This window comes from Balaenoptera borealis (genome assembly GCF_965194805.1).
Source record: "Balaenoptera borealis genome assembly, chromosome: 18".
Taxonomy (NCBI): domain Eukaryota; kingdom Metazoa; phylum Chordata; class Mammalia; order Artiodactyla; family Balaenopteridae; genus Balaenoptera; species Balaenoptera borealis.
In genome coordinates this window covers 49,442,104-50,369,711 of record NC_138877.1, presented here as the reverse complement: position 1 = coordinate 50,369,711, position 927,608 = coordinate 49,442,104, and the positions used below count along the sequence as shown (strand labels likewise).

Here is a 927,608-nt window from a genome sequence, read left to right as displayed (position 1 = left end):
AATCTTTGCACAGATTCCAGCTCAGTTTATCTGTGGGGCTGGTTTTTAAATGTTACCAAGCAGCCAGAAAAATTTTATCATCTACTTGCTGATACCCAACTTTCCTTTTAAAAAAGACATATCGTATGATACATAAAAAAGAACACAAAGCCTTTTACTCCAAAGTGAATTAAGAGCTTATCCTTAGACTAATCAATCAGTCCAGTAAAAGAATATATGATTAACATGCTATCTTGTTTTAAATAGGGGAGAGAAAATGTAGGTTTAAGGAGCAGGATGCTATTTGGACAATAAAGGGTAAATATGAGGAAGATGCTGGAAACAAACTTTGGCCAACTGATTTGCTGTGAGGGGGAAAAGCGTGTGTGGGGTTTGGGAACGTTGCTGTTTCTGTAACATACCAACAATTTCTTTAAAAAAAAAAAGTCGTCTTAAAGGAAATAAATACACTCCTAGAGAATTCGTTAAGTGTCACCAGAGCAGATTATAAAACTGGATGAGACTTCCTAAGACTTTTTATTTTTCTGATTTCTAATAAGGAGCCAGTATTGATTGAGGGTTCCAAATATTTACAGTTTAAGAGTTATTTTCACCTTTTGCCTATTTTCCTGTACCTACAAATGATGACACACTGTGGGTATACTTACCTAATATGGAGCCAGAATTAATAAGTTATTAATAAGATTATTCTAAAGCCCTAATATAACTTAGACTTCAACTAATGGTTTCTCGTAGAGGAAATTTTATACATTTACAACTTAACGAGAAAAACAGAAATCACATTTAAGTTAGTTATATAGAAGTTCAAAGGACTGCAAAATTTAATTGGCAAATTCCTGCCTGGCTTGTGTTTCGGTTTTCCAGCTACCATTTTAAAAGCTTTTTCCTGAATCATCTCTGCTTCAAAGCCCTACTTCAATTTGTAAGTATAGTTGATAGGTTTGATAAATTCTTAATAAGTACCTACTTATACGAATGCTACACACTGTTTGTTATAGTATCCTGAGTCTATATGTCAAATTCTCAGTATAATTTCTTCACTTACCAGTATTCTTAGGAGCAGTGGAAAATCATGAATGCTTTTTAATGTAACTAGTAGATTCTTGCTTTAATATTCAAGTTCCATGTACGATGTCCTCATTTGTCGTTGCCGTGGAACCAAGTTCTGTGATTGACAGTTAATACAAACTTGGCATAGGAGTTTCTGCTTGTTACCCCAATGCAGTTCTGGAAATCCAAAACACTGTTTTTTCAGAGCAATTTTCCTGAGAATCCGTAGAGGTTGGCATTGCCCAATTTTAGCCACTAGATGGTGCTAGTGCAAAGATCCAAGTTTTCTTGTGACATATTTTGAAGACAACTAGCAGGTTAAAGAGGCTACAGTAATCCGGAATGATTGATTGGCGCTATTAACGTGAGTAGACAAGGCTAAACTGTAGGCAGTGAAAGCCAGTTCTCCCTGTGCTCGAGGGTGAGACGTCCTCCGTGCAGCAGGCGTCATCATAATGGTGCAGTTCTTCTTAAGCTATCTGTGCTGAAGGGCGGGGTTTTTATTTTTAGACTGCGTTTTAGTGCCTATAGTTTTGAAGAAGACAATAATAAATTCCTAGACAAATGAAATAAAAGTAAAGTACAAGCCCCCGTTTTTTGTTGTTTTTTTTTTTAATTAGATTCAACAGAAACAAAATTAGTCCAACAAGTTGCTTTAAGAGTACCTCCTCACAGACCAGAACATATGGTGTTTGTTAGTAACTTATGGTCCAGGCACTGGTCTAAGGACCACACTTTGAGCAGCGCTGAAAAACTTGCTTGATGGTGCATCCCATTCAGTCAGCAGAGCCTGGTTCAAAATGAGGCTCCATTTACCACTAGGTGGGTGGCTATGGAAAGGTCACGAAACCTTTCTAAGTCTCAGTTTACTCATTTGAATCACGTAAAGAGTACCTACGCTTAGGCTTTTTATGAGAACTCAATGTACTAACCTCTTAGGGAGCACTCAAATGTGGGCAGAAACTGAATAGAATTGGTACATTTACATATTAAATACAGACTGTTTTCTCTGATCTCTGCCTCATCATTTTCCTGACTGGTATTTTTTCCATGAATAGAAACAAGGTGTTCAGTTATCAGACACTTAAAGGACCTTGAAACCTTGTTTGATGGCCCTAATGGAAGCACGGCTACTTGGAGATCCTTGACAAAAACCTGCCCTCTCTCTGGGAAGTGTACCTTCTTCCACTGCAGGCAGCTTTAGTGGGCGGCGGAGGGACTGTGTGAAGCAGTGAAGGAGTTAGAGGGTGCCTGTTCACCCAGATGTACCTGCAGTCAGATACTTCCATGTTCCATATGTGTGAAGAACCGCAGAAGCACTATGCTGCCAGCTCAAAGTCTAGGTGATTACTACAAAAGCAGGAAAGGTTGGCATGTAAACCACATTAGGCAAGATCAATGATGGCAGTTTGTTCTTTGATTAATCGTTATAGTTACCACTTATTGTGACCTTACTAGGCCAAACTATACATGGCTTCAATCTTTACAACAATCATGACAGATGAATCATTTTCGAGATAAGGAAACTAAGGTTTGGAAATGATAAGTTGCTTAAATCACAAAATGCCAGTTACTGGCTAGTTCTAAAATGCTAGCCAGAAACTTGTGCTCTTTATCACTGATTTTACCACATCTGGAAGCACGACCAGTCCAGCTGTGGTGTCCAAATTACTCTTTAAGGTTAAGTGAATAGAACAAAATCAAACTACTAGGACTGGCTCTAGAAGTTACAAAGGCTGGAAAGTCAGTCAAAACTATCAGAAAGTACCTAAATGAGAAAGTGTAACTACCATATCTGCAAAAACCTCCCACCATGACAATGTCACTGACAGTATTTATTTTTAAAGTTTTGGCACACCATATCCACAATTTCACATTCTGAGGAGTCCAAAGATACTGTGTATCTGATGATATAATTCTCCATATTAACAAAGCCTTGGAGATTGAAATCAAGATCACCTAATGGGTTCACTTTGGCCAACACAATCAGAGTTTTCAGCTTCTTTCCAAAAAAATTCCTGAGATATTATTATGCAGCAATTCTGCCCATGTGTATTTTACCTTTCTGTCCCAAGGAAGAAAGGTCTAAGAAATCCACACATGTAAAACCACCCCCTGAAAAACTGATGTGCTGGTAGAAAAAAAAAGCAGTAGAATTAAGGTTTTATAAACCAGAGAGTGTTCTGTTTCTGTTAGGTAAAGGGATTTCTTCATATGTTATTTTAATAAAAGGGAATTTCATAGGTAAAAACCAATATTCAAAATTATAAAACAAATAGAACTGTCTGTGTATAATCACGGCATCAAAAATTTGCAAGAGACTCAAAAGAAACTCTTTAGTTGACAAATGTGGTTTGAAAGGGTAATAAAATCTTTTTATGGCTAAAGCAAGAGTCTTGTTTCCTGCTGGCCCAAAAACAGATGTTTCATTTCCCAAGTAAGTAGGTTCTCCACTGTAAAGAAATATTCTTGTATAGTTGGTTTCTATCTTCTTGAAGTCTGCTCCAAGTTCAGCCAACTTCTTATATGTCCTTAACACAAATTTAGAACAGTCGTAGGATTCAAACCATGTCTCTGCCCCTTTTTCTGAGCTGGCTTGGACCGTCCATGTCTCATAATAAATCCCAGTTTCATTGTCCTGTTTTACCCACTTTGCCATTTTGTTAAATATGTCTCCTAGTTAAAAACAAACAAAAAAAAACAAAAAACACTATGTGAACATCAAAGCTAATCATGTTAGTTTTAAGTAAAATGCTCTAACCAGATCAAGGCCATGACTACATGATTAAACAACAGTTTTTGAATTTCCAAACCTGCATCTCACAAAAGGTATCCAAGCTCAGCCAATTTCTGTTCCATTTTTCAAGGCACAAGGTATTTCTGAACTAAACATTAGATATAATAGGTGTATAAAGAGAAGTCTTACATACAGATTCTATAATCATTTAGGCTACAGTCAAAAGCTAAATTATACATGTGCCGAAGCCCTCTTTCTCTACTCCACTCAACAAATCTTGGATTCAGAGGCAAAAGAGAAAAAAGCAGCAAGGGAAAAATTGTGAAAGAGGAAAAAGTGAATGAAGCAGAGACAGTGTAAGAAGAACTGAGGAGGGTGAAGCACGAAGCTTTTCTGTGCAAAGCAAGGCATGAATGGCTGCCTGAGGAACAGCTACTTGAGAAGGAAGCACCGTGCCCCATTCACCCCGAATATCTGGTATCTCCCTTTGCTCCCTGTACTTGTGGCTACTGCTTACAACCTTTCTACCCACTACACAAATTCTTCCAGTGAATCAACTAAACTGGAAATGTTTTTGACCAAGTTCATGGATTACACAGACTCCAGGATGGCTAACACTCTCTCCTACCACCTTGTACCAGACCAGAGGACTCTCTCCAAATGTTAACAATACTGTACTCTGCATGGTTACAACCACATCTGGGCCTAGAACAGCATGGCCCCAACATTTCACTTTGTCACTGTGTGTGAATCTTTCTTAGGTTACTCCAACTTGAGTCCATAAAATCAGTACTTCAAGCCCTACAGAATGAACAGAGCGGCTGCTTTTATCAATTTTATGGTATTAAAATGGTGAAATAATATAAATCCTGTTTCCTTAGAGTTGGGGATACTGTTCTTAGTGTTCTTCAACTTTGAAAAGCCACTGCTTGTAATGAAGAGATAAAAATGCTTCAAAACCCTATTCTGTAATGTGAAAAAAGGTCAACAAACAGGATTAATCACAAGGCAGATGGATAACTTAAAGGACTTAAGTACCAGCATATTGCAAACTCTTCTACAGAAAATAGTGATCACTTGTTCATATGATCATACTTTGATGTCAGAAGGAAGATTTTGCAGATAATGAGGTAGGTGGGAATGGAGAAAGGAGAGATGTGAACTGGCCTGGAATGAAAGAAGGATAGCTATTTATCATACTGAGCATTGCTAAAAGAGAAATGGACTTTTATATTGTTGGATGGCTTGGGGCACATCAATTAGAAAATAGGAAGAAAAATAGAAAACAGCATGATATATAATTAAAAGATTCCCAGATTACATTTAAAAGACACCAATTCTGCAAATCAAAACCACAATGAGATATTACCTCACACCTGTCAGAATGGCCATCATCAAAAAGACACCAAATAACAAGTGTTGGTGAGGGTGTGGAGAAAAGGGAACCCTCGTGCACTATTGATGGGAATGTAAATTGGTGCAGCCACTATGGAAAACAGTATGGAGGTTCCTCAAAAAATTAAACATAGAACTACCATATGATCCAGCAGTTCCACTCCTGGGCATTTATCCAAAGGAAGAGAAAACACTAACTTGAAAAGATATAAGCACCCCTAAGTTTACTGCAGCATTATTTACAATAGCCAAGACATGGAAATAACCCAAGTTTCCATCAAGGGATGAATGAATAAGGAAAATGTGGCATGTATATACAATGGAATATTATTCAGTCATAAAAAAGAATGAAATCTTGCCATTTGTGACAACATGGATGGACCTAGAGGATATTATGTTTAGTAGGTCAGACAGAGAAAGGCAAATTACCATATGATTTCATATGGTATGTAGAATCTAAAAAATAAAACAAATGAAAAAACAAAACAGACCCACAGATACAGAGAACAAACTGGTGGTCACCTCTAAAATAGAGATTTACCTCTATTATTTTATTTAGAAAGTCCAATTTAATTGTACAGCTTTATATCATTTATTTTTATGATGAAAATAGAAAAGATAATCTGTAAATAAGGTGAAGTTTTGCATGAGTAATAGTTTGGGTCTAAGGTTAGTGATTCCAGAAGTGTATTTTATAAGTTGACCTCTGAAGAGCAGACCATTACTGAGAGGCCTCAATGAAAGTAATTTCTGTCATTTTTGGATATAGATGCAATCATCAAATCCTGCCATATTTTTGAAACTTACCTGATATGGTTGCTACTAGAACTAACGTCCCATTTTCCTTCCAGTGAATATCATCAATTCCTTCAAAAAAGCAGGCAGCTCCTTGATTACACCAGAAAGGGGCATTCATTTCAGGTCGGAGATGGGGAAATGTGCAGTTTCCAAGCTGGAAAAGTTCATACCATTCCATTGTGTAGTTCTTTTCAGTTAAAGTACTCCTGAATCCAATGGCATCGTGCATAATTTTCTGTGTAAAGATCATACATGTATCAAAGCATTTGTGAAGTAACCACTGGTTCAGGAGCCAGATGGGAGAAAGTGCGATACCACAACTGCATATAGAGTAGACCAGTTATTCCCCTTCCCTGTTGCTATTCTCACGTCGAGAAGCCTCCATGCCCCAGACTCAGGAAGGAAGTCTGTGTACCTCTCAGGTGATGAGAGGCTCAAATGGTGAGCTAACCTAGGAAAAGTGTGAAAAATAGGAACTGGACGTGAAGAAGTGATTCCCACCTGCCTTGCCCCTTGCTCTGGGCCTCCTCCTTTCTTTCTTTCCAGGATCTGGGTACAGGAATTGCATTTGGATTCATAATATTAAAATGGATTAAAGCAATTGCATTGATTATTGTCAGGATCATAAAACCTGATTTTGTTTTTGGACTACTTATTTAAAATTCGCTAAGAGGAACACCAATAAACATAATCTAAAACTAGTGACTGAATAGAGATTATTCCCTCAAATCCACTTAATCAAATCACTTAATTAACCAGCTATAAGATCAAGATGCAGCCTTACCAAGTGTCCCAGGAGGTCTCCGTATTTAAATTCCCACACTGGGGCTTGTAATCGAAAGACTTCAATGACATCATCATCCTTCATCACTGGGATAGGGGAGCCAGTGGGACAGAAAGTGTATTTAGCTTGACAGTAAGGATCTGGTTCCGGACGGAAGGAAAAGCGTCTAACAAAGAAAAAAAAATCATCAACTTAGATTCTTACAGAAATTTGGTTCTTGCACATCGTAGAATCCAGATTTTAATTTCACTGTCAATCACATTTTTAGAAAAAACACCCAAAGCTCAGCCCACAGTGTATAAATATACATTTTATATGTTATCCTGTGAACAAACTCCAATGATGTCTTTAATAGCAAATGATACATTAAAAGCACTGATAATTGCATGCTCCCTGGTTCCCTGCTCCCATTGTGAGAATTCCGAAGACAGGGACCACATGTGAAAATGTTTATAGCTCCACATCTTATTTAGTAGACAGATATTTACTGAATAAAGGAATAACTTTCAAATGATATTTAACTTCCCAAACAATCCATATGTTAAGATTATTCAAAGATAATCATAATTAAATAGAACATATTTTCTATTTTCTTAAGGATTAGCCAACATCCCCTTCAACCAATATTATTGAGGATCTACGACTATACTAGAAAGGAGGGAAACAAAACGTAAAATGCTGTTCCTCCCCTCAAGGAGCTCTGGATGGGGGCTGGTGAGACATTAAACAAGTGATGAAACGCAGCATGGTGAGTGCTTACGAAGAAATACACAAAGTCCTGAGGGTGCAAAAGAGGGAGAAATCATTTTTACCTGCTGCGGGATGGCTGGGGGTAAGGAGGCAAAGGAAGAGATGAAGGCCTGGCCTAGGTTTTTAAAATACTTTAGGAAGTCAGTACAGAAAAGGAAACAAAACACTAAATACTCTAAGACAAGCATGACACGCTGGAAGAGTCTCAAGTAGGTAAGGAAGACTGGAGTTCAGGCTTCAAGGCAGCAGCGGTGAGAGGAGAGGGAGGCAGGGACTGTCACTTCGCCCTAATTCAGGTGCACCTCGGAGACAGCGTGGGTCACTTCCAGACCACCACAATACGTCGGATGACGCTGTAAAGGGAAGGGAGTCACCCGAGCTTTTTAGTTTCCCAGTGCATCTAAAAGTTATGTTTACATCACACCATGGTCTATACAGTATGCAATAGTATTATGTCTTAAAAAAAGCAACATATTGTATGTACCTCAATTAAAAAATACTTTACTGCTAAAAAATGCTAACTACCATCTGACCACACAAGGTTGCCACAAATCTTCAGTTGGTAAAAAATGCGGTATCTGAGAAGTGCAATAAAACGAGAGGTATGTCTGGACAATGTGAAGGGCACCCTCTAGAGTGCCACAGCTGGGGAGGCTGAGCCCGGGAGGGAGATCAATTAAAGGACACCTTCCACTGGAGAGAAAGATGAAAGAGAGAAAGCAGCTGCCTCTATCTATCCTCTAAGAATCCTAGATTCCCTCAGGTTCTAGCCCAATCTATTGTTTTACAATCCTAACACATCAACAAAAATGTCAATTCTAATTTAAAGAGTTAAAATCTTGATTTAGGGAGTTCCCTGGTGGTCTAGTGGTTAGGATTCGGTGCTTGCACTGCCTTGGCCTGGGTTCAATCCCTGGTCAGGGAACTAAGATCCTGCAAGACCAGCGGTGCAGCCAAAAAAAAAAAAAAAAAAATCTTTATTTAGACAAAAATATTGACAACCCTCCTAAAAGCTTACGAGTCTTGGATATACTTAACTGTTTTATAGGTGCTTACCTGGTTTAAGCAAATGGGTAACTACATATAGGTTTCACTTACCCACAGCAAAATCTATTTTAGGTCAAAGGTAATTTCAAAAGTATGATTTAAGTGTGAACTTAATAAAGTTAAAATTTTGTGATGGGGAGTAGATGAAGGCATGTACTTAACACTTCAAACTTGTAAAGAAACGTAAGAAGTCACAGTCAATACCTTGTCCTTAAAGCAAGTAGTTTTGAATTTCCAATCTCTTCCTTGTCCTATTGAATATTAAATTTTTACTTCTTTTGAACATTTTATTAACACCTTCAAGAAAACCAGCTTCAAACTCAAATTTCTCTTTTCATGTATATAAAGCAAAACAAGGAAGTACTGCGAGCCATTTAGTGAGCAGAATACACCAATACTGTATTCAGGTTTGAAAATAGCTGGCTAGCATTTACTAGATTTAATCTCCCCAACAAACCTGAAGTAACTAGTGTTCCTACTTTTTGACTCAGGACATGTGGACACTGAGATACTGAGCAACTTTCCCGAGATCACACAGCTAGTGATGGTGGAGCCTGACTTGATCCGCAGTGGTCGGAGCCCAGAACTCACTCGCGACCCCTAGGTTATCCTGTCTGCCAACTCACCATTTTGTCATCCAAAATAGTTGTGCATTTTCAAAAGCTGCTGGCCCTTCCATTGCCTGATGTTAACACCATGTTTTCTTTCTTTCTCTCTGCTTAGCCATCTCTGATAATTAGGCCATGTAAATACTCTTCTAGTTCAAAGGCTCAAATATGCTTCGCATATCTGCAGTCTCCGCGTCCTCAGCTTATGACCAGCGTCCTACCTCCAGGCTGAAGACAGTTTAGACAAACGAGGTCGCCAACCGAGGGGGCGAGGGGATTCCCGGGTCGCCGGACTTCTAGTGCTAAAAACGGGAAGTCCCAGGCAAACCCAGGCAAGCTGGGTAAACTGGACACTGGACGTGCAAATGTTATGCACTCAAGATAACTAATGACAGGGCATGACACGGTAATAAATGCGATATTGAAGGTCTCCCCAAACTATTCAAAGTGTCAGCGACTTGTATCCGACAGTCACGCGACGAAATAACATTACTCCTTTTTCATCCACGATTCGGGGCAGCCCTGAGTCTAGGTCACCTCGTAACTGGCTCAAGGGTCCCGGGAGGAGGTGACCCCAGGGCGGCGCGCAGCAAACAGCCGCGACTCTGCAGCTCTCTACTTCATTCAACGCCGCGCCCTCAGGGTCGCCGAGCGCCGCCCCCGCACAACTGCGCGACCGGGACACAATCTCCCCCCGCCCCCCCCGCCTTTGCCCAGCGAACTTCTGCCGCGCCCGCGCACTCACCTGTAGGGCACCGGCCACTGGCGCCGGGAGGGGCCGGTCGCCGCCGCCGCTGCCGCCGCCGCCGCCGCCGCCAGCCAGAGCAGCGCGGAGGCCCAGCACCAAGGCGCGCAGACCGGAGCCGCATCCGCGCCCGCGCCCCGCCGACCCCAGGCCCCGGGACTAACTCTCCCCGCCTGCGCCATGAGGCAGTTCCCGCTGCTTGCAGCGCCTCCCGCGCCCCGCCACGGCGGAGGGCAGGAGAGCCGAGCATGCGCAGAGCCACGCCCTCAAGCGAACCCGGGTGACCATCCGCCGGCGGCTCCGCCCCCTGCCCGCCGCGCCCGGCCCGGCGACTCGGTGACCCCTTCGGCTCCCGACGCCGCCTGGAGCACCAAGGGGCGAGGCGCAGGGTCTCCGCGCGGCTCCGTCTCCTCTCCTGCCCGGTGCCCCGAGCGCGGGCGGCCTCTGGACTTGGCCGACCCGGAAGGCGCTTTGGTCCAGCTCCCCCGCGCAGCCCAGACGGGCCGTGGGCCTTCTTTTTCTCTCTTAATGCCGAGTTCTTGTGGCCTCACGTCTCAGTTTAAAGGTCACCTCTTCTTTGGAGCTTCTGCTGACCTCCCCCCAACTACAGTCACCACAAGCAAACAGAAAGTGCAGCTTTGGTCTCTTTTGGATTCTCTAGCACCGAACTCTTACCTCATCCCTCAGGGCCCAGCCTAGGAGACAACAGACATTTGAGTGAAGGAGAATATATGGGGGAGGTGAGTGCAGTGAGGAAGACAATGATGGGGGAGTGCTGGTCCTCACCTGACTAAGCCTGTGATGACAGTGGCCACACTAACAAGTAGCTCACATCCACCCACCTCCCCCGCCCGCCCGCCCGCCCCCCCCCACCATGTTCATCCTTGTTGGATCTACCGCTTCAGTTGCGAAGGAGATTCTGAATTACTCTGTCTTTTTTGACCTTCAACCACCTCAAGAAAACAATGGGATCAGCTGCCCTGCTTCTGATGAGGCACTCATGGCCTGCCCTGCTCTCATAGACAGAGGTTGACGTATGTCTATAAATAGTGCATTAGGGACTTCCCTGGTGACGCAGTGGTTAAGAATCCGCCTGCCAATGCAGGGAACGCGGGTTCGAGCCCTGGTCCGGGAAGATCCCACATGCCGCGGAGCAACTAAGCCCGTGCGTCACAGCTACTGAGCCTGCGTTCTAGGGCCCGTGAGCCACAACTACTGAGCCCACATGCCACAAGTACTGAAGCCCGCGTGCCTAGAGCTGGTGCTCCGCAACAAGAGAAGCCACCACAATGAGAAGCCCCTCTCGCTGCAACTAGAGAAAGCCTGCGCGCAGCAACGAAGACCCAAGGCGGCCAAAAATAAGTAAATAAATAGTGCATTAAAGACACTTATAATCATTTATAGTCACTTATGGTCACTTACAGTCACTCGTTTCACAAGAGGGCGGCCTGCAGGACTCAGACCAGGGCTTTCCAACGCTTTCACGTCACCCACAACATGAGTGAACCAGCATAGTATTTGTAAGTATGTTGGAATGAGCAGGGTGACTGCAATGGCTGGAGGGGACTGTTGTGAGCCGGTGGGCGGGGGGTCGGGGGTGAGGACACGGTGAGGGGTGGGAGCGTCATGGGCGTCCCCACGCCTGCCAGGCCTTCTGAGGGTCTGAGGGTCGATGAGAATTGTTCCCCTCTACGCACACACGCCTTTGCCCACTTGCTGCAGCAGGTTGGGGATTCTGGGGGAGGTTCAGGCAGGGCTTCATTTTAACCCTCACTTACCCAATCATTTAGATGGCTCCAACCCTAGTCCTCCTCCGTATACCACCACCCAGTTCAAAATCACCAAACCTAAGCTGGCTTCTCCAAAGACCCGCCCAAGATGAGAGGGAACCTCATCCTAGCGGTGACAGCGGACAGGTACTGCTTGATCTGAAGGGCACCTGCAGGATTCTGAGTGGGCCCGCACTTGAGCATGGCTTAAAGCTAAAAGAGGCAGCTCTCGGAAGAAACATTATAGATTTTACAAATAAGGAGACCAGACACTAGAGGGCCACAGTGGAACTTTCTATCCTGCTCAGGATTTCCCAGAGCTACAAAACCAAGCTTCAGAGCCACCTTGGTTAGTGGTGGGGATCTCCCCTCTTAGGTGTGCAGTCTCTCCACTCTGTGTGCAAGGAGCTCTAATGGTTAACAAAGCGTTTCCTCATATTAGCCCTGACTCAGTCTCTCGGTAGCTCCCATCTGCTCTGCTCTGGTTCTGCCTTCTGTTCTTCTTGGCTATGACCCTAGCACCCCAGGCTAAGGATGCTTCCAGACTATTGTTGCCTGATCCTTCATCATACTTGCTACTTCTCTCTAGTCCGACGTTTTTAAACTTTGAGGACCCAACAAATAGACTGAATTTTAATCCAGTTGGTTTATTTTGCAGGCTTTTCCAATTAGCCTAAGACCACAATAGTGGAACAATACTGTAGTCTAGTAAAATCAGGTTTATTAACCATTGCATCGTGAGAGGTTGCGCACAGAGGAACTGCGTGGCATCTCCCCAAGCAAAGGAAAAGATAGAGTTATAGGATTCTGAGGTAGGGTGGAGTTTAAGTGAAATTTAAGTGAGCAGTATTTTGGTCGGCTCAAAGCAAGGCTGTGTGTCAACACACAGAGTCAATGTGCAGCTTAGATGACAAAGTGGACCTGGGGTCCTATTTCCTGAGATACTACGAAGTTTAAATAGAGATGGAATTTTTGTGTCTAGAAACCCCTTATTGGGAGCTCTGCACCTGGGTTGTAAAGGTTGTAAATTGAAGCTGCTTCTCTGTGTCAAGGGGCTGAGAATCTCCAGGTAAAGGCGGGATATTTCATTCTTACTGATGTAATTTCCAACAGCAAAAACTCTCTAAGTCTTTAACTTTAGAGAACAAATTTTCTCAGTGAGTCAGAAAGCAGGAAGTGGTTATGACACTTTACAGCTCTGTTTGGGGTATGTTAATTTTGCAACTGATTTTATCAGCCTTTTATTCCAGGCTCCTGGATGGCAGGGCAGATTTTTACAGTCCAAGCTAATTTTACTTTCTCACTTATGATGAAATAAAAATTCATATTTTAAGGCAAGACAAGAAAAATTTTAATGTAAATATTTTCTCTCTCCATCTGGGCTTCCTCGCTCCCCTCTAGTGTGCACTGTGCATCTGCATTATGTGTTAACGAAACCTCTCCAGTGGCAGAAATACCTGCTCAACCATAAAGATCAATTTTTCTCCTTCTGGCACCAGCCATGTTGTAACTCCTTAGACGATATCATTCCTTTCTCAATCCTGTAAGAGGTCACGGTGACTCACCACTGGCCTTGTATGGGCAGACATCTTTAATGAACTTTATGTACAAGGCCAATATATCATTTCCCTTAAAGATAGGGATTGGTGCAGAACAGACTGGTCAGAGGACCTGGGGAGATTCTGGGCCGCACCTAATGGAAGTTCTTTGCTTAAATACTTACATAAGACCTATTAATGTTACTGGCTATGTTAGTAAATATTCTGCCTCTTTTACAAGATTATTGTTTCTTGCATTACCAAATGTGTGACGAGCCTCAGATAAAATTAATGATGATTATGCGACTTGAAATGATTGGCCAAATGTACAGTTCCGGAAGATCAATGATTGTAATAGTGTAACTGTAGATATGGGAAGAAGCAACAAGAGGGGACCATGTCCTGGACCATAACAGACTAATAAAACAGGTGGTACAGAAGCTTTTGCCTATGGTTAACAGGGCCTAGTTTAGTAACAACACACTGAGTGGCCTACCAAGGAAATCCTTGCCTAACCTGAGGATGAGCATTCCTAGCACCTTGGGACAAACTGGTCACGAAATGCCTCCCAGACCTTGGCTGAAATTAAGACTGTAAGGGAAGGGATTGGAAAACAAAGAATGTTGCCCACCATCCAGTTCTACAAGAATCATTTCATTAGCCACTGCAGTCCCTGACCTACAATACACCCTAAAAGGAATTAAGGGTGAAGATCAGGGTAAGGCACTCTGTGCTCTGGGAGAACTGACAGAACTGGCCTTCAGAGAGTTAGATATTTTCAGAAGAAAAAATTTTATGAACCTGGATTCTTACATCTTCCCATACTTAGAAAAACACTAAAACCATTAACTAAGATATCTGTTCCTCGTGACTAGCAACAAACTTCTACCAAGCTGTGTGCTTGATTGCACATACCGGCTTCGCCAGAATCACATATATACTGACCTCCCCTCTTAACTCTTTGGAACAGTTCTCAGAGCTCTCTGAGAGACTGTCTCCTGGGTTATAATCCTCAGTTTGACTTGAATGAGATTTTCCATTTCTTTCTTAGACTGTTGATTAGTTTTTTCATTGACACTTATAATGCAGTGTCAATATTGTAAATCCAGTGTTAATATTATTTTAGTTACTAAAAAACATTAGTCTGAGAAGGGGTTTAACCAGGCTGCCAAAGAGATCCATGGAACATGAAGAAAGGTTAAGAGCCCTTGCCCTGGACACACCAATTTCCTGTACTAATTTTAATGCAAGAGGTTAATAGTATCTTTTTTCTTTATATTTATTTTTGGCTGTGTTGGGTCTTTGCTTCTGTGCGAGGGCTTTCTCCAGTTGCGGCAAATGGGGGCCACTCTTCATCGCGGTGCGGGGGCCTCTCACCATCGCCGCCTCTCGTTGCGGAGCACAGGCTCCAGACGCGCAGGCTCAGTAGTTGTGGCTCACGGGCCCAGTTGCTCCGTGGCACGTGGGATCCTTCCAGACCAGGGCTTGAACCCGTGTCCCCTGCATTAGCAGGCAGATTCTCAACCACTGCGCCACCAGGGAAGCCCCAATAGTATCTTGATGTTAATCAAATCATTAACAGCCCCCCTCCCCCCAAAGCTATGAAACTTGGGTACACGTACCTCTTTTACAGGTGCTTAACTGGCTTAAACAAATACAATCAACTATATATCAATATATAGGCCCTATTTTCAGATTTTTGTTGGCAGTTTCACTTACGTACAGCATAACTTATTTTAGGTCAAAGATAATTTAACAGTATAAGTTAGTGTGAATTTAATAAAGTTACAAATTATATCCACTTGAAGGAATTAGTGTCACATACTTAATATGTGATACTTTAAAACAAACGACTGTGGAGCTATAGTTAACCCTCTACCCTAATCTTAAATCAAGTAATTTTGGATTTATACTCTTTTACTTGTTACATTAAATCTTTTAAACAATTCTTTACAATCTTCTAGTTATTTATTGCCTATATTTTTACTTCTGTTGTGAACAGTTTGTTAATATTGTCAAGAAAGCCAGCTTCAGAACAAAAACGTCTCTTTGCTTTCATGTATATCAAGCAAAAGGAAGCAGTGCCTACCATTCAGTGAGCAGAAATACGTGATTATTAAGGTTTTGACACACTTGACATTTACTATATTTAATCCTCCCAACAGCCCTGTGAAAAAGGTGCTACTTCCCTCTTTCAGATTGCGGAAGTGTTGACACAGAGATATTAGTAACTTTCCCAACATCACTCAAGGTAGATCCCCAGCAGGCAGACACGGAACTTGCTCCAGCCACCCGGTTATCCTGCTTCTCGAGTTGACTAATACTCTCCTCCTCCCCCTTCTCCTGTTCCTCCTTATCCTCAGTGATGTGGCCGGAGACCTATGCGTTTTCATAGGCAGCTGATCTTTCCCCTGCCTGATGTTGGTACCATGTACACTTCTTCTTTCTAAATTTAGGCATCACTGACAGTCTTAGGCTATGAAAATGTCCTTCTGGGTCAAGAGTTAGAATCAGCCTCATGGGTTTGCCATCTTCCATCCATGACTTATGACTAGCATCTATCTCCAGGCTAAGAAAGGTAAGTTTCTTCTTGAAAGTAGATGTAGTCCTTTATTTATAACACCGCACATAACAAGGGCTTAGTAAGTTTTTGTTGGAGGAAGATAGCGTAAATAATTTAAAGATCTAACAGGGGAAGTAGAGATGTAATTGATGGAGATTGTAGATTTCACCCTTTAATAATACGAGACTAAATTTCTTTCACATATCTGGTCAATATACGAGGTCATACAAAAGAAACTCGGGGAGCATCCTAGCTAAACAAGGTAAACACATTCTTTGCTGTTTCTTTCCTGTGATCGTAGAAGTTAACTAGCTTACATATATGGATATTGGACTTTCTAAAAACTTGCTACATTTGTGAAACGCAAAATATCACGAGGAGCACTGCATCCTAGCCAAGACTGCCTCCTTTCACTGCTCTTAGTTACAGCCCACACTGTATCTGGTCATCAACCTTTCCATTTTAAGTGACCTAAGAAATTATTTGTCCTTCAGCTCTGATGCAGATGAAAGGGTGCAGTGGCACTTCTCATTCAGTTTTTTCTGTCAAAAACACCACTTCAGCTTCTGCCTTTGGAGCTGAGCAGTTAAAAAATCTATTGAACACGATGAAAAAAAATTGTTTTAATTGAAATATAGTTTATTTACAATATTGTATTAGTTTCAGGTGTAGAGCAAAGTGATTCAGTTATACATATATATATATATATATATATATATATATATACAGATTATTTTCCACTATAGGTTATTACAAGATGTTGCATATAGTTCCCTGTGCTATGCAGTAAAACCTTGTTGCTTATCTATTTTAGGTATAGTAGTTTGTGTCTGTTAAGCCCATACTCCTAATTTATCCCTCTCCCCCCTTTTCCACTTTGGTCACCGTAAGTTTGTTTTCTATGTCTGTGAGTCTATTTCTGTTTTGTATATAGATTCATTTGTATTATTGAAATATTTTTAATTAAGCAACTAGTGTATATAAATACTGATGTTCTCTTTTGGAATAAATTTCATGGAAGTTACTTTAGTCCAGCTAAAGGTAGAATTCCGTATTTTTTTCCCTCTTCAATTTAAAGATAATTTTGAAATGAAACATTCTGGTTAATAAAATCTGGGTTACGGCTGCCTGGCACACCTTTTCTTCCTTCCCAACACAAAGGACAATAGCTGCAGCTTCCCCTAGTCCGGATGCGCAGTTTCATCAGGCGCGCTCTCTCTCCCGCCGGACTGGTGACCCCTGGCCAACACCCTCTCCATCAGGCTGTGCGCGAGGCCAATCCGCCGCCAGGCGGCGATCGAGTGCAGCCCGCTGCCGTCGCATAGCGCAGCAAGGATCAGATGTCCCACCTTTGTCCTGGCGGATGTGGCGTTTATATGGCAGCCCATCAAACTTTGGCGGGGCTGGTGCACCTGAGGCACCAGGGCAAGGTCAGGACAGCCCAAGGGCGGGAGGAGGGCGCGCTTTCCCTCTGCGGAGTTGCGGGGCAGACGCATCCGAAGACTTTTTCCTTTCGTGCGGTTTACTTCTTTCTAATTTTGAACTGTATTCCACTCTCCCCCTTTGTCCCTTCCACTCGGTCGCCAGCTACTGAACTGCGCTTTAGACAAAGAAAAGCGGGCCCCCTGGGAATGTTAACCATCCTAGTGTGAAGGCAGGGCTTCAGCCTAAGAGGCCCTTCTTTCATCTGCAGCAGCCTGACAGGCACCTCCACGTGGTTGCCCATGGCCAACAGCGTGTTTCTGGTTTGGTTTGGGTTTTCTTGTAGTAAAATATACATAACAAATTTTATCATCTTAAGCATTTTTAAGTGTGCAATTCAGTGCCATTAAGTACATCCACAATGCTGTGCCACCATACCACTATCCATTTCCAGAACTTTTTCATCATGGCAAACTGAAACTCTGTACCCGTTTTTCATATTGTGATTTTTTTATAAATATATATATGGTCATCCTCCGGTTTCTGGCTCAAAGCACCAAAAACCCAAGGAATTTCCTAAGTGAAGTGAACTTTAAAGATGTCTTTTGTTATGTTTATAAGGTGACTTTTGGATGCACCTAAGGGGGCTGGTTGCCAGGGGGAACGAACCAGATGATTAGAGGATTGGAACTTCCAGTCCCACGTCCCCTGATGTCCACGTTAGAGGAGAAGGGGTGGAAGTTGACTCAATTGTCAATGGCCAATGATTTAATCAATCATGCCTATAAATGATGCCTCCTTAAATACCCAAAAAGACAGGGTTGGGAGAGATTCTGGACTGGTGAACACGTGGCGATTTGGGAAGATTGGAAGGTTCAGAGAGGGCTTGGAAAGTCTGCACCCTTCCCCATACCTTGCCCTACGCTTCTGTCTGGCTGTTCCTGAGTTATATCTTTTTATAATAAACTGGTCATCTAGGAAGTAAAATGTTTCTCCGAGTTCTGTGAGCTGCTCTAGCACATTAATCAAATCCAAGGAAGGGGGGGTCATTGGAGTCTCTGATCTATAGCTGGTTGGTCAGAAGCACAGGTGACAACCTGGACTTGAGACTAGTGTCAGAAGTGGGGGCAGTGTTGTAGGGTGAGTCCTTACCCTGTGGGATCTGACGCTATCTCCAGGTAGATAGTGTCAGAATTGAGTTGAATTGTAGGACACCCAGCAGGTGTTATGAGAATTGCTTGTCGGTTCAGGTGGAGAAAACCTGGACAGGCTGGAGTTGGGTGCAGAATCTTAACATTGAACAGTAATTCCCCATTACCCCCTCTCCCAGCCTCTGCTAACCTCTACTCTACTTTCTGTCTCCATGGATTTGACTACTCTAGGTACCTCATGTAAATGGAATCATACAATATTTGTCCTTTTGTGGCTGGCTTATTTCACTTAGCATAATGTCTTCAAGGCTCATCGAGGTTGTAGTGTGTATCAGAATTTCATTCCTTCTTAATGCTGAATAATATTCCACTGTATGCATATATCACATTAATTGATCCATTCACCTGTCCAAGACATTTGGGTTGTTTTTATCTTTTGGCTATAGTGAATAATGCTGCTATGAACATTGGTGTACAAGTATCTGCTGAGTACCTTCTTTTAATTCTTTTGGGTACATACCTATATGTGGAATCATTGGATCATACGGTAATCCTATGTTTAACTTTTTGAGGAACCACCATACTGATTTCCACAGTGGCTACACCATTCTTTTAAATAATAGTTTAAGATATGCTACCCATTCATTTTTTTGACTGCAAGACTTGAAGTTTGAAGTCAGAGAACATGTTTATTCATGAGGAACTCACTGAGTTTCCCCAGGAGGAAAAATGACTTGCTTAAAGTCATTAGTAGGTAGTGACAAAGCTCCTCCTTTTAAAAGACAGGTCTCTTGCTTCTAAAACTTAGGAAAAGAAACCATTTAAACCTAGCACCTATTTACCTTGAAGGGTATTAAAATTTGTGTGGCTGTTATTCATTCATTGGTTCAACAGGGTGTTATTGCCCCTTCCTAGAGGGTGGAGGGCAACGTCCTACCAGCTCTGGGTTGTTGTTGTTTAATGGACCCAGGTGTCTGCCCTTGAGGTGAAGTTCCTCAGAAGTAGAGGGACTTGTTTACTCCTTTTTTATTGAAGTATAGTTGATTTACAGTGTTGTGTTAATTATTGCTGTACAACAAACTGATTCTGTTATACATATATATACATTCTTTTTAAAAAAATATTATGGTTTATCATAGGATATTTCATACAGTTCTCTGTGCTATACAGTAGGACCTTGTTATTTATCCATTCTATATATAAAAGGTCACATCTGCTAACCCCAAACTCCCACTCCATCCCTCCCCCAACCCCCTCCCCCTTGGCAACCACCAGTCTGTTCTCTATGTCCATGATTCTGTTTCTGCTTCATAGATAGGTTCATTTGTGTCATTTTAGATTCCACATATAAGTGATATCATATGGAATTTGTCTTTTTCTTTCTGACTTCACTTAGTATGATAATCTCTAGTTGCACCCATGTTGCCACAAATGGCATTATTTTCTTCTTTTTTATAGCCGAGTAGTATTCCATTGCATGTGTGTACCACATCTTCTTTATCCATTCAACCATTGATGGACATTTAGGTTATTTCCATGTTTTGGCTATCGTGAATAGTGCTGCTATAAACATAGGGGTGCATATACCTTTTTGAATTATAATTTTGTGCAGATATATGGCCAGGAGTGGGTTGCTGGATCATATGGTAATTCTATTTTTAGTTTTCTGAGGAAGCTTCATACTGTTTTCCACAGTAGCTGTACCAACTTACATTCTCACCACCAGTGTAGGAGGATTCCTTTTCTCTGCACCCTCTCTAGCATGTTGTTTGTAGGCTTTTTTTTTTAACATCTTTATTGGAGTATAATTGCTTTACAGTGGTGTGTTAGTTTCTGCTATATAACAAAGTGAATCAGCTATATGTGTACATATATCCCCATACCCCTCCCTCTTGCGTCTCCCTCCCACCCTCCCTATCCCACCCCTCTAGGTGGACACAAAGCACAGAGCTGATCTCCCTGTGCTATGTGGCTGCTTCCCACTACTATCTATTTTATATTTGGTAGTGTATATATGTCCATGCCATTCTCTCACTTCATCCCAGCTTCCCCTTCCCCGTGTCCTCAAGTCCATTCTCTACGTCTGCATCTTTATTCCTGTCCTGCCCCTAGGTTCTTCGGAACCATTTTTTTTTTTTTTTTTTTAGATTCCATATATATGTGTTAGCATACGGTATTTGTTTTTCTCTTTCTGACTTACTTCACTCTGTATGACAGTCTCTAGGTCCATCCACCTCAATACAAATAACTCAACTTCGTTTCTTTTTATGGCTGAGTAATATTCCATTGTATATATGTGCCACATCTTCTTTATCCATTCATCTGTTCATGGACACTTAGGTTGCTTCCATGTCCTGGCTATTGTAAATAGAGCTGCAATGAACATTGTGGTACATGACTCTTTTTGAATTATGGTTTTCTCAGGGACTATGCCCAGTAGTGGGATTGGGGGGTCATGTGGCAGTTCTATTTGTAGTTTTTTAAGGAACCTCCATACTGCTCTCCATAGTGGCTGTGTCAATTTACATTCCCACCAACAGTGCAAGAGGGTTCCCTTTTCTCCACACCATCTCCAGCATTTATTGTTTGTAGATTTTTAGAGGATGGCCATTCTGACTGGTGTGAGGTGATACCTCATTGTAGTTTTGATTTTCATTTATCTAATAATTAGTGATGTTGAGCATCCTTTCATGTGTTTGTTGGCAATCTGTATATCTTCTTTGGAGAAATGTCTATTTAGATCTTCTGCCCATTTTTGGATTGGGTTGTTTGTTTTTTTGATATTGAGCTGCATGCGCTGCTTATATATTTTGGAGATTAATCCTTTGTCAGTTGCTTTGTTTGCAAATATTTTCTCCCATCCTGAGGGTTGTCTTTTTGTCTTGTTTATGGTTTCCTTTGCTGTGCAAAAGCTTCTAAGTTTCATTAGGTCCCATTTGTTTCTTTTTGTTTTTATTCCCATTTCTCTAGGAGGTGGGTCAAAAAGGATCTTGCTGTGATTTATGTCATAGAGTGTTCTGCCTATATTTTCCTCTAAGAGTTTTATGGTGTCTGGCCTTACATTTAGGTCTTTAATCCATTTTGAGTTTATTTTTGTGTATGGTGTTAGGAAGTGTTCTAATTTCATTCTTTTACATGTAGCTGTCCAGTTTTCCCAGCACCACTTATTGAAGAGGCTGTCTTTTCTCCACTGTATATGCTTGCCTCCTTTATCAAAAATAAGGTGACCATATGTGTGTGGGTTTATCTCTGGGCTTTCTGTCCTGTTCCATTGATGTATATTTCTGTTTTTGTCCAGTACCATACTGTCTTGATTACTGTAGCTTTGTAGTAGAGTCTGAAGTCAGGGAGCCTGATTCCTCCAGCTCCATTTTTCTGTCTCACAGTTGCTTTGGCTATGTGGGTTCTTTTGTGTTTCCATACAAATTGTGAAATTTTTTGTTCTAGTTCTGTTAAAAATGCCATTGGTAGTTTGACAGGGATTGCACTGAATCTGTAGATTGCTTTGGGTAGTATAGTCATTTTCACAATGTTGATTCTTCCAATCCAAGAACATGGTATATCTCTCCATCTGTTTGTATCCTGTTTAATTTCTTTCATCAGTGTCTTATAGTTTTCTGCATACAAGTCTTTTGTCTCCCTAGGTAGGTTTATTCCTAGGTATTTTATTCTTTTTGTTGCCATGGTAAATGAGAGTGTTTCCTTAATTTCTCTTTCAGATTTTTCATCATTAGTGTATAGGAATGCAAGAGATTTGTGTGCATTAACTTTGTAACCTGCTACTTTACCAAATTCGTTGATTAGCTCTAGTAGTTTCCTGGTAGCATCTTCGGAATTCTCTATGTATAGTATCATGTCATCTGCAAACAGTGACAGTTTTACTTCTTCTTTTCCGATTTGGATTCCTTTTATTTCTTTTTCTTCTCTGATTGCTGTGGCTAAAACTTCCAAAACTATGTTGAATAATAGTGGTGAGAGTGGGCAACCTTTTCTTCTTCCTGATCTTAGAGGAAATGGTTTCAGTTTTTTACCATTGAGAATGATGTTGGCTGTGGGTTTGTCATATATGGCCTTTATTATGTTGAGGTAAGTTCCCTCTATGCCTACTTTCTGAAGAGTTTTTATCATAAATGGATGTTGAATTTTGTTGAAAGCTTTTTCTGCATCTATTGAGATGATCATATGGTTTTTCTCCTTCAGTTTCTTAATATGGTTTATCACATTAATTGATTTGCATATATTGAAGAATCCTTGCATTCCTGGGATAAACCCCACTTGATCATGTTGTATGATCCTTTTAATGTGCTGTTGGATTCTGTTTGCTAATATTTTGTTGAGGATTTTTGCATCTTTGTTCATCAGTGACATTTGTCTGTTGTTTTCTTTTTTGTGACGTCTTTGTCTGGTTTTGGTATCAGGGTGATGGTGACCTTGTAGAATGAGTTTGGGAGTGTTCCTCCCTCTACTATATTCTGGAAGAGTTTGAAAAGGATAGGTGTTAGCTCTTTTCTAAATGTTTGGTAGAATTCACCTGTGAATCCATCTGGTGCTAGGCCTTTGTTGGAAGATTTTTAATCACAGTTTCACTTTCAGTGCTTGTGATTGGTCTGTTTATATTTTCGATTTCTTCCTGGTTCAGTCTTGGAAGGTTGTGCTTTTCGAAGAATGTGTCCATATCTTCCAGATTGTCCATTTTATTGGCATATAGTTGCTTGTAGTAATCTCTCATGATCCTTTGTATTTCTGCAGTGTCAGTTGTTACTTCTACTTTTTCATATCTAATTCTATTGATTTGAGTCTTCTCCCTTTTTTTCCTGTTGAGTCTGGCTAGTGGTTTCCCAATTCTCTTTATCTTCTCAAAGAACCAGCTTTTAGTTTTATTGATTTTAGCTATCATTTCCTTCATTTCTTTTTCATTTATTTCTGATCTGATCTTTATGATTTCTTTCTTTCTGCTAACTTTGGGTTTTTTTTGTTTTTCTTTCTCTAATTGCTTTAGGTGTTAGGTTAGGTTGTTTATTTGAGATGTTTCTTGTTTCTTGAGGTAGGATTGTATTGCTATATACTTCCCTCTTAGAACTGCTTTTGCTGTATCCCATAGGTTTTGGGTCGCCCTGTTTTCATTATTCGTTTCTAGGTATTTTATGATTTCCTCCTTGATTTCTTCAGGGATCTCTTGGTTATTTAGTAGTGTATTGTTTAGCCTCCATGTGTTTGTATTTTTTACAGATTTTTTTCCTGTAATTGATATCTAGTCTCATAGTGTTGTGGTCAGAAAAGATACTTGATACAATTTCAATTTTCTTAAATTTACCAAGGCTTGATTTGTGACCCAAGATATGATCTATCCTGGAGAATGTTCCATGAGCACTTGAGAAGAAAGTGTATTCTGTTGTTTTTGGATGGTGTGTCCTATAAATATCAGTTAAGTCCATCTGTTTAATGTATCATTTAAAGCTTGTGTTTCCTTATTTATTTTCATTTTGGATGATCTTTCCATTGGTGAAAGTGGGGTGTTAAAGTCCCCTACTATGATTGTGTTACTGTTGATTTCCCCTTTTATGGCTGTTAGCATTTGCCTTAAGTATTGAGGTGCTCCTATGTTGGGTGTGTAAATATTTGCAATTGTTATATCTTCTTCTTGGATTGATCCCTTGGTCATTATGCAGTGTCCTTCTTTGTCTCTTGTAATAGTCTTTATTTTAAAGTCTATTTTGTCTGATATGAAAATTGCTACTCCAGCTTTCTTTTGATTTCCATTTGCATGGAATATCGTTTTCCATCCCCTCACTTTCAGTCTTTACGTGTCCCTAGGTCTGAAGTGGGTCTCTTGTAGACAGCATATATATGGGTCTTCTTTTTGTATCCATTCAGCCAGTCTATGCCTTTTGGTTGGAGCATTTAATCCATTTACATATAAGGTAGTTATCAATATGTTCCTATTACCATTTTCTTAATTTCTTAGTTTTGCGTTTGTTATTGTAGGTCTTTTCTTTCTCTTGTGTTTCCTGCTTAGAGAAGTTCCTTTAGTATTTCTTGTAAAGCTTGTTTGGTGGTGCTGAATTCTCTTAGCTTTTGCTTGTCTGTAAAGGTTTTAAGTTGTCCATCGAATATGAATGACATTCTTGCTGGTTAGAGTAATCTTGGTTGTAGGTTTTTCTTTCTCATCACTTTAAATATGTCCTGCCACTCCCTTCTGGCTTGCAGAGTTTCTGCTGAAAGATCAGCTGTTAACCTTATGGGGATTCCCTTGTATGTTATTTGTTGCTTTTCCCTTGCTGCTTTTAATATTTTTTCTTTGTATTTAATTTTTGATAGTTTGATTAATATGTGTCTTGGCGTGTTTTTCCTTAGATTTATCCTGTATGGGACTCTCTGTGCTTCCTGGACTTGATTGACTATTTGCTTTCCCATATTAGGGAAGTTTTGAACTATAATATCTTCAAATACTTTCTCAGTCCCTTTCTTTTTCTCTTCTTCTTCTGGGACCCCTATAATTCGAATGTTGGTACATTTAATGTTGTCCCAGGGGTCTCTGAGACTGTCCTCAATTCTTTTCATTCTTTTTTCTTTATTCTGCTCTGCAGTAGTTATTTCCACTATTTTATCTTCCAGGTCACTTATCTGTTCTTATGCCTCAGTTATTCTGGTATTGATTCCTTCTAGAGAATTTTTAATTTCATTTGGTGTGTTGTTCATCATTGTTTGTTTGCTCTTTATTTCTTCTAGGTCCTTGTTAAACATTTCTTGTATTTTCTCCATTCTATTTCCAAGATTTTGGATCATCTTTACTATCATTACTCTGAATTCTTTTTCAGGTAGACCCACTGTTTCCTCTTCATTTATTTGGTCTTGTGGGTTTTTACCTTGCTCCTTCGTCTGCTCTGTATTTCTCTGTCTTCTCATTTTGTTAAACTTACTGTGTTTGGGGTCTCCTTTCTGCAGGTTGCAGGTTCATAGTTCCCGTTGTTTTTGGTGTCTGCCCCCCGTGGGTAAGGTTGGTTCAGTGGGTTGTGTAGGCTTCCTGGTGGAGGGGACTGGTGCCTGTGTTCTGCTGGATGGGGCTGGATCTTGTCTTTTTGGTGGGCAGTACTGTGTCTGGTGCTGTGTTTTAGGGTGCCTGTGAATGTATTATTATTTTAGGCAGCCTCTCTCCTAATGGGTGGGTTGTGTTCCTGTCTTGCTAGTTGTTTGGCATAGGGTGTCCAGCGCTGTAGCTTGCTGGTTGTTGAGTGGAGCTGGGTCTTAGTGTTGAGATGGAGATCTCTGGGAGAACTTTCGCCATTTGATATTATGTGGAGCCGGGAGGTCTCTGGTGGATCAATGTCCTGAACTCGGCTCTCCCACTTCAGAGGCTCAGGCCTGACACCCGGCCAGAGTAGCAAGGCTGTGTCAGCCACATGGCTCAGAAGAAAAGGGAGGAAAAAGAAAGAAAGAAAGAAAGAAAGAAAGAAAGAAAGAAAGAAAGAAAGAAAGAAAGAAAGAAAAAGAGAAAGAAAGAAAGAAAGAAAGAAAAGAAAGGAAGGAAGGAAGGAAGGAAGGAAGGAAGGAAGGAAGGAAGAGAGAAAGAAAGAAAGAATAAAATAAGTAAGATAAAGTTATTAAGTTAAAAAATAAAATAAATATTATTAACAATAAGAAAGTAATAAAAAATAAAAGAAAGAGACAGCAACCAAACTAAAACGAATCCACCAATGATAAAAAGTGCTAAGAACTATACTAAAAACAAACAAACAAAAAAAACACAGACAGACAGAACCCTAGGACAAATAGTAAAAGCAAAGCTATACAGACAAAATTACACAAGGAAGCATACACATACATACTCACAAAAGGAGAAAAAGAAAAAAATATATATGTATAAAAAAAAAGGAAGAGAGCAACCAAATCAATAAACAAATTTACCAATGATAATAAGCTCTAAATACTAAACTAAGATAAACATAAAACCAGAAAAAAATTAGATGCAGAAAGCAAACCTCAAGTCTACAGTTGCTCCCAAAGTCCACCTCCTCAATTTGGGATGATTTGTTGTCTATTCAGGTATTCCACAGATGCAGGTACATCAGTTTGATTGTGGAGATTTAATCCGCTGCTCCTGAGGCTGCTGGGAGAGATTTCCCTTTCTCTTCTTTGTTCGCACAGCTCCTGGGGTTCAGCTTCGGATTTGACCCTGCATCTGCCTGTAGGTTGCCTGAGCGCGTCTCATTTTCACGCAGACAGGACGGGGTTAAAGTAGCAGCTGATTCAGGGGCTCTGGCTCACTCCGGCCGGGGGGAGGGAGGGGTAAGAATGCGGGGCGAGCCTGTAGCTGCAGAGGCCGGCGTGATGTTGCACCAGCCTGAGGTGCGCCGTGTGTTCTCCTGGGGAAGTTGTCCCTGGATCATGGGACCCTGGCAGTGGCGGGTTGCACAGACTCCTGGGAGGGGCAGTGTGGATAGTGACCTGTGCTTGCACACAGGCTTCTTGGTGGCTGCAGTAGCAGCCTTAGCATCTCATGCCCGTCTCTGGTGTCCGCGCTGATAGCCATGGCTCACGTCCGTCTCTGGAGCTCGTTTAGGTGGTGCTCTGAATCCCCTCCCCTTGCACACCCCAAAACAATGGTCTCTTGCCTCTTAGGGGGCTCCAGACTTTTTCCCGGACTCCCTTCCGGCTAGCTGTGGTGCACTCGCCCCCTTCAGGCTTTGTTCACGCCACCAACCCCAGTCCTCTCCCTGGGATCTGACCTCTGAAGCCCGAGCCTCAGCTCCCAGCCCCAGCCCGCCCCGGCGGGTGAGCATAGAAGCCTCTCGGGCTGGTGAGTGCTGGTCAGCACCGATCCTCTGTGTGGCAATCTCTCCGCTTTGCCCTCTGCACCCCTGTTGCTGCGCTCTCCTCCATGGCTCCAAAGCTTTCCCCCCACCACCCCCCATCTCCACCAGTGAAGGGGCTTCCTAGTGTGTGGAAGCTTTTCCTCCTTCATAGCTCCCTCCCACTGGTGCAAGTCCCGTCCCTATTCTTTTGTCTCTGTTTTTCCTTTTTTCTTTTGCCCTACCCAGGTACATGGGGAGTTTCTTGCCTTTTGCGAAGTGTGAGGTCTTCTGCCAGCGTTCAGTAGGGGTTCTGTAGGAGCTGTTCCACATGTAGATGTATTTTTGATGTATTTGTGGGGAGGAAGGTGGTCTCCACGTCTTACTCCTCCACCATCTTGAAGCTTTCTCTGTAGACTTTTTAATGATGGCCATTCTGACTGGTGTGAGGTGGTACCTCACTGTAGTTTTGATTTGCATTTCTCTAATAATTAGTGATGTCGAACACCTTTCCATGTGCCATTTGGCCATCTGTATGTCTGCTTTGGAGAAATGTCTACTTAGGTCTTCTTCCCATTTTTGGATTGGGTTGTTTGGTTTTGGGGACTTGTTTACTCTTGATTACGATGCAACACTTTGTTAAAGGGTCCAAGGGACACCCTAGTGGTGGAAGTATGTTTGACCTTCACCTCTACCTTGGGCTGGTGTATCCAATTAATTCCATGAAGCAACTGCAGGCCAATCTGTTTCCAGAATTATTGGTTTAAAAACCAGTTCATGTTTGTTTGCATCTGTCTTTCTTTCCCTTCAGAATGTTCTAAGTCTTTTCACGAATAATAGGACATGTATGTGTTTAGAATCTCTCTCACATATATCAAAGATAGGAGATATTACTCAATTTTGTAAAAGCAAAACTATGGAGCAGAGAGCATGTTTAGAATATTAACATATATTTTAATCAAATAGAAAGTTTAGTAACAGAAGGCTGAGACTCATGACCTTATGCTTTCTAGCCCTAATGATGCCTTCTCAGAGTCAGGGGACATTTGACTCAGACCAGCCCGGTCCACCTCCAGAGGAACTGGACCTCAAGCTTAAGAGTAGAGAAGAAGGCAGTGAAGAAGTTATGACTCAAAGGCTGTCCCCCAGTATACAGGTGCCTGCCCTGAGCCTCCAAATTCTCATGTCTCCCCACATCAGTGCCCCTGCAGGATTTAAGGGTTGGGGGCAAGGGAACTGCAGTGATTCCCTCCCCATATAAGCGTTTCTGATGGCAGGCGGGGGTGGGTGTTAATCCAGAATTTGGTGGGGTTAGATGCATAGAAGTGGGGCAAGTGAGAGCTTCCAAATCTGCTTTGGGCTCTTGGTATTAAAAGCCCTGGGGTTTTAACTCAGAGCCCTGAGGTTGTGAGTTTGTATCTCATTTGCTTTAGATCGTGGATTGCCAACCTGGCAAATGATGGAATCACCTGGGGAGGTTTTAAGACATACCATTGCCCAGGCTAGTGCTTTACTCCCAAAGATTCCCACGTAAATGGTCTATTTGGGCCTCAAACACCCCAGGGGATTCTAATATGCAGCCAGGGTTTAGAATCACTGCTTTGGAAAGATTTCAAGGGCTGATTTAATCAATTCTCCCATGTTTTGGAGCCCTATATGTTCCTGTCTGTGGAATTGGATCCTTTCATCCATCTGTTTAAAAAGCATATATATATGCTTTAAATACACACACACACACTCACACACAATACAGGCAACCAACCTCTTTCTGTTCCGCTTCCTTTCTGGAAGCTAATTTATAGCTCTATTTTTTTTTCCTCTAGAAATCCCCTCAATTTCTCCCTTGCAGTTGACCTGTAATATTTGCAGTTGGTGTTGGCCATGAAGACACACAGAATTACTTAGTAGTTTTCTGACTTTCCCCTCTGGTTTAGGATCTGAGATTGATTTGCTTGATTGTTTTCATAGAGGTAATGACATCATTTGTTTTTATTTCTATTTTTGAAGGTGAAGATATTTGCTCCTAATGTTGAGCAGATGCACATTATTAATCACTTGAAAGAGAGCCCAACAGAAGAGAAGAGAAATATGCTGGAGGAAAGTGCCAGGAGGGCCTATGGGGATGCACAAGACTTGGCAGACCTGAACTTTAGCAGGCTTGCTGCAGTCAGGATACCTGGTGAGTGAGCTGAAAACTGTGAGGCCAACTGTTCATTTTTATTAATGCTCCCTGACTTCCAAACCGTCTTCCTGAAAGAGTGGTGCAGGCTCAGCTACCATTTTGAACCTCTGTTCCAGGCTCTGGGTCTGCAGCACATGAGAAACACTTGGAGAGTCTTTAAAACCTCCCAATGCCCAGGTAACACCTGAGACCAGTTACATAGGACTCTGAGGGTAGAAACAGACATTAGTGGTTTTTGATGTTCCCCAGGTGATTCTACTGTGCAGCCGAGTTTGAGAACCAGTGCTCTACCTAGAGTGGCCAGTGGTTCTCAGGCGTGGCTGTACCTGAACTCACCTGGTGGGCTTCAAAACCATCAAGGCCTGTGGCCTTAGGGCCTGGATTTTGGAATTAAGACTCCCAGATGATTTTTATATGCAAGCAAGTTTGGGAGCCACCAATCTAGACCTAATGAGTATACGAATCACCTGGAGATCTTGGTACACTGCGATTCTGATTCAGCTCCTAGGTGACAGGTGACACGTGGAGTGCGGCCCACATTTGGGCTCTGGGAATCACAGTGGAGGACTGTTTCTGGACCTTTTCTGTGCAGGAATCATTTATAAATAGGTGACTCCATCTTTTAAAATAAAAGATTGATTTACAACTATAACTGTCTTAGATATTTTTGATTTCTTTTCATTGAGTCCCCCTCATAAGGAGCTATATGTTATATATTTCTTTTTCAAACTCAACTGCTAAAATCAGTTTTAAGATTATTTTAAACGTTCACAGTATTCTTGATATTTTGGGAGGCAATTTGGAGATGTCCCACAGTGAGAGCTGGGAGTCACTATTTTAGATTAAGAGTGTGTTGCTCCTAACCCTAATATGTGGATACTTATCTATCTAAATTGGTTATTTACTGCTCCTTTGCATATACAGTATACCAGATATCTATTGCTGTGGAAAAAACAGCACCAAAATTTAGTGGCTTAAACAGTAATTTATCATCTTTCCTGTTTCTGTAGGTTGACTGGGCTTAGCTGGGTTTGCTTAAGATCTCTCACGCAGTTGCAGTCGGGTAGTAGCTGGGGCTGCAAAACACCACAATGGTGTCTTCACTCCCACGTCTGGTGCCTGAGCTGGGATTGGCTGGTGTGCGGCCACGTGGCAGTCTTGGACTTCCTTATAACCCATAGACCTCAGGTGCTTAAGTTGCTCACGTGAGAGCTGGCATCGCTCAGAACAAACATTCCAAGAGAACCAGGCTTTCCTCTTACTATCTAACCACAGGAGTTCCTCAGCATCATTTCTGCTACATTCTATTGATTAAAAGTGAGACCAGATTCAAGGAGGGGAGACTATAAAAGGGCTTGAACATTGGGAGGCATGGATACTGGGACGCCATCTTTGGAGACTTGCTACACATTATGTGTACACCAAGTTTATTATGTATAAACATATTTAAATATCTATTTACAAAACCCCAGGGGGGGGTGAGGGAAATTATTGTATTTGAGTTGCTGGTGTTTTAACAATTTACTCTTTTCTTCCATTGCAAATAGGTTTGCCCTACGACAACTTTATAAAGATTATTGCCTGGTGGGTCTGATGCTAAAATTAGTGTGTTCACATCTAAGACAGTATTACTTGTAAATCAATAAAAAAAATTATTGCTATTTAAAAAAAACTTTTATTCTAGCACATAAAATGAGGTTTTTGTTTTTAGGAGAAATGAAATTATCTCAAATGCTTTAAAAATATATATAGTTCTACTTTGTACCAAACTTGAAATATTTAGCAAAACTTAGCATCATGATGGGTATTCCAGCTTGCGATTCAGAATTTCATACTGTTGATGCAAAATGTTTATTATTTTTATTATTATTAGGTTAATATAAACCCTTTATGTCTGTCTATAAAGTCCACTTGCTACAAGGGCTACACTGAAACCGTAATGATTAGGTCTGTGTTCTAGCATTTTGCACCAACTTTTACAAAAACATCTCTGAGCCACTTTGACAAATATAGATTGCTATCCTGACTTTAAAACCAAGTTAATGAGGGGCCCCCGGGGCCCCCCCTGGTGGTCCAGCGGCTAAGACTCTGGGCTCCCAATGCAGGGGGCCCGGCTTCGATCCCTTGTCAGGGAACTAGATCCCGCATGCCACAACTAAGAGTTCGCATGCCGCAATGAAGATCCCTCATGCCGCAACTGAGACCCGGTGCAGCCAAATAAATACATAAATAAATATTTTTAAAAAACTAAGTTAATGAATTAATCAAAGTCATTACCAACTCCAGAAGACTTTAAAGAAATGCTCTTTTGCCGTTGATTCACATGTGTTATTGCTCTTATATGCCTTAATTCTTTGCTTAAAATTTAATTGATCATAGGTTCTGCCTCAAATAATCCCAGGCCCCCTGTCTTTGCAGGTGGTTTCGGGGTGGCCCAGAACTGCATTGTCAACAGTTCTGTAAAGGACATTTCAATCCTTCCACTGCGCTAAGAAGCCCATGAGCTGGTGCTGCCTTTCCCTGTGCTGGCAGCTGAAACCTTCCTGCTTGTGAAGTCACAGTGGGTCAGGATAATATTGTGGATGGAGAAGAAAAGGATGAAAAGCTTCCCGTCAGGTAAGCACTCTCCTGTTTCCCTTCTTCCAGATGAATATAAATGTGACTGCTTTTCTGATAGCTTAACAAAGTATCTTTCATGATGGGGCTGCAGTATTTGGTGATTGGCCTTAAGGTCGGGGCCGCCATGGCAAGGGGCTGTGGTTTAAAGTGATAAGACCAAGTGGCACTGAACCATCGAGAAGATGTATTCTTACGAAATACTCTGGCTTAGTCTGTAAGGAAACAGTTTCAGTGTAGCAATTCTCTTGTACGATATCATTCAGCTACATGGATCCAATTGTGCTTACTTGAATTCTTTCCTCTTGACCCTAGTCCATATAGCCTTCCTTTCTCTTACTAACTGGGTATTTCAATGAAGCCTCACGTTGGAACAGATTTCTTATGTACACAGTGCTTGTGAGCTTTTGTTCCAAATATTGTAGTGTTTGAGAGGCTGGTGTGAGCTGATAATTTTAACTCTCTTCACAGTCATGCTGTCAGGTGCCTAAGAAACATTTTCTCCCCCTCAGTTAGATCTCCTCTTCTGATAGCTTTGCTGATGCAAACCCAGCCACTGCCACCCAGAAGCCTAGATGCAAACACAGCTATGGGGATGTGAGGGAATCCTGCCAAGATACTACCAACGAGATGGCGCAGACATGCGCCTTCATGGCATGGCCCCTCGCGTGAAAATCGTGATGGAATGGGGAAAATGATGTGGGGAGTGCTTTATAATGTATTTGAAAAGTGATACTTCACAGTCTTTGGAAGAAATTGTTCAAGTAAAAATAGTTGAGCTCCAACCAATTGAATTACACATTTTACCACTTGGTGATAGGTACTTTCAATGGGATCATGACTCAATGATGAAATAACTGTCATTGAATTATCCAAATATCCATGGTTTCTAGACAAGCACCTTGTCATTTTTATTTTTCATTTGTTAAAGTCGGAAGCAATACTTTCATGCCATGTTTTAAACAGATGGGCATTGGGCCATTGCAAAGGCTTTTTACTGAACCTCCAGGTTGGCTTCTATATGGGCACCAGCCGTAGCTGGAGTGGGTTGACTTGTTTTTAGAATTAACTCCAACAAAAAGCAGGGAGAATTTTTTAAATGGGACAACGATATCTGAGTGTAGATATCTGCATTAGCAACTGAACTTGGCGACTAGACAAATTTTCATTATTTCTGTGAAGGTGTTTATTCTGTTCTGTATGATTCAGGTAAAGCCATGACACTTGAAGCATCATACATTCTTATAATGTGCTGTGCAGCTGTCAACTGCTGGGCAGGGTTTCATCAGGAGCCAGAGTAGTGGCTTCTGAAACACCTGCTTTGGATGCCTTTGGAATGATCACTTTCTGTGAACTATCACTAAGCTATTTTTTTAAATGTAGGGTAGGAGAAGAGAGGAATAATAGAGCAATTTCACTAGTGCATAATAAAAACTGCAGTGCTGCAGATAGATTTCAGTGGTGGGAAGAGACCACACACCATGGTGGGTGCCCGCACACACGTGTGCACCTCTCCTGGAAGGAAAACAGTGCATCTGGTCGTGATGTTTCCTCCTGCCTTCAGTTCCCTGTAGCTTTGCTCTTTGCAGGGAAGTCCTGCCAGAATTGACAAGGAAGATACACCCCTACAGTTTCACAAGTCCTTTGTTGTCACAGATTATATTCTTCCAGTAAGAACTGGGGCTATTCATTCACATGCATTGGGCTCCCCGGTCCCTGAACCCAACTCAGGCTCCAGAAACTCACATTCCCACCAGGGGAGGAATGAAGGAAGCACAGCTGGCCCAGAAGAGGTACAGAGCACTTTCTTTGTCCTGTTGCTTGTCTCTGTACTCACCCTAGGTTGTAAGCTCACGGTTGTAAGGGGTTTTTGCCTATTTTGTTCACTGCTCTAATCACCTGCACCAAGAACATATTAAGCCTTCAATACACATTTGTTGAATTGAATGGACACCCACCATTTACTTCACATCCCCAAAGAGGTTCCCCTACATAAACTATCACAGACCTTAAGGCAGTCCCAGTTTTTGTACGGGACTTACCTGTCTGAGATATTTTTTAGATAGGACTTCAAAGTAAAGTCGTTATAAAATATAACATATAAAAATTCCCTTTAAACTCACATTCTCATTTTAAATGCCTGGGTTAAAATGATTACAGCTCTTTGGTCTGTGGCAGCTCTAAGCCTACTGGAGATATCGGTTTTAGTTAATGCAATGATAAAACACACCGTTTATAGAGCTCAAGTGCTACAGGGCAGAGACAGTTCTTAAAGTGGAGGCAATGTCCAGTTTTCCTGTATCATTATTCTACCCTACAAAGCCACACGAACAGGAATGGAAGGCATTTCAGGATGGGACAAGATATGCAGAAAAGAGAGAACATAGCAGGCTGGAGGCTACTATCTTAATTAGGACCTCTTTGCAGGGTTGGTGCTTGGCTGGCATCTGGGAACTTGGCACTTGACCCACTCCCTAACTGATAAAAATGATCCGCTTTGCCTAGACGGTGCAAACAATGTGAATTATGCTGAACACCTGCTTTCCTTCTTGAAGTTTGGAATTATCATTGTTGCTGGGCAGAGGGTGCCTTCATGACCAGCTGCTTATAAAAACCTTGGGTGGTAAGTCTCTTCCCAGGGCAGAAACATTGAACACATTTTACTGAACTTTTCCTCTGCTGGAGAAAGGAGCTCATTCACCCGCCTCCTCACTGGAGGGAGAGAGCGTTGAAAGCCTATGCAGGGGTTTCACAGACTCTGCCTGTGTCTTATTCTCTTGTGGATCCTGTATCCTTTCACTATAGTAAATCTTAACCATGAGCACAGCTATATTCAGAGCCCCGTGAGTTCTTTTGGCATGCACCCGAATATGTGCATGGTCTTGGGGATCCCCCAAATATATACTAGAGCACCAGGGGTCCCCAGAGTGGGCAAAGGTGTGCCTGGGGACTGAGGCACTTTGGCTCAAGGTCATGGGTATGTGCTGAGGATGCAGAAATACAGAGAGGGAGCTGGAATAAACCTCTCTCTGTGAGCTAGAGCCTTTGTCTCAGTCTCATGGTGGATTTTCTCCCTGGCCGGCTGGCCTGATCCGTGTGGAGGACTCATTTGCCTACACACAGGGCCTATCACACTAACAGTGGGCTGAGCTGCATCCTTCATTGCTGTACCCAAGGAAAAGGAAAGGAAGAAACAAGCATTTGCCACAATGCCTAGACATCAGATCAGAGCTGCCTGAGTCCCATCTTGGGCTTTCTCAGGATAGAATAGCTCACAAGCTGTCCTTGCTCCCCAGCCTCATGGAAGGAAGAGACGCTAGCTCAGCTTTAACTCTCTCATTCCATCCAAAGTCTCCACCAGCACTGTGGCCCTAGCTTTTTTTTTTTTTTAATTAATTAATTAATTAATTAATTAATTAATTTTTGGCTGTGTTGGGTCTTCGTTTCTGTGTGAGGGCTTTCTCTAGTTGTGGCAAGTGGGGGCCACTCTTCATCGTGGTGCGCGGGCCTCTCACTATTGCGGCCTCTCTTGTTGCGGAGCACAGGCTCCAGACGCGCAGGCTCAGTAGTTGTGGCTCACGGGCCCAGTTGCTCCGCGGCATGTGGGATCTTCCCAGACCAGGGCTCGAACCCGTGTCCCCTGCATTGGCAGGCAGATTCTCAACCACTGCACCACCAGGGAAGCCCTGGCCCTAGCTTTTTGAAAGGAATCATCTAGAAAAGAATGTGGGGAGCCAATCTCTCTCCTCTATTATTTGTATGGGGTAAGATGGGGGTGGATGGTGTGCAGGGCTGTCAGTGAAGAGGACCCTTGAGCTCTCTCTACAGACCCATATCCCCCCGTATTTTCTCCTGCCTTCAGTTAACTCAGTGGGCATAATAGCCAATACCAAGGTCACCTTGAGTGCTGTTGTCCCCCTCAGGAGAGACTGTCTTCCCCAATACCTGCTGTTGGTCCGAAGCAAGCTTTGGGGGTGTTACAAGTTAGACTGAGTCATATTAAGATTTTTTTTTAAAGAGTTTAGTTGAGCACAAATCGATTTGAATCATGCAGTACCCAATCTAGCAGGTAGAAAGGGGATCTAAAGAGCTGTGCAAAATGAAAGACGTTGACAGGCAGAAGGGAGTGGAAACAAGGAAGTTACACTAGGCAAAACAAACAAACAAACAACAAATTGGTTATAGCAAGGTTCCTTTCCTTAGGGGATGGCAGGGGTCTGTCAGGCAGATTACCTAACTAGTGCTGATCAGAGATTCCTGATTTGCTGGTTCAAGATTCCATTTTTGGAAGAGCCAAAACTGTAATTCAGTTAGTCTCGATTTGGTGGATATGGGCTTAGCATAAACAACTCCATTTGGGGTTTGTTGTCTTGTGTTTTTTTTTTTGTTGTTGTTTATAAAGTTTTTTTTAAAATTTATTTATTTATTTATTTATTTTTGGCTGTGTTGGTTCTCCGTTTCTGTGCGAGGGCTTTCTCTAGTTGCGGCAAGCGGGGGCCACTCTTCATCGCGGTGCGCGGGCCTCTCACTATCGCGGCCTCTCTTGTTGCGGAGCACAGGCTCCAGACGCGCAGGCTCAGTAGTCGCGGCTCACGGGCCCAGTTGCTCCGCGGCATGTGGGATCTTCCCGGTACAGGGATCGAACCCGTGTCCCCTGCATTGGCAGGCAGATTCTCAAACACTGCGCCACGAGGGAAGCCCCTGTTGTCTTGTTTTTAACAGGGGTTATCTGAGGATATTATTAATGGCCCTCAGATCTTGACCCTAGAAACTTCTGAAATGTATCAAGATAGGATAATTAAATTTAATCTCAAGGTCACAGTAGAAACCACCTCTTCTGTCTCCTCTTTTATCAACCTTGTTCACATTTATAAGTGTTAACATAATGTGTCCTATAGAACAACATAATCCATGTAATACAGAGCCAGCAATAAAAAATTCTACCCATTTCTAAGTACTGCTTCTGCTACAGTCTATAGATTTTGATATGTGGTATTTTTGTTATTGGTTAGTTCTAAATGTTTTATAATTTTCTCTGTAATTTCTTTTGTGACCCAAGAGTTATTTAGAGGAATGTTTATTACTAAACACTTCAGGCTTTTCTAATTGTCTTTTTAATTTTGATTTTTAACTTGATTACATTGTGATTAGAGAAAATGATCTGCATGATCCAGTGCTTTGAAAAGTTGAGACTTGCTTTATGCCTAAGTATACGGTCCATTTTTGTAAATGTTCTGTGAGATTTTTTAAATATTGTGAATTCTCTAGTTTTTGAGTACAGAGTCCTCTATATGTCCATTAGATAAGACATGTTGATTGTGTTTAAATCTTATATAGTCTATTTATTTTTGGTTTCCAAATATAAATTACTAAGAGAGAAATGTTAAAATTCTTTCAGTATAGTGTTGGATTTATCTGTTTCTCCTTGCAGTTTAATAGTATTTAGATGCATGTAAGTTTAGAATTATTTTAGTTACCTAGTGATTTGAATTTATCATTATCTTTTTTCTAATAATGCTTTTTTGCTTGAATTCTTTTTTGTTTAATATTAACATTTATTTATTCTAGCTTTTTTTGGTTAATATTCCATCCACATTTCCCCCATATTTTTTACTTTCAACTTTTCTGCATCCTTATGTGTCTTGAATAAAGTATATAACTGGATTTTAAACATGCCTTCTACAGACTTCCCTGGCGGTCCAGTGGTTAAGACTCCAAGCTTCCAATGCAGCAGGTGCGGGTTTGATCCCTGGTCGGGAGACTAATATCCCACATGCTGCGTAGCACGACCAAAAAAAAAAAAAGCCTTCTAATAACACCAGAAGTAGGAACAAAAATTTTTTTAAAAAATAGTAAAATGGACTTGAACAAAATTTAAAACTTCTGTTCTTTAAAAGAGACCATTAAAATCACAGTAAGACAAGCCACAGACTGGGAGAAAATATTTGCAGAAGAGATATCTGTTCAAGAACTTATGGCCAGAATATAAAATGAACTCATACAACTTAATAAGAAGACAAGCTAATTATAATAATAGGCAAAAATAGGCAAGAGTTAGTCATTAGGGAAATGCAAATTAAAACCACAATGAGGTACCATTATACACACACTTGACTGGCTAAAATTATAAAGACTGATAATTCCAAAGGTTGGTGAGGATAAGGAGAAACTGGAACCATTGTACATTGCTGGTGGAAATGTAACATGATAGAGCTACTTTATAGGAAACAGGTTTTACTAAAGTTAAACATGTACTTACCAAATGACTCAGCATTCCCATTCCTAGGAATCAACCCGAGAGAAATGGAAAGATACGTCCACAGAAAGACATGTTTGTGTATGTTCATAGAAGCATTATTCATAATGGCCCCAAACTGGAAACAATCCAGCCGCTCTTTAACTAATTAATGGGTAAACAAATGTGGTATATCCATACAATAGAATGCTACTTGGCAATGAAAGGGAATAAAGTACTGATACATATGTGGAAAAATCTTAAAACTATTATGCTAAGTGAAAGAGCCAGACACATAAGACTATATATTGTATGATTCCATTTATATGAAATGTTGTAAAAGACAAAACTATAGAGATAGAAAGCAGATCATTGGCTGATGAGGGCTGGAGATTGGGAGTGAGAATTGATTGCAAACAGGCCTGAGGAATGTTTGGAAGTGATAGAAGTATTCTAAAACTGGATTTCACTGATATTTGCACAACTCTATACATTTACTAAAACTCATAAAATGTAAAATGGATGAATTGATGATATGTACAGTAGCTGTTAATAAAACAAACATTTTAAAATGTGTTCATAGTCTTTGTATTTTTTAACTGGAGCATTTAGTCCATTTACTCTCTTCATAATTATATATATATTTGGATTTTTCCTATCATTTTATTTATTTATTTATTATTTTTTGGCTGCGTTGGGTCTTTGTTGCTGCACTCGGGCTCCCTCTAGTTGCGGTGAGTGAGAGCCACTCTTCATTGCGGTGTGCAGGCTTCTCACTGTGGTGGCTTCTCTTGTTGTGGAGCACGGGCTCTAGGCGTGCGGGCTTCGGTAGTTGTGACACGCAGGCTCAGTAGTTGTGGCTCACAGGCTCTAGAGCACAGGCTCAGCAGCCGCGGCACACGGGCTTAATTGCTCCGCGGCATGTGGGATCTTCCTGGACCAGGGATCGAACCCATGTCCCCTGCATTGGCAGGCGGATTCTTAACCACTGAGCCACCAGGGAAGTCCCTCCTATCATTTTATATTGTGCTTTCTGTCTGTTCTGCCTTTTCTATATTTCTTTTCCCCCTCCTTTCTTACCTTTCTTTGGATTATTTTTCTCCTAATTCCATATTTCTCTCTCTATTAACCTGAAGTGATACATTCCACTGCTGTTTTATAATAGTCACCCTAGAAATGTCAACATACATACTTACAAATCAAAGTCTAGAGTTAACAGTGTTGCCCTTTTCTTGAACAACATGAGGAATTTAGAATACATTAACTATAATAACTCCCTGCCTATATATATATATATATATATATATATATATATATATAATGTATATAATGCTAATGTTGCAGTTTTTAACCCCACAAGGCATTTTTATTACTTTATACAGTTTAATATTTATCTGACTACCCACATATATACTATGTTTTGGCTGTCATTCTTTATTACATCTCAGACTCTACATCCATGATATTTGTCTCAAAAATATTTTTGTAATGAAAGGTGATATATTGTAGTGGTTAAGAGCATGGCTTCTAGAGCCAAACTGCTTTATTTTTTAGACTGTTTTTTATTTATGCTTTAAAGATAGAGAAACTTAAGTAGAGGTTTATTCAGAACCATGGCCAGGGTCACATCTAGTCAGTGGCAGAGGCAGGATTTGAACCCATGAAGCCCTTATTTTAAACCCAATAGCATCCCATCCATTGGGAAGGGCTTCTGATAGCCCATAGTGTAAGAAGTCCATTGGTGGCACAACAGACCAGAGCCCTTCTTCACTGTCAGCAAGTTGTATGCAGAAGTTCAAATCCCTCTCAAGCCTTGAGGTTCATGAAGTTCATAAATAACTCCTCTGAAAAGATTAAGCAAATCACAGGTGACCTGAATTTCAGCCTTATGAATGCTTATAAAATAAATTTCTCTGTGTTTCTTGCGCCATTATCTTGCTACAGGTAACTGGAACTGTCTTGCAGAATTTACAGGACAAGACTTCTTCCATGTATATCCAGTTCTGTGTCTGGACTCTCTTCAGCATGCTGCATTTATTCCCAGGCAGACCAAGAACAGACCCTTGCTCTATAAAGCAAAGCATTGAATTTTCCCCAATATAAAGTCATTTAGATGTTGTTAAGCCTCAGGAGAGATTGCATGATGGGACTGTTAAATGCTAGAGAGATTTTGTAACTATCTCTAGTGGAGAGGGTTCTTTCAGAAGTGTGGTTAACACAGAGCAGTCTTCCAGGTCTTCTAGGTTTTCTACTATCTCTATAAGCCTTTCTACAGTGTGGCAGGACAGCATCCCGCAGGCATTGGCTCTGAACTTTTCCTGTAGGTCTTTCTGGCTCAGAGGCTTCCTCCAGTGACCGTAGAAGGTATCAGAGCGCTCTGTGAAGATGGCTCCATCCTTGAGGGCAACACTTATCTCGCAGTAGAGTGTGTTGAAATTTGGTAGGTTGTCCCGAGGGTGCTCCAGCTCTACCTTACCAAGCAACTCTCTTACCCGTGGCCTGTTGACCTGGTGTTTGTGGAATGATGGGACAGTGATGGCACCATCCAGCAGCATGGCGCAGGCCACATACTGGAAGGAGTGGCGGGCCTCATGCTCCGAGTCTGGGAAGGGCCTGTTCACATACTGGGCATCTGGAATTCTAAGCACAATTCTCTCCGTGTGGTCAGTGGGAAGCAGGGCTCTGTCTCTTACAAGCTGTTTTCTCACAGATGCAGCTGCGTCTGCCACCCAGTGCGTGGCCAAATGGGCAGGGAAGAGCTTGAAGGCCACATCCTGCTGGTCCAGCAGCCAAGTGTGTGAATCTACGTCTGGAAGGATTTTGGGGGCATAGTTGGCATAGAAGGCCCCAAACCCTGACTCCATGTCCAAGACCTGTTTGTTTCCCTGGAGACCCAGCATTGCTAGAAAAGCAGCTTCTAGCCCATGCCTGGCAGCATTGCCGATGTGAAGAGGCTTGGTCTGAGTGGCGGCATTTGCCATGGGTGCCCCAGCATGAGAAACAGCAATAGCCAGGGCCTCTTGGCACTCTGTCGTGCTGAGCCCCAAAAACTTAGATGCCGCAGCAGCACTACCCAAAGTTCCCACCACTGAGGGGGGATGGAATCTGAAAAACAAAAAACACAAGAGTTGGAGACTTACAAACCTCAACCCCCAGGGGGCAGTATAGCACAGTGGTCAGGAGCTTAGCTAATGGAGCAGCCCTAATGCCTAGGTGCAAATCTCAGCTCTTCCTCTTATTAGCTTTGTGATTTTTGGAAAAGTTTTTCAACTTCTCTGTATCTGTTTTCTCTTATATAAAATGGTCACAATAATAGTATTTACTTCATAGGGTTTTGTGAGTTTTGAACGAATTTGCATGATTACAACAGTGCCTGACATAGTAAATTATTTATAAATGGTACTTTTGCAATTATTGCCAAAAAGGCAAAAGTTGTTGAGTGCTGAAAGCCTGTGTAAGTAACTGTAACAATTGAGAGCCTTGTAGAAACCATGAAAGTTCACTCAATATTCTGATTTATTCCTCCCCCAGCAGGCTGGACCAAGGGGCAAAATAAATATTAGATTGAACCATATGATACAGTCAGCGTTTGACCATTTTTGATCTATGGATTGAGCAGTCGGGTTTAGGATATTCTGAATGTTCTCATTAGTCTGAAGGACCCTAGCAAATACCAAAGTAGACTCTGCTTTGAGATGAGATGAGGGCTATTCAGAGTACCCACAGAGGCCAGAATGACATGATCATCCTGGGGTGAGAGGCTCCAATTTAGTGCATGGTCCTCATTGCTTGATCGGCTCTCTAAACCCAGAGGAGACTTTTCACTAACACTTCTGAGGTCAGACCTTTGTATATGGATATGCAGTTTGATATGTGACTGGTTGAGTTGACTTATCTGCCAGCACTAACGTCAACATCTTCAACTGAGCCAACCTCTATGTCAGAAACATCTACAGAGATAATGAGTAACAGATGAAGGGGAATGTGGCCGCCTCACGATGGGGCACAGTTTCTCCATACCTCTTTGGTATGTCCTTGGCTTCCTTGGAGAAATGCATTAATCGGCCTTGCACTTCAATACCAACGTTGAAAGCCAGCAGCAGGTCAAGGCCAGAACACTTTGGACTTGGAGGCAGGGCTTCCGATAAAGCCATGAGGACAGGAAGGACAGCTCCAGAAGGGTGGGTGGCAGGGTACCACGTGTCATCAAAATCCATTGAGTGAATCTATGTGAACAGACGCATAAACGACAACCAAAACCTAAATGTATTTCCCTGAATGCAATGACTTTTTGGACCAGTCAGGGTTTAGTTCAATAATAACCTTGTTTGACGTGAGACTTTTAGATCTGATTCTCTGAAAATTAAACCTACGAACTGGCTGCGATTCTTCATCACGTGACTTGGCACTAGACATGCTGTCCTCTGTCCACATCAGGTGCGACCCTGGGGAGCAGCTGGCGAACCGCAGGGAGCTTGGGCCTTACTCAGGTGCCACAGCCCTTGCAAGGATCTTTATCTACCTTATAAACAAAGCTGTAGAATTAGGTGGCTCCTCACTCCCTCCCTCCCTCCCTCTTCCACCTTTCAGACAAGTCACATGAAGAGTTTAATGTCATTTATTCCACATCAGGCCATATTTTTTGAACCCTTTTACTATATATAATTTCAAACTTATGGAGAAGTTGCAAGAACTCTTGAACCCAGTTTAACTATTAAGCTATATTTTAAAATCATTTGGTTTTTCCTTATATGAAATAGTAATAACCAGAAGTTCATTTAAAAATAGATTTTTGTCTACTAGTTGTGGCTGGTGCCTTTCCCACTGCTTACTTACTGGACTTACTTACTTCTGGATGCACCATTAGGTTTGACTTTCAATATTCTGAACTACTGTCCCATAAACCATAAAAATATCTCAGAAATCCCAACAGATTCATGTCCAAATTATATCTTTTAGACTGCCCGTGACACACAGAAAAAAGCATAAAAATTGTCAGATGAGAAGTGCTGATTTTTGGTTCAGAAAATGTAGATACCTTATGGCCATTGTTTCTTTCTCAATAAATATCTGTTGAATGAATGAATGAATGAATGAAAGGCTGGTTACTGGATAGAAGCTGATACTGCCCACAACAGAAAGAATTGACAAGAAATTGAGTCTGGATATTCAATTTAGAGTTGAGTTACCTTAGGGGCATTTTTATCTAAATACTTCCATCTTATTTCCTCTACTTCACAATTTGTTTGAAAAGCATCAATTCACTGTAAAAACGTGAAAACTGAAATTACTACAAGGAGAGAGGGCAGGCCACTTCACCTCTCTCAACTTCAGTGATCTCGTCAGTAAGATATGGAAACTGGGCAATTTCTGAGGTGTTTTCTGGCCCTGAAATTATTCTGATTGTTGAACAGTTACAAAGACATGGAAATCTCCTTACAGCCACACCGTTAACGAAAGCAGCATATGTTGGTGGGAGCCTGAAGTCTGGCTGGCCCCAAACAGTGCTGGATACATTGGAACTGTAGATCTGAAACAAAAGAATATCAATCAGTGATACAGAGTGTGAACCCAACGTGCCAAGTCACCATTTCAAGAGTTGTTCTTCATGTTTGGAGGCATTACTTTAATACTTCTTATTGAGCCCTTTGTGCTAGACTGAAGCCCTAGTCATTGGATTTCTTTCTTCCTTGTAGAAGAATATATAACTTTTTCTGTGGAAGGGAGAGGAGAAGCTGTTGCTCAGTCCCAGACTGAGATCCATAGGTGCGCCAAGGAATGAAGTCTGAATTTACTCTCATTCACTCCTTGAGGATAAATACTAGGGAAGGTGGACTAATCGTCTATAGACCAAGCATATTCTTTGGAGAGTGGATGCTACATCTCTCATGTAATCACCTACTCTGTGCTCAGGGTTCTGGCCCAGGCTTTTCGGCAGAGAACCTTGAAGTCTTTGCACGAACAAATGGCCCGGGGCCATGGCTGCTAAGACTCTCAGGTAAAAATGTGCTTTCAGTCAGACTAGTGATCAACTTTGAGATTTTGCTAGCCTTAAGATTAAGACTGGTCTAAGATAGTGACTTAGTAAAGGATGTGGGTGAATATTAAGACTCAGGTAATAAAGCATAGAAAAGCATAAAACTATATACAACAATGCTATATACACCAAGCACTGTCTCTAAAATGAAGAGTAGGGCAGTAGAACACAAACGCACGTCCCTGGGCGCGCTTCTGGGTACACCTCACAAACAGGCGCATGTGCGCACTTGGTTTTAGCTCCAAAGTAGACATTGAGCTTCTTACTTTACTGTATTCCCTGGCTTTGTGAAACACTTCTGTACTGGTTCCCAGGAACCCAACACCCAGGGTATCCAGAATCATCCTCTTGCTCCTCTGGATAACACGATCTGTCAGGTGTCCCACTTTCAAGCCGTGGATCAGTTTGGCCAAGCTTTCTGTGACAGACTTTAAAGGGAAGAGTGTTAGAACAGTGCTTCACTCACTTTGTATTCACACACTTCCTTTCTACACGAGAACTGGAGGTAGTTTTACGTAAAGAGTTTACTCCACTATAGGAAACGCAGTTGGTTAAATTAAGTTCAGTTCCTAAAACATGATGCGTACTGACCACATGTGTGAGGCAGAGGGATGTGGAAATGAGCGATAGCCAGTTTCTGTCCTCAGTCGAGTGGAGGACACAGAGTAGCAGGCAGATAATGTGTGCTTGGGTGTTGGGCTCTGGTGGAGGCAAGCAGAGGCTCAGAGGGGGGGCAGGGGAGGGACGTCTCGCCCACCACGTGGGCACGCCTGGGCGTGGGGTGCATTCAGACAGGTAGGAGCTGTCACTGGTAGACACGTGCCAGGTGTTGAGCCGAATGTTTTAAATACAGTGTCTACTTAATACCCACTGGTCTCTAGGTATGTATCGTGAGTCTGTCTTTGCAGGTGAGGAGACCAAGACCCAGAAAGGTGAAGTCCCCAAGTCACACAGCTATAACTTAGTTAGTCTGGACACAAACCCCTGTAGGTCTAACTCCAAAATCGATGCATCTAGCTCTTAAGCCCCCATTTCCTGAGGAACACATACATCAGAAACCTGGATTTCTTGCTGAGAGTGAACATTTCTGGTTCTCCATCCCACACCTCCAGAATTAGACCCTCCTCAGAACCAGAACATTTGGAAGCTTAGTACAGGGTTCTAGGTTTCCATTAAGCTCTCTAGGTGATTCCTAGGTGATTCCTAAGATAGCTCTAGTGCTGTCATGTCCAATGTGGTAGCTAGTCTCCACATCTGGTGATGGAGCGCTACATGTGACTAGTCCAAACCGAGACGTGTCATCAGAGGAGAATAAACGCTGGGTTTTGAAGACTTAGTAGGAAAACAAAGGAATAGAAAGCATTTCATTAATAATTTAAAAATATTAATTACATGCTGAAATTGATAATATTTGGGGTATATTGGTTAAATAAAATATATTATTAAAATTCATTTCATCAGTTTCTTCTTACTTTATTAAAATATGGCTACTGGAAACTTTAAAATTACACTCGAGAACCACTGCCTGCTCTTTCTGTTGTTGGAGACTTGCTGGAGGAGTAGATACCTGAGCTGGTTATGAAAACTTCTGGGAGTCAGCCAGGCGAAGGTGCTGAGAATGAAGATGGAGGTTAAAGGCAGAGGTAGCAGCGTGGGCTGGGGCTTGGAGGTGTTGGTGCGGGGCGGTGCCGTGAACTGGGCAAACTCCAGCTGCAGGGCTGCCCGCAAGGGGCAGAGATGACAGGGAGAATGGATTTGCAGGCCAGGGCTGAATGGCGAAAGTTATATTATTCTAAAGACTGTGACATCATCAGGGAGCCATAGTGCTGTCTTAAGAGAGGAAGAGGCGTGATCAGAACTGTGTTTTGCAAAGATCTCTGTAGGTACTCATGTAGAGAATGGATGGGGAGGGGTGGACAGGGCAGGTAAGAGACCGACGCAACAGGTTCTGGATGGGGAAACGGCAGTGCCATTTGCCGTGAGAGGGAACACAGGAAGAGGAGAAGACTTCTGGGCAACGATGCTGGGCTCATCGTGAACTTGTTGAATGTGAAGTGCGTGTGGTCATCCTAGTCGAGAAGACCTTATGTTTCTACCCACAAACCAGATAAAGAGCATGTCTGTTATGTAGTTGAAAACATCCTTTCATGTTTCACTATATGCCTAGCACTTAGTACCACTTAGTAAATGTTAGGTCGCTTCCCTTCCCTGCTCTGATTATTGCATCATTATACAACTTCTTTGTCTCTGTGAACATCAGATAACTCATTTTAAAATGTGAGCTATAGGATGGGGGTGGGGGCTTATTGGATAGAGGATCTGGGGTGTCTGGGGCTCTCTGACACTAAGCTCAGTGCAAGAGCAGAGGTGCAAAGATAGAACCAGTTCCCAGCTGAAAGTCCTTCAACCTGGCCACCGACTTGTCGACTTGTCCTATATTTTCAGTCCCTAGGCTGTCAAGCCTGGGAAACCTTGCCATTTGCGAAACAGTGGGTTGCTTTTTATGTCTCTGAAGCTTTGCTAGAACAATGAGAGGAAGCAGGAGAGGAGGTGGCTGGAACAGAGAAAGGGGTCTGGGATGCAAGTTTCAGGTTAGGGTGGAGAATAACAATACCTTGGATTTTCATGTGGCTAGAAATCTGGGTAAACATTTTAGGGACAGAGAAGGGAAGGAGGGAAAAGAACTGGCTTGATGATTTGCCAACTAAAACTTAGAGATTCAAGCACTGGTTGGATCCTTTCTTATAAGCAAAACTACCTCTTTTTGACCTCTCTTCCCATCCTCACAATTCCCACAGTGGAGGCAATTAATGATGGATTGTTCATCTCTTCAGGGTTAGATCTGACCCGGGAGTGCCTGCTGGGGCAACGTGTATGCCTGGGGAGCGTGTATTTGCAGGGCGCCACCATGGAGCGTGGGAGGTGATTGGGGCCTCCATCCACACAATCCCACGGTGCTAGTGACTTCTGAAAGTAGGGCCCCAATGGACCCCCTGACAAGTCCTGAACACCACCCCGTGTGCCAAAGAACAAACAGCCTCCTTCTGGCCCCTGAGGAAGGGAACACTAGGAAATAAACATGCAGCTGTTCAGCTGTATTTAGCCTTGTGCCCATCTATTTCTAAAATATCTTGTTGGTCTTCTTGATTTTCTCCTGGTATTTACATCTGTTCTTAGTAAAATACTATGATTAATGTATAAATTAAGGTGAAATATGCAGTTATTTAATAAATATTTCAGGAGTTCCTGTTATGTGTCTGCCCTGTGCTAAGCACTCTAGAATACCAAACCAAGATGTTATGGTTCCCACCACAAAAGGCTTATCTTCTCCAGGGGACTAAGGACAGTAGACAGATAATTAGGAAAGCAATCTGGCAATGCCATAATGGATACATGCCAAACTAGAAGGTTAAAATTCTATGAACTGGGCTTCCCTGGTGGCGCAGTGGTGAAGAATCCGCCTGCCAATGCAGGGGACACGGGTTCGAGCCCTGGTCCGGGAAGATCCCACATGCTGCAGAGCAACTAAGCTCGTGCGCCACAACTGCTGAGCCTGCGCTCTAGAGCCCGCGAGCCACAACTACTGAGCCTGCGTGCCACAACTACTGAAGCCCGCGCGCCTAGAGCCCGTGCTCCGCAACAAGAGAAGCCACCACAATGAGAAGCCCGCGCACCACAATGAAGAGTAGCCCCCTCTCGCCGCAACTAGAGAAAGGCCATGTGCAGCAATGAAGACCCAACGCAGCCAAAAATAAATAAATAAATCTATAAAAAAAAAAAATTCTATGAACTTATAATGATTCATTTTCTTCCTAATTTTGTACCAGAGAATTATGTCTATTCTTGGTAAAACATTGATAAAAAACAAGATGCAGTTAATTAGACCACCCAGAGGCTATGAGAAATATTAAAATCACATTTTGAAAGTAGAAGCAGGTAGCTCTTAAGAGGAGAGGGCAACTGAGGAAATCGAGAAGAAAAGGAAAGCTAGAAAAACCCGTTTAAATAAGCCACATAAAAGGAAACAATACCTTGAGCATCATGTTGTTCTAAAGAGGAGGTCTGTCTCAGGAGTGAATTGGGGAGAAATTTGGTTGCTGTGTGACTGTCTTTATACTCCTCTCTTCTCTCAAACTCATTCTCTTTCACTTTGTTCTAACTGGAAAGTTTCCACCATTTCAACACCTCCCAGCTAAACTTACTTCAACTTCCTCTGCCATGAGTTGTTTAACTTACCAGTAAACTAAATAAATAAACCTAAGAAGTACAGGAGCGATGATCATATGATTCCTCACAGCTATCAGAAAAGTACATTGATGGCAAAACTAGGCTTGCATCTTGTGCCTAGATGCCATATGTCAAAATCAGAAAAATATTCACACTCTTTTATCTAGGTATTCTACTTCTAAAAATTTATCCTAAGGAAATAGACATGGACTTATGGGAAAAAAATAGCAAATGAAATAAAATAAAATTCATAGACTTACTTACAATATTAAAAATTGGAAAAAATCAAATGCCCCCCCAGTAGTGGCTTGGTTAAGTAAAATACGGCATGTACGGTATTTAAGGTACACTCTCATTTTCCCCTTCCATTTCACATCTGCTAGTCACCATTGTCAAGGGACAAAAGTACCAGAAGTTCCTGGTAGCTTGAGATTAAGAACTTAGAAGGGCATTTGGGCATTAATCACACTTCTTCTCAGGTGTTCCCTGATTTGTTCCTGAACTGCATTTTTCAGTATATGCAGATCTGTGGTTCCTGGGTCCTCCGCCTGGCTTCTGGGATCTATTGCCTGCCGCCCTGCTATTGCCCAAGTGGACTTCAACACAGCTTGTCCAAGACTTTTTGTTTATAATCAGTCACTGTGGGTTGGCTAGTCTGAACCCATCTCTGGTCCTCTAGGGAATTGTGATTGCCCTTGGGCTGTCTAGTCCTGGCCAATTGGTTTGTACTTACAGTGGGTACCAACAATCAGGTTATTTAAAATTTGAGCTTGTTGTTCCAGGTGTAGTGGCGGAATTCTTCTTTGAGGGGGATTGCATTTTAATTTTAGAGGAAGTATCCAGGAGCCCTGTGGCTCTACCCCCATCCTGTTACAGAAGGGGGAGTTTGAGACAAAGAGAAACTAAATGGCTCTGCATAAAAATGCAAAAGGCTGTCTTTCTTGTGGTCAGGCTGTACCTCTAGGAGAAGAGGTTAAGTGGTTTGCTTCTCTTGGTTGGAGCCTGTGAAGAAAGAGTCTGGGGCTCTGGAGACAGGGTCAAGGGCAGGGTCAGTGGGAATCCCCGTGGATTGTTGGGGGTGATACCCTGGTTATAAGTCAGAACTACACACAAGTGAGGGGTGAGGCTGGAGGTGGGGAGGTGGTCAGCGGGGAACCCCATGTGGAAGGACATAGGCAGACAAATTTAAGGAGCAGTGGAATCAAATATCTACTCTGAAGTTTTTCTTTACAATATAATAATTGTTTGTCATCCTCAGGAAAGTTTGTTACGTACTACAACCTAGTGTCAGCCATGCTTTGGGGAGTGAAGGCAGGGAGGTTGTTTGTGCATAAAGAAGGCTGGGGGTACCAGTCAGAGGGAGAAGTGACCGGCAGCAGACTTGGGGTGGAGGTACTTTTTGGTTATCCTAAGTAGTAGAAAAGTCAAAAGAAGGGGGTCTGATTGTACCTAGTTGAATGATACAAGAAAGAGGGACTTGAAAGGATGACACTGGGGGATGTTTGGATTCTCTTCTTAAGCCAGCTGTGGCCTGAGGCGGGCTTCCCAACCATGGTCCAGATTGGGGAAACCCAGAGCCAGGCTCAGTATTGGCACCCACAGTGGTTGTGGGCAACAGGGTACCATTTCAGACAATTTGTTTTATATCAGTGGACTCCAAACCCAGGTTCCAGTGGACGGGTGAATTTCTGTATCCAAAAGTAAAATGAATATTTGGGAATAGGGAGCAAGATGGGTATTTGGGGCCATTTGGATAGACTCCAGCAAGTAAGAACAATCGTACTATATGGTTTTGTGATTTATTGCTAGATAGTTTACATAAATTGGTGTTAAGAGTAATCTCATTGAGTTGAAAGGAAACAGACATCTAGTTTGAAAAGCACTCAAAAGAGAACTCTCTAAGAATTATCTCAGTTGGGAGTTCTGGAGTTTTCAGCTTACTTAGATATTTAGAGACTCCTAAGACCACTTTTACATGAAAGTGAAGATTGGGCTATGCTGGCTTCAACCGTCTCACCATGGAAAAACTTTATAAAGTGATGATGAGCTTTATCAAGTCTGATGAGCTTTGATGGAAGTGCTGTCATTTAGCGTCTCTGGGCTCTCACTTTTTGTCACTATTGAATTCGAAGACGCATTAGTTCAATGATTTGCTTGCTTAATTACTTTGTGCTTTTATGGAACTGTGACCAATTTAAAGACTAAAGCCCTCTGTAATTAGAATCACTTTCTAACTATCTAGCGGCTTAAATGATAAATTGTAGATTGACCGGCACCTCTCTAATCAAAAACAATTGATGGCTTCCAGTTGCCTCCTTGCTCCTAGCTCTAAGTAGAAGCCAGATTATTTTTAAAAGCAAATGTGATCTTCCATCACTGTCTGGAGGGGAAGCAGTGTAAAGAGCAGCCCCATGAAGGCCCACATGGGGCGGAACTGAAGCCTCCTGCTAATGGTGGGTTTGGGTGAGCATCTTTCCATAGCAAGCCCGGTCTTCAGAGACCCGGCTGGCAACTTAACTGCAACCTCCTGAGAGACCCAAAGCTATGCCTCCCAGCTAAGCTGCTCCAGGAATCCTGACCCTCAGAAACTGTTAAGATGATAAAGGTTTGTTCTTTTAAGGGGAAAAGTCTTGAGGGTAATTTGTTACACAGTAACAGACAATACAAACTCCAACCTGTTAATATGCCTTACACGGGCCCTTAGGATCGGACCTGAGTTCTCTCTTCATTCTCACATTGGGCCACCCAAGGGGCCAAGATCTTCATGCCTTAGGGACCTTTGTACCAGTGATTCCTTCTCACTTCTTGTGTCTTCTCCCCACATCATACTCCTTTCTTCTCCCCTCACCCCACAACTTTCTTCTCCTCATCTTCCATCTAAGTCAGTGGTTCTTAGCCAGAGATGAATTGTCCCCCAAGGGACATTTGGCAATGTCTGGAGACATTCACCAAGTTGTGGCATCTAGTGGGTAGGGCCCAGGGATGCTGCTAAACATCCTACAATGTAGAGAACAGCCCCCTACAACGACAAATTAATTGGTCCAAAATGTTAATGGTATCGAAGTTGAGAAACCCCTATCTAAGTGTAGAGGTTACATCGAGGAGGCCTCCAAAACATGCCAAGTTTAGGTCAACCCGCTCACCTGCATGTTCCTATAGGGCACAAAGTTTCCCTCTTTATATTCCTTATTAGATAGGGAAGTTCTGTTTAGGAAGGGAACTGATCTACCCCGTTGATCACTACATCCAGAGTCTCACACATAATAGGTGCTCAATAAATTTTTGTTGAATGAATTAATGGAAACCCAATGCTTTCTATAAGTCAATCATACTAACACATGAATGAAATTTAATCCCTCTTTATTCCCAGTGGAAATGTGTCAGGAAGGTGTTATTTTTAATGTCTGTGGTTTTATACTACTGTGGAGTGCCGGTCTGCCAGCAAGTAGAATACAATGAACAGATCTTTCTGTTTCTCTTGACAACAGCAGGTCCAGCTATTAGGGATAGCTTGTGAACGTGAGCTATCAGAGTAAATTAGGAATATTTGAAACAACAAATGAGAAATGTGAGAATGCAGACTATTTCTAAAAAGGAAAAACCATTTAATACAGTCAACTTTGCCCAGAATAGCTGATTTGGCATATTTGAAATTCGGTTTTCCTTTTTCTTCCTTGCCCTTCCTTTGTAGTCTGATGAGTCAATCTCCAGACTGTAATTACTAAGTTTCATTTTTGGGGAAGCTTATGTTTTATCAGAGAGCACAGTGGTAGCAATCAGGGTTCCTTCCCCTGATTAGTTCTGTGTTAATTCCTTTGGGATATTGAAACATACTTACCATAAGAACGTGTCGTAAAGGAGAAAACTTTGGGGTAAAGTGTATTTAATTTCCTTAAAACAGCACCACAGTAATAACAGCCATCAAAATCCCCATGGCTGGGCTTCTCTGGTGGCGCAGTGGTTGAGAATCTGCCTGCTAATGCAGGGCACACGGGTTCGAGCCCTGGTCTGGGAAGATCCCACATGCCGCGGAGCAACTAGGCCCGTAAGCCACAATTACTGAGCCTGCGCGTCTGGAGCCTGTGCTCCGCAACAAGAGAGGCCACGATAGTGAGAGGCCCGCGCACCGCGATGAAGAGTGGCCCCCGCTTGCCGCAACTAGAGAAAGCCTTCGCACAGAAACGAAGACCCAACACAGCCAAAAATAAATTAAAAAAAAAAAAATCTCCAAGGCTTACGCCGTTATCTATCTGCCATTGTTCTGGTTCCATGTTCCCCAGGCCCTAGACAATAAGATAAAACCAAATTTTAACGTGAAAACTTCAGTAAGGCATCAAGAGAGAATGTTTTAAAGCAATATTTAAGAGAATGTCTCACAGAGTCAATGGTTACCTTGTGTATATGTTCTTTATATGTTCTCTCTCTCTGTGTGTATGTGAACTTTTTACCAACTTATTAAATTTTGGATGGAATTTTGAAAGTGCTCAGGAAGGAATTAGGTTCCTATGAAGTGAGGACTTTAAAATAGCGAAGGAACGCGTGGCTGTAAAATCATCGCTTCAATATAATTGACTCAGCATAATTTTTTGTGAAAACGTTTTTCCGTTTGTGGAAGCTGAGGGCGGTTATAATTTATCCTCTAAAGCACTCTACCTCAAAGAAAAGTATTGTTTGTAGCTTTTCTCATAAGCGCAAAATAGCTTGTTAATATTTCTTAGTTAACTCGTAAATGCTGAATGATTACCCACAGGCTGTATTGCTCTGCATCAGCTGTTGGCAAAAAGAAGAATAAATAGGATGGATGCCTTATTTGAAGAAATCTGGTAGACATTTAAAAAATATTCCTTCAGAAATTGTGTATGCACATTTACCAGGCAGAATAGATTATAAGTACTTCCTCCTCTTTTGAAGCTGGAATTGTTGTGGACCTCAAAAGAAATGTGGTTAAGCATTTCAGCAGCAAAAGTCTAGTTATTTCCTTTTGATATTCCCATTTCACACCAGAGACTCTTTTTCAGATGATCAAGTCTTTCTTCAGCTCCAGGAAATTTTCTTCTGTTGTTTTCTTGATTCAGTTCCCTGTCTATTCTCCTTCTGAACATGTATTAGGTAGATATTGTTTCTCTTCCCTTTATCCTGCATATCTCCACTTGATTCTTATAATTTCCCTATTTTTACATTTCTGTTTAATGTTCTGATAGGATTGCATGACTTGGTCTTCCAATCACTAATTTAGTCTTCATTTGTGCCCTTCTGCTATTCAGCTCTTTTAATGAGTTTCTTATTTTGGCAATAATTTTTTTTTTTAATTTTATTTTATAAGAACTCTTATTGTTCTCTGATTAACATTTTACATAGTATCATTTTCTTATTTCATGGCTACTGTAAGTTAATCTCCTTGAGGAAATTACTTTAAAATTAAAAAAATAATCTTTTTTTTTCTGTTTCTTCTGGGATCATTCACAATACTTCTTCATCTGGTACCTCTCTTTCAGGCTGTTGGTTTTCAGTCCCACATGAGTCAGACAGCTCACCAGTGTTGGGACATGACTCTTGACTGCAGCATCACTCTGTCTATGGTAGATGCTCTTCCATCCCTGCAGTCCCCCGATCTAGAATGATGACTCCTGGGCTTGGAGACCATGGGGCCTCCCTGGCCAGATCTTAAGGTGGTTCTCAAACTTAGCTAAGGTGAGAGGTACTGGTCAGCATACAAAAATATGAGGGCTAACATGGTCAGCCATGCTTGCATATTACAGTTTTAACTCACAAAAAGAAAAAAAAAAATCTGCAGACCGCAGAACCTGCAGAGAGAACTTCACATTTACTCAATGCCATCTCACTTTGGTAGAAATTTTGGATCAAACCACCACCAGACACTGGTAGTCTCTAGATTTCTCTCCTTAGGTCAGTGTCTACTGCTTGGCCAGTCAGTCATGGCAGGGGTGCTGGGGTCTTGTGGGACCTGTGTGGTCACTTAGTCTTCAGAGGGGGACCATGGGTGTGCCGTACATTATTTGGCTTGTCTTCTCAGGTGTGATGATCTTCTTCCAATAATTGTCATTGTCTACTTTTCATATTCTTTTCTTATTTTACATGTGGCTTTGACTGCCCCCATTCAGTTCAGCATAGGCCATTAAGCAGGATATTTTGCTGATGTCTCAGTGATTTTTATCCCCTTGTCCTCCGTTTGCATATTTTCCTTATGGTTGATAAACTAGAGTTCTAAAACTTGCTTCATGAAATTAGGGCAGGGGGAGAGAGAGAGAGAGAGAGAGAAGGAACAAAGAGACATCAAGTGACAGCTGGGGCTGGGCCCCATGGAAACATCAGCTATTGGCTCACCTTGGTACGTGAGCACATTCACAGGACTGGTTATCAGTTTTGCAGGTCTTTTTTTATCAGTGCACCCATGACTGACTTGAGTCTTGGGAGCTCACTCACGCTAACCCAAATTATTTGAGAACAGAGAGTTAATCAGAATGCCAATTGGTTAATTTACATTGATCAGAATTCCATAGGGTCTTCCATTTAAGCCCTTTTCTGTATCAGGGTCCCCAAGAAGTTAAGTTAGCAATGTTCACTTGGTCAGTAGCAGAGGAGCGGGGGCTGAGAGCTGCCTGTCTAGGCTGTGGAAGAGCCGCTGTCCTTTCCCCATGAAATCTCTCACCTCCCTGGTGCCCAGACACATGCGTCCACCAGATTCTCTGCTAGATACACTTGGCCAGATTCTTACTTTTGCTTACTTTGCTAAATTACCTTTATGTTGTTAGCCTTTTAGTCTTTGCTCTGTGGAGACATGGTACTAACTTACAGCACAATGCAATCAGACATTCCTGGGTTTTTCATTTTATGCCCCAAACACATCAGCCTTGTCTGTTGGCATGCTGGGTGAGCTCTATACTCTCTACATTTACTACACAATAAAACACAGTCTCTGGGTAGCAACAGCATGGCAATTAATAGGTAAAACTCACTGTTGTCACATTGCAATAAGAGAAAAATTCCTGTCAGTTGAAATGTCTGTCATGATTCATTCAAAGTATACAGAATTAGCCATGCATTTCAACATCTTAGTATTTCCTCAAAATTTTAGAAAAACACTTAAAGTTAATGTGGAGTCTTCTGATTTTTCTGAGACTTGGTATTTTCCATATGACTACTTGGGTTCTGCCTTCTGGAATTTCTACTTAGCCCTGCTCCTTTCCTTCCTCCCTCTATAATTCACAGAGAACATTCTTCTTTTTCTGCAGCTTAACAAACATAACAGAATCTAGTTTGCAAAGATTTTTAAACTTTCTGACTGGTTTCATTCCTTGAACCAGTGTTATTCTTTTTTCTATCAACTAAAAAAAAAAATCTGTCTTGGTCTCAGGTGTGTGAAAAATGGGAAAAGCAATGGTCAAAATCAACAAGAATCTTCTGTATGTGGGAGAACACAGTGCTAAGGACTGTGGATGTGGAAGTGAGACAGGAGGGAAGGGGGCAGGGCACAACCATTACTGCTGAGGATAAAACAAAAACTGGTCAGAACCGATTTGGCCCAAGATGGCAGAAGATTTGACTTCCAGCAGACCTTGAGCCTCATTATATGCTCGTTGTAATACATTAGCATGTGCTAAACAACACACCCACAGGTGCCATGACAGTACCAAGGCTGACCATAAAAGGCCAAAAAGTGGGCAGTGGCCCAATTCCTGGAAATCACCACCCCTTCCCCAAAATAGCTGGAACAATCCACCTACTCGTTAGCCTATGAAATTACCCAGCCCATAAAAACTAACCACCCCATATTTTGGGGCTGCCTCTCTCCTTCTGAGATGGCCCAAACTCTGTCTATGTAGTATGTATCTACCTGAAGAAACTTGCTTTCACTTTACTATGGCTTGCCTTTGAATTCTTTCCTGCACAAAGCCAAGGACCCTCACTTGGTGGCCCCATCCCAAGGACTCACCCGAGATCTGGGACATGGCCATCCTCTCTCACCCCATTTTCCTGCAACAGAATAATAAGATGGTGGGAAGATGTAACTAAAATCAAAATCTTCTCTCAACCCTGAAATCCTCTCCACAGAGGTAACAGAGAAAGAAAACACTTTAATTATTGAATAAGCATTAAATCAGAATGTGATGCCCATCACAGGCAATCCCCAAAGAGACTGCAAAGACAGAAAAGAATCTCACCCCCTTCTATAGCCAAGCAGACACTATGCATTGCATACGTACACGTTCTCGAGATAAACAATAACTAGTCCTCAAGTCAGAGGACTTGATAGCACCTTTTGTCATACATACTTCATTCTGAATTTACCTGGTAATTGAGGTGACCGTTGGCTAATTGACTTTATCCAGAGGAAAAACACACTTCTCATCTCTTCATGAGAGGAAGTAGCTTTGCAATTTGGAGCAAGGCACCCACCAAAGTTAGGCTCCTGTACCTATCAGCAGTCTCTGCCCCATTCTGGGTGCTGTGTGAACGAATGCGTGAGGGAGTGCATACATCTGGACCCTAGGTGAGTATGGTGGTTCCAAGTCCCTACCTTGTTCTGTTTTTTGACCAGCTGAGAAATCGCATTTTAGTGCTGGGAGTGACATTCTACCTGTATATCCCACAGTGGACAGCGGGGCTTTCCTGAAAGGCTCTGGAATTACTCTGCATCCATGGACTTCTGGAATGTCAGGGACCAGTTTCAGCTCGGGAACTCACCTGGGGGAAGGATGAAAGCTGACAGTGGGACCAGTTGCCATCAGGGAGTAAAGAGGGAGAGTTTAGAGAGGCAAGCTGGCCACTCCAGCAGGTCCCTCTTGGGAAAATATCTCCATGAGGTTACCTGAGTGAGTGGGCTGGATCCAGCCCTGAGTGCTGTGCTCCTCTGGTGAGGGATCTCACCCCTCACAGGAGGCTGAGGCATGGACCAGAAGGCCAGTGTGTCATTTTACACTTTGGATGTTCCTTTACATTGCAAGGCTGGATGTATTCCCTGTGTAGGGTCCTTCCCTATGGCACTGTGGCTGGGACGTCAGATGAGTAATCGGATGTTGCTTGCTGAGTGTGAAACTGGAGTAAGCAGTGGCAGAAATTTGAGGGACATTTACCAAGACTTTGGGAAAGCTAGACACCCCTGTTCCACATGATGGATACTTCTCTTTGGTCTTCACCAAATGTAAGATCTTGCCTTTGCTTGCTTTTTTACTTTGTTCCTCTTTTGAAATTCCATATTGATCGTCTTCCTGTTGCTGCAACACACAGATGCATGACAGCACATTGTTTGGCCACCTTTTCAGTGTAGTTGTAATAAGAAGTTAAAACTGAGTTCTCGGAACTGGGAAATTGGCAGCTTACTTTGGAATATCATGTGTCCCTGAAGTATCCTCGTGTCCTGAGGTCCTGTCATAACTCTTAGAAATCTCTCCTTTCCTCCCTTCCTTAGCACAGGTCATTTGTGTAGAACTCAGTCATTATATGCGGATTTTGCTAGTGTAACTTCGAGTGGTAATCTGTAGAATCAGTCCCAGTCTGGGGGGCACCTTATGTTGCTCCAATGTGCTAATAATAAGGATTAGACCCACGAGTGTATGAGACTAATCATGTCAGAAAGTCTCAAAGTCTTAAGGTAAATAATTAGTGGAAAGTTGGGGTGGAAGAAAGAAAATGATTAGGAATGAGATGACTGAAAAAGTAACTCCAAATGCAAGGTTGCATAAGGACCAATAAGGATAGAGTAGGAGAGTGAGATAAAAAAATAAGAGCTAAGATACAGTGCCCCAGGGTACAGTTGTGCAGGTTGTGAACTGTTCAATGATGCCATACATAAGAGGGCTCCATTCACACCATAGGCATCGTAGTTTTGCGTATTTATTATGATAATTGCAGAAGAGAGGACATAATGTTTTTTAATTCTAATAAAATCAGTATATTATAACAATTTTTCTGACAGTGAAAGTGTGCTGGGAGATAGTTCCTCATGGGTCTCACATGTATCTTCACATTTTGCTAGCAGAGGCACGGACTGTTTATTCCAGATTGTCTTTTCAAGGATGTATGGAGCAAACAGCCATGGAAAGTAGAAACATTACCTCTCTGGAGTAAAGGGTAGGCAGGCTTATAAAAAGATTTATAAAAGATTTATAAAAGATTTAGGTTCCCTAAGTTCAGGGGTCTTCTCCTGTAACAAAACCCATGTATGTGCAGATGTCACCTGGTCCTCTGTGCATTGTTGTGAGAAAAGGAGCTTGGGGAATTGGTGCAAGAAAAAGCAGACACTCTGGCTACAGCTATTTCTGTGAGTAATAAAGTCCTTTGTCTCTGGCCCAGGAGTTTCATGGGTGGTCTTCTGCCACCATCCATGAAACTGGCTGGCTAACATGTTAGCTTGCATGTAGGTCTGACACCTCAGACCCTTCTCAATTATTAACACAGTGTCTTAAAGAAGGGAAACATTTTTCTGAATCGCAAAAGGCACTTATATAGACTAGCAGCAGCTGGGGAGGAGGTAAGCCCAGAGCATAACTAAGAAGGAGAGAAGGAGGAGAGAAATACACAGGGATTGTGTTTTTCTAGCCATTTTGTTTCTCATTTACCTATGTTTGGGCCCATCACAACTTCCAGGATCAATGCTGACAAGCGTAAAGGAGTGTAAGATGCTCAACCCTGGCTATTTAATAAACTCACTTAGGGAGATTTCAGAAATCTGATGCCCAGACCAATGAACCAGACTCTTGGGGGGAGCCCCACGCATCAGTAATTTTTAAGGCTCCCAAGTGATTCTGTTTGCAGCCAAGGTGTGAGCCAGTGGTCCAGCCTAAAGTTCTGGGGCTTACTGATGCTGTTACCCCCTCATGGGTGGTCAGCACTCACAAGTGTCCTGGCTTATACTCCAGGATTTCAGGCTTGTTCTGTTCCTGATATGCGCCTGACTTTGTGCAGAGCCCCACTGTTCCTCTGGTTCTACCCTGCTTTTGCTGGGTCTTTCCCCGGGACCCACAGATCCCTCCAGATGCTGTCTCTGTCTCCTTGCATTCCTGACTTTTGTCTGATTTCTTACAAGCTGTGTCAGGCTCCACTGGGGAACAAATGAAATCTTTGAAGACCCCAAGCATTGAAAAAAAAAAAATGTAGGGCCCTGCTGCTCTTTCCCCAACTTATGATAAAAATTAATATTGATGAAGCACTTACTGTATATCATGCACTATTCTAAAAGTTTTACATATGCTGTATTAAAGTAATGTTTAATTTCCACAAAACCTCATTATCCCCATTTTATAGATGAGGCAACTGAGGCAGTGAGAGACAAGTAACTTGCCCAAGACAACACAGCTGGTACATGGTACAGCCAGGACTTTGAGACAGGCAGTCTGGCTCCAGAGACTACAGTAAGCCACGCCAAACAGTAAAATGAGTTTAAAGGAGGCGAATAATGTGATTTTCCCATTGGGTCTACTTTGATGCTCTTTGTTTGGAAATGTCAAATTCTTTCAAAAATTTTTTTCTCATCCTTTTGGTGTCCCTGCTTAGCAGATACCTTAAGCACATGCTTATTCCTGCTGTCGGGTGATCCACCACTACTCGGTTAACCCATGTCAGGCTTCCCTGATGTTGAAAGCTTGCGTCAGTGCCCCCCACCAACCCCGGATATTTGCATGTAGAGAATGCACCCACTTGATGAGGCTTCAGCCAGTCCCTGGCAGGGCCTATCTCCCCAAAGCCCACTCGCCAACGTAGGCAGATCTGTTACAAACTCCTTTCCTGGAGCTAACTGAGCACTGGCTTGTCTCTCCTGGTTGTCTCAGCCCCTAGACAGCCTTGGTTCCCTTCCTCACGGGAAACAATGCAATACCTGGTCCCTTTAGGCAAGGAGATTATTTGTTTAGAGCAGTGGTTTTCAAACTTTCTGTGTGTCAGAGTCACCTGGAGGGCTTGCTCAAACCCAGATTACTTGTCAGAAATGCCAATTCTCTGGTCCCATCCTAGACTAGAAAAAGTCTGGGATGGGACCTGAGAATTGGCATTTCTTTTTTTTTTATATTTATTTTTGGCTGTGTTGGGTCTTCGTTTATGTGTGAAGGCTTTCTCTAGTTGCGGCAAGTGGGGGCCACTCTTCATCACGGTGCACGGGCCTCTCACTATCGCGGCCTCTCTCGTTGCGGAGCACAGGCTCCAGACGCGCAGGCTCAGTAGTTGTGGCTCACAGGCCTAGTTGCTCCGCGGCATGTGGGATCTTCCCAGACCAGGGCTCGAACCCGTGTCCCCTGCATTGGCAGGCAGATTCTCAACCACTGCGCCACCAGGGAAACCCGAGAATTGGCATTTCTGACAAGTTCCCAGGTGATGCCCATGCTGCTGGTCCCATGACCACACTCTGAGAACCACTGCCTCAGACCCAGGCTGCTGCACTGTGGTCCACAGATCGGCATCACCTGGGAGCTTACTAGAAACGTAGAATTGCAGGCCATAGCTCAGACCTCTAGACTCAGAATCTGTGTTTAACAAGTTTCTCAAAATGTGCTATGTATGCACATTACAGTTTGAGAGGCAGTGGTTTAGATCACCTGTCTTGATTCCTTCTGGGACTTTTAATGTCAAACAAAGATAAACCTTATTTGACAGCAATATCCAAAATAGGTACCACATTAAACTATATTCTGGCCACAAAAAAGACCAAATAAGATTATATGGGTGATCTGGGACAAATCTATCACAAGTTGTTCCAAGCTCCAAATGGCTCAGCGTCATGTCCTTCTACCAGACGGAGGATGATGTGTTCAAAGTGATAGCAATTTAACAGATTGTTAATGTGCACGTACTCAATGCAGCCTAATGCTGGGGGGTGGGGGAAAGAGATTTTTAGCTCCTTTTCTATCAGTAAAACAATGGCATAAAATATACACTCCATTTAAAGGTTATTTAGAGTTTGAATACTCTGAAAATCAGTCAGTCAGAAATGAAAATTGCTAATTTGGGGTCACTGAGGGTAAGAGGTGGGGAAAAGGGAAAGCTATTTTCACTGTTTCTTTTATATTTTGGAAAAAAAGATAGGCAGACAAGATAAACATCAAGTTCTTTTTTTTTTTTTAATAAATTTATTTAATTATTTTTGGCTGCGTTGGGTCTTCATTGCTGCACGCGGGCTTTCTCTAGCTGTGGCGAGCGGGGGCTACTCTTTGTTGCAGTGCACGGGCTTCTCAGTGCAGTGGCTTCTCTTGTTGCGGAGCACGGGCTCTAGGCTCGAGGGCTTCAGTAGTTGTGGCATGCAGGCTCAGTAGTTGTGGCTTGCGGGCTCTAGAGCTCAGGCTCAGTAGTTGTGGCACACGGGCTTAGTTGCTCCACGGCGCATGGGAGCTTCCCGGACCAGGGCTCAAACCCGTGTCCCCTGCATTGGCAGGCAGATCCTTAACCACTGTGCCACCAGGGAAGTCCAAGTTCTTTAAAAAGTGAAGAAAATAGTTACTGAGATTACTGTTATTTTCCCTGTCTCGATAAAGATTTTTGGATTTTGAAAGTCAAAGGATGAACAATCAGATAAGTCTCCAACGCAGTAAGAGAAAATAACTTGCATCTGTCAATAGATTCTGACAAGCTGGGTGAGAACAATCAAGCAATATCAGCAAAGCTACTACTTCAAACCAAAAAGTGTGGAAAATGGAAGCATTTAAAATGTTTCTGAAGTATAAAATCTAAGTGCTACAACAATCTGAAACTTAATAATCAAAATAGCTATCTTTCTTGGGTGCTTACTGTGTGCCAGGAATTAAGCTAAGTGCTTTATCTATATGTTCTACATGATCTCATTAATCCTTGCCAAAACCTTTGGGTTCTACAGTGATTTGTATTTTACAGATGAGGAAACCAAAGCTCAAGGAGGCTTAAGAATAAGTATGTATATATGCATGTTAATACATGTATACTGCAGTTACACTCTGCATAACCTACCTCCCGAAGAAATAATTATTAGCTTATTTTGCCTGAATGTTGCTGGTAGGAGGATAAAGAGGAATACCTTCACAGATTTACTTAATTTGCCTTTAATTAGGATGAAGAATGCTTCCTGTGACCAGCTGTCTTGGGTTTTTTTTCAGTGCTAAAACCAGAAAGTCTCAGGCAAATTGGGACAGTTGATCAGCCTATTGGGATTTCAGGGAAGTGAAGCATTGGAGCCAAGCCTATAAAAGCAGATTGCTTGAACTTTTCTCGAGTTTTAGTTAACAAGTGGTTCTTACGATAAAAGCGAACTAAAAGCACTGAAGTTCCTGAAGGTTTATGCTTAATGGGTTAAAGAATGCTGAACCTGCTGTCACTAGAACTGGCTTTTTTTGGTTTTGCTTTGTTATTTTCAGCAGTAGTGATGGATGGCCAGATGAGAATCATATTCTGAAGTCATAGATACTGTGATTTGCCCCACCTAAGGGAACACAGGGAAGAAATCAGCTTTGAAGGACCCTCACTCTGGATGTGTCTCCAAGACTTTGTGCTCTTGGACTTTTCTAGCTGGCAAGTGAAAAAGCCTACCTTGCTTGCTTTACACAAGCACTCCCACTCCCACCTGTGTTTTGTAATTTGGGGTTGTGAGCTTATCTTTAGTGAAGCTTAGTCTGTGAACTTCCACAGTGGCCTGAGTTGAGGGTGTGACTCCTCCCCACCCAGAGTGGGTTTGTATTTGCTTGTATTGGGAGTCCTGGGGTATCATGGTCTGAACATTTCTTATACTAATTTCTGGCCTGTTAGGTGAGGGTCATGAAGGTAGGATAAAAAGTTGAATCATAAATCCATGTAAGGGCAGGCCTATGACTTAATTCTTGGGAGGATACTCTCCCCACTGCCCCCAACTGAGAGCCCATATGGAGATGCACATGTATTCTCGTTGACTTCCTATACTGCTGAGTAATTTTTCTCGTGTACCTAGGGTGACCAGGTGAAATATAGAGCTCCCAGTTAAACCTGAATTTCAGGTAAACAACAAATAATTTTCTAGTATAAGTGTATCACAAATACTGCACAGGACATGCTTGTTTTAAATGTTTAGTTGTTGTTCATCTACAACACCAATTTAACTGGATGTCTTGTATTTTTTTGCTAAATCCTGCAGCCCTGGGTGTACCTTTTATGAGGCTGAGGTCCTTTGGGAAGTCTAGCTTTATACGGGGTCTCAGTGGTAACTCCCCAACATGAGGGGGGGTGGGTCTCCTGCTTCCATGAAGCCTTGGAAACCTCAGCCCTGGGTTGAGTCAACCCACTTGACTGCTGCACTCTTGGTTCTCTGGATTCCTGCTGCAGTTCTCAGTTTCATTTTTGGCCCTTTGGAGTTCTCTTATTTTCTTCCAAGCCCAGGCATGCCTTGAAGAGAATGTATGTTATGTTTTGTCCAGGATTTTCAGATGTTTTGAAATGAAAGGGTTTCAGGTTATCTGGTCTACCCTATCACAGAAGATGGAAATTAGGACATAGGTTCTGAAACAGTCAACTAAGTTCTCTGATATTATATTGGTGTTGGGAAAGTTAACATGCTGTTAAAAGTTAAAAGTCTCCAGGCTTTCTGAGCTATTAATAGGAGGGAGATGTTATGCATACTAAATTATATTTGACCAAAGTATAACCAAGTCAGTGGTATGGTGAGATACTTTGAAATCAGGTTATTCTAAAACAAACAATTTCAAATGTACCAAGGGTTAAAGATACATGGGAAGAAATAATTAAAAGAGCACCTAACTAATTTAAGAACATGTAATTTGTAAGTCCAGGTGACTCAGTTCCTAGGGTAGCGTTATAAGCAGATGGTATTACGGGTCACCAAGTATTCTGTTCCCTCCTCGCAGTGCCCCTCCCTGGGAGGGGTACACATCCCCTTCCGGGCCATGTGACTGGGGTTTGGCTAGGGAAGCAGAAGTGCTAGGAAGTGATTTGTGGTTTGTCATATCTCTTTTCTCTCTGCCATGGCAATCTTCTAGCAGATATGAGGTACACTGAGCTACATATAGCCAACCTCTATGATGGATATATAGCGTGAGCAAGAAAAAACCCTTTGTTCTTTTAAGCCACTGGGGTTTTCAGGCTGTTTGTTACTGCAGCACAACTTGGTCTATCTTGACTGACACAGATACCATCGGTCCTCAGGCAGGAAGCCAGGCACTGAAGATGCAACAGTGAGCAGATTAGGTGTGGTCTTTCCCCTCAGGGAACTTAGGTTCTAAGAGAAGTGACAAAAATTGATCAAACAAAATGTAAAAGTAAAAGTTTTGAAGGAAACCAATTCTTGGTAAAATTAAAATGCATTTCTTTAAAATGATACCCCACCTATTTCCAGAAAAGCCTGAAGCTCTTTGCAAATTCAAACACAATATACAACTTAGACAAGAGACACATTAATATAGCAGGGGAATCGATGTCATAGGGCCGTGAGATAAACCAATTACTGCAGTAGGGCACAATAATTATTTCTACTTTATGGAGCTAAGGCAAAAAGGGAGATAGTTGGGTAATACAGTTCTTATTGTTTGACAGCAGGATGCAGGCTAGATCTTTGAGGAACTGAACTTTTTCCTGCCCTGAATCAAGAAGCAATTTATCAACTGGGTCTTCATATGAGAGGCATTTCACAACTTAACAGGCAATACCTCTAAATTTGGCCTTGCAAAAGTCACAGGAACATTGTTTAAATGGATATTCCTGGTATAAACTGTCTATAAAAACTGAAAACAAAAATCTTAATTAAGGGAAGCCATTTCTGCAGGGAGCTTAGGTAATATAAGCCAGATTGATCGCTTTGTGCTGTCTAACCCATGGCAGGGGTGGGTGGGGGAGGGGACGGCAGTGCTGGAAGAGGGACAAGGAAGTGTGTGTCATTAGATGACCCTTGGAACTCTGATATGAGCGGCCTCACATGAGCCTATGGAAGGGGTTATTTTTGAAGTGGTGGGTGTTTGGGTTTTTTCAACCCAAACCTAACCTTAAATTATGTTCTGTGTTGTTGGCAAGAAGAATCCGTCCATCCATTCAATTTAGAGGCCAGAAGGAGGCAGAAATGCCAACGTGTTGCAGAAGTTCCAGAGCCTGATTTCTGTCTTCTGTCATCCGTCAGTCCCATGGGACTGTGGGAAGGATCGATATTTTCTTCAAAAAGGAATATTAAATTTCCTTAAATACGTCATTAGCTATTTAAGAGACCAGCATTTAGCACCATAAAACATATCCTGTAAAAGATTATTTGTGTCTGAACATTTTAAGGGCTTTTGATGATGGACTGCTTCAGCCAAATAAGGACCTGGAAAATAAGGAATGACAGGCCATTCCTGGCTCATTAAATGTAGGGGCAGTGGGCATTTGGTCTAGATCAGCGCTGGATTTGGGAAAAGGCCTGCCACATAGTCCTGTCACTTCCTTCTTGGAAAGCTGTCACCCTGTGTGGGCCAGGGTGACACCATAGACCCTACTAGCACAGTACTGTGTGATTTCAGCAGGACATTTGTCAGAGTTTCTCATGATTTCTGGGGCAGGCACACATCTCCATCTATAAACACAGGTGTTTAAGGAGCGTATCTTCTGTAAAATTTCTATAACTGAATATCTTTTCTCACGGAATCTTTATTCTGCTGAATGTCAGAAGTTAAATCTCAGTTGGTGCCAGGATCTCCCCCTCCCTCGTCTTCCTGTACCGTGTGGGGAGGTGGGGTGGTGCTGTCTCAAGGGATTGGGTAGGAGACGTCAGGTATCAGCTGTCAGGGCGGCGTTGTCATCATCTATCTAAACTGGCTTCAGTGGAGACAGCCCTGCTCCTTCTGGCCTCTGGTCTCTGGCCCACCTAAGCCTAGAGATGTGCTGCACAACGTCGTGCCTCTAGTTAACAAAACTGTAGCGTGCACTTAAAAATTGGTTGAGCGAAGATGTCATGTCAGATGTTCTTCACGCACACACACAAAAGGGTACAAGGAGACTTTTGGAGGTGCTGAATATTTCTATTACCTTGAGCGGGGTGATAGTTTCATGGGTGTATGCATATGTCCAAACTCATCAAATTACATACATAAAGTATGTGCAGGTTTTTGTGTGTCAACTGTACCTCAGTTGATATACGACTCTTTTTAAAAAGCTGTTTTAAAAAAGAACATAATATGTGGCAGGTAGTGGTCTAAATGCTTTTTATGTTAACTTATTGCACTATCACAATAGACCTTATGAGATGGGTACCCATCAGTGTGCCCATTTTTACAACTGAGGCAGCTGAGACACGGAGAGTGAAAAATAATTTACTCCCTCTCACCCAACTACTAAGTGCTGGAGCTGGGACCGGCACGGAGGCAGACTAAAGTCAGAACCTATGCCCTTAATCCCAGCGCTGTGCTCCCTCCTGAAACACCCTTCCTTTGGACCCCATCACACCAGGCTGTCCTGGTTCTCCTCCAGCCCCTCTAACCATGCTTCTCTGTGTCCCCCATGGCTCCTCTTCCTCAGCCAGCCCACCTCACCTGGTGCTGTCTGAGCTCCGCCTTGGCTTCCTTCTTCTCATGCTGAACCCTCTCGCCAGGGGCTCTTTGTAGGTCTCGTGGGCCCTGACTCCTTGATCTGTCTCCTTGGCTTGTTCTGCTACCCCAAGCTTCAGGCTCAGACATTCCGCTCTTAGCTACCTCCACCTGGATGTCCTTAGGCACCTAATGCATCATCTTTCCCCCTAAAGTGACTTCTCCTGTGTGCTCCAGATCTCACTGGGCCCATCCATGCTGGAGAACTAGGAGTCACCTGGGCTTTCCCCCTCATCCTCCAGTCTATTTAATCACCAAGTTTGGGGAATTTCATTTTCCCCTTGACTGTTGCTCTGGTTGGAGCCCTTATCGGTTCTTACTTTGACAGCTGAGAAGGCCTCCTAAGTGGTCTCTCTGCTTCCAGTATCGTCCTCTTCAATGTATCCTCCTTTAAACCCAAAGAGTGTTCTCTCTAAAATACAACTTGTTATTTGTTTGTGGAAATCCCTCAAAGGCTTCCCATCATTTACAGAAGTGTTTCTTAAAAATGTGGTTCTTGGGTAAGATGCATCAGAGCCACGTGAGAGTTTGTTAAAATGGAAGATTTCTGGCCCTTGCCCGGACCTGCTATGTCATCACCTCTGGGGCTGCAGCGTAGGGATGTGTACTTTCATGATGCTACCAGGGTGATTCCTAATTTGCCACCTGGATAAAATCTAAACACCCTAAAAGGACGTGAATGTTCTGACCTCTATTCCTCTCTCCAACCTTCTCTCTTACCAGTCTCTCGGAGTTTCCCCAAATACCCAGCAGTTTATGTGTTCTACCCAACTCCATGCACACACAACTCACTCACTGGGCTTTCCAGTGTCCCCTGTGCCCAGAATGCCTTTTCCTTCCTTCAAGCTGTTGATTGCTCCTCCACTGCGCGTCTCAGGTACCCTTTCCTCTTGTGAAGTCTCTTGACTTCCCCAAGCATGCCTCCGCAGGCTCAATAACCGTGCCCCCTCTGTGTTTCCCTAACACCCCCTCTCCCACCGCTGCACGACCTTGTCCATCCTCAGTGTACCGTCCTGTAAGTGTGCTCCTGTCCCCTGTCTAGTTTGCCAGCTTCTTGACAGGGGACCCTTCATCTCTCCATTTCCAGGGATAGATAACGATGTCTGATCCACGCTAGATGCTCAATCAATGTTTGTTGAAGAAATAAATGGATGAATATAGAGTGTTAGTGCAGCAAAACAGAGGGCATGGATAGAAGCGCTGAGGAACCACTGAAGTAGGGATTACAGATTCGGCTTGGAAGACCCAAGCAGCTGTCACAGGCGAGGTGATATTTCATTAAGGCCTTAGGGAAAAGGATGAGGAGACACTTGCTAGTAGAGGAAAAGGGAAAAGGGGATTGCTGGCAGAGGGGACTTTCAGGGCGAGGTGGGCACTTTGGCACGGCTGGGCCCAGGGTGACCCAAGGGAAGTGGCAGTGGGTGAGCCGGGAGGAAGCAGCAGGACCACGGATCTCAAGGCCCCCTGGGGAGAGCTCTGGGGCAGCCATGTGACGCTGACTGAGAAACCTGGGGAGGCGGTGCCCCCTATTGTGGCAAATTGCTTTCCCAGCCCCGTGCCTGGGCAGAAGCTAGTAAGTCACTCGTTCTCTGGTCAGCACAGCGGAAGTTTAAGTTAAAACCTCTCATAGACTCAGAAAAGCCATGTGCGTGAAGTATTGAACACATTCACCACGAGATGATAAGCATTATCTTACCTGTGACATTTTCTTGCATTCAGCATTTTAAAAAAGACCCTGTCTTTCATTATTCTATGGAACATATCTCATTTGCTTGCGTGATTTTCCCTTTCCCTTTCTTGATGTTTTCATTCTAAAGTTATGTAAGTATTGGAGGCTTATAATCACTGCTCCTACTTTTAGTAACCTTCTTTCACTGTTGAGATTTTTATTTCCATAAAATAGTGACACGCCAAGAATGATACCACAGTTATTGATAAGGTTAATTGGAGTCCAGTTATTTCAGTGTTTCTTGTTTTATCAGTAATAACCAGAGTTATTCCAACTCAAAGAACACCCAGAGCCACCATCTGGTATCTGCCAGTTTTTCCAACTGACCTATATCCTACCCAGCACCTCCCTCCCCGCTTTCCCACAGTTCATGACATCAAAACACCAGCTTTTCCCCTTTTTCCTGGAGACTCAGGAGGGCCAAAGCAACAGCCTTTGGCTTTTTTTTCTCTCTCTCCCTGACCAAGGGTTAAAGGAAGGGATCCATCCTTATTGTTCAGAGGCACCAACTCCCTCCCCTAAATCAGGCTGAGAAGGAACCAGCCAGCTTTTACCTCTTACTGTGCATCTGACACAGTTCTAAGCACCTCGTGGGGTGCTTGATAGGCTGCAATGCGTTGCAGGAAAGCATTGCTTTCAGTCAATTTGATCTTGCGATCTACCAGTGTTTGCATGGTGATATTTCTATGTAAGGCTACTTTTTCCTCCAAAATTTCAGAGGTAAGTCCTTAAAGCCTATTCTGGAGGGAAAAACAGGCAACCGTGAAGCCCAATTCACTGTCTGAGTTTTTCCGCAGAATCAGAGGTTCCTGAGGGCATCCCTTCTTTTTCTACTTCCATTCATTTGTTAAAATGAGTTGGTACTGAGTTAGACTTCTTTAGATTCCACATATAATTGAGATCATATGGTATTTCTCTGTCTGGCTTATTCACTTAGCACAATGTCCTCCAAATTCATCCATGTTGTCACAGATACCAGGATTTCCATCTTATTTTAATGACTGAATCATACCCCATTGTACATTATAAACTACTTATAGAAGCAGAGAGTAGAATGGTAGTTGCCAGGCGTGGGGGATTGTGTAGGAGAAATAGGGAGATGTTGGTCAAATGATACAAACTTGCAGTTCCAAGATGAATAATTTCTGGAGATCTAATGTACGTCAAGGTGACTGTCGTTAACAACATCATATTGTATACTTGAAATTTGCTAAGAGAGTAGATCTTAAGTGTTCTTACCGCACACACACACGCACACACACACAAATAACTATGCGAGGTGACAGATGTGTTATTAACGTGATTGTGGTAATCATTTCACAATGTATATTAATGTATATTAAATGCTTAACGGGCACTTAATCCAGTCTCTTCCAGGTCAACTCAGTCGTGTCAGTGATTTCTCATACAAACTGCCTTTAGCAGCTGAAGCTGCCGAGAGCCGCAGTGTGGTGAGAGCGGGATCTTGTCTGTGGCCGTCTTGTGCTGACATGTGTTGATGTGCAGACTCAGCTGCTCTTGGGAATGGCCACCCCTTCAGACTGCACCTGCTGAGGCGTCCCTAATCCGCCTGGCCTCTGTGGCATAGGCCACACTGCCGTCTGGGGCTAAATCCCCTTGTCACGCCTATGGGACCCTTTGGAGACCACCAGCTCTCAAGGTCCCATCTACCTCCCTTTCCTTCTGGGCTCACGAGGACTGTGGAGCTGCCCAAGCCCATCTCCCATTGTTTCCCACACTTGCATCTCTCCTCTCCCTCTCCGTGGTGGCTTAGAGGAACCACAGGTAGATGGCAGGGCAATGGCTCCTCTACTCTTAGATCCCCAAACTCACATGGAGCCCTCTGTCATCTTCCCTTACAGAGACTGAGGAGGTGGGAGTGGGTGCAGGAAACCTGCTTCCAATGACTAAATATTCTTTCCTTTTTTTTTTTTTAATATTTTTTCATAACTCTATGCAGGTAGTAGCAGAAAAAAAAAATGCTCCCTCATTATGTCTACCCCCAAATCTTTCTGTCTCGCACCATGCAGGTCAAAATTGCTCTAAAGTCAAGAATGTGATAAGTTTATTCTTGCATTCCTCCTGGTTCTCCATATAAGGGTGGGTCACGTGGTTAAATCCAATTCAGGAGAACCCACATCAGCTAGCAGTTTGAGAACATCCCACACTTTTGATAAGTGCTGTCATGGGAGCAGATGAGGTCCCTTGAGGGTGTGATGTAGAGCCTGGCCCCTCTAACTTTAGAGAGCAGCTGCATTGCACAGGGAGATCAGCTCGGTGCTTTGTGACCACCCGGAGGGGTGGGATAGGGAGGGTGGGAGGGAGGCTCAAGAGGGAGGAGATATGGGGATATATGTATATGTATAGCTGATTCACTTTGTTATACGGCAGAAACTAACGCAACATTGTAAAGCAATTATACTACAATAAAGGTGTTAAAAAAAAAAAAGAACCATCTGGAGGGCTTGTTAAAACATGGATTATGGACCCCGTCCCAGAATTTCAATAGGACTGCAAGAGGGGCCAGTATTTTGCATTCGGGATGGCAGGATTTAGCAAATAAAAATACAATATCCCAACTAAATTTGAATTTCAGGTAAATAACAAATTTTTAAAGGATAAGTATATCCCAACTATTGCATGGAACATACTTATCCTGAATTTTTTTATCATAAAATTTATTCATTGCTTATCTGAAATTCCAGTTTGACTGGGTGTCCTGTATTCTAATTGGCAACTAGATTTGCATTTCTAGCAAGGACCGTGGTTGCTGGTCTGGACACCGCAGTTTGGACGAGCGTGAGTGCAGAGCCCTGGGCAATACCAGCGTTTAACCAGCAGAAGAATCTGAGCAGGAATATAAGGGAGGCAGCAGAATTAAGAGTGTTTTCTCAGAACCCAAAGGAGGAAAAAGTTTCAAAGACACGGAGTGATCAACAGAGCCACATGTCACAGAGAGTTTGCGGGAAGCTGAGGACTGAAAAGAAGTTAGATTTGGCAATGAGGAGGCCTCTGGGGATCTTTGTCATTTTCAGCGCATTAATGGGGTCAGGAGCAGCGTACAGTGATGAAGAGAGTGGGAGTGGAAGAGCGGAGATGACAGTTTGCATATGATTGTTTGGTGGGGCTACATTGTGAAGCGAAATAGAGGGGGATACAGGGGCACTTGAGGGTATCTTTTATGAAAGGAGACAGGGAATATATTTATGGCCAGAGAAGAAGTCAGTAGAGAAGGAACGTCGGAGATTACAGAAGACAGAGAATAGCAAATGGGGCACAAGGGCAGGGGATCACCAGCTGGGGTAGCAAGAGAAAGATGGAACGAGGGAGAAAAACTGGGAGGGTAGTAGCTGGACGGGGTGCAGGCTCAGGATCCCAGCCCAGGGCAAACTGTTGGATGTCAGTTTTACAATTTGGCCCCTAAAGGAGAAAGAACATCTGCTTAGAAAAATCTCTGCTGACAATGAAGGTTACTATTGCAAAGTAGAAAACCTTGTGTGTGTGTGTGTGTGTGTGTGTGTGTGTAGGGGTGCTGAATAATACATTAAAAAATTCTGTGTGCTTAAAAAAACTTTTTTTTGCTGTAATTTATTCTTTGAGTCTCCTTTGCATTTGGTTTTATGAAGCCATATTCACAATTTTCCAAAATTGGTTTTTCCTCCTCAGGGCATTCTTTTTCTCGTGGAGTAAGCCATTTTAATCTGCATTTTGGGGCTTCAGATTCTCATCAGTTTGTACCTCGTGTATTTCGTTTCAGGGCTACACTTCGCTGGAGCCCACAAACATCCCCACCCAACCTCACTGGTTTGTCTCTGATGCTTTTTCTTCTTGCCTTTCCCACTAATTTCTGTGTTAAGTTAAAAAACATTGGGCTTATATATTCAATAACCTAAATCCCACCATTAAAGCATTGTTTTACTCTGTAGTATTAAAACGATCTCAAGTTCAGTTTGTTTAAAAGGTCAGAGTTTCTCAAATTGTAATCTTGGGATCATCTGTCCCAGAATCATTTACTGACTTAGGCTTTAGGTGGTGTCTGGAAGGGCAAATCTCTTACGAGCCACAGGAAAACCATTTTGAGAAATCCTGGAAGGAACGGGAGTTTTGAGGCAGAGTCACCAGGCTCTACCTCCTCTACTTTTGCCCAACTGGCCTGTTCTCTGCCGGGGTCAAGCTGACCGCAGGAAGGAATACTCCTTCTTGTTCTATTTCTTTCCTCCTCTCTAAAGTGGGTTAGGTGGATGTGGTGATTAGAGCTCTAGCAGGCTTTTGGGACCATGAGGGGAATTTGAGGATGGAAACTAGTGATAGGGTAGACCAGGAAAAATAGAGGACCTGGGTCCTTGATTGTGTAGACACACACTAAGGTGACCACCAGTGAGTCACACCCTCAGTGAAAGTGTAATGCCCTTTCATTGAGTTAGGATGAAACCCAGGACTTGCTTCTTCTAATCAGTTGAATATGGAAAGGGAGATGGGATATCGCTCCCATGTTTATATTACATTGTATGGCAAGGGTGAAGGAATTTTGCAGATGTAATTAAGGTCCCTCATCAGTTGTCTTTTAATTTGTCAAAAGGGAGATTATTCCAGGTAGGCCTGACCTAATCAGGTGAGCCCTTTAAAAGAAAGCCTATGCCTTCCCTGAATTCAAAGACCACAACCAGCAGAGAGTCTTTTCCTTTGCTGCTGGCCTTGAAGAAGTAATGCTCCAGGAATTTTACAGCTACAAGGCAATAAATTCTGCCAAAATCCTAAGGGATTTTCCCCTTGTTTTCAGAAGGGAATTCAGCCAAGCCAACACCTTGATTTCGGTCTTGTGAGACCAGCCCCAACTAAGACATAACCAGACTCCTGACCCATGGAAATTGCGAGATAATCAATGTGTGTTGTTTAAAGCTTTTAAGTGTGGGCTAATTTCTTATGCAGCGTAGAACACTAATACATTGATGTCCATGTTGTTACTGTAACAACCCAGGAATGCCTACCTCCAGGCTTCTTTTACATGAGCAAGAATTAAATTCCTTGCTTCTTTAAGCCATTGTGATTTTAGATTTTCATTAAGCATCTTAACCTAAATTTAACTGATTCATTGAGTAATGAAGAAGGACTTATGGAAGATCAGTCATTTGTGGTTGACCTTGAAAAATGAATACAGTTTTAGAAGGTGGAAACTGGGTGGCTGGACGAAGAAAATCATTTTCATGGGGCAGAATGAATAAAGTAGAGTAGTAGGTATTTTGAAGAAAAAAAGAATAATTCAGTTTCACTAGATTGAGTGAGATGAGGATCGAAAGGTAGATTAGAGCCAAGTCACAAATCCAAATGGGCTTGCGGATTATTTTTCAAGCACTGGAGAACATGGAGATTTTCTGACCAAGGTAGTAGCATGATCAGAGCTATGACTTATTTTCATTTAGTTATTTTTTATTTGTTTATTTATTTACTTATTACTTTTAAAATAGAAGTATGTTTATTTACAACATTGTGTTAGTTTCAGGTGTACAGCAAAGCGATTCAGTTATACAAATATGTACGTGTATTCTTTTTCAGATTCTTTTCCGTTATAGATTATTATAAGATAGTGAATATAGTTCCCTGCACTATACAGTAAATCCTTGTTGTTTATTTATTTTATATATAGTAGTGTGTATCTGTTAATCCCAAACTCCAAATTTTTCCACCCCCCCGCCCTTTCTCCTTTGGTAACTGTAAGTTTATTTTCTATGTCTGTGACTCTGTTTCTGTTTTGTAAATAAGTTCATTTGCATCGTTTTTTTTAGATTCTACATATAAGTGATATCATAGGATATTTATCTTTCTCTGTCTGACTTACTTCACTTAGTATGATAATCTCTAGGCCTATCCATGTTGCTTCAAATGGCAATATTTCATTCTCTTTTATGGCTGAGCAATATGCCATACAATGTAATATAAACATGGGAGCTGAGTAATATTCCACTCTGTGTATGTGTATGTATATATGTGTATGTACATATATAATATCTTCTTTACCCATTCAACTGTTTTTCAATTAATTAATTAATTTAAAATTTTTATTGGAGTATAGTTGATTTACAATGTTGTGTTAGTTTCAGGTGTATAGGAAAGTGATTCAGTTATACATATACATATATTCATCCTTTTTCAGATTCTTTACCCATATGGGTTATTACAGAATATTGAATAGAGTTCCCTATGCTATACAGTAGGTCCTTGTGTTGGTTATCTATTTTATATATAGCAGTGTATGTATGTTAATCCTAAGCTCCTAACTTATCCTTCCCGCCCATGTTTCCCCTTTGGTAACCAGAAGTTTGTTTTTGAAATCTGTGACTCTGTTTCTATTTTGTAAATAAGATCATTTGTATCATTTTTAAAAATTAGATTCCACATATGAATGATATCATATGATATTTGTCTTTCTTTGTCTGACTTACTTCACTCAGTATGATAATCTCTAGGTCCATCCATGTTGCTACAAATGGCATTATTTTGTTCTTTTTTATGGCTGAGTAGTATTCCATTGTATATATTTACCACATCTTTATCCATTCCTCTGTTGATGAACATTTATGTTGCTTCCATGTCCTGGCTATTGTAAATAGTGCTGCAATGAACATTGGGGTGCAAGTATCTTTTTGAATTAGAGTTTTAGTCCTTTCTGGATATATGCCCAGGAGTGAGATTGCTGGATCATATGGTAGCTCTATTTTTTGTTTTTAAAGGAACCTCCGTACTGTTCTCCATAGTTATGCCTTATTTTTACAATGCAGTATGAGTCAGCTCTCTTTTCTTTTTTGACATCTTTACTGGAGTATAATTGCTTTACATTGTTGTGTTAGTTTCTGCTGTATAACAGAGTGAATCAGCTATACATATACATATATTCCCATATCCCCTCCCTCCTGCGTCTCCCTCCCACCCTCCTTATCCCACCCCTCTAGGTGGTCACAAAGCACTGAGCTGATCTCCCTGTGGTACGTGGCTGCTTCCCACTAGCTATCCATTTTACATTTGGTAGTGTATATATGTCCATGCCACTCTCTCACTTCGTCCCAGCTTACCCTTCCCTCTCCCCGTGTCCTCAAGTCCATTCTCTATGTCTGTGTCTTTATTCCTGTCCTGCCCCTAGGTTCTCAGAACCTTATTTTTTTTTTTTAGATTCCATATATATGTGTTAGCATATGGTATTTGTTTTTCTCTTTCTGACTTACTTCACTCTGTATGACAGTCTCTAGATCCATCCACTTCTCAACAAATGACTCAATTTCGTTCCTTTTTATGGCTGAGTAATATTCCATTGTATATATGTACCACATCTTCTTTATCCATTCGTCTGTCGATGGGCATTTAGGTTGCTTCCACGACCTGGCTATTGTAAATAGTGCTGCAATGAACATTCAGGTGCATGTGTCTTTTTGAATTAACGGTTTTCTCTGCGTATATGCTCAGTAGTGGGATTGCTGGGTCATATGGTAATTCTATTTTTAGTTTTTTAAGGAACCTCCATATTGTTCTCCATAGTGGCTGTATCAATTTACATTCCCACCAACAGTGCAAGAGGATTCCCTTTTCTCCACACCCTCTCCAGCATTTGTTGTTTGTAGATTTTCTGATGATGCCCATTCTAACAGGAGTGAGGTGATACCTCATTGTAGTTTTGATTTGCATTTCTCTAATAATTAGTGATGTTGAGCATCTTTTCATGTGCTTCGTGGCCGTCTGTATGTCTTCTTTGGAGAAATGTCTATTTAGGTCTTCTGCCCATTTTTGGATTGGGGTGTTTGTTTCTTTAATATTGAGCTGAATGAGCTGTTTATATATTTTGGAGATTAATCCTTTGTCCGTTGATTCGTTTGCAAATATTTTCTCCCATTCTGAGGGTTGTCTTTTCGTCTTGTTTATGGTTTCCTTTGCTGTGCAAAAGCTTTGAAGTTTCATTAGGTCCCATTTGTTTATTTTTGTTTTTATTTCCATTACTCTAGGAGGTGGATCAAAAAAGATCTTGCTGTGATTTATGTCAAAGAGTGTTCTTCCTATGTTTTCCTCTAAGAGTTTTATAGTATCCAGTCTTATATTTAGGTCTCTAATCCATTTTGAGTTTATTTTTGTGTATGGTGTTAGGGAGTATTCTAATTTCATTCTTTTATATGTAGCTGTCCAGTTTTCCCAGCACCACTCATTGAAGAGACTGTCTTTTCTCCATTGTATATCTTTGCCTCCTTTGTCATAGATTAGTTGACCATAGGTGCGTGGGTTAATCTCTGGACTTTCTATCTTGTTCCATTGATCTATGTTTCTGTTTTTGTGCCAGTACCATATTGTCTTGATTACTGTAGCTTTGTAGTATAGTCTGAAGTCAGGGAGTCTGATTCCTCCAGCTCCATTTGTTTCCCTCAAGACTGCTTTGGCTATTTGGGGTCTTTTGTGACTCCATACAAATTTTAAGATCAATCTTCTTGGATTGATCCCTTGATCATTATGTAGTGTCCTTCCTTGTCTCTTGTAACATTCTTTATTTTAAAGTCTATTTTATCTGATATGAGTATAGCTACTCCAGCTTTCTTTTGATTTCCATTTGCATGGAATATCTTTTTCCATCCCCTCACTTTCAGTCTGTATGTGTCCCTAGGTCTAAAGTGGGTCTCTTGTAGACAGCATATAGATGGGTCTTGTTTTTGTATCCATTCAGCCAGTCTATGTCTTTTGGTTGGGGCATTTAATCCATTCACGTTTAAGGTAATTATCGATATGTATGTTCCTATGACCATTTTCTTAATTGTTTTGGGTTTGTTTTTGTAGGTCCTTTTCTTCTCTTGTGTTTCCCACTTAGAGAAGTTCCTTTAGCATCTGTTGTAGAGCTGGTTTGGTGGTGCTGAATTCTCGTAGCTTTTGCTTGTCTGTAAAGCTTTTGATTTCTCCATCAAATCTAAATGAGATCCTTGCCGGGTAGAGTCATCTTGGTTGTAGGTTCTTCCCTTTCATCACTTTAAGTATATCATGCCACTCCCTTCTGGCTTGTAGAGTTTCTGCTGAGAAATCATCTGTTAACCTTATGGGAGTTCCCTTGTATGTTATTTGTCATTTTTCCCTTGCTGCTTTCAATAATTTGTCTTTGTCTTTAATTTTTGCCACTTTGATTACTATGTGTCTCGGCGTGTTTCTCCTTGGGTTTATCCTGTTTAGGACTCTCTGCGCTTCCTGGACTTGGGTGGCTATTTCGTTTCCCATGTTAGGGAAGTTTTTGACTATAATCTCTTCAAATATTTTCTCTGGTCCTTTCTCTCTCTCTTCTCCTTCTGGGACCCCTATAATGCGAATGTTGTTGCGTTTAATGTTGTCCCAGAGGTCTCTTAGGCTGTCTTCATTTCTTTTCATTCTTTTTTCTTTATTCTGTTCCGCAGCAGTGAATTCCACCATTCTGTCTTCCAGGTCACTTATCCGTTCTTCTGCCTCAGTTATTCTGCTATTGATTCCTTCTAGTGTAGTTTTCATTTCAGTTATTGTATTGGTCATCTCTGTTTGTTTGTTCTTTAATTCTTCTAGGTCTTTGTTAATCATTTCTTGCATCTTCTCAATCTTTGCCTCCATTCTTATTCCAAGGTCCTGGATCATCTTCACTATCATTATTCTGAATTCTTTTTCTGGAAGGTTGCCTATCTCCACTTCATTTAGTTGTTTTTCTGGGGTTTTATCTTGTTCCTTCATCTGGTACATAGCCCTCTGCCTTTTCATCTTGTCTATCTTTCTGTAACTGTGGTTTTTGGTCCACAGGCTGCAGGATTGTAGTTTTTCTTGCTTCTGCTGTCTGCCCTCTGGTGGTTGAGGCTATCTAAGAGGCTTGATGGGAGGCTCTGGTGGTGGGTAGAGCTGACTGTTGCTGTGGCGGTCAGAGCTCAGTAAAACTTTAATCCACTTGACTGTTGATTGGTGGGGCTGGGTTCCCTCCCTGTTGGTTGTTTTGCCTGAGGAAACCCAACACTGGAGCCTACCTGGGCTCTTTGGTGGGGTTAATGGCAGACTCTGTGAGGGCTCACGCCAAGGAGCACTTCCCAGAACCTCCGCTGCCAGTGTCCTTGTCCCCACGGTGAAACAGAGCCACCCCCCACCACCAGCAGGTAGGTCTGGTTCAGTCTCCCCCAGGGTCACTGCTCCTTCCCCTGGGTCCCGATGCGCACACTACTTTGTGTGTGGCCTCCAAGAGTGGGGTCTCTGTTTCCCCCAGTCCTGTAGAAGTCCTGCAATCAATTCCCACTAGGCTTCAAAGTCTGATTCTCTAGGAATTCCTCCTCCCATTGCCGGACCCCCAGGTTGGGAAGCCTGACGTGGGGTCAGAAACTTCATTCCAGTTGGTGGACTTCTGTGGTATAAGTGTTCTCCAGTTTGTGAGTCACCCACCCAGCAGTTATGGGATTTGATTTTACTCTGATTGCGCCCCTCCTACCATCTCACTGTGGCCTCTCCTCTGTCCTTGGACGTGGGGTATCCTCCTTGGTGAAGTCCAGGGTCTTCCTGTCAATGATAGTCCAGCAGCCAGTTGTGATTCTGGTGTTCTCGCAAGAGGGAGTGAGAGCACGTCCTTCTACTCCGCCATCTTGGGTAATGCTCTCTGTACTCACACTTTTTTTCTTTTTTCTCTGCCCGGGGAGAAATTCCAGCAGCAGGTATGGGTGACACATCCTCTTCTTTAGCAGGTGGCAGCCCGACAACTCCTGCAGAAAGTCCAGCAGAGCCCCACTCACACGGGGCCACTCATAGAGCCGTGGGCCCTACTCCCTCCCACCAGCACAACCCTGAGACTGCTGGCGGGGCAGAGAATATGGCATCAGGCACAGCTGCAGAGCTCTAATTTTATTGATTTGAGTCCTCTCCCTCTTTTTCTTGATGAGTCTGGCTAATGGTTTATCCATTTTGTTTATCTTCTCGAAGAACCAGCTTTTAATTTTATTGATCCTTGCTATCATTTCCTTCATTTCTTTTTCATTTATTTCTGATCTGATCTTTGTGTTTTCTTTCCTCCTGCTAACTTTGGGGTTTTTTTTTTTTTCTTCTTTCTCTAATTGCTTTAGGTTTAAGGTTAGGTTGTTTATTTGAGATTCTGTTTATTTTGCTTCCATGTCCTGGCTATTGTAAATAGTGCTACAATGAACACTGGGGTGCATGTATCATTTTGAATTAGTGTTTTAGTTTTTTCTGGATAAATGCCCAGGAGTGGGATTGCTGGACCATATGGTAGCTCTATTTTTAGTTTTTAAAGGAACCTCAATACTCTTTTCCATAGTTATGCCTTATTTTTTTTTTAATAATTAATTATTTGTTTATTTATTTTAGGCTGGGTTCAGTCTTTGTTGCGGTGCGCGGGCTTCCTCATTGTGGTGGCTTCTCTTGTGCAGGAGCATGGGCTCTGGGCGCGCAGGCTCAGTAGTTGTGGCTCACGGGCTCCAGAGCACAGGCTCAGTAGTAGCAGCACATGGACTTAGTTGCTCCACGGCATGTGGGATCTTCCCAGACCAGGGCTCGAACCCGAGTCCCCTGCATTGGCAGGCAGATTCTTAACTGCTGCACCACCAGGGAAGTCCCTGCCTTATTTTTAAAATGCAGTATAAGTCAGTTCTCTTTAGGTTACAGAAACTTCTCTCAAAGTAAATTATGTCTCAAAGAGATTTATGGGAAGAGAAGCTGGGGGAGAGAAGCAGGAACAGGACAGAGGAGCCACGGACATCAGCAACCACAACAAGAGACTCCTGTCCTAAGGGGTCTTTCTCCTCTCCTTTCCTCTCTATTTGACTTCATTCTCTGCTGTGCTAAGTTTCTTATGACTGGAGCCTCACCTCTTACAGCTGCCCATTAAAAGGGAAGGAGTGGACTTCTCTGCCAGCTCTGGTTCAAGACATCACTTCTGGAAGCTGCACTTTGATTGGACAATCTTGGAATAACTCCCAAGGGCCGAGGGGTGGGATATGGTGATTGGCCTGCCCTGTGTGTGTGTGCACGCCTGTGTGATGTCTGCTACTAGAAAAAGGAGCTTGGGGAATAAAAACAAAATAGGTGGGACTTCCCTGGTGGCACAGTGGTTAAGAATCTGCCTGCCAGTGGAGGGGACACGGGTTCGAGCCCTGGTCCGGCAAGATCCTATGTGCTGCGGAGCAACGAAGCCCATGTGCCACAACTACTGAGCCTGTGTGCTGCAACTACTGAAGCCCGCGTGCTCCACAACAAGAGAAGCCACCGCAATGAGAAGCCCGCACACCGCAGCAAAGAGTAGCCCCCGCCCGCCGCAACTAGAGAAAGCCCGTGGGCAGCAAGGAAGGCCCAACACGGCCAAAAATAAAAATTAATTAATTAATTTAAAAAAGAAAAGATACAGAGTGAGCATCTTACAAAAAAAAATAGGTGTGATTTGAATTTCACAATTTTTTGTTTTTATGTCAGGGTCTCAAGGACAGATGACACATTCATATGATTACACTCCCACCAAGGGAATAAAATTTTAGTTGAATTTCCATTTAATTTAGGAATTGAAGTATGCACAAATGCTTATTCATAATTTTTCCAATTATTTCTCCTTACCACTATCGTCAACCAAACTATAAGCTATATAATTAAAACTAGTTTCCACTATATAAGTTGGAATAATATATCAATTATTAATTTATTGTGTGTCCAAAGTGTGTGAAATACTGTATTATGTTTACGATATCCATCACTGGAAGAAAAGAGAATTTCATAGTAGCTATTTACAGGTACCTCCAAGTTCTCGAAATAATCTCAGTAAAATACAACTTCTTGCTTAAGAAAGCAGCACTCTTTCGCTCAAATATGTTAGTAGACTTACATAAGTAATAATTAAATAAACTTTCAGATCATCTAAGAAATATACTATTTTAACCTGTACATTTTACTATACATGCTTCGGGTATCTGTGAAAAGTTTAGGGTCTTTTTCTAAATTCTTGGATATATTGATCATCTATACAGTTTATTTGAAAATATTCAAACACATTAAGTTGCCTCAAATCTGTAACTGACATACGTGACAAACACCATCTTGGGAATCAAAGATACCAGCATTTAAGATGCCTGAAATGTGTTTTTTAAAAATGTGGCTGAAGTACTTCCTGGAAGACTTGCAGTCAGCTCCCCGGTGGGTGCAGCTGATACTTTTTACCACTAGGTGCTACTCTTCCTCCATCACATATGAATCTAGTCTCAAAAGAATGTTGTGCATGCAAAAGCAACAAACTTCTCAATCTCCTGGCTACTGTTTAAACCCAAGATACAGCTTTACCTCGAATACTTACTTATCGTCATACCCACTTGAGCACTCAGCACCGTAGACAGTGAAGTTTATTTCTGCTTTCTGTAGTATCATCCCACACCAGGTGTCAGAAAACCAAAGACTCTCAATACCTCTAGTTGCTGTTAATTCTTCTTAATGGAAGGAAGCTAAAAAGATAGTTGACTTACCCATGATTTCTCTCTGAAAAGGTGATATATTGTAGTATCTAAACAATTTTACATGTGAGGTGATTAAAAATAGAAAATTCTGAGTTATGAATTATGTATTATTAATCAGCCAAAGGTATTATTATTGATATAATGTACATCCATGAAAGAGGGAAATGTATAGCATCTGTTTATAATGTCCTGCTAAATATTTTGAGGTAGAAGATAACTTTTTGTTTAACTTTCTTGGAAGCATTTCTCCCACCCTCTGCCTGTGAATGCACAGTAAACATTTTTGAAGATGAAGAGGACATAAACCACCCTCATATTTATGTCTACCTGGCCCTTTCGAGAAAAGAGTCATGCATTTTACCAAGGCATCTGATTTGAAATTCACCAATTCTCAATGTTGAAATTTTAAAATTTTCTCTCCCCAGTGGATAAAAAAATATGAGGCAGGAAATAATTAGAAGCTAAATACATTGTGATCTAAAAATTAGAACGAGCCAACCGGGCAAATTAGATATTTGGAACATATTTATTCACTTCTTCCCTCAGATTCACCCATCCGGTTTAGTTGTTCATTCACTGTCTCATTCATTCATTTATTCATTGAACAAACTTTTAGTGGGCGAGCTCATATATTTCAGGTACAAAAATGAAGTAAAGTGGCCTCTATTTTGTGGAGGCTTAAAGTTTAGGGTGAAGTGGGGCTGGTAAGGAGGAGAAGGGGAGTCAGATTTGTAAACAGAAAAGTGGCACAGTGACAGCCCATGAGATCAACTTTTATTTGGGCATAGCAACAAAATATGAATATAAGGGTCTTTTGGTGACTCTAACACGCCTTGAGACTAAGTGGATGAAAATGTTTCACTGACTGGATAGATGTGTTGCTGGCCCTGCTGGTGGCCTGCTGTCCCATCGCCTGTTAGTCCTCCAGGTAGATTGCTCCCACCTGCCCACCCCTGTTATGTCACTGCCCTGGATGAGGCCACATGACTAAGTTTTGGCCAAAGAGACTGATGTGAAAGTGTTGGACGGCACCTCTGGGACAGCTGAGTTGCCAGGTGTTGTCTGCCTTCCTCTCCGCCACCAGCACGTGCCAAGGTCAGGAGTGGTGAGATCTACTCCCATTGACTGTAATAGGATCAAGGGTAAGCCGGGAATAAAACCAGCACTGGTTTTTGTTTTACTCAGATCTGTTGCATCTAGCTTCCCCATTAAGAACCTATTTTGATCATAGGAATAAACACCTGCTTTTTTGTTCTAACTTTGGAAATAGGACATTAGTTTTCAGCCAGACAGAAATAAAGAGAAACAACATAATGATCAAATCTAGCAATTCAACCTCTTTCATACAAGCAAGAGCGCAAGTCACCAACAAAGGTTATTTTTGAAGGTCGAAAGAGAATTTAAGTGAAGGAAATATTGATGAATGCAGGAGAAGCTGGAAAGGCTCTGCTCTCATGGTGGGCTCGGAGCTGCGGGCTTCAGACATATGATGTGAAAAAAGGAGGCTAAAGAGACACGGAGAGACTGCAAAGGCGAGAGGTGGGGAACCATCTTCCCTTTATCCCCTCTTGGCTGGAAACCCCATTATATGCTCTGTTGGCTCCCTGAACTCCTCCTTTGAGGAGAAAAGAATATTGAAGAGTAATCCCATGTCTTTAAGTGCTATTTTCAGCAGGCCCTACGCGTGGCCTCATTTTCCTCCTTGCACAGGTTGGATTCATTCCATCATTTTAATCACTCCCTTGACTACACCTTCAACTCTCTCCCTGGGTAAATCCAACTCTTAGCTTCACCTGAGTAGCTGGAGGAAGAAAACATATGCCTTTTGATGTTCCTGCATTGTTATTGCCTTATCCTGCTGATAGAACAGAAAAAAAAAAGTTACTGCTTCTCGGATTGAATATCTGAAGGTTTGATCAGAATATTTAAATACCTAACACATATTAGTATATATTTAGCTTTCCTAAAGTGCTCTGACAAAGCATTCAGGGATAATCATTTGGTTGGTTAAAATTGCTGTATAACTCAGGAAAAATATTAAATAAAAAATACAGCTTATTTGAAACTTATCAAATAACTGGTATTCCAATGTTTTTAAAAGATGTTCAGTTTTAAGGAGGTTGAATATGCATATGTTATTCGATTTCTTTTTTTCTTAGTGAACTCTTTCTAGGTGGTATAAAGGAAAATTTTAAGTCCAAGTTATTTTCTTCACCAGTTGAGTTCATTCTTTCATTCAACCAATATTTGTTGAGTGCACGTTATGAATGTAATAAACATAGAGTTGTTTATTTATTGTAAAATTAGTTTGTTCTCTGTCTGAATTCTCTGCTGAGGATAGGAATTCTGCCTGCCTTAGACAGAGCTGTAGACCCAGAACTCAACACAGTGCTTTACGCGTGATAGGCACTCAACAGCTACTTCCACTGCCCAAAACAGCATCCCTGAATACTTAGGCAGCATAGGATGGGTCAGTGTAACTTCTAGTTAGATGGCTAGAAGAGTCAGAAGGGTGATGAAGATTGTTTCAGGAAAAGGGATCAGATAATCCAAATATGTATAAAATTCTTAACTGTGGAAAAACTATCCCACTGTCCTTGGGATATATATTAAGGACACCTGGTTTTATATTAAATTGGGTAAGGTTAAGTTAAAAATTCCAGATTATGACAATGTCACTCATTGAGACTATTCCTGAGATAAATGAAAGCTGTTTCTATTTTTAGTATCTCTGTGGATGAGATATTTATAAACAATTATGAATGCAGGGTGGTAGACCCTTTTGGGGCATGGACCAAGGGTAAATAATCAGAGGGCTGATGAACTTTTGACTGCTTCATTTTAAAAAATTAATAGAGTTTATCTCTTTTTTTTCTGTTGTTCCATAATTTATTTAGCCATTCTCCTATTGATGTACATTTATGAATTCCCCAACCCCTTGTGGTTTTGCTATTACAAACCAAGCTACAACAACTCTCATTGTATGTATATCTTTTGCACATGGGCCAGTATTTCTTCAAGCTGGGTTTCTGGAAGTGAAATTGCTGAGGTAAAGGGAATGCATTTTTTTAAATTGAAGTGTAGTCGATTTACAATGTTGTGTTAGTTTCTGGTGGACAGCAAAGTGATTCAGATACACACACACACACACACACACACATATATTCTTTTTCATATTCTTTTCCATTATGGTTTATTACAGGATATTGAATATAGTTCCCTGTGTTATACAACAGGACCTTGTTGTTTATCTGTTTTATATGTAGTAATCTGTATCTGCTAATCCCCCCCAGACATGGAATGCTTCATGAATTTGCATGTCATCTTTGTTCAGGGGCCATGCTAATCTTCTCTGTATTGTTCTAATTTTTAGTATATGTGCTGCCGAAGTGAGCCCTAGAATTTATTTCTTAGAAAATTTTAAGTGTAAAGAAAAACTGAATAGAAAGTATAGGTCCCTGAAAATGGGAGACAAGGTTAGAAAGAAACAGCACCTGTTGTGCTCTGAAATTGTAGAATCTTAGAAATAGAAAGGAAGTAGAGATCACTTAGTACAGCTTCTTAACTCAAATCATGAATCCCTTCTCTGTTGCCTGTCTTTGGTGGGTCTATAGCTTAGATCTACAGTAGGAATGGGAAACCAGCTCTTGTTGAAGTGGCCTTTCCCATCAATGGGTGGCACTAGTTGTTCAAAAGACTTTCCTTAAGCTAAACCTGAACTTTTCCTTTTAAGAACTTCTATCTGTAGGCTCTAGTTTTGCCCTTTCATTTTGTAAAGAATACAGCTGCCATGCTGCCTCTAATAGTACTCCCTTCTATGCTACTCTACTATATTCTAGACTAAAAATAAACACAAAAAACTCTTGACATCTTATATTTGTTATATGGTTTTTAGGTTCCTCACAACCTTGCTTACACTCTATGAAAATACACTCGTGCCTATTAAAGTAACTCTTTTTCTTTACTTATTGTTATTATCATTTGTGATAAGAACACTTAACATAAGACCTACCGTTGTAGCAAAATTTTAAGTATACAATACAGTGTTGTGAACTCTAGGCACTATGATGTGCTGTAGTTCTCTAGGACATATTCATCATTTCATCATTTTATCAACTGAAATATTGTGTCATTTGACTAATACCTCCCTGTTCCTCTCTTCTCCCAGGCCCTGGCAACCACATTCTGCTCTCTGCTTCTATAAGTTTGACTATTTTAGATTCCTTATATAAATGATATTACGTAGTATTTGTCCTTCTGTGTCTGGCTTATTTCACTTAGCCTAGTGTCCTCCAGACTCATCCATGTTGTCCCCCAAATGGCATGATTTCCTTCTTTTTTAAAGGCTGAATAATATTCCATTGTATGTATATATACCACCTTTTCTTAATCTATTTATCTGTTGATGAATAGATTTAGGCAATTTATTTAGGCAATAAAAGCAAAAATAGACAAATGGGACTACATCAAACTAAAAAACTACTGCAAAGCAAAGAAAAAAGTCAACAAAATGAAAAGGCAACCAACAGAAATGGAGAACATATTTGCAAATCATATATCTGATAAGAGGTTAATATCCAAAATATATGAGGAACTCCTTTACCTCAAGAGCAAAAAAACGAGTAACCCAACTAAAAAATGGGCAAAGGAATTGAATAGATATTTCTACAGAGAAGACATCCAGATGGACAAGAAATATATGAAAAGGTGCTCAACATCGCTAATCATTAGAGACATGCAAATCAAGAACACAATAAAGTAACCTTAAAGAGTACGATGTCTACAGTAAAACATACATAAATACCAGATGTAGTTTTACTGTCAGTTATTGTGTTTTTATTATTGCATGCTCAGCTTTTCTCTGCAACGTGAGAGATTTGACTTGAATAATTTCTAAGGTCCTTTCCAACTTTTAAAAGCTATTGTATTTGGGTGTGTGTGCATGCGTGTGTTACAGCCATGCCATCTTATTGGCTTCTTGAACTTGCAGCTGATGCAGAGTCCCAGATAATTTTTCACATGAAGTTCTGCTAAGCTATATCTTAATCAGCTGCATAACTTTACAGTTATCCTTATTATATCCTCTCTTGTTTGTTTCTCTTTGTTACTGAAGCCCATGTGAATGATTTGGAATGTCAGTTCCCTATTTGTTGGATTGGTTAGCCCACCAAGATCCGTGTCATCTATAAATATTTTTTAGCATGTTTCCCACATATGCACTTAATTTTTTATTTTGATTCATTTAATTTTGATTAACTTAATTGTTGATAAATTAAAAGTTCAGTAGAAAAGGGCTAAAACAAAATCTTATTTCTAGCTTTTCTCTTCAGTTTGACATTGTTCCATTCATCAACAATCTTTGAATAGACCTGTCTTATCAACAATGTGTCTTATCTAATTGAAACTATTATCCAGCTTACATTTCTCATTGTCCAAAAAGATATCATGAATGAGCTGTGAAATCCTTGCAAAAATATAATATACTGTGTCTACAGTATTACCACTGTTCATGAGATTAACAATGCCGTCCAAGAAGGGAAAGTATTTTGTTTGACCTGACTTACTCAGGGTGAGCTTGTATTGTCTCCAGAAGGCAATTCTCTCTCTCTCCGCACCCCCCCCCCTCTCAAAAGGTCAAAAACAGTTTATTTAATCATCCATTATGGAATTTTTATGGGGAGGAATGTTAAGTTTTCTAGTCTCTATTTTCTGGGAACCATCTTTTCTCTCTTCTTGGAAAGCAGAACATTTGATTGTCTCATTCATGAGTAGGAAAGGTCAACCCTTTGACATGCTGTTCATATAGATGGAAGACAGAAAGATCTGTAGGGGGTGGGAAAAGTGATTTTTGGAGGGAATTCGGGCATTGTCAGTTTAGTTACAAAATGCTTCCTTCCTCTGTGATCGCTTCATGCTTTTTGAATAGAGTCATAATAAATGATACATAATAGATTAATAAATAATAGAGAATATCTTCATCAATGATTGAGCATTTATGTACCTGATGCAATGTATCCAAAACACCTAGTTTATCTCTACTCATGGTACTATAAATACAGTAGAGGGTCTCCTCCACTCCCAAACTAATAAAGCTGAGAGTGGAACTACTATAGCTCCTCTGTTAAAAACAGCTTGGACTCCACAAGTCTGTCTGAAACTTAATCATAAATACAGGGGGACTAAGAAGACTAAACCACAGATGCTCTTACACTAAACATGAGTATAGTGTCAGTTTTTTATAGCTTATGAAGCTGTGGCTTCTTGCTGATGAATAGGCATCTTTCCTCAAAAGAAGCTCAGTTTCACTTCCAATAAAACACTGCTTGGAAATTATGATGGTTAATTTTATGTGTCAACTTAGCTAGACTATGGTGCCCAGCTGTTTGTCAAACACTAGTTTAGATGTTGCTGCAATGGTATTTTGAAGACACGATTAATACTTACAATTAGTTAGCTTTAAATAGATTATCCTTGACAATGCAGGTGGGCCTCATCCAGTCAACTGAAGGCCATAAGAACAAAAAACTGATGTTTCTCAGAGAAGAAGGAATCCCATGTCAATGTAGCATAGAAATCCTGAGTTTCCATCTTCCCTGCCTGCCCTACAGATTTTAGACTTAAGACTGTAACTTCAACTCTTGCCTGAATTTGCAGCCAACTGGTTTGCCCTACAGACATCAGACTTACCAGCCTCCACAATTATGTGAGACAATTCTTTAAAATCAATCAACCTCTCTCTCTGTATATCTATCATTTAATACATATAGATACAACTGTATATACAGACATCTATCCTATTGGTTCTGTTTCTTTAGAGAATACTGACTGACAAGGAAAGTAACTTCCCTCTGTGTGATCTTCATATGTGACATGTGGAACTCCTGATGGCTCCTGCCATTACTGGCCACTCACTTTGATATTTCATACTTTCTCATAAATCATGGACCATCCATGACTTCCAGGAAGATCAGGCACATAGCAGCCACTTCATAAATACTTGAAGAGATGTTGAATACACGTAAGGAGGAGCTAAACATCCCCTGCACTGTTGATTTTTTTTCCAGTAATATCTGCTACAGTGATGCAGTCTGCCTTTGTGTCTTCCTCTTGTGCCTCCTCACAGCCTGGGAGATATGGGGAAACACCACAGTTGCCCTTTGGGATGGCATTCTTGCTGGTCCACCCTCTTTAGTCTTGGATCTTCATCAGTTCCTGGAGGAAGTCACTCTCTTAGGATTCTGAGGACATCTGGAGTTTTTTAGGCCCCTCCATACAGCACCTCTGCCTATTTCTACCTAGACTTTCTCTCCCAGGTGTTGCCAATGGCAGGCTGAGTTTTTTTTTACCACTTTATTGAGATAATATATCACACAATTCTCCCACTTAAAGTACACAGTTCAATGGTTTTTATTTAGTATATTCACAGACTTGTGCAACCAACACCAGAACCAATTTTAGAACATTTTCATCAACACAAGAGAGAATCCCGCCCCCCCATAAGCAGTCATTCCTCATTCCTGTCACCCCAGTCCCTGGTCACCATTGCTCTGCTTTCTGTCTCCATGGATTTACCTCTTTGGGTCATTTCATAGAAATGGAATCATTCAATACGTGGCCTGTCGTGTCTGGCTTCTTTCAGCGAGACCATGCTTTCAAGGTTCAGCCATCAGGCTGAGTTTTTAGTTAGAGATAAAACTAAGCTATGTTAGTAACTGTCACTTGAGATGCAAAGACTAGGATGAGAAATAAGCTCTGAAATGGAGAGTCCCAAGCTATCTGGATTTTGATTACATCTTCCAACCAAAGAGCAAATTTGTGAGAAATGACTGACTCCTGGGAAGAATGAGGAACTGCAGATGAAATGCTATTGACCCTGGTCCATTATAGATAGTACTGAAGACAGTACTTGGATGACATCCAAGTAAAAGAAATAAAGCTAGGAGGAGAGCAAGGAAAGCACACTCAACAAGAAACTGTTTGGGTTATAGAAGTCAATGGAAACGGGAGTGGGAGGGTAGAGGAAGAAACTTATGTTTATGATGTGTCCGTTATGTGCTGGACAGTGTGAAATGAAATGCTTTATATCATCTAACTTCACAAAAGTCTGATGAAACAGGTGTTTTTGCTCCATTATAAGATAAAGATCTGAAGTTCAGAATATTTAAATAACTTCACCCAGTATCTTAGATTTTAAGTAACAAGGCCAGAAGAAGAACGTAGGTTCATCCGACTCCAATGTGTATGATTTTTCTCATCTATACTTTACTGTAGGAAAAGAAACCTATTTTCTAAAAACAAATCCTATTATGTAATATAAATTTAAAATTTAGCATAGTTTAAGGCCATTTCCCTACTGTGAAATATTATGCATATTTCTGGAAAGCAAACTGGGGAAAGGTGTTTTTCCCCCCCTTAATTATATCAAACAAATGATCTTACAATTACATAAGTAGTTGCCCATTACGTGAAAATGTTTACATACATAGTTACATACGTACACACAGTGAAATATGCAGACCTTCTGGAACCACATATTAAAATCTTTGAAGTTGAATCAGCCTTTCTTCTTTCTGAGTAACCTAAACTCAATGCCATTCAGCTGATTAGGGAATTCCAGGGATGAGATCTTTAAAACCCAGTGTCAAAAGGTGATAGTCTTTACTGATTATCTGATAATCATTACTTTAGTTTCACACTTATGAAAACTGGCTTTGTCCTAATTATTCTCAGGCATCTGGGTGTGTCCTGCAGTGTGGTGCCCTGTATTACAGCCTTATAAAAAGTGATCAACCCAAAATTTGGCATAGGTGTAAATTAATGAAATGATGTTCTTGTGTAAACTAGCCCTGAAGAAAGTTCCCAAACAGATATGCCAAAAGTGGTGGGTGATTCTGACATCTCTCAAATAAGCCTAGAGTCCCCAAGGTGATTATTTTGAGTGCCAGCCCTCATTGGGGGTATTAATGGAGCAGATTTGATAGGGCTGCTAAGGAGTTTGAAGAGCACTGAATGAGGAGTCAGGAAGCATCCATTTGCATCCCAGTACTGCATCCCAGCTACCTGAAAGGCACCACTTGCATTCTGGTGCTACCTGAGAGGCAATGTCAGTCACTAACCTTTCTGAGAGTCTTTCTTCATTTGTGACACTGTTGAATAACATCCTCCAAAACTGTGATCATCAAGTGAACCTGACAATATGAAAGCCCTCAAAACAGTGAAGCACTAGAATAGAATGTGATAACTCATTTATAATTAACCTCTACGTTTAATATCACAATTTGAAACCGAAACCCTCAGATTCACATGAAACATCAGTGATGTTAATAATTAGCCTCTGTCAGAAATTCCAGAATCACCCGTGTGCATGAGGGCCAGTTATTTTTGTGCTCAGTGTGACATCTAACGCCAAAGTAGAATATACTTGTTCAATTTTACAAGCTCCAGAAGACCAGTAGATACTACTTGCTTTTGAATACTAGAACCTAGGTCTCAACAGTTTCCATGGACTCACTTTATCCTAGTCCACAGTAAATGAGATCAGAATAAAACTGAGTAAACATACTACAAACCTGGTGCTTTGTAAACCATAATGGTATTTTAGAGAGCCAGAAGTAAAATCATATATTTATTGTGTGTAGGACTCGGGTGAAGAGTAGGACAACAATGTGTCCATTCTGTCTGTGGGCTCAATGTGTCCTTGGAGATTCTTACTTGAGGCAGGATTGTGCCATTGATAGAAGGAGAAATGAGAGCCAAGGATTTAACTCCTTCCTAATCCTAATTCTTTCACAGCAGCTACTTTGAGTTTCTGGTTACCAATCCTGTAGATCATAAGTCCATGGACGTTAGGACACCATTCTTGTGCCTAGCAGGGCTAAATGGCTGCATTATCTTGGTCATATTACCTAACCTCTCTTTGCCTTGGGCTCATCATCTGTAAAGTGGGGAAAATCATAGAACCTATTTCTTTCCTACATATAAAGCATTCATAGAAGTGTTTTTATATACATAGTTACATACACAATACACACACACAGTATTTAAAAGCACAAATTTTAAAGTTAGACCGCCTGGGTTCAAATCCCAGCTCCACCACTTATTTGCTCTCATGATCTTCTAAAAATCAGGTAATAACAGTACCAACCCCATGGAGTTATCGTGAGGATTAAATGTGCTAAAACTCGTATAGTTCTATTAACTGGGCTGGCACACAGTAAGTGCTATATCAACGCTTGCTATCATATTATTACCTGTTTCCTGGAAAAGCTTCAGATACTGTTTATAAGGATATGGAAATAAAAATTTAAAAATTTCCAACATTATTAATTTTTGTTTCTCTGTTTGGTTCTCTTAGGTATAAAAATCATATAATAGTGATGTTGGAATTTACTTTCTAGACCTAGTATTTCGGCAATGTCCCTCACATAACATTTTCACTCTCTTTTTTAAAGATTAGTTATTGGCATATCTTTTACCAGATCTTCATTAAGATCATTTTACCCCCTGGTTCATTTAAGCTTAATGTTATTTAATCTCTCTGTGTCTAATTCTTTTCTCTCCCTGAATGCAAAAAGTCAATGACTTTTAAAGCCTGCATACAGATAAGATTCACACATATTGGGAGGATGATGAATGAGCTAAACATTTGTTTGGGACAATTTCTGATTCTGTCTCTTCTCCCCTTTCCTCACAGCATTCATTTTAATGTTTCTGCCATTCATTTATTCATTCAGTATTTACTGAGTAGACTTGTCGAGCATGATAGACAGTAGAAAATACTGATTCTGACACTTGAATGGTGTTTTACAGCTTACAGACCGTTTTCACATATATTAGATTTATTCAGTCCTCAGAGGCACTCACTTCATTTCACCCCAGTTCTTCCTCCCCTTTTAACTTTATATTTCTCGTAATCTTCCTCATTCCTTTCTTAAATCTTTGGTGTTCAGAATATTTACTACGTGCATTGGAGGTAGGGTGGGAAGCTGATTGGAAGGCAATAGGTGGGGGAAGAGATACAAATCAGATGAGAATGTAGGTCCAGAGATGTTTCCAATACCCTACACTTTAGGATAAAAGGACAGCTGTCTGTTATGTAAGAAAGTACACAGTCACTTGAAAAGAAACAATGACCATCAACGTATCCATCACTAGAAGCTGGATTGAGATGAGACACAGAGCTCGTGGCTTCCCAAATCCTCCCTTATCCTCTGACAATTAAGCATATTTAACCTATTGAAGAAGCTAAAGAGTTATGGCCCCTCCCTTCCTCTATAAACACTCAGGCCTTTAAGTCCCAGCATTAAAGTTCCCTATTTTATTTCCTCTTGAATTTCATGACACCAACCAGTAGGCAGGAAATAGAACATACAAAATTAACCAGAAAATTATTCCTTCAGTCTCACATCCCGTTTCATTCATTATTATTCCTCTCATGCACAACTGAGACTTCTGTAAGGAAATCCTGATGGCTTCCTGCAGTAGACCAGCCTATAGAGGATGAATACGTTAAGTGATGGAGAATGAAGGTAGTGTCTAGTATGGCTCACATTTGAGCTTGTGCTGATCTCTTCAAGGGTACTCTGGAGATACAAGCAGATGATACAATAGACCAACTTCTACTGTGAGATGTACCAAAATCATTCTTAACCCAGACTCCTTTCACTTGCTTTGCCCTCTGCCTGGAATGTTCTTCCTCCAGAACTTCTCATGGCTTTCTTGCTTATTATTCGGCTCAAATGCCACTTTCGTGGAGAGGCTCCCAGCCAGTCTATATAAACTAGTATCCTTGTACTCAGTCCCTCTATCTCATTTCATAATTTTATTTTCTTCATGGCATTTATCTCTACCTGAAGTAGATTTACTCATCTGTATATTTATTATCTGTCTCCCTCACAAGACTGGAAGCTCCAAGAAAGCAGAGATTATTATTTTTTAACATGTTGCCTAGAACATAGTAGTAGACCTTTAATAAATATTGGTGGAATAAACAAGTGGGAAACAGATATTTATCCAATGTCTATTATATGTCAGTTCTGTTCTAGGCACTGGGGCTGTGGCGATGAATCAAGCAAACCCAAATCTATGATCTCTTGGACTTTATATTCTAATGCGGGGAAACAAACAGTAAACAAATAAAGCAGGGAAATGGATGCTGCTTAGGCGGGGTTGTGCTACATTAAATAGGGTGATCAAGGGAAGGTCTTGCTGCAGAGGTCTGAAGAAGGTGAGAAGGGAGACACCTGAACAAGATGAGGAAGATAAGAGGGGGAGGGGAAGTGAGTCTTTCAGCACAGGGAGCAGGAAGTGCAAAGGCCCTGAGCAAACAGTAGGGGGTGGGGGTACTGTGGTTAAAGCATGGAGCTCCTGGGAGAGTGGCAGGGGATGCGTCTGAGAGGTTCTGGTGGGACAGCTCCAATCTTGTAGAGTATTGTAAGCAATGAAAGTACTTTGGTTTTTACTTTTGGTGAGATGGGAAGCCAATGAGGGGCTTTGGACACAGTGACATGATCTGACTTAGGTTATAATGGGATCCCTCTTTTTGTTCTGGTGATAAAAGACTGTAGGAGGCAAAGGTGGAAGCAGTTAGGAGGCCAATGCAAGAGGTGATGGGTGGCTTGGTCCCGGGTGATGGCAGGGAGGTGGTGAAGCATGTTAATAGCCTGGAAGAATTCTGAAGGCAAAACTGACAGGATTTGCTGATATGATGAACAAAGTAATGATACAAAAATATGTACAGAATTGATATGAAAAAGGCTTTTCTTGGATTTACAAAAAAGAGACTGGTTTCTTTAGGGCTTTGACACTGATATTACAAATAGTAGCCCAGCCGCCTAGAAATTCAGCTTTGGAACTTGGAACTTTTGTGTCAGCTATTATTTATACCAAAGAACAAACAAAAAAAGAGTGGTCAAATATATTCAGTATCACAATCTGTACTTGCAGTTAAGTGAGCTGGTCTGGGGCTTGATCTTATTTCAGTACACTGACATGCATGAGATAACTGTTCAGCAGACATAAACATTTCAAAGTAAAAATGACACACATCCATGAGGAGACTGTAAAGCCCATCGGGTAGTTACACAAAAGGGGAAACATTATCATCAAGAACAAAGATCTCGCCTGATTTATACTGATTGACAGTCTGTACTTCAAACCGATCTGATAACTGCTCAGACTTCTGACCCTTGCCTACCGGGCTACACTGAAAGCTCTGTGGAGTCTATTCCGTCTTACATTATTCCTTTACCCGGCGCGGCCGAATGAATACCTGGTGCACAACCAATAACCATTGACTTGATGATTGCTAAACATTCTTCGCTACCCTCTCTTCCGTCCTCTTTCTGCAGTGCTCAGGAGACTATTTACCAAAGTCAGAGATTAGATAATCACTCACAGACGCGTCATGTCAGAATGTGTTGGGCGTTAGGGCACGTGGAAGGGGCCATCCGAAGCCCCACCCACCTGAGGAGTCAGGGAAGCTTTCCCGGGGGAGGAGACCTGGGTGCTGCATTGTGAAGGGCGAATACGTGTGCGAAGGGAGCAGGAGTTAGAGGACCGGAAGGGATCTAGAGCGGGCCTTCAAATGTACAAGGACCCTGAGACTAGAGGGCACCTGGGAAAGGGCTGAACAGAATGACCCAGGCCCGCGGGAGAGCGGGTGCGCCTGGACCTTTGGGAGGATAAAGACGCAGGGTTTGAAAGGTAGGTTTTCTAAATTATATTTGACCTTCAAACCCTCCGAGTTTCATTGCGCGATTCACCCGGGGCTGGTAGGGCCGCGGAAACGTAGCTTTCCCTTAGGCCTCACAGTACATGCCCCTTCAGCTTGGCCAAAAAGCGGCGGGGGTGGGGGGGTGGGGGGGAAGGTCGCGTCCGCCACTGGGAGGGGAACACGCCCCGAAGTCACTCATTGAACTCACCCAAGTTCCCCTTTTGCCATTTCCTCCAATTCTGAGGTCTCCCAACTAATGAGTTTGCCTTTTTACCCAGAAAATAAACTATGGGAGAGCGTCCTACAGCAGGATACCGAGGTTAGCTTTTTGTTTCTAGGGTTTTTTCGAGGCTACTCGTACGCGCAAACAAAATCTAGCTGCCTCCGGGCCGGGGCGGCCCCACCGCCTCTCCAGATTTTTTGGACTCTCTCTAGAACTTTCAGCAACGAGACGAGCCGCGTGTTTAAAGCGCCACAGTTACAGTGTTTAAAGCGGCTAGTCTCCGGGGGCAGCCAGGCCCTTCCACTCCCCAGGTGGGGGGAGCCGGAAAGTTCAAGTGCTCCTTCCACAGTCTCCGGCTGCAGTTAGGAGGAGGGGGCGCAGTGACTGCCCCTCCAAAGAAGGCTCGTCTTCCGAAGCGGCCAAGCCCAGGTTCTGTCCGCTTTGGAAGAGGAAGAAAGTTGGGCAGGAGCGGGAAGGGGCTAGAGCGCCGGGCGAGGAGGCCGTAGGGAAGTCGGGGCGTCCGGGCGGCGCGCGAGCCTGGGTGGAGCCAGCAGCCCGCCGCGGCATCAGCGTTTCAGATGCAAATCGATTCCCCGCCCCACCACCCCCTCCCGCCCTGGGAGCGAGGCTCCGCCGCTCCGCTGCCGCCCCCGCCTTCTGCTCGCCGCGGCGCCCGGGCGGGCGGCTCTACTTAAGCAGCGCGCGGGCCGCCACCCGGCACTCCCCTGGAGCGCGCGGGCGAGGCGGGAGGAGTGCAGCGGGGCTCGCGGGGGCGCACGGAGGCGCGCTCGCATTGTGCACTCGGCTCCGCGCGGCTCTCGGCGGCAGCGGTGGGCCGGGGCGCAGGGCTGAGCGAGCGTCCGAGAAAGGCGGCGGCGGCGGCTCCGGCGCGCGGCCCGGCTCTCGCTCACTGCCCTAGCCCGGCCACCTCTTGGCCATGGCTCTGGCGGACAGCACTCGTGGACTACCCAACGGGGGTGGTGGTGGCGGCGGCGGCAGCGGCTCCTCGTCGTCCTCGGCTGAGCCGCCGCTCTATCCCGACATCGTGGAGCTGAACGTGGGGGGCCAGGTGTATGTGACCAGGCGCTGCACGGTGGTGTCGGTTCCCGACTCGTTGCTCTGGCGCATGTTCACGCAGCAGCAGCCGCAGGAGCTGGCCCGGGACAGCAAAGGCCGCTTCTTTCTAGACCGAGACGGCTTCCTCTTCCGCTACATCTTGGATTACCTGCGGGACTTGCAGCTCGTGCTGCCTGACTACTTCCCCGAGCGCAGCCGGCTGCAGCGCGAAGCCGAGTACTTCGAGCTGCCGGAGCTCGTGCGCCGCCTCGGGGAGCCCCAGCAGCCCGGCCCCGGGCCGCCGCCGCCGCACTCGCGGCGCGGGGTGCAGAAGGAGGGCTCGCTGGGCGACGAGCTGCTGCCGCTCGGCTACGCGGAGCCTGAGCAGCAGGAGGGCGCCTCGGCTGGGGCGCCGTCGCCCACCCTGGAGGTGGCTAGCCGCAGCCCGTCGGGGGGCGCGGCGGGCCCGCTGCTCACGCCGTCCCAGTCGTTGGACGGCAGCCGACGCTCGGGCTACATCACCATCGGCTACCGCGGCTCCTACACCATCGGGCGGGACGCGCAGGCGGACGCCAAGTTCCGGCGAGTGGCGCGCATCACTGTGTGCGGCAAGACGTCGCTGGCCAAGGAGGTGTTCGGGGACACCCTGAACGAGAGCCGGGACCCCGACCGGCCTCCGGAGCGCTACACCTCGCGCTATTACCTCAAGTTCAACTTCCTGGAGCAGGCCTTCGACAAGCTGTCCGAGTCGGGCTTCCACATGGTGGCGTGCAGTTCCACGGGCACCTGCGCCTTCGCCAGCAGCACCGACCAGAACGAGGACAAGATCTGGACCAGCTACACCGAGTACGTCTTCTGCAGGGAGTGAACTCCCCACACCCTCTTGCGACTCCAGCGCGCGCATTCCCTCTCTTTCTTGCCCGGGAGAGGGCTATAGATTTCCCCTCCCACCCCACGTTCTCCCATTCCCCTGTTCCCCACCTGCAGTAGACCCACTGACCCCTCACTTTAGAACCTGCAGCCACAGGTCCTCTCGGCTTCTTCGTCTTCTCTGGACCCCACTAGAAGAGAGAGCCCAGACGTACCTCTCCACCCCATGCTTCCTCTGCCCCCGGCCTCAAATCACCCCTCCCCCGGATTGTCCTTCAGTCTGGATGTAGTGGGGCAGTGTGGCTACAAAGTCACCGAGTACCTGGGAATGACTGAATTGTTCCGAACCCAACTGGACCCTGTCCAGTGTATAGAAGATTCCTTGAAATCTTCTCAAGCCCTGATGACTCATTCGCGGTTTAAGAGATAGAATTGGTAGCAGTGTCTGCGAATAGTTTTGAAAGGTCATTTATTACGCAGTCTTTTGACCCTCTTTAAAGGTGAAGTTTTAGAAGGCTGAATGGAAGACTCCAGAGCTGGAATTAGGATCCCGCGGAGGCTGTTCAGGGACTATAAATGAATAAAGTTTTGAAAAGTTACAGGTAGAAGTAGGAGAAGAATCTGGTGATGGCATAATGAAGGAGCGTTTGGTTTCCGTGCAAATTTAAAGGTCTTCGCCTGTGGTTTAAACTTGTAGAAAGTTCCCCTCCTGCCTGAAGAGGCACCCTTTCTCCTGGGCTCACCGCCAGAAGCCCTTGGTTCGACTGCTTGGCATGGCAGCCGTTATTGACAAGAGGGGGAAAGAGAGAATGACGGCTCAGGTCGCCGAGCATTGCAGGAGGTCACCTGGCTGTGACTGTAAACGGAGCTGGGTAGTAATGCACGTCGTGGGTATTAAGAAAACCTGTATTATTGCAGTGACTGTCAGTAGGACCTTAGCTCTTAAGCCTTGGGTGGGGTGGGGAGGGAGGAAGGAGGGTAGGAGGGGTGGGAAGGGAGGAGAGGACATACTCATTTATTATTTGAAAGTTGGAAGTTTGTACCGTCCGTCTGAGTACATGCACATTAACAAAATAGCACACAAAAACATGCAAAGCATTTTGTAAAGGTGAATCACAGATCTACTCTTACCTGGCAGTTTATTGAACTAACTGTTTTGCTGATACTTATATAACCTAACCAAAGAGTTACCCAGTAGGGTTTTAGTTTTTGAACTTTATTTTCTTGTTGATTATAAGTCCTGATTTTAAAATCTATTTCCTTGAACAAAATATGTTGATTTGGGTTACTTAGACTTAAGTTCTCTTATTAAAAATCCTTACTGTCTGCAAGCCCAGCCAATTTTGACTTCTGGGCAAACCTGAAAAATGCCACTTCGATGCAGGTTGTTTGAAGTTAAGGTGGAATCTTTTGAATGACAGAGCTGCAGAGAATAGAAGCGCCAAGGGCTGCCATCTGTAGATAGCTGTAAAGTGGAATATTTTTAAATGAAGGCAAATAAGTGCTTAAAAGTGAGCTGAGCAATAAAATGGTGTTCCATGTAAATGCAACTGAAACAGAAGGAGACCTGGTTGCCTTATACCTTTACTCTAACATGGAATAAATCCCCACTGTATATCGTATCTACACTGTAAGTGAAGGGAGATGAATCGTCTTTCATGCTGTGAGGCTCCTTTGGATATTCTGTGATGACGGAGAAGCCTGTCCTTTTTCATTTGTTTCAGCATCATTCTCTTGAAGTAGGTTTTTAAAAGATTTTGTAAGAGTCGTTTTCAGTGTTTAAATTAGCGCTATTTTTTTTCTTCTTTTTAAAAATGAATCTTGTACTGTATCTTACTATATGTCCATAACAGATGTTAAGAATTGGAACAGTTTTATTCTTAGACTCATGTGATCCAATCTGTATATACCATATATAAACATTTTACATGAATCATTTAGTTTTTTAATTAATTTACTAATGCTATAAACGTTCCTGTATTTACCCCCAGTAACTTGCATCAGATGGTGTATATACTAAAGCAACATGTTTCAATGAGTTTCTTATATCCTTGTCTATGGGGAAATTGGGTTAGAAAAAAAATACATAGTTATAAAGCTGAGTTTGCTCCATACTTTTTGCTTGGATATTAGTTGTATACTAATATGTCAATTAACTGTCTGCATAAACCACAGTACCTGTATTTTTAATCCACCAATTCTTTTTTTTTTTTTATTGGGGAAGAGAAAGTTTTGAGGTCTTTTGTTGGAGGTGCCTTTTTAGAAAAGTAAAGTTAGCTTTACAATTACAAAGACCATAATTGTAAGGGAAGCAGAAACATTCAGGAAGTCACATTTGCTTATGTGTTGGGTGTGTTCTCGGACTAGGTAACACATCAGAACCTAGCCCTGTTTCAAGCCTGAAATGATTTAGGAATGTCACTCACTGGCCAAAGGTAAGTGTCACAGAGATTTCTGCACCCTATGTGGTATTCTGTTAGATTGTGCAACAAAAAGCACATAATTGAGAACATCTTGGGACAGATCAAAGCCACTGACGTATGGCAAGACTCCGAGATTCTGATTTGCCTTGTTAAATCTGCTCAACTCCAGGAGTCACGGGAAATTGCTCAAGTTTTGTCTCTGCCACCCAAGTCTTAAAAGTTTTATCTTGTAAAACTTTGAGTTGAACAGTTTCACAGCTTTGTTCGTCCACATCTCACTCCTCCACACATCCTTGCTGCCCTGCAGTACTCCCTAACCCCTGTCATTATCTGAAAGACTGGGAATTGAATGGTTAGAGATGGTAAACCAACCTTTTTTTCTATGATGACTGTCCCCTCTAAAGTTGGAAGTTGATAATACATGAAAAATTCTACCTTAGCCCAAAGTAAAGGCTGGGTAGGAATCTCATTTTTACATTGGGTGGATACTATAACTGAGATAAGATGACTTGGCCTCTGCACTTTTGGGTCCCGTATTCACCATGTGCTCTGAGCCACAGAAGGACCCTTAGTGGTCTACAAAGTGGGCTGGAGTGTTGGTTGTCATCTGTGAGCCTGGAAGAGATATTGAGCGTCCATTTGAGTAAGCTCTCCAAAGACATTCAGTAACCTGGGAGAGTGTCATAAATTATTCAGAAATTATAACTGCATTAATCTGACTCAGTGTAGCATGCATTTACATATGTCATGGCTCTAATTACCATTTGGTTCATAAATACAACTGAGTGACATTAGATTTTAATAACAAATTTAACTTTTTAAAAAAGAATGGTTGACAGTGGTGGTTAAAAAAACAGGTACCATGTTCAATGCTTTTGCACCAAGTGTTTGACATATTGTCTGTTTTTTAAAACATGTAGACTATGAACCATGTTCGTTTTAATTTTTCAAATTGTGTGTTGTGGAAAATATTCCTTGAATGTGTGGGACTTACATTTTTTCCCTTTCAGCACGATTTTTATTCTTGTGTTTTATTTGGTTTTTGTATTGATAGCAAAGTGATAATTTATAATACTAGACAAAATTGTCTTCTCTTTCAAACCAGATCCATATATATATGGAGCCTGTTGCTTTTCTGGGGAAATGCATAATCTGTGAATTCTCAGACAAAATAGGCAACTGGCATGCTCATAACATATTACAATTTTTACTGGAATTTTCCATGGAATGTTATTATTACATTAAAGCCATGTAAGTTGAGGCTTTGATAATTTTTTACTTTTTAAATTATGGTAAATTCTAATCTAATATTCAAAAACATTTTTGTACTCCACATGAAAAGTGATAAATGATAGTGCAGGCATTTAGAACAGTATTGACTGGAGGCATTGAATTCCTTAAGAATTTTTTTTTATAATCTAAATCATAAATACTCAGTTGACTTAAATTTCTAAAATTGTAAACTGAATATTTTTATTGTAAACCTACTAGAGTAAATCCTTTGGAATTTTTTTCTGTTTTTCCTTATTATAACTCATTTAAAAACTGAATTAGTTTTCTTAGATGACCTAAATCTATCTCTTGAGAAATAAATAAGTCTTGTGTTTCCAGTGGCTATAGTACCTAAAATAGGCTTTCCTAGAGCCAGAAACATGCTATGTTGAAGTTAACTTTTCTTTGTCACAATTTTGGATGATAAACATCTAAAAGTATTAATGTTTGAAGACTTCTATTCTCTACTGGGGCCCTTGAAACTAAGATGGAAGAAATTCAACCAGAATATTTACATTAGAGTATAAACTCGTGTGGTAGGAAGCTGAACTAGTTGACCAAGAATTCTTGTCACCTTATACATTTTGTGATTTTTTTCCCAGGTTTTTTTTTTTTTAATTCTAAATGTGTTTTGAGGTATGTGAACATTAATTGTAATGTAAACTATTATACAACTGTCTTTGTGACTTTATAGGCAGGTGAATTTTGCTATTAATATTGAATACAAATGACAATTCATTTATGACCACTCAAACAGCATTTGTGACATTTAATGACAAAGGTTAAAACATCCATTGTGGATATTAATTTTGAAGATGCAAATTATACATTATTTAAATTTTTCTGGGCATCTGAAAAACTCTTACCTGAGAAACAATGTAAGATTCCCACAGAGTTATCTGGGATTATGAAATTGTTGAAAATGTTATATGCTAAGTGATACATATCACTGAGCCATATTCTCAAAATTGAAGGAGAAAGGGAAAAAATCATTATACAATTATCAGGCTTTCTAATGAAACAGAAAGCCAAGAAAAAAAAAAATCCTTTTATATTTTAAAAGCCGAGGAAGTTTTTTCAGACGTGCCCAAACTTTAAGTGAGAATTTCTTCAGCCATCTAAATGCTCTAGAGACTTTGGTTCTCTGTGTTCACAACCAGTTGTATAACAGAAATACTCAATATTGTTTTCCTCCCTGTGTGTGAAGTAATGAATCATTGATTATGTGACTTGTGATGTATTCTTCTATTAAACACTAAAGAATAAAGCATTCACACTTTAATTATTCCTTTTGGCTCTTTGATATGGATTGGCTCAAATACTGGTCTAATTTCATTTAAGGGGTTCTCTGAACACTGGGAATGCTTCCTAAATTGTTGTAGGGCTAATGGCGTCAGAAGGACTCCTCACTGGGTAATTGGCCAGCTGGGCCAGGAATGAATGGGCCTTTTCCCCAGAGTTTACTGTCAAAAACCCCTGTTGTCAAGGTGGTTTGGTCCTCAATGTGGAGGAAAAGTCCTTCACAAACATTTTCTTTGACCACAGTCTTGGCAACAGATGTGAATTACTTTGAACATGGGGGATGTAGGTAGAGATGACCTCTTAAAGTTTGTGGGGAAAAGGAAGTAGACGCTGTGAGATGGGCCTTAATCAAAAGTATAATGCATGAAGATAAAATTCTAAAGAATGTGGGGAGAGGCTCTGCATTTCGGATATAGGGGCTCTTTCCTGAACCATCCTCAGTCACTGATGTCCCCCCTCTCGAAAGAAAGCATAGTGCCTCCCAGGATGAAAAATCACAGAAGTTGGAGCCCGTCACACCAGCCCCGGGCTGCTGGACTGTGGCCCAGGAAGCAGTGAGTCAGGTAGGCAGTGAGGCAGGCTTTGCCCTTCCTCTCTGCTTTTACCTTTACTTCCTCCAGATAGCTTTTGTTTTAGTTTTTGAAAAGTTTATGGTGAAAAATTTAAGCAATATAAGAGTGTGTATCGTAAAAAGTATATCTCCACCCTCCAGTAACCCCTAGTTTTTCCCAGGGATAATCACTAGTGCATCTTTACAGAGACATTACATATAAATGAATGAATATATGAATGAATGAATACATAAATAATTCCCCTCTTTTTTTGTATTCAGTAGAATTTATGCCTATTCCTTGCCTTGCTTTCTTCTCTTAACCACTTATCCTGGAGCTCTTGCAATGCATGCTTGTACACGTAACAATGATCTATCTACCTCATCTTATTTGATGGCTACATGATACTGTGCATGAAATGCCACTGTCTAGATGTGCTGTCATTTATTTTACCAGTCTTTTTTTGATGGGCATTTAAATTTCCAGGTTTTTTAAAAAAATTTCTGCTTCAAAGAGTGCTGTATTGAATATCTTTTTACATAAATGCAAATATATCTGAGTTTTTTGTATGAAGTGATGCCAAGAGAGAAAGCCCCTGGAGGTACTTTTTTCTTCTTTAAGGACTATGGAAATAATAGGATTCATTGGAAGCTCTCAAGGGATTGTGGATGATGGTGGTGTGAAATAACTCTAGAATCATTAGGTATACAAGTGTGAAGTTTTGCATAGCTTTCATATTAAGGAAAAGCCCCCCTCACACACACACACACTCAAAACACACACACTTTTTTTTTTTGATTTCTTTTTTTTTTTAACATCTTTATTGGAGTATAATTGCTTTACAATGGTGTGTTAGTTTCTGCTTTATAACAAAGTGAATCAGTTATATGTATACATATGTTCCCATATCTCTTCCCTCTTGCATCTCCCTTCCTCCCACCCTCCCTATCCCACCCCTCTAGGTGGTCACAAAGCACAGAGCTGATCTCCCTGTGCTATGCGGTTGCTTCCCACTAGCTATCTATTTTACGTTTGGTAGTGTATATATGTCCATGCCACTCTCTCACTTTGTCACATCTTACCCTTCCCCCTCCCCATATCCTCAAGTCCATTCTCTAGTAGGTCTATGTCTTTATTCCCGTCTTGCCACTAGGTTCTTCATGACCTTTTTTTTTTTTTTTCCTTAGATTCCATATACATGTGTTAGCATACGGTATTTGTTTTTTTCTTTCTGACTTACTTCCCTCTGTATGACTGACTCTAACTCCATCCACCTCACTACAAATAACTCCATTTCATTTCTTTTTATGGCTGAGCAATATTCCATTGTATATATGTGCCACATCTTCTTTATCCATTCATCCAATGATGGACACTTAGGTTGCTTCCATGTCCTGGCTATTGTAAATAGAGCTGCAATGAACATTTTGGTACATGACTCTTTTTGAAGTATGGTTTTCTCAGGGTATATGCCCAGTAGTGGGATTGCTGGGTCATATGGTAATTCTATTTTTAGTTTTTTAAGGAACCTCCATACTGTTTTCCATAGTGGCTGTATTGATTTACATTTCCACCAACAGAGCAAGAGGGTTCCCTTTCCTCCACACCCTCTCCAGCATTTGTTGTTTGTAGATTTTCTAATGATGCCCATTCTAACTGGTGTAAGGTGGTACCTCATTGTAGTTTTGATTTGCATTTCTCTAATAATTAATTAGTGATGTTGAGCAGCTTTTCATGTGCCTCTTGGCCATCTGTATGTCTTCTTTGGAGAAATGTCTATTTAGGTCTTCTGCCCATTTTTTAATTGGGTTGTTTGTTTTTTTAATATTGAGCTGCATGAACTGTTTATATATTTTGGAGATTAATCCTTGTCCATTGATTCGTTTGCAAATATTTTCTGCCATTCTGAGGGTTGTCTTTCTGTCTTGTTTATAGTTTCCGTTGCTGTGCAAAAGCTTTTAAGTTTCATTAGGTCCCATTTGTTTATTTTTGTTTTTATTTCCATTACTCTAGGAGGTGGATCAAAAAAGATCTTGCTGTGATTTATGTCAAAGGGTGTTCTTCCTATGATTTCCTCTAAGAGAGTTTTATAGTGTCTGGTCTTACATTTAGGTCTTTAATCCATTTTGAGTTTATTTTTGTGTATGGTGTTAGGGAGTGTTCTAATTTCATTCTTTTACATGTAGCTGTCCAGTTTTCCTAGCACCACTTATTGAAGAAACTGTCTTTTCTCCATTGTATAGCCTTGCCTCCTTTGTCATAGATTAGTTGACCATAGGTGTGTGGGTTTATCTCTGGGCTTTCTATCATGTTCCATTGATCTGTGTTTCTGTTTTTGTGCCAGTACCATATTGTCTTGATTACTGTAGCTTTGTAGTATAGTCTGAAGTCAGGGGGTCTGATTCCTCCAGCTCCGTTTTTTTCCCTCAAGATTGCTTTGGCTATTCTGGGTCTTTTGTGTCTCCATACAAATTTTAAGATACTTTGTTCTAGTTCTGTAAAAGAATGCCATTGGTAATTTGATAGGGATAGCATTGAATCGGTAGATTTTTTTGGGTAATATAGTCATTTTCACAATATTGATTCTTCCAATCAAAGAACATGGTATATGTCTCCATCTGTTTGTGTCATCTTTGATTTCTTTAATCAGTGTCTTATAATTTTCTGAATACAGGTCTTTTACCCCCTTAGGTAGGTTTATTCCTAGGTATTTTATTCTTTTTGTTGCAGTGGTGAATGGGAGTGTTTCCTTAATTTCTCTTTCAGATCTTTCGTTGTTAGGGTATAGGAATGCATTAGATTTCTGTGCATTAATTTTGTACCCTTCAACTTTACCAAATTCATTGATTAGCTCTAGTGGTTTTCTGGTGGCATCTTTAGGATTATGTATGTATAGTATCATGTCATCTGCAAACAGTGACAGTTTTACTTCTTTTCCAATTTGTATTCCTTTTTTTTCTTTTTCTTCTCTGATTGCCGTGGCTAGGACTTCCAAAACCATGTTGAATAATAATGGCAAGAGTGGACATCCTTGTCTTCTTCCTGATCTTAGAGGAAATGCTTTCAGCTTCTCACCATTGAAAATGATGTTTGCTGTGAGTTTGTCGTATGTGGCCTTTACTATGTTGAGGTAGGTTCCCTCTATGCGCATTCTCTGGAGAGTTTTTAACATAAATGGGTGTTGAATTTTGTCAGAAGCTTTTTCTGCATCTATTGAGATGATCATATGGTTTTTATTCTTCAATTTGTTACTATGGTGTATCACATTGATTAATTTTCATATATTGAAGAATCCTTGCATCCCTGGGATAAATCCCACGTGATTGTGGTGTATGATCCTTTTAATGTGTTGTTGAATTCTGTTTGCTAGTATTTTGTTGAGAATTTTTGCATCTATATTCATCAGTGATGTTGGTCTGTAATTTTCTTTTTTTGTAGTATCTTTGTCTGGTTTTGGTATCAGGGTGATGGTGGCCTCATAGAATGAGTTTGGGAGTTTCTTTCCTCTGAAATTTTTTGGAAGAGTTTGAGAAGGATGGGTGTTAGCTCTTTTCTAAATGTTTGATAGAATTCACCTGTGAATCCATCTGGTCCAGGACTTTTGTTTGTTGGAAGATTTTTAATCACAGTTTCAATTTCATTACTTGTGATTGGTCTGTTCATGTTTTCTATTTCTTCCTGGTTCAGTCTTGGAAGGTTATACCTTTCTAAGAATTTGTCCATTTCTTCCAGGTTGTCCATTTCACTGTCATAGAGTTGCTTGTAGTAGTCTCTTCGGATGCTTTGTATGTCTGCAGTGTCTGTTGTATTTCTTCTTTTTCATTTCTAATTTTATTGATTTGAGTCCTCTCCCTCTTTTTCTTGATGAGTCTGGCTAATGGTTTATCAATTTTGTTTATCTTCTCAAAGAACCAGCTATTAGTTTTATTGATCTTTGGTATTGTCTACTTTGTTTCTATTTCATTTATTTCTGCTCTGATCTTTATGATTTCTTTCCTTCTACTAACTTTGGGTTTTGTTTGTTCTTCCTTCTCTAGTTCCTTTAGGTGTAAGGTTAGGTTGTTTATTTGAGATGTTTGTTGTTTCTTGAGGTAGGATTGTATTACTCTAAACTTCCCTCTTAGAACTGCTTTTGCTGCATCCCATAGGTTTTGGATCATCGTGTTTTCATTGTCATTTGTCTCTAAGTATTTTTTTATTTCCTCTTTGATTTCTTCAGTGATCTCTTGGTTATTTAGTAATGTATTGTTTAGCCTCCATGTGTTTGTGTTTTTTATGTTTTTTTCCCTGTAATTGATTTCTAATCTCATAGCGTTGTGGTCAGAAAAGATGCTTGATATGATTTCAATTTTCTTAAATTTACTGAGGCTTGATTGGTGACCCAAGATGTGATCTATCCTGGAGAATGTTCTGTGCGCACTTGAGAAGAAAGTGTAATCTGCTGTTTTGGGATGGAATGTCCTATAAATATCAGTTAAATCTATCTGATCTATTGTGTCATTTAAAGCTTGTGTTTCTTTATTAACTTTCTGTTTGGATGATCTTTCCATTGGTGTAAGTGAGGTGTTAAAGTCCCCCACTATTATTGTGTTACTGTTGATTTCCTCTTTTACAGCTGTTAGCAGTTGCCTTATGTATTGAGGTGCTCCTATGTTGGGTGCATATATATTTATAATTGCTATATCTTCTTCTTGGATTGGTCCCTTGATCATTATGTAGTGTCCTTCCTTGTCTCTTGTAACATTCTTTATTTGAAAGTTTATTTTATCTGATATGAGTATTGCTATTCCAGCTTTCTTTTGATTTCCATTTGCATGGAATATCTTTTTCCATCCCCTCACCTTCAGTCTGTATGTGTCCCTAGGTCTGAAGTGGGTCTCTTGTAGACAGCATATATATGGATCTTGTTTTTGCATCCATTCAGTGAGCCTGTGTCTTTTGGTTGGAACATTTAATCCATTCATGTTTAAGGTAATTATCAATATGTGTGTTCCTGTTACCGTTTTCTTAATTGTTTTGGGTTTGTTTTTGTAGGTCCTTTTCTTCTCTTGTGTTTCCCACTTAGAGAAGTTCCTTTAGTATTTGTTGTAGAGCTGGTTTGGTGGTTCTGAATTCTCTTAGCTTTTGCTTGTCTGTAAAGCTTTTGATTTCTGCATCAAATGTGAATGAGAATCTTGCTGGGTAGAGTAATCTTGGTTGTAGGTTCTTCCCCTTCATCACTTTCAATATGTCATGCCACTCCCTTCTGGCTTGTAGAGTTTCTGCTGAGAAATCAGCTGTTAACCTTATGGGAGTTCCCTTGTATGTTATTTTTCATTTTTCCCTTGCTGCTTTCAGTATTTTTTCTTTGTCTTTAATTTTTGCTAGTTTGATTACTATGTGTCTCAGCCTGTTTCTACTTGTGTTGGTCCTGTATAGGACTCTCTGTGCTTCCTGGACTTGGGTGGCTATTTCCTTTCCCATGTTAGGGAAGTTTTTGACTATAATCTCTTCAAATATTTTCTCGGGTCCCTTCTCTCTCTCTTCTTCTTCTGGGACCTCTATAATGCGAATGTTTTTGCATTTAATGTTGTCCCAGAGGTCTCTTAGGCTGTCTTCATTTCTTTTCATTCTTTTTTCTTTATTCTGTTCCACAGCAGTGAATTCCACCATTCTGTCTTCCAGGTCACTTATCCGTTCTTCTGCCTCAGTTATTCTGCTATTGATTCCTTCTAGTGTATTTTTCATTTCAGTTATTGTATTGTTCATCTCTGTTTGTTCTTTAATTCTTCTAAGTCTTTGTTAAACATTTCTTGCATCTTCTCAATCTTTGCCTCCATTCTTTTTCCGAGGTTCTGGATAATCTTTACTATCATTATTCTGAATTCTTTCTCTGGAAGGTTGCCTATCTCCACTTCATCTAGTTGTTTTTCTGAGGTTTTATCTTGTTCCTTCATCTGGTACATAGGCCTCTGCCTTTTCATCTTGTCTGTCTTTCTGTGAATGTGGTTTTTGTTCCACAGGCTGCAGGATTGTGTTCTTCTTGCTTCTGCTGTCTGCCCTCTGGTAGATGAGGCTATATAAGAGGCTTGTGCAAGTTTCCTGATGGGAGGGACTTGTAGTGGGTATAGCTGGCTGTTGCTCTGGTGTGCTGAGCTCAGTAAAACTTTAATCCGCTTGTCTGCTGATGGGTGGGGCTGGGCTCCCTCCCTGTTGGTTGTTTGGCCTGAGGCGAGCCAACACTTGAGCCTACCTGGGCTCTTTGGTAGTCTGCTCTAATGGCAGACTCTGGGAGCGCTCACGCCAAGGTGTACTTCCCAGAACTTCTGCTGCCAGTGTCCTTGTCCTCACGGTGAGCCCCAGCTACCCCCCGCCTCTGCAGGAGACCCTCCAACACTAGCAGGTAGGTCTGGTTCAGTCTCCTATGGGGTCACTGCTCCTTCCCCTGGGTCCCGATGCACACACTATTTTGTGTGTGCCTTCCAGGAGTGGAGTCTCTGTTTCCCCCAGTCCTGTCGAAGTCCTGTAATCAAATCCTGCCAGCCTTCAAAGTCTGATTCTCTAGGAATTCCTCCTCGCCTTGCCGGACCCCCAGGTTGGGAAGCCTGACATGGGGCTCAGAACCTTCACTCCAGTGGGTGGACTTCTGTGGTATAAGTGTTCTCCAGTTTGTGAGTCACCCACCCAGCAGTTATGGGATTTGATTTTATTGTGATTGCGCCCCTCCTACCGTCTCATTGTGGCTTCTCCTTTGTCTTTGGATGTAGGGTATGTTTTTTGGTGAGCTCCAGTGTCTTCCTGTCGATGATTGTTCAGCAGTTAGTTGTGATTCTGGTGCTCTCACAGGAGGGAGTGAGCGCTCGTCCTTCTACTCTGCCATCTTGAACCAGTATCCCCCTTTTTTCTATTTCCGAAGGTCCTCCCCCCTTTGTTTTTATTCTAGTTTTTTTTTTTTCGTTAATTATGGCTGATGCTTGGTTTGTAAGAAGGTAGTACGGAAGAGGAACTACAACGTATCCCATATTTCTTAACGAGGCACCTCTTGGAGGAGTTGGAAAAGGATGGGAAGCTATAAAATAAATATGGGACACCTTCCTGGAACATCAGTTTGGCTAATTGAGGTGTGGATGTATGAGTTGGGGAATTAAGTCATTTCACTGGTAACTGATTTACAAAGATCAGTTCCATCTTACAGAAAGAATGATAAATTTACATGAATTTAAAAGACAGAAGTCCTAAACATTAAAGATATGCTGAACTTGTAGAATTCCAGGGAGGAGTTCACCTTCATTTGCTGTTAAGAACTTGGTGATGGGGATGGTGGTGATGGGGTTGAAAACTGCTGGTATCTGCTGGGCTTGTATTTGATGGATATTTTATGGGAAATATTGGTCTCTCAAGTTCTCCGCTTTTCTCTGCTCACAAAATGAGTTTCAAGGCCAATGCTCCTTTGGAGCCAGAAAACACCTCTCCTTCTACTCGCAGATAAGAGTGGCCTATAGGGGCTAAGTAAAAAAGAGGTATCAAGGGCCACTTTAAGCCATTAGCTCTTAACTTGGCTCCTGCAACATTTCTCCATGTACAACCACTCAGTCACTCATTCATTCAAAATCTCTTGAGTACCTACTATGTGCTGGACTGTGCCAGTCTGATATAGACACACGAATGAGTAAGCACTGAGAATTAGTAAGGGGGCTGAATGAATAATGACAAAATAAGTAGGAAGTGCAGTGCTGGGATAGTCTGAGTAATTATAGGAGTGAGAAAGGGGGATATCTAACTCCTGCCATGGGCTTGCTAGAGGAGGAGATGCCAGAACTGAGGCTTAAAGGTAAAGAAGAGGAAGTGGAGGTGCCTTCTAAGCACAGGCCAACTTAATGAGGAAAGACCTGGAGATAGTAAGAACCAGAAACTCATAGGAAAAAAAGCCCCCTGCCCCAAAAAAAAACCCACAGCCAAAAAAAACCTGAAAAAGCCAACCAACCAAACAAAAAACAGCTGAAGGGGCAATGAGAGCCTCATATACCATGTTGAAGGATTTGGACATTAGTTCTTAGGGATGAAGAATTTTAAGCAAAGTGTGAAATAATCAGAGGATTCCTTTTTGCAAAGACCCCTTGAGGCTCTGTGGGGGATGTGTTTGGTGGGCATAGCAAGTTAGAAGCTAGTTAGGCAGCTGTTTATGGGGTAAGGTTTATGTACATTAAGTCACATGCAGAGCACCTGGCTGCAGGGGTGGGATAAGGTTTTGTTCACCTTTCTTCTCCCTTCAAACCTCTCAGGTCATGCAATTTTACATGAGATTCGGTTGCAATAATATTGGGAACACCGTGTTTGAATGAGAAACTCTTTTCTTCTGCTCATCCCTAGATCTCATCATCAAGAGACATATTAAGGAGTGTTGAGAGAGACATAACAAATTATTTATTTAGTAGGTAGTTTATCAAGCACCTGCTGTAATGCATCAAGAATGCTGAAATACCAACTCATCTGTTCAACTTTCAACAATCATTAATTGAGCACCTAATATATTTGAGACACAGGCATATCCTTTCAGGTGTGTTTTCCTTACCTTCAATAACAGAGAGCAAAATGGTGAACAGTCCCGTTAAAGGGCCTTTACCTCTGGAACTACCAAAAATCACAGAAAACTTAGCCATGTTAGGCCTTACACACTTTGCATGTTTGCACTTCCCCCCTACAATTTAAAAAATATTGATACATTTAATAGCTACTAAGAATGATACCCTGTGCATGTTGCCCCCCCTTCCCACCCACCTGGTTTTTCAAAGTGGAAAAGATGAAGCACAGTAATGGCAGATTCTAAAATTTTGGGCTTCTCTTTTGTTATAGTAGCTGACAACAATTTCCCAAATTATTTACAAATTATTCCTCATTAATTCATTCTGTTACTTTCTGAGCGGGTGAGAAAGAATCCAAGGTAAGAACAAGCCCTCATTTCTGTACATAAAAGGAAAGGGCAGTAGAAATATCTTCTTGTTTAGCCTTTATCTTTCTTCTTTGGAAAGCATTGAATAAAAGTCACAGGTTAGAGTGAGAGGAATGTAAGGGAAATGAAACTAGGATTTTAGATTTCCTGGTGACTTGGGTTGCTTGCTTCTACTTTATGGCATGGTCTTAATATTCACTCACCTTTGACCTCTATCTGCCCATTCGTAGGAGGGGAAAAAAAACATTTATTTCTTTATTTTTGTTTCAGGGCTCCATACTGCCTAGCACATAATAGATCATCTGTAAAAAGTTGTTGAATAAATGAATGAATGCTTATGTTAATTTATGTATTAGGGAGAAAAAGAACTAACTTAAAATTGCCCTTAACTTTTTTGGTAACACTACCAAGAATCAATTATCCCTCTGTGTACCTATATATATGTGTTTTTTTGAGAAATTTCTAACTGTAGTTTTCATAAATAAATACATAAAAATGACTATCCTTCTCTTTGACTTGAAAGTCACAGAGATTATGATGAGACCTAAACTGATTTGAGCATTTGTTTCTGAATAGTTATTAGGTGGCAGCTGCTCCAAAGCCCAAAATACTTGACGACATTTCCATTTTATGATGGAAGTTAAGTTCACTGACAGCCATATTATGGGCTTTCCTCTAGGGCTGTTATTTGTCACACAGTTTTGAAAATCTTAACTGGAAAGTTTCAAGAGGTGCCTCTTAAGAGTTGTAGGAAAGAAATTTGACTTCCCTGAAATGCTAGAGTATACTGTTACAAATGTTCAGCTGGTGAGAGTTGTGGGTTTTTTAAATGACAGTTTCAAGGACTTTTAAAAAATAAATGACCTGTACAATGATGCTCTGACCTTACAATAGCAGATATGTTTTTTTTTTCTCTGCTCAGAACCATGTGTATTCAAAGTATAAATTCTCTCCATGAGTTTATGTCAGAAACACAGCTGTAAGGTCAAAGTTTGGTTTTTTTATTAATTAATTAATTTATTTTTGTCTGTGTTGGGTCTTCGTTTCTGTGCGAGGGCTTTCTCCAGTTGCGGCGAGTGGGGGCTGCTCTTCATCGCAATGCACGGGCCTTTCACTGTCGCAGCCTCTCTTGTTGCGGGGCATAGGCTCCAGATTCGCAGGCTCAGTAGTTGTGGCTCATGGGCCTAGTTGCTCCGCGGCATGTGGGATCCTCCCAGACCAGGGCTCGAACCCGTGTCCCCTGCATTGGCAGGCAGACTCTCAACCACTGCACCACCAGGGAAGCCCAGGTCAAAGTTTTATCCACGGGATCTGAGAGGGTTTCTTTTAAATGTGAGCAAGAAGCAACAACAGTGCTAAGAATGTTTATGTCCTCCCAAAATTCATATGTTGAAATCCCAACCCCTAATGTGATGGTGTTTGATGGTGGGGATTTTGGGAGGTGATTAGGTCATGAGGGTGGAGCCGTTATGAATGAGGTTAGTGTCCTTATAAAAGAGACCCCAGAGAAAAGAATTTGGAAAAGAATAGATACATGTATATGTATAACTGAATTGCTTTGCTGTACACCTGAAACTAACACAATATTGTTAATCAACTATACTCCAATATAAAATAAAAAGTTAAAAAAAAGAGACCCCAGAGAGACCCCTCATTTCTCCCACCATGTGAAGACACATGAGAAGGCAGGTGTCTAGAACCAGAAAGCAGCCCCTCATCAGACAACGAATCTGCCAGCTCCTTGATCTTGGACTTCTCAGCCTCCAGAACTGTGAGAAGCAAATGTTTGTTGTTTAAGCTAGCCAGTCTATGGTATTTTTGTTACAGCAGCCCAAACTGACTATGACAAAGTTTCACAACAGTGAAACTTCCTTATATTGTTGTTATATTTCTCCCCTGTAATGCATAGTCTTCTTCTCCCAGAGTCTTAAAAGAATTCTCAAAAAAGCTTCATGTTATTATCATCATATAGTTTCATTCTAGGTTTGAGTCAATTTGGGGATAAGTGAGGAAAATCACTACTTTTATTTTAGTTTCTGGATCTAACAGGTGAAAAGAACCTTTGGGACTTGTACAGGCTGTTGACAGGAAGATGGAGGATGGACAGGATTAGCCAGGCATTGAGTAGTGGGAATGTTTGAAGCATGATTATGAAAGACAAGAATTCTCTTTTTGTATAAGAAAGTTGAATTAACAAACCTATATAAATGCTGTCCTTCAAAACAACATTTTGAACTACTGTTTTGGTAGACTTTACACTTATTTCAATAAGAGCTACAGGAAATTAACTTAAAATGACATTTAGCAGATTATTAGTAGACAGAAGGGAGGGAGTATCTATTAAAAACTGTTGTCGGTATATACACTACCAAACATAAAATAGCTAGCTAGTGGGAAGCAGCCATATAGCACAGGGAGATCAGCTCGGTGCTTTGTGACCACCTAGAGGGGTGAGATAGGGAGGGTAGGAGGGAGGGAGATGCAAGAGGGAAGAGATATGGGGACATATGTATATGCATAACTGATTCACTTTGTTATAAAGCAGAAACTAACACACCATTGTAAAGCAGTTATACTCCAATAAAGATGTTAAAAAAAAAACAACTGTTGTCGGAGAAGATGAAAAAGTTCTGGAGATGGATGGTGGTTATGGCTGCACAACAATGAATGCATGTAATGCCACAGAATTGTACACTTAAAATGGTAAATTTTTTTAAAATTAATTAATTTATTTATTTATGGCTGTGTTGGGTCTTCGCCTCTGTGCGAGGGCTTTCTCTAGTTGTGGCAAGCGGGGGCCACTCTTCATCGCGGTGCGCGGGCCTCTCACCATTGCGGCCTCTCTTGTTGCGGAGCACAGGCTCCAGACTCACAGGCTCAGTAGTTGTGGCTCACGGACCCAGCTGCTCCGCGGCATGTAGGATCTTCCCAGACCAGGGCTCGAACCCGTGTGCCCTGCATTGACAGGCGGATTCTCAACCACTGCGCCACCAGGGAAGCCCAAAATGGTAAATTTTATGTATAGTTTATCACAATAAAAATAATATGGGTTTAATAAAGATAATATAAAATATAGAAAGCTATAAAGCAAATAAAAATTTTTATTTAACCCTACCAAAAAGGTTGACATTAAAATCACCTCCAACTGTGATGCAGAACTATGGAAAGTCACTTCTCTGGCTGTGTTATGCCAGTAATGTAATTCTCAAACATATTAGCAATTCTCCATTTGGATGATTTATGAGTCACACAATAAAACCAGTCTAATAACTTTTAGTAACCTTTTAATTTCTGAAAATTTGAGAATATGTGTTTGTGTCAGTATGTGCTTAAATTTGTATTTCATGGATTTTCTATTTTTGGTGCTTCATTCCTCTCCGTTAGCTCAAATAATTAAGACTTCTTACTCAAAGTGAATTGAAATGAAATTCCACCCAATCTGGAATTTCAAAGGGCTTTGCAAGAACAGTATAATTCCTGTTCCACAAGTCAAAGGGAGGAATGAAGGTAAGTGTGTTCAGAGTCAGGAACCAACTTAGCATTTCTAATGTTAAGAAAGGGTTTGGTCTATGTTCTGTCTATTAATCTTCTCATTGTTATATAAATTAATTTAGTGTTTACAGGGGCTTATAGCATAAGGCCAGTCTTTATGGAACAAAGGTATGTAATGGAGAAGTCACAGTTGTTCCTCTGCAACAGGAGGGTTAAGGATGAGTAACAGATGTGAGAATCTGTTTTAGCTGCTTTGGAGCTGACATCATTTGGGAAGCTGAATCAAAGCTGAAGGTTGTCAACTCAGGTGGAAGTAGATGCTTCAGAGTAATGGATTGTAAACTTGGGTGAAATTGAAACTGGGAAGGAAATACATACCAGATGGCAGAGGAACCAACTCTATTGAAGTCGTTTGGGGGATTAGACATACAGACAGAGCAGTGGTTCTCAATAGGATTTGGGATTGGGGGGGGCAGTTCTTCCCCCTCCCCAGGGATCATTTGGTAATGTCTTGAGACATTTTTGTTTTACAGGTTGGGGGAAGAGTGCTAGTAGTGGCATCTAGTGAGCAGAGAGCAGGTATGCTGGTAAACATTCTGTTAGTATACAGGGCAGCCTCCCACAACAAAGAATGATCTGGCCTTACATGTGATAGTTCTGAAGTTGAGAAGCCCTGTGATAGAAAGGAGAATGGCTAGGTGGACAAGGGACTGGCCAGGGTAAGACGTTTGGTCCAAATGTAGAGCAAGGTGTTGAATGTTGCTGAGTTCCAAGAAGAAAAGGTTATGTGGATTGTCAGATTTGAACTGGGCTTAAGTGAAGGAGGGAAATGGTGGGTGTGTAGTTAGACTCTTGCTAAGGTATTTTTGTAACCTTGGTGGGTGTTCCATTGGGAAAAGCCAGGAGAAGCCAGGACCTGGAAAAGAATTGATCGGAAAGTCATGCCAGGCTGTGTATCGAGTCTGGAGGAGAGCAACAGACAGCAAAAAGGAAGGTCAAGAGGCCCTAGAAAGATGAAAAGGAGTGGGTAAATATGGTGGGTCCGGGTAGGTGAGTGTGGAAGAAAGTCCAGGAAGAAGTGGAAGGTAAAAAGGAACAGAAGCTAGCAAGGTGGACCAATGGTTCTCAAACCTGTTTACACATTAGAGTCACCTAGAGAATTAAGAAAAATGCTGATGCCTGGGCCCCATCTCAGACCAGGGTGGGTTCTGGACTTCAGGTATGTTGACAGACATTTCCCAAATATTTCTAACGAGCAGCTAGGGCTGAGAACTGCTGTCCTAACAGGCCAGTAAAGTCAAGGAGGAGCAAACAGGGCGACTGACGAGAACAATACTCTGAAATAAGCTGCCATCTAAGATTAGGGGCTGCTTGTCCTGTGTTGCGGTGTTTTGCCACCTGTCCTTTGCAGGGGTCTGTGTGGGCTGTCGCTGAGGTACGTGGGCCAGGAGCTTCAGGCTGGGTTTTGCTTATAATTTGATATAAGGAGCGAGCAGGCAGCGGGGGCTCACTTCTTACTAGTGACTAATGACTGAGCTTTGGGTTTAAACTTGCAGAGTACTCTAATTACCTTGTGAAGGAAAGAAATCACTTAAAGTAAAAATAATATTATGTAAGTTACATGGGCAATTAAAAATTACTTCATATTCTACATATAAGAATGATGCTATAAAAAACAAAGATGCAGACTTTAAAAAAAAAAGAATGATGTTATAAGAGAAGAAATGAAAAGCCATCAAACTATGGATATCTTGGAGGAAGTTCATAATTTTCTCTACCAGTAGCTGATAAAGGCAGCCTGTTTTCTTACCTCGTTGCCCAAGGAAGGATGATGAACTGGCCAGAGGTTACCTCTAAGGGCCTCCTTTTCAGAAGGTTATCCCTTATCTGCCTTTTCCAGATCTGAGAAAACATTCATTTCTAGTAGAAATGGAATATGAGTGGAAGCATTCTCTGTCTGCAGATTCTGGGGACAGTTTCAAAGGGATTGAATAAGTGACTGGTGGTGAGAAATCTGTTCCGTTTTCATTTGTCTCCAGCAGGGCCTGGTGGCAATTTAATATTCTTTATTATTATTTTACATGCGACTTCCTTCCTAGCTTATGATTCCTGTCAGGACTGTGTATTATTACCCATTAGTCATTTTTCTTGGGTTGGCCTATGATGCTTCAAAGGAGGGCTGGTGTATTTCAGTCATTTTGCTTACAATTTGATTTGTGTTCTCTAAAATCCCAATTTAGTTTCATCAGTACATTTCAACATACAACAGCTGGGCCCCTGGATGGGATCATTTACATACATTAGCAGCTGAAAGCTAAGCACCAGTGACCCAGAAGCTGGCCTGATATTTTCCCAGAGCCTCACCTGACATTTTTTGCAATAAACTCTTCCTCCCTATTTGTAAACTATCGGTGTCAGTGTCAAAATCCTGTGAACAGTTTAAAAAAACTGTTGGTCTCCAGATAACTTTTAAGCTAAAACACTTTGATCAGAAACCTTAAAGGATAATCAGAGAACAGGTTTGGTCCTACTTTAGTATCAGGTAAGGATATTGCCTTCTCCCATTACAATGATCTCTGTTATTAGACAAATGTTAGAGGAATTGGTTTCTTAGTTGGTCAGTGGCTGCCTAAAGACAGATAATCCATTAATCCACAAACATCATTGTGACTGAGGCCTGAACATGACTCTGAACACCACTCCGAACACATCACACAGTCATGACATAAGGACATGGTGTGAGGCTTATGGACAACTCAGGGTTTTGTTTTTTTTTTTTTACCATTTTCTTCGTCTAAATTTTGTTTAAATTTTTGAACTGTGGTCTTGGTCTGTGTGATACACTGAAAAATACCATCACCACCCCGAAAAAAAGAGATATCTCCTTCCTAATTCCTGGAACCTGTAATTGTGAAAAAAGTGTCTTTGCAGATGTTGATAGAGTTAAGGATTTTGAGATCAGGATTTTTGGTTCTATGGGTGGTTCTTAAATGCCATCACAAGTGTGTTTATTAGAGAGGCACAGGGAGATTGGAACACAGACAGAAGAGGAAGAGGTCATGAGACTGTGGAGGCAGAGGTTGGAGTGATGGGGCCATAAGCCAAGGAATGCTGCAGCCACCAGAAGCTGGAAGAGGCAAGGAAAGGATTCTCCCCCAGAGCCTCTGGAGGGAGTATGGAGCTGCCAACACCGTAATTTCAGCTCAGTGAACCTGATTTTGGCCACCTGGCCTCTGGACTGTGAGAGAATAAATTTCTGTTGTTTTAAACCACCACGTTTGTGGTAATTTGTTACAGCAGTCATAGGAAACTAATATAGTCTATAAGAGTCTCTCCCATGGTTTTGGACAGGTAGCTTATTTTTTCTAGTATGTCAATGTCAGTGTATTTTTTCTAGAAATAGTTAATTTTCTTGATATTTTTCATTTGGTATCTTATTTAGGATCCATTCATTCTACTGAGTCCTTTCTGTTTGGGCAAGCAGAGACCAGTAGGGTAGATGAGCTGCAGGATTAGTTGATCTGCTAAAGAAATCCCCAAACATGGGGCAAAACATTTGTGAACAAGTAACCCAGAAGATTTGTTATTCCAGGAAAGAGAGAGAATAGTCTCTGCTATATATTGAATGTTATCATTTCAACATTTTACTTTCCTTTCCAGTTTCCATGAGATGGATAGACCCACTGTATTTTATCAGTATAAAGTAGTGTTCTACCTTAGAACTGGAATTATACTCTATGGAATGGATATTGGTATGAGTTACAGATTGTTATGATTCTGGACTGAAGTGGAGAAAATAGAACAAGGATGACCTTGTCCTGTTTAGTCAATAGCAGAGTACTGTCAGACTTTGCTTCCTCTGCTGTGATATGACCATGATGCACTGGGGCCGGCTTATGAATTATGGGACACTCTAATACAGGTGTCACTGAGGATAATGTGGGCCCTTAGGGGAGCCTATTTATACATAAGATGTGATGCCCAGTGAAATGTTTCAGAAAAGCTAATGGGTTTTTGGTTTTAGCCAAAGGTCCTGGAGCTATGAATGAAAAAAACTGCTGGAGATTTTAAAAATGTTCTTTGTAAAAGCACTACATGAATTCTCCTATTAAAAAACCAGGAGACATAATTCTTTTTATAATCATTGACCCCCTTGTGTGACAATAACCACTTCTTAAAGGGAACAGTCAAAACTTTATAATAGGGTTGGAAAAACTGAAATGGCTTTCTTTTGCAAAGAATTTTAGTCATGCCATGTGTGCCTATGTGTTTACCAAAAGATATCAATAAGCGAGCATTTCTTTGAAGACTTAATATTATGACAAAATTGTTAAGTAAATTCTCAGTTAAATGTAAATGATTCTATTTTCCCAAGTACCTTCCTGTTGGAAATGGGTGAACACTTTTTAAAAAAAATTAACATCTTTATTGGAGTATAACCGCTTTACAATGGTGTGTTAGTTTCTGCTGTATAAAAAAGTGAATCAGCTATACATATACATATATCCCTATATCTCCTCCCTCTTGCGTCTCTCTCCCACCCTCCCTATCCCACCCCTCTCGGTGTACACAGAGTACTGAGCTGATCTCCCTGTGCTATGCGGCTGCTTCCCACGAGCTATCTATTTTACAATTGGTAGTGTATATATGTCCATGCCACTCTCTCACTTTATCCCAGCTTACCATTCCCCCTTCCTGTGTCCTCAAGTCCATTCTCTACCTCTGTGTCTTTATCCTCTCCTGCCCCTAGGTGCTTCAGAACCACTTTTTTTTTTTTTTTTTTTTTTTTAGATTACATATGTATGTGTAAGCATACAGTACTTGTTTTTCTCTTTCTGACTTACTTCACCCTGTAAAACAGTCTCTAGGTCCAACCACCTCACTACAAAAAACTCAATTTTGTTTCTTTTTATGGCTGAGTAATATTCCATTGTCTATATGTGCCATATCTTCTTTATCCATTCATCTGTCGATGGACATTTAGGTTGCTTCCATGTCCTGGCTATTGTAAATAGAGCTGCAATGAACATTTTGGTACATGACTCTTTTTGAATTATGGCTTTCTCAGGGTATATGCCCAGTAGTGGGATTGATGGGTCATATGGTGGTTCATTTTTAGTTTTTAAGGAACCTCCATACTGTTCTCCATAGTGGCTGTATCAATTTACATTCCCACCAACAGTGCAAGAGTTTTCCCTTTTCTCCACACCCTCTCTAGCATTTATTGTTTGGAGATTTTTTGATGATGGTCATTCTGACCGGTGTGAGGTGATAATCTCATCGTAGTTTTGATTTGCATTTCTCTAATAATTAGTGATGTTGAGCATCCTTTCATGTGTTTGTTGGCAATCTGTATATCTTCTTTGGAGAATGGCGATTCAGGTCTCCTACCCATTTTTGGATTGGGTTGTTTGTTTTTTGATATTGAGCTGCATGAGCTGCTTGTATATTTGGAGATTAATCCTTTGTCAGCTGCTTCATTTGCAAATATTTTCTCCCATTCTGAGGGTTGTCTTATCGTCTTGTGTATGGTTTCCTTTGCTGTGCAAAAGCTTTTAAGTTTCATTGGTCCCATTTGTTTATTTTTGTGTTTATTTTCCTTTCTCTAGGAGGTGGGTCAAAAAGGATCTTGCTGTGATTTATGTCATGGAGTGTTCTGCCTATGTTTTCCTCTAAGAGTTTGATAGTGTCTGGCCTTACATTTAGGTTTTTAATACATTTTGAGTTTATTTTTGTGTATGGTGTTAAGGAGTGTTCTAATTTAATTCTTTTACATGTAGCTGTCCAGTTTTCCCAGCACCAATTATTGAAGAGGCTGTCTCTTTTTCTCTTGTATATTCTTGCCTCCTTTACCAAAGACAAGGTGACTATATGTGTGCGTTTATCTCTGGGCTTTCTGTCCTGTTCCATTGATCTATACTTCTGTTTTTGTGCCAGTACCATATTGTCTTGATTACTGTAGCTTTGTAGTAGAGTCTGAAGTCTGGGAGCCTGATTCCTCCAGCTCCGTTTTTCTTTCTCAAGGTTGCTTTGGCTACTCAGGGTCTTTTGTGTTTCAATACAAACTGTAAAATTTTTTGTTCTACTTCTGTGAAAAATGCCATTGGTAGTTTGATAGGGATTGCACTGAATCAGTAGGTTGCTTTGGGTAGTATAGTCATTTTCACAATGTTGATTCTTCCAATCCAAGAACATGGTATATCTCTCCATCTGTTTGTATCCTCTTTAATTTCTTTCATCAGTGTCTTATAGTTTTCTGCATACAGGTCTTTTGTCTCCATAGGTAGGTTTATTCCTAGGTATTTTTTTCTTTTTATTGCAATGGTAAATGGGAGTGTTTCCTTAATTTCTCTTTCAGGTTTTTCATCATTACTGTATAGGAATGCAAGAGCTTTTTGTGCATTAATTTTGTATCCTGCAACTTTACCAAATTCATTGATTAGCTCTAGCAGTTGTCTGGTAGCATCTTTAGGATTCTCTATGTATAGTATCATGTCGTCTGCAAATAGTGACAATTTTACTTCTTCTTTTCCAATTTGGATTCCTTTTATTTCTTTTTCTTCTCTGATTGCTGTGGCTAAAACTTCCAAAACTATGTTGAATAATAGTGGTGAGAGTGGGCAAACTTTTCTTGTTCCTGATCTTAGTGGAAATGGTTTCAGTTTTTCACCATTGAGAATGATGTTGGCTTTGGGTTTGTCATATATGGCGTTTATTATGTGGAGGTAAGTTCCCTCTATGCCTACTTTCTGGAGGGTTTTTATCATAAATGGGTGTGGAATTTTGGCGAAAGCTTTTTCTGCATCTATTGAGATTATAATAAGGTTTTTATTCTTCAGCTTCTTAATATAGTTTATCACATTGATTGATTTGCATATATTGAAGAATCCTTGCCTTCCTGGCATAAACACCACTTGATCATAGTGTATGATCCTTTTAGTGTGCTGTTGGATTCTGTTTGCTAGTATTTTGTTGACGATTTGTGCATCTATGTTCATCAGTGATATTGGCCTGTAGTTTTTCTTCTTTTGTGACATCTTTGTCTGGTTTTGGTATCAGGGTGATGGTGGCCTCGTAGAATGAGTTTGGGAGTGTTCCTCCCTCTGCTATATTTTGGAAGAGTGTGAGAAGGATAGGTGTTAGCTTTTCACTAAATGTTTGATAGAATTTGCCTGTGAAGCCATCTGGTCCTGGGCTTTTGTTTGTTGGAAGATTTTTAATCACAGTTTCAATTTCATTGCTTGTGAGTGGTCTGTTTATATTTTCTATTTCTTCCTGGTTCAGTTTTGGAAGGTTTTGCTTTTCTAAGAATTTGTCCATTTCTTCCAGGTTGTCCATCTTATTGGCGTATAGTTGCTTGTAGTAATCTCTCATGATCCTTTGTATTTCTGCAGTGTCAGTTGTTACCTCTCTATTGTCATTTCTAATTCTGTTGATCTGAATCTTCTCCCTTTTTTTCATGATGAGTCTGGCTAATCATTTATCAATTTTTGTCTGTCTTCTCAAACAACCATCTTTTAGTTTATTGATCTTTTTAATTTTTTCCTTCATGTCTTTTTCATTTATTTCTGATCTGATGTTTATGATTTCTTTCCTTCTGCTAACTTTGGGGTGTTTTTTTTTCTTCTTTCTCTAATTGCTTTAGGGGTAAGCTTAGGTTGTTTATTTGAGATGTTTCTTGTTTCTTAAGGTAGGATTGTATTGCTCTAAACTTCCCTCTTAGAACTGCTTTTGCTGCATCCCATAGGTTTTGGGTCGTCGTGTTTTCATTGTCATTTGTTTCTAGGTATTTTTTTAATTTCCTCTTTGATTTCTTCAGTGATCTCTTGGTTATTTAGTAGTGTATTGTTTAGCCTCCATGTGTTTGTATTTTTTACAGATTTTTACTGTAATTGATATCTAGTCTCATAGTGTTGTGGTCGAAAAAGATACTTGATATGATTTCAATTTTCTTAAATTTACTGAGGCTTGATTTGTGACCCAAGATATGATCTGTCCTGGAGAATATTCTATGAGCACTTGAGAAGAAAGTTTATTCTGTTGTTTTTGGATGGAATGCCCTATTAATATCAATTAAGTCCATCTTTTTTAATGTATCATTTAAAGCTTGTGTTTCCTTATTTATTTTCATTTTGGCTGATCTGTGTATTGCTGAAGGGGGGTTGTTAAAGCCCCCTACTATGATTGTGTTACTGTCGATTTCCCCTTTTATGGCTGTTAGCATTTGCCTTATGTATTGAGGTTCTCCTGTGTTGGGTACATAAATATTTACAATTGTTATATCTTCTTCTTGGATTGATCCCTTGATCATTATGTAGTGTCCTTCTTTGTCTCTTGTAATAGTTTTTATTTTAAAGTCTATTTTGTCTGATATGAGAATTCCTACATCTGCTTTCTTTTGATTTCCGTTTACATGGAATATCTTTTTCCATTCCCTCACTTTCAGTCTGTATGTGTCCCTAGGTCTGAAGCGGGTCTCTTGTAGACAGCATATATATGGGTCTTGTTTTTGTATCCATTCAACCAATGTGTGTCTTTTGGTTGGAGCATTTAATCCATTTATATTTAAGGTAATTATCGATATATATGTTCCTTTTACCATTTTCTTAATTGTTTTGGGTTTGTTTTTGTAGGTCTTTTCCTTCTCTTGTGTTTCCTGCCTAGAGAAGTTCCTTTAGCATTTGTTGTGAAGCTGGTTTGGTGGTGCTGAATACTCTAAACTTTGCTTGTCTGTAAAGATTTTAGTTTCTCTGTCAAATCTGAATGAGATCCTTGCTAGGCAGAGTAATATTGGTTGTAGGTTTTTCTCTTTCATCACTTTAAATATGTCCTGCCACTCCCTTCTGGCTTGCAGAGTTTCTGCTGAAAGATCAGCTGTTAACCTCATGGGGATTGCCTTTTATGTTATTTGTTGGTTTTCCCTTGCTGCTTTTAATATTTTTTCTTTGTATTTAATTCTTGATAGTTTGATTAATCTGTGTCTTGGCGTGTTTCTCCTTGGATTTGTCCTGTATGGGACTCTCTGCGCTTCCTGGACTTGATTGACTATTTCCTTTCCCATGTTAGGGACGTTTTCAACTATAGTCTCTTCAAATATTTTCTCAGTCCCTTGTTTTTTCTCTTGGTCTTCTGGGACCCCTATAATTCAAATGTTGGTTTATTGAATGTTGTCCCAGAGGTCTTTGTCCTCAATTCTTTTCATTCTTTTTTCTCTCTTCTGCTCTGCAGTAGTTATTTCCACTATTTTATCTTCCAGGTCACTTATCCATTCTTCTGCCTCAGTTATTCTGCTATTGATTACTTCTAGAGAATTCTTAATTTCATTTGGTGTGTTGTTCATCATTGTTTGTTTGCTCTTTATTTCTTCTAGGTCCTTGTTCAACATTTCTTGTATTTTCTCCATTCTATTTCCAAGATTTTGGATCATCTTTAGTATCATTACTCTGAATTCTTTTTTAGGTAGACTGCCTATTTCCTCTTCATATGTTTGGTCTGGTGAGTTTTTACCTTGCTCCTTCGTCTGCTCTGTATTTCTCTGTCTTCTCATTTTGCTTAACTTACTTTTTTGGGAGTCTCCTTTTTACAGACTGCAGATTCATAGTTTTCATTGTTTTTGGTGTCTGCCCCAGTGAGTAAGGTTAGCTCAGTGAGTTGTGTAGGCTTCCTGGTGGAGGGGACTGGTGCCTGTGTTCTGTTGGATGAATTTGGATCTTGTCTTTCTGGTGATCAGGACCACATCTGGTGGTGTGTTTTGGGGTGTCTGTGAACTTATTATGATTTTAGTCAGCCTCTCTGCTAATGGGTGGGGTTGTGTTCCTGTCTTGCTAATTGTTTGGCATAGGGTGTCCAGCACTGGAACTTGCTGGTCATTGAGTGGAGCTGGGTCTGAGCATTGAGATGGAGATCTCTTGGAGAGCTTTTGCCGTTTGATATTACGTGGGGCTGGGAGGTCTGTGGTGGACGAATGTCCTGAACTCAGCTCTCCCCCCTCAGAGGCTCAGGCCTGACACCGACCCAGAGCACCAAGACCCTGTCAGCCACACAGCTCAGAAGAAAAGGGGAAAAAAAGAGAAAGAAATAAAAATAAAATAAAGTTATTAAAATAAAATATAAAAAAATTATAAAAAATAAAATATTAAAATTAATTTAAAAAAGAAAGAAAGAAAGAAGAGAGCAACCAAACTAAAAAAAAAAAATCCACCAATGGTAACAAGCACTAAAAACTATGCTGAAAAATACAACAACAAAAATGGACAGGCAGAACCATAGGACAAGTGGTAAAAGCAAAGCTCTACAGACAAAATCACATAAAGAAGCATACACACACACACTCACAAAAAGAGAAAAAGGGGAAAAAAAATATATATATAAGAAGAAGAGAGAAGCCAAATCAATAAACAAATCTACCAAGGATAATAAGCTCTAAATACTAAACTAATATAAACATAAAACCAGAAACAAATTAGATGCAGAAAGCAAACCCCAAGTCTACAGTTGCTCCCAAAGTCCACCCCCTCAATTTTGGGATGATTTGCTGTGTATTCAGGTATTTCATAGATGCAGGGTACATGAAGTTGATTGTGGAGATTTAATCCGCTGCTCCTGAGGCTGCTGGGAGAGATTTCCTTTTCTCTTCTTTGTTCGCACATCTACTGGGGTTCACCTTTGGGTTTGGCTCTGCCTCTGCGTTTAGGTCACCTGAGGGCGTCTGTTCCCCGCCCGGACAGGATGGGGTTAAAGTAGCAGCTGATTCGGGGGCTCTGGCTCACTCAGGCCTTGGGGAGGGAGGGGTACGGAATGCGGGGCGAGCCTGTGGCGGCAGAGGCTGGCGTGACGTTGCAACAGCCTGAGGTGCGCCATGTGTTCTCCTGGGGAAGTTGTCCCTGGATCACGGGACCCTGGCATTGGCAGGCTGCACGGGCTCCCGGGAGGGGAGGTGTGGATAGTGATCTGTGCTCACACACAGGCTTCTTGGTGGTGGCAGCAGCAGCCTTAGTGTTTTATGCCCATCTGTGGTGTCTGCACTGATAGCCGTGGCTCACACCCGTCTCTGGAGCTCATTTAGGCGGTGCTCTGAATCCCCTCTCCTCGCGCAGCCGGAAACAATGGTCTCTTGCCTCTTAGGCAGTTCCAGACTTTTTCCCGGACTCCCTCTTGGCTAGCTGTGGTGCACTAGCCCCGTTCAGGTTGTGTTCACGCAGCCAACCCCAGTACTCTCCCTGGGATCCGAGCTCCGAAGCCCGAGCCTCAGCTCTCAGCCCCCACCCGCCAGGCGGGTGAGCAGACGAGCTTCTCAGACTGGTGAATGCTGGCCGCCACCCATCCTGCATGCGGGAATCTCTCCACTTTGCCCTCTGCACCCCTTTGCTGCACTCTCCTCCATGGCTCTGAAGCCTACCCACCCCTCCCCCCGCCTCCGCCAGTGAAGGGGCTTCCTAATGTATGGAAGGTTTTCCTCCTTCACAGCTCCCTCCCAGAAGGGCAAGTCCCGTCCCTATTCTTTTGTCTCTGTTTTTTCTTTTTTCTTTTGCCCTACCCAGGTACGTGGGGAGTTTCTTGCCTTTTGGGAGGTCTGAGGTCTTCTGCCAGCGTTCAGTAGGTGTTCTGTAAGCGTTGCTCCACATGTAGATGTATTTTTGATGTATTTGTGGGGAGGAAGGTGATCTCCACGTCTTACTCCTCTGCCATATTGAAGGTCCCCCCCGCCACCGAACTCTTCAAAGATAGATTTGAGTCAATGGTAGAGGAAATCTTTACTTAAAGATTAATTTTGTTTATGGACAAAACCTAGGAGTTTACACTTTTCATGTGCTCTCCCTCCCTTCCATAATTCAGTCCAGGGTATCTCAGTAGATACTGATTGATGTAAATAAGACATTGTTTTTCTTTTAAATGTTTTATCAAAGCTCTCATGAATTTTCACATTCAAAGCATTTGTGAGCCAGGTGGGCCTGAGATCAGATTGAGAGGGGAGAAGCTGTTCACTTTGGAATGGATCTAACAAAGACCAAGAATAAGTTAAATTTCACTCAGTTGGGAGGTGGGTTACACATGTATAATTTTTATTTGTAAAATAAACCTTTGGTAAGTTAAATGCTGAAGAATTATGACAGGCTTTGCTCTGAAGTGTCAATCTGAGAATTGACCAGAGAGATGGCAAATGAATTAAGAATTTTCCTTTCCAGTGAAATCTCTTTTATCACAGTTCCTTAGGAGATTTTACATTGTGCATATCGAAAAGAATGAGAATTAATTTAATTGTCCACTTTCTGTTGCTTATTCTTTATCTATTTTTTATCTGAAAGAAAACACTGAGTTTTTTTTGCACAACTAACAATTTTGTTAAGTGAAACTATGGTGAAAATAGATAGAATGTTTTTGTTATTCAAAATGTTCTAATCTATATAAGGAGTATGTTTTCTTTATCTGAGGCAATACACATTGACTTACCTATCTTAATATACTAAAAATATATGAAGGTGGGTAGTGAAATGGTATCATCTAAAGTTGAAATTTGCTAAGTGATGAGTTGATTGAGTTTGTAAGGAGATCAAAAAAATAGAAAAATAGTTTTTTGAATCTGGAGTAAAATGTCTTTTATGTTTGGAGAAGTTTGTGTGGAGGGAAGGGAAGGGGGATTCGGTTTGGGGAGGGTGAGAAATCAAAGGGTTTTAAAACTCAGACTTAAGTATTTCCTTGCAACCATCCAGTGGTCCTGCCTTTGCTACACACTGAGTCCCTCTACTCAAGTCTGATTTCACAGTTTTGAGTCCTCAACACTGGCACCTCCCAGCTCCCACACTTTATCAGAAGTCTTGCTGATCTAGGAATCAGGCTGCTGGAGCTGAGATTCTCGCCTGATTGTCAGCTAAAGAATGTGTGATAGAGTAGAAAACAGGATTTCCACACAGGAGACCTGGTTTTGAATCCTGTTTTTTAATCCTAACACTTATTAACTCTGTGACCTTGGTAAGTTATCTCTTTTGTGCTTCAGTTTTCTCACTATAAAATGGAAGTACTGCACAGTTTTGTTTCAAGTATTACATAAAATAATGTATATAAAAACATCTAAAAGTGATTTGTAAGTAGTAGGGACTCAGTCTTTTTCTTTCTTTCTTTCTCTTTATTTTTTTGTAAAGAGCACCTTGTTCAGCCAGTCATCGAAGCACCTCCTCTGGGTGGTGGTGTAGATTCCAATGGTTCCCTGGAGATATTTAACAAATATTTTATTATTTTGAAATGACAAATGAGCAGACGAATTAAGGACTTTGTATGTGCATACGCCTGCATATACCTATATATGTATATGTGTATATATGTGTGTGTGTGTGTGTATATATATATATATATATATATATATATATATATATAATATTTTTTTGAGGGGACGTCTTGTCTTTTCCTTCCTTCTTTTTTCCATATTTCTCAGACTGGACTAGTTCAAATGTGGACATTGGCATAGGGCTGCTAACAGGGGCCCTGGACAAAGTTTTGAATTTTGTTTTGGTAGCAACTTTTTGGTATCCCTTCATGTGTGAGCCGCACTTTTGCTTCTCACTATTTTCCAATTCTGTCTCTAGGGATGACCAGCATATCATGCTGCTTGTGGCAGTCAACGAAGCCAAAGATCTCAAAAACCCATTTCTGAAGACCTAGAACATGAATTAAGTTTGCATTTCCCAGGAGGAATTTCTCTTTGTAAAGAGGAGTGGGTTAACCCATTTGGGAGGATAAGCAGGGCTGGGAAAGGCCTTCTCTACTTGTTCTCTTCCTCCTAAGTGCAGTCTCTTCCAGGATTTGCCAGGGGAAGCAAGGATTTGCAGATGTAGATAACAGACATGATTTATTTGATTTGCATAAAATTTAAAAAATGAATTAGCTGCAAAATTTTCAAATTCAATAGATTTAGATTCAGGTTTCTCCTAGAAAGATCTGGCAACATCTGAACAGGGTAAGGATCGATGGATGACAAATAGCTGCCTTTGGAAGGGCAAGTGATCCCCAGATCAGACAGTTCTCCCCTGCCTTGTGTAATTGCCTAAATTAGCTTTTTGGCCCTTGTAGACATTTGGATTTATGACACCCAGTCTACACTTAGCATTGCTTACCCACCTCTACCTGTCTTGGCCACATCTTCCCTCTTCCTGTCCTGGCATCCACCCACCCATATATGTTTTTCTAGCAGAGCCCCTGAGCTCAGTAAAAACAAGAACTGGTTGTCAGAGAAAGAACAGTGTTTACCATGGCAAACCAATGATATTCAAAACCACAAACCATAATTCCAGAAATGATAGTTCTGTTTCTTGTTTCTTATGAGAAGTGAATAATCTTATTTTGGAAGTTAAAACTATAATTAGAACATTACTGTGGTAGTAGTATTATGGAATCATTTAAAAAGCAGTGAAGATGATAAAGAGATTGGAATTAAAAGGATGTAAAAAGATAAATCAGGCAAATTCTCACCAAAGAAATAGCTGTATTAATTTATTAAAAAATAGACTTTTAAGGCAAAAAAGCATCACTAGAGATAAAGATAACATGCTCAGTGCCTTTGAATGATGTAGCAGTATTAAAGTTGTATGCTCCAGATAATACAGCTTCAAATGTATAAAGCAAAATCAACAGAACTGTGAAGAGAAATAACTTTACAATCATAGTGGGAGATGTCACAGAAGTAGTTAACAACAGAACTAGGTAACTAAGTAACAGGACTAGTTAACAACAGAATCAATAAGGAGAGAGAAAAGTGTGAGCAACATATTAACAAATTTGATCTAATGGTCACATATATTACATCCAAGAAGTGAAGAATACGTTTCTTTTTAAGAACAGATGGACCATTTATAAAAATTGATGTATCCTATGCCATAATGGAAGTCTAAACAAATTTAAAATAGTAAAATCATACACAACATGTTTTCTGACCACAAATGCAATTAGGTTAAAAATCACTAAAAAAAAGATAAGTAGAAAAAAATCAATATATGTTAAAAGTAAGAAACAAGGTTCTAAATAACCCATGGGTCAAAGAATAAATCATAATAGAAATTAGAAAATATTTAGAATCACACCTAAAAAAAGATACTATGTATAAAAACTAATAGGGTGCAACCAAAGCTGTACACAGAGGAGAATTTTTAGCCCTAAATTTATATTTCAGAAAACTTTAAGCTAATGCATTTGAAAATATAAATGAATTTCTAGAAAAATATAACTTCCAAAAACTCACTCAAGAAGAAATAAAAAGCCATCCTACAAAGAGCATTTAAGGTCCAGATAACTTTACCAGAAGTTTTACAAAATCTTCAAGAAACAACTATACAATACTATACAAACTTAGATAATAGAAAAAGAGGAGTAATGTTTAGAATAAAAACTGCTTAGAATCAATATAAAAAAGACAGTCCCATAGAAAAAGAGGCAAAAAACTTGAACATCTTCACAAAAAGAACATTTTTTTTGTATTTTTTTTATTTTTTAAACAGCTTTATTGGGATATAATTGATATACAAAAAAAAACTGGACATATTTAATGTATACAATTTGCTGATTTTGGAGATATGCATACACCTGTGAAACCATCACCACAATTAAGGCAATAAAATATCCATTACCTCTAAAAGTTTCCTTCTGCTCCCCCCCCCCCTCCTTTTTTGTGGTAAGAACACTTAGCATGAGATCTATCCTCTTCACGAATTTTTAAGTGTACAATATTGAATTGTTAATGATAGATACTATGTTGTACAGTAGGTCTCATGAACAGATCCTCAACCTCAACTTCTCCTCTCCCCTCCCCTCCTCCTTTGCCCCCCTCTCTTGTCCAGGGACCCCAGTGGTCTTATTCATCAGCAAATTCCCAGATCATAGAAAATGGAACAGGATCTGGCTCATACTAGTCCTTCAATAATATTTATGTAAACTGCAAATAAATACATGTAGGTGAAATTATCCAAGCAGAGGAGAGAAATCTCGAAGAGAAAGTAAATGGAATAAGAAGAGAAGGAGGCCAAAGGTGAGACTTTCCAGAACATTAACCTGCAGGAGGTGGTAGAGTTCAGGAGAAGGCCTGTAGAGTAGGCAGAATGTAGAAGGGAGGCCAGGAAAGAAGTATATCAATAACAACTAGGATCTTTTGCCTGCAAGGGACTGAACATCTAGCTAAGAGTGGCTTAAACAATAGGGGCTTATTATCTCACATAATAGTCTGGAGGTAGGTAGTTCCAGGGTTGATTAATTCAGTATTTCTTCAATGTCCAAGCTTTACATTGGCTTCTGGTGATTCTCCTGGTTTTCCTCTCATGGTCACAAAAAAGGCTGTGACAGGGCCAATTGACAAAAACTGAGTTTAAAGACAAGAATTATACATCAGGAGGAACATATCCTCAGGTTCCATTGGCCAGGACCAACTCCTAAACCAATGACAGCAAAGGGGAATGAGATTCCCTTGATCGGTCTAGGCCAACACGGTTCATCTCTTGGGGCTAGGATAGGGGATTACTTCCTCTGAGCATACTGCTGCCCACACCTGAACACAGCTGGCAATGTGCTAGCAAAGAAGTAGGGGTGTGTTCTTGGAAACTGGGGTAATGTCTACTGAGGAGACAACCAGCAGGGTATTCTGTCACAGGATTCAAGGACAGAGATGTTCAAGGAAGGAGTCAGTTGGGTCATTTGTGACTGAGAGGTCATTCATATAAGACAAGGATTGAATGGGAATATTGGATTTCACAAAGAGAACATTGATGGTGGTGGTGAGAGCAATCGCTGTGGAGTTGGCAGAGGAAATTAGGCGGAAGAGACCCGGTTATGGTGCGTTAAAAAGTAAATGGGGGATGAGAGGATAGAGGTAGGGAGGGAAGGCAAATTGTCCAAGGGTCTTGGTTATGAGGTAGATGAGAGACAATGGAGCTGGCCTGGGTCTCTGTCCTGTTCCTGGAATCCTATTCATTATGCTTCCCAGCCAGGACTGTTTTGGCTGTGCCATTCCCCGCCTACGTATTTCAGGAGTTTTTGAATAATTCCCAGATCTGATAATGTTAGTTTATTATCCATTCCTCTGACCATTCTAGTTACTTTTCTTTGACCCTCCTTAGTGCCAACATTTCCTTCGTCGGATGTGGCAACAAGAACTATGTGTATGCTTTTGTTGAATTTAGAAATGACTCTTTTCTCATGGTAAAAATGGTATGTATTCATCATAAAAAAAAGAAAAATAAAAAGATGCTGAAGGAAAAGTATAAAAATATATAACCCTAATCCACAGAGATCATCAGAGATAACATATTGCTGTTTTTCTTTTAGCTCTCCCCATCCACATTTGTATTTATTTTGTGTAGTGAAATACTATCTTGCTTTATAACTTGTTTTTTTCCTTAATATTATGAGTTTCTCATCTCATGAAATGCTCTTGATGAATACAATTTTTTGACTGAAAAATATTCTATTGTATGAATAGTTCATTTAACATTCTGCAGTTAATGAACATTTACATTGTTTCCAAGTTTTGTTTGCTACATTGTGCCTGCCTATGACTTATTATCTTGGGGTAGGTTTGTAACAGTGGGATGAGCAGTTCAAAAAGTGTAAGATAATTTTAAGGTTTTTGTCAGGGCAGCAATTTGGTTAAATGTAGGTGCTCTGGGTCATGCTTGAGTTTTAACTCAGATTCTGCCATTTTCTAGGTATGTGACTTTGGGTAAGTAACTGACCCAAGTCTTAGTTTCCTAATCGTAAAATGCGGATCATAGTATCTACTTCCTGGGATTTATAATAGGTTAAATAAAATAATTTGCGGAGAGGTTTTAGCACAGTGTCTAACAATAAATATGAGCCTTTCTAGAAATGATGCATCAATATACAAGTCTAAACAGAACCAATTTTATTTTTAATCTGCTATCTATAAAGTTTAGCATATGAGTTTTTAAAAAATCTAAAATGATTTATGGCTGATGTGTTCAAAGACATTTATCTTAATAAATTTGGGGTCAGTAAATCTTCAGCCTTTATGTTTTTCCTTCAGGCCAAATATTTCAAGTTCAGAGGTAACATTGTGTTGGCTACAGAATGTTCTCTAGACACCTTCACTGGGTGTCTCTAGCTAGTGCATTCTGTACATATTCTCTTACATCTGATGAAAGCATTTGAATTGATGTGAGTGGTGCTTAGACTACTTATTCCTCAAAGGGCTCTCCCCACCTCTAACCTATTTTAGTTTCTATTACGTATTATGCCATCAAGACTAAACAAAGCTATAAATTGGCTTTGAATAAAAATAATGCTTAGATCTGTAAAAAAGCGCTGATACCAAATGTAACCTTTAGGCCTTCTGGAATCTCTCAGAACAGAGAGAAGACAATCTTAGAACCTTGCTGAATGCCAAAGGATTTTCAATTTTCAAGTGACCTTAGCTCTGATAGTATCTGACTTTTTCACTTTCTGCCCTTAGGCTCAGTTCCAGCTTGTGGAAGTTTTCTGGCCCATGGATTTGCTATAGTGTGGCAGTCATGTAACCTGGAGTTCTAACTATATAATAACGTTCTCGGGATTTGAGAATAATCTTTGGGAGGATAGAATCAAGTTAGTTTACCTGGCACTTTTATGTCCCAGAAATAGCTCCTACTGAATTTTTAGTTACCAAATGGAAACTTAAGTGTTATTTTTTTCATATATAAGCTTATTTCAGTCTATTTTTTCAGTGTATGTTTTTCTCCTTTAATGATAACACAAAATTCAAATAATTAGAATGATTTTTTTTTATTATGTGATTCCCCACCACCCGCCTCCCTGGAACTTTAATTTCTGTTTCTCTACAAAGGGTTTTGCAGTGGTCTGCTGGAGCTGGCTCGTATTGGCTCATCTGGAACAATTATTAAATTTTCACAAGTTGGTTGAGGTCATGTTGGTAGCTTGAAGTTGTCTATGGTGTGGGTGTTTACACCATAGAAATCAGCAGTGCTACAAATCAGGACATTCCCCTGTTCACATGCTCCCCTCCCCGCCCCCGCCAAACTGGTTGGTAAACATTTACCAGCAGACTACCGCTTTTCATACAGTTTTAAAGGAACTAGAAATTTTAACCTCTCAGACTAAAGTTCCATATCATATAGTTGAGGTAGAATAAAAAGCTTAGTTATCAGGTATTGCACCTTCTACCAGTGGATGTTTGTGAAATGCTATCATTTATTAAAAAGATAGTCATTTAAAATATGACAGATTGAATGTAGGAAGAAAGGAAACCACAAATAGAAGGCACACATTACAGTAAATGTAGAAAAATAGACAACAGAGTTAAGAAACTAGAAAGCCAAAGGAAAAAATTCTTGAAGAGTGAAGGACAGGAAAAAGACTGTACTAAGCAAAATTGACACTAAAATTGAATTTGAGAAGTACAGGGAGGTTAAAAAAGGCATCAGAATGAAATAGTTTTGAAACTGGTCAGCAATACCAACTTGGTGAAGTAATGTCTTCCACCCAAGGTGACATTTGCTGAAATGGAAAGTGGCACTAAAACCACCAGCCACTGAAAAACAACATGTTTTGCCTTTGGCATGTTGGAACACATTTAGAGAATAGCATTATGGGTAAGGAACCATATACTTATTGTCCAAACTAGGACTTCCGTGAGTGAAAGGGGGCTCTGTTAATAATTACTTGTGAACAACAACATAAACCAGAGCCATCGAGGCAAACCAGGATGTATGTACACACTAATTATAGGTTCTACCACTGGTAACCCAGTTTCCAACCCAACTGGTTAAAAGAACTTGACCGATAAATATTACAATGAAAAGGTTAACATAAATATTCCAAGAGGCTATAGTGATATTAATTGTTTTCCCATTATGAGAGGGTTAAAAAGTAAAAGGAGGTGATTCATAGTAATGTTGAATAAACAACAAAAAATATGTGAGGAACTGTGGAGCCCCATCTCCTTCTGGTTTCTCCTGACCTGGTGGAGGCAGTCCTAGGGTAACCATTCTTGTTGTACTTGTCAGTGTTGAACACTGTAGGCCCAGACACTCTCCAACTTCCAGTTACTCATTAAGTCCTCTTCTTTATGCTGTTTCCTGTAATATTTCTAGCCTTTTTTCTTTGTCCTGCTTGAATGATTAAGCTTCTCAGCGCTCCCGACAGCTGGGTAGGAACCATGTGCAAGAATGGCTGCCCTGGAGAGAAGGGTTCATGAAACTCTATTGAATTCCATGGTTTTCCTTCCTCAAACTTGCCAATGTTCATCATAGCTGTTTGTTTTGGTCAGCTTTCAGGAATCTTTCTCAGAGACTCGTATAGGATTTCTCTTGAAAATCCCCAATTTTCTGATTTTTGTGGCTTCCATAAAGGCTTTGCTGAATTACACACCCAACTTGTGCTCCAGTATCTGGGCATACATTTCTCATGATATAATGGGGCTGCATTTGGCACTGCAAAGGTGATTTCACGCTCTGGGGCTTTGGCCGTATTTCACAGTGTATTCACTTTACTTTCCAGGAAATGGGTCGAACTTTAAAAATTCAGTATCAGAGGCAAGGGTCTCAGACATTCTTTTTCTTGGAACTCTCTTCACAAGTATCTTCCTAGAAATCTTAAGGTCATTCTTCTGTAAGGAAATCTCTAGTAAGACTGTGTTCCCATTCCCTTCATCCTGAACATCAAGTGAGCGTGTCAAATGGCACTGTGTAACAGACCTTTCTGTGATGATGGAAATGTTCTAGATCTGGGCTGTCTGATATAATAGCCATTTTCTATATGTGGCTACTGAGTATTTGAAATGTTGCTAATATGACTGAAAACTAAATTTAAAATTTAAGTTCATTTAAATGTAAATAGCCACTTAGAGCGAGCTGCTACTGTATTGAGCAGTACAGCTCCATACCAACCCAGTGGCTGTAAGCTCTGTCTATTCAGTGATGCCCTTGTTGCAGTTCCGTTCAGCAATACTTCCCAAGCATGGAGTGATCTTTAAGGGCCCACACTGATCTGAGATCATTTCAAAGTCTCACTGCAATTTCCCACAATATGAAGGAGTTGAAATCAAGAGGGGGCAGCTAGTCTATGGTGTAGCTGAATATTGCACTGGAATTTGGACTATTCCTGGTCAACCCCCTTCTCCCTCAAAGATTATAAGTATTTCTGAAGGCTCCCCAATCTAATGTAAGAATAAAAGAATAGGTTCACGATAGTACGATGAATACTGTGAGTACTGTTCATACTATTCGTAACAACACTATGAATAATGTCATCACCTCTGACTCATTTTTGTAACCAATGCAACTTCCAAGTCTTCTTTGTCCTTGGTAGTGACTGATTACAGGTCAGAAGTGGTCTGCACTGCAGCTGTTGACGGTGCAAATGCTCCCTCCACAGGGCTGGGCAGAGAGATCGCCCACCCTAGCCATGATCCCATGGCTGGTCCCTTTTCTGCCGATGCCATTTTCCTCTTTTGTAGACGTGTCATCATGTACTCACAGCTCCTTCCTTAACATTTTTTTAAACAACTTTATTAAGATGTAATTTGCATGCTATGCAATTTGCCAATTTATATTGTAAAATTCAATGGATTTTGTTTATTCACAGAGTTGGGCAACCATTACCACAATCAATTTTAGAATACTTTCATCATCCACAAAAGAAACCTTGTACCCATAAGTAGTTAATTCCCGTTTCTCCTCATCATATCACTCCCAGTACTAGGAAACGGTAATCTATTTTCTGTCATGACAGTTCTAACTCTTTTGGAGGTTTCACATACATGGAATCATACAGTATATGGTCTTTTGTGAGTGACTTCTTTCACTTAGCATAAGTTTTAAGTGTTCATCAGCATTGTAGCCTGTGTCAGTACTTCATTCCTTATTATTGCTGGATAATATTCCATTGTGTAGATATGCCACATTGTAGTTTTTCATTCATCAGCTGATGGACATTTGGATTCTTTCGATTTTTTGGCTATTATGAATAATGTTGCTTTGAACATTCATGTACAGGTTTGATATGGAAAGTTGTTTTAATTCCCTTGGGTATATATCTAGGAGTGGATTATGGGCTCATATGGTGACACTATGTTTAACATTTTAAGGAATAGACAAACCGTTTTCCAAAGCAGTAGAGTCCTAATGAGAACGCCAAATCCTAACCACTAGACCACCAGGGAGCATCGAGTCCTAATGATTTAAAAGCCAAACTGTCTACAGAAGAGAAAGCCTATGTGACATATCTCTCAGGACAGCCATCCTACACCTAATACTTCAGCCCATCCAAATGCATCATAATGATTCAGTGTGTTACGTGTTTGCCGTTCCTGAAATTACACGTACTTCCCCGCCACCCAGTTTTACTGAGAACTAATTGAAATACATCACTGTATAAGTTTAAGGCATACGGCATCATGGTTTGATTTACATATATTGTAAAATGATTATCACAATAGGTTGAGTTGATATCCGTCTTCTCATATAGATACAATAAAAAGAAAAGAAAGGAAAAAATATTTTCCTAGCGATGAGGAGTCTCGGGATTTACTCCCTTAACAGTTTTCCTGTATATCATACAGCAGTGTTAACTACAGTCTTCGTATTGTACATTACATCTCTAGTACTTCCTTGTTTTGTAAGTGGAAGCTTGTACATTTCGACCACCGTCCTCCAATTTCCCCTCACCCGCCCTCTGCCTCTGGTAAACACAAGCGTCTGATCTCTTTTTCTGTGAATTTGACCTTTTGTCTTTTCGATCTCCCACATAAGTGAGATCATATGGCACGTGTCTTTCTCTGTCTGACTTCCCTCACTCAGCATAATGCCCTCCAGGTCCGTCCACGTTGTGGCAAATGGCAGGATTTCCTTGTTTTTGTAGCAGAATAATATTCCATTTATTACTTCTTTATCCATCCATCCATTGATGGACACTTTGTTTCCAGGCTTTGGCTATTGTGAATTATGTTGCTGTGAACATGGGGGTGCAGATATCTTTTCAAGTTAGTGTTTTCATTTTCTCTGGGTATGTTCCCAGAAGTGAAATTGCTGGATCATGTGGTAGTTCTATTTTTAATTCTTTAAGGGTCTTCCAAGGGGAATTTTTTTTATGGGAAGAAACGGTCTCAGGTGGCCATGCTAAGTATCACGTGACTCTGGTCCCCGGTTGCAGTTCATTGTTCCAGAGATGGGTACCTGCCCCAAATGCAGCTGATTCCCAGGCTATCCAGAGCCCTATACCATCAGCTGGCTCCAAAAGATGAACTATACCGACTCAGTTCTCTCTGTTAGGAATGTGATCTGTGAATCGTAATGACAGGTAAGAGGCCAGCCATGGGAGCTGAAAGTAAAAGACTGCTTAGAGAAAAAGCGATGGAGTAACATTGACACCATGAGGATCACGGCAAACCAAAGTCATGAGGAAGCAGAAGTGATGAGGAAGATGAAAAGACAGAAACTGTGGGTAAGCAGGTAAGAAGATACAAGGCAGGGAACAGATAAACAGATCAGCGTATGAAGAGCCAATCTCTAGCTACTGGAGAATGATAGACACGGGAAGGAGTAGCAGAGCCACAGTGATGGCAAAGCCATAGAATGAGAAGTACAAATTCTGGCTGCTGAGGCCCTCGGTAACTGGGCATCTAAATGGCCCTGGTCCCAGGAGCCTGATTCTGTCTTTCCTTTTCTGTGTGAGACAGGGCTGTTGGCTTCTCTTGGGTTACCTAGTATAGATCTGTATTAGGCAGGGTTTTCTGGAGAAACAGTGTACGTATACTGTTTCTCTAGAAAACATACTATATAAATATTTAATTATTATGTATGTATAATATATAGTAAACATGTATAATTTATATATTGTATGTATATTATATCTACATAGTATATATAATATACATATAATATGTAATTTATATATATTTATATATGTAAAATATATATATATATTTATGTATTATTATATTGCATACTATTCTATATCATATATGTGTGTATATATATATATAGAGAGAGAGAGAGTGAGGGAGGGAAGGAGGGAGAGAAAGAAAGAGAGAGAGAGACAAATAGATTTAATTTTAGGAATTGGGTCGCATGATTGTGGGAACTGGAAAATCTGAGATTCGAAATTCAGGTAAGAGTTGGTGCTGCGGTCTTGAGTCTGAATGCCTCAGGGCATCAAGTTGGAAACTCAGGCAGGGTTTCCATGTTGCAATTTGGGGGAGAATTTCTTCCTCTTTGAGGAACCTCAGTCTTCTAAGGTCTTCAGCTGATTGGATGAGTCACACCCACACTGTGGAGAGTCAACTGCTTTACTCAAAGTCTACTGATTTAATTGTTAATAACATGTAAAAAATACCTTCACTGCAACATGTAGCCTGGTGTTTGACCAAACAATTGGGTGCCATAGACTAACTAAGCTGACACATAAAATCAACCCTCACAAAATCCTTACTAAAAATCTTCTCTTGCTTGAGGCAACTTTAATCTCTGCACTGTTCTCAAGTTTTTTCAGCTAGTAAGGATTTGAAGAAGGATTTGAACCCAGAAATCTGACTCAAAACTTATATTTTTAACCACTAAGAGCTTACATCATTTTGTCTTATATCTATCATTTACTAACTCATTTCTTTATTCAGGAATATTTATTGGAGAACTCTTAAGTGGTTGGCATGGTATAGGCTTCTGGTGGTTGGCATGGTATAGGCTTCTGGGGAGACAGTAAATAATTGAAATCTATAATACTGTATTTATTAAATACAATAATGGACTATGATTAAATACAATGTCTTAGTTAATGCCTATATTAAATATATTTTAAATATAATTAAAATAAAACATAATATATTTAAAATATAAAATTAGATCTAATGTGATAATAGATGGGAGAGGAAGGCAAAATCAGAGGGGCAACCACTGTGGTTGGGAGGTGGGTTTAGGGGAAGTTTCTACTGGGCAAAATTGGATGTTGGATGTGAAAGACGAATCAGCATTAACTAGGTAGGAGGAGAGAGTGGAGAAGCACAGAGGCTGAGAGAAAAAAATCACATCATTGAAATGTTAGCTGGAGGTCTCCATTTAGGATTTAAGTGCTTTGAAATAATGATTTGCATGCCTTCCCTCTTCCTTTTTTCCTTCCTTTCTCTTTCTCTCTCTTTTTCCTTCCTTTTATTTTTTCCTTTCTTTCTCTCTCCCCTAATTTCATCCCCCAGGCACTTAATTGAGGTCTTATATATCCTACACTCTTTATTAAAATTACTGAATGAATAAATGAGTGAATATGTGACTAATAAGAAATATATACTTCATCTTGATAATCAGATTCTTCCACAAGTCTAGTTGCTGCCTTCAGAGACCAAAAAAACTGAGATCACAGGTCTGAGCTGATATGATAGTTTTTGTTCTTTCAAATAATATTCCTTTGATGATGATATTTTAAATTATTGTTGCCCCTCCCCCTTTCTGCATAGATACTCAAGGATTGGTTGTGGCTGTGAACTAGGTAGGCAGAGGAAGAGCCTAAAGACTGTGTTGAAACTTAGGCTCAAGCAATGGAATGTTGCAGTTGACTGGGGGGAATAGCTGCCACAAACGGCTCCTTCTGGAAGCCAGCAATTAGGAAATAGGAATCTCAGAGTTCAGTTTGAATAGAACCAATGGGCCATCTGGAGGGCCAAAAGGCAAGGCAGTGAATCGTGATGAATATTGCAAGAAACAGTGTGTGTGCATCATACGTGTGTGAGCATGCATGTAATGTGTTAGGAATGTCTCAGTTCATGAATGTTTTCTATTTAAAGGAGTGTTAATACAGAACAGAGACATGGGGAACTATTATCTTGGCTTAAATGGTTATTAAAATGTTTTTATCTTTTAATTATATATTTTAAAATGTAGAAGGAACTGAGTAATTGTATTTAATTCAATGCACAGCTTAAAGGCAATCTGCTTGTAAAAATATATAAGTTTTTTTCCCCTATCCCGATAGCCTAGCACATGTGACATTAAACAGATATGTATGCACTATCGGGTCTGTGCAGAATGATGAAAATAACCAGTCATAACTCCTAACTGTAACATTATAGTAAAGAATAGCCCACAGGTTCGTATGGGATTGAAAATTCTTTTCATATTGATATTCTTTAGGCTCTGGCTTGGCACTACTATTGGCTACTTATGAATAAGTTCTTTAGCTTTTCCAAGCCACAATATCTTCATCAGTAAAATAGGGGACCAGAGTAGTTGATCTTTCTAACTCATAAAATGTTGTGTTCATCAGAGAGGTTCATATTTTACAAAGCACTTTGAAAAGTGTAAGATTTCCTACAAAGATTAGAAGTAGAGCTAACTTTCATTCATTCATTTATTTAATATATTGAGCACATTACACTGCTGAAATATGTATAGTCATATATTGTATATGTATAACTATATTATATGCTCATTCTGTGCTAATTGTTGTGGCCACATTGATGAAAAAGACAGATTTTTTTTTTCTGTGTGGTCTGTGTGGTCTCTTGGAAGTGGGTGAAGACAATTGGAAGATTCTTGTGAGTTTCTATGTTACCACTTAATGCGTGTGTGATTTCCACTTAATAGGTGTGTGATTTCAGGTGTATAATGGACGATTATACAGGACTATATCATAGGATGGCTATGAGAATCAAATGTGGTAATTGTTGTAAAATGTATTAAGTGCTATACAATGTGACCCAACTATGAAATATCAAGTGGAGAGAGACAAGAAATTGGAAGAAGGTTGAACCATGGAAACTTCCCTAACCTGAGGACAGGGATAAGAGAAAACACAAAAGAGAGTAGAGTAGAAAATTGACAAAGAGGGAGGTAGAAAAGTGAGAGGAAGTAATACATGGGAAGTATTAATAAGCCAGCTGTACTAAAAAGATTTTTCAGATTTTACCTAGTTTAATATGTTAAATTCATATGTCTTATTCTAGCAATATTTCCTTCAAAATTTAGGTAAAAAGTACATTTTTACTTTTGAAAAAAGTTACAAAAAGAAAAACATCTCTCTGATTCTTGTATAGAAATTCTAAATTAGTTTCTTTCTAGCTTAAAGAAAGGTCAATTATACAAAATCAGTCTGTATTTGCCCTTTATCCTGAGCCTGTCTTTTCAGCTACTTTGCTCAAAAAGATCTTTGCTTTGGACTTGGAGAAAGGGCAAATGATGTTGCAGAAGAAAGATTCTATCCAGCTGACCATAAATTTCTAGCTGTGTGTGGAAGCACACATTCTGGCTAAGATCTGACACCAAAGCTTCATATTTCTAAAGAACAGTTCTTGCTGGACAGTATGACTATTTCATTGGTTTTGTTGAAGAAGACAGGCAAGATTAAATGCTTCATTGAAGTAAGAACAAAGGTAAGCCAGGGGATCTGGCAAAGGTTGAGCCGTATATTTTTAAAGTGAATATGATAGCAATTTTTATGAGTCTGCTAGTCACATTTTGGTTGAAAATCTAATCTTTTTCAAAGACTAAAAGGATAAATTAATACCCTCTCGACAACATACAAGATGTTTAAAGGCAAAACTATTTGATTATTTTTATTCTGACATGTTGAGAAACTGTCATTTTAATCGATACAATGAATTAGTATGGCACTGTATTTGAAGCTTTTATAAAGTAAAAAACTTGTTTGTGAGTGGTCTTGCTGATATTTATCATTATCTCTCTTCTTTGGTCTGCAGTATTTTGGCTTTATAGTCCTTCTCTTGATTTAAACTCTAATCGTTATCTACTTTGAGTCACTCATGAATCTCAAAATATTTTGCTGAATTAGACCCTTTGACATTTAGGGCAAATTTTAATGATCTGGCTTCTTGTGAAGTGACTAATTTTAAAGGAAAAAATGCCGAGTCATACTCACCCTTTCCATGCATGCATTATTTTGTGACAGATTTCTTCTGAGCATAAAGAATTTCTTCTTAGAGAAAGAACTTGGAAGAACACAGGCACCAGGGCCAAAGCATCTACAGGTGGATTGTCTCCAAGGGGAAGAGCTTACCTTAAATTTGAGCTGCAATCAAAAATAAAGGTAGATAAAACCTTCGTACATTGTCACCGTAGGAAGGAAAAGCACAAATGAATACGTGCTTCTTTGTATCTCTTTTATATGTTATCTTGCGAGAAAAAGATTTTCCTGGTCAAAGCATCTTTGCTAAATTTATCCCCAGAGGGACACTGCTGCTCAGTAGAATCTTTGCAAGATTTTACCCTGGTGTTCCAAAAAGAAAAAGTACTCAGTATGATATGTTTTATTATTTTCTTTTGAATAATTCCAGGAATAGGTCATAAAATACTTTGGTTAGCAAGTGTTCCAGACTGAGTCTTGGAGATTAAGTTGTCAAATTAAAACAGAGAGGTTACAGAATCCTTGTCTGGTTTAACTGTTACTGTGTCAAGTTGAAAAGTAGATTTATGTTCATTTATTTATTTCAGAGAATGAAACATGAAATAAATACAGTTTTGTTATGCTCAGCTTTCTCATTTTAAAGTGAGAAGATAATCTTTTATGGAAAAAATAAAAAAGCATTCAATTAATTCCCAAGGCATGAGGTAAAGAGGTATGATTTATTATTTTTTTCCTGGGGCACACACACATTAACTCTTTCTTTAGTCTATTTTGTTCTGCTAAAAATATAATATATACACCCACTTGGTCTGGGTTTTTGGCCACAGGTTTTTCCTCAGTTTTTGAATCTAATAGAAAAAATACCCATTCTCCCCTCAGATTTTCAATGTGAGAAACATACTGGCATACTCATATGCTACCCAGAAACTGATTGATAGTATCTTTGTCACTTTGGGATTTAGAAGAATAAAACAAAAAGTTTTTTTGTGTGTATGTGTGTTTCTTCCCTTTTTCCCTCATTATTTTGCCTAACTTACTACTTGTAATTTTAAAACAGAAACCAGTTTCAAACGTTAATATCAAAAGTTGACTTACCTGTTAAGGTTTATGAGCCCTCAACAATGAAATTATTAATCTTTAGAGCTTTTGTAGTTTCAATTAAAGGTCTCAGTCTCCATGTACAACATATGTAAGCGGGATGAATAAAAATTCATTCTCAAATGAAAAAGAGTAATAAACCCAACCCAAGTTTAAGGGAGGGAACTGCATAGAAAGACAAATATTAAAATAAATATGTTTAGTTAAAAATTAATTTCCTGTCAAGAATCCTGGTTCTACCAGAACTGTTTTTTTTTTTAAATTAATTTTTATTGGAGTATAGTTGCTTTACAGTGTTGTGTTAGTTTCTGCTATACAGCAAAGTGAATCAGTTATACATATACATATATCCCTTCTTTTTTAGATTTCCTTCCCATTTAGGTCACCACAGAGCACTGAGTAGAGTTCCCTGTGCTAAACAGTAGGTTCTCATTAGCTATCTATTTTATACATAGTAGTGTATATATGTAAATCCCGATCTCCCAATTCATCCTACCTCCTCTTCCCTGCCTTGGTATCTGTAAGTTTGCTCTCTACATCTGTGTCTCTATTTCTGCTTTGCAAATAAGTTCATCTGTACCATTTTTCTAGATTCCACATACAAGCGATACTATACAATATTTGTTTTTCTCTTTCTGACTTACTTCACTCCGTATGACAGTCTCTAGGTCTATCCACATCTTGGCAAATGGCACTATTTCATTCCTTTTTATGGCTGTGTAATATTCCATTGTATATATATACCACATCTTCTTTATCCATTCCTCCATTGATGGACATTTAGGTGGTTTCCATGTCCTGGCTATCGTAAATAGTGCTGCAATGAACACTGGGGTGCATGTATCTTTTTGAATTATGGTTTTCTCCAGGTATATGCCCAGGAGTGGGATTGCTGAGTCATATGGTAGTTCTATTTTTAGTTTTTTAAGGAACCTCTATACTGTTCTCCATAGTGGCTGTACCAATTTACATTCCCACCAACAGTGTAGGAGGGTTCCCTCTTCTCCACATCCTCTCCAGAATTCATTGTTTGTAGATTTTTTGATGATGGCCATTCTGACCAGTGTGAGGTGATACCTCATTGTACTTTTGATTTGCATTTCTCTAATAATTAGTGATGCTGAGCAGCTTTTCATGTGTTTCTTGGCCATCTGTATGTCTTTGGAGAAATGTCTATGTAGGTCTTCCATCCATTTTCCATTGGGTTGTTTGTTTTTTTTGATATTGAGCTGCATGAGCTGTTTGTACATTTTGGAGATTAATCCCTTGTCAGTTGCTTCATTTGCAAATATTTTCTCCCATTCTGAGGGTTGTTTTTTCGTTTTGTTTATGGTTTACTTTGCTGTGCAAAAGCTTTTAAGTTTAATTAGGTCCCATTTGTTTATTTTTGTTTTTGTTTTCATTACTCTATGAGGTGGGTCAGAAAAGATCTTGCTGTGATTTATGTCATAGAGTGTTCTGCCTATGTTTTCCTCTAAGAGTTTTATAGTGTCCGGCCTTACATTTAGGTCTTTAATCCATTTTGAGTTTACTTTTGTGTATGGTGTTAGGAAGAGTGCCACTCTCCATGGTAAATTAGTCAGTGGTGACAGTGGTCTGACCTTAGCAGAGGAAGTGGATAATGTCAGTTACTCTTCTCCCATATTCTCAGTTGGATGTTGCATAAGGTATAGAACTTGAGGATGTCTGGTGGTCTGAGATATCAATGAGCAAGATGAGCAGAATTTCACTTCGTAGAAGAAATAAGAAAACCCAAAAGTCAGTCATAGTTTGCTCAATCTTTTCTTTCCCCAACTTAATAGTTTTCTGAGTTTTTATGAACTTAGTGTAAGAGTAATAATCAGAAAAATACTTGGGGATTATTTGTTGAGAAGCCTTTACTTTAACCAAAACTGCAAAGGACTTTTTCCTTGGATCAAGCACTGGGGCCTCAAAGCAATGTCGTTTAATATGCCATTTTTAGTAGACTTTCATCTGAACACGTTGGAATTTTTAAGATGAAATTAGCCCTCCAATTTCATTATTATTTAATTATTTATCAAAGGAATCAGGACCAAGAGAACTTTACCTTTTGCTTTTACATGCCTGAGTTTTTACTTTTGGTTTGATATTAGAACTTCAGTGCTTCAAGTACATCTTCTTTGAACTGATGTACTGAAACGGAACGGCATTCCAAGGAAATTGATGGCTGGTACTAGGGGGGCTACAGGTGATTGGAATTTTCCCTTGGCAGTCACTTTTATATAACATTCTACAGTTTTGTTCTAGTTCCTATCCACTGTCCTAGCTAGAATCAGTCTCATTTCCTTTCTTCCACCATTTTCTTTTTGGTTATAGGTATCAAGAATTTTAATGATTTGTAAATAGTTTTCTAAACTAATGAAATAAATATGTGTCAAATGCATGTTTTTACATTTTGTGTTTTAATAATTAATCCCCCTGAGTTTATTTTCTTGCCATGCTAAATGCAATTCTAGAATGGATTCTATTTCATTAGTGTTGAAATATAGGTCTTTGAAATCTCATGCTGTGGTACCATATCACTTGACTGGTACTGTTACTGCCAAGGAACCATGTTTCATAACTTTTCTTAGTGAAGTTAAATTTGATTTGTGAAATTAACCAGAACATTTAAACCAAGAACTCTTATCTCCCCTTTCTCAATCTTAGAAATGGAAAAGTTAAAGACAATCCAGGTCTCTATTTTTTGTCCTGTGTCTAATTTATTGTCCTAAATGAGCCAATGCTCCCACCATTCTACAGAGGCTCCACTTTGGCACTTGACTTCAGTCTTTCCATGGATCCTCAGGCTGTCTTGTATCCTGATGACTTCAACACCCGCCCAAATGACACAGGCTTCTCAGGGCTTTGAGTTACTTATCTCCAATAGCTTCTACCATAGCCCCTCTTCATCATGTCCTTCTGTTTGCATACTCAGCACGTTTTCATCACCAGTGTCTTCAGCACTGAAATTTTATATCCAGACCTTGCTCTCTTGGCATAGCCTCTGGCAAGTTTCATTCATCTTTGTCCCATTAGGCTCTCCAGACTCTAGATACTTGTTTTTTCTGTTACCCACTTTCTATATTTGTTTTCCAAGCCATTTAGATTTTATGTTCCATCATTTCTCTCTCTCTTTGACAGTATCAACTCTTTTGCCCCATGTTCTTCTTTCACATCTGCTTAGCAAAATCCCAAGCCTGGCTGAATTCAAACCATCAGTCTTCCACACCTGAGTCATGCTGATTAAAAAATCTCCCCATGGGTAGATTGGTTTGATCAAACCCCAAAGGTTTGATGCCTTCAACTGGATTCTCGGTATATCTTGGCCTTGACTCCTTGCCATTCCCAGGAACATGCCATGTATCTTCAGCTATTTGAGATGTCTTTTATTCCTCAAAAAAAGAAGTTGTGACTTTCTTTATGCATGGGTTTGCGTATTTCTTCTTCAAGTTTTTCTTTAGTATCAGTAGTTCAAATTGTGGTGTTGAAAGATCCAGGGTAAATTTTGGCTCAGTCTCCAATGTGGTGGGAGATCCATGGGCAGTAATACTGATATTGAAAGTCTAACGGGAGGTATATGGTGGTACGTGGAGGTTTTTCTGATGTATGGCTGGATCCCAGGTAATAACTGAATAACAGGGATCTGCAAATGGGCTGGGAAAGTTCTCAGGGCCTCAGTTAAGTGTCCAGGCTTAGGGAAGAGCTTCAACCCCAGTAAGGGGGCAGGAAGGCTCAGTCAGAAACTGAGCAGGAAGGCCATGTACAGTGTGCTCAGCAGTTGGGTAGGATTAGCTCAGTTCTGGTTCCCAGGGCTCACCCAGGCACACGAGATACTAGTTATCTTACCACAGGCTTGGTTTAAGACCTTACCAACTGCCTCCTTTGTCAGGACTGGTTTTGAGATATGGATGGAGCTGAGAGTACAGGTGAGTGGGCTGGTGAAACCCTAGGGGTGACAGTGATGGAGTGTCATTAGAGATGAGGCAAGAGAGGTGAACTGGACTCAGCCTGTAGAAGGCTTAGCCTAAGGGCCTTACCTGGTGGAGAACCCTGGAGGAGAGTGACCCAATTGTGGAACCAAATAAAATGGAAACTGAACAAATAGGAGAGGGTCAGTTGTAATGTTTTTTTTCACAGTATTATTTCATTCATATAAAAGGGATGGGAGGGAAATTTTAAGCCAAGAATTAACTCTTGGTTTGCCCTTTGAGGATTGTACACTTTTAGGAGATTTTAGACCTGGTCATAGTTTTGGGGTCTGTGGCCGCCTGGCTCTCTCTTCTGCATGCTAATCTTCTGGTTGCAGTACATTCAAGGAAAATAAACTAATTTTAGTATTAGCCTAATCAAAGTACAGGAAGGCAGATATGCTTTAATAACATAATAGGGTATAATCCAAAGCTTAATAGTTGTTTCCTGCTGTAGACAACTATAATATGTTAATAGTTACCAAAAATATCAATTGAAGGATAGTTATTTGCTTTACAAAATTTGATCATAAGATTCCTGTAAAAAAACCGAATTTCCTCTAGAGAATTTAAAATCTGATTTGGTGTACTACTGTGATTCCATTTGCATGCACATTTATCCTGATTAATAATCAAGTGAGACTTAATAGGGATAAATACACATTTTTGAGTTTAGGCTTAAAAATGTCATTGTAAGGATGGATTTGAGTGCTCTGGCTTTTCAGCAGATCAAGAGGCTAGTTTTAAGTATAAGGCAATAGTGTGACACAGATGCCAAAAAACGGGAGCGCCATCTGAGCCTCAGCTAATAGAAATCAAGGTCCAGAATGAGAGTGGCAGATAGGCCGCCGCGTGAATCACATCCCGGTACTTCCCGCCCAACTTTCCTGGGGAACCGAACAAACTTGGTGTCTGTAGAGGCCAGTGTCCTAGACGGTGAGGGAGCTGGGGACCCATCAAAGTCTCAGAGGATGAACACATAGAGGATGCTTGGCTTGAGGAAGAGAAGGTGATGGTGGTTCCTTAAAAATTGTGATGGTTTGCCATGTGGAAGCAGGCTTGGATTTATTTGTTATAGGTTCAGATTTAGAATTCAAGGTGGGAATTACAGGGAGGTATTTTCCAGTTTCCCCTTCCTCAGGTCAGAGTGTGTCAAGGTTTGTTTTTGTTTTAAATTTTTATACAATTTTAAAAGGTTATACTCCATTTAAAAATATTGGCTATATTTCCCATGTTGTACAATATGTCCTTGTAGCCTATCTTGCACCCAACAGCTTTTATCTCCCACTCCCCGACTCCTATACTGCCCCTCCCCAGCTCCCTGCTGGTGACCACTAGTTTGTTCTCTATATCTGCAAGTCTGCTTCATTTTTGTTATATTCACTAGTTTGTTGTATTTTTTAGATTCCACATATAAGTGATATCATACAGTATTTGTCTTTCTCTGTCGGACTTATTTCACTGTGCATAATACCCTCCAAGTCCATCCATACTGCTGCAAAATGGCAAAATTTCCTTCTTTTTTATGGCTGGGTAGTAGTCCATTGTATATATATACCACATCTTCTTTGTCCATTCATCTGTTAATGGATACTTAGGTTGTTTCCATATCTTGGCAATTGTAAATAATGCTGCTATGAACACTGGGACGCATGTGCCTTTTCGAATTAGTGTTTTTGTTTTTTTCAGATATATACCCAGGAGCGGAATTGCTGGGTCATGTTTTTGGTTTTCGTTTTGGTTCTTAGAGGATTCTTGTGTGAGAGAAGAGGTTAGACTGGAGGCTTCCATAGCACTTCCACTGACTGATTAGTTTAAATTTATCCCATCAGGCATCAGGTAAGCTACACAGCTGTTATTATTTGTTATTTATACTTAAGTATCACTTATTATATGTTTGGGAACTGTTCTAAAACTGTAAAAATATCAATTCATTTCACTTATTTTAACAACCCTGCAATATAGCTATTACCTGCATTTTATAGGTGTGGAACCTGAGGCTCAGAGATATTAAGTTACTTGCACAAAGTAACACAGCAAGAGCCAGATCCACACCCAGGCTATCTGCCTCTTTATCTTAGGAATATGTGTCTTGAGGATTACATTATGCCTGAATTATGTATGTGGTGACTCCATTTTCAGTGTATGATTGAGCTACTGCCTGAAAATGACTTTTATCTTCATTATTATTATGATTTAAAGTTTTTCTGATTTGGGAAGAGTTTCTGATTCACTTTGCTGCACATATGTATGTTTTGCTAGAAAAACAAATAGAAATACTGTTTTGTGTTCCCTGTGGTATAAATCGTTTTCAAATATTAATTTGGATGATACTTTATCAGCTCAGGTCTCTCTTATTTGTAAATTATAGTAAATTTTAAAAAGGACATCTCTCACAATTGCTTCTCTTCACAACCCATGTGATTTCTTTACAATCACAGGATCTTATATTATACCTCCATGACTTGGAAGAACTGGTTTTTTTTTTTCCAAATGTTAACTCCCTGTCAGGGGTAATCTCAGTACTGGAGGGTATATGTTTTATTAAACACAGAATGGTCTTTGCTGTTCCTTTGGCTCACAACCTCCAAAGCCTCATCTGTTAGCAGACAGCTGTAACAGTCTTCCCAGTGTTTATGTTTAGTTCATGAAGCAGAAAATATGACAGGTTCTCTATCTTTCAAAACATCCCCCACCAAATGCTAGTTAATCCCCTGGCTTTCAAAGGCCAACAAAAGTTATGTCTGCTGGCAGCAAGAATATAGGCTTTTTTTTTTCATTCTTATGTGGATGTTATTTATTGACACTATTGTTTATCCACGATGGCTGTAATTTTTCATATAATATTAAACAGACAAACCTTTGTTTCCAAAATGTGAACTAAGTTGATGAAGAAGAAAATATCAATCACCAAGTCCAAGTTCCAGGTTTTTCTTTGTTATTGAAATGGTCGAATAATTTTAGAGCTGAAGAAGTACTATCTGAAATAAGTCCATAGGCAATTTAAAAATATTTTAATAATGTAATTATTTCAGTGAACAGTTTGTCTAAACAGCAATAATACAAAATGACAGTTGGAAACACTTTGCAAACTGTGTAGCTTTTACCAGTTTTATTGTGTATACAGCTGCAACTAGACTTCATTAGTGAGCCGGAAGGGGCTGAGGAGTGATTGGGCAGGTGGGCTTTCTGAGAACCACTGGGGACAAGAAAAATTGGCCACAATAATAACACTGATAAGGTGGAGAGAGACAAGTGATGGGAAGATGTCTGCCCCCTTTACCAGGTGACACTGAAGAGAAAACTTATGAACTTGGTGTCAAGGGGAATAAGTAGCACCAGTATACGGATGCTGGTCACCCAGAGTGTGGCTTCCTGGAGGGCAAGAAACGAAAAGCCTGCAGCATGAGCGGCTGGAAGTGGGATCAGCACCTGGGAGCAGGAAGATAGAATGGGGAAGACCTAGAAGGAAGGGCTCCCTGGATCTTCCCAGGATGCACCTTATGCAGGGCAAGTTGGAACACTGAACACAGAAGCACAAGCACCAGGGACCTAGTTTTACCCTAGGAAAAGAAATCAGGCATCCGTGAGAATGACTGCTGCAGACTGAGATTTCTCGGGTCGTCTCATGAGCAACGTGGAGTCTATAAATGGATCGGTCAGGAATGCTTTTGGCTGCATGCATTAGAAAACCTGAATACGAAGTCTTAATTGTAAAGGGGTTTATTTTTCATACATGATGAAAAATCTGAGGGTGGGTTGTTGTTGGCACTGGTTGAAGGGGGGTCAGCAAGGTTAGCATTGAGGTCTCTGATTCTTTGGGGGCTTCCTTCATAGGCTGGCGATCATTTCAGTAGGAAGAAGGGAAAATGCTTTTCCTGCTGCACTGTGTCATGTGCACATTGCAAGCTGAAAGAGGACCTAGGGAAGAGACTGGAAATGGGGTTGGGTCATTCAACCAACAATGTCTGCCACAACATATTTTCTGCTAACTAATCTTTGTAATATCATCTCTTGAGAAGAGTTTTTTTTTGTTTTCTGTTGTATTTCAAACATCCCAAGAAGTGCTGGAAAAGAAGAGGACGTGTGAATGTGAAAATACCCTGTGACATTCCATGAAACTATTTCTGAAAATTGAGATTAATGGATTGTGGTACCTTATAATGATGATGATGATGATGATGATGATAATATTAATAATAACTAGCACATATAACTTCTTATGTGCCAAGCTCTGATTTAAATGCTGTGTATAAATTACTGTTAAAAATCGTATCAACTACATTAGAGATAGGAACTAGCATTATTATTCCCATTTTACATACTGGATAACTGAGACCTCTGACTGATTAAATGACCTATCCAAAGCTAGTATAGTATACTGTACTATACTAGTATAGTATAAGTGGGGAAACCAAGAACTACACTCTGCAGTCTGGCCCCAGGGCCCATGCCCTTCATCCCTGGTCTACTTGGGTTTTTAATTTTTATTTTTTTTTAACTATCACACTTACCTCTTTAATATTATTCTAAATTTTATCATCATTGTTATTTTTTCCTCATGATTGCTTAATTCTGTAGTCCTGAAAAGGCTAAAACTGTAAATATGGACATTTGCCCATCACCAAAAAGTAAAATCACTGCTAGGAAAATAATACCTACACGGGTTAGATGGAAAGATGAGATGCTGAATCCAGATACAGTGAAATTGGCAAAAGATGGCTGAGTTAGTTTAGTTTCATCCATTTTGAGAAGTCTGGCCCAGATTAGGAGCCCTTAGAGGAAGCAGTGTGCAAGGTGCAGTTTGGAGACATGACGTATTTAAAAGGCAGGCAGTTGAATGATTCCAGCTCATATATACCATTGGGTATAATGTATCTTGTCACCTGCCTGAACCAAACAGAATTATTTCCTGCTGGTATTTTTCTTCTGTGTTAATGGTTTTGAACATCCAGAGTAAACAACTTATTTTTTATACTGAGGCAAAATTTCACAAAATGCCAACATTCAAATCAACCAGCGTCTTACCTCTCAAAATTGAGTAAACATCTGTGTGTGTATGGGTGCATATGTAACTGTAAAGCAAATAATTGAACTGTTTGGTTGCAAATGAAAGAACTCAGTATATCATTTAAATTAAAATACTAAGAATAAAGACATAATAATCACATACATTTGCCTGACATGGTGAGCTGTAATTGGAGAAAAATATAGTTTGCTGGAAAGAGAAGTTAGCTAGAAGTGAGAAGAAGCAGGCTCCCATTCTATGGCACTTCCAATGCTCTTTTCACGTCACTATCTTAATAAGACTGTGGTATTTGTCCTGCGGTACGGTTTAGTGCCTTCAGAAGGACAGATCCATGTTATAGGTCCATAGTTTTGTTGGCCATTTAAAATCAGAAAATAGAATCTTGGCTGGAAGGGGTTTATCTCAGAGGTCTTGTCCTCCAATATCCATCTGCAGAAGAGATGACCCATGAAATGTTTGAATTAGTATCTAAGTAGCCATGTTGATGAGGATTCTATGGCTTTTTTTTTTTTTTAATTAATTAATTAATTTATTTATTTATTTATTATTTATGGCTGTGTTGGGTCTTCGTTTTATGTGCGAGGGCTTTTCCCTAGCTGCGGCAAGTGGGGGCCACCCTTCATCGCGATGCGCGGGCCTCTCACCATCGCGGCCTCTCTTGTTGCGGAGCACAGGCTCCAGACGCGCAGGCTCAGTAGTTGTGGCTCACGGGCCCAGTTGCTCCGCGGCATGTGGGATCTTCCCAGACCAGGGCTCGAACCCGTGTCCCCTGCATTGTCAGGCAGACTCCCAACCACTGCGCCACCAGGGAAGCCCGGATTCTATGGCTTTAATGCAGTTGGTTCATCTAGAATCAAAGCTGTTCTTATTTTGCTTATTAGATCTTGGAAGCTGCATGAAGTCTTTTCAAGCCTAGACATCTTCCATTTGCCTTTTGGATAAAGTCCCAAGTCTTTTGCCTCCAAGCTTATCAACTAGCAAGTGGTCACTGCCTCTGTAGAGGAAACCTCATCACTTCCGGCCTCTTACTATGCAGAACTTTCTAGGCTCCTTCCACATACCATGTTATCCATGTCCTCTTCCCTCTCCTTACATACTTCTCCTTACCTGGAATATCAATCTTCATCTTTCAGTTGGCTAATTCCTTTGTCATCTCTAAGTCTCCACTCAAGTATCACCACCTCCAGAAAGTCCACAATCTTGATTGCTTCAGGTTGAGTTAGGCAGCCCTTCCTTGTGTTCCCATAATGCCCTGTGTACGTGTACTCTAGTACTGTATGTTCCACACTGTGTTAGAATGATCTGTTTATGCCTCTTCCCACTAGGGCTGTGAGCACATTGGCAGTAAGGACATGTCTTAGCCATCTTTGTATTTCTATGACCTGCTATAAGACACATTGTTAAATTCTCAATAATACTTATGGACTTTATGAAAGGATAGAGAAAAACACCCCTGAATATTCCTGCCACAGTGTATGGGGTCATTCTATCCAGGAGTGGAATGGAATGAGTTTTGAGACTGCCTGTATCCTGGTAGACACAATTTTGGTCAGAAGCCCTGTGTGCTTTTCTTTGCACATCATAGGCTGGGGTTGGCTGTCAATGTATTTTGGTCAATGGCAGCTGCTGGTAGCTAAGGGATTTTATTTGTTTAGTTGTCCTTAGCGACAAAAATGTAAGATGTTTCTACTTACAGTGTTAGTTGATACCTAATATTATGTTGTCTTATTTTCATTTTTGATATTTATTTTCTCCAGTTATTTAAAAATAGTTCAGATCTGTACAGTACATTATTGTGCAACTTCTGGGTTCAGCATATTGGAAGGTTTAATACCAGCAAAACTTAGAGGTTGTACATTTTTTACTAGTTTCTAGACTCAGATTTATAGGTTTTTCGTATTATATAGTTTGCCATCAGAGATCCAAGTCAAAGCCAAACGCCAAATACTTGTTGAATCTATTATGTGCAAAGTCCCATGACAGGTGCAAAAACATGTAAGTGATAGACTAGCAGGAGACACAAAACAGAAGTACTTGGAAAATTAAGGGCAGAATAAGGGTTAAATAACAAAACAAGCACAGCCACGATGCTGGATGAAAGTGTAGCTAGACAGGTTCTGTAAAATTAGAGGCAGGTAAGAACCCTTGGGCTATGGAGATCTGCGAAGGTTTTGGAGTTGAGAGACTCAACTGGGACTTTGAGAAATACGAGTGCTGCCTTTAGGCAAAAAGAAGGGGAGAGGGCTTTGCAGATGGTGGGGAGGAGGCCTGAGAGGCCTGGAAACTGGGGCAGTGTGGTTTGGTGGAAGCAGAGCATTCATGGGGGGCTAAGACCACAAAGGGAGAGCTCTGAAAGAAGCTGCTCTAACAACAAGGCTGATAAAAGTGGCTTACTGGAGGGTGTGTCTCAAACGTGAATGTAGCTGTGGGTTCTCCTGAGGCTCTAGTTAAAATGTAGATTTTGATTCAGTTGGTCTGGGGTGGGGGCTGTAGATTCTGCATTTCTACCATTCTGCTACTCCATGGACCTCACAGCAACAGATTGGAGGACTAAGTGAAAAGTTGTGAAGATTTAATTGGAAAAATGGTAAATGATATTCTCATTGTATATTATATAACCCGACGATTTCAGGCTTTTACATAGCACTTTGGAGGCGTGAAAGCGTTATGTCCAAAGGTGCATAATATTCAACCAGGGAGTCACAAAGACAAAGTTTACACCCAGCAGGTAACGCAGTTTCATGGAGCTGTCCTGAAAGAGAAAAAAATTGGGTTGGTTTTTATAAAATATCATTATAAAATATGTATTTTACTGAGTGTTAGACAAATGTAAAAATCTAGAGGAATTACTTGTTTAAATTAAATTGGAATAACTTTTTCAGTATTTGTCTCAACAGTCATAACTGAGCAAGAAATTGTGTTTTGCATTTGCAAATGGGCTCAGTACTCTGCTTGTCTTGGGTTTAGATCCTTGATTCAGAACCCTGACTCACCTTTGAAACACCTGCAGAGCTAAAAAAAATACTGCTCTATGCCAGACCAATGAAATCAGAATCTCTGGGGCTGGTGCCTGGGGGTTAGTCATTTTTAAAGGCTTCCAAGAGATTCAAATGTACATCCAGGATTGAGAGCTACTGGGTTATCTGACCAGATTGTCTAACACTGAATTAAGACGCTGGCACTGGGGGGTTTGACTAACAGACTGCGGGCCTGGCAGGGTTAAAATGAGAGTCAGTGCTGAGAGTCAGTGTGTGCTCCAAGAGGCGGAATCCCTGAGATCCCCCTCTGTAGGGTTCTAGGAGTTCACGGGGAATGCTGTGAACAGACAGGGTGGTGTCAGAGGTATGCTAGGGATGGGGAGCCCTGGTAGCTAGGGAAGCGAGCAAGGTAAGCAGAGGCATGGGTGATGGGTGTGGGAGCAGTTGCTAGGGACGAAGGCAAAAGCATCCTGCCGGTTGGTGCCTGCTATCTCCTGGGCATGGAAATGCTTTCACCGGGCGAGCTGCCACACAAAGTCTTCAAACTGCCATCCTGGGTAGGTGGTTCAAAGCACAAAGCCCTTTGATGTGGACGGGCAACGTGAAGATGCAGAACAAAGAGCTGCTTCCAAGGGAGTCTACGGAGTGTAAGAGAGTGCAAAACAGAGAGAAGGGGACCACCCGTACAAACCTCACATACTTTCTAAGCCTCCTTAGCAGTGCTGCGGTGAAATCCCCCGCTCAATGCCCGAGGCTGTGCCAGTACATGGTCATTCATAAAGCACAGATCCTGGTGACCAGATTCTTGACATGTGTTTGTATCAGATTTGAGCTGAAGGTGTAAGGCTTTTGCCCAAGCTGTTCCTTAGGTTTTAATGAGCTTCCTGTTGGAATATGCCAAGCTCAGTGATTTTGGTACTGAAATAAGTCTTTCAAAACAAGGTGAAACTCGATGGCTTGGCTTAATTCTTTGCTTTTTGGACGTAAAAATCTTATTTCATATAAGAAATAAGTTGTTCTTATTTTTCAAGGATTTATGGTGGCAAACTTTTAACAGTATTCACATCTACCAGCAGCCATACCGTGAAGTGAACTCGAGGACCCAGCCCGAGTTTCAGGCTGCGTCTGCATGGGCCACAGTGATGCTGACTCGGGCCCTATTGAAATTAGAGGGAGACAGTTGCTATGGAGCAGATTTGACCTCTTGGCTCCCCTCTGGGTTCCCGAGTAGAACAAACAAACAGGCAGAACGGTAAAGAAAAGCGCTTTCAGGCTGTGGAGGAGTTAGGCACACGTAAATTATTATCTGTTCTCAGTTTGAGACTGAAATAGGCACAGGGGAGACCATTCTTATCCTTGGAAAAAGGCTCTGGATTGTAAAGTGTGTTTTTCGCAGGAGATTCATCTGAGCGCTCCTCATATGAGACCCTAGCTCTGACATCTTGTAGGGCAGGAGGAAAAGATCCCAGATGATGGTTTGGTGGAAGGATTGTGGCCAGGAGCTGAGCAGCAGCTGTCCCCTCCTTTCCTTGCCTTGGACCTTGGATGTGTAGGAGGCCTCACGAGGGCTGGGCAGGATCTCAAGCACGGGCTTGCTGGGAGTGGGGTGCGGGAGTAGGGGGCTGGGAGGTGGGCTGGGAGTGGAACACTCAGACTTCAGTAGGGGAGGCCAGTTTTGATTAAAAAAACATTTTAAGGATGGGAAGAAAAATAGGTGAGGCTTTGTCAAACCATCAGCTTCTAACTTTGCAATTAAATTTAAGGCCAGCTATAAACTCAGTAGTTCCTTCGTTGTGAGATCTTGGCTAGATTTTGTTTTTTTTAGGAAAATCTCCCACAGTTGGGGAGAACGTAGCCATTTAAAACAGTTATTCAGCAAAATGTTTCGAAGTTAGGATTGATCGCTTTTTTTAGAGACTAGTGCTTCCACCAGCCAACCCAGACAAAGCCACCCGCAGGGGACATCTGTCGCCTCTACTCTCCCTCCTGTTTTTTATTCAGGCGTTCCCGATTCTTCTTATTACAATGTTACCTGGGAAAAGGTATGAATGACTGATAAGGGTTTAAAATGTTCTCTGTCCAGGAATCACTTTTAACAGGAATCCAAACCTTAGACCACAGGTTAATTCCAAATCTGACTAAGGGGGACTCTAGCTATGATGCCTTCCTGTCCCACGAACAGGAAACCTTCTCAAAGGGCAGCTGGGGGTAGTGAGACTAATTCATGCTGTGTGTTTAAATGCCAGAGTCTTTGCAGATTATTGGCCACCTTCCGTTCCCTTCTTGTGCTGGTGGTGATCTCCCTTTTTTCTTCCTTGCCATCTTCAGGCCTTTGGGAGATTGGGATCTCTCATGGATCAATTCTAGCAACTCCTCTCTACCTAAGTGAGGTCATGCAGCCCTGAGACCCCTTGAGGAAGGAGTCTCTGTGGGGCTTCCGAGAGTTTGTAAACCCCTGAGGCTGCCCGCAAATATGTTCCCTTATTTTTCGAAGAAGAGGATTGATTAGATTCCTTAGATTCTCAAAAGGCTAAGCAATACCCCCATACCTACTGCTCCCCCTGCCAGCATCCCAGATGCTCCAGGATGGCATTTCAGGCAGCAGGTAGCAGGTGGAAGAAACTAGCTGAGGTCTCTGGGGTCTTCTTGGTGCACAGCTCACATGGGTCAGTGGTCAGGTCCTACAGGTACCTACCAACACACAGTCCTCCATTAAGCATCCTTACAGGCTTATTCTCTGTATCGACTCAGCATTAACACAGTGAGCCTCTTAATTGAGCCTCACAGCAGGCCTGGGAGTCCCAAGGTTCAGGTCTGAATTATGTAGCACTCTTTCAGTTCCAAGTCAGTTTAAACAGAAGAGACGATTTATTGGCTCACAAAAATGGGGTATTTGGGGGGAGGAAGTAGATTTTAGGGATGATTCAGCTAATATCGTTAGGAATTGCTTTCCCTCTCAAAGATAAAGGTTGCTACCTAGACTGCCAACTTTCATTCTGCTAGTTTAGAAGCCACAATGTAAAGTCTTTAATCCCTCCCTCCCTCCCTCCCTTCTTTCCCTCCTTCTTTCCTTCCCTCCCTCCCTCCATCCCTTCCTCTTTTTTTTTTTTTCTGATCTGATAGCTCTAGCACAAGTCCTAGAGAACTCGCTCGTCAACATTGTGCTATCCCTGATTTCTTTGCTGGGGCAAGGGGAATGAGGTATTGTGACTGGTTAAGCTTGGGTGGCGTGCCCACTTCTGGAGTTGAAGGGAGTTGGTCCACTTTTCTTGAAATGCATGGGCTGAGAATGGGAAAAAGGTGGTTTCACAAAGGGGAACTAGTGCTGTTACCAAAAGGAAAGGGAAGGGATGCTGGGCAGGCGAAAGCGATGGCTGTCTACCATGATGTCCTTCTAATTCAGGCACCTTCACCGCCTGAGAGATGGATGGGAGCTTGGAACATCTTATAGTTGAGAAATCTATGATTCCCTGAACTTGCATGAAAAAAAAGAGTCTGACACATATATAAATGTGCCTAGTTTCAGAGAGAGGATCCATGGCTTGTACCAGCTTCTCAGATAAGAACCACTGAATTAAGAACCCTTCATTTTTTTCAGATGAGGAAGCGAGGGCTCAGAAACTCTAGATGTCGTGGCCTTGGAGACACTGTATCCAGCTTTATCCACACCCCCTTGGGTTTTCTAGCAGGACACAGGCCTCTGGATACTGTGTTAAAAACAGGCTTCTCTGGTCAAATACATTTGGGAAACGCTATGCGCAGTATCTACCTCTGGAGATTCACAATACCTTGAGGCATATTACAGGCTCTGAGAAAGCTTATTCTAAAGAAGTACATTTAACTGTATTTAACCCAGAAACCTATTTGGATACTTTTTCTTTTCACGAGCCACCAGTAACACACTTCGGGAAACTGTGTTGCAGCACCTTGCCTCTCCTTTAGGCTGGATGCTATGCTGTGGGTCCTGGTTGGCAATCTGGGACACCTACTTTCCAGTGCCGTGTGCTCCCTGTTAATCTGGTTCAGTTTCAGAGATTTCAGGACACAGTCACTTTCTAAGGTATGGAGGCTCCTCCCCACCGCGCTCTCCTGCATTCTATCACCCCTCTCCGGCCACAGGAGGGCCGAGAGGCAAAGGCCTCTGGCTCAACCCTGCAGGAAAAGGAGGACCACAGTTCAGTGCCAGGCCCTCAGTGGGCCCTGGTCAGTGCCGTGGGCCTGGGGCGTGGGCAGTGTCCTTAAGCTGTTCTGTACACTCTCGGATGGTAAGACAAGCTGGTCTGCTCTCTCTCCCTTTCAGCCCACCCTGCACTTCCTCCACCACCCACTTCTTTTACCCCTCCCCCCATTCACATCACCCCATGGGACCTTCCTGTTCAGAGTTTCTAGATCTTTTTCCCCTCCCATTACTTGTGTGTTTAATCAGTCGTAATAACAACAACAACAACAATAATAACAACCAGGAGCTTACTATATGTCAGGAACTGTTCTAAGCATTTTAGAGGTATTAATCATTAACTCTTCACAACGACATGATGTGCTAGGTGCTATTCTGTCTCCACTTTATAGAGGCAGATTCAGATTGCATTTTACATCCAGGGATTTGCACGGCTCTGAGGACATAGCAGAGAACAAAATGAACGTATGTCTATGGTTGGACTTATTCCCTTGGGACAGCTGACTAAGGTGACCACCAGGGAATACAACACCCAGTGCTCGTGAAAATCTTAATGGGCACCAAGGACACAGTGTAACCCTCCCGGGAAGTGTTCTGCTTTTATCCAATGTCTTGGGAAGATAAGATGTCTTTAACTTAAGAACGACCCTAATGATGGGAGTTTTAGACCTGAGGGGTGTGTTGGGGAGACGATTTTTCATGGGGAAGTCTTTATTTCCCCCTTGAAGCACACCTGCACGTGGCTGCCTAAGTGGAGCTGCCTCCTCCAGACCATCCAGCTTTTCCCTTTCTACTGGGACTTATAGAGCGGGAGAAGCAGGGGTGCCTATAGTGGGACACAGAGAGAGGCAGTGCTTACACGTCCATATTTGCTAAGACTTTAGGCCTATGACAAAACTTAGGGACCCCGCTCCGTTAGCTGGTTTTCCTTGGCTTGGGCCAGTTCAAGTGTACATTTATGTGTCTCTGTTCACACACATGTGCACAGTCTATGCTTTTTCCCTTATGGTCTTCTTGTTCCACAGGGGAGCACAGTGTCCTAATATGAACCCTACCCCTGCAATTCATGCAAAGGAGTTAGTGGCAAAATGCATTACCCTTCCCTAAAGTTTTTTTTTTTTTAAACATCTTTATTAGAGTATAATTGCTTTAAATGGTGTGTTAGTTTCTGCTTTATAACAAAGTGAATCAGTTATACATATACATATGTCCCCATATCTCTTCCCTCTTGCGTCTCCCTCCCTCCCACCCTCCCAACCCCACCCCTCTAGGTGGTCACAAAGCACCGAGCTGATCTGCCTGTGCTATGCGGCTGCTTCCCACTAGCTAGCTATTTTACATCTGGTACTGTATATATGTCCATGCCACTCTCTCACTTTGTCCCACTTACCCTTCCCCCTCCCCATATCCTCAAGTCCATTCTCTACTAGGTCTGCGTCTTTATTCCTGTCTTGCCCCTAGGTTCTTCATGAACATTTTTTTTTTTTTTTTAGATTCCATATATATGTGTTAGCATACAGTATTTGTTTTTTGTTTTTTTTTCTTCTTTAAAGCCTTATTCTTTTTTTTAAATTTTATTTATTTATTTATGGCTGTGTTGGGTCTTCGTCTCTGTGCAAGGGCCTTCTCCAGTTGCGGCAAGTGGGGGCCACTCTTCATCGCAGTGCGCGGGCCTCTCACCATCGCAGCCTCTCGTGCCGTGGAGCACAGGCTCCAGACGTGCAGGCTCAGCAATTTTGGCTCACGGGCCCAGCTGCTCCGCGGCACGTGGGATCCTCCCGGACCAGGGCTCGAACCCGTGTCCCCTGCATTGGCAGGCGGACTCCCAAGCACTGCACCACCAGGGAAGCCCCAGTATTTGTTTTTCTCTTTCTGACTAACTTCACTCTGTATGACAGACTCTAGGTCCATCCACCTCAATACAAATAACTCAATTTTGTTTCTTTTTATGGCTGAGTAATATTCCATTGTATATATGTGCCACATCTTCTTTATCCATTCATCTGTCGATGGACACTTAGGTTGCTTCCATGTCCTGGCTATTGTAAATAGAGCTGCAATGAACAGTTTGGTACATGACTCTTTTTGAATTATGGTTTTCTCAGGGACTATGCCCAGTAGTGGGATTGCTGGGTCGTATGGTAGTTCTATTTTTAGTTTTTTAAGGAACCTCCATACTGTTCTCCATAGTGGTTGTATCAATTTACATTCCCATTATTCAACATAGTTTTGGAAGTTTTAGCCACAGCAATCAGAGAAGAAAAAGAAATAAAAGGAATCCAAATCGGAAAAGAAGAAGTAAAGCTGTCACTGTTTGCAGATGACATGATACTATACATAGAGAATCCTAAAGATGCTACCAGAAAACTACTAGAGCTAATCAATGAATTGGGTAAAGTAGCAGGATACAAAATTAATGCACAGAAATCTCTTGCATTCCTATACACTAATGATGAAAAATCTGAAAGTGAAATTAAGAAAACACTCCCATTTACCATTGCAACAAAAAGAATAAAATACCTAGGAATAAACCTACCTAAGGAGACAAAAGACCTGTAGGCAGAAAATTATAAGACACTAATGAAAGAAATTAAAGATGATACAAATAGATGGAGAGATATACCATGTTCTTGGATTGGAAGAGTCAACGTTGTGAAAATGACTATACTACCCAAAGCAATCTACAGATTCAATGCAATCCCCATCAAACTACCACTGACATTTTTCACAGAACTAGAACAAAAAATTTCACAATTTGTATGGAAACACAAAAGACCCTGAATAGCCAAAGCAATTTTGAGAAAGAAAAACGGAGCTGGAGGAATCAGGCTCCCAGACTTAAGACTATACTACAAAGCTACAGTAATAAAGACAGTATAGTACTGGCACAAAAACAGAAATATAGATCAATGGAACAGGATAGAAAGCCCAGAGATTAAACCCACGCACATATGGTCACCTTATCTTTGATAAACGAGGCAAGAATATACAGTGGAGAAAAGACAGCCTTTTCAATAAGTGGTGCTGGGAAAACTGGACAGCTACATGTAAAAGAATGAAATTGGAACACTCCCTAACACCATACACAAAAATAAACTCAAAATGGATTAAAGACCTAAATGTAAGGCCAGACAGTATCAAACTCTTAGAGGAAAACATAGGCAGAACACTCTATGACATAAATCACAGCAAGATCCTTTTTGACCCACCTCCTAGAGAAATGGAAATAAAAACAAAAATAAACAAATGGGACCTAATGAAACTTAAAAGCTTTTGCACAGCAAAGGAAACCATAAACAAGACGAAAAGACAACCCTCAGAATGGGAAAAAATATTTGCAAATGAAGCAGCTGACAAAGGATTAATCCCTAAAGTTCTTACATTTCAGTTAACGACTTGGGCTTCGACATAGGACTGTGAAGGTCTTCCCTTTAGGTGAACTAAAATGTCCTTCTTACCTTCTGGGCCACTTTTTATAGATTGCACCTGCTTGGCAGAGTATAGAGATTTTAATACAGCTGATAGATAGTTATGGGTCTTTGGTTAAGGAATCAGATTAAGAAAGAGGAAAAGGGAATAGTATCTGGTGAGTTCAGGGCTGGTAATGAGAGGCAGGGCCTGGAGTGGGTAGAGGCCAGCAGAGGCTGGAGGGAGCAAGGCTGAGGGCAGCCATCAATGGCCAGTGCCCAGAATGAGGGAGGCGGAGAAGAGTTAGGAGCTTTCTAAGTTACGGACTTACCTATGCTTTACCTCGATGGGTGTATTTTGTAAGCCCATATTCCAGAATCTGTGATAAAGCACAAGTTGTGCTCTAAAGAGCTAATTGATAATTCACTATGGAGGAAGGGAACTAGGCTGCAACCTCTAGGCGAAAAACTGAAGAGGGGGGCATTCTGTCCCCCCCCCAAAAGGTATGTAGAAGTCCCAGCCCCCAGTACCTCAGAATGTGACCTTATTTAGAAATAGAGTCTTCAGAGAGTTAATCAGGCTAAAATGAGGTCATTAGTATGGGCCCTAATCCAACATGACAAATATCCTTATAAAAAGGGGAAATTTGGACACAGAGACAGACATGCACAGAGGAAAGACCACGTGAAGTGACACAGGGAAAATGTCACATGAAGATGGCGGCAGAGGTTGAAATTATGCTGCCACAAGCCCAGTCCGGGACTACCTGCAACTGGAAAGGGCAGGGAAGGATCCTTCCTCTACGGATTTCAGAGGAAGCATGGTCAAGCTTCACCTTGATTTTGGACTTCTTGCCTACAGAACTGTGAGACAATAAGCTTCTGTTGTTCTAAATTACTACATTTGTGGTATTTTTTTGTGGCTGCCCTAGGAAACTAACATCAGGGGAGAAGGTAATTACATTTGCTAAGACTTCCTATGTGCCAGGCACTGTGAAAAAGATATCATGGTCAGTGCTCATCTTTATCTTCATGGCAACCTTGGGAGGCAGGCATTGTTATGATACTGAGGTTAGATAATTGCTCAAGGGTATATAATTAGTACTCAGTAGACCCCAGGGTTTCAAACAGAAGCCAGGTCCTCTCACCACACTGCAGCTCTCAGTTCCCTGGGCAGTGGTAATGGAATTGATGGTTAACCTGGGAAGTTTTCAATTTGCGGCCACACTGGGAATTTGGTCTGAGACTTTACTTCTTAGTCATCACAAAGCTCACTAGTCTCTCCTATATTCATCTGAAATTGTCATCCTCTGCTCTGTTACACTAGTTGGAAAATTTTGATTTGAGGAACACAATGATGAACTATTATTATCATGGGTCTCTCTACTAGCTTTGTTATTCTTTGTGTTATTCGAAACTTCTAGAGTTCTTATTTCAGTTGTAGGAAAGCCTAACCTGGGATAGAAAGACCTAAGATCATCAACCTCATTAACTTCATCAAAAATAACCGGTCTACTGTATTGAGTCTGGTTCTTTTCTGGAAAAGGTACACAGCAAATTAAATAGGCATGACCCTCATTTGCATACACATTTCAATGAATTAATAACCTTTAAATTCCACAAACACTTTAAAGTAGACTAAAGAAAGCATACACACAATAAAGTAGTAAAATCTAAATTTAAAAATAGTAGAACCACGGTGTAAAACATTTTTGGGTAGATGTCAGGGTAGGAAGAAAACGTAAAATGCACATGTGCTAAGCCTCTCAGTTTGGAACTGATCAGGAGAGAGAAACACAGTCATTTGAACATGGCAAGTTTAATGTAAAGAATTATTGACTGTAACAGGGAATTGAAGCAACAAAGGGTTGCCTGGGAAGAAGTCAAGAGAACTCTGTAGAATATCGGAATAGCAGAGATGTGGAGCAGACACTATTCCAAGGGCTGAGATAGAGTGGGAGGAGGACTTCCCCCAGGGCTGAGACCCAGTCCCAGTTGGCACGGCTGTGGCTGACTGGATAGCAGAGCAGTCACTGTGATGCTGTGCTGTAGAATTATCTAGAAATTTGCCCCCAGGAACTTGCTGGCAATCTGCCCTCCAGGGTGTTGAAGTAAGTTGTTCACTGGGAGGCGAACACACAGGGAGGCGCCTGACCGGAGAAACTCTGACTCTGCTATAAGTCATCCCAAAGGCATGCTGGGGAAGCTGCTGGCTGCTGGGCGATATTGACCACTGTGCCTTGCAGGAGTCCCTGGGGCCTGGGGAAGCTGCTTCTGCTGCAGGTGCTGGGCGCTGGGGAAGCCACGTGTGCTGTCAGAGGACCCTAGAGAAGCTGTGCACCCTGCAGGAGCCTGGAGAGCAAGCACCAGACCAGGATGCAAAATCCTTTCATCCTGAATTATCTCTCCAGAGCCCACTGCTGATAAAGGTTAACAGGGCCAGCTGACAAAGGAAAAACATTTAAAGGGCCCATGCCCATTTTCACAGAGCAGACAAAAAGGAAGCATTTAGAGCTGAGAAGCAATAAGTTGTTAACTGGCCTACTGAGTCATAAATGGCTTCAATTCTAGTTGTATCTAAAATAGATAAATATGATTGGCCTGAAATTGGTCCTGAGTTTCCTGGTGGCCAAGGTAAAAGGAAAAACATGATCACTTTTCATTGTTTGTAAGACAAATGATTTTGAGGCAAAACATTTTGTAGAACAAAAGTTTAGAGACATTTTCTCATGTGGTACCTGCTTCTAGAAAATACCAGAAGAGGGAAGGCACAACATTCCCATAGTAAATGGATTTTCTGTAATTTTATAGTTTCCCCCAATGAAAGCTGAAAGCATAACATATCTATTGAGATCTTACTTTTTAATCTGACACTGATGTTTAGAAGCTTACCATCCTGTGTAGGAAACACTGAGGTAGGAAAAATAAAGTCAACTATATTTCTGATGAGAGAGGAGAGTCAAGCACCTAGCAAGAGATTACCAATAATACTCTCCTTGGATGAACAGAGCATAATAGAATGAAAAAGAAGAAGGCAAAAAAGGGTTTTTGACTTGGGCCACTAGAAAATGTTAACCTTCCCATTAACTCTTGTTATAAATATTTGAATTAGTATTTGATTTCTAGGATGTAGATACCCATCTATACCACACTCTTAGTATTTTCTTGAAAACTGAGGCTTTTGGAGTTTATTCTCAGGCATACCTCAGATAGAATGATTAGCATACCATTAATTTGAAGAGGTGAGGGCAAGGTTGGTTTCTTCATAGACGCTTTTGAACGTATGAGATGTTTCTACATGAATCTCTGTGCCACAAAGAGGCAGATGTTTCTCTCACCTGTTTTATCTGACTTGACTCTTTAGGGAGGGTGAGAGGAAGTTCAGCATGTGCTCTCTGAAGGCCCCTCAAATAAAATTAGAAACGGAGAAATATTGGTAAGGTTTCTTCTGTTGAACCATTCTCCATGTTAAAACAAAATGTTTTACGAAATTTTTCTTTAAAATACTTAGAATATACTCTTTCTGTAGACACCATGATTAAGTTTGCAATATGAAAGAGGGTATCTTGGTCACTAGCCAGTGGTTAAAAGCACTGCCTCTGTAGCTGGCTTGTCTGGGTTCAGTCCTGGGTCTGTCCCTTACCTGCTGTGTGACCCCGGTTGAGTTTTACACAGGCTCCCCATCTGTAAAATGGAAATAATGTCATTTACTTGATGGAGTTACCATAAGGATTTGTGAGCTCTCAGAATGTACCTAACACCTAATCAGCACTATTCCGATAAATATTGGGCCAATGTGTCCAGATTAATGAGAGCTACTGAGGTGTTATCTCTGTTTCTGCCAGCGTGCTTGCTGGGGAAGAATCCACTGCTGACTTCTTCCTCCCTGTGTTCTACTTAAGAAGATGCACAAGTGTCAGCATGCAGAGCAGGGCCATGCTAAGAAGCAAGGGTGTACATTGTCACTTTGATAAGTAAAAAGTCTGTGCAGTAAAGTCAATTTAAAGTCACATATCTTTATGGACTGCCTGCAATGAACGAAGCCTCGTGTGAAATGCTATGGGCCTTCCAAGAAATCTAACAAGAGCTTCTGCCATTAAGGGCTTTAGTGGCTGATTGGGGAAATAAGATGTATTTATGTATAAATAAATAAATAAGAAAAGACACAAAGAAGAGTTTGAGACAATGATAGAAGTAATGTCACATGGTACATGATCTACTGACAATGGAGTATGAGGTGATAGTTACCCCTGGAGTTTTTTTAAATTAATTTTTATTGGAGTACAGTTGATTTACAATGTTGTGTTAGTTTCTGCTGTACATCAAAGTGAATCAATTATACATATATCCACTCTTTTTTAGATTCTTTTCCCATATAGGTCATTACAGAGTACTGAGTAGAGTTCCCTGTGCTATACAGTAGGTTCTTATTATTTATCTAGTTTATATATAGCAGTGTGTATATGTCAATCCCAATCTCCCAATTTATCCCTCCCCTTCCTCCTTGGTAACCACAGATTTGTTTTCTACATACCACTGGAGTTTGAGGAGAAGTCCTTCCTATTAGAGAATTATGCAGGGTGATGGATGTGGAACCAGAGCTGTGTGTTGAGGGATATGCCGTTTGGGTAGGCTGAGCGGATGGTGGCTGGCTCTGTAGGGATATGAAACAAGGTGAAAGCACGTGCTGGGTCCCAGGATGGGCGGCAGGAGCTCACCAGTATGGCTGTGGGAGGGTAGAGAATTTTGGAAGGTAAGTGGAGATGCTGAAAAGGCAGACCGAGAGCCTGTTGTGGACGGCTTTGAATGGCGCTGTAAGGACTTTGCTCTTTTTCCTGAAGGTTGTGGGTACTTTTGGTACTAGTGAGGGTTTTTGAGTCTACACAATTGGCCTTTCTTAATCTCTTAGCAAGGATAGAATCTCATTTTCTAGGTAGCAAAGCTTTATGTGAGACACTGCTGTGGAGTAATAGAAGTAGGAGGGCATTTTGGTGGCCGCAGTGCCCCCAGGCGCATGTTCCATTGGTTTTGAGTGCTCAACAGTCATAAGTAGGACCTATGAATATTGTGCCCATGAGTGGAGAACTCCCCAGTGAAGAGACCTACCAGTTCCCCCGGCTCTTACCCAGCATTCCTCCAGTTAGGGCACCGGCCTGTGACATGGGTCCCACCAGTCAGACTTTGAACTGGAAGCCGGTGAAGCCAGGGATGGTGTGAGGTGCCTTTTGGCTAGTGTTGTGGGAAGAGCATCCAGTTTCTGGAGACGGTTGCCGCAGACGGGCGAGGGGAGCCTGGTGTGCCCACGCTGGCAGTGTTGGTCGTGGTCGCCTAGCTCTCTGTAACCACCGGGCTGATTGGACAGATGTGCAGGAAGGAAGATGGAAATGGAGAGAAGGACAGGGTATCTGCAGTCATTTAGTGCCTGAAGCAGAGTAGAAAGCGAGAAGGGTGTCATGATCAGGGGTCAGAAGCATGAGCAAAAGAAGAGGGGGGAAGCAGGTACCAAAGGCACACCCAGCCTTGCCTCCTGCCCCCTCCTCCGTTTATCCTGTTTGTTGTTCACACAGAGAACATGTACCCCCTGGGGCCAGCCCATTGTAGCACCCTCCTGACAAAGGCTCAGTTTGCTTCTCACCTGGGTTTTTCTTTCTCACTCCATCGTCCTGGCAAAAGTCTTTGAGGGAAAGAGATGCCATCAAGCTACTTTTACCATAACAAGTTAACTTTTATTTTTAAAAAGCAAAAGCTCAGTTAAAGGGGCCAAAGCACAGGGCCAGCGTCTGGGGTTTAAGAAGCTACAGACTCCTGGGCTTCGTGGCCTTTGGTGGGATCAGCTGGCTGGGAATGGCTGCTTGGAGAGGAAACTCCTGCGTGGAGTCTGAGAAGTTGCCCTGAGCAGACTTTGGGAGGAAAACAATTAGGCAGAGCCCTGGACCCAGCCCACCACCAGCCAAATGGCTGGGCTAGGAGAAGTCGGGAGCTGTACTGACTTCATTAGGGGTCTGGAGGCAGAGAGGGGGACTCGGGGCATGAGACCACATGGTCACGTGGAGTAGCCCTGGTTACCTTTTTCTCCCTGTCAGATATATCCTCTGAATAATATATTTTTGGGAATTCCCTGGCGGTCCAGTAGTTAGGACTTTGAGCTTCACTGCTGGGGACACAGGTTCGATCCCTGGTTGGGGAACTAAGATCCCACATGCCATGCGGCACATGGTGGTAAAATATGCATAAGATACACTTTACCATTTTAACCATTTTTAGCTGTGTGCTTTAGTGGCATGAAGTATATTCACATTATTGTGCAGTCATCACCACCATCCATTGCTAGAACTTTTTCTTCTCCCCAAAGTGAAACTCTGTACCCATTAAACCTTCTCTCTCCATTTCCGCCTCCTCCCAGTCCCTGGTGAATACCAATTGTTCTAATTTCTGTCTCTGTGAGTTTGACTACTCTGGTTACCTCATATAAGTGGAACTGTAGAGTGTTTGTATTTTGGTGACTGGCTTGTTTCACTTCGCATAATGCTCTCAAGGTTCATCCATGTTGTAGCATGTGTCAGAATTTCTTTACTTTTTGTTTTTTTTTAAATTTATAGAGAGAATGTTTTGCCTATCTCTTTTTAAAATTTAATTAATTTATTTATTTATGGCTGTGTTGGGTCTTCGTTTCTGTGCAAGGGCTTTCTCCAGTTCTGGCAAGTGGGGGCCACTCTTCATCGCAGTGCGCCAGCCTCTCACTATCGCGGCCTCTCCTGTTGTGGAGCACAGGCTCCAGATGCGCAGGCTTAGTAGTTGTGGCTCACGGGCTCTAGAGCGCAGGCTCAGTAATTGTGGCACACGGGCCCAGCTGCTCCGCAGCATGTGGGATCTTCCGGGACCAGGGCTCGAACCCGTGTGCCCTGCATTGGCAGGCGGATTCTTAACCACTGCGCCACCAGGGAAGCCCCAGAATTTCTTTACTTTTTAACACCAAATAATGTTCCAGTGTATGCATATACCACATTTTGTTTATCCCTTCTTCTGCTGTTGGGCATTTTGGTTGTTTCCACTTTTTGGCTAGTGTGAATAGTGTTGCTATGAACTTGGGAATGAAGAGGGCTGGTTGAGTCCCTGCTTTCAATTCTTTTGGGTATATACCCAGAAATGGAATTGCTAGATTTAATTAATTCTATATTTAATTTTTTGAGGAAACACAATAATGTTTCTAAATAATATTTGTAATGAACTTTCTTTTTTTTTTCTTTGGCTGTGCTGCACAGCTTGTGGGATCTCAGTTTCCCTACCAGGGATTGAACCCGGGCCCCAGCAGTGAAAGTACCAAGTCCTAACCACTGGACCACCAGGGAATTCCCTGTAATAAACTTTTTTTTATTAAGGGAAATTTTAAATACACAAAATAGAAAGAATAGCATAATGAATCCTCATGTGCACAACATTTGGTTTTGAAGATTATTTAGGATGATTGTTTGATGTGCAGGTTGGATCATTTTAGTGATTCAGCAAACATTTGTTGAGCAGTTGAGTATCCAATGATGAATCAGGCATGATTCCTATCAGCTGTGGTACCTCTGGGTGCTGGTGATGAAAATGTGCAGCTCCAATGCCCTGCTCTGGGAGCATGGCTAATTGCCAGCCCCAGTTGCTGCCCCGCCTGGATCTACTATCACGTTTGCACCGAGTACACACTTTTGGTGGGCTGCTACCAGCATGGTGCGGGCATTATTTCAGGACTCCTCCAACAGTGTATTTGACTTGAGGACTTTCCACCAACCTGGCTGGATCTTTTGTAGAACTGCTCTGTGATCTGAGGCTCTTTCCACCCAATTTTCCTTCCTTGCCCCTCTTCTTTCATGAGCGTCAGAACTGCATCTCTCTCTGAAGTCTCTTCTTAACTTCTCCAGCTCCCTCCCCTTACTCTTTCACAGGTGTTTCCCCAGTAAATCTCTTAAATGTCCAATCATGTCTGCTTCTTGGCAGACCTAAGCCAAGACACTTGGGTTTTGGAATTTAAATAATTTGGCCTTGAGCCTTTCACTGCACATATGCTGGGAAGCCCAACCTCATGACCAAGATTTCTGCAAATTCCTGAAGGTATATATTTTCATTTTGGCTCCAAGCTGTAAGCCTCTGAACTCCTACATTCACTTCTATCTCATTTCCATGGTTCCCCTCTTCCCTCTACTTTGTCTTAACTCCTGCCTGGAACTCGGCTTCGTTTCCTTGATTTGGTCCCAAACCACTTAACACAAACCCTTTGTGTGTGTATCAGGCTTTACCCAAGTGTTAGGTCTTTCTCACATCTCATAAATACAAACAATTTGAACTTAAAGATGACCCATTCCTGTTTTAAATGTCCTTCAGTTCCTGTCACCAGGAATCTCTCACTGGCCACCTTTTTCTGCAACTTCTCATGCAGAGAAACTAGATCTCTCTTTCTTTTTCTAGTTACAGTCAGAGTCTTTGGGACTCATCTTTCCTGCCAGAATTTACCTGTCAAGGTATTCTTCTTAAATGAAGACAATTTCCTATCTAAGTGTGCTTCTGATATCAGCTCTCAAAATATGTGTTTTTCATGAAAATTCTAGAAGATAATGTAGGAAAAAAGCTCCTCGACATGGCTCTTGGCAATGATTTTTTTTTTTGGATATGACACCTAAAGCACTACATCAAACTAAAAAGCTTCTGTACAGATATTTTTCCAAAGAAGATATATGACTAACAGGTACCTGAAAACATGCTCAACATCACTAGTCATCAGGGAAATGCAAATCAGATCCCAGTGAGATATCACCTCACAACTGTTAGAATGATCCCCCAAAAGACAAGAGATAACAAATGCTGACAAGGGTGTGGAGAAAAAGGAACCCTTGTGCACGGTTGGTGGAATTGTAAATTGGTACAGCCATTATGGAAAACAGTGTGGAAGATCCTCAAAAAATTAAAAATAGAACTACCATACAATCCAGCAATCCCACTTCTGGGAACATATCCAAAAGAGATGAAAACACTAACTCGAAAAGATATCTGCACCCCTGTGTTCATAGCAGCTTTATTTACAATAGCTAAGACATGGAAACAACCTAAATGTCTGTTGATTGATGAATAGATAAAGAAGTTGTTTTATATATTTATATATATATATATACACACACACACACATACATACACATATATATAATGGAATATTAACGGAATGTATATCTATATATATAGGAATATTAATGGAATAAGTGTATATATACACAAAAATATAAACATATATATATATATATAATGGAATATTATTCAGCCATAGAAAATGAGGAAATCCTACCATTTGTGACAACATACAAGGATGGACCTTGAAGGCATTATGCTAAGTGAAATAAGTCAGATAAAGGCAAATACCATGTGAGTTCATTTATATGTTGAATCTAAAATAAGAAACAAAAAAACCCAAATTCATAGAAAAAATGATCAGATATGTGTTTACCAGAGATGGGGGATAAGGGGAGGGGAACTTGGAGGAAGATAGTCAAAGTACTTCCAGTTATAAGATAAATAAGTACTAGGGATGTAACAAACAACATGATTAATATAATTAACGCTGCTGTATGTTATATATGAAAGTTTTTAGGAGAGTAAATCTTAAGATTTCTCATCACAAGGAAAAGGTCTTTTTAGTTTCGTTTCTATATGAGATGACAGATGTTCACTAAACCTATTGTGGTAATCATTTCACAGTATAAGTCAAACCTTTATTCTGTACATTTGAAACTCATACCGTCACGTATAAAAATTATATCTCAATAAGACTGAAAAAAATTTTTAAATGTGTTTTTCAGCTCCACTACACATGAGTATAGATAGATAAATAAAGTCAAAAGTGCAGTAGGTTCTGTAATAGAAGTGTCTACTGGGTAGAGTGAGCCACAAAGGAGGGGATGTTCCATTTGAACTGGAGGTGGGTGGCGTGGAATATACTAGAAGCAGGAAGCTCAGCTAGGATCCTACTCATTGCAGGTGACCTGGGGAGGGGTGGGTGTAGGAGCTGGAGAGGAGTAGAAGTGGAGGTTGTAAGGAAGGCACCGATCTGAAAAAGAAGATTCTTATCATTGGAAAAGCTGCTGCTCTGTAGCATTTATTATGTGCCAGGCACTGTGCCAAGCGCTTTCCATATAACTCAAGGAACCCACATAACAGGAGGTGTTACTAGCCCCTCTTTCCACAGGAGGAGAATGAGGCAGAGAGTGAGTGATTGAGCAACTGGTCAAGGCCATAGCGCTAGTAAGCGGTAGAGTCAGGATCTGGGCTTGGGCTGGCTGCAGACTGTGCGCTCTCCCCTGCGGCTCTGAGACCACGTGGCAGGTCTGCTCACTGTTTGCATGTGGGTGTGTGGGTGTCCGAGAGAAGGAAGGATCAGAGTTCATCATCTTAGAAACTGGCACGCTCATCTTTCCAACTGACCTCAAGTGCAGAGACAGTGGTATCATTACTAATGCTTACTCTAATATAAAAGACAACATTCAACATTTCTAGTAAGCCAAGGCCATTTATTTAAGCAAATGCAAAGAATGACATGAGTGTTATTTATCTGTTCCAATACCGTATGCAAGAAATGATGGGTATTTCTGAATTTAATTGTCATGCATCTTTCAGTGCCCCCCATCCCATACAGCTCATAACTCACACAATCTTTGCCCTTCTGAACTGTAATAAAATGCCTTCGCCATAGTATGTCATCTTTATCTGCAGTTAAAACGGAATAAGGAACTATGGGTTAAACAACACATTTTAATTCTTTTCCAGTTCTCATCTCCATGAACTGTAGAATAAAATAACAAAAATGACTAGAGATGGTTGAAATATGAATCTGTGGGTTAATTTCTGTGTCCTATTTCTAAAGTAAGCCAGAAAGTATTCATATTAAAGATTTCATTTCCAAAAAAATGTACATCTTCTTAAAAGGTTACAAACCATTGGCATATAATTGTTTATATGTCTAAAATTATTTTAAAAGTAAAAAAGACTTCCAGTTTATAAATTTCATGTGCTATTCCTTCAAAGCCTTATTTATTCTCCCTGAAAGCACTCAGCAAACCACAGATGCCATAAAAAACAAATGTCCTAAATGCAAGATGGAATCAGGGCAATGGCTCTTAGTCTGGGGTGTATGATATATTGACTCAAGGCATCACATAAGCTATTTGTATTCTTTATTTACAGTCACTTAATTGCTTTAGAAGCTAAAGGTAATTTTTGACTGATGTAGAATACCTGGGGGAACAGTTTTGGAGCATTTTAAAAGCTATTCACAGCCAGGGTCTGAGTGTCTTCTTTGGGAGGATGTCCCACCCTGGCTCAAGAGTGTCCCCACCGTTCTTATCCCTATTATTTCTGCTCTCATTTTATACTCAGACCACAGCTATGGCGTTAACCGTTTGTGAGTGAGGCTCCGTGCTATCACACTGACTCTGCTTCGTGGGCTCGATCATGGGATGCAGAGCCTTCTGGGAGAAGACCCCAACACGCAGCTGGCTCACCAGGGGGACCGGCTCTCTCCTCCGGCATCCCCCCCCCCCGTTGAGTCATGCTCAGCATGTTATCAGGCAAACCAGTAATCCATGCACCAACGTGAAGGTTCTGTTGATTTCTTTCTCCAGCCTGTCCATTTGGCTGTGAGCTTGATGACTCAGACACGGTTGGCTCCCTGTTACGGAAGCAGGTGACGCTTCCGCGTGCTGACAGGCACTCTTCCTGAAGCAGTTGCCTTCCACAGCCTCCGAGCCTCTTCTGTCCCCTCATTCAGTGCCCTGAGAGAGAGGAGACCCTAACCAGTATCTGGTACCACCAGAGAAAACCAGTTCACAGAGACTGTGCTTCCCGTGTCCACTGAGTCCCCTACTGCAACTTGTTGGGAAATCTCAAGAGATTAATTCTGGTAAAGCGCTCTGGATGCTTTTTACAGACCAGAGCCTCACAGGCCTTTATCCCGTCGTCATCATCATTATCATCACCACTATCTCCAGTTAGAGAGCAAACATTTATTAAAGACCTAATTCTAAGTGATTTTCTATTTGATACTGAATCAAAAATTAAACAGTCTAGATTCCTTCTGTCTAGGATTGTAACCTCAGGTAAACACATCAGTATGGCCACAAATATATAGGTATTAGAGAAAGATGAAACCAGCCTACTGGCAGCCAGCCTGGGGAGCACACTTACAAAGTGGACCCCTGATTGGCATATCAGAAGAGCTTTTAGGTATCTCAAAGAAAAGGAGGTAGTTCGCCTTTCTCCGGTTAACATTCAGTAGAATGGTGAGAGTAGAGTTCACCTTTGCTGAGTCTCAGTGGTCCAGGAGAGTGTGGGGTGGGTGGGTGTACTGGGGGTTCTATGTGCTCAGCTTTACGGAGAGTAGGATTGAAGTGATTGTGAGATTTGGCCAGCTGCACCTGAGATGGGTGGAAAGAGCCCAGCTTCCAGGTCCAGGCCTGGTTTTGAGTCACAGCCCTGTTACCTGTTAGCTGTATGATCCAGGGCAAATCATGCAACCAGAGATTCTCAGCCTCATTTTATTCATCTGTAAAACGGGAATAAGAACATGTACCCTGTCTGATGTATTTGAGGTCCCTGGCATGGACCACGAAGAGTGATTACTGTTTTCTCGGTACATAAGAAGGGACAAAACAAGTAATATCATCTGGAGGACCCGCATGAAAAATCCTGGAGGCTTGGATTTCAGTATGAATACACGTTTCCTAAAGATGGCATAACCCCCGGCTTAAAATCTAGCTTTTGTGCTGCATGTCGATCCACAATCTAAAGAAGAAGAGACTGTGCTTTTATTTTTAGACTCTCAAAGCCCCGTTTTACAATGAGTTAACGGGACGGTTTCTGCCACAGGCGGGGGGATTCACCTGCTTTCACACTGGCGTTTGAACAGCGCCCGTGGAGGCAGTAGGGCAGGGGCCTCTGCAGCTGTGGGTTAGCTGAAAGCCCTCCGTGCTCCATCTCTGCATTTCGTCTGCTAAGGCTGAACCACAGCTTCCCTTTTCTAGGTTTCCGCATGTTTCCGCTGTAGCTGCAGGCTGCCCAGCCTGCAAGAAGGAGGCCCTGGGAGGCAGAGGGCTCTTTCTCTGTGCCTGGCGACTGAGCTGAGTTCTGTTGTTGTTCCCCTGTATCCAGAGCTGGCACCGCTCGATAAGGACAGGTCCTTGGAGGAGCCAATCAGATACCTCGTGAAGACTGTGGGCAGAACAGATGAAAACTGCACGATTTCTGATTCAGAAAACCCTCGGATGGACGTTCTCAAGTTTTTCCGCTCCAGGACCCTCTTTACCTTCTTTCTCTTCTCATCCCTTGCACCAGGAGACTGTCACGAGGAGTTGATGGAGAGTCATCGGGAGCCTTGAATTCTAGTCCTGGCTCTGCCTTTGTGTAACTGTGGGTTCCCACTGCCCCACCAAGCTAGTTTTTGCATCAGTAAGTGATGAAGGTGGACAGAGATTCCTTTCTGTTGAAATTGAACCCTAAGGGCATTTAGAACCTCCTGCAAATCCCCCCTCCGCCGCCACGGTGGCCCACATTCCTGTTGCACAGAATTAGGGCTCTGCTTGAGTCTCTGCTCCCCTGACCCAGCCCAGAGCCTGGCTGTTTGCCACTCACCTTCTGTGTGGAGCAGAGATGGTGCTGAGAGGAGTCGGAGCCTGTTGCAAACCCCTGGTGGGGAGGATGGGGCAGCGGGAAGTTTGCGCTCATTTCTATTTGCCTGATGGAAATTGAACCGGGTTGCTGGGAGCCAGAAACCATCCCATAAGCACGATTTCCGGGGCAGGAGTCAGGGAGCTCTACTCCCTGAAAATTCCACTGCTCTGCTTCAGGATTTTTGCATGAAACCTTTCAACGCTTGAGTGCTTAGCTAAAGCTTGGCGCTGTTCCTCAGCCGCTGGCCTTCCTGTTGGACTGGCCAGGCTGCCAAAAGCGGCTCATTGTGTTTTGAGGCAGTGAGGTTTGGTTAAACCTGTGATCTCATTCTCACACTTTCCTCCTCACAGTCCGCACTTGAACCACAAATCTAGTGCCTGAGGTGGGGCTGAAGAGGCTGAAATGAAAGCTGGGTCAACACGTGGGTGATGCAAGAATGGATTAAGAGACATGTTATAAGAAACATCTCATTAATGTGGCAACTTCATTATCTGGATATTCCAGATGAAACCTCCAGAATGGCTTGCTCCCTTGAATATAGATACAACTAAAGACAGTGAGGAGATTTTGTGACACATGCCTGGTGCCCAGCGAAATACTTAATGGAGATAAACATGCAAAGTATGGCCTGTAAAAAACTTTTCTAAATGGTTTCTTAGAAACGGCTGCCATCCACAGCCCTTACCATGTGAAACGGCAGATGGAGTCGCATATTCCCCACGGGAGTGAGGACGTGTGTAGAGATTTCCTTTTTACTCCAGTGCATTTGTTACTGAGACAGAGGAAGGATCACGGAACTTGATGCCTTTGCTCATTACTGCTCAAGACTCAATTCAGCCCAAATTGCTTCTGTTAGAGAAGTGAACTTAGATGCTTCCTTTAATGAGGCAGGAAGGGAAAATTCCATTTTCTGCCTGGGCTCAAGGCAGCCTGCCCGAGGGCTGAGAGGTCCGGATGTGGTGCCCGCCACCGACTTAGATTCAAGCGGAACAGAATCAGCAGACCTGGAAGCTCAACCCTAACTTGGAAACAGATGCCATTAAAGCAGAACAGAATCCACTCTGAGCAAACTGCCACCACAGCTTGCATGGCCACCATCTGCAGTAGTAATGTCCCCACCATCATATCTCCCTGCTTCTTCTGGTACCCTTCCCATATGACTAGTGCCGCCTGGTTTGGGAGGCTGTGAGCTATAAATAATGGTGTTAGCATCCTCGCTCAAGTCTGGAGCAGAATTCTCTACTCTAGGATTGGTCCCAGCAAAGGGAGAAGTAGGTGGTTGTCTTCATTTGCCCTCCCCCTCGTTCTCTTTCCTCGCTCTAGTCAGGTCTGTCCTCCCAATCCCCACCCTCTCTCTCGTCATCTGTGGCTTGCTTGCCTTGCCGACTGCACCTAAGAGGCCAGCTTGGAGCAATGAGCTTCTGCGTCCCAATCCAGTGGAGTTTGCACTTTGAAAGAGAGCCCCGGGGAGAGAGCAGTGCTTATTCCTGAAGAATGGACTTTCGAACAGTGGCTTAGCAGGTGCCCCGCTTACTAGCTCCTGGGCCAATGAGATACTTCTATACAAGGCTATAGATGCCTGTCCTTCAGATCAGACCATCTAGGTCATTTGCTATGCAATCGGGGGTAGGGTTGGCACTGACACTAATTAATTTTAATCCTGTCTTCAGAGTAAAAGCACCCAAAAACGGGAACTCTTGGCATTCAGCTGACTGCCCTGGGGACAATTTCTTCAGACATTTCTATAGTTTAATTCAACCTCTGTTTTTAGCACAGGGTTCAGACGTTGTACTAACTATAGGGCATTGGGTGTCTTAGCTCAGCTTGCTATAACAAAATACCACAGACTGTGTGGCTTAAACAATAGACATTTATTTCTTATCATTCTGGAGGCTGGAAGTCCAAGATCAATGTGCTGGCTGATTTGGTTCCTGGTAAGGGCTCAATGCCTGTCTTGCAGACAGCTGCCTTCTTGTCGTGTTATGTCCTCACATGGCAGAGAGAGAAAGAGAGGGAGAGGGAGCAGGTCAGGGGGAGGGGGAGTCTCTCTTTGGTCTCTTCTTATAAGGGCACTAATCCTATCATGAGGATGGGCAGTGATCCCACCCTCATGACCTCATCTAAACCTAATCATCTCCCAAAAGCTCCACCTCCAAAGACCATCACATTGAGGGTTAGAGCTTTAACAAATGAGTTTTGGGGGACACATTCAATCCATAACACTGGGCAAATCACATAACAGCTCTGGACCTCAGTTTCTTTATCTGTGAAACACAGATAATGATAGGACCTACTCATAGGGTGGTTTTAGGGACTGGATGAGATGGTGTGTGCAAAACACCTGAAACTTGGTAAAGATGTAGTCACTGGTAGCTCTTTTCTTTCTTCCATCTTAGCAATGTTTTCCAGTAGTCTGGCATGTCACCTCAAGTACCTTAGAATCATAAAAATTTAGAGCAGAAAGGAACCCTGGAAATGATCTCATCTAGCTCTCTCACTTTTTAGATAAGGAACTGAGAATGAAAGTGTGAAAAACAGGCTTCCCAGAGCTTTAGTGGCTGCACAAGGTCAAGAACCCAGGTATTCTGAATCCCAGTCTATTGTTATTTCAACAACTTCCTTGTGCCTCAGGTACCGGTTGTTATTTTAGTTACAAAATCTGCCATTTCAGACTTCCTTTGGCAAGGAATTTGTGCTTATGAAGTAATTTTAATAAAAAGAATATTTGTCTCCTAGAAGAAAGTTGAATACCTGAGGATTTGCAGATGCGACCATCAAATGAGTAGCACTTGCATCAAAAACAGGCCAAATATATTCTTCTTTAAGGAAAGGTAACACTGGTTCTTCTAAGCAGAGGTGACAACTTGAATAAAAATATCACATTGTCCTTGAGATCGTCTATTGGCAATATTAACCTTAGAAATAAGACATTTCACATACAATCAACATGAGGCTCAAGAACCTTGTTTGACCTTATCAATATTATGAAGAATGAGAAAGAATATGACATCCAGGTTTAGGTGGGGGAGTAAAGGACAGGTGAGTGTGGGATGCAGGGAATCAAGAGAGGTCAACTTTGGCATTGACATTTCAGGCTGTCTCCTGGGAAGGCAAAAGGTACCCATCTTCCCCGACTTGATGCATGGACTCCTGGAGACAGGTGTGTTCCTGTTGTGCTGATGAATGGACCTGAAGTCATATAATCTGAATCCTCAGGCTAGCTCCAAGGCTAGGCTCACAAAGTGAACTTCTGCTTTCAGTCTGTGTTCCGTGTTGTATTCATAATTGCAGAGGCTGGGCTGGCTTGAGGAGACATGCATGAAGATCCTGAATGCTACATGGCTCAGTGTAAATGCACGTGCTTGCCTTTTTGTTTATCCCTCAATCTCCCATGAGCTTAAATCCTCAAGAGATGAATTCACTTGTGTGTGCTAACAGCGTGAAATATCAGAGCCTCCAAAGGGGAGGACTTGGAGAAAGCACCAAGGGAATGTAACTTTGTGGGGTCATTTGGCCCTAAGCCTGGCAGCTCTCCTGGTGACACATCTAACCTTCTTTCAAGCTTCGTTTGATGTAATCAGGGCAATTATTTATATGCATACAGTGTAATTGAACTACATTTCGTCCAGCTACGTCAAAGCTTAACTTCATCCTATTTTCCTCATTACAGCTCTTGCTCTACCTTCTCCTCCCAATTCCTGTTTTTCATTTCAGAGGCTGCTTATGGGTCTACTCATTGTTGAAACAATCTGAGAAAGTGCAATGGGGCTTATCACCTGCTAGTGTTACTTGTGTGTGATACAGTCTTGTCCTGGATGAAATGAAATGCTTTATTACCCTATTTTCTAAGGGATGAGTCATTTCTGGGTGTGTTTCCAAGAAACAGTCAATTGAATAACAAAAGTATTTGTCTTTATGTAATATGTAATATAAGAATATTTGTCTTAATATTTTACTTTATGGTCGTGCCTCATGCAGGGAGAGAATATGACACAGAATATCCTACCAGATGAGGGGAAAGAATCCAAACCATGAGAGTACTGATAACAAAGATAACAGAAGATGGCTTTTTTGATAATAACAACAATAATAGTATCCTTCTATATATGTATATCATTTCACATCTATTATGGTGTTTGACCTTCATGACAACTTTGTGAGGCCACTGGGAAGGCTACATTGTCTGCCTTATTTATGCAAGTGGGAACTGGAGAATGCTTAGTTTTGAATGAGTGTTCTGTTTGTGGTGGGCAGTGATGCCACATACCTAATACAGGAGGTTTTGAAAATTCAGGCTACTACTGATTTGGAGCCTAGATTCTCTCACAGACCCATCCGCTATATAACGATCACTGCCTCCTACCAATGCCCATAACCAGAATCACATCATCTACCTACCAGCGAGAAATTAGTTTATTAATTACTATTGTTGAGTGCCTATTATGTGCAGGTCCCCCTCCTGGATTCTAGAGAAAGATTTATAGACACGATGCTTGCTTTGGAGGTCACAGTTGGTGATAATATTAATACTAAGGAGAGCTTCCTTTCACTGAAGTAATCAACACTGTTCTAGATGTGGAGTTACAAAGATAAATTAGACATAATCCACATCTTCTAGGAACTCATGCTTGATGTTGAAGATAGAAGGATGAATAAGATATTGTTCCTATACTTAAAGGGTACAATCAAGTAAATGCTAATAGATATAAATAATAATACCTTCTAGTCATTGAGGATCTACTGTGTACCAGGCACTGTGCTAAATGCTTTGATTCTATCCCTTAAACATTATGCTTTACAACTCTATTCTAATATTTAATTGGGGCTAGTGATCCCAATTACAGAGAAGGGTTTGGGGTCAGAGAGGTAAAGTGAGCTGATATTGATCACCTGGGCAGAATGTTATGGAAAAGGGATCAAGCTCAGTCTGACTCTAAAGCTTACCCTGTTTCTTCTGTACAATAATATAGGAGCCTGTTGTTTAGTAAAGTTTTATCATCAGTAAGGAACAAGTTCTCTTATACCAGCTGTATTGTTTCAGAAGCTCTAGTGATAGGCAGTATAGGAAAGCACACAGGCCCCATGGTGGGCAACTCAGAAAGAAGGTGCATATTAATTAAGGTAGATTCATTGCTGTAACAAAGAAATCTGAGTAAAGAATGTAGAATGGCTCAAATACAATAGACGTTTACTTCTCACTTATGTAACACCCTAAAGTGTTTGGAGGCTCCTAGTGGTGATTCAGAGACCCAGGCTCCTTCTATCTTGTGGCTCTGCTGTCCTCCCCATGTGGCTTCCAAAGTGGTTGTATTTGTTGCATCAGACTAGTGGATAGAGAAAGAACACGGATTACTGTGCATGGGAGTTTCATGGGCCAGACCTGTGAGTGCCACTCAGCCCTCACAATCCACTAATTAGAATTCAATTTTGTGGCTATAACTAACTACGAGGGAGCTGGGAAGGGAGGTCCAGCTGTGTGCCCAGGAAAGAAGAGGGAAATGCCTACCGGTCTCTGCCACAGGATGGTCTTGCTGCACCTCAGTACCAAAAAGCATAACTAACTCGGCAGCACCAGTGTGTCCTATGAAAGAGAACATGCTCTTTTGGTTATAGCCTCAGCATAGTGGTCCAGAAGTTCTGGCTGGAGGATTTTGTGGAGAAAAGTAGGGAAGAGGTTTCTGAAGGAGAGAGAAGGAAAGGTGAGGACGGGAGAGATTCAGCACCACTCACATTTCTAGAGTCCTCCTCTCATCTACAAATTTACGCACTCTTATTGGCATTTAATTGGTGATGTTTCTGCATCTGACCCAGCGTCTCAGCGGGGCATGGGGAGTGTCTTCTTGAGTAGATTGCTGTGGACTGTACAGAGTGATGGAAGGCCACTGGGACCTGGGCTCTCATTTTACGACCTAACGTTCACTTGGCCTTTCAGGATCAGACACACAGGACTCGGCAGTCAGCAGGTTAGGGTGACAGAGGGATGAAGAAGTTGATCATTGGAGCAAAAACAGAACACATTATTTTTCCTTTTCCCCAGATCTCTTTCCCTCATTTCTCTTCACTGAACATGAATTCTTCTCTGAGAAAATAATTGTGCAGGTCTCATACCTCATGGATTCCCCCTCCATCATCCAAGTTATGGAAAATGTCATCTAGGGGCATACTGTACAGAAGCTCCATGGGGAGAAGAGTTACAGAGCCAGCCCCTGGGCACAACCAGGAAGGGGTGACATTATTTGGGTCCCTTTTGCTTCTCCTTTCATTATGTGTCCCAGAAAGGTGCCTTCCTCTCTCTCTTGACTGGAAAAGTATCTGATGGAAGAATCTCTATAAATTCTTAGCTGTTACGTGGGGGTGGGTATTGCATTGTGCCGAGCAGCTCTTCACACATCTTCAGAACAAATCCCCAGTGACAAGATGTCTTGCTCCTCAGTGACCTGCTGGGGGTTAGAGCCTGGACAGAGCCTTCTGGGTGCTCTCCAAAAGCTATAAGTGTCTTGAGATTCATATTCTTGAGATCAGTTTTTTTTTTTTTTCCAGTGACATTCAGTGATTTTATCCGAGCCCTGAGTCGGGTTTATTTTCCTATATACATGGAACAAATCACTGAATAAATGTGAAAAAGTTCTCTGCTACTCCAAATCATTTCCTTTATAGGTCTGAAATTCTCATCTTTAGACAATGTACTGAGTTAAGCACCTGGTAAATTATGATTATTCAGTGGAAGTGGTGCTAGAGTTGGAGCATTTGATCTACACTCAACAATGAATCCAGAGGTTCTTAACATTTTTGTGTTCTAGGCATTAACAGATTGACAGCACACTGCAAGAGACTGAGGGTCTCCCAACAGCACAACAGGCAAGCAACGATTACAGTGCAATTGCTATCGCAGTGTAGTGATGCTTCATGGTGTCCAGGAAAGCCTTCCCCTTTCTCACACTGCTCACTAGTTTGCTCCAGTGGTGTTCATTTTGGTGGACTTACTGCTTGCCCTTCTCTCATATACTTACAAGGCAAAATTCTTGTGTGTTCTAGTGAGCAGTCTTTATTTGGATCCAGATAGATTATGTTTCTCACCTCTTATTCACAGCAAATTGTCTTCTACTCTATAAAATTTAAATTAAAATATGACAGTACATCCATGTAAGGCCCACAGTGACTGAGAACCAGTTCAAGAAAGGGTTGAATATACAAAGAGGAACACGGAATAGCTAAGCAGTAGCACAAGGCTACTTTGTACTATAGAGGGTGTTGTGGGTTGATTGTGTCTCCCAAAAAGATATGTTGAAGTCTTAACCCGCAGTACCTGTGAATGTGACCTTATTTGGGAATAGAGCCTTTGCCAATGTAATCAAGTAAAGATGAGGTCATCCTGGATTATGGTGGGGCCTTAATTCAATGACTGGTGTCCTTATAAGAGGAAGCAGGTTTGTACACAGGGACACAGAGACACACAGGGAGAGTGCCATGTGGCTACAAGCCAAGGAATGCCAAGGAGTGGCAGCAAGCACCAGAAGACAGGAGAGGGGCATGGAACGGATTCTCCCTTGGAGCCTCCAGAAGGAACCAGCCCTGCCAACACCTTGATTTCAGACTTCTAGACTCCAGAGCTGTGAAAGAAAAATACTCTGTTGCTTTAAGCTACTTAGTTTGTTATGCTTTGTTATGACAGCCCTATAGGAAACTAACACTTAGGGTGATATTGAAATGTCTTCTCCTGTGCTACAGGTGTGCCTGGTATTCATGGAAACCCTGGAAATGTCTGCTGGTGGGAAAATGGTTTTGGTGTAATACTGCTCCCTCTTAGAGCTAAGACAACCAACCCTCTCTTTCTCTCTCTCCCTTCCCTCCTTCCTTCTCTATTTCTCCTAACATCTTAAAGGTCACTCATTGGTAAAAGCATCACAATGATACATGTAGTTTCTTTAAAAATGTGTGTTGACAGGGGCCTATGTTTTTCTCTTTCTTCTTCAAATGCTGAAATTTTTAGTGAGCCCTTTCTTGTCAATACTGCAGGACTTCAATCAAATAGCACTTGAAGTCTTTCAAAGGCCTACAAGATTGAAAAAGATCCCAGCCTGTTAGAATGGGGAATAATAGGTTTCACACACCCTCCTGATTCCTATAAATATCTCTCTTCCCTTGCTGGCTAGAACTCTGAAAGAGAAGGGGACCTGTGCTCAGAGGAGATGCGGGGGGCTTGGCAGTACAGGGCAGCAGGAAGGAGAGGAACTGGCATTTTGTGGATTATGTCGATTTACTGATTATCCCAGAACCGTCTGTTGAATCCAGGGTGCCTGTTAAAGTCACCCCAGCAGTCCCACTGTTGCCTTTGATATTTAGAATTGAGGAGGTTGAGGTAAACCCAGTCCAATTAAGCATGTGGTACTTTAATCAAATAAGGATTAAGGGCAAGCAAAGACAGTAATAGTACCTTTACTGATTTCTGGGAGATAATTAAATCAGACTTACAGCACAGGGAGAGAAAAGGTATTATAAGTTTATAAAAGAGAAGACCTTCTGCAACATTAAGTTAATGCTCTGCATCAACAAAGGGAAGAAATCCCCTCTTTGCTGGGTGATGTAGGGGAATCAGGATAGTAAGTAGCTATTAAAAGAGATAGCAAGGGTGAACAATGAAATGCCCTCAGCCATTTGAGTATAATAATCTACACATATATTGAATAGTTGGATGAAATGTTCTTTAAACTTGCTGCATAAAGTACAAAATTTTTCAACACAGGGAGGTGACTCATCTCTTCACTATTGGAATTCTCACTGAAAACCCCTGTTGACAATTTTAATTGATATTCCATTGGAGGTACTAATGAAATTTCAGAACATATCGCTAGGTGTATGTGTGTGTGTGTGATGCCTGAAAAAGACGTTTTCTCAGCTCTTGTCATTTGGATCCTCTTTACTTGTCGATCAACTGGATGCATCTATCCATATATACTAATTGCCCCAAATGTAAATAATATATTTGATGTGTGTTCCTACTCAGTGTTTATTTCATCAGTAACTGTAATGGTCAGAGTCCTTGGGTTGTAGGCAACAGAAACTGACTTTGGGCAATTTAAGAAGGGAATCTCCTGGAAATTGACCAGGAGCTCAGCAAATCAACTGGAAAGCTGAGAACAGGGTTTGGCAATAGTCATTACTTAAGATTGCTCTGAAGGGCTGAGAATGTTTCCAGACAGGGAACAGCCGTGTCAGGGGACCATAGCTGGAAAGAATGATTTCAAGAGTTTCCTCCATCCCAGCATCTCTCACATAAGATGTAAATCCTGGAAGACAGCAGCTGATTCCCTGGGCTTCTGACTCTTCTGAGAAAGTGTAAGCAGTGCTGTTTTATTTGACATTCCTAGTGGGAGGCAGGCACTGGATTTACTGTTCCACTAAAATAATACTACTGGAAAGATGTAATTCTCCAAAAGAAAATTTGTATTTTATAGAAAGGATAAGTGGATACCGAGCTGCCAAAAATATTAAACACACATGCACACAACTATCTACTGAAATAGTTTATACCTATGTATTTACATTTGATTTATTTTATATACATGCATTTGTGTATGTACACAGATATTTGCCACTTTTTAATGGTACCTTGCAATGGTAGTGCTTAATTAATACTTCACAATCAAAGTTTTACAGATTTAATGTAGATTTTTGAAGGCTATGAAACACTCCTTTGAGGATTCTCTTCTGGAAATGATTTTCCCTAATCTGAATTACTTCTTTAGGGTCTAGCAGAGAAGGAATGAGGGTAATGTATTGAATCAAAAGCACATCTGTTGATTTATGGGGTGCTTCAGTAGTGACTTGGAGATGAACAGATCGTTAATTTGATAACTGTTGAAAAGGTAGATGGAAACACATAGAGAGAGGTTGAAATTACTGGACCACTGGCCTTTTAACATATGCAGGAAAGGGATCAAAAGCGTGGAGGGGTATGGCTTATGATACAAAGCAGGTGGTTGGAAAGGAAGAGGAGAACGAATATGTAATCATCTAGTCTAGGTCATTTTTAAGACTTGTGAAGCTAAACTAAAAATTATCAGATTTTATACTTGACGAGTATATCTTTTGTCTTGATTTTGTTCCTATAAGAAAGAGTTAGTTGTTGTTTAGCTATATGGGTAAACATCTTCATCAAATTCAATATAGATACTAAAATTTTATGTAATTAAAAAAGTAGGGTTATCACATTAAATTTATAGACAAATACAGTTGAGTTCTCTTTTTTAAAAAAGTGTTTGCTATTAAATGATATTCTAGCATTTTGAAAACACTGACATCTGTGATCAAAAAATTGAGCCTAAGTTGTTATATTTTCAATCGAGTTTTTGTCGGTGTCTTGACCCATAAGCACTGATAAACGCTGTCTGCAAACTAAGTGTTTTCAGTAGAAGAGAGTAGCCATTAACTACTAGTAGAAGTTACTAATAGAGTTAAATGTTGTTTATTTGGGTGTACCAAAAGAAACGTGCTTTTCTCTATGTAATTTTCTTTTAAATCCAGTAAAGTTGTGGCTTTATTTTTTCACAATTCTGCCATGCTGGTGTTCAGTTGAGGTTAGTCTCTTTTGTTTTCCTTAGTTCTCCAATGGTGGGTATTACTTTATTCCCTCCAAGGCTGACTGTGTATTTAAGAATGACAGGGTGGTCTACACTGGAGACCAGCTTTTGCTTTACTGATATGGGGCTATATGAGCTTGTCAACCATATTAAGCCTAAAACAGGAAATGGAAGGTAATGTATTTCGTTTCCAAGGTGAAAAGTAAACAGATTCCACATCACTATAATTTCCTTAAGGAAAGAATCTTTAGCCATGGCTTTCACATATTTTGGGTAGTCTTAAAATCAGCAATGCATATATAGAAATGTGAGAAGCTCCAGCAAAATCTTAAGCAAGTGTTCTTAACATGGGATTAGTAGTTACCTGGGACCTGCAGGAGGTCTGATGGAGAAACTGTTGGACCAGAAGAAGAAGTAGATCATAAGAGAGAGCTTGTACTAGAGAAAGATAAGGTGGGGTGCTATACTTGGGGGAGGGGTGGGCTGGACTTCTTTCTTTCAGTTCCTTATATCATCCCACTCCCTCTGTGCTCCCTCCCACTCCTCCCAAATCCCTTAGAAATCTTCATCCATGGGGGTGGTTGCTATAGATGAACTTAAAGGCTTTTCTTCTATTATTCTTACAAAGTCTCCCTGGAGTAGGCTAATATTATCACCATTTTACAGATGAAGGAACATATGTCACTAGCCCACAGTTATAAAGAAAATGGCAAAGCAGAGATTAGAAAATTGTTCTGTGCTTAATTACCTAAAAATGATTCACGATATTCATGTGATTAATCCCAGAGTAAGTAGTGTGAAGGTTCAGAAATATCTGGAAAATGGCACAGCCCCCCCAAGGATTTTTTTTTCTAAAAAAGTTTCAGTGAGAAAATTCCCAGTGATCTCAGAAAATGAGAAAGAAAAAAATATGTCCTCCCCACACTGGTACATTAAAAAAAAATGTTTTCATACCTTAATCCAGAGAGGGTGGAACATTGGGTACTCCTGTCTTGAGACCCAGTATTTTGTAAGGTCCTAAATACTTGCTGGAAATATGTATCTAGAGTCAGGTTTCTGTAGCAAAGAACAGAAGGAGGCGTGGCCACTAGCAGGTGCTAAGATAACCTTGCAGTGTTCGTGCATTATCAGAGCATGTGATGGCTTCTCATCACTGAAGCCAAGATTAGGGTTGGCTGCTGGGCAGTGCCTGGGGATGTATCCTTCAGGACACATGTTTGCAACCTTCTTAGGATCCTTCTTCTCTTTTGACTTTTGCTTGTGTCACTTGTCAAAATCTAGGGCAAGTAAAAGCAGAAGTTAATTTTGTTATATTAGATCTCAGAGAAGAGAGGCTATAATAAACACTGAAGACTACTATGATGAATACTTAGCATGGTATCTTGATTCAATGATTGATTTATTTCCTATTTTAACTCCATCTGGCACTTATGTGAGCTTCATCAAGTCATATGTCTCCAAGCCTCAGTGATCTCATCTGTAAAATGGAACCCTTCTTCCTGGGTCTTGACAGGGTGTTTTGAAGGATAACTGAGTTAAGATAGGTAAAGGTACTATACACAGTAGAAGCTGGGTCTATACTGAATACTTCGGTCTGACCTACAATTATAACCCAGGTCTTTCAGACCAGGTCTGAATTCCGCCTTTTGGAGTTACATGTTAGAATTACCTATCTAAATAACAACGTAGAAATGTGCAGACAGAGCACCTAGTGTTTGGAACTCAGATCTGTGGTTTTCATAGTTGGTCATTACTTCAATCTCTCCCAGTTTGTGTGATTGCCACAGAATCACTGAAAAATGGTACCTCATGTTCTCTGTTTGTAAAAGCATCACTTACCCACCTAGGGCTTAATAAATTGAAAGTTTTACTGCTTAGAAAATAATCAGGTGTTGAGAAGCACAAATTGTACCATCATTTTCTGAAGGTTAATAGGCTTTTTCTCTTTCTGTTTTTTCCTCCACAACATTACCATCTAACATGAGGCCACTTCTCCAGATGAAGGAGAGGTTGAAGTGTCACACCAGCATGATCAATTAGATGATGGAGAAAAGAGGCATTTGCTACCTGACCTTAATCTCCTGGGCAAGAATGACTGAATGGGGAAGGCCAAATACAGAGAGACTCAAAGGTGGAGGAAATCAGCAGAGTATCATTTAAAGAGACACAAAGTAGTATGAATGTTGACTCATGACAAAATGGACATCCTCAGGGTAAATCCTTATTGGGATGTATACTGGTTCACTTATTTGTTTAATTCGGAGTGACTGCAAAATGAATATAAACACCTTTAACAAAAGCAGTGTGGTAGAAAAGGAAGCAGGTACATTTTTCAAAACGTCTAGATTTTGTATCACTTAAATTGCTTAACTGAAGTGACAAGGAGAAAGATGACACGAAATATATGGGAGCTGTAGGATGTTCTATGAAGAAGACAGAGGAGATATGACTAAGAAGGGAATATGATAGCTGACTTCCTCTATTTAAAGGCTTGTCATTGGAAGAAGGATTAGACATATTTTGGTGGGAATGGCAGAGTGGAGGGGTATAAGGACTTGGCTTTGACTTAGTGTAAGGAATGGCTTCCCGATATTTGGAACTTGACAATTATCGGAGCAGCCATGCTTAGCTTCCCATTTCTGGGTCGATGGATAACCATGGGTGTAGAGGGATTCTTGCATTAAACAAGATGACCTCAATCACCCCTTAATAGACCTATTCCGGAGCTTTAAATCACACTGGAGAGGTCTAAAATGATTCTGAAACTTCTTTAAGAGCAGAACTGAATGAACTTTGGAGCTGCCCAGGCTTTGATAGAATTAGTCCTTCTTGGCAGCGTGCATGTATGTTGTAGGCCTGGGAATGGTTGCTGGTCTGCTTCAGTTATGGACAGCTGGTGTTAGCCAAGGGTTGTACTGGATTAGTCGTCCCTAGTAACAATCATATGAGGTGTTCCTCCCTGGATTATTAGGTGATATCTTTTATGTTTACACTTTCAGTTTTATATTTATTTTTCTTTTCCATTCAAGCACAACTTAATGTAAAAGCATTGTGGTTGGGAATCTGCTTCCCAAAATAAACCACTTATTTTTTTCCAGAATCCATTTTGTTGTTTCTATTTGTGGAGTTCAATTGTGAGACATCAATTTATCGTAGCTGTGGAAAACTAGCAGAAGGTCCAGAGAAAAGCCATGGAAACGATGAAGAACTAGGAAGATGGAATTCAACCATGTATCCTGGAGAGGTAAGGTTGAGGATAACATTTACACTTGTTTGCATGCCTATTTTCCTAGCACAGATGCTCAGATACCTATGTGTTGATCAACTTATGTACAATTGTGGTCTTCTAGTTTATGAAGGCTACTGTAGAGGATGTTTTCTATCGAGACATGGGCATGATCAAGATGGTTCCATAGTAGGTACCCTAAAGTTAACAAATATTTATTGGATTAACTTGAATTCAATGTTAGTTTCAATATAAGCGTCACACTGATAGTGAAGGTCATTAAACTTTAAGATGTGTTCCCAAGGAACACCGTGGCATCTTCATTTGAGAACATCTTTTAAATTGGTTAGCTAATTATCTGTTTAGAATAAAAGCAGAGGAACAATTCTGAGCACTTCATAAGGGCTCATACAGTTCTTGATTTCACTTGTGTGCTTTGCTTGTGTGTAAGCAAAGGGCTAAATCTACAGCACTAACTCTATAACTCAGGGGTAAAATAACGCATACATAAGATGACTAGGTAGAAAGAATCTTCTCATCTGAAATCTTGATTCTTCTCTAATCACAAAGTATATGATAGTCCTAGTTCTGCACTATCAAATTTTCTAATTAAAAGTAATTATCACATATATGCCCAACATGTATTGCAAACCTATTGTCCCTAGGAAATATTGATTCTGGGGAAGAGGAGATAGAATAAAAATTTGACTTAAAAAAAAAAGGTAACTACATGGAAGACATATTGTTCCAGAACAAATAGTGCCAATAGGAATTAAGAGTTTCAAGCTATGATTATAATTATACTGTTGGAGAAACTCTCTGTGCTTTTCTGGCTGACGAGTACTGTAGTAGACATTTGGTGTTCACCTCTCCAGCATCCGTTATCCCCCAGGAAGTTTAGATGACATTGATCCTACTTATACCTCCAGGTATGTAATCAGATGGTGCTGATTGGCTTAGTCTAATCTGAGTATTTCAGTCTCCCTGTCCATAAGGGAAGAGCGTGTAGCACAATCAGACCAGTGAGAATGCAGATTCCAGAGGAGGGCTTCTTTTCCTCTGAATGGTGTGGTGAGGAGATGTAAAGGCTGACACTACTGCAGCCATTTTGCTACCAGGAGGGAGAGCCAAGATCCTGTCAAGATGAAGCTGACCAGCTCTTTGTTCTTTAGTTTCCTTATCTTTAAAATGGATATGATAATAGCACCTTTGTCTGGGTTTGTGGTGAAATTAAATTGTTCAACTTACATAAGATGCTTAGAATAGGAAGCACCAATAAATGATAGATTTTATTAGTAGATAGAGTGTATTTCCTCTACTTTAACAAAAGCATCATTTCCCCTCCCTGAGCCTAATGTAATAAGTTTTGGGGCCTGAGCTGTCTGGCTAATTGTATTTAATTCCTTAAATTATTTTTTTCCCCTCTTAGGTGAGCTCTAACCTTAAGTGATCTCTGCACAGAGCTGGTTTTGCCAGTAATAAATTGTCTGTGTCAGCATTTAAATAATGAAACCTTAAGGGCTGGTCCCTAAGTGCCATCTCTGGACTTCTAGTACCTGCAAAATACCTGATCCTCCTCTCCGACCCGAAGCTCTGTCCGGGTTTTGCAGAGAAGCAAGAGTTGTGATGCTGTTTCCTAGCAGTGCCCACAGGCAGGATGTGTTGTCAAATGGGAACTAACCTGGGGCATCTGTTGAGCTCAGTTAAGGGTCTGAGCTAATAAGGGCGGCATATGCCTGTGTCTGGGAGGCCAAGAACGGCACACGCAGAGGCTTCTGTGCTGTTCTTGCTGTCCTAGTAACATTTCTTCCTCTAATATCCATGTTTATTTGCTTATTATTTTAAAGATAACAAAATTTAGCAGAGATAGAGAATAATGGTCAGCATCAATTCTAGAAGCTATAAATAATGGACTTTTCCTTGAAAAGCAACTATTCCATTTTAGTAAGAAATCTGTCAAGTTTTTGGTTAAATTTGACAGAACAAAGACTTATGATATTTATAGATATTCTTGTGGTGTTTTGGGAGAGACAGATAGGAACCATGTAAAGATATGTACTTTTAAAAGGTCTAAAACAGGTTACCTGTAGGTAGAGGAGTGGGTGGGCAGAGGGTGAGACTTGAAGGAGAACTTCCAGTTTTTACTCTATGTATATCTGTATGGTTTGAATTTTATTTTACAGTGAATTTATGTATTGCTTGTATAATTTTCAGAGTTTAGCTTTAAAATGTCAATAATCCCATCCAAGTTAAGGGTTATATTTTCTATGACTAATTGTTCAGATCAGGTTATTGTAATCATTCCAGGTGTTTATACTTGAGTCACCTGATGATTCAGATGAATTCAGACTATTAAACTTAAATATTAACTCCTTATTTATGTTTGGAATATTACATAATTTAATGTTTCTCAAAGACTACCTTTCCTATCTCTTTTTTGAGCCCCTGCCCCAAATTTGGGCTGTATTTACATCTGCAATGAATATTTTGCCTGAGAGATTTGTTCTGAGATAAAACAGCACGTTGGATCTCCTGCTTATTTATGACTCTTGGCTTTCACCACTTCTGGTTGCGTGAGAATCATTTGCTTTGTGAACAGAACTTTGCAGTAACCTCACACTCATGGCGATTAGAGCATTCTGCTGCAGTTGGATCTAGCAGCTCATGGAAAGTAGAAATTTCGAGTGAGATGGGCCCACTCTTTCAGTTCATATATGGGGAGAGTTTGGCCCAGGACGCTCAGGGATTTCCAAGGCCCTGATTACTCTTGGGGACAGGATGGGGACCAGGAGCCAGTTCTTCTGGCTCCTTCTGCTTCCTGACACATGATGCACTGAGGAGTCACCCAGAAGTCAGCCTGCTTGCTTCATTTGCATCCCGGATGCCGGAAACAAAGTTGAACCATGTGGGCCTTGGGATATCCAGACGATAGGAAGTGCAGTTAGTGGAGTAGAATGTGGTATAAATAAACAATAACATGCAGCTTTAAACTGAGGACTATCTTACCTCCGTGTAGCAGTTTGAAAAGATTATTTTTTTTCTGCTTATAAAAATAATACATGCTCAATTTAGTAAATTTTTGAAAGCATAAAGAAGAAAATCAAAATTACTCTTAACCACTTTGCCAAGAAATGATCAAGATTAATATTTTGGAATCACACACACATGTATATGCATAATCAAATCAGATCATGTTGCATATATAATTTTGTATCTGGGTGTTTTCTTTTAATATTATATTATGAGCACTTTCCCATGTCATTGAATTTTCTGCAACAGTATGGTTTTTAAACAGCTAAATAATATTCTCAGGTTGTTCTTTTTGGTTTTTGTTGTTTTAAGTGATGAACCATCAGAAATAGATGATGTGGAATAAATCCTGGTATATTAAAAGAAAGGGGTGCTAAGGTTTGGTGCTACGATCTGTCAGCGTGGAAGGAACGGTGACAGCAGCAGCTGAAAGCTGTCAGTCCTTTGCAGGCAGCAACATGAGGGTGTTTAGCGGCAGGTGACACAAAGTCAATTCAAAGACACACATTTTTTTTTTTTTTCACACACACACACTGTATTTTATTTTTACAAGAGATAAATAGACTGACACCAAGCATTGTACATGGACGACCACAACAAAAGCAACAATGATTGCAGTGACACACATTTAAGACAATGTAATAGCTTCTTATTTTGTCCTCCCCCTCAGCATACATTTGTAACGCAAAGCACTACTTAGGCCAAAGACTGGTCAGTCTAGGCTCCCACAAGATAAAGCCCTCATCTTGGAAGTGACTCAGGTGCAAAACCGACTCTTCAGAATCAGGTGCCGATAGTCCGGCCCACTTTGTCCTCCTTAGACATTTGGCCTTTAGACCATGTCGCTGTTCATTACTCTTCCACCAGAAACAGGGCAGTTAAAGGCGGAAGGGATAAAATGTCAAACAGTCCACTTTGTTCCATGTTAATCAGTTTTGCTAAAAGGGTGTTGAAGGATGAGGTAAAGTATTTGAAGGCCTTGCCTTCATTTGCTTCATGTTTTCCCTGTTGCCATGGATAACTGGGAACTTGCAGAGTGGCAAGTACCAACATACCTGAAAGATGAAAGTCTAATCCAGCATCGAGGTTGGCTTATCACTTGGGGCTGTGGAGCCCTACGTGACTGGAGAGGGCTCCTCTTCTGAAAAGTCCTGGAAGAATGGGGCTGGGACAGAGATGAAACCCAGCCTCCCTCTGGTGCTCTGGATGCGGTAATGCCTTTCCTTCCCTCTTTCCCCATTTCCCCAGATTTCTAGTATATTTGATCATTAAAGAAGTTAATCATACCTCTGTTCTAATGAATTAAACATAATTCAGGTAGGGAGCACAGTACTTCAGGTGAAAAGAGAGTTTATGTAATGATTCCGGGAAATGTTCCTAAGACTGATACATACTCTCGACGTACGGAGAGCAGTAAAAATGCAGCGTCTTTTGCTTGCTTTGTGTTTTCATTGTGGGTTGGGTTGATGAAGAGTTGACCATTGTGGGTTGGGTTGATGAAGAGTTGCCAGCAGGCTATGGTTTCCTCCTGTGCAGAAATTCCACATCTGCAGCTCTTGGTGGGGGATGAGCTCAGAATGTGATTTCTTCCTTTCCCCAGCAATTTTCTGCCTGCCTGCATGAAATGCTAATGAACGTCTCACACATGTCAGAGCAATGAGATGTATCCCTATTTTACAAGTTTTGGCAGATTTGACTTTACAAAGTCTAAGTCTTTTAAAAAAAATTTTTTAAATTTTTGGTTGCATTGGGTCTTTGTTGCTGTGCGTGGATTTTCCCCAGTTGCGTGGAGCGGGGGCTACTGTTCATTGCAGTGCGTGGGCTTCTCATTGCGGTGGCTTCTCTTGTTGTGGAGCATGGACTGTAGGCGCGCGGGCTTCAGTAGTTGCGGCACGTGGGCTCAGTAGTTGTGGCATGCGGGCTTAGTTGCTCTGCGGCATGTGGGATCTTCCTGGACCAGGGATCGAACCCGTGTCCCCTGCATTGGCAGGCGGATTCTTAACCACTGTGCCACCAGGGAAGTCCCACAAAGTCTAAGTCTTAATGTGACGGTGACAAGACACTTCCAGCACGCCCTTCTCCCATCTCCTTCAACTTTGCACTCCGGATGTTCCTCTCCCCATGCTGAGCTGATGTGTTGTGTCTCTGATTTGCAGTAAGCTCTGTATCACCGTGTCATCTCTGCATCTCATCCTTTCCCACCATGCCTCTGTGTCCAAGTCGCTGGGAAAAGTCTAGCTCTGGCAAAGTTAATTAAGTCTTGAACTTCATTCTCAGACCAAGTCAGGTATTGATTATCAGTTGTTAGCGAGCAGCATCAAACCAGATTTTATTTATTTATTATTTTAACTAGTTGGGGGTGGGATGGGGCACAAATAGGGAGCTGAACAAGCTTATGGGCTGCAGGTTAAATGCTTAGATGATTTTATAATTATACCATCAAATAAGTTTACTTGTGGGAGACTGAAGGACTTGGCTGATTGATGGTGCCAGTGGAGAGCTTAGTTTGGGGCACGGTGATCTTTCTTTGTGGAACTGATTGCTCTGACAGTCTCGCCACATCTTCAGGAGGGCCACTCACAGATTCCACGAGTGACAGAAGTGTGCATGTGCCTGAGGCACAAAGGATGCGACCTTGCTAACTGCAGAGACAAATAGAGATGCTCCTCTGGGGGATGTCTTCTATCAGCATTGACTGAGGAGGAGCCCAAGCATGTGAAGTTGGGGTTCATCCTGTTTCCTGTTTGCAACCCAAGGCTGCCTGTGGCATTTGGGCACAATTTGTTTTTCAACTGTAGAAGAATGAGAGAGACCAGAGAAGACAGAGACGGATTTTGTAAATGCAGTAAAACTTAGAAAGATCCAGGGCAGAGAAAAAGATGGGCCTGGGGATACATTCCTCAGCGTGAATTCAGCTTGTCCAGAGTCCCCTGGTTCTGAGGTTTAATTCAGCCTCTGTGTTTCCTTATTTCTGTTCCATCTTCACCTTATGGTCTCCTTGTTCATCTTCTCAGTGAACTCAGAGATTCTAGTTTATGATAGTAAGGTTACTATCAAAAAGTCCATGGCTGCAAACTATACCAGCTAGACAGCCCTTTGATCGATAATATACCCAGAAAAAAGATGTGTTTCCTCTTTTGTTCCTCTTAGTTTCTGTCATACAGAAAAGAAATTGAAAGTTGCCACAATTGGTTAAATAACTTAGGAATAAATGTGCTCTGCTATAGACCTGATCTCAGAATAGCCTAGGGTAGTGAACTCAAAATAATTATAAGTATTAAGAAAGATGAGTTGGAAAGATCCTTACTTTTTCTGAAAGAGCTTCAATATTTAGAAAAAATTTAATAAATTAGCGTTTGTGGTTGGAATAGCAAAGGCCAAGAAAGTTTGATTGAACATTATGAAAGTGTGAAGAATATAGATTGGGTTGACATGCATGGGCCCAATCTAGGAACACCTGGCAGGAGGTGGAACTTGAAGCTTATGAATCTCACAGAAGAATAAGGATATAAAATATAAACAGATTCAAAAAAGGCTTAGATAAATAACAATCATGGTTATAAAGGAAGTGGTGAGTCCCTGGAGGGTGCATTTCCACCTTTGTTTTTAATATTCTAAATATTATTTTGAACTAATTAAAAAAACATTCTTTTTTTTAAAAAAGAATGTATATATATGTATAACTGAATCACTTTGCTGTACATCAGTAATTAACACAACATTGTAAATCAACTATACTTCAATTTAAAAAAAAAGAAAAACATTTCCAATTTTACATTCTATTATTAGAAAAAAAAACATGGAAAGTTAAAAAAAACAATCTGGGCAACATAAAAAGGAAGAAGAAAATAAGGATTAATTATAGTCTCACTTTACAGAATTTTTAACATTTTAATATATTTTCTTTCACTTTTCCACACTATTTAAAAATTATTTCACATAGTTGTGAGTTTGCAATTTTGTATTCTTCTTTTATATTTTTATTTAAGCTCAAAGTTTTCTCTCTGTCTCCAGGAAGTCTTTATTTTAAATGATTTTAAGATGCCATTAACTGTAGGACACATTATTTTACATACTACTAGGAAAGGAAAAAAAATGTTTCCAATTAAGCTATGACACAAAGCCTTAATGATCTCCTGAAACACATTTGTTGCTTACACCAGCCTTTTGATGCTTTGACATTTCTTTCATCTATCCTAAGCATTTGGCAATGCTTTTGCCTTGAGTTGCACTACTTAGCGTGTAGGAGATGCTTCTTTTGCATATTCCGCAGAAAACAAAATGTAGCACAGTTTCATCTACTTAGGTTCTATAAAACACACGATTTTTTGCTTTGGAACAAAATATGGAATAGTGATCATTTCTCCTAGATGAATATGTGCTTCACCAATATAAAATTTACCCACTGCAGCTCTGTTTACATGCCTATTTGTGTACACAATAACTTTTCATCTCAATACTGAATCACAGTGTTACTTTTGAAGACATTTTAAATGGAAGTGAAATCAACATGTGCAGTACCAACAATGTACATCAATCATTTGAGGTAATGACAAGATGAACATCTGTGACCAAGTTAATGCATGCCTGCCGATGACAGCTACTTTGTGGCTACTTTGTAGCTGATGGTGATAATAAGGGGCCAGCTACCATAAGACACATTCCAATTTCAGAGATGTTAAAATCTGGAAAAAAGTGAGTCTTAGTATCAATGAATGCATCTGAATTTAATCGACCATTTTGTTATTCTGGATATTTTATTTATAAAAATTTATTTATTTATAAAAGATAAACTTTTTTTCTCTTATAACACAGATGTTTCTTTGCATCTGTGATTATTTCCTTGGAATAGATTCTGAGAAGAGGAATTATGCAGTCAAAGGATAGACATATTTTAAAGGTTTTTGACATGTATTTCCAAATAGCTTCACAGAAAGGTAGTTGCATTTATATAGTCTTATGAACAACGCTATTTCAGCTTCCTAAACTTGACTTAATGGAGGAAAGCTGTGGTAGATAGCCTGCAGGATGGCACCAAAGATTCAGAGTGGTGGCATGTGGCTTTGAGACTTGGTCTTACAGGATTGTACCTCCCCCCTTGCTATTTTGGACCACATATTCTTCAGATGACTGTAACATCTTACCAAGAAAAGAGACTTTCTGGATTCCATGAAGAAGGAGGAAAGTCTACATTAAATCCAGGTCAGTATCATGTAATATTACATCTCTCTATCAACATGAATCATCTTACATATTAAACAGAAACATTTAAAATAATACACAGTTCTTTTGATGTGGAATGTTTCCATTTTCCTTGGGCTGGTATGTCTGATCTGTGTGGCTTTGGGTCTTTGCCTTGCAGATGCTTAATGCGGGTGGGATCCAAATGCATGACAAATGGAATATTTACTAGAAGTTAAGAGTTCAAGAGAAAACGGGAGGGTCAAATATCTGTGCATTATGGATGAAGATCATAGTAGCAATTGGATTGAATTCAATTCAAGAAACACTTATTGAGAGTTAACTCAGCCTGTGTCAGGTAGTATGAGTAGTGTGGTCAGTGAAACTGATGGTCTTCCTGCCCTGGTGGAGCTTACAACCAAGGGGTAGCATCACTCATCCCAACTTTCTTGAAATGTACCCTCATCTTCTATCATAAAATGTAAGTATTTGAGGTGTTCAAAGGATGCTGAAGCTGGGAGTGGACTGTAAAATGTTTTACTGGGAGAAAGAGTTTTTCTCTTTCTTATATTCTATGGTATGCTGGGCACAGTCGGTTGGAAACTCCTTGTCAGCTCCCATGATGTCGAGCTCAACACGTCGCTGATATGCTTTCCTAAGATTTTGAGAGTCAAACAGAATCTGTCTTCTTTAGGTTATCCCAGGACCCCAAAAGGTCCGTGTCTCCTCCCAAGAATAGAAACACTGTGTGTGTTTGTGTCTTGTTCTTCTCCGGTACTTTCTACTGCATGTCATCCTGGGCACCCTTAGAGGCTGTGTGATATAGTGGAAAGTTATGGGAATTTGGAATTATAAGAACTAGGTTGGAATCTGTTTCTTCCCCTTCTTAGCTGTGTGTGACCTTAGGAAAATTGTTTAATTTTTCTTGGTCATCATCTTTCTCATCATTTTCACAGCCACCTTATGATTTTAGATACTATTAAGCCCAGTTGACACTTGAAAAACCAGAAGTTCGTCAAGGTAAGGTAATTTTCTCAAGAACTAGGGTTCAAATACATGGGGCTTGACTTTAGTGTCCATACTTAAGGACTCATTTATGTCAATTATTAAGAGCTGAACACAGTATTTGGTTCATAGAGAATCCACAATAAAATGCAATAACTATGATTATGGTTGTTATGACTCAGAACCAGGATAATGGGAGTATTTACCAAGGTGGAAGCAAAATCTCAATGGCAGACCTGTGCTAGAGTTATTTTGGAGTAGAGAATCATTCTCATTCAGCCTCTGACCCCAACCACATGTAAGGCTAACCTTGATTAGAGTGGTAAATGTCATCTGTAATTGAAAGATCTAATTTTTATAATTCTACTTCTGCTGTAAAGAAAAATTACACTTTTGACATTTTAAATTAATGCTTTAGATAGCCCTGGATTGACATATGTGGTACGAGGGGCCTTAAACCAAGATCTAAAATATAGAGATGAATCCTTAATTAATGAGTTATGGGTCCTGATAAGAGGTTAAAGTTAAATAAAATATCTGAAACTAGTGCTGTTTTGAGGTGTTTTAAAATGTTCCTATTTTACATCCATTTTTAAAAACAGGGCAAAATGTATATAGATTTTCATATATGGCAACACATATAAAAGTTTTGGCTAATGATACACTGTTATCTCTTTGGCTCAGCATGGAGAAATGCAGTCTAATTTTCTTATCATTTCCTCCTTATCTTATTAGCATTTCAGAGGTTAATCCTCTGTTAACACATCTTCTTAGAGTGCTCTTGTTTTACACTCACAGGTTTTATTTATTTTTTTTCCACCGTAGAGAGCTATTGTCCTTATTTTTTGTTGCATTTAGGTAGGGGATTGATGTTGTTCAAGCGTCATGTTTAAGGATGTCTTTCCCGTTCTTTCCCATTCCATTCTTTTTTTCAAGTTTTCTGTTGCATCTGAAATAGTCTCTAAGTTTCTGGAGAGGATTAAAAAATCATTTTATAGCAAAATTTAGAGCAAAAACTATTGCAGTTATTTTTCCTTCTTTGAAACAGTATCAAATCTCATTTTTCTGCATAATGGTGACCCAGATTATCTGGTTTGGGTAGACAAACAGGGCAGTGACTTGACCATGAACATGTCCACCCTCACAAGTCCTTGGGGAGGGTGAAGAGCTTGTGATATGGCCACCAAAACATGTGTGCTGCTTGATTTTCCACAGAACTATGAAAGTTCAGTTCAAATAATATTCATTAATGGATCAATTTTTTTAAAATCTACACCAAGTAAAAATGAACTTATTCAGATGCTGCTGGCAACACCTGACTGTGGCTTTGAAGATCTGCACCAGCAAATCTAACCCAAAATATTCCTGTTTTTGAAGGAAGTGAAGAAGAAAACTCATTGCTTCACACTTACATAAACACTTATAAACATGCAAGAAAACCAGTTTTGTTTCTAGAGTGTATGTCAGTTCTTTTGAGATGAAAAAATTCAGACTTCAGGCCTGGGACCTAACTGGAATTATTTATTGTTAATGATTTAGTGTTTTATTTTTTCAGAGTTCATTACTCTTCAAGGTCCAATAACAATGATAAATGAAATTAACACAATATTGTAAATCAACTATATTTCAATTTAAAAAATAACAATAATAAAAAAGAACTTTTTCTTTAATTTTACTCCACTGCCAATGAGACTGTACTGTGGATATTTTCAAAAAGGAAGTAAGTAAATTTGAAAATTCAAGACATCCTCCTCATCTGGAAGGGTCCATTCCATCATGATCCTTTAAGTATTTTGTTCTAAATAAATTTAGACAAATGAACACATCTGAAATATTTTGTTTGGGAACTCATCAAGAAACTCCAAAGTTGTGAGTCTTAGTGTGTATTTACTGAAAATTTTAAGAGCCAAGAAAGGGAGAGTCAGTTTTAGGATCCTAAGAATATATAATTAAATCACCCTGCTTTGTTCCATAGAAGTGACTGAAGACTAATGGAATCCATTTTCATCTCTATTGTGATGCTGTTTGTGACAGAGACAATGTGCATGAAATAGAAGCTAACCTGCCTCATGAAAAAAATGTAATAAAGGTTTCTGTTTCTGCCACTGAATCACAATCCTTTCAAACTCTTCTCCTCAGTGCATTTATCCTTCCTAGAGAACTCTATCAGAACCCCCTATAATGTGTGTGTGTAGAAAGGCATAAAAGTCCAGTGGAGTTACTAATGATGGGGGAGATGGAAGATTAACTTCTTTCTTAAAAACTGAAAGAATCTCAGAACATGTCCTTTTATTCTACACAGGTATGAGGGTCTGGAAAATGTCTTCTTTAAATATACAGGTATTTTTATGGGGCTCTTAAATCTTTGTCTGATACCGTAGTTTCCTCCCATATGTTTATTGTCAACTAACAGCTGAGAACTGATGAGCTGGGTGGAAATGTTTTGTATAGCAGCAGTTCTTCCTTTCTGACAACTGTTTCTTTTGTTTAACTCAAACTTCTAAAAAAAAGAATACGATTTATTTGCATATTTTTTGTCGATAGAACATGACCAATAAGGGTAGTTTTTGCATGATGTGAAAGGGGGTTTTGTTAGATACAGTTTCTTTTATTGTGATTAGAATGGATGTGACACAAACATGTTGTGTTTTGGGAAGATCACTCTGGCCATAGTGAGGGAAATAAGGTGAGACTGGAACCAAGGAGACCAGATTGAAGGGTAGTAGGAGAGGTATGGAGAAGGGGGAACAGAATTCAAGGATTTTCTAGGAAGTAGAGTTACTGGAAGGGAAATTTATTGAGGGGGGAAAGAGGATTTATTATGACTCAAAATGTCTTCCTTGGGTGATGGTAGATAACATTGATCGAGATCGGGAATGCAGAGGAAAGATGCTGCTGTGACATTTTGCGATTGAGATGCCTTTGGTACCTGCATGTGGCTCAGGTAGGAGTTGAGCTCAAAAGAGAAATCTGTATTGGAGATTCAGAATTGGTTGTCTTCATCCATATGACAGTTGGGAGTGTGTGGTTTGAGAAGACAAGGGGAAGGAAAATGAGAAAACCAAAACATGAAAGGGTGGGTAGAGAAGACGAGGTTGTGAAGGAGTGTCATAGAAAGGAGGCAAGGATGCTTGAGTCTCCTCACCATCACATGAGGAGTGCTTGAATGAACAGCCATGTTTGGATCTGGGGAGAGCAGATCCTTCCAAGGGTGGACCGGTGTGCCTTTTAGTCTTTTAAAGAGGGACTAGATTTGGTCTGTGTTGCTCCTCCTGAGGGTACTGAAGAACTTTATGGAAGTAAATTCTGCTTTTGTTTATGGAAGCACTTTCAAAGCATGGAAACATACAACAGGGGATGTAACTACCCCAAAGCATCCTTAGCTGCCTCCCCATTAAAGAGAGCCTTACTGCCCATCAATGAAGAAGTAAGTCCTGATTGGAGGGGGCTGGTGGGGACACTAGATGACTTCCAAGATTCTCTGAAGTCTAGGAGTCGATACAAAGATTAAAAAAAGTCATACTTTTTTATGAAAGTGCTTTGCAAAATTTAAGCTTAGCTTCAAGGGGACAGTACAGTGCTATAGTGACAAACAAACACACACTCACACAGTGAAGAGAAATGGCACTTCCCCTTCATGTTGGCATTCCCCCAAATTGTGATACCTTAGTCCCCCTTATCCTATGGTGTAATATTCAGGCTTAGAAATTATATAAATTAACCATTTTGAGGAAAGATCAGACAGCTTTTCTTACCTTGTTATCTATTTGTATTTGAAAATAAGGAGGTACCTTTATAGAGGTTTGTAGTCTGATAGTCAAATGATTAATATTGTTTTTCCTGCAAAAATATGATCTTTCATAATATAGATTTGTCACTGTGCTAATTCCACATCAGAACCTGAACATGTCTTAGGTTCACTCTTATTGTGGCACCATAATGCTGTAACTGCTGTACCAAAGAAGACTCAGAAACATATATTGCTCATGGGGAATCCTTGAGAATACATTAAATGAAAATAGCCCATAATAACCAATAATTTGATCCTATTAAGCCAGGCAGATGTGGCAGGGTTAGGAAGGCTATTATTTATTTTACAGAAACACATTTCTGATGGAACATGTAGATTGAAGTTAGCATGTTGGGATTAGAACTAGGAGAGGACTTGAATGGAATTCTGGTTGTTCATATAATTTCTCCTGCTCAGTCACATAGACTTTATTATACCAAATTACAATTTGCATCATTCAAATGCAAATGAATGTTCAAAGCCCTGTGTGGGCTTCATGTAATTCTTTTTGGGCAAGAGCTGCTCAACGCTGTACTTATTTGAAAGAATTCAGTGATGCAACTGATTCCAAGAGAAAAAAAAGATGTGAATTTGGAAGTGTTCTTCTTATTGGAAGGGATGATATAATCATATCAAATTCGCATCTGGTTTTATTTTGCTGTCTCTCCTCTTGGTTTCCCTAAGTGTATATGACTTATGGGATACATTATATCTCTTTACCTGACTTCCCTTTGTTTTCCAGTCTGAATCTTCCCAGAATCATGATCCCGCTTAAGTATTGACGATAAAAGTAAGGAACAGAGAGGAAAGTTTTGAAAAGCGTAGCAAGCTAACAATGTTATCATGGAAATGTGGAAATGCATTCAATGGTAACACTTCATTTTTGGCCTTTATGAACCAATCTCGCAGTCAGCCAGACTGCTCATAATGCGGGACACTTCATAAGTCACCAAACCTGCCTTGCCAGTTTATTTTAACATCTCTTGTTCTCAAATGTAAGAAAATATTCACACAGCTTTTAATACTCTCTGTTCGTTGGTAAATCAGTTTGGGAAATGAATTTAGAGCTTATAAATAGAAGTAGTATATTAAAGGGTCTAAGAAACTCTGCAGTAAAGAATTTCTACTTAACTGTTTAACTCAGTAGTAGATCACAATATTTAAGAGCACAGACTTGAACACAGATAGACTTGTACTGAAATCCCAGGCTCACTATTAGCCATGAAACTTGGGCCAGTTACTTCCCTGTACAATGGGAGAAACGAGTCCCAACTCAGGCTGTTGTGGAAAGGAAAAATGTAATGTATATAAAACATTCCGCAGAGTGCAGGATGATAGTCCACACTCAGTTACTCGTTTGTGGTATAATGTTATTGTCTTATGTGGCTGTATGACTCTTTTCCAGGCAACATACAAGGAACTACTCTTCTAAGGAAAAGTGATGGGAAATGCTGATCTGACAGATTGTGATGTGTATCAATACTTTTAAAGAACTGAGAGGGTTAGTACCCTTTATATCATGAGAATTCTCTGTTAAGTTGGCAGATACCTCTGTCCCAGTGTTGTATCATAGACAAAACATATAGACTTTGGGGCAAATAATGCGAAATTGACTTTGAAATATAATACACAAAGGTTGTTGCAAACGAGGCCTCTTTTCTGTCTTGACTATCAAAAGCTAAATTCTAGGACCTAAAAGTCCAGAAAGAAGCCCCAAGAGGTGAGGAGAAAAAGAAGGGAAATTTGTTTCCTTGTGCAAAGAAGTTAATGGAAAATTTGAACACCCGTGGGAGCAGGAGTGGAACCAAGTCATCTTTTAGAACAGAGAAGAGGCTGTAACAAGGCTGATTATTAATTAGGTTCTAGTAGGTAATTGGTTTCTAAGCCCAAGTGAAATGTAGGGAAAGGTTTGTGTTCAACTTTAGTAACTTTCCTTTTTAGTTTTCTTCTTTCCCTCTGAGGTCTCTCCTGCCTTTGTCTTAATTCCTCCTCACCCAAGGCACTTTGTTCGATGAGATAAAACTATACAGAAACCTGCTGTTAGTTAGCTAAATTTATGAAAGTATCTGATCATTAATCCATGTGAAGGTACAAAGCGGAGTTTCTCAATCCCCTCACTCTTGACATTTGGACCGGCTAATTCTCTATTGTGGGGGGCTGTCCTCCACAATAGAGGACCTTTAACCAAACCTCTGGCCTCTACCCACCATATGCCAATAGCCCCCTTCACCTTAGTTGTGACACCAACAGTGTCTCCAGACGTTGCCAGATGATTCCTGGAAGGTAATATCCCTCTCTCCCCTCACTGAAAACCACTGAGTACAAAGGTTTTACAGCAGATAAATCTGTACCATTTTCTGAGTTAGATTCCCTTTTTATCGTGTGTAATTTCTTAATTTCCCAAGACAGAACTTGGAAAAGAAAATTCATTTATAAGCCACAGGTCAGGGAAGAGTGGGTTTTTGTTGTTGTTGTTGTTTTATAAATTTATTTATTTATTTATTTATTTTTGGCTGTGTTGGGTCTTCGTTTCTGTGCTAGGGCTTTCTCTAGTTGCGGCGAGCGGGGGCCACTCTTCATTGCGGTGCGTGGGCCTGTCACTATTGCGGCCTCTCCCGTTACGGAGCACAGGCTCCAGACGCGCAGGCTCAGTAGTTGTGGCTCACGGGCCCAGTTGCTCCGCGGCATGTGGGATCCTCCCAGACCAGGGCTCGAACTCGTGCCCCCTGCATTGGCAGGCGGATTCTCAACCACTGCACCACCAGGGAAACCCGGAAGAGTGGTTTTGTACAATCACATCGAAGAGGTGGATGCCTCATTTATTTAAACCGAATAGTCCAAATCTGTACAGCAAGTAAACTCTCCTCCTCAGCGGATGGCTTGGGATAGGTTTGAGGCTTCGTCCACATCTGTATTAAATTTGAAGCCTACTTCCCACCCTTCACTAGAAATATTTTTAATGGCTGAGCATTAAGCAAGGAAAAGGATCTCCGATAGTCTCTCTGACTTGGTCATAAATAAAGCAAGATAGCAAAATAGATTGACTGATAGTTTTTTGTCCTTTGGTGACTGAATTAGGTTTACTGTTCAACAAACCCTATGGCAGAACAGCACTTCCAACAAAGGCAAAAAGTAAATTCTAAACTGGGGGTATTTCTTTAAGTACACATTTGGCAACAAATGCAAAAGAATATGGGTCGAAGTCCAAAGACTGCTGTTTTTTTCCTTAATTTGCATTTGGCTTTTTGAGTCTGATCTTTCACGTGCCTGTTTCCCTTTCTCCCTCCTCAATTGCAATTCTTCTCTGTGAACGTTTTGTTTAGCAAAGAGGAACACATACTGTGCAATGAAAACATAGGCTGTAAATCATCTCAGCTATAAAATGTAGCAGTTTGGAGCCCAGTAATTGGGACTGTGTTTCTGAAAACAAGAAGGACAGCCAGCATCTGAGTGTGTCAGTTAATTGATCCACAGGGAGAGACTCTGGGAATGTCCAAAAGACTGTTTTTTTTTACACTTTTTATTGTTCTAATTTTTCCATGGGACCCACAGTTTTCCCTTGCTAATCATTTACCACAACTAACTTTATTTTGTGTGTCGAAATTCCATTGGTACTACAGAATTCAGAGCTCTGACACAGGGTGAGCCTTTCAAAATCCTGAATACTTGGCAGGCATAAATATGTGTGCTCTGTAGATTTGGTGCAAAGTGAGTGGGAACATTTCTTCATGGCCACAGTGTGGTTTGGGACACCAGCTACAGTGTTATCTGTGAAACCCAGGTTGGGAGCAAGGCAAAATCCTTGCTTTGGTCACAGAGCAAATAATTAACTAATTTATATTAGATATATTAAATGTGCTCAGAATTCTCATTGCTTCATGAAATCCATAGTTTAAGAATATGGATATATGCTATAAAAATGTGAAGATTTGGGGTAAAAATAGTCAACATATTGAGTGAGCTGATACGTGTGTCAATGATTTGTTCTCTGAAAGTCAGGTATCAAGGAGATAATCTACTTTCTGAAGTTAGAGAATATGCATTCCCTGCACTGAAGTAAGAAGAGGGTTTAGTCTTCTTTCCTTTTTTTGCCAAACCTGAGACAATGTATTTAATTATATATAATTGCACTTCTCTCTTTTAATCAGTAAATGTTAATCCTGAGACCCAGAAGGGTGGTTCCAGGAATGTTGGGAGCTTACATTCTAGAAACGAAAGGAGATTCTGGGGAAGGTCAAAGTTGAGGTGAGCTGAGCCAATGGCTGAATGTCAACTTCTTCTTTAGAGTGTGGTCTAATGTTGCTTTCCTCTCCTGGGTGTTAGGGTCTGGTATCTCTAGCACCCAGCATCACATGGTCACAGGGCACTCAGTAAATGAGAACTGAACTAGTCAATAGTAGTCATCCCTGTCATAGCATGCTTTCTTTTTTTTTTTTTTAATTTTATTTATTAATTTATTTATTTATGGCCGTGTTGGGTCTTCGTTTCTGTGTGAGGGCTTTCTCTAGTTGCGGCGAGCGGGGGCCACTCTTCATTGCGGTGCACGGGCCTCTCACTGTCGCGGCCTCTCTTGTTGTGGAGCACAGGCTCCAGACACGCAGGCTCAGTAGCTGTGGCTCACGGGCCTAGTTGCTCCGCGGCATGTGGGATCCTCCCAGACCAGGGCTCGAACCCGTGTCCCCTGCATTGGCAGGTGGATTCTCAACCACTGTGCCACCAGGGAAGCCCCATAGCATGCTTTCTTGACTGGCAGGCCAAGAGAGGACTCAGAAAGGTGGAGAGTGATGAGCAGGGTCAGCTTCATGGAGAATGGATCATAAAGAAGATTGATTCTTTGCATGAAAGTAAAAGAAACTCCATTTAAAGTAGCAAAACTGAAAGGGAAGAATTTGTTAAGTACTGAGGGGTCTCACTAACCCAAGAAAAGGAATTCAGTCAAGACTCAGGAACTAGCCAGAAACATGCACTCAACCACTACCAGAACTTTCTCTCCAGTCCTTGATTCTGCTCGTTTCTGTTCAACTGCTCCTTCTTTTCTCTATTGGAACATCAGCCCTCTCTGCCTCTCTTTTACCCATAGCAAAACACATGGCAGATATCAAGACATCAGCATCCAAACTTATTTTTTTCTGCCTCAAATCTTTGGGCACTGAGTCTAAAAATCCTGGGGAAGGACCTCCTTGGCCTGGTTTGGGTTAGAGAGTCATTCCTATTCCATTGACTAGGATCAGTGGTGGGATGTCATTCTGTCAACAGGGTGGCTCAGGCATTAGCCGGGGAACAAGAGGAGATGGACATTTCCTAGAAGGAATTGCCAAAATGATGGTACTGATAGTGTCCACTGGTTTCAGTGTAATCCAAATCATAAGTGGATGAAGAGGAAGAAAAAAAAGTAGCCACACAGAGGTCTACTATGAGTAAAGAGAAATGAGGAAATGTATCTGTCACTTCACAGGAATCCATTGCGGGCTACTGTGTGCTGGTAAAGTCAGAAATGGCTTATATGAGAAGGACAGCTTTGATTCTGGCCTGGGGCTGGCCTGGATCTGGGGCTGGATCTGGAGAGACAGAGGAGAGGGAAGAAGCTTTTCCAGACAAGAACTGCACAGAAACTAGGCTGGGGGCTCTAATGAGCTCCACATTTGGTGGCAGCGAGAGCCAGCCTGATTGTATTGACATATGCCTGTGGAGAATGTGCAAGATAAATCTGCATAATTAGGGTGGCACCGGATTGTAGAGGGCCTTGAAAGGTGGGCAGGGGATTTAGATTTGGCCAGCAAAAATGAACCAGTAAAGATTCCTGAAGGAAGAGTAATATGGAAACAGAGAAGTTTCAGAGGGTGAATGTGGTAGCAACGTATAGGACACAGTCAATCACCAAGACACTGAAGTCAAGCTTCCTAGGAACTGCTTTGGAGTTCAACATAAAATATAGATTCTCAGATCTTATTGCCGCTGTAGAATCAGAATCTCTGGGGTTAGGGCTGGGAACTATGTTTGGAAAATTCCCTAGGTAGCAAATGCTGAGGATACACCTAAATGATTCTTGATCTGCTATTTTTCAGCTTGGGCGGTGACAAACTAAAATTTTTAGGTAGGAAAACTATATCATCCTTTGAAACATACAGTTCATTCTTCATTAACTGGAGGAATGGGAGAGGAGAAGAAAGTAATAAGTAACACTGAATCTTAGCTAATTTAAGACTGAGGTCAACTCTTAACGACCTAGTTTCCCCCCACTTTTGTTTATTTAATTGACTATTTATTCTGTTATTTTAAATAATGTAATGATCTCCTTTGATCTACCATCCAAAACAAAAGCTGGGACCCTGGCTGTTACTAAATCTAACCTGTTCCATGCCTCCATCCCCACCTCATTGTATGGATGTTTACTGCCGGAGGTAACCACCATCCTGGATCCTATATTCATCATTTTCTTGCTTTTCTTTTTATATAGTTTGTTGTATGTATCACTGTTAATTATATGTGTCATTGTAGTGTTCCTACAAAGTATATGCAGTTTTGTTTTAATTGTTCTCACTTTATAAAAAGGGTAACATGTTGTAAGCAGTGTTTTGAAACTTACTTTTAAAATTTAATATTAAATTGCTAAGATTCTTCCATGTCATTGGGTGTCACTGTAGTTCAGGTGACTGAGCTTTTGGAGGAACAGTGAAAATGGGCACTAGGACCTGGGCTGAGCTTGCAAATTACTCCAACAAGCAGTTAAGAGACATTGGCTGTCTCTAGCAGCCTCCCCTTCCTAGGTCAGGAGGCGAGAAGCCATGTCCTGGTGTCTTTTCAGGAAAAGGGCAGGATGAGCCCATGGATTTCCTGTTCCTCAACCAGAGTAGCTCAGAGGGGGCAAGAGCTTCTTCCTTTGCATACCTTTGGCAGTTATGATCCACGCCTGCCATGATATTAAGAACATCCAGAGAAGCAAGAAGAACTACAGTCCTGCAGCCTGTGGAACAAAAACCACATTCACAGAAAGATAGAGAAGATGAAAAGGCAGAGGGCTATGTACCAGATGAAGGAACAAGAAAAAACCCCAGAAAAACAACTAAATGAAGTGGAGATAGGCAACCTTCCAGAGAAAGAATTCAGAATAATGATAGTGAAGATGATCCAGGACCTCGGAAAAAGAATGGAGGCAAAGATTGAGAAGATGCAAGAAATGTTTAACAAAGACCAAGAAGAATTAAAGAACAAACAAACAGAGATGAACAATACAATAACTGAAATGAAAACTACACTAGAAGGAATCAATAGCAGAATAACTGAGGCAGAAGAACGGATAAGTGACCTGGAAGACAGAATGGTGGAATTCACTGCCGTGGAACAGGATAAAGAAAAAAGAATGAAAAGAAATGAAGACTGCCTAAGAGACCTCTGGGACAACATTAAATGCAACAACATTCGCATTATAGGGGTCCCAGAAGGAGAAGAGAGAGAGAAAGGACTCGAGAAAATATTTGAAGAGATTATAGTTGAAAACTTCCCTAACATGGGAGACGAAATAGCCACCCAAGTCCAGGAAGTGCAGCGAGTCCCATATAGGATAAACCCAAGGAGAAACACGCCAAGACACATAGTAATCAAAGTGGCAAAAATTAAAGACAAAGACAAATTATTGAAAGCAGCAAGGGAAAAATGACAAATAACATACAAGGGAACTCCCATAAGGTTAACAGCTGATTTCACAGCAGAAACTCTGCAAGCCAGAAGGGAGTGGCATGATATACTTAAAGTGATGAAAGGGAAGAACCTACAACCAAGATGACTCTACCCGGCAAGGATCTCATTCAGATTTGATGGAGAAATCAAAAGCTTTACAGACAAGCAAAAGCTAAGAGAATTCAGCACCACCAAACCAGCTCTACAACAAATGCTGAAGGAACTTCTCTAAGTGGGAAACACAAGAGAAGAAAAGGACCTACAAAAACAAACCCAAAACAATTAAGAAAATGGTCATAGGAACATACATATCGATAATTACCTTAAACGTGAAGGGATTAAATGCTCCAACCAAAAGACACAGGCTCACTGAATGGATGCAAAAACAAGACCCATATATATGCTGTCTACAAGAGACCCACTTCACACCTAGAGACACATACAGACTGAAAGTGAGGGGATGGAAAAAGATATTCCATGCAAATGGAAATCAAAATAAAGCTGGAGTAACAATACTCATATCAGATAAAATACTTTAAAATAAAGAATGTTACAAGAGACAAGGAAGGACACTACATAATGATAAATCCAAGAAGAAGATATAACAATTATAAATATATATGCACCCAACATAGGAGCACCTCAGTACATAAGGCAAATGCTAACAGCTGTAAAAGAGGAAATCGACAGTAACACAGTAATAGTGGGGACTCTAACAGCACACTTACACCAACGGACAGATCATCCAGACAGAAAATTTATAAAACTCAAGCTTTAAATGACCCAATAAACCAGATAGATTTAATTGATATTTACAGGACATTCCATCCGAAAACAACAGATTACAGTTTCTTCTCAAGGGCACACAGAACATTCTCCAGGATAGAGCGCATATATGTGGAACCTAGAAAAATGGTGCATATGAACTGGTTTGCAGTGCAGAAATAGAGACACAGATGTAGAGAACAAACGAATGGACACCAAGGGGGGAAAGCAGCTGAGGGGTGGGGTGGTGGTGTGATGAATTGGGCGATTGGGATTGACATGTATACACTGATGTGTACAAAATTGATGACTAATGAGAACCTGCTGTATAAAAAAATAAAATAAAATTCAAAAATTCAAAAAAAAGAAAGAACATCCAATGTGCGAATTGTGCAAATTGGTAAATTCACCCTGATGCCAAGAGCCAACTGAACATTCAGGCTATTTTTCTCATATTATGTATAATATACATTTATTATATCTTACCTTTATGTAATATACTCTTTTATATACTGTATTATTATTTGGTACATTGTTATGGGCTAAATTGTGTCCCCTGCCCCAAATTCATATGCTAAAGTCCCAACCCCCAGTACCTCAGCATGCAACTGTATTTGGATGGGGTCTTAAAGAGGTAATTAAGTTAAGCTGAGGTTGAGGTTCTTGGTATGGGCCCTAATCCAATGTGACTAGCCTTATAAAAAGAGAACATTTGGACACAGACACATCCAGAAGGAAGACCATGTGAAGACACGTGAAAAGTCGGCTATGTGTAAGACAAGCAGAGAGGCCTCAAAAGAAACCTACCCTGCTGACACCTTGATCTTGGACTTCTAGGCTCCAGAATTGTGAGCAAATAAATTTCTGTCACTTAAGCCACCCAGTCTATGGTATTTTGTCATGGCAGCCCTAGCAAACTCATACACATATAAGTTTTATTCTGAGTAGTGCTAGCTTGACAATTAAAATAATAGTTTCTATGACTAGACCTCCTGGGTTCAAATTCTGGCCTTACTATTTCTGAGTTTATAAGACCTTGGATAGTTCTGATTCCACTGAGATGGAGTAGCCCCATTTCTCCCAGGTTCCCCCCTTTACAACTGAACATCTCTGGACGTGATACAACAAAAAAGCATAGGAAGTCTCTGAGAGGTGAAAGAAGAATGGGCTGCCTGGGACCTTGGGTCCTTGAGGAATGACACGGTGGTGAATTCCTGAGTTACCTTATTGTCATCTATATATTCTGTACAGGCACTGCAGAAGCCTCCAAACCAGAACCACCAACAGGCACAGACTAAAAAGCTCCAAGGAAAGCCTGTTCTTGCTGAGCAAAGGATCAGGAACATTTGAAAACACTCTAGCCAAGTGACAGACACCAGTGGAAAGATGCCCGCTCTATCTTCTACCCCCTGGCTGGGTGGAAGCAGGCATGCAGCCTTCTCCCTTAACCCCACAGGGGGGTGTCAGCAGAGCTGAGCAGGAAGCTAACCTTCTCTCCTGTGCACGGCGGAAGCAGGCTTCACTTCTTCCACCGGATGATGTTGGCAGGACCAAGTGGGATGCTGATCTTCCGTGCCCTGCCCAGTGGAGCCAATTCTGCTGGCGTAGTGTCAGCAGGACCCAGTGTTGACCTGAGTCTTCGTCTTCACCCAGCAGCAATGAACCTTAAGGAGGTGGTACAGGCCAGGACTAGTCAGCCCTCCACTTTCCCCTGGGCTCAACGGGACCCAGTGGGGAGCTGAGCCTCTACCCGATCCGATCCGGTAGCAACAAGACAGAATTAGGAGGTTTGAGGCAGGGCTTGCTGGCACTGTGCCCCACTCCCTCCCCTCCCCTGGTGGCAGCAGAGCCCAGCAAGGTGGGAGCCGGTGCCCCACTTTCACCAGGAAGACATCAATAGGGCAGAAGGGGGAGCTGACTAGGAACCCCATCTGCAGTGAGGCCGGGTGAGTCAGTGCCCTGCTCTTGCCAAGTTGGTGTTGGCAGGGCCCAGAGGAAACTTGAACATATACACTCTTGCAGTACACCTCACTAGGGGGACTGTCTGCTAAAAATAAGATAAAATAAGATCAAGAGTCTCCTAGTACTATATCCAAAATGCTCAGAGAACAATAGAGATCACTTATACCAAGAACCAGAAAGATCAGAACACGAATTTGAAAAGACAGTCAACAGATGCCAATACCAAGATGAATCGGATTTTGAAATGACCTGACAACAGTTTTAAAGCAGCCTTCTAAAAGTGCTTCCCAAGGAATTACAAATTCTCTTGAAACAAATGGAAAATTATGAAATTTCAGGAAATAAAATAGAAATTATTAAAAAGGAACCAAAAGGAAATTATAGAACCCCCCCCCCAAAAAAATACAATCACCAATGTAAAAACTCATTGGGTGGGCTCAATAGTAGAGTGGAAAAGACAGGATAAAATCTGTGAATTTGAGAACAGATCAATAGAACGTAATCGATATGAACAGCAGAGAACGTAGACAGAAAAAAAAGACTTTGGACAAGTTACTTAAACCGTCTGGATTTCACTTTCCTCATTTTTAAAATGGAAGTCATGTTTGTGGCTATGTCAAAGGCATGTTGTGACAATTAATTGAGATGTATATAAAAGGCTTATTTGTCAGAATGCCAGGCACATAGTAAGTTCTCAATAAAAGTCAACTATTATTATTATCACCCTGGGAAGATAGCCATGGGATTTCATCTCTTTGTACAGTTAATTCAATTTAATCTGTAATTCAAAATGATAAATGCTCTTCTTAAGGGCTGAGGGAGAGATCAGTGTGAGGGAGTGCTGGATAGGGAAGCTTTCTTGAATGAAAGTGTTTTTAATCAGGGCTTGGAAGGCGTCAAGGGCAGGGATGAACACCCTGCCTGGCACCTTCCTCACAGAGGAAGCCTAGAAATGAGAAAGACCTGATTAGCAGCGAATAAGGGCTACTGCTGGAGTTTTTTTGCCTTCTTAAGCTAATAAGGATAAAAAGAGCAGTGAATGGGGCAGTGAGGAAAGCAGGCCTCAGCCGCTAGGGGACCGTTTAGGAAATGACTCGGCACTGATGTGGTTCTGGTCTAAGGGATCTCATAAGAAGCAAGTTGCTATGCTAATTAACCCCTAAATATCTCTACTCTTTGTCTCCTTCTAAGCCATGGAAACACCTTACCGTTTGGGTTATTAGAAGTGATCTACTGTTAGCAACAGCTCTTTCGTATGCTTACATGTGCCCATGTGCACACACACGCACACTCATGTCACACTCACATATACACTCATACACACATACTTACATACGTACAAACACATACACCCATATACATCCACATTCACAGAGTTGCGTATATTCACAATTACACCTCCCACAGACACTCATGCATGGTGTCACCTACACTCATATACCCTGTCACACATTCATACACACAGGCCACACACTTACACAGCCATTCATATGCACAACCACACACATCACGCATAACCACATACGGGCACACTCAAGTCACGCAGACATAAGTAAACGTACCATACACATACCAGCAGTCACCCACCTGTATTCACACCTCCCGCAGAACATACACACATAAACACACATGCGCAAGCAACTTTTGAAACATCCCAACGTATTTATTTTCATAATATGATGTAATATTAATGCATAGACAATTTTCATAAAATAAGCTAAAAATAGACACTCGACTACTTAGTTAAGAATGAATCTCTACCAAGGTCATATAGTGAATCGCTTTTCTTTGTGTGATTTCTCAAGGTTTATTTTTGTAGGAAAGCCTCCAAGATTCTATAACTTCTCTTAATAGGCAACAGAAATGTAGTGTTACTGGGGTTTTTTATTTGCTTTGGGTCACCATAGTATTTAATAATAACATACATTCTGGCTATCAACCTTCTTACATAAATAAGTGCCGTTTTGTCTACCATATCCTTTCTACCTTCTTAGCATTTCCAATTTTATTCTATTTTCTGAAACAGCCATCTATTTTTCAATTGGTCTCGTAGGTTGTTTTTCTCAGAATCATCTTTTTGTAGTGGTTAAATTAATCTCCCAAGCATTTGGATTTTTTTAATCTTTGATTTTTGGAATCTCTGAGACTTTTTTCTTACAGTCAGTTACTTTCCTTTCATTCTCTTTCACCTTTTGTTATAGAAATATTTATAGAAATATCCTTTTTTATAGAAATATCCCTTTTCTGCTTTTGGTATTGCCTTTAATGTTACAGCACACTGCTTTCTTCACTCTAGCTGTGAATAGCCTGCATGAGCAGATAGAGGGCTAAAACCCATGATGAAGAAGCTGACATCATTTGCACAAGGCCCCAGATATACATTTGTCATGCTGTGTACCTAACGGTCGAATCTATCACCAAAGCAATAAAGGGAGCATATTTAGCAGATATATTGGTGCTGAGGATGGTTGCTTAAGAGAGTATAAATAAGCACAATATTTTTCAAATAGATAAATACCACCTGAGTTTCCAATCTTAGCAAAGACAACTGGGAGCCATAATGATAACCAGGAATTGCTTCTTTATTGGTTTCTTGGTTTTTAGTTAGGTAAAGAAGGGTCTGTCATTTAGATCAGGACCATTGGCTCTATAATGGTCAAATAGGGAATAATAATGCCAGTTAAACAAGTAATGTACCTCATCTCTGACCCAGGATAATATGATTCAGGATGAGAAAGTACTTAGGTAACTAGGTATATTTAACCTTCTTAAAAAAAAACCAAAAAACAAAAAAACTGGGTCTCTTAACAATTACACAATTTTAGACTAGCCCAGTAAGAAAATTAGGTAAATGTGCAGTGACCCAGAAGTCAAATTGTACTTTCCAGGAGGTTGGTGGGGAGGGCCAAGGTCTGTACTGGTTTTCTTCAGTGCTGTTTTCACTCCCCTACTCTACCTGCAAATGACATGATTTAGGATACTGTCAATTCTTAGGTGCCAGGCTGGCTGGCCTGTTCCATCAACAGAAAGTAGTCCAGGCCTATCATTCTTCAATTCCATTTTTATTCTTCCCCTTGGTGTTGGTGTCATTGGTGATTCTGGTAGACAGAGCAGTAACAGCCTTTTCTATGGCTCCTTGCAGTGTATAAGTTCTTCACATTAGTTCTCTAGCCTTGTGAGGTAGCGTGAATCACCTTTTCCACTTGATCAATGAGAAAATGGTCTCAGAATAAGTTGGATAACTTGTTCAGCAAACATGCTTTTCCCACTCATGGCAGAACTATTTACTGAATAGGCATGTTCACCCTGACATTTGCTAGTGCCCTTGTGGGAAGATGGAGCCTTTAAGAACCAGTGCATGACTCTGCGATCCCTTGCTCTGAGGGTCTTTGTTGCCACCATGATCTAGAAGCCACATCTTGAGATGTTGGAGCCCCAGGATGCAAGTGGACCGGATTCCTGATTCTCTGCTTGAAGGGAACTGCCCTGGAGAGCTTCCAGACTTGCCCGTGATTTTGCCCGAGTAAGAAATAAACCTTTGATGTATTTAGTTACTGAGATTTTATTTATTACTTATTATTGCAACATAGTCTATCCACTATAGTAAAATGATCCTTAATTCTATCTAAGTATGTATCGTTTAAAAATATGTTTTTGTATATATCAAATTTAATCTCCACAAGAATTCTGAAAATTAAATATATTTATTTCCGCTTGATCAGTATAATCACAATACTGATATGTTCTGATTAGTTTCTGCTCTTTTAGGACTAGAAACCTTTCACACATAGCATTTATCACAGATGGGAGTTTATATGTATTTATATAATTCTTTGATCAATAGCTATCTAGAATTCAAGCTCCACAAGGATACTATATTCTTAATCCTGAATTAGGTGGTTAATGCTTATTTGTTGAATTTAGTTAATATATGAGTGCCGGTATCAGCAGATGAGTGCATCTTATCCCTATGGACAAGCCACAGATATTCTATTTAGAACCAGGAGAGTTAGTTGTGTGATTTGACTAATCCATGGCACTTGGCAAAAGGAGCTCCATTAATTCGTCTTCATTGATGGAGATATATCTACGCTTGAGACACAGTGAGCCCTGCCCTTGGGCCAGAACATTCACTCTTCTGGCTGTTTTGATATGGGAAATACTGACTTCAGGCTCTTTATGTTTTTGTTAAAAATGATCTATATTGGTGATCAGCCTTCATGCTCAGTTTACGGATATAATTCATTCTGATGGCATTCTAAACTTTGCCACAATTACTCTGGAGGCAAAGCCAATTTCATTGCATTTTATGCTTTAAGACCATAGAGAAAATCCACGAAGGCTTTGGTTGTGATGATGTCCTTAATTGTGTGAACCTTAGACTCTCATCTTTTGACACTGTAGATATTAATTACAGACATTAGGTATTAGTACAGGTGCTGGCTTGGAGTTGTGTACATAAACACTGGGTGAATGGCACTCTTAATGGAACACTTCTATATTCAGTGCAACTGTTTTCACAGGACAATGACCCACTTTTTTTTTGGTGGGATAGATGCTTGAATTGTTTCTTCTCTTAGGATGGTGAATTTGTGCTGACCTGGCCACATTTTCATAAGTTGGTCTTCTTGGTAACCTACCGTCATTTCTGAGACAATTGACTAGGACTAGTATAGTCTGTGACATGGAATTGAGTGACAATAACTGACGAATGAATAGATTAATGGCTCTGACCTTATTAAAGTAATGTGCTAATCATCTGAACTGAAGAGCGCTGGCTTCAAAGAGAATTCTTGGAACCAAGCAAAGCTACAGGGATAAAATGCAAAACGAGTGTATGTTTTCCCAGCAACACAAATCCTACTCAACTGTATAAATCTGGCCACCATGGACTTAAAGGACACCCATAATTAGGTAACTTAATCCTTCAATCTAATGAAGAAAATACAACAGCGCTCTGCTTATTTGGACACAGCTCTTATCTGTGCCCGTGAACAGGCTATGTGGTAACCAGAAGTCAAAGCAATGGTTGCACTGTTTGCAGGCAGAGGTTACAGTCAAAGGCATGTGTGAGAGCCATTGACAGTGAGGAGAATATGGCTGCAGACCGACCCCACTGAGCTGTCATTCTAGATGAGGCCCTCAGCCAGGCATGTCTTACCCATGGGGCAGAATCACAGGGCTCCCAACTGTGAATAGCCCAATGTCTTTTATGCCAAATACAGGCCAGACATCTGGAAAGGAAAGCCTGTGGGTACAAAAGCTGATCTTTCAATCAGATTGGTAAAAGAGGGGAGTCACTGTTGGCTAGACATAGATGGTTTGCCTCGGAGGGCTGGAGCTCTTGTCCTCAGGCTCCCAGGAAGCAGAGTGCCTTATGATACCCTACTTAGGAAAACCCCTTCATCTCTGACCATGTAGGTGTTTAACCATTTATCTGATTTCTTTCATAACTTCCTGAGCAAATCCTTTCACTTGAAGTTGCAATGTTGAGAGTTCCTGCGGTGAATTATTATGGAAGTGTGTATTCAGATGTTTCTGAAGTTGTAGGAAGCAGAATGCATTCCCTGCCTATGTTTCAGAACTTAGTGCACAAAGTGAGGAAAGAGTTAAGTGTGAATAATTTAAAATTCAGGGATTGGGAAATAATAGATTCTGAATGAGGAAGATGAACAGTACACTGAAGAAGAGGGAGGAAACGTAGAAGTTTCCATCAAGGGAGGTGAAAATTGTCAGTGGATTGTGCAGAGATGGGATAACATTGCTTAGCAGTCTAATTCTGCCAAATCTCCACTGAGGGAGTTAGATAAGAAAGGGATGCTTTTTTTTTTTTTTTTTAATTGTACTGTTCTCTTTTCTTTTCCTTCTCTTAAATTTCTTTTAAAAGAAGCCTAAGAAGCAGCATGCAAAGCATTCAGAATAATTCAGATTTACTCTAAAATGCTGATAAATGTAAAACAGCTTTTTTTTTTTTGTATTTGAACAAAGTGCATTTTCTTGTACCCTGCAAGTTCTTGTTTTGTGGTAGTTTGTGTCATGTTTCTCACAGTATGCAGACTTTAACCAGCTCAGCCATTTCTGAAAATGAGGCCCACGACATTTCTTTCACAAATTTCCCATTAAAGAATCTTTCTTTGTTCAGGGTCATGGAAAGAACTGTTGGTTGCACAGAGGTCTTTCAAGGAAGAAAAACACTATATAAATAGCAAGTATTATTAAATCAACCCAAATTCTCCACTTCACGAGGCAGAAAGCAAGTTTTCTTGAAAATCCGTGGCAGAAAGTATTTCTAGATTGAGAGGAGTTTGGGAATGAAGAGATAGGAAGCCCATCTCCTCACTCCGTGCCAGGGCAGTGAGCCAGCATTTAATAATCGTGATAACAATAGCAAACACTTACACAGCACTTACCTTGTGCCAGGAACTTTTCTAAGCACTGCTATTCTGTATATAGCTCAAGGAATCCTCTCACACTCCACGAGGTAGGGATATTTTTGCACATGGGAAACTGAGGCACAGAGATGATCTGACTTGTCAGAGATCACACAACCAGTATGTGGCCTCCTGTGGTTTGGCCGGCTTTCCTTATAGATCAAGATGACTGCTCAGGGGGTATGATTTATGGCCTATCAGAAAGAGACCTTCTTAGTCAAAAATATGTCCATAATGCTCTCTGAGATTCTTACCTTAGTGTCTGAAGCCAGACCGATAAAAACTTCATTTGAGTTAAGTAGCAGACTTCATTCAAAGGAAAGCCTCAGTGAGACACGAGTCACATTTCCTTTCCTACAGAACTGAGGGAAATGTGTAGGAAGGGGAGGTTAATTTGTGTGTGTGGAGGCTGGCAGTGTGGACAGAGGGCAGTGAGGGTGGGTAGCCAAGGGGCAGAAACCTACCCTCCACCAGGGGAACCACATAGGAAAAGGTAGAAGGGGCCGGAAGAGGCCACACAGATGGATATTAAGAGTCAAAAAAAAAAAAAAAAGGTCATGAAGAACCTAGGGGTAAGACTGGAATAAAGACACAGACCTACTAGAGAATGGACTTGAGGACACGGGGAGGGGGAAGGGGAAGGGGAAGCTGGGACAAAGTGAGAGAGTGGCATGGACATATATACACTACCAAAGGTAATAGCTAGTGGGAAGCAGCCGCATAGCACAGGGAGATCAGCTCGGTGCTTTGTGACTACCTAGAGGGGTGGGATAGGGAGGATGGGAGGGAGGGACATGCAAGAGGGAGGAGATGTGGGAACATATGTATACGTATAACTGATTCACTTTGTTATAAAGCAGAAACTAACACACCATTGTAAAGCAATTATACTGCAATAAAGTTGTTAAAAAAAAAAGAGTTAGGCTGACTTGAGTTTGAAACCCTCGCTGCCACTTCCCAGGCTACTTAGTTCACCTCTCTAAGCTTCAATTTCCCCTTCTGTTACCTCTTGGTGTGGTTTTAAACATTCAATGAGATAATGAGGGTAACATTTCAGCAGAGACATTAGCACAAAATGGAGACGCAAAGTGAAGAACACAAATTCCAGAGCCAGGCTGCCCAGGTTCAAGTCCAGGGGGCCTCACTCATTGGCTGTGTGTCTTTGGACCCATTAGTAAAACTTTCTGTAATCTGAGGCTCATTATAGTATCTACCTCCTAGTGTTGTCTTGGGCTGGGGGTGTTGATTGAGTTAGTAAACTGTTTAGAATAGTCCTTGGTACGTAATATGTGCTATATAATTGCTGGCTATTTTCAGAGGAAGCACTCAAAACACTAGCAGTTGATATCAGTAAGTGTAAATTAGCCTCAGAATTTTTTTCCAGCATGTCCATGCCATGCCTTGCTACCTGTCAGCCTATAAACAGGCTCTTTTCATTGGCTTTGAACTTTCTTCTACCCACTGTGAACTCTTTGTTTTTTGGTTAAATTTTATCTCTTACCAAGTATAAGGTTGGTTCCAAAGTGTAATACAGTGGGTAATGAGGTGAGATTTCGTTCTTTTAGGCTTTGAGAAACAGTCATTGTAGGGGTGAAGGAGTCCATCTCTGTGTTTGGATCGACAACCAAAGGGTGACGTGAATTGGATGTGTCCTTGTTGTCCCGGTTATCAGGGAATAAACTTGTGGTTTGCTGTTCAGCTTCCTGAGCTGTGTGTACCAATGTGACACTTCAGAACTGGGACAGTTCCAGAGTTTTGTTCTAGTGACACAGAAATGCAAAGACTCTAGCAGGGTGGCCCAGTGCAGTACTGATGAGCCCATTTACAAATATGTATTTGTCATTATTTCCTGGGAACATTTTTAAATGGTCTTGATGCTTTGTTCTGGCCTCCATTTCAATGTGCTGTGAATGGCATTCCACCCAGGGATGTTGTGTACAAATATGAAATGCTGGCAATCACATTTTTGTAGTTAGTGATTGTTGACTCACCTATCCATCCATTCACTTAAAACCTGTTCATTGAGCATCTATTATGTGCCAGGAATTATTCTAGACACTGGGGATTCAGCAGTGAATAAAATAGACACAAACCTCTGCCTTCAGGGTGCTTGCATTCTAGTGAAGGGTGAGAGGTAATAAGGTAAGTAAAGCATGTGACATGTTAGGAGGTGATAATGTACTAAGGAGAAGAACAAAGCAGGGGAGGAAGTTGGTAGGGAGGTAGGGTGGCTAGGGAAGCCTCCCTGAGAGGGATGTTTGAATAAAGTTCTGAGGAGTCTGGGAATGGGATATGTGGGAAGGCGTTCCAGGCAGAGGGAACCGCAAATGTGAAGTCGACAAGAGTGTAGGGCAGGTCAAGGGGGCTGTTGTCATAGCTGGAGAGGAGTGAGTGATGGAGAGAGTAATGGGAAATAGAGTCAGAGGATAGGCACACTATCTAGGTCATGGTCAGGGATTTGGCTTTTCTCAGGGTGGCATGAGAAGCTATTGTATGGTCGCAGGCAAAAGAGTAACCCAACCTGAATTTCATTTCACCAGGATCACTCTGGTTGCTGGATTGAAAGTAGATAGAAGGAGTACGGAGAGAACACCAAGTAGAGGCAGCAGTTACGGTGCTATTAAAGCGATCCAGGGGAGAGAGGACATCAACTCGGATCAGGGTAGTCTCCTAGTAGTGAGAAGTGGTCGGATTCTGGAAAAGTCTTGGAATGTAAAATGGTACAGCCACTCGGGAAAATAGTTAGGCAGTTTCTAAAACAAAACAAAAAGAACAAACAAACATACAACCCTAAGCATACATTTACCATATAACCCAGCAATGGCAGTCCTGGGCAATTATCTCTGAGAAATAAATGCTTATGTTCACACAAAAACCGGTACAGGATTATTCATAGCAGCTTTATTTGCAATGGTAAAAAAACTGGAAACAACCAAAATATCCTTCAATAAGTGAGTGGTTAAACAACTGTGGAACATCCATACCACAAAATACTACTTAGCAATAAAAAAGGAACAAACTATTGATACACACAATAACTCCTAAGGACCTCAAGGGTATTACGCTGAGTGAAAAAAAGCCAGTCTCAAAGGATCACATACGATATGGCTCCATTTATATGACATTAAAGAAATGACAAAAATCAAAGAGATGGAAAACAGATTAGTGATTTGCAGGGGTTAAGGGTGAGGGGAAGTAGATAGTATAAAGGGGTAGCATGAGAAATTTCTCTTTCGTGATGGAATAGTTCTGTCTCTTGATTGCGGTGGTGGTTACAGGAATCTATATATATGATTAAATGACATGGAGCAATACATACACACGGATGTCAATTTCCTGGTTTTGATAATGTGCAATAGTTACGTAACATCGATGGAAAGTGGGTAAAAAAATACGTGGGATCTCTGTACTTTCTTTGCAACTTCCTGTGAATCTGTAAATATTTCAAAACAAAAAATTAAGCAATGTTATTAGCTAACGAGGGGGTAGGGCAGAAGTGTCAGGGGAGGCAAGGAGTGAGGAGGGCTCTGAGGGTCAGGCAGAGTTGTGGCTCTTTCTTGGGGTCGTCTGTGTTCTCTGGCATTCTTGACAGCATCTGTGGTTCCTTTTGAATTTCTGTAGTTGTGTAAGGCTTAGAGCTTTTTAATAATAATAGAAGATGCTGATGAAGGCAGAAAATGAGTGGAGTCAACAGGATTTGCTGACAGAGCTGATGTAGGGTAAAGAGAAAAAGGAGCTGAAGATGACTCCAAGAGTTTCTGCCAGAGCAACTGAAAGAACTGAGTTGCAGCTAGCATCAAATGAGCTAATTTGGGGGTATGTATCAAGAGTTCAGGTTTAGACATGATAAGCTGAGGATGCTAATTAGACATCTTTGGAAATGGCCAACATGAAAATGGTATTTCAAGCTATAAATCTAAATAAGATTATCAAGGGAGTGAGTATAGATAGAGAATTTGGGGTCTGAGCTTGGGATATGCCAACATTTAGAGATTTGAGAGATGAAGAGGAACCAGAAAAGAAGATCAGGATGGTGTGTCCAGCCAGGTAGGAGAAAAACCAGGAGAGTGAGGGGTCCTCAAAGTCAGAGAGGGAGGTGACAGAAAAATATAGTTATCACCTGCCTCGAATGCTGCTGAAGTATCAGTGAGATGAAGATAGAGTTTGGACCATAGCTTTAGCAATGTGGAGGGGGCTTGGGATCTTGATGGAGTTTTGAGGGTAAAAGTATGACTGGAGTAGATTCAAGTCACAACAGAGAGCATTAAGTTGAAAACACTTCTCATGACAGTTCCTGGGGAACATTGCTATAAAGGGAAGGAGAAGATGTGGAAGTAGCTAGGGGGAGAGAGGTTTTTTTTTTTTTTCTTTCTTTCTTTTTTTTTTTTTTTTTGTCAGGTGAGTGGGAGAGAGCATGTTGTTTTCTGATGGATGTACTCAGCGTAAGGAGAAAAAATTGATGCTGCGTGAGATTGGGGAGAACAGCTGAAGAAATGTCCTAGAAGAGGCAAGAAGGGTTAGGATCTAGTGCACAGGTGGAAGCGTTAACCTTTTCCAGGATAGAGGAGGAGAGTCCAAAGGCGCAGGTGTGGATGCGTGGGGTATGTGTGCCGAGGTGCGAGCTTGTGGGAGTTCCCTTTGGGTGGATTCTCTTTCCAGTGAAAGGGTAAACAAGGTCACAGCAGCTGAGGGTGAGAATGAGGAGGTGGGGATGGAGGTTTGAGGAGAAAGGGGGAAGTAGGAAATTGAGAAGGAGGAATGCACCAGGGGCACCTTGTAAGCTTCTTGGGTGGCACGAAGTAAGTGACCCTGAGTGTGGAGGTGTGGTTTTCCAGGGCACCTTCATTCAGCTATAACATGGGTATTGAATGCAGTGAGACCTCTCTACCATTAGTTTGGTGTGTCTGTCATTGCAAGAACTGTACTTCCTATTTAGTCAAGGATTCCACAATTTGTGCAACCCCTGTGACATCAAGTCCCTTTTAACCTCTTAAGTTGAGAGGTTAATTTTGAAATTGTAGGTTTTGGAAGAAAGAAAAAGAAGTGAGGGGACGTCTCATGAGAGGAGGTATGAAAATCAGAGTCAAAACAGAAAATAACACCACTGCTTATTTCATCAGTTAAGGAACTCGTGAAAGAGTTTTAAGTCACTGACATGCAAACAGGGGCAGCTGTACCTAATGGCATAGCTGGAGAGCTTTACTTGTGTTACATTCATGCTAACAAATACTTATTGAGAATCTAGTATTGGATCAGGCACTATGCTATGTCCCAGGGATGTGAAAGCAGATGGTCACTGCCCTCAAAGGGCTCTAGGTACCAGGGAAGCGAACGGTAAAAAGTGTGGTAAGTGCAAGGATGCAAAGATAGAAATACACATGTGGGAACCAGGAAGGGTGGCTCTCGAATCCCATCTGACAGTGGGTGGGAGTGATTCAGAAAGATGCTGAGCCAGGGAGGCCGGAATTGAGATTTACAGGAGGGAGGGATAACCAGGTGGCTGGATGGAAGGGCAAAGAAAGGCATTTCCTGCAGTGTGTGAGAGTAGAAGGGAAGGGAAGGGAAGCAGAGAAAGAAGGGCTCCAAGGGAGAGTCTGTAGGGCTAGTGGTCACAGGGCCTAGAGAGAAAGGAAGAGAACACAGAGGAAGTGTGGGTGAGTAAGGAAGAGAGGAGAGGGGCCGGAGAAGGGCTTTGACCCTGGGAACCTGCATTTTATTGCTTTAGCCATGTTCATGCTGTATCTTCTTGCAAGCCTGGCTGGGACCTGGGAGAGGAAGAGGAACTGACCAATAAGGAAGTAAGGACAGGACAGGAAGAAGGTCAGCTTACTGGTAGATGCAGCTGGGATGGTCCCCAACGAGTGAGGGTCCAGCCCTGAGCCTGCCTTTCCCTCCCTCTCAACCTGGGTCAGAGTTTGTACAACTTGTCAGTACAAGGGAGAGTCATGGAAGTCATGGAAGAGTGCTGGACTAGATGTCAGGAGACCTGGGTTCTAGTCTCTGTTGTGAATTTCTGGGCAACTCATTTACTCCAGGGCCCTACTTTTCTCATCTGTGAAACCAGGAGGTAGCCCTGAAGCACAGATGAGTCATTCCTAAAGAATGTAACCTTATACTAGACATTAAACCTTAGTGACTTCAAGGATAGCCCATTTCATTCCCCCCCCAGCTCAACTCCCCACGCAGGGCTTGCCCTCTTTCATGCTGGTGAACTATTCTAATTCAGGCCGCCGGTAATGCATTTGTGGCCCCTCTGCATTTGTCCTCTTAGTCTCCTGTCACTTAGTGTCACCGGTTGCCATAGAAGATGATTTAGTACTTTCACAGAGAGGATGACTGTCAAGCTTGTGGGTGGATGTTCTGAGAGGAGTGAGGAATGTGTGCAATAATGATGGGGAAGATGATGAAGAAGTTAGTGATGATGAAGATGGTGATGAAGATGGTGATTCTAATAGTTAATGTTTATTGATCACCTATCTATTTTTTACATATGTTATCACATTTAATACTCACAACAAACCTTTGATGTAAGCATTTCCATTATCTGCATTTAACAGGTGAGGAAATTGAGGTACAGAGAGGTAAGGTAACTTTCTCAAAGTCACACAGCATTTGAATCCATGTCGTCTGACCCTGGCTGACATTTCAGCATCACACTAGGCTGCCTCCCATGTACAGGAATGGCAGCTCTGTGCAGAGATCCAGAGCTCCGTTGCAGGGTGTGAGTAGAGGAGGGGAAAGGGAAAAAAGGTGAGGGCTGGGGAATACCTCATTCCTCCCCAGTCGAATGCTGCCAGGAGATACCCTTTCTGTCAGTTGACTCTCAAATGTTTTAAAGCGATAATATTGCGTAGCAAGATGAAGAATGTGGCTGCACAAACAACAGAAGGACTTTCCAGGGGTCCAGGCTCTCCAGCTCTGTTAAAATGGCAGAGGGGGAGGTTGGAACCAGCACCTCTTCCCTCACCTTCCTCCCCAGCTCTGGAGGGCACCTCCCTCTTAATTCAGCCTCTAGCCAGACTGGAAACTCACCATGACAAGATACCTTTTACCATGTGGGTCTGTTTACAGAAAGGAAACATGTTATTTGGAAGCAATTAAAAGATGATTCTGTAACCATTCATGCCATATAAGGTAACTGGCATTTGTGTCATACTCGATGTTTGCAAAGTGCTCTCACATTATAGTTAATATTCTTTGAGTACCTACTGTGTGCCAAGTACTGTGCTAGTTCCACAGTTAGTACAGTTTTACATGTGTTATTTCACTTGATCCTCACAACCCTTTCAGATTGGTTTCACTGTCGTCTCTATTTTACAAATGAGGTGACTGAGACACAGAAGTTGTGAGCTGTTTAAAGTCACATGACTAGTATACCAAGAATTTGACTCAGGCCCAAATGACCTACTAGAAAACAGGAATGCACATTTTCCTGTTCGTTATGAGGACATTTTCTCTGTATGCCAAATTCAACTTGTGGCACCAGGGCAACTGTAAATGTTCGGTTTTCCCAGAGACTAACTACAGCTTGAATGGAGAAGAACTTTTTCGTTCTTCAGAAATCAAAACCTCCTCTATTCAACACGAAATCTTTAATATTTTTCTGATCTTCTCTCTGGCAGGCTGTGAACCATTTCTGTAAATAATTATCCTTTCGTTGCAAAAGTCCTACCAAAGAGGTCAACGGGTGAAGGAAAGAAATGACACACTTCCAAAAATCTGCTTTCCTCTTTGAAGTTCTTTTCTGGCCACTTCTTTTTCCTGTTGTGTAATCAGGCAACTCTCTGTCCGATGAGGCAAGTCTGCTCCCTCTTGCTATGGATTTTTGGTGGTTGGTCTTTTTTGACATTTTGGGGCTGAAACCAGGCCAAGGGGCCCACTGAGTAGCTTTCGTCTCTGCCAGACGCTTACATACCACTGACACTCAATAAATGTTAACTACCAGTGATGACAACGAGGCAGATTAGATCAGCTGATCACACTGTTCAACTTCCCTCTCAGGGGAGGGAACAAACTGGCATGAAGCAGAAACTGTGGCCACTTCCTCCTTGAGTGCAAGGCTCTTTGGTCACTGGCAGCAGCCGTCCATTACTATTTGAATAATCTCTTGTACTAAGAATAGAGGAACTAATTTCATTTCTACAATGCTACTAGGATCTGCAGTAACTCATTTTAGGATGCTACAGTTGCTTGAAATTGTCTAGCCAGAAAATGAAGAAATATTTGGAAAATCTTCTCCCTGGTGGTGCTGCCGTGGTTCAGATTTTGTCTTTCACTCTGCTGAATGGCATTCCTCTCCCTTGGCCTCCAGAATGCTTTGCAAAGCCTCTGTGTATAGAAGTGATGCCAACTGTAGGGAAATGAGTGCTCCACACACTTTCGCCTTGTTTTGTTTTCGGTGATCTCTGCCTCCTGACTTACTTTGTGGCTTCAGGGACCAAATTCACATGGCCTCTGAGTCTGGGATGTATCTTCTTATATGTGTGTTTTCTCACTGCTATCATTTCTGTTACCAAAAACAGTAGGGAATTGGTCTATTTCTGAAATTAAGAGTAAGCTTAGAGATTAAATGAACACATTTCCTGACATGTATAAATGTTGACATACTAAAAATGCCCAGTTTTTAAGTAAAATGATACCAGTCTAGAGATCTCTGAGTAATTTAAGAATGTAATTTAAGAATAAATACTTAAGAGTGTTCTGTTTGGATGTTCAAGAGACACAGTCTAAAAGTATGTGACAGGTGGATTTTGTGACTATGTCAACTGCCCAGTTCAATTCTTTTGGTGGGGTGAGGGGGTTCTGTTATGATCTATGCAAGGGTGTAGGGAATGAGAACCCCACTCTCCATGTTCAGACAGCGTGTTGTGCTCTGGAGAGGAGAGACCTGCCCTTGGAGTCTGGGGTCGCTAAGAAGTCTCTGGGCCTTTGGCATCCTTCACCGATGTTTGGGATAAGACTATGGGGGGGTGTGTGTGTGTGTGTATGTGTGACTTTGTTCTTATGGAGGCTGGATCAGCTCCCAGGCTAAGTGGCCTGGAGAAGAGGGGGTAGTGCTTGGAGCTTCCTGGGAAGAGACCAGGCTTCTTGGAACCCATGGTGGTTAATTTTATGTGTCAACTTGGCTAGGCCATGGTTGTTTGGTCAAACGCGAATCTAGATGTTGCTGTGCAGGTACTTTTCAAATATGATTAGCATTTAAATCAGTAGACTTTGAATAAGGCAGATTGCCCTCCATAATGTGGGTGGGCCTCATCTAATCAGTTGAAGGCCTTCAGAGAAAAGACTGAGATCCCTGGAAGAGGAAGGAATTCAGCTTCCAGTCTGCCTTTGAACTCTAGACTATAACATCAACTCTGCTGGAATTTCCAGGCTGTTAGGCTGCCCTGCACAATTTAGACTTACCAGGCCCTACAATCACTTGCGCCAATCACTTAAAATAAATCTATGTGTATACATCCTATTGGTTCTGTGTCTCTAGAGAGCCCTGACTAGTTCAGAAGCCCATTGGATCCTGGGTTGAGACTTCAGCATGTGTTCTTGGGACTGCTGGAGGAAACTTCATCTGGAACTGTGGGCAGCCATGGGGATTCCAACTGTGGCTGCCCTTCCAAGCTGACCTCAAGTCCCCAGTCCACTCAGGCTGCCTTGTGGTTCAGACTTCAATCAATGCCAGCAGATTGTGGTAGCTCATGCGCCTTTGGCTTCCAAGTCTCATGGGTGACTGATGGGTTGTTTATATTTGCAGATTGGGATTTATTTAGCCTACTCTGAGTATATGGCAAGGTCTCAGCATTTTTGTTTCCTGGCTCTAAAGTATTAGTGGCCATCCTGACAAAGGTGGAGAGTCTGTTTGGTAGGGAAGATGTGGCAGGAAAAACAGAACATTTCAAGCTCTGAAGGTGTAGTGTACTTTTGGGGGGGACAGGAAGGGATGGGGGTATTGTTGAAGATGGAAAATGTGAATTGTATTAAGTCAACCAATTAGATTAGAGCAAAAAGGGGCCAATAAGGAGACAGGTGAGGACTGCAAGTCTCAAGAATTTGGAGGAAAGGGAGAGCTTCAAATGATGAGCCAGGAGGGTGATAGGCATAGAGGGCAAATGAAGGCTGGCTCCACTCCACGCCATTTTACCCACCATATGCACTAGAGGATGCCCCGGTAGGCCTGCAGAGCCACAATAGGTGATCGAAATTTATTTAAGTGAGGTCGAATCCTGTTCATTTTCCCCTCAGGGGCTGTTTCCTCTTTACTTTTTTACTGTTTTCACTTAGTTGACTTGCTCGCTTGTCTTTAGGTTTGGGCAGAAGTTTCACCTGAAAACAACCTCCATAAATGCAAATTTAGACAGATAGTTTGGAGGTGCTGGGGTATGTGTGTGTCGCCTGCTTTTAAAGCCTCATAGACCCAGGGCCTGGAAAGTGAACTGCCCATATACGTGGCAGATTTACCTGTGGCACCACCGGAAATTTATGTTTGGCTTCAACTCAGTTGGGTGCAATTACTACCTTACTCTAGATAAACATTGCAGTCTTATTTTAAAAATTAGTATGATTCTTGTTTGTCCCTCAGACATTTTTATGATATGTAAATGAGGGGTACTCCTGGTCACTCTCATATTTACACTTGGATTTTTTGTCTAGCTTTCTTCCTAAGAGCAAAGTTAAATGAATTATGCCAAAGCTATCATCAGTGGTATATAAAGGAAGGAGCGGTGAGGCATCTGGGAGGTTTTGTTGGGACCAGAAAAGATGCTGCTCAAGTCTATTTGAAAGGATGGTGTTAGGGCGCTGCACACATTGATTGGTGTGGGATATTTGCCCATGTGGGAGATACATGTGGGTGCTGAGTATAACTGGTGATGGAGACCACCATACCATGTGGTCTCCGTTGCTTCATGAGAAGAGCAGATGCAGATGCGACAAGCTCATTTGATCTGCAGACAACACGTCACCCAGTTATTTTGTCATTTTTGTCTGAGCTGTATGATGTGTATGAAATTTTCTGGGGTCTGAATTATAAGTGTGACTACATGCTAGTGATTCTTGTGCCAGTTCACAAGCTAGTATAATAAGCTACTGGGGATGTCCCACCTTTTACCCTGAAATCACAGGGCAACTTGGTCAATGGAAAGAGAGACCTGGAATCACCCTGAAGGGGAAGACACATTGGGGAGCCCTACTGTGAGGTGAGTGACGTTAACTAACCTTATGGTGGTGATCATTTTGCAGTATAAACGTATATCAAATCATTATGGTGTATACATTAAACTAATACAATGTTATATATCAGTTATATCTCAGTAAAACTTGGAGAAAAAGAGGAGTAAATGAGGAGGATAAGCAAGGAATTACTGAATGTCTACCCTGTACTGGGATGGGGTCAGGTCCTATGGGAGAATTAAATATGACTAAGGCAGAAATTTAAAAATGACTAAAATAGGTCAGAGAAATGGAGATGCCATAGATTGTGAGGCACGGTGTTATTTTAAGTGCCATCAAGGAAGAAAACCACTGCCAGTTTTAATTGTAATAAACTTTACGTTGTCAGATACCCCAGCAAGTCCAGAGATATTTAAATGTGAAAAAATATGTCTCTTAGAAATAATGCAATTAAGTACTTCAGAGTCTGGATTCTGGTATCAGATTTTTGCAGCGTTTTATTTAATCTCTCTAAACCTCAGCACCTCCATCTGAAAAATGAGCATATTAACAGGTCCAAACTCATAGTGCTGCAAAAGGATTAAATGAGATAATTCATGCATAGCTCATAGCCCAATGTCAGACATATAGTGAATGCTCATTAAATACTGGCTTTTAATGGCTTTAATTAATTAATTAATTAATTTTATTTTAATTTTTTTATTGAAGCATAGTTGATTTACAATATTGTATTAGTTTCAGGTGTATAGCAATGTGATTCAGTTATAAATATATTTTTTTCAGATTATTTTCTATTATAGGTTATTGTTATTTTTATTAATTTTTGTTGGAGTATAGTTGCTTTACAATGTTGTATTAGTTTATACTGTATAGCAAAATGAATCAGCTATACATATACATATATCCCCTCTTTTTTTGGATTTCCTTTCCATTTAGGTCGCCACAGTGCATTAAGTAGATTTTCTTGTGCTATACAGAATGTTCTCATTAGCTGTCTATTTTATACATAGTGTCAGTAATGTATATGTGTCAATCTCAGTCTCCCAATTCCTCTCACCCCCCGCTCCCCCCTTGCTATCCATACATTTGTTCTCTAAGTCTGTGTCTCTGTTTCTGCTTTGCAAATAAGATCATCTATACCATTCTTCTAGGCTCCACATATATGTGTTAATATACGATATTTGTTTTTCTCTTTCTGACTTACTTCACTCTGTATGACACTCTCTAGGTCCATCCACGTCTCTCCAAATTACCCAGTTGTGTTCCTTTTTAAGGCTGAGTGATATTCCATTGTATATATGTACCACATCTTCTTAAGCCAGTTGTCTGTTGATGGACACTTGGATTGTTTCCATGTCTTGGCTATTGTAAGTAGTGCTGCTGTGAACATTGGGGTGCATGTACCTTTTCGAATTACAATTTTCATCTTTTCCGGATATATACCCAGGAGTGGGATTGCTGGATCATTAAGATCTTGCCCTCAAAATAGCTTAGTGAGAGACATAGCTAATGTAAGAGAGCCAACAAAATGAGGAGATGAATGGGAAAATTCCCCAGCCTATGTGTTCCAAGTGGGAAACTGGTATTTGAGTGTGGGCTGCTTCTCCAACTGCAGAGAGAGGCATGATTTGTTTAAAAGAGGTCAGTTGGAAGACCCTTTTTAAAATAGTTCTAGGACAGCTAACATGTGTGATGGATATTATGCCTATTTAAATGGTCTGAAGAAAATCTCCCTAAGTAGCAGAGAGAAATATTAACCATTCAGACAATTCCATTACATTATGCCTCAGTTCCCCTCATCTGCCTCGAGTGGACCAATCTGGGAAGACTGCCTCCTGCATAGAAATTTAGTCACTGGAAAGATTTGAATGTGGCTGAGGGCATTAGAGGTTCCTCCTGATGGGAGACTTACAGAACATGTTCTTCTGGAAAGTTCTCACATTTTCACCAATGACTGGACAGATAAGTTCCTCAGTAAAATTGTCCTTTGGTGACAAATATCCCAAGCAGAGAGAGAAACTCCCATTTGTTTTCAAGGAAATGCTGACAATTGCAAAAGAATGAAATCCTCTCCCCAGAAAAAAGCTGATTATAATAAGTTTTATAGTTCTTAGAAAAAGAATCCTTTCCGAACACATTTTCTTTGCTATGCTTGATTTAGAACAGAGAGCCTCTCTTTCAAGTATGTTTATTCAGTGGTACCTATGACATTTATGGCGTCGAAGAGTATAACATATCAATTATGTCTTAAAGAAACTAGCCAACCTAAAGTTCACCAAGTTATCTCGGAGACTTTTTGGTTTCTTACAGTACCTCATATGTTGTATTAGGTAGTTAAAGTGTGAGACAAAAGAAGCTGAAAATCCCAGATTTTTAAATATATATCTCAAAATAGTATTTTATTGTATTCAGGGAAATTTTTTAAATGGATTAGTCTTGCTTAATAATGTCTTTTTATTTATTTATTTATTTATTTATTCATTTATTGGCTGCGTTGGGTCTTCGTTGCTGCACGTGGGCTTCCTCTAGTTGCAGCAAGTGGGGGCTACCCTTCGTTGCCGTGCGCGAGCTTCTCATTGTGGTGGCTTCTCTTGTTGCGGAGCACGGGCTCTAAGCGCGCGGGCTTCAGCAGTTGTGGCTCGTGGACCCAGTAGTTGTGGCTTGCTGGCTCTAGAGTGCAGGCTCAGTAGTTGTGGCACACGGGCTTAGTTGCTCCGCGTCATGTGGGATCTTCCCAGACCAGGGATCGAACCCACGTCCCCTGCATCGGCAGGCGGATTCTTAACCACTGTGCCACCAGGGAAGCCCTTGGTAATGTCTTTATTTCTAAGTTTTATATTACTTAAGGTCTGGCCTTGGGATATTGTTACTTAATAATATTCATATAAAATATTTTCATTTGTATCAATAGAAGCTGAATATTTCTTAGATTCCACCAGCTTGTGGAAGTCCCCTGGTTGAGGTGACTTTCACAGTAGTAGTCCTCTCATTTGGTGGGTCAATGACAACGTCTTCTGAGAGGCAGGCCCTGATTTGTTATGGCTACTGTGTTACTCAGGGAATCCTCCAGAAGACAGAGGAAGAGAGGGCAGAAGCTGGCTGTCTGGGCCCTTCTGGTCCTGTAGGTTGGCTGCTGCCTCTCTGCTTGGCATGCACAACTTGCCCTTGACCTCTAGTGACCTGGAGTGTTTATCCTCTGAGTTGCCATGGTCTGGAATTCTGCTGCTCCTGACCCAACCTGTTCATTTCACCCTCTGGTCAACAGGAAAGTGTCCTCTCCTTCTAGAGCCCAGCTCTCTCCTTCTTGGGCACATGGTTGTGTGGGAGATAATTAGACTGTCTCATAAACAGACTTGAAGAGATACATCTGTTTCAACTGTATTACAGGCTCTCCAGTGGCCAAGTGGCAATTCATACAGCAGAGTGGCTTAGGGTCTTACTGATACAGTTTTGCACATTAAAGAAAAGTTTGTGGTTTTTTTTTTTTTAACATATTTCTCTCTTTTTTAGGGCACAGCATTTTTGAGACCCAGAGGAAGAGTAAAAATGGAGCTCCACATGTAAAAGTCTAAATACTTGAGTATAAACCAAGTGAAAATACTGTTATATAAAATATATCTTATCCTCCTTTCTTGACAAATGTCCATTCATTAAAATGAAATTTCTATTTTTAAAATTTCAGTCTTTTTACTTTTCTGAACTCCATTTTGTATTTCTATCATGATTTTATCTTGTTTTCAACATTGATGATCTAAAGTATGAAAAAAAAAATGTAATTTTATTTATAGTGTACTAAATTTGAACACACTTTTTTAAAACATAAATTAAAATAAATGTAAACATTGAAAAATAAAATCTTTTCATATTTTCCAAAAGGTTCTTTTTTCTTCTGAAATATTAAAGATCTATTGAAATTAAGAGGTAAAATTCAAATGGGAATTAATGAATATCATAAATTTTAATCAATTTAAAAAACAAAGCTGGTATTTTAATTTTAATTTTCTGAATATAAATTAAATAATTTAAATATACCTATAAAAATAAAACTATTACTACTTCTAGTGTTCAATGTTCATCTAGTTGCCAATGTAAAAAAAAAAGATATTTTGCTTCATGCATGTTTTGTCTAGATCTTTATGCATAGTTTTAAAGATAAACTTATGTACGTATAATTTAAGAGTAGTGTGAACTATTTAATATTGAAGAACGTTTCTCATCTTGCATATGCAACTGCTGTAAGTGGTGTGCTGATTTGTGAATGCCTCTAGAACCCCAATTTGAAACGTGAAGAGAAGGAAGACAGTGGATGCTCAGTAGTAATGGGAAATGATACTTCATCATGCAAGAATCCATTATATGCATAATATTGGGGATGATTGTGACACATTATTTAATATGTTTTTCCCTTCCTTAAGTACTTTTTGCTACTCACATCATCCCTGTTCTCTGAAGCGTTGTCAGTCTCTGAAGTTGGGAGGGGCATAGCCTACAAACCTTCATGGCATTTGGACACAGTTGTCACTTCTTTCAAAGACAGGATGAGAGATGTGAAGAGTTTCCCTGAGGCTTGAACAAACTAGTGATGACGCAGATATGTAGGATTATGGACTGTGCTTAAATTCTGAGTCTTGGATCGCAAGAGACAAGGATGCCCAGGTGTTGTTTAGTGAATTCCTTTTGCTTGGGTTTAAGGGCTTGGGCACCATCAAGAGACTGAGTCTTAAAAGGTGTCAGTGCATCTCCTTGCTCTGGACCAGTCAGCACTTCAGCTTTGGATACTCAGGTCTTGTGCTACTTCTCGTCTACCATCCCAGATGCTCTCCTTATTTACAGTGCTTTTCTTTGGGCACTTGGCTGTCCTTTCCTGACATCTAGTTTTCCCTGGACTTTTCCAGAAGACATATTTCTAATGTACCTGAATATCGCTGTTGTAACAGTTTGAGTCCTTTCCATGTTTTGCATGTCCCTGAACATCCTGTGATGCTGAAAGACAGTTTTTTAGGGTCTTAAGGAAGATCCTAAGTACTTCCAGGAGTGTTGCCTAAATCCAGATGCTGGTCCAGCACAACCCCTGGTCTAGCCTACAAAAAAAGATCCTGTTACATTTAAATTATTGTCTTTCTAAATAGTCTTTTCTCAACACTGGTGGTCTAAAAAAAATGACAAAATGTTCCAGATAGTGTGCTTTGAAGTTAAGCATGATATTGTTGAAAGAGCTTATTCCTCTACTCCTTGGTTCTTCTGTTGATCTTATTTCCTCATAAGAAAGTATAAAAATAGAGACCATTTCTCCTTCTTGGGCAACACCTCTGGAGCTTCTAGTCTTTGGCTTTTCTGAGAAGGTCACTTTTTTCATTTTGACTATATCCATGCAGAGCAGAGCCCACACAGATAATTTATGGTAAAAATAGGGAATTTAAGAGCTCAGATTATCTTTTTTATTGAGGTGTAATTCACATGTAACATTATATTAGTTTTATAATGATTCGATATTTGTATACATTGCCACATGTATAGATCAGTCATTTTGACACCAGTACCATCTTTTCAGTTGTTCTTTTCTGTAGCCCTTCCTCCCTTTCACTTTCTCCACATTCCGTATTGAAATTTGCATGGTAGTTAAGGGCAGGCCTAGGCCTTGAATTCTAGCTCCATCACTCACTAGAATGTGACTTTGGGAAATTGCTCAACCTGTCGGTTTCCCTATTTATAAAGTGGGGATTATAATGCCAACCTCCTAGCATGGTGGGAAGGATTAAATGAGATAATGCAGGTAAAGTACTTGGCAGAGATCTGACATACGAAAGATACTAGTAAATGGTACCTATCGTTATTTGTCTTCCCTTTTATTTGTCTTCAGGTTGTTTCACTGCTTTACCTGAACATTGGTCCAATTGAAGGAGGAGAATTAAAGGGAAATTTCAAAGTTAAACAGAAGAACCCAGAGTTTTACAGTAACCTACTGGATATTACTTGAACACGGAAACATGGAGTGACTCCTCTGAGGTATACTGCTTTAAGAAAGGAGATACTTTCATGGATGTTACCAAAGCCAAACAAAATAAATGTTGTCTTTCTCTTCACGGGTGGGTTTTTAGCACTATTTCCATTTCCAATGGAGTTGAAGTTAAGTAATTAATAGAACATTATCTCTATATAAAATACTAACAGGGAAATCCCACCAAACCCCCACAACAGAAAAAGTCAAACCCAGCCCATATAGCCCTCATGCTTTCTTAGTTCTTCCCCGCACCCAACTATTACTAGGCTGACAGTAGGGTGGGCAGGTGATGTGAGGAACACGTGCTGCTAACATGTGGTTTCTGTAGGAAAGAGGTCATACTTTGGTTATGGAGAAGCACTACTTCAGGTCTTGTATTTAGTTTGCTACCAAAAAAGTTGTGCGTTAAAGGAAATAGAACTTGAGATAAATGGGGAAAAATACCCCATCTAGTCAGAGCATTTGATGCCGTAATGAGCAGAAAAATGACCCCTTCTTAGAGTTGAAATAATTGAAACTCTCTTTTAACATGTTAATTGGCTTTCTCTGCTTGCTTCCTCTTAGGCTTACTCAGTGTTTCTGAAAATTCTCAAAGCAACCCTCCCACATGTCTTTAATCTTGCTATTCCCAGGCTGGAGTCCCTTGTCTACCTCTCCATGAATCCTAAGAGTTCCAGGTCTTGCTGGCATTTCTGTTCCTCCTGAGACCTCTCTTCCTCTTGCTTGCCTTTTCATGGCTCTCTAACTTGTTTCAGTTAAATTTTAAACTGTGTAGGAGCAAGGACCAAGTCTTGTATTTTAAAAATGCCACGTCCCTTACGGTGCCTGGGTATAGTTTTAGACACACTATAGATGTAAATTGAATACATTTTGTCTGATGATTTGAAGACCTTCCTTTTACTTGACCAGATAATCAGACTAATTTGTCAAGACATTTATCCCTTTCAAAATATGATTAATAAGACTTAAGAAAAACTCTGTGTCTCTTATGTTTTAAAATTTCTCTGCTCATATAATTCTATGAGGTTAATGCAGGGCAGCCTTGGATAATGAACATTAGGTGTACTTTCATAAACAACAGGGGAGGCATACAGATGCAATTGAAACCCATCTGGAAGAGTAAAGGTGGTAGAAAGATCAAACTAGAAAATAAATTCATAAACATTGTAGACTTTGTTGTTACTCTGAAGAATCATCCCAAATGTAACAACAATGATAACAACCTCCAATTCCCATGACCTAAACAAGTAGAGCTTCTGGAAAATAATCACTTTTGATTCAACAAGAAAAACAACATGGAAATGGATGGCAGGGTAGTGGCCAAAGGAAAAAGGAAAACCCCAAACCCAGAAGGCCACGAGTGTGAGATGACCTTTTCGTTTACTCTCTCCTTTTTATCTGCTGCTGTTTGGGATTCAGGAAAGACAGCTTTTCATTTTGTCTCTGCTAGATCTGCTGTAGCTTTTCCTTCCATTTTTAAAAGTCTCTCAGCAGATGCTATCATCGAAACGAAACAAAACAAAATAGAACAAATCCACAGATAACTTCCCTTTTTGTTTTAAACCTGCCACGTTCTGACGTCAGGAAAGAACAATTCTTTCTTTTTACTTCTCTGCGTCCAATAGTAGCTTTGGGTGTGTGCTTATGTCTCTTAGAATTTTCTTATTTCAGGGTTTATACATTATGTTCTTTTCTGCAAATCCACATTAGATAATATAGATAAGGAGGGTTTCTGCTCATTACTGCATAAATCATTACAGTAGCTACACTAGAGGTTGTTGTTAGATGGATTATTGAAGATGGAACACTATTAGCGTCCTCTATTCTCTTGGCAGAAATGGTATTTGTAGAGGAAAGTAAGCTTGGTTTGTTCTGTTACTGATTTAATCCTTCCTTCTCTTCCTTCCTTCTGTCCTTGCCTTCCATTTCTCCTTCCCTATTCTTAGCCTGCTATGCAGTGATTCTAAACTTTAATGACCTACCAGTGTCTTTTTAATATTTACCCAATTCATATAGGAAGCAGGACAGTGCCTGGGTTTGCTGCTTTCTTTAATATCTACTTACTCAGCTGCATTTTAGCCTATGGACACACAATCAGAATTTTTTAAAAGTTTGGCTCCCATGTTTAGCTTGACTCAGTGTGATCCTCTTTAGTGTCACATAGATTTTCCACATATTTTAACATGCATTTCCCTCTAGTCCTTGTTGAATTCAATCTCACAAAGACTAGAGGGAGGGGAAGGACTCGGGGAAGGGGAAGGGGAAGCTGGGACGAAGTGATAGAGTGACATTGACATATATACCCTACCATACGTAAAATAGATTGCTAGTGGGAAGCAGCCGCATAGCACAGGGAGATCAGCTCGGTGCTTTGTGACCACCTTGAGGGGTGGGATAGGGAGAGTGGGAGGGAGACGCAAGAGGGAGGGGATATGGGGATATACATATGCATATAGCTGATTCACTTTGCTATACAGCAGGAATTAACACAACACCGTAAAGCAGTTATACTCCAATAAAGATGTTAAAAAAAAAAAATAGAGCAAAAAATTCTTAGTGCATCCAAAATTTCACGTTGGTTAAAATCAGAAAGCTTAAGAAGTCCAATAAAAGAGAGAATTTTTTTTTTTTTCACTTAACAAAATTTGATTGGCGACACAAGAACCTGGAGGTGGTTCTTAGAAACTAATAGTGACAATAGTAAAATACCTGTGAATGATATACTGGAGTGGACCAGTATAAGTCCCAGTTTCCAGGGGAGGAAGAAGGATGCTCATATTTGTGGAAGGGGAAAGGGAAATCATGCTTGTGGAGTGCCAGGCACTGGGCTAAGCATTTTGCATCTTCAATCTCATTTATTCATCACAACCCTGCAATTCAGTATTATTTTTACTATTTTGCAAAAGAGGAAACTATGGTTCTGTCACTTAGGGAAAAACATATATGGACCATAAGTAATTTTTTAACAATATCTTCCATTCATTGGGTATCTGGGGTTTAGATTCAAACGTAAGGTTTCTATAGCTTGACTTTCAAGGCCATGAGATTTCTTTTGAGAAATTGCCAGCTCCTCTCTTCTGTGAGAGTATATTGAAATCCTACACTTCCTACCACTGCCACTACTTGGATACTACTCATCTCAACTAAGATGGTAAGAAGAGCTGGAGACCTCCAAGCCGTGATGCCCTGCCATTCTGAAGCTTCGCCTGCAGCTCCTGATGGTAACACCTGTTGAAACTTGTTAAGCCTGTAGCCAGACAGTGGGACAACTTACCTATCCTTCTATTGACTCAGGTTAAGCAGCTCTCATACTTTGGATGGAGAGTCCCTGGAGAAGCAAAGTGGAACTGATGTCTCCCTCCTGGAAATGTCGTTACAGACTGAATTGTGTCTTCCCCTTCCCCCAGTTGATATGTTGAAGCTTCAGCTCCCAATATGACTGTATTTGGAGATAGGGCCTGTGAGAAGGTCATAAAGATGAAATGAATCATAAGGGTAGGGCCTTAATCCAGTAGGACTGGTGTCCTTATAAGAAGAGGAAGAGATATCAGATCTTTCTCCCTCTCTCTGTGCCTGTACACAGAGAAGAGGCCATGTGAGGATACAGCAAGAAGGTGTCCATCTACAAGCCGGAAAGAGAGGCTTCACTAGAAACCAACCCTCACAACACCATGATCTTGGACTTCTAGACTCCAGGACTGTGAGAAAATTAATTTCTGTTGTTTAAGCCACCCAGTCTGTGGTATTTTGTTACAGCAGTCTGAGCTGACTAATATAGGTGGCTTCTGCCAAAAACTGAACCCGAGATAAATGTTTGAGTTCCAGTAGTTTCTTTGGGATGTGGTCCCAGAAAGCACTGTGAGATGGTGGGGATGTGAGACAAAGAAAGGGGGTAAACCAATGAAAAGTGCGGTAATGAGTGTACTGGGGCTAGGAGGAATTGGGTCTCAGTCCTTCAGGGGGCGTTTCTGAAGGACTGTGGAACACATCTCAGAACCCTCCCACTGCAGAGTATTTATCCACTGACTCCTACCGCTCATTCATTCAGGGTCCCTCCTGGGGCAACTTCTAGCCTGCAAAGATTCTCCCACAGTCAGAGACTGCCAGCACAGGCAGAGAGATGCAGAAAGCCATTTAAGCATGAAGAGTCAATTACTTATCTCTTGAATGGGCAGAGGGTTACCTTAAAAAAAAATGTTAAACTTCCATCTTAAAAAGAAATCACTACACAATGTGTGTAATAGATACCCCACTCCATCTCTATGCCAGACTGTATCCTGGATCCTTTTCCAATCATGGGCTTATCCCATTCCTGCAGCTCATCCTCTCCTGAACTGCTCAGGTGTGGAGTAATATTTCAGGATGGAGGGAAAGTCACAAATGTCCTCAGGTCAGAACCACGCCATCAAAAATTCCCACATTGAAATAAAGAGTTTTGTTTCTGGTAGGATGGTCTAGACAAACAATTGACAAGTACTAGCCTGAGAAACTTAATTGAGCTGAAATTCCCCTGACAAGAAAGTCCCTGCCACTGCCTAGCAATGGTTTGAGAAATTCTCACCTTTATAATTTCCGCTTTATATTAAGGCACTATGTCCACCAAAAAGCTAACCAAATGCATATTTCAAGGGAAGGAGTGAGCAACACAAACATACATTGTTTCCCATTGGCACCCCTTATCAGAGCAAAAGGAAGGAGAAGTAGAATTGGTTGTATTTTGTTGGGAAAGAGAGAGATAAGTGCACAAGCACTCCTGGGCTCTTTGCTGGTGAGAGTGTAGCAGCAGGACTCTGGGCCAAACTCACTTCCTGCCCATCACTATTGCTGTTCTGCCTAGGATTCCATCCCAAGTGAAGTTTTCCTTTAGTGAATTTCCAGGGCAGTTCTTACTGGCAGCAGCATGATCAGCACTTCCTCACTAATTGTTTAATGTGTGTTAGTCTTGTTTCCCTCAAAGGCCACACATGGCTTGAGTGTATGCAGTGAAAATTTCCTCTCTTTTCACACCTCCCTCCCTTCTTTTTTCTCCTCCTCCTGTTTCCTTCTCTCTGTACCTGATCATATAAAGAATATTGACATTATCTCTAAAAGAAAAATCCTTGCTCACCATTAAAAAATCAAACAATGCTGAAAAGTACAAAACTGAAATTAAATATCTTCTTCAATTTCTCCACCCAGAAATAGCCTTTGGTTATTTTAGACACCTTTCTATGTATATTAGAAAGATAGATACACAGAGATATAAATACTTATAGAAAAACGGTGCTATTTTCCTACCTAAGGAGACAAAAGATCTGTACTTAGAAAACTATAAGATACCGATGAAAGAAATAAAAGATGACGCAAACAGATGGAGAGATATACCATGTTCTTGGATTGGAAGAATCAATATTGTGAAAATGACTATACTACCCAAAGCAATCTACGGATTCAATGCAATCCCTATCAAACTACCAATGGCATTTTTCACAGAACTAGAACAAAAAATTTTACAGTCTGTATGGAAACACAAAAGACCACAAATAGCCAAAGCAATCTTGAGAAAGAAAAATGGAGCTGGTGGAATCAGGCACTTGGACTTCAGACTATACTACAAATCTACAGTAATCAAGACAGTATGGTACTGGCACAAAAACCAAAATATAGATCAATGGAACAGGATAGAAAGCCCAGAGATAAACTCATGCACCTATGGTCACCTAATCTAAGACAAACGAAGCAAGAATATAAAATGTAGAAAAGACGGCCTCTTCAATATGTGGTGCTGGGAAAGCTGGACAGCTGCATGTAAAAGAATGAAATTGGAACACTCCGTAACACCACACACTAAAATAAACTCAAAATGGATTAAAGACCTAAATGTAAGGCCAGACACTATAAAACTCTTAGAAGAAAACATAGGCAGAATACTCCTTAACATAAATCACAGCAAGATCTTTTTTAACCCCCTCCTAGAGTAATGAAAATAAAAACAAAAATAAACAAATGGGACCTAATTAAACTTAAAAGCTTTGGCACAGCAAAGGAAACCATAAACAAGATGAAAAGACAATGCTCAGAATGGGAGAAAATATTTGCAAACAAAGCAGCTGACAAGGGATTAATCTCCAAAATATACAAGCAGCTCATGCAGCTCAATATCAAGAAAACAAAGAACCCAATCGAAAAACGGGCAGAAGATCTAAATAGACATTTATCCAAAGAAGACATACAGATGGCCAAGAGGCACTTGAAAAGGTGCTCAACATCACTAATTATTAGAGAAATGTAGATCAATACTACAATGAGATATCACCTCACACAGGACAGAATGGCCATCATCAAAAAATCTAGAAACAATAAATGCTGGAGAGGGTGTGGAGAAAAGAGAACCCTCTTACACTTTTAGTGGGAATGTGAATTGATACAGCCGCTATGGAGAACAGTATGTAGGTTCCTTAAAAAACTAAAAGTAACTTATGACCCAGCAATCCCACTACTGGGTGTATACCCAGAGAAAACCATAATTCAAAAAAACACATGCACCCCAATGTTCACTGCAGCACTATTTCTCTTTACAATAGCCAACATGGAGGCAACCTAAATGTCCATCAACAGAGGAATGGATAAAGAAGATGTGGTTCATATATGCAATGGAATATTACTCACCCATAAGAAGGAACAAAATTGTGCCATTTGCACAGACGTGTATGGACCTAGAAAGTGTCATACAGAGTGAAGTAAGTCAGAAAGAGAAAAATGAATACTATATATTAATGCATATATGTGGAATCTAGAAAAATGGTACAGATGAACCTATTTGCAAAGCAGAAATAGAGACACAGACATAGAGAATAATCGTATGGACACCAAGGTGGGGGAAAGGGGGGGTGGGACGAATTGGGAGATTGGGATTGACATATATACACTACTATGTATAAAATAGATAGCTAATGAGAGCCCTGCTCTATAGCACAGGGACCTCTACTCAGTATTCTGTGGTGACCTAAATGGGAAGGAAATCCAAAAAGGAGGGGATATATGTATATGTATAGCTGATTCACTTTGCTGTACACCTGAAACTAACACAACATTGTAAAGCAACTATACTCCAAGAAAAAAAAAAAAAAGGAAAATGGGGTTATTCTAGGTGTGCTACTTGAAAGTGATATGCATTTTTATTTTAATTTAATAAAAAAGAAGAAACTGAATTAAAATGAAGTATTGATGAAATTAAGATAAATTTTCACTGTAAGGCAAAGTGGCTGTCAAGGAATCCTGCTAAGAGGATAGAGAGAATGTAGTGATTTTTAAAACTACAGATTTAAATTTTAGACAGTATCTGTTGACTCCTTGCTCTGAAGATTACAAAATTAGCACACTTCCTCCCTCCAGCTTTCACCTCTATGGCAGTTTTTAAAATTATTCATATTATAATTTTATTTTCAAGATTTTGGGGATACATATTTTGTTTAAGCATAGTTCTATGTACACATTGATTCGATGTTTACCACCTGTCATTTCCAAAGTAATTTATTTTGGTTCACTTTTGTGTTGACTGAATTTTACCTTCTAGTAGTTTTTTAATTTTTTAAATTAAATTAAATTTTTTTTGGTTGTGCCATATGGCTTGCAGGATCTTAGTTCCCCAACCAGGGATCAAACCTGAAAGTGCCGAGTCCTAACCACTGGACTGCCAGGGAATTCCCAGTTTTTCATTCTTCTTTCCTTTTTTAGGTCTTAATGGGTTATGGAGTTTCCAAGTTCTTGCCCACTTGAAGATATTTCTCTTTTGCTTTTGTTTTAGCTCTTGAAGAAAAAATTGGCTGTATATAAAGTTCTTGGCTCAAACTTACTCTCAAGACTATAAATATTTCATCACTGTTTTCTAGAATTAAGAAATTTTGTGGAGAAATCTGGGGTCTACCTGATTAGTTACTTGCTTTTTATACCCAGATTTAAATAATGTTTGTTATTTTTTAATGGCAATCAGTAACTTTGCCAGGGTATATACTGCCAATGATCATACTGGTACTGTTTATACAGCTACATGTTGTAGTCTTATAATTTGTACATGGAAAGATCTAGTTCAAGAAAATTTATTTATTTTTCTAGGATATCTTTGTACATTTTCCTCTGTTCCATTTATTCTGTTCTGTCTTCAAGAAATATTATGAGTATGTTAATTTTTTTGGTCTGTCTTCCATATCTATCACTTTTTCTAGACATTTTAATTATATTATTTCTTTCCATCTCATTTTGTTTAATTTTCTCAAGCCTATTTATTATGTCCCTGAGGATATTTTCAGTTGTGCTTATTCCATTTTCTTGATTTCTTCTTGTGTAGCATCTATCTCTGTGATGTTTTTATTTTTCTCTTCCATTTATTTCCTGATTGCATATGATATTCTTCTATAATTGAACAAGCTCTTCTTTGAACTGATTTTTTCTTTGGGCTTATACTCTCCCTTCCCCTTCAGATAATTTTGCCTATCTTTTCTATGAGACCAAGGAGAGCTATTTGTCTCTTACCTTCCTCTTCTTTCTTTTCCCTATTCATTTTTCATTTTTGAATAGAACCAATTGTTTACTGACAAACTGATGCATTTGTGTGTCAGAACTGGGATTAGGGTGAGGCAAGCAAGGTGCCTGGGGTGCAAAATTTAAAAACAACAGACTTTCAGGGTTTCCCTGGTCTCCTTGCTTGCCTCACCTTACTCCTGGTCCTGGTGTGTGTGTGTGTGTGTGTGTGTGTGTGTGTGTGTGTGTGTGTCTAGAGAAGGGGTATTGGGGGTAACATTGAAGGGATAACAGTGGTGGAGTAAGTCATGGATACCCACTGCCCCCTTAAGGTCTCTTGTCTTAAAAACTTTCTCCCTCCCCAAAGTGAAATTCCCCTTTTGCCTAGGGACACAATTTCCCTGTGTTTTTCGGTATACAGAGGATAGTATAGCTAACAGCAAAGCCATTTGGATCACAGGCTCACAGTTCTCTGCCCATCACTGTTTCCTCTCTTCCCTCCACTCTGCTTCATGTCTGGCTATTTCCCTTGGATAAGAGGCTGGATCATCCCATTGAAAAGGCAAGATGACATGCTTTCACTTTGAGCTCCTTCTCCTTTCTCCAGTTTTGTGATATTGCACTATGACTGTTCAGGAACATTCCCTGCATCTCTCATCATCTGTCCTCATGACAAGAACACATGGTTTCATTTCAAAGATTATTGGCTATGACCTTCACTTCTAGTAGGGGATGTCTTTATCCCACCTGATGTCTGAGAAACTGTGCACCTAGGCAGTTACCTTAGTCCAGATTGCACAGTGCCTGTCAGGTTGGCCCTCAGGGTGTGTGGTTTGTGGTTGTGACACTGCCCATGTTTTGTGGAAGTGGGAGATTTTTCTCTGTATTTTTAGATATTTTTGGTTGTTTTTGTGGGATTTTTAGGGTGGCAAGCTGAGCAAAAATGCTTTTATGCTGTATTCAACAACAGATAGCATATTTCCAGGCCCATAGGAGATACATGGTAATTACTGATTAATTGTGGATGCGAAGATCTGGGGTAGAACTTTAAGAGAGTCAGAGTGTGAGAGGAGATGGGGAGGATTCAGAAGGGAGCACTTTTGCTGTTGAGGCTGTGACTTCCACAAGGTACCAACTTTTCCCTTTTTTACATCCTCCAAGGTGAAATTAGGGGCATTGATTTAGAAGGGAGGAAAATTTCTCTTAGCTTTTCATCTTTGTTACAAGGAAGCTGGGCTGTGGAGGGCCTTTTCCAAGTCTGGGGCTGAAGATCCCAACTATGGATAGAGCACAAGAGTGTTAATTACTCCTGCATTGTCATATCCAGACATAGATAGGCTGTTGCGATTCACGCAGTGAGTCAGTCACTTCACAGTTTGCCTACAGCAGACATGAGGTCTCCTTGGAGCCAGACTGGTGCTTGTCTGGGTCTTTCCCAGGCTCTTCCTTGGACCAGCTGGCCTCTTTACTTAATCTAAATAATTTTTTGATTTTAGCAAAATAGGCTAAAAATAATTTAGTTTATACATTTTAATCAGAAGAAAACAACACATTAATATAATTCCAAAAGATAATCATATTTAGGAAAAATGTCTTTTCTGAAAGTTGATTGTTTTATTTTTATTGGTCTCATGATAGAGTTAAAAACGATCTTTCAAGGTTGTTGGGCATTTTCAGGACTGATTGTAGCATCTCCTTTTCTGAGCCTTGTAAGAAAAGATTAAATAGGAATAAGTTTTGCCTGGTTTGAAATCATTACCATTTGGAAGAATGTGGATTTTTAGACAACTGCTTGAGATTCTTTCCAGATCTATGATTCAATGGTAAATCCTTCCCAAGTTTTCCAATGTAAAACTACTATTTATAGAAAAACCAGGAAAGAAGGAGTTATGGTAAATAATTTCTTGTAATATCTTTGGTGATCCTAGACCAAGTCCTTTAAAAATTTTTTTTAACAACTCATTTGACATACTGAGTGCAAAAATCTTTTATTTTTCTGTTAAAGACATTTGTCTCACTTGTAAAACATGATAAACGGTATTCATAAGCTCTCAGATAATTCTGTCATGTAAATAAATAACTTTTCTTTTAGGTTTGGGTATTCTTGAATAAGTTGCCTTTAAGTGTTCATCTAGACTTACAACATTTTGAGGGTCAGTACATTTACTGAGATTATCTGTTGCTTTATTTGATATTTTCCATTTCCTCTCTTTTTTTTTAATGCATTTAGTTTCAGTGTGTATTATATCTATTTAATTTATAGTTTTGAATAGCTGTAGTAACAACATCTTTGAGATTTACTATTTGTTTCCTTTTTCTTAAACTACTTCCATTGTTTTATCTGCTCTTAGCAACTTAAATATAAAATTTAAACATGCATTTTGTTCCATAAGGAATAATTTCTTGTGCTTGTGAGTGGTTCCTACCCCCATTCCTCCCCCCACTGCCCCCTGCCCTTTTTATTCTCATCCTTTACTTCTGTGTATACTTCTCCTCTGAATCAACACTTGATTATTTTGGAGTAGTCATATATAATTAATTGCTTGCTTTGCTGCTGATGGGATTGACCATATGGCTCCCAAATTTGATACTACAATGGACCAACACTTTTTTTTTTTTTAATTTTTATTTATTTCTATTTATTTATGGCTGTGTTGGGTCTTCGTTCCTCTGCGAGGGCTTTCTCTAGTTGCGGTGAGCGAGGGCCACTCTTCATCGCAGTGCGCGGGCCTCTCACCATCGCGGCCTCTCTTGTTGTGGAGCACAGGCTCCAGACACGCAGGCTCAGTAGTTGTGGCTCACGGGCCCAGTTGCTCCGCGGTATGTGGGAACTTCCCAGACCAGGGCTCGAACCCGTGTCCCCTGCATTGGCAGGCAGATTCTCAACCACTCTGCCACCAGGGAAGCCCAGGCCAACACTTTTGATATAATCCAGACAGTACTATGAAACTGAGAATATTAGGTCAAATAATGTTGGAAAAAATTTAAAGAATCAGTACTTGTAAAAAAAAATCAGTTTTTGCATGCTCTAATCATGTTGCTTTTATTTTCTTTTATCACCCTACTTCTTTCTCTTTCCTTTCCCACATGTTGCTTTGATCATGGTATTTTTTATGGTTTCTCTTTCCCATAATCCCTTCTCAACTAGGATGACTGCTTAGCCCAGCATAGGAGTTTCTCTCCTGTGAGCCTTCCCTCTCATCAAGCTCAACCTTCATTCTTCTCAAGAGATGGATTACAGAAGGAGCGGATTTAAAATTCACTGCCTGCTCATGAATAAAGATGGTAAAGAGAGCTGTTGTGGTAAAGTTATATTACAAAATATTTGTTTAAAAAACTCATCATTTTGCTCTCACGGGAATTTCTGTCTTAAATTTACTTTAGCAAATAATGACATCCATAAAAAGAGGTCTACCCAAGGGCCTTAATGAAAAGGGAGAACCAAAGCACAGCATTTTATGTCATGAAAATAACAGCTCTGAGAAGTTCACAGGAAAGACCACTGCTTTAGGCTGACTTTGGCTATTCGGTTTTCCAGCGCTTCCCCTCAAGTTCTGTGCGAGTTGGGAAAGCATGATTGCACGCAAGCTCACGCGTGCCTAAAGCACACGCGCTGATTAGAAGTTGGTTTACTGAGGTTTCGTGATTGTTTTTGTTCATCAAAGTGCTTATTTAAAATAAACGAGGTTAATGGCAGTCCACTCCCCTCTCATTCTGTCCTCCTTCCTAGTCTTTATTTCCAGTGTGATAAGAACTTGTTCTTCCCAAATAGTTCGGCTGCAATTGGGAATGTTTTTTCCTGAGTTGGTAGATTCTTACTGTGGCTCTGAGTAACAGACAACTGTCTGCTATAATGACCTGTACAGCCCTATGAAAATCACTGTTGTCCTGATTAAAACAAAAAAACAAGAAAAACAAACAAACCCTGCTGCTCTCTTTCTAGCTTCTTTTGAACTCTCTCTAGCCAACTACTTTGAAGGGCAGAATAGGGGACTATTTACAAGTTGGGTTTTGGAGTTAGATCCGAGCTTAAATTCTTTTTTTTTTTCTTATTGAAATATAGTTTATTCACAACATTGTGTTAGTTTCAGGTGTATAGCAAAGTCATTCGGTTATACATTATCTATCTATCTATATTCTTTTTAAAACTTCTTTTCCATTATAGTTTATTACAAAATATTGAATACAATATAGTTCCCTGTGTTACACAGTGAATTCTTGTTGTTTATTTTATATATGATAGTGTGCATCTGTTAATCTCATACTCCCAATTTATCCCTCCCCCCTTCCCCTTTGGTAACCATAATTTGTTTGCTATGTCTGTGAGTCTGTTTCAGTTTTGCAAATAAGTCCATTTGTACTATTTTTAGATTCCAGATATAAGTGATATCATATAATATTTGTCTTTCTCTGTCCGACTTACTTCACTTAGTATGATAATCTCTAGGTCCATCCATGTTGCTGCAAATGGCATTATTTCATTCTTTTCTATGGCTGAGTAGCTGAGTAGTATTCAATTTTATATATATATATAAATAATCTCACATCTTCTTTATCCATTCATCTGTCGATGGACATTTAAGTTTCTTCCATGTCTTGGCTATTGTAAATAGTGCTGCTGTGAACACTGGGGTGCATGTATCTTTTTGAATTAGAGTTTTCATTTTTTCTGGCTATATGCTCAAGAGTGGGATTGCTGGATCATATGGTAGTTCTATTTTTAGTTTTTTAAGGCACCTCCATACTGTTCTCCATAGTGGCTACACCAATTTACATTCCTACTAACAGTGTCGGAGGGTTCCCTTGGGGCTTAAATTCTGACTCCACCATTTACTACATGGCATCGAGCAAATTATTTAACCTTTCTGTCTGTTTTCTCATCTATCAAATAGATATTTGTAAAGACAAAATGAATTCATGCATGGAATAACTGCTAACACAGAATAAAACCTCAGTAAAATGCATCTCTTATTATTGCTGTCTTATAATACTGATGTGTGCTTGGAAGCCATTTTATTATTTTTAAAGTGTTTTTATACCATTTTTATTCCCACTAGATTCCTACCTTTGAAGGAGTCTTAAAGACCATTGCCATTATTTACATTTAGCAGTCACTGGGATTTTTTTGAGCATCTGTGATTAGAACACTGGACCGGGCTCTTTGGTTGTTACTAAAAAATAGTGGAAGTATTCATTCATGTTCTTAATGTGCTAAATATCTGGTCCAAACTAAATATCATAGCTGGGGAATTCACTAAGGGAGGAAGACTTCCTGGAGAGAGGAGGGCACATTTAGAATTCTGAGAAGCAACCAATTTTCTCTCCCTTGCACAGAATGGACCCTGGTCCAAAGACCTGCATTTTAGTTCCACTGACTAGGTGTCTTCTTACCACTTAACCTTTCGGGATGTTAGTCTGTTTGTTGATTAGGTTAGTTTTCCAGGAAAACTGCTTCTATCCTGCTGTTCTACTGCTTGAACGTCTCTCCCTTGCTCACTGAATTAAAGTCCAACTCTGTGCCTGGCATCCACATCCTGCACAGCCTGCTTTCCGGACCTAGTCTGCTGTGAAGCTGCTTCATGTACCCCACACTCTGTCGTGGGTGACACTGTTCCCTAGGGCTTCCCTTGCTCTCTTGTCTCGGCCTGGCCTGAATGCCCGTCTCCATCCCCGCCATGGTCTCCTACAGTGAACATACTGCTTCCCACCCAGCTGCCGAAGGCAGAGGTCTCGCTGTTCCTTTTTACATTCCCTCTGCATCCCTCATCAGTTGATCATTTGCCACCCCACCTTATTAATTTCCTCTGATTAAAATCTTTTCATGCATTCCCTCTGTAGTCCATGCACTAGGTTGGGCCTCCTTTATATTTTGCCTCGATTGTTGCCGTAACCTCCTAATGCTTTTTGCTTCACTTCCTCCTTTTAAATCTGTTCTCCATCCTGCTGGCCCGGTGATCTTTCTAAAGTTACAAATGTGTCACTCTCCTGCATACAAAGTTACAAATGTGTCACTCTCCTGCATACAATCCATCAATGCTTTTCCATTAGTCTATGGAAAACAATCAAAAGCTTTTCATAGGCCACTTTGTACTGTAGTTACATGTGCCTTTGCTTTGTCGTTCCTCTTGATTATAAGCTATTAGAGAGCAGGGACTATGTGTTACTCAGCTTTGTACTTCCCAAAGCAACTAGCAGAACATCTCACACTCTAGTAGGTGTTCACTATATGCCTATTATGTGAGTCTGTCAAATAGAACTGATGTTATTGACTTTATCTTTCTCAAATTAGATATGATGATTCCATGAAGTATTATATAGAAGACCATTGGTAAAATTAAATTGATCCATCCCCAGCAATATTAAAAAAAAAAAAAAGCCTGGGTGAGTCACATATTCATAAGTCCATCTGAAAACTTCATTCTTTGTATGGACTACTCAGTAAAACCTCATCTTTACATGATTGATGATGGAGCCCTGCTGAACTGTTGCAAATCTCAAAAACAATGGCCGAGCTCTATAGATAGAGTCCAAAGAAGGTCGAGCTGGGATGCAATCTATCTGTAGAGCTCTCAGCAGCAAATAGGGCAGCAGGACTTGATGAGGTCTAGGGCTCCCTACAGATGGCCAACAAGTATTTAATGGGCATCCCAGAGTGGCTTAATGTTCCATACCGTCACCCAAGGACCTTTATTCGGAGCCAAGATTACTTGGTAAATCAACAAAGCCGAGTGGCCCGTTGCCAGAGTTCAAATATTCTCTTTCTCTCTCATCAGTTCTTCTTTTCCTCTCCTAGCTGCCAGGCATGGAAAAGAGGATATGAGCTGGGACGGCTCTCGGCTCTCGTCCTGGTCCACTTTAAGCATTATTTCACCATAAAAAAACAACTCACCGCTGCCCCTCTTAAAGAGATGAAAACTTCTCTGCTTAGAATTCAGTGACTCATTCCACTCGAGCACAACCACATTCTTTCTAGGGCGGAAACCCTGAATTCAAGTGCAGCAGGCCAAGTTGGGGAAAGAACTTTAAGCTGTTTCTGGGAAAGAACTTGTCTTCTCACTGATGGTGAGAAACAATTTTTACTCTTTGCAAAGAGTTAGAAGCATAAGTATGCTAGTGAATAATAATCTTAGACCTAGACAAAGAACGTTTTGAGGGGTGTTTTGATTACAGTTAAATTTTTTTTTTTTTAAGTTAAACATCTAAGTTCCTGAATTCTTGTCATAAATGTAATTCTGGAGAAGCATCAAGCAGGGAAGAAGTACATACTGGAGTGAAAATAGGGATGGGTTATCAGATATTTGTAATAGCAAAGTGTCTTTTCTCTAAACTCTTCTGTAGCTAAAGCCACAATTTTCAGTGCTATATGTAATTGGGGCTAGCTGCCATATGTGCTTTCTCATTACATGCTGGGATCTAAGCTAGGCACTCACCCCACAAGATTTCATTTAATCGTCTCAGAGACCCTGTATGATGGACAAACGGTAACTGCCAAACTGGATCTACATTTGCCTGAGAGACCAATGAGTATTTATTTCAGCACCCCTGGTAGAATTATTTAGGGACTAAAATAAAGCTGTGACAAAGCAGGAAAGGTACAGCACTGAGAAATTCAGTGTTTAATAGAATCCCAGTAAGGGAAGGGATGTTCAAGGAACAGGACTGATGCTAAACTCCCTTGGGCAGGTAATCATCTCTTCGGGCCTTTATAAATCACAAAAGTGTGTTGTAAGTTTTCCTGGTCTGCATATTTCTATAGTCTGCTGAGTCCCTGAGGATTGCTTACCACCGTGCTCTCATCCAGGTTAAAGGGAAGCTAAAAAGAATGTAATTAGCCTCATTATCTAACCTAAAACCTTGTGCAGTGGACCTAGAGTCTCCTGAGCGCCTGCTATGCTTTAAGGTCCCAGGGGGCTGTGTTTCAGTAGCTAACCAAGGGGTTCTTTTGTGTATATCTTGCCAAAATCCCTTAAGAGCATCTTAACAGCTTGGCAATTTTCAGGACGAATCCTTTTCAAGTATAAAATAAACAGGTATTTAAAAATCTTTCCTTCTGTTTTGGACAGAATTCCAGCTGTCTGCTTCTTCCTTCTCTCCAGCAGAAACAAAACCAGTGACTTGTATCCATTTACAATCCACAAAGTTTAATCTTGGTGCTCTCTTACAGGATGTATTCCTTCTGCTGTGTTTCCTGTATTAGTGAGCTTTTCATCTTCTGCATAATCTCGGTGTCTCTCACTGCTTCCCCTACTCATTATAACTTGGTTCAAGCCTTTATTAGTTTTCCTATTGCTATTGCTTACTAATTTTTTTTTTTGTTCGTTCTTCCAGTCTTACCCTTTTCCTGCCAATCCACCGTGCTGCTATAGTTACCTTTACAAAGCACACCACAGGTTTTATCTGCCTTAAACCTGTTTAAAACTGGTGATAAGTCCCTACTGTTCCCGAATGCCTACAGGAGAAAGTACCAACTCCCCAGGGTTGGGGTTTGAGGCAGAGCTTAATTATTTACCTTTCTTCCTTTGATTCCAGATTTGGAATCAATTGTGTGTTAGACACACAAGCCAGATGGGCATGAAAATGCAGTATCTGGTTTACTGCTGATCACGCTGCATTGGGGCTTGGGCCAGAGGCAGGCTAAAATATGGCTTCCTGCAGTCCTTTCCTTGAACCTAGCCATAAAGTTCAGGAAGAGGTGCTGGAGAACTGTAGCCCATTTCCTTTTGGTGCAGGTTTCCGGCGGTCTGGGGACTGCCTCAAGGGTTGAGCAATCAATCACAAAGCCTGTTTACAGGGCTTGCAGAGTCTCTGAAATAACACTTCCTTAAAATCTCAGAGGGAGGCCAGCCTATACAATTTCTGGAAATCCAATAGGCTAGCAATTAAGATGCAATCATACCACATCATGGTCCTTGAATCCAACTTGGTTTCAGAGTTTCTGTCTCTTAGCAATGTCTTTACCTTTTTGCCTCTTGGTCCCTGTCCTTGGAACAGGCTGGGATAATGAGATGGGGTTCATCCTTGGGGATGTCCTTTTAAAATGGTGAAATTACAGTCTTTTTGAGGTTGGAAGCGTATAGCCTGAAGTGTCTGGTAAGCACTGGGGAAATTAGGTTTCCCCAATATTATCTCCTTTCAATATAGAAAAATAAGTTTTTGTGTCTTCATAAAGATTGCTCGAGAAAGAAATGATCTCTTTGGTGAGGCTATCTGGACCCTTCCTGTCTCCTGTCAGAAGGCGAGCTTGGCCTGAAACTTTAAGGACCACACTGAAGGTTGACTAAAACACAGTCAACCCATTTTAACTTTGTCATAGCTGTTTCCCCAGACACACAGAAATGAACTGGATTGAGTCCTCAGGATACAGATAGGAAAAATCTTCCCAGCTGCTTTGTTATCACTTACAAAGTACTGTTGCATTCCCAGGTAATGAAGAGTCACTTTCACTGCCCAGCATACCACTTGTTTTCAATCAAATTCACATTGTAATGCCTGTCAATTGCAACACCCGACTTCCAACTACTGATCTCTGCATTAGGCAGAATTCTTGTGGGTGCAAGTGAGAGAAACCCAACTCAAACTAGGTTATAGCCAGAAGTATGGAAACCCAAGAGGTGTCTCTGACCTCAGGCTTGGCTGCATCCAGGAGCTTAAACTACCTTATGATGCTTTTTTTCTCTCCCTATCTTGGGTCTTCCCTCTGGGAGTCTTTAGCTTCTGACAGTCTATTTTTATAACTGCTTCTAGTACCAGAGAAAGAAGACTCTTCTTTTCCCAGAGACCTTATCTCAGATGTGATGGAGAAGGTCTGATTAGCCCACTTGGAGCATGTGCCTCTCCCTTAACCATACAGCGCCCAGAGGGATGGGGTGCTCTGAGCAACCAGGTCTGGGTCCTACGTCATATGCCTTCCTCTGGAGCACACAGGGGTGGGGGAGATACCCCATCTTAACCACCCTGGAAGGAAGTCGGCATTTCCTGAAGGAAGAGAGCAGAACAGACAAGAAACCTATGCCCGCTTCCTGGAACTTATTACGTTATACCATAATTGTGCGTTTCTGTGTCTCATTTAGCCTCCACGTTAGGCTCAGAGATACAGCGTGGCGAAGAAGATTACAGTTTGACCCTCTCACAAAGTCAGAAGACGATGGTTCAGTCTGGATTTCACTTGTTTAAAAAGGGAAGAAAAGAGACTCTCCAAGCACTGCAGCCTTGTGGCTGTGTGCCCTGTGCTGTAAGCACCAGGCCCAGCTGGGTCAACACCCCGTTATGCACACTGAGGAAGGATCTTGGCGCAAACACTTGCCCTGCTGGGCCTGGCGCCTGCCCTGCCGAAGCCTGAGGCTCAGTGTAGCTGTCACCTGGGAGGTCTGCAGAGACATGGCCCTGGCCAAGCCACCTGCTCTGGCTTTTCAGTGCCCCCCATGCTGTCAAACTTTCCCAGGCCAGTAGGGTTTCTGTATACAGGATAGAGCAGTCTCCGTGACCCAGGAATGCACTCGGTTAAGGGTGCTGCACACCGACATGGCCTACACTCCAGGTTCTTTTTATAATGTCCCTCCTTAAATAAACTTCTTATGTTGAATTAATTTTAGTTTTACAGAAAAGTTGCAAAGACAGTACAGTTCCCATATGTTCTTCGCCTGGCTTCTCCTCTTGCTGACATCTTATAACCAAGATGAATTTTTCAGAACTAGGAAATTAATATTACTCTAAACTAAAATACAAACTTCATTCAGATTTCAGCAGTTTTCTCACTAATATGGTTTTTTTTTTTCTTCCAGGATATCACATTGCCTTTAACCAAGTTCTTTTGATTTACTCACAGAACTAATTCTCTTACGTCAAATGCTGGTGTGGTAGATTAATGGTCCTAATGGCCTCCGTTGATTACCCGTCCCTGTAACCGTGCTCCTTGTGATGTGAAATTTTAGCACCTCCTAGAAAGAAGTGCTCTACCTCCCCACGCTTGAATCTGGGCTGACCTTGTGACTTGCTTTGGCCAATACAATGCAGCAGATATAAAGATGTGCTCATTCTGAGCCTGGGCCCCAAGAGGCCTTGGGTACTACTGCTTCCTCTCTTGGACCCCAGCCTCCTTCATTAGAACAAGGCTGGGCTAGCCTGCTGAATCGAGGAACTACATGAATGAGACAGGAGATATCCCAGCTGTATACTGAGGCCACTGTAGACAGCCAGGCCCCAGCTGACTGCAGATCCATGAGGGAGTCCAGCCAAGATCAGCTAAGCCTGTCCCAGAGCACCAGGATTACCCAAATGGCCTGTAGACTAGTGAGAAAAATAAATGTTTATGATTGTGAGTCACTTAGAGTTTGTGGTTGTATTTATGTAACAGTGTTATAGCAAGAGATAACTGATACATCTGGGTCTTGATGGTGACCCAAGTTTCACTGTCACCGACAAGTTGAGTTAAATTTGTTGAATTTTTCAAATTGTTGGTCTTCTTGGGACTGCTCTTAGACCTTTGTAACCGGGTATAGTGAACACTTCTTTATAGGTTCCCCTTCTCTTGATCCAAGTGGATTTGAATAGAAATCTCATATGTGAAAAAATATTTCTCTTGTAACAGTGGGTAGTTCTGGGTGCTTGCCTAACCCCTGGTGTCTTTGGCTTGTGCATACTGACTGAAGTTGTGGGTCACCACAATATGTCCCCGGATTTCTTTCTATCTAATTCCAAGGACAGGAAATCTCCTCCTACTTGCTCTAGGTTTTTGCTGCTTTGGGTATTTCCCAAATATGCGATCTATGTTGGCAGGATTTTCTGCTGACTGTAGTGGGTACAAGTCTGGAATTTAAATTTGATGTCTTCAGCCACCTTAGATTAAACATTTCTTTTTTCCCTCTCCCAGGGTAGACAATGGTTATTTTTTAAAAAGTGCTCTCAGAATGGTGGGGTACTGCTTTGAGGCAAAACCAATTACAAAGGGACATTCTATTGTTTCATATAATGCTGGTTAAACAGCTTTACTTTTTCAGTCTTGAAGTTAAATTCTGGTTCTTCTGGAGAAGGCTCTGGTTTTCTCCTTTACAAGGGCTCAAGCTTTTCCTCTGCCTTTTCCACCCTCTTGGATCCCTCCTCCTTCCTACTGGGGTAGTGGCAGTTTTCCCAGGATTACAAAGATGCAGGCGGCAGTCCCAATCTTTTTGCTATTCTCCCTCCAGAAACTATCTTAACCCTGACTCCCATGCAGAAGTTTCAATATCTTGTGGATGGGAAAGCAAGAGAGCCGCATGTTTCTGCGCTCCGGTCAGCAGCCATTGCCTGGATGTGTCAGATGAGGAAGGGGATCTGGACGTCTAGCTCCCTATCCCAGGCTTTCAGACTCTCCTCCTGTTTGTGGTCCTCTGCCCAACTTTTGAGGCAACTGTGCCCCCAGTACCTGAGTCTTTCTGGGTTTTGTGGAATGAGGTGACTTGCTTCATTCACTTGCTCCTCCCTTTCCCCACTGTGCCCCCTAATTGGGGCACTTGTTCAGCTTTTGGTTCCTTGAACATTTTTCCATCTTCCAAAAATGTGTTGACACCGATTTTTTACTACTATATCCTCTTACATTCTCTTAGTCCTTGTGAATCTTCTTTTTGAATGCATTATTAACTTTTAGTAAGCTTCGAAAGTACAAAAATGCTTAACATTAGTTTTCATGCCTTTTATGCCTAAGCTATTTAATAATATATAAAAACAATTAAAACATTATTTACTATCACATCCATAAAGCTAATGATAAAAATGATGTACATCAATATGAAGAAATATTGAATAAATATAATAAATCTTATTAACAGTAAAATGAAAATAAATACACCCTCAGATGTAACACATAAAACTTGATGCTACAGGGGTGGGTTTATATCTTGATTTGATTCTTTCACTCTTATTTCAGTGGGGTTTTGCAAGAAATTTACCATCACGTTCCATCTGCCATGTTAGCCTGAAGTCTTCAGACTTTTTAGATTTTTATGAGCATATATAAATTTGTTCTGCTGTAGCTCAATAATTGTCTTCTTCAGGAATCTTGTCTTGCTTTTTAAAAAGGCACATAATAAATTATTTTAAAAGAAAAAGGAGTTGGAACTGTAGAGTTTAGAATTTTAAAGCAAAATTATTTTTTACCTCTAAGGATTTGAGTAACTCATAAGAATAGCAACAAAATGTAAACATCACTGGGCACATCTAGCATTTGATTATATACACTCTTTGTTCAAGAGAATGGATTTTCTTTTCTTATCACTATTAGCACTCTCAACACAGAGCTTATATTCATTCCTATCACCTTAATCACCCATTTTACCATTATTATGATAAACAAAAGAGTTTGTCTGAAACACAAAGGAAGTAGCTCTAGTGCTACAGCTTCTCTTCCATGACCTTGATGTTGGCCATGATAGGGACAATATAATGCAGTGTTTGTTCCAAAACATATTAAGGATATGACATTATAATGAAATCCTACCTAAGTTTTCACAGATGCAAATATTATTTTAAAAATATATAAACTGGATCATAACACATCCACTGTTCTGCAAATTGCTAATTTTTCTTCATAGATTGTGAGCGCCTTCCATGTCAGTACCTAAAGAAATAACTCCTTTTTCTTTCTAAAATAGCTTCTCAGATGGTTTCCAATTCAAAACAGTGTTGGAACAAATATGCTTTAACATACTTTTTTACTCATTTGCTTATATATTTCTGTAAGATATTTTTTCCCAGAAGTATAATTATGAGTCACATGGCAAGCACCTGTTGTATTTTGATAGATAAGACCAGATTGCCTTTCAAAAATGATCAATTTATACGTTCCAAGCAATTGTCAGAATGTTCATTTTTTCATCCCCTCTTCAAAATTACATTTATTTTCTCCTTTGTGTCTTTGTTTATCTGATAAGCGAGACAGTACTGTCTTAGTTCACACTCTTGAGCATCAGTGTGGAGGTGTTGTGCTTTACTCTAACTCCTGTCCCCAGACACAAGCAAATACTTTTCTCCCATTTCTGATAAATGGTAGAAGAGTGAAGTCAGCCCTAAGGTTTTCAACAAATCCAGATGTTTGTTCATCAAAGGGCAGTTGTCCTTGAGAACATGAATGACCTGAAAAGCTTATCTTGTTTACCTCCTGATTCTGTCACTTTGGTAGCATTTTAGAAGTATACCAGGTTAGGACTCAAATGCTCTCTCCCTGGTGCTCTCTGAGAAGAGTTTGTACTCTCGGTAATAATCGTCTCTAGCCAGAGGGAGAAACATTTTTTTTGACTTCCTTTCTTGGTGCTTTAGTCCAATCTTTGGGAGCTTCTTTCTGTATCAGTTCCTTGGGGTAGTCACTAGAGATATATTTTGATTCTTTCCTTTTAGGCTTTTGAAGTGTTTGTACCCTTGTCCCTCTTTCTCCCCCATGAGATGTGGCCATGGGATGCTTCCTCTTCACCTGAAGCCTTGTGAGAAGGTTTCTAAGGAAGAAAGAGTGGCCTGATGCCTGAGAAAGAGAAGCAAACTGACTAAAATTTCCTGTGTCTTCAGATTAGAGCAAGGAAGTCAATTGGGTGCCTATTATTAATCCCTTTAGGTTCTTTAGGTTTCACCTCTTACTCTAGTCATCTAGGCTTCAATCTATTTTGGGAAGTGAAAATTGACTATATCTTACCTAGAACCTCTTGTTTCCTGTGCTAGGGCTTCTCTGAGGCTGTGGCATGGGATGCTGTAGGACCCCACTTGGCACTAAGGCACTGACTCCTGGACTTATGGGGGAGTTAACACCCATGGGACAACCTTGATCAATAAGGGATGGGTGCTGCCAGAGAACTTTGTCTCCCTTTCTTCCCCTAGGTGGGTGGTCCTGAGACGGATTGCATAAGACTACTTAGAAGGTTCTGCAGGAATGATTTGTCCATAGCAGTGGCCAGTGCATCTGTGTTTGGTTGAAAAATGACACCCAAAGATGACCATGTTCTTACCCTGGAATCTGTAAATATGTTATCTTTTATGGCATAAGGGACTTTACAGACATTATTAAGTTAAGGATTTTGAGATGGGTAGATTATCCCGAGTCATCTGGATTGGCCAAAATGTAATCACAAGAGTCTTTATAAGAAGGAGGCAGTAGAATTAGAGATAGTAGAAGGTATGATGATGGAAGCAAGAGGTTGGAGTTTTGTGAAAAAGGAGTCATGAGCTAAGGAATACTGGCAGCATCTAGAATGTGAAAAAAAACCAAGGGAATGGATTCTACTTTCAGAGGCTCCAAAAGAAACCGGCACTGCCAACACCTTGATTTTAGCCTGTAAAATCCACTTCAGACTTCTGACTTCAGGACTATAAGATAATAAGTTTGTATTGTTTTTAAGACACAGAAGTAATAGGAAACTAATAGAGCATCCATGTTTCATTCCCTCATCCCTTACTCCTATTCCTTGGGATCATATTCTCATATGAAATTGCTTATACAGACACCTTTGGCTCAGAGTCTGCTTTTAGGGGAACCCAGGCTAAAACAGGAAGTAATTAAACTTCCACTGACAGTCTCTACAGTGTGTTTTTCTTGAGGATCAGATTTAGGACGCGTGTAGTTGGTTTGACTTAGATTCCATCTAAGATGGCCATTGGCAGGGAAAAGAGGTCTCAACTGAAAGATACTCAAGTATCCCCAAGGACCAGGGAAGGAGGGAGAAGCGGCAAATGGTCAGCCAGAGAACATGCCCATGTCCGGGAACTGAAGATGAGATCCCCAGTATTGGGGGAGGCGGTGTGTATGTGTGTTGGAGTGTATCATCAGGGTCTAACTAGGAAAACAGAAAGCACCTTCAAGTATTTACAGTGAAGGAAACTTACTACAGGGAACTATTTGCACAGGTAACAGAGGAGCTGAGAACCAGAAAGGGGATGGAGAGGTAACCCAGAGATTGGAAAGAGCAGGAAACCACTACATCCTCAGGTTGGAGAGCAGTGAGGGGTGTTGATATTGGACCCCATGGGCTGGGACCACCATAAAGAAGCTGGAATCAGAGTGGGGCTTTTCAGCAGGACTGACTCTCTGAGGAAGTGCAGCCATTTGCCGCTGGAGAGGCCACAGGAGGGAAAGTGAGATGGGGAGAAGTACCCTGGCTTCTCCCCCCAACCCACCTTCCAATCCCCATTTGACCTCCAGTTGGTCAAACCCAAAGAAGCCAACTCTGTTGAAATACAGGGCAGGTAGAGTAAGAATGGATCTGACAGCAAACAGACCTGGGGCCGGCATAGAGCATCCTTCCAAGCGTCTATGAAGAGACACCCACAAGAGAAAGAATCTATTTTAAATACCCGCCAATCTCTGTGGAGACCAATTCCAGATTGGTGCCAATTGGGCAAAACTTTTTCTTGCCTTATCTCTTCTCCCTTTCCACACTCCAAGCCCTGAGGGATCAGAAACTGTAGCTGGTAAATTCAGCAGGTTCCTGGAGATGCTGACAGAATAAAGAAGGAAGAATCTGCCTTCTCCTTTTCCACTGCTGGCTTCCCATCTATCATGGGCTTGAGCTAAGGGAAGTGGAAGCTTTAACTCTGAATGAAATTTAAGTTTTTGGTTGTTACATAAAGCACACGTTAATTACTAAAACAAGTCTGTTTTAGGCAGCACTGACATGGCTAGAGGGTGTCATCTGAGGAAAGTCAGATAACCTAAGGGGCCTGCCCTAGAGTTCGTCTAAAGTAGTAAGAATAAATTAACCTTTTCTCTCCATGCTGAACAATTATGCAAAGAAAATTGTGAGAGAACACAGTTTAGTTGAACGCTTCTCATCCCATCTGTGCGTGGGAAGCTTTGTGACTGGTCCCGTTGAACTTTTTCTCACTTGGTTAGAAGTTACAGGAAAGATTCCACACTACTCCCTTTATACTCACGAGTGGGTTAGGAGCCAACGATGGCGTAATTGTTTTTGTTTTTATTTTTGTTTTAATTACCTCCACTGTAGGAAGTCAAATGTGGGAATGGTTGGCATCCATTATTTTGGAGCTTCAGCCACAACTCAGACTGTAACATTCTATTTTAATATTCTTAAATGATTGTGATTTAATTGATTTAAAATCAATTCACAAATGATTACGTTTTTAGCATCAGCAGAAAAAAAGGAGTGTCTGAGGTGTGTTTAGTTATGAAGGTATAAAGAAAACTCTATCTCTGTATACTCAACTTTTGTGATTGTTGAAACTCGTATCCCTTACACATGAACACTTGTCTGAAATGATGAAGAATCCTGGTATACGGCACCTCTGCTCCACAAACTAATATAATCTTAGATGAGCATTGGAACAAGTCAGCTTGAAATCAGAGAGTTGTGAGCCTATGAGAAAAATGGTTTGCAGCAAGGAAGAAAATTTTCTGAAGTCCCAGCTGATTTTGGAACAGAGACTATCATAGGCCCGTGATTGAAAGTGTATCACAGAAAAGGATGGGCATGGAAAGACCCCAACTGCAGACATATAGGTGCTGAAACTATTGACTCTTCCTGAAGAGAGAACGCTGTACAATCTTAGGTGAAAAGTATGGAGACCGGGGATTATATTAAGAAGGTCTTTGCTTTGAAACGAGAGGATGCACCCCATAATTAGGCAAGGAAGAGATTTTAAAGCTAGGAATTGGGATACTAGAGCAGGCTTGGGAGATCTGAAGGAGGGGTGGGAGTGGGCATGAGACAGGGTCCAGAAAGTGGAGACAAAAACTACTCTCATTAGGTGACCACACCTCAGAGACTCCGTGACTCTGGGGAGGAAGAAGGAATGGCAGGAGATTGTGTTGGTGTTTCACCCGATACTTCTCCCTGCCTTTAAGCGAGAGCGGCTGCTCACCCTCATTGAGCAAGCTCTGCCCGAGCTTGTCGCTCTCAAGGGAAGCCGTGGCTATAACTGAGGTTGAGCAATCTGGGTTGGGTGGGGTGGGTGTGGTCAGTGATGCTGGGAGAAAGGAGAGTGTCTAGAGAAACAAGTAGTGATTCTCTACCGGAAAGATGTGAGCACTTCACTAGGATTTGGGTTCAACCTACATGCTCTTGGGTAGCTTACTGCTCCCAAGAAACAGATTCCAGTTTTTAACTCTGTCCCACCTTCTGGGAAGGGCAGGTTGTGTGGGGTGCACTCAGAGGCCAGCAACTGTCACTTGTAGGAATGCGAAGCTAGTAAAGCTAGTCAAGGGGAGAACTGAAGCAGGGTGACACACATGCACACAATTACCAGCGAAGAAAACAGATGAAGTGCCCTCAGCAGATTGGAGTAGGGTGGCCAGCAGTGGTGGGTGGCACAAGAGGAGTATGCATGGACCGTGACATGTGAGGAGGTCATTCAATGAGAGGAAACGATTTGGAGGGACCACACGAGGAAGAGCAGAGGAGCCTTGAGACTCTGCTGGCTCCTGCCATGTGACCACCGTTGGGGCATGGCGGTCCGTCAGTGCCCATGCATTCCCATCCATGTGGCCTGTGCCTGCACTTTATGCAGAGGAGCTACAGGAGCTGTCCTTCTAGTGGATATCTGGTGAGAACTGATGTGATGGGAGAAACTGATGCCCGTTCAGCTCCATCTGAAACCCTCAGTAAGGATCTCCCCCTTGTAGTGACCCAGAACACTTACAGGTTAGAATGTCACTCCCAAGCCCCTCTACAGAATACACACAAACCCAGAAATTTATGCCCTTGACAAACAGGGGGATGTGGGACATGGGAGAGAAAACCCTACTGCCTTTACTTGGTGTGACTGAAGAGAGACAACTTGAGATCTTTTCCCAGAGCTGGGACACGTGGAAACATGGCCATGTGTACCATCTCTGCTATGTGAGCCACAAAACCACATTTTCTGAAGCCATCTCCCCACCCTATAACTCACATTGCTGTTTTTTAAAAATCCCAGTTAATATTCCACTTCAATTTTGATTTCTAAAGAAGACCCAAACTATGGGTGTCACCCAGACTTTTATCATTTGCATGTCTCTTTGACATTACAGCACACACCATCTCTATAATCTCAATATCAGCAAATGTTATCTAGAAGTGTATAGATGGTGCTGAAACCATAGCTTTCCACTGCCATACCCCGGGGTTAGTAAGTAATCTCTAAAAGATCAGATACACTGTTTCTTGAGAGAGCATGTCCTAATTTGAGTGATTCAGAAGTACAGGCAGAAAAAGTCAAAGGTTATTTTGTAATTATCAGCAATTTATGAATGCTTAATACAATACAACATTGGACATAGATTTCTTTGCTGTTTTAAAAGCACTTTCAGGGGCTTCCCTGGTGGCGCAGTGGTTAAGAATCCAACCCAGGGCACATGGGTTTGAGCCCTGGTCCGGGAAGATACCACACGCCACGGAGCAACTGAGCCCGTGTGCCACAACTACTGAGCCTGCGCTCTAGAGCCTGTGAGCCACAACTACTGAAGCCTGCGCGCCTAGAGCCCATGCTCTGCAATAAGAGAAGCCGTGGCAATGAGAAGCCCGCGCACCGCAACAAAGAGTAACCCCCGCTCGCCGCAACTAGAGAAAGCCTGCATGCAGCAACGAGGACCAAAATATAAATAAATAAATAAATAAATAAATAAATAAATAAAAAGCACTTTCATACACAAGCCTAGAAATACATTCGGCCCAACTCTGAGAAATATACTACAGTGGGTAGCTCTGCAGTTGTTGAATTTAAGTCCTGTCTTGATCAGGGAAGAGGAAAGGCCTGTCTCCAGCATAATCTGACATAGAAAGCTAGGTAAGTGGAGGTCTCTTCTGAGTAATTCCACAGAGGACTCACTTTCTCTGTGTATATTTGAGAGTCTTGTGATTCACTAGGCTGGTAGTGAAAATATCAGGAAAATGCTGTGCTTGGAAAATTCTCTATATCTATACTTCTTTTTGTTGTTTAACTAGATAAAGCAATTAGGTTGCTATCAGAGGTAACCGGCTATCTAATTTCAATTTGTCAACAGTAATCTCTTTTATGGTATATAAACATACACCCAAGTATAAATCTGCCAAAAATATTTTAATTGATTTAAAAATTAGCTAATCATTTTTAATTAATATTTTAAAACTAAAAGTCCCCCAAGGGTGACTACAAACTTGCACATTAGATCTTAAAGAGGGTTTAAGAAAAAAAAATCTCAGTGAGGTCTCAAATCACAAGAGATAATTTTTTAACTCCAAAATTCATCTGGCCTTATAAGCATTTAAAAAAAATAATTGTCTTTTGGGGATTTTTGTATGAGACACTATTATTCTCATATTGCATTTTGCTTGTATTTTTAGACACAGTATGGCAGATTTAATGAAGTATGAAAGGAACTAAATGTTTTAAAGTTTTCATGGATAGTTTTTTGAGGGGGAAAGGAAGGGAACTTTTAGTTTTAAGATTGCGTTTAGATTTCCCCCAAATGCAGATCCAAGATAATAGGGAAAATTGAACATAACTGGAAACTCAGAAAGTGAGGCCCTGTTAACCACAGAGAGATCAACACCTCACTTCCTATGCTAGGACACATTGGTTGCAAGCAACAGATACCAATTCTTTCCGGCTTAAGTGTATAAGGACTTTATAGGAAGGATTCTGGAGAGCTTACACGTTCCAAGTAATTGCTGAATCCCCAAGCGTCTGGAAGGACAGGATTAGGAAAGTTGGGTGGTCAAAGCCTGCTGGAAGTGATGTGACACCTCTTTCTTCTTTCTCAGATAGGCATCCCTCATTGTTAGAAGAATTAAAAAAAAAGTCCAACCTACTTTCTGTTTATTTTACCCCCATAATTATAATAATAGTATGCTCTATAATTCATGCAGATTATCTGCAAATCTTAATAAGAGTAACTGGAAACCAGTGCAATCAACATTCTATATATACTTACCTCGACACTGGGAATTGCCATATATTTAAGTGTAATGACATAAACTGCTCCCATCTGATTATAGTAGCATAATGAGATGGTTTCTATATCTGATATGCATCTAATTAAAAGAATGTGTCAATGATAGGCATATAGGAAATGATTTAGATAATGAATGATAAACATTGACATTACAAACAACTTTATTTTTATATATTCCCATCTTTTCTCCATTCTATCCAGAGTTCTGTGGTTCTTGTCTTATGTAAAGAACAGTCTTGCACAATATTTGTATTTCTTTTTGGAAAAGTCTCCACAATTTCACTGACTTATAGGCAGAGGTGGGTTTACTTTGAAGCAAATGAAGCTTTAGTTTCAGTACCCCTCACTTATCTGGGCTCCTTCCAAGCCCCTGTATCTAACTTTGTGTTTTTGTGGAATTTTTTTCTTTAAAAGATAATTCCTCAAATTTTGTCACTTTAGGCCCCAGAAAACCTGGCTCTACCCTGCTTTTAGACTTTACGTATATAACCAACGCAATGTTAGCCTTCCCTCAACCACACCCTGATTCTGTTTTAGGCTGCATCAACCCAAATTTGGAACATAGTACACTCAATGGTTTTGTCAAGAAATCCAATAAACATCAAGAATTTTTGTTAGTGTATTTTTTTTTGGTAGTGTTTGCCGAAGATATGGGGCGGAGGAACACGGTGGGAGGATTGAGTAGGAGTGGGAGTCCCATATTATGTAACATAGAGTGCGGTAGGGCTTGAGAGATGTCTCTTGTCAAACATCAAAACTGGAGTAGATTCCATCTAGTTACCTATTCATTAAAAATGGTTCACACAGTTATATAATGGAGACAGTTCAATATCATTCTAATATATGCATGGAAATAACCACCTTACCAATAACTAGCAGTGTTAATTGTATCTGCAAAATCTCTTTTGCCATGTAAGATAGTAATAATCGCAAGTGTGATCTCTCATCACATTCATAGTACCAATTTTAATTTAATCACACTATGCATTAAACTACAGGCAACTATAGTTGCAAATGGCATGAGAGCATAGCAGCATCCCATTGAATAATTAGTCAATTCAATCAGAAAAATAATCAAGATTGAAATGTATATGAGTTGACTAGGAAGTTGTATCAAGATTATCAAAAACACCAAGAAACTTAATGACTAAGGTGAAAAAAAAATCATACTAGATACTTATGTTAACTGGACTTCTTTCTTGGCTTTGCCCCTACCAAGACTCCGCTGCTTTCTCTGCTCTTGCGTCTGCTTCTCTGTATCCTCTTTCTTCTTTTGAATTTCCCCAGAGGTCTTCAAGCTCCTTTGCCCTCTATTACACAGACAGATCCAGCTCTCTCACTACTCTTACCCCTGGCTTATTGCTCACCCATCACAGGACCTAGAACATACAGCCATGTTTAACAGGTTTCTGATCCTTAGCAAACACTTTAATGAAAATCTTTTACTTGCGTATGTCCTCTGGTGTCTCAAATCTCACTAAAATGTGCAATGCTTGCACCAAGAGGAATTTTGAGAACTGAAATATTCTTTACCTCCAACTTTTTACGTGTATGTTTTCACATTTGAACTATATAAAATTGAAGAACTAGGAATTGAATGATTTACTGCCAGATTGCTGTCTTGTCTCTTCATGGTGTAAGCTAGCAGTAGTAGTTCATACTAGAGGCTCAATAAACGAATGCTGAATGCTTATCAAATGAGAATGTCATTTTAATAAGAGGTGGCATTACTGGTATCTGCTTTTTAGTATGGCTTGATACAGAGCTGCAGGAAACACACACTGACTGTGCCTTTTCTCCAGGGAGTTTACAGAGTCTGTATAGATTGGAAGAACAAAGAAAGGAAAAGAAAACCAAACCAGATTAGTCTATTAATCTACAACTTAAGTGGTTAATAACAGGGGAATTTGAACTAGCTCTTACTATTGACACATGTCTGCCTTCATATCATTTTACAAGCAATGCTTTCTAGCTTTGGAATTTTCACAAAAAGATAGATTCCACAGAAAAATAATCTAACTTTTAGGGGGCTTTTTTATATTACACATGAGAAAATACAGAGACAGATTATGTAAGATGATAAATAGACTTATGACAAAGACAAAAGCTAAGACTGTTTTTTCATTTCAAATATTCTGAAACCTACTGAATACTATCATACAAGGAAAAGCAATTTTCAAAATAGCAACTGAAGAAACAAAATATTTTTAGGTTCCCAAAATGGCTTTCTATGTTGTAAGGCTCCTGGCTTGAAATAAATTGTAACTTATATTTCCCTTTTAACTAGTGCCATTTCTCTTCTCAAAGAGGATACATATTTTCTGGTTCCACCAACATGTCCCCTTAGTATCCTCTGTCACTGTTGTCTCATCCCTAGAGTTGACTGGGGCCAACTCTTGGTTCAGGTTAGTAGGAATGCACTAGTCAGGGATGAAACCTCTGACTGATGTGCCCTGGGATTCAATGAGTCATGTCTTAGATCGGGTTTTGTCACATAGCCACTTGACGAAGGTGCTATTATTACGCTGCCGGAAATGCTCACTGGGGCTATTGAAGGGATGGATAAAGGGACTAATTTAGTATTTTAGTTGCAATCTTACTATCAGCCATTTCCTTAAATAAGCTTCCAAGGCTAGTTATCTACTCTTAGTGCCCAGTATCATTATTCCAGAGAGACAACATTAACACCGGAATTTTCCATGATTAAGTCATGATTGGGGAACTTTTTTGATTCAGCAGATCTTATATGGCATGAGATTTAATAGAATACAATAGAGATTAAAAGAAAAAATAAACATTCTTCTTTCTTTAACAGGTTTCTATGACACTATTTATTGCAACTCCATCTCCCATTCCTCCTTAACAAGTTTAGTCATCATACTTTTTTCTTAGCATAGACAGGAACTGAAAATCAGAACCTAAAATATTTTTAGGGACAGATTGACAGGAACTGGACTTAGTATTAGGAGACATTATTAGTTTGGGACAATATGTTCCTTTAAAAACTACCCATAGCCTGGGACTTCTGTAGGGCTTCATTTTATAAATTCAAAGTAAGTAAAGCAAACATAAGAAAAAATTTTCTTATTTTTTATTTACCTTGTCTTTTTTTCTTGTTATTATAGTAGTTAAAAAAATGACAGCAGCCTCCATTTATCGCTTAACCTATTGATGTAACCATCATCAATCAATGATAGTGGTATCATTGATTTCCAATTTTCAGGAAAACCGTTCTGCTGGTGGAAGCCCAAATCTATTCATTTATTATTGTGTGTATTCAAGGGAGGAAGATGAGCCCATCGATCCAGCAGTGCACCAGCTGGTAAATACTTAATATTTATTCTCATCACTGAAATTATTTCAAGTTTGAATATTGACAGTCACTGGCATGCATGGTCTGGTGTGGCCTCTGGTACATAACATATCTCCAGCAGGCTACAGTTCACTTCATCTTTGTAGATTAACTTCGTTGCTGTGTAGTAGTTTCACAACATTATTCTCCGGATGGCTGTCCTGAAGTCCAGATTTGAATTTCAGTTAATCTTGATGTCTTTTGGTGGAAGGATTATGTAAAGGACACTTGATCTCTACTCTTCCTCATCATTTGAATATTATTCAGACTTTTAACATCCTCAAGTGTACTTGAGAATTATTGACCTTTATAATGACCATAACACCTGTGTCTTCTCGTGCTATTTCTTACCAGAGATACTTTGCTGCACCAAGAGAAAGATGCTGCTTTCAGGTTTTCACCACAGCAAGAACTATTTTGCTACAAGCCACTAAGGTTATTCACATTTTAGTGTTTAAATCTTGGCCTTTATTTTGAGATCCATGGAAGTCTGCCCAGCCTCAGTCTTTGAAGCCACTGTCAACTTCCCAGCCATCATATACCTTCTGGCTCCTTCAAAGGAGCACGAATACCTAGAAGTAGTGGAGACATTTCTCCTGAAAATGCATGTCCTGTTGGACTGGCTCTGGTCCGCTAGAGTTTTGACTTCAAGATCAAGGGCTTTTTGTTTCTTGTGTTGATTCTTGCCTTTTACTCTTGGATTTGACACTAAGCTTCTCTCTCTTGGGCCTTTGAACCTCATTTTTTCCCAGTGGTTCTCCATCAGCTAACCCCCTGACCATGAGTATTCACTGCCTCTACAGTTTCCATTGAAACCTAGGGAATCTGATCCTGATCTCAACCAAATACTTAATCATAAACCATGTTGAGTCAGATCAGCAGCCTGTTCAAGAAGAAAAAAATCATATATTGTTTGACTGTTTCTATGTTCTTTACCATAAAATAAGTATAAGACTCCCGCTTTCTGGTTAGGGGGTCCAGATGTTCTGTGTTATTATAGCAGTGTTTGTACTTCCATTTTAAAATTGTGAATTAATATTAACTACAGCTTATTCATTAAAAATTACACATTCCATTGGCTTCTCTATAAAATTATTTGTTTCATCTTTGGGGGAAGCTCATGAAAGTCTGCAAGAAGTAGGGTCTCTAAACAAACTTTTGGCTAGTTATATTTGTGAAATGGATAGAAGATTGGAAAACAGTGTAATAATCTACCTATTATGTGTTTAATTTATCAAGTGCATTTTTAAAGAAAAATGACTTTTCCCATGGTTCTAATAAGGGATTATTAAATACTCTAGAAGATAATATTTTGTTAAAAAAGGGGGGAGTGCCCTAGAGGCAGACTGCCTGAGTTTTAAACCTGGCTTTGTGTGATTTTGGACAAGTCACGTAATTTGGGGGGCATTGCTTTCCTCATCTCTAAATGATAACATTTAGAGTGTCAGGAGGATGATGAGATAAAATGAGATAATGTACGAACTCTTTAGCATGGGTCTTGTTCATAATAAGAACTAAATAAATGTTATTTTGATATGTTTGTTAGATCAGAGTGCTTTCATCTAAAAGTAACAGAAATGTGACTCAAACTGGCTTAAACACTAAGGAAATTTTCTTTCTCATATGATAGGAAGATCAGTGGTAGGACACTGGTTACTGCCCTGAAGCGGTGGTTGAGTCCATAGCTCAGTGATGTTACAGAGATTCATATTCTTTCCATCTGTGATCTGCAGTTTTTATGTTGGCTTCAAGCATAGATAGTAGCATGGCCATAGTAGTTTCCTTGAAAAAAATCCCGTAGAACAAGGGAAGGTATTCCATATAGCAGATCTCTTTAAGCAAGGGTACTTTTCTTAGAAGCTCTCTAGAAGACATCTTCATACTTTTTTCCTTTGTTCTCAGTTGAGTCATAAGCCTGTTACTGAACTAGTCACTAACAAAGGAAGTGAGATTCCCCTTAGACTAATTAAGTACTACTCCTGGATCTAAAGATGGGGTCAGCTTTCTTTGAGGGAAGAGGTACGTTTTCCAAGATTGTGTGAGCAACCTCAATGACATAAGAACTTCTTCAGAGATTGGTGTTAAAAGTATTAAAGAGTGGTTTGTACTCTTGGGAAATGTGTCATATTGACATCACTAAGGGAAAAGCAGCAAGAAATAGGTCTTCCTTACTAACCCTTAGGATGACTTTCAAAATCCCAATTTTTTTAGAATAAAGAAGTTCAATATGGAATTTTGACATTTGTCACATTTAAAATAGGATAATTAGTAAAATGTTGATTCTTCATTATCAATTGTTCAATTACATAATTCCAATTTAATTTGCCTGAGCATTTCACATTCTTTTGATCTGATCCTTAATAGACCTATGTAAGAAGGCAGAGCAAATATAAATGTCTTTATTTCACAGATGTAACCAGAGATAGAAAGGTAAAGTGATAGTACTAACATCATTCTCCTGACACTGGCCCCAGGCCTTTTCATTATATCATGTACTATGTGTCTATTATTTTCCTTGATGTCCTAATCTCCTTAACTAGAGAATATACTTTTTAAGGTAAGGGGCATAATGAAATAAAATTCATATTTTAAGGTAAGACAAGAAAAACTTAAACATAGAAATTTTTCTCTGCCCAATGGGCCTCCTCCCTCCCCACTAATGTGCATTGTGCATCTGTCTTATGCATTAACCAGACCTCCCCAATGGCAGAAATACCTGCTTAACTGTAAAGATCATTTTTTCTTCTTCTGGCACCAGCAATGTAACTCCTTAGAAGATAACATGCCTTTCTCATCCTGTAAGGTGTTACGATGACCCACCACTTGTGTTGTATGTGCAGACATCTTTGGTGAACTTTATATACAAAGCCAATATATCATTTCCCTTAAGGATAGCGATTGGTATGGAACATACTGGACTGCACCTAATGGAAGTTCTTAGCTTAAATATTTACAGCTGATGCTATTAATGTTACTAGCTATATTACTTGTATTCTGCCTATTTTACAAGATTATTGTTTCTTGCATTACCAAATTTGTGACTGATAAAAATAATGATGATTAGGTGACTTGAAATGATTACCAAATATACAGTTCTATAAGATCAATGATTGTAATAGTGTAACTCTAGATATGGGAAAAAGCAACAAGAGGGAACCATTTCTTGGACCAGCGCAGGCAAGTAAGACAGGCAGTCCAGAGGCTTTTGATTACTGTTAACAGGGCCTGGTCCAGTAATAGCACATTGAGTGGCCTACCAACGAAATCTTTGCCTGACCTGGGGATGTGTTACTAACACATTGGGACAAACTGGTCATGAGATGCCTCCCAAACCTTCATTGAAATTAATACTGAAAGGGAGGGGATTGTAAAATAAAGTGTTGCCCATCATTTGGTTCTCTAAGAATCAAGTCATTAGCCACTGCTGTCACTGACCTACAATATACCCTGAAAGGAATTCAGGGTGAAGATCAGGATAAGGCACTTTGTGCTTTGGGAAAACTCGCAGAACTGGCGCTCAGATAGTTAGATATTTTCAGGAGAAAATTTCATGAACCCAGCTTCTTGCATCTTCCCATACTTAGAAAAGCACTAAAACCATTAACTAAGATATCTGTCCTCGTGAATAGCAGTAACCTTCTACCAAGCTGTGTGCTTGATTACACATACTGCTTTGTCAAAATCACATATATACTGGCCTCCCCCCTCACCTCTTTGGAACAGTCTGTAGAACTTTCTGAAAGACTAACTCCCAGATTACAATCCTCAGGTTGGCTCAAATAAAATTCTCTGTTTCTTTCTTAGATTAACTATTAATTTTTTGTAGACAGATGTATCTCCTATGTATTTTAATGTCTAGGATTTTAGGATTCAGAAACTGTTTGTTGATTATAAATACTCCCCTGAACTAAGGCAAGATTAAAAATCTTGAGTTTGAGTCTTTCCTTGCCAGTGATATACCTCTGGACAAAGCGATTAATCTCTGCCTGGGTCTGTCTTAGAGGGCATTTATTTATATCTAAGTAAACCCACTCTCCTATGAAATAAAAAAGGCAGTTTGGTACTTAATTCCCTCTTATTGACTTTTTGTGGATACTTCATAGAATGTCTCACAAATTAGACTGCATTTTAAAAACATGAAGCCATTAACATATCTGCAAACCCAAATATTATAAAGTAAGTCAAAGATAGATGTAAACAAAGCCAAAATCCAATCAGACCGAAAGAAGCGATAAAGAAACAGAAAGCATTCAGCAGAAGCAAACAGAATTACCAACTTCCAAGCAGGGCTTTTTCAGGAGAGAGGAGAACATTCAATTGGAAATGGCTCAGTCACCTAATATATGCAGTTCAGGATAAGATAACAGCAGCAGGATCAACAAATCTACCTTAATTGAGTAGTTTAAGACATCTGAGACCAATCACTTTTGTCATAAATAAATTTATTTTTATTAAATTATGTTATTTTAATCTAAACTTTCTAAACGAATTACATTGTACAGTGTTATGTTTTCTTATGGCTTCCATTTGTGACTGGTGCTCTGGGGATTCCAGTGGAAACACCTGTGTGGGTCCTTTTCCATCCACAGGCTTAGTTGGGAGGATTCCTCCATAAAAGACCCAAAGTATTGAGCCAAAGGATAGAACCTAAACCCGGATGGATAAAGATGTGGCAGTGGACCAGCATTTACCTGTTTAGTCTCATTTGAAAAGTAGGCTAATTGTTGTTTTCTATTTGCACCTTGAACTGTTTCTCATTCCAAAATTGTTTTGGTTTTTTCAATGCTTTGATTACAACCAAAGTCAACAAGGTCATCTGCATGGACAGTTGCTGCAAAGGGTTTTTTTTGTTTGTTTGTTTAAAGCATTTGCCCCCAGAAGAGCTAGGGAGCTGAGCTTTGTAAATGTATTTATTTATTTATTTATTTATGGCTGTGTTGAGTTTTCGTTTCTGTGCGAGGGCTTTCTCTAGTTGCGGCGAGCGGGGGCTACTCTTCATCGCGGTGCGCGGGCCTCTCACTATCTCGGCCTCTCTTGTTGTGGAGCACAGGCTCCAGACGCGCAGGCTCAGTAGTTGTGGCTCACGGGCCTAGTTGCTCCGCGGTATGTGGGATCTTCCCAGACCAGGGCTCGAACCCGTGTCCCCTGGCAGGAAGATTCTCAACCACTGCGCCACCAGGGAAGCCCGCTGCAAAGGTTTTTGTAGGTAATAAATATCTTTATTCCATGATGTGTAGCCTGCACACATTCACAGGAAGAAAAATATTGACATAAAAATATATATTGGCATTCTATCAGAATATGACACTTAGAAGTAATATGTAATAAAAGTTTAAGAATAAAAATGTTTCTTTCCAACTATTATTTAAAATAGACCATTGTTTAAATATAGTATAACGTATATTTTTATGAATGCCGTTTGTAAACAAAAAACAAAGTTTATAATGTCTTTTGGTGAATGAAAGAGAGAAGTTTGGGGGTTAAAAAAAGTGTACTGTTTCAGTTGTAGCACTGGTGCCTCTATGTTTGATTGAAAAAAAAAAAGCATTTTTAAAACCAAAAGTAGGCTATTTCTATTGTGGTAAATGTTACATTATTCAACAGATGTGTATTGAATTCATGGATTATCTAGTTCCTTTATATTCTCTCCTTTTTTTAAACCTGCCTTCATTTTAGTCACTCCACCAGAGAAAATATAAATTAAAGATTAACAAAGAATGAACTAACAGTGATGGCTAAATTATATTGTTTGAAATACATTTTAGTCACCCATTCTGGCCTTGTCTCCTCATTTGTTAAGGCCACTTCCAACCCTGAGTGTCACTAAATTTTAATGATGTGCTGAATTTCTCGTGTAGCCTCTCAGCTGTTTTGGTCTAGTAAGGCATGGCAACCTATTTTAATTGACAGTGATTCTATCCCAATTAACTGTAAACAATTCTGAAAAATTAATTTTCAGCCAGTACATTTTCATAAAATATTTTTTTCACTCTAGGAGAAACTAAATTTGAAATCATACTTAAAGTAAGAGAAAAGGTATTTGAAAGTCTTGATGCAATTGCTAATTCCTTCTGGGAAACATATTAGCTGTAGTTTCAGCAACATTTTCTACTATTAATCTTATTGCTAAATTATTAAAGTATTTCTTAGGAAAATGGATTAATTCATGAAACCCGACAAGTTCTCTTGATTTTATATGGTAGGTAAATCTGTAAGCACTAGGTGGTCATTTAGTTACGCAAATCCTCGGTGAACACTGCCCTGAAATGTGAAAACTGGGAGATGTAGCTGGAGGAGACAGTGGATTCCTTTTACAGGAGGAAGGGTGTGAGGAATGCTGTTCGCTTGTGATGGTGTGAATGTGTCCAGGCTGCAATCAGAGGAATGGGCTAAATGACTTTAGAGGTTTCTTCTAGACCGAAGAGCATTTCCTGTAATTAACTGTAATTGCTGTTCAGTATCAGCAGTTTCAGTCTCCATATTTAGACCCCTATATGCCCCATCGATTATTTTCGTATGTAACCCAGATATGAAATAACGCCTCTTATGCTCCTGATGTCTAAATATTGTTTTCTAAAGCCTTGCTAAAATATATGGTTTTGAGAGTTTAGAGCTTGCCTCATCATTTCTGTTAATTTTCAGAACTTTCACTCATATAGTGAAAAGCCTCTATTTTTCTGCTTCTCTTTTATTCCACATCAACCACAGAGTTCAAAATTATTTTCCTGCTTTTTTTCAAAGTAATTTTCACTCCCTCCTTCTCCCCCATTGAACCTTCATACCTAAACTCAGAGATGATTTTCTCTAGGGTAACTAGTCACTTTGGCAAAATAGCAGTTTATTAGACATATGTCATATTTGATTACAATAGCTCTCCTTCCCCAAATATCAGCTGCAAAAGAATTTCTTCCTCTTTCCTTTTACAGCCTCTCTTCCTTTAAAATTATCTCCCAAACATTGCTCCATGGCATAGCAACCCATCTGGAACCGTTTGGAGGTAACCTGCCTCTGTTTATTCCAGAGTCTCTAGTTACATAGGCTATGGTCTGGGAAAGTGGGCCCCAAGTAAAATTCCAACACAGTTGGAATTTGTCCAGTTGATGTTGATAAGCCCTGCTATTTCTGCCACGTCTCTGTTAGGGATAAAGATGAAGCTTTAGCTAAAAGGTAGCATATTGAGAAAAGTTAGAAATATAGGTGTCCTAAAAATATTTCCATTGCAGTTTTTCCCCCTTCACTTATAATCAAATCCTCATTAAGCCTATGGGACCACCTGGTACTCCTACTCTGAATCATAAATTCAGTACAGATAATGCAACCAGCTGGGAATACTTAAGAAAACTCAAATGAATGCTTTTTAAAGTTTTTAATAAAAACAGGTTTTAATACTCAAATGAAGATCTGTGCAAGATTTGGGTTTAATTGGATGCTGGTCTAACTTGGAATAAACGATAGCTGAATATTCTCTTAGAGCTTAACAAATGCTATTGAATGTCTTCCGATTGTTTTTCTAGCCACAGCTGAGTGTAGTATTTTTTTCCTGAACATATTTGAGAGTTTGCAAAACTTTGCTTACAATAGGGACTTAAACAATTATAGGTTTGAATTCAGTACGTAGGACACTGAAGCAATTATGTATTTAAATCTACAGAGTGAAGCCCTGGTGTATGCTTCAGCCATACGGCAAATCTATAAATTTATCTTTCTTTTTATTAAGCTTGCATTTACCTGCATGATACACTCCCTTTTTTCCTTGGAAGGTATCTCTTTTTGTCTTTTTCTGAGATGTGTTTAATCTTCCTTTAATTTTTTTTTTCATTTAATCCAAGGATTAACTTTATTATCTCTTCTCTCTTTTTTCTTCCCTAGGAGCTGAAGCATTTTTGTGATGTTCTAAATCTTATAGCACTGAATTGGATATAAATAGAATTCCAAACAAGCCAATGCATAATCTATCACCCCTTTCTGGGGTTGCCAAATATCAAAGAAAGTTTATTCTTTGCTCTCGGGGTTTTTACATATACATATTATTTTCACTTAGGCATTTAAAACACTTTATTAGGTTTTAGTGTTTTCTTGGGCTCTTCTATTTTTATATAAACTGATATGTTGAGTAAGTAGAATATTTTTCTCTTCTTGTAGTTCTAGAATTGGATTATTCCGTAGAAATATGTCCCTTTCTGGGGAAAAACATTATAAGTGTGCTTGATTTGGAGTTGCAGGGCCAGCAGCGAATTATTCAACACTAGGCTTTCTTAATAATAGCACCCATCCCCTTATTTTGGAGAAGAGGAGCTGAAACTCATAGAAGAAAAGTGACTCATCTAAGTTACCGGCAGAGTTCAGTGCTCTTTTGGGCACAACCTGCTGCCTCTCATCCAGAAACCCTTCCACATTCATTGAGCTCCTACTGCATGCCAAGACTATATAGAAAACATTTCTTTAATTGAATTTTTTTCAACTTTACCGAGATATAATTGACACATAACATCATGTACATTTAAGGTGTACAGTGTGATGATTTGATACGTGTGTATATTGCAAAATGAATGGTACCACAATAAGGTTAGTTAACACATCCATCACCTCATATCATTAGAATATTTTTTTGGTGTGTGGTAAGAACATTTAAGATCTACTCTCTTAGCAACTTTCAAGTATGTAATACAGTAATGTTGACTGTAGTCAACATGCTGAATACTAGATCCCCAGAGTTTATTCATCTTATAAGTGGAAATTTGCACCCTTTGACCAACATATTCCTATTCCCCCCACCTCCCAGCCCCTGGCAACCACCATTCTACTCTGTTTCTATGAGTTTGGCTTTTTTATTTTTAGGAGTCCACATGTAAATGTAATCAGACAGTATTTGTCTTTATCTGACTTGTTTCACTTAGCATAATGTCCTCAAGGTCCAGCCATGTTGTTGCAAAAAGCAGGATTTCCTTCTTTTTTTATGGCTAAATAATATTATATATTATATTATATATATATTATATAATATATGTATACATATTTATATATATATATATATATATATATATATATATATATATATATATAAGCATTTTCTTTATCTATCTATCCGTTGATGGACACTTGGTTTGTTTCCATGTCTTGGTCATTGTGAACAGTACTGCAGTGAACATGGGGTTGCAGATGTCTTTTTGAGATCCTGATTTCATTTCCTTCAGATATACACCCAGAAATGGGATTGCTGGATCATATGGTAGTTCTATGTTTAGTTTTTAAAAGGAACCTCCATACTGTTTTCCATCATAGCTGTACCACCAACTGTACACTAGGGTTCCCTTTTTTCCACATCCTGGCCAACACTTGTTAGCTCTTGTCTTTTTGATGACTGTTGGAGGAGATCATCAAGAGGTTGTGACCACTGGCTGACCCATGAGCTGGACCAGGGCAATCTGAGGCTCTTCTCCCCTCCCCTGTCCTTGGAATGTATGTTCTGTGGGAGGGTGGGGAGATCTACTCCTCTTGTGGCTGCCTAAGACAAGCTTCATATATAAGTTCCCTTGTTTATTAAACCTGCCGTCTACCAATCTGGAGTGGGCTGCCTCTTACTTCTGTCTCTCCTTGCCCTCAGTGTATGGGGGCCAATTTTGTGAAACCACCAATAATGACTGAGAAGGGCTGGAGCCAGTTCACGGGCCACTCCAAAGTCCACAGCCAGGACGGAGTTGGGTGGGGCGTCTCCTGGGTCCCTTGGTGTATAGTGCTGGTGAAGATACAAAGCCAGATGGGGCTGTAGCCAAGTCCTCAGGGTTATGGAGCTGTTTCCATTTCTGCAGCTAAGACCAGAGTTGGCAAGTCAGCTACCAGAAAACAAGCCTGTCTTCTCAAAACAGCTCTCCTTGGTCTTGGACTGCACTTTCTTCTACCTGGATCCCAAAGCTCCCACAAAGGCACTTTTGTCCATGCAGGTATGCCAAATTATTGTTGTTGAGGGGGGATATGTATGAGGAACATATTCGACCATTTTGCTTAGGATGCTATTTTTATATGGTATATATTTCTCCTTAATCTTTATGGCTTCCCAAACTTCAGAGTATATATACTGAGAGAAATACATTAACAGTTATTTAAATAAATTTTGTTTAAGAAATTGGACCTAAGCAAACCAAACGAATGACAGAAATAATTCACCTAAAAGAAGGGCACTTGAATACAAAGTAATAGGATTTGTTATTTCATGAGTAATGATTCCAAATAAATGGTTTGACACACTTTTGGTATACATTTTCAGATAAGAAGCCGCAACATAATAATCACAGGAACATAGGCTCTGATATCAGAGAGACCCAGGTTCAAATCCTAACTCCATCATCTACTGGTTGTTACTCATGGCCAACATGACGTGGGGGAAACCAACATACAAATAGAAGTATGGAATCTGCATAGCATGTGCACTGATTGGGACAAGTCCAGGATGCTATGAAAATGTGGATAAGGGGCCCCAGCAAGGCTGGGGACGTTGAAGAGGTCATACCTGACCTTCTGCGACTGAGAGGCTAATATCAAGGTCTGCAGTGTAATTTGTGAGATGCAGGAAAGCTCTCTTGTTCAAAAATATTTCTCTCCATTATCAACTGTTACTCTCAATAGCATAATGCTGGAATGCCTAAAATTGCCTCTGTTGTAATAACTTCTTTGGGATAAATCTTTTCTCTAAAGAACCTCAATAAAATACAAATATGTCCAAAAAGTGGGGTGACATTCAGAACATATTCCCCTGCCCTTTCTTTTCTTCCTTGTTACCTGGAAGCAGGTCATGGCTTTGGGAATACGAACAAGGATAAAAGAGTTGCGGCGAAAAGGCTGGGAGAGAGTTGGTGAAAGGGTGGAGGCCCAGATGTCTGGAATGGCAGTCCTCTGGAGGAAGAAGGGAGTGTGTAGTGGGCACAAGTAGCTATAAGGATAAACTTTGCTGACCTGATTATTTTTCTGAGACCAGCCAATTCCTAAAAGTGGAGACAAATTTTCAGGACAGTGACATTATAAGATACTGACAATTGGAAATCTGAGACTATCACGGAAGCATTTTCCCTTATCTACAGCTTTAGCATGCACATTTTATGTGTTAAAAAAATGAGGGGAAAGTCAGCATGTTTACAAATGTGGAAAATGCAGAAAGTAGCTACTATGAGGAATTACCTTTCATATGAATAATATTTTATATATTTTTCAAAGCCTAAATCCAGGGTTGAATGAGAACTAGAATATGAGGCGAAAACTTTGAGAAAAAGTATCTAACCAACCCCAAAGCTGCAGTTTTCAACTTGTATGTCTTGTGACACTGCTGACTGGGTCCTAGGGAATTCTAGGATTACCATCAGAACTCCTAGTGCAGCAAAGGGCACCTTGGACCACTGTTTTTGGCTCAGCTCTGCTCTTAGGCCTGCATCTTAGCCCTTGGAAAACCGAATAGCTGAAGGTTTACTTCATTTCTGGCATCCTGTGATTTGCACTTTGAACAAAGTAGATTCTATCATGTCTTATCAACCATAACAAATTAGTGATATGAGCAAGGCATGTTTTTGGAGTCATTGTTAATATTTGACTTCACTCTCAAGTAGAGGTATGAATGTTTGATATATCTTGGAGCCAAATAATATCTTTATGTGCTTTACATGTTGAAATTCTATCAATGTCTGAAATCAAATGTACAGTAATAAAAGATGATTAGCCAAGTCATTAGTTTTATATAAAAACAGTGACGAAAACTTTTTAAAAATTGAGTAAGGAAACAGATTGGCAGTTACTAAAATATTACAAGTGCCTTAACTCGGAAACTTTAGGAAGGATAGTATATACTTTTAGATATATTGTTCTAGAAGTTTAAATAATGCAAGACAGAGTAAGAGGGAGTAGATAATATAATTTTAAACATTATAGAATCATTTGGGGTATTAACATGCATAAATGTCAACAAAATGACTTGTAAAAATTGCATTTAATTTTTACTTATTTATTTCCATTTAGGGCTTAAATCTTTCAAGAAAAAAATCCTTTCTTCACATTTGTGAGGAAAATTAAGAACAGAAGATCAGTTGTGCCACCCGAAGATTTTCAAAGCAGGAAAATCTTCAAAATAATGTACAACATCCATGAAAATCATCTCTGATCCAGATATAATGAAGGCTATAAAGAATGCGAACAAGCATTTATTAGATGTTATTAGGCTGAGTAGTTATGATAATAACTAATCATTCTTATGAAAATTGATTAGCTACAAGTTTATCGATGCTGCAAGTGATGTTGAAATATGCATTTGGCTATTCAGCTTTCTGAAGGCCAAGGGTGAAGCCGACTGGCAATTTCAGGGATGTCTGTGACTGAAATTAAACAACTTTGCATCTTCAAATTTGTAGGAGATAAGGGCTGCCCCAGATACCTCCATATCTCCAGAATTAATAATTAATGAGTCACAGGATACATATGTGTGCCTGCCATGCAGAGTGGCCTTGAACAATTCTGAAGCCATAGAACTGTCAGCGGATGTTTTATCCAGCTTAAGAATGTTAGTTAAGAGTTCAGGTCACTTATAGGAGGGAACATAGCCTGGCCTAGACACACAGAGGTGAAAACTCAACCCATTTTGGAGCAGGTGGTCTTCTTTTACATTGCTGCCAGAAAGGAATTCCCAGGTAAAAATCAAGATCTTAACTTACACAATGTGATTGACCATATTCCAAACAAAAATAAATATTTTCTCAGGTTTTTTCCCTTTGCTAGTTCTAGTGGCTAGAAATCAGGTTATCAAAATCTAACCAGGCAATATGTTGGAGATCCTTACTTCTATGATCTCATTGAATCATTTGTTTAAACTGCCAAAGGAAACTCTAAAGTTTGAGATTCCCTGCTGTTGTGGAATGCTCTAATTCCAGAAAGTTTGATGAATGAAACAGGAACAGAGCTAGGTGGTAGTAAATAGGGTATCCATAATATTTTCAATAATACTGCTGATAAAGAAGATAGATCTTTAGTTTAGAACCAAACTATAGATGAGTCTCTAGGATGAGGCTGATGTAATAATCCCAGCTCTGTGGCCGTAGACCTTCTATTGTGCCATCTTGTATGCATGTACATCAGGAGGTCCAGCACCGCTTGGCTCATTACCAAGGTAGATCAGCGGTTTTTGCGTGAGCCCTATTATTCCCTGAGTATAACCAACTCCTGGGTCTATGACCATGACTTCTGACAAATTTTGAAGATGTTGGAGACCATGAATTTTCAAAAGCACCCTTCTTTTTAAGTGTCTGACAAACTTTCAGGGCAGCAGTAGCTCTGGTTGCGAGCCTGGTTTGGAGCAGTGGCTGGGAAGTGCAGGAGGACAGATTTTGTTTTCAGGCCACAGTTAATGGAGTTGAGAATGAGTCAAAAGGCAGCATCCAAGGTGGAAATTGACTGATAGCAAGACTTTCCAGTGGTGTTTTCATCCAAAAGGAATAGTCAGGAGTGGAGGGAGTTGGAGCTGTCCAAGTATGAAGCCATAGGGAAAAGATAAGATGAAAGAAGTTTATTCGTTCAACAAATATTTATTGCATCCTTATGTACAATAAGATATACGAGGCACAGGTTTAGGCATACTAAACCTGTATACCTAGCACATATACATAGATGGCATATAAGGGTAGAGTAGGGGGTAGAGTAGAGCCTGAAGGAGTCTTTGTGCTGAAGAGTGTAGACCCAGATGCTCTGCATAGGCCTTCTGAAGCCCTGGGTAGAGCAGCTTGAGATCGAAAGGTCTGAGTGATGGGATACATTTAATCTCTTTAGCACGACTTACAGTACCTTTGTTGATCTACCTCTCACTTAACAATTTAGTCTTGACTATTTCTATGCCTGTTTTCAAAACGATCATTCTATCCGTAATGAACTATTTACTCTTTTATGACTCTGCATTCCTCTTTCTTACCTCTGAAACTGTGAACCTGCTCTTCTCTCTGTTTTGAATAATTCTGCTTCCTCCCCTTCCTCCATCTTGGATACTTATTTCCTGGCTAACTGCTACTCATTCATCCTTTCTGGGTCAGATGTCTCTTCCCTTGGGAGGTTGTTGCTGATTCCCAGGCCTAGGTAGTGAGTCTATCCCATGTACTTCCATAGAATCTTGTAGTTAACAACTGTCATTATACAAAACACATTGAATTATAATTTCTGGTTGACTTGCTGTGTTGTCCAAGAAATTGTAGCCATTGCTACAGGGATTCTGTAATGTTGCCATTATTTCTCCAGATACTAGCACAATGACTTAGACGTGGTAGGCACTCTGAAGTATTTGTAGAAAGTGTAAGTTTTTGACAATATCTAGGAGAAACAATCTTCAATGCACCAAATGGAGGGCAGAGAAAAGTATTGTTCTGAATCATTTTAAGTTAACCAGGTGAAGTCATTCATTCATTCACTCATTCATGCATTTATTTACTTATTTTTATAGCCAAACTGGGAAGGCATGAAGTTCATTTAGGCAGAACTTGAAGAATTGTTTCAGATGCATCTGGCACACCAGCAATTGCGTTTTCTGAATATGGCTGCATCAATATGTATCCCATCCCATATGCTCTTCAGAGAATATGACATTGACAATAATTTTTGCCCACTAAAACTAGATGTGTGTTCGCAAATGCCTTGACCAACAGAATGTGGCAGAAGTGATTCTGCGTGACTTTCAAGTCTATGATATAATTAGGCAGTATGATTCCACTTTGCTCTCTTTTTCTCTCTCTTTCAGCTTGCTCACTTTTAGAACAGAACCACCATGTTGTGTGAAGCCCAGGCCACATGGTAAGGCTGTGTGTATGCATCTCCATCCAATAGCCCTAGCTCAAGTCTCGGCTGACAGCTGGAATCTAATGCCAGACTTGTGAGTAAACAAGCCTTCAGATGATTCCAGGTGCCAGCCTTCAGTCTTCTAGCTGAGGCCCCAGACCTAATGGAGTGGACCCCAGTTCCCCCACGGTGCCCTGTATGAATTCTGGCACACAGAAATCATGAGCAATAATAAATGACTATTGTGGTTTTAAGCCACTACACTCTGGAGTGATTATTAGGCAGCAGCAGGTTTCAGTACAGGCAGCAGAGTAATTTTCCCCGTCTCCTGCTTGCTGGCTTTTCCCACTGTAGTCAGGACATCCTTCTTCATAAACAAAGTCAATACATGAAGTTTGTATACAAAAAGAGGAAATTGAAATAGAGTTCCAAGAGGAGGATAAAAGGTTAAAATGGTTATTTAAAAAGTGAAGTGATTGAAAATTAACAATTAAAATATTAATATAAATTAAAACTATAAAGATTAAGAATAAAAGTAAAAGAAAAGAAAAAAATTTAAAACTAAAGTAAAATTTAAAATCAAAGTTAAATTGTAAATCAAGTATACTCCAATAAAAATTTTCAAAAAATAAAATTAAAAAAATTAATAAAAAAATAAAATCAAAGTTAGGAGTAATATAAATAAAATGAATTAAAAATGTTAAAGTGAGAAATCCACTTTTTGTTTCAGTGTTCCTTATCCTATGTCTTGTTTCCTCCCTCCTTCCCTCCTTCTCCCCCTCTCTCCCTCTTTCCCTTCCTCCCTTCTTTCCTTCCTCCCTTCCTTTCACAAAGAACCAATTTTCAAGTCAAACCTGTCCTTATGAAAAAGAATTAAACATATGAAATGATAATCAATTTTACTCACAGCTGACATTCAAATTGAAATTCCAATTAAATATGCATGAATATGTATACATACACATATATAAATATTATATATGTATTATAAATATTATATATATATATACACATACACATTTTATACTAAGGTCCATCCTTTGTTCAGATATCCTTGTTTTTTACTGGATGTCCTTTTGTGTTCCAGGATCTCATCCAGGACACCACACTACATTTAGTTATCATGTCTCCTATTTTCCTCTTGGCTATGACAGTTCCTCATACTTTCCTTGTTTTTGATGTCCTTGAAAGTTCTGAGGAGTGCTGTTCAGGTATTTTGCAGAAAATCTCTCAATTGGGTCTGATCTTTTCCTCATGATCAGAGGAAGGAAGTAGAGGAAGACCACAGAAATAAATAATCATTCTCATCATATCATATCAAAGGTATATCCCATCAATATGATTTCTCCTTGCTGATATTAGTCGATCATCTGGGGGACATAGAGTTTGTCAGGTTTCTGCATGGTAAAGCTACTCTTTTTCCTATAGTTTCCACACTCTACTCTCTGGAAGGAAGTCACTATGTGTATCCTATATTTAAGGAGAGTTATATTCCACCTCCTTGAGAGAAGTGTATCTACATAAATGTGGAATTCTTATTTGGAATTCTTCTGCACAGATTTGTATTTTATCCCTCATTTATTTATTATTCAATTATTTATTTATACCAGTATGAATTCAGGTATTTATTTTATACTCTGGGTTATAATCCAATACTACTTCATTTATTTTGTTGCTCAAATTGTTGCATCTTTGGCTATTCCAAGCTCCTTCAGTTGGCTTCAGTGTCCCTTTTACATATACCCATCATTGTGTTTTTACCTTTTTTTTTGAACAAAACAAAAAACCCCACTTCCTTACTTTCTGGAACTACAAGATGCTCCAAGCTCATTTTGTGTATTTTGTGCTCCAGTTCTAGAATTGACCTTTTCTCCAAGGAATCCCAGTTTCTTTTATTGGAGAATGGGTATTAGAAACCACAACTTGGGTGTGAGGTGTGCTTGCTGCTACTGGGGTGTAGTTGCTTTTTGGACCTTTCAGTTGACAGAGCAAGGAAATATATGTGTGTACACTAATCTGTGCATATACATATATCTGTAAATATTTCCATAATATATCCATCCATATCTATATTAAGCTAAACATCAATTTTTATGGATGGATATATAATTCCAACTCTAATCCATTACCAGGTAGATAATTCTAGCCTCCCCCCACCCCCCCCTTGCTTGTCTGTAAGCTCCTACTCCAACAGTGAGAGATGGTTCCAACCATCCACCATCCACTTATTTGTTAACTTCCAGTATACTCGTACAGTGGTTTCAGAATTGTTAACCAGAACTCCCATGGGAAATAACTTGTCAACTAGAGTATAGTGCTTATATATAATTTCTTTTGCCTTTAGTCTTACAGTCTCCACTCATTTCCAAAGTTACTTAGATCGGCACCTTTTCTTCCATTCCCTTCAGTGAGGTTGTTTCACATATTTGTAATACAGTTAGATTCTTTTGTCACATACTATATTCCATCCTGGTATTCCCTGACCTTCTAAATTTTTAAAAATTTGCATAACGTTTACTCTTTGTGCTGAAAAGCATTATGGATTTTGACAAATGTATAATATCATTTAGCGACCATTACAATATCATAAAAAATAGATTCACCACCCTAAAACTCCTCCATGCTTCATGCATATAACACCCTCTGATATAATTGGAAAATATCTACAATACTTGTAACTGTTTTCTTTCGTTTTTTGTATTTCTCCCTCTTTAATTGACCATTTCATAAGATTCCAAGTTATCTTCTCTCTTAATGTATCAATTATATTTCCCTAAAAATGTTTAGTGGTTGTCCTAGAGTTTAAAATATACATTTTAAACCAATCTCAGTCTAGTTTTGAATAACTCTCTACCACATCACATATAGTGCAGGTAACTTATGGCATAATATTCTCAATTCCTCCCTTCCATCCCTCATGATATTGCTATGATTCATTTGACTTATCTATACGCTATAATCACCCGATACAGTGTTACTATATTGTTTAACAAACTGTTATTTTTTAAATAAGTTAATAATGAGAAAAAAATTTAAAATATTTTAACTCTATATCTGTCGAGATTCAATCAAAGAAACGGAACCAGTAGGAGATATATATTGAGATTTATTGCAAGGAATTGGCTTAGGCAATTTTGAGGGCTTGCTAGGCAAGTCCAAATTCCACAGAGCAGGCTGTCAGGAAGGGTAGGCTGGAACTCTGGGGCTTCTGAGGCTGAAGCCACTGTCCACACAAGCAATTTCTTTTTTCAGGAAAACTTAAGCTCTCCTCTTAAGAACTTTGAACTGATTGAGTCAGCCCATTCAGATTATCTAGGATAATTTCCCTTACTTAAAGTCAACTTATTAGGTACTTTCATCACATCTACAAGATACTATCACAGCAACACCTAGATTAGTGTTTGACTGAACAACTGAAGACTGTAGCTCAGCCAACTTGATGCATAAAACTGACCATCATGCCTTCATTTATTCCTTCTTTGATACTCTGCCTTCTTAATGTAGATCCACATTTCTGACCAACGTTCTTTTCCTTCTGTCAGTAGGTCTGATGGTGATGAGTTCCATGTTTTGTTTGTCTGAGAACTTCTTAGGAAGTCTTTACTTCTTTTCATTTTTTAAAGATAATTTTACTGTAAATAGAATTCTAGGTTAGTGATTTTTGTTCAATACTTTACATATTTCATTCTCATACTCGTTCTTGTTCTTCTAGAGCTAATGTGTTTTTTCTCCCTCTGGCTTCTTGCTTTCTTTCAAGATTCTTTCTTGGTCTTTGATGTTCTGCAGTATGAACATGATATGCTTGGGTTTAAGTTTTTTGTTTGTTTGTTTTTTAATCCTGCTTGGTATTCTTTGAGTTCCTGGATCTGTGATTTGGTGTCTATCATTAATTTTGAAAAGTTCTTGGTCATTATTACTTAAAATATTTCTTCTGCTTTATTCTTTCTCTCTTTCCTTCTGGTAGGCTAATTATGTGTACTTATGTCTTTTCATATTGTCTCACAGTTCTTGGATGTTCTTCTCTATTTTATTTTTAATTCTTGTTTTTCTTTAATTTCACTTTGGGAAATTTTTACTGCCCTATATTCAAGCTCACTGATTCTTTCCTTAGATGTCCAGTCTATGAATGAATCCATCAAAGGTATTCTTCATTTCTGCTAGTGTTTTGATTTGTAGTATTTCCTTTTGATTCTTTCTAATAGTTTCCCTCTGTCTGCTTACCTTACCCATCTATCCTGTCTTGTGGTCTACTTTTTATATTAGAGCTCTTTATGCATAAGTCATAGTTATCTTAAATTTTTTTTTGTTTAATCACGTCAACATCTGTGTCATATACTAATCTGCTTTTATTATTGCTTTGTCTGGCACAAAGTAGGTTTTGACTCTAAGTGGGAAGAGTGAGAAAATGAAAAGTAGAATAAGTAAGTATAACAGAAATCTCTTACTGAAGTACAAAGGTTTAAAAGCATACAGGTATGTGTTTAGTAAAAAAAAGATAAAAAATGGAAAGAATGGTAACACACTGTAATAGATTGAATAATCACTCCCAAAGATATCTAGATCCTAATCCCTGTTACCTGTGAATATTACTTTACATGATAAAAGAGACTTTTCAGATGGGATTAAATTAAGGATCTTGAGAGGGGAAGCTATCCTGGATTATCTGGGTGGCCCTTAAATGCAATTGCAAGTTTAGGCAATGTGACCACAGAAGCAAGATTTTTGCTTCTGGTTTTGAAGATGAAACATGGGACCAAGAGCCACAATACAAGGAATGCAGCTCTAGAAAATGGGAAAGGCAAGGGAATGGATTTTCCTCTAGAACACAGTCCTACTAACACTTTGGTTTCATCCTAGTGAAACCATTTTGGACTTCTGGTCTCCAGAATCGTGAGAATAAATATCATTTTAGGTCACCAAATTTGTGGTACTTTGTGACAGCAGTCATGGGAAACTATGACTGAAGTTTTTAAAAGAGACCTGAGTTGGCTCTGACTCCCTATAGAATTGAAGAGCCCCACCTGAATGGAAACCCTCTCTGGGGTGGAACCCCTGGTGAGTGGAGAGCCTGAGGCAGAATACTCTAGATATCTCTTCTCTGTCTTTCCTTTACTGTCTAGCAGCTTGAGCTCCTTGCCAGAGCATCTATTTCAAGTGGAATTTACCTGTCAACTAATTAGAGATTTTAGGCAAAAAGGAGTGATTCATGCCTTTTCTGTTATGCAACTTCAAATTCTCCAATGTCGAGCCTCCTGGCATAGCCACAGAACTAAATACTCAACAAAAATGTAAATAAAATGAAAGTTGCCTTAGATAAATTGGGCAAAAAAATGCTGAATATAAACAAAATTGAAAAGGATACATTTGAAAGGATGACAAAAGTATCAAAGAAGCTGAGAACATGCAAGCATGTATGAAATGCTGTCAGTTATTGAACCCTTTTTAGAAATAAGAAATTAAAACAGAAACATCTCCAAGTTGACTAAAGACATTTTTGAAATATTTAATTTGTTAAAATAGAAAACTAAAGGGATAGAAAAAAATCTCAGGAAGAGTTATACTGATATAACACAAATAAATTAAATTTTGATAAAAATGGATTTTAGGTAAATATGCCACTAGAGATTAATAAGGAAATGAGTCCACATAGTCCCATATATGGTATGAAGTAATTCTAATGTTTAAAAGACTGCAAATGTCTGTAGCACATATCATTCTAGTAAGTGTAACCCACCAAAGACCCTTATTTTACTCCAGTAACTGACCAAAAAGCCTTCATCAAGAATTCATTCTAGAGGATCACCTAAATTCCTTCTATTCTTTCAATCTCAGATCTGCCCCAGTCATACACAATATTGAGATCATCACACACCATCTTTTCAATTCAGTAAATATTCATTGAATATCTACTCTGTGTTAGACACTACTGAAGTTTCTGTCTCCAGGGAGCTCCATTAATTTGAAGTTTTATGGGCAGTAACTTTATTTGCTCTATCATTATCACTGCTAAGTAAATGGGTCAGATTGAAAGGATGAAGCTGTTTTCAAAGGATACGTCTGAATTAGGCTGCTGAAAAAATTTTGCCAATACAGTAGGTTTCTTGTCTATCCACATAATTCTTAGTGGTCAGCATTCTCATTCTCAAAAGTTTCCTCTCTTGTGCTGATTGAAAAAATTTAAGGATAACTTAAGCGTTATATGAACATAATGGGGCCATGTCCTCTGCTCTAAATTTTGGCTTTGATATGATAGACATCCCTTATATTTTGCATCCATGCTGTTCTGTCCACATCTACTCTTCCTATTTATTAATTTATTCACTTTTACTACATGAGTTGGTTTTTGCTAAAGTTCATGAAACTAGACCAAGATAAAGAGTTTGTGTTATATAAGAAATTTTCTAACAGGGGTGCTTTGGCCTCATATGTTCATTAATTGTAATGGCGTCTGATTTTATTTTATTTTCTTTGGCCTACGTAACTGAAGTTGCACAGCAAGAAAAGCTATAAATCACAGTGTCACAATTGCTGAAGTGACACTATATATGTTCAAATTTGTTGGCCCACTGCCCCTGCAGAACTTCAGTGCCAGGAGTCTGATTGTCTTTGTTCCTGTGGACATGGTAGGGACGTGGCCAAGCCTCCAGGCATTTAACAAGCTCAGGCAGGGGCTCATAGTCAGGTCAGTTTTGTTGCTAGTCCTTTCAGAACCTTGGCCTAGTTAATTGGTCTTTCAGTAACCAGGCCTCAGTGTTACTTCTCCACATTCTTTTTATATCCAGGCATTCTGCTTAGGATCCCAGTTCCTCCATGATCAAATTTTCTCTTGTTTCTTGCCAATCTTGTCAGGTCTGAACCCTTCTCTTGTCTCCAAATCCCAGGCATCAGGACGGGATTCCGGTTCTTTGGTGTCAGAACTCTCTGCCTAGTTTCCTCCATCTTTGTGTCCTACCTGGTACCAGAGCCCCCTGAAGTCTCCTCCTTGGAACTATGCTCTGTCTGCTGAGAATCTGCTCTTGGCTGTTCACAGTACTGACTCTTTGAAGCTTTGCTTTTTCCTTACAGAAAGTGATAAGGATCTTTCCTCATTATCTGCTGTCTCCACCCCATTGCCATGGCTGAAGCATGACATCAACTGCTATTTCTGTATTTATAAGTTAAAGACAGTGGCAACTTGAAAAAGGTATTTATTTATTGCTTTCTTTAAATTCAGCAAATTATTTTTATGAAATGCATGTTTATATCAAATACACCAAGTAGTAAAAAGCAGTGAACAGTCCACCTTTATTTTCATCTGATCTCACTCCTTGAAGAAACTGGAGTTAACAGTCTATCAGGAGTAGTCTTCAAGTATACCTGCCTGTTGGAATTATCGGAGGAGTTTGGAAAATATGCTGATACCTTCCAGCTGGCTCTGTGGGGTGAGGCGGGGGCAGTGGCTGTTTCCCAAGCCAGCATCAGCACCAGTATCCACTGCCTCCTCCCTCAACCCATCCGGCCCCGCCGTAAATGAATCAGAATCTCTGAGGATCAAGCCAAGGAAATCTGTTTACATAGAACCCTTGTAAGGCAGTGCTGGGCACCCTGGGTTTGTAACCTGTCTCTATCCCTTAATATTTTTGTAACATTAGGAAACATTATGCCTCTATTTTCCCAGCTATAAAATGGTGATATTAACTGTCCCTACCTCTGAGGGTAATTATGAAGATTAAAGGAGTTTATCTGAGGCCCTTAGATGAATGTCAGGCATGTTAGCTCTTATTTGTCCCTCTTAGCTCAGTTTCTTCCTGTTAATGGGACCTCTTGGAGAAGACTATCTCGAAGAAGACAGTCTCCATGGTAATTTTTGTGTATTGGGTTGTCTCAAATCACTCAGAGGTGTGTGTTGGAAAGAATTAAGGATGAGCCTAGATTAAGAATTTAGACTGAGGACATATAAGAATTTTAATTAAATAGACAACTAAAATTCATAGAATATTGTATTTCATTTCTTACCACAGACTGGGTCAAAGGGGTTAGAGAACTTTTGATCAGCTCAAAACATTTCCTGTGGACTCACTCCAATACTGTGAACCTGGGTTAAAAATGCATGCTACTTTGGCAGTGCACAACGCATAAAGGCAAGCTCCTCTAAAGAAGCTTGCCTCCACGGAGTATGTACAGGCTTGGGCTTTGATGAATACTGAAAGCAGAAATCAGTCCCTTGAAATGAATTTCTGAAGAAGAGCTTAAGGGTTCAGATCCACTGCTCATATCATTAAAAAAACTTGCTCTCTTAAGGAAACCCTGTTCACTTTAAATCATAGAAATTTCGAGCCAGAAGACCCTTTAGAGATCATTCCTTATTCACCTAAAAGAGAAGAACTTGTTGCTAACCAGGTCTTGAGTTTTAATAAGCAAGTTCTGAATAAGCCCCTGGCATTTTCTCAAATGCTCTTGGGCTCTCAGTTTTTCCCTTCCTCAACTGAGCCTTCTGAATGAAATTTTTAAAATATACTGCAAGTTTCTGTTAACTACACTTTGCCAGGTCACTCTGAACAAAGGGACACTTACTAAATGAGAAAATAAAGGAAAATAGTAGAATGTTATTTCTAAGTAATGGTACTGGATCAGCTTGGAAATATGGTTTTTTGTTTTGTTTTGTTTTTGTTTTTGTTTTGTTTTTTCAGCAATGCAGCCTCTGCTATTGTACGTAGGGCTCCACTCCACAGCAAGTCGTGGTCTGTGTTAAGTGATAATGAAAGGTCCATCCTGTCTAGATGATCCGCGTTCCCACCACTTTTTGGATCAGAAACAAACTGTTTACAGTGGAAGAAGTAAGGTACCAGTAAGATATGATTACTCTGCAGGCTCTCCAACAGAGTAGCAATTATGCTCCTAGCTTTTGTTTTTCTCTGTGGTTCAGAAATCTGGAATTTCATCTTTCTAAAAAGTGTTTAAAATTTCACATATGGTGTGAAATATTAGGGGGCGGGGGAAGAAAAGAGAGCAAGCATTTTTAAAATTTCTTATTTCACATGGGACACGGCAAGTTGTAGTTTTCATGTGTTCTCCCATGAAACCTAACTTCCACCACTGTCATGAGGTGGGGAAACCTCAAGACAGTGGCGGAAGTTAGGTTTCATGATGTGTTAAAATTGTAGGGTTAATACTTAGCAAAACTGTCTTGCTCAGCTGGTTCTGACTCCAAACGTGTTATGAGTCCCATGCTACTTGTGAAGATGCAGGATGAATGCAATATTGTTACAAGAGCATTGCCTGTTTAGGTATTTACTTTGCTCTCTCTTCTATGAGCTCCACTGAGAGTAGAAATACTGTCTTCTTCATCTCTACATCTATCACCAAGCAGTATCCCCTGGTACATAGAGGAATGTTCTATGTCTGCAATAATTGGAAAGATTGCAGTATTAACATATATAATAATTATAGGCCCTATCAGATTTTCAAAGACTGGATTTTCAAATCTCTTGATAGAAAATTAAGTAGGACTTAAATTCTACCCTACCTCAGAACTTAATAGTTGCTAAATAAAATTTAATTTTCTTCTACCCCTTTGTGCAGTCCTGGAGGTGGGACAAGGAAGGGTATCACGAGGAGGAGGTATGGTGAAGTAGGTGATATGCTCTGGATTCTTGAGTATAGTTGGAGGTTTGCTACAGTGGAAATGGTACAACTAGTGCCAAATGGAATCAAATATGCTAATGAAGATTGGTACCATCATTTAAACATCATTTATATGGTCTCTATGAAGAAATTCACTGAATCCTAAATAAGGATGATGATACACTTTTGAACCAACACTGGTCCCTATTTGGTCTGAACTGCATAGGATTCATAAAAGCATTTCAGGTTAAATATGCTGAAATTATCCAAATTTTCTGAGAAAATGCTGAATAATTTTGTCTTTCCACATTTATTATTTAATATTCATAAGGTAATATTTTCATGACACAAGTTTACACAAGAAATATTATCACAATGAATAATGACTAAAGGTTTCAGTGGAGATGCATATTATAAGATAATAGACAGGATGATGTTTGAAAACACTACATCTTTTTTTGGGGGGGGGGGCGTGCTACACCGTGTGGCATACAGGATCTTAGTTCCCCAACTAGGGATCGAGCCCGTGTGAGCCCTGCATTGGGAGTGTGGAGTCTTAATCACTGGACTGCCAGGGAAGTCCCGAAAACACTACATCTTGTGTGAGAAGTAGAGCTGGAGAACTTGCCCTTAGATAATAGCTGCTCTTAAACCCTGGCTTAGAAAACATGTAGAAATTCCTTGCCCAAAGACGTTTATAGTTTCAAAAAAGGCACGAGATAACCACACAAAAGTCTGGGACAAGTAGCGAAGAATCAGCTTCTCCCACAGAAAGAACCCAGGCTATGTGTTCCATGGCTCAGGCTGAGATAGGAAGTCTGTAGCCATGAGGGTCCACCTCAGAGTTTCAGCTGGGAAGATTCAGATCACAGAGAAGCTAGAAAATACGCTGAGGGAAGGTTCTCACTGACACGCCTTTGAAGGGGCAGGATTTCTTCAAAGTATCGTGAGGCTTAAAAAGCCTTTCAAGTGCCCGCTGGAAGGTTGGGACTGATCAAACCCAGATGCAACCAGAGCCCTTAACTTTTTCTCCCCACTTGGTTCTCTAGACAGAATTCTTGGTGCCTTAGGTGTGGGTTGAAGTGGCTAAATGTGGCATCTGGATGATAAGAAAACTATAGTTTTTCTTTTGGGTGATCAAGATGTGGGAAGAAGCTATTGAAGGCATTTAAAACAAAACAAAACAGAACTCCAACGAAAACTCCAAATCAGGAGAAAAAGAAGCAATCACCCTGCTGACCTTGGAGAACCCTTTGAAAACCCACTCAGACTTTGCTATTCCACTTAAAATCTTGTTTCTGCCCTGTCTTGATAGGCTTTGACTCTTTTTACTACCTCTTTCATTTCTAGTTTTTGGCCAGGTTTCATAATCTTGAGTTCATGATCTCTTATGCTGATGCCTTATTTGTGCTAATATCAGTTATTGTTTGTGGGTGGAAAGCAGGAAGTGCTTTGGGCTCCCTAAATCAGTGATTGATTCTAGTTCCAGACTCTAAAGTGAATTCCAGCCACCAGGGGAATGTTTAGAGATGAGAGTGAGGAATTATAGTTTTTAAGAACTGGAGAAGCTCCGTGGTGGGAACAGCCAGGGAGAAGGGGTCTTGAGACAGACAAAGAACTTGGAGAGCAGGTTAGGTATATGTATATATATCTCAAAGAGCCTCCTGGTGAGGTGGATGGAACTGGGCAGAAGGGATAGTACTAGGCTGGAATTTGAAAGCAAATCTAAACACCTTGGGATGTTCAGGAGGGAGGACCGATTTCAAGAATAGTTTGGTCTTCAATGGCCGAAGACAGCCATGACCAAAGAATCTTCTAAGCAGAGATTTCCTCTGCAAGTAATCACCCCTTTTGGATTCTAATTTCTCATCTATACACAATTCATGTATTTTATTCCATATATTCATTTTAAGAGCAGCTTAAAAGTTTCCATCACATCAGCATACATAGCACTGACCATCTTGTAACATGGTAAGTAGATTATGTCTCTCCTCTGCTGTTCTGTCTACTTCTAAGCAATGGGCTGTGTCTCACTTGTCTGTGATGTTCCAGTGCCTGCAACACACTGGGCACTGAAATATTTGTTGAAATATAGTGTTGCATTGGTGTGACTTGTTGTTGAGATTGAGCTATAACCACTGAAAGAAAAAGCAAGACCTTGGATAAAGATAGGGAAGAAGAGAATATGCTGTGATATCTCATATCCCTTCTCCAAAATACAACATGATTTCACTCACCTTTCTTTACAAACTTTGTGCCTTCACTTAGACCATAACTGAATAATCTTCTTTTATTTAAGGTATGATTGGAAATATAATCACTGAAGATTGAAATGTAGTAGGGAAAGCTTGACAAGTGCTATAAAGAAAGGTTCAGAAGTATTTTGTATAACAGTTTATCAGACGTGAATGCCAAGTGTTTAGAAATCTGTGGTGCCCTGCAGCTGACAAAAAAGTGTAGTCAGTAAATTAAAATCCCAGGGGAAAAAAAGGTCTACAGTAGATAGAGAAGCAAAAGGCAAGTCAGAATTAACGGGACTTCCAGGAGGAGTTGAATTTGGTTAAATGTGCTGATCTGATTCTAATTGGACAATCTCAAGATTTCCTTTATTGGTAAAAATACACATTTTCTAGTAGAATAGAAACATTATGCATCTCTCAGTAATTAATAATAGAGTTGATGGGATCATTGCAGAGATTTCTCTAGTTATTGTGACAAGAGCGTTGATTTTTCATTGGCACTGCTTAAGAATATAATACAGATACTTCCTTCTCTCAGAAACATACAATAGTATTTAAAAATCCCAACCTAATACTGAGGAAAGCATATTTATTTGCATTAAAAATAATTAATTTCAGAGTTTCTTTTAATAGACAATTTCCTTTGTGTATTTAAAGCAGCATTCCTATTGTACAAATTTTCAGAAAGATTTAAGTTCATGCTTGCGGAAATTCAAAAGTTGCTTGCTTCTTATTTAAAAGATTTACATTAGGGGCGTAGAATTATGGAGGAAAGATTACTCAGTAGCTGTGAGATCTTGAGCATCTCTTTTAACTGCTCTACTCTGATCTAATCTATAAAAGGAAAGAGCTGAGATAGGTATTTCTAAGATAGCTTCCAGTTATCTTTTCTGTAGGTCTATAATTCTGCTCTATACAAGACAAAGTTTCTTAAAAAAGTCTCTTTCATGTCACTGTGCAAATGAATTTCTGTGTGGTAAAAGATAACCTAGCCGAAGAGCAGAAGAGGCTTATCTGATTCTAACACCTTCTCCCCTCTGGTTCCTGTTCCTGTAGCAGTCATGATCTGTGGTGTGATGGGAAGAGAAGAAATCTGTAGAGCTATATCTGAATTCTTCCAGGTTCTTTTGTTCCAACAGAGCAGTTGCAAGTAGCAATCATCTTTTAATGCTTCTTTTCACTCCACTTCCCAACTCAAACATCTTCATTTCTCCTTAAAGAAAAACCACCAACCAACCTCAAGGAAAACTACCCCCCAACAAACCATGAGGATCAACATGTATAACAAAATATTTTTATAATCAACTAACTAAGCAAACAAAATGATGAAAAATATATGCACTACCGCAGCACCCTGTGTTTCCTTCATTTTTACGCTCATTACACCTTCATGGCTCTGTGAGGCTAAGGACTGTACTTGTCCTAAAAAATGAGTAAGAACATAAATGCCAGAAACTTAGAGGAAAACAGATGGCATTTACATGATGTTCTTGTTTCTCCTCCTTGATTGGAATTCCAAATTAATACTTTTTATGGACCATTTTTACTAGCTAGGCAATATCTTTACTTCTCTACGTTTTTCAGAAAAGGAAATCTACTTTTAGCACAATTTTAGTCCAGCAGGCAGTCTTCTATAATTCATGCAGCTTATCTAAAAACCGAATGTTACTGGATAAAAGGAGAGAATGAATGAATGGTAACATACAATCACTGTTTGGAGTGTCAGGAATGCCAGCCCTCCTTTTTGTTCATCTGCCAAAGCTACTTCTCTTTCTCCAGGATTCTGCTCCAAAGGCTTAGCCTCAGGAAGCTGGTTACTTCTTGGTATTTCAAAATGTGTTTTTGCATACTTCCCTCTAAGGAGTCAACGTTTTGTTACATTAAGGGATTATCTCACTTCTATTTTAATTTTTCATTTTCCATATCTGTCTCCTACATTTCTCTGAATTTGTAGGGGGATTTGGTATCACAAAAAAGTAGAATGAATAAATAAGAGACCATAAACACATGGAGAAAATGGCTATGGGAAGAAATTAGCAGAAATAATTTATTTCAAGAATGAGTAAGGAAAATGTGCTAAAATAAAAGAGATAGATAAGAGATAGAAAGAAGTCAAAAGGAAATCTAGGAGAGAAGAGTGAGAGAGAAGTTAAGGGAAGAGTTTATATCCGAATATGTGAGATCAACAGGGTCAAATGTCCATTTTGAATCAGTCAACAAGTATTCTAGAAAATACTGTTTTTTTCTAGAAAAGAGTACTTTAATAAAAATCTGTAATTACAAAATACGTGTTTATTGAAATTAGTGAAACAATGCAAAGGTGTACTTAAAGATTTGCTTTTCTTTCCTTTATTCCCAGTTGTCCCAAATTAATATGCTTGTTGGATGTTATGGTTCCATGATTTTCTCAGTGCTCATACAAATGCATGTACATTTATAGGATCTCATGTGCTCTTTCACACAAAAAAATTATCATACTATACTTCCTCACATGCAAATTAGCAATGCATCTTGGATATCCCTGTAGTGAATACTGATCTGTCTTTTCCTTTCTTTTATTTTCCTTTCTTTTTCTTTTCCGTTTTTTCTTTCCTTTCTTTCCTTTTCTTAATTTAAAATTTTGTTTTACTGTGGTAATAACACAACATGATATCTGCTCTTTTAACAGATGTTTAAGCGGGCAATACAACATTGTTATCTATAGGCACAACGTTGGACACCGGATCTCAGAACTTGCATTACTGTAACTTTATACCTGTGGATTAGCAACCCCCCATTTCCCTCTTCCTTTATTCTCCTTTTCAAGAGACATATCTACAGAATGGATATTTCACAATCTATTTCACTATTTCTGTATTGATGACGTACTTTGTTTCCAGGGTTTTTTCTTTTTCTTTTTTATCTTCACAAAAATAGTTGCAACAATCATCCTTGTATTTATTATCATGCACTGAGACTTTTCTTTCTGTAGGATAGAATTTCCAAAGGGAAATTGCTTGTCCAGAAGGTATGTATATTTTGGATGTTGATAGCAATTCCTGGACCTCTTTAACGTTAGCTTACCATAAGGAGCTTGAGCAACTCGTAGTCCCATCAATAAAATATGGGAGCACCCATTTCCCCATATCTTCATCAGCATCGAATGCCCCAAATCTTACTTTTGCTGATTAGGGTGAAAAATACCTCTTCTCTGGATACTAGTGAAGCTAAGCATCTTTTCATGTTTATTGCCAACTGTGTTTCATCGTCTGTGAATTGCTTGTTTGCAGCTTTTGTCTATTTTTCATTTTTTCAAATTAGAGGTATCTTTTTGCTTTTTAGAAGGACTGGCCCTTTGTCACATGAAGTGCAAATGTTTCCCTAGTTTATCCTTTTTATTTTGACTTTGTTTGTAGTGAATTGCCCATATAATATGTTTTAATTTTTTAAAGTCAAAATATGTCTTTCTTTTATTTATGATTTCAGGAAATTACATTTTGCATAGGAAATTTTTCCTCTACCTCAGGTTTATGAGAATATCTTTTCTAATTTTTAAAAACTTGAAAAATATTTTTGCACTAAACTTTTATCCATCTGGAATTCATTTTGGCATATGGTATGAGATAGATGATCTAGCTTGTTTTCTTCTAGACAGGTAGCCAATTATGCCAGGATCATGTATTAATAAACCAATTATTTCCCACTGAATTAAAATGTCACTTTTGTGGATTTACTTCTGCCCTCTGTTTTGTTGCACAAATATATTTGTCTATTTCTGTGTCAGTGTTAGAGATTATAGTGACTTTATAGTAAATTTAAATATCTGATAATGAACATATTTTCCTCATCATTTTTCTTTGTTTATAATTTTATTTTCTACCATAGACACTTCCTTTATTTATAAACTTTAAAACAATTTGATCCATCCCTCCACTAAAAACAACAAAAGGATCATCAAAATTAGGATTTTGATTGAAATTGCATTAAATTATTAAATTAATATTGGTTGAACAACATTTTTGGAAGAAGCGCCAACTTTTTATAAGAATTGTTTGGGTATTTGTGCACTCAGTAGACTATTTTTGCTTCCTCTCTTAAATGACTTTATAATGTTAATTCCGCCCACCACAACACACATCCTTTTTGTTTTTTAATTAGTTGGGACTTTTATTACTATTTTTTTGTTGTTATTTTTTATGACAGCTTTATTGAGATATAATTCAAATACCATACAATCTATCCATTTAAAATGTACACTTCAGTGGATTTTGGAGTTGTAACTTTTATTATGAAGGACATATGCATATAAACATTAAAAAACACCAGTTAGTGAATTATCACAATATCATTGTGGTATCACAAATGGTAACAATCTTTTAAATTTCTGTCACTCTGGTGGGTTTATAGTGATAGTGATTTATGATCTTAGCTTGCATTTCCTTGATTACTATTGAGTTGGACAGTGTTCATGATTTTATTGGCCATTTGGTCATCCTTTTTAGTGAAATTCCTATTCAAAATTATAGAGTTATCTCTTCAATGATGATTTGTAATAGCTCTTTAGTCTATGTATGAACCTTTTGTTGGTTATAATTGTTGCAAATATCTTCTCCACTTCTGTGACTTGCCTAATTACTTGTTTTGTTTTGGGATATTTCAATAGAGTTCTTCATTTCATTTTAACCTAATGTACCAAATTTTTTCTTTAACACTAGGACTTTTTATATTCAGTCAAACTACTTCAAGGTCCTAAAGATATATGAAAACATTTTCATCTAGGAAATTTGTCTGGCATTTCACATTTAGATCTTCAATCCACCTAAAATTGACTCTTCTATATGACATGAGGTAGGGACCTGGTTTCACTTTTTTCCAGTTGGATATCCAATTGACATAGAACGATCTATTGACAGACTCTCTTTCCTCTAGTGCTCTGCAGTGTTATCTTTATCATAAATGAAGTCATCAGATATATGTAAGTTTCTATCTAGACACTTTAATTGGCTGTATTGGTCTATTTTTCTATCCTTGAGGCAATACCACACTGTTTTAATTACTGAAGTTGTATATCTAGTCGAGTAAATACTCCCACCTTGTTCATCATCTTGGTTATTCTTGATTTTTTGCATTTTAATATGGAGTTTAGATTGCCAGCTTCTATCAAAAGCTGTAGAAATTTGAATCCATAGACAAATTTTGAAACAATTGACATCTTTATAACACTGAGTTTTCCAATTCATGAAAACAATTATAACCATCCATTTATTTAGGTCTTATTTAATTTCTCTTAATAATGTTTTAAAAGTTATTGATTCCTAAGTATTTGATATTTTGATGCTATTTTAAATGCTATTTTAAAAAAAACTTAGTTATTTATACTATATAGAAACAAAATTGATTTTTGTATATTGATGTTTGTATCCAGAACTTTTGGTAGCATCACATTAATCCTAATAATTCATCTGTTTGTTTACAAAATTTTCTGTGTATTACAATCATCTCATTTTGTGTGACTACTTTAGACAAGGGAGCCAGGGAAGACTTCTATGTAGAAGGAGCAGATAGAAGAAACCTTGCTTCTACGGTTTCAGTCTCTTCTCAAAACAGAAGCCAGAAAGCCTTTAAAAATATATCAGAGCATGCGATATACCTGATTTTATACCTTTTAAATTGATACTTAACATTTATTTTTCCCTCTCCATTTCTCTACTTTCGTTGGCTTACTAAAATTTTCCTTTTATCTACTTGTCAGTTTGGAAGTTCTATTATACTTTTAAGTTGTGACAAATGTATAAGCCTATATAACCACCACCAAAATAAAGATGTAAAACACTTCCATCACTCCCCCCCCACCACCAAAGTTTGCACGCTCCTTTGCAGCCAAGCTCCTAATTCCTCACCCAGGCAACCACTAACTTGTTTTCTGTGTTAGTTTTGCATATTCTAACATTTTATATAAATAGACTCCTTAAGTACTCTTTTGATTCTGGTTTATTTTGCTTAGCATAATGACTTAGAGATTTAGCTATGCTGTTGCATGTATTGTAATTCATTCCTTATTTATTACTGAGTGGTACCCCATTGTGTAGATATGCCATAGCTTATGCTTTCATCTTTTTTTTTTTAACATCTTTATTGGAGTATAATTGCTTTACAATGGTGTGTTAGGTCCTGCTTTATAACAAACTGAATTAGCTATACCTATACATATATCCCCATATCTCCTCCCTCTTGTGTCTCCCTCCCACCCACCTTATCCCACCCCTCTAGGTGGTCACAAAGAACCGAGCTGATTTCCCTGTGCTATGTGACTGCTTCCCACTAGCTATCTATTTTACAACTGGTAGTGTATATATGTCCATGCCATTCTCTCACTTCATCCCAGATTGCCCTTCCCTGTCCCCGTGTCCTCAAGTCCATTCCCTACGTCTCTATCTTTATTCATGTCCTGCCCCTAGGTTCTTCAGAACCTTTTTTTTTTTTTTTAGATTCCATATATATGTGTTACCATATGGTATTTGTTTTTCTCTTTCTGACTTAACTTCACTCTATATGAGAGCCTCTAGGTCCATCAACTGCACTACAAATAACTCAATTTCGTTTATTTTTACGGCTGAGTAATATTCCATTGTATATATGGGCCACATCTTCTTTATCCATTCATCTGTTGATGGACATTTAGGTTACTTCCATGTCCTGGCTATTGTAAATAGAGCTGCAATGAACATTGTGGTACATGACAATCTTGAATTGTGGTTTACTCAGGGTATATGCCCAGTAGTGGGATTACTGGGTCGTATAGTAGTTCTACTTTTAGTTTTTTAAGGAACCTCTATACTGTATTCCATAGTGACTGTATCAGTTTACATTCCCACCAACAGTGCAAGAGGTTTCCCTTTTCTCCATACCCTCTCCAGCATTTATTGTTTGTAGATTTTCTGGTGATGGCCATTCTGACCGGTGTGAGGTGATACCTCATTGTACTTTTGATTTGCATTTCTCTAATGATTAGTGATGTTGAGCATATGTTCATGTGTTTGTTAGCAATCTGTATATCTTCTTTGGAGAAATGTCTATTTAGGTCTTCTGCCCATTTGGGGATTGGATTGTTTTTTTTTTGATATTGAGCTGCATGAGCTGCTTGTAAATTTGGAGATTAATCCATTGTCAGTTGCTTCACTTGAAAATATTTTCTCCCATTCTGAGAGTTGTCTTTTCATCTTGTTTATGGTTTCCTTTGTTGTGCAAAAGCTTTTAAGTTTCATTAGGTCCCATTTGTTTATTTTTGTTTTTATTTCCATTTCTCTAGGAGGTGGGTCAGAAAGGATCTGCTGTGATTTATATCATAGAGTGTTCTGCCTACATTTTCCTCTAAGAGTTTTATGGTGTGTGGCCTTACATTTAGGTCCTTAATCCACTTTGAGTTTATTTTTGTGTATGGTGTTAGGGAGTGTTCTAATTTCATTCTTTTACACGTAGCTGTCCAGTTTTCCCAGCACCACTTATTGAAGAGGATGTCTTTTCTCCATTGTATATTCTTGCCTCCTTAATCAAAAATAAGGTAACCATATGTGTGTGGGTGTATCTCTGGGCTTTCTATCCTGTTCCATTGATCTATATTTCTGTTTTTGTGCCAGTACCATACTGTCTTGATTACTGTAGCTTTTTAGTATAGTCTGAAGTCCAGGAGCCTGATTCCTCTGGCTCCGTTTTTCTTTCTCAAGATTGCTTTGGCTATTCGGAGTCTTTTGTGTTTCCATACAAATTGTGATATTTTTTGTTCTAGTTCTGTGAAAAATGCCACTGGTAGTTTCATAGGGATTGCACTGAATCTGTAGATTGCTTTGGGTAGTATAGTCATGTTCACAATCTTGATTCTCCCAATCCAAGAACATGGTCTATCTCCCCATCTGTTTGTGTCATCTTTAACTTCTTTCATCAGTGTCTTATAGTTTTCTGCATACAGGTCTTTTGTCTCCTTAGGTAGGTTTATTCCTAGGTATTTTATTCTTTTTGTTGCCATGGTAAATGAGAGTGTTTCCTTAATTTCTCTTTCAGAATTTTCATCATTAGTGTATAGGAATGCAAGAGATTTCTGTGCATTAATTTTGTATCCTGCTACTACTACCAAATTCATTGATTAGCTCTAATAGTTTTCTGGTAGCATCTTTAGGATTCTCTATGTATAGTATCATGTCATCTGCAAACAGTGACAGCTTTACTTCTTGTTTTCTGATTTGGATTCCTTTTTTTTCTTTTTCTTCTCTGATTGCTGTGGCTAAAACTTCCAAAACTATGTTGAATAATTGTGGTGAGAGTGGGCAACCTTGTCTTGTTCCTGATCTTAGAGGGCAAGGTTTCAGTTTTTCACCACTGAGAATGATGTTGGCTGTGGGTTTGTCATATATGACCTTTATTATGTTGAGGTAAGTTCCCTCTATGCCTACTTTCTGGAGGGTTTTTATCATAAATGGGTGTTGAATTTTGTCAAAAGCTTTTTCTGCATCTATTGAGATGATCATATGGTTTTTATCCTTCAGCTGGTTGATATGGTGTATCACATTGATTGATTTGGGTATATTGAAGAATCCTTGCATTCCTGGGATAAACCCACTTGATCATGGTGTATGATCCTTTTAATGTGCTGTTAGATTCTGTTTGCTAGTATTTTCTTGAGGATTTTTGCATCTATGTTCATCAGTGATATTGGCCTGTAGTTTTCTTTCTTTGTGACATCTTTGGTTTTGGTATCAGGGTGATGGTGGCCTCGTAGTATGAGTTTGGGAGTGTTCCTCCCTCTGCTATATTTTGGAAGAGTTTGAGAAGGATAGGTGTTAGCTCTTCTCTAAATGTTTGATAGAATTCACCTGTGAAGCCATCTGGTCCTGGGCTTTTGTTTGTTGGAAGATTTTTATTCACAGTCTCAATTTCAGTGCTTGTGATTGGTCTGTTTATATTTTCTATTTCTTCCTCGTTCAGTCTCAGAAGGTTGTGCTTTTCTAAGAATTTGTCCATTTCTTCCAGGTTGTCCATTTTATGGGCATATAGTTGCTTGTAGTAATCTCTCATGATCTTTTGTATTTCTGCAGTGTCAGTTGTTACTTCTCCTTTTTCATTTCTAATTCTATTGATTTGAGTCTTCTCCCTTTTTTTCTTGATGAGTCTGGCTAATGGTTTATCAATTTTGTTTATGTTCTCAAAGAACCAGCTTTTAGTTTTATTGATCTTTGCTATCGTTTCATTCATTTCCTTTTCATTCATTTCTGATCTGATCTTTATGGTTTCTTTCCTTCTGCTAACTTTGGGGATTTTTTTGTTCTTCTTTCTCTAATTGCTTTAGGTGTAAGCTTAGGTTGTTTATTTGAGATGTTTCTTGTTTCTTGTGGTAGGATTATATTGTTATAAACTTCCCTCTTAGAACTGGTTTTGTTGCATCCCATAGGTTTTTGGTCGTTGTGTTTTCATTGTCAGTTGTTTCTAGGTATTTTTTGATTTCCTCTTTGATTTCTTCAGTGATCTCTTGGTTACTTAGTAGTGTATTGTTTAGCCTCCTTGTGTTTGTATTTTTTACAGATTTGTTCCTGTAATTGATATCTAGTTTCATAGAATTGTGGTCAGAAAAGACACTTGATATGACTTCAATTTTCTTAAATTTACCAAGGCTTGATTTGTGACCCAAGATATGTTCTATCCTGGAGAATGTTCCATGAGCACTTGAGAGGAAAGTGTATTCTGTTGTTTTGGGATGGAATGTCCTTTAAATATCAATTAAGTCCATCTTGTTTAAAGTATCATTTAAAGCTTGTGTTTCCTTATTTAATTTCACTTTGGATGATCTGTCCATCGGTGAAAGTGGGGTGTTAAAGTTCCCTACGATGATTGTGTTACTGTCGATTTCCCCGTTTATGGCTGTTACCATTTACCTTATGTATTGAGGTGCTCCTATGTTGGGTGCATAGATATTTACAATTGTTATATCTTCTTCTTGGATTGCTCCCTTGATCATTATGCAGTGTCCTTCTTGTCTCGTGTAATAGTTTTTATTTGAAAGTGTATTTTGACTGATATGAGAATTGCTACTCTGGCTTTCTTTTGCTTTTGATTTGCATGGAATATCTTTTTCCACCCCTTACTTTCAGTCTGTATGTGTCCCTAGGCCTGAAGTGGGTCTCTTGTAGACAGCATATATATGGGTCTTGTTTTTGTATCCATTCAGTAACCCTGTGTCTTTTGGTTGGAGCACTTAATCCATTAAAGGTAGTTATCGATATGTATGTTCCTATTACCATTTCCTTAATTGTTTCTGGTTTGTTATTGTAGGTCTTTTCCTTCTCATGTGTTTCCTGCCTAGAAAAGTTCCTTTAGCATTTGTTGTAGAGCTGTTTTGGTGGTGCTGAATTCTCTTAGCCCTTGCCTGTCCGTAAAGCTTTTGATTGCTCTGTCGAACCTGAATGAGATCCTTGCTGGATACAGTAATCTAGGTTGTAGGTTTTTCCCTTTCATCACTTTAAATATGTCCTGCCACTCCCTTCTGGCTTGCAGAGTTTCTACTGAAAGTTCAGCTATTAACCTTATGGGGATTCCCTTGTATGTTACTTGTTGTTTTTCCCTTGCTGCTTTTAAAGGGGCTTAATGGATACAAAAACAAGACCCATATATATGCAAGAAGAATCCTGTAGATATATAATCCTGTAGATATGCAATCCAAGAAGAAGATATAACAATTGTAAATATCTATGCACCCAACATAGGAGCACCTCAATACATAAGGTAAATGGTAACAGCCATAAACGGGGAAATCGACAGTAACACAATCATCGTAGGGAACTTTAACACCCCACTTTCACCGATGGACAGATCATCCAAAGTGAAATTAAATAAGGAAACACAAGCTTTAAATGATACTTTAAACAAGATGGACTTAATTGATATTTAAAGGACATTCCATCCCAAAACAACAGAATACACTTTCCTCTCAAGTGCTCATGGAACATTCTCCAGGATAGAACATATCTTGGGTCACAAATCAAGCCTTGGTAAATTTAAGAAAATTGAAGTCATATCAAGTGTCTTTTCTGACCACAATTCTATGAAACTAGATATCAATTACAGGAACAAATCTGTAAAAAATACAAACACAAGGAGGCTAAACAATACACTACTAAGTAACCAAGAGATCACTGAAGAAATCAAAGAGGAAATCAAAAAATACCTAGAAACAACTGACAATGAAAACACAACGACCAAAAACCTATGGGATGCAACAAAACCAGTTCTAAGAGGGAAGTTTATAACAATATAATCCTACCACAAGAAACAAGAAACATCTCAAATAAACAACCTAAGCTTACACCTAAAGCAATTAGAGAAAGAAGAACAAAAAAATCCCCAAAGTTAGCAGAAGGAAAGAAACCATAAAGATCAGATCAGAAATGAATGAAAAGGAAATGAATGAAACGATAGCAAAGATCAATAAAACTAAAAGCTGGTTCTTTGAGAACATAAACAAAATTGATAAACCATTAGCCAGACTCATCAAGAAAAAAAGGGAGAAGACTCAAATCAATAGAATTAGAAATGAAAAAGGAGAAGTAACAACTGACACTGCAGAAATACAAAAGATCATGAGAGATTACTACAAGCAACTATATGCCCATAAAATGGACAACCTGGAAGAAATGGACAAATTCTTAGAAAAGCACAACCTTCTGAGACTGAACGAGGAAGAAATAGAAAATATAAACAGACCAATCACAAGCACTGAAATTGAGACTGTGAATAAAAATCTTCCAACAAACAAAAGCCCAGGACCAGATGGCTTCACAGGTGAATTCTATCAAACATTTAGAGAAGAGCTAACACCTATCCTTCTCAAACTCTTCCAAAATATAGCAGAGGGAGGAACACTCCCAAACTCATACTACGAGGCCACCATCACCCTGATACCAAAACCAAAGATGTCACAAAGAAAGAAAACTACAGGCCAATATCACTGATGAACATAGATGCAAAAATCCTCAAGAAAATACTAGCAAACAGAATCTAACAGCACATTAAAAGGATCATACACCATGATCAAGTGGGTTTATCCCAGGAATGCAAGGATTCTTCAATATACCCAAATCAATCAATGTGATACACCATATCAACCAGCTGAAGGATAAAAACCATATGATCATCTCAATAGATGCAGAAAAAGCTTTTGACAAAATTCAACACCCATTTATGATAAAAACCCTCCAGAAAGTAGGCATAGAGGGAACTTACCTCAACATAATAAAGGTCATATATGACAAACCCACAGCCAACATCATTCTCAGTGGTGAAAAACTGAAACCTTGCCCTCTAAGATCAGGAACAAGACAAGGTTGCCCACTCTCACCACAATTATTCAACATAGTTTTGGAAGTTTTAGCCACAGCAATCAGAGAAGAAAAAGAAAAAAAAGGAATCCAAATCAGAAAACAAGAAGTAAAGCTGTCACTGTTTGCAGATGACATGATACTATACATAGAGAATCCTAAAGATGCTACCAGAAAACTATTAGAGCTAATCAATGAATTTGGTAGTAGTAGCAGGATACAAAATTAATGCACAGAAATCTCTTGCATTCCTATACACTAATGATGAAAATTCTGAAAGAGAAATTAAGGAAACACTCTCATTTACCATGGCAACAAAAAGAATAAAATACCTAGGAATAAACCTACCTAAGGAGACAAAAGACCTGTATGCAGAAAACTATAAGACACTGATGAAAGAAGTTAAAGATGACACAAACAGATGGGGAGATAGACCATGTTCTTGGATTGGGAGAATCAAGATTGTGAACATGACTATACTACCCAAAGCAATCTACAGATTCAGTGCAATCCCTATGAAACTACCAGTGGCATTTTTCACAGAACTAGAACAAAAAATATCACAATTTGTATGGAAACACAAAAGACTCCGAATAGCCAAAGCAATCTTGAGAAAGAAAAACGGAGCCAGAGGAATCAGGCTCCTGGACTTCAGACTATACTAAAAAGCTACAGTAATCAAGACAGTATGGTACTGGCACAAAAACAGAAATATAGATCAATGGAACAGGATAGAAAGCCCAGAGATACACCCACACACATATGGTTACCTTATTTTTGATTAAGGAGGCAAGAATATACAATGGAGAAAAGACATCCTCTTCAATAAGTGGTGCTGGGAAAACTGGACAGCTACGTGTAAAAGAATGAAATTAGAACACTCCCTAACACCATACACAAAAATAAACTCAAAGTGGATTAAGGACCTAAATGTAAGGCCACACACCATAAAACTCTTAGAGGAAAATGTAGGCAGAACACTCTATGATATAAATCACAGCAGATCCTTTCTGACCCACCTCCTAGAGAAATGGAAATAAAAACAAAAATAAACAAATGGGACCTAATGAAACTTAAAAGCTTTTGGACAGCAAGGGAAATCATAAACAAGACGAAAAGACAACCCTGAGAGTGGGAGAAAATATTTGCAAGTGAAGCAACTGACAAAGGAATTTTTAAAAATAATTTTATTTGTTTATTTAGTTATCTATCCATTTATTTATTTATTTTTGACTGCTTTGTGTCTTCGCTGTTGCGCACGGGCTCTCTCTAGTTGCAGTGAGCGGGGGTTACTCTTCATTGTGGTGCACGGGCTTCTCATTGTGGTGGCTTCTCTTGTTGTGGAGCCCGGGCTCTAGGTGCACGGGTTTCAGTAGTTGTGGCATGAGGGCTTCAGTAGTTGTGGCTTGAGGGCTTTAGAGCTCAGGCTTAGTAGGTGTGGCACACAGGCTTAGTTGCTCCGCAGCATGTGGGAACTTCCCGGACCAGGGCTCGAATCCATGTCCCCTGCATTGGCAGGCAGTTTCTTAACCACTGTGTCACCAGGGAAGCCCAACAAAGGATTAATCTCCAAAATTTACAGCAGCTCATGCAGCTCAATATCAAATAAAACAAGCAATCCAATCCAAAAATGGGCAGAACACCTAAATAGACATTTCTCCAAAGAAGATACACAGATTGCCAACAAGCACATGAAAAGTTGTTCAACATCACTAATCATTAGAGAAATGCAAATCAGAACTACAATGAGGTATCACCTCACACCAGTCAGAATGGCCATCATCAAAAAATCTATAACCAATAAATGCTGGAGAGGGTGTGGAGAAAAGCAAACACTCTTGCACTGTTGGTGGGAAAGGAAATTGATACAGCCACTATGGAGAACAGTATGGAGGTTCTTTGAAAAACTAAAAATAGAACTACCATACGACCAAGCAATCCCACTACTGGGGCTATACCCTGCGAAAACCATAATTCAAAAAGAGTCATGCACCCCAATATTCATTGCAGCTCTATTTACAATAGCCAGGACATGGAAGCAACCTAAGTGTCCATAGACAGATGAATGGATAAAGAAGATGTGGCCCATATATACAATGGAATATTACTCAGCAATAAAAAGAAATGAAATTGAGTTATTTGTAATGAGATGGATGGACCTAGAGTCTGTCATACTGAATGAAGTAAGTCAGAAAGAGAAAAACAAATACCATATGCTAACACATATATATGGAATCTAAAAAAAAAAAAAAAAAAAAAAAAGGGTTCTTAAGAACCTAGGGGCAGGACAAGAATAAAGACATAGAGAATGGACTTGAGGACATGGGGAGAGGGAAGGTTAAGCTGAGACAAAGTGAGAGAGTGGCATGGACATATATATACTACCAAATGTAAAACAGATAGCTAGTGGGAAGCAGTCACATAGCACAGGGAGATCATCTCGGTTCTTCGTGACCACCTAGAGGGGTGGGATAAGGAGGGTGGGAGGGAGACACAAGAGGGAGGAGATATGGGGATATATGTATATGTATAGCTGATTCACTTTGTTATAATGTAGAAACTAACACAGCATTGTAAAGCAATTATACTCCAGTAAAGATGTTAAAAAGAAGTCAAAAAAATAAAGCTCTGAAAAATTTGAAAAAAAAGTAATAAAATGAAAAATACAAGAAAGAAAGAAAGAAAGAATAGAACATCCAAACCAAAAAATAAATCTACCAATGATAACAAGTGCTAAAAACTATACTAGAAAAAAAAAAAGAAAAAATGGATAGATAGACTCCTAGGAAATGTAAAAGCAAAGCTATACAGACAAAATCACAGAAAGATGCATACACATACACACTCACAAAAAGAGAAAAAGGAAAATATCTATCTATCTATCTATCTATCTATCTATATATATATATATATATAAAGGAAGAGAGCAACCAAATCAACAAACAAATCTACCAGTGATAATAAACTCTAAATACTAAACTAAGATAAACATAAGACCAGAAACAAGTTAGATGCAGAAAGCAAACCCCAAGTCTACAGTTCATCTTAAAGTCCACCGCCTTAATTTTGGGATGATTCGTTGTCTGTTCAGGTATTCCACAGATGCAGGGTACGTCAAGTTGATTGTGGAGATTTAATCCGCTGCTCCTGAGGCTGCTGGGAGGGATTTCCCTTTCTCTTCTTTGTTGCACAGCTCCCAGGGTTCAGCTTTGGATTTGGACCCGCCTCTGCGTGTAGGTCGCCTGAGGGCGTCTGTTCTTCACTCAGACAGGACGGGGTTAAAGGAGCAGCTGCTTCGGGGGCTCTGGCTCACTCAGGCTGGGGGGAGGGAGGGGTACAGAGGAGGCGGGGCGAGCCTGCGGCGGCAGAGGCCAGCGTGACGTTGCAGCAGCCTGAGGCGCGCCGGGGGGAGGGAGGGGTACAGAGGAGGCAGGGCGAGCCTGCGGCGGCAGAGGCTGGCGTGACGTTGCAGCAGCCTGAGGCGCGCCGTGCGTTCTCCCGGGGAAGTTGTCCCCGGATCACGGGACCCTGAAAGTGGCGAGCTGCACAGGCTCCCGGGAGGGGCGGTGTGGAGAGTGACCTGTGCTTGCACACAGGCTTCTTGGTGGTGGCAGCAGCAGCCTTAGCATCTCATGCCCGTCTCTGGGGTCCACGCTGATAGCGGCGGCTCGAGTCCGTCTCTGGAGCTCCTTTAAGCGGCGCTCTTAGTCTCCTCCCCTCGCGCACCAGGAAACAGAGGGAAGAAAAAGTCTCTTGCCTCTTCGGCAGGTCCAGACTTTTTCCCAGGCTCCCTCCTGGCTAGCTGTGGCGCAGTAGCCCCCTTCAGGCTGTGTTCACGCCGTCAACCCCAGTCCTCTCCCTGGGATTCGGACCTCCGAAGCCCGAGCCTCAGCTCCCAGCCCACGCCCTCCCCGGCCGGTGAGCAGACAAGCCTCTCAGGCAGGTGAGTGCTGGTCGGCACCAATCCTCTGTGCGGGAATCTCTCCGCTTTGCCCTCTGCACACCTGTTGCTGTGCTCTCCTCCGTGGCTCTGAAGCTCCCGCCCTCCCACTGCCGTCTCTGCCCGCTAAGGGGCTTCCTAGTGTGTGGAATCCTTTCCTCCTTCACAGCTCCCTCCCACTGGTGCAGGTCCCGTCCCTATTCTTTTGTCTCTGTTTTTTCTTTTTTCTTTTGCCCTACCCAGGTATGTGGGGAGTTTCTTGCCTTTTGGGAGGTCTGAGGTCTTCTGCCAGCGTTCAGTAGGTGTTCTGTAGGAGTTGTTCCACATGTAGATGTATTTCTGATGTATTTGTGGGGAGGAAGGTGATCTCCGCCATCTTGACAGTCTCCATATCCTTTCATTTTTTGATAGAAATTTGGGTTGTTTTATTTTTTGGGCTATTATTAATAAAGCTTCTATGAATATTTATTCAAGGCTTTTGTAAAGACACATTTTCATTTCTTTTTGATAAATATGTGACAGTGCAATTGCTGGGTCAAAACTTTCTCTAATGAATTCTCCAATGGGATTGTACCATTTTACATTGCCATGAATAATGTATAATAGTTCCAGTTGCTCCACATTCATGTCAACAATTGGTACTATCTGTCTTCTTAATGTTAACAGTTGTGAGTGGCTTATAATAGTATCTCATTCTTGTTTCAATTAGCTTTTCCCTGATGACTAAAGATATTGAGCATCCTTCCATGCACTTATTAGCCATACATATGTTTTTTAGTGTGTGAAGTGTCTGTTTAAATCTTTTGCACACATTGCTTTTTAATTATCTTCTTCTTGAGTTGTATAAATTCTTATATCTTCTGGACATACGTCTTTTGCCAGCTATATGTATTGCAAAAAGTTTTCCAGTCTTGGCTTTCCCACTCTTTGATTTGGCTTTTCCACTTTCTTAGTGGTGTGTTTTGAGGAGCAAGATTTAAATTTTTAAAAACTTCTAATTAATCACTTACTTTAAAATGGTTCATTTTTGTGTATTCTCTTTATAAAATCTTTGTCTCTCTCAAGGTTTCAGAGGGTTTTGCTCATTTTTTTCTAGTAGTTTTTATAGTTTCAATGTTTATATTTAGGTTTATAATCCATCTGGAGTTGAGTTTTGTTTGCCATGTGAAGTAAGGGTCAAAGTTCATCTTTTTTTCCACACTGACATCCAGTTATTCATTACCATTTATTGAAAATACAAATTTTTCCTCCCCAAATTACCTTGGTGACTTTGTTAAAAAAAAAAAAAACCTCCCCCCAAAACCCCCACTCCCTGAGAAACCTCACACCAAACGGAGCAGACACATGTAGGTCTATATTTGGATTCTCTATTTTGTTCCATTTTTTATGTGTCTATCTTTATGCTACTATCACACTGTCTTGACAACTGTAGCTTTATATAATAAGTGTTAAAGTCAGGTGATTTACATCTTCTAACTTTGTTTTTCATATTCGAAATTGTTTCAGCTATTTTAGGTCCTTTCCATTTTCACATGATTATGCAAATCAATTTGTCAGTTCAAAAAAAGCCTCATGGCATTTTCTTTTCTTTTTTTTTTTTTTTTGAAATTGCATTGAATCTATAGATCAGTTTGGGGAGAATTGATATCTTAACCTTGTATCAATCATTCCATGGACATGGTATATTTCTCCACTTATTTAGGCCTTCATTTGTTTTTTCAGCATTGTTTTGTAGTTTTTAGTTTAGAGGTCTTGTACATGTGTTTTAAGCTTATCCTCAGTATTTTACTTTTAAATAATATTCTAAATGGCATTTAAATTAGGGTTAGGGTTAGGGTTCCAATTGTTTATTGGAATATAAATGTTGTTTTATAGAAATATGATTGATTTTTTACATACTTATTCTGTAGATTCCTTAGGATTTCCTGTGTACAAAATTATGTCATTTATAAACAAAGAAAGTTTTACTTCTTTCTTTCCAATTGGAATGCCTTTTCTTTTTCTTGACTTATAGCCAGACTGACTAGGACCTCAAATATTATATAGAAAAGGAGAGAGCCAACATCCTTGCCTTGTTCTCACTGTGTCACTTGTAATTCTTTTTTATTCTCTTTTAATTTATAGATATATTTTCTAATTTTCTATAATAAACATTATTTCTTATGTAAAAAATAATTAAAAACAGAAGGAAATGCTGATCTCTGAATATGGGAACTAATGTTTGTAGCTGATAGTGTTGATTTTCAATATTTTAATGAATCAGATACAATCTTAGAGTTCTCTTTCTTGAGATAAAGCATAGATATAACTTTAAAATCTCAGATATTCGTGTTTTGGTTTTGTAGGTTGTAACTATGAGATTAAAATGTATACATATGGCAATGCTGAAGTAGCCTGTTGGCCCTCTCAGGGATATATGTGGTTCACCACACAATCATTTCAGCCATGGATATTGCTATTGGTCATTAAGAGACTGAAACTTGTAGGATGGCTGGCTCTGCTGGTGGCATTTGGTGCCTCAATATAGATAGTCATAGGCTCAATATCTTTTATTGCAGCCATTTTCCCACTGGATTTTTAAATTTGAGAACTAGAATTCACAGCTAAAAAAAGTCTCTCAATATTTAAATTAAACACATAGAATTTTTATTGTGGTAAACACATTGGTTTTACAGCTGTATCCTTTAACAATACCATCCTGAAAGAGGGTGATTCTTGGCATGATTTTGCCTAGGAACCGTCTATGAATGTACAAGTGTTCTCGGTAATGACAGACAACCTCATTGCAAACTGCCTTGCACAAAGGCAGTTTAGGAATCCACTTTGGTTTGCACAAAGTGGATTACTAAAATTGGATTTCCATGCCTAAGTTCTTTCTGTTTGTACAACACCTGGTTCTCAAAATCACTTTTGATGCATGGGCTCTTGCCTAAGTTTTCTCAAATTAATTTGGTTGTACATTTATATTTACTTTTGCTTCTCCTTCTACTTCTTGGCATTAGTGGCCTTTCCAGATGCTCTAAGACCTAGGATGAAAGATGTAAGACACAATCTCATACAATGTTAAATTCCCCAGTAAGCCAACACAAGTTAGTGGGGGAAAAGGATTAACATATTAATATATTTTATTTATTTTATTAATTATTATGTTTAATAATTGCTGCCTGTCTTCCTTAGTCTAGTTATTAATTTTCACTAATTTCATCCTAATTTCATTAAGATCCTGAGTGTTTGCTTACAGAGCTGCCTTATACTTTACATGAAAATTTTTTAAATGAATCTGTTATTTCTGGGAATGATCTATCTACTCTAAATTGATTGCCAGCCCACTGTTTTGAGCACTATCTGTGGCGTCAGGAAGTCTGGGCTTTTGTCCTTTTTCTGCTTCTAACTAATTGTGTGTCCCTGTATAAGACACTTATTCTTCCTGATATTCACTTTCCTCAGTTTGTAGATGACAAGATTGGTCTAGACGGTCCCTGAGATCCTTTGTAGTTCCAATATCTTGGGATTATAAATTGATTAAATTTCTTCATTGGAAATTTCAGTCTCCAAATGGATTTCTGCAATAGAAGATTATATGCAGTTATTTGATTTCTATGTCAAATTTGTTCTGCATGGGCATATCACACAAATGATGTCAAATGGGTTATTTTAAAGAGTAAAATGTCAGTGCATTTATAATATCAGCTAGTATGATAGATGACAAATCATGCATGTGTCATGTCAGTAAAGGAGAAAGACATTCGTACAGTTATATTAAATCACTGCCATCGTATTTATTGTCTACCTAGAGTAAAACAAAAGCTAATTTGTCACATTACTGATTCCTAGATGGGAATGTTTTGCCATGTGCTTACTGAAACTGCAGAAGAGAAAATTATTTTTCTGGTTTCTGACAAGTCTTTCAATAGTCTTCTGTTGTTTCAAGAAATCATTCCCTTAGAGCCAATAAGTTTCACATCCACTAGAAAGCCTAGTCTTGTATTTTAGGACTCTTTTGGAGCAAGTTTTATACAGGCTGAGCCCCTGAGTTGTCACTGGTGCTGCTAGTTTAGCAAGTAGAATTGTCTATAATAGAGAAAAAAAACTGCTTATAGCCTCCCAGCTTCTCGCCTTTTATATCGGAAGCTTTCTAATTAAATGTTTCTACAGACCCCCGGGGAGTTTGGTTTGCTGGGTACAGGATGCCACAACCAAGGAGAGCTGAAACTTCACCTTCCTTGGTGAAGTTTGGCACCTATTTGGTGAATGATTGGCACCTATTTTCAACCAGTTCACATTACTCCTTGACTCCCTTTCTATATGACTCCCTTTCTATATTCTGTAGTATTAGAATTTGGAGCACATTAGCAGACAGGGATCACTGCGTTATTTATTATTGTCTGACAATAGCTATCATCTATTCAACTCTACTAAGTTCCAGTTACTGTACTATGTACTTCACCATATTCAACATCATTAAACTCTTGCAGCAATTAGAATATTGCCCTTTGAGGCACATGGATGCTAAAAATCAGCAAAGTTGAGTAGTTTGCCCAAGGCCACACAGTAAGAGGAGGAGCTGGAGGATGATCTCAGCTCTGTGACTACAAAGCTTTGTTCTTTCACTGGGTCTTAGGTATGGTGCACAACACAGCATTGTTCGCATGTTCACTCTGAATATCAAAGTCGTTCATAACTCTTATTGTATGAGGTTGGTTATAGATTAAGCAGTGAGACCACTGCTTCATCCATCACATTCCTTTTTCCCAGTTATCTGCATCTTTTTTCCCCACTGATATCATATTCTGTTGGAGCTATTTGCATTATGATCTTACTTCCTTCTATATGGCCCACCTCCTACAAATAAAGCCACAGCCATTCTTAATAATGGCACAGACATGCAGTATAAGGCCTTTAAATAAGCTTACTCTTATTCCCAGCTGTGACTTCTGTCATTAAAATTTTTAGCCTCTGATCCTTCCTCATAGTTACGTAATCATAAAATAAGAAAAAACTTTTGAAATTATGGGAAAGTAACCCTTCACTTAACAGAAGAGGAAATAAGTTCCCCAAAAGGTTGAATATTGCTCAATATATTTATGGAGCTTGGGGAAGTTTTTTAGTTGCTTAAATTGTTGAAAGAAAAAAAGAACACTCCCATTACTATGGTTAGGTCTACATAGTGATATATAATCCAATTAATTTTGTCCTTAAGTCTTTCAACTTCTTGGATATCCTGTAAACAATAGTGTATAAAATGGTTTTAAAATGATTTTTCCCCAAATCATCTTATCATGACCTATTTTCTGATTCCTAAAAATGTTCCTAATGCTTGACTACTTCATATTTTATTATATCGTTTGTACAATAAGGGCATCTTTGTTTAAGACAGAATCGTTTCACTTGACCAAGTTTAGTGGGGTTTACAGAGCTTCATTTAGGGAGTCTCAACACCAAACTTTAAAAAAAAATGCTGTCAGTAGATAAAAATACTAATTTAAAAAACCCAGTTATCCCATATGAAGAAAGAATTGGATGATGCAAGCATGTATTTTGTAAGGAATTAAGAATGAACTCCCAGGGTAGAAGACATACATAACATTTTATTGAAGACTCTTGGATTCTGTTCCTTGATTTGGTCAGGTTGGTCATTCTTGCCTTTTGAGCAGATGTTCTGCCATATACACACTTCTGTTGAACTAAAAGAAAGCTGTCTTGCATGCTCTCATGTAAATAATTCACTCAGTGTGTCATGCACCCACTCTGGAGAGAGCTAGCCATTTACTTACTTCCCACGCGAAACAACTTAGTTTCCATGGTTCACCATTATAAACCCACAGCATCCCTAAAGTCCTTCGTCTTGTCTGGTGCACTTGCCTAGTTAGACACTATGAGTCAGCTACTCCAATGAGGCTGTCATACAGGGCAATCCTACGATACATCTTTTGTATATTTTATTTTTCATTTTTCAAAACAATTTCCAACTCTCTTTCAAACTTTCCTCAGACTCTTACACACCCTCCTTCCTCACTCTTAGCTGATTACTTTGTCTCATATTTCACTATTGAAATCATATCATAATTTTTTAACATCTTGGCTCCACCAGTTTTCTCCCTCTGACTCTTGCATCTTCTGTGATTTTCCACTGTATAATTTCCATTGATAGCTAATGAAATTTCCCTTCTATCTTAAATATCCTTGCTTAAAAAAGAAGAAAAACTCATTTCTCTGTGGTTATAGCCCCATTTCTCTGCTCCCCTTTGGAACAAAATTTCTTCAAAATAGTTTATCTTTTTTCCCACGTGATATTTATATTCTCCCCTCAACCAACTCTAATTTGGCTTCTATCCCCTCAACTAAGCTGGGGTGGCTCCTGTCAAAATCATGAAATGACATCTGGGTTGCCAATACAATGCTTATTTATTTGTTTGTTTTAATTTTTATTGGAGTATAGTTGATTTACAATGTTGTGTTAGTTTCAGGTGTACAGCAAAGTGAATCAGCCATACGTATACATATATCTGCTCTTTTTTTAGATTCTTTTCCCATATAGGCCATTACAGAGTATTGAGTAGAGTTTACTTCTCTGTTTTTTATCTTTGTTGACCTCTCAACAGCATTCAGCATTAGAATGTTCCTGGGACCCTTCTCCTCTCTCTGTATTCTCCCTTGATAATTTCATCCAGTCCATTAAAAAAAAAAAAAAAGCAAAACAAAAAAATGTATAGGCCGATGACTCCCAGCCCTGTATCTTGAGTCCTGATATTTCCCCATAATTCTAGATTCATATATCCAGTGCCTACTGGAACTCTCCACATAGAAGTCTAACTGATACTTTAAACTTAACATGGCCAAACAGAATTTTTAATTCTAGGCACCCCAGAACTCCACTGATTTTTTTTTTTTTTTTTTTTTAGTCTTTCTCATGCTGATAAATGGTGTCACTATCCCTTCAGTTGCTCAAGTAAAGAAACTGGGAGTTATCCCTAAGTTTATATTTATCCCACCTGCTGCATCCACTTTCCTAGTAAGTTTTGTTGATTATATCTCAGATACATTGACCCCATTCATTTGTTTTAATTTCCACCTTTACCCTCCTAGTCCAATCTTCCATAATTGTCATTTGACCTACTATATAAGCGCCCTCTTGGTCTCTTTGTTTCTACTTTTACCTGGGCTGGTAAACTGTCTTCTTGTTCTCTGATCTCTTGTTCAGCTCTGTGCCTCAGAGAACTAAATTTCCCAGCCTCCCTTGTCCTCTGGTTTCTGAATAGATTGGGCCAATAGAAGGAATTGGTGGAAGACTGCTTTTTGTGATGTCTCTTACACATTTTTCTCTGTGGCTTCAGCTCCTGCCAGATAGTTTCACCTAACTCTACTGGAAAGCCTTTCCATGCTACTGTCAGTTGGATGACTGCAGCAGCCGGACCCTGCTCATACTACCTCTTTCCTTGGTTCCTTCAGTCCCTGAAGTAGCAGCGGCTATGGTGAATCTCACGTTGCTTCATCATACCCTGTTTGAATTCTTAGCTTTTCTATCAGCTGTGTACCCAGTTCCTAGTACTAAATGTCCTTTGTTTAAAAGACCCTAAGTGATTTTTAAAGCATTTCTTTATTTAACATTAATTAATATACTCCTACACAGTATAATCTCCACACTGCAGCCAGAGAAATAGTTTCAAAAATGTAACTTAGATCCTGTCACCTCTCCCTTCCCAAACTCATTTAAGTCTTTCCAAAAACTTCTTATCACAATGAGAATGAAATTTAAACTTCCTATACTGGCTGACAAAGTCTACCATGATCTGGTTCCAGTTTGTGACTCTTATCTCATTTATACCACTTTACCTTTCACTCATTATACTCCAGCCATGCTGGCCTTTGTTCTATTCTTTGCATAAGCCAAGTTGTTCTGGCTTCAGGAATTTTGCACAAAATCATCCCTTTACCTGGAATGCTCTTCCCTCTGATCCTCATGCTGTGCTCCTTCCCATCATTCAGATCTCAGTTTTAACATCAACTCTTCAGTCAAGACTTTTATGATTCCAATTGTAAAGTGTGATTCTTCTTTACTCTCTCAAATAAATCTATGTTAATTCTTTGTGTATCGTTTGTTAATATGTAATCATTTTTATTCCTCTGTCAATTTTCTGATTTATTCAAGCATTCATTTTGTCTCTATCTTCTAGGCAGAACAATGTTTGGTACATACAAATCATCAAAAAATATTTGAATAGATGTATGAATGAATGAAAATCAGACTTCTGGTTAGGCAAGGGTTACATGGATAAGCACTAGAATCCCTAAATTAAGTAGTTAAATAATCACTTAGTGTTTAGAAGGTTAAATTGAAAAATGTTGCTAAAGTGCTAAGTACTGTGTATAAAAGAAGACTGTAGCCTAATATAAAAGAAGGTAAAATACTAGAGTCAAGTTCACTACTCTATGTCTGCAGGCCAAGCCACAAATATACTCTCACACTCTTCATAACTGAGACGAAAGAGATTAAAAAGAGTGACTGTATGTTTCATCTGCCTGGGACTTCAACTTCTGGTAATGGCTGATAAGGTAATTCAGTATAACTCTAATATTGAAAATAGCTTTAAAACGTGGAAAAAATAAACTAAAAATACCTGCTAGAAAGCATTGGTGAGCTAGTAAGGCAGTAAAAAATTACAGAAGCAAGATCTGGAAAAAAAAAAATGAGGTCCAGAGAAGTAAGCCCAGCATTTGGGTCAGTTTTTCTCTAAGGATATCTGCTGATTCTGAAAGAGGTAGCAGAGAGGTTGAAAAATACAGCAGGGTTTTTGACAGCTACATGAGACCAAGGGTACAAAACTGGAATCACAGTAAGTATGAACAAGAAGTAGACTGAAAATCTATTTACATCCAGAATGTATACATAACTCCCACAAATCAATAAGCTAAAGACAGGCAATGAAATAGAAGCCAGAAGACTTGACCTAGCACTTCCCAAAGAGGAGGTACAAATGGCGAATAACATGGAAAGTGCTCAACTGCATTGGCAATAAGTCAAATGTAAAGTAAAACCACAATGAATACCATTAGACAACCATCAGACAGGATATAATAAAATGTTGGTGAGGATATGGAGCAACCAGAATGCCCATATAATTGGTGAGGCTGTAAATTAATACAACAAACCTTGGGACAAAGTTTGGCATTATCTTCCAAAGTTGCCACTCCAACAGAAATACATGTGCTTGTGTACCAAGAGACATATACAAGAATATTTATACCAATATATTTGTTACTTCTAATGTTTCTTCTGCTCCTTTCTTTCTTCTCTTTCTAGTATTCCAATTATGTATATATTATACTTTTTTATATTGCCCCACTCTTCCTGCATACTCTATTCTTTTTTTCTTTTCTTTCACTGGTCATATCCAGTGCAGTGATGAACACATTGAAACAATCCTTCATTTCTGTTACAGCGTTTGTGGCTTATAGCATTTCCTTGGATTCTTTTAGAGTTTCCACCCCTTTACTTACATTATCTATCTGTCCTTGCATGTTGCCTACTTTTTCTAACAGAAAAAGGATAGAGTCCTTAACATGTAGTTATTTTAAATTCCCTATCTGATAATTTTAACATCTATGTCATACCTAGGTCTCGATGGCTTTGTCTCTTCAGATTGTTTTTTATCTTTGCTTTTCATATGCCCTGTAATTTTTTGTAGAAAGCTGGACATGTTGTATCAGGTAATAGGAACTAAGGTAAATGGATCTTTCATGTGAAAATTTATGTTAGTCTGCCTAGGAGTTGGGCTGTGTTTAATGTTTGCTGTAGCTATAGGCGCTAGAGGCTTCAAATTCCTCCAATGTCCTTGTTTTTGTTTCCCTTCTTGACTTTGGGATTTTCTAATTAATCCTTCTCAAAAAGAGACTGTGTCTTGAAGCTTTTCCAACTGTAATCCACTGTTTTATACTAGAGCCCTGTTGGTGTGGTGATAAGATGTGGCAAAGGGGAAGAATTTTATAATCTTCTGATGAAATCTCAGATTATTAATGGGCTATAGAGTAAGTATGGTAGGCAGAACTTCTTGGATGGGTCTCCAGCATTCTACACCTCTTAATCCCTGGAACCAGTGAATGTGATGAGCTACATTTCCTTGATTGTGTTATGTTATATGGTATATCAGTTTGCTGGGACCACTGTAACACAGCACCACAAATTAGATGGCTTAAAACAACAAAAATGTATTGCCTCACAGTTATCTGAAGCAGATATCTGAAATCAAGGTATTGTCAGGACCACGCCCCCTCTGAGACTCTGGATAGAATACTTCCTTGCCTCTTCCTAGCTTCTGATGGGGGTGGATAATCCTTGGTGTTCACTTACGTTTGCCTCAGTCAGTCTCTGTCTTTGTCTTTACATGACATTTTCCCCATGTGTCTTCATATCATTTTCCTTCTGTGCCAGTCTCTATGTCCAAATTTCCCCTTTTTATAAAGACACCATTATATTGGATGAGGGTCCACCTTAATGACCTCATTTTTACTTGATTACCTCTTTAAAGACCCTATTCCCAAATAAAGTCACATTGTGGGGTCCTGGGGGTAGGACTTGAACATATCTTTTTGGGGGGATACAATTGAACCCATAACATAAGGCATAGCTGAACTTAGAAAAAGGAGATTATCTAGGTGGGCCTAATATAATCACATGAGCCTTTAAAAGCAGAGAAATTTCTCTGCCTGGTGGCAGAACAAGAATTGAGAGAGATCTGAAGCATGAGTAGGATTTGATGTGTCGTTCCTGGCTTGAAGATGGAGAGGGCCATGAATCAAGGAATGCGGGCACCCTCTGGGATCTGTGGGTGGACTTTGGTTGGTAGTCACCAAGGAAAGGAATCTTAGACATAGAGCTGCAAGGACATGAGAGTTCTGCCAGCAACCTGAATGGTTTTGAAAGTGGATTCTTCTCCTGAGCCTTCAGATAAGAGTCAGTCAACATGTTGATTTTGGCCCCATGAAAACTTAGCTGAGTCCACCTGGACTTCTGACCTACAGAACAACGAAATAGATTTTTTGTTGTTGTTGTTTTTTGTTTTTTTTTAACTTTAGTTTATTTATTTATTTTTGCCTGTGTTGGGTCTTCGTTTCTGTGCGAGGGCTTTCTCCAGTTGCGGCAAGCGGGAGCCACTCCTCATCGCGGTGCGCAGGCCCCTCACCGTCGCGGCCTTTCCCGTTGCAGAGCACAGGCTCAGCAATTGTGGCTCACGGGCCCAGTCACTCCGCGGCACGTGGGATCCTCCCAGACCAGGGCTCGAACCCGTGTCTCCTGCATTAGCAGGCAGATTCTCAACCACTGCGCCACCAGGGAAGCCCCTAGATGTTGTTTTAAGTCACTAAATTTATGGTAATTTTTATATAGCAGTAAAAAAAACTAACACAGTACAGAGTGCTATGAACTCATCTCTAGAGTTTATGCTAAGAGAGCCACACTGGGATCTAGAACAATTCTTAAATAACAGTTAATTTCCCCTTCCCTACAAGAGCTGCTGACAATCAGATTTGGGGGACAGACTATGTCTAGCAGGGGAAACAGATCCCGGAAGTTTCTGGGAGTTAAGGGACAATTCAAGAATTTGCTGTGCTGTTAAGGGGCAGCTGAAGCCACCATTGAGCCCTGCTAAAGGGGCTTCCTGGGAGTGCCAGAATAAATATATCGACAGCAACCATCCCTGTAAGCAATGGAGACGTTTTAATTGGAAACTTCTAGTCTTTTATATCAGCGTTCCTAAAAATACGAAATTGCCACAGATTAGTTAATCGTGGCCCCAGACAAGCAGGTTGGAATTAGGACAAAATTTAAGAGTCAGTGGGGGAACTCAAGGAACAAATAGGAACAAGAGAAGTCCTATCACACGAATGGGGCACACATGGTAGGGCTCAGACATAAGCTGGCAGCTTGAGAGCAAAGAGATCTTCAAAGGCTCACGTGGGACAAACTGGATAACATCCACAGGGCAGCCAGACTAGGGGTGGGACTAAAGCTCCTGTACATGGCAGGGCTTGCTGATTAACTGAGAGGCTGGGTTGAGCAAGCAGCATGGAAATCTTCAACCCTCATCCTTGGGCAGGAGCTTGGGCATGTGGGAGCTGACCTGATATGGTTAGAGACCCAGAAATCCTGATGAAATCTATACATGCAGAATCCTTGGATTGAAACTGATATTCATATTCTCAGCTTCTCAGGGTATTATTTGGGCTTGGAAAAGGAATACATACATGCCTATTTCCTTAGATCCTTTAATTTCTATATCACTATTTTCCCTGGACGATGTATTTTTTTTTTTTTGGACGATGTATTTTTATCCTTTACTTAATAAGAAGAATCCAGTGTAACTGTTTCAACAGAAAGTGAAAGTTATATGCTCTATTGTGAAATAGAATTTGGCTTTTTGTTTATATCCGGTTTAAAATTATGCACCAGTAACTTATGAAGTCAACATAATGTGAAGGAAACAACCTCTTAAGAACTGCTTGGTCTCAGCTTCTGTAATTCTTCTTTCCCCTCGGCTGGTGTAATTGGTCCCCTCAGCACAATGAGCCTGATCCCAGTACCTGGACATAGCCTGACCATGGTCAAATTAGGTTTAAGGGCTGACGATTCAGCCTCAAGTAACTTGTTTCTGCTCAGCTGGCCTTGCCCTTGGTCCCCAGAATCTGCTCCGAGACTCTGCACCACCTCATCTCAGTAGACCAGTTCTGGTTCTGAGTGACCCCAACCAGCTGCAATCATTCAAGCCTAGCCTCTCTGCAATGCTTGTGTGTGTCTTCCCCTGGCCAGCCTGCAGTGACTGATACCTACTCTGAACCTCCTTGGTACCTGATAACTTGTAGTTATTCAACGCTTAGCATAAACTGCCTTGTTAAGGTATTTATGTTTTTGTTTAACCTGAACTCATTGACATTTTAGAGCTATGAGTGCTCTAAGCAAGAATTCATTCTAATCTCCCCATTTGCAGAATATGAATCTGGCCAAGATTAAGTATTAGGCTAAAATCATATCGAGGAAGGGCCAAGGCTAGAATTATATGAAAGAACACTCCTTGTCTTCTGTTATTTTTGTTGTACAATCAAGGCATATTTTATTTTGTATTCTCAATGGGGTATCAGCCCCTCAGTGATCGAGGACCTATCTTTGTTTTCTCTACATTTATAGTAGATAAAACATATTGATGCCATTAATGAGAAAGCTTACTGATAGGTATCCTAGTCATCGTCCATGGCTATTTATAGGTCATAATGATTATGGCTGCCTTTATTTATATCATGAAGATTAACATCAGTTACATAGTTTTTTTCCTTTATGGACTTCCTGAAGATATTGTCCAAATTTCAGCATCTCTATAAGTCAAATAGGAACGAATCCTGTAGTAAAATTCAATATAGGTAATGAGTTTGACAGAGGAATAGCTTTAGCCAAAATACATTTCTTTAAAAGATAGGAGAAACACTTAAAATATTATATATTAGTCCATTTTATCAACTTCTCTTTCATTGAGAACACAGGCATACTTGAACTAGGAAGGTTAATATAAGTACTAGAGATTCGATGATGGGATGGAATTTTTTGTTATGATATATATTGACTATGAAGCTTTTTGACGCCACATTTATGGTTGAATATGATACACCATAACAATGCACACGTAAACTGTTTTCTTAATATCTCATTAATGTAAAACATACATTGCTATTTGCTGTAGTCTGGTAATAAGGCCTAATAAATTTAGTCAGAAATCTAGATTTAGTTGGCATACTTCAAATTGCTGGTGTTTCTTGATTCGAAAGATTATTTCCAGGGTATCATTGTTAAGATAAAAAAGTAACAAATTTGACATGTGTATTTATTTAAAGGAATTTGAGTTACTTGTGTATGAATTGAACACTTTTCTGGTAAGTTATTAGTGTCTCTTCTGCATCAAGGAACAGAATTTCACTCGGCAGTCCTCTTTTCCCTCTTACCTTTTTAAAATGATTGTTGTGTGACAGCTTACTGTAGGAAACATTAAGCAGTTGTTCAATATTCTTTGCTGAATTTGGCAACAGACATTCTAGTGTTAAAGTATTTATTTGTGAGATTTCTACTGACTCATCAGCTGGGTCATGGAATGAAAGACAATCAAAAATGGCAGTAAACACTAACCCAAAAGTAACGCTTAGATCAACCCTGGCAGTTGATGGAGAATAGGATATGGTTTATGAAGTGTCCTTCAAAGTTCTTGTTGTGTCTAATTGTGGAGTTAGGAGTCACAGGCTTGAAGAGCAAGGAGGAAACTCTACACATCCATGTCAACTATTCAGACAACTGGTGAGCAGCAGTCAGGATGACTACCCTCCCCCCGCCCCCTGCAACAAAATCACATCAGTTGGCAAGTTTGCCAGTGATCCTGGGCAGCAGGGTGTTTTCTATTGATGCTCGATCTAATCTAAACCAATGCTAGTTTTTAATTTTCTGGAATTGGCTTAATCAGCATTTTAAAGTCAATTTATCCATAGAATTAAACATCCTGCAGTGAGGCACAGCAGTCTCTTAGAAGGTAGATGACCCTTTCAGGTCTGTGGCCAGTACACATAGCAAGAATCAGGTTTGCATATCCCCAAACCAGGATATGCAGGCAGCAGCTGGGGTTACCCCTCACCAGGGCAACCATGGGGCAGCTTCTCCTTAAGACCACACAGGACTTGGTGTCACATGCAGCATAATTCTGGGGAAATAAAACCTGAAGCATAAACGTTTTTGGAAAATAGTCCATAACCATATATAATGAGCCACAGAAGAACAGGAATTTCTTTCTAAGGAGGGCACACGTTTCTAAGGTTTTATTTTTTTTAGTCCAGTAATTAGGTTGCCCATATGAGAAATCCATTGTAATTTACAAATTTAATAGTCATAAAATGATAGAAAATGTCAAGTTATGAATAAACTCTACTGTTCTAGATAACAAGAGAAACGTATAGATTGAAAGTGATGTGTCTAAAGGAAGTTGTATGCTTGAGATCTTTACTAGGGATCCTCCCAGACTCCTGGTTTTGCTCTCCCTTGGCAGAGTTGACTGCTGGGATTTTTCTTGGATGTAGTTTTCCTACCACTGGAAGTCCTCTTTCCCATGCTTAATACCTGTCCAGTCAGGTGAATGTTCACTTCTGCTCCTCACTGTTGATGAAAAATACCCTTTACAAGGGGAGCCCACTGTGGGACTAAGGTTCTTTGATAGAATGATTGGTGGAGCATCTTGCAGATAACTTGGCAAACCATAACTTACAGCATCTAATATACCTGCTGGCTCTATGCTGGTAATGATTTGGTCAGTTGGTAACTTGCTTGTGAAAATCCTGGTTGTTTTGTTTTCCAAATGTGACATTAATTTACTTGTAAGTTAAAAATCGTTTCCTGTTACCTTAGTTTCTCTTGCTTCCAAAAAACGAAAAGGGACAAAACAAAAAATTCCAACCAAACCCTACTCAAAAGCTTCTATTGAACAGGCCAAAATATTCTACGATGCTAATTAAAATAATTGGTAACAGGTGGCTAGTTAAGGTTCACCAGCTGTAATCATGAAGACAAAGAGAACTTTCATGGTCAAGGTCGGGGCCTTCAACATACTTTTGATGTGAATGGAAGCCTTTGTAAGGATAAGGAATAAGAATACAACGAAATACTGTATCAGCAGAATGCTGTCAAATGCTAGGAGAACGAAAACATAATAGTCATTTTTCAATTTACAAAAGCATTCCTTATAATAAATTCTTACTTTATTTCCCACGTTTTACTCATAGATGTAAGGATTTATATAATTAGAAGAACCATTTTCTTTACTAATCATGAGAGAAGATTGATGGCCAGAGTTAAGGCAAAATTATTTGGGGACGTATAATTTGTTCTTACTTAAAGGAATGATATGTGTTGTTTAGATTAGTTATTCTGTAATATTTCTTTGAAAAGAGTGATTAATTTATTAATAAATTTATTTTAAACCAACATTTACTTCTTGAAGCCATGTTAGGGACAATGAGGCTAAGCATTAAACTTGATAAATACTTAATTAACCAAGGTATACAATTGCAGAGTTGGCAGAAATAAAAATAGACCTTAAGTAAATCAGAAAGCAAAGTGTTGACTTCATGTTTTAAAGAAAGTCAGAGTAGGAGTGCCCATAAGGACTTTCGTGGAGTTTTCCAGTACTTGACTTTGGTTTCCATGTTACTAGTATTTATACTGTAACTCTCCATGAATTTCATATTCTTTTCTCCTACTCTTTGTATTGTTGTAGGGGGGAATCAAAAGGAAAAGTGCCTATACTCATCCTTCTGTTACTTAAGATGTTGCCCTATTTGCCCCTTCAATTTATTGCCATGCTTCTTCAAAGATTATTTTATTGTGCTATATATGTATTGCTCTCTGATTCCTTGGAATCTTATAATAATAAATTGTAGCAGCAAACATTCACATAAAGCTTGCATCAGGCAGTGGTCTCAGTGCTTTAAATATGTTAACTCATGTGATTTTCATGTCCACTCTCTGAAGTAGGTGCTGTCCTTATCTCCATTTAATAGATGTGGAAGCTGAGGCAGAGAGAGAATAAATAACCTGCCCAACATCACAGAGCAAGCAAAAGGTGCAGCTAGGATGCAAACCCGGGCAGTCCCACTCCAGAGTTACCCAGGCTGCCTCCCACTCAAGGTTTACATGATCTCTTAATTACCATATCAAATGACTTTTCTTTAGTTCTCCTGTTGCTTGGCATCTTGATAGTACTCGACACTGGTAATCTTCCTCTTTCAATCCTCCCTTGGATTCTGTGGCCATGAAGTCTTCCGGTTCTCCTAGTTATCTGCTTTCTTCCTTTTTTGTGGATTTTATTATAGTGTTTACTTTTTTTGTGTGCTCTATATTCATACACTTACCAAGGCAGTATTCTCATTCTTCTTGTTTATTTTCCCCCTCTACTACCCTTCCTCTGGAAATCTCTTCATCTATCACCACGTTGTTTTGATGATTCTCATGTATTATTTCCATGCCCAATCTCTGCCTGAAATATATGCTACATCTCTCTCTTCTGGAACGTTTCATAGGTACTCTAAAGACAACAGGTCCCAAAATTCATCTCCAATATCCCCTTCCCTCCCTTCACCCTGTGTCTGCATCTCAGTTCACTTAATGGCACCACTATCCTTCCATTCATCTAAATTAGGCACCATCAGAATTATCCTCAAAATCTCTCTTCCCCTGACATTTTGGGTAGAGTTAGTCATAAAGAATTTTAAACAGAAGGAACAATTTGAGGAAAGGATAGTGATATGAATGTTCTTGGCATGTTAGGGGAATGGTGAGTAGCATAGAGGGTCAAAGGAAGAAAGGATAAACCTGGGAAAGAAATGACTAAAAGAGGTTGATTGAGTATAGTTTGTTAACCTTCGAACAGAAGTGTTCTGTGAGGCCAAAGTGTATCACTGATTGACTGACTCTTCATCAATAGGCTTCTCTTCTTTAGGGTAACCTGGCCTTGGTGACGATACTGAGGTCAGATCTGATCCTCATCCCTGCAGATCCAGGACCTTGGCATTACCAGTATTTCTAGAGACCAAGAGACTCTCAGAAATGGACTGACAGCAACCAAAGCACCATCAGCCTGTCATGGCGACTAGAAGAAGAAATTAAGCCTGGGAAAGGGGACCATCCCTTTCCAGTGCTTATGTCCCCCACTCAGGGCACTACCCCAATCATCAAGCCCCTTGGGAAGACAAGCCAGTCATCAAAGCACCTTGTGAGCCTGGAGAGGGAGTAAGGATAGAAAGTAGCCTGGAAGCAGGGAGGGTGGTTTCTCCTCCATCCCTCTACTCTGAGAATTGATGAGTTACTAGTGAGTAGCACCACTATAGCACCTCTCCTGCCCTATTCCAAGCACAGCTGCCAAAGGTTACTTCTGCGAATTCTATTCCATTTCCTCACTCCGTTCATCTTCTTTCAAGCACACATTCTTAGGTAGGAAAGCTAGACGCAAGGAGATAATTCCTTAGGATATGGAAAGTGCTCTATCTTTTTTACTATAAGATCAAGTCTTTACTCAGGTTAAGGGGGTGGGATTTAGGCAAATAAATGATGTTTTAGTGAGTCAGAATAAGCAAGTATTTTATCGTGAACAGAGAATCTATAATCCTCCATTAGGGCAGTGACCTGGCCTTTGTGGGTGCCTCTAGCTGATGTCACACTTAACAGAAGGGCAGTCTTGGGGGGAGCTGTGTCTAAGGAGTCGAAGGAGGGGGAAAGAAGCTCAAAGGAAAGATCCTTGCTTACTAGCTTTGTGACATTCTGTTTAGACACTTAGATACTAGGGCGGATTTGGGAGTTTCCTGAGGTTTTCTAATTTAAGACATTTTATTTTGATAAAGCCAGAGTAAGAAAATGTGTTCTCTAAAAATGCTCAATAAATTATCAGTTCCTTTGTACTTCTTTTAGGAGCCTGGCTTGTTTGAAAATTGAATGAGTCTCCTCCCACCCTCACCAAACAAACATAGAAGGTAGAACATCGTAGTAGTCTGGTCACCTCTGAGTCGTTCTCATTCCCCTTGAGTGTTCTAGGGTCTCACATCATGAAGGTCCAAGATAGATCATACCTCTGCGATGGGAGATATTTTTTTTTTTTTTGGATGTGGACCATTTTTAAAGTCTTTATTGAATTTGTTACAATACTGCTTCTGTTTTATGTTTTGGTTTTCTGGCCATGAGGCATGTGAGATCTTAGCTCCCCAACCAGGGATGGAACCCACACCCCATGCATTGGAAGGCAAAGTCTTAACCACTGGACTGCCAGGGAAGTCCCTGTTGGGAGATATTTTGATAAAATTATTTCTTTGCTTTAGTCTTCTTCGTTTTGGTTTCCTCACTGTGGTTACTTTACACTTAGTCTGTTTTATAAATTAACAGCTGGCAATTTGTCAATGAAAAGAAACCATAAACTGCTAAAGAAAGTGGGGGGAGGAAATAGAACTAGTGAAACATAGAAATCTGAACATATGGTCACCATATTTCCTGCATGAAACATCAGTACACACGGTCTGACCAGTGTGTGTCTATCTAGGGACAATAACACCAAATATATTATACCATGAGTATTCCTGCAACTTGGCTTTTATGTTTTCTACAAGCCTTAGAATAAGGGACCTATATGGGCGCCTACCACTGCCAGCTGCAGAGGGCACAAGTGGATCCTTGGAGAGGGTCCATTTAAACCCTTCAGCTCTGTTCTCAAGGCGATATTGACAGAGATGGGAAATTCATTCCCCCATTCCCGTGAAAGCATCAGCAGGCTTCAAGTAGCAAAATCTCTCACCAAAGTTCCAATGTTTGATAACACTGGCTTTTCTAATGTAAAAACTCCAGGAAAGCATTCATAAGGTTACTAAGAGCACAAAACTGCATATCCTATTAACTTTACTATGCATTAAAAAGTTGACTAAAGTCAGGCTTGATTCTTAACTGCATCACTGTGCTCTTTCTATATGAAAGCGATTCATGCAGAGCTGTACACTTAAAAGGACATGTGTGCTTTTCTACAAGCAGATTTCCTCTTAACAATAGGTTCATAGCCCCTTTCATGCTTTTATGTATTTGTGTACCTTTTTGTGTTCCAGTGGTTGGAAACATTTTTGTAAAAGTAAAAAAAGATCTCTGTAAAGAGCAATCCGGTAAAAGCACTCTTTCTCTATTTTAATTTGCATGATGACTTCAACTTTTATCCTGTCCGTATTGGATAAGACTAGAGTGATACTGAATGATTAAGAATTGTGTATACATATAGCTTAGCCACATGCTTACATTTTTACTCTTTTTATTTGAAGACATTACAAGCTGTTAAAACACATAAAAACAGAGAATACTGTGGAGATGGGAAGCTTAGGCTCTGTGAATATGAAATAAAATATTCCTTGGTATGTCTTCTCTTAAACTATCATCTGAAGTTCATTCCTGGGGGGAATATTTTGGCTTTGATGTTTTAATAGGTCTGGAAGTCATTTTGCAAGTGCCAGCTTCCTCATTCTTTCTTCTTGATTCTATACCCTCCTCCAAAGTCATAACACTGATAGAAATTAAAAGACAATGTTGGTCCGTGGGGAGGGAAGAGACCTCTCCCCGCCTTTGATCCTGTCCTTCATTCTGCAATCCTCCTCAATAAGGGAGCTGGCATCCCATTTCTGCCACTTGAACTTACTCTAAGGCAAAGAGGAACATTAGTAATAAGACATAAGTTGTCCCAAGCTAAAGCCAGAAATTAAAATGGACATATTGGTCTTCAGGGTGCGAATTCATTTTACTTTTAACTCAGGAAAGCCCCTGAGAACTATTATAATAGGGAGAAAAGATTCAATTCCCACACCACAAGATGTTCCTGTTTTTAGCCAAGAAATTTCACATGCTCCCTGTTCCTTCTCCCTCTGCCCATGTTCCCAAATTTCTGCACCATAGAAATTCTTGCTGAGGTTTGGACCTCCAATGTCAAATACAACCCCAAGCTGCATTTACTGCCAGAAAATAAATTGGTAGGTTGTAGTGTTCCTACTTCATTTATTACCAAGTGGATAGACTTGGGAGCCTTGTTTTGTTAAGTATCAATGTCTGGGCTCGTCTCAGAGAAGCACTCTTTACTGCACTCTGACAGCTGTGCCCAAAGGTAAGCAATTGTCCCTTCCTAATGAAGAGCTTCCAAAATGCCTCACTTATGTGTCATCATATATAGTACCGTCTTCAGATGTTCTCCATAAAAATATTAGGACACAGAATCCCTTGGTCTTATTTCTATTTTACCACCCTTTGTGTTGCACCCTCACGAAGTTCTCAGTGTAAAAATGGGTCTTCTCATTGATTCAGAGGGTGGACTTATACATACAAAGAACTTTGAGAATCTTGGCTGTGATGGTTAATTTTATGTGTCAACTTGCCTTGGCTAAGGGATAAACCCAGCTAGGTGGTAAAACATTATTTCTGGAGTATCTATGCGGGCATTTTAGGAAGAGATTAACATTTGAATCAGTAGACTGAGTGAAGTAGATGGCCCTCCCCAGTGCACGGGGGCATCATTCAATTCGCTGAGTGTCTGAGTAGAACAGAAAGGCAGAGGAAGGGTGAATTTGCTCTCTGCTCTAGCTGGGACCTCCATCCTCTTCTGCCTTTAGGCATTGGTCTTCTGGTTCTCAGGTCTTCAGACTCAGACTAGGACTTACACCATTGGCTCCCCTGGTTCTCAGGCCTTCAAGTTTGAATTGGAACTATACCACTGGCTTTCCTGAATCTCCAACTTGCAGATGGCAGGCATGTCTTGGGACTTCTCAGCCTCTATAATTGCATGAGCCAAGGACTCATAATAAATCCTATAAATATATATATATCCATCCCATTAGTTCTGCATTTCAGGAGAACCCTAACTACTAATACATTTGCTAAATGTCACCATGCAAGTTCATCATGCAAGTTCAAATTAGTCATGTGACTAAAGACCTGAATCAGCCTGTGTAGGACAGTAGTTGTGCTCTGTGGTGACCTAAATGGGAAGGAAATCTAAAAAAAGAGTGGATATATGCATACATATAACTGATTCACTTTGCTGTACAGCAGAAACTAACACAACATTGTAAAGCAACTATACTCCAATAAAAATTTAAAAAATAAAAGGGCTCTGGAGTCAGGCTGCTCGAGTGTGAATCTTGGCTTTGCTGTTCACATTACCTGTGCATATTGGGGAAGTTATTTAGCAGCTCTTTGTTTCAAATTTCTCATCTGTAAACTGGGAGTATGACTAGTGCTTACCTAATAAGATTGTTTGTAAACATCTGTAGGGGAGCAAAGCTTGCAACCCCTAAATGCCTCCTTGGCATGCGGATTATTTGGAGTGGAAAAAATTCAAGGCCCAGGAAGAAACTTTGACCTTTCCCATAGCTGTCTAAAAGAATTTGTATAGAGGGCCTGTTCCTGGAATAGAGCTTTGCTGAGATAGCTGCAGAGTGTGGGCTAGGTGCAGTGGGGGAAACGCTAGAGACCAGAGTCCACTCTGTGTCCTGTTGTCTCTGCATGACCCAGCAAACATTTATTTACCAAATATAGTCTTTTCCATCTTCATGTGAATTGCCTTCCTCCCTTTTGAGGTTCCAAAACACTACCCCCAGCATCCTCTTTTGTCTTTAGTTGAAGATGGTATTTGAGGTGAGGGTTTTGGCCTTTTTGGCAAATTACTCAGGTTTCCTGGGTCTCTCCCATGTATACATGGTATTAAACCTTTGTTTGATTTTCTCCTGTTAATCTGTGTCATGTCAATTTAATTCTTAGACCAGCCCGAAGAACCTAGGAAAGTAAAGGAAAATTTCTCCCTCCCCGACACACCGTGTGAGATGTGCGTGCAAGGTTTTTAGAATAGTCCTTGTCATGTGTTACCAATTATTTAAAAATTTCCCATCTTCCCACTTGTTGCTGTTTCTCCTTCCCTATTTCCCCTCTTTGGCTACATATGCTGGCTCTTCATACTCCTGACTGTGTAGGTCCCATGTATATGTGATAGCAATGCCCTGTTCTCTGGACCCACCCTTCCTCTTACCCATAACTGAAAACCTTGTGCAGCAGGTTCTCCACTTAAGATATAATAAAATAAGTCATCGTAAGATGTTAATGACTGAAAATATCTATGCATGTTCTTTCTTCCCTGTCTTTGTATTTAAATAGGGCACAAGATCTTAATTTAAAGCATGAATTCCTAAAAGGTAGGCTTTAAGTTGGGATATATTTCCATTGGTGTTTAGCGCTAGAATATTGATTTCAAGCCATAGATAGAAGGCAGTGGTCAACTCTAGTTGTTTAAAATTCTAATTAACTTCCTTGTTCATTTGCAACTTGTCACTATCACATCCTCATCATTCTGGTTGTCGTCATTTGAATAAGAATAGTCATTTGAGCACTTTCCTTGGCATTTTACAAGATTATCTGATTCCTAAAAAATCTCTGCAAGGTAGGTATTACTCTTCCCTTTTGACATATAAGAGAACCAATAGTCAGAGAAATTGACTCGGCAAAGGCACACAAGTGGTGGATGTTTGCTGTTTGAGCTCAGATTGTGCTCCAAGTAAACCTGGCTCTGAAGGTAATGCTTTAATTCCTATAGAAATAGAATGAAATAAATAGGCACCTGCTTTATGTTCTTCCTGCTCCGGTGGACAGCCACAGGACAGCAGGCTCAGTGCCTGCCTCTTCCCACGATGACCCACAGTTCCCAGCACAGTGCCTTGTTCAGAAGGTCCCACTACATGTTTGTGGGAAGAATACATAGATGCATGAATACATTCATCAAATCTGAACATTTCTCAAGGAATGAGATGTGACTAATGACTGTTGGCTGGGTTTGTTAGTTTTCGTATAATGAATGGTTTAAGAAGTCTGAGGAAATTAAACTACCCCATTCACTGTTCACAGACCATCTTAGTAATGTTAGTAAATCAGAAAAACCAGGTATCTGAATCACATTCATTTGCACCTTATGCAAACAGAACTGCCTACGATCCCAAACAATATCTGACAATTATACGATTAATTTGACCAATAGGGAAACTAGTTCCTAGATCCATCTTAGAATTTAAATGAGCTCACTTAGGTAGTCTCCCTTGTCCAAATTAACTGATCTCTCAGATCCTCTACTGTCTTTGTGCTTTACCTGCCCAACCACAGATGGTGTATTTTACTGTTTTCAGTTATACTGTATTCTGAGTGCGGTCCTACTGGCAACAATTTCAGCACGGTGGGTGGAAATGTATTTCTCATTGCACAGTAAGGCTATTGCAAGTTGCATGGTGAAACCCTATAACTGCTTGCTGTGCTGAAAGTGTGTCTCATGGTGTCCTATACTTTAGTGCCTTATGAACCAAATTTCTGAGCAATATTGAAAATAACAGTAACCGGAAGCATAGATCCAGTGTCACCACAAATTCCTGCTCCAGAGACTAGCTTTCCATTTTTAAACAAAGAGGTGACATGTGGTGCATATCTAAGAGATTCCCTTTTGATGTTTTAGACTTTCTAATTTTTTAAAGAACTCAAAAACATTATATAATATTGATAACATTCAAATAGAGTTCATAGCTGGGACATTCTAAGAAGAGTGCTGTTGTGTCTCTCTTGAGTGATTTCTAACTTCAAAACAATAAATCATAGAACCATGGAGTAAAACTTAAGGGCAAAAACCAAAGATATTTTATACTATGGCACAATTTAAAAAAATAAAGCACATATGTGGGATTCAAATAAATTGCAAAAGCAAGACAGTAATCTAATGGGTTTTTTTTAATATATTTACAATTCAAAAATATTTTCATCACTCTGAATTAAAATTGCACAAGAAGCAACTGATAATGTGTGCAATTGCTTGGGGACATGCAGAAAAATGCAACTGAATTAAAAAACATTAATTACATTGTTCAGAATTTGTATGGTATTTTGTTTCTTAGGTCTGTTTTCTTTCAGGAACTTTGTTGTGTTCCCAGTGAAATGATTCTAAAGCTTTTTTTTAGTAAGTAAGCCTGGTGCATTCATATAACAGATTAAAATTACTCCAAGAAAGGCATTAAAGTCAAATAGATCTATAACCATCCAGTAAAGGTGGACGTACTAAAACTGTATTTTCTTTTGCTGAGTGATTGGGAGAAAAAATTGCCGTAACTTATTGTTTTACTCCAAATAGTAAAAAAAAAAAAAAAAAGCTTACTTTACTAGTCTCTGCTTTTGTGCACTGCTGACTGTGCTTATACATGAATTACTTTCCATATATTGATTTTCTGTTGAAATGAGAATCTGCAAGGTGCTCTAAAATGGATGGGCAGGGTCTTAACGTCTGTAAAGTGGTGTGCTGGTACTGATTCGGGGAAACTTCAGTTTTCAGGCTGCATGTGCCACTTGGAAGGAAGTGGGTTCCTACTGCACACGGGATGTTGGTGGTACCTGAGGCTTTTATGAGCACCCTGGACAGTGAACATTTCTAAGGTGAGGAAACACTACACAGGACTATGTGTCTGTCACCAATGTGATTGCTCAGCCGAGATGCTGAGTTTGGTCCATTTATAATCCAACACAGCCACAAGGTCACCACGATGCAGGGGACATGATGTTCATCAGCAAAATAAAACCTAGGACCTCTTGGGTCAAGCCCTGGAAGAGAATCTCCAAAGGAGAGGAGTCAGCATCAAGTGCCCTAACTGGTCTGTTTTATCTGAGCGTCCTCTCACTCTGATTCCTTGTACCATTAGGGATACACTCAATCCCTTAAAAGGACTTTGATTTTTCTCACAGAACAGCAGACAGACTAGAGCTTTCAAAAGGACTTTTTTAAATACTAAGGGCAAACAAAGTTATAAAATACAGAAATTATAAGCAGAAAATTACAGCCAACATATATATATATAGTTGGCCAAAAAGTTCGTTCGGGTTTTTGGTACCATCATATGGAAAACCCGAACTAATTTTTTGGCCAACCTAATAATATTAGGATTTTCCTGCTATGGCTAACCTTAGCTTCATTCCCAAAAGAGCACCTTTAGCCGAATTCTTCATTTTCTGGCTTCCCGATTACATTTCATGCCTTGCTTCCAGAAAAAAAATGCCTTTATTCACTTGGTCTCTTTGCTACAAAGTCACGAAAGGGTGTTTTAACTCTGATCCTTTCCTGAGCCCTTCCAATTTTTTGGTTTTTAACCTGAGTGACAAGCCGTCACCCTAAAAGAATGTCAGAGCAGGACACATTTCTAGGTGGAAATTGGCTCTATGTATAGGAAGTGGCTTGGTCTCTAGAACCTCAAAATATGATATTCCCTTAAACCAGCATCAGAGCCATATGTATCAATTAATTTGCTTTTGGTCAAGAGTGACAGAAACTTGACTTCATTGGCTTAAATGTTGAGGAAATATATAGCGTCATTTAACAGAAGCAGGGCAGGCCTCAGGTCTGGTTGAGCCGGCAGCTCAGGGTGTCATAAAGGATCCAGATTCTTTCCATTTCATCTGCTGTTCACAGTGTAGACTTCATGCTGAAGCTGAATCCCTGACAATCATAGAGGAACTGCTAGTAGCAAATGATGCTACCTGCTTTTTCAGCCATTTCAGCAGAAAAGAGAGAAGGAATTTCCTCCTGTAACTCTCTCTCTCTGGAAATTGGCCCCTGATGTCTCATTGACCTGATTTGAGTCACATGCCTCTTCCTGAACTGATGTCTGTTTCCGGGGAAATGCCATGATTTGTTGGCCTACGCCTGGCTTCTTGATGCTTGTGTGAGTGAAGAAATTTCCATTATTGGCAAAGACTGCTTAGTACAAACTCTGGAGTAGGGTCAATCCCCAACACTGCACTGCTGATGCACAATGAGGAGTGGTAGAATCAACACGGGACAGTCAATCATGCATGTATCTGTCCGTAAAAATTAATTATCAGCCAAAGGTGATCGAAAGTCCACTCCATTATGCTCTGTCTTTTTAAATGATAAAACTCTTGACTTCTTCATCAAGGGGCTCAGTAAATTGGAGGACAATAGGGATTCTATCTTTTCTCTCACTAGTTTTACGTACACATTTACTTGGAGAGGGGGCTCTTAAGCTGGATATGTTCAGTTTCAGCTAATATGTGTGCTTTCTGTTGCACCTTGACCACTTCACGAGATGTCACACTTCCCAGCCCCATACAGATCTGGGCTTATGAGTTTCTTGGGACAAGGGGATTTTACATAGAAGTGAGGTTGATAAAGACCAAGCAGAGACTTGGGGCTCTGATGGATGTTGCTCATGCTGGCTGGTCAATAGCTATTGATCAATTCTAGCGGCTGTCAAGGAGAGGTCCTCTCTGAACTCCAGTGGGGAGGAGAACTAGCTCTTTGGTACAAGCACCACTCACGTGAGTGGAGACTGGGTGGATTATGGGCTCTGTTTCTGCACCCATGGTGTGTCTGGTTGTTAGCAATGGCCTGGACTTCTGGCTGGGCCATCTCTGCATCCTGACTTGGCTTCAATCTTCAGTCTCTTCACAGTGGAATCTTTTGTCCCAAGCTCCACCAATTTCCACATGTTCTCTTTGTGCCTCCTCAGCAAAGCCCAATGAATCCCATTTCGACCTTGCTCGTCACGTGTTCCTTCAAATCTATTGTTTATTCCTTGAGTTGTTTCTTTCCATCCTTAAGAGCTTTGCACATTCAAAAGCAGGGAGAGACTCCTAAGTTCAACTCCCTGTTTATACAGGCATGTTGATTGAACTGTTTGTCCAACCCTCTGTCTCAGAATCTAACCATTTTCTGTGCCTTTAATTTCAACTTAGTCTCATGATTTATTCTTCTTTGAAAATTACATGCCCTCAGAATCCTGAGGACTGGAATATTTTTTATAAGGTGAAATAATAAATCAATGTGATACTGTGTCATTTATTTTACATTGCTGGCTTTGAGCCAGCTAGATAGTAGGTGCCATGACCCTTGGAGAATCTTTTTAACTTTCTGGAGGTAAACATCTTAAGTAAACTTGCTTGGAATTTTAGAGGAGTTTTAGAACTCAAAAACATCCTTTGCCTAATTTGCAAGGATTGCCTAACATGATCAGTTTATTTTTTATATCAGTATCCTTATTTTTAAGACATTATTGATGAACTTTTAATTAATATCACAATATTTATATATGTAATAATAATATTGACTAGTATTTAGAATGCTTTGAGAGATTACAGAGTGTTTTCTTATTTTTTTATCTCAGTTATTTTAACTTATGATGGAAGATGTAAATAATATTTCTATTCTACAGAAAGTTAAAGCAACAAGCTCAAGGTCATGTATGCAAAGTGGTGGAGTTGATGTTTGGACAAATACAATCTAACTCCAAAACCCGAACTCTTTCTATTGGAGCAAGCTACTTGTATTTACCACTGGGAAAGCCCCTCTACTAAAATCTAACTGCTCCCTTAGCCTCCGTGACCTCTTTCCCTTTTTGCCTTGGAAAGAATTGATGGACACTAAGAAAACATTTCGATGCATTTGAATAAAATGAAAAATGGTTTTATAATCTCAACGACAAGGAAGAAGGCTAAAAGGGATTTTGTTATTTTTGAAAGGACACCCACTGCTACATAATATATAGCTTGTTGACTCAGGGAGTGATCTAACTCATTTTTGTAAAGGACAGCACTATTTCCTTAAAATTATAGGCTAATTAGTTTCTTAGCTGTTCCATCTGAAAAGCAGCTCAATGCCAATTACCTAATTGGCATACTGCAGACTTCCTTCTCCTAGGCCTATATTTTATGAGAAGAGAAGGAAAGGTTTAAGCTGAGAAAGGGAAAAGTAGCCTTTGATACCTAAGAACTGGCCTGACACTATCAGCTGGGTGTTGGTGTTTCTAGGAGCTGCCCTTGAGAAACTCACAGCAAGGCCTTGTATTTGTCTATCTCACAAAGTACCAGCATCAGGCAAGGCCACTCTGTGACCATGAGATGAAGTGAGGCACAAAAGGAGACCACTCTGTAATCTTGTCTACACACAAACAGAACAGGGTTATGTGCAAAACACAAAATACCACACATTCCCCAATCTTGCATAATATGAGTAACTGCTGCTTCTTTCCTGATCACAGCTTTAGCCTCACTCTACACTCCCCTTCTTGTCTATAAAATATGGTTTTAGAATTTCTCCTGTTTCCTGAAAGCATTGCTTCACATCCTGAAACTTCTCCAAAGTCGCCTAACCCAAGCCTGATAACTGTAGTAAGTTCTTTTTAATATCCTCTTACTGAGACATCCCATGGCTCTCCATGGTGTGTGTCTCCCTTATTACAATGAGCAATAAGTCTAATGTTTAAATACAGAGGTGTTTCTCCTGGTAGATTTTGGCTGGAGGCCGTTGACAAAGTTCGGTTATTCAACAAGAGGAAAGATTTAAGCATAGTGTATTCCATTAACGTCTTTAGTTATACACTTTATTACCTTGGAGAAATCTTCTGGGAGTAGTAGAAGGTTAATTGTGGTTGTCGTTGATAGGAATAGTTTATGGATTATCAATATGATCTCCATAGACACCAGTCCCACCCAGGTGTTGACAGTTATTTAGAATTTGCACTTTATGCAAGGTCAGTAGTAAAGATTTTGGATAGTTCTTACACCAGTTTGCAGTGGGTAAACTAGAGCTATGCCTTGAATCTATTTTTAGTAGTCCAGCTACTATTACTAGCAGTGTAACTTTCGAAAAGGTGTTTAGCTATTTGTGAAATGGATGATGATAGTACCAAAATCACAGGGATGTTGTGAGGATTGAGTGAGATAATATGTCGTATATTAAGCACTCAATATATTTTAGCAATTATAATGATTTTCACTATTATCATGACTTAGGAGTGGTATGTTAGTCTGCTCAGGTTGACATAACAAAATACCATAGACCAGGTAGGTCAAACAACAGAAATTTATTTCTCAGTTCTGGAGACTGAAAGTCTAAGATTAACATGCCAACATAGTGAAATTCTGGTGAGAACACTCTTCCTGACTTCTTTCTTGCTGTGTCCTCACATTGGGGTTGGTAGGGCAGAGAGAGATAGAGAGAGAGAGACTGAGAGAGAGAGGGAGGGAGGGAGAATGCGAATGAGCACAAGCTCTCTGGTCTCCTTCTAAGGGCACTAATCCCATCATGGAGGTCCCACCCTCATGACCTCATCTAAACCTAATTATCTTCCAAAGACCCATCTCCAAATACCATCACAATGGGGGTTAGGGTTCCAGCATATGAATTCTGGGAACACCTAATTCAGTTTACAGCAAGTGGTCTTCTCTTTTAACTCATGAAAGAGCTAAAAAGTAACTATATTAAAACCCAAATAATAATTTTTGGTGGTCAATTCCCTCAATATTGGTTTATGGTTAATCATTTGATACAGTACGTTCTGTAGGATATATCAAAAATTTACATCGTTCAAGGTTACACTTTCTACGAGTCCCTTATGGAGATTTTTCATGACCTTTCCCATCTGTGCCTCCTCCAGCCTCTCTGGGCTGAGGCAGTGTGTCTTTCTATTAGGACTGAAGCAATTATCAGACTTCTCAGCTTCTGTAAAAGAATGGAAGTTCCACCCCCAGCTGGGCTGACTCAGAAGACAAGTGGCTCTGGATTTAACTGAAAAGATAAAATATTGCACTTTAGGTACTTACTGAGTATTATCTCAAACTCTCTGCCACTTACTGTTCGTTAAAAGCTCCGTTTAGAGAACTAATACTTACATGTTGTGACCCATTTATTCCACTATGCTTTCTAAAATCTATGCTAAATTTAAGTCAGAGCAGGATAGTTGAGTACCTGGATTGTATCATTTTGGCTCATGTAGGATTGCTTTTACAAATTGGGTTTTGTGATTGTGCTTGTCAGTCTGCATTAGATGTCTCAAACTAAGGTCTTCTGTTACTTACTGCTAAATCTGGTGAGTGGTAGAGTGTCTAGAAAAATAGTAAGTGTTCAGTGTTTGTTTAGTGAATGAATAAACAAATGAATAAATGATTACATAGGTATTTGGTATTCATTACACTACATTCATTAGGATGGGAGAAATTTCTCATAGGACTTAGTACTAAGACCAGAAGCATTTTATCAGTATTTAAAATCTTTTTATTTTTAAGTTAACATATGGTAAAATTAACTTTTTGGGGGGCATAGAGTCAGTAGAATGTACAGTCAGTAGGTGTGTAGTAGAATTTTAACATATGTCTACCTTCAGGTAACCATCACCACAACAGGATACAGAACAGTTTCATCACACCAAAAAACTCCCTTGTGCTTTCATTTTGTAGTCATACTTTCTCCCTCCCCCTAATCCCTAGCCACTGATCTGTTGTCAATCACTACAGTTTTGTCTTTTTGACAATATCATAAAAATAGGATCATACAATATGTAACCTTTTGAGAATGGCTTCTTTCATTTAACATAATGCCTTTGAGATCATCCAAGTTGTTGTATCATTAATTTATTTCTTTTTATCGCTGGGTAGTATTCCATCATATGAATGTAACATTATCTTCTCACCCATTGAAAGGTGTTTGGGTTGTTTCAGGTTTTATTTATTATACATAAAGCTGCTGTGATCATTCATGTACTGTTGTGGGTGGGGGTGTGTATAAGTTTTTGTAACTCAGGGGAAATAACTACAAGTGAGAATATGGGATCATACAGTAAGTCTATGTGTACCTTTGTAATAAACTGCCAACTGCTTTCCAGAGCAGGGGTGCTGTTTTACATTCCCACCAGTGATGTATGAGAGTTCCGGTTGCTCTGCATGCTTGCCAACCCTTAGTATTGTCAGTAATTGCTTTGGACATTCTAATAGATATGTTATAGTATCTCATCATAGTTTTAATTTGTGTTTCCCTAATGGCTAATGATATTGTATATCTTATCAGGCACTTAACTGCCTTCTGTATATACTCTTTTGTGAAGTGTTCAAATCTCTTGCTCATTTTTTAAAGACTGGGTTATTTTCTTACTGTTGAGTTTTGAGATTTCTTTGTGTATTTTGGATAAAAGGTCTTTGTTGAATATGTGATTTGCAAATATTTTCTCCCAGTCTATACTTTGTCTTTCTTTCTTTTAACAGTGTCTTTCACAGAGTAAACCTTCTTAATTCTGATTGGGTCCAATTTATTATTTTTTTTCTTTTATATCTACGAACTTTTGCCAATTTTTTGCCTTCACCATAGGAAATGTTTGTCATAAGTTTTCTCCTGTTTTTCTCTGAATGTTTTATAATTTTGCATCTATATTTAGGTCTGACATTCATTTCAGTTAATTTTTACATAAGGGGTAATGTTTTGGTTGAGGTCCTTCTTTTTTCTTTCTTTCTTTTGCTTATGGATGACCAATTGCTCTGTACCATTTGTTGAAAAGGCTATTCCTTTGTTAAATAGCTCTGAATATGAACTGGCCATATTTGCTATATTTGCATGAGTCTATTTCTGCACGGTCTATTCTGTTCTATTAATCTATATGTCTATCCTTTTTCCAATATTACACTGTTTTGATACCATAACTTTATAGTAAGACTTAAAATGGGGTGGTGAGATTACTTCAACTTTATTCTTAGTTTTGAAAATTGCCTTGACTATTTCAGTGCCTTTGCCTTCCATATAAATTTTAGAATTAGCTTGTCTGTATCTACCAAAAATCCTGCAAAGACTTTGATTAAGATTGAGTTAAACCTATAGATCATTTTGTGGGAGAAATGGCATCTTAATAATATGGTGTCTTCAAATCCACAAACGTGAGGTGACTCGATTTATAAAGATCTTCTTTCATCATTTTGTAATTTTCAGCATACAAATTCTGCATGTGTTTGTTTAGATTTATACCTAAATATTTTATCTTTTGGAGCTAATATAAATGGTATTTTAAAAAATTTCAGTTTCTGCTTGTTCATTAGTGATATAAATATAATTGATTTTGGTGTTTTGACTTTGTATCCTACATCCTTGCCAAACTCACTTATTTGTCTTAGGAGATTTATTGTAGATTACTTGGGATTTTCTAGGCAGACAATCATGCCATATATCAAAAGAGAGAGTTTTATTTCTTCCTTTCCAGTGTGTATGCATTTTTGTTCTTGTTCTTGCCTTATTGTTCTGACTAAGAATGCCAGTACAATTTTGAATAGAGGAGGTGAGATGGACTTCCTGTGTTGTTCCTTACCTTAGGAGGAAAGTATTCAGTCTTTCACTCTTCAGTGTGATGTTAGCTGTGGGTTGTAGATGTCTTTTATCAGGCTGAGGAAGTTCTCTTCTGTTCCTAGGTTGCTTAGAGTTTTTATCATGAATGGATACTGGATTTTGTCACATGTTTTCTCTGCATCAATTTATATGATCATGTGGCTTTTCTTCTTTAGAGTGTTAAAATATGGTGGATACATTGACTGATTTTCATATATTAAACCAGCTTTGCATTTGTTGTGATGGGTCATACTTTTTATATATTCCTGGATTTGACTTGCTGATACTTTGTTAAGGATTTTTGCATTTGTGGTTTATTCTGTGGTTATCTTTCTTGTTCAGTCTTTGTTTGGTTATGGTATGAGAGTGATGCTGGCTTCATAAAATGACTTGGAGGTGTTTCCTTTTCTTATGTTCTCTGGAAAAGATTGTGTAGAATTGATGTTATTTCTTTTTCAAATGTTTGGTAGAATTCACCAGTGCAACCATTTAAATCTGAAGATTCATTTTCTGGAATTCAATTCTTTTAAATTTGTTGAGGATTTTTTAATGGTCCAAGATATGTGTATCTTGGTGTATCTGTGGACATTTGAAAACAATGTGTATTCTGCTATTGCTGAGCGGAGTATTCTATAAATGTTGTTCCACTTTCTTCTGGCCTCCATGGTTTCTAGTGAGAAATACACAGGAATTAAAATCATTGTTCTTGTATAAACAATGCATTATTTTTCTCTGGATGTTTTCAAGATATTTTCTTTGTGTTTAGTTTTCGTCAGCTTGATCGTAATACGTCTGGACATGAATTTATTGTATTTGGGATTCACTGCACTTTCTGTATTCCATCAAATTTAGGAAGTTTTCATCCATTATTTTTTCAAATATTTTGTCAGCATTATGCTCTTTCCTTTTACTCTGGGCTTCTGATGACATAAATATTAGATCTTCTGATATTATCTCATAGGTCCCTGAAGCTCTGTTCATTAAAAAAAAACAAAATGTTCCTCTGTGTTTTTCAGATTGGATAATTTCTATTGATCTATTTTCAAGTTCATTGAATCTGTCCTCTGTCATTTCCATTTTGCTATTAAGCCCATATAGTATGCTTTTTTTTTTTACTTTGGTTATTATATTTTTTTCAGTCCTAAAATTTCTCCTTGGTTCTTCTTTCAATCTTCTGATTCTTTGCCAAAACTTTCTAGCTCTCCAGTTATTTCAACTGTGCTTGCAATTGCTTGTTGGTACATTTTTTATAGTAGCTGCTTTAAAGTCTTTGTCAGACAATTTCAACATGTGTGTCACCTTGGTAGTGACATCTATTTGTTTTCTTTTCCCATGTAAATTAAGATTTTCCTGTTTTTCAATATATTGAGTTAATTTGGATTGTATACTGGACATTTTGAATATTATGAAACTGTACATATTGTTTAAATCCAATGGAGGGTGTTGATATTTTTCTTTCAGCAGGCAATCAGTCCAGCTGGGCTCAGCCTGCACATTTCCACCAATCTTCTATTGGCTGTGGTTTCAATGTTCTTTCATCTTCAAAGCCCTTTTGGTACTATTTAGTTCTATTTCACATGTGTGTTACCCAGTGGCCATTTCCAGGACCCGGGTGGTGGTCTAACCTGGGTGGTATTCTATACCTTGATTCAGTTCTCAGAGTCTTCACTATGGTGTTTAGGATTCAGTCCACACATGTGCAGCTCACGGTGAGTCTCAGTGGTCATAAACTGCTTTATGGGATCAGTTTCCTGAGTTCTTCCCTCTCAGTGATCTCCCTGGTACATTCCAGTTCTTTGGATACTCTTTTCAATATTTTGGCCAGAAACTTAAGACTTTATTTACCTCACATTGCCATGTACTCCTATGATTGTGCCCATGTCTGTGGCCAAGAGGTGAAAGGACAGGGAGAGAGAAAAAGCATCAGGGGTTCACCCATTCTCTTGGGACTGGAGCTCCTCTGATCAGGGAAGAAGTGTCCCCTTCCACAGAGTTTTAGTTGCCTGCTGTTCCAGGTGCTGCTGCTATTGGTGTCGGTAGACCTCTTTCTCATTCCTTGAGCCTCAGTCGTGGGCTTCTTCTGGGGCTATCCCAGTCCTCATTAATGCCCTCGCCTCTGTTTCTTCTAAGTCCTGGCTGGAACAACTGGAGAAAAACAGCGCTGAACTCACCAACAGTTCGTCAATACTTTGGATTTTGGTCTGCTTTCCTAATATACCTGCTACATTCCAGAGCCTTTAAACAGCTCTTCCTTGCATTCTGTCCAGCTTTTATGGCTGCATTCAGTGTCAGAGACAGGGCGGTGAGCGCTTACTCCATATTACCTGGAACAAGAACCCTGTTGTGGTTCGCTTTTACATTCTGAACTTAACAACTCGTGTAACTTATAGTTTATCTCTCACTGCCTTTCAGAGATTTTAGAGCCAAGTTTTGGCTGACTTATGCCCATATTCCCAGCCCTAGTTACTCTGTGGTGTTTTGAACATTTAGCCACTATGTCATATCTCAGAAGTTTGAGAAAGTCCTAGGAAATCTAGGTAAACATCATCTCCTAAACCTTACTTTTTCCCCATGCTGTCCTCTTGAATCATGTGTGCATGTGTATGTGTTTTACACTCTGAAGAATCTTGTGATCTAGCTAAGGTGAAAGGAAGACACTTGTAAAACAAACGTGATTCATTCTTGTAAGATTATTCACAGTTTTCTGAATGTAATATGCTATTTAGTGCTTTCATGCTAATGCTTATAGTGTTCTTTCTAGAATGATTTTGCATCCTTCTATGACTGGAAAATTCCTAGTCATCCCGCAAAGGCCTTCGGACTGTGTTTTTATTTCTTTCAGCCTCTTTAATTGATCTGCTGTAGGCAAAGCTGGTTGCTTTTTTTATGCTTCAAGAATGCTTCATTCACATACCAATATTATGATACTGTGGTATGTTACATTATTGTTTCCAATTGTCTGCTCCTTCCCCTGTAAGAGTATAACACATCCCCACCCTTGCCATGATGCCAAGTAGATGGTGTTTTCCTGTTCCGTAGTCAGGATGGGCCATATGACTTTCTTTGGCTGATAGAATATGAGTGGACGTGTGTCCTTTCAAACAGCAACTTATACATGCTGTGCGGTTTAGTTCATCCTTTTGTTTTTGCTATCGGCCATGAGAACAGGGTATCTAGGTGGGGGTCACACTTTCAGCCAATGTCCAGAATGAGAAGACACGTGGAGTGGAGACAAGCAGAGCCCCAGATGACCTGCAGACCAATAAGTGAGAAATACATGATTGTTGTTGAGTAAGCCACTGTGATTTTCAGGTTTATTATTATTATTATTATTAAAAATCTAAGAGAATGTCTGATTCTCCAGCTAGACTGCTCAACAGGGTCAGAAGCTGCATGGGCAGAGCTTAAAATGTGAGAGGTACTTGTGGAAGGCTGTGGAGGCTAAAAGACCAAAGAAGACAATGGGACCAATGAGGATTTCACACATAGGAGTTCCTGGGGCCTCTGGCGCTTCCAGCCTTAACCTCCTGGGGCAAATTCAGACCAAATGAACAATGAATGGATTGGCCCAGTCTGAGTATATACTTTTTTTTTCTTTTTTTTAAGAGTTTATCTCTCTTTTTTTTTTTAATTAATTAATTTTATTTTTGGCTGTGTTGGGTCTTCGTTTCTGTGCGAGGGCTTTCTCTAGTTGTGGCAAGTGAGGACTACTCTTTATCATGGTGTGCGGGCCTCTCACCATCGTGGCCTCTCTCGTTGCGGAGCACAGGCTCCAGATGCGTAGGCTCAGTAGTTGTGGCTCACGGGCCTAGTTGCTCCGCGGCATGTGGGATCTTCCCAGACCAGGGCTCGAACCCGTGTCCCCTGCATGGGCAGGCAGATTCTCAACCACTGCGCCACCAGGGAAGCCCCTGAGTATATACTTTGGAATGGCACTGGTTTTCTGGTACTGATTGAGTCCAGGGGTAGCCAAGTATGGTTCACAAAAGCATATACAATATGATCCATACTTCAGTGGGATTCAATCTAGGAATGAGATGGCTTAAATTAACTGAGATACTGATAAACTGGATGACCTTGAACAAATCACTAATCTCTCTCCTCAGCCTCGTTTTTTTATCATCCATAAAAATGAAGGGGCGTAAGGGTGGATAAGAGTTAGTTTACCCATTTTCAAAGGTCCCTTTTTTTAGTGTTATTTTTTTCTCTGATCTTCTGTTGAAACATTTTTGCTTTAGTTCTTTGTATGCCTAGATAGTTTAGGTGTATCCACAGAAGGGGCCAAGTTAATGTATGGAAGGCTCCTGCATAGACATGCCATTTCAATTATTTGGGATTTTATTAGAGTAAAGAACTACAGGTTGCATCACTAAACAGAACCATCAGCAGATCAACTGAGTTTGGTGCCAGCCAGGCTGGGAGTGTGCAGGCTTTTCTGAGCATCTCAGCATCTTGGCTGTGAGCTGCCTTCTCAGCTTGCTCTCCAGCTTTGCTTGGTCCCTTTAAGCCGCTCTCAACTCCCAACCCTATGGCTTCTTTGCCCTGTCCCTGGCAAGGACAAATAGACCTATGTCCTTCTCGGCTGTCTGTTGCTGTTTCTACTCAGAAAGGAAAGGAAAGAGACTGTATTTGGGGCTTCTCATGTGCCCCTGATGAAAAGTGCAGTTGGTCTCTTGTGGTTCAGGGTCCTAGGAGTTGTACATAAAGACTCACAGAAAAATTGAGCTGGAAAAGAGATTACCCAATTCCTAATTTAGAGATGAGATATCAAAACCCAGAGATTTTGACTTACTTAACCCAGCAAAGCCAACTAGTGGGAAGTTTGGGGATAGAAATTGGATCTGTGAGCCTTCCCCTCAAAACTAAAGACTGAAGATTCAGGAATCTGAGGAAAAATAAACTACATAATAAAATGCAAAATGATCCCTAAATTATACCAGGTTAGAAGCAGAAAAGAGATCTGCTAGCTCAGCTCCAGTCTCCTTAGCTCTTATCCTCCTCTGCCCTTAAACATGTCATTTTGGTCTGACCGCTTGACAACAATCCATCTTTTCAAAGTCTTTTGCATCAGCTTTTAAGCAGCAACAACTAAAACACTGAAAAAAAAAAAGAAAAGAAAAGAAAAGATAGAGCAAAAGAAAGCACAGCGAAAGACCCAGTAGGCTGCTGGTGTTTTGAGGATCACAAGAAAATTGACAAATCACTCAGCCTGTAAGCCTTATCTACTGTAGTTATCAATTATGTATCATAATTCTTGCTTGTAAAGTCCTTTGAAATATTCAGACATAAGATTCTAAAGGGACAAAGTAATTAAAATGATTAGTTACAGCAGAAAAAAGTCTAAATCAATGTTCCATGTAGTGTCCATCATATTCCATTATGCTTAGTTCTTATCCCCCCTGTTGCAGGTACAGGAGATGAGCTAAGAGACACAGAAAGGGTGGGATTCATTTGTGGGGGACTTGGGAGGGCAAAAACTAGTCCTTGCTCAGCATATGTTGAGCAAGATATTGCCTGATTCATATTGCCTCATTCAGTATTTCTAAAAAGCCCCTCCAAAGAAAGAAAGGTAAGAAAACTGAGGGTCAGAAAGGATACATTTCTCCAGATCACACAATACCTAGACTTGAATGCAGACCTTTCTAACTCCAAAATCGATACTCTTGAGTTAGGTTGATTTCTTCCCTTGGTTTATGTGTGCATCTTAAAAGTAAGTGGGAGAGCTGGACAAGGGGTGGGTAGTGGGGTGAGAAGAGATATGTGAACAACATTGCCTGGCTCTCTGTACACATTTATTAATTCATTGTTTCATACATTGCTTGCTGACTATTCTCAAGATACTGTAAGATAGAGACGAAGCTGACACAGTCCCCATCTTCAAGGAATTTAGGATCTTGTAAGCGGAAGAATAATCACTAAAAGACTGCAGGAAAGTATTCTAAGTACTCAGATGGATGTGTAAGAGCAAAGGTAGTTTAAAATTTCTATACAGAAGGGGCAATTAGATCTTGTCAGTTGTCTCTGAATATCCATTCCCACCTCTTTCTATGTCCTGTCTTGTGCTGTGAAAGGCTAGAAAGCAAAAATCTAGTTTTCCCAGACTCTCTTACAGCTAGGGTTCTCAGTGTAAAATAGGTTCTGCCAAATAGCTGCATATGCATGAGTCTTGGAAAGCAGGAGCAAGGCAGAGGTCATCTTCCTGATGCTCCTGCTGATAAGCTGGGCTCAGAGTTGTGGATGTCAAATGTCAGGAGGCAGGTATAGCAGCTAAAACCAATTTCTCTATCACTTGCCTTGTGGGAGTCATAAGACAGTTGTGATGGTTGCAACAGTTGCGTTGATGACAGGGTCGTCTTGATTCTTATGGCGGACGGTTCTTGAATCCAATAATTCCGAGGTCACCCCTGGCTCCTTCTCCTCCTCCTTCCAACAATTTTATAAGCACTTAATCCTTTAATCAATCTTTCTTATTTATATATGTAGAGTAGGATCTATTTCCTGCCCAAATGCCTGATGGATATAAAGGGGCTTAGGGAGAGGAATTGTTTGGAAGGGGAAGGGAGTAAAGAACTTTTCTGGAGAAGTCATTTGCATGGCGACCACTTTGTGTCGCTTAATTGTGTGTTTATTTCGATTGGCTTAGGCAATAAATGGCTTTAATGGATAGGCTTGCTCCAAACAAATAACACCAACATTTTCTCTGTCTTTTTTTTCTTTCTTTCTGCTGTTATGTTCCTGTTTAAATCACCTGTGTATCCTAACCTCTCAATTGAATATAGGCAAGAATATCAGACAAAGCCAATTAAACTATCCCATTTATGTTTTGTTTTGTTCCTGTAGCTAATATTAGTTGGAATGATTCTCACCCATCCCAGGTCAAGAATCTGTGAGACATGGGACGAAGCACTAAATTAAACCTACTTTTAAACCAAAACTAATCTTTAAACTAAAAAGTATAATAGTGATGTGATACAGAAAAACACTGAATTTTTAAGATTATATTAGACTATGTTCGTTTTGAAACAGGATGTCTGTATTGAATGCTGAAACCCATTTCAGCATGACGATAGCATGTTTTTCTCTTTTACTGACTAAGATAAAGAAATAACTGGTGGTTTGCTAACTTCTATATGGATTTGCTGGTTTTTATTAATAATTACTTATGTGCTGTTTGCAACAAGTGTGGACCTAGAGGTTATTATGCTAAGTGAAATAAGTCAGACAGAGAAAGACAAATACTCTATGCTTTCATTTATATGTGAAATCCAAAAACAAATGAACAAACAAAACAAAACAGAAATAGACTCATAAATGCAGAGAACAAACTGGTGGTCCTCAGAGAGGAGGGGATTGGGGGAGTTGGGCAAAATAGGTGAAGGGGATTAAGAAGTACAAACTTCCAGTTATAAAATACATAAGTCATGAGAATGTAATGCTGTAATGCATAGGGAATATAGTCAATAATATTGTAATAACTTCATATGGTGACAGATGGTTACTAGACTTATTTGGTGATCAATTCATAATGTGTATAAACATTGAATATGTTGTATACCTGAAACTAGTAAATATAACCTTACATGTCAACTATACTTCAGTAAAACAATATAAAGGAAAAAATAATTATTTAGGTACCTTAAGATCTGTAAGTATAAAAAATATTTTGCTTCTATTTGCGATGCATCCTATAATCATTTCTATGAAATGTATTTGTTTAATCATATAAGCTAATAAGTGAATTGGTTACATCATTTTAGCCTACCAGACAAGAACTGTGCCTGGTGCACTTCTGGCTTTTAATAAATACCCATTTGTTAAAAAATGCCCTGCTTGAAAAAAAACAAAACAAAACTGAGAGAGTATAACAGTCATCCCAAACAATCCCTTGTACTGTCTCCCTAGTTTCTACAGTCTAGAGAGAATAATAAGGGTCCTGATAAGGTAGTAATAAGACTGGTCTATGAGATGTGGATTGAGAGGTAGCGTGGCTAGTCAGGGAAGACTCCGAAGAGCAGGCAGCTCTTGTGTTGAGTCTCGGAAGATGGAGGTCCTTTGCCTGGTAGATACGGGGAAGGGCGGGGTGTTCCAGGTAGAGGAGCTGAAAGTAAAAGAAGGCATTGGGAATCCACAGAACTGCAAATTGCTCAGCGTGACTAGAGTACAGGGGGTTGGCAGAGGGAAACCTAGAGAGACCCTCACTGGTCCAAACCTTCAGGGTAAGGTCCACCTCACCACAGAGTTTGCATTGGGACAATGGGATATTTTGATGGGTTTTAAGCCTGGAAGCCACATGATTGGTTTGACTTTTGGGAAGAACATTCTGGCTGCAGCAATGAGGATGGAGAATGATACTGGTGCTGGAGGACATTTGGGAAATTCAGTGAGAGAAGGAGTCAGATGACAGAAGGTCGATTCCAGTGGGCTGAAGTGTGAAAGGTGAGGTGTGCTACCAGAAGTGCAGATTTGTCCTCAGAGAAGGTAAGTTGGGAGGCAAAGGAGGGGGAGACACTACCTTGAGAGAGCTACAGGGTCAAAAGTGCTTTTTATTTATTTATTTGTTTGTTTGTTTGTCTAATGTGTGAGACTTCAGAAAGCTTATTGGTTAAATGGAAGAAACAAGGAAAGAAAGGCACTAGAAATACAAGAGAGGCAAGTTTATTTTTTATGAGACTTAAATAAATAATATACAATACTGAAATAAGGTCCAGATTTTTCTAATGATAAAAATCAGAATCACACAATATATTAGAAGATAATATAGGTAATGATGTTTATAATCTTTTGATGGAAAAGTATGGTAGACAGAAGAATGGCCCCTCACAGATTTCCATGTCCTATTTCTTGAAGCCTGTTAATATATTACCTTACATAGCTGAAGGGGCTTGAAAGTTTATTAGATTAAGAGTGTTGAGATGGGGAGATTATTCCAGATTATTTGGGAAAATGCAATATAATCATAAGAATCTTCATAAAAGGAAGGTAGGAGGGTCAGAGTCAGAGATGGAGATGGGAGATGTGATGAAGGAAACACAGATGTGTTTGTGTGTGTGTGTGTTAGAGAGAGAGAGAGAGAGAGAGAGAGATTTGAAGATACTACACTGCTAGACTTAAAGATGGAGAAGGAAGGGGCCATGAGCCAAAGAAAGCGGGTAACCTTTAGAAGCTGGAAAAGGAAAGGAAATGGATTCTTTCCTAGAGCCTCCAGAAGGAATGCAGCCCTGCCAACACCTTGATTGCAAGACTTCTGACCTCCTGAATTTCAAGCTAACAATTTTGTGTTGCTTTAAGCCACAATTTTGGGGTAATTTGTTACAGTAGCATAGAAAGCTAATACAAGGAGATATGAGATGGAAACCGAAAAGCAAAGGGAAAATGGCTATTCTTAAAAAGTTTTAAACTTTTTGTATTCTTTCCAAATCATAAACCTGCTGCAAGACAATTGAAAACTGAGAAAGGTTATACAAAAGGCAATATATGTGCAGACAAAAAGGAGTTAAAAACAATGCTAATACAAAGCAAACTAAAATCAGTATGAAAAGACTAATCTAATAGAAAGTGAGAAAAGAATAATAAATTGTTAATGTCAAAAGAAATCCAGAACCAAATAGGTAAATATGTGTTGCTAAGAAATGCAAATTAAAACATTGAAATAACCTTTTTTTAATCTGGACAAGCAGCAGTGATTTATTAGACACCCAGCGCTGGCCAGGGTATAGGGAACAACAAGCACTGCCATAAACTCTAGGTGAAGTTAGAATTTGGTAAAAGCTTTCTAGACAGCAATTTGGCATTTATTACTTAAATGGTAATTGTATTTACTCTTTGATTTAGCAATTTCGTTTCTAGGATTTCATTCTTTAAAAATGCTGACTCATGTGAACAAAGATATATATACGTAAGAGTGTTCCTAGTAGCATTGCTTACATAGAAATAAAATGGAAATAAACTAAAATGGGTATAATTAGGAGAATGTTTGAAAGACATTTGCCATATTCAAATAAAAGACATTTGCCATATTCAAATAATGGACTACTATGGCCCCTTTAGAGTATTGAGGTAGATAAGAGACAATATTTATAATACATTGATAAGTGACCAAAGCTAGTCAAAAATATGTATATTCTGATTCTATCAGAAAATGTGTATATGTGTTATGTGCATTTATATATTTGTGAATTACATGCACAAATAATTTTGTATCAGTATATACTTGGAAAAAAATCTTTCAGAATTTACAAACAAACGGTTAACAGAGGAAAGGTTGTGATTACAGGAGGCTTTTGCCTTCCGTTTTATTTATTTCTCTATCATTTGACTTTTTTTTACAACACATGCTTTTTATCCAGGAATAAAAAACTTATAGAATGGTGAAAATGTTAGAGTTTTTATGACTCTTACGTGACTTAATTGAGCACAGTGGAGAATATTCAATTGAGCACAGTGGAGAATATTCAGTTGAGCACAGTGGAGAATATTCTTCTCTTGCTAACAAATGACCACTCTGATTACATGTGGAAGAAAGAATCTAGCAAATTATTATTTTGCAGAGTAGACAACAAATAACTACTTGCTGAATGAGTAAATGAGTAAATAGAAGAAAAGTGACATGCTTTCATAGCTAAGAAAGGAAAGGCTCTATAAATCTCCCATAGAGACCAACACTCATTTCTTTGATGTTGCCTGAGGAAAGAAGAAGTGTTCAAATATCTCTGGTGTTTTCTTTCCTTCCGTTTGCAATTCCTGAAGCTATCTTCAGTGTCCTGACATCAATTTGGAATCTTCATATAATACAAAGTATAAACATAACCTATTAGGAAACTCAAGCACAATGTTTCCTGTTGATAAAGAGTAAATTATCTCAAGAAGAAATTCCAGAGGAAATCGTCTCTGGAGTTCAGTATTCTGAATCATGTGAACCTAGTGGTAGCAACTGTATCAAGTAAGATTTTGAATGTCATTTAAAGACTTATTTTAAATGTGATTATGCTTAATTGTATAAGCACTACTTAAAAAACAGTATTAACCTTGACAGTTTAAAAAAATATATTTTGGCCATTAGCTACATCATGAAGGTGAGCGAGGTCGGACATTCACATAACCAATGTCAAATGGTTAAATGAAACCCAGTGATTGAAGTTGGCTTTATGTCTGAGGAGAGCTTAAAAAGACTAGGTCTTACAGTTGAAGTTTTAGAACTGTTGTCTATTCACATGCTCCCAAGAGACCCCCTTTCCCAACCTTTTTTATTTTCACAGTTGGACCAGGCATAGATACCTGGACCATTCAGTGTCTGTGTCCAGGGAAAGTGGAAATGGATTCAGGAGGCCAATTCTCTAGATACGGATAGATGTGACGTTGAAAGTCAGGAGTGGTGGTGGCTTCATATTTCTCTGTGTGGATGGACAGTAGAGAAAGCCTATTGGGAGGGAAAGAGAGGAGAGGGAGGCGAGGGGAGGGGAAAAGGAGAAGGGGGAAATGAGGGATGAGAAGGAAAAGGAAGAGGGGAGGTGTGCGAGAAACCAGGTGTGCAGAAAGAAGGGGAGGCAAGAGACAGTAAGAGAAGGAGAGTACCACCTGTGTTCCTGAGGGATTCACATTCTCTGCCTTCCTAGGTCCAAATTATATTCCTGTAACCATTTGCTCCTTTTTCCTCAAACTGCGTTGGTTTGATTTCTACTACCTGCAAGGTAAGAGTCCTAATTAGCACTAGAGAAGAAGTAAATGTGCCTTTCATCTAGAATTATTTCAAGTAGGTCTGGAAGTCAAACTCTGTCTAGATGGCCAGAGTCCCCTGTACCTGCTGGGGTGCGTGTCTCATTTCTGGACTCTGGAGGTGAGTAGCTTTGGAGTCTACCACCCTCAGCCTCTGATTGTTTCAGTTGTTCCTTTCCAACACTTAGGTTTCCATGGGAAGCAGGAGACAGTTGGCTGCTTTGGGCAAATCACATCATTACCCAAGCTTTATCCTCTCCTTCCTTCATTACTGACCACAAAAGCACACCCCATAGATTATTGGAGGTGGAAGGAGCTCAGAAATCATCTGGTGCAACCCCCTCATTTAATAAATAAGAAAACAGAGGTTCAAGGGAATGAAGAGGCTTATTCAACATTACCTGACAAATCAGAAGCAAAGCCAGGACCAGAACCTTCCAATATGTCTCCTCCCTGTGTACCACCACCTGAAGTGAGCATCTGTGTTAGGCTGCAGCCAAGGAAAGGAAACCAGTGCTATGGGGAAATGGTGATAAACTTTATGAAAAGCAGCCATTTTCCTCAGCTTTCAGCTTCTTGGGAGGCAGCTTAGAGTTTTTGTTCCCTCTTGCAGAGCAGAGGATTCAGCCCTGCTCCCACAGCATGAAAAGCATTCAACTTTTCACAGCTTTCATTTTCAGGGTCAGTATAGTAAATAAGAGAAAAGCTCTGCACTTAATTGGAACTTCTTTTGTAAAGCGGAATGGAAGGGTCACATAAATGTCAAAACATTTTCCAGTGATCTGGGCAACTTACCTTTCCCTAATGCAATTGCCAAATTTTTCTGCATGACATTTGCATTGTAGAAAGTCTTGCAGGGAATTAGAAATCACAACAGGCCAGATTTTTTTTTTTAACCCTCTGCACTGATCGAAATAGGGAATTCCCACAGAGGTTTTGCGAATATTTTGTTTTTGTTTCTTTCAATTATTTTTTGGGCTTAACGTTGGTTTCAAAGCTTTTTTTACCCTTCTTCTTCCATGAACCATACTTTTCCTATGTAGAAATTGCTATCATTGAAACACCCCAGAGTCCAAATTTCAACAAATTACAGAATCAAATTTTTTATCTTAAAACAGTTAAATTAATATTCATTATCAATAAAATTAATACTCAAACTGATATCAAAGCCATATTCATGGAAATGTTTTAATGGATGGTAACATATGCGCTATTTGTTTTGTTATTTTAATTAATGGTCACTGGTATACATTTTAAATTAATCATTCCCTACCTTGTGTATTGAAAGAGGACAGTGAATTTAGTTGAACTCTACTGTTTCAGGACTTGATCATTCAAGGTAATGTTAGTTTGAGATCTGATATTTAGCTTGCTTGGTAAAAATCTTTTTCATAGTTAAAGTAAACTTATAGTGCAAACAAGGTGTCAGGAAAAACAGTTAAAATGCTTACTTTATTCTCTCATTTCCTTGTCAGAGCAACCCTATAAGATAGGCATTATTACCCACCATAAACTCCTTTTACAGTTGAGACAAGGGGGTGGAAGAGAGGTTGAGAAACTTAAGATCACACAGGTACTGTTTGGCTCAGCTGGAAAGTAAACCCAAGTTTTTCTGACTCCACAGCCTGTGCCATTTTCTTTGCCAAGGTGCATCCGGCAAACATTCAGCAGCTTATTTATTAATTAATTCACTTACTCATCAAGCATTTACTGAGTCCTTATAACACATGGACCAGACAGGCTCTGGCAGTACCAAAATGACCCTAGCCTGGGAGCAGGAGATGATCACTGAACAATGTGGCCGCCTCTGTCACTGAGCTCTGTACACAAAGTAACAACAAAAGACACACTTATTTGCTAATAATGAATTTTACTTATTGCTCTACCAAAGTCATATTGTTGGCATTCTTTGAGTTGCTTTGTGTAATTCAAATAGTAGAACTAACTTCATTTCTTGAATAGCTTTCATAGTTCAGATTATACTATTTAAGGCTGGCCACTCGCCAAGTAGCCCAACATTAGTTAGGTTTTACCTTATATACCTTGTTGATTTCTGAGAGGGGGATACTGTAAAAGATACAGCAAGCCAGGCTGACATTTCATCCAAAGGATGACTTAGGTTCTGAGTATGAGTCAAGGAACTTTTTGTGTCCTCCAGGAAACTAGAAAGCAATACCCTTGCTGCATCAGTATTTCACCATATGCGTTATGCTAGCAAACATTGTTCTTTGAAATTCCTTAAGTAAGATATAACTTTAAAAGTGAATATTTTCTTTATTTTCCTCCGTTTTATATTTTTTCTAGAAATATTTATTGAGTTTTTTCTAGTTTTCTGGTACTGCTTTCAAATACATTGGTATATGCAAAGAGTAACATTTATTTGAAAAAAGCCTGTTTTCACTCATAACAAGTCATTTCACTACCTATATATTAGAGATAAGAGTTGTACTGAATACTTAGGGATATAAATGAGATAAACTTAGATAATATATGCAAAATTATTTGGGGAACTCTATCAGGTAAATATAGTAGCTCTTGTAAAAGTAAACTTATGTGCTCCAAAGTATGTAGTTCATAAATTGCAAAGTATGTGGTGTGGTTTAGGTGGACTAAAGGATTTTATTTTTGAAACAAATTCTAATTGATTAAACATCTTAGTGGTGCAAAAGACTTCCTCTAAAACTTTTGTTTTATGGGTTTAGGCATTGAAATTTCTCATAGCAGGACACACTTGCCCTTCCTTTATAAAGCACGTCTATTTTAATGGACTTCTGTTTCATGTAATACCTCTGTTTCAATACAACTAGAAGCCAGTTTGATCCTTGGATTTTTGTTTTTTCTAGAAGTCCAGTGTTTTTCACATTACAACAAAAACAAGTGAAAGCTTTTAGCACAACCAGATTCAAAGTCTGAAACCTTTTTTAAAAAATTAATTTTTAAATTTTTGGCTGCATTGGGTCTTTGTTGCTGTGCATGGGCTTTCTCTAGTTGCGGCGAGTAGGGGCTACCCTTCATTGCAGTGCACAGGCTTCTCATTGTGTTGGCTTCTCTTGTTGCGGAGCATGGGCTCTAGCCACATGGGCTTCAGCAGTTGTGGCACACGGGATCAGTAGTTGTGGCATATGGGCTTAGTTGCTCTGCAGCAGGCATGTGGGATCTTCTGGGACCAGGGCTTGAACCCGTGTCCCCTGCATTGGCAGGTGGATTCTTAACCACTGCACCACCAGGGAAGTCCCTGAAAGCTTTTTAAAATCAGGGTTTTAACTTTCCACAAAGTTGGACCCCTGGCTGTGAGAATAACACTGGTCAACAGTGTTGTCATAGTCCCAGATCTGTCATTCCGTACTTAAATGCTGCTACAATTTGCTACAGAAAGTGCGTCAGAATCAAATGATTAAATTTGAGCTTTGCCTGCTGTGAAAGTTTCAAACAACCACACAAAAGGAGACAGGCTTGTGTTGTCAGCACCTACAAGGGCAGCATGAAGGTGCTGAAGGAGTGGGTAATTAATGATCTTGGAGAGATTGGAGGGCTGATTGAAAAATGGTTGAGGGTGGGGCTGCTCCTCTGGATGGAGCTGGCTGGTGTTAGTGAAAGTTACTCCTGGAGCTGTGTATTGCCTCTGGGAGCATGTAAATACTTCTTCCTAATTCGAGTTACTATTTCCAAAGTCTATAAAAGGAGAGTCAATTTTGTGTGGGCTACCTGAAAAAAAGAAAGCAAAATACCCAGTGGGCAACTGGTATTATAAAATTACCACACAGAATGCATTTAAGAATGAGTGGGGAAATAGAGGGCAGGGGAAACTTATTCTATTTCCAGATAAATGGCAGAGTCTGGCAATAAAATTTCATTGCTCATGAAGTTAGAGTGCCTTCTGTAACAGTTCTAAGAGAAGCTTAGAATGCCCCAGATGAATTCTCTAAACCATAGCCACCAACCATGAGAATACATTGGGGGCAGGCATTGATGGAAGGCAGGAAGAGAAATACTGGAAACTCAGGTTTGAGGATCAGCTGTACCACTCACCCTGCAATGGTTAACTCTGATTTCAAACCTTTTTTGAGATTTTCATTTTGTCATCATATTATTTTTTAAGTTCAAAGACCTTTTTTTTTTTTTTTTCTCTCAATGTTCTTAGCTGTATAGTTTTTTGTTTTTAATTTGTGGATTAAGTATACTACTATCTTACTTCCCTGAGGGTTTCAATTACAGTTTATTCAAGGTTCCTCTCTGCTTACTGCAATATTTTTATTTTTCCTGAGTTATTTTTTACTTTTTGGATATCTTAACTTCTCTCTTTCATGTTGGAAACTTTCCTCAAATGACTAATGATTCTTGACTTCCACTCATTTTCAAGAATGAGGCAATAAAATTTGATCAATCACTATATATAAATGGGAAGGGTTTATCAATGGGTGGCTTCTCTATTGATGGACCCCACCTGTCAGTACATGCAAGTCTTTTCTTTTGGTTTGGTCATTTTCCTCTCTGAAAGTTATATGCCTTTCTATCTGCATTCTGGGGGAAAGAGAGCAGGGCTCTCACCATTTACTTAATGCCCATATTTACAATGTAACACACAGACCCTCAGTTCTGCCTATGCGTTGAGCTCAGAATCTCTCTGGTTCACTCTTTTTAGAGAGTAAGACCTCTGTCTTCTGTTGGGGTGGGAGAGACTTCTGGGGTTCTAAATGCATTTTGTGCAGATTTTCAATTTATCCTCTTGTTTTTATAGCCCATCTGTACTCTCACTCCCATATAATAGGCTGCCTCAATTCCTGAGGTTTTCTGTGGATCAGCCTGGCTTCTTCCCGCTGCTGGTGGTGGGTCACTTTTCTCAGTTCTATGTCATCAATTACCTCTTATCCACCAGCTTTCTAGTTTCCAAAGTTGTTTCGCTGTTGTCTTTTTTCTTGTTCTCTTCTTCTTTGTGAGTTTATGCTCTTAAAAAAAAAAAAATCTCTCTACTGTCATCCAGTGTGGTTTTGGGAAGGAAGTGATAAACACCACGTGTAAGTGGTCTCAGTGTTCGTTTTTAATATTGCTTTAAAAAATCTGGAACTAGTTTCCCCTGAGGACAAGCCTATTAAGAACAGAGCACTGTGGGATATTTCAAAATGGTTCCTTTTCTCCTTCCCTCCGCTGGAAGCATGAGAGGGTTTTTCTCTGATGTTTTATGAGGGAATCTGGTCGGGTTCCTGGAGGTAAATCCCCCTATGACTGGGTTTCCATGGAGATTTTTAACTCTCAAGCTTGTCCATGCCGAGCCACCATAAGTTCGTCAATTACAGTTCCCAGCTTCCTGCCCTGCACTTGGTTCCCAAAGATAGGGTGGAGAAATGTAAACTGTTCAAGAGAATCCAACTGGCCTCATCCAACTGGCCTCCATGAGCACTTGTCAAAGAACTTGGAACTTCCACGGTGAGCATCATGTGGAAGGTGTCAGAAGGAGGGAGAAGATGGCTGTTGCCAATCATCAAAGTGGATTCTGTTGGAAAACACTACTGAGCTCAAAAATCACCAGGCCTTGAAAAGAAAAGATATAGAGTTTCTCCCCAAATTTTCACTAACCTCGCTGTAATCTAACAGTAGTTGCACCTAAACTGCCTAACCAAAAAGGAAAAAACATGCCCTGAACGATTTGAAACTCATACAGTTTTCCATCAAATTCCAACATGCTAGGAATGTTTACAGTCACTGTGTACTGGGTGGAGTACACTCTGGTAGAAGTTTAAGGACTGGAGGCAAGATATTTTTGGCAAAGACAGTCTGTTTCTCTGAGACTTCTTCTCTGGTTTTCCTCAGTAACTTGGGTGTAGCAGGAAAGGAATCTTAGAACTGCTGGGGTTGCAGAGTAAGAATGAAAGCATAGGAAATAGTACAAATATCTGTTCTAGCCAGCTAATTATCATAAATATTTTTAAAAACAAAAATAATCTACCATTGGACTCTGGGAGGGCTCATGCCAAGGAGTACTTCCCAGAACTTCTGCTGTCAGTGTCCTTGTCCCTGCAGTGAGCCACAGCCACTCCCTGCCTCTGCAGGAGACTCTCCAACACTAGCAGCCGTGTGGCTGACAGGGTCTTGGTGCTCCGGTCTGGTGTCAGGCGAGCCTCTGAGGTGGGAGAGCCGAGTTCAGGACATTGGACCACCAGAGACCTCCCAGAGCCACGTAATATCAATCTGTGAGAGCTCTCCCAGAGATCTCCATCTCAACGCTAAGACCCAGGTCCACCCAACGGCCAGCAAGCTACAGTGCTGGACACCCAATGCCAAACAACTAGCAAGACAGGAACACAACCCCACCCATTAGCAGAGAGGCTGCCTAAAATCATACTAAGTTCACAAACACCCCAAAACACACCACCAGACACATCCCTGCCCACCAGAAAGACAAGATCCAGTGCACCCACCAGAACTCAGCGCCAGTCCCCTCCACGAGGAAGCCTACACAAGCCACTGAACCAACCTTAGCCAGAGGGAGCAGACACCAAAAACAATGGGAACTATGAACCTGAAGCCTGAGAAAAGGAAACCCCAAACACAGTAAGTTAAGAAAAATGAGAAGACAGAGAAATATGCAGGAGATGAAGGAGCAAGGTAAAAACACAACAGACCAAACAAATGAAGAAGAAAAAGGCAGTCTACCTGAAAAAGAATTCAGAGTAATGATAGTAAAGGTGATCCAAAATCTTGGAAATAGAATGGAGAAAATACAAGAAACGTTTAACAAGGGCATAGAAGAACTGAAGAGCAAACAAACAATGATGAACAACACAATAAATGAAATTAAAAATTCTCTAGAAGAAATCAATAGCAGAATAACTGAGGCAGAAGAACAGATAAGTGTCCTGAAAGATAAAATAGTGGAAATAACTACCACAGAGCAGAATTAAAAAAAAAGAATGAAAAGAATTGAGAACAGTCTCAGAGACCTCTGGGACAACATTAAATGCACCAACATTTGAATTATAGGGGTCCAAGAAGAAGAGAAGAAGGAAGGGTCTGAGAAAATATTTGAAGAGATTATAGTTGAAAATTTCCTTAACATGGGAAAAGAAATAATCAAGTCCAGGAAGCTCAGAGAGACCCATACAGGATAAATCCAAGGAGAAACACGCCAAGACACATATTAATTAAACTATCAAAAATTAAGTACAAAGAAAAAGTATTAAAAGCAGCACGGGAAAAGCAACAAATAACACACAAGGGAATCCCCATAAGGTTAACAGCTGATCTTTCAGCAGAAACTCTGCAAGCCAGAAGGGAGTTGCAGGACATATTTAAAGTGATGGAAGGGAAAAACCTACAACCAAGATTACTCTACAGAGCAAGGATCTCACTCAGATTCGAAGGAGAAATTAAAACCTTTACAGACAAGCAAAATTTAAGAGAAGTCAGAACCACAAAACCAGCTTTACAACAAATGCTAAAGGAAATTCTCTGGGCAGGAAACACAAGAGAAGGAAAAGACCAACAAAAACAAACCCAAAACAATTAAGAAAATGGTAATAGGAACATACATATCGATAATTACCTTAAGTGTAAATGGATTAAATGCTCCAAGCAAAAAACATAGACTGGCTAAATGGATACAAAAAGAAGACCTGTATGTATGCTGTCTACAAGAGACCCACTTCAGACCTAGGGACACATACAGACTGAAAGTGAGGGGATGGAAAAAGATATTCCATGAAAATGGAAATCAAAAGAAAGCCGGAGTAGCAATTCTCATGTCAAACAAAATAGACTTTAAAATAAAGACTATTACAAGAGACAAAGGAGGACACTGCATAATGATCAAGGGATCAATCCAAGAAGAAGATATAACAATTGTAAATATTTATGTACCCAACATAGGTCCACCTCAATACATAAGGCAAATGTTAACAGCCATAAAAGGGGAAATCGACAGTAACACAATCATAATAGGGGACGTTGACACCCCACTTTCACCAATGGACAGATCATCCAAAATGAAAATAAATAAGCTTTAAATGATACATTAAACAAGACGGACTTAATTGATATTTATAGGACATTCCATCCAAAAACAACAGAGTGCACTTTCTTCTCAAGTGCTCATGGAACATTCTCCAGGATAGATCATATCTTGGGTCACAAATCAAGCCTTGGTAAATTTAAGAAAATTGAGATCATATCAAGTATCTTTTCTGACCACAATGCTATGAGACTAGATATCAATTACAGGAAAAAAACTGTAAAAAATACAAACACATGGAGGCTAAACAATATGCTACTAAATAGCCAAAAGATCACTGAAGAAATCAAAGAGGAAATCAAAAAATATCTATAAACAAATGACAATGAAAACACAATGACCCAAAACCTATGGGATGCAGCAAAAGCAGTTCTAAGAGGGAAGTTTATAGCAATACAATCCTACCTCAAGAAACAAGAAATATCTCAAATAAAGAACCTAACCTTACACCTAAAGCAATTACAGAAAGAAAAGCAAAAAACACCCAAAGTTAACAGAAGTTAGCAAAAGGAAAGAAAGGAGAAGTTAGCAGAAGGAAAGAAATCATGAAGATCAGATCAGAAATAAATGAAAAAGAAATGAAGGAAACAATAGCAAATATCAATAAAACTAAAACTTGATTCTTTGAGAAGATAAGCAAAATTGATCAACCACTAGCCAGACTCATCAAGAAAAAAAGGGAGAAGACTCAAATCAACAGAATTAAAAATGAAAAAGGAGAGGAAACAACTGATACTGCAGAAATACAAAGGATCATGAGAGATTACTACAGGCAACTATATGCCAATAAAATGGACAACCTGGGAGAAATGGACAAATTCTTAGAAAAGCACAACCTTCCAAGACTGAACCAGGAAGAAATAGAAAACATAGACCAATCACAAGCACTGAAATTGAAACTGTGATTAAAAATCTTCCAACAAACAAAAGTCCAGGACCAGATGGATTCACAGGTGAATTCTATCAAACAGTTAGAGAAGAGCTAACATCTATCCTTCTCAAACTCTTCCAAAATATAGCAGAGGGAGGAACACTCCCAAACTCATTCTACGAGGCCACCATCACCCTCATTCCGAAACCAGACAAAGATGTCACAAAAAAAGAAAACTACAGGCCAATATCTCTGATGAACATAGATGCAAGAATCCTCAACCAAATACTAGCAAACAGAATCCAACAGCACATTAAAGGATCATACACCATGATCAAGTGGGATTTATCCTAGGAATGCAAGGATTCTTCAATATACACAAATCAGTCAGTGTGATACACCATTTTAACAAATTGAAGGATAAAAACCATATGAGCATCTCAATAGACGCAGAAAAAGCTTTTGACAAAATTCAACACCCATTTATGATAAAAGCTCTCCAGAAAATAGGCATAGAGGGAACTCACCGCAACATAATAAAGGCCATATATGACAAACCCACAGCTAACATCATTCTCAGTGGTGAAAGGCTGAAACCATTTCCTCTAAAATCAGGGACAAGACAAGGTTGCTCACTCTCACCACTATTATTCAGTATAGTTTTGGAAGTTTTAGCCACAGCAATCAGGAAGAATTAGAAATAAAAGGAATCCAAATCAGAAAAGAAGAAGTAAAACTGTCACTGTTTGCAGATTCTCTATGATACTATACATAGAGAATCCTAAAGATGCTACCAGAAAACTACTAGAGCTAATCAATGAATTTGGTAAAGTAGCAGGGTAAAAAATTAATGCACAGACATCTCTTGCATTCCTATACACTAATGATGAAAAATCTGAAAGCGAAATTAAGGAAATACTCCCATTTACCATTGCAACAAAAAGAATAAAATACCTAGGAATAAACCTACCTAAGTAGACAAAAGACCTGTATGCAGAAAACTATAAGACACTGATGAAAGAAATTAAAGTTGATACAAACAGATGGAGAGATATACCATGTCCTCGGATTGGAAGAATCAATATTGTGAAAATCACTGTACTAGCCAAAGCAATCTACTGATTCAATGCAATCGCTATCAAATAACCAACGGCAATTTTCACAGAAGTAGAACAAGAAATTTCACAATTTCTACGGAAACACAAAAGACCTCGAATAGCCAAAGCAATCTGGAGAAAGAAAAACAGAGCTGGAGGAATCAGGCTCCCTGACTTCAGACTATACTAAAAAGCTACAGTAATAAAGACAGTATGGTACTGGCACAAAAACAGAAATATAGATCAATGGAACAGGATAGAATGCCCAGAGATAAACCCACACACAAATGGTCAAATTATCTTTGATAAAGGAGGCAAGAATATATAATGGAGAAAAGACAGCCTCTTCAATAAGTGGTGCTGGGAAAACTGGACAGCTACATGTAAAAGAATGAAATTAGAACACTTCCTAACACCATACACAAAAATAAACTCAAAATGGATTAAAGACCTAAATGTAAGGCCAGACACTATAAAACTCTTAGAAGAAAACATAGGCAGAACACTCTATGACATAAATCACAGCAAGATCCTTTTTGACCCACCTCCCAGAGAAATGGAAATAAAAACAAAAATAAACAAATGAGACCTAATGAAACTTAAAACCTTTTGCACAGCAAAGGAAACCATAAATAAGATAAAAAGACAACCCTCAGAATGGGAGAACATATTTGCAAATGAAGCAACTGACAAAGGATTAATCTCCAAAATATACAAGCAGCGCATGCAGCTCAATATCAAAAACACAAACAACCCAATCCAAAAATGGGCAGAAGACCTAAATAGACATTTCTCCAGAGAAGATGTACAGATTGCCAACAAACACATGAAAGGATGCTCAACATCACTAATCATTAGAGAAATGCAAATCAAAACTACAATGTGGTATCATCTCACACCAATCAGAATGGCCATCATCAAAAAATCTACAAACAATAAATGCTGGAGAGGGTGTGGACAAAAGGGAACCCTCTTGCACTGTTGGTGGGAAAGTAAATTGATACAGCCACTATGCAGAACAGTATGGAGGTTCCTTAAAAAACTAAAAATAGAACTACCATATGACCCAGCAAACCCACTACTGGGCATATACCCTGAGAAAAAGATAATTCAAAAAGAGACATGTACCACAATGTTCATTGCAGCACTATTTACAATAGCCAGGACATGGAAGCAACCTAAGTGTCCATCGACAGATGAATGGATAAAGAAGATGTGGTGGCACATATGTACAATGGAATATTATTCAGCCATAAAAAGAAATGAAATTGAGTTATTTGTAGTGAGGTTGATGGACCTAGTGTCTGTCATACAGAGTGAAGTAAGTCAGAAAGAGAAAAACAAATACCATATGCTAACACATATATATGGACTTTAAAAAAAAATGCTTCTGAAGAACCTAGAGGCAGGACCGGAAGAAAGACTCAGATGTAGAGAATGGACTTGAGGACACGGGGAGGGGGAAGGGTAAGCTGGGACGAAGTGAGAGAGTGGCATTGACATATATACTCTACCAACTGTAAAATAGATAGCTAGTGGGAAGCAGCCGCATAGCACAGGGAAATCAACTCGGTGCTTTGTGACCACCTAGAGGGGTGGGATAAGGAGGGTGGGAGGGAGCCGCAAGAGGGAGGGGATATGGGGATATAGGTATATGTATAGCTGATTCACTTTGTTGTACAGCAGAAACTAACACAACATTGTAAAGCAATTTTACCACAATAAAGATGTTAAAAAAATATCTGGCTGTAAAAGTAACGTGTGTTATTTCAGACAACTTTTTAAATTATAAAGTGTAATAAAAAGAATCCAGAATCCTACTTTCTGTGGGTAATTAACATTTCTTGAAGTCATTTTTTTCTAGAATTATTTTTTACATAGTTGAGACCATTTTGTGGTATAATGTTATATCTTCTTTTATTTTTACTCAACACTATAGGAATTTTCCATGTTATTATCCAATTTGTTAACATTATTTTTATAAGTTCCATTATATTGATTTCAACGTACCACAGTTTAAGTAGCCATATGTCTATAACTGAGCAATTGGGATGTTTCCCTTTTTATAACATTTTTTAAAAATGGGGAATGAAAATCTGTAAATAAAGTCTTTTCTGTATTTGGAAATATTTTTAAGGACTAAATTCCAGGAAGTGAAATTATTGAGTTAAAAAAATATGAATATTATTAAGGCCATTAATACATTAAAGCAGGCATTACGTATTTTTAGCATTTAGTAGAAATTAAATCGGTAGAGCAGTGACCTGGCTATTCACAATTATCTGATATTCTCTTGTCTCCTACCATGTCATGAAGAAGCCAAAGGGTGTCTCCTAGCTTTGCCTGGCTTTGCCTCAATCCCCATCCTCACTGCAAGATCCACCTCTGATATTTGTAGGGCCTTGGGTCAAAGAATGAATGCAAGCTCTCAACCCATAGACTCCCATCTTCACTTCCCACATGCAACTGTGTCTTCGAATGCATGTGTGTAGGTGTTCCAGCTTCTTCAACCAAGTAAATCCACACCTTAAATAGTTTCGTCTTGGGCATTTCTTGGGACTAGGGGTGTCTATACTGGCCGTGTAGCCCATGTTCAGGAGGAAAGACGTGGGGTCTCTTTGGGCAGGAAATATTAAGATTTCAGATGCCCAGAATGTGGTCTAGAATGTGAAGGGGAGGGCGTGAGCTCTCCATAGGCGCTTCTCCTTGACCCATAAACTCCTTGCCTTGTGAGGAAGGGTGCAGTCATTGTGAGGCCCCCGAAGTGCAGGGCCCATGGCAGGGGCCCTAGTAACCTGGGCCTACGGGCAGTGTTACTGACAGCCTATGGCTCACCATACTCCAGGAACAGTTCCGTCTAAACATGACCCGATTTAGCAAGGGATGAAGGCGGGGTGGGGGTCACTAGGGAGTGGAGAGGGTGGTAGAGATATGGGAGAAAAAGGGATAAAGAGTAGTATCTTGTTCATTTTTTCCAAAGAAGCAAAGATAGACTGATCATCTAACTCTACTACATGTAGTTCTCTTCTTTGTGAGTAAAAAATAGATTCCACCAAATATAATACTATAGTGGGTTGAATAATAATGACTCAGAGATATTAAGTCTCAAACCCTTGGAACTTGTAAATGGTACCTTAAATGGTAAAAGGGTCTTGTAGATGCAACTTAATTAAGGATCTTGACATGAGGAGGTCACCCTGAATTATCTGAGTGGTCCCTAAATGCCATCACAAATATCCTTATGAGAGAGGCGAAGGGAGATAATACAGACAGGGGAGAAGGTTATGTGGAGACACAGTAGAGAGAGCTGTGTCTATAAGCCAAGGACTGCCAAGAGCCACCAGAAGCTGGAAGAGCCAAGAAGAGGATTCTCCCCTAGAGCCTGCAGAGAGAGTGCCATGCTGCTGACACCTTGGTTTTGGACTTCTGTCTCCAGAACTACGAGGAGATAAATTTCTGCTGTTTTAAGTCACACAGTTTGTGGTAATCTGTCATAGCAATCATGGGAAACTAACACAAGTACTATTAAATGAAAACTACCCTTATCACTTTCCTTTCAATCCCTAACACATGGGTTTCAAGATATAGAAAACAAAATTATTAGATCATGTTTTGTCTGGTCAAGGATTTTCACAAAACACCAGTTAACATTTTCATAGTCTGGAGAAGCTGACATTCAGGACAAAGACATGTTATACGTAATTCCTGGGATTGTTGCACATTACCAGAGATTAGTCCCCCCCCCCCAGTTGTACTCCCCTAAGCAACACAATATATTTGGCTCAACTCTCAGTTCTACCACTTATTAGATGTGTGAATTTAGGCATGTTACCTAACCTCTTACCTTGCAACACTGGAGATAAACTTGTCCTAGTACCATCTTCAGAGACGCTTCAAAGGAACCTTGTGATCTCCATGAAGATCTCTCCTCATCAAGTCTGAGTTTCATGTATGTATTCCTTTATTGCAGTTTGATAAATCTCTGGGCATTCAGAGATTATAGTGTGGAGAGTGTACGTTTTTCAAAATTTGGATAATTTGGTTCGTATTAAAATTTGAATGGTTTAACATAACACTTTTTAAAACCAAAGGGATGAATATCTAATGGTAGAAATTTATACATTATGGCTGGCTCATAATGGTGATTTTTTAGTCAGAATTGCATTTTATGTGTAAATTTCAGGAATAATCTATTGATAAATCAGCCATTTTATATCAGTATTTCTTTCTGTCTCATTAGCACAATAGGGCAAAAGGAGTGCAGTTATAAAAATAATGAAAAAGTAGGATTCATCTCCTTATGTTATTGCAGTCTAGAAGGGTTTACACTTAGACCAAGGCTTATTTCCCTTTATGTGGGAAAGAAATCAGTTGAAACCTGCAAGGGATAAACAACCCCTGTTATAGATCTTAAAGAGTGGAGTTGTGAACAGTTTCCATGAAGAGCAGCAGACCATCCCTAACTTGTCACACTGGATTAAAGCCAACATTCACAGCTGCTCTTTCTTCTCGACTTTGCAGAAGCAGCTTATCCGAGGAATTAGTCTCACTCTGTATTTCTTTTGAGGGCTGTGCTCCTTTTGACTTAGTCTGGAATTAAAATATTCATTACTAAATGCTCACTTTTAAATTTAATCTTTTAAAAGCATTTTATGCCTCTTTTTGGAGGATCTGTAGGTGGTGGGGTTGGGTTGGAAAATGATTGCAGTGATAATAGCTGTCACTGCTGTAGGAATAGCATGAGTGATTATGAGATGAATTCTCTGATGTGTGGACCAGATGTGTTCTTGGTGGGAGATATAACAGCTAATTTTATTTGTTTCATTGTTGTTGTTCCTGATGGGAGACATAACAGCTGATTTTTTTTCATTATTGTTCTATGGTGGGGGAGGGGAGGGGGGTGATTCCAAAATGGAAGACGTGGAGAAGCTGGAACTTGGTGATAGAGTGGCTGGTCAGTTCAAGAAGGACAAAAAACAAGGACATTTTGGCCGGTGCACTAGGGCACCAGGGTCAGTGCTGTTCTGGTAGATGTTTAACATTCAGCTCTCTGGGAAAAGATCCTGATTTGTAGTATTTGCTAATGTTTATAAAATAAATACCCCCAAGATGGCTGATTTTAAGCTACAACGTGATGTCAACTGGCTCAAAAAATTTCTGGAAGTTTGACATTTGGCTCTGACAAGCTTTTAAGAGCCAGATCCAGCACATCATTGGCAAGATAGGGGCTGAAATGTGCTATGTGTGTGTGTGTGTGTGTGTGTGTGTGTGTGTGTCTGTGATGGGATACTCCATTATAAACAGAAGTGGTTTATGTCTGTGCAGTCTAACAGCCAAGGGTCTTGGGGATATTTGGACATTGGTGGGTCAGAAAACTGCGTGGCATCTCTGGTCAGTCTTTGACATGAGTTGTTGCAGGTAGCAACATTCTGAGCTTGTGTTGGTGGGTGCAAGGTCGTTGTGAGTTTTGTTGACCATGCGAATGGCTCTGAGGACTGGCCAGGATGGCATCAGGAGTTATGTGTCTCTGTGGCCAATGACAGTGTATATTGTGTCCTGTCCTTGTAGGACAAGGTACCAACTTCTTTTTGTGCCTCTAGGGACACCAGTAGGTACTCATGTGCATTCTAGTGTCATTAAGAATTTGTTCAGTCTATGGGGCTATAGACCTATTTGGGGTTTTGCATCTAGATATGCTTGTGGTAAGGATTCCCTCTGCTTTTGTTTCTGAGAAAGAACATTAGTGTGGCAATCTGTCAACAAATGGTGAAGTGTGACTGCCAGCACACACTGAATGTCAAGTGTTTCTAAGTTGTTCCAAGTGACAGAGGAAGGTCTTAACACATCTTCAAGGAGCACCAGGCTCCTTGGGGTCATGCCTCTATGCCTTGAAGGTGCTATCGTTGACCACGTGTGTTCCCCTACGCTGGAATTGACTGCGGCTGAGACCCATTTTTGGAGAAACAGGGAAGGGACGAGGTCATTCAAGCTAGCCTCCTCCTGGATAGAGTGTTATACATGTCCATGCTGAGTGCAAACCAATGAAGAGCCTCATCAAAAACCACCATGAGTGTTTGCACTTATCCTCTAGAAGAGGGGTTGGCAAACCATGGCCTCCAGGTCAAATCCAATCCCCTCTCCTGTTTTTATAAAGTTTGGTTGTAACTAGGCCATGCCCATTCATTTGCATGCTGTCTATGGCTGATTGTGCTACAACTTGTGACAGAGACTGTACAGCTTGCAAAGCCAGCAACCTTTCCTCTCTGGCCCTTTACAAAGAATTGTTTCAGAGTTCCTCCTGTTTCTCAGCTCCACTGACCCACATCTTCATTTTCCTGATTTTTCTACTTCTGTGTTGGTAATTATGCAGAGCGATAGAGGTGTTAGCTAACACTGTGTTGGGAATCATATTGCAATATGTAAATGTACCCAGTCAACAGGTTGTACCCCTTAACTTTCCACAATGTTATACTTCAATTATATTTCAATTTTAAAAATTGAAGGGACTGAATAGGATATGTTGGATGGCATATTGTGCCTCTTTCTTCCTTGGGCTTTAACTCAGGTTTTAGGACTTTCCATGACGTTAATAAGCACAGATGACTTCAAAAAATGATGAATGATGGTCAGTGTTAAGTGTGAAATTCTTCAATGTTAAGTATTTAAATTCTCTTTTGAAAAGTATGAGACCTTGTGTACAGGAGAAAAAAGAAATATTAAAGGAATTTCATTAGTGCCAATTTTAGAAGAAAGAACTGATTGTTCTTGCTTTTGAAAAGTTCCTCTTTCCCAGAAATTGGAGAATAAACCATGTACCTCTGAAGAAAGAACAGACCCTTCCTTCCCTTTTTTTAGAGAAGATCTTTCTCAGCAATAGTTACCAGGTATGTTCTTGACAAGAGACATGGACATCAGCTACTTACTCCCATAGTTTCAAAGGAAAAAAAAAGTCTTCCACAAGTTCAGCCAAAGAGCAAAAGTGTCATTTTTTTGGACATAAGACACCATCTAAATATTTGGATTAAGGTTGAACAACGGGGTACAGAGACTGTATTAGTTTCCTAGAACTCCTATAATAATGTACCTCAAGCTGAGCAGCTTAAAACAGCAGAAATGTATTCTCTCACCGTTCTGGAGGCCAGGAGTCCAAAATTAAGGTATTGGTAGGGAGCCTCTAGGGGAAGATCCTTCCTTGCCTCTTCCGGCTTCTGGTAGCCCCAGGCATTTTGTCACCAATGGAAGTATGGCTGCAATCCCTGCCTCCGTCTTCACATGGCCATCTTCCCTCTCTGCCTGTGCCCAAATTTCCCTCTTTTTATAAGGACACCAGTCATAGTGAATTAAGGGCCCACCTTAAGGACCTCATCTTAACTTGATTACATCTGCAAAGACCCTATTTCCAAATAAGGTCACATTCATAGGTATCAGGAAGGCTAACACATCAACATATCTTTTGGGCGGGACACACTTCAAGCCATAACAGTGACCAAATGTTTATGAACCATGACTGGACACACAAGAATGAATTGAGGCGAACACATTCTCTAGCTTGGGAATCTGAAATCAAAGCAAAATAGGAAGGTTTTTTTTTTTAAAGGATGTCATGAATCAGAACTGTGACAAGCCAAAGCCTTGTGCAAACTGAAATTGTAAGGGAGCAGAAAAGATATAAGTAGGTGGAAAGAGTAAATTGCTGGGTCAATAAAAGACAAGGTGGTGGAAAAACCGAATTTTATGCTTTTCCCAAGACACATGTTGACACTTTCTATATGGGAAGCCTTGTCTCAAGTGCACCCTAGACTCGCTGTTTGGGGCAGAGAACTCAGCCAGCTGAGGACTCAGGGTGTGCTCTTCCTTACAACCAGAGACGGGTGTCACTCTCTCCTAAAGAATATTTTCGATACTCTTGAGTGCAATACTCCTGTGCATTCAAAGAGATGGCAAAATAAGTTGCGTACAGCCTTAACTTTTCTTCCTGATCAATAGAAACAAGCCTGTGGTTTTTGAGCTTTCCAAGAAGTGGCTTTAATACTCTGTTCAATTTAAGTCTCCTATATCAACCTCCAGAAAAATCAACAAAATTTTTCTAGAAGGAATTTTAGTTCTCATTAAGGCATTTGCTTTTTGGTACTTTTAAACCTAGGTGGGAAACTTTTTTTATTCTTAAAATCTTTCAAGATGGAAATTTTCATCCTTGCTGTCTGAAGATAATGTCTTCACTCTTGTTTTGTGACTTTCATTTTGGGGTACAGAGTCAAGTTGGATCCGAAAGTGTGTTTGCTACTTTTGACTTTGGTAAGCAACATTCATCTGAATGCCCGTATTCCCCAATCTTTAACAATCGCTATTTCAGGTGGAAGTGTGCTGCATTTTATTGAGAAGCCTTCCACCAATTGCCAGAGTTCTTTTATGGGAACCTTGGCATACTTTAGTAGTGTGGCTGTAAAATGTTTACAATCATGTTAACTGTCAGGATCTGAGAATGATGTATGAACATTGTCAAGTTGAAGATACATCTTGCCGGAAAAAACTATATTATGTGGTTGCCTGGCACATTTAAATCAGCAATGCTTGTTTTAACTCAAGGAAAATAGTTTCTGTGTTGGATAAAAGCAAATTGTGTTATAAAATTCTGTATAACATACTGTGAAAAGTTCTCTCATGTTCCTGAAGAATTTAGTTTAATTAGGCATTATCAGAGAAGGGACAAAAATCAGATATGACATCATCAGGAAGCATGTGAATAAAACCAATAGAAAAGTAATTGCATCAGTAATGGTCTCCCTTTTAGGATAGTTGGTTTATTCTTTATAAATCTAGGCTTTCGTGTATTTCTCTTTTGTTGTTTATTAACTTTAATTTTATTATGTTAAGGGTAAAGAAACATATGGCAAAATATAGCCCATACTTTTCTTTTGCTGTGTTCCATTTAAAAGAAGAAAGATGAAAGTGAAGAGTAGGATGTGATAATCCTCTCTAAAGAAGCCTTCTTGGTTTCTTTATTTTTCTGTGCAGATTTGATGTTACCATATTAAGAGGGAAGGAGTAATTGTTACATAATTAAATCTGCTCTCTCAGATGTCACTGTCAATCTATTTTGCTTTATATTTTTAAAAGTTTCTAGAAAATATATCTAGTACTTGCTTTTGAAAGACCCAGCCTGGATAATAAATCAAGTTACATACCAAATATTTCTTTCATTGCAGATCGCATGAACTCTAAGCTTTGTTGTTGTTTTTCTTTGATTTGGGGAAAAAAACAGGATCTCTACTTAAAAAGCAGATGAGCCCCGATTCTGGAGTCAGACTACCTGTTTTCAAATCTTGGCTCTGCCGCTGATTAGCTTTATGACCCAGGGCCAGGCACATAATCTCTCTTTAACTTAGCTTCTTTATGTATAAAATGAGAAAATGATGTTATCTCTCCCATGGGGTTAAAAGAGTGCCAGCCAGAACTTTAGCCCTTCCTATTATTTGCAAGATGAATAGACAACCTGTTCCACACAGCAAACATTTGATCATGCACACTTACCTGGTCAGCTCATTTGTCATCTGCTCTCCACGGGGCCACCATATCGCACAATATAGAATATAATGTGAATGACACCCCCGGAGGCCCATGATTGTGTTCTCCGAGAATAATGTCTCCTGGTGTTGTATAATTTGGAGGCCTTGCTCCATCTGGTTCCATTTTATACCTATCAGTGCAGACCATCAGCTTTTTGCAAAACTTCTAAACCACACTAAGAGGATGAATTTCCTCTCTGCGTTCCAGAAGAGGAGAGAGAAAAATTCTTCTATTGTAGAAGAAAACAAACTAAACAAACACATCTATAGAGATGTGACCAAATTGGACTAAGCAATGTAGTCAGTTTGCTATTCTATAATTCATCTAAAACAGGCAGATTATTCTGGGGAGACCTCACAATACTTTGTGTTGCTCAGGTAATGTAAAAGGATGCTCTTAGGGAACCGGTATAACCGAATATTTCGGTTCTATTATCATGGCAATATTTACCGTGGGTGTTCCCTAATAGATGTTGCTTTCAAAAATGTGTCTTTTATAAGACAAGGAAGGGTAAAGATATTCTGTTTCTTATTCTTTTTGGGGGGGACTTTGAATATGTGACCCAGAGTATACAGCATTCATTGTATTAGCATTTCAGAGCTCACCCCTGGACATCAATACTCAAGAGACATTGATACTCAGTTGGACTAAATTCAGAAGAATACTTTGAATTTTAAGGTATGGGAATTTGTGCTTATTTTTGTTTCAAAACGGTAACCACCTGCTGCTTTGCCAGAGTTTTGTTTCTTCCAGTCAAAATAATGTAGCTCTTAAAAATTCATTTTCTCTACTTCTGAGAAGCAGAACATTAGGAGAGAATGTTCCCTTCTGTTTCTTTAGTTTTTGTTTGTTCCCCAAGTTGATTACCAGACCCTAGGGGTAACAGAATCTAATTCAATCATCATAAATGTAGCATGAGGCCCATTTAGGAATTTTCTAGTCTGTAATCCAATCACATCATCATGCTTTTCTGGCCAAAAAAGAGACTGTCGCCAACAGCACCGAGAAGGCATCTGAAGTTTCCTTTTTTAAACTTCACATTAATAACAACCACTTGTAAAAATAAACTGTGTTCAAAAGGGAAGTGCTTCTTCATATCTCCTCAAAGAATTGTGAAATTACTATGTGTAAATGTTTACAAAGGCTTTAATTAGCACCTTGGGATTTCACATAGAGATCTGTAAATAAACAGTGGATTGAAATTCGAAAAAATACTTTTGAAACCTTTATACAATACTTTTAATTAAGGCCTAACGCCTCATCCTGACTATATTATTTCTAGGAACTTCTGTAATCCTTTATCTTAGTTTCTGCTATTGCTTTCTGTCTCCAGTCTTCTTTCCACTTTTACAACTGCCTTATTCTTACCAGCTTGCCATTCTATCATGGACTGATGGTGACTTCTCCCCAAGATTCTGAATTTTCTACTTATATTTGAACACATCATCATCATCCATTTCAATAACACGTTTTTATACCTGATGCCCTTGACTTTCCTCCATATTTTTCATTTATTTATGTATTTAATTTGATTTAACTTTGATCTACAACCTGAATTTTTTACATTCTCTGCTCTTGGATTGCTGGAGAAAGTCATGCTGATTTAGGTGCTCTAAATTCATGGCCAATAACCTTTGATGAGCTCTCAGCGAACCCTGCTAGCCAGTTGCTATGATGCAGAGCCATAGTCTTCATAGCTGCCATTCCATAGATGTTTTTCTCTCTTCAGACCTGGAAACCAATCCATATCCCCTTTTATTTTCACCAAGATTAATAACACCATCTAAAAAAAAGTCAAACATTTCCCAACTCATATTCCCTCAGGTATTTCCCACCTTACATTTACTTTGTATTAATATTTTCATCTGTCACCTTATTCTTAATTCTTATAAAGTCTTAATTCTTATAATGGAGAAAGAATATTCATTTTCCTCTCAAGGCCAGTGGTTTATACTATGCTCACAATCCCATCCCTTTTGCAGACCTTGATCTATTAATTATTTCCTTTATTTCACATCTTCAAGAACTTTCTTTCGCTTTCTTTCTTCCTTCCTTTCTTTCTTTCATTCTTTCTTTCTTTCTTTCTTTTCCTTTTCTTTCTTTCAACATGCTTGTATCTTTCTTGAAACTGCTACTTTCTATGAGTTTCCTTTTCAGTAGCATTCTATGCTCACTAGCTCCATTTTTTAATAACTTGCTGATTCCATAAACACAATTTGATGTGTAGTATTCCATTGAGAGTAATACTCTACTGAAGTCACAATCTCCTAATTGTAATGAATCACCTTATATTTAAAATAAATCACAAATATTTACATGCTTATTGTCTGTCTTCTCAAACGAGAATAAAAACCCTTTCAAGACAAAGACTTTATCCATCTGGTTCCTCACTGTATATCCTACATATCCTGTCTGGTGCAGAGTTGGTACTCCATAACTGTTCACTGAGTGACCAGGTAATCACCTAATCCAAACCAACTTTAATTTTCAGAGACTTCTGATAATAATTCTGCTCAATATTAATTTTATGAGGAAACATTGTTTGAGGATGATCTTCCCCATCTTTCATTTCCACCAAGATATCCAGTCAGCCCCCAGTTTCTTGTTCTACAAACTCTCATATGTATACTTTTCTTATCTGTTCTTATTTCAGCATTCTCAAACTGGAAAATTTCAGTACCATATCCTAGTACAGTATCCATGCTTCTTGTTCAATCCATCCTGCACTGAGCTACTAGTATAACCTTCATCTGAAACAAAGTTCTGGCCACACAACTCTCAGCAGCTTCTGTTGCTTACACACTGGAATTGTAGGCTCTAATTGGTCTTTACTGCCTTATCTCTGAAAATTTTCCTATATGAAATTTATGTCCCAGTTAAATATTTTTCAAATATACTCCATGGTTTTTATAAATATAAATAAAGATAAATGCCTTCCTAATCCAGTTCTTCTGAAATTTCTTCTTCCCTTAGCTATCTAACCCATCTGTCAGGATTTAATTCCAATGTTACCGCCTTCATTAAGCTCTGTCAGAGCTCCCCAGATGGAAGTGACCTGTTTCACCTGTAAATCTTCATAACATTTTGAACTCTTTTCATGGTATGCCTCACATTATGTATTTATTCAACATATTCTATATATTTTTCTCTTGCTTACAAAATTTTACATTGTTTGAGTACAGGGATATTGTTTTTAAAGTCCTTTTATTTCCTTAGTGCTTAGCATAGCACCTTTTCCCTCCAGCTTTATTGTAGCATAATTACATACAGTGAAATCCATTTAAGTGTACAGTTTGATGAATTTTGGTAGTTACATACAGTTATCATACCATAATCAAGATATACAATATTTCTAATACTATAAAAAGTTTCCTCATGCATCTTTGAAACCTGTCCTCCTTTAATCCATAGACTTAGGTGATTACAGATTTTTCTGGAACTATAGTTTTGCCTTTTCCAGCCAGAATTTATATGAATAGAATCGTATAAATTGCTTTTGTCTCTGACTGCTTTCATTTTGCAGTTTTCCACCCATGGTGTTTCATATTTTAATTGACTTCATGTATTGAAATTCCGTTGTATTGCTGAATATGAATATACCACAATGTTATGTTTACCCATTCACAAGTTGATGGATGTTTTGAGGTTTTTTTTCAGCTTTTGGGTATTACAAATAAAGCTGCTGTGAACATTTATGTACAAGCTTTGGAATGAACATGTGCCTTCATTTCTCCTAGCTAAATCATGCTGTAGATATGTGTCAGGAAGCTGAGTGCAGCCAGTCCAATAAAAAGTCATAATCCCTTGCTCAGTTCTAGGACCTGAGCCAATTTTCAGATCTGGAACCCATTGACTAACAGGTGGCCTCATTCCTAGGAAGAAGGTCACAGCAACTTCCTGGCAATTGTATATTATAATGATTTCACAGTCCCTCCCCTGAAAGACCTAAGTCTTTACTCAGATTACTACATACTTGGGAGAGGGAAATGCTCAGACATTTCAAGGACTATTAGACACAAGTAGAAAGTGAATTTGATGCTTGGGGAACCAAAGCACCATCACGGCTCCCCTGCTAGAATACTGGTTTATGAAGATAAGATAATAAATGGAGTTCTGACTAAAATCCAGTTTCTAATGGGTCCACTGGTTCCACGGATCTACTCAGTGGTCATTTCCCGAATGCATAACTAGGATGAACATACTTGTAGTTGGGATAATTTTTTCATTGAATATTTTGCCTGTTAGATAAGAGATAATATAATGAGGACAGCCTAATAGAAACCTCTGAAACTTCCTCCACCCATGCTGGCTCACACATTCTGGGGCAAGGGTGTAGTAGAGCATGGCACAGATAGTGGGGTGGTGGTCCCTTATCATTTCCTTATCTCCTTTTAATTTGTCAGTCTGGCGTCTTTCAGATACTGATGGATCCTGGAGAATAACTGTAGATCACTGCAAGTTCAAACACATAGTAGCCCTGTTTGCAGCCGCTGTGCCAGATGTTTCATTGTTGCTAGAGGAGATATAGAAAGCCTCAGCTAAATGACACTGGCCCATTAATTTGGTAAATGCATTCTTTTTGTATTCTAATAAGAGAAGAGGATCAGAAATAGTCCATATTTTCATGGAATGGACAAAAGTATTTATTAATAGGTTTGCCCTACCTAGGGCTATGTTAACTCATCCCCCTTCTCTCATAATAGGATATAAGGGGATCTGGAGCCCACAGAACAGTGCATGCATCCATCATATCAATGACATTATGTTGATTGGGCAGGATGAACAAGAGGTGGCTATTTGTTACCGGCTCTGGATCCTACATCAGGATCTATCCCATCCTCCTTTTCCTCAATAGAGGTCTTCTTTTCTTTAAGCCTAATTCATTTATTTGCCTACTCAAAATTCTTGTGCTATTGATTATACTTTCCTTGTCTTGTATATTTAACATCTTCTCAAATAGCTTTTTCTTATCAATTTTTGAAGCTCTCCATTAAAACAAACTCTGACAATCCTTCCTTTACCCCAAATTCCCATCTATCCTTGTTTCCATCCCTTTACCTTGTCCCACCTTATAATCAAACTTTTCCAGTTTGGTTTTAATATCTATCATGTAATAAAATTTGATGTTATATTCCAGCTTTGCAATCCCCTTGAGCTCCAGATTCATATAACTAACTGCGTACATAATCTTTTTACTTGGATGATTCAATGTTACCTCAAACTCAACTTATTTAGATTCAAAGTCACGCTCCATTTGCCACTTCTAGTCTTTACACCCAGTGGTCTTTGACTCAGTCTAGCTCCAGAAAACACAGGAATTAATCTTAACATTTCCCTCTCTCTTATTCTCAATACCTGATCTCCCACTAGGAAGGGTTTTTTTCCTCCCAATGCTTTTCCAATGTGTCCCTCTTTCTTCTCTACTGCCTCTGCCCTTGTTCTAGAATACTCTCGCCTAGAGTATTGTAATCATTTTCTAACAGACTCTCCCTTAGGGTCAGTTGTCCTCTTCCAGTCCTTACTCCATAGTCAGAATAATTTTTTTTCTTCAAACAGAAACCTGATCAAGTCACAACTTCTGTATAACCGTTTAGTAAAATAAAGCCCTAAATATTTAATGTGGCCAAACACGCCCTGCATTGTCTGTCCTCACTTTTCTCCACATTGTGCTTTAGTAATACACAACTCCCTCACCCCACGCTCTTCAAGTAGGGAGCTCTTGCCATTCAATCACCAGTCATGCAGGAAGGACTTCTCTGGCCATCTCAGTCATTTATTTCTCCCTGTTAAATGTGCTCTATACATGTACTCCATTCTGTTCCCTTATTTATGAAACATTCAACTAGAAGTTGCTATGTGTCAAACATTATATAAGCATTTAAAATATTAGCTCGATTAATACTTATAACAATCCTAAGAAATAGATACTTTAAAATTTTCCATTTTACATATCAGCAAACTGAGGGCAGAGAGGTTAAGTAAATTTCCCATGGTCACATAGCTAGTATGTGACAGAAGGGATCAATCTCATCAGATCCACGAAGGGGTCCATGGATCCAACAGAAGGGGTCCATGTTTTAAGGACCTTACTTATGCTGCCTCTCTCCCTGAGTGACATTTTCCAAAGTCACAACTTACATTTATTTGTGTGAATGTCTACTTTCCCATTCTAAAGATAACGATCTGTTTTACTCCTTATTATGGTACATAATACAAGTAGAGATGAAAGAATGAAAACTGAATGAATAAAATATTGAACTATTTATTTACATCCATCTGTATTTTGGATGTTAACTTCCTCTCATATTTGTCCTGTGCTCTGGAGTTTCATATTGCTAGGTTAATTATTTCCAAGAACATCTGTATGAGCTTTGGCAGAGGTATTTAAAATAGGTAATGAATATTTTCATGGCCTAACAACTTAAAAAATGGAGGGTCTTAAGTAGAGATACCAGCATGTCAGAAATGTTAGAGAATATTCATTTTTCACTCACGTTGAAAGTTTCATGAACCAGAAAGTTTCATGATGTTTCATTTCCCTTCCTCCAATTAATTATGAATTCAAATTCCTTGTCAAGCTAAAGTCAAGGAATAGTAAAAGAAGGGAACATTTTTCTGATTATGAAATAACACATGTTCATTACATGGAATTTTAGAAATGTAGAAGATTTTTAAGAAGAAATTAAGAATCAATTACTGCTAAATCTGCCAAGAAAAGAAAAACCAGAATAGTTTGGTGCATAAATCCTTTAACACCTATATGCATACATAGATATATAAGTCATATTTATACATACATATATGTCAAATACAGAGGAATACATATGTGTGTATGAGTGTGTATACTTCAGAATTAGCATGTTACTTTAAATGAATGCTTATTTAATTTTATATAAGAAGCATATTTCACTATTATTGTTTTTCAAAAGCATGATATTTAATGTCTAGATAATATTCATCCTATGGATAAGCCATAACTTATTTTACAACTTGTTCTTATTTTCAGTATCTTTAAAAATAATAATTCAGTGTTTTCTTATGTATAAACCACTATCCACATCGCTGAACTTTTCCTCATGATTGAGTTCCCAAAGTGGAGAGACAAGATCTTAAATGTTCTCACCCGAAAAAGGAAATAATAATTACGTGAGGTGATGGAGGTGTTAGCTAATGCTACATTTGTAATTATATTGCAATACAACATGTGTATCAAATCAACATGTTGTACACTTTAAACATACATAATGTTATATGTCAATTAAATCTCAGTTTAAAAAAGTGAATTTTAATTTCTTGATTCATATTGCTGACTGCTTCCCAGAAAGGTTGTACATAATTAAACAGAAGCATACAGGGGTACCTACTTTATGATACCTTTATCAACTTTAAATATTGCTCCTGGAAACAAAATCTTTGATGATTAAAAACTTTGATAACACTGTGTCAATGAGTGTTTGAGAAACAGATATGTTCGTATTTTGTGAATATGTATAAAAATTGCTACAAATTTTATGGAGGGAAATTTGGAAACTCCTGCTAAAATTTCATTTCTCTTTTGATAGCAATTTAATTAGTTTCTAGGATTTCTCCAGATATGTTCAAGCTTGGTCTCAAAGTCATGTGTACAAAAATATTCATGACCCCTTGTTTGTAATAGCCAAAGGCTGTAAGCCACCCAACTATCCATCTATAGGAGGTTGGTTATATAAATATGGTATAGTCACACCGTAGACTACTGGATCAATTAGAGCTCTCAATGCTAAAAATAACAGAAATCTAACCCAAATTGGCTTACACTATAAGAAAATCCATTGATAACTTGACAGTCCAGAGGCAGAGTGGACTTCAGGGTGGCCTTAACCTCCTGACTCTCATATTGTTGACTCTTTTTTTTTTAATTAATGAATTAATTTATTTAGTTTTGGGTGTGTTGGGTCTTTGTTTCTGTGCGAGGGCTTTCTCTGGCTGCGGCGAGCGGGGGCCACTCTTCATTGCGGTGCGCGGGCCCCTCACTATTGCGGCCTCTCTTGTTGCGGAGCACAGGCTCCAGATGCGCAGGCTCAGTAGTTGTGGCTCAGGGGCCCAGTTGCTCCGCGGCATGTGGGATCTTCCCAGACCAGGGCTCGAACCCGTGTCCCCTGCATTGGCAGGCAGACTCTCAACCACTGCGCCACCAGGGAAGCCCCCTCTTGACTCTTACTATCCCCAAAGACCTAGTTTCTCTGCTCTGCCTTCTGCATTATCTGCTAAAATACATGGCTTGGCTGCCTCCACTTGTGATTAAAAAATGCTCTGGGCTTCTTCATCTCATGGAGAGAGGGAGCAACTCCCCAATCATTAAAAAAAACAAACAAACTAGGCTTCATTTTGATTGGACCAACATTGGCCATTTGACACTGAAATAATCACTGTTGAACAGGGACAACGCCCCTGGAGTTACAGATGCTATGAGTCTCACTCAAACTTTAGTGCAGTGACACAAAGGAGGTGGAAAAGTGGAGGGTCACTGGGAAGCAACCTCAATATCCACTACAATTTTGATGCAGAAATTAATATATAAGGTAGTTTTATATGCACTGATACCAAATAAACTCCAGGATATAATATAAGCCTAAAAATAACAATAAGATGTTAATTATGAAAACACACATATACACACATATTTGCTTGTATATGCAAAGAATCTTTCTAGAAAGGCACATAGGATCTGGTAGCATGAGTTGCTTCAGTTTGGGATAGTGGAATAGAAACTTTTCATTGTATTTTTTTTTCAAGTTTTGTTTTGTTTTGTTTTTGTTTTTACTTTGAGTTATCTATTTGTAATGTATGAAAAATACTCTCTTATTCGACTTTCTCTCTCTTTGAATATAATGAGATTGAAATTTTAAAACATTAATTGGACATTTGTATTTATTCTTCTATGAACTGTCCACGAATGTCTTTGGCCACATTTTCCTATTGGTGTGTGCAGTTGTTATTTTCTAAGAGAGCCCCCAGTGATCCTGGTTTTCAGGCCCTTGAACATCTCCCTTTTCCATTAAGATTGGCCTATGTGACTAGCTGATTATTGATGGACTAAGACTTCCAAGATTAAGTCATAAAAAGCTTTGTGGCTTCTGACGTGATCTCTTAGGTCTCTTGCTCTGGAGGTAACCAGCCATCGTGACATGAAGATGCACAAGCAGTCCCTGAGGAGAGGAAGTGAGGACTTCCACCAGCAGCCAGCACCATGTATGTGAACCAGGGGTGCAGGGGATCCTCCAGCCACAGCCAACCTCCAGGTGACTGCAGCGTTTGACTATGACCTCAGGTGAGACCCAACCTAGAATTCCCAAATTCCTGACCCCCAGAGACTGAGAGGAATACTAAATGATTACTATTTTAAGCCACCAAATTTGGGGATTATTTGTTATGCAGTAATAGATAATTAATATTGCACATAAGCAATTTTCTTATTGATTTATTAGAGATCGTTATATATGTTTTCCAAGTTCATGGTTTACTTTTCAATTTGTCTTCTTAATACATGGTTTTAAAATTTTTTCATGCAGTTAAATGTATAATTTTGCTTCTTGTCCCATTTCTTTCTAATATCTCTCGGAAACATGTAAAATGATAATGGTGATTAAAGATTTTCTAATGTGATTCTTTGATTTAAATGGAAATCACTCTAGTATTTTACTATCCAGTATTATGTTGTTTATTGGCATAAGTTAGATATTCTTTATTATGTTGAAAAACATTCTTTTATTCTTAGTTGTCTTTAAAACGTCAGTGATAAGTATGGTGAATATTAGCAAATGTTTTTCTGACATTTATTGAAATCATATTTTTAAATTTCTTAATGTAATGTACTATATATTAAGAATATGAATCAAATGAATAGTAAGTCAACATTGAATTTCTGGGAAAAACAATTCTTTGTGTGGGTAAATAATTTAATATACTCTTACATTCTTACACAATTTTTAAGAAAAGTGTGCAAGCTTATAGCTACTCAGGAAATTAGTACATCATTAAGCATTTACATAGGTTCAGATATTTTATCAATACAGGAATTTTGTTTCCTGCTTTTACTGCAAAGGCAGGAATAACTCTTACAGAGGATAGAAATTTTAAAGCTCTTTAAATGACAAAACTGGAAAAGGATTGATAAAGCAAAAAGTTCAGCAGCATTGCAGGCAAAAGGGGTTAGTGGGTAACCTTGCTTCATGAAAAAGCACTGATGTCAGAGCTTGGCCAGACCAATCCTTGACCACTACTATCAACTGTTAACCCACCTCTCTAACTTATTAATATTTTACTCAATATTTTTGCACTAATTTCATTAATAAAACTGATTTTTAGTTTCCTTCTTTTATTTTGGGCTCTATTTTAGGATGTTATATACAACTTCTATTAGCCCCACCTCAGGTTGGAGTCTTATTTGTACCTAAATCTTTGATAACATTTTCAAGTCCTTTGTAGGTATTTGGTTTATTCTGCTTTTTTTATTTTTAAACTTTCTTTGAATTAATTTTGATAATTTTCATTACACAATTGTAAGTTGGTAGTTTATACTAGACCACTGATTTTCAAAGTGCAGTCTGAAATATTTTTTAGGGCACTGTGAGGTCAAAATGATTTTCATAATAAAACCAAGCTGTTGTTTGCTCTTTTATTCTCATTCTCTTCTGGGTGTATTGAGTTTTCCAGAAAGTAAATTATGTGTACTGATGTCATTATTCTGATATCTAAGAGAAAACATGCTTACATACTCTTGTGTTTTAAATATTCCTAGTTTTGTAAATCAACTATTCTTTAACAAAAAATAATGAAAAACAATTCCTAACCCAAAAAATTCCTAGTTTAATTTCTAATATGGTAAATATTAATAGATTTGACAAACATAAACAAAGGCACTTTGGGTTCCTCAATACATTTTAAGTGTTTAAAGGGGTCCTGAGAAAAGTTTTGAGCATTACAGTTCTATCTAGATATTGTCCATTTTTTTAAATGCAAAGTTTTAATAGTGATTGTAAAAAATATTTCTTTATTAATGTTAATCTCTCCCTCTCTCTCTCTTATATATCTTTCCTAATAGTCTTATTTGTGTTTTATTCTCTTCTAAAAATTGGATATGCCAAAAGTCTGTCCATTTGATTGATTTCACTTGATTTTGCCTGACAATAACCGTAACTAACTCTATTCTGAATTATTTTATGTTTTGCTTGTTGTATCTTTCATAAAGATCTGAGGTTTAACACAAAGCTCGATTAATTTTTATTCCTTATTGTTCAACATGAAAACATTTAAAGCTATGTTTAAGAACAAAAGATTTTGCCCTAAAAATTTAAAACAAGCCAAGCTAATGCTTCTGTACTACAGCAATAAACATATCTTCCTAGATACACAAAAACTCTGAAATAACATGCACGTGCTTTTTCTTGATAAATTACTTAAGACATATTACAGTCAACCAAAAAATTGATCACAAAAATTCAGTAGCGTCTAAGGAGTATTATGAAATGAAGTGATATTATTCATTGAAACTATCTAAACAGAGATTTGATCAATAAATTGCTATAAATAAGTATATTTACTGAGCCCTTGACTTCCTGATGGTATTTTTCTATTTCTTTCATACATTAAAAATAACTTAGCAGATAAATAAATTTAAGGCACAACTTTTCCCCTTCAAATTTCTTTAGACCATGTATATTAGTATCCTATTGCTTCTTTAACAAATTGCCACAGACAGTGGCTTAAAACATCACTAATATGTTATCTTGCAGTTTTGGGAGTTGGAAGTCTGAAATCAATTTCATGGACTAACATAAAAGTGTTAGCAGGGCTGGTTCGTTTTGGAAGCTCTAGGGGAGAGCCTGTTTGCTTGCCTTTTCCGGCTTATAGAGGGCACTCACATTTTGACTCAGGGTTGCTTCCTCCATCTTCAAAGCCAGCACCATAACATCTGCTCTCCTCTCTGACCTCTGCTTTTCCATTATTTCATCTCTTTCTGATTTGGATCTTCCTGCCTTTCTCTTATAAAGACCCTGATGATTACACTGGGCCTACTTGGATAATCTAGGATCACCTCCTCTCAAAATCCTTAATTGATCATCTGCAAAGTCCCTTTGACCGTGTAAGACAACATATTCACATGTTGTGGGAATTTGGATGGGGACCTCTTGGGGGGAGGCTATTATTCAGCTTACCATATCATGTTCCATTTCTCCTGGTACTTAGCATTGCAGAGGAAGAGTGAGGTCATCACTATTTCCATTTTATTAAATCTGTAGCTATTTTCAAAACAATTTAAAACCTCCTTCTATCTTTTTCTTTTTTTTTTTAATTCTTAAAAGAATGTGGTAATGGTGGTCTTCACTGGTGAATTGAATTATTGGCCCCAGTTCTTCTCCCTTTCTGTACCCAAACTCTTTGCCTTGAACTTTGCAGTCCCCGCCGCCAGTGCGGGCTGCATTCCCTAGCCCTTGTCTTTGGTCTTGGCCAGCTGGCTCGCCCTCCAGCCTCATTTCATCACTCCTCACTTGCTCTGGTCCAGCCACATGCACCAGGCGTTCAGATAACATTCCCTTTGCCTCAAAGGTGAATCCTCTCTCTCTTGAATTTGGGTTCATTCTCCCCATCCTCCAGGCCACTGTGTTAGGGAAGCCTTCCCTGATTCCTGGACAAAGCTTTACTGCTCAGCAGCCATTCACTGCTCTTCAGTCTCATTAAGCCAACTGCTGAGACACAAAACTATGTTCAGCTGTTCTTGGAAACATGATCCATTCAACAGATATTTATTGTGCACCTGATATAATGTCCTTGAGAGGACTCTCAATCCAAGAAAAATGTCCCATCTCCAAAGCCAACCCCTGTTGACTGAGGACCTGCTCAGACGGCTTGGCAGATGTAGCTCAAATCTGGTTTTCAGCTGCCCGTACGTGTATTCACACGTATGCACTTTGATCTACTTTAGAGTTTGTAGACTTTGAGGACTGCTGAGGATACTCCTGGGTAGACAGTCTTGACAGGAGACAGGGCTTGTTAACAACACAGACAACTTGGATGATCTTGAGCCATCTGACAGTTGAGTAAAATCAAGGTACTGTCTCCTCCATTTGTACAGAATTTTGCCTTCAGAAAACACTTTTGGTGCTGAAAGCCCCTCCAGGAACACTCTGGAGTATACCAGGGCTGACTGATGAGCCTAAGAGCCAGCGCTTGTCGGCAAAAGCTGAATATGTTATTCTGCACCTCATTTCCCAGCCTGCCAGGCAGAATGTGATGGCTGGGATGACAGCTGACACCATGGGATGGCCGTGAGATTTCATTTACTTGTTAAATGAGGCCACAGAACTGCTTGGTTTGGCTGTGGTCAGTGTTTCCAACTCTCCTGTGGAATAGGAAGGACCCTTCACACTGTTACAGAAGTCTGCTTTCAGACCTCCAAGTTCTAATCATGCACTGTCCGTGACCTTTAGCTCAGCTAACGCTAAGGACACCGTGCACCCATCTATAGACAACCCCTCTCCTCCAAGCCTGGTAGAGAGGAGAGTGGAGATGGCTTCTTAGAGAGTTGAATCCCTGGAGAAACATGACTCCTAGCATGTCAACATCCTCCCAATTTCCTTCCTTTGTGTTTCTCTTCATTGAGGCATATCTATTCTTCCTTATGAAGATCTGTCATGGGATTCAACATGCTTATAGGGCTCATTGATCACTGATCTTTCTGGAATTCTCTCTTTTTTTGTGACAATGTACCAGCAACTTCTTACCTGGTTCCACATGCCAGAAGCAGCTTGTGATTTTTGGTGTGTTAAGCTGACATCTTCCTTGGCCTCAAGTTATGCTACAGCAATAGTATTCTTTCTCAAAAGTAATACAACACAAGACTGAAGCTCCATGAGGAGAGGAACTGTCTATTTTGCTCATTGCTGTATCCTTAGCAACCCATATACACCTTCAACCATGGTAAGTCTTTAGTAATGAATGAACGAATGGTTTCCTTGGCAACCTCCCAAAGACTTTTCAGTTCCTACTGCTGCTTCCTGTCTACCTCTCTCAATGTTTTATCTCAAGTGAAGCAGAAGTGGAAAGAAGAGGTTGTGTGCAAATGCTAAGCAAGCCCTTCATTGTGTTTTCTGGTATCTCTCTCTCTGAAACTATTTATCCTGAAAGTTCTCTGGCATTACTTATTTTGACATTGTGATTTCTTCCGTTGACACATCTTCTCTGTTCTTTAGGTCTGTATTTTACAAAACACTTAGCTTTTGGTTATTAGAATTCCAATTTGAACTAAATTAAACAAAAATGTGGGAATTTGTTATCTCATGTAACCAGTGGATATAGCTGGACTCAGGATAAACTGGAACCAGTATTCAAATGTTGCCAAGATTTTTTATGTGCCTTCTTTCTTAGGGAAGCTGCATCTACTTTACTTCTACTGAAGATCAACTTTCTCCCCATTGTGTGGGAGATGGCTGCCAACAGCTTTCAAGTCCTTCATCTCAGAATCTCTATCCCAAATCTCAGTATGAAAAATCCTATAGGAGAGACTTAGGTTCACATGGTTTGGATCATGTAGCCCCTGCCTGGACCTACCTGTGGCCGGAATAGTGGAGTATTGGGATCAGAAATCCCTTTGGGTGAGGGATAGAAAAGATATCCCACAGAAGTCAATATAGTTTCCAGAAAACAGTAAGCTATTACTCAGTGTCTGATAGTAGACTAAGAGAAGAATACCTCAATAGTTGAGTTTATGTTAAGCCGCATCATTCTTTACATCATTGAACATAGCTATAATAGTGATTCCTGTCTGCTAATTCTAACATCTGGACCATCTTGGAGTCAGTCACTGTTGATTATCTTTTCTGTTGAAAATGGATTACATTTTGCTAATTTTAATATGTCTAGTAATTTTGAATTGTATCTGGAATGTTGTGTTAGAGTCTCTGGATTCTGTTGTATTCTTCTGAAGAGTGTTGATTTTATTGTTTTAGCAGGCAATTAAATGAATGGGCTAAAACTGCCAACTTTGTATCTTAGGCAGCAACTCCAATATCAGTTTAGTTCTTTTATCTTCTGTTTGACTGTTTTATGCATGCATGGCTCAGGGATTAAACAGAGATTTGGGTGGAATTTATAAATAAAATTTGGGATTCTCCTTTTCTAGCTCTCACCTTTCCAGGATTCCCCCACTCACTTACCAGGGCCTGTGATTATTCCAAACTCTATCCTCAAGTTCTTTAGGCCAGACAGATTGTGGCTTTTTTAAATCAGAGTTTTAGATGTCCTTCATTAAATTAGTACCTATGTTAGTCTACTTTTAAATCACACTTTCAATCAGATTAATTGATCCTGAAACACTTTGAGTGTGTTTCCTTTGCAATTGTAAAACGAGGCACCTTTTTGCAGAGATCAGTAGGAAATAGAGAGACAGGAGTTTGAAACTGTAGCCAACAGCTGTGTGACCTTAGGCAAATCACCTCTTTTGTCTGAGGTGTGATTTCCTCATTTGGAACATAAAGTATCAGCCTCAAATTTCTTTAACACTAATGTCTCCACAAGTTCTAAATTTCTGGGTGTTCATGGTGGGATGAGAGGTGGGAGGGAAGATTCCTTCTCTCCATTCTCTTTTTTAAACAACTGTATTGAGGTACAATTGGCACACAATAAACTGCGCAAATTTAAATTGAATAACTTCATGTGCTTTGATTTGTGTATACCCCTGGGAAACCATCACCACAGTCAAGGTAGTGAACGTATCTGTCACTCCCCAAATTAACTTGCGTCCCTTTGTGATACCTCCTCTTCCTTCCTTCAGCTCCTGTCTCCAGGCAGAAAACCACTAATCTTCTTTTAGTCTCTTTAAATTACTATGTGGCAGTATCTCCTCATGGTTTTGATTTGCAGAACCCTAATGACTAATGATATTGAGTATCTTTTCATGGGATTATTTGCCATTTATATATCTTCTCTGGTGCAGCGTCTTTCAATGTTTTGCCTGCTTTTTCTTGGATTGTTTGCTTTTATATTATTGGGTTTTCAGAGTTTTTAATATATTCTGGTTACAAGTTCTTCACCAGATATATTAGCAGTGTCTTTTAAAGAACAGAAGTTATGTGGAGCCTGAATTCCTGACCCACATAAATATAAGACACCACAAAATAGGGGTGGTTTTAAGTCACTAGGTTTTAGAATAGTTTATTACATAGCAGTATATTATCAGAACATTCGCCATGGGCTCTTTAATCTTTAATCACCAAGGAATAAAGAAGGAGAGGAGCAGAAATGAGTTAGGCAGCAGATACAATGATTAAATCTGTGGGAGACTTTAGCAAGTTACCTCTCTCTGAGCTTTAATGTTCTCATCTGTAAAGTTCATAATAACACCTGCCCTGCTGGACCCACAGGGGTGTTGAAACAGGATCATATGTGGGAATATGTGATTTGAAAACTGTGAGGTGATAAACACCTCCTTATTGAAGTTTAATCTATAAATAATAAAATGCACAAAGTTCATTATGTTTTTGCCAAATAGATATACTTGTGTAAAAATGCCCAAAGCAAGATACAATAGCTCACCATCACTGTAGAAGGATCTCTTCTATTCTTTCATGATTAATCCAAGCCACATCTCCCACCACCCCACAGAAAACCACCATTCGGATTTCTATAGAAATAGATTCATTTTCCCTGTCCCTTAATTTCAGATAAATGGGATCATACAATAAGTGTTTTTTGGTATTTGACCCTGTTCTCTAAAATAACATCAGTGAGATACATGTATGTTCTGTGTATCATTCCTTTTTACTGCTGCGGAGTATTTCATTGCATGAATAAACCACATTTTGTTTATCCATACCCCCGTTTATGGATATTTGGATTATTTCCAGTTTTAGCTATTATGAATAAAACTACAATGAACATTCTGCTACATGTTATTTGGTGGATATACACTTTCATTTCCCTTGGAATATGTACTCAAAGTGGAATTGCTGGTCTGTGGTGGTAGGTACAACTTTACCTTTGTAAGAAATTGTTAAACTGCTTTCCAAAATAGTTTTATAAGGGTCCCAGATGCACCACATCCATGCAAATCTTTTCAGTCTCTTTAATTTCAGCCATTCAGTATGGCTTTAATTTGCATTTCCCTAATGACTAATGGAGCGAATCATCTTTTCACATGCTTATAGGTTATTTGTATATATTCTTTGGTGAAGTGGCTTTTATCTATTTAAAAATTAGGTTATTACTGGAGAGTCAAACCCATTTTTTGTTTCCCATTCTTATAGTTAAAAATCCTCTAATTATATCAGTTTGTTTCTCTAGCAAACACAATTGAGAACAAATTTAAGAACAGAATTCTAAATCTAATAGCCAGTGGTTTTTCACAAGTCACCTGAATATCCTGTTAAAATGTTTATTATGGGGGCTTCCCTGGTGGCGCAGTGGTTGAGAGTCTGCCTGCCAATGCAGGGGACACGGGTTCGAGCCCTGGTCTGGGAGGATCCCACATGCCGCGGAGCAACTGGGCCCGTGAGCCACAACTACTGAGCGTGAGCGTCTGGAGCCTCTGCTCCGCAACAAGAGAGGCCGCGATAGTGACAGGCCCGCGCACCGCGATGAGGAGTGGCCCCCACTCGCCGCAGCTGGAGAGGGCCCTCGCACAGAGGCGAGGACCCAACACAGCCAAAAATAAACATAATAAATAAATAATAAATAAAAATTTTAAAAAAAAATGTTTATTATGATTCAGTATGCCTTGGGTATGGCCCAAGATTCTGAATTTCTATCAAGGCACTGCAAAATGTCAAAACCTCTGGTCCAGTTACCACCTTTGAGTAGCAAAGCAATCAGTGCTTCTTTGATGATGGAGCCCAGCAGTATTGGAAGGTCATTTTATATAGCTACATCTATATTTATTGTAAATCACTGTTCTTGTGGAATCATAGCCTGAGAATGCCAAGGGTGAAAGGAGTCTTCAGAAATAAGATTAAAAGTTATAGATTCTGGTATATTGATTTGACTAGTGGGCCCAATCCTCCAACCTCGTGTTTTCAAACCATTTGCTGTATAGTGTTGTTACATCCCTTCATTTCCACTCTGTGTCAGGCATGTGACTTGCTTTGTCCAGCGAGATGTTAGCAGCTTTGGCAAAGCAGGGGCTTGACCAGTCCTTGTGCATTTGGGTTTGCCCTTGCTTGTTTCTCTATGTTCACCCATTTGGCTTCCTGAAGAATGAGAAAAACACATGGTCATTTATTGGCCAGTGTTTCCTTAGTGCCTATCATTTATTGAGCATGTGCTATGGATCAGGCAACATGTGAATCATTTATATTTTCCCAGTACACTTCCCACAGTAACTCCATATCATAGGTAGTACTACTGAGGACATTGAAACCTAGAGAGGTTCAACGAAGCAATTAGCTCCAGAACTAGGATTTAAATCCTTTTTTTCTTCTAACTCTAGATGAAGTTTTAGCAACCAAGGTTGCAGACTAAAGCAATACCTTGGAAAGGGAGACAAGGACTCTAGAATGTTGATGGGCAGCAGTGGAGAATTGGAGGATTTTCTTTGGTACCCTTATGCCTCCCTTTATGCAGTTCTTTCCTCCATCAAAAGATCATCCATTATCTGTAGCCCCAGTAACTCTGTGTAACAAACTACTGGAAAAGCTCACTGCCTTAAAACAATATGTATCTATTTAGTTTAAGAGTTTACAAGTTAACAATTTGGGTTGGGGTCAGTGGGGCAGTTCTTCCTGTATCCATCACCAGGCTGCCCCAGCCAGCAGTCAGCAGACCACCAAACATGTGCATGAGAAATTATAATTATTTTTATTTGGATTTTAAATAATTATCATTTTATTTTATATATATATTACATACATATATTACAATGGAGTGATGTCAGACATCAGTATTCAAGATAATGTGTAAAAAGCCTTATTATATTAGGTTCTATTCCAGGCAGAGCATGCTATTCAGATAGCTGTGTAATTTTACAGAAGTACCAAAATATTTTACTTTTATGGGTAATAACTTTATTCATAATATTGATTTCCTATACTAACTATCTGAGTCTGGGCTGATAAATCTGTCTTTAAAGGATCTTAAATCTTTTCCTAAAAGTAAATTTTACAAGTAACATCCTACTCTTGGCAGCTGTATCAACTCTACCAGGACTGTTTTCTTTAAGCTGAACCACAGCTTATTTCAACTAAAAAAAATGTAACAGCAATTCCTTATTCAAAATACTATTTGGAAGATTGCTTGACTCAGTAAGTAAGATAGACTTCCAGTGATTTGGGTCAGTAGCTGAGTAAAGCAGAATGATTAAAATGACACACACTCTATGTTACTAGAATCGATTTTCTTGTGTGCCCCCTTTATCTCGTGACTTTTATTCTTTTTTTTTTTTTTTCAGGCTATTGGGCAATATACATTTCATGGTTTGGAAAAGACAATTACTTGTCTGTGGTTCTCCCAATACTAAATAAAAGAACCTTAGAAGGAAAACATGTCACTTTATTAGAAATAGTGTAAAGGGAGAAGGTGTCCTTTGTGGTTAAAATCATGAAGGAGAGCTCTGTGTCTTGAATCTGATTCTGTTGATATATATTGGGAGTGTCTGCAACAATAAAGATTGTTATGAGCCAAGAGAGCTAGAAAGCAGTTAGTCTGATGTTTCATTTATTATTTTCTCTCTAGAACAACTCATTCAGACACTAGGATCCTAGAGAAATCAGAAACAGGAGTGGTTTATGTATGAATTGCCACAGATGACATGCACCTAGACATTTCAAGCTCAAAGTTGAAAACAGGTCGCTTAAAACAGGTCTACTGTTCAGCTGAGGCATTGTCACTTGAAGCATTATCTCAAGTATGGAAAGTGAGAGTCTTCTCTTGGGTTTTAGGTTTGGATAGGCAAAGGGAAAAAGATAATGAGTTTGGACTATGTATATATAACTCACAGCAGTGCATAAAGAACAATGTTCTGAGAGGGCAAACAACAATAATAAATAATGGATTGTAAAATGCAAATCTGGAGAGAGGAGTTTTCTGCTGGGCTTTAATCTTGAAGCGTTCTTAAAGCCTTTAAAAATATGTAACTTTCTGAGGTTTGAGCAAGAATGACAAATAGCCTAATTGTCATTATACTGGGTACAGAATCCACATAGGAGATAAACAGATGCAATTTAATAGGAAACAAGATGGAAACAAAACAAAATAAAACCTCAAGTAGAAACAGAAGCTACAGAGTAGAAGGCTCTTTTCTTGGCCTGAGCTAAAGTTAAATCAAACAGTCATTAATAATTAATTTTTGTAAAATAGCTAGAGGCCTTTCATTTGGCTCATGCTAAACATAAGGTGCTTTACTGGAGAGATGGCTATAGCACTGGCAATAGTTATAGCTCATGAAATGAAAGTGAAAAAAGGCATTCTCTGGCAAAGTTTTTCTTAATGTTTTCTTTTGATTTTTTAAAATATTTATTTCTCAAATAGTATGAGAGCATCCAAATATGAGGGGAGTATTTCTTCTTTTTTCTTGTTTCCTATTTATGAAATCTGAGCTTCTAAAAGTCTAGCTGGGTTAATTCATAGTATTATTATTAGTAGTAGTAGTATACATTTTATTAGCTATGGCTTGATGACTCACCTTTTGGCAAACGTTAGAATTCAGATCTCTCAAGAATCAGACATATGTAGCCTAGATGACAGAAGGCATGCAGAAGTAAATAATATAGTTTCAGACTGCTGCAATTAGGAGTGTTTTGGCATCCATTTTCTACCCAAAGGGAGACCCCTTACAGACAAGAACAATATAGAAAGTTTTTTCCTAACTCAAAAGGCAAGAATTAAAAAAACAAAAACTTTGCCTGTCACGGTATAACCACCTACATGACTCCAAACAAAGTATTCAGAAATAAAGTTTCAGTGCAAGGCAAATGGGAAGAGGAGTCATTCTCTAAATCAAAGTAAATGGCAGTGGCATTTTTCTGAATCTGTTGGAGGAAGCAACTCCTTAGCAAGAGAGTTAATGAGGTCTTTGCTCTTTGAAGTCTGAACTTTGAGCAATTCCAGAGAGACTTAGAATTTGCTCTATTTAGTTATAAGGGAAAAGAAATATGGGTGCAGTTGACTCAGTGCAAAGCAGAATGGGACAAAAGCAAGGAGGACACAGAGAGATCATTAAGTCAGAAAGATGGAAACAAGAGGGAACACAGAATATTAAAAATATTCCCCCAGCTCCATGAATTCTTCAGTGAGTAGGGGAAGGGGAGGGAGTTAATGATGGAACACCACTTTGCATCACTTACAGCTTGTTGTGTTCACCCATACTTCTGTCAATTGTATACTAAGATGTCTACAGCTCTAAATTTCAGAACATAAGTTCAGTCATTCTCAGTTGAGTTCTTGGTGTCTTTTTATGGTCATGCATTAACTTCATCTATAGTTGTGGGTCTATATCTGAGCCAGCTGGATCCCAACTGGCAAGATTCTGGTAGATTAGACTCAATAAGCAGTATCCTTTCTACCATGTTACATATTAAGACTCTCTTCTTCTCTGAAAGCGATATACATTATACACACACTTCATGAGACATAATATTTTGACTTCGTAAATGGAAACTAATACTGTGTTTCTGGTTGTAAGATATCTAGTTTTGTAATACCACAAAAAGAATTAAAGTAACTTGACTGTTTAGGGTGCTTTATAAGCTACAAGCACTTTTATATCTATTCTCTTATTTATTCTATCCTTGTTGGGTAGATATAGATTTTTAAAGATGAGAAATCAGGTTGAGGTAACTTAAATAATTAACTTGGGTCATGTTTTTAATTGAAAGACCTATACTTAAGGTTTTCTTTCCTTTTTATAAATCTTGTAATTCTGTCGCCTTGCCGTTCTTTCCAGCATAAACTACTTCCAGATTATAACTAAAGTCTTTCTTAGGAAGGCTCTTTTTATAGACCATTTATTTGAACTTCTCTTTCTTACGGCAAAATTTGTTTTGACCACAATCTTATTTTACACATAATTTAGTCATTTTTTGCTTAATAAAAGTTCTTTTATAAGAATATTATATACTTTCTGTTGTTTAATTAAAAAACAATAAGTATGTATTCTTTTAGGAGAATGAAAATGTATATTCTATAATAAGAAATGCTAGTTCAAAATTCCCAGTTGCTGGCTTCCAATCTGACAGTGGTAAAACAGGCAGATTCACTTTATGAAAAAAGGTTTGCAAAGCCCTTAATAAAGTAAATGATGCTGTACAAACAGAAGGCTCTGTAACTGTGAGATGCCTAAGCTTGAATAAACTGTGCTTTTCTTCTGATGAAAATGAAAGAATTGACACATTTGAACTCTGTCATTCCTAACAAAGATTCATTAAATGTAATCTGTTAACTTTTCCAAGGTGATCTTGCATATAAATAAAAGGCTATGCTGTATCAAAGATAAAAAGCAGATATTTCAGGTTTTTTTTGAAGGTTGTTTTTGTTTTTGTTTTTGTTTAGTGAATGTTATGGAGAAGCAAAAGTTAGGATAAGTACTGTTTTTTTCAAAGCTACAGTAAATAATTCCAAATTCCCCAGAGGTCTGTGTTAAAATGGCTGTTGTATCTAAAAAGGATCATTGACCAGATTGTGAAATTATAGAATCTTTACAACTATGGAGAAAAGGAAATACTGTATTGTCCAATCTGTAATTTTATTGATCATTTTCCTTTTTCTCTTCATTTTCGGAGACCCTAAATCCTAAAACTCAGCACCAGTTCCATTCTTCTAGTCCCAGACTTTTAGTTTGCTGGTTATATAACAATATCATATACTTTCTATTGTTAGAAAACAATTAAAAAGTATGGTACAAATGAACTTATTTATAAAACAGAAACTGACTCACAGACATAAAAAACAAACTTATGGTTACCAAAGGGGAAAGGGGGGATTAATGGGTACACACTACTACATCTAAAATAAATATACACAATAAGAACCTACTATATAGCATAGGGAACTATACTCAATATCTTGTAAAAAAAAAAAGTATAATATTTTTAAGAAAATGCAAATTGATATAATAATACCTGTTTGTGTGCCTGAAGGTTGCTATCCTGAGCGTATACAGCACAAATTTCTCATAGCTGACAGCATAATGTGTCATTCTCTTCATGGCTCTACACCTCAAGTTGGCATAACCATTTGTTTTACGGCTAGAAGACAAGGAGACATTCTAGGTCATTTGTGTGGAGACAATGGTGTTTTCAGCTAGATTTCCCTTGTCAAAATTGCAGCATGATCACAGAGTACGTCGGATTTCCCATCAGAACTGAACAGGAAAGCCACATGACTCTGGAAAGATCAGATAGCAGCTTGACACATCTGTACTCATGAAGTGTCACGTTGGGAGGCTACTAAAAAATGCTGGTTTCCCCAAAGAAACAGGCAAAGCAAACAGCAGAAAGGACAAATGAGATGGAAAATATGTCCAATCAAAGAGTCTTCCCCTCAGAGCGGGGAGGTTCTAAAAGCAACAGGACACCAACCCCAGCCCTAACTATCGTAACTTAGGGGTGGTCTGAGAAATGTAAGAGCCAGTATAAAACAGAGGGAAAATAGATGATGCTAGATTTTCTCCTTTCCAGTATAAAATAAGGACTTAGACACCTATCTAGAACTGAAGCTTAAACTTGGTACTTTGAATATGTCGAAACAATGACATGACTATTTTTTCCTTTGTACCCATACGCTTCTTGATTTTTCCAGGAGCAGAGGCTTCTTAATGACCCATCCAGAGGTCAGTGGTTCAAGGACTATCTGTCTGTCATGGATCAACACCTGGCAGAGAAAGCCCAGTAATGGAGGAGGTGGAGCGGACCCCCAGACAGGAGTAACGGTGGGTACAGTGGTGGCAGCTGTACTGTCTTCTCAGATGTATGTGTTTACAGCTGCGTGTGTTGGGCCTTTGCCTTTCAGCTCAGTAAGGGACTCAGTTTTGAACACCATTGTCCCTGTCTCCAAAGAGACACTTGGGTTGGAATTGCCAAGTCAAGGAAACTGCTGTCCTTTGGGACAGTGGAATACTGAATCCTGGGGCTGCATTTCACTAGACTCTTCTCTGAGTGTTCTGTATTTCTTCAACAATGCTGGGTGGGAGTGGTGCCTCGACCCTAAGAATCAGCCTTTACAGTGAGAGAGAATATGTTCTATCTGAAATGTGCCAGCAAATAAACTCTTTGAGGGCAGGACTCTTTTCTACATTACATCCCCAGTATCTGGCACATAGTATGTGCACAGCAAATGTTTACTGGATGAATAAAATATAGCATAGTTTTGTCAGATTGAAGCCTTTTACTAGTAGGTGTTATAATTCTCATCTGCGTTATTTTTATGGAAGTTTCAGTAGGATCATGACTGCCAAAACAGCTAGAGATTTGTCCCTCTACCGGAGCTGGTAAATCAGTGAACTGATAACTGATCCGAGGACAACATAAAATGAATTTCTTTCCAATTTATCAAAATGGGTTTACTATTTTGTTCTATGAGATTTCTCATATGGGTTGAACTAAGTAGAATAGTTGGGAAACCACTTATGCTTGATAGGATTTGTACTGCTCTTTCATGAACTTAGTAGTTGTATCTTTGCTTTACTGGCTGGGAAGAGATGCTAGCGATCTCTTTGAAATAACTTTCAAAGCAATTAAAATATTTTGGACCCCTATTGTTCAAGGAGGGGAGAGGAGATCAAAGACACAATAGTGTGTCTCTGTCATTAAGCAGCATAAATCCTAGTTGAGGGGCAGAGGCATGTACATATCTACATGACTCACACCTTCATTTCATAGAGGACTCGCTCAAATGTTCTATCCCCTTACCTGAACTTATTTTGCTTTATAGTCCTTACAACATGTTTGTTCATTATCTGTCTCTTTCCACTAGAATGTAAGCCTATGAAGATAAAAAGGGTTTGTTTATTTTGTTCATTGCTCTGTTTCCAGTGCCCTGGACAGTGGTTGGTACATACTAAACCCTTAATAAATGTTTATTGTTGCATGAACTGTCAGTATCAGGTAACCTATAATTTCCTCATTGATTTAAGACTAGATAAACTGTGAGTCTTTCAATGATAACATTTTACAGTCACCTATGGTCAAGGACAAATGTCCAGTCAATAAATAATATAAGAATTATAAGAAAAAACCTGTTCCTATCCTATTCAGAAAAGAACTGTGGACTCCAATGGATTTCATCTCTTTCAAACATGTATGAAGACATCTTATTTTCAGCAAAGCATTTTTTTTCTTTTTAGTTTCTGGAGTTTCTGCTAGAGTCAATTCTCTTTACTACTTCTGTTGCTGAAGTGCCAACAGTACAGATGGGCCTCAAAAATGTCTGATGGCATTTTGTAGTAGATAGAACCTTATACTCACAGAAATAAAATTTTTATGGATGTTACAGTCTTTTTGGAAATTAAGACCACAGAATCTGAATTGATTACTTGAGGGGGAAAAAAAGAATCAAAATCAATACATAACTGCTTCATGTCTCCCAGACTCTGAATTACAGAAAAATTTTTGTTGAAACACAATGAAGTTATACTGCACAATTCAGTACAGAGTAAATCATTCAGAGTTGTTTTTGCCCTAAAATCCATCAATAATAGCAATAACATTTGGTAGTAAATGCAATTTTGAAGACTGATGTGAATTGTCTACTTAAATAACCATAACACCAACCAATTAAGTTTTCTCATAGTCATTTTCCTCCCTTTTTTTTTTTTTATACACCGGTATCTTGTAAAACACCTGATGATGACAACTAAGGAACTGTAATTCTTCTGCCTTAGCTTGACTTATTTTTGCCTTAGGGAATGAATAAGCATGTAAATTAGACATGACTCATTTTAGCCACTTATCAATCCAAAAATATTTGAGCAAGGTAGGCCAAAAGTGACTGGCTGGGAATTGCAGAATCTATTGAACTATATTGCTTTCTTTAAAATATATTACTTTCTCTAATTGAATTAGGTTAGCTTCATGGAATTGACACAGACAAACCTGAAGGATGAGTGGGAGATGATAGCCTGAGGGTCAGGCTAAATTTGAAATCAGGATATCACTTAATATTGGGCAAGATGATCTTTAAGTTACCTTCCAGGCAGACACTGTATGATTTGAAGAAATCGTAGCCCATCACTACATGCCTCAATCCAGCAATATCTTGCAGAGTAAGAGTAGGAAGCTGAAATATCTATAATAGAGTGGAAAACATAATTAACTAATCCACCAACCTGGATTGTCAAATACCCTAACCGATATTTTCCAAGCTTGTTGGTCTTAAGGGTCAGTGGATGAGCTTGTTAAAAATACTTAGTCTCAAGTTCCTCTCTATTCCTGAGCTCTGCAGATTCTGATGAAGTGGGAACAATTTGAGCCAAGGGGAAAACTCTCCTATAATCCTACCAGGAATTAGATGAATGTAGCTTTACCTTTTCCCAGTAACTAAATAAAATGACTGACCCTATGTATGACCATTTCTAATTATTTACATGTTTGCCTGATCTAGGGGATCATGAATTTAGATTTTAAATGACCAGGGACAGAAGTTTGATCACATCCAAATTTGATTAATATTTTACATATATACATACTTAATAAGCATTTTAAAAGTTATGTACATACTTACATAACATTATTTATATAAAATATTTATTATACATAAAATTATACATGTGTTTGTTTTTGAAATATTGAATGGGAAAGAGATTGATGTTTTCCTCTCATTCATATTGCAATATCAATTCTCAGGAAGAGAAGACTTGTCAAATTTTAAAATAGTGTGCAATTGCCAATCAGATGTTTTAGATTACATTCTTAACACCCTATTCATCATGCAGAAAATGATATGAAAGGGATGGGCACACTGATATATGAATAACATCATTAAAAATAAAAAAGTTTTATAGCCTCATGTGTATGAACTGAGATGCCATTTAATTATAGACTCAAATAAATGACTCTCTCAGGATAATTTTTTGCATATTTGTATGTGGTTACTTTGGGGACAACATATTTATTTTTGATAACTTTAAAAGTTCACTCTGTATAAAATAGTTTTTAAAAAGTCCTGGGAATTAGTGTGAAAAAAAAATCATTAATTAAAATATTTAACTTCATGCTGATATTCTGTAATGGGGTTGGCACCAGAAAAACAGAGCATGACTATTTTTTCCTATAAGAAGGTTTTGTATTAATTATACAGCACACTCATTGAAGGCACAAATGAAGACATTTGCACTCATGCAGCTATGTGGGCAAATGGACATATACTACCTGTGCAACTAATTATTTTTTTTATTCATTGATGAAGAAACCAACATTCATTACTATATGTTTAGATCTAATGAGAGATGGATCTTCTTCTTTGACATTTTATAAGTTAAAAACAACATTAAAATATTGTAAAAATTGCTGGGGAAATCAACATTTCTAGTTTAAGATGAGACTGAGGACTAGAGGGATGGATTAACATCAAAGTTGTGGTCTGGGTCTCCTAGATCATGTTCTTCTGTGCTTCAACTTCTTCACTAGGAAAATTACAATACTTTCTCTTAGGTTGCAAAGATTCAGTGAGTTCACACATGTAAAATGTTTGGAAGAGTGCCCAGCAAATAATGATGCCCAATAATAATAACTATTGTAATCATTGATCTTACAACAGGAAGCACTCTCAAGGAAATACAAAGTCCAGGCAGCCCTCTTCTGAAGCATTATAATCTCAAGTCTAAAGATGAGGCAATGAGGGGAAGGTCTAGAACCTACCTCATTAGCCAACTTTTCTTATGAATGTCCACTAAAATGCTTCCGTAGCTCTTCTCTACTTCAAAAAATAAATTTAAAACATTTTCTAAGGCTGTCTGCCTTGGGGCCCCCTAAGTGCCCAGCCGATGTGGGACCTGGCCCCCACCCACTAGAGGGCCCAGGATCTTGGCCTACCCACAAGCACACCTGCGCTAGCCCCAGGAAAAGGCTCACCCATCAGTGGCTAGCAGTAGAACTATGACATTGTTCTAGTAGGCCTCACCTACCAGTAGGAGGGCATCATCCAAAACTAGCAGAATACACATTCTTTTCAAGTGCAGATGGAGCATTCTCCACGATAGATCACATGCTAGGTCACAAAAAAGCCTCAATGAATTTGAGAAAAGTGAAATCATATCAAGCATCTTTTGCAACCACAATGCTTTGAGACCAGAAATCAACTACAATAAAAAAAAAATACAAAAACCACAAACACGTGGAGAGTAAAAAATATGCTACTAAGCAATGAATGGATCACTGAAGAAATCAAAAAAGAAATAAAAAATACCTGGAGACAAATGAAAATGAAAAGACAATGCTCCAAAATTTATGGAACACAGCAAAAGCAGTTCTAAGAAGGACATTCATAATAATACAAGCTTACCTCAGGAACCTAGACAAATCTCAAATAGACAATGTAATATTACACCTACAGGTACTAAAAAAGAAAAAAAAAAAAAAATTAGTAAGACAGAAGTCATAAAGATCAGAGCAGAAATAAATGGATTGGAGACTAAAAAAACAATAGAAAAGATCAATGAATCCAGGAGCTGGTTCATTGGAAAGATAAGCAAAATTGAAAAACTGTTAGCCAGACTAATCAAGAAAAAAAGAGTGTGGCCCCAAGTCAATAAAATCAGAAACTGAAAAGAAGTTACAACCAACACAACAGAAATACGAAAGATCATAGGAGTTTACTATGAAATTATGCACCAATAAAATGAACAAACTAGAAGAAATGGGTAAATTCCTAGAAATGTACACTTTCCAAGACTGAGTCAGGAAGAAATAGAAAATGTGAACAATTACCATAATGAAATTGAATCAGTAATTTAAAAAACTCCCCCAAAACAAAAATCCTGGACCAGACAGTTTCACAGGTGAATTCTACTAAACATTTACAGAAGAGTTAACACTTATCCTTCTCAAACTATTCCAAAATTCGCAGAGAAAGGATTGTTTCCAAACTCATTCTACAAGGCCAGCTTCACCCTGATACCAAAACCAGACAAAGATATCCCCCCAAAAGAAAATTACAGGCTAATATTATTGATGAACATAGATACAAAAATTTTCAACAAAATATTAGCAAATCAAACTCAACAATATATTAAAAGGATTATATACCATGATCAAGTGGAATTTATTCCAAGGATACAAGGATGGTTCAATATCTGCAACTTGTTCTCTCCATTCTAGAGTCCTTAAACCTTTTTCCTCTTGCCCAGCCTATGAAAACTCTGTCTTAATTTGAAGGTAGCATCTATTTAACTCAATTTTGAATATCATCAGTGGGCATAGACATTTGGAATAAAGGCCTAGGAGTCTAGTAATACACTTCTACTTCCTGCCTTGCTTCAAACCTCCATCAATTAATGAACACAGAGACAGCTACTTCCTGACGATGATGAAAAGGAAAAGAGAAGCAGACAAGGAGACATTCCCATGAATTGTTATTAAAGAATACTATCCATGCATGCTGATTTATTTTCTGTTACAGTTTTTGATTATCCTTCCCAACTTTCCAGACTATAAGTTTTATGAAAGCAAGAACTCTTATCTTTACCAATATGTATCTAGCAACTAGTACAATGTCTAGAATAAAGTAGATACTTAAAAATTTGTGTTAAATAAATGAATAAATATAATAGGCATTAAATACATATTTATTGTATTCCCATTGCTGAATACATTACTTCATAAAGAGAACATATTTAATAAATATTGAATGAAAAAACATAATAAAAGGTTGACAAGCAGAAAGAGAAAAACAAATACTGTATGCTAACACATATATATGGAATCTAAAACAAACAAACAAAATGTTCTGAAGAATCTGAAGACAGGAATAAAGATGCAGACATAGAGAATGGACTTGAGGACACGGGGAGGGGGAAGGGTAAGCTGGGATGAAGTGAGAGAGTGGCATGGGCATATATACACTACCAAATATAAAATAGCTAGTGGGAAGCAGCCACATAGCACCAGGAGATCAGCTTGGTGCTTTGTGTCCATCTAGAGGGGTGGGATAGGGAGGGTAGGAGGGAGATGCAAGAGGGAGGGGATATGGGGATATATGTATACGTATAGCTGATTCACTTTGTTATAAAGCAGAAACTAACACACTACTGTAGAGCGATTATACTCCAATAAAGATGTTAAAAAATAAATAAAAAAATAAAGACATGCTCCTTTTTAAAGAAGAAAAAAAACTATCTATATTTGCAGTGGACATGATCTTGTATGTAGAATGTCCTAATGAATCCACTAAAAAACTATTTAATTAATAAATAAGTTCAACAAGTTTGCAGGTCATTTATACAAAGACCATCTGTATTTTTTATACCAGCAATTAACTATTCAAAAATGAATTTAAGAAAACAGTTCATTTACAATAGCATCACAAATAATAAAATATTTAGGAGTAAATTTAACAAAAGGAGTACAAAATGTATACTCTGAAAACTACAAAACGTTGTTGAAGAAATAAAAGATGAATTAAATAAAAGGGGGGAAAAAAAAGCTTGACAAGGAGATGCAGCAGCAAAACCTTGGAGGTCATTTCACACAGCCTTTGAGCCAGCTGAGTTGGTAAGATTTGGCTAAGGATGTTGAATGTGTGAAACTAACCTCTGATCTAATCATAGCACCAATGACAAATGAAAATCAGCAAGAAAGGATCCTACTCTTCATTGTATGTCCCTGAGTCTTCTGATTCAAGTTGATTATACTAAATCTCTATCAAGACTTTTGCCTTGACTTTGTAGCAGTGGTTCTGGGCTTATACAAAATTTCACTTTGAGATGGTGATTAGAAAAGAAGTGTGTGGTATGAGACTGGTAAAAAAAAGTGAAGTGAATTGACCTAGTTAGCTGAATGCTCCAAACAATTGTATGAACTCAAACAACATGGAGCATCTTACATATTTTATAAAGAAAAAACAGAAAGGACTGCTGTCTTGATGAGAGTTCTTTTGGAATAAATATACAATATTAGAGTGAACATGCTTTGTTATTAAACACATTCATGACCTAGAAAATTCATTTTTTAAATTTCTCTGTGATGTGAACAAAAGTAAAATTAATTATCTCATGGTTATCCCAGAAAAAGGGACAAGTGTAAAAACATTCCCTTTGGCTATAGAGTACTGTGAATATACTGTTATAGAAATACCATATTATTAAGCGACTGTTTATTCATATACATGTGAGATGGGATTGAGTCTTAACACTCTATCCACAAACACAGTGCCCAAATCTTTACTGAAATTACATATTTTTCTTTTGAACTCAAATAGCTTAGCAAACCTGCTCATCTTATCAAATAACATAAACCTTCCTATGAACCTCTTCTAGTTCCTTTCATTTGCTCATGTAGATTCATGCAGTGTCATTTTCTTATTTCAATACAGCTTTGGTCTCACCCTCTTCTTGAACTTGTTATTTTCAAATACATTACATTTCCATGTTAAGCCTATTGTTATAGGCTTAACAATACAATCATATATGTACTGGTTTTTTAAAAAAAATTTATTTTATGTCGGAGTATAGTTGATTTACAATGTTGTTTTAGTTTCGGGTGTACAGCAAAGTTATTTAGTTATACATATACATATATCTATTCTTTTTCAGATTCTTTTCCCATACAGGTTATTACAGAGTACTGTGTAGAGTTCCCTGTGCTATACAGTAGGTCCGGATTATCTATTTTATATACAGTAGTGTGTATATGTTTATCCCATCCTAATTTATCCCTCCCCCCACACACACACCTTTCCCCTTTGGTAACCATATGTCTGTTTTCTAAGTCTGTGAGTCTCTTTCTGTTTTGTAAATAAGTTCATTTGTAAAATTTCTTAGATTCCACATATAAGTGATATCATATGATATTTGTCTTTCTCTGTCTGACTTACTTCACTTAGTATGATAATCTCTAGGTGCATTCATGTTGCTGCAAATGGCATCATCTCATTCTCTTTTATGGCTGGGTAATATTCCTGTATGTATATATATATATCTCACATCTTCTTTATCCATTCATCTGTCGATGGACACGTAGGTTGCTTCCATTCTTGGCTATTGTAAATAGTGTTGCTGTGAACATTGGGGTGCATGTATCTTTTCAAATACAGTTAGTTTTTAAATAAGAGAAGAAAGGCAAAAAGATCTTTTCTGAATAAAGATGTGCTTTTCTAATTTAACAGTCATGAGAAGTGCATTTAATCTCATCACTCATATTCCTTGCATTTTATTTGTGCTGAATCAAACGTTCACATCCGTGTTGTTCTATTATACTATGAACTTGTGGAAGGTTTGATAGTGTTCAGCAAGTAAGTAAACACACGCCTATTGAGTGTAAGATGACCATAAAATGTTTGTGCCTTTTACCTTTATATACTTTATAATACTTTCTATTAACTGGTCTCAATAACCATGACACAACTTCCCTCACCTTAAAATGAGCTACAAGTCATATTTGAATATATGACAGGAAAAGATATATATGTAAACAGGAATGAGAAGCATGACTTCATAGACTTGTATTTATCGTAAAGTGCTACCCCTACTCATTTATTCTCGCTTTTTGTTTTCACTTTTGCTCCTTTCTCCCTTCCGTTTTGGATCATTATCCAGAACATTTATCTCAGAATCCTGCTACTCATTGATTGCTGACAAGTTACAACTATTCTTTTCCTGAGAGAAGTTAGCACTCCAAGTGACTGGGGCTGCTAACACCTTCTATGGAGTTAGAGAGGAGTAAAGTATAAGCCATTAATTTTTTTCATGGACAACTAGTGAGAACCTGGCATACCGCCTGGGAAGAGGTAGATTAATGAGAAGGGGATGAAATATTGATTCTAATGTTACCTATTTCTGGATTCACATGTAGATGACTCTTCAGGTAAGTTTGGCATTATACATCCTCTTGAAATAATTGAGAATGTCCAGTGTAAAAAAAAAAATTTAGTTACTTTTATTTTTAAGCCATATTTATTGACGTGCAATTTGTTTACAGTAAAATGTATCCTTTTTTAGGTATACAGTTTATTTTTGACAAATGTATACAATTGCATGACCACCATGACAACAATGATACAGAACGTTTTTATCATCTCAGGGAGTCTCTAGTGCCTGTTTTTGGTGTATATCCTCCACTTCCTCCCCACACCTTCTGGTAACCATTGATGTGATTTCTGTATCTATAGTTTTGCCTTTTCCAGAATGCCACAGAAATAGATTATATGGTATGTAGCCTTTAATATTTGACTTATTGCACTTAGCATAATGCCCTTGAGATTAATGTTGATGCAGGTATAAGAAATTTCTTTCTATTGCTGAGTAGTATTCAGTTGTATCATATATCACAATTTCTTTATATATTCACCAATTTTTGGACATTTGGGTTGTTTCCAATTTTTGAAAATTATGAGTAGAGCTGATATAAACTCCCATGTACAGTACTTTGTGTGCACATATATTTTTATTTCTCTTGGGTAAATACTTAGGAATGGCATTGTTGGGTTGTATGGTGAGTATGTTTAATGTTATAAGAAACTGTCTGTTTTCCAAAGTAGCTATCCCTAGCCATGCCATTTTTGCTTTCCCATCAGTAATGTATCAGACTTCCAATTGTGCCACATCCTTGATGGCACTTGTTATTGGCAGTTTATTTATTTTTTTAATTTAGCCATTCTAGTAGGTGTGTAGTGATGTCTCTGTGGTTTTAGTTTGCATTTCCCTAATGGCAAGCTTTATTGACAAACTTTTTATGTGCTTTTTTGCAATTTATATCTCAATTTTGTTGAAATATCTGTTCAAATTTCTTAACTCATTTTTCTAAACTGTTTTTTGTTATTATTATAAATGAGTTGTAAGAGTTTTTAAAACTACACTTTGGGTACAAGTTGCTTATCAGATTTTGTAAATATTTTCTCCCAGTCAGTGGCTTGTCCTTTCATTTTCTTAACAGCATTCTTAAAAAGCAGAAAATTTTGATTTATGAAGTCCAACTTATCAAGTTTTTTTCTTTTTCTTTAATGGCACATGCTTTTTTGGTTCAAATAAGTTTTTTCCTAAACCAATGTCATAAAGATTTTCTCTTATGTTTTCTTCTAGAAGATGTATAGTTTCAGGTTTTACATTTAGGTCTATAATCCATTTTGAGTTGCTTTATGCTTAAGGTGTCAGGTATGGGTCAAACTTAATTTTTTGTATGTGGAGGTTCATATATTTTTGGAAAGACTATCCTTTGGCCATTGATTTACTGTGATACATTTGTTGAAAATCAATTGACCATATGTATGTGTGGAGGTTCATTTCTAAACTTCACTTGTTCCTGTTTTACACTAATACTGTCTTTATCATTACAGCTTTATAGTTAATCTGAAATCATGGAGTCTAAGTACTCCAACTTTTTTCTTCTTTTCAAAATTGTTTTCGTTATATATGTCACTTTACGATTTCTACAAAAAAGAACATTTTGGAATTTTGATTGGAATTGTGTTTAATCTACATATCAATTTATGGAAAATTAATATCTTAACAATATTAGTTATTTCAATCTATGGGTATGATATAACTCCCATTTGTTTAGATTTTATTAATTTTTCCATTAATTTTTGTAATTTCCAGCAGATCTTGCAATTATTTTTAAAGATTATATCCAGGAATTTCATGTATGGATATAAAATTTCATGTATGGAATTTCATGTATGGTCCTATTATAAATGACACTATTTTAAAAAATTTTAATTTCTAATTGTGCATTGGTACTATATGGAAAACATTTGATTTTTGCATATTGACATTTATCATTCAAACTTGCTAAACTAACTTATTAGTTCTAGTTGTTGTGGTGGTTTTTTTTTTGTAGATTATTTCGGACTTTCTATTTAGATGATCATGTCATCTGTGACTAAAAACTGTTTTATTTCTTCCCTTCCCATTTTTATGCCTTTTATATTTTTCTTGCCTTAACGCAAAGATTAGGATCTCTAGTACAATGCTGAATAGAAATGAAGTGGTAAGAGCAGAGGTACTTGCCTTATCTCCTTTTCTTAATATATTCAATTAAAAGTATAAAGATAGTAAAAATCAGAGTGGTGTCAGAAACTAAGTTCTAGCTCCAGATCTACCATTAACTGTTAATTGAGATACTAATTTCCTCTTTATTGTAATGAATATCCCCAAGAATGCAAAGTGTTTAATACCAAATTAAAAACCTATTTACAGTATGAAATAAAGTATCAGATTTCCTGATCATATTTTGTATTTATATGAATGAAACAGAAAAATGCCTGAGATTTGATTAAACTTCCTGATCCATAGACAACAACATTTAAGGATATATCCATATAGTTATACCTATTACTCAACAGTACTCGAATCTTATTGCTTAGTCACATATTGTGTACACATTAAGTATTTAGATAATTATAAGTCTAAAGTTAAAAATAAGCTATGAGGCTGTATTGTACAACACAGAAAATATAGCCGATATTTTATAATAACTATAAATGGAATATAACCCTTAACAATTGTGAATCACTGTGTTGTATACCTCAAACTTACATAATATTGTACATCAACTATACCTCAAAAAAAATACCCAGATTTTTTTGTTAATCAATTAAAAAGTTATCTACTTGCAGTTTTAGTTTTTGTGTACCCTGCCTTCTAAGATTACAGTTGGTGATTGACAAATAAGATATGCATTGCATTATAAATTATAACATTAGTTTTATGGTTTTGAAATTAGCTTTTTGTAGGTTGAAATTGTGAAAGTTAATTCTTTAGATCTGAATGTCTTTGGGTAAATACAATTAAAATTTTCTTAAAAGTTTCTAAAGAGTGGCTAGAAGCAGGCTTTAGATGATGGTGACCCTACCCAGAATGTGTACCTAATTCTCATTGTTTTTTAATAAAAGAATGCTAAAACAACAATTCAGTGAGGAATTTAAAAAAATATATAAACGAATGTGCTCTTTCCATTTATACTTGCTTGAATTTGATTTCTTTTTTCCCTTTCACCCAGAGGTATCTATTACCTTAGGAAGATATGGATTGTAATAATTTGGAATGTAAAATAGCCAATTTTAGCTTTTGACTCACAAAATAGGATCTTACAGCCCATAGACAGACAATAGTTCTGAAAGCCTTTGCATATCGAGTAAAACTTGGTGATCTGAACTGAGATTTTAAGCCATAGGTAGTAAGAACTCAAGATACGCCCAGGTTAAAAATGAAGTCTTTAAAAATTCTTTTAATTAAATTTTTTTGAGTTTAATTTTTTATTTTTGGTGAGAACATTTAAGTTCTACTCTCTTAACCAATTTTTATAAAGAGCCTTTATAACTGAAGTATGGAGAAGGCAGAGACTCATAGAAAATGAGACTTTCCCTCAGAGCTCTGCTTTCCCTTTTCCAACCTTTATCCTTCAGGCTTTGCCTTGGGTGTGAACCCTAAGAAGGAAGAAACTCTAGGTGGGGACTTCCGGATCTCAGGACAATTACCACTCAAGGAGTCCCCTCTCCAACATCCAACACAGAGCAGGTGCAGATGAAGGAAACAGTGTTGTGGTATGTTTAGGAAGAAAGAGGGCCTAAAATAATATAATGTTCCTGAGTAAAACTCAGCTCTCAAGTGGAGTTGTGTGAATTCCACAGACTCCTTGGTAGCCTGAGAGGGTTATAGAAGATCAGTGAGCATGAAATTAAGCTATAGCTACAGTGTGGACCCACAAAACAGTTCTGGCTACACATACGGTAATCTGCAGTGCTCATGAGGGGAAGACTGGACAACAGGGAGAAGTGGCTGATGTCTTTGGAGACAACTGGCATGCCTTGCCCAGGCTGAGAAAGCAATTCACAATTATATAAATTGATATATAGCCATGGACACATCAGCATTAGAGGCTGTGAGCAGGTGCGCAAAGACAAAAGGGGCAAGACATTCATTCAGGGGACAGCATTTGATCCTCTGATAATCCAATGCTATGAGAATATTAGCTTTTCTTTTCTCTGTACCCAGGCACTATTTTGGGAGGAGGCAAGGATGGGAGACCTCCTTGATGGGGAAGAAAGCCTGGGAGGGAGATTAAACTTTGACCCTGGCCCCATTTATATCCAAAATAGAATGACTTCTCTTTAGTTAGAAAGTGTAAATCATTCCTCTAAGCCTGTCATCAGAGAGAAAGACACTCAGGAGCAGAATGAAGTATGTCTTGAATAATAAAGGAACTTTTTGTTTTTTGCACTTTGGGAGTATCACGTGTGAATTCTCATCCTATTCCACCCTTACAGAAAAAAGTAATTTTTCAGGGCAGAAAATTTGCTTCATACATGTTGTATGTGGCTACTGACCCTTTCCGTGATGATATTAAGCGGAATGCCTGACTTTCTGGCAAACCCCCCCTCTTACCTCTGTCTTGTCAAATTTGGAGTTAGAAACTCTGAGAAAGCTTTGAAATTTGTCTCTACTTCAGTGAAAATATATTTTGTGTACCATGATGAATCAATTACAATCTAAATTTTTGAACAGTAAAACGTTCTTTACAAAAAAGTAACTCGTTACTGAAACAAAATTTTTAAAGTGAATACACAAAAGGATTTATATGGCTTTAATTTAGATGATCAGCCTGAGCTGATCCAATTGCACCTGCCAGCATCAGTTAAAAATAAAATACTAACATGTTTAGGGCTAATGTTCATGAAAGGATGTATTGTCTATCCAGAACAAAGCAGGATTGTTTCCTCTTGACTGTAAAGGGCTTCTTGCTTCCCCTGATGCTCAAAACTTATGTCATGGGGCTATTTAGAAGTGAGTAGTATCCAGATCTTCGATACTTTGACAGTGAGAGTTGTCATCTGAGTTTCAACGTTTCCTTAATACCCATGCCAATTTTAGTTTCAATATTTCAAGGGAAATTAGAGAGCATGTAGGCAAGAGTAATTCAAATGTATTATTTTTTTTTAGATTTAAGTTTGGAACGTGAATCAGATGGACTTAGGTTTAGAAGTAAGGATGAATTTCTTGCCTCCTGATAATCACTGACGATAGCAATGATTCTTAAATTGCTGTCACTAGATCAGCAGCTTCATGTGGGACCATGCTATGGGAACTTATTAAAATTCTCAAGCCCCGCTCTAGAACTACTGAATCAGAAACTCTGATTGTGTGGCTTGTATTTTAACAAGACTTCCAGGTGATTCCAATGCATGCTAAAGATTGAAAACCACTAATCTATAGAATACTACTAAAGAAACATCACTTATCCTGAAATCCCTTAAAAATGAGACAACTGCATGTTTTGAATGCCTTGGTAAAAATCTTTCCAAGAAGTAGCTGGACCAATAATCTATTTAGCATTATTTTATTTACATGTATTAAAATGTTTAATTATAAATTTCTTAAAATGGTATGCATAATGTATGTATGGTCACTTTTGACTCTAAACATATATGATATACAAAGATAAGAAAAGTAAATATATAAAAGTGTTTAGAAATGTGACTGGCCATTAGTTGAATGCTAATGAAAAGTGATAACACTTAAAGAGCATCTGTTTCATGTAGGCAACATGCTAGCCAGTTTTACATATATTATTTTGTGTAAATATCTAATATTTATAACAAATGTAAAATATCTTCCCAAATGTCACCCAGTTAGGAGGTGATAAGTCAGATGCAAGTCTGTTCTTCAACTATAGCCTTACCTCCTTAAGTTAATTTACTTACGTGCTCCTACTCTAGCTAGGAGATTCATTAATGACAATAATAAGATATTAGTTTGAAATACTAGTCTCCTAGTAATAATCAGTGTGCAGATAATATCATGTATTTTATTAATATGGTGATACATTGGAATAAGGCCATTGAGGAAGAGGCTTATCAGTAGCAGCCTTTATATTTATGATGTGCTTAAATATCTCTTCTATCACTTATCTTTGATATTAAATCCTCTTTATAATCTGAGCACTTTAGTGACTCAGACTAAAGTCATGACTTTCCCATGACTCTGTTGTATATATCACTACTTAAAGAATAGTCTTCATAACTAGACTAAGAGAAGAGCATGCAACAAGAATGTAATTTAAGTCAGTAGTTTGCTATATCAAAATTTTATTGCATTATTTTAAAAGTATCTTTTCTCTGAAAACTTGGACTCTATGCTACATTATTGCTATCTCAAACATTTTTTTGGAAAGAGTAGTGACAAACTAAGTTTGAAAAATACCTTATCACTCTGTTATGTTGTTTTCCGCTCTGTATAAGTACATATTCAACATCAATGAAATGAAATCCAATTGCCCACAACAATTAGGTGGAACTAGCAATATCTGGAGGGCTGATATTATAGGTGGAAGTAGGGAGAAGACATTCAGGAGACTGGAATTCAATAAAAAGCTATATATTTTTAGTTTATGGGCTCAGAGTTCAAGAGAACACTGCTATTGTTCAGTCAAACTATCAAGAGGTCATAAGACTCTTGGGTCAGATAAGACTTTTGCTTTTGCTCTGAAGCTGCACTAAACCTAGAGTAAAGAACTTTTTTTGGAAAGCATGAACAGATTAGGATAACCGTTATGGATTGAATTGTATCCTCCAAAAAAAGATGTTGAAGTCCTAATCCCCAGTAGCTTATAATACGACCTCATTTGGAAATAGGGTCATTGCAAATGTAATTAGTTAACATGAGGTCATACTGGGGTAAGGTGGGCCCTTCATCCAATATGACTGGTATTCTTATAGGAAGTCAGAAACATGGAGGGAAAAGGGCCATGTGAAGACACTCGCATAGAGACCGAGATTGGAGTGATACACTATAAACCAAGGAATGCCTGGGATTACCAGCAGCTGCAAGAAGCAAGGAAAGACCCTCCCCTAGAGGCTTCCGTGGGAGAATGCCCCTGTCAACACCTTGATCTGGGAAGTGTGACAGAATACTTTTCTGGTGTTTTAAGCCACCCCATTTGTGGTAGTTTGTTATGACAGCCCTCGAAAACTAACACAATGAGGTAATGGGAGAGGAGAGAAAGAACAGGAAAGGGAAGCGGAAAATTCTCTACAAAGCATTAGTTAATTCAGCAGAACCAAGAAAGCTGACTCCCAAGCTTACTATGGAAAGGTCAAGAAACAACCTGATTTACCTTGTCTGATCCCCCAAAACTCAGGAAATGATAATCCAAGGTATATATGTTAACTAAGTTCCTGGACCCAATTCCAACATGTGTGTGTGGCGCCTTCCCCACACTGACAAGCAATTCTTGGATACCTGCAGCATGTCCAAGAATTCAATTCAATTCTGACATTATCTACCTGGAGATAGAATCAGATTCTATAGGTAAAAGGTCCAGTCCCACAAGACCACCCTCTACTTCATCCACCAATTGCAAGCCCAGGTTACCTGTGCTTCTGACTAACTGACTACAGATTGGAGATTCTAACAACCCCCTCCAACTCAAGATACCAATCACAAGTCCAGACTGTTACCTGTACGTCTAACTGACAGGCTTAGATCAGAAGTTTTCACGACTCCCTCATTGGGTTCAATTACTTTGCTAGAATAGCTCATAGAACTCAGGAAACCTGTTTCCTCACTAGATTACCAGTTTATTACAGAGGATATGAATCCACAGCCAGATGAAGAGATACTTTTGGTGAGGTCCCGAACATAGGAGCCTCTGTCCTCATGCAGCTTAGGGCTTGGCAAGGTGGCTTGTAGAAGTGTTCAGTTTCCTTGACCTGGGAGCTCTCCAAATCCCCTCCTTTTGGGTTTTTATGGAGACTTCATTTCTTAGGCATGATTAACTCATTGATCACTGGTGACCGATTCAAGCTTTAGCCTCTCTCCTCTCCCAAGAAATCAGGGGGTGTGACTGAAAGTTTCAAACCACTATTCAGTTGGTTCCCCTGGCAACCAGCCCCCATCCTTAGGTACTTTGTAAAAGTCACCTTCATTAACATAAAGCCAGTTGTGATGGAAAGGGCTTGTTATGAATAATAAGATACCCATTTCACCTTTATGGCTCTGAGGCATTTCCAGGAGTTGTAGACAAAAGACCAAATATCATTAAAAAAAGAGGCTCCCATTGATTTTATTGCTTAGGAAATTCCAAGGGTTTTGGGAACTGTGAGCCAGGAACTGCAGAGGAAGACCAAATATAAGTGAGAAATATACTTTGGTCATCTGAGTGACCAAATATATATATTTATTATAAATCACAATATCACAGTATGGAAGCTGAGATGAGGGAGAGTGGGAGCTGAAGCATAAGTGGGCAGAGACAGAATCAAGCAGGAGGCAATAGTATAGAGACAAGGATCATCCATGGGGACCAGCCCCATGGGCTTCTGAATAGAAAGAGATGAAGATCTTGGAGAATCTTCCTGAGATCCTGGAATGTAGCAGCAGGTATTTTTTATATTAAGAGGCCGAGAAATCTAAATCAAGAGTAGGAGGGAGTTTCAGAAAGTGCTGAGCTAGCATGGACAGATCTCTTGATATTTTAAACTTTTAATGGTGTGACGATACAATTTAAAGATGGGGCAAGGTGGGAAGAAAGGCCAGCTTGTAAACAATGATATTACAAAAACAGCTGCATCTTGGCAACAGTGTGATTTGACAGGACTTAAAGAAGGTGAAGTCAAATAGGAAGAAGTTGGGTTCCATGTAAATGTTTTCTAGTTTAGAATAAATTTGTAGAGAGAAGAAAACCCAATTAACCCTGGCTATTGAGGAATAGAGACATTAAGGACAACCAAGGAATTGCCAGTTACTTCTCTTTAAGGCTATTGGAAAAAGAACCATCATATTCTACCTAAATGCAAAGCCTTTGAAACCTAATTTTAAGTATGAAAATCTATAAGCAGTTTATTAAAGATACAATTTTTCTTCTTTGTCATAAATCTTTAAATGACTTGGTGTTTCGCTTTTAAATGTATATGGTGTCTTTGTAAAAATCTACTTTGTACTTAAATTCTTTTTTTATGATATATTAATTTAATGAATCACTTTTCATTTGAAAAATAATTGGTTGTCCTGCTGTTTTTCCACCTCAAGTTTGAAAAACAATGACCCTAATAGTAGCCGGAAAATGAATGAATGCAAATTCTTTGGTGTTGTCAGGAAGGGGAAAATTTCCTCCTTTACCCCTCTTAAGTTCTTGTGGCTGGACTAATAATAAAATCAATGCAAGACAGATTAACAGGAGAAAAAGAAACAAATTTTAATTCATGCACATGGAGGTGGCATAGAAATGTGTCCTACGACGTGGCCAAAGCAGGCAGCTTTTATACTTTTTAGACAAAGAAAATAATGAATTTGGGAGGAATTGACAGGACAAAGAAACTTAGTTTTTGGGTGCTCGGTTAGTGAAGAATCTAAACAGAATGTGGGTTTGGGGTAGTAATTTAAAGAAGTAACAAGATTTGTGTATAGAGGCTTCTCAGGCTGAATTCCTTATCTGCAGAGTGAACCTTTCATATGGCGGGTTTATTTCCTGCTTTCAGGGAAAAATACGTTTGTGTATATATATATATATATATATGTCTTAAATGGCCCGAATAGATGATGCTTGTATAATTTAAGTTTGACATTACATTTACCAAAACCAATGGAGTTCATTTTAACTGGTAAATGTAGTAGAAAATAAAGGACTAGGAACAAGGAAAAACAAAGAGCATGGCTCACCACCCAGTTCTGCAAGAGTTAAAGCTGTAACCCGCTGAGGTTGCCCGAAAGTTGTAACCCGCTGAGGTTGCCCGTGGACAGTGCATGCTGAGAGGAATTCGGGATGAAAAACAGGATGAGGTACTCTGTACTTAGATAGATCCTTAGAGAGTTAAATGTAGATCTCAGGAAGAACTTCAATGATCCCAGATTCTTGCACAGCATAGCGCTAAAACCATTAACTTCAGATCTCTGTTCTTTGTGATCAACAGCAATCTTTTACCACGGGGTATGATTGACTGCATGTATTTCCTAGCCAAAAAAGTCATACATTAACTGGCTTCTCCCCTATCTCTCTCTTTGGAGCAGTTTCCTCAGAGCCACTGACTGGCTTTCTCCCAGGCTATAGTCCTCAGTAAGTCCTTGAATAAAACTTAAACTCACAACTATTATGTTGTATGTTTTTCTTTAAGTCAAGGCATCTTAAATTTTGAAGAATTGGCACATGTGGGAAAAAAATCAATGTTTTGGGGGTTTAATTTTCCTTTAGAAAATAGTTCTAATGCTAACTGTTTTTGTTCACAATGTCCCATTTTCAAATTGTGTAGTTTAAAAAAGTGGATTTAGGTCAAGGGCTATTTCGAAAATCAAATAGGGTCACTAATTCCCTCAGAGGATTATAAGTAGTTGTGAAGTGAACCAGTTTTCCTAAATGCTCACTGGATCATATGTATTATTTTAATTCAGGTTTTGTAACATTAAAGCTTCTTTCAGCTGTGGATTATGTATATTTCAAAAAGACAGCATTACTTCACCTCCTAATTTGATGTCGCTCTTTCTATGAATTTCTTTTTATGACTTTCTCAAGAGGCTAGGCTACATAAATCAGAAATTCAGACTAAAATTTCTTCAAAAACTATTCAGTTAAATTAAAAATTTTAAATGAAAACAATTTAGTTTCAAAAATATGATGAATACTTATTCTATTGAAAAAATGATGAGTATTGTGACATACACAAAGATGATGCAAATATGTGATAATTTGTATAGATACAAAAACCTGATGCATCCTAAAAAAAGGAGAAAATATCAACTTTTCTATCACCAGATTTAAAAGTTAGAATTGTTTACAAAAAATTTTCCCACGAGGATAAATGTTTCAAAGAGTTTGTTTTAATTCCCACTTGTCAAATTCTATCTTCATCAAATATAAATACAGATGTGAAACTTTTGTAAATAACGGTAATGCACTATCACTAAATAGGTTTTTTTTTTTTTTTTTGGAAATGGGGATGCATTTATCTTGATAAATTTTCACATTCTCATTAAGTGTGATCAACCGTTCCTTATGTTCAATGTTTCCTGGTGAAATGGCTATAATTAAGTGGGCAGTGTATAGGTGCAGAAAAATAATAGCTAGCACTTATGTAGTGCTTACTGTGTGCCAGGCTATTTGAAGCTCTTTATACATATTAATACAGTTAATTCTGAGAACAACCCAACAACATGTAACTAATATTCTCTCCATTTTACGCGGAGAGATTAAGTAACTTGTCCAAGGTTACACAGCTGTTAAGTGACAGGCAGAATTCAGATACTGGTAGTCTGGACCTTGAGATTATGCCTTAGACCATAATTCTATAGCCCAGTATTTTACAGTAAAAACTCTGTAGAGTTATTCACTCACAGACTCACTATTAAAAATATTGATTATGCTAAATTGGGAAAAGGATGGAAGAGGGAGGCAGAAGCTACTCTGATGAACTATGCAGCTGAGGAAATTTATCAAATTCATGGTCTTGTATTCGTAGAACTCACCCAATGGCCTGCTCTATCATTTCTGGAACATTGACAATTGTAAAAAAAAAAAAGAAAGAAAGAAAGGAGTAACTACAAAGAGTTTCCTAAGACCCACTATACAAACCATTAAATGTTTTAAGTCACAACAGAAGAAAAAAGTTCTTGGTCTCGTTTTGATCTTGGTCACAGAGGCATTTGGAATAAACCATTCAGGTTATATCTGACAGTTGCAACAATTCAACTGCTTGCAGATCCCTCAAATCAATTTAAAAATGAACGTTATGGACGAGGGTTAATAAATATGTGTATCTAGTGGTCAACCACAACCAAGTGTCTGGAGAAATGAAACAGCTGGCACTCTCCTTCTGGACACACACACAGTGAGGCAGGGATAACAAGTAGGTATCAGTAAGCCAGCTCCCTGGGGCTGGCTAGGGCTGCCTAGGTGCCCAGGTAGCTGTGTTCTGGAGAATTCTGAGGCTACATGCAGACACCGAAGGGAAAGAGGCTGCCCTGAGTTACCAGCAGTTACGAGGGTACATGTCATCTTAGGTAAGAGGATAAAATGTCTAATTCCAGTATTTATGAAGAGGGCTTCAATTCAATGCGTAGCACTAATCAAATTCTCCCTTTACCTCAGTTTGCCTTTCAGAGGCAGTAATCATTTACTTTTGCCACTCTGCCTCTGTAGTTTGTCAGAACACGATACGTTTCTAATTTAAGGTCTTTTAAACGAAGGTATTATGGAAGTATAAAACATTTTAATTCAGTCGTTTAAGGTAGCATTGTAAACCCAGTTAGAAAAATAAACAAATAAGGAAATATACCTCAAAAACTTTATTGCTTTTTACTTGCTGTTCTGAAGAAGTTTCAGTTCTGGAGAAATTATTTATTTCTCCCAAGAAGCAAAATATCACTTATAATATGAGTGCTTCTGGCACATATACTTGAGAAAGAATCACCTGTTTGCAAAAAAAAGCACTGAATAAGAATCTATTGTGTATATGATGTATACACAATAATCGGGTGATCACAACTCTTCCTGCACAAAGTTATTTCTGCTGCAACTATTTGAACTTAGTAAGACAGTAACTATCCCTTGAGCAGATTTCATGGTCACAGATTGCTTCAAAAGCGTTGGTAGGAGAATACCATTAGTAATGAGTTAACTGTTAAAAATTGTTCAGCATCTGGGCCCTGGGGTTGCCAAGAACCGTGGTGTGTTCTTGATTGTTGGCTGAAACTCTGGAGCAGATGAAGGAGGTCGAGGAAGAAGAGCAGAATCCTGTGTTGACATCGGATGAGGCAGGTGCTGATATGACTGATGGGATGCAGTCACATACAGTGTCTTTAACTCAGCAAAAGTTCCTGTTCCATAGTGATAACTAAAGAAGGGGGAAAAAAAGTTTTGAAGTCTCATCTTTAAAGGTGCAACTGTAGACACTTTAGGCTACAAATTCAGAAGGTTCCTTATCTCAATATTGATATGTGGTTTTGTGAGCATTCAGGTTATTGCACATTTATTAATAGGCAAGAGGAAGTTGCCTGGTTGGAACGTAAGGGGAAGTCTTGAAGTTTGCTTGTTCTCACAGGAAAGCACAATAGCTTGGCTCAAATTATGTTAATTCTTCAGCTGGCACTATTTGCACTAAGGTTTACTAATCACTGTGTTTTGGTACAAATTTATAATCATTTCTCCCAGAGCACCCCGGAGCTGGGGGGCGCTGGGTGTTAAACAGGGTGATTCCTGGGCACCTTTCCACCAAAATGGGTACTCTGATATTACCATCCCCATTCGGCTCGTGGAGTTCAACCTACCCTGTCATATTTCTATGCCTTTGTATGGAATTTCCTTCCCTAAAACACCCATCTTCCTTTCTTTTCAATAAAAATCTCATTAATCATTAAAAATAAAGACTAATATTTCAAGGACAACTGAAATAGAGACGTTTCTTCTAAGTCTGACAATTAGCCTTAGCATTCAAAATTCTCCAGAGTGAGAGCTCTCATAACTGTCATGCAAACTATATATAGATTAATTGTATGTGCTTAAATATGCCTCTGGTAATTGGAAACGAATTTGCTCCAAAGGAAAAAGGCAGAAAAGAAGAAATAAATGGCAGAATATTTATGTGGAATCTAGAAAAATGGTACAGATGAATTTATTTGCAAAGCAGAAACAGAGTCACAGATGTCGAGAACAATCATATAGACACCAAGGGGGGAAAGGCGGCGTGGGACGAATTGGGAGATTGGGATTGACATACATACACTACTATGTATAAAACAGATAACAAATGAGAACATACTGTATAGCACAGGAAACTCTACTCAATGGTCTATGGTGATCAAAATGGGAAGGAAATCTAAAAGAGAGTGGATATATGTATACGTATAACTGACTCACTTTGCTGTACAACAGAAACTAATGCAACATGTAAAGCAACTATACTCCAGTAAAAATTAAGTAAAAAATCATATTTACTAGTTGTGGTACCTATGCTTACCTCTTTTCATTAGCAGGTAAACTAAGAAGAAAGCTCAATTTTAAAACAGTCTGTTTTCATATTTAATTGTTCCATCAGGTTGGAGTTTTTCTTTCTTATTGGAGAAGGAGAGAGAAGGACACTTCAGTATGTTCTTCTGCACTCTATAAGGCTATAGCTCTTTTTCTATTAAACCATCTTGAAAATATGGCCAAAATTTCAGCTTCACATTATAAGGCATGATACACTTTTGCTAAGTATACCCTTGCCTTGATGTCCTTCAGAGCATTGTTTAGAAAATTACGTTTACAGGCATATTTCCTCTCTCATAGTACCTGTGAGAATATTGCTGCATTGGAAATGGGAGGGTAATGACCCAAACTCTTCTTAGAACTCTTAGGAAACGATTTTTGAAGACATTTAATTACAAAGAATAGCAACTTGTACACACAAATATTTCCTCAGTAAGTGTTGTTGTCATTGGTATTATGTTTATATCATTCCTAGAGCTTCAGGAGGACTGCAAAGCAGACAGTGGTGTACTCGTCTAGGAGGAGAGTCACTGAGTCATAATCTTCCTGTTGGGCCAGAGTAGACTCCTGGGGGGTCCTTCATTTTCAGACTTTTAACAACTGGTGATTTGCTCTCAAGTCACAAGGATTTGTAGAAAAGCAGCTTTGTTTTTTCTCAGGAAAAGCAGTCTTCTTCTCTTGTCTGAAATCTTTTTGAAAATTTAAATTTCCAAGAATATCGCATTGGAAAAAATAGTGTTTGGGATTTTATATATCACTTTATTATTTGCACCGCACATTCTCATATTTAATTCTCAGTAGATATCATTATTAGGCACCAATTAAATTGGTACTCACACTGCTTCTTCCAGTGGCCATGTCTTTACCAACCCCATCTCTCCCTTTGGAGAACTGCTTTCTTTTTCCATCCCTAGACAACTGTTCCAAATGACCCAATTGTTTTTATGCCTCTGACTCTCTGGTTTAGCAATTGTTAAGTGTTGGTCAGGTGACCCAAGCCAAAGTCCTTCCTTGGAGTTTTATTTTTAATATCAAGTGTGTGCATGGTGGACAGGTCAGTAAGTGGTTACCAAGTAAGTCTAGAGTTGCTGATGGCCATGGCCATGTCTCCACAGTGTGACATAAAGTGCTCTCTGATAATGAAATCAGCGTGCAGAGAGAGGCTGAGATAAACTTGGTAGGAAGAGAGGAAGACACCACCTGCAATTTGATTACATAAGCTAGTTAATTACCCTTTATATGTTGAAGCCATCAGTACAACTGAAGTGAGTTGATACAATACTTATTCCCAACTTAAACTGGAGAAATTGAAATCTTATAAACATACGTGATTTTACTAAGATGTTAAAATGCGTTCTGTTTTCTGCCCCTTTTAGAATTATTTCTATTGAACTGCTCTTTCATGTTACGCCATTAGCACAAACTGAAGTAAGTCATAAGAATAAAATTCTCATCATTTTACAACCTGTTGTTCACTAACATTGTACAGTGTTTGCACCTGTAGCTAAGGGGAGCTTACTAGGAAGATGTTTTCATACATGATAAGAAAACAAGTCGATATAAGGAAAAAACACAGATTATCCTCAATAAGAAATTTATTTGAATTTTGAAAACATTACAAATTTTATAACTGATTTTATTTCCCTCTTTGTCTGACTGATGGAACAAAGAGATAAATTTTCAGCTTACCTTTAGCAATTGCACAGGACTGTACAGTATATATTTTCTTCTGTCTACCTCACCTCTAGTTTTATTCATTTTTTGTGCATTTATTCCTTTTGCTAAAAAAATTAACTTCATTCCTTTTGCATTATATACATTTTTGAAAATAAACAAGCAAATGAATAAATGAAACAGAGAATGAATAACTAAATGCATTTTTTATATTGCAGTAGATTAGTGTGGTATGCTTTCTTCCAAACTTCCATTAGACACTACTGAAGGCGGATGAAAGCAGAAACTAACAATAGCACCTTAAGTTAAAGGAAGATCATATGTGAGGTCCTTTTCCTTTCATGGGCCAGAAGAACTTGCATTTATAGTATATCCTTGAGAGGCATGTATTGAGATTCTTAGATAATATAGCATGTATTTTGCTCTCTCAATAAGAAACACCTGAATGGTCACTACTGCGATAGGAAAGGACTTTGGCCCCTCATGGTCTGCTGCTAATTATTGGAAATGGTGATTAGCAGAAACACGGAGGTGAAAAGCAAACAGCTACCCCATAATTGCTCAATTTCAGTTTTTCTGAGCCAGTCAGCTCTAGGAGAACCTTTGTACCCAATCCGTCTCTACCCACATCCCAACACATAGGATCATCAGCTTTTCTCTTAGCCACTGAGAGACCATATCTACCAGGAGGTATCATGGCAGAGGTGTATTGCATCTTGGGCTGCTCAGGTACCTGAAGAAGTTTCATTTCATTGCCCCGCTCATCTTTTCATAGTAGATTTCTTCTGGTCACTGTCTGGACTAAGGATGAGTAACTCCTGGATCACAAGTTGACCCATGGTCCAGTTGGCCCTATCTGGAGGGAGGATATATAGTACAGGATACCACTGTGTACTGTGAAGGGCTTGTGAGCCGGTAGTTCACCTCACAAGAGGCTATGGGCATGGTAGGCATTTTGAAGATTGCCTAGTTCATTACAAAGTCTTTTGCAGTTATTCCCTTTTTCTTCCTTTAAATTATGAAATTTTCAAGCGTAAGAATTTAACTCTTTGTGAGTTTGTCTATACCTTTTATATTTTCACGTAAAGTATTCTCATTTCCAAAATATTATGTAATTATCACTTGAATTTCCTCTGACTCACTAGTTTTTAAGAGGGTTTTTGAATCTTCAGTTGATTTGTTTTAAATTTAAACATTTGCTATTAATTTCTAGATATTTTTGTACTGTAGTTAGAACTTAGTCTGAAAAAAATTGTACTTTTTAGAATTTCTTACGATTCTTTTATGATTAAATATAGGATTTTTGGTAAATTATTTATAATTTTTTCCCATGATTTCTCATATACTGAGAATGCCATGCTGAAATCATTTGCCTATATTATGTTTTTACCCATTTCTTTTATAGTTGTTATAGTTTTTCCCACAAATGCAATGTTATTTTTTGCATCCAAGTTTACAATAATTTTACTATTATTGTGACCTGTAAGCTTTTATTGACATAAAATTATTCTTTTTGTCCTATTTAATGTATTTCATTTTGCATCAAATTCTCTTTTGTTACTATTACTACTAACTTTTTTTAAACATACCTTTTTTATCCCTTTTCTTTTTAAACTTATGAAGCATTTTGTTTAAGGTGTTTCTTTCAAATAACATGTAGTTGAAATATTTAGAAACTTAATCCTGGTATATATTTTTCATAATAAACTTTTAAAATTTATTTTCATACCTGAAGAAAATATTAATGAATATTTACCCAATCCTTGACTGGAGAAGTAATCACTAAAAAGAGAAATGATGAAAATAGTTTCAAAGGAAAGGAATAATATGTTAGATTGCCTAAACTTTAAAAAACAGGTGTTGTAAAAATGTCACAGCCTCCTTGAAAATAGAGGAATCACTGACAAGTGTGACCAAAGCAGAAACAAAACTGAACAGAAATATAAAACATTGTGATAAAGAAAAATTAAATAACTAGCAATGTGGAGAAGAGTAAAAAGAATTAAGGATACACAGCGGATATGTGTAAAATGGATAGCTAGTGGGAACCTGCAGTATAGCACAGGGAGCTCAGCTTGGTGCTCTGTGACGACCCAGATGGGTGGGATGGGGGAGGGGTGGGAGGGAGGTCCGAGAGGGAGGGGATATAGGTATACATACAGCTGATTCGCTTCATTGTACAGCAGAAACTAACACAACAGTGTAAAGCAATTTTACGCCAATAAAAAAATTTTTTTTTAAAAAAAGGACACATAGTGGATAACTTCATGGAAACAAATCTGAAAGTAGAGATAGAAAGCAGAGAGACAGAATGTTCCTGAGCAGTAGTGTAAAGATGTCAATACACCTTCAAAGTAATCTATACTTTTAATATAATATCTACTGTGTACAATTGTAAATTGTTTTAAAATGTCCAATGGAAAAATATATCAATAAAAACAATCAGGAACCTTAAAATTATTTTTTCCTTTGCTCATCAGTGTATCTGCAGTGTAAAGAAAATCTAAACAGAAAGTAAGCACACAGTAATTACTAGTTTCACGAATGCATGGATAAATATGACTTCCACAGTATTAGAACATAGTAAAAAAAAAAAAGGCACAGTAATTAAAACAATATGGTGTTGGTCTTAATGCTGTATCTAAATTCTAAATATGGAAATTCAACAGAATATGGAATAGGCTTGTTAAACAGAATAGAATAGGATGGAGTAGAATAAAGAATCGAATAACAGAATAGGTATTTTTTTTTAAAAAACCCTCTCGAAAATATTATGGGGAGAGATCTATGAATTATTGATATGTGACAAAACAGTTACATTTTATAGTATAATAATGACTAATATTAACACATTGCCTACTATGTATTAGGCATTTTCCTAGGTGTCTTTCTAAATTGATACTAAAAGCAACCATATGAAGTATTTTCTCAATTACAGATAGGAAAAGAGAAGCTCAGACAGGCTAAGTTACTTAAAAGTTTACAGATGAGATTTGAACCCAGGCAGTTTGTCTCTAGAGTCCATACTTTTAACCACTTGGCTATATTTTCTTGTATTTGTGTGTGTGTGCATGAATATAAATATACCCATTATATAAATCAATATATAAATAATGCAATCTTATAAAATATAAGATAAACATTAATAGTGGTGTGGTTGTCTCTTGCAAGAGAGATTTTAGGGAAACATTCACTCTATAATTTTGAATTCTGTGCAAAGGACATGTGTTATTGTTACTAAAAGCAAAATGTGTATTCTTTTCAGAAAAAAAGAGAAGCCTCTCTTTTTAACAAATATGGTTGAACGACTAGGTATCCTTATGGGAGAAAGTCAACCTCGAATCTTAACCACACCATATACAAAAATACCATGTGGACAGTAAAAAATACAGCCCAAATCTCAAGCATCCAGAAAGTATTAAAAAGATTGTCAGCCTAGAGGCCAGGGAGGGAGGAGCCAGGATTTGTGCTAAGGGCTGCTCCCAAGAGCCATGTGAAAGGTATATACCAACTAAGAAGGCAGAGGGGCTCAGGAACAAACACAGAGCCTAACCATCTCCGTGCCACACACCTCAGTAGATGTACTTCTTAAGTATACAAGTCCTATGCAACATCAAGTCAGCTTGAAAACCTTAATTTTACCACTTTTATTTGCTCAGCCTATGTCCAGAACCGATCCTGTCAATTCTATCACCTGGCTAGTGGTAAGATACTAATTACTGCACTTACTCAAATTATCTTTTTTTAAACATTGATTTGACAGATCAAAGGACACTTCCTGCTAGTTAAATCTGGGGCTCAAAATTTGATTATACTTCAAAGAGAACTTTTTTCTCTACTTCCACCTGAAGTTTCTTTTCTTCATTTTCTCCAGACCTTATCAGTGTGAGAGGTCTATTTGTGGGTTTGAAAGGAATCTTCACTGGAGCAGAAGAGACATATTTCTCCATGGGAGGAGGAACTGTGCTTCTGGAAAGTGGACTATCTCCACAGGATAATTTTACACTCTATGAGTAGGACATAGAGAGTCAGGAAAACATCTGGAAATCTATAAATAACCACTTATATTTGTCAACTCTCTTCCCTCCAGACGCTCTCCCTCTTATAAATAGATATTTATTGGCATTTATGTAAAATTATGAATTGAACCTAATCGATTTAGCTGCTGTTTATTAAACGAGGGGGAGATCACCTCTTTTATTTGCCAGTGGTGGAAAATAGTCATAAATTGGAGCTTGAAGCAACTTGAATTGTTATCATTTTGACTCACAATCAAATACGACCAAGGATAACTGCTCCAACTCTGAAAAACAAAATCATAAATAAGGGCTGAAGGAAAAAGCAAATGAATGAAAGTTTCGGAATAACAACTCAAATAAGAGCCTAGAGAGAGAGAGAAATGGACAGAGACATTATCATTGAAAATCAGACCACCACTGGCACTCATTATGTTCAATTTCTAGAAACCAACCAGCATCCTCATAGTCAAGCATTTACTCAGCTCCTCTGTAATAAACACCATGTATGACTCTTGAAGAAATGAAGAACATGCATACTTTTAAAAATCTTAATGTATGTGTATATTTATAATAACACCTGAAAACAAATATATTCTATAGATTGCCTTAGGCACGGTCTACATAACGCAGTTTAAGGGGTTAAGAAATCTCCACTAGTAACCAAGGAAGTTTCCCCCCAAGTTTACCACATCTTGAAATTGATTTATGAGGCGAAGTGCTTAAATGAGAATTTCTGGGGAGAGGTACATCAGTAACTTAAGGAATATATGCCTGATACTGATATTGTCTATCACTAGAGGGTCAAAAGGTGGAAGGAAAGACCAAAGAGCCCTAGGGATAGTAAGTTCAGAGAAGAAAACTTCACCTCCTTCATAATTTTGTGCAGATCTGGACAGGCATATTTTTAATTTATTTCAGCTATAGGAGAGGAAGGAATAAAGACAGATTTTTCTTTACTTTTTTCTCCTAGTCCTCTTTTGAGAATCTGGTATAAGCTATAAATTCTGCCACCAAAAAAAAAAAAAAAGTACATGCACACATTCATCCAAATACTGGGAGAAAATTTCAGGGATTCAAAGACTCTGAAATTCATCCAAGATGGAAGGTTGAGAAGCACTGATCAAAGGGTTTGTTGGCATCACAAGAATATAAGGGGGGTTTGTTAGAAGTCCTGAATGTGATGAGTGCTTTCATGTCAGTTGGAAGAGAAGGCATGAGGAAAGGGCTGGAAATAAAATTACTGAGTGGCAGATAGAGCGAGTTATTTCGTCTGGAGTAAAATATGCAAATGGATAAAACAGAAGGCAGAATTAAAAAGTTATAACCAGTACCAGAACAAGTACAATTTGTAGGATGCAATTCACAGAGCACATTTATTTCCTTTTCTCACTGGTGTGGTGCTCAGTGAGCTAGATTTCCCCCTGCCTATGCACCAAAAAAAGCAGTTATAGGACTTTGTAGAACACATGCCAAAGATTAAGATCACTTTAAGTCACAAAATTGTCTCATTTTGGTACTTAAAATGTCCAATAATGCTTCCAACTTCTGCTGGAGTGGGTTGGGGGACATGGACTACCTCCTGCTTTGATTCTCTTCCCCAACTCACTAACCCTGACTTCTGGTCCAATGGCCCTGAGATTGGAAAGTGGGGAGCAAAGGGATGTAGGGGGATGAGAAAGTGCTTGCTCTCATAAGCCATCTTCATGTTAGGTCTGAGTCAGGTCTAGGTTCAAATACACTTTTTGACTTAGAGATGGGCTCTTTCCCCGTTGCTGGAGATCTTTTACTGGCAATTCCCTAGATGCAGATAAGGGACACTCCTCTGGCTTCTCATTTTCTCTCCTTCCACAGTACCTAGGAAACTTGAGCTTCCCTCTGCAGAGGCCTGTTCCCCAACATGCCTCCATGAGACCCTTTCTTAACTGTGGTCCCTGTCCTGACCCTGGGGAGCAGTCATACTTACTTTGCTATGGTACGTTTTTTGAGCGTTATGCAAAACCCCTTTTCTCACTTCTGCCCCTGGAAGAACTGGCCAGCCTGTCTTCTGCCTTTTGCAATTCTCAGGAAGGATTCAAACTCAAGAAGTGAGTGAAATCCCTCAACTGCTGGGAAAACAGTGGAAGCTCTCTGATTGGTCCTGAGGAAGTGGAGGTGAAGGAGGTCACTCACCCCATTTCTTCTCCTGGGTGGTGGTGAGTGGCTCACTGCATACCAATAGCACTTTCTTCAAGATCATTCTCACAAATTCTCTCTGGATCTTTTACATGCTCAGTGTGGAAGGCCGTATTTAATATGATCTTGAGCATCTAAATGTTTGTAAGTTCTACTGTTGGTTTATCCCACAACCCATTTTAGAATTAGCTTAGGGTAAAAATTAAATAAAACTTTCAATACACAGAAAGTAAAGAACATATATGTGTAGTTTTACAGAAATGAAAACAAAGTTAAAACGTATATGCATATTGTAGACAAAATAGTTGTGAATCAATATATACGGTTTTAATTTAACAAATTTAACAAACTCTATTGCCACTTTTCCAAGCACTTTTCAGACTAACTTGTTTAATCCTCGTAACAATCAACTTTACAACACAAGCACTACTATTGTCATCCTCATTTTCCGTTGAAGAAATTGATGCCCAGAGAGGCTCAGCAACCCATCCAAGATCACACAGCTGGCAAGTGGCAGAGCTAGGGTTTAAGCCTATGCAGTCTGGGTCCAGTATGATTGATCTTAGCCACTATGCTATCCTTCCTCTCAAGGTTATTGGAATCCCCGAGTAATTCTAAAAGGAGAAAGTGTATATTTTATCAATCTGAATTCCAGAGTGGTAATTTCAACCACTCTGCGGCTACAGCTCTCAAATGCTTTGCTTCCCTGTAGCTCTGTCCCACTTATGACCTGGCAAATCAGATCACGTCAATTTCTTACTTAAAGTCTTTAGTATTTTTTATTACTCACCAAGACCACATTTCTTGGTGATGTATGAAAAGCCTTTCATGTTCTTCATGTTCTAGTTTCTTTTAACACCTGTAATCTCATTCCCTGGCATTTCGCTAAACACTCTTCTCCATCATGCTGATCTACTTATCTGTGCCCTGAGCAAGCTAAAGCTATTTTATTTCTCTATACCATGCCATCCACGTGGAAGTATCTCTTTCATGTATACCTTTATAGTCTTCAATCCACCAAAGAATTGATTTTTCTTCTAAGAAGCCATCCTTGACCCTTCCATCCATCTGTGTATCCATCTATTCGTCCATACTTTTGTCATACATTCACCAAGTGCCACAGGTCTTAGTTTTCCAGGTGCTGGAATATAATGACAACCAAAGCAGATACAAATCTTCATTTCCACTTTGGTGCTCTCTTAATCCCTGGGAAAATATTCATTTCATTCCTTGTTGCCTCATTTTGTAATAGTTTGTTTACATCTCTCCTCTGCACTATAATCCGAGATCCTCCAGGACCCCCAAACAGGTCTTTTAAACAATATTATCTCCATTTCTCCAGGCGCATAGCAGGGTTCTTAGCATAGACATGATAAGTGTTGGATTATTAAATTAATTAATAAATGCACACATTAGTGAGATGTAAATGAATAGTTGAATCTAAGAATACACTTGCTACTTTTGTATTATTATTATTATTTGGTGTAGTTAGAAATTGGTACATGGGGAACTAATAAGAAAAATGTTTCTGGAGTCTAGGTTCAAGGATTTCGAGTCTGAACTAGCTTCCTAAAGCTGTGGGAAAAAATTTGGAGTGGGAAAGGATTTGGCCTCAATTGAGAGAACATGAAAGTGATCCACTCTGAAGGCAAAATGAATGCAGCTTTTCAGATTTAAGACTTACTCTGTTATCCAGAAAACTTTTGAATTGACCAAAATGGAAATTTCTAGCAGAGAAAGGCAAAATTACAAAAAGAGATGTCAAAAGTTTTCAAAAATTTATGGTTTAATTTTTTTCTGTCCAAAGTTAGATTCTTTCCTTTGATTTCAAGGGATTCCAATAAAGGGTTTTAATATTTAAAGATAAGTAAAACACCCTACTGAGCCAAGTTACCCAGTCTTCTCATGCAAAGTGAACTGAATATTCAAAGAAATTAAAGGTAAAATATAGTTAAGAAGTTGCTGTTCTTAGTGAACGTGGCTCTCTGTTGGCGTGTGTGTTCAGTACTTGGATTGGCTTTCAGCACATTTTCTTAAATTCATCTCCCAGGCTTCCAGAGAATTATTAACAACTCAAAGAAGAAAGCTGTCTTTTTATTAGATCTTTTTATGCTTATCTAATAAAATAAATAATGGTTTCTTTGATGTCACTGTATCAAGGATTACATTTCCTCTAAGGAAATTATTCATATCCCTTCCACAATATGGTGAAAACGCTGAGTCACCTGCCATTGACCTTTACATGTTTATGTGTACTTATCTAAACCACACATCTGTTCTTTATTTTCCAATAAAGAGACCATATGCCCCTTGACTCACATATAAGAGCATAATGTTCTAAAGCAAACACACTAAAGTTAATTTAAGGGATAAAATAAACTTTCAAGAGGATTCACATTCAATGCTCTAGCTGTGAAAAATAGCAGAATTTATTTCTAAACTCAAGGGTGGCATTTTATCTCTTTTTCCATAATGCGCTGGTGAATTAAATAGTTTAATGAAATAACTTTTTTTAAAAAGTATTTATTTATTTATTTAAACACTATTTTATTTATTTATGGCTATGTTGGGTCTTCGTTTCTGTGCGAGGGCTTTCTCCAGTTGCGGCAAGCGGGGACCACTCTTCATCGCGGTGCGCGGGCCTCTCACTATCGCGGCCTCTCTTGTTGCGGAGCACAGGCTCCAGACGCGCAGGCTCAGTAATTGTGACTCACGGGCCTAGTTGCTCCGCGGCATGTGGGATCCCCCCAGACCAGGGCTCGAACCCGTGTCCCCCGCATTGGCAGGCAGATTCTCAACCACTGCGCCACCAGGGAAACCCTGAAATAACTTTTTAAGAAAGCTAAAGAGTTAGCATTCATTTATCGGTGACTTTTTAGTGAAAAGTTATATAAAAATGGCTTTCACAGTTTTGGTCCAGGTTCATAGCAAATACTTCATACCTTAGAATAAATTTAAAAATTTTTTTTCAAACTTTATATTTTACCTATTTATGCCACCCAAAGGCAGTCTTAGAGACATATCAGCCATAGGTCTGAAACTTACAAAGTAATAATAAAAATAATTTCATATTTGAAAAAACTCAACTTTTAAAAAACTTTTACATTATTGACTTTCATTTGCTCCTTATAATAATCTATTAAGGTAGGAAGGACTATTATTATTTTGGTTCTATCAATGAGGAAACTAAAGCTCAAAGAGCTTAAACAAACAGTCTGAAGTTCTAATGACAAAAGAGAAGATAGATTTTGAACCCAGGTCCTTTGCCAAATATAATGCTAAAAAACACAGTGATGATTCAGAAAAGTGGAAATTAATGGTTTAAGTCACATGAAGATGCTTGTTCTCAATAAACACAGGGCATAATCATCGAAGTACATACCCACTGATGTTATTTATCTATCTAGATATACATTTTCTTAGATTCAACCAAACCACAGCCAGAGTGGGAGATTTAATGTATCTTTTTCAGAATTTAATGGCTGAAGTTGACAATTGTAAAAGGTGCAGAGGAGTTTTAATATAGACACATTGACTCCAAACCCAAGAAATATACATGATTTTCAAATATTCATGGAAAATATACAAAAAACTGATCACATACTAGAGAAACAGAAAATCCAATAAATTCATAGTTAAAAATGCTACAAGTTGTAGTGAAAAGAGAGTCCTTCAAATATTATCTCTTGGAAATAATAATAATAAACAATACACACTTAACTCTTGAATTAAAGTGGAAATAAAGATGAAATAAAAGACATTTTAAAATCAATGTGGATGAAAATGTTATGTCAAAACCTATAGGGCATTACTAAATCTATAACCCAGAGGAAACTTTATGGTTTTAAGATGTATATTAATGAATAGGAAATATTGAACAAAACTGAAATTAGAAAAGATAACAAGAGACGAAAGAAGAAATTAGTAAAGATAAAAAGATAAAGATAAAAGCAAAAATCAATGAAGTAGGTAAGAACCAGCACCACCACAAAAACAAATTGGTACAGTGCTGGTTCTTTAGACTGAAAAAAGAAACTGACAAATCCTTTTTTTTTTTTTTTTTAAGAAATTCACGTTCTTTTATTTATTTATTTATTTATTTTTGGCTGTGTTGAGTCTTCGTTTCTGTGCGAGGGCTTTCTCTAGTTGCGGCAAGTGGGGACCACTCCTCATCGCGGTGCGCGGGCCTCTCACTATCGCGGCCTCTCTTGTTGCGGAGCACAGGCTCCAGACGCGCAGGCTCAGTAATTGTGGCTCACGGGCCCAGTTGCTCCGTGGCATGTGGGATCTTCCCAGACCAGGGCTCGAACCCGTGTCCCCTGCATTGGCAGGCAGATTCTCAACCACTGCGCCACCAGGGAAGCCCCGACAAATCTTTTAATCATGTATGACTAAGACGAAAAGATTAAGGAGAAAAATATAAACACACAACATCATAAATATAGATATTGACAGAAGAGATGTTTTGTCTAAGATCATCCCTTATTTAATAAAAATTTACACTGAATTTGTTTCGAGGAGAAGGAAGAGTGTCTTAGAATAATGTATATTCATATTTTGAACAAGAAAAAGTAATCTTAATGACAATTTCTTTCTTGCTTCATGAACTCATAATCTCCCATGAGGAAAAACCAAGTTAATGTAGTGTTTATGCTAAGAAAATCCCCAAGAAACCGTATAAAGAATAAAATCAGAGCACCAGTTTTCAAAGCTAGAGAGTATATAGTTTTATCATTAACATAAAATGTATCTGTCTATCTATCTATAGATAGATAAATATCCATCCCCCCCACCCCGACCAAGACTTTGCAATAAGTTATATTGTTGCCTTCTTTCTTGTATTTTGGTGTTAAGTAGGAATCAGGTACAAAATAACTTGGAAAGCAAAGTCCCATATAAAATCTAGAAGGACGCATACCAGATTACCAACAGTGGTTAGCTTTGGGAACTGTGGCATGAAAAATTACAGAAGGCTTTCTACCTTTATACACATCTATAAAAACCACATCTTTTTATTAGACAAAGTGAAAAAAATAGTTCATATACTTTGACCCATAATTCAAAGGACAAGAGTCTCTTTCAAGGAAAAAATCATAGATAAAGAATAAAAGCCTTAATTTTACCCTTATAATGTCATAATATTGAACAATGATATATAACAAATATTCAACAATATAAAATAATTATCTTAATTACAGCTTGTTAAAACAGTAGATTATTCTTCAAATGAAGTGGTTTCAGAAATGTTTAATAGCTGGGGAAATGTTTATGATTATATATTTATCTTAGATTATAACAAATGCAGAGTCTAGTTACTTTTAATCTTCACTAGACCTTAATCATCCTTTTGTGTTCTATGATGCAGGTTAAATATATAGCTGGATGATGGATGGATAGAGAGGAAGGAAAGAAGGGCCCTAAACACTTCTATGTGCATTATGGTATCACATTTAATCTTCATAACATCTCCATTTTGCATATAAGAACACTAGGCACAGAGAGCTTTAGTCACTTGCCATCTTCCTCTCTATCCATCCATCCACTTGACAAATATTTATTGAGGTCCTACTATTTGCCTGTGACAGGTGTTGGGAACAGACGGACATGCAAGATAGACATGGTTCCTGCCCTCAAGGATCTTAGAGTCCAGCATGGAATCAAGCATGGTATAATTAAAATAATTATTGCATAACTAACTAATTAATTGTAATTATGAAAAGTACATAAAGGAAGTACTTAGGTAGGGAAAGAGAAAATTGAGGTAAGGCTCAGCAATGAAGGAATAAAGGATGTCTGAGGTTAATGTAATAAGACACATTCTTCTTCTATATCTCCTCTTCCACTCACTGCGAAATTAAAAATAAAGTACCTATTGAGCTTGTACTGGATGCCAAAGAGGGAGCTATTTATACGGAGTTGTGGACTTTATAATACAGGTCAATCCCAGGAAGGAAACAGATGTTCTTAGTAAGAATAATGCAGAGATTGCTGTTTTATAAAGGGCAGAGTCAAAGTCAAATTCCTGGGAGAAATTTTCCTTTCCTCAGAGAAGACTTGAGTGTATGGTCTTTGTGAAAAATTCATGCTCACTTGGGTGGGGTGTACCAATTTTTTAATGAAGAAATAAATACTAAACTTTACGTTTACAGTTCAGTTATAATTGAAATTATAGTTCAGTTTAAAGTGAAATCAGAGTACCCACTTTTGTTCCATCACAGGAATGTTGTTCAATTTTCGCCTTTAGGGATGAATGAGGTCCATTAAGCTCCATTAATATTCAATTGCAAGAATTCATCTCAAAGAATTCAAGCAGGAACCAGGGAGATATGTTTCCCAAATGAAGATGGGGTAATTGATTGGGGGCCTCGGATGAGGTATATCCAGAAAAAAGGAAGGGTATTAAAGAGAGAGGGTCAGCAAAGAAAGAGCACCCAAATGTTCCTGCTCATGTAAACGTCAGTCTCTTATGAGTTGAATTAATATAAGTCAGTCTGCAGAGATGGATAAATTTGGGTTGCTTTGATTTAAGTGAAGACTCTGAACTTGCAAACATCAGGACCCTACCACGGACTCCGATAAGTGAGTCAAATTGTGACCACATAATGAGATCCTTCCCAAGTTACTACCTGTCTTTCCTAGATGACTTATTTACTTACTTACTGATTGATTGACTGATTGATTGCCTATCCCAGCACACCAGTTACTATATAGAGCTAAACAGTGTTTTCTGGCTAACATTTCTCTCTATTTTTGAAGATATCTGCCTTTGTTTATGGGGGCTTGTTCCTATCAATTTCCATTTCAGAAATGCATTTATTATTAAAACTTTTATTTGGGGATAATTGTAGATTCATAGACCATTGCAGTAGATAATACACAGAGATGTCATGTATCCTTCATCCAGTTACCCCAATGATAGCATCTTGCAAGATTTACTGTACAATGTCACCAACAGGAAATTGATCTAATTTTAACCTTACTCAGATTTTCCCAGTTTTACATGCACTTGTGTCTTCATGTATTTATTTCTAAATGATTTTACCAATTTGTGTAACTTGTGTAATAGAGTTGTCTTAAATGTTTCCTGTGTATCCATTGAGAACTACATTAGACTATGTTATAATTTATGCTTCAACTGTGAAATATGATTGAGAAAACTCAAGAGGAAAAAGGTCAATTTACCCATATTTTCTCTCTCCATTTTTCTTCTGTTATTCAGTGATTCCTTCTTTTACCATTTCTCTTCTGCTTAGAGTTCTTCCTTTAATCATTCTTTTTTATGGTATGTCTGCCAGTGACTAATTCTTTAGCATCTTCATCTGAGACTGCTTGATTTCCCCTTTCTTTTTGAAGGATAATTTTGCTGGGTATAGAATTCTCTGTCAACAGTTCTTTTATTTCACCTCTTGAAAATATCAAGCAGCTTCTTTTGGCCTCTGTGGTTTCCAAAGAGAAATGCACACCATTCCAATTGTTTTTCCTCTGTGTATCATTTCCCTCTTGCTACTTTCAAGACTTTTTGTTTGGATTTTATTTTTGAGAAGTTTGACCAGGATTTGTCTTGGTGTGGATTTCTTTGTACTTTTACTTTGGGGAATTACTCAGCTCCTTGAATCTGTAGGTTTATGTCTTTTGCCAAATTTAGAAAGTTTGAGCACTTTTACCTCTGTCTTCTTTCTCTGCTTCTTCTGGGATTCTAATAACAAACGTTAGATCTTTTGTTATAGTCTCACTCTTCCCTGAGGCTCTGTTCAGTTTTTGTGTTTTTTATTTTTTCAGTTTATTTTCCCTCTGCTTTGCAGATTAGGTAATTCATATTCTATCTTAAAGTTCACTGATTTTTTTTCCTCTGTCCCCTCTATTCTACTGTTGAGCTCATGTGCTCATTTTTAAATTCAGATTATTATATTTTTCAGTTCTAAAATTCCTACTTGGTTCTTCTTTATATTTTCTGTTTCCCGTCCTGATACTTTCTATTTTTCCATCTGTTTCAAGTGTGTTTATAATTCCTCATTAAAACATTTTTATGATGCCTACTTTAAAATTCTTGTCAGATAATTCTAGTATCTATACCATCTTGGTGTTGGTGTCTGTTATCTTTTTTCACTCACAATGAGATTTTTCTGGTTCTTGGTATGATGAATGATTTTCCACTGACAATGGGACACTTAAGGCATTAAATTATGAGGTTCTGTGTCTTTTTTCAGTTCTGTGTTTTAGCAGACTTTATCTGAAACTGCTCCAGCAGGAGTTGTAGAGTGCTGCCTCACTACTGCCAAGAAGCGGAAGAGGTACAAGTTTACTGCTCATCTGCTGTGACTCAAGTGCAGGGGCAGGAAAGAGCCTTCTCATTACTGCTGGGTGGGGCTGGGGGTCCAGGCTTTCATCCTCATCCTCACCAGTCCTCAACTGGTACCATTCTCTCTGGGAACTGGGGGAGAGCTGCTCCCCATGTGGCCTTCACTGAAACCATAGGAGGGTGTTGCCCCATTATCACTGATAATAATCCCTCATTATCACATTATCACTGAGCAGTGATGATGAAAGTCCTGACTCTCCACTGTGCAGCCTCTGAACCATCTCAAGGTAGGGCTACCTTGTTACTACCTGGTGAGAATGTCACTACCTGGTGAGAATGTCACAGCTCCCAACTTGGCTTTTTTGACACCACCCTGCAAGGTGTTAGGGCACCTTGTTGCAGCTTGTTGAGGGTGGAAACCTAATTTCCCCCTGGCTTACAGTTGTTTTTCTTTTTCTTTCTTTTTATTTGTCTGTGGTATTTGCCTGAAGAAGAGCAATTATCGTCTAAGAGTATTCTGTCTTTCTAGGCTGCCTACTCTTGGTTCTTCAGCTAGAGAGTGCAGCCTCTTTTGGTGTCTTTGTTTTGTTTTGTTTTTGTCTCTGCCTGAGGGTTTCCAGGATTCTGGCTTCTTTGGAACCCAGTCTGGGGTATGTGAGACAAAAAGAAAACTCTGGAAATTCACCACCATGTTATTCCTTGGGCTCAAAGTTTTCTTTTCTCCAACCTTGAGAGCCTCCTTATGCTTGTTTTACATATATTTCCAAGGTTTTTAGTTGTACTTAGCAGGAGGAATAGGGAAAACTATGTCTACTTCCTCTTTTGAAGCAGAAGTGGAATTCATTTTTAAAATGTAAAAATGACCCTGGCTTGCAGGATGGTACTGGTGATGGATTTGTGGAAGGAAGCAAATCCTGAGGGAACTCTGCTTACTCTTCCTCCAGGTGATTTCTAGGACCATTTCTGGAGGTACTTGAATAAAGAGGCTGAAAGTTTAACTTAAGAATTTTCTTTAATAGATTCGAGAAGAAATAAGATCAACAAGAAAGTATCTCCTATTCTTTTTTTTCAAAGAAGCAAATTAAAGGTGAGAGAATAGATAGAGGGAAAACCAGATTTATCTAGAATAAATGGTTATGTTAGAGAAGTAATAGGAAAGAGATGTAATAATAGTTAGAAATTAAGGTTTAGGGTATTTATATAAATGGATTTAGAGGCTTCTATTTTGAGAACCCTGAGAAGAAGGAAATCTCATTCCTGTGAGGACAATATGAGTTTCAAAGAAGAGCTGTAGAAAAGGGGGGTAAAACTAGCATAAAAGAAGTAATAAAAAATGAGCCACAGATATGAGAAATCATATTCTCCAAAATAAAGTTTCTCCCTTCTTCCCAACTTTATGCTGTCTTGAAATTCAATCTCAGTAATTTCCTACAACTATTGAAAGAGTATTTGTAAAACTCATTCCTCCAGCATTTCATGTTCTCTTTTGTTCATTAATTTAAATGAGGGTAGATGCATTCTGGAGGACAGAATTCTGTAATAAAACTTCATAAAAACCTGCTGTATAGCACAGGGAGCTCAGCTCAGTGCTCTGTGGTGACCTAGATGGGTGGGATGGGGTGGGGGAAGGTCCAAGAGGGAGGGGATGTACGTATACATACAGCTGATTCACTTCACTGTACAGCAGAAACTAACACAATATTGTAAAGCAATTATACTTCAGTAAAAAAAGAGATCCTTAAAACTCATTTATTAAGGAAGTAAATTATTGAAGTTATCTTCAATGTACTTTATGTGCTAAAAATATTTTATCATATCCTGATCTTATCTATCCTAGCATGTACAAGTTGCTGTCCTAGACTCCGTGATCCAAAATAAATTAACAACAGGGCCATTTACATAAGGTGTTAGGCAGTAACTGAGACACCTTGAATTAGTTTCCGGAGTTGGGTGGGATATTTATTATAAATAAGTACATCATGATTACACTAACCAGGGTACTCAACTATCCAAGTATGATATTTTACAAAGGTAGTTGTACTAGAATATATAAAATTATCATGATTAATTCAATTATAAACTAGACATTTCACTCTACCTTGTGGTGACATGACTATAACAAGAATTTCTACAGAAGGGACAACGTGGAAGTAGAAAGAACATGATTGATTGGGTGAAAATACTGGCTCTGAAACTAATTGGATTTATACAAGTTATTTAATTTCTTTAAGCCTCAATCATTAATCCAATTTTGGAATCCTTAATCCTAATTGAATTCGGATTCTTAAAATTTAGATGCATTTGAGAACCAAAACCGTTTACACACATACAACTTACTATATACCTTTAGAAAATTGTACTGTTGAGCTATTTTCACTAGTACAACTTTACCATTCCAGGAAACTTTTGCTCAAAAAGATAAAAGTTGCAAATAGCTGTATATATTTTTTTTAAGAAAATCTCTCCATTCCTCCAAAAAGACATCTACATGAACATCAGACCGTCAACTTTTCCATAGCTACTTTTTTCCCCCTAAAACTATTATTTTCTCCTCATTATTCTTAGAAACACTTGCCTAAAAATCTCCGCCTTGCTGTGTTCACCACATCTCTTCTGAGATGGTTAAGGGATAGAACCAGCCATTTCACACAGCTCAGAAATTGTAGTATAGCTCTTCCTTGCTCTAATCTTGCTCTGTTCTTAACTTTATTTCAAGACCGTCAAGGCGACACATGCAAGCTGTTGATATTTACGTTTTGATGCACACATACACACATGTGGAATGTTAAATTGACATTCCCAAGATACAACTAAGTCCCAGGAAATGGTCTCTGTATCTGACAAAATCTTCTCCTTTCTAGGATGATACTTTAATTGACTTGACCTTCCTTTCATGCCAGCAGATTACTGAGCGACACAGGAAACTTTCTGATAGGAGATAGTCATACACAAACTTTTTATTTGCTTCTTTTCGGCTGAAATATAAAATGCAATTTCTAGATTATACTACTCCAGAAACCAGTTGAAAATGGAAAAGTTTGTTTTATACATGGTTTTGTTTTTATAAACTAAATCATCCCTGTGCCAAAGGTTCAACCTAATGGAAGTAATGCAACAGATTCAGAATGGCCCACATCCTCAGGACTATTTTTCCATGTATCCCAAAGAATAAAGAACCATCTTAACATTTTTAAGTCCCGTACATTCTGAAAGGAATGCATCCTGAATGCTCAGAGATGGTAGCTTTCAGCCCAGCCCTGAACCATATAAGTCAGGTGCCCTAGGAGAGCTGCCACCTTGACCTGAGGAGGCTAAGTGTATTTATCCAGGTTCCCTCATGGGATCGGTTCTGCTCTATAAGAGGCCAACCAGCACACAGCATATTTAGAGGCAAGAATCAACAATCCCAATGATGTCCAAAACTTTCAAAAGAAGAAGGATATACTTCCCAACTTGCCAATGGACTTCTCATGTCCCTCTGTGACATTAAACCAGCATTTCATGCCAAGGAGAGCATCTTAAGCAGATAATCCTCTTCATTGTTACCTGGTGGAGGTGTGGTGCTTAAATATTCCAAGAACCATCAATTTCAATTATTTCTAAGAATCCTGTAGAGTCTCTTGATGACCCATGGGGGGTCACTGAATGAGCATCTTTTGAATGACAAAACAATTTATTGAAACCAGTGAACTGGTGTGTGAAGAACTGAATTTGAGATGTAATCACTGTTTTTAAGCCTTTATTATGTGACAGTCATCCTGCGGGCACTTTCACATACGTGGTTTTAACTACCTTTATAAAGTGAGTACTGTTATTTTTATTTTGCATGTGAGAATGCTGAAGCTCAAAATGTTGTCTAAAATAAAATGTTGGGACTTCCCTGGTGGCGCAGTGGTTGAGAATCCGCCTGCCAATGCAGGGGACGCGGGTTCGAGCCCTGGTCTGGGAAGATCCCACATGCCGCGGAGCAACTGGGCCCGTGAGCCACAACTGCTGAGCCTGCACTGTAGGGCCCGTGAGCCACAACTACTGAAGCCCACGTGCTTAGAGCCCATGCTCAGCAACAAGAGAAGCCACCGCAATGAGAAGCCCGCGCACCGCAACGAAGAGTAACCCCCGCTCAGCAACAAAGACCCAACACAGCCATAAATAAATAAATAAATAAAATTTATAAAATAAATAAAATAAAATAAGATGTTGGCATACATGTTTAGTTGGGATTTGGAGCCGTGGTTATATTTCAAAATGAACGTTTCTTGTATAAATCACTTTGAGGATCATAGCATCATCGAAGGAAAATATGTCTAAGAAACAGATTTTGAAGACACAGAAGAATACGATATTTTATTTCAGAAATCTCTGGCCTTGTAAAGTACAGGAAAATAAGTAGAGATGTTCAGTATGAATTTTTTTTTTTCCTGAAATGAGATGCAACTAGTTTTATGCTTAGTTAAATCTTCCTGGTATTATATGTTCATTTTTTAGCGTAAAAAGTTTTTTAAACTTCAGCAGACAAATTTTTTTTTTAAATATTTATTTATTTATTTTTGGCTGTGTTGGGTCTCCATTTCTGTGAGAGGGCTTTCTCTAGTTGTGGCAAGCAGGGGCCACTCTTCATCGCGGTGCACGGGCCTCTCACTATCGCGGCCTCTCTTGTTGCGGAGCACAGGCTCCAGACGTGCAGGCTCAGCAGTTGTGGCTCACGGGCCCAGTTGCTCCGCGGCATGTGGGATCTTCCCAGACCAGGGCTCGAACCCGTGTCCCCTGAATTGGCAGGCAGACTCTCAACCACTGCGCCACCAGGGAAGCCCAGCATAGACAAATTTTTATGGTTAGAAACTGCTTTTAAATTTAGGACAACCTTTAAACAGCCTTCTCACATTAACATTATTGCAAGAAGTAAAGGCAAATGCAATGAAGAGGTTTTGCCCATCACCCCAAGGGTGGTGGCTCAGAGCAGAGAGAGTCCAGACAGGCCTGTTTCAGCAGCAGTGCGGAAAGGGCAGAGGCAAACATTACTCTTTCCGACTGGTAATTCCTCCTCTTCTTTGAATTCTTGTCTGCGTAGATTCTCCCTTTCGCTAGAGACTTTGAAATCCGATGAAAAATGGCGTGAGAAGGGTGCATTTCAGGTTACAAAGTTTGATTTTTCTAGTCTATTGAATGTGGTGCCATGTAGATTTGATAACCGCTGTAATTAACCATCAGTCAATCGTCTCGTTGGGTCCTCCGTTCTGTGTGTTCAGTGATGGGCTACCTTAGACTGGTTTCTGAACTCCTCTTACTTTTGACTGTTAACTTTGGACATGTAAGAATATGAAAAGCTCCCATACATAAAGGAGGAATTAAGTGGTCTGTTTGCTTCCTTACGTTTCACTCTTACTCTCAGGGTTTAGAATATGGATTTGAGGCAAGGTTATTAGAACTTGGATCCCACCTCTGCTACTTTTTAGCTCTGCTCACCTGGGCAAGTTATTTAAACTTCCTATATCTCAGTCTCCCTACTTACGAAATAGAGAGAATGATACCTACTTCATACAATTATTTTAAAAATTTAGACTCAGGATAAGTAAAGCATTAAAACCATGCTGGGCACACAGTAAGTATTAGCTGTTCTTATTAAGGATGCCTGATCACCTTGATAGCATGTCTGTGTGGGACTGAAGCATTTCAGTTCAAGAGTTGACGTGTTCATCATTGACGTGTCCATGTGAAATATCAAAACGATTTCTCTTAATCCAAAATTTAATTTTCTTTATTAGCATTATATTCCATCAAAAGTTATAACCATAGTCTTAGAATACAATACTGAGCTCTTTCTTTTACCTTAGACACTGAGAAATCTTATATTTCAAAATATGTCTGCATTTCTATGAGCATTTCATCCAAGTGCTCTGCCAGCTTTGTGTAGAAGTCAGGGAAAAATTACCATGAACTGTTAGAAATGATAATCAGGGAGGATTTTGTTAGGAAACAAAAGGTGGTATTTTTGTGGTGGTGTCAAGCTAGAATTTGAAGTCACCTTAGCTGTAAAACACGTGTGGAGGAATTCTAGCAAATCTGCTGCCTTTGCCCTAACAGAAAGTGTTTGGTATCAGTAACCCACATCAACTGGGGAGTGGTTAAAATACCAGGTAAATTCCCACAAAATGCTTTTTATTTTTTATTTTTTTTGAGTGAAATGTGCATCTTTCTTTTTTTTCTTTTTTTTTTTTTAACATCTTTATTGGAGTATAATTGCTTTACAATGGTATGTTAGTTTCTGCTTTATAACAAAGTGAATCAGTTATACATATATCCCCATATCTCCTCCCTCTTGTGTCTCCCTCCCTCCCACCCTCCCTATCCCACCCCTCTAGGTGGTCACAAAGCACGGAGCTGATCTCCCTGTGCTATGCAGCTGCTTCCCACTAGCTATCAGTTTTACATTTGGTAGTGTATATATGTCCATGCCACTCTCTCACTTTGTCCCAGCTTACCCTTCCCCCTCCCGGTGTCCTCAAGTCCATTCTCTACTAGGTCTGCGTCTTTATTCCCATCCTGCCCCTAGGTTCTTCATGACCATTCTTTTTCTTTTTCTTTTTTTTTTAAGATTCCATATATATGTGTTAGTATATGGTATTTGTTTTTCTCTTTCTGATTTACTTCACTCTGCATGACAGACTCTAGGTCCATCCACCCCACTACAAATAACTCAGTTTTGTTTCTTTTTATGACTGAGTAATATTCCATTGTATATATGTGCCACATCTTCTTTATCCATTCGTCTGTTGATGGACACTTAGGTTGCTTCCATGTCTTGGCTATTGTAAATAGAGCTGCAATGAACATTATGGTACATGACTCTTTTTGAATTATGGTTTTCTCAGGGTATATGCCTAGTAGTGGGATTGCTGGGTCGTATGGTAGTTCTATTTTTAGTTTTTTAAGGAACCTCCATACTGTTCTCCATAGTGGCTGTATCAATTTACATTCCCACCAACAGTGCAAGAGGGTTCCCATTTGGTATACAGTCATTACCTTAAGACAGCATTGCAGGTTCAATTTCGGGTTAATCTCTTGAAGATGAGAAGCCCATTGTATGTTTACAAGATCGAAGATGACAACTGAGTTAAAAACTGTCCTAAATTTGGAACAGGTGTTAGCGAATGTATGCTGGGAAACGTCGAAATCAGCAGTAGACTCAGCAGTCCAGCTTCTCAAGTATCCCTCAACCGGAACCAAGCACTGTGGTGCCAAAAGCCGTCAGAAAAAAATCAATCTCACAAGGAGAGAGCCCCCAACACGATGTGACTCCAGGGGTGTTTAAAGCCCCCTTGCTTATTTGCTTATTCAGCTTATCAATACCGAGAGTTCCAGTCTGAGAAGATCTTTGATTTTAGTTCCGTGTGTTCTGTTAAAAAAAAAAAAAAAAAAAGGCTGGTCCTAGTTATAAGCATTATTAGCCTCCACGATGCCAAATCTACTGTACACATTTGGTCTTTATTTTTCTTGATCTCAGAAATACTTGACAAAACTGACCACTCCCTACGTTGATATTCCTTTCTTGTGCCTTCCTTGATACCTCTTCTCTCTCTCTCTCTGTCTCCCCATCGCTCCCTCTCTCCCTTGCTCTTTCACTGTTTCTCCCTCCTCTTTGGAGTCTCTGCTTAGTTTTCTTTATTAGTTCTATCCAATCAGTAAATATCAGATTGTGAAGCCTGCTTACTCTTTTCTCTCTCTTTCTGTGATCTTATCCACTCTTGGCACTTGAATTACCACTTACCCACTAATAACTCCTATCTTACCTAGGTTCCTCCAAAAGTAGAATGAGGCAAAGGTTTGTAGTTTATTTGAAAGTTATTCCAGGCTGTGGCAGAAATGCATGGGACGAGCAAGACAGGGAAAGAGGAAAACCAGCAGAAGGGTGCATTATCAGGTTAACCACTTCTGCAGCGGCAACCGGTGCTGGATCCTTCTGAGATCTTCTGAGCAGCCTTATAAAATGCAGCTCAGATTTGCCCATCCAGGGGAGAAGAAAAAGAAGTCTTTATTCATCAGCTTCTATTTCCCATTGATCAAGGACGGCCTCACAGGAGTTAACTCCCTCACATTCTGGGGGGTTCATATATGAGCCTCAGGCAGCCATCAAGAGATACAAGGCTAAGGCTGAGGAGAGGCATTATCAAATTAGACCTGCAAGTATCTGGTTGGAACTTGGATGAGAGGGGATAGCAGTGGTGATATTAGCAGCTTTGGTTAGAGTAAGAGGTGGGGTTGAAAGGATGTAATAGGCTGTGTGAGATGGGCCTGATACAACTCCCAAGCATATTTCTTTATCACAGACTTTACTGAACTCTGGATTCATATAACCAACTGAACTCATGTTCTTTTCTGTGAAATTCCTCCAAAGTTTTCCATCTTGGGAAATGGTACCTAGTTGCTCATGGCACAAAACTTAGTCATCATTCTTGAGGTTGCCCCCTCCTCAATTCTCCATCTGAATGGGTCCCCAGTTCCTCTTCGTGATTTTCTCCCTTTCCACAGAGCCTCCTATAGTATAAACCACCATCATCTCTTACTTTGACTACAGGAATAGCTACTCCTCATTTGCTCTCGATTCCTTCAGATCTCTTTCTCCGCTGAAAACTGAAAGGATCATTTTTACATGAAAGTCTAAGCACATAATTCTCAAGTTAATTCCCTTTACTGACTTCTCATTGCTCTTAAGAAAGTCCGAACTCCTTAAAAGTGGCCTGAGTTGAGCCCTGCCCATCTCTGCCCACCATCCTCCTTGTAGTTCACAATGGTCCAGCTGCACAGAGCGTTTCCTTCATGTGTCAGATGACACCAGCTCCCTCCTTCCTCTGTTCCTGAACACACTCCTGCAGTAAACACATCCTTTTCTGTGACATATTTTGGAAAAAAGGCAGATTAATGGAGATGTTTGGAACTTAGAAAGATGGCATGAGTCAAACTCAGGGGACAGCCAGAGAGAGGTAAGTAGTTCAGAAAGAGGGAACTGAGGTCTGATTTAAACATTGACTACTTTACTGTTTTTAATCCAGAGCCTGTGCACCCAGGCATTCAGTATTTACTTAACAGTTATATCAGTTATACAGCACTTAGTTTGTGCAAAACACTGTCCCAAGTGCTTTGAAACATTAATGCATTTACTTAATTACTGCTGTATTTCAAAACAGAGCTATGTTCCAGATTCTAGTTTCTTAATGTTGTCATGCTTATTAGGCAAAATACTACGCTTCTTGGAAGTCTGGTGGTTTTATAGAATGAGTGGTTTAAACCTTGAGATTAAATTATTATACATTATGCACTTCTGGAAATACCTGACTTCAAAGCATTCATGCTTTTTCATTTATTTTTCCTTTAATTCATTCAATATTTGGTGAGAATCATCTTTATGTTAGGAGCTTTAGTACCACTGGGATGTGCTTCCAAGACCTCAAATTCTCTGTCCAAACCTGACCTTTCTTCCCCTTGCTGGCGTTCCCTGCCACCTGTCTCTCCTTGTTTTGGATAAACCTCTTCACAGCTACCTAAATCCTCTTGCAATAGAGGACACATTTAATCTATTCCAATTCCTTAACTTGAAACGAAAGACCCTTTACTATGCATGTATAGCCCAGACCATGGCCCTGGGAGCTCAGTTCTAATCCCCTTCCACACATCTCTAGCTCCAGCCATCCTGCCATTCCAACAGGAGCATCTCACTAGGAGTGCCTTCTTCTCTCATTGCCCTGTTTTTGCATTTCCCCTGCCTTCTACTTGCAAAGTCCTTTAACCTTTGATTGACTTAGAGACTCCACTCATTCTTAAGCATCTAGATCAAATGTTGCATTTTATTAGGAAACTTATTTTGCAGAGATGGACGCTGTCTCCTCTGAATTCTCGCATCATTTTGTGCATGTGTTTATTTTCCCAATTTTACTTAGTTGTAAACTCCTAGTTCAACTCTGAGCTTCTCAAGTTCACAAATCATATCTTCTCCATTTTTCTTTTACCAGCATTTTGGGAAGAGACTGTCACCATCAAAACAACAGAGATAAGATATCTAAGAATAAACACAAATTAAAGATATCCAGACATTATATGAAGAGAATTTTAATATTTCACTAAAGGATATGAAGTAAGCCTTAAATAAAAGGAAAGTCATACCCTGTTTTTAGACAGAAAAACAGAATTCCTATTGGCAATTTTCCCTAAAATTAAACAATAAACTCATTTATATCTCAATTAAAATAACAACAGATTTTTTAACTTAGCAAAAATTCATATAAAATAATCAGCATGTGAGAACATCTTGGGATCGTCTGATAAAGAAAAGTAATTACAGAAAGTCATTTTTATTGGTTTAAAAGTACTATGAAGCTACACTAAAGTAATTTGGTAAGTTCATAAATAGATCAAGAAAATTGAAAGAAATTCAGAAACAGACACATAAACGTAATCAAGATATTGGTGAAGAGGATATTTTAAATTGTTGAGCATCTAATAGATTATTCAGAAGGTTCTATTGGGCCATTTGGATAGCTCTTCTCAAAAAACTAAAGCTAAATCCCTACTGGAAGTTTTATTTTAAAATAAATACCAGATATACGAGCATTTAAACTAAAAAGAGATACTCTAAAAAGACCAGAAGAAATAACCTTACTTTTTAAAAACTTTAGAATGGAAAAAACTCTTTCTAACTTAGAATTTGAGAGGGAAAAGTCATAAATTGGACCACATAAAAAAGTACAAATTTGATACTACAAAAAATTTTCATGTTGCAAGAAAAATGACAACTATGGAAAATATATGCAAAGTATAAATCTATGCCAGACAAATGCCATACTTTCTTACTACGCAAAGCATTCTCACAATAGAAAAATGAATAAAAATGAAACAACATTTCACAGAAAAAAATAACAAATAGTGAATAGCCAGCCATATGGTAAAATGCTAAAATTCACACATAACTATACATGCAAATTTAAATAACAAGAAGACACCATTTTCCCCTATCTTATTGGAAACACTAGAATGTTTTATAATAGCCAGTGTTGGCTAGAATAAGTAAGTACTCTCAAATCATGTTGAAAGGCAATTTTAAAATACCAAGATTTCTTGTGATCCAGAATCCTACTCACAGGAATTTATCTAACAGTTTTACTGAAATGCAAAGATGTTCACTGATTTTCAGATCCAGAAACAACACAAATGTTCATCAAAAAGAGAAGTATTAGTAATATTCATACATTGTGCTATTTTTGCAATTGTGATTAGAAGTGGTAGATTTAACTATTTAAATGGAAAGTTGACCAACATATCAGTTAATTAAAAAAACTGTAAAACATAGATGTTTGTGTAAATGAAAGGATCATTTACATGCAATAGTACATATATTTTTCAGGACATGAAGTCCTGAAATCTAACATGGTTGAATTTGGGGAATAACAACTGAGCCGGAGGGGAGATGGCAAGGGGACAGTATAACCTTCAGCACTTCTGTATTATTGGAATCATTTTATAAACCTAACAAAGGATTGTTTTTTATAGGTTTCTAAGTTTTTCCAAAAATGGCAACTCTTCTTACCTCTGTCACTTTAGACTGAGAGAGTTATTCAGGAATAACTTGTTTATTCTAAGACACCATGTGTCTTCCCAGTAACTGATGGATCCAGAAATTGAAATATTCTTGCTCCCTGATGGTGACAAGTCCCTTTTGGGGTGAATTTTTATATTTATACTTTGCTCTAACAGGAACGCTGAAATCTGCATGTGCGTGTCATAGCTAGGATGTTTTTGGCACAAGCAGAGGCTCTTGCTGCCGCCGTGAAGAAAGAACGGATGCCTATGACAGGAGTGGCAGCTCGCTGGCGATGAACAGCCTCTCTTATTTTGGCATTGCGTACATCGTACTTTTTCTTAGTCCTTTGCTTTCTGCACAGCTTTCCAGGTATAGTAGAAAAATAGATTTTGCAGTATTATTATTTTTTCTGTTGCTTCCTGATAAAATAAGAGGGATAAATATTGCCTTTCTACGTGCTCTAATTGCCAAACATGGGAGCTTGGCTCGCAATCATGTAACTACAGGTACAACTGCTTAGGTGAGTGACTCTTCTGATGGCCACGTGTGGTTTTGTACCCAGTTCCAATGTGTGGGGTTTTTTTCCCGACACCACCAAGCAATTCTCTTACACCAGCTTGGTGTCCTACAATTGAACTTAATTATGACACCATCTACCCAGGGATAGCATCAGATCCACAGAACAACCCCTTCTTCAGACACCATTGTCAAGTACAGGTTGTCAACTGTGCTTCTGACCGACCAGCTATAGATCAGAGGTTCCCACAACCCCCCTCTGATGAATATTTGATTAATTGCTAGCATGGCTCACAGAACTCAGGGAAACAGTTTACCTACTAGATCACCAGTTTGTTATAAAAGGATATAACTCAGGATCAGCCAGAGGAAGGAGACGTGTAGCGCAAGATGTGGGGAGGGATTCAGAGCTTCCATGCTCTCTGCGCGCCACTCTCCCCACATCTCTGCATGTTCACCAACCCCAAAACTCTTCAAACCCCGTCCTTCTGGGTTTTTATGGAGGCTTCATTACATAGGCATGATTGATTAAAACATTGGCCATTGGTGATTTAATTCAATCAGTGGGTGAGACTGAAAGTTTCAACCCTCTAATCACATTGTTAGCTCCATTGACAACCAGCCCCCAGCCTTAGGTGACTTAGATACTTTCCAAAAGTCACCTAATGAACATACACATGACACTTTATCTCTCTCATCACTCAGGAAATTTCGAGGGTTTTAAGAGCTGTGTGTCAGGAATGGGGTGAAGACCAAATTTGTATTTCTTATTATAAATCACAATATCACACCATGGTTGGTCAGATCTTTGGAAAGTTCGAAGGTAACAAATACAGATGAGAAAACAAAATAAAAACATGGAGGGTTCCCTTCCTATTGTCCTTTTATTCTGTAGGAGTGCTGGTATCCAGGATTTCTGCTGATGTCACTTATTTAAGTCAAAAGTGTGGAACTCAGCTTGCAGCCTCTTCAGGAAAAAGAGTAGGGTAAATACTGATCACTTCTAGCCATGTTTTCTATTCTGAGTTCAACATCATTAACTAGATAAAAATTGTTCCCAAGTGGTGGTAGTTTTTAAAAAACATGATAATTTCTTAAAGCTGAATGTAGTGTACCTATAGCCTTGTATGTGGTGATAACTCAAAAACAAAAAATGTTGCTGCCACACTTGTTTGTTACCTAAGTCACAATAGGATGCAGAGAACAAATATTCCTCTAATCATAATATTCAATGTTTCTAATAAATTAGAAAAACAAAAATAGTAAAGAGCAAAAACACAATTTAAAAATAAAAATAGAAAAGTATTTAACCCTCTATTCCCTCAAACATTGAACACGGTAATTCAGTGCAGTACATAGGCACTATCAGAATTCAACTCAGCCAGTTTCATAGAACTTACTTGCTCCTAGAAAGTGATGTACTTTTTTTTTCTTTTTTTGAAACTGTGGCTCATAAACCTTTCTATAAGGAAGACCACCAACTCACTTTTTCATGACTTAAATATAAAACCATTAAAAAGTACCCTAGCTACCTACCAGAAAAGGAAGGCATTTTAGTACTGGGGCATGGGGTAGCTGTTTCTCTCACTTTTCAAAATGGAATTTAGTTAATTTTATGACGTTTTAGTTTGAATTTTATTATTAAAAATCATGCTCATTGAAAATAATTCAAAGCATACAGAAAGTTAGAGGGTGAAAAGTTACTGCTCCTTGCCTTCCTTCCCGGAGTTAAGGGCATTTGCTATATTCTTAAATATCTTTGTGACAGATCAGCTAAGATTTTCATTGGTTTCAAGAGAATATGTAATTTCTTACTGAAACGTTTTTATGAAGGCTGCTTGTCCCATAATTCCAGTATCTGATTCATCTTGGTGTTGGCATTGGTTGATCATCTTTTCTCAGTATGATAGTTACTTTTAATTGTATCAACCTTTCAACAATTATGTTACGAGACTCCAGGTCCTATTTAAATCTTTTATTTTAGCAGACAGTCACCTGCTCGGGATTAGCACACAGCTCCTGGCTTACCTTTGCAGACTGTGGTTCCAAGGACAATTCAATTTTTTTTTAAGTGTACACTTCAGTGGTTTTTAATATAATTACTGATACGTGCAACCATCACCACAGTCAATTTTAGAACATTTTCATCACGACAGTGAGAAACCCTATATCCTTAGGAATCCTCTCCCTGTTTCCCCATCTCCCAGCCCTTAGCAAGCATTAATCTACTTTTGTGTCTATAGATTTGCCTGTTCTAGAGATTTTACATAAATGGAGCTCAAACACATGACTTGCACTTTCACTTAGCATAATGTTTTCAACATTCAGCCATGTTGTGGCATGTATGAGTCTTTATTCTTTTTCGTGACCAAATAATTTTCCATCTATGGATATACCACATTTTGTTTATCTGTTGATGGATAGCCAGTTGATGAACATTTGGATTGTTTCCACCCATTGGCTATTGTGAACAGTGCTGCTATGAATATTTGTGAATGAGTTTTTGTTTGAACGCCTGACTTCACTTCTTTTGGGTGTATATATAGGAGCGGAATTGCTGGGTCATCCTATATTTAATGCTGTAATTCCATGCTTAACCCTTTGAGGAGCCACCAGACTGGTTTGCACAGTGTCTGCACCAGTTTGCATTCCCACCAGCAACGTATAAGGGCTCTAATTTCTCTACATCCTCACTCACACTTATGTTCTTTTTTTCTTTTGGACAATTTAACTTTTAGAGCCTTTAGAGTGCCATTTTTGTCTGCTTGGTTCATCTGGTGTCACTGGGGCTCCCACTGGGCCCTTCCAGTGCCTGAGGAGGAGAAAGGAGTCCCCCAAAGCTGGGCTGTCTGGTGCCTCTAGGTGGTGAGGGTCTCCCCCTCTCCCCAAGGGACAGAACGTTCTTCTGGGAGAGACTCTTAATGTAGCTGGATCCCTTTTGCCATTGGTGCCCACTCGCCCAATCTCTTGGTGGGGGAGGGGAGTCTCAGGTCTACAGGGACAAAGAGACTTTCCGAGCAGGCTGCCTGCTGTGGCTTCCCCGGCAGTGTCGCCTGGCTGCCCAGGTTCTCTATGTGGAAGCAGATCCTGTCCCTTGCCTGATGATTTCCAGAGTGGGTCTTGATCTCTCACCTTTGTATACATTGCCCAGCTTGCCTGCTGGTGTTCCTAGAGCTCCTATTTGATCCAGGGGAGGAATGAGCTCATCTGGGCTCCCTTCTCTTTGATGGGAGATCTGGCACGAGGGGCTGAGTAGCCTTTCTCTGTTGGGTGGAGGGTTGTAAGACCCCTGCCACTATGTTTTTCCCTTAGTCGTAGGATCACAAACAAATTCGTCTTCCTCTTTCCACCATCCAGAGTTCTCTTTCCATTGCCTTTGCATTATTTCCAGGGTTTATAGCTATACTTGGCGAAAAGAAGCTGGGAGAAATTAATCTACAGCCTCTTTCTTGTCCAGACTGGAAATCTTTAATTTTCTCTTAATGTGCACGTCGCCCCAGCTAAACTCTGAGGACTAGGGAAAGACACCACATCTTAAAGTTGTGTCTTCAATGTTTAATTCAGTTTCTGACGCATAGCAGGCACTTATTAAGGAAGTGTTAATGAATTAACGTACAGAATTTGCTCTGCCTATATTTTACTATGGCGAACAGGAGATTTTTCTGTGCCCTGTTACTCAGCAGTGACAACAAACCCAGATTAGGGCTCTGCTTAATAATGTAAACATGTGACTTTTTTCTCTGCGCTTGGATAGCTGACTTCACATTTATCTTTTAGTGTTATCTCCATTGCAGGCGACTAAAAGATGTCAGAAAAGGATATCAGTAATACATCATGCCACCATGTCACAAGCATCAGAGAATGTCTGAGTGGGCAAATAGTTTTCTCAAAGGACTTTAGAAAATAGTCTCTGTATACCTTTGCTGCTCAAGGCTTCCATTAAGACAAGATAAAAGGAAGAGTTTTACTCTTCTAATTACAGGTAAGCCTGTGAAACACAAGCACCCAGCATGGTTGAAGGTTTTGTTTGTTTGTTTATTGCCCTGGTTTAATGGAATCCTGGGGCAAAAACCTTAATGTAGGTTAAGATTGTTTAATAGTAGTGATAATGCCTCCCTCTTTTTCAGTGTCCCCTGGTGTGAAGCTCTGAGCTAGCCGCATTACTTATATTTCTATTCAACTCCACAAATCTCCATTCTGTAGATGCCGAAGTTGTGAATTAGCGAAATTATATTATCTAAAGTCATACAATTTGTTCAAACAATAGAGTTAAGTGTGCACACTGAGGACTGTCCACCCTTTTGTTTGTAGGTTGGCTCTTATAAAATACAATATCTAAAAGAAAGCATGAAAATGTAACACATGACAAAATAAGATTTGATGAAAAAAATCTTTTTCTTCATTTATCCGAAAGTGTCATGGTAATAGCTTAGTTAATATTACAGGATGTTTTGTTGCAGTGATAGTAACAACTGCCTTTTGACAAAATAATGCATTGTTATTAGCTCATTGAACTAGAATGGAGAACATTGTTTCCAAAGGCAATAATGTCTTATAATACAGTGACTTCTGCCCTGCCCCCTACTGTGTTAATTTCTTTCCTCCACACTGACAAAGGCATTCCGCAAAATGAGAAAATAGTGGAAGGCACAGCTGAATCAAATTTTGAAACAAACAGCCAAAGATAAGTGTGTCACATGAGAACAGCTCTTAATTGTTCTGGGATAATTCACTCAAAATATAATGATGTTGTTAGAAAGAATGAACTACTTTTTGCGGATTAAGAGAAAATCATTTGTAGAAGATGAAAGGGCATCTAGCATTTGAATAGACAGAGAAAAGAACTGCAAGAACATGAAATTACTTTTTTGCCTGATAAGACATTTATCTGTGTTTCTCTATCCTCATGCTAAATGAGGTCTAGAATAGATAAAGTCCTTTGAAAGCAGAAATGGTATTAGGTTGGAATTCTGTTCAAACCACTCCAAAGAAAGACATAAATAATCATTGCAGTGAGGCAGGTTACTAACGAGGAGAACTCTTTAGTTAAGTCATCTTAACTAGCTTTTTTTTTTCTTGAAAACTGCCCAGGGTGTCTTACCAAAAACCAAGGCTGCATTCTATATTTGCAGGGAAATAAGATGTATAAGTAGCCCCCCCTTCACTGGGACAGTTTGGCTCCTAGAATATCTTAGCTCAAATCTTTCCTTTAGTGTTAACACAGATTTCAAAGCAGATGGTCATAGTAACTTGCCTTTCAAGACAAGCCTAAAATCTTACCAGTTCACTCAGACTTTTAAAACAATCCATCCTCCTGCTAGAGGCAGCCTAGCAATATGAAACAGCCTCTGCATTGAACTTATACTTGAGCTTCCCTGACTGCCCTTTTTCTTGTACCCTTCCAATACGGAATCTTAGCTACACTTTAATGATGAATCTTCCCACTCTAAATTGGACAATCAATCGATGGTATATTTGATGGGAGTAGGAAGAACCTGAAGTCTTTGCATGAGATAGTACAAGTGGACTCTTGAATGTTTTCAAAGTGGAAATTCCTGGGCACTTTTTGGGAAATTCCTAAGAATTTTTTGGAATAAATTCTTTTAATGAGAATTTCCCTAGAAATATAGACCTATTTGGTATAACACGGAGGGACAAAGGAATTGAGGATTGAGGACTGAGAGGGGAGGGGTTAGGGTCCAAGCGATATGGCACATGACTGATTCTCAAGGACCCACCTACTTGATGCAAGCAAATCATGCATAAATTATAATAAAGTGTTTGTATGTTTAATATACATATTTCTCAGCTTGAGGAATTTAGAATCTAGAAGAGTAAGCAGTGAGGAAACAATACACATGAAAGTGGGACTTGCTTTTGAGTCAAATGCCCAAACAAATAATGGAATCAGGAAATCAGATATTAGGAGTCGAGAGTGAAGGTTTTTCTGACATTTCTAATATAAACTGGAATCCACAAAGGCGTCTCAAGTAGCTTTAGAGAAAAATATGTGTATTCTTTTTGGAAGAAAGCATTCTGATTACAGTTTTTTAGGAATCCATGAAATAAGCTTAATTAAATATAAATGTAGATTTAAAAATTATGTAAAATTCAAGAAAACAATACACCATATGTGAGTCAATAAAAACAGCAAAAATATTTAGATCTACATACTTCATATATTGGAATTATTAGATAAAAAATATAAAATAACTATGTATAAAATGTTTAAGAAGTAAAATATGTGCAAAAATGATTGAGGAAAAAGGAAACGGAACCATGAAAAATAATCCATAGCTTTGTTTCTGGTAATTCCCAGGTGATTTGTGTCCACTATCCTGGAGAGGATAAGAAGCAAAGCTGCAGGGCTGTGTGCATGTGTGTGTGTGTGTGTTAAGTATGCATGTGTACCAGCTTATAGGAATGAGAGAACCAAAAAGGCAGCTAAGAATTCCTGGTCCAAGACCCACATGAAGGGGGAAGCCAAGAAAAGTGGAAAAAGATGTCTTGCAAATAGTAACCAAAAGAAAGGTGATAATAGCTGTCAGAAAGCACTACTAGCAGTAAAGAAAGACACCCATAATGCTAAAATTCAGGAAGATGTAACAATAATTTGAATGAACCTGAAATATTGACAGAACTAAAATGAGAAATAGACAAATTCAAAGTGATGATGGATGATTTTTTAACACAAGCCATTCAATAATTAACAGAACATGGAGAAAAATTAAGTAAAAAATAAACATTTGAAATACTCATTAATAGACACACACACACACACACACAACTCCACCCAACAACAGTACAATACAGTTCTCCAGGACATATGGGGCAGTTAAAAAATTTATCAGATGCTGCCTCACAAAGCACATCTCAACAAATTTCAAAGGATTGAAATGATACATGCTGTATTCTCTAATCACAGTATAATTAACCTAGAAATCTGGAAAAAAATCAGTTTGGAAAATCCCCATATGTTGAAAGCTAAGAAATATACTTCTAAGTTACTCATGGTCATGGAGGGAATCACAGTGGCAAAGAGAAATATTTTTAATTAAATGTAAAATAAAATACCATTTTCAAAACTTGCAGTTTTCTGTTAAAGTGTGCTTAGAGGGAAATGTGCATCCTTAAAAATGCATATACTGAAGAAGGTAAAAAACTGAAAATCAATCATCTAAGTCTCCATCTTAATAATTTAGAAAGAGAACAGCAAACTAAATCCAAAGAATGTAGAATACAAGAACTATTATAAGTCCATAAATAAAGAAATATAAAAGATTAATAAAATGGATACATTTTTGGTGAGATTGACTAAGAATGAAAAAAGAGAAGACAAAAATAATCAATATCAGATATTTAAAAGAAAACATTAAATAGGTTAGAAAAGTGTATGAAGAAGTTGGTTAAAGAAATAATCCAATGTATCCAATAAAATAGACATTTCTAGAATCATATAACTTACCAAAATGTAAATAAAGGTAGAAAATCTTTGTAATTCTATACTTGTTCAATGTGATTTAAAATTTTCCCAAAAGAAAACTGTTGGCTAGTCCAGGTGCCTCCATTAGTGACTCATACCAAACATGAAAGTAGGAAATGTCAATTTTGCTCTTCCTGAAAATAGAACATAGGGGCAAACACCTCAAGTTAATCTTTGAAACCAAAATAACGAGCATATGTGAAATAAACCTAATAGAATTTTTATAAGGAAATGATAATTGAAATAAAAAACTTAATGGATGAATTCAACAACACACAGACATAAGTGAAGAAAGGATTAGTAAAACTGGAGTATAGAGGTAGGGAAATTACCCAAGTCACAACATAGAAAAACAAGAAGATGGAAAGTATAATAATTGAAGGGGACAGTCTAACAATATAACACATCACTGTCCCAGAAGGAAAAACAGAATGAAGAAGGGGGCTGATATTTTGCCAGAGCTGATGAAAGGTACAGACTTAAAGACACAGAGAGCACCGCTTGCTCAAGGCAGGATAATTTAAAAAGAAATATAGACTCAGTAAATCTGTAGAAAGCCTGAGGGAAAAGGTAGCCAGAGAGAAAGAACAAATTACTTACAAAAAACAACACTGTCACCAGGCTTCTTAAAAAATTGAAAGCCAGATGATAGCAGAATAAAATTTTTGAAGTGCTTATAGAAAATAACAGTTAACTAGAATTGAATATTCAGCAAACTTGTCTTAAAAAAAAAAGAGGATGGGTTGAAACAAATACATTTTCAGATACTGAAAGTCTGAGTTCACTTACCACTAATCAGCTTCACTACAGAAACATGTAAAGATTTTCTTCAAGAAGAAAGAAAATAATCTTACAAGGAAAATGCAAAAAATAATTGTGAGAAAAGAAATTGATAAGGATAATACATTAGATATCTAATGCTGTGTAACAAATAAGCCCCAAACTTCGTGGCTTAAAACAATAATCTTTATTTATCTCTTACAGCTTCTGTGAATCAGGAATTCGGAAATGACTTGGACAGGTGGTTCTAGTCTAGGGTCTGTCATGAGGTTGCCATCATATGCCAGTTGGGGTTGCAGTCATATGAAAAAATAACTGTAGCTAGAGGATACACTTCCAAGGTGGCTCACTCACATGGCTTTAAAGTTGGTACTGGTACCAAACCTCTGTAATAGTTCTTGGGTGTCCTGACAGTATGGTGGCCAGATTCTCTCAGAACAAATGATTCAAGACGTCAAGGTGAAAGTTAAGATGTCATTACGACCTAGACTTGGTGGTCACACTCCATTGCTTATGCTATATCTTATTAGTCACACTGGTCAGTTATGATTCAGAATGAGAAAGGATTACACAAACACACACACATATAGTTACAGCCAAACAAACGTTGTCTTCATAACATGATAATAATGATATGTCAATTTTGAAAATAAAAGCAAAATTAGAGGATGAAATTATCACCAGGAGAGACACTATCAGAGTTAAATTCTTTTAATTTTTCAAGAAGGGAGTAAAGAAACTGATTTATAGTTTTGTGCCCATGGCAAAATTGTAGTGGTAATCAGTTAAAAAATTGGAATAGGTTATGTAAATTATGAATTGTATAGAAAAATAAAAGACCAAAAGAAGCAAAAAAAAAGTCATAGAAAATAGAAATAAGATGCAAGAAGCATACAAAAATGGATCAACCAGAAAGCACAGTGAAATATGGTAGAAATCAGTTCTGTTATATCAGTAATCACATTAAATGCAAGAAGAATAAATTTGTTCATTAAAAGACAGACATTGCCACTTTGGCTAAAATAAATCAAATTTAACCATATAAAACACATATAAAGCATAAGGACATAAAAAGTTGAAAACAAACAATTGGAAAAATATATATGTAAATGTCAGGAAAATATAAAATGAACAAATTTTAAGATGTGTAGTTATATTAATATCACAATGTAGAGTAACCAGGAATAAATCTTTTAAAAATCTAAAATAAATACAACTTGTTTATTTATATATATTTTTTGGTGCAAAAACCCCCATAACTATTTACTCATAAAGCTAATTTAAAAGATAGAGAAGTATTCCATGTTCTCATAAAGGAAAATCCAATATCATGTTTATTCTCCACAGAATAATTTTACTGGTTCAGGGAAATTGCAGTCAAAATCCCAACAGATTTTATTTTTAAATATCGACAAGCAGATTCTAACATTTCTTTGGAATAGGAAAATCTGAAAAACAGGAGTTTCCCGAAGAAGAATACTGTGGGAACATCCCCTGGAACATTGCAAGACTCACCACAAAGCTACTGTTTTGCCCCAGAAAGAGACATGCTGCCGATTGACCCTAATAGAGAGGCCAGAAACAGTCCAAAAATATACAGAAATTACATATGACACGTGCTATTGTAAACCACTGGCAAAAGAATAGACTAAACAATAATGGGGCCAGAACTTTTGTTTATCCCTCTAGGAAAAAGACAAAATTGGATTCCTACTTCGTGTCATGTACTAAAATAAATTCCAGGTGTATTAAAGACTCACCTATGAAAGACAAAACTTGAAAGCATTTGAAGAGAAGACTTAGGGTGAATATTTTAAGATGTTGAAGTAGGGAAGAATTTTTAAACTAAGTTTTTAAACTAAGAATTTTTAAACTTAGTTTTTAAACTAAGACTCCAATAACAATAACACCAGGGGAAGAAATAAAATAAATATAAATAAATTTTTATGCAAAAATAACACCTACTTGTTAAGACATAGTGGAAGTGAAACATAAACAACCAAGTTGGAAGAAGATATTAGCAGCAGATGTAGCTGATTATTTATATTAGTTTACAGAACATATAAAGAATTTACATTGCTTGGGAAATGCTGAAAATTCTGACAATCTCAGACATTAATAAGGAGGAGGGGCAAGGGAGTATGCGACAGTTCAGCAATTCACTCTAGATCTCTATCTAAAGGAATATTTCTCACATGCAAAAGGAGGCAAGTACAAGAACATTCAAAGTACCCAAAAATATTTTGGGCATGAACACAAATGTATATACTTCCTATTATGGACTAAACTGTGTCCCCTCTCTGCAATTCCTGTTGAAGCCCTAATCCCCAGGACCTCAGAATGTGACTGTATTTGGAGATACATCCTTAAAATGGTAATTAAGCTAAAATTAAGCTATTAGGATGGGTCCTAATCCAATATCTTGTCGTTGTGAGAAGAGATTAGGACACAGGAGAGACACCAGGGTTGTGTGCACACAGAGAAGGGGCCAGATGTGGACACAGGGAGAAGGGGGCCATCTGCAAGCCAAGGGGAGAGGCCTCAGGAGAAACCAAACCTGACGACACCTCCATCTTGGACTTACAGCCTCCAGAACTGTGAGAAAATTAAATTCTGTGATTTAAGCCATCCGGTCTGAGGTATTTTGTTATGGCAGCCCCAGCAAACTGATACGCTCACCCCCTTCATAAAGGCAAAAAACGAAAACAATCTAAATATCCGCCTACACAGGAAAATGGACTTTCTCTCTGAGGTGTAGCCTTTAAGATAACTCAGTGCAAGGGAACCTTAGTCCCTGTGTTTTACGATTCGAAGCCTCCCAAATCCAGAAGAGAGAATCTGATTCAACTCCTGGAACGCATGCAATGACTACTCCCACCTGGGTTAGCTACAAGAGTTTGAAATGAAGCATCAATCTGAGATCTACTGGCATGTGAATCGGTGGTTCCATCTAATCACCAAGCAATTATACTCCAATAAAGATGTTAAAAAAAAAAAAGTACATATTTTTCTACTCATAAAAGAGGAATGGCCCTCTGACAAAAATTCTATGAGCCCCCATCTCTCCCCCTGTTGCATTTTCTTCACCAGATCTTGCTTTAGGTCTCTTGAATTTCCAGAAGTGAGAAGGAAGATGAGAATCAGGGTGTGTGTAGAATAGTCAGATTTTAAAACCTGGGCTGTAGTGGAGTTTATTTTAACCTACTTTATGTCCTTACTCCCTTTAATAAATGTGAGCCTCTAGGCAGACAAGCAAGAGTTGAATGTTAGATTCCAGTGCTCTGTCTTGCGGGAATTTTGGAGGATGGATATTATTACAGAATAGCCATCAGTCAAAATTTATAAGATTTGGTACTGAGGACTTTTTAATCTAATAAAGAATCAGTAGAGCAAGGCAAAACTTGCTGCAGATGAGACAGCAATGAACTAATATATCCAAGCTGGTCTTTTCTATTAATCTTAAGGAATTAGTAAATGTCTGCACACTTACTGTAAATAAACACGTTTAAGGAGATAAGATCTGAGGATTAAGTGCAGTAAAAGCAATAGGTAAGAAACTATTCATTGTGGTTAAACATGTTACAAATTAAAAGAAAAAAAAACTGTTCAGCTCTATTTAATTTGCTTTGCTTTAATTTTAATTTAATTTTGCCTTATAACCAGAAGTTATATTTTGTGTATCAACCATAGGCAAGGAAAATTGTTTCAGCTAGAATTTGACAATAGAGGCAAATATTTACATAAACAAAATTGTTCCCAGAATTAAACTTGTAAAAACAAACAAGAAGCATATTTTCTTATTGCAACAATGCCCAAACTTCACAGAAATAATCCTTAATTCTATGTGTAGAGGAAATTGACTCTTTCTCTATGGTGTACTCTCTGTATCCATTCAACCAACATTTCTTTACCTCTGGTGGTAGGTCAGGCACAATTCCTGGAGGTGGAGATTTAAAAATTAAACAAAGTATGTATCACCAACTGGACGAATGAACTAATTGTTCATTCGTCCAATTGGGATGATGGAAAAGTGAACAGCTATCATCATCTAGTCAAGTGTGATCAAGTTACACAAAATTCAATCACTAACAACTGGGTTTAGATTAGGGAGCAATTCACGGATGAAGTGTGCCCAAGTTGACTCTTAGAAATGACTAGGGATTTATCAAGTGGTGGCAGGAGGGGGATGAGGGAGGCTGTAACAGGGTGGAACATTCCAGGCAGAGGAGCTCTACGGTCATTCATTAAACAAAGAAAATTCAGTCTTGAAAATACATTGACATGTGGACTCAGAAAATAAAAAATAACTGTTAATCCATTTGGTTCCCGGGGGGAACTTGATCCTAACTTGTACTGACCTCAAAAATGATCAGAAACTCGGCTGCTTATCAAAAGATCTGTGTCAGTGCCAGTCTTATTTATTTGCTTCCAACTCTAATTAATTTATTCTTAGTGTCTTTATATGTTGTACAAGCTCTGGACATTTTAATTCTTAGCAGTGACAGGTTTTAGATTTCTAAGAAGTATGTCAAACAGTTTTAAAATTCTCCAAAACTTTTAGAACTTTGGAGAGAGGCAATACAATAGATTGAATTTTCCAGCGTTCTAGAGACATTCATGTGTCAAAAGTATCCCCTTATAGCCCAAGGTTATACATCACAACTCCTCAGATTTCGCTATAGTTAATTACAGTGAAAAAACACCCACATGGTCTTGAGCGCGTATTCAATTTATGAGCATCAAAGGAAAACAGATTTAGATACGTTAAAATGTGGTTTCTATGTTTATAATGATATGCAGCCACATAAAAAATAACGTACAGAACACCTTGTCCTACAAAACAGCTTTGGGTAATTTTCTCTGACTAGAAATTATCCTAGTTTGAGAACATTAGATTAGACATGAACATAAATTCGAGACATTATTAATTTATTTGAAAGAGCGGAACATTTAAGAAGGCTGTTTCTACCAGTGGAAACAAAGATGGAAAACTGTCAAATAATTGTGAGTTGCTTGGAATTCTGCCTGGCTTCCAGAAATTAAATTGGGAACAGATGTCTGACCACACAGTGAAAATGATCTTATTAGTAAATGTTTCTTTAAATGAAACACACAATGACAAAAATGATTCTTTAGCAGACTCCCAGTCAAAGGGAAAGAAATGTTAGATAGGTTGGAATCTCTGCCATGGTCTTCAAATTTCAGCAGTAGACACTAGCAATTTAGAGGTATTTTTCCTGGGATGCAAATAAAACTTTGCAATTCATTTATAATTCATTTTTTGGTGAACATTTTGATGAACAACAAGAAATAGTTGATGAAAAGATTAGACAACTGAAAGAGGGCTTAGATTTCATCCTTCTTAGTTCAGTTTCAGACCCTAGTACATTTACTTTTGATTGGTTAGAAGCACCAAAACAGATTTTTACTTAAATGATTTAAGGAATTAAGTAGTATGTGATTTCAAAAGAGAGAAATACTATTAATTATTAAAAAATGAAATGAATCATTTTACTTTAACTATAGTTATATTGATAAATATACCAGGTTAAAACAGGTTGGTTTTTCTTACTCTGCATTTGTAATCAAATTTTTCATGGTAGTTGATAGGTTTTTGCTTAAGTATTTGGAGTCGTCTTTCAAGGAGAATAACTATTTTTCTTGAATGTTAAAATATGAATGAAGAAATATATGGCATTGTGCCAAACCCCTTACATAATACTTTTGACACAGTTAGTTCTCAGCATTTCTTGGGTTTATTGGAGAACTATGACTCTAGAGAGAAGTAAGGTAAGTTTAGCAGTTACCACCAGGGGGCAGCAGAGGCTGTAGGATCTCAAGACCTGGAGGTAGCTCTACGGGCTAAAAAGGGTACAATCTCGCACTCTTCCTCCATTTTTGCCGAGTTGCGGCTCTTAGCTGGGAGTGCACATCAGAATGTTCCAGAGAGTTTTGAATCATAATCTCTGGGGAAGTGTAGTTTCCAAAAGCTACTGGTTATTCTCATGCGTAAGAACAGGTGAGGAGTGAGAAAGATAAGAAAGAAGGATCTCAAGATGACTGCCTACTTTCCCATTGGGTTGACCTTAGGGAACTGGAAACATGGACCACAGCTACTGGGTTTTCAGTAACTTATGTGGGGATATTCAGTCTTGTATTCTCTAGTCACTTGATAGGAGGAAGGGTGAAGCAACCTGAACTGTTTTTTCCAGGTCCCCTAAGGACTCCCATTTTAACTGGTAGGGAATATCCACTGAGGTGAAGTTCATTAGGCTTGACTCAGATATAAATTGGCCCACAAAACCTCTGATTATTCTCGATTGCTCTGGCTCTCTAACTGAAGTTGTTCCCATGCTTTTAAACTGTCAGTTCTTTTAGTATTCACTCAAATAACAAAATACTTCCTTCTTCAGTTAACTGTTTTCTAAGCTCCTAGTATTTACACTAAAATCATTAATGGTGGTTAGAGCATATAGTTCTGATTCTCTTAGATATAAAGGTTTTTTGAGGTTGAGTTTCTTGCAGATTACTTCTGCTCTTAGTATGCTGAACTCAGGGGTGGTAACTTTTTCTTTTAGTCTTCCAAAATCAAGTGTAAAAGATGGTCTTTCCATTTATATCTTAGAGCCGAATCGACAGTGCTTAAACAAGAATTGAGTAAAGAATGTGGAATTACAAGAGGGGAAATAAACATGGGCATTTTTATGATTCTAGATAATATTTCGTACAAGATAGGGTCTATTTTCCAGACTCACAAATTTCATTTTATCCAAGATAGACCCCAAGAACAAAGGAGATGAGTAATATATTCTCTTCTTGTTATTAATTAGTTCTTCTTCCAACTTTAAAGTATGGCAACTTCCTCTCCCAATTAGATTAAGAGGTTTGAATTTTATGCTGACTGTGATGAGAAACCTTTGGAAGTTTTTAACCAAGAAGAAGGAGGTTCAATTTGTGTTTAGAAGAGAGGAATCGGACTGTTCTGTGATAAACAGATGGGGAGAAGATGAGGAGAAATGCAAGAAGATCAACTAGGAAACTAAATAGTGATCTCAGAGAGAGGTGATGTTGTCTGGACTATGAGAGTAGTGATGGAGATGGAGAAAGTAAAAACATTTGGAACAGACTTTGGAGACCCTAGAAGAACTGAGTTGATTTGTATATGGTAAGGCGGGTTGGGGGTGGGGAAGGGATTTTGGAAAGGAATGGTTGGAAAATCTACCTTATTTCCTTTCAGTGCTCTTGCATGGGTCTCTCAGATGCTGCTTGTTCTCCTGTCTTGCTAAAGAAATTGGGTAGAGTAAGACTAACCGAGTTTGTCCTCTCTCTCCTCTACATTTTAAAGGGATTAATGTGTTTTCCTTTACCCAAACAAATTCACTGAAGCAATGACATATTATGAAGAAAAACAAACAAACCCATGTGACCTCACACTGTATAACGCAGAGATAGGAAGTGGCACACCGGGCAGGATAAATCATGCTGTGGAGTGCTTGCTAGAGGCACTGGTGTGCCCAGGAGTTGTTTAAATTAGATGCATTATTGCACGTCCCGTCCTGGGACCAGTCTACCTAGACATCAAGGGGAAGGCATAGATGTACTTTGTTGGAGCTTGGTCATCACAACATATTTTTCAGTTTTCCTTTAGTGTTCTGTTCTTTCCAATGAGGCTCTGACTTCTTTTTTCCTTCCCCCGCCCCCCATATGTATAAGGGATTTTTAAAAAAAGAGTGTTGGAAAACATCCCCATGAAAGCACTAGCCTGGATGTCTGGATTTCCGTTTGTGAGACCTGCCTCCCTTACCGAATAGCTGGGCAAGTCACCTATCCTCCCTGGAGAAGTGATTGTAATATAGGGAGCTTGACTCCATGAACCCCAAATGCCTTCCAGCTGTCATACTCTGTGACTCTTATCTTTGAGGTCTGTATGAAAATAATGTCAATTCTTGATACCATCCATGGGTTGCCAGTTCTTGATTTAAATGAAAGAGCCTCAGCCATTGCACGGGATATCAGCAATCTCAGAGAAAAACACATATTTGAACTTTCAAGGCAAAGAGAAAAATAATGACGACAGGCTGTTGTTTCAATCCCACTGGATATATTCATATTTCTTTTTGGGTTCACTGAATCCACATTTTGCTTTTCCTTGGTATTGTAATCATCTTCTTTCATCCATCTTTTTTGTTGAACATCATTTATTTCTTATTACACTGGGCTAACAGTAATGTCTTCAGAGTTCTGATTTCTGTATAATCCAATAATCTAATTCAATGTCAATACAGATCAAGAATATTATATAGACAATAGGCCAGCAAGAGGAGTTTCTCCTAGCTTGGCGTGGACTAATAAAGTCAAAGTGAGCAAGGTACATTGGCTTAGTGGGCAACAAGAAGTGGATAATGAGTGGTTTCCTTCATGAGCCCAGAATGATCAGACAATTCTGCTGTCTCCCTCTTATTACAATGCTTCCTTGGTCATCCCAGGCACCTATAAAAGGAATATTTGATAGTGTGCAACACCAATCTGTAAAGTAAGAGATATAAACTGTAGCAGCAATAACAACAGAAAACCCTTAAGGATTACTCTTTCAGGACCAAGAAACTGCAGTGAACCTGACAGTTTTCTGCAATTAGTGTGCCAGTTCTGATACAAAGAAAGAGTCATTCTATTATAAGATGGGACAGAACAGTGTGGCATCTGCCCTGGCCCTGGAGCATGAAGGGGATGCATTGGATGAAGCAGAGACAGACGGTGATGAAGACAGTCCTGCAGGAGGAATTTACTGACCTTACTCAGAAGTTATTAAAGTTAACACGAGAATCACACACCATCTTTAAATTTAAATAAAATGCGTAGTGTGGGTTAACTCACTTTCAGGTTGCCGAATTTTTATAATATCTAGAGTCCAAAAGCACCAGTTAAAGTGCTGCTAAAAGAAGTAAGTGGCTTCAACCAACAATTGGAATCAGATTTTCATGCCCAGCATGTGTTTCATCCACCCAGATTGGTCTCCTGCTGAATAAAGAATTTTGGTGTCTCTGTGCCTACCACAGCTAACTTATGCACATTCAAAAGCCAAGTTTTCGCAGACTCTTTATTTGCCTTTTCCTTAGGAACATTTCATGAGCCAGAGCAATAATTTTGAGGTTTGGATAAAAATACTCTATAAATATATGATTAAATTTTGCTTTTAAATACACAGGCTCAACTCTAATTAAAGCCATGAGTACTTTCAGATGGGGAGCCACAAGGATTCGGTCAGGGTGTACTCAAAGAAAAATGGCAAAGCTCAGTCTTTTATGTTTAGGACAGGAGGGGTAAAGGAGATCATTTGGGACAAGGCAATATATTGTTAATAAATGGAAGAACTTATCACATTTCAAGCACTTTAATTCACGACCCACGGTATGTCTTTCAAATGCTATGTTGAAATGCAAAGGCAGAGTAGTAAGAAAATTTGGGGTATGGAATAAAGCCATTTCACACAAACAGTGCCGTCTCCTATGCATGTTCTAAAGAGAAAAAAAAGGGTCTAGTGGAAATGTTAAATGTTTTAGCTACGTGAAAGTATTTAATTCATCAATGAAATGGTTTATTAAATAATTTCTAAAAAAAATGTTTCACTAAGATGGTTCTAGAGGACATAGATTTGGGGATTATAATTTTAAAATTGTATATGTAGACATCTAACTCAGGAAATTCTTTTCTAAAAAAAATTGAAACTTAAAATTTAATGCGGTCCCAGTGGAATGCAATTAGCAAAATACAGAAGGTTGAAAAAAAATCTTACAAAACAAGTAATTAGTTTTTCTCTATAAAAGACATTAGAATGAAGTTGGGGGAGAACCTATAAACTGAAAGAGATTTAAGGTAAGTAAAAGTATAATTTTAATATGTGGACCTTATTTGGAATTTGATTCAAATAAATCAAATAAATAAATCAAATAAAGACAAAGTTGCACAGCATTTACAAGGAAAATTTAGAAAATGTAAACATTGACAGGATATTTGATAACATTAAAGAATTATTGTTAATTTTATTCAGGTGTGATGATATTTAAAACAAAAAATTCTATTCATTTGGAGTCACATGCTGAAATCTTTACCAATAAAATAGGTTAATGTGTTTGACTCAGATTTTTTGGTTTTGGAAAGAAAGCCAATGGAAAACTTTTAAAACAGCAGAGTACTTGATTTCTTAGACTCTACCTCATTTAGAGTATTTTTTTAAAACTCCTATTAGTATCAATTTTTTTTTTTTCAGTTTCTTGATATTTACAGATGATTATGTTCAGAGGGAAATAATCCTTACCACTAAGAGAGTGAATGAAAGAAACACACATGCAGTTTGTAGAAGCAAATCCATTTTAGATATTCCTACTTTGATTCAAGGCAAGATGGCCCACTTTTCCATTTAAGCCTACTTCCCATCACCATCAGGGTGCATTAGACATTTTCTCTCCTCTGGGAGAAGATGCCCAATGATGTCCTTTTCTAACTGCACGGCCACTGGGTAGGGATGACAACTGGCTGTATGTCTGGAAGACAGCGAGATGTAGGTCATAGTTAGGGTTTTTTGGATCCATGCTGCCAGATAAGTGTCTATAGTGATACCTCCTGCCACGATTCTTGATTGGAGAAGAAATTCAAATCAGTCTGCAAAACTCCAATGGTGAACAAATAACATTCTCTGTACCTCAATCTCGTTCACTTGATTTTCTATATTTTATCTATGGGATAATGTACTATGCATATAACATATGTATGTAGGTTTAACTTTAAAGAATTAATTACTGATGGTTTAAAAGGGGGTATCACTAGGAGAAATCAAATAAGAGAGCAACAAATCAAAGGGAAGCACAGAGATTTCCCAGAGAAAAAACAGAACAAAACAACAACAAAAACCAAAGGTGACAGTCAGTAGAGACTGGGAACCAAACAGATACAATACAGAAGAAGAATCTAGCTCGTAGCTTAACTTGTACATTACAGGTCTCAGAACAAAAAATAAAAAAAGACTTGGGAACCAGACAGAAGAATGGAAATGGGATGGAAAGTCAATTGGAATTGAGGGACTTGACAGAGCTACCCACATAAGTGGGAGGTTAGGAAGTGATGCTTCAGTAGGTGTTTAGAGATGATTCCTGGATCCACTCATTCATTCCTTTAGGAAAGATTATTACTTCCTGCATATCATGCACAATTCTAGGCACTAGGGATGCAGTGATGAACAAACAATATTTTCCTTACTTGTGGTTTGTATCCATCAGTTATTGCTGCGTTCAAGAAGAGTAACTTGAAATTCTCTCGCAGGAATGAAGGCTTACCCTGAAGACTAGATATGAAGGAAAACAACAAACAAACAAAACGTGTACTGCTTGAGAGCTAAAGGAAGCACCCAAAGTGGACACTTACATGTGGTGACAAGCTGATAGCACCCTCTTCCCACATGCAGACATAACTCCTGGGGTCACTCAGACTAATCTCCTTCCCATCACAGAAAGTGCAAAAGAAACATTCTAAACCCAGAAGTGGGAGTTGCAGAGAGTGCATGAGAATGCTCTGCTTTCTCTCTTTTTCTTTTTTGGACCCTCTCCTCCCCTTTTCAATATGTTCTCATGGAAAGGAGGCTTGGAGCAGCTTGAATGGTTTCAAGATAAAAAAAAAATCAGGCACAGAAGGTACAACGGAGGCCAAAGGCAAAAAAGACACATACCTGAAGATGAGCTGTATGTTACTTATGTTTTAATCACTCAAGCATCTCCACAGGTTTGGTAGGAAATGAAGATTATGGCATCTAAGTTCCAAGAAGATAGCAGCCCCTTCTGTTTGTTTCTATTACTGGCTTCTAAGGGACCTAGCATATTTTCTGGTACATGTTAATAAATATTTCTTGAATGAATGAATGAATGAATGAATGACAATGACAAAGAAAGATTTTACTGATAGTAAAGAAAATGAAGTATATGAAGATGGTGACCAGTCTTGTAGTCTTGCATTCCTTAAGTCTATTTGCTGTTCTGTTTCAGCCTTAATGTCTGCTTCTCTGGGGACTCATGCTTATTTGTGTTCTCAGCCTTCTAAGATATGTTAAACGAGATAGCACTGTTTTAGTCCATGACACAATCTAAGATGGGACTAGACAAATGCATTTAATGTGCATTATATATCAGTAGTTTTTGTTCAATATACACTTGGGATATTGAGTTGAGAAATGTTCCCTGCCTCCATTAATAATGATTTAAAGATAAATCCAATGAACATTATGTCAACTGTCATTGATTCAAGGACTGGTTATCTATTCGGAGGATTATCAAGATTTTGTGCTGTATTTCCTTTGACTAGAGAGACTCTTCTGGGATCATGGCTGAATTAACATGGCTCTTTAGTATGTAGGAATAAAATATTCTGGTGTCTATAATTTTATAAAGGGGTATAGAATACGATGATGGGGAGGCGAGACATAAAATGCATTGGATGACTTTTTTAAAGGTCCTGTCCCTTGGTGTCTCACGAACAGAAAGCATCCTATTCCTTCACATTCCTTTTCAATTTCTTCTCCTTCTGTGTATGACCTGGGATGGTAGTGATGGTCATAGAGCCATGAGTGGGTGGTAGATGGTCAAAATAATTAAAGCAGAATAAGAGAATTAGTTTTGAATGAAATCTGCATCCCTCTCACTCAGAATCCCACACTAGCAGAAGCAAACTCATGTCAAATGAAAGTCCGGTAGACAAGCACCGTGGGGCAAACATTTCAGAATCACAGCTGATTCTCAGATGTGCTACTTCAGGGCTGTTTGACTTTGAGTCAGCTATTTAATCCAATTTTAAAATATTTATCTCCAAATGAAGGTAATGATGCCAAACTTATATAAATATGAGAATTCAATTCATTAATGCATTTAAATGTTCAGTATACTGCTTGGCTATTGTTAGGGTGCAATAGATGCTAGCTTATATTATTTTTCCTTTGATAGAAAAATAATTATTTTGTTTCAATAAAATAAAAAGCAAAAAAGCAATACATTATGATTGTGATTACCCTTCAGTTTTCTTCTCAGATTTTTAAATTTTTAGCTAACCACTGAGTTTGCTTTCATGTAACATGCAGATGTAATGTTCTTTATCATTGGCCTGGAAGATATTATTTTAAGAAAAATGATTATCGTTGGTGCTTAAAATGTAGATTTAAAGGGATTTTTAGAAATGAACTATTTTCTATATCTGTGAGAAGAACAAACTTGTGGTTACCAAAGGGCAGAGGGAAGGATGGAGGGGCAAATTAAGGGTATGGGACTAACAGATACAAACTACTATATATAAAATAGGTGAGCAACAAGAATATACTGTATAGCACAGGGAATTATAGGCATTATCGTGTAACAACCTATAATGGAGTATAATCTGAAAAAATACTGTACACCTGAAGCTGTACACCTGAAGCTGATATAATTTTGTAAATCAACTACACTTTGACTAATACAAAGAACTAATCGATTCTAACCTGTTGATTCTGCAGATGGCATTATGGTGAAGCAATGAGGCTAAATTGGTGGCGGATGGTTGCAGGTACCATTTAGGAACAGCTCTGATGACAGCTCGAGTCTCTGCCACTGTGTCCAGTTCTCTTTCCCGAGAAAGCATAGCCTTGTTTAAACAAGTCCTCATTGGACAGTGGAGCAGATACTGGACTCTTGGTGGACTCATGAGCTTCTCTTTCCTATTAACATGAATTAATACCTCAGAAATGGTACCTCTTGAGGTTGGTAGAACTGAGAGGGAGTTTTGAGGGTAGGAGAAACATTGTATGGCCCAAGCAGACATAGTCGCAGAGAAAGGAACCTTATGGAATTGCAACCTAGTTGCCTCCCCAAAACTCCTCTTTTTTGCTTCTGCTAGTTGGGATGGGTTTCTGCTACTATAATCAAAAGAGCCTTGAAAAGGACTAAATGAATAATCATTTTTGTTCAGATGAAATATGTATTTAACTGCAAATTTATACCTTATTAATAGACATTAAATAATGCAACCTGGAATTGGATTTTACAAATGTGTTGGCATTTTAGATGTACTCTTGTCTTTCATAAAATAGAGCCATCTGCTAATAGCTTTGATCAAAGCATAAAACATTACTTAAACTAACAGAGATTTTGAAATGGAAATATGAAGAGAAAGAGTCTTTAATTTTCTAATTGCTCTTCTCTGCTATTGAAATTAACTAGCATTTTATCTTCAATGGGAACAGTTATGAAGAGAAACATTTGCTAGCTAATTTAAAGGTTAGCCACTATGGCATGACTAACATCTATGAGAAAAAGAATCAGTAAATTGTTACATTGCAACAATCATTATAAATGATTGCTCCTGTGAATACCTGGGATATTTAGCCCCTCATTTTCTTCAACAGATCATAACCACTGAAGTCTGCACAAAGTAGAAATGCGACACAATAAATGTTAGTTTCCTGCTTTTGCCAGCTCAGATACGTTTCTAATAATAGCAAGACTTTATCTTTTGTTTAAAATATTTTGCTTTTAACAAAGAACAATTTTCGCTTTGATTATCAGTTTTCACATCCCAGTAACTCTTCCTCATGAGCAGGTAGGAAGAGAGAAAAGGTGCTGGAAGTGGCAATAACTTTAGGATTACATCATCTCCAGCACCAGATGTGACCCCTGGGAACTGAGACTGGGAGAATTCTTCACTACAATTTATCAGTCACCCTCACTTAGTCCCTGTCATCACTCAGCTCTTTTTTATGGTATTTCCATGTATGTAGGGAGAAGGGGAGAAGTGGTTTTAAAAATCCACTTTCTCACTTGGAAAGCTTGAAGAAATTAAGATTTTACTTTTATACAACGAATGTTTTTTAAATAAAATGGCTAATTTTTCAGGTTGAAAAGTCAACTCTCTAAAGAAACAAAAGCCCAGTCAGATTCATGTGGCTTACAGTATTCTTACTGTGGCCACGTCATAGAAAATCTTCTGATGTGCTTCATTGTTTCTCAAGCCAAAGCACACATCTATGCTCCCAGGATGTCCCGATGTAGATGCTGTCCTTTCCAGCCAAGTAGTATGGTCTGCCACCTGGCAAAATAAAGCCCTTTGAGAGGCAGTATGAACTTGACTGGCTGGTACATGTTCATCTCTGCCAATTAGTAATGATTATTTTATTTTTACAAATTGCTTATTGAATTTTACGTATGCGCTTGCTCTTAGAAGAGGCAACTTTACCCTATGAAGAAAGAGAATACTATTTGTTCAGCTGTGGTGTTTGGGACCTTATAATAACAATTCTGTTCTGATAGAATATACAGCCCTGTCTCAAAATGTACAGGTAACAGGCTCTATCCAGACCACTCAATCAGAATGACTGGATAGAAGGAAGCTGCCAGTTTGATTTTTAAAGAAGCTCTCCAGGTGATTCTTAAGCAAAGTGAAGTTTGAGAATCAGTGATTTAGAGGACTTCAGCCTAAAGTCCTCTCCAAATACAACTGGTTTATTGACCCCTTTGGATTTCTCTTAGGGGCAGCTGCCTAGCTGGGCCCGTGATAAGTCTGTCCAGCCCTGGAGCACATTATTAAGACATCCTTTATGGCCATCCACATTCTCTAACGTGTCTTTATCTCTATTTTCTTAACTTCCTTCAGTGGGTCCCAACATGTGTTGGAGAAAGGAACACCATTTATTGGGCGACTTCAAACCCTCAAATACGAATAAACAATATTCTCTTCTTTTAGCCTAGGAGTAGATGGCTTATACCAGCTTATACCGAATCAGTGTCTATCACCCATGTCTGTCTATCTACCCTCCCTCTAACAGAGAACTGCTAAACATCTATGAGCAGCAAAGTACTAAGCAAAGCATCATTGGAAATACTAAGGTGCATCAGACACATCCTCAAAGGAGGTTACAAACACCTGAGTGCAGTGATATAAACAGATATAAAGGGGCACTAGATTGGGCATGGAGATGATTCTAACATGAGCTGAGTGTGGCACCAGGAGACCTTGAAGTTTTGAACTTAGGACACTTGGACACTGGTGATGTTTTGAGATGTCACACTTGAATCCCTAAACTGTCTCGTGGCATTGTAAAGCCATATTAGGGGCACAGGGGACAGAATAACTGACACCAGGGAGGAAACACTTTGTGTCTTGTCAGGGATGAAACCGTGCTACCATTGGAGCATAGCTGAGCCAATCTATAGCACTGGAGCTCTTCTTTTTAGTTCCATCATACTTTTTTTTTTTTTTCCCTATTTGGATGGAATACAAGTTAGCGGTTCCCCAGCTGAAAATGAGATGGTAATTGTAACAGACGATAGAAAGAACACCAGAGTGAGTGCTTGCCAGTTGGTGTGGTTGAACTCTCTCCAGCTTGGAAATTCAGAGCAAAAAAGGGATCTGTGTGGGTTGAAGCCATCCCTTCAGGATCTGCAAGAGTCTGCCTCTCATTCCTACTGTTTTTAGGCAGGTCTTCACCACACTCTTTGGACAAGAACCTCCATTTTTATCCTAAGACAAAACAAACAAATAGCGAGTCTCCAGTGAAGATATAGAGGACCTCTTGTTTATAAATGGTTTTTCAATGTTATTACAAAGTAATATATATATACATTGCAAAACATTAGAAAACATATCATACAGGAAGAATAGGGAATTTTCCTTCATCACTTTAACATTTTTTAGTATTTAGTCCCTTGTCATTTTTTTCTGTCATACGTACTATGCATACACATTCTTATTCCTTTCCACAAAAATAGAATTCTTTTGTATACAGTTTTAATACTTTCATTACTTAAAAATGTAACTCCATATTCTAAACATTCTCCTTATTGTTTAATATTCATCCTTAGTATTATTTTAATGGCTAATAACTGCTTATTACATTTGAATGTAACACACTTTATGTAAACATTTCTCTATTTTTGGACATTTAGGTAATTTCTAGTTTCGTGTGAGTACCACCATATAGCTTAGTGCAACCAAATATACTTCAAAGTATTAACATTTCCAGTCAAAAGATCAAAATGATCCTTTTGAAACAGAGCTATAGGCTGTAATTTGGCCAAGGAACTTGAGCTTTTGGCACCTCAGTGGTTAAGATTGTACAAAACTGGGCAGTCTTAGGGAAGATAGTTCTAGGTTTTTAGCTGATGATAAATTGTGTACTGATCTCTAAGCAGGGGAGATTATTCCAGTCTGCAAAGTGGACTAAGCAAATAAGAAACGAGGAAGATTAATGGTCAGAAGATAGGTTCAGGGGAACCTGGCTTTACCGTGATTGATGGCCTCCAAGTGGAAAACAATAACAGGCCAAACAAGAGTTTAATAATCTTTAAAAAAAAAAAAAAAATGGCACTCCTCTGTCCCATAAGTAAAACTTTTTAAATGCCCTTAGTTTAAAATGATTGTATCAAATCATGTTATTTTTATTTTGGAAACTTTTAAAAGCTATGAAAAGATTCATTTAATAAAACCTCTTTACAGAAATCATAATCAGCATTTCTAACCAGAGAACAATGGTGGGAGGGAGAATTCTTTTCAGAAATACAAAGAACAATGCCAAGTTTCTGATTTTGAAAAGAGTTGTTAAATAAGGCACAGAAATGAACTGGGGAAAGAAAAACAAGTTAAGAAATTTTCTCAAGTTTCTCTCAAGTCAAAGAGAGTGTACTGCAGAGTTTAATAGCATAAAGATTAGGCTTGGATTTTTAAGATCTGCATGTTGAGATTACAAAACTCTATAAATCATGTTTATAGTATTAGTCTCAATATATAAAATACTTTATTTTAACTCTGGAGGCCATGTTCAGTTGATTAAAATAAAGTCTTATGTTTATGCAAGTCTCATACCATAAATCAATACAGACTCACTATTACAGTTTATGAAAAGAAAAATGAAAGACTCCACTACCCTTCTGATGTACATTTCTGACTGGCTTTCCTCCCTCCACAACAAAAATGAAAACATTTTTAGAATTAAAACTTTTAAAATTCCTTTATTTTAAAATTATTGTGTCAAATCATGTTATTTTATTTTGGAAACTTAAGTGATGAAAAGATACATTTAATAAAACCTCTTTAGAGAAATCATAATTAGTATTTCTAACCAAAGAACCATTTAGCATACAGATTATATACGCAGAATAGAACTTACACTTATATATGTGGATGGCTTCTCCAACTGTTAGAAATAAGGAAAACAGAGGTACTCTTTATGAGTTATATTGTCTTAATTTAGACTTGCTTGACTCTATTTAATTTGTAATAACGAATAGTGCATTTAAAAGAAGAATGTATCAACAGAACAATGATTAGTATAGTGAAAAGTTCAAATGGTTGACCTTCGAAAACATGTATGTCTAGCTCTTCGGAAAGATGCTGGATTTGGAGTCTAGGATTATGCTTGTTCCTCAGACAGGTGTTCTGAACTCTTTGCTGGAAGGTGTTATTCTTCTGTCATTTAGAAATAAGAAAAGTATAACTACTGCATAAATAAGAAATGTTACAGCTTTCCACCCACAATTTCCTCATCTATTAAACAGAGCCATCTAGTGTGTAACTCCTACTCTCCTTGTCTTAGAACACTTTTCATCTTTTTTCCTAGTATGTATATAACTCTGCTTCTAACACAGTCAGGGAGAAATACCTCAGTGTCAGTATGACTATGCAGTTTGGCTTCTTAAGAGAGGATAGTATCACAGGGCTCTAAGCGTTCAGAAGCACTGGATGGAAGGCAGAGAATGAATGATTTCAGTGGCAAGTTACTGTATCCTGCATTTTGTTGAAGGGGCTGTATATGTGAGAAACCCATGCCCCTGGAAGGGCTACTTGAGACCTATAGACATCTTAAGCCAAAGGTAGCTTTTGAGCAGCCCACCTCACCTATGACTGAGTGATCTCAAGATGCAGCCAATCTGACTTATATTTGTTTTTCTTTCACATTATCCTAGGACTCCCAAAGTCCAAGGCAACTAAAAAAAGGTAGGATACTGGAAATGAAAATGACTCTGGATTAGCAACTTCAATCCACATTCAGAATAACTTATCTTTGTTTCCTCCTATTGTTTATCTCTGTCTTTTAACCCTATTGTGTGGGTTCCTTAAATTTATCTTGTCACTCCTTCAAAATTTTTTAAACTTCCATCTATTTTATGTATTTTTCCTATTGTTTAACTATTCTTTAAAAAATGGCATCATGTTTGCTTCATGAATTTAATATTTTCTATTTTTTTTCCTAAGGATAAAAATTTTAGTTTTTTAAAGTTTTTTTTTTTCTTCCTGCATTGTCTCTTTTATTTTGAGACATTGTTTCTTTACACTGTGTATGGATGGTGGTGTGTTTTAGTCTTCTTGTTAGAGGTAGAAGTTTTCCTCAAATGTCTGTTGGTTTCTGACTGACTTAAAAGTGATGCAGTAAAGTTGTGTGTCTGTCAGGTCAGCTATAGTATTGAGGGATCCCCAAATCTGTAGTTTTCTTTTCACTCTAGAGAAAGTTCTCAATCTTCTGCCTTGATGCGCAGCCCATCAGCTAGTTCTGGATGAGTGAAGAGCACTCACTCTTTGGCATGTGTACTGTATCTCACTGCCTGGTGTCCCTAAGCCAGGACGTTCCTAGTACGATTTCTGCAGGGAATAAATCTCTCATCTCTAGCAGGAGTATGAGGGGGGCTGTTGCTTTAGTTGAATGGGGACCAGTCCCTCTGATTTTTCCACATATAAAGTGTCAGCCGATCCTGTTTTCAGTCTCTCGTGTCTTAACCCACTTTCCAGCACACCTTCTGCCTACAACCCTTAAAACTCCTGGGTTCCCAGGAGTGAATCATCTTGATTCTCGTCAGTATGCACATCTTAAGATATTTGGTTTCATTGAGGCTTCCGCCATGTTTGTGCCTATACCCGGAGTATTCAGCTTCTAGTGGAGTGTCTTAAAACAGCAAGGAAAGATTATAACCAGATCTGGACAGGGTCTCCTGGGCCACTTCCTCTTTTGATGAACCTGGTTCCTGCCATCCTCTCTCTAATACCAGGAGTTTTCTACCATGCCTATTCCGTGTTATCCACACTGTAAGACACCAGTCCCAGAAAAAGGAGGAACGTGTATCCTTCCCCCATGTCCTCATTTTCTGTCCTGATATTACTTTCACTCCACACAGAAGGACACGATCCAGCCATGTGGTCCCCAAATTATACAATTGTCTGGCTTCACCACATGTCCCGGATTCTGAGTTATTAAGTTCCACCACATGCCGGAGATCAGCAGCTCTGGATATACAGCTCCAAGCTCCATTTAATCTCTTTTCAGCCTCTCCTTGGCAATGGTTTAGAAATCTCGTGGTCAAAGTTAAAGCAGAGTCTCTCTTGTCCAAGACAAATGAATAACACAAAGGGTGAGAGTGACAATCAACACAATAGAAGTGACACCAATTACTTGTGGAGCAGATACAACAATTTCAGCTGAGAGAACTGGGAAAAGCTCTATCTCTTTTTTCCTCTTCTTTTATCATTGTTTTTCCTTCCTTTCCTTTTTTTTTTTTTTTTTTTTTTTTGATGACCATGAAGAACAAATAGTTCCCAGTTTCCCTTGGAGGAATTCTGCTGTGTTACAATTCTGTTAGCCAAGAAGTTCTTCATTATGTCTAACCTAAATTGCCTCTGACTTAATTTAATGCTATTTTATTTCATTCAATTCACCATGGAAAGGGAAAAAGTAATAAATTTCAATTTCATAGAATCCCTTCATACACTTGAAGACAGTGATTAAGCCACTCCAAGTTTTCTTCTCTAGCCTAAACAACCCTGACAAAAATCTTTCTAAAATGATTTTTAGATTGGGTTCCAGGAATTACGTTTCTCTCAGTAAAATAAGATCTGACTGAAGCTTTTCTTCTGCTTTTCTGGCTATACTTTTTTTTTTTAACTAGGCATGTACTTCAATCACACTTTATAAACCTCATTTACAATGTTCAGTACTTACATACTCAAAACTTACAGGCCTTTAAAAATTGCAACTTTACTCAAATTAACCAAAGCAGATATCATGGTAATTCAAAAGTGATTACTGGCTGACTTTGGTGTTATGAAAACATAAACATTGGTCTCCTGGGCTAAACTTCCTCTTTCATATGGTCACAATTTTAAGAACAGTCTGTGTAGACAGGAGTGTTATTGCCAGAAACACCGCTTGGAAGCAGCCCTAAGTGTGCCAGTGTGGTTAGTTTGAGCTGAACAAAGAAACAGTAAAAGTTTAATCAAGTCCAGTTGGGAACACAGTCTGGGGGGATTGTGTCTGACAAGAGAGATTATTCTGCAAAGCAATTTTCCTTAAGCTTCTCTAAAAGCATATAGATATCACAAAGTTTTTGTTTTCAGTTAGAAAAGATCATGCCACTAAATTAATAGCTGCCCATGGTATTTTGACAAGATTGACCTTCACATTTAAGATATGCAGTCCTAACAGAGAAGGATTACTTAATAAAGATTATTTAAGAGGCATTAAATCCTGAAAACAGAACCAGGTATTTAATCATCATTAAAATATGGAAGGCTATTTATTCCATGAGCCTTGTAATGGATAGGCTGTATATGTCGAGCTTCCCTTTCTCCTTTTTTGGTAAGAAAATCTCTTTTCCTAAGGAAATCCATTCCATGAGATTTGGATGGAGCGATCACTCTCCCTCACTCCATGTCCCACCAGCATTAAGGGGTAGACACGTGATACAGGCCTTGCCTAGCTGAAGACTACATGCCCTTAAAGGCAGTGACTATTTGTGGACAGACATGTGATAGAAGCAGTGGTAATTCTGAGAGTTTTCAGCCAGTCCCAGATAAGGAAGATGGTATACAAGAAGTCTCCTGAATGTAGAGAAGCAAGAACTCTGTGTCACTAAATTCTGCCCCCAGCCACTTAATTTTTTTTTTTTTTTTTAGCTGGACCAGTTTTATATGAATTTCTATTACAATTAAAAGTCCCAATTAATAGGACTGGTCAGAAACACTCCATTTTAAGCAAGGAAAATGAGGGATGATTTGCCTAAGTTAACACACAGCTGGTTTGCTGGGCAGCTCTGCTTGATGTCCAGCTCTCTTAAGCTTTGTTCTTTGACTCTTATTTCCTGGGCACCTGCAGTGTGTCAGATCTTGGTGGTAGAATGATAAGCCTCCCTTCACCAAGCTTATAGTCGATTTCTCTTTAATTCTCCATTTTGGTGAAGCTATGAATTTTTAAACAATTAAAGTCTCCAAGAGAGAATTTCTAAAATCAACTCTGTTATAATAAATTCAACTGCAAAGAAGAAAGTGAAAGATTTTCCATAGAACTATAAATATTAAATTTAGAAATGTTAAATATTTCATCTAAATCTTGAAGCCTTTTTTATAAACCCCATTTTGTAGCTAAAATAAGTAAGAAAATTAAGCCACTGTGCCAAATTCATACTCCATTCAGTCTATTTTTAAAAAGAGGTTTATTATTTGTTGCTTAATTCATTATGAAGACTGTACAAGAAAAAATACTGAGGTTAAATTTTTTTCTTTTCTTATATAATAGTATTGCATGACTTCATTTGTTAAAAACTTATAACTCTTCTATTACCATAAATATCCTAAAGTTTAAATAAGTACTATTAATGGAATGCTTACTATGAATATATCTAATTGCCAGCTACCTGCATTGTGGGAAGGAATTTGAGACCCAAAATTCTTCCTGTTCTTTCATCCTGCCTTGAAGTTGCAATGACCCCTCATCTCTTGCCTAGCTCAAATGCCCCAAACATATAATCTCCAAAACTTTCCATCAAGACGAAGAAGCCCAAGAAGCTCTAAAGTGACTAGAGGGAAAAAGGTAAGTCTAAAATATACCAAACTTTTTTAACTCTTAGATTCAAATGCTTGTTATCATATACCAATTTATTAGGCGGAGGGTGCTAATAAGCAAAGTGCATAAATTTAATTATTGATATAGGTCAATTTATTATTTTTCAAATAGGCATGTTAAATGGTTTTGTTTTGTTTTTACTTTAAATATGTGTGTTTCATTTTATGTTAATTATAACTTAATGAAGTTGTTTTAAAAAAGACAAAAAAGATGAGACATCCATATTAGCAAATTCACGCTCACAAGGAAGGATGTCTATAGTGTATTAAGTGAAGAAAAAAATGTGAAACAGTAGGCATGATATTTTTTGTGGAATACTTATAAGCAGAAAATGTTAACTTTGGCTGTGGGAATACAAAGAGTTTTCACTTCCAAATTTAAATACTGCCATAGTCTACAATGAACATATGTAAGGGTCAGGCTCCAAGATGGCCCCTAGGGATCCCTACTTCCTGGGATTCATGCCCTTGTATATTTGTCTCCCACATTGTATCATGGTTAGTTTCTGTGACCAATAGAATATCTCAAAAATGATGATATGCCTTAAAAGGCAACATGGCTTCCTTTTTGCTCTCATCTGAATTATTTATTCTGAAGGATACAAAGCAGCTTTATGGTGGGGTCCGTATGAAGAGGAACTGAGGCCACATGCCAACAGCCATGTGAGTGAACCATCTTGAAAGAGCATCCCCCAGATGCAGCCCAACCTTCAGATGACTGCAGCCCTGTCTGTCATCCTGATTGCAACCTCATGAGATGAGAGAGAATCATCCAGGTAGGCCATTTCCAGATTTGTGATTCCCGGAGATGTTTGTTATTTTAAGACATTAAGATCTGGAGGAATTAGTTACATAGTAATAGATACCCAAAACAGCATGTATTCCTTTTTTTTTTTTTTTTTGATAGCTATATATATATTATATATAATAATATATATACAATTAACATATAATAAATTAAACATACATATATAAAGAATACAATTTGATAAGTTTTTATATATACAGTTGATCTTTGAACAATGCGAGTGTTTGGGACATCAACCCTTCACCCAGTTGAAAAAAAACCTACGTATAAATTTTAGTCAGCTCTCAGTATACATGGTTCCTGCATATCTGGGGTTCCACATCCTTGGATTCAACCAACTGCAGACCATGTAGTACTGTGTTTGTTGAAAATAATCCATGTATAAGTGGACCCACCCAGTTTGAACCAGTATTGTTCAAAGGTTAACTGTATATGATATAAACATATAGATATGATATGTAACTGTATCTGTAAAGTATCACTAAAATCAAGATAATAAACATACCAACCATTCCCCCCAAAAGTTGCTTAAGACCTTTGCTTATTCTTCCTTCTTCACACTCCCAGCTTGCCTACCCCAAAGCAATCCTGTCTGCTTTCTGTTGCTATAAATGACTTTGCATTTTCTAGGATCATGTGTAAATAGAATTACACAGTATGGACTCTTTTTGTTTGGCTTCATTAACTTAGCAGAATTATTTTGAGAATCATTCACATTGTTGCATATATCAATAGTTCATTTTACTTTATTGCTAAATAGTAATCCATTTTATATTCAGCATTGAATATATTCAGCATTGGATATACCAGTTTGTTCATTCATTCACCTATTGATGGAGAGGTGGGTCGTTTAGAGTTTGAGGCTTTTCCAAATAAAGCTTCTATGAATATTTATGTACATATATTTAATGGATATATGCTTTCATTTCTCTTCAAGAAATACCTAGCAGGGGAATGGCTGGGTTATATGATAAGTATATGTTTAACATTTTAAGAAACTGCCAAACTGTTTTCCAAAGTGCTGCCTCATTTTACATTGCTAGAGAGTTCCAGTCTTTTCACATCCTTGCCAACACTTGGTACGATAAGATTTCTTAACTTTAGTTATTCTAATAGATATGTAATTGCATACTATTATAATTTTAATTTGCATTTTTCTAATGACTAATTCTTCTGAACATCTTTTTGTGTGCTTAATTGCTATCCGTAAGTTTTTTTGTCAAGATTCTACTCAGTATTTTGCCCAATTTTTTATTGAGTTGTTTGTTTTGTTGTTAGAATTTTGAGCGTTCTTTATATGTTCTCTGTCATATATGATTTGCAAATATTCCCTTCCAATCTGTAACTTGGCTTTTCATTCCTTTAGTAGTGTCATAAACTAGCAGAAGCTTTAAATTTTGATGAAATCCAACTTATCAATTCATTTTAAAAAACAGATTATGTTTTTTTCAATCATATCAAAGAAATCTTTACCTAACCCAAGATCACAAAGATTTTTTTCCCACTGTGGTCTTCTAGAAGTTTTATAATTTTATATTTAACATCTAAAATTCACTTTGAGCTAATTTTTGTATAGAGTGAATTTATCAAAGTTCACTTTTTTGCCTATGTATATACAATTGTTACAGCATAATTGGTTGGAAAGAAGACCCTTTTCCACAGAAATGTGATTGTATTTTTGTCAAAAATTACTTGTAATATGTAAATTTAAGAGGAGAGGATTAGTTGATCCTCTGGGGGAAAATTCCAGATGAAGACTGGTTCTTTTACTTGAAAATAACTATGTTTAATAACAAAAGTTTTATAGGAAAATGCAGAAAACACATAGGAATATTAGAATCAATCATAATATCATTGGCCGTAGATAATTAATGGTTTTCTAAGAATACAATTCATCTTTTTATCTTTTTAGTAAAAATGGGGTCAGAGTACATTATTTTGAAATCTGCTTTACATATCACTGTATGACAAATAATTTTGATATTATTAACATCTCCTATAACATGTATAGATTTTAATGAAACCACAGTGATGACTACAAAATTCATATAGAGGCAGAATATATTCCTGTGTACCAACCAAATTCAGAAAATTATTAGTCTAAAAAGTTAAAAGCTAGATAATTGATGATTAATTTGAAAGTTTTTCTTTAAATTATTCAAAGTAGAGTGACATTAACTTGTGACTTTTTTTCTGTTAGTTTCTGTCTGCATTTCTGGATTTTTCCATGCTAACAATTTGCCTGAATTGTTCATGACTCTTTCTTTTTGAGAGAAGAGAAAAACAATTTTGATACAAAGTTCTTTTTATCATAGTGGAGATTTTGATATTAATAAATATTTAGAATTCATATGAAATCATTTTATAGGACTCTGGAGCTGAAAATTAGGCGATATAAATGGAAATTTGCTGTCTAAAGATTTTGGATCTCGATTCTCATAGTCGCTCAGGATGATGTTGCTGGAACCTATCCAGGATTATACAAACTTCCAGGCTCATTGACATGGAGACGGATAATATATTTCAAAAACTGCATGAAGTCCTTCCGTGAATAATCAAATTAAGCCTTTAAAGATAGCACTCTCAACAAGGCTCAAATCAATTCCAAGAATGATTCAGTAAAACTGACAGTTTCGGTTATTCAAAACCACCTAGCCAGTCTTGAAAACACGTTAATCTTCTTGAGTAGAAATGTGACCCAAGAGAAATGAGGCGGTATTAATTTGGTTTGTTGCTAGGGAAAGTGCTAGCCAAGTTTTATAACTCATTCTCTCACTGTTGTAGTAGAAGGAAATGAAAATAGGGAGGATATAAATCAGCTCGGCTGGGCCAGTTCTGGAAAGGGATTTTTACACCATTTTCTAAAAGTCTAAGAGGGTACTGCCAACAGGGGTTGCTGGCTGAGGAAGTTTTAACTTAGGATTTTGCAAGTAGGGAATCAGGGCATCCAGATGAGTTCAGATCAAGTCGAAAATTATAGAGTGTTTGATCCAACCTGAAATGAGTATGTGTATTATAGGTGTCTAATGGGACAATCTTAGGAATGACGCTAATGAACATTTGGGTGAAATATTGTCTGTTAGTATTGAGTTCCATCCTTGCCGTTCTAAGATCCTCCTTATATCTGCATTTCCCAGACTCCTTCGCCACAAGCCACATGGTTTAAATTTAATTCCAACAAGAGGATTAGTCACAAGAGATGTGAAGGACAGACTGAAGTCATTTTTTTGTTTCCGGCAGTAACAGGTGAGATGTTCAGCTGACCGTAGACATAAGGTTTGCATCATCTTCTGGATGAGCTTCTTTTAATCACCTGCTTCAGTGCTGTAGGCAACTGAGAGATTCAGCAAAACTTCTCTGAATCTCCACACTTCCTGATTTCCTAAAACCAGCAGTGGCACACCCTGACCTTTATTTGCCCTTATGAACAGCACTTTAAATATCCAATTCCCTCTATTAAATCCCTTCCTATTAAAACAAGTAGAGCAGTTTTTGTTTTCCCACCAAAATGGACGGATAGACCATTTAAATGTTAAGATTACACAATAGAATTCTCAGCATTTGTGTATGGTGTACACACTTAAAGTTTCAAGTGTAAGTCCAGAGTAAGGAGGTGAATGCCCAGCTTCTTCCTCCAAGCAAGCATTTATGGTTTACTACAATAGAAAACACAGATAAGTGTTTTAAAATAACAGAACCAATTTTTATCATTGCCCTGATTGACCCCTCATGGATACTTAATTAGGAAGACTCAATTTAAAAGAAATGTTTAGGACTTCTAACACAGGCAAGCAAAGTTTGTTGCATGGAATCAATTCAGGAGAATAAACTACACATATGTTAGCTGACACATTACATTCAAAATTTTAATAGCTTTGTTAAACCTTCCAGGGGGGAAAAAAAAAGATACATTCCTACGATTTAGATTAATTTCATTATTGAATGAAATATTGGCAATGAAAAAAGTTGACAACCCATAGAAGCCATTAGAATGTTAAAAACTGAAATTATTTAAGAAGTAAGAACACAAAGGCAGCTTTTAAAATTTTTTTATCTGGAAATTCGGTTATAGGTTTAATTGCAAAACTTCCTGGGATGCATATTAAGCACTCATTTATCGTTGCTCGTGTCTGACATTTAAGATAAAAACCACAAAGCTTTATCAAGGGACATAAAGTCAATCAAACAAACAACTTGAACATGAATGAATGTAAAAGGATGTCATGGTTCTGGATGGAAAGGCAATATTTTAAGATGCTAATTCACCCTCAAATTGATATCTCCATTTCCTGTAATGTTAATTTCAGGGGGATGTTTGTTTTTCTTTGACCTTTCAAAAATTATTCTAAAGTTCACGCGGAGAGAAAAAGACAACATAGTCAAAACATTTGGGAAAAGATGTGCTCATCCCCGATTAGGTGCTATAAAAGACTGGAGATGTGGTTGTGGGAGTGAGGAGGTGTGGCGAGCAGAGCCTGCATCAACTACGCTGCATTCATGAAACGGAGTGCACTGCAGCCAAAAAAATAGACTGGTGTACGTACTGCTCAGAAAGATGTTGGGGATATATTGTTAACGGAAAAAACAACCTACGGATCAATGTGTTTCACACAATTATATTTCTATAAAAACTGCACACACCTTTATACGTACGCATGCAAATGTCTGCATTAGCCTTAGAACACTTGACAATCCATCAAACTGCTAAAGTGGTCCCATCTGAGACATAGTGGGAGCTGAGGTTGACATTTGCTTCATATTTCCTATGTGTGTGCACGCACATAATATTTAAAGCAGTGATGACCTTGTAACTTTCAACGTTTTGCATTTTTAATATTATTCAAATTCAAGTGTAAAGAAATCCATCATGTACTGTTTTCTGTTAATCTAAATAGACATGTACATTCACATACATATACATTTAGGCAAGAAAGAAACTTTGATATTTACAGACATGACTGCTCTTTTTTGAGGAGAGCTCCTTTCTTATAGAAATGGTATTTGTTATGTTGAAAAATCTTGATCTTGGGCAGGCAAATTAGGGAGCAGGGGTCTGAGAAGCCTGAATTGCTTTGCATGATAGAGAAAGGTTGTGTGCAGGATGTGGCTTGACTTGGTTACTGTCAGTGGTATGATTTCAATATTGCCTCTGCCACCCCTACAAATTCCTGAATCAGGTCTACATGGTTCACGAAAGGTTTGGTATAAGTGGATTTCTTGGCAGGACTCAGAGTCAGTTAGAGTGCAGTTCAAGGGCAGATGCAAAGACAATGCGGCTTGAAGAAGAAGGGACTATGGAAAGTAAGACTCCAGGAATTTTCCGAAATTTAGAAGATATTTTGCATTTTCCCCATGTATGGCTTTGGACAGTGCTTCAAGGAGAACACTCAAACAGCTTTACTTCTGTTACCCGGAGTCTGTCTAGCAAAGAAGCCTGGTTCAAAGTCTGATAAAGCTTAAAAGTGAGAAGCTATAGCTGTCTAGTTATTCTGAAGGCTGAGCAAGAGTGATTAAAAAGAAGGTTCAAGAGGGCTGCCTAGAGGGATGATGGGATCCTAATTTAGATGATAGCCTGTGAGGAGCGGACCAAGGGAACTAGAGGCTGGGAAGGCAGAGATTTGCAAGTAGCATCAGGGGAAGACTTTACCTGCACTAAGTATCTGCAGCGAGAGATCCCAGCAGCGAAGGAGTGATGTCTGAAGAAACTACAACCACTCCCTAAGAAACAGAAGTAGTCTTAACACCCTCCAAGCCCAGAAAGTACCAAGGCCAGGTCAACGCTAGAGTTAAGTAAGATATTTCTTGCATTACAACTCTCTTCTTATCTGCCATGTAAACCTTGAAATGCCAGAGGCAGCCTAACAAGTGGGGGAGTGGGAGGAGTGCTAGATGGGCCTTAAAGAAGAACGTGAATCTCAAGGTCCTGATTTCTACAATAAGCCTAAAAAATTTAAGAACATTCTCTCCTCCCCCACTATAGACACACTTGAGAAAGAAAACGCAGAACATACTAGTATTCAAGATCCAGTGGTTTAAAACATGTACTGATCAGTTAAGAATCTGTCCAATGTTTTTAGTTTAATACATTTTACCTCTATAATAAATATGATTCATTTGCTTATTCAGCACTATTTACTGAGTGCCAACTTTGTGCCAGGCACACTTCTTCTGGGATCTGGGGAAATCAGGAACGAAATGACAAAGTCCGGCCCTCAGCCTCAGGAAATTTACATTCCAGTTGGGGTGACCCAGGGTAAAAATATAATAGTGCAAGGCCACATAGCAACAAGTTCTATTATGAAAAGTAATTCAGCTAAGGTGATAGAGTGACAGGACTGCTAATTTATATAGAGACATTAGGTTACTTTGAGAGTATAAAATTTAAGTAAATTGAAGGATATGAAGAAATGAGTCATGGGATATCTTGGGGAAGATCCATCTGGCCAGAGGGAACATGGAATGCAGAGGACTGAAGTGGGGACAATCTTGGCAGGTTGAAAAGTGCAAGGAGGCCCTGGTGGTTAGACTGTAGTGAAGCCAATGAGCAATGAAAGTGTTTTTTCAAATGAAACAACTTTCAGGGAGAAGGACCTTTGAGATGCTAACCTTTCTGTGGGCAGGATCTGGAAGGAGAGCCTGCTGGGCCCTGGTCAAGAAGAGGGTCTGTTATAACCCATAACTTGCGTGTGTATTTAGATCGTGCTCTGAGACTCACTGCCACCTTCATGGTTTGTCCACGAGCATTAATATTTCTTTTTTTTTTTTTTTTTTTTTTTTTAACCACACAGGAATGATTGTGTTTTGGATCGAGATAGTCTCCAATATGCAATACATTCATAGTAAACCCCAGGGCAGGAGGACTCCGCACATCTCTCCCCTCTTCCCTGAAACGTCGGTTTCTGAAACATAGCTTGTTTGCTGCACACGCCCATTACATGTTACATCACCTGAACAACACTGCCCACTTCAAAACACACGTGCACACACACACACACACACACACACACACAAACAGACACGCGCAGACCTGCCCACAGGGTCAGGGACCGCCACTTCCTGGCAGGGGAGCGTGGCTGCAGCCCCCGTGCTGCTCAGTGCAAAGTGTCGGAGCTGTGGAAACCTACACGGGCTCCTGCTTGACCGAGGGGGTCACTGGTGAGTAAGAGGGTAAGTGGGAGCTCCCTGAAACCACCAGCTGCAGAATTCTTGTTCACTGGATTGGCTTGTTTTCTTCATGATTGAGAAAAGCAGCTCGGCACACAGGATTTTTAATAAACAGTGTAATATCCCACACATCTTCTTCTTAGAAAATGTGAAGCATGTTAACAAAACTCCTAACTGTGCTGGAAGATAATGACATTTGGCTTCTTCGTGTGGCCACACACCTGCATCACTGGGCAGTGACACTGATCAGAATGCCACCCGGTTACTGGTGTGGAAATCTGCCATCCGTGACCGTAAATATATAAAACTCTGCTTGCTCCGAGCAGTTGGTCTGTGTAGGTTCCATTTGCCCTGTTGGTCACAGATGGGCTGTTGACACCCTTTCCGACCCCAAACAAATAAAGTCCATTCACAAGTTCCAGCATGATGAGAGGGCCTCGCACTGAGAATGGGGGGCCCGCTTTCCTGGGTCTGGTCTGCAGTTGCCTAAAGCGGAAGCCGATGAAGGGGTTCATCCAGAGCTTCGAGGGGGCCCCCAAAGACGGACTTCATCCCTTCCTATAGCAGCCACTGCTCCCACGTGGGCTTCTCGCTCTTCAGCTTCTCTATTTCCGCTTTGTCATTGTATATGGAGTGGATTTGGGTTTAACTACTGCAGTGGTGGGCGCGCTCGGGCTTGATCCAGCAGCACTTGGGACACTTGTACAGATCCCCTCTCCAGGCTTCAGCTGCAAACCTCCATGCCTTCTTTAGTAGCATTTCCTTTGGGTACTGCCCCCGGGGGGCTGAGCACGGTCCTCAGGTGAGACACCACAGGGCAAGCACCGCCAGGCAGTTAAAAATGATCCCGTGGACCACAGAGTACCAGAAGTCTTTGGAAGGCAGCAGCAAGACCAGTGTCACCAGAAAGTTTGCAGAGGTGACCGGAAGCCACGTGACACAGGCGCAGATCCTGCCGCAGCCCAAGCGGATGAACTGGACTCTGCCGCATCAGCCTCTAAGGAAGAGGAGGCTGAAGAGTCATAACAGTCATTTTCACTCAGGAGAGGATGGTGATGCTCAGCATCCCAGAGCTGGTGTCCTGATGACGGCATGGTTTCCCTACGCACCCTCTCAACTTATTTCTAAACATTCCTTGAACATTTTGTGCCTTTTCTTTTTTTTTTTTTTTTAATAAATTTATTTATTTATTTATTTATTTATTTTTGGTTGTGTTAGGTCTTCATTTCTGTGCGAGGGCTTTCTCTAGTTGCGGCGAGCGGGGGCCACTCTTCATCGCGGTGCGCGGGCCTCTCACTATCGCCGCCTTTCTTGTTGCGGAGCACAAGCTCCAGACGCGCAGGCTCAGTAGCTGTGGCTCGCGGGCTCCAGACGCGCAGGCTCAGTAGCTGTGGCTCGCGGGCTCCAGACGCGCAGGCTCAGTAGCTGTGGCTCGCGGGCTCCAGACGCGCAGGCTCAGTAGTTCGTGGCTCACGGGCCCAGTTGCTCCGCGGCATGTGGGATCTTCCCAGACCAGGGCTCGAACCCGTGTGCCCTGCGTCGGCAGGCCGACTCTCAACCACTGCGCCACCAGGGAAGCCCATGCCTGTTCTTTAGGACCTTAAGGTGCATACTGTCCTATGGGATAGGATACAAGGCCCCGGGTGGGGTCGCCTGGCGTTTTGGCTCCTCCCAGCCTGCAGCTGGCGGAGACTGCAGCGGACGAGGCAGAGACGCATCATGCAGCCGCGCTCCTGGCCAGGGCTGCGTGGGCCCCGCAGCTCGGCTCGGCTGGACTGTGTTCTGCCTGGCCGGTCAGAAGAAGGCGGCCTCCTAGCAGACTCTTGAGCCAGAGCCCAGCCTCCCTGAGCATTCCTGCGTGACTGAAATGACGATCCTGCAGCAGACGGGCTTTTTCCAAGGTAGGTTCAGGAAAATCAATACTGCATCTACCCAGGGAAGAATATCTGGTCTAAGGAATCTTCTCTCTTGTGACCATGACGTGTAATAAATAGGCCTTTTTTTTTTCTTCCCACTGGGGTCAAAGAGTGATTTGTTCTAGTGAACAAAATGGATTAGCTAATGCAAATTGAAATACATTGTCTAGAAATTAAGTCAGTCCTGAACCCTTCCCCCAGCAAAGAGATTGCTCCTAGGGCTTGTTTATACATGAGGTGTCTAAAGCGCTTGTTAGTGTGCTTAGCACAGCACATGCTCAATAAATGACAATTATTATTATGTGGTAATAATAGTAGCTTGAGATCACCCCAATTAGTAGGTAGTGACTAATCAATACAAATGAAGTTTCTACCGGGCATAAGCACATGGCTGGGTATGTTGCATCACACACGCATATCTACACCAACCTGGGCAAGAGGTATGTACCCATCAGGATTGCCTTAGACAACAGGAACCCCCGCTCTTCCTTCCTAAGCCTGGGAATAAGCAGTCCCTGAAGCACATGGTTACATGCAGGTGAACTTCTGAACTCAAGAGTTCTGTTAGGAAGGAGGAGGAGAGATATTGTTACGGAGTCCAAGCTCATGCTGGCTTGCTACATGACAAGCCAATAAATCCACAGAGGAGGTATTGGGGCAAGGTATAGTGCCTTTATTTGGAAAGGCAGCATACTGATAAGACGGTGTCCCAAAGAACAATCTTACCTGAGTTAGAATTCAGGCTTCTTTTATACTAAAAGAGGAGAGGGTGTGGCTCGTTGTGCAAACTTCTTGGTGCCGGAATCCTTTGTTTGTACAGTTAGTTGTCCATGGAGGTCTGTTCACAATGTTCCTATAAACTCCCAACAAGACAATTGTTATTTTCTGTTCTGCAAATTTTTATCTCCATATAAATGGGAAAATGTTATACCTTTGAAGGTCAGAGCCTTGAGAATGGGCTATCCTGTATATTTCAGGCTAGAGGCAACATCTTTTACAAAAGGTGCAGAGCCAGCATGACTAAGCACAGGCAGCAGAGCACAAGGGTTAGAGCTAAAGAAATAGATCTAATATGGAGTCAGGTTTGTTCTTCGCTGTTACAATTTGGCTACTAGACAGCAACCAGCAGTGTCTGTTACAACCCTTAGCTTTCCCACCTCTTTTTCTGCTCCTCCTAGCGAATTCCATAACCATATGGTTCTGAATTTCATATATGTGTGATGAAGTGAGCTTAAATTTCCATATGGCAATGTTTTCTTTTCTGTATACCCCATGCTCTTTTATGCTTTCAGACTTTCATATATGCTCTTGTTTCTGCTTGTCATTCCTCTACCTTTTTCATCTTAGTCTTCAGGATTGTTTTCATTCATTTATTCATTCAATCTACATCTGACAGATATCTATTTTCTATTATAAGTCAGGCATATAGACATCATGACAGGAAGTATAGACAGAGCCTACGATGGAAGAGATAGAGACATAAAGCAACAACTAAAACAGAGCATAGTAAGTGCTCCTATGGAGGTATGCATCTGAACTTCGAGTCACCAACTCCACCTAAGATAGGAGATTGACCTTGTTTGTTGGAGGAGGTAATGTTTAAATGGTATCTGGAAGGAGTCACAAAGGTAAGAGGGAAGAGTAGCCCTTCCAACATGAGCAGGGTTCTGAGAGAACATAGTTCCTTCAGGAATGTTAAATGGAAAAGCCTGAGCACCATCCAACGGTTGGAGAGGAAATTCCTAACCACCTCAGAGGGATTTTATATCAGTCTAAGTAGGTTTGTTATATGTGACAGCTTTATAAGCTATTCTATACAAGTCAGTGAGTCGTTGTATATTTGTGGAAAAAGCCAGGGATTGGAATTAGACAGATCTATATTTGAATCTTGACACTTTCACACACTGTGTGACTTTGGGCAAGGTATTTCCCTCATTTGAGCATCTTTCGTATCTGTGAAATGGGAAAAAATATGCTTTAATATTATAAGCACCAAAATAATTTAGTACTTGCAAAACACCTGTAAGTGCCTGTCTCATAATGAGTTTTTAACAAATATTACTCCTCTTCCTTCTGTCTCAATATTAATTAAACTTTGGTATTAACTTCCTTCTTGAAATTCTCTCCTCACTTGGCCTCCATTATACACTCTCTCCTAATTCTCAGCCTCAGTGTTATAACTGCTCCTTTTGGCCTTCGCCATGGGTTTCTCTTCCACTGATGGATCTTCTTTTTCTTAATGATTGGTTATTTCTAAGGATTTGTCTTACCCTCTTTTCTACTCAATTTTTTGTTGTTAATTTTTTTTAAACATCTTTATTGGAGTATAATTGCTTTACATGGTTGTGTTAGTTTCTGCTGTATATTTTCTATTCAGTTTAAGGCAGACTGTATTTCTTGATATGCTTTCTAATTCCAGTGCATTCTCCTAAGATTCAGAGCTGTATTTCAACAGTTCTGTGGATAACAATATTGTGTTATATATTTATCATTGTGTAGGGATTTACCCTAAACATAATGGCTCACAGCAACATTTATTATTCCACAGTTTCTGTAGGTATGAATCTGGGCCTCCCTTATCTGGGCCATGTGTCTTGTGGTCTTTCATAGGGAGGCAAGCAAAGTGTTAGATGGGACTGCAGTCTCAAGCCTCCACACACACTCACGTAGTTGGACCATGTTTCCCATGGGTGATTGGACTGAAAGTCTCAGTTCTCTACTGGTTGCTGGGTAGAAGCCTCCCTCACCTCCTTGCCACATGGCCTCTGTATAGGACAACCCAAACATGGTAGCTGGTTTCCCTCAGAGCAAGTAAGAGAGTGAGAGAAACAAGCAAGATGGAACTCGCAGTCTTTTGTAGTTTAATATCAGAAGTAATATCCTGTTACGTTTGCTATATTTTGTTAGAAGTAAATTGTTATGTCTACCCACACTCGAGAGGAAGAGATTATACAAGGGTGTGACTACCAAGTGTCCTTTTAGCAACTACCTACCATAATTAAGAAATTCCTATGAGGTAGAAATTATCCTTGTTTTACAGACGAGAAAATAGCGACCCTGGGAGTTTAAATATACTGCTCAATACTTACTAATAATTTATGGATCTGGCATTTGAAACTTAAACCTGTTTTTTATTTTGTATTTATTTAATTGTATTTTTGTAAGAAATAAAAATTGTATATATTTAGGTCTATAAGTGTTTTGATATACGTATAACATTGTAAAGTTATTACCACAATCAAACTGATTAACATATCCATCACCTCCCATAGTTCCTTTTTTTTTTTTTTTGGAGTTGAGAACACTGGGGATCTTAGCAAATTTCAAGTATACAATACGTTGTTATTGACTATAGTCACCATGCTGGTCATTAGGTCTCCAGAACTTACTCATCTTATAACCGAAAGTGATCAGTAACTCTCCATTTCCCTTACCCTCCAGCCTCTGGTAAATACCATTCTACTCTCTGTTACTATGTGTTTCAGTTTTTTGGGCTTTGTTTTTTGATTTTTTGTTTGTTTGTTTTTAGATTCCACATACAAGTGAGATCATGCAATATTTGTCATTCTGTGCCTGGCTTATTTCACTTAGCATAATGTCTTCCAGTTTCACCCAAGTTGTGGCAAATGGCAGAACTTTCTTCTTTCTCATGGATGAATAATATTCCATTATATATAAACATCCAGAATTTTCTTGATCCATTTATCTGTTGATGGACACAGGTTGTTTCCTTGTCTTGGCTACTGTGAATAATGCTGCAATAAACTTGGGAATGCAGGTTATCTCTTCAAGATACTGATTTAGTTTCCTTTGGATATATACCCAGAAGTGGGATTGCCGGATCATATTGTAGTTCTATTCGTAATTTTTTGAGGAGCCTCCAGACTGTTTTCCATAGTGGCTGTACCATTTATATTCCCACCAGCACTACACAAAAGTTCCCTTTTTTCCACAACTTCTATAATACTTTTTAACCTTTGACTTTTTGGAAATAGCCATTCTAGCAAGTGTGAGGTGATATCTCATTGTGGTTTTGATCTGTATTTTCCTGATGATGAGTGATGTTGAGAATCTTTTCATACCTGTTGGCCATTCGTGTGTCTTTGGAAAAATGTCTATTGGATTCTTTGCCATTTTTAATTGAATTATTTTTTCCCTCTTGAGTTGTATGACTTTCTTATATGTTTTGTATATTAACTCATATAAAATATATGGCTTGCAAATATTTTCTACCATTCCACAGGTTGCCTTTTCATTTTGTTGATTGTTTCCTTTGCTGTGCAGAAATTTTTTAGTTTGATGTAGTCCCACTTATTTATTTTTGCTTTTGTTGCTTGTGCTTTTGGTGTCAATTCCAAAAAACCATTACTAAAATCAATCAAAGAGCTTGTCCCTATGTTTTCTTCTAGGAGTTTTACCATTTCATGTCTTAATGTTTAAGTCTTTAATCCATTTTGAGTTGATTTTTGCATATGCTGTGAGATAAGGGAAGCTTGCTTTTTATTTTTTTCACCCTAACCAATAGCTTTTGAGATGTTTTAAAGTTATATTATTTCCAAAGAGGTATTTTCTGTAGCTTATCTATGCCTATTCATGTATATGCAAATGAAGCTAGACCAGAGTTTCATGCAAATATGGACATAAAAGGAAATCAATCAAGTCTTTGAATTTTAAGTCTCATTTAACTGGAAGGCAACATAAAACATGCTTGAAACCAATAACTGGTTTTTCTGGCTTTGATCCTACCTTCTTTTTTTTTTTTAATATTGTTAATGTGGACTTGGGTGAGGCCACGTCACTGTGCTACGGATGATACCGCTTCCTTTTGACGAAAGCTTAATCCAGAGCCATATTTTTCAGCCTCATAGCCCCTTTTGAGGCAGGAGAACCTGCCCCTGGATATTTCTAGCCTGGGATTTCATCTGAACTAATGTGCCCTGGCAATTGCTTCATACTTATGATTGTTTGGAAAAGTGTCCAGTTGTGTGAATTTCTGAAGATGCTGGTGACAGAATGCTTAGTATGGAATTGCTTTATATACTCTTTCACCTCGCCTATAGTACAAGTCAAAATTAAACTTAGTATTCAATTGGAATAGTTTTTTTGGCCACATTTTTTCCCCTGATTTTGTGCTTAATGTATAACTTCTTCACTCTGGCGTTGTATTTCTTTTATTTTTATATTTTAATAGTTATTTTTAATATATGTTTTCCATTATGAGGTGTCTTCCATCATTTCTGGAAGTATTCAGGGTCTAAATTAGGAACAATTAATAAATATTAAATGACACAAAATTAGCTTAAGGTTTAAATTTACATGAGCCATTTAAAAGAGATTTTTAAAATGTATGTGAATGCCATATATAGAACTCCAAGTACATGCCCACATCTTAAATATTAAGCAGAAATATTTCATTATTATTTATTGAATTCTAATGTTTTCAATTGTAAATAAATACTAATGAGGGAAATCACAGTAGTTTGTATGAATTATTTGATCACTCTTCCAGGAAAAAGAAACAAGAGAAAAAGGCAAGAACAGTATTTTCAAACTCAAGCCAGAAGCAGAGAGATTTGCTTATTTAACAAATATATCTAAGTATCATTAGTCATAATTTGGAAAAGTGTAAGCTATTAAATGGAAATTGAATGGCTAAATGTCCTCACAAGAAACGAATAGTATAACACCACTGTTTCTTTGAATATAACTTTCCATAAACTTATAAATTAGAAGATAGAGTTCTCTAGCATGATAATATCATGACACACAATCAAATATTATAGAGCATAAGCTCATTATTATTTTTATTTTCAATTCTCTGATGGGACAGTAATATGTTAAAGAGTACTTTTGAAAAACATCAGAATAACATTTCATTTTCTAATATTTCTCTGGATACTCCCTATATTTTGTTAGAACTTGGTCATGCCTGTTGAATGCTAATACACAGTGTTGGGCCATTTTACTAAAATCTTCTGGAATTGAACATCTAATTTGTCAGTGACAATTTAAAACTTGGCCTACATCAAAGTCCACCCTTCACATGTCTGCAGGTTTAGGTTTGATTCTTTGTGACAACAGCTGGCTGGATGTAAGGGAAGGTCTCACTCCTCAAAGTTGTGACATTATTTTAGTTATTTATAGATTCCTATCTGAACCAGTGGCTTTATGAGTTAATATTCTGGGAATTATAATGAGAGCCATTGTTTAAACTGCTTTCAGGCTGACTTCAAGTGGCCATAGTCTTATCTTGAAGCTAAACTTCATAGAAAGATGTGTCCAAATATTCATGTATTAGAACTTTCACAGGATTTGAAAGCGTCAATAAAATAATTTTACTGGTCATATTGGAACCAGGAGAGACTCCTATCAGCAAAGATCTCTTTCAGGAGAATGATGCTATAAGATGGCGGAAAACCCACTAGAAATTGTCCTCAGCCATATGTCCTCTGCTCACCATCTTTGTGTGTCTCCTTGGATAAGCCAATCAAATCTCCTGAGTGTATTTTCTCTTTTGTAATATAAGAAAGTGAACTAGATCATTATTACTCTTTTGGGGTCCTAATTTTCTATGATTCAATTAAGCAAAGCGGAAATGAACCAAACATCAAGTTGTGTTTCTGCTAATATAGCCTGTAGCCATCCACATATACGTATCACCATTTGACGTCACAAAGTTACATAAAAAAAGGGAGGAAAACTTTAGGGCCATTTCAAATATAAAGAAGCCCTATAGCAATACAAATATAAAGACACTTCTATATGAATAACAAAAACAAAAACATAAACGCAAAACATTGAGACATTAACTATAATAATATTTCTAACCAGGAAAGGGCTTATTCAGTCCACATAAAGTAAGTCAGACCTAAAGATCTAAAATATTTCTTTAAACTAGGACAGAGCATATCTGGCCTTTCACTGAGGAATCATCTAAGTGCAGATCATCTAAAGGCTTTTCCATATGATCCAGAGCAAAGTCAAGGAGAGGCTTGGAGGTATATTCAGATTTCTTGAACTTTAATTCATTTCCCTTTACACTCAGGGTGTTTTCTTTTTTTAAATAATTCTTTATTTTATTTATTTATTTTTGGCTGTGTTGGGTCTTCGTTTCTGTGCGAAGGCTTTCTCCAGTTGCGGCAAGCGGGGGCCACTCTTCATCGTGGTGCGCGGGCCTCTCACTATCGTGGCCTCTCTTGTTGCAGAGCACAGGCTCCAGACGCGCAGGCTCAGTAGCTGTGGCTCACGGGCCCAGTTGCTCCGCGGCATGTGGGATCTTCCCAGACCAGGGCTCGAACCCGTGTGCCCTGCATTGGCAGGCAGATTCTCAACCACTGCGCCACCAGGGAAGCCCCCAGGGTGTTTTCTTAACAAAACTTTTCTTCAAGTCATCTCACAATTTGAAAAATAAAAGAGAAAAAATATCTTTCAAAAGTGTGTAATGGCTAATTGTTTGGAACTATCAAATTGCTCTGTGATAGACCTGATAAATGAATCAGAAACAGATCATGGCTGCTCCTCAGTTTCTGCAACGCAAAACCATTCATAATGGAACGTATCCCTGCCTTTAATATACATATCAGGTTTTTAAATTTTCAATTTAGTTGCTCCTTTTGCACAAAAGTCCATTTTAATTCCTCAGTGAAATGGTTTGAATGATTTGAGTGCTTTTTGCTGAGATGTGAATCAGGAGTCTGTAAACTGTAAACATCAAGACATGTTGGAAATGAAGAAAGTAATCCTGTAATTTAAACTCAGAGTATCTTTTTTCACATTGTTAATTGAAGTTTAATAGACAATAGCCCAAGGACATTGTCATAGGGGACTTTTTTTTTTCCCCCTCTGATGTCAACACACACTCTGTCAAAAATGCTTCCAAGAATAAGATGTTTTTCATATTTTTTAGTTCATTAGCAAACATGTACAACAATTTTAATCCTTTCTACGGATAGCAAGTAAGAATTAAAAGGCAATAAGTAACCAACCATGACACAGCTGGTTTTCATCTCAGAGAGCCAGTCAAGCAGCCGTTTTATTTACAATATGACATAAATGGTCAAAAGTCAGCTTGTCGACAATCGTATCATCATATGCTGTGGACTTAGATTTGGCTTGTCATTGCTAAGACTCTCTCCTGGGAAGTTGTGAAATACTTTCTGCTTAGAGTGAGGAAGAAAATTCCGTTTCTGTGTTTAAATTATAAAAAGGAACTAATTTATTTGTGTTCTGAAAAGGGAAGTGATAGTAATAATTTTTAGGCTATCATTTTAAATATCTATATTTGTGCATACACTCTCTATATAGTCTTTTGTGTGTGTAGCCACTTGTATTCTATACATAACGCTATACACATAAATAATTATATAAGCACATATAATTATTTTTCTATAAAAGTTATTTTCTTCCTTGCACACACATTTTATTTAGTACTATTTATCTCTACTGATGAAAATCCCATTTTACCAGAAAGATGACATTTGAGATAAGGTATGTGAAGATGTTTGGTAAAATGCTTAAGGCAAGTCTTCTTGCGTTCACGACAAAAATTTTAAAAGTTCTGTATCTCTTTTGGTCTTTTTCTTTTTTAGTGAAATTGTGACATGAGTTGCTTTTGGTGGCAAATACTTGCTTTCCATCATGCATATCCTCACAGAGCAATATGATAATGCCAAACTGCAAAATCCTAAAACTTACTACAACAACTTTCTAAATTATTTTCTTGATTTCAGGCACCATGATATATAGAAGTGAGAAAGTAGGCAGGATGACATTGAGTACAAGGAAAATATAATAGAAACAGGAGGCCAAGGAGATAATAGTAATTCTGAAACCGGAGCAAATCACGATAATGGGTTTTTAAGAGATAGTCACTATGACCCTATATCATCATGGTTCCCTCAGCTGTGAATGGCGTTCAGAATTTCTACCTTCTGAACCTTTCTCATTCTTTGAAACTTAGCTCAAGACCCCTTTCCTTCCTGAAGCTTTAGCTTCCCTAAAAGTATAATTTATCCCAGTATTTACTCCTGATGCCAAGTTGTTAATTGACAAGAAGAATATTAAAGTCTGAGATTATTTCATTTCAGAGAAATCATAAGCTACATATAAGATTGTAATAATTTCCTCCTTATCAATGTTGACAGTTAGTGAAAGTTCAATTTCTTATAAAAGCTGAGAAAAGCATTTTAAAACATTTCCTTTGTATCTCTATAGAAATATTTTGACTATTCTAATTTGGCTTGGCTTTGAATTTGTTCTGATGAGAATCTGTAAAATGTGCCATAATTTTTAAGGAAGATAAACCTCATTAAAGTCAGCACAAGGAGTCATTTTTAAGTTGTAACAAGGAATGCTTTGATAAATATAAGTAGGAAAATACCTTAACTGTGAGTTTCTGGAGCAGCAAAGAAAAGGAAATTGCATGATTACCATTTCTGAAGACATAAGAATATCGATAATATAATTGAAGACTATAATTGCCATTTGCATAGAAGCATATAGCTTAATGAATATGTTTAAAATAGGGAAAGAGATTAGATAACTTTTTGAAATTCATTTTGATATAAGTTGGTAGTGATTGAAGTTTAATGAAATGAGTTGGAAAAATATTAGTTTTCCTTTCTATAATTCAAAGGTTACTTATTTTTAAATTTTCTCCAAAACATAGTACAGGCCTATTGTGTCTCTTGTCCTGAAAACTATGCTGCCATTTCCTGATATTACCACTGCCAGTGGATCTATAATTAGGATTTTTACTCTGGGCGGCTTTCCAAGGGCAATTCCAAAATAAAGCTAGTGGATGGGTACCCTGAACAAATGCCAGACAGTAAATTCAACTGGAAAGTAACAGGGTTGCCTTGGCTAATTGCATTATACACACAGTTGCTGACAAGTTCTGTCTTTTTCCTGGTTTCAAACTTATTTCACAGAATATTAATCATTTTACAATGATGTTGAGTCAGAGAATTAACAGTGACCTTGGAGGATATTCATGCTTGCTTTTTAGGTAGTCAATATTGCAGTGATGAGAGTTTTCTGTACAATATTTTGGAATAAACATCTTTTCATCTTCAAATCTTCAGGCAGGCTGGCAGGCAGGTCAAAAAGAGAAATGAATGGAAAAAGAAAGTAAAGGAGAGAAGGAAGAAGGAAGGAGGGCAGGAAGAAAAAAGAAGGAAGGAAAGAAAGGAAGGAGGAAGGGAAGGAGGAAAGGAGGAAGGAAAGGATCCTTTTATTACAGCACCTAATCCTAATGAGTCATTTGGTTCTTGATGGAACTAAAACTGGATTTTAAAGTTTTTCAGTCAGAATCTGAAGATGAAAAGGAAAAGGATAAAATAAATCACTAAAATACACAACGAAGGAAGAAGCTACCTTTTTCTGGCTTGTCATGATAAATATTATGTAATTTAAAAAATACACTGGCTCCTTGCCAATGTATTTTACTAAACAGAGAGAACAAACAGAAATCTCTGCAAGTGTAAGAATTTGGGGAGGAAAACTATGGAAAACAACATCCGTTACTGGGGCTGTTGTATTTTATTGCATGTATTAACCAGATTTCTACAGATGGAATAAAGCTGGCTTTATAACAGAGCCATAAGTCTTTCAACTTTTGATGGTTTCTAGCAGGATGTTTTATCAAATGTACTCTCAGATATTCACATAAGTTGGGCTTTTATTTCTGTCCTTAAAACTTAAGGCAAGATTGCCATTTGGATGCTATTATACAAGACCTACCAATTGCTTTATAAGACAGTGTAAAAGGGGAAACTTCCATTGCTAAATTTGTTGTATATTTAACTGTATTTGTATATTTTAACTGTATTTTTACATTTTATTTTTATAGAAAATATAATATACTTTTATAAATGTAAATTACATAAAGTATAGTTTATTTAAAATATTTTATAATTAGTGAGATCATATCACATTTACTGAAAGGAATTAGAAAATCTTTGGTCTGCATTCTTTTCCATACTAATCTTATCTTCCTTTACCAAGTTTCCATCTATCTGGACCATTTCAGTCTTCTTTTCTTTTTAATGACAAAAGGAAAGCCCTACTCCTGTCAAATGCCGATACCTCTTATGTTCTAACTTCTATTCTTTGGGTATTTCCTCTCCACTTGCATATCCAGTCTATTTCACCTACAGGATCTTCTCCAACAGCTTGCAAACCAGCTCTGATAATTCATACCTTTAAAAAAAGACAAATACCAAAGCTTTCTTTGATTTCCCATCCCTTTTTAGACCTACTCTGTTTTTCCATTTCTTTATATAACCCAGAATCCCATAAGAATCATCTGCTGTAGTGTTTCTACCTTCTTACCTATTTCCCTCTTTTACTCACACCATTTGGGATTCTCCCCTCACTTTTCCAAAGAAACAGCTCTTGCTAAAGCCACAGAAGCCTCTCCATAGCCAAAATGCAATGGACCTCTTAGCCCTTAGCATACTAGATCTCTTTTTGTCTTTCAGACACCATATTTTCTTGTCCACTGTTGTCTTCTGAGCTCTGAGTTCTCCTCCCCAGTTCTGTTAACTGTTGCTTCCTTCTCTAAGCAATTGCTTGGAGTTGGGAGTACTACTGAGGTTGGCCTTGAACTGTTTTCAGTTTTCATCCTAGATTTTCTCACTGGGTCAGAGTATCTATTTCCTTGGTGTTCGGTGACATTTATATGGTGATGACTCTCAAATTTGTGCTCCCAGCTCAGGCCACTCTTGTGAGCTAGACTTTTATAGTCAGCTTCTCATTGACATCTCACAGATATCAAACAGGCAACACAAATTCCTTAACATATCTAAAACTAAACTCTCCATCTTTGAGTTAAACAACCTTATTCTGGTCTCCTTATTATAAGTAATTAGTATCAAACTACCCCATTACTTGGGCCAGAGAAGAGGAAGCTCTTTGAGATCTCCCCTGGCCTCCCTTCACTTGACACATCAATTCAAAGAATGGTTCCTCTTTTTTCCTCTGGTTCCACTGCTTCCTCAAAACTATATTTGGAATCTATATACTTTGCCCCACAGCAACTGCTGCTACTCTCTCACCTTGACTTATCTGCTTCCTCTATTGTTTTTTATCATCCATTCTCTAATAATCATTCAGTTTTCCATGTCCCACACTTATTTTATCTACTTTTAAAATTACTACCCATTGTATTTAGAATAAGATCCCAAATTATAAACATGCCTTAGCAATGTCCTACAGGATCATACCCCTACCCTGCTCTCCAACCTAATCTCATTACTCTTGATTATTATATTCCAGTCATGTTGTCTTTTAATTTTTTAAATGTGTCAAGCTCTTTCTTGCATCAGTGTCTTCATCCCTCACTTCCTCTACCTGAAATACCCTTCCTTCCACTTGCTCCTGAGTGGCAAATGTCCACTCATTCCTCAGGTATTAGCCTACAGTTCACTTCTTGAGATAACTCTTACCATATCTCCCAATCTGAATTAAGTTGCTTCTGTGTTCATATAGACCATTATTACTTTCATTAATAATTAATAGCATATTTAAGTTTGTTTGTTTGCTTGTTGTTTTGCTCATGCTTGTCTCTTGAATAGATTTTAAGATTCTGGGAGATCCAGGCCCTTTTTTCAACACTGTATATTTAATACCTAGCAAGCCCCAGTACTGGGAATAGAGTAGCTATTAAATATTGTTCAATAAATATATCTGAATTATTTTTGGTTACCTTGGTAACCCAGTTTTCCTTAGACTCAGAAATAGGATGATGTGAGCATTACTACACTGACAGTTATTGTAAAAGGAGGCGGTTACCATTTTGTCATCTCCATCTCTTATCTTCCCATCTCCAATACCAGGATTGACACTTTCATTGGTATCCAGTTACGAATCTTTATGTAAATCAGTTCTTGGTGGCTTTCTTCATCAGAAAATTATACAAACATCGTGCAAAATTGTGCAGATATTTCTAAATTCCAGTTCAAGTTATACCCAGGCCCTGATACACCTACAGAAATGTGAGTGGGAATAGTCCGTGAATATGCAGTTTTATGAATTAATCTGACTTTTCCTGTTTGCTGATATTTTAGAGACATTAGGACAAATGCTCTTAAAAATACACTTGCTAATAGAGTTCACCTCAATTTAGGAAAGGCATACATACTACATTTGCTGATAAAGTTCATTTCCTTTTAGAAAAGGCACACATGCTTTTAAAACATTTGCCTGTAAAAGCAGGTTGGAAAAGAGAGACAAATTAAATAAGCTAAAGAAAGTTCATTTAGAAAGAAAGGTCAATAGACAATTGAAAAAGAAAACATATATCTAATCCAGAGCAGGACCAGCATGAGACTAAAGAGTTCAGAGAATGGGAATGGTAAAATGCTATAACATATTTTAAAGCTTATAAAATACTCACTAGCTTAAAGTTCACTTCCTGAGATAACCCTTGCCATTTCTCCCAATCTGAATTAAGTTGCTTCTGTTTTCATATAGACCATTATTTTCATTAATAAATTAATAATTAGTAGCATGTTTAAGTTTGTTATTTTGTTTTGTTTGCTAATGCTTGTCTATTGACTAGATTTTAAAATTTAGGGAAATCCAATACAGAGTATCATAGAGGAGAAAGCAGCACAGAGAGTCAACTCCGAGACTTACAAATGGTCCCTCTCAGTAGTATTTAGTTGAGTCCTGATTAGGTCATACGTGTGAAGAAAATTCTAGTAGCTGGAGAAAAGAACCACATGAAAGGGTTTGAAAAAATAGTACTTAGACTGGACAAGACCAGGATTGAATCTGTTCTCAGAGAGATTTTAAAAATTTAGAATTCATGGATCATCAGTTAGAGAACAAAGAGGTATCCTGTCTTAGTAGTGGGAAAAAATTAACTTTCGACTAAATTAAATTCTAGCCTACATAACAAAGCTTAAAGAGGAGACCTGAAAGGATCAAACTGTGTCTAACTAACTGGATGATGTCCCAGAACAAAGCTCATAAATAGCTTTGCTAGGAATGTTAAAAAAAAAAATCAGCACTCAACAAGAATAAATCACGAAGTCTGATATTTAATCAGAAATTACTGGGCATTCAAATAAGCAAAAAATAAAACTCATAGTGAGAAGAAAAATCAGTCAATTGAAACTGACCCTGAAACGACACCCGGGAAAATTAATAAATAAAGACATTAAAACAGTTTATGACTATATGTTCAAGAAGCTGGAACAAAGGTTGAACCTGTTTTGTAGAAACATGAAAGATATATATATGACCCAAATTAAACTTGTGGAGATGAAAACTATAATGTCTAACGTGAAAAGTACACTGGCTAGGATGAATGAGAGATTAGATATAGCAGAAAAAATTATTAATGAGCTTAAAGACATAGCAATAGAAACTATCTAAAATGAAACACAGTGAGAAAAAAACTGAAAAAAATATGAACAGAAAATCAATACAATGTGAAATAAATTCAAGAAGTTAAATATACATGCACCTGGAGTCCTGAAAGGAGAAGAGAAAGAATAGGGGAGAAAATTTATTCAAAGAAATAAAGACTGGATATCTTCCAAATTCAATTAAAGCTGTAAATGCATAGATCCAAGAATCTCTATGAACCTCAAGCACAAGAAATATGAAGAAACTGTACCAAGGTACATCATTATCAAATTGCTTAAGACCAGTGATAAAGAGAAAAAAAAAAAACTTAAAAACACTGACAGAAAATAAACAGTGGGTACAGTGGGGAAAATATGGTAACAGCAGATTTCTATTTGAAAACAGAGAGGTAACATCTTTATTGTCTACAAAAATCCCTGGAAGCCTGAAATTCCACACCTAGCATAAAGATCTTTCAGAAACAAAGGCAAAATACTTACTGAAACATACAAATGCTGAAAGAATTCATCACCAGAGGAAATGTGCTACAAGAAATGCTAAAGGAAGTCACTCACACAGAAAAGAAAAATTAACCAGATGGAAATATGGGTCTACACGAAGGAGTAAAGAGAAGCAAAATGGGAACTACTATGGCCATTATTAAATTTTTTCTTATTATTTAAATCTTTAAGAATTTTAATTGTTTACAGCAAAAATAATCATGTATTATAAGGTTTATAACACATTGGAATAAAATGTCTAATAATATCATACAGGCTTGGAGTCAAGAAATAGTAGTATACTTTTGTAAGGTTCTTATACTATATATGAAATGGTATAATGAACTGGAAAATGGACAGTGATAAAATAAATATGTATGCTGTAAACAATAAGTAAGTAACCACTAAAATAACATCCAAAGGATTTATAGCTCATAAACCAAGAAAGGGAATAAAATGAAATCATAAAATATGCTCAGTTCATCCAAAAGAAGGCAAAAAATGAGGGAAAACAAAATATGAACAGAAATCATTTTTTTAAAAAAAAGGACAAGTAGTAATATTGCAGATTTAAATCTAACAATACCAATAATCTCCTTAAGTATATACATATATATATATATATATATATATATATATATATATATATATATATATAAAGTGGTAATGGTGTCAAACCAAAGAAACAGATCAATTGAATAGAATAGAAAATGGAGAAGTAGAGTCACATATTTATGGACAACTGATTTTGAGCAAGGGTACAAAGGAAATTCAGTGGAGGAAAAGATAGTCTTTCAACAAATGGAACATAACAATTGTATATTCGTATGCAAAAAATAAGAATAAATAAAATAAATACCTTGTACTATATACTGAAATTAGTATAAAATGGAAATGGATCATGTACTGAAAATCTAATCTTATAAAACTTTTAGAAGAAAACGTAGGAGAGAATTTTTGACCTTGGCTTAGGCAAATATTTCTTAGCAACAGCACCAAAAGCACAATCTATAAATTAAAAACAAACCACTAAATTAGACTTCATGAAAATTAAGAACTTCTGCTCTTTTTAAGACTGTTCAGAGAATGAAAAGATAAACTTCACACTTGGAGAAGATATTTGTAAATCACATATTTGGAAAAGGACTTGTACCCAAAATATAAAAGGAACTTTCAAAACTCACTAGTAAGAAAACAAACAACCCAACTACAAAATGGACAATTTGCATAGACACCTCACCCAAGAAGATATATCAATGACAAAAGAAACACATGCTCAATATCTTTAGCCATTAGGAAAATTCAAATGAAAACCACAATAAGATAAGACCACATACTGGCTAGACTGTCTGAGCAAAAGAGCCAGAACAATACCCTCCACCCACCTAAGAAAGAACACATGGTGCATAATTCTATTTATATCAAATTCTAGAAAATGTAAGATAAACTATAGTGACAGAAAGCAGATCATTTGTGATGGGGAAGGTAGGAGATTTAAGCAGAAGGATAACAAAGGTGCGTGAGGAACTGGGGGGAGGTGATATATATGTTCATTATCTTGATTGTGGTGATGGTTTGCCAATGTATCTATCTGCCAAAATATTTCAAATGGTGCACCTTTAACATGTAGTTTATTGTAAATTTATTGTATGCACCTAAAAGGCTGTTTAAAAGGAGCAAAATATAAAATGTTGGTAGTTTAATTCCATTTATATAAAAATGCAGTACATGGCTAACCACAGATAACCACACAAAATAAGACTGAAATAAAATATGCTTGAATTTTAATAGTGACATCAGGAGTGAAGCTTTTTCTTTATTACCTTGTTATTAAAGTTTTTGAAAAAGATATATATAATTTTAATCTTCAGAAAAGGTAAAACTTTTGTTAAGTAAAAAAAAAATGCCAAGCTTTAACTGTGAAAACAACTTTTCCCTCAAGTTTAAAGCACAACTAACTTTACTCTTAAGTTCAAAATACATCTTCCTTTCTTCTCTTTCTTGCCTTCTTTTAAAATAGAAAGTCAACAGTAATCCACTAGACTGCCCTTGGCAAAGTCAAACATGCAAAGAATGCTAAAACTAGACATTTTTCATTAGATATGGGAAAACAAATAAAAGTCTGGGTATGAAACGATAACTCAGTATGCTTAAGGGTATACCTGATGCTCTATGACGGAGAGAAAGAAGCTCCTCTCTCTGCCTTCAAGGGCTCTGAAAAATTAACATTCTCACTGTGTAGGCAGGTCTGCAGGAAAAAGGAAACTAGTCAAAGGAGACTAATTAGCCAGGTGGAAAATAAAAGAGAAAAAGCATGGGAAAACAGAAGAGGAGGCAGTAGAAGAAGCAGCAGTGGCTAGAAACTTGGAAACTGAAGACAAAGCGGAGATGTTGGAAACAGGCCTGACTTACTGCCTAGCTGATGTCTCTTCCATCCTTGCCTACCCTTCTCCCCAACATGCCACTAGGATGGGATTGAAAACCTATGTCTCTTCCAGAATTCTATATTTAAAACTTATTTTGACATTTCCCTTTTTTTCCTACCTATTTTTTTTTTTTTTTTAATGGATTCTACAACCAGACGGACTGGATTTTTTTTTTTTTTTTTTTTTTTTTGGCTGTGTTGGGTCTTTGTTTCTGTGTGAGAGCTTTCTCTAGTTGCGGCAAGCGGGGGCCACGCTTCATCGCGGTGCGCGGGCCTTTCATTATTGCGGCCTCTCTTGTTGCGGAGCACAGGCTCCAGACGCGCAGGCTCAGCAGTTGTGGCTCACGGGCCTAGTTGCTCCGCGGCATGTGGGATCTTCCCAGACCAGGTCTCGAACCCGTGTCCCTTGCATTGGCAGGCAGATTCTCAACCACTGCACCGCCAGGGAAGCCCCTTTCCTACCTATTTTTATGTCTTTGTACATATTTGATTTTCCTACTATATATTTAGTTTTTCTAAGAACAGGGATCATGTCCTTTTCTTATTTGTAACTTACCCTCCTTGCCCCCTACTTTTCTTGTGTGAATGCCTAGAAAAGTGCTTTTCAAATAGTTGGGCTAATTGATAGACATTCAGAGTGCTTAATATCAAGATAAACTTTCTGTGAGATCTATGTAATGGCCTTCCATTCCTCTGCACAGTCTAAGCTTCCCATTCTCAACTCTGCAAAGGAGGAGTAGATACATGAAACACATTATTAGTGTGTTAAGAGCTAGGGGTATCTTTGCCTTTCAGCATCACACAATCATCACATTTCACAAAGACCCAAGGGTATTCCCCATGTTCTGCTTAAAAAATAGTGAAAAGTATAGTATATTTTTATCCTTCGTAGCAAAATGTTTAAATGCATAATTTAGAGAATTCACTTGTGTGAACTAACCCATAGAAGAGGCAACAGTGTCACTAAACTTGGACACTTTGGAAGAAATATGTGGTTCAGATAATGCTTAACAACTGAGGCATTATTGTACTCTTTGAAAAACAGAGATCCAATTGTTAGGATTCAGTTGGAAGGATGTTCATTTTGGATTCATCCTTCAATACCAGTGCTTGTTAGCTAAGAGTTCTAACTCAGTGTTAGAAGCCTTTGTCTTTGTGTTTCTGCTGTAAGCTCTGAGAACTCTTTCATATGTCTATGTGTCAATAGGACACAGTCTGAGGAATCTGAAGTCTTCTATTTTATCAATCTAGACCTTCAAATGGAGGCCATATGGTTCATGTCTCTAACAGTTAAGGCAAAATAAGATATTTAATTTGGTCACAATTTATATCCTCTCTACACTGATGTCATTCCTATTTAGTGGTGACCTATGCTCTAGGTGAAATAGAAAACACTGTTATTGGTGGTTAATGCCTTCTCTAGCTAGGCATTCATTCATGTGTTTAGAAGACATGAAAAAGAACATATCTCAGAAGACAAAACTTATACTTTGGGAGGCAATTTTTATCACAGTCCAATTAATGTTCGAAACACAGCTATAATGGATCATCACTTACTTGGAGATTTCCTTTCAATTATAATGGGAAATTTACAAAAAGTAGAATGATTCATTTCAATTCAAAATATCACTAAAGAAATGTGAAAAAACATTTTAATTCTGTTGTTCAGCTAAAAACTTACTCCGTTATAAGATATTCAGCAAATAAATTGAGATTCATTCTGAACATTATTTGCAGAGTCCTATTTAAGGTACTTAATTATGACACATAGTCAAGGATGTCTTTTGACATTTTGCTGGTTATGTAGAAGATTAAGTTGCCAAGGGAAACTATCTGAAATGTTTGGAGGGTAACTGGAATAACTAGATTCATATCATAAGGTGATACAAGCTTCTGGTGTTATAGAAGATATACTGAGGAAGGATAAGAAGGAAGTAGGGACAAATGGAAGTCATAAATAAGAATTAAACTACCGAAAAAAGGGAAATGTTCAGGAGTTAGAAATGCTGTAAAATATAATACAGAGAAGATTTTGAACAAATCAAAGAGACTACCAGAGCCAAAATTTAGCTTAATGAAAGAAAAGGTCATACTTTTGTTGAAGTACACCTACAGAAGCATTTTAAGAACCAAAATATATCACTCGATTTATATTTCCTAAACAATGAGCCCTACTGTTACTTGTAAGTATAAATGTCAACAATATGAATCGTGTAGAAAAACTAATTTTTGTTAAAGGTATCCAATAATACCTTTAAATTTTTTTTTAAATGAGAAAGAGAGGAACTACAGCAGCCCCACTTTTGTCAGTTGGTTAAATAGGCGGAAGTTTATTACATACAAAGCATCACATTTATCACAGTCTGCTTTGCATTTTACTGTATATGTCCCAGTAAACTATAAGCTTCTAAAGGGCAAGAGATGGGTTTTGGGCATCTGGTGTCACCACAGTTCCATGCATTTATGTGGGATATTGAATAGTCTTCTGTGTAACATGCTACTGCCCAGTCTACCGACTGGCTCAAGAATATTCCTCTGGACTTCAGCCTCCAAAGTTACAGTATAAAGAGGTAGGAATATACAGTTGATACTCATTATTCCTGGCAGTTAACGTTCTATAAAGTTGCCGCAAACACTGAATTAGTAAATACTGAACCAGGACATACAGGATTAGGTTCCTGCAAGTCTCTGGTAACAACATTTTCATCAACTGAGCAATCCATAACCTTGTTTTACATGTGTTTCTGTTTAAAGATACTTAATTTAATACATATTGTCAATTCATTAACATTGAACTCAATGGCCAACAGCACTACAAGTCATCACTGAACAAAACTTATCTAACACACACATTTCCTTCCTAAGGCACATCCCAGCTTAGGAACACTAGACAGCCCTTCAGCACGCTACTTGGGGCATTTTAATGGGCAAAATCGACAAAAAAATGAGGGAAAAAAAGTGGCAATAAATAGACTGTGAAAAGGACACTTGTTTATAGTATGAGAGCTGAAATGGGAAGGTAGAGCTTCACCTTGTTCAAAATCAGGTGAGAACATGCAAATCAGGCAACTAAAATTTTTCACTGCTCTGCATGTGTTTGCGAGTGACTACAAAAACACCATGGGTATTGATTTTGGGGTTACGAATAAATGTTAGCATTTAGGCAAATTCTCAAATATGGGGTCTGTGAATAAAAAGGAAGCTTAGGATGAGAATAAATGAACATAGGCAAGGACCGCAGAACAAACCTCATCCAGTTCAGCATCTAAGTCTAAATTCAAGTGCATGTTCGTTTTCCCACTCTGCTCATGTGATATTTTACCAGGTTGGAAAATTTGTGATATACTTGTGGTTTCCAGCACAAGTCCACAAAATAAATAGGTTTCTAGATTTGCTACCTGCTGCTGTGCCATGCATTGACCTATAATTCTTATCTGAGAAGGGAGTTGACATTTACTGAGAATTGAATACATTGCTAGTTGCTTGTCTTTTTGCTAGTTCTTTTTTTTTTTCACTAATAGGACTCTGATTCATTGGGGGTAGGACAGCAATATGCTCAATAAAAAATTTTTAAAAAACCCAAAACACCCCCAGTACCCTTCCAGATAAGGTGATTAAATAAGCAAGGTCTGGTCCATGAGAAGCAAGCAAAATTTGGCTTGGTCTTCAGGGAAAATGGGAAAGATTAGGTTAACATGGACCTGGTTGTCGCTTCATCTGCTCTATCCTGCCTAAAATAAAGATATAGGGGCTGAAGCATCAGTAACAATGTGACTGAATGACCTTGATGTTGAATGACAATCCCTCACCAAGGCTAGTGGAATAGAAAAATATAAAAGCCTAGATTTCTGATTGTATAATGGAGGTTCCATACCAGCCTTGCCTCCAGATTTCCCACTAGGAAGAAATAAAACTTTGAATATTTCTAAGGTTGGTTGGTTTGTTTTTGCAACTCTGCTGACTGCTGTCAACCTTCTTTATGCTTCTCTTATTGTTTAATAATGTCATTTCCAAGCTTTCTGATTAATGGTATTCTTTCAAAGCTTCTATACTTTCCTCTGTTTCTCAGTTTTTTCTTTGATCCACTTGCTAAGAATTGCACTCACAGTGGCTCCTATTCATTTGGGAAAGCATTTTTGGTTTCCCAAGCTCTTGAGATTACAAAACAAACAAACAGAACAAAAATAATGACTTGTTTTTCCTCCTCTGGTGGAGGCTAAAACCACTCAGGTAATTTCCTGCCCCCATCCACCACCAATTTGTGCTCTGGTATTGGAAGGACGTTTTTCATCTAACGTTGTTTAACATGTTGTACACAGATATTTTCATTTGCTATCCTAGTTGCTCTGTCTGTTTTAATGAAAGAGCTGGAGTAGATTAAAATGTGATAGCCTCTCTCATGATCTTTTCTCTCCCAGAAATTTAATCTGCATTCTATCTAATATAGCATACTCCCACAAGCAGGTGTTGTCTATATATTCCTTTATCTCTCATTCAGAAAACCTTTCGAGGTAAGTATTATTGCTAGTCACATTTTCAGATGACAAAATGAAAGCCCAGAGAGGTTAAGTAATATGCCGAAAGTCACCAAGATAGAAATGGATGTTACCTACATTTGAATTTGGCTCTGTTTAGTCCATTCCTAAGTGCTAGGTAAACCCTTTAAAAATGAATCTGAAAGCACTATTCACAACTGTGCCCTTGCAGAGGGATGCTACACCTGGCCTCAAGAAGGTCATAGAGAACCTCATGATTTTGATGCTTAACTCATGGGTCAAAATACATGTTAAAATAGACAACTAAAAGTTTCTAGCTGGAAAAAACGTAGTAAAATTTAAAAGAGAAACACAAGTATTTTTGCTAGTAAAAGTCTAGGCAGATTCTAGTCAGGACGTTTGTCCCCATGCACATTCCCCATGCACCACTGCAAACGTAAGTATCTTTGAGATAAAGAGAACACAGTACCCAATCTAATAGTAATCATAACTGCTTGACAGCACACATCAGCATTTTGTTACAAAGTTAACCATTCTAGTTCCTTTACTTCTCTACATAGGACTTTTAAAAGGAAAAATGCTTGTATCGCTCCTTTAAACTTTTCTCAGATCCCTTTCCATTATCTGTGCTCTCCTGAAAGAGTTACATTTCTATTGACACTTGCGTGTATAACCTTTTTTCTTTTCCCCAGTTTCCCTTGGATGTTATTTTCTTTTCCCTATTGTTTTCCTTGGATATTATTTTCCCCTTTGAACAATGAGGACAGCGAGACATAGGGTATTGAGTTAGAGAGAAGAGGAGGTAAGATGGTATGTACCATGTGCCCATTCCTGCCACAAGTGATTTCCATTTAACATCTAAGTTTATCCTTGCATGGCTGTTTCCTCCACATCACTACACTCTCAGCCCAAATGTTATCTCTTTAGATAAATTTTCCATTATCCCTATAGTTAAATCCACAAGTCCTCTCCCTATCTTCCTACCTCTTAATCAAGGCTCTCTTATTTTCCTTGTAGCACTTTTTCATTCTTTGAAATTCTTACTTAGTTATTACTTTCTATGTTTATTTTCTCTTTTCTCACATTAGAAAGCAAGCTTGTAGAACAGGGATTGGGTCTGTCTTTTAAGTCACAAGACCCTGGCTCCTAGACATTGCTGGATAAATAATATTTGCTCACACACCATTGTAAAGCAATTATACTCTAATAAAGATGTTTAAAAAAATAAATAGATAAAAATAAACAATACAATCAAAAGGCAAAAAAAAAATGTATGTGGTTAGGAAAGAAGGTGAGCGCACTCTTATGCGATGGTCTTGAATTTCTCAGAAACATAGTAGGTGCAGACTTTGGTATGAGATAAGGCTGCCTTGAAATAAATGTCACAACGGGCTTCATCATTATAATAGGTTAGATGTAAGCTCTCTGAGGGCAGTCTTCCATGGCACGTTCCTGAATGTCTCCACTGCTAATTGTTGTACCTGGAATATAGTAAATACATAGAAAATGTTTGTTGATGTTATGAATATATGGTTAGAAAAAGAAAAAAATAATATTTGCTCAATAAATATTAAATAGATAAATGATTAGATAAATAAAAGAACAAGGAATTCTGTGCAGCTAGAGACCAGGATCTCAACAGAACCAAAATGTTTATGAGGATAAAAACTTGAGCAAGAGAAGAAAGAAGACTGGTAAGAAAAACTTAGTAAATATGGATGGAACCATATTTCCTTCATTCCCTCCAAGGCAATGTACAATGGATTGTGAAGTTAAAATAAATAGGCCTACAACTAGATTAAATAAACAAATAGTCTGTCTTACATTTTCTGTAGGGTGACCTCTGCTATTTTCTTCCTTCTCAAGATTACTAAACAATTACTAAATTAATAAGGAGATTATTCTATTGAGACTAACTTTCTGGATAAAGCCAATCACATGCCAGATAATAATTATGAATATCCTAAGGCAAAGCTCATTGCTACCTCATTTACTGTCTGATAGGCATAATTTAGCTGATGAACATTTGTTTGCTCAACTCATATTGACTTAGGTTAATTCTTTCACAGTGAGATTTGGATATAGTAAATTTATGCATTATCTAGTAATTATTGTTATGAGAGGGTCCACATTAATATGTTAAATTTTGCTTTAAGATGTGCTAATTAAGCTTATTGTGTGGCAGACTCAGACTTTACATTTTGAGTTTGTCAGTATTTCTTTCTTGAAATATCTGGGATATTTTTGTTATTCAGCTGTGCTGGTTTAAAAAATAAGGATATCTGCTACAATATGAAGGACACTTAACTCTCTCAATTTAGGTTATAGCTCTATTTATCTGGTGCAAGCAAGGGAATAGGAATTATTATATTTTCAATATCTAAATAATCAATTGGGTGTTCACAAACTTAAGTGCTATGATTTCTTTAGGAGACAACTGAAAATAACGTATCTGTTTTATTTGATAATCTTGATGTGGCCCATACTAAACCATACCCTATAAAAACTTTAATGTATATGATTCTAAAATTAATCATTCCCATATTACTTTTATAATCTAGGCATTAGAAATTCCCTTTCCAGTCACATAATGAACTAGCTTATTTAGACAAAGTACCCTACTGAAAACAATTATAAATGTTTTGTGAAATATGTTTTTAAAATATTTTTTAAAGTATTGAAGAAATGACCACAGAGGAAGGAAATATGAATGAAAGTGGGAACACAAATAGGCAAGCAGAGTTTTGTGACTGCTTTTGTGCTGAGGGCACGCTGCCAAAACTTGAACTTAGGAACTTGAACTTAGGTTTTGGTGGTGTTCTGAGCATGAAGGAAAATTTCTAACATTTGACACTGAGCAGAGCTGGCCAGGATGCAGTGTGGGAGACTTCATCACTAAGAAGTTGTAAGCACTAGAAACTTCTCCGATGGACACACAGCCCAAATTTCCATCTCCTGGTTTAAAAAAAACTGCTCAAGCTGTGAACTTAAAAGGAAGCAAAGCATTTTTTTGTGGGAAACAGCAGAAACAATAGATACAGAAATTAGACCCAAAAGACTTCAAGTACTGGAAGTATCAAAAAAAGATAAAGCAAATATTCTTACTACATTCAAAAACTAAAAGCAAGCAAGGAACATATATCTATAAGAAAATGTTATAGATTTAAAACAATGGAAACTCTAGAAATGATAACTGTAACTAATATTGAAAACAAAATGGTTAAATGTATTAGCCATTTTGAAATACCTAAAAAGAAAATTCACGAGTTGGAAAGGTAGGGCAAAAGAAACTACCTAGAATGCCACACGGTGAGGCCAAGTGATACAAATCAAAGATATAGAATATAATCATAGTGTTGGAAGGATGAATAACTCCAAATATTGGAGAAGCCCAATGAACCCCCAAAAATTCCTTCAGAAGAAAAATTATTCCAGATGCAAGGGTTTAGATTCAAGAAGGAATACAAATCAAAGAAAACAGTACATATTGGTTTTGTCTTGCTGAACTTTTGTTGTATGAAAGAATAATAATTACATCTCAAGGGATTAAAATGAGAGAGAAATAAACTATCAAACAACGTCCTATAAGTTAGGAAGTGAATAAATGAATTGTTTTAAGTTAGGACCTCAAGAGGCATATGTCAAAGAAGATTAGATGTGCAAGGGATTGACTAGACTGCCTGAAGGGTAAAGGGAGGAGAGCTGAGAAAGGGACCACAATACGGTCTCCCACATGTGTAAAAAGAAGAGGAGGAGGGAACATTGGGTAGAAAGAGGATTGAGCTGCAGCATAGATTGGATAATATTTCATCCAGACCAGTGGAGAGTTCTCCAGTAAAAGTTGTCACTCAGAGGAAACTTGCATTGGGCAGGAACATCTGACACTCTAGTCCTCATTCTGGGGAAAGCATGACAGCAGCTCAGGGGAAGCATGGCCGCACCATCCTCATGGTGGAGGATCCAGAGAGGCTGAGTGTCAACTATTCTCCCCCCAGCAGAAGATCTGAGAAACATATTTCTATGCCTGCCACGTGGAGTTAAATTTTCTAGTATCTTTGTATTTTGGAGGAAGAAGAAAAAAGATAAAAATATTGATGAGTGTAGATTTTAGTAGGTTAAGTTATGCACATTGTTTTTTCCAGAGTATTCACTAAAGTAATAAAAACAGGTATATTACTTCCAAAGCAACAGAGGAGAGATGATGATGGAAACAGAATTTCAGAAGAAGGCAAGAAGAGGGAAAGGGGACAAACAAAATAAGACAGATTCGTAAGTAGAAACTGTAAAATAATATGTTATATATTTTAAAAATCACTTTTAGATTACCTGTAATAGACTACATGCTCTAGTTAAAAACAGTGGCTGTCAAAATTCATCTTAAAAACCAATCGGTATACTTTATGAGATGCAGTTAGTCTCTACACTAGATTCTACTTCTCTTGAAATTATTATTCCTTTCACAAATATTTTTTAGCGTTTTCTTGCTCTGAGAGTGAACACAGAAATGCCTAAATTTCACAGGGAAAAAGCCAACTTAGAATTAGAAATTTATTGAAAGACACATGCAGAACACTAGCGATTTCTCTTCAATAAATTTAGGTGGGTAGGGAAAGACCAAATACCCTGAAATTTCATGATAAAACAATAATTACTGTTTGAACTGTTTTTATTTCTGAAAATAAATTGAGATAACTTATAACTCTACACTTATTTTATTAGATCATTAAAATCAAAACAGAAAGTTAAAAAATTGTATTTGGAGACAATGGGTATAGTAAAACCAAATCATTAAGTTATGTCATTATGATGAGTAATAGGAACCTGAACAAGCAAGAAAAGGAAATGCAAAAGATTATATACATTTTTCTTTTTCCAATAAAAGGGCGATGACCTTTCTTTAGGAGTGACAGACTTTCAAAATGATTTCTTTTGCATGAATAATGAATGCATATTCAAGAAATACAAATAATCTGATGGAATCTGTCATAGCTGTTTATTAAAAAAGGAAGAAATGATCTTACCACATTTTTCTTAACAGGGTAATGGGTTTTTTAAGATGCACTCGAGCAGAAGTTAATGTATATTTTCATCAGCCCAATTCCATTTTGTGGCACAGCAAGGAAGGTTTAATGAATGAACTCCACAAGCAAACTTTGTCACCTTATAAGCACATCTTCAGTTTTAACTCTGATCTCTGTGTTCAGTTCCCAAATGTTTAACACTCAGCTTCAAACCAAGATTTCTTTCTGATTTTTCTCTAGGAAGGCTTTCCTCACTGCTGTAGCCAGGCATTACCCACCCCGGGCTGGCAGCTGACACACTGATGCCTGTGTTAGTAACTGAACTTGGCACTCTTCCCATCAATAAAGCCAAACACCCAGGGGAGTTAATAGCTATTTATACATTCTTATTAACAAGATGCAGGTTTATAAACCTTCCTTCATTGTGAAGCTCTAAATGCATATGCTCTTCTATTAAGAAAAGTTGTATATACAGATGTATGTACAAATTTTGACTGTGCAGCATTTTTCATTCATATCATATTTCCTGTTGTCCATATATCACGGGCAACTTTTTTGAGAGATATCTTAGGAACTTCCATGCAATGTTTTTTATTCCCTTTGACCAGTTCTTGCTGTGCTTCTTTAGACAGGTGATGAAGCCAGACAGCATTATTCTTTGTTTCCTCCTCCTCGCCCACTCCAGACGTTCCCTCTACAGATCTCAGCAAAACAAAGACAGCTTTAAAAATATTACTGATTTTTTTTTCTTTTAGTGAGATGAAAAATTCTGAGTCTTTCATGATATAAAATTTTAGAAAAAGTAATTTATTGAACCCTTCGTAATGATGCTGTTTCTACATTATTCTTTTTTAAAAGGAGAAAAGACTCTCAAGTGACACTTGGTGATGTTCTGACAGCTAATGAGGGAGATGTCATCATGATTCTGAGGACTTTCCATGTCACCGAGGCTGTTCTAGGATTCTGACTGATATTTAGTTTTTAAGGCTCCCTTTCATTAAAAAGTACAACTTGTTTTTGTACAATATTAAAATTCCATTGGTGGTCCAAAGAGATAGTTGAGAGTTGTCTAATCCATCCTTCTAGATGGGTCATAAGACCCTTTTAGTCCTTTTAGAGAGCATTGAACAGTATAACATCCAACCATGAATCAGACATTTGCCATGGTGAAACTTAAAAGAATAGGGCTATTTTAATGTGGAATTACAAAGAGACAAGGCTTATTGATTTAAATTAAGTGAGATACTTTATATGAAGTGGTTAGCACAACGTTTGTTCATAGGAGTAATAAACACTTGCTGTTTGACCTTTGGTTGGGAGATTCATTTTCCTCCATGGTTTGATAATGGAGTGGGTATACACTACCACTTACCTATCTGCTCTTGTAACCTATTTCTTAAGGTTTGTGAGTATTGCTGATGTTGTTGTTCTTCCTAAATGCAACCCACAAGATATTTTCCACCAACCTTGACCATTCCTCCACCAACCCATTGCTTCAGGTGGTGGGGACAAGACCCAAGGGCAAGTGGACCTTTTGCAGGACCAGGTGGAACCTCTGATTCCTCTGCGCACAGCTCTATAATTAGTTCCTCCCAACACACTGGAGAGGTGGCTCTGAAATTTTGACAATGTAATCTGAAACCTGACTTGACTTTAGAATTACAAATACCAATTATGAAAGACAGACAAAAATGATATAAAGCATGCAGCCCCATCTTGGTCAGGTGATTTTGACTTACGCATCTTGCACTGTCTTTTTATGTTTGAGTTTTTGTCTGTTGAATAATCTACACACTTTTCATAGAACTATTATTTAATTTGGGAGCATCAGTAAGAGTTTTCTTGAGCATATTTATCTCAGTTCTTGACTTAAAGCTCACCCTGCCCATCAGAGCTTCTTTTTGTGACATACCTGAGAATTCTGAAGAAATATCAGTCATGCTTGTGCCTTGAGAAGAATTTCTTCATTCACCTACCAATACTGACTGTCCTTTATGGTTTGAAAGATAATTTATGTTGAATGGTTTTTATTTTTAAAACTTATATTGCATAATGCTATACTTTGTTCTTTAAGTCTTAAAGTTGCCTCAGCTAACACATTTTCAAGGCATTTTTTTAATTAGTTGTGTTTCTGACAAATAAACAATAGCAACCATAATGAGAGTAATGCCACCTTCACAAACGTAGATTCATGCCCTTTTCATACCACTTTTATTAATCAACTAACAATGACATTTTAACTGAGTGTTCTTAATGGCTAATATTAATTTCATAACCCCTTTTAAAATTTTCTTTCTTAAATAATTGTTTTTACACATAAAAAACTTTGCCAGTCCTTTACTTCCTTTCCAGGTTGATACTTAAATAATTTAGAGAACTGTGAAATAGTCTGTTCTTTGTCTCTGGATTGACCGAAGATTTATGTGACTGTGGATTGTGTATGTATCAATTGCAGTTTCATCCTTTGCCTTTGTGGATTTTGTTTGAGATAGTTCAGCAAGTGTGGATAGACACATTTGAGCTCAGTAATACTTTGTCTTCCTTAAGTGATCAATTTCAGTTAAATTATTGCTGCTTTAAAAGATGGCCTCAGGCTATTTCGTGTTTTCAATGACTGATTGTGAAGAAACATTGAGGGCTTTTTCAGCCTGTCACATATCAACCTGACATTTTCTGCCTTACTCTGCAGCTTCTGATATTCCTTCAAAACCACTCAGAAAAAAAAAAAAAAATTGAGAAAGTTCTTAAGTTTTTAGAATCATACTTCTTTGCCTTCCATTTGATTTTTATTTTGTTTTAAAAGGCCTAACCACTACTCTTGGGTTCAGTTAAGAAACCTGATATCCATTCAGCCTTATTAGTAACTACTTTTCTTATTTTATGTTACACCATCTTCATGAGCAATGACCATGGCTAATTCATTCTTGGTACCACTAAAGGTCTAGCACAATGTCTGTCAAGTAACAGGTAACCAAATAAGTATTTCTTGGTGTTCAGGACTATTGTTGGGTGTGTTAACTGTGCAAGCTTCTTCATAAGCAGGAGTGCCCATGGTAGAGTTTCTAGTGTCCTAATTAAGCTCAAGTTAGATGGCTGTTTTTGCAACTGCTACAAAATGGTGACCCAAAAGATATATATGGGACTTCTGCTCTTTTCTGAAGAATAAAATACAAAATTTAGCAGCTTTGGGTACATGAAAAGAGTACCAAAGATAGATGAGAAAGATGGAAGTGACTCAGTGAGACTTACTGCTACTCCACATTCCCACGCTAACATGATGGGTTGCTTTTTAAACCAGCTGTGTTCATTAAAGTGTCTGGAGACTATAAGCCCAGGTAGTTCTGGGACCCAGATAGTAAAATATCACCTTGTATTTAAAAAGAGCGATCCACTCTCTTTCTCCCCACATACTATGGGATGCGTAGCAGGCAATGGTAACAATCTTCCCCAAGGAAGCAGTGACAAGGCATCTTAACTGGTAGGGCAGAGTCAGAGAACAAGGTTAGATTTGTTCTTAAGTACATTGTCCCAAGACACTGTGGATATCTGAAACATTACTGAGACAGTTTTGAGGATAGAGTCTAAATTATTGTTGGGAGAAAGAAGCCATTAGAGACTGATATTGAAGACTTAGGGAATTTGGATCAAAACAGGATGAGATTATAGAGTAATTCAAAGCTACCACTGCTGTTTCCTGAATCAGTCTCCAAAGTGGCTGAGAAAGACAGTCCAATATTACCAGGAAAATAGAGTCATACAGTGTTTGTGTACTTAATATAAAACATCCAATATTTAGTATTTCTTCCAATAAGGAATTCTTAGAGGTTACATTGTAAAATGCCCACACACACACACACACACACACACACACACACACAGACAAATACATCCATGAACATATTTTAAGTTTCTCAGATGTAACAGAATACAAAAATGGGAAAAAAGTTCATATATGATTATTGTTTAGAGACTTTTTTAAAATGGACTTGAAAAAGAATTAAAAATAATTAAATTCATCAAAGAAAGGACAAGTTGAGAATTCCCAGAAGAATAATTTATCTGGTATGTAAGCCATATTAATTGCATGTGCTCTGAATAAACTAGCATGATTCAGAAGGACTAAGGAAATCTAAAGGCGTTAGACTAACTAGACTTTGAAATTTGGTGGGTTTTATATATTTATTATGTAAAACCAACCAAGTCTGGAACAACAGAAAATCATCTTTGTGCTGTTTGTATCATAGATGTTTTCAATAGTTGAAAACTTATTTTTGAATACCAACTTCGTGCCTGAATTTTTTTTTTTCTCGTGGACTTAAGGTAACAACAGAGAGCAAAACAGACAAATATCCTTGCCTACCTGACATTTACATTCTGGCAGAGTAGCAGAAAATAAATGACAAACAATAAAACTAAAATCAGTGTAAACTATATATCTTTTAAAAGGCAACAAAGGCTATGGAGAAAAAAATGAGAGCAGGGTAAGGGGATCAAGTTTACCAGGTAGCCTCACCGAGGTGTTGTTTGAGCAAAGAATCAAAGAAACAGAGTTTGGTGCATTAAATTCAAATAGCTGAAAGTAAACTCCAAAGAAAATACATAGTATGCTTATACCAGAAGTTCCCCATATTCCAAACTGCAATTCATATGCTACTATGATGAAAATAGCAGAGCTTAAAAAGCAAAGTAAATGCTTTCCATCATCCATCCCTCTTGAGTCTTTTATGCAATAATGCCTGTTTGGCAGTGTGCAAAGAAAACGGTTTCACATTGCTACGAATGCCCTCTCATTTCTCCTGGACAGCATCTGCTAACCCAAAGGGTACACCAAAAAATAAGAACTAACACTAAATTTTTCAGTTGGGCCTTAGTCAAGAATGCAGGAGTTGGGATGATTATACAAGCAGAAACAAAATAATCTCCCTTTCAAAGAATAAAGATCATTAAATCTTAAATTCACAAGCTCAGGTGATAAGGATATCATTCCCCATTACTATGAAGTTCAAGAAAAATCCTCTTCTACCACTAAAGAAAAGAAAAACAAAATAAAATTTCAGTGGGTCAGGTTGCCAGGTTAAATAAATGCAGAAGAATGTATATTTATTGAGGAATTTGTGCAGGTCTGAATTCCATTCACTTCCCTCCCTGTTTTCTCATCTGAAGTCCAGAAATCACATGATCGATGATCAAGGCTATTAGATAGTGTTTGTTCATTCGGTGAAATATGACAAAGGCAGTCATACAGGGAGAAGGTTTAGTTTCTAGTGTCCCTTATCAGATAAGTCTAGTCCTTTTTCTGCCTTACTTTTCCATTCACATTATGCTTTCAGTCATGATTCTTTAGAAGGACCTTGTTGGGTGCACAAAGGCATATCCTCATCCAACTGAGTACTTCATGGACAAGTTCCCAGGTCTGTATGAGCAGAGGCAATAATGTTGAAATGGCTCCACAATATATTAGCTGTCAAACTGTAAGTCAAAATACCCACATGAAGATGACAGTGTGTCCTTATATAGACTGATGAATCATGTTCTGTGTCAGCAGAGAGATTTTCAAAGATGTCTATGTCCAAAGTCACTGTAAGAGATTCAGAACTTTTGAAAGAGCAGAATCCTTTTTGATAAAGGTGAAAATTGAACTGCCTCATGAATCAGTGGTCATGGGAGCTGTCCCCTCATTCTCTGGCCATCCCACTGTAGGTGCTGAAAGCCCTGAGCTCAGCTAATAGCTCATTGTTTCATTGACACGCAATGTCTACATCATACCAGGACACCATGGCTTATATTGGAGGTGCAGTTTCCCAGGATTAAGCTAGATGTATAGAGTGAGTCAGAGATAGACCTTGAGGGCCTGTATCTGTCTATAAATTTTTTTCTAGGGTCCTGATTTTGGAAAAGTCCTCCAAATCCAGAAGACTCCTAGGGAGTTGCAGCAATCCCAGGACCCCTACTCTAGTCATTTAGAATATTTTCTTTACCTTATTCACTTGTCCCAATCTATAGCAGTTCAAAGTTCCCCAAAGCATCCTTAAGTGATACCAAACATATAATGTAAGATTACTGTTTCACTAGGTGGTCAGGCTGTGCCACAATATAGACTATAACATGAGTGAGGCCAGGGTCAAAAGGTAGGGAAGTCCCACCCAGGGAAGACACCCTGGGTGGGACTTACCTACCAGGTCAAGGTCTCTGAGAACAGAAAACATGTACAGTGGGCTGAAGTAGCCCAGCATTTACTCATAGCCAGAGGAGAGAAAGTATACAGAATCAGTCCCTTGCAGCACAGTGGTGCCCCATGGCTAATGGATCCATTCTGCAGCCCAGACAGGCAACATGGCCCCATGAATCCCACTTAGTGCTACAGTACCAGGACTCTTGTGGGGTCTGAACACAGAAAGTTGGTAGCATGCCTGATGGTCACTGAGACATGCATAACTAAGCCGTTTCAAGAATAGTTTACATATACCTAATACAGAGGAAACACCCACTGCCCGTGCTCTGACTCTCTTCATGCTATGCGATTTGTGAGTTTACCAGCACTTCCTGTACAAAGCACAAGGTTCTTCTTGGGAACACAGGGGAGGTGTCGGGCTGTGATTGGACCCTCCCTTCACAATTTTGATCAAATTTATTGTTTTTAATCTTCTGCTACTTTTTTCTCTCTAAACTTCAAGAGACAGAAGAGCAGGAAATAACCACAGGTCTATCAGAATTTCTGAACACCAAGCATTGACTCTTGGCAAGGTAGGCCAAATGCTAAATATAGTACTGGGCAAAAGTAAGCACTCGATAAATGTAAAGCTGTCATTTTTTATTATATAATTTTTGATAAAGAAAAAAGCAAATACAGAGATGGTAGTCATCTCTATTGCAATCTCAGTAGGCTGATACCTTGCCTTTCAAAGGAGTTTGGATTACTATATTAAGAGAATTGGAGTTACCTGTGTAGACCTTCGTTATAATACACTGCATCAGAACAAGTTATTTGTCTCATTTTATTTCTGATGCTGCACATAACTAAGAGGATTCCAAACGTTTATTTTTCTCTCATTTAAGATTTTATTATGAATAATTTCACATATACACAAAACTAGAGAAAACTGCGATGAATCTCCAGGTACCCATTACCCTGCTTCTACAACTATTAACTCACATCCAGTCTTGTTTCATCTATATCTCCATCTATTCTTTGAGATACAAATTATTTTAAAGCAAATATTATCATCATATAATTTTATCATAAATATTTCAATATGTATCTCATGGTGATAAATACCCACAATATTATTATCACACCTAAAAATAAATAAATTTAAAAACTAAGTAATTCTGATTATGGAAGAATAAAGGGACTGGCAAATCGTTTTTGGAAAAAAAGCAAGGAAAAACCCGTATAAAATTGAATAAGTTGTCAAAAACAATAATTTCAAGCTGTGGGAATAAATGAAATGCAAACAGCAAATTGAGAAGCATTCATTCTTTAATAACTGCTAGGGCTTCACATAAGAACAGCAGGAGCATGTGTTCTTGCCTGCAGCTGCTCTCATCTCTTCCTAGTGTTGATTTGTGAGAACTGTAGCTTTCCAGTGTGGGTCTGGCCGTGAAAAGTAACAAATTTGCTGCCAGAGAGAAGGGGCTATATTTGGAGCCCAGACTTTGACAACTAAATATGATGAACTTGTTAGGAAATGAATGGGAAAAATTCACAGTTGCGCAACTTTGCTAGTTGCAGTTGTGGTCTCAAGATATCCTGAAAATGAGGGAGAAATGGAAGTGCTGAGATAAGCTCTTCATACATCCCTGGCAGATTGAAAAACTACACACATACGTGGAGGAGATCCTAGAAAGGTCGGGGAAAAATAAAACCAAGACAGACTTAAAAACTGGTGAAAATTTTAATGTACTCACCAGACTCCACACAGATTGATCTACAAGGAGTGGAAGGCTCATGAGTGCAAGGTGTTGAAATGTAAACTCTGCCCAAATCATTGACTGACCACTTGGTTATTCAGACAGAAGGTTGAGCTATAGGATATCAGACTTGAAAATATAAATTATTTTTCAAAATTGTGTAGAGACATCAAGCAGCCAAACACCGCAAGAGAGACAAATGCCAAAGATTAAGTCTGGAAGGAAGGAAGGGAGGGAGGGAGAGGAGGAGAGGGAGAGAGGGAGGAAGGAAGGTAAAAAAGAAGAAAGGGGAAATATCAAACCTCAGAAAAAATAAAAACAAGACCAAGGATTAATATAAAGTATTATGTAAAGTGTCCAGTGTTTCATCAAACATTATCAGACACACCAAGGGGCAGGAGAGAAAGCAGACAATATACATACTGACTCTGCATGGACCTAAAGTTGTATTTAGTAAAGACTCCAAAGCAGCCATTTAAAATATGTTCAGAGAATTAAAGGAAACTATGGTGACAATGGCTTAACAAGTAGAGAATCAATAAAGATAAACTATAAAAAGAACCAAATAGAAATTTTAGAGTTGAAAAGCACAATAACTGAAATGAAAATTCAACAGATGGTCTCAACAGTAGTTTTAAGATGCCAGAAAAAAAAATCAATAAACTTGAAGAGAGAAAAAAACACTAAAGAAAAAATGAACAGAGTCTCACAATCCTATGGGATATGGTCAAACAAACCAACGTATGGATGGTGGAAATCCCAGGCAGAGAGAAAAGAGAGAAAAGAGTGAAAACAATGTCCAAAAACTTCCCAAGTTTGATGAAAAATATTATTATTTACATCCAAAATCTTAACAAAATTCCAAGTAGGATAAATACAAAGAGATCTGCACCTAAACTCATCGTAATCTATCTGCTTAAAGCCAAAAAGTAAAATATTGAACACAGAAAGAAAAAAATGATTCATCATGTACAGGAGAGTAGATATCATTCATTTTTTTTAAGTGGAGAACTCTATAAAGGTAAAATATTCCTTATCATCTATTTGGTTACCCTGTGGGATAATTCTTACAGGCAGGATAAATGCTTGAGTAATTGCCTCTGCCACTACCATTTTTTTATAAAACAATTTCCAAAATAATGAGTTGTTGCCCTAGCATTCTCCAGTGAGAATTTTCCTTTTTCCTTTTTGTCAACTCCACTTTTGATTTTTTCAAGAGTGAGTAATATAGTTTTTAATTCTTTTAAATTTTTATGAGCCTCAAAAATGATGTCTGATTTTCATTACATCTTTTAATTAGTTTTCGATTATGTATAAAAGATTACTAGTTTTTGTTTGATGATTTCTAACCTGCGGTTTTATTTTTAAATCTCATATCATTATAGTAATTTTACCATTGATTATTTTGGGTTTCCCAATATTGAACAAATCTTTGGAAAATTGAGATAGTTCTACCTCATCCATTCCAATTTTAATGCAGTTAATTTCTTTTTCTTGTCAATTGCATTTGCTGATACCTTCAATACAATATTAAATAGTGTGGATGTTATGGGTGTATTTTCTTCTTCATCCTGACTTTAACAGGAAAGTCACTTTTGAGATACATTGTTGGTTTTGACATATATACACACACATACAAATATGAATAAATAAATACATGTAATATATGTGTATATATATGTATGCAATATGTGTGTATATTTGGGTGTATGTGGAGAGAGAGAGAGAAAGATAGAGAATGAGATATAGACAGACAAGAAAGACAGAGACGAAGAGAGCAAATAAAATCCATCAGTTCCTCCTTTAATGAATGTTTTCAACAGAAAGGGGAATTGACTTTTAAAAAATCTCTCAGAATGTATGGCAATATATAATGATTTTTCTCCTTAGACCTAAAACAATGAGTAGTTAGTATTAATGAATTGCCTTATGTAGCATCTCCCTTGCAATTGTGGAATAAAAACCCACAATTTTTCAAATGGATCATTTAGTCCTGTTTGCTATTTTTTTAATTTAATATTTTTGCATTGATGTTCATATGTGAGTTTGGGTTGTATTATTTTTCATCTTTTTTGTTGAAATCTCTTTCAGGGTGTTTCTTCATAAAAGAAAACAGGAAGTTTTCTTCATTTCTGTATTCTGGAATAGTTTAAGTAGCATTAGGATTATCTGATCTTTAAAGGTTCAGTAAGATTTCTATTTCTTCTGTAGCAATTAGTCTGTTTAGAATCTCTGTCTCTACTAGAGCTAAATTTAACAGGTTGTATTTTTGTAGAAAAGTATTAATTCATCTACACTTTCACATTTATTTGCATAGTTGTTTATTTAATTTTACTAACAATTCACATATTATGCTGATTTTTTAGAGTTTGACTTTATTTTCTAAAATATGAAAAAATGTATGAAAAATATTTAAAAGATATTTATATATTATGTTGCCTTTTTTAGGTTTATGACTATTTTCTATCTTATTAAATTCTGTTTTTCTTTAATGATTCCTGAAGTATACTTTCTTTTGGCTTACTATGTTTTTCTTTTTAGGTTTTTGAGTTGGAATTAATCAAAATTTTTATTTGTAACTTATTTATTAATTGATATATAGATATATATATTTTTTGGCCGTGCCATGCGGCATGCAGGATCTTAGTTCCCCAGCCAGGACTCAAACCTGTGCCCCATGAAGTGGAAGCACAGAGTCAACCACTGAACCGCCAGGGAAGTCCCAACTGATATATTTTCATTTTTTTTGATATAGGTATTAAATGTTATGCAATTTCTCAGATAACTATTTAAGCTATATTCCAGAGAGTCTGATATTTTTCCACTATTGTTTTCAAGTATTTTGGCATTTTGGTTTTGAATTTTGTGTTTTATACAATAATTGTTCAATAGCATGTTTCAAATTTTTGGTGTGAAAAGGGCTCTTTTGTTTCTTGATATTAATTTTGTTCATATTCTTCCAATTCTTTGGAATTTATTAAGGCTTTATTTGTGGACAAAGGAAAGGTCAATATTTGCAAGTATTCCATGTGCTTTTAAAAAGGTATAGTTTCTATTTTTGAGGTTCATAATTTTATAAATTTCTATGTAATATATTTTTAAAATCTTCTGTCTACTCACTAATATTTTCCATTTGATTGTCTTGTATTGAGAGAGGTGTATAATGTTCGTTTCCTTGCATCTGTTTTCTGCTTTAATGTATATTGTTGCTCTAAGTTACATAAATATTAATAACTCTTAAATATATCATTTTCAGTAGCTTATTTGTTTCTTTTAATGCCTTTTGGTCTGAAATCTACTTTGTCAGATACCAAGGTTGACATCCTCTGTTTCCTTTTTATTTCCTTTGGTCTCTTATATCTGTGTCTATACTTTCATTTTTAACCATTTTGAGTCTCTTTGTTTTAGATATGTCCCTTGTTTACAGTGCAGTGTTACATTTGTTTGTTATCCTATTTGAAGTATTTTTCTTAATAGTTTAATAAAATCAATTTAAATTTATTGATATTATCAAAATTTTTGACCTCTAGAGTATTTTATGTATACACATACAAACATATATATATATTTATATATATAGATACTCACACAAACATGTATATGTACTTTAATACACACACCCATATGTATAAAAATATATGTTTGTAATACACACATATATATTTGTATTTTAGTCTGTTTACCTATATATTACCATTGGTTCTCTTTTATAAGCTCTTGTGTTTTTTTTTCTTCTTCTGTACAATATTTTTATTAGTTAGTAATGTTTTCTTTCCTCAACCTTCCTTCTTTGAAATAATATATTTTAAAATCCTAATTGGTAAAATTGTTCTTTCCATACATTCTCTTCATTCCACAGATTGTTCTACTGTATCTACGTTTTACATGGTACTATTATCTGTAATACTTTTTCCCTTATAGCCATCATTTGATCTTGCCACATGTATATAATACTGATATCCCTCCAGTCGTTTTGGTTTTGTGAAATTCTTGCTCAGATATACTAGGAAGTGCTCATTGGAACAATATTCTCTATCTTTCTTTATGTTCGTAACAGTTTCTTAGGAGCCTTTGAACTTGAAGAACATTTTGTCTGGCTATCAAATCTTATTTTCTTTGAGTATCTTAAATATGTCATTCCACTATCCTCTGGAGTAAAGTGTTATTGTCAAAAAATAATGTCAACCCGATAGTCTTTTCTTACAACTAACTTTAGAGTAGACGCTGGATGTCTTTTAAGAAGCAGGTGCACCCATCCCCTGGTGCTATGAATGTTGGCTACTAAAAACTCACAACTGTTATTTTCTCCAGAAGATTGCTCTTAGCTGATGGAGACCATCTTGCTGGAAGGTCACATACTTCTTGGGGAATGGCCAACAGCTCCTGACTGTCTGATGTGGGGCACGAAAGACTGGGCCCCTTGCCTGAAGGTAGAGGCAGCTCTGCTGTGCACACACCCGTCTCAGTACCCTTCCTCTTGCACACCTTGGACTAGACCAAGGCGAGGCTTGCCCTGAGACCACATCCTCTCTCAGATTGGTCTCCTTTCCTCCCCAGCTCCCCTCACTCCCTCATAGATTTTGTTTCTTCTAAAGAACACGTTCGCAATAAAATCACATGCATAGAAATCTCCGTCTTAGGCTCTGTTTCCAGATAACCTGCCCTTTTCAAATCTTCTTTTCTTTATTTGCCTTAGAGTTGAGCTTTGTTTCTAGTTTATGTTATTCCTTCATTGCTTGTATTATTATTATTTTTGGAACTTGCTTTTAATGCTTTATAAATTATTAGATTACTGTTTTCACTGGCTAATGGGTATTCTTTCTGGATTGCCTTCATTTCCATAGTATGGCTATTCTGCTTCTTAGATTCTTTTTTCCTAATGTAATTTTGTATGGGATTCAACAGCAATATTTGCCTTTTTTCCTTTTTAGGTGACTTTTTTTTTTTTTTTTGGTAATTTTAGGAGGAAAATGAACTAGAATAGTTTTCCTAGCTTCATAGCTCTTAATATTTATCTTCTGATATAATCACAGGTAATAACATTATGACTCTATAACTTCTGAATTATTCTGGCTTCTTCCCTCCCAATTTTAGGTAAAACCTCTTGTTTTTCCCTGATATTCCTTGGTTCTATTTTTTTTTTAAATAATAATCTTTTTAATTTATTTATTTAATATTTATTTTTGGCTGTGTTGGGTCTTCGCTTCTGTGCGAGGGCTTTCTCTAGTTGTGGCAAGCGGGGGCCACTCTTCATCGCGGTGCGCGGGCCTCTCACTATCGCGGCCTCTCTTGTTGTGGAGCACAGGCTCCAGACGCGCAGGCTCAGTAGTTGTGGCTTACGGGCCCAGTTGCTCCGTGGCATGTGGGATCTTCCCAGACCAGGGCTCGAACCCATGTCCCCTGCATTAGCAGGCAGATTCTCAACCACTGCGCCACCAGGGAAGCCCCCCTTGGTTCTATTATTTTGCAATTTCTCCAGAGTAGGAATTATTCTGTTAGCAGTTTCTTTCCATGGGACTCTATCCTAAAAGAGAACTTGAGTTAGTTTTCTGTGTTTCAGGGGCCCAGGTAACTTCAGTGCCATTTGACCTCTTTTTTTGATGTGGGCCATTTTTTTAAAATTTATTTATTTATTTATTTATGGCTGTGTTGGGTCTTCGTTTCTGTGTGAGGGCTTTCTCTAGTTGTGGCAAGCGGGGGCCACTCTTCATCACGGTGCTTGGGCCTCTCACCATCGCGGCCTCTCTTGTTGCAGAGCACAGGTTCCAGACGCGCAGGCTCAGTAGTTGTGGCTCACGGGCCCAGTTGCTCCGCGGCATGTGGGATCTTCCCAGACCACGGCTCGAACCCGTGTCCCCTGCATTGGCAGGCAGATTCTCAACCACTGCGCCACCAGTGAAGCCCCATTTGACCTCTTATGGGTCCTTACAATCAGCTGTGAACTGATGATTGTCCACCTCCCTCTCAGTTTCTGTTACTCTTCTCTGATTGGCTCACTGAGGTTTCCAGTGCGTAGTTTTTTCTTCAGTTTCAGAGAGGTTGTAGTTATGTTGCCTTTTCTTTGACTCTTCCTGTTCATTTTCTGATTCCTTGTGAGTTTTGCTTCTGTCAATGGTTTATTTCAGTCCAATCGAATTTGGGGTTTGCTGTCATACATTTTGCCTAACTTTGTTGTACATGTTGACTCTAGGTTTCAGTTTTTGCTGTTCTAATGGTTGTCTGTTTTTAGGTACAATTTATGTAGATTTAAAAACTATGCCACCGCTACTACCATCTTTCCAGATTGCTACAGATTTATTAGTAAGTGTTTAAGTTTAAGCAGGTGGAAAACAATCACAACAAAAGATAACACAAAACAAACTCCAGACTTCTGGTAGACTGAGTTAACAATTTGGATTGCCAATTTGTAGCTCATTAATTAGCTCTGCAGGACTGAAATAGATTTACGCACTGCTTGGTTTGCGCTCGGTAAGGATAGGAGATTTTCAGACCATTTTATGAACTAGTGCTCAGTGCCCTTCACTTTGGGTAGATTTTCTTTCTAAACTTTATAGCATGCAAAATTCATACTTCAGGCATGAAAAGGAGGCTGGCATTGCAGGTAGTAGAAAAAAAATGCATACAACTCAAGTTCATTTGAATGTGACTTAATTTGTCTAATATCCAAAAGTCTTGGCTTCCTTCCCGGCCTTCTAACCACTCTCCTACATTTCCTACATTCAGTTTATTCAGTAGGTTTCTAAGAAGCTTCTTAAAATTTTGTTTGACTGTGTGTCCCTTGAAAAGTTACAAAGTGGGAGCAAGTGTTAGCCTAGGTAAGGTGAATTTTCTAAAATGTATTGTTATAATCCTATTATTTTGTGAAGGAAAAACTTAGAATCATACTTATTGAGGTTCAGATACTCATATTGTCTGGGTTAGACTCAGATTTGAGTTTAAAAGCACTTTCAATAAGAACTCAAATTGTTTTAATGGCAAGTTAATAATTTCTTACTCTCTAATGAGACAAAATCCTTAAGCTAATAAAAATTAAAATTAAACCCCTCTCTGCAGACTGGGTGTTCAGAGGAAATAAACCACTACCTGGATTATGGGAATCTCGGGATTAAAAGGCCGATGGGAAGCAGGCCCCGAATATTCAGATGCAGTCTAGTGGCATGCTATCCAAGTCATTTGCACATGTCGTCTAGCCTTTTTCTTTGAATGACGCCTTGAGACCCAATCCTGTTCCTCCGACTCCTTTCTAGTCCCCTTACATACCATACGACAGGGGGCTGCAAACTTTTATTTTAAGGACCATAGAGTATGTATTTTAGGCTTTGCGGGGCCCAAGTCTCTGTTACATTCACTCAACTCTGCTATTATACGGAAAAAGCAGCCCTACACAAAACAAAAAAGAATGGCTCGGTTGTGTTCCAATTAAACCCTCTTTACAAAAAAAGGCAGCAGGCCAGATATGGTCTGCAGGGCAGTTTGTCAACTCCTGCTCTAGAACAAGATCATATTGGAGGGTAAGGCCTAGCCAAGTCTTCACACAAAAGGAACATTTAATACAAACCCCATTATCGACAACTTCCATTTAAGAGGAGAAATGCCATTCACTTCAGAGTAACCTGCTTTGGGACCAGATATGGGGGAATGGGATTGAGGGGCGTCAATGGGATTGGGAAGAAGCTATTTCTGTAGTCTACTTTCTTGTGTACTATATATATTTTTTTTAATTTTTGAATTTTATTTTATTTATTTTTTTATACAGCAGGTTCTTATTAGTCATCAATTTTATACACATCAGTGTATACATGTCAATCCCACTCGCCCAATTCAGCACACCTTGTGTACTATATATTTTTAAAAGTTCTTTCCTTTATTTATATTTTTGTGCTATGAAATGAAATTACATGGACATAGAGAGAAATATGAAGATTCCTCCAACTAGCCAACAAATAACAAATCCTATATATGAATACCAAGGGAAATTGCTTGAAGTACACTCTGTGATGGAGATATAAAGTGAACAAGACTCAGGATCATTTTTGGTAATTTTTATGCATGAGACGCTCAAGACGTCTTGTGAATTCAATCCATGTGATGGGGAAATGCAGTCCTGGAAAATAGATTTTGATTCTGTAGCACCTGGTTAAGGAAATAAAAGAGGTAATTGACGAAGATCAATTTTAAAACAATTATATTTTACTCAGATTGAGATAAAACATCTAATTATTAAGTATGGGAATAGCCCACTTTGTTTGGTTTGTGTATCCCCATTTTACATTTGGGTATATCTATTATAATGAATAAGAACTATTTCTCCTCACGTATTCTTTATTTATATAAAACAAACATATGATAGAAAGAAATCTAATTAACAGAAAATATGGTAGCACTTGTTGGGACATGTATCAGTCTGCTAGGGCTACCATAACAAAATAACACAGTCTGGGATGCTTAAACTGCAGGAAATTTATTTTCTCAAAGTTCTAGAGATTAGAAGTCAAAGATCAAGGTGTTGGCAGGTTTGGTTTCTCCTAAGGCCTCGCTCCTTGGCTTACAGAAGCCTGCCTTCTCTAGGTGTCCTCATATGGACTTTTCTGCATGTGCTCACACCCCTGGTGTCTCTCTTCTTATAAGGATGCCAGTCCTATCAGATTAGGGCCCCACCCTTATTACAGCATTTAATCTTAATTCTGTCTTTAAAGACCCTACCTTCAAATACATTTCCACTGGGGGTTAAGACTTTAACATATGAATGATCAGGGAACACAATTCAGTCCATAACAGCAAATGCTGCCAAAATTTTAATTGTTGGACCAAAAGCCTAACATTATTGAAATGGTAATTGGAGTTGCAGGTTATATAGACAGGTAGGGAAATATTTCTCTATGAATGACCACTAATAAGCAAGGAGCTTTGCAAATAATTTCATGTTAACATTTTTCAAATTGGTTATCTTGAATAATAAAGTGTTGTTTTCATAAAATAACATGTTAATTCCAGTACACAGTCCCCAAAAGAGCCATCATTGCATAAAACCAAAAACAAGGCAGAAGATTTTAAGCTTATTATTAACAGTTGGAAATTTAAACAGGGTAATATATGAAGTCTGTGCAAAATTTTTATGATTGAGTTTTGAAAAATACTGTATTATCCCTGTTCAAACTGATGTTGCAATTTTTTCCTCTAGGAACAGACAGCCTTTCAGGCTAGATAAATTGGTTACCAATTTCTACTTGATAATCCTCAGTTCCAACCACTGACTCTCTCTTCTGCCTTTGTGGTAGGGAATGGCATTCTTCTGCAACACAAAGCAGACAGTGAACATTATGTGCTGATGTAGGGATTGGTCAAGACAACACGCAATAGCTCTCAGGAGCAAAGGGCATTATTGGTCAAGTTCTATGACAAAGCCAACTTTGCATAATTCCTGTAAGAGTCAAAGATATGTGATCTTATTTGCATGAAGTCTATAAAAATTTTATACACATCTAATTATTGCTTAAAATATATCTTCATTCCACTTAAAGCATCAAGAAATCTGAATATAAGTTGTATAATATTCTGATGAAGAAAAAACATTGTGAAATATTTCAGAAATCTTTCTTCTGAAGTTTTTTTTCTTTTCTAAATCTTAAAAAATTTAGATTTAGAAAGGGAAGTCAGAAAGTATAATTCCTACTCTGGCCTGCCACAGATTGTTTTGAAATATTCACCATTTTTCTAAGATGATGAACAGTACAGAATTATTTCATTTTTAAAGAAAAATACATAGTCTATTTTGAAGTTCCTCAGAAAGAATTTTCCTAATACTTGTACTTAACATGTGCTAAATTTTTTTTCGAGAAATAATAATTTCCAATTTGGAAACCAAATTCAGCAAGCCATTTAATTCATCAGCCACCTGTGTATCTGAAATATTCATTTGATTCTACTTCCAATATTTCAACACTATCTGAACATTTTTAGACAGTCTCCAGTGTCTGTTAACAATCAATCAAACCTATTTTTATAAGCCACATAGTTTTCTCAATATATTTGTCTGGTTTATAGTGTATTGAAATGCTGCAATCTCTTTGCAGAAGGCTGGTACTGTTGTTCAAAGAATTATTAATATTCACAGAGTTTTGGAGTTCCACTTGCTGACAGAACATCCTCCAAATTAACAGTAAATGGTGATCATGACAGTACATATAAAAAGGCCTTCTCTCTCTCTCTTCCTAAACTTTGAAAAAACTATTAAACATTCCACCCATGCTATCAGCACGATTATATTTCTGCCTGCTCAATTATGTTAAAATGAACTCTGATTTGCTGCAGGTAAATTTTTATCACTCTGTTTAGATTGGTCTCAGTCATCTTTCCAATATAATGAAAATCAAAATGCTCCCTTATTTAAGAGAATCTTTGATGCCCTTTGAGAACATTTTACACTAATTGATAGCCATACCACTTTTGCTCCATTGTTTGTTGATTGACATCTAATGGAAACAATGCTTTCACACATTCTGAATTACGTTATTATTTTTCTGCCTATGGAACTGTTCAAATCAATCTGTGAGCTCATATATAAAAACATCTCTTTCTTACCTTTCTGATTTTCAACAACTAAAAAAAATCTCTTTTCTTTACAAATGAACCAGACTCATCATACTCTTTTAACAGTAAATACTATTCCCCGACAAATAAATATTTTTAACTCTGAATTTCAGGTTTCTTCCATTTCCTTCAATATGTTTTTGTGAGAAGATCATTTATCTGCAACAGTTCCATTACAAAATCCGTTTTGACTCCAAAAGCAATCACTTCAAGTATATATTACTTTTTCATGTGTTCTAATTTTCTAGGAATTCTTTTTTTATTAGAAGCTTCTGATTTTGTTTCCAAGTAATTATAGCTGCCTAGAAAATACATCACAGTTACAAATAAGCTAGACAAAAAGTCTAAATATTAAGGGACAGAGGAAAGCAAACAAAGTGTTTCTGAGACATATAATGTTGAAATGAATAAACAGGTTTACTTGGATGGGATGGTGCAATTAAAATATCATTACTAATTGTGTTATTGTTCATTAGTTTTGTTTGTTGTGATTTCATTTTCTATTTTGATGCAGAAAAATTCGTCTATTTTGTGCTGCCACAGAACAAATAAAATCATTGCTATGTTTCACAATTTATGTAACTATTAATTTGTGACATGTATATATTTTTCCCTGTGTAGAAAAAAAACAGAAGCAAATGTTGGGGCTATGGAGAAGAACACAGTTATGATTTTGAATGTCATTTCATCATTCCTTTGGTGATGAGGCATGCAGCCATGTACTAGAGCCCCCAGGACTTCTGTGTTGTGGCTTGAGGTTAGCTGCCTTTCTAAGTCTTCAGTATCTCCCAGATCCTCACTGGTATTGTCTGTTTCCAAATAGTCAGTTGCTACATTCAGTTTTATTATCTGCCAAGTCCTTCACACTGGGCTTAAATTCCACCATTAATCTGAAAGAGGCAACACCCAAGGATAACCACCACAACCTTATCAAAATAGGAAAGGAAAATTCTAGTGCTCTACCCAGCTTTACAATCTTATCCTTGCTATTGTATGTCTTGTTCCCATGGTTTAAAATACAACAAAATAACATTTTCTTTATTGACTTAGATCCCCAGTGAAATATCCCCTTACTATCCCAAAGTTTGATTCAAAAGACTTCAAATAATAGACTATAGACTTTTGCTTTAAATCTGGTTTAACAGGGACCAGATTTACCCACGCACCTGAAATAGCGAAAATACAAACAAAACAAATAACGCGTTGGTCTTCAAGACACTGAATATCACTAACAGGGAAGGTTAAGAATTCCTTAAATATGGGAAACAAATTTGATGAGCCGTACGTACAATTGCATCCAGTTTACTGCCTGGAAAGAGTTTTCAGGCCGTGATGCAAGGAGGGGAAATTCGGACAAAGTCCAGTGGACACCCTGAACTGAAAAGATGGAGCTGGGAGTCCAAGGAGACTAAGGCAGATAGAGTTGTCAGGGCAGAGCACTGCACAGGAGAGGGCAACACACAGAAATTTTTGGAGTCCCGCAGAGGGCAAGATGTGAGAGACAAATACAGAATAAACACAAATTGATATCTCCCTGAGGAACAGATTCTAAATATATAGTCTGAACATTCAGGCGTCAGTGTACATTCCATTATAATTGAGGCCCTAGGTGAAAACCTTAGGAAGATCCTCCAAGATGCTTCATGGAGCAAAAGGGGTGACACATGCTGCAAAACACAGAGCCAAGGAAAGCCAAAACTGCAGCGGGTACTGGCACTATTAGGGTTAGTACTGGAGAAGTGAAGAAGAAAGGATATTCTAACAACGAGTAAAGCCATCACCAGATGAAGTCAGGATAGAATAAGGGATGAAAAATGGAAGTCCAGAAAAATGGTGTATAGGGAGGGGGGGCGGATAGAAGCCAAGCTTAGGAATAAGAGAGTGTTAATAACCTATGACATATTTTTGCCTAAAAATCTGAATCAGAATCTAATCGGGAATCTACATCTAAACTCTGGTTAATGGGAAATTTGGGTCCATAGAAGAACAGGTTAAATGGAACCATGAAGAAGCAAACAGCTAAATTCAGAATATGAACCATTCTCTATGATGTAAAAATAAAAATAATATACCTTTAATAAACCAATGACATGAAATCAAAAGGAAGGAGGATAGTTAGAGAATGAAATATCCGTAAGTGATATAAAAAATAAGTGCAGTGTGCAGACCTTGTTTGAATTTCATCTCAAACTAATCAACTGAAAAAAAGATAGTATTGAGATAACTCAGGAAAATTTGAATAACAATAAGGAATTAAAAAATTTTTTGTTTATAAAGATCAAGGAATGGTGGCTATAGTAAAAATTTCCTTTAAAATTATTGTGCATACTCAAGTATTTATAAGCAAAATGAAATTATGTCTGAGAATCTCTTTAAAAACAGCCAAAATGAAAAGAGATGGGGCAATACACAGAAATGGTTGGAAAAATATTAAAAATTGTTGAAGTTGGGTGATAGGTATGTGGGGACTCCTATTTTTCTTTTTTTAAAAAAGAATTTATAAATATAAACTGGTTTACAATTTTATAAATATAGTTGGTTTACAATGCTGTGCTAGTTCCAGGTGTACAGCAAAGTGATTCAGTTATACATCTATGTAACTTCTCTTTTAGATTCTTTTCCATTATAGGTTATTACAAGATACTGACTATATAGTTCCCTGTGCTATACAGTAGGTCCTTGTTGGTTATCTTTTTTTTTCTTTTTTATTTATTTACTTATTTATTTATTTTATTTTTTGGCTACGTCGGGTCTTAGTTGTGGCGCGCGGGATCTTTGTTGAGGCATGTGGGATCTTTTTTGTTGTTGTTGCGGGCACGCTGGCTCTTCATTGCAGTGTGCGGGCTTCTCTCTAGTTGTGACGCGCGGGCTCCAGGGCGCGTGGGTGGGCTCTGTAGTTTGCGGCACACAGGCTTTCTCATTAAAGCACGAGAGCTCAGTAGTTGTAAGGCATGGGCTTAGTTGCTCTGCGGCATGTGGGATCTTAGTTCCCTGACCAGGGATTGAACCCGCATCCCCTGCATTGGAAGGCGGATTCTTTACCACTGGAACACCAGGGAAGTCCCTGGTTATGTATTTTATATATATATATATAGTAGTGTGCATATTTTAATCCCAAACTCCTAATTTATCCCTCCCTCCCCCTTTCCCCTTTGGTAACCATAAGTTTCTTTTCTACATCTGTGAGTCTATTCATGTTGTGTAAATAAATTCATTTGTATCATTTTTTAAGATTCCACAAGTAAGTGATATCATGTGATGTTTGTCTTTGTTTGACTTATTTCACTTAGTATGATAATCTCTAGGTCCATCCATATTGCTGCATATGGCATTATTTCATTCTTTTTTATGGCTGAGTAATATTCCATTGTGTATATATACCATATCTTCTTTATCCATTCATCTATTGGTGGACACTTAGGTTGCTTCCATGTCTTGGCTATTTTAAATAGTGCTGCTATGAACACTGTAGTGCATGTATCTTTTCGAATTATAATTTTCTCCAGATATATGCCTTGGAGTGGGATCGCTAGATCATATGGTATTTTTCTATCTACTTTTGTGTTTGTTTGAAATTTTCCATGATAAGATTTTTTTTAAAAAGAAAGAAAAGATGTGGCTATTCAATAAACACTTATTAGCTGCTTACTTGAGCCAGACCTCAAGAGAGCATGGAAATGAAAGTCAGAAGTTTTAGTTTTGGGTGTTTATGAATTTAAGCAAGTCCTTTAACTCCTTTTAGACTCAATTTCCTCACCATAAAGTTGAAATCATAATGACAGCTACTTGCCTCAAACTGTACAGAGGACCAATATAATGTATGTGGGCTGTAAACTAAGAAAGTATTATTAAATATTATCTGTCATTACTTATTTAGCAGCAATTATTAATTGTTTTCTTTGTGCAAGGTACTTTCACATATGTTGTTCAATTTTATCCTCCCATCTCTCCCGTGAAGTTGGTGTTTGATAGACGGGTTTAGTAAGTGGGGGAACTAAAGCTCAGATGGATACAGTAGGATTCTCAGGGCCACAGGTCTAGTGAGCAGCATTGCAGAGATTGGGCAATCCTGGCTGGCTTCCACCCCAGACCTCCTTCATCTACTCTGGCACACTTCCCAGTTATGTCAGTTTTAGGATGAGCAGGAAAGTATGGACATCCTTCTCAGGTATTATGAGTGAGCCCCTTGATGAATAATTTACAATCACAGACCTTCAGAAATTGTCAGTAGTAAAACCACTAAACTGTCTGTAGTATCCTATGTAAAAATACTTCAAAAAATACTGATATCTAAAGGACCACTGGAGAGAAAGTGAATACAAGTAGGAAAGAAATAATACCTTGGAACAGATAGCACCTTGCTGCCACAGTAGCTGAGGACAGAATGAAATCAATAACCTCACCGGCTTTATGGCGGACTTGGTTCCCAAAGAAGAGGCTGAATACTCAGGGAACGGAAAGACATCCAATATTATTTTGAATTCCTAACACTGCTAATGAGCTTTCCTGTGAGTATAAATGATGCCCTTTGTGACACCCGCACTGTGACATAGACCCTAGGGAAAATGTAGCTTTAGAAGCTATGATTGTCTTAAAATGATTTTCTCTAGAGACTAACATTTACTCAAGTTGTCATTAATTCCCAGTGTAACAAGTTAATGCAAACTGTGCTGGAAATTACATCCAAGTTCTATTAAAAAACAGGTCATGTGTAAATACAACTAATGGTAAGAAGCAACGTGCAGGAAACAATGCCAGCATCAACAGCATCTTTGACTACAAAGAAAAACTACATGACACCAAGCTCAGTTTAAGCTTTCTCTCCCACAAGAGTAGTTCTGCATCATAAATGATCAAAGCAAAGCCATCAACTTGAAGGAGAGTCTAGCAATGATAGGGACTTGAGTGTAAGGGTTTATTATTTTTTTTATTAACTCATTTTATTACTTAAGTCTTGAATAAAATTAAGTTTTAGCAAATTGTAACAGCCTCAGCAGGATGGAATTTGGAGGGAAAGAATGAGGGAGTCAGAATTTTTGAAAGGCTTTGAGCTTTTATGTGCTGGAGCCCATCCTCACTATTTGCACAGTTTGAGAGGCATGACTCATGTTGACTGTGTATCTGGTCAACCCCAATGTTTCCTATCATGGGTCTTGTAGGATGGTCTGCTTACTGTCCTTACTTGGCTAGCACCTATTCCTTATGACCAGGAAGAAAATATGGATTCAAAGATCTTAGAAAAGTACCACTGTGCCTAAGGAAGAAGCAATGGGGATTACATAAAGGGATTGGGAGCCAAAAGCAGGTTGAATACAGGATGGGAGATTAGTTTTATGATTTGTGTGTTGTGAGCATGCATGGGGGGTGTCATGCTGCTCGGCAGGAGGATACTGTTGTAAAATCACAGGGAACCCAAAATTCAAACTAAGTACTCTCTAACATCACATGAGATGTCCCTTGGAATCCACCTTGCTATCTCGCTTGATACAGAGATAATTTTGCCTTTCATATTTTGATACCATTTTGCAGCTGATTGTATAAGGCACTAATTCGGTAAAGCAGAGTCCACTGTGAAGGAATACAATTAAAATAAGAACAGTGCGCTGAGAATTGGGAAGTCTGAGGCCTAACCCCTTTCTAAACTTAAATCACTTAACTGAGCTTACCCTCAGCTTCCTCGTGTTTAATGGAATGATTAGACCATAAATCATTGTAGAGGGGTTCCTGTGTTGAGTGGGGTTCATTGATTGGTAAGGACCCTTCCATCTTTATATTGCTGTGGTTTGACACATTTAAACTATATTAGATTTTAGCTATTATTGTATACTAACACTCAGCCTGTTTATATCACACCAGCACAAATAATAAATCAACATGGCAACTCCATGTAAAAAGCCAGCCAACTCAAATAACTTACTGAAATGTCTACCTACTAAAATTTTTCCCTTTCTCATTTTGAATTTTAGATATGCTAAGCATCAATGTCACTTCTCATTTAATCTAGAATGCAATAATTTAGACACCCCCCCATATGAATTATCACTCACTAAATAATTAAATCTGTTCTCTGACAGATTTTCATAGAAAACTTTTGTCATATAAAAATATGTGAGTTTTTTGTCATCCATTTTCCAACAATATTAATAGACACAAGGTGGACAGAACACAAGTCAAAGCAGTATTGGTTTGCTATAAGCATGAAGTACAACAAGCATATTTTGCCTTTAGGGAGGCCTGGTTGGGTTTAAACACTTAAAATGAAGGGATGAATTTACATAATTCAGGCACTGAAATCAGGTTATAGACAGAGAGGGGTGAGGAGCCTGGAGAGTGAATCCAGCTCTGTCACTTACAAGCTCTTGATTTTGTTCAAGGTGTTAATCACTCTGAGCCTTGATTTCCTCACCTGTAAAATGGGTACAATAATCCCATTTTAATACAATGCAATGTGAGTTAACGTACATAAAACAGAGTATTCCATGACATAGTAAATATTCAATATACATTAGTTAAGAACACATAGGCTTATAAAACTTAAATTTCTAAAGTTTTATGACTTTGAAATGAAACCATTACTATTATTATCCTTCAAGGGTGTTCTCTGAGGTCCTGCTTAATACTAACTATTTTAAATTACCTTAACTATACATTTCCCCCTGTATGTTAGTGTTCACTTTCATGTGCTGACAAATGTAAAAGAATTATCTACAGGATGAAACTAATCAATATTTATTTTCATGTAATTAATTTTAAAAGTATCATGCTTCATATACATAAGTTTCTCAGTTTTAAGTGAAGTTTTTTTCATCCTTTAGATTCTTAGTGTCCCCTTCACCTTGGTTGCAAAGACCTACACTGTGTCTACACACACACACACACACACACACACATCAAATCAAAACAAGGTAAGTCCTTCTGGCACATAGTTAGTTACATCTGAGCAAACCATAAAGCATTGATTTTTTTTTTGATGAATCTTTTCACCTTATCTTTCCCCTCTCTCTGTTGTTTATACAACCTACTAAACTTCTGCAATTGAATCTTGGACAAACGAACTTGCACATTGTGCAATGTTTCAATAGAGATGTGTTGCAGGGTGCTGTGAGTTTCCTTTGTGTCTATCAAGAGACGCTATTCTAAACACTTTCTTTCACAGCCGCTTTCTGCCTGTCCATGGACTAGCTCAGTTCTGGCCAAACAGGAAGGCATAGTAGGCTCCAGACACTGTGTTTTTATCCACAGGACTTCTCCATAATTTTGTTACCTGCAGAAACTCAAACAAAGCAGTGGGTGACAGATAGAACAAGCCTTTGGAGACACAGAAAAAGTGTAACCTTTTGCAGATCCTAACCAGATGTTTCATAGGCATTTATTTGTTCCCTCTTTTTCCTCTTTTTGCAAAAACAGTTTCATTATACACAACAGATTATATAATTACAACAGATTCATAATATACAACAGATTCATATATACAACAAAGTGTTGTCATGTGAGCCCTTGAACATTTTACTTAAGAGCCAAGAGGTTAGGCAATTGTTTGAATTTCATAACTAAAAACAGATGTGGTTTCAAGGTCTCATGCTAATGGAATTGAGGCTGTGGGGAAGAACTGGAAATCTTGCCCTTCTCTAAAGCTACCACTCTTTGGTTTGTTCACCAAACTAAAGGGCCCAGGCTAGGTGGCTTGGAAACACAGGTCAAAGTCATTCATTCTTCCTGCTTAAAGAGATATTAGTAAATTTATAACAAACTCAGTAGATGAATTTTCTTGTTTATTTGATAAATTCTATTTTGGGAATATTAGGTGGTAAAATCAAAAGCCATTTAGAGTGATTATAGACGGTGGACAAGAAATTTGTCCTAAAGTGTTTTTGCTTTCATCCAGTGTACCAATAGTTCAATCAATTAATTCCATTAAAGATTAAAAAAATCACTGTAGAAACTGCAATGTATGGAAGGGAACAAATTCTATATCATATCTGACAATTATCTCATGAGACATATTGCCCCCATAATGTTAATTTCAACCACTAGTTCCCAAACATACCTGATTATTTGTAACTTGGGATGTTTTATAGGAACTCGAGTTCTTTGGACCACCTCAAGCTTATGAAATCAAAATATCCAGGGATAGAGTCTGGGAAACAAACATTCAGACCTAAGAGACACTTTAGGAACCTCTCATTAAATCACAGTCAAGGGTGACATGTGGTGCAATATTCCTTCTATAGAGACATATTTTCTTTCCATATCAGTTTGCTAGGGCTGCTGCAACAAAGACCACAAACTGGGTGGCTTAAAGAACAGAAATTTATTGTCACACAGCTCTGGATGCTAGGAGTACAAGATCAAGATGTGGGCTGGGTTGGTTCCTTCTGAGGGCTGTAGGAAAAAATCTGCTCCATGCTTTCCCCTACCTTACGTGTTCTCTGGCAATCTTTGGTATTCCTTGCCTCGCAGAAGCATCATTTCTATCTTTGCCTTCATCTTTATGGTGTTTGTCATGTGTGTGTACCTCTGTACCCAAATTTCCCCTTTTTAGAAGGGCACCAGTCATATTGGATTAGGGCCCACTCAAATAACCAAATCTTAACTAATTACATCTGCAATGACCTTATTTTGAAATAAGGTCACATTCTGAGGTACTTGGGGTTAGGGCTTTAACATATGAATTTGGGATGGGGGTACAATTCAACTTATAACACTCAGAGATAAAAAACATAAAGCAATAAAGCCTTTTTTTGGGTCATGGTAAATTTTCAGTTATTGGACTATGAATGTAGTTCTTTTCCACTTAAAGTGTAGTCTGCATCATCCAGGAACTTGTTAAACGTGCAGAGTTTCTAGCCCCACCTTAGTCCTACTAAATCAGGATCTGTATTTGCACCAGATTTCCAGCCTATTCACCTGCACATTCAAGTTAAAGAAGTGCTGCTGTAGCTTCATCGTGTTTCGCTCTCCAGCTGGGCTTGCAGATATGTCTGAACTAAGCTTTACTCTCACTTGCAGCACTTTCTCTTGCTAAACCTTCTCTCTCACAATTTTTCTCTTCTCATTCCTATTTCCCTTCTGGTATGTGACACCTATGTTATTATTATTATTTATAAATTTATTTATTTATTTATGGCCGCATTGGGTCTTTGTTGCTGCGCGCGGGCTTTCTCCAGTTGCAGCGAGCCAGGGCTACTCTTTCTTGGGGTGCGCCGGCTTCTCATTGCAGTGCCTTCTCTTGCTGCGGAGCGTGGGCTCTAGGTGCACGCGTTTCGGTAGTTGTGGCACGCAAGCTCAGTAGTTGTGGTGCACGGGCTTAGTTGCTCTGCGGCATGTGGGATCTTCCCAGACCAGGGCTCGAACCCATGTCCCCTGCATTGGCAGGTGGATTCTTAACCACTGTGCCACCAGGGAAGCCCTATTTTGTACTTTAACAATTAGCTTTGTGTTTTATCACATCTCTTTTGAGATTTATTATATCTGCTCTTTTTTATTTGAAATCACCTTAAGTCACTTTTAGGAAGTATGCAGGTTAAAGTCTATCTTTCCATACCAGCTATCTAATAAAAAAAATTGCCCTCCCTTTCAAGGTCTCTGTGACCACTGCTAAAGTCAGCACGGCTCCTGGCCCTGAACTCCACGCCACAGCACGAAGTCGGGGTGGGAATCTGGATGGACATCGTCTCCTTGGTTTTTTGAAACATTTTATTTGACTGTGGAGTGAAGAATTGGTCTTGAAAATGATATACTGTCTGGTAGTTTGGTAATAAAGTATGTGAACAGATGGTTAAAGCTATATCTGTTTGGAGTCTGATCCAGCAAGGAGAAAAGCAAGCAGAGATGGTTGCATTCATGAAAAATGTGCTATAACCTACTGGGCAGCAGAATCCTGTGGCTGGAAGAGAGTAGTGCTGGAATTAAAGAGATCCGGGCTTGAATCAGAATGATCCACTCACTATGCATATGACAGCAGGTGAGATAGTCGACCCATCCAAGCCTCAGACTTCTCACCTGTAAAAAAGGGAATCATGGGCTTCCCTGGTGGCGCAGTGGTTGAGAATCTGCCTGCCAATGCAGGGCACACGGGTTCGAGCCCTGATGTGGGAAGATCCCACATGCCGCGGAGCAACTAGGCCCGTGAGCCACAATTACTGAGCCTGCGCGTCTGGAGCCTGTGCTCTGCAACAAGAGAGGCCGCGATAGTGAGAGGCCCGTGCACCGCGATGAAGAGTGGCCCCCGCTTGCCGCAACTAGAGAAAGCCCTTGCACAGAAACGAAGACCCAACACAGCCATAAATAAATAAATAAGCAAATACTTAAAAAAACAACAACCCTGCCCTTTGTCTCAGGGCAGGCCCCTTTCCTTCTAAAAAAAAAAAAAAAAAAGGGAATCATATCCACCAACTAGAAATACTTGTAATGGAAACATTAAATTAGATACAATGAATAAAACCAGCTGGGAACAGTTCCTGGCACATACAAAAGCCAAAGAAATGGTCATTTTTGTTACTTAGTGATGTACAAGTTTTAACATGATTTTTATTCTCGAAACTCAGCTAATCTTCTTAGGCCAGAGCCATTGCACAACATATTTATGTGACAAACTTCTCTGGAACTCATCAAACATTATGAAAAATAAAATATGTATAATTGGCCTAGAGTAATCTCATGAGATAAGGAAAGCTTGGAGGAACTGATGACTTTGGCGTAGCAATGATATGGTACAGATTAGGTGTGTGAGGGAAAGCTGGATACTGGCTTTGCTAGAGGAAAGTAACAGTTGGAATTACAGGTATGTAAGTGGTGGGAACGTGATGAAAGTTAGGAAATAAAGTAATTGAAGGCTCAAGATAGAATTTTAAAATGCTTATATTTAAATCAGCCTTAGAGATGAGGAAATGCAGGTGCAGAGCGTCAGCGGTAGGCTTTAGCTTTCCCTCTAATCTCTAAGTTATGTATACCACTGGGTATTGTGCCAATAAATCTCCACCTCCCATGCCCTTGCCAACCAGGCTGCTGTTCCTATGACTCTCCTAAGTAGCATTCCTAGAGATCCCCTGTTAAGGAGATCACTGAAGAGCTGGGTCTAGAAGTCAAGTGTTGGACTCAGTATTTACTGATTGTCCTCTATGCCGTTTTGTTTTTAAGAAAACAGTAGTAGATAAAAAGGAATTAAAGACATGTGAAATTCGATGAAAACAATAATGCAACTAAAAGTGAGAAAATGATACAAAATGTTCCGACTTGAGGGCTGAGCAACTCTAAAACATATTTTTAATTTTTTTTTTTAAATACACGAAGCATAAAATGCATCCCACTTCTTTAAGACCATCTTCATCAGATGGCAGCTGACTCTTGGCATGAAGCACTAAATTAGAAAGATCTAGAATTGCTATCCGTTGGGCCCATGGGGTGTCTTAGATGACTGAAGTGCACCTTTAGAATCACTGAGCACCTTTAGAATTCATGAGGGCATAAAGGGGATGGCAAAAAAGACATACGAAAACTCATCTTAAAAGGTGATTTTTTTTTTTTGCTTTCATATATAAAACTCTATTTCCCTAAGTGATATAGAATTGTACCGATGCATTCTCTTTGAAGGACTAGCTCTCTAGCTTTTGGGAGAAAACTCAGATACTTATTTCAATCGTTATCACCGTAGTGAAAGTGGCAGAGGCACCGTAGTAAGAGGCAGAGGTATCGGATTCCAAGTCCAAACTTTATTTCAGTGAATGAATCCGGAGTAAATAAACCATATCGCCTTATACTGCCTACAGTATTAAAGTATGGGTGCCCAGAATGATGAACCGACCGAATATCAGAGGGTTAAAAACAATCTAGGAGGGACCCCAGTGTCCCCTGGCCACCTGCCAGCAGCCTAACTCTCTGATGGACAGTTCTTGTTAAAAGTAAGAAAATTCGCAAGCATATCAACCAGGAAGGATTTTTACTTAAAGTGACAGAAGGTAGATCTACCACCAGCTTAAATAGATAAGGGTTTTTATTCCTTCAGAATTAGATGTGGCGGCCTAGGTGTGGTGGAGCTCCTCAAGGATGTCATTCAGAACACGGGTTCCTCTGTTCTTCCCGCTCCACTAGCCTCAGTGGGTGGTTTTCAACCTAATGGTTGCAATAAGTCTGCTGTCCCTCCAGGCATTGTGTCTGCCTGCGAGCAAGAAGAAGGGCGAAAGGAAAAAGTCAAAGAGTATGTTACTAGAGTTGTCTGCTCCATTTAAACATTTCCCGAAGTGCTTATGCAGTGATTGCGGCTTTGCTCTCACCGACTAGAATGGCATCCCATGGCCATGGCTGGCTGGAAGGGAGGCTGGATAAGCAAGCACTTGGGGTGTCCAGACTTTGTAATAGAGAAAGGAAAGAGAGAATGAAAACATGCGTGATTTGGGGAAGCAAATCCATATAGTCTGTGTAGTAAGTAATTCTCTCTAAACAAGGTGACAAAGCCGAAATTGCAAATGGTTTATTTTCTAACCTTTAAAACTCTACTTCATGGTCTTTCTTGCCAAAAACTGTGACCCGTTTTAATCCAAGTGCTCTTGAGTGCTTCATTGAGAATTCAGAACAGTATTGTTATGAATGAGTAATGATTTAGTGAAAGGGATAGTGTGTGTGTGTATGTGTGTGTGTGTGTGTGTGTAAATTCTGGAAGGATTGCATGGCTCACTGATATGCTGATATTGTTGTTTACCACTTCGGAATCACATTTCATCCCTTTCAACTCTGCATTCTACCCTGCGCAGTTTATCTCCATCCCACAGTAATTCCCCAGAGTTTTATGGTCACTAATTCTAGATGAAATAAGTTGGGAACAGAGCTTTACTAGGAGAAGATTAGCTGGTTCTACAGAAATTTTAAAAGAGGAACGGTATTTTATATTTAATATTTCTAACAGTATGTACAGTCCTCCATTGGTATCCACAGGGAATTGGTTCCCGGAGCCCCCAAGTATTGAATATACCAAAATCCAAGGATGCCCTAGTCCCATAGTCAGCCTTCTGTATCTGAAGTTACACATTCTTGGATATAACCAACCACAAATCGTGTAGTACTGTATGTATTTACTGAAAAACAAATCTACGTATAAGTAGGTTTTCGGAGTTCAAACCCATGTTGTTCAAGTGTGAACTGTACAGTTATATAAAACTATTTCTCACAGTGTATTTAGTTCTATTAAACCATTAAGCTGTGACCATGGTGGTAACCTGCTTTATATACTACTTAGAGAAGACATCTTTCTAATGGACTATATGATGCTGAGAATTTTCACATACTGACAGTGTGTGTCTATATGATACCAGTACGGGGGAGTTGTCCATAATATTTTTACTATTTAGTGTCTTATTCTTTTCATCCTTGTCCAACTCATTTTATTACTTGAACAAAATTTTTTTTGATAAATCATTTAAATTATTCTTTATTTGTTTCATTACATTAAAGTGGCACTTGGTATCATGCTGTCACAGCAATAAGATTATGCATAACTCTGGAATTTTTAAAAAAATAACCTCAGTGTTCAAAACAGCATGAAATACAATATAATCATTTTAGTTTGCTTTTGACAGATATGTTAAGCAATTTCATGCTGTATCGTTTCCTTCCCTCTGCACTATAAGAAAGTGAACTCTGCCAGTAATTAATAACCTTTTGTATTTATCTCACAGTTTTCATCCAAATGATGTACGTGTTTTCATCAAGCACGTCATCTAATTAAGTGTTCCTTTACTCAGACCCTACTAGTTCAATACTAATGTGTGGATAGATTGTAACTTATTTTCCATAATGGAATTCATAGGCAACTATGGATATGACATGATCAACCCTATTTATCTTGTGTTATTTGCGTTGAAGTTATATATACACACAAATCCTTTTTCACCATTCATCATTTCTTTCTGCCCTTATATCCCCTTCTCGGGGCATATATCGAAGCCCCTGTAGAGGCTTCTAGTGTCTTTCTATGGGAGGAGTGAGAGGAGGAGAGGGAGAGAGAATCAAAGAGACAAACCATGTGTTTCAGATGTGCCAAGTCAGTCTTACTTTATAGAGTTTTTTTTTTATTAGTTTGTTTTTAATATTCAATGATGAATTTTCCTCAATGTTCTAGCAACATATACAGAAATTATTTTCTCCTTTATATTATAGACATAGTGAATTATATCAATAAATTTTCCAGTATTAAAATAACCTGGCATTTATTTCATAAACCACATCTGGTCATGGTGTAACTTCTTTCAATTAATTGATGTCTTTCAATTAGCTGATATTTGTTGCTAAATTCTGTTTATAACTGAGATGTGTTTATAATTTTCTTCTAGGGACTATCTTTCTCAGGTTTTAATATCACTTTTGTGCTCATGTCATGAAATAATAATTAGAAAGGTTTTCTTCTTATTAGAAGGGTTTAAATAGCATTAAAACAGAACAGTTTAAATAGTCTGCCCATCATTTTGAGAAGGAAACTCTGGAAGTCTTCTAAATTCTCATATAGTATTGCTATTTTAGATTTTCTGTATAGTTTCTGGCAAGTTTGGGAAATTATAATTTCCTGGAAAATTATCTACTTCATGTATATTTTCAAGTTTATTTGCACAGAACTGAACAAAGTAATCTCATAAATATTTTAACATTTTGTCCATATGTGATTATTTCCCCATTCTTATTTCTTACTTATCATATATGCTCTCTTACTCTTTTTCTGAGAAATTTTGGTAAATCCTTATTCATTTTATTGTATTTCCTCTTAATATCCACGTCTTTGATTTATTCAGTAGTATTACCATCTTTATGTTTGATTATTGATAGATTTCTGCTTGTTGACTTTATTAATTTTCCTTCTACCCTTCTTAGCCTCTCTTTTATACTTTCCAATGTCTTTGGTTCAACAAATTAATTGATTTTCATTCTTTCTGGTGAATTAATGTGTGTATTTAAGAGTATGAATTTTTCTATTTTTCTTTGAACATTGCTTTCAATGGTTCTCAAATTTTTTGATATGGAACATTTTTATTATTGTTATTTTCTAGCGATTCCTTATTTCCATATTCAGTTTTGTGAGTTGTTTTTCTGCTTCATGATCACAGAGTACCATTGGAATTTAATGATGTTTGCTTTGCTGCTGACTATGTGATCAAATTTTGTAAATGTTCTATGGATACCTGAGAAGATGTTTTTCTGTTTTTAGGATATAGAGTTAAATGCATAAGTATCAGAATATATTTGCTTCTCTTTAGGTCTCTCAGCCTTTAGTTACTTTTATTCATTTGAATTTTTATGGATCCAGAGAGGTATAGATTTCACTATCACTAATATTTTATATTGTACTCATAATTATGGCTGAATCAGTTTTTATGTTAATTTATTTGGGAAAAAAATTTATAATTAATTTTTATTATAGGCTGTATATTTTATCATTATAAAATGACTGTCAATTTTGTCTGACATTAAGATCTTAATTTTTGTTTTATTTGTGCTTAAATTTGTCTGTTTTGTTTGTTTTGGTTTGCTTTTTTTGCTCATCCTCTTATTTCCAAATTTTGTGAATTCCTTTTGATTTGGAGGCTGGAGATCTGCTGTAAACAGAAAATATTTGGGCTTTAGTATTCAAAAGGGAAATTTTTAACCCATTTGCATTAATTTATATGATGTATTTTTTATGTCTTTTTACATTATGCTAAATTGTTTTTAATGCTTTTGTTTTTCTTGTTTAATTACATGGTGTGGTTTCCTTTACTTGTTATGTTCATGCTTATAATTTAGAACGTTTATTTTTTTATTATATTTTAGATACAACTTCATAACTTCATGTATTTAAACTTCTATTTCTATAGCCAGCATCAGCATTGATAAATAAGTACATTTTCATTGCTTTTTTCTCTTCTCTCTCCTTCCACTATTTAATATTATTTTTGTATTACATTTTTTGCCATTTTCTTGGTATTTATCATTTGTACCTTTACATATACTCACATCTCTATTATTTTTCCCCCATATCTTCATTCTTGATTAACAACTGGAAATTCTTGTACTCCCTGGTTCTTCACAATGAAGAAGACACAATACTTACACCATCTTCCACGTTCTTTTTTTTTTTTTAATTTTATTTATTTATTATTTATTTATTTATTTATGGCTGTGTTGGGTCTTCGTTTCTGTGCGAGGGCTTTCTCTAGTTGCGGCAAGCGGGGGCCACTCTTCATCGCGATGCGCGGGCCTCTCACTATCGCGGCCTCTCTTGTTGCAGAGCACAGGCTCCAGACGCGCAGGCTCAGTAATTGTGGCTCACGGGCCTAGTTGCTCCGCGGCATGTGGGATCTTCCCAGGCCAGGGCTCGAACCCATGTCCCCTGCCTTGGCAGGCAGATTCTCAACCACTGCGCCACCAGGGAAGCCCTTCCACGTTCTTTTCCTTTTTCTTTCTTTCTCAGTTTCAGTTATACATAGTATATGTGTCTTTTCTCTGTGACCAGAGGGAGGAGGAGGAGATAGAGTTGAAAAGAAAAAGCACCCTAGAAGGTGTCCAGCTTCTATTGGCTGTAGAAAGCTATTTCTTAACCCAACTCAAAGCCAAGTTTTAGGGAAACTCTAGAAAAGGACATGATAGGAAAGCCTGACCTTCCCTTTCCTGGTTGGCCCTTGGCTTAGGCAGCAGAAGAAGGTGGTGGAGTAGAAGGAGCGATTAGTTGGAAGGGCCACCTGTTCTCTCCCAATCTCTGCTAGAAGTGGCAAGGAGGCAAAATATACAACATATCCAGGGCACTCTGGGATTGAGCTGTGCGGCTAGGATCATCCCTCTGAGACAGTTGTTTTCTGGTTGAGGAGGGCCCCAGCCAGCAAGATGCTGCTAAATATACCATGTTATGAAGAGCAGGTAGCAGAAGTTGAGCCAAAGTCACATGTGAGTCTAATGTATAACTTATTATGGGTGAGCTAGCACTTAGACTCCAGAGACACAAGAGATATCTATAGAAACTCAGTATGAGCCAGAAAACACTCACAACAAAGAAATGAGGATTACTTCTGTGTTCCAATAAATAAAGGATAAGTGCCTTTCCCCTCTTCCCTTCTGTCTACTCCCACTGCTGGAATAGTTGGATCCAGAAGAGAGAGGGAGAGGAGTGCCATGTCATGTGTTCCTATCCTTCTCATTTCAGGTCTTTCCAGTTCACATCTGGTCTACTTTGAGTGCGAGGGAAGGAGACCTTTAAGGTGACTGTCTGCCTGAAATATTAATATTAGACTAAAGAGTTAATGACTAACTATAAAAGAGAATTTATGAAATCTCCCCAGGGTATCCTTAAGGAACTAGAAAGGGAATTTGACATGGTCTGGCTGAAGGCAGTGACTGAAGAAAAGGCAAAAACTGCTCAGACTTGCACTCCACAGTACTGAGACTGGTTATTGAGTCTTTGTATGGGTAATGTGCCGGTTTCTTTGTGTTGACTGCATGAAGTGAATTCTGGGTTAGTAGATTTTCTTCCTGGTATGGAGAAAGCTCTTTGGTATAACCCAGAGTGAGAGTGCGAGTTGTTTTTTGTTTTCTCCACAGTCCACAAAAATTCGTAGCTCTGAACTTTCTCTCCTCCCTCCTGTAAAGGTGGTCTCATGTGTGGATCTTTATTCACCTGGTTCTTCCTTCTCATTACTGGCACGAAGGGCCCAGCGAATTTCCATCTGTTAGTCCATGAATCCTGTTCCTTTACTTCCAGTAAAGAGATTTCATACTACCTCCTTCACTTCATCTTTTTATTTTGGAAAAAATTTGAAGCTATAAAAATTTACAAAAGTTGACGTGTATGCACTCTTCACGATTTTGCTCTCTTTCTCTCTCTCTGTACATGATAAGTACACACACACTGACAATATGCATATATAAATATTATTTACTGAACCAGTTGCAGACTTCAAGATTCTTCACGCATAAATACTTTATGTATATCCTAAGAACATAAAATTATATTAGAAAATCACATATAATTATTAAATTCATGAAATTAACTGTGATACAAAAATAACTATATCATTCATATTCATAATTTTCCAATCGTCCCAATAATGTATTTTAGAGCATTTTTTCTGATCCAAGATCACACATTGAATATAGTTGTCATGTCTCTAAAAAAGATTATTCTTTAATATGGAACAGTTATGTGTGCTTTCACCTCTTTATATTGACATTTTAGAAGAGCTTGGGCCAATTCTTTTTCAATATGCTCCTTTGTACTCTGTTTTTTGGCGTTTGCTGACAACTCTTCAGTCCTCTCTACGTCTTCCCTTTCTGCTTCACATCTGGACAAGCTGGTAGGAAAAACCAGATTCTTTCTTTTGGGTGCATTTGGAGGTTCAAACCGTGCAAGTTCCTACCTACGCTGGGAGGAACCACCTGCCCTGTCCCCACCTCCTAATCACAGTAAAATCCCCAAGCCAGTCTCCTGTTCTCTTTTAAACTGTTTTTGGATGTTCTTAGGATCCACTCCACTGAACCCAGAAAGCTTTATTAAGTGAGTAATAAACCTTTCCCTTTCATCCTGTGTGCATGTGTGTGTGTGTGTGATCATCAGTCTCAATGCTGGATCCAAATTTTGGGTGAGGGTCCATTTCAATGCTGTGGGATGTCCGTAACAGCCTCAGTTTAGACTGTGTGATGGTTTCCTCAAAATTCATTTTAGGCTATGATTTTTAGGGGGTACGAACAGGAATGAGTGATGTTGTGCCTTTCTCAAGAGACCTGTGATGTTGGCTTTCACCATTATGGTTGACATTAACTCTGATCACGGTTAAATTCATAAAACCTGCTTGGGAGAACTATGTTCTGCCCCATTGCTTGAAATTCTAGTTGCAGGCATGCTTTCTCAGCATCTTCCCTCATCTTTATTTGACCTTCACTACATTTGGCAGTGTTTCTACATACAGTGTAGTTCTGGGTACCAGCGTCTCCAATTTTACTGAAGTGTGAGTTTGCACTTCTGTTTCTTGTTATCCTTGTTATTTTAGAGAGCAGAAGACAGGGGCATGCATCCAGTATTTGAAAAAAACAAAACACCCTAATTTATTTTGTTAAAAAGTTTCCATGTCATGATCTATGAAATAATTTAAATAAAACTGAAATTAAATTAATGATTATTACCACGGAAATCACAAACCAAGGCTGATTTTAATTCTCTAATGAGACTCTGGTAGCAATCATAATTCTTAGGCTCCAAAAAAAGAGAACACTGCTTAAAAAAAGCATTTCAGGTGGTTGAACTTTATTAAAATTCCCAAATTAGAACTTGAAGCTGGAATGGCTGTTTGATTAGCAACCCCTCTCTGGTTAACTCACAGGCTCACGGAATATTCTGATTATTTGGGAGAGGCTGCCAAGATTCACAAACTGAAGTTCTTCATTTTTATAAAGATGCCTTGATGAAATAAATACCATTGGTTTTCCTCCTGTATCAAAGCTGCAGATTGATTGCTTCCCTGGAGATATTTTCTGCTTGCAGAGATATGCTACTGATATGTTTATTTTTTCTTCTTCTGACTGTACTGTGATGAAAGTTATTTTGCAGCATTCACTACCACACCTGGGGAAAATGGGGAGGTATTGGTCAAAAGGTACCTAAGTTGAATAAGGTCTGGAGGCCTGACATATCACATGGTGACTATAGTTACTTGAAATGTGCAGTAGATCTCAAGTGTCCTTACCACACACACACACACACACACACACACACGCAGACACATACGCGTAACTGTGTGAGGTGGTGGATAGGTTAATTACCTTGGTTTTGGTAATCATTTCACAATGTATACATATATCAAAACATCACATCGTACACCTTAAATGTATACAATTTTATTTGTCAATCATACCTCAATAAAGTTGCAAAAAAAGACTACCATATCTTTAAGGACAAAGCTGGAAAGACTTTCATTAAAGTCTATTATGCTAAATTTACCAACTTTGTTTTCATATGATGCTATTTCTGTGACTTTTAGTCATATTTCTCTATTTTGAAGAAACGGAGAAATTGAGGCAAAGTCAGAAACTGCCTTTCTTCAGCCCTGACTGGAGACCCTCACTAAATAAAAGTGATCCTTTTCTTATGCAGAAGTGGTTTAATTCTAAAATCTCAGTGTTCCTGATTTTGTAGCTTCCCAAACCTTGGGGAAGTGAGAAAGCACTGAAGTTATTTTCCTCAGGTTTTCAGTTGTTCAAGAGGGAATGGCTCAGAGAAGTGGCCACACTTTTATTTCTAATTAGGACAGGAAAAAAAACCAACACTGACATAAAATATTACCAAGGATAATATTTTTTTGTTTTAAAAATCTCATTAAAAGGATATGCTTAAGTGGAGAACCTCAGTTAGATAGTTTTTTCTAACGGCCTTTCCATCCATTAAAGGAAGGTGACGCAGAAAATCAGAAAGCATAACTGAAAGCAGAACATATTACGGCTGTTGTTCCATAAGAATCCAGCCAGGATGAAAAGGTTAGGATGTTTTCAACAAAGGTGCCTCCACATTTCCCCATCGTGGGTTCTGGCCTTTGCTAATAGGAACAAGCCTAATTTTAGCCAGCAGATGTGCCTCGCTATGGTTTTAACCTTTTCAGGGAATTTTTTTTTTTTTTTTTTGCATTTAAGCCGAAGTTTTCAAACAAAATCTCATTTTAGCAAAAAAAGTCTCACAGATGGTCTGAGGCCCAGTCTTTTGATGGATGGACGACAGAGGCCGTCATTTCCAAAGTTCACTATAGTGTCAGGAAAATGAATAAAGGACAAAGGGAAATAAAAATATTTTCCAAAGCCTGCTCCATGGGCGGCCTGAAGTGTTCCAGATGCTTTTCACAACCACCTTACCCCAGTGTTCCTAGCACAATTTCTGAACTTTATTGAGAAACCTGGGCAACCAGAATTGTATTGCTAATAATTGTAAATTCTATTTATATGCAGACTTCCTCGGAATTGAGTTGCAAGCATGAAAAGCATATTATCAAGCATTTTCCCAATTTCATTTGGTGGGAAGGGGGTATAGCGTTTCTTTCTGAACAGAATCAAGAGAAGAGAGGTTATAGCGTTTGCAAATGTTATTTGATGAAATGGCCAGGATCATACTTTACCACCTGGTAAATTGTCCCTCTGCCCCTCCTCCACTCCTTGACCCAAATGTGCGTGCCCCATTATCTTCTTCCTGGCACCATGGGTACTTCGGCAGAGGCGTGGGGGGGCATGATCCTCAGTGGGCCTGAATTTCTAGAGGGCCTCCCTCCCTGTTCCATGAGCTGATCGCCCTGTGCATGATTTATGCACTCTCTAAGGCTAACAGCTAGCTCCTCCTGTCTTTCCCACTCCTTCCTCAACAGGAGCGATTTTCAGATTTCCTAGTGACATGGCGAATGCATTTGGGACTTGGGGTGTAAAGCAAGTAGATAAGGGTGATTGTTTGGCAAGTGACAGAGACTGTATTGACTCACAGCTCAGGTTTTCCTTATACTGCATATTCAGGGGAATATTCAATCCTGCCTGTTGCTTCTCAAGCTGTAGCTCTATTGGGACCTCAAGGCTGGAAAGATGCCTCCTGTGTGATTCTAGATTATTCTTATCAAAGGAAGCACTGTCCCCTTTCACCATCCCCCAATACCATCCCCCCCACACCAACATACTTTTCTTATTTCATTTTGTGACTCCAAACTCCCTTGCTTTATTGATCTAAAAATAAGAATACTTTTACCACTTAATAACTGTTCCTTTTTTTGGTGATGCCCATAGTAATTGTATTTTATGCTTGATTTCACATGAAAGAAGCCAAACGAAAATTTCCTCTTGCTTTTGTTTTGGGGGTTGCCTAAGACTAACATTTATTTTTCTCACATGTTTTGCATCCTAAAGAATTGCTCTTCCTGATTTATTAATGATTAATCATTCAAGGTTCTCCATTATGAAATTTCTGGCTAGAGTCACCATTCCCATGGCTGTGAAAGAAAACACCAACTTCTTTTTCTGGTAGACAAGGTTATGGTGAGTTCAATACAGTAAATCTTAAATTCTTAAATATTTTACAGGGAATTTCTAATGATACTACATATATTCCCTATTGCTATTAGTAATTTAGTTTTTATTTTATTTTTTTTTAATCTGAGAATTGGGTCCCAGACTTAATTAGTATGTTGCAGAGCAGTTTAAATTTATTTATTTATTTATTTTTGGCTGTGTTGGGTCTTCGTTTCTGTGCGAGGCCTTTCTCTAGTTGTGGCAAGCGGGGTCCACTCTTCATTGCGGTGCGCGGGTCTCTCACTATTGCGGCCTCTCTTGTTGCGGAGCACAGGCTCCAGACGCGCAGGCTCAGTAATTGTGGCTCATGGGCCCAGTTGCTCCGCGGCATGTGGGATCTTCCCAGACCAGGGCTCGAACCCGTGTCCCCTGCATTGGCAGGCAGATTCTCAACCACTGCGCCACCAGGGAAGCCCCAGTAATTTAGTTTTAATTAAAAATAATGTGCTCATGAGTGGGCTTATTGACAGTAATATATAACCAGATTTTTTTTTTTACCATTAGCCCTTCATCCCACTGATATAATACAGTTATATAATATACTTATATAACTTATAATAAACTGATATAATACCATTTCTAATAGTATAATTTTGTGTATCTACTTTATAGAGACATTTGTGATCAAAAACAAAACATGAAAAGATATGCTGAAGACTTGTAGACTAATTTAGAAAGGCATTTCATTTAAAAGATTTTTTAAGGGCTTCCCTGGTGGCACAGTGGTTGGGAGTCTGCCTGCTAATGCAGGGGACACGGGTTCGAGCCCTGGTCCGGGAGGATCCCACATGCCGCGGAGCAACTGGGCCCGTGAGCCACAACTGCTGAGCCTGCGCGTCTGGAGCCTGTGCTCCGCAACAAGAGAGGCCGCGACGGTGAGAGGCCCGCGCATCGCAATGAAGAGTGGCCCCTGCTTGCCACAACTAGAGAGAGCCCTCACGCAGAGACGAGGACCCAACACAGACAAAAATAAAAATAAATAAATAAATCAAACATACGCATCTGATTAAAAAGAAAAAAAAGGATTTATTAAATTTTTTCATGTATAATTGATGGCAAAATTATTGGGCCAATTTATCTGTTTAATGTCTACACATTTGGGACTCATATATTGATGGCAAGTTTACTATTTTATATACTTCTGATGCAAGTGAGATCTCTAGACTCAAGGGTTTGGCAATTAGTTCAAAATTGGCCTTGAGTCTAACTTTTAAAAGAATAAGCAGAAAACTTAGATGTAGCCCCAGACTCCTCTCTCTCTCTCTCTCTCTCTCTCTCTGTCTCTCTCATATACACACACTCAGATTCATGTGGTGCATGCACAAACACTCATACGTGTTTTGGCATCATGAGGTTTGGGCCAATTTGGAAGACTTGTCTCAGGACAGTAACAATGGCAATAAGAATTCATCTGGAGGAAACTGCTGGTGGAGACTTTGATGCTTGGAGAGATCACAGATGCGGTGTAGACCATGGCCTTCAGTTCTACAAAGAGGTTGAAGATGTAGTTGACAAGTTAGATTACTGATGGAGTAAGATTCTTATAGAGATGGGCTGTGAGTCTCCAACCTAGATGGAAGAACTGACTCTGGTTATGAGTGTGAATACCTCTTTCTCTGAGACCTTAGGAAAGGAAATTGAGATGAATGAATTATTCAGACCTGGTAACTTCTATCTTTTTCTGGGAAAAAAAGCATTGTGACTACTGAAATTGAATAGGGCAAAGGTAGAGCTGGAGGTTTGAAGGGAGTAATAAAGGTCAGAAAATAGCTACTGTGAAGAACGAGAGAAGTTATTTACCAAAGGCTGAGGATGAAGATGATAAATTAGGAGTTGTGCTCAGTCATGCTACTCTCAGCTTTTCTCTGTTAGCAGTCAGGATGTAGGAAAGAAGAAGTTGGGTGTTGATGTTAATTCAGAGTAGGGATTTTGTAGAGCAACCAGGTTTAAAGTGATAAGACCAGAAGGTAGATAATATAAGATGGTGGGACAGAGTTATTTAAAGAATGGAAAAGCTGGACTATGTGGTCTGTTTGGATGGAGAAGGAAAAGAGGCAGGAATGAATTGGGAGTATGAGGTTAAAGGGAATGACTGGGGATTGGAAATGGGAAAAAAGGAAAGATTAAGGGGCTGGGTTTTTTGAGGTAGATGAGCCAGTAGAGTGGGGATGGGGTAATAATAACGTTAGAAAGATAATAAGTATGGTCACAGATTTGGAATTAAGGAAGTGCCACATAACAAGGTCCTAGTTTAGGTTAGCAAAGGATGGCTAAAATTAAAGAGATCAACAAACTTTGTGGAGTGGGTTGTTCAACTTCAACTGAGAGCTAGAGTCTTCACAGATCTAAGCAGAAAATGGGAAAGAGAAGATGACTGTGAACCAGGTCACACAGATGTAATGATCAGAAAGCAGAAAGCAGAAAAAAAGGAAGAAAGGGAATAGCTATGGAAATGGTAGGAAAGCCCACCTACCAAAGCAAAAGGTAGAACCAGTGAAGAAAGCAACCACAGAGTGCAAAAAACAGACCAAACAGACCAAGCCCCAGAATCCTTCTTCCCTAAGGAAACACAGGGGGGAAATTTAGGTCTGACCAACAATTCTGGGGTTAACAATGGAAAGCTGTACATTTAGGTGACTTACTAATGAAATTCAGAAACCTTACCATTCAGCAGTCTCAGGGGAGAATATGTATATTAATCTAAAAATGAATGCGTAGCTTCCATTTTCCAGTCCTCTATTTCTACCCACAACTTTATATCCCTACTCTTGGTTTCCTGAGACTGAACTCCATCAAACTAAGATATTTTCTGCTCAATGAACCTGAACCTTTAATGAATATTTAGCGACACTTTTGGAACTTTCTTCTGTCTTTTCAGTGCTGAGTGCTAAAGGCACCATCTCTGTTTCCAGTTCTTCTACTGGTCTCAGTTGCCTGGATTTGAATCCCAGATCCCTTAGTTACTGGCTGGTTGGCCAAAAACTTAATTACTCATGACCTCAGTTTCTTCACCTACAAAATAGGTATAATAATAGTATTTACTTCACAGAGTGATTCTGAAGATTGAATGTGATAATCCATGTAAAGTAAATGTAAAGAACATGGGATGGAGACATACGTAGTCATCACTCAATAAACATCAGCTGTTTTATTATTGTTGTTGTTGAATAAGATTTTGTGGAGTAATCATTGTACCTCGTGATTAAATTTTATCATATATAAACTGACAGAGAACTAAAGTGCTATGGTGTTTAGTTAAATATGAATGTACCTATGATCTTTGAGAAAAGTAGTATGGGACAGAATCATAACTATTAAATCAATATGGTACAACAAGTTTTGGACCCTTAATAATCTATCACAGGAATATCTCACTTCAGGGTATGTGGTGTAAATGTACTGAGTCAGGCCCTGGAAGTTCTGATTTCAGGTAATGACTCTACTCCTTCCTACATATTTGTCCTTGAACAAATTACTTCCTGAAGTCTCAGTTTCCTCATCTACAAAATGAAAGTAATCATCGTACCTCTTCCCTGGGTTGTTATAAAGATTGAATGATATAATTAGGTAAATCATGCAGCATAGCACCGAGTCCAGAGTTGGGACTTACGCCTTTACATCTCCCCAAATTCCAGTAGGCTTGATCATCTGATTTTCCAGCTTGCAAGTTATTGGAAACAGCAAATTAAAGTGTGGGAGGCTGTTAAAACAAGTTTTATTGATTTTGATAAAAAGTGACAGCCGGTAAACTGATGTGGCAGAAGCAATACAAGAAAAATTAAAAACACATATAAGATGTGATAAAGCTACATAGAGATCTGGGACATTTACTTCAGCAACAAACAGCCCTGCAAACAGCAAAGGGATGAGGAATCACTATTATAATACAGTACACTAATCAATGCTCTCAACAGAGATATTGTGCTACTGGATTTTGATCAGAGAACAGGCCCTGTTCATGTTCTCAGGTTTAATAAGAATAGTTTGGGGCATAAAGTGAGAAAGGAGCCAAACTCTATGCAAATACATCCACACATTGTATCTTAGTCTTCTCAGCAATTCTAACAGTTCAGTAATTTTATTCTACCTCATAGAGTAGAAAACAGAGGTACAGAAAAATTAAGTAACATGCCCAAGCCCACACATGAAAATGAACAGGCCTGTCTTTTGTAAAAGTGATTTTTTAATCAAAAAATAAAAAGTTAAAGGGAGTGTGGTTATAATCTAAAAAAATCAATTAATATGGGACTTTTTTTGGTTACTATAAAAAGAGAGGATAAAGTATGCATTAATTTAGAGGTAAAAATTTGTAAACTCAAAAGGCTCAGCTATCACAGAGAAGGAAAAAGAACAAAATTAATTGGGTAACATAAGCATATATTTTGAGGTTCTTTGGGTTTCTGAAAACAATTTTATATCATATGAAGAAGCCTTTAGTAGATATTAGAAATCAAAGAAGAAATGAAACAGACGATTGTGTTGAAAATATACGGCATAAACCCTGTTATGGGATACACTGTTTTCCTCGAAAATTAATATGTTGAATTCCCAGCCCCCAGTACCTCAGAATGTAACCATATTTGTAGATAAGTTCTTTAAAGAGGTGATTAAGTTAAAAGGAGGTGATTAGGGTTGGCCCTAATGCAACAAGACTGGTGTCCTTATAAGAAAGAAAGAGATACCAGGGGTGTGGGTGCTCAGAGGACATGCTATATGAGGACACGGAAGACCACCATCTGCGAGCCAAAGAGAGAGGCCTCAGGAGAAAACAAACCTGCCAACACCTTGGTATTGGACTTTCAGTCTCCAGATCTGTGAGAAAATAAATTTCTGTTGTTTAAGCCAACCATATCCCCAGAAGGTACCCATGTACTCAGAATGTGGTAGGGAGGAGTGGGAGGCTGTGTAACAAAAACCTAAATGTGTGGAATTGACTTTGGAACTGGGTAATGGGTAGAGGCTGGAAGAATTTTGAGATGTGGGTTAGAAAAAAGCCTAGATTACCTTGAAGAGACTGTTGGCAGGAATATGGATGTGAAAGGTGATTCTGCTCAGGTTTCTGATAGAAATCTGGAACATGTCATTGGAAACCGGAGAAAACGTGATCCTTGTTATAAAGCATCAGAGAACTTGGCTGAATTGTATTCCAGTATTTTGTGGAAGGTAGTAGAACTTGTGAATGAAGACATTGGATATTTGGCTGAAGAGAATTCTAAGCAAAGTGTTGAAGGTGCAGCTGGTTTCTCCTTGCTGCTTATAGTAAAATGTGAGAGGAGAGAGAGAAATTGAAGGAGGAATTGTAAAGCAAAAAGAACCAGAACTTGAAGATTTGGGACATTCTCAGCCTGACTGTATTGCAAAAAAAATGAGAAAGTTCTAGAGAGAACACCAACGGTGCGGCTGGACAATCACTCCATAAAGAGATGATAGGTGTGACTCATGATTTTATACAATGGTCTCAGCAGAAGCCAGGAGCAAAGAGAGGTTATATCAGCATCAACACTGACAGCTTGGATCGAAGAGGGCAGAGATGGGACAGAATGAAGGAAGGCTGTTGTGCATCTGGGATTCTACAGGACAGAACATTAAAGCTATCCAGCCGCAAACATGCAGTATTCTTCAAAAAAAAAAGGGGGGAAAGAATAACCCTAAAAGTGATCCAGAGATCAGTAGGGCTGCCACTGCCACCACAGGTCTGCAGAGCCAGGCTGTCTCCTGCTAGGTTTCAGAGGTTGGGGCCACCTCCTTGTTTACAACAGGTTAGACTGCTGCCCACGGCTGAGAGGCAATGACACCACCAAAATGGGCCCAGAAGGGGGCTGTCACCCCAGTGGACCCAGAGGAGAGAACATTGCACCAAAGAAGATTATTCTCAAGCCTTAAAACCTTATGATATTTGCCCTGCCAGGTTTTGGACTTGCTTGAACTTGTGACCCCTTTCTTCTTTTTGATTGCTCCCTTTTGCAATGGGAATGCTTATCCTATGTCTGTGCCACCATTATATTTTGGAAGCAGATGACTTCTTCAGTTTCACAGATTCACAGCTGGAGAAGAATTTTGCCTCAGGATAAATCATTCCTTGAGTCTCACCCACACTTGATTTAGGTGACATTTAGATAAGATGTAGACTTAAGAGTTGATGCAAGAATGGGTTAAGACTTTGGGGATCAGGTAAATGTATTTTGCACATGACAAGGATATGAATTTTAAAGGCCCAGAGGTCAGGATATTATGGGCTTAATTGTGTTACCCCAAAATTCATACACTGAAGTCTCAACCCCTAGTATAGTAGAATGTAACCATACTTGGAGAAAGGGTCTTTAAAGAGGTGATTAAGTTAAAATGAGGCCATTAGGATGGGGCCCTAATCCAATAGGACTGATTTCCGTGTAGGAAGAGGAAGAGACACCAGGAGTGTGGGTACGTAGGAAAGAGGCCAGATGAAGACATAATGAGAACGAGGTCATCTGAAGCCAAGAAGAGAGGTCTCAGGACAAAACTAAAACTGCCAACACCTTGATCTTGAACTTCTAGCCTCCAGAACTATGAGAACATAAATTTCTGTTGTTTAAGTCACTCAGTCTGTAGTATTTTCTTATGTCAGTCCTACCAAACTAATACAAACCCTTTCCTGGGTGGCAATGTTATGCACAGATTAATAATTCTGTTATAATCATTTGCAAAGTCTATAAACTACAGCTTTCTAAATAATCAATATTAAAATAATGATGAGTGTGAATTATCTTCCGTGTTGAACTATTCCAGGGGAAAAAAATCAATGTCTAGTACTATCATACATCATTTTACATCCTTTTGTTTGGGAATTACATTCTCTCTACTGATTTACAATTTTAAAGATCTACAGTAGTATGGCATGTATTAAATTTATTACTTCTCAGTATTGGTATGGTGAGATTTTTACTTCTAACTAAGAAACTGTGGCTCATTATTCACCTACCCTTTTTCATCTACCAAGCCTCAAGATTCTTGCTTTGAAATGTTTTCCGGATAGAAATTTTGCTTCTATTAATATTATAAGCATTTTAATCTAGACCTTCTCCTTCCCATACCTGGATTTCTACTGTCACTTATATAATCTCCCTACCTCTGTTTTACACTGCTCTAATTTATTGTTTATAATGTTGCCAAATTAATCTAATTTTCATTAAACCATCCTCTTGTTGAAAAGTGAACTATGCCTTTTATGCGTATCAAATATCACTCTACATGAATCTTGAGAATTTCATGTAATCCAACTCCTACTTTCTATCCTCCCACACAACTACTGATTTAACCATATTGTTTACTCATCTTTAATTATCACTCACCTTCAAGTCTTTTAAACAGGTTTTCTCAACATTCCTTGAGTAAGTCATGTTCATTGTTTTGTCTTCATATCGTTGATTATTCTGTTCTGCCACCCTATCCTGAATGAAGACACTGATGTATATTGTTAAGACTATTCCAAGTCTTAAAAATTATCCAACTCACTCAAACTCATATTAGTCTTATCCTTCTCAGCACAATTAACTCCTTGAAGGTATCACACGTTGGAGTTTCATTTCCCTGGTGGGTCCTCCTCTCGCCCCCCAGTAGCACATAGCATGGTGTCAGTTACTTAGAGGAAACTCAATGGAAGCTTGTCCATCAATGCATTCACTATCCTCATAAACGCTGCCAAGGTATCATATTTTTTTAATAGTATTTAAATTCATTAATTGATTTGTCTCATCTACATGCAATGATTAATATCTACCGTTTGCCTGGTATTGGGTTTCAAGAAGGGCATGGAGACTAGATATTGGGCATAGAAACATGAAAAAAGTACAACCAGATAATCTGTGAGTAAAGACAGATACAAACAGAAAGAGCCTGTGTGATGAGTGAATCCACAGAGGCAAGGGCAGTACTACTGTAAAGTGATGGACTCTGCCTTCTGGATGAGAGAAGGGGGTACAGTAGGGGAGACACTTGAGTTCAGCCTTGAAGAATAAGCAGGAATTCATTTGTCTCATAAGAAGAAGGATGCCACAGAGTAGAAAACAGTAATTTCTTTACAAAGAACCCACATACGGTATGTGATTGATGCTTGTGTGGGTTCAGTACTGTACTCATTTACTTCCTTAATAGAGAAAAAGGATTTAAAGCATCTTATTAAACCATAACAATAAAATTGTTTTTAAAAAGTTGGAGGAAGACAAGGGAGAAATCAAGTTTGGAAAAGAGATAAAAGCTAGCATGACAAACACTAGGGAAAAATGCAGTGATTACACTTGACCATAAAATTTAGCCTTGAGTTTTCTGAGAGACATTGGGATGAGAGAAATATAGAAAGTTACTCAAGGCTTAAAAGGTAACAGTGAATACAAATATATCTTTATCCCAAACTCAAAGGAAATATTCCTCACTGGAAACTCCAGAGAGAGATCTGGGAGATATAATGGATGATATTCTCACATATATTTTTAATAACTAACACAAAAGTGAATGCAAATATTTTATTTTTTACATATCTTACTTAAATTTTTACCTACACAGAAAATGCATTGAATCTTTGTAGAAGGGAAGCATCAAAGTCCCACATTAGAAAGCAAATAAGATCGGAAATGAGAGACTCTCTTTTGAGAATTTAGTCAGTAATTTCCAGCTAGATCTTCAACACTAATAAAGTGTATTATTTTAACTCAAAAATTTTAACCCAAAAATTATCCCTCAAAAATTTTGAGTTAACTTTAACTCAAAAATTCTTCTCAAACACCTAACTTCTCCAAAAAGATAAGAAATTTCCTGGTGTTAATAAACTTAATAGTTCGACTTACTTGTTATATGCATTAGACTTCTTCCCCTTCTTCTTCTTCTTTAATAATTTAGTTGTTTCAGAGGCTGATGAAGAAGTCATAAATTATAGCTTAAAATGATATCTGTTGTGTGTTTCAGCAGTAGGCCTCCTAAGATATTCATAAATGTATATTTATTCAGAGAGACATTTCACAGTTCTGGTTCTACTATGGGAATTTTTCAAAATAAAAATTTTTGCATATTTATTTTTTCCTGGAACTTAAGCAGAGGGCTGTGCTTTTTTGTTTTGTAAACGTTTACACCCACGTGTTTACCCTTGCTTTCTTAATTAGTTCACAGCATCTATTACATATAAGTTACATCTTAACAAAGGAGCACAGAGTCCAGGAGCCAGCCCAGGCACCACGGCTTGAACTGATGTACTGGCCAACATCCAAGGTCTCTGAGGGTCATTCCCTCATCTCCTGTTTGAATTTAATAGACTGTCTTATCAGCCTTCCTAAATGCCTCTATCTAAGGCATTTAATCAAGAAAGGAAATTGTGGGGAGGAGCTTCAAGATGGCGGAGGAGTAAGACGCGGAGATCACCTTCCTCCCCACAAGTACATCAGAAATACATCTACATGTGGAACAACTCCTACAGAACACCTACTGAACGCTGGCAGAAGACCTCAGACATCCTAAAAGGCAAGAAACTCCCCACATACCTGGGTAGGGCAAAAGAAAAAACAGAGACAAAAGAATAGGGATGGGACCTGCACCAGTGGGAGGGAGCTGGGAAGGAGGAAAGGTTTCCACACACTAGGAAGCCCCTTCGCGGGCGGAGACTGCGGGTGGCAGAGGGGGGAAGCTTCGGAGCCACGGAGGAGAGCGCAGCCACAGGTGTGCGGAGGGCAAAGCGGAGAGACTCCCACACGGAGGCTCGGCGCGGAGCAGCACTCAGCAGCCCAAGAGGCTTGTCTGCTCCCCCGCCGGGGCGGGCGGGGCTGGGAGCTGAGGCTCGGGCTTCGGTCGGATCGCAGGGAGAGGACTGGGGCTGGCGGCGTGAACACAGCCTGAAGGGGCTAGTGCGCCACAGCTAGCCGGGAGGGAGTCCGGGAAAAAGTCTGCAGCTGCCGAAGAGGCAAGAGACTTTTTCTTCCCTCTTTGTTTCCTGGTGCGTGAGTGGGGGAGACTAAGAGCGCCGCCTAAACGAGCTCCAGAGACGGGCTCAAGCCGTGGCTATCAGCGCGGACCCCAGAGACGGGCATGAGACGCTAAGGCTGCTGCTGCCGCCACCAAGAAGCCTGTGTGCGAGCACAGGTCACTCTCCACACCGCCCCTCCCGGGAGCCTGTGCAGCCCGCCACTGCCAGGGTCCCGTGATCCGGGGACAACTTCCCCGGGAGAATGCACGGCGCCTCAGGCTGGTGCAACGTCACGCCGGCCTCTGCCGCCGCAGGTTCGCCCCACATCCGTATCCCTCCCTCCCCCACGCCTGAGTGAGCCAGAGCCCCCGAAGCAGCTGCTCCTTTAACCCCGTCCTGTCTGGGCGGGAACAGATGCCCTCAGGCGACCTACACGCAGAGGCGGGTCCAAATCCAAAGCTGAACCCCGGGAGCTGTGCGAACAAAGAAGAGAAAGGGAAATCTCTCCCAGCAGCCTCAGAAGCAGCAGATTAAACCTCCACCATCAACTTGAAGTACCTGCATCTGTGGAATACCTGAATAGACAACGAATCATCCCAAATTGAGGAGGTGGACTTAGGGATCAACGATATATATATGTTTCTTTTCCCTTTTTCTCTTTTTGTGAGTGTGTATGTGTATGTTTCTGTGTGTGATTTTGTCCATATAGCTTTGCTTTTACCATTTGTCCTAGGGTTCTGTCCTTTTTTTTTATTACTTAAAAAAATTTTTTTTTCTTAATAATTATTTTTTATTTTAATAACTTTATTTTATTTTACTTTATTTTATTTTATCTTCTTTCTTTCTTTCTTTTCTTTCTCCTTTTTATTCTGAGCTGCATGGAGGACAGGCTCTTGGTGCTCCAGCCAGGCGTCAGGGCTGTGCCTCTGAGATGGGAGAGCCAAGTTCAGAACACTGGTCCACAAGAGACCTCCCAGCTCCACGTAATATCAAATGGCGTAAATCTCCAGAGATCTCCATCTCAATGCCAAGACCCAGCTCCACTCAACGACCAGCAAGCTACAGTGCAGGACACCCTATGCCAAACAACTAGCAAGACAGGAACACAACCCCATCCATTAGCACAGAGGCTGCCTAAAATCATAATGAGGCCACAGACACCCCAAAACACACCACCAGACGTGGACATGCCCACCAGAAAGCCAAGATCCAGCCTCATCCACCAGAACACAGGCACTAGTCCCCTCCACCAGGAAGCCTACACAACCCACTGAACCAACCTTAGCCACTGGGGACAGACACCAAAAACAACAGAAACTATGAACCTGCAGGCTGCGAAAAGGAAACCCCAAACACAGTAAGTTAAACAAAATGAGAAGACAGAGAAACACACAGCAGATGAAGGAGCAAGGCAAAAACCCACCAGACCTAACAAATGAAGAGGAAATAGGCAGCCTACCTGAAAAAGAATTCAGAGTAATGATAGTAAAGATGATCCAAAATCTTGGAAATAGAATGGTGAAAATACAAGAAACGTTTAACAAGGACCTAGAGGAACTAGAGGAAACAAACAGAGATGAACAACACAATAAATGAAATTAAAAATTCTCTAGAAGGGATCAATAGCAGAATAACTGAGGCAGAAGAATGGATAAGTGACCTGGAAGATAAAATAATGGAAATAATTACTGCAGAGCAGAATAAAGAAAAAAGAATGAAAAGAATTGAGGACAATCTCAGAGACCTCTGGGACAACATTAAAGGCACCAACATTCGAATTATAGGGGTCCCAGAAGAAGAAGAGAAAAAGAAAGAGAATGAGAAAATATTTGAAGAGATTATAGTTGAAAACTTCCCTAATATAGGAAAGGAAATAGTTAATCAAGTCCAGAAAGCACAGAGATCCCATACAGGATAAATCCAAGGAGAAACACGTCAAGACACATATGAATCAAACTATCAAAAATTAAATACAAAGAACAAATATTCAAAGCAGCAAGGGAAAAACAACAAGTAACACATAAGAGAATCCCCATAAGGTTAACAGCTGATTTTTCAGCAGAAACTCTGCAAGCCAGAAGGGAGTCACAGGACATATTTAAAGTGATGAAAGAGAAAAACCTACAACCAAGATTACTCTAGCCAGCAACAATCTTATTCAGATTCGATGGAGAAATTAAAAGCTTTACAGACAAGCAAAAGCTAAGAGAATTCAGCACCACCAAACCAGCTTTACAACAAATGCTAAAGGAACTTCTCTAGGCAGGAAACCCAAGAGAAGGAAAAGACCTACAATAATAAACCAAAAACAATTAAGAAAATGGTAATAGGAACATACATATCGATAATTACCTTAAATGTAAATGGAGTAAATGCTCCAAACAAAAGACATAGACTGGCTGAATGGATACAAAAACAAGACCCGTATATATGCTATCTACAAGCAACCCACTTCAGACCTAGGGACACATACAGACTGAAAGTGAGGGGATGGAAAAAAGATATTCCATGCAAACGGATATCAAAAGAAAGCAGGAGTAGCAATTCTCATATCAGACAAAATAGACTTTAAAACAAAGCCTATTACAAGAGACAAAGAAGGACACTACATAATGATCAAGGGATCAATCGAAGAAGAGGATATAACAATTGTAAATATTTACACACCCAACATAGGAGCACCTCAATACATAAGGCTAACAGCCATAAAAGGGGAAATCGACAGTAACACAGTCATAGTAGGGGACGTTAACACCCCACTTTCACCAATGGACAGATCATCCAAAATGAAAATAAATAAGGAAACACAAGCTTTAAATGACACATTAAACAAGATGGACTTAATTGATATTTATAGGACATTCCATCCAAAAACAACAGGATACACATTCTTCTCAAGTGTTCATGGAACATTCTCCAGGATAGATCATATCTCGGGTCACAAATCAAGCCTTGGTAAATTTAAGAAAATTGAAATCATATCAAGTATCTTTTCCGACCACAATGCTATGAGACTAGATATCAATTACAGGAAAAAATCTGTAAGAAATACAAACACATGGCAGCTAAACAACACACTACTTAATAACCAAGAGATCACTGAAGAAATGAAAGAGGAAATCAAAAAATACCTAGAAACAAATGACAATGAAAACACAACGACCCAAAACCTATGGGATGCAGCAAAAGCAGTTCTAAGAGGGACGTTTATAGCTATACAAGCCTACCTTAAGAAACAAGAAACATCTTAAATAAACCACCTAACCTTACACCGAAAGCAATTAGAGAAAGAAGAACAAAAAAACCCCAAAGTTAGCAGAAGGAAAGAAATCATAAAGATCAGATCAGAAATAAATGAAAAAGAAATGAAGGAAACAATAGCAAAGATCAATAAAACCAAAAGCTGGTTCTTTGAGAAGATAAACAAAATTGATAGATCATTAGCCAGACTTATCAAGAAAAAAAGGGAGAAGACTCAAACAATAGAATTAGAAATGAAAAGGGAGAAGTAACAGTTGACACTGCAGAAATACAAAGGATCATGAGAGATTACTACAAGCAGCTATATGCCAATAAAATGGACAACCTGGAAGAAATGGGCAAATTCTTAGAAAAGCACAACCTTCCAAGACTGAACCAGGAAGAAATAGAAAATATGAACAGACCTATCACAAGCACTGAAATTAAAACTGTGATTAAAAATCTTCCAACAAACAAAAGCCCAAGACCAGATGGCTTCACAGGCGAATTCTATCAAACATTTAGAGAAGAGCCAACACCTATACATCTCAAACTCTTCCAAAATATAGCAGAGGGAGGAACACTCCCAAACTCATTCTATGAGGCCACCATCACCCTGATACCAATACCAGACAAAGATGTCACAAAGAAAGAAAACTACAGGCCAATATCACTGATGAACATAGATGCAAAAATTCTCAACAGAGTACTAGCAAACAGAATCCAACAGCACATTAAAAGGATCATACACTATGACCAAGTGGGGTTTACCCCAGGAATGCAAGGATTGTTCAATATACGCAAACCAATCAACCTGATACACCACATTAACAAATTGAAGGAGAAAAACCATATGATCATCTCAATAGATGCAGAAAAGCTTTCGACGAAATTCAACACCCATTTATGATAAAAACCCTCCAGAAAGTAGGCCTAGAGGGAACTTTCCCCAATATAATAAAGGCCGTATATGAAAAACCCACTGCCAACATCATCCTCAATGGTGAAAAACTGAAAGCATTTCCACTAAGATCAGGAACAAGACAAGGTTGCCCACTCTCACCACTATTATTCAACATAGTTTTGGAAGTTTTAGCCACAGCAATCAGAGAAGAAAAAGAAATAAAAGGAATCCAAATTGGAAAAGAAGAAGTAAAGTTGTCACTGTTTGCAGATGACACAATACTATATGTAGAGAATTGTAAAGATCCTACCAGAAAACTACAAGAGCTAATCAATGAATTTGGTATAGTAGCAGGATACAAAATTAATGCATAGAAATCTCTTGCATTCCTATACACTAATGATGAAAAATCTGAAAGTGAAATTAAGAAAACACTCCCATTTACCATTACAACAAAAAGAATAAAATATCTAGGAATAAACCTACCTAAGGAGACAAAAGACCTGTATACAGAAAATTATAAGACACTGATGAAAGAAATTAAAGATGATAGAAATAGATGGAGAGATATACCATGTACTTGGATTGGAAGAATCAACATTGTGAAAATGACTCTACTACCCAGAGCAATCTACAGATTCAATGCAATCCCTATCAAACTACCACTGGCGTTTTTCAGAGAACTAGAACAAAAAATTTCACAATTTGTATGGAAACACAAAAGACCCCGAATAGCCAAAGCAATCTTGAGAAAGAAAAACGGAGCTGGAGGACTCAGGCTTCTGGACTTCAGACTATACTACAAAGCTACAGTAATCAAAACAGTATGGTACTGGCACAAAAACAGAAATACAGATCAATGGAACAGGATAGAAAGTCCAGAGATAAACCCACGCACATATGGTCACCTTATCTTTGATAAAGGAGGCAAGCATATACAGTGGAGAAAAGACAGCCTCTTCAATAAGTGGTGCTGGGAAAACTGGACAGCAACATGTAAAAGAATGAAATTAGAACACTCCCTAACACCATACACAAAAATAAGCTCATAATGGATTAAAGACCTAAACGTAAGGCCAGACACCGTAAAGCTCTTAGAGGAAAACATAGGGAGAACACTCTATGACATAAATCACAGCAAGATCCTTTTTGACCCACCTCCTAGAGAAATGGAAATAAAAACAAAAATAAACAAATGGGACCTAATGAAACTTAAAAGCTTTTGCACAGCAAAGGAAACCATAAACAAGACAAAAAGACAGCCCTCAGAATGGGAGAAAATATTTGCAAATGAAGCAACTGACAAATGATTAATCTCCAAAACATACAAGCAACTCATGCAGCTCAATATCAAAAAAACAAACAACCCAATCCAAAAATGGGCAGAAGACCTAAATAGACATTTCTCCAAAGAAGATACACAGATTGCCAACAAACACATGAAAGAATGCTCAACATCATTAATCATTAGAGAAATGCAAATTAAAACTACAATGAGATTTCATCTCACACTGGTCAGAATGGCCATGATCAAAAAATCTACAAACAATAAATGCTGTAGAGGGTGTGGAGAAAAGGGAATCCTTTTGCACTGTTGGTGGGAATGTAAATTGATACAGCCACTATGGAGAACAGTATGGAGGTTCCTTTAGAAACTAAAAATAAAACTACCATACGACCCAGAAATCCCACTACTGGGCATATACCCTGAGAAAACCATAATTCAAAAAGAGTCATGTACCAAAATGTTCATTGCAGCTCTATTTACAATAGCCAGGACATGGAAGCAACCTAAGTGTCCATTGACAGATGAATGGATAAAGAAGATGTGGCACATACATACAATGGAATATTACTCAGCCATAAAAGGAATCGAAGTTGAGTTATTTGTAGTGAGGTGGATGGACCTAGAGACTGTCATACAGAGTGAAGTAAGTCAGAAAGAGAAAAACAAATACCGTATGCCAACACATATATATGGAATCTAAAAAAAGAAAAGAAAATGGTCAGAAGAACCTAGGAGCAAGACAGGAATAAAGATGCAGACCTACTAGAGAATGGACTTGAGGATATGGGGTAGGGAAGGGTAAGCTGGGACAAAGTGAGAGAGTGGCATGGACATATATACACTGCCAAATGTAAAATAGATAGCTAGTGGGAAGCAGCCGCATAGCACAGGGAGATCAGCTCGGTGCTTTTTGACCACCTAGAGGGGTGGGATAGGGAGGGTGGGAGGGAGGGCGATGCAAGAGGGAAGAGATATGGGGACATGTGTATATGTATAACTGATTCACTTTGTTATAAAGCAGAAACTGACACACCATTGTAAAGCAATTATACTCTAATAAAGATGTTTAAAAAAAAAAGAAGAAAAAAATTATGGGCACAAAATTGGGACTGCCTTTACCCTGTTCCCAGAATGTGAACAATTTCTTAATTCTATTGTTTCTTGTTCCTATCACCGGTCTAGGGATTTCCAAAGAAGAATATATCATATCATTTCTTCTCTGTAGCCCAGTTGCTATGCCAATCTTCTCTGTCATTTTTTGTTTAGCTTTCTTTATGAATCATGAAATGTAACATCATTGCAGAAGAAATAGTAAGAAACTGGTGTGATGCCTTTGACAATGAAAACCTTGCTGGGCATCCTGGTGTGAAAGCTGACATCAGGCAGCCGATTTGCTGAAGCCAGAGAGGAGAATACATTTCTTTAAATGATGAATGAAAGGCACCACTTGTGTGAGAGATACGGGCTTTCAGAGGCCAGATTAGTGCAATGCACTTTTTAACATAAAGGTCAAATACAGAGAAAAAAGAAGGCTAAAGTTTTAAATTATAAATGATGAAAAATAAACCTGTTTATTAACTGCAAAAAAGATTCCTTTATAACATTGTTATATTTACAAAACTAAGTTCGATGAATAATAGTGTTGTATTAGGCTTTTACTATTGATTTATGTCATCTTATTTTAATGAGTCATGATTTGCTTACAACTCCAGACCAGGCTTCAGCAACCTTTTTCTATAAAAGTCCAGAGATCAAACCTTTTTTGTCTCTGCAGACTACCCAGGCTTTGTCCTAACTCTTCAACCTTGCCAATCAATGTAAGGCAAAAGCAGCCATGGACAACATGTAAGCAAATGAATGTGACTCCGTTTCAATAAAACTTTATTTACAAAAAAGAAATAGATGGTGGGTCAAATTTGACTTACAGGCTGAAGTTTGCTCACTCTGACTCTATAAATGAACTGATGTACTCAGTTTAGTGATGCCTGGTACGAAATCAAAAAAAAGGAGTTTAAGTGGTATTAATACAGAAAGGAAGGAAGTTACTTCCTTCATTCAACAAATATTTACAGAGTCCTTGCTGTGTGTCCAGCACAGGGCTAAGTGTTAGAGAATCAGTGATGAAGTTGGCAGAGTGATTGCCCTCCACCCCCAGAAGCTTACAGATAGAGGAAATGAATAAGCAAATTAAAATATGGAATGTGATAAATTCGATGATGTAGGTACATATAGGGTGTTACAGGAGCACTTAGGAGGAAAAGCCATAATAGCCATATATAAAGCTCTTTCTTTTTCTTCCAAGGTCTTTAGAGCAGTAGTTCATGATTTTATAAAATCCTTTCTAAAGATACAACCAGATTATTTTATTCTCATATTTCCTTTATATTTACTTTCATTCTCCTCAGTTTCTTCTTTTATTCAATGATTGTTGTCAACCCACTTTTGTCCAAGGTAGTCTGTAGGAGATGCTTCTTCTTAAAATCATAAAGTAATAGAGTGGGAAGAGATCTTTACCCATCACCCAGTAGAGTCCCCATACATTTCAATTGAAGATAATGAGACTTGGAATGCCTAGATGATTTGGTCAAGGCCCCATGGAAGAAGTAGGATTCAAATGTGAATTTTTGGCTCTAGATCAGTTCTAACTTCTGTACAATACGTTAAACTCAGAAGCAACCTCATGGCCAATAAATAGGAAAGTAAGAATGCAGTCCCTAAATTAAGAAAAGATAGTACTTGATGTGAGGACTGCATCAAAAAATGCTTTATTTTTCCTCTTTTCTGAACTTCAAAAACACTTTAATCAGATTCTCTAAAAGTTAATTTGCTTCCTTGCCACCTAGGTATTCTTGTACACTTACTGTTCTAATTATAATTGTGTGGAATGTTATTCTTTTTTTTTTTTTATTTTTCCAAAATCTTAATCTATATTTAGGTAAATGGTTTCTAAGTAAAAGCACTCAAGGCACCGCATAGATAATTATGAACCCAAATCTGCCATTATAAAATTTCTTCCTGGTAACATGTGAAATGTAGATTTCTTGAAATTTTGGGTTTTGGTCTGGATAGTCACATTGCTTGAAGCTACTAAGCATTCTTGCAGGCCTGAGAAGACTAATACTTACAAAGTTTCAAAATTAATTATAAAGAGAAGAATTTAACAAGTGCAGAGAAAGTAGGGGCAATGGAAAGAGGATGTACGAACAAAGAGCTGTGGTCGTTCCAGAAAACCTCTTTGGTTTGTATAGCTGAGTTCACTTTTAAGTAATTCTTCAAAACACCAGTCTGTAGAATGAGCAAGTTAATGACAAGACTGAAAGCAAATCTGTTCTTCTCCCAAGTGTCATGGAGCTAGCATTTAGCTGGTGGTCATTTTTTTTAGCCCCGTTCTGTTTGTAGAGCTGAGTCTGTGTTTTTCTGCTGTAGTCTATGCCTCTGAATCATTTTGAGGGACTAGGAGAAGGAAAGAGAGGCATGCATTCATAGTTACCTTTCTCCTCTAAAATATACCTAAAAGGTACTCCTTTAGAAAGGGGATATTTGAGTGAAAAAATAGAGAGTATTATGAAGTTAAAAACATTTTTATTAATGGCTCATATACATAATGGCAATAATGGTGAGTTAGAAATTAAGTTAACTGGATAAGAGAAAAAGAAAAAGGTGTGGCAGATGAGGGACTGTGTTGTGGACATTACCATTGGACAACAAGAGAATTTATTCTAAGACAAAATCTTCTCATGAAAGGCTTGACTCTATTTAGCTAACAGGCTTTGAAATCTGTCAAACACAAAGTGGGAATGCCAAAAGCTTTTCTTCTTATATAACAGAGGTTTCTCCTGAATCCATAAAAATCTGACTTCTCAGAGACATTCTATAGAAACTCAACTAAAAATTTCCACTAGTTTACTTTCTTAGCTTATTGGCCTTCTGGTAATTTCACGAACTATGGTAACTATTGACTGAATATATGAAAGCATGTGTGTGTGTGTGTATGTGTGTGTGTGTAGGTGTTTTGTATATATAATCAGCATAAAAGTTTTTAATAACCAAACTTGTTAAAAAAATGCACCTCTATGTTCATTGGATTTTTGTCTTAAAATTTTCATAGTAATATTAAGCAATGCAGCAAATATATTTTATAATATAAAGTCTAAAATATATTAAAAAGAACCCTAGAATCTAAGGTTTGGTAAAGATCTTTAATGCACACTGGTCAGTCTCCCATCCAGTCATTGAAATTCTTCCACTGTCTCCATACAACTTACCTAGTATAGGTCTATAAATATAATTTTTAAATTTTAAATTAAATATTTATAAAAAAGACAAATAGGATAAACACCAAGATATCAAGATTTTGTGAAATTTAGGATATTTTAAATTTCTTCTTATGCCTTTCATGTGACCTTTGAAATCAGAAAATCAAATCCACGAATTGAGAAATAAGGAAAAAAAGCCTTCTTTTGTGTCTTTCTATAGCTTCTTCACCACTGCAGGCCAAAGCTGACCTCTGGTTACTTAAATCTGATCCATCTTTTACATTATAGACCTTTAAATACATAAATTATTCCCTCATTTGTGACTAGAATCTTTCCTTTTACTAGATAAATAAGATCATAGGATCTTTCTCTCTCTTGGTCTCCATATCAAGTATATGAAGATGAATATTTCACATCCTCTTTTGTTAGGAATTGGGGGGAGACCATATTTCATCTGGGGCCTTGGTCTTCCTGAATTTATCTCTACAGCTCATTGTTATTTTCTGTAATCCTTGGTTACATGCCCCTTTCCATATCTTCTGATTATGTTTTCCTTAAATTAAAGCCCAAGTACTCTAGTTTTTTTTTATATATATATATATGAAATAATTTAATGTCTGCCCTTGTCAGTCATTTCTACTTAAGTTCTTTCACTTTATTTCCTAAGATATGATCTCAAAAGTAAACACTGTTGTAGTGGACTAAATATGGGCTTTGGTTTGATAAAACTGAAGAGTACAAAGTTAACCTCTGGGGAACTGTTTCCCCATGGGACAATTTGTACTGCAAGCATCCAGAGTTGTTGGCAAATTCAGGGGAAACTAGACGAGATGATTCAAAGCTTGTGGGGAGACAGATGGGGAGAGAGAGAGAATTGCAACTATTTAATATGTGCAGATCACCGCTCTGTTCTGAGAGTTCTACCACCTCTCTTGGGTGTCAGTTTTCCCTTTCCAATATTCATTCTACAGTTTTCAGTATAAAGATCATTCTTGAAATACATGGACTGTATCTTTTTTTTTTGTCATCCATCATTAAAAATGATTAGGGATTTAGGTTTTATTATAGTACTTAAATAAATCCATTCAGTCAATCAGTCAGTAATCAGTGAATGCTTACTGTGTGAGATATACTTTAGTCAGGAGCAGATCCCGGTTTTGAGGCCTTAAAGTTTACATAATAGGTAATAGTGAGGCTTCTTTAAGAAGAATAACCAATTTAGGTATGAAAAAGAATATTTGTTTAGAATATTTGTTAGAAGATAACAAAAATACAAATGTTTTGAATCTGAAAAATTTCACACAAGTCAGAAAAAACATAATATTTTCATGAAATAATAGCCTAACGACTCTAAAACATAGTTTTCCTATATATTTTGGCTGCAGATGCTTTAATTATCTCTTAAATGGCAGTAATTTTACAATGTTACAGAAAGAGTAGGAAACCTGTAATCTCTCCTCTAACATGTTTGATCCAAATTTGTTGTAATTATTATTATTATATAGGACATGAAACTTTAAACATAGGTTTGTTGTGAGAAATATTACTGTAGGTTTATGCTGTACAAACAAAGGCATTCTGAAAAATTATTTTACCAGATTTTTAGTATTAAAACATTTTTTATCTATATCTGTATAGCTTCATTAGATTCAGTTAATCTGTCTCTAGTACTAGGTGCTAAGATACAAGAGAAAACAAAACAGACACAGCAGCTGCTTTTCTGGAATTTACATTCTAGGGAAGAAAGGAGAATACCCAAAGAAACTTTATCTATTTCATGAACAATTTTCAAAGTGTGGTCTGAGCCCATTTGGGGGTTGCCCAGAGACCATTTCAGGGGGTCCATTAGGTCACAGCTATTTCTTTAATAATACTAAGAGATTTGCCTTTTGTACTGTGTTGACATTTGCACTAATGATGCAAAGCTGTGATGGGCAAAACTTTTGGTACCTTAATATGAATCAAAGTTGTACCCAACTGTGCTAGTGGTCACTGTATTCTTTGCCATCACGTGCTCTCACAGTGAAAAGAAAAGGACCTAATGCAAATAGTTACATTAAAAAACTGCCTAAGAACAATTACTTCAATTAAGCACCAAATTTAGGTCAGAATTCATCTTCTTAGCAGAGGTAGCTATACCAATCAGTTATCTATAATGAGAAGTATACTAGCATGTTAGAAGAGGGATAGATTTCCTAGGGTTCAACTCCTGTTGGTAAACTTTTATTTAGGATCAATACACAAAGTTTCAGTGATTTAGCCAAACGTGAAGAAGTAATTGGGTGGCTTTCATTGTAGTACCTTTAGTAAAAGTCAAGAGCATTTCATAAGATGATGATACTATGATTACCTTATTGTGGTAATCATTTTGCAGTATTTACTAACATCAATTCATCACACTGTACACCTTAAACTGATACAATGTTATATGTTAATTGTATCTCAATAAAGTTGAGAACAAAAAGGTACAAGTCCAGGGTTGGATTGTATCTAGTGCATGGCCCACTGCAGGTTCTGGGCCTCCTATATCTAGAATACAAAGTAATTGGCAGCAGGCTCCCGTGGATTCCATGATGAGCTGGATGGCTTCACCAGCCCTCCGTTCCTTCCATCTGCCTTTTCTCTCCCACTTACTCCTTCACATCCTCTATCAATCACATGAGCCACTCTCTCTTGGACACATGGCAATGGCATTACTGCAGTTCTGTTGCTTCCACAAACCAGAGGCTTTGGAACTATCAGGGCTTCACTCTTGCTATATATTTTTTGTAATAAAAATAACAAAAGACAAAGAGTGAACCCAACTGTAAACTATGCACTTTAGTTAATAATATTAATATATCAATATTGGCTCATCAGTTGTAACAAATGTATCACATTAATACAAGTCATTAATATTAGGAGAAACTAGGGGAGGAGGGTGTATGAAAACTCTTTGTATTTTCAGCTCAATCAAACTAAAACTGCGTCTATTAATTTTTTAAAATAACACTAAAAACAATTATGCTCAGTCTCAAAATTGTGTGAAATGTTTCAAGGTCTCCGAAAATATTCTGAGTTTCAGAGCCCAGTTTTATCTTTTGCTATTCCCACCACAGAGTTTCAGATTAATCAAATAAATAAATAGCAAGAGAAGCACTTGGGAGCTCTTTTTACAATTTCAGTTTTTAATATTTATCTCCACAAGGAAGTGTCTGTTTGCAGTATCATGTTTATAATGGGTGAGACATTCCATTATGGAAAGGAAAGAAAAATACAAAGAGATCTCTTGAGGTAATTGTCAAAAGCAGTTTGTTTATAATCTAATAAAAAGCATATTGCAAGAAATTATTTTAAATAACTGAGATTAAGACAGGCGAATGATGGAGGTTTTTATTATTTCCTTTTTCCCACACTCATAACTCTAAAAAAATAGATGCAATGTGACTTTTGGGTCTCATTGTACTCATTTTGATTCTCTTCTCTCCTCTCCCTCTCTCACCACCTTTGTTTTCTCAGAACTTTCTTCCCCAAGACCCAACATTTAAAGAATAATTTCTGTAGAGACTCCCAGCTGTGAATTTCAAACTCCATTTTTGTGCTGGCTTAGATCCAAATAATTTGATGCTTTGACTTACAGTTGTGGGCATGGTGCCTAGTGGTAAATCAGAATTTAAATTGCTTTAAATTGTTTTGAATTCTTTGGCTTTTATACTTTTCTGTTGCTCCTGAAGAGCCCTAACATCAAAACAACTGCTACTAATAACAACAGCGACAACAAAAATGACAATATTTGTGTCACATGAACCTGCGACTTGACTCATTTGAAAAGACTTTGTCCACTGTTCATCAGTTCATTTATCTTTAATTTGTGCTAGAAAGCTTTCAGAATAGATGATTCTAGAATGATTGGAAGAGCACTTTCTCACCTTCTATTTATTTTATACTAAATTTGGTATCTGGAAAAGCAAAGTACTTCTTTACTTATGCATTTTAATGAGAAGATATTCATTAGGAAAGGCTAGAACCTTGGAAATACATGTAGTTTGCAACAGGAGACTTCCTTTTGTAGTACTAAGTAAATCAAAAGTAACTCAGAAAACTATCCTGGATCTAGGTGGTATCTTCAATACACACACACACACACACACACACACACACACACATATCCTGTCTAAGAAAGAAGCAAGGAGATTCTGTAATGCAGATCACCCCTCACTTGCATATTTACACACATTGAGTGTATCTTCATGGAATCAGAGTCTACAGGAGGAACATCAAATTTAGATGAAAGACTCTGGGGCATTTGGTTGGATAGTCACACCTTAGGAGGTTAGGTTTTTCTTTTTCTTTTTCTGACCTGTCTCTTAAACACACATGTCATTAAATCTTTATACAGTGTTGAAATGTTTATTTGTGAATTCTCCCAGAATTCTCTGAAAATGATGTAGTGAAACCTTTGGAAGTCATTTAAGGATCTAACAGCCTTACAAACTTGTGAGGGATACATAGGCAGCACCTCCATAGGGGACAGGACTCCAGACACAGGACAATAGGAGGACAACAATTTCACAGAAGAAAATTGCCACAGAGGACCTGGCAGGCCAAAATCCCACTTTCCTTCTCCCACAGTCCATGATTACTATGCCTGGGGAATCATTTATGAAACCCCCCTGCGTGGAGTCCATGGGCGATGAATGAATCCGGGGCCTTTGCAGAGCACCCAGAGATTTGTCATTCCTGTATTCACGTTAGTAAGAATGAATTCCAGCCAACGCTGAAAGTCAGAATGCAGCATCCTTCAAGAGGCCTGAGAAATTTCTGGCCCTCTGGCTGCCATCCTGTTTTCACTTTTTATCATAAACTAATCATACATTCTTTTTCTTTCCTTTTGTATTGAAAGAAAATGTACTCTGTGGAATAATGAAAAACATCTTAGCCTCCAGGTTATGCTTTCTCCCCTCTCTCCTTGCTCATGTTATCATTCCTCTTCCATTCTCTTTATGTTTTTTCGGGGTTTTTTGGCTGTGCGGCTTGTGGGATCCTAGTTGCCCGACCAAGGGTCGAAGCTGGACCCCCTGCAATGGAAGCACAGAGTCCTAACCACTGTACCTCCAAGGAAGTCCCCCATTTCCTCTTTATTTGTATATCTAGAATTCCCTTTCTTTACAATGACCTCCTTAGTGCTTTCTGTATACCTCTGTCCAGAGAGTGTCGTCTCTATTTCCTTAGGAGTCTCAATCTTTCCCTGTTTAATAATCTCTTTTAAATTTTAGCCTCCAAAGATTTATCTTTCTCTTATTCCCATCATTCTTTCTTCTTTATGTTCCTTGAATTACTTGCTTTCTCTCTTTCACTCTGTTTTATCCCTTCTCTCTGTTTTACACTTCCAGGGAAAATTGCTATCTGTGGCAGTTGACTGTGACCCTGGAGAAGATTTTGGAAAGAATTCAGGATGTTTTAAAATAATCCTTCTTCTTTGACAGATGCACCAAATGGGATACTCAATTCAGTCTTTGGGTCCAGGGCATTGGAATATATTCATTCCTAATTAAATTCACATATGGAATGGAAGGGGTCTCAGTAAATTTACGATAAAATAAAATAAATATTAATTGTATGAATTATGGGAATGCCATAAAGCAAAATCTAAATATTCAGTGAAGATAAGGATAGGCTTGAGTATGGAGAAAAATCATACCAGAATTCTAAAAATTCACCTGACTTAGGAATTGGAATAGGTTTTAAATAAGTACAATATAAAGAGCCCTATTCTCTTTCTCCTTTGTTTCACCAATATAGCAACAATAACTCTGTGTGTGTGTGTGTGTGTGTGTTTTCAGGGATGGGAAGGGAGTTCAGGAGGTTTCTGGCATGTGATTATTCTAGAACTGTATCCTTCTAGAACTGTATCCTATAACCAAACCTTGTTCCTTGAAATGGAACTTTTATCATTTTAGTGCACACTTATGCACAAAATAGCTGATTAACTCTAAAACCTAATCTTAGTATCTGTTGAGCATTTATTTAGCTGAGAAGTTGATGCTTGGTGCAGGATTGGAGGATGCTTCATGCAAGAACGCTGATAGAAACGCCCAACTGCTCATCTAGCCACAGTACTTTAACGCTGACTTAGCTCTTTCAGAAACTCAAACACCCTTCTTCTTGGAAGGCAGTTTAGCAACCATGCCTCCTGAAGAGTCACATCACCTGCACATCCCCCCAAACATAAGTAAAATTTCTAACTCTTCCTTCAAGCCACATCCAGGACTCTTTCTGAGAGTTTTAATAAATAACCTTTTTTCCCCTGTAGGCAGAATAACGGCCTTCCAAAAAATGTCCACATCCTAATTCCTGGAACCCATGAATGTGTCATGCTGCATGGCATCTGAGTTGGCCCAATGTAATCACGAGGATCCTTAGAAGTGAGAGACAGACGCAGAAGAAGAGGTAAGAATAATGCGACGCGATGAACTTTACTGGCCATTGCTGATGTCTAAGGGTTGAATTGTGTCCCCCACCAGAATATGTAGAAGTCTTAATGCCCTGTACCTCAGAATATGATCTATTCAGAAACAGAGTTTTTAAAAATGTAATCAAGTTAAAATGAAGTCATTAGGGCACACTTTGATCCAATATCGCTGATGTCTTTATAAAAAGAGAAAATTGGGGCACAGAGAGACATGCACAGAGGGAAGACTGTGAAGAAACATAGGGATAGCACCACATGAAGGTGGAAGATTGGAATGACGCATATGCAAGCCAAGAAATGCCAAAAATTGCCAATAAACCAACAGAAGCCAAGAGAGTGGCATGGAACTGATTCTCTCTCACGACCCTCAGAAGGGATGAACCCTGCCAACATCTTGATTTTGGACTTCTAGCCTCCAGTAAGACAATAAATTTCTGTTAATTTAAGCCACTCATTTTGTGATAGTTTGTTATGGCAGCCTTAGGAAACTAATACACTGACTTTCAAGAAGGAAGGGAGCCGGGAGCCAGGAGCCAATCATTGTGAGCAGTCTCTAGAAGCCGGAAAGGCAAGGAAGTGGATTCTCCTCTAGAGTGTGCAAAAAAGAGTGCAGTCCTGCTGACACCTTGACCGCAGGTTTTATGTTATTAACTGAATGTTTGTGTTACTCCTAAAAACATACGTTAAAGCTCTAACTTGCAATGTGACTGTGTTTGGCAACAGAGTCTGTGGGGAGATGATAAAGGTTAAATGAGGTCATAAAAGTGGGGCTATAGAGCTTGTACCTTTATGAGAAGAAGAAGATACCAGAGCGCTCGGTCTCTCCATACCATGTGAGGATACGTAGAGAAGGTGACCGACTGCAAGTCAAGAAGAGAGTGCTCACTAGAAATCAAATTGACTAGAACCTTGATCTTGGGCTTTCCAGCCTCTAGAGCTGTGAGAAAATACATTTCTGTTGTTTGGGGCCCAGAGTCTGTGATACTTTGTTATGGCAGCCCAATCTGACTGAGACACCTAGTGAGACCCATATTGGACTTCTGGCCTCCAGAACTATAAGATATAAATTTGTGTCGTTGTGAGCACTAAATTTTGGTAATTTGTTACAGCAGCAATGGGACACTAATATTTCCCTGTGTTGTTAAGTTTCTAGCGATGTCTTAGCTACAATGTAGACTGGCATCATGACAAGCATGTTAGTTCATCTTTTAATTATCTTAGCTTATGATACACTCTAGAGCATCTATATAGACCTTAGATCAGAAATTCAGCAAAAGGAGTGATTACAAGAATTACAAATGTAGTGACATGCAGTTAAAGGCATAGCATCACATAACCATTATTGCCTTCACTTTACAAGTTCAGGTTTTACTTATTTTGCTTTAAAAACATACTTTTAAAAGATAGTTATGAAATAGTTCTCCTTACTAGAAGAACCTGTTGATTTGGTAACTTAAAAATCTATGAATACAATGTTTCAGAAAAAAAATGTCAAATGATATGGTGAATTATTGCTATTTGTGGAACATTTCACACTGTAATTTTATCTGAAGGCTATAAATTTTTCCTGCTGTCCATGAAGCAGGCATAAAGCATAGAATTAGCATTTTGAAGGAAATCAAGTTGGAAAATACACCTTGACAAAGACTGAGAAAAATTTAACAAAAATAACCAAGGTCTAAAATGATGTGAAATAAAGTACATTTTACCATCAACCAATAGTTTCAGAGTATACAGTAAACCCAGAACTATGCACTCCTGAGATACAAAAATTTGTAGACTCAGAAAGTTTGTAGTGTAGATGTCCTCAGGTTTCTTCCAGTCTGCCATGTAATAACTGAGTAGCTTTGAGCAAATTTGTAACCCTCCTCTAAATGTTAACATCTTTAAACTTATAAGTTAAATAACTTTTCATTTTTATATTTTAACATCAATAAGCATATCTATGTAAAAGCTTTATTTATGTTGTTTGGTTTACCTATGTAAAGTATTTAGCACCACGCTAACATAGAATGAGCTCCTTATGGAGCATTATTTAACTCTTATTCAACCTTTAAGACGTCTCTTAGATTGTCTTCCCTAATATACCTAGTCAGATTTTACCATTATTTCCAATTCCCTTTGACAACACTTGATTTATATCCCCTTTTTAACCAGTTATGTCACAATATCTTACATTATAGTTAAGTTTATACATCTGTATCTCTCATTAGACTAGAAACAACTTTGGGTGAGGGATGGAAGTTAGGAAGTTATCTCTTACGTAGCTTTCTGTTTCTACAATACTTCCACAACTATCTTGAATCCTAGAATATATGAAACATTTAATAAAATCTGCTCAATGAGTAGATACTAGCATCATTTAAAATTTTTCTCTTCTTCTGTGTGCTTGGCTCATAAATGACAGAATAGATGTATTTTTTATATGACATAAGAGAACCAAATATGGCAGCAAACTAAATGTGTAGAGAAAAAAATTGTGAAGGAGTTAGAATAATATATTTCCTATTGAAAATGCATTAATTCATTATTATTTATTTCCATGGTGAAATGAAGAAAAGCACTGAGTAGAAGTCATAAACCCTGGGACCTAATCCTGCTCTCCAACTGTTTGGCTCTATTATTTGGAAAAAGTCAATAAACCTCTTTGGGCCTCCGTTTTTCTTACCTACAAAATGATGTTGAATGGTTTCTAAGATCCTCAAGAATTCTTCCCTTGCTACCATTCTTCACTTGCTACCATCTTGCTACCTCAAGAATTCTTCACTTGCTTTGACTACTTATATAGGTAAAACTAAAATATCCAGATCTAATGGAATCAGAAGAAACACAGTACAGTCAGAAAGCACTGCGGTAAAATGGCAGCATTTTCCCAGGTCCCAGTGCAAACTTCTGGATCCTGTAAATCATCATCCAGAAGGACACAGTTGCAAGTGATAGCATCTGAATGTGCAAAGGCCGTGTCTAACATTTAGAAAGCTCAATTACCTTCTCTGTGCCCAGGCTTACTTGCATAACTGTGGAACAGTCCTGCGCATAGTCTAGAGCAAACTTGGCCATCTTTATGCATAGTAGAATTTCCCATCATGATGAGATGGCAAAGACTTGTCTCTCCCTGCTCCTCTGCACTAACTATAGCTATAAACTCTGGAAATAAGCCAATAGAAAATCAAAGGAGAACTTTGAAAGTTGCAAGAGGAAGGCAAACTGGCTAGAGACCCCTGGGCTAGAGAAATAGAACAGTGGGAGGACGTCTTTCAACCCCACAGCCAACAGAAGAAGGTGACCTAGACCCAGTGTTTCTTGATTTCCAACCTAACAACAAAGGGCATCCCAGATTAGCTCATTGCTACTGCATCAAATGGGAGTGTCTCTGACAATACCAGGCAAACCCAGCAAAACCAGCAAGGAGGATCAGTTGGAAACCTTTTTGATAATAAGCAGCTACGAGAAGCACTCTCCTTCCCCTCTGGTCCTATGACTCCCCTCCCCCACCCAGAAGCACCATGCATCCATGGGACAAGGTGGATCTCACCACAAGTACCCAGCCCAGGAAGCACTCTGTGCAATGAGCCTAAGAATCTCTTCACCCATCTAGAGAGACAAGGCAACCTGGCTTTGATAAGTTCCTTCAGACCCCTCAACTAGCATCATCAGGGACCAGTAGGAGCCCCAGTGGCATGAAATAAACCAAACAGACCAACACAGCACCACACAATCTCTGAAAATTAGACTGTAATTGGAATCACAAAAGTAGACTAGGACCTGCATGCCAAGCCTAAACAGGGTGTCTTCCTGTTAAAATAAAAAATTTAAATAAGGCCCAGTGTCTCCGAACATAATATCCAAAATGTTCAGGAAGTGATTAAAAAAAAAATCATCATCTGACCTAGAACCAGGTGATCTCGGGTGGCCTCGGCCTGCAGAGCAGCTTGAAGCAGGATTTCGGTTCCTGGCCAGAGACTGAGGCCAGGTCATGGAAGTGAGAGCAGCAAATCATAGCCACTAGACCAGTGGTCAGTGACAAAGCCCTGGCCCTATGGCTTTGTAGAAAAAGAATTCCCGCAAAGAAGGAAAGTAGTGAAACAAGTGAAGTACTTATTAGGGGAAAAAAAAGAATTCAGTACATGTGGACAGACACATGAGCGGGCTCAGAGAGAAAGTCACACCCTCGTGGCAGTTTGAATCACTTATATGCGGCATTTCTTCCAGGTTTCCTCCGGCCAGTCATTTAGATTTGCCTGGTTCAAAGTCTGTATTTGGTATATCTCAGGATCTTCCCACGTGTGTGCGTGCATCTCTTAGCCAAGATGGATTCTACTGAAGAGGCCTATGGGTAGACTTAGCCATTTGGCATCACTCCCCTTTTGACCTCCAAGGAGCCTTTCTGCACATGTATAGTCGAGGAGGTCTCCTGACTTCGAGAATGAGAAATATGTGGTCTCTTATCTTCTATCTGGGCAGGGCCCACCCTCCTCTCTCAATTGTCCTGTTATTCTTTTTTTTTTTTTTTAATTTATTTTTTATTTTTGGCTGTGTTGGGTCTTCATTGCTGCGCGTGGGCTTTCTCTAGCTGTGGCGAGCAGGGGCTGCTCTCCGTTTGCTGTGCACGGGCTTCTCATTGCGGTGGCTTCTCTTGTTGTGGAGCATGGGCTCTAGGCGCGCAGGCCTCAGTAGTTGTGGCTCGTGGGCTCTAGAGCGCAGGCTCAGTAGTTGTGGCGCACGGGCTTAGCTGCTGCGCGGCATGTGGGATCCTCCCGGACCAGGGCTCAAACCCGTGTCCCCTGCATTGGCAGGCGATTCTCAACCACTGCGCCACCGGGGAAGCCCCTGTCCTGTTATTCTTGACTCAGAGTATCAGTCCACAGGAACGAACTCAAACCTTTTTCCCCAGGGACCCATCTATCTCCTGCCTCACAGGGAAATCACAACCTGAATAAGAAAAGACAATCAACTGATGCCAACATGCCTGATGATGAAATGAATAAGATGTTGCAATTATCTCACAAGGATTTTAAAGCAGCCATCATAAAAGTGCTTTAACAAATAATTATGAATTCTCTTGAAATGAGAGAGAAACATGGAAAATCTTAGAAATGAAACAAAAGTTAGAATTTAAAAAATAGAGACTGTAGAAATGAAAAATACAATAGGCAAAAACTCAGTAAATGGGCTCAATAGTAAAGTGGAGATGACAGAAGATAGACCCTGAATTTGAGGATGGAACAATAGAATTCATCCAACCTGAACAACAGAGAATATAGGCTCAAAAAAATAAACAAACAGATCCTCAGTGACCTGTTGAAATAATAACAAAAGATCCAACATTCTTATCTTTGGAGTCCCGGTGGGAAGAGAAAGAGAGGCAATGAGAGAGTATTTGAAGAAATAAAGGCTGAAAATGTCTCAAATTTGGCAAAAGACACAAGCCTACAGAATCACCCAGTTGGGGAAATACACAGCAAGACACATAATTATACTTCTGAAACTACAGACAAAGAAAAGATTTTTAAATGAGCCAAAGAGAAATAACACATTACCTGTGTCCATGGTGAACATAATGAAGTCACACAATATTTTTCAAGGGCTGAAAGCAAAGAACTGTCTACCACCGTGAATTCTACATCCCGTGATAGAAAACTCTCCTTCAGGATGAAGGGGTATTAAGGACATTCTCAGAAAGAAAACTAAAAGGATTTGTCACTAGCAAACGTACCTTAAAGATTGACTAGAGAGACTGGTGCTGTGAAGCAAAGTACAGCTTGTATCAGATTCTATACAGCAACCTGCCCGCAAGAATTTCATATCCCATGGGTGGAGGTTTTATTTAGATAATTCCGGTAAAATAGAGTGAAGTGAAATGATGGAGCCATTCACGGGGTGTTATGGAGCACATAAAGTAGGGGGGCCTTTGTCTCAAAAGTTGGTGCCTTGAGGAGATGATATCCAAGCTAAACTAGCAGAAAGAAGCTTGAGGGAAAATCTTGACAAAAGCAGAGGACTACAAAGTGGAGAGCTAGCAATAAGCAGATAATCTCTTGAACAGAGAATAAAGGCGCCAGTCAAGGCTGTTCACCTAAAAAAAAAAAATGCACGACCTAAAAGTTGAGAGTTGTGTTTTATTTGGCAGACTTTCTGAGGACTTCAAGTTCTGAAGACAGACTCTCAGGTAGCTCTGAGGGACTGATCCGAAGAGGTAAGGGAGGAGCCAGGATATATAGGGGGTTTGGCAAGAAAGACCAGGTAGTCAGAACATCAAAAGATTACTGTTAATTAAAAGAAAACCAGGTATCTCAAGGTAAAGACTTTAGCACTTTTCTAAGTATGGGAAGATGCAAGAGTCTGGGCTCATTGACATCATTCCTGGGGCTGGGGCCGTTATCCTGTGCTTTTCCGTCTTGAGTCCCCTCAGGGTGCACCTTTGGTAGTGGCTGCAGTGGAGGAGGGCTGGGCAGTGGGCAGCCCATTTTGTCTCCAACCTGAGTTCCCTCAGGGCTCACCATTGCTCGTGGTTGTAGTGGCTTGATGGCTGCAACGCCCTTTGTTTACTGATATGGCAGGAAACATTTTTCATTCACCAGGCTAGGCAAGGACAGAGCACTGGTTAATACTGGACAAATACAGTATGCTAACACATATATATGGAATCTAAGGAAAAAAAAAAAAAATGTCATGAAGAACCTAGTGGCAAGATGGGAATAAAGACACAGACCTACTAGAGAATGGACTTGAGGATATGGGGAGGGGGAGGGGTGAGATGTGACAGGGTGAGAGAGTGTCATGGACATATATACACTACCAAATGTAAAATAGATAGCTAGTGGGAAGCAGCCGCATAGCACAGGGAGATCAGCTCGGTGCTTTGTGACCGCCTGGTGGGGTGGGATGGGGAGGGTGGGAGGGAGGGAGATGCGGGAGGGAGGAGATATGGGAACGTGTGTATATGTGTAGCTGATTCACTTTGTTATAAAGCAGAAACTAACACACCACTGTGAAGCAATTATACTTCAATAAAGATGTTTAAAAAAAAAAAATACTGGGCAGGGGGCTTAGGGAAGTATCATGGAATGCTTTAGAGAAGGACTTTTTACAACAGAAAGAAGTAAAGGGAGGAATTCATTTAGTTATTTCACAGATCCTCTGCGAAATAACTAGAGCCTGGCAAATCACTTCATGGAAATGCAAACTGTAGGGGCTAATTGATTTTAATGGAAAAAGAAGAGGCTGGCTTTGTCAAGCTACTGTAACTAGTAGCAAAGAGAAAAACATCCAAAGTACCCTTAGGATACCTTGTAATTTTCTGCAATAGGAAAGTTCTTAACTTCTTTCTAAAATAGTGCTATGGCCCCTCTTTTCTTTTTAACTTTCAAGTGACGCATTTTGAAACTTAAGAAAAAATAAGTTGCTTGAGCAGTTTAGGCTAAAGTTGCTTTCCATTAGTGTGAATAGAAGATTTGCATTCCCTTTCTTTTACTACAAAAAACGAACATTTATGTTTTAGAGCAAAACTTTTTGCAATTTAGCTACCAGAGGAATTTTTATCCTCTCCACTAAAAGCAGAAAGTTTATAAAATTATTTTTTATGCAGAAACATTTGTTTGCCATCAAAGTGAATAGGCATCTGTGATATGTACAATAAAATATAATAAAAATGTAATGGTTTATTGGAATTGCTGGTATATAATTGGTGGCACTTGAATAAGTGTCCATCCAGGGCTTCCAGAATCACAATACATTAAAATGCTCTCCCAAATAGGCCCCAAATAACCAGATCAGTAGTCAAGGGCAAGTCATAATTTTGTCAAGGTCCCTTTCAGCTCTTCTTTGGAAATAGTCTCATCCATCCCTTCTCCATACCTACTGCTCAAATCACAGTCTACTCTCTCTCTCTGTCTCTCAGCTAACTGGCTGCTCACTGAATTTTTACCACTTTTTACTATCTCCCAAATCTACCCATTTATCCCACTCTATATAGCCTTTATCGAATAACCTTCATTTCTCATGTTACTATCACAGTAAATTCCTGGCTGACCACTGGATCTCTAGTTTCATCCCTTCTAACCATCCTGCAAAGAACTAAAAAAAAGTAAGAGGTCTTTATAAAACATGCACTTCATCATATGTTCCCTCTGTGTAAAAGCTTTCAGTGGTCTCCAATTGCTTTTAAAATAAAATCCAAACCCCGTAGCATGGCCTCAGGGCTTTTATAGGGTGACTCCTGACCACCTTTCTAAGGTTTTCTCCTGCTGGGATTTCCCTCACATCCCATGTTCTGACAAACTGAACTTCTTGCAGTTTGACCTTTGAACCCTGCTTCTTCATATCACCTTGTCTTTGTGCGAACTCTGTCCTCAATCTTGAACACCCTCCCTATGCTTCTTTCCTTTGTCATACTGATGAATTCTTATTCATTTTTTTTAAAGATACCGTATTAGTTTGCTTGGGCTGCCATCACAAAGTACTACACATTGAGTGGCTTAAACAACAGAAATTTATTTCTCACGTTTCTGAAGACTAGAAGTTCAAGATCAGGGTGTTAGCATTACTTCTGAGGACTATGAGGGAGAATCTGTTCCATGCTTCTGCCTTAGCCTCTGGTTGTTTTCTGGCAATCTTTGGTGGTCCTTGACTTGTAGAACTCAGATTTCTGCCTTCATCTTCACATGGCCTTCTCCCTGTATGCATGTCTGTGTTCAAATTTCCCTTTGTAAAAGGATTAGGGCCCAGCCTAATAACCCCATTTTAACTTAATTACTTCTGCAAATAACCTATCTTCAAAGAAGGTCACATTCTGAGGTACTGGGGGTTGGTACTTCAACATGTGAATTTTGGGAGGGCACAGTTCAGCTTGTAACACTCAGTTCAAAGGAAACCTCTGTGACATCTTCTATAATCCTTCTCTCACATAAAGAATCTTCTTTTTGCCTTTGTTTACTCACTGTACCTTTTAAACAGTTTTAAAATAACACCTAGTACTGTGATTCACAATTGCTGCTTTACATGTTTTGTGTACTAACGTGTATTATTGTATATTACATTTCCTAATTTACTATATTGGGAATTCCTTTTTTAAAAACAGAACATCTTTTTGTTTTTTATTCCCAGCACTTATTATAGTGTCTAGGTTATACATTAGTTGTTCAATAAATGTTTATTGGATGAGTAAGTGAATGAATGTGTAAATTGGCATATTGTAATCTACTCAAGTTCAGAGAAAAATTTCAATTTCGAAAAATAAAAATGTTTAAAAGTAGATTAAAGTACAATTGACTTCAAAATCAAATAAATTATTAAATTCATTATCTCATGAAATTAATGGATTAGTTTTTAAGATTTCAAATGTGAAACTTAGGAATAAGTGAAGCATGAATTTTATTTAATAATACTTTTCAGTTGGCATCATGTTTTAAAATCTTTAAACTTGGACATCTAGGCAAGAGCTGCTGGTCAATGTCAAATTTATGTGGTGCTTTATACTTGCACTCTCTTCCCAGAAGCTATCATATTTTATCCTCAGAACCACCTTATTCTATGGACATTATTATTCCTATTGCAAAGATAAGAAAATTGATATTTTGAGATGTTTGGGACTTTTCCAAGAATTAGAACTAAAATCCATATCTTCTGATATCTTCCTTGCATATAAAAAAATTTTATGATTGCAAAAATATATGCTCATATCTTTTCTACCATTACTGAACTATATATTTTAATACTTCTGAAGTAAAATTTAAGCCAAAGAAAGATGAGTAAAATCAACTGTATTCACAAATTGTCTAACATTCCATAAACTGAGGAGCGAAAATTTTACTTTTGTTTTCTCCCCGAGATGTGTATGCTTCATGAAATTTCATTCGATCTTTATGTTCATCGGAACATAGACCTAACTGCAGAGCAATAGAATAAATGATGATACAAACGGTGTTTTCACAAAGTGCAAATGAAAGTGCTCTCAATAACAACCTGGTTTAGATCAGGAAGACAGGCAGAAATAAGAAGAGGCCCAGAGACAGTTTCGATGAGAACAAAATGATTTCACCAGTAACAGAATCTGTTTTTTCCTTTGAGCAGAATGTTCCATCACAAGAAGAAGAATAAAAGAGAAATTAAAACGTTTGGAACCTCTGTTATCTATAAACCTTTAAGGCTGTGCTTACCTAATTGGATTATAATGAAACATAAACAGTGATGGTCTGGCCATGACATTGGGCAGATACAGTAATCATCTGGGTTCCAACTGCTGGGAAAATCTCCACCAGACACTTCCCAAGTTCACTCACAAGATAATTCTCCCCCTAGGGTAATCAACACTTCTAAATAACAAATCAAGAGAAGATGAATTGTATTTCAAGGTTAACTCAGCACACTTCTCACAGATTTAAAACAGAGAAACATGATCTATATTTAGAGCAGAAGGTCTGGGTCCACCTCACTCTTTTCAATGTTCCCTAATTCTATTCACTTTTAAGCACTTCTTTAAATCACACACCAATACATTCATAAATTTCTTCTGGTTTTTCCATGATGCCCAGCACAATGTCAAGCCTAAAGGAAGTGTTTAATGAATAAATATAGATGGGTGGGTATCTGTTTAGGGTTTTAGAATAAAATGATCATAGTTTCCAAAGCGCATTCAATTTATCCCATTTAAACTTTGTAATATTGAAATATATATTATTAAATGACCTTTAAAAATGGCATAATGATGCGTGGCTCCGTGTCCGTTTAGAAAACAAAGGGCAGTCACCCTCAGGGAGTGACGCCCTGCCTCTCAGCCTGGAGGAGCTATGTGGTTTATACCTCATAGAGGGCAGGCTCGTTGCTTATCTAGAGCCTCAGTCATTAGGAGAGGAGGTCTGGAGCAAAATGCTTTAGTCCACTTCCTTTCATTCCTGTTACTACGACTGCCACCCAAATCGCCCTTACCTATTTTCTGAAGTTCTGTATTAGCTGCCTAAGCAGTCTCCCTTCATTCACCCTCACGTGTTTTGTACAGTGCCTCTGAAACTGACCTTTTAAAAACGCACCTCTGATTTTGTTAGTCCTCTGTTTTGGGAGGTCAAGTCCTTCCACAGCTCTTACAATAAAGACCACAGTCCTGGACCCGCAATGCCCTGCATGTTTAGCCCCGCCCACTTCCTGTCCATCACCGCGTCCCCACTCCCCCAGGCTCTCCACACTAAGCTATAGTGAACTTTGTCATATTCCGTGACCCTGCTAAAGTCGCCTGCCTCATGTTCTCCACGTCCTGATGTATGCTTGGCCCCCTGCTCTGACGCTGCCAAGCTGGCTGCGATCGTTTTATCCTCCAGGTCCAGCTCAATGTCACTTCCTCTGGAAGTCTTCCCTTTCTTTCCAGTCTGGGTTAGGCCTTCCAGATTAGCTAGAGGTGTCCTCCCTGGTAACAGCACGTTTATATTTGTATGTATAACGTTTTTTAATCTCCGTTCCCAGCCTCCCTCCTTCTCCAGTTCATCAACAAATCCCCAGTACCAATCACATGCATAACCCTGAGTAGATGATTCATAAACATTTATTGAATTAAATAAATCTCTTTTCACTGTTTCAGCTCTACTGAGCAATTTTTAATAACTTTTCTCTTTTGCCCTAGACATTTGCATATTCTGGATCCTTTTCCTCCTGGCTTTTTTCCCCCCTCTGCCCAAGCTCATTTGCTTACTTGGGACTCCATGAGGACCCAGTTTAAATGTCACTTTTTAAGAAGGTGTTGATCTGAAACAAATAGGCTGCCAGTATGTGTCCAGCAAAGATGGGCTTATTTGGGATCAGCAGCAAATTACAATTCGGTGTCTGCAACCAAGGCCAGCTGCCTGCAAGTCCTCATCTGGCAAGGGAAGGAGAAAGCTTTTGTGGAGAGAAAAAAGGAACTTGGGAGGGCTACAGTAAACAAAGCGTCCATGGCTTTCATTGGCTGAGTGTTTGCCGGGAGGAAGGGGAAATCTTTCTTCTTCCTGTTGGTCTCTGCCCTCATGGAAGGGAGTGGGAGCTCTCCCTTCTGGTCTCACAACTCTAGTTAATTCAGGTTTCTGTTTCTTAATTTTTACAAAGGCTAGTCTTGATTTTTGATTCGATATTTGAGAAAATAACTGAAACATTTATTATATTTTGAAAGTAATAACAGCGTGCCAATATGTCATTAACACTTACCTAAGGTTGTAATATATGATAATGGTGATAATTACTTGAAACTAAAATATATTTGGAACATTAAACTTAGTGTTTTTCACAAAAGAGAACCTTCTGAAATTAGGTTGATATGATGCACTTCCACACAGTAGGTTGACAACATTCAGAAAAGAGTGATCGGGGTTAAATTTCATTAAATAAATAAACTGCTCTTCATGAGACAATTTATAGACCATGGCATTAGAAGATTCCTGTGGATCTTTCCAGCAGAGAGCTGTAGTACAAACAGACAGGCTGATAATAAGATCTCACTAATTTTCGTGATTCCTTGAATACTATTACTGCTAATATCTTGTTAAATAAGGTTCACATGCATTTAAGGTTTTCAATTTCTTTGAATCACATTCTCCATTAACTTATACTCCTCCTGGCAATAAAATGAGGTTACATTTTCACTGAATCAAGCTTTGTAAATATTTTATATTTTGCAGCAGTTGGTTTTATTAATCAAGGATAATGTAAAACATTTAATGGAAGCATTTGGGAATCTTAAATGTGTGTAGTGTAGAGAAGATATATTTAGGAGATAGTGACAAAATTAATAGCAATAAGAACTAGTGTATTGTGAACGGTAGAATGGATGAGAAATCATTTGATATCTTTAAAATGAGCTTTTTTCCAGATTAATATCTCTTTTTTTCCAGTTATACATGCTCAGTGTATGCAATACAGAAAAAGCTAATGATATCACCATTCAGAGGTAATTGAATAGAACATTAAAATTTTGCTGTATTCTAATATATATGAGAGAAACCGTATATATATATATATGGTTTCAGAATTATAATCATAAATGATTTGCACTTTTAAAACCTTCTTTTCTCATTTAGTATTATTAGTATATTAGTATTATTTAATATATTTAAAATATCCTTCTGAAATACACACACAAAACGTACTTTTCCCTTAAAAGCAAACATGATTTTAATGCTACCATAATATTCTAATTATGATTAATTTATTGATTAATTGTCTAATCATTGGATACTCAAGAAATTTCTCATATTCTAACATGAATAGCAACTTGAAAAAATTTGTGTATATGCTTGATTATTTTATTAGCATGGGTTGCTAAACATGTAGTTACTCGATCACAATTTTTATATATATATATATCTTTAATGCTTTTGATATTATTGCCAAATTGCTTCCCTTTACGGTATACAGTTTAATCATTTCTTTCTGAGAACACCATTTTTCAACTTAGGCTCACCAATACTGGGTACTATTTCAAAACATTAAATCGACTTTGAAAAGGTAAATCAAGGGAAAATAGTTTGAAAAGGCAAATCAAGGGACAAAATCTTTACCAGTGGTAAAGTTTCCATTGTATATCCTTAGATGTCAGTAGAACAATCTTAAAGAGAAACAGAAATTTGCACAGAATGGTAATAAGAGCCTGGGGTAACCTGTCTGCAGATTGGCTAGGGCTTTTTAACTTGACCTGGGGATGGTATAAATTACAATCTAAAATAGCTTTAAAATGCCCCAAAGAGAAAACAAAGCATGGAAGCAAAGATGGAAGGAAGGTAAGGAGGGAGGGAGGGAGGGACAGACGGAGGAAAGAAGGGAGGGAGTTTCCCCAAGTATTCCATCTAATTTTATTTGTCTGACCTCTAACTTCAATCTTGCATCATGCAGGAGATTTGAGGAGCGGGGAGAGAGATGTGAGCAAAAAATGCTCTAAAAATCTTGGATTGAAAATAAAACAGCAAAACAAGGAAATGTATGCCACTTATACATATTTGAAAAGGTTAACTCTTAGGATTATAACTACATCATTTCTTCACGTAGACAATTTCCTTTTAAAAACGTCCTCCAGGAAAATCACTCTGTGCTGAACCAAATAAGAGCTACCCCTACTTACAGAAATATAGCTGTAACAGACACACACATACACACACAGACACACACACACATTCACAATTTGAATTCAACTGTGTGGATTCAAATGTACTGAGAATGACAGCTATCACAAAAATCAAAACATACTTTTTGCACTCTACTTGCCCATTCTAAGAGTATGACTGCCTTGTCATTGGAATAAAGCAGAAAAGATGGAAGTTTGAGTTTGTATGTGCTTACAAAAGATAAAAACAAAGGAAGAACTTGTAACCACCCCCATTTACTCCTCTGCCTGTTTATTAAGAGAATCAATGCTTTTCCTCTTCAACCCAATCATTGAGGATAAAACTGAAAGCTTTGCAATCTGTGTTCTGGTTATTCCAATAATGGCAAATGATGAAGCATTATCATTAGTAAATATTTTTACCTAAATAGAGGGTGACTAAATATAATCCCTTCTTTAAGAGATTTTGGTAGGAAATAGAAAAACAAATGTTGACATTTCAGTATATATGTGGCCAAACAATGAGGAAGAATCAAGCAGTTACATGATGGAAAAGCCAAGGTGAGTGCTTGTGTAGTCCCTGGCTACAGTTTCTACAGGCTGTACTGGAGGGCAATCAGTGTGCTTGACCTATGTCAAGATAGACCTGAGGACACAGCCAAGAGTGAGGGGCTGCTTTGGTGAGCTCAGGTGAGGAGAGTGGCATTTGGGAGTTGCCTCAAGGAACAGGTAAAGCTTTAACATCAGTCCTACAACCTAAATTTCCCACACACCAAAATTTGTGCCTTTGAAAAGCACCATCTAATCTACTATAAACACTTAATATTTTCCTTGAGTTCCCCAAAGAACTTTTGAGAGGTCTTACAGTATGTAATAAAATGACAAGGTAATAAAGGAAAAAATACAATGGTGAGTGGGTGGGGTCGGTGAGAGGGGAATGTAAAAAGTTCTGCATAATGAAACTCAGAAACAGTTGTCAAGCTTGTTCTCGAACATGATTTGTATTTGTATTGAGTCAGAGACATTATCCCACAAGGGAATGGTTAACAATTCATCAGTGCTTTTCTCAGTAATTGAAAGCCTCTCAATTATACTCTGGTAAAGTACAGAATCTGAGGAAAGGATTGCTGAATATGCAAACTCAGATCAGTATTAAAAAAGTGAGCTATGTCTTCAGACCTATGGTAACAGGCACAGTTAGAGCTGAGATTTTTAAGGAACAAGTTCTGTGGTCCTTTGCTTATAGTTTGAAAAATGGCTTAGTTATAACTTTTTTACTTAAATTCTAAAGACAGCAGACATCTTATGAGGTCTAAATATCCATGAAATCATTAGGACCCCTTGTATTATACAGTACATTGTTGTACTGATACTACAGAAAATAGAATTGAGAAATAATTAATTAAATGATTTGACTTAGAGTAAAACAATAGCTAATTTTCTTGAGCATTTACTATTATAAAAATTAATAAGCAGAAAACTCAATTTAAATAGGTTTGGGAGGCCAGGAGGGGTAGATTTCATGCCTTCTGGCAATAGCAGAGGCCAACAGGAAGAAGAAAGACTTCCTCTTCTTACCTGGCAGGAGCTCAGCCAATGAGAGACTGTCACAACTCAGCCAATGAGAAGCCACCGTACTTCAAACTCTCAATTCCTCCAAAGGATCCTTAGTTTAACATAGCCCTCCCAGCTTCCTTTTCTTCTCTATGAAAGAGTCCTCTTCTTGTTACCAGAGACTTGCACATAGCTCGCCATTGTTGCAGACCCTGAACTGCAATTTTTTGTTGATTCTAAATAAACCCAGTTTTGCCAGATAAATAACTTGGCAGTCTATTTGTTTTAGGTAAACACTATGTTCCACTCAACAGTGCTAAATACTTTAAAAACATTACCTCTAAACTACTCAGAACAACCCTGTGAAATCAATAGTATTTTTATTCATATTATAGATTCAGTAAGTGAGGATTAGTTCAGTAACTAAGTTATGATAGCTCATAACTGGTAAATAGTCAACAATCCACTTGAATTGAGGTTTTATCATGAAACTTTTTTTTTTTTTTTTTTTAATTATTTATTTATTTATTTATTTTAGTTGTGTTGGGTCTTCGTTTCTGTGCAAGGGCTTTCTCTAGTTGTGGCAAGCGGGGGCCACTCTTCATCGCGATGCGCGGGTCTCTCACCATCGCGGCCTCTCTTGTTGCGGAGCACAGGCTCCAGACGCGCAGGCTCAGCAGTTGTGGCTCACGGGCCCACTTGCTCTGTGTCATGTGGGATCTTCCCAGACCAGGGCTCGAGCCCGCGTCCCCTGCATTGGCAGGCAGACTCTCAACCACTGCGCCACCAGGGAAGCCCCTCATGAAACTTTTCTATGGCCATGGTTGTTTAATTTTAATTAAGCAAAATTTAGCTCAGGGATTGTGAAAGTTAGAGATAGTAGCTATTCATCTTTGCAGCTATTTTCTTGTTTGTATTTTTTGAGTGTTCTAAAATATACTTTTATTGTTGGCTTACTGCAAGAATTTGTAATGGCTTTCATACTGGGTCTTTGGAGAATTCAATAATTGAACATAAAGGGAGCTTTAGATTTTTCTCTTTCCAAGAAAAGAAAAAAAATCTTGAAATGTTATTCCTCATCTGTCAAAGCATTTACCACATGTCTCTCCTCTTGTTTTAACTGTATTTTTGAGGACTCAGCTAGAAAAATGAACCTATGATAAAAGGCATTGAGTTATGGCATGTTTTCTTCCAATCAATGTCAACACATCTAACTTGATCAATTTACAACTCTTAGTAAGTTGTCTTGTAAATGTCCATATTGAGGTTTGAAGTTAGAACTCTATTATCATCTACCATGTTCATCACGATCACCAGCATCTTGCAAAGTATGCCCCTTTTCATAGTAGGCAAACAAATAGTTGTAGGACTAATTAATAAAAACGAATAAACTCTTACTGAATGACTTTGTGTGTATATCACTTAGCACATACCTAGCATAAAACTGTTGACCATTGTCATTATTATGATTAGCCAATATAATAGCAACTCATATTTTAGAATGTTTTATAATCTTATGGGGAAGATGGAATAAGTTCAGAAGCACAAATAGAGATTCAAACTCTTTTTAAATAATCAAGGTCATAAAATTTAATTTGCATGACCCTAAGTGTTTTGTGCACTTGGTCCCTTTTCCCTATTAAATTGTAAGACATTCCAAGATGTTTGCTTATGGTTTGTAGGATAAAAAAATAATAATACCCTAAATGTGTAGGATTCATTTTACAAATTACAAAACCATTGTCATGAAATATAAAGCTCTGTTATGGTCAACTAGATTGGTCTTCAGCTTTTAAGGACAGTAGTTCTCAGTGTGTGTGAGAAACATTGGCCACTTGCTTTAGAACAACTTGAGGCATTTTAAGAGGTACAGTTTTTGAGGAAAGCGTTCTTAAATTAAGCTTCCAGTTTTAAATGATTTAATCTTTAAAAAGATTTCTTCATAAGAAAATAGGTTCTCTTACTAGTTCTTTCTTATTTTATAGAAGATATTAGATATGTTTAGCCTCTCAAGTTGCAGTCCTCATTGTCCAAATTGCTTCATTGTAAATACAGGTAAAACCATAATTATGGACCATGTTTAGGCTGGTGCAAACTTTGGTGTTTAAAGTTTGGAAACAATTTTCTTAGAAAAGAGGTTCTGGCCACTTCCTTCAGAATAACCGAGGATGTTTAGAGACATGCAAATCCTGGGTCTCTTGCAAAGCCAGTTGCATTAGTATCTCTGAGGGTGGGGCTCAGTAATCTCTACTTTAGGAAAACAAATTAGTGATTTTTACCCACACTAAAATCAGAAGAAAAGGCTTATTTCTTTGCTCTTGAGCTCAGGGCTGTGATTGTTTAGAGCCAGAGCATCTGCCGGGGAGCAACTACTGGCTAGCATGACTCCTTCTCCGGGAAGTGATTCTTTGCTAAGACAGTGCAGTCCTGGACAAGGTCAAAAAACTCGGAGGCTTTCCTAGGTGCCCTACCAGACCAGTTCCCTTCCATCACATCCCCGGAGGGCAGGAATCTAGAATGGGCCATGCATAAGATGGGGCTACCCCAAAACAGAAGGCATAGAACTGATACTCTGAAAACAGACAATTGCTTTATTTAATTACTGTCCTGGTGCCTGTGTGAATTACGAGGACTCAATGTTTCTAGAATGATTAGTAAATAGAAATTTCTAATTAATTAATTAACACAGGCTTAAACAGAAACTTTTTTGTGTTTCTATTTCTGCTAATAACAGAGAAACTGAAAATCTTGCCTGAATCAACCAGCAACATCAAACTGAATGCTAATGATTATCATTCAGTAGATGTATGGACAGGGTGACCATATGTACTGTTTAGTCTAGGATGGCTCTGATCTAATCCTGATCTTCTGGTTGAATCAATACTGGTTTTGATGATAAATTATGCAGTCATCTAGTCTAAAGATGCATCTCTATAGAAGGTTGAGTAGAGTGTGACATATCCATGAATTTGTGTGCATATTTATTTTTTAATTAATTTTTTTCTCCCACTCTTATTGAGATATAATTTATATACAGCACTGTACACACTTAAGGTGTGCGGCATGATTGGACTTACATACATCATGAAATGATTATCACAATAAGTTTAGCGAACATCAATCATCTCATATAGATACAAAATTATTTTGTAAAAATAAATATTTTTCGGTATGATGAGAACTCAAGATTTACACTCTTCACTTTCACATATAATATACAGCAGTGTTAATTGTATCAGTCATGTTGTACATTACATCCCTAGTACTTACTATGTTATAAAGGGAAGTTTGTGCCTTTTGCTCACCTTCATCCAACTCCCCCTCCCCCCACCCCCACCTCTAGAAACCACAGATCTGATCTCTCTGTGAGCTTGTTTGCTTGAAGTATAATTGACCTACAATACTATGATAGTTCCTGGTGTACAACATAGTCATTCAACATTTCTATACATTACAAAATGGTCGCCATGATGTCAGTTACCATCTGTCACCATGCAAAGATATTACAGTATTTTTGATTATATTCCCCATGCTGTATATTTCATCCCCTTAACTCATTTATTTTGTAACTGAGAGTTTGTACCTCTTAATCTACCTCACTTATTTCACTCATCCACCTCACCCTCCACTGGAAACTACCTGTTTGTTCTCTGTGTCTTTGACTCTGTTGTTGTTTTGTTATATTTATTCATTTGTTTTTTTTTTATATTCCACATATAAATGAAATCATACAGTATTTGTATGATTTATTTATACACTCCTCTACCAATGGACACTTTGGTTGCTTCCATATCTTGGCTATTGTAAATAATGCTGCAGTGAACATAGGGGTGTATATATCTCTTCAAATTAATGTTTTGTTGTCTTCTGAAAAATACCCAGAAGTGGAATTGCTAGATCGTAGGGTAGTTCTAGTTTAATTTTTTGAGGAACCTCCATACTGTTTTCCATAGTGGCTCCACCAATTTACATTCCCCTCAACAGTGCATGAGGGTTCCCTTTTCTCCACATCCTCACCAACACTTGTTATTTGTTGTCTTTTTGATACTAGCCATTCTGACAGGTTTGAGGTAATATCTCATTGTAGTTTTGATTTGCAGTTCCCTGATGATTCGTGATGTTGAGCATCTTTTCATGTGTCTGTCAGCCATCTGTATATCTTCTTTGGAAAAAATGTCTATTGGGGACCTCTGTGTGTATATTTTTAAAAATCAAATGTATGATTTCTTTATTTCATGAAAGGTGAATTGTCAGGAAAATGTTTTCCAGGTAACAGGTTTCTGGTAATTTGAATTCTGATCTCTTGAACTTTCCTTATGCTATATTGGTCTTTTTGTTTTGGACTTTTTAAACATTCCAGTGAATGTTTAAAGCATTCTGATTCTGGTGAATTAGAAGCACCTTATGACTTGTGTCCCCCAGGCACTGAGCTATAAAAGTAGGATCATTTCCTTACCCATAATTGGGAACTAAAGTAGTTTGATTTTATTTAAAAGTCTTTTGGAAGGAATTGAATTGAAAAGTAGATGGGCCTAAGCACTCTGAAAGTAGATGATAGAAGACAGCTTAACAACAAAGGACAGATGAAAAAGCAAGCAAAATGATTTTGCTTCATACCAGGGAAGGCATTTGGCACTTTCTATTTAAAAGGTTCTTTGTGACCATTAATTAGTTAATCCTAACAATCTCCTGGTAGAATACATCAGCGTTATTATCATTTGCTGCAGACGCAAAACATGAAATACTGAAAGATTAAGGGGTTTAGTAAGAATTGAAAGTTAATGAAATGGCATAGTAAGAATAAGAACTGGGTCTCGGGCAATTCTGGACTCTCTTCAGAGTCCACCAGGCCAGAGTCTCTGTAGTGTAGTCAGCATACTGCTCTCTGATTACAGAAGAGCACCCTGAGGAATGCCCAACTCTGGTAAGAAAAGATCATCTCAACACTACTTTGAAAGCTGAATGGAATATGCGAATTGATGAGGCATGGACATGCTATTTTTGTCTCAGACCTCCACGGAGAGAAAGACATGGTTTAGTTTTCTCTGAAAGGAGACACATACTAAGGAAAATTAGCAATTGACCCTTGTAAGGGACTTTACACTGTATCACCTTACAACAAAGAGTAATAGAGAGGGACCAAGGGATTTGTGTTTTGAACTGCAAATTTCCAAAATATGCTTTGAAACAAATAACTTTACTGGGATCATCATCAGAAGAAAAAATCACTGCAGTTTTCTTAAATTGAGATAAAAATATGAGAAGGAACTGGTTAACTTGAAGAAAAGTCAGAATTAGTTAAACATTTGCTCTTCTATCTCACACTAACCAGTCAATTTTCAGTCAATTCAGTGAAGAAGCACAATGATAAAATGCTGTGAAATGGTCTGTAGAGAAAGAATAGATGACAGATTCTTTCTGAAATTTTCAAATAGACTGTAGTATTGAGAAGTTCTCCTCTGACAGTCAAAAAGTTTTCCTACTTATATTATCTTGGGATAGGGAGTTCCTTAGAAGAAAAGATAGACTCCTAACATATACTTACCTCAAAAGAAATTCCAGATGTATTATACATTTAAATGAAAAAAGAAAAGTACTGAAAGAAAATACATATGGTTAAATAATTTGGGGATGGAAAACATTTATTTAAGCTTGTCACATAGGTAGATACATAGGGAAAATTAATATATTTTCTATGTAAACATGGAAAATACAGTAAATAAAGTTAAGACAAAGAATAACTTGGATATGTGATGGGATGGAGGAGGTAGCTAAAACTATGGTGGCAATCACTTTGCAATATATAAATGTATCAAGTTCCTTGTACAAGTTAAACCTACACAATGTTAATTATATCTCAGTAAAGCTGAGGAAAAAGTAAAAAATGAAATAATTTAAAAGAAAAAAATACCTTGGAGAAGCATTTCCAGTGTATCATTAATATCATTAATGGATTGATGTCATTAATATACAAAGAGCTCCTAAAAATCAATAAGATAGATGAATATCCAATAGAAGGATTGACAAATGAAATAAATAACAAAAGAGGAAATATAATTGGCTGGAAAAATTTTTTAAATGCCTAACCTCATTAGTAATCAAAGGAAATTTTATTAAAATAAACAGTAATTAGATTGACAAAGAAGAAAAATAGTACTACTGCCTAGTGTTAACATGCATTTAAATAAAAGGTATATCCTAAAAATTGAATTGGTAATTAGTAACAGGTGTCTAGGGAGTAATATAACAATATGTATTGAAAGCTCTAAAAATATGTACGCTTTTTGGCACAGATATGCTATTGAAATAATATATCTTGAGGGGGAAAATCATCAAACACAAATCTAAGTATAAGGGTGTTTAACAAAGCAATGTTCATAATATCCCAGATAATGGAAACAATAGTAATTGATTGACTAAGATATACATTGCATAATACTATATATAGCCGTTAAGAAAAGAAGAAGAAAAAGGATAAGTTGGAAGAGATGGAGGAGGAGGAGGAGGAGGAGGGGGAGGAGGAGAGAGCAACAGTACACAACCCTATAAAAACATTAGATTAGTTCTACAAAGTGTGCTGAGTCAGTTCTCAGGGAACCATGTAAATTGGCAGAAAATTTGTGGACCTGACAACCTAGGTGTTCTTTAGTCTACACCAGGAGGACTATCTGGTGGTTATTCTAAGACAACAAGCTTCAGAAAGAGTTTAAAGCTGCTTTTCTATCACATCCCATCCTTGCTCATTTGGCTGCCCTCAGGCTCCAAGGCAAGATAATCCTGAAAATATTCATCTGAAAAGTACTGGTGAGGTAATTTATCTTTGGGCAATTAAAGTCATCTTTATTGAAAGAACAATATGTAAAAATTATATTCAGTAGGTTCCAACAGGTATGACTATGCCTCTTACCCTTGCTCTAAAGTAAACAGTAAATTGTGTAGGTACCCTTTCATTCTGCATTACATATACACTTGGATTCCAAGATTATCTTCACCAGACCAAAAAAGGGGCAAAATTCCCATCAAAACATTTATTTACCTAAAAGAGACATTCAATATGACACTCTAATTTACTAGTGCCACGTAATTATGGGATGCATTACCTGGGTTTTTGTGATGCAATTTCAGCTTCTCTTATTCAGGGAGGGAATTTTAGAATTCACAGCATAGAATCACATAGAGCTGTGGTTCTCAAACTTGAGCATGCATCTGAGTCACCTAGGGAACTTGTTAGAACACAGATTTCTGAGTCCCAACCCCCAGAGTTTCTATCTCAGGACTCAGTAGGTCTGGGGTGGGACCCGATTTTGCACTTCCAAATTTCCAGGCGAAGCTGATGCTACTGATCTGGGCACCACACTTTGAGAACTACTGACATCAAGAAATGAGCAACAAAGAACTCACATACTCTAGCTAATATTTCTAACACCATGGGTATAAGCGTCTTTAAGGCAGACATCCAGGAAGTGTATTTGCCTTACAATTAATACAAGTACAAATTTATTGATTGATTATGATATGATAATAGATGTGTAATCTGGTGACATAGTTATGAATTACCTTCTTTATATAGTTTTTTTAGATTTTATACTTTAAATTAATAAATGCATTATGTATTAATACATACATAAATTCCAAAGTTCAAAATAGAGTGAAAAAATCATTTATTTAATCATTAAATGTATTTAATAAAATTTGTTTAAGCCAACTGATACTTCAATTCAGCATTATTTCATCTTATTTTTATGAAATTAATGGGTGGATAGTACAAAAGAGAGTAATGAAATCAGGCATCACTTATAACTTCTTATGTCATTATTTGGAAATTCTCAAGATTAAAAATATTTCTATTAAACTGTACACTGGAGAGGGAGTTCTGCTGAAGAGGTGAGGTGTAAGGTGGGTCCAGCCCGTGATGAGTCTCATATGTTTTATATATATATTCATTTATACACATATATATGTATAAATGTACCTATATACACATATATATGTATATATATGCATTTCAAAATTGTGTAAATAGAAACTCAAGGAAGTCATGGAATTTGCGTAGGCAGCACAGCTAGAAAGGCAGAAAATGGTGCTCGTGGAGACAGCTGTACACAGCTCCAGAATTCTGTCGTTAAGTGGTTGCTGTCTTTTTCTTTTCATTTAACTTCTGCAATCAACCATTCAAATACTGTTGCTAGCAGCCAACTACATATTTGAAGCTTAATAATCTTCCAGAATCTCCAGATTCAGTATTAAGGATCATAGTTAGTGATTACCTTATGGGGTACAGAGTTAAGTCAGTAAAATCTCCACCTTTTCAAAGATCAGATTTCTGGAATTCTGTAATGTTTCGATTTGTAAACAACAACAAAACACGTTTTGAAGTTTAAGAAGCAGATCCCAAACGCTTAGGAAAAAATGAAAATGTATGAGGCAAGGAGTAGTGGAAATAATAACCAATATGAATGACATGTGACATGTTATTTAGTAATGGACTAGAGTGCAGTGGCATTCTCCAGCTCCTTTGGTCAAATCACGTGTGTGTGTGTGTGTGTGTGTGTGTCTGGTTGAGAGCTCTTCACAATCAGGTCACAATTTTAATCTCTAAAGCTGAATGATTAACATAAGCACTATGGATTACTTTTTGGATACAATTAAATAAGAAAAGGGTTTATCATGCTTTTCTTCTTTGTGGTCATTGACATTAAAGTTTGTGTTTTTGTCTATTTATTCCTAAAAATTCTCAGTAAAGCTTTCCCATTCCCATAACGCTGAAACCTTACCTCATCATACATTTTTAAACAGCGTTCACTTGATGACCCTTCCTTCCTTTAACTATACATACGATCAGACATTTAATTGTTTAACATGCCGTAACTGACGCCTTCTTGTTCTATTTCAGGGATCATTTCTCTCATCATTCATTAGGCCTAGAAGTCTAATATTAGAGGGAACACATTTTCCCTCCTCCTTGTTTCCTAGAGAAGGGATTTTGATGCCCTTTTTGCCTCTCTCTGTCCCTTTATCAGTCTGTTTCTGCCTGAGTTACCCAGAGCAATGTTTCTTTTTGGAACCATTTTGACAAGTTTGTTCTCTTCCATCCATATTCCTCTAGGGAGCAAGATGCCTGCAGTGCGCGTTAGTTTTGCTGCTACTTATGGGGGAAATGGTTCTTCTCCAGGGAAGCTTTCACAATCTTATTTTGCCTTGACTAAGTGGTTAAATCTAAAGAATTCTGGAGCTCAGGATTAGAAAACCCTCTTCCTTAATGGCCCTGAAGCCACGTCTTCTGATCTCGCCTCTATTACTAAAAAAAAAAAGAGAAATTTTGTTTCATAACCTGAGTAGGGAAGGGAGATGCTATCAATTTTGGCCATCACAGACCCTAATACCCAGCATAAATTTCAGTTTAATTTCTTTTTTTTTTTTTAATTTTATTTATTTTTGGCTGCGTTGGGTCTTTGTTGCAGTGTGCAGGCTTCTCATTGCGGTGGCTTCTCTTGTTGCAGAGCACGGGCTCTAGGCACATGGGCTTCAGTAGTTGTGGCATGTGGGCTCAGTAGTTGTGGCTCATGGGCTCTAGGCGCACGGGCTTCAGTAGTTGTGGTGCACAGGCTTAGTTGCTCCACGGCATGTGGGATCTTCCCAGACCAGGGATCAAACCAGTGTCCCCTGCATTGGCAGGCAGATTCTTATCCACTGTGCCACCGGGGAAGTCCCACAGTTTAATTTTTATTCCTCTGGACCTCTATGGACTTTATATCATTTATAAATCCTTCTCTATCTTTCTCTTCCCACACTAGGCTTATGGTTTCTCTTGCTTCCCCTTTCCATTATATGGCGATGCATGTGTAGATAGCTATATGATATCATGTGGATGTACACATCTAACCTTCTTTGTCTAGTTCCCTCTGGATACTGCTTTCTTTATTATTTATTTGGGTTCTTTGCTTTGTTTCTTCTTCTTTCAGTGGCAGCTCCAGACTGTTTTTCATCAATCTTGCCAAACTATGAAACCTCTTTCCTGTACTTAGCTGTGGATTCCTATGCAAAACCAGTGTTTGGTATCTAATACAAACAAAAGAAGTATTAGTAAATAAGGGACAAGAAAGAAAACAACATCAAAAATTAAGTAGGATGATAAAGATATAATTTTAAATCACTAATAAAAATATGTATAGTCAATAAATGGATTAGGCCACCTGAATAGACATCTGAAAAAAATTGTATTTCTACATCACACTTTACACAAAATAAATGAAGGTAGGTTATATAATTAAAATAATAAATTAAATAATATACAGAATAAAAATAAAATAATAAAACATCAACATTCTCAAATGAAATGAGAAATTTAAAGTCCTGAACTGAAAAAAATAAAATCCCTAAGTATGACACAAATCTCAGAAACTGTAATGGAAAAGATTTTCTAAATTTAATTGGAATAAAATAATTTTAAACTTATACAGAGCAAAAAGCTCAACTGATAGCAATTTGGCAATATTTTCAAAATGACAGATGCATGCACCCTTTTTTATACCAGCAAATCCAGTCCTAAGATTCTTTCCACAGATATATTCTGGTATATTTAAGAAATGACACATTTTAAAAATGTGTCATTTATTTAAATGTGTCATTAAATGTGAACATTCATTTTAGCAGTGTTTATACATACAGTTGACCATTGAACATGGGTTTAAACTGCAAGTGTCCACATATATGTGGATTTTTTTCAATAAAAACATACTATAGTACTGTATAATCCGAGGTTGGTTGAATCCACAAATGCAGAACCACAGATATGGAAGAACCACGGATACGGAGGGCTGACTGTAAAGTTATACTCAGATTTCAACTGTGCAGGGGGTCAGTGCCCCTATCCCATGTTATCCAAGGCTCAACAGTACAAAATACTGGAGATTATAACTTAACTTCAATAGAGGATTGATTCAATTTTGGTAAACAATTGGACATAAATATAGCAGTTCAAAAAAACCGAGGCAACTTAGTGTTTACTAACAGACTGATTGACATAAACTGATTTACAATATAAGTTGTGAATAACTTGTCAAAAGGGAATAGTTAACTGTAAAACAGGAGACATAGTGGACTACCTCTTAAGTTAAGAAGACAGATGAAGATGGAAAGAAAGAAGAAGATATACAGTTCTGTAAGAATAAACAAGAAATCAGTAATGCGGGGCTCATCCCGTGAGAGAAATTAGTAAACTGGGGAACTAGAATGAGAATGTTATTTTTTAATCATATCATATCTGGAACTTTTAATTTTGTTGCTTGTATACATATTACCTGTCAAAAGAAATATTTTAAAAGGGGGAACTTGTATCTATAAAATCCCTCTGAAAATTGTATATGATTTAATCTTGCTTATACTCACCTTCTCCATTTCCTCCCTCTTCCCAGGACTTGTTGAATGTATCTGGAGTTTTAGCTCTAGAATATTATTAACTTTAAGTCAAAAACACTTAGAACAATATGCCTCCTATTAACAAAGGCTACATATTTAAATGTTGTAAAATGCCAGCTCTGTAACTAAGAAGTGTGTATCAGTGTAGCATATTCCTGCAGGTTTTACCCCTGACTCCAGTTGCCTCTAAGTATGAGAGCAGTCCTGTTTGAACATAAGTAACAGGGGGAGCATATGATCTAGAAAAATTCCAGATAGAGGTTTAGGGAGATAAAGTTTAAGGAGACAGAGTTTAAGGGAAGCCTCAGTAAACTTGCTAGAATATTAATCATTACTTCTCAGTGTACAAAGGCAGGACTTGAGTGAAAGCTACAGGGTAACTGCACCAAATCCTGTCAGTCTATATGAGCTCAGGTTACTCTACCGGCCTTCCTGTCTGTGTTCCTTCCAAAAGACTCTTGGTTTCCTGTTTTCCTCCCTGTTTCACAAGGTACAGGTATCCCTCACTTTTAAAAGCTCATTTTACTCCATTTAGCTATTACAAAAGACCTACATTAGTACCTGTTGTCCTTAACTGAAAGAAATCCAGAGGATTTTCACTTTTCTGAAAAAAGGTGAAAAGCAAAAGTAGTGCTCAGCATTGGTTTTGCAGCTACACTCAGCATCTGAGTATTGAGCCACCATAGCTTTGCACTGTGTCTGTGAGCATCTGTGCTTTATCTCCATTTATTTTGTGCATCCTTTTGCAAGATGTGTCCTAAGATATTTGCTTCATCTCTTTATGCCATTGAGGCTTATGAAAGGTTTCATAGGAACACTCTACATTCTGACAGAAGGGGAGTCTATACCTCCACACTGCAGTCTGTATCACTTGATATGGTAGATTACAAAAAAGAACACATTACTTTTTAAGTTTCCTCCATCAAGGGGTGGGGTCTACTTCCACATCCTTTACATCAGAACTGCCCTGTACTTTCTTTGACTGATAGCATTGGCTGGCAGTGATGTTATGCAAATTTGTAGCCTGCATTTTAAGAGACCTTCCTCTCCTGCTACTAATCATACCCTGGAAACTAACTACATAACCAAGCTCAAGCTAGCCTTCTGGATGACAAAAGAGATGTGGCCCATGAACCTTTGCTGTCCCAGCAGATAATTGGTGAAAGCTCAGAAGAGCCATCTAGTTGATCAGCAGCTGAACCTGGACACATGATAAGTTTAGTCACACCAGTAGAATCATTCAGGTGCACCTGGCCCAAATTCAAGACCCACAGACTCATGATCTAATTCAATGGCTGTTGTTTTAAACCACTGAGTTTTAGGGTGGTTTCTTATATGGCAGTAGACTTCAGGGCGTTGAACCACCAGAGACCTCCCAGCCCCATGTAATATCAATTGGCAAGAGCTCTCCCAGAGATCTCCATCTCAGCGCTAAGACCCAGTTCCACTGAACGGCCAGCAAGCTCCAGTGCTGGAAGCCCCATGCCAAACAACTAGCAAGACAGGAACACAACACCACCCATTAGCAAGGAGGCTGCCTAAAATCACACTAAGTTCACAGACACCCCAAAACACACTACCAGACACGGCCCTGCCCACCAGAAAGACAAGATCCAGCCCCACCCACCAGGACACAGACACCAGTCCTCTCTACCAGGAAGCCTAAACAAGCCCCTGAACAAACCTTACACACTGGGGACAGACACCAAAAACAACGGGAACTGTGAACCTGCAGCCTGTGAAAAGGAGATCCCAAACAAAGTTTAAAAAAATGAGAAAACAGAGAAATATGCAGCAGATGAAAGAGCAAGGCAAAAACCCACCAGACCAAACAAAAGAAGAGGAAATAGGCAGTCTACCTGAAAAAGAATTCAGAGTAATGATAGTAAAGATGATCCAAAATCTTGGAAATAGAATGGAGAAAATACAAGAAACGTTTAACAAGGACCTAGAATAACTAAAGAGTAAACAAACAATGATGAGCAACACAATAAATGAAATTAAAATTTTTCTAGAAGCAATCAATAGCAGAATAAATGAGGCAGAAGAACGGATAAGTGACCTGGAAGACAAAATGGTGGAAATAACTACCACAGAGCAGAATAAAGAAAAAAGAATGCAAAGAATTGAGGACAGTCTCAGACACATCTGGGACAACATTAAACACATAAACATTCGAATTATAGGGGACCCAGAAGAAGAAGAGCAAAAGAAAGGGTCTGAGAAAATATTTGAAGAGATTATAGTCAAAAACTTCCCTAACATGGGAAAGGAAATAGTCAATCAAGTCCAGGATGCGCAGAGTCCCATAAAGGATAAATCCAAGGAGAAATACACCAAGACACATATTAATCAAACTATCAAAAATTAAAAACAAAGAAAAAATATTAAAAGCAGCAAGGTAAAAGCAACAAATAACATACAAGGGAATCCCCATAAGGTTAACAGCTGATCTTTCAGTAGAAACTCTACAAGCCAAAAGTGAGTGGCAGGACATAGTTAAAGTGATGAAAGGGAAAAACCTACAACCAAGATTACTCTACCCAGCAAGAATCTTATTCAGACTAGACGGAGAAATTAAAACCTTTACAAACAAACAAAAGCTAACAGAATTCAGCACCACCAAACCAGCTTTACAACAAATGCCAAAGGAACTTCTCTAGGCAGGAAACACAAAAGAAGGAAAACACCTACAAAAACAAACCCAGAACAATTAAGAAAATGGTAATAGGAACATACATATCGATAATTACCTTAAATGTAAATGGATTAAATGCTCCAAGCAAAAGACATAGACAGGCTGAATGGATACAAAAACAAGACCCATATATATGCTGTCTACAAGAGACCCACTTCAGACCTAGGGACACATACAGACTGAAAGTTAGGGGATGGAAAAAGGTATTCCATGCAAATGGAAATCAAAAGAAACCTGGAGTAGCAATTCTTATATCAGACAAAATAGGCTTTAAAATAAAGACTATTACAAGAGACAGAGAAGGACACTACATAATGATCAAGGGATCAATCCAAGAAGAAGATATAACAATTGTAAATATTTACACACCCAACATAGGAGCACCTCAATACATAAGGCAAATGCTAACAGCCATAAAAGGGGAAATCGACAGTAACACAGTCATAGTAGGGGACTTTAACACCCCACTTTCACCGATGGACAGATCATCCAAAATGAAAGTAAATACGGAAACACAAGCTTTAAATGACACATTAAACAAGATGGACTTAACTGATATTTATAGGACATTCCATCAAAAAACCACAGAATACACTTTCTTCTCAAGTGCTCATGGAACATTCTCCAGGATAGACCATATTTTGGGTCAGAAATCAAGCCTCAGTAAATTTAAGAAAATTGAAATTGTATCAAGTACCTTTTCTGACCACAACGCTATAAGACTAGATATCAATTACAGGAAAAAATCTGTAAAAAATACAAACACATGGAGGCTAAACAATGCACTACTAAATAACCAAGAGATATCTGAAGAAATCAAAGAGGAAATCAAAAAATACCTAGAAAAAAATGACAATGAAAATACAACGACCCAAAACCTATGGATGCAGCAAAACCAGTTCTAAGAGGGAAGTTTATAGCAATACAATCTTACCTCAAGAAACAAGAAAAATCTCAAATAAACAACCTAAATTTACACCTAAAGCAATTAGAGAAAGAAGAACAAAAAAACCTCAAAGTTAGCAGAAGGAAGGAAATCATAAAGATCAGATCAGAAATAAATGAAAAAGCAATGAAGGAAACAATAGCAAAGATCAATAAAACTAAAAGCTGGTTCTGTGAGAAGATAAACAAAATTGATAGACCATTAGCCAGACTCATCAAGAAAAAAAGGGAGAAGATTCAAATCAAATCAACAGAATTAGAAATGAAAAAGGAAAAGTAACAAGGGATACTGCAGAAATACAAAGGATCATGAGAGATTACTACAAGCAACTATATGCCAATAAAATGGACAACCTGGAAGAAATGGACAAATTCTTAGAAAGGTATAACCTTCCAAGACCGAACCAGGAAGAAATAGAAATTTAAACAGACAAATCACAAGCACTGAAATTGAAGCTGTGATTAAAAATCTTCCAACAAACAAATGCCCAGGACCCGATGGCTTCACGGATGAATTCTATCAAACATTGAGAGAAGAGCTACCACCTATCCTTCTCAAGCTCTTCCAAAATATAGCAGAGGGAGGAACACTCCCAAACTCATTCTATGTGGCCACCATCACCCTGATACCAAACCCAGACAAAGATGTCACAAAAAAAGAAAACTGCAGGCCAATATTTCTGATGAACATAGATGCAAAAATCCTCAAGAAAATACTCGCAAACAGAATCCAACAACACATTAAACATATCATACACCACGATCAAGTGGGATTTATCCCAGGGATGCAAGGATTCTTCAATATACGCAAATCAATCAATGTGATACACCATATTAACAAATTGAAGGATAAAAACCATATGATCATCTCAATAGATGCCGACAAAGCTTTTGACAAAACTCAACACCCATTTATGATAAAGACTTTACAGAAAGTAGGCATAGAGGGAACTTACCTCAACATAATAAAGGCCATATTGACAAACCCACAGCCAACATCATTCTCAATGGTGAAAAACTGAAACCATTCCCACTAAGATCAGGAACAAGATAAGGTTGCCCACTCTCACTACTATTATTCAACATAGTATTGGAAGTTTTAGCCACAGCAATCAGAGAAGAAAAAGAAAGAAAAGGAATCCCAATTGGAAAAGAAGGAAAACTGTCACTGTTTGCAGATGACATGATACTATACATAGAGAATCCTAAAGATGCTAACAGAAAACTACTAGGGCTAATTAATGAATTTGGTAAAGTAGCAGAATACAAAATTAATGCACAAAAATCGCTTGCATTCCTATACACTAATGATGAAAAAGCTGAAAGAGAAATTAAGGAAACACTCCCAATTACCATTGCAGCAGAAAGAATAAAATACCTAGGAGTAAACCTACCTAAGGAGACAAAAGACTTGTATGCAGAAAACTATAAGACACTGATGAAAGAAATTAAAGATGATACAAACAGATGGAGAGATATACCATGTACTTGGATTGGAAGAATCAACATTGTGAAAATGACTATACAACCCAAAGCAATCTACAGATTCAATGCAATCCCTATCAAATTACCAATGGCATTTTTCACAGAACTAGAACAAAAAATTTCACAATTTGTATGGAAACACAAAAGACCCCGAATAGCCAAAGCAATCTTGAGAAAGAAAAACAGAGCTGGAGGAATCAGGCTCCCAGACCTCAGACTATACTACAAAGCTACAGTAATCAAGACAATATGGTACTGGCACAGAAACAGAAATATAGACCAATGAACAGGATAGAAAGCCCAGAGATAAACCCATGCACCTCTGGTCACCTTATCTTTGATAAAGGAGGCAAGAATATACAATGGAGAAAAGACAGCCTCTTCAATAACTGATGCTGTGAATACTGGACAGCTACATGTAAAAGAATGAAATTAGACCACTTCCTAACACCATACACAAAAATTCGGTCAAGATGGATTAAAGATCTAAATGTAAGGCCAGACACTATCAAACTCTTAGAGGAAAACACAGGCAGAACACTCTATGACATAAATCACAGCAAGATCCTTTTTGACCCACTTCCTAGAGAAATGGAAATAAAAACAAAAATAAACAAATGGGACCTAATGAAACTTAAAAGCTTTTGCACAGCAAAGGAAACCATGAACTAGACGAAAAGACAACCCTCAGAATGAGAGAAAGTATTTGCAAAGGAAGCAACTGACAAAGGATTAATCTCCAAAATATACAAGCAGCTCATGCAGCTCAATATCAAAAAAACAAACAACCCAATCCAAAAATGGGCAGAAGACCTAAATAGACATCTCTCCAAAAAAGATACACAGATGGACAACAAACACATGAAAATATGCTCAACATCACTAATTATTGGAGAAATGCATATCAATACTACAATGAGGTATCACCTCACACCAGTCAGAATGGCCATCATCAAAAAATCTACAAACAATAAATGCTGGAGAGGGTGTAGAGAAGAGGGAACCCTCTTGCACTGTTGGTGGTAATGTAAATTGATACAGCCCCTGTAGAGCTTCCTTAAAAAACTAAAAATAGAACTACCATATGACCCAGCAATCCCACTACTGGGCATATACCCTGAGAAATCCATAATTCAAAAAGAGACATGTACCATGATGTTTATTGCAGCACTATTTACAATAGCCAGGACATGGAAGCAACCTAAGTGTCCATCAACAGATGAATGGATAAAGAAGATGTGGCACATATATACAATGGAATATTGCTCAGCCATAAAAAGAAACGAAATTGAGTTATTTGTAGTGAGGTGGATGGACCTAGAGTCTGTCATACAGAGTGAGGTAAGTCTGAAAGAGAAAAACAAATATCAAATGCTCACACATATATATGGAATCTAAAAAAAAAAAAGTGGTTCTGATGAACAGAGGGGCAGGACAGGAATAAAGACTCGGACGTAGAGAATGGACTTGAGGACACGGGGAGGGGGGAGTGTAAGATGGGATGAAGTGAGACAGTAGCAGTGACATATATACACTACAAAATGCGAAATAGATAACTAGTGGGAAGCAGCCGCATAGCATAGGGAGGTCAGCTTGGTGCTTGTGACCACCTAGAGGGGTGGGATAGGGAGGGTGGGAGGGAGACACAAGAGGGAGAGGATATGGGAATATATGTATAAGTATAGCTGATTCACTTAGTTATACAGCAGAAACTAACAAACATAATATTGTAAAGCAATTATACTCCAAAAGATGTTAAAAAAATAATAATAATAAAAATACACCAATTTTTAAATACGCAAAATAAATCAATAAATGTATAAAATATAAGTTAGATCATGTTAGTCCTCCACTCAACACTTCCAAGGGCTGCCATCTCACTCAGAATGGAACCCAAAGATTCATCGTAGCCTACGAGACCTTCCATGTTTTGTCTTTTCCCACCAGCTCCTCCATCCTCCCCCTCACTCACACCTCTCCAGCCACAGTTCTTTATTGTCCGTTTAACACTCCAAGCAGCCACCCACCTGAGGAAGTTTGCGCTTGCTCTTACCTCTGTGCGACTTAATCCTCATTTCCATCAGATCTCTGGTCCAAGGTTACCTTCTCAGAAGGAATCTTCTCTGACCACACCCCCGTCACTCTCTAAGCCCCTTACCCTAGTTTTGGTCACAGCTGTTTATCACTTGACATATTAATACTTTTTCTTGTCTATCCCCCTTCCAATGACTCCATGGGAGCAGGAAATCCATCTGTACCCGTATTATTCATCGCCATATCCCAGCATTTAGAACTGGGCTTAGCTCAGAATAGAAACTCAGTGTTTCCATTAATAAGTGTATATATGATAATATAATATAATATATATGTTCAGTAAATATTAGAGTGTCATTAATTTGCTTATTGACATATTCTGTTTGAAAGAACCCCTCCCACATGCACACAATCAAAGGTGATATACGTGGAATGCACACATATTATGGTAAATACATAGCTAGTAACACTTGATTTCTGGGCAATAATAAGAGTAATTACTAAGTATTAACCATGGTTTACACAGAGCTTTACATTGTACCATCAGATCCTCACAAGTGTACAGACAGGTATGATTAATATTCCTTTTTATAGATGAGGAAGTGTTGCCAGAGGGTTAACGTTACTCACCTTTGCTCAAACAGAAATTAAGGGGCAGGGTGCTGGCAGGAGAGATTTGTTGTGCTTTCATGATGTGCCTGGCTTTGCATACGTGCTTTTCAGGCATCAGGTTAATGAATCACATAAGAATCCTCTGGGAACCCTGCTATCCCCATGTGGTGGATGGAAATGAAAACTTGGGTTAAATTACCGTTAGCTAAGTTAGGATTCAAAAGTGGGCAGTCTGACCCTTGAGCACGTACTTATTCCCTGTGATTCTATTGCTTCCTACAGGCACCCTCTGCTCTGCTTTCTGGCATTTTTGCTGTCACCACTACAGGTGGCATTTTTGCTGTCACCACTACAGATGGCGTTTCTGCTGTCACCACTACAGATGGCTTCTGGGAGACTAAACTGCATTGTGTTGGGCACGTTCAAACACACACTTGAGTAAAACATAAAGATATTCCACTCCACTTGCCAGACAGGCCAAAAATGACACTGCATTGTCAGATGTTCTCAAGTAAAATATTAAAAATGTTGAAGTCATTCAACGTTTAAGGTTATTGGCCCAAAATAGATTTTTCAAATTGATATTAAGGTCAAAGCTCCATGAAATAGTTATATACTTAAATTCAAATACTTGATGTGGCAGAATTATTATTGCTGTGAATACGTTAAAAAAAAAAACTCTTAACCTTTGGCACTCACAATTTTTTCTTATATTTAGACACAGCACTGAGCACTTTAGTCTTATCTGAATGACTCCATCATATATTGAACAATTTTCATGCATCTGTAAACTGAACTATTCTGAAGTCACGCAGTAATAAATAGTGCAACATCACAAATAATATTATTTCTTAAATTCGGGCATGCATTTGTTCTTCCACAGTGTTGAAAATTTAGGTGGGAGGATTGGACTTGCTGTGCTATACTAATGAGATTTTTCTGGACTGCAATTACTCCCTAGCAGAGTTTTATTTTTTTTAATGTGATACATTACTAAACATATGCTGTGTGACTCGAGTTGTTTGGGGAAGAGGGTGAAATTGATGAGCCCAGATGGGTCTTTGCAATGAAGACAGAAGTCCAAGATGGTTCAAATTTGAATTATGTCTGCTAATAAGATGTATGTAGGGAAGAGGTAGATATATGAAATATCTAAATTTCTAAATTTTTCATAAATCATTCATTCATTCACCAATACATGTTGGGTGCCTATGTGTGCAGGGCCATGTAATGTATGAGAAACTAGGAATCCAATGATTACTCAGTTCTGGCCCTCAAGGAACTTACACCCTAATTGTACTCAGGGCTTTTAAAATATTGATGCTTGTCTCAGTGAAGTTTCAATAAATTCTATAGCACAGGGTATAACACACATGATGGCAAGCACAATGTTGTTTCTGGCCCTTTTTGTCTTGGACTGAGCATCCGTAGCTGCAAGAGTGGGAAGGGGGTAGGGATCAATACATTCATACAACAGATTTCCTGTCAGCTCTCAAATCTGTTTATCCCATGATATAGCTGAAATAGTTAAATGTTCAGCTAAATGACAGGTTAAATTGGCTTTTACAGTCTTTTATAGGTCATTTTCCAACTACATCACCTAAACCTATTACCAAAAACATTGACAAAGATCAGAGTAAATTAATACATAGGGATCCCAAATCCTTGAAGAAACACTATTATGGAAGCACAGAAAACTGATGTGGAAAAATGATTAAACTGTAATCATGTTAACTTTATACTGAATGGAAGTTTGTTACCTTGATTCTTGGAACTTTTCTTTCTGAAAATACAGTTTAGTGTTAATTCTGAAGTCCTACCTGGAAGTCTCATGAAAATAAATAGTCATTTTAAAAGAAAGTATAAACCCTTAGTGGGTGATATGTCATGTATAGAGATTTAAAAACTGGAATGTTTTAGAATTTAGACATTGGTCGTGGACTAAAAATATCTTTAGTTATGGCAGTCGTGGAGTTTTTCCAGATTCCAGGATGGATGCTAATGCTTATTTGTAGGTCACTTTTTCCATATGTGAGCAAACTGCAGTAGCCAAAGAAGTGGCTAATTCTATCATCAAACAGGTAAATTTTTAAAAAGCAGCTCAACAGTTATCAAAACATCCATTAAGCATTATTTTGGGTGGAGGCAATTGGTAAACAAACTCAAAGATCACTCACATTTTTGCCTTTGTAAATATTTTTAGTCTCACTGATTTGATGTGTCCACCCTTCTGCCTTTCCTCTGGTCTCCCCTCCGAAGCAAAGTAGCTGGCGTTATCTCCTGTCTCAGGGTTAAAGCGAAAGCCATCAGAAGTCAGCACTTGTATTTGCATCTAGAGACATCTTTTTCCTAGTGAAGTTCCCTCTCACAGAAGCAAATAATAATGATGATAATGATGACGATGGCTACAACGATGACTAGTAGGAACTAAGCGATCATTAGGTGCCAGCGTGTGCTAAGTGCTTTATGAGTAAGCATTATCTTAAATAGTCGCTTATTATCCCCGTTTTTCAAATAATAAAGTCAACACTAGGAGAAGTAAAGGAACTTGCCCAAGGCCACATAGCTAATAAATGACAGAGGAGGTAGGTAAATCCAGATGACTGTCGTTGCAGTGCTGAAACCTGTCCTGCTCTCACAGGGTATCTCTCACCCTGTTCTAGATCTCATACCATTCTGCCTCTCCAGAGACCCTGAGATAGGGCTGTTATCCCTCTGGCTTCTGAGCATTCAGTCTTTCTCCCTCTGTGGTCCCCTTCCTGTTCACGTGCAAGCATGTGCTTTAGGCAGAAGAGATGTGAGGAATGAGGTCATGGAGAAGAAAACAGTGTGTAAAGACAACCACACACATGTCCATCTTGCTGGAAGATATACCCTGATGATATGTTCATTGAATCCTCCCACCTGGCAATGATTGCAACTTAATAATATTCTTGCTCATGAGACTGAAAAACTGAATACGCTCTGCTGGGTCAGAATAGGTGGTGGTGTCAGGATTCCAGTCCTGATGTCTCTAATCCCTAAAGCCATGCTCTTCCCATACAATCAACATTGACCTAAAATTTGTGATATTTGAATATTTCTTGTTAGGGTATTGAGAATTGTTATTAGAAAATTCTGCATATGTGTTCATAGATTCCTGAGCAAACTAGGATCTGAAGAGAATCTCTATCATCTTCTAGGCTGTTCCCAATGAAAGTATCCTTTATTATCTTCATTTCTTGATGGTCAGCATCTATCTCTTCTACTCTGTCTCCCGCTGAAAGTATGACATAGGCCATTGTTCTTTCCCTTGTTCTGAAGAGCTTGATATCCTAATACTTGTTCATGAATACATTTTCTTTTGGAGTTCTTGGTGCTTTTGGAACTTAATTCTCATCTCATCTTAAAATTTTCCAAACTGCAAGATATCTTTAAAACAACTCTGCAGGTAATCAATCTGTTTTGCTTTCAATCAATAAAGAATAATTAATTTGGCTGGTCTGCAATGGACAATGTTTCCTCCTAAATTTTCAGTCTGTGAAATTCCATTCAAAAGCAAGAATGTAGAATTGTCTCTACCCCAGTGGTCAGCTCTGTGATGACCATATTACCAGGTGAACAGACTGCAAGAAACTGGATAGGGGATACGTGGGTTGCAAATCCTAAATAATACGTATGGTTTTAAAGGGCATGAAAATATTTCTTCTATGTCTGCCTCTGACAAAAAATGAAATGATAATTCCTCTCTCGGTTTGAAGAAAACCTTGACCCAGTGATATGTTGGACAAACTGCTTGATTTCCCCATGCTTTGAATCTGATAAAAGCAATTATTTGAGCTAATCACTTGTTTGTATAAACTGGGTCTAAAATATTCAAACTGAATGATGCTTTTTTATTGAGTAACAAGTCAACACCCTTAAAGGGTCCCCTTAGTCTTTCATGTGAGACTTTGCATTCAAAAGGAGCCCTTTACAATTTTTTTCCCAAACATCCATACTAGCAAAAATTTATTTTGTTAATAAACCATGGTTGCTAGATGCTGTACATGCTTTCAGGTGGAACTCAGTAATTATTACGCCCAGTATGTACCAATCTCCAAAAAAGAGTCAGACTTTTGATCTGTTTTGTCATTTGCCTTCATCAGGCATCTCTATGGGAGGTTTCAGGCAGTAACACCAAAGTACTTTTTTTAAGTGACAGCTTTAAAAAAAAAGAAACAAGAAAATATCTTCTTGCTGATATTAGAAACATTTAAAATTTAATCTGTTTTGAAGATCATGATTTAATTAGAAATATCTAGGGGCTAGAAATAGGTCAGTAGCACCGCGGTGATATTTATACTCACTAGGAGGTTTACAAAACATCACCAGGTCATTTAAAAGGGGGAAAAAAGGAGAAAAAAGCAGAAGTAACTGCATTGTGTTCTGAATAACCAAGCAAACATTATATTGTCTCCTTTGTCTCATTTTGCCTTTCACTTCTCTGGATCTTTTAGCAACCATCATTTTCACGTCCAAAAACAAAGGTAAAATATTCTGGTATGAGGTATTTGTGGTAGTGGTTAGTTCCTTCCTTTAAATAAAGCCAGATTTATTCTGGTTAGAATAATGGGGGGAAAACAAGGTTACAGAGCCTCCGTCGTGGGATTGTAATAAAAACAATTCTCAAAATATAATTGGAAGCATGGTGCATGGCGGCGAAAACATAATCGTCTAGATGTAGTTGGAACACAGGACTCCCAGAGACTCCCTAGACCTAATTACTGCTAAATTGGCAAAAGTAGCTAGAATTACTTTGGATAGTGTTTTGCCCTGTGCTTTTGATGCTCTACAGATCAATGTAATTTTATTGGTTCTGGGTGTTTAGAGCTACGCGTATCCCAAGTTGTTTCTTAGCATCATAAATAAAATTTCAAAAAGTGCAGTATCAAAAACAGACAAGGATATAAAGACACAGTACCAGGGGAAAAGCAGGAGATTTGCCTCTAATCTAAGTGGCCTCTGAAGTCAGACACACCAGGCTCCCAACCCTGCTTTTGCCACCTACCGGCTATGTACCCTTGAGCAAATTATTTAATATGTCTGTTTGCTCTTCAAGGAAATCAAGCTAATAGTGACTACCTCATGGAACTGTTGTGAAGAATATGTTTTTTAAAATTGCATAGAAGAGTTTAACCTAGTTCCTGATACTTAGCAGATGCTTAATAATTTTTTATTACTATTTTGTATTTTCTGCAACCACTACTGATTATACCAAAACTATAATCTTATCTACACAGTAGCTGCAGTCACATCCCTATAACCTACTCTGATGATTTCCCATATAGTCTTTCCTTGTTCTCCATAACTTATGTAGCCCCATAGGTTATAGTTATGAGTTCAAAGTCAAATTCATCATACCTCCTCCTCAACGCCTTGTTCCTCCTTCGCTATGGTTCCTAACAAGGCTGCTATGCTCTCTAGCCCCTAGAATCTCCCTAATTCCTCACAGTCACCCGATGTGGTTACGTACATTTCTAAAATATGGTGGCCAGTCATCATTTCTTTACTTTCATCCTCACTGCTACTCACCACTTCTTGTATTTTGTCACCTACTGGCAGGATTATTGAATAACTACCTGCCTAGTTTCACAGTCAGCAGGCATTTTTTTCCCCCTCATTTTCCAAGGTTACTAGATCATCCTGCCTAGATAAGAAGTTGGGTTGTATCGTTTATCTGCTCAAAGTCTATCCACAGCCTCCCACTGCCTGTCTCCTGAATCAGGTACAAAACCCCTAGCCTGGCATATCACACGCCCTTGGCTGTATTTTTTTTTTTTTTTTCTGGCTTATATTCCATTACTCCTCTACAGAATACTTAAAATACTCATGCTTTGTGTCAAACTATTTCATTCAAAATCAAGTCTGCATTCTGTCTTTTATCTCCTACCTTCATGCCTTTGCTTAGGCTACTCTTCTCCCTAGAATACCCTTTCTTCCCATTCTACCCATCAAACATTAGGTAATGTTTCCATATCATCTTACTTATGAGATCTTTTTGATCCTCTGTCTTAAAAATTATCTTTTTGAAAAAAAAAATTATCTTTTTGTTTTCAACTTTCATAAATGTACGTATCACTATCAATGATGATGTTATTTAATACATTAGCACAATGCTTTTCTGCATATAGGTACATTTGTATATTACTTTATTTATAAAATGATGTGTATTCTGGTCTGTGTTGCTTATTTGCATATTAACTGGTATTCTCAATGATAATGCTATTGCCCTAAAAAGGATTTTTTTCTCTTTTACATTATTGAGTTTTTTTATGAGAAAAAAAAGTGTTTATTCCATCACTCAGAGAGCTAGTTATAAATTAGAGAAGACTGTAAAAGCAAAAGACACCGATTCTCTACATTCATTCAACACATTTTAAACACACACACACACACACACACACATACTTATTCTAAGCTCTGTTTTTTGCTAGAAGCTAATTGTATAAAAAAGGTATAAAAGAAATAGTTATATAAATAATCATTTATTTTAGCTGAATGAATGCCAGTAATGAAACTGAGTGTAACGAAGACACCATGGCAACAACAACGATAGAAGCAAGATTAGACCAGAGAGAAATTGTTTTAGAAGAGAGAAAAAAACAATAAAGTTTCGTATGGAAAATGAAAATTGCCAAAGAGAGTAATATTTACACAACAATATGTTTTTAAATGCCTACAATAATATGTAAGGTGTGATACAAAAAGGGGAGTCATGAATAATTCTAAGATTTTTATGTCCATAGACAGATGAATGGATAAACAAAATGTAGTATATACATAAAATGAAATATTATTCATCCTTAAAAAGGAAGGAAATCCTGCTGGATGCTACAACATAGATGAACCTTGAGTATATTATGTTAGGTTAAGTGATTCAGGCACAAAAAGACAAATATTATATGATTCCACTTATATGAGGTATGTAAAGAAGTCAAATTCATAGAAACTAAGAGTAGAATGGTGGTTACCAGGGTCTGAGGGAAGGGTGAAGAGGGGAGTTGTTTAATGGGTCTAGAGTTTCAGATTTGCAAGATGAAAACTCTGAAGAAATTTTTCACAACAATGTAAATATACTAAACACTACTGAACTGTACATTTAAACTGTACATCTGTATCATCTATAGTTAAGGTAATAAATGTTGCTATGTGTTTTTTACCACAGTAAAAAAATACCAAAGTCCTTAGTTTGGCCCATAAGACCCAGTGCTACCTATGTGATATCATTTCTCACCAGTCTCTCCCTCCCTTGCATACCTCGTAACAACCACACTGGCATCTGTATTGTTCTCCAAATAAACTTAGTACACTCCTGCCTTAGGGCCTTTGTACTGGCTGATCGGTTCTTCCCAGTTTATTTGTATTAATTGTACTCTACTTCAAGTTCCTGTCAAATATGACCTTCTCAGAGAGTTTTTTTCTTGATCTAGTTCAACCCCCTTACCCTGGATGATTTTTCTCTGTGGCATTTACCACCACGTGACGTATAGATTTATTTCTTTTTTTCCCAGTGGGAACGTAAGTGTCATTACATTAAGGGCTTTATTTGTTTTATTTATTGTTCATTGGTTTAGACCCAAGTTTGCTAACAGTGCCTGGCATATGAGAGACAATTATTTAATATTTGCTAAATACATACATAAATGAAAGGTAAGTTATTTCTACACCAATAATAGGAGATAATAATTGAGGCTTATGATTTGAAATGTTGTTCATAATTATAATGAATGTCTTGCATTCTACCTACAATCCTTTCGTTTTCTACTGGTGTTTATACTATAAGACTTACCATGTGTATTATGGTACCTACCTAGATTTGCCAACAAAAATTACCTTAAAATCAGTTGCCAAAAAACCAGGAATGAACTGATACGTAAGTAATGGATTATGTCCGCTATGAGAAGTGATTTCAAATAATCCTATCTTCTGTCTCCCAATCTTCAACACCCTGCTGACAAAATACCCTGCAAACAGAACAATTCTTTAATTCTAAAATTGGAAACAAGATTTAACCTTGGAAAAGTTATGAACCTTAACTTACATTCACAAGAAGGAGTATAGGAGAAGACCATGGATGAAGATAGGTTTTTGATGGAAATAGGAGACTTGGACTTAAAGTTTTATATATGATAATAGAGAGAGGTTACTTTGGAAACAAAAGACAAGTTGGGTTTTTTAAATTTATTTATTTTACTGTTTCTAATAATGTCTCTTATATAGAAGTCAACCTTGAAAGCCTAACTTTGTTCTTAATATTCTTTATAATTTAAAAGTTGACTATAACAGATGCATTATAATTATCTTTTAAATGCAAGAATAGATGTATTTCTAAATGGAATGATTTGGGACATATTTTGCAGGAATAAATATTTGCTTTTGCTTTTGAACTCAAGTAGGTTCAATTCACTCTGCAAACCTCTTTCATGTTTCCAGTTCTTAGCTCTAGACATAATACCCTCCACAGATGGTGGATGTCATTTGATACTGGCCTTTTCTAGCAAATTCACATATGTCAGCAAATGAACCTAAAACAACTCCAGGTTTCAAATGCAAAACATTTGTAAATTGCACTGATTCATAATCAGGGCAACATAATAAACTACAATCTAGTCATTCTCAGTGGGCCTTATTCAGCAGAAAAAAGCCATAGAATGGAAGCCAAGAGAGGATGTTGAGCTTGGCTCTTCCAGTACTAGGCTTTTGGAAATTCAATTACTTGCCTGTGGAAAGTACTGGAATGACAGCCTTGGAGAATAAAATCCCTCATCACTTTAGCAGACAGAAAAAAAGGTCAGACTTGCCTGTTACACAAAGGTCCACCAAGATACTTAATTCCTGGGAACCTCCATTTTCCAACTGGAATTAAACACTTTGACAGTCTACAAGTTATGTCCTCTGCCAGTCTGTCACCCCAACCCCAGTTTGCTTTAGTTATTAATTTCATATCAGTTACCATTCATGTTTTAGTATCAATCAATTTGAATTATGGTATAGGAGAGGATGTATAAAGGCAGAACCTTTCTATTGCTGTATTTTTAAGTATAAGATAATTTTTTCTTCTGCCCTGAGAGAAGTGAGGGGACCCAAAGTCATATAACCCAGAACCACGATGGCATTTTTAGAAAGTTAATATAGCACAAGTCTCAACGGGGTCTTGCTTAAAAAAAAGCCTGTAATAGGAACAGAGCGGAAAAAATGAAGATGATTGTTATAAACGATTATGAGACACATTTATATGGAAATCATGTACACGTGAGGCATCAAATAAAATAAAAGAGTTAGAAAAGTAAGGTGCCTAAAACCTTTGATATTGTCTGTAGCCTTTTTTAAAATATATTTTCAAAGAATAACTCTCTGCTCTTTTCCTTCTGGAGAAACAAATGGGTCAATCAGTTCCGCCATTCCCTTTTGAGAATTTAATTAGTAAAAACCAAGCTAAAAAAGAAAAAAAGAGCCAACAACCTACTGGCAACCACTAACACATCTGACTAATTTGAACCACATAGAGCCAAGCTCAACGTCTTTTCTTGGCTTCCAGGTTGGTATTTCAGCCTTTGCAGTCTTAAATGGTCTGCAAACAAAAGACATAAAGCTGTGAGTGACCATCTTTCCACAAAAACGTCTTTGTAATTTCATAAGCCCTAAATTCCCAAGGCTAATCTCAGCACTCTATTTAGAGACTGTGAAAGACTGAGATATCCCTCTATTTTGGTGTCATCTAACTCCCTGCAATTCTGGGCTGTCCTCTGCATTGTCTCTCTCAATTGCTGATGATTTTTTTCCCTCAAAGTAAATGCAGATGTATTGCAGCTGCAAATATTAAAGTCTGAGCATTTCCATCAAGAAACTTCATTTTGAGTTCTAAACTAAAAGTACCCCTGGGCTTCCCTGGTGGCGCAGTGATTGAGAATCTGCCTGCCAATGCAGGGGACATGGGTTCGAGCCCTGGTCTGGGAATATCCCACATGCCGCGGAGCAACTGGGCCTGTGAGCCACAACTACTGAGCCTGTGCGTCTGGAGCCTGTGCTCCGCAACAAGAGAGGCCACGATAGTGAGAGGCCCACGCGCCGCGATGAAGAGTGGCCCCCGCTTGCCGCAACTAGAGAAAGCCCTTGCACAGAAACGAAGACCCAACACAGCCATAAATAAATAAATAAAGAAATAAAAATTTAAAATAAAAGTACCCCTGAAAATTTTATATAGGTGGGTTGACATGTGAAGGACATAAGAAATGAATCTAATTCAGTGTAAAAATATAAATCTTTTTATTTTGTTTTATTCCATCCTATCCCCATCATGTTCATGTGTTTCTTTTTTACATAAAATAAATTAAAAAGTATTCCAATTTAACAGTAACATGTTTATTATTTAAGGTATGGATTTTCTAATCACTGCCTGAGATAAAGAACTACAAGTGAAATAAACTATTGAAATAATGTCAGTTTAATTTGATGAGATTGGATAAATTGGGCTTTGTGATATTCTAATAATTTTATATTTTAGATGATTTATTTACACACAGTCTTATTTTAGAATGATTTGAGATAGGCAAAAAAGATGCAGCTAATCTAGGAAGACAAATTTTTGTTAAAAAGTAAGTGAAACATAATTAGGGAAAAATATGAGCAGACAAATAAAATGAATCCCAGAGTGACAGCCACAAATAATACAGGCAGTGAAACCTTATCCACTTGTGGGAGATAGGCCAGGACATTGATTTCTGTCCCGGGGAGACAGGCCAGGACATTGATTTCTGTCCCGGGGAGATAGACCAGGACATTGATTTCTGTCCCGGGGAGATAGGCCAGGACATTGATTTCTGTCCCGGGGAGACAGGCCAGGACATTGATTTCTGTCCCATGCTTCCTAACAGGTAACAGGAACTAGAAAACAGAATCACAGTAACCATTAGTTAAAAGCATAAATATTCTTTATAATGAGACAGGAGAAAAATTATTCTCTGTGTACTTACAGAGGGATACTGTCAGATTTATTTCACAAACACCTCTCTTACCATCCTTCAAATAAACACCGTGATATGTGTAATGGCACTGCTTCTATATAATATACCTTTATGTAAGCTGATGACATTACAACGAAGCACAGTTCAGTAAAAACCATTTCACTAAGGGATGGTATATTGCAGTTCACACAGAGTTCCCTCTGAGAGTCGGGCTTAATTCAGAGGTGGATTTTATTGCAGAGGGAATGCACAGGCAATAGGTATACTTTTCATGGAACTTTTTTTCTTAGAACTTAACACATAGTATAACTAAGCCTTTGATCTCATTCTAGGCTACGAGCTTCATGAGAACGAAAACAAAACTATATCCCCAGCTCCTATTAAAGCATCTGACACACAGTAGGCACATGAACATTTGTTCAGTATTGAATGAAGGCTTAGTTTTCAGGAATTTCCACAATTATTGTTCCTTTCACTCAAATATTTCAGGATTTTTCTCCCTGACAGGCACCTGGAGGGCAGGTAATGTATATGATAGATCCATGTGGAGGTACATGATTAAAGCAATCAGCTGGACTTGAGCTTCTTTCCAATCCTGCTAGTGATTGTAAGTACACTGCCTGAAAGTAGATATCAGGCTTATGTAGCAAAAAATAATTATCTTCCATTAAAATTGTATATGCACTACCAAACCAGCATAATTACGATTATTAAGCTTCCTAACACTGGAAGCAGGTGGAAAGATGCATCTCAGAGTTATTCCACTCAACGGGAGAGGGAAATGAGGTATTTACACACCAACAACTTCCATCAGTTGAGAGCTACTCCCAGAGGGAGGTAAATTCCTTGGCATTTCTGGCCTGTCCTACTTGATGACAGAGGAGGACCTGAGGGCCAGAGAAAGTTTTCTGAATTGGCAGGACCTATGGGAATAGAGGTAAGGTACTACAATATCTGCTACAATAACATATTTAAGGAGACATAGTGTATATTTGAAAAAGAAAGCTTAGGTAGAATTTGACAAATTCCTCAAATAATATCTCCTGTTAGATTTTATCCAGCGTCAGGAAGAAGCCTGAAAAGGAGAAGAAAAAGAAATAGCTGTGTATTTTATATATGTATGTATGTATGCATGCACACATGCATGTATGTATGCATGTATGAATTCATTCATTCTATATGTCCTCCTCTCTACCTTCGAGGGGTCACACAGTGCAGATTCATACTTGATGAGCATGAAGCCCCCAAGCAGAAGACTTTTCTCTCACCTGATTGACACTTTGATTTTATCCATCTGCAGTTTAGTTCCCTTATTATTATTTGTATTAAAACATCTTCACTCTCACCTGTTGGAAGTTTTCAGTGATTTAGTCTGGCAACTGTAGCAGAGAACAAGCTACACAACTCGAGCTTTGAATCCCACAGGTGTTTTCTTACATCCAAAAATAACCTCAATCAAATAAGATGAGAATAATGGTGACCAAGCAGTTTGCAAAAGCAAGGACATCCAGCTTATGGTCAAAGAAGTTACATGTGAAAAACTGAATATGTTTCATTGTTAAGCGAACACTCCTTATTGGGGGTAAGTCAACAAAAGTGTGGGCAGCTTATCTGCAACTAGCAAAAATTTGACCTTCAGAAATATAAATTGGCTGAAAGCCAAGTCAATAACTTGAAATATAAGTGGAAAAAAAGGGAAAATAATGGAATAAGGTCTCAAAAAGCTGTTTCTAAGTTAAGCAAGTCTCATATTCATACAAATCCTGGTTCCAGTGGGCGTGGCAAGAGAAAGCTGGTTAGTTCTCAGATGTTCCAAAATGACACGCGGAAAGGCGACTTTATCAATTAAGTTTAGATTTGGCTGTAACAGAAACAAATATTGAGGCTCCATGATGTCGTCAGGAATCCTGATGCCTATATTTCTACTTGAGTAGTCTAACATGTCTGCTGTCTCCAAAGTGTACTCATGTTCCAAAGTGATTGCTGGAGCTCCAGCCATTACTTTGGCATTGCAGGCTAAATGCAAGACAAAAATATCTCCCTCCCAAATAATTTAAATTTATAAACAGCCTTCCTAGACTTTCACACACTTCAGTATGTTTCCACTGTGGTCAGCACTACTTGTCACATGGCCACAGCTAGCTACAAGGGAATCTGGAAGTATTATCTTTGCTGTTTGTTTGATTTTTTTAATGCCATGTGGCAATGACCAGAATTGTATTGTAATCAAGATTTATATGTATACCAGATTTGCTTAATTTAGAAACAACTTTTTAGAACCTTAATGTCCATTAATTTTTTCTTATTTTCCACTTTATATTTCAAGTTATTAACTTGGTTTTTGGCTTTAACATTCTGTTAGTATTCAACGTTCTGCTATTGTAGTAGAAGTGGAAAGCAATTCTTGTTCTAGGCAATTAGAAATTACTGTCTCTGCAGTCACATGGAAGTTACACCAAAAAGAGAGTGTTTGTGTGTGACCTTTAGCTTAGGAACAGGCAGAGAAAGTGAATAGACTGGATGGTGTTTCCTTAAAATTTTGACCAACCAAGAGTCAAAGAGTCATTTTCCTTCACACATACTCACGCTGTAGAAAGTGCTGTGTTTTAATAGCCAGTGTTTGTGGTGGGTTGACTGATAAGCATACCCCTTGAAAAAGCATGTGACATGGGTACTTCTTTCTCCATTTTACAGATGAGGAAAGAAGTAAAGTGAAAAGGACATAAGAGTAAGAAAGTGGTAAAACTATGATTTAAGCCCAAACATTTAGACCCTAGAGCCTCCTTGTCACATCCATGCTATATTGTGTTTCCCTTTTTATATCTTTAACGAAGCCAGGAGTAGAGTGTGGTGTGTGGGACATATGTCCTGGGCACAAAAGTCAAGGAGGCATCCCAAAAGTCAAAATGAACAGTATTTTGATGAACTTTTAAAAATAAATATAAATGTAAAAATCCACGATGAATAAAATATCAAAACTTTAAAAAAAGATATAAATGTTTGAGGCAGGAAAATGTCCTATGACTTTTGACTCTAGGACATATGACCAGAGAAAGATTAGTCTTGTTTTTTAAAAAATTTGCTCTTCACCTACAGCAAGGTTTCTCAGTAGTGCCTCTATTGTAATTTGGGGCTGGAAAATTTTTGTGGTGGGTTGACCTGTGCATTATAAGATATTTAGCAACATCCCTGGGTTCTAGTCATTGGATGCTGAAAGCACCTTCTCCAATTGTGACAACTAACAGCGTCTCCAGACAACGCCAAATGTCCAGTAGGAGAAAAAATCATCCCAGTTGACAACCACAGGCCTAAGTGCCTCTGATTTATTTTTGAACTGTTAAAAATAATGTTAAGCCTCTTTAAAACTGTGCAATGTTTTCATAACACATTCCACCCAGAAATGTGGTAAAAGGCTTTATTAGAGATAGGTTTGTTTTGTACAAACACACTAAGCCTACGTGACAAATTCATCTCAGTCAAAAGTCCTTTACTCATCGTAATTTTAAAAGTCCTCTCTAACTTAATTATTTGCTATTTGAAGAGGAGAGGAGAGCTCACGTGAGCTAAATTTTTCATAGCACTATTATTCCAACATTAGATAGCAATTAACTTTTACATCTTTCTTACCTCAGACAGCCTTGTAATTCATAGCTAAGATCCCAAGCCCTCTTTAAATAAATAAACCAACCAGATATATGCCAAGAAGGAGGAGAAGGACGAGGAGGAGGAAGAAAGGAGGAGGTGAAAGGGGAGGAAAAGGAGAGGAAGACTAAGGGGCCTGAAGAGCCCAGGATAGGGTACAAGTGCATGTGATCATTCCTGCTGGTATAATGGAAAGAATCCATGCAGGTTTTGGAGCCTCACTGACCTTGCTTTGAATCTTGACTCTTCTTCCTAACTGTATGATGTTGGCTGAATTACTAACTTCTCCGTAACATGTGCTCAATAATTCAAGATTCTCATGGGTTCTACAGAGATAAAAGCATCTAGAATTGTGCCAGAAAGAGAAAGGCAATACTTGTTAGTTTCCTGTATATGTTGCGTTGATCTTTCCTCATTGGCTTCATAACAAATTTTCATACACTCCTGAAGCCAAGGAATGAGAAGCAGGACAACATACTTTCTATGTAAAATTTCACTGCAACAAAATCAGGTATGTGCCCACGAAGTCCATCTTGTTTCTGTTTGCTTCATCCTTATGTTACTCTGTAACTCATCAGTTCCTAAGCAGGACAATTGTTCTGCTCCTCTAGGCCATTGAGATGAACAGGCCTGGTACCAAAAGGTAGTATAAGACTTCTGGCAATTGAAGGTTGGGGGGAGGGGGAGGGGGGAGGATGCCTCAATATCAGTGTCCACATTAAGAAAGCTTCCCCTAATTTACATAATGGATCCTCAGTGTGTATTCTTCCATCATATAAAAATTTAAATGTTAGGTAAATATTGGTCATAGAAATATCTGTCTGGTGTTTTCCACAATGAATGTCTCAATGGTCCATTTTTCCTTTTCCCCTATTGAGATAATGACCATTGAGTTAAATGTACTCAGAGACTGTCAATGAGAAACCGTCCCTTTTGTTTTGAGTCCATCCTTTGGCAGTGCTTGCTTACATACTTTTCATTTAATGTTAACTAGTATGATCTAAATTTTATTCAAAAATGTCTATCACTATCTTTCTTCTCATATCTTGATTTCCGCTCTTCCTTTTTGAACTAAAAATAGTGCAGTTGCAAGGTTTTCTATTTAATGATGTGCTTTTTAAAGGTAAAATATAATGCACTTAAAATTATGCTATTTCCATGAATAAAGAGCCTTCCCCATGACAGCTAAAACATCAAACAATTGAAATAATGCTATCTCTCCACTCCATTCAATGTCCTGTTAAATAACCTGTCGAACTCCTTCCAGTGAGCTCAAATTATTTACAAACATTAAATTTTTAAAAAATATTTATCCAAGGAAGCCATAAATAACAAGTTCAATTTCCTTGAAGAGTCAATGCATTTAACGAATCTGCAAAGTGTAGACAAGCTATTTTACTTGGGTTTATGCTACATAAGAGAAAGAGACCATAAAATTCAACATCAGAAAATTACTCTCCCAGCACAACTGGAGGAATTTTATTATTACAAATCAGAAAAAAGCACTGTCCTGGGACTTCCCTGATGGCGCAGTCGTTGGGAATCCACCTGCCAATGCAGGGGACATGGGTTCGAGCCCTGGTCTGGGAAGATCCCACATGCCGCGGAGCAACTAAGCCCATGCGCCACAACTACTGAGCCTGCGCTCTAGAGCCCGCGAGCCACAGCTACTGAGCCTGCGTGCCACAACTACTGAAGCCTGCGAGCCTAGAGCCCGTGCTCCACCACAAGAGAAGCCACCGCAACGAGAAGCCCACGCACCTCAAGGAAGAGTAGCCCCTGCTCTCCACAACTAGAGAAAGCCCACACGCAACAAAGAAGACCCAACGCAGCCAAAACTAACTAACTAAATAAATTTATTTAAAAAAAGAAAAGAAAAGGAAAAAACACTGTCCTAGCACCTTAGATCAGTAACACATGACCCAATAACAAAGGCAAGGACGGTATTACACACTGTCTGCTGCAGGCTGGGCAATCAGGGAAGCAGACTTTAAACTGGAGGTTAGCCTGGAGGCTGATTATTAAAGGAGCCCTCCTGAGATGAGCATCTGCAGAAAGAAAGGGATGTAGAGGAAGCAGAATTTGGCAGAGGAAGATGTTGGGCTGTGATGCAGTCACAGGAAGGTCTTAGGCAGCCACATGGGGAGCTTTGAATCAAGGATGGCCCTTCACAGTTTTTAAGAATTCAGGTCAGGAGGCTGAGCCTTTTCGTCTCCATGTCAAGGGGACATGACTTTGGGCAAGCTGGTTCCTCTCAACCGAGGCAGTTCTGCAAAAGGTTGACAACTGTGAGCTGGATGCTGGTAGTCCCAGCAGCTGGAACAACACGTCCTTCGCTCCTGAAGGAGATCCTGGGTGGTATCTAGGATACCAGTAGCATCTACTACTACTGTACTGTTTTTCCTTTATATTTTTGTCAAAGCCACTTTTTTTTTTTTTTTGGCTGCGGTGGATCTTCATTGCTGCATGTGGGCTTTTTCTAGCTGCGGCGAGCGGGGGCTACTCTTCGTTGTGGTGCACGGGCTTCTCAATGCGGTGGCTTCTCTTGTTGCGGAGCAATGGGCTCTAGGCGCGCGGGCTCAGTAGTTGTGGCGCACGGGCTTACTTGCTCTGCAGCATGCGGGATCTTCCCGGACCAGGGATCGAAACATGACCCCTGCAATGGCGGGTGGATTCTTAACCACTGCACCACCAGGGAACTCCCCAAAGCCACTTTTTAAATAAACATCTTTATATAAGCCCTTTAAAACCATCATTAATATCTCTATGAAAGAAATGATAAATAAGCTGCTTAAAAAACAAAGCCAGAGCATAGAATTATATTTTTTGAAGGCTTCAGTGACTATAGGTATCATGCAGCCAACACATTTAACAGATGGAGAGACTGAGGTATCAGGAGGTAAAGTCACGACGTTTGTTAGTTTAGACTCAGGGCTCTCTGCTCCACCATTATTTACCCAATACTGTCTAGTACATAGTGCTTCCCTTTTGCTCTATCATGAATCTATTTCCTAGAAATCCTAAATTACATGATCTAGACAAGTTAGGGGAAAAGTAACAAACATATGTACAAAAACCTTAAATGTTTGGAGGATAGAATGACCATATTTTTATGGTCAATCCCTAATAAATTCCCACCCTTTCCAAGATTACATCCATTCCTTCCTTCATCTTCCCTAATAAAGAGGGGTGTGTGGTAGAAGTTACCACTCTTGGTTTCCCTGAGGCGTCAGAGTCAGGAAAACTTCTAGAAGCACATTTATAATTTCTTGTGCATTGCCCCAATCTAGGGAAATCCACTGTGTGGCCATGCTGGAACTGTATTTAACTGGATTATTAGAAATGTAAGAAAACAGTAAGGTTGGTCACACAATATTCCCTGTGGATTTAAGCCCCTTACAAGATCTATTGCAGGAGTTGTTTCTGGGTATTGCATAAATGAATTACCCAGGACACCTAAGGACCTCTGCCAAAGAATGCATGGTTAGCACCCCTTATCTCAGCCTAAGTAGTCAATCTAGTTCTACCTTTACATCTGGTTTCAGTCTCTGAAATCAAAACACTTAAGAAAAGAAATGGAGGTATAATAATTATATAATAATTATGGCCTGTCTAACCTCCTCACCAAAGAGAAACCAAAAATTGAAAACAATTGCAGATCCCCCCAAAAGTATGAAATCCAGTCAAGAGTACATTCACCATTAGTTGCCATAGAAGTTTCAGGATGAACCAGTGGGGAGATGGTAGAATGTTTATGGACTTGCCTTCTTGCTGCCTGGATTGTGTCCTGTCAGCCATACTGAACTCACCAGCCCACATCTCCACTGCTGAATCCAGTAACCGTGTATGCTGATAACGAGAAGGTCAAGATACTGCTGTCCCTGCTGGACAGACAATGCAATATCTCTTGTGCAGACAAATATGCAGCTGTCAGTGATGGTAATGTCGGGCCTGATATTGTCCACTGCAGATGATACGGACTAGCCAAAGGTGGAGCCAGGACCCATTCACAACAGAGACCCTGACCAGTTACAACATACAGAGCAGTTGGGAAAGGTACGTAAAGTGTGAGTCTCTAATTTCTGTTTTTCCCTTAGAAAGCTGAGTGCCACAGGCCTGTAGCAATGTTTAGCCTTTTAAAAATATGCATATATTCTGAATCATTTTGCCTAAGAAAGCTTAAATGTGGTGTGAAAAATGTGAGTTAAAGGTGCTAGCCCAGTCAAAACTCATTTAAGAAGGAGATCCATGGTTAATTCTAAGGCCAGGGTCAGCCTACCTAAATGGATAGGTCAATCGGATTTTTCATATTGAATGATGAGGTAATTTTTATACTGCCATCCAAGGTCAAAGACCAATATGCAAGATGTCCAAACAGCGTGCTGAGGTTGGCAGACTGCGTGCATAGGGATCACTTAAATTCTAGCTCCACGAACTCAGTCACTTCTACTAATTTAATTACAAGGTCTTCCTTGGTGGGTGACAGTTTTATACACACTCACCATTAGTCAGCACATTGCATGTATTATATTTCTATTTGGTGAGGCTTGTTTCTGGAAGTAAGAGAAGTTAAAGTAAATGCATCTATTTCTGACACTGCTTTCACCAGCGACTCTTTCCACAAGCCAGACTCAAGTGGGCCCCAAACTCTTGAGTTTCATCACATCAAGTCGGCAGCTATGCTGCTAATTAAATCTTCGAATGAGAGTGAAGAAAGGAAGTCTCAAAACTGATCCCTGGTATCCCCCAGCCATGTCTCTGGCGGCTAGATTAGGAGAAAACTTAGCCAATTTATACTTTACAGTCTTTAAATTCAAACTGTTTGTGATAATTGACTCACGAGTGGAAGGAGACAGGCATTTTAGTACTGACATCTTGATTCCCATGGAGCCTAAGACTAAACGCTAACATTCCATCTTTGATTTGAGGCAGCCTGTTGCTGTGAAAATACAATCGGAATATTAAATCCTGACTTCTCTGCAATAGTGCATCAGAGAAGTCTCATGTCTACGTCAGTGCTTCATAAGGCTAAAATATAAATATTAGGATGCTTTTCAAAGTGTAAAATAAGCACATTCTGCATTCTAGATTTTATTCCCAATTCTATCCCCAAACTCTCCTCTGACTTGGGAAACTCAGTTTTTATCTGCAAGATGAGGAAGCAGGATCGTATGATAACCAGGACTCCTGACCTCTAAGTAATTCAGCAATTCTATAGAGATGAGGCAATAGCGAAGGTTTGTATAAAGATCTACAAAGGATCATTGTGGATTTACAAAAAAAAAATATCTTTACACATATCCAGTAATGCAAAGAAAATTGTGTCCCCTTTGCATCTAAAATAAATTCTTAAATTATAATACATATTTTAAATTAATTTCCTATTCAAATTTATCATAGAATCCCTTACTGTATTAAACAGAAGCTTATTCACACCAAGATTTACTCATCTGTAGGGTCTGAAAGGATAATCCTATAGCTTATCCCTATCATTTCAGGGTTTGCAGTGGAAGCAGGAAGAGGAGGCCAAGAAAAATTCAGTTCTAATTCTCTTCACCCTTCTACTCCTCTTCCTCTCCTTCTTTATTTTCTGCTTCTTCTTCACCTTATCTCTGATAGAAAAGAGAAATAGTGTAAATTGGGTGGGTGGCATGAACAATGGAAAGAGAAAAGGGAAAAGGAGGCAGAGAAAGAGAGTACAGAATAGCTGTGGAAAGTGTTTAGAAATCATGCTCATCTTTGCAAGCAGGAACGCAACGAAGTTAAATACAAGCCAAAAATAACTGGAAAACTCTTCTTCCTTGTGCCATACTACCGAGATAGTCCCATGTACGGAAAGCTAGCAAGAACAGTAGATACCAAAATTGTGTCAAAGAGGACTAAACACAGCTTCTCGTTGTGTGTTTGTTCTCTCTTCACGCTATTTAATATGGTCCTTTGTTCTACATGGCTGATATTGAAACAAGAGATTCACAAGTGATAAGTAAATATGCTTCATAAGGCAGGGTATCTCCAAAACAAGACAAAGTAAAAAAAATAGCTCTGTGAAACTGAATTGAATGAGAAGATAAACGAAGGAAGCATTGTGTGAAAATCTTCCATTCGTGCACATCATGTAAATAATGTTTACAGTGAGCGGAACATTCTCTGGCAGTCTCAGATCACACATCCATTTATCATGCTTAAAAGGAAAGTGTGTATTTCTGGTTTTAAGTGATCAGTCCCCAACACAGACTCTCCTAGTTTTTATTGAAAATACGTATATGCAGACGATGACAACAATAACATCAACACAAACACACACACATGCACGTACACAAACACCACCATTAGGTAGGATTTTCATGCAATGTATGATCAGAGTATGGAAGGAATTTCTTTTGACAACAAGATCAACTTAAATCAACTGACACATTCAAAGAGTGAATTATCCCTTCTACACTGCCAGCAACATAATTCACTATCCATGTAAAAGTAAATAGCTAGATCCTGCATTCTTCATCCACTCAAGACTCACGCTAATCAAAACACTGGTCAGCTGTTGCTACTACTGTTAGTGCTGTTTTTGCGATTCCAGCATTTTGGAACCCCTCATCTGTATCTCTCATCAGTAATTCCCATCAGTAACTGCATTCAGATAATGAATCCTGGTAGATATACCTCATGAAGTCAAGGCTATACATGAAAGTAGAGGCAAGAAGGCCAAGAGAGTTTAAGATTAAACTTTTCTACGTGCACTATATACTCAGAGTGACGGAGAATCAGACCATGAGAATGGGAGAAGCTCTCCTGTAGATATACCAGATCTCCACTGGAAGGCGAAAAAAACACACATGCACAAACAAAACTGCTTCATGGTGGGAACTGGCTTGGAACCTTGAACATCCATTTATCTTATGATTCAATATGACCGTCTTTTAAGTAAATAGAGAATGGGGCCAAAAACAATCTATGGTTTCTGTCTTTAGAGCATGCCAAATCTACATACAATCCTACTTATTTAAGGATGTACAGAGAGACAGAGAGAATAAAATAAGGCCTATAAAGCAAATTCCTTCAGTAAAAAAGGAAAAGAAAACCCATCCTTTAGAATCAGAGATCCCACAAGCCGTGTGGCGTGGCCAAAAAAAGTAAAGAAAAAAAGAAGATATTTAGAGAAAAAAGCTGTAGCGTTTGATGTCTACCTTAGAAAGCAAGAAGACATGATGACCTCAACGCAATATAGATAGAAAATTATACGGAAATAACAAGCTGAAATGAAAATATGGGATTTAAAGAGAGAAAAGTAAGATAAGGAAGAGTCAAAAAGAAAAATAATAATACAATATATTTAATTTAAATTTGCAATGACATCAAGGAAAACTAAATACATAAATCAAAGGAATAACTTGAAAAGCTATTAAAAAGCAAATAAGAAGAGCAGGGAAAGGAAAAAGCTGTATAAGGTCATTCTTCTGAGGAGGGCTGAGAGGGGTGAGAATATGGACATGGTTGGTGAGAAACATTGAAAGACATAGTTGAAAAAAACATATAAATTGGAAAAATTTAAGATCTAAAACAGGATCATAACTTTCCAGGTGAAATCAATAAAAAGAGGCGATGCCTTACCAGGACAAAGGACACATCTATAAAAAACAAATTCTACAAGCTCCAGGCAGACAATTGGGTTCCTTACAAAAACAAAACCTCAGACTTCTCCTCTATCAGAAAGCAGAGAGTGGAAACATGGCTACAATCCTTTGAGAAAATGAGTTGGGACAGAGGAAATACTTGCACATTCAGATTGTCTTTCCTTAGTAAAAGAATCAGAAGTGGATTCTCAAGTACATAAAGACTCTAAAAACACCATCATAAACTTTGTTCGAAACCAGAGATTTAAACCTATTCCAGATGTCTGAGAGGTAAGACAAATTTAAGAACTCAAAGATACAGAAAGTTTTAGAATACTTAAGAATTATTATTACTTCTATTTACAATAATAGCAGTTAACACTTCTTGGGTGCTCAGTTTGTATCCAGTACTTGATGTAAATTATCTCATTTTTACAATTACCTTTGATATAAACACGATTATCTCTCTCTATTTACAGTAAGTACACTGAGGCTTAGAGGCAACAAACATTTTCCCCAAGATTGCTACAGGTTACAATGTCTTGCGTGAATTTAGGCTCACAATTTTAATCGTGACACTAAAACATTTCCTTACTGTGTTTGAATGACTACATTAAGTTTAGATTAATTAACTGTAGCCTGGTGTCGAAACGTGGTTCAGCTGTTTCTTTTCTATTTTTACTCCTTTGCTAGTTCCCGACAAAGTGTTTTCCTTTGTATGCATCATATGCATAGTCTATACGTCTACTGTCATGTACAACTCCTTTAAACAGTAAAGAAGACACTGTTCTTTTCCCAAACCTACTAACCTATATATAGCACTTATGAAGTGACAGGCATTCTTCTAAGCAGTTCACGCATATTAACTCATCTACCCCCATTTTACCAATGCAAACACGAAGCACAGGGTAAATATCTCGTCCAAGGTCACTCAGCTACCAAGTGGCAGAGCCTGGATTTCATCTTAAGCTCTATGTAATATTGCTTTCATTAAAATTGTTGGAACACTAAGAGAATTTTTCTTAACAAAGTCAGATTGTGTAGAGAATTATCATTTTCATTTCCAAGGAAACTGAGAAAACATTTGTCATGTTTTTAAATCGTATGTTGAATAATGTGATTCCTTGTTTCTGTTCATCAAGAAAAACTAATAAATCAACCGAATCTTAGAAATATCCTCTCTCAACAAGTCCCAGTGGACATTTTCTTCCATCAAAAATGTCCCTCTGATAACTATCCTTCACAATCAGAATACAAGAGATGATGTCTACAGGCAGAGGAAAAAGAAAAAAAAAGAAAGAAAATCAGAAACACTTTAAAATGTTTAGAGGCTATATCTGTTCATAGAATTCTGGATGTTTTCTTCTTTATCCTGTCTGTGTTTTTCAAATTTTATAGCTTCCCCCTAAATTCCTATAAACCTATGCATGTAATATATAAACACAGCTGGGTAAAATATGATTCATAAAAATACTGAAAAGAAAGGTAGCAAAGTTAGAGTGTTTATTCCCAGATGGTAAGGTTATAGATGAGTTTTTCTTTAATTATATTTTTTTTTCTGAATTTTTCAAATTATTCATAATCAGAATATCGTTTTATGGAAAGAATATCTTTTGATGGAAAATCCTTATTTTTAATAAAAATAATTACAGCCTGTCATCACAAAAATTTATGCACAGTGGGTAATTTTCAGTAGAACAGCCTTCACACGTGCCCACTTTTAGAAGCTGCTATAGCTCTGCCGTGTGTCATAGCAGCCTTGGGTTTGCTTCCAAGTTTCTGCGGTTAACCCAGACACTAAACATTTTTACAGTGTCAAACCTCCTAGTACTCTAAACCACATTAGAAAATTCTCAAGGGTTTTCAAATTGCAAATGTGGCATATTTTGGCTGAATTTTATTTAAATTGTCTTTCTCACATATAATCTTAACTTTGTTTTTTACAAAGGAAAATAATTTATCAAAGCAGATACTGAATATTACATATTTATTTATGTATTTAAAATATTTATTTAAATATTAAAACTACCTAGAGTGAAGCAGTTGCTATAGTCTACATTATTAATTCTGAGTAATTTACTCAATCCACAGTAACAGAGAAATACAGATTCGTTTGAGTTATTAGGATTAAAATTATTTTTAAAATATGTATTAATAATTCTTAGGTGGCAAGCACAGAGCTAAGGGAAGAGAAACACCTTATTTGCCAGAATTCTATTAGGTGAAAAAAATAAACTCATTCTTCTTTAATATTAATGCAAGTGAATGAAGGAGTACACATACATATTCTAAACAATTCTAAATGCTAATATGCTATTTATTTAGGAAATTCCAGAAAGGATATTCAAATATTTGTGTTGAATAAAATATCAAACGTACCTTTAATCACGCAGTAGTAAACATTGGCTTCTCCTCCTTTATCTTATCTCACAATCATTACTTAGTAGTTCAGAAATAATATCCTAGGGTTTACTCTTTCATAACCCAGAATGTAGTAATCAGTTTGGCATTAAATAGAAGTCTTGAGATGAGGAGTTATCTAAATTTAGTTTCAAAGACAGTGCAAATCCAAGTATAATCATCATCAGTACTGAAGCAATTGGCACGAGCTCGCCTTACACATTGTGAGTGATCTCACACATTACATACAGTCTGTGGATAAGGCAATCTACATAATTTCGCTCTAACACAAAACAAGGTAAAAATTAATGCATTGAGATTTTGAGACTAGAATATGCCTTGAATCTTCATAATGAATTTGGACGTTAGGAAGAAAAATAAAGGCAGGGGAGAGAGACCAGAGCAGAAAGAGGTAGTGGTCTGATGACTGACATAATAATATTTATCTCATACAGCTCTTTATTGATTGATTTGTCTACTTTAAAATATTTTGGAAGCGTCGAGTATGTGTTAGTAACGGGGGATGCAAATATAAGCAGGGCAGCCAAGCTTCCGGTCCCAAAGCAATTCAAAATTTTCTACCTAGCATAAAAGACAAGCCCTAGTTCCTCACTCCCATTCCTTATACCTAAAACTGGAAATTGCTAATTAAAGGTAGGGCACCTAGTTCTCTTGAGATGCCCTTAAAACCAAGGTCCTTCAAAAGTGTCCTTGTAAGCAAACTAAGGAATGTTTTATTCCAGTTACAGCTCTTTTTAGGCTGCAGCTCTCTGTAAAGAAAATTTTTCAAAAAAAGGAGAAGTGGTGGGAGGAAACTTTTGGAGGTGATGGATAAGTTTATGACACTGATAATGATAACGGTTCCATGGGTGTATACTTTTCTCCAAACCCATCAAGTTATATACATTAAATATCTACAGTTCTTTGTATGTCAATCATACCTCAGTTAAAGTAGTTAAAAAAAGAAAGGAAGAAAGAAATAAAATTTTTATGACACTTTCATGTCATGCCGTTCAGTGATTTCAAAATGTATTAAAAATGTTTTTAAAAATTCACCGGAAGTCATGGCTTCCTTACCTGTTCCGAGTTCTTCCTCCAGGTCATTCTCCCTATTGTCAGCTCCAGGCTTATCTTCCAAACTAGCATGTCTGATAATATAGATTACTTTTAAAACCATACAGAATCACCCACTACATTCAAATCCATGTGGTTTCTATTTACTTTTGAACCTGTGCATCCTGAATACTCCATATGTGGGTGCCACTTGCTCTCCCTCAATCCACCAGCAGTCTTTGCACAGATATTATCTTCCTCTGATGTCATCTCTTTGTGTATTTATCCATCAGTCTATTAACCTTGGGCCACCTTCTCCAAGAAATCTCTGAGCCACAAAACAGAATTAACTCCTCCTTCTTAATTCCCTGAGACATGATTTGGCCCTTCCTTCCTTCTTTCCTCCTTCTCTTCCGCAAAATCCATTTCACTTAGAATAAATTCAAATTCCTTACCGTAACTTTAGATGATTGAACCCTGATTCAATAACTTTACATGATTGAAGTGTAAACTATGACTTGCTTCTAACCAACAGAATCTAGCAAAGGTAATAAGACAGTCACTCCATAATTACATTACATTGTATAAGACTCCATCATAGCAGACTGAAGTGAGAGATACTCTTGCTGTCCTTGAAGAAGTCAGGTGCCATTTAATGAGAGAGACTGTGAGAAGGTGTATGGCAGGGAACTTTGGGTGACATCTAGGAGCTGAGAGTGGCCTCTGGCAGTTAGAAAATGAGGACCTCAGTCCTACAAGCACAGGGAACTGAAATCTGCCAACAACCATGTGAGTTGAGCTCCAGAAGGAAAACACTGGTCAACAGCATGAGTGCAGCCTTGTAAGACTAAGACCTTGAGCCAAGGACCCAGTTAAGCAATGTCTAGACTCCTAATCCGTGGAAACCAAGGATCCAGTTAAGCAATGTCCAGACTCCTAATCTGTGGAAACTGTGAATTAGATAATAAATACACATTGTTTTAAGCCACTAATTTTACAGCAATTTGTTTTAAAGCATAGAAAATGAATATAATCTCTTACCTACATCTCTACCATTTTTCCTGACCCTCTCCCCTTATATCACTTTGATCTGGACACTCAGGCCCCCCTTCTGGTCCTCACTTTAGGAATTTTGCACATTTAGATCCCTCTGTTTGGAACACTTTGTCCTCATCCATCCTGTGGTTGGCTCCATCTCAGTTTATGTCTTCCTCTTGAGTGACACTTCATCAGCTTGTCTGCATATCCTGTCTCAAATGGATGTGCCCTCTCCACATTATGGTTTAGAATTGAACTTGCTTCTTTTATGGCATTCATAAAAATGTATTATAATTTGATTACTTATTTACTGAAATACTTATTTCTAGATCCTCCATTAGAATACAAGTTTGTTGAAAGAAATCGTATGTGTCGTACTATTGCATATCCAGTGTCTAACTTGGCATACAGTGAGTTGTCAAAAAATATGTGCTAATTGGATGAGTAACACAAGAGGTAAGATCATGAAGATTCTTACAGGTAATGGTGAAAAGTTTGCATTTAAGCTCGGGTGGACATGATTCAATATACTTTTCAAGACACATACTCTTTTGTTCTATAGAGTTGATAATTGCAGTAGTGATAAGATACATTTAGATTTATTATTTTGGAGATGGAATCAATGAGATATGATGATGGGTTAAATATGGAGAATGAAGGAATAAGAAGAATTTATTCACGTATGAATGAAAGAGGTAGGCGGGTAGGTAGACGGAGGATGGTAGGGAACAGCAGGGGTGAATGATGAAAGATACAGTTCACTGGATTTGGTGACTATTTTTGAAGCAGAAAATGGGAGAAAGCAGGTAAATTAATCTTCCAGGTTTATAAATTGGGTCCCTGGGAGGTTAAGGGTCCATTCACTAAAACTCAGGGAACAGGAAGAGGATGGGTCACTGTCTCCCTGTTTTGCACAGAGATATTTATGTATATACTTTTTCAACTATTGCATGAATTGTTAGAGAGTTATAATCATTAGCTCCTAGAACAGTGCTTTGTAAACAGTAAATGTCAGAAATCGTAGCAGTATTTTTTTGGATCTGTCTTCTAAAACAAAGGAAATAAAAGCAAATATAAACAAATTGGACCTAATTAAACTTAAAAGCTTTTGCACAGCAAAGGAAATCATAAACGAAACGAAAAGACAACCTATGGACCGGAAGAAAATATTTGCAAATGATATGACCAATAAGGGGTTAACATCCAACATATATAAATAGCTCATACAACTCAACATCAAAAAAAACAAACAAACAACCCAATTTAAAAATGGGCAGAAGAACTGAACAGACATTTTTCCAAAGAGGAAATGCAGATGGCCAACAGGCAAATGAAAATATGTTCAATATCGCTAATCATCCGAGAAATGCAAATCAAAACCACAATGAGATATCACCTCACACTTGTCAGAATAGCTATCATCAAAAAGAACACAAATAACAAATGTTGGCAAGGATGTGGAGAAACGGGAATCCTTGTAAACTGTTGGTGCGAATGTAAGTTGGTGCAGCCACTGTGGAAAACAGTATGGAATTTTCTCAAAAAACTAAAACTAGAACTACCATGTGACCCAGGAATCCCACTCCTGGGTATCCAAAAAACAAAAACAACAACAAAAAGACTAATTAGAAAAGATACGTGCACCCCGATGTTCACAGCAGCATTATTTGCAATTGCCAAGATAAGGAAGCAACCTAAATGTTCATCAACAGATGAATGGATAAAGAAGATATGGCGTGTGTATACACACACACACACACATACACACACACAATGGAATACTACTCAGCCATAAAAAATGAAGTTTTGGCATTTGCAGCAACATGGATGGAATAAGAGTGCATTATGCTAAGTGAAATAAGTCAGACAAAGACAAATACTGTATGATATCACTTATATGTGGAATCTTAAAAATACAACAAACTAGTGACTGAAAAAAAAAGAAGCAGACTCACAAATATAGAGAGCAAAGTAGTGGTTACCAGTGGGGAGAGGGTAGGGAAGAGGGGCAATGTACAGGTATGGGAGTAAGAGGTACAAATTATTATGTATAAAATAAGCTACAAGGGTATATTATACAACACAGGGAATATAGCCAATGTTTTATAATAACTGTAAATGGAGTATAACCTTTAAAAATTGTGAATCACTATACTGAACACCTGTAACTTATATAATATTACTGTACATCAACTATACTTCAACAAAAAATAAATAAAAATATCTAAGCAAAAAGCCAGTAAGTGTCAAATAAATGTTCTTTAACTTGAATTGTTGAATTAACTTTAGGTCTGCTTTACCTTTAAAATTTTTAATATATTGCATTATTAAAAAGAAATATTTTATTAGAATTGAGAAAAGTACTTGGCAGGAAAAAGAATTCAGAAAGAAAATAAAACAGAATAGCAAGTTTGGTCTAGTGCCAGGAGCCTTGAATTGCAATGACAGTATTTCTATGTCTCCTTCATATCTCCCTGCCCCAATTTTTATCTTGACTCCATTATTTGTTTATATCTCCACATTTTTTCTCATTTTATTGAAATTAGTAAAATATAAAAGCTATCAGGTAAAACTAGGATTTATAAGGACTATAATAGATTGAGATTGAAAATAAAATGTTTCACAAATTACCTTGTGGATAGACATCTTCCCACAGTGCAATTGAAAAAAGCCAAAATGGATGTGGTATAATTTTGACTTCTTTCTCTGGGACATGCTGATTTAACTAAAATGGACGGCAGTCAGTTTCAGGCTGACCTCTGATATTGATAATTACTAGTTCATAGTCAGTAAATCCAACTGCAATACATTGATACTCCACTATACGTTAATATATCCTACAATGTACATATGCATGGGACTTTGTATATATATACATATGTACCTATGTGTATATGTGTACATATGATGTATATCATACATATTTATGTATTCACAGGGGTTAGATAGATAGATATCCTTCAATGTGCAAAGAATTGTGTTGGTGAGATTTGAATGGCTTGTCAAGGAGTTTGGACCTTATCCTGAATGCAGTGTAGAACTTGTAAAGTGTGTGTGAAAGAGACTGACATGATCAAAATAGTTTTCAGTGACTGGAAATAGAGTAGAGAATATTTTAGAGCATTTTATTTCTCAGCCATGCTGCCAAAACCCAGTGATGTGCAAGGATCCATTTTGAGATGTATTTTTAGTGCACATTTCATTTTAATTAATTACAGTAAAGTTAATGCTGTCCCCATGCTAACGACCTCTTCCCACCCTTGCATGACTATGTTCCTTCATGGCATGAAAACGAAGGTCCGGAAATCGCACAGGAAAACTGCAGGTGAATGTATCTTTAAAACTGAGGAAAGAGTGGAGCTGAGTGATTTGGGAGATATTGCATAGGGGGAACTGACAGAAATGGGAGAGAATAAAGTTTGAGGAAGGAAGAGCTGTCAAGGATGACAACAGGATTTTCAGCTTGAGAGACCGGGTAATTGGTGAACTCATGAAAAGAGATAGCGAGTAAATGATACTCTATTTTAGTCAGAATGAATTGCCAAGATTTCACTGCTATAATACCAACACTATCTCACCTGAAATGTTTTCACTACTTGGCTCCTAAAAATAGAAGTGCATAAAGGTTCCAATATACTTGTGTATTTGAGCCGATAAGCTTTTTCTTTTTAAAAAAAAGTACGCAAAGAATAATATTATGTAAAGGTAAAAGAATCAAAAAACAACATTACCTGAATAATTTATCTATGATGTATGGATCTTACCCTCAATATAAGACCCAATGGAACATTTCAGTTCAATAACTTCAGTGCACTACAGACATAGTCGAACGATCCTTAGCTACTATCAGACTGTGATTAGCCTCAGGCTGAGCCCACAAATGCAAAACAAAGTCAAGAACTGTAAATATAAAAAAATAAATCTAAGAAAAACAAATCTCAAACGTTTTACCTCGATTATAAAATATTTCAGACAAAAATAGAAATATAATATTTTTCTTCTTGACTGTCTCCCACAATACACAGGCAACTAGATGACTCTTGAAATACCTATTGAATTTATTTATGAATTATCTAGATAACTGATTATTCTCATATCTACACTGCCTATGTGAGATGTAAGTTATTAAAGTATTTTTGTTTGTATGTCTAAACTATAACACATATTCACGTCTCCTGACTACTGTCATATACACATCTATGATTCTACAGCTATTTAATGTGACCCAGAAAGCTTTCCTTTTCTTGGCACAAAGGGTACAATAATTCAATACAAGGGATCATGCTGAAAGAAACATTTTTAAAAATCTTGCTCAACATAATTTCTTACTTGTGGTACAGTCAGACTTGGTTAATCTAAATCTTAGTTTGAAAATTTCATCTTCTTGTGCAAATGTGTCTAAAAATTTGAAATGTAATGGCATACTATTTTCAAATGTCTGGTTACTATTTAAATATAGCAGGCTATAAAACCATGAAAATAGGACAATCAAACAAATTAACAGAGTGCGACTAAATTCTTCCTTTCTATTGAAATAAATGCTTCATTATTTTCAAATGAATTTGGCTCTTAAACCATATTATGTCAAATTATTTATGATGTTTTCAGTGAAGGTATCTCCATTTTATACCTTCCACTATAAGGAGCCTATAATGAATGAAACATTACAGAAAATGTGAAGTTTATCTCAAGGTCACTTTCCCGCTGATAGACTCACTGCTGACAGCAGAATCAGTGACTCATAAAATGGCTGTGCTGGTGTTGTCTTGATACTCTTAACGGTGATGCATCTACCTTGTTTTCATTTTCCGTAATGATGCTAATATAGAGTGTGAAATTCCACTAACAAGATCCACCTGAAGAAATGATTACCTCCATAAAAACGTCTTATCATGCCATTAATGATATTTTGAAAGCTTTAATGGATCCCTGAAATCCTAACCTATAAATAACCAAACTGTCACTCATTTGCTGAGGGAAAGTAGGTGAAAGTCAATCTTTGACAAGGATATACAACAAAACAGCCAGCTTCTTTCAGATGTTAAATGTATTTGCCTTTGAACTCCAACTATTTCATAAATATTTCCTTTGACAGATATTTTTTTCATTCTCACGTATTTCTCTGTTTGTGGTTAATGGTGCACTCTTTTAAATTTCAAATTATCATTTCTTATTCATACTTCTTGACAATTGCTACTCTATTATTTAGAGTTATTTGCAGAGTATAGCAAAACGGTACAGCTACAATTCTTTTAAAAGTTTTATACAAAGATATGCCCCCTTCAACCAATTTTTGTTCTCAGTATGGAGTACTGCATTATAACTTGCTGCTAGAAGATTATTATGAAATGTCAAACATCTATCAGGGTCCATATTGCTTTTCATAATAATACATATTTATTACACATCTACTGTATCGCACTGTATTGTATATTATAGCAATACACAGTGTGGAGAAGACAAGGTCCTGACCTTCAGGAGTCTGTCACCAATCTTCTGGCTGGATAACAGTAAAGGCATAGTCTTATAAAAAAAAAAAAAGAAGAAGAAAAATGATAAATAAGATGCCAGTAAATAAAAATAGTGATTATTCCAATAAAAAAAATACTATGATGCGTATATTCCCTGATATCTGAATATAAGAAAGAATCACGTATCTTTATTTTTCTAAAATTAGTCAGAATTTAGACTCTATTTTTCTAAATTAGAGTAAATCTAGGTCTGCCTCCAGTAACCTGGTTACTGGGAAATTCAGACATATATCTATACAAGAAAGGGATAATTTTACAGAGAAATTCAGTTTACCAAAATTAACCCTGATAAGGGTGGGAGGATTAACTAGATACATTTTCACAGACGCAATAAAGTTGTAAAAGAGCTGCTTCAGAAAAATAGTACCAGGAACAAACGGTTTCACCAAATAAGTCTACCAAATATTTAGAGACCAGTTAGCACATAAATGATGGAAAACATTCAAATTCATTTTATTAAGCAAAAATAATATTGACATACAGCCTGATAAAGATAGTGGACAATAAAGAAATTATAGACTAATATTACTTACAAGTATTGTAAAAATTCTACATAAAATATCAGTGAGTAGTTCCAATACAACCAGTAATACACCCTGCTTATTATGGACTGAATGCAACGTCCCCCCAATAGTCATACGTTGAAGCCCTAACCCCCCAATGTAATGATATTTGGAGACTGGGCTTTTATGGAAGTAATTAAAGTTAAATGAGGTTATAAGGGCCCTGATCCAATAGGATTTACTGTCCTTATAAGAAGAGATACCAGAAAGCTCATTTTCTCTTCCTCCAGATTCAGTAAATGTTCTACCACTTGGAAAGTTTATCTTTCTTTTGTCTTTCTTTTTTTTTTTTTTTAGGTAACCACACCAACAAATACTTGTGAAATAATTGATATATGAATTAACACATGGAGTATGGGTAGTGGACAAGTAGAGCATTCCTGACAGGAGTAACATTGTCAGAAAAAGTATAGGGATAGAGCTACTAACAAAAGAATTTTTGTATGGAGCCAAAATCTAGAGGAGCAGTGAAGGATGCTTGGGGGACAATTGGAGAGCAACCAAAGGACACATGTTCATCTTTGTCAATGAAATGTTGGGTCACAGACTTCCAGCATTTAGAGATTTCTGAAATATCTGGTAGATTTCTCTATAAAGAGAGAACAACCTATCTTAAAGCAAGATCGCCTAAGATAATATGAATTAAAGTAGAGCCCATAAATACAACTAACGGTTCTCCCTGACATTGTTTTACCTTCTACATCATCAAGGACAACCTCACCTTTTGAATCCACTACCTTTGAGCCTCGGAGTCGCCATTTTCTCATTCCTTACGTATAATCCAAAGTTAAGTTTGAGAATACTGTCTTTTCAAATTTACTGTGGTAGGTTCCAATCCCAGCCCTCTGCCCATACTGCACCTTGCTGGGTTTATCTCTGGGCAAATGAAGAACTGTATGGTCAGTATTTAGATTCAAAACTGCCACATGAAATTCTAAGTACTTTGTGTAATCAAGCACTGGAGCTTTTGCTGTTACAGTAGATGGTTCAACCATATGTGATAAATCATACAACTTTGCCCTTGTTTCACTAATTGATTTAATCTAGGATCTTATTTACTAAGTCGTCCTAATGAAAGTGTGGTGATTTTTTGTTGATGACCAATTCCTTCTAACTATTTGAGTCTGTGATTCAGAAGAAAAAGTCCTCCATAAACTTTATTCATTCATCCATTTGGCGAGTGAGTCATTTATTCACTTAACAAACATCTTTTTGAGCACCAACCATATGCCAGACAGTGTTCTAAATACTGTGTTAGAAAAATAAAGTCTGTCCTCATGAAGATTACATTCTAGTGAAGGGAGACAGAAAATAAACATAGAAATAATTGAACAAGACAATTTCAACTAGTGAAAAATGCAATGAAGAAAATGACACGGGTTAATTCACTGGAGAAGCACTGAGTGAAAGGAGCTACTTTAGGTTGAATGACCTAAAAAGACTCCACTGAGAGGGCAGTACTGAGCTTAGAACTGATCATTAGAAATATGTGATTGAGAATTGCAAATGCAAAGACCCAGAAGTGGGAGAATGTTTTGGAGTAAAATAGAAAAGAATGAGGTCTGATACATAAACAGGATCAGATTATAATGTTCCTTCTGATTTTTATGTTTCCTGAATTTTTGTGGCCAAAAAGGGTGAGGTATGCATGTTTGTCCAGATAATACTAACGTGTAGGGCAAGCTTTAAAACTAAGAACCCTGCAAAAGAATTATGAGAAACTCACTTCAGGAGGATGTATGGATACCACGCAAAATGTAAAAATGTATTATAGTCAGGAACAGACTCAGTTTTGCCCCAGTGAGCACTGTTGCATCCAATTAAGCCACCTGACTGCTTCTGTCATTATGTAATCAGTCTGCACACACTTAAAGCAGCAGAAGAAACATTCCCAAATTACTCCACACTTTCACTTGAAATTAGTGCTTATTTTAAGCTGAAGCTTAGCGCTAGAAAAGGCTCACTTGATCTCTATCCCACGACATTGAGGAAGACAGCATTCATAAAGGTAAAAGAAAGTTTGTTTATCCATGGAATTCAGTTAACATAAAGATCCAATCTAGGTAATTTATATGAGAAGCCCAATTTCTCAAATCATATGTTTAATTGTCAGTTCTTCACTTGTCTTTGCAGATCCAAAAAGCAGTTTTTAGTCACTTCCACTAGAATATTCTATAGTTGTTTCTTTGTATTTCCAAACAATTCATGGATTTTTTAAAGTTTGATAGAAATAGGTTTATACATTTTTTGTCAAATAACAAAATATTTAGAAACATCTAAATGACAAGCTATATTTTTAGATATGATTTTCACATCTGCTATCCTGTACTTATAACTTCAGTGCTTTAATGACAAAAAACCATGGTAATGACCAAGGGGTTAGTATCAAATACTACAAACTGCTAGTTATTCCCATAATAGAGAGAAGTTATTGTTGGCATCATAAAATGGCAATGTTACAATCTGAATGAATACTGAGTTTACACAATGCTTCGAACCTTTTATAAAAGAAATGCTTTTAAAACCTACTTGAATGAAATACATCCCATGTTAAGTATTGGGTTTTATTTTCTTCCATTGAATCTATATGTGATCAAATCACTTAATAGTTTTCTCTTTTTTCACATTTAGGCATATTATTATTATTGAAAATTAAGCATAGAAGCAGAAACTAACACACCACTGTAAAGCAATTATACTCCAATAAAGATGTTTAAAAAAAAAAGAATTGCTTAGCTGTAGAAAGTAAAATGAATGTGAATTAAAAAAATAATAATGCTAAATCCTGTTTATTTCTAGCAAGAATATCATATTCAGCCATGATTTATGATTTATTGAAAAAAAGCTACGTTTATTCAATTAAGAGACACATTTGGAATAAAATTTTTTTATGTTTAATAAAGATTTTTAAAAGTCTAAAAAAAAAAAGAAAATTAAGCATAGAATTTAAAAGCAGAGAGAATAGTAAAATGAACCTCTTCCCCAATTTCCACAATAAAGAGTGCACAGAAAAACTTGTTATAGGTATTTTCACACACACATGTTCCTCCCACCCTCCACTGGGTTACTTTAAAACGAATACCAGGAATTTTATAATTCCATCTATAAATTTAACATTTTTCTTAAATTCCTGAACAACAGAGGACCCAGTCCAGCAAGATATAGGAATTTTTTCCCCTGAATTCCTTTCAGCTTTTCTCCCTTAATGAACTAGGCTGGATAAGACTCAGATAAGACTAATTATATTCTGAAATCTATTCTCCTTTCCCTTAAATATTAGTCCAAAATTTCTCTCAGGTCATCCTGGTCCCTTAGTCCTTTAGAAATAAAAATATTTTTCAATCATAAAGCACAGCCAGCCCCAGTTCTTAGCACCTCAACAAGATGAGAGAGAAAAAGTGAGAATGTGACCCAACGGTGTCTTACATCAAAAATCACCAGGATATGCCTCTTTCGTGTAGTTTAGCTTTATAATTTCTGTATTTCCCCAACCAAAGCTTCACCAGCCTAACCCAATCCTATGAAACTAGAACTGTGAAAGGAGAATGGGATGACTTCCCCTCTGTGAGTGGTTATTGACCTCAGGGAAGACGATTGCTTTACATCTCAATCTTTTCATTTCTCTGGGACCATTTTTACTTTGCTTTCATTATAGTTCCTTGAACTATAACTGCAGAAATTTTGATTGGCAATAGGGGAATTGGAATGTGGGGCAGAAAAGAGAAGCCAACACCAGCTTATCAATGAATAATCAGACATGTGCACAGTTGAATTTTTAACCGCCACTGAAAATGTAAGCAGGAAAACTCACATTGTAACATACAGAATGATGCAGTCAGCAGAATCTTATTTCTATTAAAAAGAAGTATTTAAACCAAAAACAGACTTACTGAAATAATACCATCTGTTGTTGGATTTCCTAGAGGTACAGGCACATCTATGTAAAACCAATCATCCTCTTTTCAATCTTGTGTTCTCCAAGGAGCTATAAAACACGTCTACTTAAATGGGACATGACCCTCTCTAGGTAGCTTATTTTAAGGTTCAGCGCCCCTCTTAGCTACAGCCCCTGGGCTCACCTGTTTTTTCTTTTCTTTTTTGTTGTTGTTACATATTAACTCTTTGACAGAAGCCAAGCCCATCTGGTTTTTGTTCAACCACATAAATCACTCATAAATACATTTTTTGAGTCTGTTATCTGCCATTATATAGCAGTCTATAAGCATTCATACAGAGGTCTTCTCATTTGAGAGTCTCAATTAACCCAACAAGGAAGGCAGGGGAGTTGGTCTTTTCTCGTAAACGGTGTGAATATATTTATTAATAAAAAAAGGAAAGAAGTTACAAGAAACATGTTAAGATAACAGCGAGATATGCCCTCAAGAACTTGGAAACATAAGAAATACTGTTGTTGGGAAAAAATCACTACGCAATAGACAAGAACAGAGAAATGAAGTCATTTAAGAGCCAGTTTCCAGGTGTGCCATGGCAGGTTGATCCCTGCCTGCAGGCTCCGACCGAATAAGAAGTGTCTACTAGGAGGCAGTAGTCAGCCTGAGACGGGTCGGTGAGATAAGCATTGCCCACGTGCTCCCTGCTCTGTCAAGGAGACAGCCTTCTCTCAGACAAGCTGGTCCACCTGGAGAAGAAGTGGCTTCCCAACCCGAGAAGCACAGAAGTTATATGACTTTCCTTAGACAGACTGCTATCCATCACCAGAGCACAAGAAGCCAGGCCTGTATCCTCTCTTCTCAGTGTCCCTTTATCTAAGTATTGTTTCTCAACTTACCCCCAGATGTGCAGCCTCAGCATCACCTGGAATGAGTTAGAAATGCAGATCCTTGGCCCCTGTCCCAGATGTACTGAATCAGAAAGTCAGAGTGGGGTCCAGCCGTGTGTGGACTTCAGCAAGTCCTCTAGGTGATTCTGATGCACATCAAAATTTGAGAACCACTGTTCTAGGGCCAGAGGACAATGTCTTACAAACAACATATTTAATAATCAAGGTATGATTATTCAATAACTTTCCAGATTCTGCTGCACTTTTTCTCATAGTCTCTAGGATGTTGAGATAGGGATTAAAAACTGCAGTATGTCTTAAATATCCTTTTCTGGGTTGGTGAAGTATAGCAAGAAAGACTTAAACAGTTTCACCTTGCAGATTCCTCCAGCATCACAATTTGTATTTTAATTAAAAATCCCAGTTGATCAGTAACTAAATCCTAGCACAATGCTTCTGTAGAGGGTATGAAGTTTCACTGTTGATAAATTGCTTTGTAGATAATCCACTGCCGATAATTAACTATAGTTAAGAAAACGGTGATAAGAATTGTTAGTGCTCAGATATTAAGCCATTTCGTTGGATCTAAATGTTACTTTAAAAAACGTTTTCTCTTCTCTGATTAATTGATTTGTGCTTAAATAATTCTCGATGCCACTCTTTTCAAAACACAATTATGCAATAACGTTACGTCTGTATAGAATTTTATCATTTCCCATGAATTTCCTCCTACAAACCTCAAATCAACCTCAGTTAGTAGCTCAGGGAGCTGAAACCATTTTCCTAAAGTCACAAAGCTGGAAGGTGGAAGAGTTTGTGCAATACCAACATAGAAGTAAATATTTTAGTTTTCCTCCCCAGTTCAATATCATACAGATGCTTCAAATGCTTTTTTTAAAAAAAGAGCCCAACACTTTTTGAGGTATAACTATTGTCCAGGGATCTGACTTTTCTGAACTCGTTGCTATGATTGTGTATGGTGGTGTCTCTGTGCTAAAACAATTCACAAAGCTCACTGTTCTGCAAGAAATTCAGGATTCATTTTCAAATTTCGCAAACAGGCTCCTGTTCACACTTTTGTTTATGGGATTCCAGAGTCAGAATTGCTAGTTTTTTATTTATAGTTACTTGAACTAACATGAATTCCAGACACTAAACATAGACTTAGTGAGAATATGCAGACACAATGATCAACTTTTCCATAATAACCTTGGTTAAGATTGGTCAGTGTCACCTACAAACAATAAATGCTGGAGAGGGTGTGGAGAAAAGGGAACTTTCTTGCCCTGTTGGTGGGAATGTAAATTGATACAGCCACTATGGAGAACAGTAGTTCCTTAAAAAACTAAAAATAGAATTACCATATGACCCAGCAATCCCACTACTGGGCATATACCCTGAGAAAACCATAATTCAAAAAGAGTCATGTACCACAATGTTCACTGCAGCTCTATTTACACTAGCCAGGACATGGAAGCAACCTAAGTGTCCATTGACGGATGAATGGATAAAGAAGATGTGGCACATATATACAATGGAAGATTACTCAGCCGTAAAAAGAAACGAAATTGAGTTATTTGTAGTGAGGTGGATGGACCTAGAGTCTGTCATACAGAGTGAAGTCAGAAAGAGAAAAACAAATACCATATGCTAACACATATATATGGAATCTAAAAAAAAAAAAAAAAATGGTCATGAAGAACCTAGGGGCAGCACAGGAATAAAGACGCAGACGTAGAGAATGGACTTGAGGACACGGGAAGGGGGAAGGGTAAGCTGGGACGAAGTGAGAGAGTGGCATTGACATATATACACTCCAGAATGTAAAATAGATAGCTAGTGGGAAGCAGCCTCATAGCACAGGGAGATCAGCTCGGTGCTTTGTGACCACCTAGAGGGGTGGGATAGGGAGGGTGGGAGGGAGACACAAGAGGGAGGGGATATGGGGATATATGTATATGTATAGCTGATTCACTTTGTTATACAGCAGAAACTAACACAACATTGTAAAGAAATTATACTCCAATAAAGATGTTTAAAAAAAAAAAAAAGATTGGCCAGTGTCAAGTAACCTCAATGCAATTTCTATTCCACGTTGCAGACTCAAAAAATGTCTCCTCTCCCCTCCAAATGTTAATATTTTGCTTTCACTGCTATGTTCTCCTATCATCTCCAATTTCAACAATATGAGTGTTTTGAAAAATCATTGCGGTGTTAGTTCTTAAGTGTTTTAAATTTTCTTGGATCATATTTCAGAAAACCAATATCATGATATCCAGTTATGAGTTTGCAATTGAATGTTCCAGACCACAGCTTTAGAAGCCTGTAATCACCGCACAATCATAAAATAACCCACAGTCATGCATGAGGTCATGAGGTTTTTTTCTTATTTCTTGCTTTATTTTAGTTTCAACAATATCTCTCATTTTAATGAGACTTGTAGCCTGTTGGAAGCCATCAGAAAAAAATGTATATATATATTCTTTTTTTCAATGACATTTGGATTTTGTAAAATAAATATCCAGAATAGCTCCAGAGTTTCCAAAAATACTACTTGGGACTTGAATACAAATAAAGTCATGTTTTTATTTTTCATATTGCATACATTTATTTGACATGACCAGTAGATAAGCAAAAGATCACTATGCCTTGATTTTGATAAGCATGACATAAATTTCTTTTTTAATAATAGACCTCTCAGATTAATATTAGAATTAGTTGGCATTCCCTGTCACACACATCAACTGACTGTGCAGAAAATATGTCAAGGAGCATTCAGAACACCTGGAAGAAAGCAAACTTAGATTCTAAAAACAGTTACAGGTAATCCACCAAGAGTCATGAAAATACAACACAGAGTAGCAAGAGGCTGAAGGGATTATGAAAACTGCTGTTTCAATTTATAGATGGCTGAACTGAGGCCCGTTCAACTAGATAACTTGCCCAAGGTCACAGATGACTCTTTAAAATTTCTTGGGTCATATTTCAGAAAACTGATGAACTTGGAAAAGTTATCTAGTTTAATGTCATAAAATGGTATCAGAGGAAAGACTCATATCTAGCAGTCTTGATGCTTAGGAAAAAAACAGGGCTCAAAATTTATTCATATGATGTGAATTATGTTCTACCATTATCTTATTTACGTTCTCAGTTTTGTCTTCTCAATTCATTTTTTTTATTAATACAAAATAACAGCAGTAGGAATGGCCTTGAATTGAACACTACTATGCACCAGGCATTCTATGTACATTATTTCAATTTTTACTAATATGCTACAAGGTAGACATATCTGTTAATGAAATATAGCCAAACATGAGATATATCAAATTAGGTCATAAAAGGAAATGCCACAGTATGAAAAGATTTTCAGTATAATTAAATCTATAAAAGTATAGAAGTAATGCCAGTCACTGGGTGAATTACAGTTACAGGACAGAATGTAAATGCTATAAATCTTGAGAAAGGTTTATATAAAGTATAAGAAAGATGAGAAAAAATGGACATGGAAGTGAGTTTATTGCTTCACCTTTCATATTTAAGAGAAAATAGAGTTGGATACTTCATACTTCATATTTGACAGGCAATAGATCACAACTAATATTGATAAATTAAGAAATAGAAATGTATATGCATTATTTAAACTCATCTATATTGTTCAAAGCCATGCATGCTATTCAAAGCAGGGAAGAATAGCAGGTGATGGATGTGGTGGATTGGCTTGCTCAACAATTATATATTTTTAAATGCCTCTCTACATTGCAGAGAACAGACAGCTAAAATCTACATTCCCCCGACTTCAATGCACCAGAGTTCCTGATGGGTTTTAAGATCTACCAGACACATGCATTCACTGCAGTTCGAACATGGATGTGAGACAGAGGAAGGTGGAGTACAAAGCATTCATTTCCTGGTAGAGATCACAGTGGAAGCATAATGGCCCAGGAGAAAGCACCAGCCACAATGGGAATGGCAGTTTTCCTGATGTGACAAACTGAGGGCCATGGTCACATTTGTCTGTTTCAAAAGTTTCCTGTAGACATGACCTCAAGTTTCTCAACCACAGTCATGGCTGATCAGTGCAAGCCCAGCAGAAAATAACTCTGCCCAGACCCCGCTCTTCCAGCCTTTCTGACAATTTCACAAACCACTGAAGTACATGCCTGGTAGTAAATCCTCTTCTGCTTCAACTATCTACAGTGGTTTTTGCTGTCTGCAGTTGGATTCTCTTCTCTCTCTCTCTCTTTTTCATTTCTCTCCCGAACCCTCTTCATTTCTCTCTCTCTCATACACAGACACATACACATACAGGCATCCCATAGAGCAAAAGATAGGTACAAAGAAAAATATAAAATGAAATTATGGTATTAAGATTAAGAACAGTAATTATAACAATAAAGGCCAATGGGATAAATTCCCCTTGTATCATATTAAATGTTAAAAAATATATTGAAAGAGATGCAAAAAAAAACAAGGTGGCTCTAAAAGGATAAAGACATAACTTGAGAGACACAAACAAAGAGATATTAGGAGTTGATAATATAGATATCAGACACATTTAATTGCAAAACATAAATAAATTAGACAAATAGTGGCACTTCAAAATGATAAAAATCAAATGTCAGAATGAATCTTTAAGCATCAGGAAACATAGAACCAAAAATACCAGTACTAAAAATTGCTGTAAGTACAAGAAGAAATTCAGGAACAAAACAGTAACAAGAAATTGAATTTTGCCTCCTTCTAGACCAGGGGTTGGCAAACGTTTTCTGGGGAGGGTCAGATAGTAAATATTTTAGTCTTTGAGGGCCACAGTTTCATCACAAATATATGACTCTGTCAGAGACATCATATAAATAAATAGGTGTGGCTGTGTTTCAATAATACTTTATTTCAAAAACAGGCTGCAGGGGGGTTTGCCCATTGTCTGTAATGTGCCATCTCCTGCTCTAGACCACAAATGATCAACTAAGCAAACAGATAGAAGATCTGAAAATTATAAGGTTAATCTAATTGATATAAATTAATCACAATTCCATATAAACAGAGAGTATGTTTTCTTTCAAATTCTGTGGAATATTTATAAAAATTTACAATGCAGAAGCAGTTGCTACCATCTATCAAGTGCTTTCTATGTGTCTGGCACCAAGAAATTCACATGCATCAGCTCATACAATTTCATGAAGTAGGTACAATTATTTTTATGCCCATTTTACAGATAAGAAAGCCTAAGGTGGGTTTAAAAAATAATGTTTCTACATTATCTCCCACTACCTCTTTGCTTGCTTTTTATATTCCACCCAAACAAGTTTTCAGTACATAGAGGGTTTCTGTCCCCATAACTTTACCCTTGCTGTTCATTCTGCCTTTTCCTTGTACTTTCACCATCAAATTTCATCCCTTATTCAAGATCCAGCTCAGTGATACCTCTTCTATGAAACTTTCCCTTTTCCTTTTCAAACAGAAACCACCTCTGTCCTCCTCCTACACATTCAGAGGGCTTCGTTCTTCTCTGGATGTAGTTATAGTATCCTCTACATTGTTAGTTATGCACATGTGTTCTTTCTCCTCACTTTTGGGGCAACCGTTAGATATGTGAACTTATTCTAATTATTCTAATTTTTAAATCATTCATGTTATAACAGAAATACCATGTGCAACGTAAACATTCATATATAAATTAAATTTACCATGTTGCTTTTCCCCTTTCATAATGAGTTAAGTAGAGTTTATCAACCTTTATTTTATCAGATCACTATCTTAGGGACATTTTCACTCAAAGGTGGGCAAGATCGATTTATTTATCAATCAATTGATATATACACATGCATATGAATATGATGGTGTCAGCTGAAAAAAAATTGCACAATGTGAGAGTTGTGACTTAAGTTTTATTTGGGGCTAAATGAGGACTATAGCCCAGGAGACAGCATTTCAGAAAGCTCTGAGAAACTGCTCCGAAGAGGTTGGGTGGGGGGAAGGTCAGTGTTATACATGACTTTAGTGAAGGGGGGACGTGCAGTCAAGCACACTTGTTGACAGAGGTTTGCTGCTAGTCACGAGGACCAGATGTCACTGTAAATGATTTTAGTGCTTTTCTAGATATGAGGAGATGCAAGAATTAGGCTCATAAAATCTTCTCCTGAAAATATCTAACTATCTGAAGGCCTGCTCTGCTAGTTTTTCCCAGAGCACAGAGCGCCTCATTCCTGATCTCCACCCTGAACTCCTTTCAGGACGTGTTGAAGGTCAACAGCTGCAGCGGCTCATGATTTAATCCTTGTAGATGGCAGATGGCAAGTGACAATTTGGAGTTGGCAATGACAATATTAATACATATATAATATAATTATTAATGTGGCTAAGGATAATATTAAGAATAAGGATAATTATAGCTAAGGATGGTTTTTCCTCCAAGAGTATTTGAATCTTCTATTTCAAGTATCACAATGCCTTCTGAAAGCCCAGTGATTGTTTATGTAATTTTTCACATTGGGAAGAGGAACTATGGTAGAAGAGGGACCCGGGAGCTATAAGTGACTCAGCTAAGTAGTACAAGATAAGAGACATGGTTGGGTTGGATTCCCTCTTAGGCCAGAACCTCCTCTGGAAAGTTTTCCCATCAGAGAACCGAGTGGATAACCCCAGAGCATTGACGATCAGAGTAATGAGTTAGTACTGCTCTAACATTTACAAATCATAACTAATTCTCCACATAGGTTCTCTGTGATGCAGCCATTCCAACAGATGTGTGAAGCTCTCTGTAAACAATTTTAGCAGTCATGTGTAATTACAATACGTTATGTAACAGATGTGCCCACAAAATTCAATTCAAGGAAACAGTGAGGATTTATTGAAGTCAGTAGAATAGCCTACGACTGACTGAATGAGAGATTCCTACAAAGCTACCCAAAGTTTCTTCAAGAGGACCTTCCCTCACTATATTTTTTTCTAGACTTACGGTTAAATATAGTTCTTTTTTAAAATTTTTTGATTGAATTTTTATTTTATTCTATTTTTTATTGAAGTTTAATTTACAACGTTGTGTTAGTTTCAGGTGTACAGCAAAGTGATTCAATTATACATACATATATATCTATTTTCTTTCAGATTTTTTTTCCCTTACAGGTTCTTCTTTGATGAAAAAAAATAATTAAAATGCTTGCCTTTTATTTTCTTGTTGGTAGTGGCAGCTAGTGATTCCTGGCTTGCAGACTGGCCCCACTATAGCTTTCAGAATATTCATTTTCTGTTACCATCCCCCATTTGTACTAACCAGTAAGAAATCTTGTAAGGAACACACATTTAAAACTAAAAATAAGAACGAGAGAGAAAACTCACTACTCCCTATTCTCAAATATGAAAATAAAACCGCTGGTAAATTGCAAGTTGTTCATACAGGCTTTCAAGAACCTCAGTGCTGAAAATGAGCTTTAGTGAGCAGGTCAGAAAAGGTTTACTTTAAATGAAGGGGTTTTGGTGAGTTGTCCTCTTTATCTCCTTTTTCTCCTCAAGGCAGAGGCTACCACTTCATAAACATTAGCTCATGACACAGGTTTGATGAAAGAAACGAATATCTTCCCTGACTTTACAGAGAAAGATGGAACCCAAGCATTTCTTTTTCACAAGGAAAACTCTCTTGACCACACTATGGCCCTAGAGGGAACCGCTATGCTTCTGGATCTATGAAAGTAAGACCAGAAAACTTTGTTTCCTTCTAGAGAGTAACATCTCTGAGGCGGAGACAGATGTGGCCTTTACCCTCAGTCCGACAGCGCACTGGCAAGAAAATGCTATATAGGCAGTTTTAGAGAGAGGATTGTGCTAAAACATATTTTTGGAGAATCCAACGAGAAGTTGTTAGTAGAAGCCTGTGGATCCAGTGGCGATAAGGACATGATTCTTCTCTGTGTTCTTCATTTGTAAAATAGAGAATAATGAAACAGGAAAGGATTAGCGGTCATCCCAGGATAACCAGTGGGTCATACTTGCATGGTGACTCTTGAGTGATGGAAACTTGCTGCTCTGATAGAGTGTGACAAGGGCTCTGGGGCCACAGCCAGCCTCAACAGGAACAGCAAAGCTGCCACTGGAAAAGGAAAGCGAACAGACAGAACAGAACATTCAACTGCAGGAGTATGGATGAGAAAGAAGGTTGGATGAAGGTTTTGAAGTAAAAGATAGATTTTATCTCAGAACCAAGATATGTAGAAGGAAGCAGAAAGTCATTTCGGGCAGAGAGAATAGCATGTGGGCATGAAACATCTGGGTTTTCTGGAAACAGCAAAAAGGGCAACATGGCGAAACACTGGGTGATAGGGGGAGGGGCGTGTGGGCGACATGAGGCAGGAAAGGTAGGTTGGAGCCAAATCATGATTCATAGTAATATCTAAGATTTTCCAAATACTTAATGATATTTACATCAAAGGACATGGATCAACCCACTTAACTTTCTCAACTTCCATATGAGTTTAGTATTATTGCTATCCCCTTTTTACAGATGAGAAACTGAAGCACAGAGGGTTAACTACCTTGCCCGGGGTCACTCTTTTAGGAAGGGGCAGGGCCTGGATTCAAACTAGGGTCAGCTGGCTCCAGAGCCCTATTTGTCAGCTTCCATGCCATGCTGAATCCCCATCTGATTTCTGCCATCATTCAGCTTCAAAGGAAGTACAGTGTGGAGGAAAGACCATGAACAAGAAGCTAGAATCCTAGCTCATGGCATCAGCTTTTCCACAACGTAGAGGAAAATGTATGGTCCTCAGTTCCACTCCCTATGAAGCAGAAAGATGCTAAGGCTCTTTCCATTCCAGGTTATACGATCCCAATACCAAAAGTCTCATTTGTTTTGCCTTTTCTTCCATACATATATTATTATGGCATGAGTTCTAAGTGGCAAATAAGGGGAATTTGCCCTCCCTGCAAAGTGCCCTCCCACACCCTGCCCCCTGGTTCTCTGGGTTTCTTGCTCTGTGGTGATGCCTCAGTCTTCAGGGCCCTCAGGTGATCACAGCTCCACTGACCCCAGTGCTGTTCTGTCCTCTGCTGGAGATAGCGCCAAAGCCCTACCCTCACCTAACGCTCTCCCTATTCCCTGGAGCACAGCAAGAATCAATCTATGGTTTTTAGGACACCTTACTGATGGTTTAGCGCTATGGAGGGTATAACATGGACAGCAGGCTTCATGGATGACAGAGCTCCCACCCAGTCCCTCAGCGGACTCTGCACCTTCACTCCAGGTCAGAAACTTGTAACCTGCTCCACAGAGACAACAGTTTCCTCTTACCCTGGTTCCTGGGAATATCTTTTCTTTGGAGCTCCAATATGTCATTTTTTATTATTTTATTCAACATAATGTTTATGGAGGGAAGCTTCAGCTCAGCCTGCTGTGTTTTGACAATCCCTAAATACGGTTTTAGGTTCAACCCCACACTCTAAACACTGTTTATTGTCATTCAGGGGTGAGTAGCTTTATCTTTAACTTCATTTGCAATTCCATGACTTAAATGCCAATTCCCTCCACATGGATAAAGTTACTCAAAATCTATTGAAATACTTTAAAATTATATTCATCAATATTTTTCTTCCCCCCTTCCCCTTAGTTTTGAAAACATTCCTGGTTTAAGATAATCAGAAAAAAAGTAACAAGAGAAATGTAAGTGGTCTCTCCAAGTCAACCAGTCATGGTGACTCCAAGTCTTTTCTCATGCCCAGCCCTCTGCAAATCATTGTGTGTCAGTGACATCTGGACCTTTCTGCACAATGCCCAGGGGGCTGGGTTGGGACACTGTCTTACTGGACCCTAATTGAATCCATCTGGTCAACACAAATGGGTCAGCCAATGACTGTGAGCTTGGAATATGATTTTTGTGTTGCTGCTTTGAGCTTGGTTTGAAATAAATGATTCATGAGTTGAAAAAATTAATATGTAAGTTAAACAGGGGTATTCTTTGACCTTGGGCTGAGAGCAGTAGTTTGTGAACATTTTAGCAGTTTTAGCAGAGGAAGAGTGAGAGAAAGGAAATAACTCTGGTGCTAGCTTGCTGAACCTTTCTCTGATTCAAACAAGGGAAACCATCTATTGTGTTGTGCTCTTAGCCCATTGTCAGTGTTCAGAAAACTCAAGCATCTGAGCTCTGTGCAATGCTGAGGGCAAGCAAACACTCAGAGATAATATGTATTAAATAATTGTATTCAATGAATTCTCACTGAATGCCTTTTATATTCTAGACTCTGCATGTTATCATTCTTGCTGAGGAAACTATGGTAAGAAAAAGAACCGTCATTCCTGCCCTCATGGAGCTGGAGTCCAGCGTGAGAAACAGACATATACAAAATAACCATATAGATGTATAACTTCACTAGGAGTTGATTCGTACAATTTGGTGCCTATCAGAGAAAGCTATAATCCTATGTTCAGATCCAAAGAAGACTCTACAGTTCTCAAGAGAGAATTCAAATTCATTTTTTAAATCTTGAATTCTGAGTATACAAATACAAATGAAGAAAAAGAGAAAGGCAGAGTGGCACAAAGGTCATTCTATTAGGTGGATTGGTTTTTAAAGCACATGTACAAAAGATAAAAAGAGAAGTCTGCACCTATGAACAAGTACGCAGGAGTATTAGGATACTCTGAGCTCTGTCTGAGGAATGTTAAAACCCAGAATGAATTAAGACTTGAAAAGAATGGCAGAGAACTAAAAAGGCTTTATTTTCACTATATTTTAGGCAAGAGGAATAAAAAAGGTATAGCCGCAGTTTTTGGAACAGATGGCCTAATGATATCAGATGCTAAAGAGAAGACAAAACAATTCTACTTTTCTCTGCCTAAGAGAAAAATCTTCAGACTGGAAATGATAAACCAAATAAAACAGAGTGGAGAGCAGTTAAATGGCAAGACTATCTAGGTATTTTATATGAATTTATACCAATAGGCCACTTATATTTCAAACTTTACTGACAATATTAAACTGTGTCAAGTATAAAAATATGAGCAAGTGCTATTCCCATCTGAAAAAGATAAAAGAAAATTTCAGGAAAAATAGCTCATTTTAACAACAGGCAAAAGTCTGGAATAGGTTTTCAGTGATCAACCAGACGGACAGTGGGTACTAAAAAAAAGAGTATATTGGTAATTAAGGGTATTAATACTGGTTTAGAAGGAACAGGTTATGTCAAAATAACCACATTGTTTTCCTTTTTCCACATAGTTATGACACTGGTAAATCAGAGAAAGAGATTAGCAATCTGGTGGGCAGGGCTATATCCCAGCCTGGCCATGGCCCGTGGGTCCAGGGACAGATGCCGGGCCTGCTGGTGGCTGGCTTTGGGGCCCAGGAGGTCCGGGCTGGTGCAGGCCCAGTGGCGAGTGAGGTTGTGTCCCTACATGGCTACCTGCTTGGTCTGAGGAGGTCCCTGGGATGGTGCCAACCAGCTGGTGGGCAGGGAAGCCCCCCAGCCCTAATAGGCTAGAGGGAGGACTCCCAAAATGTCATTTGCCAGCACTAGTGCCCTCATGGTTAAACAAGCTCTCCAAAGTGGCTGCCATCAGCATTGATGTTCCCATGATGAGTCCCAGTTGCCTCCTTCCTTTCCAGGAGGGTCTCCAAGATCAGCAAATGGGTCTGACCCAGGCTCCTTTCAAATCGCTGCCTCTGTGCTGTGTCTCGGAGCCTTGGAGATTTTGCGTGTACCCTTTAAGAGTGGAATCTCTATTCCCTACAGCCCTCAGTTCTCGCGTATGCAAGCCCTGCTGGCCTTCAAAGCCAGATGTCCTGGGCTTTCCTTCCTGGTGCAGAATCTGGATCGGGGAGCTCAATGTGGAGCTTGGACCCCTTGTTTTTGGGGGAGAACCTCTGCAATTGTGATTATCCTTCCATTTGTGGGTCACTTACTGAGGGTGTGGGTCTTAGCTATACTGCATCTCTACCCCTCCTACCCATCTTGTTGTGGTTTCTTCTTTACACCTTTAGTTGTTGATAAGCTTTTCTGTTAGTCTTCAGGTTGTTCTCATAGATAGCTGCTCTGTAAATAGGTGTAGCTTTTGTATACCCATGGGAGGAGGTGAGCTCTGGGTCTTCCTGCCCCATCATTGGCCACTGGATTTGGTTGACTATCTTGTTCAAGTTTACAGAGCTGGTCAGGAGAGCAGGGGTTGGAACCAGGATTTCTGTCTGGAATAAATGCATGAATGGTAGAAAATTTCCCTCTCTCTCAATATCACCTTGGAGAGAGACTGAATAATAAAGTGTGATTACTATAGGAGTGTACCTTTCTTTTTTTATATAAACAATTTTGGCTAGAACAAGCCATATGATAATGAAATATGTCCAGAGTCTGGATTTTGTCTGAGACAAACAGACACCTTCAATAGTTAAGCTCAGTATTTTATAACAATACTTTATTTCCAATCTTTAAGTGTTTTAAATAAATCTTTTAAGGCATTCCAGTCTTTTTCACAGAATGCTGCCCTCAAATATTTAGTTCTTGTTCGTTTCTTTCTTTTCTCTCTGAGGGTTTTCTAGGCTTTTGTCAATTCTGAAATTCAGGTTTAACTTTGCTGATGCTGGCCTGGTGTTATTTTTCTTTCCAATTTGCAAGTGGCAGCTGTGTAATGGTGAGTGTGCCTGCTGACATGCTCCGTTCCTACTTTACAGCTCTTGTTAGCATGCCAAAAACTATCCATCATTCACACAGAATGATCCCATTTCTATACTCTGCCCCCTCTACACGCACTTAAAATTAATTGTGTGAGTTATTTTAAGATAACCGCAATCATGGACTTGGCATTTATCAAAGTCTTAAGATAAATCTTTTAAGACCTAAATGACATAATCCTTATTACTGCTAAGACTTATCGAGGAGCCAGTAAAAACGTATTACAACACACTGTATTCACTGTTTAGACCATTAGAACAAGTTTCCAACTCTTCTTTTTAATATATTTTTTATTTGATGATTGAAAAAAGATCTTACATTTAGTATTTAACCATCACCTAATGACACTTCCCACTGTAGTAGAGAGGCTACGACTATAGTCTTTTGTACTCAGGAGATCAGATCTTTGCCCTGCTCAATTACAAACTGTAGGTCAAGCTTCCTCTTTTTTCCAGGTCTCTATTTTCACCTAACATAGGAGCATTTGGAGAGTTTGCATGAGATAATAAAGCCAAAGGACCCAGTGCCTGCAGTGCTTCAGGTCTATTTTTTCAACTCATTTTTCCATGTCTATGTATCTCTCCCACACCCATGGCATTAATACCATTTGAGTTCTGTTGATCCTAGAATTTCTCTCTCTTGCCTGAGTTCACGATTCACCTATCAACCCCCTACTTGAGATCTCTATACTGGTTTTGAAGAGACATCTCAAATTAATATTAAAACTGAACTTATTTCCAACCTCCACTCACCGCTGTGAATCCCCTTCCCCCCAGTCTGCTCTCTAACTTACATCTTCATCTCTGCAAATAACATCATTCACCGTTGCTTAGGGTCCACCCCTACAAATTATCCATTATTCCTCTTTTCCCTTCTGCCCCTCATTTAATTCCCTAATTCCCTTATATTTCAAACTTTACTGACAATATTAAAGTAACTGTGTCAAGTATAAAAATATGAGCAAGTGCTATCCCCATCTGAAAAAGATAAAAGAAAATTTCAGGAAAAATAGCTCATTTTAACAACAGGCAAAAGTCTGGAATAGGTTTTCAGTGATCAACCAGACAGACAGTGGGTACTAAAAAAAAGAGTATCTTGGTAATTGAGGGTATTAATACTGGTTTAGAAGGAACAGGTTATGTCAAAATAACCACATTGTTTTCCTTTTTCCACATAGTTATGACACTGGTAAATCAGAGAAAGAGATTAGCAATCTGGTGGGCAGAGCTATGTCCCAGCCTGGCCGTGGCCCGTGGGTCCAGGGACAGATGCCGGGCCTGCTGGTGGCTGGCTTTGGGGCCCGGGAGGGGCCTCTAATATATCCCTCATTCTGACCACTTCCTATTTTTCTGTTGTCTTCCACAGCTGCAACATCCACAAAATCATTCTCCCCATCCCCGCACAGGAGAGAACAGAAGAAACCTGCAATGTCATTAAGCCGAAGCACAGAGAACAATCAGCTCACTGTTGTGGCTTAGGCCAGTGGGTCTCAACGTGAGAAATGTTATATTGAAAGGTCTGGACCTAGGTATCACCATCTCCTGGTCACTGATAAGAAATGCAAATTCCAACCCCAGAACTACTGAGAGATTCTGAGGATGGGGACCAGCAGTCTGAGTTCTAATAAACCTTGCAGGTAATTCAGATGCATGGTCCCGTTTGAGAACAGCCAGCTTAGGCTTAGCTTAGCACAGTAGACGGGTCCCGCTACCATCGCAGAACAATGCCACAGACGACGTGACCACCCCAGAGCCAGTGCAGTCTCAGTGCAACAGAAGCTGCAATACAGGGAAGGCCCTGCCACAGAGCACCTGCCCAGCCCTCTGTCCTATGTGCTACAGCCTCAGAGCTAGCACCCAGGCCACGGGGACAGAGCCCACAGAAAGGGGCAGTGCCCTGCCGGGGGACACAGTGAGCACCAGCTTCTCACTCTCTGTGGCATTAACAATTCCAAGGGGAAAGGAAACTGGCAGGTTGGGAGAGAGGCATGCGTAGAAACAGTAATGACATGTAATTCTCAGTTCACGGCACTGAAGAAAATAGTTGGCAGGGTTGAAAGCTGCCTCAGGAACAATTCTTGAACCCCACAGGAACCCCACTAGAGGCAAAATTGTGTTGGGGAAGTCAAGAGTTTCACCAATTACTCTAGTTGAGATTGAAAGAGCAAAAAGTTATTTACCTAAGGAAATAGCTTTCAATGTTTCCCAAGCGCCCTGTATATTCTAGGCCAAGCATCCGCAACCTTCTTCCCATTCCTCCTTTACTATTTCCCTTTCCTCTCCATTCTCCCCTTTGTTTCATTGCTCTTTGTCCTTCTCTCTGCCGTCCTTCTCTCTGGATGGTATGAAGTCGAATAACATGCAAAGAAAATAAACATTTGGTATTAAATGATTCTGTTTCGTGTTGCTAGGAGACGGTCCCCAAACCTCCTTTCCTTGAAGGGTCTCAGGTGGTCTTAGGACAGCGTGACAAGCAGATACCCGTGCTGCTTATAAACCTGATCTGTCATCAAGGTGAGATTTTTTTGTCTAGGCCAACAAAACAATTTATTGAAGGTTCTACCACATCCTCAGCTGTTTTCTGGGATAGAGAGGGAACACCAAGAGTTGAAAGGGAAAGTTATTCTTGATATTAAAGAGATGGGGTGACCTCATGATAACCCTGAAATCGCAAGGTTCATTTCCTATGCATTTAATGGGAGAATGTTTAATCTTTTCCTCCTTCCTTCCTTTCCTTTTCTTTATTTTTCTTTTCTTTCCTTGTCTTCCTTCCTTCCTCCCTCCCTCCCTCCTTCCCTCCCTCCCTCTCTCTCTCTCTTTCTTTCTTTCTTTCTCTTCCTCTGGTAAGAACATTTCCAGTTGATTTTTTCAATGTGCCTTCTATCCTCAGACTTATTGCACAGTCTATTGCAATTGTTCAGAAGCAGCCTGAAGGTGCTCTAAACGTGCCTCCATTTGACCTCACACGTAACGTGGTTATCCCCTGATTCTATCACTCCCCCACTAGACTCTTTCAGGAAAAGGACCAAGGCTTGTTTGTCTTTGAATCTGTAGCCCAGTTCCTGGAAAAGAGTAAATGGTCAATAAAATTTTGAACTTAACTAAACTTAGAGGCAGTTGTTTATAAATTCCAAAAGTAACTGATTGTTCAGAGGCAGGCTATTTGACTTTGTCCCCATTTTGTACCTTCTTCTCTAGACTGGCTGACATCCACTCTACTCAACAAATACGATGCTCGTTCTCACTTCCTGACTTTCCCATATTTTTACCCCTACGGAAGAGACTGTGCAAAGCATTTTATAATTAATTTGATAGTCAAAATTATGCAAAGAAGAATAATTTTAAATATGTACTTAAATTTAAGGTAATCTATACAATTTTTTTTACCATTTGAATTTCTTACAACAAAATCAGTAAGATCATGGTAAAGAGATAAATTTTCACATTGATTACATTTTATTAAAATTAAACCCCTATTGCAAAAATAATATGGTGTATTATTTATCTGTTTTTTGCATTGTGAGTTACTCAAAACTTTGCAGGTTAAAACAATAAGCATTTGTTATTTCACACATGTTGTTTCTGAGAGTAAGGGAGGGGCTTAGATGACTGTTTCTGGCTCAGGGTCTCACATGAAGTTACAGTCAAGATGGTGGCCAAGACTGCAGTCACCTGAAGGTTTGACTGATGCTGAAGGATTTACTTCCCCAGAGTTCTCCCTTACTGTGGCTGGAGGCCTCACTCTTTGCTGGCTATTGGCAGAAGGCCTAAGTTTCCAATCGGGTATATCTCTCCACAGGACTGCTTGAGTGTCCTCATGACATGGCAACTGACTTTCCCCAGAGTAAGTGAACCGAGAGAGACAGACAAAAAGCACAAAGGAAAAGCCACGATGCCTTTTATGATCTGGTCTTGAAAACCACACTGTCACTTTTGCCACATTTTATTCAATAGATGTGAGTCACCAAGTACAGCCCACTCAAGGTAGGATAATTAGGTTCCACCTATTGAAAGGAGGAGTATCTAAGAATTCACATATTTTAAATTGGTTTACAACTTTAACTGAACAAACAGCTCTTTTAAAAGAAACATTCTAACAAATATAGTTTCTTATAATAATTGTTTACAGTCTCAAAGTCGCAAGTCAACAGATTGCGGAAAGAGTACAACACACGTTACTGAATAATATAGAATACTCCTTGCTGTACTTGGTGATCAGTCTTTGCCAGAAACCTAACTCGATTATGACAAGATTCAAAGTAGTATTGATTTAACTTAAATGTATGGTAACTGGTATGTAAACAAGTGAAAGGGCAAGAAAAAAGTTGATGAGTATCTTACACAGTGCATTTGAGTGATAGAAATGAGTGTCTGAAGCAGTGAGCTGAGAGAAAGAGGACTGACAAGCAGAAGTGAAATCAGGGAATCAGAAGTGAGTCAGATGATACAATCTTGCCAGTTAGGGAAGGACTTTAGATTTTACTTTGCATGTAGTAGAAAGCTATTGAAAAGTTTGGGGCAGAGGAACAACCGAATCTATGGTATTTTTTACAAGATCACTCTGGATGCTGTGTAGAAAGTTGACTGTAGTGGTGTAAATGGGGAAGCAGGGAGACAGGTTAGGAGACGATTGCAAAAGTCAGGCTTGGAGCAGAGTGCTAGTGTGGTAGGTGCTGGTGTAGCTAGCTTACATCTGGCAAGATTTTGAAAGTAGAGCCAACAGAATTTGTTGATGGATTGGATGTGATTTATGGGAGAAAAAGAAGATGTTTTTGACATAGAGACTGGAAGATTGGTGATACCATTTCCTGACATGGGAAAAACTATGGGCAAATCAGGTTTGAATAGAAAAGGCAAGGGTTTGTTAAGAATATGTTAGATTTGAGGTGCATAACAGAAATATGATCAGTCAGGATAAGCCAGGTTAAGATGCAGAACGAACAATCCCCAAATATCATTGGGTTAAAAAATATAGATTTATTTCTTAATCTTGCTTCATGTCCAGCAAGGGTCAACAGCAGTGCTGCCTACTTCAGTCACTCAGAGAGCCAATCTAATGGAAGATTTTCCAGACACATACTTCCCCTGATGGAGAGCATGACAGCAAAGGGAATATGGCTACTGTGTTCTGGCTCTTTAAGGCTTCTCTTGTAAAGGACCTAAAACACTGCCTGCTCACATTCACTGGGGAAAAAATGCAGATGGCTAGCTACAAGAGGAGGAAGTTTCAGAGAAATGCAGTTCTACCATGTAGCAAAAGTGATTATTTACGAATAACCCTAACAACCTCCACAATAACTAAGTGGAAATGCTGAGTAAGCTAATGGATACTTGAGTTGGGAATCAAGGAGAGAGGTTAGGCTGGTAATACATATATTTGTGATTGGTCAGCATGTGGATGGTACTTAAACCTATGGGACTAGGTGACACCACCAAAGCGGTGAGACACTAGGATCGAGACACCTCAATATCTAGAAGTAGGAAGAGGAAGTTGGGTGAGGAGTGAGGTGGAAAAAAAAAAAAACAAGAACGAGTGTTCAGTTATAAATGCAGAAAACTTTCTAGATTTGTTTGAAAGGGAAGACAGAAATTTTTGTCTGGTAGTGTTTATTTTCTTTGTGCAGTAAGAAACAAAGTTACCAGCTCAGAATTAGAAGGAGGGGAATGTGGTGAAGATTAAAGGGGGGAGAAAAGGTATGCCCTATTGATCTAGAAGAGTGGGAGAGTGCATATCATGGGGAAATAGAGGAGAATTTTTAGGTAACACTGGGATCTACTTGAAGTCAGTCAGAATAGTTGATTTAAAGATCTGTCAGAATAGTTGTGTGATTTTTTTCTCACCACAGTTACCTGCTCAGGGGCAGGTGCAGATTAGATGAGAGACCATATTTAACTGGGTTGTGTTTGCCATTCCCCAGGGGAGAAGGAGTTGGGATATATATGAGATGTGATTGACTGACTGTGGGACTTCAACTAGATAAGAGGGAACTGAAAATACCAGAGGGATGAGGAGTAGTGAAAAGTCACGTGGGATCAATAGTTTGTAGAAAAGTCCTAAGGGCTTTGAGAAATCATAGGAGGTGGGGCTGTAAGGAAGTAAAGCTAAAAGGATAAGAGGCATTTGTTAAAGATTGGTAAGCTTTAGGCTGATGGTGGGAGCAGATGTCTCAGAATGGAGGACAAGATTTTGGAGGAAAAAGTCAAGAATCTGGAAGCCAGAGTATTGGAGGAATCATTAGTTTGGCTGTCAAAATCCCAAAATTAAATTTTGATAGTGAGGAGAGAGGGGAATATTGACAAAAGCACTAACAGTTCAGTGGGTCTCCTCCTGAGTCACACAGAGGGTGGTGTCTAGACCAGTGGAGAGTTGTTCTCTTTTAAAGGAGAATGGTAACATAGAGTGAAAGCAAGGACAGAGTATTCATCGTAACACTCGTGCTGATGAGGCCTCCAGATGGAGATGTCTAGTAGGAAGTTGGATAAACAGTACTGGCGTTCAGAAGAGATAATTACAATGGAGTAATATATTTGAATAGTCACAGCATAGAGATAGTTGTTGCAGTTAGGAGAATAAACAAGGTCAACATGGAAAAATATACAGACCTGGAGAGAAAAGAACCAAGGGAAGAATGCTGAAAGACAAGAATATTTAAATGATAATCAAAGGAAGAGAAAAAACTAGGAAAAATGAAGTAGGAGAAGTATCAGAAGAGTTTGATTTCAAAATCTGACTCTTTACTCAATAATACAAAACTAAAAGGCTAAGGTGAGTTTGAGAGGAAGTCTTAAAAATGTAAGTGAAAAGAAACTTGTTTTAAGTACTTAGGAGTGGGCTTCCCTGGTGGTGCAGTGGTTAAGAATCCACCTGCCAATGCAGGGGACACGGGTTCGAGCCCTGGTCTGGGAAGATCCCACATGCCACGCAGCAACTAAGCCCATGTGCCACAACTACTGAGCCTGCACTCTAGAGCCCGCGAGCCACAACTACTGAGCCCATGAGCCACAACTACTGAAGCCCACGTGTCTAGAGCCTGTGCTCTGCAACAAGAGAAGCCACCGCAATGAGAAGCCTGCGCACCGCAACAAAGAGTAGCCCCTGCTCGCCGCAACTAGAGAAAGCTCGTGCACAGCAACAAAGACCCAACACAGCCAAAAAGTAAATAAAATAAAATAAATATATTTTTTTTAAAAAAAGCTTTTTAAGTACTTAGGAGTAACTAATATATATATGGATAATTAGAAGGAGTCACCATCTCCATTTTTTCCTAACCTTTCCTTAGCAAAAGTTAAATTATCATCCGATGTTAGATGTGAGATGAGGCTGGACTTGCTGCGTTGTTTTAGCTGTGGCTTGTTCCACTAAGGGACCAGGTGGATTTCTGGATTATCTAGAAATGCTGAGCTGAACTTTGTCAGACCATATCACTATAGCAAACAGTGACGCCACGATCTGTATCAGAGGATTTCTCTTCAGTGTGTGTTACCTTAAGAATCTTGCGAAAGGATTCTGAAATGTCAGCATTATCGTTTACATATGATAGAGTGCCATAGGAATTCATTCTTTGCTGTATTTCTTAGTTCCCAAAGAAAAGTAATTTAACATGCCATAACATATTTTGAGCTATGGATTAAAATCTGATAAGGTTCAGTTTCAGGTTGTACATACTGATCTTTGGATATGGAATATTCTGGGGAAGCTCTGAAGATAATGTTGAAGGTTAATAGGCAAAGCCAGCCTGTTTGGGGCCTGTAAGCACCATCTCTCTCAGTTTAATAGTTTATTTTAAATTCTCACATATTTCATGTTTACGAAAACTGTTCTCTTGGAACTCCTATTAAAAGGTACTATTAGGATCTATAAACAAATATGGTTTTAATTTGCAGTCAACCCTAAAGTATCTGGAAAAATCCTATGAATGCTCCAGTAAGTCCCTAGACAACCAAATTAGCTCAAGTTAGGACAATAAACATACTAAATTTACCCTTAAACCTAAAGTAAATTTAAACAAAACATAGCCTGCAAATTCGTTATGTCATTACCATTGATAAAAAGTGTACCATAGGATAACATTCTCAATGCAAGATTAATAGCAAACATTAAAGTGTTAATATTAGTCAACAGATACACACGTAACAACAATTTAAGAAGTTAGTGGCATTTATAATCAATACATATGATATGTTTTAAAGTAGTACAGCCCATGGAAAATATTTCTATTTTCAACTCATGGAAAACAGTACTTTGAAGTTTCAGAAAAAAACCATTTGACTCACTGTCTTTGACATATAGAAACTGAACAACGTTTTTTAAATCACTGTTTTATTTACTCAAGAGAATTAGTTGACCCTGAATTTTGCTCCATTTCTGAGTAGCTTCTCAACATCTAAGCATTTTCCTGACAATTGCACTGATTTTTCCAGACGAAATTTCTTGGAGTCTGCAGAGTTTCATCTGCACAGTCATAAGCACACAATTCAGATTCCCTTTTTACTGAATTTTGATGAAAAACAAAACATTTTTCTGTGGAGACTTGAACGAAGCTGTCTCTACAATACAGTTTTACTAAAAACAGTCTGTATTCTAGAGAACAATTTTATGCTTGATTAACATATACAGCTGTCTGATTAGGCTGGTTTCTGAAAGTCAGGCTCATGGATGGTAAGATATGGCAAGTGAGACATTTTCAGAGGGTACTGCACACTTAAAGGGGGTAGAAGGAAGGTAGACAAGAAGCAGGGAAACCCTAAATGTTGGATCAATATCATGACATGAAAGTGATTTTACACACACATTTTCTTCAGCAGCTCCAGGAATGCCCTGTTATTTATAGGATGGAGTTCTAATTACTGTCCATTAACTTGAAGATCCTTATCCTGACCTATCACTGGTTTGGTGGTGCTTGTTTGGTCACATCCTCTACTCCATCATAATTAATCCTCCTTGGCCTTCAAGTAGCTAACAGAGCCTGAGAGTTCCATTTCTCACTTTGCAATGTACGTATCTGCTTTTATGTCTCTATCACCCTGACCAGACCAAGATCCCCTGTAGAAGAAAGTTAGTCTTCCTCATTTTGTATCCCTAGTGCCTGAGGGTTTACACTGAGAAAACCTCCATGAAGGCCTGTATAATAAGAGAATGTACTGATACAAACACAGTTGTGTCTGTGTGTCTGAGTGTGTGAGAAAGAGAGAGGGGATATATACACATATACACATACACATATGCACCCATTACATAACAATGCATACAAATATATTTATAACAGGATATTAAAGTACAGAACTTCCTGACTCAGTTTTAGCTGAAACCTGAAGACAATAGCTGGCAACAACCTCCTAAACCACCTTAATAGGACATTCATAAACAGTCATCAAAAGTTCTAATTTTCTGATCATGGCCCCTTACAGTCACATTAAGGCTATTTAAGAACGAAAGCAGAAGAGTAGAGAAAGATGGAAAGGAAGGAGAGTTTTACCTTGGAGAGACTTGTAAGGGTTTTTCATCACAGCCCATGGGGAGGGGAAGGAGGACTTTTTTCTCAAGGAAATCACTTGGAGAAGGGGATATGTGGTCCCTGGATTTTGAGGACACAGTGGAGGGATGTCTGACTCATGGGCGAAATGTTGGCTGAAGACTTATGTGGCACCAAAGCAGAGGACTCTGTTGGGGAATAACTGCGTCTCCACAAGGGCAGGTCCAAGGTGTGTGTTGACCAGATGTGCAACCTGCAGGAGGAATGTCGGCTCAGGGTTGTTTTAAATAATACTCTCCAGGAGGGATTCCTGTACAGGGCAAGGAGACCTCATAAAAAAAGACATACTATTCAGAGTGGTGGGTCTCCTAATGCCAGCCAAAGGCATGCTGTCCCTCATATCAAGAGTCCTGAAGTCAGAGACGCCAAGAGGGAACTCTGAAGGACCTCGGCAACAAGGACAAGGTTCAGTTCAAATATCAGCCGTGGCCAGAGACATCCAATGCCAGACTCGTGCGTTTCAGTCAAGTTAAATCTGTCCTTGGCAGGCTTCAACCAAGAAAGAGCCAGAGGCAGCCAAAGGTTGGGCAAGCAGAGTGGGAAGCAGTATGCAGGAAGGCAAGGTCTTAGAGACGAGCTTACCAGGCTCTCTTTCTCACCTGCAGGAGTTCAACCGGAAGCACGCCCTACTCAGGGCAGGGAGAAACTTGAACTTGCAATAAAGCTCAGAGGTTCAGTTATCACTCTGGACAGTATATTTTAACTACTAAATTGAGACTATCTTTTTTGGCAACTGCTATGACCAAAGGACTCTGATTTACCAGGAGGCCCCAAAAGTCATGGGACCATTCCCAAATTTTATATAAGAAGTGGAAAAGACAGTCCCGAAGGGTGGGTTTTAACAGTCAACAGAGGAAAAATAAATTTATATTCTGATCGTATCCTGAGTCCTAATTGTTCAGTGTAAACTTTACACATGTGATTCCCTCTCAATTTAGCGGGGGAAATACATTCCGGTGTAGTGCTAGAACTTTGGGAATTTGCTTAAATTATTTCTCCTCCAAGAAGCTATTGATAAGTAAGTTTAATCTATCCACTATCTCTCTGTGGACAAACTAGTCTTGTGTTTGTATATGCATGTTTATAAGCTTCTAGAGCACTATTATTTACCCATAGAGTCTACATGTGTGTTTACTTTATTCATAAATCAAATAATATAATTTATTTTAAGATAAAAATTTAACTAAATGTTAAGTTCATTAGAGGATCAGGACATTCTCTAACCAAAACTTTGGTCCTCTTCATCCTCAATAAGTGATGGCTTTAGATGACTGGAAATCTTTGGTAGAAAAAACATTCAGCCTGAAGTGTTTGCTACATAACTGTTTTCCTAGATTCTGAGCTCAAATTTCCTTATCACTACTTATTGTCCTGTGCTTTTTTTTTTCACTCACACATTATCATTTAATGAAACAAATATATAACCCTCAACATTAGAAATAAACAAAGTTGGCAATTCCAAAACTTAAAAAAAAATAAAACACTCCTTGAATTTTAGGATTTTAGGATATAAACTGTGATTTTAGGATATCAGTTTTGATTCCTTCAAAATGTCACACACACACATTTTGCCAGAGAATGTAACTATAAATATTTTGTTTTAAAGTATTTAAAACACACTTTAAAATGTTACACACACACACACTTTGCCAGAGAATATAACTGTAAATATTTTGTTTTAAAATATTTCTCAAAGGATTTGTTTCATAAAGAAAACATCTACATTGCATATAGTCTTAGCACTGAGGGCTACATATCATACCTGGGGAAATAATTCTAAATACACAATTCGCTTTCAGACATGTTTTGTGTGGCCTGTCTTTTAATTTAATCTTTCCCTTATCTGCTCTCTTGTAACAATGTAAATCAAGCTTCCCCCTGGATTTTATATCACTTGAATAACCTTACAAATTACTTTATAAAATTTGTCATCTCTACAATCTTTCTCCAGCTCATCTCTTGATCAAGGCCACTTACCTCCCATTTCCAACTAAAGTGCAAAACTAAAAATAAACAAAACTTTATTTGCAAGCAGATAGAATTATAGCTTAACTATAGAAGAAATCCCCAACCTAAACAAATGGGTTAAATATTCTTGAAGAAGAGCTTATTAATGATGCTAAAAACTCACTCTAATTTCTTAGGGGTTCAGGTTCCGTGCAATGCTGGACTATACTAATACATCTGCAGATTGACACCTCTCAAATATTTCTTTGTTAAATATCCCTACGTTATATTGAATCTCTGAGTTTAAAAAGTCGTTATTGCTCAACCTTGCCAGCTGTATATAACTATATTATTACTCTGTTATTAAAAATGATATGTATTCATGAGGGAAATATTAAATGCACCCTTGCTTTATGTTATATATTCAGAGCATAGCAAAATGCTTGGTGTAGAGTGGTGCATTTTTTTGAATAAACTTTTGAAAATTAAAGGAAAACAAAACAGTGTAATAGAAAAGTGTAAGCTCTCAAATCCCAACACACAAAATAATCATTGTTATATTTTGGAGGACTACCCTCTAGGCATCTTTTTATGTACTATGTGACATGTATATTTTATATCACAGGTAAGAATGAAATTTTATGAACTATTTCCACAGTTCCATTTAAATGGGATCACATTACACAGGCAAGCCATTCTTCACTCAGCAGTGGATGTGCCCAGGGCATTTATGTTTATAACACAGGGTTGGGCCTAGGCAAAACTGTAAAGTAGGTAAAGTTCTATTTAGATTTTTCAGCTTCTCCCTTTTTTTCTTTCTCAACTGCCCATCTAAACCCACTATCAGAAAAGGATCCAATGTAGACCCTGCTCCCGTTCTTGCTATCATTTAGAAAAAAGAAGTGGTGTCAATACTCCTTACATGATAAACAATAAAATGCCTCCTTGATGTTTTCATTTCTTGGGCCTTGCACATTTTTCAGAGTCCATCATTTTTTGTCTTCAAAGATACGTGCAATTAATGTTCCTTCCTGGTTAGTCTTTAGACACGAGAATATCAATTTGTTTAAGCAAATGAAGTTTCTAAGCAGAATGTCATTTTAAAAAATGAGGTGTCCACATGCCTCACAGTCATTTAGCAAATAGAATGTATACAGGTCATCTAGCTCTTAGTTTGAGTCAAGTTGTTGTGTCTATGTGACCTTGGACCTTCACATTTTCAGCCGGATTTAATGATAGTGTTAAAGTCTCCAACCACCGCCTCCCATTCCAGTAAAGGAAGGTCAGGAAAGAGCAGCCTCTTCTCTATTCTTAGGATACCTGGTACCTGCACTGCTACTACAGAACTGTCACACTGCATGGTGCCCCCATCCAGGTACCTTTCTCTCATCGCCACAGCTCTTGATGGCAGAACTAGTGCCTTAGTCATCTTTGCTTCTCAGCACCCAACACAAGGCCAGGTTCAAAATATATATCAAATATGTTTTTGTTAAATGGACGAAATCTCCTCCTATAGGTGTATACACTTCACATATAAGGCTGATTATTTTCAATGAAATGCTTCTGTTCCCTCATTATCTTAAATCTGAATTTCTGTGCAAAACCTGCTACTGTGTAGCAGCTTTCATCGAGAATATAGATACATTCCTTTTGACAAACAGATAAAATAACAGGCTAGGCAGAATTTCTGCAATACTTTGAGAGATGATAAATATTCACAGAAAAAGCGAAAAAGTAATCCAAGAACAGGCAAATATGCCATGATTTAAGTGAAAAGCAAAGGTGTTGTAAGGTGACCTCGAGGGAAACATGAGCCCTCAGAAAGTTCAAATTGATCATGTCTGCACTGAAGCTGAAAAATCAAAGGGAACTACAGAAAGTTTGATGATTCAAAACTATGGTAATCCTGAAGTAATCATCAAGATAGAAATTCAGCCACAGAAATAAAGAAGGTACAGCATCGATTCTTCTGAACTTTAGTGTCAGTGAGACTGATTCAAGAAAGATACCTGTAACATTTCTGTAACAGAAATGTATCTATTACTAAGACATTTTCACAAAAATGAGAAGTTGGGGATCAGTCATAAGAAATGCAAAACAAAAACTTGACCACTTGCACAAATTTGGTTGACTGAAGAATTGTCTTTACCCACAAGGAAGGCAAAGCTGCTCCCACTGGAACATTCTCACACCTGAGACCTTCACTTGGCTATTCTACATCTGACATAAAGCAACTGAAGGCTCCAGATATCAATCATTTATCATCAGTGAAAGGAACTGATAGTACAGTTGAGAGTTTGCCCTCAACACACTATCATCTCTAAATTAGTTCCTTATCTTTTGAGATTCTCTTGGAAAAGATGTGGTTTTTGTTTTTTGGTTTTTTACTTTAGACTTACTACTAGCTATGCAAATCCACCTAGGTCAACAGGCCCCAAACCTGACAGAAATGAGATGAACCCTAAAGAAATCAAATTGTAGGAAAATCACTTTGTTTTAAATGACACTTAGGGCACTAGGAATGTACCTTTTCAAAATTCTCTGCTCTCTGCCAAGAAATGCAACACGATGTGAATAATGAAAATACATGATGCAAAGTGAAATGCAGTCCATAATTTGCACATCAGTAAGAGTTTTCCTCTTCAGACTGATCGACTTCGGAAATTAAAAACAAGGCTGTTTAAAAACCAGACCAACAGCATCATTAAATCAGAATAGAGGCCAACCGGATACGGAGCCATGATAATGGTGTTGTGTTCAGTCATCTGAAGAGAAGTGATAATGGAGATTCATAATGAATGATGGCAACATACATGGCAAGTGATTGCTTTGGAGGGCACCATGATGGGCAGCAGGGAGATTTCTTGGTTCACCCCAGGACACCCTATTTTGGAGGTGCCCTGAGCCTAACATTTTGAGTTAGCATTTTCAAAGAGTTTGGAACTAAAAAGTGGAAGAGAGTTTTTGATTATAAGCAAGACTTCTCCTGTGATCCCCCTCATTACAATTTGATCAACAACTTCAGCGAGGTCATGCTTCTCAAGTCCCTTCTGTGCTCAGGTGAGAAAAGGGCTTTGATGGCAGAGCTTATTTTAACCTCAGTGAGAGAGCCAAGAAATACTCACAAGAGCCCTGCAAGAAGAGAATGGAAATGAAGACCTTCTCTGAAAGAAAAACCCCAAACCTATTTTCACAAGTAATTATTTCATCATCCTATGGACTTACAAAATGATAGCTGTCCTCAACTGTTCTTCCCCATATGTCCTTTCAAACATACACCATATTCCATAAAGAACACTGCACATCTGCTCTTAAAACGAATGGCTTTAATTGCTGAGCTGCTAAAGGGGCGTTTTCTCCCGCAGAATTTCCACCCATCTGCACGCTCTAATTATCACATCCTCTTCAGATCTTGTCTACTTCAACCCTTTTCCCTAAATGATCATCATTAATCCTATCCATGGTATCTCTAAATGTTGGAAATGAGTCTGGAGTAATAATGATGCCAGATCATGTTGCCATCTTCCCTTGAAAAAGAAAAAAAAAATTGAAGTTTCAAACTTCTCCCCCAAACAAACAGCAACAACGAACAACAACAACAGACAGACACAGGCACCTGATGGAAAAAAAGTCTACCATCAGGCTGAAATTGTAACAAGAAGTTTATACTTGATAGAGAATTCTAGACTCATGAGAGGATGTTTCCTGGAATACTAGGAAATTCTCTGCAACGTGTGGCAGAGAATTACATAAATATCGTACTCAAGGGAATCCTCTCTCTTCTTTTGGAACAGAAATTACACAGGTTAAGGTAAAATAAACACTATTCTAAATTCATTATATCCTTACTTGCCCTAGTCTTTAAACACTGTGGGTACACTTTGAATCAACTGGAATTTGTAAAAGTCACAAACCAAAGAGGCTGAAGAAAAAGGAAATAGAGAAAGAAAGAAAAAGACTTTTATCAGCTTCTCTTTGCCTGTATAGCTCTGTTTTTATGGCAGTTGTTAAAATGAGAGTATTTCAGGAAAAAAAAATCATTCTGCTCATATGCAATTATCACCTAAAATAACACAATTTTCTCTGTTGGTCATGAAAATAAGACATTTACATGGCAAAAATTTCAGACCAGACTTATATCAGGATTGGGGAGAGAAAACAGAAGCTGCTCTAATAATTCCAATGAGAAAGTATGCTGATGCAAAAATCTGAAGCGTACACACTGTTGGAAGAGCTGAGGGGGCAAAAGTCAATGAAGCTACGGCCACCAATGCCAGCTGCCAGAAGCACCAAAGCGGATGAACCTCACCAGCATACCCGGAACAGTCTGAGAACTTCTGCTGTACACTCCCCAGGCTCTTGGCCACTATTCCTGGAGAATAACAACTTCTTCTCTACCACCCTCCAAATCTCCTGAGAGTCTGTCTCATTGGCAAACTCTCAACCAGAAATTTGGGAAAAGATTCTGGTAAATGGAGGTACAAGTTCTTTCCCTGCAATACAGAAAAGAACAGAAGAAAGATCTGGCAATCAATATCTGTTGTGTGAATGTGTAAGTGGGGAAGAAAACGAATAAAAGAATTCTTGTCTTAGCAGTTTAAAGCCTTTCCAAGCTACATGGAAAATTAAAGTATAGACAGAATGAGAGGACAAGAGTTAGTTGTGTTATTTGAATGTTTAACAGCTGTAAGCTAATGTAGCCTGAATGACTGACTTCATAAAAGGGTTCCAACTACTCTGAGCTGGAACTGGTTTGTGTTTTCAGCCTTTTTATTTTATTTAGTTTAGCCTAATTATTTTTTTATATTGGCCACCCCACCCCTTTTCTGATCAGATAGTCTATCTCAGAATTATGTAGTCATATTGACTACTTTTCCCCTTAACAAACTGAAGTCGCAATCCAGTTTTGCTTCCCTAAGATTATCATCGTGATTGAAATTTTGAGTTTCCAATCTTTTCAGTCATATATTTACACAGAACCTTTGGTCAATTCTAGAGATGGCAAGTCATATTCCTGAGAGTAGATTTTAGCAATTTAATTCAAAGAGCAGCCTGATTCTCCTTATTTCTTAAATTATTGCTTCATGCGCATCAATATCTGTTGATTGGTTCTGCAACATTCCTAATGTTTCCATATTTTCATTGGTTTTATTAAATCCGCAATGACGCTCTTAAGACATAAGCAACTGATATAGTCGGTAGACTGAAAAAAAGCTGTATGTTAAATAAAAGGTAAGAAAATTTCTGGAATGATGATTAAAATATCCTGTCACCAACAGTGACAGTTCTAAAATATTACTGGAGTCAATTGTTTTTTTTAGAGTAAGGAAATATCATTGTTTTTAATACTATAATAATATTTCCATGGAAACGCCACTGTATATTTTATTACTGTATAAATCTCAGCTAATATGGTGCTTAGGATGCAATATGAACGCACCATAATAATTAATTTCAAGTAGCTCTAATAGATACTGGAAGTTTCCTTTAAAAACTATAACCACTAATTAGATATTCAAATGACAATACTGTTGGCAGGAAAAGCAAGTCATGAGAAGCATGTCCGGGCACAGCCTGGTATTACTTGGTTTAGCTCTCACAGAGGTCATGATGGCACACCACGTCACTGGTTCTTCCTTGCCTGGCTAAAAACCATGGCAAAACTCATGAAGATATGGCACTTCAATAGGAACCATGCTGAGTCCTGATGTGCTCTGCACAGAAGCCTGAAAGTTCACAAGGTACAATGTCGTATGGAATCATTCCTCGTCCAGCACATCATTCCTGTAACTAACTCCCTCACTCCTCTTTTCATTCAGCACATGGCAGGTACTGAGATCTGAGAGGGTTTGTGAAATACAGAATGAGACATGAACTCTATAGCCACTAATGAAACAGGCTGTGTTTATTATTTTTTTAAAGTGTATGTGTATTTTTATGAATATTCTTTAAACAGGAACAGCAATTTTTGTAAGGATGAGAAGAAAGGGCATCCAGGAGGTGCTCATTTGGAAAATGCAGCCACTTACGTGCATTTATGAGATACATACATTTCTGCCGACATTTACACTTCTCACCGTGTGCTCGCTTCTTTTATTGAAAGCACCCTCTGTAGGCTTCTATTAAAGAGGTTCTCACAGATTGCGAGAAATGGGGATCCCTGCGGGAATAGGATTTAGCATAGGTGACTTTTAAAAGGTCAGTGAGTGTCTCAGACATTGGCCTGTGCTGGAGGATGCAAAGCTTGGGTGGATCCCAAGAGTGAAGGCAGCCTGAGAGCTAGGGTCGCCAGATGAGCTGATCTGAGGTAAGGATGGAAGAAAACAGGGGCTGAAGAAAAGAGTTGAATTTACATTTCTACCTAGGGACAACCCTGAGCTAAGAAAATATTGAAAACTAAGGTTGAGCAAATAATGGAAAGGAAAAGTTGAATGTGACAAAGGAAAGGCTATAAGAACAAGGCTATGCATGAAAAAAACTGTGTCCCATTTTCTAGAGCCTATACTTTATCCATATCACGTTTGCAGATATCAACGTGTGATTCAATGCTTGTGCCTGTAGCAAGACTTCACAGTATATTGCTTGATAAAGTCTTATTACTCATCTGGTACTGTTATCTAAAAATAGTTTTAATAAAATAAATGACGTTATTTATATCTTATTTATATATATTTTGATGAATTTTTTAGCTACAGAAAATATTTGATTATGAGCATATAGCTATGCCAAATTGATAGATATAGATGATAGATAGGTAGATAGATAGATAATAAATAGATAGATACTCAAATGCATATGTATTCTTATCCAGAGTAAGATATATCTATTAAGTGAGCATCGTCTTTGATTAACTAGTTAAAATGCAATTAAGGTTCTATGCTTGCTAATTAATTTTACTGATCAATATCTCATTAACAGTCCAAACACAGCAAACAGGCACTCTTTTAGGGAGTGGAGAGGGGGGAAGGGCACAGAATAGGCATTAAACTGGTAAACATCAAAACCTTGCCCTAATCAGGCAGCTATCATGACTTTAGAGGAAAGGGCTTTTGTGATGGGAAGAGTCAGATCCTCTAAGGGTCTAGTTACTGTCCGAGCTTCCTGACCAGAGGTACCTACTACACTGTGGTTACCTCTGGATATTATTTTAAATTAGCTGGTAAAAGCTCAAGGGTCTTGGGGATTAGGATATATAAATATAAACAAATAAGCAAATAAATAAATAAATATTACATATTGTGTTCCTTTAACTAAATTCTTTTAATATATGTGTCTTTATGAAATCTAAGGTGAAAAGAACTCCTTATAGGTTCAGTTAAAAGAGTCACATTAACTGGGTGAGCCTGACCCAGCGACATCAAGCAATTATCTTGGTGCCCTAACTAGGTAAGCAAAGTTTTTAAAATAGCACCTAAACTAGGACGGTTCCCATCTTAAGTGACACAATACTGTTTGATGTGTGTTCAAAGACAACAACAAGAAAAACTAATGGGAGCAGTAATTGCCAAAATTTACAACTATATTTTAAACAAATGAGTCATAGTTACTGTTGAAAATGATCCATCGATCCTCCAAAAAAGGTCTAGTCTCTAGACCAATAATCTGACCCATACCCGTCTGAGATCATCTGGTTAGCAACTCATAAACTCCTTCTGACTTTCCACGAATTCTCCTCCTTTGCCTGAGACCCTCACACTGCCCCTGCCCCTCCCCAGGGTCTGAACCTGGCCCTGTTCCCCCCTTCACTGGTCCTCTCATAATCTCTGGCAGATAATCATGGTCCATTTGCAAGGTTTGGTCAGGTCATTTCCAGTTTAGTGCTAGGAATGCCCTCATCCTAATTCACATGAATACTAGAAAATAAGTCCAGTTTTGACAATCAGCTTCCAAGGACAGCATTGTTTTAGTGCCTCATCACATTGGCATTACTCTTTAAAATATTTAACATCATCGTACTGTTGACTTTTCCAAGACTTGGCAAATGCACAGAAATATGTATATAACTATCAAGGCTCACCTGTTCTTAACTTACCTTTATTTACAAGCTTGAGTGATAGAATTATTTTGCTTTTGGCACTAAAAAATCCTACCTGGCAATAGCAAAGTATATATTAATTAGACAAAGCATAATATTTAGATATTCTGCTCCTAACAACACTTATTTTCCCTGCTGCTTTGTCAGCATCTCAATTGTTTTGCTAGTCTAACTTCCAACACAACAGATTGCTTTGTAGTTAGGGAAAAAAGACTCTACAATGCATTTATTGCCATTTTAATAACCCCTTTGTGCTTTCTAAAAATTGGATTCAAACAGCAAGAAAATAATGATGGCTCTCTTCTAATTGGGTTCAGGTGCAGCATTTATTTTAAACTTGAACTTCCTTGTATTCATCACAGTAATCCGTTATTAAAAAGTGTGGAATTATTATCCTGGTGACTTCTTTTAGTTTTACACCCTTTTGAAAAATACTTCATCTTGAACAATGCAGAAACACCCAGCTGAAGTAGTCTGAAGCCAAACTCCTGTATCTCAAGGAAATCATAGACTAAACCTTTAATCGTAGGACTGGATCCTCAGGTCATTGCCAGAATTCATCTTTTATCCCTTCCCAAGCAGAAATGTTCAGTTAAAGGACTCCTCTATAATTATGAGCCAATTTAACTGGCTGATATTCAAATGCTTGGAGAATGACTGACCCAGCCTTAAGTGTCTACCCCTGTGCAGAAGGAGCCCAGGGTGTTCACAATCATTTTCTTCTCCAGTGTTCTTCCTTCCATCAGGACTGGAGATCACCCATCCTCACTCTTTCAGGCTTAGACATGTGTCCCAGGCACAGATTGGGACAGTGATTTTCACCTTCTTATAATAAGCTCTCCTTAACTCCTTACTTTCCAAACACAAAGAAAGTATCAGTCCTCTTATTCCTCTTCTAGATAATGTGACTAGAAGACAAGTGACATCCTATTTTACATGACAATTCAGAAATACCCTCTCCATATGCAAGGGGTATTACGAAAAATAATACTTGAACTTTCTGTAAATGCTTCAGTGAAAAAAATTACATTTATGAAAATATAAAAGGCAAGTTATCATAGCAACATTAGGGTGAATACACTCTATCATATTAGAGGCTCTTTTTAGTACACTAATTAGTGTTGAAAACCTTATACATGTGCAACATGGGTGAGTTCACATGGCTAAGGGAACTTGAACAATCGTATTTTCTAGACTTGCTTGGTTTGACATTAAGCAAAATTCACATAGAATCGTATGAATTCACTTGGTCGTATTAATTTAAATTGTTTACTTGACCAGTTGATCCCATTAGCTCTCCTAAGCTTCAGGAAGATTCTCAAGGGAGAGCTTTGCTGTCCCTTTGGATTTCAACATATGATCTAGAGCAGCGGTCCCCAATCTTTTTGGCACCAGGGACCAGTTTCGTGGAAGACAATTTTTCCACGGACGGGGGTGGGGGTCGATGGGAGATGGTTCAGGCGGTAATGTGAGCAAAACGGTTCAGGTGGTAATGTGAGCAAAATGGTTCAGGTGGTAATGCGAGCAAAATGGTTCAGGTGGTAATGTGAGCAAAATGGTTCAGGTGGTAACGCGAGCGATGGGAAGCGGCAGATGAAGCTTCACTAGCATGCCCGCCATTCGCCTCCTGCTGTGCGGCCCGTTTCCTAACAGGTCACCGAGAGCTACCGGTCCGTGTCCCAGGGGTTGGGGACCCCTGATCTAGAGTTCCATTGTACAAGACGCATGACCTAAGTCTGCACTGAAAGTGATGTAGAGCATCTAATGATGAATGAAACAGTCCCCGTCCTTAAGGACTTCACATTCAAAAACGAAAATAAGGCATATGCCTCCATGATTTCAACATACGACAGTACAGTCCCCTTTGAAAATATAAAATCTTACAGAAGCATTATACAAGATAAAAATCTAAATTCCTTACCAAGGAATACAAGACCCTTTATATTTTTTAGTTCTACCTTTCTAGCCTTATCTTCATCCACTTTCTGCTTTATCCTACATTAAGCCCCTAAGGATAACAATTCTGAGGGCTCCCTTAGCAATTTGTGTTTCTCTCTAATATAATATGTGACATAATTTAATAAATGTTGTTTGAAAAAATAAGTAAATGACTGATATTTAGGAAAGTGATCCCTTCCACACAGTGTAAGCAGAGAAGGGTAAATGGAGGGTTTGGCATTTGGACAATAAAAGAAGGGTAGGATTTTGATAGAGGTGAAGTTGCGGGGTATTTGAGATACGGCCCCAATGTCTGGAAATTTCAGTTGCAAGTAAGTAGACTGGGTTTGGTGTCTGCAGCAGAATAAAGGCCAAACTGAACATAGATTGGAACCAGAAAGAGATCATCTATTTTGAAATGTTGGAAAGCATCATTATTGGTAGAGCTGCAATATGAGACTACTATTTAAGTGCCAAAATCGTAAATTTAGCTAGAAATTTTGAAAGATTAGATGTTTTTGCATCCTAAAAGAAATGAATTCGTAAAAAGTGCGCTTCGGTATAAGGAAATGGATTTTTTAATTGGATAAGTTGGTCAGGAGGTTGCAGCAGCCCGGCTATACATTACTTTATTTGTCTCTGAATTTTCCCCTGGAAAAATTCATGCACACAGCCTGCTTTCTCTCAACATAGTTTATAATTGTTTCAAGGGCAGAGCCTTTAAATTTCCCATGATATACAACCCAATAAAATAAGTGCTTGCTTATAAAATAATTATATATATATAATATTATGTATAATAAGTCATAAAATAAGTTCTTGCTTAGTACAGCAAAACATCAACTTTTAAAGAGAGCATAAATTCTATGACCATTAATATCAGAGAGAAAGGATGAATATAAAGTAGAATAAAGATACATCAACTTCTTGTTAAAAATTTTTTTTCTTCATGGCTCCTTCTCAAAAGACGGGGTAGGGGCTTCCCTGGTGGCGCAGTGGTTGAGAATCCGCCTGCCAATGCATGGGACACGGGTTCGAGCCCTGGTCTGGGAGGATCCCACATGCCGCGGAGCAGCTGGGCCCGTGAGCCACAATTACTGAGCCTGCGCGTCTGGAGCCTGTGCTCCGCAACAAGAGAGGCCGCGACAGTGAGAGGCCCGCGCACCGCGATGAAGAGTGGCCCCCGCTTGCCGCAACTAGAGAAAGCCCTCGCACAGAAACGAAGACCCAACACAGCCATAAATAAATTAATTAATTAATTTTTTTTTAAAGTGTGTGTTTTTTTTTAAAAAAAAAAAGAGGGGGTAGAACTGAGTATGGCAAGATTGTGCTGGACTAAAGAAATCTGACTAGACTGAGGGACTAAGTTGATTTGGAGAAAGTTGAGGTTTTAGTCTTTCCAAATTGTTGCGATATCCTCAGGAAGAATATCATCAATTCAGAAATTGACTTTCACAAATTCTAGGAAAAAAACAGCCAAGTATGCAAACCTATCTTGGTTGTCCTATCACGAACCTTTTGAATTTTTTAAAACTTCTTCTTATTGACCTATATGCGTTCATGTTCCTTCTTGTTATGGAACATTCTCCTAATCAACCCATTCCTATCTTTTTTTATTCAAAATTATCAATAGGTGTTCCTTACTACAATTTTTTTAAAGTTCTATTCTGATTAAAGAGATGGATAATATTAAGTGATAATCATTCTTTCCAGAAGACTCTGTACTACAAAAGATCATCCTTTTGCATTTGTATGGTGGACATAGAATAATCAGAACAGATTTTTCAATACCAGCTCTGCTGCTTACTAGATGTGTATTTTGTTCGGTTGTTGTTTTGTTTTGTTTTGTTTGAGCCTCATCAGGATTTTGTGAGTAGACATTATATACGTATATATAAAATTTGTCATGTATATATATATATGTATTTATACATATAGTAGGTGCTCAATAAATGGTAACTATCTTTATCTCTATCCTGAGTTTCAGTTATACTTACCTACTATAAAAGAGGCTGTGTAGTGTGGTGATTAAGAGCTGAACTTTGGAGCTAGACAAGATGGGTTCCCATCCAAGAGTTATTATTACTAGCCATATGATCTTGGACAAGCTTCTCAACTGCTCTATTTTCTAACCCATAAGGAGAAAATAATAATATTTACCTTATAGGGTTGTTGAAAGGATTAAATGAGTAAATGTATGTGAATAACTTAGAATAGTGCCCTGAACAATGTTAATACAAATATCAGCATTATTATCTTTCTTTTTAAGCAATCTACTCTCATCACCACTGTGGATAAACTGATGCCCCCAAATCTCTCCATCTTTAAAATCTTGAGCTCCAACACCCAATTTTTCTAAAGCCAACCTTTTATTCTTTCAGCCCCTTACTCTCCTATTCACCCCCCACCTTCTTATAGATGCCATTAGAGGTCCCTTGAAAGTCCTCTTTCTCTTTGTCTCTGGGTTCCTACCTAAGTTCACTTTCATCCTGACGTTGCATGATGCCACATAATTCCTTTCACTCCTCCCAATTTGTACGGTAAGTCATAAAATTCAAGATCTTCTTTTGAAATCAAAATGGTTCTACATACTTTTTTGCATTCTTCTTCCTTTCCCAATTTTTTATTAAAACCATTTTTTTAAAGATTTCTAGTAGTTTTGGATAATCCTCATCATTTATGTGCTTTATTGATACTTTATTTCAAGGCAAAATTAAAGAGCTTACCTTGAAGTTTGCGAGAGGGTGAATGTGATAATATGGTAGATGCTACTTGGCTAAATACAACTGGTATATACTTATCGGCAGAGACGGCCCCCTCCACCTCCCTCTCCTTGCTAATACCCTGGTGGAACAGCCAGTGAGAGAATGGAGAAGACCAGCTCTGCGTTGTCCCCCTGTTTGTAGTTGCCTTTTTGCTTTCTTGTCCTGGGGACAGACTGGGGAAGACTGGGGAACAAGCGATCCTGGATTGAGGAGGATACACTTCAAGTTTTTCTCATCTTGACTCTATTCCTTCCTGCCTCTCTTTGTAATAACTAAGTAAGGGAGGTTGTGTGAAAGATTCTTTTTAGTGAGAGGGGTTGAACTGAAAGTCTTCTGTGTATTCTGAGGAACACATAGCTATTGTACATTCTTTAATGTTCAATTTATTAAACTTATAAATCTAATATACTAAATGTTGAAAGTTATTTCTTCTTGAGCATTTAACATTGGTTTCAAATACGATGAATTAAATCCATTAATATATTTAAATATCAAAAGCAGATTTATTATGGCTAATCTTTGATCACTTCAATGCCTTAATAAGGATCCAAACATACAAAAATGCAATACAGTTGACCCTTGAATAATTTGGCTTACGGACACAGTGGAAAATCTGCCTCTAACTTATAGGTTGGCCCTCAGTAGCTGTGGTCCTCTGGGACCAGGGCTCCTCCATATCCACTATTCCCAATCCACAGAATTAACCACCTCGGGAATTCTTGAAAAAAAATTCCCGTAGACGTGGACCGACGGAGATCAAACACTTGTTGTTCAAGAGTCAACTGTAATTTCAAAACATATTGCCTAAACTTAAACTTCAGTTAAGACATCCACATTGTGTGTTTATTCTCTTTCTTTATTATTACTTCTAAAATACCCTCCTTTTTGTAGCTATTTTTATTTTCTCTTCCTAGGGTTGAGTTTCAACAGTATTATTTAGATACCATCCTAGGGTGGCAAAGTCTTACCAGACTCTGAGGAAAAGAAAATTTTCCATAGAGTTTACAGGTTTGTTACGCAAGTGATTCTTGGTTGGCGTATAAGACATGATTGCAATTCCTTAGGTGAATTTTTTGCGCTCAAGTATCTTCCCCTAAAAATTACATATAGTCTTAACCTCACTTTGAAAACTTGGTATAACCCATTGACTTATTATTAAGATTAACTGGCCTTCTCTGTTAACATGTTTTAAAGATGTGTATCCCTTATTAATACATTATTATAATTAGTAGAGCCCTGTAGAGCTTTTATAAGCTAAGTGAGAGATGAGAACTCTGCAGTTAGCACTTCTGTTTAGGACTCTCTTTTCGCTCAGGTATTACATGTAGCCTTTGCACTGATCAGTCCTGCCAGGTCCTGGTACATACACTTTCTCAGATGCTTGGCTTCCACATTGTTCTTTTTGTTTATTCTTTCCTGCTTATGTAGATAGAAATAAGTACAAAAATATTAATTTAAATAATAGATTTAAATAACTATAAATTATTATATTATATTAACTATATACATAATTAGTAGAAGAAAAAATCCACATGTGTTAACCAGATCCCACAAAATAAATTTAAAATATACCTTATTATATTTACTCTTTTTGCATATTATCACTAAATACTACATGATTTTTATAAACTTTGCAGAGTTAATAGTGAGACTTTTTGATTAAAAGCTTTGCATGGTTTGTAATTCGGAAAAGTTACTTTTTTCCTAAAGTGTATTTGAATATACTTTCTGTTCCACTTTCTCTGTTTTTATATGAAAATACTAGTTATACATCTAAATATCATTTCACTTTTGGCACCACCTTTTTCTTCTGTATTCTGGATGCTTTAAGATGGGTTTATTGAGGTACTGTATTGACATACAGTAAACTGCACTTATGTAAAGTGTATAATTTGATAAGCTTTGATACATGTCAAATCTTAACCATAATCAAAATAATGATAATATCCATTACCCTAAATTTTTCTCATGTCCTTTTCTAATTCTTCCCTTTCCTTTCCTTCCTGTTGTCTTCTCTTCTTCATGTCCAGGCAACCACTGATCTCTTCTATAATGGTTGATTAATGTGCATCTCCTATGACTGGAATCACATAATATGTACTCTTTTTGGTCTTGCTACTTAAACTCATCATAATCATTTTGAGACTCGTGTACATTATTATGTATATAAATAGTTCAATTCTTTTTATTAAGTAATTTTTACTGCATAAAGATACCACAATTGGTTTATTCATTTACCGGTCCTCCAGGACTCACTATTAGCTCTGTTCTCACTCACTCACAGTCCTGTGGTGTGTATATCGATCATTCCCAAATCACATGCCATGACCCAGGCCAGTCTCCCTTGTCCCAGGCCTACAACTCCCACTGTCTTTTAAGCATCTCTTCCTGAATTTTTACTGGCTAATCAAACTTAACCTGACCAGGACTAGCATCTCATCTTCCCTCCAAAATTGACTTCTCTTCCTCTGTTCCCTAACACTGGATCAGAAAACTACCCAGCTTAAAATCCTCTGAAGTTTTCTCATTGTTATTGGAATAAAATCCAAACTTCTTACCTTTGGCTACAAGACTGTATAATCTGGACACTACGTGTATCCTTAGATTCATCAGGTTCTATTTTCTTTTCTCCTTCTACACTTTAAACATCCTCAATTAAACTCTATTTCTGGACCAAGGCATCTGTCCTACCTCGGGGCTTCAGTCCTTACTGTTTCCTCTGTCTCAACCCCTTTTCCCTTTTCCACTGGCCCTGCACAGAGCTGAGTCCTTCCCATCACTCAGTTTTAAGCTCAAACATTCCCTCGCCAAATAGCTCTTCTTCACCTCTGCCCTCCCAACCAAATTAATATCCCTTTACATTCTTACCAGCCTATTTGTTTCTTTAACTGCACTTGCCACTGTAACCATTGTTGAGCTATTTATTTACTTCATTTTAATGCTGTTTCCCTTCTTCAAGGTGTAAGTAGTAAGTAAGTCCCTAAAGACAGAGACTATGCCTGAGCTGTTCAGTGCCATAACCCTGCACTTTGTACAGTGTCTGTCATGAGAGCACCTGATAAATACTTGCTGCATAACTGAAGGTATGAATGGGTCAAAATCACCCCATACACTCAATAATCCTAGTCGGCTATCTTTCCCCTGCCCCCATATCTGATTTCTCACTAATAGTCTGAGTCATAAATTCTAATTCTTTAACATATTCTATCTATCTTCACTTCTTTCTCTCCACTATTCCTACCTTCATTCAGACCCTCGTCTCTCCAAAGTGCCTTAATTCAGGAATCGCCTGATCAACTTTTCTGATGCCATTTCAACTCCCTGCCGTTCATCCCTACTTGTTTCTAAGACACAAAATGGATTAAGCTCTGCCCTACTTAGGTTCATTCAAGGTATCTGCATATACTATAGGTTAAAATTCAATTTTAGTTCCATTATATACTGTTTCCCATCATAGCTATGTTTTCTTGCTGTGCTTTCCCACCCACCTGGACCTCTCAACTTAATTCATCTATAAGTGCTTACACACTGGAACTCCAAAAGTTTCTATGATTCTCTTTAGACCTTCTCATGCAGCTTTCTCTTCCCGAATTGCACTTGTCACCTACGTTACCTAGAAAAAAGGACTATCTCATCATGCAGACTTGCACACATACACACCATCAAGCACTAGAGCCTAATCATATAAACTCAGCCCTGGGGCCCAATAACCTTGGTTTAGTTATAGTTCTAATAAGCTGTGTGGCACTCATTAAGATCCATATGCTTTCAGTACCTCAATTTCCTCTTCCGTAAACTATGAATAAAAAGAACACTGGCTTCGTGAGATAATAGCAAGCATTCCACCTTTGACAGTTACTATTATTAAATGTGACCACTTCCTCCTTGTGTCCCTTCCACATCTCCTCTCCTAGCATCTGCAGCATCTCCTTCCATCATTTTCTCAACCTGCAAGACCGCAAATGCTTCAAGGACAGGCCTCCTATCTTTGTATCTCATCATGAGGACATGCTCAATTAATACTTGTTAAATAAGTGGATACGTTAATTAATAATGAAATTGCTACCTAAATCTAAATGGTTTGATACAGAGGGAAGGATTCCTCCTCCTCATAAGGATTGCCTAAACTTCTTGCTTATTCCAGGTAATCCCAATTACCTTGCCTGTTCAGAAATAAAACCCAAAGAATCCATCTTGTGGAAACATATTTAGCATGTTCTCACTCTGCAAAGAGCCTATGGGATATTTAATCCATGGGACTCAAAGGTACAGGGCTTCATACATATGCTTGATTCATGAATAAATGTGAAAAATGAAGTGGGACTAATTGGTAGGAGGTTGCTATTTCTTTCTCTGTTTTCCCCAAGTTTCTGCCTTGGCCCCTAGGGGATCTTGCACTTGCCCTACTCAGGGTGGGTGTTGGAGAAGCACTTTGGGGCTGTTCCTAGCTCCTCTCCTCAGGAGGAGGGGTCCCTAAATTGACTGGTGGGACCCACGCAACCACTGGATACATTTAAATAAAGATCAGAATCACTGCATCTGAGGCTGAAGTCTCTCTTTTATCTCGAGGGTCCAGGTACAAAGTGAAATTCTCCTGGGCAGTAGTTGTAAAGTCTTATTCTTGCTTCTGGTTCCTGTTCCACATAGGTGGCAGGGTAAACTGAGATAAAACACTGATTTTCAACATTTGCTTCATGATAGATTCTCCTGGGGACCTTTAAGAATTCCAAAGCCCAGGCCACACCCCTGTCTAAGTCACAGCCTTTGCAGGTGAAACACGGGCATCGGTAGTTTTTAAAAGCCCTCAGGTGACTCTGAGGTGCAGACAAGTTTGAGAAACACAGCCCGAAGAGAAATTAAGAGGTCTGGTTCAAACCATAAGTACCATTCAAATGTGGCAAATTAGTTTGTCATTTAAAGTTCAGGAACTGCTAAACATTGGATGCCTTAGCCATCTACTGACCTTCAGTTTCCTCTCCATTCACCTGGCTCCTCCAGGGACAAGACAATCCTTAAAAACACTGGCTCTGCCTATACTGGAAACAGTAACATCCTCTCTCCAACTTCTCCTAACACAGTGCAGGCGGGAAATAGTACAGCAACATCCAGTGGGGGAGTGGGAGCCAGAGAGAAAACAGTATGGAGGTTCCACAAAAGAATGAAAATAGAATTACCATACGATCTACTCCTGGGTAGGTATCCAAAAGAATTGAAACTGGGAACTCAAAGAAATATCTGCACCCACCATGTTCATTGTAGCATTATTCACAATAGTCAAGGTGTGGAAACAACCTAAGTGTCCATCAAAGGATGAGTGAATATAGAAAATGTGTATGTACATACATAGAATAGTATTCTGCCTTTAAAAAGAAGTTTCTGCTGAAAAATCAGCTGATAACCTTATGGGGATTCCCTTGTACATGCACCTCAATGTTCACTGAAACATTATTTACAACTGCCAAGAGATGGAAGCAACCTCAATGTCCATTGACAGATGAATGAATAAAGAAGATGTGGTATATATATGCAATGGAATACTACTCAGCCATAAAAAAGAATGAAAAAATGCCATTTGCAGCAACACGGATGGACCTAGAGATTATCATAATCAGTGAAGTATGACAGAGAAAGACAAATATCACATGATATCGCTTATATGTGGAATCTGAAAAAAAAGATATAAATGAACTTATTTACAAAACAGAAATAGACCGACAGACAGAAAACTAACTTATGGTTACCAAAGGGGAAAAGGCGGGGTGGATAAATTAGGAGTTTGGGATTAACATATACACACTGTTATATGTAAAATAGATAACCAACAAGCACCTACTGTATAGCACAGGGAACTATACTCAGTATTTTGTAATAACCTATAAGCGAAAAGCATCTGAAAAAGAATACAACTATACTTCAATAAAAAAAGAAAAGAAAAGAAAAAGAAAAAAACGCTGCCATTTGCAACAGCAAGGATGAACCTGGTAGACGTTATGCAAAGTGAGATGAACCAGACACAGAAGAAGAAATATTGTATGGCTCCACTTATATGGGGTATCTAAAATAGTCAAACTCATAGAAACAGAGAGTAAAATAGTGGTTGCCAAGGACTGGGGGGAGGGGAAATAGGAGTTTCTGTCGAATGAGTTTAAAATGTTAGTTATACAAGAGGAACAAGATCCAGAGACCTGCTGTACAACATAGTGCTTATATTAACAACACTGTATTATCCACTTCAAAGCTTTAAGAGGGTAGATCTCAGGTTAAGTGTTCTTACCACAAAAAAATAAAATAAATAATTTTTTAAAATGTGTGTCCATATGTCTACTTGGATACCATGGAGTTTGAAAGAGGGATGTTCAAAATCTGTTTAACAGAGGTTTGTTTTGTTTTATTTTTCCGAACTGCTTAAAATAAATAAACGGCTGGCCCATCACTAAAAGAAAAAAATATGGTTGTATTGTTTCCTCAGAGGGAACGAGCCTGCGAAATAAATGAGGAACAGCTGGGACAGCATGCTAGGTTATCTGCTTTCTCTTTAAGAAGCAGTTAGAACTACTGGGGAAAAGAAACAGAGAAAATGTATGGAGAAAGAGGGATTATATTGGGAGGAACAAAGAATCACTTGAGGGACTTCTGCGCTCAGAGCAGTAGCTGAAACGTGCTAACGATCATTTTAACACCTGCCATTTTAATTAGCACCTAAGGATAAGCTGACATTGAGAGAGAGGGTTGGAAACAGTAAAATGGCCCGAGAAGCAGCCCAAGGTCAGAGGGAAAATAAAGAACCCCTGTTTCTAGACAGAGGCGATTATAGTTTATTAGCCAGAGGGAGCGTGATTTGTATTTAGGAGTTGTTTTATTCATTAGTATGTCTTTATGATGTAAAATTTGGAACAGACACTAATTTGTGGATTGTCTCGAGAAAATTAGATTTGATATAAACTTTTTAAAAATGTTCCCTTGTAATCTAGAGATTTTAAAAAATCAAAATAGCAAAGAGTACATGAGACTCAGCCTAGTTTTTCAGGAGTCACACTTCTAATAATCTGAAGTACTATCCAGTTGTTTAGCAGTAGGAAAATACAAACTCCCATTACTTACAAGCCTGGTAGCCAAAGGTAGCAAAGATCAAATGTAAATAAACAAGATCCCTCATAAATAATTATGTATTGAGCGGTGGAAGCAGGGGTGGAAGGAGTCACATCATAAACATTCTCAATGTCATAGATTTGGGGAAATGTTGTCTCATACTAATACCTACCTTAAGAACCTAATTTCCAGCTAGTGGGGCTGTCTGATCATTGATTTGCTCCCATCCTCCAGGGTCCATGCAGTGTAGAACTACTCTGACCTGGAACCAAGTCCATTCACACCTTGGTTAAACCTTTTCATATGGGACTGTGTCTGTCTGAGGATAAGAATCTGTCACCAACTGTAAACCCACCCTCAGGAAAGATCATCAAAGCAATATCATGGTTCTCAGCCTTTCTAAGATCAAGAGAATGGAGTTTAACCCACAAGTGGGGTCTGGAAAGTCCCTGCTAAGCCACACATGAAAGGTGTGATATGTTCACTCATAAAGTTAGGAGGAGAGAAGGGCATCAGAAATCACCTGAGGGCCACATCCAGGTTGAGCTGTTTTCCTTGTACATTCTTAGGAAAAAGAGAATTAACAGATTGATAGATGTTCACATATGCAGAGGAGCAATGTAAGACCTGAAGTCGTACAACCACTAAGGACAGAGCCAAGCCTAAACCCTTATCTCCGGGCTCCAGCCATTTCCTAATTCAGAGTCTGCAGAAACACACCCAGGAAGATTATGCATGGTGAGGTCCCTAAATATATCACCAATTAAAATACACATTGATCAAAAATATTCCAGAATTTTAGATATTGACATAAATTGTCACTGCAATAATTTTCCAGGAGGAGTATTTGAACAAAAGCAATTAAAAATCAAGGCTACTCTCACTAAACCTAGTTCTGCAGAAAAATATATTCTGAAACATGTGATTAAATGTGACTTAAATATGTAATGACTGTTTCTGTGTGTTTGATATCAGTTTTAATCTTGTTCTATAGTTGCACTTGAATTCAGGTTTTTAGCCTGGAAATACATTTTCTGATGATGGGATACTGGCATATTTACATGATAGTCGTATCTCAAAAGTTTAGTAACGCTGTAGTAAATTATGCTGATCTTTTCATGTACAAGATGTTCTGGGGGTTTTGCATTCATTTGTTTGTTTGATTGCTTACTTGTTTGTATTGTGGTCAAAATAGTGCAGAAGGCCATGAAAGACAAAATGAATCGTACTAAGCAATGAATGAGAAGAAAGAAAAGGTCTTTGCTTTCTGATCCAGGAGAAACCCTGTGCCAGGTTAAATTCTGGTCACTCAACCAAAGAAAATAAACCTCTTTCTAAAACCCTTTAATCAATTTTAAAGAATATAACTATCTAAGTAATTTGCATTATCTCCTTTTCTTGGGCCCTTTTAAATACACAGGTCGTGTTTGAGTCGTTTTTCCTATGACAGGAGCTAATCACACCCTGACTTGTATTTTAAGGTTTAGGAAAGAGTCATCAGTCAAGATTCAATCCTACTTCTTGTTCTAGCATCTATGAGATTCTCAATAATTGCCAAAGTTTTCCTTGTAAGAATAAGAGCGAAAGCCCTAGGACTTCAGAGTTTTCAAAATCACATCTCAGCATATTCTCTGTGAAATGATGCCCACGTTGACTTTGGCTCAGATCCAGACACATCAGGAATTTAGGAGAACCATAGTAGATCAATTAGCAGAGTTCCTTGTTTTTTATTTATTTTGGTTTTGTTTTATTTTTCAGATACCACCCGAAGTGAGCAAAGAAATTAATATACAGAAACAGAAAAGGTATCTGTTAGTACAATTTTATATAATAAATGTTGGTGAAAAAAATTGATTGTATATACATACATATATACATATACATACACCTGTTACTGTTACAATGTAAAAGTCCTTCTCCAATCCTGTAATCTTTTTTTTTTTTTTAACATCTTTATTGGAGTATAATTGCTCAATCCTGTAATCTTGAGAGACTCTTCCTGTCCTTTGATTCATTTTGGCTTGCAAATTTCTTGCTTATAACAAATGAATTTGGAGGAAATGAAAAATTCATTTATTTGAGTGAATTGTTTTCTTTTAAAAAAATTATCCTAAGAAAGCAATAATTGAACATAACAAAGGCTTATACAGCACATGTTTTTACTTAGGTCAAGATGCAGTTAGTTTTTTACTTAAACTTGAGAAGGAACAAGTTTTTTTTTTAATGGAGAAAAATGCCCTGGTCTGGCATTTACATGCCCTATGAATGTAAATATCACATCTCATCTTTCAACAATGGAGGTGCCATATGGATTAGTACATCTTAGAAAATTGGGAATATGCCAAAAAATTCCCGCTCATTATTGCCCCAAGATATTGGTTAATAGGGAATAACTCACTGAAATACTATTTGATATCCATGAGTATTACTTAAAATATGCAGGTAAAGATGACTTCTTGTTTAAATTTAGAAAGTTCTTAGAACAAAACATTTTCTGATACCAGACTTTTAGTCATGAAGATCTGGCTTTAGTTTTCTCCTATTAAACGTTGTTAAAACTGGCCCAAAGTTACTGGGGATTTTGTAAGAAATAGTTAAATTGTTCTTTAAAAATTTTATTATGTTCAAGAAACCTATTTGAAGCATGTAATGCAAGAAACAAAGATCAATAAAGCATGGTCTCTAAAAGGGTTACAATCTACTAATCAAATATATATATACTAAAAGGAACAACAAATATATTACATCTGTACATGTATCTGGGTATGTATATATATATTTATATATAAATGATTATATATAAAATATATGTAGTATATATAATTATATATAGCAAATAATTTATATGATAATGTCATATTTAGTGGCATAAACAAAAAGCAATGGACTTAGTGGCAAGAGGGTGACATCTGGGTGTAAGAAATCAAAGCAGGTCTTGTGGGATCTGATAGTGATCTTCAAGATCTCCAGAATGGCTAAGTTATCAACAACAGAGATGAGTCTATATTTAAGGTGCCAAAAAAAAAAAGGAAATAAATAAGGCACGCATTACAGCTAAAATCTGCAAATACAGAAAGTGAAAATACACAATATCCAGTATATGACAAGAGAGTGTAGGGTGGTATAGTTAAGCCTGGATATACACTTGGTGCCAGCACATGGGGGACATTTGAAAGCCAGGCTGTGAAGTTAGGTTTTATCCAATTGGCTGAAAGCACTGAAGGTTTTTGACCAGGGAAGTGACAAAGTCAGAGCTAAGATCTGGAAAGTTTCTGTTAAATATACATGGTTGAAGAGATAGAGGAATCAGGACTGCTACTCAGAGAACCTTTGTGCAATAGCACGGGAGAGGAATAATAAGGAGCGAAGGGAGTGGGAGAAGGAGAGGGGAAGGAGGAAACAAAGGTAGGAGATGTTTCACAGGGAGCTGGTGACTAAAGTATGTGTGGAACCCACAAGGGACAAGTGACTGACTTTGTGAGCCAAAAGGGCAGTGCCACAATTCTCAACGCAACAAAGTCAGCCCAACAAACATCTCCTCAGCGTTTGCTGCAAAGAAGTCCCCATGAACTGTGCTGGGTTCTGGGCCCACAGAGATGAGTAAGACAATACAGAGTGCCCTCAGGGGTTTGGTAAACTCATGGAAGAGGAAAGAAAGTCAACAGCTATTCCCACAATTCAAACTTAATCACTGCTTAACAATCAGGAGAGTGATTTTTGTTGTGCAGCCTGTGGTGAGGAGTAGGAGCCAGAGATCCTACTGAGGTGAAGGCCTAGGGAACATTCAGGAAGCATGGTACAAAGAAGGAGGATTAGCTCGCCAAGGAAAAATGACTGAGCCATTGAGGTATGAAAAGCATAGGAGAAGAGAGCAAGAAAGTGTTTTGAACTTGGGATAATATGGAAGGAGGGATGAAGGAAACAGAATGTTGATAGAAGCAGACTGGAGGCATATAAAAGAGTAATCCCAAGTTGGCAGAACTTTGTTATTGAATGAGTGTGCAATGGAAACTGGCCCAAACTAGTTTCATTTGGAATGATAATTTAAATGTGGGTATTTACCTGCCAGTTCCACTGACCAGATGGTGAAGCTGAAGTCTTCAACTACTTCTGGGGGGCAGGCAGGAGGTATAGTATGAGCAATAGAAGTCTCCAGTTTCTCCCTGTAATGTGCCCAAGTCTAATTAGCTTCTTAGTATTGATAGCTGATCAATACTAAAAATACATGAAATCAGTACATGAGCAGTACATGAAAACATGCTTGTATATAAGTCTGTCTTGTTGGCAATTGAATCATGATTATTTTAGTGGCATTTAAAAATTAAAAATAATTTTGGAGGTATTTTTAAATGTAATTATTTTGATGGCATTTAAAAGCTATCTCCCCCGAGAATACAGAAAAATATGATAACCTTGAATTATATATCCACACCATGAAACATAATGCAGTCACTAAAAAGAATGGATGAGAAGTCAACCTTTTGACTTGGAGTGATTTCCACAAAAAAATGGTGAGTGGAAAAACAAGATCAAGAAGTATGATTAATATGATGCTGGTTTTTGTATACAACAAACCAATGCAAAACTCCCTATACAACTGTGCTTGTATACGCAAATTATGATTAATGAGCTTGCAGAAAATATGCAACAACACATCCTAGATGCCCACAAAGATTACTTTAAGTAAAGGATTATATGGGTGGAAGGGAGACCAGGTGGTGATGGAGCCAACATAAAAAGAAAAAAAAAACAAATAAAGGACTGCATTTGAAAAAGCAGATGTGCAATAATTACATTTATGAATGCATGTAAAGTTTTACATATATGTGAAAGCACACTCGGAATATATTTACAAAGAAATTTGGTTTAATAAAAGGGTGAAAGCGCAAACAGATTTAGTAAGAGGGTATATTGTATTTCAAACAAGATGAAGGAGGAGCAAAGATCTGGATTCACTTTCCATTTATTACCCCCTCAGAGACTATTTCTGTTTCTTCTGGTGTTCAAAGTCAAGTCTTTGGCTTGAGCTCCCTGAACATGTCAATTTTGTTTCATTTATGAGCTATTCCTGTGACATCTCCTTTATATACATCAGTTACAATTGAAGAAGACTGGCTTTTTTTTCCCCGACTGTCACAGAATAATCCTTCAGAGGACCTGTTGTCTCTATCTGACTAGTTCAATCATTATTTGCTTTCTGCCAGCACCTGAAAGACAGAACTTTAGTTGTGGTCAACTTCCCTACTTAACCGCAGATTTTCAAAAATTTCCTCCCAAACTGGATGTTACACTGAGTTGTATTCTTAGCTGAGCTTCTGTGATACTGTAGAGCCTTCATTAATCTGCTTCTTTCCAGCATTTATCAGCAAAGCAGTGAGAAGCATCAGACTGCATTAATGAAGAATTCCCCTTGGTCTCGGCTGCCATTACCAAGTCGGGGCTAATCTATGGGAAGAGCTGTCTTAAGCAGAGTTAGGACAGCACAAATGACATGCAACTTATGGTGAATAAATGAGCATTGTGCTAGAGAGTTCTGGAGCACCTCGTATCATACCTTTTCTCAGGTGCTAGGGGACACTTTTCTTCATCGTTGCCTATTCAAATCCTCCTTATTCTCAAGGCTCAACTCAATGGCTTCTCTCACATCACACTGTCACTAATTCCTCTCCAGCTAGAAGTAATCTTCAGTCCTCCTGTCCCTTTCCTGTCCTGCAATAGAAATCAATCTGTACCCTTTTCTGGTATTTACCATCTTCTACCTTATATAACAATACTGTAGCTTGTTGTCTGTACTTTCAGAGTTAACTTCTGAAAGAGTAGGCACGCTTTCCCATCAATTGTGTTAAGCCACCAGCACACTGCTAAGAGTAGGTACATGATCAGTGTTCTTTGACCAAATCATCCCTCAGCTGAGACGGGATGCTGAGCCGCCATCTTGGAGAGGACCTTGGAGATTCTACAGGGAGTTGGATGTGTACTCACAACTATATTCTCCATTCAGAGATATTGTGATTGGAACTCTCCTCTTGATCTTTAGTCAACTCTATAAATGCAGAGACATGATCAGAGCCCACTCCTTCTCATGAAGCAGAAGACACTGCTCATGCTGTGTCCTTCCCAATCTAGCAAACATAATCATTGTTGTGTTTTGACAATCTGTTGGTATTCTAAAAACGAGAACCATGACTTTTGTGTTAATTAGCTGACACAAGAGCCTGCTGGGTCTAAAAGAATAAGACTTAACAAAACTTGAGATCATGTATTCCAATCATAAATATGGAGGTAATAACTAATGTTGATGATGAGACCAAATAAACATACATCCATACTAATGTGCTTTTTAATCCCCTTCCTCTGACTGAGATGTTCTCAGGATTGCCTAGCAGTATAACAAACACAATTAACACTACCTAAAGAGTCTTGAAATATAAGGAAAATACTTCATTGTACTTTTTTAGATGAGCAAATAGATCATTGCTGTAAATTTAGAAGTACATCATCTGAAAAGTTGTTTACAATTTAAAGGAAAGCATATTGAGCATATTATTTGAAGATATAACAAACAGGCTTTAAAAAATAAGCATAGCCCATGCTTCCCAACATTTGCAGACCCTTTTAATCTGGTAGTAGTAAGTGTTTTTGAAGAAGAAATAAATAGTGAAAGGATAGAGAATCATAGGGAAAGGGAGAGGTTCTATTTTAGGTGTGGTGTCTGGGAAAAGAAAGCAAACGTAGAATGTTTTTGATATTTATAATGCCTCCTGATTGCACCTGCTCTAAAACCGTACATACTACTATCAGAGACAGCTGATATCTCAAGCATTGCCTGTCCTGATCAAGAATCAAGGATGGCTCATTCTCTCAGAAGTCTTGATCTAGGGTCCTTTAAATGTATCTTCAGCCCATCCAGACACCTCTGGGAATTGGCCGCAAGGTTTTCCGTAGCTGTCTATGGTCATTTTTCTCAGGAATATAAAAAAGTTTACAAAGCAGTAAACTAGATGATGAATTATTTGCTTTGTATCCTGTTGTATAAACAAGCCAGCAAGAACAACATCACCAGGGACAATCATGAAAACAAGAGGATGTAGGTAGGTGTCTTTCATCACCCATTGCTTTCTGGAGCAGCAGAGAGGGCTGTAGGGGTCTAGAGGGGAGATACAGCCCTTGTGTTGCTGGCTTTTAGTTGCATGATTAGGCGAGCACCAACACCCTCCAGTGTAATCAAGATCAGGTGTCCAGGCCTTAGGGTCAGAGCCAAGTTGCCCTGGTAAACCCTTGGACTCCAGTACTACTCTGCTACTGCATTCGTCAGTTGTTGGGAGAGGTCGGGAGGACTGATCCTCCCTCTAATTTAGTCAGATGTAGTCAGGGAGCTGGGGTCCATGCCTTATGGTTGCAGCTGTAACAGAACTTCTGGCCTGAGCCACACAGGCTGAGATGGGTTTGGAAGGAGCAGGGAAGGCTGTAGGACGAAGCGGAAAAACTCTAGTTCCCTGTTTCTCACTAAAGTTTAATACCTGGCTGGGAATAAATAGGCTTTACAGGGAAAACAGAAATCCCTTGAGTTACCCCTCATTTCAGGTAAACACTGGTTGCCCTCCTTGCTCTCATTTTGATGCTGTAACAATCCAAGCGTTGGTCAGGTTAAGAGAAGCCAGGCAGTGCTTTTTCCATTCTCAGAGTTACAGTTCCTAATGTCATCACCAAGGAAGCTGTTGATTATCTATTCATTTGCTTGGTTATGTTTGTTCATTTATATCCTGATTTAGTTGACAAAGAAGCTGTGGTGCCCCAAGGGAGCTACTGTGGTAAGACCCAACTTCCCGGCGTCCAGGTGCTCAGATGAAGAGAATGAGAAGAGGGCGAGAAAAGCAGGAGAGGCTTCTGGAGGATGGCTGTGGGGAACAGAATCCCAGGGGTGCTGGATGACTGTGGTGGTACCATGTAACTCTGCCCCATCCTCTTGCATTTTGCCCTTCACTTTATTTACAAGCTAGTTGCCGGCACCCCCGTTTTTTTTTTAACATCTTTATTGGAGTATAATTGCTTTACAATGGTGTGTTAGTTTCTGCTGTGTAACAAAGTGAATCAGCTATACATATACATATATCCCCATATCTCCTCCCTCTTGCGTCTCCCTCCCTCCCACCCTCCCTATCCCACCCCTCTAGGTGGTCAAAAAGCACCGAGCTTATCTCCCTGTGCTATGAGGCTGCTTCCCACTAGCTATCTATTTTACACTTGGTAGTGTATATATGTCCATGCCACTCTCTCACTTCGTCCCAGCTTACCCTTCCCCCTCCCCGTGTCCTCAAGTCCATTCTCTAGTAGGTCTGCGTCTTTATTCCCGTCTAGGCACCCTCTTTTTAAAATATATAACTGAGTATCTGAAGGAAGGTTGAAGATTAAATCATTCTTATTTAAGCATTAATTAATTAGGTTTCTCCCAATGTGCAGCTAAGTTCAGGTGTATGGGTGGTTGGACTGGGAGAGGAAAGGGAGGGTATTTGGGCTATGGATCCTTCTGGGGTAGGGCAGACCTGGAGAGGTTGGGAAGATGCTAGACATTGTTTATCTGGACATCTGGAGAGAGAAGCATGGGAGCTGGGAGCTGAAAGAGTGAAGGACGAGGAGAAATACAAAGACAAACCATGCTTACTTCAGAATTTCACATGGGGCTGGCACTGCCCCCATGACATCTAAAGGAACCTTCCTTTTCCTTCTCCCTCTTCATATCCTTCTCTTCTTCTCCTCCCACCTCTTCCCCTCCCCCTCCTCCTCCTCCTCCTCTTCCCCCATCCTGGAACCACTCACCTCTACTAGATATCAGGGGAAAACTGTAGGTACTATAATCCTGCTACATTGATGAAATAAAATCACTAATGTGTTAGCAATGGAAGGGGGAACAAGAGAGCATCAGCTCCTTCAAGTGGCAAATAAGGAACACAAAGTTCCAAGAAGGGAAATCATCCAGTTAGTCCAAGGTCATTCTGGGACTAGAATCCAGGTTTCCTGACTCCCAATTAAGTGTTCTTTCTGCTCCACCATAGAATTTTCTAGGTCAACAAAGAACTATATACCACATATAATGTTATTTGACTCATGAAATCAACCATTTAACCGCTTGTTTTGTTCCAACTTTATGCTAAAAGCTGGAAATTAAGGTGGGCATGACTTTAATTTTAAAAGTACTTCATAGTTCTTTGTTCATATCCCATAAAATTATAGACTTGATTGTAATTTTTTCCATTTTACAGCTGTAGAAACAGAAAGAGGTCAAATACATTTCAGTTTGATGACCCAAAATACAGTTTCAGTTTGGATGACCTGGATTTATTTTTCTATTTGAGTTTGCCTGTTCTTCATTCTACTTAAATCTCAAGATAAGCCAATCACAACTGCGAAAATCAAAATGCTAAAGGACGAGACAGGAATACAAAATAGAAAAGCTTATTCCTAGAAATCATATGGTTTGAGTGAATTATCCCATCTTTCCACCTTACACAAACTCTACCACCAAAACAATGGCTGTACATAAAATGAGGATAGGCTGAGATGTATAAATATGTAACAGGTGTTTCCTAGGCCACAAAAACCCTGGGTGTATAAAGCATAATAGCTAACATTAATAATGGTCAAAATACAGTATTTATTTGGCTCCAACCCATTTGCATTATATCCTCTCTGCAACTATAATTTCTACAAATATTTCCAGGATGAGGTGTTGGACTGGTTGGGTAGCGATAGCTCGGGTTTTACGTGAGCTCCTAACAAGTCCTTCTGGTTAATATGTTATGCTGACCCCATTTCCTCTTGTCTGCTCAGCTCAAGAGTAAAGCTGCTGGTGGCAAAATTAACACTTATGCAGACAGCACCTACCTGGCAGGGTAGAGCCGAGGCTGCCAGGGCTGTGTTGAGAGTACTACGTATCTGTGGGACCCATCAGAGCCTAACACCTTCCATCACCATGGTCTATGGGATAAAAATTAGTATCCCTGTTTTCAAACTGGGCTCAGAGAGTTTAAGTAATGTAGCCAAAGTCACACAGCTGGCACCAGGGAAAGATTTTAAACAAGCCAGTCTGATTCCACAGACTGCCTCCGAATGTTCATTAAACGTTCTGGGTTTATGAGGCAATTGGACAGCACACCTCTCTGGAGCCCGTCTTCCTCTGGCAAACTGGATCCCTGGAGAAGGGCTGCTGGTGCTAGAAAGTTAGAATGGCTGTGGCTATGAGTAGCCCGGCCAGCTTAAGTATAACATTTTTTGACTGTGAGTGAGGCAGTAGTGAATAGAATTATCCTCTGCAGAAGAACAGCTAAGACGGAGAAAATCTCCTTAGTACACAAGTTTGGGGCCAAAGGAGGTGACTCAGCCCCAGTTATATTGATTTGGCAGGATAATACTGCTTGGTTTCAATAGACACTCTTCATTCTAAACAGAAAACAAGGATTTGAAAGGGCTCTAACCACACAAGAGACCTCAGTTTGGTCTGGGCATAGTGCATGACCAAATACAGTACTGGAGAAGAATAACAGATGACTGTTCTTTCTCGACCCCAAAGCCTCCAGCCTAAGCAAGTAGAAAAGCCCCACCAGACTTCCTGTCAGTAGCCCCAAATCCAGCTCCCCGGCCAGGAGACCCAGCAGCCTGGCAGGTTACTCCTGGCCAATCTCTGTGGGTAGGATGGCCTTTTCTAGGCTCTGTGGGCATGCCCCGGTACTGTGTCAATAAGAGGATACAGGAGCTAGAAGTATTTCCTAATATCCACCCCCCCCACCCCCGCAACACTGGTGAGTATGTGAGATCCCAGAGTCTGATACAGGAAGCTTTGAACATTCACTTCAGGAGGTGAGAGCTATTCTTTAAGACCCCTCAGATACACACATGTACACAATATCCACCCGCATCCAAAATCATGGAAGCAAATGTTCATAAGTTATAGTTTTTCACAACCTGGCAGATACGTGGCATCTCATCTCTTTATTCTGAAGCAAGACAGCTATAAAAATAAATCCTCAGGTTGTAAGTTACATCTTCCAAGCATGACTTCAGATCCTCTTTAGAACATTAATGACACCTTCCACGTACCTGCTGCTATTCCACTCTGCTTTGGCAGCAATTTTAATTTGTCACCATCACCCCTGTGCCCCAACCTATTCCTTTCCCAAGTATGGCAGGAACCTCATTCTAGCCCAACTGTCACTGGTCTATTTGGCCAGCAGCGGCAGAAGCAAAGGTGGCACCTGCTGACACCCTGACATCAGGTTTCTCTTTAAGTGTGGGTATTAAGTCTCTATAGATAATAAGAAGGAGGAGGTTCAGCAAAGGGCAGGAAGGGACTGGAGTTACTAGCTCCTGCTGAAAGGAAGCATGTCAGTGATTTGCAATAGGAAGGCTAGGTGGGTGGAACTGTGAAGCCAGTGATTAGCTGATGCTGATGGGAAGGTCGGGACTTATGACAGAGCTGGCAGGTCCCCCATGGGTGAGTGCGCTAAGCAGCCTGACAGAAGACAAAAGAACACAGGCAAAGAATTCTAGCCCTCTCTGAAGGACCACTGTTCCCATTACACGCTTCTAATGTTTTTATCAGTTCATTTCATTAATGAGTAGTGATCACATTCAAATATCTCAATGAAAATAGTATTTTGACAATATGGTTTACAACTTCAAATGGACTCCATAAAGTCTGGTTCTCTTAAGTAAGGGAAATAAAAGCAGTCTCAGTCATTCACTGTACAGATTAAAATAAAACTTTGAGAGACCCTGTACTATGTCACCCTTTTTAGTGTAGTTGAATAAATTTGGCTTTTAGAGTCAGGCTGACCTGGATTGGTTGTATGACCTTGGACAAACAATTTAACCTCTCTTGGCCTCCGTTTCCTCATTCATAAAATGGGACCACACTCACTATTACATCATGGAATAGTTAAGACTAAATGAGATGAGATTAGTAATGCTCTTAGCAATATGCCTGGTACCCTGTAGAAACTCAATGAACTCCCTACTTACCTGTCTGTCTTTTGAAGTCTAAAGGTACCTATTAGTTCAATGTACATTGTACGTTCCCCAACTTTTCTACAGAGCTTAAGATGTCATCAAGAGCCTTGTAAAATGAGAAATCTGGGAACAGAGAGGGGAAATGAGTAGAGGAAGCTGCAGTATCGTGGGAAGAGCCATGAACTGGAGTCCTGGGCTACAATTCTGGCTTTGCTCCTTACCAGCTATGGGATTTCAGGCACATTGCTTAATGTCTTAAAAAGTCAGCTTTGTTATCTGCCTCAAGGAGATACCAGTGTCTCCTTTACGGGCATCTATTTAAGACATCCTTCCTATGCACAGACATTGGGCATGAGATTGGATTTCCCACAAAGATGAATAAGACATAGTCAATGCCCTCAAAGTACCTGCAGCCTAGTGAAGGAATTAGTCATGTACCCACTAACAAAAACACATTCACTGAATATGTGATCATCTTCTGAATTCCTTCTTAGAAACTTTCTATCTATCTATCTATCATCTATCTATCTACCTACCTATCTATCATCTTCCTTACCAGAAGATACAATGATAGGCATAGATTTATGCCAGATAACTTTCAATCCAGGCTCTTCTAATTCCTAGCTGTGTGAACTTAGGCAATAAAACCTAATTTTGGAAATGAGGAAAATAATGTAATTGTTGTAAAGATTAAACAAGATAATGTGTGTAAATGTGAGGAACATAGTAAGCATTCAATAAAACGTTAGCTCTTTTTAGTTTGCTACCTGTATCCCTCCACATGGGATAGAAGGTGACAGGTTTGAGGGGCCCCCATGTGTAGCCTATGTGTCCATCACACCAATAATTCATGTAGGAACATCTCGTGCTCTCTGCTCTGAAACATGGAATTAATTGTTTTGATATTGTTTGGTATGTCTTCAATTTCAAAAGTCCAGACTTTAACATCTGAACTTTATATTTTGAAAGAACATAATGATGAAAGCTACTTCTTTGCCCACTTTTTTCATATAATGCTATCTTGCATACTTTATCTTGCCACTTTTTAAGAGTCTTCCATTTTCTGTAAGAAAGTTTCTATAAGTTACCAAGAAAAGTACAAACTTTACTTGCTACAGGGAAACTATGAGATGGCAATGAACTCCAGGGAGAATCACCTGTAGGGGAGCAAAATTTGCCACCCCAAAATGTCTCTGGCATATGGGTTAATTTGAGCTGTAAACAATCAAGGCCCAAAAGACTCAGGAAGGAATTTTGACCTCCACCCCTAACAGCCTAAAAGAATGTAGACAGAGGGACCTCTTCCAGGAATGGAGCTGTCACCATAGATGACTATAGTATGAACTAGCACTGTAGACAGGGAGGAGCCTAGCAAAGTCTGCTTGTTAAAATTCCTCTCTGTGTCCCATTGTCCCTGCATGGTCCAGCTAACATTTGTTCACCAAAGCGTTGCTTTTTCATCTTCATGTGAGTTGCCTTCCTCTCCTTTGGAGTCCCAAACCGTTAGCCCTAACAAACATCCTCTTTTTTCTTTTGCTGAAGAAGATGGTGCTTAAGGTGAGGGTTCTGGCCATTTCAGTTGCTCAGGTTTCCTGGGTCTCTCCCATGTATACATGGTATTAAACTTTTGTTGGATTTTCTCCTGTTAATCTATCTCAAGTCAATTTAATTCTCAGACCAGCCAGAAGAACCTAGAAGGGCAGAGGAAAATTTCTCCCTCCCTACCATACCACATGCAGAGAATCAATTAGCAAAGGAAAAATGTTCAGGATCTCACTTTCAAGGTCCTTGAAAAGAAAACCTGTTTCAAAGGGAGAGGTATTCTTTTCACAAATGATAGTTTCAGTCCCTGATTCCTACTCTAACCTAAGCCCCAGCTGTGTTCATTTTACTTCATTTTCCCTCAAAGTGGAGATAAATAAGGATGAAATTCTGTTCATATGTTGTATCTTGTTTCCAAGGAGTCCAATAGGCTTTAAACACACGATCTCTCACCTTTTATTATGATTCAATCAAATTGTTTTCACAATCTTTACTTAATTTTTCCAAAAGTTACTTATGGAGAAGTGTGACAGTAATAGTGACAATTCTTTACACTATTCTTTTCAGAGGACATTTTAAATAACCAGAAATGACTGCCTTGAAAAATAGAAGACTAAGGTGTCTCTTCAAACATTCAAGGATGGTTACAGGAGCAGATTGGTTTTGTTCGGCTCCAGAGTTGCTCAACCTAAGGAAGTATGACAGGTGCTGGCATCAGATGCACCCAATGGAACACTGGTTCTACCATTCACTGAGTATTTCTGAGTTCCAACTTCTTCGATGTGAACAGGCATTGTATCCCCTACTTTGCCTTGTAGTTATAAGGATTGGGGGTTACCACGTGTGTAAAGGTCTCAGCATTATCATGGCATTCCAGGGGGAACTAGAAGATAGGACTTTTTAAAATCTAATACTGGATGGCCAGATAGTGCAAATATAGATACCATTTACAATTTTTAGATTCTAAGAGTTTCATTAAATTCCTTCTCCCAAGGATTTGATTCAATTGCATGTACTGAATACCTATTTTATTTTTATTTTTATTTATTTATTTATTTTTTTTGCAAAGCTCTGCTGGATTCTGTGAATACATGAAACAGTCCCTGATCTCAGTCCCTGGAACATTTATAAACGTTCGGCTGCCTTTCCAAAAACTCTCTGCACTAAGTTTTCTTATATTTGATTCCTCCTCCTTTCTAAAAATGTTTTTTTGAACTTTTTAGTCTTTTTTCCCCTCCTATCCTGAACATGCATGTACTCTTCAAGGTTCTGCCGTTGTAATCCTGTCTCTGCTTGTATTTTAATAATGTGTTCCTTTTCATTTCCATAAGTTTCCTCTCTGCATAACTGACTCAAATATATATCTACAGTTTTAACTTGGACTTACTGGTCCCTAAAACTCCAAAAGTCCAAAATAGAATGTATTGTCTCTTCTTCTGTTGCCCAAACCAGACCCTTCTCTTGATGTTTGTGTTACTGCCCCAGCATACAACTCAGCCAACGTTGACTCCTCACCCTTCGCCCTACACATCCAATTAACTTCCAGGTCTTATGTTTTGTTTTTCACCTTGAAGGATGTTAAAATCCTTCTTTGCATTTTCCCTGACGTTGCTTTTGCCTAAGTACTCTTTACTTCTTTTTGGATGTTTCAATAACCTCCTAATTCATCTGCTGCTTTGAGTTTTTCCTTCTTCCCAACCTTCCAATGTCTTGAATATTTATAAATTTCAATGAATAACTTGATCAAAACCTCTTTGGCTTCCCAACAGTGACTGAATGAAAGAAAGATCATGAGTTACTTGGGAACTTCCCAAGGATATCTCCAGTCTACCATCCCAGTAATGATACACACACTGTTGATACACATGAATGAGCAGCTGTATCTCTGTAAGTGTACACAGGTAGCCTGATACATGTGTGTGCATGTGTATGTAAGTAGGGCAGGGTGAATAAAAGAATCAGTGAACTGTGCATAGGTCAGGTAGTTCCAATAAAAGTACTTATAGTCTCAGGGACAGGAAAGGAGTGGAAAGAACTATAATACTATGACCTGACGGTGTTTATTATTACAGTATATGGGCATGGACCATAGCAACTAACAAACTGTTGGAAAGATAGCTTGAGTATGAACTTCAAAAGGAGAAGTCTTGTGTTGGGTAGTTGTTGGATAGCGGTGCTAAAATAATGTGATCCAGGAAAAGCACTGGGGAGCAAGGAGTCCCTTTCCTGCTGCCTCTGAATGTAAACGAATAAGAGGAGAAGCTTACTTTCCCTTCTCTATGAATGGAGTTTCTACAGCTTCTCTCTCTTTATGAAAAACCACCTTTGATGAAATGTTATTGTTTCACTGTCTAAGAAGTGATCAGGAGCTCAAATACCGATAGTAACTTCAGGAAGTATCTGGTGTCCTGGGCCTAGATTTTCAGAAAGCTTCACCAGGTAGAGAACATGCGTTGTTTCCATGCATAAGGTTTGTAAACCAACGTTTCCAGCTGTATAATACATTGGGGATCACATTTCCTTTAAAAATGTGAGCTTTATTGATAATGCATGGTTATGGGTTGAATTGTGTTCCCTAAAAATAGATAAGTTGAAGTCCTAACCCCCAGCGCCTCAGAAGATGACCTAGTATTTGAAAAGAGGGTCATTACAAAAATAATAAGTTAAAATGAGGTCATTAGGGCAGGCCCTAATCCAATATGACTGGTGTTCTTATCAAGAGGGGAAATTTGGACACAGAGACAACGTGCATAGAGGGAAGATGATATGAAGAGGCAGAAACACAAAGAGAACACCATGTGAAGATGGAGGGGTGAGGAATCTACAAGCTGAAAATTACCAGCCATCCACCAGAAGCCAGGAGAAAGGCATGGAAAAGATTATTCCTTACAGCTCTCAGAAAGAACCAAACCTGCTGATGTTGAACTTCTTTTTTGTTACTTTATTACACAGCCCTAGGAAAACAATACAGACATTAATATATGACTTAAATTACTAGTTTCTATTATACAAGAAAAAAAGAAATAGACTTGGAGTAAATTTTCCAAATATCACTGTTTTTATTCCAAACAGAAGCAGTAGCTTATAGTCCCTCAGAGAAAATATCTTTATATTTGAGCAAATACCTTTATGTTTCCAAAGGTGATATTCATAGTAAGAGTTCTCACCAAAATTGCTCCCCAACTTGTATCTCAGCTGCAAACCATCGTACATTAACTCTTTAATTAGGTTCTTAGCCTTTGTGAATGAGTAATCCTTCTTGTGATAGCTCCCAATGCAGTAAGGATATCACTATACAGTTCAAACTACAATGACCTCCATATCCTTCTTATTTCTGAATTTTCTGTGGAGATGAAGGACTAACCCAAGAAAAGCCTGCTTCATTTTAATCTGTGACACCTCCTTTTCAATATTAGTTATTCCCAGTTAGACCCGAATGGAAAGTCATTTATCGTGACTTCGGTCAAAACTGGAAGCAGTTTTGCCAACTGGTAGCCAAGTGGAATTCCTACTAGAAGAAATGCTTTCATTTGTGACTTAAACATGCACTCTATTCTGAGTAAATGTGCAATTTCCACTATATAAGAGTTTAGCCAAATTTTTTCCCTTGAGAGTAATAAATGTATTACCGGAATTATTGCCTGAAAGTTTCAGATCCAAAGGTGAGAAAGTTAAGTCTTCTTTCTGAATGGCTTCATTCTGACTGTGACTCACTATTGTTTCCCTTCCATAGGACTAGGAAGAAGAAATTTAGTTCGGTCTTAATTCAATCACAAGAGCAACTTTGTTGAGCCAACCAGAGCCAATTACTGTCCTGTGGGCAGTGTGGGTGTCAGTTGAATGAATGAAACTGAAGACCTTTGACAGTGTTATGAAGAATCTTATTCAATCTCTTGCCAAACACTAAGAGTAACTGCTTGCCAGGAAAATTTTTTCCCCTGAATTTGAGATTGCAAAGCACCCTTTTTGCAAGAAACCTTGGCTTCAGCAAAGGTGCATGTGAGCCCATATTTTCTTTTCATTTTCTGTGGATGTTGTCTCTTTCTATGTCCCTACCTTTCGTGCATATTTGATCACTCTTTCCATCTGTTAAAAAAAAAGTTCTGTTTCTTTTGGGCAAACACTGGCAAAATTCTTTTGCTTCACATCATTTTCTAGACATGTTGACTTGGCTGTAGCAAAAGTGAAGTTCTCCAGAGAGAAGAACATGAATGATAACATACTGAAAAGGGGGCAATCTAAATTTAAACACGTTATTAGATCAAATCTATAATTTAAGCCAAATGAATAATAGTTCATTTGCAAGATGAATTACTACATTTACATAATTTTTAAATCCCAAAGTTTCTATTCTTGATCCAATAAAGTCAGTAAGTAAGTCAGAAAAACAAATACCGTATGCTAACACATATATATGGAATCTAAAAAAAATGGTTCTGAAGAATCTAGGGGCAGGACAGGAATAAAGACGCAGACGTAGAGAATGGACTTGAGGACACGGGGAGGGGGAAGGGTAAGCTGGGACGAAGTGAGAGAGTGGCATGGACCTATATACACTACCAAATGTAAAATAGACAGCTAGTGGGAAGCAGCTGCATAGCACAGGGAGATCGGCTCGGTGCTTTGTGACCACCTAGAGGGGTGGGATAGGGAGGGTGGGAGGGAGACGCAAGAGGGAGGAGATATGGGGATATATGTATATGTATAGCTGATTCACTTTGTTATAAAGCAGAAACTAACACACCACTGTAAAGCAATTATACTTCAATAAAGATGTTAAAAAAATAAAATAAATGAAATAACTGAAAACACAACACACAGATTACTCTTCTACTTTTTCAGGAAAAAAAAAACGACGTGTTTCTCCAAGTCTTTCTAAAGTTTCCTAATCCACAACACATAGCCACAAGCAATATAATCAATCAACTGAGAGGTGGAGGAAGTTGTATAAATTAGTAAGCGGTAAGAAGAGGACACAGCCAAAGCCTGGTCTCAGGTAGCAACATTAGATTGAGGTAATTGTATATTTCAATCAATCCACTAAATTAATGAGCCCATACTATACACATTTACAGCATAAGACATACAGAAGATATGGTCATTATCCTGAAGGTTCTCGTATCAACTTGAAGTTGAAGTACTGACTTCTTTCTCCCAAGCTAGCCAAGCTTTTATGACTGTCAGACATTTGGGAGAGGAAACGTTCTATTATTTACCTCCAGAAGAAAAGAAACATCGTGGGGTTCGCCGAGGCCCTACCAACAGGAGTTGTAGTGTAAAAGTAGAGGTGGCCTCTACTTACTAAGTACATGTCCAAGTACCTGAGTTCTCATACGAGAGAACATTCCATATATGCTGGTATCCAACTGTGCTGAGTAATGGAGAAATAAGCAAAAGACACCTGAAAAATATTGCTAAAAACTTTTCATCCCTGGTCAGTTTGGGGATTTGAGAAAAAAAAAGACGTAGATGACAAATATATCTTAGGAACCAAATGCTCCTGTATTTCAGTCCTGGCTCCATCACTTATAAACTGTATGACCTTAAGAAAATTTTCCTTATCTTCTTTTTGCATCTCAGTTCCATCACCTATAAAAAGTGGAAAATATCACTATCTACCTCATAAATTGTGATGATTAAAAGAGATAACATCTCTACAGTACTTAATTTAGAATTTGGCTCACAGGAAGCATTAGATAAACGTTGGCCCTATTGTACTAGCAAAACACAAATGTCATATGCGTAATAAAATATACGTACATATTTTTATACATATGCATATATAATATTACACACAATTTGAATTATATTACATAAATTATATGTATTATATACTATATATATATATACATACATATATATATATATATATATATATATATATATACACACACACGTACACAGTTTAGTTCTATAATTGAATGGGTACAATTCAGTTAATGTTCAAAACGCAGTTTGCCTGGACCAAATGATCATTTACCCTAATCCAGGCAAGTAAATCCCTATTGTTAACAGTCAATCCTATCATTTTCTGTCAAAGGAATAGACAAAATCCTGGGCTTGTGTGAGTTGGAAGGAGCTAAGTTAGAATCCTGACTCGATCACTTAATATATATGTGACTTTGGGTGTAATGCTTATTCTTTCTGTGTCCCTCATTTGTGAAATGAGGAAAATAAAAAAGTACTTAGCTCATAACATGTACATTTTTAAAAGAGATAATATGGGAGGAAAGTGGGCCCTGAGATGAGGCCAGTAAGGCTGGTAGCTTATGCTGAGCCTTGTAATTCATGTTAAGGGGCTCAGGGGTGAGGGGGAGTGGGTTTTACTTCAGTAGCACCAGAAAGATGCTGAAAAGTTTGGGTCAGAGGGGCAACCAAGCACAAAAGTCCTACATGGGCTAGTTCGTATTTTAAGATGCTCACTCTGGCTACTGTAGGGAGAAATGATGCAAGATGAAAAATGGACATGGTGGAATTGAGGGCAATTTTGATGTTTTAAGATCATTTGTTTTTCATCTCGTGAAGGAAGAACACCTTGACTGTGATACTCAAAATGTGGTCACAGCACCAGCAGCATCAGATGAGAATTTGTTAGACATGCAATTTCTCAAGTCCCTGTGCAGACTTACTGAATCAGAAATTCTAGGGTTGGGGAGCAATATGTGTTTTAACGAGGCTTCCAGGTGATTCTGATGCACTTCTAAAGTTTGAGAACTTCTAAAGTTTGAGAACCACTGCCTTAAGAAAACAAAATTGCTTCCAAAGGCAAGACTTAGCAAGGCACAGAAAGATGGTTACAATATCACTTCACTTCAAGGTCAAGATTCTGGAAAGTAAGAGTAGATGTAGAAAGAGAACAAAGACAGGTATTGTTTGCATTGACAAATATAATTCAGGTTTTTCAAATTCCTTATTACATCACCAACAATGTACTCCTGATGCAATAATTAGCAACCTGAGGGAAAGGTATTTAAACTCTAGCTTGAAACAGAGTTTCAAAAAACAAAAATAACAAGTTTAAAATTTCTTAGTAATTGCTAGGTAGCATAATGATTGTTACATGAGAAGATAAACCATAAATCAGTATCCAGAACTACCCCAAACCAAAATTCCTTCTAGTCCTGTATTTCTGTGATTCCACAGACAGAAAGAGAATTTTAACTCTGGTATTTGACAGTTTAGTATTTAGACCCAGACGACTATATCTGAATATTCAAAATCTGAGGCAAAAATTTCTATCTCAGTTTTAACCCAAAGAAGTACACGTGAACAGAGATATTATTGAAACTTGATGGGATGCAACTCATGATGTACAACAGTGAAAGGGCATAGCTTATCAAAAATAAACAGGTATAATAGGAAAAGGAAGAAGTTATATACAGCATAGGAATTCATAGTTGAAAGTACAAACGTGGTAGAAAAAATTTGCATGTCAAGAAGAAAACCAAATTTGACAGTAACAATGAAAGAGTACTACAAACTTCCAGACCAGAGGGAGAAGACAGATGATGCTTTCCTTAAACAGATAAAATACTTGGAGAGGGTCAAGATACAATAGTGATGGGGACTCTAATTATCCTTACAGCTCTTGGAAGACATTCAGTTCCACGACAGAATATAAAATATGTTTTCTTGTCTTAATAGCAATTTTATCCTTCAGACAGGAACGGAAATCACCTGAGAATACATTATTCTGGCTCTAATTTTGACTAACAAAGAAATGGTTTGTTATGAAAATAGATTTGAAATTTATGGAGAGGCCATTTTGCTTGAGGGATTATAATAACAAAGGAATAGAAATATTCATAAAATATTCTTTGGAAGAGCACTTACTTTTGGATGTGGATATTTATGCCATGTCACTCATTATTCTTGGAAGGCTCTTAGAATAATAAAATGTCATCTATGTCAACAACTATTTTCCAGCAGTGAAGCTATTTCTTCATCTAGACAAGATGTACATCTGATTGCTTGATCAGGTACCTTCTATTTAACTGAACTCTAATTGGGTGATGAATGGGAAGACCTTTAACTGTGGGTCTCCAAATATCTATGTTAGCTGAGGCTTTACCTAAAATGATGGTTCTCAAACTTTAGGTTATATTAGAATCACCTGGAAGACTTTTTTTTTAACATCTTTATTGGAGTATAATTGCTTTACAATGGTGTGTTAGTTTCTGCTTTATAACAAAGTGAATCAGTTATACATATACATATGTTCCCATATCTCTTCCCTCTTGCATCTCCCTCCCTCCCACCCTCCCTATCCCACCCCTCTAGGTGGTCACAAACCACCGAGCTGATCTCCCTGTGCTATGCGGCTGCTCTGGAAGACTTTTCAAAACACAGAATTCTGGACTCCATCCCCAGAGTTTCTGTTTCAGTAGGTCCACTGTGGGGCCTGAAATTTGCATTTCTAACTAGTTCCCAGATGCCGATGCTGGGAACTAGTTTAGAACCATTTTAGAACCTCAGATCGAATGAAAGAAACAATGTCATGTGGAAGCCCCTCTAACTCAAACTTTCCAATTCTCCTCTTTCTGCCTGAAGAGGAAACACTCCCTAGTTTCTGAACCCTTTCTAGGCACTAGGAGCTCCTCTAGGAAGTTTTAAAAACACCTATGTCCAGGGTCCCTCTGCCCTTGGTTCTAATTGAATGAATGCTTTTCCAACCGGACCATTAGTATTAGTTAAAACTTCCCAGGTGGTTCTATTCTGCAGCCAGTGTGGAGAAACTACTGACCTTTAGGCTAACAGGTCTTGAGTGTGTAGCTCTTCAACCTGATCCTGTTGGAATCATCAGCTGACAGCTGTCAACTAGGCAACTTACCCTCAAATCCTGAGGGAATTAGGTGACGAAGCACACTGAACGGGTTCCTTTGTTGTAATAAGAACTGATTAACTAGATCACAGTTACCATGACCTAGACACCACAATTTTGAGTTGACATATCAAATACTAAGCATTTTTACTACCACATCATCAGCAAACAAGTATGTCTTCACCATTTACAGCATACAAGGGAAAACAGCCCTTTGTACGCATTCTGCAGGTAAAGAGAGAGAACCACTATGTCACACACATGAACTCTGGTTGTTGGCTTCCTGTCATCGTTTTCAGAGAAAACAATGTTAGGTATTGCCCTGGCAAATCCCTCTGAAACAGTCAGGGGCTGGGAGGACAGGACTGTTGTAATCTATTGTAAAGGACAATACACAATGGGTGCTCATATGTGACTGAGTAATTTAACAAAGTCTGATCATTTTAAGCAAGTGAAATTTAAACAAATGTAAGCCCCTTATTTATAAAAATATTTTCCTTGGTTTTGAAATCAATGAGACTGTCAATTCTACATATATGTTTTTAAATCAGTACTTAGTATTGTTTTATCTGTGAAACCAGACTGAATTGTTACATATGGCAAAGTGGGGGAGTGATTTTTAATTCTATATTGTTCATTTGATTATAAGTTTCCTTATTTATTTGTCCTAAGGGAAATATTTCTCAAATCAGTGGGCTAGCATACTAAGAACACATTTATTATATCATTTTTTCCTCAGGACCATGTTCAGGAACAAACTGATAAGTATTGATAGAATTGATATCTATGGATAATATATTATCCACCTTCTCAACAATGAAGAAAGATTATCTTCATGATGGCTGCATGCATTATCAGTGATTAATTCACCTACAAGAAAGTGACATATTTAACCATTGAATTATTGTGAGACTATCATATAGCTTTATTGAAATAATTGATCATATTTGCATCTAGGTTAAGGAAAATATATTAATCTGTATTTGTAATGGGAAATAGGTATTTTCATAACACTAGGACAAATATTTAAATATATGTGACTAAATTTTCAAACACAAGTTCTCAATGTTTATTGCTTTAATCTGTGCATATTTTCCTCAATTCACTAAAAACCTTTTACAAAAATATGTAATTTTATGCAAGAACTTTTGTGTGCTTACTAAATATTAAACTGCAGTACTTACAACAGAGAGAATCTAGAAATGCCAAGGAAAGAGTGTAGAAAAATCATCTCAGAAACTCTGGAATTTACTTACAGAGTTCAACTCCAGAGTGCTTGCTAAGTGTTGTGTTTCTTTCCAGAAGCAAAGGAGAAGTCATCATGCAACAAGAGTATCAGCAATAACCAAAGAAAGGCATTTTTTAAGAGTTCCTAAAATGTGCATTTTAAATGGACATGGGATGGAACTCTAATGAGATCTTGTGCAATTTATGGCAATAGCAAAATTAAAAAAAAAAAGTAAGCTAGACACGAGCATTCATTTCCAAAAAGAGAGAAGAAGCTGCAATTATCTTAAATACCTAATCAAACATTAAGTATGCAAAACTGATCTCTAATTTTAGGGATTTTATTTGTCCATTTTAAGAATTACATGGGACTGATATTTTCTTTAGATGTATATATTTTCCAGATAGACAGGTAGAGATATAAATATATATATATGTATAGATAGGTATAGATAGAAAATAGATAGCAAATATAGATGCTGCTTTTTTTTTTTTTTACTTTTAGGAAGTATTTTCCAGTCTTCTTCTTGTCAAAATAACATAATTTTCCTGAAGCAGCACCAAATTTAGATAGTCTGAGTTCTAATAATTAAGGCATGAGATGAAATTTATTTCCTTCTATAATACTAGCTCCAGCCAGCTGTATCAGCAGTATCAAGCACTCTGGAGTTGAATTAAAGACGTTATTCGATAAGAGATATAAAGAAGTGATATATATTTTTTAAAGTGTAGGGAGAAGATGGTAAAATGAATGAGTAGTGATTCTACAGCTTAGTCATCCAAAAAGACAAGAAAAGACAACAGGTATGGGAGAGAAAATAGAGATGGGGTGGGACAGGACGACAGTTGTAGATGTCTTCGCCTATGCATAATTCTTATCACACAGCATATGCTCAATAAAATTGTATTGACTGACTTGATAAAGACTATATTTATGGTATTATGATTTTAAACTTTCAGGGAAATTAAAATAAGAAATAAGACTTTATACAGATACTAAACATGAGAAAAATTATAAAACAAAAATATAAGTAATTTTAACAATACACAGAAGTCCTCATAGTTATATCTGTTGCTCCTCAAATCAAATCATGTTCATTAAAACAAAGATGTACTTCTTGACTTATTTCCTCAATAGGGAGTCTTCCCTGCACCCTCTGCCTTGCTCTTCAAAATACTCGCCTCCTATAAGCTAGATTTAATATATAAAGAAAGAAAGGAATTAGATCATGCTACTCTCGTATTTACATTTTCCCAACAGTTTCCCACTGTACTTCAAAAACAAACTCTGTATCGTGAACTACAAACCCCTGCATCATTTGGTCTCTGTACACCCCAACCTCCTACCTCCAACTAATCTTCCCCTCTCCCCCTGGCCCATTGTACTAGGACCCTCTTCTCAGTTCCAGAAATACACCAAGCTCTTTCCCACCTCAAGGCCTCCAGGGGCGCAGCTCACTCTGCCTGGAATATCAGACTCCCCTTCTTTGCTAGGGTCACCACTCGGTTAGGTCCCAGCTAAATCCTGAGTGTCGGTAGCTTTCCGGGTGTTAATCTTGCATTGCTCACTGCTGCTCCCTTCATAGTACTTATCACAGGCAGGAATTATATAATTGTTTCTGTGGCCATTGCCAGTCTTCTTTAGCGTGGTGTCTCCACGTGGGTGGAAACTGCTTCTGTCCGGTTCACCACTTTATACTCAGCACCTGTAGCAGAAAGCCTGCCATACAGTAGGTGCTCAGTACTTCTGAGATGAACTTATAAATTACAGTAATAAGTGCCAGGATTCTACTTAAATTATCTAGATAAATTGTATTCTTTACTTCGGAAGTGAAATGACAATTTAATGGCAAAGGAAAATTCAGTTCTACCTAATTGTCCGTAAAAAAGCAAAAGTTACTACAAAAAGCTAACAAAACTCTGGAATTGGGACAATGAGAATGAATCCATTTTGTGCCCTATATGTGAAACTTTCAAGCCTGAGTAGGAGTAAAATATTTTATTCACCTAATTTTTTATATTTTATTTCATTGTAGTAAGAGCAATTAACATGAGATTTACTCTCAACGAATTTTTAAGTGTACAATACAGTACTGTTGACTGTAGGTGCAATGTTGTACAGCAGATTTCTAGAGTTTATTCCTCTTGTTTAACTGAAACTTTATGTCCATGGATTAGTAACACCTCATTTCCCCCTCCCCTTATCCCCTGATAACCACCATTCCACTCTTTGATTCTATGAATTTGACTATTTTAGATACCTCATGTAAGTGGAATGATGCAATGTTTGTCTTTCTGTAACTGGCTTATTTCCCTTAGCATAACATGCTCAAGTTTCATCCATGTTGTTACATATTGCAAAATTTCCTTTTTTTTAAGGCTGAATGATATTCCATTGTATGTATATACCATCTTTTCTTTTTCCACCCATTTGCTAGGTTGTTTCCACATACTGGCTATTGTGAATAATGCTACAGTGAAGACAAGGATCCTAATTTCAATTCTTTTGAAGAAATACCCAAAGTGAGATTGCTGGATCATATGGTAGTTTTATTTTTAATCTTTTGGGGGACCTCCATATTGTTTTCCATAGTGACCTCACAATTTTACATGCCCACTAACAGTGTGCAAAGGTTCCAGTTTCTCCACAACTGCAACACATTGTCTTTTGTATTTTAAACTTGTTTTTAAAATTTGAGTTTTTAAAATCTTCATAAAGATTCAATTGTAAATAACACTAAATCAAGCTCTCCATCTTTTAAAAATAGTTACTGGGGAAATAAATAAAAACTTATGTCCAGCCTTCTATTCTAAGGCAACAGGTGTAGTGATGATGATTTGATGAAGAGCCAAATGATAGTTGATACTTTCAAAAAGCCAGTGTCACATGATTAGGGAAAAGTAATTCAAATGCTTGCTCAGAACACAGTCACAATTTTCATTTTAAATTTTCAGTGCAAAAGAAAAAAATGTTCTGCAGGATTTTCTTTTCATTTACAAAGACTACTGTTTAAGGAGGAAAAGAAAATAGCAATTCAAAACTGTTTAACAAATATGGGCAAACGACCATACGAATCTTAATAACCAGAAGCATTGAACCATGTTGATTTGGGCTCATAAAGTGGTCTTTAAATGATTGGAAAATACAAGGGCTCTTGTCTGCTATTCTGAAGTGCATTTGTGTAAGTCAAGAATTGCAACAAGAGAATTGTTCTTGGCTTTGTAAATACTTCCCATGAACTTTTGAAATCCGATGTGGTATCTTTATGTACACATTACCACAAGTATAATAACTGCAGATGGTATGTGAACTCTAAATCTGTAGCCTTCTGGGATTTTTCATTCCTAATTTTTGTTATCATAAGCTTTTTACCAATATACTATGTAAACAGATTCCATTTTTAGATATCTTGAAAGCAAAGGAAAAGAGCCTATGTAATCTCTACTGTCCTAAGCATTTCGGTTTACTTATCTAATAGAGAAATGTAGTGGTATGTTAAGGTATCTAAAACTTTATTTTAGGGAGTTGATTAGAAGAATTAAAAAATTAAAATATAATTCTTTTGAAAGTCTCCATTTTCCTGCTTTGAGGAAGTGCCACAATAACCATAATATATGGAGGGATTTTATATTCTCCTCTTAAATTTCATACATGACATCTTGATAGAATTCCCCAATGACCCCCAAGTCAGGGACTTTCCCAGGAGACAAAAATGTCAGTTAATAACTCCAATTAATCCAATTAGTTTTTTAATAAAAGGAATTTTAGATAGAGCCCGAATGCTTATTGGAAACTAAACAAGCCCCAAACATACCTAGAGATGGAAATGGAAATGGAGGTGGAGATGAAGATGTGGAGGTGGAGATGGAGATGGGGTTGGAGATGGAGATGGAGACGGTGACAGCGACTAAGACGGAGACGGAAACGGAGATAGTGATGGAGATGGAGAAACAGAGGTAGAGGTAGAGGTAGAGTTAGAGGTAGAGAGAGATTTTCATGAACATAAGTGAAAGCATAGACCAAATATAAATGGCACCTGTCAGAAGTTTTAAAGTGTTTAGGCTATTCATTTATAAAAATATGTTGCTTAATTTATCACTGATTTTAAGGTTGCTTAATTTAAAAAGACACATGCACCCCAATGTTCATTGCAGCGCTATTTACAATAGCCAGGTCATGGAAGCAACCTAAATGCCCAATGACAGATGAATGGATAAAGAAGATGTGGTACATATATACAACTGAATATTACTCAGCCATAAAAAGGAATGAAATTGGGTCATTTGTAGAGACGGGGATGGACCTAGAGATTGTCATACACAGTGAAGTAAGTCAGAAAGAGAAAAACAAGTATCATATATTAACGCATATATGTGGAATCTAGAAAAACGGTACAGATGAACCTGTTTGCAAGGTGGAAATAGAAACACAGATGTAGAGAACAAACATATGGACACCAAGGGGGAAAGCGGGGGGTGGGGGGAGGGCAGTGGGATGAATTGGGAGATTGGGATTGACATATATACACTAATTTGTAGAAAACAGATAAATAATAAGAACCTGCTGTATAAAAAAAAATTAATTTTAAAAAAGGAAGCTTAAAAAAATAAAAGAAATGTAGTATAATCCTCCCAAAAAAAAAAGAAGCAGTCATAACCAATAACCAACAATTAATAGATTACATGGCCCTCTAAAATTTGTCAGGTGAGAGGATTTGGGAAGCCAAAAGTCACATACAAGAGAAATATTTAAAATTAAGTCCTCTATTTATTGTTATTTATTTGCACATATTTTTGTAGGTCACAGCCTTATGTTTTGGCAAACAAACATTTTATGTATCTTCAATGAGAATGTCATTATTTCCCAGTAAAAGAACTCAATATGGCTACTTACGTCAGGAACAAAATGGAAGAACATAATCCTGATTTCTATACCTACTTCACTTTATTTTCTTTTCTTTTGACTCAGAGAAGTGTCCCCTGTCCATTTAAGATTAATCCTTCCATATGTGATCTTTGTATGATTCCTTCCCGGTAACCCAGCACTGATCCCTCTGTCTCCCTCTTCATTGTTGCCTCAAAGATGTTCAAATTCCCCCCAATCTTTGAGCAATCATTTTCCTCTCTTCTTTATTTTGCTAAAAAATTTCACTTGGTGTTTTCCTCCTACGTCCAGTTCCATCCCAGCCGCTCACTTTCCCTGAAAATTGGCTTTTGCCTCTTTCCCACCTGAGGCTACTCTCTATAAGGTCTCCTTCTAATCATAAAATTCAGTTGTTTTCTAAATCCTCATTCTCCTGAACATTATTGACAAACAATTTTTTCATGAAAAAAGAAACCAACCTTTCTTTCCTTGACAATAAATCCCCAATCTCCCTTTCCTTAAAGAGCATTTACTTTAAAAACCTGCAACTGTAAATTCTTTTTTTGCCCCTCTAAGGTATAAATCTTCTCCCAGTCTCTTTCCAGTTTTACAACCTAGGAATGCCTTTCTCTAGGACCTGGAATTATCTCTTTGGTAGATAATCAAGAAAGATAAAGCCCCCTATCTCCCAGTTTCTGTGAGAAGGTAGGAGCCTAACTTCAGTAAGGGTCAATTAGCAAACACAGATGGCCTCATCACACTGACCAGTGCTTTCCCCCTGGCAAACCTGGGTACTTAACAACTCTCCTGTCTTTTGTTTCAATGGAGTTGAGGTGACTCTCTCCCAAATGCAGTAGTCTTGAATAAAGTCTTCCTTGCCTGCTTAATTCCATCAGGTGCAATTTTTCTTTGACAATTGTCACCTCAAAGAATAAATTAAAATAATGCTTAATTTATGCATGTCAGATTCAGAAAAAAGTGTTAAGAAAAACAAAGCTTTTTTATATGGTATCCTGAACTAGTTAGTCCCATTAAAGGCAAATCCATATCCTTTAATAACTTGTCCCTGAGGGTCACCATCAAAGACAGATGACTGGGCTGAATTGGACAGAATGCTGAATTCAGGATAGAATTCATTTATTTAGTCAGTTTTTTCATCCATTCAATGAGATTCTTTTGGCAACTTCTAAATACTAGGCACTGCATAATAGGCGTTTACTATTAGAAAGATAATAATATCAGGTCTCCTCCCACGTGGACCTCAGAATCTAGGCAAGGGTGACAAAATGTAAACAGTCATTACAGTACAATGTGATCAGTGCTCCTGAGAGCTCTGATGACAATTATTCCAACCTCATCCCTGTCATATGCCTCAACTCTCCATGGATAGTACTTCCTTGTGAAGCAGCCCGGTCCCAACACCAACCAGCAGGTGGCTTCTTAAAGATTCCTGGAGGTAAAGTTTCTCCATCCAGGTGCCCATACTTCAGAGCCTTGTTCACTGACTTCTCAAATGCAAATGGCTTTGTAAGATACTGTTCTGACCTCTAATGTTTCTTGTTTGTTAATTTAAATGTCTCTTCCATTTCTCTTACTATTCTATTAGATGAATAGCAATTAACTTTCGCTTATGCTTACTCTGACCTTGAGTAGTTTGTATATTAAGGTTAGAAACTGATATTAATAAATGGCTCTGGAATTTAGAGCAGTTAAATAATGGTTTTCTCAAAACTGATATTCTTTCACTTAACTGTTTCAATTTTTAGGTCAGGAGAATAAAATGCCAGGTATTATGAGACCCGCAACGAATACTAGTCACCTTCACACTAGGATTATATATCTGCTTTGAAAGAGTTTTGTTGATACCTTTCTTGCTTGTGGAACGATAGGAGACAACCTTTTCTCCTGTCCTTGCTTACGGATTTACTGTGCTTGTTGCCATGGTGACAAATCCGTAGTTCTCAGGAGATCACTATTTTGAACTTTGAATCTTTTGACCCTCTGAAAACAGCAATATAGAAAAGGGAGAAAAGCAAGTTCTAAAATCCCTCAAGTGGAACAAGTTATGAAAATGCATGTTTTGCTGCTATGTTCCAGACTATATCCAATGTAAACTTCCAGCATTTCAGAAGGGAAAAGTACAAATAGGCTCTGTGCCTTGAATTACCAAACTATTGTGAGACTAGTTTTATGAAAAATTTTGTTAGAACCTGTCCCCAGGCCTCCATGCATTAACAACTTTGACCTTAGAAAAGGCATCATGATTAACTTATTAGATATTTGGTTTTTGAGTTTAAAAAGCATGCAGAAGAATGTACAAAAGTAGGTCTTTTCCTACAGAAATCTTACAGTTAATTTGCATAGTAAGATTTCTAAATAGAAAATAAAGAAAAGAAAAATAAATACTTCCTATAAATAACAGTTTTTCTTAAAAAAAAAAGAGGGGGAAGATCTTTTAAGGTTAAGGTACACCTTAAGGTAAAAATGAACTGGCCAGATCTCAGCACATTTCATTCATTTATGTATTTGTTCATTAATTCCCAAAATATTTATTGAGTGCCTGCAATGTGTCCATGTTGTTAGCACTGAAGACATAAAAATTATGAATTATGTCAATCGTCTTTGGTCTTGTAAAGCTCCCATTCCATAAGGCAGGGAAAAAGTAAACATATATATTTGATTATACATAAAATATATATATAGATGTCACCACATATGCATATACAGTAAGTCCCCTACATACAAACCTTCAAGTTGTGAACTTTCAAAGGTGCGAATGTGAGTTGGCATGTCCAATCACGTAAGTTAGTTCACTTGTCTGGCGTACATTGTCATGTGCGTGCATCCTCTACAAGTGGTTGTGCTTTTGTGTACTTTACTGTACAGTACTGTATAGAGTACAGTAGTAGAGTATCTTTATTTCAAGCCCAGGATGTCATCTATGATGAGAAAAAAAGAGCTACTACCCAGACATCACTGGATCATTTTTTCAAGAGGGTAGATAGAATTGAATCCAGCAAGGAACCAGAACCCGTGAAATCAATGTCAGGAGTGAGTGAAACTGCAGCTTGCTGATGATCCTTCAGCTCTATCATCTCCTCTCTCTCCTCCAGTCAGTAACTCTTCTTGCCTGTTCACTCAATGCCAGCCCCTGTATGCCAGCTGTTGTACTGTACTACTGTACTTTTCAAGGTACTGTACTGTAAGATTAAAAATGTTTTATTTTTTCTGTTTGTTTGTTTATTATATATTATTTGTGTTAAAGGTACTATAAACCTCTTACAGTACAGTACTATACAGCCGATTGTGTTAGTTGGGTACCTAGGCTAACTTTGTTGGACTTACGAACAAATTGGACTTACGAACATGCTCTCGGAACAGAACTCATTTGTATGTAGAGAACTTACTGTATACGTATATATATTTACTATATTTACACAAACACAGACATACAACTTTGGGTAGTAACTAGTGCCAGGAAAGAAAACAGTGACATGACAGAGACGACAGTAGGCATGTTCAGGATCAAACAAAAGGCAAGTGGACCTGGTAAATAGAGTGAGTGGGGGAGAGGAGGAAAGGGAAGGAACGAGGCCAGAGAGAGAGCCAGGAGCCAGATCTTGTAGAGCCTTTTAGGGTATTTTTAAGTATCTGAATGTATTCAAAGTACAGTGGGAAGTCATCAGAGGGCATTAAGCAGGAGAGTAAACACAATTAGAATTGCATTTCTAAAAGTAGCTGCTGGACATTTTATTATTTACAGCACTAATTTGATTATATATTTAGAAGTTATCAAGAAATTTAATTTTGCACAATGTTGTATGATTTGGTCATTAAAATGGACAGATCGTCCATGCATAATTCTAATGATTGCTGGAACCAGGTGCATGTCTAGACAGGACATCAGTATGAATCACCTTAATTTTTGTGTGTCCTAAGCTTTGACTATTGTAATGCTACTGGTGACAACAACAATGATAGTGAAACTACCACTAGCAGAAGGTACCATCTCTTAAGAACTTACCATGTTTCAGACACCATACTGAATGATTTGTATAATACATTACGTTTAATCCTTACCAAAACCCCATTCAATGTCCATTTTATAGATGAGTAAACAGTCTTGGAATGATTAAGTGGTCTTCCTGACTTCAAGCACATTAGATAAAGAATTAGGAGTTGATTCAAGATCTAATTCCCTAAAGCAAACTCTTAGCCATTGTACTTTTCTGCCTGGAAATGTAATCTGGTGATTAATTAAGGTTTCTTTTAGAAAATCTGAACCCAATATTTTCTTTTAATTTAAATTTTAAATTTTATCCACTAAGTAGATATGAAAACAGCTTTTGATTTTGAGTAGAAAACATATCTAGAAATCCATTAGTATTCATTATTTTTTCTTTCTCCAAGATGTAACATTAGAACAAATTACAATAGCAGCACTGCCATTTAATCTACAAAGTTTTGGTCAAGACAGTACTTTTTTACTGATTCACTAAAATATGTTAATTTTTTAAGTGGCCATCAACAAAACAAATTCACTATTAAATCAATGGTATTTCAACCAATAAGAAAAACAGAAGGAAACTAAACCTGCTATAGTGTTTTCTGTCTTGATTGACATTGTGCCAACCTCTTATAAACGAGGGAGTGAGTGATTCACACTTTACCCATTCTCCAAATTCTAACAAGTTAAAATTCTTAAATTACTAAATATATCTTTCCTTAATAACTAATTCATCTGTTCCTTTCTCTCAGAATAACTGGGGCCTGAATACAGCCAGAAATAATTCAGTTTTCCCCTTTAAAAAAAAAAAAAAAAAAAAAAAGAGGGCTAGATACTGTTGTCTCAGTACCAGCCTGAAGCATTCTTCTGGACCTCCAGCCAGCACACCAGAGACCACGTTATTCTTTGCAGATTGATTTTTACTTAGAATTATATAAATGCCTTTTAACTACTTTCACTTTCTACTTACCAATAATCATCTAATGTTCACTACCATACACTCTCTGTTTAAAAAAGAAAAAAACTAATAATCGTATATGATTTCCATATTCATTTCTCCCTCTTGGCTCTCTATCAGCTGCCTCACATCAACACACCTTGACATCACCCATCCACACACATTGCTTTGCGGGGAAAAGTAAGAAAAGAAGAAAAAGAAAAAAATATCAAATGATTCTCCAGTCCTCTGATTCTCATTAGATTCTTTCTGATGATTCCTCTAACAGCAGGGTGATTAGCTTAACATTTGGAAAAATGACAATGAGCTGTTGCCACTCTTATTTTATGATGATGTAAGATTAGTTGTCAAATAACTGAAGTGGAAATTCACAGCAAGCTTTCAGGATGTTTAGTTTGAGCTCAAGGAAAAAGACAAACTATTACAGGGCCTCTCTCTTATACCCCAGCACACATATAATATGGAAAGATAGGCTGTCAATCATTCTTGAGTGAATCATTATTCAGTCACTTCTGTGCCTTCGCTCAAATATTATTAGAGTAATTTCAATGTGCTATGGACCGAAAGGATGCTCCTTTTGCCCGGTCCTCCTTGCAAAACACATAGATTTTAGGAGAAGGGAGATAACACGACACAAATACCACAGTACAGGTCTGAATACAAGTTCATGAAGAGCGGTGCAGAGTTCCATATTGGATCAGAAAATGAAGAGTTCACTTTAACTAAGATGATTAGGGAAAGCTTTATGGAGAGTAACACCTAATCCTTTCAGGAAGGGAAGGATCTTGACCGCAGATTAGGGAGGGAGGGGTTGTTAAGGAAAGCATTAGCAGAAGAAGAAAAGGCACAAACAAAGTAAATTTACTGTGGTAGAAATAGCATGGGCCTCTAAGTCTGGGATGCAAATGTCAGTGGAAGTCCTTTCACTTATAATCACACTGTCCTCAGTCTCCACATCTGTACAATAAGGATTGAGCTAGATCATCTTCAAGTTCTAAAACTCTATGAATTTTTAAAACCCAGAGGTAGTAAGTCACAGAGCATGCTTGGAGAAAGCAAAGCTTATCTGAAGACTATTTGATATACACAAGTGCTGAGAAATGAGCTGGGAAGACTTGATTAGGGCCATAGGGTATTTGGATACTGGTCAAGGAATTGGGTCTGTACACATTAGCCCAGGGAAATCCAGTGAAGATATCCCAAACCACCCAAGATTTGTCTCACATCAATCTGATAACAGTTTGTAGGGTGGAAAGGGGCCAAGAGGTGTGATTAGAGTAATAATTTAAATGGCTATTATAATAAGATCAAGTTAGGACTAATAAAGGTGAGAACTAGTGCTATCATGGTAGGAATGGAAATCATGGTATGCACCTGAGAGACTGTGGGAAAGCTGCATCTATTCAAGAAGAGCCTAATTTACTAAGTCATTTGGAGATACACCTCAAGAAAAGTATTCTTTGTCATTAAAGTCAACCGCATTTATGAGTCTCAAGGCTGGAATGTTTGAAGTCACTAGGAATTGTCAGTCTCCTCATATTACCTGTTATTTTGGGCTTTCCTCTTGCCTGTGGTGTCTGCCTAGGACCTCATGATGATTTAAAGAAAAAAGAGTACTATGTGTCCCCAAAAAGGTGGTAAATAAGCATTGGCTGTTGGCTCCTTCCCTCAATTCACCCACAAGTGTCAGAACCATAGCATTTTTTGTAAGTGTCTTTCTGCCACAGTAATAGGCAAATAGAAAATTAAAAGTAGATCAGAATACGAAGTCCAGGACTAGGCCCAGGAGAACTTGAAATATAGTAAGGCTGGTACTTCAAAACAATGAGGAAATGATAGGTAATTTGGTAGATTGTACTAGGAAAACTTGCTCATTGTATGGAGAAAAACAAGGTAGTGTGCCTATCATATGCTCTATACAAAGGGAAAAGAAACTCCAATATACAATAAAAAGTTTTTAAAAAAAAGATGCCCTTCCACATTTTTTAATTACAACTTCTGAATCAGCATCCTGCATAATAAATTTCATATTCTCTTTGAAAACTAAAAACCAATTATGTATTTTAAGTATGAATTTCTTGAACTTATATGAGCCTTTTGTATAATAAAGAGGCCAAGGCTATATTGCCTAATGGAAAAGAATGTAATTCTTTCCCCTTCCCTGATGTTACTTTAGGTGCTGGACAGAAGGCCATACGTAAATTTCAGCTGCTTTAATGATTCCCTGTGTAAGGAAGGTCTAACTCTGATTATAGTAACACAATGGTTTATAGCTCTGAAGTGATTTAATTTTGTAAATTAGAAAGATGTTATGTGTTAAGTTACTATGATGCTCTATAGTTCCTAAGTGAATTCATCAGGAAAAATGTCTGCAAAAGTCAAACGTTCTAAGATCCTCAGTTTCATTTTCAGCAATCTAAAAATCTGCAAGCTGGGGAAAAAACACTTTCACCAGACACAGTCAATAAGCAGCTAATCTGCTTGGTAAACATTATGAAGATAACCTGCTTAACTAATCTTTGGATCTGACTCTCCCTATCCCATCATCGTCTGAGCAGCCAGTTATTATTGACATTTGATGTTACGTTAATGACAAGAAAGTTGAGCCTATAAACACATATCAAAATAAAAAGTTAAAACTTTGTGATTTTTTTTAAAGAATGAGAAACAAACAGAATGGAGAGTTAGAACACCACATAGGTTATTTTAAACCCAGCATCTTATATACACCCTTAAAAATCATCTAGGAACTAGTTAGTAACTGTAGCAAGATAGAGCAAAGATATTTTTGGTGTGTTATTTCTTTTTTATGTAGGACTACATTTTCTTCTTTTAAGCAAGTCATTCATTATTTAATAGTATACAATTCTTGAACTCAGTAATAGCTTTAAAGGATATATGTTTTAAGCTTTTTCAAAATTAAAATGTCATTCTTCTCTAACAGTTAAAACATGAGTGCAAAATTAACTACATTTAATTTCCCATTTCTCATCCAAGACTACTCTCTGTTTTTATGAGTTTGACTACCATAGATAATGGATATGAGTGGAATCATACAGTAATTGTCTTGTTGTGACAGCTTTATTTGACTTAGCATAAGGTCATCAAGGTTCATCCATGTTGTAACATGTGTCAGAATGCTTCTTTTTTTAAGGCTAAATAATATTCCATTGTATATACATACCTCATTATTTTTTCCATTCATCCATCTATGGATATTGGGTTGCTTCCTATTCTTGGCTATTGTGAATAATGTTACAATGAACATGGGTGTGCAGATATCTCTTTGAAATCTTGCTTTGAATTATTTTGGATATGTACCTAGAAGTGAGATGGCTGGGTCATATGGTAGTTCTATTTTTAATTTTTTAAACAACTTCTTCACTGTTTTCCATAATGGCTGCACCATTTTACACTCCCAGCAACAGTGCATAACGGTGCATCTTCAAGAACACCTGTTATTTTCTATTCTTTGATAGTAGTCATGCTAGTGGGTGTAAAACAAGACAAACTTCTAAGTGGAAAAAGAGAGAGGGGAAAGATCTGGATTTCTGGCACTTAAACTAACACTTGTTGACCACAAGTTTAATGCGATCCAACAATTTAATGGCTACTAGAGTGCTGCTTTAATTTTAGGCTACGTGAATTGAATTTTAGAGTTCAAATCATGGTTGGTAGGTAAGACTCTCACTCTGCGCTGAACTACTTAGACCATATTAGAACATTATTTTCAATTTTTATCATTCTATATGTAACAAAGTAGAATATGGTTTGAGAAATTTTATTGGGATGATGAGAGGTATGGGTATCTTTGATTAAGAGAAACAATTGAAGGAATTAGGAACTCTATTGGGTAGAAGAGAGGCCCACAGGGAGATACAATAGTTGTTTCAAATATGTGAGACTATCAAGCAGGAGACTATTTGTTCTTGATGCTCTAAAAATCAAAATGAAGATGAAATATGAAAGAACCTAAAAATACTATCATTTAGGATTGCCCAATAACAGAATGGGCTCATTTGGCGTGCTGATTATCCCCTTTTCAGTTGATGGTCCAAGGAGAGAGTCAATGACAGTTCCCAGGATATTGTAAACAGGAAATTACAATATTATGGACTCTAAACCACTTTCACTCACTATACCATAATTACATTTCAAAATAGTGGAATAAAATCGTTCTGAATTTCATGAAACTAACCTCTTTCCCAGTTCTACCAAGGAGCACATGTGTGCACACACCCACACACAAAGAGAGATTTTTAAAAATCTCCTAGTAACCAGTGTCAGTTCCCCGCCCCCCGGATATCCTTCCCGTTACTCATGTTAAAAAATTACCAGAAAGCTTAGCCAAAATGATAAATGGAAAAGATAAAAATCAACACTAATGCCCATTAGTATTTCTCACATTCTCAGCTTTTGAAATTTGATTGATCATTTTTGTCACTTTCAAGATGTCTTTATACAAGTTATCTTTGATAAACTGCATTTTCCAAATGCTACTGACATGTAGCATATTGCAATTAAAGTCCACTGCTGGGAATGGCTGTTTTTTGTCCATCAGATAAATAAAGTATGCACGGGTTTGGGCTTTGGCAGAACAAAAAATTATGTTCAATTTCTCTGAATGTAAGGAAGGCAAAGATAATGTTTTATATTTGATTTAGAGCACTGAGAATTATTACCGTAAAATCTTTTTACAATGTTTAACGATGTTAGGTCAACGCAAAACACTTACGAGAAATCTTGAAATGAAGCCTATTTTATTAGGTGCTTCTCTTTGGGAGTGATCAGAATAAATGTGTGTGGAACTAGTGATTCGAAAGGAAAGAGGAAAGCATCTATTCTATTCTTGATACAGAAGATGAAATTACGTATTTAGGCTCCTCTCCTTACTTCCTTACTCATCACTTTCACCCCAGATGGACCACTGCTTGAACAAGTCAAAAAGTCAAATACCTATTAGGAGATTCATCGATATTTCCTTTGTGTGGTTCAGGGAAGGGGACAACCATTTCCTTATAATACAGCAACATACAGTCTATTAATATTAACCTGCTCCTGTATAGTAGAAGAATTCCCTTTCATAGATTATTTATTTGAGTCAAGTGATTTGAGTGCTTATTCCTGGCTGATTCTTATTCTCAAAATATTACTGTAAGTTCATTACAACCTACAGAACTTTTAATAAGTATCTGTTTTATACCAGCATTGAAAACTGCAACTCATATTTCTCCCACCAGTTAATTTTATTGGTTTGAGTAACAGCAAGGCATTTCTCCATATGAATCTGCACTTTGAAATTATGATTTTCCAAGAAACTTGGCCTTGTTTCATTTAGGTTTTATTTGTTATTTTAAAGAAATCTTAACTATGTATCTTTGTGCTACAGCCTTAGTTAATTTTAGAAACTACATACTGATTTCTTGCTTGTGATCTCTGTTTTCATAATTCCAGCATGTGGAGCTTCAGGTAGAGACCAAAAGTCCCACCACTATGGAAATTCTACAAGGGACTATCTGAGCAGCCAAAGAACAAAACTGAAAAAAATATATATTAAGTGACTAAAAACACCTATTAAGAAAGAAAAATTGGCAGGCTTCCAAGAGAGTACACAAAAAAAACAGCAATTTTGTTTTCAGTCTTTGAAAACGTCATGTTCTAAAGGATTTTCCTACCTTGAGTTTTTTGTCTGACATCTTGGCCTTCTAGGTTCTTTCAATTTATATCAAAATATCTCAAACTTTCTTATGGGATTCTCTCTGTCCAAGTGTTTATAATAAATATAAAGTAATTTTCTGAAAAAAAAAAAGAGTAAGTGGGACTTCCCTGGTGGTGCAGTGGTTAAGAATCCACCTGCCAATGCAGGGGACACTGGTTCGATCCCTGGTCCGGGAGGATCCCACATGCTGCCGAGCAACTAAGCCTGTGCGCCACAACTACTGAACCTGCTCTCTAGAGCCTGCGAGCCACAACTACTGAGCCCTCACGTCACAACCACTGAAGTCCGCGTGCCTAGAGCCCGTGCTCCACAACAAGAGAAGCCACCATAATAAGAAGCCCGCGCTCGGCAACGAAGAGTAGCCCCCGCTCGCAGCAACTACAGAAAGCCCGCACGCAGCAACGAAGACCCAATGCAGCCAAAAATAAATAAAATATAAATAAATTTATTTAAAAAACAAGAGTAAGTGATTTTCATCATAATATATTGATAGTTTAAATCACGTTTTTTACAAAGGAATATTAAGCCACAAAAAGAAATAAAGTACTGATATATGCTACAACATGGATGAACCTCGAAAATATTATGCTAAATGAAAGAACTCAGACACAAAAGTTCATATACTGCAGGATTTCATTTATATGAAACATCAAGAATAGGTAAATCCATAGAGACAGGAAGCAGATTACTAAGATTTTTAACTTATGCCACTTGATGCACTAAAAGCTAATATTTCTTATTTCTTTTAATATTAATATGCAGCAGACAACACAAAAAAGAATGAATTATAATATACACTGCTATTTCAATAAAATATCAACATATAGCAAGAAGGAAAAAATGTAAAAATGTATCTACCATAAAGGTTTTATAGCAATCTTCAACCTTAGAACTTAGAAATCACTATTTCAAAGTCATGTAAATCATTATTCCCCGAATTTCATATTCCAGTGCCTCTCCTTGAATCCCATTGATTATCTTCATTGCTGGCATCCACTGTATTAGAAACTGAGGCATCTCTATGCAAACAATAAATCTTGTTCAAAACCAACAAGGGCATTATTACTTACAGATCTTGGAAGTAATTTCTCCCTGTCTCTTGTTTTACAATATCCATTAAAGTTTTGACTTAGATTTGGGTTCCTCCTTCTCCCTATCAATGCCACTTAAAACTTTTGGAGCCTACAGGCAACACCAGTTCAACTCACTTGAATCCTTTAAATACCTTGATATGGAGATGCCTAGACGTGGCAACAGATTTATAGTCTACTGGAATGAGAGCGAAGTGAGTTTTTACTGGTTCAATGTTCTTCAGAACAAATTCAGTTCTATGAGCCTCAAAGGGATAAGATCCAGGCTGGCAATGTCCTGCTATACTTGTTCTTTTCCACATACATTTTAGATAATTTCTCCTTACAATTTAGAGGATCATGGTGTTGATGAAAGAAAGTTAATACTCTGGTGTTTTCCTCGAAGTCTTAATTGGTGAATTGAAATTGCCAAGCTCTTTACACTTACACCCACTTCGACATTTTTCTTCCATTATAGCCATTTTACAGTTGCTGCAGGGAGATCATGTTTGACATCTGTAGCACCTTTTAGATTTCCTTTTTTCCCAAGTTCTTTGTATTTCTCAGTTCTGCAGCCCTATTACCTGTCCTCTTATGAAGTCTTATCATTTGTCCTAACCTAATGCTTTGGCAGTGTCTCTGTGGTTTCCAGGCAGTGAGTAACAGTAATATTAAATTTAAAACTATAAGATAGGGAAATAAAATTCTATCCCTCAAATCATCTTGCAACCTGTCATTTCTAATTTTTCATAGCTAATTATAGCCAACTTTTTTGTTTTATCTTTTTAAATTGGTTGCTCTGCTCTAACACTAGAGGGTAGCATTACTGTTATATATGAATATATTTCATCCCCTCAGCTGAGCCTTACCTCCATAACAATAGTACCAAACAATTTTTAAATAGGTTTGGTGAAAAGGGAGTTACTGGTGGCAATTGCCAATATGTGTGAAAATAGAGCATAATTAAAAACCAAACTCTTAAGATTGTAGTAGGAATAAAATGTGATAATGTTGACTGAAATGTTTTAAAATTGATGTATATATACTATACAAATGAAAGGTATTTCCATGACATTATGACTCCAATTTTATCTTATAGTCAGTCAGTATCTTCCCCCAAAAAAGGTGTGAAAAAAGTTCCACAATGCTTCTCTGCCTGGTGTCCTCTTCACTGCATACCTTAGGGGCTTACCAGTACCAGTTCTCAAGATCAATTTAATCAGGATTTTGGTGTTTGGACCCAAGCACTGGTATTTGTAAAAGCTCCACAGATGATGAGAGGGCACAAAGACAGTTGAGTGCTGAGTTGAAAATCACTCATCAAGACCTTCCAGGACTTTGTCAACAGCAGCCATGGCAAAAACCGTTGTCTTCTGTATGAGTTTAATTAAAATGCTTTCAGTGTTTCATTTTAAATACAATAATAGCTTATGATTTTTTATATTCTCAAGTTATGAAGGCAGCCTTCCATTCTTAATAAAGAATACTTCTTTATTCAAGAATTAATATTATTTGTAAAAAAAGAAAAATCAGGACTTCTTTCAGTGTCTTATCCTCTGTCCCATTTTGTATATTTGTCTTAAATTCTACTTTGATCTTTATCTTATTTTTTGTTTATATCAATATCTTACATATCCACCCTGTTATTTTTTAATATGTGTATTATTTTGCTTAAATGTTTATAAATGTCATGATTTGCTAGACAATGGTATCTTAAAACAGCCTTTGGGCTTGGAGTCTAAAAACCTAAATTTGTGTCATTGCTCTTACAATTCCAATTATAAACTGTTCTCACCCTGGGCAAATAGTTTAAGTTTTCTAAAGTGAGATCTCTTATCTTTAAAATGTGGGTGATAGTACCATGCCTCTCACAGAGTTGTTATGAGGATTAAATAGGGCAGTTTGTAAACTGTAGAGTTGTTGGTAAATGATAAAATGATAGACATTTCATAAGTGGAAGAGCTGGGACTAGAAACTAGGTCATCCAATCCCCAGAGCCATTTACATCCCACCCAGGTTTACCACTTTAAGACAATAAGCTAATATAGGCTTTGGGGAAGCCATGGATGTCTCTGTGGGTTATAGACCAAGGCCATCCTTCAACAATGGCCAAAAAGGAAGAAGAAAAAAAAATGGGACAGCAGCAGTCATATTTTATTTCTGTATGGATTCATTTCTCCATGAATTTGTCTTTCAATCACTTCCCAAAGCCCAAACAAGCTAGAGGCAAGTCTCCTGTAGCTTCAACTGATTAGTCAAACAGAGAATATGAAACATATTAGATAATGTCACTATGACAACCAGTGAGGCTCTTTGGTACTCATTCATCCACAATTTATACAGTGTATGTTTGGTCAAAATCTGACCTAGAAATGTTCATGCAGTGAGATTTTGAATTATGAATTCTATCCCCTTCTTAAACCACTTTTCATTTTGTTTTCTGTAAGGTCTCTTTTTCACAATTTAAAATTACACAAGAAATAGAAAAATGATTCTGTTGTAGTACACTTAAGCACAGCAGAACTATAAAACATAAAAAGGAATGTCCCTCTCCTCTTGGCCACGCCAAGACACTGCTCTCCCAGAGCAGCCACTATTGATATGTTCCTGCACACCCTTCCAGGACAGTTTTTAGGTGTAGGAAAGCATACATAAAGCATAAACCTCGGGGGCTTCCCTGGTGGCGCAGTGGTTGAGAATCTGTCTGCCAATGCAGGGGACACAGGTTCGAGCCCTGGTCTGGGAAGATCCCACATGCCACGGAGCAACTAGGCCCGTGAGCCACAACTACTGAGCCTGCGTGTCTGGAGCCTGTGCTCCGCAACAAGAGAGGCCGCGATAGTGAGAGGCCCGCGCACCGCGATGAAGAGTGGCCCCCGCTTGCCACAACTAGAGAAAGCCCTCGCACAGAAACGAAGACCCAACACAGCCATAAATAAATAAATAAATAAATAAATATTTTAAAAAAAAAAAAAAGCATAAACCTCACATTTTTAACGTACTCACATTATATGTATATGTGTGTATATTTTTTATTATCTACTTCCTTATTTTTTTCTATGGGGTAACTTCCCAAAAGTGGGACTGCTGAGGACAAAGACATATATGTGGTTTTTTTTTTCATTTAAAAAACATTAGCAGATTATTTTGTTAAAATGTAAAAAATCACACACTATATATACAAGAGTAGGGAGAAGAATGTGGGGAGTGATAAAGAGGAGTAGAGAGGGGTAGAAAAGGAGAAACTGTTTCAGTTCCTGGATTCAGAGTTTCTCACAGTCCCTTGAGAGTTTCCTTGAAGCCAAACATACCTGCCTTTCTGCATTTATATGAGCCACTAACACCTCTACTTTTCCTGGAGCTAATTTACAAATAGTTTTTGCACTTGTCACTGAAATGGTCCTAACTAGTAACAATCTACGAGGAAATGAGGTCAAGCCTGTGGCTCCAGGAAACCACAAGTAGTCTACTTCTTTCCTCATTTTTGCTCCAAGTTCATTTTCTTGGTATTGACCTTGAGATCAAGTGAAGGCACTGTTCACCATTGTACTATTTCCTACCATAAATGTCGCCTTCTCCTAATGTGCGTGACAGCATCTCATGGCATTAAAGCTGCCTGCTCATTTGAGAATACCTTCTAGAATTCTCTTCTAGTCACAGCACCTTAGCTTTCACATGTTGTCACAAAATACCACCTTGCACTTCCAGTTTTCATTAGGGTTATATATAGCAACCACTCTTTTAGTGTCTACTCATGGTCCCTCTCTCCCTGGGGCTTAGACCCATCTGAATGATGGATCTGGCCAGAGGACTAATAATCAATACATAATTCTGTCCTCCAACATTTCTGCAATTGTTTTCCCAGGAGCCCTTCTTCTACTAAAGCTTTTCTTCTCTCTTTCCATAGATTCTTCAATTCCCAAACCAGTCTAGTTGACACAAAGCTTGCGAATCACTTCAAAGTTTTTCTTGCCACAATAAATGTCACTAAACATATTTTCTCCAAACAGTGACCTTCAAAAGGAATGAAACTCAGAGATCCATTATGTGTCATTCTCAACAATGAGACAGTGACATTTGCCTAACAAAGTAAATGCTGATGACAGATTTATTCTGTCATCACAAGCACAAATATACACTAAGTTTACGTACTGATTCCAAATGACAATGACACAGCTGTGAGTAGGAGACACAAAATCAAAAATAACCATTGGAGAAAATAACCATAAAGGCTACTCCTATAAAAAATTATAACTCTGACACATATAAGTGCAGTTGTTACTAATTTTTGTATATTTGGCACACTTTCAATATACTTAATGCATTTACTTCAGTATATGATGTATAACATTTGAAAACTACACCATCATTATGTTCATTTCTCCAATTTAATTTTATCTTATATCGACAAAAACTTGGGAAGTTTTCTGAAATTATAACAGGTCTAATTATATATTATGACCATTGCTTCTTTCTAAAGTATAGATGAGACTTTTTTGCTGTCCGAGGTCTTCTGTGGTTTCATAAAAATTTTAGGATTGTTTTTTCTACTTTTGTGACAAATGCCTTTGGAATTTTGATAGGGATTGCTAAGAGAGGAGATCTTAAGTGTTCTCACCACAAAAAAAAAATGTAATTATATAAGATAGTGGATGTGTTAAGTAACTTGATGGTAATAATTTCACTATGTATACGTATGTTAAATTGTCACACTATACACCTTAAAAAATCACATTGTGCAACCTAAATATATACAATTTTATTTGTCAGTCATACCTCAATAAAGTTGGGGAAAAAATAAAACATAGGTGAGATTCTACTGCCCATCTCTCCTAATGTCAAAATATTTAAGGAAAAAATAATTGAATTAAATCCCTGATTTAAAAATATCTGACTAGCTGCAATGGTGGCCAGGTGTAGGGTATCTTTCTGGGTAAAATCTTTGCCTGGCTTTGATCTCACAAAGATTTTGTGATTGGTTGAATCATAAATAAGATAGGCTTGAATACAATAGAATGTCAGAATGTTTGGTACCCCTGCCAGTATGGTACACGGCTAAGAAGATCAAAATTGTAGAGATGCAGATGGTTGCCCCAACACATTTTTTTCAGTCAACATATTTTGGTTGAGAAGAAATAATGTGATGTTGTGGAAACAAGCTGATGCTAATTACAGACCAATGGAAAGTGACGAGCAAAAAAGATGTCTAAGAAGGAATCAGGATCTATAAAACTAATAGAGTTATTACAAGAAATAAATATTGGGTATAGTCACTAGGGTAAATCAAAGGAATTTTTATGGGTAATAAATATCTCTCACGTGGACAACCTTTAAACATTAGTTGCTCCACTGTGTCCAGAAGACTTTGTGTATTTCAGTCTATTGCCCAGCTCATGTGGAAGAATATGATTTTGAGGATCCTAAGGAGGAGATGCTAAAGCAACAAGTGTTTCTATGGTGAGTGATTTATTAAATTCTTAGGGAGTGAAGTGTATATAAAAAGTTGAAAAGAAGGTAACGCATTTTGGCATTAGAACATAAAATACATCAATGACACAAACATGCAAAAGTCCATAGACATTTATATATCTATCCAAATACGTATGTCTCCGCTAATATGTTTATTATAGAGCAAGACATAAGAATGAAACTACCAGAAAAAACTCCTTTATAGGATTTCCTCTTCTGGCAGAGACAGACCAACTTGTCTGGACAAATCCATACACCAAGAATAAAAAGAGTTAGATGAAATATAAAACCATCTGTCTGAAACATCAGGAAGCTACCATGACAGCCAGGATAGCTACCTGATGAAGATAAAAGGGAAACTCACTGACCTAGGAACAACATTCCACACTATTTTTCTCCTCTCCTTATTTTAAAAGCAGAAATTTAAAAAACTGAAAAGAAAGCAGTCAGCAGTATCATAGATTGGGGGTAAATAATACTGACAGTCAGGGCCTACCAAGGTTGAATGACCAAAGTAAATACTCCAGCTTGAAGCTGGAACTCATAAAGGACAGTACCCTAAAGTATTCATAAATCACAAATATACCAAGCCTTACAAGTACTGAAAATCAAGACTGAATCAATTCACTTCTCCATCAAAACCAAAAGGAGGAAATGATTTACAGATAAAGCATCATCCAAAGCCTTTCCAACTTTTATAAATTTGGCTGGCATTCAATAAAAAATTACCAGAACACCAAGTTATTGGATGAAGAGGAAGAGAAAGATAATAGAAAGAGTCTAAGAAGTTATTCAGTTATTGGAGTAATTAGATATTAGACTATTAGACATATAGATTTTTAAGTAGCTGCAATAAATATATTTAAGAAGATAAATAAGAACATGGAAATTTGTATCAAAGATCTATAATTTTTTTAAAAATTAAATGAAAATTATTGAACATAAAAATAAACTACTGAAAATAAGAACTCAATAGATGAAATTCCCAGCAGACTAAACACAGATTAATAGAAGATTGGTGGTGATCTGAAAGATCATTTTTTTCTTTCAGTTTTATTGAGATATAATTGACATAAAGCAGTATATAAGTTTAAGGTCTATAGCATAATGATTTGATTTATATACATCAAGAAATGATTACCACAATCTCCTGTAGATACAAAGTAAAAGTAAAAGAAAAAACAATTTTCCTTGTGATGAGAACTTTTAGGATCTACTCTCTTAAAAACTTTCACATATAACATACAGCAGCATTAATTATATTAATCATGTTGAATGTTATATCCCTAGTACTTTTTTATCTTATGACTGGATGTTTGTACCTTTTAACCAGTTTCATCCAATTCCCTCTCCCCCCCCACTCCTCCACCTTTGGTAACACAAATCTGATCTCTTTTTCTTTGAGTTTGTTTGTTTATTTGTTTCTGAAGCATAATTGACCTGCAACACTAGTTAGTTCAGGTGCACAACATAGTGATTTGATATTTCTATACATTTCAAAATGATCATCATGATAAGTTTAGTTACCATATGTCACCATACAAAGACATTGCATTATCATTGACTATTTTCCAAACACTGCACGTTTCATTCCCGTGACTCACTTATTTTGTAACTGGAAGTTTGTACCTCTTAATATCTTTCATCTATTTCTCTCATTCCCCCATCCACCTCCGCTCTGGCATCCACCTATTTGTTCTCTGTATCTATGCAGAGTCCCCTCAATATTTAAGCTCTGATTATTGCCTGGTAATTTCAACTTTCTCATGATTAAAGATCGCCAAACAAGGAAAAGAGTGGCTACACTCACAGAGGTAATTAACACTTACTGTCAGGAGAAGGGAGGACTTTTATTTCACAAAGAGAGCAGACAAGAATAGGCTTAATGTTCAGGTGATGCATTGGGCTATCTCTTCATCCTCTCCTACTCCATTTTAATAGTGAATAGACAAGTACAGCAGCCACAGCCTGAGGCAAGAATAGTGAACAGGGGCTCAGACCTCTTGTAACAACAGAGATGCCAGCAAAGAGTAAGGGAAATATAAAATGGGTAGTGAAAGAAGAGGGTGATTATCACTTGTGACCTTAAGATTAACTACAACAGTAAAGGCTATACTTGTCCCAATAACATTTCTCTTATAAGTTCCCCACGATACAAGACTCATCAGTATCCTGAAGAATCTATTCTCCAATGTCAGGAACTTACTATAAAAAGCAAGTATAGTTGAGAGATACAAATGGTGACCTAGTGGGTACTCCGATGTCATAACCAGATCACCTTCAGCAGTGGAAGACAGATCATTTTAAAAGCCCATTCTGAAACTCAAAGAAAGTGTAGATACAAAAATAGAAAGAATAAATGAGCTTAAAAGACAATGGGAGGGGCTTCCCTGGTGGCACAGTGGTTGAGAGTCTGCCTGCCAATGCAGGGGACACGGGTTCGAGCCCTGGTCTGGGAAGATCCCACATGCCGCGGAGCAACTGGGCCTGTGAGCCACAATTACTCAGCCTGCGCGTCTGGAGCCTGTGCTCTGCAACAACAGAGGCCGTGATAGTGAGAGGCCCGCGCACCGCGATGAAGAGTGGCCCCCGCTTGCCGCAACTAGAGAAAGCCCTCACACAGAAACGAAGACCCAACACAGCCAAAAATAAATAAATAAATAATTTTAAAAAAGACAATGGGATAAGGAGATTAGATCTAACATACATGAAATTGGCATCTAGAAAGGAGAGGAGAAAGAGAGAGTGTACAGAACAGAAGCCAGTTTTGAAGAGGTAATTTTCTGAGAATTTTCCAAAAGTAAAAAAGACAAAGGGCACAGATGTACGAAACACTATGAAATCCAAACAGGATAATAAAAAAAATACAGTACATAATAGTCAAACTGATGGAGAAAAAGAGATACATTTTCTTCAAAGGAATACTAAGAAGTCTTAGAGTTGACATCTCAACAAAAAATTTGGAAGCCTAAAAATATTAGAATAACTGCCAACAAAGTTACATAAGTAGATATGAATTTATATATCTATTTATATATGTACATATATAAACTTATATCTATTAACATATACACTCATATCTGTTAAATGAATTAATCAGGAATTTTAAACTTTCTCATGGACTTCTGGTTTCAGTTAAGAAGGAGTAAGTCCACTAAATCTAATCTCTCCCAATGTTTACAACTAAAAACTCTGGACACTATACAAAAAGCAACTACATGGGGCTCTGAAAATTACACAGTAGCAGGAGAATTGGGAAGGTAAGCAAAAATTTAAAGAACGACCTGAATGGAGGACACAGGGAGGGGGAAGGGTAAGCTGGGATGAAGTGAGAGAGTGGCATTGACATATATATACAGTACCAGATGTAAAATAGATAGCTAGTGGGGAGCAGCCGCATAGCACAGGGAGATCAGCTCGGTGCTTTGTGACCACCTAGAGGGGTGGGATAGGGAGGGTGGGAGGGAGGCTCAAGAGGGAGGGAATATGGGGATATATGTATACATATAGCTGATTCACTTTGTTATACAGCAGAAACTAGCACAACATTGTAAAGCAATTATACTCCAATAAACATGTTTAAAAAAAAGAAAAAAAAAAACAACCTGTATCAAAGGTGAGTTTACAGCATTTCCCCCCCACCCTCTCTCTCTCTCTCTCCTTTATTTCTTGAAGCGCAAAACTGCACAGCATGTGAAGATGGCAAAAATTCTGAAAGAAATTCTCCTTTGACAAAAGAGGACCTCTGTGAATCAGAGTGTAGGGATAATCCCCCCATATTTTTGTTTGCTTGTTTGTTTTTTTTATTCTTCCTTCCCTCAGCTCTGCCTAAAGCCTGCTCCATTCACAAAGCTGCATTGCCATTGCAGGAACACAGACACCTAAAATCTCAAGAGAAAAGTCTTTGTGGTCAGAGAAACCAAGAGACCCTGTGTTCCCAAGACTGTGGAGGAAACTCCTCCTATTTTCTTTTTCTTGCCATTTTTCCCTGAGGGTAAAAGTCATACAAAACTGCAAGAAAGTTGAATAAACAAAAATTCTGCATAAAATTCTGCAGCTTTCTAGCCAGAGGGCAGGGAAAAGGTGTCCCTGGGAACTGGAGAGCATAGAGAAAATTCTGGAAAGGATAGAGCTGGTGAAGAGGATTGCCTACTTCTCTCTATGAACTGGCACAAGTCTTGGGCTTATCCTCACGCCACACTTACAGAACAGATGCAAAGTAGAGACCAAGATCTTTGAGAACTGATCTGTAATATAAACCAATGCCCAAGTCCCAGACTAAGCCCTGAGTAGAGTACAGACCCAAACAGCATGCAAAGGCTTTCGGAACTGGATTTATATTGGGACCACTGCCCACAGAAAGCTAGAAAGGATGTGTTCTGAACCTAACCAAGTTGGTTGCCTACTAGGACAAAACACAACACACACACACACACACACACACACACACACACACACACACAGCACAGAGAATTTTAGCAGAACCCAGAGTCCACAGCATAATATATTAAATGTTTAGGTTGGAATCCAACTTTCTGAATACATAAAGATCCAGGAAAATATGACCAATGCTCAAAGAAAAAAGTAATCAGGAGATGCCAATTCCCAGATGATCCAAGTGTTGAAATTATCAGACTCTAAAGAATCTACCCACAAATGTCTTGGTTTTATTTTCCAAGAATATTCAAAAATTAGTGTTTCTATGTAAAACAAGTATAAATAAATAATAAAAAAAAAGTATTTGTATGTGATACATAAGAGACTGGCCCTTGTTTATTTTATTTTCTCTTTCAGGGATGATACCTTATTGAAGACTACCAAATAAACCAATGTTTCTCAAATTTTAATGTACATGCAACATACCTGGAAACCTTGTCTAAGTGAAGACAATAATCCAGTAGGTCTGGGGTATGGCCTGAGACTCTACACTTCTGGTCACAAGATCCCAGGTTACGCCAGTTCTGCTGGTCCTCAAATTATACTTAGCAGCAATGGAATAAAGAACTTGGATTTGAAAGGCTAAGTAGAAAATATTGAAGGTCATGCTCTTATTGATACTTCTCAAATGACCTAAGGACGTTGCTCCTTAAAGATTTTTTTAAAGTGTCAATATTGCATAACCCCCAAATTATTATTACTTGTAACTGCCTTTGATAGAACTAATGGAAGGGCTACTTATGTGTCTTCACTAAATGACTTAGAAGTGAACATGCAAAATATTTAAGGATGGGAAGAAAAAGTCATATATAACTGTTGTCCAAGATGGTTCCTACATCCTTTAATACTGTATTAAATGATGAATCTGACAACTAAATTCCTCATCAAAAAAGATATACATATATATACATACATATATGTATATATTTATATATGTATGTTAATATATACATATATTATATATTATAATTATACATATATTATAGCAACCTGCCAAACAACCATGATAATGTTTTATACTAGAATGAGACATTTTGTGGTAAAAGATGAACATTACAAGTATGACATGTTACAAGTCACTTTGCTTTATATATAAAATCAGTATTTTGTTAATTTTTCTCACAGCTAGTTAAATTTCAGGTAAGAAAATAGCAAAGTGCCTCATAATTAGGTAGTTCAATTTCTTCAAATTTTCAGAAAAATATTAACAGAATTCAACCTAGAAACTTAAAATTATACTAAGACATTTAAAATTTTATCTAGAAGGGAAAAATTATTAGAAAATGATAGCAGGTCATAAATGCTTCAACAAAGTGGAAAGTGTTTATGGTCTAACACCAGAAAGACCAAGACTGTGATTTACCCCACTGATTACAGATTTCAGGTGACTACTATAATGTCTAAAAGCTAGGAAATCCTAGGGTTCCTTGAAAATAACCTATAATTCATTGTGTTTTATTTCAAAGTACAGAACAAACAAAGAGGGAAAAAAAAGCCTTCCGCAAAATGACAATCTTAAAGTGAAACACTTTTCAACATAGTACAGAGGCTTTACGAATGATATGGTATCCAAGGCAACACAGATAATGACTAAATGGTAAAATTTGAATAAAGCAACACAGGAAAATGCAGAATCTTAAATTCCTCAAAAGGGCCTACATTAGGAAGCAGTTATTTAGCTAACTCTAGAGTTTGTAACAATACATCCGAAATGTCATAAATGTATTATAAAATATTTTTCTATTTCTAAATATTTTAAATAACAATCCATTACACATTTCTACAACAAATGCAACCAATAATAATTTTATGAGCCTAGTTGTATGCATTATACATGTAGACAGTGCATTATGAGAAGAAAAAAGATGTCTTTAAATTTTTTACAGAATTGCCCTTACTAGAAAAAAATTATGCATATCAAAATTCTATTTATGACGTAATACAATTGTAATCCAAAGGTAACCGTTTTATAATTATTCTGGCATTATTATAATTATTCTAAATATTACCTCCTTCTTGTTTTCACTGCACTTGGGTTGTGTATTATTGAATGTTTCTCATATTTTGATAAGGTTTTGCTTATATGTTTACTTCTTTCACTACTTTCTGAACACTATGAAGCCATGGACCCCAAATTCACCACATCCTTCTGTGCACCACATCCTTCAGCCCTTCTTTAATCCCTTCATCTCCCTTCAGATGATAAATTGAGCCCATCTTCACTAATCCAGATTGTTCAACAAAGGCTTGGCTAAAAATAAGATTGTTCTGTTCCTAAAAAAAAAAAAAAACTTTGCATTTTTCTGATATAGTCATAAACCATAAATAATAGTATTATAATCTCTTAACCCACTGTATTCACCATAATTGGTTGTATAATGGAATTAGTCGTTTTTCTCCATAGCACAATTCATAACCTGAATTGAATAGTATACAATTGATTAATTAAGAAATCTTATTTGCATTATACCCACTGGTCTTTTTTATGACATGGTTGTAGATTAGAAACTAGACTTTTGTCGACAGGAGAAAAGTTTTAGGTTTCAAACACAGGTGGATTAATACAAACTTTATTTTTTTAATTGCTTCAAGAAAAAAATAGCTATATTATTTTGAGTCTGAAAGTCTCAAGCCTATAACCTAATTCTTAAAGGAACAATTGGATTTTTTATGACATGATTGTTGGTAATGGGGATTTTCTTGGAAATCTAACTACTCCATTATGCTGGATTGACACATATTTTAGGTCATGAGGAAAATATAATAAGTTCAAAAGGCAGAAGTTTACTGGCCACATTATCCGATTACAATTTAACAAGAACATAAACTAATAATATCAATTTCAACCACAAAAATACAGCATCTTCTAAATTAAAAAGCAGTCTCCTAAATGACTCTGAATCAAGGAAAAATACTGCAAGAAAAAATACCACCAGTTATTTCTCTAAATCAATAAAAATAAGAACACAATATATCAAAAGACTAGGTAAGTAGACAATGCTATGTTCAAAGATAAATGCCTTGAATTATATGTGTTTATTGTTGGGGAGTAAGAAAGAATACAATAAATTCAGCTTCCAATTTTAAATTTTATAAAAATATAAAGAATCAATCCTGTTGGAAACTGGGGAGTTACTAAAGAATTACTAAAAATTACAACAGAAATACACACATTACACAGTGGGATTAATAAATCTAAGAGCTACTTCTTTGAAAATTTAATAAAATACCAAAACTATAAATGAATCATCAAGAAGAAAAACAAAATCCACAAACTAATATTATAATGGAACAGAAAACATAACGAAAATAAAATCTTTTAAAATTGTCACCATATGGTGAATGGTTTACTAAAAAGTAAATTGCCAATGTTGACTAAATTGAAGTAAAAGTCAAAAGACAACTGATACTAAACTGAGAACATCAAGCTATTCCTGAAATTGCTTGACAAGAAACATGATCATTAAATCCATCAATCAAGTAATAATACTTAGTATCACTATTATTTAATATTGTTTGGAAGCAATGAACAGTACAGTAAGACATGAAGCAAAAATAAACTTTATGCAGGAAAGAAAAAGATAAAAATATATTCATTTGCCATTTATGTGATTGTGTTCCTAGAACTTGAGGGAAACATTCAACATTACATTAATTAATAAAACAGTAGGGAAAGTAAGTAGTATAAGAACATACAACAAGGGAAATATCATTCTGTTATATCAATTAATACTTTCCTCAGATGGCGCAGTGGTTAAGAATCCACCTGCCAATGCAGGGGACAATGGTTTGATCCCTGGTCCGGGAAGATTCCCACATGCCCCGGAGCAACTAAGCCCGTGAGCCACAACTACTGAGCCTGCGCTCTAGAGCCCACGAGCCACAACTACTGAGCCCGTGTGCCACAACTACTGAAGCCCGCGCGCCTAGAGCCCACGCTCTGCAACAAGAGAAGCCACTGCATGAGAAGTCTGTGTGCCGCTATGAAAGAGTAGCCCCCGCTCGCTGCAACTAGAGAAAGCCCACGCGCAGCAACGAAGATCCAACGCAGCCAAAAAAAATAAATAAATAAATTTATTTTAAAAAAAATACTTTCCTCACTAGGGGGATCATTGGACCAATACCCTGTTGCTAAGTTAAATCCTCAAAACATAACGTTTTCAGGACAGGTCACCCAAACATGGTACAAATTCAACTTTTTTTTCACGTGAGATTCTGTAGCTAAAGACAGTTACAGAGTAGTGATGATTGCATTTTGGAAACCATAATGCTGAAATATCTTTTCTTATATTAACTTATTATTATTTTGGGTGAAAACATCATTATATCAGAAAAAAAGGAGTCATTCAAAAAGTGTTGTTAACTTTTCAAGAGCCCTTATGTGAGCAGTCATAAACTGAATAGTAGTGACGTGAAGCAAGTATGAATAAGAAAGCAAACCCTCTCTTATGCCACTAGCCTTGTCTTCCTGTCTCTCCCCATTTGGAAGTTCACTTACTTTCCATTAGCCTTTAGTCTTCCTTCTACTATAATTGCATTGTAGTTAAAGAATTTTGCTTATCTGATCCAAATTATTTGAAATTTATTGAAACTTGTTCTATAAACCTACAATGTGTTCAATTTTTTTGCAAAAGTTTCATGTGTTCTTCAGAAAAAAATGTGTATAGTCTCTAATTTGGGAGCATAGAGTTCTACACGTGACCATTTGTTCACTCTTGGTAATTGTGTCAAAATTTTAAAAACTATGCCAAATTTCAAAAAGTGTATATTATTCTTTTGCAAATCTGGAGGTCTTCTGCTGGTATCTTTTTTCTGTTTCATGTTTTTTTTTAATTAAATTTATGGTCATTTTCATTATTTTAAGCATAATTATGTCATAAGTGATATCCAGTTATACACATTGCTTGAAGTTCTTTGTATTCTAAATATGCTCCTTTTTGTCTCCAATGACTATAGCTAATTGATCATTGTTTCCTTTCGTATTTTTATTTTAAATTGTAAATTCATGTTTGATGAAATTTCATCCATGGGAAACTTGGGAGACCTGAGTTGGAGTGAGTTCTCCAGAGAGAACTAGGTGTCCCATGAGTATTGCCAATCAAGAACCATTTTTAAATATTAATTTTTATTTTTAGCTAAGATCACATAGGTAGATGAATTCCAAGTCCAAATCCATGTAAGGACAAGACTAGCGTGACAGATTATCACAGTAGATTTTTTTTAATCCCTTCAAAGTACAAGACAAGCAAACTTGCCTGTCATCCTCCTTGGCCAGTAGCAGAGGTACTTCACTGTGATGTAATCCTGTAAGAATTCTAGAATTTGTGAAGGTTTTAATTCAAACTCCCCTCTTTATAGGGGCCTTCCCCACCCCCACTTCCATGTAGCCATGACAACTCAAGTCCCCTGATTGCAAAAATCTACAGTGTTCCCCTAAGCCCTACAGAACAGTCTAGATTCAGAGTTTCTTCCTATTCTCCTTTCCAAGTTCCTCTTCGTCACTGGCCCCTGAAAATCTATTTCTTTTGGGTTAAGTTATGCATGTAAAGAATAGAGATTGTATATCATCCAACATGTCCATGTAAATACTAAAATATGTTTGGGGGGGATTATTATAAATAAGCCAAATTTGATAGAAACATTTCTAAATGAGTTAAATATAATAATCCTACCATACTGAATAGTTTTAAACTTCTATTTACTTTTCAAACAGTAAATCTCTTTTAGTGACTGCAGATATCATTGTAATTATCAGTTACTGTGTAACAGGTTGATGTTCTCTATTGCTTTTAGAGGTTTAAGTTCATTTGTCCCAATTTCAAATTATTTCTGACAGGTGCGTTGTTGAGGTGTTTACTTTCATAGTTTTCTATCTCCTTCCTCACTGTCAAAATCCCAGCTGTCACTCCTACTTCTATCACTGTGCTAGCCTTCAGCCTTCTTGTTCTCTCTCTCTCATCATTATTCTGTAGGTCTCACATGAACTTGTTCTATTTCGGCCTCTCAGAAGTCTCTTTGGCTGACTTCCTGATTCTGGAATGTAAAGCTGACGGATAATAGTCCCTGAATAAATGAAGGGGCCATTCACTTCCCTTTTAATGATGAAGAAAATGCTACTGTTTTCAGATGGTGAAAACCGGTATTAGAGACCTCAGATAATGTTGAAAAATGTATTACGATCAGTGGGAAAAAAGAATATTTCAACACATTGTAGAAATAGAAAACATTCTCCGTAATTATTCCTTAAATAAAGAAAGACTTTTGAAGACTCCCTTTCTGCTCCATTGTTGTTTTGATTTGAAAGGTCCTAAAAGTAAGGGCTTATTTATTACATTTGTAAAAGGCTAAGAGCACATGAAAATTTCCCCCAAATGGAGTCATCAATAACTCAAGAACAAAGTAGAGAGGTTTATAGAATGTATAAAATTGCAAAGCCAAAAATAGCATGATCTAGAAACTCACCAGGGAAAAACTAAAATGACAAATTTGGTTCATCATCACCTTGCAAATGTGGGGTGTTGGCAACAGTTGACTTCATTTTTCTAAAGTATAAATGGCATTTTATTTAGCTGACGACGTCGACATATGGAACATGTTTGGGAATTTATGCCAGTTAAATAATTATTTCATAAATTAATGAACGAGTTATTATTGGACATCGACTATTTGCACAACACATCCCAGGTGTGTGGGGGAAGCAATAATCAAATCACATCATGCTGTTGCTATGCTCATGGGACATCCTGCCATCAGATCATAACTGCTTCCTGTCAATAAAGACGCAGACGTAGAGAATGGACTTGAGGACACGGGAAGGGGGAAGGGTAAGCTGGGATGAAGGGAGAGAGTGGCATGGACATATATACACTACCAAATGTAAAATGGATAGCTAGTGGGAAGCAGCCACATAGCACAGGGAGATCAGCTCGGTGCTTTGTGACCACCTAGAGGGGTGGGATAGGGAGGGTGGGAGGGAGACGCAAGAGGGAGGAGATACGGGGATATATGTACACGTATAGCTGATTCACTCTGTTATACAGCAGAAACTAACACACCATTGTAAAGCAATTATACTCCAATAAAGATGTTTAAAAAAAAATAACTGTTTCCTGTCAAAAATGTACCCCATCTAAAAATGACAGTCATATATTTTTTCAGTTTCTAAATGGGGCACTAGAGATAGTTAGAAGCAGCAGGACAGTAGTATAACAATGTAGGCAAAGACAAAGAATTCCTCTAAAATATTTCTGATGAAAAGAAATATTATTACAAAAAGAGTTTGAGTTCCAGCTGCTCAGAGGATTTTTGGATTTGTCTTCGGCTTAAAATGGCAAAATGTCTTATTCTCATAATATTAGGGTGTGAGAGCAGGATTACAAGAAACAAAATAAATTATTTACTCTCTGTTCTCTTTTATATTCTTCATTGTGTTTAATTAACTTCTAGTATGAAGGTGTATATTTGTAGTCAAAAGGAAAAGGGAACTCCTTTGTAAGAACATCTTGTGATCAACACAGGTGCAAAGGGTCAGGTGCACTCAGAGATGCTTCTGGGCAAGAAAGAAATGTGAAAAAAGGAAGAATGAATATAGGAAAATATTGTTTGGTGTGTTTCCAGTAATGCCAGGTGGATTAAATAACCTTTGACACAAAATATTTTTGAATAGGATGGCCCTCCTGTGTTGTAAATAAACATACCTTGTCTTGATCTTGACAATAAATGAATAATTAACGTTAATGTTTCACACTTTCAGATTAACTCACTTCAGTCAAGATAACATTTTCAAGTGCTGTGTACATAGGAAAGATTTCCTCTGGTGTTAAAACATCCCATCTCAAAAGCTAAAAAAAGATAAACATTAGTAAAATATATTACAGTAAAATTCCTTTACTTCCAAATAACGGGAAAAAGTCCAGTATAATGGTGAACTTTTCAAGTATCCAATATTTCTGAAAAAATGCAGCTACAATTCTTTTAAATGCTATATAAGAATTAATATGTAAAAGTAAATATATATTTCTATTTTGTAAATGTACATTTGCATTACATAAATAGTATACAATAGCTAATATATGAGAAAATCAGTAAATATGTTAATGCTTCAAAAACATATTTAAAATAATCCCTGTTATAATTTTCAAAAGCATAAACCCCTGTAACATAAAGTAATCCACTGTTTGATACAGAACTTTAAGGCATCCTGAAAAGATGATACATTTCCTGAGCTCCATTTTTATTGTGGATTCCCCTTCTTTGGAAAGGACAGAGGAAATAACTTTTAACATTATGCTTATAAAGAATATGTATAATATTTTTCAAACACCTGACATACAAAGTTAGTAAAATTGTGGTAAAGACCCTAGAATCCAATTCTACTTCAACTGTGCTGGAGCTGCTTTGGATTTGATGAGCTTTTTCATTGTTCCACACATCAGAGGAGGCTCTGCTTCAGTGGTGTGTGTGTGTGTGTGTGTGTGTGTGTGTGTAGGGGAGGGGACAGTGTATGTATAATAGGGGACTCTGACCCAGCTTTGGCCAGCCCTGGATCATAAGTCCATCCCTTTGGCCATAAAGACAATGTATCTTTATTGACTGCTTCACTAGAGTCATAAGGGAACAGGAACGGAGGTGGGGCATTGTTGATACCAGACAAAGAGGGGAAACCCCATTAGACAGACAGTAAAAATGTCTGTCAACTACATCTACATGGTTTCTTACAAAGGTGACCTTAGATACCCCCTTCCTACCAGCAGACTGCCAAATAAGGAATTCTCTGCAGATCATGGACACTTTAAAATAAACCTCAGTTGTCTATAGTTCTTATGTAAGTAGGAGCTATATGATGCTCTGTTAGAGGAGACGATTCAACCAGTCACCAGCAGGCATCTTAAATCCTCAACTGAAGCCCTAAACTCCTTCACTGGAGGAGGGTTCCGAAGAGCAGGGAAGGTGTCCAACACCATGGCCTACAGAAGGTCACCTGCTCTAATTCTCCACTCTGTTACAGGACTGAACTTCACTGTCCAAATGAGACAGTTATTACCAAGAAAAATAAACTTGAAAAGTGTCTGGGATTCCCAGTCTCTACTTTTGTCTAGCTTCATGTGGGACACACAGACTTGGCAAAAAATACTCAAGGCTCTTTCCAGTTAAAATGACTTTCACATCTCCCTTAAGGTCTCTGCTGATTCTTTACTGTTAATAAGGAGAAAGGTGATTATAGCTTTCAGAAAAAAGCTCATTCGAGAGTGCTGGGAAATGAAGAATTGGGCAGGGGACAGTATAAATAGGAAATTTTCAGAAATGTGTCTTCAGGTGCAAGTTTATAAACATGCACACAAGGAAGAAACGGCAATTCACATACAGAAAACAGCACCTAAAGCAAAGGAAGTAAACTCAAGTGGCCTGAAAGAGATCACTGGCAGGTAGCAGGAACTAGTGAAATCGGCCAAGTAAGCTTGCGTCCCTGCTCTAGTGAACGGTGGTAACCACAGTAACTGGAGAGCACGGTTATCTTAAAGTCCTTGTTCATTGACTTTCGTGTCTGGATTTCCTGTGGATCTATGTCTGTTTTCTATTTATTTTTCCATAGTTTTTTGATCATGTAATTTCATTTCCTCTTCTGATTGCCAATTTGTGATTAAAAGGCAGGTATTTCATTTGAAAGGTCATAGAGCTAATTTGAATCTCTGGATGAGCCCTCTGGCAGGAAGTTACGGTCTAAGCTTTAGTCCATCTGGTATTGAGCTGCTTCAAAGCAAAGCTTCAGGCTTTGTGAAGGCTGTTCTTTATAAAAATTCACTTATTCCAAGGGTATAGTCCTTCACCAATATTAAGTGAAAGCCTCAAGTATATACTAGGGCCTTCCTTCTTGATAGTCCCTGGACTCTAGTTTTGAATCCTATAACCCCCCCCCACAAGACTGAGAGAAGATTTTCTCAACTTCTAAGCATCTCAGTGACCTCCATTAGAATGGGCAAATGATTTAAAGAGAAAACTGGTACCAAATGTCTATTTTGCTTTACCTTATTCTTCTTTTGGCCTCTTGGCCCCTCAAGTCCTTGCTGACTTGGTAGCTCTCTAAAACTTTTTGATAGACATTTTTCTTTAATTTTGTCTGGATTTTGCAGGTAGTCTCAGTTACAGAGAGTTGGTCTATAACAACACATTTATAATTTTAATATCCTTGAACAGAAGTCTTCTTTGATCTTAGAACCCTTTGGTTCTAAGATTTTTCACACCCTTAAATTTAGGTTATAATTTTATACTCAATACACCTAAGATAATACTTTTTATCTAAATTTTTGAAATGTAAAATTTTTACCTTTCCCAGGTAGATGATAATACCCTTGAAGGTAAGATTCTAATTGTACACTTCTTATGTGTCCCCTGAAGAGCTGAATGATTTGACAGGAATGTTGTTGGTGTGATATGCAGAAGAAGTAGTGGACCAAGCACTGAAAAGATTGGTTTCAGTTTTCAGAACCAACCTGGTAAATCCCTCGTAATCTTTTACTCAGCATTTCCACTCTTAGAAATCTATGCTTTAAACATTTCCACATGTGCACACAAAAATGTATATGCATGTGTAATACACTGACCATGCCCACACAACATTTATCTGTTTCAATTTTATCTTTGAAGTATTTTACTTACACATAATATATAAGTATGTGCATGTGATATGTCTACATCATAACCCTTTACAGTAAATAATATGTATGTGTCAGTAAATATATATTTGTATTTTTCCATGCCTGAGTCCTCAGTCAATGAGAACTGGTGAAACACATTCTACTGAGAATCCCAGCCAAAATTATCCATGCCTCAGCCAAGACTGCTCTACCATTTTATCCGGTGTTGAGGATATTCTGCAACAAGTGTTTACTCAGCTGTAGTCTCTTTTTCTGCTATTGACTTTGTGTTCTAGCAAACAGTGTCGACACTGCTGGATAACAAAAGTATGCAAGTGATAACCCTGGATCTCCTTCAAAGAAAAAAAAGAAAATGCATCAGGCCTGAGGTGAAAGTACAAAGTTTATCATGAATTGAGTTGCCTTCCGGAAATGAGAGAGGACTTCGGAAGGTAAAGACTAACAAATGATTTGGGATTTGTGAAAGTCCTCTCACAGAATGAGGGGCATCATAAAATCCCTGCTGCCTGGGATGACTGACTAAATATCTTATGGAACATATTTGGGAGAATATAGGACAGAAAACGCATTATGATTTCAGAGGATGTGAAGAGAAAGAAATAATGATTACTACAATATGAAACAAGAATACATAACCATAGAGACTAGGCTTCAAAGTCTCTTTGGTGCTCTGAAGCTCTGATTTGGCTGGTGCTTCCATTTGAATTTATGCTTCTCTGTATCTCAACAAGGACTGTGTGTAGAGAGACGCCCACTCTAGTAGGGGGTGATTTAAGTAACAATGGCAATTCTTAAAAAGAAAAACTAGCACTTAAAATATATATTAGCAAATATCATCAAGACATATTTAAGTAAAAAAACACAATGTACAGAAAGACAGGTATGTTGTGACCTCGTATTCTTTTAAATTCCTAGAACTATACAGCTATATCAGTTTTTTCATCTATACCTATATCTATATGCTATGAAAAAGTTCTAGAATACATGCTAAATTTTACCAGTGGTTACATCTAGGATAGGGAGTGGATGGGAGTGAAGTGGAAAAGTAAAATAAACTGTACTTTATAAGTAAACATTGCCTGAATTTTAACAAGTTTGTATTTAAATAGAGAAATATATAGAATAAAAAGCTATAATCCTAATTTTGATTGATGTGTACCTTATGGAACTATCTAAAATTAATTCACATTTTACTTAATAATCATATTCTTAACAGAATAAAATTCAAGAGTGATATAATAACCATTACTATTTTATGGACTTGACAACATACAGCACATGGTCTATCTGCACAGAACGCTGTGCTTGGTGGTATGAACTTCACCTCCTACCACATGAAACCTGATCTTCAGACTGAATTTCTGAAGACCAAGAAAATCCTTGTTAGAAAAAGAAAGGAAGAAAAGAAAAGAAAAAGAAAAAGAAAAATGAGGCTCCATTGAAGAGAACTCTTTTTTGTTTGTGCTAGAAAAATGAAAGCCTCATTATGAATATATTGCCAAATCTTTTATAGAATTATATTGCACTGTGTAATATTAGCCAGTGAAGAAAATCTTTCTCCATCTCTAAGAAACTGAATTACTTTCTCCAAACTTGAGTTTAGATAAATATTTTATATTTGTTTCTCCTTTTTTTCTGGTCACAAGGTGGGGATGTGGGCAAATACAATTTCTCTTAAGTATCAAAAAGAGAAAAAGTAGTTTCTAAAAATGCAGTATGGGAGTGATGGCAATAAGCAAATGTCAACAGATGGAAAAAATATAAAATATATTGCCTCTTCAATTAAGCATCATTACAAAAGGAAGTTAATTTGTTTCAAGTCATCAGGAAACTGACAGCAACATGAGATATTTCCTCAATCCAAAAATAAAAATAAAAATTAGATATTTTTAAAACACTCAATATCAAAAGTTACTGTTTCATTTAATGCATTAAAATTTACTTTCCCACACTTGATGATGGGCTTCCTACTTGCTGAGAGAATATTCATCTATAGGTTTTCAGATCCTTGAGATCTCTCACTAACCATCATTATCACTTCCCGCCCCCATTCCCACCCTAATCAAAAAAATCACTATTCAGTGGTTAGGAACTACAACCAGGAGACTTAAAATTGGCCAACTGGGGTCCTTACAAACATTTGATTCAAAAACTATTTTCTCAGCATTATATGTTTCTTCTTTAGATATTCTATATTTTAATGGAAGTTTTCAGGTTTTTGTTTAACTAGATTATATTCTACCTGTTAGCTGCATTACCCTGGACTAGTTACGTAACCTCTCTGGGCCTCAGTTTCTCCTATGTCAAATGAAAATAATAATTGTAACTACTTCTTAGGGTAGTGATAAGGATTACACTAGTTAATATATCTAAAGTGTTTAGAATAGTGCCTGCTACATAATAAGCGTGCAATGAATCATTTTGTTGGTGTCAGTGTTGGTGCTATTATTGACAAAAGGAGTTAGGAAACCAAACAGCTTTGCTGCTAATTTCCTCTCTTTACTTCCTGATATGCCCAATAGAAAACATTAGTTGGATCTGAAAGAAATCGCAACTTAGAAAAGAGGAAAAACTTATGGTCCACAGATCCCAAAACCACATTCTAAAATAAGTCACGTGGATTGAATTGCTTTAGTCAATTGTGCATTGCTTAGATCGTACACTTCTCCAAATTCAGCATTATATGAGGGCAGGAATCTCCGTGTTGTTTCTATCTAGCAGTCTCTAGAGCTCTCCTTTTTAGACCTTTTAAACTCAATTTCGGAGAGAATAAAAAATGAGAAAATTTGCATAGTGGTATTTTTGTGTTTCATTTCTAAATGCTGAAGTACATTTTATTAGGCACACTGAAGAAAAGTGCGTCCCTCTGACAGGACGGTGCCCTGGTCACCCTCAGGCTTCCTTCCCATCTGGGGTTTTTCCGTCTTTTGACTTCACTTACATTCTAAAACACCTACTCTCTTCACCCCAAGTTATTCCAAATCAACTATTTAATTTGACTATTTTTGCTTATCAGAGTTCTATGCAAAGAAAAACTGTAACTTGATAGGCAAGTGCTCCCCTTCCCCATTAAATTTTGGATTCTGAAAAGATAGAGAGGTTGCACAGGAATGGTCCAGAGTTGCTACTGATAAGCAAAAATAGCAAATTCAAATATATTATGTATTGTGATGATTCCTGCCTAATTTTTTTTCAGGACAATGTTTTATTGGTAGCACCATTTATGATATTCATCTAATTGCAAACTCAAATACAAAACACTTTCCAATCCATAAAATCATCACTTGAGCAATACCTCAAATGGCTGGTTGGAATAATTAGATGCACATGCATTTGAAGCCTTTACAAATGATACTGATAAACTATGACACTTATAAAGACAAAAAGGGTGAAAATTCAGCATTGAATGTCTTTCTGAGAGGAGAGAGAAAACTATTAAAAAACAATTTAAAGTAGGAACATTTTCTTTTCCTTTGATTAAAGTAAATATACTGATGTTTCTTAATAAAAAATTAATTATCCAATAATTATATTTGTCTATAAATACAAGTGGCAAGAGAATTAACATAGAAATAGACAAAAGCGATCTATGAATTATAAATTTATCTAGCTTCTTCAAGTCTCAGTATTTTCATTTCTTTCTATGTGGCATCATATTTCATCAAAATATCCTGAAAATATTATTTAGTATATAGCAAAAGCTATTAAAATTGTTCAAAAATTATTTTAAAGTGTTAAATTAAAAAAGGTGACGTACTAGTCAACAAAAGGTGTTAGAAAAATTTACTATTGAGAAAAAAAATCAATGTTCTACACACGTCATAAACACATCAGAATAAATTCCATATCTATTTTAAAAAACTGTAAAATATTAAAACCATGAGGAAGTGATATCTGGATGTCACAATGCTTTCAAGTCACAAAATCAATCCACCAAAATAAAAAAAATTAAAATATCTATAGCTCATAAAAAGCAAACATAAAAATATTGCAGGGCAAACCAAATTGGAAAAATAGTTATCATAACAATTATAGTGGATTAATATATTTTAAACTCTTACAGGTCAAAAAAATTAGATTCTAAAAAGTTTAAGCAAAAAGCATTAACTAATAATTTATTAAAATTAAACACAAAGTTTTATGTATACATATATGCATAATATAAATTTATATATTTATATATGTGTGTACACATCTGAAATATACAAACTTACTAACAAGGGAATGTAAACCAAAACAAGGAGTTATCATTTTCAACAAACATGTTAGCAATAATTTTCTTAAATAACAGAATGTTGGCAGGAAGTGGTATGATTGTCACTCTCATATACTCTATGACAAGAGTGGAAATTTCCACAGCCTTTCTGGAAAGTAATTAATCGGTTGTATTAAATCTTGAAATTTTCTGAGCTTTTGACACATAAATTCCCCCATTAGAAATGTATCCTAAAACACACAGAAACAAAGAACAATATAAGCACCAACATTTTGTTACTTAACAATTTCTAAAAATAAAACTAAAGAAGCTACGTATTTATCATCAGGGAAATATCTAAATAAAATAAAAAACACTCACACTATGAAATATATAATCTTTAAATGATACTGTCACAAAAATTTTAATGAAGGGGGAAATGCTCATTATATTGTGAAAGCAAGATAACATATATATTTATTATATATACTATGTTTTATATGTATATAAAAATTATTCTCCAAATAAGACTTTCTGCATTATATTTCTGTGCAACAAAACTGTAAGTCACTTGATAGCAGCACGTGCACACACACATATACTATTCAGTCCTTCTTACAGTGTGTAGCACATTGTCCATGATCAGTACATGTTTCTTAATCACTTGAATAAACTAGACAAATAAGCATATATAAATACTTAAAGGATGAAATGAAATTTATCAAAGGGTTAGCAATTGTGTGACACGGACTCTTCCCTTCTTTCAACATTTTTACAATAAACATTATATTTAAAAATATTAAAGAAACAACTCAAGATCTAACTGAAAAGGTATATTTCACAGCCAACTATAGAAATGAGAGAAATCTGAGCAATCATTGCTTTATTTTAAATGTATATAAACTTGACATTGCTGATGCTTCGAATTGATTTTTTCAAAGTGTTTGGTCCTGCGTGAAAGAAAGGCCATGTGTTCTCATTGTGTTTGCATAGCACCATCAGACAAAAGAGGGGTGGCTTCCATCACAGTCCTTTACATTCCAGCCAAAAAAACCTCTTGAATAATAACAGACCCACAAAGGGAAGCAAACTAACAAACACTGGGTAGAACAAGTAATCCTCAGCTTGAGTCCAGGGCTCCCTGACTAACATGACTGCTGCTCATTCACAAAGAGGAACTTGAGTTCTAGTCATGGTGATTTAATGTATTAGAAAAAGAATTAAATCAGGAAGCAAGTTTTCAAGCCAATCTGCTACAACCTGTGTTGATACAAGGAAACTAAAACTTCTCCTGCTTAAAGAGAGTCCAAATCTCTTGCAATATCCTCTAGCTACTTTATGGATTTATTGCAACACCTGACTTCCTTAATAAGTTTATTAGGCTAGAACATACACATCCAAAATACAGCAACTGCTCAAAATGTACTGTTATTAAAAGTCTTCCAATGAGGTGTAGTGATGTCTTTATAAGCCACTGCATTTTTCATGAATGGTACTCTGTATTGTTTTTGTACTAATATTAATTTAATGAGCACTTCTGTTTGCTACAGATTGGCTAATACATTTTTTATTTCCTATATTTGGGTCAGGCCCCTAAGTAATTGGGCTCTAGACCATTTCATGCAACGCACAGTTTTTTTTAGTGAAGGTCTAGATGAAGTGTGCTATTAGACAGTCTGCTTGGGGCTTCCCTGGTGGCGCAGTGGTTGAGGGTCTGCCTGCCAATGCAGGGGACACGGGTTCGAGCCCTGGTCTGGGAAGATCCCACATGCCGCGGAGCAACTGAGCCCGTGAGCCACAATTACTGAGCCTGTGTGTCTGGAGCCTGTGCTCGGCAACAAGAGAGGCCGCGATGGTGAGAGGCCCATGCATCGCGATGAAGAGTGGCCCCCACTTGCCGCAACTGGAGAAAAGCCCTCGCACAGAAACGAAGACCCAAGACAGCCATAAATAAATAAACAAAAAAATAAAAACTAGTAAATTGGCCACATAAGATCTTTAAAAAAAGAAACAAAACAAACAACCAAAAATCAGTCTGCTTTTGAAAGAAAACTTCTAATCTGATATCTGTTTCAGATGATGTACCCTGTAGGGTTGCCATCTGGTTCATGTATTTTTAATAATTTCAAGATTAGGTTGCTAGAGTTCAGATCTACAGTGTTCTTTGTTTTATTTAGTTGGGAGTTAAAATGAGTAACTGTGAAACCAGAATCAGCAACTTTACATGATCCAAAGGAGTGTGGGGTGAAGACACCCAATTTACTTGTAATGGGAGCATGTCTTTAAAAACAACATCTACATCTCAAATGCAACCTCAATTGAAAATCAACACAAAGTGACAAACCTTTTGCTTTTAAGAATTTGACACCTTGTGAAATCATACCATATTGGGGCAGCTTTGATTGAGAGGTACTAATTTAAAAATACTTACTTAAATCTTACTTAAATTTTTTTTAAAATAAGGAAAAGTTGACAGGCTCAAAGTAATATTCATGTACCTCCTAAGAAACTATGTGAGAGAATATTAAACCTTCTAAGTGAGTCAGGCACACTGGATGCTGCTTTAATCCTTTTAGATCACTGGACCAGTATTTCATTAAAGGACAGTGAAAGGATATCCTAACTGACTTAGAGAATTTTTGCTGCCAACAAAATGATTCACTCCCAGCATAGAGGAAAAAATACACCAAGAGTATCTTATTGTGATCTTTTCATTTGTTTTCTAGGTAGAAATAGCAATTTTTTGTTTACACTTTAAATTTCCTCCTTTCCCCATAATGTCTTCTTAACTCACTATAATTGGTAGTAACAAATTGCATTTTGTGCTAATGTGGTTTGAGACTAGAAAAACATCTGACAAAATATGTGTGCTGACATTGCTAAACACATCATAATTTGACATTTTACCAATTTAAAAATCAAAACTGTCCTTTAAAATCCTAAATATTGCTTTTTAGTATATTTTAGTATGTTTGTTGAAGAAATACATTTTCATTTCTACATTAGAGAACACAGAATAAAATTAAAGGAGAAATCTGAAAACATTTCTATATTCACTCCTCTGAGAAAATCACTTAACAGTGACTGATATGGATATATTGTCTTTCATCTATGTTTTAAAATATATATATAAAATATATATACTTACATAATTAAAATCATAACATACTTCTGGTAGACTGCTACATAATTATTTCGGTCAGTTAACATTAACTACTCTTTAATATGTCATTTTAAATGACCATGTCATATGACATCCCACTGATACACTATGCTTTATTGAGCGCTCTGTTACTTATTTATGTTGCTTTCAGACATATTTACAAAAATATTTTTTCAACTTTCTGAATGAATTTTTAGAATAAATCTTAAAGGGGGTGGGGAACAATGGGCCCAACGGGCTCTTGGTACATATTGCTAAATTATTTTCTATAAAGTTTCTAACAATTTACACTCTGACTAGCAACATAAATCTCACCCCTGTCTCATCAGTATTAAGTATTACCACTATTTTCTTTAAATATATGTTATTTTGTTGCTTGGAACGGGGTATTATGAATTGGTGTTACCCTGATTACCGCGGAGCTTCAACACATTCCCACGTGTCTGCTCATGTATGTTTATTCTTCTGTAAATATTTTGTTCATGCCCTTTTCTCAGATTTTAGAAAATTTACTTTTTCCTGTTTGCAATGAACATGAAGGAAGGGCATGGAGAGGCTTCATATCCCCCCCTCAGTTTAAAGCCTGGGCCAGTTCTGTGCAGTTCAGAGCTTAAGGTCTATTTAAAGAGAGAGCGGGAGAAATAAGGTAGAAGGAACTCAGAGAGTAAAATCATATGTTTTAGATACTTTTTATTACATTCTTTTATTTTATAGATAAGAAAAGTGAGGCACTGTAAAAGCTGATTAAAGGCAAGACCAAGACTAAAGACTGAAACCCAGGTCATCAGACCTCAGATTAACACTGATTCACATTTGGAAAGACAGAACCTTCTAGATCCCTGTGGCACTGTGCCTCAAGCCTGTCCCAGTCAGAGCCGGAGCACATCACTAATTTGGGGCTGGGGAAAGGGGCATTAAGTCCGTAGAGTGGGGAACACTGCCAAGTTGCCATTTTTGTCCTCTCTACTTTTGGGGGGTATACAATTTCATTGATGTACAAAGTGTAATTAAAGTACTGGGAGATTCTGGTTAATTTTGTCCGGGAGCTTAAGATGTGGCCTTATTTAAGGCCAACTCACTGCACCTGCACCAGAAGGCAGCATAACAAAAGCTGATTTGGACAGAACCCTGCCTAAAATGGCAATGATACAAAGTTGATTGACAAGATTTTGGCCACAACCCAATGAACTTTCAATTCTAATGTGCTGATATTTAAAGAGGAGGACTTAATAGCAGAAAGACAAATTACAGTAATTGAATCCAAGCTGCAATCAGCAAATGTTTGCACTGGGAACTCACCGGGTTCTTGAACACTCCTGTCGTTAATATATCCAGCTGAGGCTTCCAAATCTATTAGTATTCTTAACGAGTTTTTGTTTCTTCTTTTGCAAAGACAGCTGACAGGTTATAACATGTACTGTCATTACGATCGTTTGGATCACTTGTCTAGCAGAATTCTGAGTCGGCAAAGGGGATCAGAGTTACAAGGACCATTGGGCTACGTCCACCACGTGTCCAGGAGAAGAAAGCAATAGCCAAATGTTTGTCACATCTCTGCGTCATCACCAACATTCAGAAAAGGGTATGACAGAAAAGGTGCTGATGGGCAGCAAAAGAATAAAGACCACTCAGTCGTCCTGCATTGTGGGTCTAGTAGGCTTAATAAACTCTACACCTCGTCCCCAATGCTATTCAGGGATACCTTACAGAAAAATGTAAGCCATCTTTAAGCTTCCTTCCTGTGAATGTATGACTGTATTTTAAATCTCCTTTAGAAGGAGTATAGTTTCTAACTTAACTTTTCAATTATTCCCCTTTTCTAGATTTATATTAAGGCTGACTTCCAATATTTCAAACATAGGACACAGAGAAGAATTCACTTGGTCCCTTCCATTTCATAGTGAGTTTAACTGGCAAGAACAATCAGTAGAGATATAACGACAGCGGTTAATTCATTCAACTTAACCAGAAGTGCTGATACTTACAGTTATAAAGTGCCAGCTACGACTATCTGTTAAGGAAATACAAATACAACCGCAAATGAAGAGCTACATATCTCAAGAAAAGTAACTTACAAACAAAATACAAATATAATCCTGAAATAACTTTCACATTTCTCAAGCAAAAGTAATTTATACTTTTTTGAAACATGCAATTTACTAACAGCTCCTATAATCACAGCAGTTCTCACATTAGCATAGAGCACATGCTCATAACTTTGTAGTCTGGCAGTTTGTTGAACCAATCTTTTTTGTTGTTGCTATTTAGATCTTGATTTTAACATTCATATATTCTAAAAGGACATGAGTGAATCAATTGAGTTCTGTTCTTTGAAGTGTCTTCATATTCAACTCATTTATCCCTTTGGAAGTAAAATCCATCCATATACTACTATTTCCAGCACACATACTACAATTTTCAAGGTACATGTCAGACCCGTGGAAGAAAATAATTCATTATGACATCTGTAAAAATGGATCCTGAATCCATTCACCCAGATCTTTTCTGAGTTTCAGATGCACATTTCCAACCTTCTTGTAGACTCCTGCATCGATACCTAATGTCCCCATTTTTATTAAAGTATCACCAATAACTTTTAACCGGAAAACTCTTCTGTTTTTCATTCTCCCCTTTCCCATTTATCTCACGTGAAATAATCACCGAGTTCTTTTCCATAATATTATTACACCCTTATTCCTTTCATTCCTATAAAGAATCACCATACTAACCAGCAAATCAGGAGGTTAACTCCAATCATTCGTCCCAATCTACACCCTCTAGAGTACAAAAAGCACACGACAGATACTAATATACAAAACCCTGGCAGGCTGCACTCAGTACTTCAGCTTAAAGACTGCAAGTCTAATTTATCTCATGAAGCAGCTTGCATGACACACCATCACACCTGGGACCCTGCTAATCTCAAGGGTCTGGGCTAGGAGCAGATTGTGGGGATTCCAGGGTTACTGTTCTTCCTTCTTCTTCATTCATAAATAGTTATGAGAAATTTTCCAGTGGCAAAGGCCTTTTCTTAACATTGATGGTGCCTCTCGGGAAACTCTTGAAAACTTGTGAATACATAAATTCATTCTTGCCACCAACCTCCACCCTGAACAATGGTGTTAGAAAGGCAGGGCTCAAAAAAAGGTCTTAAGAGGGAACCCACCTATTTTTAATCCTAGATGAAAAATACTATTTGCCACACCTTGCATCCAGATGTTATGGAATGCACCATTATTCTCCAGTAAAAGGAACCAGTTCTCCTTGGAATGGAAAGGAAATGGCTGATCCACGGACTGGGGCAATAAATATAGCAGATGAGCTTGGAGCATCTTGAAGTTCCAGAGAGAAAGGAAGTGCCAAAAAAGAAATCACAATGATGGAGATACGTCAAAGGGAAGTGGGAGCATCAGATGCGCAGAGCCAGATAACGTGGGATGCTCAAATCCACAAGATCACATCTGCTGTGCAGATCTAAGAAATGACATGGGTCACACAGTCCTCAATGAGCTAAGCCAATGCTTGCTTGTCTGGAATAAGATTGGGATACATATACTGGCTGCAAGAACCTCACTGGAAGTTGTCTGGGTATCACCACAGTCACGTCACTCTTAACTTCGAGAAGAACAAAGAGGAGTCAGAGGCTCTCTTCCCAAACTGACCCAAGCTTTTGACTTGGAGTGATGGCAGAAGCAAACTGGGATTTTGATTTGTTCTGCTAAAGGCTTGATCTTTTTAGCAATAACTTTTTTGTATGAAAGTCCCAATAACAGCTGATGTGAGAATGTAGGTAGAATATATATGGAAGTGACATACATACCTCCCAACCTTAATCCAGCCCCTTTAAGCCCTCTGTACTGATACATGCTTCTGACCTGAGCAGTAAACTATTTCTGCATTATGCAGGATTCACCGAGAAACCCAAAGCAAATACGTGTCCATATGTGCATGCTCCGCCTTGAATAAACAACAGATCTAATAGTAACGAGCGTTAATTGTATTATGCTTCTAAAAAATTCATGAGAAAACAAGTCTCTGGTTCCTAACTAGATGAGTCTGCATCTTAGAATGATGTTGCAATTCTTGCATCATTTTCTGACAAGATTATGATTTTGCAAAGATTTACAAAGGAAGGACCCACTTTAGACTGCAGAGGGTGAGTAGTCCCTGAAGGGACAGGTAAGGTTTGATGTCATTGAACCAGGGAAGAGGCAGGACCTCAGGGAAAAAAGAAAAAAAACCCTCAATAGATCATCATCCTTAACCTTTCTCATCCACCTGGAAGCTGAGGGATGCAGATGTCCAAAGGGAAGCTCTCATGGGATGGAGCTACTTAGGTAGAGAACTTGTCAAGAGCTTATTTTGCCCATGGGAATGGACCAGATCTGACCATCTAGAGAAGGGTTTAGCCAACTACAGCCTATAGACCAAACTTGGCCCTGCCTGCTTTTCTAAAACTTCATTGGAACATGGTTTATTTACACATTTTTAATGGCTGTTTACACCCTACAACTGCAGAGATCAGCAGTTGCAATAGAGACGGTATGGCCTACAAGCCTAAACTATTTTACTACCTAGCCCTTTACAGAAAGTTTGCCAATCTCTGATGGAGAGAGCAAAGTGCAAGCTGGGTTATGTAGAAGATTCATAGTGTTCTTCTATGATTGTTTCTCTTTTCATTCCTGATTTTTTGGTAATAGATATAGAAAAAATATTCTACCACATCTCACTTAAGCTATAGCAAAACCAGAGCAAGGTCCTTTCTCTAAATTTGGACCAGAAAGTTAAAGGACAACCCTGGTGGCTATAATGGGGACAGCAAATAATCCCAAGGGGGTGGTGACAGCCGGAGAGTCCAGCTCGACCAGGAGGTTCCTACCATGAGATTCTCCTCAGGTGCCAACCTCAACTGGCAGTATTTTTTTTCCAAACAACAAAGATGTATTTATTTATTTGTGTGTTTTGTTTTTCACTTTTTAAATCAGCCTTACTGGTGTAGAATTAACATGTAGCAAAAGTGACTAATTTTGTGTGTATAGCCTTAAAGGTATAAATACAGTAGTGTCACCACCACCACAATCATAATATTGAACTTTTCCATCACCCTCAGATGTTCACTCATAGTCCTTTGTAGTCAATCCCTTCCTCTATTTCCTGGCCCTGGCAACCAGTGGTCTGCTTTTTGTCATTAGAGTTTTGCTCTTTCTAATTTTTCATGTAAGTGGAATCATAAGATATAAATATCTTTTTTAACAAAAATTGTATATATTTAAGTTGTACAAGATGATTTGATACTATATATGTGTGTGTATATATGTATAATCATATGTGTTTATGTATAGTATAGGATGCTAGTAGGTAAAATAAGCCAGACACAGAAAGAAAAAACTGCATAATCTCACTTATGTGGAATCTTAAAAAGTCGAATTCGTAGAAGCAAAGAGTAGAACCCCGGTTACCAGGGATAGAGGGGAGGTGGGAGAAATGGGGAGATGTTGATCAAAATTGCAGTTCTATAGGATGAATAAGTCTAGAGATCTAAAGTACAGCATGATGACTATAGATAATAATAATACAGCATTGAATACTGGAATTTGCCAAGAGAGTAGATTTCAGGCACTCTCATCATTTAAAAAAAATGGTAACCATGTGAGGAGATGAGATGATATGCTAATTAGCTTGACAGTAGTAATCATTTCACTATTTAAAAGTCAGTGTTTCTTTATTCTGCCTGTGCCTTTATTTTATTATTTACAATATATTTCTAACCCACTTACAAGAAAAAAATAAAGGAACCTTACAATAATAAAACTTAAAATAGAAAAGTTTTTAAAGAACATTGTAGAAGAGATCCAAAATCACAGAATAACCTTTTACTGAGGATCATATTGCCAGTTGACTGCATGTTTAGAACAAGCTCAATCTTCAAACCACCGTTGCCAAGACTACATTAACCTAATCAGGATACAGCCCGCCAGATGATAATCATATTTACAATCCTAGGTTCTGTTATAAAATATGAATGGCCATCCTGTAGGGTCAGTAGCTCTCATGCTCTCATTCTTAATATAATCATTTATTCAACGAACATTCATTGAACTTCCCCTGTTCTGGCACTTGCATGGAAGCACATCCGTAACACAAGGCAAGCTCTTTCTGAAATTTTCTCGGTATATCTGGTGGGCTCCTACAGCAGGACAGAAGTTTTTCAAATGTATGTTAGATAAATCTATTGACAAGGTGCTGGCATCTCTATTGTGTTAACACCGAAGAGCTCAGAGAAAAATCCTCCTATGTTCTCTGCCTTTTAAACGTGAGCTCAGAGAGTAGGGCAAACATGGACATTCCAAACGAAAGGAAAACAGTAGACGCTTGATGTAGGAAATTGCTTCCAGTTTTGAGAGGGATATGAGAGGGAAGAAAGAGGCCTCAATGGGGAAAGCAGGGAAGTATGCACTGGCTAAAGGGACAAAAGAATAGCAGACAAATGAATGAGTAGTAGTGAGTACAGTGAGTAGACTACTCACTGTGTCTGGGGAAACATTATACAGAGTGCTTTTGCAGTGACTCCTCAAAAAACAGGGAGTAACAAATCAGTAAGGGAAGGCTTCTGTCAGCCAAGTTTTCACTATTCTTTCAACAACTTGATAAGAGCATCATGATTGCTGTACCACAGTGGACTGGCCCCCACTGATCACTTTTTCTAGAGCACTGCTGATTCACCCTGGGAGTAGCTTTGAGTCAGGTGCCCTAACCTGCAGGGTAAGTGGACTTCATGCTTCATGGGTACCCTGGTTGAGGCAAGAGCAGATTTGATGACAATATTCCTCAAAGCATTCAATTAACATTTAATCATTTTAAAAGGAAATACTTATATTTCCTTTGAAAAATCCTGGTGCAAATCAACATGAAAGTCCTTTGCTTGGAAAGCAGGACCAATTTGGATGTGCTGTACTAAGTTTGTCAAATGTGTTCAGCTTTGCAGGAAGAGTTTGTGAGAATAAGAGCTAGTGTGTTTGCTGGAGTCTCCAAGGCAATCAAGAGCGAGACGGCAGAAAATTCTGGCCAAAGTGAATGTTTTTGAAAGGAAAGAAGAAAGAAGAATGAATGCCACTGAAATCATAAAGGCTGATTATTTGTTTAGACAAAAGGAGAGAACACCAAGTAGATTTCTTTTTTTTCTTATTGTTATAACTCATACTTAGCTTTCCGTTCAAAGCTTCCTAGTCAATGCTTGACCTGCAAAACCAAACTCATTTAAAGTTAAGTGATTAGCTTTAATATAAAACTAGTCACTATGTAATTACTGAAATGACTTGTTCATAACAGTAAAGGAACTACAGAGCTCTTTAAAGCTCCTTCCATGTTGAGGAAACGTTTATTTCTTCCAGGGTGTCATTTTTTCAAATCGCTTACAGGCTTGCTAGATTTTTGTGGAAACTTTCATCAACAAAGCAAGGTTTCAAATGGTTCTGTGAAATTCTATAATTTGCTGGAAGCTATATTTCTGATTTTTTTTCTTTTTCTGCCTCTGAATTACATTTTCATCCACACTGTGCCACTCTGCAGTTTTCCCCCAAAGCAAGTGATGAGTGAACCATTTGTAAATATTTATTGAATAGCTTGTGATCAACAAAGACTCTGACAAATAGTCGATGCTCAATTAAAAAAAAAAAACATTGAATGCATTCTGAGTATGTGTTTATTCTAAGGGCATCTCTTAGCTTTTGGGGAATACAAAGTATATGAAATGCAGATTCTACCTCTAGATATGGTCTAGAAAATAGAAAACACCCATGAAAGTGGTATTGAAAATCACCATGGAAATTCAGAGTAGGAAGAACACTCCCGGATGAGGTTTCAGAGAAGTACTTCTGAAAAAGGAGGCCATTGAACTTGAACTAGAAAGATATGAAGACAGAGGCCAAGGCCATCATGGGCCGAGGGAACATGTAAAAGCACAAACACAGAATTGTGAAATGAGTATGGGCACTTCAGTTCCCAGCTGCAGATAAAGAATTATAATATATGCTACTGAGAATGAAAGAAGGATTAACATAAAGGCAAGAGAGAAAACTATCAACTCAATACTCAATTTAATATATTTCATCCTTGAACTAGACGGTACTGAGCACCCATTGGGTGCTCAATTATAGCTTGCATTGACATCCAAGAACTGGTTAGGCAAGGACAAGTAAAAGAAAATTTCTGCCCTTGAGTTTCACACAGTTTAGCGGTGAGACCAACACATAAATCAATGCTTTCAATATAAATAATATGATTAAAGAGCTGGCAAAAAAAAAAAAAAAAGCATCTAACTCTGGTTGGGGAGGAAAGTCCAGGAAGGCCTCCTGAGAAGATACAAGTGAAACTCAACGTTGAAGGATAAGAAGCAGTGAACAGGCATGTAGAGAGACTTGAGTTGGGGAGGCTTTTCAGATACAGGCAAGAAGCTGACGTGCAGAAAGTGAAGTGCGGTTTCCTACAATTATATTTCAACACACGCCCCCAACATGGATTATCAACTACAGACCCATTTAAACTTTGCCTTATTAGCACTGCTCTATAAACAGGACATTAAAATTTCATTCACTCAACAAATATTTATCGAGCCAAGCTTGTCCATACAGTGTTCTCTGCTTTTTGAATTCCTCCTTGGCTTTTCTCACGTAATTTTCTCTGCCTGGTCTGTCAATCTTTTCCATCTTCACCCATCAAACTTCTATCCAACCACCAAGGCCCATCTATTCAAAAGCCATCAATTTAATGAAACTTTGCTGATATCTCAAACAAATTCTTCCTACTTCTTTTAAGTACCCAATACACTTTCTTTGCACTATCTTGTTATGCCTACCACATTTGCCTTATATAATTGTTTCTACCAACATTTGTGTAATAGCAAAAAAAAATTGTGTTTTGTTATTCTTTTCTATTTTTATTCTCTATTAGACTAGAACAATGCTTTTTGTACCACCAACTTTTGCTGAAATGAGTGGACAAGATTGTTCCAAGTATAAATCAAATACATGTGAAGGTCAATATTTCCCATTTCCAGGTCTACGTATGTGTGCATATATTTGCATATGCAGATCCTTGCATAATAGTCTATACGTATGTAAAAACAATATACACTGTCACCAAAATTTCCTTTATTATTTATATTACTTTTCTCCATAGTTATTCATCTGTGCAAAGAATAAAGACACTAGAGAAACAAAACCTTGGAAACTATGCTAGACGATGTCAAACCTGTATGGTTCCAATTATATGACATTATAGAAAAGGTAAAACCATAGCAAAAAAAAAGCAGACCAGAGGTTCCGGAGTTTGTGGATGGGGTGTGAAGTTCAAGTGCAAAGGGATACAGAACTATTCTCTGGGGTGATGAATGTGTTCTAAACCTTGACTGTGGTGGAAGCTGCAGGACTTTATATATTTACCAAAACTCATTGACTTTATTCATAAAATGTGTGTTTTACAGTATGTAACTTATACCTCAATCAAGTTATTTTAAAAATACATATTACACTAAAAAAAATCCTTGACTTTAAGCCGGGTCTTTGAATACCAAATATTTTTGTATGTTATATAGCTTTTGACAAACTGATGAAAAAATGATAATTTTGACGAGGAAAGATGATTACTGAGTAACTTTTATATTATGTAGAAACAATCCACAGACTCACAAGTAAAATAATAAATATTTGACTGAAGTTGGAAATATTATATAATATTTGTCAATTTTGCTGAAAACCTATATTCTTAAGACGTGACAAAAATTTCAGCGTGGCTTGAAGGGAGATAATGGAAAGAGATGATAATCAACACAGCCGCCGCAGATGGAGAATTAGGTACAAGATAAAAAGAATAGAGCTGGGAATATTTATATATCAAGAAACTTTTAGCTCCTCAAAACAAAAATGAGAAGAAAGGAAACCAGGAAAAAAGACTGGTAGCCAGGAAACCAGAAAATTGATCACTGGAATTTAAATTACCCTGAATCAAACTTCAATTCTGCATTCCAAAGTTGATGAAGAAAGAACACACATTTGAAAGAGTGTCTGGACAGAACAGTTAAACAATGGGACAATTATAAAACTGACACACAGGAAATGACTTCAGGATATTAGAAATGGAAATATGCAAGGGAAGGAAACTCTGGTGCTTCAAGACACAAAGGTCAGATATTATGCAGGAATATTCTAATATTAGTCTTCAGTTAAAATTCTATTTTCAAATCTCATTTCCAAAGAACTCCACAGTACATCCACTTTCTGTTGTTGAGAATTTCATTACAGTGAATGTTCTATTCCCACTCAACAGATCCTGGAAAGCAACGGCCTCTCTAGGAGTTGCTGTGAATTAAGAAGTAGAAAACAATCTTCTGAATCAGCTACTTACTTTTCAGTAAGGAGTTATTTAAGGAACTATTATGTATTCATCTCACCCTTTCTTAGTCACAAAATCTTGTATGTGTGTTTTGTCTGTGTGATGGAAGATTGAATGGGTTTTTATGAGCAGATGATTGAGATGGAGAATTCTAGCGTTTGAAGTCAGTTGTCTACTAGTATTGCTGCTAAGGGGGTCCTGCTCTCTTGGCCATCCCTGCCTACTCCCCCATTTCATGCTGTAACCGTATCTAGAAGTCTCTGATACCAAAAAGCAACATTGTAAAGACCCAGTTCTTTTCCTCATTTGACACTTAATTTCTCACATGTCACATTAACTCTTGTTAACCAACTTCTACCAGGTCTAAGAGAAAATCAGAGATAAAGGAGAGATAAAGTCTGGGTATGGCAGAACAAGCCTTGGACTTGGAACCATAGACTTGATTGAAGTTCCACTGACTTCTGGACAATTTAGAGAAACACACATCTCGTGTGTTTTCACAGCACCCTGTGCATGCATTAAGTATAGTTCCATTCACTCTAGTATAATTACCTCTTTATTTGTCCTCCCCACCCGCCAGGACCTTAGGTTCTTCAAAGGCAATGTTTGTCTTTGTTATTGAATCCTTCCTACCCAGGAGAATGTCTGGAATGACTGCTGGACTAAATAACAATAAACAAGTCATTTCACCTCTCTGAATTTTATTTTCCCATGTGTAAGTTAAAAAGAAAACAGCTTCTTTGGGGGTTATCATGACATTTAAAAATATATACAGATATAGTGAAAAAATTCATTGTAAGGTAGAAAGTTACATGACATCTCTTATTACTTATGTTCATCCAACAATTAAAAACAACGTATTCTATAGCAGACTAGTTCAGTTCATGTTATACCAAGTACCACTGTAATGAAAATCTATGTACAAGAAAATAATTTCAAGCGCTTTTTGACAATCTAGGTATTTAAGTAGATAAATCCAGAAAAAAACGTAGTTTGAATGAGCCTTTCAAATTTCTAATAACAGAAATTGCCTGGTAGCCAGATACAAAAGAAGAAGTTGGCATTTATTTGTAGCCCCATGTTTCTAAGACAAAGAGGCAAAATAAGCCAAATACGAAGTACACGCCCTGCAAAAATTATCAGGCTTTTTAAAGACACATGATGAAGTGTTAGACTGTTGCATGTAAACACAGTGATCAATTCATTCACCCATTCCTCCTTACAGTCTGTCCATTCAGCCAACAACCTTGAATATCCATTCAATAAAAAATGCATTTTACACATGTATTGTGAGCATCTACTAGATGCTAAGTTAACCAGTGGAAAAAGTGACAAGTGAGACATATTCTGTGCCTTAAAGTTACTTACAATTAGTAGGGGGGAAAAATTCATGAATTCATATGCCCAGGAGTCATGCTATGTATTTATTTCAGTAATTAGTGTATGCGCTACACATATTGCTGTAGAGAATTTTGGATATTTATTATAATGGCTTATTTACACATGCAGAATTTTACTCTGAGATCATAAAAATTTTACTTAAGATCATAAAAATATTTTTAATATGGACCTTTAATGTCACATGAAAAGTTGTTTTCTTTGAGAAATATTTCCATTGAAAAGTATATGCCTGAGAGAGTTGACCTGTTCACCAAGGCATTACCCATTTATATAAAATAGTGGATAAATATATTTTGTAAATGATTCAAGGTTGAAAATATGTATACATTTTGTTGCCAGATCTAAGATATTTCACAGTTACTGGGGATGTTAAATGGGAAGAATAATTGTCTCTAGTAGGTTAGAGTCAATGACCATGTCTTATTTAACTTTGTAGACCCACGCCTAGCACGGTGCACACATGCATGATGTATATTGAGAGAATGAAGGAATGAAGGAATGAATGAAAAATGTTGAAATGACAGCAGCTGAGATTTATAAGTGAGAACTAAATCAAATGGAAAAGAAACTTGTATCAGTCTAATTAGTCTTCTTTTCTTGTGGAACCCATGGCTTCTCATCCTTATCTACGAATGGCTAGTAACATAAAATAAATTGGAATTTGAAGTTCAAATCTAGACTACTCCAACTGGGTAAGTAATATAATCTTTTGAAATTCCATTTATGTAATATGTAATGTGTGAAAAACATCTAGCACACACAGTTTCTGACATAGAATTACTGTTCTATACATTGGAATTGATATTTTAGATTGAAATTTTTCTAGGAGCCAAATCCCCTGCTATTGTTCCATAGCAATAATGTGCTAAGACTCCATCCAATGTCATTCATCCTGCAGTCATTTTTATATCACTGATATTTTCAAAGACACATGTGAAGACAGGTAGTTGTAGAAGAAAATGTCCTCTGCTTCCCTCTCACCAGTCAATCAAGTGCTCCCAAGCTCTCTTGATGCGTCAGTAGCTGTCTACATGGTATGATATGAAGGATCTGTAAAGTTATTCGTGGATTAAAATATCTTTGTAACAGTCTACCTTGGGGACTACAAATAACATCATTGGAACTACTTGTTTGAATTAAAGGTGAATCCCTGACTTCCAATCTTCCTGCTGTAACTCAACTCTCCTGCTTGAAAAAAAATGGTGAAGACAGATAAAATATTAATAGATAAAAAGAATGAGATGAAATTGGGCTCAGAAAAAGTTTAACATATCAGTGGATCAAATGCCAAAGAGTAGACCTCAAATCTAGGCTTCGTGGACTTCTGGACAGGAAGTAGGTGGTAGTAAAGGGGAGTTTCTGGGGGACAATGACACTAAAAGATCTCCATATAAGACAGAGGACAAGGCTCATGATCACTACTTAAAACCAGGGCTTAAACAGTACTCTCCTGTTGCATAAAAAGAGACTGACCATCTGTCAACCTGCAGCAATTACTTTATTGGAAGCTCTGAACCTCAGGAGGCAGGGTGACAGTGACCCAGCCTCACAACCAGAATCTGAGACAAGCCGATTGCTGGCTCTGTGACTGGATTCCCAATGTTCACAGTATCATTGTGAAAAAAGAGTAAAATATCATTGTAAAACTGGTCATGGACTAGCTCCCTGCGAGTAGATTGACGGCAACATAAATATGAAAGGAGATACAGGGAGAAAAAAATAGAATCCATCTAAGTATGTACAAAAATAAATTTCAGAAGGCACAAAGACCTCAGTTAAAAGGAAAACTTAAAACTTTACAAATATATAGAATATCTCAGTGAATTTCAGGTAGCACTGCACAACAATATATAACAAACAAATTGAGGTCAGGATACAATTTGAAAGTGGAGTCAACAGGTCTTGAAAATGTATTATGAAATGAGAGGGGTCAAGATGTCTCCAACATTTTTGACCTGAGCAACAGAAGAATAATGTGCTAAATACTGAGTTTGGGAAAACTGGAGCAGGAGCACGCTGGAGAAGGAATATTAGGAGTTATCTTCGGGCAAATTAGAATCGAAGTTCCTATTAGACCTCCAAATAGAGGTGTGGAATAGAAAGTTGAATATATGAGTCTGAGCTCTGGGAAGAAATCATACCTGGAAATTAAAATCTGGAAGTTAGAAGCTTATGGTCATTATTTAGAGCCATGGAAGCTGATGAGATTTCTTGGGGAGAAAGTATAGTTAGGAAAGAAATGGGGAAGAATGAAACCCTGAGGAATTCCATTAATTAGAGATTGGGAAGAGCAGAAAGAACCAGCACAGGAGCCTAAGAAGGAGTGACCAGTAAGAGAAAGGATCCCAGGAGATCTTGTCCTAGAAGCCAACTGAATAATATTTCAAGAAGGAAAAAAAATGGCTGTATGAGAAGTTTCTGAGAAATCAAGTAAGGGCTAGAATTGATCCCAGCTTTGACAATATGGAGACTGGTAGTGACCATGAAGGAGAAATTTCAGTGGAATGATGGAGATGCAAGTGTGACAGGAACGGTATAGAGGAAAGGAAATGAGGAAATCGAAGCAGTGTGTCTAGACAGCTCCTTCAAGGAGTTTTCCTAATAAAGGAGAACAAAGAAATGAGTCAGTAGCTGAACAGATAGAGCAGAAAGAATTTTTTTTCAAAGATAGGAAATATGGCATTTTTAAGCTAATAGAAATATTTCATTAGAGAGGAAGAAGTCGAAGATGAAAGAACAAGAAAATGAAATTATAGGAGTCAAGTAAGCAAAGACGGAGTAAAAGCCAGTCCACGAGAGGGGCATTTGGCCCTATGTAGCAGTAGAACAGTGTTTCCATCACAGCATGTACACTTTAGATTATTTCACCTTTGTAGAGACTTGTTTTCTATTTTATTTTACTTTCTTATTTGTTTAGTTTTAAGATAAGAAGATACCTAGTTGGGTCTTATCATATGTGCATCTCCAACAGGTGCCCCACATGTTGGGAAATTACATACTCACTCCCACACCTGAAGTCAGTGCCTGGCCCATATTTGCAATACTTAAATCAGGTGATCCTAGGGAATCCCTCAGCCTTTCAAGAAAGGAGTCCTTCAAATTGGTTGCTCCAGAAACTATTTTAAAAAGTCACACACAACTCATAGCTCTCTAGGCAGAGTTATCTGAGCTGAATTAAAATTTGATGCAATGTTTGAAGACTTGGGAAGATTTCCCATGGGTTAAGAAATTAGAAGGAAATGTCACTGAGCACATGAAACTGAGTTTAGGTTCAACACTGACTTGAGAAACATTTTATTTTTTTTTTATCTTGGGAAACCTTAAACTTTTCGGATATGAATGCAATGTAAGGCACCTATGGTAAGTTGATGTAAAAGGTATTTCTGAGTTTCCAATTTTGTATATTTCTCCATTCATTCTTTGTGTGAGCTATATATATGTAAAATACATTGCTATAGTTTGAAATAAATAAAATATTTTTTGTTATTTCTAGAGCGGCATGCTCCCACTTTTACTTTCAGTTGAAATAGCATAAGAGTTTTCTAACAGTCTGTATTATTGTGATTGGAAAATTACCAAAGGCTAGAAAAATACCTTACACAGAGCTCTGAAGAAAAAAAATTAAATCTGAAAACTGATTTATGCCACATTACTTTGAGGTTTTAGACTGAGATTTTATTTGAAAGTCAAAATCTGAACAGTTGCCAGTAATGATGTGCAATTCAACATCTATCAATTATTTTCCTCAGAATTATTAAGGTTTAACTTAAGCAGTTTCAAAAGCTTAAGATTTTCTTTCTTTATACACAACACTCTAAGCAAGTCAGGAACTAATACAGGTGTGGGGATTTCAAATGTTCTTATTATATTTGCATTTCTGTAGCTCACTGTATAAGTCAGCTCAGGCTGCCATAACATAATACCATAGACTGGTTGGCTTAAGCAACAGGAATTTATAGCTCACAATTCTAGAAGCTGGGAAGTCCAAGATCAAGGTGTCAGCCGATTCAGTTCCTGGGGAGAGCCCTCTTCCTGGCACACATGGAGAGCTCACATGGCAGAGACTGAGAAATCTGGTCTCTCTTCCTCTTCTTATAATCCCATCCCTCATGACCTCATCTAAACCAAATCACCTCCCAAAGGCCAAATACCATCTCACTAGGGGGTAGGAGTTCAACATATGAATTTTGGGGGGAAAACAAACAGTCCATTTCATTCATCTTCTAATGCAATTAAGCAGAACTAAATATTGCATCACTTCTAAGACATGTGCGTTGTCAGATACTACTTTGTCAAGAACCTTCTCATTGTGCACACGTCAATGCACTTCTGCTCAAGTGCCAAACTGAGCATCCATGAGCAAGGTACGAAGCCTCATTCATAAAAACCATGGTACCCACTGGGCCTCTAACCAGATCACTTAACCTAAGGCCAGATACTTCAGGACACATTTGAGGGATATTTTTGTCTGAGTTCTGTAATTTTACAGTGCTCCAAAAAGTCTACAACCTAACAATGAGTTGCCAGAGTTTTTATTTTCTGCCAGTTTAGCTTTCAGATTGGTAGTAAATGAATCCGGTGACTAAACATTACTTAGTTGGCAATTCAAGCAGGTTTGGGGTTTTTGTTTCTTTTGTTTTGCTTTTAATTGAGCAAGAAGGAAAAGACTTTGTCATGTACAAATATAATATTTGGTTTAAGATCTTAAGAAATAATTTTTGACCCATTGATGGCTGACTTTTCTTGTCATCCTTTAAAGCAGAGATAATTTGCTACCCTTGGCCATCTAAACCACAATTTTGTTTTCCCTAGGTCCAAAGTCTTCAGACGAAACAGAAGTGAAGTAAAATAGACTTTAAATATTAACGACTACATGCGGTGTTTGAGCAGAACAAATAACTGAGAGGCAATTTCCAGATTTTATACATTGTTCTGGAAAAGGCTTCCAAAGAGCACTTCAGCAGTGACTGCCTCTCTGTGATCTCCATTGTTTTTATTTTCCTTACGCTTGTGTTTAGCTTGCATAACTACAGAATATAATGCATGCAAATAATCAGAGACTATATGTAGAAGCACTGCCACACACATAGGTAGAGGCGAGATACTTCTTATCAAAGGATAAAAGATATGGGAAGAAACAGGGGGGAAAAAGAGGACAAGACTAGATTAGATTGTAACCAGTGCATCAACAGAACAAGTTATTTCCACCTATCATCACACCAAATCACATCTCTATTTGTCTCCCTGTCACTCTCTGCACGGTGACAAGTCAGCCCTGACTGACATCATTAACCCTGGACTTACTAAGCATTATTGAATTCAGCTGTGAGAAGTAAAGCAGTCGAAACTATACAAAGCTATAAGTGAAACTGAAAATTTAAAGAGTTCAGTCTATCAATGGACTTTTCCTAATAGTAGAAATGCAGTGTCCTAGGGACACATTTGCAGGGAAACATGAAAATACAAAATATCTACACCTTCTGAAAAAATTAGAGAACGGAGACTTCTTTTATATATTAATCTTATTTATTTATTTTCGGCGGCGTTGGGTCTTCGTTGGGCTACTCTTCCTTGCAGTGTGTGGGCTTCTCACTGCAGTGGCTTCTCTTTGTGGAGCACGGGCTCTAGACATGCGGGCTTCAGTAGTTGTGGCATGCGGGCTCAGTAGTTGTGGCACGTGGTCTCTAGAGCGCAGGCTCAGTAGTTGTGGTGCACGGGCTTAGTTGCTCCGCAGCATGTGGGATCTTCCCGGACCAGGGCTTGAACCTGTGTCCCCTACCTTGGCAGGTGGATTCTTAACCACTGTGCCACCAGGGAAGCCCCGAGAAAGGAGACTTCTAATGAAAAGGCAAAGTTTCTAGAGTGCAGTCTGTATTGGAAAGGATACTGGAAAAGTCTCCATATGTTCTTTCTTTTAAAAATGTTCATATTTCCTAAGTTTCTTTAAATTGAGGGCCACATTTCTAAAGTTTCCAGCCTCAAGACAATTCATCCAACATTTAGGAGCACTTATTGGTCCTTTGCCCTGCTAGGTGCTGAAGACAGGGTGAGGAAACGTCTCTTAAGGGACGAAGTTGCTGGATCATAAGTACGTATAATTTCAAAGAGAAGCCAAATTAGCTTGTCCAGCTTAACACTGAGGAAGAAGTGGTGATACCAGTGAGGGAGGGACAAGGGGAGGCTGACCACCAGCATGTTCTCCATCTCTCAAAATAATGGTTTTTCAACTATAGTAGGCACTCAAAATTTGGTGAGTTGTATTAAATGAAATGTTAAATAAGAATTCCCTTTACCGATAAAGAAGATTCCATCCTTATCTATGGAATTTTCTACCCAACAAAGTGACCTCACATTGGAAGGAGCTGGGAAAGGATATGAAAACTTCTTCCTTAGAGATTTCTTAGAATAAGAAGTTGCTAGTCTGGAAGCTTGGACCAGACTATTTCCCAGATCTTTCCCCTTCTATTATTTCTGTGTATTTTAAATTCATTTAAGAAAGTCTGGTTCTAAACGTATGGACACCAAGGGGGGAAAGTGGCGGGGTGGTGGTGGTGGTGGTGGGAAGAACTGGGAGACTGGGATTGACATATATACACTAATATGTATAAAATAGATAACTAATAAGAACCTGCTGTATAAAAAATAAATTTAGGGGCTTCCCTGGTGGCGCAGTGGTTGGGAACCTGCCTGCCAGTGCAGGGGACACGGGTTCGAGCCCTGGTCTGGAAGGATCCCACATGCCGCGGAGCAACTGGGCCCGTGAGCCACAACTACTGAGCCTGAGCATCTGGAGCCTCTGCTCCGCAACAAGAGAGGCCGCGATAGTGAGAGGCCCGCGCACCGCGATGAAGAGTGGCCCCCACTCGCCGCAACTGGAGAAAGCCCTCACACAGAAATGAAGACCCAACACAACCAAAAATAAACATAATAAATGAATAATAAATAAAAATTAAAAATAAATAAATAAAATAAATTTAACTTAGTTTAAAAAATTTTTTAAATAAATAAATAAAAAGGAAGTCTGGTTCTGTATAAGATGGAGTAAGCACACACCATCTTGTCTCCCTTACTGTTGCGTAGCTGTTACATGCAGAGGTAACACAACAACTGGAACAGGTGTTTAGGACTCTAAAAAGAGAAGAATAGCAGGTGGATTGGGAACAAGACCAGAGTTCAGAATACCACCAAATTTTGTGGTGAGTTGCTATCATGTTTTTCCTCCTCTGATACCCCTCAGCCAGGATTCAGGGCAAGTGGACAAGAGTCCCCTGCCATACAGAATAAGAAGCGGGGTCGGGGGAGAAGTCCCCTGTTCTTTTTTTCTTTACAGATTTCAGTGTCCACGCCATTTTCAAATGTTGCCCATTAGATGCTAGGAACAAGCTGGCCGTAGTCAGTAGGCTGAGCTCTGGCTTTGGAGATCAGACAAGTTTAGTTTCAAATGGTAGCTATGCCACTCAGAAGTTCTGTAACCTTGACGATTATTTAACCTCTCTGAGAGTCCTCTTCTTTGTTAGCAGAATGATAATAACACATTATAGGACTGGTATGCAAATCACACTCCTGCGTTATTAAAAGTTTTCACTCCACAAAAATATAATGTTTCTGAATTCATGTATAAAAATGGAATGCAAGTTCTTTTATAACTTCCTAATTAAAGGTGTCAATTATGCCAGCTCTTCAGTCAAATTTCATGGACTAAACTTTCCAGAGAAATGTACAGACATAATTCTCACTCCTGTTGCTCTAAGGTTAATTCCCTAGTTTCCTCTTCTGTGCTCAACAAAATAAGGTCAAAGACGTAAGTTTCTTTGATTAAAATCTCTGCTTGTCCTTGGCATTCAAAATTGGCCTAGACATTTGGGTTGCTTCAAAATTGCTCAAGTGAAATAAATTAATATCCCAGATAACTTGTTAATTTCCTTTTTGAAAAACTCCCTAAAATATTCCTTCATAATGTTTCAAAGGGATGACGGCCCCAATTGGCACTTTAAGGGGATAGACTAGAATGGTTTTTAATGTCTCTTCCTGCTTCTGACATTCTATGGTTCCTTAATTTGTAGGATTTTCAGAATGTGGAAATATGTACGAAGTTTTTTTCTCCCCTAGTGAACCCTAACTAGATAATTAATCCCTGTTTCAAGGATAGCTCAAGAGCATGTGTATGCAAGGATGAGGCAAATTCTCTCATAATCAAAACGTGAGCGTCTTAAGAATAAGGGCACATTTCTTATGTCTCTTCCTCCTAGACAGCATATTAGCACAACTGTACCTTCAGATGGTCACAACCACTTCGTATTCCCAGGTGGCCAAAGCCTGGGCATCCTACAGCTTCAGTAGAATCATGTTAAAACTCAAAGAGTAGACCTGTGGATTTTAAGGGTTATTTTTCATGATAAAGCAAAATAGTACACCATAGAGTACGCATAAAAGTTCACTTCTTTTCTGTGACTGATTCAGCAGGAATCTAGGTGGACCCACAAGTAAAGTGTTATTCAGTGTAATAAAAGCCTTTTTGATCAGCGGATAAATAATAACCCTCTTCAGAACCACAAGTGATTGTCTTATTCACAAGCTTTCCTATATTTTCCTACTTACATTATTATTTTCAACTCTGCATTTCAGCCTACTTTTATAATCACAAAAGATGATTATAGCTTTTCATGAACACCATTTAAAACCTAGCAATGACCTCACTAAGAGAAGAATTCAGTGGAGGAAAAATACACAAGAATTGAGCCAATTTTGTTGCTGTTCAAATGAATCCTTTTTAAAAAGGAAATATCTAACATTCCTGCCTCACTTCATTTTGACTATTATCCACAATGTGTTTCCTTAAGAATGATCATGAGGAAATTTGCACCCTGACTATTCATGACTGTTATGCAACACGTAAGGATGTCCCTAGATGGCTAAGTGAAGACTACACTGGGGCTGCTTGTATCTGCTGCTCAGATGCACAGAGCTCACTACTGGCAAAACCCATCGAAGATTTAGATTCAGATTGTGTCATCATATATGCAAGGTATACTGACAGAATGTCAGTCAATTCAGTATATAAAATTGGCTAGGGGAAATTTTTTTTTTCAAGGATCCACAGCCTCCAATTTTGAATTTGGACATGATCATTTCAAAAATTTCATGTGCGTACAGCAATGACCTGACCAAAAACTTCTGTTTCTCTCAATATACCTATGAAGGAAAGTTTTACTTTACTCCTATCTTCGTAGTTGGGTTTATCATACATGGTCACAGGTAACTGTTTACAGATGTGTTCATTCAAGTGTTGCTGAACCTAGTTTTTCTTAGCAGTTAACAATGGTGTCTTCTAGAAGCAAATTTTCTAAAAAAAAAAAAATGCTATCTTCTAGTATTCTTAACTAAGTGTGTTATTCTTTTAAGCAAGGCTACACATTCATTCTAAAGACTTTCAAACAAATCAAGAAACTCACAAGGAACTTTATAGGAGTCATGTAGTCCCTAAGAATTTTGAAGAGATTAATCCTCAAATTTCTGCTCACTCTCTTGTATGCACACAGCCAAGATCAGCTGGGAATAATTTGGGGCATAGCAACAGGTTAAATTATAATGTGTCACTTAGAACAGAAAGGAAATGTCAACTTTCAAAGCCACCTAATACCTCCCAGCTCTATGTACCAGGAAAATGAAAAACAATTTTTATGATTTGCATATTTTAGCAAGTACTTTTTCTTCCTAATAGTAGGGTACTGTTACTCTGAGAAGTGTACAACCTAATAATTATAGTTATGTTTTCGACTTTTACTATATCTCAGGTAACAGTTTTTAGATTTTTTTTTTTCTGCTTCAGAGTTTCACACAGGTTACAGAATAGCTGGAGAAGACAACCTCAGTCTTCTCCCTAGCTCACCTCTAATATACCCTGTAGGTTGAATTAGGTTTCCATCTTAATTAGCGAAGGGATCGTAAACGTCTCAGAAGTGACCTGGGCACACAGAACAGAAAGACAGTCTAGCTCAGTGGGGCCTCCCAGCTACTGGTTCTCCAATGGAAAGGAAGGCTGCCAGGGACGCTGAATATGCAGCCCAAGCTATAAAATGAAGACGATATTACCTACATTAAGGAATTTTGAAGATTAAATGAGAAAAGCCATGAACAAGAGAGTCAGCTTTGATTTGGCCACTCTCAGCGCCTACAGCTAACCTCACAGCAACTCAGCTGTATTTCCTCAACTGTTTTTACTTCCCTCCATTTGCAATGACCCTGGCACGATCCAAGAAATTACCCAATTTTGCTGTGCCAAGCTCTTTTCTAGTCAGAGCTTGTATCATTCTGGGAGATGCTCTGCTAATTATCAAGCACTTCGACTAAAAAACAAATGTCGTCAAAGTTTGCGTACTCCTGAACGTAGAGCAAACTCAGAATCAACAAGGCCACACCCTTATCTGGAGGAAAAAAAAAATCAGTCTGCTCCAGGTACCTTACCTACATCCCTGCCTCCTGCCCTTCTGGAAAGCCTATGTCCCTGTGTATATCTTATGCAAATTAACAGAACAAGTATTTATTAGGAACATGGTATGTGGTTAGTGCTGTAGCACTGAAAGTTAACAGCAGAGATGTGTCCCTGTTCAGGGGACTGACAATACATAGTGACACAATTAACTAATTATATAGCTATAAACAGTGAGAATTAACATGAAGTAAAAACAAAAAACAGTGAGAAAAGATGTGTGTGTGTGTGTGTGTGTGTGTGTGTGTGTGTGTGTGTGTGTGTGTATCAAAGAACTAAGTAGGGGTGATGAAGAATCTCTCTACGGAATTTTGGAAAAGATCAGTCTGAGTTAAATAAGCAAATAACAGGGGTAAGAATATATGTGGGAAGGCCCTAAAACAGAAGGGGCTGCTCTAGGGAAAGTTCAGCACAATTCTGGGGGAGGATGGAGACCAGGCGGAGGCAGGGCAGACAAAGCCTTGCTGGATTCTGAAAGGCATTAAGGATTCTGACATTTTTCCTGAGGTCACTATGTAAACGACTGAAGGGTTTAAGCAGAGGAGTGACAAGATCTCGTTTATGGTAAGATAAGAGCAGCGCGAAGTGCACTGTGGCCTCAATGTGGAGAATAGGCTGCAAAGGGCAGGAAAGTGGAAGCACGGAGACCGGTGAAGATGCTATCATACCTGTCCACCTGAGAGACGGGTGCCTCTCAGACTCAGGTGACGACCATGCAGATGGAGGGAATGGACAGATCTGAGATGTATAATGAAAGTGAAATAGACTAGTGATGGGTGATAGGGAGAAAGAGAAATCAAGGGAATTCTCAAATTTCTGAGGTTCTAACTTAACCTTTATAACTACATGATATGAATAACATTATGTATCATCTTATAGACTCATTTATGTATTTGACAAATATTTCTGGAGCTCCAAGCCTGGTGATTTAGAGTGCCGGTGACCTGACTTTCAATACTGGTTCTGCCTCTGTGTGACCTTGAGCAAGGTCCTTAACCATAAGTATGTGGATCCTCAAACACCATCCTGAACCACTTGTGAGGTTTCTGAGATTCTAGAGGTCGTGGGAAATAGATGAAATACACAGCTCTGAGGAAAATCGTGCTCTTTGGAGATTTGATCTTGTATCATTGGTGTACAAGGTGGGATCAAATCCTAGTCCTAAGAAATGACTTTTCTCTTAGTGAAGGTCTCCAGATGACTGCATTGCCTGCGGGTGAAACAGCATTTCAGAAGGGTCTCCTTGAGCTCACAAATGACAAGAACTGCACCAACTGACTAGTTCTTTCCAGAGGCAGAGATGGCTACAGCAGAGTTTGCAGACATTGGTATCTATAGGGTGAGGTGGAGTGGAGTGGAGTAGAACGGGGTGGACCTAATGCAAGAATTCTAACATTCCAGTGTCATTCTTTTTTCAAACTGCAAACGGACACTCTGTCTCAGCATCAGAAATACAATAGGGAGTGACAGAGACTATGGCTGATTGGAAAGAACATACCTGATTAAACAAGGCAGCAGATACTCATTTCCAGCTATAACTAGTGTGCCTAGATTTTTTTAAAGAATCCAGAAATCAGGATTTTTAGGAGAACTCTCCTAATATGTAAATGTTGGCTCAATTTTTAGAATAAAGTGATATCTGGGTCCTCAAAGGCCAGGTGTACGCCCTTGGCCTCCAGTTTGGAATCTTGGGTTTCCACTACCTCAAATAGTCCCCCATGGAATCAAGTAACTGTGGGAATGAACAAACAGGATGGAATTTATACGGTGACAGTAGAGTAGTGTGATGCTGGCACAGAATGAGCTATGTTCCAAATGGATGAACTGACACAGAACATGAATGTAGGAAAAGGAATGGAAACGTGAAACTAAAAGACGATTCAATCACTTCGCTTTATAATTACATACAAGCTTCTGAAGAGGAAGAATTTCTGATTTTTATATATGTATTTTGACTTTATCTAGCACAATTTAAGAATGTCAAGTTAAAAACCAATTAATTCAGGTTTTTTGATCTGCCAAGTGGAAATTTTTGTAAGAAATCTAACCAACTTTCTTACACATTAAAAAAAGCTCTTGACAATGTTTCTCCTGTTTGGTTTAAGGACTGAACAAAGTCCGCTGGACTAATAATTAGTGTGACTACTCATGTAACATCTAAGGAGTATAACCAGCAACTTCTCTCTGTCCCAATCTCCTCAACTGTTAATAAAAATGCCCATCTTGAAAGTGTGTTGTAAGATTGAAACTCATAGTATTTTTTCTAAAATGCGTACTTAAGGAACAGAAGCCACAATATATATAATCACTATGTGCAATAGTGCTGAAAGGTTTGATGAAAACTTTGAGATAGAGAGATGGAATATTCAATATATACCTGGCAATGAGATCATACTCTTCTTTCCCAGCCCTGGGGACTTTCTAGCAGAAGAAGGGAAGGGGAGCCATCAGGACAGAAGGCATGACCCTTGCAGGAGCAGGGAAGAAGAATGTAAATGGAAACAGGGAACATGCAGAGACGTGCAAGGGAGGGGCCTAGAATGAGCCGCCATGGGGATTTTCTCACCTAGGGCATCTCCAGGGTTCAGGAGTGAGGTGTAATGCCAGTGACCTGCAAAACAGAGGAGATGTGGTATATCTAAAGATTCCGGTCTTCAGTGGCCCATGTCATAGGCCCTGTGCCCCATGATAGAGGAGCACTGAGATCGGGGGAACATTTACCACCAGGGGGTGCCATGTCCACAGCTTTTCTTTTGCATCTCAATAAACCACACTGTGTGGCAGAACAAATCAAACTTACAATTTATGGAGCTGATTTCACTTTATCTAGTTGCAAAGTGGCTTAAGATGGTCCACCTCAATTTTTCTTTTCTTCACCCCCAACTCCTAAAATGGCCAAACCAGATGATGGACAGTCAGGCATTCTACCTCTAAATAATTTCATCGTAGACTCAAGTCTACTCAGCAAATGCTTTTGAGCTCTGAGGAATACATCAGTGAAAAAAATGTAAAAAATATCACCTGTCTCAGTGGCCCTTACATCCTAATGTATGAGGTTCAGAGAAATAGTTGCAAATACAAGTATTCTACAGTAAGAGGAATACATGGAACTCACACTCACTCACACGAAATTGAAAATAACAAATTAGGAGGTGGAAGATGGAAGGACACCTCTGGGTATTTTTTAAGGAAGTGAGGGAGCCTTGACAATGGAGAGAATGCTATTTTTTAAAGAGGTCTTGGGCTTCCCTGGTGGTGCAGTGGTTGAGAGTCTGCCTGCCAATGCAGGGGACGCGGGTTCAAGCCCTGCTCTGGGAAGATCCCACATGCCGCGGAGCAACTGGATCCGTGAGCCACAACTACTGAGCTCTGCGCGTCTGGAGCCTGTGCTCCGGAACAACAGAGGCCGCGATAGAGAGAGGCCCGCGCACCGCGATGAAGAGCGGCCCCCCGCTTGCCGCAACTGGAGAAGGCCCTTGCACAGAAACGAAGACCCAACACAGCTAAAAATAAATAAATAATAAAAATAAAGGAATTCCTTTAAAAAAAAAATCTATAAAGAGGTCTTCCCAATACATCAAAAGAAGTTTAAGGTTTTTTTTAATTTCACTCTCTGTGCTTTATAATTTTGCCAGAGGACTGCCCTGCTTCCCTTCTTCCACTGTAGTGGTAAATAGATGCTATTTCCTGGGGCACTTTATGCTGCTTGCAACTGAGCACAGGTGCAGCTGAGAAAGCGTGTTGCTGCTAAATCACTGTTTTCATCTCATTTTTCAGACATAATTTCCATCCAATTTATAAGAAACACTTCAACCCATTTCAAAAAACATTCACTTTCTAAAAATAAAGGTAACCCTGTTTTTCCTACTGGTATTTCAAGTTACCTAAAAATGAAACCAATTACACAATGATTATCTATTGCTCTCAAAATCCTCATTATACAAAACCTAGGAGGGTGCAGACTTTTTTTAATTTCACTTTCTCTTTTAGACATTTTATACTCCACCCTGACCAATCACTTTAAATTTATGAAACTTTCTTTTCTCAGTTCTCACAGACATAATGGTTGCTTCTTCACCAAGCTGTATTCAACAGGTAGGAATCTGCTGGCTGAGATGGTATGATTCTCAAAGTGTAAGGTTCCTAGAAGTTGGTATTTTGGTTCATGTAGATTTCTACCAAGGCTAGATGCTTATCTTGACTTATCCCAAATTACTTTTTCTTTTCCAAAACTGGGGAAGCAACCTTTAGTAACCAAAAATTTCTTAGTAGATATTCCAGCAGCTTTGAGCGATGCTGGAGAGTCTTTCTGTATCATTTCTGTTTGATGTACTTCAGGAAGGATAAAAGCACAGGAAACATTCCAAACTCAAACACCATGATGCTTTGTGACTTCAGCAATAATCCTAAAATAGAGCAAAATGTATCATTTCTGTTTGAGGCACTTCCTGAGAATTTTCCAGCATCGTCAGATAAAGCTTAACCTATCCATTGAGAGTGTAAATAAAGTGTTTAATTCTTAGTAAACAGTTTTGTTTGGAAAACCCAAGTAAAAGCCAATGGTGCTTGAAAATACTTTTGTGTTTCTCTTAAGGAAGGTTTTATCAAGGCTAAATGGTTTGGCTTAGAAATCTTAAGTGGAAATTTATAAAACTAAATAACCACAGAAAACTGATCACTTAGGTTTAGCTCAATGCAATGACCACGTACGTATCTTGGTCTACTAAAATTATTCAGGTAGCACTGATTTTAGGGATTTGGCCCTATTTGCTTTAGGTCGTCCTTCCTTTCAAGTCACTGGAATGTCTCACAGTGTAGATATATGATGTCTTTCCTCTGAATAAAAACATCTGATTATTTAAGGTAGTTCCTTTAAGAAATCTGCCTAGCTCCCCTTAAACTTAGGGAAAAAAATTACCATTTCTCTAACTAGAAGCTGTTTTGTGGTTTCCTTCTTCAGAAAGTCAATGAGTAAAGATGAATAACTCCTGAATAAGTGGGCTGTGAGTAGCATGATCCACAGAACTCTGCGAGGCACTTAATACCAGGAGTTCCCTGTGCCACAGACTGACTGCTCCAGAGTTTTCTACATGAAAGCACCCACCGTTCCTAACGCACCTCAAGGTGTTAGGTTGGGTCTCCCAACTGAGAACCACTGACCTTATCCAAACCCCTTATTTTACAGATCAATAAAGACCAAAGAATTGAAATGTTTGGTTCTATCTTTTAAAGAATAAGTTAAGATCAGAAGTCAAACTTTCTTGACTTCAAATTCATGCTCTTTCCTACGTTGGGCAGGTTCTTCCTATTGCTATAATATGATATATACACGTATTTTTATTTTTAAAAAATGGATTCTATCAGATTCTCTTAAATTGGTTTCAATATTATCTTGAATCCTTTTCTAGCTCTTTCTTACATGTACACTTGTTGGCTGGCAGTCACCAGACTATCTATCCTGGAGGTCATGGGAAAATGGCACTGAACACATGTCTCTATATCAAGAATCACACATGCAGTATTTGACTAATTTTGCTTCAACCATTTTAAATTCACATGTTTCTTTGGAATTATTAACTTGATCATAAATAAAGTAACATGAGAAATAAATTTGTAAATTATAAACATGACACAGGTATTAAGTATTTTCTTTAAGTATATTTATATTAGTATTAGTATTTATTAATGTAGTATTACTATTTATTAAGTATTACTATCATTATCTTCAATTTTAACTGAACTGTTTCATGAAGTCCAGTATTCAAGATGGCACTTTCCTACCTCTTCTCATTTGTTTTCCTTTATGGAATCTTCTAGAAATAATTATTGATTTAATTTTTAACTGAATAATTTTGTTAATTATAGCTTTATAATACTGAATATTTCTTTTTTTATCTCATCCTAGATTTGTTTCTTTCCCCAAGATCTATTAAAATCTTGACCTGAGTATATTATTTGCTTATGTCAGTGTTGTTTCATGGGCTTTCTAGTTGTATTACTGTTCTGTTTCCTATTTGTGAAGATTTTTTTTAAGGTCACTTGTTAGATATGTAAACTTAGGTAAATTTAATACCTTCTCTGAAAGTCAGTTTCCTTATCTGTTAAGTGGAAATAAAAATATCTACCAAAAAATGTTTTTTTGAGAATCAAAAATAGAGGGTTTTTTGCCCCAGTCTTCTTTCCTATCTATTTTTAAGTTGCAAATAAGTAAAAAATGAATTGGAAAGAATAAAATTAAGGGAAAAGGCCTACAATATACTAATACTATGTTTATATTTATATAAATATAACTTAGATTCAGAAAATTAAATCCTTACTAACTTGTTTAAGGTTTTTTACTTACTACAAACAAAAGCTGAAGTCCTTTGGTCTAGTGGACAAAGAGCAAAATAATAACTGCTCATCTCTTTCTCTTTTTTTTCTTTTTCTTTTTTTTAAAACATTTTTTGAAGTATAGTTGATTTACAATGTTGTGTTAGTTTCAGGTGTACAGCAAAGTGATTCAGTTATATATATATATATATTCCTTTTCCGGTTCTTTTCCTTTATAAGTTATTACAAAATATTGAGTATAGTTCCCTGTGCTATACAGTAGGTCTTTGTTGATTATCTATTTTATACACAGTAGTGTGTATTCTCATCTCTTTCTAATAATTAAGAGGACAAAGAACAGGGAGATCAAAACCTCATAAAAAAGTATAAACCTAAAGATTAAAGAGGCTGATACCTTATTCTATATTAATGGCAAAGAACAATAACCTCCATTCAAAAATCACTTGACAGCTGACACATCACCTTGGCTTATATTATTTTACAAGAAGTGAGAGTCAGTAGAACCAACCATCTGTGACTGTATGGGAAGGAAGGGTAAAGGTAGATGATTATATAAAGCTATCAAAGAGGAACTTGACTAGCAGTCTCAGGATACAAAGCACAACTTTATAAATAGGTGACAGCTGGGGAGGGGCAGCTTATAGTTAAAGCTTAGATATATTTTTTAAATTTTTAATACTACATTTCCATAGAATGGATTAAGGGTGGAGACTGTTTCATTACTGTGTAAAGCAGAAGTTGTCAGAGTTATGACAGAGCAAAGTCTGCATTTCCTGGGAATCTGGATTATATGATCTATCATGCTCCCTTCAACTCTTGGATTCCGTGAATTGATGAGGAAAAGTGGCAAAAGAGTTTAAAGAGACACAAAGGAGAAATAATATTTGACCAAGATTATTTATTAAGCAGAGTACTTGATACCTAAGAAATAAGTTAACCAGATCACTGTCTTTGGAGATAGACTCTTTAAGAGTCTCAGAACTTGCATCCAAATTCAGATAGGGTGAATTTTTTACAAGATATACACAATTACAACTACCATCTGAACAACACATCAAGAACTCTTAATTGAGAAGATAAAGAATTAGTAACTTCTGCTATTGTTCTAGAAACTAATTACAGCAGCAGCTATGTACTTGCCTAGCAACTGGTGTTTCCTCCAGAACAAAATCACATTCAACCCTTTTCCCCACCCTGGGTATCATTATTCTGCTCTACCAAGAGAGTCTCTGAAATTAGATTCTTTGTGCAGAAAGCATGTCCTGAAAACACACAAAAGGAGGACTTTGGAGTTCAGATTACTTGCTTGAGTGTGCAGAGCTGAAAATGAGGTGCAAAAAATACAGAAGTTTGACAGCAATTGGGTAAATTTTCTTCACAGTGGAAAATTTTAAGAGACTTTTCCACTGACACAAACCAGAAAACAGCAAGACTGTGAATACCACAGGAATTTTTAAAGTGCTTCACAGGTGCCTCATATTTATAAAAACAAAAGTCTTGATTTCTGAGATATGATTAAAGTTCCACAGCTGATATTTGGCTCAGGTCTCGGTTGTCCCTCCACTGACCACAACTCTTTAATGAGGTAACTAAAATTTATGTTTAGAAAGAATATCAAAGTTGTATCAACATTCTTATTTTTCTATTACTATTCACTGAATCACTTATTCATACAATTCTAGTTGAACTTTAGTTTTTTCTACTTCTCCCTCAGAACACTTCTATTTCCTCCTGATTCAACTTCCCCTTTGAGATTCATTTTTTACATTTATAATCAGAACTACAGTGGCTAAAGACAGGAAAGAAGTATTGTAAAGATAGGTAATTTTGTTATTTAAGAGAAACAGTGTGGTTAGAACTAATAAAGTCCCTCCTTTTTTATCCTAAGCATTTTTTTAAAGAAAAATTTTCTAACCAGGTATTTCCTGGGCTTTTTATTTAACAAACAATTATTGCATAACTATCGTATGCCAGGCATTGTGATTGAGGGACATAAAAGTACTAGGGATGAATAAAATATGAATAAATATGAATAAATAAATAAAGATGAATAAAATATAACCCATGCCTTCAAGACAATTCTTTAATTAGGGAGACAGACTCATATATAATTATTTTAAGAATGTACAAGGCAAAGGATTAATCTCCAAAATTTACAAGCAGCTCATGCAACTCAATATCAAAAAAACAAACAACCCAATCCAACAATGGACAGAAGGCCTAAATAGACATTTCTCCAAAGAAGATATACAGATTGCCAACAAATATATGAAAGAATGCTCAACATCACTAATCATTAGAGAAATGCAAATCAAAACTACAATGAGGTATCACCTCACACCAGTCAGAATGGCCATCATCAAAAAATCTACAAACAATAAATGCTGGAGAGGGTGTGGAGAAAAGGGAACCCTCTTGCACTGTTGGTGGGAATGTAAATTGATACAGCCACTATGGAGAACAGTATGGAGGTTCCTTAAGAAACTGAAAATAAAACTACCATATGACCCAGCAATCCCACTACTGGGCGTATACCCTGAGAAAAGCATAATTCAAAAAGAGTCATGTACCACAATGTTCATTGCAGCCCTATTAACAATAGCCAGGACATGGAAGCAACTTAAATGTCCATCGACAGATGAATGGATAAAGAAGACGTGGCACATATATACAGTGGAATATTACTCAGCCATAGAAAGAAACGAAACTGAGTTATTTGTAGTGAGGTGGATGGACCTAGAGACTGTCATACAGAGTGAAGTAAGTCAGAAAGAGAAAAACAAATACTGTATGCTAACACATATATATGGAATCTAAAAAAAAATGGTTCTGAAGAACCTAGGGGCAGGACAGGAATAAAGATGCAGATGTAGAGAATGGACTTGAGGACATGGGGAGGGGGAAGGGTAAGCTGGGACGAAGTGAGGGAGTGGCATGGACATATATATATACACTACTAAATGTAAAATAGATAGCTAGTGGGAAGCAGCCGCATAGCACAGGGAGATCAGCTCGGTGCTTTGTGACCACCTAGAGGGGTGGGATAGGGAGGGTGGGAGGGAGGGAGATGCAAGAGGGAAGAGATATGGGGATATATGTATATGTATAGCTGATTCACTTTGTTATAAAGCAGAAACTAACACACCATTGTAAAGCAATTATACTCCAATAAAGATGTTAAAAAAAAATGTACAAGGTGCATAGACAATCACAAAAGAGCAAAAGTCAAATTCTAGCTTCAGTATGTTAGGTGCACATAAATGTGTCACTGAGAAACATTTTTAAATAGAAAATATGCAGTATTATTCATCATATAACATTGTTTCTATAGAAAATCAGAGTCAGAATAATTATTCCTAATTAAATACTTCTCTAGGAATGTAATTCGCCATGAATAAAAAGCTTTCGTGTTACTAGTGAATATGAAGTGTTCCTGTCTGTACTATCCTATTCCTTATTAAAAGTAAAATAAAATATACATTCCACTCTCTTCAATTTCTGGAAGCCCGACTAACCTCAATGCTTTGATCAACATTACGGTAGTAATCATATATCTTCTGCTACCATTACCCAAAAATCAATGGGCATGAAGTGATAAATAAGTAAAAAAATCTGAGTTGCTGCAGCCAGGAAAATATATTTATTAGTATTACAAATGAAATGTAATCTTGGCCTCGCATCTGCACAGTTCAAGGTCTAATTCCGATGCAGCATTCTGGCCAGTAAGGTTCTGGGAAGTCCCTCACTTTGCACAACAACCTTGGCTTTCACTAGACATACTTAGAGGGAAGGGGAGTCCCCAGGGACTCGCTTTCCCACACCTCTAAAAAGAAAAGTGAGCTGGAGTCTTGAGTATAGGGAACTAAGATAAAGTAGTGATGCTGGTTCTCTGCTATTGAGCCAACATTGTCAAAGTGGACAAATGCAATTGCAGGTTGGCAGCCATCTGAAACAGCAGAAGTATATATAGGTCCAACAAAAGCCTCCTTGAATTAGACCACAGGCAGAATGAGTTTACGATTAAAACCAAGGTCACAGTGCAAGTCACTGTGAGTCACTGTTGATAAAAACAACAAACAGATCTCCAAGGTCTGCAGAAGGGCCATTATGTAATATAAATAAATAAAGGAAACAATCACAAAGATGAGAACACAAGAGACTAGCCAGAATAAAAAGCAGACTGGGAAAAATGGTGGGGAGCAGGGGGGACTTCTAGATATATTTTTTGAAATTATTTTTCTATCCCTTGTCTTGAGTGTTTGGTTCATTTCCCTTTATGGTGCATATTTACAGGTAAAGCCAATGTTCTTGGTTTAAAAGCAAAGACTTTTTTTAAACCATTACTATTGAGTTATAGGATGCAATAAAGAAGGAGATATTTTTAAAGACGTAAAGATACAGCTATGACTTTGCAAAGCATGTGGATACAGCAAAGAGATCCATGGGATTTGGTGCTTAAAAGTGGTGTTTTGAGCAAATGTAGAAGTAGAGGGCATGATTGGACATGAAAGGGCCAGAAGCAGAATCTAGTCTTCCAGAACCATCAGCTAAAAGGAAAAGCAGAAGAGCAATGGGGGACTCACAATTCAGACCAGACTGGAGACCTTTTTTCAGCTACACAGATTAGAGGTAGTCACCAACTACTTAGTGATACCAAATTAGAAACTAATATAGAAATATACTGCATACCATTTGTAAAAAGATGTATATTTTTCCAGCTGGTAGCACAGGGTAAAACAGAGATTCAAAGCATGAGAGGGACTTGGCACAAGGTAACTTTTCCATTGCTGAGATGAAAGAGACCCTTTGAAAGTTCTTTGGAGTGGAGAGAGGTTCCCTACCGACAGCCAGCAAGAAAATGGGGACCAAAGTCCTTCATTCAAGAACTGAATTCAGCCAACAGCCTGAAGTCTGGAAGTGGATTCTTCCCTACAGCTTTCAGATAAGAATCCAGCCCTGCCAACATCTTGATTTTGGCCTTGGTTGGACCCTAAGCAGAGTACCCATCCAGAGAGCCCTCTCAGACTTCTGACCTACAAAACTGTGTGATAATAAATGTGCATTTAAGCTATTAAGTCTGTGATACTTTATTACAGGGCAATAAAAATCTAATACACTTTCTTTAAACTTAAGTTTAAGTTTAAATTTGAATTTGTTTAAAAGTTTCTAAAATTCGGATTTGATTATATCTCTCTCCTTTTTTTTTTTTTTTTGCTTAAATTTTTCACAGGCTTCCTGTTGAAGGGAATTGAATTCTCCTTACCCCTATCATGACATTCCAGACCCTTTATCACTTGGCTCCCACCTACCTGTCCAGCTTTATCTACAGGGAACCATTCCCAGGGTCCCAGGCTCCAGCCACAATGGACCACTTGCCTGTCCTGAGACACAATGGTCAAGGTACAACAGTTTGGCTCTCTCAACATCTCTTCCAACTTGTATACTGTAGAACCTAGAAAACTAAAACCGCATTCCCCACTGTGTGGTGGACCCACCCCAATGAGCCATGCCTTTGTATAATCCTCCCTTGTTGGGTGCAGGCAGAACCTAAGACTTGCTTCTGACCAAGAGAATATGTCAAAGGTGATGAAATGTCAGTCTCATGGCTATCTTACATTATGTAAGACTCTGTCTTAGCAGACTGGAAAGATTCTCCAGCACTTATCACCGCATATTAAAGTTGGGTTTTTTAGGTATCTCTTTTTTTCTGCCCTACTAATTCAGCTTAGAGGGGAAAAAACATGCTTTATTTATCTCCATGGCGCTGGACTCCACCATGTCTAATAACTCTCATTGAATAGAACCGCACAGTACTATTAGTGCCAAATATCAGTTATATGTGACAGTAATCAGAGAAACATCCAATGTTTTGTCAACTCTGGATTAGCAGGTGCCTGATTCTCTTCCTGTGGCCAACCTAGCCATGGGAATCATTTAATTTTGAATTTCCTACAGAAAAAGTGGTGAAAGAAAATATCTACTTTCATGCTCTACAGAACTATCCTATGAATCCACTCTTTTCAGCTCTCCCAAACTATCCCTAAGCTTGCTTAGATAATTATCTCTCCAGATCAGGCACTTCTCTGACTTGTTTCCCTTAGCTACTCCTACATTTGAGCATCTTGACAGACATTAAAATGCTTTTCAAAATAAATTTAGAGAATTTTAAAAAGTAAAAATAATATCAGCCAATTTTGTTTTTATCTTAGCCAAATTATAAGATTCAAATATTGGTAATTAGAACTTTTTAGTAATGCAAATCTAATTCCTCATCCCTTTTACGATTGAAAAGCTAAAAAGTAGGCATTTTTAAATTGGGAAAGCACCTCTGAAAAGGTTCCGGCCAAGTCCTATACTGGATATAAATAAAATATTAATTAGGGTTGGTGGCGGCAGGAAGGATTTTAATGAGTAGCTTTCAAGGGACTCTGGAGCCAGTATTAAAGCTTAAATAAATGTAAATCTTATTCAATGTTTTAACTATGCATATTTTTCTACCTAGGTAGATTGTAAATTACTAAGCCACAGGGAGTGTGATATATTTATTTGCATTTATCCCTCTTAATAATTGTGTCTTGAAGAAATAGAGATTTGTCCAAGATCCTCAATTCCCAGATCCTAACCCAACTACTATTATAGCTATAAGACACCTCCATGTTACAAAAGAAAATATAGATAAATGGGACCCCATAAAAATAAAAGCTTTGTGCATCAAAAGACACCATCAAGAAGTGAAAATACAACTGGCATATTAAGAGAAAATATTTGCAAACATATTCTGACAAGGAACTTATATCAGAATATATAAAGAACTCTTATGACTCAATAATAAAAAGACATTACCCAATTTTAAAATGGGCAAAGGATCAGATTTGACATTGCTCCAGAGGAGAAATGCAAATGACGAATAAGCACACGAAAAGATGCTTAACAACATCAAGCCATTAAAAAAATGCTAAACTGGGAAACAGTTTGGAAGTTCTCAAAAAGTTAAATATAGAATTACAATATGAATGAAAACACAAATCCTCATTAAAAAGTAGTAAATGAATGTTCATAACAGCATTATTCATAACAGCTTAAAAACGTAAACAACCCAATGTCCAGTCACTGATGAATGGATAAATAGAATATGGTATAACTATGCAATGAAATGTTATTCAGCCATAAAAAGGATAATGTACTAATAAAAATACAACATGGATAAACCTTGCAATATATGCTAAGTGAAAGAGGTCAATCTTAAAAAACATATTATATTCTGCTTATTGCATTTAATTGTCCAGAATAAACAAATCTATAGAGAAATATATTAGTTGTTGCCAACTGTTGGTGGGGTTCCAGGGAAGTCAGAAGTGACTACTAATGGATATTGATTTCTTTAGGGGGGTAATGAAAATAGCATAAAATTGATTATGGTGAGGGTTGCACAACTCTGTGATGTATTAAAATCACTGTATACTTTAAAGGGTGAATTGTCTGGTATGTGAGTTATATCTCAACATTGCTACTGTAAAATGCCTGTTAAAATTTGTACGAAGAATTGAAAATAAAGTAATATCCAAACTAGTTGGTGGGGCAAGGGAAGAAAAATAATAAGAAAAAAATAAAATTATAATCACTTCAGGAAAAAAAGTTAAGAAGGGATGAAAACAGAAATACAGAAAAGCACACTAAACAAGTATAAATAATCATTAATCCAATAAATATAATAATTACTACTAATAAGTACTCTTAATCACTATAAATGGATTAAACACTCAAGTTAAAATATAAAGACTGTGGAACTAAATGTTACATGCATGCTGCCAACCTTAAACATAAAACATGGAAAAACTGAAAGAAAAAATTTGGAAAATATATACCTAGCCAATACTAGTCACACAAAAGCTTATAGAACTATATTAAAATCAGACAAATAGAGATAAGAAAATTATATACATTGCTAGAAATTTTAAAAGTCATTAAATATTAGTAAAATTTTATCTTCCAAAAAGATATAACAGTTCTAAACTTGTATGCATGTAAAAATATAACTTTAAGACATATTAAACAAGCAGTGAGCAAACTACAAAGAAAAGTTCAGTTCGTTGTGTAAGTGGAAGATTTTTATATATTTTGTTCAATAAGTGATAGATTAAGCAAAAGGAATAGTAAAGCTAACTTTCAATAATTAACAAGCTTGATTCAAGGGATAGATGTAGAACATTGCATTTAAAAGTTGGAGAAATCACATACATTTAATCATACGTAGGACATCAGGAAAATGTTGTGTGCCATAAACTAATTTTCAGAAACGTTCCCAAAATTACAAATATAAAGATTATGTTTTCTGACCTCAGTGTTGTTAAGTTAGAAACCAAAAAAGAAAACACAACCTTAATCCCATAAAACCAAGTTTAGGAGTGGCATTGTAAAGCAATTATACTCCAATAAAGATGTTAAAAAAAAAAGAGCTTGCGGACTTTAGAAAATACAAAATAAAGGCAAAAAAAAAAAAAAAAACTACACCTATAAGCTTGGAGGATGGTATTTAAAGGGAAATTTATAGCTCTAAATAATTACATTGAAAAATGAGAAATGCTGGAAATTAATTAACTAACTGTCTAACTTAAAAAATCAGAGAAAGAAAACTGAATGAACCCAAATAGACTAAAGGAAGAGAAAAACTGATAAGGGCCAAAATTAATAAAAACAGAAGACAAATATTTAAAGTCAGTCTCAACAACACCACAAATTGATTTAACCATGATAAAAGATAAATAAAATTTTCAAATAACAATATTATAAATGAGAAAGTAAACAGAACTACAGATTTGGCATATTAAACATCAGAAAACGTTATTAACAATTTTATGACAGCAAATTTGAAAGCTTAGATAAAATGGACAAATTCCTAGAAAACATTATAAAAATGTCTCTAGAAAGTAAGACCTACCTGAAGAGTCCTATATTTATTAAAGCAATTGATTCAGTAATTAAACATCTCTCACAGATAAACATATGGTTTTGCAGGTGAATTCTATCAAACTTCAAGGGAAAATATACAATTTAGGCAAACAATTCCAGAGGAAAAAAAAGAAAAACAAGGAAGTACTCTCTGTATCCTTCAAAGAGGCTAATAAAATCCTGGTTTTGAAAACAGATAAGACCTGTGTAAGAAAGAAAATTTGTGAGTAAATCTAAGCTGCTAATATTTTTAAGATCCTAAACAAAATATGAGTAAATCAAATCCAAATATATGCATATATCATGAATCAGTTGAGTTTAAATTAAAACATGAAATTTGATGAACATTAGAAAATCTTTTAATATAATTCACCAAATTAAGAGATGAATGGAAGATTAGCTCAACTATCTCAATGAATTTTTTAAAAAATTGCTAAAAGTCACTATACATTTATGATTATTTTTTATAAAACTTTAATAAACTCAAAAATAAGTAGCATATTGTTTATGGGTATATTTATATGTGGTAAAAATATTTTTTAGAAAGGCATAATCAACCTGAAAAATAAGACTGAAGCTGGCTTGAAGAATGAGAAAGTTTGGCACATGATGTACAGGGAACTTCAGATAGATTGTGTTTATTTTATATTTAAGTTCCGTGGTAGCTACACAGTATTTGTTTCATGATCATTCTTTATACTTTTTGTTGGTAAGAGATGTATCACGAAGAATAAACAAACATATAAATAATTTTAAAATCAATAAAAAGCAGAACTTCAATAAAGACTAATATGTAAGATCACTTACAAAGATAGCAGGTAAAAGTCTTCAAAAAAAATTTTTTTAAGCTACAAACCACACTATTAAAGGATTTTACTCTTGCTAGGAGTCCCATGAACTGGGTTTAAAGGTAGCTCACTCCTCCTGCATGCTGTCTGAAAGCCCATCCATGGATGTCCCTCATCTGACTAGAGTACAGCTAATGATGAAATTGGAATCCATGACAAAGATGCAGTAGGGAGACCATTCTGTTTCTCAGCTCTGAGGACCCCAAGATCCCCAGGGTGTCTAGCCTTTGGATGATAAACCTTAGAATGGCTACTGATAACTAAGCCCTGACTTTGTGCCTGCTATTTTACATATATAATTTCTAATCTTGACAGTGATCTTGGAAAGTACATAGTTTAATCCCCTTTCTACAGATGTAGAAACTGAAACTCATATAAGTTAAATAATATCCACAAGGTCACACAGATGATGAATTACAGGGTCAGAACTTTAATCCAGATGTAAATGAATCCAGAACCTGTGTACTTCCTACTAACCCTTCGATCGCATTCATATAGTAAACACACAATTCTTGACAACATTGAAAAATTAATATGTGTAAACAGATAACCAGCAATAAATAAAAAGAGAGTGGGTCTGGGTTAAAATCATGTTTTTTTAGAAGTCACACAGCTTGCTTTTACAGTTAATCAAATCTAGATTAGATTTTAAATTGGCTTTCAACAAGACTGAACTAAGTCACTTTAGAGGTTTATTTCCTTTTCTATTCTCCCTGAAGAGCCCAACCTGGACCTGACATACTAATCAGCTTCTGAGCATTTACAGAATAAATTTTAAATATCAGAGGCTTGATAGCCTTTCTCACGAACTTCTGGTACGAAAGAATCCTCTACATACAGAGCCACCAAGGTGAAAGCAAGAGACAATTGGCTGTCCCCACCCTGGTTGACCATCCTCTCCCCTAAAGGTACCCCTACTCTCTCCTCTTTGAGTAAACTTCTATTTAGTGACACAGCAAACATCAGTTTGTATCAAATGTCTTCAGAAATTTTCAAGGCAAACCTAAAATTTAGCTGAATTTAGCACAGTTTCCTTCTTTTAATTTTAAATGCTACTGTATAAGCGTGACGGGCTAGGGAGAACCAAGAGTCCAGGAAATAGAAATGAATTGCCTCCAGCCGATAGGCAATAACACTGCATGATTTAAAGGAAAATGTCAGAGGTTAACTGGTGTCAACGATTTGCTATATGTCCCAATAGTCAGCCACCAAGAGGGCTGTCAGTATTGCTAAGAGCTAAAAATCAGTCCAACTGATGGGCAGCTTGAAAGGTCAAGTGTAGGCAAAAGCAGTATGTAATCCTTTCTGCATTTATTCCAATACTTCTATTTCATAATAAATATCATTTTGAAGTCTTCACGTAATAAGGCTATATACAATCAGAAAAGTATGGCTCCTTTTTTAAAATGTAAATATATATATACATACATACAGAGCTACTCTCCATCAGGAAAAATAAATTCTCCTCTAATGCAAACATGTTAAGTAGTACAGTTTTTTAAATCTTTAAACCATGTTGACTTATTCAAAGATTTTAACAGTTTTGCTTTCATTCAATAAATAAAAGTGAATTTGACTGTTCAAGCCATTAATGGTAATGATGGGTCTTATTAGCAACCAGCACTTTGCAGCTATTCTTAGGATAAATTTAGCTAAACTCAGCATGTCAAATTAGAGCAAAGAATTTGATATATTTTCTCCCTCTCCTCACAATATAATGATTTCTCCACTGTCCTTTATTAAAAGGGTGATTGCAGAAAATCAGAAACGTTCTTAGGGGTTATCCTTCCCTTTAAAAAGAGCACCCAGCTTTAATGCCTGGGAAAAATGTCAGAAGTTTATTTCACATAGATCAATTTTACATCTCAAAAGACCTTGAAAGAAGAGTAGAAAATGTATATGCATATACAACATTATTTTATTATTCCTTAATGACTCAGATAGCAATTATAATAGTCATAAACATCTCTTGCACCAGTATTAGCAGCCATCTAGTCAAAGCCTTACTTCACACACTAAATACAACACGGATGTCTTAGCTCAAGTCTTACCTGAACCCTGGACAGGGTTGGTATGCAAGTGTATTACTTCATAAATTATGCTAAGGAGCAGGAGTGAAGGACCAGGGAAGGAGAGATGGTTAATTTCATGTGTCAACTTGACTGAGCCATGGGATGCCCAGATATCTGGTCAAACATTATTCTGGGTGTTTCTGTGAGGGTGATTTTGGATGAGATTAATATTTAAATCAGTAGACTGAGTAAAGCAGATTGCTTTCCTTAATGTGAGTGGGCCTCATCCACTCAGTTGAAGGCCTGAATAAACAAGAAGTCTGACCCTCCCTGAAGTGCAAGAGAATTCCTCCTTGAGTGCCTTCAAACTGGGATATCAGCTCTTTCCTACTTTCGAACTTACACTGGAACATTGGCTTTTCCTGGGTCATGAGCCTACAGACTCACCCTGTAGAATTATGTGAGTCAATTCCTTATAATAAATTTATATACATACATGCACACACATGTATATTATATACATAAACACACACACACACACACACACACACACACACACCCTACCAGTTCTGTTTCTCTGGAGAACCTGACTGATACACAGGGTAAAAGAGAGAAGGGAGACAAGTCTGTATAATGATGTGTTATTATATTGTAAACCAATGTGGACAACAGGTGATCAACCCATCGTGGAACTGTAGGATGCATCTCAGAACTGTCCACCAGCAGTTCTGAGTTGCTCACTGTGAGTGTCAGGTGTGCTCCCATAGGCATCCCTGAGTCAGAGAAGCTCCAGGGCAGGAAACAAAAGACCAGCATACATACTCGAGTTAGCATGCTGTCAGCATAAAGATGCTCAAATCAATGAAATTGAAAACAAGAAATCAATTGAGAAAATCGACAAAACCAAAAGCTGATGCTTTGAAGAGATCAATAAAATCAATAAGCCTCTAGCCAGGAAAACTTTTTAAAAAGGGGGAAAAAAGGACACAAATCACAAATTTAATATCAGAAATTAAAGAAGGGACATTAGTACCATTCCCACTGACACTGAAAGGACAATCAATGAATAAATACTGTGAACAACTCTATGCCAACAAATTTGATAATCTAGATGAAATGGACCAATTCCAAAGAGATATTCGTTGATGCATGAGAGACTAATCAGTTTGAAAAATTTAACTGACGTGACTGGTCCACAGACTATACTGTTGAGGAAAAATCGTTTGAAGAGATGAACACGACTGCTGTGTGCCTGGTTCCTGTGTCCTACTCTGATGGCTTTTCTCACCACTCGACCTCCTGGGCTCCAGCTGCATATTCTTCAATAAGCCACATGCTCTCCCGCCTCAGATCTGCAAAAAGGTACCACATCCCCTGATGTGTGTCATGACCTCTGCACCCCAGCACCTGACTAATTTCCACATTATTTCAGTGCTAAAATTCAATGAAGAAGTTTGTTTTCTTGGTTTGCTTATTCACAGTGACAAGTAGTGGAGCTGATGGAAAGAGTACAGGCTTTGAGGTGGCCAGAGGTGGGAACAGAGACCTAAAAACTAGAGAAAACATTCGGTTATTGTCCTGGTAGAGATGATGTAAGGTAAGCACGTTAATGCAATGCCCAGCACATATTAGAGTAATAATAATAATCTGCATCAAATTTCCTACTGTATGTTAATTGTTACCACTGTGTAAATGGGTATGTCTGTGTTCATCAGCATAACCTCCTCATTTGAGAGTCAGTATCTCTTTCTACAGTAGAATCAGAACTCTCTCACACTTACTAAAGACTAAAATGCCAATGAAGTAGCCTTGGCATTGATACATTTCATCATTTCTGATGTGCTAACACAAAATTATTATTGCCATCTTCCTCGGGCTATGTTCTTACTACCTATCACCTCATAAAAATTTTTTTAAATGTTCTCTCTACTGATTGCTGTTTGCCATTCTATCTCCAAAACATTTTTTCTAAAGATATTGTTTCCTCTATAGTATATTCTCTATCAGTAGTCATTTACTTGTTCATTTTTTTCATTTAACAAGTTTTAACTGAATACTTACTTTGAAGCCTTCATTGTATATACTGAGAAAAGAGAGAACAAGGTTTGGTTTCTCTGCTTTCTAGGAGTTTATTTCTTACATGAACAACAGAGAAGCAAGAGGCAATTCTGATCATACGCTAAGTATTATTAAAGGTTTAAAACAGAGAGTATAGGAACTTAGGAAACAACCACCTGACTCAGTCTTAAAATGTCAGAATAGATTCCACAGAGGAACTGAAACTTGATGGGATGCTTGGAGGTCAAGTGGAAATTAGTCAGGCACAGAGGAGTAGAGGATGTCAGGCCCATCAGGGGATGCGGTACTGTGTGGCAGACCCAAGGGCGAGAGGAGAGATCAGGGTAGGACACAGGAACTAGGCACACAGCAGTCACGTTCATTTCTCCAAACACTTTTCCCTAAACAGTACAGTCTATGGACCAGTCATTTCAGTTCAATTTTTCAAGCCAATTGGAGTCACTTATGCATTTGGAAGCTATTCCATTCCCTACACAGCACTAGTCCCCAAAAATACAACAGAGAATAAGCCAAGGTCTCTGCCTTCATCAAGTTTACATTCCAATGAAGGAGATAGGAAATAAGCAAGTCAATAAACAAATGCATTTATTAAAATGTTTACTATTGTCATAAAGGAAATAAATTAGGCACTGTGATAGAGACGATAAGGGTGGATTAAGAAGGCCTTTTCAGAGAGAGTGTTCAGAGAAAGTTTCTCTCAGTAGAGAACATTTAAGCCAAGTCCTAAATAGTGAGGAGCCAGGGAAAGAGCACATAGGCAGTGGAAAAAGGTGTGCTATGTTGAAGACCCGCGTGTGTTCCTGGAACCAAAGTATGGCCAGGGTGATGGAGTATGGGGTGCAAGAGAGAGAGTGGCACGAAAGGAGGGTGAGCAGAGAAGTGGAGTCAAATCATTCAGCACCTTGAGAGCCAGTTTGGAGTTTATTCCAAGGGTGAAGGGAAGCATCAAAAGGGTTTGAAGCAAAGAAGTGGAATGCTCTGGTTTATATCTTAATAACTTTTCCTGAGAAATTACTGAATGCTGATGATTGAATGTGTATGCCTATTATTGATTACTCAACAAATATTTGTTGAATAGGTGAATGAACAGTTTATCTGTTCCTCATTCTATAAACTGAAACTTTCCACTAACTGCTACAGTTTTTTAAGAAGCTATAGGGGGACGTGCTTCAACAAAACAAGGGTTAAAATCAAGAAAGAAAAAGACATGAAGTCCAGGAAACCGTGAAAGGGAATAATTGGGTATTATCTGGCCAGCAGATCAAGACTTTTGAAAACGTTTATTTTTTTTTACAGTGTTTAGCAGATTATTTATTTTTTATTAATTTTTATTGGCATATAATTGCTTTACAATGTTATGTTAATTTCTACTGTACAGCGAAGTGAATCAGCTATACGTATATGTAAATATCCCCTCTTTTGTGGATTTCCTTCCCATTTAGGTCACCACGGAGTACTGAGTAGAGTTCCCTGTGCTACACAGTAGGTTCTCATTACTGATCTATTTTGTACATAGTATCAAGAGTATATACATGTCAATCCCAATCTCCCAATTCATCCCACCCCCCCTTTTCCCCCTTGGTATCCATACGTTTGTTCTCTACATCTGTGTCTCTATTTCTGCTTTGCCAATAAGATCATCTATAACATTTTTCGAGAGTCCACATATATGTGTTAATATGCGATATTTGTTTTTCTCTTTCTGACTTACTTCACTCTGTATGACAGTCTCTAGGTCCATCCACATCTCTACAAATGACTCAATTTCTTTCCTTTTTATGGCTGAGTAATATTCCATTGTATATATGTACCACTTCTTCTTTATCCATTCCTCTGTCGATGGACACTTAGGTTGCTTCCATGTCCTGGCAATTGTAAATAGTGCTGCAATGAACATTGTGGTACATGTTTATTTTTGAATTATGGTTTTCTCTGGGTATATGCCCAGTAGTGGGATTGCTGGGTCATATGGTAGTTCTATTTTTAGTTTTTTAAGGAAACTCCATAGTGTTCTCCATAGTGGCTGTATCAATTTACATTCCCACCAACAGTGCAAGAGGGTTCCCTTTTCTCCACACCCTCTCCAGCATCTGTCGTTTGTAGATTTTTTGATGATGACCATTCTGACTGGTGTGAGGTGATACCTCATTGTAGTATTGATATGCATTTCTCCAATAATTAGTGATGTTGAGCATCTTTTCATGTGTTTGTTGGCCATCTGTATGTCTTTTTTTGAGAAATGTCTATTTAGGTCTTCTGCCCATTTTTTGATTGGGTTATTTGTTTTGTTGATATTGAGCTGCATAAGCTATTTGTAAATTTTGGAGATTAATCCTTTGTCAGTTGCTTCATTTGCAAATGTTTTCTCCCATTCTGAAGGTTGTCTTTTTGCCTTGTTTATGGTTTCCTTTGCTGTGCAAAAGCTTTTAAGTTTAATTAGGTCCAATTTGTTTATTTTTGTTTTTATTTTCATTACTCTAGGAGGTGGGTCAAAAAGGATCTTGCTGTGATTTATGTCAAAGAGTGTTCTGTCTATGTTTTCCTCTAAGATTTTTATGGTGTCTGTCCTTATATTTGGGTCTTTAATCCATTTTGAGTTTATTTTTGTGTATGGTGTTGGGGAGTGTTCTAATTTCATTCTTTTACATGTAGCTGCCCAGTTTTCCCAGCACCACTTATTGAAGAGACTGTCTTTTCTCCATTGTATATTCTTGCCTCCTTTGTCATAGATTAGGTGACCATATGTGCATGGGTTTATCTGGGCTTTCTATCCTGTTCCATTGATCTAGATGTCTGTTTTTGTGCTAGTACCATATTGTCTTGATTACTGTAGCTTTGTAGTATAGTCTGAAGTCAGGGAACCTGATACCTCCTGCTCCATTTTTCTTTCTTAAGATTGCTTTGGCTATTCGGGGTCCTTTTCGTTTCCATACAAATTGTAAAATGTTTTGTTCTAGTACTGTGAAAAGTGCTATTGGTAATTTGATAGGGATTGCATTGAATCTGTAGATTGCTTTGGATAGTATAGTCATTTTCACAATATTGATTCTTCCAATCCAAGAACATGGTATATCTCTCCATCTGTTTGTGTTTTCTTTGATTTTTATCAGTATCTTATAGTTTTCTGAGTACAGGTCTTTTGCCTCCTTAGGTAGGTTTATCCCTAGGTATTTTATTCTTTTTGTTGCAACGGTAAATGGGATTGTTTCCTTAACTTCTCTTTCTGATCTTTCATTGTTAGTGTATAGGAATGCAAGGGATTTCTTCGTATTAATTTTGTATCCTGCAACTTTACCAAATTCATTGATTAGCTCTAGTAGTTTTCTGGTGGCATCTTTAGGATTTTCTATGTATAGTATCATGTCATCTGCAAACAGTGACAGTTTTACTTCTTCTTTTCCAATTTGGATTCCTTTTGTTTCTTTTTCTTCTCTGATTGCCGTACCTAGGACTTCCAAAACTATGCTGAATAATAGTGGCAAGAGTGGACACCCTTGTCTTGTTCCTGATCTTAGAGGAAATGCTTTCTGTTTTTCACCATTGAGAATAATGTTTGCTGTGGGTTTGTCATATATGGCCTTTATTATGTTGAGGTAGGTTCCCTTGAGGCAAGAAGACAGCTGGCTCCAGAAGGGAGCCTTTCAAGAAAGAAATGCAACTGATCATTATGCTTAACTATATCAGCTTTGTTGAACATTTAGAAAACATATTAATAATAGAGAACACTGAAACATATCCCAATGAAAAATTCAAATATTAATATTAACTCTAAGGAAGAAAGGTAAAGAAAATAGAATATCACAGGAAACCAATTGGCTCAACATAAAACTGACTCAGGTGTAATTTAAAAACTGGCTACTAATTCAAACATATATTGTGCTTGCTTCTTGGAAGCAAGACTAGGATTGGGAAGAGGTGAGGCAAGGGCTTGGTGTGTCTTATTACTATGTGACATTTTGGAAATCATGTTCATCTATTACTTTTCCATGTCAAGCCTCTGACCTTCCTGTCTTGCTCCTCCTCATTTATTGCCTCTGCACTCTAGCTCCAGGCCTGTTCCCTTGGCTCCTGTGTCCCTTTGCCAGGCCCAGTTCTAGAAGTGATGCTGTAGAAAATCTGATCAAGATTTTTATCTATTTATACAACTTTGGGTCCCAAGCTATCCAAACTGGTTCTAAATTCACTTTACCTATTCACAGGAGTGTCTCATGTCTGCGGCCTGTCTTGATAATTGATATATCCTATAGACCTATGAGTATTACTCTTTATTCATTTTTCTCCCCTAAAGACTGAAAGTTCCATGTAAGGATACTGAAGTACCTTTACAGAATTTCTCCCTTTGACCTGAAAGAAATATCTTTAAATCTGAAAGAAGTTTCCATAAACAGAGAGGAAATGTATCCATTATTACTGCTCCATGTTCACTATTCTGTCCTGTTATGCCCCCAGTTGCAATTATTCATATAATCTCCTTTGTTTCCAATCCATTTTAGCCTTATTAAAGAAAAAAGTTTATGCAAAAACTTAATTATCTTTTAATTTGAGGATTTTATAAGTTAATTTGGCATTTATGGTTTGCTAAATAAAGTCAAAAATTCCCATAATCACATGTAGCTATAGGCCACCTTACAGAGGCCATTCATAAATTATGTGTAGTATCTAATATTTGAACATACAGCCAATAATTTCATTTATAAAATTAAAGTTATGGCTTTTCAAGTGTATTTCCAGAATTCTAATTAACACCAGCTAATGAATTGAGTACTGGGGCCAAGGACACCATTAGAGAAAACTAATGAAAGGCCAACAGAATGTAATTATTTTTCAAAACAGAACTTGAAGTAACCACTGCTATTTTTAAAGCATATGATTATGGGATATTGTATATAGATATGATGACTCCATCAACTTTAAAAAGCACTACTGAATGAAAGCTTCCTGAGGGTGGGGATTTTTACTATATTTGTCAGTACTCTATCCCCTGTGCTTTGAACAGTGCCTGGCACTTAGTAGATGCTTAAGTATTCTTTTGACTTCGTGAATAAAAAGTTGATGTATCATATTCTACTAATTGACATTTTATAATAAGACCAATTGCACTTTTGTGCTATAACACAAAAATTTATTATCAGTGTTATAACTCTGGAGTTTCACCAGACCCTAAAGTGCCTTCGGAATTATCAGAGGTACCATGGCATTCACGTTATACTGCAATTTAATAATCAATTGCATTTTATTGCATTCTGATCCTATGATCAGTGACCAGGCCTCAAACCTGACAGAATAGTAGTGAGGTTTTTGTAGACATTTTTCTTCCCATTGCTTAAAAAGGTCACAAACTTGTGTCCCTCAAGCTACATTTAGTTTGTAGATATACTTTATTTGGTCTTCACAGCACTGGTGTGTGTGTATTTATATATACATACACACACATATATATTCTTTAAAAAATTGAAATGGTTGTCAAAGTTTACAAATCATGTCACTTCGTATCAAATTATAGATTTGTGGAATCCCTTGAAAAAAAAAGCATAATATCTGACAACACTGTGCCCAAATTTCCACATAGGCAGAAGCTGAGTAACACCACTGTCTTTAAACAGAGCGGGTGCATTCTGTGTTGCCCTACTTCCCACCACTCTCTTTTGTCCTCCCAATCAGATCTGTTCATTATGGTGCTCAGACTGTTCATTCTTAGAAAGTAATTAAGAAGGACATGAAATACTTTACTTTGTACTCTTCACTCTTTAATATTATCTACAGGAATTCAAGTCTGTAAGTCCTGGCCTAAAGGATAGAGTACAATTGCTTTAGCGTGGCAGACCCAGCCCTTCATACTCTGACCCAGAGGAACGTGTTCATCCTTGTCTTCCTCCATGACTCTCCATACAGTTTATTCTAAACAAAGCTCATTTCCTCAATGGACCATAACCATTCATTCTTGCCTGTATTTGTAGGATCTATACTTGGCGCATTATCTTTCTAGTGGAATTCTGCTTATTTTTTCAAATGTCATCCCCTATCCTCCAGGATGCAACAAATATTTGTTAAATGCATACATGCCAAGCACTTTAATAGGTTCTATGGGATACAGAAGTAAACAAGGGACACAAACCGTACCATAGCAGAGATTAACAAGGAAGTCACCCTTGTTAATAATTACAAAAGAATAATTACAATAAAATGTGCTCTTGTCTGCTTTCCTGGCCACTGACTGTTTGCTCAGGAAGGGGTGGGGAGTGCCCAAAACAACCTAAAAGTTTTTCAATTCGAAAGAAATTTCATATAATGTGTATTTGGAAAGATCTCTCACAAATGCTCTCCCCCAAAAAAGGTGCACTAAAACATGCAAACAAATTGAAATTCAGATGAGAAGGTAAATGGCAGGAGAATAATATAATCTTGAAATAACAGCTTAAAGAGTGGCAGAAGATTAAAACTTTTCACTGCAGCAACCTGCCAATGTCTCATCATCTCTAGTTTAGAATGTGAAAGTGATAAGGAAAAAATAAAGAGTAAATATTGCAGAATGCAATAAGAAAGAAAGTCTCAGCCAGCAGGTTCCTATGGATTCTGTCATAGAACAGACATTGCTTTTCATAATTCTGGTCAGTCAGGAAAATGAAGTAAGCAGATGTCAGGAACCTAACCTGGCCTTGGCTAGTCAAGGAACTGGGAATCATACCCTGTACTCTCGCTCACATTCTGAAATCTCCTCTATTCATTTTGCTGACAGCAATCATATTCTAATACACCCGCCCCCCATCCGGGTTGCCAGAAACCAAGAGAGGAACATGGATTTATGATTTTAAACTTCTGATGACACCTTCAAACCAATGCCTTATTCTTCCTAAGAGTTCCCAATCCTAAAATTTTCAATGTCACTTATAAGTCAAAAATCTGCAGGCACAGAATTTTAAATTCTGCAATGGAGATGCAACTGACATTTCCTAAACCTTCCTAGTGTGTCTTTCTTCACAACATTTTCACAGATGAGGAAACCAAGGCTCAATGATTTAAATTCAGTTTAAAAACCCAATATATGCGGCACTTTGTTTTCTAAAGAGAAAACGATAGAACATTTGTTGAGGTAAATTGAACTGTACATATGTAACACAGTTTGAAATAAAAATCGTTACAGTAGCATTTGTTTAACAAGAACTTATCAATAACCACATTAAGACACTAGAAGTTTCCACTGCTTAAAGAACTGGAATTTGAAAATGAAGGTGGAAGTAGGGAGGGTGTGGGGAACAAAGAAATTCAGCATATGGGGGTTTGTAGAGTTGAAAGTTTATGAAGAAACCAGTGAATAAAACATATTTTTAGGGGCTTTCCTCATGGCGCAGTGGTTAAGAATCCTCCTGCTAATACAGGGGACATGGATTCGAGCCCTGGTCTGGGAAGATCTCACATGCCGCAGAGCAACTAAGTCCGTGCACCACAACTCCTCAGCCTGCGCTCTAGAGCCCGCGAGCCACAACTACTGAGCCCACGTGCCACAACTACTGAAGTCCGCATGCCTAGACCCCCTGCTCCGCAACAAGAGAAGCCACCGCAATGAGAAGCCCACACACCTCAACGAAGAGTAGCCCCCGCTCGCTGCAACTAGAGAAAGCCCGCGCACAGCAACAAAGACCCATCGCAGCCAAAAATAAATAAATAAATAAAATTTAAATATATATATATTCTTAAATTATGTTGACTGTAATGTGCTCTGCTCAGAGACTGAGATATATATGTATATATATGAATATATGTGAATGTTTATATTTGAATATATTTAAATATATTTAAGGGCTTATATAGATATAGACATATAATTTTAAGAAAGAGATAGGATTATAAAAAGAACTTCTAGAATACTGTCTTAATGAAAAAATTTCCACAAAAACTGAACATTGTAAAGAAGGTCGTGGTCAGTGGTTGCCTAAATTAAACATACATAAATCCTGAAGACAATACATTTGCAGACCTGCATGCTAGTTTTACCTGCTTTTCCACTGTAATCATGACAGGAAAAAATGACAGAGCTGAAGGCCAACACTGCTCACCCTAGACCATTAGGGGACTTGACTTAAACTGAATTGATCAGAACCAGACTACACTCTGCTGAACAGAATTGAAGGAAGTGATCTGAATCAACACCACCAGCAATTAAGCAATGCTTTTAAACTCTGAACTTATGAGAAACTGATGACAGATTTTTAACAACGTGAAAAAAATGAGGAGAGCCATGGTTACAACAACCAATGAGAGAGAACACAGTGTGTTAGGCTTTTACTGTGAGTTCAGCTCATCATTCTGGCTGGTAATTTTCACAGTGGAGATGGAGATGGAGATGGAGATGGAGATGGAGATGGAGGTGCAAGCAGTGTCCAGGGAAGGGCAGAAGTTTTCGTGATGCTAGAACATATCTTAGGACCCAACTTTTAAATAAAGACCTTGTCGTAACATATCAATGTTTACTCTATACATGTCCCTTTCTCCTAAGATAAATTGTAGAAAAATAAAACTTTATTATAATTATCAGTTCACCTATCCAACTTACCAACTAAACGAGAGCTCAGCAATGGAAGAATCAATGCCTTATTCATTTTGTAACTACAATTTCCAACACAGTGTACATCACAGGTATGTAGGTATGAAATAAATTTTTACTGACTCACCTCATAAAATTATTATGTACAACATGTACCTAAATGAGAGAATCTAAATATTTGAAGTTTTCCAGTTTGCTAGCTTCTGATTGATGAAAATTTTACTAGTCACAAATGTCCCTAGAGCTTGTGGGCAAGAACCAATAATCTAATGTGGTTTCTATACTATGAAGCATAAATTGAAAATAAAATACTAAACCCTAGTCTATCCCATAAATATGCATTTATGAAATATTTGAAAGGTAAATTATGCAAATATGTGTTTAAGGAATTTAGACATCATGGATCATTGACCTGTTGGGCCTCAACAACTTCCTCAAAACCATTAGCATCTATTATGTAAATTCACATTTACAGAGCTAATAAAATGCACGTTAGTCAACCAACAGCAGGATTACTTATCTGAGGTGGTCTCATGTTTACACATCCAGATTTATTTTTCTTTTAAGAAAAATAGCCACAATATATTAATTTGAGAGCTGAAATTTGAATATAAGCAGGGAGTTTTTGTCTTTCATTTTTAATACCTTTAGACTTTTCAATTTGGCTGACACAATTCAGAGTAATCAATGGGTTTTCTTATAATGTAAACAACCAAAGTCAGAATATATAATATAACTATACGGCTACTGAAATATGCATGACTTTCCATTTGTTTTTAATATATAGAACTTTTTACTTTGAGATTAACTGGAAGTTATGTAGCAAAAGAGTTTGTAGAAACAAATGGAAATGATGTAAAAACAATCCTACTGTTATAAATCACCTACAAATTCAATGGCATATTCAATGCATATGAATAATGTCACCTCAAAATAGCATATAATTGCAAAAGAAATTTAGCAGTGGCATAATGTTTTCAAGAAACAGTTTTCATTCTGTTAACATCTTATTGAGCTTTTTGATTATTATTTATTTAATCAGGAAGTTTTTTTAATTAAAAATTTAGATTGTATTAGAAGTTTATAAAGTATATCAGAACTACCAAAGATAGGAGAGGGCTTTTTGCAGATTTTTCAATTTGAAAATTATTGGACTCATAAGTATAGTATATGAAATCCCTATAATAAGTGAAATGAGATACTCTGCAATATTTTCTTTGGAATATTAGATTTAACTTAGTAACCTAAAAAACACTCTCTGGTTTTCTGATTCAACCACCTCACCTTCCTCCTAACGTCCATGAAATTAAACCAATAACTCAAAGTAATGTGGCTTTAATGGTGGACAATAAGCCTTGTTAAGACAGTGATAACGATGTATACAGGGGCTTCCCTGGTGGCGCAGTGGTTGAGAATCTGCCTGCCAATGCAGGGGACACGGGTTCGAGCCCTGGTCTGGGAAGATCCCACATGCCGCGGAGCAACTAGGCCCGTGAGCCACGAACTACTGAGCCTGCGCATCTGGAGCCTGTGCTCTGCAACAAGAGAGGTCACGATAGTGAGAGGCCCGCGCACCGCGATGAAGATTGGCCCCCGCTTGCCGCAACTAGAGAAAGCCCTAGCACAGAAACGAAGACCCAACATAGAAATCAATCAATCAATAAATCTTTAAAAAAAAAAAAAAGATGTATACGACTGGAGATATCCACAGAACCCCTCGATTTACAAACATGAGCAATGGCTAATCATAGACTAGACCTCCCTGAAAGGACTAATTTACAAAACGACATAAATATTTTAGACCATCATTTATTATTAGAATCTCACTGATACCCAACAAGTTTAATGTGAATTTTAAGCAACTTTCAGTGATGAAATACCTTTCCATGGTTCTTTTGATGCCATTTCTAACTTTATCCTCAGTGTCTAGCCTTATTATACACTTAATAGATGCTCAGACATACTTATTTAATACATAAGTCCCAGGATGATAGGTCACTTTAACTGAAGGGAGTAGCCAAATATATATTTTTTCATTCAGGCAAAACAATTGATCCAAAAGTTTGATGCAGCTTATTTAGACTGCTTTTATTTGGGGGGAGGGGCATTAAATATAACACTTTACTTACGAGCTGAAATTCCAAACTACTAAACAGGTCAATCCAAATTATTTAATCAAAAAGAAATATCTTATCTTACTTACCAAACTATGTCCTGGGCAATATATACAGTAGATAGAAATATGCTATTTAGGCCTTCTAAAAGCAATGAATGAAATGAAAAGTTAGTTTTATACAAATCTGTCAGTTATCCTAACTTGAGAGTAAACGCATTGAGAGACTGTGTCTTACTTCTACCCACAGCACCTTGCAGATGGTATGCTTCACAAAAGTTTGTTGGGCTAAGTGAGAGAAAGAAGATTCTATAAAACTTCTTCTCAGAGCCTGATTAATTGCACTAATTTTTTTAGTAAATTTAGATTTTTAGCCCTTAAATCAAAGATAAAATTCAGAAAACCATATACCTCCATTTATAAAATACAGAATAATCTCACACACACATATACACACAGACAATATGCTATTCTTGGTGTTTCACTATTGAGTAAAATGAGATGTGTCTATTTTCAAAACAGATTAAATAGCTTTGTAAATGCCACTTAGCTTATATGATAAAATAGGTTTGTTCCATACGATCTTCTAAATGCACACCTACTGAAACATCATCTACATGTTTATGTCAAAACTCTTGTGCATCAGGGACTCTAAGATGTGAGAACTATTACTACTCCTATGTTCCTTCTTTGGTAACCCTCCCAGTTTTCAGAATTTGTTATAATAACAAAATAGCATCTGAGAGCAAAAATGTGTAATCTATCTATCTTTACTGTGATTGTCGGTAAGAACAAAACCCTCAATACCTCAGCAGGAAAATGGTCAAAAAATATACATCTGAAATATTATTATTGTAAAAATGGAAGCAAGAGAATTCCTATATCAAAGTAGAGAAAATTAGATCAGAATTTTCTTTTCAGTGTGACATTTTCAAAATTTTTAAATTTAATGATCAAAATTAAACATTATCTCCCTAGTTTTTCTCATTTTCCACACCCCTCCTCTTCCCCAAGCTCACAAAGAAAAATGAGAGAAAAGGAAATACAATTTCCTTCAAAACATTCCTCTCCAATCTCTTAGTCTCCTCGTGCTAATTTCTGAGCTCCTTTAGACCTGCTTTTAAAGTCCTTCTATCCTTGCTTGATGTGCTTCAATCTTGCCCCAACTAAACCTGGTGGTTCAGCTGAACAGGAGAACAGAAGAGAAAGTTGTGCAAGCTGAAATAGACCAACCTCCTGACGCTCTGTCTGGTTTTATCTTTTATCTGCTCTTTCTATAAACTGAGATAGAATGCAAAAAGGTGTCAGTTCTTCTAAGAGCACAGCTCTCTTATACTGTTGATGAAAAAAACAGAGATGCAACTGTGTTCAAGGCAGGGTCCATAGTGCTTGAAATCTTGTGAAAAGAAAAAGCCACCCAGGGTTCACTAGCCCATACTCAAAGCAATGTGTTGGAGGAGATGCACAAAGTGAAGGTTTAAGCCACCAATGGAAGAATTAAAAAGAAAAAAAGGCTGAGCGTTATTTTGATGATAATTGACATACAAACTGTTCAATTTCAGCACAAATTTAGTTCAGCATTTTGTTTTTCAGTCAAACTTGGATATTCTCCAAAATATGTTAAGACAAAACTGGTTCTAAAATAATTTTTTGCTTAGGTCTGCATATACCCTACATAAGCCTCCAAAGTGATTAACAATCATGTCTAATTTATTCTTATCCTAAACTTGTCAGGATTCAAATATATTAAAGCCAGAAGTGGTTTGCATGATTACTGTTGGAAATAAGATGAGATTTACGGTATTGTAACCAATGCCCTAGAATGCCTCGACCTTAGCTCCAGAAAATCCTTACTCTCCCTTCTCATAGTTACTGAGACATGTGGAAACACACACACACACACATACACACAGTGACCAATGTGAAAAAAACACCATTTTGTAATCTGAGTCATATCTTAATGCCCTAATACTGAACTAATTGGTAGAAGATGTCCACACCTCAGGCCAGCAGGAACTTTATCTCGTCTTAAGTCAAAATTCAAATTCTTTAGCCATCCCCATGATAAATAAACTCAGGACGATGAGCAGCTAACTCAAATAAGCATCAAGAAAGAGAACATTTAAACAACTAGCCTATGCCCAAAAGTTTTGCCTGGATCATTATATAGAGTCATCCCTTGGTATTCACGAGAGATTGGTTCTAGGACCCCATGTGGATACCAAAATCTGCGGATGCTCAAGTCCCTTATATAAAATGACATAGTATTTGCAAATAACCCAAGCATATTCACCCCAATACTTTAAATCATCTCTAGATTACTTATAATATCTAATATAATGTAAATGATATGCAAATAGTTGCTGGCAGACAGCAGATGCATGTTATGCTTTTGGGAACTTTCTGGATTTTTTTCTAATATTTCAATCCACAGTTGGTTGAATCCATGGATGCAGAACCCACGGATATAGAGGGTCCACTGTACACCTCTACCTCCTGGAAGCAATGAAGTTAAAGAGAAGAAGCGGTATAGGGTTATGTTTCTGATCACACAGTGCCCTCACCCATCAGTAAACATAGCCTGTTCAAAGTCTTCAGCTAGGTTTACTCATTCATTCAACAGATTTTGAGCATCTACTATAGACCAAGCACTGTTCTAGATAACAGAGATATAAATTATCAATTCCTTCCATAGAGAAGTAGAACTCATACAAAGAAAACTGAAGGAATGGCCCTCCTACCGACTACATGCAAGTTATTCTTTCATGAATAAGACCTGGACTTATGATCAAAGAGTCTAATTGGAAAAAAAAAAAAAAAAAACTACCAAATGAACACAAGGGTGAAATTACATTGTTCCCTTTGAATCAATGATCCCACCTTTAAATTCTTTCTTAAAGCAATATTCAAAAATATGGAGATAGGTGATGTCAGCATCATGGTGATATAAGATGTCCCTAATTTTTGTCCCCCTTTTAACGTCTAAAAGTCAGCATCTATCCATGAACAAAAGTGCCTCTGTGGGAGCTGTGGGACCAGCACCATACATTAAGCAACCTGAGAGGAGTCTTGTCACTTGTGAATTGGGTAATAGACAGGCAGACTCCAGTACAGGCTGTAGAACTAGCAGGGGCCTGTAAACTGGCTGCAACCTCTCTCAGCTATGGTCCAGGAGTACCTGGAAAACACTGACTCGGGCAGATACCCACAAGATGAGAGAGCCTTTGGAGAAGTCCAGGTTTATAGAGGAAAAGTCCTAGCACTCTGTTGGAGTTTTTAAAAAATACAAACTTGGATTCATTGGAGTGGTTGAGAGGAGCTGTGCCTGCATCACCCCTCGCTACCAGGTGGCACAGCTCAGAAAAAGAAGAGGTTGGGGGTCCCTCCCACGGGGGAAAAGGAAGAGTGGTGAGTGAGGACCCAGCTTCCCCAGCTGTGCAGGATGCTACTAAAGAAACCTATCTCTCTCCTGAAGCCCCCAGAGCATTAAAGCAAGAGCTTCACGACTGGGAAGCGGGAGGAGGTAGGAAGGAGATAGGAAAAGAGGCAAATAAGAATATCAGAGAACATTAAAGAGACACAATTCCTGCTGACGTGTTCTAAACTCCAGCAGGAAGCCTGTCCATGAGCTGCTAGAAAAATCTCACTCAAGGATCCCTCCAACTGGTCCACTAACACCCCCAGCACCCTGAATGCCAAACCCACACCTCCCCCAACTCTACAGCCAGCTCTTTATGTGAATTCCCGAGGGTGGTGGTGAAAGAAAGCTCAGATAGACAGGGAGTGCACACAGAAAACAAACCAGAGTCTGCAGGAAAGGAAGAAACCACAGTCATGAGCTGTAGCACCACTTTGGGGAAAACAAAAGAGAGGTTACCAACAGCCAGCCTGATGCATTGTAAGACCATGAGAAGACGTACAAACTTAAATGTTCTGCTACAAGACAGAGCAAGAAGTGGAGCAAGTCTAACCATACAAGATCAGAGAAGGCCCCAAAATATAAGCAGGATCAACAAAAATATCTCTCAACTGAAGGCAGCTTGTGAAGATTGGAGGAGGTGACTGCTACTTCAAGTGTGAAAACAGCAACGCAAAACTCCAAAGAACATGAAGAGTCAAGGAAATATGCCATCAACAGGTCATAATAATCTGCCAGTAACCAAACCCCAAGACACAGGTATCTGTGATTTACCCAAAAAAGAATTCAAAGAAACCTCAAAATAGAAATAGAGGGGATGGGAAGATGCAAGACTGGGGTAAGGGACTGAGAGGTACAAACTACCAGGTATAAAATGGATAGACTACAAGGATGTGTTGTACAGCATAGGGAAATATAGCCATTATTTTGTAGTGACTTTAAATAGGTTATAATCTATAAAAATAGAGTTGCTATTTGTACACCTGAAACTAACATGCTGTTATAAATAAAATATACTTCAATTCTTAAAAAAGAAGCAATATTAGAATCATTGGAGTTCCAGAAGAAGAAGAAAGGGAAAAGGAGACAGAAAACTTTTTTTTTAAGGTGTACTATTTTTTTTTAATATAAGTTATTTTTTAATTGAAGTATAGTTAATTTGCAATGTTGTGTTAGTTTTAAGTGTACAGCAAAGTGATTCAGTTATATATATATGTATGTATATACATACATACATATATTCTTTTTCAGATTCTTTTCAGAAAGCTTATTTAAAGAAATAACAACTGAGAACTTCTCAAATTTGGGGAGAGGCTTGGACATCCAAGTTTATTAAACTAATACATCACTCATTATTTCAATTCAAAATAACCTCCTCCAAGAAACATTATAATGAAACTGTCAAAAATCAAATCAAAAAAAAAAAGAGAGAATCCTAAAAGCAGCAACAGAAAAAAATATTTTAACCTACAAAGAAACCCCCATTACACTATCAGCAGATTTCTTAGCAGAAACCCTACAGATCAGGAGAGAATGGGTTGATATATTCAAAGTGTTGAAAGAAAAAAAATTGCCAGCCAAAGATAGTCTATACGGCAAAGTTATCCTTCAAAATGACAAATAAAAGCTGAGGGACTTCTTTGCCACTAGAATTGCCTTATAAGAAATGCTGAAAGGAGTTCTTCAAACTGAAATGAAAAGACACTAATTAGTAACATGAAAACATACAAAAATATGCAACACACTGGTAAGAGTAAATATATCATCAGATTCAGAAAGCTCTAAATCTGGAATATGATAGTGTGTTGACTAACTATATTATAAAGGTTAAAACATTTTTTAAAAAAACTATAGCTTCTATAATTTCTTAATGAATACACAATATAAAAAGAGGTAAATCATGATATTAAAAACATAAAAGAGGGGAGTCAAAGAGTAGAGTTTCTATATATGATCAAAGTTAAGTTGCTACCAGCTTAAAATGGACTGTTATATCTGTCAAATGTTTTATGTAAGCCTCATGGTAACCACAAAGCAAAAACCTATAGTAAATTCACAAAAGCTAAAGAGCAGGGAATCAGAGGATAGCACCACAGACAACCACCGTTTCACAAAGGTAGACAACAAGAGAGGAAAAAGAGGACAATGGAACCACAAAACAGCCAGAAAGCAATTAATAAGATGAACAGCAAAAGAAACAAGCAACAAACTGAAAAGGCAACCTACAGAATGGGAGAAAATATTTGCAAACTATATATTGGATAAGTGGTTAATATCATATATTTATAGAGAGAGAGAGAGAGAACTCATTCAACTCAATAACAACAGAAAATTCAACTAAAAAATGGGCAGAGTAAATTCTTTTTCCAAAGAAGACATGCAAATAGCCAACAGGTACATGAAAATGTGCTCAATATCACTAGTCATCAGGGAAATACAAATCAAAGCCACAATGAGATATCACATTACATCTGTTAGAATGGCTGTCATCAAAAAGACAAGTGATAAGTGTTGGTAAGTATGTGGAGAAAAGGGACTTCTTCACACTGTTGGTAAGAATGTAAATTGAAAACTATAGAAAATAATATAGAGGTTCATCAAAAAAGTAAAAATACAATTACAGTATGATCCACTTTTGGATATATATATATATGAAATGAAAATAAGATATCAAAAAGATACCTGCACTCCCATGTTTACTGCAGCATTACTCACAACAGCTAAATATGGAATCCTGCCATTTGCAACAACATGGATAGACGTTGAAGGCATTATGCTAAGTGAGATTAGTCAGGAAGATGAAGACATACTGTATGATATCACTTATATGTGGACTCTTTAAAAAGCTGAACTCATAGAAACAGAGAATAGAATGGTGGGTACCAGGGGCTAGGGGTTTGGGGAAATGGAGAGGTGTCGGTCGAATGGGACAAACTTACAGTTAGAAAGTGAATAACTTCTGGAGATCTAATAGACAGCATTGTAATTATAGTTAAAAATACAGTATTATATAGTGCAAAATTGCTAAGAGACTAGATTGTAAATATTCTCAGTACAAAAAAGAAATTATAATTATGTGACATGATAGAGGTGTTAGCTAACACTATGATGGTCATATTGTAATATATAAATGTATCAAATCAACACATCGTACACCTTAAACTACACAGTGTTATATGTTATTCATATCTCAATTTTTAGTATGAAAAAATTTTTGATTGAAACTATTTATTCCAGCTTTATTGTAATAGTGTTTTACATCTTGATGTATATCTGTTCAGTTTTTTGTCTGTTTCTATGTATGCATGTATGTGTGTTTATATACATATAAAAGTGACATTATACCATACACACAAATATAATATATACTATAAATATGTTTATATAATTCCATAATCTTATTCTTTTTCATTTAATAATGAAAGGATTTCATTAAAAGGATTTTCTCATATTATCAGACATTCGATCAAGCATATTTTTCAAGGGCTGCATACTGTATCAATTGGATGAGCCCTAATTCATGTTAGCTATCACCCAATATTCTATGTTTAGGTTGTTTTCAAGTTTTTCCTATACTATAAATAGCACAAATATATCCATGACTGAATATAGTAAAACTATTTTGTGTGATACTACTAATGGTGAAGACATGTCATTATATATTTGTCAAAACCCATAAAATGTACAACACCAAACATGAACTCTCATGTAAACTATGGGGTTTGAGCAATAATGATGTGTCAATGTTAGTTCACATACTACTTTGGTGTGTGATATAGATGGTAGAGGTGGTTGCATACATGGAGGTCAGGGGGTATATGGAAATTCTCTGTAGTTTTCACTCAATTTTGCTGTGAACCTAAAACTGCTCTAAAAAGTAAAGTCTATTTGTACACACACGTAATATAACCATTGTAGATACATGATTGTATATGAATCTGTGTGTGCATCTCTGATAAATTTTTTAATATATATTTCTAGATGTGAAAGTTCCAGATCAATGGTCATGTTCACATTTAGACCAACTGCCTCTATAAAATGTTTAAGCAATAACTCTGTCACCAACATTGTAGGAAAGTATCCTTTTCTTCTAAATCTGTCTCATACTGGGCATTGTGGGAATTTTAGTTTCAACATCTGATTCACAGAACAGCTTCTTGAGCTGCAGTAGGAAAAAACACTATACTCTCAGGCCAAATCCTTGGATTTATGTCTATCTTTTTCACAAGGCTCTACCTGCCCTGCACCTCAGGGCTCCATCTTTATTCTACTATTCTTCTTTCTGCACACATTTTTTTTTTTTTTTTAATTTTTGGCTGCATTGGGTTTTCGTTGCTGCACGTGGGCTTTCTCTAGTTGCTGTGAGCTGGGTCTACTCATTGCGGTGTCTTCTCTTGTTGCGGAGCACCGGCTCTAGGCACACAGGCTTCAGTAGTTGTGGCACATGGACTCAGTAGTTGTGGCTTGTGGGCTCTAGAGCGCAGGCTCAGTAGTTGTGGCACACGGGCTTAGTTGCTCCACGGCATGTGGGAATCTTCCCGGACCAGGGATCGAACCATTGTACCCTGCAGGCAGATTCTCAACCACTGTGCCAACAGGGAAGCTCACTGCACACATTTATCTTGGAAATCTTACCCACCATCATTGTTTCATCAATATCTCTATGAGGACTCCTGTATCTCTAAACTTACCTCTGAACATCAGGTTCCTAAAAGTCAATGCTTGTAGAATATGCCTAACTGAATGACTCACAAGTATCAAAATCACATTTGAAAACCAAAATCCATTATGTTCCTTGACTTAGACTGCTTTTCTTCCTACATTCTTCATTTCAGGAAATGGCACCATCATTCATCAGGATACTCAGAAACCTTGGAATCATTCAAGGTATTTCTCTCAACCCATAGAAGCTCTATTAATTTTATCAAAATTAAAGAGTAAATAATATTATACAGCACTTACTATTTTCCAGGCACTATTCTAATCATTCTTATAAGCATTAACTTATTTAATCTTTATAAAAGAAATAGTATTATCTCCTTTTTACAGATGAGTAAACTGAGGTATATGGATGTTAAAGAACTTGCCCGAGATCATACAGAGCCGGAATTCAGACTCAGGCAGTCTGGCTCCAGAACCCATGCTCCTCATTACTACAATATGCTCCCTCTTCAATTCCAAAAGTTAGGCTAGCTACACCGAATTCTCCAGGAACCGGTCACTACCAACCTGTCAAATATAATCTTCCTAGCCTGCACCCTATGCTTTCTGAATACCAAACATTTGTAGTTCATAGCAGCTGTAGATTTATTCTTCTGTAACTTTGCTCATGCTTTTCCTGCTACTTAGAAGATCCTTCTCATCTTTTCCATGCCCTGCTAACATTTAATAATTCAGTAAGTCTTTGCTCAACCAAAAGCAGTCCTTAAATACCCATGTTGGGATGCAGGTTTCTTTTCCATATCCTCATAATCCCCAGTATACTGCTCTCTTTTCATCCGCTATATTCTATTGATATCATCTAATTACTGGTAGGCCACAGGGTTTTAAAAAACAAAGAACAGAGGGTTTTTTTTTTTTTTTTATCTTCAATCTCCCAGCATCTATTTAAATGTATGGCATGTAAAAGGTTTTATATAGAGAGAGAGGTCTTGAACTTTGGCTATAGAGTCTTGCAGGTAGGGTTAAAATGCCATCTCCATCTCTTACCTATTATATGACCTTGAGCAAGATATTGATTCTCCACAATGCCACTATCCCAGAAAAATGTTGTTACATATTTTCCTATGACCACTATGTTGTTGACAAAACGACAGGCAGAAAAATGAATGAACTTCATCCTATTCAACACAGTAGCTAATGACATTTATCTAGTTCTAAGAAATCACTTCTTGGACTTCTGAAAAGACATATAGCCCACAATATAACACAGTCAATCTAAGCCATTAACATAAGAACTAATGGGAAAAAAATCTTCAAAATGCCAATGGATACTGGACAGATATTGAAGATCCCATTAAATCTGCATTCCCCAGGGTACTAATTAAGGGTCTTTTGGTTGCAGTCAACAGACAACAGAGACTGACTCTAGCTAGATTAAGTATAAGGGAGAATTTATTGGAAGAGTTCTGCTATTTCTCAAGATGTTGCAGAAGGAATTGAACAAAAAGTTTCAGGAGAGGAAGAAATAAAGGTAGCTCAAAGGAATCTCAGCACAAAATATCAAGAATATGTTTATTGCTAGAAAACTACCACTCAAGTGACTCAACTCTAATGAGTCATAGTTACTAAGTCTCACTGTTTTCATATTTCAATTTTTTTAAAGAGAATGTGTAGCCCAGTTTGTATCAGTGGCCCTGGCCAAAGGTCAGTGTCATATATTATAGAAGCCAATCCCAGGACTTCCCTGGTGGTCTATTGGTTAAGACTCCATGCTCCCAATGCAGGGGGTCCAGGTTTGATCCCTGATCAGGGAACTAGACCCCACGTGCATGCCACAACTAAGAGCCAGCATGCCACAACTGAGAGTTCTCATGCCGCAACTTAAAAAGCTCCTGCACGCCGCAACTAAAGATCCCACATGCCACAACGAAGATCCTGCGTGCCACAACTAAGAGCCCACATGCCACAACTAAAGATCCTGCACGTGGCAACAAAGATCTCACGTGCCACAACTAAGACCTGCCACACACAAATAAATAAATGTTTTTTTAAAAAATCCCAAAGAAAGGAGAAAGTGTCATAAGCTGAAAAGCATCTTATGTAACTAAGATCTTCAGCATTAAAACAAATTACTTCTTTTACAATTAATACAATAAGATACCAAATAACTGTTCTACTTATTGAGCTGGAGACAACCCAAATAATTGAAAAGAGAAAGAAAAACATCTTCCTTGGTGTCAGTAAAGTGTGAAGACTTTCAAAGATAGAAAGAATTCTGAAATGAATATTTTTTGATACTAAAGCTGAAGTCAAATGGTAGAAAAATAGGGCAATGTGGCAGATAATTTCTCACTGCATCCCCACAAATGTGGTAGAGATAGACAGCTGTCTACAAGAATTTTTCTTCCTCTTCTACATTATAGAGTCATTGCAAGGATGCCAATGCACAACCATAGACTACATTTCCCAGGAGCACTTGCATATATCTTGATGGGGCCCGTGTCTTTAGTTCATACGAATAGAGAGTACACGGAATATGTGTGTTACTATCTACACAGACTTCAGCCATGAGCCTTCTCCTTGTGCTTTTTCCTTTCTACTGGCTGGTTCTGGAAAATGGCAGTACCAATGGAAGGAGCCAAGATTTCTGAAATACATCATGGAAGAATGCCTCCCACCAGCCAGGAACAAGAAATAAGCCACAAATGATATCATGGAGATAAGTAATAAAAAATTAAAATTATAATTATAATTAAAAAAAAAGAAATAAGCCACTAAGTGTTAGGGGTCCATTTATGACTGCAGATAGCATTAATCCAGAATCTGATTCCAGAAGAAGTTGAAAAAGCCAGAACATTAAAATGACAGAAAGGGAGAAAATAAACATGAACACAAAGAGAACAAAATAAATGACAGAAGTAAAGTGATGTCAATGATATTTGGAAAACTGGAAAATATATGACTTAGCAAAGTTGATGAATTATCAAGAAAATTAGTGACATAGAACATTAGATGGATTTAGGAACTGGAGACCAAGGATTCTTCTGAAGGTGAATATAATAAAGAGATTGATGACAGAAGAGAGTACTGAAAATCTACAAAGAGCAGTTAGACCTCTAGAGCCCCACACAGACCAGATGCCTCTCTCTTAAGTAGGCAGAGACTGTGGGTCCACTGGAGGGATTCAGAAAACAGAAACACCAGCAGTATTTAGAGTGGGATGCCGACCTTAAAACGGAATTGAACAATGAGACCCCCTCCTGCCACCCCCTCCTCCTTCCTCTGACTCAGCTCTGAGGGCCAAGTGATGACCAACCTTGCCCGCATGTACTTTGACCCATGTCAGCCAGAAGCTGAAGATTCTTCCTGAGGAAACTGGCTGTGGGAGAGTCCTCATATGTACGAATAGTTGTGGATTCCTCAAGGGAATATTTGGGTTTGAGGTAGCCAGAAAACAACTCTCAACAAGTCCTATCAATATACAAAGAGCTTCCAATTGGTTTTCAAGACCTCCACCTTAAATATGAATGGATATCCAAGGTTCACTGGACATTTTTGACAAAGCTCCAATGTGAATGAAAAGGACCAAGACAAACCACAGTAGTTCTCCCTTACCTTCAGTTTCACTTTCCCCAGGTTCAGCTATCAGTGGTCATCTGCTGCCTGAAAATATTAAATGGAAAAATCCAGAAATAAATAGTTTGTAAGGTTAAATTGCTCTCTATTCTGAGAAACGTGAGGCAATCTCATGCTGTCCTGCTCCAATTTGCCCAGGATCCCCAAGCACAACATCTCTTGACATCTAACCATCAATATCATCATGGCTTGATGATCCAGGATCACCCAAAGCAGATGACCCTCCTTTTGATGTGTCGTCAGAAAGTCAATAATAGCCTAACTCTACGTCACAATGCCTACTTCATTCACCTCACTTCATCTCATTATCTAGGCATTTTATCATCTCATATCACAAGAAGAAGGGTGAGAACAGAACAACAAGATATTTTTTAGAGAGAGAGAGAGACACCATATTCACATAACTTTTATTACAGTATATTGTTGCAATTGTTCTATTTTATTATTATTTATTATTGTTAATCTCTTAATATGCCTAATTTATAAATTAACTTTATCATAGGTATATATGCGTAGGGAAAAACATAGTATTTTTAGCGTTTGGTACTATCTGAGGTTTCAAGCATCCACTACGGGTCTTGGAAGGTATCCCCATGGATAAGGGGAGACTATAAGGGACTCAAAAGAAAAGGAAAAGTCAAAGAAAAAATCCAGCAAACAAAAAATTAAATTGAGGTTTTCAGAAAGATAAAAAGATACAGTGGGGCTTCCCTGGTGGCGCAGTGGTTGAGAATCTGCCTGCCAATGCAGGGAACACGGGTTCGAGCCCTGGTCTGGGAAGATCCCACATGCCGTGGAGCAACTAGGCCCATGAGCCACAATTACTGAGCCTGCGTGTCTGGAGCCTGTGCTCCGCAACAAGAGAGGCCGCAATAATGAAAGGCCCGCGCACCGCGATGAAGAGTGGCCCCCACTTGCCGCAACTAGAGAAAGCCCTCGCACAGAAACGAAGACCCAACACAGCCATAAATAAATAAATAAATAAATAAAAATTGTATAACTTTAAAAAAAAAAAAAAGATACAGTGCATCCATAAAAAAAGAGTGCAAGGTAGTCCAAAAGACAATTTTCAGGCAACAGATAGGGCTCCTGGATGTGACTAGTGTGACAGACATAAAGAATTCAATGGCATGATTAGGAAATACAGTTGAAGAAAACATCCCAGAAGTAAGACAAAGAAACAAAGAAGGAAAATGGGAGACAAAATATAGGAAAGTTAGAGAATCAGTACAAGAGGTCTAATATCTAATTGATAGGTGTTCCAGAAAGAGAGATCAGAGGGAACAGTGGGGAGAAAGTTGTAACAAACACAATAAAAGACAAATTTCAAAGAAAGAAAGAGAATGAACAGCCAGTTCAACAGGCACAATAAAAATAAATAAATAAATATTTTAAAACACCCCACAGTGCATTTTTTTTACTCTGGGAATAAAGAGAAAAATCTTACAGCTTTTAGAGAGAAAAATGCTCACACACAAAGATATAAGAATCAGAACAGCACTTGGTGTGTCAACAGCAGCATGGGCCTTAAAGGACCATAGATAAATGCTTTCAAAATTCTAAGGCACAAATGCATTTCAACCTAGAATTCTGAAACCAGTCAATCAGTTAAGATTGAGAACAAAATTAAGTCATTTTCAGATATGCAGGAACTCTATTTTTCACCTCCCATGCATTTTTTTTTTTCATTAGGACCTCCTGGAGAATATGTTCCAACAAAATGAGGGATTAGGCCAAGGAAAAGAAAACATGGGATAAAGGGCATGGAGAAGCCAACACAAGAGAAAATAAAGAAGAAAATTAAAATATCAAAATGCGATAAACAGTCCTAGAGAACAATCATCTAAGCAATCTGTAACAAAAGTACTTGAAGTCAGCCTTTCTGAAATTGGTGTGTAAGGCTGGAGGACAGCAGAAAGAGAAATAAGGTTTTCTTTTTTTAAGAGTTGGAAAGGACTTTAGATATCTTCTACTTTCTCATTTATAAGGTGACAGAACTGAGGTTCAAAACAATAAAGTCACCTACTTTCTTGGCAGACATACTCGGTCCACTTCTACTCAGAAGCCCTTGTGAGAAAGCTGGACGCACATAATTGAGAATAAGGTCTGCAGTCAGGAGTGAAGGAAAACTTCTTATTTTTTCTATTTTATTTTATTTTTATACAATTTTAAAGGTTACACTCCATTTACAGTTATTACAAAACACTGACTATATTCCCCATGTTGTACAATACATCCTTGAGCCTAGCTTTTATACCCAGTAGTTTGTACCTCCCACTCCCTCACGTCTATATTTCCCCTCCCCGCTCCCCACTGGTAACCACTAGTTTGTTCTCTACAACTGTGAGTCTGTTTCATTTTTGTTATATTCACTAGTTTGTTGTATTTTTTAGATTCCACATATAAGTGATATCATACACTATTTGTCTTTCTCTGTCAGACTTATTTCACTTAGCATAATGCCCTCCAAGTCCATCCACGTTGCTGCAAATGGTAAAACTTCTTAAAGCATGACTTTCTCCCTTTTTTTATATTTAGTTCAGCTTGGATCTCAGCCAAAACTGATTCCCATTTTCATGAGCAAAATAATAAATCTTGCAGTTTATTTCTGCCCATTTACTCTGGCATCAGATGATTTGCTTTTCACTAAACTACTATATAATCATATTGCTTTTATTGTACAGCTTTTGCAGTGGTGGCTATAAACTTTGGGCAACTTTTTGTTGTCCTTTCAAAACTAATAATTGGCTTCTCTCGATTTACAATGCATTTGATTTTTATCCTGATGAACTGTATCACCCATAACATGTATGCAGCTTCGGAGAGAATGCAAAGTTTTGTTGCAGACCAATCAACCCTTTCATTTGCCTTTTGTTTGTGACTGTTGGACACATGCTGCATATAAATCTGCTTCTCTTAGGAGAGCCATAATTTCAACTTTTTATATTTTAAAACTAATATTTTCTTCTTTCTTCAGTTCTACCTGGATTACTCTCTTCATGAATCTTCCTCTTCAGGGAAGTGTTGAGACTTAATAAGAAGATTCTGTTCTCTGCTTTCTGAGATTCTATACTTGGGACACCTTCACATATATTGCTAGCCAGATGGATTATTTAATCTTTTGTTAATTAATTTCATAGTTCACCTCCTCAGAAGGACCTATTTTTTGAAAAAGACAAGGTGACTCAGTCACTGGCTACTTCCTAATTTCAGGTTTTTAAACTTTCATATAACTTTTGCTGCTTGTTTTCTTTTTTTCAAGTTAAAAGTACACTTCAAATGTATATAGGATCATACAGTGAATTATGCCTATTTTTTCTCTTGTTTTACAAATTTTTGTGAGACAATCATATGATTTATTAGCATCCTATAATTTTGTTCTTATTTTGAAAAAGATATGTTTCCATTATGGCTTAGTTCTTTAAAGATAATTGAATTGCATTCAAAGGGAAGCATCACTTTTGGGATCAGAAGGTGATAATTGAGACCTAAGGATAAAATCTGAAGAATGAAGCAGAAGTCATCTCAACATAAATTACCACAATCCCTCACATTTCTGTAATGATTTACAGTTTTTTATTATTATTATTATTGGAGTATAGTTGCTTTACAGTGTTGTATTAGTTTCTACTGCACAGCAAAGTAAATCAGCTATACATATACATATATCCTTTTTTTGGACTTCCTTCCCATTTAGGTGACCGCAGAGCACTGAGTAGAGTTCCATGTGCTATACAGTAGGTTCTCATTAGTTATCTTTTTTATACCTAGTAGTGTATATATGTCAATCCCAATCTCCCAATTCATCCCACACCCCTTTCCCCCCTTGGTAACCATACATTTGCTCTCTATGTCTGTGTCTCTATTTCTGCTTTGTAAATAAGTTCATCTGTATCATTTTTCTAGATTCCACATATCAGTGATACTTTACGATATTTGTTTTTCTCTTTCTGACTTACTTCACTCTGTAGGACAGTCTCTAGGTTCATCCACGTCTCTACAAATGACCCAATTTTGTTCCTCTTCATGGCTGAGTAATATTCCATTGTATATATGCACCACATCTTCTTTATCCATTCCTCTGTTGATGGACATTTAGGTTGCTTCCATGTGTAGTGCTGCAATGAACACTGGGGTACATATATCTTTTTGAATTACGGTTTTCTCCAGTATATGCCCAGGAGTGGGATTGCTGGGTCATATGATAGTTTTATTTTTAGTTTTTTAAAGAACCTCCATACTGTTCTCCATAGTGGCTGTATCAATTTACATTCCCACCAACAGTGCAAGAGGGTTCCCTTTTCTCCACACCCTCTCCAGCATTTATTGTTTGTAGATTTTTTGATGATGGCCATTCTGACCCGTGTGAGGTGATACCTCATTGTAGTTTTGATTTGCATTTCTCTAATAATTAGTGATGTTGAGCATCTTTTCATGTGTTTTTTGGCCAGCTGTATGTCTTCTTTGGAGAAATGTCTATTTAGGTCTTCCACCCAATTTTTGATTGGGTTGTTTTTTTGTTTGTTTGTTTCTGGTTTTGTTTTTGTTTTTTGATATTGAGCTGCATGAGTTGTTTGTATATTTTGGAGATCTACAGTTTTTAAGGCATTTTCAGATATGTCATCTCATTTGATCTTCACAACTACCCTATCAAGTAGATAGAAAAAAGATTGGTATCTCCATCTTGCAAATGAAAAACCTGATCTACCTCAACCAAAATCACACAGTGGATAAGTGACATATCTGAGTCTTGAAATCAAATCCCTTGATTCTGCATTCCAGTATAAGACTGTTAGGATAAAACATATCTCTTAGGTTAGAAGTCTATGGTAGTTTCATAAACATCCATTAAAAATCTTTGTAAATTTAAACAAATTGTTAAGTATTTCACCACTTGACAAAAGCAAATGCCTTGCAGGAAAAATTTTATAAAGGGATAGATCTATTGTCTAAAATAAAGAGATGACACCTAATTATATTTCTAACATGTTTCCCTTTTATAAATATAAAAACTTTTCAAAACATTCAGGAATATTTTCACTTAAAAATGAATAATTCCTTTTCTCGTTGGCCCAGCATAATTAATTGGCTTTATTTTTACAAATTCTAATTTTGACTTATCTACTTCAATAAATATTTTACATTGTCCTAATTATAGTCAACAAATCATTTCATGTTTTCATTTAATGTTATATTGTATATATTTCCATGTTCTTCTTGTATTGTAAGTAATATTATCATATGTTTTATTATTGATCATATGAATTATTGATTATATTATATTAATGATCATATTTATAAACAGAGACTTTTCCTTTTATTGAAAAAAAATCAAATTAGAGCCAGTAGTTCAAAAAGTATGACTATTTAAAGGCTTCTGATACAGGTTACCATGCTGCCTCTCAAAAAGACTGAAATTTGAGTCATCAGCAATGTAGGATCCCACCTCCTTCACCACTTTTGATTGCTCAGGCCAAAAATTTAACAGCATTCTTGACTCCTCTCTTTCTCTCATCAGCAAATCCTATTGGACTTACCTTCAAAATGTATCAAGAATCTGACCCCTTCTCACCACCTCTACTGCTATCTAGCCTCTTTTCAGGTTTCTCTGCTTTTATCTTTGTGTCTCTTAGAATCTATTCTCATTTTGTTCACTCTCCACTGTGCTAACAAAATGTATAGGGGAATAGAGTCAGAAAGACAAATTATAAGGCTACTGTAATAATTCAATGAGAGAGAATGGTGGCTACAGACAAGAGTAATAGTACTACAGGTGGTGATGAGTGATCAGATTCCGAATGTACTGAATATATTTTCAAGATAAAGTCAAAATAATATTCTAATTGTTGAAAGTGAGATGTGAGGAAAAGGTCTATGTTAGAGATATAAATTTGGGAGTTGTTGACATATAGAGAGTATTTAGAACCGTGAGACTGGGTAAGATCCGAGAAAATGAGTGTCAGTAAAGCAGAGAATCATTAACTAAGCCTTAGAGAGCTCCATTATTAGGCCACAGGGCACAGTGAGGGAACCAGCAGAGGAGCCTGAGAAGGAGCCCCCAGTAAGGCAAAAAGAAAACCAGGTGAGTTTGGTGAAGAAAGGAGTGAGAGATGAAATGTCAACAAATACTGATGACAGGTCAAGTAATATGAGGGTGAGAATTGAATGGGGGATTTAGTAAGGTGACCTTAAGACCTTGACAAGAGCAATTTTAGTGGTGTGGTCAAGATGAGACCCTGACTGAGATAAATGTAAGAGAGAATCAATGAGCAAAGGCAATGTTTTTGTAGAATTTTGCTGTAAAGCAGAGCAAAGGACTGGATTGGTGATGGAGGAGGTATTGAAGGAAGATGTTTTTGTTGCTGTTGTTGTTGTTTTTAATGAAGGAAACAACCACATATTAACAAGTGTATTTCAGAAGGGAGTGAAAGAAATGACTCTTTGAGATAGAAAGAGTGATGTGCTTGACTGGTGATAAAAAATGGCATCCAGTGTACAAGGATAGTCTTTAGATCGGAGCAGTAATATTTCTCTCTGGTGGCAGGCAAGAAAGCACAGTATATTGAGGCACATATTGATGGTAGGTAGATGGGTGGAGTTTGTGGAGGGTCTTCTGATTTTTTAATTATTTTAGTAAGACAGGAAGCAAGGAGATGGAGAAAATATGTTGCAGGTTTGAAGCAGGACAAGAAAGTGATAAATCATATAAGAGACTGGGAGTGTAAATGATCACTCGTGGGAGTATAAGGCTTGGTGTGGTTGCCTGGAGACATTAAGAATGCATTTGAGACACATGGTCACCAATCCAAAGTCCATGAAGATGTGTTTTTTCCTCCACATTTAGCTGCACCAGTTCAGGTGTGGAGCTGAATTTAACCAGGATTATGATTCTGCCAAACAACTACAAAGAAAAGAAAGAAGGGCAAGGAACTTTTGGGTGTGGTCAATGGAGTGATCATAGTGATTGACCATAGGATCTCACCAGGCTAAAAAATAGGGAGAGGACACCAACGGGTAAGGGAGAAGAGAAAGGAGCTGAGATAACAGATTGGAGATCCTAGTCAGATCAAAGAATCATTGAAGTTGGGTGTCTAGAGGAAGAAGACCAGAGATAAGAGGTGGTAGTCAGAGAGCGGGATGCATGGAATTGAGTTTGTGGAAGGGTTGTAGTTAGTTGGCAATAACAAGAACTGATCATGTCTTGTATCTGACCAATAACCTTCCATGGTTTGTCTTTGTGGATAAAATAAAAGCTACAGCCCTCGCATTAGCTTCAAGACTCCACTCTCAGCTTGCTTCTCACTGTTTGCCCCTGTACCCCCCAACTCCTTTCCATCTTCATCTCTTAAACTACCCTAATACAGTCCACTTAGCCATTTTAACCTCTATGCTGCTCATTGAGACATGTTTTGAAGTCTCTATGCTGGTTGTTCCCCCAGATTCTTCAATCCCCTCCTTCAAAGTCTTTGCCCAATTGTCACTTCTCCAATGATACCTTCCCTGACCATCCAAATTAAATGTATAACCCACCTCGGGTCCTAACACTTCCTACCCATCCTCCCTTCTTTCTCTTCTCCATAAAATTTACCATCCCCAACAGTACACAACATACTTATTTTGTCTCTTGCTCATCTTTCCCCTACTGGAATATGAGTTCCACGAAGACAGAAACTTTTCCTTGTTTTAATTACAACTGTTTTCTCAGCACCTAGCATATAGTAGGAACTCAATTAATACGCACTGAATGAATGAATTACTTTTAGTCATTGTTGTTATTTAATTTTTGCTATGTTAATAGGTATAAATGTCACTATGTTCTTTTTTTCTAACATCTTTATTGGAGTATAATTGCTTTACAATGTTGAGTTAGTTTCTGCTGTATAACAAAGTGAATCAGCTATATGTATACATATATCCCCATATCCCTTCCCTCTGGCATCTCCCTCACACTCTCCCTGTGCTATGCAGCTGCTTCACACTAGCTATCTAATTTACATTTCGTCGTGTATATATGTCAATGCTACTCTCTCACTTCATCCCAGCTTACCCTTACCCGTCCCCGTGTCCTCAAGTCCATTCTCTACGTCTCTGTCTTTATTCCTGTCCTTATCCCTAGGTTCATCAGAACCTTTTTTTTTTTTCAGATTCCATATATATGTGTTAGCATATGGTATTTGTCTTTCTCTTTCTCACTTACTTCACTCTGCATGACAGACTCTAGGCCCATCCAACTCAGTAGAAATAGTTCAATTTCGTTTCTTTTTATGTCTGAGTAATATTCCATTGTATATATGTGCCACATCTTCTTTAACCATCCATCTGTCGATGGACACTTAGGTTGCTTCCATGCCCTCGCTATTGCAAATAGTGCCGCAATGAACATTGTGGTACATGTCTCTTTTTGAATTATGGTTTTCTCAAGGTATATGCCCAGTAGTGGGATTGCTGGATCATATGGTAGTTCTATTTTTAGTTTTTTGAGGAACTTCCATACTGTTCTCCATAGTGGCTATATCAATTTACATTCCCACCAACAGGGCAAGAGGGTTCCCTTTTCTCCACATCCTCTCCAGCATTTATTGTTTGTAGATTTTTTTTTGATCTACACACTATCCTGACCAGTGTGAGGTGATACCTCATTGTAGTTTTGCTGTGCATTTCTCTAATGATTAGTGATGTTGAGCATCCTTTCATGCATTTGTTGGCAACCTATATATCTTCTTTGCAGAAATGTCTATTTAGGTCTTCTTCCCATTTTTGGATTGAGTTGTTTGTTTTTTTGATATTGAGCTGCATGAGCTGCTTGTATATTTTGGAGACTAATCCTTTGTCAGTTGCTTCGTTTGCAAATATTTTCTCCCATTCTGAAGCTTGTCTTTTTGTCTTGTTTATGGTTTCCTTTGCTGTGCAAAAGCTTTCAAGTTTCATTAGGTCCCATTTGTTTATGTTTGTTTTTATTTCCATTTCTCTAGGAGGTGGGTCAAAAAGGATCTTGCTGTGATTTATGTCATAGAGTGTTCTGCTTATGTTTTCCTCTGAGTTTTATAGTGAATAGCCTTACATTTAGGTCTTTAATCCACTTTGAGTTTATTTTTCTGTACGGTGATAGGAAGTGTTCTAATTTCATTCTTTTACATTGAAGAGGCTGTCTTTTCTCCATCGTATATTTTTGCCTCCTTTATCAAAGATAAGGTGACCACAGGTCCATGAGTTTATCTCTGGGCTTTCTATCCTGTTCCACTGATCTATATTTCTGTTTTTGTGCAAGTACCATACTGTCTTGATTACTGTAACTTTGTAGTATAGTCTGAAGTCAGGGAGCCTGATTCCTCCAGCTCCATTTTACTTTCTCAAGATTGCTTTGGTTATTCGGGGTCTTTTGTGTTTCCATACAAATTGTGAAATTGTTTGCTCTAGTTCTCTGAAAAATGCCATTGGTAGTTTGATAGGGATTGCATTGAATCTGTAGATTGCTTTGGATGATATAGTCATTTTCACAATGTTGATTCTTCTAATCCAAGAACATGGTATATCTCTCCATCTGTTTGTATCATCTTTAATTTCTTTCATCAGTGTCTTACAGTTTTATGCATACAGGTCTTTTGTCTCCTTCGGTAGGTTTATTCCTAGGTATTTTATTCTTTTCATTGCAATGGTAAATGGGAGGGTTCCTTAATTTCTCTTTCTGAATTTTCATCCTTAGTGTACAGGAATGCAAGAGTTTTCTGTGCATTAATTTTGTATCCTGCTACTTTACCAAATTCATTGATTAGCTCTAGTAGTTTTCTGGTAGCCTCTTTCAGATTCTCTGTGTATAGTATCATGTCATCTGCAAACAGTGACAGCTTTACTTCTTCCTTTCCAATTTGGATTCCTTTTATTTCTTTTTCTTCTCTGATTGCTGTGGCTAAAACTTCCAAAACTATGTTGAATAATAGCGGTGAGAGTGGGCAGCCTTGTCTTGTTCCTGATCTTGGAGGAAATGCTTTCAGTTTTTCACCATTGAGAATGATGTTGGCTGTGGGTTTGTCCTACATGGGCTTTATTATGTTGAGGTAGGTTCCCCCTATGCCTACTTTCTGGAGAGTTTTTATCATGAATGGGTGTTGAATTCTGTTGAAAGATTTTTCTGCATCTATTGAGATGATCAGCTCAAAAATCAACATTTCTATGAAGTTCTCAGAGCAACATATTAAGTTCGAAGGGGAAGCCCATACAATCACAGACATTTTAGATCTCAATTACAGAATTAATAAATCAAAATAACCCAAACATTCACTGCAACTACACTTTTGAACAGATCTCAGCTCCTTGGGAGAACTTCAAAATAGTGGATATTAATCTATATTATATATCTATATCTATATTATGTGGTATCTTCCTCTAAGTTGTTTGTACCATTTGTAATTTCTAAGACTGATTTTTTTCGCCAAGCTCATAGTAAGTGGCAATTTTTCAAGTCCAAAGAATACCCAGGAAATTCTTAAAATTCTGTCAGAAAATTAAAATGAGAACATAGTGACAGGGTCATGCACCAGTGTCCTGTGCCAGCCTCCTGGGCTTCCTCCCTGCACAGCCTGGGAGCGATAGCCCTTCCCTCGCACCTGACTGGGACTCTGGGGCGAGGAGGTGCTGCACGAAGGGAAATTTGAGGCACAGAGAAGTTAACTGCCTGGTCTAAGACCATAGAACTACAGTGTGGCTGTCAGGGTCTTGGTGCTCCGGCCTGGTGTCAGGACTGAGTCTCTGAGGTGGGTGAGCCGAGTTCAGGACATTGGACCACTAGAAACCTCCCAGCCCCATGTAGTATCAATCGGCGAGAGCTCTCCCAGAGATTTCTGTCTCAACACTAAGACCCAGCTCCACCCAAAGGCCAGCAAGCTCCAATGTGGAACACCCCATGCTAAACAGCTAGCAAGACAGGAACACAACCCCACCCATTAACAGAGAGGCTGCCTAAAATCATACTAAGTTCACAGACACCCCAAAACACACCACTGGATGCAGCCCTGCCCACCAGAAAGACAAGATCCAATCCAACCCACCAGAACAGAGGCACCAGTCCCCTCCACCAGGAAGCCTACACAGGCCACTGAACCAACCTCACACACTGGGGGAAGAAACCAGAAGTAAGAGGGACTATGAACCTGTAGCCTGCGCAAAGGAGACCCCAAACACAGTAAGTTTAAGGAAAATGTGAAGCAATAAAATACATAATTGTAAAATAGGATTAAAACTCATGGCATAAAAGAATTATAAACTTAAAATTAAACTCAATTATAATTAAATAATAAACATATGTTAAAGAGTTGAATAAATAAATAAATGGGAGAGAGGCTACATCTCTTCCTTGCCTCACATACAACCACTGTCGCTTTCTTTGTTTCTTGAGACAGCATGCAATACCTTGAGGTAGTCTCACCTCCCAGCATTGCTTAAAATTTTGCCAGTGGAAAAAATCATGAAGTTATACCAAAGTGCCTACCTCCAATTATGAAACAAGCAAACTTAGATGATTTTTTTTCTTTCAGATTACATACGTTTTTGTTATCTGCAGACAGTTTGCACATGTCTGTGTTCCAGTGATAACCTGTACCACCAAAAACCTATTAGAGTGATAATTATCTCACTAGAGCTGATATTAGAGGAGGTCACCTTGAAATCTAAATTTGAGTGGAAATAAAATGTATTATCAAAATAAGCCTAGATCCTAAAGACAAAAAGACCTATACACAAATACCGTAATTTAGTTAGTAAATGTGTTTCTCCCAGAGGCACGAGTTAGCCATTCTGAAATTGCCTTAGTTGTATACTAGGATTGAACAAATAATTAAGTATATTGTCAATGATGGAGGCCAAGTTTCTTACTCTCTGGGGTGGAAATTACAAATAAGAAAAGGAGAGGATCCTATTGTGTTAGATTGAAATGAGAGGTATCAGTATACACATATAAATTTCAATATTTATACAGGTAGATTTGGAAATAAATATAGCTGCACATGTATATGTGAGTATACACACATATATTTCCTAGTTTTGATCACTGAAAGGGCCTAGAAGCAATGATACCCAAATAGCGATTAGTATACCTAGCTCCCAGATTGTTTGGTCTCTAAACATCATTCTCCGATGAAGAAGACCAGGACCCCTTACAGAAGTGGTAGTTTCCAGGGCTGGGGCGAGGAAAATATAAGCCTAGATGCAGGAAGGGGCTTCTAATGGCCAATTTTTTTTTAAATGAGCAATAAAATACATAATTGTAAAATAGGATTAAAACTCATGGCATAAAAGAATTATAAACTTAAAATTAAACTTAATTATAATTAAATAATAAACTTATGTTAAAGAGTTGAATAAATAAATAAATGGGAGAGAGGCTACATCTCTTCCTTGCCTCACATACAACCACTGTCGCTTTGTTTCTTGAGACAGCATGCAATACCTTGAGGTAGTCTCACCTCCCAGCATTGCTTAAAATTTTGCCATAGAATTCTGGAGAGCCAACAGAAAAATCTATTTTAGCTCTGCACCCAGAGTCCTGCCTTTTCTCCTTTTGATGGGTGCTAGCCCTTCTTCCCCAGTTGGATAAGGTCTTCCAGGGAACCACGGGCTGGTTTTATCTGTTTGTCCCTATGCTGTCCAAACAGCATGAGCAGAACAGGGAGACAATCCATGACATGGCATGGACAGAACAAGTAAGAGAAAAGGAGAGCAAAGATCCTCATTCCCAGTGCTCACTGTTTGCATGTTGCCATTCCCTTTTGTGCTATCATTTTCCACCACGCCTACAAAATTGCTTCAGTCTCCACTGGATTTTCTCTTATGCTTCCCTGTATTCTAGTCTTATCCACTGGCTGGTAAAGAGGGCACTTTTCCATTGTCTCACTGTTGGTATAGTATAATCAAAGATTGCCCTGATCAGATCCCCCGCGGGCTCCCCAGAGGGTCCAAATCTGCCACAGCTTGAGGTTCTCACAGAGGTAGTCTCCACCCACATCCTTTCTGAGGGAGCTGTCTTTAGACCAGTATATCATGAGAACGCCTCAGAATGCACAAAATTTACCAGAGCAGACACAGAAAACAAGGGTATGGTGTTTAATCGGGTGGGTTAATGGTACAAAGACAGATGGCTGTAAACTAGCGAGCTTGAGGAAGCACAGAGAATGTGAGTTGCAGGCCCAAATTTCAGCAAGACCAAGGGGCAGAAAGGGAGTCTTTTTTGCTTATGCTTCATAGGATAGCAAGCTGATCACTTGGAAGCAGAAAACCACCATTCCACGCGAGTATAGATTTTAGTGAGCATCTGAATGGCTGGCATTAACTCACCCCCAGAGCAATAGCCAGCAGCAACAGATTGTCCCAATGGCCAGCCAAGACTTTTAGCCAAAAATGAGAAGGATAGAGTCTCATTCCTCATATTCTCTCTAATCGGACAACAGATTGAAATACTTAGGCAAAAGTGAGAGGTTCGTCTCTGAAAAAGAATCATTGTTATTAATTTTCATTGCACACAATGTCCTGTCAAGTATTATAAAATGCTTCTGCCTTGGGAGGGGGTGCTTTGGAACACTTTCCTTTTCCTAGTGCAGGTTGAATGTATTGTTCAGGTTTACAGAGCATTCCCTATCCGGACTCAGGGTTACAGTGGCTCACCCTTGAGTTCCTGGTCTACCACTTCTGTTTAACACTACGTTCATGATTCCCCAAGGAAAGGAGTGCTGATTTTATTCCAGAATTCAAGAATATAGCATTTTTAAAGAGCTGGCCATATCTAGTGTAATACACCACTCAGCTACATTTTGCCTGTTCTCCAGTGTCATTATTTTTCTAAGGTTGCTCATAAAATTACTCACCTAAAAATTTCAGCTTCATGCTGTATTTTAGTGATGAAATTCTAAAATGCCATGGTGTTTCAGATTCCTGACAGCTGGTTCTTTTGCTTATTACCTAATGTCTACCTGCTGGATAGGCACTGGGGTAGATTTTACCCTACCATCAGTCATGTCATAAGGCATCTGGTCTTCAAGAGTATAAAGGGATTTGGGTCTTCATTTTATGCTTCTTCAACCATGTTGTACAGAGATAGGCAGATGGTCTTTTACAGCAAAATGACCACATACCTATACAGTGTCTTCTGTTATCAGACATTTTGTTCCATGTCATATGGTGAAAAGAATAAAAACTGTTACAGATGGATGTTCTCCTACCCCTAATATATAATCAGATCAGAATAGCATTGTTTTTTGACAAAATTTCCAAATCAGAGAACAGATAACATATAAACTTCTGAATTAGTATGAAGTTAGATTGTGTTTCCAAGCATGAAAATGGCATTTCTAGTCTGGTTACATTTATGACTTTATCAGACAAATAAATATAGCGCCACGGCAATGCACTGTTGGGTGTAAAATGATTTATGTTCTATGTGCTCCTTCAGAGCAGATGCTACGTCTTGTTCTGCATTGAGGGTCCTATGCATCCTGATGCAAATGTTTGTTGTTAGACACATTTTTTTTTGCTCAGTTTGTGCAAAATAGAAAACTACTACCTTTACAAATATAGTTTCATCAAGAAAAAAAATCTTCAAGAATGTCACTTCTTAGCTTTTGGGGGGAATTTTGTCCTTTCATGATGCATTTTCAGACCATCTCTCTTTGCCAGGGATCATTTCTTACATCTTCTGTTTCTGAGTTAGAAAGGTAGAATAATTTTTCATATCCCTTAGGTGCTTCTTGGCAACAGCCTTTCAGTTCTTTTTCTATATCACCATAATCTTACTCCCAAGACGTTAATTATCTGCAAAAAGTAAAATTCACAGATTCTATCTCTAACTCAAGAGCCCACCAAAATATTATGATATACTATTTCTCATAGATTAGCTAGTAAATATCAAAGTATCATTCTCATCATCCAAAGTGAGTCCCTTCATACAATTTTATTCCTTCTCCCTGCTCTTCATCCTGAAGTACTTAAGGAAGGATGATTGACATTCCTCTTTCCCTCTCAGAAAATCAAATTTTAGGGAAGTCTCTATCTAATAATAGTAATTTTTTAAACCAAGAACTTTGCAAATATTATTTAATATAATACAAAGTCTTAATATTATTCCAATTTTGAAAATGAAGGAACTAAAGCTTACTGAATTTAAAAGCTTTGTAAAGATAATAGAGCTAATAAGAAGCAGCAGCATGGTTAGGCCCAGATATGCCTAAATTCAGAGTTCCATAAAACACCACTACCCTTCTTTAGTCCTCTCCTGTTGTCTTCTCATCCTGCTGTCCTTGGTACCTTGAGTATCGTGGCCCCAGGAAGCTCTCATCATCTTAGTTCTTAGTGAACTCCTCATTTCTACCTCCTCTGCCATGATTGCATCATTACCTGATTTCTCTATCTCTAGGGTTGAGACACTATATATTCAGCCACATTTTTTACTATTCTACGTTATCAGTAACAATGTAGTTTCTTTCTGAGGTAAAAGAAGAGAAATCATCAATTTTACATGCAAGTTGTCTCAACTTGTGTAGTATCCTACATGAATGTTTTCTCTCCATCTCTGTTAATGATAGCAGGATTTGAGAAGGTCATGTATAGGCCTCAAGAAAACCAAATAGTTCTTTTACCACATCCCAGGAGGACTATTTCTAGAATGGACCTCAGTTCCTTGACTCTGCAGATAAGCCATTCCAGTGATGTTTGGTCACTTGCTGTGACCTCACACCCACTGGAAAAACAGAATGAATATAAACACCTGAGCAATTTTTTACCAAAAGGACTGTTTAAATTTCTCAGTTTATAAAATAATATTCACCAATATACATTTTACTTATAAAAGAAATAGGATCTAAGTAGTAAAAAATATTTATCTTTGAGAAAATTCTAAATGCCATTACATCCTCTAACAAACAATACTCGTGGCAATTAAAGTTAGTTTTAGAAGAAAGATCAAAATTTGCAGTGAATTGTCTACGTCCAATGCATTTGCTAGAACTAAAGCTGAAGTGTTTGTCAAGAGGATAAATATCTTAATACTCTCCTCTTCTACAAAGGGCTCAGGCTTCTTTGGTCTCTGTTCAGAGATATTCTGAATCATCACTTACTTGGTTTGCAAGAAGCTCTGATTTTCCTAGGTTTGTCCTCCCCTGGATCTGATGGTCCTCAGGGCTACTTACCTGTATAACAAAATGTCCCTCGTCATCTGTGCACTCAAAGACCCTAATTAAAGGCCCTTAATAGTCTTTAAGGCTGTATTAAGGATCCTTACCTTTTAAGTAAAGAACCTCTGTTTCCCCTCTTTTTTTATGTCACACTAAGAGTTCCTATTGTAGTCAGTTTGGGCTGCTATAACAGAATATCATAGACTAGGTGGCTTATAAACAACAGAAACTTATTTCTTACAATTCTGGAGACTAGAAATCCAAGATCAGAGGCAGTATGTTCAGGTTGCGGTGACGGCATTCTTCCAGGTTGTAGACTTCTGACTCCACATTGTATCCCCACATGGCAGAGAGCACAGATAGGAAGCAAGCTTTCTCATGGCTCTTTTTTGGGTTTTTTTGGCTGCATTGTGTCTTCATTGCTGCGTGCGGTCTTTCTTTAGTTGTGTCGAGCGGGGGCTACTCTTCGTTGCGGTGCACAGGCTTCTCATTGCGGGGGCTTCTCTTGTTGCGGAGCACGGGCTCTAGGCACGCAGACTTCATCAGTTGTGGCACGCGGGCTCTAGAGCGCAGGCTCAGTAGTTGTGGCGCACGGGCTTAGTTGCTCAGCGGCATGTGGGATCTTCTCGGACCAGGGCTCGAAACCATGTCCCCTGCATTGAGACCTCATCTAATCCTGACTGCTTCCTGATGTCCTCACCTCCTAACCTCATCACACTGTGGGGTAGGGTTTCAACACATTAATTTGGAGGGATACAAACATTTACTCCATAACAGTCTCCAACAGGTAAGAAGAACAGCATCTCACATAGAATGCAAGTCCCTGAACTTCAGCTCTGCAGTCCCTCTCTTTTGACTAAAATTCTCCCTGTGTTTCTACTCCATTGTCTAATCATTGGTCTGCTTATCTCAGGTCTTGTGCAGTGCCTCTCTCTGCAGAGTCTATATTCTACCTAGAACCACTAATGTCCTTGGTGGAGTGAATTATCTTCACTTTCCAGGGCTCACACCTTGGGCTTTCCACCATCTTGCTGCTACATCTCCAGTTATTACCTGGTTCTCAGTCATAAAAAAACACCGTCTTCAGATGTTCAGCCTTGAAAAGGGAGAATCCCACAGCAAAAGAACATGAATGTCTGTCACCAGAGTCCTCTTTATCATACCTACCAGTGAGACAGCAATCTGGGAGTGCTGCACCAGAGCACAGTCAACCATAGCCTTGAACTGCACTTGAAATTCTGTTCATTCTGGCCCACTCTATTATGATTCTTTGCACACTCATATGACTTTTCTCTCAAGAATTGTGTTGCCCCTCCTTGCTATATGGCTTTGGTGGGTAGCATCTCAATCCCTCAACCATGTCTATATATTCCTAAACTCCAATTATATTCAGGGCCCTAGTAAGTCAGGGAAATGTTAGAGTCTTTTCTCTGAGATCTTCTTGACTGTTAAATGGTATCTTCCCAGAGTAGACAGAGGAGCTCTAGGAAGAGTATGACAACTAATTTCATTTGCCTACATGAATCTCAGCCAAAACACCCTCCTTTACTTCTAGTTACTAAGAGTGCCTATGGAGAACATTTTTATTCACAAATATTACTTTGAGACAGAAATGTCATTAATAAATCATCAAAAACTTTTTTATTACGGTTGGGATTCAAAATATAGTATTCTCAGTAAAACATATATAGCAAGAGAGACTACATAAGAGGATGGAGAGACATAATAACTCATATTTATGCAGACATCCTATCAGATGTAATAATCAAAATTACTAGTACATCTTTATAAATTGTTGGTAAATTATTTGGTTAAGAGTGGAGCTGGGAATAATCCACAAATGTTTCCTCATGTTCCTTCTTTGCCAATAAGAAGAGAATGTTGTGTTCTTCACTTTTGAGGATATAGTGCAATTTTCCCAGTGTATTAAAATTAATTATCCATACTTCTATTTCTGGTAATAGTAGACCTACCTTCTGACTGAGTATAACTAGAAATTCTGGACAAAAAACAGTTGAAGGCATCAGAGTACTAAGTCAGTGAAGACTATGTAGCAGAAGAAATAAACCCAGTTTGTCATGTCTTGTATTTGAGACCACATTTCCACCAGGGGTATCTGCCAATTCTAGAAGAGGAGTTGAGAGTCAGGTTGCTAAATTTTCTTTTCAGAAATAAATATAAATTATTTCTAGCAGATGATAACATTATCCTACATTTCAAAATTAGTTTAAAATTTTAGATACAATACCCATTATTCAATTGAAAATAGCCTGGCCCATGAGTAAACAAAGCAATACGACTGTAAACCAAAAAAACACAGACAAACAATAGGAACAGATGCACAGAATATCCAAATAAGAGAGCTATCACATAAAGACTTTAAATACAGTTATCATAGTCATGAAGATAAAAGACAAGATTAAGAATTTTCTGTAGAAAACTGGAAATAACAAATAAAAGCCAAAGACAAATGTTAACATTTAAAAAATAATAATAATAGTTAATAAGTTTCAGAGCAGATTAGACACAGTTGAAAGGAGAATAAGTGAAGTAGAAAATAGATCATAGGGGGAGAGCTTCAAGACGGTGGAAGAGTAAGATACAGAGATCATCTTCCTCTCCACAAATACATCAGAAATAAATCTACATGTGTAACAACTCCTACAGAATACCTACTGAACGCTAGAAGACCTCAGACCTCCCAAAAGGCAAGAAACTCCCCACATACCTGGGTAGGGCAAAAGAAAAAAGAAAAAACAGAGACAAAAGAATAGGGAAGGGACCTGCACCAGTGGGAGGGAGCTGTGAAGGACGAAAGGTTTCCACACACTAGGAAGCCCCTTTGTGGGCGGAGACTGCAGGTGGCGAAGGGGGGAAGCTTCAGAGCCGCGGAGGAAAGCGCAGCAACAGGGGTGCGGAGGGCAAAGCGGAGAGATTCCCGCACAGAGGATCGGTACCAACCTGCACTCACCAGCCCGAGAGGCTTGTCTGCTCACCTGCCAGGGCGGGCGGGGGCTGGGAGCTGAGGCTCGGGCTTCGGAGGTCGGATCCCAGGGAGAGGACTGCGGTTGGCTGCGTGAATACAGCCTGAAGGGGGCTAGTGCGCCACAGCTACCCGGGAGGGAGTCCAGGAAAGTCTGGAGCTGCCGAAGAGACAAGACACTTTTTCTTGCCTCTTTGTTTCCTGGTGCGCGAGGAGAGGGGATTAAGAGCGCCGCTTAAAGGAGTTCCAGAGTCGGGCGAGAGTCGCGGCTATCAGCGCGGACCCCAGAGACGGGCATGAGACGCTAAGGCTGCTGCTGCAGCCACCAAGAAGCCTGTGTGTGAGCACAGGTCACTCTCCACACCGCCCCTCCCGGAAGCCGGTGCAGCCCGCCACTGCCAGGGTCCCGTGATCCAGGGACAACTTCCCCAGGAGAACGCATGGCGCACCTCAGGCTGGTGCAACGTCATGCCGGCCTCTGCCGCCACAGGCTTGCCCCGCATCTGTACCCCTCCCTCCCCCCGGCCTCAGTGAGCCAGAGTTCCCGAATCAGCTGCTACTTTAACCCATCCTGTCTGAGTGAAGAACAGATGCCCTCAGGCGACCTACACGCAGAGGCGGAGCCAAATCCAAAGCTGAAACCCAGGAGCTGTTCGAACAAAGAAGAGAAAGGAAAATCTCTCCCAGCAGCCTCCAGGGCAGTGGATTAAATCTCCACAATCAACTTATGTACCCTGCATCTGTGGAACACCTGAATAGACAATGAATCATTCCAAATTGAGGAGGTGGACTTTGGGAGCAACAATATATATTTTTTTTTCCCTTTTTCTTTTTGTGAGTGTGTATGTGTATGCTTCCGTGTGTGATTTTGTCTGTATAGCTTTGCTTTTACCATTTGTCCTAGGGTTCTGTCTGTCCGTTTTTTTGTTTTTTTTTTAATTACTTAAAAATTTTTTTTTCTAAAAATTAATTTTTATTTTAATGACTTTATTTTATTTTATCTTCTTCTTTCTTTCTTTCTTTTTTTCCTCCCTTTTATTCTGCACCATATGGAGGACAGGCTCTTGATGCTCCAGCCAGGCGTCAGGGCTGTGCCACTGAAGTGGGAGAGCCAAGTTCAGGACACTGGTCCACAAGAGACCTCCCAGGTGCACGTACTATCAAACGGCGAAAATGTCCCAGACAACTCCATCTCAATGCCAAGACCGAGCTCTACTCAACGACCAGCAAGCTATAGTGCTGGATACCCTATGCCAAACAACTAGCAACACAGGAACACAACCCCATCCATTAGCACAGAGGCTGCCTAAAATCATAATAAGGCCACAGACACCCCAAAACACACCACCAGACGTTGACCTGCACAACAGAAAGACAAGATTCAGCCTTATCCACCAGAACACAGGCACTAGTCCCCTCCACCGGGAAGCCTACACAACCCACTGAACCAACCTCAGCCACTGGGACAGACACCAAAAACAACAGGAACTACGAACCTGCAGTCTGCGAAAAGGAGACCCCAAACACAGTAAGTTAAGCAAAATGAGAAGACAGAGAAACACACAACAGATGAAGGAGCAAGGCAAAAACCCACCAGACCTAACAAACGAAGAGGAAATAGGCAGTCTACCTGAAAAAGAATTCAGAATAATGATAGTAAACATGATCCAAAATCTCGGAAATAGAATGGAGAAAATACAAGAAACGTTTAACAAGGACCTAGAAGAACTAAAGAGCAAACAAACAATGAGGAACAACACAATAAATGAAATTAAAAATTCTCTAGAAGGAATCAATAGCAGAATAACTGAGGCAGAAGAATGGATAAGTGAACTGGAAGATAAAATAGTGGAAATAACTACTGCAGAGCAGAATAAAGAAAAAAGAATGAAAAGAATTGAGGACAGTCTCAGAGACCTCTGGAACAACATTAAACACACAAACGTTCGAATTATAGGGGTCCCAGAAGAAAATAAAAAGAAAGGGACTGAGAAACTATTTGAAGAGATTATAGTTGAAAACTTCCCTAATATGGGAAAGGAAATAGTTAATCAAGTCCAGGAAGCACAGAGAGTTCCATAAAGGAAAAATCCAAGGAGAAACACACCAAGACACATATGAATCAAACTATCAAAAATTAAATACAAAGAAAAAATATTAAAAGCAGCAAGGGAAAAACAACAAATAACACACAAGGGAATCCCCATAAGGTTAACAGCTAATCTTTCAGCAGAAACTCTACAAGCCAGAAAGGAGTGGCAGGACATATTTAAAGTGATGAAGGAGAAAAACCTACAACCAAGATTACTCTACCCAGCAAGGAACTCATTCAGATTTGACGGAGAAATTAAAGCCTTTACAGGCAAGCAAAAGCTAAGAGAATTCAGCACCACCAAACCAGCTTTACAACAAATGCTAAAGGAACTTATCTAGGCAGGAAACACAAGAGAAGGAAAAGACCTACAATAATAAACCCAGAACAATTAAGAAAATGGTAATAGGAGCATATATATCGATAATTACCTCTAAATGTAAATGGATTAAATGCTCCAACCAAAAGACATAGACTGGCTGAATGGATACAAAAACAAGACCCATATATATGCTGTCTACAAGAGACCCACTTCAGACCTAGGGACACATACAGACTGAAAGTGAGGGGATGGAAAAAGATATTCCATGCAAATGGAAATCAAAAGAAACCTGGAGCAGCAATTCTCATAACAGACAAAATAGACTTTAAAATAAAGACTATTACAAGAGACAAGGAAGGACACTACATAATGATCAAGGGATCAATCCAAGAAGAAGATATAACAATTGTAAATATTTATGCACCCAACATAGGAGCACCTCAATACATAAGGCAAATACTAAGAGCCATAAAAGGGGAAATCAACAGTAACACAATCATAGTAGGGGACTTTAACACCCCACTTTCACCAATGGACAGATCATCCAAAATGAAAATAAATAAGGAAACACAAGCTTTAAATGACACATTAAACAAGATGGACTTAATTGATATTTATAGGACATTCCATCCAAAAACAACACAATACACATTCTTCTCAAGAGCTCATGGAACATTCTCCAGGATGGATCATATCTTGGGTCACAAATCAAGCCTTGGTAAATTTAAGAAAATTGAAATCGTATCAAGTATCTTTTCCGACCACAATGCTGTGAGACTAGATATCAATTACAGGAAAAAATCGGTAAGAAATACAAACACATGGAGGCTAAACAACACACTACTTAATAACCAAGAGATCACTGAAGAAATGAAAGAGGAAATCAAAAAATACCTAGAAACAAATGACAATGAAGACACGACGACCCAAAACCTATGAGATGCAGCAAAAGCAGTTCTAAGGGGGAAGTTTATAGCAATACAATCCCACCTTAAGAAACAAGAAACATCTCAAATAAACAACCTAACCTTACACCTAAAGCAATTAGAGAAAGAAGAACAAAAAAACCCCAAAGTTAGCAGAAGGAAAGAAATCATAAAGATCAGATCAGAAATAAATGAAAAAGAAATGAAGGAAACAATAGCAAAGATCAATAAAACTAAAAGCTGGTTCTTTGAGAAGATAAACAAAATTGATAAACCATTAGCCAGACTTATCAAGAAAAAAAGGGAGAAGACTCAAATCAATAGAATTAGAAATGAAAAAGGAGAAGTGACCCAACTGACACTGCTGAAATACAAAGGATCATGAGAGATTACTACAAGCAACTGTATGCCAATAAAATGGACAACCTGGAAGAAATAGGCAAATTCTTAGAAGAGCACAACCTTCCGAGACTGAACCAGGAAGAAATAGAAAATATGAACAGACAAATCACAAGCACAGAAATTGAAACTGTGATTAAAAATCTTCCAACAAACAAAAGCCCAGGACCAGATGGCTTCACAGGTGAATTCTATCAAACATTTAGAGAAGAGCTAACACCTATCCTTCTCAAACTCTTCCAAAATATAGCAGAGGGAGGAACACTCCCAAACTCATTCTACGAGGCCATGATCACTCTGATACCAAAACCAGACAAAAATGTCACACAAAAAGAGAACTACAGGCCACTATCACTGATGAACACAGATGCAAAAATCCTCAACAAAATACTAGCAAACAGAATCCAACAGCATATTAAAAGTATCATATACTATGATCAAGTGGGGTTTATCCCAGGAATGCAAAGATTCTTCAATATATGCAAATCAATGTGATACACCATATTAAAAAACTGAAGGAGAAAAACCATATAATCATCTCAACAGATGCAGAGAAAGCTTTCAACAAGATTCAACACCCATTTATGATTAAAAAAACCCTCCAGAAAGTAGGCACAGAGGGAACTTTCCTCAACATAATAAAGGCCACATACGACAAACCCACAGCCAACATCGTCCTCAATGGTGAAAAACTGAAACCATTTCCACTAAGATCAGGAACAAGACAAGGCTGCCCACTCTCACCACTATTATTCAACATAATTTTGGAAGTTTTAGCCACAGCAATCAGAGAAGAAAGAGAAATAAAAGGAATCCAAATTGGAAAAGAAGAAGTAAAGCTGTCACTGTTTGCAGATGACATGATACTATACACAGAGAATCTGAAAGAGGCTACCAGAAAACTACTAGAGCTAATCAATGAATTGGGTAAAGTAGCAGGATACAAAATTAATGCACAGAAATCTCTTGCATTCCTATACACTAATGAGGAAAATCTGAAAGTGAAATTAAGAAAACACTCCCATTTACCATTGCAACAAAAAGTATAAAATATCTAGGAATAAACCTACCTAAGGAGACAAAAGACCTGTATGCAGAAAATTATAAGACACTGATGAAAGAAATTAAAGATGATACCAACAGATAGAGAGATATACCATGTTCTTGGATTGGAAGTATCAACACTGTGAAAATGACTCCACTACCCAAAGCAATCTACAAATTCAATGCAATCCCTATCAAACTACCACTGGCATTTTTCACAGAACTAGAACAAAAAATTTCACAATCTGTATGGAAACACAAAAGTCCCCGAATAGCCAAAGCAATCTTGAGAAAGAAAAACGGGGCTGAGGAATCAGGCTCCCTGACTTCAGACTATACTACACAGTTACAGTAATCAAGACAGTATGGTACTGGCACAGAAACAGAAATATAGATCAGTGGAACAGGATAGAAAGCCCAGAGATAAACCCACGCACATATGGTCACCTTATCTTTGATAAAGGTGGCAAGAATATACAGTGGAGAAAAGACAGCCTCTTCAATAAGTGGTGCTGGGAGAACTGGACAGCTACATGTAAAAGAATGAAATTAGAACACTCCTTAACACCATACACAAAAATAAACTCAAAATGGATTAAAACCTAAATGTAAGGCCAGACACCATCAAACTCTTAGAGGAAAACATAGGCAGAACACTCTATGACATAAATCACAGCAAGATCCTTTTTGACCCACCTCCTAGAGAAATGGAAATAAAAACAAAAATAAACAAATGGGACCTAATGAAACTTAAAAGCTTTTGCACAGCAAAGGAAACCATAAACAAGATGAAAAGACACCCCTCAGAATGGGAGAAAATATTTGCAAATGAAGCAACTGACAAAGGATTAACCTGCAAAATTTACAAGCAGCTCATGCAGCTCAACATTAAAAAAACAAACAACCCAATCCAAAAATGGGCAGAAGACCTAAATGGACATTTCTCCAAAGAAGATATACAGGTTGCCAACAGACACATGAAAGAATACTCAACATCATTAATCATTACAGAAATGCAAATCAAAACTACAATGAGTTATCATCTCACACCAGTCAGAATGGCCATCATCAAAATATCTACAAACAATAAATGCTGGAGAGGGTGTGGAGAAAAGGGAACCCTCTTGCCCTGTTGGTGGGAATGTAAATTGATACAGCCATTATGGAGAACAGTATGGAGGTTCCTTAAAAAACTAAAAATAGAACTACCTTATGACCCAGCAATCCCACTACTGGGCATGGACCCTGAGAAAACCATAATTCAAAAAGAGTCATGTACCAAAATGTTCATTGCAGCTCTATTTACAATAGCCAGGACATGGAAGCAACTGAAGTGTCCATCAACAGATGAATGGATAAAGAAGATGCGGCATATATATAAAATGGAATATTACTCAGCCATAAAAAGGAATGAAACTGAGTTATTTATAGTGAGGTGGATGGACCTAGAGACTGTCATACAGAGTGAAGTAAGTCGGAAAGAGAAAAACAAATACCGTATGCTAACACATATATATGGAAGCTAAAAAAAAAAATGGTCATGAAGAGCCTAGGGGCAAGATGGGAATAAAGATGCAGACTTACTAGAGAATGGACTTGAGGATACGGGGAGGGGGAAGGGTAAGCTGGGACAATGTGAGAGAGTGGCATGGACATATATACACTACCAAACGTAAAATAGATAGCTAGTCTGAAGCAGCCACATAGCACAGGGAGATCAGCTCGGTGCTTTGTGAACACCTAGAGGGGTGGGATAGGGAGGGTGGGAGGGAGGGAGATGTTTAAAAAAAGAAAAAAGAAAAGTGATCATAAAATATATAGCTTGAAACACTGAGAAAAATGAATAGAAAAATAATGTAAGAGACATAAAGGTTACAGTGTGAAACCATGTATGCATTGAAGTCTCATTTAAAAAAATGAGAAGAAAAATTGGAAAGGAACAATAAAAAATCAAGGCACAATTTCAAGAAAATTTACAAACCACAAACTATATCAATACAGAGAGAAAGATACCTAGGTGCAAAGCTGCTATAATCTAAAGACAAAAAGCAAATCTTAAAAGCGACTACAGAACAAAAATTGACATATAATTATAAAAGGAGCAGCAATTCACCCCTGACAGTTGACTTCTAAACAAAAGCAATAGAAGCCACAAAGTGTTAAAAGAAAACATGGACTACCATACACACACAAAAAAAGTGAAGAATGAAGTTGAAATTTTAAAATTTTCAGAGAAACATAAACTAAAAGAATTTATAACTAATGGGCCATACTACAGAATATAGTAAAAGGAGTTTTTCAGGCAGAAGGAAAATGATCCCAAATGGAAGATTGGACATGCTGGGAGAAAGGAAAAGCAACTTTAGAAAAAGGTAAAAATTGCATAGGTCTAAATGAATATTGTCTGTATAAAACAATAATCATAATGGAGTTTTTTATTTACCTAATAAACATAACAAGACTATACTGAAACATTTGCATTAAAAATATGTGTTACAATAAAAACAAGTATTATATGCATGGAATCTTAAAGCAGACAGAAGAGAGTGGCTAATTCACTCATTTAAAAGAGCTTGAAAAGTGACCATTAAGAACATAATATTTGGACTGAGTCTGGAAGGATGAGTTTTTCAATAGGGTAGAGTTAGGAGGACTTTTCAGGCCCTGGCAGTAGTGTGAGCCAGGTGCATGGACACGAATCAATCTGGAGTGTGAGTAAACTGCATGCAGAGGGGCATGAGTACAGCAAAGGGTTATGGGGGTATAAGGCAAGAGATATAGTGAGGAACCAGGGTGTGGAGGGCCATGCCTTCCACCAAGGAACTTTGACCTTATTCTGTACTGCACATAAAATCTACAGACTATCTATCCTACTCAGTCTACACAAAAAAAGACTGCTTTTCACTAGTCATGTAGGTGAATGTCACCTTTAGATACGTGGCCAAGTTAGTCTAGGCAATGAAGAACCACTAGCTTTGTGTTTCACAAAGATTCCCCAGCAATACATAGGAAGCATGTCAGGGATGGAAGGAAGGCTGGAGCTAGAAGCATATCAATTAGAAGACTATTACAAGAGTCTCAATGAGAGATAAGGAAGAACTGTGGGGAAAGAATCCAAATTGCTTTGAATCCTCTGTTGAGTTACACATGCGCACACACAGACACACACACACTCTACCACTACAATCTAAGAGCATTAGGAGACTGCAACATTGATGGAGAAAATACAAGCTTCCAGGAGGTAAGGTGTCCACTCACAAAAGCCACCAGCCTTGCCTTCAGTAGAAACCCACCCCATGGCCCATGAAAATTCCCCAACTGAATACACAGTAAAACCCTGAAAGGACATCCAGAACTCGCAGTTTGCAGAAATACTAATAATTCACTTGCCTCAGATCCCACATTCAGGATGCTAATCCTGCATATTTCCACCATTCCATAGCAATGGGGCTTCCACTTCTAGCTCACTGCTGAGCCTGCTTCTACCTTGTCATCGCCTGAAGAGGCTGCTGGCCACCCAACATGTACAGAATATGATCCAGAATCCAAAGAGTAGAGCCAAGAGGCACCATTTGGGAGATAATCCAAATTAGTGACACAATTTCTTCTCCTTCTAAAAATGTCATACCACCCACCTACTTTTTAAAAGAAAAAAATGGAAAATTACTTTTTAAGGCCATTTAAAAATACAGAGCTAATTTGTCCTAATGGATTTCTACTTTTACTTCTCCCACCCAGCAATTCCAGCAGCCACCTTCCACTGATAATACCAGCCCGTAACAGAAAGTTAGGGACTTTGGATGGAAATTGAAGTGATTTCCCAAGACATGCTGTCAATGTCCTTCAACTTTGCTTGTTTCGGACTCATTTGGTCATTAATCCAACATGATTTAAACTTTGGGTCAACTCCAATTTCAGTTTCATTCTCTGCCTCCTCCAATTTTGCCGTTCATGAATTTTGCCTCTGCTCATATCTTTGGGTCCTGGTTTTCTAACCTCCTCTCCTACCACCTTCCTTGGGGCAAAAAACCATTCATCATAGCAGAGGTCAAGAGGAGCTTAGCCCACTTCTGTTCAGTTTTGGCAATCATGAATAAGAAAGTTGAACAATTTGAGGCAAATATAATAATTCTAAAGAATATATGATTGGGGATTTTTCCCCTTTGATAAGGGAAGACGGAAGAGTAAAATTCACTTTTGGCTGCAGGTATCATGTTTCATGGAGCTGGTGGTATTTGTCTGGAATAGAAAATGTAATACAGGGACAGCCAAGGAGAAAAGAGTTATGTGAACCAAAGCTTTTCAGCAAGAGGGTAACTTGATCAAGTTCTGTGTAACTGTGTATGGAGGATTTAGGAAGTGACATGAGAAATGCAGAAAAAAAGGGAACTTGGCTAATGGAATGGAGAAATCTGCTAGAGTTGTTGGGTCAGTTATAGACTAGGCATCTATAATTTGTACTAAGTACTACAAAATAAAAAACATTTTTCCGTAAAGAATAAGACTATTGAAAAATGTTGCAGATTTCAGTCATGAACTCTATAGGTATAAATACATTAAATCTTTTTTTTAATTTTTAAAGGATTCTTGAAAAGAAAAAGAGAGATTAGACATAAGTGCTTAACTGAATATCCAAATTTTAATCTGGAAGTAAGGCAGCTACCGAAATTGACTGGAAAATATTTTCTTTCACAGGCTTACGTTTGCATAAAGAAAACCTAGGGCAAAAAGCAGAATAATCTAGGTGTGGTAAATATTATAGAAGATAATAAAAGACTTGGGTATAAAAGGCTCCACTGCCAAAGAAGATGGTAAAAAAGATTATGCCTGAATAATATTTTGAGAAATATGCCATATCAACATGTACAGCATGGTCATTGCAACCCTGTGATTTAATATGACCTATAAATTTGGGCACCTTTAAATGTAAATATATCAAATATAAAATTTTGATATAAATATAAAAAATATTGTGCTTAGAAGAGTGTGAATGGCAGGTTACTATTTAGTAAATCACTGAATCAGTATATCATGTCCAATGGCATTTGATCTCTCCATTTGGTCAAAGTAAACAAGACGATAATATCAAGTGAAGCTACTCTTTATGGAGCACTTACTGCCAGATATTATGCATATGAGTCTTTCATAGGCATTATCTCATTCATTCCTATTAATAAACTCAGGAGGTTCCCCTTTAACAATGAGAAAACTGAGACACAGAAAGATAAAGCTAGTTACAGAGCAAAGAATAAAACAAGAATTGTTCTAAAACCTGTGTTGCTAAGCCTTCCACTACACTGCCTACATTACGTTGTTGTTTAGTCTCCCGTGAGATTGATAACAAAGAGTGAGCATGGCAAGAATAGGACAGAAGCATAAGGAAGTATATTAATCAGGATTAGGTTTGACTCTTAAGAGAAAACCCAAAACAGTGTTTAAAAAAAAAATGATTACTGTAGCTTTGTAGTATAGTCTGAAGTCAGAGAGCCTGATTCCTTCAGCTCCATTTTTCTTTCTCAAGATTGCCTTGGCTATTCAGGGTCTTTTGTGCCTCCATACAAATTTTAAAATTTTTTGTTCTAGTTCTGTGAAAAGTGCTATTGGTAATTTAATAGGAATTGCGTTGAAACTGTAGATTGCCTTGGGTAGTATAGTCAATTTGACAACACTGATTCTTCCAATCTAAGAACATGGTATAACTTTCCATCTGTTTGTGTCATCTTTGATTTCCTCATCGGCATCTTATAGTTTTCGGAGTACAGGTCTTTTGCCTCCTAGGTAGGTTTATTTCTAGGTATTTTATTCCTTTTGATGCAATGATAAGTGGGATTGTTTCCTTAACTTCTCTTTCTGATCTTTCGTTGTTAGTGTATAGAAATGTAACAGGTTTCTGTGTATTTTTCTCTCATGTGGAAGAAATTCAGACTTAAGCAGTCCGGGGCTGGGAACACAGCTCCCCACTGGCAGGTCACCACTCTCCTATCTCGCTGCTCCACTATCCTTAGTATGTTGCCTCATATTTCAAAATGGCTGCTTGAGCTCCAACCAGGAAGTACACAGTAGGAAGGGACAAAAAAGTATGGCAAAAGGTACTCATATTCTCTTTTAAGAAGCTTCCTAGAAGTTGCGGCATAGCACTTCCACTTACATCTCATTTTTCAGAACTAAGACACAGAAACACTGGAGATGTAGTCTTTATTTTGCATAACAACATAGCCAATTAAAAACTGGGTTTCATTACTGAGATAATAGAAGAGAACAGACATGCGGGAAGAAGCATGGTAAGATAAAAGTTGAGCAATGACCAGACACAGAGGTAAAAGAAGGGGAGGAGCCAAAGGGGCCCCCAGTGTTCAGATTCTTCCTGATTAGAGGGAAGGTATTTAATGCCTTGAGCAGAGATGGGGTAGAAGGCGGGAGAAGTAGTCTGGGGAAAGAGTACAGAGGGAAGATGATGAATATGACTTTAGAATTATAGTATGGCTCAATTATGAATGGAAATTAAACAAATCTTTATAACAATGGTTTTTTTCATTTCTTTAACTGTAGAAACATGATGGTGATTGTGAATCCCTTTAAACATGTAAATACTAAGCATTCAAATGAATTTAAGTATTTTCCCATTGGAGCACACTTTTAAAATGTAAGTCATCCAAAACATCAATAAATATTCTAACCATTATTCTTGAGGCTTAACAATTACTGCATCTAAAAAAACATTCTAGTTCTTTAGTGGATATTGGGAAGATTAGGTTTTGAAAAGAAGAAAAATAAGCATTCTTAGAATCTAGGACATCAAGCCCAGAGTCACTGAAGTCAGCAAAATAAAAGCCTGAATGCCATTTGCCCAAGTTCAAGCAGACCTTTCAAGGAGACCCAGAGGGGTAACATGAGCGGGGAGTGATTAACCAGCTTGAACGATTGGTTAACTGAGAGTCCATGTGTTTCATTCCAGTTTCACTTGGATACAGAAAACAGCCTCCCAGAGAGACTGACCTTTCGCCAGAGGTACAGGATGTTGTTGTCTTCCAATAACTGCAGGAAATACAAAGATGCTAAGTCAGATCTTTCTCCACCTTCAGCCAAGAAGATTTTCCAGGGCAAGAGTCATGTCTTTCACATCTCTATTGCCCTTCTGCTCGGCTCAGCAGCTGTCAGTATATGTTTCTCAGGATATGTTTGTTGAGAAATATCATTGAAGTGTTTTGCTCCTATCAGAATTTTGCTTTAAGGACCTGAATAGCATCACGTCAGCATTTGTATCCCCGGACCTGAAAGGGAAGAGGACGTAAAGTTCCTCAGATCCTCGTTATTCAGACACATCCATCCTTCCATGCCACTTCTGCATTGAAGGCTTCTCGGACTGTATCAGTCTTTCTTTCCATCTTCTGAATGCCTTAAGATTAATGTAAGTTTGGACCAGGTAAGGCATTCTCTCTTTCAGCAGTTCCAGCCCAGGATCAGTTTCACACTAGCTGAGCAATCCACTGTGAGAACCAAATGTAGACTGAAGGCCATGTCATATCTTCAGTGCTGTGGAAAAAGTATGACGAGCCACTCCTCTGACAGTTTCACACTGAGTTAACTGTTCCTCATTTGTTAGTCTTATTTCATTGTCTAAACTGCAAGCTCCTTTAGGTCCCAGACTGAGTCTCACGTCTCTTGGCTTTCCTCACCCAGCACCTAGCCCAGGGTTGTGTGCAAGGAAGTCTCTCCAGAAACACAATAACTGTGGGGGGCAGTCACTACAGGGGGAACTATCGCCACAGTGGTTTCTTATTAAAGGGCTAAAGATCTGGTGGTTCCCAGAGACGAAAACGTCCCAACATCCAGGCAATCTTCAATTTCTCTCCACATGTACATTCATTTTTAGGAAAATAAAAAGTCATCCTGGCCAGATTCTTCAGTAACAAAGTTCACAAGACAGCACAGACAATTCAGAGGAAGGGAAATCTATCCCCATATGATTCCTGGAGCAGTGTTCCTAGAAGGAACTCGTCTGTCACCTTTGGGGCCTTTGTTTGCACTCTTTGGTTTCCTTTATTTACAAGGGAAAGAACAATACTGATCAAAGTCAGTCAGCAATGAATTTCTATTAAACTAAATTTAAACCTGCCCTAAACCATTAGATAAATTATTTCATACTCTTTACAGTTACAGTCTATTTATACTCTACACTTAGATTTTCAGCTCTCCTGGCTAAAAAGGATCTAAATGTTTTAGGAGGGGCACCTCACGAATTAAATAATGTTTAATTCAATAGTGTTTCCAAGCTTTATGGTATTTCAAAAAGCCACTGTAGCCTCCGTAGTTGGCAGGCAGCTCATAAAAGAGAAACCTGGCAGAAGGGCAATAGACAAAAGCCATAACAGGGAAGGATGTTGAGAAATATTTTGGGAGTAGCCAAGCCATCCTATGAGAAGGATAGAATGCATTTATAGCTTCTGCAGACACTACCTCTGTAGGCCCTCATTTCTACATTCCACTGTCACTCCCCTCGTTCTAGATGGCATCATGCCTGGTGTGAACACTCACAATAACACACTAAGGAGTTTGTAGTCTCCTCTTTCTCTAAATCACCTCCCATCCTGCCACCAAAGTTGTCTTTCCAGAATACATGTTTGATCTTACTTCATCACTCTTCAAAACCCTTGACTAGCTCTCCATTGCTTAGTGGATACAGTCTAAACTCAATAGCAAGCAATATAACACCCTCTATGTTCTGAACCCAAGCTCTCTTTCAACACCCTGCTATGGTCCTTTCTCCTCTCCATCCTCCCTGCCTCCCAGCCTTTCGCACAAATCCTAAGTACCAGGCACCCAATTACACTTCCCCCATGCAAACTGTAATGTTCATAACACCCGTATTGCAAATTTTGTTCCACCAACCTAGAATACCCCACTCCTTTTCTTGAGCACTCTATGTGCCAGGCTTTGGGCTAAGTGCTTCCAAAAATCCTCTAGTGCCTTGGTTCTTTGATGTGAACAAATGAGGAACAATAAAATCCTACTCTTCGTTTCAAGATTATCAGATATCCTCTGTGACCTCTTCCTCTGTCCTGCCTCCCTCAGGTTGGAATTAATTGAGCCTCCGTGTGGACTTCCATGGTATTTTATCTATCTACTATATCATACTGACCTCAGCCTGACCAGAGTTATTTTCTGAAAACTTTTACACTGTCTTTCCCATGCTAGCCAGAAGATTTTCTTTGTATCTAATAAATCTTCTCTCCTATTATATTACATGGATATTTTTATTTTCAAAGTAGCATGTTATAAATAGTATGGTTTCAAGTCTTCCAGCCTTATTTCTAAGCATGTGAAAAATATACATGTTTCAGAGACAGAGAGAGAGTGTGTGTATATACAAACATATATTTTAACAGAAGTTGGGTAATACTCTATAATGTTCATTATTTATAAATAATTTGTAAGTAAAGTAATTATATTATAAATTTGTAAAATGTATAATATTTATTTATAAGTAATACTCTTTCTTTTTACTTCAGTCTACACTGAGGGCATTTCTACATACAGGAACATACAGAGCTATGTCACTGTGTTCATGGCTGTGTAGTATTTTTGTTATATATATATATACACAGACATAATACACATATACCTAGTATATAGTATACACGCATATATGCCACAATTAATCATTTTCTTTTTGATAAACATTTATGTTTCCACTTGGAGTGAATTATAAGTAGTCTTGCAATTAACCTTTTACATACAAGTACAGTACATCTTTGTGTGAAGTGGAGTTTCTGGGTCAACAAGTTGGCACATTTAAAATTTTTCTACTCTTGCCAAATTTCTTGTCAAACATGAAGTACCCATCTCCATTCCATTCAACAGTGTGAAGAAAGCTTTGTGTCTACTCTTTCTTAAACTGTGACAGTACAACAGGTAAAAAATCATCTCAATATTGTTTTTAATTTCCATTTTTTTACTTGAGAAATTGACTATTCATTCATATGTTGAGTGTTCAGGGCATTCCTTCTTTTTTGAATTGAGTTTTAATGTACTTTACTCATTTTTATATTGAATTTTACCTTTTTTAAAAAATTAAATCTCCAAGAGTGCTTTAAATAGCCCTTGTCAATTAGTTTGCAAAATTTTCCCATTTGTCACCTATTATTTTCTCCATATATTCTTACATAAAAGTTTTTTTTAATGTAATCTTGTTTTATTTTTCATTATGCTTCAGAATAATTTGTTATTCTTTAAGAGATGTTTTCAATCATGAAATTTTTTAATGTTCTCTTCTTCTAATACTTATTTTTTATCTTTATTTTAAAACATTTAACTATTTGAAATTTTTGTTTATACCTTGAAGTGGTGATATCATTTGAATATTTTTTCCAAAACTATCAATAATTGCCCCCATTATAAAAAAGAAGTCCATTTTTACCCATTTATTTGAATTTCCACCTTTATCCTATACTAGTTTTTAGAGTCCCACTGTCCAATAGAACACTTTTTTTTTTTTTTTTTTTTACTTATTTATTTTTGGCTGCATTGGGTCTTCGTTGCTGCGTGCCCGGCTTTCTCTAGCTGCGGTGAGCAGGGGCTACTCTTTGTTGCGGTGCACGGGTTTCTCATTGCGGTGGCTTCTCGTTACGGAGCACGGGCTCTAGGCGCATGGGCTTCAGTAGTTGTGGCTCGCAGGCTCTAGAGTGCAGGCTCAGTAGTTGTGGCGCACGGGCTTAGTTGCTCCACGGCATGTGGGATCGTCCCAGACCAGGGCTTGAACCCGTGTCCCCTGCATTGGCAGGTGGATTCTTATCCACTGCGCCACCAGGGAAGCCCCCAATAAAACACTTTTGATGATAGAAATATTCTATATTTATACTGTTTATGTAGTAGTCATATGTAGCTATTGAACACCTGAAACGTGATATGACTAAAATCTGAATTTTTCATCTAATTTAGCTTTAATTAATTTAAATGTAAATAGCCACATGTGGCTATGACTACCATATTGGATAGTCCTCTACCAGCACCAGGCTGCTTCCATTACTAGAGCTTTATTATTTGATTTGTTTTATAGCAAAGCAAACACCATCATTATTCTTGTTCTATTTTTAAATATTTTTTGGCTTTTCTGTTGCATTTATCCTTCCAATCAAAATTTAAAATTAGCTTGCTAAGTTAGCAAAAAAGGGCAGGGAGCATTTATCACACTGAAATTAAGTGTATAAATTAATTTGGGAAGAATTGACAATATCCATGATATCAAATCTTCTCATCTGGCATGTAGCATGTCTCTCCATTGGGAAGTTTTTATAGTTATCTTCCCACAGGTCTGTGAGGTAAGAAGATGAATTGCACATTTAGGAGAAAAATACCTCAATCTCTTGAAACTTAGAGTGTGGCCCATCTTTGCTGTGCACCCATCTACCTTTCCCCTGTTCCATCTACATTTTGGAAGAAAATGATAATGAGATTAACTTCATTATAATTGTTGAAGGAGTGCCTTAAGTGGAAATTAAGTCCTGTAGGAACACACAGTAGATGATGTCGAGCAGAATCCACAGTGATAATCCCACGGCAGCTCACATTTTTGTGGAAACTACGATGTACCAGACACTGTTTTAAGGGCTTTATATGTATTAACTTATTTATATGCACAACAACCTTATTAGATTCAGGTAATTATTAACCCCATTTAACAGATGGGACAATTAGGAGCAGAACTTGGCAGTGATTTGCCTATTACATCTTGAAGCTGGGCTTCAAATCTAGGCAGCCTCCCTCCAGAATATGCTCTCACCACCCAGCTTGCTGTTTCTCTGAAGATGCCCTTTGGCTTTCTGTTTGTTTGTTTGTTTGTTGTTTGTTTAGCATTTTTTATTGCTTTACAATGTTGTGTTAGTTTCTGCTATACAGTGAAGTGAATCAGCTATATATATACCTATATCCCTTCCCTCTTGGACCTCTCTCCCACCCCACCCATCTAGGTTGTCACAGAGAACCAAGCTGAGCTTCCTGTGCTTTATAGCATGTTACCCTAGCTATCTATTTTATGCATGGCAGTGTATATATATCAATCTTAATCTCCCAATTCGTCCCACCCTCCCCTTCCCCGCGTGTCCACATGTCCGTTCTCTACGTCTACGTCTCTATTCCTGCCCTGCAAATAGGTTCATCTGTACCATTTTTCTAGATTCCACATATATGCGTTAATATACAATATTTGTTTTTCTCTTTCTGGCTTACTTCACTCTGTATGACAGACTCTAGGTCCATCCATATCTCTACAAATGACCCAATTTCATTCCTTTTTATGGCTGAGTAATATTTCACTGTATATATGTACCACATCTTCTTTATCCATTCACCTGTCGTTGGACATTTAGGTTGTTTCCATGACCTGGTTATTGTAAATAGCGCAGCAATGAACATTGGGGTGCATGTGTCCTTTTGAATTACGGTTTTCTCGGGGTATATGCCCAGTAGTGGGATTGCTGGGTCATATGGTAGTTCTATTTTTAGTTTTTTAAGGAACCTCCATACTGTTCTCCATAGTGGCTGTATCAATTTACATTCCCACCAACAGTGCAAGAGGGTTCCCTTTTCTCCACACCCTCTCCAGCATTTATTGTTTGCAGATTTTTTGATGATGGCCATTCTGACTGGTGTGAGGTGATACCTCATTATAGTTTTGATTTGCATTTCTCAAATAATTAGTGATGTTGAGCATCTTTTCATGTGCCTCTTAGCCATCTGTATGTCTTCTTTGGTGAGGATACCCTTTGCAGTGGGATTTTGAGAGCTGCCCCGGCTTGGTACCACTGAGTAGCCTTCCACACACCGCAAGGGGCCCTCTCTGGTTAAAAACTAAAGGGGGCAGCTAACATCAAACTAAAAACCTCCTGGGTTTTATTATTTACTATTGTTTCCTTATTATTCCCAAGCATTTTTCTATTGTGGGTTAGAATTTTTTATTATATTTTCTAACAAGTTATTTCTGGAATAAGGGAATGCTGCTGGATTTTATACATGAATCTTATAATTACCAAAATCTTTTTATTTCTAATAGTTTTTCATGTCATCTGTGATAAAAGTTATTTTATTAACTTTTTAAAAATGATAATTTTCATGTCATATGTAATAAAAAAAAGTTATCTCTTCCTTTCTAATATATATAGCTTATTGCTTTTTCCTCCATTTTCATGTTAACTAGAAGTGCCAGAAAGATACTGAATACTAATCATCCTGTGTGTGTACAGAGTAGAAGGAAGGGTCATTTCAAATTATCCATATAAATAATTTGTTCCTTAAGTCTATTTGCTCTGTGAATATACATATACTTCTTCTTCCAGGAGCCGCAAAGAACAAACTTGACAAGCTCTATGTGCATTAGCACCATCAACAGGCAAAGCTCCACAAATATGGGGTTTCCATTCAAAAGAGTAGTTCCCACTACTCTTTTGACCAGAAACTATGATGAAGGTTCTCTGCAAGGGCTGTGCACAAAACAAACAAGAGCTCCAGCCTGGGGATCCTTACTTAGTCTACCACATAAAACCAGGAAGGAGCACTTTTACTCTTCTCTGGGATTTCCCTATGGCCATTAGTCGCATCAGTGCAATCGCATGCTTCCCTCTGGATGCAACAAACACATAGTAGGTATTAACATACGCCCAGCCTTGCAGGTTGGTTGGCACTTGGAAGAGCCCAAGTTGAGTAAAGCATGATTCTTATCTTCAAGTTACTCACCACCTACTAATAATAACCAATGTATGCCAGGTAGGCTAACACTTTACATGCTTTTCTCATTTTATTCTCAAAACAACACAACTTTATGCCCATTTTTACAATGAAGAACTTGTCTGTCTTCACTGCCTTCTACCTGCCAGTGATATTATTCAGGAATCCAGTGACTTTCAATTATACCCTTTGAATATACTCCTTTTTTTAATTAATTTTTATTGGAGTATAGTTGCTTTACAATGTCGTGTTAGTTTCTACTGCATAGTTTCTACTGCACAGCAAAGTGAATCAGCTATACATGTACATATATCCCCTCTTTTTTGGATTTCCTTCCCATTTAGGTCACCACAGAGCACTGAGTAGAGTTCCCTGAGCTATACAGAAGGTTCTCATTAGTTATCTATTTTATACATAGTATCATTAGTGTATATATGTCAATCCCAATCTCCCAATTCATCCCACCGCCTCTTTCCCCCTTGGTGTCCATAAGTTTGTTCTCTACGTCTGTGTCTCTATTTCTGTTTTGCAAATAAGATCTAGATTCCACATATATGTGTTAATATAGGATATTTGGTTTTCTCTTTTTGACTTACTACTCCTTTTTAATTTAGAAATATTTATGATCTTCCCTTTAGTCAATATGTTCTGAAATTTCATGATAATGTGCATAGATTTTTTTCCCATTTTTGAAAGGGGGCATTCATTGGGCATTCAAGTGATTTTCTCAGCCTGAAAATTCATGTCTTTTGATTCTGGGAAATTTTTTTAAATTATTTATTTGATGATTTTCTCCCTTATTTCCTCCTCTCTCTTTCTGAAACTCTTCTTATTTGGATATTTGGCCCCTTATACTGATCCTTTAACCTTCTTTTATTTCTTATTTTCCACCTCTTTGTCTTCTTAGTCTACTTTTTGGGGAATTTTATCAACTTTGGCTTCCAAACTTTTCCTGAATTTTTAACTGCTATTTAGTTTCAGGCAGCCATTTTTCTGCTCCTTTTTTGTTTCACCCTTCTTATTCCATGGAGACAGTATCTCCTTTTCTCTGCCTAAAGATAGTAATGATACTTTTCTGAGGTTATCTTTAGCTTTGTGTCTTTTTTATCTCTGAATCCCTTACTGTGCTTGTTTTGTCCTATCCTTTGTACTAGAAATTCTCCATAAAGCCCTAAAAAGTGTCTGTAGTCAGGGCTTGTCAATTGGTATCCTTCATTTCAGCATTACTGGGCTGAAACATTTCCTGAGAATATTTAATGTTCAATACCTCTAAGTCTTTCTTCAGAAGAAAATCCCAATGCCCTGCCTTAACTACATAAACTTGGCTGCCTGCTTTCTCAGAGGCAAGTGGAGTAAGTTGGATGAGGTCATCACCATTCAGTGTGCAGACCGTCAATGGCCCCCTTGCTGTTAGTGTGACTGCCCAGAGCCCAGCTGTAAATGGGTCCCGGAGCGCTGAGTTCCTTTGACTCAGCCTCTCCAGAGAGCAGACAACCAGTCTTCTGCTCGGGTTAAGGGAGAAGCAGTGAGCCAGCATTGCAGAGTGGAATAGGGCTTCTGGGGCTAGAGCTTCGTGTGCAGACCTGCAACCAATCTTCCTATACTCAGCCCCTTCCTATCTGTGGTTCCCATGACCCTCACTTTCAGTGGCGTCTCGTACCACCAACTCCAGGGATTTTCTAGGGTTCTGTTGCATGAATCTACCTGCATCTAAGTTCCCCTCACTGGCAGCCTTCTCTAGTCTACTGAGGCTGTTACCACTCCACCATATGCTTTCTAACCTCCAGAATCCTAATGCTGTGCTTTCCTCATTCTTCTCCTTTTGTTTTTATATTACCACCTTTTTAATACACTTTCTGTCATTTTAATTGGGTTTGGTGTTTCAAGGACACTTCAAAGGACAGCCGTGACACACGTTTACCTCTGCTCTCTCCTGAAACCCCAGCATATTCTCAGAAAATGGAGGTTTCTTCCCTTTTCCTTCTTATTTTCTATCTTGGGTAGAACACGACAGTATAACCATGGAATAAACTTCTTAAAATTTAATATACGTGTGCTTTAACTTTTTGTTTTGACATAATTTCAAACTTAAATAAAAGTTACAAGAATAGTAAGAAGAAGTCTTGTTTAACTTTTATCCTGATTCACCAAATTTAACACTTCACCACATTCTCTTTATCATTCTAGGTAGATAGATAAATGATAGGTAGATAGGTAGATAGGTAGATAGATAGACAGATAAATGAGAGATAGATAAGTGATAGATAAATGATAGATAGATAGATAGATAGATAGGTGTATAAATACAGATATGTGTATAGTTTACTTTTCTAAACCGTTTGAAAGCGGTGCATACATCATGCCCCTTTTCGCCCTTCATACTTAAACATGTATTTCTTAAAAACAAAGAAATTAACCTGAATAATCAGAGTATGGTTATAAAATTCAGGAAATTTAACATTGATACTATACTTTTATCTAGTGTACTTTATAGCACATTTTTCCTCTAATGCAGGATCTAGCCCAGGATCACATATAGAATCAGTTGTCATGACGCTTTAGTTTCTTTCAATCTGGAACATTTCCTTGGGCTTTCTTTGTCTTTCACGACATGGACATCTTTGAAGAATACAGAATATTACAGAGGGTTACTCAAGTGGGGTTGCCCTGCTATTATTTCCATCTGAGTCAATTAAGCATCTCTGACTTGAATACCATCTAGGTGATGTTTGTTGTTCTCAGGGTAGTAGATCTAAAGGCACAAGATATCCACCTGCCACTAATTACTGTTGTTAATTTTGATCACCAGGTCACAGTGCTGCCCAGTTTCTGCACAGCACAGCTGCAACTTAAGCAATGTGTGAGGAAACAAATGAGACTATGCAAATATCTTTTCCTTCTCAAGCCTTCCTCCCTAGCCTTAACACCCATATTTTTGTTTGAATCAATCTTTTTAAAATAATGGTTTCCAAATAATTTTTTCAACTTCACCACTTCCTCCACATTTTGACTTTATTCCTATATACTGTATAAGAAATAGATTTATGCTTTTTCATGTATTCATTTGTCTTAACACCATTTATTTTAAACGTTCATCTTTGCACAAGTGATTTAATACATCACCTTTGCAGACAGTTAATTTCCACACGAAGTTGGTTCTATTTCTGGAACATGCATTCCAGTGGTCTATTTATGCACCAGTACCACACACATTTAATTATATATTTTGATTTTCAATGTCTTCCTAGCTATTCCTGCAAGTTATTTTTAATGAACTTTAGTATCAACACTTTTAGCTCTAGGAAAAAAAAATCTTGTTGGTATATTTTTTGAGATCACATTAAATTGACGTCATCTTAGAGAGAACTGACATCTTAATGATGTTGTGACATGCTAACCAAGGATAAAAGATGTTTTTCCATTTATTCCAGCATACTTTTGAATTTTTCGGGAGTGTTTCATAGAGGTTGTGAACATTTGTTAAGTTTACTCTAACATAAATTACCTTTTTGTCACTGTTGCAAATGGGATTTTTCTCTTCCATTATGTCTTCTAACTAGTTATTATTGTTGTATATATACACTATTGATTTTTGCATATTGATTTTATGTCTTACTACTATTCTGAATTCCTTTATTATTTGAGTCCGATTTACCTGGATTCTCTAGAATTTTGCAGGTATACTATTATGTCATCTGCAGATAAAGGGTATGTGGAGAAATTCAGATTCATCTGGTCACCAATACCTTCCAGACCCAGAAAACACACACACACACACACACACACACACACACACACACTTATTTCCTTGAGAAAAAACAGTTCTGAAAAGAAAGGCAAATGATAGTGCTGCTAATAGAATTTTAAGGTTAAGAAAATGATGGCTCATAAGTACAATATGGCCCATTATACAATATAGAATTCTGGAATAAATTAGAGAATGTCTAGTTCAGCAGTACTCATAGCTGTAAGGTGAATATATCCATGATATATCTATTGAGAAATAGGAAGAAAGCAATTCATGACGTTCTGGCTAGTGTTGCAGCCAGTGGGAAATATTACCCATCAAGTAAGAGATAAAACTATAAATTGTTTGAGTAGCTTCACCAATGCATTTACCACCAAGTGCCTCACAGAAATGTCTGTATAGTTTTCTTACTTACTGACCAAACTGCATGTCTATCAAACCACTCATCCTCACATCATTAGTCAACCCTACTATCCACTTTTACAGAGTTTGGCATCAGTTTATAATGTAAGAACTCTAACAGTCTAAAGAAAATGCACCCATGGTTCAGTATCTTTTCTTGCATTTTATGTCAGAAAATTTATACTTCATTGATATTTATCATTTGAGAGACTCTTGAAAAATCTCAGGATAGAGCCCTTAAATGTCAATCATCCATTTTTCTCATCTTATATCTACTATTTTTAAGCTTCACAGAAAAATCTTACTCCTGGTATATTAGAACTTCTGATGACCTGTTTTATCTTTACCGTTTTCATATATTTCATGAGCTTTGACTACAATCTCCTTAAGCCTTTTTTTTTCCCCAAAAAATGGAAATTTCTCCTTCAGAGACCTTTTGTAGACAGTAATAAGATGAAATTAGAAGGGGCCAGAGCTAAGGTACTTAAAAAATTAAAGGATAATCTATCAGAGAGAAAAATATAAAGAGATATATAAAGGAAAAATGAGGAAGAGAACTGAAATGACAGGATTAGGAAAGAAAGATTTTTAAATTGAAGGAGAGGGGTCTCCCTGCTTGTTTCTTAGTCATATGGATGATCTCCTTCACTTCTTTCTCATTCCTAGAAGTACACTGCTGTTCTCATGTGGGTACTTCACTAATTACTTTCCCAAAATACTGACTGAGAGAACAATTACTCACACAGTGCTGAAGACAACTCTGGAAACTTAACCTCTGGAGAGAAGGTTTCTTGCCAACATGCCTTACACCATCTGTTCTGCCTGTGGTCACATTATTCACATCCCTATCCAGCATGCAAAAGGCCATTTTTGGCTATTTGACTGATGTATAAGCTGCACTCCCATCACTCCCATCGAAATGCATTTGATAGTGTAACCCTCTCAGTTCATTACAACCTGTCACTGAAAATGGATGGCCTCCTTGCTACAAAATACATGTTCAATTCATTAGCATAAGAGTAACAGCAACAACTGATCTCAAACCATCTTAGGACGTGAGAGACAGCATGGAAGTGGGATGGATGGCGGAGGAAGAAGGTGGAATAAACTAAGCAGGTTCTTAAACAAGTAAGATCCTTTTAGGAAATCTGATGAGTAGCAATATGATGGTTTCAGACGTTTCTGAAACAGAAATGACATCTTACTCTGGTTAAGGACTCACTGCCTGATCAATCTTTGTACATTATTCTCACCCATTCTGATCCGTTCTAAAACCCAAAGTGCAGATGGCCAGTCTCTTACACTTACGTACCAAAACGTTTCATCTTTCTGCTTTCTCATTTCCTACCACCAGGACACCAGCTCCTTGATGTCATGAAGTGCTCTAGTCTCCTTAAATTTCTCTCCCAAGCTATTATCTTTTTTGGCATTGAACTTGCTTCTAACACTATCTAGCTAAACTATAATAAAATTGTTTTGTGGTAATGAATTTATTTTACAATTACCTTTTGTTTATGACACTGAAAGTGATACTGAATTTATATTTAGAATGACACACAATTTCTAAACAAATTTATTAAGGTGAAAAAGAATAATTATAAAGAAAAATAGTAAGGCAATAATATCTAGGTGTTACGTGGATATGGAAAATGTTGTGAAGATTGTACTCAATGACAGAAATTTTGAGAACATCTGTCAGAGCAGAGTAACAGAACAGAGTAACACCTGTTACTCGTGTTAGTAAACCTGATTTCTAGTCCAAGCTCTGTCATTTGCTACCTGGAAGATATCAGAAAAGTCATGTAACTTCCATGTACTTCATTTGCTTCACCACGAAAAAGAGGAAGTTGACCTTCAATGATCTTTCAGTAAATAATAATAGCCACCGTTATATGAATACTTTTATGGGTCAGGCTGTGTTAAGCGCACTACATAGGAACTCTCACTTGATTTAACCCTCACGACAACCAGGCAAAGGAGACGCTGTCACTCTCATTTTACAGATTGGAAAACAGACTCAGAGAGATGAAGTAACATTCCCCAGACCGCACAGCTTGGACTCAGCTCAGATTGGTCTGACTCCTAAGCTGTGTTTCCACCTCCTGAGGGTAGCTCACATCTCGGATCTTATTGCAATACTAATGGCAATTACCATCCTGCAAAATCTCTCTAAGGGACTCAATTCTAAGATTCCTGGAGCTGTATTAACAGAAAAAAAAAAATTACAAAGGGCAGCATAATTTTATATTATTTTTTAAAAACAAATTCTAGGATTAAAAAAGTAACATTTATGGTATAAAATGCAGGAAGTACAGAAAAGTATAAAAAAGAAACAAAACATCACTTCTAATTCGACCACCCATAAATTACTATTTGGCTATATTTCCTCCCTATCCTTGTCCCATGAATGTATGTTCAACTGCCCTCCAGTCCCAGGAGCAGTGGGTCCTCAGAAAAGAATGAAGACAATGTTTACTGATACCTTCAGTCTTTCTCCTCTCCCCTCTGCCCCTTTAGCTAATAGACGAATAACAAGGGTACGGTTTCTTGAGCACCTACTATATCAAGGCATATTGCTAGATCATTTCATTCTCATGACATCTTTATGAGACAAATACAGGTTTTTTTTATTATTACTGTTATACATATTTTATAGAGAATGTGGCTTAAAAGGTAAAGCAATCACCTTGCCCAAGGTCCTAGACTCTCTAGTGAGCTCTGCTTGCATGGCAATAACTCATTTTAGGGTAAGCACTTACAGTCCCTAAAAAGCACCCCCAGTATTGCATATACTGTGTTGAAATGTTCAAACTCAAGTAATCCAGAGCCTTGGCAAAAGTTTTCTCCTAACAAACACTTACCAGAGAATACTAAGGCTCTCCAATATCAACTGAATCCTAGGAATAACCCTGGACAACTAGAGATTCCCATGTTAGATGAGGAAACTAAACTCTAAAGGTGATGTTGGATTAGCTTTACATAAGAAAGACCTAGAAAAATTTATATAACAGAATAGGAAAATTACATCAGGAAAAGGGGTCCTAAGGAAATGTCAGAATATGGTTCCAGTTTTGTTGTCATGAAGAATATGACATCTTAACTTGTTTTTTGTTTTTCTATAGCTGTAGAATATCACTAATAAAATACAAAGGTGTGCCACTTCATTTAAATTGGCCCTCTATCTACAAGTAGACTGAACCAAAACATAGACACAGAAAATCCATCACTATGCAGTGATGGTTGATAAACTCTTCAGTATGAATAGATGCTGTAACATTACATTTGATTATATTGAGGTCTACTGTCAGAAACAATGCATTAAGACATGTTCAGTCAGTCCAGCACATGTGGACAGCAGGTTTCTAGGACAACCAATATAAACCACCAAACATTCTAAAAGTTAAGTCATTAAAATTTTAAAGAAAAAATGTTATATATATATATATATATATATAATTTTATATGTCTCATTCTCAACATTAGGCTTTTTAATTGCATGTAGTACGAATTAGTCTAATCACTTGTTCCAGTGTTGAATTCATGTTGGGTTTTGACATATGTTGAAATTGAGGAAGAAAATAGATTTTTATCAATATCCTGGGAAGTAGTTTGACGCTTGCCTGATTCTATAGACGAATAAATTATTTAAGATTAGTTGTCTCTGAAAAATGAAAAGTTACTCTGATCATTTCATTAGATGGTACATGTGAAAGTAATTAAATTTACTTTAAAGCCATTCAATGAATGATTTAAAGGAAACCTTCCAACATCTTCCAATCTAAGTGTTATGCAGAGAGGTCGATAAACCAATGGTCATCGTGCAAAGATTTTCTATCAAGCATCTCTTAAATAAGAGACTTCTATTTATTTTTTTAATGAGTCCAGAGAAATGTGCTCAATATCCAACACCCAGGTAAAGTTCCTAACCCAGCATTGCTTTCTGAAAAGGAAAAATGTTTATCTCTAAGATTTAACTGTGGAAAAAATGTGGTCAGACACATAACTATTGCAAGCTATTTTTTTTTCAAACTTCCCCATCAGATCTCATTGTGATTGCAAGGTGGTTTTAACTTCTCAACAGTCTGATCACTGTTAAACCAATTGGATTGTCTGTCAGATCCTGAAAGCTGTCACCTAACAGCACAGAGCCATCATCACTCAAGGATTTCAACTTTTCAAGTCTCATCAAGGTACCTGAACAGATCCTAAAAGGGGAAGAAAGCCTATGAGTGCACATTTTAAGAGTCAAGTAAATTCTTTAAATGCTATGTCAGAACAGAGATGTTTTAAATTATGGGACTTAGGAACCAAGAGTATTTGGACCCAACTAAAGTTTCAATGTCAAAGAAATTTATGCTTTTTAATTCAAATTACACTACCCATCCAGTTGCCTATCTAACTGAAATCCTGGCTTTAATTTCAGGCTGAGATTGACTGTCCTGGTGTATCATCACTTAGTAAAGCGTTTCATGGTCTGACCTCCCCATTAACAAATGCTTGACTTGGGAAAGATGTGCAGTGAAACAGCTAAGAATGTGTGTTCTGTGATAGGTTCAAATCCTCTGTACCATTACACCCCATGGGACCTTGGGCAATTTATTCAACCCTCTTAAGCTTCTTTTTTAAGTCTCTGACCATGGGTTTGTGAAATAGCAATTTTAGAAATCTACTTTATAAGGTGGTTTTGAGGATTATGAGATTAAATACACAATATAAATGTTAATTTTTATCATTAAATTGCATTGATTTATGAAAGTTTAACTGAATGTTGGAAACCATAATACTCACGGTCTAATCCTGCTTCCATTTACTGTCTATACCACCTTAGGCAAAACACATCATATCTGTAAGTATATTTTCTCATCTCTAAAATGAGAATAATAGTAGCCGTCTTGTCTGTATCTCAAGAGTGTTGTGAGAATCAAATGAAAAATATATATATATGAAAGTGCTCTATAGATAATAAGATAAACTATAAAATTTTTTTAACATGAAACCTAAGAATAAAGTCTTAAAATGTAAATCAAGTAAACAAATGGAAGGGAGAACAGTTTCAGAGGCCTCTCCTCTCCAGACTTTTCTCTCAACCATGCCAAAAGGTGGGTCATTTTAGAAGCTTTTCAAAACATTATCTCAGCGCATGAAGCCAAGGAATCTTGGTTTACTGCTCCTTGTTACAGACAAGAATAAATTTTAACCAAATTATAACCTGAAGAAAAGGAAGACACAGCATATTTACGCCCTAATAGCTAGACACACATCTCCTTGAACCACAAGCTTCAGAGAAGTTGTTCTGACCTGTACTCTTCCTCAGAGACATAAACAAATCATGTTTCTCCTGATCTGATTCTGTACCTTTCCTAGTGACCAAAATCGTTCTTAAGAAGGGAAGTGAGCAGTAATGACAAGAGAAGAGGATGTCAGACATATTTGAAATGTAATGGAATGTGGGGAAAGAAAAACAGTGATTTCATCCTGTTAAAAAAATGAAGTCAGAGTACCTTACAGAGAGCATAATCCACAAAATGTTGTATCAGTGAGGGAAGGAAAACAAAGAAAATGATCACACCGCCTCAGTGGAGGGCAGAATGGTAAAGTGGTTCAAAGTACTGGTTTTGGAGTCAAATCCATTTGAATTTATATTAAGGTCCACTTCTTACTGGAATAGATTCAACCTCATCAGTTCTCAATCTCTTGATGTATTCTCTACATCAAGAAAAATACTGCTAAAATATCAGAGTGGCTATGAGGATTAAATCAGATATGGCATTATATTTACACTTAACCCAGTGCCAGGAACACATTGGGTGCCCACTATACTGATGCTATTATAACTAAGATGAGGACGATAATAAATCAGAAAATAGTTTAGCCCCTGTATTAGTTTCCCAGGCTGCCATAACAAATTGTCACAAACTGTGTGGCCTAAAATAACAGAAATGTATTACTTGACAGTTCTGGAAGTTAGAATTCTGAAATCAACAGGGCCATGATCTCTCTGAAGGCTCTAGGGGGAGAATCTGTTCCTTGCCTTCCTCTTTGCTTCTGGGGTTCCCAGCCATCCCTGCTTCTCCTTGGCTTCTGAACATATCACTCCAATCTCTGCCTGTCATCACAGGGCATTCTCCCTGTGTGTTTTTCTCTGTGTGTCTTCCCTTCATATAAGGACACCAATCACTTTGGGTTGAGAGTCCCTCCTACTCCAGTATGGCGTCATCTTAACTGGATAACATCTGCAAAGACCCTATTGCCAAATAAGGTCACATTCACAGATACCAAGGATTAGGACTTCAACATAGCTTTTCAACCACAACAGTCCCTAAGGAAGAAGATAGAAATGAAGGATGCACACTTAGGCTTTTTCCCCAACCCCATTCCACACTACACCGGAAAGTACTGCATTTGATTCTAGAAAGTTTCTAACCATAAGTACGTTAAACATTGGAAATCATTCACAATAAAACACAAAACAATTTAGGAAGTGAAAGAGCTGGATAATAAGGAAATCTAGCAAAAGTGAAATAAGTGTGTTGTACAAGCAAAATCCACAGGGAAAGAGTGAGAAGTTTGGATCAGTCCAGAAATCAGGAGAGTGAGATTTTTTTCAGAAAGGATTAAGAATAACAAAGGGGATGAAATTAAATGAGAAGATGATTTAGGATGAGTACCAGGTGATTTGTCAGGTTAACAACAGCTCTAATGAATGACGGTCAGACAGAGGACGTGGTGAAAGTATGAATTTTTTAGCCATTAAAAATAGAGAGCGTGGCATAGGAATTAATTATGGCTCAGCAAGCTAAAGACGGTTATCGATCCCTTGCATACATCTTGGATACATACATTTTTCTAGAAAGGGAAATCCAAGTGATGTGTAAATGAGCTGGGTCTTCTACACAACTGATCTGGGTATAGGGGCCCTAATTCCATATTCAGGGTGAAGAGGAGAGCTGGAGTGACATAAGAAAAAGTAGAGTGAGAATGCTATACCTCTCTCTCAGTCTACTGTCTTCTAGACCTCACCAGAACACTAGCTCCATATCCTGGCTCCACCACTGACACCTCATTCTAAAAGAAAGGAGGTAATATCATATCTAACTTCGCAGGTTCTTCTGAGAGTAGTGAATCATCCCACGTAAAATCCTTAGCACGGTGGCAGGCACGTGGTGAGTTCTCCATAAATGACAGCTACCAGCCTAGATTGTGATCTTTATTTTCCAAGCCTATGGTGGTTTTCTTTATTGTGACAAAGTAAGCCAGCTCTCCTCTGCATCGACCAAGCAACACATGTTTGTTGAGTACATGCTGTGTCAACCAAGAGAACTACTATGTGCCCAGCACAAGGCTGGACTGAATAAGAGATTTAAAAACAAGCATCATGAATCTCCTCCACCTCAGAAGAGTTCCTGCCCTGCCCTATACCTGGCTGCAACTCCAGCCATTGGAGGCTAATTTTATTGCTTCGCTTATACTTCAACATAGCCTTAAAGTATGTTTTCTGTTTTCGGCAAATTACCCCGTCTCAGTGAACAAAGCTGTACCAGGAACCTTTTGTAATCCATCTCCCGCACAATAAGCTCAGCTAAGTACATCCAAAGGGTCTGAAGTCATTAGGGCAAGGCCAGCTGTCTCTTACCTGGAGTATCTCCAGAGGCTAATGGCTCTGCAGTGGCACTGAATATATTCATATGTATACGGTGTATGAGGAAGGATCAGGAATTCAGTCTGAGGGAGGAAACACTCTCCCTTTATTGGTTCAAAACCTCAAGGGACTTCCCCAGGTGAAATCTGAAACTGGTCTGTGTACAGGAGGGCAAGGAGAGACCAAAGAAAGGGGCAGCCCACTCCAGGTTGGTAGGTGGCAGTTTTAACAAGCAAGAAAACTTACTTACGAGGCTTCTCTCCGGCAGCTACAAGATGAATAGATCTCCCAACCCAGCGGCCAGGATCTTAAGAGTTCATATGTCTCTCTCTCTCTCTGTGTCTCGCTATCTCTCTCAGGATACCCACCTTTAGAACCTAACCACCATGTTGTAAGAAAGCCCCAAAGGGTCCATATAGAGAAACCACATGGAATGCCCCACGTAGAGAGAAACTGGAGTCCCAAGTCAACAGCCAGCACCAAAGGCCATACATATAAGTCAAATTTTTCTGATCCACAAAATCTGTGAGTGTAATAAATGGTTGTTTATGCCACTAAATTTTCCTGTAATTTATCATGCAGCCATATTATCAGGAATATGTGCCACATTATATCTTTAATCTAGGAATTAACTTCCTTTTCCTGGAACATTTTCAATTTCCTAACATCTGAAATCAAACATTACCAACATCAGCCTTTTTCATCAACACCTATTCAAGTTACTAATTACAATTTATATATTACTTCTTCTGGTCTTTTTTTCATCCCTCAGACTATAGTGTTTCTTACTACAGCTTACTTCTATCTACTCCACTCTTCCTTTATCAAAGGGCTCTTCAAACTTAATGTGAATAATTGTCAGCCTTCATTGGAATCTAAGATCAGTGAGGGTAGAATATCTGTCTTGTCCATCATTTTGCCCTCATGTGCATAGTAAATTATGCAAACTTGTGTTATGTGCTGAATCAGTATTTTCTGTCTGAATATATAAGTAACATAAAGCAAAAAATGAAAAAATTATTAAACTGAAATAGCTTAATTAACTCGATGATTCCCCCCAATTCAATGGATTTATAAATTGACTTGGAAAAGAAACCTTGAAATTAAAAATATTTATAATTTTTCCAGCCCAAGCCTTCAAGTGAAGATTGTTCCTTAGATTTTGTTAAATTGGGATAATAGGTAGAGTTAAAAATTGTGAAAATAGACAAAGGGTTCCATTGTTTAACATGAAACTTGCTGTATATACCTGTAATTAGATCTGTGGTTTGGGGAAAATTAAATGCTAGAGAGGGTAGGGAAATTAGGGTAGAGAAATTATACCTACTCTAGGTATAAATGGAAATGTTTCGAGACTGGTGCTAGCAGTTGTTTTTTATTATATGCAATGTAGTTCCTACTTTCATTTTCCTGCAAAGAAAGCTGCCAGGATGTTTGGCCATTTAAGTGGTGGGGGGAAGGGGAGGAAAGAGTTTCTAGAGAGGCCTTAACTGGGTTCAATGGAGTAAACCATCCAGATGGTCTCAACAACACTTTGCTCTCTCGAGCCTCTTCCTTGAAACAACTCCTAGTGCGGGAACAGTGGGTGGAGCCTACATTCCAAGGAGGGAGACACAGTGAGGAGCCTCTGATTGCCCTGGTCCAGCTTTTGGGTCAACCAACAGTCACATCCTCTCAATGACCTCCTCCAACACTCTTGCAGAAAAAAACTGTCAGGGATCACTAACGCTATCTTTAAATGTAGCCCTCTACGGCCACAGAGGGCAGGAAAAAGAGCACAAGTTTTGGATTTGATTCGTAATTTGACACTATTACTGCTTTGACCTTAGGCAAACTATTAACCCTTTCTTAGCCACAATTTCCTCATAAAAATGGAGATAATAATATACACAGTCACCATCTAAAACATATAGGTACTAGATAAATGGTAGAAGAGGGAATTGTTTTCAAGTAATTCTGACCTCATCATGAAAAGACATTTACTAGGTAGAGAAACTGGTACTAAGAAAATTTCTAAGAGACGAAGCTCATTTTCTAATTCTGCTTTTTGTAAAAAGAGAATAAAGGCAGGAGCATATCTCCGACTCTTAACATTTCCCAACAAGTAAAATTCCTTTTAAGAACCCATTCAAATAGCATGAATACATGCGCTTTTCTTTTTTTCTCCAGTCCTTGAATAACAATTTGGTTGCGTAAAATAACTGCGATCAGTTTGAATGAAACCAGAAATAGAACAATACGGTTAATCCTTACTCTCTGTATAGAATAATGGAAGTCTGCTAACTTCTGAAATGGTGCAAAGAAAGATTTGTGCATAATGCCTATTAGAGGAAACTAAATGTATTTCAGCAAAGCACACACAAAAAAGGTTACTATCTCTCTAAATTGTTTAGATTTTTCTAAGAGATTACAGTGGTTTACCATTTTTTGAAGTTCTGCAATTTAAAAGGATAGAGTTTGTTAAACAAATATTGTTTTCTCCTCTTTTATTCCTTCTCTTCACACAGGTCACTTCCCATCCCTAGCAAAATTCATCCTGAGAACCTAGTATATATCTTTCCATATTGTTATCAAAGACCATAAAGTCATATCCACACATATGTACGTACACACATGCATATTTATATGCCCCCAATTATATCATATAATTTCATACAATGATGAAACTCTCCTACCTGGAAATCATGTGTGTCCCCAATGCTATTTTTATCAACCTAATTCATGCACATAGGAAAAAAAGATTATATAGCACTGAATTTAAAAAGAAAAACAATATTTATTATCCCATCCTTCCCTAATCAGCAATTGTGCTGGCCAAAAGCCAGATCCCCTGTTTTTAACAACGTACTCTCTACTCTCCCCAGCTTCCAAATCCCAAACCTGTCTAAACTGGGGAGGGAAAATTTTTATTTCTTTAAAAAAATGTATTGTCCTGCGTACATTTCAGGGTGTGACTTTCTCCACCCTTCTCCATCAATTATCTTCCTCTATCTTATTCTGTCTAAAAAAAAAAAATGTTCAAATGTCTATTCCCACTGATGTCTGTTCTCCTATTTGTCCTTGTATTTTTTTCACCCACTTACTATCATATTAGTGAGGGCTGGAAAAAGTAAAAGGAGACAAACACATTGACAAATCCACCTTCTTAAACCATAAGGTCACCCATGACTTTTATAAGAGTAATTAATAGCAAAATAAACCAGAAGCAAGGGGAGGCAAAAACCACATGCCCACAATTATTCACTGAATAAATGTTGTGTCCAGGCCCACCATACACAATATCTCTTTTGATCATCATGTGATCAAAGAATATGTGATACAACCTATTATTTATATTTCAAGATGAAGAAACTGAGGCTACTTAGGAACAGTCAGTAAATTTCCCTAGACTAACACAAACGGTAAATGGTGACCAAAATTTATATTTAGGTCTTTCAGGCCCGAAATTTGATCCATGTCCCACTAAATCGCACAGCCTCTTTTTCCTCAGGTATATCCTGAAGTCATTGTTAAATTTAATCCATAATTTGTCTCACTTTTCAGTGCTTTAAAATGATACCTGAAATTTTTAAGTATAACCATGAGACGCTGAGTAAGCCACACTGTTAAAAATATAACAAGATAATATAGAATAAAACAACCCCCAGAAACCTATTTTAACAACTTTCCTTATACCTGGAAAGAAAAATAAGGCTGAATGATTTGCAGCAGAAAGTTTGAAACTAGTATTATCAATTTAATCTTTCATTATAACAAGAGAACTCAATTAACCACAACATTTAACTGACCAAGAGTTCTGACAATAAAGATTTAGCCATAATTTTGTAGCTTGTAATTCTTTAGAATATGATTGAACTATCCAGAGGCATTCAAGTGAAAAAAATGACTATAACTGAGATAAAGCAGGAACAAGAATATAATTTAAGTTTAATAAGTCATCTCAGAAGGCTTTTTTATTTTTCCCTCAGCTCCCATGCTAACATGAAAAGTATCAAAATCATCAAAATCACGTGTGATGATTCCTATTGTGACTAGAATTATTATAGAATAATACAATAATGTGATTCGATGCTGATACCTTTCTCTATTTGCCAGTGAATTCTGTATTCTTTTGAATCTATTCTCCCTTTTGAGTAATTCATAAAGCAAAGGCTTTAGACCACCATGATAACATCTGGCTAGAACGATTCCTGACACATAGTAGGCGCTCAATAAATGTTTATGGACGAATGAATGATTCTTACAGCATATACTGGTCAGAGAACTAATGTATTTTTCAAAACTCCATAGATACATAGAACCTCAAGTCAATTATTATTTAATTTTAACAGACTCTTTTACTGGGAATAACAAGATTACAAGCTAAAAAAAGATAATGAGAGAAGAAAAGAATTGGGTGTGATGGATATATTTTAGAACTCATCAAACTGGGGATCTTCACCTTCTACCCTAGGGCAGATCACAGTTCTTACACGCTCACGAAAGCTAATCTTAAGGGCAGCAAAGGGGAAACATGATACAAATTTGAACCTGAGCTGAACATCAGTGTTTTATATATTCTACTTTTACAGGTGAGGTTCTCAGAGGACTAGGAATAGTCTAGACCAGGCTGGTACCTCGTGACAAACCTATGATGTAAGTAACAATTATTACTTTCTCCATTTTACAAATAAAGAAGCTGAGCCATGGAGAGGTTAAGGAGCTAGCTGCAGCTCACAGAGCTAATAAGTGGTCTACTATGGATTCCAACCAAGGAAGACAGACCCCACTCCAAGGTTTGTCAACCCACGTGGCTGAAGCACAAGGTGCAACTGAGCCTGTAGGGAGATACTGAGAAAAGCATTTGGGGACCAAATTGAAGTGCCTTGTTTGTCAGACAGAAGGATTGTGATTAATTTCACATGAAAGGCTTAGCAAAGGAGAAATTTGTGAACATGTGGTAGATCACAGGACATACTGAGTCACCACCTCTCTGCATCACTAATGAGATGAACAAGAGTAAGCTCCTTTGGCTGGGTCAAGTACAGCTTGTCCCCCTGAATTTCGGGAACTCTTGCCTTTCCTCTTCTCTTGTCTGGGCTATAGAAGCACAGAAGTTTACAGTGTGACGAAGGCTTAAATATTAATTCAACTTCTGCTTAAAAATGTATAAAGCTGTAAGAGAGCATCTTTGACACCCTAACAACTAGAAAAAGTCAGGTAGTCTACAAAATCATAAATTTTCTTCAGGCCATCAGACAGCTGAGCTTGCAAGGCACCAAGTGAAATACAAAATGTGAGAAGCTCCTCCAAGGAGGAAGGGACGCGTGACTCTTTCACCTTCAGCAGAGCTGGGGAGGAAGAGTTAGCCACCATGAAATCAGGTAAGGAAAAAGCAGCTAAAACATTAATGAACTCTCAAAGGCCAAATGCAGACTGCCAGGAACCAGTTTAGAACAAAAGCTTGAAAGGGCTTGGGGAGGGCCAGGAAAGCTCCCCACCCCCGGGGGCCCAGGTAAAATCTGCTGTTTCTTAGGGAGAGATAGAGGCAACAGTCACTCATCCCCAAGGGAGGAACGGGTCCTTTCTGCCTCGGCTCTGAGCCTTGAGTAACAAGCAACAGGAGTCTCAGCTAGAGGAGAAGCAGGGCTGATGGAAGCATAAAAGAAGTAAAAGCCTTTTGACTTGGAGGGAGGGGAAGATGCTGGGCTCCAGGATGCCGCACACTGAAGACAGAGATGTATTACCAGTGAGACATGAAGAGGGAACAATCCCCCACCCACCCAAGACCCCCACAGATACAAGGTAAGGTTGGAGGTCAACTGTTATTGAACTGTAACTTAGCCCACCCAAACTTAACCATCCTCCTAACCTGAGTCAACATCATGAAAAAAAGGGGAACATGGAGCCGGTCTTCAGAAGAAATATCAGATTATGAAATATAGATCAGGCCAACTGTTTCTATAATGGATTCGGGGCTGAGCGTTCCTGGTGCAACTTCAGTTCCTGACCTCGTTCCTATGATCCTACTAGTATTCTGATCTTTTGACTCCCGCCTCCCCCCAAAAAATGTCTAAATATAATGCGATCTTTTAGGAATTTTAATAGCCTGGTTTTTTTCATTTGTTCTGTTGTGAACAAAACTCACCCTTCTAAATGTTTCTTGTGTAACATTAAAATATTTTTACCTAATGAAAATTGTTCCATTTGAGAATTTTTGGAGCATCCCTGGAATAAATCACTCCCATTTTTTTTTTTTGGCTACGTTGGGGCTTCATTGCTGCGCATGCGCTTTGTCTAGTTGCGGTGAGCGGAGGTTACTCTTTTCATTAGTAGTTGTGGCTCGCAGGCCCTAGAGCGCAGGCTCAGTGCTCCGCGGCATGTGGGATCTTCCCAGGCCAGGGCTCGAACCCGTGTTCCCTGCATTGGCAGACAGATTCTTAACCACTGCGCCACCAGGGAAGCTCCCTTACTCGAGTATTTAAATTCTCTTCTTCTGGCTGCTGGCTTGCTTTATGACCTTTCCTAAACCTAGAGGGCACTGAGATAGGGCGTGAGGAAAGCTGAAGAGCTCCAAATAAGCTTTGCCAAGACCTCCCAAGCTCCCTGCCTCAAGCTCACCAATCAACAACCTCAGTGAGACGCTACAGCTAATCCAGGTCTTTAGTTTTTTGCCAACTCACCCACAGTGCTCAGAGCCACCACCAAATACCCTTTGCCCAATCCTCACACCCCTGGCATTTTCAAAGAAAGTAGTTGTTTGTAGTGCAAATTTAGCCAATTTTTGCTCCTTAAAGTTTACCAGCGGCGAAGTGTAATTTCTTTCTTTCTTTTTTTTTTTTTTGCTAAGTGAAGAAATCTAAACTCATTTTCTCGCAACGTATTTTAAAATGTGAATTTTAAAAAGGCTTAGCAAACATTAATAGAGTATCTTCTATGTTTGACTCAGCAACGTATTTTTAAATGTGAAATTTTTAATAGGTTTAACAAATACTTATGTCTCTGACTTTGGATGGTTCGACTTACGATTTTTCGACTTCACGACGGTGTGAAGGTGAGACAGGCTGGGACCTGGGACCTGGGATCCTTGGCTGCAGTGCTTGCAACACTGGACAAACGTCTCCTCCAGCAACAGAATATAAAGAAACTATAAAGGACTAAAAATAACTGCATGCATAGGCAGCTGGGGCAAATTATAAGTAACAAGATAGAAAAAGACCAAAAACCCAGCAGCCGCTTCTGAGGTGCCGGGAGCAAAAGCAAGGTGCACACTGCGCATGCTCCCTGCGCACGGCACTAAGGGGCTGGGCCGACCGCCTTAGCCGCCCCTCCAGCCTGGACCCGCCCACACCCTCACGCCATTTAAGGGACCAGCTCACCGCCTCTTAGGGAGCGAGCAAAGAAACCTGTTACTTGTTTTCGCTCAGTCGTCCTGCAGCACCAGTGCCAATAAAGCCTTGCCTGAATTTCTTGTCTGGCCTCATCAATTTTTATTGATTAAAGAGTCCAAGAACCCAAGTAGGTAATAAAAGCAATACACATTTAGTAGAAACCGTACTTGGAATTTTGAATTTTGATCTTTCCCCAGGCCAGAGAGATGTAGCACGATACTCTCTCGTGATTAAGGGCAGCAGCAACAAGCCACAGCTCCTAGGCCACGTGATCACGGGAGTAAACAACAGATACACTTACAACCAACTATTCCGTACCCAGACACCCATTCTGTTTTTCCCTTTCAGTAAAATATTCAATAGATTGCATGAGACATTCAACACTTTATTATAAAATAGGCTCTGTGTTAGATGATTTTGCCCAACTGTTGGCTAGTGTAAATGTTCTGAGCACATTTAAGGTGGGCTCAGCTAAGCTCTGATATTCAGTAGGTTGGGTGTATTAAATGCATTTTCGACCTAGGACATTTTCAACTTACCTTGGGTTTATCTGGATGTAACTCCATCTTAGTCGAGGAAGATGTGTGCTCTAAATGCACCAGACACAGTATAAATATTTGCTCATTTAATCTTCCTAACAACTAAAGGCAGCAGATAAATTATTCCTTACTTTACAGATGAGTAAACAGAGTGTCAAGAGAGGCAAAGTAACTTACTCAAGGTTGCACAGCTAGTGAATAGGAGAAGCAGGATTCAAATCCAGGCCACCTGGTCACAGAGACTGTGCATGATTATAAGAAGGAAGGAAATGCAGAGGCTCTGCTGGGAGAAGTAACCACGGTTTCAAAGCCTTTGTAGGAAAATCAACAAGACTTATAGTGATATTAACGTATTCAAGCATCAAAGCCAAAGGAGTCCCCATTAATTTCTGAAAAACTCAACTCCAAAGTTCTATGGCTTCCCTTAGACCTCAATTATTTGCAATTATTGGTTGAAGAACACGTATGCAGAAATACTAGTGGGAAATAAGAATGTCTTGATATTTAGACATAATGTGCCAAATAAACTTAAGCCTTATATATATATGCATAATTTATTTCCAGGTTAGATGGAAGATAAACTAGTTATGATTTATAGAAATAGCCAAATAGATAAGTCATCTACTTGTAGTAAAAATCGTATTTATTCCTGATCTCCTTACAATCATTTGGCGCATCCAAGGTGGCAAATGTTCAATCTGGAGAAGGAAGGAGACTCGGTTGTGTGTTTTACTGACCACTCAATGCCAGCATGTCCCCCTGTGCTGGGGGAGGGCATTCAGTGATGACTGGCACCATGACAGCTCTAACAACTGGAGTTTCTCCTCATAGTCTTATCTCCACACGTGTTACAAAGATCAAACTAACAAATTATAGATGAGTATTCGACATAAATGTGAATTCATACAATAATAAGTACATATTGGTATCCATAATCAGAACTCACACACACACACAGTAACTCTCAATGAGCACAAGAAAGTCAAATTTTTGAGAAATGTAAAATGAATCGTATTTGTTCCTAGTCCCCCAAATTATGCACAGCTTTCAGTCTAAATCAACAGCTAATTCATTGAATGACCTGCAGTTAATATCTGATTAATGACTCCAATTACCAGGAAGCACTTAAAAAATATGAAGAGCTGTATAAATGTTAAGGATATTATCTTCAAAAGTCTCTCTAGGCAGAGCAAATAGCTCTTCACTCCCATCTGCCTTTGCATTTCTTTTCGCTCACCATGAACAACTCATTCTCTCCTGTAATCTTATTTTCTTATTTTTGCAACTCAGAACTAATTCCATCCAGAACTAATTCTCCAGGAATGGTATCTCCACACTATAGGGGACTGTTTTGACAGCTTGCCAAGCCAAGGATTGTGCTTTGAAAAATTCACAAAACATATAATTCATTAGAGAAGGCGAGAGATTACCCACAAACGGTATGACCTGCCAACAGGTAAGCAACCACCTCGGCCTTCTTGGAGAGAGCCATATGAGATACCACACAAAATGGAAAACATAGAATCATAAGCAAGGCAAAATTAAATACTCTAAATATAAAATGCAGTATTCTAAATGACAAAAATATGAAGGTTACTATTTAATGTAATTTATTGTCACAAGCTGCCCCAGTATATGCCCACCCTTGACCCAACTTTGACCCAAACACAGAAAGTCATCTCCTCAAATTTCATCAAAAGTATCCACTTACACTCCCCTAAAAAGAAGAGTGAGAAATGTCCATTTCACTGAAGATTATTGTTGGGAGTCCAAGGGCCAAAGCTGAGAAGAGAGAGTTGATGGAGCACAGACGAAAACCAACTTAGAAATTCATGAAACACATTTTTCTTTCCCCAAAAGCTCCTGCAACTGGGCTGCCCCTGGAGCTCCCAGCTCTGGCTCTTCCCCCCTGTCCCCCACCCATTTTGCACACAAATTTCCTTTCTCATCTTATATCATGTAGTTAAGGGACTATCTTTTCCTTCCTGGGCCGGTCTCACTCTCTATCCCAAACAATTCACTGAAATTCCACACACACACACAACAAGGTGCTTTCCCCAAGAGAAATTATGGCAAATAAACTTTTCTTCACCTTGTTACACTTTTTTTGGTTAAACTGAGACTTTCTTGGGTTTTCGTTGATTTGTTTCAGTGAGGCTGTAAAGAAATTGAACCGCTATAATATTATCTCTAAAACAGGGTTTGTTTCTGCTTTATACATCCCTCACTATTCTCCCTTCTTCCCTTCCCAATGAAGTTTTAGAAAATATATAAAAGAAACAACTATGGAATCAAACCTGGGCATCTTGGCTAAAGAGCAAGTGAAGCTGGTAGCCACTTCAACCCCTAGTCCTTGATTTCAGAAGTGTTATTTTGAGGACATGCTTTCCCTATGTGGACTTAAAAGAAGATTGCTATCCTGCTGGTTTCAGAGAATCATTCTGGAAGAGTGCTACTCTGTGAAGCAAGTGCCAAATACTATTATCAGATTGTTATTCTAGCATTTCTGTGGGCAGCACGAATCCCTTTCATTTGACAGTTATCAAACTAGATGGGAAATACCCACGAGTCTTTATTTCCACTTGTGCATCACTCCATTTAGCCTTCACAATGAATCCTCAACTGGCTCAAATGTGCTTAAAACCACAACGAGGTATTACACACACACACACACACACACACACACACGCACACGGTGGCTGGGAAGACCTGCCTGAGTCACACAGTCAAGGGCAGCCTTAGGGCTGGTGAGGTTTACAGAGTTTGTCTCCGCTTTCCTCTCCCTACTCGGCTGAGGTCCCTGTACACACCCCTCCCAGCCATACCTCCACAGGAGAGCCTCTCTCTGACTACTCCTAGATTTTCCCATCCACCTAATAGACATAAGTGCTATTAAATTCACAGGGTTGTACTAAAGGTTTAAAATGTGGTGATATACGTAAAACACTTAACACAGTCCCTACAAAACAAAGCGGATAGTCAATGAATACCAGGTGTTATTATTGTTGTTGATATCAACTGACTCCATCCAGATCAAATTACAGAGTAAAAGACGCCAAGGGAGAATCGTTCCACCAACTCTCCTCCAAAATCATTTCCCCTGAGAAAGAGCAATGACCCGTCTACCCCAACCTAACTCCCTCCCTCCATGTCCTCCTAGAAATGATAATTAAGGTCCTATCAGTCTTAAAGAATTACAGATAAATAACATCTGAGCATTACAGCACTGCCTTTACTTCTCCCACCCCTACCCAGTTGTAAACCAATGGTTACCACACCAAGCCAGAAAGAAGCTGTTTCAAGACAAAATTCTTGTGGAGACTAGCTAACCTAGTTTGGCACACTCAGAACCTTGTAGGCCCCCATGAGACTCAGGTGTCTGTATTTGTAACAAAACCTAGAGGGGTTCCTTTAACTCTCAGATGTTCTCAGAGTTGACTTGAGAATAACTGAGTTCACATCTTTGATATTTATATTTTACTATTCATAGTTATAAAACATGAATTTTATAAGGCATGGAAAATTGATACTAGTTAATAATTTCTCCTTATTATGAAATTGAAGATAACTTTTTTTTTAATTTTTAAAATCTGCCTTAGGCTAAATTCTTATCTAGGTCTCAGATGGTTCTTGTCTCATGCATCCATGTTGAGAATTTGCTTCTTAACCCCAGGCCTTTATTACTAAGTCCACATTTTCATATAAGCCTTGACTCAGAGTACTGAGTTTATGAATTGATTTCCACATATGAATATAATGAACTGCTGCAGAGAGTTGGGTATAAATATGAGGGCATCTCTTCTATTAATAGCTCATACCAAAGGTGATTCAAGCCTCTTCTCATCAGCAAAGCTGGTATCTTCTTGGGGTTTTCCCCTCCTGTAGAGTAGACTAAGAACTCTGGGCAGTCTAGAGGGAAGAGGTCAGTCCAACTTCTGCACACCTATGTGGGGAGTCAGAAAATCAGTGGGCTACTGCCATTGCTTCTCCCTGACACAAAGAGCCTAGGTCCCCTTCTGACTCAGAAATCCATGAGGGTCATGTGGATCTTTCAGGGAAGAAAATCGACTGCTTTTTATCTTCAGCAGAGGGCAATTCCGCTGACATGTTCTTTCAACAAATATTCATTGAATGCCTCTGGGTCAGGGGAAAACAATGGTGAAAAGGATAGCATCATCCTTACCTTCCTTGCATTGACACATGACAAGCAGAGCATACCCACGCGACGCTGACATCCGGGCCTCAGTCACCAAAAAGCAGCAGGGCCAACACTTCCAGAAAAAAGTCATCTTTGACTTCATGTCCTCTCTCTTAATGTACCCCTGGCACTTCTCCTAGATTGATTTTTATTCTATTCTATTCTATTCTATTCTATTGTAGTAAGAACACATGACATGTGCCCTCTTAAATTTTCAAGTGTACAATACATACTGTTGACTATAGACACAGTACTGTACAGCAGATTTCTAGATTGCCAGCCCCTGGCAACCACCACTCACTCTTTGATTCTATGAATTTGACTATTTTAGATACATCACGTAAGTGGAATCATGTAGTATACACCACCCTGAACACACCCAATCTCATCTAATTGATTTTTTAAATTTGCTTAATCTGGTTTTTTTTTTTTATTTCTAGTTTTTCTTTTAATCACAACTATTAAAAAACAGGACACAACTGCCTCACCCAAGCTTACAATGCATTCACTGTCATTTGAAAAGAAATATTGTCCACTGCAGAGAAACATTTGGAAGCATTCAAGCCCAGCAAGTACCCACCGGGCTCATCTTATGAAGGTTTTCACTTTTATCCACGTGACATTATCCCTTAGAGCCTGTTGGAACTCAGACTCCAGCAAGAACATGGGAAGATCAATAGCATCTTGGTTGGGTGTGGGAAACGGACTGAGGTACAGAGGTAGCAGGGACTACAATCCCGTGGCCCAATTAGAACATAATTTCATGCCCACGTGGCTTTATATTCGGAATCTAATTTCATCCAAAGAGCCAGCCGGCCCTGCTAAACAGCGCAACGGTGTGACGGGTAATTACAGTGAAAGGCAGCAGCTCCCCATGGGCTCTGGAAGCCAGGATGGTTTTTAACAATTCATCTCACACCCATAGTCCTGGGAAAAACAGAGGAGCAGGGGCCGTGGGCGTGGCGCCGAGCCTGCCGTCCTTAGCGCTCACGAGTAGCTTTGCACACCGTCTGCCTGCACCGTTTGGGGAGCCAACTGGGGAAGGGACCCTGAGGCTTTCCCTTGGCTGCTCTGGCCTTGCACTCCCGCCAGGTTCATCTCCGTGAGAGGCAAAGAGCAAAGAGCCTCACCGGCATCTGTTTCACCAGCTCAGCATGGCCGCGGGACTGGAGATAAATATATTGGCTAACAGTATAACAACTGCTGTTTCCACGTAGGGACACAGTAGTGCTTGAGCAACATGAATAAATTACTGGGACTTCGAAAATCAAGAGTCGTAACTGCAAAGAGGCTGGTCGTGTGAGGACGGGTGGCGGCAGGGAATGAGGTGAACTCAAGAGCTCATCTGTTACAGTATTGAATAAGGTTCTTTTCCTCCTGGGTAGTTTGAAGAGGCGGAGCCACAGGAAGGCCAAGGTCTTTGCTCTCTGCCCACAGCCAGACACGATATGCTGCCAGCAGGCCCAGGCTGAGGCAGAGGGAGGGGATGAAAGATCTCCATCTACAAATCCCAAAATAGTCCTTTACGTGCATTTATCATGCTTAGGCAACTTCCTTTCTTCTGAACATTTGCTCTCCGTTTCAAGTCAGCTCCCATGATCCCTGCCGAAACTTGCAAGCTCTCTTTGAAAAGCAGAGTTCACAGAGAGAGAAGGAAGCGTCCACATGGACAGATCGATAGGGTTTTCACCTCTGACTGAAGCCAATGAAATTGATGGACAGAGTTTGGACTCCCCCCCCCACCCCGGGCATAACTAAAAGTAGGCAGAGTAATAGACAATCAACGATGGTTGATAATAGTTACGGTTATAGAAGCCTGGGTTTCTCTGCTCTAGTGCCTGCACACCTCCCACCCCACCACAAGCCTTTCCAAGAGAGAAAGGTGTATTTTTTCACGGCTTCTGCGTGCAAGACATGCAGGACAAGAAACAACAAAATAAGAAAAATGGATATAGAGGCCATGACAGCTTGTGGAGAAAGAAACTTCTCATTTTCTTAAGAGAAATATTCTTTTGTTTTGTTTTTTTTTTTTTTTTGATCTTTTCCTGTGTGGTCTATTGTTTTCCATTTTGTATTGTATCTGATTTCTTTCTGAAAATTTGGAAGAGTTTTTTCCTAGTGATAACATTCATATTTATAACATTATGTAATACATTTAGTCCTCTGTGTATTTTGAAGAATAGAAGTTTTTTAGAATTATCATAGGTTGTAAATCATTCCTTTGTGGTTTGTGATGTGAGGATTCTTTTTTTAATAAATTCTCGCCTACTCAGATTCACAGGGGAGTATTTTTTGCAGTACTGATTAATTCCGCACTTTGACCAAAGAGAAATTAGCGCATGTAGTTTTGCTTTCTCTTTGCCTCCCTCTAGCTGATATTATCTTTTTAGCGTTTGCTTTTGTAATGGTAAATTTAATTGTACCTTTATCCAGTGAATTACCAAAGATGAGTCTGTAGGAGCAGTTCCTGCCAGGTGCTAGCAAGAAGAACGTGCATTGTTCTTTAGAAAATTTTAAAACAATAATGAAACCAACTACAAGTCAGTCTGATCATCACTACCACACTGCTCCAATAATCCAATATCAGTGATAAAATATTCTTTCTTATAAGGAGAGAACACCCCACTGCCACCTACCCCCTTTGTATGCCTCTATCAGTTGTTTTATCAGCTTTACTTAATCTTTTAACATTTCACTGTAAAAGATAAGAAAACCAGCCAAATAATAATAAACTTTCTCCTCTCTCATTATCTCTTTCCAGTATCTGTCAGGGTTTATAACATTTATGTTGGGTTCTATAGCCATATTCCCCATATTTGTTTTTGTGCAATTATACAGACTCAGTATATACCACCATTTTTCTATATTTTACCACTTATCTCTTCATTGGCTGAGGCTTATCCTTAAGTAGTTTTTGAAATAATACATCGAATCAAAATTCCCTACATTCTAACATGTTCATGAATGTCTGTTGTCTTAATACAGGAAAAATATTTTAGCTGGGTATGAAATTCTTAAGTGCTGCCCGCTCTTTTCTGTGAAGAAGTCTGAACCTGGACTGTTTTTGTTTTACTGAAATTTTTCTTTTACTTGAAGTTTGTATTTATCATTCTATGTCAAATGTTCCTAGGAAATAGCATGCCCTTTCAAATTGTAGATTCTCCTTTTATCCATAAAATATTCTAAATATTTTTCTGAATAATTATCTCCATGTTTCCTCCTTAGGACACCAATTACACATATCACCTTTGTCTATTATTTTTTCTCTAACCTTTTAAACTCCTTGCTTCCATTTCAGTGTGCCAATTTTTATCAGGCCCCTTATTGTATTTTCATCAATGTCTAGACTCTGCTTGTCTGCTAATAGTTTTGCCTTTAGTTCTAGAGTAGTTTTGTTTATATTCTATTTCTTTTGTGCTTTGACTCCTGAACTCTGCCAGCTCACAGTGATCTCCTCATACTCTCTAACTACCTCTCCCTGACCTCATATTTCTGCTTTGTCTGCTTTCTATATTAGAGCAATTGCCTCCTTAATTTTTTTAATGAATGTGAAATATCTGGTTACAATTTCCACCTGCAATGTATTTCTAGTAAGAATTCATTATCCGAAATTTGTTTCTCATTTCCATTCCTCCTTTTTTCTAGTAATAACTCTCTCTATATATATAGATATAGATTTCTTTTTTTAATTTTTCATTATTTGAATGTAGTAAAGTTTCATGAACCAATTATATGAATGAGGTCATATAATTGTGGGGTAGGAGCCAGGATATGGCTCCTAATATACCATAGTAGTATCCATGAGTTCTTTGGGAGTTTACTTTTCCCTAGCTGTAGAGACTGTCAGTTGTAGGAATTTTTATAATATAAAGACCCCTGAAGGCCCACCCATCACCACAAGAGTGGACTGCTTCTTGCAAATTGTATTACTTGTGTAATTCCTCATTTGGCCTTGCTTTTCATTTCTGAGAAAAAAACCAAGCAGAGGGAAAACGTCTATGCCAGTCAGTGAACCTTGTTCCCAATTTCCTGGCAAGGGTCTTAGTTTTGCACCTCTAAGGCCCCTACCTTAGAAAAGCACACTGATTTCTGGGATCTCTCTAGAGGGATGTCTTCTAATTCTTTCCATCCCTCTGTTGGATCGCCACCATTGTTATACTTCTTCACCTACTTTGTTGTCCCAAATTTATGCTGTCTCTTCTGAAGACAGATAATATGTTTTCATTTCTCATTCTTTTCTTGTTGCTTTTGGATAAGCCAAAAAGAAAGGAGCGAAATGACAACTTTAAGTGGAAGTCACCAGATCTTCTTACAAGAGAACCAATTCTATAACTAAAAATGGCATTTAGAGAGCAATCAAAAGAAAGGAAGAGAAGAAGGAAATTCAACTTCCAAGTAGAAAAATCTGTTCTTCACCAAGAAAACCACAGTAGTCACTACACACTCTTGGGTACTGGTTTGCTTTTCATGCTGGTTACTATTTCTATCAGGGGAAACCACGACATATCATCTTGTTTGACAAAACTTGTTAAAAAGAGGTCATGTTACTTCAGTCCCAGATACTTGTCATTGCAACAGAAACTGCTGATCCAATAGCAATTGCTATTGGGGAATTATTGATTAATAGGTATAAACTTTCAGTTATGAAAAATGAATAAATTCTAGAGATCTGCTGTACAACAATAGTATCTAAAGTTAATGATACGGTATTATGATGAATCATTAAATATGAGGATAGATTTCATGGTAATTGTTTTATCACAAAACACACACACACACACACACACACACACACACACAAGAACACAAGGACATTTTTGGAGGTGAAGGATATGTTTAGTACCTTGGTTGTGGTGATGGCATCACAGGTATATGCATATATCAAAATTCATCAAGATGTATACATCAAATGTGTGGATTTCTTGATATATCAATCATACCTCAATAGAGTTAAAAAACACACAAAAAGTAAAATAAAGATTTCTTTTAAAATCAATTAGATGATGACATATCCCATTATACTATTAAATATATTGACTTTTGGTTATTTTTAAATCTTTATTGGAGTATGATTGCTTTATGATGTTGTGTTAGTTTCTGCTGTATAACAAAGTGAATCAGCTATATGTACACATATATCTCCATATCCCCTCCCTCTTGAGCCTCCCTCTCACCCTCCCTATCCCACCCTCTAGGTGGTCACAAAGCGCAGAGCTGATTTCCCTGCACTATGCAGCTGCTTCCCACAAGCTATTTATTTTCCATTTGGTAGTGAATACATGTCAATGCTACTCTCTCACTTCGTCCCAGCTTCACCTCCCAGCCCCCATGTCCACAAGTCCATTCTCTACGTCTGCATCTTTATTCCTGTCCTGCCAGTAGGTTCATCAGAACCATTTTTTTTTTTTAGATTCCATATATATGTGTTAGCATACAGTATTTGTTTTTCTCTTTCTGATTTACTTCACTCTTTCTGACAGACTCTAGGTCCATCCACCTCACTACAAATGACTCAATTTAGTTTCTTTTTATGGCTGAGTAATATTCCATTGTATATGTATGACACATCTTTATCCATTCATCTGTCGATGGACACTTAGGTTGCTTCTATGTCCTGGCTATTGTAAATGGTGCCACAGTGAACATTGTGGTACATGTCTCTTTTTGAATTATGGTTTTCTCAGGGTATATGCCCAGTAGTGGGATTGCTCGGTCATATGGTAGTTCTATTTTTAGTTTTTTAAGGAACCTCCATACTGTTCTCCATAGTGGCTGTATCAATCTACATTCCCACCAACAGTGCAAGAGGGTTTCCTTTTCTCCACACCCTCTACAGCATTTATTGTTTGTAAATTTTTTGATGATGGCCATTCTGACTGGTGTGAGATGATATCTCATTGTGGTTTTGATTTGCATTTCTCTAATGAGTAGTGATGCTGAGCATTCTTTCATGTGTTTGTTGGCAATCTGTATATCTCCTTTGGAGAACTGTCTGTTTAGGTCTTCCGCCCATTTTTGGATTGGGTTGTTTGTTTTTCTGATATTGAGCTGCATGAACTGCTTGTATATTTTGGAGATTAATCCTTTGTCAGTTGCTTCACTTGCAAATATTTTCTCCCATTCTGAGGGTTGTCTTTTTGTCTTGTTTATGGTTTCTGTTTTTGCTGTGCAAAAGTTTTTAAGTTTCATCAGGTCCCATTTGTTTATTTTTGTTTTTATTTCCATTTCTCTAGGAGGTGGATCAAAAAGGATCTTGCTGTGATTTATGTCATAGAGTGTTCTGCCTATGTTTTCCTCCGAGAGTTTTATAGTGTCTGGCCTTACCTTTAGGTCTTTAATCCATTTTGAGTTTATTTTTGTGTATGCTGTTAGGGAGTGTCCTAATTTATTCTTTTACATGTACCTGTCCAGTTTTCACAGTACCACTTATTGAAGAGGCTGTCTTTTCTCCATTATATATTCTTGCCTCCTTTATCAAAGATAAGGTGACCATATGTGCATGGGTTTATCTCTGGGATTTCTATCCTGTTTTATTGATCTATATTTCTGTTTTTGTGCCAGTACCTTACCGTCTTGATTACTGTAGCTACGTAGTATAGTCTGAAGTCAGGGAGTCTGATGCCTCCAGCTTTGTTTTCTTTCTCAAGATTGCTTTGGCTATTCAGGATCTTTTGTGTTTCCATACAACTTATGTAATATTTTGTTCTAATTCTGTGAAAAATGCTATTGGTAGTTTGATAGGGATTGCATTGAATCTGTAGATTGCTTTGGGTAGTATAGTCATTTACACAATGTTGATTCTTCCGATCGAAACAACATGGTCTATCTCTCCATCTGTTTGTATCATCTTTGATTTCTTTCATCAGTGTCTTATAGTTTTCTCAATACAGGTCTTTTGTCTCCTTAGGTAGGTTTATTCCCAGGTATTTTATTCTTTTTGTTGCAATGGTAAATGAGAGGGATTCCTTAATTTCTCTTTCAGATTTTTCATTATTAGTGTATAGGAATGCAAGAGAATTCTGTGCATTAATTTTGTATCCTGCTACTTTACCAAATTCATTGATTAGCTCTTATAGTTTTCTGGTAGCATCTTTAGGATTCTCTATGTATAGTATCATGTCATCTGCAAATACTGATAATTTTACTTCTTTTCTGATTTGGATTCCTTTTATTTCTTTTTCTTCTCTGATTGTTGTGGCTAAAACTTCCAAACCTATGTTGAATAATAGTTGTGAGAGTGGGCACACTTGTCTTGTTCCTGATCTTAGAGGAAATGGTTTCAGCTTTTTACCATTGAGAATGATGTTGGCTGTGTGTTTGCCATATATGGCCTTTATTATGTTGAGGTAGGTTCCCTCTATGCCCATTTTCTGGAGAGTTTTTATCATAAATGGGTGTTGAATTTTGTTGAAAGCTTTTTCTGCATCTATTGAGATGAGCATGTGGTTTTTAACCTTCAGTTTACTAATATGGTGTATCTCATTGATTTGCCTATATTGAAGAATACTTGCATTCCTGGGATAAACCCCACTTGATCATGGTGTATGCTCCTTTTAATGTGCTGTTGGATTCTGTTTGCTAGTATTTTGCTGAGGATTTTTGCATCTATGTTCATCAGTGATATTGGCCTGTAGTTCTCTTTTTGTAGGACATCTTTGTCTGGTTTTGGTATCAAGGTGATGGTAGCCTCACAGAATGAGTTTGGGGGTGTTCCTCCCTCTGCTATATTTTGTAAGAGTTTGAGAAAGATAGGTGTTAGCTCTTCTCTGAATGTGTGATAGAATTTACCTGTGAAGCCATCTGGTCCTAGGCTTTTGTGTGTTGGAAGATTTTTAATCACAGTTTCAATTTCAGTGCTTGTGATTGGTCTGTTCATATTTTCTATTTCTTCCTGGTTCAGTCTTGGAAGGTTGTACTTTTCTAAGAATTGTCCATTTCTTCCAGGTTGTCCATTTTATGGGCATATAGTTGCTTGTAGTAGTCTCTCACGATCCTTTGTATTTCCACAGTGTCAATTGTTACTTCTCCTTTTCCATTTCTAATTCTGTTGATTTGAGTCTTCTCCCTTTTTCTCCTGATGAGTCTGGCTAGTGCTTTATCAATTTTGTTTATCTTCTCCAAGAACCAGCTTTAATTTTATTGATCTTTGCTATTGTTTCCTTCATTCCTTTTTCATTTATTTCTTATCTGATTTTTATGATTTCTTTCCTTCTGCTAACTTTGGTTTTTTGTTGTTCTTCTTCTTCTTTCTCTAATTGCTTTAGGTGTAATGTTAAGTTGTTTATTTGAGATTTTTCTTGTTTCTTAAGGTAGGATTGTATTGCTATAAACTTCCCTCTTAGAACTGCTTTTGCTGCATCCCATAGGTTTTGGGTCTCATGTTTTCATTGTCATTTCTTTCTAGGTATTTTTTTATTTCCCCATTGATTTCTTCAGTGATCTCTTGGTTATTTAGTAGTGTATTGTTCAGCCTCCATGTCTTTGTATTTTTTACAACTTTTCCTGTAACTGATATCTAGTCCCATAGCATTGTGGTCAAGAAATATGTTTGATATGAATTCAGCTTTCTTTCTTTTTTAATTAATTTATTAAATTTTATTTATTTTATTTTTGGCTGCATTGGGTCTTTGTTGATGCACACGGGCTTTTCTCTGGCTGTGGCGAGCAGGGGCTACTCTTTGTTGCAGTGCGCAGGCTTTTCATTGCAGTGGCTTCTGTTGTGGAGCACGGGCTCTAGGCATGCGGCCTTCAGTAGTTATGGCACACGGGCTCAGTATTTGTGGCTTGTGGGCTCTAGAGCACAGGCTCCGTAGTTGTGGCACACGGGCTTAGTTGCTCCGCGGCATGTGGGATCTTCCCGGACCAGGTCTCAAATCCACATCCCCTGCATTGACAGGTGGATCCTTAACCACTGCGCCACCAGAGAAGCCCGATTTCAATTTTTGTAAATTTACTGAGGCTTGATTTGTGACCCAAGATATGATCTATCCTGGAGAATGTCCCATGAGCACTTGAGAAGAAAGTGTATTCTCTTTTTTTGGATGGAATGTCCTATAAATATCAATTAAGTCCATCTGGTCTAATGTGTCATTTAAAGCTTGTGTTTCCTTATTTATTTTCATTTTGGGTGATCTGTCCATAGGTGAAAGTGGGGTGTTAAAGTCCCCTACTATGATTGTGTTACTGTTGATTTCCTCTTTTATGGCTGTTAGCATTTGCCTTATGTATTCAGGTGCTCCTATGTTGGGTGTGTAAATATTTTCAATTGTTATTTCTTCTTGGATTGATCCCTTGATCATTATGTAGTGTCCTTTGTCTCTTGTAACAGTCTTCATTTTAAAGTATATTTTTTCTGATATGAGAATTGCTACTCCAGCTTTCTTTTGATTTCCATTTGCATGGAATATCTTTTTCCATCCCATTTCAGTCTGTGTGTGTCCCTAGGTCTGAAGCAGGTCTCTTGTAGACAGCATATATATGGGTCTTGTTTTTGTGTCTATCCAGCCAGTCTGTGCCTTTTGGTTGGAGCATTTAATCCACTCACGTTTAAGGTAATTATCAATATGTATGTTCCTATTACCATTTTCTTAATTGTTTTGGGTTTGTTTTTGTAGGTCTTTTCCTTCTCTTGGGCTTCCTGCCTAGAGAAGTTCCTTTAGCATTTGTTGGGAAGCCAGTTTGGTGGTGCTGAATACTCTAAACTTTGTTTGTCTGTGAAGATTTCAATTTCTCTGTCAAATCTGAATGAGATCCTTGCTGGGCAGAAAAATATTGGTTGTAGGTTTTTCCCTTTCATCACTTTAAATATGTCCTGCCACTCCCTTCTGGCTTGCAGAGTTTCTGCTGAAAGATCAGCTGTTAACCTCATGGGGATTGCCTTGTATGTTATTTGTTGCTTTTCCCTTGCTGCTTTTAATATTTTTTCTTTGTATTTAATTTTTGATAGTTCAATTAATATGTGTCTTGGCATTTTTCTCCTTGGGTTTTTCCTGTATGGGACTCTCTGCACTTCCTGGACTTGACTGACTATTTCCTTTCCCATATTAGGGAAGTTTCTGACTACAATCTCTTCAAATATTTTCTCAGACCCTTTCTTTCTCTCTTCTTCTTTTGGGACCCCTAGAATTCGAACATCCGTGTGTTTAATGTTGTCCCAGAGGTCTCTGAGACTGTCCTCAATTCTTTTCATTTTTTTTTTTTTATTCTGCTCTGTGGCAGTTATTTCCACTATTCTATCTTCCAGGTAAATAATCCATTCTTCTGCCTCACTTATTCTGCTATTGATTCCTTCTAGCGTATTTTTTTTTCATTTATTGTGTTGCTCATCATTGTTTGTTTGCTCTTTAGTTCTTCTAGGTCCTTGTTAAACGTTTCTTGTATTTTCTCCATTCTATTTCTGAGACTTTGGATCATCTCTACTATCATTACTCTGAATTCTTTTTCAGGTAGACTGCCTATTTCCTATTCATTTATTTGGTCTGGTGGGTTTTTACTTGCTTCTTCATCTATTGCATATTACTCTGTCTTCCCATTTTGTTTAACTTTGGGGTCTCCTTTTTGCAGGCTGCAGGTTCATAGTCCCTCTTACTTCTGGTGTCTGCCCCCAGTGGGTGAGGTTGATTCGGTGGCTTGTGTAGCCTTCCTGGTGGGGGGGGACTGGTGCCTGTGTTCTGGTGGGTGGGGCTGGATTTTGTCCCTCTGGTCGGCAGGACTGCATCTGGTGGTGTGTTTTGGGGTGTCAGTGAACTTAGTTTGAGTTTAGGCAGCCTGTCTGTTAATGGGTGGGATTGTGTTCCTGGTTTGCTAGTTGTTTGGCATGGGGCATCCAGCACTGGAGCTTGCTGGCCATTAGGTGGTGTTGGGTCTTAGTGTTGAGATGGAGATCTCTGGGAGGGCTCTCACTGATTAATGTTACGTGGGGCCAGGAGGTCTCTGGTGGTCCAAAATCCTGGACTCGGCTCTCCCAGCTTGGAGGCTAAGGCCCAACATCTGGCCAGAGCACCAAGACCCTGCCCGCCACATGGCACAGAAGAAAAGGAAGAAGAAAAAGAAAAGAAAAAACGAACAGATGGAACCCCAAGACAAAGGGTAAAAGCAAAACGAAACAAAGTCACACAAAGAAACATACACACACTCACAAAAAGAGGGAAAAAAAGGAAAAAAGAAAGAAAGAGAGCACCAAACCAATAAACAAACCCACAAGTGAAAACAAACACTAAAAACTAAACTAAGATAAACATAAAAGCAAAAACAAATCAAACACAGAAAGCAAACCCCAAGTCCACAGTTGCCCCCAAAGTCCACTGCCTCAGTTTTGGGAACACTCATTGTCTATTCAGGTATTCCACAGATGCAGGGTTTACCAAGCTGATTGCAGGGATTTAATGCACTGCTCCTGAGGCTGCACAGAGAAATTTCCCTTTCTCTTCTTTGTTCACACAGCTCCTGGGGTTCAGCTTTGGATTGGCCCCACCTCTGCATGTAGGTCGCCCTCAGGCATCTGTTCCCCACCAGACAGGAGGGGGTTAAAGCATCAGCTGATTAGGGCTCTCTTGCCCACTCAGGCTGGGGAGACGGAAGGGTACGGTAGTCATAATTGGGATGCGGGGAGTGTCTGCAGCGGTAGAGGCCGGCGTGACATTGCAACAGCCTGAGGCACGCCGTGTGTTCTCCCAGGGAAGTTGGCCCTGGATCACAGGACCCTGGCAGTGGTGTGCTGCAAAGGCTCCTGGGAGGGTGTGGGTAGTGATCTGCGCTTGCACACAGGACCTCTGGTGGCAGTGGTGGCAGCGGTAGCAGTCCACACCCGCCTCTGGGATCCAAGATGATAGCCACAGCTCGTGCCTGTCTCTGGAGCTTGCTTAGGCGGTGCTCTGCCATCTGTGGGCACACGGAGCAGGAATACCCTCTCCTCTTGCACCCTGAAACAATGGTCTCTTGCCTCTCTGGCAGGTCCAGACTTTCCAGGACTCCCTCCCAGCTAGCTCTGGTGCACTAGCCCCCTTCAGTCTGTCTTCACACAGCCAACCCAGTCCTCTCCCTGGGGTTTGATCTCTGAAGCCCAAGCCTCAGCTCCCAGCACCCACCTGCCCCAGAAGGTGAGCAGACAAGCGTCTCAGGCTGGTGAGTGCTGGTCGGCACCCATCTTCTGTGCAGGAATCTCTCCGCTTTGCCCTCTGCACCACTGTTTCTGTCCTCTCCTCTGTGTCTCCGAAGCTCCCCCCGCCCCATTCCTGCCAGTGAGGGGGCTTCCTAGTGGGTGAAAACTTTTCCTCCTTCACAGCTCCCTTCCAGAGGTGCAGGTCCCGTCCTTATTGCTTTGTCTCTTTTTTCTCTTTTTTTTTTTTGCCCTACCCAGGTACGTGGGGAGTTTCTTGCCTTTTGGGAAGTCTGAGGTCTTCTGCCAGCGTTCAGTAGGTGTTCTGTAGGAGTTGTTCCACATGTAAATGTATTTTTGATGTATTTGTGGGGAGGAAGGTGATCTCCATGTCTTACTCCTCCGCCATCTTGTAGGTCACCCTCAAATGTAGTGACTTTTATTTTAAAATAAAATTATAAAGTGAGAACATAGAATTATTCAACAGGGCACAAGAACTAACTGAGGCCCATTAACAGTGAGCTTTTTTTAATTTGTGGGTGGCAGGAACACTAGTGAGATGAGAATTTTCACCGCTGAAATCATCACAAAAATAGCTGTCACACTTGACATTAATGTTAATTGTGGACAAACTGAATCTTCTGACAGATTTTCTGCAGCCAATAATTTAGTAAAAGTGCTCTGCTTTGGAAAGCCAAGAATGTCAGCTAAAGGTCAGCTCCCAGGGCTTTGAAATGCCCCCTTTCTGTAATAAGAAGTTAAAATTTGACTATTTCTGCCTCAGTCTAAAATTGGAGAAAGCAAACAATAGGTACTAAGTACCCTATGTTACAAAGTGTAGGGCAAGACCACCTCTGCAGAGCTTCTAAAGCAAATGATAATAAATCAGTGTTGCCGTGATTCGCTCAGCAACCCTCTTGAGGATATAAAAGGATTGAGGTTTAAAGGGATTGCAAAGCAAAACTACTGCAGCCAGTTCTAGAGGACTATAATATTTTCTCTTCCCATCATAGAGGAGGGGAAGAGGGCAAGTTAAGAGAAGCATCTAGTGAATGGCTAAGAGCAGTTGACCTTGACTGCCTGGCATATCTGGGGTCCAAGACTGATGTCAGAACCATGTTTGAAAAAAGCCTGAGGCAAGAAGCTGAAGCCCATGGCTAAAGACTAAAGCCCTGCACTGGGAACAAACTGCAGTTCTTGGTGGCACAAATATTTGTGAACATTTTCGTTGGTGAGATGTGGACCACATGGGGAAGAAAGCTGACCTGGAGCTGCCTTAAAGTAAACTTTACTCAGGAGATCCCCTGAATGTATGATGGAACCCTAAAGAGAGACTTAGCATGGGATGGGTCACTGCATATACAAAAGCTGAGACTCAAATCATGACAATTACAATTAGAGAGCCCCAGCAGGAGTATTTCTGTGGAAGTCACAGAAGCACCTAAAAGAAAAATAATCAGTGTTAGGGACCTGCCATAAACAGAGGGAACCAGTGCCAGAATTTCATCCCTTCTGCAGAGGCAACTACTGTTCAATATGACTGTAGATTACCTGTCCTAGAACTTTATATAAATAAAGTCATATAATATGTACTCTTTCATGTCTGGCTTATTTTACTCAAGGTAATGTTGTTGAGATACATCCCTGATGTTGCATGTATCAGTGAGTTATTTTTCTTCCTTATTGCTGAATATATTCCATTACGTAAATATAGTTTGATGTGTTTATCTAGAAGCTCTACATATTTTGTTCTTTCATTTGAGTCGATCCTCCAATTTGAACTGTTTTATGTATAGTACAAAGTATGTGTTGAAGTTCTTTTTTTCCATACAGATATCCAGTTTTCCTTCCACCAATTCTTGAAAAGAGTCTCATTTACCCACTAAATTATCCAATTACTTCTGCTGCATAACAAACTACCACCGGAATGACTGGCTTAGAACAAAGATTTTACTTTGCTATTTTATGGGTCAGCAATCTGAGAAAGGCTCTGCTGGAGTTTATTCATGGAGTTTCTCAGGTGGATACACTTAGGTGTAGCATGGGGCTGTAGAATTCTGAAGGTTCATTTAGGCTCAGGGTCAAATATGGCTCATTCACATGACTGGCATGCCAGCTGGCTGCCAGGGGCTCAGCTGAGAGTGTCAATCAAAACATCTACACATGACCTCTCCAGCATAGTAGCCACAGGGTAGTCAAACTTTTTACGTAAGCCTGGCTTCCCACAGAAGGAGTGTCCCAAGAGAACCTGGCAGAAGGTGTTTTGCCTCTTACGACTTACTCTCAGGAATTATACAGTTTCATTTCCATCATATTCTTTTGGTCCAAGTAATCGCAGTCCCATCTAGATTCAAGAGAACCCCACATCCTGGTGGGAGGTGTATCTAAGAATTTGTAGTCATCTTTAAAACCATAACAACATACACCTGTGGGTCTATTTATGGACTATTTTCTTCCATCCTATTGACCTATTTGTCTATCCTTACATCAATAATAATGTTGGATTATAATAATTTAAGGTAAATCTTGAAATCAAGTAGTCTAAGTTCTTTATTTTTAAAATTGTTTTGGCTATTCTAAGTCCTTGGCATTTCCATATAAATCAGCTTGTCAGTTTCTATTTTTTAAAAACTGCTTGGATTTCAATTGTCATTGTATGAATCTATAGAACAATTTGGAAAGAAATCATGTCTTAACAATATTAAATCTTGCAATCCATAAATGGTATATTTCACCATGAATTTAGGTCTTTTATTCCTTTTTGCTATCTTTGTTGGTGTTTTGTATAGAGATCTTACACTTCTTTCATTAAATTTATTCCCATGTATTTTATATTTTTTGATGCTATTGACAATAGAATTGACTTTTAATTTCATTTTCCAATTGTTTCTTGCCTGTATATAGAGATGCAATTGTTTTTGTATATTGATCTTGAATCCTACAACCTTTCTAAATTCACTTACTAGTTCTAATACATCCAGTACAATTTTGAAAAGAAGTTTTAAGAGTGAACTTCCTTTCCCTGTTCCAAAATTTAAAGATCAAATTTAAAATTTTTGCTAATATTTCATCCTTGTTTTTCTGCCTCAGTCTCACTCTTCCTTCTTCTGGGAACTCCAGTTACACATAAGTTAGACCGATTAATGTTGCCTCACAGATCTCTGAGACTGTTCCTTTTCTCAGGCTCTTTTCCTGTCATTCAATTTGGATAGTTTACTGATATTTTCTTCTAAAGTGTTCAATCTTCTGTTAAGCTAGTCCAGTGAATTTTTCATTTCCTTTTTTTTTTCAGTTCTAATGTTTCATTTGGTTCTTGTTTTATAATTCCAATTTCTCTACTGAGATTATCCATCTGTTCATCACTAAGTATGACAATATTTTCCTTTAAATTATTGAATATATTTATAATAGCTGTTCAAGTTCTTTCCTGCTAATTCCAATATCTCTCTCATCTCTGGGTCTGCTTCCATTGATCATTTTTTTTCTACAGGTATAAGGATCACTTTCCTACTTCTTTCTCTAAGGCCAGAGTAGCCCAACATCTGAGATGTGGCCTTTATGGGGTTTCAATTGAATACTTGAAGTTTCAGCAAGACCTCTCTACTTTGGTTGGTCAGAATTCTAATGCTCCCTTGAACTCTGTGATCTCAAAAATCTCAGGTCAGCTCACGGTTCCCTAAGTAGCTGCTTGCTGTCAAGCCTTGCCGTGTCTCTCCCTGTACATGCAGATTAGTATTTGGCCAACGATTCAAGGGGACCCTTAGGCAGATTTCTGAAGCTTATTTTCTGACCAGCTGCCTTCTTTCAGATATCCATTCCTACAAGTTCCAGCCTCAGCAGCCCCAAACTCTGGCTCCTCCATTCAGTGAGACTGTCATACTTTGCTAGGGTTTCAAATTCCTGTGCCATGGTCTGAAAGTGCCTTCAGTCAAAAATCTGGGGTAATCATAAGGATCATGTGTTTTCCTTTTCTAGGGATTACAGTCCATTGCTGCCTGTCATCCATCATCTGAAACCAGTTGTTCCATATATATTTGTCTAGCTTTATAGTTGTTTACGTTGCAAGAGCTAGTCAAGTACCAATTACCCTCATGGCTGGAAGGTCAGTTGAAATTTTATTATCTAAGATTGCCTGGAAACATCAGTGGCTGGCTGAGCTTTTATCCTAGTTACAGGAGTGAAATATCCACAATGTTTGAGATAATGAGATAAAATTGTTTTCTACTTGCACCCTATAGTGTTCAACTAATTCAATATACCAGTTATGTTACCATTTCAAATATATATATAAAATAAGAAATAGAGTACGTTTGTGGAGCACTGATACAGCACTTTAATTAGGGAATGGAGGAAATGGCGAGCCACAAAACATCGATTATAAAGGAGCAAATCTGGAATGGTTCAGGGTAGGGGAAGATCCGAGTTTGGACTCAGTCCCAACTCTATTCCTTATTAGCATTATTGAGCAAGTCATTTAACCTAAAGTTAAAAGTCAGTGTTCCCTACCATTACAGCTGGATTGTAATACCGGCCCCTGCATTTAGTCATGAGTAGCAGATGTGAAAGTGTTTGCAAACTCTCCATAAGTGCTAGTTTTCACTGATAGAAACTTGATTTATGAGCTATATGAGGTAGAAAAACAAAAGCTCTATCCTATAATGTTGATATCGATTCTAATCCCAAATCTGTCTTCTCTCAGCATATATAATAATACTAGCAGTCCCCCTTTGTTCAGAGCCTACTACATGCCTATAACTGTTTTGGAGATGTTAGCTGATTTATTTTTTCCAATAAACTTGAATGACAGGGATTAACATCTTGATTTTACAAATCAGGGAACTAAGACTAAGCAAAGGTAAGAAACTTGCTCAAGGTCAAATGGCAAGTCAAGAAATCAAGCTCAGACTGTTGTGTCTCCAAAGCCTAAGTTTTTGCCATTACACCACTTTGACCATGGATGATCTTAATTTCTCTAGGCCTCAGAACTCTCCTCCGTGAAATGAGGATTTTGAGCCACATGGTAAGTATTACTATCCCTTCTCATCTAAACATGCAAAATTGCAACACGATTTTCTAATCTTATTAAACCTGAGGCATAAAGAAGCCTAATCTAATTCTAAGTCCATATACATAGAAATGTTGAATTCTACAAGTATATATGGTCTGATTTTCATACTCAGATTCTGATCTGCTATCAATAAAGACTGCAATCTGAACAAAGATTTTCTTATCTTATTCTAATCAATCACACAGGATTTGGTGCTCAACATTTTTCTCCTCTATGCTGGTCATATACACAGTGCATTTCTAGCTGTATCATCTGTCATTGTTTGTCACAGAGGAGATGTATCCTTGGTAAGTATATTTGAAGAAGAGTCCCCCAGTTTATTCTGATATGCCCTCTGTCCACTGATAATCTGAAAAATATCATTGTGCATTTGTTTGTGCACAGCTCAGGTCATATTGCAGACATATATTATTTTACCCTATGCTCATTAGTACTAATTATCATTTTATCTCTTTGTTTTTATATCTATACAATCCATGTCAATAATGTTACTAGTTTGCAGAGCTGGCCTGAGAAGGGAGGAAAGGGCAAATATTCATCTCAATGTCTGCTTTGACAAGACTTGAAATGGGTGGGAGGAAGAACACACTTCTACTTCCCATGCAGAAATAAGAGAGGCCAGCCTTTGAGACAACAAGAGGTCATTCCGCAAGCATCAGTGGACAAAGGGCACATTTAAACAAGCACATCAAAACACCCATCAAAGAGACATTCACCCCCCTTGCTGACAATCACCAAACTCAGTGACAGTTGGTTCTGTTGGATCTGCACTGTTCATGTGAAAGGCACTGAAGAAACGACAGCACTGAACAGTAAGGCCAGTGAAACTGAGTTCAGGGAGAGGACGGAGCTGTTTCCAAATATTTCTGCTATGTGTAGGGAGATGAAAAATCACTAACTGGCTGCTCACAGCACACATTCCCGTTCTCCTGGCATAATCTGGAGATCCAATGGGGTCCTAACCAATCAGGTTCTTCTGGTCCAAACAGTCCTTGATATTCTCTACCTTTATTTTCCAAAGATGATGAGAAACTGACCAGCAGTGAGGCACTATCTTGGCTCTCACCTCCAAAGCAGTAATTTCTTTCTTTGAATATCAGCCACAAGGGTCACTCACAAATCATCTGGTTGAAATGCAGGCTTTCAAGGTGCTCTGCCTCCTACAGAAATTCAGTCAATCTCTAGACCCAAGTTGACCTCTTTTTCAATCTCCCTCTTTTTCAATCTCTTGAATTTAAAATTAATGCAGCATCAGTGTTTACTGCATGATTGAAGATTCCAAACTCTGAAATGTAATAGCATGTAAAATGTTAGCAGGGCAAAAGATCAAGGACGTGTATAAGACAATTTGACACAAGCATAGGCCAAGTCAAAAGGCCACGTCACAAAATACATTGCAACTAGCAAGGGCATGAAAGAGCAGCAGGGCCATGCTTTATAAATACATTAGCAGTGTGGGCAAAGTATAGAATCCTTAATTATTGTGGTGGGAAGGGAAATAAAACAAGAGACAGCAGCAAAATGATGGAGTTATTAAGCATTGTCACCATCATAAGGTATATATCAAATGCCTGGAAAGTATTAGTTTAACTTCAGTTTGGAAAAAAAAAAAGACTCCAATAATCAGAAGCCTAGTTTTTACTATACTTGAAAGAAAAAGAAAAGTCAGCCTGATTAGAAAGTAATTTATCAACTGCTTACTGGACATTTCTAAATGTCTCAGTCACTGAAACTCTACATACACACACACACAAAAAAAAAAATCATCACATTTCCATCAAAAATTATTCTTCTCCTGGAATCTGGAACAAAATGGTGGTGCAGGAAGATCCTGAGCTCACCTCCTCCCACGGACACACCAAATTACAACTGCTTACAGAGCAACTATATTTGAGAGTGACTTGAAGACTAGCAGAAAGGATTTTCCATAACAAAAGATATAAAGAAGGAGCAACAACAAAAGGGGCATCTAGTCTGGACGCCCGCCCCCAGCAAGGTGACCCAAAAGTGGGAGGAAAATCACAACTGCAGAGTTCTCCCAAAGGAGGCAGGAATCTGATTCCCACATTGAGCTCCCCAGCCTGGGGGTGCTGCACAGGGAAGACGAGCCCACAAAATGTCTGGCTTTGAAAACCTGAAGGGTTTAAATCCAATTAAAAAATGGGCAGAGGACCTGAATATACGTTTTCCAAAGAAGACATACAGATGACCAACAGACACATGAAAAGATGCTCCAATATCAATAAGCCACAGGGAAATGCAAATCAAAAACACAATGAGATATCACCTCACACCTGTCAGATGGCCATCATCAAAAGACAACAAAAGTGTTGGTGAGGATGTAAAGAAAGGGGACCCCCCTCTTGCACTGTTGGTGGGATAGTAAATTGGTGCAGCCACTATGGAAAACAGTATAAAGGTTCCTCAAAAAATTAAAACTAGAACTATTAAACAATCCAGAAATTCCACACCTGGGTAAATACCTGAAGAAAACAAAAATGCTAATTCAAAAGGATATATGAACCCATATGTTCATTGCAGCATTATTTGCAATAGCCAAGATACGGAAGCAGCCTAAGTGTCCAAGGATAGATTAATGGATAAAGAGGATATGGTAAATATATGCAAAGGAATATTACTCAGTCTTTAAAAAGAATGAAATCTTGCCAACAACATGGATGGATTTAGAAATTATTATGCTAAGTGAAATAAGTCAGACAGAGAAAGACAATTACAGTATGATTTCACTTATATGTGGAATCTAAAAACCAAAACAAACAAAACAGAAACAGGGTTGGCGATACAGAGAACAGACTGGTGGTTGCCAGAGGAGAAGGGGGTAGGGAAATGAACAAAATAGGTGAAGGGGATTAAGAGGTACAAACTTTCATTCATACAATAAATAAGTCATGGAGATGTAATGTACAGGATAGGGGATAGTGTCAACAATATTGTAATAGTAACTGTATGGTGACAGATGGTTTCTAACTTATTGTGGAGATCATTTTGTAATGTATAGAAATATTGAACCACTATGTTGTACACCTGAAACCAACATCATAGGTCAACTAAATGGCAATAAAAAAATTATGCCTCTTCCAAATATTTGCTGTCACTGCCAATGGCACTACCATTTATTTTCCCAAATCTTCAAGCCTTGAAACTTGTAAGTTACCTTTGACTCACCTCCCTCCCATCTTTAATGCTTATTGTCACCAACTTTGTTTTATTTCCTTCAAAGCATCTCTTCATCTATTCCTTTCTCTGCATTCACTGCTTTCTTTTGATCCTTCAACTCACAATTTAATTCTTTCATTGTCTGTACTTGCCTCTCAGGGTCCACTCATTTTATACACCACATTTATTGTGGCCGTTCTTTTCCAAAACTACAAAAGTTCCCTCCTTTCTATCTCATCAATTCTTCACCCACCAGCATAGTTCAACACAAGATATGAAATCTTATGTGATGTGATTTGCAACCTCTCAGAATTTACAATCCTCTTTCCCATCAAAGGCCTGCTATTTTCTTCAAGGACCCAAGCAGACACAAATGCTGAATCTGAGCTGTGCTTTGACCTAGACTCAGGGAGCCTGTGCTTTAGCTCCTGGTTCTGGCATCTAAGGTCTGATTATCATTAGGCGCTTGGACACCTTTGAGTTCTGGTATTGAAAGTAATAGGAAAGAACAGGCAGAAAATCCAGTGGCAGCACTGATACTTCGAGGAGAATTGAGCTTGAGCCACTGTGCATGCTTTTCTTACAGAATAAATAACATTGGCTTATATAACCAAAAGTCCACATTCTCAGTGGCTTAACTCAACAAAGGTTTATTTCTCTCTCATGCCACAGTCCAACATAAGTCAGTGAGGCAGGGTGAGGAGTGGAGAGCGAGAAGCAATGAATAATAGGGGGACCCAGGCTTCCAGACTCCTTTATTCTTAAAGTACATTTACTTTAAAGTGACTTCTGGGGCTTCCCTTGCGGCGCAGTGGTTAAGAATCTGCCTGCCAATGCAGGGGACATGGGTTTAAGCCCTGGTTCAGGAAGATCCCACACGCCGCAGAGCAACTAAGCCTGTGCGCCACAACTACTGAGCCTGCGAGCCACACTACTGAAGCCCGAGCACCTAGAGCCCGTGCTCCACAACAAGAGAAGCCACCACAATGAGAAGCCCACGCACCGCAACAAAGAGTAGCTCCCATTCGCCACAACTAGAGGAAGCCTGCGTGCAGCAACAAAGACCCAACGCAGCCAAAAATAAACAAATAAATAAATAAATTTATTTTTAAAAATAAAGTGACTTCTGAGGATGTGGCAGTACAGAAAGAAGAGATGAGGGTCATGCATAGAGCTTTTTATGAGTCAGGCAGGGAAAGGACAGGCTTCACTTTACCCATATTCCATTAGGCAGAACTTGGTCAAATGGCCCCAGAGTAACTGCTAAGGATCTGGGAAATGTAGTTCAGCTATGTGCCTGGGAAAGAGAGGAAAAACATAGATATTGAAGATGTGCAATTTCTACCCATCTTCCAAGAGTCCACTCATTAAGGGCTGCCTAGAACCTAGATTTGCTGTCAAATCCATATTAACTTGTTCCCGCTTAAATCAATAATTCCTGTCAGGGACCAATCCTTTGAACCATTTTTATTGATTTTATTTGATCACATGTGTTACATTAGTCCATCTTCTGGATTTTGCCACCCGTTTGGTTTCAACTACTTTAGCTTTAGATCAATACAATGCAATGACCCGCAGGTTCTCATCCTGCCTCACGCTGTAGAATACTAGACCCAGAGGCCGGTGGCTGATTCGCACTTCTCAAAAGGATAACAGTGATCTCAGTTAGTCCAACATTTACACTATAATTACCCACATATAGAGTTTAATAGAACAAACTTCGCAATCAATGAGACCTGGGTTCAAATCCTGCAGGGCTCTGTTACTAACTATGTGACCTCACTGGGGTATTAACCTCCCTAAGCCTCAGTTTCCTTATCTGTAAAATGGAGATAATAACATCTACTTTCAGAGTTGTTGTGAGGACTAAATGAAGTATATGTTAGACACTTAGCACAAAATTGTCACATTAGTCAGTTGAACGAGGAGGTCATCTGGGCATTGTCAAATTGCTGACGAATTCTTAATAACACCAAGGAAAGAATCAGTAATATTATTTTAGACAGTAGCAACAGGCTGATGGGGGAGATGTATGGATATTAGGTAACAATCTAGAAAGATTCTGTTACGGATCACATACCTGAATCTGCTCTGAGAAGAAAAAAATAATTGCTTTCATGGAACAAATAAATATATAGCACAATGTTAGGTACTATAGATACCGTGATGGCTTTGTAACATGTCAGTTTGGCTGGGCTGAATTACATTTTCTAGAATTCCATTTCTTGTGTCTCTCTGATTAGACCACAGGAAGATTCCGGGAGATGTAGAGAGCAGAGGGAAGCAGCTGCCTGTTTGTAGCTCACACCCGTTGTTGCTGATCTGCTGAGATACCCCAGGGGCACAGAGCAGTAGCTGGACTGCCTTTTCCTATCCTCCTGCTGCTTCTTTAACACCTGAGCCAGTGACTCCTGGGCAGGTGCGTGTGTTTAGCTCCCTGATGAAGTGCCTTGGCTTCTGCAGGATACCCTTGTCAGCAAGGCCAGTGGCAAAAAAAACATGGATACAGGCTTCAGTCCATCCCCATGGGGTTCCAGGTCATGTTTGTGGGTTCCAGACAACCCTTGATCTCCCCACTCCACATCCATCTTCCCCTCCTGACCACCGCCCTGGGGACACTAAGTGCCAGATGCAAATACTATATATATATTATATCTATATAATATATATACGTAATTCTGTGCTTAAACCCTGACTGATACAGGTACCATGATTTTTTAAAAGTCAGACAAGTACATAGCAAGAGGTTATTTTAGATAGGGCAGTCAGGTAAGTCTCTTTGAGGAGGTACCATTTGATCAGAAACCTGAATGAGGTAGCAAATGAGTCCTGAGAATATCTAAAGGGAAATTATTCCAGCGGAGGGAATATCCAGGGCCCAGGGCCTTTGCACTAGTTAACTCTCTCCAGGCCCTGGGAAGAGTTAGATGAAATAGGAAATCTGCACAGGGGTTTGGACTATGTGGTATTGGTAGAGGTGATAAGAAGTGTGTAGATTCAATACATATTTTGAATGTGAAGCTGATGGGAATTGTTGATGAAATGGATGTGAGTGTGAAGAAAAAGAAAAATCAAGAATGAGTCTCGATGTTTTCCATTGAGGAAACATATGCTAAGCCTAGGAGGATCTAAAATTAGGGCATTCACTATCCTCAAGGAAACAGTCTGTTCCTTCCGCACAGAGACCATACTCAGCATCTCCTCCATCTTCAAACACTCTTCCCAACTCCTCATTTGAGTAACTGTTTGAGTCTCCCATCTTCACTCAGCTGTGGGCTCCATGGGAGCAGGGATTAGTCTTCTTTGTCTTTTTTTTTGCCCCAGTCCACTTTGTGCAGTGATTTGTGGAGAATAGGGTTTATTTAAATTTCTTTGTTTGTGTTGATTCTTCTTGAAAAAGATCTGAAATAGGCAATCAGTCATAAGCGTCCCTAATTCCTTCAAATCACATCACAATGTGGCTTTAAGGGTTTCTTTATTAGAAAGTCAAGATGTGGATTTGCTTGCATGTGCTGATTTTTTTTTTTTTTTGTGGCGAATTTCAGTAATTTCATTATTTCAATAACATACCAGGAATCAAAGATTACAGAAGAGGAAATCCTTTTATTCCTGCCACTTACTTCACAAAAGAATTAGAATGTCCTTTAACAAAGAACATTTATATATTAGACAGATTTTAAGCAACTAAATTCTAATCGAGCCAGCCAAAGCCAATTCAATATCTTACACATGCTGGATATTAATTAACACAGTTAATTAAAGCAATTTAAAATCTCCCCTTTCCTGATTCCATTAGCACTGGCTTTTTCAACTAATAAAGAACCTTTCTTAAGTATTATGAATTGCCATGGAAATCACAAATTGCAGGGGCATTTATGAAAGAGAAATAATTTATTCATTCATTACTAAAATTCACTGACCATAAATTTGTCACTGAAATAAAACTGTGGCATTTATGCCCAGATGCACTCATAAATAACTAAATAATTAAACCCATAGCCTCAGAACAAAAGCCGCACAATGGGCACAATGAAACTCAAATAAGTATCTCACAGGACCAAAATAGAACAAAAATTATGCTAATCTGCATGTGACCCTGTCAGAGATTTTACGCCAGCAGTTCACAGAAATTCTACTTCACTTTCCATAACTTCCTTCCTACTCACTCTCCCTTAAGAGTGACAAAGTATTTGGAGCATCCCAAGGCAGATATTGTCCCTGTCAACACTGTATGGGTCGTGGCAATGAGGACTGTGGTCTTCCAGCTCCCAAAGCACATCTTCTCCCAACTTCTCATTTTACCAGCATGGCCTAAGCCTCCTCCACTGGGCATGAAGCCAGGGGAAAGGAAGTGGGAGAGAGGAGAACCAGCATTTACTGAGCATCTAGTATTCAGTAAGAGCTGCCCAACGCCTGTTCCAAATACATTCACCTATGTAGCCCCACGATAATTGTCTCCTCCATTTTCAAACAACAAAAGTGATATTGAAGGTTTAATTAGATTGCCCTGGCCACCCAGGACAAGATGTTTTGTACCCAACTCTTTCTGATTCTGAAGCCTATATTTTGCCACCTGAACTGGCTATAAGGATAGCTCTTCATGTCTGTCTGTAACGTGTACCCATGCTCTGAGGCATCCTACACAGTCAGCCCTAGTGAGGTCTGCAGCTCTGCATCGGGTCCACCCTGGATTGACCAGCCTGCTCAGATGACAGCAGCAACCTTTTGCATCAAGCTATTTTCCTCAGCAATTTCTTCGTGTCTTTGGAGAGCAAATCAATGTATTGAAAGCAGCCCAGAGACTTCTGACAAATCAGAAGCATGTTGACTAGAGGATATTACACACACATACTGTGTTCTTTAATGTTGTACAAAAATATGGGGAAAGGGCAACCAAAATCAGTGGAGGAGCCCTTGGATGATGAGTTAGATATGAGAAGAGTGAGTAAGTCTCAAAGTAAATAGCAATTTCTGCCCCTTCCTACTCTACTAGTTTTTTACAAAAATAACTGGGCTTGGGTCCATAGAACTTCAATTTCTTATTCTTGCTTTCCCAGTTACTTGCTGAGTTACTTTGCCCGAGACTTTTACCTCACAGAGCCTCTGTTTCCTCTTTTGCAAAATGGTGTCTATAGTCAACTTTGAACAATTGCTAGAGGCTCAAAAGAGATTGTGTGTATCTGAAAAGAAGTCAACAGGGTAAATGTGTCCCACGTACATGTTTCATTTGAATAGCAGAGCAGTTTTCTTTAAATGTGACTTTGAACTTGAGGGTAATGCATCTCCCAGTTGGCCACAGTCCCCACCACACCCTACTGTCTTATACCAGGCAGCACCACACATTGACGCTATCTGCCTGGCCCCTGAGGCATTTAAGTTTGCATCTTATATGTTTATATGTCTTCTGTGAACTCTCAGGAATTATATGAATATTGTAAATATTATGTGTTTCTTTGAAGACAAGAAATCATACCTCAATACCTTCATGATGTGATAATATACAACAGAATGCCAGGCAGATATTGAACTCTAAATAGAAGCATCTGGAAATGAAATCATATTGGTGGTGTCTTGATAGAAGTTGTGGCGTTCTTTATAGAGGATTCATCCTCACAAACTCACTTAAACTGCAAAACACTGGTTTCCAGGGCCCAAGACACTTAATTAGCCTTCCTTTGTCTTTCCAGAGAACACTCGGATTCTTTTAAAGAAAGAATCTTAATGTGTGGCTTAGATTGAAAACCTGTATTTGTATTCTGCAGCAATGGTTCAGGTCGTGGACGTTTTACAGGAAAATCAAATAAGTACATCAACAGTACAGAAATTGTTTACCCCAGGGCCCATATGCTACCTTGTGTTCATTACAGTACTTAACATTGCCATGATTAGTGTTTCTCCCTTGTGAATTCAAGGAATAAGAGGTATTGTGAATGTATGAAAAGTTATTATGTATTCATCTAAAAAACTTCCAAAGAATCTTTATACTCCACTGAGTATTGGGCATTGCAATGCCCTGGGAGGTTCAGCCAGACCCTGAAGCATGAATTGCATGAAGCTAGCTCCAGGGAAGGGAAAATAACAAGAATAGCAATTTCAGCCCCACTATTCCCAACTTTCTCTTGCAGGCTGGGCGCCTTTATTTCTATCTACTAGTGAAGGAATAAAATACACGTAAGAAAATTGTATGTTCTAGACCTCTTACCATTAATTTACGTAAATGGAAAAAACCCACAAGTTCTCATCCGTACTACTTTCTTATCCATAATTGGACAGTTTTCTCCAGTGGCTTAAATAATACCCTTCAGCCAAAGCTTTCAGATTGTTCCTTCGTATTAACTTTATTCCTCTCGGTCCCCTGTGAGCTGGGTTAATAACAGGAGCATTGGAGTCTTTATGTTGCATATAAAAAGAGAGTCAAAATGATTAACCCCAAGTCCCAACCCAGCGCTAGAATCTGGACGCTCTCTCTTAGTTCCTTTTTTCTAGTCCTACACCATATTGTTGAGACACAGGCTAAAATTGCCAAGGATCACAGTCAGCAAGATGGGTACCATCAGTTGTGAATGGTGGTCAGCACAGACAGAAGTAGGAAAGAATACATTTCAGGCAAAATGTTTCTGAGGGAGAGTTTAAACCATCAGTGTATCTGTGTACACAGTGTATCTGAGGGAGAGTTTAAACCATCCACTGTTCTTGTTTTCACTCAATAAATTCGTGATCCCAAATATGTGGGCCATGGATCACCTGAGATTTGGAGAGCTAATACAAAGGGGGGTGGAAGAATCTATATTTTCATAGCGTATATCCTCAAACATTGTTTGTAGATGACATACATTTCTTGCATGTATAGCTGCTACTTTTTTTTAATCTTATGTAGTTTGTATGTGCTGCTCTGATTTATGAAATACCACTTATATGAAAAGCTATTTATTGTGGTCTTGTAATTATGAATCACCACAATTACTATAAGATAAATTTACAAATAATATTGTGTTGAGTGTATTCGGGGAAAAAATGAGCTTGGGGCATTTAAAAAGTTGGGGTCCACTATCCTCAATGATATGCTCAAGTCTATCTTATAAAATGCAATTAGATCCAAGGAACCCAGTTTCTTTTTGAATAATGAACACCTTGAAGCAAACTTTTCACCATTTTTAACCTTTCTACATTTATTATTTCCATTTATAGCTTTATGTGCCCAATCTTTAAAAGTTTTGTTTCCCAAGAAATATCCACCAAATAAGTTGGTCTTTGCATAGTAGACATATGCTTTTTATTAGAATTTTTTAATTAAAAGTCTCTTTCCCCGTTCATTATTTAGTTTAGAGACACCTGATTGAGAATTGCAGCTTTGAATTCTTTAATTTATTTTGAGTTTATTTTTATAGTGATCACAGAATTTCCAACAATAGTTTTTCTGCTTTGGAGTTCCTGATAAACACAATGGGTATCTAATCACCATATTTATTTTTATCACTTTCTGACAATGAAGAACATTCTGTATCACTTAGTTTAGAAACAGTACTATATCCAGTGAGTTAGCCCTTTGTTTCAGAACTGGCTCCAAGCCAGATAAGTATGATCGATTCTTCTGCAGAAAGAGTTTTATTTCCCAGAGTTTATTGAAGTAATCCCCAAGCAAACTTATAGGCATGATGCTGATTTCAGTATAGACTTCCCACTGGCCAATCTATTGACTCAAAAACTGCTTCCCTACATTAGAAAACCCGAGAAAAGGGCAACTGTCATTAAGGAAATTGTACTAGTCTTTTTCTATCATTGGGAAGTCTATGAGAGACTAAAAGTTTAGGAAGAGAAGAAATCATAACTCTCTTAACCTAGAAGAAAACAAAAAAAACCCTGAGGCTGATTGTGGGATTAGCAAAACTCTACCTGCAACAGCCAGGAACTAGGCAGAGATGTACAACTGATGCTATTGAGATGGTTTACATAGATCATCATTTTTATTATAATCATTATTATTTTACATATAGTGAAACCA

The 927,608-nt window shown here is 38.3% G+C and overlaps 4 protein-coding genes and 4 long non-coding RNA genes across 10 annotated transcripts; 3 read left to right on the top strand and 5 right to left on the bottom strand.

The window, feature by feature from the left end:
• Positions 1 to 2,867: 2,867 nt before the first annotated feature.
• On the bottom strand, positions 2,868 to 10,217 carry CLN5 (CLN5 intracellular trafficking protein). The gene is given in 5 exon segments (XM_082365993.1): positions 2,868 to 3,726; positions 5,990 to 6,215; positions 6,765 to 6,930; positions 9,915 to 10,096; positions 10,098 to 10,217. Coding segments are annotated over 5 exon segments (1,191 nt in total). The 5' UTR covers positions 10,203 to 10,217; the 3' UTR covers positions 2,868 to 3,214.
• Positions 10,218 to 27,163: 16,946 nt separating this feature from the next.
• Positions 27,164 to 485,044, top strand: LOC309615922 (uncharacterized protein; the record flags this gene model as incomplete). 2 transcript variants are annotated; one of them, XM_082366012.1, is made up of 11 exons in its annotated part: positions 27,164 to 29,325; positions 31,747 to 31,944; positions 191,835 to 191,980; positions 281,509 to 281,640; positions 283,700 to 284,364; positions 293,555 to 295,310; positions 339,539 to 339,646; positions 387,749 to 395,613; positions 397,076 to 402,508; positions 453,585 to 453,780; positions 484,866 to 485,044. In XM_082366012.1, the coding sequence occupies 4 exons, from the start codon at positions 31,911 to 31,913 to the stop codon at positions 283,751 to 283,753; spliced, it is 366 nt and encodes a 121-aa protein (XP_082222138.1). In that variant the 3' UTR covers positions 283,754 to 284,364; positions 293,555 to 295,310; positions 339,539 to 339,646; positions 387,749 to 395,613; positions 397,076 to 402,508; positions 453,585 to 453,780; positions 484,866 to 485,044. The 2 variants fall into 2 exon arrangements, with proteins under 2 accessions (XP_082222138.1, XP_082222137.1); XM_082366011.1 differs by lacking the exons at positions 27,164 to 29,325; positions 31,747 to 31,944; positions 281,509 to 281,640; ... (5 more) ...; positions 453,585 to 453,780; positions 484,866 to 485,044 and adding exons at positions 190,777 to 190,867; positions 200,119 to 200,194; positions 236,477 to 236,642.
• On the bottom strand, positions 39,467 to 58,542 carry ACOD1 (aconitate decarboxylase 1). The gene is made up of 5 exons (XM_082366021.1): positions 48,248 to 58,542; positions 44,483 to 44,644; positions 43,620 to 43,709; positions 42,200 to 42,405; positions 39,467 to 41,284 (listed from the first exon to the last, which is right to left on the bottom strand). The coding sequence occupies exons 1-5, from the start codon at positions 48,257 to 48,259 to the stop codon at positions 40,339 to 40,341; spliced, it is 1,416 nt and encodes a 471-aa protein (XP_082222147.1). The 5' UTR covers positions 48,260 to 58,542; the 3' UTR covers positions 39,467 to 40,338.
• KCTD12 (potassium channel tetramerization domain containing 12) lies at positions 96,792 to 102,986 on the top strand. The gene has a single exon (XM_082365995.1). It carries the CDS (start codon positions 97,016 to 97,018, stop codon positions 98,000 to 98,002), a length of 987 nt encoding a protein of 328 aa, XP_082222121.1. The 5' UTR covers positions 96,792 to 97,015; the 3' UTR covers positions 98,003 to 102,986.
• On the bottom strand, positions 209,389 to 242,340 carry LOC309615941. Its single transcript, XR_014237159.1, has 2 exons — positions 242,242 to 242,340; positions 209,389 to 215,074 (listed from the first exon to the last, which is right to left on the bottom strand). It is a non-coding gene; the product is annotated as an uncharacterized lncRNA (long non-coding RNA).
• A 13,400-nt stretch (positions 485,045 to 498,444) lies between the features above and the next one.
• On the bottom strand, positions 498,445 to 523,791 carry LOC309615943. Its single transcript, XR_014237161.1, has 2 exons — positions 512,708 to 523,791; positions 498,445 to 512,364 (listed from the first exon to the last, which is right to left on the bottom strand). It is a non-coding gene; the product is annotated as an uncharacterized lncRNA (long non-coding RNA).
• Positions 523,792 to 534,827: 11,036 nt separating this feature from the next.
• Positions 534,828 to 837,721, bottom strand: LOC309615940. Of its 2 annotated transcripts, XR_014237157.1 has the most exons (3): positions 837,709 to 837,721; positions 546,617 to 546,669; positions 534,828 to 538,965 (listed from the first exon to the last, which is right to left on the bottom strand). It is a non-coding gene; the product is annotated as an uncharacterized lncRNA (long non-coding RNA). The 2 variants fall into 2 exon arrangements; XR_014237158.1 differs by lacking the exon at positions 837,709 to 837,721 and having other exon boundaries at positions 546,617 to 551,927.
• A 50,895-nt stretch (positions 837,722 to 888,616) lies between these two features.
• Positions 888,617 to 894,602, top strand: LOC309615931. The gene is made up of 2 exons (XR_014237143.1): positions 888,617 to 892,520; positions 894,118 to 894,602. It is a non-coding gene; the product is annotated as an uncharacterized lncRNA (long non-coding RNA).
• The last annotated feature ends 33,006 nt before the right edge of the window (positions 894,603 to 927,608 follow it).

What these genes read in the sequence shown, in the direction of transcription:
- ACOD1 (XM_082366021.1), bottom strand. An exon ending in CTTTCGTTAACGGTGTGGCT is followed by an intron (nt 42,406 to 43,619) that starts GTAAGGAGATTT and finishes CTGTTCACATAG; the next exon opens with ATTCACTCAATGGATTTTGA. An exon ending in GCCAAGGACATACCAAAGAG is followed by an intron (nt 41,285 to 42,199) that starts GTATGGAGAAAC and finishes TTTGTTTTTCAG; the next exon opens with ATTCCATCCCCCCTCAGTGG.
- KCTD12 (XM_082365995.1), top strand. Translation starts at nt 97,016, where the DNA reads ATGGCTCTGGCGGACAGCACTCGTGGACTACCCAACGGGGGTGGTGGT.